The sequence below is a fragment of the Crotalus tigris genome, unplaced genomic scaffold (assembly GCF_016545835.1).
Source record: "Crotalus tigris isolate CLP2741 ecotype Arizona unplaced genomic scaffold, ASM1654583v1 scf7180000024281.4978605, whole genome shotgun sequence".
NCBI classification, from domain to species: domain Eukaryota; kingdom Metazoa; phylum Chordata; class Lepidosauria; order Squamata; family Viperidae; genus Crotalus; species Crotalus tigris.
The window spans coordinates 1235986-2389418 of record NW_024100453.1 but is presented as its reverse complement, the minus strand read 5'-3'; the positions used below and the strand labels follow the sequence as shown (position 1 = coordinate 2389418).

The following is a 1153433-nucleotide window of genomic DNA, read 5'->3' as shown; positions in this document are numbered from 1 at the left end:
AGAATGGATAATTACATGGATCTCTGTTTGACTGTCCATGCAACAATGTTTTCACAGGGATATAAAACTTGAACTCTGGAACTCTTCTTTGTGGCCTCTTCTGACCTCTACTGTGATCTCGTCTGACCACGACTGCCAAATACTGACAGTGAAGCTTCCAGAGACATGATATTTTTGTGTATTACTTTAAGACACTTTTGACTGTTGGTGACTGCCTGAATAAGTCCTTGCAGTTTTTTTTGCAAGGTTTTATGGAAGGATTTGCTTTTGCCTCCTTCCTACAGCTGAGAAAGGTTGACAGTCTGAAGATCACCTAGTTGGCTTTGAGCTTTAGACAGAACTATAACTTACAGTCTCCTAGTTTCTAGCTTGGTGCCTTAACCACTACACTACAAATTGACTCTCTATAAAATTGGTTTAATATCCTTTTAAAAGTAAACAAATCTCCAAACCTAGGAAAAAATAAATATTTTAGTTCTGCCCACATTGATGGCAAGACCTCATGTATATTATGCCATTGAATGATGCAATAAGATATTTAGTTTCTTCCCCACCAAAAAAGTTGCCCAAGTGATCCATGAGGTAAGCATTCTTCCTTCTTTAAACAATGGAAAAAGAAAAGAAAGAACAAAGACATCCTGTTATCCAAGCAGGCAGCCTACCAACAGAAGCAAAAGGTACAAATAACTGTGATGAGACACATTCATTTTTAGAGACTTCTGAGGTGATGAGTCTCCATTTCAAATATCATCCTTTAACATCAATTCACTAGGTGATGTTACTGTAAATGTTCCATTTGTTATTCTTGTTCCAGCTCTTCCATCTGCAACACAAGGATAAAAATACTGACATATCATCCAAAGCAGTTGTAACAACTGTTGAATAATATATGTGCATTGCTTTGAACACTGGAAATATGCTCTAGAAATGCTATGTATTATTAAGACAGCTAATGTTCATTCCTGGTTTATCTTTCTACTATTTATTATATAATTTGATCCCAAAAATTCATTTATGTTTGACGGCCATGGAACTAATTTCCAGGAACATGCTAGGATTGTATTTATGTATGTGCTGGCCCTTCTTCCTCTTCTATCATTTAGTGACACATTACTCATGTATCTGAATCCCTACACTGTTTCTCCATTCCTCCTTTGCCATTCTTTTTTAACTGGAAATTCTCAGAGATACTTTTCTCATGTTTATGTGCTATACAAGCAGACTATCAGGGGAAAAATACAGGTTAAAGAGTGCTAAAGTAAATAGGCTTAATTTAAAAAAAAAACCACAGATTTTGGTATTTGGAATGTTTAACCTCATGTCACAGGGAAAATAAATGGACTTTTATAGGAGGCATTTCCATAATCTGACTACTTACTTTGATGCTTTATTTTTTTCTTATGAAGGAAAATATAACATAAGAGATTTGTAATTGGCCTTTTAATGACTGGCTTCATTGCAGATGTGTACATGTGTATGTGTGGGAAAGAATTACTTGCAAAGTCTTCTCTACACTGAAATCATAAACTATGCAGCAAACACAAAGAGATACTCTGAAAAAAATCTATCCTTTTTGTTGCTGGCATTATGGAAGAATTTTATTCATGCTAAATTAATCTCATAGTCCTTTCCACTTCCAGGCATAAACATTTATAGATACATTTCATTCTCCCATGTTCTAATGAGATCAGTTTGAAATAGAAATGTAAATTTTAATTTGTTTTGTTTGTTTTATCCTGCCTTTATTACTTTTATAAATAACTCAAACCATCATGTGTACACAATACTCTTTCTTACTCTTATTTTCCTATAAATTTATTTTATGTTGGCCAACCTTGAAAGAACATTCCGACTTATCTCTATAGGAGATTGTGTATCTTTCTCTGTGTGTCTTGTGCGATGGGGGGTGGGAGGAGAGAGAGAGAGAGACAGAGACAGAGACAGAGAGAGAGACAGACAACTCACATGCATGCAGGATTCTGATCAGAGCAGCAAAGATTACTATATATATATTTCAATACAGTGATCTGAGCAATGATCAGTAAATTAGATTCAGTATGACAAAAAATAAATATATTTACAGGAAATACATTGTGGGGATATGCAAACCAAATACCAGCTAGCTACATTCAATCTGGAGGAGATTCAAAACCATGCCTCTATGAGTGTCAGGGAACAAAGGAAGAAGGAATTTAGATGAGATTAATAGTCAATTAGACAAAGAATAGCTGAGAAGACAGGTCATAGAGTAATTCCTTAATTCTTTATTTATATCTACACTGTGCCTTGTCAGTAGCACATTAGTACATATTTTGTGAGTAGACAGGTTGCATTCACATAGAAACTAATGAGGATGTTGACTATATGTGGTTTCTGAAAATAGAAACTAAAGGAAGAAATTGTAAACATTAATGTACCTTTTTACGGACTAGTTAGCTTACAAATGAAGCAAATTTATAGTTTGTTTTAACCATGATTTCTTGAAAAATCTATAGGGTGCATGGATTCATACATACCGTAAATGCCGGCGTATAAGACGACTTCCACGAGCGCTGAAATCGGCACCAAAGACGGGGGTCGTCTTATACGCCGAGTCGTCTTATACGCCGGAAATACTGGTAGTTTCCGGCGTATAAGACGACGTTCTAGTAATGCGGCCCGGCTATAAAGACGGGGGTCATCTTATACGCCGGGTCACCTAATACGGCGGCATATACGGTAATGGTAGGCTAAAAGCATGGTTCAAAAACCATATAGTTAAGATCACCCAACATATCGAGCCGAAACCAAACAAACTATATAATAATATCTATTAGATTTTTATGTTGATGATATAGTTGGAATTTTGAAAGCCTTGTATGAATGCATTCACAGAATGGTTGCCATGGTTGGTGTGGGCAATTAAAACACTTTTTTTTTTTATCAGAAAGCAAACTAATATGCTTGCTTCCCATCAACCTCTATACTGTCAAGGGTATGCTCTATTATATCATCATTGTATATTTGGTTTCTTCTAGGCAGGTGGGCAAGTTTAAAAAGTGTTGGGCAGCAGCCCTTTGCCATTTTTAATTTTCCCAAAAAGTGTTTGGAGTCTAAGCATATCCCTGAAGAAATAGAGAGAAAACCAAAACTCCTATTTTGGTTTAACACTCCTTTTTTATGTTAAAAAGAATTAAGAAAAGGAGAAAGAGAAAGAAAAAGAGAAAGATAATCAGGTGGGGCAAATAAGTTAGTGTTTACAGTTATGATACAATTATATTTCAATCTTGAATCTTTTCTTTAATGTACTTCTTTTTTTTGAAAACCAAGTTTTATTAGTTTTTTCATTTTACAAACCAGTGCTTAAGAATCACTATGGTGGCAGGGCAATCAATTGTCCAAATACAAAGTCATACTCATAAAGATCAAATTAAATCATTTAAAAAAGGTTAAAAGAAAAGCGCCCCTCTTTATTCCCTCTAGTAGTATATTATATTCAAGTTAATGTATTTCAGTACAACTAAATCAGTCAAAACAGTCATCAATAAAATTTCATCTAAATAAATCCAAATCCTATATTAAGCTTTACTATTTCAATTGCTATATTCCATATTGCTAACATAAATACATAATTAACACTTCAAATGTCTCTCCATACCTTTTTTCATTAGCACAATCAATATTCATTTATTAATATCATTCCTTCTTTTTTCTTAATCAGTAACATTTCATCTAAATAAGTCCAAATCCTATATAAAGCTTTACTATTTCAGTTACTATCTTCCATATTGCTAATCTAAATACATAATTAACACTTCAGGTGTTTCCCCATTCCCTTTTTCCTTAACATAATCAATAAACATTTGTTAATATCATTCCTTCTTTTTTTTCTTATTCTTCTTCCATTACAAAATAGCTATCATTCCTAATAATAAAAATATTAATTCAAAAAAGAAAAGAGAGAAAGGAAAAAACTATCACTCTCATCAATATCTATGTCAAACTCCTTTAACCTCCTCCCAAAATTACTATTACCACAACAAACATTAATATATAGACAAACGTCTTCTTATTAAATTCAAACCTTTAATTAAGTTTTATTCAATTTAACATCTTATTTAACAGTCTTAAGCCATAAATCAATCCATATCTAGTAAGCCTTAAAATCCAATATATAGAGCCTTAAGTCAAAGCTCTTAAATCTTATTCTAGCTTTCCTTTTATGCCAAACAGATTTACATAACAATGCCTCTATATCAATGAATAAATCACTTTTTATGCCTTGTAGTATCCTTTGAGTCAAACAAGAGCATCTCCTTTTCTGTTTTAAAAACCTAGCTTATTTGTAAGTAATCCCGTTGTTTTAAAAAGTAAAGTCTCCACATTTGAAACTGTTGAATAACAGGCTCAGTTATGTCCAATTTTGTAATTAATAGATGCTTATCCAAGCTGCCATAGTTTTCAGTTAGTTGAGCTTGTCTGTTCATTTCTGTTAATTTTAAAGTTGTAAGTGGTTCAGTTACAGTTCTTTTTGGTTCCTCGGAGATCTCATCAACATGCATATAAAGTAAAGTAGAATCTTCTTTAATCTTAGTTGATTCTGCTTCTGTTGTTTTTTGATCTATAAGATACTCAGATGTAGTCTGGGGGTCAATTTGTAAATTCAAAGCAAAATGTCTGTTTTTTATTGTCATAGTACACTCTTTTATTTGTAAACGTATTTGGTCAGTAGCTTCATAAAGTTTTTCCAGTATAAGTTTATAGTCAAGTTGAACATTAGATTTCTCCATTTCAAGGAAAATTAGAAACAAACTGTATCTTTAGTAGAGGCTGTGTTCAAAGAACATTTAATCAGTATCCACCCCCACAAATACAGCTGTTGAATTTCTTTGTCTTTTCCTTTTTATGGTAGTCTGAAGATCAAAGCCAGTCTCACCAACAGAAAAAGAAATAGTGCAATTTTAACTTTATACACAAGGTGTACTCAGTAGAATATAAAATCTCCTCCCAGACACCAGAAATATCATTAGCAAGATCAGAAAAAGTAGAAAAAAGGAGAATTCTTCAAATGTAGACAAAGTCCAATAGTAAATTCAATATTCAATATTAAAAAGATTTTCCAAGACCCCAAAGTGAATAAAAAAATAAAAATAGAGAGAAAAAAAGTCACTTTAAATTAATTCAATCCATAAGCTTCTTTTTTCCCACACTCACCAACGCCACCTTCTCAGAGCAAGGAAAGGATTTAAAAAGTGCTTTTTACAGGCACACAAAAAAAAGGAGAACCAAGAGAGGAAGAGAAAAAAGTCTCACCCGGGTCAGTCACAGTGGTTCCTGTGCTTAGATGTTCTTCTGACTTCTGGTTTCAGCGGCAAGATGAGCAGCCATTTTACTGGCTGCTCTTTCCACTGTTGGCCCAAAGGAGCAATCTTGGTCCTTGGAAGAAGCTGCTGCTCTTCCAAGGACAATGAGGACCTCCTCACTGGTAGCTGCCCCTCCAAGGTGGCTTTTCGACCCGATTAAGGGTCTACCAGTGGCGGAGAATCAGCTGGTAGGAGTAGTCTCCTTGTGCAGCTGCAAGCGCCGTGATCCGGAACCAGAAGTCTCTTTAATGTACTTCTATTGTTAGTAATCTTTCTGCAGTAGGCTTTGTCTATTGTTCCTTCATATGACCATTCTTATATAATAGATAAATTCTTTGCTTTCATCAGAATTGTCATGTCTATAAAGATTGGCCCAAGAAGTGGGCCAATTTATTATAATCTAATCATGCTGATTAGACTAACTTAATTTGGTCTTGGCTTCTAATCTCCTGCAGTGTCTAAATACCTTCTGTGACTTCAGTTATGTCAGCATCATTCATAAGAACTGGTAGCATAAAGTCAAGGTTAGTTGCTATCTAGACTCATTTAGAGAGAACAACATGTTTCATGTTTTGTTACTACCTCAACCTCTCCTGGGCTGACATATTTTAAATAGTCAGAAAATCAAGACCCTGCTTTCCTGCCCTCTTGGGCTCCTTACTCGAGACTTGACGTATTAAAACAAAAAAGGAAAATAGTCTTGTGAATGTCTGGAAGATATTTTTTTTACAAGGAAATTTGAAGATAAGTTGAAGACAGGTTCTTTGAAAGAGTTCAGCATTTTGAAAGAGAAGAGGAAGTTAACTATGCCCAGATTACTCTCAAGCATACTTCTTTTCCCTTTTTTCCACACATATACTCAGTGCTTTTTTTTGTAAATAATAAAAAAAAGGTGCCGGAACTCACACACATCATACAACCCACCTTGCCTACCCTACAAGGTTCCATCCAAAAAAGGCACCGGAACTCCATTCTGGGCATTCTATGAGAAAAAAAGCCCTGCATATACTAACATAAAAGGTTGAAAAGATCAGATAGTGTTTTGTTTTGCCTGATAATAAATTATGCTACAATATTTTCCTTTTCAATACCAATAGTTTTTCCTTTAATTCTATTTCATAACCTCTAGATGGAGCTTATGTATGGAACTGCTGTGTAATACATATTATAATACTTCCTACTCAAATTTGAAAAACAAGGGTGCTGTCAGTCTAATGGCTCTACTCTGTGACATATTTCACTGTTTTGCAAACCATATTTCCATGAATGTTAATGTGACCATTGATTTTACAGTGTTTGCAATTTGTTTTGGAAATCAAATTGATCCTATACTTGAGTTATGCCTTCTGTAGGGGATGAAATTGTCCTTCTCTGGTAGAATAAATGTAAGAATAGCAGGATATTATATCTGCTAGATGTTTACTTCAGTATTAGATCTTTATTAGCACCAGATTAACAAAATATACAATATATAATGCTTTTTATTTCACTACATATGGACTTATTTTGATGGACCCTTATTGAATCCAATAAAGAATATTATTATATTTTCCTCTATAGACAGTATATGACAAAAGTGCACTTTGGTTTGGGCTTTCCATGGCCAAGCAAAAACAATTTTGAGACATACAGATGTCTAGCTATGTGACCAAGAATTGATCATAAATGATCAGTGAAATAATATAGAGAACCACGTTATACTTCAGTAAATATAGACTTTGAAAAAAAATGTGGATATACTGAAAAAATTGAGCGATTATAAGCTATAAGCGAGGAGATCCTTCTGTTTGTAAGAAGCCCATGTAGTTTAATACTGTGTTCCCTAGCTCTCAATTTCAAATTTCCGGTATGTTTTTACAAAATGATTTCTCTTCTCTTCTCTTCTCTTCTCTTCTCTTCTCTTCTCTTCTCTTCTCTTCTCTTCTCTTCTCTTCTCTTCTCTTCTCTTCTCTCCTCTCCTCTCCTCTCCTCTCCTCTCCTCTCCTCCCTTCCTTTCCCTTCCCTTCCCTTCTCTTCTCCCCTCCCCTCCCCTTCCTTCCCCTCCCCTCCCCTCCCTTCCATCTCCTCTCCTCTCCTCTCCTCTCCCATGACTTTTCTGTCTGTAGTTTCTCTGACTCTGAGCCAAAATTAATTGCCTTGGAAATCTTATGACTCTCCAGTCTATAAGAGTAGCACTTAAGGTGGAAGAATGATTTCTCAAATGTAAAACTTCTTGGAGTTTGAATTGGACCCAAAGTTGTGTCAAGTATTCTTTGAAAGGGGGCAATGGTGATGGTAGGAAGTTAAACAGAAGGCAAATTGCTGATCCTCTGAAGGCTTCAGGCTGATAATTATCTCTTTAATTCACTTTGCTTAATGATGAAATTTTGCATGGTTAACTCTGCTTGGAAATATGTTAGAACAAGAAATTTTTCCAGCTGAAATACAAATACCTTTTCTAGAAAGTTCTGCAGAACATTTTCCAAATTCTTAGTGATGAGAATTTTTACTTTGGAATTTTTACTCAGTTCCTTGGGATAGTATTTTGTAAAAAATGGCCTGGTGAAGAGCATTGCATATAACAGCAGAATAACAGAGTTGGAAGGGACCTTGGAGGTCTTCTAGTGCAACCCCTACTTAAGTACGAGACCCTATGCCATTCTAGACAAGTGGCTGTCTAATCTCTTCTTAAAAGCCTCCAGTGATGTAGCAGCTACAACTTCTGAAGGCAAGCAGTTCCATTGGTTAATTGTTCTCACTATTAGGAAATTTCTCCTTAGTTCTAGGTTGCTTCTTTCTTTGATTAGGTTCCACCCATTGTTTCTTGCCTTGCCTTTTGGTACTTTGGGAAATAGGTTGACCTTCTCTTCTCTGTGGCAGGTGCTATCATATGTAATGTGTAAGAGAAAGAGTTGGTTGATTTAAAGCACTCTACTACTCAGATAATAGTGTTATATATTTTTTAAATCTCCTAGCAAAGGCAGAGAGCCATGTGTGGCAGTTCAACAGATATGAAGTATGTACTTAGTTATGGTGAATGAGTTCCATTGCTGGGATATTTCCTTTTTAGATCTACCATTTGTAGACTTCATACAGAGTGAAAGAATCAGGATTTTAACTTCTTAGTCTATATTTTACTTCCAAATTAGAGAGTAAGAAAAGCCAGGCTAGATCAGGTCAAGGGCTGGTTTGAGTAACATAACAAGCATGTACTATGAATAGACTAATGATGATGCATCAGGTATAGCATTAACAACCCAACCCATGCACACAAATCTAAGAATTACCAAATCATCTATTGTTGAAATGGGACTCTTCATTCTGTTGACAAGTTTTAGAAGTATATTGCCTTCTTTAAGGCAGCCTTTTACATGGGCACATATGAATAATTGGCTAGACTACTAAATTTTGAAAACTGCCAAGAAAATGAACTATGTGCTTCAAGGCAAGTTGTACGAATGTAAAACAGATGACACATGCTATTATTATTCTGTAAGTTTTGAGAACAAACTTGTTGGTCAGGCCGCATATGAAAACAAATTATGCAATCATTTATCTGTAATTAAGACACAATTTACAAACTAAAATGAGAAATGTACAACTTGACAAAAGATTAGGCAATAATTGCCTTTACATAAAAGGAAGCATATCCAGCAAGGAGAGATTTTCTCCTAGCATTTTTGTGTAATTAAACAGATATTTTATATTCTTAAAGAATCAGAGCTATAAAACTATACACAGCATCATTCTAATACAGAAATTGCCTTTAATTTTTCCAAGTTGTCTTCTCCTGCAAAAAGCTTTTGGATTTCCGCTGTGTGATTGAGAATTATTTTGGTATTTCTCTTGATAGTTTTTTTGAGCTAACTAATTGTTGGAGGAAGCTCAGATTGCTATTGTTACATTGTTAGTTTTTCAGATATGGTTGGTTTTGAAAACAAAAACAAAATTTCACCATCATAGATGTTTACCTTAAGCCTTCATTCCAACAAAAATCTTAATGGGAGAAAATACAGGTAGTCCTCAACTTACAAGGGCAATTCAGAAATAAATCTCCGTTTGGTTATCAATGACAGACATTCACAGATACAGAATTTTTATTATACACATTAGAAAACTATAACATTACAGTACTTTTTGACATAATTACCAAATTGAGGCACTTGTCATAACATCTTACAAGGTTTGAAATTCCTTAGTAGTAGTCGCTCGGCATCAAATCAGGGCTATGGGGGTATGTGATCAAAAACATCCCAATGGAACTGCTTCAAATGTTCTTGGGTGTGTCTAGAAACTCTACAGACAAATAAAGTAATAACTAGAAGTCAGCATGGGTTTCTTAAAAATAGATCATGCCCAACCAATCTCATTTCATTCTTTGACAAAGTGTCTCAATTAGTAGACCAGTGAAATAGTGTGAACATAGTATATTTAGACTTCAGGAAAGCATTCGACCAAGTAGACCACAACCTACTTCTTGGTAGGCTAGAAAAAGTGGGATAGATAGCATCACCACCAAATGGATTTATAACTGGCTGACAAACTGTACTCAATGAGAATTCCTTAATGGTACTATGTCTACATGGAGGAAAGTAAGCAGTCGAGTACCACGAGGCTCCATCTTAGGCTCAGTATTCTTCAATATCTTCATAAATGGCTTAGATGAAGGAACAGAAAGGGAACTCATCACATTTTCAGATTATACTACTGTGTTTTCCCCAAAATAGGACCTATCCCGAAAATAAGCCCTAGCTTGAGTTTCAGGTAGGCCTAATATAAGCCCTACCCTATAATAAGCCCTACTTAAGAGCCTGTGCAGCTGTCTGCCTGCCCATTTCATCTGGTTGCTACACACAAGGTTATGGGGGAGCTGCCCCATGTGCCCTAAACTGCTTATCTTGCCTCAGGGCTCCCACAGCCAGGCCTGCCATGCCATGACACTTGTCATGCTCTTAACAGCCCCATGAAGGAGCTTGGCTGCTGCTCCACTTCTTCTGTGGCCACTCACTGCCACTTGTGCTTGTCACACCTCCCCCCAATCTCCATTTTCCTGAGTGGCTGCAGAAGAAGTGGACCGGCAGTGTGACAGGTGTCTGGGCGTGGGAGGTCTGGCTTCAGCGGTCCTATAGGAAGCAGGTAAGACCTACCACAAAAATAAGACCTATTGTCTCTTTTGGAGGCAAAAAATATATAAGACCGGGTCTTATTTTGGGGGAAACATGATAAGCTGGCAGGAATAGCCAACATCTTAGATGATAGGGTCAAGATCCAGATGGATTTTTACAGACTTGAACACTGGGCCCTATCTAATAAAATAAAATTCAGTGTAGAGAAAAGTAAAATCTTCCATTTAGGAAATAAAAACCAAAAGTACATATATAGATTGGGTGAAACCTGGCTTAAAAGCAGTAAATGTGAAATGGATCTTGGAGTCTTAGTAGACAATCAATTAAATATGAGCCCTTAGTGTGCGGCGGCAGCCAAAAAAGCCAATGCAATTCTAAGTTGCATTAACAGAGAGATTCAATCAAGATCACATGAGGAACTAATACCACTCCATAAAGCCTTACTAAGACCACACCTAGAATACTACATCCAGTTTTGGTTACCACATTATAAAAAAGATGTTGAGACTCTAGAAAAAGTGCAGAGAAGAGCAACAAAGATGATTAGGGGACTGGAGGCTAAAACATATGAAGAACGGTTGCAGGAACTGGGCATGGCTAATCTAGGACCAGGGGTGACATGATAGCAGTGTTCCAAAATTTGAGGGGCTGTCACAGAGAAGAGGGGCTCAATCTATTTTCCAAAGTACCAGAAGGCCAGACAATGAACAATGGATAGAAACTGATCAAGGAGAAATTCAATCTAGAAATAAGGAGAAATCTTCTGACAGTGAGAACAATCAACCAATGGAACAGTTTGCCTTCAGATGTTGTGGCTGCTTCATCACTGAAGCTTTCAAAAAGGGACTGGAAAGCCATCTGACAAAAATGGTATAGGGTCTTCTGCTTAAGCAGGGGGTTGGGCTAGATCAGTGGTTCTCAACCTGTGGGTCGGGACCCCATTTGGGGTCGAACGACCATTTCATGGGGGTCGCCAAACCATGCTGTCCACCATTTTGTTCCCTTTTCCCTAGCTGTCCTACTCCCTCTTATTGGTGGCCACACCCACTTGGGGGTCACCACAACATGGGGAACTGTATTATGGGGTCACAGCATTAGAAAGGTTGAGAACCACTGGGCTAGATGACCTATAAGGTCCCTTCCAAGTCTGTTATTCTATTCTACTTCTCAGGACCTTGAATTCTGCATCTTATCCTTCACCAGGGATCTCTCCTCTCACTTCCCCAATACATTAAAAAGTTCAAAAGTAGTCTATGAAATAAATTACTTTATCTAGCTTTTACTAGTCTCTACTTTGTTGTATGTTGATCTTTATGGGTTGGGGGCTTCCTTTCTTCAGTTATCCATAAAGGAGAGAATATTCCCAAGGAAATAGAAAGAAGAAAATGGAGATTGTCTACCAGTTAAGGAAAAGTCCACCTGATTGATCCTTACATGGAGATTAGTTAAGAAAGCTTTAAACTTAATCCCGTAGAAATGCATACTTTATAGTCAGGAACTCAGAAAAATGTCTTTGTACAGTAGAAAGTAGGTCAGTTGCTAAAATGTGCTGCTTAAACTATTCCAGGAAAAGTCTGAAACAACATTAGTTTATGGCTTACCCAGTCTAACACTAATGATCAGAGTATGGGAAACAAACAAGATAAAGTTTGAACTCTCAGTACAATAAGGCAAACGTGTTTTAATAGTTATACTGGAGAATGAGTGGGACAGCTCATTTGCTGGAAAGTAGGATAACATTTGTTCAAAAAGAACAGAAGTGATTGAACTGGAAGATGAGTTACACTATATTAAAATATATATCCATTCTTGCTCAGAAATCAAAATTAATGAACATGGAAATGCCATAGAAATCATGTGTATTAAAACAAGTGGAAGAACAAAGAAAAGCAATATTGCTGATGTTGTTGCCCACTATTTCCTTCCAAACAAAGATGGGGATGATTATTTAAAAGCAAATTACAGATCATTCAAAGAGGAATGATGTCATAGTGATGGGAGATTTTAATTACTCCAACATCTGTTGGGAAACAAATTCTGCCAATTGCGAACCTTACAAGAAATCTGACTTATTTTTCTGATAGTTTCTTCTTTCAGAGAATAAATGAAGACACCGGAACATGATGTAGTTGAGGAACTGGAAGAAGTGGGGATATGGAAGGAGATGACTTTTTAATGCCAGAGTTCCTTAATTAAAAGGCAATTAAAATTGAAGACAGTCAAACATGTATTTCAAACTTCAAAAAGTGGATTTTAATCAACTCATAGTAATGATCAAGAGGATCCCATGGCAGGAGACGCATTATGGCAAAAGAGCTCAGAAGAATCAATAGACTTTTTTTTTTTGCTTTTTTGCTTTTTGCATTTTGTGGTTTGCTTCTTCTTTAATGATGCCAATCCAAAGTTATTCAAGCATAAATATATTCTATTTATCAAATCATATGAAATCCATTACATGTATTATTTATATTCAATACATAATCACATGGAATATTCCTAATGTCATGTTTTGCCCATCATGGGCAATCCTTTTGGGAATGTACTCTTCTAAGAAAATAGCTCAATGGAAGTGCTTACTCCTTTACTACTATAGGGTAATAATTCATGAAGAAGTGGTTCTTTCTCATATCTTTTGAAGGAATGTTCAAAATAAAAGGAAAAGAATCAATAAACCATCTGCTCAATTAAAAAGGCAAATTGCTAACATGTCCAAAAGAAAAGGCAGAATTTTCCTTCAGCTTTCTCTAACTTCTACTAGGGAATTTTAAAGGGGCATGACTGGAATTTGAGAGAGATACAAACATGGCCTGGAATGCCTCTTTATTCTGCCCAAGTTTAAAATTTCAAAACCAGATAGTTTGCCTTCTGGGATACTGTTGGAACTGATGGTGTAGCTGAATGTATTATCCTTGAGAAATCCTGAAGAAGAGTTGAAGGGTCAAATGACTGGAGGAAAGCAATTAAAAAAAATTAAAAGGGGGACAAAAACCCCAGCAATTACAGTCTGGTCAGTCTGATATTTATAACTGAGAAGATTTTAGAGTAGATCATAAAGAGATTGGTTGTGTCTTGGAAATAATGTGCTAATTGGCATAAATTTGTCAAGAACAAATCTTGCTGGATAAATTTTACCTTACATTTATCAGATGACTTGATAGATTGCAAGAATTGTACAGAATTATATAGAGATAGTATATCTTGACTTAAGCGAATCATTTGACAAACCATCCCACAACACGCTGATTGAGAAGCCTCTTAAAATTGGGCTAGTGGCATGACAGCTTAGTGCATACAGAAATCATAGTTATAAATTCTCATAAATAGTTCATTCTTTTACAATGGAAAAACTGTTAGTTTTCATTTATAGTCATGAATTTCCAGTTTTGGATTGTGGAACAATTTCACTCTTGAAATAACAACAATTCGCCTCTGTTGGCCTTGAAAACCTGGCTCTTTTCTTAGTTGTTGGGGGCAAAACATTAGTTTGGGAGCTCTGGCATGCATTTGTCTGATGGTCTGTATTTTTAACGAACCTCAATGTATTTTTAATTGGGTTTTGGTTTTAATAGTTCATTTTTGTTTGATTGTTGGCCAGAGTTTCTTGAATAGAGGGGCAGCCATATAAATGAATAAATAAACAAACAATGGAATGCAGTGGAAAAGTGATCATTATCACTATGTGCAGTCAAAATTTAATGTGAGTTTTAAAAACTGAACAGTTTTCTTTCTGTATATGTTTTTGTCTTTTTTCTTTTCTCTCCTTTTTTCTGTTTTTCCCTTTATTGTACCTTAAAAAAATCCCTGCATATCAAAACATCCATCACATCAAAACAATCACATCAAAACCATTGTGACACCTAACACACCTACACATTTACACATTTCTTATGTAATTTGTGGATTCCAGATTTGTTATTCTATCTAAATGCAGGGATTAGCAACCAACTTCAAACAAAAGCTATTGAAAATAGTATACTGTAGCCTTATAGGAAACAATGCTTCCATATGTTTTGCTAGGTGTTTATTTATTCCTGCAATATTTAAGCTGGCTTGTAGCAAAGGAACATGCAATACAGTGTTTACCAAAAGTGGCTTGATTTCTGTTTTTCCTCAATCCTACATTGGAGATTATGTATATGATAAATTAGTAATATTAGTACTTAATTGGATGTCTTATGTGAGTCTTGCTTGTCTTGGTGCTTGCTGTACATGTTAAGGTTAAAATTTCTACTTCCATAATTCCCATAGTTTTTAATTTGCATAATTACTAATACTGGATTGTTGTAAACCTTTTATAGGATACTTTGAAATAGAAACAAAGGAAAGAAGACAAAAAGAACTTGTGGCGAAGTGTCCCCTCCCCATAACTGAATGTATAAGAAATTGAAACAAAGAGATTTGTCCATTTAAGTACAAGGTTTAGTTTTTCAGGGATTAGCTTTGAATGGTGTTTTCAACCTTTGTTTTTATGCTTGATTAGTAAAGCCTGGTTTTTGTTTTTGTTTATCTTTTCCCCAACAGGTTCATCATCATCGCCTTATTGCTATAACATGGAAAATTGTGAAAGTTCATTTTCTGATTGAAAATTCACTTGATACAGATGGGTAAAAATTTTGTTTGGCTCATATTTTTGATTAAAAAGTTTTTAATTGTATCATTAAAAAGAACAGCAAGAAATGAAAATTAAAAACAGCATAATTAAAAAAAATAAACAACCCCTTCCCAAATTATTCAATATTGGTTTTTTTTAATGTGCACTTTGGAAATTGATACATTTGTATATTTCTAGAGCTTTATATTTGCAGCTCTGTTTTGGGAAATTAAGCTACTTGGTTGATAAGGATTTTGGACTAGTAGTGAAAAATAATAAAATTAATAATCTTTCTGCAAATGCTTCAGTAGGGTTGAGCCAATTTTTTTACTGCTTAGAAGTTGAATTTTTTTTTTGCTTTCGGAAATCACTGTTCATTTTGTCTCCACTCCTTGGTATGTGTCTGCATACCCAAACAATCAATAATAGCAACCACCACAGGGCAGTAGAAATCATTACACTTGATTTGTTTCATTACAAGCCTTGTAATAGGAAATAATCTTATCACTCTGTTGGTAATGTTTTGATATCCTGCAAGTTATAAATAGCACAGCGACTGCACAGAATTGTTTTCGGAAATTTTAGATTCACAGAAAGCTTGTTAACAACAAAATGCTCATTGTATATAAAGTAGCTCAAGCAGCCATGGAATTTTTGTTTATGGTTATAAATAATCAGAATATATGAGCCTTAATGCATACTAATTAAAGGAAAGAAACTGAAACAAATATACACAAACAGGAATGTTTATGAGATAAATTTTATCTTTGAGGAATTTATGGTCAAGAGTTTAATAGGCAACAAAATAGGTTAATAATAAAGTAAACAGATGAGGAAAGATAACAGTTTATATAATACCAATTGGGCTGTTTTCCCAAACCTGGATGTTTCCTAGATGTGCTGGATTTCATTGCCTATAATCCTCCAGCCAGCATGGCCTTATCTATATTAACTGAAATTATGTGAGTTAAAGTCAAACATATCTGAGGGAACCCAGGCTAGGGAAATTTGGAGAGGGAGTATACACATGCATTTACTGTTTTATTATACTGGGCAAGGATTAAAATAAAAAAAAAACAAATGCATTGAAATATATTGTATATATAAAATTCTCTACACAGTTTGTCCTTCAAGCACAATGTTGGGAAAAAAATAGAGAACTAAGTACCCCTTAACTCATGATACTAGGAATTAAGGGAGGTTAATAAATCCTGTTAATGCAGAATCTTTAGATTAAAAAAATCCATTCAGTCTCAGAGATTTGCTATTCAAACTCACTATATTAAAGCAGCTGATGTAGGTGTGACATTGTGGCATATTACATATTAATAAGGGCACTCTCATTTCTTCCCATCAAGTTCACACACACACACACACACACACACACACACATTATATATGCATAGGTGGATATATAGATATGCTGTAGATAAAGTTATATATTTCCTTTTTATCTTAAAAGATCAATAATTTGTTGTCTTTTTAACAATTTACTACCAAACTGTGCTGCCTGTGGGGTAGTTGCTTTACTTTTACTAGTGACAGGATTGCATCTATTATTTTGATATCCTGTTAAATGTTTAAAACAAAGTTAATCTCCAGCTTCCTGAAATATAAATGTTAAATTTATCGGGTGTGGTAAACAGAAAATATTTTATAAATATACATACATGCAAACATACATACATATATACATACTTACATATAAAATAGCAATAACACTTATACTGTATACTGTACTGCTCCATAGTGGTTTACACTCTCTGACTGGTTTACAAATGTCAGTATATTGCCTGTAACAATCTGTGCCCTCATTTTACTGATCTCAGAAGGATGAAGCCCTGTCAGGACTGAACTCCTGGCTGTGGGCAGAGTCAGCCTGCAACACTGCATTCTAACCACTGCACAACTACAGCTCCTAAATTTAATATAATTACACTAAACATAAATTTAATAATACATTAAATTTACATTAAATTTATATGCCATCCATCTGCAAGCAACTTTAGGCAGCTTAAATTTCTTAAGAACATTTAAAAACAAATAACAGTACAAACACACACACACACATACAAAGAAACAAGATGGTCAAAAAAAGCAAGCCTAGGACAAGGAAAATGAAGAAAAAATGGGCATCAATCAGCCTCACCAAAGACCTGGATGAAGAGCCTTTCAGGGCATTTGAAATACCAGTAGATGTCAGGCCCAATCCAAGAATGACAGAAAATCCAGCCAAAGTTTAAGTTTCTGATTTGCTCACACTATAAAGACAGAATCTTGCCAGACTTAACATATACTACTCTCACCCTCATGGATATATCTTGGGAGATTCTAGGAATAGCTATCCTAACTCTCTTTCTCTGTCTCTGAAGCATGTCCTGGCTGTGTTGTCTCTTGTTTCACTTCTTCCTTGGTATGTGCTCCTTCCTTCCTTGGAAGCTGCCTTTCTGTGTAATCCCTCACACCACCTCCCCCCCCCCATAGGCTCCATCTGTCACAGTAGCTATGGATTTCAGGAGGAACTTCATTCCAAAGATCAGATGTTGTTACAGAGAAGACATACTTCTGAAGCAGGCTCCCAATGGATGGAATTGTTTAACTGATAGAGCCTAGAGCACGACAACCCTAAAGATTGAGCCAGCTGGGCAGATATTATGAGAGACCAGTGGTTCCTCAGGTAACCAGGCTCTATGCCATATTTGTTGTTGTTGTTAATTGCGAAGTCGTGTCCGACCCATCGCGACCCCATGGACAACATTCCTCCAGGTCTTCCTGTCCTCTATCATCTTCTGGAGTCCATTTAAATTCACACCTACTGCTTCAGTGACTCCATCCAGCCATCTCATTCTCTGTCGTCCCCTTCTTCTATTGCCCTCAATCTTTCCCAGCATTAGGCCCTTCTCCAGTGAGTCCTTCCTTCTCATTAGGTGGCCAAAGTACTTGAGTTTCAACTTCAGGATCTGGCCTTCTAAAGAGCAGTCGGGGTTGATCTCTTCTAGGACTGACCGGTTTGAACGCCTTGCAGTCCAAGGGACTCGCAGGAGTATTCTCCAGCACCATAGTTCAAAGGCCTCAATTCTTTTGCACTCAGCCTTTCTTATGGTCCAACTTTCACAGCCATACATTGCAACTGGGAAAACCATGGCCTGGACTATACGTACTTTTGTTGGCAGGGTGATGTCTCTGCTTTTTAGAATGCCTATGCCATATAGAATTATATAAGTAACAACCTGCACTTTGAATCGCACCCAAAAGCAAACTGACAACCATTGCTGCTTGGAAACCAAAGGCGTCCCCTGGGCACGCCCAGTACTGTCTGTGCCACCACTTTCTGGACCAGCTGAATAGATTTAGATATATAACATACATGGGTATTCTCTCTCTTTCCCTCTTCATCTCCTTCTCCCTCCCCCCTCTTTTTCTCTCTCTGTATATATGCATATGCAGGTAGTTCTATGTACATCTATAGTTATTTACATCTGCTGCCAAAAGATTAGCATATGTTTCATAATTCACCATCTGCTTTACAGTTGTTAGATGAGTTCTCAATAAGCTCCAGGCTTCCTTTAAAATCACTGTCTGTGCATTTCCTGTGCTCGGCAGTCTTCTAATGTAGCCAATACATCTAGGTGACATCCCTGTATGATTTAAAGAGGTTCATTAGGGAGATGGTAAGCAGCACAAGTATTTGTTTATTCACAGTTAGCAATTCCACTTTTTCTTCCTTTTCCTCCACACCCAAATAGTGTACATGTAATATATAAATCAATGAAGTTTTAGGGATATATTTAAGCCATATCAATTATTCATTTGGCCATTCTAAAAACAAGAATAGGAAACATATATTAAAATCATTGGACCAACACTCTGGCTCCCTTATTGAATAACAACAACAACAACAACAATAAATGTGCAACATTTACTATCAAACAAGGAAAAATAGTAAAAACTGAAGGAATCAAGATGCCCCACAAAAATAACATTAAGAGTCTGGATGAGGAAGATTACTACAAATACTTGGGTGTCCTTCAAGCTGACAACATCAAGCACACTGAAGTCAAGAAAAAGATTAGAGGTGAATACATCAAGAGAGTGAAGAAGATCTTAAAATCCAAACTCAATGGAAGAAATACCATAAAGGCAATCAACACCTGGGCAATTCCAGTCATTAGGTACACAGCTGGAATAGTGGACTGGACTTAAGCAAAACTAAAAGCAATGGATAGGAAGACCAGAAAAATAATGACAATAAATCATGCCCTTCATCCACGCAGTGACATTGACAGACTTTATCTACCAAGGCAAATAGATGGGCATGGAATGCTGCAAGTACATCAGATGGTTGAAGAAGAAAAAATGGCTTTGGAAGAATATCTGAAGAACAATGATGAAGATACACTGAAATTAGTATATCAGGAAGGCTTACTGACTACTGGAGAGTCCAAACTGGCCTACAAGAAAGACCAAAGGAAGAACAGAATAGAGGCATGGGAAGACAAAGCACTACATGGCCAATACGTTAAAAAATAGCTGGGAAAGCAGACAATAACAAGATCTGGCAATGGCTAAGAGCAAGAAAATTGAAGAAAGAGACCGAGGGACTAATTCTTGCTGCACAAGACCAAGCCTTAAGGACAAATGCATATAAAGTCAAAATTGAGAAGACAGCAATAGACAGTAAGTGCCGCCTATGCAAAGAAGCTGAAGAAACAATGGACCATCTGATAAGCTGCTGCAAGAAGATTGCACAGACTGACTACAAACAGTGGCATGACAAAGTAGCAACAATAGTGCATTGGAAGATCTGCAAGAAATATCATTTGCCTGTAAGCAAAAATTGGTGGGATCATAAAATAGAGAAAGTCATAGAAAATGATAAAATTAAACTGCTCTGGGACTTCAGAATTCAAACCGACAAGCACCTGCAACATAACACCCCGGACTTAACAATTGTCGATAAGAAAGACGAAAAAGTCTGGATAGTGGACGTGGCAGTGCCTGGAGATAGCAGAATAGAAGAGAAAGAACTGGAGAAGATAACAAATTACAAAGATCTACAAATAGAAATAGAAAGACTGTGGTAAAGGCAAGCAAGGGTAGTACCAATAGTAATAGGCACCTTGGGTGCAATCCCAAAACAACTGGAGCACTACTTGAACACCATTGGCATTGACAAATTCACCATTAGTCAATTGCAAAAGGCAGCCTTACTAGGAACTGCTTGCATCCTGCGACGATATCTGTAATACCATCAAACATCCACATCTGCCTATCCCAGGTCCTTGGTAAGGACTCGATAGATAGACAAAAATGCCAAATCCAGTCTGAACATCTGACTGTGTGATGATCAACAACAACTACAATAATAATTTTATTTGATTATCTTTTTGTAATTGTTTGCCTTTTTATTTTAAAAATATGTTAAATTGACTTACATTTAAGTGCTTTTTGTCATCCTGAATGGCACATATCCACTAGGAAGGGACACAAAATTGTACGTAAATGAAGTATACTACAGTTTAAATTCTCCCTTCATTAGCACAACTACCTTTCAAGGGCTGCAGTAGATGACATTATCAAAACTCTGGAAGCCTGCTCATATTTGCCACCATGTATTTATCAGGAGAAATGTAAATTGTCAATTTGAATATAAACTTAACATTAACGTTGTCATCACTGCTATTGGGAATACTGATGATTTCCTTTCTGAAGTTGTGAACTGAATATGGAAATGAGCCAGCATCAATTCTGATTAGAGTTGCAGATTTCAAGATCAATAGTGTAATCCAGTAATTATGCTGGTGACACTATGAAGGATGAACATTTTATATATAAAAATGGCATAGTGCAAATTTCTCAAGTTTGGCTGCATGTCCCAGAACTATGACCATCATCACGGTAGACAAAAAGGTAGATATCCTGTCCATTAATTCAATTAGGAGCTCACTATATTTGTCAAAACACAAGGGGCAGCCTAATAGTTAAAACTGAACAATATGTTATTGGCAACAATATAAACAACAACAATCAACAAGGCTATTGGCAAATGCCATTTTTAAAAATGTTTGTGAAAGTTATTGATATTTATTCCAGTGGATTTCCTGAGGAGCATGTAACCATAGTGAAGCTATTGATGTATTAACCCCTTTATCACTATTCTTTAATAGCCATATATGTAAACAAAGCATGTTTTGAAAAACTCTAAAGGATTTATGATAGATCTAATAACTTTGTAAGGAATATTGAGAATGAGCTGAAATACAAGTTAGTGCGTAACACAGAACATTTTATAAAGTCTACATAATTATGGTAATTTAATGTGACGTTCTTATCTACCCTATCAAATCTGTGCCCTTATGGTTTAATATGGCAAGCTAAGGTTTCTTGATAACTATAATTGGCTGGATTTGTAACAGCATGCTATTCCATAAAGTGTGGTTTCCAAATCACAATGGCCAAGTTCACACTTTGCAGTATGCCCCAGCCAAAGAAATCACATAATGGGTCTCTGTATTGTGTGAACTCTATTACTTGACGTGCTCCTGATTTCCTGGACCATACTTTTAACTCCTTGTTCTGTGCCAGATCATGCCCTGGTGTCACTGCAACTGCTTAGGAGTATCCAAGTGGCAGAGATTCTAATTAGTGGAAGAAAGAAGCACAAGAACAGTATACCAATGCAGCACTTATTAGCATGGGGAGGGAGGCATGCAATTCCAAGGAGAAACATTTCTCCCTCTACGTGTTTGCATGGGTATGAAATATAGGAAAATTATTTTGGAAAGAAGTAAAATGAAATTATTCTTGACATTAGAACTGGGATACAGACACTTCACACAGTGCTGATACTGAAGAGAGGGGATTTGAGATGCCATATGATACAGAAGGATAGCATACAGCCAGAACACGACCATAGCTAAACCTCCTTTTTCCACATTAGGATTCTCATCATATCTCTTAGAGCAATATCAACCTTTTGAATTTATTTAGAAACTCATTAGTGGTTTCTACATAGTCCATTCTTTTCCTGATTAGCTCTCCTCATTACAATTCAAATTTCTTTCTGCTACATTTACCACATTGTCCTGCTTCTTTTCATCTCTATTGTTGTTCGGCTTAATTTATTGAGGTAGCAAAATAGGAGCCGAAAGGGACAGGGGAAAAAAAAATCAGTTGACTTGCAGGATTCATACTTGTTCCCAGCCTTCTCAGGGAAGTCAGATAAGGAGGTCTGCAGAGAAGAGGAGGGGAAAGCATCAACAACGAGATTTAGATTTTCCCAATCTTTTATGTCAGTCTTCTGTCTCCATTTGCATCATAGAGATCAAATGTCTACCAAAATAACAGGCAAGTAGCATATACCCACCCTATATGTACAAAGAAAATGCCTAGAAAAAAAAGTGATCCTAATAGCAGAACCTCCTGGGCACAGGATGTGAGTGAACTAAATTCCCATTCCCACCATGCATTAATAAAATATTTTACTGGCTCTGATAGGGGCTACCCTTGAAAATAGTGTGTATAATCTTCAGGTAATCAAAGAGGTTGTCATAAGATGATTATGACAACAGACTTGTTTATTTCTGCTTTTTTTTTATCTTCATTGGCAATGGTTTTGCTTTTAGAATCAAATTCAGATTCAGATTTAGAGAACTTAAGGGAAACTCTTCCAATATTTCTGGCAGAATCCCTAGAACATGCTAAGGAGACAATATGTTTCTGAGAATGTTAAAGATGACAGTTATGACAAGTGTTCTCAGATACACTTCCTTAGCGGTAGAGGATATTTTAGATAGTGAGAGAAAAGGGAGTAAGGGAGTAAGGTCTTACAAACATTAAAATAGTAACAAGTAAGTTAGATATGATGGGAGACTCTACAACAAGCCACCAAAACCGCTTAACAGCTTAACTTGTGTCACTGATGAGATCCTGATTTGTTAGCCTTCCTTCCTTTCAGGTTTAGTTTACCAACAAAGAGTAGATGAAAGGTGGTAGACTTGCCTATCTAAAGGTCCTGCTTTTTAAATTTAGCTCAGTTATTTATAAAACATCTGTTATCTAGGATTTGTTCCTCATTGAAAATGCTGACTTGACATGCAATATAGAGACTTGACTGAGAGAAAGAGGGAGTGGGAGTTAATTTCTTGCAGTTGTGTCACAGGATTCCCTGATGCAGTTTAGGGCTTGAGAGTGAGACCAGAAACTCCATCTGATAATCTGGCAGTACTGAATTTTTACTGATATTTGGAAAGCTGGTTACATAATAACTTAGTTATACTATTTATATATCATCTATAAATTCTGTTCCTGAAATACCTGGAGTGATCTCAAGCATGATGTTCAATGTCCATGTTGAATTTGTTCACAAGTCATTCTGCATTTCAGATCTATCCTGATCACTATAGATCTGTCCCAACTGGTATCTAACAACATGTATGCAGCATGACACATGCTGAATTTGTTATTCTTTTTCAATGGTACTAGTGCTACAAAAAAGAAGAGCTTTCTGAAATGAAGGATCAGTTAAAATATTTCTGTTGGCTCCTGATGAATCTTAATACATTTGAAAAACCTCTGTCTATCCATAAATGACATTGTTGAGATTCTCATTAATCTTTATAACATGAAGATGATCTTGGCAATTGACATTACCATTCCTAAACAACTCATCTGACACTTTGGATTACTATAGAGCTGAGAACAGAAAAATAAAGATTTCAAACACAAATGGAGAACTTGTGCAGTTAATTGGACTAGAATTGAAGTGGATCCTTTTTCCGGCCAATTGGAAATTCTGCTTCTTGGCTCTGGTTGCAGAAAAATACCTTATTTTTTATCCTTCTGCATAGAACAGGTTGACAACAGTTTTATATATCTTATGTCTTCCAGAAAGTTGTTGAAAGAAGGGGGAAAGAATATTTGGAATCTTGTTGTGAACTTTCATAATTCTCTGCAGGAGTGATCAGATTTGCCTCCATTTGGTTTATAGGGTAGGTGCAATTGTAGAGAGAGAATATTGGCACTTGTCAGTATCATATGAATTGTCTTCATCTGGTAGATGTCAAGGATGTGGATAGGGAATGTGCAGGTATGCTCAACCTTTTCTCTTCCTGGCAGATTAAATTGATGCCAAGGTTAAGGAAGCTGATTACTGCTTTCTTAATGTAGGATGTGTCCTTGCCTTCTCCAAAGAGGTAAATAGAACACCATTATCAGAAAAGCTAATAAACACCAGAAGATCTTTCTAATTATAGGTGACTTCAAATATTCCACTCTTAATTACAGTAAAAAAAAAATCCTTGCAGATTCAGATACACCAGGTTGAAAGTAATTTTGTAATCCAATTTTAATCAGGTTGCATCCAGAAAATGCTATTGAGGTTGCTTTGGATATTTTAGTAAAAAAGTTAGGCCCACAACTATAAGCGAGGAGTATGACCCTACTCAGTTCAGAACAGAATAACAGAGTTGGAAGGGACCTTGCTTAGGCAGGAAACCCTATACCATTTCAGACAAATGGTTGTCCAATCTCTTCTTAAAAACTTCCAGTATTGGAGCATTTACAGTTTCTGGAGGCAAGTTGTTGAACTGATTAATTTTTCCAGCTGTCAGGAAATTTCTCCTTGGTTCTGGGTTGCTTCTCTCCTTGATTAGTTTCCATCCATTGCTTCTTGTCCTGCCTTCAGGTGCTTTGGAGAATAGCTTGACTCCCTCTTCTTTGTGGCAACCCCTGAGATATTGGAACACTGCTATCATGTCACCCCTAGTCTTTCTTTCATATGAATTCTCAGCAGCTTTCCTTATCACCAGCCATTGTATCCTTATGGGTCATCTGGTAGAGAGATACTATTTTGAACAGTGATGTGAAGCATGTTCTCAATAGGGATGCCTTCCACTAGACAGAGCAGGTTTGCAGTTTGGGAATAGTCCTGGATCTGCATCTCTCACTGGATTTATAGGTGGTGGCGCTGCAGTATGGAATGCATTTGCATAATTATAGCTAATGCACTAATTGCAACATTTCCTGAATTATTCAGACCTACAGACAATTATTCAAGCTTTACCTGTAACCTGTCTCAACTACTACAAGACAGATGACAGGTAAATGCTTTTTACCTGTCCTTCTCATGTCTTTCCATGAGATTATCCTTCAAAAAGTATTTTTGGAATTGCCATGAAAATATGACAAAGAAGCTGCCAATTGGTGCAAAATATAGAGAACATATGATGATGCATTGCAAGATTTGCACTGGCTAGCAATTGCTTACTGGACACAATTTAAATTGTCAGTGTTGGCCTTTCACACCCTGAATGGCTTTAGGCTTGATTTCCCAGCCCATCTTAACTCTTGAGGTTGCTATGGTGGGAAAAATCAAGAAGTTATAGTGTAGACTGCTTTATGTTCCCTGGAGGAAAGATGTGCTATTAATCTAAGCCTTAACTTCTGATCGATGTCCAGAGCAGAGCAGAGCATCGAATGAACACCACAGAGAGAGGCATAAACATAAATACAGGCACTTACAAATCTGATTACCCAAAAAGTCAAAGATTTGTATCAAGCTTATATCAGTACAGAAAACTTTGGTGATTCCAGGCATATCATCCTCCATTTTCCTTTGCTTTCTATTGGGAAGATATATTTTACAGTCAATACAAATTTACCATCTATCCTTTGGGTTCTCCACTAGAACTATAATATTCACATACACAGATGTTATTTAAGGTGTATTCCTTTATCAAAATTCCGAGGATCTCATCTAAATCATTTATTTGAATTAAGAACAACATACCTAATCAGCAACAAAAACAGTCTGTACTTGGTTGACAGCACTAATTAGAAATAACCAGGTGGCAGTTGTGTATTGTCACACATTTATTTCGTTTCATGCAGCACTTTAAAATTGTCATGTGTGGAGAATACCAATAAGCTTTTTGGTCATGACCTAAATTGTGAACCCAACAGCTTACTGTCAACTGGATCATAACTTTCCCAGCCATCCCCCCCCCAAATTAAAACTTTATTTATTTTTATTTATTAAATTTGCTGGCCATCCATCTAGCTGTAAATTTCAAAAAGTTAGAATTTCTTCAGTCATGAACCTAATTTTAAAATGGCTGCAATATGAAAACAAAACAAAATATTTAATTGGATCAATCATATTTATTTTACAGAATAATGCTAATTCAGATGAACCAAATCCCCTTTTAATTCTTCATACGCCTGGAATGAGACAAAACATCAAATGGATTGAACTAGGGCAGGGGTAGGCAACCTTGGCACTTTTATGACTCATGGACTTCAACTCCCAAAATTCCTGAGCCAGCTGGCTCAGGAATTCTGGGGGTTGAAGTCCACGAGTCATAAAAGAGCCAAGGTTGCCTACCCCTGAACTAGAGCTATCAGAAGTGGGCTGCAAAACTCCATCTGACCACTAAAAGAGAAGGATTTTCTGTAGACATTTCAATGCCAGTCTAGTTAACATCATCAGTGCATGGAGGAATGGAGTTTATTGGCTGTTCTTATTTGTTAATTTGTCCTATCAGCTTTGTTCAGGGTTTTGCTTCTGAATATCAGGTGCATAGCTTAAACAGATAAATAACTATAAAGAAAAAGTCTAAACTCATTAGAATCACTTCCAAGGTGACACATAAAAAAGGGGGATGATTATGTGTCCTTCTAGGCTTGGCAGAAGATGCTGCTAGAACCTGAGACTTTCTGTTGGAATCTAGAGCAGAGGAAGCGGCAGCTAAGAGAGCCAGGAACCAGACAATCCATGGCCAAGAAGAAGAGACCTGGGAGTAGTCTGAGGCAGCTGAAATCAGAGGAGGAATCTGTAAAGAGGCAGCAGAAATGAAAATACAGCCTTGATCTGTTGGACATAGCAAAATAGGAATGTCAGCTGGTTCTGGAGAAAAGGATAAGAATGACGTAAAGAAAGAGTAAGTGTGTGACATTTTGCTACCATAAGGGTCAGTAAAGCAAGAAAAATTATTAGCGTTTATAAGCCTGAAAATAAGCATGTGTGGGAGGAGGGAAGAAAGTGGGATTTAAACTTTTAGATCATTTAATTAAAAAGTCTGTTAGTTTCTTTATTCTTAGATTTCATTAGCATCTGTACTTATACATTTCGGATACACAGGCACATGCATACACATACATAGACACACACATACAAACATGTAAACACTTATCACTAGTTTTTGATCACTGGTTTTCCACCAATAAGTCAATAAACAGACAAATCAACATCAACCCAATCTACCAACCACTGAGAATGAAAGAACTATTTCAAACACAACCCTGAAGATCCCCCACCACACAGCAACAAAAATCGTAACCCTCCACAAGAAATTGGACCACGTCTCAACAACAACAGCCAGCCAAACAATCCGAAACCAGACCATGACTCAGCAACATCTGGACAAACAACATCCACACCAATTTGCAACACACAAAAAGATATTTAAAGGCCAGTGCTGTGACAGACTAACACAATTCAAAGTGCACTGAAGATGTCTCCTTGAATGGAGATGAAATGTTTGCTACCAAATCGCCAAGCTCAGAGATTAAACCAACAGCCCAACTTATCACTAGAATTATTGCAAACATACTTTGCTCTAATCTTGTGTAGTAATACTTTACTTCTTAGCTGTGCCTGCCTGATTCCATGCAAGCTGTTGTTGATAGTTTTATAAGTTATCTAGCTGATTTTTTATATAATAATAACAAATATGTTATCTACACAACAGATCCATATTTGGGGGTTATATCTGTGGAAACATTGTTTTCAGATTCTGCTACGAATGCATGATTTCATGGTAGTTCTTTGATCTGTTTGTATATTTGTCCATCAAATTAGATATGGGTGATGAGGCAGAAGTTTATAAGCTCAATGTTTTAAAAAATATTCTGCAGTTCTTGTATAATAGTGCAGCAATTGATTTTTTTAGTCAATTTTGGATCTATGGATGTGAAGAATGACATGATGTTGAATGAAATATAATTTCATTTTTTCAGTTATTAGGTCTTTGATTTTCTCTAGACACTGTAGTGGTGATTCGACAGAGTGTTCACTTCCCTCTATGGCATATCTGAGTTTCTTGTTGAGTTCTTTGACTAAGTTTTATGTTGGAGTCCAAGGTAGAGTGGCATGCCCAATTCATATATTTTGGGGCAGCCATAGAACTGTGGAAAATTTGTCCATTATTTTTCATGTATCATTTTTCTCCCTTTGTGCTCTGAACCAACAGTTCAACCCTAAATATATTTATTTCCAACTGGGGAGACTTTTTTGTCAGCTTACATAGTTCTAAATTGAAGAAAAGATTCTTAAGAAGTTTAATTTACATTTCTTAATTGAATGCAGATTTATCCATTATCAGCATAAGAACATCTCCATTCCTACCTCAAGCTTTGACTCATTGCCCATTCTGGTGTTTTCCAGGTATGTTGGGACTATTTTGTTTATTTATATATTATTGAATGTATACCCACCTTTCTCTTTATGTATGTTACTATTAGTCATAAATATATTTTCCATTATAGATTTCATCCTTTTAAATTAGCATTTGTCATATATTTTCATATATATGGTGGGAAAAAGAGAACCTTATTTTGCATGCTTCCTTCGAAACCCAGAGAAAATGATAAAAATAATCTTAATGATCTAATGCAAAATCTTGGAAACTTAAAACCAGCAAGATAATTATTTCTCAGAGCTCAGTGCCAGTTGGGAAATGGATTGCTCTGAACAACTAAGCTTTTTAAGATTAATTGAAATTAAATCAGAGAATAAAGATAATCTAGAAGTGTTCTCCTTACTAGCACTATGGAAATGGGAGTCAGAATTCTGCTGACTCCAACATGCTTTGGATGATAGCCTATGTATGCTGTTCTTTCTAGGAGACAGAACATCTGTGGAATCACCATGCTGAGTTTAGCTTTGGAGTTTTAAGACAATATGATTCCCTCTGTGAACACAAATGTTGCAATAGAAGCTGGTTCTGTACACAGTGTGTCTGTTTTATCCTGACATGGAACATTCCCATACCTCTTATTCAGGTACAGATCCCTGATGAAATGCTTATAGAAGGGCCCTCCGTAAGAGTCTATATTCAGTCAGAATTATATTGACCATAGCAGTGCATGCTTAATTTTTCTGAAGATATATTTTAAAAAAGCCTGTGTGAGCTAGCTTCTCTTACCAGTTATCTTAAAAAGGCATTATAAATGCCTTATAGTAATTAAATAACTTTTCAAAAAAAATTCAGGTGGTCCATATTTGGCAAGTTCTCTAAATCTTGTAAGATTTGGGGCAAAATCTCTTGAACCCATGAAAATTTCTGTTCTATAGGTGCCATATGAGTGTTTGCTAGGTGCTGTATCATTGCCTTAAAACTAGCAAAAGATCAGATCATCAAGACAGCTTATAAAAGAGATTAGAATATGTGTAAAGATTTTGAATAGTCATAATCAATCTATATTAAAAGATAGTGCAAAATTAAAACTTCTGGTTTTTGTTCCTATATTGCTAAATGCTAACAGATCTTTTCTTTCATTTTCCTCATTCTGTGGGAGAAAATGTTCTTCAATTTTCTTCAAATAAGCCTTTCTGATACGCAGTTTCATTGTATAGCTTATGCAAACTTGCATACTGAGTTGGCAAATATTTGGACACTCAACAAACATTGTCATAAAGTGAACTGATCTTGGCAAAAGTGAACATAAAAGAGCTGAAATGGCAATCTTGCTTTATTAAAAAAAAGTCACTGGTTTGAGGAACGAATGCAAAAAGAAACAAAGATGAGTCAAACTGCAAGTATGATGAATAAGCTGCATTCACATCCATCAAATGTCTATGACCCCAAGTTTTCTTCTCTTACATTCTTTTCCTAATTTAATTTTCTCAGTTTAATTTTTCATCAGATTATAGTTTCTTTTTGGTGTTGTCAAACATTAAAATGTTCACCCACATTATGTAGTTGTAACCCTTGCATCAATTATGTAAATTACACTGACTTTCTTATGCATCTCTTGTGACAGAAGAGAGGAAAGAAACTGAAACTAGAAGAAAAGGACTTCCTTGAGGCTACATAATATGTTCACAGAGGCTAGATTTCCATTGGGGACATCCTGAGTTTGCAGTTCAATTTCTAGAACTATTATAAGGCGTCTTTTCCTGTTCTCATATTTTTACAGCAACTTCATAGTTGTTACAAAACCGGTAGGGCTTTTCCTCACAGATGAATTAAATTGCTCTTCCCCAATTCTTAAGCATCTATAAAACTATTAACAGAATGAAATCTGCTTTTTCAATAGGCAGTCTCTATCCTGTCAAAGACATAATGCCCTCCAAAGCTTCTGACCTTATATACAGGACACATTAAGGGGAGGAATTGGCAGAAGCCCCCTTTGTTCCTTCCTCCTTTCCTCCAAAATAATAACTAATGGGAAGCCATCTGCCAATCACTTCATGTGGGGTGGAGCCTGGGAATATTCTAGAAGTGCATTAAATGTATGTTAGAAGGAACTTGAACAGCAGGGAGGGTTTGCACCATAAAGCAATAGTAAGCTCTCTCTCTCTCTCTCTCTCTCTCTCTCTCTCTCTCTCTCTCTCTCTCTCTCTCTCTCTCTCTCTCTCTCTCTCCCTCCCTCCCTCCCTCCCTCCCTCCCTCCCTCTTCACTGCATGTCCTCTCTATTACCACTGCTACTCAGCTATTATTCAGGTTTATTAAGGTTGTCAATTGGAGATTGGCTCAGATACCTGAATATCTGAGCAAAGTTTAGGGAAAAAAAGATTTTTGGGATGTTCTTAGAGGAACGTGGAAGCCTAGGGACCATAGAGGTGGGGGCAAGCCTTTGTCAGCCTAAAATGACTAATTAGTACCAGGTTGATCCTCCCAAGTACCACTTATGGCTGAAAATTGTCAATAAAATTCAAATTTTTTTACATTGCACCAATTGCAAAACTGTTGTAACTAGTTGTTTACTTAAAAGGCAAAACTCTACTGAAATATCAGAAAAACTAGGACATTTTTCTACTGTTTTGGTATGGATCCAGAAAGAGTAAAGGCAATGTCATGAACACATTAAATCAGAAATTTGCTAGCCCTAACTCTGGATAGGTCTACATAAAGAAAGCTTCATAAGATTTCTTCACTTCCTAATACAAGGACTCTTCTTTAGATTGCTAGGTAGCCAACTTTTCTTTTTTCTAAGGCTGTGATATTTGGCCTGCAAAAATCCAGATGACCACAATGGAAGCAGAAAGTTCCTTGCTGCCATCTAAACTTCATCTGGATTTTTTGTAGCCTAGATATCATAGCCCTACCTTTTTTTTTTCCAGTGGCTCACTTTTGTTCTGATTCTGTAGTAGCACTCATTATTTGAATGCACCACTATAGGAAGTGATATAATAAATATGAAACATGATTCTATCCATGCAATTTTACCAGAAATATGCATTATCTCCATTTTTCACCATAAAACATCCCTCTGATATTATGTTCAGGTACTATCTTTAGTCCAATGCAAGAGATGTAGTTGGAGTTTCGTCAGGATCTAATCTGAGTCGGTCAACCGGACCAGAGGTTTCGTCTTCCAAGCTTTCGAATTTATGCTGAAGCCCATCATCAGAGAACCTCTCTCTTTCAAGAATGTCATTCTGTATAAAAAGTAGTTCCTTGAGGATGAGGAACATGAATATAAAGCTTGGAAGAATAAACTTCTGGTTCCAATGACTGACTCAGATTGGATCCTGCAACATTATCCTGGAACATGTATATTTGCCTTCATTTTTGGAATTTCTCCTGTTCTCTAGAAACAGTGGCAAGCCAAATGGAAGGATTTACATCAGGTTTGTTGTAGTTGGGAAACTAGCTCTATATCTGATCATGAAATGGAAGCTAATTAGGGTACATGGTTTCTGCATAAATACACATTATACTTGTGGAGCTCCTCAATAAATGTGAAACAGATGTTTGTTGGGTGAGTCTGCTGATTCAGGCATGTAGCTAGCTTAAAAGTGGAGGGGGAAAGGATGTAGTAGAAAGTTTATTTATTTAATCATGCAAAGATTTTTAAATTACTTTAAAGTTTTAACTTACACTTTTAATCCTAATTTAAATTTAAGCTTAAATACATATTTTAACTTACCATTGGGAGATTAAAAGAAAAAAATTAGATAGAAGTCCTCCATCTCTCTCTCACATTTCCCCTCCTTGACATGTTCACGGTTACAGTGGTCTAAGTTGATATATATACCCTCGAAATCAGAGATGGGGAAAAATGGCCTCTTTATGACTTGGGGAAGTCAACTCCCAGAATTCCTGAGCCAGCAAGGCTGGCTCAGGAATTCTGGGAGTTGAAGACCACAAGTCATAAAAGGACCATCTTTCCCCACCCTTGCTCTAAATCAATGTTTTGCATCCCCAGCTATTTTAAGATATGTGAAGTTGGAGGAAATATTATAGAAGTGATCTTGGCATGCAATAGAGGGGATAAGGAGAGGAGTTAAGTATACCTTGGCATGCAATAGAGGGGATAAGGAGAGGAGTTAAGATGGATAGTGTTTCTTATGCGCAATTACTCAGGTGGGATGGTAAAAATTGGCAGTTAAAATCTTTGGAAGATTTAGCACATGAAAATATTATATATTCATGGTTTCAGTATAGACAAATAGTGGATAGATGGAAGATAGATCGTAATGTGGGTCTGCTCAGAGAAGATGAAAATTTTTTTAAACAAGTAAAAGACCAAAGGCGAACTCACATTAAGAAAATTTATGGGGTGCTAGTAGAACTGGACTCAGAACGAGAACTAATTAAAGAATGTATGATTAAATGGGCACAAAATTTTGGTGAACCAGTTCTACTAGATACCTGGGAAACCATCTGGGTGAGGAATGTTAAATTTACACAAGCCCAGAACTTAAGGGAGAATTTTTACAAAATGTTTTATAGATGGCACCTTGATCCACAAAAAATGTCTTGTATGTATCCTGACTTACAGCCTAAATGTTGGAGATGTGATTGTTTGGATGCTACTTATTATCATATTTGGTGGTCATGTAAAAATATAAAAGCTTTTTGGATTAAGATATGGTGGAATATTCAAAGAATTTTTAGAAGGAGGGTAAAATTTACTCCACAATTGTTTTTGTTAGGTATCGTTACTGATTGTGATACTAAGGAGGTTATACTGATGTTAAATTTAATTACAGCCACAAGGTTGTTAGTAGGGCAATATTGGAAGAAGGAATCTCTGCCTACCTTGCAAGAGTGGTTTTTTAAAGTTTCTTATCTGGCGGAAATGGCAAAGATTTCGGCTTTCTTAAAGGATCAATCGCAAGAGAAGTTTTTTGCGGTATGGGAAAAATGGATAGATTTTATACAACATAAGTTGGATATAAAAAAATATTACTTAGTTTTTCAATAACTTATATATAAATTTTAATATTTTATAGATTGTATCTTTTTTTTTCTTTCTTTTTTCTCTTTCCCTATATTTTCCATTTTTATTTTATTTTTTTATATCTCTTTTCTTTTTTCTTTTCTTTTTTATTCTTTTTCCTTTTAAGTTTTTTCTTTTTTTAATATTTATGTTTTTTTTCACTTATATATTATTGTTAATTATTTTATAAGTTGTTTATGTAATGTATTTTGATTTATCTGTGGTCTATACTTTTTTATTTTATTTTTTTTATTTTTAAGATTTGTAGAAATTTTAATTAAGCCTATATTCAGCTCTGGGAAGGTTGGGGGGATGGAGTGGGAGGGTTGGGGTGGGTTGGGTAGGGTTGTTTTTTTTTCCTTTTTCTTTGTTTGTAAAAATTTCAAAAATTTTCAATAAAAAAAAAAGATATGTGAAGTTAAACTCTCAGGTTTCCACACCATTCTTTATCAGGATATGTGAACTGTTCACAATTACTTATCCAGATCATATTGAACTGGTGAAAAATTTAATATCCAACTCAAAATGTAGCCTCCAATCACTCTTCTGATAACCCATTCATGTCTCATCTCTCCAGTTATTAGGTTTTGTGTGCTATGCTTAAAAACTTGCTGCCCCCTATGACTTTTTTCTTCTAAGCATCATTATTTAGAAATATATCATAAAATCCCATGCTGTTGTCCTAACTATATTTCTTTCACCCAATAAAATGTTACTGGGTCCCCTTAGATGTCACCACAAAGATAGTCATAATGAATGAAAGTAATTTTTCTTTGTCTGAATCCCTGTTGTAACCTCAACAACTTTTCTAATTTATAGCAAAGTCCAGGAAGAGGATAGAAGGCACATGGTCCTCTGTCTATTGCAATCATCCCTTATTAGCTCAAAAAATGTTTGTGCCCAGAGCTATCACTATCACTAAAATGTAAGGATGCTGTCCTTTTTTCTTCTTCTCCTTTGTTTTAAACTATAAAATCATTAAACTTACTAGGGAAAAGAATTGTTCAATTCATTTTTGTAATATTCTTAAAACAATAAGAGTTGATTAGGAATTTGAATTGCATTTTTTCATAATTTCTCTAATTCAAAATTAATGGTGGAGCTTTAGGGTATTTTGCATAGTTTTCTCAGACAACAGGAAAGTTCTTCAATCAAAGTGATCCTGCCACTATACAATTTATTTCCTATAAGTGCTTAAGAAATATGAGGATTATATGGAACTTTTTAGCATAAGATTTAGTTCTGTAAAGGAATACCCTAAGACTGCCATCCTTTATTTAATTTGGAAAATTAGATGCAGTGAATTGAAGTTGCTTTTATGTAAGTATGAATAAGATTTCACTACAGGCACTGATCCTTAGGATGAAAATGTTTACTTTCATGTGCCATAGACCATATTATACAATCTGCTCTCCAAATGTATACTTTCCAATTAAGTACTTAGCAAAGACATTTTTTTTCTTAGAAATAGAAAGCATTCTTTGTGTTAATACTGGTAAAATGGGCCAAATGCAATTCCTGGGACCATTTGAGGAGAAGACCCTCTTTAGGTATTAGAAAGATAGTCTTCTGACAAAATGACAGAGTGTAATCATTCAGCTCTGTGAAAAAAATCCCTGTTCATACCTGTACATCTTAACAATCAGAGAGATTTGTAACGAAGGAGGTGATCCCTTCAGCAAATGAGAATCAATGGAGATATTTCAGTACATGAACCATAGAATCCTTATATTTACTATTGGCTGGCAACTTTGTTGCTTCATTTTGCATGAATTACAACTTTCAAATGCTTTTAATAGACGATGTCACTGAACTCTGTTCTATGCCATTGAGCGATCCTTGAAATAGGGAAATATATTTCTGTTTGATAGTTCAGATGAGCAAAGAAGAGAAAATGTGTTATTATAGATTATTTAAGAAACTTTTACTAGAAGGTTATGTCATTTATATATTAACCAATTAAAGACTTCCTGCTTTGGATAGAAAAAACATAAATGACCACTAGATGACAATAAATAAGCATGGCAAAATTCTGGTCTTTGCTGCCATCTCAAGACTTCAATTTTTGCAGCCCCAATCAAGTAGATTTATTTTATGTTATCATAATCTGCCTTACTTTTTTATTGATTGTACTATTATATCACCAGATTTCAAATGATTCCCTGCAAGGTATGTCCTGCAGAATATACAAAAAGGGAGAACCAAGATAAAATAGAACTAGCAACTAAATAAAATGGTGACAGTTCTTACTCTCCAAATACCCTCCAGAATATTTATATTGCCTTTTCTCTCTCTTTTTTTTTTAAAAAAATTTCCATTTACCTCCCCCCATTTCCTTCTACAAGATGGAGATGAAAGAGTGTCAACAGCATTTTTTTCTTTCTGTAAGAAAGATTTTCGGAAAGAAAATCAGTTGGATAATCATAAAAAGCAAGATAAACTGCCTACTCTCACCCCCACACCCACAGAAACAATATCATTTTTACTGATATTATAGGAGATGACCAGGCTGGGCTCGAGGGAGGGAGCAAGTGCATCATCAGTCTCTAGTTCCTTCATGCCCATCTTGAATTCGGTTAGCTTTTATCTATCACCAATTTTAAGGTGACCAACCATCCTCCTTTAGGGAGGACAGTCCTTTTGTAAGTTCTGTCCTCCCTCAAAAAGTGTCCTCCTTCATGTCCTCCTTTTTGATATTTGAAGACTAATCTGCAGGGCTTTTTTTCCCTCATAGAATGCTCAGAATGGCGTTCCAGCACCTTTTTTTGATGCTTTTTCCCCCCAACTTTTGCATGAGCTGTGCTACTCCCACTATTGGCTTTGGAAAACCAATAGGAATTGCTGCTGAGCGTGCCAAAACACCAGGCTGGCAAACTTTGCACATGCAAGTTGTCTGTATTATTGTTGCAATGAATAAAATGTTTCTTTTATTTATGATATTTTTTTCTTCAATTTATTTGTGTCCTCCTTTTCATTGTAAAAAAGTTGGTCATCTTACCAATTTGCTTTGACTGTTGGTAGTTTATTTTTTATTTATTTTATTTTTATTTTTAAAATTTATAAGCCGCCCCACTCCCGAAGGACTCTGGGCGGCTAACAATAACAAACACATAAAACATAACAAAACAATACAAAAACAATCATCCAGGGGTAAGGTTTTATAAACCCCAGGCCAGATTCTTGTACATGCAATAAATATGTATTCAGTTGAACTACCTTGACTCCTGATTTCCTGTGTTTGACAGGCAGCTTTGTCCCAGGCTTAATTTCAGTGGAGCAACTTGTATGAGAAAAAGCCCCAAAATTGCTATCTAGTGCTGCAGTATCTAAAATAGTAGTAAAAGTCTGCAACCCAATGTACATATATCTGCTAGATGGAAGCACAGAGCTACAGTTGCTGCTATGGCTATTTTGCTTGAGCTCCAGCAGAAAGGTATTATGACCACATAAGGTATGCCCAACTCCTCAGTTTTTAGTAAAGTTCTTTATAAGCTAACCCTTACTCCACTTGATGGGTTCTCATGTGTTAGGGCTTTTATAGTATAATATAACAATACTAATTTATCACTATGTCCTTGAATCTCTGCCTGCTTTTGAGTTTGGCTAATAATCTTATAGGAACCTGATATAGATTACATTCTTATTATAAGATTTCCTTATGAACTCACAGGATTTCTGCTTTAAAATGTATATTGTTAGATTTTTTAAAACTTCCAAACTATATTTCTGACTAAGCCGATTTAACATGCAGAAATTCAATATAGTTGCATTCCTTGCATGTTTTGAAGCAAACATAAGAAAATATGCTCTATTAATCCAAAAGTTTAATTCAGTTTAGCATATTGATATTCAGCACACTTATGATATTCAACCACTTTCCCTGCATGTACTTTTTAGTCCAGAGATTACAGAGATAATTTTGATGAACGTTTGCAAGAAAAACATGAGACAACTCTGTTCTGAAAAACAGAAGGTATGACAAAAAAGTCAAACCAATCCTGCCTTTATAATCTTTGGTATAAGAGGGGGCAGAGGAAACTCTGGAAAGCTTTCAACATTCTATTATTATACCCTACAATAATAACAAATTAATTATTCTTGCAATCCTTCTGCATCTATTTCCTGACCTGACTTATTTCTGTAGCTCTTCAAGGGAGATCAGACTTGGAAACCAATGTCATGCAGGCCAATATTATTTTTCTTATTAGGCAACAGTAACAGCATCTTGGAAGTTTTTATGCACTTTCTCCCTCCCTCCCTCCCTCCCTTTATCTTCATGAGAACTAGGGAGAGTCTTGTTGGAGACCTGCTTTGCACTCAGGTTTCTTTTACCTGACCGTTTTCTTGGTTGCAGCTGTTCCTCCTATTCATAAGATTATCATGAAACTTGAAACCAATAAAGCTTAATACCTTCAGTCTTAGTGATCTTCAGAAATGTAATACCCAAGAATTCTGGTCTAGCAAAGATGCATTATATATATCAATATATAATGATATATTTATGCTATTTGATTATTCAAAATGTCTTCATTTGTTTTGAGAAGATATAAAATATCTTATGTAAATCTTTATAAGTAAGGTGACCAACCGTTCTCCTTTAGGGAGAACAGTCCTCCTTTTGTAAGTTCTGTCCTCCCTCAAAAAGTCCTACATGTCCTCCTTTTCGATATTTGAAGACTAATCTGCAGGGCTTTTTTTCCCTCATAGAACACTCAGAATGGCGTTCCGGCACCTTTTTTTGATGTTTTTTTTTCCAACTTTTGCATGAGCTGTGATACTCCCGCTATTGGCTTTCGAAAGCCAATAGGAATTGCTGCTGAATGCACCAAAACACCCGGCTGGCAAACTTTGCACATGCAAGTTGTCTGCAGCGAAGGCAAATTGGCAGGAATTTTGCACCCCTCCCTGCTACCCAACTACACCATCTCCTAGTTAGTCCCAAAGATACCTGGAGGAGACTGGAGCAGTGACGCCACGGTAAGTTTCTCTTGATTTTCGGCCCTGCTAGGGCAATAATGTTGATACTCTAGCTGCAGCACTAGCCGTAAAATTCAATATGAAGGATATTTCTTGTTCAGATATTTCCAATATATTGTTAGAAGATGATACATTGACAAAAAATATTCATTTAATGGAAAAGTACTCATTTAAATAATAATTAATAGGCGTGTAAGCATAATTACAATATAAAATGTTATTGTTACAAATGGTTTTTATTATGCATTTATCATATTATAGTGTATTCTGTATTATTGTTGCAATGAATAAAATGTTTCTTTTATTTTACTATATTTTTTCTTCAATTTATTTGTGTCATCCTTTTCATTGTAAAAAAGTTGGTCACCTTATTATAAGGCAAAGTTTGATCTTGGTAAATGTCTGAAAAACATTTCACAACCACTGATATATTGTGGACAGAAGCATTATTCAAAATAGATTATTGCCATTTACTATTGCTATAATTACTAATAATAGAAGACAAGTTAAATTTTTGGAATGCTATTGTGTATAACAACTCTGCAGTAGTATTAGCAAGTCATTTTAAACTCAGAGGATAGCTGCCACCAAATACTTTGTAGACTAAACTTCCGTTCATCATACATTTTGGTCTCTAGCATTAGGGACTTTCCTTTCCTATCCATGGCAGTCTTAATGAATTGTTTCAGTGTCAGGAGTGAACTATGAAAGAAAAGAATGTTAGGGAAGTAAGAACTTCAGTTTCCTTATATAAACATATGCACAGACATTTCTCTAACTGAGTTTCCTAGGGAACAAGCTGTGAATAGAAGGTGAACTGTTTCCTTATAAGCTGGAAGCAATTCAGGAGACAGTGTATGAATAGTTTGAGAGCAAATTGTTGGATGGTGTGGGCAGAAGCTCAGTCAGATTTTAAAAAGCATGTGCAATCATCAAGCGTTTGTGCCATTTGAAACATTATTGTCGGGAAAACAAGGAAGGACATAGAAGGAAATGCATTTTCTACTTTAAAGAGTATTGTAGAAGATGCAAACTGACATTTGGTCTTTAACTTTTTGAAGAATGTTCTCATTTTGGGAAGTTCAGATTAAACTGATTTTCTTTGGAGAACCTATTATTTTTATATTTTTTCCCTAAAATGTTTTTTTTTTCCAAAAAACAAAACTCTATATTTGCTCAAGAAAGATTGACATACAAATTTGTTTTTAAAGGAAAAAGTCAGTCCAATAGATACAGTAACCTTTGTGAACACAACTATTTGAGAAATAAAGACTAGACTAGATAAAAAAAATAAGGGAACTTTGAGAATACTTTCTGATAATTCTTTACTTGTAAACTATGTATTCAATATATTTATATTTTATTGCATGCTGAAATTGAATAGTCTTTTAAGTATATAACTAACCAACCAGCCAGTTAATCAGTAAGCAAACAAATTGAGTGATTGGAATAAAATTTTCAAGATTTTTAAAAATATCATGAGCAAACCAATATTACTAGGAGAATGTATTATAGCTTTAGTCATAATCTAAAATAAGCAGAAATTAAATGTAGTATGCTTATGTAGTGAATGCTTATTAAATAAAAAATACTGAAATTCAGCCCTGGGTTAACCATTGGACTAAAGGGAAAACTTTGTAGGCTAAACAGTTCGTAGTCTGTTTTTCAAACTTGGCAACATTAAGATATGTGGACAACTTCCAGAATGCTGGCATGGGAATTCTGGGAGTTGAAGTGCAGACTTCTTAAAATTGCCAGGTTTGAAAACACAGCACTAACTGAAAAACCCCATACTGCTGAAAGCATGCAAAATATTTTGTGGTAAAAGAATGGCAACTGTTTCCCTTCTATTTTTTATATTTGAAAAATTAAATCATATCTTAAAGTAAAATATTAATACTAGATAGTATTGTTAGTGGCATTGTTTGTCCTATCATAGAGCTAGTGGATGCAAAATTCTTATTTTAATTCCCAGTAGGATTTGTGGAATAAATATTTTACAGGAGTCCATAGCTAGATCAAATTCATGGCTTCCAAATACTAACTAAATAGAGACATTTCTAGCACTTGTAGAACCCAAGTATCAAGAAAATAAAAATAAAATATGCTGATTATTTTGTTCAATCACTCTAGTCTGCTTTCATCTCTCAGGTTTAATTAAGGAAATCAAACTATGACTCATCATTTATTGGCAGCTTCTTATGTAAATACTGGCAGATATAAGTTCAAAGTATAAACAATGTCTTAAATCAAATAAAGCAAACAATAGGACACAAGCCCAGTATTGTAAAATCACTGGATGGTGGGCCTTTATTATGCAGAAGTAGGTTGAATTGATGGTTGGAATGATGTTTTGAAATGGTACCTCAACATCGAATAATGAGGCACTTTGTCTCAACACCCCCAGTCCAAAGCATTGTGCTTAATTTGCCAGGTACTTCACTTTGGTGGAAGCATTTTGTGTAGATGTGCTAACGACTGGAGCAAAAGGCCATTGAACCTGTCAAATCAATAGAGTACAGCAGCTGCAATGTGACAGCTGGAAACATTGCATTATCCTGCTTAGTGGAGGCATGTTGAAAGAGTGCTTTGTCAAAGCATCAGTTGAAAGGAAGCAGAAATCAGTGAAACTTGTTTCTAATTAAATATGAATAAGGATATACTTCAGTATGGCATCGTGCACACTTGTTCCTTGAATTAGAATAAAAAATGTAAGAGGGCACTGAAAAAGTATATGAAATAATTCAGGCATAATGCTAGCTCTTTTCATAAAGCACCCCAAATACCTACGAATACAATTATGATGAACAGGGTAGCAAATATTTGATTAAAAGGAACATGGAAATCACTGCAATAAATTTGGGGAATAAAAGAGGCATACATTTATTGTCTTGCAAATTAATCCTGCGGAAAGACCCTTGAATCTTGCTATTTGAATATAGTGCAGGACTAGCCTGTAAGCAAAACATGCTCTGTTTTAGATCAAATAGTCAAAGCAAATTGCTGATAAAAATGTGCAACATGTCAAAGCTGAAATTATTTTTAGTGACAAGGCTTTCGGTAGACACCAATGTACAACATTGGCTTTTGTGGATCATAATTTCCTTTTGGTGAGTTTACAACTTTAAATAATACTGTCAAATCATGGCCATTGCTAGCATCAACTTCTGAGGCCAGGAGAACAACACAGTGACATGATATTGGCACGGAACTATTTTTTCAGTTTTCTCCTCAGTGAACAAAAAGAGACTTGTGAAATTGGTAGAAGTGGCATGCAGCCACCTTGTTCTCCAACTGATTACAAAAAATCTATATCTATTCCCATTCCATTCTTTCACAGAACTAGATGTCAGGCTAAGAATAATTCAAGGCCAAATTTTATTGGTGTTACACCTGCTCATACAAAATCCCCTTCAGGGACATAAATCTATTTATTTTAGCTATCTTGATATCATAAGACCTGCTTGACATCTATAGGAAACATAATGATAAGCTCCCTGAATTGCATATTATAGACTGCATTCTTATCTTCCTATCTTTGCCTTTTACCTTGGCACAACATCTTGTTTGTGTTCCAATATAAATTAGATTAGGGTTGAAGACAGTTAATCCATTGATTCAGCATTTTTCAGATGCTACAACTGCCTATCTGCATCATAACCATGGCACGTTGCTTTTGTTCCTAACTACTATGATATTAAAATGATGAAACATTCATTATAACATTAAAATGCAAGCTCTTCCCTTTCATACTTACAACATTGTACGTTTGTATACAATTTTATACAAATATGCAAGAGGCACTTTTGTCACTTATCCCTTCTGTCCTCCCATGCAGATATAAATTGCAAATTCTGCAATTCTCCTTCTTACATATTTGATCTGAATGTATGGTATAATCAATTAGATATAGCTTCCAGTACCCTATCCTCATATCATAGCAGAATGGAGAATTCAGCACCCCGGATTATAAGCACAAATGACATCATGGTTTACAACAGACAATAAAATTTTCAGTGATGCACCACATGCCACACTACTTTGTCCAGTTAATTAAAGTGCTACATAGGCTGGGTCTTCCTTTCCTTCTACCTTTTCTATTCTCTTTATCTTTCTGCTGCCAATTTCACCATTAAAGAAAAGATACAGATCTCCCAAACTATTTCAGAGCCACAAGAACAATGCTTATTATCTTTAAGGCAGGTTAGCTTCTCTGCCAATAGGCTTGATGAAAAATAGCCTGCAACAATCAAACTGAACAAAACTTCTCAAATTAAACCCATATACATATACAATAAAAGAATTGAGAAGTCTTTTTAGAACCCTCTGACAAGCTCCCACACAAAGTACAGAAAATAATTCCTCTTAATGTAAAAAAGAAACATGCAGTTGTTGTTTGCTTGACAACTCTGTAGTCAGGCAGTCCAAGTTCTTTCTGTTCATCAAAGTGAAGCACTGTAGTTCCTCTTTGGCAATCAGCTCTAATAACAAGCAACAAAAAAACAGCAACCACAATTTTATAAATAGCAGCTTTTGAAGGATGCCTCCGAGACAATAAAAGCTCTCCAATTCAGTTTTCAACAACTCCTGCCTCAAGTTTACTTTTAAAAGATAACTGTGCCCTTTCTGGTTGAGATAGGCATGTTGTATGGGTGAGAGAGACACACACAGCAGAAGTGGGTTGGGAAATTGCCCTGTCTTTAAATAAAATAAGTCAACTTACTAGGGGAAAGCAAATTTTGGAATACACAACCCCTCATTACTCTAAAAATACTTTTTTCAGTACTTGGAATCCAACAGTAAGAAAGTTGTGCTGCTATTGAGAGCAAAGAACATGGTAGATTATTAATGTGGTACCATTAATAATCAACTTTCTGGATTGTCTGTCAATGTGCACATGCATTTAAACACTTCTCATGGAGCCCTCATTGTGCCATGTGTCTCCCAGGCAGGGATTAGGGACAGATACGAATTTTAGTATCTTCAATTAGGTTTGTTCATTTTCTTTCTTTCCTAGCAAGCAAATAGCATTGCCCACTTGGAAATTACAGAAAGGAGAAGGAAAATATATGTCTGGAGTTTTTGATCAAGGTATAAGAAATAATTTTGGGTACATACTAGTTAATATTTTTTTTAAAATGCAAGAATGAATCCATACAGGTCTATAACAAACAGATTGTTACAGCATCAGACATGGTGACGACATGATGGAAATTCTTTTACATATTTGTGTCTCAATATCTGAAGTACACATGTATGAATTTTTGCATCATGTCATAACATACATTTTGCCACTTGCCCTGTCACAGATGTTTATGAATAAATCATAAGATTTTGGTTAGCATATTTTTTAAATAAATGCAAGATGGATATATGAAGCACTTGATTCAGAACATAATTTTTGTAGAATGTTTGTGAGTACTTTTGATTTCAAACTTCTTGGCCTTCATCTAATAAAGAATGTTGTATCTAATAAAAACTTGTGGAATTGTGTAAATGGGACCATTCTGTTTGTTTCTCTATATATGCATGCACATATACATAGATTGTATATAAACACACACGAACACAGTATCATATAAAAATTGTTGGATGTAAATCAACTTGCCTGATCTATAATGACATATAAACAAAATAAAATAATGGATTTTTTTTAAAAAAGCTTGCATTTTAATTCTGCTCATAATTTTTGAAACAGGTTTTCCTCAAAGAGGATGTCCAGTGTAGTTAACTATACATAAAAAAGGCACAGTTTAAAAGTCAGCCTGCATCTATATCTTTTATACGAGATCCAGGATCCTCTGCTGCCACATGAGGTAACCATCATAACATATCAAACTGAAAAGAATGATCTGAGAGACTGCTCTTTAACAGCCTGTAAAAATCAGCATGTCCTTTGAATGCACTGCCCTGAGAAAACTCCTAGAAATCTCCCAGACATGGTCACAGCATGTGCCTGCTGAGCTCTGTAATGGGAAATGACATATTTACATCGAATGCTTTAAATGTACCTGGCCTAAAGCACAAAGGAGACAACAAATGTATGTGCAAGAAGCTTTTTAGCAGTCAGAGGCACTTCCGTGGAATGTTGCCTCACTGTTAATAACACAGTCACTGTCCTCCTAAGGGACCGAGGGGGAAAGGTATAGCTATTGCCATGCTAGGCTTTGTCTGTCTCCTGACAATGTCATTCTGGGATGTGTTTGTTGAAGCCCATGTGTGGTATCAGAATTCTATTCCAATTTATGGTGTACACTGTGGACCTAATTTAGCTGGCATTGATCTTACAGGTATTGGATGGTAAAACATTCTGTTTTAACAACTTTTGGATCATGTCAGCTGTTTGAATATTAAAATAAAAGGTTCAATTTTAAGATATTCTTATAGTCAACATTGAAATCATAATGTGACTTTGCACAATTTAGGAGCCCTGGTGGCACAGTGGTTAGAATACAGTATTGCAGGCTAACTCTGTCCACAGCCTGGAGCTTGATCCTGACCAGCTCAAGGTTGACTCAGCCCTTCATCCTTCCAAGGTCAATAAAATGAGGACCCAGATTGTTGGGGCAATATGTTGAAACTGTAAACTGCTTAGAGAGGGCTATAAAGCACAATGGTGGTATATAAGTCTAAGTGCTATTGCTATTAGAAAAACCAAGAGGGAATAATGGGATTAAGAAAGTTTAATAGATCAATTGCAGGATACTTTTCAATGCAGAGGGCATGCAGCCTATCAGTTTAGTCTTCATTGAGGCCCGAAGAGAAATGGGTTAGACTGATATGGTACAGTTATCTAGCTGTTATTATCAAACTGCATCTGGTGAAATCTGGTCTCCTGTTTATCCATTTCAGGGATGAAGGATTCATTAAGAAGATCTGCTCATTGAAAATCTATGGAATGAGGTAAATTTTTACATGTCCTACGGGAATTTATATAAATCTAAGGGGAATCAGATAAAGAGGAATCCACCCTCAAGGATCCTTGTTGGCTCTGGCTTAGAGGCACCATGCTCCAAATCCAAAATGCAGGAAAATAACACCTGAAGGGAAACATATGAAAAATTTCCATGATTGAGACTTCAGCATATGTCTCCTGGGATTTTCAGCATCTTGACTATCACACCCAAGTGGTTTTCTTAAGTATCCATTTTAAACAGATCACAATAACTGAATAATCCAAAAGAAAGAAAATCTCTCCCTGGGAAGATAATTGTCTGAACTATATGAATATTCCTCCTGCATCACTAGACTGAGAAACAACAGACTTTGGGTTGTGAAATGGCTTCAAGGGAGGCCAGCTGAGATGCATATGGCTATGCAGTATGTTGTTACATGATATTCAGAATTTCCAGCGTAGTGAGAACTTCCAAATGCTTTTTAAAGCTAATGGTCTGTGTGTAATAATTCCTGGCCTAGAATCTAGACTAGCAGCTGGTGCCACTAATTGGTAGCCCTAAGGATGTCTGCGCTTGTGTGTCTAGCAGTTAGATGATCAATTCTGGAATAACCAAATTAAAATTAGTATCACAATAATGTGAATTCTATTGTTTGCTGTAATCTTTAATCAAGACAAAAAGTTAACAGATTTCAGGGACTAAGAAAAAGTTGATATTATTGTAGCCTTGTAACAATGATTATGTGGTTGCTCATTTACTTTCTCCCTGATATCTAGAAAACCCAAAAATAATTTTTCCTTACACTTAATTTATTTTAGGAAGTATATGCTGGATTATTCATGAGATCAACATCATATCAGGTTACAGAAACAGTGAAAGAAATGTACAAAATGAAAATGAATGCCTAAATAAAAATGAGTAACACTCTTAGAAAGAAACAGCAATACTTCTCTTGATCTTTCCTCCATTTTCCTTATATTTTGCAATATAATTTGAGATTTTTTTTAGAAAAGGCCTTTTCTAGAATATATGCAGAATTCATTGTGTGGATTTACTAAAAAGTGAAACCTCTGAAAATACATTTTATTTTGTTCGAGAGTGGCTCTTTAATATCAATATACAAGCACTGGTGAAATGAAGGCATATTGTGAGGCCCACTCATTTTAGAATGGTTTCTTTCTTAAAATCCTTATTTATTACTCTAAGATGATAATATTTTCATTAGGGTGAACTATTACTGCTTTATAATGGGAGCAGTGGATGGAGATTGTTCCAGACCCCAACATGGCTTTTTTAAGGTAATCTGATTCAATAATAGTTTTGTTAAAAAAAATCAATTAAAATATTTCAAACCTATTCCAGTATTTTGGGTTTTCATACACATTCATACTTTTTGGGTCACTAATATCAGTAGATGAAATACAATATATCTACAAATAAGTCTTCTGCCTTCTCCAAGCTTTTCAGAGTAGTAGAAAAAATTTTCCTGTTGGTTTTCTTACAGATTCTCAGTCCATCCCATGTTCCCACATATAGGTCTGTGAAAGTGTATTTCTGGGTTTTTTTAAAAAATTTTTTTGATATAGTATGTTATCAGAGTTTCATGTAAGATCTAGTATCCACTTGAATGGGAGCAGTCATTACATTGCATATATACAGGGAGTTAAGGATATATCTTGGTACGCATGTGATCCTTCTACTTTGCAAGCTCATTGGTTTGCAGTGATTCCAGGTGCAATTCAAGGTGCTAGTTACCACCTATAATAGCCCCGTCCTTGATGGCTTTTTGTAGAACCCTGAAGACTTGGCTTTTCCCCTGGGCATAGGCACAGGACATTGGAGGAATCTACTTTGTGTATCTTATATTAAATTATAATTACCCAGGTGTGATATATTTGTTCTTTTAAAATCTTTTTTTGTGTGGGGGGGGGGTTGTTTTAAATGAATGTGAACTGCCTGGAGTTAATATATGCATGGAGAGCCATGTAAATTGATTGATTGATTGATTGAATGAATGAATGAATGAATGAATGAATGAGTAAAAAAATAAAAATGAAATGCTTGCACTTCCTCAATCCACCTGGACTGTGGGTTAAATGAACAAACAACCATATTTGATGGCTGTTGTACAAATAGTCTTCTAACGTATGATGTGACCCTGTGAAAAAGGAATTGTACTGTTAATTTCAGTAACACCTTTAGCTGCAGTAATTGCAGTCAAACATTGCCTTGCTTGATTATCAGTGTTTTCTACTACTGTTAGGAATGTTTGTCCATTCCCCTATGATGTACCACTTCAACTCATATTTTAGTATTTCCTATCCTGAACAGCTTGTTCAAATCCTGATAAAACACTTCTATATTATTTAGATCTTGACTCTGATTTGGCATTTCAAAATATCTGCAGTTGTTAGCATTTCCAATGTAACTTGCAGGATGATTTTATGCTGTACATTCTTGGAAAGATTCACTATTGTTCTAAATCAGGGGTAGGCAACCTTGGCTCTTTTATGACTCATGGACTTCAACTCCCAGAATTCCTGAGCCAATTCTGGGAGTTGAAGTCCATGAGTCATAAAAGAGCCAAGGTGCCTACCCCTGTTCTAAATCATTATTTCAACAATATATCTCTGTTTGACAATTGAGATAGGCCGAGAACTTTGGAATAGTTGTATTATTTTTTCCAGACTCATTGGCATCAATAACTCTTTATGCCCATCTTTAGACAATGTTTTTGAATTAAGCGTATTTTTCTAGAATCTGTTTGGTGAGAATTGTTGATGATGAGGGGAACCAGAATTTGCGAGATTTATATAGGGTCGGGTTAATTTAAAACAGTTTTTAAAGTATTCACACAATGAACCTAAACATTCTTTTAATGAAATTGAATTTATTATTTTTTGATAAAAACATTGCATGCTTATTTTTTAATTTGTAATTGTTTAATTTTTTTAATGAATAAAATATTACAAAATGTTGTTCATATTTGTTCACTCATAATCCCTTTCAGCATATCTCTAAAGCCCTCATGAAGTTCTCATAATACATTGTGGCAAAAATATGCAAAAATTCAGAAAATCTAAAAAGAGGAGAGTATTTTTTTTTTCACAGTACCATAAGTCTGCCCAGATGGGTTGGTGGTGATGGCTTTGGGTGTTGAAAGTTAAGGAAATCATTGTAATTATAGAAAATAGTTTTAGCCCAGCAGATGTGAACAATATTTCTGAAATCATGGGCAAAATTTTTAACCAATAAAGGTCAATAGCCTTTAAGCCTGTTCCTGTCTCTTTGCTCTTCATTTCCCTGATTTTCTGGCCATATGATTTTAGGACAAAAAAGGAAAGAAAAAAAATCCTGTTTTAATTTCAATTGCATAAAAATGTCTTGTAGTTCTAAGAAAGTTTCTTATATAAAAAGATTTTTTTTTATTTTTGTATCCTAATTTCTTTGTCAATATTTGAGCTTTACATTAATAATGGGGTGCTAAGCTAATGTTCTTTTCTGTTACACAACTTTGATAGAATCACTGAATCACAACATTCAGATTGTGGTCTAGTCCTTGCTTGAAGAGGAGCTGTCCACCTTGGTCTACAGCTAAATTTTGCTGTTCAAGCTATGGCTTACTAACATTCAGTGGAATTTCTTTCCTATTATTTAAATCCATTATTCTCTGTCCAGAATGCTGAGCAGATAGAGAATAGGATCAGATTTTTTTTTAATGGAACAATCTTTTATTATATTATTATTATATTCCTCTTCATAATCTCAATATTCTTAGTTCATTCCATTCATAGGACCTAGTCTTTATTTCTTTCATAAACTCTTACAGTTTATTTGAACCTCTCTTAATTAATAATGTCTAGAGCAAAGCTTAATTCTTGAGGTAGGGTGTCATTAACACAAAAGGAGTTGAAACATTTGCTTCCTCTAACATGTTGCATTTACCTTTTCCTGAAGTCACATGATATCATTCACTCATGTTTAGACATTACTATATATTTTTTTACAAATCCTATTGCCAATGCAGTTATCCCCATTGTCTCCCAGTAAATTCAATTTCTGTCTCCTATATATTTTATATTCATCATTGTTAAATTTCATTATGTTATTTTCAGGCCCCTTACTTAACCTATCAAGATTGTTTTCTTTTTGATTTTTTTCTTCTCAGATCTTCTGCAAAGCTGATAAGCAACAGCTTCCATCATTTGATCTAAATTTTTAATAAATTATGAGTTCCAGCTTTTAAGTTGATTGTTACTACCGTGTTTCCCTGATAATGACTGGGTCTTATATTAATTTTTGCTCCAAAAGACACATTAGGGCTTATTTTCTAGCTAGGTCTTATTTTCTGGAAAATACAGTACTAAATGTGTTTCTCTGGCTGACAATCTTAACTAGGGCTTATTTTGGGGGTAGGGCTTATATTATAAGCATCCTCAAAATCATGCTAGGGCTTATTTTTTGGTTGGGTCTTATTTTCAGGGAAACATGGTATAGTCTGATGAGGAAACATTCATAAGCATTTTCTGAATATGATTTTTAACTAGTTATGCATTAACTTAGTTGTCATGCCTTCCAAACCAGGTTTAATTAGTTTATTGATCAGAATCTCATGACATAATGATAACATTATCCATTCAGTCATGTCCAACTCTTAGTGATTCTATGGGCCAGGTCTGTCCATATCTTCTGATCTTGTACTACTTCTTTGAGTTGTTCTATGCTCTGGCTGGTATCAACTTTGATGGAGTCCAGCCACTGTGTTCTTTTACCGCTTGGTTTCCTTTTACTGCAAACTCTTCCAAACATTCCAAACATAATTGCTGGATACTCGAGCTGGTGGTTGACATTTGCTTTCTCCAGTTAATTCCCCCGCATGACATGCTCAAAGTAAGTGAGATGTAGTTTTGTGATTTTGCCTTCTAGTGATATGTCTGGTGTTATGCGCTTCAGTACTTGTTTGTCAGTCATCTTTGCTATTCAAGGTCTCATAACATACTTGTATCCCAAAGTCTCCCATCATATTTCCTAATCTGAAAAAAAATCAGTGGAAATTTTCCTCATGATGCCTGTCCTTTGGATTAAAGCATGGAAAGCCAGGGAAGCTGTATGTCAATGGAGAGAGGATTGCATATCAAAAACATGGCATTCAAACATATGCTTTGGCCACCTCATTGCTAAAAACAGTAAATCCATAGTCCATCCATGAAAATTGCACTAGAATTATCCTCTCCTTTGAAATAATTTTCAAAAGCAGATTGTCTTTCATCATATTAATAAGAACTGTGGAAATAGCATAGGAGGATTTTTCTGCAAAGCACTAATCCCCAATCCCTCCCCAATATTGTATGATCTCTATTTTCTTGTTTTATTTACAAACTGATATAAATCTGATTAACGGTCTATAGCTTATTTTCACACTTTCCTCTCCTTGGATGTTCTCTATTTGGCAACTGACCTGATATTTCCTAAAAAGCACTTCATGAGTTGAAGCAAAAAATATTTTTCAGCTTTTCTTCTCTTGTATTAGTCATTAGCTATCATTAGCTGACTAGCAACACACTGTGGTAGTAACATATTGAGTTTTCAGCACTTTATATTAAACATGCAAGCAGATACTTTTACCAGTAGCTGCCACATCTTGCAGTGTGTTTTATTAATGCCAGGCTGCTCAGAGTCATTTGTCACTGTCAGGACCACTCCTGTTCCAAACATCTCTTAGCACCATGTAAGCGAACAGAATACAGAGGATATTACATGTTTCCCCAAGGACTGATGGTAACCTCTGCGTGGTATAGATGGGACAGCAGGATTGTGGGAAAAATACAGGGGATAATTTCCAGTTTAGTCGGCACCTAACAGACTCCCAGATCAGAGCGAGCGCACACAACTCAATTCAGCTAGCAAAATCATAACTTGATGTTTATTTATAAACAATAACAGCATAATGAAGCTCTGGGTGGAAGTGTGGAGAAAGGGCAATAGTTACCTTGAATCCTGGAGCATAGAGTGACTTCTCTCCAATGGGGGATGGACATCCACTCTGCAGATGTGCAGTATTATCAGGCTTGGCAAGATTTGCTGAGAACATGGAATTTCTGTGGGATGATCATCTGCCTAATATTCCTTTGCTAGAAATATACATATTTTTCTGGTAAACATGGATGAGTAGTAGAATTGATTATGGTTGCTCTAATGAAAAGAAGAACCAAGGGAGATAAGATAGCAGTGTTCTGATATTTGAAGAGGGTCAAGCTATTTTCCAAAGCACCCAAAGGCAAGACAAGAAACAATGGATGGAAACTAATCAAAGAGAGATACAACCTAGAACCAAGGAGAAATTTCCTGACAGTTAGAACAATCAACCAGTGGAACAACTTGCCTTCAGAAGTTGTGGGTGCTCCATTACTGGAAGCTTTTAAGAAATGACTGGACAGCCATTTCTCTGAAATGGTATAGGGTCTCCTGTTTAGGCAGGTAGTTGGACTAGAAGACCTCCAAGGTCTCTTCCAACTGATATTCTATGTTCTATATTCTGATTACGCTTTTTATTTTTATTTTATTTTTATTTTTATTACACTTTTTATTTTCTTATGTTCAGTTGCATTAGATTCTTGGAGACTGCCAGAACTAGTGCTATAGTTTTCTTGACAAGGTTTTTCAGAAATGGTTTGCCATTGCCTCCTTCGTAAGGTTGAAAGAAAGTGATTGGTCCAAGGTCACCCAGCTGGCTTTGTGCCTAAGCCGGGACTAGAACACATCTCCGTCCAGTTTCTTTCACCTCACCAAACTCGCTAGAAATTCTTATTATTATGGTCCTGAACAAGATTCCATTCTAAAAGATTAGGTTGTTAGTGTTGCTTCTGAGGTCAACCATCTTTCTTCTGTGTAACATCCCATCTCAAAGCTACTGGGAGTATGACAATTTCTCTGGGTGTCTTTCAATTTGCCAAGATATTTTAATATTAGTAATATTTTATTATTATTATTATTTTTATATAATAATTAAATAACATTAAAAAATAGAAATTTTCCCACTAAATTGATTTTAAAAAATCAATTATTTTTCAGGTAGCTATTATAATACATGATACCTAGAGCATATATGCTCTTTAATTTAAATAGTGCCAAAGATTTTATGCATATTTTCTGGAATTCATTATATAAAAGAGAGATTGCATAATTTGATACTGGAAATCTGAAGATTATGTCAACTGAGAAGATAATGCTTTATTTACTGGGTGGCTTGAATAAAAATATGCAGAGACTATTTTCATCTGAATTTGTGTATATATTATTTTTTAAATGTAATTTTAATTTTGTGTTCTGCTATTTGAATATATTTTATTGCATATGATTTAACTTGTTTGATTGGATTTCTGTCATTTTGTAGTTGGAAATAAAATTTGTATTATGTATATAACAGTAATTTCTAGCCCAAATGTTTGCTGTAGCTTGCTTGGTTCTTATTTTAATGACCATTGCCATTATTACCATTATTAGGTCATGCCTTATGGCAGAGGTCACCAACCTTTTCATGCTGGTAGCCTGGAGGGAAAGGGAGGAGCTGAGAATTTGCATGTGCATGCATGCAAGTGCGTGCATGCAGAAACAGAGCTGCGTGCACCCACATGGTGCTAGCAGTTCCATTTGTGTAGGCGTGCAGGTGCTAGTCACCGCCTTTAGCCCCCACATGCACGCGCAAATGGGCTGTGCAACCCACATGATGCTAGAGGCCCATTTTGTGCACACACACAGGTGCTAGCCCCCACGTTGCTAGCCCCCACGCGCATGCACAAATGGGCTATGCAACCTGCCTGTGCACTAGTGGCCCTATTTGCGCAGGCGCACTAGTGCTGGCCACCGCCACTAGCCCTACACTCATGCACAAACAGTGGGGGTGAGTGCGCACCTGTTCTACAGCCCATAGGTTGTGGACCCCTGCCTTATGGCATGCAAATGTATCGTCTTGCTATGTCTCAGTTTTAACTGAAGAGTGAGGGAAGAAAGGAATTGAATAACAAATATATATATATATATAAAGTGAAAGCTGCCCAAGTATCACCCCCAAATTAGAAGTGCGTCAATCGGCCATAAACTGGAAAAAAAGCCTAAAAATGTTATGTTATGAAATGTTAGTTTCAGTTCAAGCATTATTTTAGCAAATAAACTATTTTAATTATATATTCATTTAAAAGTAACTGAAGTATGATAGTGAGCAATGACTCATGAGAAATAATCATGTGGTTTAGTTTGCCACAAGCTTGCTGCCAATTGAACAAAAATCATGTGGAATCCCTTGATGCATGCAAAGAAGTATTTTACAAATCCACTGCATCCTCTATGTAACAAATTTCAGTTTAGTAGACTTTGGATGCAACAGATAAAATCTGTTCATGCTTCTGTGCATGCATCAAATCCCATTTGCCATTTTATATATGCATAAAATACATTAAATATGGATATGTGAAATCCCCTCCATATTTTATACGTGCATAAAATGTGCAAAATGCATAAAATATGGATGTGTCATATCAGATTCACCATTTTATATATACATAAAATCCCATCCAGATTCAACAGGCATTCTGCTTTTACAGATACCCTTCCCCCATTAATTCATTAAACTGAAAGCTTATTGCAGCACCAAGAGTACATAGACAACCATGTTGTCATTTAAAGGTTAGGATGCTTGCTTCCATTTGGCAGAAAAAAAAGTGCCATTTGTAGATGTAGGCAAACACTGTCAGCTGGAATTTGCCAACTACATAAAATATTTCTGACTTTGAATTGAGCAGAGCTTAGTTGAAGCAGGATTAAAGCATGGAAAGCCCCTTCTTCTAATACGCAATCTATAGTACCAATATAGCATCTGTCATTCAGTAGAAGATGTAAGAAGAATCTCTACCTCTTTATCTCTTGCTATTCTTTTTGTCATCTAAGACCTACCACTATAGCTTGGAGCAGGAGAAAGAAATGGAGATTGAGATTTGTGCTTCCATTCCCCACAGATATAATTTTTCCATTAGCACCTGGAGCTATTGAAGATAGTCATCAGGAAAGGAACCATTCTTGGTCCTAGTTTTGAATCTATGGAGAAGGACTACAACCACAAAGTAGCTTCTGTTCAGTTGTTAATCTGGTATGTTCAATCTGTTTCCATACTTACAGGGTGGTGGTTTACATGTGAACTGAGACTGTGATAGTGAACTATTGTAGCTCATGGGGAAGCCTTTCTATATACGTGAAAATTCTACTCCTGACAATTATTTGATAAACATTAAAACTATAATTTAATTACATCATCAACATGATTAGGAGAAAGAGGAGTTGCTTGTTGATGCTTTCATGTTGAATTTAACATATGAAGAATTCTAGTTCAATTCTTCTTTCATTATTCTTGCATGTCCCAAGGATCCAAAATAGAGGACAAGGCAAATCAACTATGGTTAACTGTTTACATTAATATCCTTATGAAAAAATTCCCTAGTACCTTAACCTCATAGATATTTCCTTATTGGGAAGCCTTAAAATAGCTTCCTAGAATAAATTCTAAGAAGAATCTTTGGATAACTTTGCCATTTTTAAGATGGAGCTTTTAATTTTTTAAAAATGTCAGATGTATTTTTCATCTCAGATCACACTGAAGAAGCTGTCTTGCAATCAAACAAAGCCACGGATCTACATTGACAGCAGGACACTCAGTGGTATTAGGACATTGAGGTCTGACTACTTTAGAAGTTATTTTACAATACTTTATCTACCATCAATCCCATCTGGTTAGCTTTTGTTAAAGTGCTTATATGATTGGTGTAATAGGTGTGATGGTGTCATTGTTACCAAAGAATGATAGATTAGCCTGGACCTCCTTGTGGCAGGCACTGACATTGACAAAAATAGCATCATAAAACAAAAATTATATTGAAAAATAAAAAAGAAACAGTGGGTCATCTCAGAGGGTTTTCAAAACACTGAGACTAGAGTCAAAAATTGGTTTTTGACTTGGGAAATAGAAGTTTTACTCCAAATTAATAGGACAAAAAAAGGAAGACACAAAGAGGGCATGCAGCCATTCCAGGCTGCAAAATGGAATGGCAGTGACTGAACTGAAAGAATAGCTATTAAGTACTCAAACAAAGCTTGAACCTGCACCATCCTAAAATCAAGAATCAATCAAATCTCTGGGAGAGAAATTCATGCTATAAAACCACAAAAACTAAAGATAAATTTATTGAGGCAAACTCACCAAACCAATACTAAAGAAGACCTATAGGATTATTTGAAGAATTAAAAAGGGCTATGGGGGATCAAGAGCCCGGAAAAGTTAAAAGAATATCCCTAGACCACAAAACTCTGAAAACAAAAAAGAACTACATATTTATGGATTCATTTTTTAAAAAATAGTCATCATCCAGGACTCTGTCCTGCTCATGAATAAGGAGAAAAACTACTAAGCATTACCTAATCTTGATTGTGCTGGAACACTAAATCAAGAAGAAACAGAGAAAAACCTGTTCAATTATGGGAGTAAACCAAAAAAATTATATAACGAAAAAGGTCTCCCTATCCTGAAACTAAATTAAAAGAAATTCAAAGGTGCAAAAGACCAAGGCCACATGTTATGTTCCAGTTAAACTGATTTATTGCTAATCATCCACAGGAATCTTTTCAACTAACAGTTAGCACCTGCTTGGGGGTTAGATAAGGATCAATAGAATTCAAGGAAGGTTGGTCTTAGTCCTCTTGTGGCAACACAGAGACTCTAGGCTGATTCCTCTGTCTTGATTCTGCGCCCAAGTCTGGCACTTCTCCTATAGTATCAGAGCCGAGGTGGCGCAGCAGTTAGAGTGCAGTACTGCAGGCCACTTTAGCTGACTGTGTTCAGCAGGTCAGCGGTTCAAATCTCAACGGCTCAAGGTTGACTCAGCCTTCCATCCTTCTGGATTAGGTAAAATGAGGACCCAGATTGTTGGGGGCAATGTAAATATATATATATACATTGCTTACTGGTGTACACTGCTTAGAGAGTGCTTGCACTTAAAGCGATATATAAGTCAAATAAATAAATAAATGATGCACTGAAGATGTTACTTAGTTTGGGTCATGAAACATCTGCAAGAAACCAGCCAAGCTCAGAGAACACCAAGGATCCCTCAGTATCAAAATAACCTTTACCAATCCATAGCTCAACAAAAACATGCCCCCCCAATGCTTAATTAGCACATACACATATGCACAGAAAGACATACAGCAACCATTCAAAACTGTTCTTCCAGTTTAGAGCCACATAATCATAAGGGGACAAATGTTCAGAACCTAAAAAGGAAAGAAGGAAGGAAGGAGGGAGGGAGGGAGGGAGGGAAGGAGGAAAGAAAGAAAGAAAGAAAGAAAGAAAGAAAGAAACCAAAACAAGCTCTATACTCTCTCTCTCTCTCTCTTACACACACACACACACACACACACACACACACGCACAGAGAGAGAGAGAGAAAGAGAGAGAGGATTTTAAGCTTATAGAATTCAGTTATAAATACTGTATTAAGGAAAAATATTTGTGTTTAAGAACATAGGAGCTTGCAAAGATCTAAATAACTGAACTTAAGTAAAATAAATTCAATTTGATTCAAGGTGGAATTTTTCAGATTTAAAAGCATGTAATTGCATTTGAATTTCTGATTAAGTTTTTAAAAAATGATTTCAGCTATTAAAAATTTATATTAGAAATATAGACTTTAATGGAGAAGCCTAAAATGCAAATATTGGCTTTATTTTGAGGTATATAAGTTGATAATTGGTTAGATAGCATCATTGTTGCAGTGAACATGAATTTGGGCAGACTCCAGGAGACAATGGAAGGAGGGGGAAGGCTGGCGTACTGTGGTCCATGATTTAGTGATTGAACAACAACAGCAAAAGTTGATCATAGGAAGGAATATCGACTCTTTTCTGGGGTCAAACCTTGTCTATTTTCACCATCACACAATTTTGAAATATTTCCTTATATTTATGTAATGGATTGCTGAGGCTTGCAAAGTGGAAAGCTGGGCCCCCAAACCTCATTTTCCATAAACCCTCTAGATTTACACAATGGTGCTTGCATCTGCTGCTATGGGACAGAGGGCTGGTTGTTCTTCCTGCCACCAGCAGTCTTCCAAGGTGGGACTAGCTGGCAACCTCCCCTTAACAGAAGAAATATTTTAGCAGCCTTTTGTAGTCTGTGCTGGCCTTCTATGGTTTTTTTTAAAAAATGCAAACAAAAAAAAAGTAAAAATTGAGATAATGTTATAATACCACCTCCTGGCTATATAGTGTATAGCTCTAGGGATTGATATTAAGTTTTTATTTCCTCAGATTGGGACTTAAATTAATCTTGCAGGAAGTAAACAAAATCAAATTTTATTAAAAAGTAAAAAGTTTTATATTTAAATATTAAAATATGATTTTGCCATGTTGAAGATGGCAACTCTGTCCTCTATGAGGGAAGTGGAAATTTTCAAAAAATTAAATAAATAAATACATAAATAAATATTATAGCATTTCTTGATCTTTGGAAAATAATAACTGGCAAATTAGTTAAATAGGAAAATCTTAAAAAACTATGAAGCATCTGGGTAATTTAAATGATGGTTCTGGTCTGCTATCAATATGGCCCAAAGTTCTCTAGAGTTAGAAATTATATTGAATGGCACATGAAAAAAGAGAAATTAAAAATTTAAAAAAAAATCAAGGGTAAGATAAAGTTTTTCTACAGCATTTGTCTCCATGATCACTTTTCACATTTACTGGAGTTTATTTATCGTACTTATATATAGCTGATCAGCTCGCAGAAAACTGACTTTGGATGGGGCTGAACTTTGTTACATTATTACAAAAATCTTTGCTGAAGCAACTTCCATGCTTTCTGAAATACAACTTTGAAGACCTGCTCTTGCTGATACCCATGAGATATCAGGCAGGCCTATGTTGTTGCACTGTTTACATGGGCAGATGCCAACTGTGAGTGCGAGAATGGCCCAAGGAAATGGGTATGATGTAATTTAGAAATTTTAACAATCTATGAAGGTTGTTAAATATATAGTTTTATATCAATGATGCAAATGCTAATAAGGCTACTGGATGTCTATTATGGAGAAGTCTAAAGACTGAAAATTACACTGTCCAAAGAGAACCAGCTAAAACTGGCCAAATTAAACTGAAAAAAAGAAGACCAAGGTGCAGGGTAAAGTTGTTTGTTTTCTTACATTGTATTGTTTGTTGAACAAGTGAAGGGTCAATAGGCAACCTTGAAAAGAAATTGAGATAGTTGAGAAGAGTAAATGCGAATAGACAGTTGGGTTTTCCCACAGCTAAATCTTTATGTGCAGCACATTAATACTTTCCAACAGCTCTGAAGCTGCCAGTGCTGATAGCCAAAGGGGACTGAATGGAGCATCTGCCATCTGTGATTTGTTACAATTGTCTATTTTTTCCATAGAATGTGTGAGTCTCACTTAAATTATTTCTGAGTTGATTTTACTTAAGAGTTCCAATGGATTGAAGCAGCAGTTAAACCCCAGTAAATAAATACTGAAAACACAAATTAATAAGAGGGAGGGGTTCAAAGGTATATGTAGGTGGACAGAAAACTGATGAAGTGTGCATCATGCTATTCCAATGCAATTCCTGTGGTTTATGCACTTATGTCCAATGTCAGCATTGCAGTATGTAAGGGCAGAGTTTGCACAGTGATGTCACCATGCATATTTTTGTGTGAATGTGATTACCTGTGGAACCTTTTGAAGGAGTGCTAGTAGAACATAGAATAATAGAGTTGGAAAGAAACTTGGAGGTCTGCTAGTCCAATGTCCTGCTCAAGCAGGAGACCCTATACCATTTCAGAGAAATGGTTGTCCAGTCTCTGTTTGAAAACCTCTGGTGATGGAGCATCCACAACTTCTGAACTCAAGCTGTTCCATTAGTTGATTGCTCTCAGTGTTAGAAAATTTCTTTGTAGTTCTAGGTTGCTTCTTTCCTTGGTTAGTTTCCATCCATCATTTCTTATTTTACCTTTTGATTTATTTTGGTGTATTTTTAGTATTTGGTATTATATGTGGTGTTCTGAACTTGAAAAAGTTATGGAGAATTAAGAGGGATATCATTTGAATCTGACTCCATTTGTTCATTATTTTGTTTATGAGAATGAAATAGGCAGAATGACTATTGGCTGATGAGAAGGAAGCTGCCTGAGATACTTATGTAGAGTAAATCTGAATCCAACAAGAGTATATTTATATGCACAGGTTTTAAAGGAATGCCAAAATATGGTGGATTAATTGTTTTATGCAGTAGGTTACAGATGACTAGGTTTAAAGCTTGGGTTAGGTTTATTTGATAGTATGAATACTACTACCCATGGATTTAAAAGTAGACCCAAAATGACTTTTACAAATCCTTGCACTTGATTAAAATATTCTGATGGATGCACATAAAGATGGAAGTGTGCTAACTAACCACATTTTGCTTTGTTTAGTACTCCTGGCAAAATTTTTCTTTCTTACACATTTTTTCCTTTTGTAGTAGGAATTTATTAAAATGATTTGCTGCAGAAAACATTAGAAGAGGTTTGAATAATAGGATGACAATGGAATAGTGTTAAAAGGGAGGAATTCTAGATAGAGATGCAAATAAAGCAGAGAAGCAATTTATCTCCCAGGATTTATTGTGTAGGTGGATTTCAGTATCTAGAATTCAAGAAAATTTCTGACTACAACACATTTTACATACGTGGGATATCAATATCAAGAAAATTGATATAAAATGCTGCATGCAACTCCCCACAGACTTTTTCTTTTTCTTGTTATTTTGTTTTTGGGGAGAGAGGGTATCTTTTTTTGTTGATGGTGTTTTTGTCAAAAAGGAATTGACATATTGGAAAGAAAGGATGAAAGCAAAGTTATTAGTGGAAAGAAAATATTTGAGCCAACACTCTCCAGCTCTTAGAGTAGTGGGAGTCAAAAGATCATAGCTGAATATCCAGTATAGGAAGCTCTGCTATTTTATTATTTTTCCTCTCTCTTTTTGACTTCTATAGAAGAAAAGTGAAAAATAAATTGAACTTATATAAATTGAACAAACTGGTATAAATTGAACAAAAAACTAAAATGCTAGAGAGTTAAATGTCCATCCTTGCTCATTTACTGAGTTTTAACACCCACTATTGCTTGAATAACTAGAAATTTATTAATTTATTAATTTCTAGTTATTAATTTATTCCAAGTACAGTTGTCTCTGTAATGGAATTCTAATTACCCAAGTATTTCAGAAAGGAACAATTGCTAAGGATTTAACTTCACAAGCTCTTTATAACTTGGGGTTGGTTCACACATCATTTATTTATTTATTTATTTTTATTTATTTAATTTATTTATATGCCACCCAATCCCAAAGGACTCAGGGCAGCGTACAAAATTAAAACAATCATCGAGAATAAAACAATAAAATAATTCAATCATACCGCAAATCCGATCATGTCCCGCCCCGCCCCCCCCGGGGACATCAGCCCCAGGCCTGACGGAACAGGAGAGTTTTAACGGCTTTCTTAAAGGCCAGGGTGGGAGTTGTTCGAACCTCGGGGGAAAGTTGATTCCACCAGGTCGGAGCCACCACAGAAAAGGCCCTTCCCCGAGGGCCTGCCAGCCGACATTGTCTGGCCGATGGGACCTGAAGGAGGCCCAATCTATGGGAGCTCACCGGTCTCTGGGAACTGTGTGGCAGTATGCGGTCCTGTAAGTTGATCATTAGATGATGTATTCAGATCTGATTTGTGCACAGCTTAAGTTGTCATTAAAATGGAGCAACAGAAACTTTCAAATCATGTTATATAACAGAATTTCACTTTGAGAACATGTATTTCTTTATTCTTGACCACAGTAAAGCTCATGTGATGATTATGTGCCATCCAGTCATTGTCTACTTTTGTCAACTATATAATTCTCCAGGATGATCTGTCCCCAGCCAGGTACTTGAGGTTTTCCAACCTCTGTACATGAAATCAAACTGCATCTTCCTGGTCATAAATCTTATATTTAATCAAGTTGTGCTGGATCAGACATATAATTCAGCAATCTGTTTCCCATAGTGGTCAGCTATGAAGCTCTAGGAAATCTGTAAACAGAACATGAGAAAAACAATATCTTCTTGTGGCTGCTCTTATCTAACTAGTACTCTAAGATGCACTTACAAATTAATCTCTTAAAATATTTCAAGAAAAGTACAGGTGTAACGGTTAGCTGTAAAGCTTATACAGAATAGCTAAATTAGAAGCATTGATTTTGCAGATAAATATGCATTAAAGCTACAGCTTATACTTGAATGCGAAAGACAAAGAAATTAATATTGATAGTGGAATATACAATATAGTAAGTGTATACCAGAAAGGGACTTGAAAATATTTGTTCATTCAGGAATATTTACTTTCTAGCAGATAATTATGAGGCTTGAGCAATAAATTATTTGCATGTCTCTAAACAATCTCACATGATGACTTTGACAATTATTATTCTTAACAAAAATTGCACTAAATTTAAAACAGGTAAGAATCTTGCTTCTTGATGTGGAATACATCAGAGAGAAACTGGAATTTAAAAAAATATTTTCCATACAGCATTCTTAAGAAGTACACAGCCTATTCCTTGAGTTAATTTACTACTTTTTCCTCAGGATTCACTCAATGTTTTTCCCATCAATATTAAACCTTGTCTAAAACACTATTTCGTCAATAAATACATTACAAAAATGTGTGTTGTAGTTTTTTATGTGTATAGTTTCATCTTTTTAATATTATAAGCTGCCCAGTGTTACCCAGTGGTAAGATGAGCATACTATAAATTTAATAATAAAAAAAATAACAAAATAAATGTAAAGTCATGGCACGGATGTCAATTTGGCAGAATTATTTGGCAGAATTATTATGTAAACTAATATGGGAACAGAAATGGTGCCTCCACTTCTTTTTAAGCAATATTTTATTCATTTATTTAATTTCCAAAAGAAATAAATGAAAAAGAAAAGGGAAGATTTACATGAAGATTTACATCATGCACAAACTATTATATTAGACTTAAGATATATGCATATCAGACAGAAAGTATAAATCAAATCAAGCCAAATCAAACCACGTCAGTCACTATTCAACCAATATGCTCATATTATTGATTATGATTATGTGCATTAAGTCAGTATCGACTGTTAGTGGTCCATAATTACACCTTCTCCAGAATGGCATATGTGCAACCTAGCCCTTCAGCAACTCCAATGATGCACTCATTGCTGCTATAATTAAGTCCACTTTTGTCAGTATTGTAGTTTCAAGAGACAAGTTAAAACTTCACATAATATGTCCAAAATATGATAATTTGAGCATGGTCACTTGGACCTTGGATGAGATTTGTGAACTGATTTGTTTGATGATCCAGTTGTTTTTGTTTGTTTGTTTGTTTAGCAATCCAGGATATTCTGAATAGGTTTTTTTTTTGAAGTACTAAAGATGAAAAAAAAAATTTCTTTCTATCTTCCTTCTTTAAAGTCCAACATTTGCCTTCATTCATGACTCTAACATTTGTTGCCATAGAATGTTACAGAAAATACTATTATTCACATGATTCTGATCTCTATAGATATAGACATGTTATAGCATTAAAGTATCTTTTCTAAAGCCTCAATTGCTACTAGCTTAATTGTGTTACTCTACAGCCTGCTTCGTGCCTATTAATGCCTTTACTGCTGATAGGTGATCCTAAAAGGAAGAAGCAATTTAACACTTCAGTATCTTTATTTTCAGATCTAGGGCTAATTGCTAGACCAGTTGTCATGTTGATCTTCTTTATATTCAATATTAATTCCATTTTTGCCCCTATATTCCTTGATTTTCATTGCTAAAGATTCCAACTCACATTTTCAGCTACCAGAGTATCACATATTAATTGTCTAATCAGCTTATACAAATTTAAAAGAAGAAAGCAAAAGTAACAATTAAACATATAAACTACATATGTGAGCCAAATTCATAACTTCCCAGTTGATTCAAATATGGAAAGAAATTTCATTCTTCAGATTACTGTATAACTAATGAAAGATATGTATTCTCTTGTCCTTTTAAATCTTAGGAGTGTGCAATGTCCTTTTTTATTCTTTCATTCATTTTTGCTGCCAACCTGATTCTTTCCTTTTTCTTCTTTTTTAACTTCCAGAACACTGGTATATATTTCAAAACAGCATGAGTCTCTGCAAAAATCAGTGATTATTTCAAAACAAAATTAATATGTGAGACAACTTCTAGCCAGAAAAGAGCAATTTGGCACAACACAATAGGAACCATTGATGCATTTTAAGAACCATATCTCCAATAATTAGCTGAATACTTCTTATTCTTCCTAAAAGACACATAGGTGCCCAGTATTTTGGGCTGATTTAATATAAGTTTAAATCTACAGAAGTATAGCGGATGAGTGCCCAAACAGTGTTCCACTTGTATACATGTATTAACCAGTCAGTTTCCTGATCTTTCCTCCTTAGACTCTTGAATATTTATCTTACCATAATTGAACGGTTACTCATAAACAATAGCTCTAGGATTATTCTTTTGTAGAATTGGTTATTTATAAATAAAAAACATTTTGAAGTACTGAGGAATTCAGATCCATTTCTAGACTTCACAATACTTCAAACAGAAGGCATTGTCAACCTTTTAGAAGCTTGTTTATATTATGACAAAATAATAATTATCTAGCATTTGACACCCCACATTACATAAATGGTTTCTAACTACAACAAAAATATGTTGCTTTTGACCTGACCATAGGGTGAAACTATAGCACATCTCGCTACTCTGCTCGCCAGCAGTGAGGAGAAAGTCCTTTTCTAAAATAATTAGACTGTAAGGTCTGATTTCAGTATAAATTTATAAATCTGACAATTTTTGTGGGCTTGCATGACATGTAATACAAAAAAAAAATCTAAACAATCATGGCATGACTAAAAGACAAAGGTAACATCATAAATCCCATAATAGGAAAGCAGCAAAATCGACATATAGAAATGAAATAAATAAAAAATGGTGCATTGTTTCAGCTAAGAGAATGCCTTCCAGAGCAGCTCTGTTTTTAACACTTCTTGAAGATTAGGACAGAAGGGACTAGTCGGATCTCTGTTGGGAGATTATTTCAAAACATCAGGGCTGCTACAGAAAGCCATATCTTCTAATTTCAGCATCCTTCCACCTCTTAGAGCTGCTGAACTACAAACATCTTTTTTTCTACAAAAATCTAGTGGGTCAAGCTAATTTTGGTTGGAATAGGTTGTCCTATAGGTATTATGGGAGGTAATTAGGGTTCAATTTCTGGAACAACTAGGTCCTCCTGCACTAGATAAGGTCACAGATGGCGTACCAGCTAGAGATGGAAAAAGAACCCAATATCTGCTGTTTAGGCAGGAACCTGAATCCAAAGAACTCTCAATATATGTGCCTACTGTTTCTTGGCTAGTGCTTGCCTAGCCAGAGATAACGTTGTTGTCTCAATGGATAACTCTTATATACAAAACAAGTCTCTCTTACTTGGGTTCAGCTTCAGCCTTTTTTCTCCCATCCAGATCTTTATAGTTTACAGCCTTCAAATACTAGGATAAGACATCAGCATCAACTCTAGTAAAGTTGGAAGAAACCACACCCAAACTGTTGAATGACCTATGCCAACAGTTTTAAGTAGACATTAAAAAATAGGAGAAAGGAGAACAACTTTGCAGCATGCCATATACCAGAGGACACTGGTGCAATATCTTATCCCCTCTCCCTCCAAACAATCTCTTGTTACCTTTCCCGCATTTTCAGGGAAGCTTTTATTATATAAAAACATTAAATTTATTTCCTAGCTTTACCTTATCAGGATCAGTAAATCTATGTTATATTATGCTATGCTAATACTACCATCTAGGTCAATGCATTTATCTCGTCCCTAACCAATCTGAAGGACAATTCTGTTCACCTTTTGTTGCCTGAGTTTATAACAAAGGTTTTAGCCATCTTCAAGCTGCTGTTAGTTACTGTACTGAACTGCTTAAGTACTGACTTTGTATTTTCTCAGTCTGTGCTATGCTGGAGGACAGATAGAAAAAAAATATTCATAAGTACTCCAACTCTACTGGTGCACACCATTGCTGCTGGAATTGTGGGGCTGCTAGGCTCTGCTTCCTCATTCAGCCTGCTTGCTGTTGGATTGCTGAATCCAAGCCCACTTTTCCGTCACCATCAGTCACCTGTTAAGCCAACTGCTGCAAATTCTTCCTGTTTGCTCTCCCATACAACTCCACTTTTCCTCCAACACACATCTACAATAAAGTAATATCAGTGTTTTCTTTTTATAATTGGAAACTGGTACTCTCAGAGTCCTAGGGAAGAAAACAAAGGAAAGGAAGAGCTCATGCTGACCACTGGAAGATTTTCTTTCCACACTTCCTACAGAGGAAGAAGCAGAAACAATGCAGAACACCAGCTCCAGTCCTGAATTCCTGTAGACAGTCCAATAAGATGATGCAACTAAAAGATCAAGGAGGGGTTCTTTATTTCCATCCAAGTCAAGCTGAGTCAGCTGGCAGAAAAAATCAGCCTAACATTTGGAATAACTGGGGCAGGGTGATTGGTGGGTGTATAGGACTGGAAGATCAGGATAAACAAATATAGAGTTGAAGTTAGCATAGAGAGTTAAGAAGAGATGACAAATATATAAGGCTTAGGCAGAATACTAAATTAGAATAGATATAAAGAGAATATAATAGCGATTAGAAGATTAAAATATAAGATAGAATTTAATTGCAAATGAGAAAGACATGGGTAATCCTTCTTTTATAATTAAAAAAATATTTATTTTCCAAGTGGAACTAATATGTGTACATCCTGCTTCAAATCTGCATCATCCTGTACCAATGAGATGATCAATGTAACCAACTCCTCAGGTAGAGCTTTAATAGACAAGTTATTTTATTATTCATATGTTAATTTACTTGTTTTTATTTTTTGTATGCTAGATTTTGGTATATGCATTTATAAGCAACCTAGAACTAAGGAGAAATTTCTGATAGTTAAAACAATTAATCAGTGGAACAACCTGCCTCCAGAAGCTGTGAATGCTCCAACACTGGAAGTTTTTAAGAAGAGACTGGACAGCCATTTGTCTGAAATGGTATAGGGTTTCCTGACTGAGCAGGGGGTTGGACTAGAAGACCTCCAAGGTCCCTTCCAATTATTATTATTATTATTATTGTTGTTGTTGTTGTTGTTGTTGTTAAAAAGAGTAACATAATATTAAATAAGTTGAGACCTGGGGAAAAAGAAAGACAATAATAGGACATTTATTGCTAGAATAAAACCTGGATGTACCTATTGCTCTTTTGTTCAGATGTTGGTTTTGAATGCTGTCACAGTTGGCTTAAAACCAAATGGCTTGCTATCTTTACTGCCTTCCTTTTGTTCAACCTTTGAATGCCTTTTTAAATTATATTTCTAGCCAACTTCAGATGAGGGCACATTGTTTACATGCCTGATTTAATTCTGCCCGATAAATGATAGAATCCAAATCCTAGAATTTGTAATTTTTTATTTATTCATGCTCCTGTTTGTTTCAGCTGTTGAGTAGAGAGCTTATCTTTCTGAGAGATGCTTCATCAAATCCAGAGTCATTATCAAATTTGTGGATGACACAAAATCAGGAAATCTGGTCAATATCAAGGATGATAGAATGATAGTCCAGTCTCAGCAAGTTGAAAAGAAAAATGAGGGCTGAGGAGAACAAGATATGCAACAAGGAGAAATATAAGGATTACATTTAGGGAGGATGATCCAGATTCATGGTTTGGATGCAATACATCAGCGAAGGACCTGGATGTAGTCACTGACAAGTTAATCATGAGCCAGTAGTATGAAAGATCTAACACAATTCTGGGCTGGGTTAGAAGCATTGTTGTGAAATTATAACAGAATAACAGAATTGGAAGGGACCTTAGAGGTCTTTTAGTCCAACCCTCTGCTCAAGCAGGAGACCCTATACCATTCTGGACAAATGGCTGTCCAATCTCGTCTTAAAAATCTCCAGTGATGGAGCACCCACAACTTGATTACAGATGGCAGGATGGTTTTCTAATATTATTCTTCAGCAACTGAGAAATTAAGGGCAAATTGGAGGGCACAGTCCTGATGCTTCCTCAGTGGGAAAAGATTTGTTAACTAGATATATTCAGGCCAGCAAGCTGTATATTAATATTATATGGAAGGCAAGATTCTGGCAGTCATCCTGTTTTGCTGATATGTATGAGGATAGACTTGAAATTTCGATCACACTAGATCAACTTCATCTACTCCTGGGAATGATTCCAGGTCTTATAGAAACAGAATACAGGCTGCTGTCTCCAAATGACTGTCAGTTATCTCCTGTCTCCTGCAACTAGCTTTCGGCTACTTCCTTGTTATGTAAATTTGTTCCCTGCCTCTGGTGACATTGAGTTGCAGGTTTGTTCCAAACACTCTGTGGATCTTCATTTTAACTGAAATAGCATATACTGGCAAATGTTTTAATTACCAATTTCTTTGTTTAGATTTAGAACAATGCTAATTATTTTAGAATGTGGATCATAATAATGATCCACTGTAAATATTGGTTAATCTACTAGTTCTGGAAGTTCTGAAACAGAACCATATGCATGGTGCCTTTGAAGACCATCTGGAAGCTGCAGTTGGTGCAAAATGCAGCAGCTCAGTTTTTGGTAAATAAAAGCTGCTATGGACATATTACATTTGTGCTGCAGGTCCTGTACTGATTTCTGAAGGTTCCAAGATGCAATTTAAAATGCTGATATTAAGCTATAAAGCTCTATATGGCTTAGCTTCCCATGGGAAAAAAAAGATTAATTATTCCTTCTTTTCAGAAGGTGAGAGAAGAAATGGCCTGGAAGCAGAGATTTTTTTTTACTAATAATCCCTAACTTATTATATTATTGTCTGATGCTATTGATACTCATATTGTTATATGCATATTATTAACCACTGGGAATCTCTATGTGATTTTACATGTTTGATAGATAGATAAATAAATAAACAGATATATTTAATAGATTTAAACCAATCTTGTTGTATCCTTCTCTGGTTTCTGAACAATCCATGCAGACAATAAATATTTCTTCTGAGAAGAGAAAGTGCTCAGTGCCTAAATGCACATTTGTTCCCTGATGCTTGAATTTATTGCATCAGCCATCCAACTGGGCTGCCCATGAATACTACTGGCCCTATGTCCAATTTATTTGATCACTGCACCTAATTATTATTGTTGAACAAAGGAACAAATCATTATAAAACATAGTCACCTCTTAACTTGCTCACTGTCAGCATAGCCGCAAAGACAACAAAATCACCTGAGCTTAAGAAATGGAAGCTTTTGTAACTGAAATATGCAATTGTATGTATCTGCATATATAGACAAGAACATTCTGTGCTACAGGCAGGGTACATTCAAAAGGAAAATTCAATTTGCACATATTAGAATGTTCAAAAAAAGTTTAGCCACTCCTGCATAGACTAAATTTCAATATTGTTTGCTTTGTTCCTGAAGAAAATAGTAAATAAACCAGATGTATAAAGGCTGTAGAGCTGAAGGCCTTATGCTATATTTGTACACAGTTTAGAAGCTTGCAACAGCAACATAGGTAACTGACAGCACAGTAAAAACAGGTGGTAGTTGTTCCTTTGAAAATCTTACCTTCATTGGTGACATGGAACTACTGTAAAAATTGTGATAGGGACCAGTGAAGGAGCAGTGAGTATATATTGCTAAAGAGTTTAAATTCTAGAACAAGTTTGAGAGATTCAGAGTGATTGAATCTATCTGGTGATCTAGAAAAAGTTCACTGTACTGCAAGCATTCAGAAAAAACCACACATCATGTACAGGTAGTCCTTGACTTACAACCACAATTGAGCCCAAAATCTATGTTGCTCATTTGTTAAATGAGTTTCACCCCATTTTACGACCTTTCTTGCCACAGTTGTTAAGAGAATTACTGAAGTTGTTAAGTTAGTAACACAGTTGTTAAATGATTCTGGTTTCCTCATTAACTTTGCTTGTCAGAAGGTCACAAAAGGGGATCACATGATCCCGGGACTCTGCAACCATCATAAAACTGAGTCAGTTGGCAAGCATCTGAATTTTGATCACATGACCATGGGTATGCTGCAATGGTTGTAAGTGTGAAAAAAGGTCATAAGTCAGTTTTTCAATGCTGTTGTAACTTTGAACAGTCACTAAATGAACTGTTGTAAGTTGAGGACTACCTGTATGCATAATAATGTATGTTTACTTCCAAATTAAAGAATTATTAAAAAAAACTCTGCCCGCTTCATCAGATTAAATTTGATGAACTAAGAAAGAACTAGGAGGGGGGGTGTTTATTAATTTGATTAAATTTACATCCTGCCTTTTCTATAGGCCTTATTCAGGCATGTTACCTGAGAATCTTCCTCCATTTTTATCCCACAACAATAACTGAGATAAATTGGTCAAGAGAGAGTTCAAATGTTCCTAATGAGTCTTTACGGTCCTAGGACAACACTTTAACCTCTACACCAAATTTGGCCATCTCTTGATTCCTATATTAGATTGAACAGAATCACAAACACAGTAAAGGCCTCAAAAGTAGAACAAATTTGAATGTGTTAATATTCAGAGCACCACAGAGATAGAGTATTGAAGAAATTGATCTATTTCTCTTCAAGGATAATATTAGGGTGGAAAGGAAGAAGGGGAAGAGCAGTCATTTCCTGAATGACATTTTTAGTTTTTGATCAGAATGAATGATTTTAGCAGTGAATGGTTTCAGGAAAGCTTATCAATCACTAGGAAAGTTCACTGTTTGCACAGATAGTCTGAAAAATGGTTAAGGTGTTGGAGTACTTATTCAAGTCCATCCTCAATTGAAGTCCATCCTCTGTAAGTGACTTTGGGCTTATCACTTTATCTCAGTCAACATCACAAGGTTCTTGTGGGTCAAACTGAAGGAATGAAATTATATGCATGCTATTTTCAGCTCCGGGAGTAAAGGTGGAATATAAAGCTAACCAAATAAATCATAATGCATTGGGGAACAGGATGCTGAAGTACTGCATAATAGGACTGTACAATGTTCAGGAAGAAAAGTTTGATGACATGTATGAGATCTGGCAAGATATATAGCACTGAATATTTGGAACAGACTGGCTAAAATCCTTTTGCCTTGCCACTGATCGTTCCACATTTCTCACCCAACCAGGTCCTAGTGCATTTTTATGATTTTAGTACTAATTGAGTTAAATGCCAAAAAGCCTTAAACTGTTTTACATCTATCACAATCCATTAATCCTTCACCTGTTTTTTGAAATGTCATAGCTAATGCAACTTCAGTGCCATGTGCCATTTTCATAATTATTTACCATCAAGTCTACAACACAGCTAACATAGGAAATGTAGACTTTATGTAAAAACCAAAAAGAAAACATTTTGGAATTATAAAGGCTGACCTCGCCTCCCCAAGCGTTTTTTTTAATAACCTGCCTTTCAGCTGCATTGTGTTTCTCCATTCGCTTCTCAGCCTTCGCCGCGTGTTTATGGGACAAAAAAAAAAGAAAAAGAAAATTCAATCAGACTTTCTAACTTCTTGAGAGAGCTCACAAAGTTAGAAAGTTTGATTGAACTTTTCTTTTTTTTGTCCCACAAACACGCGACGAAGGCTGAGAAACAAACAGAAACGTAATGCAGCTGAAAGGCAGGTTAGTAAAAAAACACTTGGGGAGGCGAGGGCATCTGGGCAGGGGGGCGTGGCAACCTTACCCTGCACAGCTTTGGCAGATGTCCAGCAGGCAGAGAGAATTCCATCCCCCTGCCACCTGCTTTGCCTCTACCTCATGGTGGCAGCGGCAGCTACCGGCCAGGTGGAAGGCAATCCGGTAGGAGCAGCCGGTAAAGGTCAAAAGCGCTCAGTTGGTATGAGAGGCACAATGCCCACCAGGGCCCAAAGAGCACCAGGTTCAGCCCTTAGCCCAGTACCTGCAGCACCAAGTAGGCGTGCAGGCTGGTGGCACTCACCAGCTCAAAGGCAGAGGTGTGGGTGGCACGGTTTTACTGGCAGCCACTGGAAAAGGGCCCTGGCAGGCCAATGGGGGGTGGTGCTCCGGTGGTCGCATGGAAGATCTTGGCCAACTCGCCCTGCGCCAGGCAGAAACAACCCAGGAGGGCAGTCTAGAGCAGCACAGCCAAGAGGGCAAAGAGCCCCACAAGGCCAGCAGCACAGGCAGCCACTTGGCGGCTGCACAGCACCCAATGTGGCCAAGAAATGTCCCAGCAGCAGTAGGGCCAGCAGGCAGGGTGGGTGGAGACTGTGGCTCACTGAGGTTTTGGTTTGTTGCGGCCTCAGGCAAAGTGTTATGATTAGTAGTGATAATATGAGAGTTATTGGTTAGGTCCCATTGAATTGGAATTCATGAAGTTCAGTTGCAATTTTCAATGTCTGTCATTTTACAAACTAACATTTTAAGAATCATATTCTTGGGTGTTCCCTTTGCAAATGTCAAGCTTCTCTCCCAAAAGGCAGATGAACTCTAAAAATGAGACAGTTAATAAATGAAGTTAATAGTCCACTTGATATGGAATTTAATATATCTCATTCATATTTCAGATTATGTTGCATATTCTTATTGTTTTAGAGTACTCTATATCAATTCTGTTGGTGGAGTTGATCAATCTTTCAATGAAGTGAGTAATTGACTTGTAAACTTTAGTTAGATAGCCTTGGCCCATGAAAAGTGCCTAGCTGAGCTAGGCATTTTAAGATTAGATATGAGCTTTTTTCCTAGCTTTTTTACAAAGCATTGATATTAAAAACCCAATTTCTCTGCTATCTAGGAAAGTCTTAAAGCAGGACTTTTTTTCCTTTAGCACCATGTTCATCAAAGTTTTAAATTCAGAGATAAAAAGGTTTGTTTAAATTTGAAAGAAGAAAACCCTAACAAAAACTTTATTGGTTATTGGGAAATAGCATTGTTGCAACATCAGTTACAATAATTTCCTGGAAAAGTTTTGTTTTTACAGCTTCAATTTAGCTTCCTTTGCTTTCTTTCAGCATTTTTTCCCTAAAATTTCTCCATTGTTTCAAGAAGCAAACATCGTTGGGGTGTATGTGTGTATCCATATTTACTTCTGTTTTCATGATACACCACAGCCTTTTTGGCTGCAGTTCTTTTGTATTTGCCTTCCCTGTGATAGCACTTATGAGATTCAACTGGCCCTAATCTTGTTATCTTTTAAGAAGGCTTTGAAGACATGATTGTGGACAAGATGTTAGATAAACTACTGAGGTAGGGGTGTGTGTCTCAAATGTGTACCTGCTTATTGTATTTTTAGTTACTTCATGTCTATTGTAATTCTGTTTTTATTGTTGCATACACTGTCTAGAATCACAATTTTGGAGCAGCTATATAAATTTGATAAATCAATAAACAAAGAGACCATAAAATCTCTGGTGAGAGAACTATACAGAAATGGATGGGGCATTAATTGTTCACTTAGTCCTCTTTTACATCATTGATATGTTTGAACTTTTGGAAAAAATAGCTTTTCAAATTAAAATAATTTTTAAAATTATTAAAAAATTAACAATTAAATATTAATTTTTTTAAAAAGTCAGAATACTTTGTACACTCAGGAATAGCAAAATAGTAGTGTGAAATCTCACAAAGACTCTTGGCACCTAAATGTCAAGGTAATTTCATAATGGATGAATATATGCAGCATGTATCTCTCAACATAAAGAACTAATTGTGACCATCCCTTTAAAATAAGTGTTTCTAGGTAATGTGGAACTTCTTACTTAGTCCAATATTTTAATTACACCTGAAAACTTTTTTTAACAATACTCTTATATAAAAATGGATCAAAATTTCCATAACAATGGTGCTTTATTTCATTAAACAAATGTCCCTGCAGATTTTTATAAAGGACATTTGTTTTTCCTTACAGATCATCTGGAGGCAGTGTTTCTATAACACATGCAATGAAATATCAGCAACTAGTTGTTGTTTCTTCACAACAGACTGCATTACTCTGTGAATGCCTCCAAATACATGCATAGCCCACTAATATCTAAAGTATGTTTGAAAAAGACTCTTCACAGTTTCCAAATTATAAAAATGCTTATTCACTTTGTTGAGGATGCTTTAGTTTACTTCCATATTGCCATGTCTAAGACTGCCTCTTTTATATAGATAGTGCATAGTCAGTTAAAAGATAATGAAAATGAAAAGGCAAAAGAAAATAAGAACATGTAAGCATTTTAGAACTGAAGAATAGACTAGGCTAGGCTAGGCTAGGCTAGACTAGACTAGATTAGACTAGACTAGACTAGACTAGAATACTTTATTGGCCAAGCGTGATTGGACACACAAGGAATTGTGCATAAGCTCTCATTGTACATACAAACAAAGTAATATAATAATAATAAGATATTGATAGAAAAAAGTAGTGGAACAGATGATAAGGATATTTGTATTTTAAGAATTGTATTGCCCAATGGATAGATCTGCCAAAGTTTTAGTTAAATCTAAGCACAAACTCTTTACCAAATGCGTCGCAGAGAAATATGAAGGATGGGTGCTCTAAATTTCTCCAAGGGAAGGAGAATTTCTTTAATAAATTCCATAAAGAACAGGAACCTACCTTGATAGTGACAATAGCATTACTACGCACCCAATGGAGGTGTTCTTTCATTATGGCTTTCCTTGGGATTTAATGGAAGGATGGGAAGCCAGGGGTACTTTAGGATTAGACTAATAATAACGACTTATAAAAAATTAAAACCAACTTAAAGCCTAATGACAATAATTCATATTTTGCACCTGACCTATAGCAAACACTAGTTGACATGAAAAAAATATAATATAGAAGAAGCATCATACACAGATGACTTTGGAAGGTTCTAGAAGTAAACAGGAAGTACATCTCTTGAATGGCTTGCTTAGTTCTTAAGTCTTTTGTTAGCTGTATATAATAAATGTTTTTTGATTTAAATTTTAGTTAGTCTATATCATATAATAGGTTATTGGGTTTTTGTAAATTTATAAGGAGTAAATTTTGGAATATGCTTTCAGACAAAAGCAAGGATTTATTTTCATAATTCATCCCCTATAATATGTTTGCAACTCTATCTACATATGCTGCTATGAGTCAAACCAAATTGACAGCCCTTAATTAATCAATACGCTTGCACTAACAATATTATAAAATTATGTGGCCATTGGCTCTGAAACACCATTCCTTACAACATTCAGTAGGTCTGGGTGAATGATTATGAAGGAAAATAGAAAAGGAAGGTAAAGACTTGTGATATCTGCTAGGGACAGTTGCTGGGCCTGAAATGGTGGCAACATTCTCTGTCAGCAAATTGAATTGTTTGCATCAGATACCATAGAGAATAACTTTCCATACTATGGGTTAATATGTGATATCAACAAAAATTAAGATGGAGCAGCCACATGGATGTCTGAAACAATGTATATAATTGAAGTAATTTCTCTCTCCTTCACTGAGCATCTATGGCTCCTTAGCTTATTCATGGCTCCATTATATGTTAACATGTGTTGTGATTCACCACTCAGGAATCCTGATCCTAATTATAATGCTGTCTTTTTTGTGTGTACTGGCCTATAATTTGAACCCCAAATACTCAAGAGTGAAATGAAGCAATGCTTTATGGCTCATGTCCTGACACGCACCAGTGATCTGCTGATGTGTCTTTTCACACAGACTCCAAGAATACAAAACCAAATGTGTTTAATAAAATGCACAAAAACAGAACATCAACAAATGATGTATTCTTTCTATTGGAAAGAAAAAAATATTATTAGCCTGCCTGGTTTATTTTTTTTAATAAGGTAAGCTGTAAAATGTATACTTTCTTTATTCAATTCTCAATATATATGGCCTTGATATCTGTTGTTGAAAGAGGTGAGATCATAGGCGAGTTATTTATTGAGTCAGATCTGAGTCTTATCAAAATGGAATGCAAATATACATGTATATCTTGAGATACTTGCTGGTGTCCCCTTTCTCTGGCGATTATTCATATACATCCCACTCTCTTGTTTCTATAACTGTGAGGCTGAAATTCTGTCTTAAATTGAGACTTATTAGAGATGGTTGCTGAGGACTTGCGTACATTTTCTAATATCAAACATATTAATCTGTATTATTAGAGCATAGCGAGATGATTATCAGTGGCTTTGCCATCTTGTACTCACTATAACCCTCTGCACATATCCACAAAAGAAGAAGCACTCTGTAGGCTATGAACATAGAGCGAGAAAGAAAATATTATGGACTTGTTAAGTAGCATGACACTGGCAGTGTGCCATGCTTAAATTCTCAGTATGAGAGATAATAGCTGGGTGAGAAATGTTTAAAAGATGAAATTGAAAAAAGAAGTCAAATTTGGTATATATTTACATAGATTTGTTGTTGCTTTTTAATTGAAAAGAAAATAAAGCAAAAAGGAAGGATAATCAGGCTAGGCAAACAATCAAATGTATTTTCAAATGTAGGTGAGGTTCATTTGCCTTTAATTGACAGATATAAGATTCTTTGGAAAAGACATTCAATTTTGGCACTAAAAAAAACTAGACATAATTTTTCCCAGTTTAAGAAAGACATGAAAGAAAACTGTGCAAATAAAAGGATAAGATGGGCGAGCTGCTTGGTCCATTGGAAAGTGCATTTCCACATTTAATGGAAGCATGAAAAACTATAGAGATCACATATTCACTTTATAACTAAGTGTACGGTAATCAAACTTCATACATGAGAATTTCACTCAGATTCTCATCTTCTTTGAAAGAATTTATATAGCAAATTCTCTTAGAACTGACAGAAATGAAATTCAGACATTGGGGCGATGTAAAGTGCAGCAATTTCACTCTAGTTGAGCCCCATAAGCTACTATCTTCTGCTTATAGATATAACATTTGAGTCCCTTTGTGTTATCTATATAGCTAATAGTAGCCAGGGAAAAGATGTGTCTTTATGATGGTTATGTTAGGGTGACAATGGAACTCTTCTCCACTCAGTAATAAATTCCAGTAATAAAATATTGGAATTACATCCAATCATGTAATTTGACAATGAGTAAATTGGCTTGTTCTGTTTATTGCAAAGAAACCTTCTGAGCTATGTTGTTTTAATGCTGCTGCTAAGCAGGTAGTGAGTCAGTGGATTTGGAGATTAATGGGTTAAATTAAAAGCTGTTCATAGGTTTCCAAAGGGAAAGTGCAATATAAGTATGATGATATTATTCTTAAGTATATTTTGTACATTCAAACAGATTGGAGAGTACCAAAGTGGGACTCGTTTATTTTTGTTTTATAGGCAAATAACTGCAAGCTAGGGAATAACACAGCAGTGAGCATGATTTGGATAGGTGGGAAGATATTAAAGAAATTATGAAACAATCAGTTTTAAATACCCAGAAGACTATGTGGGTGGCTGCATTATATTGCATGCTGTAATGTGAAATGATTACCTAATGCATTATATAAGCTGTTTGTGAAACTGCTCACCGGCGGAATCATATGGAAAAGGGGGAAAGTCAGGAACAAAAACAAACAAACAAACAAACAAACAAACAAACAAACAAACAAAAACCACAAGTGATTCAAATATATTTTTTCCCAATGTTTCTTGTTTGTCAAGAACCACTTTCCATCTAGTATCTATATATCAAAAATGATTTATGAAGTAATTTAATGAGTTTATGTTGGTTGATCACTGTGTTGCTATTTGTTTAGCCCTGACATTTACAATATGGGCCTACAATACCAGGGAAAGGTATCAAGTTTATTCAGTCAATATTAAATTAGCAATAGAACAGTTACATATTTCTGAAATATCATGCATACAGTTAATCATGTAATCAGGGTTCAAAGTTGGACACCAAGAAGTCTTTGAGTATGGATGAAAAAAGTTTGAGATATAGAATATCTATTAGAAGTGGAAAATCTCTATTAAACGCAGAAAAAATTGAAAGATACAATAAGAAGATTGAAAAATATCTCTAGAATGCATACAGAAAAATCATGTTCAGCATGATCTTTCACAGCCAAGTCCTGGCATAACACTTGGGGAGAAATGGGGAAATCAGAATGAGCTTCCCCCTTTTATTCTCACTTGGAATCCCCCAGCGATGCTGGAGTTTTCTTGCCCCTGGGCTTGAGATTTTTCTTTACTGGAAATGGATCAACATCCTTACATACTGTCTCACATCTCAATTAACTTAATAATGGAGGGTATATCTATTATTATGATTAATATTAGCAGTAACAAATATACCTTCTCCATTATGCCTCTTCATTCTCACATTTAACAAAAGAATTATGGAATCTGAATTGTATCTATCACTTAAGATTGAGTTTTGGGAAAAAGGATGGCAAACCTATTGTACATTCAGCAACAGAGTTCCATTCCAGCAACCGGGTTGATAAGTGAAATGGTTGCTAAGTGAACACATGTGACTGAAAGGGAGGGAAGGAGGGAGGGAGGGAGGGAGGGAGAGAGTGAGAAATAGAGAGATGCTGCAAAGATCACTGGTTGCTGTCATCTCATTCAGATAAAGTTTTATCATAAACTATGCCAGCAATAATTTCACTTTAACATGCATTGTCATGTTCATTGTAACATGCATAAAATTTGGTCATAGATGCATACATTGGTTGGAAAATAAATTTTTGTTAGCATTTATCCCCATTATTTTTGCCAATAATCCTAACTATTGAGGAATAGATAGTTGCGGGTAATGAAACAATTTTGTAGACTACAAATGGAAAAAAGACCTGTGATACTCAAGCTTGATCTGTGATGGAGAGAGAAAGATGGAGAGATTAAAAAAAAATCTATTTCTTTATCACCATTGTTTCTGCTCAATATTACTCAGGAAATTTATTTGGGATTAAAAAGAGTTAACTGAGTATAGGTTCATGGATAATACTGATTATGTTCTTGAAAACATGAAGTATTTTTGTTTGTTTATGAATGTTAAGTTTCAGTGTTATCTTGCTTTATATTTGTGGGTTATATTGCTATATGTTTAAATTTATTACAAATATTTTGACTGCATTAGAGAGTTCTTATTTTTTAAAAAAATAGAATAATTAAGATTGCTTATCTGGAAAGTATGGATTTTTTGGATTTATGGATTACTGCCTTGTCGTGGCGAAGGGGCTTGCGTAACTCAATGAAGCTATAAGCTATGCCGTGCAGGGCCACCCAAGACGGACAGGTTATAGCAGAGAGTTCTGACAAAATGTGATCCACTGGAGAAGGAAATGGCAAACCACTCCAGTATCTTTGCCATGAAAACCCCATGGACAGTACTAAAAGGAAAAAAGATATGACGCTGGAAGATGAGCCCCTCAGGTCGGAAGGTGTCCAATATGCTACTGGGGAAGAGCAGAGGGCTAGTACTAGTAGCGCCAGAAAGAATGAAGCGACTGGGCCAAAGCCGAAAGGACGCTCAGCTGTGGATATATCTGGTGGTGAAAGGAAAGTCCGATGCTGTAAAGATTTTTTCTCCATAGGAACCTGGAATGTAAGATCCATGAATCAAGGCAAGCTAGACGTAGTCAAAAAAGAGATGACAAGACTGAACATCGACATCTTAGGAATCAGCGAACTAAAATGGACAGGAATGGGTGAATTTAACTCAGATGACCATCAGGTATACTACTGTGGGCAAGAATCCCTCAGAAGAAATGGAGTAGCCTTCATAGTCAATAAAAGAATAGGAAAAGCAATACTGGGATACAATCCCCAAAATGACAGAATGATCTCAATTTGAATCCAAGGCAAACCATTCAATATCACAGTAGTCCAAATTTATGCCCCAACCACTAGTGCTGAAGAGGATGAAATTGACCGGTTCTATGAAGCCCTACAGCACCTTATAGAATTAACACCAAAAAATGATGTCCTTATCATCATGGGGGATTGGAATGCTAAGGTAGGAAGCCAAAAGATAACCGGAATAACAGGCAAGTTTGGCCTTGGAGTACAAAATGAAGCAGGGCACAGGCTAATAGAATTTTGTCAAGAGAATACGATGGTCATAACAAACACTCTTTTCCAACAACCCAAGAGACAGCTCTACACATGGACATCACCAGACGGTCAACATAGAAATCAGATTGACTATGTGCTCTGCAGCCAAAGATGGAGAAGCTCTATACAGTCAGTAAAAACAAGACCAGAAGCTGATTGTGGCTCAGATCATGAGCTTCTCGTTGCAAAATTTAGGCTTAAATTGAAAAAAGTAGGGAAAAGCACTAGGCCACTCAGGTATGAACTAAATCATATTCCTGATGAATATACAGTAGAGGTGACAAATAGATTTAAGCAACTGAATCTGATAGACAGAGTGCCTGAAGAACTATGGATGGAAGTTCGCAACATTGTACAAGAGGTAGCAACTAAAACCATCCCAAAGAAAAAGAAATGCAAGAAAGCAAAATGCCTGTCTGAGGAAGCTTTGCAAATAGCTGAAGAAAGAAAGGAAGCGAAAGGCAAAGGAGAAAGAGAAAGATATACCCAATTGAATACAGAATTCCAGAGAGTAGCTAGAAGAGATAAGAATACCTTCTTAAATGAACAGTGCAAAGAAATAGAAGAAAACAACAGAATAGGGAGGACCAGAGATCTCTTCAAGAAAATTGGAGATATGAAGGGAACGTTTCATGCAAAGATGGGCATGATAAAGGACCAAAATGGCAGAGACCTAACAGAGGCAGAAGAGATTAAGAAGAGATGGCAAAACTACACAGAAGAACTATACAAGAATGAGCTTAACATCCCAGATAACCACAATGAGATGGTCATTGACCTCGAACCAGACATCCTAGAATGTGAAGTGAAATGGGCCTTAGAAAATCTGAGCAACAACAAAGCTAGTGGAGGTGACAGTATTCCAGCTGAGCTATTCAAAATCTTAAAAGACGATGCAGTAAAAGTGCTACACTCAATTTGCCAGCAAATTTGGAAAACTCAACAGTGGCCACAGGATTGGAAAAGGTCAGTTTACATTCCAATTCCAAAGAAAGGCAATGCCAAAGAATGTTCAAACTATCGCACCATTGCACTCATTTCACATGCTAGTAAAGTTATGCTTAAAATCCTACAAGCTAGACTCCAGCAGTATGTGGATCGAGAACTACCAGAAGTACAGGCAGGATTTCGAAGAGGCAGAGGAACTAGAGATCAAATTGCCAACATACGCTGGATCATGGAGAAAGCTAGGGAGTTCCAGAAAAACATCTACTTCTGCTTCATTGATTATGCTAAAGCCTTTGATTGTGTGGATCACAACAAATTGTGGCAAGTTCTTAAAGAGATGGGAGTACCAGACCATCTCATTTGTCTCTTAAGAAACCTATATGCGGGTCAAGAAGCAACAGTGAGAACCGGACACGGAACCACTGATTGGTTCAAAATTGGAAAAGGAGTCCGGCAAGGCTGTATACTGTCGCCCTGCCTATTTAACTTATATGCAGAGCACATCATGAGAAAGGCAGGGCTAGATGAATCAAAAGTTGGAATTAAGATTGCCGGGAGAAATATCAACAACCTAAGATATGCAGATGATACCACTCTAATGGCAGAAAGTGAAGAGGAACTAAAGAGCCTCTTGATGCGGGTGAAGAAGGAGAGTGCAAAAGTTGGCTTGAAACTCAACATTAAGAAAACCAAAATCATGGCATCCGGCCCTCTCAATTCCTGGCAAATAGATGGGGAAGAAATGGAGGTAGTGACAGATTTTATTTTTCTGGGCTCCAAGATCACCTCAGGTGGGGACTGCAGCCAAGAAATTAAAAGACGCTTGCTCCTGGGGAGGAAAGCTATGGCAAATCTAGACAGCATACTAAAAAGCAGAGACATCACCCTGCCAACAAAAGTGCGTATAGTCCAGGCCATGGTTTTCCCAGTTGCAATGTATGGCTGTGAAAGTTGGACCATAAGAAAGGCTGAGCGCCAAAGAATTGAGGCCTTTGAACTATGGTGCTGGAGAAGATCCTGCGAGTCCCTTGGACTGCAAGGCGTTCAAACGGGTCAGTCCTAGAAGAGATCAACACCAACTGCTCTTTAGAAGGCCAGATCCTGAAGTTGAAACTCAAGTACTTTGGCCACCTAATGAGAAGGAAGGATTCACTGGAGAAGAGACTAATGTTGGGAAAGATTGAGGGCAATAGAAGAACGGGACGACAGAGAATGAGATGGCTGGATGGAGTCACTGAAGCAGTAGGTGTAAATTTAAATGGACTCCAGGAGATGGTAGAGGACAGGAAGACCTGGAGGAACGTTGTCTATGGGGTCACGATGGGTCGGACACGACTTCGCAATTAACAACAACAACAACAAATCTGGAAATAAGTCTTAATAAATTTGTGAGATTTTTGAACAGAAATCTATAGAACTGCATAGTAAATGTATTGCCCTGCTTACAATAATTTGATCTGAACTCTTAATTTAATTGTGTAGGTTGTTGCAATAAACTTATAGGAGGCTTCAAAATTTTCTTTTAGATGGCTTCAAAACTTCTGTTCAAATATAAAATTTACTTTTGTTTCTTTGGTCCATCTTTTTCCCTAGGATAAGTTTCATGTCCTTATCTTTCATTCATCCTCTGGTTAAAAATCTTTTCAAGTTCCTCTTCCCAAGAGAATCTAGCAATGTGAACTCTAGCAGTAAAATAATACACTCAAGGCTCTGAAAGCAACAGTTCATAAGAAGAAAGCAAATCTTGGGAGATAAACTTTCTGAATGTCAGCAAACTCTTGAACTGCTCCCTTGTCTACAGCAATGTATCTGCCTTTTTTTCCTTTGTCATTCCTGCTGTGAATTAGATTGAAATCTTTATTCCAGAAGACCAAATTTTTTTTCATTCAGTTTAAGACATGGATTTCTGCTTTTGATGGCAATAAAGTAGAACAGAAGTTAAAAATTAGAATTGTTTGTAACAACAATCAACAAGTTAGTTTAGGGACTTTTTTTACTTTATGTACTATACTAATAATCTTGTCTGTTGAAGATAGCCAATATGGACTAGTTATGAAACTATTGGATTAGGACCATGAAAGATAATGTTCAAGTCTATTCCTCAATATGAAAGCTTACTTGGGAACTATGAACCAGTATCTGTCTGAACACAATCTACCTCTCAGATTATTTTTGGAGTTGTTTGGGGATAAAATGGAAGGACAGATTGAACTCGTAAAGAAAACTTGAGATGTAACAGCAATAAGTGAGTGAATGTTTGTAGAAAAGGACGTTTTCCCTGTACTTAAATCAAACTGACTTTAGGAAAACTGTTCCTCTCTTTTTCCCTTCCTTCCTCACAAAGTCAGTAAGCAGTTCTATTTATTATGAAACCAGTACAGGTAGTCCTTGACTTACTACCATTCATTTAGCGACCATTCAAAATTATAATGCCATTTTTCACACTTACAGTCATGGCAGCACCCCAATGGTCATGTGATCAAAATTCAGATGTGTGGCAACTGGCCCATATTTATGACAGTTGCAGCGTTCCAGGGTCATGTAATTAACTTTTGTGACCTTCTGACGAGCAAAGTCAATGGGGGAAGCCAGATTCACTTAACAACTGCAGTGGTTTGTTTAACAACTGTGACAAGAAAGGTTGTAAAATGGGGCAAAACTCACTTAACAACTGTCTTGCTTAGCAACAGAAATTTTGGGCTCAGTTGTGTTTGTAAGTCAAGGGCCAGAAATAAAAAAATGTATAGCATATAACACAACATATATTTCCATTACATATGCACAGGTCAAACAGTAATTTCAAAACTGGTAATTCCTTTAAGAATTGTTATAATTGAACAAAGACCATTGGTTCCAGGGATTATTTCCTGAGGAAGAGATGGACCATTAAGCTGTACTTTGGAGCAGTTTTTCCAAAATTCAGGTTAGATTGAAAGAATTTTAATAGTATAAAAATTAAATCAGTAAAATGAACATTTGCTTTCTGGGCATAATCCATATATGCTTGGATTGCATTTTGAAATTAAGGAAACAATTTCTTTGTGATGAGCTTCAGGATATTGTCTCGAGTACCTGGAAATTCTTTCTTTCTTTCTTTCTTTCTTTCTTTCTTTCTTTCTTTCTTTCTTTCTTTCTTTCTTTCTTTCTTTCTTTCTTTATCTATCTATCATCAGATTTATGCCATCACCCAACTCACATTTATATTATGAAAAGTGTTGGTAATATGGCTTAAACCCCTTTAGTTTTTTTAAAAACAAAACCTTCTTCTCATTGATAAAATTGCTAAATTTCTTATGAATACTTAAAGGAAAAGATTTCAAGAAATATTCTTAAAATACAACGTTGCTTTTGCAGCTTAAGTGGAATTTACAAGTTATGTGAATCTTAACTTTTCTGTCCAATGAAGTTGTTATTCAAACCACAAAGCTCCCTGAAAATATAAACCTATTGGCTTTTTGAATCATAAAAGAGATTGTAAGGATCAAAAAGAACTTTAAGTAGGCTTTGTGAAATAAAGAGAAAGGGGCGTTGTCTTACCTGAACGCCTTTTCTCAGCATGATGATGGAGAATCCACGGATGGGTTGTCTTAATCTATCTGCTCCAATTAGACTAAGTCTGAAATTTAGTACCGCCCCCTCTGTGCCAACTGCACCCCAGTTTTAGGCTAAGGCGATACTCAGACTTTAGTCTGACACGTCTGAACAATATGGGAACCAGACCAACTGACCTAATGTGAGGGAGTGGATTCTCCATCATCATGCTGAGAAAAGACGTTCAGGTAAGACAACGCCCCTTTCTCCAGCATGATTGGATGGAGAACCCACGGATGGGACATACCAAAGCCCTGTGTCCCTAGGGTGGGGAATTAGATTGGGCCTGGGTCCCATCCAACGTTAATGTGTGTTCTAGAACCTTGCGGCCAAATGAAGCCGTAGAAGATGCATATACATCCCTCTTGTAGTAACAGACAAAGGAAGAGGGCGATGCCCATGTTGCTGCTCTACAAATTCCCTCTACGGAGGCCTGAGTAGACCAGGCAGCTGTAGTAGCTGCGCCCCGGTTGAATGGGCCGTGATATGCCTGGGATCTCGCAGTGACTGAGACTGGTATGCCAGAGAAATACAAACTCTAATCCACCTGCGTATTGTGGTTGAAGAAACCTTCTGACCTAGTGATGAAGGGTGATAGGACACAAACAGAGCCTCTGTTCTGTGGAAAGATGAGGTTCTCTGTATATAACAATATAAGCCCTGCGCACATCCAATTTGTTCCACTGAACCTCTATGTCATTAGATGGGTTAGGACAGAAGTCCGGCAAAACTATTTCCTGAGATCTAGGATACAAGGACTTGACCTTAGGCATGAAGGAGGGGCCTAGCCTAAGGGTTACCCTGTCCTTATGGAATGTACACAGGTCCTTCCTCACTGAAGAGTAGCCAGTTCAGATATCCTTCTTGCTGAAGTTACAGCAACAAGAAATTCCACCTTCATCGATAACTGTTTAAACAAACCAGTGTCAATAGTTCAAAGGGTGCGAAACAAGAGCCTATAAACCTGATGAAGATCCTACGAGGGGTATCTATGTACAGTTGATGGTCTGATGTTGTTAGCTCCTTTTAGGAAGGAGCGTATCATAGGGTAATGTGTTAAGGATTCATTGCCACAGGAAATAATTGTGGCAAGTGCTGCTACCTGCCTGCGGATGGTGCTTGTGGAAAGCCCTTTGTCTAGACCATTCCTCAGGAACTCCAAGATAACTGGCATTGAAACCGCCAAAAGGTCAATTTTTCAAACTGAACACCAATTACAGGAGTCTCTCCATGTGGCATCGTATATTCTATTCATCGAGGGTCGCCTGGATTGCTGAATCATAGCTATGACCCTTGACGAATATGAGTCTCAGCCTAAGGCCTGCCTCTCAAGTGCCAGACGGTTAACTGGAGTCATTGAGGGTCTGGATGGCGTAGTTCCCCCTGAATGTGGGAGATGCGATTTGCTGGGATCCTCCATGGAGATGATGCGGAGAACTCCATCAGGTTGGCGACCAAGAGCGTCTTGGCCAATGCGGCGCAACCAGGAGGACCTCTGCTCGTTCGCGAAGGATCTTCCTGATCGTGGCAGGAAGAAACGGCAGAGGAGGGAAGGCATAGAGCAGTTCCCTGGGCCAGGGACTGCGGAGCGCATCTGTTCCCTCCGCTGATGGAGGTGGGAACCCGGAAAGGAATCTGGGAAGTTGTGAGTTGGTGGGGGAGGCAAAAGGTCTAAGGTTGGGGAACCAAACCTGTCCACGATCTTTCTGAACACCTTCGGATCCAGCTGCGATTCGGAATGGTCCATGGTTGCTCAGTTCAGTGAATCCGCCTGCTGGTTGCTCACTCCGGATATGTGCTCCGCCCTGATGGAGGCAAGATTCAGTTCCGCCCAGGACCCCAGCAATTTGGCCTCCTGCATGAGAGGCCTGGACCTTGTCCCCCCTTGTCTGTTGACGTGGGCCTTGGCTGTAATGTTGTCGGTTAAAATCAGGACATGTTGGCCCTGTACTATATCGGTGAATCCCTTTAGGGCCATATGTATGGCTCTGAGTTCCAGCCAGTTTATATTGTTCTTTAGGTCCTGTTTGGACCACCGACCTTGAGCCCAGTGCGTGTGGAGGTGTGCCCCCCACCCAAACAGGCTTGGATCTGTGGTAATGGTAATCCTGTCTGGTTCTAATACTGCTCCCCGTGACAGCACCGGGGAGTCCCACCATTGAAGGGAGTTCAAGTCTCTGAAATGGAAGGGGAAGCCATGTAATTCTCTGGTGTGGAGGCGTGCCCATGGCACAATTTGCACGCAGGACACCGTCTTCCCCAGTAGCTGTGATAGGGAGGCCAATGTGACTACTCTGGCCCTTTGGATCTGACGTACAAGAATCTGAATAGAGTTCCTTCGGTCCTGAAATAGGTAGACCGTACAATTGTCCATGTCTATAACAGTGCCCAAATGGAGGAGCCGGGTTGTTGTATGACTTTTCTGGAAATTAACAGACAACCCGTGCTCCTGAAAGACCTTGATGGCTAGGGCGAGGTCTGACTGAGCGTTTAGGAATGATGATGACTGAATTAGTATGTCATCTAAATAGCATTGAATTCTGATTGGAATTTGTCTAAGGTGGGCTGCGAGCACTGCCAGTACCTTGTAAATACCCTCGGGTAGGGTTCTGTACTGGTAGTGGGCATAGCTGAATCTGAGGAATTTGCGGTGGTTAGGAAACAATAGTCTCAGTCTATTGAGGTAAGAAAGTCACCTTGCCTGATGCTGGTCAGGATTGATTGAAGTGGTTGCATCTTAAACCTCTTATACCTCAAGTAAGGTTTAGATCTTTCAAGTCTAAGATTGCCCTCCAGCCCCCCAAGTCTTAGGGATGACGAAGAGGTTTGAGTAAAACCTTCGTCCTTCTTGGTCTTGTGTACTGGTTCAATTGCTCGTATTTGTAATAAATGAGCTATGGCCTCTGACATAAAGTCAGCCCTGGACCTGCTCGTTGGGATAGGGCAAGAGCGGAATTTGTCAGGTGGTTGAGAACAAAATTCTAGTCTCAAACCTTGCGTGACAGTGTCTAACACCCATGCATCTGTAGTGATGGCTATCCAAGTGCTGGAATAAGGGGCCAGCCGGCATCTGTAGTGGCGACTGCCCAAGTGCTGGAATAAGGGGTCAGCTGGCTTCCTATGGGAAGTGAGACTGTGAGATCACTTGCCTCGTTTAGAGGAATGGCCCCTCGGCCTTGAAGGGGCCACTTGGCCTGGATCTGTGGTCTGCTTCTGCATGCTGAACGATCCTGCTGTCGTTCTTGTCTCTGAAAGGAATAGAGGGATGCCTGGGCCCAGTCCCAGGATGGAGCTGATCGAAAGGCAGCCTCCTGTAACTGCTCTGTGACATGAGTTAACCAGAGTTTTACGTTTGTCCTTACCTTCAGTTAAGTATGGTTCTAGTGCCTTACCAAAGAGATGTCCACCTGTGTAAGGTTTAGAGGCCAGACGCTACTTGGTCTTGGCGTCTGCTCGCCAATTCCTGGGCCAAAGGAGCCTTCGTGCTGAGATGTCTGCAGCGATGGTCTGGCAGTGTATCTAGCCATGTGCAGAGAAGCGTCGGCTAGGTACTGGGACGTAGCCACTAACTTACCCAGATTTTGGTGAGCTCTGAGCTGGTCCAGAGGGATCCTGTCCTGGAGCTCACGTAATCCAAGGGCTGAAGCCCTGGCAAAGAAGGCCATGGACGTTGCCGCCTTTGTTGCCCAGGCTGATGCCAGATGGGAACTATGCAATGCGGAGTCAATCTTTTTATCCTCCGCCCTAAGTGCCTCATTTATGTCCCCAGGGATGTTAGCATTGGGAAACAATGAGTTCAAGGCTCATCAATCTCAGGAATCTCCAATAGGGAGGCCAGAGAACGGGCAACATTGAATAATGTTCCCTCTACTGCACCGGGGCTTAAGAAGGATCCTAAGTTCTCCCATTGTTCTTGAACTATATTCAGAAAAAGGGGAGGGCAGGGAATATTGTTCTGCGAGACTGAGGGCTCGGTGTATATGGCGTGGGGACCCTTGGACGTTGTAGGTGGGGTCTCCTGTTCTTGGGGGAGGTTTGCAGTAGTGCAGGCCCTGAGTAGCAGGGAATTAAAGAATGAATGGTCAAAGAGACCGACAGGAGGGGTGGGGTCAGAGGGAGTGATGCCCTCGTCCTCAAACAAAATCAGGCCAGATTGTTCAGCCCCTGTAGATTCCAAATCCGATGAGGGATCCTCCATCAAATCTGGAGATTGTGGATGATACGTGGCCTGGGGGGGTGGCTGTGGGGTGTTGGAGGCCATAAACTGAGCCACAGCCTGGGCTATCGTGGACTGAAGGAGGTCCGGGTTCAAGGCCTGGTTCTCAGGAGGGCGAAGCCCTGCTGCAGTGGGGGTGAACGTGGCCTGGGGTCCTGGGGTGTCCTGGTTGGTTGTGCCCCTCCCTGGGTCCACTCTTGTGGTTAAATCTAATTGGGGAATTCCCCTGGGGGAAGACCAGGCCCCTGGGGCTGAGGCACAATGTGAGGAAAGGGGTTCAAAAATGGACCTTCCCATCGTGCCTGTCAGATCTGGGGAGGCCGCTCTCAGTCTTTGGGACTCCTCCTCCCTCTGTGGCTCCCTGCTTGGCCGGGCTCGCTTGGTGGTGTTCTTTCCACTTGCCTCTGTTTGGCGTTTCCTCTTGGCCGGTTCACTGATTTTCTCTGCCATGATGAGTTGCTCTGGGCTCAACCTTGGCAAAACGCCCCCCCTCGGCGCTGTAACTGACCAAGGGAGCCTGCAGAGATGATTCAGCCCTTGAGGGGGGTGGGCAGGGAATTAATGGGCACTGCGTCCCTTGGGAGCGAACAGGCCCTCCCCGGTTCAACGCTGTAGTCTCGAAGCCTTTGTGATGAACACTGCCTTCAGGAGAAACTCCAGGCAGTCTGGGCCTCAGTCACACACAAAATGGCCGCCGTGAGTCAATTCAAAATGGCGGCCGCAGAGTTCGCGCCCAAAAAACGGCAGTTAGAAGAAGGCCTTGAGGCCTAAGCTGCGATGAGCCCTCGTTCCGAGGAATCGCTTGGGCTCCTAACGCAGCAAATGGATTCAAAAAAAAAAGGCCATTAGAAGAAGAAGGCCTTGAGGCCTGTGGCCTAAGCTGCAATGAGCCCTCGTTCCGAGGAATCGCTTGGGCTCCTAACGCAGCGAATGGATTACAATTAGGTGAGCTGAGAGAGGCTGAGGCAGCCCAAGGCCTAGTAAGGCCTCCAGGCTCTGAAAATTGGATCGGTGCCAAAAACTTTCTCCTGCTGCTGGGGCGGTCTGCTGAGACCGAGGGACCGAGAAAAGGCTCCCTCCAGGCCTGATGAGCCTCGTCGTCCCTTGCGGAGCCCCCCAGTCAATTGGCAAGCTTACCCCTGCCTCTAAGGCCTCCAGGCTCTGGTTAGAAGAATGGAGCCTCTGATGCAGAGGAACGGCCCCTGGTAGGAGATTTCTCTTGCTTCTGGGAATCCAATTTTCAAGCTGATTGTGAAGCTGAAAGGCTCTCAAAGGGAGAAAGGGAAAGTTCCCCCCCCCCCAAAGGGAGGTTTTGTCAGCCTGTCAGCCTGCTAGGCTACAGGTTGGGATGAAATAAAATAGGAATACACAGTCTTCTGCTCCAGGAGCGAAGAAAAAACGCGTCTTAGAGCAAAGAGACTAAGTCTAAAACTGGGGTGCAGTTGGCACAGAGGGGGCAGTACTAAATTTCAGACTTAGTCTAATTGGAGCAGATAGATTAAGACAACCCATCCGTGGGTTCTCCATCCAATCATGCTGGAGAATGAGAGAATGAAGACTGTTATATTAAAATAATTCTGTGCAAAATGTATATTTGTGGACATATTTATATGTGTCAGATGTGCTTTATTATAGTATTTATATATGCCCACCATAACTGGTATTCAGTTCAAACTCAGAATAATAATTTGGTATACTAATGTTCAAACTGGTCTTTTTTGACACCATGATAAAAAAGGGACATACAATTAATGATTTTTCTCATATTGTTGACCTTGTAAACAGGATTGTTAAAACATATAATCTCTTGGAATAACAATAGTATTGTGGCATTTTGCTCCTTGGTTAATATTTCACCAAATCCTAAATAGGAAAGATAGATGGTTTGAGAGAGGAGTGAAGGAATCCATTTATGTCAAAGTGGAAAATCCTTCCCTCAATAGAGGTTGAGGCCTCAGACACAATTTCTCCCCCATTTTTAAATACTGTTCTTTCATCAGTCTCCAGGAAAATTAAGATCACAGGTTCCTCAGGGAGCCCATGCTTAATAACCCACCTAAGGATTCAAGACTTGGAACATTTACATCCCAACGAGGATCTGCCTATTCAATAAAGAGCCTATTCAGATTAGAGGAGAAATGAAACTCCCCTGAAGGGCATATGTAGGGTCCCCCCTAACCAACTTGCTCAAACTGAATAAGCAGCAAAAAAGAACTCCAGCTGCATTGACTCAACTTCCAGTCTCTTGTCAAAGTTAACCTTTTGGTTTACAAAAAGAAACACACACACACACACACACACACACACACACACACACACACACACGCACACAAACATGGAGAGGACCATGTTTTCCCTAGATAAAAGCTGGAGATCACAGCAGGAGTTGGAAAGTGAAGGAAGAATGAACAAAGGTTATATGTTCCACCTGTTCAACAGAAAAATATAATTTCTATCTCCATCTCTGCTAACTCTTGCTGGCTTCTTTTGTTTGGGATTATTTTTGTTTTGTTATGTTTAGTGGAATTGTGTTTCATATCAAAGTATGAGATAGACAAGCAGGCAAGATACTGTATACTCTAAACTGATGGACCCGCAGGATAATTTATGTTATAGGTACCTTATCTTTGATGGAACTACAAAGAATGCTCAAAGACATTTAAAAGTATTGTTTCTTTATTTGATTTTTATCTTGCCTTTATTATTTTTACAAATAATTCAAGATGACCAACATACTTAATACTCCTTCCTACTCCTGTTTTCCATACAACAACCCTGTGAGACAGATTGGGCTGAGAGAGAGTGGGTCACAATCTTTCTGTGTAACATATAAAACTTCAGTATGTTCTTATAAACTCAAATCATATCCCTCCATTATTATGAGATTTTGTTTCTCTAGCCCTAGAACTTAAAGGATAAATGCATTAAATTTTCAGAACAGGATTCAAAAATGTTATACATATATTTCTAAAAACTCTTGGATCTTAAACTAAAGTGAGCAGTTGTGGATAACAGCATGAATTAATGCAACCAGCTGAAATTCTGATTAGATAGATGATTACCTATGGAGTTCTAGTGTCAAATCTGGAACTGCAGGACTCAAAATGTCATTCTGCATAAAAGTTTTCAAGAGCCTGCATACAAATTTCCCATTCTTAAGAAAATCAGTAACACTGAACCATGCATATTTCATGCTAGGATATATAAAAGATCCTGAAAATAAAACAGAAAGAAAGTGGCAATCAGAATAATCAGAAATTCCACAGGTGAAAAAGTGCATATTAGGATGAGATACAAGGTCACTCATTTACTGTCATCATATTTGATAGTTAGACATGAAGAAATGTCAGGAATGAAAAAAAAAAAGAATGTGAGTAGCTAGCTGTATGTTGTTAAAATTATATTCATTCTGCAATGGGTATGTATGAAATCAAATAGGCAGGAAAGGATATTTTTTCTACATTTAGACCATTCATCCAAATTAGGTTTAATAAGCATGCACACATGAGTGTGCACGTGTGCACGCGCACGCACACACACACACACACACACACACACACACACACACACACACATTCCTAATGGTTTATTTTAATTTGATCACTCAAATTTTAATTTTCTCTTACTCATCCTTTGGTGTGGATGTCTAATAGTTGTGAAAGACTCAAAAAAGAGGAAAAACAATGGACTTTCACTTTTTTTTTAGATTGTTGAGTGGAAGTGAAGGTCTACAACTGTCTACTCACATATGTCAATGTCCTGCTTAGATGTGGCAAATTAACAGATTGACACATTGTCTGGCTGCTAAGTGGGGATAGGTGAAGCCCTGAAGCTTTCAACTAACATTGCTAAAATCATCAAATAATAACTGAAGGTGTCAGTAAAGCTTGTTAACAAATTTATCCTGGTGATACCAATTTCACTTTGAAGATCATGCATGACACAAAATTACCCTAGGCTGTTTGCAGGAATTCCCAAAGCCATAGAAGGTAAAGTTACCTTCACCCATCCCCACTGTTTTGAATTCATATTTCAATTATGATTTTAATTATTCTAAAATATTTGCTAATTTAAATTTCTAGAAAGTGTGACTTCTTGTGATTTAGTGAGTAGAGGGGGAATCCTCTTAGATATCGGCAGTCCTATCATTTTGGCTGGCATTTCAGCTGTATTGCAATGAGGTAAGCTTGTAGTGCACATTGAAATGCCTTTTGGCCAACTCTGCAGGACTGAATGGTGCTGATATGTAGATGAGCAGATTAGGCCATGCGATTGAACTCAGCAAAGTGACTTTAAAATGTCATCTATCAATATCATACAAAAGGTTGTAAAGGTGTCCCACAGAATGAACCATTTTTTGCACTATATCTCAGTAATGACATGCCTCTATAGTCTTATCCTTTATGTACACTACAAAGAATGACAGGCTGTTTTTTCAATAGATGTGTGACTATGGTAATAGAACCAAATATTCTGTCAGGCATCTATCTCTCTCTGGCAGTAAATCTAACTAATGGAATGGAAACAGTGATTGACCCCTATTGAAATGAACATTGTTCTTTGGGTTAAAGTCTTTTTTTTTAGATTCTGAAATGGAAAATAAAAAATGAAAGCATCTGGGCATCACTTAGCCTTCTGCTAATATCTTCTGCTTTGTGGTTGGCTGGTCTTATTTGACTTTAACTAAGAGATCAGCCTTAAGTCCATCTGGAATTTTCATTCTGTCCATCATGCCCAGTGGATTAGAAGCCTACAGTAGACTAAAGGTTTTAGCCAGTCTGTATATCTAATACTTTCCTGCCCCTGGGATTAACACATGCTTTGTCCTACACTTCTTGCTGTCCTAATGGCTTCTGGTTGCCTTCTCCAAAGTCATTACTATTACTCCTTACAAATCTTTATCATCTTTTATTCTCTTAATCCAAATTGCTACCACAACTGCTTTTAGACAGGTTGTGTTATTTTTTTTTCCTTCCTAATGTTTTTCTGCAAGTGCAGAGTCTGCTTTGGTATAGTGAAAAGTCTAGAAATATTAATTTGCTCAAGAAGCAAAGAGAGAAATAATTGCTTTATCAGGAACGGCAAAATTTAATCTGTTTTATAAAAGAAAACAAAAATAAAATGAATATCCTCTGAGACATGGTTCTCCAACCCCCTCGGCCATAGCTCATTAGTGGGCTGCAGCCTGTTAGGAACCAGACTACGCAAGTGATGGGCAAGCATGCAGGTGCCTGCAGTTCCACTTGTGCAAGTGGTGGGTGTGTTTGCTTGCGCTTGCACCTACCACTTGCACAGAACCATCCTCTCCCCCCCCCCATGCGAACAAGCTGGAAAGTTGGGGACTGCTGCTCTGAGATGTAAGGACATATTAAAAGGAATTTTTCTAAGCAACCTTTTGGAATTCTGATCATCCGCAGAAACAGAATGCATAGTGAAGTGAGAGGAGAAGTTTAACATTTTCATCAGAGGCAGAAGATCATTCAGCCTTTACTATATCCAGCAGAGGGAGAGGCTGGGTATCTGCCTTGGTATATGTGATGAAGAGTCATTCTTGCCCCGTGCCAGCTGATGCAAATTCAAAAGAAATTTCAATAAGGATTTCATGAAACATCAAATTGAAAGGTTTTATTCCCACATTTTAAACTTCCTGAGAGTAACTAGGAGTCAGAGAACACTAGACCTGCCCTGAAAGATGAGTCAAAAGCAGACAAAAACAGAAGCAGAGATAATAGTGTTGTCCATGACAGTCTAAGAGAATTAGTGTAAAAGAAGTACATGAAAGAGACTAAACATAAGACAAGGAGCAACAGGGACACAAGATTGGAATTAACTGGAGTTTCCCCCTTTGCTCTGCTCTTTACAGCTGCCATCATGTGTTTGGTGTAGGGTGTCCTGGCAGAATGTGGAGTTTATTATCTGTTGGAACTCTGTCCTCGAACTGCCAGTGAAATCTGGTCCTTGGCTGTTCCTTCAGACTATCAGGTCTGCCTTTTAATCATCTGTTTCAAAGAATTCAGAGGAAACTAAGGATATCTGTGGGGTATGGTCAAAAAAATTAGCTGAATTAACAGTGATCAAAGAGCCACTCATTTCTATATGTTTCCTTTGAGTGATGTACATAAAAACCTGGCAGTTATGGCACATCTATTTGAAGAGACCTTATACTACTTACTCATGATGATATATATTGTGAATTTTGATCTGCACTTTTGTGGGTAGCCTTTGTTCACAATAGTGGTTTTAATTCCAGGTTTTTAAATCTATCATAAAGAAAGAGTCTATTGCTTATTTTTATATTCTGTTTTGCACTAGTTGACCATAGCATACCTATGAAAGTATCAAGCTTTTCATCAAAATGAAAGTCTATAGAGATTCTCAGTCATCCAGATAATGGTTGTCCCAAAGGTGCTTTTTCAAAAGACAAGTGGTCTTTGTTTTTCCTTGAAGATGTTTTGCTTCTCATCCAAGAAGCTTCTTCAGTTCAGTTCTTCTTCAGAACAGAAGAAGACTCTTGTATAAGAAGCAAAAGTTTATCAAGAAAAAATAAAGAAGTCCAGTTGTTTTTTTAAAAAGCACATTTGGGACATCAAAATGAAATTTCCAGAATGTAAACTAAGCATGAAACTATCTTATTTGACTATGTTTAATTCCATTTACTAGCCTGGCTGACATAGAGCAGTATAAGGAGGGTTTAGGTATGTATTAGATTAAGTAAAGTAATCACTACAAAGTGCTCAGAACTTTTAAATAATAGAGCCAAAATGCTGTTGAAAATCCAGTTGTCTGAAAAAATATTAACTGCTAGGTTTCCTAGCCCATGTGTCATGGTTCTGACAGATGAAACTCTTCAAAAGAATCTCTAGGCATTGTTTACCTTAAAGAAACTTTAATCAAGAAACAAAGTATCTGCATATCATAGTTGAAACCAAAAACTAAATTCCCCTCCCCTGGATACAAAGTAACAAAGTGCAATTCCGTCCTCCAATAAACAGTCATAAATCACATTCCCCAATTAGCTTGAAGCCAGGCTTTCTTCCCAGCTCTCCATATCAGCTCTGGGCCCAAGATTCTTGGGTTCCCACAACTAAGTTATTATTGTTATGATTAGTTGGACTCTCATCCCTATTCCCCCTCCCAGCAGCAACTAATTCTAAAAGCAATAGAAAAAATGGCTGCATTTCCATCTGTTGTCAAAGCAAGAACATCCGATGTTAGCAACATTGACACCATGTTGATTTACACAACAAAATAAAAATAGTTATATTATTAACTGTAGTCCAATGTTTATTCTTTTTAAAATGTTTAATTTGAGCAACATTTAGAATTCCAGTATCTCTCTTGTTGCTAATTGTTGGACATTTCTTTTTCCCCACTTGCACACAGTTTTAGAAATTTTACTGAATAACAAACAGACTGACCTTTTCATATTTTAGAAATTCTAGTGAATTATTCCAGTACTGATTATTCCCAATTATAGTTATTTATAGAATACTGGCCCATATGGAAACAGCAGTTTCTGAAGTATACTATTCCTATAAATATAACTAGCCTGTAATTATCTTGTGGCTGATTCATTGTATAGAAAGAACAAGGCCAGTCACACATGCCTCTATTATTACTCTTGGAGATACAATCTTCATGTAATATTTAACCCTTGATAAACTCATTCTCATGATTTTATCATGAAAAAATGAAAGTAAGAGAGATTCCCTTCTATGTAGAAAAGTATAAATAATGTTATGTATTTTATTTTTTCCTACTCTATGGATCAGACTTCCCAGATTAGTACTTCCATGTATATAGTTCTCCATACTGAAAGTTGTAATTTCAACTCATCTACTTTGAATGAAGAGACTTTGGTCAATTAATAGGGCAGGATTGCCATAACCTCTTACAAAATGGGCTACGATTTTGTATATATTTGCAGTGCAATCCTAAATGTGAGGGCTTTTTAGAATTGAATGGCTCTGGACTTAATGTGGCTTTCAGATACTGAGGAAAGGATTGGTGTATATTTTATTTGGGGTGAGGCTATAATGGGTCTGCTAACAAGTACATCCTCAATTGTTGCAAAAATGAAAGTTTACATAGCTAGAATAATACTAGCAACCAACTTTTGTGTAATGTATATATTTGATTTCAGTTTCATAGCATTAGAACTTTTAAGCAAAGGGTTTTTAATAATTTAACCATTATATTTACTCCACTCATTTTCCTACTTCTTTTTAGCTCTGTCAGACCCGAGTGTCATTTTCTTTCCACCATGTCCGACTTAGTCACATTGCAATAAAAAAGAAGAGGGACTGAAAATAACAAAAACTGCAGAAGTCATGGGAATGGAATGGAAGATTGTCAGACAATTTTCTCTATCTGTTTCTTTGTACAAATGCCTCTAAAATTTGAAGATTTCAAGATAATAGACAGTAATCATGGCTATCATTTTGGCAGAGGTTGCCAGATTCTCATTAACTCATCCTTTGTGTTTGCCAGAGAAGGTGTGCAACTCCTCAGGAAATTATTTACAATTATGTTGTTAAGAGCAGTTGACTAATTTCATCTATTAATTAACACAACTTTCATAAGCAGACAGCTATGAATATAATTTTAGATATGTCTCCCTAGTGACAGGTCTTTTTCTGAGTATTAGAAAAATGCCTTCTTAAAAGCTATTTACAGGACTGAGAATGAAAACAATATCATAGTCTAGAAATCTAGTTTTGTTTATTGACTAGAGTTAAATCCTTTAAGAAACGTACATATGTGTACCCAAGCCAAGCCCCTAAACACTCTCTCTGTGAAGTACTTAGCAAGGTTTGAATGTTGCTTAGCACTTAGGTTCTTGCTTAGCACTTAGGTTCATATAATAAGATGAATTTCTTAATCATATTCTAAAAAAAAATAAGGATCACTAAACCTGTGAAAGAGTAGCACAGAAGAAAAATGACTTACTGGAATTAATTAGAAATAAATATCACACATTTTATGTACTCCATAGCTTCTAAACTAAAGCACAAAATTGCAATAAATAATGGGTATTTATTGTTTTATATTTATTCTTAAATTTGAGGGAAATAATTATATTCTTGAATTTAAATGAGCAATATGACTTGCCTGCCTTCCTCTAAGTCATGCAAAGGAAATAATATAATAATATGAAACCAGGAAGTAGGAGAACAACCTCAAGTCATTCATGGGTACTTTCAATTCACTTTGTATATGAAACAATCCTAACCAAGCTGATTTACTGGTAGATAACCATGAAGCACATATACCATCCATTACAATATTGAATTCTGAATAACAAGTTATTGTTATTAAGAATAACAGATTCTTTGTTTCCAAGAACAAAAATTATTAAAATGCATTGCAATGCTCTGACTACATTACAAATACATATACAATATAAAGCTCATAATTTGTTGATGATACATAAATTTAAACTACCAAGATTCTTGTTCCTGGGCACCTAAGGCTGTTTCACCATACTACATTTCACATGCTACCTTTTATCTGCATGACTTAACATTTCTCCATTCATTTTTCACCTTAGGTGAGCATCCTGTCAAATTATACAAATTTAGTTTTTCTATATTAATATCATGATAATTAAGTCAAAACACCTAGTAACTCCTTGCATAACTTTTTCATCTTTTACATATAATCTGTAGTCATCCATAGCCACTTTCCATGTCAACACAATGTGGGCTTTCAATTTCATTCTACAGTCTTGCAACCAAACACTCTCTACTGCCAGGTCAGAGTGTTATTCCCCCCCCCCCCCGAATCCTAACTGTGGGATGTACTAAGTTTCTTTTACCCTACTTCACAAGAATAGATTCCTGCAGAAAGGGGTGGTGGTGTTTCTCTACCATAACCATTACTATTCACCAATATCCATCATTAGACTTCCAGCTAATTCTTCAATACTTATGCAAGTACACTTGTCCACATTTGTAAATTATCCTCCCAACACCTACTGTATTTTGGCAAACAGCATTCCTGACAGCTACAATCAATCACGTATTGGAACTAAGCATACTTTGTGCTAACAATAAGTTTCATAACTGTCTTACTACATGATCCAGCCAGACATCAGAATTCTGCATCTAGATCAAATTGTGATGACTAGGGTGAACTTGATTTTCCACTAGATTAGTCACCAAGATCTATCTGAATAGAACACAATTGTACAGAATTTCAGATATGCTCTTAGTATCCCTCCAGCAGCCTAATTGGGGCAGTAAAACACAAGAAAGATAAAGCAAGCTTATGCAATCTTTTTCAGTCTAGATAGAATAGAATAGAATAGAATAGAACAGAACAGAATAGAATGGAATAGAATAGAATAGAATAGAATAAACAGAGTTGGAAGGGACCTTGAAGGTCTTCTAGTCCAGGCTCCCTGCTCAGGCATGAAACCCTATACCATTTCAAACAAATAGTTGTCCAATTTCTTCTTAAAAACTTCCAGTGTTTGAGCACCCACAACTTCTGGAGGCAAGTTGTTCCACTGGTTAATTGTTCTAACTCTCAGGAAATTTCTCCTTAGTTCTAGGTTGCTTCTTTCCTTGATTAGTTTCCATCCATTGCTTCTTGTCCTGCCTTCAGGCACTTTGGAAAATAGCTTGACTCCCTCTTCTTTGTGGCAGCCCCTGAGATATTGGAACACTGCTATCATGTCCCCCCTCGTCCTTCTTTCATTAAACTAGACATACCCAATTCCAGCAACCATTTCTTATATGTTTTAGCCTCCAGTCGCCTAATCATATTTGTTGCTCTTCTCTGTACTCTTTCTAGAGCCTCAACATTTTTTTTACATTGTGGTGACCAAAACTGGATGCAGTATTCCAAGTGTGGCCTTACCAAGGCATTGTAAAGTGGTATTAATACTTCACATGATCTCGATTCTATTCCTCTGTTAATGCAGCCTAGCACTGTGTTGGCTTATTTGGCAGCTGCAGCATACTGCTGAATCATATTTAAGTGATTGTCCACTAGGACTCCAAGACCCCTCTCATAATTACTATTATTGAGCAAGGTACCTATACTGTACTTACATCTGCTGAGACCCAAGAGATATGCCTTCTCTGCTACAGTGTGGAATATCTCCCCCCCCCACCTGACATTAGATTTGTTCCATTCCTTTTGATTTTTTGAAAGATCCTCAAGATTTGCTTATACTGCCAGGCCTAGGCCTTCAGGGAACCAGAGATTTGTCTCAATGTGTCCATTGCTGTGGGGGCCATTTTTATCCATCCTCCACCCATAGTTAGTGTTTTTGTTTTTATTATATTTACTGCTGTGGTAAATATCCTTAACTTGAGAGACATGCTGGAAGCTGCATTCCAAGAAGTGGTTGGGACAAGGGCAAACAAACTAAGCCAGAACAAAAATTAAATGGAACTAAACTAAATTAACATTCATTTATATAAAATTTATCACAATTAAATTAAACAAACATAGTTAATATGTTTTGCATATTGTATTTAACAGAAGTGTCCCTTTGCCAATTGTGAATGTGTAGAGACTAAAAAGATTCCCTTGATGGAGATATGCAAAACCTGTTGCTAGGATGATGGGATATAAAGCTTATTTTAAATCTACAACAGATTTACAAGATTCTGTTATAGCCAATCTCAATAAAAATAGTTTTAGCCTTCCTGTAGAGTGGATTTTTTTGGATTGTTCTACCTAATCACAAGACAGAATCTGTAGGAAATTTAATATACTCATATTCCCTGATATACAAACAATAATAAGCAATATGATTAAATAGAGGGGCTGCTGCAAGGAAGAGAGGGTCACCTTATTCACCAGAGTACCAGAGGGAAGGACAAGAAACAATGGTTGAAAATTGATCAAAGAGAGAAGCAACCAGTGAGGACAATCAACCAATGGAACAGCTTGCCTCCAGAAATTGTGGGTGTTCCATCACTGTAGATTTTTAAGAAGAGACTAGACCAGTGGTTCTCAACCTGTGGGTCGCGACCCCATTTGGAGTTGAACGACCAGTTCACGGGGGTCGCCAAACAAGACTGTCCGCCATTTTCCCCCCCTTTCTTTAGCTGTGCTACTCCCTCTTATTCTATTGGCTTTTGAAAGCCAATAGAATAGACTCTCTTGAATAGAGTCTAATTCTATTGGCTTTCAAAAGCCAATAAGAATTGTCCAGGCTGTCTCTGCCCTGCTGAGCCCGCCAAAAGCCCCAGTCTGCAAATGGTGCTGCAAGTTGTCTGCAGTGAAGGCGAGCTGTCTGGAAGTTTCCACCTCTCCCTGCTGAGCAACTACTAAAAATGTAAGTAAAAGAGGGCCAGGGGTGGGAGGTGGGAGGCCGGCGAGCATAGGGAGGGTTGCTGGCATGCGTGGGGCCCGGTGGATGCCTTACCTCCCTTGGGCTGGGCCAGCTGGTGACCCAGCCGGTCGTCGGCCTGCGCTGTCACTGCCACTTGCTGTGCCCACCTAGGAGCACCTGGGCCTGCCTGCCACCGCTCCAAATGGGCGGTGGCCAAGGTAAGGCTAGCGGGGCAGCGGAGGGCGCAGGGAAGGTTGCTGGCACATGTGGGGCCGGCAGGTGCATTACCTGCCTTGGGCTGGGCCAGCTGGTGGCCCACCCGGTGGTCACCCTGCGCCGTTGCTGCCTCTTGCCAGCTATGCCTCAGCTGGCGCAGGGGGCAGCACCACGCATGTGCGGTGCTCCCAGGCAGGAAAGTCCTCAACTTACGACTGGTTGGGTAGTCCTCAACTTACGACCGGCTGGGTAGTCCTCGACTTACGACCGGTTGGGGGTCGTGGCATTAAAAAGGTTGAGAACCACTGGACTAGACAATCACTTGTCTGAGACAGCATCTCTATCCCAGTCTCCCAAGGTCATCTGTCTGTCCGTCCGTCTGTCTGTCTGTCTGTCTGTCTGTCTACCTATCTATCTCCTCTCAGAACTGGGCAATTCCTCAGATATATCATTACAATCACTCACTTGTACCTCTATTAGTTCTAGAAATTGGAGAACAATTGTCCTATCCTTTTAGCATCTCTAAGTACATCAAACAGGATAGAGTTGCAATCTAAGAAAAAGCTAAACAGGTTTATAAGTGCAAACAGCTGGGAGTAAAGGTTTAAATACCCTCTCCCCCACTGTACACACAAAAATAGATCACCTAATCTGGATGTGCAGCTTGATTCTGAGGCTGTCCAATCTCAACTGTATATTATCTCTGTATAATGCACTATTATTACAGTTAGGGAAGAGACTGTACCTTTTAGAACTATGTATAAATGGCCTCTTAAACATTGTCTCTTTATAAGCAGAGAGAGTGGAGGTAAACATATAACAGAAATTCTCCTGGGGAAAGAGATTATTCAGAGGAAAGATTTATTGTAAAAAATCCTTTACATTAATGGATTATTTACATTAAAGGATTATGTAAACATAAAGAATTAAACAGTACTTAACTAAATTGTAACACTCTACACACACAAACAAACATAAACATTTTTGTGTTTAAAAAGAAATTCCTATATGGACTATAATTCTAAATAGAAACAATTCTTGGATATCAGCCTTGTCTATGGCATCACAAATCTGGGCTTTAGAGTTCATATCTTAATTTGATATATATTTACCATCTTGATTTAATATAGTGTATTCTTTATTATACAGGTTTTGTTTGAAGTGACTTGGTCCATGATAACCAAGCAGTTAGAAGTTAAAGTGGAACAATATATGTACCTTTGGATTAGAAAAATGGATATGAACTATAATATCATAATCTTTTTGTCATGGTTCCGACAGACGAAACTCTTCAAAGACTTTCGAGGCATTGTTTACCTTAAAGAATCTTTATTTTGAATAGCATAACATCAGCACTGCATAATCGAAGCCAAAAACCGAATTCCCCTCCCCTGAGCACATAGTATCAAAGACAATTCCCTCCTCTAATTAAAGGTCATAAACTACATTCCCCAATTAGCTTGAAGTGTGGGCTTCCTCTCCAGTTCTCCAGGCCACCAAATCATTATCAGCTCTGGTTTCAATAACCTTGTTTCTCACACTAGGTTTGGTGTGTTATGTTTAGCTGGACTCTCTTTCACATCCTCCTTCCCAGCATCATCTAACTCTAAAAGAAAAAGGTAAAAGATGTGTATATTTCCATCTGTTGTCAATGCAAAAACATCTAATATTAGCAGTGTTGACACTTTTATTGATGCATTGGAAAATATTCATATTATGGTATTTCAGGTTTATTTTTTATCCATTTACATTTCACTACCCATATCTGACACTTTTATTTGTATCATCTGTTTGAGTCTTACAAAACTATATAATAATAAAATGGAAAATAAAAGTGAAAGGGAAAAAAGAATTTAAACAGCATAATTTCTTTATTCTATTGTCTTTTTTTCCTTTTTTTATCAAAATCCTCCATCTCTTTCCGCCACAGCATTTTACATGTGAAAAATGGTAGCTGCCGCAAAACAAAGCAAAACAAAACAAAATGTTGAAAAAAAATCTACAAAGTGTTTTTCTTTTCTCAAAGATATTGATAGAGAAAAGTGTTTTCCCACAAATATGACTTTGAGAAAATTCTCTTCAGTCCTCCTTATTTTACTGGTTTGCAACCATAACATGAGAAAGCAGTACTCTATATGCATATGGCTTTTATTAACAATACAGTTTTCTTATTATTTCTGAGCACTGACATGGAGAGAAAAGAACAACAACAGAAACATCTCTCACCCCCCTCAGCAGTATTTCTTTGAACTACTTCTACCTCTCCTGTTGGTGCCTTTGGGCACCATTCCTCTCATCTGGAATCTTGAGTTCTCACTTGACAAACTGAAGAAATGTGAATAATATTAAAGGGATAAAATTAAATTTAATTCCAATTAAAATAGCATCTTTCTTGTACTGAGGAGAACAAAAGTTCCAAGAAAAAAGAGACCAAAAGAAATATAGATCCTGTATCACATATTTTAGGTGATAGGTTCTTATTTAAGGATTAACTTGTGCAGACACATCTCAAATAAGCTGAACATGTTATGTGTCATGCTTGCCTTATTATTCTGGGTTCCTTTGATTAAAAAAATGCCATCTATCAGGACTCTGGAAGTGTACCTTCTCTGTAGCAGTGCCCGTACTGGAATGCAGTTCCCCCTGATATTAGAACAATCCACTTTGCTGGGGTTTGGAAGGGTCTTGAAAACTTGGTTCTTCACTCAAGCTTTTATCTTAATTCATTAAATGAAATAATAGCTTTGGTGGGGAAAATATATGGTTAAATCTCTCTGTGTGTCATTCACTCACTCTGTCTGTCTAAATTTCCATCTTGTGTAGGCAAAATGCATAGCATCTTGAGGGGAAGCATCGTTCTTAGTTTGTTAAACACTCACAAATAAATCCATGTTAGCCTGATTAGAGTATGACATACTGATTGTGAAATATGATATACACTGGGAGAGTCCTTGCAGAAGATGTAGATTGAGATGAAATGACTGAAGTAACTGAACTAAAGTCTGCTGTGTCTGAGAAGGTCTATTCTATCTTCTTACAATGCTCACTGACCAATCCAGCAATTCTGACTAATATGTCTAGACTTACAGCACCATACAGTCCACTTGTCAATATATATCTGTTTATCTCTGCCTTGATTTTTCTCCTGGGTCTGGTTAACCTTTACATACAATGAACCAAACATTTTAATTTGGCAGAAAAGAAAGATCACCAGGAGCCACTCCAGCCATTTGAGAAAAGAAAAAGCACTTGTCCAGGTCAATCAGTTCAGCAGGTCTTGTTTTTACATAACTTGTAAGATGACTGAACTCAACTCTTTCTGCTTCTGTGGAATATGATATAGGCAAGTTAAGAAAAACCTAGGGAATTGGATAGGATTTAATAGAATCAAGAACACAGTTGCATCAATTTTAGAAAGAATAACTGAAAATACAACATAAGCAGAGTTAAGTATGATTCAGATGACTGAATATGATACGTCTTTGGTATTCTGTAATGGAAATCTGGAGATCTTTATATTTTCAGATAGTTGGGAAAAAAGAGTCATGTTGAATCTGTTGATCTTGAATCAAAAGCTCTGGATCAAAGTGTTTTTTGAATCATATTTTCAGGGCTACCGTATGTTTCATTTTGTTTCTGTTTTTGACTTATGAAATACTATAAGTTCATGGAAAAACAATATTCCTGAATGAGGATATTTAAAAATCCTTATAAAGTTTTATTGGGTCATCCCAATAACAGCATTTCCTTGTAAGACACTCACAGTTTTATTTTCTTTCAAAACGCTAGGTATGGCTTTATTATAGGACATAGTAGGCATAAAATGGCAATTCAATCTCTCTCTCTCTCTCTCTCTCTCTCTCTCTCTCTCTCCCTCCCTCCCTCTCCCTCTCCCTCTCCCTCTCCCTCTCCCTCCCTCCCTCCCTCCCTCCCTCCCTCTCTCTTTCACACATACACACATACACAGACATGCATGCATACATGCATGCACACACACACACACACACACACACACTGATGACTGGCAATGGTTTTATAATGTCCTACCGTAGGATGAGAACTTTGTGTAACACACACACACAATAGAATAGAATAGAACAGAGCTGGAAGGGAGAGATTGTCTAGTCCAGCCTCCTGCTCAAGCAGGAGAACCTATACCATCTCAGACAAGTGACTGTCTAGTCTTTTCTTAAAAATCTCCAGTGATGGAAAGCCCACGATTTCTGGAGGCAAACTGTTCCATTGATTAATTGTCCTAACTGTCAGGAAGTTTCTGCTTAATTCCAGGTTGCTTCTCTCTTTGATCAGTTTCCAACCATTGTTTCTTGTCCTTCCCTCTGGTGCTTTGATGGCAGCCCCTCAAACATTGGAATACTTCTATCATGTCTCCCTTATTTCTTCCTTTCTTCAGACTAACACTCATACACACTAACACACTCACAAATAGACACACATCTCCTTTAGAAGAATACTGTCTCAGTAATTTCTATGGAGAATGCCAAACAGAAGTAAATCAAGTATATTGAGAAGAAAATATCTATGGTAGCTCTTTAGCAAACTCATTGTCCTTCAGTTTTTGAAATTTTCTTTCAAGTAGTCTTAACAAATTTGGAATAATTTATCAGATAAAGAGAACAAAGATGAAGGTCATAAAGGGAAGGAATTTCAAAATGATACTGTTACAAAATATCATTCTGAAAACCTTGTTCTTGATTTTTATTTTACTTATATCACATTTTAAACTCCTACATAAATTAACGTAATGTGGCATAGGTTGTAAGGGGAAAACAAAGGTTAACACATCTTGTCACAAATGACTACATAACAATACAACCTATTTAGCTATTTTAGGAATACAGCCAATAAAATATAGCAATTATCTTTTTCTTTCTCAAAATGGTTCTATTGTTTAAATTCATTAACTCATAAATTCATAATTTCTTTTTTTTAAAAAAAGATGGGACAATCTGAAATTTGTTCCTACTTTGTGAATTAGAAAAAGTAAGGTAGCACTTTTAACAACAGAAAATATAGACTTAAAGTTATTGACTTTTCAGTACAATTCTTCACCAGGAAAGAGGAGAAAAGGCTTCAGGCAGTTAGCAAAAGGCACCTTTTAAATGTCAAGCTTGGAACCTATTTAGGTACTCAAAATAAATAAAAGTGAGGTGACCATCAGGGTTCCTTCAGAAACTCTATCCCCACCTCTCATTCATTCATGGAGTGTTTGTATATTCTTCCAATGCTATCTTGAAACACAGATTGCAGATCATGAGAAGTATAGAAATCTTTGATTTATGACTAGTCGGTGACCAGGTTGAAATTATGACAGACCCAAAAAAGATATTTATAATCCAGCTTCAAAGTTCTGAAAGCCCCCCTCCCCCATTTATATAATTGTATTTTGGTTGCAGATTCACATGGTCACATGACTTCAATTTATGATGTTCTTTGCTGGAAACCAACATTTACTTCTAGTTTTCAGAAAAAATTACTTATTGCAGGCAATGGGTATGTTTAATTACTGTGGATTTTTGCATCAGAAAAAATGTTGTAAAATTGTGTTAGTCACATGATGACCTGCTTAACATCTGTCATGACCTATGACCATCTTTCCAGGCTCAATTACAGTTATAAATTGAGGAATGCCTATAATTTATTACACTTCAGCCAGCCCATTGAGACCTTGCTTGGAATATTATATCCAGTTGTGCGTATCACAATTCAAAAAGGACATGGTAGCACACTTTAAATATCTAAGCAATAATAACACAGAACAGGAAATGGCTTACTCTATGTTGCTCAGAGGGCAGGTTCACAACCAATTTGTTAAAAACTACAAAGAAGCAGATTTTGGCTAAACAAGTGGAGGAAGTTCCTCACTGTATAAATGGACAGCCAGTGTAAAAAGCTGCTGCATGAGTTTTCATTCCATTGAAGTCTTAAAAAAAAAAAAAAAAAAGACTGGCTTGTCATCAGTCAGGGATGCTGATTCAATCAGTTACTAATTAATTTTTAGTTTACCTTCCAACTTCATTAAAGTGTTTTTATTAAAACTCTCTTTGAAATAAATTTCTAAAAAAAATATTTTCCATCAAATTGGCAGAGGACTAGTAGAAAAGATACATAGCAGGACGTACTTTAGGGCTGTCTCTAGTTTTATCTATATATTGAAGTACAATCCACATGTACAACCTGACGCTACAGAGTTTCATGTGGCCCTTGGTACCTCTGAATTGTGATTGCAAATGCAAGAAAGGGGACTGGGGAGGGAGATTTAAAATGGTGCCTGCAAGAGGGGATGGGGCTTTGATCATATAGTCAAAGTTGCCATCTTGAGTTTTTATTTGCCCACAAACTACCTTGGAATGTAATAGTTATTAAATAATCATAACAATTGCAATCCATCAATTTGCTTTACACGCAATGAAGTCAAGCTTATGTGTTGCTCTGCTCTGCTTAATTTTTGGAGGGCAGATCTTGGCATGTTATTCAAAAATCAGATGCAATGCATAAGGCAAAGCAAGTTGTGGAGACCTGCATTAGGTGATACTCATACAGGTAACATTACCTTTCTGCCCAATTTATTTAAAAAAAGTTAGAAGAATAGACATAAAGTACAAGTATCTGTGTAGCTGAATCATCTATGATCTGCCACTTAAGTGCTCAATCAGTTACTAATTTTCTATCCCCCGCCTCATTTGTATCAATTTGGATTCAAGTGTGATTGGTACAAGTGTGATTATTACCAGCACTCCATTAGTTACACAGACAAGCTACAATTCAGTATATAATAATTCAATTCACTTTAAGGTGGTTAGGCTCACATTCTGAATCATGTTTATATTTAGGATGAAGTGTTCATTAATCCCATTTTATCACAAACAACTTTGCATCAGGAAAGGGCAACGGGGGAAAGAAACTTCAGCTAGAAAATAAACATTCAGACAGGAAAATAAAAAATAATGGGAACCTTTGCTTTGGATTGGCTTTTCACTACAAATAATGAGATAGGTTGTCTACATTTCATCAAAGTAAAAAAAATACTCACTTTTTTAATGGCACAGGTGTTCATATTCATATTCTTTTCTTTCTTCTGATTAAAGCAGGGGAGCATTTATAGCAATTATAGAGAGAGCCAAGGAATACATATAAGCAGAAAGGAAGACAAATGGTAGGGAGAAAGAAGGAGGGAATATGAACAGTTTAAGTTTCTTGGCATCCATGACAAAAATTACAATGAAAAACTGAAAAAATTGTACTTTAGCCAGCCTATGAAATTAGTTTTTCTAGCACAGCAGTTCCCAATTTTTTCTATATTCCTTACCCATAGAACACTTCTGATATATTCTCGCACCCCTTACCAAATTTTGAAATGAATTATGCATACACACTATAATTTTGAAACTACTAAACCTAAGTTTTCACACCCCTGGAATATCGTCTCTCACCCACAGGGAGTGTGAGCAACCCCGGTTGGGAAACCCTGTTCTAACATCAGATTGATTTTTCAATCACAATATTTTCCCAGTTATTTTCAAGACCATATGCTAGCGATAATATAGAATCAACAATGACAGTCTTTTCAAATTTCACCATAGAAACATAGGATGAATCAATGATCTATAGACTACGGTGATCATAAATTTGCAGGATTTGGATTGAAGTCAATTGCTGGAATCAAAACATAAATTACATAATGTAAATCTAGGTTGTCAACAGATTAGGAAAAGAAAGAAGCAGATGGTAGTTTGAATTGAAAACAGACCAAACAGACAAATAGAAAACCAAGACACTGAAGAAGTTGGACAATATTTGATTTCAAGGCTATGCCTACCAGATGGAAGCCGAAGGACAAAAAGGATGTCCTTTTGCTGGACCATCTAGTATTCTTAGTTAGATATGGAGGACAAAATGGAAATATATTTCTATACTGTATGTTCCTTCCAGAATTTTGTTGGTCTTGTGAAATACATATTCAGCGCAGCTGTAAAGTTTTAAACTGTGGTACAGTTGTACACTCTGACTGTTTTTCACTGTACATTGTTGTACAGTTATTGGTAGACCTTCAGGGTAGTTCAGACAAGAAGCACAACTATGATTATTAACCCTGTCTTTATTTTAAGGTTGCATTATTGGTACTGTCTAACTTACAACCATTTGCTTAGCAATCGTTCGAAGTTATGAGAGTGCTACAAAATGGACTTATGATGGGTCCTAGCACTTATGATTGTTGCATTCCCCATGGTCACACGACTGTGATTCAGAGCCTTGGCAACTGTCCTGCATTTATGACAGTTGTAGCATCCCACCATTTAAGACTCTCCTAGATGATTTCTGACAGCAAAGTCAATGGTGAAGCCAGCATGGAAGTTGCAAAATGTAGTCATATGATGTCTAGCCTAATTACTACAGTGATTCATTTAATGACTGAGATAAAAAGGTCATAAATTTGGCTGCAGTCTTGTGATGCCTAACTTAATAACTGCACTGCTTAACAATGAATGTTCTATTTCATATTTTAGTTGTGCAACAATGACTACCAGTAACAGAATATTTCAACTCTGAAAGTGTCCCTCTCTTCCCTTGTATTTATGAAAACTAAGGAGAATTCTGAATTCTTTCAGAGACACTTTCATCTTCCCCTATTGCTTCAGGCTCATAAGCTTTTTTTACTGGACTATTGTTTAGGCTGCAACTCTTCTCCTATCTCTCAAAGTCATTCTCACACATGATAATAGTTATGATCTTGAACTCCATTTTGTTTCTCTTAAGAAGGAACAACAACATTATGTGAATAAACATATAGTAATCCAGAGAGCTGGATGTGTGATCAAAATGCTATCAGCATTGATTTCAATAATTGAAATGCATCATCTTTAGCAGGTGACAAAGAGATTGGCAAAAAAGAACTTATTGTTATTGTTTCACAGTTATTGTTTCACTGTTAAATATCATTTTAATAATCTACATCTGGATTATAGATGCTGACCAGCAGAGCTCAACTTGATTTTTCTTTTTCTTCTTTTTTTTAAAAAGCCTTTGGAGTCTTGATATACTTTTGTTTTCATTTTCTCAGCACATTTTATTCAATTTTATTAGGTCATTTAGCAAATAATTTTAATTTTCTGCTTAGATCTGACTTTCTGAGACTAATGTACTGTTGTACAGTTAATGAGTCTGCTAATAAGCTCCAAGAAAATGTGATTTGCAAATCATTCCCTGACATAACTGTCAGTCAGACCCTATGCCAATTAGCATAATCATTAGCAACTATCCCCTAAGAGGTCCTTGAAATTTAAATGAGATTTCCCAAGATCCTTTTTTTTATGAGGATAGTAGCTTCTTCCTTATATAAAACCAGTGTTTGGGGGGGGGGGAAGAAGCAGTAGTTCTTTAATAAAAATGTATCACTGAAGGTAAATGATCTCCTGGGCTGTTCTATCACTGCCCTGCATTAATATACACACGTTTATTTATTCTGTTAATGATGTTGAAAGTGATTGAGATGCATAGAAGGGCACCTAGTAGTAAGAGTAGTACAAAATGAAAACTCTAAAGCCACTTGAAATTATTTGCTACAACAATACAGTGTGCTATAAACAGGCACAAATTCTAAGGTGGTGAAGAGGCCTGAAATGTAACCCTACTAATCTGGAGTTTCATCAGAAATAACAACTAGCACTAGTATTCTGAAAAGTGTCCTTCATATGCAATCTTTAGAAGGTTTTTATTTAAGAAGCTCCATTACTCACTTAAATTTAGATTTGAAAACTTACATGCATTAGTTTGAGTCAGTTGATATGCATTACATTTAACATTCTTTCATCCATACATCAAACTGCTTTCATTTGGATTCATTTTTGCTTTGAAATGTTACAGGTCACCACATTAATGGAATAACAATATTTGGTTTTGATCTCTTCATTGTGCCATCTGGATATTTCTTGACTAAATTATAATATATTTAAAAGGCCAATTTTATATACTTTAGAATGGAAAAAAGTTTAGCAGGCTCTTTTGTTATTGAGCAGGAGTCATGCAAGACATATCCATGTTTATTTATTTAATACTCACATTTGCATAGCCTCCCATCTCACCAAACGTGACTCTGGACAGGACACAACAATCAAATAAAAATCACAAATATAATAACAGATATAAAAATTTAGAAATCAATATTAAGAAATTGATAGCATATAGTATATTGAGGGCCTTCAGGAATGTTAAAAGGGTTGGAGATCAGGGGGAAAATGTTCCATAAGGCTGGCACCACACCCTCAGCATACTTTATATGCCACATCAAAGGGGCCAGCTAAAAAAAAACTGTGGAGAGGCATATAATATAATAAATATAATTCAATAAACATAATATAATAACATAATTCCTAAGCACAATGCTTTTTTACCATTAAAGCGTTCAATGCTAGGTAGTAGCAGATGTTTCTCTCCTAGAGCATAAAGAAAAAATATTTGCTGTGAACTCCATGTGGTGTCAGGGATGGATATCTGGTCAGTAAATGTTCAGCTCCATTTAATCGCCCTTTTTGTGACCCTGTAATCTCTTAATTCTGGGTAGAACTTCATTGCCTTGACTCTGCCCAGAATTAAGGGATTACAGGATCATAAAAAGGGAGTTTTTCATTAAGAACCAAAGGAATATTGGAATAGGAAGGTCTTTGCAGCCTTGTGAAATTAAAGAAGGGATGTAGCAGCACATATTTCAACAGGGAGAATGTAGCATGGATAGTGTTGTTTCCTGGGCCTGCTGAAGTGCTTCAGCAGGCCCAGAAATGTTGCAAATGGTCCCAGGCAACCAAAAAGCTGCCTGGGACCAGACTGTCTGGCACCGGACTTGTGCGCATGCACAAGGCGTGAAAAAAGGTTCGTTCCTATTGGCTGGTTTGGGAGACTATAAAAGGCCTGCATGGTGCTTGAGACAAGCTGCCAGGCCTTGTGAATTCAAGGACCTAGAAGAACGCTTATGAGACTGCTTCGTCTGCGGCCTTAGAAGCAGAGAGCTGCAACAAAAAATCTTTGCTAAAGCTGAAGTCACTTTCCAAGATGTCTTGTGTGAAGTTGCAGCTGAAGAAGCAGCAGGCGGTGCTGTGAAGGCCCTGCAACTCGCTAGAAGCACTCCAGCCATCGCGACCATCCATCAAGAGGTCGCTCAAGAAGTTCCAGACCTGGATCCTGAAGAGGAGGTGGACAGACTTCACCAGCCTGTGGTAAGAAGGCTGCGAGAGAAACCAGACAAGGCCCCAACAGCTTTTCAGTGTCTCGGTTGCGGAGGACGCTACAAGCACACAGACTGCTGGTTCCGCTCCGCCATTTGCGGGGCATGTGGTAAGCAAGGCCACATTGCCACCATTTGTTTGGGTCGCCAGCAGTTGCAACCTCGGGAAGAATTCCTTCAGAAAGGTACCAGGGTCCCCAGCCAACACAGGCTGGGTTTCTGCACATCGTGTAGAAGCATTTTGCAGACAGGGACACACAAGCTCCTTAAAAAGAAACTTCGCATTGATGTGAAGTTACAAGGGGTTCCCTTATCAATGGAGCTGGACACTGGGTCCACTCTATCGATCATTTCACACAATACCTTTAAAAGGATTTGCAGCAGTAGTGGCCTTTGAGTCAAACTCAGGCCATCGAACTTAATTCTTATTGACTTTCAAAACTCAAGGGTTAATGTACTTGGAGAAGCCATGCTTAAAGTGCAGCGTAAGGCTTTCCAAGCCCTATTAGATGTGGTGGTTGTTGGGGGTGATTGTATGAGTCTAATTGGACTCGATTGGTTCGAGGCCCTGGGAATCCAGGTAACTGGCCTACACAGCCTGCAAACTCCAGGAATTGCAGAAGTCTGCAGAAAATTTGTGGATGTGTTTAGTTCAGAGCTTGGTTCAAAGAAGGGGCCTCCCATTGCCCTGCGGTTAGACCCAAACATCATACCGATTAGGATTAAGCCTAGGAGGGTATCCTTCACCCTCAAGGGCAAGATTCAAAAGAATCACGCACGGTAGCTGGCATCACAGGTTAGCAGATTTTCTTCTTGCACATCGCACTATACCATGCACTGCCACTGGAAAGAGCCCTGCTGAACTCTGCTGGGGTCAACGCCTCATTACAAAGTTGGACAGACTGCACCCAGACCGGGTTGCTTCACAGGTGTCACAGCCACGGGTACCTAGGAGACTTCAAGTGGGCGATCCGGTCTGAGCAAGGAACTATGGTCCTGGAGATCTCTGGGTCAGTGCTCCTTTTATGCAAGGTCTCAAGGCCACTCTCATACGAAATGGCCTTGGGTAATGGATGCATCCTTCAGCGCCATATTGACCAACTGCGCTGGCAGTCGTCCAACAATGTTTCTGCTCCTGGCTCTGCTCTCAGGGGGGAGGAGGGCCATCAATTGCATTCTGGGCCTCAGTCTCCCAGCTCCAGCGATTTCTCACACGCTAAGCCACAGGGTCCAGTGACTGAATGGGGGCATTCTCAGGATTTAGCTATTGCTCCAAGCAGGGAGTCTCCAGAAAGGGGGTCATTCTGCACATCAGTTATTGCTCCAGACAGGGAGTCTCACCAGGGAGCCACAAGAGAGGGGGTTTGCCATAGAGGCGGCTCCAGACTCTGGCACCTTGGCCACATACACGGGGGACTGGGACTACTGGGGCACTTCTACAATGCAGGCCACTTCTGATGCTGGTCGCGGGCTCAAGGGAGAATGTTCCCAAGAGGAGTCCATTGTGGACTTGGAGAATTCTACTCCACCATTGGGCTTGGGGATTTCCACCCCTCTGAGGAAACCTGGCTTGGATTCGGAGGATCCAGCCAGTCAGCAGCAGAGTGGGTCACCTAGAATTCTAAGGCATCAAAGTCCTGGTCTATCGAGCCCACCAGACGGGCAGGTAGACCAGGCACCATTAAATAGAAGTCCTGGTCTGCCTAGACTGGCAGGCGAGCTGTCAGGCCAGGCACCCTCCCTGACCCTGCAATGGGTCACCTAAATACCTTAAAGGTTATGTAAGGATACTATCAGTCAAAAGGCCACCTTACTAATCAAAGAATTATGTTCCACAAACTGGTTGTTGTAATTATTTTGTTAAAAGTTTATTTGTTATTATTATGATTTTGTATAAAGTGCTCTGCCATGCACCGTAAAAGAACCTTGGGTTTAACACTCATCCTGTTCAAGACACCTGTATTGGGCTATTGTGCCTTCTATGGCGTGTTTCATCCAGGGGGGAGGGGTGTTGTGTCCTGGGCCTACTGAAGCAATTCAGCAGGGCCAGAAATGTTGCAAACGGTCCCAGGCAACTGAAAAGCCGCCCGGGACCAGACTGGCTGGTGCCGGATTTGTGTGCATGCGCCAGATGCAAAAAAAAGGTTCTTTCCTATTGGCTGGTTTGGGAGACTATAAAAGGCCTGTGTGCCTGATTGCTGCAGAGTTGAGTTGAGTAAGGAACGAATAAAGAAGTGCTTAATTACAACATATGTCTTGCTTCGATGCCATGAACTCCAAAACACAAAAGGTAGTACTGCTGAAAATGTTTGGTATATTACCTATATCCCATATATCTCACAAGAAGGAGGAACTGTCTTTAGTTGTTTGAATAACACAATTTTGGCAAAGCAGTTCTTTAATATATCTTGGTGCTATGATAAGCACTTTGAATTAGCTCTGGAAACCTAATTCTAGGGTAAGATTAGGGTGCCCAAAATTGGAGTTGCCTTATAATATTGGGTTTGTCTAGTAAGCAGTTTGGGCATCATATTCTGCACCAACAGTAACATTCAAATCATCTCCAAAGGCAACTCCTGACAAGGTAGCCTCCAGAAGAAGTGCAATATTTCTTTGGCACCTTAGAATAGTGATATATAACTGGGCATCATCAGCATAATGATCATATCTGCTCCTGTATGAATGGATGACCTGTCCCAATTCAAGATGCTTAGCATTAAATATGCTAAATAACATAAGGCAGAATGTTAAATCCTGTGATACCCTGCTTTGGAACTACAATGGTACTATTGCCTGGAACATCCATTAGATTAAGAGTGCAGCAGTCATTGTACAGTAATCCATACTCTCAACTTTGCAGGCCCCCAGAAGGATAAAACTTCTGAGAAATCTAATAGGACCAAGAGAGATGTACTTCTCCCATCAAGAGCTGGGCAAGTGTTATCCATCAGAATGGCCAGTATAATTTTTAAGGCTTAAACATGAACCTAAATCTTGATGAAAAGTCAGCAGATAATCTATTTCTTGTAGGATTCTTTCTGATCAGATTTCTACTATCTTTTTTGCTAAGATATTTAAATTTAGTAGCTGGAACAGTGGGGTTGTCCAATGAGCCAGAACAGAACAGTTATAGTTGATTGGTTGGAAAGTGCTGGTTCCTGCAGGAGTCAATCTGCAGCGTGATTGGTTGCTGTGAGTGTGGAAGGAGAATTTCTCTCCCTCCCACCTTTTTCTTCTGTGTCCTCTGTGTGCCCTGGTTATTTATTTCCTGTTGTAGTGATGTGCCTGGCTATCTCATTTGCTGTATATATAGATGTAAAAATATTTATTTATATAAAACTACAAGTTTGTGTCAGCGTCTCTGACTCCATTTGGACACCTGCTGCACAATTCCCTGACATTTTCTCTAAAATGAAGTTTGGATCCTGGTTAAAAATTATCAAACAGGTCCAGATTAAGAAATACATTTTTCAAGAGAGGGAGCATTACTATCTCCTTCGAGGCAGGAGACCTCATGCACATATTCAAAGAAGCACTGATCACATCTCAAACCTAGTTGCTCATATCCAGAAAGGGCATAGATCTAGCAGCCTGTGGCAGAGTTCATTTTACAAAGAATTCTATTTCCTGAGATTCCACAAACTCAAAAGAATCCCAGATCATTTTACAAGATGCTGCCCAATTCACCACAGCGAACAGGGATAACTTTAAAGCTGTGTGCATTTAATAAGCAGGATGGTATATTAATAATACAATCAACAAATACAGCAGATGATGCTGACATTTCAAGTTGTGATTCTGACAGAGGTCACAGAAGCACAAGAAATAGGTGGAGTATGGAGTACTGAAATTGTGTGAAATGCCAATCATTAATTTAAAAGCTGTAAAAGAATTGCTCCTGTTCATAAAAGAAGAAAGCTCTTGTTCTTTAGATAAAAGCTGCCATCTTCATGTCACAGCTTGAAAAGTTTGTTGCCATTGCTTTGTTGCTAAAACCTGAATTAAGCTACCAAGTCCAGTTCTATCCAAAGAAGTTCAATTTCCTTTTTAAACGAACAGACACAATCTCTTTCATTACTTTATTGTTGGTCTAACTTCTATACAATAGTAAATAATTATTTTTGCATTTATTGCTATTACAATTTTTGCCAGAAAGAAGTATCTGTGGAATTTTTTCCCCAGGATGTCAAAATAACTTTGTTAGACCCTAGTAGTCTGAGCCAAAACTTGGTTTATGGGGATGAGGTGCCAATTATTACTTTACAAAACAAAATGGTTCACAAAGCTGGATCTTACCTCCATCCTTTTTAGGACTTATAGTAGGAAACTACAGAAACCAAGAAGCAGAAATAATATATTTAGGAGGGGGGGAGGGGGGGCAAAATTGCTTTAAGTAAAATGAGGTCCTGCTGTAGGGGAACCAACAATTAGATAAGGCAAAGAAGACATAATCAGATCCAGATTTTAAGGGTCACTGTTTATATAGCTTAGGATATTCATGCAGCCTGCTTTTATGCATACATGACTGCTAGCTGGATCAGAGCTTATAGTTAAATTAAGAGTTTGAGCCTCTCAAAGTTGGTTGTACTTTTAGCAGCTTCATAATAGGGTAAACAAAGAAGAGCAATATTAGAAGCAGCTTTCATTACTAGCAATTTTTTAAATAATCTCTTGATGTACTAGGAGCTTCAACTCTTCAAGGATTCTTATTAGAATATTTTTCTGCAAACTTCAATAGATGAAGTTTATATTTTTGTTTTTCTTTAACCAGCACAGATCACCACATCTATCATAGAAATAATCTACATAAATATAATCAGAGAATAGCTTCAAATCATTGGGTATGTAGGCTTATGCTTTAAAAATGTTTTCCACAGGAAAAAAAATTCAATAGCTCATTTATTAAACTACCTACTGGAAAAAAAGCAGTAGAGAACTATTTTTTTTTTTTTGGCTACATATGAATTTCTTTCTTTCTTTTTTTGGGAAAATCTGAGGATTTAACATTCTTTACTATTGTTAATCAAAAGCATAGTTTTGATAATTAATGATGGGAGAGTTTCTGCATGTATCTAAATTTTGGTAAAGCATTATTTAATTGGGAGAAAAAAACCTCAGAAAGTTTATTGGCTATTTTGTCAAGTTTTCTAAAAAAAAAAAAAAATTAGAAGAAATAGATTTTTTAGAAGTTAATTTGAAGGACACTGGGTCAGAGAAACAGTTTATTGACTTTTCTGGGGTTTACTAGCAAATCTATTACTTTATTAATTAGTATTGCCTGATTTGATTGAGGTGACTTCTGGCATAGCATTGGGAAACACTCAATATTCATATTATTTTCTATTATGATAATTAATTAGAGGTTCACAGTCACAATAACAACCATGAATTGTCTCAATATATCATCTACCCTATGCAGAAGTAGAAGGCAGTTAATTAAATTCACATTTATCTGTTCCCTAATAGAAAACATAGCGGAGAAAATGCCAAATGAGGCAAATTAAATGTAAAATTATGGATAAAATGCAAAGATTTAAGATGACCCACATAGAATACAAAAACACTCACTTGAATTGCAAGTTTTCTATTTTGTTGGTAACTCATAGCATAGAAAAGTCAAGCAGAAGCTAGGAATTAACACAGTGTGTCAGATGATCTTTGGCTGTGTGTGTATTGTGGGACAGATTCTTACTTTTCCTGAAACAGTGTTGTATCTGCCAGTGCTAGTGATTCAGCTGCCAGGTCTTATCAATGTAAAAAAATGCACAAAGATACAAAATACCAACAGAGTAATAATTTAGTTATAGAATTCTTTTTGATTGAATTTATATTTTGAGGTGAAACTGAAGTGAAATGATTTTTCAGTCAGAAAAATAGGTAGATCCATATTTTATATTTGATCTTCAGAGTAGGTCTCTCTCTCTCTCTCTCTCTCTCTCTCTCTCTCTCTCTCTCTGTGTGTGTGTGTGTGTGTGTGTGTGTGTGTGTGTATGTGTGTGTGTGTGTGTGGGGGGGCATCATATGAGAGACTTAGATCCTACACCTTTCTGTCTTTCCTTTCTCCTCTTGTCCTGTTTATACAGAAATAGAATATTTATGTTAGCACTGCTAACTGCAATGCAAACAGCACACACGATACCTAAGTACCTGTCTATTTTCTGCCCTCTCACATATAACTGCTGTGATTTCTATAACAACAGCAGTCCAACCTGTGCCAATAGAAAATTCAGTTCCAAAGCTTATTGACTACAGATGCAATATCCACACAGAGTTAAACATCTATAAAACTGCCATGCTGTGGGCCTCAGAAAACCACAAATCTTACTCTTCTAAAGCACTCAGGCATGACTTCATGCTCTACATCATAAAAATTCTTATGTTCAGTATGGCAGAATTTTGCAGTCAAATAGGATTGTTATTTCATTGGTTTATTGGCAATTTTGTAAGTGACAGAAAACATACCAAAATCTATGCAAAACATTTTAAAAATATGTTTATTCATCTACTTATTTATTTAATCAACATGGTAAGTAATTAATTATTAAGCCTCTCAGCAATTTACAGTGAAAATACATTTAAAATCAAGACCTTAAAACAGTTAAAAGAGTAGTTAAAATAAATAACAAGTTAAATAAAATTAAAATGTAAAATTAGCAATTCTTATACATTTACAAGCTTGTTCTAAAAGATATACTTGAAAGACATTTTTGGAAGTTAATAACTATGTTAGGGCTCAGTTCTTCAGAATTACATTTGCATATAGCAAAAGAGAAGTTTCAACCCCCAGTTTCTTGCAGATGACCTTGTACCAATTATAGGAAAACTTCCTCAGACAATCTCAGAAAGAAATAGAGAGAGTCTTCTCAAAGTGCAGTGCTATTGCAGAAAATTGTTGTAATGGTGAGGAGTGTCTTTCTTTTTTCTGAATACTTTTTTGTTTTTATTCCTGTGAGTAGAATGGCCACACAAGAACTTAGATCTTTAGAAGCTTCTCTAGTATCCCCACCAAGTGTTGTTTCTTATAATTAGTAGTTTTCTTATGCAGCTTAGTTCAAATATATTAGTGCTTTTTTAAGCATTTGACTGATTATATGACATCAAGTGCTTTTTAACTCCCTGAAACTAATTAGATTTTGTCCCTAATCTGTGGGGACTATCAGGTCTTTCAACAATGTACTCATTGCCACTGTGACTGAGTCCATCTATCACTGCTGGTTGTCCTCTTCTGTTTCCCTCCACCTTTCCCATAAAGAACTAGATCTTCATAAAATGTGTCCAAAGTAGGATAATTTGAGCCTGGTCATTTGGGTTGATCTTGATTTGGGTTGATCTGTCCAATGATCATTGTTTTCCATCACCATTTTCTCACTGTACAGCTGTCCATAGAATTCTCAGGTATTTTCTCCAGCACCAAATTTCAAAAGTGTCAATACTTTTATACAACATTCTGTCTTACTTATTCTTCTACAATGTTGGTTGTGTAATCAGCTAGATGTTTAGACTTGATTTGGCATTTTTATCTACTCATTGAGTTCTTCCCAAGATTCTAGGAGAGGCAGTTGTGGTTTGATTATGTTAAAGATATTGCTGCAAAATTAAGTTTCTGTCATTATTATAATTTGTTATAATCGTAAAGAGCCCAAAATACATTTCTCTTTTTAATGATAAGTTGACACTACAGCTTGTATATTAGACTAATCTTTTGGGCCTCAAGTTGGAGAAGGCTGAAATAGAAGCTTTAGAAAATCATCCCAGTGCATCAACGGCTGGGGAATTTTCATCACAGAAAAAAGAAAAATATTTTTTTATGCTAAAAGTAATCAGCATGTCATATTCACTACAGCATGAAGATCAACAAGTTTAGCATTATAGTGGCATTAAAAATGTTCTTTGTGTAATTTTATTACCAAGAATAATGCATACAATTACATACACTTTTAGGTACAGTCAAATCATAGGCTGCTAATTTTAAGAAAGCAATTATGCCTGCTATTTTGTTTCTAACAGTGCCGCACAATTACCAGGTCGATAGTTTGGGCCTATTTTTAAGGGCATTCATCAACATTCATCTCATTATTTCCCCTTCAGGGCTTGGGCACATTCATTTAAAATGCTCAGTTTGGAGGTGGGTGGGATATAAGGTGCCTACATATTAACAAGGCTGATTCTCAATTTTCCTTCAAATAGACATAGGACAAAACATCCACATTAGAACATAATATCAAAGCCCCTATTTCATTACATCATATGCTACTTAGTGTTACATGATATTTTCTAGTGGTCATGGGTGTCTGTAGCTAGTGTTGCAAGACTGATATGCTTGTTTTCATTTTACCCATTGAGCCTATAGGAATAGGTTTTAAGAATCCCACCTCATAATACTCTGGGATTGAGTTTGGCTGGTTTGGCTTCAGGAGAACAGTAATGGCATGAGAATAAGCATTTAGTTTTCCTGATGAAATTCTGCATTGGGCCATGGTAGGTGGACTTTAAAAAAAAAAAGAAAAAGAATAAGTGTCTTACATTTTCTTGTTATAGCACTGCTATAAATCTGCTCAAATCACTCACAGCAATGTGGGGCTTCTTGGAAATGCCATTGGCTTTCACCTTTTGAAATTACATTTGGGGCTTTCATTTGAATCAGGATTCTCATCTCTATCTTTGTGACACATAGCACTGGCAATGCCATTTCTGGGGAAATGGTGGCATCGCAGAGAAAATATATATAGGGTAGGTGACATTATGCTTGTGCATTTGAAAAGTGAATGGTAAATTTATGAAACAGAACTGAATAAAACAAAATACTCTTTTGGACAATGCTCTAGGTAATGGAGAGAAAGAATGATATTAAAAGTTGTGAAAAATTAAAAATATTTTTCATCTCAATGTAATGTGTTCTGTTGAAGGGAGAGAAAAAAATATTACTCATCCTACTAGAAGCTGCCATTTGAAAATAAGCAATTATCTCTATGCTTGTACAGAATTCTAAAGAAACAAATGGTTCTTTATAGTACATTGCCCACAGAAAATGGCTTTATTTTGAGATCTAGCCAACCAAGTTAATTTAAGAAAAGCAGCTGGTAGATTACTAATATTGCCAACATGAACTTCCTGAGTACAGAAATTTTTACTAGGTAAAAATTGGTAGGAGCTGAATAAGGAGTTCCCTGGAATGGACCACTAAATGATTCATTTGAACTACAGGTATGATTCCCAAACCCTTAAGTGTTACTGGAAAATAGGAGTTTTTCTCCTGTCTGTGCAATTAGTTGAATTGTTCTGTTTAGGAATTCTTTTCCCTTAAATGTCTATGGGAATGTGTTTCTCAATACTTAAAATCATGATTCTATGCCCTGCACTCTGGAGTGATAGAGTTTTAGATCTTACAGCTTTTTTCTGTGATATCTTTTCACATAATACAATGTCACTGCCTTGGAAAATGTGATGGGATTGCTTTGGAATCATAGCAGAAATGATAGCAGATCACTTGATTGTGAAAACATCCTCTGTCCATTCCCATTCAGGACTGCTCGTAGTTGGAGACAGAACTTACTTGGAGAAGGCTATTACAATTGCAACATAATTGTGGTGCAAGCCAAACTCTTGGGTAGAGAGAGTGAAGTATAAGCTATGAATTCTATACAGGGCACGGAATCTTTTTTTTTTATTATTATTAAAAAGTTTTATAAGTTTTACAAAAAGAACAAAACAATACAAAAACAAAAAACAACATATACAAAAAAAATTAAACATTACACAACAAAACCCCCCTTCCCCAACCCCCACCCAAACACCCCCCCTTCCCCCCCCTGAGCTTCCCAGAGCAGAATATAGGCTTAATTAAAAAACAATTAAAAAATTATATTTATAAAAAAAGAAAATTATGACATTAAAATACATATGTATATATATAAAAATAAAAATTATGAAAAGGCTATATAATATTTTTTTATATCCAGTTTAAATTGTATAAATTTTATCCACTTATCCCAAACAACAAGAAATTTCTCTTGTGTTTGTTCCTTTAAAAAAGCCGAAATATATAATATATAATATATAAATCTATTATATATATTATTATTATGACCTTTATTATTTTTATTAATTACTTTATAAATTGTAAACGTTATTTTTTAAAATTTGTTAAATAATCCTATATTCAGTTCTGGGAAGTCGGGGGGGGGAGGGTGGGGTGGTTTGGGAGGGGGGGGATGTTTATTTGTAAAATTTTTGAAAAATTTCAATAATAAAAAAAAAGCCGAAATCTTTGCCATTTCCGCCAAATAAGACACTTTAAGAAACCACTCTTGCAAGGTAGGCAAAGATTCCTTCTTCCAATATTGCCCTACTAACAGCCTTGCGGCTGTAATCAAATTTAACATCAATATAACCTCCTTTGTATCACAATCAGTAACTATACCCAACAAAAATAATTGCGGAGTAAATTTTACCCTCCTTCTAAAAATTCTCTGGATATTCCACCATATCTTAATCCAAAATGCTTTTATCTCTCTGCACGACCACCAAATATGATAATAAGTAGCGTCCATACAACCACATCTCCAACATTTAGGTTGTAAGTCAGGGTACATAAGAGACATTTTTTGTGGATCAAGGTGCCATCTATAAAACATTTTATAAAAATTCTCCCTTAAGTTCTGTGCTTGTGTAAATTTGACATTTCTCACCCAGATGGTTTCCCAGGTATCCAATGGAACTGGCTCACCAAAATTCTGCGCCCATCTGATCATACAATCTTTAATTAGTTCCGTTTCTGAATCCAATTCAACTAAAACCCCATAAATCCTCTTAATGTGGGTTTGTCTTTGATCCTTCACTTGCTTAATAAGATTTTCATCTTCTCTAAGAAAACCCACCTTACAATCCACCTTCCATCTATCTACTAGTTGCCTATATTGGAACCAAGAATAAATAATATTTTCTTGTGCTAACTCTTCCCGTGATTTAAACTGCCAGTTTAGTCCATCCCATCTGAGTAGCTGTCTATAAGACACCATATCCATTTTAGCACCTCTTTTTATTCCTTCTATCGCATGCCAAGGTATAGCCCATAATGGTACTTTAAAATCACTTTTATAATATTTTCTCCAAGTCCTAAGTAAAGAAATTCTTAAAATATGAGCTTTAAAGACCCAATCCATTTTTTTATTAAATATTAAATAGGCATGCCACCCAAAAAGTAAATCCCATCCCTCTAGATGAAGTATCTCAGGATTTGTCAAATTTACCCAATCACTAATTAATGTTAGAACCACCGCATCATAGTATAATTTCAAATTCGGTACCTTGAGTCCACCCCTCTCACGGAAGTCTTGCATAATTTTAAACTTAACCCTTGGCTTTTTCCCTGCCCAAATAAATTTATTAAGGCCTTTCTGCCATTCACTTAAATTAATCTCATTATTCAAAATCGGTAACATTTGAAACAAAAAAAGAAACTTGGGTAGAATATTCATTTTTATCACTGCAATTCTTCCCATGAGGGATAATTGCAACTTCTCCCAATTCTTCAAGTCTTTCTGTACCCTAACCCACAACCTTTCATAGTTATTTTTAAATAGTTTTGCATTAGAAACAGATAACATCACCCCCAAATATTTTATCTTATTAACAATTTCAAAACCCGTCAAATTAACCAAAGTCTGCTTCTCCTGACTAGTCATATTCTTAGGTAGAATTTTAGTCTTATTAACATTAATCTTGAAACCCGAGACCAAACCATAATAATGAATCAGTTGTAATAACTTTACTACAGAATAAGTAGGTTGCGACAAAGTAACCACCAAGTCATCCGCAAAAGCTCTTAACTTGTATTCTTTTTTGTTAACTTCTATTCCTTTAATTTCCTGTGACTCTCAAATTTTGATCAACAATATTTCCAATGTTAAAACAAACAACAACGGTGATAATAGACATCCCTGCCTAGTACCTTTCTCTATTGTAAAAACCTCTGACAAACCTCCATTAACAATAAGTTGTGCCGTTTGTTTTTGATATATTACTGTAAGGGCTTGTACTATCTTTTCACCAAAATTCATCTCTTCCATTACTCTTAACATAAAATGCCAATTCAGTTGATCAAAAGCTTTTTCAGCATCTAAAAATATCAGCCCTGCAGGAACTTGGTTGTTCTTATCTAAGTATTCTAATAAATTGATAATTTGTCTAACATTATTTTTCATATACCTTCCAGTTATAAACCCAGATTGATCTTTATGCACAAGGTAATGCACAACCCTCATAAGCCTATTTACTAAATTTTTACAAATATCTTATAATCCACATTTAAAAGAGATATAGGCCTATAATTCTTTGGTAAGGTAAGATCTTGATCCTCCTTTGGAATCAATGATATAAAAGCACTACGCCATGAAGGAGGAATCTCTAGACCCTGTAAAATATCATTAAAAAGATCACCTAATGGTTGAATCATCTCCTCCATTAAAGCTTTATAATAAACAGCAGTTAACCCATCCGTACCGGGTGCTTTCCCTGGTTTCAATTGTTGAATTGCTAACGCAATCTCCGCCTTAGTAATTAAGCCATTAATTCCCTGTTTCTGATCCTCTGTCAGTTTGGGGAAACTAGCCTCACTTAAATATTTATTTATATCTAAGATTTGCACATCGGTAGATTTATATAATTTTTGGTAATAGTCCAAAAAAGATTTCTTAATCAATTCCTTCTGAGAGACTAATTTACCCTTATAATTTATTTTATCTATTATTCTCTGTCTCTGTTTCTTTCTTAACTGATAAGCCAACCATCTCCCTGGCTTATTAGCATTACAAAATGTATTTTGTTTCATAAACAATAAGTTAGTTGCAGCTTGATCTGCTAACAACATATTAAATTGTGTTCTTAACAACTTTACAGATTCTTTGATGCTTTCATCAGAAGGATTTAAAATCAAAGACTTTTCTTTTAATTTAATTTCATCTTCCAATTCTTTACGTTTCTGAATCTGCTTTTGCTTATGAGAGTTATTCATTTTTATCAAGATCCCACGCATAAATGCTTTACCTGCATCCCATACCATTGACATTGAAGTCCCCTTATACATATTTAAAGCAAAATAATCCTTTAAACACTCCTTTAACTTTTGAACATTCTTTTCTTGTCTGAATAGGTTTTCATTCACCCTCCAGGATCTTCTTTTCTCTTTTTCTTGAATCAGCTCCATCCAAACTGGACTATGATCCGTCAACGACCTAGGAAAAATCTTTACATTCTTTACTCTATTATATAAGTCCGTTGTAATAAAAAAAAAGTCAATTCTTGAGAAAGATTGGTGTCTATCTGAAAAAAAAGTGAAATCTCTCTCCTCTTGATTACATTCCCGCCAATAATCCCTTAGTTCCCAGTCCTCTTTCATGTCAAAAAAGGCTTTAGGTAATTTTGCCTGTTTAAAAAAAGGAGAAGAACCTTTCTTATCCCTTTGTATATCTAAGACACCGTTCCAATCACCCATTAGTACCACGGATCTATAGTCCAACAAAGTTATTTTTTGATGTAACAACCTATAAAATTGTTCCTGTTGCTGATTTGGTGCATAAAGTCCCACTATAAGTACTTTCTTACCATATAAGCCAAGTTCAATCATCACATATCTTCCTTGGGGATCTGATTCTACCAGACAAGCTGGTAAATTTTGCTTCACATAGATAACAACTCCCCCCTTTTTCCCAGGAGCAGAAGATACAAAATGAGATCCCAGACGAGCATTAACTAAATATTTCTGATCCTTAAGTAAAATATGAGTTTCCTGTAAACAAATAACATCATTATTATGTTGCTTCAAATAGTAAAAGATTTTTTTCCTTTTCTGAGTAGAATTCAATCCATTAACATTCCAGGTCAGAAACTTTGCCATCTCCCTTGGCCAGGAGCCCGGAGAAGACTCCTTTGAGATCTACCATTGCTGCATGTGTTGCAGAACTCTTGGGTCTTGCTCCTCCCACCGGCGATGAAACACTTTCAGAAGAAGATTCTTTGGCCTCTTTCTTACGTTGCTCCTTCTCCTTACGTCTATAAGCTGCACGGGTCATTCTCTGCTCTTTAACCTCCGTTTGACGTTGCCATTCAGCTTGCAGCATCCCAGCAGAGACCAGACCTAATGCCTCAGATTGCTGCCCCAACTCTTTGCCACTCAAAGATTTCTGAACAGATGAAGCTGAGCCTGCACCCAGGACTGTATTATAAAACTCTCTAGCTTTATCAACCGTATTCAATCTATAACGCGTCTCCGCATGGCTCAGAACAATACCCATCGGGATCTCCCATCTAAATGGCATCGATCTAGCTTTAAGCTCATTAACTAGAAAAGAAAAATCTTTCCTATTTCTTAAGATTTTGGATGGGATTTCCTTTAAAATAATAATATCTTGGGAAGCAATCTGGAATCTCTTATTATAAAAGGCTTGTACAATTTCATTGCGCAAAGACTTCTTTGTAAAATAAATCACCACATCTCTAGGCAAATTCTTCTGCTTCGCAATCCATGAGTTGACTCTATAAATTTTTTCCACTTCTCTGCATAATTCTCCTTTATCCATATTCAGAGCAATAGCTAAGTCAGTAAGCACCATCTCCAACAGGTCTTGATTCATATCTTCCTTAAGGCCTCTAATCCTCAAAGCATACTCCATCTGTCTGTACTGAAACATAAGAATATCTTCTTGTGAAGTCTCCACCTTCCTTTCCACATCTTGAAATTTCACATCAAAAGAATCAACCTTATCTTCCACTTCCTCTAGTCTCGAATCCAGCTTCACCACCACCGTAGCCAAGCCTGATACAGCTGCAACTATATCTTGCCGCAAGATGGTATTATTATCTTCTAATAAGTTCTTTATCCCACTTATCTCTTCTTTAATTTCAGATTTAATCTGTATGACAAATTGCTTCATTTCATCTCTCATTTGAGACACAGCATCTCATGGGCACGGAATCTTGAAATCATATATAAATTGTGAACAAAGAAGAAATGACTTGATTTAGCAAACTCTAAGAAGTGGGAAGAGCCTATTTCATTGTAGGTCATTTCAGTGATACCTATACAACAAAAGCTGTGAAAATAACTGTTTATACTTAGAGAAGTTCTATTGGTAGAAACTAAGAGGTTGGTTGCAAAGTTTAACTGAAGAGGTTAAATCATCTGAATGAGTTTTTCTTTGGTTACAAGAAAGAAGGAAAACAGTAGTTGAGATAGAACTCTTAACATCATTTATTACATATCTCTTTTGTTTTATATATGTTTCCCATGGGCAAAATGCAACCAGAAAAGGGGCTGCAGTATTATTTTGATGATATAGTTATTTTGATGATATATCATGATATATACTGGGAAAACAGCAAAAAAAAAAACATGAAAATTGAGGATAATTTGCAATTGTATTAAGTTAGGAAAGTTAAGGCTTAATTCAGAAAAGTACAACTGGAGGCAAACAGAAATTTCCCTTTGGGACATCAATTTCAATATATGGGTTCAAGTCTAATGCTGAACATGTAGATGTAAGTATCCTTCAGTCATGGAATAGGTTAGACATTATGTCTCTTTTTTTGCTTTAAATTTTAAAAATCTATTTAGATAAGCATAATTCTACATGGAAAAAGAACATTCTCAATGACTGAACCTTCTGTGGTTTCTCTGCCCCATTCCTAATGTAGATGTAGTTGTAAAACTAGATCTACAGTACATCTATCCAAGATATTAATGTAGTGTTACCAATCTCCTTCTGTAATCTGCTTATTCTTGTGTTCTTCTTTTTTCTTTTTGGCTCCTGGCCATAAATTAATTCAGTGGTTGGTTATAGTCTCTTTTATGATTTCACCTCTTGGTATGAAAAATGAATTCAAAATAAAGTAGAGCTCCTTTGTGAGTTATTAAGGGGAATTACAATTTGGAAGTGAATAGTGACTGCGCTGAGAATGTAAAAAAAAAAAGTTAATCCTGATTTGATATTGTCTGATCCTGAGTTAACTGATGCTTCAGATCATGGATTGAGATCTGCATGTAAGTTATTACATAAAGGGACTGAAGAGAAAACAGTTGCGTTTGAATCAAGAACATTTAGTAATTCTGAAAATAAAGTGTTATTGACCAAGAAGCGCTTGCCTCTGTTTGGGCTTCTATTATATGAATAAGTTCTTAGTGGAGTCATACATTTAAATTACGTACAGACAATAAAACTTTGACAGCCTTACTGACTACAAAGGAATGGAATGGGCAAGCAATTTTATTGCTATTTGGTCAACAAAGTTGTTTTCCTTTATATATGAAATGGACTATAAATCAGAAACACAACACGTCTCTGATAATAGGATTCAGTTTATTTAATTGGAATTTGAAAACTTTTTAGGGGAGTGTAATATTACATATAGAAGACATCAATGTATGGATTGAAAGTTTCAGTAGCATTCTGAAAAATAGCTTACAAACTGTTAAGTTAGAAGAATAAAGATGAAAGATCTTTATTCCTGAACTCTTGCAGATTTACACAAGAATTATCCATCTCAAAAAAGAGATAATAATTTGAGATGCTGAAAGAAAGGAATATATATATTAAATTCAACATGGTTAAGTTAATATAATCAAGAAAAGAGATTACATTAGAAGAATATATAAGGAAAGAGATAGAAAATAATAAAAGGAATTCAGAAAATACAATATATAGAACATTTGCATGGCATTAAGGGATAGGAATGTAAATGTGGTTTCTATGTACCACATTTTACAAGTTTAGAAACTAGGAATTAGGGGTAAAGCAGAGATTAGATGTAAATCCCATCACAAATGAAGGGATATGATATTTATAAATGGTCAGCTGGATGAGTATAGAATGCTTCCCACATTGTTTCACTAATTTATGAAGGAGGAGATACAGCACAGTCAGTGTCTGATAATTCTAAATTAGCCTTGGGATTACAAGACAGATTAGAAATGAATGTGTCTACAAGTGAATCCTACAAGTTAACAAAGTAATTAAATGCTTACATTTTCAAGTATTTTTTAACTCCTAACCTAAAATTCTATGGAGATTCTCAGTCAATTAGGTCATGATTGTTCCAAAAGTGTTTTTTCAAAAGACAACTGGACTGTCCTTGTTTTTCCTTGATTAAATTATGATTTAAATTGTAAAGCTTTTTTAGGCATTGGTAAGTTAAAACCACAGGGAAGGACTAAATAGGCAAAAAGGAGAAAGCTTGAGTTGGAATATATATGCTAAAGAACAAGAAAGATGCATTCACTGGTGGGATTCAGCTGGTTTGCACCAGTTCAACAGAACTGGTAGCTATTTTTTTTGTTGCCCAAGCCCAGAATGGACTTCTGGAAGCAGCATCCACACAGAGAACTGGCTGTTCACATATTTGAATCCCACCACTGGATGCATTCCATAAATGAATTACATTTCTGTTTTTTTATTGACTGACTATCTAATATTTGCATAGAAAGGCAATGACTACTATAAGAATGTCATCTCCCAAGTTATAAGCATCTGTGGGAGAGAACCAAGAAAGTCAACATGATAGTTTTGATTTCATGATTGAAGCCCTGTCCCTTTTGTACATGTGTTAATATTGCATGCACATACAAAGAGGTGAGGTTTTAATAATATTATTATGGTTGGTTGCACAGTCAGTCAGATGTTTAGATTGTATTTGGCATTTTTGTCCATCTATCAAGTCCTCTTCAAGGACCAGGGATAGAAAGATATTGTTTAATAATATTAAGGTATCATTGTAGAATTTAAGCTGTTCCAAGTAAAGTTGCCTTTTGCAATTGACTGGTGGTGACTTTGTCAGTGGCAATGGTAATCAAGGGGAGCACAGATGTTTTTTTTTGTTAAGCCCAGAGTATTGTGTGGCAGGTTTTTGCCTGTTTGAATTCAAAACTCTCAGAGTTGCCCCAGGGCTCTGTTCTGGGCCCAGTACTCTTCAACATCTTCATCAACGATTTGGATGAAGGGATAGATGGGGAACTCATCAAATTTGCAGATGACACCAAGCTGGCAGGAAATAGCCAACACTCCAGAAGACAGGCTTAAGATACAAGAGGATCTGGACAGACTTGAACACTGGGAACTAACTAACAAAATGAAATTCAATGGTGAAAAAAGCAAGGTTCTACATTTAGGCAAGAAAAACCAAATGCACAAGTACAGCATAGGTGGCACCATGCTCAATAGTAGTAACTGTGAGAGGGACCTCGGAGTCCTAGTAGACAATCACCTAAATATGAGCCAGCAGTGTGCTGCAGCTGCCAAAAAGGCCAACACAGTGCTAGGCTGCATTAACAGAGGGATAGAATCAAGATCACGTGAAGTATTAATACCACTCTTCAATGCCTTGGTAAGGCCACACTTGGAATACTGCATCCAGTTTTGGTCACCACGATGTAAAAAAGATGTTGAGACTCTAGAAAGAGTACAGAGAAGAGCAACAAAGATGATTAGGGGACTGGAGGCTAAAACATATAAGGAACGGTTGCTAGAATTGGGTATGTCTAGTTTAACGAAGAGAAGGACAAGGGGGGACATGATAGCAATATTCCAATATCTCAGGGGCTGCCATAAAGAAGAGGGAATTAAGCTATTTTCCAAAGCACCTGAAGGCAGGACAAGAAGCAACGGGTGGAAACTAATCAAGGAGAGAAGCAACCTAGAACTAAGGAGAAAGTTCCTGACAGTGAGAACAATTAATCAGTGGAACAGCTTGCCTCCAGAAGCAGTAAATGCTCCAACACTGGAAGTTTTTAAGAAGAGACTGGACAGCCATTTGTCCGAAATGGTGTAGGGTTTCCTGCCTGAGCAGGGGGTTGGACTAGATGACCTCCAAGGTCCCTTCCAACTTTACTACTATTACTATTACTATTTTGTATTACTTTGTCTATTTTGGGGTTCCACAAGTTCTTGCTTGCAGGCAAATGGTATTTCTTGCAGATATTCCAATGTATCTTTGTTGATAGTTTATCATGCTGTTGTTGAGGGTTTTATTTTTGAAAATTCTAGTGGACATTTTAAAGTTATAGCACTTTTTTGTACTGCTTACCTATCCTGCAAACTTGAATCCCTCCTCCCTTTTAAAAGCTATTTTAAAACTGTGTTGTTATGCAATTCTTTACGTATCTCTTCTGCCAGATTTAATTGAACAGGCAAATCTAATCAGGAAGAGGCGGTCCATCAAATGACGCAAAGGGCTTTAAAGAACAAAATATGCATCTTAAATTGGACCCAGAAGAAAACTGTCAGCCAATGTAGCTTACAGAGCTGAGGTACAATGAGTAATGTTCTAGACATAATTGCCCTCATGGCAACGCCCTATACAATTATATGAAGTTCCAGGTAGTCTTCAAGGGCAATCCCGTGTAGCGTGCATTACAGTAGTCTAACCAGGACATAACCAGGCAGGAGTGACTGTAAGCAGAGCCTTCTGATCCAGGAATGTGCACAACTGGTACACACCATGAAACTGCGAAGCCTAGCCATGCTTGACACCTACTCTTTGAGCAGGAGTCATGAATCTAGGAGGACCTCAGTTGTAGATCTAGTCCAGGGGTGTCAAACTGCCAGCCAACAGGCTAGATGTGTCATGCTGAAACCGCGCCCACCCCATTGCTGGCAATGGAAAAAAAGTTGTGATACATTGTGACACGTCACGTGATGTTGCGAGTTTGACACCCTAGATCTAGTTTGTTTGAGACTCTGTAACCACATCCAGTACCAAAGGTGACATAGTTCCAGAAATGGGGAGGAGGTAACCAAAAGCCAGTCAGTTTTTTCAGGGTTCAGTTGAAGCCTGATGTTTTCCACCCTTAGCCTCCAGGCACCAAGTTAGGACATTGATAGCATCACTTTATTTGTCAGAAATGTATAATTGGGTTTCATCAGCACAATGATGATAGCTCATCCTATGGCAATGGATGAACTCTCCCAATGGCTTCATATGGATGTTAAATAGGAGTGGAGAAAGTACTGAACCCCCTGGTACTCACATAATAGGCGCTGAGGGTGGGATATCTCTTCCCCAATCAACAATGACTTGTATTGACTCCACAGAAAGTAAGAAAACCAGCAGAATAAGCAATGGCATAATGCAATTTTGACCCCCTCCCCACAATGAGGATTCTGAATAAGATTTACTGACAAACACCCCATGATTATTTACCCTTACAGCACTTCCAATTAGTTTTTCAGATTTTCTATTCCATTTTAGTAACATAATAACATAGTTGATTTGTGAAAAGTAGAAGAGTTCAGATTTTTGTTTTAAAATTAAGCATTTCTGGACTGACATAAAATATCTTGAAGTAGTTGTACTTCTCTAGTAGATAAATCATTTAGCTATAAAGCTTCTGAAGAGTAAGCTTTTATAAAGAAATGTTAATATGATTACTATTCATAATTTGTACAAATCCAGCATATCAATTCCCAACAAAAAATGTGTCTGGAAGGACTTTCCTCACTCATATTCTGAGCTAAATTAGTAACTGATAATAAATCCTTACTAGTACTTTCATCTTATTTGGACACACCAAAAGATATGAAAAGATGAATCTTCTGTTTTTTTAAGTATGTAACATTATTTCTCATCAGGCTGATACATCTGTCCTTTTATCTGCCATTTTGTTTGAAGTGATGTTTCTGGGAATACCTTCCAGCTTCCATCTAAAACATTTTGGGAAAATTAATCAAAGCTTTTGCCGTGAATGAGTGAGAGGGCAAACACGTACTTTTGTAAGAGTTCTAGTTTGTCCTCAATTGGTGCATGGAAAGTAGTGCAATGCTATTTGGGAATTACTTTGTGGGAAGGAAGAAGATTGCTAAACTTCTATTTGTTGTGCATCAAAAGTTTTGATGTCCCGGTTCTGATTGGCAATTATAGCTTGATCTCAAGTAACAACATAGCAAATTATATCTACTTTTCTTTTTCTACTTACTTACAAAAGCTGTACTGTTACCCCATTTCTACCCTGGGAACTTTTCTTCAAATTCCCCTAGCGGCTGTAAGAGTTTGATTAAATCAATTTCATTCATGTTAATGATATCTCAAAATGTTCATTAGTGTTTCCATAGTTTAATTTTTTTGCTACCCATGCTGACCTCTCTGTTGCATAATACCGCAATATAATAATATACCAAATTGCCTAAAATGTATTGTTTTCAATATGAACATTTGTAGCATGACATCTTCATGAAAATTGTATTTTGGAGCATCTCATTTTTCAGCAGATCAATTGATGTTTTCCCTTTTTTTTCTTTATCAACTGGCTTCATATACTTAAGATTTGAGTATCTATCTCCCCCCCCACACACACACACAGAGATTGAGAGAGTGAGTAACACCAAAGGAAAGTATGTAAACTAACTAAAGAAGATCTGGACAGAAATAATGGCTTTAGACCTTGATAACTGCTCCAAAGCTTCCCATCTATTGCTCTATTCTGCTTGCCAATGCAATATACTTATCTCTAATTCTTTTTTCATTATGCCCTTCAGTTCCACTTAGGGACACAGTGGTGCCATTTATTAACCTCTATTGCAAACATAATCCTTTAGGAAAAAAAAGAATTTTATATAGCTGTAATTGCATTTCTTTAAGGAGTTAAGAGATGTTTAACAGCTTCTATATTTTTCATTTACCAATTTGATAATTTTTGAAAGATATGTGGTTCTTCAATAGGGTACCCGTATCTGATCTGAAATACTTAGACCCCTATTGTTGCCATCCAGGAATTGGCCAGTGGTTGTTTTCAGACAGATATGATATCCCTGTTGTTCTAGCAAATCAGGGTATACATGCAAAAATCTTAATATGTATATAGAAATGAGAATTTAAAACATTATATTTGCTTATTTACTAGATACATAAGGTCAAGATGAAACCTTCCAGATATTATGGCTATTATTAAGACTAATATTTATCAGAAGAGAAACCCTGACACCGTTGCTTGTCAGGATGCATCAGAAAATATCAATATTGTGCCCTCTGCAGACTTTGTTGGATCCAAGAAATTTGATTCCACAAATCTGGGTCAAAGCAATTAAAGCTATTCTTTAGGGTTGTCATAGACATAGCATTGAGAGAAATGTAATAATAAGGGGAGAACATTTTATCTTTATTAGATCCTAGAGACGAATACCAGGAGCTTTGAAAAGAGGCTCAAAGTGAATATACATTGTTTTATCTTTGTTTTAGATAAAGAAGTATAACACGAATAATGAATATATTAGGGGAAAAATTAAATGTTCGTTTCTTAAAATATCATTTTAGTATTGTATATATTCTTATTCTAAGTGAAATAAATACCTACATAAAACACATAGCATATTGCAATGCAGTATGGATGGCTAGTGAAAACACCATTTTCAATTTTAATAAAGTGATACGGTAGAAATAAAGAAATAAATAAAATAAGAGAGTAGACATGTACTGTACATTTGTTTTTACCTTTTTTCTTAAAAAACAACAACTCCTCTCTTCCTTGTTTATTTTTATACTGGAGTTTGTGGATGGCCTTTGGGGGACAAGAGAAAGAGATGTTGCCTAAGAAATAATCAGGCAAAAGAAACCAAGGGCTTAACCGTCAAAACAGTAGAAACCTAGAAATAACCCACATTAATTGATCAGATGATTAAAAGTAGGAGTGGGAAATTTGTACTTTCAGACTTGCAAAATTCTGTTAATGTAGCCTTACAGTTAAGTAGAATTAGCTCATCTAGTCTTGTTTCCTGTCTCATTTACCTAGGGGAGACTGACAAACAGGCCATTTGAGCATTAATATGCACTCCTGATGTTTTGTTCACTGATCTATGCTAATCAGGACTAAAAAGCAGCTGGAGAGTTCTGTCAAAGCGTGGTCAAAATCCTTTTCAGCAGGAAATAAACTTATTCCCTTCACCTCAGCTATCATACTGGGTGTCATTGTTAGCATCAGAGTAAGTATGGACATCATGCTTCATATCAGCTATGATTTCTCTCTTCCGTTCCCCTTACTTTGACTCCTAAAAAGAGAAGGATTGCCAAAGCTACCTCTACCTTCGAGGTATCATAGCAGAGCTCCATTGGGATCTGGAAAAGAAACTGAAAGCAGAGCATCTTATGCTCACCACTGTTTGAAGATCTTCATAGAACTCAATAGATTTACCTTGCCCCCTACCAATCAGCAATTGTGCTTACTTAAATGGATTCAGATAGCAATTCCATTTGTCCTGCGGGGGCCAATATTTTAAAATGTCAGAGTAAAGAAACCTATTCTTATCTTTCATTCTCTTTATCTTCACTCATGATGACACTTGAAGCAAATTTCCTTAAGCTGCTGACAAAACCAGACCTGCTTTTCACTAACAGATGATTGTCTTTTAATCAGCTGTGCCATTTATTGTGGGGCAGTACTGGAAAGGAAAAAGGGGACAGTGACTCCCTGATTCTGCCAGAGAATTGAGAAAGCAGTATGATATACAATGTGCCGCCATTGTCCTCATAATCTGATTGTTTAAAATCATACTGCAAGGAGCGTAATCATCTACATCTACCATAGCATTGGGTGGTAATATAATATAATCTCTAGGAAGCACCATATGTATGCAATGCCACAAACACCAGAAACTACTTATAGGAAAAGATTATTTTTTCCCCAATTCTAACCCTCAGGTATGGTTGGTCTGCGTGTAGGCAGAAGTACCAAATCCATGTTGTTACAATAATGGCCAATTTATTTATTTATTTAATTCGTTTGCTGCCTATCTCACCTTGGGGCCATTCTGTATGCTACATTTTTTCATGGAACATTTAGTTGAGATGTCACCATATATTTGTTAATGAGTGGTTGGCCCTGATTTGGGGTTTGGAGCTTTGCTTGATAGACTCAAGCCCCCCAGTTGAGAGATAGCAACACTGTCAAAGTGTGATGTGAAGAGCACTGGAAAACAATTGCAAAGATCTTTGCAGCTTGTTTATTGGGGAAGTCATGTCATAACCCAAGGTATTGATTCTGCCGACATCCAGAGCTCTGGGATGTGGCTGATCCCAGAGGCTGGAGATTCTGATGACTTCTCTTCCTGTTCTATAGAAGACTGAGCTCACTAATAGCAGAAAATATTTTTGAGTTGGATGTTGTGGGCAAAATTTTCTATTTCATCTGGAAGTCAGCTTGGGGAAGCGTGTTTCCCAGCAGCTTATTCGTTTTACAATCTTAGAAATTTTATGTTTAAATATATTTGACTTGTCTGAGGTATATTTTGATTTTTTTTATATTGTTAACTGCCTAGAGCCTGTGGGAATGGGTGGCAAAAAAAGCAAATGAACAGATAAATAAATCAAATAAATAAGCAAGCAAACTTATACAAGAAACTGGACAGGAGGGACTTGACCTCTTCAATTAATTGCTTTCATAGAGTTCATACAGTAGGAGGAATCTGACTTGCTTGTTAACTGTCTTATTAATACAAAGAGCACTAAGCTGGTAGAATCATTCATTTCTTTGGACCACCTAAGTGAAAATGCACCCAGAGAGCCAAATGTAAAGTGCAACATTTCATGAAATGGTGAGCAACCACAACAGTGCTGTATCTTCCACATAGTACTTGTGTGCCTCATTCACCATGCCATATTATATAATTAAGCTTAGAAATATGGGTTGGGGTTTAATTAAAAGTCTGCTGGCATTTTGTCTTGCAAAGTTTATACATTTCAAGTTAAATCAATTAGCACTCAAGCAAGACTCAAGTGGCAATATATTAAAAGATAAAGATTTTCCCCAAGTCAAGCTCAGCTCCTGGTGACTTCATGGACATATCTATATGGTTTTGGGCAAAACATTAAGGGGATTTACCATTTTCCTTTTTGTTTCTTTTGCTTAATTTGTGGGATTTTAATTTCTTACAAATCTAAGATTCTATAGTAGTCTCCAACTGCACATTAACCAGTCCCAATCCTGCTGAGATATTTGAGCTTCCATAAGGATAGTGTAATTAATTTGCATTGGCTTGTCAAGTCAACCTTTGGGTAAAGAAGAATTGTTCCAATTTTCTGTCACATGCACCCCATTCTCCCTTGCACGTAACAAAATAGGATAGAACATTTTGGGGAATTATACATTATACTGAAAGCCCATTCCTGTTATCATTTATTCCAACATTTATTCCTTACATTTCCATATATCACTATCTTTCCTAATCTTTTCCTATGTTATATTGTACTTCAGGATGCAGGGCTCGTACTGCCTAGCCAACTAAGGAAGAAATCTTTATTCAAGCTGCCACCAATAAAACTAAGCTCAAACCTCAGTATTTGTGCACATATACAATTTCCCCAGTTATTACTAATGAGAAACGATTCTTATAGATCAGTCAACTGAAATCACATAGCATACATTATTCTATCTGGGAAACAGTTATGTCTTAACAACATCAGCTGATTCACAGATATTCATGAAGTAATGATAGGACAAAATATGAACATTAGGGATAAGTGTACATTCATTAAAGTATTTCTTTAAGGAAAAGAGACCATTCCAAAATCAAATCATTTTAGATAAACAATTTGAGATCACTTTATAATTTATATGTTACTTAATTTGCCAAAATGTTCAGGTTTTTTTTTGTTCAAATGTAACATTTGATATAAAGTATTGTCTTCTATAACTGTATCTTTTATTTCATTAGTAACTGTGTTTATTTGTTACCTTTGGTTCTTATGGTTATATGATGTCCCACAATAATTAAAAAAAACATATTTCAAAGCAAATAAGAATACCTCCCCCAAGGAAAAAATGATAAAATCATTAGGTAAAAGATTTAAGGCCAAGTTTCAGTTAAAAGGATAAAAACAAAAACTTGATTCAAGCAATGGCAAAAAAACCCTTATTTGTTTGTTTTCAAGTTGAAGATGTTTACCCCGACCTCCTTGAAGTCTGGTATGATAACACTTTGACCACAGAGAAAAAGTTCTTATATAATCTGTTTAAGAGACAGGAAAAGAAATTGGTTATGGTAGCAGACCCATTTATCATCCAGGTGTAAGTTTTCAGATTGTAATACAGCCAGTCAGGTCATCTTTTGGAATACATGCACAAATTTATAACATTGTTGAGGCTTTGTCTTCCTGACAGCAAAAGAAAATGAAAGCTTGGAGACTCAGACAGATTTTCTAGTCCTTTAGAAGAAAGGAATCAAAGTATAAATATTCATCAGATCTACCTAAATAAAGTTCAGAAAATTAGTATCGAAAAGAAACTTTGACAAGAAATAAAATGCCTCATCTTAGAATTTACAGATAGTCACGTGGAATTCACAGAGAATGAATCTCCTTATTTTCTGATCCACTAACACAGGAGGTGGGCATATTAGATTGGTATTACAACATCCAACAATTTCTACCACTGTGATGTAAACATTAAGTAAATTGTAGTTTTTCAATGCCTGTTCCTTTAGTTTTCTGACAGTATTCCGTGGTTGTCAATATGATGTCTGTGGACAGTAACACATTCCCCTTAGTGCTTGATAGAACCCTGATTTTATTGTCTTTTTACAAAATGATTTTACATTCCAATAAATACTATGGAAGTTAGCATATTCTAAAGTATCTTTTCTTATTTCCAATAAAACACTTCTGAGTTCTATAAAAGTTATTTGTTTTTAAGATAATAAAATAAAAATGCCAGAAAAAAGCAAGAAATTTCTCCCCCCAGGAAAAATTATACCATATCAATTAATATCATTTTAAAATGTGAGTCCTATACTTTGTCACCATTTTCTCCACACATTTTAATGCAGCATGCAGTTACCACTTTAGATATATATGGCTGCATAAGGGCACGGTGTCTTTCACAAACATATAACATCATAGTACCTTTACTTTTGTGCAAAGCATCTACAGATTTTCTTGTTTGAAGCTTGTTGTGATATTACTACGATCGTATAGTACAGTTGTAGTTATAGTAATAGTAATAGTAGTAAAGTTGGAAGGGACCTTGGAGGTCATCTAGTCCAATCCCCAATAAATTGCTTTGCATTCATAACTTTGGTATAACAAATAAATACAGTATTTGTATTTATACACTGTTATCAATTTTGTTATTTAAGTGTATAATCCAGCACAAGGGATGATAAACTATGATTTACAGGCCAAATCCAGCCCACTCTCCTGTTTTGTTTGGCCTGTGGCCTAAGAATGGATAGGAGATTGGGTGACTTATCAGCCAGCCTAAGCTTCAGCCAAGATCCCAGGACAAGAGGTGGACCAACTACAGAGGGAAGAGGGACATCCTGAGTGGTGGTGGCCCATTAGCAGCCTCCTTGACACTTGACTGGTACCTCCAATGGATGTCACACTTCTAAACCTAGAGACTTGCCAGGTGCATCTATGGAGACAGAAGACAGGTAGAACTTCTGGGTTGCTACCAAGTCACTCTCTTTGTGACAGATGAGCCACTTCATTGGGGCATGATGGGGATGGAGGGAAGACATTTTGTCACAAAAATGAATTTTTTTCTCTATTATTATCTATACAGTACTTTACATTGTGGTCACCACGATGTAAAAAAGATGTTGAGACTCTAGAAAGAGTGAGCAACAAAGATGATTAGGGGACTGGAGGCTAAAACATATAAGGAACGGTTGCTGGAATTGGGTATGTCTAGTTTAATGAAGAGAAGGACGAAGAAGGCCATGATAGCAGTATTCCAATATCTCAGGGGCTGCCACAAAGAAGAGGGAGTCAAGCTATTTTCCAAGGTGCCTGAAGGCAGTACAAGAAGCAATGGATGGAAACTAATCAAGGAGAGATGCAACCTAGAACTAAGGAGAAACTTCCGACAGAACAATTAACCAGTGGAACAACCTGCCTCCAGAAGTGGTGAATGCTCCAACACTGGAATTTTTTAAGAAGAGACTAGACAGCCATTTGTCTGAAATGGTACAGGGTTTTCTGCCTGAGCAGGGGGTTGGACTAGATGGCCTCAAAGATCCCTTCCAACTTTTTTATTATTATTATTATTATTATTATTATTATTATTATTATCATCATCATCATCATCAACATCATCATCATCATCATCATCATCATCATCTCTGGAAAGTCTAAAATATTTACTATCTGACCCTTTACAGAAATAGTTTGCTGACTTCTGAACTAGTATATTTGATCAGCTAAACATGTGACATATAGTGATCTTAGTGATGATCTTAGTCATCATGTAAGATAGATTTTCTCCAAGAAGATATATTCCAGTCTGATCCTTCAGGTCTTCCAACAGTCTACTATGACTGTTGGAAGACCTGAAGGATATTATTATAGGATAAGGATAATATTATAGGAAGACAGAAAAAAGACATTTTCCTATAATATTTTCAAGAATCTTCTCTAATTCCAAAGTTCAAACTACTTCTGTCCTGCTACTTTGACATCCAATTTTTGCTTTTATTGAGTATCACAAGGAATGCCATTTTTGTAGGTACTGTACTTTCCGGGATATAAGACGACTTTCACAAGCGATAAAATCGGCACTGAAGTCGGGGGTCGTCTTATACGCCGGGTAGCCTTATACGCTGAAATATATGGTATATACACATCACGGTGCCTGATTATCTTTTTCAAGGCCTTCATGGCTGCTCTGACAAATGCTAATCTGAGGTGTATTTCTTGACTGCTTATTCCTTTATTGTAGAAGATTGATCCTAAAGGCAGAATCTATCTGCTAATTTGATATCCTTATTGCCAATTCTATGGCCAGTTGTTATACCTGTTGTCATTAGTTTGGTCTTTTTTAATTTTAGACCCATTTTTTCTCTATGTTCTTGACTTTATAACTCAAGCTTGCAGATCTTTTGACTCTTCAGCTATCAGAGTAATGTCATCACCATAGCCCAGGTTATTGATGTTGTTTCCTCCAATTTTAAAAGGAGCTTATTTTCTTCCAATCAAGTTTTCATCAATATATGTTTTGCATATAGATTGAATAAATAAGAGGAGAAAATGTAAGTTTGACTTGCACTTTTCCTGATGGAACTACCCTCTTTCACCATGTCCATACTGATCTTCCTGATCTCTATACTGTATTTGTGTGTGTGTGTGTGTGTGTATGTATATATATATATATGTAGGTCTTGGCGTATTTGGGTCTTTTACTGTGTAAGATTGAGAGTATCTTGGTGACATTTCAATGAGGTCCCACTCGTCATCTTCAGGCTGGGATCTTCGGCTTCGTGCTTGTGCAAGCAAAGTGTGATTGGAGCTGCTGTCTCTCTATAAATATTGGTGGAGGTGTGTGGAGTGCTGGCTTAGTTGCTGTAGGTGGGGTGGTTGGAGCTATTGTTTGTGGATTGTTCGGCTGTTTCATAACATCCTGAGTAGCTGAGGTGCTGGCTATGTGCCCATTAGTCTTTTGTGTTGTAACGAATGGGTAATGGGCTGTGTGATGGCACCCTGAGATCTAGTGTAGTGATATCCTGAGTTCTGTGTTGCAACATCCTGGGTGGTTGGCTGGGTTGTAACATCCTGAGCTTTAACGTTGTAACCTCCTGAGTTCTGTGGTGTGAACAGAGCAGAAGGCTGTGATGTGACATACCGAGCTTTGGTTTGGCTCCGAGTTTGTGGTCTAGCTCTGTGTTCATGGTGTGTGTCCGTTTGCTTTGTGCGGGGGTCGGAGAGAGGTGCAGCAGCTGATGATGTCATCGTGGTTTGGCTTCTGGATGGTGGTTGCATTTCATCTGAGGGATGGGTTTGGGCTTGGTTTTGGATCTGGTGAGGGTGAATGGTGGTGACATACTGTGTTGTTCTGGGTCCGCTGTCAGTTTTCGTGGCTAGGACTCATTTGTTGATTAGGGCTAGTTTCCAGATGTCTGGTAGGTGGGAGGTATCATCACGTTTATTCATGTTGTGGGGATGTTTTTCTATTTCAATGGCTTCCATAATTATTCTCTTGTTGTGGTGTTCAGTTTTGGAGATTAGTTTGGTTCCTTCAAAATCAGAAAAGAAGAAAAAACTTCCTCCCTCTTCCAGCACATTAAAGCTATAGGACATGAAATTGACATACATCGGACAAACCAGCAGAAGAATAAGTGCACGCATTGAAGAACACAAGAACTCAATCAAAAAAGAGGAACCAACTTCTTCCCTGGTCTAACACCTTAAAGCCACCGGACATGAAATTGACTTTAAAAAGACCAGAACTATCGCCAAAACTGAACACTTTAATAACAGAATAATCAGAGAAGACATCGAGATAGAAAAACACCCACACAGCATGAATAAACAAGATGATACCTCCCACCTACCAGCCATTTGGAAATCCGCCCTTATTGATAAATGAATCCCTAACACAAAGAATGACACCAGACCCACACTCATGAAAACCACACAAGATGTCACCACCACACATCCATGCAAAAACCAAACGCAAACCCACACCAATGATGAGGCACGACCACAAACCAGAAGCCAGACCACAGCTGCATCATTAGCCATTTAAACCCCTCCAATCCATACATGAAGCAAACTGACACCCACCATGAAGATGAGGCATGACCACGAACGCAAAGCCAAACAATAGCAACGCAGCTCACCATCTCAAAACCCCCTGCAACTCAGACTAACCTGAGGACAACAAAGCCTCCTGCAACTCAGACTAACACTTCCAATTTTACGTGGGAGAAAACCCGAATAACCAAAGACATATATATATATATATATATATATATATATATATATATATATATATATATATATATCAATAATGGAATGAATAAAGCGCGTTCACCAGGAGAGTTTAAAGTTAAAATACTTCAATTAAAGTATTTTACTATATTAAAAGGTTGCCAAGCTTTCGTTGGGAAAACTCCCCAACATCTTCAGGGCTGAGAGACCGTTTCTAACAAGGTGATTCAAACGGGTTCCATAGACGTCTGCACGTGGTTCCTAGACTGTGCTAGCATTCCCTGCTGAACAGCTGATAGGTGGGGGGGGGGAATCGGAGTAAAGATTTCTTCTGTCGTTCTCTCGAGCACTTTTGTTCACATTTCCGTCGACCTCAGGGGGTATTGTTAAAGTTATGTTCCGCCCTCTCCCGGCAGTATTGGCTCTCGTTGCAGTGGGGGGGTTTAGTTTGATGTCATTGTGTATCCTACCATGGAGGCGGGGCTTCATCGGCTGCAATTTAACATCTTTCCTCTGCTGCGTGCTCCCATATTTATCTTCGCTCGCATGTACAAGCATCAACTGGATGTGGTATTTTTCAATGTTTGAATCATCCTCCTCCATCATGGTGTCCCCCATGCTCATCTTCCCTCGTAGGTCAATATTCAGGTTAAATCCCCCCCATTTCTGTGAGCAAAAGTCTGTTGGTATTTGGGCAGATTCCCCGCTCATGTTACTTTCCCTTTTATCAAGCGAACGGGTCGTCATCACATGTTTTTTCTCCCCTCTCTGTATGGGATATCCACCTTTATTATTATTATGGGTAGTGCTAAATTTAGTGGTTCTATCCTCAAATTTCTTAAGCGCTCCAATGTCATTATTATTGTTTTCTCCAATTAAAGGGGGTGTGGTTTCCCCTTGATATTGTTGGGGGGTTTCTGGGTAGTCTATATCAGATTGTTTCTGGTAGGGAGGAGGTGTAGCTCCTGGTTTGGAATGTTGTGCATGTTGATTGTAAGGTTTGTGATATAAAGGATGATGGTTTGAGTTCCATTTTCGTAGCGCTTGTTGTGCTGGGTGCAAGTCAATGTGACGATTGATTGAGTTGTTATTCGAGAACCAGGCTTCTTTTAGCAGCCGACCTCCCTTCGTGGCATCACTGGCTATGATAAGGGTGTTATTGAAGTCAAACTGATCTCCTTGTTGTGCCATATGCATCCAAAGTTGTGAGTGTGGTTCGCCTCGTTTTATGGCCAGTTTGTGTTTGTGGAGGCGAGTTTTCAAGCGTTTGGCTGTTTCTCCCACATAGTTGCCGTCGCAGTTTTTGCAGTTGATCTTATAAACAATAGCAGATTTCTCCATGGTAGGTAGGGGGTCCTTTGGACGCATAATTTTTGATCGTAAGGTTTGGTTAGGTTTGTGAGCTACTTCTATACCATGGGGTGCTAGTAGTCTGGCTGTGGCCTCTGAGATGTTACTTATGTATGGGAGGGAGATGCGTGTTTTTTGTAGGGGGGAATCCCTTCTTCGTTGGGTGGTCTGGTGCTGGAAAGTTGTACAATGTCGTTTGATAAATTTTAATGGATAACCGTTATATATGCACGTACGGAAGAGGTGTCTCCTCTCTTCTTTCTTATATTCATCCGTGCTGCAGTGGGAGTCAACGCGTTTAAATAACGTTTTTATGCAGCTGATTTTATGGGAAACAGGATGATTACTCTGGTAATGGAGGATTCTATCCGTGTGGGTTGGTTTACGGAATACCTTCGTATGTAGGTATCCATCTGGTTGACGGTGGATGGAAACATCTAAGAAGGCAAGAGAATTGTGTCTTTCTTCCTCTACAGTAAACTTTATGTCAGAGTAGATGGAATTTAATATTCCCATAAATGTAGTTACATGTTGTCTTTTGACAATGGCAAATGTATCGTCCACGTATCGAACCCAAAATTTGGGTTGGTATAAAGTCATAGCCTTATGTTCAAGCTGTTGAAGGACTACCTCAGCTATAATACTGGAGATGGGGGAGCCCATCGGGGTTCCTTTTATTTGTTCATAGATGGTACCTTGGAATGTGAAATAAGTCTGGAGACATATTTCTATCAATTTCACGAGGTCTTCCGTCTGAAGGGAATCTTGGTGATGACTTTCATTCATAGATGTCAAACGTTCTTTCAGGACAGAGATGGCTAAGTCCTGGGGAATGGAGGTGAAGAGAGAGGTGACGTCGAACGACACCATCATCTCATCATCCTCCACCCTAAGGGTCTTAATTCTAGTTAAAAATTCTTCTGCAGATCTGACCATGGTGTTACTGCCATCTACAAGGTGGTTGATGCGGGTACTAAGCCATTTAGCTAGTCCTGAGATGGGGGTGCCCCTGAATGATACAATGGGGCGAAGGGGGGTACCTTCTTTGTGGATCTTTGGTAGACCGTAAAAACGGGCAAGGGCCGTGTCACAGGGACGTATCCTCTTTAGGGTGTCATCTCCGATCTTCTTACAACGCTTAAAGTTGTCTAGCAGTTTGTTGATTTTATTTTTGAGCGTTATTGAGGGGTCTTTTTTAATTACTCTATAGGCCAACTTATCATTCAAGAGTTCAAGTGCTTTAGCTGTATACAGTGTTCTATCCATAATAACAGTCACCCTACCTTTGTCTGCAGGAAGTATGACAATAGTATCATCTCTTTTAAGTTGTGTGAGAGCTCCAGTTTCTTCTCTAGATAGGGTGTGATGGTACCTGTGCTTAGTAAGTAGCCCTGTGATCTGTTGTCTAATGGAATTTCTGGTGTCTTCATCTGTCCCCATATGATGCATAGCAGGCTCCAGTGCAGATATAAAATCTAAAGGGTAGGCATCCATAAGGTTATGATTAGTATCACGTTGCAGTAGGGTGAGTTGTGAGTTGGTCAGAGGTTTGGAAGAGAGGTTACAAACTACTCTATTGGTAAAATTACTATATTGGGACTTACATATGGCATTCATCTTACGTTGGAGGTGTGCTGTTGTTTCTTGGTTCGTTTTTCTAGCTACCATTTGGATGTGATGACTCAGTGCTTGGAAGTGGTGTTCTGATAAAGTCGAGTTACAATGTCTTTGAAGTTCAAGAGCCCATTTTTTTAAATTTTCTACACGTCTGTGCTGGTCGTTAATAAGGGCTTTAACCGTCTGGCGTTGAAACCGATGGAGGGCTTGTATGCATTCATTTGTATCAATAACAGGTTTCCTTCTTAACATCTTGGGTGGGAGGTCCTCTCGAGCGCAGGTGTGTAGGAACGCTATTCTGCGGTAAGCTGCTGAGATGCGTCTTGTCAATTTCTCCCATTTTCTGGCTGTGAGCAGTACTGCTCGATCATAAAATTCAATAATGATGGTGAAAATGCGACTCCCGGGCATAATTATAAATGGAATGAATAAAGCGCGTTCACCAGGAGAGTTTAAAGTTAAAATACTTCAATTAAAGTATTTTACTATATTAAAAGGTTGCCAAGCTTTCGTTGGGAAAACTCCCCAACATCTTCAGGGCTGAGAGACCGTTTCTAACAAGGTGATTCAAACGGGTTCCATAGACGTCTGCACGTGGTTCCTAGACTGTGCTAGCATTCCCTGCTGAACAGCTGATAGGTGGGGGGGGAATCGGAGTAAAGATTTCTTCTGTCGTTCTCTCGAGCACTTTTGTTCACATTTCCGTCGACCTCAGGGGGTATTGTTAAAGTTATGTTCCGCCCTCTCCCGGCAGTATTGGCTCTCGTTGCAGTGGGGGGGTTTAGTTTGATGTCATTGTGTATCCTACCATGGAGGCGGGGCTTCATCGGCTGCAATTTAACATCTTTCCTCTGCTGCGTGCTCCCATATTTATCTTCGCTCGCATGTACAAGCATCAACTGGATGTGGTATTTTTCAATGTTTGAATCATCCTCCTCCATCATGGTGTCCCCCATGCTCATCTTCCCTCGTAGGTCAATATTCAGGTTAAATCCCCCCCATTTCTGTGAGCAAAAGTCTGTTGGTATTTGGGCAGATTCCCCGCTCATGTTACTTTCCCTTTTATCAAGCGAACGGGTCGTCATCACATGTTTTTTTTCTTTTCCTATATATATATAGGAAAATTTGCATAAAAATACGACTCCTGGGCATGTCTATGGTACAAATAAAATACGAACACCAGGAGAGTATAAATATAAAAATATACTTTACTAAAAGCTGCCAAGCTTTCGTTTGGAAACTCCAAACATCATCAGGGCTAAGGAGCCAGTAAACAATGATGACTTAAATGGGTTTTGCCGGCATCTGCACCAGGTTCATGGACCGCGTCACCGGTCCCAGCTGGTTAATTAGTGTTCCAGATGTTTCTTTATTACTCTCCTTACGCTTCCTTCTATGGTTCTTCTGGATCATTCCTTCCACTATCTCATTACTGGTATTCATCTCCTCCAGCACCCCTTTATCCTTATTTCCTTCCATAGCACTGACCCTCCTCCCCTTTTTGTTTTCATTCTCTACCCTGGGGGCATCTGTTTCTCCTCTATCAGTGTTACAAGCTTCCCTGGGCTCACAGATGCTCCTCCACACACACGCTTTTCCCAATCCCTGCTCCACACCCTTTCTTCTCATTCTTCCACTGTCATGAGTAACTTTCATACAGGTGTTACATATTTGGGGGTCTATGCTCTCCTCCTCCATCCTGGTAATCTTTGTGTCGACAGTTCTCCACCATTCCATTTGTTTGCTGCGTGATCGGGTGCTTACCCCGTCTCTCAATTCATCCCTCCTCCCTATCGAACGCTCTTCCCCATTGCTGAAAGGAACGGTATTCAGGCGGACACCAGGTCTCCAGATCTCTGCATTCTGATTCCCCGCGTTCTCACTCCCCTGTTCTGTGCTCGTCTTTGGGGGGACTTCAAAGTATTCGTCCCGGGAGGGGGCTGTATTGTTGGTGGGGGTATTCCTTGTCTGCAGGGAATCCAGGCAGAATTCCATGTCTCTCCCTTTCACCGTATGCCTAGGCAATCGAGCCATGCTTTCGTTCTTCTTCTCCCCCCTACCCACAGCGTCAGGCTGCAGGCTCCTCGTGCTGGATCTTCCACACTCTCCACAGTTGTTGTTAAGTTCTGGGGGTGGGGGTCTATCATGATGATATTGGGGAAGGGGGAGGTCTTCCATCGGTGGATGATTACGTGTGTTTGACAGTGGTAGCCTCCTCAGACGTTCATTAGAGCGGTATTGGTGTTGATCGGGTGAAACGGGGGTGCCCCTGGAGTGTAGAGGGTTGGCCAAAGTTCCATCTATCTGTTCAGGATGGAGGCCAGGTATCCCGTCACATTTACAGCTGTACAAGTATTGTTCAGGCCGCTTATAATGATTGGCATGGTGTTTAAAATCCCATTTCCTCAATGCTTGTTGTGCTGGATGTAAGTCAATGTGACGATTAACCGCATCTTTGTTGGTTACACCTGTATGAAAGTTACTCATGACAGTGGAAGAGTGAGAAGAAAGGGTGTGGAGGAGGGATTGGGAAAAGCGTGTGTGTGGAGGAGCGTCTGTGAGCCCAGGGAAGCTTGTAACACTGATAGAGGAGAAACAGATGCCCCCAAGGTGGAGAATGAAAACAAAAAGGGGAGGAGGGTCAGTGCTATGGAAGGAAATAAGGATAAAGGGGTGGTGGAGGAGATGAATACCAGTAATGAGATAGTGGAAGGAATGATCCGGAAGAACCATAGAAGGAAGCGTAAGGAGAGTAATAAAGAAACATCTGGAACACTTATTAACCGGCCGGGACCGGTGACGCAGTCCATGAACCGGGTGCAGATGCCGACAAAACCCATTTAAGTCATCATTGTTTACTGGCTCCTTAGCCCTGATGATGTTTGGAGTTTCCAAACGAAAGCTTGGTAGCTTTTAGTAAAGTATATTTTTATATTTATACTCTCCTGGTGTTCGTATTTTATTTGTACCATATATATATCAGTCATCAGTATGGAAGCTGTAATTAAAAAGCAGTTAAATCAATTAGGACCTACGACAAGATCTAGGAGCCGTGTGCAAATGACGGCTCACCTATAAAGGCACTCTCCCACAGACCAGCATTAACCCTGACGATGTCAGAAGTAACTGATGAAAGCTTGGTGATCGGTGATGGTATTAAACTTTTATAGTTTATTATATTCCTGGTGTTCACGCTTCATTGGTAATTGATTATGGATTCACCCAGGAATCATATTTTTATTTTCACTATTCTTATTAATATATATGAGGTTTTCGCGGGTATTTGTATGAAGGTCTTTGGTTGTTCGGGTTTTCTCCCGCGTAAAATTGGAAGTGTCTTGGTGACGTTTCGACGAAGTCCCATTCGTCATCTTCAGGCTGGTGTTTTCAGCTTCGTGCTTCGAGCAGCAATGTGTGGTCTTAGCTGTTTCTTCCTTTTAACTGCCAGTGGGGGTATGAACTGATTGGGTGGGAGCTTGGCTGTGTTCTGATTGGGTGGAGGTGTGTTCTGATTGGTTGGGGGCTTGGCTGTGCTCTGATTGGCTGGGGGAGTGTTCTGTTTGGTTGTGCTCAGGTTAGTCTGAGTTGCAGAGGGGTTTGAGATTTTGGGCTGCCTTGCTATTTTTTGGCTTCGCGTTTGTGGTCGTGCCTCATTTTCATGGAGGGCTTTAGCCACTTTAAAGCCCTCCAATCCATACATGAAGCAAACTGACACCCTCCATGAAAATGAGGCACGACCACAAATGTGAAGCCAAAAAATAGCAAGGCAGCCCAAAATCTCAAACCCGTCTGCAACTCAGACTAACCTGAGCACAACCAAACAGAACACTCCCCCAGCCAATCAGAGCACAGCCAACCCCCCAGCCAATCAGAGCACAGCCAACCCCCCAGCCAATCAGAGCACAGCCAACCCCCCAGCCAATCAGAGCATAGCCACGCCCCTAACCAATCAGAACACACCTCCACCCAATCAGAACACAACCAAGCTCCCACCCAATCAGTTCATACCCCCACTGGCAGTTAAAAGGAAGAAACAGCTAAGACCACACATTGCTGCTCGAAGCACGAAGCCGAAAGCACCAGCCTGAAGATGACGAATGGGACTTCGTCGAAACGTCGCCAAGACACTTCCAATTTTACGCGGGAGAAAACCCGAACAACCAAAGATCTATATATGTGTGTGTGTGTGTGTGTGTGTGTGTATACATATATGTATACGTATACATATACGTCCTTAATGATTGTAAAAATCCAAATCCCAGGCATATCTGTTCAATAATATACAACCCTCGAACTCCGGGAGGAATATAAATCAGCTGTTTATTGTTAAAAAATTTAAAAACAATAAAAGCAACTATTTACAACACTAAAACAAACTTAGCTTTTGCTGGTCCACTGTCAGTGTCTTCAGAGTGAAGTGTTGGGGGTGGAGAGATCTCTTATAAGCCTTGATAACCTAGTTTCTTACTCATGACCGTGTGATAGGGCCATTTGTCCTGATTGACCATAATTGCCTTAACTGTCCCACCTCTCCTTGTTTGCACTCCAGTTCCACAACTTCTCTCCTTCCCCTCCCTCCCCTCCTTGTCCATCTTCCCCTTCCTGGTGCTGTTGCCATTGGTGTGCCTTCTAGCCACTCTCCCGCACTCATTTTGGGCCGTGGGTCCGGATTCAGCAAGTTTAATATTTGATTCACAAGTCTGAAAAGTGTTACTTGCTTTTGCTCTAATTTGCAGTGTTACTAGCACCAGTTAAGTATCTTGAAAATAATACACATCGCTGCATACAAAAATGTATTGCATGTTCCATTTTCTAAAAGAGAAGCTAATGTATTTCATAATTCCATTGCATATGCAATAAGGAGATAATTTTACTTGCCTAAAAGTCAATAATTAACCAAGCAGAATTATCAATTGTATGGTACTGCCAAGCAAACGGGATAAATGTGATTGTTGGATTATTAAAAGAATTAGATTTATTTGTAATAATTTTCTTGTTTTCAGAATTATATGCCTGAAGCAATCACATACATATTTCTGATTCATGTTGAATTTAGATGTATTTCTGCAACAATAAAGATAACTGACATTAACTGTTTTTTAAAAAATTCTGTCCCTGTTCCATTGTGATTCCATTTTTAAATTGTTATCAGTGATAGCATAGTTTTATGATGTACAGATAATTTCCATGACAGAAACAAAAAAAATGCATAACTAAAATATAGGTTTCTTGCCCAGAATTCCCTTTGAAAAAATCAGACAGATTATGTAGAGAGCATATGTAGTACTTACTAGGATTTTTCAGGAGAGGGGAGGGAGAAAGAGATGAATTCTGTTTTCCAAGAAGATATACATATTCCAATACTTTTTATTAAGCATTTTTTTCAAGAATGGTAAAAGCAATGTCTGAGAAATGCAACTGAAGTTTGGGACACTGTTATAAACCACATATCAAAACAAGTAGCAATATTTAGCTAACCTTGAATGATAATTAAAAAAAAGCTCAGCAGAATTGCACCTAAGATTCTCGGTCATTCAGGTCATGGTTGCCCAAAGGTTTTTTTTTCAAAATTCAAACTGGACTTTGTTTTTTTATGAAGGTGTTTTGCTTCTCATACAAGAAGAACTGAAGAAGCTACTTGGATGAGAAGCGAAATGTCTTCAAGGAAAAACAAAGTCTAGTTGCCACTTGAAAAAGCACCTTTGGGAAAGAGTTGCACATGTTAGTAGTTGGATGGGAGATCATCTTAATCCCAGGCCTGTAGGGGAGCTGTCTAAGGGAGGTTCTTGGAAATAGCAATAACAATAGCACTTAGATTTATATACTGCTTCATAGTGCTTTACAGCACTCTCTGGGTAGTTTACAGAGTCAGCATATTACCCCCAGCAATCTGGGTCATCCAACACTTTTGCATAAGCTAGAATCTACTTATTATGAATCAACATAGGCCCCTGCCAGTTATCTTAGCCAGTTGGAGATGCTGAACCATTGGGACCATTTTCAGTTGAACAGTGCCATGTGCTTCCATTGGGATCCCTGCACTGCAAATGTAACAAGGATGCCATTGATTGAAAAACTCTGTCCTTGTGGCTCTGGAGAGATGGAGATCACTGGACACATATTCATTCAATGCTTTTTTTATAGAGATATTAAAAAAACTTTTCCTCCCAATAATCGATAGGTATCCTCGCCATTCCAGCACTACCTATCTGCAGTAGCTGCTTAAGGATGAATAGACTGTGATTATAGCATGGATGGATAGATTCTGTGCAGCACCACTGGGGATTTGTCAGAAACATATAATTAATTCATCCTAACTATTTTAACCAATTAATGCAACAAACCCTTTTGCATTATCACTCTCTTGCATTTTAGTATTTAATGACTAAGGGCCTCCAGTTTAAGTATTGAAATTATATTATAGTTAGGCAATGCTGTGTTTTGCTTTTGTGCAACTGACAGATTGATTTTAATATAGATTTTATCTTTTATTTATTATTTTATTCTAGAATTTATTCTAGAATTTTTAACTGGGTATTCCTTGAATGTTTTTAACTTGCTCTGGTTTTTTGGCCTTTGACTGTAATAACATTGACACTGAAATAATATAGAAAGGAGTGAATCAGACAGATGAGAAAAAAACTAAAGGAAGAATGTACTGGGAGGGGGAATGATGAATTAGCTTATTCAAAAATATTTCATTCATAAGTAAAAGAACAAGAAATGTCATTGTTAAATATATATTAATTTGCTTATGACCACAGTTTGCCCTCTGAGAGTTCTAGATATCAGTCTTACTAGTCACACAAATCTAGGGTGAAATCTCTGAATAAATATGAATATGAATAAATTGAATAATATAAAAAGTGGAAAGAGGGGCAAATAACTAAGGCAGAATATCAGCAAATAGCCCGAGCCTGCAAAGGTGAAGTGAGGAAAGCTAAGGCTCAAAATGAACTAAGGCTTGCGACCAAAGTCAAAAATAACAAAAAAAGCTTTTTCAACATGTAAAAAACAAGAAAAAAGTTAAGGAGATGATTGATCCATTAGTGAGGGAAAGTGGCAAGAAGGTGACAAGCAACAGGGAGAAAGCAGAACTATTTAACTCATTTTTTGCATCTGTCTTTACACAAAGGGAAAAAAGCAGCCCAACCTATCAAAAATAATTCCATAAAAAACAGAAGAGAAACACAAATTAAGATAGGCAAGAAAATGGTAAGTGAGCACCTGTCCATCCTAGACAAGTTCAAATCATCAGAACCAGATGGATTATACCCCAAGGTTCTGAAGGAACTGGCAGATATGATCTCAGAACCACTGAACTATATTTTTCAAAGATCCTGGAGCACTGGGGAACTACCAGAGGACTGGAAAAGAGCTGATGTAGTTGCCATCTTCAAAAAAGGGAAAACAAATGGAACCAGGAAATTATAGACCTATCAGCCTAAGTTTTAAAGAAGAGATTGGACAGCCATTTTTTTGAAATGGTATAGACTAGAGTTTCCTGCCTGAGCAGGGAGTTGGACTAGATGATCTCCAAGGTCCCTTCTAACTTTATTATTATTATTATTATTATTATTATTATTATTATTATTATTATTATTATTATTATTATTATTTATTATGGATCATCGCACAGTTAGCCAAATGTTCAGACTGGATTTGGCATTTTGTCTACCTATCGAGTCCTTACCCAGGACCTGGGATAGGCAGATATGGATGTTTGATGGTATTACAGATATCATCGCAAGATGGAAGCAGTTCCTAGTAAGGTCGCCTTTTGCAATTGACTAATGGCAAATTTGTCAATGCCAATGGTGTTCAAGTGGTGCTCCAGTTGTTTTGGGATTGCACCCAAGGCGCCTATGACTATTGGTACTATCCTTGCTTGCTTTTTCCACAGTCTTTCTATTTCTATTTGTAGGTTTTTGTATTTTGTTATCTTCTCCAGTTCTTTCTTGTCTATTCTGCTGTCTCCAGGCACTGCCACGTCCACTATCCAGACTTTTTTGTCTTTCTTATCAACAATTGTTAAGTCCGGGGTGTTATGTTGCAGGTGCTTGTCTGTTTGAATTCTAAAGTCCCAGAGCATCATCATCATCATCATCATTTTGGATCATCGCACAGTCAGCCAGATGTTCAGACTGGATTTGGCATTTTGTCTACCTATCGAGTCCTTACCCAGGACCTGGGATAGGCAAAGTGGATATTTGATGGTATTATAGATATTGTCACAGGATGGAAGCAGTTCCTGCGTCCACTATCCAGACATTTTTGTCTTTCTTATCGACAATTGTTAAGTTAATTATTATTATTATTATTATTATTATTATTATTATTATTATTATTATTATTTATAGAAAGTCATAGAAAATGATAAAATTAAACTGCTCTGGGACTTCAGAATTCAAACAGATAAGCACCTGCAACATAACACCCTGGACTTAACAATTGTCAATAAGAAAGATAAAAGAGTCTAGATAGTGGACATGGCAGTGCCTGGAGACAACAGAATAGACAAGAAAGAACTGAACAAGATAACAAAATACAAAGACCTACAAATAGAAATAGAAAGACTGTGGCAAAGGCAAGCAAGGGTAGTAGTACCAATAGTAATAGGCGTCTTGGGTGCAATCCCAAAACAACTGGAGCACCACTTGGCATTGACAAATTCGCCATTTGCAAAAGGCGGCCTTACTAGGAATTGTTTTCACCCTACGACAATATCTGTAATAACATCAAACATCCACATCTGCCTATCCCAGGTCCTTGGTAAGGACTCGATAAGAAGACAAAAATGCCAAATCCAGTCTGAACATCTGACTGACTGTGCGATGATCCTTAATAATAATAATAATAATAATAATAATAAAAAACACAGACATCAGTAACAAATTATAATGCTTCACTTCAAAACTAGAATATATATTTTTATATCATAACCAAAATGAGGGACATTCAACTTCATGTTGTATGGCTGGGACATTTTTATGAAAGTCTTGGACCCTACCCTTTTTCCCCAAGAAATTCAAACCAGAGATTTATATCTACAGTATATTTCATTGTGCAGACACTGTTAATGGACTATAACACTGAAATGTAAACAAGTCAGAGAAATCAAGCAAATTCACTAGCTAATGACAACTACTGGCAATGAAAATAATACAAAATAATGTCTTACTCCAAATCTATCACTTTCTTAATTAACATACAACTACTTTCAACATATCACATACACATTACATTATGTTTCATGCTGCCATCAGACACTCCAGTTCTTAAATTATGTCTTATTAAAGAAATACTTGTTGTGCTGAAGGTATTTTTCAGCCCTAAGTCCTTATCTTTACAACTCACAAGAAATGAAGAAACCTATATAATTCATATCTCATGTTGTCTTCCTTTTCAAATAACAAAGTGGATTGGGATTTATGACCTAATTTTGTTTTATGGTAAGTATCTATTGCCTGAAGTATAACATTCAGTTTGTGTCATCTGTAGTGAAACATAAAAATCACTGGATACTAGGCAGGATAAACAATTTCCTTTATTTTGGAAAGACAGAAGTTCATATATCAACTCTTATAAAATGGTGGTAAGAATAGTCATATCTGGAGATATGACTATTACTAAGCCCATGAATATACAAACATTCTTATTCCTGATAACTATCATAAGCATTGGACCAAAGGACTAATTAGACAAGACAGAGTAAGACTGCTTGCCTTTGCTAATTCAAGGAAGACAAACCCACTCCCCAGCCTATCACTTCATCTCCGATGTGTGTTGTTTATGATGTATACTATGTGAAGCAAATTACTATGTTCTGTAAACTGTGATAATGGTTTACTGTGATTTTTTTTAATGTAAAGGTTCCATCCTGACTTCATAAATGAATACATTATTTTATTTTGCCCCAAAGATGAAGATTCCTGATTTATTAAACTGATTGATATATATGTTCCCACGCCACTGTTTATATAAGGAAAAAGTGGCATTTTTGCAGAAAGAAATAACTTAAGAACTTTAAAGTAAGAACTTCAAAAATATAACAATAGAACACAAATACACACCTTCAGGTAGACCTCTTCCCACTGCCTCCACAATAGATTGTTGTAATTAAACTTCTGCTCACATAAACAAACCAAGAAAGGATGTAAAAGTAATGAGCTGACAACCTGGTGTGTATTATGTTTGGCTTCTAAGAGAATTTAATTTGAAGAAGAATTATGCACAAGCTGAAAGCTTAAAGCAACCTAACTATCTGGAAAGAGATAAAACAACAACAAAAAAAATGTGTTCTACCTCCTGTGAAATAAATAGCAATGTTTCTTTCACCTTGTGGCTTTAGCACCTTTGCAGACAAGAACATCTGGATAGGAAAGAATGCCAGTTCTTCAGAAGTGAAGAGGAAAGCTTGCCGAAGTCTAGTGTGCAGAGTGTATGAAAAGAATCGCTTCTCAAGAGGGCTTCATGCCCTGGCAGATGTGGCCATCTCAATGCCACACAGGTCCTTAAAGATCACAGTGAAATTATGATCATAAAAGAGCTGAGGATAGAAAGAGGACAACAAAAGTTACTGTTTCTTTACTAAGAGAAGCACCTTGAGACTTCAGAATTTCATGCAGTATATATAAGTCTTAGGTGTGACTCCCAGTACACCTTCAAAAGTAGGCAGCAAAATGTGATTGAAGGAAAAAAACAAATACATGGAATATAAATGTTTTAAAGTTTTAAACAACTTGGAATTAAATCAAATGTTGTCCACTTTTGTCTCCTAGACCTGACTGTTTCAAGTATCAAACATCAAGAAGGAGAAGGAGAAGAGCAGCAGCAACAACAACAATCTTCAGGCTCTCCCAATTCTTCACTCCTATTCTAATGATTGGTGTGAAGAATTGCAGAAGTATGGAGTCTTAGAATGCCTAAACCAACTTTTTGGACACAAGAATCTCTCTGAAGAATTTTTTTTCTTGTCTGAGAAGGGGGCTTTCTCCAAACTGTTGCAGAATTTCTCCCCAGTGGCATACCAAGTGTGAATCAGTGGGAACAATCCATCCCAGATGCAGGCAATAAAGTGGAATAAAGAATTTAAAAATCAAATTGATTAAACGTTTTCCCCAAAGTTAATTGATTTCTGTACTATGAATCTTGATGCCATAAGTAAGATGGGTTTTGAGGAGAAACCATTCTCATTTAATGTCAGAATCTGAAAGCTCTGGTTATAAAAAAAAAGTGCATACAAAATATCTTATGGGAATTTTTTTTTAAAAAAATCCATGAATCTATTCAAACAAATAAATAAATAGGATATAATTACCTTCCAATCCCAACTTAAAATATGAAGTCAGCCAATTGACCTTGGGCCAGTCACTATCTGTCAGCCCTAGGAAATGGGCAATGGCAAATCACTTCTCAAAATATTGCAGGGATTAATCCAGGAATCAATACTGATTTGAAAGCAACAAACAAATAAGTACCTCCCAGAGGTAGTTTAAAGCGCACCTGACACAGATTCAGGCTGTTTTGACTATTTTCGGATCTATTCAACTCTCCAACCAGTACAAGCACAGGGTTGGAGCTCATAGAAAATTGCCAACCAATTGTTGGTCAATGAGTGGCCAAAATGAGTTTAGAGCAGATGAAAAATTATAAGAGGTGGACTAGAGCTTGCGGCTACTGTCTTAGTCTTTTGTGTTGGTCAAAAATTGCAATTCATAAAAGAAGTATGATTATTTTCTTTCAGTTACCTTTTATGAAATTGCTGGAGTTCTGGAATACTTGGCAACTGTATGTAATCAAGAATAAGGATGTGTCATATTTTTAACTATTGTTGGCTCTCTTTTCTTCTTGAATGAAAATCTGAAGACATCAAATCCTGATACTGTATGGTTTTGAGAGTAATTTGTGAACATAACAGGCATTCTGTGAGTCAATTGATGCATCTCAATTGCCTTTTATCATGCTTCCTATCTAAAAAACATTAACTCCTCTTCTTGTAAGAAAAACAAAACCAAAACCAAAATTAAAGCAAAACCTAATGAATTCTAGCAGAATCATTTGTTTTACATACTGGCAATAATCACAATTCTTCTACAGCAGAAACCATTAGAATAAATATGAATATATGAAATAAATCCAAAATACTTATCCTTTACTATCATATTTCAGAAACATGGACATCCAAAAGGATAGTTATCTGACCCTTTCTGGGCCTCTTCTTGTATTCTCAAACATGGCAGGAAAAAGGAGACTGTAAAACATTTACTGCTTCAAAAACTATTGTCACACATAATATTATCAACATAACAATAATCTCAGCTAGGGAGCTATATACGTTTAATCTTATGCCATTGTGATAAATGATTTAAGGGGCTCTCTGCTTGAATTTCATTAGCCAGACTTCAAATGTCAGTAAATTCATCACTAGATTATTGAAATGCACTCTTTACAGACCTATCCTTGAAGATAATACAAAAAATATAACCTTGCCGAATTCAGTCTCCAGGTTAGTCTACAAAACATTTAACTAGGGCCATGTTATACCAATCTTTAAATTACGAGTTTGGATACATGAAAACCATTATATCAAACTCACCATGGTGACCTTGTGCTAAGGGTATTCCAGCAGGAAAGTGCTGATTTCCATGAGAAAACACAATATAAATAATCCAGTTTGCAAGGAGGGAAAACCTGAGGGAGGTGGGTGATTCTTAGACTCTATAGGTATCTAACTGGTTTACTGAAGGACCATTTTTCCCATCTGGCCAAAAGGCATTATGCCTCCATGACCAGCTATGCTTTGTCTGCTAGAAAGACCAGAATTTCACCTGACAATCACTTGTGCTGACATTGCTTGGTAAGAAGAGTATATTTATGTCATGGAAGGCAAAGGGAGGGAAATCACAAGAACATAAATAAATAACAATCTTTAGGAGGAGAATAAGAATGCCAAGTGGAGGCTGCATTTTAATGTGCATAATTTGTGAAAAGATAAGTGATGTGGTTTGATTGTGTACTTTTACTTTCTAGTAAGGTATTAGTAAGGTATTATTTACTATCTAGTAAGGAAGGAGGACAGATATGGAAGTAATAACAATAGCATTTCGACTTCTACACCACTCCTTAGCACTTTATAGCATTTTCTGAGCAGTTTACAATGTAAGCATTATTTACATATTGCCCCCAACAAATTGGGTCCTTATTTTACTGGTTTTGGAAGGATGGAAGGATGAGTCAACCTTGAGCTTGTCAGGATCAAACTCCAGACTGTGGGCAAAGTTTGCCTGCGATGCTGCATTTTAACCATTGCATCACCACAGCAACAAGTTGAAGCCCCAAAATGTCCTTTTCCACAGAATTCTTCTATGAGGGCTTTGGGTGGTTTTAAATTTTAATAAATAAAAATTAATAAGGGTTGCATTTTAACAGACGAGGAGAGACAAGGTGGGAAATCTTCAGCAGAATTAAAAGTTGTTATGTAGCATAGGAATTTCAGAAACTGCATAGTTTTATCCTCTTCCTTAATACTCTAAATATCTTTGGGCTATCTGTTTCTTGCTCCCAAACCATTATGGCTTCCATTATTCTTGGATGGATCCTTTCTTAGAAGTCACTCAAACCCCAAAATGCATTTATTTCAGATGTTTGCAATCAGATTCAGCATAATTAAAGAAAGTATCCCACCTTCTCAAAAGTACTTGGGTGGAATTACAGGCCCTCCTTGTTACACTGAAAAATTTAAGCTCCAATTTTTTGCCTAATGATCTATGTCAGTATCTAGACTGCATTTTATTTCCAGTCAGAATCCCCAGGATTCCTCAGGATAGCTTTCTACACTCAGTCTGGCACTGAAGCAATTGAACATTCTGTTAGATCTTTAGCTTTCAGGTCATTCTCTTGTTTGTTATTAGCAAGAGATTAGAGGTTTAAGGTCTCTGTGTTTAATGGCCTCAGTGGGTGGAGAGCACAGCTCTAGCTGTGAAAATGACAAAAATCAATAGCTAATCCAGTGCATTCAGTCAACCTTTTCAAAGCCTCATCTGTATTGATTTCCAAGTGCTGCTCTTCTTGTCTCTTGACGTAATCAGCCTGTTTGGTTGGTAGATATACACTCTCTGGTGCCTTAATCATTTTCCTTTTCTTTCTCATGTTTAAATTTAGACTGCTTCACTCATTTGCTACTGGCATCTGAGAATAAAGATACAAGAGGCTAAAATGGCTTTAAACTAAATCCAGAGCCTTATTAAATAATTGCTTCAGTAATAGTAATAACTAATTGTGCTATTTCCCAGCCCCGTGTATGGATTCATTAGTATTACAAAGTGAAAACCATAGGATTATGAAGGGGGATAGTGTAAAGTCTTTTGGCTGGCTGATGAGCCAGTTTTGGAATGGAAGGTTATTGCTGAAGGCACATCTTCCCCATGCCCCTGGCTTCTAACTCTAGGCCTCTTATCAGAGTAAGTGTATTAATCATCTTATCCTTTCTAGAATGTTCATACATTGTATAAGGAGTAAACATGAGAACCTAGTTATCCATGCATATGGCATGAATGTTGGAGTAGAGAAGCGACATGCTTATATTAAAAAATCTGTTTACTTGCATAAGGGAACTTCAATATCAATGGTATGGGATGCAGGTAAAGCTTTCATGCGTGGGATTTTGATAAAAATGAATAATGTCTATAGACAAAAGCAGATTCAGAAACGTAAGGAACTGGAAGATGAGATTAAATTAAAAGAAAAGTCTTTGATTTTAAATCCTACAGATGAAAAGTTTAAAGAATCTATAAAGTTGTTAAAAACACAATTTAATATGTTGATGGCGGATCAAACCGCAACTAATTTATTGTTTATGAAACAAAATACATTTTGCAATGCTAATAAACCAGGGAGATGGTTGGCTTACCAATTAAGAAAGAAACAGAGACAGAGAATTATAGACAAAATAAATTATAATGGTAAATTAGTCTATCAGAAGGAGTTGATCAAGAAATCTTTTTTAGATTACTATCAAAAATTATATAAGAGTACTAATGTACAAACTTTAGATATAAATAATTATTTAAGTGAGGCCAACTTCCCTAAATTAACAGAAGATCAGAAACAAGAAATTAATGGTTTAATCACCAATGAGGAAATTGTGACAGTTATTAAGCAATTAAAATTAGGTAAAGCACCGGGTACAGATGGTTTGACATCCATTTATTATAAAACCTTGGTAGAAGAGATGATTCAACCTTTATGTGAGCTTTTTAATAATATACTACAGGGCTCAGAGATTCCTCCGTCATGGCGTAGAGCTTTTATATCTTTGATTCCAAAAGAGGATCAAGATCTCACTTTACCGAAGAATTATAGGCCCCATATCTCTTTTAAATGTAGATTATAAGATTTTTGCAAAAATTTTAGCTAATAGGCTTATGAGGGTTTTGCATCAGCTTATACATAAGGACCAATCGGGTTTTATAACTGGTAGGTATATGAAGAATAATGTTAGATAAATTATTAATTTATTAGAATATTTAGATAAGAATAACCAAATCTCCACAGGGCTGATATTTTTAGATGCTGAAAAAGCTTTTGATCAATTGAATTGGCAGTTTATGTTAAGATTAATTGAGGAAATGAATTTTGGAGAAAAAATATCACAAGCTTTTGGTGCTATATATCAAAAACAAATGGCACAACTTACTGTTAATGGGGGTTTGTCAGAGGTTTTTACAATAGAAAAAGGTACAAGACAGGGATGTCCATTGTCACCGTTACTGTTTGTTTTAACTCTGCAAATTTTGCTGATCAAAATTCAAGAGTCGCAGGAAATAAAAGGAATAGAAGTTAACAAAAAAGAATATAAATTAAGAGCTTTTGCAGATGACTTGGTGGTTACTTTGTCTCAACCTACCTATTCTGTAGTAAATTTATTACAACTGATTTACCAATATGGACGGGTTTCGGGTTTTAAAATTAATAACAATAAGACTAAAATATTATCTAAAAACATGACTAATTTGGATAAGCAGATTCTGGTTAATCTGACAGACTTTGAAGTTGTTGATAAGATAAAATATCTGGGGGTTACCCTATCTGTTTCTAATGTAAAATTGTACAAAAACAATTATGAAAGGCTGTGGGTCAGGGTACAAAAAGATTTGAAAAATTGGGAGAAGTTACAGTTATCTCTTATGGGAAGAATTGCAGTGATTAAAATGAATGTCCTGCCAAAATTTCTCTTTTTATTTCAAATGTTACCTATTTTAAAGAATGAGGTTAATTTAAATGAATGGCAGAAAGGTATCAACAAATTTATTTGGGCAGGGAAAAAAACAAGGGTAAAGCTTAAAATTATGCAAGACTTCCGTGAGAGAGGTGGACTCAAGGTACTGAATCTGAAATTATATTATGATGCTGTGGCTTTAATAAAAAGTAATAAAAATATTTTTCACTTAATGCATGCCTTTATGATTAAATTTCATGTGCCTGATAACAAAATCCTTCAGTATGAAACTGATTAAGGGCTGGTCAGTTTCAGGCAGCAGTGCCTTCTGGCTAGCCAATTGTAATCAATTAATTAAATCACAGAGCTTAGCTTGTTAACTTGAAGCTAGCACATTTTAGGGAAATTTTAGGTTAAAGATTTCTGTTAGCTTAAGTTATGTCTCTCTTTTGTGAGGGGGAAAAAAAAAGGAAAACAAAATGGGTCAAGGGTCATGGACACAGTACAAATGAGGACTTTATCTAACTGATAAAGCAGTGACCAATGATTTTTAGAGTTTCTGTGTTTAGGTGTGCATGTTTGTGTGTGTGTGTGTGTGTGTGTGTATGCCATGTGGTTCATTTAGTAACCATTTTGCTTCATAATTGCTGGAATGATTGAGTCACTAAACAAGAAGGTATATTTGTAAACTATACATAATATCAGGTCATAAATCCTAGGCACGTAAAGATATTGATACATTTTTGAGAAAAATATAAATATATTAAATGGGAAAAGCAACAGTTATAGCTGAAGCCGAAAACAAGTCCACCAGAAAATAACTTGCCTTAAACAGGGTTCCTTGGCTAGACAGGATAACAGTGATTGAAGGTATCTGTTCAGATAGAAAGACACCATATCTAAATAAATCTCTTTTAAAAAATCAATTAGCCTCCATTCTTACCCAGAAATTAAATTCTTATTTTTTCTACTTTAGTGTTCTAAACAAACTGCATTTGGTAGGTGCAGAATAATTGCTAATTACTTTCCCCACACATTCATTAAACATTTAACCAGAATTTCTCTGTACAAATGGCATATAACAAGGTAGCTTTTGCACGATCATTTTGTACATGGTTGCAAATACGCTAATTGATGTTTAATAGTTTTGTAATTGATCTTTGTCTTATCATACTGAGGGGAAAATGTTAGAACATATTTTATCAAAATGAGAATCAGAACAAAATTACCATAGTGACATAAACTAAGCTTACTTAAATAGCAAGAAAGTTAGCATTCTGATAATGATTTCTATATTTTTTAATTAAAGTCTAATTAAATCTAAATTGAGAAGAATAACCATGAGCTGTTTTTTTTTTTAAATCTATTGACAATTTCTTCCCTGGTCTATGTCTTCTTCATTCATTGTTATAATTCTGCCAAATAGTAGATTTACTTCAGACTAATCTCTGCATAGAATAAAAAGGGTGGGAGATTAATTCCAATAAACTATAGCACTACTATCAAGCCATAGATAGATTAAAACATGTTTCATGTATCCTGACAAACACACACACACATACACACACACATATATATACTCAACATTTTTATATACCACAATTTCAGTTTTTATACTGTTATGTATACATAACAGTATAAAAGTGTTTAAGAGTATGGTGAGTCTTTAATAACAATAAAATAATTCATCCACATTTTATTTTATAAATATAAATACATTTAATTAACGGGAGCCAGATCCAACCTATGAAAAATATGTTTTCTTATATTACTTTATTTAGGCAGCTTAGGAAGAGATGCAGTGTGACTTTACAATTGGCATTACAATTAGCCTTTTATCCTCTTTCCATTATTTGCTGTTATCAACATTCCATTCAGAGCTTTGTCATCAGAGTTACTAGTATGACTTGTTTATCCTCATCAAGTTATCTTCTGAGTTGTTTAATGACTAAACTACAAATATTGAACAGTTTTCCCATGTCATCTTCCTCTCTGTATAAATTATTACTTGGCAATGACTATTTTTTTTATTTGCTAACATGTGGCTTAAGAACTAAACTCTCATACCAAAATGGCTTTTAACTGTATTCTGGGGTTCCCCCTCCCCCAGCTTTCTGTTTTAAATCTGTAGCTGAGTTAGAAGGCAATGCTAAAGAGATGCATTTTTTGTGTTAATTTAAAAGATGAAGTCAAATGGAAAAACACATAATCTTTTATTATTTTTTAAAGTTATTTTGAACAGTTTTACCTTTGACAAAGTTTATTTGAATGGAGATGAAAATTGTTACTTGGTTATAAGATGGCTAATGCAATTGTATTCTTTCCAGGCTAGAAAGGTTTAGCATTACTAAGACTTCATTTTATTAATGTAAAACTAAATAGAAGTATTCCCATGACCAATTCTTTAAAAATGTTTATCCAGAATCATTATCTTTCTGTGACATTTATTTTGTATCCAGAATAATCTTAACATTGCTGAGGAAATTTACTTATGTGATGCGTTAGTTATATTCCCTATTGCCTATAGGAGGAAAGATGACCTCATCTTATTGTTATTATTTTCCATTTCCTGGCTTTGTTTTGTAAAGCTGGATAATGATTTAATATTTTGAAGATTAATGGGCAACTGGATTCTTATTTAGTTCTTGCTTTTAATGTATTTATGCCACAGTGAAGAATGGCTGCACTGAATATTCCATTCTGTGGCAGCCAAAAGCCAACAAGTTTGTTGGAAAACAGCAGCATCACACAGGAAGTACCATCTGCACAATTTATTTCTGATGAAAATGTTAGTGAATCATATATAGAAAATTTGAGGGGAAAAGCATTTGAGGAACAGCCAGTTGGATTCTAGGGAAGAAGCTGATAACTGATTTGATTGATGCAACCCTAACCCTTACTCCAAAATATCAATAAAAGAACTAAGAACCTGTAATAACCACAAAATGAGGAATACTGTGTTATCAATTCCTTGTTTCCTAGGTAGACATTTGGAAAATGATTAAAATATCTCTAAAGAAGACACTGTGTAGATATCCCACCTATTGAGATTTATTTTTTTTATGTTATCTATCTTAGGAAAACATACATTGATAAAAGATGTTTGACACAAATATACCAAGGCATCCTTGGAGGGCATGCTGCAGGATTGTGTAGCTATAATGTGAGTTCTTCCCCTTTCATGTCACATAAACTAATCAAAGAGTCAGGGCTTGCGCTGCAATGGTGTGGTGCTGCTTTTGGCATATTGACAGGCACCTCTGTCAGGCGATGAGTAAAGATAGGAAGTGATCCAGACACATGGAACTGAGAGTTTAATCAAAGTGACATTAATTACTATTTACCAGGAATTGCAATAAAGAATTGTGGTAATTTATGTACGGTATGTACAAATGAATCCAAAATGAAGCTCTAGGGATAAATTTAATGTAACAATAATATATACATTTAAAAGTCCCTGTCAAAAAGTTCCTTAAAGTTTCCTAACTTCCAACTTTTGCTTCCTTTCTTCTGCCACAGTTTCTTAACTTAATTGCCTTAATCTGGAATGCCATTTTTCTCCTTAGCTAGCCTTCGTCTGCTTCTATTGGTCAAAAGTACTTCTCCTTGAACCCAAACTCTCTCTTCAGCCCTTTGGTATTGTTCTACAATGGTACTTGGTCTAGGTATTCTGCCCTCTGGTTTTCCTTTTCAAAGTGGACTTGGTTCTAGCTACTTCTCTCTAGAACCCTCCTCAGCCTTGGGGTGAATTAAAGAAAAAAACAGAGCAGAAAAAAAACAGTGTAGAAAATATGGGTGCAATGAGTAATTGTCTGCTATGAACTCCACATAGGTTTCAGGAAGGGCATCAGGACAGCCAACACTATGGCTCCATTCAGTCACCCCAACTCTACCCTGATGCAAGGGATTACAGGGTCTTTAAAAGAAAAATAATCTGGTTCAGTATGTTACCAACACTACTGATTTTCATTGCTTGAATAGATTTAGAACATATGTTTCCATGATCCCATGAAAAAATAAGACTTCAGGTGAAATGATTTCTGTCCACATGAATGATGCTGATGGTTCCTTTGGATTACATGAAGAAAATGGTGGCATCAGATAGTTCTCTTCCCAATAAGTATTGTTCCTTTAACTTTGCTCATAATACCACTAATATCATCAATATGTTCTCATACATATCTGAAGAAAAATGGGATTTATATGTGTTGTAACTCTATATAACTTTATATTGTAGAAAGTTCACCTTAAAATATATATATTTGAGACTTGGATTATACAATTCTCAGTTACAAGTGTTTATGTCTGAGAAAAGACTAAAAAATTCAATCAGCAATATATTGATTTTTTTATTTGCCTTTTTCTCAAATCCCTTCCCACCTTTTGTTTTGAAATTTCTAATTGTTAATTCAGTTCACTGAAATTTAGATATTAAATTTATCATTAATAAGCAGAATTTTTTAAAATATAATTTTATTAAATTTATCAAAATATAAAATGTGAATATAAAAGAAAATAGTGGGAAAATAGGAAATGAGAAAAGGGTGGGAGAGAAGTGAAGGATAAAAGTGAAAAAGAAAGAAAAGCATTCATTTTCAATTCTTTTCATTGCAGCTGACTAAAAAAAATAACATTACAGTCTCAACTTATTACTTTTACATATTTAATATGTAACAGGCATTTCTATAACAGTAAACTTCTCTAAAGAGCAAATCCCAAAGTAGAAGTTCCTTTTTTTTTTCTATTTCAAGCATAAAATACAGAAATGATTTCCAAGTAAGGTGAAAAAAGTAAAGTTCTACATTTAGGCAAAAAAGCCAAATGCACAGGTATAGTATAGGTAGTACCTTGCTCAATAGTAGTAACTGTGAGATGGATCTCGGAGTCCTGGTGGTCAATCACTTAAATATGAGCCAGCAGTGTGCTGCAGCTGCCAAAAAAGCCAACACAGTTCTAGGCTGCATTAACAGAGGGATAGAATCAAGATCATGTGAAGTGTTAATACCACTTTACAATACCTTGGTAAGACCACACATGGAATAGTGCATCCAGTTTTGATCACAATGTAAAAAAGATGTTGAGACTCTAGAAAGAGTACAGAAAAGAGAAACAAAGATAATTAGGGGACTGGAGGCTAAAACATACAAGGAACGGTTGCTGGAATTGGTTATGTCTAGTTTAATGAAGAGAAGGGCGAGGGGGGACATGATAGCAGTGTTCCAATATCTCAGGGGTTGCCATAAAAAAGAGGGAGTCAAGCTATTCTCCAAAGCATCTGAAGGCAGGACAAGAACCAATGGATGGAAACTAACCAAAGAGAGAAGCAACCTAGAACTAAGGGGAAATTTCCTGACAGTTAGAACAATTAACCAATGGAACAACCTGCCTCCAGAAGTGGTGAATGCTCCAACACTGGAAGGTTTTAAGAAGAGACTGGAGAGCCATTTGTTTGAAATGATATAGGGTTTCCTGCCTGAGCCGGGTTGGAGTAGCAGACTTCCAAGGTCCCTTCCAATTTATTATTATTATTATTGTTGTTGTTGTTGTTTTGTCATTATCGTTATTATTGTAGAAACAAAGTTAGATGTATTCTTTTATTTCATCAAACAGTTAATTTGGTAAATTGATCACTGATAATTCCATTAGTTTTTCCAGCCATTCTTCCACTGTGGGAATTAGTATATCTTTCTATTTTGGGGTAAAAAGCATTCTTGCTAGAGTCAACATAGTCGTTGACTTATTGACCACAATTGAGCCCAAAATTTCTATTGTTAAGTGAGATATTTGTTAAGTGAATTTTGCCCCACTTTACAACTTCTCTTGCTTTAGTTGTTAATCATTGCAGTTTATAAGTTAATAATCTGGTTGTTAAGTGAATCTGACATTCTCACTGACTTTGCTCATTAAAAGGTTGAAAAAGATGAACACATGATCTTGGGACCAGTTAATATGAACCAGTTACCAAGAATCTGGATTTTGATCAAATGATCATGGGGCTGCTGGAAAGGTCGTAACTGTGAAAAACAATCATAAGTCACTTTTTTCAGCATTGTTGTAACTTTGAATGATGACTAAATTAACTGTTGTAAGTCAAAGATTACTTGTATAGCAACAACGTTGTTTTTCAAATTGTCCAATTAGTCTAAAAAAATCTTGGGTTTGATTTTTGTATTCATTTTGAGAATCTTCTGTATTAAAACATGAATCTTGTCCCAGTATTTTTTGCTCTGTCATAAGCCCACCAAAGATGATGAAAAGTTCTTTCTTTACATTTACATGTACAACAAACATTTGATGCACCTTTATAGATCTTTGAAAATTTGTCAGGTGTTAAATATCATTGGTACATCATTTTATAGAAATCTTCCTTCATTTACATGTTTTCCCATTGTTTCAAGCATTACATTATACCCAAAATTCTTTACCCATATAATGGTTCACATATTCATTCTCCAAATTCAATTTCAATAGCAATTTATAAATCTTGGGAATAACATGTTCATCCTTATCACACCGCACAATTTCAAATTCATTTTTTTACAGAATCAAACCCATAGCATTTTTGTCTAGTTTACATTTTTCTTTCAATTGTAAATATGTAAATATGTTTTCAGACTCCAACTCTTCCAACTTAAGAGTAGGCTAGTTAAAAAGTATTATTTGATTCTAAGTCCATAGTCTGACCTTGCCAATGTTTCTTTTCTTAAAAAAGCTTCCTGAGATCATAGCCAAAGAGGTACCTTCTTAGAAAACCTTGTTTTTTATTTATTCCAGACCCTTAGTAGGGCATGCCTAAAAAAAAAATATTCTTTAACCAATGTTCATTTTAACTTTATCATGACATAAGTAGGTGCACCATCCAAATCTTAGTTCATGGCCTTCTGGTTCAAGTAATTTCCAATTTTGAGGGTCATCTAGTCTTTCATCCAGATAGCAAACAGCAGTCATCAAAGTACAATTTCAAAGCTGATGCATCTAAACCTCCTGTTTTTTTTTTAGTAAGCAGAAAACTCTTGAGTATATAATGGTTGCCACCCCTTAAATCAGTGGTTCTCAACCTTCCTAATGCCGTGACCCTTTAATACAGTTCCTCATGTTGTGGTGACCCCCAACCATAAAATTGTTTTCGTTGCTACTTCATAACTGTAATTTTGCTACTGTTATGAATCGTAATGTAAATATCTGATATTCAGGATGTATTTTCATTGTAACAAATTGAACATAATTAAAGCATAATGATTAATCACAAAAACAATATGTAATTATATATTGTGAAATATTTACTTCTAATTACAAATAAATGAAATTTTGTCTTGAAGCATGGGTGCCGAATCACACCTTCAACTGCTCCACCTATGGCTCTGAAGGAAGACCTGATCTTTTCTCTTCTCCCCTTGCCCTACAATACACATACATACACAAACACATTTTTGGGGCTCCGGTGCCAATCCTGCCAGACCTGAGCAGAGGCCCTCAAGGAAACTTTCCCTTGCCTACCTGGCTCACCACCCAGGAGAAGGCGGCTGTTGGATCCGGGGCGAAAAGGCTTGGAGGCAGCAGAAGAGCCCTGCCACCAGCCCGAGCAACTAGCCAGTTGGATGCTTGGCAACTGGTATGCATTTATGATGGTTGCAGCATCCCAGGGTCATGTGACTGCCATTTACAATCTTCCTAGCCAATTTCCAACAAGCAGAATCAATTGGGAAAGCCAGATTTGCTTAATGATATGATTCATTTAACAATTGCAGTGATTTACTTAATAACTTTGGCAAACTCACTTAACAATCACCTTAGCAATGGAAATTCTGGTCCCAGTTGTCATAAGTTGAGGACTACATATACATGTATGCATACAGTCAGTCTGTCTCTCTCTGGCTATTTTTATGTAAAGCAAGTTTATTTCACTAACAGGAAACATTACATTCTCTTCCTAGTGATTATGTGGAGAAATGCTTGCCATTCCGAGCATTAAAACATTTAAAGATGCTCTGGTTCCTTTGGAATAGGCTCCATGGGCTCTTAAAATGGCCGGTCTTCAGTCTCCCTTTCATTATAACAGGAAACACTGTTTTTTGCTGAAGGCCCCTAACCTCAGGTGTAATGTATTACAGCCGAATGATAGGTAGGAGAGAAGCAAAGGAACAGTGGGATCAGAGGCAAAAACAAATCTTTTTTGGATTGTGGACTAGGATTTAGAAATTAGGATGAAAGTTTCCTATTTCCCATCCACATGTTAGCAAAATTAGGGCATACATATATCTTTCAAGGGTATTTCAGGTTGCAGTGAGCAAGTGTAGGAGTGACTTTAATTTCTCTTGTGCATCAGTTCACCTTTAATAGATGTTCCTGCAGTGATTTAGCTGTTGGTATCCATCCTTAGTCCTAGAGAAATTAAGAAAATTAAGGAATTCTCTTAATCCTGGAATTCCCATTAAATTCTTCATGTGTCTTCTCAAAAGTGAGTCTCAAATCATGTTTAGCAGAGACAATACAACTCTTTTTCCATAATTTAGCTAAATCATATCCATAGGGCAAAACTTGCAGATTATAGAAGAGTGTTATCACATGAGCCAGCTGTGGAGCTACGCCAGATCCTAACTCCCCCGCACCTTGCCTGGCTAGAAAACAAGAGCGTTTTCTGGAGTTGAACAAGCAAAAAAATAAACCAACTGCAGCAGGAAAGCTCACCCACATAGCCTTGAATTAAGGAAATTGGGTTGGGGAGGGGAACAACTCAGCTTCAGAGCCTTTTGCTGAGCCTTGCTTCAGAAAGCATGTGGAAGTCTCAATCGAGAACACGATGCTGCCTCCTGGAAGCACAAACCATTTTGCAGAGCTCGGTGGCCCAGGAGTTGGCAAGCACGTGCGCACGCTTTTTCTCTCTCCTCTCTGCCTCTCTCACATATACACAAGCCGGCAGGAGAAGAGGGGGGTCGGTGGAGAGGATTCCTTCACCACGCACAGCTGGCTTGCTACTGATCACCCCCTTTCTAGTTATTTTTGCTCATTTGGGAGAGCCCAGTCCTTACTACGAAAGCAAGCAAGTGAGCAAGTGAACCCAATGTGCAACTCTTCATTGCCTTCATGAAGGGCCTAAATTTTACTGTCTCGGTTCCTAAGACCATCAGAAATATGTGTTTTCCGATGATCTTAGGCAACCCCTGTAAAAGGGTTGTTTGACCCCCCCAAAGGGATCGCGACCCACAGGTTGAGAACTGCTGCCTTAAGTGGTTTTCCAGAAACAGTCCCAAAGAATAATTATCAATATGGAAGAAAGCACAAATTATTGTTTTTTAACAATATCTGCAGAAGAACTATCATGGCTCTTCTGCTTAATCAGGATTGACTTCAGAAGCAGGAATTTTATTTTTGATTTTTCATAATGTGCTGCTGTTAACAGAATATCTGGGTCTTCACTGATAGTATCCACACTTAGCTGCATCTATCAGCACATTATTTTATCAAATGATTAAATCAAATTTTTAGGCTGGAATAGGACTGGGAAGAAAGGGATGAAAAATAAAAACCCTGCTTCTCTTTTTGTCTTCTGGGATATAAAATGATATAAAATGACAAATATCCACAAAAAGCATCTTGGAAATGTTTCACAAGATGCTTTTTCATATATAATCTTTGGTCATAGAAACTTAGCAACATTATCATTGTAAAATTCCAACATCACTTCATTTTTGTGAGTTACTTTAGGGCAATATCCTGGTTATCCCTAACAGTATGTACTCTTTGAATTCCTGGAAATTTTTCAAGAAGATATCATTTTGTCTAACAGGCCCCAGGGAGGAACAAAACTAAAGAGCAATCATTAATGCTATTAGTGCTCCATTCCTGTTTCACAGGGAACAGTAATTGCCGCTCTTGCTCTATTATTAATGGGATGTTGTCTCATTTAGGCTTGTAGAAATAGTGGCAAATATAACAGCAAGATCAGTTTTTCTGAAGAAGACTATTTACAGGGTCAGAGTGGGGCTGCTATAAATATTCCATTTGAACACATTGGAAGCACTTCAAGGTAGAGAAAAAGAACAAAAGGTATGTTTTCTTTGTCACATGTGGAAAATGTGCATTGACACATTTGATTTTAGATATGAGTTTTCAGGTAGGAAGTACACGATGAGACAGCTCTGTTATAGCCTGATTGCATGCACTAGCTAAGAAGTAGGAATCCTTTACTGGTTGCATGATCTTTCTCCAAAACGTTCCTGTAAAATCATACCGTCATAAGTTTTTAATTCTAGCATATTTTGCCTGAGAGCATGAATTTAGGAGATAAATAAGTAAAAAAAACCCTTATGATAACAACTTTTTTTTTCAGAATTTCAATTAATATTTGAGTAACATATTTTTCATTAATAAGTTGAGGATGTTTATTTCTTGGAACAAAATACTTCCTAGCCAAAACTGAAATTCAGAACTGTTAAAGAAGAATTGAGGAATTGGATGTTTTAGAAATAAACTGAGGAAAATTCATTTTGGTAGTCATTCTAGAGCTGCAGTTTGGCTCATAATACATTAGCCTTTTTTGTTCTTTTTTCCTTTCTTTTCACAATTTTACCCAGTTTTGAAAGAAGGAGGAAAAATACTAAGAGCATTTGTAAAATTAAAAACTTTTTTTCTCATTTAAGTCTTTTAAGTGCAAGACTTTTCAGTAAAATACTCTAGAAAGCCTGCATTGATATCACTTTTTAGACATATAGGCTTTTCCACCATTAAACAGAAAACCCATATCTCATTAATTAAGAAGAATTTAAAACTGGAAGTTTTCAGGTTAATAATGTTATATCTCTAGTGCACCTGAAGTTTTGCTCATAAGTAAATCAAGATACCAAACACTAGGCTCATAGAAAAAATGCCTCCCAATCCCACAATTATTTTAATCTTTCCATCATTCTGCTGCTGATTGCCAGGAAAAAAAACACAAGGTGATGGGAAGAGACTGTACTGAGTAGAAAAGAAATAGAAATTAAGTTTGTATTCATTTCAGATTTTAACTTGAGTATGTTCTGGAAATATAATGTTTTTCCTACATGAGATGAATGTTGTGAGCCAGGAACATGAAGTTGGATTATACATATAGTTTATACTGCAGTAGGATCCAAGAGTGTTGCAACCATTGATATAATTCAGTTGTTCACTGTTAATGATATTGTTTTTTTCTTCCTTTCTTATTTCCGTTATCCAGCCAGCAATGCAATCACATCTCTCAAGTATTCACATTAACAAGTTAGAGTTACAAACTGTTTAATTATATTAAGACCTAGGAATTTTCTCCTCCATGCTAATTCATACACATGTTTTGCTGGTTGGGTAGCCTACCTTAATAATCTCTATAACAGTATTTATACAAAACATAAGTTGTCACAAAATAGGTTAAACCATCATATTGGCTCTTACTCCTGGGCTGTTGTGAACTCCATGAAATGCAGGCAGTAATGGCTACTCAAAATGCTCACTTAAACCTAGCCAAAATCCAAACATGGGGATGCTTATTAGCTTTTCATCTAACTTGGCTTATTCGATCAAATAGTTCAATATCCTTCTCTTATACAACAAGGCCACTGTATTGTCTCAGACCTTATTTCCACCCACACGCACACCTTAACCACCTATGCATATAGCTGAATTTTCTTGGCTAATGTCCCTACTATAGCAGTGTATCAATGAAAGGTAATGATTCCACAAAACTTTATACTAGCAAAATACATCAATGCAGCTATACATTACAAAACAAAACAACAAAGCCACCTATAGCTGAAATATATGAGCATGATGGTATGTAGCAAAAAAAAAAAAAAAAAACCCAACCCACAACAACCTAGAAATAAAGGGGAAAAGGTAGAAGAGAGTAAGCAGGAATCACCAAAAATATTCATCATCATCATCATCATAATAATCCCAAAATTATTAACAAAATAATTTTGTTAAATTATTAACAAAAGCCAATTATCATCCATCAAGAAACAAAATATTATAATTGAGGATTCTGGGAAGAAATAAAACTAGAGTTCACTGGGAAGATGAATGCATATCGAGAGGTTTAGAAGAAATACTTCTGGCTCAAAGCCTAGAGTTTTTATTTTCAAAAAGTTCAGATACTTTCTGAGATTTCCTTCATCCCAAACTGCCTTTTCCCCAACAGCCATTAAACTTCTCACACATGGATTGGATCATGTAGAGGTGCCCCTTCTCATCAAATAGCCTGAATCCCAATAACTGAGGTTGGTATCATAGCAAGAATCTATTGTTCATGTTATTCATTTCCAAGTACATTCTCCTTATTGCTTCAGACATTATTTTTCTTGCAAAAAAATAATAATGCTGAGTTTCAGTTCCCTCCCTTTGTACCATGTTCATCTGAAGAATTAATTTGTATAATAGGACAGACAGGTCAAGAAGAGAGGCAGCTAATTCTATTTTCTAACAAATACAGCATAATTTTCTACAGATACAGAATACAGGCCTTTTGCTTCTCAATATTTGTTTTTCTTTACTCATTGCTAACAAATTAAATGATATTGAAAGCAAACTTTAATGGAGATCAAATATACAGTAATAATATATCAATAGCAAATGATTCATTGTTCTGAAGTTATATATTAATTATAAATCAGTCTTTAATAATCAATAGTCACATGGGATTACTGTACCATGTAAGTTGTAGCTAAGCCAAGAACTCCAAATTCCAACTAACAGCATTCATCTCTGTAAGTGTCTTTATGTGGATTCCATATGCAAGCATCCACACCTAGTTTTCTTCAAAAGACCTTTGCATGATTGAAACTCATCCTTTTGTATATGCATCATGCAGTGTCAGTACACTTGCATATATGGTGACCTTTCAATCATGCAGTTGCAACTGCTATCTTGAATTTTAGGACCCTTCCTACAGGTGACATTGGATTCAGATCACTGGTTTATACCTAGTCAACTTTTATGTACTAGTTAAGTAAAAGTATAAGTAAAGGAAACAGTCAATACTAAGCTTATTGTAATTTTAATTCCCTGTCCATCCATCTGTCCAATATAAGTTTATGAATATAAACTTAAGAGGTATAAATGTACTTATAATAAAATCAAATGAGTGTTTTGTATAAAAGGACCTAGTTAGTTATATTGATGCTATTTCACTCAGGATAACTCACTTGTACATAGCTTGAGGTGGAATTGAGAATATAACAGTAAACTAATTATACTATGTGATGTTTATGATTTTATGAGATATATGCTGTCTATAATCACAAATGCAGCGATACACAAGTAATCTATAAATGAAATAAATAAGTGGTAGCTGTTTTATTCTATAAGGGTATAGATTTGTTATACTGTTTTCTAGAATATTTTCAGATATTTATTTTCCATTAAGCAAATAACATTCATGCTTTGTTACTTCTGATTGCCTGATTTGCTTTTCATGAATAGGTTTGTTCCAGGTTGGGGAGGGTCACCTTTCTTGCTTATTTCAGAAATTAGTCCAGTCCTCAACATGTCCAGGATTAGGGTATTTTTTTCAATAGGCTACCTTGTCCTTTTTGATTGTTGCTGTTGTGCAATTGCCAGTATACTTATCTATTCAAAGTCTTTAGATATTTCAAGATTATTTTCTTAACTCTGCAAATACAAGGTGATTTACTTTCTCAAAATTCTATTGTAGGCAATTGTTAAAAGAATTCTGAAGTATTAAAGACATGGAGTCTTCATACACTGCTTTACTTTAACTGAAAAAAAAATCTAGATAACTACTAAATTGCAACAAAGATATACAGAAAATTCCAATTCTTTGCTGCTTCTGGGCTCATCCAAATTGTTTCAGCCCAGAGATATGGTAGCCCTATCATCCAAGGATTCAAATGAAGTAAAACACTTCAAACTATAGTACATATAGAAATTAATAGAGCAGGAAACATGGCACAACAGAGCTTTTTCCCGTAGACATAACTAGCTCATATATGCCTTGTTTATATCCCAGCCTGCGAATAGGAAATCCGTGGCCAGCTATGACAGATGGGTTTTTAAAAATGGATCTCTTTACACTTTCATTAGTTACAGTAAAAGAACCCCATTTTTATTGTATGGCTAGATTGTGGTTTATGTGTTCGTTGTTGTTGCAGCCGACTAGGTTGCATGCACAAGCTGTCCAGTTCTGCACTTGAATTCAAATGCATTACTTCCATCAGAAAAATATCCAGGCATCAGCCAATCAGGATGAGTTTGTTCTAAGTAACCCCTTTTCTGTTGAATCATTCATTGTTTAACCAAGTTTCTACTTCAGTGAGAAGCAAATGGAGTATTGCCAGTTTGCAGTGCTGAATCACTTGCTATGATGATGACTGACAGCATATTCACCATTCTGTCACAGAATTAAAAACCCAAATAAGAATACTGGGATTTTGTACTTCCCATTAAAGTAGGGAGAGAGTAGTTCTATATTTTTGTTGTCAGAGACCCACCTTTTTTCATTTCCAGACTTCTGTAGAAATATTTAGATATTGATATACCCTATTAGCTTGTCTTTTCAACTTCACTGGCTTGCCTGATTGACTATTATTGCTACAATGGCCATATGCTGTTTAAAAAGAACAATAACCACTACAAAAAGCCTAGCATATTAAAGCCATTGTAGCCAAAGCTTCCTCTGCAGGTTTTTACATTTATTTCTCTTGTTTTATAGCCAGGTTTCTGCCAGCTTTTGGACTAGTTCAATACACTCTACTAAATGCTCATTGTTTCTGTGACCTTCTTATACTATTTCAGTAGAAAGAAATCAATAGGAATTGATTCAAAAATATCTAGCCTGATCAAGTATTAACAGGGAAGATAGTGCTATATATGGATTTAAAACAATAACAACAAAGCATACAATGTGGAAAATGACAAGCTGGGACTAAAAGGATGGTTGGACTCCAACTTGTTTAACAAATCTATCCTTGTCATTGCCTCCGGCTTTTGGATGTTGCCAATTTCCTCTTGATGATTCTCTGTAAAGCTGGATTCCTGCTTCTGGTGAAGGAGAAAATGTTGCATTGGAAATATAAATGATGCCAGCAAATTCTATTTCAGCAATTATCCATGTTTAGCAATTATGCTAATGTTGATTCTCAAAAGGCTGTTATTTGCACAGCATGTTCTTCATATATTATCTCTGTACCTGTCTACCCTGTATTTTCACTTGAGCTATTACAGGTTTTTTTGTCAATTTAAGTGATGTTTTCAGTAGTGAGTGTTGTCAAGGCAGTGATTCTGTGGTTTTTTTAAAGAAAATATTCTTCAATATTTTCCCTATTTTATGCCATTATGAGAGCCTTAAAGGAAAAGGAAGCAGTTCTGCCAGGTTCACACTGTGTATCTTGGAAACCTAAATGGTACTTCAGGCCATGAATAAACAGGTGGACAACTCACCATTTGATTTGCTGTTGCCATGCTTGGTAGGGAGATGCTTTTCAGAACTATTGACTTATAAATATGAAAAGCTCACCATTTAATTGTTCTTTCCCAGGTCAGAAAGACTGTGGTACACCATACCTCTTTCATAATGCATATTGCAAGAAGCTGGATATATCCTAACCAGGTCTATAGCTTTGCCAATAGCTTTAGTTAGATATGAAGCAGCATTCATTTGCTATGGAAAAATCTTCATCCAGTAGGAACATGGAAACTGGATCACATCCAGTTTGAATTGTTGTTTTGATTTAGATCACTCAAGTGATCCAGTTCAAATTATGAGTTTGGTTTGGATTTCCATGTCAGTGTGATTCAGATTTCCAAATCAATTATTGAATCACATTCATCCAATATGAGGAAGTCAAACTGGCCAGTGAACATTCAAATCAATCTGAAAATAATTGATTTCTTTGATCATTTAATCTAAAATATCATTTAAGTTTGGAAAGTCAAGAAAGTTTGGAAAGTCACTCTAACTGCTGCGCCGAGGTGGCGCAGCAGTTAGAGTGCAGTACTGCAGGCCACTTTAGCTGACTGTGTTCAGCAGGTCAGCGGTTCAAATCTCACCGGCTCAAGGTTGACTCAGCCTTCCATCCTTCCGAGGTAGGTAAAATGAGGACCCAGATTGTTGGGGGCAATGTAATATATATATATATATATATATATATATATATATATATATATATATATATATATATAAATAAAATAGATGCAATCACCTTCTAACTGAATGTCCAACCTGAATTGTTCCACAGTTATATTATCCTTTCATTATTGCAATCCAAGTTCAAGAAACGTTATATATGGAGCTGCTTTTAAAGTCCAATATAAATTTGCCCACATGTTAAGCTCAGTGTTTCAAGTTCTTATCTATGCTTTGGCTTCATAGGTTAATGAAGGTAACCTCTCTGAATGTTCTTGAGGAACTCTCACATTATTTTAAGGGCCAGGGAATTTCATTGCATTTTATTCCTTTGTATTTCTATGGTGTTGTGTTGTTTTAATTGGGCTGACTTGATCTTGTACTAAAAATAAAATGCTCTAAAAGTTTAACTGAAAAACAGGATATTCAATATGGACAGGCAATTATTTAGCTGAGTACTAAATTGAACTGGGCAAATGTAGGCAAACTGTATGATGCCAACATAAACAGTGGGATTCCTAAGAAATAGCCACAACCAAGCTAATATCCCCATGAAACAATTTAGTGCCTCTGGGAGTTTATTTCTCCAGAAGTAGGAGAATGGGGAAGGAGGGTATTAAAATTGAATGACTACAAATATATCTTCTAATCACAGGGAATGTTTCATCAGGTGGTAGGTAATCATAGTATTTTAGAGTGCAAATTGAGTAATTTGCTTGCAAATGTCATTAAATTCCATACAAAAAATTTAAAAGTTACAAACACTCTATCTTTAAAGAAAAATCAGAATTTAAAGAAGCTTAATAACTTCTGTAATTTGGCAATTTCTTATCTATACTGCCTGCATTTTCACTGATATTGTTCATAAAAAAAATTATGAAAGATTAACTGAACTTTCTTTAACCTTACTTCTCCAAAAAAACATGAAGATTCTTATTGCACCACCTCTCTTCCCTCCCATCAAACTAGAACTGGATAATTTTGTTATAGAATCATAGAATTGAAAAGGATCACCTACATTATTCAATTCAATACTCTGCTTAGTGGAGGAATCCAAATTAAAGCACTCCAGACAGACAATGTTTTTAGCCTTGACTGAATACATATAATACTTATCATCATTTTATTTTGCTACTGTCAGTTTACATTATTTATTTATACTATCAACATTATTCCGAAATGTATTCACATGTTTGTCTGTATTAATTATCCAATTCTGTATCAAGTACAAAATTGGAAACCATTTCTTCACCATCTTTAATCAAATCATTAATAAAACCTACTGAAGAGTAGAATATCCAGGTCTATGGCTTTTCACTTGATACCTCTCCATATTAAGGTAGCATTGATAAGTATTCTTTGAGTACAGATTTCTAGCCAACAATATATTCTCTTAATTGTTGTGCTATCACACTAACTCTTACCTACCTTGCTGATATGTATTTTGTGGGATATTTTGTTAAATCCTTTGCTGAAGATATACTATGTTGATAAAATTCCTTAACATTGAAAATGTTAACAATCAAAATGAGACAAGGCTTGCCTGATAACTTTTTTTCTTTATAAAGCCTTGCTGATGTCTGATAGTTATCGCCTTCTGGTCAATGGGTTTACAGATTATCTCTTTTTGAACAACTCTAAAGTATTTTCAGATGCTGGTGTTAAGTTTGCTGGATTTTTCTTCTCCTCCCTTTGTCAATACTTCTCATCTTGCATTTACTTCTACTCCAGAATCTCTCAAAATCTGAAAAAGTAGAGCTGCCTTTTCTTTGTTATATGTTAGCATATACATCTTCACCAAGCAACTGGTGTACTGATCCCTTCCTTTCTCTTTTATTTGGAAAGACTCTTTGTTACATCATTCTTTCATTTCAACTCATTCAGAGTGTGTGCTTGCCTTACACAAGTTCTGCTGCTCCAGGGTAAGTGTATGTAGTCTTCTTTGTGACCTTTCTGCTTTGCATCTCCTATATAATAATTATTGATTTCAAATCTTCACAAAGTATTTTGTGCAGACATATTGGCATGTTTCATTGTTCTCATTTTATACTTCATTGTAATTATTTGTGATTCTTTTCCTTGGAAACCTCTATCCCTTTTGAGTTCCTTTTCTCATTAGATTTTTCTGCTTTGGGATCCTACTTATTATTTTGAATTTATTAAAATTAGATTTTTAATTTTCTTAAAATAGTTAAGAAATCTAATATTATATAGTCATATATCCCCCTGTTAACTCTTTGAAGTCTCCTTCCAATAACTAATATTAAGTCAAGAGTAGTTGATTCTCTTATGGCTTCCTCTACTTTCCAATGGAAAAAATTGTCAGATGTCAGGCTTTAATTGCAGGCTGTGCAATAAATCTTAACTCTCTAGCCCAGTGGTTCTCAATCTGTGAGTCGGGACCCCATTTGGGGTGAAATAACCATTTCACAGGAGTTGCAAACAACGCAGTCCACCATTTTTCCCCTTTTCCTTAGCTATGCTACTCCCTTTTATTCTATTGGCTTTTGAAAGCCAATAGAATAGATTCTCTTGAATAGAATCTATTCTATTGGCTTTCAAAAGCAGTAGGAATTGTCCAGGCTGCTCTGCCCTGCTGAGCCTGCCAAAAGTCCCATTCTGCAAACGGTGCTGCAAGTTGTCTGCAGTGAAGGCGAGCTGTCTGGAAATTTCCACCCCTCCCTACTGAGCAACTACTAAAAATGTAAGTAAAAGAGGGCCAGGGGTGGGAGGTGGGAGGCTGGCGGGTGCAGGGAGGGTTGCTGGCGCACGTGGGGCCCGGTAGGTGCCTTACCTCCCTTGGGCTGGGCCAGCTGGTGGCCCAGCCAGTGGTTGGCCTGCGCCATCTCTGCCGCTTGCCAGCTATGCCTCGGCCGGCGCAGGGGGTGGCACCACGCATGCGTGGCGCTCCTGGGCAGGGAAAGTCCTTGACTTACAACTGATTGGGTAGTCCTCGACTTACGACTGGTTGGGTAGTCCTCGACTTACGACTGGTTGGGGGTTGCGGCATTAAAAAGGTTGAGAACCATTGCTCTAGCCAACTTGTTCTTTTTTTTAATTTCAGCTTTTATCTCTGCTTTTTATTGTCTTCATAAGCATCTTTTTATAACCATATTTTATTATTTTTTATAATCACAAATCCTTAATATTTTATCAGCAACATGTTGTCTGGGTTCCAATATTTAGTTTACTAATACATGTTAAACTCCTTTCTCTCTACCTCGTTTTTCTAGCCATTGATAAAATGTATCCCATGTTCTAAAGTATTCTGAATCTTCTTTCTCCTTCATTTTCAATGTAAGTCTGTCCATTTCTGCATAGTCCAAATTTTTCCTGATTATCTCTTCCTTCCTCCACTGGTAATTCTTCATCTTTCCAATGTTGAGCAAATAAAATTCTTGCTGCTACTAATACATGTAACATTAAATATACACATTCTTTCTCATAATTTCCTGCAATTATACCTATCAGAAATAATTCTGGCTTAAAATCTACATTTTCTCTAATCATATATGTATTCTTGTCCAAAATATTTTAGCCTTAGGGCACGTCCACCAAAGATGATAATATGTGCCTGTTTTTTGTCTACATTTCCAACAATTGCTAGACATATTTTTAAACATTTTTGCTAACCTCACAGGTGGTAAGTGCCATCTGTAAAACATTTTATATAAATTTTCTTTGTAAGCCACAGCCTTTGTTATTTTAGAATTTCTTTCCCAAAGTCTTTGCCAGTTTTCTAGCTCTATGTTATGCCCAAAGTTTTTGCCCATGTTATCATTTTTTCTTTAACTGATTCTCTTCCATCTTTAAACTTAGCATGTACTTATACAGTTTCTTAATCAATTTTTCATCTGATGCCAGTGGTGGGATTCAGCCGGTTCGCACCACTAGCTAATTTTTTGTTGCCCAGGCCCAGAATGGACTTCCAGAAGTGGCATCCACACAGAGAATCAGTTGTTCACATATTTGAATCCCACCACTGTCTAATGCCAATAGTATCTGGTCAAATTCTGTCTGTTCTTTATAGAATCCAGATGTTTTAGCATCTTTTTCACATTTCATTTGAATTTGCAGGTGTGGTCACCATGATAGATCAATACCCTATTCTACTAGTTCTTGTCTAGGTTTTTGTTTTCCTTCAATATTCAAAATGTCTTTATAAGTCACAATTTGCTCATAGTTAATTAGGTTTGAGTGAACAAAGGCTTCCATTGTTGAAAGCCATCCAGGTATTTTCATGTAAATTTTCACTTTTACCTTTTCCCATTCTAATTTCTTATATGGTGGTTTTGAAAGTATCTATGTATTTTATTCTTCCCATACCATAGAAAGGTATGCCATCCAAGTTGTAGGTCATGCTCTTCTAGGTATAGTAATCTTTTATATCTAAGGGTTATCCATTCTTTTATCCATGTTAGTGCAGATGCTTGATAGTATAGGCCCCAATCTGGCAGCCTAAATTCTCTATTTTCTTTTGCTTCTTGTAGCATATTCAATCTAATTCTGGCTTTTTTTCCTTGCCAAATAAATTTCAAGATCAGTTTATTTAGCTCATCAAAAAAAAAAAAAATCCCAATTTTATAGGTATTGTTTAAAATAGCCAACTTTTTTATAGCCAAAATTTCACTTAACGTGTCTAGATATATAGTTTTATTGGAAATAACATAGAGGATATACAGTATATAGGACTGAATATACATGTATGTACATGGGTCTCTGTGTGTATTTCTAAATATTGCCTCACTCATTTGATGCTTGATTGTGATTGGCTATAGGGCTTGTATCGCCCAATAATGAAATTTCGCCCTTTGGCAATATTTGTGTAGTTACTCACTGAATGGTATTATTTTTCTTTCCCTTTCCATCCTCTTTCATAAACTGGAAAGATGGACAAAAATGCCAGGATAGCTGCCAAGATTTTGAACTTTTTAAAAATCCACAGTGATACATTTGTATTTTGCCGTATTATTTGTCATATGTACTAACAGCAGGGGATAATTGTCAGTTGATCAATGCATAGACAATAAACCAGGCAGCAATATTTTGCAATTTAATGTGATTTCAGGGTTTGTATCAGCCAGTACAAAACAATATAATAGGAAGCAGATCTGCTTGGATAATAAACAAGAATGAGTGTAACAAGTTATCAACACATACTCCTATAATATTGGTAGTATATTAAGACATGGCTGACTGATTCCACTTCTCTGAAGCCAGATGAACAATGCCGTTTGGAGAAAGGAATGTCTACATAGCAGAACTGTAACACTGCTGAGGGCATTGCTTCAAAATATAGAAGTGCAAATGCCCTCTTCAATTTGATCTCAGCAAGCTCATATAGTTTGTCAACTTATAAAAACTCTTACCAATGATTAAATATATATTTTACCATTGTAGGAAGCAATGTCTTACAGGTGTTGTATAACAATTTTCCATCCTTTGGGAAGTTCAATGATATTGAGGTAAATGAATGTATGCCTATACTTAAAAAATTCTGCTCCCTCTATACATTCAACTTAAGGGTTTATCATAAAGAATCAAAGAGACAAAGCCAAAATGTAATGAGTAATTTCACTAACCAATCCTCTGTCTCCAGCATGACCACTCCGAATTCCAGTCTTAAGTAGAATTTGGGATACCCCAGGAGCTCCCAAAATAGCATTCAAGAACTGAGTTTCAGTTTGTTCCAGAAGGTATCTTTGTAGTTGTGTCCCATTCAATAAATGGAGCATTACTTTTCCATTGAAACATTTAAAAACTGCTGAAATATACCTGTATAGTAAAACAAAAGTTTAAGAAGCATTGTCGTGCTTTTCTAGGCTTCCTATGTTATATGTTTAGATAGGATCTCCAGAAGCCATTATATTGAAAGACAACATCCAAATATTGTAAAGCTTTGACTGCTTTATTTTTACCCATTGCTTTGCCAAATATATTTATTGAAATTTTGTTTTTTACTTAAGTCAAGGTCTTTTTCACAGAATAGAGAAAACTTAAGAACTATATGTAAGGCAATTTCATTACAAGAAAAAAAAATCACAGTATCATCCACATATAGCAGAGCTGGCATTGGTTTGGTTTACAAACCAGCTTTGGGGGCTGGATGTCAATCAACCTCCATGTAAGGTTGAAATTAGAGAACTGACATCAAATGTAAACAAAAATGGGGCCAAATAAACTGTTTATTATCAGTAGCAATAGCATTACAGTACTTAGACTTATATACCACTTTGCAGTGCTTTACAGCCATCTCTAAGTGGTTTACAGAGTCAGCATATTGCCCCCAACAATTTGGGTCCTCATTTTCCTGACCTTGGAAGGATGGAGTCAACCTTGAGCTGGTGAGAATCAAACTGCCAAACTGCAGGCAGCCTGCAGACAGCAGAAGTAGCTTGCAGTATTGAATTCTAACCACTGTGCCAGCACAACGCAGTAGAAGAACATGGGGATAGTCCTCACTTAAGTTATTGTAATTTGGACTGGCAACTATGTCACTAAGTGATGTGCTCATTAAATGACTCAAGTTGTTAAGCGGGGTGTCACTTGCAGATTATCTGAGACTTCCTGCTTGATTTTTCTTATCAGAAGTTGGCTGTAAAACTCACAAATAATGATCCCCTGACCATGGGACTCTGTGACTGTCATAAACACATACTAGTTGTGAAGTGCCCAGATAGCGAATACAAGACTATGGGACACTGTAATCATTGTAAATTCATAGACTGGCCACAAAGTTATTTCTTTAGTTTTGTTGTTAATTTGAATGGTCATTAAATAGGCACTAGTTAATTGAGGATTACCATTACAGTGTAAAGTCAGCTAACTATTAATAAATAACAAATAGCCTTATTCATCCCAATCTCCATTTAGCATATGATTGCAGACACGTGAAATACAATTTTTGGAAGGATTTAATTTCATTTGTATACATGTTTCTATAGTTTCATTTGTATACATGTATTCATGTTATTGTGCCTTTGGTTAGTAATATTTCAATAGATCAACTTGCTCTTTACCCACCTGGAAGCAAGAGACCAAACATTCAATACAATTTGTTAGCTTGAAAATGAAATAAAACTGTGATCATAATATGATCATTTTCACAAAGATGGATTCATCACCAAATGTTTAATGTATAAGACTGGAACTAACTTGAAAAATCTCAGCTTTGAAACAAGAGCAACTGAACTCTAATTGTGTTCTGTTCAAGTGACTAAATTGAAAGATGGTTCTTTTCATCTTTTAATGGATAAAGTGTCCTTTATTGAATATGAGGGATCTCCCCCCCCTTGTTGGAAAGTCTGCATCAAAGAATCTTTTCTAATAGTCTTTTCTATTTCTGAGTGGCTTACTGTTCACTACTTACCTGTTATTGCCTGCTAAGAAGTTCCTTATCAATGAAAGTTTGGAAGATCATTTTAAAAGATCAAGCTTGAGCCATGATCTTTCACTATGCAATTGTGAGGATGTCAGGAAAAAGGCTGTGGTAGAATTTTTTTTATAGAGGAATGGTTTAAAACTATGGTTCAAAACAATGCTTTTAGAAATGTGTGTATTTGTTTGTGTGCAGGTGTCTGTGGGAAGTATGTGAAGAGTTCAATTCCCTACAAAATATATTCAAATATGTTTTTCTGTCTTCTCCATTTGTTGTCATTTTTTACATTTCTACTGGTGGTTTAACATATTTTCTCTGCCTTATTTTTGTTAATTCTGATTCTGTTTTTGAATAGTCATCTTGGGGGAATTTAAATAATTAGCAGACAGAAAGCTGTGTTATCTGGGGCATAAAAACACAATTGTATCATTACAATTAAGCAATTTTTATGACTTAATCACAGACTTCAAAAGGGGTAAGGAAGAGAGACAGAAATAGACATCTCTTGCATAATTTCAGCTAAAAATCAGTGAAGGGTAAGTTTAAAAATATATTGCAAAATTTTGGTGCTTTGAAATCTTAGCTACCTGGAAGTGCTGGTGATGGTGGTGGTGATGATGATTAATACATTTTCAGACATGTCACCGTTCAACAATAACACAATTACACTTTGGTCCTGAAAGGTTTGCTCCCAGAGCCTAGATTTTTTCTCCTGTTAATGTTTTCTGCCTTGCCATTTGTACAACAGCAACATAGATTACAACAAACCAAAATTTTCTATTGTTTGATTTGAAAAAGATTTACCAGCTTGCACTTTAGTGCTAGATGCTTTTCTGTGCCTGAATTAAAATCCCTCCCCCATTTAGCTGTATTTAGAAAGAAAGATGACTCTACGCTGCACATGAAGATTAGAGTTTGCTCTTAATAGCTTTGAGCTTAAAGCAGTTTGAGAATGGAGGGAGATATCTGATTCAGAGAAGAAATATAATAATTTGTGTCTGGAGGGAAATGTAGGGAGAGACTTGCTTAAAGAGTACCTTTTGGTACTCTTTTGCTGCAAGTCTTGCAACTCCAATTACAGAAGAAAGATAAACTGTTTGATGGTGTCTTACAACATCCTAGCTTGTACCTGACTTAATCCATCCAATAAGTCTTAATGAAATAATTATTCTTATGATGTATAATTATAGTTGCTCAGGCATCTAAGTATTGTGAAGTACAAAGAGGAATATTGAACTCAGTTCTAAATGGGGAATAAATGAACAGACTGAAGCTCAGCTACCATAGTGTTTCTGAGGCTCTGTGTTAATAATTGTATTCTTCAGCAAAAATTGATGAGTACCTATCTTGGACTGCTGTTAGGTGCTGGTTTGAGTTACACAACATTTGATATTTTCATTTGGCTTGAGCTGTTTAATTAATTAATTTCTATAATTCCATAATCCACATAGTAGCTTTTCTTGATTTTCTCTTCTTCCAATAATATTCTATTTTATCAACCCTGAGTTAGTACATTTCTTAGTATTTTGATAACAATTGAATATAAACATTTTTCTGGTATTTTTATAAGTAACAACCACATCAATATAAAGCTTCTTTTCTAATTGACCATTTTAATTAGCTTGTCAAAAATCCTGTTTTTCAGGGTTCTTATTTAGATTTGTTTTCCCCACAATGTTCAAAACATTCTTACCAGTTAAGATTTCTTCAGTTAATTGCAGTATTTAAATCTTTTTCCTCCTACAAGCCATCTCAACAATTTTACATTTCTCATATCTTAAAACAAAAACAAAAGAAGAAAAAGAGGAAATAATATACTCCTTGAGAAACATGTCCCTCTTAAGCTAAAATACATTTATATCCAGAATTTTTCTATTCTTTTTAACCATATCCAAACAAATGTTTAATCTTTATGTATTCCATCTAATAAATCAAATCAAATGTTTAATCTTTATGTATTCCATCTAATAAATCAAATCACCTAATCTTTTAAATCTATTTAAAACATTCTTTTCAATTGAAATTTTCTCAAAATCAATTACACTTAAGTATCTAAAACATTTCCCTCATGTAAACCATCCCAACATTTTTATATTTCTCATATCATAAAAATATTATGTTACTTGAGGGGCCCATCCCTCTTAAACTAAAATTCATTTATATAAAAAAAATTCTATTTTTTTAACCATATTCAAGCAGGTGTTTAATCTTTAGATATTCCATCTAATAAATCCCATCATCTAATTTCTTAATTCTAACTTTAGCCTTTTTTTTTTTTTTTGCCAAACATCTTTCCTAATCAGTATGTTCCGCTGGACCAGAAGGTCTTCCCATGTTGTTGCAGGTATAAGAGACAAGTCAAGTAAGATGATTTTGTAGGAATGTTTTTCCCCTTCGTATTCACTGATTTTTTTTTTCTTTTTTTCTTTCTCTCTTTCTTTCTCTTATCATTTTTTGTCTTTCAGGTTCTCATAGTTCTCCTTTTTTCTTGTCCTCAGACTTATTTTGCAATCTTGAAGTGTAGGTTATCTTTTCCATGTCCGATATTTTTTTGCAAGTTTTTCTCTGCCTGGTTTAAGTCATAATTCTTTCCATTGTTGGGTTCCATCTTTAAATCTCATTCATCTGGGTTATGTTCAATTGTTTGCTTTATTTGATTGCTCCGTTTTTTTTATTTTCTGAGAGTTTTTGTTGTTGTAAGGTTAAATTGAAGATATGTTGTTTATATTTTCAAAGTTGTTTTTAATTTCCTCATGGTTTGAAGTCATTGTCATTTGTATTAGTTGCAGTATAGCATACATTTCCCCCTGGAAAGTATTTGTTTTTCTTGATATGTTCTTTTTGCAAATCTCTGGTGTTCCATGATAGCCAAAAATCAAAGTTTTCCTTTCTCTGCAAACAACTTTAGAGTCACAGTTCAATAAGTATTTATAATCCAGGAAGATCAGGTTTTTTTCCCTACGGTTTATGGTTCTCGCTTTGTAGATAGCTCAAAATGTTTTCTTTTCTTTGTTGCAACTGTTCTCTGTTTAGTTAAAACATTGAAGGTCACAAAAACAGGTTATCTTTTTTCTGGGCTTTTGGCCAGTTCCTGTATAAGAGCAACTACAATTGTATAGTTGGCGAGGCACCCCTCCTTCTTTGTCACCTCTCCGGAGCGAGTTTAAGCCCATTTAGGGTCCTCAAACAGAAAAAAATTGACCATAGGCTGCTGCACTACTGCACAAAACTGGAACCCTCTAATGCCTTCTGTTCTTGTAACATACAATATGCAGCTTTTCCTCCCAGGTGCTTCCTGATAAATTATCAATAATCCAAGATTGAGACAATTAGCAACATCCAGATGGGGAAGAATATAAGAGTTTCATCTTCTGCACTGGAAGGCTTAACTGCAAGAGATATATACCATATATCTAACTCACTCTCCAGGAAGATGGGTTTTATTTGTTTTTTTTCCCATGAACCTTTTTTTGTATCAGCTAATAGGAAGCATAAGAGGCTGAGATAGAATGGAAAGAGATAAGAACATGACAGAAAAGAAAAAATGCATGTGTTTGTGTGTGTGTGTGTGAATGTAAGCTCGGAAATGCAAAGCTACATTGCACTAGAGTGGCTATTTTGATATTATGAGAGAGAGAGAGAGAGAGAGAGAGAGACACACACACACACAGAGAGAGAGACAGAGACACACAGAAAGAGATAGAGAGACAGAGAGAGAGAGAGAGAGAGAGAGAGAGAGAGAGAGAGAGATAAGGAGAAAGGTAGAATAGCTTATATTATTGTAATATACTTTAGGCAGAGGGAATATTCAGCAGAAAATACTTATGAATAAGAATAAGCTATATTGAGAGACATCTGAGAATTAAAAGGAAGCTATCTTTTTCTGGTTTAGGTTATTGTACCTAGGAAGACATTGCTTCAATGGAGCAATATATCAGAGAATTAAGAGGGAGAAGTTTCCATATTTGATTCAATTCCACACAACACTTATACCTTACTGTTGTAATAAATATTCCAAAATGTTTTATTTGCTCTGAATGTTGGGTCAGATGAGAAGTCTGAATAATTGAATTTTAACACTGTGGCTACATTTTAAAACTATTTTAATATATCTATATCATAGGATTTCTGGTCATTACATATTTATTTAATATAAAATAATATAATACATGAACTTAAAATATGTAAATATAGAAATGGAAAGTTGGCATTATGCATGCCCCAAACTAATATAATAAAAATATACTGAGCCAACCCAAAAAATAGTGGTGAACAAATGAATTAAAAGTATCCAAAGTATGGAACAGATCTGTAAAACAGACAAACATGTTTTAGAGCAGTGGTTCTCAACCTTTTTAATGCTGCGACCCCCAACCAGTCGTAAGTCAAGGACTACTCAACTGGTGCAGCACCGTTTGCAGAATGGGACTTTTGGCGGGCTCAGCAGGGCAGAGACAGCCTGGACAATTTCTATTGGCTTTTGAAAGCCAATAGAATTAGACTCTATTCAAGAGAGTCTATTCCAGCGGTTCTCAACCTATGGGTTGCGACCCCATTTGGAGTCGAACGACCATTTCACGGGGGTCACCAAACAGCACTGTCCACCATTTTTTCCCTTTCCCCTAGCTGTGCTCTTTATTCCCTCCTCTTTGCACATGCGCAGCTTTTTCCAATATAAAGTTAGGAAGTTTCGGTTTCAGAGCATGCGGCAGAAAGCAAGAGAGAGAACAAGCAAAAGCGGTAAGTTTTGAGCACGTTGATTCTTCGCCCTGCTTTAATTATTACTTTTTAAAAGGGGAAATGGGGAGAGAAGGGCGGGGGAGGGAAGGGGGAGAAAGAGAGAGATCTGGTTTTACAGAAGCAAAGGGAAAAGAAGGGGCGAAAGAAAAACCTTGGCTCGATTGGAGCAGGTTCGGTCCATTTCTCAGGCTGCCCTGGCCGGGGCGGAGTGGGGGGGAAGAAGGGATAGGTGCAGTTTCCGCTCGGAGCCAGCCGAAATTGGGCTGGGGTTGGATGAAGGAAGAGTGCCGAGGGCTGATGCGGAGGGTCAGAGGCGAAGGGGGTACACTGGGTCTAACCCTGAGGGCTGCGGAGGGAAGTGGGGTGGAAAGTGGAAGGAAGGGAGGGGATAGGTTGCTCGTGCCTGGCGGGGCTCTTTCTGGAAGGAAACCCGCGTAGAGGGCTGTCTCCAAAGTGGTGCGGGGTTACGTTCTTGTGGTGAGTGGCGGCGAAGGGTGGGCGGTGAATCCGGGAGGACCCTCGAGCAGAGCAGGTGGTTTTCTTAGACTAATATTTGTAACTGAGATTTCTGAGTGAACTATTATCCAAGCACTGATCAATCTGCTTTGCTCTATGAACATCAGTTATCAGTGGAAATTTCATGTCTTAGATCTATGAAATTCAGATTGTTGTATATGTCTAATGTAGATAGTTACTGTTAGCATGATCTACATTTTTAGAATTGAAACTATTCTGGACACTGCAGCCAGTTTGGTGTAGTGGTTAAGGAGCTGCTCTAGAAACTAGGAAACTGAGAGTTCTAGTCTTTCCTTAAACATGAAAGTTGACTGGGTGTCTTTGGACCAGTCATTCTATCTCTGCCCAACCTACCTCATCTTCCCATCTAGGAAGAAGGAAAAAGTATTATGTCTGATCACTCCCTTAAATTACTCACAAATAAAGGTGGGATAAAAAAAATCTAATAAATAAATAAATAATAATAATTTATGATAGCTAATGTATCTGCAGTACATTCTGAATATAATCACAATGATATATATTAATTTGCATTTAATTTCTTTTTTTTATTGAAAAATTTTTAAAAACTTTTACAAAGACAGAAAAAAAACAATGACAATTACAATAAGACAAAAAAAACAAAAAAACAAAACAATACAACCCTCCCCCAACCCTTCCCAAATCACCCCCTCCCTCCCCCCCACGAGCTTCCCAGAGCAGAATATAGGCTTAATTAAAAGAAATTAACAAAATTATAAGATAATTAAGAACAAAATATATATGAATAAAGAATTATAAACCTTAAAAAGAAAAAATATTTAAAAAAAAGCAAAGAAAAGGAAAAAAAAGTAGAGTTTTTATACAAGTTATAAAAAAGCTAAATGGTATTTTTTCATATCCAATTTAAATTGTATAAAATTTATCCATTTTTCCCATACAGCAAAAAATTTCTCTTGCATTTGCTCTTTTAAGAAAGCCGAAATCTTTGCCATTTCCGCCAAATAAGATACTTTAAAAAACCACTCTTGCAAAGTAGGCAAAGATTCCTTCTTCCAATATTGACCTACTAGCAGCCTTGCGGCTGTAATTAAATTCAACATCAATATAACCTCCTTAGCATCACAATCAGTAACGATACCAAGCAAAAATAATTGTGGAGTAAATTTTACCCTCTTTCTAAAAATTCTCTGAATATTCCACCATATCTTAATCCAAAAAGCTTTTATATTTTTACACGACCACCAAATATGATAATAAGTGGCATCCAAACAGCCACATCTCCAACATTTAGGCTGTAAGTCAGGATACATGAGAGACATCTTTTGTGGATCAAGGTGCCATCTATAAAACATTTTATAAAAATTCTCCCTTAAATTCTGGGCTTGTGTAAATTTAACATTTCTCACCCAGATAGTTTCCCAGGTATCCAGTAGAACTGGTTCACCAAAATTCTGCGCCCATTTAATCATACAATCTTTAATTAATTCTGATTCTGAATCCAGTTCCACTAGCACCCCATAAATTCTTTTAATATGAGTTTGTCTTTGATCCTTTACTTGCTTGAAAAGATTTTGATCTTCTCTAAGCAAACCTAAATTACGATCCATCTTCCATCTATCTAATAGTTGTCTATATTGAAACCAAGAATAGGTAATATTTTCATGTAACAAATCTTCCAGAGATTTTAACTGCCAATTTAGACCATCCATATAAGTAATTGTGTATAAGACACCGTATCCATTTTAACACCTCTCTTTATCCCCTTTATCACATGCCAAGGTATAGCCCATAATGGTATTTTAAAATCACTTTTATAATATTTCCTCCAGACTCTAAGTAGAGAAATCCTTAAAATATGAGATTTAAAAGCCCGATCACTTTTTTATTAAATATTAAATAGGCATGCCAACCAAAGAGTAAATCCCATCCCTCCAAATGGAGTATCTCTGAATTTGTTAAGTTTACCCAATCACTAATTAACGTAAAAACCACTGCATCATAATATAATTTCAAATTCGGTACCTTGAGTCCACCTCTCTCACGGAAGTCCTGCATAATTTTAAATTTTACCCTTGGTTTTTTCCCTGCCCAAATAAATTTGTTAATACCTTTCTGCCATTCATTCAAATTAACCTCATTCTTTAAAATAGGTAACATTTGAAACAAAAAGAGAAATTTGGGCAGGACATTCATTTTAATCACTGCAATTCGTCCCATGAGAGATAACTGTAACTTCTCCCAATTCCTCAAGTCCTTCTGTACACTGGCCCACAGCCTTTCATAATTATTCTTAAACAATTTTGCATTAGAAACAGATAAAGTGACCCCCAAATATTTTGTCTTATCAACAATTTCAAAACCAGTCAACTCAGCCAAAGTCTGTTTGTCCTGAATAGTCATATTTTTAGCTAATATTTTAGTCTTATTATTATTAATTTTAAAGCCCGAAAAAAGTCCATATTGACGAATCAGCTGTAGTAAGTTAACTATAGAATGGGTAGGTTGAGATAAAGTAACCACCAAGTCATCTGCAAAAGCTCTTAACTTGTACTCTTTTTTATTAACTTCTATTCCTCTTATTTCCTGCGATTCTCGGATTTTAATCAACAAAATTTCCAATGTTAAAACAAACAGCAAAGGTGACAGAGGACATCCCTGTCTAGTACCTTTTTCTATTGTAAAAACCTCTGACAAACCCCCATTAACAATAAGTTGTGTCGTTTGCTTTTGATATATAGCAGTAAAAGCTTGTAATATTTTCCCTCCAAAATTCATCTCCTCAATTGCTCTTAACATAAAATGCCAGTTCAATTGATCAAAAGCTTTTTCAGCATCTAAGAATATCAGCCCTGCAGGGACTTGGTTGTTCTTATCTAAATATTCTAATATGATAATAATTTGTCTAGCATTATTTTTCATGTACCTGCCAGTTATAAAACCCGATTGATCCTTATGTATAAGCTGATGCACAACCTTCATAAGCCTATTAGCTAAAATTTTTGCAAAAATCTTATAATCTACATTTAAAAGAGATATAGTCTATAATTCCTTGGTAAAGTAAGATCTTGATCCTCTTTTGGAATCAAGGATATAAAAGCACTGCGCCATGATGGAGGGATCTCTGCACCCTGCAATATATTATTAAAAAGCTCAACTAAAGGTTGAGTCATCTCTTCAACTAAAGTTTTATAATAAATAGATGTCAAGCCATCCGTACCTGGCGCTTTACCTAATTTTAATTGCTTAATAACCGTCACAATCTCCTCATTGGTAATTGGACCATTAATTTCTTGCTTCTGATCTTCTGTCAATTTAGGAAAGTTAGCCTCACTTAAATATTTATTTATGTCTGAAATTTGTACATTAGTAGTCTTATATAATTTTTGATAGTAGTCTAAAAAAGATTTCTTAATCAGTTCCTTCTGATACACTAATTTACCATTATAATTTATTTTATCTATTATTCTCTGTCTCTGTTTCTTTCTTAATTGATAAGCCAACCATCTCCCTGGTTTATTGGCATTACAAAATGTATTTTGTTTCATAAACAAAAGATTAGTTGCAGATTGATCAGCCATCAACATATTAAATTGTGCTCTTAAAAGCTTTATAGATTCCTTAATCTTTTCATCTGAAGGATTTAAAATCAAAAACTTTTCTTTTAATTTAATCTCCTCTTCCAATTCCTTACGCTTCTGAATCTGCTTTTGTCTATGAACGTTATTCATTTTTATCAGAATTCCACACATAAAAGCTTTACCTGCATCCCATACTATTGATGTTGATGTCCCCTTATGCATATTCAAAACAAAATAATCCTTTAAACAGTCCTTTAACTTTTGAACATTCTTTTCTTGTCTAAATAAATTCTCATTCACCCTCCAAGATCTCCTCTCCTCTTTTTCATGCATCAACTCCATCCAAACCGGACTATGATCCGTCAATGTCCTAGGAAAAATTTTTACGTTCTTTACCCTATTATATAAGTCAGTTGTAATCAGAAAAAAATCAATTCTTGAAAGAGATTGATGTTTATCTGAAAAAAAGGTAAAGTCTCTCTCCTCTTGATCACGTTCACGCCAGTAGTCTCTCAATTTCCAGTCCTCTTTCAGATCAAAAAAGGCTTTAGGTAATTTAGCCTGTTTGAAAAGGGTAGAAGAACCTTTTTTGTCCCTTTGTGTATCTAAGACACCATTCCAGTCCCCCATCAATATAACGGATCTATAGTCCAGCGAAATTATTTTCTGATGTAACAGTTTATAAAATTGTTCTTGTTGCTGGTTTGGTGCATACAGTCCCACAAGTATTTTCTTACCATATAAACCAAGTTCAACCAATACATATCTTCCTTGGGGATCTGATTCTACCAGACAAACTGGTAAATTTTGCTTAACATAAATAACCACTCCCCCTTTTTTCCCCAGGGCAGAAGATACAAAATATGAGCCCAAACGACCATTAACTAAATATTTTTGATCTTTAAGTAAAATGTGAGTTTCTTGCAAGCAGATGATGTCATTGTTATGTTGTTTTAAGTAGTGAAAGATTTTCTTTCTTTTCTGAGGGGAGTTAAGGCCGTTAACATTCCAGGTCAGGAACTTTACCATCTCCCTTGACCAGGAGCCTGGAGAAGACTGCCTGAAGGTCTGCCATTGATGAATGTGTTGCAGAACTCTTGGGTCTTGCTCCTCCCACCAGCAATGAAGCACTTTCATAAGTAGATTCTTTAACTTCTTTCTTCTGTTGTTCCTTCTCTTTATGTCTATGTGCTGCACGGGTCATCCTTTGCTCTTTAACCTCTGTTTGACGTTGCCATTCCACTTGTGACTTCCCAGCAGGAATCAAACCTAGCCCTCCAGATTGCTGTTCCGCCTCTTTGCCATCCAAAGATTTCTGAATCATAGGTAAAGATAGCCTGCTCTCAGGACCGTATTATAAAACTCCTTAGCTTTGGCAACCGTGTTAAGCCTATAACGCATCCCCACATGGCTCAAAACAATACCCATAGGAATCTCCCATCTGAATGACATCGATCTTGCTTTGAGTTCATTAGCTAAAAAAGCAAAGTCTTTCCTGTTTCTTAAAATTTTGGATGGAATTTCCTTTAAGATAATGACATCTTGGGCAGCAATCTGAAATCTCTTATTGTAATAAGCTTGTAAGATTTCATTACGCAGAGACCTCTTAGAAAAATAGATCACCACATCTCTTGGCAAATTCTTTTGTTTCGCAATCCAAGAATTGACTCTGTAGATTTTTTCCACTTCTCTGCATAATTCATCTTTATCCATATTCAAAACAAAAGCTAGATCATTAAGCACCATCTGTGTCAGGTCTTGATTCAAATCTTCTTTCAAGCCCCTGATTCTCAAGGCATACTCCATTTCCCTGTACTGGGACATGAGAATATCCTCTTGTGAAGTTTCCACCTTTCTTTCCATATCCTGAAATTTATCTTCAATAAATTCAACTTTATCAGCGACCTCCTCCACTCTGGAATTCAATTTCACGACCACTGAAGCCAAGCCTGACAAAGCTGCTACTATGTCTTATCTCAAAATGGTGTTATTATCTTCTAACAGCTGCTTCATCTCCTCTTTACTTTCAGTTTTATTCTGCTTAAGGAGGTCTCTCATCTCCTCCTTAGTTTCAGATTTAATCTGTTTAATCTGTTTAAGAAGATCCTTCATTTCCTCTCTGCTTTCAGATTTACTCTGTTCAAGAAGTTGCTTCATTTCATCTCTAATTTGGGATACAGCATTTCCCATTATATCTTTAATCTCTTGTGCAGATGAACCTAGCAAAGGAGGAGAGGGTGGAAGCAATACGGATGGTGTAGGTTTAAGTTGTTGTTGTACAGTTAAAGTTGTAGGAGAGGAAACCACCTTAGAAAGTATAGAGGCCGGTTGCCTCTTTGAAGCCATTTTTCAAAGTTTTCTTCTCTCTCTCTTTCCTCTTGAAAGGAAAGAGGAGACAAAAAAAGAAAAAAAAATACTAAAGTTCTTAAAGTTTAAAAAAAGCCAAGAAAAGTATCCAAAACACAATCAAAAAATAAAGGAGAAAATTAGAAGCAGTAAATGTATTCATTTAAGTCCAAATTGTCTTCCCAGGGAAAAAAAAATAAAGAAAAAAGAACAAAGAACAAAGTACTTTCAAAACGCCATCTTACTTTCACTTTCCGTACCAGCAAAAAAGAAACAAAAGAATCAGAGTCAACTAAAAAGAAAAATTTAAAATAAAATACTAAACTAAAAAGAAATCCTTTAAACTGCTCTGTCCGCTTTAAAAATTACTCACCAGAAGACTTTAAACACGGAGCTGGTAGCGGCGTTTCCTTTTGCCTCCGAAGAGGCAAAAATAGCTGGGAGGCGGAGAAAGCAGGAACTCCGAGGGAACGCTCTTTCTGTCCCCTCAAAAGAAAAATCCAGAGGGGGCTAAGAGGTTCTACCTCTATTCTTGCAATCTCTGCCCCTTCCCTTCGCCCGGGAAGGGGATTCCGAGCCGCGGGCCAGCTGATTTTCGCTGCACACCGCGGATCTAACGCCGTCCCAGGAGGACGGCTACAAGGCAGTCGCCATCAACGTCGCTCCCCGGCGGAAGCTCCAATCTGCATTTAATTTCATAAGGTGGAGGGAAAGTTCATATGACCAGCAATTTTTATGAGGACATGTATAACTTCATTAAAGTCATGAAAAGTAAACTCTGTTTTGAAATCATAATGATCTCAAAGCTTTACCAGTCTTTTATCAGACTCTGCTTTCAGCAACTGCTTTCATACAGACATAGAATTCTCTAGTCCCACTCATACAAAGTCATATGCCATGAGCTTTTTGTTTCTGACTTATCTATCTTTACTCAGGAGCTGACATTTAGATAGATGGTTCCTCAAGGCAGACTAAATGAAAGAATTAATGCCTATAGCTAGTCTGAATGATAGAAGGTTCAGAGTTCCTAAACTGGCAGAAGTTGTAAGGGAAAACTTTTTTCTTGGATATCAAGGATTCTTTTTTTCTGCTGCTCCTGCTGCTAGCCATGACCTTATCAGAAAAATTGCTAATGGTTTGATGACTGTGTTTTATTTCAAAGGCATCCATTTATCAGCAGCTGCCTTCTTGCCTGCTGGCACCTAGTATCTGTTTTAGGAGGCTTGCTTGCTTGCTGTTGAATAACTACTATAACTATCTTTTTGGGACTTCAGACAGCATGAGTAACCATAATTAGTCTCCAAAACCAGCCTTTAGTATCCTTCAGTTATAGTATCAAACATCATTATAGTTGGGTGTCACCTTTTTATCCACATCACAATTTTGTGAAAGAGTGTGGCTGAGAGTAATTTTAGAATAATAGAATAGCAGAGTTGCAAGTGATCTTGGAAGCCTTCTAATCCAACCTCCTCAAGCAGGAGACCCTATATCAGTGTTTCTAAACCTTGACAATTTTAAGGCATGTGGACTTCAACTCCCAGAATTCCACAGCCAACAATGCTTTCTGTGGAATTCTGGGAGTTGAAGTCCACATGCCTTAAAATTGTCAAGGTTGAGAAACACTGCATATCATTCCAGACAAATGGCTGTCCAAACTTTCCTCCTGTCCAAAACCTGCAGTGATGGTATGCCCGCAATTTCTTTAGGCAACTTTCCTTTACATATATTATTTTTCTTTAGCTTAAGTTAATATAGGATTTTTATATATATTAAAAATACATGCAAAGGATTAGTCTCTGTGCATTTTATACATTGAATGGTCTGATGCCACCATTTTTTATTTTTATTTTATTTATTTTATTTTAGATTATATAATGCTTGTATGATGTTGGAATAAGAAATACACCAAGAAAAAAGAGGAAAGCTAAGAAAGTGGCTCAATAAAGTTGATAAAATCCTGAAAAAATATTTTTTTTTACAAAGGTAATACATGAAATAGTATGAGAATACGATAAAAGCAAGGATGGTTTCTGAGGATTGAAAGTTATGGAAAGGTATTGTGAGCTGGTGTAAAATAGTTTTAGCTATTTCATTTTCTACAGTCTGCAGAATGACATTTATCTGAAAAGAAATAAAGTGAGGGGTATGTAAGCATGTTCCTATCTAATGTATTAAACTTACCATCTTGTATGAATGTTTAAGCTTGGATTTTGATTTGTTTCACACCCAATGTCTGCATTAATGGCAGATTTTTTTAAAAAAACATGTATTATTGGTGCACCTGGCTTCTAGATAACAATCTTGGTCTTAACTTTCTTATTCCCCAAAGTTTCCTATCCATGAAAATATCAGCTTATTCAAGACACTGTACTGCATTTATTCTGCATGTCTCATGTTACCCATTATTAGGAAAGCAGAAGCTGTCTTACAGCCCATGGTTAAAGCTATTCAATTTACATTTTCAGTTCTGTTGTTTGAAGTACTTCACACTTGGATTGCTTTCTGAAATACTATACTTAATTCATATTTACATTCTAACTCACCCTCCTTCTTTCTTGCTAACTGATTTAGCATTAATAATATTTCAACAGTTTTCTTTGTTCCTTGGGATTGTAAGAAAAAGCTCAATATTTTGCACATTTAACAATTTAATTCTAACAATTGCCTGAATAAAATATATGTTATATAGGCATCCTTGCTAAGTAACATACTTCAAGAAAGGAAATGACATGTAGCTTGAGAACCACAGGGTCTGGTTGTCTGGTCTGGTGAGACTGGCAGTACCAAGAATTTACTAAAACAACATAAGTGAGACCCAAGGGGAATAAGTATATTTAATGAAAGTTTTATAAAAGAAAGAAAAACAGATCAAAATTGTGCTGAGAGCTTCTGAAATTCAGAAAGTATAATTCCATGATTGCAAATGGAGATCAGTAGGGTTCATTTATTTATTTATTTTGTTAAATTTATTTGCTGCCTATTTCTCAGTGGGACTGTTCTAGGAAAGAAGAAATTAAAGGAGTGTAAACAAAACAGAAGTAAAATAAAATAAACAATGAAAAAGAAAACAACAAGAATACATCCACTATGGTAATAGAAAGATGGACCAGTGAAGAGCAGAGAACAAAATATGCCGGCCCTCCATTATTAAGGCTTAATGTATTGTTCAGATATCAGAGGTCCTTTGTAGCATTCATATTCTGGAATATGTGAAGAATATGTTTATTATAGCAGGGTGGGTGATCATAGAACTGAACTGCATGTAGACCTAAATCCCCTTTCTGGAAAGCTTTCTTCAGCTATCTTTGAAAATTAGCATTATTATGTTTTGCTATTTTGAGGAATGAAACTTAAAAAATAGTCTGCCAAGCTATGGAGTAGATGTATTGTCCTAGCTGATGTGTATGAGAACTGGGCTTCTAAACTGTTTATATCTGATAATATTGAAGCTCAGTTCACCAAAACAGGATGCATTCTCTCCATATAGATTGGCATTGGTATGGGCAAATGTGTATGTTGATGGATACTGTCAGATGCACATATATGCAAATAAATATTTTGTGGACTATACATAAACATTTGTTATATAAACCTATTTAGCTCCCAAATGGTATCTGATTAAATTATTTATATATTTGATTCTTACTGCTCTCTTTTGACATACATTATTATGACCCAGGTGGTCAAGGCAATGCAAGCAGCATACATAAACACTTAGGGCAGCAAAATATATAAATAAAGCAAGGTCTATAGCATGGCTAATAAATAAGCACGTTAGTGATATATTCTGAAACAAAGTTCATGTTGGAGTTCTTTTCCTTGCATTATCCATGATTATTAAAATTTGGTTTATAGTATAACTTTTATATAAGGATACATATCAGAAGAAGGAAGATAGAAAAAGCAAAGAAAGAAAAAATGATCCAATTAAAAGATAGGCTATTTGCTATAGCTAACTTCTTATGCAATTATTTATTTATTTATTTATTTTTTATTAAAAGTTTTATAAATTTTACAAAAAAGAAAAAAGAATACAAAACAAGAGACAACATATACAAAAAAAATAAAACTAAACAATACATATATAAGAAAAACCCCCCATCCCCCACCCCTCCCCCCCCCCAAAAAAAACCCTCCCTTCCCCCCCCCCGAGCTTCCCAGAGCAGAATATAGGCTTAAGAAATAAAAATAAAAATTAAATTAAGAACTTTATATTTATATATATAAAAAGATTATCTATAATATATATAAAAATGAAACTTATGAAAAAACTATATAATATTTTTGTATACCCAATCTAAATTGTATAAATTTTATCCATTTATCCCAAACAGCAAAAAACTTCTCTTGCGTTTGTTGCTTTAAGAAAGCCGAAATCTTTGCCATTTCCGCCAGATAAGCTACTTTAAGAAACCATTCCTGCAATGTAGGCAAAGATTCCTTCTTCCAATATTGTCCTACTAACAGCCTGGCGGCTGTAATCAAATTTAACATCAATACAACCTCCTTTGTATCACAATCTGTAACAATACCTAACAAAAATAATTGCGGAGTAAATTTTACCCTCCTTCTAAAAATTCTCTGGATATTCCACCATATTTTGATCCAAAATGCTTTTATCTCTCTGCATGACCACCAAATATGATAATAGGAAGCCTCCTTATAACCACATCTCCAACATTTGGGTTGCACGTCAGGGTACATATAAGACATTTTTTGTGGATCAAGGTGCCATCTATAAAACATTTTATAAAAATTCTCCCTTAAGTTCTGTGCTTGTGTAAATTTGACATTTCTCACCCAAATATTTTCCCAGGTGTCGAATGAGACTGGCTCACCAAAATTCTGCGCCCATCTAATCATACAGTCTTTAATTAGTTCCGTTTCTGAATCCAATTCAACTAAAACCGCATAAATTCTCTTAATGTGGGTTTGTCTTGAATCCTTCACTTGCTTAATAAGATTTTCATCTTCTCTAAGAAAACCCACCTTACAATCCATCTTCCATCTGTCTAGTAATTGCCTATATTGGAACCAAGAATAAATAAAGTTTTCTTGTGCTAACTCTTCCCGTGATTTTAATTGCCAGTTTTGTCCATCCCATTTAAGTAACTGTCTGTAAGACACCATATCCATTTTAACCCCTCTTTTTATTGCTTCTATCGCATGCCAAGGTATAGCCCATAATGGTACTTTGAAATCACTTTTATAATATTTTCTCCAAATCCTAAGTAAAGAAATTCTTAAGATATGAGATTTAAAAGCCCAGTCCATTTTTTTATTGAATGTTAAATAGGCATGCCACCCATAAAGTAAATCCCATCCCTCTAGATAAAGTATCTCAGAATTTGTCAAATTTACCCAATCACTGATTAGTGTTAAAACCACCGCATCATAATATAATTTCAAATTTGGTACCTTAAGTCCACCCCTCTCACGGAAGTCTTGCATAATTTTAAACTTAACCCTTGGCTTTTTCCCTGCCCAGATAAATTTATTAAGACCCTTCTGCCACTCATTTAAATTAATCTCATTTTTCAAAATTGGTAACATTTGAAACAGAAAAAGAAACTTGGGTAAAATATTCATTTTTATCACTGCAATTCTTCCCATGAGGGATAATTGCAACTTTTCCCAGTTCTTCAAGTCCTTCTGTACCCTGACCCACAACCTTTCATAATTATTTTTAAATAATTTTACATTAGAAACAGACAACATCACCCCCAAATATTTTACCTTATTAACAATCTCAAAACCCGTCAGGTTAGTCAAAATCTGCTTCTCCTGACTAGACATATTTTTAGGTAAAATTTTGGTCTTATTTACATTAATCTTGAAACCCGAGACCAAGCCATAATGATGAATCAACTGTAATAAGTTTACTACAGAATAATCAGGTTGCGACAAAGTAACAACCAAGTCATCCGCAAAAGCTCTTAACTTATATTCTTTTTTATTAACATGTATTCCTTTAATTTCCTGAGACTCTCGAATTTTGATCAATAATATTTCCAATGTTAAAACAAACAACAATGGCGATAAAGGACACCCCTGTCTAGTACCTTTCTCTATTGTGAAAACCTCCGACAAACCTCCATTAACAATAAGTTGTGCTGTTTGTTTTTGATATATTACCTTAAGGGCTTGTAATATATTTTCACCAAAATTCATTTCTTCCATTACTCTTAGCATAAAATGCCAATTCAATTGGTCAAATGCTTTTTCAGCATCTAAAAATATGAGCCCTGCAGGAACTTGGTTGTTCTTATCTAAGTATTCTAATAAATTAATAATTTGTCTAACATTGTTTTTCATATACCTTCCTGTTATAAACCCTGATTGATCTTTATGCACAAGATGATGCACCACCCTCATAAGCCTATTTACCAAAATTTTTACAAATATCTTATAATCCACGTTTAAAAGAGATATAGGCCTATAATTTTTTGGTAAAGTAAGATCTTGATCCTCCTTTGGAATCAATGATATAAAGGCACTACGCCATGAAGGAGGAATCTCTAAACCCTGTAAGATACCATTAAAAAGATCATTTAATGGTTGGATCATCTCCTCCATTAAAGCTTTATAATAAACAGCTGTTAACCCATCCGTACCCGGTGCTTTCCCTAATTTCAATTGTTGAATTGCTGAGGCAATTTCCTCCTTAGTAATTAAGCCATTAATTTCATATTTCTGATCCTCAGTCAGTTTAGGAAAACTTGCCTCAGCTAAATATTTATTTATATCTAACAATTGTACATTAGTAGATTTATATAAGTTTTGATAATAATCCAAAAAAGATTTTTTAATTAATTCCTTCTGAGAAACTAGTTTACCCTTGTAATTTATTTTCTCTATTATTCTCTGTCTCTGTTTCTTTCTTAATTGATAAGCCAACCATCTCCCCGGCTTATTAGCATTACAAAATGTATTTTGTTTCATAAATAATAAGTTGGTTGCAGCTTGATCTGCTATCAACATATTAAATTGTGACCTTAATAACTTTACAGATTCTTTAGTACTTTCATCAGAAGGATTTAGAATCAAAGCCCTTTCTTTTAATTTAATTTCATCTTCAAGTTCTCTACGTTTCTGAATCTGATTTCGCTTATAAAAATTATTCATTTTTATCAAAACACCGCGCATAAATGCTTTACCTGCATCCCATACCATTGACATTGAAGTCCCCTTGTACATATTCAAAGCAAAATAGTCCTTTAAACACTCCTTTAATTTTTGAACATTCTTCTCTTGTCTAAACAAATTTTCATTGACTCTCCAGGATCTTCTTTCCTCTTTCTCTTGAATCAGCTCCATCCAAACTGGACTATGATCCGTCAGTGATCTAGGAAAAATCTTTACATTCTTAACTTTATTATACAAGTCCGTGGTAATCAAGAAAAAGTCAATTCTTGAAAAAGATTGGTGTCTATCAGAAAAAAAAGTAAAGTCTCTCTCCTCTTGGTTACGTTCCCGCCAATAATCCCTTAATTCCCAGTCTTCTTTCATATCAAAAAAGGCTTTAGGTAGCCTTGCTTGTTTAAAAAAAGGAGAGGAACCTTTCTTGTCCCTTTGTGTATCTAAGACACCATTCCAGTCACCCATTAATACCACTGATCTATAATCAAGCAATGTTATTTTTTGATGTAACTGCTTATAAAATTGTTCCTGTTGTTGATTTGGAGCATAAAGTCCAACTATAAGTACTTTCTTACCATAAATACCAAGTTCAATCATCACATATCTCCCCTGGGGATCTGATTCTACCAGACAAGCTGGTAGGTTTTGTTTAACATATATAACAACTCCCCCTTTCTTCCCAGGAGCAGAAGATATAAAATGAGATCCCAAACGAGCATTAACTAAATATTTCTGATCTTTAAGTAAAATATGAGTTTCCTGTAAACAAATAACATCATTAGTATGTTGCTTCAAATAATAAAAGATTTTTTTGCGTTTCTGAGGAGAATTCAATCCATTAACATTCCAGGTCAAAAACTTTGCCATCTCCCTTGGCACGCAGCCTGGAGAAGACACCATCAAAATCTGAAAGAGCTGCGTGTGTTGCATAACTCTTGGGTCTTGCTCCTCCCACCGGCGGTGATGCACTTCCAGGAGAATTCTCTTTAGGCTCTTTTTTACGTTGCTCCTTCTCTTTACGCTTATAGGCTGCACGGGTCATCCTCTGCTCTTTAACCTCCGTCTGGCGTTGCTTTACAGCTTCTATCATCCCAGCGGAAACCAAATCTAATGCCTCAGATTGCTGCTCAACTTCCTTACCACTCAGAGATTTCCGACCAGATGAGATTGAGCCTGCACCCAGGACCGAAGTATAAAAGTCTCTAGCTTTATCAACTGTGTTCAATCTATAGCGTGTCCCAGCATGGCTCAAAACAATACCCATCGGGATTCCCATCTAAATGGCATCGATCTAGCTTTAAGCTCATTGGTTAAAAAAGCAAAGTCTTTCCTGCTTCTTAAAATTTTGGATGGGATTTCCTTTAGAATGATGACATCTTGGGCAGCAATCTGAAATCTTTTATTGTAAAAAACTTGTATAATCTCATTCCGCAGGGACTTCTTTGTAAAATAAATCACTACATCTCTAGGCAAGTTCTTCTGCTTAGCAATCCAGGAGTTGAGCCTATAAATTTTTTCCACTTCTCTCTGTAATTCTCCTTTATCCATATCCAAGGCCAGTGCCAGATCAGTAAGGACCACCTCCACCAGATCTTGATTCACATCTTCCTTGAGGCCTCTGATCCTCAGGGCATACTCCATACTCCATATGCAATCATTTATTATCACACATCAATTATGCACAACTTAAAGCACTGAATCCTTTGATTCTATTTTTAAAATGCTGAAAAGATTTTTTTTAAAAAAACTGTAATAGTTTATTTTTATAAAAGGAAGGAAAAACTGTGCAGACATTTTAAACTATATTAAAAGTTCTGTGTTCCAGATTCCATTTTTCTCCTATCTTATGCAGTTGTAGCAGTGAGTGCCCTTACCTTGCAAATTAGTTCTGAAGAAAGCAAAAGACAGTATTTGGTTTAGCTGAACTTGATGTGTTGACAGGTGAGTAATCTGATTAATCTGGAGATGCAAGGTAAGATCACACACCACTCAGTGTCTAGGTATGAAATCTAATATAGTATTTGACATATAAATGACTAGCCTATTCTACTAGTTCATTGAGGGATGAACATAAGCTAACATCTCTTCAGAAATTCCCTTTGTATTTTTTGAATGTTAGCTAATGTCTAGGATTGATCCTTTAAGATGTGGTTTTGGGCAGAATAACATACATGACTTTCCAGAGTATTAAAAACTTCAGTTACATTTTACTCAAGTTATTTTCTTGATGTGTTGTCAAGCAATGCTTCTAAAATTCTGGAATCTTGAGAATTATAGAATAAGATTTACTATTAGGTTAGTTCCTTGCATATCATCAGGAGCCTGGTATAACATGAGCCATTGAAAATATTTCATTATAGAAATAATTGATTGCTGTGATCATTAAACTGAATATACTTAACTACTATTAAAGTTAAAGTTAAACTAAATATACATAACTACTGTTATGTTTGGAAAAGAGGGACTTCTATTCTTCGTCAGCTCCTGCTCAACCCATAGCAAATGATGGAAACTTATTTGACTAACAATCACCATTGTTCTTCACTGTGAAAAGCTAATCTGAGTTTATTTTATTTATAGACTTGTTTTATTAGTTGCTATGGATTTGATAGAGGTCAAGATGGCATGGGAATCTTCAGTCTCTTAGATCTAAATATTTTTCATTCACCAACAAGGATCCAAGATAAGGACCCTCATTGTCAGTTCAGTGCTGTGGTGTTCATTTCACAATTAATTAATGGGACAATTAAAGAGAAGACTGAATAAACAAGAAAATAGATTGGAAATTCTTTCTAACCTCTTCATAACAACATTTCTTGGAAAAAGGGACGCCACAATGGAGGATTCAGCAGCATCCCAAACCACCACCCAACTGTGTCTGCCATAGAAATGAATGGAGGGCTCCTTTTCCTGTATTATTTTTCTCTCTGCAGCCTCCATCCCTTTCCAGTCCATTTTTTAAACACAACCTTTCTTTTTCCAGTTTCTCTTAACATACCACATTCATTCCTGTTCTGTCCAACTTCCATAAAGTTATCCTGCCTATGGACAGATAGAGTCTTGACCCACTTTGCATTAATTTATGTCCAAAATTCTGTTAGGGTTGAAAGAATAAAAATGATTTTCCGCCTTTGCCTTTTGCTAGCCTGATCCAATGGGATTTTGAAAGCAGATTATATATAATTTTACTGAAAAAAGAGAGATGGCGAGAGAATATTATGCAGTGGCATTTCATAACTTCTCAAATAATAATGATGAAGAACTGGATTAATGAATAAACCAAAGTCTGTTTAGTATTTGATTATTTTTGCAAAAAGACTTCAAGGACTTGATCAAACATGGCTGAACAATATTGTTAACCATTTCCTTTGAATGAATGATGACTCATTCTCTTACTATATAAGATCAGGGCTTTTTTTCTCATAGAATGCCCAGAACGGAGTTCCGGCACCTTTTTGGATGGAACCTTGTAGGGTAGGCAAGTCGGTTGTATGATGTGTGTGAGTTTTTTAGAAAAAAAGCACTGTATAAGTTGGTTCTAAAATTAGCTACTGCAACGATGATATTCTGTTTAACACACCTATTAACATCACCAAAATTGATGGTTATTTATTTATCATATTTATACATCACCACAAACTAAGAGGACTCCCAGTGGTTCCCAAAGATAAAAGTAAAGTAAAAGATAAAAATACACAGAAACATGCACAATTTAAGAAAAGATAAATAACAGAATATTAAAAAATATTTTAAAAAATATCCAAGCCTAAAGAATCAATCTATAAACCTCAGCAAGATGATCTCATACCCCAAACATCCTCTGGAGAAGCTTTATTTTGCTGCTTCCAGAAGTGATCAAAGTGGGAGAATTTAGAATACCATAAATACAATAGTTTTAAAATATAACTCTTAAGAGCTTCAAGCTTGGCAAACTGTTTTGCGTGTCCAAGCAAAGAGAAGAGTTGTAGTTAACTAAATGAATGGAATAGCAGTTTAACTAAATCTTTAAAAGTATGGACAATTATATTTTATGGTGATGTGGAATAGGTGAGGCCCAGTGTCTACCTGTTTTTTTTAATTGATTTGACTTTTTAAATTATGTTTATCTTTTGTTCACCATCCAGAATTCCATTGTTAGATGAGGGCTATATAGATTTGTTAAATAAATGAATGGATGAATGAATGAATGAATGTTGAATATCATATTTGAATAGTAAGCTAAACTGATCAACTTATTAGCAAAATAGGTGAAGTAATGTTTTTGTTGAATTAAATATGCTTTTAAATCTATAGAAAGTAACAGATGGTATAAAGGCATTCTCTTGACATTCATGTAACTGGACATTTCATTTTCTTATGTCTAGCATCCCTGAAATCCTAGTCATCTAGTATAGTGCATTGTGACAATAATTTAGAAATAGTTATTACACCCTATTTTATTTCCTAAAGAACTTATTAAAACGTATAATGGAAATTCTGAAGCATTTAAGGTAATTGGTCTATATCTAGGTATATAAAAACATATTTAATTGAAATTTTATTATTCTGAACTTTTTGGTAAATTATAGTTGTATTTAACTATAATTCAAAGAACATCATCATCAAATCATCATCATCATCACCATCATCATCTATTAATTGCACTAAGTTATGCATTTCATATTACACCCAGCTCCCAAGAAAAGACTGCCTTATTGTTTTCAACTTTAATTTTTCTCAAAATATTAATTCAGCAGTATCATCAATATTAAACTGGAATTCGTTTGCTATTACATACCACACACAGGAGACTTAGATGAATCACTCTCCAATTGGTAGGAGAGTGATCAAGAATGTGAATTCCAACATGAGGGCAATTTAACATAAGAGGAGAAATAAAGCACATTATAGAAAATAAAACCTGGAAATAAAACCTTCTCAGTCTGACAGCTGAAATGTTCTACTGGAAAAGAAAATTTTCAGAAATAATTCCCCCAAACACTGCATTCAATTTCTACAAATGCATGTTAGGGATATAAAAATGAGTGTCACATCTGGATTTCTTGCTCGTTAATTTGTTTATGAAATGTATGGAATATAACATGTATGCTGCCACAATCTAACATATTTATTTATTTATTTATAGAATATTTAATTATAAAATAAAGCAATAAAAGAAACAAATGGACAAGTGATGCCCTCTAGTTCTTCTTATGGCAAACATTCATTCTTTTTTAAAAATATAATTTTATTAAATTTCAAAGAATAACAGAATAACAGATTTGGAACAGACTTTCTAATCTAACCCCCTGCTTAAGGAGGATACCCTACACCATTTCAGACAAATGGCTGTCCAATCTCTTCTTAAAAACTTCCAGTGTTGGAGCATCCACAACCTCTGAAGGCAAGCCATTCCATTGGTTAATTGTTCTCACTGTTAGGAAATTTCTCCTTAGTTCTAAGTTGGTTCCCTCCTTGATTAGTTTCCATCCATTGATACATTTATTCTTAAATTATTGCTTTTCTTCGAAGTTCTGAATTCCCTTTATAGTTCAAAACTATGAAAACATCACCTACACTTGACCAATGAACATGGTTTATTGATAGTTTAGGGAAGTTCATACTGGAATTCAATATAATGCAAACACAAGCAATAGAACATAATCCAACCAGTGTCTTAAACTTTAAAAGAGCTGATTTTAACAAACTCAAAGAGAACCAAGGAAAAATTCCACAGATGAAAATCCTAAAAGGGAAAACAACTCAAGAAGTGTGGGAAACTCTGAAAAATGCAATCATAAAAGCCCAGTCCTGCATAATACCACTGAAAAATAAAAACATGAAATTGAAGAAAAAACCAGTATGGTTGCACAAAGATCTTTCTGATAAACTAAGACAAAATGGACAAATACAAAAAATGGAAAGAAGGACACATAACTAAGGCAGAATATCAGCAGATAGCCAGAACCTGCAAAGATGAGCTCAGGAAAGCAAAGGCTCAGAATGAACAAACACTTGCAACAAAAGTCAGATAGAATAAAAAAAAGTTTCAACATATTAATAACAAGAAAAAAGTCAAGGAAACAGTTGGTCCACTAAAGACAGAAGATGGCAAGGAAGTAGCAGGCAGTAGGGAGAAAGCAGAACTGCTTAACTCATTCTTTGTATCAGTCTTCATGCAAAAAGACACTATAGGCCAACCTATATAAATATAAATCACTGGGACTTGACAGATTACATCCAGAGTTTTGAAGGAGCTGGCAGATGTTACGTCAGAACCATTAGACCATATCTTTCAAAAATCCTGGAGCACTGGGGAAATACCTGAGGCTGGGAAAAGGGATGATGTGGTTCCTATCTTCAAGAAAGGAAAAAAAAAACTGACCCAGGAAACTCTAGACTAATCAGCCTAAGATCTACTTGGAAGATCCTGGAAAAGATAATAAAAAAACAGATTTGAGAACAACTAGACGCAAACAAATTTATAACTAGTAGCCAGCATGGGCTTGTTAAAAACAGATCATGCCAAACAATCTTATTTCATTCTTTGATAAAGTGACTAAATTACTAGACTAGCGAAATGCTGGATTTCAGTAAGGCATTCAACAAAGTAGACCACAATCTACTTCTTGGTAAGCTAGAAAAAGTGGCATAGATAACATTACCACCAGATGAATTTGTAGCTGGCTGACAAACCAGCCTCAACAAGTAGTCTTTAATAGTACTACATCTACATGGAGGGAAGTAAGCAGTGGGGTACCACAAGATTATGTCTTAGGTCCAGTACTCTTCAATATCTTCATAAATGACTTAGATGAAGAATAAATGGGGAGCTCATCAAATTTGCAGATGACACTAAGCTGGTAGGAATAGCCAACACTCCAGAAGACAAGTTCAGGATTCAAAAAGATCTTGACAGACTTGAACAATGGGCCCTACCCACCTAAATGAATTTTAATGGGGAGAAAAGCAAATTTTTACATTTAGGTAGGAAAATCCAAAGGTATAAGTACAGATTAGGTGAACCAGCAGTGTGTGACAGCATTCAAAAAGCTAATACAGTCCTGGGCTGTATAAACAGAGTCATAGAATCAAAATCACATGAAGTATTAGTACCACTTTATAAAACCTTAGTAAGACCAAACCTGGAATACTGTAACCAGTTCTGATCACTACACTACAAAAAAGATGTTGAGACTTTGGAAAGAGTTCAGAGAAGAACAACTAAGATTATCAAAGGCCTGGAGACTAAAACATATGAAGAATGATTGCAGGATTTGGGTTTGGCTAGTCAAGAGAAAAGAAGAACTAGGAGTGAGATGATACAGTAGCAGTATTCCAATATTTGAGGGGCTGCCACAAAGAAGATGGGGTCAAATTATTCTCCAAATCATCAGAGGGCAGGACAAGAAACAATGGTTGTAAACTAATTAAGGAGAGAAGCAACATGGAATTAAGGAGAAACTTCCTAACAGTGAGGACAATCAACCAGTGGAATAGCTTGCCTTCAGAAATCATGGACTGGAAGTTTTTAAGAAGAGACTGGACAGCCATTAGTATGAAATGGTGTAGGGCAGGGGTGTCAAACTACCGGCCCACAGGCCGAATGCATCACGTGGAAGCCGCCCCTACCCCACTGCCGGCAATGGCAAAATCAGCCCAATACGCTGTGCAATGTCAAATGATGTCGCAAGTTTGACATACCTGGTGTAGGGTCTCCTGCTTGAGCAGGGGGCTGGACTGGAAGACTTCCAAGGTCCCTTCTAACTCCTACTCTACTCTACTCTACTCTACTCTACTCTACTCTACTCTACTCTACCTCTACTCTACTCTATTCTATTCTATTCTATTCTGCTAAGAGTAGGAGAGTGTCATATTGAGTAGTAATTTGTATAACATTGCATTTTGGCAGTCATTTCTCTTCACAAATGTCTTATCCCTTTAACATGGAAAATAAAATACAGATATGAAGCAATCACTGTGATAGATGGACTGAAAGTTATAATATGATGATTTTAGAATTGTTTTCGGAGAGAGGGGCCAAGAGTTCCTGAGTTGCTCCTTGCAACTCCTACATGAATAATATTAAGGCAAGAATATAATATAATAATAGAAAATAATAATATTTTCTGTCAGACTTTTCTATAGTTCTCATGAATTCTGATATGCTAGAATAGTCTCTCAATTTGAGTAGCTTTAGATATCATAATGGTGTGACAGAGATACAAAAGAAAACTCCTAAACAGCACAGAGTTTTTCTGTTTGTTTACACCTTGATCTCAGGAATGCAAAACTTCTAGAACAACATCTTACAAAAATTTGCATGCTAATTCAAAAAAAAATTCAGAATATTTTCTAAAAGCTCTCCCTACAGTTTCTCCCTATTAAGCATTTTTAATTGTACATCCTGTACAATTTACCCTGCAGCATGTCTATTTTGCTAATATAGTTCTACAACACAGAAAAGTTGGCTGAATAATGATAGATTCATGATATCATTATCATGGGCTAATTAGAAATACTGTTTAAGCAAAGAGATTTCTCTGTTCTTTGAATCAAATTGCATATTTTTTTTATTCTTCTTCATTTCAACAAATATTTTCTCCCTTGACTATGGTTCACAATTTCTCTCTCTTCTTCTTCCATTACTTTTTTCTCTTAATGGCTTTACAACTCAGTGCTTTGATTTTATTCAATGTATTGTTTTTTTCTCTATTTTTTTATCATATTTGCTTGTTTGCTTGCTCCAATTTAATTCTATAGAGACAGTATACCTTATTAACTTCTATTATTCAGGCATGATGTTCTATTGTAATGCTATAATAGCTAATATGCAGAAAACAAATAGCAAGAAATGAGAAATAAAATGGTGCTGTGGAAAGGAAGCAATAAATAATGATGGCTAATAGGAAATCCTAGATGGATTTGTGAACCATTTTGCAAAGCTGGGCAATTTTCAGCACTGCTGTTTAGGAATCCACATTTAAATAACATCCTAGTAGCATGGCCATTGATACAAATGCAAAGCATATCTATGTCGCACCTGCCAAATCTTTGTTTCCAGGAAATCTCATCTTGGAAAGAAATTAGCTTAATGCTAATTAAATTTAATAACAGTTTATTTCATTTTTAGCTGGTATCTTGCCATTATATAGAGTAGTTTCTACTGCTTTGACATTCCTCAATCACCACTTCATGTACCCCATCAGTTATATTTCTCAAACTGAAATCTTATGGTATCAAAAATTGTGGGTTTACCTGGTTTATATGGACATATGAAGTTAGACAGACAGATACTGTCAGGCACACAATAAAGAAGATTTTCCCCAAGCTATGATTCACATACAACAAATACATATCCTTATATTATGCTAACTTGGAGTAAAGTTGCTTCTAACTTCTAATGGAAGATTATTCCATTGCTGTTGTCATTGTGAAATTTCACTCCAACTCACAAGTAGAGCATTATATTCTAACGCAAGGAATGTTTACATAAGAAACATTATTGTTACATTCAGAAGAATAACAAATATGCACATATTAATTTCCTCTGCCACATGAATGGATCAACTCCAGAAAAGAATTACTTAATGTACTAATGTTAATATATTACACTTCGAGGAGACCACTGACATCTATAGGATGAATTTAACACTTGTTACATTTTAGGACTAATCAAACTATATTTCTAGGTTTGACCCATTGCTTTTAAATGTACAAAGAATATTTCTCTAAGGCAATTTTTCCCTAGTCAAAAATAAGCTCCATTAAGTCTAGGTTGCTTGAATTTGGTTGCTGCACTGAACAGAGCATTGGATCCAATATCCTAAATGTTTCCTTTCAATTCTATAATTTTTGTCAATAATAGTATTCAATATGTAATCTCTTGTGTATTTATCTGTGAATCATTCTGTAGTACAGGTAGTTCTCAAATTACAACAATTCATTTAATGACCATTTAAAGTTATAAAAGTAGCTTATGACCAATTTTCACACCTAGAACTGTTGCAGAATCCCAATGGCCATGTGATCAAAATTCAGATGCTTAGTAAGTGACTCATAGTTATGATGGTTGCTGTATCCTGAGGTCATGTGTTCACATTTTTGACCCTCTGACGAGCAAAGTCAATGGGGAAGCCAGATTTACTTAACAACTATGTTACTAACTTAACAACTGCAGTGATTCATTTAACAACTGTGGCAAGAAAAGTCATAAAATGCGGCAAAACTCAATACATTTCTCAGTTAGCAACAGAAATTTTGAGCTCAGTTGTGTGATCATAAGTTGAGGACTTCCTGTATTTTTTCTTTAACCTGAAAAAAATTCTGTGCCTTAGTTTATCATCTGCTTCTCATTAATCTGGAGGATGCTTTTGCTTCTAGATGTTACTCTTCAAATGGGTAGATTAAATTATCTCTTCCCTCCCCCCTTCCTCCCTCCCTCCCTCCCTCCCTCCCTCCCTCCCTTCCTTGTAAGTCTCATGTTCTCATGTCGGATCAATGCTGATATGTTCCTTTTCTCCCATTCAAATATAAAGCTAGCTGCTTGGGAACCACTTGCCTGCTTAGCTAGGAGATACATGAACTTTTATCTTTTTTCACTGCAATAGGAAGAATAAATCAGAGCAAGCTGACAGTTTTGTCTCTTCACTGTGTTATCCATGGGCAAGAGAATGGATCCCCTGAGATCCCATTAGGTGTATTTTCTGCACCACTAAACTTTCAATAAGCACATTCTCTAAGACCTGCATGTCAAATAGAGTCTGCCAGTTAATGATTGCTCTGAATTCACTTTCTCTTTCTGTTTCTCCTCCAGTTTTGCTTTTCTCTTCCCCAGCTTTTAGTTTGATTTCAAGTTATTAAAAATCACTCCATTTAATATTTGTGAAGCTACATCACTCAGAGCCACCAAAACCCTTTCAGTTAAATGTATGCATCAATTTCAGATCCTTGCTTCCAGTACAGTATAGGATTATTACTCAGTTATGGAGAACGAAAGATGAAATAAAATAGCCAGTTGTACTATGAAGTCAGGACTCTGAAGAACAAGCAAAATGTGCAGTGAAGTACAGTGAGACCAATTCAGAAACATCAAAGAGATAATTGACAACTAAGAGGTGCCAAAGAAATGCAGAAACATAGCTAAATACTGTCTAAATATTAAAGGAAATATTAAAGGAGTGGAGTAAATGTGGGTTGTAAAATAAACAAAAAATCTAACAGAGAAGAAATAGGAATATATTAATATTAAGAGGTAGGATTCCTCTTATCAAATGAATAAAATGTATATTTATTTTTTATGGTGGTTGGATATTTACAATACATTACAAACCTTTAAAAAAGAATGCTGGAAGTTCTATTCAGATTGGTGAAACATACTATTTCCACTGTGATGTCATGGAAAGATTAAATGTAACAGCAGGCATTTTCCTGGGAAAGAAGGTTTGAAATCCTGAATTTCTCCAGATGTCATGCCCTTTAAGCTGTATGGCAGTACTGAACTGTCTTCTGAGTGTTCATTAAAATGAAGGCCAGCCAATAACTAAGGAGACTGAAGTTGCAAATCCATGCTTCAACCTCTGGAGAAAAATATAACACTAAAGCATCAATTTTCCCTATCTGTCCTGTTCCAGGCAAGGCAATGCCATTTTCTTTGCAGATGCTTGCTTATTCCACAAAAATAAATGGAGCATCCTCATAGGGAAGCATAATCTCGGCTACAGAAGAGACTTAGAGAAGAAAGTTATATATAAATAAGAAAGAAAGTCTCTTCTTTCTTTTTCTCTCTTTCCATATTTATTATTTTATAAGTGAGTTCAGCCTCCTGAAAAAATGAAATCAATTTCTAGGCTGCACTCTTCTAAAAAGAAATGTCCCCCTGCAATGCTTGGACAGTGTTCCTAAACTATATCATATCTAGAGGATATCCACCTGAAGTATAAGTATCATAAGTCTGAGCCAAAGAATATCTGATTTACAGTGGTTATAAGGTGGTAATGGTGTCAAGACTTAATTAAGATAATCTTATTGTCATTTTTTACTGTGAGCAAACTGGCACACATTGAAAATGAAATTCTGTTGCTTTCTCTCAAAGGACAGTATATATCTACCCATACCCATACCCATACGTAATACACATATACACATGTTATATACATACACATATACACATATACATATTAATCACTGTCCCATTTGAGTATATAGCAGACAGAGGAAACATGAGTGTTCACAAGGTTGATACTATATGGAACAAAACTGTAACTGAATCTAGATGCTCTGCTTCAGATACCACAAAGTCTCCTCCCAGAAGGTAACAAGGAAAACAGATCATGAAGAGGATGTTTAGCATCCCAGACAATACTGCAGACCCTGCTCAAGCATCACTTATATGCTATGTCCTGGATAGAAGAAGTGAATTTTCTGCCATTCTCATTTTCTCTGCACCACCTTCTTGTCCTAAGCAGTAATGCCTCCAAACCAGACACTAATGCAACATAACAGGATGCTCTCGATCATCCCTTTATAGAAAGTGGTAAGACAGGGAAGGAAGATGTGCTTTTCTCATGTGACACAGAAAATGCAGGCGCTGCTGTGCCCACTTAACCAGTGTCTCATTATTAAGTGACCAAGCTATCCTACTTATTAGCTGCACACCCAGAAACTTGCTGCTGTTAATCACCTCCACATGTGAATCATTAATACATAAAGATGTGTGACTATGCCTGCCTTTTCTGAAATCAATAACGATGTCTTTAGGTTTTTCTACATTTAAAATGAGACTGTTTTTGTTATACCAGTTCACCAAACCCTCTACCTCTTTGTGGTAAGCACCCTCGTTGTCATACTGAATAAAGCCCACTACTGTTGTATCATTCACATACTTCATAATATGGTTGGTGGCAAACCTAGCACAATAGTCATGGGTCAATAGGGTAAACAACAGTGGATTAATATATTTCTGCACAGCTATTTATAGTAATGGTAAAAGCTGCTGAGTGTAGATTTATAAGTAAGATACTACATTTCTGATCTTGCAAATCTTGTTTAACATGCACCCAAAATTTATTGAGGCTGTTTTCATAATCATCAACTCAATTTTGACATCACAATGTAGGAAACAGATCTGCAAGTCTATTGGTGCTTGCATAGAAATGTCAGTCAATCAACACTTAGCTTTTCTGACCAATAACTAAGGACCCAGAACTGTGAACTAGTCGATTCTTGTTTGCTAGTCAGTAACTAATTACTTTATCCCATCCCCAGATCATTTTTTTCCCTCTGCATAACACAAAACAATAAATTGCTAATATTTCATCTGTATATGTGCTTGCAGTGACAAATTTCCATTGCCTTCAAAATCTTGCTGCACTCAAAGTTTTTCATTTGAGGTTTTTTTTTTAAATCAAATAATTTCAGCTTAATGCTATGGCAGAAACCTAAGAGGCACATGGGAATTTAATGAGGTATCACCAAGGTAAAAAATGTGATGATACATACAGCCCTATTTTCATAAAACTGTCTGGGAAATATAAAAGTAATTATAATGAAATACATAGACAGAAATGGAGGTTTAGCCAAGCTAGCGATTAAAGCACTTTGCCAGCAAATCTACAATTTATACTAGAAACAAAACAACAGCAACATTTTTTCACTTGTAAACTTTGGGGTAATATATTTTTATTTTATTTATTTATATTTCCTATTTCTTAGCCAGATTTTTCTGTAGGTGAAAGTTTGTTGAAAAAGAAACAAAGCAAAACAAAAATTCCTTTTGACTTGATTTTGACAACATACATCCAACACAGGAAGCAATAATATGCTTTGTTGAATATTTGCTTAATGTTTGGGGTCAATTCAAAGATTGTCATTGGCAAACAATGGTTTGTTTAATATATTGTCTGATGGTAATGTTTTATTCCATGACCTGAATGATTGAGAATCCCCGGAGACATTTTATTCCAACCTAACTCCAGGCAACTATATTTAATTGATAGCTGGTTATTAGAAAACAATGAGTTAATGCAATTGATGAATCCAGAATGAAAGCCATGCTTTCTCTCTACATTCTAATCCTTGCAGATGAAAAAAGAAAATGGCATCCACCAGTTGCTAGGTGTTACAAAAAGCCTGTGTTTTCTCTATGTTACAAACAATTTCCACTGAGAAACTAATCAGATTACAGAAGAAAAACAGGCAAATTCTGAGACTTTGGGGAAAAATAGCTCTGCTTGAGCAGTGCTACCAATAATTACAGAGAGCGCCGAGTCTCAGTGTGCATAAAATAATTTCTTATTTGGAGATGGATAGAAATTAGAGACAGATGGCTTGATTTGAGAGTTGCTTTGTATGATCTCCTGACTGACATCACTGATTCAAACAAAGAAAAGAACAAATGCATATATAGATTAAAAGGTAAGAAAGGCTAAAGACAAAGCAACACTGGATCACCCTCTGTGCTCTAAAGGATTAGAGAAAATGAGTTACTTTAGTCAAGCACAGTCTTTTGTTTCAACTTAATGTACTATAAAAGGTTTAGATTGAGTCAAATTAAATTAAATACATCTTATGATCATGTTTAAGCCAACAAACACTGGAATTTTGCTGGCTTGTGGCTGTTTCATAATTTTTGGGATTAGTATTTGGCCTTTTGATTAAGAACAGTTGTACTATATTTTATTATAAAACAGTACAAGTAGTCTTTAACTTATAGTCACAATTATGACTGGAACTTTGGTTGCTAAATAATGTGGTCATTAAATGATTTGTACCTGATTTTATTACATTTTTTCCCTGTGGTTGTTAAGCAAATCACCCAATTGATAAGAAAATTATAGTTGTTAAGTGAATGCAGCTTCCCCCATTGACTTGCTTATCAGAAGCCCTTTGCAAAAGTTGCAAATGGCAATCACATTACCCTGGGATGCTATAACCCTTGTAAATTCAACATGGTTGTCAAGTGCCAAGTGCCTGAATTTGATCATTTGACTATAGGGATGCTGCAACAGTCCAATGACTAGTTATAAGTCACTTTTTCCAACATCTTTGTAAATCTGAATGGTTGTTAAATAAATGTTCATAAATCAAGGACTACCTCCTGTTGCAGCATTCTGCAGTCACATGACCCTGATATGGGCACTTGAGAACGGACTTGTAATTACAATATCACAGCATCCCTGGAGCCGTGGTGGTGCAGTGGTTAGAATGTAGTATTGCAGGCTTATTCTGCCAATTGCCAGCAGTTTGATTCAATCTTCCATCCTTCCAGGTTTGAGGACCCAGATTGTTGGGGGCAATGTGCTGATTCTGTAAACTATTCAGTGAGGACTGTAAAGCACTATGAAGTGGTATATAAGTTTAAGTGTTATTGCTATTGCTATCACCCGGTCACATAATTACCAGAACCTTTATTCCCAGCTTTTGACAAGCAAAATCAGTAGGGAAACCAGAAGGAGGTTGCAAATGATGGCTATATGACATTACACTTTGTAATGGCGTGAGATTTCTTTAAGAACAGCAACCAGAAGTGCTAAAATCCTGTCGCCAGGTGGCACAGTCACATGACACTGTGCTTAGTGATAGAAATTCTGGTCTCAATTGCCATTGTTAACAAAGGACTACTTATATATACACCTCGCACTAATATACCTTGCTCTCAACTTTTCCCAATATTATTCATATGCAAATGAACAAGGTAATTAATGAAGACATTATGCCATTTTCTTTTAACTGCAAGTCAATAATGACAACATTATTGAAAACTTCAGACCAACAGTGGTGATATTTTCTGATAAGTAGATACAAAGTTTTAAGCAATGAAATTTATATAATAAAATGTTGTATGTCAAGATGTCAACATTTTGTAGATTCATAATCAAACTGCCAATCATTTATGGATTAGGAATTTCAATTTTCTTGACTTTCCCATCATGAAATTATATATTAAAGCAGGTAGCTGTCATATTCAGAAGAATAGAAATGTCTGCATTGATGGCAACCTGCCGCTAGTCCATAATAATTCACTTGTAAACTGAATCTATAAATGTGTTAATAATAGGTCAGCATCAGCTAACAAGCAGCAGGAAAGAAAGAAAGCTTCTAAATGTTTTAGAACTGAGTGTGAGACACAAAAAGTCTTCTCTGTCATTTATTCATCAGGAATGGAGAACATCTCCTTTAACTGAAACATCAAGCTGCAACATGACAGCTCCAGGTGGAAATTTATTCTACAGTTTAATCACTCTCTGACAGCACCAGTTACCCCTTTTCTGCATCTATTAACCTTTACTTCATATGTTTTGAAGGGGTATCTATGAAACTGTTACATAACTATAATTTCAGAATCTTGATGATAGAAAGATAGATACAATAGAAAGAAAGAAAGAAAGAAAGAAAGAAAGAAAGAAAGAAAGAAAGAAAGAGGGAGAAAGATAGATGAAGATAAATAGTTTGGCTTCAGGACACTATCAACCATTAATTTATTTAATTGGAAAGCTTATGAATTGAATTTGGAATAATTTGGCATGCAAAGTAAATATTCTACTGTATGCTATGGTCCCTCTGAAAGATAAAATAGCACCAGTAGCACTTACAGAGATTAAGGTAAGGAGAAAAAAAATGCATGCATTGCGAAAAATAGATATGAAAATAGATATAAATTCTCATGCAGTTTTTAAAATTATCTCATATCAATAGTGGAATAAGATGAAGTGAAATTAAAAATGAACAAAATGATAACAAAAGAGTAATGAAATTAATAGATTTATTTATCTTTCCTTCTGCTTTACTGTCCATAACTCTTCTAAAGTAAATTATTTTGAAATTAATTTTGTATTTGTTTTCAATTTCTTATGTTTTGAGGATATATGGAAGATATAAAATACAGTGTGTGTCTGTGTCTGTGTATGCATGTTTGTGTGTATGGGCTTGTGTGTGTTTTCATGTATTCATAAAATGATGGAAATATATTTATAACTCCTTGACTAAAATGTGCCCCTAGCCACTACATCCTTCACCCATCTTATCCGTCTTATCTCCAGCATTGTCATAGTGAAAGTCAGGCCCCAATTATCATGCCTAAATTTAAGTCAGTTAAATTCTCTCTTTCTCTCCCTTGATTTCAGTGGGACATATTATGTCAACTTTGTATAAATTCAAATTCAAATTCATTATATTCAAGCAAAACAAATCTACTCAAATTTTGAGCACTTTTGTACTTATATGAGAGCCAGTATGGTGTGGTGTTAAGGCATCAGCCTAGAGAAAATGTGACTTATAGTCCTGTCTTAGATCTAAGGGTAAGGGCAACTGGATGACCTTGGGCCAGTCACTTTCTTTCAGTCCTAGGAAGGAAGCAATGGCAAACCACTTCTGAAAAACCTTGTCAAGAAAATTGCAGGCGCTTGTCCTGTAATTTTCTCTGATTCTCAGAGAATCAGACACAATTGAACAGAATAAAAAAAATAAAGTACTTATATTCATTCATTTTCTCATTCATTCATTTATTCATTCATTCATTTTATAATGTCACCCATCTCACTATAGTGACTCTGGGCAGATAACAGCATTTAGAAACAAAATATAAATTATATGAAAACACTACACATGTAATAGCAATCAAGGTCAAACCAATTTGCCATAAACTAACAACTTCAGAGGCTTCAACTAACAGATTGAATCCCTGGGATTATTTTGCAGTGCTAGACATCTCAAAACCACATTCTGCGACATGCCCCTTTTCACTGATATGAATATGAATATTTAAAATATTGGTGTTTGATATGGTAGTATCAAACTAGTATTTATATCTAGTAATAGTAAGCAATATATTTATGACTTACACTGAATATATTTAACACCAATAATCAGTTTCATCACAAACAACATAGATGGAGGCAAGAGGAACAGATACAATACCATCTTATGTCACCCATGTTGTATAGCTGTGGTATTACTCTTTTCATCTTTTCCACTACCCCCCATTGGTTTCATTATTATGATTATTATTACTGTATTGCTCTACATGTACACTGGGAGTTTTCTTGCTGGTCTAATTACACTTGGCCAAATAATTCTATTCTTTTCTATTCTTCCATTTGCGGTCATATCTGTGATTCAAAATCCCTTCTTGGAACATATTAAAGCAATTATAAAGGATATGACAGCATTTACAAATCTTAAAGACTTCCATTGATGTAATATATTACTTTAGTTCATCAAATCTGAATTCTATTTTAAATGTCACAATGATAACTCAACCTTCCAATTGTTTGCCAAATGATTAGTTAGCTCTGAATTTCTTTGAATGAAAATAAATGAAAATGTAAGAGAGAGAGAAAGAGAGAAAATGACATCTTAAAATCTAAAATGCAACCTTGATATGTTTCCCAAAATGGAAAAGCATCTACAAATAATGTCAACATATCATTATAATGAAAATAAGGGAAAATATTTGATTTTCCCTTCCTCAGTTTTATTACCAACTGTAACTGAACAAAATGCCCTTTCTTACTAAACAGCTGTCATTTCTACACAATTTTACTCTTTATTTATTATTCCTATCATAATGAACTGGAGCTGGGGAAGAAAAATCTTATTAAATATTGGACAATGCAAAGATTCTACATCTGTGATATTTTTTTTTAAGAAATAGAGGCCTGACACAAAACAAGATATACTGTATGTATCATCTAATAATGCAGTATTCCAGTGCAGAAATGTTAGTGCTGCCTAAAATTTTAGTTGAAATCAAAAATATTTATTGCGTTACTAATTTCAACATGGTATATATCTAAACAATTAATAATAATAATAATAATAATAATAGTAAAGTTGGAAGGGACCTTGGAGGTCATCTAGTCCAACCCCCTGCTCGGGCAGGAAACCCTACACCATTTCGGACAAATGGCTGTCCAGTCTCTTCTTAAAAACTTCCAGTGTTGGAGCATTTACTGCTTCTGGAGGCAGGCTGTTCCACTGATTAATTGTTCTCACTGTCAGGAAGTTTCTCCTTAGTTCTAGGTTGCTTCTCTCCTTGATTAGTTTCCACCCGTTGCTTCTTGTCCTGCCTTCAGGTGCTTTGGAAAATAGCTTAATTCCCTCTTCTTTATGGCAGCCCCTGAGATATTGGAATACTGCTATCATGTCCCCCCTTGTCCTTCTCTTCGTTAAACTAGACATACCCAATTCTAGCAACCGTTCCTTATATGTTTTAGCCTCCAGTCCCCTAATCATCTTTGTTGCTCTTCTCTGTACTCTTTCTAGAGTCTCAACATCTTTTTTACATTGTGGTGACCAAAACTGGATGCAGTATTTCAAGTGTGGCCTTACCAAGGCATTGTAGAGTGGTATTAATACTTCATGTGATCTTGATTCTATCCTTCTATTAATGCAGCCCAGCACTGTGTTGGCCTTTTTGGCAGCTGCAGCACACTGCTGGCTCATATTTAGGTGATTGTCTACTAGGACATAACCATATGTTATATCAGAACCCAGTATTGTGGAGGGTTTTTTTTCTTTAATCTTTATTCCTATGGATTCTGACATACTCCTGGAGAGAGGGGGGAAAGTCAAAGGTGCTACAATGTATCCTCTTTATTTCATTATAGCTGCTACAATGTATCCTCTTCGCTTCTCTCTATCTGATTGCTCTTTGAACTATCTCCCTTGATGCCAGCCTGCTTATCTCTTGCTGTGGAAGAAGAAGCGTGAAGACATAACGGCCTTAGAACTTTGCAAACGGCATCTTATCATCTCCGTTCCCACAGTGGATTCACACCTGGAGATTGGCCCATTTGAACTGACTGGATGGACCATTGGGGTGAGGTTTGCTAGTTGCTCTTTTAACCTAATGAGTTGTGCAGGAACCCCTCAGATCCTGCCTTCTATGCCTGTGTCAACTTCTCCTAATAAAAGTTCCTTTTGGAATGAAGCCATTCCAAGAGTTCTGCTTTCTTGGGAAGAGGGTGTGAGGCAGGTCCTTACAGGTTTTGCTGTACAGGTAGTCCTTGACTTACAAGAGTTTATTTAGTGACTGTTTAAAGTTACAATGACACCGTTTTTCACATTTAGGAACGTTGCAGCATCCCCACAATCATGTGATCAAAATTCAGATGCTTGGCAATTCTCATATTTATGACACTTGCAGTGTCCTGTATTCCCATGATTACCTTTTGCGATTGTCTGACAAGCAAAAGAGAAACCTCATTCACTTAACAACTGTGAGAAGAAATGTCATAAAATGGACCAAAATTCACTTAACAAATGTTTTATTTAGCAACAGAAATGTTGTGCTCAATTGCGATTATAGGTCAAGGATTTCCTGTAGTCATTTGCGTATTATGCCTCTTCATCTCTTATTCCTATTCAGCTTGCAAAAAAATAAAAGCCACAAAAAAAACTTATCTGCCTTCAAAGTTTACATAAGTAAAGCTAGAGGTTTAAGATATATTGTAACTCTAAAAATATTTTAACTAGAATAAGCCCCATTAAAGAATGCTGCATTTATGTTTAGCTAGTAACTGGTTCTTGATGTGCTTATTCTTAGAAGTCTTGTGCACCCAAATAATAACTCAACAGTAATCACAATAAAAGTGGCTCTATAAATTCTGATTCAGGTGGTTCTCAATCTATGACCAAAACTGGGGCACAAATTTCCATTGCTAAGCAAGACAGTTGTTAAGTGATGCACGCCTGATTTATGACCTTTTTTGACATGGGTGTTAAGTGAATCACTGCTGTCCCTAAGTGAATCATGCAATCATTAAGTGAATCTGGTTTCCCCATTGACTTCACATATCAGAATCTGGCTGGAGAGGTCACAAGCAGGTATCATATGATCCTAGGATGCTGCAACTGTTGTAAATACATGCCAGTTGCCAAGTGCCCAAATTTTGATCACATTACCATGGGGATGCTGTGATGGTCATAAATGTGATGACCAGTCAGAAGTCACTTTTTTCTATGTCATTATAACTTCAAGCACTCATCAAATAGATGGTTATAAATTGAGGACTACTTGTACTAAATAATTGCCACCATATAAATGTATAAATTTGTTAGAATGAAAAGTCCTTTTTAATTTATGATTACATTTTTTTTATTTTAAAAGGGTTATAGTCCACTTTTATCATCTCATTCATCAGAGTTGTCCATTCTAAACTGTTTCCTCCATCCTTACATAGTGATATAAAACTCAGTGCTCCACTAAATGAAATCTAACATCTGTGCTCTATCTCCTTTGCCATCCTGGTGCTCTTTCTCACTCTGTGCATAGTTTCAAACTGTGTGACATACACACTGTAAAAGGAAAATGGTAATTAGAGAGAACATTTGTGCAAGTGAACTTGTCTGGAAAATGCTTTAGTTAACTAAAACAATAGAAGTTGCCTTAATGTGTTAAACACAGAGAATGAATTAGACATATTCTGTTCTTTCACTATCTGCATGTGGTTAAGAACAATAGATAACTAGGGCAAAGGAATAAGTAAATAAATAAATAAATAAATAAATGGAATAAATAAAATGGGAGCTAGGATATCCAAAGATCCAAGTGTTATAAGATTATGTATGTATGTATGTATGTATGTATGTATGTATGTATGTGTAATAAACTTGATTTTATTTTATTTTTTAAAGTCCAGCATGGATATTGGTAGCAGTGAATTAGGAAATTTCACTAACCTAATTCTGCATTTCCTTATTTTTAAAGCTTTATAAAATGATGGAAATTGTTTTCTTTTTAACCCTTTTATTACTTTTAAGAAGTTTGGTTTCATCATAGACATCTCTTTCTTGACATTTCTGAAATTGCCATGGAACCACAAAGTGATGCATAATTACAAGATTGGTCAAGGAAGTGCTAGAAGCCTTTCTTCCTTAAAAAACCTGCAATGATATGTCTGCACTGGGCTTTTTAATGGAAGAGGAACAGAAGAAGGAACCTTTTCCCAGCTTTAGGTTTATAAAATGCAACTTCTGTCCACCTCAGTCAGATCTGAAACATAAAGAACTGAAACTACTGTGGAGGATACAAGCCATATTGCTGCTTCCCCTGTTTCCCTTTCTTTATTGGGAGAATCAAGCTGCTTTGCAGCCATGCTCTTGCAGGAAAACAATAAAAGATGCCTGTTTCCTCCTTTCTTTTGCTTCACTTGCCATCCATAATAAGAAAAGGAAGGCAGGAAAAGAGGATTGGTCTTTTTGTGATTCCACTTGTGATTCCACTTTTGTGATTCCACTTGTCTTGCTACATGGACATGGGAAGCTGGAGGGAAAGAAGTGGACAGAGAGAAGAAGCAGAGAACACCTCTTTAAGAGCCAGAAATACAAAGATAAAGATTTGGTATTTCTCAAACAGATCCCAGGAAGAATTAGAGAAGTTCGAAGAGAATACTAATTCTTAACGAGGAAATTGATCAGTAAAGGAGTGAATTTCAGATGGTGAGTCCCAGAAAGACTATTAATTTTTGGGGACACAAAAAGATACAGATTGAACACCCCACAACAAGCAGAGGATTTCTTTAATAATCATAGAGACTTCTTGGAGAGAGGTGAGGCAGAACCTAAGAAACCAGAGGAAATGACTGCGGGAACATCGAAACAAACGGAGGAAGATGCACCTAAAAAGACTCAACCAGAGGAAGATATGAGGCCTAAAGATCAGAGACAGATAAGCTCTCCTAGAAAATTGAGACCGCGATACAATTGAAATTATGGAGGAAATTGGAATTCTTTCAATAAATATAAATGGTCTTAACTCCTCATCAAAAAGGAGTAAAATATTTCATAGACTACAAAAATTAAAAATGGATATAATTTGTCTCCAGGAGACACACATTAAGTTACAACATTCTAGAATACTTGAACAATTAAAACTTGGCAAAATTTATTTTTCCTTGGCATCACAAAAGAAAAGAGGAATAGTACTCTATATAAAAGGAAAGATGAATCCAAAACAAATTTATGCTGAAAAGAGGGAAGAATACTGATGGTGGAGATTACATGGAATCAAAAACAAATATTGATGGTGGTGATATATGCTCCCAATGAGAAACAAGATTAATTCTTTCAGCAATTATACAATAAACTTGTGGACTTAAACTACCATAGCTTGTGTATTCTTGGAGACTTTAACACAATTGTTGATCCAGTACAGGACTATAAAAGTCACAAACAGGGGAAAAAAGGAAGTAATGTTTTACCTAAACCCTTTCTAAGAATGGAAGATGAACTTTGTATTCAGGACATTTGGAGAGAGATATACCCGGAAAAAGCACAATATACCTTTTACTCTAACAGACATAAATCGTGGTCAAGAATTGACATGATATGGATTTCTTTGGACTTAAAGGCCATGATACAAGAAATTGAAATAGAATCTAACATTTGGGTAGATCATAATTCAATGAAAATGACCTGGAAAGGACTTAAGAAAAGATCAAGATGGTCCTTGAATAAATCAATATTGAAAGAAAAGGAGTTTTTACAATTTGTAATAAAAGAAATGGAATTCTTCTTTAAAGTTAATAAAAAAAGAAGAAATCCCTATTCAAATTGTATGGGACACGGCAAAAGCTTATTTTAGAGATTTGGCCATAACTTATCTTGCTAAAAAGAACAAGGAAAAGAAACTTGTTCAACATGGATTGAAAGAACAACTTAGTATGTTGGAAGCTGAATTACAATTAGACCCTCAAAAGAAAAAGTTGAAAATATAAATGGAACTATTAAAACATAAGTTAAACTTACTTGAGAGAAATATAATGGCACAACAGATTAAAAGGTCCAAACAGATTTTTTTTGAAAATGCCAATACACTTGGGAGATGGTTGGCATATAGACTAAAAAAAGAAAGAGAAAAAAGATTAATAAGTAAGCTACGGGATACGGATGGTGACCTACAATGTCATAATGACAATGAAAAAAATTACGAAGGAATATTATGAGACACTGTATAAGGCGGAGACAGTTTCTAAGGATGTAATTCAGGCTTATTTAAAAGAAGCAAATCTCCCAAAGGTTCCTGAGAATATGCGTCAGAGGCTAAACAAGAATGTTTCAATGATGAAGATTACAGAGGCAATAAAAAAGCAAAAGAAAGATAAAACACCAGGACCTGATGGTCTTCCTGCTGAATTTTATATAGCATTATAAGATACTATAACTCCAACTCTGAAAAACTTACGTAATGAAGTTTTTACACATACAAAAATACCAGACTCATGGACTGAAGCTAATATTACTTTGATACCTAAAGAAGATACTGATCATACACTTATTAAAAATTACAGACCAATATCGCTATTAAATGTAGATTACAAAATCTTTGCTGCAATAATGGCAGAAAGAATGAAAAATTTTTTGAATGAATTTATACACCCAGACCAAAATGATTTCCTACCAAAAAGACAAATAAAGAATAACTTGAGGATTATTTTAAACGTTCTGGAGTACTATGAAATCCATCCAGGGAACCAGATGGCCCTTATATTTCTTGACGCACAAAAAGCCTTTGATAATTTAAATTGGCAATTTATGTTTCAACAACTTCACTTTGGTGAAAATTTTAATAAAGCAATTCAAGCAATTTATAAGAAACAAACAGCAAGAATACTTTTAAATGGAGATTACACAGATAGATTTAAGATTTAAAAAGGCACTAGACAGGGATGCCCATTGTCTCCTTTGTTGTTTTGTTGTTTATTCTTACATTAGAGGTTTTGGCAAGAAATATCAGACAAGACACAGAAATTAAAGGCCTGGAGATTAAAGATCAGAAATATAAACTACAGGCCTTTGTGGATTACTTGGTCTTCATTCTGGCGGAGCCATTGCAAACAGCTAATAAACTCTTGCAGAAAATTGAGAAATTTGGAGCAGTGGCTGGTCTGAAAATAAACAGGGAAAAGACTAAAGTAATAACAAAAAATCTAATAGCCAAACAAAAAACTCAACTTACTAAAATGACAAATCTTCAAATAGTCAAAAAAGTTAAATATTTGGGTATTTATTTAACGGCAAAATATACAACACTAAAAGAAGATAATTATGAGAGATTAATGAAACAAATAAAAATGGACTTGGAAAGATGGGAAAATCTTCAATTATCACTTTTAGGAAGAATAGCGACAGTTAAGATGAACATTTTACCAAAGCTGATCTTCTTATTTCAAACAGTGACTGTTAAACTTACTAAGAATTTTTTTGATGATTTAAATGCAATGATTTTAAGATTTATATGGCAAAAAAAGAAGGCGAGAATCAAATGTAAATTGTTACAAGAATCTAAGGATAGAGGGGGCTTTGGACTTCCAGATTGGAGACTTTACTATCAAGCGGCTATTTTGCTTTGGCTTAAAGAATGGATTGTATTGAGAAATAAAAGATTGCTTTATTTAGAGGGACATGACCTTCAGCTAGGTTGGCATGTTTTTATATGGTCTGAGAAATCTAAAGCACATAAGTACTTTCAGAATCATGCAATAAGAAACGTACTACTTTCAGAATAGGAGAAAATTAAACATAAAATATACATGAAAATACCTGAGTGGCTTTCAACAATGAAAGCATTTGCTTATCCAAATCTGATTAATTATGACAAACTAGTTAGTTATAAAGATATTTTAGATAAAGAGGGAAAACCTAAGGACAGGCAAACTTTACAATTACAAGGTATTGATTTGACATGGTGGTCCTACTTGCAAATTCAAACAAGATACGAAAAAGATATAAAATCGACAGGTTTTTACAAAGAACAGACCCCATTGGATAAAATTTTGTTAAAAACAGATGAGAATTTAATTAGAAAACTTTATAAATTTCTTCTAAACTGGAAGATGGAAGAAGAACAAGTGAAAGAAAGAATGATAGTATGGGCAAAGAACTTTGGATATTCTATAGATTTGGAAGACTGGCAAAAACTTTGGGATAAAAACATTAAGCTTACAAAAGCGGTAGCATATAAAGAAAACTTATATAAGATGTTCTATAGATGGCATATGACACCAGTTCGCTTAGCAAAAATGTTTAAAAATGTTTTGGATATTTGCTAGAAATGTAAACAACAGCCAGGCACTTATTACCATGCCTGGTGGACATGCCCTATCGCTAAGAAATATTGGTCTAAGATTCATAGATGGTTAGAAAAGATGCTGAAACTATAAATAGAATTTAAACCAGAATTGTTTTTGTTAGGAATATTAAGACCTAATTATGGTAAAGAGAATGACTACTTGTTATTGCATGTTTTAACTGCTGCAAGGATAGTATTTGCCCAATTTTGGAAAAATGAGAATCTACCATCTGACCAAATTATTATTACCAAAATTCTAGAGTGTGCAGAAATAGATAGACTAACATTAGAAATGAAAGAAAAAGATGATTCAATTTATTTTAGAACTTGGAAAAATTTTTATCAATGGTTAGAGACACATTAGAGCTTGAAGGATTTAATATTTTAGAATAGATGACTGATTTTTAATTGAGTTCTAACTAACATTTTGATAATACGATTACTTTTCCTGATTTACTGATTTTCATTTGCTACTTTTGATTGTTAGGATTTATTATTTTATTTTATTTATTTTTTTGTGATTTTATTAGTAGTGTTTACTTAATAGATCAACATATTTGTTTACTAATTATTTTTAATATGTTACAGTTTAAGCTTTGTTAAAAATGGTTGAATATGATACTTACTCATTATTATGAATCGGATGGTTGCTTGTTTGTTGAAATATGCGATTGTACCTATCCTTATTTTACCCTAATCCCTTATTTCCTTCCCCTCCCCTTTTCCTTTTGCCCTTTCCTTTACCATACCTGTATTCTTCCTATTTTTCCTTACCTATATAAATTTAATAAAATTTTGTTAAAAAAAAAGAGAGCCAGTTCTCCAATCCCACTGGTGAGATCAGAGAACTGACTTCAGAAAAACTGTGGGATTTCTGCTGCCGATAACTATCACTAAAAGAGGTTTTTCCCACTCCATCTCCTCTAGATTCTGAATACAGATAGAACCCAATTTCTGCTTTGTTGCTGAGACAAAGTATATTGCTGGCATACTTTGGGACTAACATCTAAACTCCTTAGTGTTGAAATGCAAAAGAATGTTAAATCAGTAGAAACTAATGCTATGAAACGATAGTGTTATACAGTGCTTTTTTTCTAAAAAAAAAAAAAAAAAAAGGTGCTGGAACTCATACACATCATACAACCCGCCTTGCCTATCCTGTAAAGTTCCATCCAAAAAAGATGCCGGAACTTCGTTCTGGGCATTCTATGAGAAAAAAAGCCCTGGTGTTATAGACTACACATTTAATATCCATCTTTTTAAAATTGGACAGGTTTTCCAGTGGCTATTACTTTATTCCACAAACTATAAGAAAAGGCTTAATTGTGAACAGTAATGGACAACTGCACAAAGCAGTTTTGAGTTTTACTGATCTTTTTCTCTCCCTTTAACATATAATTTCTGCTTTCTTCTTAGGCATCAGTTCTTACACTCAGACAGTTAAGCAAGATTTTTTTTTTTTTTAAAAAAAAGAGATGGCTCAGCATAAAATAAACAAACAAAAATACCTAGTGAAGAATTTTAAAAAGCTGCTTTTTCTCTTCCAGGGAGGATACAACTTGTTTTGAATCAAGAGCGAAGCTTATTCTCTTAAAAAACACTCAAAAGGTAGGATCAAGACAAAAAGTACTGAATCTGGACTAAATTTGTTTCACATTTACATTAAATATGTTTAACGTGATTATTTTCCAATCATGCATTATTTTCCCTTTCCAAAATTGTCTCCATAAGATTGCAATATAGTAGCTATTCACAGAAGTCCTTAAGGATTTGGCAGCCCTGGGATTTTCTATTCAATCTTAAGTCTATTTTCTATTGGTATGCATGGAAGTGCAGTTGTTTCTAAATATTAAAATTTTCTATGGCAGCCCTTTTATGAAGTGGAGCCTGCTTTAGTGGCAATTCTGCTGGGATATTGACACTATAGGTTGAGGCCTATGAATTCCAGAAGTTCCAACATAGAATAAATGAATAACTAAATCCATACAGTCTATTAACTAACACTCGAGACTAAAGAGTGATAAATAAATAATTAATTCATCTCATTAAAGGAGAGAAAGGTAAAGGGCTGCAAGGTCAGTATATTCAATTCAGTAAGACAAAGATGAAGCAGACTGTCAAAGAGTGATTGGAGAAATAGGAGAAAAGTTCAAGAATTGATTCACCTTGCATAGTATTCTGCTACAGAAGAATGCAGAAAAAGAAACACAAGACTCTTACTACTACAAAGGAAGCCAAAGAAGGCTTCTTGCAATAGTAAGGATGGAGAAATATTTTGCACACATATTTAAAGTATGTGCTAAAGGGAGTGGTTTTGGGCACTCCTTATTCAGGCACTATTTCACTTTGGAATAGAGAATAAAATAGAAAATAGTTTCTAGATTGACAGGGAGAGAAGAAGGAATGTGATAAAATCACTTTTCCTTTAAAACTTGTGGACATAATTCTTGTTCTTGGAAATAATATCCTTTAAATCTGAAGTGGTAGGGAAATGGGGGTCCTCAGTAGTAGCTAATACTCTTTGGATCAATCTGCTCAGAGTATTTCTTGGCTTCATGAACCAATGTTCTGGAACTGAAGACTTAGACCAGTTCAAAAGTAAGAAATAATATACTGTTTGTTTGATTGATTCTGGATCCAGCTAATTCCATTAAGCTGGCTACTTCTTGTGAAAGCCAACTAACAAAGATGCTTTATGAACCAGAGAAGGCTCTTCTATCAAGGGCAATATACAGGAAGGGTTCAGTTTGCTTCAGTAAATTCCAAACCCTACTTGAAGCTCATACTTGTTTGGCTCAAGTCCAATCCATGAAGGCTATCTGGCTCTGGTGATTCAAAAAGGCTTTTCTCTGGAATAAGCAAGAAAATAACAATTAAGGAAAAACACTCAAACTAGCTGTACCTTTTTGCAACTCTCTTCAAAATGACTTCAGCTATCAATGGAATGGTAAGGAAAAGATAAAGAGGTGGGCTTTTCCATTTCCTTTAATAGGTAATTTCTTATGTGAGACAAATGATTTTCAGTCTGGTTAGACCAACTTGGAAAAAATAGAAAACAAAAGAGAGTTGGAAAAAGGATTATCCTTTAGATGGTTCTTATTTTTAGCATTATCATTTAATTTGCTTGATAAACATATAGAGAGCATTTCCCCCCTTAAGGATTGAAAACTGAGCTGTAATATACAAAATGCTTGTATTTACAAGTTGGTAGAAACATTACGACTGTACAAATTATTTGGAAGGTGGCTTGGGAAATGAATCAATCATAGGCCCTTCCTAATCTGATGTTCAAAATGTCAAATCACTTCAAGCTTCTGAGCATCCATGTTGATGTTCTTTCTTGATGGTCTGATCATGCATGTCCATGCATATAAAATTTCTATTAATATTACTAGTAAAACAGTTGTTCCTTCTTTTATGAATAAATACTAGTGGAGATATTTTTTGCAAGCACATGCACATCTATGTATTGTTGAATCTTCAGTGGATTTGGTCATCTCAACACAGCAAGCAATGCACCTTGGATAGTTGGAATAGCTCCATAATCTATACAGTTGGATATTGGATGTCTTTAACTATATGTAATCATCTCTCTGGCTCCCTGTGTTTTAAACCTTTAGGAAGTTATTCTGACTCTTCAGAACAGGAAGAAAAGAAAATAGAAACAGAAAATCAAGGCACAGCAATGAAGAACCGTGTAACAGAGAAACAATAATATAGTAGCATCTATCTTTGCAAAAGTCATGGGGTGGTAAAATAAGAATATATTCTGAAGTATTCTAAGAATTAACTTGAGAAGTAAAAGCTTCCTTCATGGGAAAAAATGTAAAATAGATTTCTGCATAGTATTGTTTTAAATGCCTAAGTCTCAAGCATATAAATATACTGTTATTTTAGTATTAAGAATAGTCTGTGTTCATTAATATACATCAGGGTGTTAAACTCAATTTCATTGAGGGCCGGATCAGCATTGCAGTTGCCCTTGGGGGGCTGGGTGGGTGGGGCCAGGATGGGTGCAGCCTACTGGGTGGGCATGGACAGAGTGGGTGTGGCCTATTGTGTGGGCATGGCCAGCTCTACATTGTTCACATCAAGGGTGCCTGTGGAGGCCTGGGCAGGAGTGGGACAGATCTGAGGGTCTCTGGCAGAAGGGGGTGGGACCAGAGCAAGCACCAAGGCATAGTCCATTTCTTCATTCCTCACAAAGGGTGATACTTCCCCAACATGCACCCAGGGGGCGGGGTCGACACAGCAGGGGCTGGTTCCTCGCTGTTTCTAGATGGCGTTGTGGAGCTAAGACTGAATGCATTTCAGCATAGACGGTCACCACAAAATTGTACATTGGCTCCCGGCTGGCCTGGGCCAGGGCCAAGGCAGTGGGGGCCATTCCCTCACTGTTTTCAGGATGGCGTCTTGGGCCACATGAAACCACTTTGCAGGCTGCATCCAGCCCCCGAGCCTTGTGTTTGACATGTCTGATCTACATGAACAAGAAACCAGGAAACAGAGACTGAGGCAGGGAGGGAGGGAGAGGGGGAAGCTTTTATGTCAACTTCCTGAAACAAAACTTTGTAATATTTGCATAATGAGGTATAACCTGGCAAGACAATTGAAGCACAACCCAGCATTATATCTTATAGTTATACAATGACAGGTGGGTGTTTTTTATGACAGTACTTCAGAATTGTTAGCACAATGCTCTTACACACTTCTGCAATCTTTCCAAGAGGACTTCAGAACTCAGCAGACTATTACTACTGAGAGAGAGAGAGAGAGAGAGAGAGAGAGAGAGAGAGAGAGAGAGAGAGAGAGAGAGCAAAAAAGCTTCTCCTTTTGGATCCTTGATGGCAGACAACAGCTTCTTGTGTTCAGAAGCCAAACTCTTTTCCACTGGTGTGGTGAAGAGTGGGTGATATAGCAATCTCTGTCTCAGTAGAGCTGCTCATTATATGTCAAGAAATCACTTTGATTCTTTGGCTCAGTCAGGTTGAAAGCAAAGTTGCTGGACTAAATCTAATGGGATTCTAAGAAAGTGAAGAGCTGTGCTCAAAGCTGGCTGAAGAGTTCGAAGTATTGTAACCATTTTCACTGTGCTAGAAATAAACATGACACTGTCATTTAAAAAAGTGGTTCTACTTGAATGTGCCCACAGTGAGAAAATTTGACTTTCTCATTGAATAATCTGCCATTTGACATTCAGTTATAGGCTGAAGCTGAAGAAGTAGAATGGAAAAAGAATTATCTAGTCATCTAATAATGGGGAAGGTGAGAGAGAAAAAAATCAGCCACTCAGAGAGGTTATGTCAAACTTTTCCAAGGCCTTATTATAATTTTGTCCTTGAGATGGAAGATGTGCCACTTACAGCTTCTCTTCAGTGCTCATTTTTTCCTCTTTCAAATTCAGTTATTGCCTGTATTTTGATTGTGTGCCATCAAGTCAGTGTCTACTCTTAGTAACTACATAGATTGACTTTGTGAAGGACAATCTGTCCTCAAACTAATCCTTCAGATTTTCCAATGTTGCATTCATTCACTAATTGAGTCTATCCACTTTGCTGCTGATTGTCTTCTTCTCTTTTCATTTCCAGTGTTATCACTTCTCACTGTGTCCAAAATATGCTAATTTGTGCCTGGTTATTTGTGCCTTGAGGAAGAATTCTTGATTGATTTATTCATTTTTTCTTGGCTACCTGAAGTATCCTTAGGACTCTTCTCTAATTCAGTACCAAATTTTAACTTTAATTAAAAACAAACAAACATTTTTTTCTATCTTGCTCCTACAAAGTCCAATTTTCACTTCCATAAAGAAAAAAAAAACATTGCCTACATGATTTGACCTTTGGAGACACATCATGGAATTTTAATTACAAGGACCTTATTGATAGTCTGAGGTGTATTTCTTCCTTGCTAGTTCCTTTATTCTTGACAGTCAAGAATACAGAAGCTATCCACCATTTCAATATCTTAATTGTAAATTCTAAAACTGATTGTTGTATTTATTGTTATTAGTTTGATCTTTATAGTGTATTTAACCCTAGTCAATTTCAAGGAAATGTGTTCCTTGATTTTCCTTACTACTGCTCCCAATTCATTTGCACTTTCAGCTATCAAAGTTGTGTCATCACATCATATAGGTTATTGAAATTTCTATCTTCAATTTTAAAATCATGTTCATATTCTTTCAAATCAGCTTTCACCAATATAGATTGAGCATTAAGATCAAAGGCAACCTATTGATCTGAAATCTTGTGGCCTGTGGTCCCAAAAATAATCCAGTCTATCCAAGGAAGAGAAGGAAAGAGAAGCTGTCCATTTGTGACAGAGACTTGGATGGAAAGAGTTGTAATGTGAGAGACAGTGCAGCTGAGATTGCTGTTGGCAAAAGCAGCTACAGTGAGGTAAAAATGCTATCTACCCTATGTCTCCATTTTAACACTGTTCATGTTTTTTCCCCAAAGGGCTTTAAATGTTTACAGTCCCATAAACATGAGAGATCAGTTATTTAATTATTTAATTAATTAATTCAATTCACTTACAAGCATCCACACCAGCCTTCCTGCTAGACTAATTGAACCATATTCTATGGTTTTAGGAATATGCTGAAATACAGAGGCAACCTCTCCTCACCCTTACAAAAGCAAACACTAAGATAGATTGTGGATGGTGTATAGGTGAAAAGGAAATAGGAAAAGTCAGTGGTCAAGGAAGCTGAAAGTGACACCTGGAAATTTGCAGCTATTACAGGCTATAAACTACCAGGAGCACAAGCTACAGTAAGCAGCATATCTTGATGGCATTGTAAATGACTGTAAATGCAAGCCAGTTGCCAAGCACCTAAGATGCAATCACATGACCATGAGGTGTGTGTGAACTCTGGAACTGGGTTGCAAGTAGTCCTAGGGAAGTCTTTCACAATTTCATTAAGAAAGGACTACCTGCACTACAAGGAAAATGAAGACTGGTTAACATCAGTAAAACCTATCTGATCCAACAAAAGGAGTAGCATCCAGCAACTACAGACCAATTACCTGCTTACCAACAATACTGTATTGCTAACTGGTGTGGTAGCTGATGCAATCCAATAATAACTATTGAAAACAAACTATTTCCACTTGAGTAGAAAGGAAACTTCTCAAACAGCAGAGGGATTCAATCAGCTTCTAATTGACAAGATGATCTTGAAAAACTGCAAGAGAAGGAAGAACTACTTGAATATAGTTTGGAATGATTACAAGAAAACATTCCACATTTTGCCCCATGATTGGATAATCAAGTGCCTAGAAGTAACAGTAGAAACATCAGAAGCTTGGCGTAAAGATCAATGGCATAATGGAAAACACAGTTGCTGATCAATGGTAATATACTGGGAGAGATTAATATTAAGAGAGAAATATTTGAAGGAGATGAATTATCTCTACTATGGTTTGTGATTGCACTAATTCCTCTGTCAACAGTACTGAACATGGCAGACCATGCCTTTCAAACATCAAAAGTATCTGCCAGGCTATCAGCCTCCTTTGATATGAAACTAGACTCATTACTAAACTCAAGAAGAACTAAAATCCCTGCACAGGAAGACCAGGTAAACAATAACAATGATCATGACCTTCTTTCATCCAGTGACATTTAACACCATCAGCAGCAATATCTGCCTATCCCCAATCCTTGGGAAGGGCTTAATAGGTGGAGAAAAATGCTAAACATCTGGCACATTGTTCAACCAACCATAATATTAAATTCATATGCCTGACTCTCAGTAATTCTAAATGTCTTTCAACAATCAAAGAAATTGCAATGAAATCAATGAAACATAAAAGATGGCATGAGTGATGAATAAAGGGGTCTCAGTCTCCCTTGCCAAAGGCCTGGGAAAAGAAACAGGTCTTCATTGTCATTCTAAACCAGGGGTAGGCAAACTTGGCTCTTTTATGACTCATGGACTTCAACTCCTAGAATTCCTGAGCCAACTATGCTGGCTCAGGAATTCTGGGAGTTGAAGTCCATGAGCCATAAAAGAGCCAAAGTTGCCTACCCCTGTTCTAAACTAAACAACATCAAAGTGGAAGCCATTCCAATCTTGGAGAAAACCTTATTCTAAAGGGTAGGCACTATGACAGAAACATACTTCTAGGATCCCATAGTTTAATTGAAGGAATCTGGAATGCATCAATTCTGCAAGATCAAATCAAACAGATAGATGTTATGGGAGAATGATGCTGCCTCAAAATAATAAAATATTAATAATGTATTATGTTTTAATAATATTACTTTTATTAACTACAGAGATGAATGTTGCCCACTCACATACATGGTCTCTTCTCTCCATATGTATGGTTGTGTAAATGTAGCCTTGTCTCACTTCCTTGCCACTCTGTAACCAACCTGCTTTGCCGTGTTTCATCTGAACTGTGGCTTCCTACCCTATATATAGATTTTGTCTCTGGACAGTAAGATTTAGGGGTCTCCCATTTTCCTAAAGATTGTCTGCATTGGAGATTAGAAACAAAATCCACAAATGTTTGTATACAATTTCCATGAGTATTTCTTCTTCTATACTGTCTGGTATGCACTTTGTTTCATAGTATATCAATTAATTGCAAACCTTTATCATACTTTGAATAAATTCTGGAATTATTTTCCTTCATATGTACACTTTAATGTGCATATTATATTCACCTTTGTGAAAATATACTGGAGAAATGCAGGGTTTTTTTCATCACATTCAGAATGTTTATATTACATTTATTTTTATGTGTCACTTATTTCACTCAGCTGTAATTTTTTTACTTACTTTCAATTACAAAATTATTATGCTCTCTGTCAATGTGCCCAGAAAAGTTAAGGAAGAAGCGGAAACTTCAGTAAAATCATTGACTTTTATTGTATAGCTGGAAAAATCACTCAGACAAGTGTCTGTCTATATATATTTAGTTTGAATCTTAATGACAATATTCTTTTGAGTTCAATTACTTCAGTTTTAAACAGTCTAGTCAAATCAATCAATCTAGTTTAAGTTTAAGCCTGACTTCAATTAAAATCTGAGCTGAGCAAATGACAGATCTTGAGAACACTGAGGTATTTAATGGGTACATATCTGAATGAAAGACTTTAGCAAAGGAAGTGAATATACTGAAACTTCAGTGTGCAGACACACAATTAATGGGATTATTCAGCTATAAGGGATTAAGTTTTCATTTGGACTTCACTCCTAAAATAATGGCAATTCCATCTAATTAATAAATGAAAATGCTCTTCATGTTTTAGAATGAACAGATTTTACTGAATTTACTGGGGGCATGAATTTATTATGTTTTTACATTGTTGTAACCTGTAACAAAATTATTTGCCTATCTTACTTCTTTATGACACTATTTTTAAGTATTGATGAATAGCTGCCTGAATTATACTTCCTCACAAATGCCAGAAATCCATATATTTCCTCTAGATTAGCAACAAAGATAACTGTTTTTTTCTTTGCAGATGTCATCTTATCTATTATGATGCCATAGGTGAGTATATGGGCAACCAATGAGAGATTAAAAGATGGAAACGGCTTAGGTACTATTGGCTCTTCCAGGCTGTGTTCCATTATTAATAGTTGCTATGAACATGTATGCAGAAACCATGTGTCTTACTTTCATTTAGGGCTGGATGCAGTGACACCCCTGTGCAAAATAATCCAGATCAGGCAGATGGAAAATAAGGAGTTTAATCCATTTAATGTATTGGTAGGATTTATAAAAATAAGTAGAACAGATCCCTCTTAATTTATTAGTGGCATTCCATAAAGTTACTTAAAAACAGAAAATGAAAGTCTTCGTTGTTGTTGTTATACGTCTACCTCTGCTCTTCTTATTGGCATTTGATTGGGTTGTAGCAATGGAATACCAGAGTATAGCAATAGCAATTGTACTTAAACTTATATACTACTTCATAATGCTTTACGGCACTCTCTAAGTGGCTTACAGAGTCAGCATATTGCCCCAATGAACTGGGTCCTCATTTTACTGACCTCAAAAGAAGGTCTGAAGGCTGAATCAATCTTGAGCTGGTCAGAATTAAACTCTTAGCAGTGCGCAGTAAGTTAGCCAGCAATACTGCATTTTAACCACTGCGCCACCACAGTGGTGGTATAGAGGCCATTGATATAAGCTATTTTCAACCAGATCTATGTCAAGCAGCTTAGATTTGCCTTGATGAAAAGTTCTGTGCTGCAAAAGGGACATTATTCTTTTCACAGAAGGAAAGAAGTATTTGTCTTGATGAGAATTCTTGCATGAACTCACACTTGACCATGCATTTCTAATAACTTATCTGCAGGCACTAGACATGCTTAAAATTCTTTTCAACTAGTACTGGTTGAGGCAGGTCAAGTGAACTGATATCCCTGCTTAAATTGCCTTGTAGAAAAAAAGAGCCTGTATTGTTTCACAAAGTTGCAGGATGTTCACTCAAGCCTTTAGTGAAATAGTTCTATTCCAACATCTTTTTGTAAAGAGTTGCATAAGCTTTTTGCAAAAATCAATCTACATACGACATACATAAAGAAGCACTTTAGACTAGTGATTCATGTCCTGGACTAAGAGTAAGAGAACCAAGTTCTAGTTCTTCCTTATGCATCAATGCCAACTAGGTGACTTCTTAGCCTTAGGAAGAAAGCAATGGCAAACCATTTCCAAAGCGTTTGCCTAGAATACTACAACAGCTTGTCCATATAGCTGCCAGGAGTCACCCATCCACACACCGATACATATAATTTCAGTGCTGTTCCAACTGGATAAATTCTCCTCTCTGGGAAAAGTTCCTATATTTTCTCCTGTCCCACCACAGTTTTCAAAAGCACTTTCTTTCTCTTCTTTCCTTGAATTGCTGTAAAATAGTTGAGGCAAAAATAGAGGCCCATTTTAAATCATTTTTTTTTTTTGTATTATATCAGGCTTTCTTCACCTTTTTCAGCAATGAAGGGGAGGCAGAGTTAGAATTCTAAAGAGTTGAATTCTCAGTAGAAAAATTCTCTGAAGGATTCCGTAATGGCTAAATCACAAACATCAGTTTTTTCTGCCATATAACACTTAAGTGACGTCCTTTAATAAATTTTGATAACTAATTTTACAACCTTTTTTTGTGGTTGTTAAGTGAATCATGCAATGCAGTGAGACCAGTTTATTCCATTGACTTTGCCATCACGTGATCCTGGATGCTGTGATTGTCGTAGATACATGCCAAGCACCTGAATTTTGATCATAAGGCTGGGGGAATTAGACTTCTGGAATTAGACTTCCAGAAGAAAAGAGAGGAACCTGCCCCACTTTACATTGGGGGGGGGGCTGTGTGGAGAGACTTTCCTCTTTTAAATTCCTGGGAGTCTACCTCAGCGAAGACCTCACCTGGAAAATCAACACAACCCAGGTGGCCAGAAAGGCCCAATAGAGACTCCATTTCCTTAGGGTCTTTTTGAAAGAACAAAGTGGAACAACCACAAAGAATGACCTTCTTTTACTGGTCCACTATAGAAAGTGTCCTCTCACATTGTATTATGGTGTGGTATGCTGGTTTGACAGCCACAGATAGAAAGACACTACAGAGGGTGGGGAGCACAGCACAAAACTTTGTGGGCTGTCCCATGATATCACTAGATGACATCGCTGGGGCCCGCTGCCTTAGAAGAGTGAGGAAAATCCTCAGGGATGACTCACACCCTGGTCGGCACTTCTTTACTCTCCTACCATCGGATAGGAGATATAGAAGCATAGCCAGCCGCATCAACAGGCTGAAGAACAGTTTCTACCCATGGGCTGTTAGACTCCTGAATGGGAAATAACTCCATGTATGATAGACTTGCGAGGCCGGCGTGTTGTGCAATAAGTTCACATAGTGTAATAAGGTGGTGGGTTTGTTGTCACTGTGAGTTGTGTTGGTGGGGTGCATGAAGGGAGGTTCAGCCAATCTCATTGTACACATGTTGCACTTTGACAATAAAGGTTGGTTTAATTTAATTTGATTTGATTTGAATGCTGCAACAGCTGTAAGTGTGAGCACAGAGTGTAAGTCACTTTTTTCAGTGACTTTGAATGGACACTACATGAATGGCTGTAAACTGAGGACTACCTGTAACTCATTTTGGAAACATGCAAGAGAATGGTTTGCTTGCTTTTGTTATGTCTCAACTCTTGTGTAAATCAAAAAGAATAATTAATATAATATTAATAAAATACAAACTTAAAAAAGCTGTAGTCCTCGTGTTGTTAGAAAATACCCCCTCATGTTATGGAAAGAATGAAAAGAGAAGGCCTGGGTCCAACTGAAACTCTTCTCGTATACAGAGCCTCATTGTAGTGGCCAGAGTGATTGCTATGGTCATATTTCAAGTTCAAAATAAATCAGCAAGCCATGACAAACAATTTCAAATTTGAGAGTTAGAACATATTATCAAATTGCAAGAAGGGTTCTATTTATTAAATAAAATAAGTTTAGTACTCTGTCACCATAAAGATAAAATGTATTTTTCCTGCAACACTAATAAAAGTTTTCTTATTGCATCATTAATATGAAGCTGAATGAAGATAATATGTATGCGACTATTGTATGATGAATCAAACCTAAAAACAGGCTGCCATCAATACTAAGACGACAGGATTAATACCTGTTTTATCACCATGCTAGCTCAATTCTTCCTCCTGCATAGGGTAGTTAAGTGCTTCCCTTTTTAATCAAGGACCATTGACAAATACTAGCAAGTTTCCTCTTTCCATTCTCTGATTGCCTTCCTAGGAAGATGATAATTCTATCTTGTAATCAATGAAGTACTTATTAAGGGTGCACCATCAGTCTTGATCATAGAGATCATAGAGGTATTAGAAAGAGAAAATAAATTTAACTTGGCCAGAAATTCAGAAATGAAAAAAAAAAGAGGATTTTCATGTCAAACTAAGCCATGTTGTTCTCATCAGGTTACCTCTAATATAACATACCTGAATACACCTGGCAGGTAAATCCTGCTGATTCTCAGGAAGTGGTATGAAAGTGCCTTACCTCTGCATCTACTTCCATCCCTTGAGTTTTGCTGTAGACTTTGACTTGAAGCAATTATTGCATCATTAGAACATAGAAAGTGTCCTGCACACAGTCAGACTATTAATGCATGTTTTTCCTTTGTATTATCACTGACTGGCAGTCTCTCTCCCTCTCTGGTTTTATGGAGGAGTTTTTTCAGCCATACCTAAAGATAAGATTGGGGCCTTTTCTATGCAAAGCATGTGTCTTACCAGCAACAACATACTACCGTCTAGGAATATATATCATAAAAACCATGTTAATCTTTTCTAGCAAAAAGAACAAAGGAAAAAAAACCTAATAAATGAATTCTTGCCTGCCTGTTCTCAGTACATTTCAGGGTTAAAGATGAAAAATGATAATAAGTGAGAGCAAGATTCTTGAAACTATTCACATTTAGCACTTTGGAGAGCAACTGAGAAAAAGGTGCTCAGATCACTGGATTACAGTTTTTCACACTGGATCATGATACCATACATTTTATTCACTTAAATAATAGTAAGCATTGTTAACGATCAATTGCAATATACATTATAAATACCAATTTTATTAAACTGTTGACCTCATTAAGAAAATGAAGAATTAGAATCGTTCTAACTGATGGACTGCCATCAACTGCCCACTATTCTCTGCTCAAAATTCCTCTTTCTAAGTTGTTTTTCTCCCTCTGACAACAATAAAATGTAATTCTTTTCATTTCCTCTGTAAACTGGAAATGATGGAAAGAGACGTACTAGAGGAAAAAAAAACCTCTCTGCACTGTCACAAATAGTAGGTACGCTTATAAATACTGTGAAAAGATGTGCTAAAGCATTCTTAGAATGAGTGTTGGAAACTGAAGCCTTCCTTGTAGAAGAAGAAAGCTTTCAAGAAATCAGAAAATGCATTTTTACTATTTCAGCAAAAAGAACAACAACCCACAATCAGAATAAAGAGATTGACCAGGGATTGGTGGAGTGCCTCCCCACTGTGTTTTGAAATGAAATAAGATTTCAAACAACTTGGCTAAAGTTGAGGGACATCAGAGGGGAATAAGATTTATTCATTTAGCTCATATTCTTATTTGATCATTTGAGCTCAGTGCTAAAGTCATGTGTGCTAACTTTGTGTCAAAAGTAGAGTATAAGTTAATGCTTATCAGAAGTATTGCTACTGGCAAGACTATTGTGGTATCTCAATTCTTGATACCATTAGATTAGCTCAGCTCAGCTGAATGAGGATTAGTTCATCCAGACATGATTTCTGCTATTCTATGAAATACAATTTACAATCACCTTGCTTCTCTCACTTTGGACATAGAACTATAACTGTGACAAGATTAATGTGGAGCATTCATCATTCCCATTAATGGCTGGTAATGCTGGGCAGATATATTGTGTGGTCTGGCTTTAATTACTTTTTAAGGAGGCTACTGTGTGTTTCATTGTTGCAGCAGATGAAATACAGAATTGTGTTAGAAAGCTGCACCAACTGATTAAAATTGCCCACAGCAACCTTTGTTTGCCAGTAGAAGAACTGACATATATCCAAAATAATAATTTGGAAACATTATTTTGTATTTCTGCTTATTGCAAATTAGGTCTTTTCTTTTTTAATGTTTTGAAAGTTTGCAATGCTTGACGATACCAGTGGCCCTATTAAATATAAAATATTTTGTTATGTTTTCTACATTCTGCAGTATTTCTGGAAACAGTATCTTAATAAGCTTATTAAAGCTTAAATTAAAAATGAATCAAAAGCTTCAGCTGGATGCTATAATGTCTATTTAGATTTTAGTCTCTTTGGGCTGAATCTAGATTTTAATATATTTAGAGCAAATCCATTGAGATCGATATAACATTTAGGATTAACCGTGACTAATTTGTTCATTGATTTCAGTGAGTCTACTCTTAGCGAGGCTAAATTCGATTTGATTCATTAAGTTCAAAGAGACTTCTTAAACAATTGCATTAAAAAATTGAAATGAGTGTTAATGGAGCTTTGTAAACTTGCCAGACTCTATAAATTTTCAAACAATTCCAAAGTTGATGCTATGGCTATAGAGAGAACACCTCACCTAGTTTAGGACTTGAATTGACTCTATAAAAATAGCCTGAACCAAAATGGCTCATTGTTTGATTCACTACAATAACAGATCAAGAGAGACTGAACTGCAGATGCTTTGTAGCAAATCGGCAACACATTGCCCTATATATAAAAGAATTCTATGGATTTATGGAGATTCTTAGTCATCCAGGTAATGGTTGTCCCAAAAGTGCTTTTTTTAAGTGGCAACTGGACTTTATTTTTTCTTGAAGATGTTTTACTTCTTATCCAAGAAGCTTTTTCAGTTCTGACTGAATGATGGAGAATGGAAGGATTGCAAGGAATATAAACCATTCTCCACCATTCAGTCAGAACTGAAGAAGCTTCTTAGATGACAAGTGAAATATCTTCAAGAAAATATGAAGAAAGTCCAGTTGACTGTTGAAAAAGCACCTTTAGATATACTAAAGATCTTTCTAAAACAATGGAATTGATGTGTACATGCAGACCTGTGGTGGGATTCAAATATGTGAACAACCAATTCTCTGTGTGGATGCCACTTCCAGAAGTCCATTCTGGGCCTGGGCAACAAAAAAATAGCTACTGGTTCTGCCAAAATGGTGCAAACCAACTGAATCTCACCACAGATGCAGACCCAGAATTCTTTTATGTGTAAGTGTCCCCTAAACTGAATTTATTTCCTTTTTATCATTGCAGATGACCTCTTCAAAAATCCACTTGAAAGATAGCATTTACTGGGTAACATAAATCCTTCCCAAATCCAAATTATGGAGATATGAATAGGGGAAAAAATCTTCTCTATCCCTATGTACCTATAATTGTTTATGTATTGGGGATATCTTAGGTATTACTAGCTAATGCTGATCCAACCTGGTTCTGCTTTGCAATGATATATACAAAATATGAAGATTTTGTTGTAGAATTACAATGACACAAAAATATACTGAATGAGTTTCCATTAGTTCATATATTATCACAATAATGTTGTCTGTGAAAAGCAATCTTTTCTTGTATTAACATTCTTATTCTACATGAACATGAATTTTACAAACTAGGGCAATCCATCCTTTATCATTTTACCATTCTACCTTTAAAATACATTTCTCACTAAGCTGTAGCATGAAATTTGACCGCTCACTTTTAGATGTTAACTGCAGATTTTTTTTTTCTAGTACTAGTGTCACTAATTTTTGAAAAGCACCCAAAGACTTTTTCCTTGAAATCTGTTGAGGAGGCAAGGATCACAGGAACTATACTATTTCTTGTGCTTGGGCTATTATACTCCAGTGAAATTAGACCTAGCAGACAGAACTCACTAACTTCAAAGACAGTTGGAGTGAACTTTACTCTTTATTTCTCATACCCTAAAATATCTCAGTTATATTGCATCAAATGAACATGTTATAAAATAATAGAAATAAGAGATGCATACCAGATTTGGCTGTATCTTGACCACGAATCTAATAAAGACATTTCAGTGGAATTCCAAGTCAAGGTAGAATTCTCTCCAAAATGGTCAGAATAGAATGTGGAACTTCACGAAAACTTGTTATTTTCCTTTCTGATATTAGGGTTCTGTTTTTGCTTTATCTCAACAATTCAAACTAATCTGCATCATGAAACAGTGCAAGGATTACCAAAGTACAATTTAAGTGTTGTAGGTTACAGTGACAGCATCTTAAAAGCCTACCAAACTTTTCTTCTGGCTCTTTTCTTTCCAAATGCAATCAAGACAGGGTCATCTTGAGTTGGTTTCTTATACCTTCTCCAGGACTGAGATTTTATTTTCCCTTAACTGTTTCTGAATAGCTTTATCAAGGTTATTCCTGTATTTTTCTTAGACTTGCACTTATTCTTTATATTATATTTATATTCTCTTATTCTTTATATTATGACCTGTGGGACTGAATGAAATTTTAATTACATCATTGGGAATTACGCTGCTGAGGTATTTTCCAACACTTCATTTCTGCATTGCACATGCAAAATCAGTGCACATTTGTATCAAATTGCTGTATCAAATTATATTTTAATCTTATATATGACTAGAAATTTTGTATTGGGACAAAACAAAAAAATCTAATGTAATAACTCTAAAAATTTTCCTTCAAATGAAATGCAAGAATATCTTTTTAGACATTTAAAGTTGTTTTTCAGTAAAGTTGAAGTAACTGTGATCATTTAGCATCATTTTAAATCTTATCTGTGATCAAAACTCTGATCTATACCACTCTATTAAACACTGGTGTACAGTTCTGTGCCACATATTTCCAGAAGGATATTAGAATATCAAAATGACCTCAGAGAAGAGTAACAAGATGATACAGGGACTGATAATGCCCCATGAAGATGTGCTGAAAAAAATTGGAATGTTCAGTCTGAAGAAAAAGAAGCATGGAAGACATGATAATCAGGTTTAGGTATATAAAAGAAAGCTACAAAGAAGATGGTCAAGGACAATTTGTCTTTGCTGTGAAAGGAAGGACCAGAAGTAATGTAAACAGTATGCTACTACCCAGACTTCATTTAAATAAAGGAAAACTTTCATATACAACAGTGAAAAACTTCAGATATAGAAGTTGTGAATTTGCCATTTCTGAAAGTTTTAAAGAAAAGGCTGAATTGCTACTTATCATGAGTACAATTGGAATTTTGGAATGCATTTTAACCTACATGTCAGACAAGATTTTTTTTTTTTGCTTTTTAATGCTTAGTTCTAACATATATTATTTTTTAAGAATTAATTTCTGAGACTGAAAGTATGTTTAAAGTGAATTTTGGAAATGAAATTCAGTATTATACTTATTTTCTTTGAGTTTTATTGTAAAAAAACAAATCAATAATCTTTCTTTGTTCAGTTTGCAGAACTTTTCAAAAACATTTACAGAAATGTAATAAATTTGGATACTTTGTCTTTTGGTGCAATAAATTGTAATTTCTAGCACAAGAGTGTCAAACTCGCAACGTCACATGATGTGTCAAGACTTTTTTTTTCCATTGCCAGCAATGGTGTGGGCACGGTTTCTCTATGATGCATTCAGCCTGTGGGCCGGCAGTTTGACACCCCTGTTCTAGCAGAACCTTAAAATCAGGATGAATTTCTGATAGGAGCTTACAGTTCTTAAACCACACATTAAAAATTATGTAAAACCACTTATAAAAAAGGGTGTAGTAAACAGGTTTTCAACACAAATATTGTAGGAGTTGAATCTGACTGGAAAATAGATGCTATATCTAGTACTTTTTTTGTAAAAAAAAAAAAAAAAAGGTGCCGGAACTCACACACGTCATACAATCCGCCTTGCCTAACCTACAAGGTTCCATCCAAAAAAGGTGCCGGAACTCCGTTCTGGGCCTTCTATGACAAAAAAAGCCCTGTCTGTATCCATTCATAGCATAATCATGCATAAATATCAATAAACCTACAGAGCACCAATTGACACAGTGCAGTTTTTAACATATATTTTGAGCTTGAATAACATAGCATGGGACATATTTTTCCAATATATCATTTGTCTCTTTTAAAAGGATAGTTTATGGTAAAGTAAACAAATACAGCATGCAGCAGCTAGTTAGAGTTTTCTACAATGTATAATATACTTTATTTTTGGTTTTAAAATAAGAATATTACAACTATGCCTTTATTCCTATCTGTGAAATGTTGAAAGATATAGAAATCTAGACTAATAATTAACAGAGACTCTCTGCTCTTTCATCTGTGGCTTATATAAAACCAATTTCTATTCAATTATATTTGAATGAATTAAGAAAAAGTCACTGCAGTATAACAGCTTTTTGTTCACAGTATTTAATTGTCTGACCATCTAATCTAATCACTGACATCTCCTCTTGCCACAGAATCCATGTCCTATTTGTTGTAGGGGAAAAGTTCAATTTCTCTTGTTTTAAATATTAATTGGGAAGCAGGTTTGGGACTGAATTTTTGGCTTGCAAATCAGCCGACTGTGTTTATTCATCTGTATAGGCTCAGCTGCCTGGTTTTAGGATTATGGGTCTCCAAGCAATGATAACATGAGTTGAGACTTTTTCCAGTTTGGCTTATAAATTTACCCATAAACTGTATTGTACCAATGACATTATTAATTCTTTACTGCAAGAGGCAGAGTTTTTGGCTGCTTTGAAAGAAGCAATGGTGAGATCCATGATTGAAAATAATTGTAGACTATGATTCAGTATTGTCAGTTAAGCAGTGGAGAAAGCAATGATACTGCATCCCCATGACTTGTTAAAGAAAAGGGATTATTGATATTATGTGCAATATGCATTCATAACTGGATTTGGTTGCAGAATTATTATCACTATTATTATGACAAATCTTCAGCTCACATATCCATTAGTAAGGGAAGGGGAAGCTGGAGTTTTAATTCTTTCGCAACTCTTTCTCAACTACCTACTCAAAGTAGGTGAAATATCATGTTATTCAGCAAATATATAAGAGGCCAGCAATATTTTATTGGGGACACTATTGCATACGATAGCCCAATAACTAATTTGAAATCTTATAAGATAGCCTCACAGACATGTTTAAAAATCTATATTTAATATGTAGATATATTGTTGTACTCAAGGACATCATAAAAACTTTGGACGTGGTAAGATGAAATCAAAGTTAACTAATGTCTTTAGGTTCATTTGAATTAGCCAGGATATTTTGGTTCTAAGAGTTTCTAAGTTATTTATTTATTCACTTGACTTATATTTTGCTGTTCTGTTTAAATTGAATGTTCAAGGTGACTACAGATTTAAATACATGTATTTATATATATATATATATATATATATATATATATATATATATATATATATATGTTTTCTGAGGTTTTCGCGGGTATTTGTATGTAGGTCTTTGGTTGTTCGGGTTTTCTCCCGCGTAAAATTGGAAGTGTCTTGGCGACGTTTCGACGAAGTCCCATTTGTCATCTTCAGGCTGGTGTTTTCAGCTTCGTGCTTTGAGCAGCAGTCTTAGCTGTTTATTCCTTTTAACTGCCAGTGGGGGTATGAACTGATTGGGTGGGAGCTTGGCTGTGTTCTGATTGGGTGGAGGTGTGTTCTGAATGGTTAGGGGCTTGGCTGTGCTCTGATTGTCTGGGGGAGTGTTCTGTTTGGTTGTGCTCAGGTTAGTCTGAGTTGCAGAGGGGTTTAAGATTTTGGGCTGCCTTGCTATTTTTTGGCTTCGCGTTCGTGGTCGTGCCTCCTCTTCATGGAGGGTGTCAGTTTGCTTCATGTATGGATTGGAGGAGTTTAAAGTGGCTAATGATGCAGCTGTGGTCTGGCTTCTGGTTTGTGGTCGTGCCTCTTCATTTGTGTGGCTTTGGGTTTGTTTTTTGCGTGGATGTGTGGTGGTGACATCCTGTGTGGTTTTTGTGAGTGTGGGTCTGGTATCATTTTTTGTGTTAGGGAGTCGTGGAGTTGAAGTTGAAGTTGAAACCAGCCTGTGGAGTTGAAACCAGCCTGACCAAAATCAACCCTGACGACGCCAACAGAATCAGACTCAAAATCACCAACATCCTCTGCACCAGCAAGCCACCCAAAAGCAACTTACCCAAAGAGGAACAGACAGCACTACGTAACCTGAAAGAAGACACCAGCATAATAATCCTACCAGCAGACAAGGGCAATGCCACGGTGGTTATGAACACATCTGACTACCAAACCAAATTAACCAACCTACTCCAAGACTCCACATAAAAACCCCTAAATACAGATCCCACCACCTACCTGGAAAAAACCACCAGATCCAAAATAAAAGCCTCCCCCATTAGCGAAGAGATCCAGCAAAGAATCATTCCCAGAGAGAAATCATCCAGATGCCCCAAACTCTATGGTCTCCCCAAGATACACAAAGAAGGAACCCCACTCAGACCTATAGTCAGCTCCATAGGCTCACCTCTACAAAACCTAGCCAAATTTCTCGCCAAACAACTACAGCCCTATGCAGAATCCATCACCTCACACGTAAAAAACTCATTCCAGTTTATAGAGATCATAAAGAAACAAAACTTACAGCCCAGCGACCTACTAGTGAGCTTCGATGTCATATCCCTCTTCACCCAAGTGCCTATCAAAGAAGCCTTGACAGCTATTCAAAACAAATATAACCCCCCCAAACACATCTTAGATCTGACCAACCACTGCCTATCCAACACATACTTCATCTATAATGGACAAAAATACAAACAAACAGAAGGAGCACCCATGGGATCACCCCTCTCACCTGTCATTGCCAACCTCTACATGGAACACTTTGAAACCCAAGCTCTAGAAAAATCGGATCACAAACCCAAACTCTGGCTCAGATACGTAGACGACACCTTCATAATCTGGCCACATGGGAAAGAAAAACTGGACAACTTCCTCACACACCTCAACAGCCTACACCCCAAAATACAGTTCACCATGGAAACAGAAGCTAACAACCAACTTCCCTTCCTGGATGTCTTAGTCTACAAGAAATCCAATGGCTCCCTAGGACACACCATCTACCAGAAGAAAACACACACAAACCGCTATCTGCACGCTCTCTCACACCACCACCCAGCACAGATCAACTCTGTAGCCAAGACACTCATCTCCAGAACAAAACGCTTAGCTGACGAACAACACCTAAAACCCGAACTACACACTCTCACCAATGTACTAACATCCAATGGATTCCATAGAAATAAGATTACAAACCTAATCCAAAAAGAAACCCCCACTAAAATCCAAGACAAAGAACAAGAAAACGGCAAAGCCCTCCTCCCATACATAAAAGGCACCACAGACAGAATCAGTAAGATCCTCCATAAACACAACATCAAAACAGCATTCTGCACAAACAGAAAAATATCCACCATCCTTAGAAACCCCAAAGATAAAATTGAATTAGAAAATCAAGGAGTATACGAAATCCCATGCACCACTTGTCCCACCACATACATCGGACAAACCAACAGAAGAATAAGTGCACGCATTGAAGAACATAAGAACTCAGTCAAAAAAGAGGAACCAACATCTTCCCTGGTCCAACACCTTAAAGCCACAGGACATGAAATTGACTTTAAAAATACCAGAACCATTGCCAAAAGTGAACATTTTAATAACAGAATAATCAGAGAAGCCATCGAGATAGAAAAACGCCCACACAGCATGAACAAGCGAGATGATACCTCCCGCCTACCAGCCATTTGGAAACCCGCCCTTATTGACAAACGACTCCCTAACACAAAAAATGATACCAGACCCACACTCACAAAAACCACACAGGATGTCACTGCTGGCCTCTTATATATTTACTGAATAACATGATATTTCACCTACTTTGAGTAGGTAGTTGAGAAAGAGTTGAGAAAGAATTAAAACTCCAGCTTCCCCTTCCCTTACTAATGGATATGTGAGCTGAAGATTTGTCATAATAATAGTGATAATAATTCTGCAACCAAATCCAGTTATGAATGCATATTGCACATAATATCAATAATCCCTTTTCTTTAACAAGTCATGGGGATGCAGTATCATTGCTTTCTCCACTGCTTAACTGACAATACTGAATCATAGTCTACAATTATTTTCAATCATGGATCTCACCATTGCTTCTTTCAAAGCAGCCAAAAACTCTGCCTCTTGCAGTAAAGAATTAATAATGTCATTGGTACAATACAGTTTATGGGTAAATTTATAAGCCAAACTGGAAAGAGTCTCTTTCCTCTGTTTCTCCCTAGGACACCAAATTCAGAAGATACTGTCTTGCAGATTTTAAAATTTGAGCAATGCATAACAGAAAAAAATGTTGTAGGAGAGCTGTGTCTGGCAGCAAAAAAATTAGGAGTCTAATAGCACCCTTTCTGATTGACAAATTTTATTAAAAGGCAGAAGTTTTCACTTTCCACAAGATAGGTGGTCTCTCTGATTGTTAGGATTTCAACATTTAGATATTTAAAGATTAAAATGAGCAATAAACCCTACTTTGAACTGAGCCACTAGTTAAATTTTTTATTAATTTAATAAAGTATAAAATACAAAGATATAAAGAAAAATGAAGGGTAAAAAGGAGACGGGATAAAAATGCAGAGTAGGGGGGGGGGAAGAAAAAATACTTCTGACTCATTTTGCTGCAGTAGAATAAATAATAACATGAAACCTCAACTTTTTACTTTTATGTAGCAGTATATACAAAAGCCACAATCAAAGTTTCATTTTTTTTTCTATTTTAAGTCCAAAGTCCAAAGGTGGTTTCCAAGTGGAAACAAAATTAATCGTGTTCTTTTTTTTAACCAGAGCAGTCAATTTAGCCATCTCTGCTAATTTTATCAGCTTTTGCAGCCATCTGTCCATTGTGGGAATCACAGTGTCCTTTCCATTTTATGCAGAAAGTAATCTTGCTGCCATAGATAGCCTATACTAGAGTAAAAATAGTAGTGCTTCCTTCTCATTTCTTTTTCTTGAAGCAGCCTTTTTGGACTTTTCTCATCACTCATTTTCTTTTAGTGCTCTCTGGCAGACACATCAAATTCTGCAACAAACAGCCTTTTCTGTGAAATATGTCTCCCCAAAAGTGCAGAGTTAGAAGAAAGAGACTGGTTCCTTGTCATTACCCACACCACAAATTCACACCCACCAGATACCTGAGAAGGGAAGCAAAAGTTATATATCCTCTGAAAATTTATTGGGTGATTGATTTTATTTGTGTTGCTACCTGGTTTCATTCTCTCGTGGCAGAATAACACCAGAAATTAAATACACTGTAAACTTTTATAGGGGCTTTAAAATACATAGTTTTACCGTACATTAAGTAATCTAAATATGCACGTTTAACTAAATATATTCCACCAATAGAATTATTATAGAATTCATGTTATAGAATTGAGCAGGACTGTTGAGGTTATCTTGTCCAATTCTCTGTACAAAAATCAAATTAAAGATTTACCAGCAGACAGCTTTTCAGCCACTGTCTGAGCACATCCAGTGAACTGAAATCCATCAGCACCCTCCATAACTTGTTAAAATGCTCTTATTGTTGGGAAGTATTTTTTTTTCAAACATTCAGTTGGAATCTGTCTTCCTGTAATTTAAATTTATTCATGCATGTCCTATACTCTGGCCTTCTGTGTGATATTCTCTTTCATGTATTTGAAAAAGGGCTACCATATCTTTTCTCAGTCTTCCCTTTTTTTTTGATCCATTCAATCATGGATCAGAGATTGCCTGGACAAGCCCTGAAGTCTTCTTGGCAAGATATGCAAGTGGTAGTTTGCTATTGTCTTTTTCCCAGGGCTGAGAAAAAGTGAGTAATCCAAGGTCACCCAGTTGCCTTTAGATCAGCAGTTCTCAACCCATGGGTCGCGACCCTTTTGGGGGTCGAACGACGCTTTCGCAGGGGTCGCCTAAGATCATCGGAAAACACATATTTCCGATGGTCTTAGGAACCGAGACACCGCTCCTCTATCTGGCCACCGCCGCCGCCCTCCTCCTTCTCCTCCACCGGCTCCTCTGCTTCCAGGGTACCCTTCTCCTCTGACAGTGCCTGCTCCTGCCACCGTAGTGCCATTGTGCGTGCCCCCGACGCCACCCTGGGCTGGCTCAGCTGCGTGGGCGGCCGGGCTGAGCTGAGCCGTGTCTGGGCCACTGCTGGCGCTGCTGCTGGGCTGAGCTGAACTGCAGTGCTGAGCTGGTCTCCACGCCTCCTGGTTGCCCAGCCACGCTCTGCCCCCAGCTGCCTTCCATGCCGCGTGGCAGCCTCCCCCGTGCCGCCTGGCCTGCCTCCCTTGCCGTCGGAGACTGCCTCGGCCCTCTAGTGCCTGGCACGGCCATGGGGCTGCCAGACAGGATCAGCTCCTTCCCGGCTTGCCGGGCTCCGAAAGCAGCGAGGGGGTGGGGAAGAGGGCGAGGTGGCAGTGATGCCCACATGTGCGTCAGAGGCCTTCTGAGCGGGAGCTAGTGCTCTGGCTGTGCCCCTCTCGTGTGCAATGGGCTGCGCAGCATGGAACGGGGCTCCCACGATTCCGCCGCTGCGATGGCGCTCAGAAGGCTGGAGGGGCAAGCAGGTCCCGGGGGGGCAGCTGGGAGAGGGCAACAGGTGCTGGGATGAGGATGGGGGGCTTTAGGTTGGTGGGTGTAAGAGGGCAGCTGGCGGCTCCGAGGTGTGTGGATTGTTCGCATGGCTTCTGAGGCCCTGGAGGTGCTGCTGCTTGGCTCTCCACCAGGCTCTCCACCAGATCCTCCCCCCTCCCCAGGCAATTGTGCTGAGCTGCTTGTGCGTCCTTGGCAGCGCCTCCCCCCTTCAATCTCCTTCCTTCTCCATCTCCTTCCTTTCCCCTTCAATATTCCTTCCTTACTTCCATCTCCATCTCCATCTCTTCCCCTTCAATCTCTCTCTCTCTCTCTCTCCCTCCTTCCTCCCTTCCTTCCTTCCTTCCTTCCTTTCCCCTTCAATCTCCTTCCTTCTCCATCTCTTTCCTTTCTCCTTCAATCTTCCTTCCTTCCTTCCATCTCCATCCCTTCCCTTCAATCTCTCTCTCCTTCCTTCCTTCCTTCCTTCCTTCCTTCCTTCCTTCCTTCCTTCCTTCCTTCTCCATCTCCTTCCTTTCCCCTTCAATCTTCTTTCCTTCCTTCTTTCCATCTCCATCTCCATCCCTTCCCCTTCAATCTCTCTCTCCTTCCTTCCTTCCTTCCTTCCTTCCTTCCTTCCTTCCTTCCTTCCTTCCTTCCTTCCTTCCCCCTTCAATCTCCTTCCTTCTCCATCTCCTTCCTTTCCCCTTCAATCTCCTTCCTTCTCCATCTCCTTCTTTCCCCCTTCAATCTTTCTTCCTTCCTTCCTTCCATCTCCATCTCCATCCATTCCCCTTCAATCTCTTTCTCCTTCCTTCCTTCCTTTCCCCTTCAATCTCCTTCCTTCCTTCCCCTTCCCTCCCTCCCAACATTTTTGATCAAGGAAGAGTAAGCTTCTCCAGCGAACATTGCCATATTGTTTTTGTGATTAATCACTATGCTTTAATTATGTTCAATTCATAACAATGAAAACACACCCTGCATATCAGATATTTACATTACAATTCATAACAGTAGTAAAATTACAGTTATGAAGTAGCAACGAAAATAATTTTATGGTTGGGGCTCACCACAACATGAGGAACTGTATTAAAGGGTCGTGGCATTAGGAAGGTTGAGAACCACTGCTTTAGATCTAAGGGAGGACTAGAATCCACTGTTTCACAGTTAATAATAATAATAATAATAATAATAATAATAATAAAAAGTTGGAAGGGACCTTGGAGGTTGTCTAGTCCAATCCCCTGCTCAGGCAAAAAACCCTATATCATTTCAGACAAATGGCTCGTCCAGTCTCTTCTTAAAAACTTAAAAACTGAGCAGGGGGTTGGACCAGATGACCTCCAAGGTCCCTTCCAACTTTATTATTATTATTATGTGCTTCCAGTGTTGGAGCATTCATAGCTTCTGGAGGCACGTTGTTCCACTGATTAATTGTTCTAGCTGTCAGGAAATTTCTCCTTAGTTCTAGGTTGCTTTTCTCTTTGGTTAGTTTCCATCCGTTGCTTCTTGTCCTGCCTTCAGGTGCTTTGGAGAATAGCTTGACTCGTTCTTCTTCATGGCAGCCCCTGAGATATCATGTCACCCCTCATCCTTCTCTTCATTAAACTAGAAATATCCAATTCCAGCAACCATTCCTTATATGTTTTAGCCTCCAGTCCTCTGATCATCTTTATTGCTTTTCTCTGTACTTTTTCTAGAGTCTCAACATCTTTTTTACATCGTGGTGACCAAAACTGGATGCAGTATTCCAAGTGTGGCCTTACCAAGGCATTGTAAAGTGGTATTAACACTTCATGTAATTTTGACTCTATCCCTCTGTTAATGCAGCTTAGCACTGTGTTGGCTTTTTGGGCAGCTGCAGCACACTGCTGGCTCATATTTAAGTGATTGTCTACTAGGACTCCAAAATCCCTCTCACGGTTGCTACTATTGAGCAAGTTACCACCTATACTATACCTGTACATTTGGGGTTTTTTGCCTAAATGTAGAACCTTACTTTTTTCACCATTGAATTTCATTTTGTTAGATAGTGCCCAATGTTCAAGTCTGTCAAGATCCTTCTTTATCTTAAATCTATCTTCTGGAGTGTTGGCTATTCTTGCCAGCTTGGTGTCATCTGCAAATTTGTTGAGTTCCCCATCTATCCCCTCATCCAAATCATTGATTTATAGAATACAGTACAGATAATTGAACAAAGTACATTGCACTACATTCTTGATTAAATTATCTTTCCATTGATATATAATTTTATGGTACTATTCCCCCCCCCCCAAAGTGGTGTTATTAGCCACCAAACCTCAAAAATGGCTGTCCAGTCTCTTCTTAAAAACTTCCAGTGTTGGAGCATTTACTGCTTCTGGAGGCAGGCTGTTCCACTGATTAATTGTTCTCACTGTCAGGAAGTTTCTCCTTAGTTCTAGGTTGCTTCTCTCCTTGATTAGTTTCCACCCGTTGCTTCTTGTCCTGCCTTCAGGTGCTTTGGAAAATAGCTTGATTCCTTCTTCACATAAGCAAGCCAGTAAGTTTTTCCTTGGTCAACTGACAAGTATTTTAAAAAAATGGTTTGGCTTTAAACTCCCAACACAAGCAATCCCTATAGTGATATCTAGAGTTATTATGTCTGAGTGGCAAAAAAAATCTGAAAAGAACTAGGATGTGAACAAAAGGACATAGAAAGCTAAAATTCAGTGCTGCAAACTAGGAATTGTCTGGAGTTTGACCAGATAGGGTACCTTGTATTTGGTGATGAAAACTAAGGTAACCACCCAAGAATTTAAGCCACATACTGTAAATTGAAATAAGCAATCTTTAGTCAATAGACTATCAAGTCTAATTTGTTGAATATATTCTGCTTTATTTCTATTTGTCTCTCTGTTTCCTTCATCCACAAGCATTAAAAGATACTTATAGCTGTTCCCATCTCTTTGCTAACCATGTGTTTTGCAGTTAATGTTGGACTCAATGGGATTAAAGAACCAATCAATTTTCTAAACTTGTCAGCCACAAAACATTTACCATCTGCCTGGGGAAATTGGTCTGATTTCATTTAGTTCCCAAGGTGAAGTTTCATTTCGACTTCCATAGTTCCACTTGAACAACTACCGTTAAGCATCAAGGGTTGTATTCACTTTGTGGGAAACCAGGAACATTTCTTATTTGTAACCCCTGTTGAGATTACAGTAGTAAGGGAGTAAGCAGAGGAAGTAAGACTCAAATGAGAAAGTGTTTTAAAAAGCAAACCTAAACACAAATAAAAATATGGACTTCTGAAAAGTAAACATTTATTTCATCCAGGGGTGATGCTACTTAGAGATTTGGAAAAGTAAATTGTCTTTTAACAGACAAACTATCCATAGCTCACAAATTATGTAGTTGGAATGGTCATAAAAGACAGGCAGGTTTCCTTTTTATAAATTACAGTCTGTTCATTTAACAGTTGGACAGCAAGTAAAACGCAACAGACAAGGCTTTCCCTAGAATAGAAAAATAAATGCTTTGGATTCAGCTTTAGGTATCTCCTGTAAAGCAAAAACTTTGCAAAACAGTCAGTGGCTTTGCATGAAGCTGGAGGGAATAGTGAAATGCTATACAACAGTTCTCTATTTTAGCCTCTGTACTATTCAGAATATTTATAAATGATTTCAGAGATACTGTGGCTAATAAAGTGCCATAGCTGAAATTGTATTTTTTTTCTCTAAGTTTCCAGGTTAAAATTTCTTTTTTTCCCTTCGCCTACTAGCCAGATGTATAACTATAATAACATAGATACATCTGGAAAGAACTGGACATTCTAAAACAGTTGTGAAATCACACATATATTCCTTCTTGCACAATGTTCACATTGCATTATATCACAACATGGGATGTACAATATACAACATTTATTTATTATACATTAGTTTCCCACTCCCACAGACTTTGAAAAGCTTATAAGCACAACTACAAAACAATAAAGGCAGTTAAAATTCCACAGAGACCATACAGAAACAATCAAACAGAAATAAATCAAACCAAACCTGATGCTCCCACAAACATATCACCTCCAGGCCTGAGACCAATGCCAAGTCTTCAGTGCAGCTCATATCTCAGGAAGAATCAGTTTTAGAGGGCAGGGGCCATGTCAGAGGAGACGTGCTTTGTCTATCCCATAAGATGCCATTTCATGGAAAGGCATCTTACCCTACCACTACCAGAACATAGCAGGTGGGCAGAAACGGTTGAAGATACACAGTCCCTCAGGTATCCAGGTTGTATTTCCATAGATATAAGAAACACAGTTGAAGAAGATAACATATAACTTTTAGTGAGTTTCTGAAAAGCCTTAAGAAAAACCTTGTGTAAACAAATAACACTTGTGATGTTCCTCCAGTAAATCAAAACAACCTATTTGTGAATGAATGGGCTTGTACAAAAAAAAAAGTATATTTTGATTTCTAAGCCACTGTTATCCACTCTGAGTATTTTGGAACAAAAAAACAAAAAAATCCAGCTGATTACAATGCTGAGTTTTTTTTCCCCCAATGGCATCCTGCCAAGAGTAAAGTTACAGTTTCTACCTCATCCTGCAGCCTCAAAAATTCCAGGAAACTGCCAGGGACAAATAGGGAGGTAGGGAGATATATGGGAAAGGAGAAGATGTGAAAGTCTTGTTAAATAAGTAGAATACTAATTGTAGAACATTAGATTTAAGCCACTCTTTCCCCAGGCTATCTGGATATCTGTAATGTGTCTATGTGAACTAAGAAGATTAAAAAAGGGAGGAAAAAGAATTTACTTTGCCAATTTCACATCTTCATGAAAACCACTTTGGTGATCTTCTGAGCTTAGCAAGCAGTCTCTCTTATGTGGGATTTATGTTATACATGATTAGATCTGAAACAGATAGGAAGCTTTATTAGGGAGCACTAGTGTGGTATTAAAAAAGGAAATTGATGGAGACAACTTGTTGGATGACAAACCAGGCGTTCCTAATTTACAGAAAAACTGAGAGCCCATTACTCAGTTATACCCGCTCTGACTGTTTGTGTCTCCCTGTGCCAAATTACTCTTTATTTATGTGAACAAGAAGAATTTATGATTCAGAAATGAGAGCTTGTCTAGATCATGTGTATAAATAAAAAGGCAAATATCTTTCTGTTATCTGTCAAGGCTTCCTTTATTGAAAGATCAATGGGAAAATGAGGCTGTAGTCTAGGGATGCAGAACGTATTAGCTTTTTATTTGGTGCTTCCATAATACATACATTTTTAAAACTTTATTGGTATATTGAAAGTCCATGCAATGGATATGAAAACAGACTGAAGAGTCATTATTACATTGCATGGAATTCCAATGAACTTGCTCACCTAAAACCTTTTAAAATTATCCCATGGAAAAATTTATATCCAATATTCACCAATATATTGGATATAAAAATTCTCAGAAGAACCATTCTGAAAGCTTTGCTCAATAGTTGATATTCAGTGGGCTTGATTTCAATATTTTATTTCTCATGATGTTACCTGACAGCATTTGATCCTTCACATGCAGGGAAATTTAGCATTAGACATTCCTGTTTGAAGTTTGAAAGAGTTGAAGGGATGACAGAATTTGATTTAAGGACAGGAGAAAGCCACAACTCCATTTTGTTAAGAGATTTAACTTTTATGGTCTGCCAAGGAGTGGATCAAAGGTACCGTGGCATTTGGGAATATGTGTCAGGTTCTAAAAAGTCCAAGCATTCTAGATGCCATTGTAACAACTGTTTTCATTCTTATGATACACTAGATACACTAGAAGCTCTCCTAAATGTCAAATAGTTTTGTATTTCCATATTTAAGAGATAGAGAAGAGAGACTGAGAGAAGGGGGGGGCAGGGGACTTGAAATGCTGATGCACTAATGGAAGTCATGGCATTCTACTTTCAATCCCAAAGTGGAAACAAACAGTACATAGAAAGCTGTTTTGTACTCTACCACAGATTATTTATCCATTTTGGTTTACCACTGTTTGCTGCAAATAGCAGCAATAATCTATTTTCTCTGCCTGATCCTTTTAATAAGAAATTCTGAAGAGTGCTTTGGGAGCATCTTGCCTACATGGTATACGTTTTACCAGTCAGCATCCATTTCTCCTGTAATAGTATTTGATAACACTCATCTGTTTGAAAAGATGTAGGTGGGCACTCTCGGGGGATGATCAAAACAGGCAGCTTGTGATCATTCCACATAGAAATGAATAAGACCGCATGGTTTTTAGACCTTCATCCATCTTTTAATCAGCTTTCTTACACTGGGAAACATAATATTTACCTCCCAACGTACAGCTCTCCTTTCTATTATTATGACATATAGTAATTTGATTGTGGTAATTACCTCATCATTTGCTTGTTTTCATTTATTCTACTTCAGTTGTTTCCTACATACCAATTTTATTTGCTTCTTTCCCTATGCATCAACACAACAATAGGCTTTTTTCAGAAAGAAATCCTATTTGCCAAGGTTGCCATTCTTAAAGCAACCAGTTGGCAATGGTGGTGAGTGCAGCAAGTTTGAAAGAATTGGCAGTGGTGAAATTGGAAATGGTATCTGAATAAAAGCTGCCACAGAGTGATTTACCTCTCTGGACTTCAGTTGTGTGATTTCCCAGCGAATTGGTTGTCAATGGGCTCAGGTTCTTCAGATAAGTCCCATAGGACACTTGACCCAGACAGTAAGGAGGCCACAGAGGATGTTTGGTCCATGCAATAGTATGGGACACTTCCCATAATAAATTCTGTTATTATATCAGACAACAATAAAGCAGCATTTCTTGTTAATAACTGTCTCCTCAATGAGGTACTCAAAAAGCTCACTTTGGATCTTGAAAGTCTGTCTTATTTTCTTTCTGCCACTACCCAAAAAAAATCTTTCTTTCAAACACTTTTGCTTTCCTAGGACTGAGTTATTATTTTTCATCCTTTTTCTTAATTTAGATTACCTTGAGATTTCTTTTTAGAGAAGAAAAGCAGGAGTAGAAAAGACAGCAGTTCCCAAGCACAATAAGTCCCCAGGGAGAAGTGTCAGAAGAACCAACAGGAAGAATAGAGAACACAAGAAACAGGCTGGAAGCCTGGGCAACAGAAAACATATTTTTCCCCTATTATATGCTGCATGTGATACTAAGGATAACCTTGTCTTCCTACTAGAGGAACACCATCTACCTTCCAAGCTGCCCAAAGTCTTCTTCATTATCAGGTATGCCTTGCTGTGATAGCATTTCTTCTGTGAAATAAGGGCAAAGTGGTAGCTACTTATTGGTCATGTTTTGCTTATATCATTTAGAAGCACATCTGCTTTTACAAACAACATTAAATTTGGCGAGGTTCTGATAGGAGAAATCTAAGGGAATTGAGTCACAACCATGCTGATATTGCTTCACAGGAAACATACTTCACTTCTCTAATAATTGCATTCATGAAACATTAATAGGAAGAGCTATGGATTTAGTTCTTTCTTCTCTTTTTTTAAAAACAAATTTTATTGGTTTTTTAAATTTCTTAAAGCAACATATTCAGGACTGGGGTAATCAAATATCCTAGAACAAAACATATATACATACCGGTAGTACAATCAATACATCAAGTATTCCCTCTCTTTTTCCCTCAGATAGCATAGTATATTTAAAATATCCAATTCTAGCTTAAATTTATTCAATCTGAACCTGTTTTTAAGCTTCATTAATTTATAATACCATAATCAAATTAACTTTAAATAAAAATATTTTCAATTCAGATATCCCTTCCACGTATGTTCTACTTTCTTAATTTTATCATAATCTTATTTATTTCTTCTTCCACTAATCTCCCCTATTTAGAGTAAAATATTCATCTATCCTATACCTATCAAATCCATCAATTAATCAATCTCTTTAAGCTAAGAAGATAATATCAGACCTTAAATCATGTCAATCCATTAAATAGAATTCAAGTCTCATCCAGTTAATTATCATGACTGATAACGTCCATATCATCAAAGAATCATATCATCTTATTAAATTTCAATTAATTAATAATTCGATTCAAATCTAAAACATCTCTTCAGTTTTCGTCACTCCATTACATCATAATTTTCATAGAAATAAACCTAACATTCTAAAAGGAACATTCTTAATATTCTAGATTGTCTTTAATCCATTATATAAAAAATCTCAATTTTAAGCAAAAATATTGATCTATCCTAGACACATCTAAATGTATGTATTTATCAATCTATTCTATACATGTCTAATCCTTCAATTAATCAATCTCTTTGGGCTGACAGACTAATATCAGACCTTAAATCTTTTCAATCCATTAAGTAGAGTTTAAATTTCAACCAGTTAATTATCATAGCTAAACATGAATGTTATAAAACAAACAAGTCATCTTATTTAATTAACACTCAATTAATTATTAATTCAATCCAAATCTGAGGTATCTCTTTATTTCAAACTCATAATCTCAGTCCTTACATCAGTCCATAATTCTAGGTTGCCTTTAATCCAGTTTATGAAATTTTAAATTTCATTTTTCAATCTTATTCTAGCTTTCCTCTTTTGCCAGGTAGGTTTCCATAGTAGGCTTTCCCTTCCAGATGATGAATCTCTTTTTGTTACTTGTAGTGTCACTTGATTCGATGCAATCCATCTTGGTCTCTGATTTGATCCTCTGTTTCGCTTGTCCATAAAGCCTCGTTGCTTCAGAAATTCAAAATTCAGTCTTTGCTTTTCCTGGTCTTGCTTGTCAAAGGAACTATCCCAGGCAGACTGAGTGCATAATTTGGGGCTTCTCTGGACTCTCAACTCCTGTTTGAGGAGCAGCTGGCAATCATGGCCAGAACAGCTTTTGCACAATTGCAGCTTGTGTGCCAGTTATGTCCTTTCTTTGACCAATAATCCCTGCTCAAAGTCATGCCTTAGCACCTCCTGTCTTGACTATTGCAATATGCAATAGTCTACCCCTGACATGGGGCTACCCCTGACAGGTATCCAAAAGCTTCAATTTGCTCAAAATGCAATGGTTTGTATGGTATTGTTCTTGCTTAGGTGTACACATGTGCCATCTTCCTAGGGGAGCTGTATTGGCTGACAAATTGCTTCCAATTTAAAGTTCTGGTTGTCACTGTCAAAGTCCTACATGGCTCAAGATTAGGATGTTTGAAGGACTGTCTTCTCCAAGTCATATCTATCTGACCCAACAAAGTGTGTGTGTGTGTGTGTGGGTGAAGGAATGTTGCACGACTCCTAAGGAGATATATCTAGTAAGACCAAAAAGAAGGGCCTTCTTTGTGGTGGCTCCCTCTCTGTGGAACCACTTTGATATTCTTTCAGAAGACCCTGTAGACCTGGTTTTGCTAACAGACTCAGGGAACCCAGATTGGGATGTAGCCCATCAAGTGGCTTATTTGATTGACCGTCATCACCAGGGAGGTGGAGGTTTTTTTGCTTTTTATTGTTTTACATTGGGTTTTTATTTTTGTAAGCCACCCAAAGTCATTGAGAGTGAGTTGGATAGCCATATAAATTTTAATAAATGAATAAATAAATAAATAAATAAATATTGAAATCATGAGAAATGTTTACATATGCCTATGATATTCATTCTAAAACCAATTTAGAATATCAGATTCAGTCAGAACAGTTCTATTTATTAATAACTGTTTGTTAGAAATGGATCAAAGGTATGCACACAAAAGATACACACACAAAAGACTAGGCAAACTGGGAACATTTATTTGCTGTTAATTATTTTATTGCACTTTTAATCAGTCCAACAAGAACGAATAAAATACAAAGAATAAAAATACAATAACATCTATAATGCAAACTACAAAAAAGTACAGTTTAATTTATAGCTCATCCTGAAGAGGTGCAGAACGTGACAAATGGAAGATAAATTATTTTTTTGTTTTTACTTTTCATGTGGTTTCACAGATAAATGTAAATCACAATCAAACAACATAAAAGATGGGGAAAAGTTTACAGGTCACTCCTAGAAAGGTAGGAAATTAAATTATATTTCAATTTACTCAAACTGGGTCATCAAAGAATGGCACATTACACTCCAGGATGCTGATACAAATTGCTCACAAAATAACAACATTTAAATAGCTCTATCTGTATGTCTATAGGAAATCAAAACAAATAAGGAAAATAAGGGTTAACTATTCTTTTGATTCCCTTAATGCTGCTGTCAGATAGTACTGCACAGATAGCATATCTAAAGACCAGTTTCTAGGAAGGAAAAGTGGAGAGAGCTACTTTAGCTTCCTATCCATGTTTGAAATTCCTTCAGTACATCTGGTTGACCTCTATATGTCAGAACTGCCAACTCATGCTTGCGATCTGCAATTGTTTCTGAACCAGTCTGCTATGAACCCTGAGGGGAGGGGGAGGGAGATGGAGAGGGGGAACTTGGGGGGAAAGTGAAAGTTAATAAACTGATAGTGCCTGCCCAAGATGGCACTTCAAATTTGGTCCGCAAGGAGAAGAATTCACCTGCAAGCCAGCCTACATTCAGAGTGGCTGCTTTCAAAACTTCTTTATCAAAATTGATTGGGACAGCAGGAAACCAGCAATGGGAATTGCTTTCAGCTCTGTCTTTGCACCTTTGTATTTCACTTGGCTTCCAGTAAACTACAGCTTTCTCAACCCAATGGTGTTAAGGATCATTTTTACCTAGAAGCCTAAATTGAGGCAGGTCTGACAGAATGCAAGATGGCCTGTCGGCCTTATACAGCAAGTCTCTTATGTTATTATTTCAATGTCACTACTAAACTTTAAAAAATATAGAACAAACAGGAGATGAATGGTATATAGTACTGCAATGGTATGTGAAAAACTATCTGATAACAAGTATCTGACATGTCCTAACTGCAAAAACAACACTATTTACGTTGTAGGATTCCAGAAAAGTAAACAGGCAAACAATTGTTCATGTATTTTTCACATTATTAATTGATTACCTATCAGAAGACTCCAGGCTTCTTACTTAATAAATCTACTCTATCTTTTGTGTATTGTATACAATCAGGTGTCAAAGAAAGCAGTGGGAATATGCTATATGGTTCCTTGTGATATAGAAAACAAAAATCCATCTTCTTTTGAGATATAGGAATGATGAGGAAGAAAAATGAACATACTTTTGAAGTAAGTCTTGGTAGTTGAGCAAAGAATACAATCCAGTAGTTCAAATTGTGATTACAAGTGCTTGGTGTATATTAAATGGTCAATTAGATGTTCAAAGAAAATAGAAATAGAATGATTAGGGCAAAAGTAAGCAAAGATAATACCAATAGTTATAGACACCTTGGGTGCAATCCCAAAACATCTGGAGCACCACTAGTAGAACAACTTATATATTGTGATCATAACATTGATATTATTAAACAGCAACATCTGCCTGTCCCAGATGGTTGGATAAAAATGCCAAATCCAGTCTAAATATCTGGATGACTGGGTGACCAGCCATAATAATCCTCCAATTAGGAACAGATTTGAGCTTTATTATTTGTGTTACACAAATAACTGCCATACATACAAACAGTACCACATAGATAAAGAAATGATTTTAATCAGCACTAAGCTATTGAACTCAATGGGATGATTCTTTCTATGCCCTGAGAAGTTAGCTCAGATCTATTACTACCTCTTTCTCTTCTCCAACCCCCCCCCCCATCATGTAGACAAGTGAGCAATTTCATTTCGGGTACAATATATTTAAAAAACACAGTGAAAAATTAAACCAGCTATCAAACTCTTTTTTATATAATAATGTTCATTGCCACATTGGTTTCTGCAAAAAAGTCTTATGCAAATAGTTTTCTTGCTGCTTGGCTTCTCCTTCAGGGAAAGGACTTCAACCTTCTTTTTCTCGTCTCATTTCTCCAAATGTTGTTCATATCCCCACCATTTCAATGGCAATTTTCTCAGTGATGAAATTGCCAGCCTCTGTGCCTCCTCTTTGCCAACCAAGAGTTTCAATGGTTTCTGGAATCCTTTGCAATTCACAAGCTCCCTTCTCCTCTTCTTATATTCCCCCTTTTATCTCTTATTTATTGATCAGTGGTCTCTCTTCCAGGACAATTTCCACTCTGCCACTTTGTAATTGAGAGCCAGGCTGGTGTAGTGGCTAAGACATCGGGCTAGAAACTGAGAGATTGTGAGTTCTAGACCTATTTTAGGCACATAGCCACCTGGGTAAACTTGGACCAGTCATTCTCTGTCAGCCTAAGAAGCAGACAATAGCAATCCACTCTCAAAATCATGCCAAGAAAACTTCAAGGATTTGTCTAAAGTAGGCTTAAAAAGTCTAGGACTGATTAAAAAGCACCAAAAAGTCTTCCTAATTATCTACCTGCCTCCTGTCCTTCTTGACTTGCCATACCCAACATAAAGGGGTTTTATATAATTCCGACTATTCTCTTCCCTTTTCCAATCTTAGCTCTCCCTCTTCATTCTAACCCTGGCCACACATGCATCTGATCTGAGGTGCTGGTGAACCTTTAGACCTGTGCACCAGGAGATCTAACAGCAAGGGCAATCCAGCTCTACAATTTAGCTTAACTGCAGACAACTGGGTTGTACAGAAACAGTATCACACAAAGTCAAGGAGCACCATGGGAAACATAATCCAATATGTAATATTATTTCTTTTGAGTAGTAAGCAAACAAAATGTTTTATGCAGTGAATGAAACTTGAAAACATGGGTTCATGTTTCATGTTTATGTTAGGTTAAATGTTACTTTTCTCTATTTTTTAACCTATGGGGAGGAAGTGGGAACAAACATCACTTTGCTCATTGCACTTGTTTATGTTAGTTTTCGAAACCAAAACTGAGCTACTATTGTATTTACTTTTATGTGGACCATTGTTTCATAGCGTCAATTGCTAAGGATTAATTCTTCAAAGACATGCTTTTCAGGAATATCTAAAACAGGATCTATATAGTATATTTTTAATACACTATATTAAAAATAAGAACAATTACTATATTGATTATTCACTATAAGACTAATCAGTGTAATCTAGGTCAGTGTTTCTCCATTTCAGCAATGTTAAGATATAGGAACTTCAACTCTCAGAATTTCCCAGTCACTCAGGCTGGCTGAGGAATCTTGGAAGTTGAAATCCATACCACTTAAAGTTTGCTGAGGTTAAGAAACATGATCTAGACAGATGTTTCCAGAAAGAGGTATTAACTGAAACTACTGAGGAGTGATACTGTCTTTTGCAGCTGACAGTCTTCTGTTATTCCTATGTTTCCCTAGCATGCCATTCCCTGCTACATTAAATCAGAAAATGATGCTTTGTATTGACAGAGAAATATATCCACAGTCTACGGAATAGTTGCATGTTCTACTTGTTATTTTATCTTCCCCATTTACTAACTGTTGATCAGATGCTGCAAGAAATTTCTTCTATGTAGCTTAAAGTAGCCAGGAATTGCTCTAGTCAATGATCCCATCCAGCCTCTCAAAATGTTTTGATGTAACTTCAGTAATGATATTTCTTTCAGTTAAATTGTATCCTATTTTGCTTGAAAGTTATATGTATGAGGGAACAGAACAGAACAGAGGAAACAAGTATGAAATCCTCAGAAATCACAATAAAATTATATTAGATATCAGATAGCCTCAGGGAGAATTGGAATAATATATTAAAGGACACATTGGTCAAAGAAATTTTCAAAAGAACTAGTAATAATCCAGAATAATAGCCAATCACAAGAAATTTTAAACAATTACCATTTTGATTTGATATTGTCATCAGAATAGTTCACATCTTAGATTAAATGATATTCTATAAAATATAAGAAGTTTTATTTAAAACAACAACTTGTTTGGGGTTCTATTTATTAAAGGAATGAAACCTATGTTTCATTAAGTTCTCTTTTAAGGGGATTTTTTTGGAAAGCAAGTTGGAAATAATCATACATACATATGCACATACAAACACCCAAAATGTGAACATAGGCAAGTATATTAAACTTTAGTCAGAAGCTTTCAGAAATAGAATCTCCTACTATCAGTGGTAACAACATTGGAAGTTTTTTAGAAGAGACTGGACAGCGATTTGTCTGAAATGGTGTAGGGTTTCCCCACTGGGCATGGTGGGTTGGACTAGAAGACCTCCAAGGTCCCTTCCAACTCTACTATTCTGTTACTTAATTGTGGAATGGTTTGCCTTCAGAAGTTGTGGGTGCTCCAACACTGGAGTATGAATATTCAGTTGATGAATACAGGTAGTCCTTGACTTCTGACCACAATTCTGAGCCCAGAATTTATGTTGCTAAGTGAAACATTTAAGTGAGTTTTGCCCCATTTTACGACTTTTCTTGCAAAAGTTGTTAAGTGAATCACTGCTGTTGTTAAATTAGTCACACACTTGTTAAATGAATCAGGATTCCCTGTTGACTTTGCCTGTCAGAAGTTGCAAAAGAGGATCACATGACCCTGGGACACTGCAACTATCATAAATATGAAACAGTTGTCAAATATCCGAATGTAAATCAGGTGACCATGGGGATGCTGCAATGGTCATAAATGTGAAAAATGATCATGAGTCAATTTTTCAGTGCCATTGTAATCTCAAACAGTCACTAAATGAACTTTTGTAAGTCGAGGACTATCTGTACTCTTTGCCTAACTAATTTTACTCTGAATAATGAAGTTGCTTAGATGAGCAGATCTGTTGCCATGATTCAACCTTTAGAATCCCATCACTGAAGATTTTTAAGAAGAGATTGGACAACCATTGATCTACTCTCCAAGGGTAAAGGTTTCTTGCTTGAATGGGGTGGGGGTGGACTAGAACACCTCCAAGGTCCCTTCCAATTCTGTTATTCTGATTTAGCCCAAGAAGGAGACATATTGGCCAGACCTATGCAAGAATTAAGGAGAAACCTCCTAACAGTGAGGACAATTAACCAGTGGAATGGCTTGCCATCAGAGGTTGTGAGTGCTTCCTCACCGGAGGTATTTAAGAAAAGACTGGACAACCACCTGTCTGAATGATATAGGGTTTCCTGCCTAAGCAGGAGTTTGGACTAGATGACCTTCAAGGTCCCTTCCAGCTCTATTCTGATTGGTTGAACTATTGTTATACTATGACATATATTGTAGTAGAGTTAAATAACCACAATGCTTTTATTGTGTACAGTGATAAGATTTTATTTTTTAACTGAATATTGTTCCTCCCACACATCTATTTGCCAGCAAGTATAAGTCAAAGTGTTGCTATGTGTATTGAAGTTTCACAACCATGAACTACTCTGTCAATGGTTTGTGTTGATCTATTAAAGAGATTGGTGGCTGACTTAATCTTGGTGGGAAGCTTCTTCCTTTTTCATAAAGAGTATGATTCAGTACATATTCTTGCAATAGCAAAGAAAATAAAACATTTTTATTTTTTATTCTTGATGACATTTTAATTTGTAACCAGTTCAGAACTAAAATACATTCAATATATTTGAGGAAGTTGTACATATCAGGGAAATATTTTGAAAAATGTGTGTATTCTAAAAAGAACATTTGTATATTGGACGGTCATTGGAACATGTACACAACATTATGTGCAACTGTTTATACAGGCCTTAAAAAAGAACTGACATTTGTGATATATACACAGTTTGGAGTGGAAAAAATGAAAAATCGGTTGAAATTGATTTTTTCTTATATTTAAAATGCAAAAAAAATTAAACACACTTTGGAAATAGTTAAAATTGAATAGGATCTATTTTTGCTACTGAAAAGCCTACTCATTTTTAGTTCACACTGTAAAGTTCATGATGAAACACTGAAAAGGAGATAAAAGCCTTTTTTAAAATAATAAAACCAATAAATGCAAATTTAAGAGATTTACCAGAGAGCTGTACTAGTAACTCAGTTCACTAATGACTCCTTTTCTGCTGCTCCTTGATATAATCACACAGCACAATGTTGCCGCCATTGCTTTTTCTTCTGTCCGGGTTTCTAGACTAGAGGATGATGAACACCTAATTGCCTGAATTATAGGATGAGGCTTGTGAGAAAGGCAGTAGAGTTGAAATGATGAGGCTCTCCTGAGATTTATTGGAAACGAACTGAAGTTGTTAGGTAGTTTAGAGATTAAATTACAAGGAAATGATCTACACCATTTGTGAAGCTTTATTATGGGAATCACAAAAATGATGGTTGCTTATTTCTAGTTCCACTTAATAAGAATACATTTTCACAAACTGGAATGACTCTATGGTTTTCTCTGTGAAGATGTACAATCTATGCACTACTAAAACTCTCATTATCCTGCTTCAGGCTTTAGACTCACACACACATGGTTTGAGATTATCAGTTTTATTTTCAGTCAACAGAGATAGCCAGAATGTCAAACAAAGCAAAGTCTTGGCTGTGAAGTGTATTTTCAAAGAGGAGTGTGCAAAAGTGTTATCCAAAGATGGCTCGAGGTCAAGAGCTGGGTCAAGCGCATCAGCCAGATCAAGGGGTAAGGTTCAAGAGTGACATTCATACATGGGGAGCCAAGTGGGTTTTTTTCCAGCAAAGAGAGCAGAGCTAACCAAGTCCCTTATGTAGGCTGCAGCCAACTACTACTTATCAGAATGTTTACTCTGTTGCTTGGTGAGTAACCTAACACTCAAAGTGTATCCTCCTTTCTATTCAGCCGTTGCAGGGACTTGATTGTCTTAGATTATCTTCCTCTGACAGATCCAGCTGCTCTGGTAGTATTTATAATTGATCAGCCTCAAGTGATATCCTGCTTTGTCCTTCCTGAAGCTCAGCTGAAACAGCTGCTTTAGCTTTAGACTCAGTATCTGAGACCAAACCCTGGACCATGACACTAATTCCCATAACTTTTCACTGGGTGAAATGGTACCTCATAGGGCAAAATTGTTTGAATAAAGGTACCTCAAATGGGCTAACTTACAGAATGTGTCCAAAATCTTGGACCCTTGACACCCCTGGAATTGAAATTTGGCAATTTTATAAAACATTTCATGATATAAAAATGATCACAAAACAGTTTACGACATAATACAAAATGTCATAAAACATTTCCTGTGCTGGTATTTGTGCTATACTGTTGAACATGGGCTTTTTCAAGAGAGATATGACTCTGAATGTATCCCAGCTTTTCCAGTAAAGGCACTTCATTAGAAGTGCTATCATTGTTAAAGGGATTAAGGAACCCAGTAAGGAGATATCTCTCTGAAAGGATGACATAGTGGGTCACAGGTTGTCTAGTATTCCATAAAATTTCATTCACACTTTTATGTCTACTAACCATTTGTCTTGATTCTAAAAACATCAATGCAATATTGCTTTTTCGGTTTTTAGCCATCAGTGTCACTAAGGTAATATTAGCTTCAATTCTTTATTTTTTCTATGGTAGAATAACCAAGATACCTTCTTTTCAGTATTCTTAAGGCTTTTCCTGATTTAATGCTAAAATGTTATACAGCAATACCAAACCTGTTTGTCATGGCTCTGTCAGAGCCCAGGGCTTAGGAGGAGTTGGAACCGGGGCCAGTGGAGGGGGATGGCACATTCCCTACGGCCATGAGGAATAACCTGGGGATGAGGACAAGGCAGTCCTGGATCCCTTGGGCCTCGGAAGAGTAGGCAGGAGAGGAGATGGAAAGGGCAGGGAGCAGAGAAGAGGAGCGGCGGAACTCCAGAGATGAGCAAATGCCTCTTCCTCCTGATCCCCGAGTGTGGAGAATGGAGAGGAAGCAGAGTCAGTGCAGGGTGAACCAACTACTAAGAGGAGGGCACCCCGTCACTCCTCACAAGGTTCACCTGAAGAGTAGGAGAGGCTTTTGCCAGGAACAAGTGTTTGTTTTTGGATTACACTTCTCTGGCTTTGACTCAGACCTTTTGCTTGCTTCGGGGACTTCTTTTGCCTTGCGTTGAGGATTGTTCTTGTCTTGCCCTAGCCTTGAAGACTTTGCCTTTGGAACTACTTTTGCCTTGGACCCCACCTTGCTGTTTGTTTTTCCCTAGCCCTGAAGACTTTGCCTTTGAAACTGCCCTTGTCTTATGCCTGGACTTTTGCCTTATAGATTTGCTGGGTAATCTATGGGCTGTTGTTTGGGGAACTGAGGGTGGAGCCTTACTGGTCGGTAGAGGGCCATTCGTTTAACCATTCCCAAGAGAAATAGAGAACTCCTGGAGGCCTGCCTAACCATGACCATCTGAGTCATAACACTGTTATTGCTTTTGAAAGCTTGCTGCTGTTACTTAACTTTATACCGTGTCAAGGTTATTTGCACTATTGACTCATTATTAATAATTCCAGAATTCATAATTACATGCTTCAGTATACAAATATTAGTCCACCTCATAATGGTCAACTGTATTGAAAATCAAGTGTCTTTCTCACTGAATGTTTTCCTCTTGCGTTTAATATTAATTAAGATGCTGACCACACATAGTCAGCATTAAAAGAGCAGGTGGACAAAGTCAGCAACTTTATAGATGTATGGCAAGCTCTTTCTCTTCATTAACTTTTCATTGATTACTATGATGCTACATAAAGTATAACATAATCAGCTTAATACACACATACATATACCAAGTTAAAAATTATTTAGTGATAATTGCTTACTCTAAGGTGTTTTTTGCCCTATGTGATTATATCATTTGATCAGATAGTCTTTGAATCACGTGTTCTCTAATGCTCCTTGCCAATATTTTAAGTGATTTCTATGCTTTTATCAAAATCAAATATTTTATCTTACATCAAAATGGATTTCTTTAAGGAGGAGTAGAATCGTGAAAGTATTCCGCCATAAAAAGGTACATTGGAACCAAGATATAATATTTAAGAATCCAAATGGTATAAGAATCAATATGGTATATGAAACATGGCATAGGAATGTGTTATGCTTTGGATCCATATTAAGTAACCCCTTTTATGGACCCCATGAAATTAATAGCGTTTAAAGCAGTGGTGGGATTCAAATATGTGAACAACCGGTTTTCTGTGTGAATATCGCTTTTGGAAGTACATTCTGGGCCTGGACAACAAAAAATTAGCTACCAGTTCTGCCGAAGTAGTGTGAACTGGCTGAATCCCACCACTGGTTTAAAGTATTAATATTTATTAATTTTAGTAGGCCTGCTTTAACTATAGGTCTAACCATATGTTATACCAACATTTCAGCCTAGGCAAGAATTCCTGGGGGGGGGGGGATTCTTAGCTCAGAAAAAATTAATTATTTTTTCTGAGCTAAGACAACTCATAAACATTAATCCAATTCCAAACAAAAAAGAAAGTTGTCAAGCATTAATTTGTATGGCTGTCCCAAATTTTATCTTTTCATACATGAGACTTCTTTTACTGATGGTATTATATTTTTAAGGATTTTCAGTACATTTTTTAAAAGATTGCTTCCAAGTAGAGGTGGATTCTTAATAATTCACCTTGAAAGATCATAATTTGGTATTTGGTAATTTGATGCCTTTACCACTTAATTTGCAGGAATTGATAACTTTTGAAGATCTTTCCAATGCTGTAATGAAGATATTTAGAGGGGCAACACTGTGTTATCCATGGAATGTGGAGCTACCTATGAAGACAATTATTGTAGTGAAATCTGGCAATGAGTTGCAGGAAGGAGGAGTGAAGAATCAACAAATCATCAAATTAGCATTGGGTCATTGATATGCAGGAAGAGATCCCGGAAAGATCCTCCCTAAGTCTTCAAAGTATTTATCTGATAGTTATGCAGAGTGTCCTTTTGTCTGACAAGATTCCTGTCAATATGTGAACAGCAATAAAGAAACTATTGAACCATTCATCATTCATTGTTGGTTTCCCCCTGCCTGACAATTGCAAAACTTTGATTAGTACAAAATACTGCAGCAAGGATGTTGATTAGACCTAAGTATCTGAAACAGATTATGCTAGAGTTGCATAATATTTATTAGCTTCTAGAGTTTCTAGTATTGAGCTATTAAGCCCTTGAGGCCACAATACTTGAATGGAAGCTTTTCCCCATATGTTCCTACATTTCTTAAGATTGTCTTCAGAAATTCTGCTCAAGTATCTCCCTATGCAGGGTAACAGGACTTTCAAGTGGCATTCTGTTTCTCTGGAATGTCTGTCCTAGTAAGGTAGTTTCGCACCAACCTTACCAGGTCTTATCATATCATTTTATTGTTCTGCAATATTACATAATTCCAGTATTTCTTCAAAACCAGTTTTGAATAATAATAATAATAATAATGCACCTTGACTTATGACCACAAATGGGACCAGAATCTCCACTGCTAAGCAAGTCTGTTGTTAACTGAGCCATACCTGATTTTATGACCTTCTTTACCAACTTTGTTAAGTGAATCACATGGTCATTAAGTGAATCTAGCTTCCCTCATTGACTTCGCTTGTCAGAAGCTGGCTAGGAAGGTCACAAATAGCAATCACGTGACCCCAGGATGCTATAACTGTCATAAATACATGTCATCTGCTTGAATTTTGATCAAGTGACTGTGGGGATGCTGCAACAGTTGTAAGTGCAAAGACCAGTCATAAGTCACTTTAATTTAGTACCATGGTAATTTTGAACAACCAGTAAATGAATGGTTGTAAACTGAGGACTACCTGTACAGTATACAGTCAGTCAATAATTCTATCGTAGACTTAACTGATATCCCTGAAATAAACCCAGAACTACAATTAATATTCATGTGGTGTAAATTGATGAAGAGGAGAGTTTTGATAACGTAATAACAAAAACACAGATCTGAAGAAGCCTACACTGAAGAAGCCTACATTAAGCCCTGCATTTATCATCTGAAAATTCCCTATAAATATCTTTATAGCTAGCTATGCTACAAATACCACTCATAATTTAACTGATAGGAAATTAGCATCACTTGGCTCTTTGTGATTGCCCGTTTTGCTAAGAAGTAACTTTTCTTTTCCCTACAGCATCCTTTCATTGTTGCTTATTTGTTCTATTGACCTTTCTCATTACTGGTGCTCTGTAAGACACAGTCATACTGCTTCATTCAAAGAGAAATGCTGGCTGTTTACTTTTTGACACTATACTCTGTTTTAATTGCTTAAATCCTATTTAAATCTATGTCAAGAATTCAACATGTATTTTGCACATATAACTATTTTTTTAAAAATAAAATAAATAAAAATCACATTTCTGAGCTTGAGGTGTTTTTGGATGAAATTAATTCATGTTGAAAACCATAAAAGCTTGAGTTTTGAAACCATGTTGATATGAATAGATTTTCTATTGCTCTGCTACTTTTATATAGTAAATCAGTGAATCACAGCAGAATGCTGAACTCTGTGGTTTTATTTGCAAATCAATTATTTTGTACTACCAAGACAACTATAATATATATCACAGCAGGAATGTTGTCACATTACACTGTAATGATTTCAATATTATTTCTAAGCCTGACACCTGCAGAAAATACAATAAATTTTGAAACAAAAGCTGGCCTTCCAGAAAGTGACTTCTAGCCAAAAGTTTGCATTCATAATTATAAATAAGTATCAGAAAAAATGACACATTTTATAAAAAATCTACTAATTATTGGAATTTCACAATAGATAACTTATACCACAGGAGAAGGTGCAGTAATCTACTATTCCATAACATATTTTCAAAGAACTGCTAAAAAAATGTGGTTTATATTTCCAATTACATTGAACCTTGATTTAATGGCATTCCATTTAGTAGACTTCAGATGCAATAGACCAGATTTTTATCAGATACACCTCCATAATAATGAGCATAATGAATAGAATCAAGATCACATGAAGTGTTAATACCACTTTACAATGCCTTGATAAGGCCACACTTGGAATACTGCATCCAGTTTTGGTTACCACAAGGCAAAAAAGATGTTGAGACTCTAGAAAGAGTACAGAGAAGAGCAACAAAGATGGTCAGTGGACTGGAGGCTAAAACATATAAGGAACGGTTTTTGGAATTGGCTATGTCTAGTTTAATGAAGAGAAGGATAAGGGGTGACATGATAGCAGTGTTCCAATACCTCAGGGGCTGCCACAAAGAAGAGGGAGTCAAGCTATTCTCCAAAGTATCTGAAGGCAGGACAAGAAGCAATGGATGGAAACTAACCAAAGATAAAAGCAACCTAGAACTAAGGAGAAATTTTCTGACAGTTAGAACAATTAATCAGTGGAACAACCTGCCTCCAAAAGCTGTGAATGTTCTAACACTGAAAGGTTTTAAGAAAAGACTGGAAGCCATTTGTCTGAAATGGTATAGGTTTTCCTGCCTGAATAGGAGATTGGACTAGATGACCTCCAAAGTACCTTCCAACATTATTATTATTATTATTATTATTATTGATCATCGCACAGTCAGCCAGATGTTCAGACTGGATTTGGCATTTTGTCTACCTATCGAGTCCTTACCCAGGACCTGGGATAGGCAGATGTGGATGTTTGATGGTATTACAGATATCGTCGCAGGATGGAAGCAGTTCCTAATAAGGCCGCCTTTTGCAATTGACTAATAGCGAATTTGTCAATGCCAATGGTGTTCAAGTGGTGCTCCAGTTGTTTTGGGATTGCACCCAAGGAGCCTATGACTATTGGTACTACCCTTGCTTGCTTTTGCCACAGTCTTTCTATTTCTATTTGTAGGTCTTTGTATTTTGTTATCTTCTCCAGTTCTTTCTCTTCTATTCTGCTATCTCCAGGCACTGCCACGTCCACTATCCAGACTTTTTTGTCTTTCTTATCGACAATTGTTAAGTCTGGGGTGTTATGTTGCAGGTGCTTGTCTGTTTGAATTCTGAAGTCCCAGAGCAGTTTAATTTTATCATTTTCTATGACTTTCTCTATTTTATGATCCCACCAGTTTTTGCTTACAGGCAAATGATATTTTTTGCAGATCTTCCAATGCACCATTGTTGTTACTTTGTCATGCCGCTGCTTGTAATCAGTTTGTGCAATCTTCTTGCAACAGCTTACCAAGTGGTCCACTGTTTCTTCAGCTTCTTTGCATAGGCGGCACTTACTGTCTGTTGCTGTCTTCTCAATTTTGACTTTGTATGCATTTGTCCTTAAGGCTTGGTCTTGTGCAGCCAGAATTAGTCCCTCGGTCTCTTTCTTCAATTTTCCTGCTCTTAGCCATTGCCAGGTCTTGTTATTATCTGCTTTCCCAGCTATTTTTTTAATGTATTGGCCATGTAGTGCTTTGTCTTCCCATGCCTCTATTCTGTTCTTCATTTGGTCTTTCTTGTAGGCCAGTTTGGTCTCTCCAGTAGTTAGTAAGCCTTCCTGATATACTAATTTCAGTGCATCTTCATCATTGTTCTTCAGATATTCTTCCAAAGCCATTTTTTCTTCTTCAACCATCTGATGTACTTGTAGCATTCCACGCCCACCTATTTGCCTTGGTAGATAAAGTCTATCAATGTCACTGCGTGGATGAAGGGCATGATTCATTGTCATTATTTTTCTGGTCTGCCTATCCATTGCTTTTAGTTCTGCTTGAGTCCAGTCCACTATTCCAGCTGTGTACCTAATGACTGGGATTGCCCAGGTGTTGATTGCCTTTATGGTATTTCCTCCATTGAGTTTGGATTTTAAGATCTTCTTCACTCTCTTGATGTATTCACCTCTAATCTTTTTCTTGACTTCAGTGTGCTTGATGTTGTCAGCTTGAAGGATACCCAAGTATTTGTAGTACTCTTCCTCATCCAGACTCTTAATGTTATTTTCGTGGGGCATCTTGATTCCTTCAGTTTTCACTATTTTTCCTTGTTTGATAGTAAGTGTGGCACATTTGTCCAAGCCAAACTCCATTACAATATCTTGGCTATATATACGGACAGTGTTGAGCAGCGATTCTATTTCAGATGATGTTTTTCCATACAGCTTCAGATCATCCATATAAAGGAGGTGGGATAGTCTGGCAGATGTTTTTGATGTTTGATAGCCATGTCCTGAGTTATTCAGTATTGTTGACAGAGGAAACAGTGCAATAACAAATAGTAATTGTGATAATGAATCTCCTTGAAATATTCCTCTCTTGATATTAACCTCTCCCAGCCTCTCACCATTGATCTGCAACTGTGTCTTCCATTGTGCCATCGATCTTTGCACAAATTTTCTGATGTTTCTACTGACTCCTGTTATTTCTAGGCACTTTATTATCCAATCATGTGGCAGAGAGTCAAATGCCTTTTTGTAGTCAATCCATGCCACATTCAGGTTGGTCTTCCTTCTCTTGCAGTTTTCCAAGATCATTTTGTCTATTAGGAGTTGATCTTTTGTTCCTCTGCTATTGGGGCGGTTTCCTTTCTGCTCAGGTGGAAAGAGATTGTTTTCAACTAGATGCTGTTGCACTGCATCAGCTACTACACCAGTTAGTAATTTGAAAGTTGTTGGTAAGCAGGTAATTGGCCTGTAGTTACCTGGTGTTGCCCCTTTTGCTGGATTTTTCATTATTAGGTAGGTTTTCCCAGTTGTTAGCCACTTTTCAATTTCTCCTCCTTGTAGTATATTGTTGAACTGTTTGGCAATGAGTGGGTGTATAACAGTTAGATGTTTCAACCAAAACCCATGCAGTTCATCTTCACCTGGTGCTGACCAATTTTTGATTTTCTTTGCTCTTTTTTCTACCATTTTTGTTGTTATTACTAGTTCTTTCATTTCAACTTCTGTTTTATTTGCATCCACCTCTTTTAACCAAGCCGCATCCTTGTTGTATTTCTTTGGGTTATCCCATATCTGCTTCCAGAACTGCACTGTTTCTTCCTTGTCAGGTACTGACTGATTCCTTGCAGTTTCTCCATTGATGGATTGGTAGAAACGTTTCTGATTGGATTGAAATTGGAGGTTCTGCCTATAGTTTGCAATTCGAGCTTCATATCTACTGATTTTCCTGGCTATAGCTGTTATTTGTTGCTTTATTATTTCCAGTGCTTCCTTGATCTTCCTTGTTTCTAAGTGGTATTTCTTGATTAGGTATTCTTTGGTCTTCTTGTTCTTCAGCTTCTTTTCTTTCATCTGTTCTAGCTTGCTTGCATGTGATCTTAACTTGCTGATCTTATTTTCTAGTCTAACCTTCCATTTTTCTGGTGCACTGTTTGTTTGTTTTTCTTTTTGTTGATTTTGCATCCCAGGTATTCATAACTGCAGCTGTGCTGTACATTAGTTGGTTTGTTTCTTGCAGTGAATTGGTGCTTATACTTGATATTGCAGTATTTGCATCTTTTAATGCTTGTGCTAGCTGTTTCTTTGGAACAAGCTTCAATGCAGGTAGCCTTATTCTGTTGTTTTTGTGCTGTTCTAGATGCTCAGTTATTCTTTGTTTCAATTCTTTTATTTCTTTAGTTAGAGGGTTTTGTTCTTCCTGAGGAAGAGGTGCCTGGTTTCCAAATGAGAACAGTTGTATATCTCTGCTGGATTCCTTCACTGCCAACTCCCCCTGGTTTGCCTCTACATTCTGAATTACTTCTGGTAAGGCTTTGATTTCTTTGCCCTGGGTAAACCTTTGCAGTTCGTCCAATTCTGTTTCTGTGAATACTTTATTTCGTGTTATAAATCGGCGTTGATCTGCTAGTCTCTGTTCTGTTATTTCTGATTCTGGATGTTGTTCTTTCCAGAACTGGTGCATTCGTTTTAGATATCCTCTTCTTGTTGGACTTGATCTGTAGTAACAGATCATTATTTCTTTGTTTTCCATCACTGTGTATCTGCGACGGGTAAACACCTTTTCTTCCAGTAGTTCTGCAGCTGCTGGCCCTGGTTGCTCAGCCAACAGTCCTGAGTCCTGTAACCCATTTTTCACCAGATATCCAGGAACTCCAATATCTAGTGCGGACCTTGTTAACCCGGGCGACGTCCGAGCCGGTATGGCATTCTGCAATTTACGTCTCACCATATTTTTTATGGGAGAGACACTCTTTGTCTGACTCCTCTGATGAGACCTGTCCAGTATGGTTGAACCTCTGGCATAGCTCTCATCTTCCTCAGAGTACACAAGCCCCACAACCACGTCAAGGTAGTGTCTCACTGGGGGATTATTATTATTATTATTATTAGTAGTAGTAGTAGTAGTAATAGTAGTAGTAGTAGTAGTAGTAGTAGTAGTAGTACATATAAGCAACAGCTTATCAGAGTCATATGAAGTTTGTAAAAAAAAAAGGTCCTTCTTAATGAATAGTAGAAAGCATTTTAATAGGCTTCAATATAATGAGATTTGTTCCATTCTTAATTACAAAGAATCCAGGAAAGATAAAGTGGATAAACAAAACACAAAAAAGTACTAGCATAAAAGTCAGTGGGGACTTTTTCAACACTACTCCCTGATCCTTCTGCCAGTTTCTCATGCCAGTCTTTCAGGCAATGTTTTGTTTGTTTTAAAGCAAAGAATTGAACTCTGGGAAAGAGCAAAACTGATGTCTGTGGAGAAGGCAGAAAAAAGTAAAGACAACCTTTGTTCCCACAGCCTCTGATTAGAAATTCGAATCCCAGGAAAAAGAAAGTTCAGATTAGTGAAGCGAAGGGACTTCTATTTTAGAATATTGCTATTTCTGTAGAATTAAGTTTGCCACTCTGTCAGTGGCACAAGTTTATTTTCTTTATCTCCGTGCAACTTATAAAACTAGGCGTTTCACTCTTCACCCATCCTTCAGGCTATGTTCATTAAGTTATAATACTTCTGTAGAATCTTCTCGTAGTCTACAATATTAATTTGAAATCTGCCTATTATTTTCTGAAATATGAGGAGAAGAGTTCCCGTTGTAACATGGTGGCATATCATGCTCTATCCAAAGCATTACATTTTGAGAGGAATTTTTCTTGATTGGTTCATTTTCAGATGCTGAACGGCATGGATATTAGGAATGTATACTTTATGCTAGTCTGAGATAAATACACAATCTTGAACATGTAACAGTATTTTCCCAATTTGAATGATCATAAGTTAACTTAAAATAGAATCTCTGAAATATTTTTTACATTTCTCAGATCTAGACTTTGAGTTGCTTTCTTGAGATCTATATTTAAATATCTCAGTTTCTGCTTTTTCACAGTCTCTCACATGGAACAGTTTTGTAATTGATCTTCTTCAATACTGAATGTTTATTTCTTCACATTTAAAATTATTTTTAATGTTTTTATAATTCTTTAATAAAGTTTGATTTTATTTTCCTCCATGGGATATATTTATCTCTCAAAAGGGGAAGGAAGGACTGAATTCTTTAGCAACTACATATTTATGACATATAGCCAAGAAGTGACATTATTGAAATTATTTCTTTTATTCTATTTCCTTTACTTTTTTTCTCTTTCTCTGTGGTTTTATCCTTTAGACATTGAAAATGCAGCATAGGTGTGAAAGCTTTAACTCTCACACAAACCAAGGTAGGGGAAAGATGCCAAGGAAAGTGCCTCCTGCAAGATAGGAAGTGGTAGTGAGAAGGTAGGACTAAGATATAAAGACCCAGAAGATATATGAGAAAGCAGATTATGAAAATCCAGCCTTTGACATTATAGTGTCTGATTCCTCTACTGCCAAAAAACCCCAGCCAGATCATGAACTTGTAATTAAAAAAACAAGAAAGAACCACTCCACCCCAAGGTGCCATAGGCCCTGAATTTATACAAATCCCCTCTTTCCTATTCTATGAAAAAATGACTAAAATGAAATCTTTGCGCACACATGAACACACACAAATTCAGGTCCTTTCTTCTGCATATGAATACATATACACATATCCACATCCCAATTTCATGCTAAGATCGTATGTAATTTTTTTTTTTTTAAATCATGTATTCCTTGAAAAGGATTCAAGATATCTTTTTTCTTGGAAAAATCTGAAAGCTGGGAGGCAGGGCACAGATGATGCATGAATGTCTCTTGCTCAGGAGTTGAAAATCTTCCCTGTTGAAATATGAGCAAGATATTCAGCATCTGATTGGGAAGACATTCACATGTGATCTGCACTGGGCCTCCCAGGGCCTCCCCCCCCCAAGGCACCCTGCACTTCTTACCTTACTGCACTGCCTCTTCACTCAGGAGATGAGAACCCTCCCTTCTGAAATGTAGCAGGATTTTCAGCCCCTGAGTGGAAAAAGAGTGCAGTAAAGAGTGTGGGATGCCTTGGGAAAGAGGGGAAGGGCCTGCAATGCCCAGTGCAGACATGTAAGTGTGTTCCCATTCAGGGGCTGAAAATCCTGCTTGGCTATCAGCTCGCTCTCGTCTCTGGGGGCTGGCTTAAAGGGCTCCCTGCCTAAGGATTTGCAAGCAGGATTTCAGCTCTTTGCAAGCAACCACTATAGTTGATTTATATGATGACATATTCTATAGTGAGCTCTTCCACATATTAATTTTGTATTGGAAGATTCAGTGTTTTCTATAGATGTTCATGTTCTTTTCAGTTATGTTCCAGTGAATTATATACTAATTAGATGACAAAGAAAATGAATATTGCCAAAAAATAAAATTAAAAAACTGATAATATAAGCCTGGAAGAATATTAATTTTGTATCAGTTATGCAGTGGGCTAAAGAAGTTACTTATATATCTATACTTGGTCAATTATAGTATTATTTAAGAATTTGGACTAGAAAAGTTGTGGTGTTGCAGTGATTAGAATTCAATATTGCAGGCTAACTCTGCCCACTGCCAGGAGTTCAATCCTGATTGGCTCAAGGTTGACTTAGCTTTCTATCCTTCTGAGATCATAAAATGAGGACCGAGTTTGTTGGGGACAATATACTGACATTGCAAACCACTTAGAGAGGGCTGGAAAGCACTATGAAATGGTATATAAATCTAAATACTATTGCTATTTTCCATTGTTCTTATTGTTAAGTTTATTCTTATACTCTTTTGTTAGTACCAAGCACAATTCTGTTTTGTCTGCTTTTAGTATAGTGAAAGCTTCTTTGAAACAATGTTGATAGCATCACCCAGATGTAAACTACAGCTGCATGGAATTATGCCACAGAAAAGTATATGCCATGGGTCCTTTATGTGATCGAGACCTGTGTTTTCACTTCTTTTTTAAAGAACAGATATTTAATTAATAGCTACACTGAATGAGCTTGGAGAAATCTTAATAGCCTCCCAAATTAGCCAGTGTTTAGCTATAAAGGCATAGCCTTGCATATTTATACAATGCACAATGTTCTTCTATGCTGGTCATGTTGCTACCTAACCTTTTGCTCTCCAAGACACAGTTGTATGTAGTTATTTAACAAAATGACATTCTGCTCTATGCATGCCATACATCTCATACTTGCAAGAACCACTGTTTTCTCAACCCTCCTGGCAGAGGCAAGTCTACTCAGTCAAAGAATTGTCACCTCTCTCTCAATTTATTTATTTATTTATTAAAATTTATAGACTGCCCCACTCCCGCAGGACTCCGGGTGGCAATAAATTAAAATATCACTATTAATGCAATGCACATGTAAATAGATTACTCTTTGGAAACATCTGGAATTCTATGGCCCTCTCCTTGTTAGAAATTATATTACAAATCAGTAACTGATCATTTTTTCTTATAGTGAAATACTCATTTTTAACATCTTAAAGGAAATGAGACTGAGTAGAAAACAGAAGGTGAAATTATAAAAGCAAAAAATACCGCCTACATACATAATGAGACATCACTAAATGTGGATTCTTAGTAAACATGTGCATGATTTTCAAAGGCTTTCAGCAAATTATCAGATAAGATAATTTGTTACCATTTTTCTACTTTGTGCCTTTTGCAGATGACACAAAACCCAGCAATAAATTTAAATAAATACATTTCTCAACTAAAACTTCGTTCTAATTGAATTTCATTACATCTCTCATTAAATCTGGCCTGACCACACTGATCATGCCAACCAATTTAAACTGGGAAAGGGAGGTAGTAGATAAACCTTTACTATGGCATTTAACCAACCTGTAAACTGGAAAAAAAATATGTCACTGGCTCTGTTCCAAATGAGTGCATTATAACTTTTCTGCTATTTCTGCCAACAAGAGGTTTTGTGGCAGGTTACTAACATGAACCATGGTTGATAGATCTATCATAGTGCATAGACCCAGGATAAAGCAAGAGAAAGTTTTCTTGATGTGCCTTGTGAAGATCCTTCTACTTCTCCCTATCTATTTTGGACATAGGATGCTGGCCTTCCAGAAAATCAGTCAACCTATATTCATAAATATGGGTTGACTGATGAGTCAAATGATAGGTTACTAATATAGAACACTTCCTCACCCTCCTTCAAGGCCACTACACTCCATAGAAGGATTAAAAGTGGCTTCTCCTTTTGGCTAGTGAGACTGGATGAGAGAGGAAAGGAAATTAGGGGAATCCATTAATAGCTACCCTTAAATTGTTCCACACTAAAGCTGTAAAGGCAGGGTCACTCACAAGTATCACTACTGAGAAAGATTGCAGCTTGGCCACTGGGCAGCACACTTTATGCAGGCACAGATTTCTGCTACCTCAAGGACTGAAGAATACACAATGAGGAATAATCCTGGATATAGCAAGTAACAGAGATTTTTCAAAAGCATTTTTATTTATGAAGGAGGTCTATATCATATAATCTTATGATAACTTTCACAAAAATTGCAGGTTTTACCTACAAGGACTTTCTTGAAAAATGTTGGTAATAGTGATCTCAGTAGTTCTTTTCTACCGTTCACTGGATTTTTTTTTAATGTTCTATAATTGCTTTAGCTTTAAATTCCAACTTTGAAAGCAAAATTTGGTTGCTGTTCAGTTAGTTAATTATATTTGTCAGCACCTTTTGCTGCTGCCATTGCTATTCCATTTGAAAAGGCAACCTGACTGTGCTTTTAGAACAATTTGCATAATATTATGTACATTTGCATTATCTCTACCCTAAAAAAACAGGCAGGTCTAGGAGACAATTATGGTCTGATCATAAAATATCACCAGTCTGGAAAAAAAACCATCTATCAGAGTCCCCTGAACTCTACTACAATTGAATTACAGTTGGTACATATTTAATACTTGTAGGATTGATGGAAGGTTTGAAAAGGCTTATAGTTTTTATCATCTTCAATGATAGTTCCACCCATGCCATTTGAAGTTACCCTTTTTCTCCCCAGTTCTTGTGATAAAAGCAATTGCAGTGCACCAATGGGAAGTTTTTTATTTTAATCTTAAACATAACAGACATATTTCTATTGCTGTTACCCAAGTCCAGCATTTTGGCGTATGATTCTTTCTTCTGATTGCATCATAGTACCTTAATAACTTGTGTAATTGCCAGATCTTCAAGATCATCTCCAATACACACATGGGAAATACAAGGAAATACATTGTTCTCAGCATACAGATTAATTATGCTGATAAAGGATATTAAAATATCTAATCTAATCCTATATAATTAAATTAATAATTTCTCAAATTTGCTGAATTGAACTAGTGTTCATACACCAATCAACTGTTTAATGGTCAGCGTGGCAGTGAAAATTGAGTTGGCAGAAGCAACAAAGTCTGAAGACTTTGATAGAACTTGGCAGCATGTCTTTCGGGGAAGATATGACTGCCAAGGAATAGATGGCAGCAACATACCAGCATTTGATGGTGGTGGATTGACAGCATGCTGGCAATGATGTTGTTAATTTGGTATAGACTCTAACTGCAGCTGATCCTTCTGGTAGGCTGCAGTAATCTGGTAGCCATCTTGCTACTTGAGGATAACACAGCCATCTTGCTCATGGAGGATAACACAGCAACTAATAGTGCTGGGTTGTTGATCTGCTTTTACTGATTTTACATCTTTCCCTGGACTGTACTTTGTGATATTTTTGGATTTTGCCCTTCCACTGGGAAGTGGATTTGTTTACATTGTAGAAAGAGTTTATTTCAGTTGTGATGTCACTTGAGCCTTTCTCTAGGAAGGAGCTGGGGAGCAGTAGCTTGTAACACTTTTTAAGAAGTTAAGGGAATGTACACCTCCAATAGCCTAGTAAGAACAGGTGGAATTTGGGATAGATTTATAGATATGAATGTGGAAGTGGGATGAATGAGAGTTTGCTGACCTGGAAGCTCTGAATACTTGGTTCAGAAATACACCTGTCAACTCCCTCTTTTTTTAGATGATATTATACGCCAGTTGAATATGGATAGAACCAAGCCTACAGCTCTTTCTTCATTGTACCCCCCACCCACCCCAGGGTTTGATGTTCTTCCCACTCCTATTTTCCACCTAGAAGCTATCAGAAGAGGCTGACAGAATGGTTTGAGATATCATCAATATGCTGATAATGCTATTCTACATCTCCCTCCCTGCCTCCTGCCAACCAAGAGCTGCCATGGAGGTTCTGTTTCAGAGTCTAGATGGCGAACAATTGGCTTCACATCAACCCAGGCAAGACTGAATGGTTGAGAGTTTTATAGTCCTCTGGATCTAGTCCTTTTCCATATTTGGTTCTGAATGAAGATGCACTGTTCCAGACAAAACCAGTGTACAATTTGGGCATTTTTATGAACTCATGACTCCTTTTCAAAGAGCAAGTGCCAGTCATGGCAAAACAACTTTTCACAACTTTGTGTCCTTCCTGGATTGTTCATGATGATTTATATCTTAAACGCCTCTCAATTGGATTACCATAATGCATCTGCATAGGCTTGCCCTTGAATATTGTACCACCCAGAATCTGCAGAATATGAACTGCTGAGGCTCCAGGTCTGCTTCTAGATGAAATTGGAGGTACTGATTTCAAGGCATCAGACCAGTTTTTGGTGGGACTGCCCATTATCAATTGTTTTTCTCCTCCTATTAAGTCCAATAAGAGAAATTCACACTAGGTCAATGTCTGGATTCTGAAACACCATACCGCTGAGATTAGATTGTCCTTGGCATTGCTACCCTTTCATAAAGTATTGAAGACTTGGATGTTTTTATTGCTAGTGATTTTAACAAAAGCTAAGCTTTCATTGCTGGTTCTCTGCTCCCAAGAGTGTTAATTCCAGAGGATTGTAGAATTTATATGAGAACATTGGCAGGTCTGCTGTTGCCAGTAACTGACACCAAAGAAGACATTCTTCAGTCCACCCTTCTCCTCTTCACTTCTTGTATGGAAGAATCTCTATTCACTTTCCTTTTCTAGGCATTGAAAAAGAGGTCTTCACTCTTAAACTACCTCAGTTTTCTCACAGCAATGATAATGAGTAGTAGCACTTCAGTTTGCCATGCAGAACAGCCCTCAGATTATTTAGAATGACTAAGAGCTACTTCTGGAATGCAGATCTAAATTCAATGTAGTTGCAGTTGAACTAATCTCTCAAATTCCTACTTGCATTTATTCAAATAGTAATCCTTCTTTTCTTGATTCTTCAAGTGTTCGGTTTGGAATATCATGAACTTAGGCATGGCAACCTGAATAAAAAAAGAAAAAAAATGAAATATTCATTGAAAATATGATTCCTAGGGAAGGGAGATTTGCCCCTTCCAGATTGCAGATAAGGACTCTGATTGAAACTCTTCTACTATACTTATTGGAATAACCTATTCAGGATCAACTAAGTTTTACACCAATGGAGCATAGCAGTTCAAAATAAAGGGATGGGTAAGATGGGAAAGGTAGAATTATTTTTCTTTCTAACTGGTGTTTCCTAAAAAGAAATGTATATAATATAAGACACATCTAGCAACTTCAGTTGGTACAAAACACAGCAGCCCAGATCCTCACTAGCAGCTGATGTTGGGAGCATATGATATCTATATTGCAGGCCCTACAATAGTTGTCCATTAAAACTTCTGGCTGCAACTTAAAGCCTAGTATTTGCCTAAAAATCCTGTATGGCTTAGCTCCAAATTACCTACAGGATCACATCTCCTCTCCTCTCCAACCATATTCTTGTATCAAGAGAAGCAACTAATTGTTCTATATTTCTGAAAGATTAATGAGGCTGATGCCCAGATGTATTGCTTTTCAGGGGCTGTGCTGACCCTATTTAAAATCAGATTACCACCTACACTGGCTATTTACTGAATGAAGCTGAAGATAGAGTTTTTCTGGAGGGTATGGTAAGATGCTAGATTGTTTGAACTTATATATTTGTGTTATTTTATATATTATTGCTTTCAAGGAATTGCTTTATCTTATTTGTAGGTCTCTAAGAGTCTGATTAGTTTGCATGAGGTAAAAAGCAAGTCAAACAAATACGCTTATGTGTATGTGTATATTATTATCAGCTTAAAGTTTACCAGGCAGTAGTGCTAACTACCCTATTGTATGCTAGTGAGACCTGGATAGTATACAGGAGGCATGTTAGGCAACTGAACTACTTCCACATGACTTGCCTTCGTAGAATTCTGAGGATCCGGTGGCAGACACAGATGTCCTCTCCAGAGCAGGTCTATCATCAGTTTACACTCTGTTGATGAAAGCCCAGATGCGCTGGGCGGGCCATGTTGTAAGGATGCCAGATCATGGCATCCCTAAACAGCTCTTCTATGGTGAGCTGTCTCAAGGAAAGCGATCACACAGGGGACAAAAGAAGCAATACAAAGACACGTTAAAAGTCCCTGGATATTAACACCATCTCTTGGGAACTTCTGGCACATGATCGACCCCCATGACGCACCTTGGTGTACCAGGGTTGCCAGACATATGAACACATAAGGACAATCTTGGCACAAGAAAAGTGAGCACTCCGCAAAGCCAGAGCTGCAAATGCTGAATTAACAGTGTCTACATTTCTTTGTTCAGTATGTGGCAGAACATTCCGTGCTAACATCGGTCTTATTAACCACCTACGGACACATCGTTGATGGCCCATAACCCACAAGATGTCAATGTCTTCATCGAAAATTGATGGACGAACAACAACAATATTATTATCATAATTACAATCATGAATCAGTTCATTTCAGGATGAAGGCCTCTTCTCTGAAGATTATGGACTGTAATTTAGCACACTGTTTGGTGCAGATTGGTAGACAGATGTTTTTTAACTTCAGTCTACCACTGAGAGATATTCAGGCTAAAGATAACTAGGCTAAAATCAGTCAGATGGCTTTTCTGCTTAAGTGAGCACTAGTCAAGCTCCTTAACCATTACACCACACTGCCTCTTTTCATATGTGTATATGAGGAATAGTCATACAATCTTGTCATGTCCTTGACTTTTCCATGAAAAAAGTTTGCATCAGTTTCCTCCAGATGAACATATTTTTTGATTGAAAAGTTTTATAAAAATTACAATATACACCCCAAAACCCACCTACCCTAAACCCCCCCTCTCCCTCCCCCACTTCCCAGAGCTGAGTACAGGGTTACAAATATAATAATCATACTCTAACTAACATTAACCAACTATATAAATAACCAAATCCATAATGCGCTTTAACTCCAATAAACATAATAATATAAACAAGTTAATATCCTAATTATTAAACAATACAATGTTCAAATTGTTAAACAATACTAATACTAAAAATAATAATAAAACTAATAAAAATTCTACTATAATAAACTCATAATAATAATAATACTCTAAAATTTACTCATAAACTAAATGGAACTTTTTAGTCCCATATTTATTCTGAATATAATCTATCCATCTTCTCCAGACCGAAATGTATCTTTCTTGTGAATGATCCTTCAGAGATGATGAACGTATTTTTAAATCTTTGGTTAATTGCATCAAAATACAAAAATGATAAGAACAATTGCTTTGAAAGGGTTCTGTGTACAAGAAATAAAACATAGATCAGAAAGCAATAATATAGCTGATGAATTTGTGCAATAGACTTTCCTGGAGAATATTTAGGAACTTGTGGAAATCTTTTCTTTCAGTCAGACCAGGCTTAAAATGGTAAATGAAGCTTTGTGATAGCTAGGTGCAGGTATGGGGCAACTACAGATTGAATAGCACAATTCACTCACTCAAATGTCTCAGTAGATCTTATTTCTTGAAATTGAGGTTTCTGGGTTTAAATGGCTAGCTCCTGCAACTTTTTGTTTATCTCAAAAACATGTTCTCAAGGTACAGCTGGAAAATATGAAATTTCCAAATTTTGATCCTTTTTTCAAATAAAAAAGAAATGCTATCTAACACTCATTTCTTACACTGAGACCTTGAACAATATTATAAAACAAGAAATCAGGTGTTATTGTTCCGACAGAGAGACGAATAAAGCAGAATTCTGAGGGTTGCAAATTCCTCAAAGAACTTGTTAATTACAAGTATCCACACGGTCAAAACTGAAATCAAGTCTGGATATACAAGTAACAATTTCCCAATATAAAGTTAAATATCCACCCATAAAACTACGCAAGCAACTACATTCCCTAATATGATTATTAAAGCTAGTTGGGTGAATTTGGGCCAGTAATTCTCTCTCAGTCCAACCCTCCTCAACCTGAGTGTTGTCATGGGCAACATAGGAAGACAAAGAGTATCATTCATTCACTCACTCACTCACTCACCCAATCACTTACCCATCCATCCATCCATCTATCCATCCATTCATTCATTCATTCATTCATTTTCTACAGCTGCCCATCTCAGTCAATGACTCTTACAATTCAAAAGTATATTACACTTAAAATACTAAAAACATTTTAATACAATAAAAACAATAATGTATGTTCACCGCCTTAAGTAAAATAATAAAAGCAGGATAAAACTCTAATAAATACAGTTAGAAAATTCTTAGTTCTAAGTTGTAGAAGCAGCTCAGCTTTATTTTTTTGGGAAAATGAACAAATAAATATGTTTTGAACATAAAGTTTGCTTTCTGAAGCAATTATTTGAAATTATGAACATCAATTCCTTTTTTTAAAAAAAGTGCATAGATTATTTACAGGATGTTAAAGGAGCATTACTTCCACTTGGAGAGAATATACCATAACAATTCTTTCCCAATGTATTTTTCAGCTATATATGAGGATATGGTAGGAAGTAAGGAATATTAGAATACTACTTGTCCCTAATTCATTACAAATCATCTCATGTTCAGTCTCATTTTTTTACGAAGAAACAAGCATAACAATAGGAATCCCTATCAAAGGTTGAGACAAAATTATGAGGATGACTCTTCCATTTGGGGCAAAGATCTCTTTTTATATTTGTAGGGGACAAGTCCATTATAGAGCACATGTTTTATATGTATTCTACTTTCAGACTTTTTAGAGGTTCAGAAGAAGAATAATCAACAACAGCTGGCACCACACAGCCAACCTTGACTGATCTTGAAAAAGCTGAGAAGGGTTACACCTGAATAACTCTTGCAAATTTCAGGATTATTGACTAGTTTGGGAAGTTTAAAAATAAATTTCAGAACTAAACTGCAGTGTTGCATATTGTTCTTTTGAGTTGAGAAAACAGTTTAAAATGGAAGTATCCCTGGGGATCTTAAAACATAAAGTGCCAAGTTAAGTTTCACCATTAGATATTCTGAAAATAAATAACTAACATCAGAGGATGCGTGTCAAGCTGACAATATCTCATTTGGAACAAATCTGGAAAATTGAGCCTTTTTTGCTACCATGCTGGTTAATGACTGAAGTAAATCTGCTCTCTGTGTCTTGGCAGTGATATTTATATGCAGAATAACTCACTATGACCCATTTTGGAACTTTGAAGCCATGGCTTGACCAATATTTACCCAATTTTGTTTATTTTTATGGTAATCATTATGTTTTGATGTAAATGGTGATTAAAAGCATAATAAAATCAATTACCTAGAGAAAAGAGAGAGAGAGGGAGAGAGAGAGAATTGATTATCCTGTCTTCCTCATAATTTAAATGAAAGATTTGTTGAAAGTCATCTTTTTACACAGATTTTCAATATCCCCAACACAGACTTCTAAACAACATTTTAAAAAACATATCGACAAAAAGACAGACTATAGCAGACTACTTTATGTAATAAGAAAAAAGCTTTCAGTAATAGATTGAATCAGCAGATATATATCAAGGTGAATTTGGGAGGGTCAAGGTGGAAGATGAGTTGAAATGCTGATGGAAAAGGATTGTAAGAGAAAGAGTGGGAGATTAAATATAAGTTCTATCAAAGTAAATTGTCACAAACAATTTTACAAATGGTCTTATGGAGAGTCAGGTTTTGAATAGATGGGGAATGTATTGTTCAGTACAATAACCTGTTTTATAAAAAGCTAGTGTCATACAGAGAATAGTAAATTCACTGCAATATAGCTACTTCCTTAGAACTGTGTTGAATGATGGTTATTTCCACAAAAGTGCTGGAATGTAGATGCAGTTGGAGTGAAAAAAATGGAAGAATATAAGCTTTGGATTGTGAGTTGCTTGGGCTTTTGGATAGTATCTTTTGAAAGTGTTGGAATTGTTGCTGATGTAAAGGAATCAAGGTGATGCTTGAGAGAAGTTTTCCTAATTTAGAAGGGTTTGGAAACTTGGAGAAGAAAGAGAAAGAAATATGGTTGAGAAGCTGATTTTTATAGTTTGCCAAGACAGAGATGCAGATCCAGACCCAATGGAGCCTGATTTCTTGGGTGGCAGGGTCAGCCTTGGGAGTGAGACAGAGGAAAACTGAACAGCAGCTGATTTTAATGAACTGCCTGGCTGTGCTATATCTTCAGTAACTGTATGACTATTAGATAATGTGGCAATCATCATTATTTACAATATAGCTGGAGAGAGGTAGACAATTCCTCACTGTGGGAGGGTATAACAGTATCAGCTTTGATAGGCAGTTTAAGGCCAAATCCAATTTCTGGTCTCCTACCAGAAACCAAATACCTCCTTATCCAATTCTGAATCTGTGACTTTGGGCTATACTTGCTAATTACCAAATCTGTTTGTAATAAATATTGCTCATTCACAGTCTTATTGTGGGTAAGAGGACAGATTTACACTGTATTACCAAAGCCTAGTTGGGACAAAGGAGGAGTGATTTTTTGGGGAGTAGGGTGGGGTGGAGAAATTAGCCTTTCTGGGTTTTGAGTCAGCTACAAACATATGATAGGTGTAGTGGCAGTTGTCATCTTGGAGGTTATGAACTATGAGAACTACCTTGTCATATAACTTCTGCCCACCAATATGACAGCTCACCATGTCTCCCCTTCATTAGATTGTGCCACCTTCAGATACCACAAGTGTATCTTCTCAGTAAGCACCATTACTCAAGTTCAGGTAAGGGCCAGTGACCTTACAATATGTTTAAAAATATGAATGTAGTCTTAAGTTACACATCACAACCTTGGAACAAATCACTGTATCAAAAAAATTATGGACTTATTAGTTTGGAGTTTGAGAACAGCAAAATGTTCAAAGTTGATAGGCAGTGTGATCCCAGATAAACAATATTGTTAAAAAAAGGTTTATTATTAATGAACAGATTTTTGGCTGATGTAATAAAAAGGCTGATAAACATTATTCTGAGTATTCCAGGTTTAATGGTATTATTTCCTTTTTTACTGTATTTTTTAAATTTTATTTTATTTTTATTTATTTTATTTTTAAAATTTATAAGCCACCCCACTCCCGAAGGACTCTGGGTGGCTAATAATAAAAAACACATAAAACATAACAAAACAACAGTACAAAGACAATCATCCAGGGGTTAGGTTTTTTAAACCCCAGGCCTGCCGGAAAAGCCAGGTCTTAAGTAGCTTACGGAAGACCAACAGGGTGGGAGCGGTCCTAATCTCCGGGGGGAGCTGATTCCAAAGAGTGGGCGCCATCACAGAGAAGGCCCTCCTCCGCGGCCCCACCAAATGGCACTGCTTGGCCGACGGGGCCTGAAGGAGGCCCAGCCTGTGGGATCTAACCGGATGTAGGGAACTATGAGGTAGTAGGCGGTCTCGCAAATAGCCTGGCCCTGAGCCATATAGGGCTTTAAAGGTAATGACCAACACCTTGAATTGAACCCAGAGACTAATAGGCAACCAGTGCAGCTCACGGAGGATAGGTGTAATGTGGGTGTATTGAGGAGCACCCACTATCACTCGAGCGGCTGCATTCTGGACCAACTGTAGTCTCCGAATATTTTTCAAGGGTAGCCCCATGTAGAGTGCGTTGCAGTAGTCCAAACGTGAGGTGACATGGGCGTGAGTGACTGTAAGGAGAGCCTCCTGGTCCAGGTAGGGTCGCAACTGGTGCAACAGGCGAACTTGTGCAAAGGTCCTCCCAGCCACAGCCGTCAATTGATGTTCCAAATTCAGCTGTGGATCAAGGAGGACACCCAAGTTGCAAACCCGCTCCGAAGGGGGTATATTTTCCCCCGCAAGAGTCAACACTGGACAGTCAACATGATCCTTGGGAGGCAACATCCAAAGCCACTCGGTCTTGTCAGGATTGAGCCTGAGTCTGTTAACCCCATCCAGACCCTCATATTTTTAAATGTTAAAATAAAAATAAAAAGCATCAGAGGTTCAAGAGGTTCATACCTAAAAGCCACATCAAAGTATTTTATTTCTTCTGACTTGTCTTCTTTTGCTAACAGGTTTAAAATTTGAAGTCCAAAGACACCGAAGTGTTAAGATCAGATATATCTATTCAAACTCTGCATTTGGTAGACACAATAGCATACCTTTATTGCAGTCAGTGACCAGTCAGATGAGACAAAATTAATTCTACATCTCTCTATCATCTCTTTCTGTGTGACTCTGTCTCTTTTCTCGCTAGCTATAGTTTTTAACAAGGTTATAAAATCTCAGAATTAAGACATTATTTTGCTGAATAAACCAATGGCACTTGCAAGAAATTTTGTGACTTTTCCACAGATGTTAAGGTTCCATTCTGATAATATAAAGCAAATAAAGCTATCCTCTGAACAGGTGGAATTTTTCTTAGCAACAGAATTATGAAGGTACTACAAAAAGACAGTTGAAAAATGTGCTGGCTAGTCTCAGATTCCTCCAAATCACAAAGGCAAATTTGCTTTGTAAAAGGATTATTGTTATACCCTCCCTCCAGTATGATGAAGGGCAATCATTAAAGTAAGGCCAAGGCATGTTGGACAGGTATTACTGAATATATAATTTGTTGGAATATATATTTCCTTGTATGTATCCTGCCACTCTGATCTACTTGGAGAGCCATATCAAATGCCAGCTGATGAACTAAAGCTCTAACTCTTAATGTTTCCATGGTCAGCAGAACAAGAAAAAAGAAGACAAGAGTGGCTATATAGATCATTCTGGATTCTAGTTTTCCAGAAAGAGGAAAAAATGTCAATAAAGGCATGGCCTTTCCTTCATTGGAAAGCTTAAGCTTAAACCTGAAGCAGAGCCAGCATATTGTATATACTTAATCCCTAAATTACTCCTGCCTTAGGCAGGATGTTGGACTAAAATATCTCCATTGAACTCCAGACTATGGGCAGAGTTAGCCTGCAATACTGCATTCTAACCACTGTGCCACCAGTAGCTCCATTGCTACTACCCAACTTTTTTCTGATCTTATAAAGCCTGTCTCACTATGTCTTTTTTGGCCCTGCTGCTTCTCTCTCCCACTTGTCTTTCTCTGCATTCTGTTGAGCAATACTGTCTCCTTGTCTCTTGAGTTGATGCAGTTGATTTTAGTTAGCATATTTGATTATAGGCTGAGTTATCATGATTGTAATACCATCAGTGCAGCCTTTCAGACTCTTCAGAAAAATCACCTAGAGCACTGGTGGCGAACCTATGGCATGGGTGTCAGAGGTGGCACTCGGAGCCCTCTCTGTGGGCACATGCACCATCTCCCCAGCCCCGCCTCCTCCCACGGCCCCCTCCTCACCAGCAGCCCCCCTGGAGGAGAGTTGCCCCTGGGCATGGCCCATGTGAAGCAGCGCAGCCAAGGACATGGTAGCCGGGCAGCAGGGACAAGACTCCGCCCTTATGCCCCATCACGTGCAGATGATGCTGCGGGGCATGGGCGGAGGGCATGGCCACCATGGTGCTGCTGGGCTGCCTGGGTGATCTGTGGTGGGCTGTGAAAGTGGTGGGTGGCCCAGTGGACAGGGCAAAGCGGGGACAGGGGTGGGGGCTGGGTTTGGGGCACTCGGTCTCTAAAAGGTTCGCCATCACAGACCTAGAGCTTTCTTACACTAGTTAATCGGTAGCCCACAATTGTCCTTATTTTGTCACTTCTTTAGGGACACAGTCCTTTACTTCCAGACTTTCTACTGCTCTATAATTTCCAGAACATTTTTCCAAATTGAGCTTGTTCAGGCTCCATCACAAGCATTTAATCCCAGGTATAGCTTGGTCCAGGATCTCTTATTTCTCCCTCCCCCGGGTACTAAGGAGTACTTCAAGAATCTCTACACAGTACACAAAACTCATACTAACACATTGCTAACTGCTGGTCCCCCCCTCCCATAGCACTCTGGGCTTCTTTCTTTTCTTCTTCCCACTTTTTTCTTCTTTTAAACAGTTCCCTTCCTTCAGCTTTTTTTTTTCCTGACTTCTGAAACTTTGAAATCTAGCCCTTGAGACCAGCAAGCAACCCTCTTATTTTAAGCAGCTGCATTCCTTTCACAGTAAATGGTTCTTAAGCTTTCAAGTGAACAGAAGTGGGAGGAAATGTTAGGGCATTTTTTTCCTTTATAGTCATCCTATCATAGGCCTTATGCACATACTTAGAAGTTGTATAATATCTGAGAGATGGATTTGGTTTTAAAACATTTTATGGCAGCAGGTAGGTACTTAGTTTCTTCAGTTTGGAAGAAAACCTCAGTATGGTTTCTTGATTGGCCTCATCAGAAACACACACACACACACACACACACACACACACACACACACAAACACACCAAACAAACAATTTTATAAACCTAGCTTCTCTCAGGTTGTCTATTAGGTTGCAAAGTTTTTCTAGGGCTGACTTGAGTTAAAAAAATATCAACCTTACCATAATAAAGAAGCACAGCTATTTTGGAGTTAGAAGGGTGATATTATATAGTAGATGGCCAAGATAGTGACAATTGAGTTCATATAAATATTAAGGATGAAAGGGGACAGAATACAGCCCTGGTTCATTCCTTTTCAGAGTTCAAATGTCAGCAAGAGATAGCTATACCCTATCACTTCTATCCTGTGTAATGTGGGTTTTTTTTTTTCCTACAACATCTTAATTAATTGAAATAATTTCACATCGGTAGTTGAATGAAACAACTTTTATACATAGTTCTCTCTAGACATGAAATCAAAAGTTCATTATAAATGAACTTTATAATATATAGTATATTTATGCCAATGTATTTTTCTACTAAGAACCATAAGGTAAAGTATTGGTACTGTATATAATCCTCCCTAAATTTATCCTGCTCTAGCCAGCCCAGAAGAACATGTACAGAAAAAAAAAAATAGATCTACTTAGCTAGTAATGCTTAGGAGACTAATTGGGTAATAATTGGAAGTGAATGTGTTGTTGCCTTTCTTAAAAAGAGGGACAATATTAGAGCAATTCTAGTCTTTAGGCATTTTGAATGCATTATTAATGCATTTAAATAGGAAGGCCAGAGGAAAAGCCACCAATTAAACTTACTTTTCAGAGATTTCTGGAAAATTACATTGCTACCAGGGGATTTCCTTTTTAACCCATTAATTTAACAATTTCCAGATGAGATACTGGTGGCCAGGTGGCAATATAGTTGAAGGATGTGAGTTGTGGCAAAAACCCATGGAGAGGATTTGTGTAGCTTTGGCAGGCACAGTGGCCTCACAGAGTTGGTGAAGTTTGTTATAAATAGTACAGGTAATCCTCTACTTACAAAAACAATAGAGTGTACCCATTACAGTTGTAATTTGTGACAGTTGCAAAGTGGGGTCATCAATTTTATAACCTTTTTTGCTTTTGATTATTAAATGAATCACCACAATCATTATGTGGATCCATGGTCATTAAGCAAACACTAAGTTCATTAAGTAAACCCATTCTTTCCTGTGGGGTATTTTTTACCAAAAAACAGAAATAAATGCTGATTTTCTGCAAAAATATTGTAAATTGTAGTCATGTGGCTGCAAGATGCTGCAAATAGCCATAAATGACCACTGAGGGATGGTGGGAAAAGGCAGCTATCAGAACTTCGGAAGCAGAACTTAAGCAATCTTTTGGGGTATCTGTTGTAACTGAATAGTTGCTAAATTGAGGATTACCTGTACATAACTATTCTCTTAATTTTTCTAAAGTAGGACAAATTTTTCCAATAAAATTTTAATTTGAATTATTTTACCTTCAAACATGAAAAAACAGGGTCTATGGAGATTCTCAATCATCCAGGTGATGATTGTCTCAAACGTGATTTTTCCAAATGGCAACCAGGCTTTGGGGTTTTTTTTCTTTGAAAACATTTTGCTTCTCATCCAAGAAGCACTTTTAGTTCATTTCTTCAAAATTCTGAAAAGTTCTTCAGTTCTGAACTGAAGAAGTTTCTTGGATGTGAAGCAAAATATTTTCAAAGGAAAAAAACCAAGAAAACCCAATTGCCTTTTGAAAAATGTACCTTTGGAACACACACAAACACATGCACACAAACATATATATTTTTTAAAAAAACTATTAAGTATTTTTATCCACTAATATTTCCTGTGACACTTGGGATGCAGATCAGTGTATATAAATTCATTAAATAAAAAATCTGTATGTAAAAATTTGAAGCTTCGGGACTACTTGGGGAGTTGTCTGCCTTAGTTTCTTGTCCTTTTTTTTGTTCCAGAAAGAAGAACTCATAAGTCTTTCCAGGGTGATATTAAAAGTAGGATATTTTGTTAGCAAGTTATGCTCCAGAGCTTTAGCTATGGCTGTTGTTGATATTTTCCAGAAGTTGGTAAACATGGAATCTCTTGTAGTCCTCCTAATAATAAATCTGTGGGGTAAATCAGACTGAGATAGTAAACTCCATAATTGAATGGAGATTTACAGTTAGCTGTTCCTTATCCAAAGCTAACATTTTAGCTACATAAACACACTTACATAATTTATTTTTAAGATGTGCTCTAAGAACAGACAATGGAAAATATCAAAATGAAGAAATCAAATCTTGGTTTCAAATAAGACTGTTTTCTTAGAAGAAATAACCAGCAATAAGTTACTGTGATGAATAGAGGAGTATTTGCACAAAGAACTAAAGCAAAAACTAAAAGCTTGTGGAAAACATACTGAGGCATATGACATTCAGTTTGTGACCTGAGAAGATATCTCATTAAATGTTGGATGCACTATTGATAGGCCATAACATTTGGAATATGTTTATAAATGATTTACAGTGAAAGCCAAGTGACAAGTAATTATGGCCACCCACTAAAAACAAGCTTCCTTAGTTCTTCTCTCACTATCAATCTATCCATTCTCTACGTGTAATTAGAATTCATATTGACTACCCATAAATTTACTTCATTAAACCCCAAAGAAAGCTTCTGATTTTACACAGAGAATATTGAATTCAGACACTGAAAGTAGCAGCACCTGCAGTTTGCTGCTTGGTATCAACTTGCAGGTAGTCTTTCATTTATGACTCTTTGAGGGGCAAAGACTGATTGTAAGCAGAACCATTGCAGTGGGCTTTGGTAATTTTGGAGGGGTGTCTCTTACCTGAACAAACATCATACTTTGGAAGAAGTCTTTAATGTAAGGCAAGACTGTGAATCTTATTCCCAGTTCATCCTACACAGGATGACCTTTTTTTCTCAGTGCAGGCAATAAGAGAAAATATTGTTCTTTTTATACATACTTTTATGGAGAAGTGGCTGATGTAGGGGAGCAGGACTTATTAAGCTGATTCCTTGACATTATCCAGTGAAATGCAGTGGGTGAAGGATTCAAATAGATTCTGTCCTAAAAGTACTTCTCAGTTATGTGGGTGGTCTGTGTTTAATGAGCATATATTCAGTAATCATTTGAACTTACGACAACACTGAAAAACTTATGACAAAGACTAGAAAAGTGGTACATATCACAAGTCCATGTATTTATTGTAGTGTCTCCATGGTCACATCATAACTTGTGACTTTTCCTGACAGCTTCCAACAAGCAAAGTCAGTGGGGAAGCTAGCAGGAAATTGCAAGTCACAGCCACACGAAGTCCTTGCTTAATGACCCATGATCCATGCATTTCCCATTTAATGATAGCAAACAGGATGCCAGAACTGTTCGAAGTCAGGAGTCCCCATCCTCCAGGCGGCAGCGCACTACCAGGCTGTGGTTGGTTTGGAAGTGAGTTGCTGGCCAGCACATGTGCTCATACACACACAACTTAACTTGCATGAGCGGCGGTCCAGCACACAAGCATGCACATCAATTTGCACATATGGTGGGCCAGCATGTGGGCATGCATGCACTGGCCCATCACTTGCATAGGTCAGTTCCCTTCCCCCCAACTGGACTGCCAAGCCATAAAGATTGGGGACTGCTGATCTAAGTAACCATATTTCTTTATGATGGAATTTCCATTCCCAATTAGTGCTATTAAGTGAGGTCTACATATATTGTTTTCTGATACTTCTATTCTGAAGTAGAGTTTCCAATATTTAAATATAGTTGGCAGGGACCTGAATTTCAAGATGAAAAGGTTTTATAAACTGGAAATCACAGATGCTCCTTTGCGTATTATTTATAATGTTTCTGTCTTGTCTTTTCATCATTACAAACAACTTCAATTACAAGTTTAACAAAAGGAATCTGTAATTAGCAAGACATAATTTCTGATGGAAGTTGATATAGACAAAACAAGATATGCCTCAGCCATTATAAAGCATATGAATCAGTAAGTGCAACTAGTTTCTGCTTCTAGACACACTTCTCATTACTTTGCCATAATGATTTTATATGTATTTTTTCCTGAGGAACTTTTTTTTTGAAATACCAAGATATTTTTTTATACAGACTCCTTCATCTGTTTATAATTAAACACATAACATTTTTGGAAGGGTTACAAAACAGCTTCTTCCACGTGATGAAAAGAAATTTCATAAGAAAGAAAAACATTAAAAAGATTTTCTACTTACCCCATAAATAAAATGAAAGTCAGAATAATATGGCAACATTAGGGAAGAATTTAATTGGTGTTCAACTTTTTCACAGTGGAAGTGTCAAAGCAATATCATTTAGGGAAACCCTTATTCCCCATTCCAGATCATTTGAAGGAAAAAGTGCGTTGGAAAAAAATAAGCTAAGATGACCAGGTGAAACTTTGCTTGTAATTTTGGATCTTATTGTTACATGTTGCATGCTTCTAATACAAACACTATCACTATAGATCACATTTGCAAATCTTTCTCTAAACCAACATCCTCCCTTTGACCAGGACAACTTTGGTCTGTATAGTTGAAATGATAAAGTAATAATAAACATTTTTAAAAGATCACAGATTCTTTTCCAAATGATATGAAGTAAATAGGATTTAAACTTCCAGCTGTAAATTCTACGAGACTACACCTCTTAAAATTGCCAAGTTTGAAGAACACTGGTGTAGGCAATATAGAAGTAGTCACAAGGATAACAGTACTGAAAAAGGAAATATATCAATAAAAATATTGCCCAGTTTTAAACCTCTGTGGGTTGGATACCAGAAAAAGGAATATACAGCAGAAGATCAGATTTGTGGGTGCTCCATCACTGAAAAATTTCAAGAATAAACTGGGAAACCATTTGACCAGGATGATATAAGGTCTCCTTTTTGAGCAGAAGGTTGGACTAGAAGATTTCAGAGATGCTCTACAGCCCTATGGTTCTATGTTCTGTGCCAGGACATTTGCAATTAATAAAATTAAGCCTAGATACTTACTGCTTTATAGAGATTTTCCCCATCCCCAATCAGCCATGGTAAATATGAGCAGGAGCAAAAAAATAGTGTCCCAAAGATACTTTTGATGAGGCAACTGGACTGTCTTTGTTTTGAAGATGTTTTGCTTCTCACCCAGAGCTGAAGCTTCTTCAGTCAGAGCTGAAAAAGCTTCTTGGATGAGAAGCAAAATATCTTCAAAGCAAAAACAAGAAACCAGTTGCCTCATGAAAAAGCATCTTTGGGACAACTATGACCTGGATGACTGAGAACTTCCATAAACAAAAAAATAATGTCATAATTTATGATCATGAAAAGAGCTGTTTTCTTTGATCAGGTTTCTTCAATCTCTCTTTTTCTCTCTTGTCCCCAAGTTGCTTAATATTAGCAAGGGAATGTTACATATTAGGTACATAGTGAAGTTTCTAGCTAATATTCAGGGTCTACTTAAGGCAAAAGCAGGAAATAATTATGTAACAAGTGTCAGAATAAGGAGTTTGTTATCTCACAGTTTGCACAAAGCAAAGCAGTGTGCCAGTTTGCAAAGCTAATAGAAAGAACTTGCTTGTCTAAGCAGCGTCTCTTCCTGGTGTTAATTAAAATAAAGGTGGATCACAGGCCAAATATTAATATCTGTAAAAATAATGCCAGAGTCACTGCATGATTAGAATAAATATTATGAAATAAATATCAGGATTAAGTATAAACATAGTTTTAATATTTCTACTCTTAATGCTCAATGCTTTAATGTTTTTAACCTTCTAATTGTTTTATATTGCTGTTTATAATATTGTAAGCTGCTCAGAATTGCTTGATAGTGAGATGGGCACCATATAAATTGAATGAATGAATAAATAAAATGAAGTATACATTATTCCATTTTTACAATCAAGAATTGATTTAATTTATGAATAATCTTTTAATGAAATATAAAAAAATTAACAAAGTGTAAAATGGATAAAGATATATCAGTTCTTTATTTCAATGACCAATATAGTTTTGCACAATCATCCCAACAATTTGAACTGAACAAAATAGCCAAAATCAGAAATTCTTGAATGAATCCAATCAAATAGCAGAATAAGGCAAATACTATAATTCTTAATCTAATCACTATAACTGTTAGTACTGATACTATAATTCCTATCAATTTATATTTCTGGTAATTAGGTCCATACATACCAAGGTATGTACACCAAAATCAAAGACTTCAGTCTAAAATTTCCATTTTTGTGAAATTGCAAGAGCAATCACCACTTATCAGATTTTACTAGTGGCATAAAATAAATTTGACAAGGAAATATGAAACAGATTTCTTTGACAAAGTCTCAGCCTCATATTACTACCCTGCTAACTGTTCTTAAGAGACACATCCTCAAGATGCTGACTTCATCTCATCCTCAGCCTGCTGTACAAGCAGGCTTAAGAAATGTCCCAGTTTTAAAGGAGCATTTCCCCTCTTCTTCCAATGCAATTTTTGCCTTGCACATGATTGACAATGCTTCTTTAACAGTGCTGATGAAGAAGCAATGCTGCCCAGTTCCTATTGACCAGCTCAGGCTGCAGCAGACAAACTTCCTCCCTTCTGATATCAGTGGCTGATTCATTGAAGCCAAACTTTTTTCTTGTGCACACTAAGGCCTTTATAGTTTTCCAGCCACCTCTCCATGACCTGGCACGTGATTTTCAGTCTGCCAAGGCTATGAAGGAAGGCAAGAGAAACAAATGAGGGAACTAGCTTTTTTTCCTCTCTAGATTTCTAATCACAAGGAAATCTTCTTTGGGATTAGAAAACAGGCAGGTGCACATCCCAACCTAAAGACAGAAAAACATAGGGAGAAAACTTTATTCCCCCAAATCTCCAGTCCACAGAGCTAAGCTATGCAGTTACAGAACTAGTGGATAAAGGTTCAGTTCCCTCACACAAAGTGTGTCACCCATTCAAAAAAACACTGTTGGGGTGACATAGTAAAACATGAGAGATTCTGCTTTCCACAACATGCCTTTAATATTTGGAGGGACTACTTTTAAACAAGGATTTATCGCTGCTCTGGAAGAAGAATATGCTGTGTTTAAAATAAAACATCTCTAAAAGGAATTGGTAGGCTTAAAGTAGTGTTGAGAGTGAATTCAAGTGGGAAAGAGCTTTTGTACGCCCTCTTGCAATTATACCCCATCAACTGTTTGCAGAACTACGTCTACAATATGTAGCACTCTTCTTAATATACAATATGTTTAAAAATACCCACCTCCCAACACCTGATAGTTGCTGCTATTCTCAGGTGGGCTGATGGTTGCTAGCAAGCTAACTGACTGCAGTCATCCCTCCCAGACATAATAGTCTACTGGGAAGACTAATAGGAGAATCTGTAAAGCAGTTTGTGTCTTTCCTCTAAAGTAGGAAGAGAAACCCTATTGATACTGTAGGCTCCCTGAGAATTCTCTTCTACTTTCCAGCTCTGCCCCCACCCCTATTAGAGGAAAAAAAATGATGCATGTTTTTCCCAGATTCAGGAAATCCACCAATTACATACTTTCATTAACTTTCCTTATCTTGTTCAGCATTAAATCTCTAAGGACAGCATCACTTGTCAGCTTCATCACTGAGGCAAAATAGTGTTTGGCCATCAGGGCAAAGCAATTTGTGCTAGCTTACTTTTCTGTACATTGGAAGAATACATGAATGTGGCTGTAAGAAAGAACCCTAAACCAATAATCTCAGGAAAGATAGTAGGGCAGTGAAAACAGAAATGGGCAACTAGTTTAATAGATATAGTTGGCAAATGACTCAGATTCATCCAGACATCGTACATATAACAGGCACCAGCATATTATAGACAAAGAATAAAATTTTTATCTTAGTCATTGATTCCTGTGCCACAAAGTCTGGCACACAATGCTGGAATTAATCTAGTTGGCCATAATTTAGCTCAGGCAATGAAAAGGCAATGGGTGAATGCTGGAAGTCAACCAACTGTCAAACCAAAGAAAGAAGGATGAACATAATAATGGGGTGTTTTAGTACAAAAATTGACACTGCAATGAAGCTGAAACAATCCAGATTTTTAGAAAAGAGAATGAAAGTATCAAAAAGTATACATATATATAGTTTCTGAAACCTTGGTAAGAAAAAAAAGCAAGTACATCAATCAGGAATAGTGCTGAGGGTTTGATGAATAATATACCAGATTGTTTTAAAAAAGGACTCTTAATATATATATATATATATATATATATATATATATATATATATATATATATATATATATATATATATATAATTTTTGTTTAAACTCACATTAAAGATTATTATTAATTTATTATAAGATTGATAAAGAAGCTTTAATCTTCTGGTTTGATGATGGTGATGGCAGTTATAATGGGTCTTGGCAGTAAATGACAACCATGCTCTAAATCATGGGTGTCAAACTCAATCATGTCACCAGAGGTATCGTGATGTATTGTAACGTTTTTTGCCTTTGTGGAGCTGGGGTGGGTGTGGCCTGCATGTGATGTATCCAGCCCATGGGCTGCCAGTTTGACAACCCTGTTCTAAATCATGAACTCTCTCTATATGCCTTTAAAAATAAAGGAGGAAACTGCAGCTAATACAAAATTCAATGGCTAAAAGTACCACAGGAAAGTTCCCCCCAAGGATTCATGTTTCAGTAACTTCAGGACTGATTGGTTGTTTGATTATGTATCTCCAGGTTTGTGCTGACTCTCAGCAACCATATACACAGAATCTTTGTAGGATAAATTGTATTCAACCTGGCTCTTCAGATCTTCCAATTTGCACCCAATCTTCTGCAATTTACTGCAATCAAAACCATCCACCTTGTTGCAAGTTTCCTTTCCTTTGGTTTCTTTTCCTTTTTCCTAGCATAATAGAATTTTCAAAGAGCTGGGTCTTCATATAACATGTCCAAAGTAGATTGATTTGAGATGAGCCTGGTCATTTGTGCCTCAAGTGAAAACTCTTGATTCATTTTATCAATGATCCATTTGTTCCTTTTTTGGCTATCTGTGTATTCACAGGAATTCTCTTCAATACATTTTTATCTTGCTTCTTCAGTTCAACCAACATCCATAGATTACTACAAGAAAAACAGCTGCCTTCAAAATTCTGATCTTTTCTGAATATCTTTTTCATTACTTTCTTTGCAATCTTCTAAGAGTCTATGTCATATATCTTTATTATTGATGGTCAATCCTAAAAGACAGAGGCTGTCAAAAATATTCAATATCTTCATTGTCAGTTTTGAAAGTTGGATCTTGTATCTATTGACCTTAGTCTGGTTTTCTTTATATTTAATCCTAGATACATTTTTCAATGTGTTCCTTGGCTTTTAACTGTACCTAGTGTGTTAAGATTATGTTAATTTTCAGCTTTCAGAATAGTATCAGTGTGTGTGTGAGAGAGACATGTGACAAGAGTGCTACCAGAGTCCTAAACTTCAGTTAGTTTTTTTCTAAGCCCTATAAAGACATCTCAAAATGATTCTGCACCCTTCTACATACAAAATGTATTTGACCATTGAAATGCAGTGCTACCTTCCCTTTGAAACATAAAGCAAGTTCACTCCTTGGCTGGCATTGACCTATGCTGGATATATTTGGTTTATCTTTAAAAAGAATATCTGCAGGCATTCAGAAATTGTGTATTTGTACTTCCTCCAGTTTTTAGATTTGTGTAGATTAGCATGTTGGAATATTTATGTTATTGTGGTATAGAAGGCTACATTGTGTAAACATTAAGAAAGTCTAACCATTAATGGGCTAGCATCATGGCATTTTTGCTACAATAGCAAATGAATTTTTAAAATGAATTTTCAGTTTTTCATACAATGGGATATGCAGTAATAATAATAATAATAATAATAATAATAATAATAATAATAATAATAATAATAATAGTAGTAAAGTTGGAAGGGACCTTGGAGGTCATCTAGTCCAACCCCCTGCTCGGGCAGGAAACCCTACACAGTAATAAACAATTATAATGTTTATTAGTTTTGAGAAATATATTGACCTAAATTAATTCTGCAAAATAATAATTGAGATTGCTAAGAATTTTATCTCTTTTATTTTTTAAAGAAATATTGTATTTTGTAATGAAAGTGTGTGTGCAGTGCTAAAATGCTATAATAATATTTTGTTCATTTTCAATCTGTCTCCAGTGCAAATTCCTACTACTATTAGTACTTTAGGATATGGACTGAATTAATACATGTCTGTTTAGTAAGAAACTAGGGGGGAAAAAGAATCCATCAATGCTGAAAAGAAATTTTGCTTTACTCTGGGACCTTAACAGCTGTTTCAAAATTCCTTTCTATAACATAGATTTTTCTCAAATGTAATCAATTTTTCAACCTGTGATCAAAAATTTAAATCTGCTATTATATACTGTAGTTATGCAGCTAAAAGCTTAGATTATAAAGAAATGGTAAGAGATTACTACCAATGAGAACATCCCATGGTAGAGGGGCAGCACTTCCTGGAGAAGATAGAGTGCTTCTTTTGTTCATCACCTTCCATCTCTCAATACCTGGTTGAGAACATAACATGATCTGCACAACATGCAAATCCTTTTGACCCAATGGAAGTTTCAAGCCTGCCAGTTTTATGATCTTCTGAGTACAGTTTACTAAATGTGCCTGATGGTTTGCAGAAAGTTTAATTGCATTTTTACAAACAAAAAGATAAAGAGGGAGATATTTCTTCATTCATGAGGGAGACACCAATTTGTAGGTTAAAAAAACAGGCAAATGATAATAATAAAACTTTAACACCATCAAACATCCACAACTGCCTATCTCACATTCGTGGGAAGGACTTGATAGGTGTATAAAAATGCCAAGTTCAGTCTGAACATCTGGCTGACTGTGCAACAAACTGTAATAATACAACATAACAACAGTGCAGAGATGGACTATTACAATACTTTTTGGTTCATGCCAAATGTGGATTCTGGGAGTTATAATTGTCAACCCTGAAAAAAGGATGGGGAAAAGATCACTTTATGAAAAATCAGCCTTGGGCATATTCTGCCCTATCAGAATGTGGCTTATGAAAACCTTAGTATGTCACCCTCAAGTGTTTGATCTTAAGCCTTTTCTTACACGAAGAAGGGCTTAATGGCATTATGACTTGCTTCTGCAGTTAAGTGCTTTCTTGTGATTTTATCCTGGATGTTTATGCTTTAGTTATGCAAATATTATAGATATTAGAAGGGGCAATGGATATTAAGCAGCTGCAGTAGCTCAAATGCAAAAATGTTAGAAATTGACAACAGGAAGCTATGTAACTTTGAAGGATGAGAAAGTAGGCAATCCCAACTGTTTATTGACTGCATAGAGTTTTCCTTATGCCTAATACTGACAAATGGCAGGCAGTTATTGACAGTTACAATCCTGTTTGTGCCAGTAAGCATTCATACAGTACTATTAAACACCAGGCAGGTTTGTAATTCATGTTTAGTTGATTCCTTGTGTTATCTGTATTGGTCCCAAGCTCTACGGTTAGGTATGTTTGCATTTTTCATCCATTTTCAAGAATTCTGGTTAAAAAAAATTTTATGGAAGAAACACACTGCCAAATGCCTTGTTGCTCTTTTCTATTTGGTTGATATATATTTTCCATTTAATTATTTACATTATGAGAGACAGCCATTCTTCACAGTATCCAAGCAACATTTATGCAAACCTCCAGCTGAATCTGTATTTATTGGCCCCTTATCATTTACAGAGCATCCACTCCAGCTCTGTTTTATGCTTGTCTTTCCCCGGGCACAGTGATGGTTCTGGGCCATTATACTCAGAAGTTATAAAATATGGATCTCACCATCATGAATATTAGATCTCAATTTATGGCCTTGTAGAGCAATTTGGATTGTATAAAACAATGTTTAATCACAGCTAACAGTGAGGAACATGAAAATATTCACAGTAAGTGGGAAAGGATAGGTCAATCAGTAACAATAAGGTTTATAGCAATGTAAGATAGCCCAGTAGTCTTACTATAGTCTTCAGTTTTCCATCTTGTTGTAGTTTAATGTGCTGACAGAACTATTGGAGAGTGACCACATGTCCCTTTTTAAGTCTAATTCAAGGTGGGCCACAACGGGTATATGTATAATAATGTATCCACAGTGCTCCAACGTATAAGCTACCAGACTACCTGCCCATATAGCCTCAATGTTTAAAATATATTTTTACTTAAAAAAACTGGACAAGAGGAGCTAATATGTGATAAAGCAAAATACCAATTTATAGCTTTCTTTAAATATGAGTGGTAGATGGTTTCAATCTAATGCTAAAACTGGAAACATTAAAAACATTAAAATTAAATTCAGCAACAATTAAATAACTGGTTAAAATTAAGAGCACAAACAGTATGGGGTGGAATTGGTGTCTTAGTCAATCAATCAGCTCCAGCAGGGCACACCCCCATTGAGGCTCCAAGACAACCAGCAGAGCCAAGGTTTTCTCTTCTGGAAGGCCAGAAGTATGAAGGCAGATTTCAGCTCAGGAGATAAGATAATCCAGAGGGTAGAGGCCCTGACAGAGAAAATTCTTCCTGACACTGTCAACTGAAATTCCTTGGTAGAAGGAATCTGAAGACCTTACTGCCGGCATGAGTGAGGTGGACCAGTCCCATTTGGATAAGATGGTGCCTCAGAAAATCTGGTCCTATGCCATAAAGGTTTTAAAGGAGATAGCCAACACCTTGAATTGGACCTGGAAACAAACTGCCAACCAATGAAGCTGTCATGGTTCCGAAAGAAGCTTTTCAAAGAACTTTGAGGCATTGTTTACCTTAAAGAATCTTTAATTTGCAACATAGGTTCTGCAAGTACATAGAGAAGCCAAAATTTGAATTCTCCTCCCCCAGACACACAGTAACAAAGCATAACTCACTCCTTCATTTAACAGTCATTAATCACATTCTCAAATTAGTTTGAAGTGTGAACTTTTCCTCCTGTTATTTCCTCTTATTACAACTAACCTTGAAGAATACTCTACTGAGATATTGTTATAGCTAACTAGTCCCCAAGCGCATTCTTCCCCCCTCCCTTCCAGCACCATCTAATTTTAACTCTAAAAGTAATACACAGGTTAAATAGAAAATGTCTGCATCTTCATATATTGTCAAGCAAGAACATCCAATGTTAGCAGCATTGACAGCAGCTCATATAACAGTGATTTTACATGTGGCACCCAGGGGACCTCGAGAACTACAGTATCCATGCCACTGCATTCTGTTCCATCTGTAGCCTCTAAATACTCTTTAGGGGAGCCCCATATAGAGATGATTAGAGCATGAGTATCTGAACCTTTTTTATCTTGTTTTCTTATGTTTTTTTATTATATTTTAAACTGCCCAGAGTTGGTCTGGAGTTGGATAGTGCCAAACATCACATCAAATGAATTAATAAATAAACTAAGCAAACATATAATCTGAACCTAGTCAATAGGAAAGAGCCAAAGGAAAAAAAATAAAAACAACAGAAAGTGAAAAAGCTCTTTTGGATTTCTTGATACTAGAGATACAGAAATCAGAGCTTAATTTTACTTGCAGATTAGATTTCAGAACCTTGGAAATATTAGACTGGATCCTTTATACGAAAATCCTCATATGAAAGGGTACAAAGTATTCTAATATTTGTTTGTACACACACACACACACACACACACACAGAGAGAGAGAGAGAGAGAGAGAGAGAGAGAGAGAAATAAGCTATTCTCTCTCTATTCTCTCTCTTATATGGACGTACAATTTTCTGACTGGCTAAGAGTTAGAAGGAATATACAAAGAAAAAGAAAGATGATGACCCATGAGCATATATAGAATATATAGTATATATATATATATATATATATATATATATATATATATATATATATATATATATATATGTTTTCTGAGGTTTTCGCGGGTATTTGTATGTAGGTCTTTGGTTGTTCGGGTTTTCTCCCACGTAAAATTGGAAGTGTCTTGGCGACGTTTCGACGAAGTCCCATTCGTCATCTTCAGGCTGGTGCTTTCAGCTTCGTGCCTCACACTGCCTCACACTGCTGCTCGAGGCACGAAGCTGAAAGCACCAGCCTGAAGATGACGAATGGGACTTCGTCGAAACGTCGCCAAGACATTTCCAATTTTACGTGGGAGAAAACCCGAACAACCAAAGACCTATATATATATATATATATATATATATATGACCCATGAGCATATATAGAAACATATATAGTATGTGTGTATGTATGTATATACATATACATACATACATGCACATGTGCACACACATACACATCCAAAACTTTCATAAATTTAAAGCTGGACAGGAACAGATGAAGAAAAAGAAAACTAAAGTATCCCATGATGGATCCAAAGTTAAGAAGACTTAAAAAAATCCCCTCAAAGCAGTAATAGTAGAGAGGCAGACAGTCTTTCAAAAAAAAATATGAGACCTACTGGAACTAGCTGAAAGAACCAATCTTCTGGAAATGCTTATAGGTACTTTCCTAAACTAGTTCATTTGTTCAGTTTGCTTTGATTTGAACTAGAATCCCCATTGCATTCCAGAATATTTTTTTTATTTTTTCTTGACTAAAACTGATTATTTAAACTTTGGCTTCTCATGCTTTTCTTATGATATAGTGTAGATTTTTCCATAATCTCATGTTGTGTGTCCTATTGAGGAAGATAGAAGGATTTTTATTCCTCCCTGTAAGAAAAAAGACACTTTAAATACTTACCAAACATAATATGTTCTTTTGAATTTACAGAAGAGAACTAGTTTTGTTTCTTTCTGTGGAAAATTAAACATGTCTTCTGGAAACATTTGCAAGAACTGTTTTCTGTCCAAAGTGGCTATAACTGCCATTCATGCTTCTTGTTCTAACAGTGCCAGTGGATGATGCCTATTAATAACAGCTGGGCCACATCTGCCTGAGGCTCAGCAATTGCATGTGAGAGGATTGTATTGTATAAATCACTCATAGAACAGTTCTCAGTGTGGTATGACAGCATCAAACCAATGAAAGCATGGTGGAAATTGGCCTACTATCAGAAGAAAGTCTGTTCCTATTCAAATATTCATGGTTTGAAAATATAATTTCTAATTTATTTGCATAAATATTATTCTATGAAATATTCATTTAGAGATCAATTTTATGGATCAGGCAAAAATGAAGTTGGGGAAAGACAGCTGTGAACCTCTCTCTGTCACACCTGCCCTGATTTGGGTTTTTATGAAAGAAAGATTGTCGACTCTATTTGTGGGAAAGGTATACTTTTACTAAAAACCAAGTGGTTACAATACAGTAAAGCCAGAACTAAAAGTTTACATGCAAAGGTTTCCCAGTTAACTTTCTCTTTCTCATTCCCCGCCCCTTATCTCCCTATTGTCCAGTTACATTCAAAGGAGTTGTTTTGGTAATGGTCCCTACATCAGCAGACTAGATGGTGAGCCATTGCATTTCCCTTCCCATGCCTCTGGCCTTGGGACAATGAGCTGATGTTTCAGGAAAGCACAGTGAGTAATTTCAGTTTTTTCCTTCCCAGCAGCTTCCTCCCCTCCCCATAGTTTATGGAAGGTTGGCATCTAGCAAAGCGAGGCTGAAGCTCAGGATGACAGTTCTGACACTCTTTCATTCAAGCCCATGCAAATAGATTCAAATAGATGTGAAAGTAATTTTGCCATTTCCAAAGTTGCTCACTTTTCCTCTTCTAAAGGTATTCAATTATGGGTATTTCAATAGATACCCAGCATTATTAAAAAGTGTCTGACCACTCAACCAACACAAGCTATGAAAAGAACAACACTGCCCTGTATCAAAGACATCTCAGAAACCACCAACAGTCTATTACATGGCATCACCATAGCACATAAATGAACTAAATCCTCTAAAACAGCCTAAGTAAACCCAAAGTGTTACCAGAAGAAAAAAACAGGAGTCAAATACAACATATGGTGTAAGGTCTGTAACAACCACTAATAGTTGCAGAAGACTAGCAGAGTGCATACATGAATACCAACTAGCTGTCAGAAGACATGATGAAAACTCCTTAATTTCAGAACACATGAACAGAGTTTTAATCTGGATAATTTGCATCCTAAACAAAAATCAGGAATGCAGGACTGCCCAATATTGTGTGTGTGTGTGTGTGTGTGTGTGTGTGTTATATCAAATATATTTTAACCAAGATAGGAATTTTTCCTTTGTTTTATAATATTATTTAAAGTAGAATAACTGCTTGAAGCATTTAAAGCCATTATCTATTCTTTCATTACTTATAGGCCAGTGGTGGCGAACCTATGGCATGGGTGCCAGAGGTGGCACTCAGAGCCCTCTTTGTGGGCACCCGCACCATGCCCCGGAGATGGCAACTGACTCTCTTCAACCAGCCACCCGCTAACTCGCTGAGGTCCCATATTGCCAGATACATCCCAGCACCCATGTACTCACTGGCCTCTTTGTGTAGTGGCTGATGGTGTCAGGCAGCAGCCGCTCTGAGCAACATTGAGGTGATCACACCCACCTTGGCCATACCCACCCAATCTGCCATGACCACCATAGCCATGCGCACCCAGTGGGCCATACCCACCTGGCACCCGGCGATAAATAAGTGGATTTTGGGTTGCAGTTTGGGCACTCGATCTCTAAAAGGTTTGCCATCACTGTTATAGGCTTTCTATTTGAAGTTAGAAATGTGTGGCTGATTTTTATCAGATTTGAAGAACTTTCCCCTTGACAATAAATCAATTGTAAAGATTTCTATTGAATGTGCACATCTTCTTTCCATCTTCTTTCCCTTTCCCTTTTTGTAGCTAGGTGGGTTTATTATTAATTACATCTGGAAATGTGGAATGTATAACTATTTGGTAAGAACCTCAAGCTCCAGGCAGACATTTTATCACATCAAGCTTTTTTTAAAAAAGCTTTTCTTTTCATGTAAATCTTTGTCCTCAGGTTGATATGGAAAGGTCACTGTAACTTGGAATTCCCCCAAAGAAATGCTGTCAAAAAAAAAAAAAATCTCTGAGGAATTTGAAAAGCAAGAAATAATGACATTTGATAACAACCATTTCTTTAGACATGGTTTTCAGTATTTGCCTAGATTTCTTGTTGCTTTTTATCACATCTTGAATTTTCTGTTTCCAAGAGTTGGGGAGAAAAAGGAATAAGTAAAAAGAAATATATTCTTTCAACTGCTATTTCAAATGGATTGGTGGGGCAAGATATTTTTACCAATCATAGCTTCAAAGCTTTGCCAAATGTTTATGTCAGAAGTGACAATTCACATGACCACACTTATCTGCAGAGCACAGAGATTTGAGCTTCTAAAAGATCTTCAGAAATTGTGGCTTCTAGTGAAAATTCATGGTGGATGAAATGTTTCTCAATGAGTGGGGACAGCATTGCAACAGAGATCAATATCCAAACGGTGAATTCTGATTAACAGTCTTTCTATATAAAGGAGAAATTGTGAGATTGCCTACTTGCATTCTGGACAGTTCCTCTTCCTGAGTGAGGAGAAACTGAGGTTTTAATGGCTTGTGAGTTGAGTAACTTTAAGCAATGAATTTCAATCAAGCTCATAGCCATAATGCAGGCTATATGGCCACATAAACCTTATTTCTTAAACATTTTCAAGTGTAATTAACTTATAGTTAAATGGACATTGAGCGGCAAAATAAGAGAACTTCACTTGGTGAGTTGATATTCTTTGTGAATTACAAAGAAAAAAAAGGGGTGGAGAGGTTCAAAACTTAAGATCTTTGGGCAAAATAATGAGTGGATATAATATTTTAAAATTGATAAAGGGGATAGTTATTTTGAAAGATTATTTTTGTGAAAGTGCTCTTGAAGAAATTGGAATTAAAATAGACAAATGAAACGGACCTTCATGGGAATGTTTTTTGTTTACTAATAAGAATATAGACAATTGTTCAACTATACAAAAAAATGTAATATGAGCTAAACTCTGATGCTGACTGTAACTCCAGAGTGCCATAAATACAAGAGTATTATAGGCATTGGCAGACAAAATAGAGAATGAGAAGCTAGAGAATGAGAATATTCCTTCTCTTGCAACTGAGATACTTTAATTTGGGCTATAATATTACAATGACAACCTTCAGTAAAGAGCAAAAACAGCAGAGGAGAAGAGAGACTCACTATAACAATCAACAGAGAAAGAAATTATCTCAGATGTACTTCAGAAAATGTTTCAGGAGGAGACAATAAGTCTAAATTATTAATACTAGATATTTTTTAAAAAAAAGAATAGATCAAAGACTTGTAAAGTTGAAAGAGGAAAGAAAAAATTAAGGAGATGGAAAGCTCTGTAAAACATATATCTGGAGATTTAAAACAAATGAATGACAAAGTGGACATTCTGGAGAGTAAGGCATAAAATATAGTCAGGGAGCTGGAAAAAGAATTGATAATTTATCTCAAAGAAGAATTTTGTTTGATAGAGGACAAAGATGGAAAAAATAGGCAATATGCACAAAGGAGGAATGATTAGTGAAGATGATGGAACTTTCATCAGAGAAAAGATAATATTTATATTTATTGCTGACTGAAAACTCATTATGGACTTTTTGCATAAAACAGAAAAAATAAACTTATGATTTATAGTTTTTATGACTTGACAGGACATAAGAAGAAAGAAAGAAGAGAGTCATATTACCTTAGAGTAAAAGATAAATGTATAATTGTACTTATATTTGCTGTAAAGAAAATCAGAAGCCAAAAAATTAGAAAACCTGAAAATGTAATAGACAAGGATGAAACACACAAAGAGATGCTCTGTCTATTCTGATGCCTTCTGAATCACAAATTCTTGTGCATTCTGATCACATCCAATGTCTAACAATTATATTTGCTCTTTTTTTTCTTCCTAGTTTTATAGAGGAGATATCACAGTGAGAGATGAGGTTGGGCATGTTTGCTCTTCTACCAGAAGTTAAAGTGGACTACATAAAGTGTCACCCAGTAGAAGCTACGAAAGTAAAGATCAGTGAGCTGGAGGCCAGAGTATCATCTCTCAGGATGAAGACCCCCACAACTGAAGCTCTGTCACTAGCTTCCAGTCAAAATTATGCATCACCATTCATCAAGAAGAAGAAAAGAAAGATGATGATTGTAGGTGATTCTCTTTTGAACAGCACAGAAGCTCCCCTTTGTCATCTAGTCCTTTCATCTTGACATTTATGCCCATCTGAAATCTGAGATGTGACAGGAAGATTGACAGAGCTTATCACAGACCTTTTCTCCTCATCCTTGTGAGCAGAAATAATACCATGTGGCATGACCTCCAACATATCAAGGATGCTTTCATGGTTTTGAGGAGGAGGGTAAAGGAGCTTTGGCTCAAGTAGTGATCTCATCAATGCTTCCCATCTAACAGAATATTTCAGCAAAGAGAAATGAAACATTTTCAAGTGAACTCCTGCTTGCAAAAGTGGTGCAAGTAGTATTTCAGAAGCAGTATAAATTTCAAGGACAAGAAGAGGTAACAGCTTTGCAGAGATGGAATTGATCTTACTAAAAGAAAGAAGATACATTTGATGATGGCTGGTTAACTTTGGCAGGAGTGCTTTAAACCAGAATGCAAGAGGGGAGGGATAGGAATGTTAATACCTTTGGCAAATAATGGATTAAACACAAACTGGAAATTATTAACTTAACAAAGAAACTAACATAAAAGGGAGATTGAAAATTGGAAATAACACATTATTTAAAATTCTTTTACACCAACATAGACTAATCTGCACTAATGCAAGGCAAACTGGATGGCAAGATGCTAAAAAGCCTTACTAAAAAGTAGGAACTGATTGAAAATTAAGATGATGAGGACCATGCATTGTTAGAGTTCTTGATTTTAACAAATAGGTTGTGGTAAAGAGCAAATGAATTCTCACACCCAAATACAAATAATGGATTTTTTTAAAAAGCCAATTTCAATAAATTAAGGAAAATTGTAAGAAGGATAGCAGGAGAAAAAGACATTAAAAGAAAAGGTATAGAAACTGACTAGGTCTTCTGGTAGAGAAAATTAATAATAGTGACGTTTCAAATAATAACAGTGAGGAAGAAAACTAGGATATATCTAAACAAGTCAATGTGGTTGAATGAACTGTTTGCAAAGAAGCTGAGACTAAGGAAGAATATTAACTGGAATAAGAAGGAAAGGATACTAATGAAGTCTATAAAGCTTCAGGTGAATGAAGGAATGAGATAAAGAAACAAAAGCAGAAAATAATCTAAGGCTATCAAGACAGCCACAGTTAAGGAAGGCAGATTTCTTCAAATACATCAAGGGCATAAGGAAGGTAAGATGGGTGATAAGCTCACTGCTTATACTGCTTAAGAAAAAAGTCTTAATAGATGATCCTGTGAAAGCAGAGAAACTCCATTCCTGTTTTGCTCTTATCTCTATATTTAAGGAAATGGTGATCTGAGTAAGCAGAGATTAGAAACAGAAGGGAGGCTTCAGGGCAAAAAGGATCAGGCAAGGGAACTTCTAGATTATTTGAATTCCATCAAACTCCTAGGGTTTTAGGCAATGGTGGAATTCAAATATATGAACAATCGGTTCTCTGTGTGTATGCTGCTTCCAAAAGTCCATTCTGGGCCTGGGCAACAAAAAATTAGCTACAGTTCTGCCAAACTGGTGCAACCTGGCTGAATCCCACCACTGGTTCTGGGACATGTATTTTGGACTGAAGAAACTGGATGAACAACTTTCAAGATTTCTATCAATTATTTTTTAAGAATCCTAGAAAACCCAATAGAAGCCCGAGACCTGAAGAATACCAAATGAACTCTCTTCAAGAAAGAACAAATAAAATAATCCCAGTATAACATAATACAAGTACCTGGGAAAATGCTTGATCAGATTATAAAGCAGGTTATTTGGCAGCATCTTAAAATAGTATCATGATTAGTTTTGTCAAAATAGGTCATATTAGATAAATTTAGTTTTGTCAAAATAGGTCATATTAGATAAATTTCATCAACAACATTACTGAATAAAGAGAATCTGGATATATTGTTTTTTGGTTCTTCAAGTCACTCTTATAGAGAGTAAGGGAGCTGACCAGACAAAAGTATGAATGAAATATTATCTAGAAAAAGGGGAGGGAATGGAAACATTCCTTAAGTCCTACAAAACAAGATATTATTCAGAAGTTATTCAGGCAAAACCCTCTGATTTACTGAAGTATATCTAAGAATGAGAGGAGATAACAATGCAATCAAACTTGTCAGATTATAGCCAATTGAAGTAAAGTGTAGTTCTGGTTTTACTATGGAATCTAGAGGGGCTGATAATCGAGACACATGGTAACTATACAGATAGTTTTACACAGTTTTCTGGGCTACATTTTCTGACATGTTTGCCATTACCTTCTTCTGAGATATTTTTCAATTTTCCAATCTAAGTCTCTAAGAGAATGCCTAGTTTAAAGCTGAAAGTTGTTAAAATGTGTTTGGAATGGTATCATAAAATAGTGCCCAAATTGGCTGGCTAGTAGTAAATCAGCAACTCATAACTCTGTATTGAATTGGAGGATAGTAGTGAGCTCCAAAAATGATCACTTTTGGGACCAGTATTATTCAGCATTTTTATTAATGATCTGGATAACAGGATAATGAACTAATTATTAAACTTGTGGATGACATAACAACAGGAAATTTTCAATCTAATCTGGTCCCATTGGAAAATTAGGTTAAAAGGAACTAGATGTCCTTCAATATCTTCATTCAAGAAATATTTGAGAAAGAATATGGGACACCCATGCAATCAAGGATTCATAGGTTGGGTGTGGTTATTAATAGAAAGCTGAATATGATTGACAGAATGCTACTTCTCATATAAAGGTCAACACATTAATGAGTTGCATTAGAAAAGGTGCTGTATGAAAGGCATGGAATTCCTTATTTGTCTTTATTTTGCACTGGAAAGATTACACCTGAAGTACTCTATACGGTTTTGAGCAATACACTTTTAGAAATATATTGGAGAGTTAGGCTCAGGGGAGGGGGAACAAAGATAATATAGGAATTTAAGGACATAATTTATAAATAAAAGATGAATAAATTCGAGATGTTCAATCTGCATTAAAGAAGACTAAGGGGAAAGCTCTGTATCTGGTATTTAGGTATATACAATAAAAGGTTGTCATATGGAAGTTGGTGCTACAAAAGCCTGGGTCAGAAATAATGGGTAGAAGATGTAGCTATTAGATTTCCCTTGAATATAACAACATTTTATTTGCTGATGGTAATATTTGGCTTTCCTGCAAACTGCAGAGATTTAAACTAGTTTGTTCTAGGGTCCTTTCTAATTTCACAATTTTTTGATTCTGTAGAAGACAGAAAATGACTTTCCTTTGTGAGAAACACAGTCAGATGAAGAGGACGAATTGTGATTAAAAGCAACTTCTGAATAAAATCTCCTTTTCTGAGTCAAATTCTTTCTTTGACCCCAATGTTTACAATTTCCATAGTATCTGCCTGACTTATTCAGTCTGTTAGGGTTGGCCCAGTCTGAATTCTTTCAATTAAGAAATCACTTCTAAGCAAAGCACATCTTTTTTTCCACAGTGCCTTTCCCTTGGAATGTTTCCCCCCCAAATATAAATGGCCCCTGTTCTTGCTGGTGTTTCAAAGGGGTCTAAAGGCTCTTTATCCAGGCCTTTGGTGGGGATACCTGAAGCATATTTTGATTTAGGTTTCTTTTTCTATTGTTTCTACCTGATTTGTTACTTTGCCATCTCTATCTTTTTTGTTTGTTTGTTTCCTGTTGTCTTTATTGTCATGTTTTCATGTTTTAAATCATTTGTAAACCATCCCAAATTTCTGGGAGTCAGTTATCATATAATATTAAATTTAAACAATAATCATCACAATGTTGGAATGTTAAACAGGACCCAATGTTACAAAACAATGCATTACAAACAGTTCTTTCTTGTGTGAACGTTTGAAATGTTGACAAAATAATCACCCTTAATATCCAAAATACTGGGTTTATCTTAACACTGGTGTGGGGTCCTGCATCTGGCTAAATATACCTTTGATGATGGCAGTGGTGGGATTCAAATATGTGAACAACCGGTTCTCCATGTGGATGCCACTTCCGGAAGTCCATTCTGGGCATGGGCAACAAAAAATTAGCTACTGGATCTGCTGAAGTGGTGCGAACTGGCTGAATTCCACCACTGGATGAGGGCAATAAAAGTGGCTAGCTTAGGAAGAAGAACATTAAAACACATGGTGGCCTAATGGTGAAGACACTCACTTCTCATTTGGAAAGATGAGAATTCAATCCTAAGTAGTGGCAGAAGTTTTTCTCCTAGAAAAATATCTGCTGTGAACTCTGCATGGTGTCATGAAGGGCATCCAGCCAGAAAATGCTCAGCTCCATTCAGTTGCTCGGACTGTACCCTGAATTAAGGGATTACAGGGTCATAAAAAGGGAGTTTTTAGTGTAGGAAGGAAGACAATGGCTGTCAATTGAGTAGTGATATAAGGCACAGATGTTCTTCCTTTTATCATTGGAAATACCAATTATGTAATCAACATTCTCATTCTTCAAAAATACTACAGAGCCCAATTTATTTTGTGTTCTTGATTCTCTGTTCTTTTTTGTGCAAGTGTAGGAAAGCTAGGGGTCATTGCTTACCTTGATTTTTACCTCCACCTCCCCTAGATACTTGTACACTCAGATCTGATACATAAAAAATATGTTTTCATAAATAGATTTTTGTAGTTATGTGTTCATCTGCTTGTTTTGTTTATTTCATTTCCCTATTTCTAAGTCTACAAGTCAATTAGCAATTGAGAAAATAAAAGGAAATAAAAAACTGGCAGGATTCAGTCAAGCCTCAATAGAACCTGCACCCTAGTCTTAAGCTGATTAATTGGAAGAAAATAGTATTGATTTTAAATGACTTTAATTTAGAATAGTTGTTTATAAAGATTAAAGCTGTAAGCAAATAAGTCTACAAGCCCTTAGAATACTTGATTTAATGGGGTAGGTGATCTTTAGGTATAATTTGCCACTCAAATCATGCCTTCAGGACACAGTTTCAGTATAACTGAAATCATTGACAAGTAATCCTGACTTCTTACTCCCGTCTTCACTTAACAATGGTAATTGGGACTGGCAATGCCATTGCTATGAAATGCTATAGGATGCAGTGTAAAGGGATCTCATGTGACTGTGCAATGGCAATTCTGATTGCTGTTGTTAAGAGAATCCCATGGTATCGTTATGTATGATGTCATGTGATTTCCATTTGCAACCTCCTGCTCACTTCCTCATTGACTTTGCTTTGTTGGAAGTTGGTAGTGAAGGTTGCAAATGATGATCACATGACTGCAGGACACTGTAATCATAATTGTGAGCTGTCTGACAAAGCCCAAATTGCAATACTGTGACTGTGGGGAAATTGCAATTGATGCAACCATGAGGATGGTCATAATATTTCATTCACCACCATCCAAACTTTAAACATTGCGGTGGATAGTTGTTAAACAAGGACTATCTGTGTTTGCAACCTAGTTATGAACATATATCTGTTGTTGTCTATTGTATTTATTCATGCCTTCTTATTTTGATCTCCAGAAATGTATGTTGTTCTTGGTTTTCTAATGGTACCATAATAGGTAAGAAATAGCATCAGGCAGAAGCTCCCACACCTCTGCCCAGCCCAGTTTGGTTCTGTAATAATGACAATTATTACTGCGGCAGCAGCTGAGGGCAACTAAGGAAGAAATATAAAATGCTTGTTCTTTATATCACAAAAGGTAAACAGTTCTGTTTGATTATGTCAAACATTTGTAAATAAGCCCATGAGTTTGCTTGATGGATAACCTTAACCCTACTGAGTTTTATCCTGATTGTCACAGATTTAAAAGGTCAATGATAAGAGAGAGAGCCATATTGTTTTTGTTTTCCAGTCAAACTGTAATTTAGAAATAGCCTCCCTTCATTTCAGACTCCTGGATAATGTTTTCTAAACTTCTTGTGTGTTGATTGCCTTATGTTTGGAAAAAAGTTGAGCAATAATGAAAGGAATTCCTGCCATTTGTTGCTCCACCATATAGTAAAGCGAAGTACATTTCCCTGAAGCATTTTATCACAAAGACCAATTTTGCAGAAGAGTCTAAACTGTTTTGTCTTCTCTGGTACTCATTGACTGACCCTGAGTGGGTGGATTTATCAATGCCTCTCTTCTACCTTTAGGGGTTATTTCGTCCCCATTAGTCCCTTTTCTTTCCTTCTTTTCCTGTATATTTCCATCATGGCTGGCTTCCTACATCTTTACCCCATTCTTTTCTTTCACACTTTTCTTTTTCCCTAATTGTATTTTTATTGTTCCAGTGCTGCAATAATTAAAGTGAGAATATTATTCTTTCATTTCTTTGTTCATCTAAAGACCTTTTGGTGGCAATAAAAAGCTAATGGTTTAGATTCACAAAAGCAAAAAAATAGCATTTATTGGAGCTTTACAGTTTTATTTCTATAGGCTTATTTTTAACTTTTTGTAAAAAAAAAAAAAAAGGAAATGGATCCATTGCAGCACACTCAGGGGAGATAAAAAAAAAAACCCACAGTATTCTATCTGGAGCAAAACCTCAAAGAGAGTCCATCGACAGATGTAAGGATGCTACAGAAAAAGGGTGCATGGTAGCCAGAAGATGTTACAGATCTCCATGGTTTTTATGGAGGGTTGCTGGGTTAGCTAAAAGCAGGAAACAGAGAAACAGAAGGAGGAGACATCATAACAGCAAAGCAGCCCAAGATGAAATGCCTATACCAGTGATGGCGAACCTATGGCACGGGTGCCAGAGGCGGCACTCAGAGCCCTCTCTGTGGGCATGCACACCATCGCCCCAGTCCTAGGCCTTCAGCTGGGTTTTATAAAACCATTTTGCTTTAGGCCTCCACCATGTGCAAAAAAAAAAAAAAAGGTTCAATCAATCAGTCAATTTCAACTTCTCGTGGGAAAAAAAAATCTTGCAAAGTTGGAATTGATTGATTGAACTTTTTAGTCCCACCCAGTCTGCCATTACCACAGCAGCCACGCCCACCCAATGGGCCATGCCCACCTGGACCCGAAGATGCATAAGTGGGCTTGGGATTGCAGTTTGGGCACTTGGTCTCTAAAAGGTTTGCCATCACTGGCCTATACAGATCATTTATCGAAAGGGAAAGAGTGTTCCTGGCACTGTAGATAATTGGATCTGGGGGTATTTCCAGACAAGAGAAAAGGAGACCGATGACTCTTCTAAGAGCTTAAGTTGACTTGGGATAGAAAATAGTATTTTAGAAGTTGTTGTTTGTCCATCGATTTCAATGAGGACCTTGACATCTTGTGGATTATGGGCCATCAACAATGTGTCCGTAGGTGGCTGATAAGACCGATGTTAGCACAGAATGTTCTGCCACATACTGAACAAAGAAATGTTGACACTGTTACTTCAGTATTTATAGCTCTGGCTTTGTGGAGTGCTCGTTTCTCTTGTGCCAAGATTGTCCTTCTGTGTTCATATGTCTGGCAGCCCTGGTACACCAAGGTGCGCCATGTTGGTCGATCATGCACCAGAAGTTCCCAAGAGATGGTGTTAATATCCAGGGACTTAAGAGAGGCTTTCAGCATTTCTTTATATCGCTTCTTTTGTCCCCCATGTGATCGTTTTCCTTGAGACAGCTCACCATAGAAGAGCTGTTTAGGGATGCGATGATCTGGCATCCTTACAACATGACCTGCCCAGCGCATCTGGGCTTTCATCAACAGAGTGTAAACTGATGATAGACCTGCTCTGGAAAGGACATCTGTGTTTGGTATCTTATCCTGCCACCGAATCCTCAAAATTCTATGAAGGCAAGTCATGTGGAAGTAGTTCAGTTGCCTAACGTGCCTCCTGTACACTGTCCAGATCTCACTAGCATACATCAGGGTAGTTAGCACTGCTGCCTGGTAAACTTTAAGCTTAGTAGCAAGGCTTATCCACGGCGGTCCCACACGTTAGTCCGCAATTTTAGAAGTAGATAGATAGATAGATAGATAGATAGATAGATAGATAGACAAATAGATGATAGATAGATAGATAGATAGATAGATAGATAGATAGATAGATAGATAGATAGATAGATAGATAAACTTTATTGTCTTTTTTTACTGTGGGCACAATGGCACACATTAAAAATTAAATTTAGTTGCTTGCTCTCAAAGTGTACACATACATAACACACATTTAAACATAATATATATAACCCTTTCATATAAGTAACACATAAATATTAATCACTGTCCATCTTGAACACATAACGGAAATAGAGTTTCAGAAGTGGGAAACAGTGTATGTGTGGTGGGAGAATGGTGTTGGAGGTCACTGTTATTTATTCCCATCCTAAATAAATGGTGGGAATCCTGTAACAGTAACAGAGCAAGCAGAAAATGTGGATCTGTCCAAAATCTTATTTTTAGGAATGTAACGGCAAACTGCAGTGGATTTCCATGAAAGGAGACATTAAACAATAATTTGTTTTCCCTCCTTCAGTATATTATTTATGTTAAATACTACTTCAGGTCTTGGCTTTGGACAACAATTTAAAAATAAGGTGTTATTTTTATTTTATATTTTAAAGGTATTAATTTCATTTCAAATTTATTTCAGCCCCAAGGTCAGATACAAACAAAATATTGAACATAATGTATTTAAAAATGTAATGGCTTCCTTTAGTTTGAAACCTTGATTTAAGATTTTAGCCACAATTATAAATATATATTCAGTGGATCTTATGTGTACCTACTCAAAAAGATGAGAGTAAACCTGGTGCACTGATTTCTTAAATGCAAGGCTATTTGTTTTAACAGACCCAATTCCCAGAGTGCTTAGTTACCAAATACATTCAGAGGATAACATTAGAGTATAAAAAATAAATGTTGAATTTCAGAATGTTTTAATTTATCTCATCTTAGCAACTTTTACCAAACTGAATTCAGTAATTAAATAAGTCATGCCTTAAAATTATGGCATTTTTATAAACAATGGAGGGTTATAATGATGATTTCTTTGCAAAAAACCTTAACAATATTACCCATAAATTTATTAGATGTGATGCATATTTTGCCTCTTGGCCATTGTATTATATTTGTATTTTTTTCTGACCATAATGAATTTCACAACAAGAAAACAAAAAACACTAGTGCAAGAATTTTGTAGTAAAACATTAATTTTGGATCACAGGTTTATTGTATGGATTTTGCAACACAGCTCATATTACAAACATTATCTGGGAAACATTTACAAGAATAAATAAGATGGACTTGCAGTTGTAAAAAAAAGGTTACACTTCACTGTAATGTACAGTCAAAAAATATATCTGATATTCATTGACTTGACATTATTTACCTTCCTTCCTTATAAACTAGAAAGAAACTCTGAAAGCACAGTGCTGAATTTTCATATAGTGTGTGTGTGTGTGTGTGTTTCTGTGTATGTGTATGTGTTTTAAATATATGCTTTATCAAACAGCCAACATGTACAAGATAGCTTAATTTTGTAACATTAAGCATTCAGGGAATACTATGAATAAAAATAAACTTGGCTCTCAGGTAACCATCCCTGACAGCTAGCACAGATTTGGATCAAAAGAAATCTGCTAGATACTACAAGAACCTCATCTCCAAGTTTACAGGGATAAAATTATTAGCCAATAATAAAATATTGGCTAAAACAATTAGCTAATAAAGGAGAATATTTTGTAGCTAACGGTTGAAATGAGGTGGGTTTGGTGTTCTCTGAGCTTGGTTCTTTTCTTGCAGATATTTCATTACCCAAACTAGGTACCATCATCAGTGCTAGTAAGTTACTAGTAACTAACTTACTAGCACTGATGATGTTACCTAGCTTGGGTAATGGTTGTTTTCTTGCAGACATTCATTACCCAAACTAGGTACCATCATCAGTGCTAGTAAGTTACTAGTAACTAACTTACTAGCACTGATGATGTTACCTAATTTGGGTAATGAAATGTCTGCAAGAAAACAACCAAACTCAATGAGCACCAAAGACCTCATAAAATTACAGGTCTGTAGGCACTATCCCTACTTTATGGGATGACATTATATGTTTGTCCCCAACATGCTTTGCCCACCATGTGCTCGTGCAACCTTCCCTCAGCATACAGCCAACTCCCTACTCCAAATGATTTATTCTGTGGCTAGCCATGTCACTACAGTATGTAACTATAAGCACCTATACAATAACTACTATAACAAAAGCTGCCAGCTTAAACTGCTGACTACTATAACATGATTTCAGTAGGGCAGAAGAGAAAAAGGAAAAACAAATGGCCTGGAAAAATAATAGTTTGCAAAAAGTAAAATGACTTTTTGAAAAAGTCATCAAAATTATTTTTTTTTCTCCCTCTTCAGCATCACTAAGTGTTCTTGCATATGTACATTTATGAAGCTGACAGCATAAGGTTGCAGAAAAGAAAATTATTTTTTTCAGGACATGGCAAAATTTATAGGATGATTATATAATGAAAACATTTAGAATTACTCTGTGGTGAGATTTCCCAGCTAAAAAAATCCTAAGTCAAAATCCAGTTGGATCTGAATATATTAAAGGATGGTTGGTTAAAAAAAAATGTTTTCTACAAAGGCTGACATGGCAGTTCAGCCATATGCATTTTGCTTCACAGCAACTTATTCAGCAAAATCTTGCTAGAAAATAGTAAAATGTTACCTTTTTTCTTAGAGTTGACACTGTTTCATGGAGATCTACCTGTCACCAAATTGAGCAAAAGGAACTCCATGACAGCAGACCCCAGTAATTTCATTCATTTCCTCAAATCACACTGCCCATCAATAATATTTCATTTCTTCTGTACAGTGTGAACAATTAATTATAATGTTATTGAGATAAAACTAGAATAAATAGCAGAGTAACAGCTAAAACATATCATCTGTTTGGATAGGCAAACAGGTTTAAAAAGGTTTAAGAACAAGTTTCCAAACATCTTTGCTGTCTGAAAACCTACAAATACTGACCGTTTTTGATCAGATATTTCTTTATTATGGAGCAATAGTTGTTCTGGTGGCCAAGACACAAAAAGGAATTTATTAGACTGACACTTTTTTTGAACAAGTTGAAGAAAAATGATCTCTTTTGAAAAGAGCAATGTGGTTGCTTGCAGTGCAAAGAAACTTAAGAGAGATTTATTGTTATTATACTAACATTGAGTCTAGCTGCCATTTTATTCTTTTAAACAAATTATCTTAGTTTTGTTGTTTTCGTTTTTGTTTTCTAGACATTAGTCAGTCCCCCCCCCCAAAAAAGGTTGCCAGTTGTTCAATAAAGAGATGTACCTACTAACTGTTCAAAATCTGGGTCTACATTTCTTATGTGTGTGTATGTGTGAAATACTCCATCTCAACATGGAATGTTATATATTGTGTTTTATTACTGACATACTGTACAAGTGAATGAAAATAATATATATTTAATATGTTCCAATCTTCTGTGATTTTTTAAATGATTAGAATTTGGGGGCTTCTTTCTTTCTTTTATGTTAAATTCCATTACTACAAGAAATATGATTTCAGGAAAGCTAATATGCTTCAGATCTGTTCAAAGTCTATGAACAATAAAATAAAGCATAGAATACTAGTATAGCTTAAAATGTCTCCCATTATACAATGCATAATATTTAATTTCATCCAGTGAGGTTTCATTGTGAAGAAGAGTCTGAGGAAATAAAAGACTTCTCCAGTTTAAGATAATGTGCAACAATGCAGAATTATCACTTTATTCAAAGACATTGTTGAATGAGATTTAGAGTTTTGAACAGAGAAAATAGGATAAACATGGTTTGATGAGAGCTGCAGAAATTGTACAAGTAAATTATAGAAGCTATTTTCCCCTGAACATTCCATCTGATAGTAAATCTTCCTTACCTTGAATGTAAGAATAGAAAATTTATGTGTATTTTCTATGTACCTAGGAGCATGAAGATATTATCTACATCATAAGACCTTAATTACCACTATGATATGGAAACTAGGGTACTTTCCTTTTCTCTCTTTCTTAAATGCAAATTTTGGAATGACATTACAGTGAAATAGCCTTTATGTAATCATACCATTACTAGTTCCACACGACTTCTCTCTCCCACAATTGATTTTTAAAAAATTTTTTAGCTTGCAACATCACCAACAAAAAAGTGAAACTTTATTGTTGCAAATCAATATAGCACTGCTAGAAACTACTCTTCACAATTCTAAGAAAACTATGTTTTCATCTTGTCTACAGTTTTATTAATGGTTACATCACTATATTCAATCCTTAGCGTACTCATATGAGTAAAACAACATACCCCTGTCTTAAAAGGCTGATAATTGAGCTTATATACATGCGCCATAGTGCATAGGGTTTTCTGCACACTAAATTGAACACAAAGTCTAAGAAAATCAGTTTTCTGGAAGGCAACACATTTAAAAATGTTGGTTTCTGTAAATAAACTATGAGAGCTTGAATTAAGATTATCAGCTACTGAGTTTGCAAAATACTAGATTACAATGCCCATTAATAATTATTCAACACTAGTACTGATGTCCAGGTTTCAAAAAATGCATCAACAAAGCACTTTGGCTTTTTGTGCACAGTTAATGGTCAACATAATTTGTCATTCACATCTAATTTCACATCAGAGACAGCTTGTTGATATTTCTGTAGCAAATTATAGCACATTTTTGCCCTAATATCCACATCAAAACAAGTTCATCTTTTCTAATTTAGTTTCTACAAAAAGGCTTTTGGAAGTATAGTTTTCCTATCAAGGGGTCTGCTATCTGTGGGTTTACTGTATATTACAGAGTATCTTTAATCATCTATTTATTTTTCTTTTAGCTCAAATATTATGTATATATTAATGGAAAAAGATGATAAGGACATGTTTGTAAAACTAACTGAGTGATGGATGGTGATGTAAATGTAAATCTACTTTTTTCTTGTTTCCCTCACTAAAATATATTTTTTTAAAAACAGCTCTGCCATCTCCACATCTAATTACAAGTGGGGCTTATTTCTAAGGAAATATGCATAGAATTGCATTATACAGCTTCTCTCATAACCTTATTATGTAAATATTGCTCCTTAAGAGCAAGAATTTCCCTTCTGAAAATTTTGCTCATATTCTTTATCTGAAGAGGGCATTAATACAGGATATAAACCCACAAAAATAGCTTAACTATGACAAATAAATGAAACAGGTACATTCTGTCATTCCTGCTGCTTTCACATAGTTTTTACAATTGTTGTGAAGGCTATTATCTGTTCTGTATCCCTGCTGAGTGGAGCCTTTGGTGCTATTTTGTAGGATTTTGTATCGACTGCTGATTACTGTTCTGCTTTAATAGGTTCTAAATTAAGCTGTATTATAGCTTCTCTTTTTATGATGAGACATTAATTGGGTATGTTTTTGGAAGTTTGTTACTTCTTTCAAATAGGATTCAACCACCTTGAGTTGGATGAGATGGAGTCTAGAATAGTTTTAAAATTAACAATGCAAAAACCTTCCTGTTGCAATATAACAAAATCTATAACAAAATGTAACTGTAATGTTAATGTTCTTTACTCATACACATCCTTCTTTTCACTCTCACATAAAGTACTGAAAATAAAATCTGTATGCTTGCAATATGTTAAATCATTTTTTTCTCTTTTCAGCTCTACTTTCCTACTTTTCTCTTACACTCTACATGTAACCTACATACATTTCTATTCAGGAGGTTGTTTTGTGGCAGGTGCACTAAGTGCATTAGATTCCTCCTTGCACACCTCCCCAAACTATTAAGCCAATGGAGATCCTTTTACCTTTCACATGCGTGCATTGCACATGTGGAAGCCACAGGGTAAACAGATGAAATTAAATTAAACTGGGAAAGGTAACTCAAGAAAACAATGCAAGCAAACTCAGAAAGAACCAAGGACCCCTCATTTTAGCCCTGAGCTACAAATATTCTCCTTTAAAAGGTAGGTCATGCATAACAGAGTTCCACTTTCACTTTCTTCCAACACTTTCCTTGCATTGGCCAATCTCTCTTTTAAATTTATTTAAATATAATCATCACCTCTGGAGATTTTATCTGATCCCCATATCTAATTACAATATTGTCATGGCACAGCATCTTTGCCATTCAACAAGCTTTAACCTTTCTCATAAGAAAAGATTTAATTTAGGTTATGATATGTCCCTAAACAGACATTTGTCATATTGGGACTCTGTTATGAAGTTGCATGGTAGAAGGCACCTCTGTATAAATCCAAGATCATCTCTGCTGCCCTGAAACAATTCTGGTATTTGAGTTGCACAAATCCTAGATATGCAGTTTGCATCAACTGTAAATTAGTATGGAGAAGAGCAACAAAGATTATTAGGGGACTGGATGCTAAAATGTATGAAGAATGGTTACAGGAATTGGGTATCTTTAGATTAATCAAAAGAAGGACTAGGGGGTGACATTATCGCAGTGTTCCAATGTTTGAGGGGCTGCCACCAAAAAGGAGGGTCAACCTATTCTCCAAAGCCTCGAAGGCTGGGACCAGAAGCAATGGATGAATACTAATCAAGGAGAGAACCAACACAGAACTAAGGAGAAACAGAACAATTAATCAGTGGAACAACTTGCCTCCAGAAATTGTAGGTGCTTCAACAATGGAGGTTTTTCAGAAGAGATTGGACAATTATTTCTCTAAAATGGTATACAGTAGGATTTCCTGCTTAAGCAGGGGGTTGGACTAGAAAACCTCCAAAGTCCCTTCCAACTCTGTTATTCTATTATTCTGTTAAAGTAGCAATGAAGATTCCTCAGTAATCAAGATTATCTGAAATGAAAATACTGCCACACACAAATAGCAGCCTTGCTTGAAATTAAGTACCCTTTGTCACTGAAGCATTTCACATTTCCTTGAGAACTTCATGTGTAGCTTCAGATACTACCACTTTTATAGCTGCTTCTCCCTTATTTATTTGCACATTTGGAGCAGAAATTCTTTTATCACATTTTAATAGTTTTATCATGCTGGTGAACTTGCAAAAATATGTCTAGAGAGCAAAAAAGATAATTAATTAAAGGTGCCTATTAAATTATAATGTTTTGTAGCTATTGCTGTTTTGCCTTTTTATTTTTCAAAATGGAAATTAACATTATATTTCAAATGTCAAAAATCAATGCATGTAATACCTGGTTATTCCTGAAACAACTAGAAGAAATATCTTAAAGGAAAGGAATCCTTCTTACTGACCCCCCAAAAATAAGCCAAACAAAATAGGACATTTTTGCTATATATTTGAAATTTTCTTTTAACATAACAAGATTTAGGATCAAAATGGGTACTTTAAATATTTACAAAGATATTACAAATCCCACTTCCTGATGTCAATTTTTGTTACGGATGTGATTATGTGTATATATGTAATATATACATATAGCTGTATTGGAAACAAGAATAGCTTTGAGACAACGTTTTTCAATGTGGGGCAGAAGGAGAATTAAACCCAATTTATGTGCATCCTTGTGTATACCAGAATCCTATAAAATTATACAGAAGCCTGAAAAAGTGACAAAACTAGCAGAGATTAGAAAAGTGACTGTTTTCCTTAGAAAAAAGAATACACCCATTTCTGTTTCTTCTTGGAAACTGTTTCTAAACTTTGTTCTTGAGACAGAAAAAAAATGAACTTTTGACTTTCAGTTTTGCTAATTCATCTAGTTTGTTATTATAGAAATGGTTAGTACTTGTTAAGTTCCTAACATAAAAAGTTGAAACTGTAATTCTATTTTGTACTTTATTGTGCTAAACAAAGTTGAAAGTCAATGCTTTTTCCCCCCTCTTTGCTCTACACTTCTATTTCCCCCTTCATTCCTTTCCCTATAATTTTCCTATTATCTTTATTTTTATTTGAAAAAAAAGTATATAAAGAAATGGAAATACCCATGCAGGGATCACAACAGAATAAGTTCCAATCTGTTTGCATTGACAACCAACCAACTAATCAAAACACTCTTCTCTTCCATAATTATTAGCTGTTTTTCAACTAAGATTTGGTGTGTGTTGATTCCAGGCTTCTTCTTTCATGATTGAATGCTTTTTTTCCTGTTTTTATGTCAAATTTTAAATTCTATTTGCTTTTGCCTTGTTTTGTGCGTTGCACCAAGAAATAGCCCACTGATTGTGCCGACTTCTTTATCTGAGATGCTTAATCTGCCTAACTTGAAATGGACTTCTCTCACTTCCCCACTTCCAACTATATATAATCAAATACATTTCTCCACTTTCAAATTAAGAATGAAACTAAGACACTAGCTACACTAATCATTTATAGTCTGCCTATTATGATAAAAAAAGATTAATATTGCTTTCAAAACCTCTATCTTTGACGACTACATGGACATAACGGCATAGTTGTCTTGACTGTAATATTAAAGTGATTTGTCATTGTATGCCTGCAGAATACTATTTTTTACTTCTCATTCTAGATTATAGCCCTAAAATTTCTTTATAGATTCACATAAATACTACCCCAATCTGACCCTTTATAATCTTTCAGCATCAGCAAGATCAACTATGTACATGCATAAGACGTTAAAAAAAAATCATAGGTATAAGTAGTCTTGTGACAAGATCAGTTTAATGAACAAGTGTAATGCAGATATCAGTGAGAAATACCATATTTCTATTTCTGCATATAGGTGCTCTAAATATATGATGTAGGCATTTGTAAGGAAAGAAATCTATGGTGATAATCAGTGTTAAATTCCTTTTTTTGCGGGGGGATAGAGTTTAGCTAACCCCTTGTTCTTTTGCATTAGTCTAAAGGCACAAGAATCAGCTACCTATTATTCATACAATATAATATGTAGTTGGTTCTCCAAATTGGGAATGGCATGAACACACATTGAAGAAAGTTACTGAGAGATACTACACTTTAAAAAAAAAACCTTATGAGCTAATTTTAGTTGTCACATTCTTCACAGATTTCTTATCTGGGAGAGGTGTATGGTTGCATTAATTCCATGCTTGAGGCTCTTTTTTCTTTTAAGAGGAATGACTAAATTAAGGATAGCTAAATGTTTAAAAATACCAATGTATAACTGCTACCGGTATATCATTTCAACAAGTGACAGTTTCATAATAAAACAAAATCTGGCAATTTCATATTATCCAGTTTCTACATATTTCAAAATGCAGTTGTTGACTTGAGGCAAAGAAGACAATGATCTTGTGTTCATTTCTGAAAAATGTTTCTTAAGTTTTAACAGAAAACATTGATCCCTTTTCCCATAAAGTGCCCCAAATCTTTCCTCTCAAAGACAAAACTATTGTGATTTTGAAAATGAGGCATAACATTACTGGCTAGTTTCTTTTACAAAATTAATTTTTAAAAAATATTGTTGCTGCAGTAGTTATTATGAGGCAAGAGAGTAAGTTTATAATATACCATAAAGTACCTTTTACAGAAAAGACAGCTAACACATGGGTTAATGAACATTATTCTTATTTCTTCCTTCATCTCACAATCAAAGGCTTATCATTATGTCCCTTGTTTGGGTAATGTGATTGGCCAGCCTAACTTGTAAACTCATATACGTTAACATCTTACATAAAAATGCAGTTCATCAGAAGGTATGAAGTTGCAATCACCCATTCCTGTGATTTTTCAGAACACTGTTTTCTACCGCATCAGTTAATGAGGCATGTAATGAGTCCATCAACTATATGATTTCATATAACATATCAGATCTTGACTGTGTAGATGGTAGAATAATCTCCAAGGTACATATTTTAAGCCTGTCCTTCAATTTACTCCATTTGTAAATGTACATTGCATACAACTAAATACTTATGATAAAATGAAATCAACTTCATTACCAAGCAAAGGAACAATAATTTGAAACATGAAGATAATTTCAGAGTGACCTCAATGTACTTTGCTGGGAGGTGCAATTTTGTAGAGTTGCTTCACCAGCACTGCAGCTGATAGGAATCATTAAGATTTAACCAATCCATGCAGAACATTCAAAATCTAGTAGCATTGTGTATTAATCAAGGCAGAAAATTAACTTGCAGCTTCTTCATTCCATAGCTGGCTTTTAAGACAATAGGAGCTGACAGAAAAATCACACATTTATGATGGTGGCTTTTTCATGTGAAAAACTTAACACAAAGGCTTGCTCTGCTGAAAGCCAAACATGTGTTTAATGAAGCTTCCCTTTAATGCAAAATGGCTTATATAGGAAATTAAAAAAAGTGAGGATTTGTAGAAACACAGAAAGTGGAGCTGATATTTTATACACACATACAAACACACACACACACACACACACACACACACTCCTGTTTGCATCAAGGGAGGAAAAAAAAAAGACACATCCAAAATGATAGGGAGAAGCAGTCAGAAGGGATTAGAAAGCAGAATATTCCACCCTGCCTTTTGCTTTGCCATAGTAGGTTGCTTAAAAGGCAAGAATGTTCTAAAAACAGATGGCAGCAGATCTCTCCTCCGGCATTCAGCTCTGACCTGATTTCTCATTCAAGGATGAAGAGCTATATATGCTTTAGCCCATTACTCCTCTGAAGTAAAGTGGGGAACCAGTGTCCTTCAAACATCAAAGCTTTAGGCATTTTTTAGCTCCCTGCCCTGATGAGCTAAAATGAACTTAAGTATTCCAGTGCAACCTCATATACAAATTTATATTGTTCCTGAAAAAGATAAAAGGAGAACACAGCGCTAAATCAAGATAATATTCAAGTGACTCATTATTTCAATCCACTCTACTTTAAGATCAGGTTTAGACTCCCAAAGCTCCCAAAATCCTATACACAGATACAGGATTCCAAATTTGCATTCAGTGTTCCATGTGATCCTTAGAATATTATTGCTCCATTTCATCAAATTGCCAAGGTAGAAGAATATGGGCAATATTACAAGTAGAAATTTAGATTACAGCACAATCAGATTGAAATGTCTTCAACCACCCACATCAAATAAATGCATTGTTTTAAAATTTCAAAGGCAAAAAAGATTTGTTTTTTTTTTTTTAAAAAAAGACAAATACCTATGGGTCTACCATAAAACCTGCACTTCCCCTGCTTTTCTAAAGATAAAAAGTTAGAAGACGAAATATAATTTTCAAGGAAGAATTTTTAATAAATTGAGATTGATCTAGGACAGGGATAGGCAACCTTGGCTCTTTTATAATTCATGGGCTTCAACTCCCAGAATTCCTGAGCCAGCCATGCTGAGGGGAAAGGGAGAGGTTTCCAAGCTGAACAGTGCTGGCTCAGGAATTCTGGGAGTTGCTTCCGGTTTGTCACGCGGCTGCCATGGAAGGCTTGAAGACTTGCTCTCTCTCTCCTCCGTTCAGTTTTGCATCACTGGGGGGCCCTGAAAAGGGCCAAAAGTCACCCTGAAGAGGCGACCAGCAAGGAGGGGCTTTTGCTGGATTGCGGGAGAGCAGCAACTCTCCCGTCACAGCAGGCGATCCCTCCAAAGGACCGGCCATAGAAATATGGCTCGTCCCTAGGCTGCTAACAGCCGAAGTCTCATTACTATCTGGCAACTTCAAAGCAGCATGGACAGGACTGGGTGAGGTTTGCCTCTCTTACATCCTAATTACTTAATTACCTGCATAAGCTGCTAAAGTACTTTCCCCCCTGTGGTGAGGGAAGGGATTCTAGTGCTTCTAGAAACAGCAGCATATAACCACTTGGGAGTTTAAAACATTGGAAAAATACTGGGATCCTAATTGGAATTCTATTTCTTAAAATTGGTGGATTATAAGATTTGTAACTTTCTACTCTATTTTTTTTCTCTGATTTTCACTCTAATTACTATTGAAAATTTGGGGTTATTTCCTCTTAAAATAGAGGGGGGGAAACTAAAAAGATCCAACTAACTCTGAGACATAACCTGCTATTCTTCAAGAGACTTGTTGACAGCTTTAAAAATAGATAAGATATAAAGCAACCTTGAAACACCATCTGCAAAAACTCAGCTCAGCTCCCCATTTGGTGGACTTTCTGACTGTAAGTTTCTTTTTTTTTTTTTGAGCTTAATATACTACAATGGAAGAAGAACAGGAATGGATTTCTTCTACAGAGGAAGTACAGGAACAAATTCTTTGTATGCTAAAAGCGATGATCCAAACTTTACGTATAAGTCTGGATATGCAAATTCAAACTATGACTTAAACCAAAGAATTATTTATAAAGAATTCTATAGAGAAAGTGAAACAACTAAATGCTATGACAGAAGACTTAGATACTCAACAAATACAGACAATGGAAAACACAAAAAAGAAACTGATAATAGAGAACAAGGAAAGGACTTTTCTTATAAACCAGAAGGAATTGAAGATAAAAAAGAAAACCAGACGAAAGAGAAGATAAATACTTCAGGACAACTGCATTGAACTAGAAAAACAAAGAGACTACCAGCTAAATCAACTAGTCCTCTTAAGAAAACATTAACTAGATGCTCTTATCAACATCAAACAATATCCACAACAATACAGGGAGATTTTTTTGATGATTTAAAGGCAAAGATATGAAAAATGACCTGGTAGAGAAAAAAAGTAGAATAAGATTGAAAAAGATTGGGGTTTTGATCTATACATGAGATCTAAAATAGAATATATCTAAATGGATAGAATATGTATTCTGACACAAGATATTGTAACGATTTGAGATAAAGAAAATTTTGATCACATAAAATCTAGAAATATATTGAAATAAGAATATTATACTGTCTTATTAGATTGGTAAGATAGATGGTAGAATTTATATACAAGGTGTGTATTTTAAATACTAGAATGCATGAGGAATTGTGATAAAGAAATTGTGTTTAATTAAAAATCTGGAAAAAATAAATATTAAATTAAAATATTAAGGGAAAATTAACCATCAGGTTACTGATTGGCTAAAAGTTTGAATGTTTACAAATAACTAAGATTTGAATTTAAGATATTGTTATGAGTTGAGACAAAGGTTAAGTAAATACTAATAATTATATTTGTATATGGGTTTGTGGTACAAATGTTGGTGGTTTATTTTTATTTATTTTATTTTATTTTCTCTTTCTGGAAAGGAAGAAAGAAAGGAAGTAGAAGGAAGAAAAAAAATTATTAGCCCCAAATGTGAGATACGAGACTTAGAAATTGGGATCATTTAAAATCTGGAAATGATAAAGATTAAACGTTAAACTTAAATATCAATGGGAAATTAAAGTTAAGAAAAACTTACTAGGTTATTGTCTAAAAGGTGGAATGTCAAATTAATTAAGATATATATAGACTGAAGATTATTGATGAATATTAGAAAGGTACTTTTTGTTTGATTGATAGAATAAGAATAATGAAAAAAGATTTAGAGATTTGGGGAAAACTACAATTAACATTGTTAGGAAGGATTTCTGTGATCAAAATGAATATTCTACCAAAATTATTATATTTATTTCAGACAGCTCCAATAAAATTGTGAATTTTTTTTTTTGACAATTTAAACAAAATGATTAATAAATTTATATGGTTAGGTAAAAAAGCACAAATAAATGTTAAAGCATTACAGGATAACAGAAGTAGAGGTGGCCTTGGGCTTCCAAAATGGGAAACCTATTATCAAGCAGCAGGGTTGCTTTGGATTAGCGATTGGATAAATTTAAAAAATAAAAGGGTTCTAACAATTGAAGGTCATGATTTACAGGCTGGTTGGCATGGTTTTTTATGGGGAAAAGATAAAAAGTCCCACAAATACTTTTACAGGGACCAGATAAGAGATGCATTAATTTGGACATGGGAAAAAGTAAATAATAATAATAATAATAATAATAATAATAATAATAATAATAATAATAATAATGAATTGGTGCTTATACTTGATACTGCAATATCAAGTATAAGCACCAATTCACTGCAAGAAACAAACCAACTAATGTACAGCACAGCTGCAGTTATAACAGAATACCTGGGATGAAAAATCAACAAAGAAGAAAAACAAACAAATAGTGCACCAGAAAAATGGAAGGTTAGACTAGAAAATAAGATCAGCAAGTTAAGATCACATGCAAGCAAGCTAGAACAGATGAAAGAAAAGAAGCTGAAGAACAAGAAGACCAAAGAATACCTAATCAAGAAATACCGCTTAGAAACAAGGAAGATCAAGGAAGCAATGGAAATAATAAAGCAACAAATAACAGCTATAGCCAGGAAAATCAGTAGATATGAAGCTCGAATTGCAAACTATAGGCAGAAACTCCAATTTCAATCCAATCAGAAATGTTTCTACCAATCCATCAATGGAGAAACTACAAGGAATCAGTCAGTACCTGACAAGGAAGAAACAGTGCAGTTCTGGAAGCAGATATGGGATAACCCAAAGAAATACAACAAGGATGCGGCTTGGTTAAAAGAGGTGGATGCAAATAAAACAGAAGTTGAAATGAAAGAACTAGTAATAACAACAAAAATGTTAGAAAAAAGAGCAAAGAAAATCAAAAATTGGTCAGCACCAGGTGAAGATGAACTGCATGGGTTTTGGTTGAAACATCTAACTGTTATACAACCACTCATTGCCAAACAGTTCAACAATATACTACAAGGAGGAGAAATTGAAAAGTGGCTAACAACTGGGAAAACCTACCTAATAATGAAAAATCCAGCAAAAGGGGCAACACCAGGTAACTACAGGCCAATTACCTGCTTACCAACAACTTTCAAATTACTAACTGGTGTAGTAGCTGATGCAGTGCAATAGCATCTAGTTGAAAACAATCTCTTTCCACCTGAGCAGAAAGGAAACCGCCCCAATAGCAGAGGAACAAAAGATCAACTCCTAATAGACAAAATAATCTTGGAAAACTGCAAGAGAAGGAAGACCAACCTGAATGTGGCATGGATTGACTACAAAAAGGCATTGGACTCTCTGCCACATGATTGGATAATCAAGTGCCTAGAAATAACAGGAGTCAGTAGAAACATCAGAAAATTTGTGCAAAGATCGATGGCACAATGGAAGACACAGTTGCAGATCAATGGTGAGAGGCTGGGAGAGGTTAATATCAAGAGAGGAATATTTCAAGGAGATTCATTATCACCATTACTATTTGTTATTGCACTGTTTCCTCTGTCAACAATACTGAATAACTCAGGACATGGCTATCAAACATCAAAAACATCTGCCAGACTATCCCACCTCCTTTATATGGATGATCTGAAGCTGTATGGAAAAACATCATCTGAAATAGAATCGCTGCTCAACACTGTCCGTATATATAGCCAAGATATTGTAATGGAGTTTGGCTTGGACAAATGTGCCACACTTACTATCAAACAAGGAAAAATAATGAAAACTGAAGGAATCAAGATGCCCCACGAAAATAACATTAAGAGTCTGGATGAGGAAGAGTACTACAAATACTTGGGTATCCTTCAAGCTGACAACATCAAGCACACTGAAGTCAAGAAAAAGATTAGAGGTGAATACATCAAGAGAGTGAAGAAGATCTTAAAATCCAAACTCAATGGAGGAAATACCATAAAGGCAATCAACACCTGGGCAATCCCAGTCATTAGGTACACAGCTGGAATAGTGGACTGGACTCAAGCAGAACTAAAAGCAATGGATAGGGACAATGAATCAGGCACCACGCAGTGACATTGATAGACTTTATCTACCAAGGCAAATAGGTGGGCGTGGAATGCTACAAGTACATCAGATGGTTGAAGAAGAAAAAATGGCTTTGGAAGAATATCTGAAGAACAATGATGAAGATGCACTGAAATTAGTATATCAGGAAGGCTTACTAACTACTGGAGAGACCAAACTGGCCTACAAGAAAGACCAAATGAAGAACAGAATAGAGGCATGGGAAGACAAAGCACTACATGGCCAATACATGAAAAAAATAGCTGGGAAAGCAGATAATAATAAAACCTGGCAATGGCTAAGAGCAGGAAAATTGAAGAAAGAGACCGAGGGACTAATTCTGGCTGCACAAGACCAAGCCTTAAGGACAAATGCATACAAAGTCAAAATTGAGAAGACAGCAACAGACAGTAAGTGCCGCCTATGCAAAGAAGCTGAAGAAACAGTGGACCACTTGGTAAGCTGTTGCAAGAAGATTGCACAAACTGATTACAAGCAGCGGCATGACAAAGTAGCAACAATGGTGCATTGGAAGATCTGCAAAAAATATCATTTGCCTGTAAGCAAAAACTGGTGGGATCATAAAATAGAGAAAGTCATAGAAAATGATAAAATTAAACTGCTCTGGGACTTCAGAATTCAAACAGACAAGCACCTGCAACATAACACCCCAGACTTAACAATTGTCGATAAGAAAGACAAAAAAGTCTGGATAGTGGACGTGGCAGTGCCTGGAGATAGCAGAATAGAAGAGAAAGAACTGGAGAAGATAACAAAATACAAAGACCTACAAATAGAAATAGAAAGACTGTGGCAAAAGCAAGCAAGGGTAGTACCAATAGTCATAGGCTCCTTGGGTGCAATCCCAAAACAACTGGAGCACCACTTGAACACCATTGGCATTGACAAATTCGCTATTAGTCAATTGCAAAAGGCGGCCTTATTAGGAACTGCTTCCATCCTGCGACGATATCTGTAATACCATCAAACATCCACATCTGCCTATCCCAGGTCCTGGGTAAGGACTCGATAGGTAGACAAAATGCCAAATCCAGTCTGAACATCTGGCTGACTGTGCGATGATAGATAATAATAATAATAATAATAATAATAATAATAATAATAATAATAATAATAATAATAATGCACTACCTTGACGTGGTTGTGGGGCTTGTGTACTCTGAGGAAGATGAGAGCTATGCCAGAGGTTCAACCATACTGGACAGATCTCATCAGAGGAGTCAGACAAAGAGTGTCTCTCCCATAAAAAATATGGTGAGACGTAAATTTCAGAATGCCATACCGGCTCGGACGTCGCCCGGGTTAACAAGGTCCGCACTAGATATTGGAGTTCCTGGATATCTGGTGAAAAATGGGTTACAGGACTCAGGACTGTTGGCTGAGCAACCAGGGCCAGCAGCTGGAGAACTACTGGAAGAAAAGGTGTTTACCCGTCGCAGATACACAGTGATGGAAAACAAAGAAATAATGATCTGTTACTACAGATCAAGTCCAACAAGAAGAGGATATCTAAAACGAATGCACCAATTCTGGAAAGAACAACATCCAGAATCAGAAATAACAGAACAGAGACTAGCAGATCAACGCCGATTTATAACACGAAATAAAGTATTTACAGAAACAGAATTGGACGAACTGCAAAGGTTTACCCAGGGCAAAGAAATCAAAGCCTTACAAGAAGTAATTCAGAATGTAGAGGCAAACCAGGGGGAGTTGGCAGTGAAAGAATCCAGTAGAGATATACAACTGTTCTCATTTGGAAACCAGGCACCTCTTCCTCAGGAAGAACAAAACCCTCTAACTAAAGAAATAAAAGAATTGAAACAAAGAATAATTGAGCATCTAGAACAGCACAAAAACAACAGAATAAGGCTGCCTGCATTGAAGCTTGTTCCAAAGAAACAGCTAGCACAAGCATTAAAAGATGCAAATACTGCAATAGCAAGTATAAGCACCAATTCACTGCAAGAAACAAACCAACTAATGTACAGCACAGCTGCAGTTATAACAGAATACCTGGGATGCAAAATCAACAAAAAGAAAAACAAACAAACAGTGCACCACAAAAATGGAAGGTTAGACTAGAAAATAAGATCAGCAAGTTAAGATCACATGCAAGCAAGCTAGAACAGATGAAAGAAAAGAAGCTGAAGAACAAGAAGACCAAAGAATACCTAATCAAGAAATACCACTTAGAAACAAGGAAGATCAAGGAAGCACTGGAAATAATAAAGCAACAAATAACAGCTATAGCCAGGAAAATCAGTAGATATGAAGCTCGAATTGCAAACTATAGGCAGAACCTCCAATTTCAATCCAATCAGAAACGTTTCTACCAATCCATCAATGGAGAAACTGCAAGGAATCAGTCAGTACCTGACAAGGAAGAAACAGTGCAATTCTGGAAGCAGATATGGGATAACCCAAAGAAATACAACAAGGATGCGGCTTGGTTAAAAGAGGTGGATGCAAATAAAACAGAAGTTGAAATGAAAGAACTAGTAATAACAACAAAAATGGTAGAAAAAAGAGCAAAGAAAATCAAAAATTGGTCAGCACCAGGTGAAGATGAACTGCATGGGTTTTGGTTGAAACATCTAACTGTTATACACCCACTCATTGCCAAGCAATTCAACAATATATTACAAGGAGAAGAAATTGAAAAGTGGCTAACAACTGGGAAAACCTACCTAATAATGAAAAATCCAGCAAAAGGGGCAACACCAGGTAACTACAGGCCAATTACCTGCTTACCAACAACATTCAAATTACTAACTGGTGTGGTAGCTGATGCAGTACAACAGCATCTAGTTGAAAACAATCTCTTTCCACCTGAGCAGAAAGGAAACCGCCCCAATAGCAGAGGAACAAAAGATCAACTCCTAATAGACAAAATGATCTTGGAAAACTGCAAGAGAAGGAAGACCAACCTGAATGTGGCATGGATTGACTACAAAAAGGCATTTGACTCTCTGCCACATGATTGGATAATCAAGTGCCTAGAAATAACAGGAGTAAGTAGAAACATCAGAAAATTTGTGCAAAAATCGATGGCACAATGGAAGACACAGTTGCAGATCAATGGTGAAAAGCTGGGAGAGGTTAATATCAAGAGAGGAATATTTCAAGGAGATTCATTATCACCATTACTATTTGTTATTGCACTGTTTCCTCTGTCAACAATACTGAATAACTCAGGACATGGCTATCAAACATCAAAAACATCTGCCAGACTATCCCACCTCCTTTATATGGATGATCTGAAGCTGTATGGAAAAACATCATCTGAAATAGAATCGCTGCTCAACACTGTCCGTATATATAGCCAAGATATTGTAATGGAGTTTGGCTTGGACAAATGTGCCACACTTACTATCAAACAAGGAAAAATAGTGAAAACTGAAGGAATCAAGATGCCCCACGAAAATAACATTAAGAGTCTGGATGAGGAAGAATACTACAAATACTTGGGTATCCTTCAAGCTGACAACATCAAGCACACTGAAGTCAAGAAAAAGATTAGAGGTGAATACATCAAGAGAGTGAAGAAGATCTTAAAATCCAAACTCAATGGAGGAAATACCATAAAGGCAATCAACACCTGGGCAATCCCAGTCATTAGGTACACAGCTGGAATAGTGGACTGGACTCAAGCAGAACTAAAAGCAATGGATAGGCAGACCAGAAAAATAATGACAATGAATCATGCCCTTCATCCACGCAGTGACATTGATAGACTTTATCTACCAAGGCAAATAGGTGGGCGTGGAGTGCTACAAGTACATCAGATGGTTGAAGAAGAAAAAATGGCTTTGGAAGAATATATGAAGAACAATGATGAAGATGCACTGAAATTAGTATATCAGGAAGGCTTACTAACTACTGGAGAGACCAAACTGGCCTACAAGAAAGACCAAATGAAGAACAGAATAGAGGCATGGGAAGACAAAGCACTACATGGCCAATACATGAAAAAAATAGCTGGGAAAGCAGATAATAATAAAACCTGGCAATGGCTAAGAGCAGGAAAATTGAAGAAAGAGACCGAGGGACTAATTCTGGCTGCACAAGACCAAGCCTTAAGGACAAATGCATACAAAGTCAAAATTGAGAAGACAGCAACAGACAGTAAGTGCCGCCTATGCAAAGAAGCTGAAGAAACAGTGGACCACTTGGTAAGCTGTTGCAAGAAGATTGCACAAACTGATTACAAGCAGCGGCATGACAAAGTAGCAACAATGGTGCATTGGAAGATCTGCAAAAAATATCATTTGCCTGTAAGCAAAAACTGGTGGGATCATAAAATAGAGAAAGTCATAGAAAATGATAAAATTAAACTGCTCTGGGACTTCAGAATTCAAACAGACAAGCACCTGCAACATAACACCCCAGACTTAACAATTGTCGATAAGAAAGACAAAAAAGTCTGGATAGTGGACGTGGCAGTGCCTGGAGATAGCAGAATAGAAGAGAAAGAACTGGAGAAGATAACAAAATACAAAGACCTACAAATAGAAATAGAAAGACTGTGGCAAAAGCAAGCAAGGGTAGTACCAATAGTAATAGGCTCCTTGGGTGCAATCCCAAAACAACTGGAGCACCACTTGAACACCATTGGCATTGACAAATTCGCTATTAGTCAATTGCAAAAGGCGGCCTTATTAGGAACTGCTTCCATCCTGCGACGATACCTGTAATACCATCAAACATCCACATCTGCCTATCCCAGGTCCTGGGTAAGGACTCGATAGGTAGACAAAATGCCAAATCCAATCTGAACATCTGGCTGACTGTGCGATGATCCATATAATAATAATAATAATAGTTAGGTTTTCCCAGTTGTTAGCCATTTTTCAATTTCTCCTCCTTGTAGTATATTGTTGAACTGCTTGGCAATGAGTGGGTGTATAACAGTTAGATGTTTCAACCAAAACCCATGCAGTTCATCTTCACCTGGTGCTGACCAATTTTTGATTTTCTTTGCTCTTTTTTCTACCATTTTTGTTGTTATTACTAGTTCTTTCATTTCAACTTCTGTTTTATTTGCATCCACCTCTTTTAACCAAGCCGCATCCTTGTTGTATTTCTTTGGGTTATCCCATATCTGCTTCCAGAACTGCACTGTTTCTTCCTTGTCAGGTACTGACTGATTCCTTGCAGTTTCTCCACTGATGGATTGGTAGAAACGTTTCTGATTGGATTGAAATTGGAGGTTCTGCCTATAGTTTGCAATTCGAGCTTCATATCTACTGATTTTCCGGGCTATAGCTGTTATTTGTTGCTTTATTATTTCCAGTGCTTCCTTGATCTTCCTTGTTTCTAAGTGGTATTTCTTGATTAGGTATTCTTTGGTCTTCTTGTTCTTCAGCTTCTTTTCTTTCATCTGTTCTAGCTTGCTTGCATGTGATCTTAACTTGCTGATCTTATTTTCTAGTCTAACCTTCCATTTTTCTGGTGCACTGTTTGTTTGTTTTTCTTCTTTGTTGATTTTGCATCCCAGGTATTCTGTTATAACTGCAGCTGTGCTGTACATTAGTTGGTTTGTTTCTTGCAGTGAATTGGTGCTTATACTTGATATTGCAGTATTTGCATCTTTTAATGCTTGTGCTAGCTGTTTCTTTGGAACAAGCTTCAATGCAGGTAGCCTTATTCTGTTGTTTTTGTGCTGTTCTAGATGCTCAGTTATTCTTTGTTTCAATTCTTTTATTTCTTTAGTTAGAGGGTTTTGTTCTTCCTGAGGAAGAGGTGCCTGGTAATGAAAAATCCAGCAAAAGGGGCAACACCAGGCAACTACAGGCCAATTACCTGCTTACCAACAACTTTCAAATTACTAACTGGTGTAGTAGCTGATGCAGTGCAACAGCATCTAGTTGAAAACAATCTCTTTCCACCTGAGCAGAAAGGAAACCGCCCCAATAGCAGAGGAACAAAAGATCAACTCCTAATAGACAAAATGATCTTGGAAAACTGCAAGAGAAGGAAGACCAACCTGAATGTGGCATGGATTGACTACAAAAAGGCATTTGACTCTCTGCCACATGATTGGATAATAAGTGCCTAGAAATAACAGGAGTCAGTAGAAACATCAGAAAATTTGTGCAAAGATCGATGGCACAATGGAAGACACAGTTGCAGATCAATGGTGAGAGGCTGGGAGAGGTTAATATCAAGAGAGGAATATTTCAAGGAGATTCATTATCACCATTACTATTTGTTATTGCACTGTTTCCTCTGTCAACAATACTGAATAACTCAGGACATGGCTATCAAACATCAAAAACATCTGCCAGACTATCCCACCTCCTTTACATGGATGATCTGAAGCTGTATGGAAAAACATCATCTGAAATAGAATCGCTGCTCAACACTGTCCGTATATATAGCCAAGATATTGTAATGGAGTTTGGCTTGGACAAATGTGCCACACTTACTATCAAACAAGGAAAAATAGTGAAAACTGAAGGAATCAAGATGCCCCACGAAAATAACATTAAGAGTCTGGATGAGGAAGAGTACTACAAATACTTGGGTATCCTTCAAGCTGACAACATCAAGCACACTGAAGTCAAGAAAAAGATTAGAGGTGAATACATCAAGAGAGTGAAGAAGATCTTAAAGTCCAAACTCAATGGAGGAAATACCATAAAGGCAATCAACACCTGGGCAATCCAGTCATTAGGTACACAGCTGGAATAGTGGACTGGACTCAAGCAGAACTAAAAGCAATGGATAGGCAGACCAGAAAAATAATGACAATGAATCATGCCCTTCATCCACGCAGTGACATTGATAGACTTTATCTACCAAGGCAAATAGGTGGGCGTGGAATGCTACAAGTACATCAGATGGTTGAAGAAGAAAAAATGGCTTTGGAAGAATATCTGAAGAACAATGATGAAGATGCACTGAAATTAGTATATCAGGAAGGCTTACTGACTACTGGAGAGACCAAACTGGCCTACAAGAAAGACCAAATGAAGAACAGAATAGAGGCATGGGAAGACAAAGCACTACATGGCCAATACATGAAAAAAATAGCTGGGAAAGCAGATAATAATAAAACCTGGCAATGGCTAAGAGCAGGAAAATTGAAGAAAGAGACCGAGGGACTAATTCTGGCTGCACAAGACCAAGCCTTAAGGACAAATGCATACAAAGTCAAAATTGAGAAGACAGCAACAGACAGTAAGTGCCGCCTATGCAAAGAAGCTGAAGAAACAGTGGACCACTTGGTAAGCTGTTGCAAGAAGATCACACAAACTGATTACAAGCAGCGGCATGACAAAGTAGCAACAATGGTGCATTGGAAGATTTGCAAAAAATATCATTTGCCTGTAAGCAAAAACTGGTGGGATCATAAAATAGAGAAAGTCATAGAAAATGATAAAATTAAACTGCTCTGGGACTTCAGAATTCAAACAGACAAGCACCTGCAACATAACACCCCAGACTTAACAATTGTCGATAAGAAAGACAAAAAAGTCTGGATAGTGGACGTGGCAGTGCCTGGAGATAGCAGAATAGAAGAGAAAGAACTGGAGAAGATAACAAAATACAAAGACCTACAAATAGAAATAGAAAGACTGTGGCAAAAGCAAGCAAGGGTAGTACCAATAGTCATAGGCTCCTTGGGTGCAATCCCAAAACAACTGGAGCACCACTTGAACACCATTGGCATTGACAAATTCGCTATTAGTCAATTGCAAAAGGCGGCCTTATTAGGAACTGCTTCCATCCTGCGACGATATCTGTAATACCATCAAACATCCACATCTGCCTATCCCAGGTCCTGGGTAAGGACTCGATAGGTAGACAAAATGCCAAATCCAGTCTGAACATCTGGCTGACTGTGCGATGATCATAATAATAATAATAATAAAGTTGGAAGGGACCTTGGAGGTCATCTAGTCCAACCCCCTGCTCAGGCAGGAAACCCTACACCATTTCGACAAATGGCTGTCCAGTCTCTTCTTAAAAACTTCCAGTGTTGGAGCATTTACTGCTTCTGGAGGCAGGTTGTTCCACTGATTAATTGTTCTCACTGTCAGGAAGTTTCTCCGTAGTTCTAGGTTGCTTCTCTCCTTGATTAGTTTCCACCCATTGCTTCTTGTCCTGCCTTCAGGTGCTTTGGAAAATAGCTTGATTCCCTCTTCTTTATGGCAGCCCCTGAATATTGGAATACTGCTATCATGTCCCCCCTTGTCCTTCTCTTCGTTAAACTAGACATACCCAATTCTAGCAACCGTTCCTTATATGTTTTAGCCTCCAGTCCCCTAATCATCTTTGTTGCTCTTCTCTGTATTCTTTCTAGAGTCCCAACATCTTTTTTACATCGTGGTGACCAAAACTGGATGCAGTATTCCAAGTGGGGCCTTACCAAGGCATTGTAGAGTGGCATTAATACTTCACGTGATCTTGATTCTATCCCTCTGTTAATGCAGCCTAGCACTGTGTTGGCCTTTTTGGCAGCTGCAGCACACTACTTGCTCATATTTAAGTGATTGTCTACTAGGACTCCGAGGTCCCTCTCACAGTTACTACTATTGAGCATGGTGCCACCTATGCTGTACTTGTGCATTTGGTTTTTCTTGCCTAAATGTAGAACCTTGGTTTTTTCACCATTGAATTTCATTTTGTTAGTTAGTGCCCAGTGTTCAAGTCTGTCCAGATCCTTCTGTATCTTAAGCCTGTCTTCTGGAGTGTTGGCTATTCCTGCCAGCTTGGTGTCGTGTGCAAATTTGATGAGTTCCCCATCTATCCCTTCGTCCAAATCGTTGATGAAGATATTGAAGAGCACTGGGCCCAGAACAGAGCCCTGGGGCACCCCACTACACACTTCCCTCCATATAGATGCAGTTCCATTGAGAACCACACGCTGAGTACGGCCGGTCAGCCAGCTACGGATCCATCTGGTGGTGATTCTGTCTACCCCACATTTTTCTATCTTATCAAGTAGTAGGTTGTGATCTACTTTATCAAATGCCTTACTGAAGTCCAAGTAAATTATGTCCACAGCATTCCTCTGATCCACTAATTTTGTCACTTGGTCAAAGAATGCAATAAGATTTGTCTGGCATGATCTATTTTTGACAAACCCATGTTGGCTTTTAGTAATGACTTTGTTTGCCTCTAGATGTTCGTTGATTCATTGCTTGATTATCTTTTCCAGGATCTTCCCAGGTATTGAGGTCAGGCTGATAGGTCTGTAATTTCCTGGATCCATTTTTGTTCCTTTTTTGAGGATGGGAACTACATTAGCTCTTTTCCAGTCCTCTGGTAGTTCCAGGATCTTTGAAAAATATAGTTCAGTGGTTCCGATATCACATCTGCTTGTTCCTTGAGAACCTTGGGGTGTAATCCATCTGGTCCTGGCGATTTGAACTCATCTAGGCTGGCAGGTGCTCACTTACCATTTTCTTGCCCATCTTAACTTGTGTTTCTATTTTGTTTTTTATGGCACTATTTTTGATAGGTTGGTCTGTTTTTTCCCTTTGTGTAAAGACAGATGCAAAAAACGAATTAAATAGTTCTGCTTTCTCCCTGTTGCTTGTCACCTTCTTGCCACTTCCACCCACTAATGAACCAATCATTTCTTTCACTTTTTTCTTGTTTTTTACATGTTGAAAGAAGCTTTTTTTGTTATTTTTGACTTTGGTCACAAGCCTTAGTTCATTTTGAGCCTTGGCTTTCCTCACTTCATCTTTGCAGGCTCGGGCTATTTGCTGATATTCTGACTTAGTTATGTTCCCCTCTTTCCACTTTCTATACTTGTCCTTTTTATCTTTCAATTTGTCAGAGAGTTCTTTATGCAGCCATGCTGGTTTCTTTTGAGAGTTGTTGTTTTTCCTCTTTGTTGGTATTGTGCTAGACTGTGCTTTTATTATCTCATTTTTCATATGAAAATTCCAAATTGGTCCTCACCAATGGAGGCAATGATTCACCAAACACACTGGATAAAATAAAGATGATAAGGTATAAAGAATTATTAGACAATCAAGGAAATCTTAGATCAAGGGAGGAATTAAAAGAACAGGGAATAATTATTGATTGGTGGCCATATTTACAGATACAATCAAAATATAGCAAAGATATGGAAGAGTATGGAATAAGTCAGATACCACAGCAATTGGACAAAATATTGACAAGCAATGGAGGAAAATGTTTAACAAAAACCTATAAACTTTTATTACAAGTTGAATTGGAAGAAGAAATAGTAAAAGGTCCAATGATAGTATGGGCATGAAATATAGGTAGAAATATAGAATTAGATAAATGAGAAAGAGTATGGAACAAAAATTACAAACTACCGCTGTCAACTGCATACAAAGAAAACCAATATAAAATGTTCTATAGATGGCATTTAGCACCGGCGAAATTGGCTAAGATGTATAAAAATATGAATCTGGACTGTTGGAAATGTAAAAATAAAAAGGGAACATTTTATCATATGTGGTGGCTATGCCCCAAAGCAAAGACTTATTGGGAGCAGGAAATAACAAAAGAACAAATTGAACTTAAACCCAAAATATTCCTGTTAGGCATAATCAATCCAAAGATGGAAAAACAACTTCAATACATTATACACATAATAACTGCTGCACACATTGCATATGCGCAATGCTGCAAAAGGGAAAATATACCAACAAATGTAATGATTATTTACAAGATTCTAGAATGTGCTGAGATGTACAAATTTACTCTAGAAATAAAAGACAAGGAAGCTACAGAATTTTATGAGATATGGGACATATATTACAATTGGTTAGAATTGAGGAATAAAAAAGTATGAGAAGTAATGTAAATAATTGTAAATAAATGTAAGAGATATAAGACATAGTATTGTTAAGAAAAAAGAAAAATGTACTTTGTATTTTGTTTTTTGTAAAGAGAAAAATAAAAAATAAAAAAGAATAAGAACTGTATTGGTTCGAACATGACAGTAGATATTATGGAAGAAAGAGAGGGAATTAGTTGTTGTAATACTTTGAGATTTGTACTGATGATATTCAAATGTAATGGAATTACTGTGCTCAGCCGCCACACTACTTTTCAAATATGTAAATGTAATATTGTAAAATTAATAAAAAAAACCTTGGAGAAAAAAGGAATTCTGGGAGTTCAAGTCCACGAGTCATAAAAGAGCCAGGGTTGCCTACCCCAGATCTAGGAGAAGACCTTTTCCAAATATCTGATGAATAACTAACTTTCTGTAAAAGTAGAGCACTTCAAAAGTCCTTCTTCTGCAACTCCTATTATATGGAAAGCTTCAACATGTCTGGACAACTTAGTATCTGCAGAAGTCATCTCGCAAAAAGTCAGAGATTCCCAAACTTTCTCAGTTCATAACATTGTGAAGTACTTGTGTCTCAGTAATTTTTTCATGGAATACTCTTGTACGACTGGAGTGCCAGTGAAGAGTTTGGGAACCACATCTATAAATTATTTAAAGCCTTAAAGATTAACCCAATTTAGTATCTTAAATTGTGCTTACAAAACAATCACACTCTAGTGCAGATTTTTTAGTATTATCATCATATGATTCAGTATCTTACATTGATATCCCATTTTGACTGAGTTGAGATTTGAGATTTATTTATTTATTTATGAGACTTATATACCACTTTAAGTGCAAGCACTCTCTAAGCGGTGCACACCAGTAAGCAATGTATATATATATTTACATTGCCCCCAACAATCTGGATCCTCATTTTACCTACCTCAGAAGGATGGAAGGCTGAGTCAACCTTGAGCCGGTGAGATTTGAACCGCTGACCTGCTGAACACAGTCAGCTAAAAGTTGCAATATGTGTATACTGTATGTGTCTATGTAAGAAACTTTCTATATTATTTGCTAGTTACCTTATTCCTACTGAAATTAATAGATATAGCTCAACTACGATTAAGTAATTTGAGAAGGAGGGGGGAAGAATCCACAGGAAATAAATGGACATGCTTTCTTTCAATAGTTGGGATAAAGGGTGCCTAAAATATATGTCTACTTTATTCATGGTTATCATAATGTTTCTATTAGTATAATCTTCTGAACAGCCATACAAAAGAGAGGCAATTGTTCAATTTTATTTAAAGTAGTTAAGAACCTATACTTGATCCTGTTGATTTAAAAATTATAGACCAGTTCCACATGGACTATTTTTAGCCTAAGCTTCACCAATATATTGAAGCTCTCTTTCTGTCATCTCTCAGCTGTCTCATTATGTCATCTCATATAAAGCAAGGAGACTAAATGTTCATATTGTCTGACTGAATGAGGCTGAGATGCTGGCTTGACAATTGAATTCAAGTTGGTTTAGAAGGAGTTGTATTCCCCCAGAAAGAACCCAAACATTTTCCCTGACTTTATATTGTGCCTGAATTTTCAGATGATGCTAATATCTGCCCACTGTGCCACTAGTAACCTTTCTATAACTAATCCATATATTTCCCTATTTATTTTAAAGTTATTTTATATTATTTAATAATTTATATTTTATTCTTTCAGTATGGTTAAAATTGGCTTGTTCATGTTTGGGTCTTTTTCAGCTCTATTCTGATTCTGAATGGACAGGTAAGCAGTATTAGGATTATTAAGTAAATAAATACAGCCTATAAATTACCACTGGGCATAGTCTTAGAATGTAGAATATATTATGTAAAATCTCAGTAAGCAAACACATAAGTACCACCCTCAAAGATCTATGTGTCTGTGGGGCAGTGTGTTTGCTGTGTGTGTACTTGCCCATAGATACAGCTTATCTCACAGCATTTTCTCTGTACTGGAGAGATAATATCATAGGTCACATGTAGAACACTGAAGGTTTCTATTTTGCACCCAGAGTTTGAAAACAATTCTGAACAAAGTTTCACAGACTTTGAGTAAGAAGACTGGAAATCTTTCAAAGCAATTCTTAAAACAGTCACACCTTTCATTCAGGCTCGCCTGGAACCTGAAAAGCTTTATTGAATAACAGAGAAGTGCTCTGATTGTACAAGGTTTTAAAAAAAGCCTTCTTCTGAATTATTGTCGAAGTGTGTAAAACCTCTCCTTCTTTAAGGGTTTTTTGAATACTGAATTAAATGGATTTTATTTTAATAGGTTTTATTAACTATGGGTATATGCTGTTTGCCCACCTTTCAAAACAAAAGTAATTGAAATGTATTTTAAAAGAAGTGTTCCTTAGGAGTTTTCTAAGTACATAATGCAACTTCTGCTATTATCTGAATAATACATCCAAAATAGAATCTTAGAAACAAAAAGAAACTGGAATATTTTATTTCAAGAAACAAGAAGCAATCAATCTATTATACTTACCAAAGTCTCCACCATGTTGGACTTGTTGTTCCGTAAGGTTTTCACTATGTGAAATACATCAATGATATTTTGCTGCTGGATCATTTCACATACACTACATATGGCACAGAAGGTGCCACTGCGGCCACCACCATTCCTAGCACAAATAAGAGCTGGTTTAGGAAATTACATATGTTCATAATAGAAGAGTACTCCAAGGAGATCTAAGAGATCTACCCAAATGCAAGACTACCAATTACATGTAACAGCCCTATATACAATTTACTTGCATGAACGTTTTTCATAAAAATAATTGAATGACATTGATATTCAGAACAGAAACAGCAGACATAGTAGCATTCTAATTTTTCTTGGGACGCACAATGTAAGTTCTATCATATCATAATATATCATATCTCATCATATCAATGTGTGATATGTCTGGACCACATAATTAATAAGAACAGGTTATCATCAATGTTTGGCATCCTTGGATAGTTTTCACTTTCTTTTTTCCAGCTGTACATTTTTTTCTGGCAGTACAGTATTCATACTGTACATGCTGATTTAGCCATCATTCAACATTTCTCAGTGATCTAGAGTAATGAGACTCATCCATCAGACATCACAACATAAATATTCTAGGACTGAAGAATGGAGAAGGGGAGCAGCTTAGAATGACCATTGAACCAGAGTCATTGAGAGTCAGGCTTAATGATAACAAACAAACAACATACTGATTTTTAGCTCTATAATACTATAATGCTGTATTATGCAGACATTTGGATCTTCAGGTTTTCTTTAATTATGTGTATCAAACAGTACAGGGTAATCCGCCAAAGTGACCATGTTTGCAATGCTTCTTCTTTTCAGACAGGCAATCCAGACTTAATACAGAAAACAAGGATGCAGAAATGCTTACAGGCAATGAACCACAGTCCGACCATCTCGCCCATCATATTGCTCCTGCCATTTTTCCAACCGCCTGACCACTTTCAGGAGAGAGCGCTTAGAAGGAGGAGTGTCTCTATATGCTGGCCAGCCAATATACTGCAAGTGTTGAACAATACGGTACCCATCTTGCGGCTAAAGAAAATAATGCAGATTGCTTGAATCATGAAAAGGAAGGTATATACCCACAGAAGATCATGTGTTGTATTTTAAGAACTCTGAAAGAAGATTTCTCATTCATTTTGGCTGCAGGAATTGGGGAATATTTTCAGAAGTGTTTATCCCAGGTGGTCTTTTAATAAGCATACATACTAGAACATTCTTCAGTTATAATAGAAAAATTAAGGAAACACTTTTCCTGCTTCAGAGTGGAAACAATGATGCCATGTTAAGAAAGCCTTTTGTAAGCATCATCGGGAAATATACCACATAGACTTAGTTACTAGTAATAGAAGCTGTAAGTTCTTTCTTGAATGTGATGAGCAAATTTGGGGACAATGTCAGCTCTAGAATAAAAAACTAAATTCTATTCTTTTAAAAATGGAAAGAAAAATCATTTTTAATTAACAGACAATAATGGTATTCAGTTAATTACTTCAAAAGATTGAATATCCAGAGCATATTTAGCATTAACACGGCAATTATTTTCTAAAAGCATTATAAAGAAAATTGTAGCTGATAAATAGTCTGACTCTTCTGTCTTCTTTGCAGGCACAATTATACATACAAATAATAGGTTAAAGGGGATATTTTATACCATATCTGTTGTTAGAGAAATTGTTTCCATCGTCAATGCTTTGTAGCAGAGTAAAGAGTTAAGTTTGATATATAGAACAGAGTAATGAAAGAGGGACTGTCAAATGGGAAATGTTGAAACCATGTTAGTCTTTATCTTTTGTTTATATAGGTAGTCCTCAACTTATAACAGTTCATTTAGCGATGGTTCAAAATTACAATGGCACTGAAAACAGTGATTTATTACTGTTTTTCACAGTTATGACCTTTGCAGTATTCCCATGACCAGGTGATCAAAATTCAGACGCTTGGCAACTGGTTCATATTTATCACCAGTTCCAGGGTCATGTGATCACTTTTTGTGACCTTCTGACAAGCAAAGTCAATGGGGTAGCCAGATTCAGTTAACAACTTGGTTAGTAACGTATCAACTACAGTGATAAGTTAATTTAACAACTGTGGCAAGAAATGTTGTAAAATGGGACAAAACTCACTTAAGAAATGTCTCACTTAACAATAGAAATTTTGGGTTCAATTGTGGTCATAAGTCGAGGAATATCTGTATTAGCTGACTGCCCATATTAGAGGAAGCTATGAACAATAACCAATTTATACTAAAATTTATAATTATATATAATCCTAGATTGGGCATTTCTTTGATGTTTCTCATGCAAAACCTGGATTCATATCTGTCATCCTGTTCTAGTCTATTACATGCTTCCAAAATTCAAGTTCAAGGATAAATAGAGAGTAGCTAGGAGAGATAAGATATAGCTTATAAAAAAACAAGGCAGAAATTAGGAAATAAGCCCCACTTATAGAAATATTTGCCAGTACTGCAAATTGATGGGGGTCTAAAACTATAAAAGCAAGATAATAAGCAAAGAGCGGAGATCATTCTAACATCTTGTAGAATGATAAAGAGTAAATTGACTAATAGAGAACAAATAAAATGGAACAAAAGAACTATTTTGTCTTCATTTCCTATAACTGACCCTTTCAATAAATCTAACCTATCTGAAGATCTATGTTCAAAAGAGACAGGCAGACAGGCCGAAGAACAGTAACAACATGATCATACCACCTATATTATCCCAAGGTATCCTAATTAATAACTGCAGACTGAATATGGATAGAAAATTATTTGACTTCTATTTACCCTTGCCATGTTGCAGATCCGAAATATCCGATTAATAATATCCTCATCTATGTCAGCAGAGACAAATTCCACTTGGATTGGCCCATAACAGCAAGATGTCTTCTCTGGCCAGTACTGCATACAAAGCTGATCATAACAAAAGGAAAACAAACATAAATCAGGAGGGAAAAGGGAGAAATGCAAAACACCCACTTTAACACAAAATCTTAGAATGTTCATTTATATTAAAGACACCTTGAACATACTCTGCATACAACATAAAATAATTAATGACAAATACAAAGGAATTCATTCTCTTGATCCTCAGTCCCAAGTTTGCAAATTACTGTTCACCTTTGCATCTCATTAACCTAAATTCTTGTTTAATGATGGGAATTATTATCAGAGCTGACCAAACTAATCCAATTAATGCATTTATCCAATGTATTTAACATGGGTCCAATAGTAACTAAAAATGCTTGATCCATACATACTTATTTCTTAAGCAATCCACCTACTTGAGCAGCATCCATTTCATTCAGCATCACAACAGAAGAACAGTTGTAATCAAACACAAGCCTCCAGAAATCAGCTCCAGTGTTGGGCAATGGATGCTGAGTAACTATAAAGGCAGCAGGTTGCTTGTGGCTCTAAAGGAAGAAAAAAACAATGGAGTAGAAGGATTCACATTAGTGACAAAAACCTGTTATTGTTTACTGAGAAGCATATTACACTAGGGAGCCTATGGATAGGCAAACAGATTAACATAAACAGATTATACAAATCACATCACATACTCTGTTTTTGCCACCCCATTGTATAGAAAACTGCCTGCATGATAAGCTTTTATTTCATTAGGGAAGAAGCATAGGAACAAGAATTATTCCGTTTGCATAACAATTAGAATAAATGACTCAACGCGCCAGCTGGAAACAAGACTTTTCCTAAGGAAATCTATAATGGGAAAGCTGGAATCTGATAAATTAAGTTGACACAATAAGTTCAGCTACCCTCAACTAAACAACTATTTCTTCCTTTTCAAGGGCTTAGCTTCATACTACTGGTACCAAAAAAAATCTCCAAAAGTTGGGATGTATCAATTATGTTTCAGACATATTTTCCCTTAGCATTTATTTTGGGTAGATGTTAATGCTTAGGTGGGAAATCCAGCTGGGAATTTCAGAGCTGCTGGCTAGATAGGAGAATACAACAAAAACAAGAAGCCGAAGGCAAATGGAAAACTACAGCCATAATACTGCCAAGGAAACTGAATGGATGCACTCACAAGAGTTGAGTCATATTTACATTTAATTTAATTAATTGTATTAGTGATTGATAGAAGCAGCACATTTATCCCAAAGGAAGTTGAGTCTGAATTTCAGATAATTTTATCTCTTAGACAGAAAATCCTAGAAAAAGTACATTAATTGGTGGGCCTCACTGTTGGTGGGATTATCTTACATGAATAATATTGGCTGTATCCAAACAGGATACAAATTTCCACTGTCCCCATATATAAACAGGAGTTAAGGAAGATTGACCCAATTATAGGCCCAAAAATAGTATCAATACAGCGAGTAAATTTAAAACTCTTTAGCTAATTCTGAAACATTACAATTGAAAAAAAAATTGCCAACATTTCTTCTTTTATACAATAGTTAAGATTCTAGAAATCCACTACTGATTGTCATTAATCTAGAGACAAACATTTGGCTAACAAGGGCAGATCCTGCTATTTACATTGCCATCAGCATCCCTCAGATTTAAAAATCCTAAATTATGTCTGCGCTAGAATGTAAAAAAATGTTGGCATAAAAAGGAGATTACACATTTAAAGTATTATTGCGTTTTGCTTACAGCTTATCATTTAAATAAATAAATGATCCCTTCTGAACATTTGTAGAATAAACATGGATTAGGATTTGGGATAAGTCTAAAATTTTTCATTTCCTTAAAGCAGTTAACTAATATTCTGAGAGATACCGGTTCTGAGACCCAAACAAATCAGGATCCATGCTGAGGTAGTGCCATCCATTTCTTATGAGACTCTTACAGTGGGTAACAGAAAATCCAAACCCTTGTTATTCTGCATCATGCACCTTGACAGCAAAGCTTGACAGAATGTAAAACACATATTAAAAAGCAAATAAACTAAGAATTGCTATGAAGAAAGAAACACCCAGAGATCAATGAGTATGTTAAAAAAAATCCTAATTAACCAGGAACTTTCCTTCATCTACATCAAGGTAACAAGAGTGAATAGAGATATCAGAAATAATACTGCCCAGATCCTGAGCTTCTTCTCTCATGCAAGATTTAAATGTACAGCAGTAGAAGATTCCTCCTTGAAATCCTCTCTGAAAGTCCTGCTTTCTAGAGTACACTGTCACCATACTAGTGAGGGAAGGAAACAAGTCATCACTAGAGGGACACCAAGATACAGCCATGTGTTCCAAAAGGTACACCCAACTTTCCCTTTTCTATTCTCCAAGCAACTTCCAAGATAGGCTTCCATATGGCAGAGAACCAGCATTCTTTCTTCCATTTTCATATGTAATGGTATTTATCCTGCCTGGGGATGATTTTAAAGAAAAGAAGACTATGTTTTAAAATAATGTAATATTTTTGTTTATTTAAGGGACAGAATAAGACTTGGAAATATATAGCTATGTTTGACTGATTGTTTTTTTAAGTTTTTTTTTTTACAATTAGATATTTTATAGCAATGAATTCATCATGTTGGTGTGTCCTGAATATATGATACAACATATATGGCTACAGAGTTAGGCACTTATAAATGCAAGCCACATCTGAAATCAAGGTAGGTCAGAAAGAAGGCACGTAGCATGAGAAACACTTCAGCATTTACTGTGGAATTTGTTTCTATGTGGAATATTTGGAAAGATAAACAAAAACAAAACAGTTTTATTGCTGGCAGCTGCTCAAAGTTAGACACAGAAGATTTGTTTAAAAAAAAACAGCTTTTGCTTAGTGAAGCAGTAAAGGCCCTGTGCACTCAATGGTTAGATAACAGATGCATGCATACTTGCTATCACAATGCCTGTGAGTCACTCTGAGAAGATTACATACTGCAGCTGAAGGTATTTATTTATTTAAATTGTGAAACATGCGAACTTTAGATTTTATAGCAAAAGTGCTCACTTGTAATCGTAACTGAGTGTATGTTAAATAACAAAGGAGAGAAAGAAGGAAAAATATGGGATTACATTTTGGATTTATTTCTTTCAAAGTCAGATTCAAAGATTTATACTGTAACAATTGTAACACAAACAGCTGACTACAGACACTGAATCTAGAGTAAATATATATTATACAAAAAATACATATCAGAGTCATTCCCCACCCCTTATGATGTGTCATTTTGTGGTTAACTTATGGGAGATATCCTTCCCATATCATGCTCTTAAAAGTGATCGTTTATAGAATGAAAGGAATATTACACCGAAACAGGTCATTATCAGCTAAAATTGATAGAATTTGATTGTTTTCATTTAAATTCATTTTTACATATGCAGTCATAAAGTCAATCCTTACCCAATTTCTAAATTTTCACTTTGAAAAAAGCTTGATAATTCTTTCATATTTTATTTTGTACTTTTGGTCTCAAATTCCCTTCTAGCAATGGCAATCACTCTTTATCAGCCCAACTGATCCAACAGGATAAAAGTGAGATGCAATGTATTTATACCTTTTTCAGTTCTTTGGAAGAAGCAGGGATATGAATGTGATAGAAAGATAATAGTGCTCCAAGTTATTCAGTTTTATTTCATTTCACTTTTTTTAAAAAAAAGAGCTTTACTTACATCCATGAGTGCAGCATTAATATAGTTGCTTGATTCTCCATCAACAGAAATAAGGAAGGGGAGGCACCGATCCAAAGGAAGTACATCCATGCAGCGATTCTTATCATGATTCCTTGGCAAAAGCCCAATGCTGCAATCTTCTGGACGTACTCGAGGAGTAACAATATTAAGGGTCTGTATTTGGAGCAAAACCAGGGATTGATTAATATTAAACTTGCTAAATATGTGACTTTATGTTCTACTTGTCTGGTCCACTCACCGAGTGTTTGCTGAAAATGCTGCCCAAGAAGGAGTCCCAATTGGAATCAACTAGATCTGGAACCCCAGTACAATTGATTTTCTTCCCATTATGATCTTTGTCCTCTCTCATCACTTTCAATAATAATTTAGAAACTTATTTTTATAAGCTAGCATTTCCGTCCTGAATTACAGTATATGCATTATCAGGTATCAATGGTTGTTTTAACAATGTGACATAAGGTTTTATTGTTATTTATTTTTGTTTCTATTAAATAATAATTTTATTATTGCTGAGTTGTGATGGTGCAGTGATTAAAATGCAGTATTGCAGGCTAATTCTGCCAACTGCCAGAAGTTCGATCCTGATCGGCTCAAGGTTGATTTAGCTTTTCATTCTTCTGAGGCTGGTAAAATGAGGACCCAGATTTGGGGGGCAATATGCTGACTCTGTAAAGCACTTAGAAAGACCTGTAAACCACTGTGAAGCAGCATATAAGTCTAATTTCTATTGCTATTACCACTTAAAGTTGTATATTGCATCAGGCCATCTTTTCTGAAAATATATGGGTTCACATATGAAAAACAAATACTGTATTATTTTCAATAGTAGGTAGACTAAATTTTGAAGTCCTTTCAAAATGTGAGTTTACAAAATCTGCCATACAAGTCTATAGGAAGGAGGGAATCCAGAACTTTTCTAATGGCTGATGATTTCAATAATCAAAACTGGAACTATAAAATACAGATTTTTGAATAATTTTCTTTGCAGACAATAAAAGTTGTTAAATAATATGGTCAAGAAAATTGCATCTAGTATATAACATCAAACTATGTTTTGATCATCTAAGGATTCTTTCTTCTAGCCACGATAAAATTCTTACCTCCAATATTCAAGTGGCAGAAAGTATTTCCTTTTCTGCCTCAGTAACAAGGCCAGGGAGTTGTACTACCCTACAGACTTATTACATGACAAGTTAAGAAAAGTGATTTGCTTTGTTTCTACTCCCTACAAATGTCACCAGCTATCAGGGAAAAAAAGCATTCATTAATCATTCTCCCTAACCTGGGCAGGGTCTAGAATGTTATGTGATATGAGATATTTGAAGTCAAGATTTCCTATGCTATTTCTCATATACATGGAAGCTAGATGCTGGGAAAGTTTTTTTGGGGAAATATTCTTTCTCTTTTTCTGAATTCTGGATTCCTGCAATATAGTTCAGAGAGCACCAAAACATATATCTCTACTCCCAGTCCTCAGCAGCTGATTCATACTTCTCCCAGGATGAATGATAAAGAATCATAAGTAGAGTTGTAATGTGGGATTGATATGCCTCTAAATTCCAACTAGGAAGATTATTTTGTAGTCCTGGATCTCAGGTCTTGCATCCTTCTTATGGTCATTCTATACTTGTTCTTTCATTTCAGCTTGTCCTTCCCCTGTGGGTGAAATGTACCAGGACAGCTCACATAGATAGCTGGACCAGCCTTTTCTTTACAAATTGCAGCCAAGTGTCAGATTGGCTTTGATGTGCTCTTGGTAATCTCATCCCAGCAAGCAAACTTCAGTGACAATTCCCAGGGATGGAGATTTCCCCTTCCATGGAAACAATTTACTCATTCCTTTGTGGGAAGAAATCAGCAGATCTGAGCTTACCCCAAACTGGATGAGTTCTTAGAGTTATAAGAAAGATGAGTTCAGATGAATTGGACTGATCTAGCCAGATATCTTAGGGCTCAGGCAGATTAATAAAAACCCATTGATGCTGATAGTTCCATAGCTGCAAAACAGCCAATTGGTAGGTCAGTGATTCTTTGTGGCTCACAATGATTTTTTTTTTTTTTTAATTAAAAGTTTTATAAATTTTACAAGAAAAACAAGAACAATACAAAACAAAAAACAACATATACAAAAGAAAAAAAATTAAACAATACATATATAAAAAAAAAAAAAAAACCCACCCCACACCCCTCCCAAAAACCCTCCCTTCCCCCCCCCTGAGCTTCCCAGAGCAGAATATAGGCTTAAGAAATAATAAAAAAAAAAAATAAAAATTAAATTAAAAACTTTATGTTTATATAAATGTTTATATATATAAAAAAGATATCTATAATATATATAAAAATAAAACTTATGAAAAAGCTATATGATATTTTTGTATACCCAATCTAAATTGTATAAATTTTATCCATTTGTCCCAGATAGCAAAAAACTTCTCTTGCGTTTGTTGCTTTAAGAAAGCCGAAATCTTTGCCATTTCCGCCAGATAAGCTACTTTAAAAAACCATTCCTGCAATGTAGGCAAAGATTCCTTCTTCCAATATTGTCCAACTAACAGCCTCGCGGCTGTGATCAAATTTAACATCAATACAACCTCCTTTGTATCACAATCTGTAACAATACCTAACAAAAATAATTGCGGAGTAAATTTTACCCTCCTTCTAAAAATTCTCTGGATATTCCACCATATTTTGATCCAAAATGCTTTTATCTCTCTGCATGACCACCAAATATGATAATAGGAAGCCTCCTTATAACCACATCTCCAGCATTTAGGTTGCACGTCAGGGTACATGTAAGACATTTTTTGTGGATCAAGGTGCCATCTATAAAACATTTTATAAAAATTCTCCCTTAAATTCTGTGCTTGAGTAAATTTGACATTTCTCACCCAAATAATTTCCCAGGTGTCCAATGAAACTGGCTCACCAAAGTTCTGCGCCCATCTAATCATACAATCTTTAATTACTTCCGTTTCTGAGTCCAATTCAACTAAAACCCCATAAATTCTCTTAATGTGGGTTTGTCTTTGATCCTTCAGTTGCTTAATAAGATTTTCATCTTCTCTAAGAAAACCCACCTTACAATCCATCTTCCATCTATCTAGTAGTTGCCTATATTGGAACCAAGAATAAGTAAAATTTTCTTGTGCTAATTCTTCCCGTGATTTTAATTGCCAGTTTTGTCCATCCCATTTAAGTAACTGTCTATAAGACACCATATCCATTTTAACCCCTCTTTTTATTCCTTCTATCGCATGCCAAGGTATAGCCCATAATGGTACTTTAAAATCACTTTTATAATATTTTCTCCAGATCCTAAGTAAAGAAATTCTTAAAATATGAGATTTAAAAGCCCAATCTATTTTTTTATTAAATATTAAATAGGCATGCCACCCATAAAGTAAATCCCATCCCTCTAGATAAAGTATCTCAGAGTTTGTCAAATTTACCCAGTCACTAATTAATGTTAAAACCACCGCATCATAATATAATTTCAAATTTGGTACCTTGAGTCCGCCCCTCTCACGGAAGTCTTGCATAATTTTGAACTTAACCCTTGGTTTTTTCCCTGCCCAAATAAATTTATTAAGACCCTTCTGCCACTCATTTAAATTAATCTCATTTTTCAAAATTGGTAACATTTGAAACAAGAAAAGAAACTTGGGTAGAATATTCATTTTTATCACTGCAATTCTTCCCATGAGGGATAATTGCAGCTTTTCCCAGTTTTTCAAGTCTTTCTGTACCCTGACCCACAACCTTTCATAATTATTTTTAAATAATTTTGCATTAGAAACAGACAGCATCACCCCCAAATATTTTACCTTATTAACAATCTCAAAACCCGTCGAGTTAACCAAAATCTGCTTCTCCTGACTCGACATATTTTTAGGTAAAATTTTAGTCTTATTTACATTAATCTTAAAACCCGAGACCAAACCATAATGGTGAATCAACTGTAATAAGTTTACTACAGAATAATCAGGTTGCGACAAAGTAACAACCAAGTCATCCGCAAAAGCTCTCAACTTATATTCTTTTTTATTAACATATATTCCTTTAATTTCCTGAGACTCTCGAATTTTGATCAATAATATTTCCAATGTTAAAACAAACAACAATGGCGATAAAGGACACCCCTGTCTAGTACCTTTCTCTATTGTAAAAACCTCCGACAAACCTCCATTAACAATAAGTTGTGCTGTTTGTTTTTGATATATTACCTTAAGAGCTTGTAATATGTTTTCACCAAAATTCATTTCTTCCATTACTCTTAGCATAAAATGCCAATTCAGTTGGTCAAATGCTTTTTCAGCATCTAAAAATATGAGCCCTGCAGAAACTTGGTTGTTCTTATCTAAGTATTCTAATAAATTAATAATTTGTCTAACATTGTTTTTCATATACCTTCCTGTTATAAACCCTGGCTCACAATGATTTTTATCAGTATGGCACTTTACTTCTACATGTTGTATAGGCCTGGATTAAAGCAAAGTCTTTTAATGAATAAGTATGTGACTATGATATTTTACATCCTATTGACCTATTAATATGATGTTTACAGGAATACATGTCAAAATGATGTTTACAGGAATACATGTCAAATTAGATTGTAGATTCTAGCTATGGGCTTTTCTCTGCAGCTGAGATGAAGTAATAGCCATTCATCCTTATGTCTGTAGAAAACCCTATAGTAACAACATTTGTTAGTTCTAATATTCTAATTCTGCTGCTTCTGGTGGCATCTTATAATGCCTTTGAAGGGCATGCTAAGTAATGTGATTGGCTGTTTTCTTCATTTCCCAGGCTTCAAACATAATTTGTTTCCACATAGTCTTTGCAAGGCCATCTCTGTGGCTTTCCACACCTCCAAGAATATATTCATCAGTATAATGCAATGTATAACACAATATGTCAAGAGAATAGTGTCTGATGACTAGAAGCACCTGAGCCTTTTCTTTGACAAAAAGGAACCTGAGAAGAGCACAGGTTTGCAAAATCAATCACATGCAATCTATGTGCAAATGTATAAAAATATGTAAATGAGCATGACTTTGGCACTGTTATACAATTGCACAAGTTCACTTTATATGGCAGCAGAAGCAGTAGAAGCTCCCATTGCTGTTTCTGTACTCAGAGTAAAATCACAGAAATATCAGAACCCTCCACTATTTTGCAGAAGTGGGAGATCTATTTACTATGCTTCTGCAAAGTCAAGAATCAGAATAATTGAGGCGGGAGTCTGGGAATTAAAGAAGAAGGCATGCTTATATCAGCCTGAAATGTCTATTATGTGTCCAGCAAAATTCAAACTCTACAAGTCATCCAGCATGAGCAGTGACATGTCGGATTTTTTACATCATGCAACTGCCATGTGTTGCAACTGTATTTCAGGGGGAAAATACTTCCATTATGGGTACAGATAAGGACAATTTAAGCCTGTCTCACCATTGGCTGGGGAGATGAAGACAATTTCATGGCAACATGGTAGAAAAAAGATGTTCCCATCTTTATACAGTAGTTAAATACAACTGACAATCTGTAGCTGTTTCAGCTGAAAAATGAGTGCATTTGGTGCCTTCAATAATTCTTAACTTGTCATATAATCTTTCATTTATGAAATTATACAGCCATTAATAGATTAATGTCCCCACATATCATGAAATTTATCAGTCTAGCACTATATTGAGTAGCATTCATTCAGTCTTTTATCTAGAGAAATGAGGACAATCCAAATGTTGAAACCATCTTGACAAAACATGTGATATTTAAATCTATGATCTCGCAAGAACTGATGCATGTTATAACCAGATTTAAGTTCTTCCCCCTGCTCTTGAAAGCTTTTATGCTAGAATACATACCATTAAATCCTTTCGATGGAGCCCCATCAAATGTATAACCTTAAATCTCTTGTAATTATATTTCCTTTGCCAGGATCCACATGGTAAACTACATCATGCAATTGGGTAGATTGTTGTCCTCTTAATGATTCAGCAATATCTCCTTCTCACTAATTCGATAAATCAACATTCATCATGCCTGCAGTCCTAAATTGTTCCATTACTATAACTATAAACAAACCTGTGCCTATTAGTGCTACTGTAAGTCTCTTTCTCTTAATCTTTGTGGTCATTCACTTAATGTTGTGTCAGTTACTGTTATGACCCCAAGTGTCATGGGCATGTCATAGGGTTGTCATAAGGAAATGATTTGAGGTATAAAAGATTGGGACTGTTGTATGGGACTGCTTGTATGGTTGGCCCTCATTTCAATGGGATATTGAATGTAATTATTAAATGTAAGTTCTAAATTCTAATAAAACCTCTGGATCCTAAAAGTGAGAGTTTTGTCTCTTGTTTCTCTTTAACAAGTTTTCCCTAACAATGTGCACAAGAAATTTTTAAGGAACCAGCATCTAAATATTTTAGACAGTTTCTACATAGAAACAATCAAATCTATGTTGTTTAAAAGGCCAGTATGTACACAAATATGGTATATACATTACAAAAATAGAACATGAGTCACAGTGAAGATTGTGAATGAAAAATATGTTTAAAATGGTGATAGAGTGAATAATTCAGAAGACTTACAGATCTCCAGATGGTTTGAGCTTAGTGATGGGTGACTTCTGCTGAACACAATCTGAAATGCTATTTAACAAATCAAACCTTTCTAAAACTTCATTATTAATTATCCAAATAATTAATGTAATAACATAAGCAAAGCCAAACAATTTGGTGACAGTATATCTTGTTTACTGTCACAAGTGACATTGTTGTATTGTTATAGAACAGGGTTGTCAAGCACTGGCCATGCCCACTCTGGCTCTGCAAAGGCAAAAAATGTCATGATATGTTACGATACATCATGTGACAAGATCAAGTTTGACACCCATGTTATAGAACTTGAATAGATTGCAAAAGTACACTAAATCTAAATGCTGCCTTAGTACCTTGAGAGTATTTTGCCAAGAGGGAAAAGGGAGTTAAGAGTGTGAACATTTGTAATGTAGTGCTGAGTCCAGGTGTAAAGCCTGCCCCTACTCTACAGGAATAGAAGTTTTATTTTTTTCAAAAAAACATAAAAACAAAAAATAAAACTAAAAATTTAACTGGGATTACTGACCCTCTAACAATTTTACTAGCTATTCTTCAAGGCTCCAAATCACCTATGCCTACTCCAGTCTCAGAAACAATCTCCACCTCCCCCCCAAAAAACCCAATCACAATCAACCAGAACATAACAAAGGACGACATGTAATCTCAGTTAGGCTGATGATATCTGCACATCACAAGTCTTTACAGTCATGTTGGAGCAGATGAAGCCATCCTGACATCAATATCAGCCTTCTTGGACAATATGTGCAATGGGAATTCAATTTATTGTCTTCCTCACACAATGTGAACACTATGTCCCTGAGACCAGATAGTTTTCCTATCAATCAAATTTTAGTTTGATCAAGCTAGCTTCTCCTTGCCACTTTCTTCTTTTCGCCAAAGAAAGGCACACATTGCTCTCTATGCTGTGAAGCAGGGACAATGAGATTGCTGCTTTCCCTTCTTATCCTTTCTAGTCTGTAACAGCATAACTGTGCTCATGCTAACAATGCAATTGACCTGACTGCCCTACCTAACAAGGCAGTTAACTCTCTGGTCTTGCTAGCCACATAACTGGCTTTCCATTTCCCATTGATCAATTCCCCACATTCAGCTTAGGGAGCAAGAACTAATGCTTGTTCCCAAAGACTTTTTTTTTACCAATGTGAATCCTGAAATACCCACCTGGTGATTAATCATTCTGGCACCATTTATTAATACCAGATAAGAGGGGAGTGTCCAGGTCTATAAATACATGTACTAAAGGCCCCAAAGCACAGATATAAATGATTATGAGTAGCCTCTCCTGCCATTGGTGCATCCGAGCTCCCCTTACTAACTATATTGCTTTTACTGACATTATTTCTATTAACAAAGCTTTATCATATACTATCTAACATTTGGCATTAATTCTTTCTTTGGGATCTTAATTGTGGTGGTCACTGCCCACAATACCTTTCTTAGGCACTGGGTGGTTGATCCATACTTACTTATACTGATGAAACCTGAAACAGATTCTCACAAGCAACCATGATGCTAATCAAGGAGACCCTGCCTTACAATAAATCAGATGTCCCACATTTACACCAACAGTGTAATCACAGGCCCTAACAGCTTTACACCCAAGAGTAATGGCACATTCATGCCACATGCTCTTTCTTTAATTAGATAAATGCTGTTATCTGTCAGCAATTCTTCTCTTATTTCATACTGGACAACTAAGCCAGAATTTATGCAAAACAATTATTAGACATAAGTTTAATATCTGGAGTCAAAACAAGGACAAAGTAATATTGGTGCATTTTAATTTCCCAAGAAACTTGATTATAGATCTCAAGGTAGCTGTTTTGGAACAATAAAACTATATCAGCACTATAGAGTGAGAGACTGCACAACTCACATACATCAAAAATTTTCAAGGTATTTCAAAAATACCTTAATAAACATCTTTTAAAAATACATTACAAGTGCCAATTGTAATCTATCTTGCATAGATAGATTATTTAACCAGCTCTCTTGCACCACCTTGCCTCATTCCAGTTTAAATCCTATGTCAGTTGAACTGCTCTATGAATTATGTGAGCTACAATTCATCAAGGCTTATGCTTTTTAATAAAATGTGTTATTCTAAGGAAGTGCTAATAGATCTTGCTGATTTTTGGTGACATTAGCATAGCTCTCCTCCTATAATGATTAGTCTAATAACTGTGAGAGAGTAAAATGCCCTCCCTTCTGATTTTGAAGATTGCAACTATACTGAGACAACTATACTGATTTAATAGCATGCTCAAGTTTTAACTCTGACAATTCAAATGCCTGCTGACTGTGAAATCTATCACTTGCAAAAAATAAGCACTCAGTGCAAGAATATGCTGCTGAGTTTCAGTTGTTAGTTCAGCATGTGGGCTGGAATGCTTAACTGACCAATTCAGGGAGGGACTGTCAAAAGAAATACAAGACAAACCCACTTGTCAATGCGCTGCAGAGAACATGGCAGCTTTTAATTTGTTTGGGCATCAGCTAAAGATGTGATGCAATGCTATAGAATAGTCAGGAAGGAAAGTTGTGACTGTTCTGTGTCTCTGGCTTCTCATCATATTTGTGAGATTTTAAAAGCTGAATCAGTGCTATGTTTATTCCTTGTTTATTCCTATGAGGAATAAACAAGGCCTCATTATTTCCCAAAAACAGGTTAAGTTCATGCACAAAAGATTAATGTCTTTATTGTGGAGGACCTGGTTATTTCACACAGTAAATTCCCCACCAAGGCACTCCCTTGTATTGAAGACTTACAACTACAGGGGCTGAACCATCTTCACCATCTACATGTGATGTGTTGCAATGTATCGTGACTTTTTTTCCATTGCCAGCAATGGAGTGGACATAGTTTCGGTATGATGCATCTGACCCATGGGCCAGTAGTTTGACACCCCTGATCTACACTCACTTTCCTTCAGAAAATGCATCCTTGTATTTTACCAGCCAAATACAAGAACCATTGCACACTCAATCTTATTCCTTGAATATAAATTCTCACAAAACACCAGTACTCAGTCAAATACATAATTAGCTTGTCTAAATATTTTATAGTGAAAACTTACAGAAAGGCAATGCTCTGATTTTGTGTCAAGAGGAAACACGGTTACCCATGACTAGTCAACAGTCACTGGCTTTTGAACTTTATAACCATCATAGATTGCATTATGAACTCTTATTTCTCGTATAGAAGAATACTTCTTTACCAAACTAAACCTCTTCTAAACTGTTTTTTAGGACCAAGGGTTGTGAATAACTGTCCTTGATTCTTGTTATGAGAAGCTTGATTATGCAGGTAGGCTCTACAGATTGGTTAATATCCTATTGAATTATTTCTTGCATTTCCCACCCCGACCCTCCCATCTGTATTGGAAACAGTTAATTCAGGGAGCAAGAATCTAATTGATCTTCTGTGCTTGGAAGAAAATTGAAGACACATTTCAGTGAGTACCCTACTTTTAAATGAGACCATATAGAAGCAATTGAAAGTGTTAATTCTTGTCCACTTCTTTCTGCTTTTTCTATGATGGCTGGAAGCATGCTTTTGTTGTGAAGAAGGGGCAGCCTACATAACATTTCTATTAGTATGAGCAGATATATGTTCTTCAACAGTATGGATCACATTATCCATAATGTTTTATTCTTGACTACATACAGTATCTATATATAACCTATACTGGGCTAATTTATTCTGTGGATCTTGGCTAAATTATACCTTTTGGTATATATATGAAAAGAATTTAGATGGATCTTGCTATGGTAGAATCCATACTGCCTTGAAGCTCCCAACATTCATTATACTTCTGGGCTTTTTATCATAATAAACATTATAAGAACTTTTATATCATATCATATTTTTCAGAATTTTGCCAAATTTATAATACATTTACCATATATGCCGGCGTATAAGGTGACTTCCGCGAGCGCTAAAATCGGGGCCAAAGATGGGGGTCGTTTTATATGCCGAGTCATCTTATACGCCGGAAAGACTGGTAGTTTCCGGCATATAAGACGACGTTCTAGGAATGTGGCTCAGCGATAAAGATGGGGGTCATCTTATACGCCGGGTCACCTTGTACACCGGCATATACGGTATTCCTAAATTGTAGCCATAGCCACATCCCTGAATCATCTTATCAAGAAGTCTCCTTCAAAGTGAGATTTTAATGTCCAATAAAGCTTTCTTCAACTCAAACAACATTCATTTTGTAGCCCATGTTCACTTGTACACCACCTAATTGTATTGACTGATGATTTTGATTTCCATCTAGGAACTTCTACAATCTGCTCCAAAATCTGAGGACACTTCCTTGGAAATCTGCTTCCAGGTAAACTTCTTCCTCCTGAAAATAACTACAATGATTTTAACAAGAGGCTTTTGGCCATCAATGGAACTTTTGTAGCATTGGATCCATCTCCTTAAACATATGGAATACCTAACAGATGTCTGCTCTGACTACAAGAAGCTTCTGACGGGTGTTTTTCCCATATTTATTTTCTTACATTCTTAATCCCTTCCTACTGTCCAATGTTAGAAGAATGGAGGAACAGAGAAGAATGAAAGGCAGTAAATATTATTCACTTCAGTCAAAGAAGTAAGGAAAAGCACTATTACTTCCACCCTGCCCACAATTAGGAGGAGGAATAGCGAGAAATACCTGACACCTGCAGATTAATGGAGGTGAAGGAAAGCATACAAAAAGGCTAGAAATGACTATTATTTAAATATCTTTCAGCTGTCCCCCAAGGCCAGGGCTAGGGAACCTTGGCACTTTTATGACTGTGGACTTCAATATCTAGAATTCGTGAACCAGCCAATACCCCTGCCCAAAGCCATAAAAAGACTGACCCTTTTAATAGACTAGGTGCTGGTGGAGAGCTATGAGTATATACATTACATGTCTATTAGCAATAATATTTTTGTACTGCAATAGGCAATCAATTGTGTTAAGCGTAGAGAAAAGCTGTGATTTACCATCAGACCCTGGCATGGAGCCTGACAAGTACTATAAATATGGAGCAGGTGGGGGCTTTTAATCACATTTTCTCTGGTCACAGAATTGTAACTTTTCAGTAATGCAATATGAAAGTAAAGCAATATGAGCATAACTCAGAACATTGATCAAAGCAAACGCTTAAGACAAACCAGAACTAAAAATCAAGAAATAACTAATCTCAATGCTTAATCTATAACACTCTCGGATAAACACCTTGCAGGAGTATAACTCTGTTATCTAAGTATGGTTTACAATTTTGTAATAATGATGGAAAAATCTATCATGCATGTTCAGAAGCAGTCACATTTCCTACCTATATTTTCCGGATTGAGTTTTGCCATTTTAGTCATGTGACTAAGAAGTTTCATTTCAAATTTAGTTTCTTATCTGTCATTTGTTTCTCAATATTTAAAATCATATCTTTTAAACAGGAATGGATTATTCACACAAACTAAAACAGGCATGTCTAAAGATGGATAAGACTCTTAAGGCTCATCCACAATTAACTTGGAAATAACCTGACCTATTTCCTTTGGCTTCTCTTTTTTTCAGACAATATGAACTCGATAATTGTGTATGTCAATTATTTGACAAAGATCACATGCTTCTAGACATAAGCTTTCCTAGCCAGGCATTTTGTAATCATTTTCTATAGAGATAGGAAATGAACTGAAAGGCTTACTTGTACATTTGAATCTATCTATGAAATCTCTACTTATCAAATCCCTGGTTATTACATTATTTATATGATTAATTTTGAAGCTGCCTGACTCTATAGCACCTCTGGGCAACTTACAGATAAAAAAAAGAAAAAAAAGAAAAAAGGCAGCTTACTGAAGATCCCAAATACCATGAACCTGGGAGGGCAACCAGGTCTTAAGCAATTTGTAGAAAGTCAGAAAAGTAAGAGAAGTATGAATATCTGGGAAGATATCATTCTACAGGTGAAGGCCCATCAGTGAGAGTCATCACTATCCTTTCTAGGTCCCATAAGATGAAACTGCATAGTTGATGGCAACTGGAATGTGCCCACTATAGATGACTTGTGCAGTGGAAACATATGGAGGCAGGCAGTCCCTCAAGTAACCAGAACCTAGGGCTTTAATTTTCATTTAGAACCCAACTGGTAGTCAGTGCAGCTTGCAAAACTGCAGGGAAATGTGCATAAAGAGCTGAGGTGGCGCAGCAGTTAGAGTGCAGTACTGCAGGCCACTTTAGCTGACTGTGTTCAGCAGGTCAGCGGTTCAAATCTCACCGGCTCAAGGTTGACTCAGCCTTCCATCCTTCCGGGGTAGGTAAAATGAGGACCCAGATTGTTGGGGCAATGTAAATATATATATATATATATATATATATATTGCTTACTGGTGTACACCGCTTAGAGAGTGCTTGCACTTAAAGCGGTATATAAGTCTCATAAATAAATAAATAAATAAATAAATAAATAAATATAATGCAACACATCTATCACTGCACATGCCACTACATTCTTAACCAGCAGTAGCTTCCAAGCAGTTTCCAAGCACACTTGGACACTTTCATATGAACATTGTTGCAAATGATACCTTTGTATACAGAGGAGAGACTTTCTCAAATGAAGAGATAAATAAAATATTCCAAGAAAAGTTACTAGAAGAAGGATGGCTCTTGTCCACAAATACTATTTGGGCCAAGAGAATCCTGAATTAACTTAAGTATTTTTTCCAGAGGCAGACTATCAAGGACTTCTGGACTTATTGATGTCAAATTCATATGAGGGGGAAAAGTCTTTCCTGGATGGACTATAACCTGAAAAGGATTTTGGAGTTTATAGGATTCACTTCTTCCTTGAGAAAATCCTGAATAATCCTTAAAATCCCTTGTAATCTTTATAAAATCTATTTCAACCCAAGCACATTAGCCATAATTTTCTATGACTCAGGACATATAAGGCACATTATTTATCCATTACCTTACCTGAAATTCATCTTTTATCTGACTGGAATTTGTCTGTGGATCCAATCTGCTGATGTTGTAGTATATAGATCTGAATTCACAAACAGGAATGGCAGTGTTGCCACAAAGGCACGCTTCCAGAATGGCATCATGAACAAACACATACTGCTCCTACATATCAAAAAAGTTAATTGTTCATCACCATCAGGGCCTTCAGAAGCAATTGTAATGTCTTTCACTTTAATGAAACTTCCAAGAATTTCAGGTCAACAAGAAAATGAAACACTACCCTGATCCAACAAAAGTGTACAGTGTGAAAGTGCTTACAGTTTTATATTGGTGATGACTATATTATAAGAAGTATCAGCACTTCAGTAGATAAAAACTATTGAAAATGAGCTTATTTTGCTTAGATATTAATCTATTTTATCATTACAATTGTTTATGTCTAGTCTACAGAGCCATCTACCTTCATGCCATTTTACACTGTCTACGTGATTGAATAAATTGCTAGGTCTAAATCCTCAATATTTTAAATGAAGATAGACTTTGATTCCATGAAATAGTCTAACCATGAAATACTCTGTCCACTTTTATTATTTGTTAAGCAGATTGACTTATTTTACTCATTAATATAATCAATCATTTGCCAGCAGGAAAATAAACATAATCACAGTTCTCTGATCAATAAATATATCTGAATGAACTTGTACTGGAAGATCATAAGCACTCTTTATTTATTGTTTGACTGGTTAATTGATTGAATTTCTAGGCTGCCCAACTCCAAGTATAAGTTTTATAAGTATAAAGAATCAACATAATTTAAAATTCTAACCTTGATTCTAAAGATTTCAACCACTGAATCTTATAAAATAACCTCAAAACCTAAATGTGTTATAGAATTTCCTTGAATCTTAGGTAGTTAGAGAAATCTAGGAAAGTGCCTATAATGCTGGCTGTATTTCAGCTCATGGAAACTGATATGCATTAACTATTTTAATGGAAAATAGACTATGAATATAATGTTGGCCATTATAAATATGCTGTTTGAATCTGGTGGTGAACATAGATTTTATTTCTGTATGAATCATTCATATATTTTTAAAAGTGGCATTTGGAAAAAATGACTTTGCTAAAATGGTACTAGCCACCTCAGTTTCTGTAAGAATTGTAGCAAAAAAATAATCATATGTATGTTTTATGAATCCCTGAGCAATAATGGAGCTTAGAGGTATTTCATATCATGGAAAGTAATGTTACTAAATTAAGCTAACATAGTTTATTAAAATTAAGCTAGCGTGCTAAAAATATTTTGAAATATCATATATTTTCACAAGTTTTCTTTCATTTTATTCAGTTTGCATCCATCTGAAAGTACTGAGCTTTTGGTTAGGAATAGGTTGAAAAACAAGACAACAAAAAAAGGATACCTCTGTCTGCACCAAGTTAACTCTCTGGGATCGCAACTCTCTCACACAATTAAATATATCCACCACACCTTCATTTTCTGCCATGTCAAGCATGATGTCTATGGCAATAAAGCACCCTGTTCTCCCAGCACCGGCACTGAAAGAGAGATGGAAACTAGAACAAGGATTTCATCAATGAACCATGGAAAGGCATAACAGTGAGTTCGTCTGTAGACTGTGGTGAGGATATATGGTGCAAATGCAGCTGTATTTTTCTTTAGTCCCTCTTTGCTATAAAGATCTGAACTTCACTGCCTATTTTAGCTTCTCTTTGAAAAGCTGCAAAATTAAGAAGAAGGGGAAGTAAAAAAAAGTACTGAGAGAAAGAAAGAAGACATAAAATTTAAAAAAACCAAGCTTGCCTCTTGGCTTTGTCTTAAATGAAACCTGGTGCAAGTATATATCTGCAAGGCAATGAACAATAAATAGGAAGGAGGAAAGAGAGATGAGCTCCATTATTTGAAATAATCATCCTTTCACTTTCTTTGTTTTAAAAAGTTTCTTGTTTATTTCAGAAGATATATGACTATAAAAAATCTGCATATTTTCTTCTGCACCTTGACCCTTGAAGATTAGGCAGATTATTTGCATGGGAAATTAAGTCTGATCTCAAAATGCCAACTTTTCACTAGTCTGACAATCTAGATGTTAAAATTTCTCTCCTATAAATTACGCACATGTTATCCACAGTAGCCTCAATTCTGTAAAGATGTCCAGGTTATTTGGACTTCTGAATGTCATATTCTTTCAGAAATGTGTATCTTGCAGAAGTACTGGTCCAACTTTATCTGGCATGCAGGGAATCCAATTTGCACATTGAATGTTGTACTAGCAATTAAGAAAGGAAAAGAAAGAGGTTTTCTGCACACATAAAAAGAATGTGTACAGAAAAAGGCTGAGCTATAACTTTTCCCCTGATGTCCTAATTTTGTAATTCAAGTTTATTTCATTAGACATCACATTTTCTACAAATACATTTTGTTGACACAATCAACTTTAAATATATTAAAACACATTTACCCAGAGTTTATTTAAATCATATTTGAATTTAAGTGCCAGCCAAAAATTGCAGAGAATTGTGTTGGTAATTTTAAACCCCACAATCCAAAGGGATGCAAATGATCACTACTGCAAATTTATTAATGGTATAGTTTGATTCTTAGTGGAAAAAAAATATGAACTCTGCATAAATTTTATCCTTTAAATTGTTGTATTCCTAAAAATAACTCAGGGTGACAATAAATTATTACATGAACAAATTCCAAATTAACTCTTTGGCCATTTCTAAAAATTGCCCTATTTAAGATTTAATGAAGCAGGTTACAAATGTAGCCATTGGCTGCTGATATGGGACAATTGATGGCAGGAGAATTCCTGTCCTTACCAGTTAAGGGGGAATTCAGTCATTGCTGTGCATATAAATGGTTGCTGACTGCTGACAGTTTTCCAAGTTAAGGTCAGCAGTCTGTACCACAGAAAATTTATCTTATAAAATTGCAGGACACTAGATTTTTCCACTGCTTTTACCAAAACTTTCATCCTTGATTGACTCACAATGGCAGCCAGCAAATCTTACTGGAAAATAATTTCACATTCTATTTCTGCCATGCACAGTCGTTCAGGTTGGATAGAAAAAAAAATGAGTTTCCTCTAAATGCAAATCATCTTTCATGTCTCCTTTCTCTCACTGTGAAATATTATTCTGCAAACAGGACAGAACTTACAATGTCCTTTCCAGGCTTTGATGAAAATGCACCTAAACAAAATATTGCAAAATCCAGCAGGTGTGAATAGAGTATGAATTATCGGCCAGATTAAACTAGACGTAGGAAAGAATAATTGATATCATCTTAATGAATATATGGCATTTCATTCTCTTTAATTCACTTTTCTGATGTTCAGAATTGTAATAAATATAAAATTAACATACTTAATTATATTCCTAAGTATTGACCCATATTATTCATAAAGATTTGAGATGAAAATAATTAGATGACCAATAGATGACCTTCTGAAAGCATTTTATTTATTTGTTTGTTTGTTTATTAATTTTATATGCCACCTATCTACTATTGAGTGACTCTAAAACTTTAGGAAAATTTAGCCATTGCTACTATAGCTGAATATTGATACTTCAACACTTAACAAAAAAAAAAAAGGTTAGGAACATGAGGATCATTTAAAATTAAAAATGAGCATCTTCAGATTTATTCAGAATATTATCCATTGAGGTCAGAATCAAGTTGTTCATCTACTTTTAGAACAGTATTTATAATATGTAATATGCTTTAATACTTTTTATAGCAGAAAATGCTTCTATCAGATTTAAATTTTGAACATGATATTGCGTGAATGTTATTAATGGTTAATGTTATTAATGGTTACTTAAAATACAGTAGTTATAGCATCCTACTCAGGAATACTGTGCAATACTCAATCTAGTCTTCTACATTGGAATCAAAGATTGTGTATCTAACAAAAATGTATATTTATGATCACTATGAAAGCATGAAACAAATATTCTGTTTGCTTGGGACAAACTATATTTTTGTGAATAGTAGTGATCTAATGAAAGAAAGAAATAAAGTTGATATATAGAAGGTTTGCTGTATGGTATGATTTTGGATAATGCAACACAGTGGACTGCCTGGTAAGCTAGGGACATAAGCAGCACTGGTGAAAATGGATGAAAGGAAATGAAAGATAGAAACAAAGTTTGTACCTGCAGTGCACAACAATAGGCCCTGCATCTGGTGGGTTGAGAAACTTCACTTGTCGAACAAAGCCCAAGAGACCTGTAGCGTAACAAGGAACTCCATGGTCTGGCCAGCTAGTGAAGTGAAATTGACGAATTTCTCGAATCTCATGGTAGCCTTTCTGAAAAGGATATAAAATAAAAAAATCTTCTATTCTCTTGCATAACAATTACTACTACTTAATTAGGAATTGTTTCTTTCTTAAGTTGAGGCTAGATTTACCCAACAGAAATCAATCTAAATATAAAATCTTACTTTACCTAGAATGTTACAATGAAAAAACACCCTGCTTCTATTATCTTATTCATGGAGCACTTAAAACAATCAAACAATTTTGAAGACAAACTGTGGGGAAAAAATATATCCGATCTTTCCTTCAATCTTACTTGCATCTTCAAGTAGTGAGTGTGTGTGTGTGTGTGATTTCTGAAAGGGCAAAGTGAAAAAGTGTGTATATGTATTTCTCTGTCTGTATGTATGTATGTATATATATATATATATATATATATATATATATATATATATAAATAGAATGAATAATGCGCGATCACCAGGAGAGCTAAAAGTAAAAATACTTTAATAAAAGTACTTCACTATATTAAAAAGTTGCCAAGCTTTCGTTGAGAAAACTCCCCAACATCTTCAGGGCTGAGAGATCGTTTTTGATAAGGTGGTTTAAATGGGTTCCATAGACGTCCGCACGCGGCTCCTAGACTGCGCTACCGGCCGATCAGCTGATAGGCGGGAGAAGTAACCAGCGCAATGTTCTCTCTCGTCGCTCTCTTGAACAGTCTAGGAGCCGCGCGCAGACATCTACGGAACCTGTTTAAACCACCTTATCAAAAATGATCTCTCAGCCCTGAAGATGTTGGGGAGTTTTCCCAACGAAAGCTTGGCAACTTTTTAATATAGTGAAGTACTTTTATTAAAGTATTTTTACTTTTAACTCTCCTGGTGATCGCGCATTATTCATTCTATTCATAATTATGCCCGGGAGTCACATTTTTACTATCATTATTGAATATATATGTGTACACAATTTGGACAATTCTAATAAAAATAGTTTTCAAGATTCATGAATTCATTTTAAGAAAATACTGTGCAAGTTTCTCCTATCATTCCTTGAACAAAGGTTGCAAAAGAACTTGTGTACTAGTAAGCAATCATACCTTTGTTTGTTAAAGCTGGCAGATTGATGAAGAGCTTTCACATTCACATCCAGTATATGATGATAAATATCTTCGCACTAAACAGTAGCAAGCTAGTTTTTTAAAAGTAGCAGTATAAGTGGTACATAATTAAACTACCTTCTGTATTTTTCTATTTGGAAAGTATACTCAGTAAGGCTAAAATCCAAATTAAGAACAAGGGAAGCATGCCAAATAACTATTCTGAAAATGCTATGATCATAACAATTATAGTAATATAGTTTTAGCTTGTTTAGTATTTCAAAAATGTATTGTTCTGGCTTTGGCTACTTTTGAAAAAAAATGTATTTAAAAGTAGGAAACATTTATGTCTTCAAAATATATATTATGTATATATGTTTTTTTATCTGCCATTCTGCTAGAGAATGACACTCAGGAACAAGTACCAATTACTTAAAAATGCACTTACGTACTTAATCCAATAATTAGCAATATAATGCTTGATACAAATAATCATATAATAAAAACCTTCCCTGAAACAATTCAAACTGCTTTCAAATAAAATGTTAGTAGTTCTTTACTGCTGTGCGGTAAAGAAATATTAACATCTTACTTGAAAGCAGAAAAAAAAAGCTAGTATTCTATAGAGCAATATTCTACCGGCTTATACACTTATGGTATAAAGGATCATGATGAGCTTCCTTACGGTATTCATCTCAAGTTTCATACCTTTTCTTAAGAAAAAGAAAATAATAATGTAGGTTAATGATAAGAGTTTAAGTCTAAGTGCTACTGCTGTTAAGATGAATGTCACTTTGCTGTAATAGTGAAAGCAATCAATATAACACTAAGGCAGTGGTGGCGAACCTTTTAGAGACCGAGTTCCCAAACTGCAACCCAAAACTCACTTATGCATCTCCGGGTGCCGGGTGGGTGTGGCCACTGAGTGGGCATGGCCCCAGAGCTGTCAGCTCGTGCTTGCTCACTCACTTGCTGTCCGCTCTGACTTGTGCTCACTCTTAAGCTGTCTGCAGCAAATGCTGCTTCTGCAGAAAGTTGCTCCTTTTATAGCCTCTCACCTATTCCCAGACTGCACATGCATGGAGAGGAGGAGGGAGCAGCTCAGCCCAGCAATGGCTCACATGCCACCAGAGACGGCTCCGCATGCTGCCTGTGGCATGCATGCCATAGGTTGGCCATCACGGGGATAATGGGCTTGTCTTTGCTAGATAAGGGATAATGGGCTTGTCTTTGCTAGATAAGATCAAGGAAATTTTGGATAGAAATTTGGATTTCATGGCCTAGGCAGTCTCTTTATGTTCTAGGATTCTACTTACAATTCTGCTTATCACTGGAATAAATTCCCCTAGTCTATGGGAAATTATTAAGCTATGCATGAAAGTTGCTGTTCTGTATAGAGGTATTTTCTCTGATTTTTGGAGATAATGCGTAGCCATGTTTTTTGTCCTCCATGTCTCCGTCTAATTTATTTTATATATTAAAGTGTATAATGTATAGTGATGATTTCATATTGACTTTCACATTTTTTAATAAAACATGGAAAGAAGTGGATATACTGGGAAACAAATTAGTTGATGAGGAAAGTAGGACCAATGTATTCTTACCTTTTGGACTGTAAAAGTACGTATGACATATTCTGCCAATGGTTCTGTTTCAATTAAGGTCACTTTGATATCTCCGTAGACTTCTGTGTCATCAGGCCAGTATCTGACACACTTCACCTATGGAGGGGAAAGTCACAAAAGTGAAAATTAATGTATGACATTTAGCTGTAAGGCATTGTTTCGTAGCTCTAGATATGGGCCTAAAATGTACATTCCTGTAGAAGAAATAAGAATGACACTGCATAGGACCTCTCATGTACATGGTTGTCTGCATCAATTATTAGTAACCCGGAAAAGACCCAAAACAATAAGTACTGATGTAATTTATTTGTTCTGGTATATGTGTTTGACATATGAAATCCATTTGTTTATGGAAACCTTTTTCAGCCTATATTGGCAGTACTTCATTTTGAATTAGACTAGTAATGTGTATAATGTATATCATATGTAAACATAATTATATATATATGAATAGTGATACATGAACAAATATTATTATGATTGCTGTGGTGTTTGTCAACCAATTTGCAAACAGCCAGATTTGCTATCCTAACAATATTTATCAAGATACAATGATGATCTACATTAGAGCTGGGAAAATGATAGCATAAAATATTGTTCATTCACTGAATAGTTAATTCTGATTTAATTAAAATTAGGAAAGACAGAAGGAATCCAATCTAAATTTGTCAGATCTGAGTTCTGTACAAAATAAAATTCAAATAATGCAGGGGAAAAATAACATCAGAAAAGCTGAGTGAAAGAGAAAAAAGATGATGGGAAAAAAATGCACAACTAAAATTAGGTAATTGTACAAAATTGCTACTATGATAAGTTCTAGCTATATAAAGACCCTTTTTGTATTGATAAGTTATGTGCCATCAAATCAGTGTCAACTCTTAATATATATTCATCCTTCTTCAAAATGATCTGGATATATCCTTCATGTCTCCTAATAGTGTATCCATTACTGCAATAATTGAATTCCTCCACCTTGATCCTGGTCATTGTCTTCTCTTTCCTTCTACATTTTCCAATGTTATGGATTTACTAAGATATATTATGACCTTTGCATAGTATGTCCCAAATATGGTACTTGAACTTGGCCATTTGTGCCTCAAATGGAAATTCTGAGTTGATTTGTTCTGTGATCCATTTCTTTGTTTTCCTGGCTACCTATGGTATTCTGAGGAATCTTCTCCAACACCATAGTTCATAAAACATTATTATTCTTTTTATCCTTTTTTCCCCAAAGTTGAACATAGAGTGTGATAGAGAAACCATTACTTGCATGTTTTTGATCTTTATAGGTATAGACATATTATAGAATATGAATATTTCTTCCACAGCTTTTATTCTTATCCTACCAAGTGCTAGACTGTACATATTTGTTGACTTCTGGCTCTTTGATTCCTGCTCTTGTTAATAATTGAAGTTTTAAAAGCAGAAGGTATCTATCACTTCAATGTCTTCATTGTCAGTTCTAAAGCTGGCTGTGGTATTGTTATTAGTTTAGTCTTTATATTTAATCGTAGTCTTGTTTTTTACTGGATTCTATGTCGTTTATTACTAGAACTTGCATATTATTTGCCTTTTCAGCTATCAGAATAGTGTTATCAGCATAGTTTAGGTTTTTGTCCAGTTTTGAAGTGACTTTAATCTTTTTGAAATTAGCCTCCCTTAATATGTGTTCAAAACTGAACTTGAAAAAATTGGGAGTATACAGTTTAACTCACTCCTTTGCTGACTGTTTAATTTTTACACCATATCTGAGAGCAGGTATTTTATTTGTTCAAATGCTTTAAAATTTGGGAAAACAGAGTAATATACACTAGAAGTAATAATTATACTTCAGACTCTCTACTTCATTACATTCTGAGTTCTTAGCTCAAACATTTATTTAAACACATATTTTGTAGGTTTAGAAATGCAGTTAGATAGCAAATTTATTCAGAAATCCATATTATTGTGACAATACCAAAATGTATTTTAAAATCTGTATGTAATTGCCAATTTGAAGTAATTTTGAATATATTGCCAGTTAATGTGTCAGTGTGGTATAGAAGATTTCAAACTGAGTACGTGTAAGAATGATAGGAACTACAATATATGACTGATAACTTTGGAAATTAACATCTTACCCTGCCAACTTCCACTAGGTTGGTGACCATGACAACACTTGCTGAATTCTCCTGCCAGATCATCCTCCAAAAATCCTTCACTGTCTCTTGCATTGGCCCTGAAGGCAAAATAAGTAAAACAAAAGAGACCTCCCAAAGATTACTTTAGCAAAAACATTTCAATTTATTTGTTTTTCTGCCAACAGCCCTTCTACTACTGAAACACAAAAATCTCCTGAGTGTTTTCTTAGGTGAGGTCTGAAGAGCGATACAGCTGTTGAATCATACAAGTAACTATGGTAGGATTTAAAATGGTATGCTAAACTTTCAGTTAGTACTGCAAACAGATATAAATACTCATAATTGAAGGTCACATTGGAATAACACATGAGACAGATATAGAATATTAATTTATACTGGGACACTGCTAGATCTGGGAAGAATACTTACATAGTATGAATGGCACCTAGAATTATAAATGCACCCTCAATTATAGGGTGAGATGTTAGGTGATAATACTCCTGGGTCACATTTTAATTACAAAATGAATGTGTGATTACAAAATGAATGTGTGATTTTTAACAGAAATCTTTTCATTCCCTTTGAGAATTTGATGCTAGGTGCTGGCTTTCATATTTCTGATTGTGCTTTTTGTTTCCTTTTTTTTAAAAAAATATTGAAAACGTGAAAAAATGTCATTTTGAAAAAAATATTAAAATTAAAGGATGCAACACAAGTTTAATTAATTACAAAGGAATCTTATGACTCCTATGAAACCAAGGGCAACATATGTGAAATTTCAATTAGTATGCATAAAAAAACCCATTTGTATATTAAGTTGGACTAAATGCTTATGTCAAAACAGAATTAAACTCTTATTTTTAACTTAAGAAACATATTCTAAGAAAATACATCCAAAAAGAAAAATGTAAATGCAAGAATTCATACTGTTATTAAAGAAATCATAATTAATTTGAAAAATCATGTTCAAATGACAAGGATGAATAACAAACTAAATACATCACCTACAATGATTTATCTTCCAAATTAATTGCACTACCAGCTTTCAGGCAACTTTATATCACTTATTTATTATTTTTATAAAATCTTCAGATCAAATCATTTGGACCACGCTCTGATTCTATGGTACTTACCTTGAGTTGCAATGTAGTGGTGAGGCCGATGGTATCCCTAAAAAGAAAACAAGGAAGGGAAACCCATGAATTTCAATTTCAGGTACAATTCAGATATGCATTTGACGTTAGAAGTTTGCTTAAAATTACAAAAATCAATGTTATTTTTGCAGCATCTGTAGTAGGAAAGAGGATATGAAAATTGCATTGCCTCCATATCCTCAGGACAGAGGCAGAAAATTCTCATTCATTCAATTATTAGAATTAGAGTGTGAATTAGAGGGATGGTAGTGATGGAGATTTAATATCTGGATGCTTGAGACAGACAAAGAGACAGGTAAAGTCTCCAGACTGTATCTTACAGGTCAGCTGGAGAACAAATGAAGCTTTCTCAAGGTGACTACTGCAGACCTCTAAAGATCATATCTGAGCTGGGCTAAAGAAAGATTCCCAAAGATATTAGTTATATAATACTACTGAGTGAAAAGAAAACATAGTATCATTCATATTCACATGAATTATTTATGATAGGAACTGCCTCAGATTTCCTTATAGTTCTAAAAATTCTGAAACCATTTGTGTATCAATAAAAAAGGAGATTTATGACTAGGGATAAAAACTAGACTTTACTTTCATACTATCTGCCTAGACCAGGGTTCCCAAGCAGGGGTGCTCGCACCCCCTGGAGTACGAGACAATATTTCAGGGGATGCAAAAACTTGGGTTTTCAAAATTATAGTGTATATGCATAATTCATTGCCATTGTTTCAAACTTTTGTAAGGGGTGCGAGAATATATCAGAAGCATTCTAGGGTACGGGGTATAGAAAAGGTTGGGAGCCACTGGCCTAAACCATATTCACTTTAGGATTTAGCTTATATTTTGTGTTAACAAAACAAACATGGAGACATTTGTGTTCCCTCATCTGTGGCACACACATCTGTTTCTTGTCAAAGCAGAATAAGTCATTAGCTTGTATGTGGGGTTTGTTTTTAAGGAAATCATGTAGAATATACATTTTTACATGTTTTCCCTTTTCTTAATTGGAGGATCTTTTTAAAACACTGTGATATAAGTGGCAATTATAAATACTTACATGAGAAAAGAGTATGTTTAGTTGTTTGCTAGAAGTTACACACTTAATTTAGTTCAAAATTCAGTTTTTTATTAGTCAGATGAATATATTTAATTTGTTAACTGCATCCTTCTTTCTTCTTTCTGTTCTTTAATTTTACAAAATCTCTTCAGGATGCTTTATATATAGATTTACAATAAACTCTTTGCATTTCAGGTTCCTGATCTTTTTGCAACAGTCATCATATTGATCAATATGGTTACACTTCTAATTTTCTAGCAACATGGGGCGGTTGGGATCATGAGAACAAGAAAAATGTATTATTTTGCCAAAATTCAAAGAACGCTATTTAGACATTGGCCTTTGAAGGCTTTTCATTCCTTTGTATGTTACTTAGCAGTAAATACCACTGATCTCTAACAATCTTCTTTAACATTTAACTAACAAAAAAATTCCAAGATTGTGGAAGGTGATTAGACAGTATTAAACAAATAATGAACATTACTTAGGTAAGTTGAGCAAATAATCTGACAGAGTAAGACACTTTCCTATATTCATAAAATTATATAAAACATATATTCAATCCCATTCAATCCACATCCCATTCAAACAAAAGATAGTCAAAAACTGACAAAATTGCAAGCACAACATGAGCCATTCTTATTCAATTAGTCCATTGATTAATGTAATTAATTTGTGTTGGCTTTGGGATGCAAATTTTGATTCAGACATTGTAAGTTCTTCCTCTATTTGTTGTTGGTTTTTGTTTGTTTATTTTACTAAATTCTATTTAAAGAAAAATGCCTGATTCTTAAAAACCTGGACTCTATCCTGTGGCACGGGTGTGATTTAGTAATCTTCATCCCCTTACTTAGCAAAGTACTTAAAGTACTCACTTAAACCTGCAAAGTACCAGGTAATTGGATCTAGCTCCATTTTAATTTGCCATGATGGCTCTAATTACTTCTAGGGAAATTTAGTGGAGTAAATGTTCATAAAAGTTACTGGCTAGAGTATTGCTACTGTCTTCTACCACAAAATAGTTATTTAAATCTAATGTAGCCCACTAAATAAGGATCACATCAGAAGACAATTTGCTTAGCGATTCTTCAGACACTTCCTTATACAAAAATATTTTCTTACAACACTTACATCAATATAATTTGCATTAATATAATCTGAATGAGGATCTCCATCTAGTAATTGCAGTCTCACCCTGGAGTGATCATCTGTAAATAATTGGCAGAAAGTGTTAATATTAAATAAATGAACATTTAACCAAAACAAATAGGAATGCAAAAATATACAGTATAAAAATGGAGAAAACTAGGAAGATGTTTTTATGTTTATGTTTCCATTTAAATGTACATTACATTGGTCCCAAATACCAAGGCTAATCTATCCAGCAATATGTTTATTGTGTACTTTACTTTAAATTACTGATTTGTTAAAGCCCTGCTTGAGCTTAATACAGTCTGAACCTGACATGGTTTTTGTATTATGGTATTTGTTGGACCGTCATTTGAATCATTGCACAAGATAATATAAACCACACAAACCACACAGGTGCCAAAACATTGTCATTTTTAAAAAATAAGATGATGAGAGAGGCTTAGGTTTTCAGTGATATTTGACTTTGGTTTTATGTTTCTGTTGTTAATTACCGAGATAGGCATGCATACAGACTAAATAGAATGATGATACCTTCAGTATCTGTTTATATTAAAATTCACTGAAAGAGGGAATCAGCCAGGAATCAACATACAGGTTTTAGTTTGACCTTTAGTCTTTGTTTAAAGACATGGCCTATAAGGAACCAGGAGAATAGACTAATCAGAGGAGGAGATCCAGCCAATTTATGCTATTAGTTTTAAGTGCCATCTGCTCTTGCATAGAGCTCAGCCTTTTTGTTTTAATGTACATTTTCTGACAATACAATACTTAGGTGTACAGAACATGAGTCAATTGCAACTGAATATGGGAAGGATTTTACAATGCTAATTTTAAGGCATATCTATTATAGCAAAAAAAAAAAAAACTTTCTTGCCATCAATTCTATACCATAATGTCCTGCAACAGTTATCCTTCGTAATATTCAGTTTTCTAATTAAGAACTGTAAAAGTTATGAGATTTTGGTTTCTATATGAGTTTGCTTTAGTCACAAAAGTGAGGAGAAAATAATCCTTTGTTTATAAAGCAAACCTGTAAAATACTAACTATCAGGAGGCATGGAGGTGCAGTGGTTATAATGCAATATTGTAGGCTAACTCTGCCCATTGTCAGGAGTTTGATCCTGACCAGCTCAAAGTTGACTCAGGGTTGACTTCCACCCTTCCGAGATCAGTAAAATGAGGACCCAGATGGTTGGGGAAAATATGCTGACATTGTCAACTACTCAGAGAGGGCTGTAAAGCACTGTGGAGTAGTGTATAAGTCTGAATGCTATTTCTATTGCTATCATTGCAAGCTTTGAGGGGATAGCAAAATTCAGAAATATGTTGACAAGCTAAGTGGAAACCAGTAAGTTTAACAGGGAAAAATGCAAACACAAACATTTGGGTAGGAAAAAGGTAAGACATGACTATAGGATAATGGGAGCAGACTGGGGAGTAGTGCATGTGTAAATGATCTAGATATTATGTTTGAGTTGAGCATGAACCCACTGAGTGATGCAGCTACAAAACAGCAAATACAATCTTAGCTGTATTAATAGAAACAGAGTGACAAAATTGTCTCTATTTTGCAGACAGCCCTCAGAATATTGTATCTAGTTCTGGACATTGTAATAGAAAAGACACTGAGAAACAATAACATGACCATAAAAGTGTAACCAAGATGATAAGAAACCAACAAAGATAATAGTTGGAGATACTATATTAGTTACAGTACTCTTAACCTGGAGAAGACAAAACTATGATAGTTATCTTCAATTATCTAAAGGATTGTTTGAAGATGCAGGGGAATTGTTCAGAACTGTTCCAAAAGATTAACAGTAAATCAGTTTATATTACAAGAAATACAATTTTTTACCAGCTGGTAAAAATTGGTGTTCAATATTTCTGCATAAATATGACCTAAAACATTATCTGTAGGTAATGTTGGATCATTTTCCTCAATAAATAAATGAACAAGTGCAAGGTTTTTTACTCATTTAATTGAGTTCTCTGTATTTAGTTTTAGGACTTGTGTAGAGAACAGATCGCATTTTAGGACATATCTATGCAGAAATATTGAAAATACAAAAGGGTTGGCAAACTTTTAAGCCCCACTATATGTTTCAGTCTTGCATAATTCAGAGCAGTGATTATTCAACAGGAGAGAGACTGCTGAAGAGAAGGCCCACCTCTTTGTTATTATCACACCAAAACTGCATACCTTGGCATAGGTAACATTGATATATATAACAAGAGCATCTAAGTTCATGTGCATTTTGTATATAAGTTACAGCATCTCACAATCACACGATCATATATGATTCTTTTTTTTTTGCGTTTGGCAAAAAAATGGCAAAAATGCCTATTGGGCAAATGGGTTTGCACTTAGAACTATGTGGTTTGCTTAACTATTGCCATTGTAAAATTGAGTCCAGTAATATGATGCTCTGATTTATGACACCAATAACAATCAAAATTCTGAGGTTTTAAGTTGGGGACTACCTATATTTCTTTGTCATACTAATTATTAATAATATTAATTTTTGCAAATTAATTCTGTGTCATAATTTAAGAGACATTATAACCGATTACTATGAGAATAGATTACTCTGTGTGAACTAAATGTGTGGTTTTATTGAGATTATACAAGTTTTCTATAAACTGCTTTGAGCATAATATATTTATAGAAAATACCACAGTTAACTTTATTACAATCAAATAAACCATGCAGAAACAAGCATCCATTTATAGTGATATAAATTGACAAAATAACCTTCAAACTTCCAAATACCAACGACTTCATAACTAGAAGAAGTTAGGGCAGCTATTTTCTGACTATCTAGTGAGGGTCACATCTTTTTCATCACTGTGCCTACAAACTCCATAGATATCTGTGCCTATAAGTCACTATGCACACAACATACATGTCTCTGGATTCGGATCAGTTTGCAACATATGCGAGACACTCTTGTAAGGAAGTACAATAAAACACAATAAAACACACACAATATAGTTGCCCAGATTACATGGGAATGGGCATCTATAATTAATTTAAATAAGTGAATGAATAAAATAATAATAAATCAAAGCATAGCAAAAATTTCCATACCAAATATATATATATCACTCCGGGTTATCAGATTTGATAATGTGATAGCTCACTTTTGATTCAGTACTGCAATGAGCATAGCCCCATACTTTCCATTATATTTATTTTCTGAATTTAATAAGATGTTCAATACCTTCCCCCACCCATGCCAAAAATTACGAGTGTCTTACAAATAGTTAAAAAAAAAAATACAATAAAGCAATGAAATAAATATTACAATATAAATACTACAGTGTTAGCAGTAAGAGGTATCTTTTATTATCCCATGGGTGAACACTGTTATGTAACCTGCATTGGCAGCCAGTCATTTTCTGGGTACAATTCAAGGTGCTAGTTATCAATTATAAAACCTCACCTAATATATTCAAACAGAATAAATGTGGTCCTGATCCTCTCTATTAAATCTTGTCATCTTTCAGGACCAAAGAAGTGTTTTATCTAGGCCCCTCCCACTTCTGGAACAGCATGAGTAGCGTCCACACTCTGAAACAGTTCTGGAAGGCCCGCAAACTCCAGGGACTGGAGTTAATGTTTTTCTTGTATTTTTATACTTACTGTTATGGTATACGATATTATTGTGGATGTTTTAGCTTAAGCTGTCTGTTTCCTTTAATGTTTTAATGTAGCAATTATTGCTACAACTATAATTTATATGATGGTTACAACATACTTCTTTCTATAATCTATTCAGTTTAATGATCAAAACATAAATCATAAGCTCATTTTTTTCTGCTTCCACATATTCCCCCTTGGTACATCTAAAAGGAGTTTCCAGTCAGCAATACATGTAATACAGTCTTTTCTCTGATCAAAAACCTCAAGTTTCATCATTTCATCAGCCATTCGTCCATTGTTGGTAATGCTGAATCTTTCCATCTTTGGCCATCCCATAATCATATTGCAGTTTTCATGTACAAAAACAAAGTTCCATGACTTTTTTCCAATTTTTGTCCACCATTTCCAAAAGAAAAATCACTGCTTTCAATTGTACATTCATCTTTTAGGTCCTCTGAATTAGTGCATGTTCTTGAATTTAGAATTTTCTAGCTTTATTACACATCCACCAAAGGTGATAAAAAGTCCCTTCTTGATGTTCATAATTCCAGCATAAATTTAAAGTGTTTTTTATAGATTCCAGATAATTTCTCTGGTGACAAATACTAATGGTACAGCGTTTGATAAAAATTATCTTTAATATTATAACATAATGTAAAATTCAATCCTTTCAACCACATATTTCCCCTTGGTACATCTGTATTGAGCTCACTTTATCATGAAGTTTTACTTGTTCTTCTTCAGTTTCCAATTTCAATAAAAGTTTGTACATTTTAGCAATTACATGTTTATCATTTGTACACAGTTCCATTTCAAACTCAGTCTTAAAATGTTCAAAACCATGAATTATTTTGTCTACTTTAAATCTTTCTAATAACTGTAAATAAGAAAAACATGTACAGTTATATTGTTCTACCCGCCAGTTCTTTTCTTGATTTTATTTTACATTTTTCTTGACAATATTCTCGCATCTGATAATAAATTAGTTATTTGTAGTTGCTTATTATTTCTCTATAATATAATCCTTGTTCTGAGAGCTGCAGAAGTGTTTTCAGGCATAACCTGGGTTGTTCTATTCCATACTATCAATATGGCATATCTAACATAAGGTGCTTAAAGTTCATGTTGATGTTTATTGTATCATAAATATCCATGCCACCCAAATCTCAGGTTTTGTCCTTCTAAGTCCAAAATCCTTCTATTTCTCAATAACATCCAAACCAAAAAGCAAGCTGTAAAATACAATTTCAAATTAGGTAACTCCAGGCACTCTCTTTCTTTTGCATCTTGTAGCACTTTATATTAATTCATATATCATTCTGCTTCTGGTGCATCAGTTTCAATAAAAGTATTGTCTGAAACAAAAGCATCATTCTAAATAAAACATTCATTTTTATCACAAAATTTCCCCCCAACAATGATAGTTGTAATTTTCCACATGTTAATATATCCCATTTATACTTAATTCCATATCGCAACATAATTATTTTGAAATTAACATGTGGTTCATATTTATCATAATGATTCCCAAATATTTTGTCTTGGTATTAGTCTTAAAACATGTTTTATTTACCACTTCTGTTCCATTTTTTCTATTTGTTAATGTTAAAACCTAATGCTCCACATTCTTTAATTTTTCCATTAATATTTCAAATTCCTTTAAAGCATGGGTGTTAAACTCACAACATCATGTGACATGCCATGATGTATCGTGACTTTTTCCCTATTGCTGTAGTGGGCGAGGTTTTGGCATGACACAACCGGCCAGTGCGCTGACAGTTTGACACCCCTGCTTTAAAGCATTTCCCAGATTCAACACCAAGTCATTTGCAAAAACTTCTAAATTCCTTTTTAAAAAATTTTTACTTCTACATTTCTCTCATCTTGTCTTACATCTCTATTCAATATTCCCAGAAGTAAAATAAACAAGAAAGGGGGCAGTAAGCACCCTGCCTTGTTCCTTTTGTATCTCATAGCATTTTGTTAAATCCCCATTAACAATTTGAAATACAAATTAACTTTATCCATTTTATTAAGGTCACTCCAAAATTCATAACATCAAAAACTTAAAACAAAAAAGCCCAGTTCAAATTATCAAAGGCCTTTTCTGCATCTAAGAAAATCAATATGGCTTGTTTTTTTTATTATGTTGCTCCAACTATCCCAAAATATCTAATATATTTCTGACATTGTCCTTTAACTGTCTTTTAGATAAAACCCCACAAGATTATTGTCTATTAGCCAGAAACATTGTAAATAACTTGTATGTCCCTCTTTAGGTATTAATGCTATATTGGCCTCTTTCCAGTGTTCAGGCAGCTTTCCTCTTTTAGGATAGAGTTCATTGTGTATTGTAAAGGTTGCAAAAATTCATCCTCAAAACCTTTATAATTAGAACCTACTAATCCATCTGGTCCAACCCTTCCTAATTTAATGGTTTTTATAGTTTCAGAAATTTCTTCTATTATTCATAATCTATCCTCAGTAAATTCTGTTGCTTTAGATATTCATCTATTTTTTCTAGACGGATGTCATTTTTTTATACAAATTATAATAATATTGACGTGATGCTTTTTGCATGGCCACATTGCCATTAACACCATATCTCCCTATTGTAGTTTCAATATAATTTTCTTTTTCTTTTTTGTAATTTATATGCTACCCTCTTCCCAGGTTTATTTGCAAGCTCAATCTTTTTTTTTTTTTGCTTTACATAATTTATTTTTATATACATTTCTCTTACTGTTGAATGAATTAATTGCCACTGAAGATGTTTAATTTGTCAAGAAGTATTTATCTTCTCTGGAGAATACTTTAGTTCTTTTTTTTCTCTTTACTTCATTCAAACTAGTAGTCATGTTTTTTAATGTGCATTTGGAATTTGTACCTAGATTCTATTGGAGTGGGCAGCCATAAATAATAATAGTAAAATAGACAAAGTAATAGAAAATGAAGATGCTAGTGCTCTGGGATTTGAGAATTTAAGCAGACAAGCACCTGCCACATAAAGACTTAGCAATTGTTGGTAAGAAAACAAAAGGTGTGGAGGTGACAGTAGCTGGAGACAGGAAAATAAAAGACAAATCTGGAGACAATCACAAGATATAAAGATCTGCAATTCCAAAATATTTGGACCACCATTTGAATACCATCAGCATTGACAAAATCACTATAAGTCAACTGCAAAATGCAGCTTTGCTGGTTGCAATTTACATCCTGTGACCATACATTTAATACCATTAAACAACAACATCTGCCTACTCTAGGTCCTTGAGAAGACTTGATAAGGGGACAAAAATGCCAAATCCAGTCTAAACATGTGGCTGACTGCCACCAAGCATAACAAAATATTTTTTTCTAATCATACTGAGGAAAATCATTCACAATTACAAGGTGGGCAGCCATTATACTTTCAGTCCCCCAAAATGATTCTCAGATAGACTGGTATTAATGGCTTTCTTTCACACAGCTTTAGTACTAATCTGTCTTTGGCTGGAGGATTGTTTCAAACAAAGCCGTCCACTTTATGTCACTTCTGATACATTTTTTTAAAAAAATATTCCTACTATTTCTAAGAAACCCAATTAATTACTTTCTTATCCATGACTTTACATTCATAAGCTCATATGTCTATTTTGTCATTTATTTTAGCAGTGGTTAAGCTTCTCCTTCTCTTGAACAATGATTCAACTTTGTAAACATTTTCCTAAAGGTTAACATCCTTTTAATCAGTTTGATATTGCTTTCTTGGCACTTTCCTAGTTACCTACCTTGTGCTCAATGTTCTATGCCCCATTAACATACTTAATAAATAAATTATCATTCCTCCCTTGTGCTGTTAAACAACTTTGCTTATACATCCTGGATTCAATTTATTTTAATTTAATTTATGTGAACTAGAAGCTGCATTGTGGTTTAAATCAGACAGCTAGGTTGCATTTGTATCCTAAAACACATTACACGAGCCTTAAATCATTTTTAAAGCATTCTCATTTGTGCAGCTATCACATTTTGAACTGAAGTGGAAAAAGTGTTTGCAAATGTGATTATCTGTGGCAATGACCCCCAACTTTTTGGTCACAAGGGACTGGTTTCATGGAAAGAGGTTTTTCTGTGGACCAGATGAGACATGGTTTCGCATGCGGCATGCATCCTATGGATGGGGCTTTGCTTGTTTGTGTGGACCAGTTTCTGGCATGCTGTGGCCCAGTGCGAGTCCACGGACTGGGAGTTGGGAACCCCTGATCTGAGGCATCTATTTGCAGTTCCTTAAAGAAAATGCAATTTTTTGATTCACCTAGAAGCCACACAGTTCCATAAGTATACATATCAAGCTCATTGTACCCTAACATTACATGAAACTCCAGTAAAAAAAAAAGTGTGGCTTTTTAGGGATGTATCAATAATAGAATAACAGAGTTAAAAGTGTTAGGGTTAGGGAAATCTTGGAGGTCTTCTGGTACAATCCCCTGCTCGGGCAGGAAGCCACTTCAGACAATGGTTGTCCAATCTCTTCTTAAAAACTTCTAGTGTTGGAGTGCTTACAAATTCTGGAGACAAGTTATTCCACTGATTAACTATGACAGGAATTTTTTCCTTAGTTCCAGGTTTCTCTTCTCCTTGATTAGTTTTTATTTGTTGCTTTTTATCCTGCCTTCAGGTGCTTTGGAGAATAGCTTGATCCCCTCTTTTCTGTGGTAACCCCTGAGATATTGGAACACTGTTATCATGTCTCCCATAGTCCTTCTTTTCATTAAACTAGACATACCCAATTCCAGCTTTATATGTTTTATATGCTTTAGCCTCCAGTATCCTTGCTACCCTATCAATAGGTATAGCAAGTATCCAAATCCTCTCCAAAGCTTTTTCATTTTGAATTAAAGTAATTGTGCATGTTGTTATATTATGACATGTTTTATGCTGTTATTTAACATTATATTATTATACCTTACATTATACCTTACAAAATTATTGAATATAAAATATTTACAGTTCAGTCTTACACATGTTCTACTATTGTCTGAATTCTGATTTTTTTTTTTAATGCAGGTGGATGGGGCAATGCTTTCTAAAGATATCATAGGGTAGGTGAGTTCATGTTTTAGAACAAATACGTGAATGATCTTTCTTTCATTTATTTTCTAAAGTGCCAACTAAAATTAGTCAATTGTCCCAAGTCACAACTTAACAACACAAAGCAATTGTGAAAATCTAGCTGCCATGCTACTGGTCATATTATAACACAAATATTGGTTTCACTCTGCAATCCAAAGCAATGCCAACAAATGTATAGAAGTCTCTCAAAAGTAGTAGCCCTACTTATTTCAACTCCAGGAACAATTTTTAGTGAGATCGGTTTTATGCACTGAGATTGATAGGGAAGTCCTGTTTATGATTCCTTCTCTGGATATGGGCCAGTGAACTGAGCCCATTGGGCCTTCTTTCTGATAGCAGCCAATCTGTAGAATTTGCTTACTTGCAAGTGACACCAAACCTTATACATTTATAAATGAATCTTGTACATAAAGATTCACTGTTTATCTTTTATCTATGATCTGAATCACATCAGAGGTTCATCACTCTTTAATCTCTCTCAACCTGCACTACTGAAACAGGTAGAAAAAGTTTTCTGACCCAAGTTGTATATGTTGGGTAGAACACGTAGAGATAACACTATGCCCCAAATAACAAAATTCATCAACAGCTCTGCCTGCATTTCGCTCTGAAGAAAATAGGTTCCTGACCAACAAAAAGCCATATGCTCAGCTGGGAAAAAGCTTGATGTCATGAAACTGAAGTTCCCATACCTCTTTTCTCAGATCTATTCAATGTATGAAAATGCCAACTCCTCACCCCCAAAAAGCAGATTTTGGTCACCTGACTTCACTGAGACCAGTGTATATCTGTACAAAGAACAATAAATCAATGAAAAAAATGGGGGAACAAGGGAACACTAACACAGAAGCTGTTATTAAGCTGAAATGTTCCAAAGACTAGGAAGTTATTCTTTGTTACAGTTATGCTCTTATACATATAAGATGCTTACAGATACACACAGGAAGTTCAGTTCAGTTTGAATTTGCACCTACAGGAGATGATGTTGCCATATCTATTCTTATTGCGGTTTTCATCTTCTTTGGCGGTGTCCCAAGATGCAGTCTGCCCTTCAGGTAGAGCCTGCAAATTAAAGAGTGGAATATTTATAAAATAGGGAAGACCTTCAGGATTATTTTAACATAATGAAGTAAAGGGCAGGAAAGAGGCAGCATATAATTTAGCACTCTGCCAAGACAACTGCTTTCTCAGGAAAACAATAGTGAACAATAATGAAGAGACCATTAGTATCCTATGGCTTATGTAACTTATAAGTGTCTATATTAATGTAACTGGAACAAAAACAATTGGAAGGATTTTTCTTCTACATATATATTGTTTTTACTGATAAAAGGGAGTCTGGGAAGGTATTGTTATTGTTGTCATTATGATGCCATCTCTAAAACAGAGATGAGGGTTATTTTTCTCATGTCCATATGAAATATCAGCATACATATATGGCATTTAAACTGAGGCCAGAAGCTGCACTATAAATTAAAGAATAAAAGTACTTGGTAGTATAAGAGTTTCCACACAATTTTCCCATTATAACCATATAGACAAATACATGTGGAGTGCAAACAAACATTCACACACCAAATATATGTATGGATCAACTTAAATCTCTTTTGCAAGCTTTCATGTACTGTAGTATTCTATTCTGTCAGGTATGGGGTTATTCATAAAGCAATCTGGGATAATTTACATACATTAACAGGCTCAGATAACTTAGAACAAGAGTTGACATTGGGAATGGCAACATAATGAATGGAGAAGAAGCTATAACAAACTCTTCACACCAGTGACAACACTCCCTCCAAGTTCTTTTTTCTGTGATAAAATCCCCCAAAAGCGTATTTTCAGCATAGTCTGGAATACTAAATACATAATGGCTTTAGAGTTGATAATAGCTTAAGAAATGTAACCTATAATCATGAATGGTACCCAAAAAATGTTATGTGAAACCCATAATTACAAAATTCATCAATTACTAGAATAGAATAGAATAGAATAGAATAGAATAGAATAGAATAGAATAGAATAGAATAGAATAGAATAGAATAGAAGTTGAAAGGGACCTTGGAGGTCTTCTAGTCCAGCCCCCCGCTCAAGCAGGAAACCTACCGTATACCATCTCAGACAAGTGACTGTTCAGTCTCTTCTTAAAAACCTCCAGTGATGGAGCACCCACTATTGCTAACTAATATGCAATCCATAGAAACCCAGAGTCAATAACACTAGCTTCTTTGGTTGTGATGTTGTGGGTTATTGTAATATACCAGATATTATAGTAAAGATGTGACAGTATAGTTAAAAAATGACAAAGTTTGTCAGACTGTAGTTTATAAAATTTCTGGAAAGCAATAATTCCAGGTGCACTATGGATGGTTTCTTGGCAAAATGGGTAATAAATGAGAGAGAGCTAACTCAATCACTATGTCTATGAAATAATGTTTCAGAAAAGATCTTTGATCACATCTCATTTTGTTTTACAAAGAAAGTGCTACCTAATAGCAGCTAATGTTCTGAGTGGGGAAAAATATAGGAAAAAGGTAATTGAAATAAGGTATTTTTCTTCATCAAAGACAAGATATACATTTGTATCTTGCTTCAATAAATTGATAGTAATTTAGTTGCATCATGTGCTGCAACAAACAAAGAAAAAAAACAAAACAAAAACCCCAATTTGTCATATTATTGAAAGACACAGGATTGGTAAATCTGAAATCTCCAAAATAATATCATAGTATATTCACAGCTTCGAATAAATACCTTTTCATTTTAGAAGAAATGAATTTAATCTGTTCATAGTACCTACTGGAAAAAGCTGATAACTCTTTCTGATTTTATAACCAAACTTTATAATTTTGATACAGGAAACTACTTGCCACTTTATTTTTTAGAAGCTAATGCATTCATTAGGCATTCTTTGGGGGCAATATTGTAGACATAGTATATAATGATTTAAACAAGGCATTTGACATTCTCATTAGTAAGTTAATTGTGGCTTACATGAGATGACAATTATGTAGATATGTAAATAGCTTGAAAATTGATGTTAGTGTTTCCTCATCAAACTGAGTCACTGTTATGAGATGGGTAACCATATAAATAATTTAAGTAATATATATATATATATAGAATGCAAGCATGAAGAAAAATGTCAGAAGACTTACTCCTAGTTTCTGATTCTTCAATATTAAATTACTATATAAGGCAATGATATAAAAAACAAACTTCATAGGTTAGGGAAATGGTCCAAGAGTAATAAATTGATATTGGTATTTAAAAGATAAAAATGCAGAGCCAAAGATTAAAGTCCAGAATGGTAAGACTGTTTTTACTAGGTTCAAAAAAAGAGGGGGGGGGGAATCAATGAACCAGCAGCCTAAAAACAGCTGGAAAATGCAATCAGGGAAAAAAGAAAAGGCAAAACTATAATTATTCAAATCTTGTTTGTTTCAGTCTTCTCCAAATCATCTCCAGAAAATTGCCACTTGGAAATTTTAGCATTCTACGCTGTAGATATTCCCACATGGCTGTTTAAAATTGTGGTAGTTATTTATGTGCTTGACTATATTCTCTTTACCCCTAAGTGTACAAGTGTTCAAATAATCACAGAGTTGGAAGTGCCAAAAGCTTTGAAAATTCATCTCTACAACTCTACAATAAAGCACCTTTTTATGTAAGTAGAATATTAGCAGAGTCAGTATTCTTTCGACAGATGGCTTTTTACTTTAAATCTTATTTGAAGTGTTGCTGAATTACCGAGTCTACCACCTCTTGACTTGAACATTTCATTGTCTTCAAGGGTATTCTCAACCTAAACCTCACTAATCACATTGGAAGAGTATTGAGGATTACAGCTATAGAGGTGATGTAATTTAATGGACCAGATAGGTGAAAGATGAAAATTGTATTTTTGCAACAGTTCACCTAAGGAAGAGAAAGGAAAGCAAGAAAAGAGAACCTAGAGCCTGTTCCATCTGGATTATGTCTCTCTTTAAGCAGCCACGTGGTCCCAGACCAGGAGACTCTTAAAAGTTCTTTTACAGTCCTTGAGCACCTCTGATCATCACCAGAAAAAAATTCTGACTTTTTTTTTTCTTTTTTGTCATTTATGGAAAATAAATCAATAGATGTATTTAATTGGTTTAGTCTAATTTTTGACTATTTTTTTATATAAAAAAAGATGAGACCCACCAATTTCCAAAGTATAGCCAGGTAGTCCATGGCTTATGACAATTGAGCCCAAAATTTCTGTTGCTAAGTAAAACAGATCACCACAGATGGGGACTGCAGCCAAGAAATTAAAAGACGCTTGCTCCTTGGGAGGAAAGCTGTGGCAAATCTAGACAGCATACTAAAAAGCAGAGACATCACCCTGCCAACAAAAGTACATATAGATAAGGCCATGATTTTCCCAATTGCAATGTATGGCTGTGAAAGTTGGATCATAAGAAAGGCTGAGTGCAAAAGAAATGAGGCCTTTGAACTATGGTGCCGGAGAAGACTCCTGCGAGTTCCCTGGACTGCAAGGTGATCAAACCGGTCAGTCCTAGAGGAGATCAACCCTGACTGCTCTTTAGAAGGCCAGATCCTGAAGTTGAAACTCAAATACTTTGGCCACCTAATGAGAAGGAAGGACTCACTGGAGAAGGGCCTAATGCTGGGAAAAATTGAGGGCAATAGAAGCAGGGGACGACAGAAAATGAGGTGGCTGGATGGAGTCACTGAAGCAGTAGGTGTGAACTTAAATGGATTCCAGAAGATGGTAGAGGACAGGAAAGCCTGGAGGAATGCTGTCCATGAGGTTGCGATGGGTCAGACACAACTTAGCAACTAACAACAAGTGAAACAGATATTAAGTGAGTTTTGTCCCATTTTATGACTTTTCTTGCCACAGTTAAGTGAATCACTGCAATTGTTAAGTTAGTAACATAGTTGTTATATGAATCTGGTTTCTCCATTAAATTTGCTTTTCAGAAGGTTGCAAAAGGTGACTCTAACCATCATAAATATGAATCAGTTGCCAAGTTTTACTAAACAAACTGTTCTAAGTTGAGGACCACGTGTATAAGTTTGTATAACAAACAAATTTCTCTTCCACTCCTCCTAAAACAAAAACAAAGCAAAAAGTCAGAAAATCCTAATTTTATTTTTGCCACAAAAAAACAGTTGCAAGTCAGCAAAGACTACCAAGAAAAAGCCTTAAAAAATTTGTTTAATGTGTTTTTATTGTTGTTGCTTGCTTGTCTTTCAAAAATTTTATCCTGCAAAGAGGAATATAATTAAGCATAATCCGTATTAGGATGTAATAAAATAGCCACCATAAATTTCCTAGCTTTCAAAAGCAAAAGAAAGAAAGGATATTGAAATGTCCTTGGTGGCAAACTTATTAATATGTCAAAGAAACTGAATATGGAGTAATGTTTTCATTGATATGTGTTTAGTTTTGCAGCCTTTAAAGTAACATGAAACAAAATACAACCTTGCAGGTAAAGTATCAAAGTGCTAAGATTAGTGCAGATATAATTTTAAATGCCATACAGCTGCCAGAAATTGAAAATTACTGTAAACCTGGCTCTTACTTACATTAAGCATTTCAGCAACTTTATCTGAGGTTATCAGAGTAAGAGTAATTCAGCTCTTCACAGCCCATTAACACTCCATAAGGCATCTTATCTATGCTTTACAAAGCTGCTTAACACATGTCATAAAGGGCCATAATCTTTGGAGGAGGCCATATTTATTAATTACAAAGGCTAAATTCTTTTTTATATATATCATAAACACTTGTGGGTAAGCTCAGTTTTTTAAAAGTAACCATATATTCTATATATACTCATGGATAAGCCCATCTGCAAATAAGAAGACCCTTGAATTTTTAACCAGAATACCTCGAAAAATGCAGGTTGGTTTATCCATGATAGTGCATTTTTCATGCTATTTTAGTTAAAATTTGAATCCTGAATTTTATCCATGGATGGGCCTATTTGCAAGTATGCATAATATACTGTATACTTTTCTCAAACCATATTCAAATATGTCACACAGAGGCAGTCTGCTCCTGCAATGCTGTGTTCCCACTGAAAGCTGTGCTCCCACACACAAACACAGAGAACAAAATGTCAAGTACTCATTCAACAACTGTATTCACTATACTCACAAGGAATGTGAACTCAGGTCCTATCTTAGAAGAGAAAACCTGACACCTAGAAATGCTCTAGCAGTCATAGAACAATGACCAAAATGATAAATGGGCAAGAATATGTGATATTTCAAGATAACAGAATAACAGATTTTGAAGGTACCGTGGGGTCTTCTAGTATAACCTCCTGCTCAAGCAGGTGACCCTGTACCATTTCAGACAAATTTCTTCTTAAAGATTCAGACACTGACTTCTGTCCACCTTGAGGCTATTCTTCCCAACTTCTTCCATCACATAATGCTTCCTTAAGCAACGCTCCCTCCAAATCACCATACATTCCATTTTAATCCATTGCTATTCTTTAATTTTTCAGTTTGTTGAGGGAAAAAGATAAGCAGTGTCTTCTATTATGAGGCATTTCCTAATCCTTGTCAGGGCACACCAAATTATGGAACTAACCCAAGTCAGGAGATAAGGAGCCAGCAGTAGGAATGAATTTAATGCAAGGTAGAAAGGGCTGGATATCCTTTTGTTTTAATACCATTTGTTGCATTACCTCTTTGACTTTGCACTCTTTTGGGACAACATTCAAAAGATGCAACACTATTGATGAAGAAAGAATTAAATTTTCACTGATATCTTGAAAGCATGAAATGCCTTCAAGATGCCCAACACTGTATGATGATGGTTATATTCCAGGTATCAATTATAAGTGAATCATTACTTTGCTCTAATAGCACTGAAAGTGATAATACCTAACCTCCCAGTCTCCTCATACCTTAGATTCATCAGGATGAAATCTCATCAACTGAGAATTAGGAAAGGAAAGGAATGTAACAAGTAGCCAAGGTCAGTTTCAAGTTTCAGTGAAGTGATGTATGATGAATCTTTACTGAAGTGGGTCCTATTAGTTGTAGCAATAATGAGCAAACATTTGCTTTTCTCACAAATGTATGGTAATATCCAGACAAATATTTGATTGGAGGCTTTGTGTAAAATTAAAATGTCTATCACTACTAATTAAATATTTGGCCAGGAATGTACAACAACTTGATACCACTTGGATGTTCAAGTGCAGCAGATGCCCAACAATAGTGCCTGATTTAAACAGAAGATCATCAGTACAGGTAATTGCTTCTTAATTATACTACCAACAAATTTCACTAACTACTGGATTGAGCTAGGAAAGATGAAAATAATCTTCAGAACAGAATGCCACTCTTTTAACTTCATAATTACAAAATCTCTGGCCTACCAGGCCTCCTTGAATAAATTGCTTGGCTTGACACTCAAATCTAGAAATGTTATTCCACTTTCCATCTGTGCAATCCATTGCAATTTGAAATATATATTTTTAAATGAACAAAATTATTCCAATAGTTTAAGGTTCTTTCACAAAAGAGTCTCATGCCAAAATAACAGAAGAGCGTCAGGCTTGAGTCTTCAGAGGTGACACATTGCAGTCAGAAGAGCTTACTAGCTGTTATAGACACTCAGAAGGCAGTCAAAGCTGTTTCTTTTTTCTTTTTTACTTTCATTTAATGAGTCTTATCTTTAAAGTAGCTCTTAAACTATTGTAATATTTTTATACATTATATATCCCAATGAAAAGGGAACATTCAGTGCAGTCTGCTGTAGGTAAGGATTTTTTGTCTGCTTAGTTTACATTAGTAAAACATATAAAGACATTTTTTGCAAGGTAAAATTAAACCATCACAAATAAATATAAGGGGAGCCAGGATTGATGATGACCAACATAAAGTGATCTAAACTTGTTGGTGCTGAGTCCTGATACATTGCAGAAGGGAGGTTACTCTACAGGATAAGTGCCACTGCAAAGAATTCCACCTTCTGTTCTTATTTAATGACATTTCCACAAGCCATACATGAACAACAGAAAAACAAGAATACTGGAGAGTAGTATCTCAAAGGTACTTTTTCAAAAGGCAGTTAAACTTTGTTTTTCCTTAAAGATATTTTTTCAAGGAAAGGACAATACAGTCCTTTCAGCAGTTCCAAGAAGGCTTCACACTAATTTGCAGTATTCAGATAACCTGGAGAGCACAAATAAACTGCCAAGTGGCCTCAATGACTCTCATAAAGAGGGATAATGACCATATGACTGCAAGGAATATAAATTTTCCATTTTCCACCATGCAATCAGAACTGAAGAAGCTTTTTGGATGAGAAGCAAAATGTTTTCAAGGAAAAACAAAGTCCAGCTGCCTTTTGAAAAAGCACCTTTGGAACAACCATGACCTGAATAACTGAGAATCTCCATAGACTGGAGACTAGTATAACTATAACAGGGGACATTCTTTATGTTAACTCAGTCCTGAGTGGTTGAAGGCTTTGTATACTACCACTGACATCTTCAAGGAGGCCCAGCAGCAGACAGGCAGCTTTTTTTAGCACAAATTTAATAGCTGTAACATAGTGGTCATAGCTGCTGCATCTGAACTAGTTATACTCTTTGAAACAGACCAACGTCAGTTTTTCATAAACTCCCATTTTTGATTTTGCCAATGTATGAATGTAGGAATAATAGGAGCTCTGCAACATAAAAAAAGACTGCAGCAAGGACTCAGGAAGAAAGAGAGGAGAAACCATGATCATTAACACATAAAAATAAGTCTCTTAATTATTAAGATACTTCTTCACGAAATCAGGACTTATTCTCATTTTTCAGTAGCTTTAATCTCAATCTTTTATATCATTCAAGTGAGTGAATATTCATCTCACCTCATACTCCTCTTTAAATCCATAGCCCTGTCCCCGTTTCATCTGAGTGATGTGCTGCAACAAGTCGGCCACTCGGATTGCTGGCTGGAACTGTCCCCTGGGATAGGACATTTCCACTGGGTCACAGCTTCGATAGGGATGGGTCTGGATTGTCAGGGTCGGTTGAGTCATCTCCCCATGGCTATTGTCTGTTTTAAAGATAGGGAGGCAAAACAAAGTTTCACCTAGCTGTTACTTGTGCATTTGTTTTCTTTCCCATAGGAATTAATTTCTCCCCATAGGTGAAATAAAGGACCATAGAGAAACCATCTATGCCCAATGCTACCAGGTAATGCGGAAGGAAAAAAAACCCCACACAGAAGCAACAAAGTCATGAAATGGTTCTATTAATAGCAGGAAGAATATGTCTTTTTGATGCACTTTACATTAGAAGTGAAGCATTTTTTTTTCATGCAATCTAATCACACTAAATAGTCACCCACTCTGCCCAGCTCTGCCTGCTGCTTTCTGAGCTGAAGGAGAGGAAAATAACACAGAAAAGTGATATTGACTTTTCCCAGTTATTTTTCCCATCTTTATTTATTTTTATTTTTTTGCCAACAGAAGCAAGTAGGGTGCCAGTGCTAGCCTGTAGGGGAACCGGATATATGAATAAAGAGCTTTGATAGATTGGCAGTTTATGCTTTGTCTAACTGAAGATATACATCAGCAAAAGATACACAGATTTACATACATTTTTCAAATATTATTATTATTAAAATAATAAGGAAATAAATATCATAAGAGTGGGGTCTTTATTCTATTTGCTAATGCTAACTCTTGATATTATCTTCGGGGACCCTGCTCTCCTTCTGTTAGTTCTTAATTCTGGAATTACTTTAAGGATATTTTTCCAACTTGGAGGCTTAGAGCATGGCCTGGCAATATTTATTTTTCTACTTTGATTCTTATTCAAGGGCGTTCTCAAGTTAAGTAAATCTGTTTGGTTCATTTACTCATTATCGTGGAAGGAAATCATGTCAGTGATTGGGAATTGAGGCAATCAATATAGAATAGGGTTTGGTGATGGGAACAGCAAATTTTATGCCAGGATATTTTTGTCCTGACTCAAGGGTGGCATGAACAGTACTTGAGTTCAGAAATGGAGAAAGAGAAGGATTGCAATGTAGAATGTGTCTATTTTAAGCATCAGTATTAGGGCAGGAGAACCTAAAATGTTTTATTTCTTTATTTCAATTAATTTTAAAAACATGAAAGAAATGAAGTTTTGACTTTTGCACAGATATTCTGAAATAATTTTAATAAGAGAACTAATATATGCAAAATCTCTTTTTCTATTTTCTCAGATCAATTAATCTAAATGGAGAGGATAGGGAATTCATCATCAGCTGTTTCTTTAATATCCTTTTCTGCATATTGATTGAAATCTCATTTTTTCTTCTTAAATTGAATCAGTTTGAGTGAGGTATCACTGGTCCTTTACACATTATAAAAAGTAGAATAAAGTGGGGGGGTTTATGTTTTATATCAGTAAAAGATGAAACTGCTATATGTGTTAAGGAATAAATAGGTAGAACACTTTCAAAGTTTTCTCTCTTTCTCTTTTAGTGTTGCTACAGCTGTCATGAAAGGGAAAGATAGGTCAATTGTTGCTTGCGCTTCTGAATATATTTTTCTCAGCCACTATTGTCTAAAATTAAGCTGGATAATTAAAAGACAGGCAACATCTTATGAAAAGAAATTTATGACCCCAAATATAAAAGCTTGTCAGTACAGTTTTCAGAATTTAATCAGCAATTGAAAGTGTGTGTGTGTGTGTGTGTGTGTGTGTGTGTGTGTAATTTCAAATATTTTTTCATTTGTGTAATCCGTTGTAATGGGTAAAGACCTAACATAGGAATAGCAAACTAAGCACTTATTTATTCAATTAACAAGTCTAACATCATTGCTAATGATAATGGCTCTGAACAGAGGGGATTTTCAAGGCTTATTAGTTTTCCAGGCTAGATTTACTTTCTCACTTCATCTTTCTTTATCCTATTTCCCATTAACCCCCTTTAATAGAGAAGGAGATATCTTTATAAGTATGCCATACCCCACTGGACTTACTATCCTTAATTTTCTACCACAGTGTTGAATTCCACCTGTTTTATGACTGGCTTCCCCACAGTCTGTACATTTTTATGAATTTTGTTTAAAAGTATTGCAAACTACCATTACAAGAGGGAACTATCAAAAATAATATGTAGACTTACTAAAGCATATTCAAAGCCACTGGATACATCATTATTCAAAATTACTCAATTTAGCATGTTCAATTGTAATTACTATTTCCCATTCCTAGATTAAATGTTGTTTTGGTCTCTGCCATTTTTTTCAGTTTTATAGGGAAAAAATTGCTAGCTGGTAAATTTTGGAAATTGGAGTCCACACATTTTAAAGTTACCAAGTTTGGAAACTACTGCTTTAGTATTTATCAGTGGCCAACCAGCTACTCCTGTAGCAGTATTTTAAGCAACATCTAAAGAAAAAAAAAAGAAATAGATGATGACAATCTGGATTAGCTGTTAAAAATCTATTATAAATATTTAAAATAATATAAATATAAGAAATCTTATATTTAATATAAATGGTACTACACTGACATATGAATCTTAGAATGAATTACTGTTTCAGCTTGAACTGTATCGACAAATATAAAAAAATCATTTTCCAAATTTTTGCTATTTTAACTTGTGCTACTAAAAGTGATGATGCAAAGTTCTAAGTAAGTACTACAGTATGTCCAAGTAACACAACAAGCTTTGTCCAAGCTATATTTGAATATTATAAAATATAATAAAGAATATAATAAAGAATATAAAATTCTTTCCATTGAATAAGAGAATATGTCAGGATCGTTTGCAGAGAAAATCTGAACATGGATCTTTCAGTCTCAGCCAAATTTTTCACACTGGCTCTACATAATAATTTTCTGGTATTTATAAGCAAAAGCTGATTCTCTGCTTTGTAAAGTAAACAGCAACAAAACATAGCAAGCCATATGCTTTTTGCTCACAGATACTCTCTGAATTCAAAACAAGACAAGTACTCAAATTTTCTGCAAGTAATGCTAGAGATATACATCTAAGATGTCTAAGTATAAATTCATGAGATATTCTGAAAATCATTTTGCCATCTTTTGGGATGTATTGCTTGCAATCCCAGAACAAATTAACAATAATAAATTATTGTTTCTAATCAATAGGAAGAATTTTCTGTAACTGAGTTTAAATTTCCTCTGTTTCTCCCTGCCATTTGCACTTCTGTATAAACAGAGGAAAAATATATTAAAAATGTTTACAGTGATTTATACAGTATTTGCTATATACTGTAGAATTAAAAAAAGTTAATTGAAAAATTAACATGCCATCTTCTAACAGAACATTTTCATATTTATCAGTCAATGGATTTAATCTCTGTAAACTGACTTTCTATCTCATACTGAATGTTGCTGCTAAAACATATTACAATTAAAACATGTCTGTATGTTGGTGAACGTTATAAGTAATATGCCTTTCTATTACAATGCTGCTGAAGATCTAAATGCTTATTATTGTGGTATGTCACTCAGTCAGCCAGATGTTTAGACTGGATTTGGCTTTTCATTCATCTGTCGAATTCTTTCCAAGGACCTGGGACACGCAGATGTTATTATTTGATGATGTCAAAGGAATTGTCAGAGGAAGTAAGCTGTTTCAAGTAAAGCTGCCTTTTGCAATTGACTGATGGTGATTTTGTCAATGCCGAGGGTGTTTAAGTGGTACTCCACTTGTTTTGGTATTGCACCTAAGGCACCTATTACTATTGGTACTATCTTTGCTTTCTTTTGCCACAGTCATTCTATTTCTATTTGCAGATCTTTGTATTTTGTGATTTCTTCCAGTTCTTTCTTTTCTATTCTGCTGACTCCAGGATCTTTATGATATTATTATTATTATGAATCATCACACAGTCAGCCAGATGTTCAGACTGGATTTGGCATTTTGTCTACCTATCGAATCCTTACCCAGGACCTGGGATAGGCAGATGTGGATGTTTGATGGTATTACAGGTATCGTCACAGGATGGAAGCAGTTCCTAGTAAGGCCGCCTTTTGCCATTGACTAATAACAAATTTGTCAATGCCAATGGTGTTCAAGTGGTGCTCCATTTGTTTTGGGATTGCACCCAAGGAGCCTATTACTATTGGTACTACCCTTGCTTGCTTTTGCCACAGTCATTCTATTTCTATTTGTAGGTCTTTGTATTTTGTTATCTTCTCAGTTCTTTCTCATCTATTCTGCTGTCTCCAGGCATTGCCAAGTCCACTATCCAGACTTTTTTGTCTTTCTTATCGACAATTGTTAAGTCTGGGGTGTTATGTTGCAGGTGCTTGTCTGTTCGAATTCTGAAGTCCCAGAGCAGTTTAATTTTATCATTTTCTATGACTTTCTCTATTTTATGATCCCACCAGTTTTTACTTACAGGCAAATGATATTTTTTGCAGATCTTTCAATGCACCATTGTTGCTACTTTGTCATGCCGCTGCTTGTAGTCAGTCTGTGCAATCTTCTTGCAACAGCTTACCAGGTGGTCCATTGTTTCTTAAGCTTCTTTGCATAGGTGGCACTTACTGTCTGTTGCTGTCTTCTCAATTTTGACTTTATATGCATTTGTCCTTAAGGCTTGGTCTTGTGTAGCCAGAATTATCCCTCGGTCTCTTTCTTCAATTTTCTTGCTCTTAAACATTGCCAGGTCTTGTTATTATCTGCTTTCCCAGCTATTTTTTTAATGTATTGGCCATGTAGTGCTTTGTCTTCCCATGCCTCTATTCTGTTCTTCATTTGGTTTTTCTTGTAGGCCAGTTTGGTCTCTCCAGTAGTCAGTAAGCCTTCCTGATATACTAATTTCAGTGAATCTTCATCATTGTTCTTCAGATATTCTTCCAAAGCCATTTTTTTCTTCTTCAACCATCTGATGTACTTGTAGCATTCCACGCCCACCTATTTGCCTTGGTAGATAAAGTCTATCAATGTCGCTGCGTGGATGAAGGGCATGATTCATTGTCATTATTTTTCTGGTCTTCCTATCCATTGCTTTTAGTTCTGCTTGAGTCCAGTCCACTATTCCAGCTGTGTACCTAATGACTGGGATTGCCCAGGTGTTGATTGCCTTTATGGTATTTCCTCCATTGAGTTTGGACTTTAAGATCTTCTTCACTCTCTTGATGTATTCACCTCTAATCTTTTTCTTGACTTCAGTGTGCTTGATGTTGTCAGCTTGAAGGATACCCAAGTATTTGTAATAATCTTCCTCATCCAGACTCTTAATGTTATTTTCATGGGGCATCTTGATTCCTTCAGTTTTCACTATTTTTCCTTGTTTGATAGTAAGTGTGGCACACTTGTCCAAGCCAAACTCCATTGCAAACTCCATCTTGGCTATATATACGGTCAGTGTTGAGCAGCGATTCTATTTCAGATGATGTTTTTCCATACAGCTTCAGATCATCCATGTAAAGGAGATGGGATAGTCTGGCAGATATTTTTGATGTTTGATAATCATGTCCTGAGTTATTCAGTATGGTCAACAGAGGAAACAGTGCAATAACAAATAATAATGATGATAATGAATCTCCTTGAAATATTCCTCTCTTGATATTAACCTCTCCCAGTCTCTTACCATTGATCTGCAACTGTGTCTTCCATTGTGCCATTGATCTTTGCACAAATTTTCTGATGTTTTTACTGACTCCTGTTATTTCTAGACACTTGATTATCCAGTCATGTGGCAGAGAGTCAAATGCCTTTTTGTAGTCAATCCATGCCACATTCAGGTTGGTCTTACTTTTCTTGCAGTTTTCCAAGATCATTTTGTCTATTAGCAGTTGATCTTTTGTTCCTCTGCTATTGGGATGGTTTCCTTTCTGCTCAGGTGGACAGAGATTGTTTTCAACTAGATGCTGTTGTACTGCATCAGTTACCACACCAGTTAGTAATTTGAAAGTTGTTGGTAAGCAGGTAATTGGCCTGTAGTTGCCTGGTGTTGCACCTTTTGCTGGATTTTTCATTATTAGGTAGGTTTTCCCAGTTGTTAGCCATTTTTCAATTTCTCCTCCTTGTAGTATGTTGTTGAACTGCTTGACAATGAGTGGGTGTATAACAGTTAGATGTTTCAACCAAAACCCATGCAGTTCATCTTCACCTGGTGCTGACCAATTTTTGATTTTCTTTGCTCTTTTTCTACCATTTTTGTTGTTATTACTAGTTCTTTCATTTCAACTTCTGTTTTATTTGCATCCACCTCTTTTAACCAAGCCGCATCCTTGTTGTATTTCTTTGGATTATCCCATATCTGCTTCCAGAACTGCACTGTTTCTTCCTTGTCAGGTACTGACTGATTCATTGCAGTTTCTCCATTGATGGACTGGTAGAAATTTTTCTGATTGGATTGAAATTAGAGGTTCTGCCTATAGTTTGCAATTCGAGCTTCATATCTACTGATTTTCCTGGCTATAGCTGTTATTTGTTGCTTTATTATTTCCAGTGCTTCCTTGATCTTCCTTGTTTATAGGTGATATTCTTTGGTCTTCTCATTCTTCAGCTTCTTTTCTTTCATCTATTCTAGCTTGCTTGCATGTGATCTTAACTTGCTGATCTTATTTTCTAGTCTAACCTTCCATTTTTGTGGTGCATTATTTGTTTGTTTTTCTTCTTTATTGATTTTGCATCCCAGGTATTCAGTTATAACTGCAGCTGTGCTGTACATTAGTTGGTTTGTTTCTTGCAGTGAATTGGTGCTTATACTTGATATTGCGGTATTTGCATATTTTAATGCTTGTGCTAGCTGTTTCTTTGGAACAAGCTTCAATGCAGGCAGCCTTATTCTGTTGTTTTTGTGCTGTTCTAGATGCTCAGTTATTCCTTGTTTCAATTCTTTTATTTCTTTAGTTAGAGGGTTTTGTTCTTCCTGAGGAAGAGGTGCCTGGTTTCCAAATGAGAACAGTTGTATATCTCTGTTGGATTCCTTCACTGCCAACTCCCCCTGGTTTGCCTCTACGTTCTGAATTACTTCTGGCACGGCTTTGCTTTCTTTGCCCTAGGTAAACCTTTGCAGTTTGTCCAATTCTCTTTCTGTGAATACTTTATTTCGTATTATAAATCGGTGTTGATCTGCTAGTCTCTGTTCTGTTATTTCTGATTCTGGATGTTGTTCTTTCCAGAACTGGTGCATTCATTTTAGATATCCTCTTCTTGTTGGACTTGATCTGTAGTAACAGATCATTATTTCTTTGTTTTCAATCATCATCATCTTCTTCATCATCATCATCATCATCATCATCATCATCATCATTATTATTATTATTATTATTATTATTATTATGCATATAGCCACTCAACTTATACACCGTGACTCTAGGCAGTATATGACATTAAAAGGACATAAGTAATCTGCAGAGGGGGGGAATTATAAACAGTTACAAACATTGTTTTTCCCATAACAGCCAGGTATTATCTGATCTTATGTAAATCATAGGCTTCAATCAGTTTTATAATTTTTAAAAAGGAACTCAAATTCTTAACTTTTCAGAACATAATAGAAATCTTGTGAAATTAGAAATGTGTGGATAGTGCATAAGTATGACAACAATAAGATTAAGATCTGTTCAGACAATTCAAATTCTGCCACAAAAAAGTATGTTTTGAATATAAAAGGCAAGTTATGTTTCAGAATTCTCCATTAATTGTTACAGTTCTGTTTTTAATATGATAAGCCTATCATATCAATTTATATTTTTATTCTCTTAGTCTTGGCAGTATGTAACATGAGACGACATCCTTTTCACAAAATAAATTATTTTTGAAGTGATGTTTACAATGGATTTAATTATACACACATCCAAACTCACTCTTCTGAAATAAAAGTTTGTCATTTATTTGACATTTCCTAAGCAAAGTTCCAGAATATCTCATAATACTTTTTGTGTTATCCTAGTGGTAAAGAAAATACTTATAAAATTGGCTTACCAATTGTCTTTCTTTTCATTTAGCTATTACATGACAAATTGTTTACTTCACGGTGAACTATTTGTCATGGTTCCTGATTGTGATAATATGCTAATATAAAATAACTTCTGCCTTGACAAAGGGACAATCATACTAGTGATTTAATATAATGTAGGGTTTTATTTGTTTATTTTAGCAAAAATATTGATAACTAATTAATTAATTAAGAGCCCAAAGTAGTGGGAACTTGCTTTCTGGGGCTGATGATAAATAAGGGCTCAATCTAATACTAAAAAGTATATAAAGAAAATAAAGCAAAACTTCATTTTTTGCTCAATCCCATATGAACAATTTGTTTCTGAGAAAAACATCATCCTTCTGTTTAGGTTTCTTGGCTTCCAAGCTACTATGGGCTATTTGCCCATCTTTAGACTGAAAGTATGATATAGTTTGTCACCCCCCCTTTTTTTTTTTATAACTCCGGCATCTGGACCTGAACACAATTGTCAAAATCAATTAGAAAGTAACATGATTCTATGAGATAATTTTAGGTTGCAAAAATAGGAATTTTGCAACATTTTTCAATCATTTCATTCTGCATTTGGCTTCCTGCTATATTTTTATTTTTTTATTTTATCATTTAGTTTGTCTGTTTCTGAACTCAATTTATGTATTCTTGTATTCTCCAGATAGAATATTATTTTTATTTAAAATAGGCAATTTATTTTATTATCCTTCATGACTTTTCTTCTAGACTTTATATCAAATGGACTATGGCTTAGTTAATACCCTATCCTATCCTATCCCATCCTACCCTACCCCACTCTACCCCACCCCACTGCTGTGTGTTTGTGTGCTATTATATGTATAATAGTGTAAAATGAAATTGTGGTAATATTTAGCAGGGAAGTTATTCAAAATAATTTCCTTCTCCCCCAATTACTATGCTAATTAACATATGCTGTAAATATTGCTTTAAAACATGTATTGTTTGAAATAAGTCCTCCCTAACAAATCAATAATGAACATTGGAATTTAGAAAATCTCCTGACTACCTATGGCTTGGAGGTCTTCTTTTACATCTAGCAATTTGAAAAACCACTGTCCATCAGCAGCATCTTATGCACTCATCCTTGGTGATAGATCATTTTTGCCCTGATTGTTCTACCTAATCAGGTGCCAGAAAATAATGCTAAATTTATAATGCTCCCTGGCAGCATGACTTTCAACGTTCAATCAAAAATCCACATTCCCCCATCTTAACATAAAGTCTTTCCATGGATTAAAATAGATTGTTTCAGAAGCTTTTTTGTGCCTTTTATTTTCAAAGCAAAACTGTCTTCTTGCCAACTTGATATATCTTAAGAAGCAACCTGAGATTCCTGAGGAACTTTCATAGTTTAACATGATATTCTAACATTCTGACAATCATCTTTTTCTTTTACTCTTCTCTCAGTTTTGAATATGGAGTATCCAGTATGTCCAATGGCTTAGTTCTTTCACATTTTCTTTAGTCCTGCATGATAGCTCATCAGTAGGATGTCAGCAGAGAAATGCCTACATGCTGAATACGTCACCATTGCTCATAGGATGCCAGACTATATGAACCTGTTCTGTAGGAACCCTTCAGAATATCTTCTGAATTAGACAGTAGAAATTTAAGGATGTCTTTCTCTCTACAGTTCTCTTTATGGATGTAATACCAGTATCCATTTGTTCTCTAAGGCACTTGATAATCACAGTCTCTTCATGGAACACTAGAGGACAAACTCATATTCAACATATTCCAGATACTTATGTGATTTTTTTTCTTACCATAAATTTATGGCTACCTAAAGATATGTTAGCTATACTTGTAGATAAAATTGCTATAAAAACATTTGTACAGTTTTTCTCTTATTTCTCAGTTCTGTTTTATCTTCAACCTGATCATTCCTCATCTAGGCGTACAGTGATTTTTTTAAAAAAAATCAGAATCAATGAAACATTGAAGATACTGAGTTCTATGAATTGTAATTTAAAGCTTGAATTTCTCTTCATTGTCATCAAGAGGAAAATAAAATGGTCTAAGCCAGTTTCTTCTCAGTACAACAATAACAGAAAAAAAACGGGGAAGGTTGTATCTACCTATGAAAAGCTATTTCCTTCTGATGTTCTGTTTTAATATATTATTAAAAAAAATTAATTACAATAGTAAAAACTAACGCAAACTAAGCCGAGAAGGAGAAGAGAATGGAAAGAACAAATAGTGCAGAAAAAAAGAAAAAGAAAGAAAAAGAAAAGCAATATATAAAGAAGTTATTTCCTACCTTTAGCACAACAAGCCTACCCAAACTCTTCACAGTATAAGGTTAAACAGATATCTTTTCATCCTATGTCCCATCCCGTATTTATAAGCAAATCCATAAAACATGAACTGTTCAATCCTGTTGTCAGCTAAAAGTTCCTAAAGGGCTGCCAGAACATTTTTTAAAAGTCTTTGTGTAACATTGATCTATTAAACCAAGTTATATTCCTTCCTTTTACTTCTAACAGACTCACTTTTTAATTCAATAAAATATTTATATATGATTTGATTTCAATTCTTCTTTATGCTATCACACAGATTTCTTCACGGCTTTAACAAACCTTTTTGGAGATCTAATATGAAAACATTTCCCAGGTCGTTCTCTTGGTTTATTGTTTGTATTTCCCTTTTAATTTTTAAAACTTCACCTAGCTTTTTTTATATATCAGGTAAAGCGTCCTTTTACAAATCATTCTCTTGACTTGTTATTTGTATTTCCACACTCTATATTTTCTCTATCTTGACAGATAAAATTTATTCTACATCTGTTTTTCTTTCATTAAAAATGTTTAGACATAATCTATCCATAGAAGCAGACATAATACTGACAGGGTTGATATTATATTTACTAACTTCTGATTCCATTCTTCAAAGATTTCCTTTAATATTCCCAATGTTATGTTTTGTAACACTCTATAAGTTCCAGTATTAACTGACACAATGCTTGTAAATCTTTACTCGCCTCCAGAGTCCAATTTCTAAAACCATCACTTATCTTTTGTTTTAATTTGCAGTTCCCAAGCCAGAATCTACCTGATTCCCATGAGAAGCTGTTTATTTTTACAGTCAATTCTAATTTATAGTAAATCAATATTCCAAATTTATCTGAACCCTTAAATCCATGTATAACTCTCTATCTAAATGGTATTGTCCTTGGTAGCTTGCTCCTACACAGTTTCACCAGAGTTAACTTTGTTTGCTTGTTTGTTTTCTAACTTTCATAGGGTTGAAAAGAGGAGAAAGGGAAAGAAAGTTTCTAAAGCATCATTAACAAAACCTGTTGCTTGAAGTTAGCAAACCAGTAATATAATTAATTATTTTCTTTTCTCTGAGAGAGGAATTTGACACAGAAGCAGGAGTGACATCTCCCTTTTAAAGTGGGGTAGTATTCATTTGTTTAGAATGTTTTTGATCATCACAGTGGAAGATGATAAAGAAGAAGAGGAAAATCCATCATTGCATCTCCTTAGTAATTATGACTCTCAGTGCACAAATGCTAGCTAATACTGTTTATTGTTCTACATATCTGAATCAAGGACCAATTCAACAGAAAGCAGCATTATGTGAAAGTGTGTGCAATTTGTAATCACAGGGGGGATTTTACACTAACTCCTGATTTCATAGTTTTGCATGCTACAGTGCACATTTCTATTCACCTGTTCCACATGGTTTTAAAAGCTATGGATTATGATGAGATTTCAGAAACTAAAACTGAGTAATGGAGGCAGCATAGACAATTAAAAAGTTCTGTTTTCTATGCTTTTTGTTAGCTGTCCATTTCTGATAATAATTTTTTCCACAGAGAAAAAAATGTAATCTGTGGGTGGACTCCTCAGCTTGTCAATTCAGGAATTTTTGTTTTCTACTTCCGGTTCCAGTTCGCGGCAACTCTAGCCATACAGGGAGACTCGTCTCCTCAACGGCTAGCCTTCCCTCTGCCGGTTGACTCTTATACGGGTCGAAAGTCGCCCTGGAGGGTGCTACTTCCGTTGAAGAGGCTTTGGTTCGGTTGGGGAGGTGCGGCGGCTCCTCCAGCTGTCCGATCGATCTCTGAGGGCTGACAGAGAAGATCGACCAGTAAAATGGCCGATCACTCTGCTGCTTCAGACCGCAAGTCAAGAACATCTAAACATTAACTTACTGAGGACATCTAGTGGTGAAAATTTAATATTGCATATTTTTGTTATTTCTTTGAAGTAAAACCAGATCTGATCTTCATTTTTTTTTGAAAAAGATAAACTGGGCTGTGGGAATTGTGGGGATGGATATAGATTAACTCTTACCAAATACAGCTTCCACAAACAAAACAAATAAATAAAACAAAAAACTATTACTAACTACTATCAAAATGGAGAATTTGCATTCACAATTAAATTATAAGCTTATATTGGAAAAGATACATGAGGCCACTACAGAAATTTGTACTATACTGAAAAATCCACTTCAGAACTAAGATCTAGAAACTTCACTTCAAACATGCAAATGGATGACCAGACTACACTTGACTATTCTACAAACCAAATTACATTAGAAGAGGAACCAACTGAGATAAAAGAGGAGTTTATTTTACCTTACAAGCCTTTCATCTGTAACTTTGAGGAACAGAAGAAGCAAGGACTGAGATTTGAAATTATAAAGCAACAATATTTTAAAGAGGAGAAAAACAGATGTCTGATGCAGAGGATGGGACTTTTATTTCTTCAAAGGCCATTCCAAGCAACAAAAATAGACTTATTGATTGAAAGGGAAGCATGTTTATGGAAACCTACTTGGTACAGGAAAAAACCTAGAATTAGACTTAAAAGAGAAATTTAAAATTGTGTAATGAAATAAAAGGCAATACTGGATTTATGGATTGTTTTACAGACTAAAATTCAAAGTTATAAGCAACTAAATATATATACATATAGGAGCATGATTATTAGAGTAGATATTTTAAATAGATTAAGAACGTATTGGATTGTACCTATGTAGCATTTGGGAAATATATGAAATTTATTATTTACTGGAGTTGCAAAAATGATGACTGCTTAGATTGGGATGCTTTTAATAATTTATGGAATGTTTTAAATTACTAGGATAGATTTCTTGTATTTCAATAAAGACATGATAAGGCATGATAAGCTGGAGAAAATTTGAACTTTGTTTAATGAATATGAATGAATCAAGGTTTAGTATTATTTTGTTATTTTAAAGAGATGGATTGACTTTGGGATTACATATATATAGGGCTGATCAATATTTTATTTCTATTAAGATATCTATTGTATAGTGGAAGAAGAAATAAATGAGTGGTATAAAATGAGGGATGTGAGAGATTAAGAATTAGAATTGATAATTTGTTGATTTAAATTTAAACTATTGTATTTGTAAACAGATAAAGTTATAACACAGGTTTAATAGTGATAGAAATTTAAAATAGAAATGGAATATTTAAATATATTATGTTAACTGAGGGGAATAGAGAGGGGATAGTGAAATTTATTGAGTTGTGTTGTTTTCACTTTTGAATGTTTGACCACCTAACCATTACGGTGGGTCTTGAATACTTTTTGTTTAAGAATGTTAAAAAAACCAATAAAATGTCTTAAAAAAAACAAAAACGAATTTTTATTTTCTTCACAGTTTTGATGTAAGAAGCAACAGCTTATTTGGCAATGTTGGCTTTTGCCATATAGCATTCAGTGTGAAACTGCTGTTACTCTTTTCACTAGATGCACAGCTATCCATAATTGTTGAAAGAGCTATAGGATCATTGTACTTTCAGGATGGAGACTATAGACTATACTTACAAAGTGGATCCAGTTCAGAATCCTCAAGCTAAGCACATTTCTTATATGATAATGGAGAAGTCTTTGTACTAGACAGTGTGATCAGAATAGAGCTGGAAGGGACCTTGGAGGTCTTCTAGTCTCAAGCAGGAGACCCTATACCATTTTAGACAGGTAGCTGTCTAGTCTTTTCTATGCAAAATATTTTTTCAGTTTGCTCTTGAATCAGGGCTATACGTTTGGTTTTTCCTTCTGTTATTAAATGTGTTAAGCATAATTAGGACATATAGGTTTGTTTATGTTTCTAGTTTCAAAATGTAGGAATACACTGCACTGGCTTTTGACAAAAAGTGAAAAAAGAAAGTTCTTGGGACACCTATAAAAGGATCTGGGGATTTCAGGTATTTTTATTTATTTATATCCCACCATTATTATTTCTATAACTAAGTCAAGGGGTGAACATACCTAATACTCCTCCCTCTTACTATTTTCCCCACAACCAGCCTGTGAGCAGGTTGGATTGAGGGAGAGAATAATTCACCAAAAACCATCCAGTCAGCTTTCATGTCTAAGGTGGGATAGAACTCTCAGTCTCCTAGCTTGGTATCTCAACCACTAAACCAAATGGGCTGACATTGAAATTTGTCAGTATCTGCTTTGAATTGGGATTACAAAAGTGAAAGAGGCCTCTTCCTGTTTCTAAGAATTAGAGCAGGACTGAAATAATATTGAGGGTTTTTTTCCTTAATCCTTAACTTTATACCTTTAACTTTTTGTCTGTTTGCTTCAGTGGGATGCAAGTCAATTAATTATGAAAATCATCCTGAGAAGTGAAACTTACTGAATCCATTAATATCTTGGCAGCCTGAAGTGAAAGTGTCTTCATTATGAGTGGCACTTTTTGTAGCAGTCTTGTCTGAAGCAGCAACAGGCCCCATTTCTCGTTGACTGCTGCTTTGGGTCTCTTTTTGCTTTTTGGCTAGTTTCCTTCAGAGTGTTTTGAAAAAGGAAGAAATCAGAATTAGTTTCTTTCATAAATTAAAAGAAATTGAAATAAAACCAAGTCCACAATAATTTACAGATATATATATATATATATATATATATATATATACTATTAAAACAGTGATCACCAAGAGAATGCTTTAAGAGAATAAAATTTAATTAATCAACCAAGCTTTCGTCAAAATACACTTGACATCGTCAGGGTTAAAAGGCAAGTATAGGGAGTAGACTTATTACCGTTATCAAGCGTCCCGTTATCAAGCATCTGCAGATGTCAAGTGTATTTTGACGAAAGCTTGGTTGATTAATTAAATTTTATTCTCTTAAAGCATTCTCTTGGTGATCACTGTTTTAATAGTATGGATATTCCCAAGAGTCACATTTTTACCTTTATTTTTAAGATAGATAGATAGATAGATAGATAGATAGATAGATAGATAGATAGATATAGATATAGATATAGATATATTGCTAACAGTTAGAAGGGACAGGCAAAAGATTTTTTCTTCCCATATTAGGGTGCACCGACAGGGTGCATCAAAAAAACACTCCATACACAAACACACACACACACACAGACACACACACACACACAGAGAGACAGACATAGACAGAGAATGAGAGAGAGAGAGCATATATTATCTGATTTGACATAACATGCACGGTTGTTGCAAACTTGAGGATGCATTTTGATACATCTCCATTTGCAAGAGTTAGCAATGGAGAGTGGATATGAAAGTAGCAATGGAGTATCATGGAAATTCACAGCATTCAAAATTTGGGTCAAGGAAAAAAAAAGAGCATAACCAAATGGGATAGCAATGGGATCTTATCAAGCAATTATATGAATCTAATCATGGAAGCTCCTTTTATAATTTTGTCTCTGGTCAAGTATAACCCCCCCCCCTTAGAAATGCTGTCAACCTCTATTCCAACTGGAAAAGCAATCTGTCTACTGAGTAAAAAATGTTTGTGTGAGACCTTGCTCTTTTGCCAAAAGTTAGTCTCCAGGAGAAAAATGGTAATAATGAGGCATGTTTTTATTTTTATTTTCTTAACTTGAATATACTTAAATTTTAAATTTATTTTAAACATTGTATATAATTTAAAAATCTAAAGGCCATGCTTGGTTTATCAGTCTAGGTCACTTGCAGTTTTCCAGTGCCATCTATAAAGTGCCCATCATCGAGTTATGTTTTGCTTATGTGCAATTTCTAACCACTTAGAAGCCTGTTTCCATAACTGTTTCTGATATACTGGAAAATACCACAAATTAAGTTTCTCCTTAATTTAAGATTAAAAAATAATAATTTTTGTAGTAAGTTTCTACAAGAATAATCCATTAAAATTTGTACAAACATCTTGCTGTTGGCTCAAAAAGAATCAAGTCTTCCAAGTGAACAGTAAGAAAAACTGCCATTTGTGACTCTGAAATGCAAACACTTGCAACATGCTGTTCTTAAAGCATCACATACATTGCATCTGTAAAGGTCTAGAAACTAACTTTGAAGCAGAACTAGGAAAAAATAACATCATAGTGAACTCTCTTCTTCTAATGCTGCTATTTCATTTTCTATCCCAAAGGATTTTTGGAACTAAGGACTAGATTCCTTGCATTCTACTTGTTCGATGGGTTCAGAAAACTGTAGAACATTACTTTCCCAAACTTTCTAATATTATGAGAAAATATGGTAACCCAACAGCAGAAAGCAATATATGTTGAGAAAGCTTGCTAGATTGGAACATAACTCAGGGCTTCCAAAGTGGGGAGTGAAGAAGCAATTCTTGAATGTAGCTTTCAAAGCCTTTCTCAAAATTGCCAGCAAATTGTAAATTTTAATGAGACAGAAGGGGAATATATTAAATTCATGGGACATAAAGAATAGTTGCATTTAATTAGTTTGATATAATATTAATTAATATATCCAGATGAATTTGATCTCCAGTTCACTGTGGCCAGTGTTGATGATCTAAAAGACACATGTAGTGCTGATCCAGAAAATATGGCATGCTGGACTTAAAGGAAAAGAGATCACCCTCTTGTTTTCACTGGATATTGATAGGAAAGCTGAATAGGGTCAGAGTTACCATATCCTTTCTTTTGCTTGTGGAAGTTCATTCCAAAGAAGAGATGACCAGAGAAGGATCACGTTTCTTTCTTTCAATAATATTAAACCCTGACAAAGATAACTCATACCAACATATTCTTATTTGCATAGAGCTTTCTTCTTAATCCATTATTGTTGGCATAATTGGAATAATCTCATGCAAATTGTATGTCATCAAGCTGAATGAGAATCAGTAGGGAAAAACTCCAGAATTTCTTTACCCACCCCAAATTTTCCCCTCCCATGTTTCCTTAAACATATAGCAGACAAGTATAGTAATAAAATGCTGTCACTATAAAGAGGCCATTTTTTATTTTTACACCCATCAGATCATCCGTTTTGGGCATGGGTTAACCACAAATGGTAGCAAGACAAAAACTTTTTTTCCCATTCCCACCAGTGCAAGATCCCCAGCTTGGAAATGGGGAAGGGAACAATATTTAAAACTGGATGGATACAGAACATGAACTTTGTTGATAAGAAAATGAAAAAGAAGGAAAAGGACAGTATACCTGCAGATATTATAGACATTCTTTGTACACTATTTTATTCAGTAATAAAATCTGAATAAAATATGTTACCAGTTTTCCTCTTCTTATGAAATAAATTGTTTTGTTCATAGGAACAAAAAAAGCTAAATAATGCCTTTCTATTTAAGCAAAAATTAAATTGATTCTTACATAGGCAATCCATCTTTTCTGGTATCGGCTATGGTCATTTAATACTGCAGACATTTAGAGACAAGAATGTCAGGTGAAGATTGTGAGTTGATACAATAGCTGTTTTTGATCCTGTAAGAAAACTGTCTGCCTCTCATGCAGGAAAGTTACTATGAAACTTTCATGCAATGAGGACAGTACTAATTATTTTGCTGAGGCAATTTTCATTGCTCCTATGAACCCTCCAGTTTGAAGGGTTCTTCTGAGCACAAAATGTGTCAGAGGAGACTGTGGAGTAGTGAAAAATGAAACAGTGATGCAACTTTGCTTTCTCTTTGAAGAAGCAAGGTCTGCACTGCTTCATGAAGCTGCTTGGAAAGGATGCTTTGCTTAAAGCACTGACAAAGTAAAGCTTTGGTGCCAATAACATTGAGATGGGAGATTCAATTTCAACCTATACTTTCATTCACCAACCCACTCTCTCCTCCCTTTTGTAGCTCTTAACCACCAAAGAAACCTTTGTCTGACACCTTGAATTCTTCCTGTATGTCAAAATTGCTTATTTCACATTCAATAAAAATTATAATTTGGATCCTGCAAAATAAAGATAAAAATGGAATGACCATACTCTTGTAAATGAAAGGAGGATTGAAACTGGCATTTGGACAAGGTATGACTAGAAATCTGATGAATCCCATACCCCAGCAAAAAAAACACCTCCTGAACCCCAAAAGATATCTATTACTTATTTTCTATACTGGTATTGGCTTCTGCCTGATGTGTCCAAAGATGGAAACATGGACAGAAGAAAAAAAATAAAGGAGTGACTTTGTGTCCCTTGTCATTGCATCTTAATAGTGGTACAACTGGGCAAAAGAGAGCGGGACTAATGAAGAGAGACTAGTCAGCCCACACTCATCATTTGAAGCAAATAGTATGGAATTTAAAGATTTGAAATGCCCTTTCAGTCATTACTTTTAAAAAAGAATTAGATATTGCATAATTAATATTAGGACTTTAATAATAATAGTAATAGTAGTAGTAGTAGTAGTAATAGTAGTAGTAGTAGTAATAATAATAACAACAACAACAACAACAACAACAACAACAACAATAATAATAATAATAATAATAATAATAATAATAATAGTAATAAAGTTGGAAGGGACCTTGGAGGTCATCAAGTCCAATCCCCTGCTCAGGCAGGTAACCCGATACCATTTCAGACAAATAGCTTTTTTATACTATCAGGATGATGCAGATATTGCACAAAATGCCTAATGAATGAACATCTGCAATATTGATGTGGCCCCCTTGTAGGTTGATCTATATATCCTGCTGTAATACTGTTCATGATGGAGGGACAGAAGAAAATTAACTTGTGTAACATAAACTGTTGCATGTTATGCATTTGTGTAGAGATTTGTAAGATTTAGACATGAATAAGCAAATGACAGGACATCAGCTCCACTTCAGAAACAAGAAAAAATAATTCAGAACTCCCAAGGATAGGTTTTGAAGAAAAATTCCAAACTCTGGAACAGAGGCACCTCACTATCATAGGATTAATAAAATGTATACATGCTCATTACATCCTAACATAATATCTACTAAGTTCAAAATGAGTGTGCTTGATTCTATGTAACCATACGACATAGCATTTCTGCTTAGAAATTTGTTCTAATGTGAGAAATGGCTCTTAAAAAACAAATATGTGTACATTTTGTTATGGCTTCATTACTCTGTAATGATTAATGACAGGCACAACATGATCCTTTTCATGACAATGTAGATGTGAGATGGGCTGCAATTAATCTTTCACTATATAAATATTAGTAAATGGGTGTCACAGTCTGCTGGGGCAGTATCATTAATATTGACACAGGGATGAACTCATGTGTAGAGGCATGTCTTCTGTGAAAAGATAAGAGGCTGTATACACACATCACATTTCCCCCTGGTTAACTTACCTACAACTTTTGGAAATAACCCAATTTTCAGGGTTTACTGTAGCGTAAACTAAACATTGCACAATAAATTGTACCTAGAAGGGAACCTATAGGACTAATTCATTTGGCAAGTACTAGTTTTGCACTGAGTGATAAAAAGATATTTTCCACTTTATGCAGTTCAAAGTAAGTACAAAGTGTTAAGATAGAAATACAATACATATTATTAATAGGGGGCCAAAAGTCCATGTGCATAATACTAAGTCCCCCAAAGGGCTATTTTATACACTTCTAAATAAATAATAATAAACATTATAAAGAAAAAATATATCATAATATATAACCAATAATAGGTTCAGCAATATGTTGTAGAGACTAGCTATTTGCTAATTGTGCAACGTATGCAGAAGTAAGATTCTAGATTGTTAATAGAATGCAGCTATATAAAGTTAATTATTAGAGTTTGTTTGATTTCTCAGTCAAAATGTAATCTGAAATGATGAGCCTATCATAATGAACATTTTAAGTTACTGAGGTTAGCCATTATTGATATACTATTAAGGGGTATAAAAATGAATATTCCTTATTAAAATAAATTTAAATGATACATTGCAATAAATTCCTACACACCCTAATAATTCAATTTCTTCAAAGGATTTATTTATTTATAATTCAATTTATATGGCTGCCCATCTACACAGTTAAACTCTGGATGGTGAACAAAATGAAAATATAGCAATCCATTAAAACTGAAAAAAGAAACAAATAGAATCCTCCATTAAACCCCAATTTTCATGTATTTCATGCACCCATACCAGAATTTCAGTAATTAAGATTCTCACCCTGAAGCATAGAAGAAGACCCAGATCTTTAGTCTTCTGAAAGGCCAGTAGAGTTGGAATTGTCTATATCTCTTGGGGGAGATTATGTATTATGAGATTATGACAGATAAAGCATGCTTCCTCGGACTCAACAGGTGACACTGGTTTACTGAGGAAACCCAGAGCAAATCTATCCTTCCATAACTGATAGTACATGTGGAAACCATCACAGGTACTTAATTCTGTAAATAACTTTCATTCTATATAGGGCTTTATAGATGATAACCAACATCATAATAGCACTTGGAAGCTTACTAAGGAACAGTGCAACTCATGCCATTCACATACCAGTAATTATATATGGTTGTATCCTGGTGTGTTCAAAAAGCACATGTGCGCTGCATTCTGGACAAACTGAAGTTCCCAAATGTTCATCAAGGACAACCCCCTATAGACCATGTTGCAATAGAGGAGGTAAGTAAGACATGACTAACCCATGAACAGCGCCTGCTCATCTAGGAATAAGTGCTACTGGTGCACAAGATGCATTTGTGTGAAAGCTATCATGATCACAGCTGCCACTTTCTCCTCAAGTAGGATTCACATTGCACAACTTTATTATCTCATTCAGAGTTAATGATGAAAAATCACTTGAGCCAAAACAATTTCTTCCCATTCAAATATTTTCAGCTTTCAGTCCATTACCACATTTGGATGGCCTGGGGCAGAGAAATTCCACTAAAATATACTGATGCCTAACTCCATGACAACAAATTATTCCCTCAGCAAATTCATAAAGATATTAAATAGGAGGGGATAGAATCAAATTCTGAGGTACTCTGCAATATAGATCTGACTCTTCTCCTTCCTACCAACACTGACTGAAAGGAAGAGAAACACTAAAGAACTGTGTTTCCCACACCCAACTCCCTCAGTTGGTCCAACAAGGTACCATCACTGATATCAAAAGCTACCAAAAGATATATTTCCCTATTCTAGGCTTGTTAAATTATAAAAATACCACTGTTCCTTTGTTCTGCAAAAGCCAAATCATATAGTTTTTAATTTAATAGCCCCCACAAATAGATCCAAAGTAAAATAATCTGCAGTAAATCTGCAGTAAAATAATTCAAAATTACCTTGCTGTTTTTTAAATGATAGAGGAGATCCTGAAACACTAGTCTGGACTTAGAAATTAAAAAAAAACACTTGGGATAATTCACGTCCTCTATCTAGATTATGTATCACACAAATAACCTGATATGCCAATATAAGATTCAAAATAACAGGAGTCTGTAATATCCTTATATATTGAAGAAACCTAATGAATCAATTTAAACCATTAGAGTGGGACCACAGTGACCTTTTTATAATATTTTAACAGGCCTAAAAGAGATTTAAAATAAGTGTTCAGCCTATTGAAGGCTTATTTTGCTTCATTTCTATTTAAAAATGTCAGCTTAAGAACATAAGAAGGGCCTTTTTGGATCAGATGCCTGGCCTATCTAGATCAGCAATCTTTTTCACAGCCAACCCACCAACTGTACAAAGTCTTCTAGATAACCTTCAGAGGTAGTCACATTGCCATCAAGGCTTAGCAGCCATTGATCTCTGTGAGGTCCATGAATTGGTGGAATTAATTCCACAATTTATTTATACACTGTATTTTTAAAGAATTCAATTGCACTGCCTTGACCTCTAATTCTAGGATTTTAAGAAGGGGAAACAGCTTTTTCTTATCCATTTTATGCCCACCATTCTTACTTTCCACATCTTAATAATGCTCCCTCTCATTTGCTTCCTTTCTAGACTAAAAAGTCCCCAAAATCTCCATCTTTTCTTATAGGAAAACTGTTCTGATTATCTTGTAGGAAAACTAAGAACTGATTATCTTAGTTGCTCTTGAAACTTCTGTAGTCCCCTTATATCCTTTTTGAGGTGTGCTGACCAGAACTGCAAACAATATTTCAATATATCATTGATTGATATAAGGACATTATGATGTTGACAAATTTTCTTTCCTCATTAATCATTGCTAGCTCTGATCCCATTAACTTTTATGAGTAGTTAGGATTTTTGGTAGAAAGACGCATCACTTTACCCTTGCTCACATCTGGCATTTTGACACTCTGCTAGTGTGGAGAGATTCCTTTGGAGTTCTTCAAAATCCTTTATTGTTTTTACTACTCTGAACAATTTAGTATCCTCAGTGAACTTGGTGATTTCACTAGTCATGCCCAATTCCAGGCCACATATAAAATATCTTAAAAAGCACTTATCCTAGGACCGAACCCAGGGGACTCCACTAGTTACATTCTTCCATTGTAAGAAGCATCAAGGGAAAAAAAAGATAACATTAAACATTGAATATGAGTTCTGACCTGTCAGTGTGCTGACCTGTCTTTTGAGTGACAGAAGCATTTATCTGAAATGCTTACCTTCCACAAAGAAAGCAATTCAAATGCTATTTGTAAAGTCATGACAAGTTATATCAGTGATAATTTCTGTTCCCTTCCTTGACCATAAACACAACTGAAGCATCTAGGAAAAGTGACTTTCATCTCATTAGGGCCAATCCTTTACAGATCATAGGCTTATCAAATGTGAAATTCTGAAGAATTTTGCCTGCCAGTTATCAGACAGTGTGTGTGTGTGTGTATACCTATGTTTTGGTCATTACACAAATTACAAGGTGAATGGTGAAGAAAGAATTCTCAGATGACTGTCAGAAAAGAATGAAACCATTGTGTGTTGAGATAAATGTTATAGAAAAATGCTTATGTTTACTGTTTTCATACATGTGTTGCATTTTGTTGACAAACAGTAGAGCTAGAATGTAGTATATTTAAAGGATTTTTAGACAATAAAGAACAGAGCTTCTCTGAAACTTCTTAGCACTTAATAAGCACTAGACTTTCAATGACTACAATTACATAACATCTGAGATAAACCTTTAAATTCTGTTCAAATCTCTACTTTGATTTCACCTTTGAATCAGATAGTAGGTGCCACGTCAGTATTTGACTTGGGAGACAGGATTTGAAATCCAACAGAGATCATTTTAAAGCATTGTAGAATATTTAAATCAGCCATCTAGATCTGGCACTATCTATTTAAAGGGAAAGTACTGAGGTAACATGTAAAATCCTTCAGACGAAAGGAAGGGTAGCAGCAGAATAACTAAATAAATAAGAAAGAACAAGTATTCACAGAGAAACCCAGATCAGATTTAAATCCTTAAAAAGATGTGCAATAATTCCTGCTGAACATCCAAAATTTACATGATTAGGACAAGCTGAAGAGAGTGCTATATAACGGCAATACTAGGTTCACAAAATCACAGAGGCAGGAAATTCAGCTCTGTATGCTGAAATTGTACTAGAGCAAGTGACTGTCAATAGGAAACCTTGTGATTTAATGATAAGGGTTCTACATACTCATACGTTTTTCCAAATGCAAAGCTTCTAAAATTATTGCAGTTGTGCAGTTTTCTTTCCATTCATTTCAAAGATTTGACTTAAGAAATTTATCTGCACCTTTAAAACATATAAAATGCTATAACAGCAATTCTTGCTGGATTATATTCTTAAAATGCAAGGAGAATCAATGTTTTATTTATTTTCTATATTTGACAGATTCAACATGTAAATGATGACATTTCACAAAATAGTTGGTACAGATTTATCCAAATGATTCTATTTGAATCACTTCTTTTAACAACTTTATTACTTTATGTATGAGATTGCAATGGAGACCAAATATATCCTTTGATATATGATATTAAGCATGCAGAAGGTTGCATATAATTCCTGAGTTCTCATTTTGCACATTCAAAAGAATGTTCAACAATATTCTGTCAAAGAGATAAAACTAAAACCTAGCCTATAACATAGTGATTTTTTCCCCCTTAGGAAATAATAGTACCCCCCCATAGCAAATAATGTGAAATTTCTAGAGTAGCATAAAGAAAAATCTAAAGCTGCAACAATATAAATTTAAGCCAATCTAAAACTAGTTACTGCCTTGATGATGGACTATTTCACAATATTATTCTATTATACAATTTCTATTTAATTTTTACATTATTAGAAAAGCAAAATACAAAACTTAACATCACAGGTCATCAATAACCAGAGCAAAGGCAGAGGGATCATATCTTATGTTCAATCAGGTTCAATTCTCAGCGACTGTTTGGACAAGTCCTTGCAGTTTTCTTGGCAAGGTTTTTCAGAAGTGATTTACCACTTCCTCCTTCCTAGGGCTGAGCGAAAGTAACTGGTCCAGAGTCACCCAGCTGGCTTTATGCCTAAGGCAGGATGTGAACTTATGGTCTCCCACTTTCTAGCTGATGACTAAACCACTACAGGTAGTCCTCAACTTACAACAGTTCATTTAGTAACCATTCAAAATAACAATGGCCCTGAAAAATGTGACTTATGATTATATTTCACAGTTATGACCTTTGCAGCATCCCCATAATCATGTGATCAAATTTCAGATGCTTGGCAACTGGTTCATATTTATGATAATTGCTGTGTCCCAAGATCATGTGCGACCTTCTGACAAGCAAAATCAATGGGGAAGCCAGATTTGCTTAACAACAGGGTTACTAATTTATCAACTGTAGTGATTCAGGGAACAACTGTGGCAAGAAAGGTCATAAAATGGGGCAAAACTCACTTAACAAGTGTCTCACTTAACAACATAAATTTTGGGCTCAATTGTGGTCATAAGTCAAGAATACCTATACTCCATCCAGAAGCTGTTAAATATACCTTTAGGCTCCATGTATTTAAAAAAACACTAGCTTTTATGAGCATTTTGTGAATGAAAAGATGATTTAAAACCTAATCAGGTTGTGATTCAACTTAATATCATTATCATCACCCCATACTCACTCCCCCCTCAGTTTTCCATTTCCAACTTCTACCACTTGAGTGACTCATTTAAGGAAACTTGAACTGGAAATAATACTGTCTCTCCCTGAAATTCTAATGCTTTCTGCAGCTAGACCTAGTATATAAATGACTATGTATTTTTATAAACAAATCTACAGTAAGGACTGCAAAACAGGTAATGATGGGCTTCATTTTTTGTGCCCTTGAGCTAGAGCAGACATGTCAAACACAAGGCCTGGGGGCTGGATGCGGCCCGCAAAATGGTTTAATGTGGCCCACAAAGCCATCCTGGAAACAGTGAGGGAACGGGCCCCACTGCCTTGGCCCTAGCCCAGGCCAGGAGCCAATGTACAATTTTCTGGTGGCCAGCTATGCTGAAACGCATTCAGTCTCCCTCTGACTTTGCCCTGGTACCCATCATAAACAACCTAGCTAAGGAGAGCAAGCACAGCAGCAGTACTTTGAGGAGGAGGTAAGTGCAGCTGGGTATCCCCTTGGGGAAGTGGGGCTGGGCTTGGTGCCACAAGTGCTCAAGGGCCAGGCTGGGCATTTGACCTCTGCTGCCCAGGGCTCTGGGCAGCCCACACCACCATCCAGCCTCCCCACATGGCCTGAGAGGAATAGTGAGGCTCCTCTAGTGGACCATGCCTTGGCACTTGCCCTGGTCCCATCCCCTTCTGCCAGAGACCCTTAGATCTGTCCCACTCCTGCCCAGGCCCCCACAGGCACCATTGACATGAACAATGTAGAGCTGGCCACACCCACCCAGTAGGCCACACCTACTCCCACCACGCCCACCCAGTAGGCCACACCCACCCAGTAGGCTGCACCCACCTGCCCCCCCAAGGACAACTGCAATGCTAACGCGGCCCTCAATGACATTGAGTTTCACACCGCTGAGCTAGAGAATCTGTTTGCTGGAAAGACACTGTGAAGAACAGGAAGATTGAATCTATGGTTATATTACACCAAATGATATTCATACATTCTGTCCTTCCTCTGTGAATAGGAGACAAAACTTAATATTATCCTATTAATAGGGAATATTAATCCATTCATTAGAGTAATATTAACCTAATGTTATAAACATACTAAGGTTGAACCAGAAGGATAATCACATTTCAGGAAGCAAAAGAATTAATTTAAGGAGCAAGAAAAAAAAGGAACATAAATGTTCTTGCCTTTTATTAATTGAGAAAATCATATGACTTCTATGAATTCTATTTTGAGAGAAAATAATATATAAAATATTATAGCACTTCCTGTTAAGTGCAAAAGTTATTCTAAAACAAGATTATAGCTCTTAGAGAGATAAATAGTTGGAAATAAAGACATGAACTTCAACAAACATATGCATGATTCATTTTCAGCCTAGTCACATTTGGCTCTTTTCTAAAAACAAAAAATAAACATTTGATGAGGGAAAAAGAAAATCAAAGATCCTGCATAATTTAAGGATTAGCAGAGCCAAAAATAATTGAACTCAAATACTAGGATATGTTTTAAAACCTTGGAAAACAAAATTTAGTGAAGTAATAGTACAATAAGCACTTTTAGTGAACTCTCAAAATTGATTCATACATGGCACATGATATCCTGTATGTGAATTCTATGTAAAGCTAGTCTGAATACTGTGGAAGAAGTGTTTACTTCATTCTTTTAGATTATGCAACTTCCTTAGATTTAGATCTGTTAAAAATGTTTAATTCTGGCCTTATTAATAGATGCAGACCTTTATCTGAGATGCTAAGGAATTATATGATCAATATCTGTTTTTTATCTCAAATAATGGAAGGCCAATGGAACAATATTTAATCAAGGTGCTGGCATGAATCACAGTTCTAATTGGATCGCTTCAGAAGCACATGGCTGCAGATATTTTTAAGGATTTTATGGTTCTATCTTGATTAGAACTGTGAATATGCAAATATTCAAGTTTATCTTTCCCACAATCTGTACTCTCAGTAAAGGGTGCCCAAATAGCAAATTAAATAAATAAATAAAAAAGCAAGAATGCTTCCAGATAAAGATTTCTTAATGCACAGTGTTGATTTTCAGAAACGTGAGGAAGAGTAACAAAGAGTCCTGCCTGTTACGGTATTCATTTTTTTTTGGCCCTAATCAGACAGAGTTGCTAGTCAAAGACTAGTGGGGAAAAATGGAGTGAGAAGGGTATGGATTATATTTGCACATGGAACCAACTGTCTTGTGTTCTTCTATTTTTGTCCCCTTTAAATATGTGGTTGGGGGTATTAATAGCATGGCATTAATAGTACTCATTAAAAATAGTGAAATAATACAAAAAAAATCAAGAAAAATATTTTATAAACAAAGAAACAAAATCCTGCTGCTCTGGTGTGCATGCTTAAGGAAATTGTTATATCCAACTAGGTACTTACAAGTAATAGGAGTAGGAATATGCATTTCTTCTAAATATGCAGTCAGATGAAGGAAATGTCCAATAGTAGGGAAGAAGGAAAAAAGCATAATTAGACTTCGTATCAAGGATTTTAAGTTTGAACTAGACATAGTATTGCAGAGCTGACTCTACTACCAAATTTGCTTTGTTCTCCTTTAGTTTTTGAACACTGGTCTAATTTCCTCAAACATGAATGTTTGCACGTGACTAATGTTTTGTATAGTCCTGGGCAAGTCAGTTCACAAGGCTTTGAGCTCCTAACCAAACAACAATACCTACCAATTGTTGTAAAGCAGTTTTAAGCCTGTTAAGGCATGATGAAAAACACAAGTTTAGAGGTGATTGAGGCTTAAATTTAAGATTCAAAATTCATAAGCAAGCTTTTATAGGATTGAAGAAGGGGCTATTCATGATTCTGGCAGTAACAACGGTTGCATTCCATGCAACCATTTTTGCCACCTAATTTTTAGTTGCTAGTTTCTAGAATAACCAGTAAATATTTTTATCTGACACTCTCAAAATGTCACAATAGAGCCAAATCACACTACAAAGAAGTCAATCACATTTAACACATGACATTATTTGAAGCCAAATAAGTGGAAGAGAAAAGTTATCTTAGATGAAGAAAGAAAGGGGGGGGACAAGTACAGTGTCTAAAAGCAGAAAGAACAATCACACATTGAGAATAGACTGACTATATCAGTGGTTCTCAACCTTTCTAATGCCGCGACCCCATAATACAGTTTCCCATGTTGTGGTGACCCCCAACCACTTATACATCACCGGGTGCCAGGGGCGTGGCCAAAGAAAAGGGGGAAAAATGGCAGACAGCCTTGTTTGGCGACCCCCGTGAAATGGTCGTTCAACCCCAAATGGGGTCCCGACCCACAGGTTGAGAACCACTGGACTATATGAATAAACAGTGTTTAAGGCTGTCCCAAAAATCATCAAGGGAAGGAGAAATGTGAAAACAGCAAGACAAAATAATGGATTGGCTGAGCTCTACTAAATACAAGTTGAAAATTGATTTTATTTCCTATATATTCTAATAATGGAATTGCTTTTGCATATGAAAATGTAATAAGCAAACTATGCACTTCATAACTCATAATTATGTATTCTAGATATAAGTGCCACCTCTATAAGTAAGCTGATGTAGAATAATTTGCTGGGAAGAGTATTGTCTTGGCAAAGATTCAAACAACATCAAACACACTTTTAACTAGTAAAGTCCACATACATATTTAATCTGGCCCCTTGTAAATCTAGGATTCACAATTAAGCTTGAATTGTCCTGCATTATGAACACACATGCAAATATATGTTGCATAATTGCATAGAATATCCCACTCGTACATCAGCTCCTTTGAGCATTAAAATATCCATTTTATGTTCTCTCAAACTGACTATGAGTCATACAAAGCAATTACACAACATAGGTTTTGTCAAACCACTAGAAAGCAAATGCATAGTTTAAATTAGCCCATTGGTATCATACCAAGAAATAATTTGAAAGACATGTTTTGTATTCCTTTTCCTCTCTGGAATGAAACTTATTTGAATTGTACATGAATAAGATTTTCAGTTGTGCATAACCACACATGTGTTCACAGCCAATGCACACAGTGCATGCTTTAGAAATAATAACTTTCAAATACTCATAGCATTCAATTTTTTCCCCTGCTGATGATATATCATGTTCTTCCCACTTACTCATTAACCTCCTGAAGTTCATCCATTCATATTGGAATGTTACACCTCAAAGTCACCTTGTAAAACAAGGAACAAGTTGTTCTCTTTTAACAAATGTGTCACATACTGTTACAGACAATAGACAAAAGCAAAAACTATTCAATGAGCTCTACTTAATATTTTAACACGTTTAAAATATTATTACATTTTTAAGATGTATGATCGTTGGTAGTTCTTGAATATCAGAAATTGTCAGCTAAAACATCTTTGTAACCAACTAACCACTGCTCTAAAGACAGAGGTTTATACATTTTTTTTTCCAGTTAAACAAGGGATGGAATTTCTTAGCAGATTAATTTAGCTTTGCTGTCTATTCCATCTTCCTAAATTCCAATTTAACTAAGACAATTTGTAAAACTAAGTCACAAGGAATTAAATCAGGCACAGTTTTTTACAGGTTTTAGTTCCTTTCTCTTCTCTGTGTTATCAATATACATATGTCCAGTGGTTAAAAACATTGGAAATAACCACTTTAATTATGTTTTAAGATTTACAGTTCATCATTGCAAGTGCAACAAGAAGAGGACTCTTAACTATCACAGTTGCCAACAGTCTTAATTAATTAAGAATACATAGGGCCTAGCAACAACAACAAAAATGTCTCAAGCTTCAGAATATGTTTGCAATGAACCATATCATTTTCTCTGACTCCAACAAAGAGAAGCATACAAATGGGAACATAGCACAGAGCAAATTCTTAACTTATGAAAACAAATATTCTATGCCAGAGATGACAAAATAAATGACTTACACATTAAATCTTTTTCAGACCTACAGTATGTTTATACCTTTATAACATACAGTATCCTGCCTACAGCTTTGGACATTAACTCTAGACTTATTAGCAACTCCCCACAATGAGGTTTTAGCAAGCAAAGCTACAACTGCATCATCTCCACAATTTAAACAGGCACGTGAGTGTTCAGTGTACCATGATTCAAATTTATTAAGGCTTTATACTGCTAGCTTATCCTCTTTTTCCATTCACATTCTACTGAATCCTTTAAAACTTCCAGTTCCGTATTCATTATACTAATGTATGGAATTAATAGCTTGAATATTTATGTTTCAATTACTTATGCATGAAATGTAATTTCAAGCACATTTGGTACCTCATTGCCTACCATGTTTCATTCATTCTGATTGATTACAGATTTCATCCTACTGATTAGTTACATTTAAATCAATGAGACATTGGTTATGACTAACTTAGATCCAATGATTTCAATGGGAGCTTTTAAGTGTAGAATCAACGTGATAATAATACAAAGATTTCATTTTCTCACTTGGCTACTACAAAAATTACACAATCTCCAATATTTTAGACAATCTATACATAATACTGGATAAATTGGAAAAAATGTCTTGGAAAACTATGTAGAATCGTTCTGTACAAAACATCTACATGGAGAAATGCATTATTTATTTTGCTCATAATAAACTTAAAAATCAGAAAGTTCTGTCTCCACTATTCTATCAAACAAAATACTGCTGAATTCATATTAACTATTCAAATAAATTTCCATTCTGTGAACTTTATTGCTTTTTCCATGCTTCCAAATTTAAAGCCTGCTGTTGCATACAAAACTACATATAAATTTATTTATCTACTTGAAGGAATGAAACCTCTAAATGTGTGTCCTGGAAATTATTATCATTGACTAAGGATCTGTGGCATCTGCTGTTGCAAAAGGATGCTTGCCTAGTATACACCAGGATGAAAATGTTCTCATAGTTCCTGTATTTTGCAAAGCACTGAAAAGGAAAAAAATATTTCTTCTCTTCCTCACCTGTTTCCTCTTCCTCACCTCAATTTCTAACTGTGGTTATTGGGGTTATGGTTACCCTTTGTACCCTAATTCTTGTCATTCTACTTCTATCTTCTCTTAAAAGTACATAGGCCCCTCTCCATATGTTCCTTTCAATAATTAATATATTTTGTATGGACTTGAATTACTACATGTGTTGATATTTTTCATAAACAATGATTAAAGAATTACTTCTTCTTTTTTATTTTGTGACCTACTACATGTTTTCCGGAAAATATCATTTGTGGACATGTATCTCACTACAGAAATGTAAAAGCTGTTCACAGTTTGTCAGATTGGTTACAAACAAGGAACTGAATTTGAAATTTTTCCAGGTGTTTATGGAAACTTGATTGATCTCCTATCAAATACATTTATATATTTTGACAATCAATGAGTTGATAAGAAGTTTTATTCAGCTTTTTTAGGTTATTAGATTATGAAATCTAAAGAGAACAAGGCAGGCATATAAGACACCAAATGGTTACGATACTTGCTTCTCCCCAAATATCCACAATGTTTAAAAAGTTTGTACCAACTGTATGCTTTTAAAAAAGAAAACATGGAGAAGTGCATCTTTGCTTTACTGAAACAAATATAAGATACTAGGTAAGACAAATAAGGAAGGAATATCATTTCCATTTTTCCTTTGTACATACATACATAAAATTAAAATAAATATGTTTCCTATTACGTTCTCAAACTTTTTTTAGAAGTCTCTTGTATTTATTTGTCTTATTTGTTAAATTTATTTGCTGCTTGTCTTGCCATGGGGCTATACCTCTTTATTCCATCTTCCCACAGTTCTGATAATGAGCTCCTCCTCTTCCCAATTAAGCTATTTATTTTTGGAAAAACAAACAAGCAAACAAAAATAAAACATTTTAAATAAAATGCATATTTAAGGCAATGTCTTCATCATCTTCCTTTTCTTACTTCTTACATTTCCATTTCTAAGTCAAAGAGTACTGTATACCTTGTATAAAATTATCCAACTTTCTGTCCTTGTGCTCATTGCACTTTTCATGTTATGTGAATAGATTTTAATAGGGATTAATTCAAATTCTACACATAGGAAAAAATAATAACAGTGAACTTTCTAAAGATTTCTAAAGATTCACACCATAAATTCCAAATCAAAATTTTAGAGAGTAGTTTCTAGTTCCAGGTTTCTGATAGACCCAAGGTTAGATTATAGTCCTGATGAAATTCAGCAATATAATATAAAACAATGGGGATAAAAATACCAATGGCACCATAGGTCATTTAATCTTTAGTATCAAAATAATTTTTTCCGTTATTTATGAACAGATGGGAGCTTTTTTTTTCCTCTGAGGTTCACAAAATAGAGTAGAATGTTCTATGGTATTCATGGGAGTTGTTTGGAAACGAATACATTAAATTAGTCCAGCTGCATAGACGTATATGCTTAAAGAAAGACATTAAAGCCACTATTGGATTAGGGAAAAATATTCTAAGTATGTAAAAAGTAACCCGATACTGATTCTGAATCATTGGAAAATACACATTTCTACAAATACCTGCTTGATGTCCTAAATGATAAGCATTGATCCTATTTTAGTGATTGATTATGTCCATCAAGTCATTTTTGACTCCTGGCAACCACACAGATAGATTTTAATGATACCTTCTTGCAATAGAAGAGATAGATATGAATATAATCTGATTTGATCAATGGAGCAGCAGAAAGAGAAATACAAGGAATTTGGACTATTACAAGGAAGAAACTTTTAGTGTTTTTATTGAATTGTAAAACATGTTTTTTTTTTACATTCCTTTCTCTGCTACATGTTTAGTAATAAATTCTTATTTGCAGAAAGTTGTTTCACGGTTGTGTGTGAAGCTAATATATTCTTAAAGGTTCTAGCATTTATTTTAACAGATTAAGGCAATTTGTGGATTTATTCAATAGCATATTCATTCATTAGTATTTAAAATGAAAGGGTGATTATCCCCATAGAAGGGAGTTTATAGACCAAGCTAAAAGCTGCTGTCCTACTTTCTACTTTTCACCCTTTCTGTGCAACTAATCTTCAATTTAAAAAGCAAAAATGCTTCTTAAGTTTGAATAGACAAAAGAAATAGGTTTTGTTCCTACAGCTTCTATGACAGGCCATGTGACCTGAAAAAACTTTGTGGCTACGTAGCCATCCAAGAAATTCTAGGAGAGAAGCCCCTATTTTCAAAGGCCAGAATTCCTGGAATCACACCAAGCATTAAAAAATAAAATAAAATAGGATGGTAGTGGGTAAATTGTAAATTAAGACATAGAGAAGAAACTTCAGGTTTTAAAAGTCCTGCCTTCATTTACTCAATATTTTGATTTTTCCAGGTACTGCTAATTAAAAATTAGACCAATAATTATTGGACTAAATAAAAGTAGACCACTAAACAAAACAGGATTATTTTTTCCACTTATCACTAGGTGCCATGGTTGCAGCCTTTTCCATTTTTGAATTAGGAAACACATAATTTGATTAGAATGTGTCACTAGTTTCCCTTTCAGAAATATTTTGGTAATGGAAGAATGTGTAAGAGGTAGCGTGTTTCTATCTTTTGAACCTGAAACCACTAGATAAATAGAAAAGGAAGGATCTTTTAAAACACATTGATAGATCTTCTCTATGGGTAGTCCTCAGAGTAGACTACAACCTGCTGCTTAGTAAGCTTGAAAAAGGTGGGATAGACAACAATACCATCAGATGGATCTGTAGCTGGCTGACAAACCATATTCAGTGAGAAGTCATCAATGGTACTACATTCACATGGAGAGAAGTAAGCAGTAGGGTACCGCAAGTCTCCGTCTTAGGCCCACTATTCTTCAATATCTTCATTAATGGCTTAGATGAAGGAATAGAAGGGGAACTAATCAAATTTGCAGATGACACTACACTGGCAAAAATATCCAACACTCCAGAAGACAAGCTGAGAATCCAAAAATATGTTGACAAATTTGAACAATGGACCTTATCCAACAAAATGAGTTTTAATGTGGAGAAAAGCAAAGTTTTATATTTAGGCAGGAAAAATCAATGGTTTAAGTACAGATTAGGCAAGACCTGGCTCAAAAAACAGCAACTGTGAGAGGGATCTTGGAGTCCTAGTGGATGATCACTTGACCATGAGCCAGCAGTATGTAGCACCAGCCAAAAAAGCTAATACAATCCTGGGTTGTATAAACAGAGGTATAGAATCAAGATCACATGAAGTATTAGTATCACTTTATAAAACCCTAGCAAGACCATACCTGGAATACTGCAGTCAATTTTGGTCATCCTACTACAGAAAAAATGTTGAGACCTTGGAAAAAGTTCAGAGAAGAGCAACTAAAATGATAAAAGGCGAGGAGATTAAAACATGAAGAACAACTGCAGGACTTGGGTTTGGCTAATCTAAAGAAAAGAAGAAATAGGGGTGACATGATAGCAGTGTTCCAGTATCTGAGGGGTTGCCACATTATTCTCCAAAGCACCAAAGAGAGAATCAACCTGGAATTAAGGAGAAACTTCCTGACAGTGAGGACAATTAATCAGTGGAACAGCTTGCCTTAAGAAATTGTGGGCACTCCTTCACTGGAGATTTTCAAGAAGAGACTGGATAGTCACTTGTCGGAAATGGTATAGGTTGTCCTGCTTGAGTAGGGGGAGGCTGGACTAGAAGACCTCTAAGGTCCCTACCAGCTCTATTCTATTCTAACTTATGACCATAATTGGGACCCAAATTTCCACTGTAAATCAGTGCAGTTGTAAAGCAAGTCATTAGATGACTAGGCCCAATTTTATGATCATTTTTACTAACTTATTAAGCAAATCTAGCTTCCCCCATTATCTTTGATTGTTGGAAGCCAACAGAGAAGGTTTCAAATTGTGATCAAGATACAGCTATTGTAAATGCGAGCCAGATGCCAAGCCCTCTGTGATCTTGTGTCTATAGGTGGTGTGAGGGTCACAATTTCAAGGGTGTGTTGTAAGTCACTTTTATCAAGGTTGTTGTACATTTGTACCAAATGAATATTAATGGCTATTTTACTGAAGCATGTAGTAGAACAGTGGGCCCAGTGCTCTTCAACATCTTCATCAATGATTTGGATGAGGAGATAGATGGGGAACTCATCAAATTTGCAGATGACACCAAGCTGGCAGGAATAGCCAACACTCCAGAAGACAGGCTTAAGATATAGAAGGATCTTGACAGACTTGAACATTGGGCATTATCTAACAAAATGAAGTTCAGTGGTGAAAAAAGTAAAGTTCCACATTTAGGCAAGAAAAACCAAATGCACAGGTATAGTTTAGGAGATACCTTGTTCAATAGTAGTAACTGTGAGAGGGATCTCGGAGTCCTAGTGAACAATCACTTAAATATGAGCCAGCAGTGTGCTGCAGCTGCCAAAAAAGCAACACAGTGCTAGGCTGCATTAATAGAGGGATAGAATCAAGATCACATGAAGTGTTAATACCACTTTACAATGCCTTGGTAAGGCCACACTGGAAATACTGCATCCAATTTTGGTCAACACAATGTAAAAAAGATGTTGAGATTTTAGAAAAAGTACAGAGAAGAGCAACAAAGATGATTAGGGGACTGGAGGCTAAAACCTACAAGAACGGTTGCTGGAACTGGGTATGTCTAGTTTAATGAAGAGAAGGATTAAGGGTGACATGATAGCAGTGTTCCAATATCTCAGGGATTGCCACAAAGAAGAGGGAGTCAAGCTATTTTCCAAAGCATCTGAGGAAAAAATGAATGGAAACTAACCAAAGAGAGAAGCAACCTAGAACTAAGGAAAAACTTCCTGACAGAACAATTAATCAGTGGAACAACCTGCCTCCAAAGGCTGTAAATGCTCCAACACTGGAAGTCTTTAAGAAGAGATTGGAGAGCCATTTGTTTGAAATGGTATAGGGATTTCTGCCTGAGCAGGGGGTTGGACTCGATGACCTCCAAGCTCCCTTCCAACTGTATTATTATTATTATTATTATTGTTGTTGTTGTTGTTATTGTTATGCCTGAATATAGTCAAATGAATCTGAGGTACTTATATTCAACATAGAATCGTTTTAATTAAACTTTTCAAAAGCATCTCAGTTTGATTTTGTGTTTATGTCAGTTAGATAAAATCTTTTGACTATTTATCCATCTCTAATTTCTTCTGGCAATTTTGTTGCTATTTAATTCCAAAATGTTTTCTCCTTACCTAATTCTGCACTGCTATCATTCACCCTTTTGGTTAATAAAATACATCAGGAAAATTAAATGAATTGTGTCTGTTGCTGATCAGCCATAATGCCTTAGGCCGTGAACAGATGCCGCTCTGATATCTGAAGGTAATGCCTTGAGTTTGTCTAATTAAATTACTATTTTTCTGCTTCATTGCTTTAAAAGACAGAGAATCTTGTCCTTGTTGCTCGGTGGGCTGAAAGACTACTAATTTTCTTGAAGGCTGGATTCTGAATGGCTAGGATATATAACGCTTGTTTTTGTAATTTCCATCTTATTATTTATTTAATTATTTGTGAGCACTGGGTTTTTGAAGACTCAATTCATTTATTCCCCAGGTATTCCAACTCATCAATGTTTTTTTAATTTGCTTCTCATTCCAAAGCATTATGGATTTTTGCAAACCATATGTCTCTCAATATGACAATACTTTCCATTGTGATCCAATTATTGTACAACTTCTGACCTACTTGATTAGATGAAGGCATAAAAGTAACTTCAGGGCACCAACAGATTTTGTTGACAAGATAATCCTGTTTAATGTCTGATTCTAGTTTGCTTCTCTTTTGTAAATGCAAAAGACAATTGAACCAAAATCCTCTTTGTTAAAGCTGCTGGGCCTTTATTGTTTTCTTAATTATTGCTTGAAAATTGACTGTGTACAAGTTTATAAAACCCCCAAAATGTGTTTGTACAGAAATACTAATGATCTTCATATGGTATATATTAAATTCCTGGGTGCAAGTTTACCTTTCTGGTAATCTTTCATTTTCTGAGATTAGTTTTTATAGTAGGTTAGAAATTTACTAACTACAGTTCCGGTTCCGGTATGTGGCGACGCCGGTCACGTCTGGGGACTTGTTTTCTGCATCTGGGGACTTGTTTTCTAAGACCCCTTAGGGGGCCGAAAGCCGCCCTGGAGGGCAACTACTGAGAAAGTGGCTTGCTGGTGACAGTGGGGGAGCAGCAGCTTCTCCTTTGGCTCCAGCTATTTCCTTAGGGCCGACGGAGTAACGATCGTCCTGCAAGATGGCCGATTATCCTGCTGCACCAGCTGAAGTCACAATTACAGCTAAGCATAATTAAATCCACCGCAGAGGATCTGGGTGAGACCCTTTTTGCCCCTCTCTTTTCCCTATTTTGGCTTTTTTTACTGCCTGTAAAAACTTGGTTGGAATTATTTCCCCATTTGGAAAAAGCAGCTTCTGTTTGTGTGGGGAGAAAGGTGCTGAGAACAAAGAATCTTTAAAGACTACATTTTATTTTTATTCATTTTGGAATACAGAAAAAAATGCTTTTTCGAATTGTATTAGTAGTTAATATTGGAAGATTATTTCTTTCTCCACTCTTTCCTTTAAAATATAGAAAAAAGGGAGAAAATGGTGTCTGGAAAAGTTGTTTTTATTTACTGAGGACATCTAGTGGTGAAAAATTAATATTGCAATATTGGATTAGTCTTTGGAGAGAAGGATCTGACCTTCAAACTATTCCTGGAAAAGATAACTTGATGCAGCTGTGGGAACTGAGGGGGTAGACACTGTTTAATTACAGCTTTCATTAAAAAATAAAATAAAGAAAGGATTTTCTTTAACCACTTTTAAAATGGAGAAATTTTACTCTCACTTAAATTGCAAGCTTATACTGGAAAAGATTTACGAGGTTACTGAAGAAATATGTGCTATAAGAAAAGGGATTATTACAGAATGAAGAGTCAACTCTACCCCAAACTCTCAAACTGACTTTCAGATCATATCTGTTTATTCTGCAAACCAAAACCTACCAGAAGAGGAATTAAGGAAGATTAAAGAGGAATTTGCTACAATGAAAGAGATTACTACAGAACTAAGAACCTGAAATTCCTCCTTAAATTCTAAAAGTGACCTTTTGACTATATCTGACTATTCTACAAACCAAAATACATTAAAAGATGACTTCAGGGAGGATACAGAGGAACTTATTTCACCTTACAAGCATCTTATCTATATTTTTGAGGATCAGAAAAAGCAAAGACTGAAATTTGAACCTTTAAAGCACCAAGGCTTCAAGAATAAGAGAAGTAGAGGTCAAATGCAGAGGATAGGAGGCTTATCACTGCCTCAAATGGCATCACAAGCAACAAAGAGAGACCCATCGGTTGGAAGGGAAGTGTTGTTGTGGAAACCTGCTTGGCAGAAAAAGAAGCCCAGAATAAGACTGAAAATAGAAACTTAAAATTATATATACTGGATTTAAGGCATTTTAGAATTATGGATTGATCTAAGGATTAAGCTCTTGTGTTAGAAGTAAGAAAAATGGGTGACTATTAGAATATATATATTAAATAAAGTAAGAATGTATGTTTTGGAATAATAGATTTATATGTATGAAAATTATTATATAATGGAATGAAAAAAACTGAAGAGGTGTTCTAGATCGGGATTGAACTAATAATGAATTGAATATTATTTTAATAAGATGATGTGTTTTATCTGATAATATGGATGTTATTAGGTCTGATAATTGGATGAAATTAGAACCTTGTCTAATGGACTTAATGATTTAAGGTTGATATTATTGTGTTAGCCTAAAGAAACTGATTGATTGATGGATTAGATATGTATAGGATAGATTAATATTTTATTTTAACTGGGAGATAGTAGTGGAAGGAGGAATAAATAAGATTTATGATGAAATTAAAGAATTACGATATATTTGGAAGGAATACTTGAATTGATAATGTGCTTATTTAAAGTTAAATTTGATTATGGTCTTGTAATTGCATAAAGCTGTGGGAACCTCTAGCATGTCTGAAAAGGAAGGAGACACATTAAATAGTTTCCTCTCCACACTGTTAGGTGTAGGTGGAGTTGCTAGGGAAAACCATTGCTCCTCTACAGAGGAGCGGAAAACTTCTGGACAGGGAATGTACTTGTCCTGTATTACTTTTTTGGCAAAAAGAGGGTTTGCCTCCTTACTTGTGGAAGGATTTTCCTCCTGAACTGAGGTTAGATTGACCGTAGAGACTGCCTTCATTAAAAGTGATTTGAGAAGAGCTGGATCAAAGAGGCTAGAGTTTGTTGCCTGCTCAGGAATGGTCCCCTCATCCTCCGAAAGGGGCATGTCATTCATGTCCAGATCTATTGATTCCCCCTCTCCTATTTGAGAGGAGGTCTCAGAGATATTTGTAGCCAGAGCCTTATTTCGTCCCTTAAGGGATAGTTGAAAAGTTATCTGACCTTTAGAGGCCATAAACTGAGAAAAGGCATCCTGCATGAATGCCTGAAATTGGGCGGACCATATGTCCTCCTGAGCTTTGTCATTAGACGCAGCTATAGTGGGAGTATGGTCCGGTGATGATACTGGTGAGGAGGAGTGAGAGGAATCCATCTGTTCAGTTTCCCCCAGAGGAGACCAAGATCTAAGCACTTCCTGGGAAGTAGGTTCTGTTATAGGGGCCACCAATGGGGCAGGGGAAACCATGTTTGCCTCATTGGTTCTGGTTCTCTGGGCCCTGGAGAATTGTCTTTCAAGAGCCAAATGTCTCCTCGAGGCCTCTCGCTCAGCTGTTTTAGAGGGTCCCCTTTGGGTAAGGTGCTTTGTTTTGGCCTTCTTCTCCCCCCCCCACATCAGATTCTGTGGATCTGCGCTTTTGTTGTTGTTGTGGGGGGGTGACTGGGGACCCTGTGTAGCTGAATGCGAGACACTGTCTGCCATTGTGTCCAGGTACCCCGAGTAGGCAATACCTGGAATGGGGGAAAACACTGACACGCAGATCAAATTGCAGAGTATGAAGGCTGCAAGCCTGACTCTGAAAACAAACAATGGCCGGACAGACAGGTACCTTTCTGAAGGGAAAAAAAGGCCCTGTAAGGCCAGTGACAAAAGGCCACCTTAAAGAACAGCTGGGAGAAATTGACAATTCCTTCACACTCCTTCACCAAGGTTAATTATTAGAAGTATCACAGGTTAAGCGAGAGGTGGTTGGATGGAATTATAGTATTGTCCCCCATTGCATGGGCTGTTAAAAAAAAGACCCGAGGGAGTGAAACTTCGCTCTCCCTCTCTCTCTTCTTTTAAAATATATCTCTTTATATATAGATAAGTATCAGCCTGCTCTCAAAAAACTCCGAGTGGTTGAATCACCTAAAATGGATTACTGCAGTAAGCATGCTCAAAATGGCGATGAAGGGGAAGGCCACGCCCCCTAACTGCCAACTGCCAAAGCCACGAGGCTAAAATGGTGATTTGAGGCTCTTGGTAACCCCGCTGAGGCAAATTGAAGATTGGTCTCAAGAGTGGAGGGGGGAGTCAAGAAAAATCCCCCTTTTAAACTGACAACGCAGGAATTTGCGGAGGAGAGTGATCCGCGGATCTGCCTGGTGCTCCGGAGATCGCGGGGCCCTTCGCACTGCAGCTGAGGGGGAAAGGGCTCTTTCCCGACGAGAAGGGCTGTAAGGCTTCCTCTCTGGTAGAAAAAACGGTGATCCGCAGACCTGCCGGTCGCTCCGGAGGGCCGTGGAATCTGCGTGTCTCAGTTGTTTGATTTTTTTTTTTAAATGAAAAGAGCAAGGCTAACGTTAAAGGGTTTTTCTCAGCGCTCACCACAAGGCTCAAACGGACAGGCTCGGTGCTCCAATTTAGTAACCGGGATCATTCTCCTGTGCTCCCTGAGAATTCAGATGACTGGCTAATTAAGGTAGAAAATAGGTTTCCTGACTATCTGTGGAGCTAAATTTTCTGCAGTTATTGGGCTACAAGACTAAGTCAAAACTGGAGTCACGCCCAAAGGAAGGGTGTAGCCAAAGTTTTGACCTAGTCTGTCGGGCGGGAAGACTGTCATAGAACCCATCCAGTGGACTCTACAGCCATCCTGCTGGAGAACCGTCTGGTTACACTTAGTAAAAAGATAAATAATTTTAGAAAGAAAATATATAAATTCCTTTTTGCCTTCCATTCCAGAACTGTTATATTAAATTTCCTATAAGTATACTTTAAAACAATTAGATCATAAATAGCAGCATAGTGATCATATTCAAACACAATGGTTGCTCATAAATAAATAAAGGTAGAATGTAGTTCCATACAAAATCATCTATTTATTAAAAAAAACATGTATTATTTTTACTCCAGTTACTTTTTCAATTATACTTTAATGGAATTAGTGGAGAGGAAAGCAAGTCTATGAGCAAATGCCCACAAATTTAGCTTAGTTGTATACAGTTTTCTAATTTGCTTTCATTTAATGCAAGAACCTACAGATGTATGGCATCATGTAAGTTCAAACTATTTTCAATCCAAAGAGCAAGAGCAAATATCTCATTTTGAAGAGTTTTGTGTGCAAACTATTCTATCTATGTCAAGTTTAAAACCCTTCCAAAACAACCCAACAGTCTGTTTGGCTGTCAGACAGCTGGTTTACATACTAAATAATGTTTGAATAAAAATGAAATGGTTCAAAATTAGAAAGGGTTCAAATTCAGTCATTTTATATACCCCTACAGAGGGCTATTCCTCCCCCCCCCACCCATATATAAGGGAACTAGAGAAACTGCAAAAGAGATGGAAAAGTGTATAGTATTTAATTCATTGAACTGAATTTAAATACAGCTGCAAAAATGTATGCAGAATAATTTTTTACTAAGAGTTCTAATGCTTGTGTATAGGCTATATTTGTAGATTGCTGCTTGTAAGCATCCTCAGGATTTATAGAGACAAATGGGAACTGGTGTTTAGTGTAGTAGAATTTATTTTATGTATGCTTTTTGATGGACTGCTTGCCTTTCTATAACATAGCTTTTACTCTAAGAAAATATTTTTAAGAAAGGAAAAATGTGTTAAGCAGCCCACCCCTTGGCACTATTTATTGTAGAACATACAATAAATTATACTTATCCATAATTACAGCACAGATATAGAAACCTGTACTGTAGTTCTAAAATTAAAGGAGTTCCGTTAAACATAACTAAAAAAAGGAAAAAATATTTGTATGAGCAGATTCCCATGACTATCATAGGCTCAGATTGATATATTATGGGTTTCTTTAACTATGCTAAAATACAAGTAGATTTTGTATAAAACCAATACAAAACTGCTTCCTTGATGGTAGAAACTGCCAGGTTAACTGAATGACTAATTCACAGTATGTAATAGGCATGGTGGTCATAAAATGAGAACAAGGAAACTCAACATGTCATGCTGGTTCAAATGTGATAGCCAGTGGTTCACATAGAAAGCATATACAGATACAAAAAAGATGGTCTACTTCAAAACTTTTTTTTCCTAATACATGCCAGCAACAACTTCATAAAGTGGTGGTCATATGAGCCAAAACAAATCCTCATACAGCCTTTCTTTCTCAAGCAAATTTTAATAATTTTGTCCATCTGAGTGGAAGGTCCAGAGGAAATGGTTGTCATTGAGCATGCACAGTCAAGCCACACTTAGCAGATTAATAATCACCTTGGATCTATTGCACCGGTCCTTAAAAAAAGAATAGAAAATGAATTTTTTGAAGCATCTCATACATTTCATAGCTTGTAATAACAATAGCAGACAAGCAACATTGTAACACAAAAACTGCATATTTATCAGTCTTCAAGTACACACACACACACACACACAAACAAACACACACGTACCAACATACACAATTTGAATATAATGCTCTTCTAATGAATTGTTTCAGCTTGAAAATTTCAAACATTTAATATTAATAAAATTGTGTACCTATCTGTACACCATTGATCATCTGAGGGAGTGGAAGTATAATCAACCTGTGAGAACCTACTTTTCTTTTTGAAGCTAAGTGAAATGACTTGCTCAGGTAATACAAGCTGGCCTGGATAAACCAATTATTACTATTATTATTATTATTATTATGATTATTATTATTGAATAATATTTTAGTAATTATATCTTCAATCAAAGAATCTTGGGAAGTGTAATTTAGTGATAGTATGTATACATATTTTGTTATAGATTACTTTTTCTTTCCCAGATTGGCAGAATTACAAATCCCAGATTTTTCTGGGAGAAAGAATGAGTTTATAAACAACAAAAATCTATACTATGGATATGACAAAATGTATTGAGAATTCAGGACTTAAAATTGGTTTTTATATATTTAAACATTCATATATTTATCCCCATAGTAAATGAATATCAAAAAGTTCTACATGTTTCCCACACTCACCAAGCCAGTAATAAGTAAATCACAATTCATTATTCCATCAAATGGCTGAAGAAAAATATACATTCATACAGCCACACAACAATAATCAGAATAAGTAATCCCCATACAGAAAAGAGCCTTTTCTTTAGCCGTGTTACACGGCCCGTGTATCTAAAATTCCATGAAAAGAGGAAAAACTTCTAAACCGCCTCACTCTTTGCACCCCCAAATGAACATAAAATATGAACCAATAAAGGCTAAATATTTAAACAAAAGATAACAGCAATAATAAATATTCCCAAATCAAGGCAATGTAGAGATCTTAGAAACATACCTCCTTTTGATTGTAAGCATTGCTCCCAAAAGTATAATAACAAACATCAGAAGACCAGCTATAACTCCAGCCATTTTCACTGTATTATCAACCTGTTTTTCTGGTTCCACCACATTAGAATTCTGTGTAGAAGCTCCTTAAGAAGTTGTAGAAAAGGAGATAATAAAAGCATTGTTGAAAAATCCTAGGTTAATCAGATTTCAACAACTGTTTAAATGCAACAAAAAGCCTAACCTGTATTTGACCATAATAAAAAGAGAGATTTATATAGTTGAAATGGACTCAGAAACGGAATTAATTAAAGATTGTATGATTAGATGGGCGCAGAATTTTGGTGTCCCAGTCTCATTGGATATTTGGGAAACCATTTGGGTGAGAAATGTCAAATTTACACAAGCACAGAACCTTAGGGAGAATTTTTATAAAATGTTTTATAGATGGCACCTTGATCCACAAAAAATGTCTCTTATGTACCCTGACGTGCAACCCAAATGTTGGAGATGTGGTTATAAGGATGCTTCCTATTATCATATTTGGTGGTCATGCAGAGAGATAAAAGCATTTTGGATCAAAATATGGTGGAATATCCAGAGAATTTTTAGAAGGAGGGTAAAATTTACTCCGCAATTATTTTTGTTAGGCATTGTTACAGATTGTGATACAAAGGAGGTTGTATTGATGTTAAATTTGATTACAGCCGCTAGGCTGTTAGTAGGACAATATTGGAAGAAGGAATCTTTGCCTACATTGCAGGAATGGTTTCTTAAAGTAGCTTATCTGGCGGAAATGGCAAAGATTTCGGCTTTCTTAAAGCAACAAACGCAAGAGAAGTTTCTTGCTGTTTGGGACAAATGGATAAAATTTATACAATTTAGATTGGGTATACAAAAATATCACATAGCTTTTTTATAAGTTTTATTTATATATATATATATATAGATATTTTTTTATGTGTGTATATAAATATAAATCTTTTAATTTAATTTTTTATTTTTATTTCTTAATTTTTAATTAAGCCTATATTCTGCTCTGGGAAGCTCAGGGGGGGGAAGGGAGGGTTTTTGTGAGGGGTGGGGGATGGGTTTTTTTTTTTTTTTTTAATATATATATGTAATGTTTAGGGTTTTTTTTGTATATGTTGTTTTTTGTTTTGTATTGTTTTTGTCTTTTTGTAAAATTTATAAAACTTTCAATAAAAAAAAAAAAGAGAGATTTATCTTTGCCCCAAATATGACAAAAATAGTTTCTCCCTTCCAACGTATGTAAAGACTCAGTAATGTAACAGACTAAATGGCAAACATAACCCCATTTCAGTAAATTTATCATGCATTATCAAATAGCATGTGATCATTTATTTATTTATAAATTTTATTGGCTGCCCATCTTACCACAGGGTAACTCTGGGAAGTTTACAATCTTAAATATATATATTAAAAAATAAATAAAAGCAACCATTTATCTCCAATTATAAGTAGGAAGGATGGGGCAAGATGGGGGAATGTGGGTTGTGCTGTTATTCAATCAATCACTTCTTTATGTCTAATGAAGATGTCAGATCTTGGAAAAGTATGTCAAGTGAAAAGAAATGGGTAACCATTCATTCAAGTATGCATTTAAAATTATTATATTTTTATGTGTTTGTATCCTGCCTTTATTACTTTTAAAAATATCTCAAAATGATGAACACACATTCTACACACATTCTACTTTTCTCACAACATTAATTCTGTGAGAGAATGTGCTGAGAGAGAATGAGTGGCCCAAGGTCATCCTGCTGGCTTTCATGGTTAAGATGGGACTTGAATTCACAATCTCCCACTTTCTAACCTGGTGCCTTAACTAGTAGAGTAAACATACCAGTTTTTTATAAGACGATTTAGTTATATAGGATTATTATATATCTTACACAGGACTATTAAGATTAATTGTCTCATATTCCTGGAGCTTTGGTGATAGACCTGGCTACACCACCAACAGCATAATACCATTTTAATTGCCAAAGCTTCATAACTGAAAAGTGGGAAGATTTCAAAGTGTGAATATAGCTCTGCTCATATTTTACAACATCAATAGTTATTCTAAATATGCAACCCTCATTTACAGACAACAAGAATATTTTTGCTTTATTTACTACATGAAGCAAACCAGGATAATATGCCTAGTTGTGACTCCCTGCCAGAAATTTCAATAACTGTTGTGCTCTGTCCAGTATCCCCAATGACTAGTAGAACAGCATTTTAAGAGCTTATACTTTATGGATTACTGCCTCCAGCATGTGGTAATTAAGGGAGTATCTGAATAGGATCTATGTCATTCAACTGCTGCAATTGTCCAGAAATATATTGTAATAGCAATGGTATTTCTCATGCCCTTAAGGGCTTCCAATAAACCAGAAAACACTCAAATGAAATTGGTAAAATTGGATCTTCAATCTCTGGAGGCATGCAAACAAAATCAAGTGAAGCAGGCTGCATTTGGAGAATACAGTTTGCTAAGAGTATAGACTGATCCTAAGCAGAAGATTCTGAAGAATTTTCAACTGTCTGGTTATAGTCAAAAACATTATTCAATATGTTCATGAAGCTACATTGCTTATTGCAAGGTACACACAGTCTCTGAATAAAGAAATTGGGGGAATAAATATAAGAAGTTGAATCTCAGTAGCTACTAGATAAACAATTAGTGCAAGATAGGTTGTGTGTTTCATTTCAGAGTACAGTGAAATTCTATCTGGTTTTCATTGCTTGTGTTTGTAGAAGTGTGTGGGTGTGCATATCTGTGTCTCTGTGTGCTAGTGTGTCTGTGCATGTGTGTGGGCCTGTGTATATTTCTGTCTTGATTAACAAAAATTCAGTTCCTGTTAAAGTAATGATTTAAATAAATGATTGATTATGGTATTTGTTTATTTATTTATATGCCACAATCAAGAGACTTTCAACAAATTACAATCTCAGCAATTAAATATCTATGGCACAGTGCCACTTTCTTGAACTTCTTAGCCAATCTACAATAAACATTTATTTATTCTGCAAAGAGTTGGATGGGAAATCAAATTCAGAGCAACAGTCAAATCTCCTCCACATCAATAGAATTATTCAGCTCTTTTAATTAATAAAATGAGGACTAATTTGCTATAATATTTTATGGTAACATTTTACTCTACTATAAAGTAGAAAGAGAAGAAGAGGATGACCAGCACCAAGATGCATGGACTTAGTGGCAACTGGTAAAGAAAGACTTGGAATATTTGAAGGACCAGGTTAAGGACAGATGGTCATAGATATAATCTATCTAAGACTTGACACTGACCTGATGGCACATAATCAATAAAACATTAATAAAGTAGAGTGGCAAGGCTGAGGAACTTGGATAGGCTTTCATATGACTTTCCTAATGATTCACTTCCAAACTATCAGGACAAGTAAGATAATGGCTGGAGTACATAGTATAATACAAATAGTCCATAATAATTTATAGAATTAATTTTCTATTATCTAAAGTCTCCAATAGTTATTGCCATAGATAAATTACTAAGAAGTTACACATAAATTATCCAAGTTCTCCTGTCATCTGGAGAAGATGTGTATCATATCAGATGCCATAGTATATCAACAGCTGCATTTAACATTGAAAAAATATGTTTGTATATAATATTTAATAATTCCATACAAAAATCTTCATCATGGTATCAATAGAAGGTAGAGCTTTAAAATTGTTCATATTGGAACAATTTTATCATAGATTTTCCATTTTTAAAAGCTACATTTATAATTGATTCATTTCATTGGGTTTCTATTTTTTCTCTTTGCTCTGAATGCCCCTAGCTGTGCACTAGAGATAAAGAAAAAGGTGTTTCAGAGCATGCAGAGGTGATCATGAAGCCAATGTCATCAATGGCTTAAAGCAACTCCATCTTTTTCCAAGTTCAAACAGCTTTCCTATCTAGCTATAGAACAATATGGAGCTTTTCCCCCTGCAAACCAAATGTATTACACAGTCTTGATGTATAGTATAATGCTTTGTTATAACATGGAATCTTTTCTGGAATCTAGCAAAAAGTGTTCCCTTCCTCATGTCACTAATTGTATCACTCCATAAAAGCTGTCTCTTGAGGAAGTGTGGGGGCAAAATTTATAGCTAGAAACCTATTTATAATTGATATCAATAAAAACTTCAAAACATATCAATCTAACATACCAAGCTAACAAGTGATTCTTACAAAACATTTTCTTCTTGTTTTGTCAAGATGCTGGGGCCAACTCGCCATGGCTAACTCACCATGGTGAACTCAGCATGGCCAACTCACCACGACCAACTCACCATGGCCAACTCACCACAGCCAACTCACTATCGCTAACTCGCCATGGCCAACTCATCATCGCCAACTCACCATCACCAATTCACCACGGCCAAATCACCATGATCAATTCACCACAGCCAATTTGCTATGGCCAACTCACTGCACAAGAGTTACATTAATATCAAAGAAACTGTGGAATAGGATGTAAAAGGAAGGACAGAATTAAATGTGAATGGCAAAAATTAATTAAATAGATTTGTTAAATTGTCCAACAGCAAGTTGTCCAGTGGTGAACTGGCCGTGGTGAGCTGGCTGTGGCAAGTTGGCCATGGCAAATTGGCTGCAGTGAGTTGGCTGTGGTAAGTTATCCCATTCTGCTCTGGAGCTTTCAACCTTTTCTCTCTTCATCTCTCTGTCTTTTCAGGACATGAACACAACTGGAGCTTCAGTAGCCTTATGTTGAATATTTAATCTACAAAAATGTGAAATGAATTTCATAGGACTAGCTCATTTAACTGAACTTTTTGAGAAGATAGTTATTGCTTCTTGTACAATGAAACTCTTTCATGGAGAAAGCAAGTTAATAAAATGCAAAGAGTGTAGCATGTGAATGCATATGTCTGAGTGGGTGATGTGTCTGTGAATATCTATATGTGTGTTCAATTGTACAGTAAGCTCTGTTTCATCATTTAAAGATTAGGGATTAATTGATTCTAATCTTTCCAGGAGTGAACAACTGCTAACTTTGCCACAAAAGTCCCTTATGAGGAAAGCAAGATTTAGGCTTCTCAGAACCCAATAAAATGAATAATAGTTTGCAAAAAATTATGAGATCAATATCTGTGTAGCTCCTCCATTATCAGGAAAATGATTAGCCACCTCCTCTATTCATCAGACAGTTTTAATGAAGACAATTAGAAATGCCTACTCTAATGAATTTAGAAATAAACTGAAAACTGATAAACTAAATTGAAAGCATCCAGTTGTCAAGATTTTGGTAATCTAGTCCTTTTCCTGTTCAATAAATTTAATTGTAGAAGACTTTGTGTCAGAATATTGCTTTTTTGTTAACATTTACCATCCCAGATTTCTTCAGGAACAGAGTCATGTGGTGAGAAAATTGAGCACCAAGCTCCTCCCATAACTGTTTTGTAAAAGTATCAACAGCACATACTCAGCATTCCAAATGTGCACCCCAGTGCCAAAAGGCTCACCTGTTTTAATCCATCCTGCTTGGTTTTTTTTTTTTTTTTACAATAAGGGATCTTCAAACTTGTTTGTATCTTTTCTCCTGAGATACTATACCTTTTCATTTCTTGAATATATGTGCATGTGCATGTGTTTGTTTTTATGTGCATATTGTATAAATCTATGTGCGTATACATATAAATAAAATAAGTAAATATAAATAAAAATACAACAAATATGTTTTAATAATAATTAAATTTGGGGCAGTGATTTCAGTCCAAATTATCTCACACAATTATTCTTGTAGAATAAGATTGATGGAGATAATGCTACTATGATCTTTTGGAATCAAAATGTAATATTCCTTCATTGCAATGCTTTTTCATTTCTTCATACAGGTGACTTTTCAACTGAATAAAACCCTATGTAAAATTTATAGCCCTTTTGGATAAGTGATTTTACTGAAAACTACCCTTTTCATTTGTCCTATGTTATAAAATAAGGGAAATATTGTCTAGGTCATCTTCAAATATATTCATGTAAAGCGTTTGCCATTTTTGAATCTTCTGATGATTGTTTCAAATGTTTTTTAAATATATATAACTGAAACTTAATATTAAGAAAAGTTTCAGTTCAATGATTATGAATGAATTACTTCCATTTTATTTATGTGTCTATGTATGTCTAGGATAGTAGTGGAACAGAAAAACAATTGTCCTTGTGGAATTAGCCTTAATGTCATTGATTTTCCTTGTAAAATTTTCTAACAATAACTGTAATTATATTAAGTTAATAAGCACATTCTCAAAATGCACTTCAAAAACATTTTTAAAAAATCATGATTAGTCATTTAAAAAAGGTTCTCATATAAACTGAACAAGCATGTAAATGTTAAAATTTTATTATTCTGAATATAACTATTGTTCTTTCCACAATTTGATCATGGTATGAAAGAAACCTACATTTCAGTATATATTTTGGAGTGATTATACAAAGACAATATTCTGACCTAACAAGAAATGCATCAAGACTATATGAAAATAAAACAAAGTAGGACCTTGTCAAATGAACAGTGTCCAAGTAAATGAAAAGACCAATAGCAAATAATAAATTTGACCTAGATGAAAGTAGAATATTTTGCAAACAATATAATTGCTTTAATAATACAAAAGAACAAGTCCCAGTAAATTAAATATTACTCAAAAGAACAGACTTTGGATGTTATAGAGCTATTCATATATTGAGGAGTGGGTAAATCTGCCTTCCTTTTGTTCTAGAGGCAATTATTTCCTATACATATTGCCATTAGCAAATTACAAATTGTGCTGATGTCTGATGCAGCTTTACCTCAATATGCACTCAGAGAGATTCATGGATGTCCTATTTACTGGGTTATTTTTCTATTTTACAACAAATGCTTTTAGGAGCAGAGCAAGAAGAAACATTAAAAATCTACCCAAAGACAAATAGTATAGTAGCACTTTGCTTCCTACTCCAAATCTGGACTGCTATTAGTAATTGTCAGACGCTAAGTTCTTCCAGGCTTCCGGGGGGGGGGGGGAATAGCTGTTTTCCTTCCATGTTCCCATCTGACAATTTCTTTCTCACAGAATAGAATAGAATAGAATAGAATAGAATAGAATAGAATAGAATAGAATAGAATTATTTATTGGACAAGTGTGATTGGATACAAAGGGAATTTGTTTCCGGTGCATAAGTTCTCCGTGTACATACAAGCAACAAGTGATAAATCAGGATCAAAACCATCATAAAAATATAAATCATCATAAAAATATAAATCATCATAAATCATAATGCAACACTTAGTGAAAATCATAAGATACTAAATAAGGAAACAACCTAAATCATCTAGGATACCAAATAAAACAATTCCTATAAATTGTAAGATACAAGCAACCAAGTTATAGTTATAAGAAGTCATAATAATAGTCACAATTCTAATTTTGATTAGGTTATCTTCATGTCAGTCTTTACTTCTAGAAACTGCCTAGGCAAGTCCCTGTGATTTTCTTAGCAATCTTTTTGAAAGGGATTTGGTTTTGACTTCTTCCTAGAGCTGAGAAGGCATGACTGACTCAAAGTGAACTAGCTGGTTTGGTGATTAAGGCTGGACTAGAAATCATGATTCTACTATTTTGGAGTGTGGAACAGTAACTATTACACCAAACCTGTCCTCATATTTTGTGCAACTACAAATAATATTCTGATATTACTGCAGGTACTATAATCCTAATCATGTTACATTGAATATTGAAGGAAAACAGAAAGATAAATTTTGCCCATATTTTCACTGAATTACTATATATTGGCTTTATTAGCTTGTCCCTGGAATTCAGTGGATCTACTGAAGTTTACTGTTCATGCAATTCCTCAAAGGTTCAACATATTGGGAAAATGTGATAAAGAAATTTGCAAGTCTACCAAACAAAATACTCTCCTTATAAATGACAAATATACTACAACCCTTTCTTGTGTTATTCAACTGCATGTATTCCTTTTTCAGAAAGAGGAAAGAAAACATAATATCCTCCTGTATTATGAAGAGAGTCAAACAAAGTGAAACTGAATGTTGATTCTTGAAGATTGTAGTACAGATCTTCTACATTCTTATATTTGGAATAAAATAATGCTAACATAACTTGCTTGCTTGCTTTCATTAAATGGACACTAAAAGATATTGGTGCTTGGAACCATTTTAAATATAGCAAACTTAAGCTAACTCTGTTTATTTAACTGAAGAAAGCTCATCTTTGTATGCTCATCTTAAGAGAATGCATTATGACTTAAAGCAAAATTCTGAAACAAAGCCATGTTTAATCAGCTACTATACAAGGTAAGATAAGGATACAGTGTTTTCCCATAAAATGGAAACCAAGGAAGACTAAAATTACACACACACACACACACACACACACACACACACAATTATATATAATTTTAGTCTTCCTTGGTTTCCATTTTGTTGGAAAACACTGTATCCTTATCTTCTATGTGCATGGATTAGATGAAATTTTGAGAAAGTTCATGAAGCCATATTAAACATGCTGTGTATGTCAACTTAAAAATTAAACTGCTTGTTTTCCTGACTAGTGTAATATTTTTATCATGTCAATCCATTTGAAAAGATATGTAATACTATTCTATTTCTTTATTTTTGACTTCATTTTTTCCAACATCCTTTTTTGATTCTCAATTATTATTATTATTATTATTTAAAAAGAAGTACTGCTAACAATTCCTTTTGTTTATTAGGAAAATATCCATACAAACAATCCGAAGATCACTAGCTCCCAGTATTACATCTGAAACTTTAAGGCTAGCTTGGCAATGGAGTGTCATTCTGGATAAAGGTATTGTTAAACTGCTATCTGCAAATATTCAAACTGCACTTATGCTGGCAGAGTGTAAAATTATTAAGAAATATGCTATTAAACAAATCAGAATGAGAGCATACTTGTTTCAACATGCAGACAAATGACATAACAATCCAGTAACTGTCAAAATGTTTGCATTTTTATGACAGTTCCTTTCCGGTACTGATAATCACCTGTGCTCATGAGGCTGGGTGGGTTTTGGGTGGGCACCTGTTGCCTACCTATTACTGCTAAGAACAAGAAAAACAGTTTCCAGGCAGCATGCATGAGAGAGAAAAGAAAAAAAGGAAATAAAAATAAAAATGTGCCATTTCAGAAAATCATATTTTAATCCTAAAAATTTGCACCCAAAATTTTAATATACATAATTATGTATGAGATAAAGAATCATTTATGAGCCCTCTGTCTATATTTCAGTTAGAATTAATGAAATATGTTCTTCATTGCATGAATCAATTGTATACCATTCACAAGCTAATGCAATTTTCACAAATAAAGTGTTAATGCTAACAGATATTGTTCGGGGAGAAGAGAGAAAAAAATCAATTTACAAGAAAAAAAAAAAGAAACCCATACCAGATTAAAGAATATCAAATTTACAGGATGTCATTAAAGAAACTAAAGACGCAATAACAGATTTTTTTTCAATTAAAATTCTGTAACAGAGAAGAAATAAATTGAGGCTTAATTATTATCTTATTTGAAAGGAATGCCTGTTTTACTAATGATGCACATTAAGATTGATAAACATGTTCACTATTTTTTTTTTCTTTTACCTTGGATAAAGTCCCACCTCTTTCTCATTTAAACATAACTAGTTTGTCATGGATACAAGTTCAAGTATGAAAAAGACTAAAGGCACAAAACAGATTGTACTACTAATAAAGAAAAAAAAGGAAGATAGCAGTTTTATATTCATTTGAGTGATATGTAGAGTAGCGCAGCAGTACAGATGAATAGATCAATCATATTGTATGCATGTATGTTTCTAATATACTAAACATTATAATAAATTCAGGAAATTCACTGTTTGAAATAAAACAGGATCTATTGCATATAAATATCAGAGGCATACACTGAGAAGAAAATTATTTGGACGTTTGTTAAATTTATAAGTACACACATACACATAAAAGGTACAACTGCCTCATTTACTGATTGTTTGCAATTATGACGATGAAAAAGTAATTTTAGAACCAATCCTCTCATTAACAATCTTCACAGGTCTGTAAAGCAAAGGAAACCTGAAGTAAGATTGTAACCACAGTTGTGCCTTTACTGACAACTCCTTGCCTTAACAACAGAGTTGCCAGTCTCGGTTGTGGTCACTAACCTTTGGAATAATTTAGGAGACAATTCTTGCTTTATTCAAGGCCTCACCAAAATATCCATCCCCCATTTTTTTATGGGGTGAATAGTTCAGTTTTGGGATAAGCAGTCATGAGTTGATTTCCAAATGATTATGGAAAAAAGAATAAATTTCTTTATCAATGTTTTCTTCTTTTTTATTATTTATAAAGTTCCAGAAACATAGAAATGGCAAAAAGTCCTGTTAGACAGTTTCCTTCTAAATTAAACAGGGATTGCATTGTACAATGGGAAACCCACATGCATACTTTTTTTTAAAAAAAAAATTCATAATGAATTCATCTTGCTTGCAGATTATTTGATTAAGATTATTTGAAAGAGTCCTACACTGACAAAATGGAAATTGGTAAGGTAACAAGTTACCTTTCAGATGCTGATATTAAATATCATCTTTCTTTCTTTTCCCCCCTCTTGAAATTGTTTCAGCTCAGCCCACCTTATTTAATTTCAGATTAGGAAATTTCATCTTTTTTTTCACCCAAACTCCTGAAATGAAAAAGAATTAATTTTCATTTGATTTCTACATTCTTTAGCAATTATTATGGGTTTTTTAGAATTAGAATAAGAGTTGGAAGGGATCCTGGAGGTCTTCTAGTCCAGCTCCCTGCTTAGGCAGGAAACCCTATACCATTGGACAAATGGTTGTCCAATCTCTTCTTAAAAACTTCCAGTGCTGGAGCATTCACAACTTCTGCAGGCAAGTTGTTCTACTGATTAATTGTTCTAACTGTCAGGAAATTTCTCCTTAGTTCTAGGTTGCTTCTCTCTTTGATTAGTTTCCATCCATTGCTTCTTGTCCTGCTTTCAGGTGCTTTGAGAATAGCTTGACTTCCTCTTCTTTGTGGCAACTCCTGAGATATTGGAACACTGCTGTCAAGTCACCCCTAGTCCTTCTTTTTATTAAACTAGACATACCCAAATCCAGCAACCGTTCTTTATATGTTTTAGCTTCCAGTCCCCTGATCATTTTTATTGCTCTTCTCTGCAATCTCTCTAGAGTGTCCACATCTTTTTTACATTGTGTTGACAAAAACTGGATGCACAATTCCAAGTGTGATCTTACCAGAGCACACATTTTGGTAAGTGTGTTAATACACTTACATTAACACTTCATGTGATCTTGATTCTATCCCTCTGTTAATGCAGCCTAGAACTGTGTTGGCTTTTTTGGCAGCTGCAGCACACTGTTGGCTCATATTTAAGTGATTGTTCCCTAGGACTCTGAGATCCCTCTTTCAGCTATTACTACTGAGCGAGGTACCACCTATACTGTACCTATGCATTTGGTTTTTCTTTCCTAAATGTAGAACCTTACTTTTTTCACCATTGAATTTCATTTTGTTAGATAGTGCCCAATGTTCAAGTCTGTCAAGATCCTTCTGTATCTTAAGCCTTTCTTCTGGAGTGTTGGCTATTCCTCCCAGTTTTCAGATGGTGTCATCTGAAAATTTGATAAGTTCCCCACCTATCCCTCATCGAAATCATTGATGAAGATATTGAAGAGCACTGGGCCCAAAACAGAGCCTTGGGGTATCCCACTGCATATTTCCCTCCATGTAGTTGCAGTTCCATTGAAGACTACACTTTGAGTGTGGTTGGTCAGCCAATTCGAATCCATCTGATGTTGCTGCTGTCTGTGCTGGACCAGTATATCCCTGGCCAGAGAATATAGATCTGTATGTTAGAATGTTTGGCATTTATAGGGTTAAACGCTGTTTCTTTAAGAGATGGCTTATAGGTAATGTAGCTTATTCAATTAAGTGGGAGGAGTTTCTAAGTTTATGACTGTATTTCCTGGCTTTGTGCTATTTCATATCATCCAGCCTCATGGCTTAGAAGCAGCCATAATATACCATGTGAGCCATAATACACTTTGTGATTTATATACAGGATGGAAAAGCCATTAACTTTTTACCTAATGAATTGGGTTACTATTGTATTCCGGAAGAATTTCAGTTGTAAATCGTGAGTTACTGATTTAGAATACCTGTGAATTAAAGTAATCTTCTTTGATCTGTTCATTTGAGTAAATACTGCCTCTCTCACATGGAGAGGGAAGCATTCAATCTGCGTGGGCAGGATACTGTCTAACCCACATCTTATCCAGTAGTAGGTTGTGGTATACTTTATCAAATGTCTTACTGAAGTCCAAGTAAATTATATCCACAGCATTCCTCTTGTCCACTAATTTTGTCACTTTGTCAAAGAATGCAATAAGATTTGTCTGGCACCATATGTTTTTGACAAACTCATGTTGGCTTTTGGTGATGACTTTCTTTGCCTTTAGGTGTTCACCAATTCATTGTTTTATGGTAGATACTCTTGTCACTAAGTGTAATATAATATGTCTTGAAACTTTACACAAGCTTCTAATATTTCATTTTGGAGGCATTTGTAATTAATGTTGGTTAAAATTGGAAATGCTAACCCATACATGAAGACTACAAGACTTCCCAGGTTATTCAGGAATGGTAGAACATATGCAAAAAGAAATGAGAGAAAGAATAGACTACTTTTGGAGAAGCAGTTTTTGGGCAAGTACATTATAAATGGGAAGAAGTTATTTCACTACCTCAGAAAAGAGCAGAATATGCAAAAGGCACAAGTAGTCCATTTGTTTAGCAATCAAAGTTACTATGATGCTGATAAAAGTGACTTATGACTGATCCTCACACTTATTTTGTTTATTTATTTATTTGTATCCCATCTTTATTATTTTTATAAATAACTCAAGATGGCAATAACTCCTCCTATTTTCCCCAAAACAACTATTCTGTGAGGTAGGTTGGGTTGAGAGAGAGCATCTCATTGCTCATTATGACCATCACAGCATTCCCATGGTCATGTGATCAAAATTTGAGCACTTAATAACTAGTAGTTATTTATGATAGTTGCAATGTCCCAAGGTAAAAGTAGTCATCAATTTATGATCAATTACTTAGTGACTTTTTGAAGTTATGACCAATCTGCCTAGAGGTACTTTCAACCCTGTGTCAAAGTTTCAACAACTGTCCCCCTCCTATGGTCACATGACTGCATCTCAAGCAATTTTGTCTTAATTTCTATTCACATGTTTTACTTCAGGCAAACTCCATCTCCACAGATATAACTCAAGAGATTCCTGCTACATGTATAGCATCATTACCCATAGATTGAAAGCCTTCACAAGTACAGTTCACTGACTTCCACATAAGCTAGGAACCTGCATAAAAATGGTTGTAGTTTATATGAAGGTCAGGTTTTCAGAGATAATCTGAAACCTTACATAATAGGGACAGTCTAAAAATCTATGGGGTAATGCTACTCCAAAGGGTAGACACTACAATAAAGAAAGCATACAAGGTCCTATTAGATAGCATTGACTAAAGGATGGGATGCAAAATATATGCACTTGATCAGGTTTGTAGGACAAGCAGATATGACAGGGAAAAGATGGTCCTTTAAATCAAGAGTTCCAACCTGTGGGCCACAGCCCACTATTCGTCTGTAGCCTATTGGACACCGGGCCATGGAAATGGCTGGACAGTGCATGCACTTCCTCCACTCATGCTAGCACCACTGTGAGTATCACGCAAGTGCTAGTGGCCCTGTTTGCAAATGCATGTGGATGCTACTAGCCCCATTTGCAAGTGTGCATGGGCACTAGCGCTGCTTAAGTGTTGCATGGGTGTGCATGGCTCCATGTAAATTTGCCTGCTTCCTATTTTCCCTCCGGGATGCCAATCCAGAGGGACCTCTGCTTTAAATAATCTGACTCTATGACATGAAGTTTATGATAGATGGTAGCAAGCATCTTGAAATGCACATGGAAACTCTTGGTAATCCCTTCAAATCACTTATCAGAAGTATTACATGGGAGGACATGTAAATAGCAATAGCACTTAGACTTATCTTTCCTGATAGTTACTTAAACCAACTTCCCTCATTTTGCTCTTGTCCAGTTTCTGGGAAATGTGGGGTAGTACCTCTGGATATCCATAACTGCTCATGATGTTGCATTCTTGACAGTTTCTGAGTAGAAGCATCATGTAGAAATATGGAAGCTGTTTAGCTCTAAAGATCACATGCACCAAACTCTTCCCAACAACCTAGAATGCCATAATGTATCAGTGTAGTAATATGTGTGAATGTGGCCTTTTGTGACTGATAGATGCAAATTTTGTCAATACGCAGATTTTTTAAGTTCCAATTTTTTGGTAGTGGTAGTGGCTGATTTATGCTATAATCCTTCAACTTTGATTTTCAAATCTTGAAAATCTTTTCAAATTTTTTGTCTTCTATTCTACTAACCCCTGGTATTGCCAGATTATTACCTACATTTTCTTCTTTTCCATCATAGCTAAATTTAGTGTTTTATAAGGCAAGACATCATCAATTTGAGTCTACTTCCAGGCATTAAAGAGAAAGTAAAGAATCAAAATTTCTTGGGATGAATTATTAAACAATTGAGAAATTAACTGAAGTTTTAGGGTTCTCAAACTTCACCAAACTATAACCACCTAAAATAATATGTGAATGATAAATGTATATAGAGCTTTATCATACTTTCTGAGTTGGCCATAGCATTTCTTTTTGTCTAGGTCATGTTTAGGTTTTCTATTTTTTTTCTATAACTCTTGGTTATCTACAGCACGATTTTATTTTATTTTATTTGTCCTCTTGCCATTTTCCTTAACATATTTTATTTTTTTCTGTGCATTAAATAACATTAAATTAAAATAGTTTTTCAATTTAAAAATCTAGAAATAAAATAAATTTCACCATTACATAAACTTCTATAAATACCCTAAAGGCTATGGGTACATGGATACATGATTGCACATCACACTGGAAGTCACCTGCTGGTAGGAAACTATTTGTCAATCACCTTTTGTTTAGCCATGTCTCAAAGCCTGCTTTGGATTTTTTGCTCCTTGCTTTATCTTAGCAACATGGAAGCAAGTTTTAATAGACTATTCTCACGCAAGCTGGTGCAAGCCTTATCAGCTATAAATTCTACAAATTCACATTGTTTTGGTTTTCTTTTCTAAATACACATGTAGGACCCCATCCCCCACCCCCCCCCAAAGCTCGGGAGAGAAGCTGGGGAAAATGCTAAACTATATTCCTGTCAGAACTTTCAGTCTTTAAAACTCCATCACCCTGAAAATATTTTCCTTCTTTTACTATCCTTATTTTTTTTTTTTTGTCAATTAGTAGGGAAGGCCTTTGGATGACAAGTCTGAAGAATTAATATTTTCCCCTCTGACTCCAATTTAATATGAGTCACTTTTTAAAAGGATTTTTGATGTAATTTTAATGTAATTCTTTAGTTGCAGAAAAATTTCCTTGCATTGCTGATACACAGTATGGTTTTCAGACAGGTATTTCTGCATTAATGTTTCAAGACCTTTACCAATTCCCTTCCTTTTTAAGCAGGAGATATAATACATAGGAATATTACATTCAGATATAATCCAGTGATTAAACTCTGGGATCATCACAGGCTTATCAATGCTTTGATTTAACTAAAATATGCTGAATGAGTCATAGTGGATGGGTTCACACATAATGCTAAACCACAAACCTGATTTTAGAAATCCCACTGTTTTAAGCTGAAACTAAACAAATGTATTATGCCTTAATTTGTATCATGAAGGCATTTCATGGTCATGAACTTCAGTAGAAGATAACTTTTGCTGATGAAAACAGTATAATAATGAATTGTTCTGACTTTTTTCATTTTGTGGCTAGTTAGTATTCTGTGATATCAAAAACAGAAGGATAAGTGTGTAAATCATGGTGTAAAGACAAAACAAAGTCAGGATCATGGAAACAGAGAATGGAATTGTGGTTACCAAATCAACCCTTTGATGTTGTAATTATAGCCATTGAAGAAAAACCGATAAACTTTATTGTCAATATGAAAAATATATTGTGTAGGATAAGACTACCTATAAATAAAGTTTAAATGTTATGATGAACTCCTTTATTGACTTAAAATGCTCTAGTTATTTCCTCTAAAATAAGAGACCAGTGAAGATATTCATGGCGCCATTGATAACAGTTTTGTTATTTCAGGAACATTGTTTTAAATCACTAAATATATAGATAGCTACTTGTCTTATTCCTATTCCTTAATTTTTGTACAGTAAGAAGATATTTCCCCAAATATTTAAATACTGTGCTAATATTCAGTGAATTTTATATCTTGACAGGGATCATTAGATTTCACATAAAATTGCAATAGAAGCTACAGGAAAAATAAAACCATAACATGAGAAAATAGGCATTGACATAAATTGAACAATAATAATTCTATTATTCAGCTTGGTACCAAAATGAAATTTGGGGGAAAAACGTCTATATTAAACTGATTGTAATACAGTTTTAAAATATGCACATTTTCCACATTTCTGCAACTGTGTTCAAGGACATTTTTACTGAGGAAAGAGATTTGGCAGACAAGAATTCTCTGCTTTTAGTTTTTGTTACAAATAAATTGTTCTATTGAGACCTTTGCTGGCAAAACTACCTGCTTGATTCATGCCTTTCCACAGGAATACATCTCTGTCATTTAGATTGAGGGGTGTCAAATTTATTTTAACAAATCACCGCTATTCTGTTTAGATTAAGCTAGACATTAGTATGTGGCCAATGGTTTGATTTCTCATCTTAAATTACCATTAATTTGAAGTCATTCTTGTCAAGGACCCTGGAGACACATCAGCAGAACTTGTACAAATCAAGACTGAACTTTTAGATATTGTGAAAACACTCTCATTGGAAATCAAGGCATGCACTCTCTTTTGAATTCTATTTACCAGCTTGATTATCACTTCCATATCATTATCAAAACTGAAAGCTCTGCCTGGAGCATGGTATTCTTAAAAGCATAAGAATTATTTGAAAGAAAGTAGAGGAAGTAGAGGAAAGTAGAGAAAAGAGATCTTTTTTGAAAAAACAACAACAATGGTTTTTCTGGTTTAAATCAACGTATGGATATTCCACTATATGGTATTGTGTAAAAGACAATAACTATATATTTTTTTAGAAAAACAGCCTTGTTATTCTCTGGTAACAAAAGAAAGAAACATCCAGGGGCATCTTAAAGTGCTTGTGCTTTACATCCCTGAAGAAATTTGTTTCTATAATTTAAAGAGGAGAAAAATATCTTGAACATACCTTTGGTGGCTAGCCGGACACAATTTATTTTGATTTCCTGCAAATTACAGAATATGAAAGGACATCAGATTGTTTCTTTATGAAGCATTTAAGAAGGAACAATACCCTACAGCTAGAGTCATACATAAAGAATATTTCTGGAATATCTATGCTAGAATAATAAATATAGGGCTATGCACACAGTGAAAATGGAAGTACCTTGGACCTAACCTGAATGTAAGCATACACTTCTCATCTACTATTCATTTAAAGGAACATGATATTTTTCAGATTCCTATTGCTTCAAGAGTCACCCGAACTTTGATGATGAATTCCTTAAAGGGTATCACTTTTTTCATGCTTATATGGAAACCTGAAACAAGATCAGATTGCTTTAATCTACAGCAAAGAAATGCTATTTCTGCATGAGACTTAAAGCACTTCAAATCACTTTTGAAGAGTATTCAGCCCTAATAAATGCAAATTGATACCACTGTGCATAAAACCTGAGTGCCATTGTCAGGGAATAGATTGGGGATATAAATTAAATTCAATAGGCACATTAGTGAAAGGGAAATGGTGCAATCTGCAAAAAGGACAAAAATACACTGGCATAAACAGAGTCTTCTAGTGTTCATCACGCTCTAGTCACACACGTTTACAAATATATAGAAGGAAATGCATATTTGAAAAAAGGTATACCTAGCATAAGAATATAAAACTTGAAAAAAAATTAAGCTCTATAGAAGAGTGTTAGGGACAGTTACAAATCATTTCTTTTCCTTCCTTCCTTCCTTCCTTCCTTCCTTCCTTCCTTCCTTCCTTCCTTCCTTCCTTCCTTCCTTCCTTCCTTTCTTTTTCAGAAAATTGTTAGAATATAAAAATAGAGGAAAATTTTGCAAACCATATAGATTTGATTTATACTCATCTAGATGCCTTTTGTTCAAAAATATGTTTATCATAATTTAAGAACACATAATTCATACCCAAATGATATATAATCCAGTTGTACCTTGCAATTTGTCTTTATGGTTCTGAAAAAGAAAGATTTGATGGGTGGTAATAAACTACAAATGATGTTTCTTCCTCTGTTTTACACTGTAAAACATGTGTCTCCAAACACCAGATTTTGAATAAATTATTGTATATAAAAGAACTTTATTAATGTGGCTATTTTGTGCATATTTTGCTTGTATAAATTATTGTACATAATAGGGTTCAATCAATATGGTTATTTTGTGCACATTTTGCAAGCATTAATATAGCATTATATAGTTACAATTTTCATCTTATATTTTAATAATAATTCTAAAAATAATAGAACAATATTATAACAAATATATTTTCTGGTGGGATAAGCTAAACACATGATTCTACATCCGGTGAGACCAGTATTATTGTACATCATATTGTTTCATTATATAATAGAAACCACCTGTTTACTGGAATGTGTGATTTTTCACTTTATGGACTTGTCAAAAGCCAGATGCTTAAATGAAATGTGTCAGAGTTGGGTGTAAAGAAGGAAAAAAGCAAAGATTTGTATAGAGAAAATACATCTTGTTCCTGATTCAATGAGATTGTGCAACAATGCACAGGAATGTTGACAGAGTAGACATATGCAGCCCTGGTACCTTATTTAAATTCCACAACCCCAAGTGGGTGGAATTCAGGGATGTAAGTTTTTGACAATCTCACCATTAGCATTTCTCAAAAGCTCAGCTTTTATGACCAATATTTTAGATGTAAACATAACAATCTCGCAAGATTTGATAATCTTACAAGGTTTCAGCAGTTATTAATATATGCATTTAATTCTGATTGATTTATTTAAAACATTAAGCATCTATATTTTGCCTTTTCTCACACAGTTTTATTTAATTTTTTTTTCTGAGAATGTTCTCTATGGTTGTTGAGGGTGCCTTAATATTCTGAATTCTGCCCTCCAACCACAGAAGAAAATCCAAGAATGTTATCAAGGACAGAAAGCAATAATTAGAAATGAATACAGAGGTGAGATTATAATTTTTATCCAATTAAACCATTCTGTTTATACTACCTGATGTAAATGTTTCTCCTGAAGACAAAATCAACATTGAAATTTCATTTTTACTGTGACCAATTCATATTTAATTAAAATACCATGGGAAGAGGAACAGCCAAGCATTGATAAATAGATAGATACAAATCTCATTAAAAGACGCTAATCTGAAATTGTGTGGAAAATAGGAGATACTATTTACTAGGAAAAACAGGTTAGATTTACAGTACTATCAAATAAAGAGGGGTTTTTAATGCACCATTTCTATGCCAAGCAATATTTATAAAATGAAGTTGATGGGAGGAAAACGGATAGCTGGAAGCAGTTTGGACTGGCACCTCTTATTAAATAATTACAGAATGAAGTGTAAACTTGTTTTGTTTTTTGTATATCTGCATGATTTGGAATTATATCAGCTCTTGAGCTGTCATTACTTATGAGTTGGAGGATGCAGGTCTTCAAACAAGAATATAAATAACAATTACACACATATGTGTATCCTTCCTTCTCCCTAGCCTTTACAGAAAATTTGAGTGGAGATTTTCACCTTCCTCCAACAATGGTACCCCTGGGAAATCTCTCCTGTGCATTTTTGGTTTACTCTGTAGTTCACTGAAAGACAGAAAATGTAGTCTGTCTCCCTCCCAGAGATTTTGAGCAGGATTATAGAGGCGGGTAGGAGGAATCTTTTTTCTCTCACATTAAAGAGTTCTTGCTCAAGTTTCCTACTTGGTTTTCTACTGCAAACAAGCTAATATATATGTTGCAATGAACATTAAAGTGACAATCACTTTAATTCTTCCAACTTCAAGCAAATGTGTTATACACTTTGGGTATACTTGTCATAATACAACAAGCTTACTTTCAAATATTAAAACAATCCCATGGTTTGGCAAACTTGTTTTTTAAAAAGATCCAGGGGATTTATTGTTAAATTTTGTTCATGATACACTTACCCCATTTGCTTTACTAAGAGCCTGAAAGTAAATGCTGTAGCTTTTCAATGGTGAAAGTGGAGCATTCCAATAGCCATTGTAGGTTTTGTTGTCTCCCACTGTGAAAGGCTGTGTAACTGGAAGATTGACTGGCTTCAACTCAGCTGCAAAGTAATGGGGGGAGTCAAGACTTGAAGCATTTTTGTAGCTCACTGGAACAGAGAAACATTCAATGATGTCTGCAGCTCTTCGTGATTTCTGTGGCCGTTCTTCTTTTACAACAAGCTGGTAGACACTGAAAAAGACCAGGAACACTTAATGGGATAGGAACAAAAAACCTTTTGGTAAGAAAAACAATTTAATTCAGAAGAGTATTAGCAATAAAAAAAATGGATATCAGGTAGAGAGTCCAAGTGTCTGCATTTACAGTACTATAGAAAAATCCCAAGAGTTGCACTAAATAACACTGCTGACCAGCATTCTACAAATGTAATAATAAGTGAAGTATTATAATTTTACTGCTATGATGTCAGCCTGAACTGAATTGTCACTTGGCAGTACTCCTGTTGAGCACTTTTGCTGTCTCCCTGCTATAGAACTCAGCTAAGGACTCACACAGCTGTCTACTAGATCACTGAGAAATTTCCCAAGTGTATGGTGGAAACTAATTGGATCCATAAGGTGCCTGGGATAAATTATCTTAATGGCCCTGCATTCTCTAAGAAGGACAGTGGTAGCTGTGAGTCCCAAAGTGACCAGATAGTGATCTGACCATGACAAATGACTGAAGTTGATGTCTTTCATCTTTAGCTTGCACACTACTTGCAGTGAGATAAAAACCAGATCAAATATGTGGCTTCACAGTGTGAATTGGGGCTATGATGACCTTTTTAATTCCATTTTCAGATACTCCTGCCAACTGTTTTCCATACTTTAAGTCCAAATAATGACCCAAATAAATTGGAATGAGGAACAGAAAGAAAAGGAACAGCAAAGTTTTGTTGAATTCTGAAAGCCTTACAAGCACATTCAATTGAATCCTCCTTCAGTTGTTGAATGAACAAAAACTGAAGGTTTATCGTGGTACAATTAAACATTTTGGAGCTGCAGCAAAATCTACATCCCTACATGAATTTATAACTTGTGAAATTACATTGAAACCTTTAACAGAACTACTTTGATTGCAGTAAATTGAATGATTGACATGGTTGAGAAGCCAAGTTAGAAAAAGATTAAAGAGTCAGGTAAGGTACAGGATTATAAAAACTATAATCACAATACCTTATTATTACACCTCCTGGTCCCCAGGATACAATTTACCAAGCCCTAAAGTCTGGGCAGTGGGTCTGTCCTCAAAGTAGAATGGCAAGAAATTGAACGTAAGAATTGGAAAAATACAAGTAGTCCTCGTTTATTGATTGTCCTCTTTAATGACACACACACACACACACACACACACACACAGAGAGAGACAGAGAGAGAGAGAGAGAGAGAGAGAGAGAGAGAGAGAGAGAGAGAGAGAGAGAGAGAGAGAGAGAGAGAGAGAGAGATGGTATTGGTATTGGTATTCCATTCCCTGCTGCTAAGAAGGATAGTTTGAGGATACAAAGGATTCAGGAGCATCACTTGGCAGATAAACCAACATGCAAAGAGGAAGGTAGGGTGATTTCATCAGTAAAGAAATTGCACTGGAAACTGCCTGGGGGAGAATCAAAGTTTGAAGAGCCAGGAAGAAACTAAGAAGAGAAGCAGATTGGAGATCTGATCTAAGAGGAGGAATCAAACACCCAAGAAGAGAAAGTGAAGAACAATAGCTCTACATGGTTTTGTTTTGTTGTGTTGTGCAATGAGAATTTTTTTCCAAGAGACAGAGCAAGAACATTTCTTTAAATACTGTGCTTTTGAAAAGTAGTTTACCTTTGAGGGAATTCCTCCATCTATTTGTGTGAGAAAAGACAGCTTATTAATTCTGAGTGAGCCTTATTCCAGGACAATGGAAGATTAATTCCATTGATTCAATAGCACAGTGTTACTTAAAGTGATTATACCTGTGCTTTAATGTCCAAGTGTTTTAACATATCCTTTCTTAATGATGTATGTAACAGCTGTAGAAAGCTCGTAAGAGAGGTGAGAGGTTTTCTTTTTTCTTTTTGAATGCCTTGGAAGGGAGAACATTGTTCCTTGGAGCATCCCAGCTAAAACATTTGTCAGCAGGATTATTTCCAATTATAAATGAGTTCAATGGGATCCTATTGGGAGATCTCATGGGGAATTGGCTCATTGAATTCAGGGCCAGCTTCTGTGTAGCAGCAAGGGTCATGTTTATGACACACACAAATACAAATTTCTTAGAATTATGCTTGACTTCTAGTGATTTCACAAACTATTTATGTACCTGTTTGGCAAAGCAGTAATTTGCTACTGCTTTCTTCTTGGATGTTTTTTTTTACTTCCAAGGTTAGTTTATAATTCCGATATTCTGTCTCCCATCCAACTACTAACGGGACTGATTTACTTAGTTTCTAATTTCAGACAAAGTCAGCCATGTACTGCCTCCTGTTTATTATGAAATTCAAATATAACAACACATTTTCATACTTCATAATAAGTATCTGCCAATTTACCTTAAATTGGTACTGAATTTGTCTTGGCTTACTAGTATAACAAATACTACAGAATGATAACCTTTAAATTCAACCAATTTATACAGTATGTGAAATTTACACAGACTGAAGGATTAACTCATGTCCCTTTCAAGGCATCATCAACATATTTTGTAAATGTTTAACATTCAGTGGATGTCTGGTACTTCCAAGAAATAAGTTTAATTAATCATACAGCATTATTGAAAAATTTTGAAATTATGTGCATACTGGAAACAATTTAAACACAGGAAAAACAGCCACATTTTTCATTCCAAGTTATAGAATTGTTTAGAAATAACAGCAATAGATTTTCTTCATTATTTTGCTAAGGAAGAAAAACACACATATACACACCCACTTTCCTATCTGTATGTTCTTTAATCCAAAAATAATCTTGATTTTACTTAAGAATAAAGTTAATCATCATCAAATATAGATTGTAATACATGTAATCATAAAGAGCTGACTATATTTCAAAGCTTGGGTTACATCAGTTTTTTTCTAATAAATTATACAACTATATTAACAATGATATGAAAGGAGACACAGTGGCCCAGTGGCTTAATGATGCTGAAACTGCTGGCCAGAAATGGTCTGCACTCCGCCAGTTCGATCCTGGCTTCACAAGACCGAGTGTGCTCTCATTGCTCATTCTCTGATTCCTGACCACCCAGCAGTTTAAAAACAGATTGCAAGTAGATAAATGGGTACCACCTGGGTGGGAAAACCTAGCTGCATTTACACGTACAATGGAGTCCTGTGTTATTATAGCTTTAGCTGGTACTGGACCTGGCTGGATGTGAGGCAACATGACACAAGGTAAGGCAAGACTAGCAGAGGAGCCCAGAAGAGACGAAAAGCCAAGTGCCACTAGTTAGCTGCTGTAAAGCTAATTTTCCACCACCATTGATACACTAAGCATGGGAGTGCAAGTGCTAAACAAAATGCAAATAGCAATCTAGGCTGTCAGGTCTGCATTGTGTCTAGCATTTTCTGATTTCCCTGACATTGAATGCCATAGGATGGATGGATGGATGGATGGATGGATGGATGGATGGCTAAATAAATAAATAAATAAATAAATAAATAAATAAATAAATAAATAAATAAATAAATAAATAAATAAATAAATAAATAGCAAACAATGATATCAAGAACAATATCTGGAACAATTTCATGCCTATGATTTCTGCAATGGTATGTGAAAATAATACTGCCTAGAGAACAATCAGATGTGGGGGAGAGAGGAAGAAAATCCTGCAGCTGCATAACAATCAGAGAAAGAAACTAAGAAAAGATCTTCCCTAACTTCTCAGAATGTAAAAAGAGGCAGCAAGAGATTTGTACTACTAGACTTGCAAATTTCTGTCAATGTAGCCTTATAATAAAAAAAGAATTAGCTCATTTGTTCTCTTTGCTCTGTGATCTGTCTGGGAAAGCAGACAATTTTCTACCTCTTACACTATCTTTAATCAATTTATCTAAGGAATGCACTTTAGGAAAACTTGTTGAATGGAATTTGATATCTTTTCAGCAGAGTTTGGCAACTCTTCAATAAACATTAATTTCTCCAATTAATTTAATGTCATAAATAATGTATTAAGTAGCAGCTAGAATTCTGAAAAAAAATATAGCTGTCTGAATTATGATCACAAATCCTGCATCTATCATAATAGAGTTCAATCCTGTTTTTCACATGAATTCATCAGAACCTACAAGGGGTAGCAACTGTACTACATTTCTCTTTAGTATTTTATTGCTTATTCCAATTTGAAAATGCATCAGTATCTTAATTCAATATAGCTTGATCCACAAGGCATTTTTATATTAGAAGACACCAAAATCTTTAATATCTTCATTAATGATTTAAATGAAGGAATAGAAGGGGAACTCATCAAATTTGCAGATAACACTAAACTGGCAGGAATAGCCAATACCTCAGAAGACAAACTCAGGATCTAAAAAGATCTTGACAAACTTGAACAATGGGCCCTCTTATGTATTGAGGTTTATTACCTGGAAACTTCTGGAAACGGTCAAACTGCTGCACCTGCTTGAGCTCCAGACTGACTGTCTACATATTAATTAGCTTGTCTTTTAAGCAGGAAATATTGCTTCAATTCTATTGGCTACCACTTAGTGGTGAGCTGTATAAATACTGGTTAAGCAGCAGTTAGTGCTGCTTCTGTTGTTAACTGAATAAAGAGTTGCTGTTTGCACCATTCGCCTCTTCAATGCCTCACCAAACTGAAAATATAACAGGCCCTATCCAACAGAATTATGTTTAATGTGGAGAAAACCAAGGTTTAACACCTGAGCATGAAAAACCAAAGGTACAAGTACAGATTAAGCGAAACCTGGCTCAAAAACAGTAACTGTGAGAGGGACCTTAGAGTCCTAGTGGATGATCACTTGAACATGTGTGCAGCAGCAGCCAAAAAAGCTAATACAATCCTGGGTTGCATAAACAGAGGCATAGAATCAAGATCATATAAAGTATTAGTACTTTATAAAATCCTAGTAAGATCACATCTGGAATACTGCAATCAATTTTGGTCACCATACTACAAAAAAGATGTTGAGACTTTGGGAAGAGTTCAGAGAAGAGCAACTAAGATGATCAGGGGGTTGGAAATTAAAATATATGAAGAATGGTTCAGGGATTAGGTTTGGGTAATCTAAAGAAAAGAAGAAATAGCAGTATCCCAGTATCTGAGGGACTGCCACAAAGAAGAGGGGGTCAAATTATTCTCCAAAGCACTAGGACAAGAAACAATGGTTGGAAACTGATCAAAGAGAGAAGCAGCTTGGAATTAAGGAGAAACTTCCTAACATGAAGACAATTAACCAGTGGAACAGCTTGCCTTCAGAAATCATGGGTGTTCCATCACTGGATGTTTTTAAGAAGAGACTGGACAGTCACTTGTCTGAAATGGTATAGGTTCTCCTGCTTGAGCAGGGGACTTCCAAGGTCCCTTCCAGCTCTATTCTATTCTAAAATATAGTACTTTATGTTTTAAAACTCTCTTTTTGTCTTAAGCCCCTATACACATTATCTTTTCCTATGTGCTGAGATTCCAAACTATGTTATCAAAGATGGAAAATCAAGGGGACCTCTTAGTTACTTCTGTTCTGCCTTGGTAAGTTAAAACAATGCCTCGCTCTTAATTGGATTCAGGATCAAAACCCTAATTGTAATTATCTCCAGGAATTTAAAATATCCTGCATGCACAAATTAGAGCTGTATATGCCAAATTTAAGATAAAGTCAGAAAATCTCCAACTGTAATCTAATGAGTATTAAGTGTACACATTTCAATGAGCCAAATTCTGTTAGAGATTAGGCTCAAGATAATGAAAATTTTATTTAAACTGTTCTGTATGGTTTTTAATATAGAATATGAAACAACTGAGTGTGCCAAGGTTATCACATCACCTTCTTTTTTTTATGACCCTTTAATCCTTTGTATCAAAAGAAATCCTGAACTAAAAGAAATACACAATGGAATTAAAATTGCTAGGAGAAATATTAACAGTCCCAGAGATCTTTTGATGGATGGAGATAAGGAAGTCTTTAAAAAAAAAATCTCTTGCTGAAGATGAAAGAAGAGAGGCCAAAGCCAGTATGCTGGTGAATATTAAAAATGATTATTTATTTAATTACCCAATTTATATAGCCAGCCACTTGTTAAGCAATTATGTTAATGGGCAATCCCAACCCAATGCAAAAAGTTGAAAAGGTAACAGACTTCATTTTCTTAAGTTAAAAAAATCATAGAAATCTTGAACTATGACCATAAAATAAAGAGATGGGTTCAAATTGAGAGAAAGATGATAAATCTTGACAAATGTTAAATTGCAGATATCGTATATCCCAGTGACAGCAGTTGTAACATATCACTACGAAAACTATTATCAGAAAAGCTGAATTGCAAAACTTTGTTTGTCTTTGAATTTTACTTTTGAAAAGGATATTTTGGATGACAAGAATAACAAAGTAATTGAAATCTGGTTTCTACCAAAGATCCTTTTATTAACTTGGTAGAATTTTGCTAAGGACATTTAAAAATCAGGAAACTTCTTGTCTCCCAAATAAATCAGTTTACTATGAACAATGCAAGGAAACATAGAAACACAAGCACAAGGACAGATCCAGCTTACTAAAACTCTGGGAATCATTGAATGTAAACCCACATTCTATACAGTAAAGCTATAGGTGATCCTCTTCAAGAAGGATTATTGAAAATAAAGCCACTATTTCAAGTATTTATTGCAAAAAATCATGCAGAATCAAAAGGATTAAATAACAGTTATAATCCCATTTTAAATACTGACCTAAAAACAATCACATTTATTTGGATTTATATTGAGAGCTGTCTTATGAAATTCAATTCTGGCTAGTTCATAAGAATAATAAAAAGGCAAAACCTAGTGTCTTAATCAAGAGCATCCAATCCACTGAGCAGTACACTCTCTAGACTCCAACCTCAACTTATTCTAGTACCTGAAAGAAAAGGCAACTCTTTATGTTTTGCCAGAAAAAGGAGCTTCCTAGGTTCTTCTAGACCAGGGTGTCAAACTGCAGGCTGGAGGCATCATGGTGAAATCATGCCCACTCCATTGCTGGCAATGGGAAAAAATTGCAATATGTCATGACATGTCATGTGATGTTGCAAGTTTAACACCCCTGTTCTAGACAATGGCATTTAAGGGAAAGGGGCTGTAGTATGCTCACCTAGCTAACCTGATGGAAGAAATGGTTCCACAAATAGCTTGGCCCTGGTGAAGGTAGGGTTTTAAATAATTAGCACCTCGAATTATACTAGAAACTAGAACAAAACTAGAACCCAATACAGCTTGCCCAACAACAGTATGATATAGGCAAACTAAAGTACATCCAGTACCACACATTTTGAACAAATTATAACATTTTGGTCTTCAAGGGCAGCCCCAAGTAAAGTGCATTATAGTGGTCCAACTGAGAAGTCACCAAGGCATGAATGATCATAGGCCCATGAGATGTACTTACAAAATATTCTATATATTCCCAAAATTCAAACTAATCCACATAAACCTACTGTAATTTTTTTTTTTAGTTAACTAGTTCCTATAGACAAAAGAACTCTTGGTGTTCTACACTTACACTCTAATTAGTTTCTTTTGTATCTTCACTATGCATTTATGGCAATTCCCTGAATCTATCTTCAGTTAACACATTAATGCACTAGTCTCCTTTCCTTGTTTGAAGAATTATGCATTCATTATGGAGGAAAATTAATATCTCAAAGCAAACTATAATTAGAAATTCCTCATTTCAGTTTATGCTTTTTTCAATTAGAGCCTCTATAATTTTAATCATGAGAGCATTAACATGTTTCCATAATTTATATACCTGTAATATAATTAAGTCTTGAAATGTCTCAATAATATACAGAAAAAAAAGGGAACTTAGTCATCTCTTTCTTTGTGTTTAGGTCAAAAGCATAGAAGGAATTTGTTCCAGGTAGCTTGGTATAAGGTATAAAAAGATACAATTATCATATTTTTGTCTAATTTGAGATGTGGCTATTAACTAGATCTGAGTAATCTATATTGAGGTTCCACAGGTGATATTCATATTAATTTATTAATTACTGTTATAGCCAGGAATATCAAAAAGAAAAATAAGTTTACAAATAAAATCATACTATTCAGGATAGTGAGCTCAAATAATCTGCAGAATGATGAAAAGATCTAACAAAATTAGCGATCACATGAAGTCCAAATATTTGAGAGAATAGAAATAAAATTGCTATAAGATACATGAGAGAAATCCGCCAACTCTCCATATATGAATGGGATTTGAGCAACTGATGTTTTAAAACTGTTAGGAACTAGGAACATTAGGAAGTCCCTACAGAGGACAGTTTGGGACAATTATTCCTATGGACTAGTAAATGGTCAATAGGTGACACAGAATGAGAAGAGAGTTTTGCCACAAACCATATCAGAGATGACACCTCCTTTCAGAAGCTATTTTGTCTTTGAAACACCTTCTAGAATATCCATATGATCATGCAATAGCATGGTTATTCTAGACTAAGCTGCAAATGGCAAAAAAGCCTTAACCACATTACTCATTTTCAGAAATAAGGACAATTCATCTACTGTATATCCCTATATAGGCTAGCAAATATATACAGTAGCTAAATATTTTATTAAAAATCTGGATATAAATTTTCCAAACCAGAAATCTTTCTTGCAAAGTAAACAGTAAATCTAAGTGTATGTGTTCATTTATGTTCCCATTTCAGTATATCTGTTAATATATATTTACTAGATCTATTTATTTCTTGCAGAGTTAATACATATTTTCCCCTGCTGAAGACAAAGACAGAGTAAACCAGGTATTCAATATTAATGAAAAGTTGTAAAATAAATGGTTTTTTCATCAAGTACTTTCCTGTATGCTTCAGTAGTAGTCAATATCAATATCAGTTTATACAAAAATCTCAACAGTTTCTTAAATTGATATTCAGGTATGTTCATAAAATGAACATTTAGTACTGATATTATTACAATGGAAATAGGATAATTGTTCCCAAAATATTTTTACTAATTATCCCCATCTTCTTCTATATTATATGTTCAGAAGACTTTGAAGATATTGATGTTACTGCAATACATTATGGTGTGTGGAATAGCAATTTGCAAATTTGTTTTATTTACTTTTGGAGGAGCTTTTTACAGCCTTTGCTGCCTCTCCTCCATCTAGCAAGTTTGTTTTATATTTGATCCACAGCTATCTATTAATGAAATTCTTGCTACAAAATTTTGGCTGAAACAAAAGCTAGTATTAAGCTGAAACACTTTTCAGTCATAGTTTGAATATATTATTGCATATAGTGCTAAGTGGACTATGCCTTAGATCAGTTGAAGTTTGAATCTGGTCCATAATTTAATCTAAATCTATAGCTACTATAGTTTGTCCTATAGTAATGACTGGGGCAGGATGAAGCATTTGGCTGGAGAAAAATGGTTGGGTTTATGCCAATGTCATTTTTTTAAGGGAAGACAACTGATTTAGTGCAAGACCAAGAACACATATGCAGAAAAGGATAAAATACTAGAATAGACATGAAGTGTGCCATGTATACCTCTTGGATTTACTGGTAGTATATAAAACGAGTAAGGAAAAGCAGAGAATAGAAGGGGGAATTTTAGATATTGTAGGACATGAGGAAATCACCTGGAAAAATGTGGAGTGGAATGGCAAAATAATCCAAAGAGTCCAGTCTTGAGATGAAAGGAAAGACTAGGAATAAAATCCAGGAGCAGCTTGTGAGAGCACAGAAAGACCAGAAGGGTGAACTCTGTTGTGTGTACAGAGATTCAGGTTCTAGACATTGGAATTCTGTGATTTAAAGGCTTTGTTTTGCATCACTGTAACTGGACATTTCAGACATTCCAGAATAAGTAATTGAGATAAAGACAGGAGAAGAAACAGAAAAAGAGTTGAAAGGGAGGAAAATTAACTAAAGGTAAATACTGATGTAAAAGCCTATCTGCGGATAAGCCAACCAAAGTACCATAAAAAATTCACTACCTGAAAATACAACAACTCTCAAATTTTCATGTTTTAATTTTCAGAATCTGCTTATCGAGGGGGGTGCATTTTGCCTAAAATATTTTGATTAAAAATGTGAGAGTCTGGTTATTCACGGATGGGTTTATACTTGAATGTATACAGAATAGACAGGTATTTTATGAAGCTAACAAAAACAACATATACTCTCAGATAAGCCCATCCAATTTTGGGGTACATCTGGAAACTGAAATTCTCAGCTTATATGTGGGTATATATAGTAGGCTAAACTTGTTTTCTTCTATTCTTTCTTATACCACACTGTATATTGTACATAGAAAAACATACTGGTTTTGCAAATAGTATTTTCACTTGTATACAATATTAGATCATAGTATCCAGAGAAAAAATCTCTTATTTTTTAATCATTTGTGTATACCAGCTGATGATCTACTCTCCAACAGTGTCAATTCAGCAGACCAGCATGACACTCACAAGCACTATAAACTTTCAACTAGGGTTACTCTGACTTTCCTACTTCTCCGATATCCAAGTGGATAGTAAAGTTCCACTCTGAGGGAAAAAAAAACCTCTCACATGTATGCCTAGAGATTTTCCAGTGATCAAGAAATGGGCTTCTAGAGATTGATTCATGATGCCATGACAATCATTTCTCTTTGCGCACCAAAATCAGAGGGTAAATTTTACATCTATCTATAAAATCTATTCTACTCTAGTGGATTCTAGTAGACTCATTCATATCCTATCCTCTTTGCATTATTGTTATAGAAAACAAGCTTGATAATTCATTTTTAAATTAATTTGATAGTTGCATCCTCTGTATAGGACAGTATACTGCATATACTTCCTAGTTAGTGGGAACTGAATTTTGAGGCTATTTACCAAAGGAAAATGGTGCTATTGTTATTATCAGAAAAAAATGTTGCATGTGGAAGGATAAGAATATGTTTGCTAATATAAGGAACACCTTTCTTAGTAAGAAAGCTTTTTTTTTTAAATCAAATCATAACAGACGAAGTCATGATTGGCAGCTAAGATATAAATCTTTCAGCAGATTTTCAGTATTGGGAAGATTTTGACTTGAAATATAAGAGGCGTAAATGGTCAGTAACATAAATGAATAAATACAAAAAAAAATAGGTATAATTATGTCTGGAAAGTAGGAGAAAGTAGAGGATGTAATAAGCTGAATGTAATAAGCCTGATCATGTTGAATGATGTTGATGAATACATGAAGTAAAATGACAGAATGGATTTAATTAAGGATTAAAGGGCTGAAATATGTCTCAGAAAGTATGAATTGATGTTTTCTGAGTTATTGTGGCTATATATGAAAAATAGAAAGACATATTTGGATGATAGTTGCATGTTACATTCTAGTGAATAATTATAGTTGAAAAATCAAATGACAGAATATATTTTGGGAAAAAAATTTACAGCAATGGATGAGAGAACCAACTGGAACTAAGAAGAAATTTCCTGATTGTTAAAACAATTAGTCAGTGGAACGAGTTGTCTCCAGAAGTTGTGGGTGCTCCATCTCTGAAGGTTTTAAAGAAGAGATTGGACAACCATTTGAAATGGTATATAGGGTCTCCTGCTTAAGCAGTGGATTGGATTAGAAGATCTCTCTTCTGTATTCATCTGCATGAATGCAATCCAGGGAAATATATTAATCTGTTATGTAAGGTGAATGAATAAGTCAAAATGGGACAAGAGCTATTTTGAGACCTAAAACTGAATGTGTTTGGACAGAATCCACATAGAAAAAATGTTTTGAAAATTTGTTTTAATCACTTCATATGTATACATAGGAAAGCAATGAATACAAAACATGACCAAGCTTTAAGCTTTTATGATGAGAAACTGGGAGGGTTCTGAATGTTTCATACATTTTGTGGAAGGAAGGAAGGAAGGAAGGAAGGAAGGAAGGAAGGAAGGAAGGAAGGAAGGAAGGAAGGAAGGAAGGAAGGAAGGAGAGGGAGGAAGGGAGGGAGGGAGGGAGAGAGGAAGGGAGGAGAAAATAAGGGTACAGATTAGCAGTTTCAATATTAGCAGATCAACAGATTTCCCAACAGAATGAATAGAAAGTGGATTTAATGAAAGAGCGTGTGAAACCCAATTTGGGGAGAAATCAGGGGAAAGGAAAAGCTCATGTTGACTTTGTAATTGAATCTACTTATGTGAGAAAAAAAACAATCATTGTAATAGACCTCACATATTGGATGTTTGTATGTATTTGTATGAAGACATCTGCACTGACATTTCAATTATTTTTACAGATGATACTATAAAGGAACAAGGTTTTCAGAAAGATTTTCACATAGACTTGGTTTCTAATAGATGCTTATTGATTTACAGGAGGGACCTTAATTTTGGTTTTTGGTTTTAAAACTGTCCAATAAAAAAAAGCAAAAGCAAAATTTAAATCACAAAATAGAACAGAATTAGAAAAGAAAGATATATGATATATAATATAGCATGTTCTGGTCTTCAACAACATATATAGTTCACCATATATAGTTTGCTAATAGAAAAAAACAAACACAATATAAACACAAAATAATATGTTAGTTTTAATAAAAATGACAGAGTCCAGTGATAAAATAAGCTTTCTTCTTTCATATTTCAAAATAATTGAATAATTATTTTCCATCATCTTAGCCAATACTTGGATGAATAGTATGGAAATACATTTGTTTTTAAGTATTCCTCAGAAGCAAGAAATGCTTTTGTTTTACGTAGATATGACAGGAAGTCAATTTGGGAGTCACACATAATTCTGATTTGAAATATCAACAGTATTTCTAATATAAACACTTCAGTTTAGAGGTTTGAATCCTGTGGGATTTGCATGAGGTCTTATTGAGGCACAGTTAAATTATCCACATTAAATCTGATAATTTCACTGGGAAAGTGATAATCACTTGATTAAATATCTTCCTTTATATTAAGAATCTGAAATGTTTAAATGTTACTGAGTATCTTCTTAAATAGGAAAAGCTACTGTTATCTTAATAAGAAATGCATATTCTGGTGCTTGATGTGAATTCCTACAGACTTATACATAATGAATCACTTGGGTTCAGAATAACAAAATAACAGAGTTGGAAGGGGACCTTTCCTGCTTGAGCAGGAAACCTTATATCATTTCAGACAAATGGTTGTCCAATCTCTTCTTAAAAATCTCCAATGTTGGAGCACCCACAACTTCATTTCACTGATTGTTCTATCTGTCAGGAAATTTCTCCTTAGTTATAGGCTGGTTCTCTCTTTGATTAGTTTCCATCCATTGCTTCTTGTCCTGTCCTCAGGTGTTTTGGAGCATCTTCCTTGTGGCAGTCCCTCAGATATTGGAACACTGCTATCATGTCACTCCTATTCCTTCTTTTCATTAAACTAGACGTACCCAATTCCTGGAACTGTTCTTCATATGTTTTAGCCTCCAGGCCCCTGGTAATCTTTGTTGCTCTTCTCTGCACTTTTTTTTAGGTCAACCAAGCTTGTTCATTTATTTTCTCCCTCTTATCTCAAACAAGCATCTTCCCTCATTTTAAAATGAAATATTGATTTCAACCAATGCATAATATTACTGATGAGTTGAAAATATATAATTAATTTTTGGGTGAAGATATATATAGAAATTTTGTAAATATTTGGGCTATTGTCATAGAAGAGGTTTCCCAATATTTACCAATCATAAACATGCATATATTGACCTGAGATAAAATTTGAAGGATAGGTTATTAGAGGCATTCTGGAACCAGCATCTTAGATGTAAAACATATATATGTTAACTGAATTACAGCTGACAACTGAAGTATTAGTGTACCTTTCATTAGTTAAACAAGATAAGAGCTTTATTACTGATAAGTGAATATTTTGTATTAGGTCAATTAAGAAACTAGAAATAGTTGTTGTAGCAGCTACACCATTAATTTTATAACCTGGTGTTAGAACAGATAAAGACTTCATTGCTTATTTAGAGTGCCTTTCACCATCTTTTAGGCTGCAAAAAACTACTGTGACATGACAGTTGCTGTCCCTTGTTGCTTTCTATTTGCCTCTGGTGCATCTCTTCTGTCATCAGTGAGTAGTAATGCTGATTATACATGTGCAACTTGTGTTATGCAAGAGACTGAGTCCTCCAATGTTGCTGCCTTTCTTCTTCAAATTGTCACCAGCTGATGAAAAAGAATGTCATCCATCCATCCATCCATCTTACATATAAGGCTGTCTAGCTCTAAATTTTGACCCTAAGTGGTTTACATAGGATTGAAATCACAAAAAAACCCCATAAAAACTATATAAAACACAACTGAGGCCAAACTGCAATCAATCTTCAAGTATTTCCCAAATAATTTCAGGGTGGGCTTATTCAGTGTTTGGTCTTAATGGCTAGATGAAAACCAAAAACCTTATAGAGATCTACAAGATGGTTTTGGAGGCTGGGCAAATCTTGTGGGATATGTTGTTCAAAAAGACAGAAGCTACAACCAAGAAAGCATATTTCCAGACTCTGTGCCATGAAGGGCTTCCATCCTTGTTAATGTTCATGAAATCTGTCAAGACCTGGTTAAGTCATCAGGTTTGGAGGTCCAAGGTAACATTTTAAAGTGGCTCCCTTATTGTGGGTAATATATGGTTACTATGTTTTTTCCCCTATTTGTGGTTTGTATATTTTCATTTTTAATTATTTTAATATTGATTGTGTGCATTTATAATGATTGTTTTTATAATGGTGTTTTAATATTGTGATTTAATTTGATTGTTGAGTATCACCCACAGTCAGTTCTGATGAGGTGGACAGGACTATAACATCATGCACCTCATTTCAAAGCTACTACAGAAGGATACTGTGTTTTGAAGGCCACTTAGAGAATAGAGGACAGGTTAGATACACAACCCCCATCCCAGTAAACTTACTAAAGATCTTCTACAAAGGTGATCAATATTATCTCAGTACTATATCCCAGTCAGAAAACAATCTGAAAAAATCCATATAATCTGTTTATTCCTGGATCTTCTGAAATTGCAAACTTATCAACCATCTTGCCTAAAAAGGACTAACAGCGTTTCTTGATAACCAAAACAGATTGTGTCCACAATAGGTCTAAAACACCCATACAACTGGAATATAACTCAGAGCAGATCTGAGTGGTTGTATCTTATGGATGCCTTAAATAGCTTTCAGAGTGGCACTGTGTAAGTTCACCTATTCCTCTGACTCTCTCCCCCATATAGGGACCACGTCACAGACTAATTATTTGTGGATAATTTTAATTGGTCAAAACTAAAAAGGGTAGCTTCTCAACTATAACTTTCAAAAACAGGGTATAACTACATAGCAATGCTTTGAAGGACCAATTCATCAAAACTCAAAGTTAAGTGTCTCTTCAAGGTTAATTCACAGCTTTTTGCCCACAACTTTTAATTACACTTTTTATGTGCATATTTTGTGTGTGGAACTTTTTGATAGGGAAAAATGAATACTAGCAGACATAGCTTGATGCTAGCATTCATTCTGCTGTGAAATCCAGAGAGACCAAAATGCCTAAATTAGCTCTCAGAGGAACCTTTGGGGAATTCTTTCAGATTTTTATGCCCCAGAGAACATAGTCTTTTGCACAACGGTGCAATCACCATCAATCTCAGCATTTTATTTTTAGAGATATTTGCTCTGTATCTTTCTCTGAAGTACTGGTGTTATGGTTGCTTTCTTTGTTTTGTTATAATTCTTCCTCTTTATAATCTAGAAATATGGAATGACACATGTCATGACATTTTTGAAAAAGAAGGAGACTAAACAAGGATAGAAAAAAAAGTTACCTGACCGGTGCACCACGAGACTGTGCAGGCTTCAGCATGATTGTAATGGTGGTCTCTGTTTCATTCAGAGGGGTGTCAGAATCATATTCTGGCATTGATGGGGCTGTGGAACAACAGAAAGATTTATGTTTCTGGAAATCAACAAGTAGAAGGCAATCAAATACAAAATGCTTTTTGATACTATTTGTTCTTTTGTAGCAGTGAACATTTGGTGGAATTTTTAACCTAATTAGGAAGAACTGATTTTCTTGCTATTTTTCTCTCCATGTTCCTTTATGTTTGATTAAATATCTCTTGCTCTCCTTCCAATTTCAGATTTTAACTTACAGCTACCTTCTACAAGGGACTGTTTCTAAAGCAACACAACAGTCTGTGTGAGCAGACCCCTTTCAGGCATTGACCTAAGCCCAAAATAAATCATATTATGTTTTAGCATAAAGTATAAAGTAAACAAAAGAAATTAAGCTCATTTCTTGAAATCTCAACATTGTGTATTAATGATTTCAAAATTTAAATGAATAAATATTGATCCTTATTTGTATTAAAGCAAAAGAAACAATGTGTTGTATCTTGTTAGTTCTACAATTTCTTTATATGTGAATATGAAAATATTTTAAATAAATGCACAATGGAGACTAACAGTTATAAATTATAGATATTTTTTGTTGCTAGGTGCATCTGCAGATTAAAAGTTGGACTGCATAAAGCTTAGTGATGAAGGGAATGTTTTGAATCATTATAGATCAATTTCTGAGCTATTTAAAATTAAATGGATTCATAAAGCAATGCTTAACTGGAAATAAAACAAAATGAAAAGCCCCATCCACTATGTCTTATTACTTATTAGAGTGCATGATGTTAAATGACAGGATTGTATCACTGTTTTATGACAAGTTATTTTCCTCCTAGGCACATTTTAAAAAATGTAGCCCAAGATGCTAATTGCTTTAACTTTGATAGAATGCTAATTATTTTTCCTCTACCAACCAAATTCAAAGTCAAAACTGAATTTTCTCAGCATGCCATTTCCCCCTTAATAGTAATACCTGAAATTTTAGTTGCAATCCGTGTGGTGATGGGAGGTCCAAAACCCTTTACTGTGCTGGCTTTAATGGTGAATGAATAGGTAGTTCCTGGGTATAACCCTACAAAGAGGTGGTGAGTTTCATTCCTTAATTTGAAGACTTTTCCTCTCTGGTTCAACAAGTCAGCAGTAGGATCTAGAGATCCAACAGCCTTGTAGGTAATCTGAAATAAGTGGGGGAAAAAATAAAAAAAATGTATGATCTGAATGCATAACTGATTCCCTATAGATTTCCATCTAAAAAGATATAAATTTAGTTAGAATAACTGAACAAATATATTAACTTCAACTGATTTCTAGGATAAATGCTAGTTACCCAATGTACTGTATGCACTTATGTGTGTGTGTACATTCACACACATCTTTATATAATGCCCATTTCTTGAAACACAGAGTGGTTTATAATATAGGATTAAAAGCAAACAAACTGATGATACCATATTGCTCATCTCAAATTGACAGATAGCCTTTTTTGCAGCTTTCTACAGCAAAAGAGATAACTAAATGTTATGGTATCCCATATTGGAGAAGCTGTGTGCTTGACTGCTCTTTTCCCTGTTCTACAGGGACTGTCCACTAAAATAAGAGCCTAGCTGCTGTAAATATGCCTTGATTCTCAACCCCTACTGGTGATTCAACAGTATAGGATGGTCATGGAATCAAATACAGCTCAAAGGCCTAAAGGACATATTCCCATACTTCAGAATTTGAGGTAAGATAACTACTAGAGCAGGGATGTCAAACTGTCAGCCCACAGGCTGGATGCATCATGCCAAAACCGCTCCCATCCCATTACTGGCAATGGGAAAAAGTCACGATATGTCACGACACGTCACGTGACATTACAAGTTTGATACCCATGCACTAGAGGAATCAGACCTGCTTATCTTTCATGTTTAGACCTGAATCTAGAAAGGAAAGAATTTAGATAATCTACTTCATCTAGGATCAGCTGATTCCATCCCATATTATCTAGCATTTTTCCCAGAAAGGAAAGATTTGTAACAAAGTGAATTTTATTCAGGAGAATGTTCATATCTGCCTCATTCACGGCTAAATAGCACATCCCAATTTCTGCCACATGATGCCTCTATCAGATGGCTAAGTACAGTAGCCAGAAAGAATATGAATCCAGATCACACATACAACAGATAATCTGTTTCCTCAGCTTCCACAGGATCAGCAAAACCAAATAGTTAAATAAACAGTCATCATGTTAAACTTTGATAATCAATCTCTGAACAAATATAAGCTATTTTCTCTGCAAAGAAACTTTCAACAATGAAAGAGTTATCTTGATAATGTAATAAAAGTAGAAAACTAAGCATGTTTCACTGTAATTTAGGCCGGGCAAGGAAAGAAATCTGTGATTGATCTAAATTGCTCTTTGTTTTGTGCTACCATCACTCTAGATAATTCTTATCTTGTTTATTTTCTAGAGCTCTTTAAAAAGAGATTGAGGGTTTGATGAAGGCTGTTTTGTAACAATTTATCCAACAATCTTGGTGTCTCCACAATCAGATTTGTGGAAGAATTGCCCACCACATAAATGGACAAATCTCCAATTACAGTAAAAAAATTATCTGGATCACTGAGTTCCACTTCTGGTTCACAGCAGGCTCAGCCAAACAGCTCTTTGTTGGCTGTTTTCTCTCCACCGGTAGATCCTTATGTGGGTGGAGTGGCAGCTCCCCCTACAGATCGAGCTAACTCCATAGGACCGACGGAGAAGAAGATCGGCCAGTAAAATGGCCGATCACTTTGCTGTGCCATCTGAAGTCAGAAAATCATCTAAGCATAAAGAACCACCGTGGTGAATCTGGACGAAACTTTTCCTCACTCTCTCCATCCTGACTATTTGTCTGAACTACTTTTCCTGCAAAGAGCTTGCTTTTTGGATCACTTCCCTGTTCTAAGAAAGCGGCATGTGTCTGTTTGGGGGGAAAATACAGAATAGCACTTATTATATTTTGAACTTTTTGGATTTGGGGCATCCCTGGAAAGATTTGTAATATAGAGCATTATTCTACTTACTATACTGAAGATATTTGCTTCTTTCTGTCTCTTTCTTTGTCATTCTTAATGCAAAGAAAAAAACTTCTATAGCTTACTGAGGACATCTTGTGGCGAAAATATTTACTGCAATTATAATGTTTTTGCTTTGGTGTTTGAAGATGGTTTTGACCTTCAGAAATTAACAAGAAGAAAAGATAAAGGCTTGGAAACAGCTGTGGGTTGTGTTTGTGATTTAAAAATTGTGGATGCGGATGTATATGGACTCTTAATAAATATAGTTTCCACAAAAAGATTAAAAGACACTTTTACTATGGAAATAGAAGACTTTTACCCACAGCTTGACTATGAGCTGATATTGGAAAAAATATTGGAAATGACAGAGAAGATGAAGTCATGGAGAAAAACTAAAGATTATTTTGCAGAACCACAAGCTGAGCCTCAAACTTTAAAAGATCAACCTATAGGCCAAGAAGAAGCCTATATGCAACAGTGTACACAATCTGAGATGGAAGAAGAATTTACTGATCAACTGAATTCTAGACTGGATTATGAGCTGATATTGGAAAAAATATTGGAAATGACAGAGGAGATGAAGTCATGGAGAAAAACTAAAGATCATCTTGTAGAATCACAAGCTGAGCCTCAAATTTTAAAAGACCAATCTACAGGCCAAGAAGAAGCTTATATGCAACAGTGTACACAATTTGAGATGGAAGAACTCACTGATCAATTGAACTTTAGAAAAATTCTGGACCCAAAATTCCAGATTGAGACTTTAAATGACTACTCTATAAATCAACTAATTACTACAGAGGAAGATATTTCACAAGTCTATGTACAAATGGTGGAGAACTTTGAAGATCAAAAAATGACTATAAGTGAAGTACTCCCATTGGTAAAATTAACAGGAATTGACAGCCAGACGCAATCGATTGAAAGTTATGACAACCTGGATAATCAAGCTGAAATTATAATATGGAATAAAATGGACTATATTGCTTACATGATACTGGAAGAAGGGGAAGAGAATTTTGATCAGATGATTTGTTGATAAACATTAGTACACAAATACTGAGATTTGATGACATAGATGCGACATTACGGAAACCAGCTTGGTATAGAAAAAAAGCCAGAGTTAGATTTAAAAATATGATTTAAAATCTTAATTATTGGGTCAAAAAGGCTTTAGAGATTTGGACTGATGTGACAATTTAATTGAGTAAATGAAAGCAGTAAGATAATAATTGGTGTAATAATATGTTTGTCTTAGATACGATAGTTAAGTTGGTTGAGATTTGAATTTTACTTAACAGGTTGAAATGATTCTTTTTTTGTTTTTTTACTCTGTTTATATAGAAAACTATTTTGTAATAGCAGAAGAATTAGAGACATCTATGATAAGAAAAGAAAGGCTATTAATTAATGATATATTAAATTAAGAGATGGGATATATGTGAAAATATTAGAATGTTATTCTTGGAATATTATGTGTGTTGTAGAAGGGATACCTGAAGTTTTATTAATATGTTTGATTAAGATTAATTGGAATATGTTAACTGAAATTAGTATAGCTTAAAAGCAGGAGTGATTTATATAGATGTAATAGTAGGGTTGATTCTGTGGATTGAGTGAATTTTAAGAAGAAATAGATTAAACTAAATTTGTTATATCATGTAGGGAAATAGAGGGGGGAATTTTTAAGGTATTAATTTTAGTTATATATATATATGACTTGTTTTGCCATGATTGATTACTCTTTCACCACGGTGCTTTCCTGAGCACTTTGATGTAAAAAAAACAACAATAAAATGTGTATAAAAAAATATCTGGATCACACAGCTGCAGTGGACCATTCTTATAGGTCTTCTATCCTTCTATCTTTACCAATGTCAGAGTTTTGTAAGTTCTCACTGTTTATGACACAATGCTGAAAAAAGGTGTCAAGCTCTGTCCTTTGGGATATACATTTGACATTACATTACAAATAGAAGATAATTGGTTTGCATCAGAGTCCATTTAAGCTCACACCTACTGCTTCAGTGACTCCATCCAGCCACCTCATTCTCTGTTGTCCCTTTCTTCTATTGCCCTCAATCTTTCCCAGCATTAGGCTCTTCAACGGTGAGTCCTTCCTTCTCATTAGGTGGCCAAAGTACTGGAGTTTCAACTTCAGGATCTGGCCTTCTAAAGAGCAGTCAGGGTTGATCTCCTCTAGGACAGACTGGTTTGATTGCCTTGAAGTCTAGGGGATTCACAGAACTCTTCTCCAGTACCATAGTTCAAAGGCCTCAATTCTTTTGCGCTCAGCCTTTCTTATGGTCCAACTTTCACAGCCATACATTGCAACTAGGTAAACCATAGCCTTGACTATACGTACTTTTGTTGGCAGGGTGATGTCTCTGCATTTTAGTATGCTGTCTAGATTTGCCATAGCTTTCCTTTTCAGGAGCAAGCATCTTTTAATTTCTTGGCTGTAGTCCCCATCTGTAGTGATCGTGGAGCCTAGGAAGATAAAATCTGTCACTGCCTCCATTTCTTCCCCATCTATTTGCCAGGAATTGAGAGGGCTGGCTGCCATGATCTTGGTTTTCTTAATGTTGAGTTTCAAGCCAACTTTTGCACTCTCTTTCTTTACCCGCATCAAGAGGCTCTTTAGTTCCTCTTCACTTTCTGCCATTAGAGTGGTATCATCTGCATATCTTAGGCTGTTGATATTTCTCCCGGCAATCTTAATTCCAACTTTTGATTCATCTAGCCATGCCTTTCTCATGATGTGCTCTGCATATAAGTTAAATAGGCAGGGTGACAGTATACAGCCTTGCCGGACTCCTTTCCCAATTTTGAACCGATCAGTGGTTCCGTGTCCAGTTCTCACTGTTGCTTCTTGATCCGCATATAGGTTTCTCAAGAGACAAATAAGATGGTCTGGTACTCCCATGTCTTTAAGAACTTGCCACAATTTGTTGTGATCCACACAATCAAAGGCTTTAGCATAGTCAATGAAGTAGAAGTAGATGTTTTTCTGGAATGTCCTAGCTTTCTCCATAATCCAGCTTCTCTATGCATTGCAGTATCAATCTCAATAATTTAGTCACAACCAAAAACTATGGATTAGCAGATTTGGTTACTATAGAAGTAGTACAAACAATTGGAGTGTCCAGGCACTGGGTCAATACATTGGCAGCTTTATCTGTGCAACCTAGTATGGAAATGAAAATGGGATACAATCTATATACTGATGATATTGCACCCCAGTAATTAATACATGATCCAACCAGTGTTTGGCAGATAGTGAACATAGTGTTAAGATAAATTCCAAGTAAGAGGTGCCATGGATACAATTTCTCCTCCCCTGTTACTACTGACTGAAACCAATCACTGAGGGTAGTGCCTCCCCTCCTAGCTCTTGCAGCTGAAGGCCAGCAAGAGATTAAGGAGCAATAGGATAGATGTACCATTTGCATCGTGACTCCACCAAAGATCATCAGCAAATGTGATGAATGCTATAGTCACCATATTGGTATTCTTTCATTTATGAACAGTTCTAAAAACTTTAAATGAAAATATAATACCTGAGTAAAAGAAATAGTCAGGGATCACTGTTAGTTTAAATGTCAGGACACCATTGATATTTATTGGAATTTTATAATTCCAGTAAAATGTCACAATGGAAAATGTAAAAAAAAAAGCTGTTATTTATTGTATGTTAAGATTCACCAAAAGCCTTTGGTTAAACTGCATCTTCATTATCATGATAAGTTGATAAAAGGACAGCATCTAATAGTTAATAAGTATATATCACAGATAGAGTCCTACTGATTTGCGATCTTGTTAAAATTATTAAGTTCATAATAAGCAAGGTTATTTTGCTTAGATGGTTTAATCTGACCAGGAATATAAAAGAAGATTATGCACCTGTACAATAAGAGGTTTTTTTTTCCTTTGCTGCCACTCAAAATGTTCTTTCTATCTTCTCTCTTCTTTTTTAATTTTTAACAAGCCTTGCATTATAAACAACTCTAAAGTCTACATTTAATTTTTAAGTCCTCTCCAAAAAATCTTGCTCCTATTTTTTTATAGCTCTCAGATACCTACGTTCATAGGACCAAAATTGACAGCAAAATTATTTTGAAGAAAATATTTTTGCTTATTTCCTTTTTTTAACTTCTTAAGCACTAAGTGTTTGTTAATTTTTGAAAGAAAAAAGAGAGTGTAAAAAAATAAAACCAGGCAGGGTGTAAATGTCAGCATGATACCCTCTGGTATAATGTATTCCTACAGTAAACTAAAAATAAAAGGCAGCCCATCTCAGCTTTATATACATTTGAATGAAATCCTAATTTCTTTCCTCTAAAACCTGTTTGGCATCAGTGGAGGATATCTGACCATGTTTGCAATCAAAGTATTTCAGGGAGAAAGGACTGGGTTTTCAAATTTTATCATAATGTATTGTTCTGGTTATTTTATTTGTATTTATTATTCATACTATTCTAATACTTTGTGGTAATTTTTTTGCCATCTTAATGGAAAAAAAGAATTGACATCACCTAGAGCACCACAATATATGGTGTGGTGCTTGTGGTGGAAATGGAAATGGGACACTTAAGACAAAAATGAAGAATGAATGTATGCTGAAGGAATATAGATTGAATATATAAATGAGTGACCACTATCGAAGGACTACCTAGAGGTAAATTAAAGGCTGTTTAGAGAGAAAGAATGAGCATCAAATCTCAAAACAAATGTATAACATAAGAAGAATGAGTCAAGAGAAAAGACTGAGAAATGGGTGGAGTTGATGATATTTTTAAGAGAATTTTTTTTAAAAATTATTTTTTCTACACTTTGTATGAAATCTGCTTGTCTCAAAAAGGAGCATGTACATATGTAGTATGTAGCATGAAGCCAGAGGTTGCCTATTCTCTTCTCCTTAATTCCCCTACATTTGTTATTCAACATTATCGTCAGCCATTTAATTTTCTGTTCAGTTTATATTTTACTTTCGGCAAATATCTGTCATCTCATACATTGCTACAACTACTGACATAGTTTTAGTACATTGTATATTAAAGCACACCTTTGAAATTCTGTCTGACTTCCATTATGCTTATTAATGACAACCACGCAAATTATACAGTTATATTCAGAGGTAAAACTCATGACTAATTTACCGACCAATTTTTTTACCATGTTCTAAATTCAATCTAGAAGTGGCTCAATTTCAGCAAAGTTGTCAGTAAAATATATTGTTTTCGGCTGCTGCCTTAACCTTTTCTGCTGTTACAAGGATCCTCACTTATGTGCAGGGTAATGTGAATAAATCAATGTGTGTTAATATGCACAAACCTTCAATTTTTTATGAAATGCTTCACAAAAATCAAATTCACGGGTGTATGAAAAAGCCTTTGGGGTAGAAAGGAAATGAAAACTCTGTTTTTATACTAGAGGGGAAAAAATTATTTGTCAAACATTCAACTAAACCAAACTAGAAAAAAGTATAATAGCCACAATCCAATTTGTCTGAATATGATTGAGAAACATAAGCATGGGGAAAAATCACAAATAGTGTATTGTGTTGCCCAGAAATCATACTGTTTCATCAGAAAAAATTCTACAAATAATCAGTTTAGAATAATATTTATTTCTGAAGTACAGAAATTTGCTAATAACATTGAAAAGAATGAAGCAAGCAGCATGATCCAGCCAGAATTAAGCATTTAGAATAGTGTTTCTCAACCTTGACAATTTTAAGGCATGTGGACTTCAACTCCCAGAATTCCACAGCCAGCAATGCTGGCTGTGGAATTCTGGGAGTTGAAGTCCACATGCCTTAAAATTGTCAAGGTTGAGAAACACTGATTTAGAAGAAAGAATACTGATATCAATCAAGATGTTAAATGTCTCTCATTGAAATAAATCTAAAAGTGTATTAATTTATCTAAACGTCACATAATCTTCCAAGACTGCTATTCCAGCCTCTCTATCCCACCAATTATCACTCATTGCCATTTCTGGAGCTGGGCGCCAATTCTGCATGTTCTCTTTTGCAGAATCTTTGGGACTTTAGCTCTTTTCTTCTGAGTCCCCTTTCCTTGTTCTCTCACTCAGACTCTTTATTTTCCTCATACCACAAGTCTTCCTAACCAAGATAATTTTTAAACATCTGACGTTAATAAATTTTAAAGGTACTGCAAATGATGGGGCATGAAACAGCCTTGGCCCTCCATGCCTTTCTTCAATACTTATAACAAAAATGTCATATGGATCTGAATTGAATTATCCATTACTTTTCATATTTATATTAAATGCCAACAAAATTTCCATTGAAAGATTATATCAAAATATGTTTAAAATACAGTTTAACTATTTATATTTAGATGTACATATTTTGGAAAAAATAAAAAGCAGTAAAACATATTTATTATAGGTTAATTTCTCACCATTTATCTGCGTGAAATTGGATGATCTATGTAGACCTATCTATGCAATAAAACGGTACTAAAGATAGAACAAAATTAAAAATCACAACGAAATCAATTTTTTGCAGCTCCCTCGTCGCCATCCTGAGAATCTTAGGAATAGAGATTCTGAGAAATATTTATTTGTATAGCTACCCATCTCACAAGAAACTGATGAGTTTCTGACTTGGGGAAGTGTACAACACATACTATATATATATAGTAAGGTGGTTCAAACGGGTTCCATAGACGTCTGCGCTTGGTTCCTAGACTGTGCCAGCATTCCCTGCTGAACAGCTGATAGGTGGGAGGGGGAATCGGAGTAAAGAAATCTGCTATTGTTTATAAGATCAACTGCAAAAACTGTGAAGGCAACTATGTGGGAGAAACAGCCAAACGCTTGAAAACTCTCCTCCACGAACACAAACTGGCCATAAAACGAGGCGAACCACACTCACAACTTTGGATGCATATGGCACAACAAGGCCATCAGTTTGACTTCAATAACATCCTTATCGTAGCCAGTGATGCCACGAAGGGAGGTCGGCTGCTAAAAGAAGCCTGGTTCTCGAATAACAACTCAATCAATCGTCACATTGACTTGCACCCAGCACAACAAGCGCTACGAAAATGGAACTCAAACCATCATCCTTTATATCACAAACCTTACAATCAACATCCACAATGTTCTAAACCAGGAGCTACACCTCCTCCCTACCACAAACAACCTGATATAGACTACCCAGAAACCTCCCAACAACATCAAGGAGAAACCACACCCCCTTTAATTGGAGAAAACAACAATAATGACATTGGAGTGCTTAAGAAATTTGAGGATAGAACCACTAAATTTAGCACTACCCATAATAATAATAAAAGTGAATATCCCATACAGAGAGGGGAGAAAAAACATGTGATGATGACCCGTTCGCTTGATAAAAGGGAAAGTAACATGAGCGGGGAATCTGCCCAAATACCAACAGACTTTTGCTCACAGAAATGGGGGAGGGATTTAACTTGAATATTGACCTATGAGGGAAGATGAGCATGGAGGACACCATGATGGAGGAGGATGATTCAAACATTGAAAAATACCACATCCAGTTGATGCTTGTACATGCGAGCGAAGATAAATACGGGAACACACAGCAGAGGAAAGATGTTAAATTGCAGCCGATGAAGCCCCGCCTCCATGGTAGGATACACAATGACATCAAACTAAATCCCCCCGCTGCAACGAGAACCAGTGCTGCCGAGAGAGGGCGGAACATAGCTCTAACAATACCCCCTGAGATCGACGGAGATGTGAACACAAGTGCTCGAGAGAAGACAGAAGAAATCTTTACTCCGATTCTCCCTCCCACCTATCAGCTGTTCAGCAGGGAATGCTGGCACAGTCTAGGAACCAAGCGCAGACGTCTATGGAACCCGTTTGAACCACCTTGTTAGAAACGGTCTCTCAGCCCTGAAGATGTTGGGGAGTTTTCCCAACGAAAGCTTGGCAACCTTTTAATATAGTAAAATACTTTAATTAAAGTATTTAACTTTAAACTCTCCTGGTGAACGCGCTTTATTCATTCTATATATATATATATATATATATATATATATATATATATATATATATATATATATATATATATATTGTACATAAAATACATAAATATGCTTAAATATTTATTCTTGCTCAACTATTGTTTCTATTATATTTTCTCACAGCTTTTGAACTTTTCTAGTTATGTTCAGAAAATCATTTGGGTAAGCCTCGGCCACTCTCTCACAGTCTGAGAAAAGAGACAATGGCAAATCACTTCCAAAGTATCCTGCCAAGAAAATTTCAGTTTCCAGGAGTCAACACTGTCTTGAACACATTAAAAATGCAATTCTGTAAACTTTCTGAGCTAAAACTTTATCTAAAGTCTTCATTATTTTGTTTCCCTTAGCATAGAAAAAACCCTCCTATGTCTTTTTTTTTAATGCACGCTTCCTAAATCAAGTTTATTTTTTATTTTTCAAAATATTGAAATTTCCCAGTATACTTTCAGGAGAAACTTCAGTGTAGGTTGTTTTGTTTCATTAACTACGAAGATCAGGCAAAATCTTTTGAGAGCTTATTAGATGAGAACCTAGGTGAAGTCTTTTCAATAGGAGTACTATGATACCCCCAGCAAGTGAACTCACGAAAGTGCAGATCAGGGGTGTCAAACTGCCAGCCCATGGGCCAGATGCATGATAGTGAAACTGTGCTCATCCCATTGCCGGTAATGGCAAAAAAGTCACAATACATCACGACACATCATGTGGTGTTGCGAGTTTGACACCCCTGGTGTAGATGGACAAAAGTGACAAAAGTTGCACAAAAATGACACAGAATTCTACTTTTACTGAAGTAAGAAAAAACTTTTAAAATAATACATGCTGCAACCAGGTAATGCACTATAGAAGATCACTAGTAATAGACAGAGTGCAGAAACTTTGCCAGTCTAATAACTCTTAACCAGGTAATACTGTAATATCAAGAAGGATTTAACAATCTAGAATTCAAGGATGGGGTTGGGGATAAGAACATGGGACAGCAGATTAATTTCACTTTGCTGCTCAATAAAGCTTTTTTTTTCTTTTGTTCAATCATGACCAATTCTCAGATAGTACAAATTATTCTACGGTCAAGTGTAGTAGGAAGATTTTTTTTGCCTGATACTTTTTCATATACCAGGCTGAAAGCACTGAAATTCACAAAACAATCCTTTTCTAAATGCCCAAAGACTGAAAAATGTTAGTTTTTTAGATAGGATGGATCCTTGATTGAAATCTGCTATCAAAAAACCCAGGATAAAACCAAATTCAAAATGCTTTGCTAGTTGAAAAGAATGATTTCATTTACTACAGTAGTTTACTGCTGGCTTTGCCCCAAGATAGTGAAGTAACAAAAATGTATGCAAGTAGAAGGCATGCTCATTTCCTGTCATTGTCTGTCCTAAACAATGACTCTGATTGCTATTTGTGTAAGTGGTTTTTGAAGCTTCACTGTCAAGTTGCCTAAGATAACTTTACAGCTCACCAAGAAAGGTTGAAAGGAAGCTGTTTTAATACAAGGGGCAAAAGGAAATAATCATATGTACAATTTTCTAGCATTAATTTTCTATTTTTTAAATTAATACCTATAACTATTCATCTAGAATAATTTCCTAGTCTGGTCATGCAGGCTTTGAGAATTATAGCAATTTAACCTGATCAAAATTCATCAGAAAGAGATAGAAATCTTTATTTTAACTCCTGTGATCTTCATATTGAAAGCTAAGAATTCTTAAGAAGGTTATGAAGCCAGTCATTTCCAGCATGAGAATTTTATGACATGTATTCAGTCATAAAAGGCAAATTTCATTCAAGTTTTAATGTTTTGGCATCATCAAGCATTTATCTTGCCCTCACTTTTTGAGGAAATTCCCTATGTTAACTGCTTGATCATATTCAAGAAGAAAGGCAACTGTAGTGCTCATTGTCACATGGCAAGATGTATACAGCCCCAGTTTCAAGAGTTCTACCACACAAATATGTTTGCTTAAACAGAAAGAGCTCCCAACTGTTTCTTGTCAGAAACTCACAGAAAAAAAAGTCCAAACATTTGAAAATTATGAAGGAGGTGAGCAAGGTTAATTTATAAGCTTCTTCATGCTAGGAGTCTCAAAACTAAGTTGATCCCATTAGGCTCTGGCAGGTCTTTAAAAGCTGTACCTCATTAGGCTTCTGTAGTAAAAGAAAATTGGAAAATTGGGGAAGAAAACCTGTGAACAATGTTCTTGCTGAAAAAAACCCTATTTTTTCTTGAGTTGTAAATATTTGCTGTAATGTCCAGACTCCCTATGAATTCAGTTCTGCTAATTCTTGCTTGCTTAGAGCAGGGGTCCTCAACCTTGGCAACTTTAAGACTTGTGGACTTCAATTCCCAGAATTCCTCAGCCAGCAAAATCCACAAGTCTTAAAGTTGCCAAGGTTGAGGACCCCTGGCTTAGAGGAATGTTGTCCATGGGGTCGCGATGGGTTAGACACGACTTTGTAACTAACATCAACAATTCTTGCTTGTGTTCCTATTCTATCTGTAGCTGAATTAGTGATGGAGAAAAAATTGGGAGGAAATTTGTGTGGAATTCTTTTACTTCCATAACAAAAGAAAGTCTATCATTATTAGACATCTTTCTCAGTTTTTTTGCCACTTCTATTTTGTACCCTACACTTTAGGGATAGAAAATATATTAATCTACATATACTCTAAGCTAGCAACATGATGAATGTATAATCTATATGGGACAACCATGCATAAAGAAAGAGATTTTCATCTCACTTCAACATTATTTTCTTACTGAAAATTACTTCCCCATCTAAATTTGTCAATAATAAGACCACATGTCCCTGTCTGAATCTTCTTCCATGATCAGGTCTTATAAAGAAGCAAAAAGATGACCTTGGAGAAGAAATTAATAAGTCAAAGGGAAACACCAGATGCAAAAGAAATGTGTTAAGTCCAGAGTGGTGGACAAGCATTATAAAGTTTGGAGAGTGATATAAAGAGACGGAGACTAGGCTATTCTCCATACTCCTACACCTGTCTCCCTGGAGCATAAAAGGGAATGAAGACACAAAGAGTGCTGCAGGGTTCTGCACTTATAGCTAGCTCAGTAAAGTTTAGTGTCTACTCTTCCTGTAGAGTCTGTTTCCTGATTTAAACTACTTTGAAAAGAAGAGAAGGAGGGGGAGAATAAAGCGACTAAATTAGTGGACCAAGGAAATGCTGTGGATATAGCATACTTAGTTTCAATAAGGCATTTGATAAAATGCCCACAGCCCACTTCTTGTGGAACAGTACCATGATCAGCTGGATTCACAGATGGGTGATCAACCACACTTAGTGTGAGTAAATCCTTAATGAAACTACATCTACATGGAAGGAAGTATGCAGTGGGGTTTCTCAAGGTACTGTCTTGGCTCACTGCTCTTCAGCATCTTCATAAATGACCTAGATTAGGGGACTGAAGGGGCTTTCACCAAAGTTGCAGATGACACAATGCTGGTGATGGTGGGGATAACTTTGGAAGATAGGGTCAAGATTCAGAAGGATGGTATGAGGCCAGGCTATATGCAGGATTGCCTCTCCCTGAGAGTATCTGTCTGTCACACTAGCTCTGGTAGAGTAGGCACACACCATATCCTTTTACTTAAATGTTGCCATCTTTGGGGACCTAAGAAGAGTGCTTTTTTTGTGTGTGTGAGGACACCTTGCCCTGTGGAACTCTTTCTCCACTGAAATCTAGCAGGCTCCTACCCTCTTAACCATAACAGGAAAGGTATAAAGAGCTAGCTCTTCCTCCAAGGTTGGGATAAGGTGGAATTGATGTTAGAAAATAGAGATGCTATTTGTATCCAGGGATTGTGGCACAAGATTTTTCTGTTTCTGTTTTCATTATATTTTTTATTATTTTTTGTATGATGTTTGTTTTTACTGGTGGTGAGCTATCCAGAGTTGTGGTTCTGAGTTGTTACACAAGTCTTATACATAAATAAACATGTTTTGCCACTAAAAACTGGAGAACACTATTTTTAATGGGTAGCAAGAAAAGACAAAAGTTGCCTTCTTTGTCGAAAGTGAGTAGAGGACAATATTGTTTATCCTTACCCTTGAGGAATGATTAGTTGCCCATACTTGCCATTAAAGTAGCCTGTTGTACAATTTGGCCCATCAATCTGACAAATGTATTATGTGTCACAAGGTTTTGCAGGAATTACTTCTTTCATGTGCACAAACCCCTTCTAAAATGGCAAATATAGAAGCATTATTAATCTTTGAAATAAAATAAGACAAAGACTCTTTAATCTTAGTAGAAATATAAGATTACTTCTTTATACTCAACTGCATTACAGTGATCACTCTAAAATTTGGATATGACTAGCAGTCAACTTTTTAAAGTTTATTTATAGATGCAGACATATCTGATTAGGTAATAAAGTTGCCACAATTTTAACACATATGAATATGGGCATGACAATTTTGCAAATATAGAATTACCTTTCTCCTTAAACACACAACTCATAAAACAAGTCCGGATATGTAAGAAGTCACTTGGAGAAAGTAGGGATTTTGCTGTTGCTTCTTGTGTGTTTTAAAGATATTGAAGCAAACTTCAATGTTTCGTTTAAAGCTAAATTAAGGAAACTTAAATTGTTAAAATTTTAGTAGCAAAAACTTCATAATGGAATGATGTGATACTGACTGTACTATTGCAACAGGATTATGTTACATTTTTTGCTATAATAATAATAATAATAATAATAATAATAATAATAATAATAATAATAATAAAGTTGGAAGGGACCTTGGAGGTCATCTAGTCCAACCCCCTGCTCAGGCAGGAAACCCTATACCATTTCGGACAAAGGGCTGTCCAGTCTTACACTTGCATGTATATGGTATTACAGTATTAAATATGGTAGTTCTAAATATAGAAATACCATTAAGGTATAGCAATAAAGCAGATCTTAATTATTTAACCAGTCTCTAATCAGTTCAGAATTCCTCTGAACTAACTTCTTGTCTTGACTTCTCCCTGCTTATAAAGCACTGCAGTGCTCACCTTATGTTTCCCTCAACCTGATTCCAAGATTTGGAGTCATTACATAACACCCCATTATTTAACATTTGCCCTAAAAGGGTACTTTCCAACCACATATTCATCATTCACTCCAATTTTAAAATTTTGTAAAGCCTTCACTTCAACTATGTCCATATGGTGATGGTTCAATAGAAACCCTGGGCCATACTCTATTATACGGTTTCCTAAGGGTAAGAGACTGAATGCTGTTTTTGCAAACTCAAAAATATGACAATTTGAATTACTACCCCAAGGACATTCTAGTTGTGTTTATACTTTTGAGTTAGGGTTGAGTTAGGATTAATTTTTCTTTTCTTTTCTGCTTTTTTTTTCAACATTTAACTTTTCCCATAAGTTCTCAAGTTTCCCTTCACATAAATTAGGCCAAATTAATTCATTACACTGATTTTATATTTTGACCCTATACCTACCAAATTTTCCAAATATAACTTTCATATTTGAACCAATAATATGCTTTTGTTTTTCAATAATCTGTCTGATTTGGGGTTATTTTTATTAATCTGTTTACAGATTTTTGTTAATCTATAGTTCTCAACTTACAACCATTCATTTAGTGATCAGTTGAAGTTACAACAGAACTTAAAAAAGTGACTTATGACTGATTTTCACCCTTATGACTATTGCAGCATTCCTATGGTCATGTGATCAACATTCAGGCAATTGGCACATGGCATGTATTTATGACAATTGCACTGTCCCAGGGTCATGTAATCACCATTTACAATCTTCCCAGCCAGCTTCTGATAAGCAAAGTCAATGGGGGATTCCAGATTTATTTAATGATGATGCCATTCAGTTAACAATTATAGTGATTTGATTAACAACTGTGGCAAAAATTGTGTAAAATTAAATGCAACTCACTTAACAACTGCCTCAAATAGCAAGGAAAAGCAAAAGAAATTTGGGGCTCAGTTATGGTCTTGCTATTTGATTCTGACGTTGTTTATCTGATGATCTCAGCTGAACAGTTTGCACTGATGTTGCTTGAAGACAGTGTTGGTAACAGAAAAACTACTGTCATTAAAAAACTCTGTTTACCTAACTCTTGCATTAGTTGCATTTATTTTGACTAAATTGTTTCCATAATTCTGTATTGTTACACTTTTCCAGTCATCACTCTATAATCACCCAACAATATTTGACTTTCAAAATTTTGTATTTATCACACTTCCGATTTACATATAGAGGCCAACGTTTATCTCTTTTTAATAGTTTGACCACAGATTCTCCAGGACAAATACTAATTTAATGGATCATATTATACTTAGAGACCCTAGAACTTTTTTTAGTAACATTCTACATACTAATTTTTCATAATCTTGGAAACCTATGGGTGAATCTAATTTAGTGGATATTTGGCCTTCTATTATTTCTTCCTTACATATTTAGATTATTTCTTGCTATCTCATTCCTTGATATCTGAAGTTAAAGCATGTGATATAGATACCGACATTATTTCATATCATGCTTCTGTTTAAATATATATGTCAAATGGTTTATATGATTATTGAAAGATATTTTAATACACTGGTAGAGCAAGGGATTGTAGAAAATGTTCTCATTATTAGGAGCTTGAATAAATTTGTAACCATTGATGGGCTACTTTTTATTCAAGAAGTTACTGCAAAACTTCTTAAAAATAAATAAATACAATTACTTAACAATTACTTGGTAAATTGCTAGAAGTGAAGAATTCTTAATGTTTTATCTATTTCCTTAGTGATTTCAATCTCTGATTTCTTGCAGGTACATTAAAATATTTAACATGGCTTCAGTCTGTCTCTCATCAAGGGCATTGCCACCTGCAGCTAACTAGAAGTACATGTCCAAATGCACATACACCATTAAATTTTTTGAAGGTAACATGTTTTAGAAGAGACATGGTATGATTAGCAAATGTTAGCTATTTGTACATTAGAGTACAGGCAAGAATCAGAATGGCTTGCTAGTGATGCTCTTGAGGAGAAAATTCTAAGAATGCATGATGTGTTCAAGAGAGAAGTGAGACATGAAGGTATCCGTATCTAAGAAAGACTTCATGGAAAAGGGACAAGGTTACATGTTTATAAGAGGCAGTCAGCTGATGCAAAGAACCTCCAGGGCAGAGGAGCTGGAGAGAGAAGAAGTATTTGGAAGTTTCAATAGTAGTAGCTTATACTGTACTTCCCCCAAGTCAAGAACATTTAGCTCAAAAGCTGAATGAGAACTCAATGGGGAGCATCACACTGCAGATGGTTGTTAAATTAAGAGGCAATCCCACCTCTACCTCTCACATTCTGTTCCCTTCCTCCCCATCTTTTAACTATAATATTATTTTGATTGTGATTTTGATTTCCATTTTTATCATTTTAGAAATATTTATTTGGTAGAATTTTAATGTTTTAATGCTATAAGCTGCCCAGAATCATTTCAATATGAGATAGCAGATAATAATAATAATAATAATAATAATAACAACAATAACAAATTCGCTATTAGTCAATTGCAAAAGGCGGCCTTGCTAGGAACTGCTTCCATCCTGCGACGATACCTGTAATACCATCAAACATCCACATCTGCCTATCCCAGGTCCTGGGTAAGGACTCGATAGGTAGACAAAATGCCAAATCCAGTCTGAACATCCGGCTGACTGTGCAATGATCCATAATAATAATAATGGGACCTTGGAGGTCATCAAGTCCAACCCCCTGCTCAGGCAGTTAACCCTATACCGTTTCGGACATAAATTTAATAAATGTGTGTATGTATGCATGCATGCAAGCATGCATGCATGTATGTCCTGGTTCATGATTTACTTACCATGAGAGAAATGAGGTGAGTCAAAGAGTGGGGACAATTGCTGGTAGGTCATAGAAGAGATCAGGAAGCAGATGAGCAAAATCCATGAGAGCTGGGAAAGGAGGACCAGTGCTTTTTTTCTTAAAAAAAAAAGGGGGGGGTGCCGGAACTCTCACACATCATACAACCTGCCTTGCCTACCCTTACAAGGTTCCATCCCAAAAAGGTGCCGGAACTCCATTCTGGGCATTCTATAAGAAAAAAAGCCCTGAGGAGGACAGAGCCACGAAGAGGATCGCACTCTCATGCTGGGAATATACTGAAAATTCCAGCAGAAAGCATACATCAGAGACAGGAGAAAATACTCACAGAAGCTTTCAGGAGAGGTTGAAAGACTAAGAGGAAGAAATAGTATTACTTCAAGCAGAGGAGATAGATGAAACCTATCCTGGAAGAAGAGAGTCACAATAAACCTCAAAAAGAAACTGAGAGGAATCAACCTGGCTACAGACCCAGGTATCCAAACATTTAGAAGTTTCTGGGTGTAACAAGGGAAGAGGAAGGATGAGAAGAGACCATAAATAAAGTCTGAGAATAAATTACCTGAAAGGTTAAGGGAAGAGAAGTGATAATAAGGAGAGAAAGGTCCCACTGACAGATAAATATGTTCAGGGGAAAAGAGACTTGAGAAAAATTAACAATTTGAAGCTGACTAAGTAAGATTATTATAATAGAGAAAACAGAATAAAGAATAGACATTTAGAACTGGTGCATAGCTTTATGAATATATATATAAATGATTATAATAAAATTCTGAATATATAAATAAAAGCTAAGTTGCTAAGTTTCTTTATATGTCTATCTGAAAGAATACATAAGTAAAGTTAAGCTATAATGTGATAGATAAAAACATACCCCCAGAATTATAGAGAGGTGAAATTAGATATATAACTAATAAGAATCCTTATCCTTGCTTCAATAAGGACCATTTATATTAAAAATAATTGTATGATAAAACATTCTAGGTCTATTAAACAACTATAAAACACAAAACAAAATGTACAGTTTAGGTTTTCACTAACAGAGCAGTTTATTTTTTTCTGAAATTGGTACTTCTACAGCTGTCATACAACTAGATTATTGCCTTCCCTTCACCCTTTCTCTACAATAAGTACAAGAAGCTATAGAAGGCTTTTGTAAAAGGAATTCTAGCAGTTTTCCACCTGAATGATACAATAATATCTTCTATTTTATTGGAGTTATATGCTCAAGTTTTTTAAAATAGACTTCTAGCCCCCAGTTTCAAGGGGTGAGAACCATGATAGTCCTTCCCACAACAAGCAAGAATTGTTTTTCTGTTTTCCAATTATTTATCTATTTGTCTGAGAAATGTGGGTGTCAAAATGTTAGTTGTCATCTTGCACTTTACATTGTTCTTCTGATACAGCTGGATTGTTCTTCATTCAATACTGGCTGGATTTCTACTGAGCCATGACAGCTCTGAAAATAATAGATTATTAGGTGGTGTGTCTTCCTCTTAATTAGATTTTGTTGTGGTACAACGGAAGGAGGCTCCCTATTTTTCTTTTTAATCTGGTGTTAGAACTTTTTCACTAGTTATTAGAGTTTCAGAAAATAAAAGGCATCACAGTAATGGAGCAGAATATATGCTATAAATCAGGCATGTCAAACTTGCAATGTCACGTGACATCGTGCAACGTATTGTGACTTTTCCCCCATTGCCTGCAATGGGGGGGGGGTGCAGTTTCGGTGCGTCACATCCAACTGGCAGTGGACCGGCAGTTTGACATGCCTGCTATAAAAGATGCATTATATTCTATAGGCAAACCAGAAACATCTGTTTTAACCTGATTTTAGAAATACAGAAATAGATCTGCTGTTCTTTCTGTATATGTTACAGATAAATGGAGATAAATCAGAGTTGATGCCACTGTTTCTCTCAATATATACAAGGAATGACCTTTTAAGCTATGTTCTCATTCTAATTTTCTTAAATAATAATTATTTTTTTATTTTAGAATGCATGAAAATGATCTAAAAAACCTCAACTGAAGTCAAATCTGCATATGTTCAGAATATAAACTATATTTTATAGATTCAGTGGTCTGTTTAGTCTATAGCATGACAGTTTATCCTCTGTATCCCATAAAATGTATAACTGTACAATTAAATATGAATTACTGAAACTGTTTTCTCACAAAATATGTAATTTGAAACATATTTCACTGAATAAAGCACATCACAAAATCATTTTGGTGCATATAAGTCAGTTTAGTGTAATGATTACTTGCTAACCTAAAAATCAGAAAATCATAAATGTTAGGCCATCTGTAGGCACAGAGGCCAGCTGGGTAACTTTGGACCATTCATTGTCAGCCCAACTCATCTCATAAGGTTGTTTTTGTAGAGAAGGTTTTGCTTTCCAGCTTCTTGATCCCAATTCTGGTATGCTGTCAGCAGATCTTCAGGGGCCTTGGATTTTGATTGCTACTTCTAAATGCCAGGCATGTCTGTAATAAGACCTCCCTCAATAGTGATCTACTTATTGATGATAGAGCCAACCTGGCATGTATCACCAAAACATGGCTGGATCCAGAAGGAAGTAGCTGTTTTGGAAATATGCCCAGCTGGGTTTCAGGAGTGCAATCAATCAAGACTTCAGGACAGGAGTAGAGGCATGATGCTTGTCATTCAGAAATTTCTTATTGCTTTAAGGCATGTGGCACTACAGGTATTCATTAACTTGTATTCATTAACTTGGGGTTTAGGAATCATGTATTCATTAACTTGGGCTTTAGGAATCATATGGGAGTGTTACTGTTGTATCTGCTTCCTGATTGCACAGCAACCTCTATTCCTAAGTTCCTTGAATCCATTTCTGGGTTGGAAGTGGAATTTCCCAGAGTTATGGTTTTGGTAGATTTCAACATACCTTCCTTAGGAATGGGATTAAAAGTGGCTTGAAAATTCATGACCACCATTAAGAGATGGGATATCCCAAGTCATCCAGAGCCCACATTGGACAGCAATCACACACTAAATCTAGTATTCCTGGGAAAGCAATAGGTATTTATTTATTTATTTATTTATGAGACTTATATACCGCTTTAAGTGCAAGCACTCTCTAAGCGGTGTACACCAGTAAGCAATGTATATATATATATATTTACATTGCCCCCAACAATCTGGGTCTGTATGACTACGGAGAAGATTTTGTTGTCTCCCTTGGTCAGATCACGCCCTGATTTCCATGGGATTCCCTACTGCCACTATCCACTGCAGAAAGGCTGGATCCTTTATTTTTTTCCCTCCCCCCCTTTTTTTTAACAGCAATTATGTAACAGTAATCTTCTATTATTTACATTTCCCCCCTTATTCTTCTTTGGAATATTTGTCCTTATTGCCCCATTGTTTTTTATTTACATTTTTCTTCCTTCATACTCTACTTCTTACTAAGAATAATTCATATTATTATTATTATACATTATTATACACATATTTTCACTTCTGACCTTTATTCTCCTCTATTATTTCTAGTCTCCAACCGGTCATACCACTTGTTCCATGTTATATAGTACTCTGTGTCTTCCTTTTCTTTTATCTCTTTTGTTAATTTGTCCATCTCAGCACAGTCCAGGATTTTTCTTATCACTTCTTCCTCTGAGGCTGGATCCTTTAGATTGGTCTGACCCTGGTGAGTGGTGGAGGGATTTGGGGACTGGAGGGATATGGGGACTGTTCCTGCTGATCTGCTACATGGTCCATCTGAACCCTTGGTTGCCACTTGGAATAAGAGATAGCTAAGGCATTGGATAAAATCTTGCCCTCCCTTCTCAGACATCCTGTTATTTCTGGCTTTGTTATCCAAATTGGGACTCACAGCACACCAGTGACGTGATAAGTTGGCTCCATCATTGTGGTTTATATTTATTCTTTCTTGCCCTGATCGTTTATATTTTTTAATAATGATGATTTTATATTTTTAATAATTTTTTATATATTTTAACTTAATTGTTTTACACTACTCAGAGCAATTTTTTGTGAAATGGATAGTCATATAAATTTGATAGACAAATAAATAACTTCCTCTAATTAAAACAGAATAGGTTTATACTGGATTGAAATGTTGTATGCTTCTGGCTATATTTTTAAGTGATAAGTTTTATAATCTGAAAGATTTATAAATAATTATTGCAAAAAGTGGTATGTTGTGAAATGCAATATTGAACAAGACTCTTATCACAGAGGTCCCCAACCTTTTGGGCAGCAGGGTCCAGTTCTGTGGAGAGAGGTCTTTCCACAGACCACAGGATGCGTGGTTTTGTGTGCTGCCTGCATCCCGTGGATGCCACTTTGCTTGTTTGTGCAGACCAGTTGCTGGCATGCCATGGCCCAGTACTGGTCCATGGACTGGGGGTTGGGGACTCCTGCTCTATCCTGCTGTCTAAAATGCAGCTGTGTATAAATTCAATGACAATACATTGTTTTTTTTAATCTGTTCTTCATAATATCTGAGTTTTCTAGGGGTAATCAGGGTAAATGATAATATTATTGTCAATAGGTCATCAGGGAATCTTTACTTTTTTAATACAATATTTTATTAAGTTTTATAAGATTAGGGGAGGGATAGGGTCAATATAGGAATTAGGGTTCAGGGTGGGGTTCAGGGATGGGGTTGGGAGTAGGGTAGGTACAACAATGGGGTTGCCCCCAATAACATTTCCAAGCTTTAGCAAGCAGACTATTGTCCGGGTACATATATCGAAAACAGTAATTAATGTAATAGTAAATAGCTATAGTCAATAAGAATAACAGTAATCATAAAGAGTATCAATTAATCAGTAGATATCATTCATCTTATTAAATATCACAATCATTTCTTGCTAGTTCATTTTGCTAACCATTGGTAAAAGTTTTCCCATGTTTTAAAATAGACTAAGTCTTCTTTCTCTTTAATCTCTAAGGTTAGTCTGTCCATTTCTGCACATTCTAAAATTTTCTTTTTTTTTTATTAAAGAGTTTTATAAATTTTACAGAAAATAAAAGACAATACAAAAACAAAAAACAACATATACAAATAAAAACAAACATTACCCAACAAAACCCCCCTTCCCCCACCCCTACCCAACCCCCCCTTCCCCCCCCAGGGCCTCCCAGAGCAGAATATAGGCTTAATTAAAAAAAGTTAAAAAAATTTATATTTATAAAAAAAAGAATATAAAATAGAATATATATATATATATATATATATATATATATATATAGTTAAAAATTATGAAAAAACTATATAGTATTTTTTTATATCAAATTTAAATTGTATGAATTTTATCCATTTATCCCAAACAGCAAGAAATTTCTCTTGCGTTTGACCCTTTAAGAAAGCCGAAATCTTTGCCATTTCCGCCAAATGAGACACTTTAAGAAACCATTCCTGCAATGTAGGCAAAGATTCCTTCTTCCAATATTGTCCTACTAACAGCCTCGCAGCTGTAATCAAATTTAACATCAATATAACCTCCTTTGTATCACAATCAATAACTATACCTAACAAAAATAATTGTGGAGTAAATTTTACCCTCCTTTTAAAAATTCTCTGGATATTCCACCATATCTTAATCCAGAATGCTTTTATCTCTCTGCACGACCACCAAATATGATAATAAGTAGCGTCCATACAACCACATCTCCAACATTTAGGTTGTAAGTCAGGGTACATAAAAGACACATTCTAAAATTTTCTTGATTATGATCTCATCAGATGGTATATTTTCATTTTTCCAGTATTGGATCATGGAATCTTTACTAATCAGTATATTCTATATTTCAGTATCTGGGATATAAATTGCACAGTGTCTACTATATATTATCCGTTTGGCAAGGGAGATTCTGAAATATTGGATTATAATAAATGTTCACAAAAATATTGTTCATTGGGAAAAGCTAACTTTTTTGCTCTCCAGTATCTTTTACAAATCCAATTGCTCCACTGGTTCAACTGCTGTTCTACCAAGATGAACGGGGGGGGGGGGTAATTGAAACAATGAGGTAAAAGGAAAGGTTTGTGGGAGGAAGGAGAGAGAGAGAGAGAGAGAGAGAGAGAGAGAGAGAGAGAGAGAGATTAAAAAAAGAAAAACAGGTTTGAGACTAATTGTTCAGACAGAAGCAATAACAGTAACAGACTGAGCAGAAAGTTTAAGCAACTTTAACACTGATCATTTTTCTACTCTTAATCATGGCACCCCTTCATTATTTTTCATTTTAAAAGAAAAGAAAGGAATGCCAACTGCTGTATGACAACCAGTTTGATTCTAATTTGAGGAATATTTCACTCAACTCAATACTTTTTATAACATCTTTGGGTATGTTGTTTTCTGTAGAAGTCTCATAAGCTGAAAGGGTAAAAGCCACATCTCTTTACCCAACAGCAATTCATCTTCCATTTTACACTCCTGGACTTCATGCCAAGGGATTGCTGAAGCAAATAATCCTGGGGCTCTGTCTGATGCATATGAATGCTTTAAATTGCTAGAAATTGATATTTAATAAAGCTGCCTTCCTAGTCTTCCTGCAGCTTTTAGTTTTCTCTGGAGACATAAGATACACTTGCAAAATTAGCATACCATTTCCAATGCATCTTCAGCTTTTCCATGTAATGTTTTGATTTAGGGTAGTGCAGCACTTTTCTTGATGTACTTTGAAAATGTTGGTATTGCATTGTTAACAAAAGTCTTTTGTTGGCTTGTTTGTGTATTTTAAAAAAGAAAATCCAGAAAGCAAATAAGATCTAACTTTTTGCTTTTAATGAAAGATAGCACTTTATTGGTAAAACGTCTTCATTTCAGAACTACAAAACAATGTACTTCCAATGTGTCAAGGGAATGTCTTTTTCTTTGTGTGTGTGTTTGTGTGTGTGTGTGTGTGTGTACATATATTATATTCAATCGCATCATATTCATTTAATTTCCTCAACAGAATCTTCATCAGTGTTACAGTACACTCATTTTATCATTGGGATTACATGAGCTAAAGTAGCAGTGAGTAATTGGGAATTTAGTAAGAAGAAATGCAGTTTTATAAGCAGCCTTGTTGGCACTTGATTGCCATGACAGAGGAATCCAGGTGTCTTTAGGAAACACTGTTGACAGCAGAGCAGACCTTTGCCTCAGGCAAAACAGAACAAGTTCCTACAATTCCCAAATCAATGTGATTTATAGCCTAAGGCTTTGTCTCATTATTACTACCTAGTCAAGGTCTTTAGAACATTATATATTAGTTGTGCAATGGGGTCCCTGATTCCCTCCCCAACAGTTGATGGTGCAGTAGTCAAGGGAGTTATTGCCTGTGGGGGGGGGGGAATTAATCAAAGAAAAATCTCTTAAGTAAGGACATTTGTACACAGAATTTTAATAGATAGGAAATAGATTAACACCAAGTGTTTGGTCAAATTGAAGCTCAGAAGAAATCCAGGCAGAAGAATGATAGACAAATATTTTGACCAGCGATGTTAGAGAGGCTGTTTTATGTGTAATCTTATAATGCACAAAGTTTGCAATGCATAAAGTATTTTCTAATGCACAAATAAAGTTTGTGGTTTCTTATTTAGGTGCCAAATGACCACTTGTACTATCTATCTTTAAATAGGCTGTGTTGTATGTAGTGAGATTAATTTATATTTTCAGAGATATTTCATGAAGGTTACATTATGACCATATAAGCTGGGCAGAATTAAAATGCTATTATCCAAGTTGAAGGATAGAAGGGCTCAGCAAATCAACACATCCTGATCTTATTGTATATCAGATTACTTCTATTTATTCTATATTTACAAATTACTACTCATCATCCAATCATAGTGTTCCTTCCTCATAGCATATGATAGGACAAAACTATAATGTTAGGAAGGTCTCTTAGGATAAAACTTTCTATAACCATACGGAAAGATTTTACACAATGTCTTCACCAGCCTAATTAAATTTTCATTCTTCTCTTGAAATAAATGAAACTGGGCAAAGAGCTGTCTACAGTATTGCAATTAAGAAAAGATGCTGTTTTGATCACCTTATTAAAAGCTACATTTAACTTCATTGGAACCCAAGTCTCTGTTGATAAACTTATCAAAATATACCCAAGCTTCAGAGTATAGTCATACAAAATCCCAACTGAATAAGAACTAAAGTAATTATACAGAGTATTATGAAATCTGTCTATCTCAGAGAATCATTATGGTGTAATGATTAAAGTGCTGGACTAGATATGGGGAAACCAACATTCTCCAGCATAATTGGATGGAGAACCCACGGATGGGTTGTCTTAATCTATCTGCTCCAATTAGACTAAGTCTGAAATTTAGTACCGCCCCTCTGTGCCAACTGCACCCCAGTTTTAGACTTAGTCTCTTTGCTCTAAGACGCGTTTTTTCTTCGCTCCTGGAGCAGAAGACTGTGTATTCCTATTTTATTTTATTCCCTTTAGCTTAGTGCTAACCATTTTTATTAATAGATTTGATAATTTAAAAAAAAAATTTTTTTTCCAGTGATCATCCCAACTTGTTGCCTAGCAGGCTGACAGGCTGACAAACCTCCCTTTTGGGGGGGAACTTTCCCTTTCTCCCTTTGAGAGCCTTTCAGCTTCACAATCAGCTTGAAAATTGGATTCCCAGAAGCAAGAGAAATCTCCTACCAGGGGCCGTTCCTCTGCATCAGAGGCTCCATTCTTCTAACCAGAGCCTGGAGGCCTTAGAGGCAGAGGTAAGCTTGCCAATTGACTGGGGGGCTCCGCAAGCGACGACGAGGCTTGTCAGGCCTGGAGGGAGCCTTTTCTAGGTCCCTCGCCCTCAGCAGACCACCCCAGCAGCAGGAGAAAGTTTTTGGCACCAATCCAATTTTCGGAGCCTAGAGGCCTTACTAGGCCTCGGCCTGCCTCAGCCTCTATCACCTCACCTAATTGTAATCCATTCGCTGCATTAGGAGCCCAAGCGATTCCTCGGAACGAGGGTTCATCGCAGCTTAGGCCTCAGGCCTCAAGGCCTTCTTCTAACAGCCGTTTTTTTGGCGCGAACTCTGCGGCCGCCATTTTGAATTGACTCACAGCGGCCATTTTGTATGTGACTGAGGCCCAGACTGCCTGGAGCTCACTCCTGAAGGCAGTGTATGATCACCGGTGGCAGAGGCCTCGAATTTACCAGCATCATCTCCACAGCTGATTGCACGGGGGAAGGCCAGCTCGCTCCCAAGGGATGCAGTGCCCACCAATCCCCTGCCCACCCCCCTCACGGGCCGAATCATCTCTGCAGGCTCCCTTGGTGAGTTACAGTGCCGAGGGGAGGCGTTTTACCAAGGTTGAGCCCAGAGCAGACTCATCATGGCGGAGAAAACCACCAGCGAGCCGGCCAAGAGGAAACATCAAACAGAGGCAAGTGGAAAGAGTACCACCAAGTGAGCCTGGCCAAGCAGGGAGTCCAATAATCCACAGATGAGGGAGGAGAGTCCCAGAGTCTGAGAGCGGCCTCCCCAGGTCAGACAGGCACAACGTGAAGGCCCATTTTTGAACCCCTTCCTCACATTGTGCCTGAGCCCCAGGGGCCTGGTCTCCCCCTAGGGGAATTTCCCAACTAGAATCAGCCACAAGGGCGGGCCCAGGGACAGGCTTGACTAGCCAGGACATCCTTAATGTGGGCCCCCAGACCACATTCACCCCCACTGCAGCAGGGCTTCAACCCCCCTGAGAACCAGACTCTAATCCCGGACTACCTTCAGTCCATGATAGCTCAGGCTGTGGCTCAATTCCTCGCCCAACAGCCACCCCTACAATCCATGTATCATTACAATCTCCAGATATCATGGATGAACCTTCATCAGATCTAGAATCAACAAGGGCTGAACCATCGGGCCTGATTATGTCAGAGGATGAAAGTATCACTTCATCTGACCCCACCCCTCCTGTCGGTCTCTTTGACCATTCACTTTTATTTCCCTGCTAATCAAGGCCTGCACAACTGCAAACCTCCCTCAAGAACAGGAGGCCCACCTACAATACGAGCCCTCAATCTCTCAGAACCATACCCCCTGCCCCTTTTCTCAATAAGGTTCAAAAGCAATGGGAGAAGTTAGGATCCCTCTCAAGCCCTGGTGCCGTAGAGAAGACATTATTCAATGTTGCCCCTTCTCTGACCTCCCTATTGGGGTCCCTGAGATTGATGAGCCATTGAACTCATTGTTTCCCAATGCTAACATTCCTGGGGATATAAATGAGGCACTTAGGGCGGAGGATAAAAAGATTGACTCCGCATTGCGTAGTTCCCATCTGGCATCAGCCTGGGCAACAAAGGCGGCAACATCCATGGCCTTCTTTGCCAGGGCTTCAGCCCTTGGGTTACGTGAGCTCCAGGACAGGATCCCTCCGGACCAGCTCAGAGCTCACCAAAATCTGGGTAAGTTAGTGGCTACATCCCAGTACCTAGCCGACGCTTCTCTGCACATGGCTAGATACACTGCCAGACCATCACTGCAGACATCTCAGCACGAAGGCTCCTTTGGCCCAGGAATTGTCGAGCAGACACCAAGACCAAGTGGCGTCTGGCCTCTAGACCTTACACAGGTGGACATCTCTTTGGTAAGGCACTAGAACCATACTTAACTGAAGGTAAGGACAGACATAAAACTCTGGTTAACTCATGTCACAGAGCAGTTACAGGAGGCTGCCTTTCGAACAGCTCCATCCTGGGACTGGGCCCAGGCGGATCATTCAGCATGCAGAAGCAGACCACAGATCCAGGCCAAGTGACCCCTTCGAAGCCTGGGAGGCCGTTCCTCTAAACGAGGCAAGTGATCTCACAGTCTCACTTCCCATAGGAAGCCGGCTGGCCCCTTATTCCAGCACTTGGGCAGTCACCACTACAGGGACAGCCATCACTACAGATGCATGGGTGTTAGACACTGTCACACAAGGTCTGAGACTAGAATTTTGTTCTCAACCACCTGACAAATTCCGCTCTTGCCCTATCTCAACGAGCAGGTCCAGGGCTGACTTTATGTCAGAGGCCATAGCTCATTTATTACAAATACGAGCAATTGAACCAGTACACAAGACCAAGAAGGACGAGGGCTTTATTCAAACCTCTTCTTCATCCCTAAGACTTGGGGGGCTGGAGGGCAATCTTAGACTTGAAAGGTCTAAACCTTACTTGAGGTATAAGAAGTTTAAGATGCAACCACTTCAATCAATCCTGGCCAGCATCAGGCAAGGTGACTTTCTTACCTCAATAGACCTAACTGAGACATTTTTCCTAACCACCGCAAATTCCTCAGATTCAGCTATGCCCAACGCCACTACCAGTACAGAGCCCTACCATTTGGCCTCTCATCGACACCGAGGGTATTTACAAGGTACTGGCAGTGCTCGCAGCCCACCTTAGACAAATTCCAATCAGAATTCAATGCTATTTAAATGACATACTAATTCAGTCATCATCATTCCAAAACGCTCAGTCAGACCTCGTCCTAGCCATCAAGGCCTTTCAGGAGCACGGGTTTTCTGTTAATTTCCAGAAAAGTCATACAACAACCCGGCTCCTCCATTTGGGTGCTGTTATAGACATGGACAATTGTACGGTCTACCTATCTCAGGACCAAAGGAACTCTATTCAGACTCTTGTACGTCGGATCCGAAGGGACAGAGTAGTCACATTGACCTCCCTATCACAGCTACTGGGGAAGACAGTGTCCTGTGTGCAAATTGTGCCATGGGCACGCCTCCATGCCAGAGAATTACATGGCTTCTCCTTCCATTTCAGAGACTTCACATCAGCACATCCCACCAGAAGGTCCAAGTTCCACGTAGGTGTTGAACTCCCTTCAATGGTGGGACTCCCCGGCGCTGGACAATATATACTGGCTGGAACTCAGAGCCATACATATGGCCCTAAAGAGATTCACCGATATAGTACAGGGCCAACATGTCCTGATTTTAACCGACAACATTACAGCCAAGGCCCACGTCAACAGACAAGGGGGGACAAGGTCCAGGCCTCTCATGCAGGAGGCCAAATTGCTGGGGTCCTGGGCGGAACTGAATCTTGCCTCCATCAGGGCGGAGCACATATCTGGAGTGACCAACCAGCAGGCGGACTCACTGAGCAGAGCAACTGTGGACCATTCCGAATGGCAGCTGGATCCAAAGGTGTTCAGAGAGATCGTGGACAGGTTTGGTTCCCCAACCTTAGACCTTTTTGCCTCCCCAATCAACTCACAACTTCCCAGATTCCTTTCCAGGTTCCCATCTCCATCAGCCGAGGGAACAGATGCACTCCGCAGTCCCTGGCCCAAAAAGGGAACTGCTCTATGCCTTCCCTCCCCTGCCACGATCAGGAAGATCCTTCACGAATGAGCAGAGGTCCTCCTGGTTGCGCCACATTGGCTGAGACGCTCTTGGTCGCCGACCTGATGGAGCTCTCCGCATCATCTCCATGGAGGATCCCAGCAAATCGCATCTCCCACATTCAGGGGGAACTACGCCATCCAGACCCTCAATGGCTCCAGTTAACTGTCTGGCACTTGAGAGGCAGGCCTTAGGCCGAGACTCATATTCATTGAAGGTCATAGCTATGATTCAGCAATCCAGGCGACCCTCAACGAATAGAATATACGATGCCACGCAGAGAGGCTCCTGTAATTGGTGTTTAGTTCGAAAAATTGACCTTTTGGCGGTTTCAATGCCAGTTATCTTGGAGTTCCTGAGGGATGGTCTAGACAAAGGGCTTTCCACAAGCACCATCCGCAGGCAGGTAGCATCACTTGCCACAGTTATTTCCTGTGGCAATGAATCCTTAACACATCACCCTATGATACACTCCTTCCTAAAAGGAGCTAACAACGTCAGACCATCAACTGTACATAGATACCCCTTGTGGGATCTTCATCAGGTTTATAGGCTCTTGTTTCGCACCCTTTGAACTATTGACACTGGTTTGTTCAAACAGTTATCGATGAGGGTGGCATTTCTTGTTGCTGTAACTTCAGCGAGAAGGATATCTGAACTGGCTGCTCTTCAGTGAGGAAGGACCTGTGTACTTTCCATAAGGACAGGGTAACCCTTACGCTAGGCCCCTCCTTCGTGCCTAAGGTCAAGTCCTTGTATCATAGATCTCAGGAAATATTTTTGCCGGACTTCTGTCCTAACCCATCTAATGACATAGAGGTTCAGTGGAACAAATCGGATGTGCACAGGGCTTATATTGTTGTATACAGAGAACCTCATGTTTCCACAGAACAGAGGCTCTGTTTGTGTCCTATCACCCTTCATCACTAGGTCAGAAGGTTTCTTCAACCACAATACACAGGTGGATTAGAGTTTGTATTTCTCTGGCATACCAGTCTCAGTCACTGCAAGCTCCTAGGCATTTCACGGCCCATTCCATCCGGGCGCAGCTGCTACAGCTGCCTGGTCTAATCAGGCCTCCATAGAGGGAATTTGTAGAACAACAACATGGGCATCGCCCTCTTCCCTTGTCCGTCACTACAAGATGGATATATATATGCCTCTTCTATGGCTTCATTTGACTGCAAGGTTCTAGAACACACATTAACGTTGGATGGGACACAGCCCCAATCTAATTCCCCACCCTAGGGACACAGGGCTTTGGTATGTCCCATCCGTGGGTTCTCCATCCAATCATGCTGGAGAAAGGGGCGTTGTCTTACCTGAACTCCTTTTCTCAGCATGATGATGGAGAATCCACTCCCTCCCATTAGGTCAGTTGGCCTGGTTCCCATATTGATCAGACGCATCGGACTAAAGTCTGAGTATCACCTTAGCCTAAAACTGGGGTGCAGTTGGCACAGAGGGGGCGGTACTAAATTGGAGCAGATAGTCTAATTGGAGCAGATAGATTAAGACAACCAATCCGTGGATTCTCCATCATCATGCTGAGAAAAGGCGTTCAGGTAAGACAACGCCCCTTTCTAGTTCTCCTTTAGGCACAGAAGTCAGCTGTCAAATTGAAAAATATCTTTCTATCAATCTGTCCTGGACAACATTGGTAGCTTGTTGAGAACAAGGTTAAATAAAGAGAACTTCTATAGTGGACTGACAGGGTTGAGAGGTCAAATTTCCTGAAAATGATATAAACTTTTATGATCAACTATAAAGAATTTGTATTGATCTGTTCAGCATTAAGCATACCTTGCTTATGTTTATGGTTTTCATGTTTTTGCTTTATAAAAACTCTACCTTGGTATAATATTGTGTCAATACAAGATAATACACCTCCCATAATGTAATAACATGGCATCAGTGTTTAAAAATTTAAAATTTGATGTTCATCAATGATTGTTTTGCTGGTGGTTTCTTATTCAAATTCCTGAGGCCACAAAGCCCTTTAGCAAGTTTGGAGGGCCATTCTACCAAAAAGCAAGGATTGAGATGTATTACAAGCTAAAGGAAGGATAAATAATAAAAACTTGGATGAGTCATCCTGCAAACAAAACAAAATGGGCAATGGGAGGAGTTACTTTAAACTACTTTCACCTACTTTCAATTGTGATTAATATGAATTTATTTCTTGCATATCAGTAGCATATGACCTTGAATAGGCAATCAATATCTGCTGAAAAAGAGATTGGTAGAATCTTATCTATATGATTGGTTCTTATTGAAAATCATGTTGGCAAGTGCTAATTAAGGCCACTGATAATGTTTACTTCTCAACAATAGTTAATATTTGCATTCCTCCAAAATTAGTTTTGTAAAATATTCCATTACACATAAGCCACTGCATTTTCTGCACTATTATTATTACTGTCTTATACACACTTTCCTAAAATAATATGATTTTCATTGGCAATAAGTAAAATTAAATGAAGTGGCATAGAAATGGAAAAATGGAAAAAATAAATAACAAAGCAACTGTTAGCCTCACTGTGATGAATACAGAACATTATGGATTTCATTAAAATGTCATTACATACATACACTACACACACACACACACACACACACACACACAAACAAACACAAACACAGAGACACAGAGTATACTTCTTCAACATTGAAGGCAATTCTGTTATTCTATTTTCAAAGCTCTGCAACCCACTGACATTAATTAGAAAGCTATATATTAGAGGAACAATTTTAATGAGCTGGGTTTTTTAAATGACTTTATTGGTGAACAGTATTGTTCAGTTTAATAGCACATAAAATGAAATGCCTAGAAATTGCTTTGGTAAGATTAAACATTGAGGAGTTGTTCAGTCTCCTGTATTGTACTTTTCTCAGTCCTTCGGGCTTGAATATTTTGCTATACACATAATTTGCTGTGCCAGCTCTCCAGAGGATCTGTTCAAGGTATATTAATTTTTCCAAAGCTTTTGTCAACTTCCAGTTCATCTTGTCAACTTCATTATAATAACACAGCAAATAACTCATATTGTTTTGTGGTAGTGTATCAATGCATATAAAATAGGATATTTAAACATGCAAACTTAATCAGATTTTCATATTTTTAGGGATCAGCCTCTGCAATCTACACCCTAACATAAACAACTTAATATAATTAATGTTTAATTTAACTGTGAGACCAAACCACTTATGATATTAAATGTGCAACATGCAATTCAATTCATTTTTCTATTTTGTTTTACTTAAGACTGAGGATATTTGAGGGAAATCTAAATAAGGCTCCCAATAAATGGAAGGGGAAAATTTAATACTTTCTTGGCCCATCTTTCTCTTTTGCCACTCTAACCTTCAGTACCAAAACACGAATGACAAAAACAATCCCATTGGAATGAATGTATTCATAGATGCATAGACAGACAGACATAGAGATAAAGAGTGAGAGAACACCTAATTGATGTATGAGTGGGTAACAATTTCACCCACCACAGGAAAATGGCACACAGAACATTTAGCTTCTTCCATCTATTAATTTCCATCTGTTCTTGATTAGATTAGTCCTTTATGATTGCCATTAAGTAGACAAAAATGGCAAAATACACATTTTAATAATCATATGAATAATTAATTAATAATTAATTGAAGGGATAGCTCAATTGCCAATGGGCTATCCTGTCACAATAAACAGCACCACAAATCATGCAACTCACAGATAAGACAGAACCACCCACTTATTTGCCAAAACACACTCTCCCAAGAAAGCATCAGTCAGCTACAAAATGAAACCTTCCCATAGGGTGATTCCATCAAAACAGGTGCAAAGTAGTCAAGATAGATCATAGGTAGTCTTCAACCTATGGCCAGTCACTTAGCAACAGTTCAAAGTTACAGCAGACACATGAACAAAATTCAGGAACTTGGCAATTTGTCTATCCTTATAATCAACCACAGGGATGCCCCCTGCTAGGAATGTCTCAAGGGGTAGGAGAAGCCTTGTTTGGCCTAGAACAGGCCATGTGTAAGCTGGGCAGGTGCTGTATTTGAGGGCCTGGGCCAGTGCTAAGTCTCCACAGCCCTCCGCCACTTGAGATACTCCAGGCTCTGCTTAACAACCTTCATGACTTGTGACCACAATGGGCAGGCTTCCATTATAATGGTAAGTTGAGAAGAAGCTGTATTTAACTACTGCTTCCTAACACATCACTTATATTCACTATCCTATCAACATAACCCTTCTCCAATACTCCTGTACTGATATTACTGAGTAGGATAATGGAATTTCAGAGAACACCAACAATTCCACATGCTAATTCTAAGCTACCATTGAAAATACACTGCAAAGTGAATCAACAATAAAATTCATTTATTATTTGTTCTTATGTTAAGGTTTTGATGATGTGTACAAGTGACCAACCAGCTGTATCTTCTATTCTCCATCTTTACTTTTTCATATATGAAAGAATCAGTAATTTTTCACTTGCATCTTATTATTTATACAAGCACAAATTAAAAATATTACAACTAAAATTTAAGGCAAACAAGGGGAAGAAAGAAAATGAATGCTAACAAAAATTGATAAATATAAAGCCTTTTCAGTGAGAATCCATCAGTGTATATGATAAATCATATATTCAAAACTGCATTGATTGATCCATTAGGGCAAGGGGGGGCAATTCTCAGCCTCCAAATCTAGTGTACTCCTATCTTGATGGTTGTTTTAGGTACACACAAACTGAGGTCAATTATTGAAACTACATGTTGCTATTTCTAATGCTGAGTTCATTCCTGCATGGAAAACAGTTTCTTTTGAGCATGGTTGTTTTCTTGAAGACATTTCATTATTCATATTAGATAACATCATCAGTGCTAGTAAGGAATGGGGTTTGGTTTCAGTTACTTACTAACACTGATGGTGTTACCTATTTTGTCTGCAAGAAAACAACCAGGTTCAGAGAGAACCAGGACCTTTCATTTCAACCCTGAGCTACAAATATTTTCCTTTATTGGGACAGTTTCTTCCATTTGGAAGAATTTTGTAGTAGATACTTTTTAAAGATGATACCAAAAGAGCATGGACAATTTGAATTAGAAAGTGGAAGACTTAGACTATTTCTCACTAGTGATTGATAGATATCAACTGGGAAACAAACTCTGCAGCAGGCAAGAGATCAAACAGATTCCTAACCAACCTAGACAATAACTTTGTTATCCAAAAGGTGGAGAAGGGAACTAGACGCCAAGCTATACTGGACTTAATTCTTACTAATAGAGAAGAAGAGATAGATGGAGTTTAAGTTGCCGAAACCTTGGCTGAAAGTGACCACGTTATACTAGAATTTAATATAATACAAACACTAGCAATTGTAAACAATCCAACCAGTGTCTCAAACTTCAAAAGGGCTGATTTTAACAAACTCAGAGAGAACCTAGGAAAGATTCCATGGATGAAAATCCTAAAGGGGAAAACAACCCAAGAAACATGGGAAACTTTGAAAAATGCAATCATAAAATACTGAAATACTGAATATTTCAGTATTTCAGCACAGTACTGAAAAAGAAAAACAAGAATTTCAAGAAGAAACCAGCATGGCTGTACAAAGATCTGTCTGACAAACTGAAAGACAAAAAGGACAAATACAAAAAATGGAAAGAGGGGCATATAACTAAGGCCGATTATCAGCAGACAGCCAGAACATGCAACGATGAAGTCAGGAAAGCGAAGGCTCAGAATGAACAAAGATTTGCAACAGAAATCAAGGATAATTTTAAAAAAAAGATTCTTCCAACATATTAACAACAAGAAAAAAGTTAAGGAAACTGTAGGTCCACTAAAAAGAGAGGATAACAAGGAAATAACAGACAACAGGGAGAAAGCAGAACTGCTTAACTTATTCTTTGCATCAGTCTTCACACAAAAAGAAACTACAGCCCAACATACCAAAAAAATCACTACAAAATACAAACTAGAAACAAAAATTAAAATAAGCAGGAAAATGGTAAGAGAACACCTATCTGACCTTGACAAATATAAATCACCGGGACCCGACAGACTACATCCGAGAGTTCTGAAGGAGCTGGCAAATGTTACCTCAGAACCACTGAACCATATCTTTCAAAAATCCTGGAGCACCGGGGAAATATCTGAGGATTGGAAAAAGGCTGATGTGGTTCCCATCTTCAAGAAAGGAAAAAAACGGACCAGGAAACTACAGACCAATCAGTTTAATATCAATACCTGGGAAGATCCTAGAAAAGATAATAAAAAAACAGATCTGCAAACAACTAGAAGCAAACAAAGTCATAACTAGTAGTTTAACAAACATGGGTTTGTTAAAAACAGATCATGCCAAACCAATCTTATTTCATTCTTTGATAAAGTGACTAAATTAGTAGACCAGAGAAATGTTGTGGATGTAATATACTTAGATATCAGTAAGGCATTTGATAAAGTAGACCACAACCTAGTCACGGGTAAACTAGAAAAAAGTGGAATAGACATCACCACCAGATGGATTTGTAGCTATTTGGCAAACTGTACTCAATGAGTAGTCCTCAATGGCGCTACATCCACATGGAGAGAAGTAAGCAGTGGGGTACCACAAGGTTCCATCTTAGGCTCAGTACTCTTCAATATCTTCATCAATGACTTAGATGAGGGAATTGAAGGGGAACTCATCAAAATTGCAGAGGACACTAAACTGGCAGGAGTAGCCAACACCTCAGAAGACAAACTCAGGATCCAAAAAGATCTTGACAAACCTGAACAATGGGCTTTATCCAACAAAATGAGTTTCAATGTGGAGAAAAGCAAAGTTTTACATTTAGGCAGGAAAAATCAAAGGTACAAGTACAGATTAGGCAAGACCTGGCTTAAAAACAGCAACTGTGATTGGGACCTTGGAGTCCTAGTGGACACTCACTTGACTATGAGCCAGCAGTGTGCAGCAGCAGCCAAAAAAATTAATATAACCTGGGCTGTATAAACAGAGGCATAGATCATGTGAAATATTAGTACAGTTTTATAAAACCCTAGTAAGACCATTCCTGGAATGCTGCAGCCAATTTTGATCACCATATCACAAAAAAGATGTTTAGAGTTTGGAAAAAATTCAGAGAAGAACAACTAAGATGATGAAAGGCCTGGAGACTAAAACATATGAAGAATGGCTGCAGGACTTGGGTCTGGCTAATCTAAAAGAAAAAAGAAATAGGAAAGACATGATAGTAGTGTTCCAGTATTTGAGGGGCTACTACAAAGAAGAGAGGGTCATGTTATTCTCCAAAGCACCAGAGGGCAGGACAAGAAACAATGGCTGGAAACTGATCAAAGAGAGAAGCAACCTGGAATTAAGGAAAAACTTCCTGACAGTGAGGACAATTAACTGGTGGAACAGCTTGCCTCGAGAAATCATGGGTGCTCCATCACTGGAGATTTTTAAGAAGAGTCTAGACAGTCACTTGTCTGAGATGGTATAAGTTCTTCTGCTTCAGCAGGAGGTTGGACTAGAAGATCTCCAAGATCCTATTCTATTCTATTCTATTCTATTCTATTCTATTCTATTCTATTCTATTCTATTCTATTCTATTCTATTCTATTCTATTCTATTCTTACAGCCTATATCCAATTCAGTGTTAAAATAACATTAATGAGGACAGATATTTCATTGCTTCAGCTATGGATGGACAACACTTGAAAGCGCTAAGATGTCAGGAGAAATATTCTTAGTTATGGAAGTGAAAGTAGCAAGGAATATTGAAAGAAAGTTATTGTGTAATGCTGGAAATAATTGATTATAAAGAAAATTAATGATAGTTAAATGTATAACTTTAAGAACTACTATTTGGTTTAGGTTTCTCTAATAACAAACACATACACATACAGACTTAAGTATATACAGTCACACACACACACACACACACACACACACACATGACGAGCAAGATGAAAGAGCAGGATATAAGAATGTGAGTGACGGAACATAGTCAGGAACTACTTTTGAAAGAGCTGAAATTCCAAGACTGAATTGGAGTCTATTTATTTATTCATATAGATAAATTTATCTAATTTACATAGCTGCCCATTTCACAAGCACATGACTATGATCACACTTGGAATACTGAATCCAGTTTTGGTCACCATATTATAAAAAAAGATGTTGAGGCTCTGGAAAGACTGCAAAAAAACAACAAAAAAGGTGTTGTGATTAGGGAGCTGCAGGTTAAAACACACATAAAGAATGGTTGCAGGAATTGGGTATGTCTAGCCTAGTGAAAAGAAGGACTAGAGGTGACATGATAGCAGTGTTCCAATATTGGAGGGGCTGCCACAAAAAAGAGGGAATCAACCTGTTTTACAAAGCACCAGAAGGCAAGAGAAGAAACAATGGATGGAAACTAATCAAGGAGAGAAGCAAGCTAGAACTAAGGAAAAAATTCCAAACAGTGAGAACAATTAACCAGTGGAACAGCTTGCCTTCAGAAATTGTGCTTTATACTGGAGGCTTTTAAGAAGAGACTGGACAGCTACTTGTCTGGAATAGTATAGGGCAGTGGTTCTCAACCTGTGGGTCGGGACCCCATTTGGGGTCGAACGACCATTTCATGGGGGTCGCCAAACAAGGCTGTCCGCCATTTTTTCCCCCTTTTCTTTGGCCATGCCCCTGGCACCTGGTGATGTATAAGTGGTTGGAGGTCACCACAACATGGGGAACTGTATTATGGGGTCGCTGCATTAGAAAGGTTGAGAACCACTGGTATAGGGTCTTCTGTTTGAACGGGGGGGGGGGTTGACTAGAAGACCTCCATGGTCCCTTCCAAATCTGTTATTCTGTTACTCTGAGTAGCATACAACAGGGCTAAAACAATAAATATCTAAAATCATCACCAATAACATAAATTAAAGCATTAAAAAAGTAAGAAAACAGCTAAAACATAATTTATTCATCCTAGAGTACTAAAAGAACAGTCTGATGGCCATCTTCCAACTTCCTCTGTTCAGTAGAATGAACCATTAAACATTGAACCTCAACTTTTTTATTTTTCCATAATAGTATAAACTAGCCATTTCTATAACAATAAATGAATCTAACCAGGAAAACCCAAAATCCCACCCATTTTTCTTTCAGTCATCAAGTTTTTGACATCTTGCTAAGCACTGGTGGTACTCGAATATTGTCATGTCCTAAAAATGGTACAATTTGTGAAGAGGTTGAAAAGCCCTCCTGTATGCCACTGTCAATGCTCTAGGCTCCCATTGTCCTTTCCCAAACATTTCTGCTAAATCAGTATCATTTCTGCTTGTTGCACATATGTAGTAACAATAGGCAGATATTAGAGGTTCTTATTTCTACTTGACTGAATCAGTTTATACAGAGGCACAACAGTCTTCTGATAGGGATGCTTGAATCTGGAATAATGTGGTTGAACTCAAGAGCCTCAATGATTCCTTTCAGTTCTATGTGTCTATTGTGCTATATAGTTCAGAGGTTTTACTATGAAGTTTAGGAATATAGACAAAAGAAAGCTGCTTGTTTGAATGGTGTCTGGGTTATTGTACAAATCAGGTTAAAAAGAACACAATCTTTGGAAGAGACTGTTTTGAGAGAAACATTATGTTCTTAATGCCAAATGTTTCATTGTTTTCATTTTTGGATTTGATTGGAAATTTTGAGCTTTTGTTAAAATAGTAAAATAACATATACTGATTTAAAATTTAAAAAGAGTGTTTTATTTTGGCAATGAAATTGGTCAATTTTGCTACAATTTTTTTTTTCTTTCCAACTGTAGTATGTATGCATCTGTGAGTATATAAAAGGAATAGAATAGAATAGAATAGAATAGAATAGAATAGAATAGAATAGAATAGAATAGAATAGAATAGAATAGAGCTGGAACGGACCTTAGAAGTCTTCTAGTCTAGCCCCCTGCTCAAACAGGAAAACCTATACCATTTCAGACAAGTAACTATCTAATCTCTTCTTAAAAACCTCTAGTGATGGAGTGCCCACAATTTCTGAAGGCAAGCTGTTCCACTGGTTAATTGTCCTCACTGTTAGGAAATTTCTCCTTAATTTCTAACAGGAACAAAAGTATATCTGAATGTCCTCTACAGACGTCATAACTAGCAAGAGAATAAAGTCAGATCTTCTCCTGGAATTTCAGTTTTGGATCATAATGTGTTTGATTCTAGAGAATGTCACAAGATTTTAAATTTGGGAAAAAGTGTTTCTTTTTAGAAAGTGAAATACAGAGGCATCATCCTAAGTTTTTGTTTTCAGTTTTCCTTTCCTGATAATAATGGACTAATACTTGTCCCTATTTCCTGACTAAAACCTGGCACATGTCTTTGTTTCAGGCTTTGGGCTTCTTCCTTCTTAGGCAAATGTTCAGGGCCATCACAAACATTCCAAAATGCTAAAAGACTGGAAATAGAACAGCTCACCCACTTGCTCACAGGATAATGCAAGATGGGAATCACACATTCTACTCTCGGTGAACTAGGTAGATACCTCTGATACTGCCTATCTCTAAGCCTTTTCTCAACCTGGATCAGTGTCCTAAATAAAAGATAAGGATAATGGAAAGCTGCTGAGGAGGTACTACAGCATGGTATATCTAATTTCATGGCTTAAAGAATAACACTGCAATGTTCAAATCTTCTTAGTATCATTGCCAGAAAAGCAGAAGAGGGAAAGAAAGAATGTTTGAGTTAGTATTACTATCATTTCCACTGATCTCATTCCAGTGTCTATCAGCTATATAACAAAATCATTAGTTCTCTTATGACGTTCCATAATATATCCTAAAATTACTGTAATGCTATCAAGAGTTAACTGTTGCGTCCTTCGCGAAATGGCAATAACACGAGAAGCAGTTGTAGTTCTCAGGAACTTCTTTATTTCTGTTCAGCATGTTGGTTACAAGACGCCGACAATGCCCAAATCTCCCGGCCTCTTTTATAGGCCATTCCTGGGCCAATCTGCAACATTTGGCGCGCCAGCACCCGCGCATGCGCGCACGTGCTGGCGACAGCCAATCTGGTCCCGGGCAGCTTGCACCTGCCCAGGACTGTTGCAATGCCCCGTGCCTGCTTCCACAGGCTCAGGACATAACTCCCCTTCCCCCCCGGCTAAGACTATGATCATACAATAATAACATACAACCTAATGCGAGCGTGGTGCCCATACTACCTAGTGCCAGTTATTTCCTCTGCTTCTATTTTCCTATGTGTACAGGAATGTTCTCTGTTAACTCTGTTTTGCCAGTAGAGTTACAAAATCTTCTAAATACTTAGGAGATCTTCTGGCTCTCTGTGACCTCCTGACTTCTGGGTACATGCCAAGTACCCCTTGACTGAGGGGTGATGCATACCTGTCCCCCCTGTTACACCCTGGTGATTCCCAAGGACTGTGCTCCAATGCCTGGCCTGCTTGCTTGCCCACCGGGCTCGTCAGGCCAGGGCTTCTTTCTCTGTTTGACCTGGTTGTTCTGTCTAGCTGCAGGCTCTCTGGCCCTCTTAAGTGACTGTCACTGTTGGGCGATTCTGTAGAACCTCCCAGGTCCGTCCAAGACCCGTCAGGAGGTTGTCTTTCCCCTTGTTCCCGATCTGTCCCCGGGCTTGTGGGGTTTTCAGTGCTGTCCCAAAACTCAGTTGTCCCCTGAGTGAAGTCAGAGGTGTTGTAGTCGGGATTTGGTTCCTCGACCACCTCCCTGTGTGCTTGTCCCCTTCTAGGGACAGGGGTAGTGTCGGGCCAACTAGAGGGAATGTGTGCCAGCTCTCTTGCAGGGTGTGATTTGTTTGGACACTCCCGGATATCCTCCCTGACTGGAGTAGGCACTGGTGCCTGAATTCTAGTTGGGCTCCGTGAATTCCTGTTTGGAGCACTTGCGGAACTTTGGAATGGGCTGTCTGTAGCCTCCTTGTTAATGATGGGCAGCAGCCCGTACTCTTCCCTTTGCCCTAAAGGGTCCCCCTCCCCCCCTGGAAAAGACCCAGGAGTCTCAGTGGGAAGGTCCTGACTAGTGCGGAGCTGGTCGATGTGTCGATGCAGGACACGACCGCTGTCCAGAGACACCTCGTAAGACAGAGGACCTGTGACTCTGGATACAGTGGCGGGGACCCATGAATGGCCAGGCCCATAGTTACGAGTCCAAACCGGGGCACCCACAAGCAGTTGTCTAGGTGCCCTGGGGCGTGTGAGTGTGGAAGGAAGTCTGTCCGGATGCAACCGGTCAAGCTTGGTAGTCAGTTTGCGCCCCCAACGAAGTTCAGCTGGGCTCCTCCCGGTAGTAGTGGACGGTGTAGTGCGATAAGAAAGGAGGAAGTCAGCCAACCTGTGATGCCAGTCTCCATAGGTAATTTTCTTCAAGGCGTCCTTGGTGATGTGAACCATGCGTTCAGCCATACCGTTGGTGGACGGGTGTAAAGGCGCAGAGGTGGCATGACGAATCATGTTGGCCTGTAAGAAAGCTTGGAATTCGGAAGAAGTGAATTGAGGGCCGTTGTCAGACACGAGGACGTGTGCAGCAAAAATCCCCCTCAGTACTTGAATAGTCTTTGCAGTGGTGGTGGAAGAGACAGGTACAACCTCAAGCCATTTTGAATGGATATCAACTAGGACCAAGAAGAATTGACCCTGAAAGGGCCCAGCGTAGTCAATGTGCACCCTAGACCATGGAGACTGTGTTTCCTCCCATCTATGTACAGGAGCTTGGGGCATTTCAGGGCGCGAGCGTTGACAAAGGTGGCATGCATGCACCTTAGCTTCAATGTCTCTATCTAACCCAGGCCACCACAAATGGCTGCGCGCAAGCGCCTTCATGTGTACAATGCCAGGATGACCCTCGTGGAGGGAACCTAAGACCCTAGTCCTCATTGAGGTAGGAATGACAACTCTGCTTCCCCAAAGCAGACAATCCTGGAAGGTGGACAATTCGTTCCTTTTGGACCAGAAACTCTGAAACTCAGTGCCAGGACAGCTCTCTGGCCATCCAGATAAAACCCAAGAAAGCACACGTGAAAGTGTGAGATTTGTGGCTGATTCAGCGGCCACATCCCTGGCATCTAAAGGAGACTCAGGCAAGGCCTGAATGGAGAGGATATTGATTGTTGGTGCAGGGTCAACTTCTATTACCGGCAGGGGTAATCTACTGAGGCCATCAGCATGGCCCATTTCCTTTCCAGGTTTGTGAAGTAAGGAGAAATCATAGGCAGACAGAAAGATAGACCATCTCAGCATTCTGGGGAGATGATCTGGGGAGTTTGTTTATGTGTGGTAAACAGTCCCAACAAAGGCTTATGGTCAGTGAAGACTGTGAAATGCCTGCCGTATAAAAAATCATGGAATTTTTTGATTCCCGCAACAACAGCTAAAGCCTCCCTGTCTATTTGAGCATAATTTCGCTCAGCAGAAGACAAGGTTCTGGAGTAATATGCAACAGGAACCTGAGTTCCGTCTGATCTGAGGTGGCTTAGTACGGCTCCCACCCCATAAGGAGAAGCATCACAAGCGATGCACACAGGAAGGGATTCATTGAAATGTGCAAGCACACTGTTAGAGGTGAGTAAGGCCTTGACCTCATTGAAACTTGCTTCGTGTTTTTGTGACCACTGCCACACTGCCTGTTTGTCCAGAAGCCTGTGAAGAGGCTCGGCTACACTAGCCTTGTTTGGGAGGAAGGCGTTATAGAAACTCAGAAGGCCCAGAAAAGCCTGTAGTTCGGCCTTGGACTTTGGCCTAGGGGCATGCATAATGGCTTCCAGTTTGGATTCAGCAGGGTGAATACCGGTAGCATTGATTTTGAATCCCAGAAAATCTGTAGAAGGCACCCCAATTTTACATTTGTCCTTCTTAAGTTTGAGGCCCGTTTTCCTGAACCTCAGTCGAACAGCCCTTAATTTCTCAGCTAAGTTGTGTGTAGAGTCCCCTGCAATTAAGACATCATCAAAATAGGGGCAAACCACTGGTATACCCCGTAGTGTGTTTTCCATTACGCTTTGGAAAATTCCAGGAGTGACATTTACTCCAAATTGTAACCTCTTTACCTTGAATGCCCCCCTATGGATCACAATGGTCTGAGCTACAGCAGCAGCAGCATCAACAGGCAGCTGTTGATATGCCTGAGCTAGGTCAAGCTTTGCAAAAACGCGCCCGCCCTTGAGGGAGGCCAGGATATGACTGACCACAGGGACAAGATAGGCATGTTGCTGCAATGCCTTATTCAGAGTGCATTTGTAAACTGCACAGATGCGAATGTCCCCATTTGCCTTAAGAGGTGTGACAATGGGGGTCTCCCAAGGACTGGAGTCAACAGGTTCTAAGACTTCTTGATGAATCAATTTGTCTAATTCAGTGTCAATTTTACCCTTTAAAGCAAAAGGAACCCTTCTTGCTTTGATTCTAATAGGGGTGACAGTGGGGTCTAACTTCAGTGACACAGGGGGTCCTTTGTACGTGCCCAGCTGGAGGCTGAAAACATCTGCAAATTCTTTGCAGACTTCTTGTAGGTCAAGTGTTTGCAAACTATTGAGCCCTGTGACGTGTATTCCCAAGGCCTCAAACCAATCGAGTCCTATGAGACTTGTTCGTTCCCCCCCCTACTACTACTACATCTAGCGGACCTTCAAAATCCTTATACTGTACGTTAAGGGTGGCCTCCCCCTTAACACACACTCTGGAGTTTTGAAAGTCCGTTAACACAATGTCGGAAGGCCTCAGCTTGGCCTGAAATCCGCTGCCAGAACAAATCTTCCTAAATGTGTGCATGGAAATGATCGAGAGTGCAGACCCCGTATCCAGTTCCATAGCCAATGGAACCCCTTGTAGCTTCACTTTAAGTGACAGCTTTTTCTTGATGGGCTTGTGTGTGCCTGTCTTGTAAATGCTTCTTCGCGAAGCGCAGAACCCCACCCTGTTTTGGCTGGGAACCCTGGTACCTTTCAGGCGCAATTCTTCCTGAGGTTGTACCTTCTGACAGCCCAGACACACAGCTGCAATGTGTCCCTGCTTTCCACATGCTCTACAGATAGCGGAGCGGAATCTACAGTCGGTCCTCTTGTGGCGACCTCCACAACCGAGGCACTTGGGGAGAGCTGAAGAGCTTCCTTTCTGTTTCCCTTCTTTTGTGGGGTAGAGACGGTCTCCTTCATCGTCAGGATCCTCCTCTGGGTTTCTTTGGGCTCCTGGAGTGCCTCTGGAGTGCTTCTGATCGGCCTCATGTTCTTGATGGCGCTGCCCGCTGCCTCTTCTGCAATAACCTCTCTCAAGGCATCTTGGAATGATAAGTCTTCTTTAGCAAAAAGTCTCTGCTGTAGTTCTCTATGCCTCAGTCCACATACAAATCTGTCTCTCAGCCGTTCTTCTAGGTCCTTGAACTCGCAGTGTTTAGCGGCTTTTCTCAGCGCAGCAATGTATTCTTTGGCTGATTCTCTGGGTCGCTGATCCCTCTGTTCAAAGGTGTGGCACCAAACGATGATGGAGGCTTGGGCTGAAAGTGTTCCTTGAGTAGTTTTTTGAGATCTGTGTAGTTAACAGATTCTAGAGGTACAGGTGCTGCTATGTTTTCAGTGATTTCGAATGCGTCTTGACCGCAAACGCACAGCAGGGTGGCGGCCTTCAAACTATCTTCTCTTACTTGGTTGACTTTAAGATAGTTTTCCACCCTGGCTATGTAAGACTCCTATCTTTCCGGATGCGAGACGTTGAATTCTGAAAGTCTTCCTATTTTTGCCATTTTTGTAGAAAAGGAAGGGTCTATCAGCCAGCCTACCCCTGATGCTCGCTGGATTGGCGGGCAGCTGCCGAGTCAATGCCGTTCCTACTGCTCAGGACTCTCTCGGGTAAGCTTACACCTGTCTTCAGTCGATGTAAGGCAATCCCACCTTCGTCGCCAGTGTTGCGTCCTTCGCGAAATGGCAATAACACGAGAAGCAGTTGTAGTTCTCAGGAACTTCTTTATTTCTGTTCAGCATACTGGTTACAAGACGCCGACAACGCCCAAATCTCCCAGCCTCTTTTATAGGCCATTCCCAGGCCAATCTGCAACATTTGGCACGCCAGCACCCGCGCATGCACGCACGTGTTGGCGACAGCCAGTCTGGTCCCGGGCAGCTTGCACCTGCCCAGAACCGTTGCAATGCCCTGAGCCTGCTTCCACAGGCTCAGGACATAACATTAACAAAAATTCAATGTGAAGCAACTGAAGTGGAATTCAATTTCATTAAAGTATAGTCATTGTGAAAAGTGAGCTCTCCACACCCTAAAAGAATATATACACTTTATTGGCTTGGTGTAGATTTGTATTCTGTATGCTCTAGTAAATATTCTGTATGCAACAACATCAGATCTGGACCATGAAAGTTGAACACATTCATTTGTTATGGTGGCTTAGGGATTATGTTACTTTTGCTGCTACATATGTCAGTCTGAATTTCTCTTGTTCTAATTAATTGGAAGCAGTACTAGTGATGAGTCTGCTTATAGGTACAGAAGCCTTGTTCTTTACAAATCATATTATGTGATAAACTACTATCTACCTGAAAAGGTTGTGTTCTTCTCTTCACTGTTTTTATTCAAGTAATGGCTGGAGAGTTATCTGACATGGATTCTTGTCCTTGGATTTCTGCACTGAACAGCTGGCTGGACTCAGTGGCCTTAATTATTCCTTCCAACATCATACATCTCATTGTCTAACCAGTCTGCGTTTCCCATCCAAAGACATATACTGACTACTGAAACTTTATGCCTTGAAAAACTGCCAAAGTACTGCCAAGGTAGTAACAAATTACAGCATTGTCTTTCAATTCCAAGTCCCACTGCATCCTGACCAACTAGCTTAGCAAAAGAAGGAAGTAATTTGGTTATTGCTTTGCTATGTGTTCACTTGCTACAATAAACCCCAAATAGCGTGTAATCCCATTTCAAGGGAATGTGTCTCTCGCATAGTGAACTCTTCAATTTTCATTATAAAAATACATTATTTCAAATACCTATTAAAACTATAATCTTAATAGTGCTGTCATTTTTTTCCTTCAAGCATAATTAATTACATTAATTGCTGAATGCCTGAAGTGAATTGTCATTTTCTTTTAAATGCAATGATTCGTTCAAATCTGGAAGAAAAATGAGGGAAGAACAGTATCATGATTACAAGCATCTGATTTTAAAACAGAATTATTTTATTCACAATTTAAAATAGCATTGTTTATACTCTCCAACATTTGTGTTCAAACCATCCCTTAGGAAGATTATAAACCTTTAAGAATTCATTCTTCTGTATAAAGAAGAAAAGTCACTAATGCATAAGAAAGAAATTCCACTTAGAATCATAGAATCATCAGACTGGAAAGACCTTGGAGGTCTTCTTGTCCAACCCCCTGCCCAAGGCAGGCTGAGTCCTTATACCATCCCAGACAAATGGTTGTCCAATTTTTCTTGAAAACCTCCAGCAATGGAGCACATACAATTCTGAGAGGCAAGCTGTTCCACGATTAATAATTCTCACTGTCAGGAAATTCCTCCTTATTTCCAAGTTGGAAAGCTTCTACCCATTGCTTCTTATCCTGCTTGACAAGCTTCTACCCATTGTTTTTATCCTGCCCTCAAATCTATGGAGAATAAATGGATCCTCTTTCCCTGTGACAGCCCTTCAAATATTGGAAAACTGCTATCAGCTCTTCTCTAAATGGACAAGAGCTAGTATATTTTTAGAAATATTTCTGAGTCAGTTTAACTTCCAGAATTCTCTGCAAGACATAGCACTTTATCTAAGCCTTCCCTGCTTATCACCCAATAGACTACATCCAACATAAATGCTTTAGCTGACAAAAAAGAAGATATCTTTCATCCCTACCTAACACCTCCAGTAGCACTTTGAACTGGTGCTGCTCTATAAGTGCTCCCTTGGCATTCCCTAAGCTGCTTTCATCCATTTTGTAAATGCTGTTACAGACAACTGAGCTTATCTTTCTGCCATAGGTAAAAATCTAAAGAAAAAAGTCAAGTCTCATTTTTTTCCCAGTTCAATTTTATGAACATGACCATTAGTTTTCTTGGCAAGAATACAGAAGTATCTTTTCAAAAACTCTAAAAGTCAAAAAGCCTGTATAGGTAGTCCTCAACTTATAACAGTTCATTTAGTGACCATTTAAAGTTACAATGGCAGTGAAAAAAGTGACTTATGACCATTTTTACACTTATGACTATTGCAACATCACCACAGTCACATGATCAAAATTCAAACTGTTGGTAACTGACTCATATTTATGACAGTTGCAGTGTCCTGGGGTCATGTGATCACATTTTGTGACCTTCTGACAAGCAAAGTCAATGGAGAAGCCAGATTCACTTAACAACATTGACATTAACAATTGCAGTGATTCATTTAACAACTGTGGCAAGAAAGGTTGTAAAATGGGGCAAAATTTACTTAACAAATATCTCATTTAACAACAGAAATTTTGGGCTCAATTGTGGTCATAAGTCAAGAACAACCTGTATTGTAATTTCTCCTGGTAATTTTTATAACACTAGATCATCCAAATTTCTAGTATAAATATTTCTATTACATTAAAGTACTTAGTTCATAGCATTTTTGTTTTAATTGAACATCTTTTATATAATTGTAACTTGCTATTTAAGGACTGTTATCCTAGCGGCAATTGTACTGCCTGACTTTATTTTCATATTAGATATACTTCATTCCTCATCTAAAATACTTTGGTCTGCAGTGTAAAAACCACAATGGAGAATGTCTGCTTACAGATTGCTAGTTGCAGCAAACAGCGGAAGCTTTTCAGTGACATGCACAAAGATCCACGGAGACTCAGCTGAAAGCATTCAACTCAATTTCTTCCTTTGACCCAAACCACTTTGGAAAATCATGTTTCCAGATGTGAAAGGCTCAGCACATTAACCTTGCTGCAAACCCCCAACCTTCTACCATCTGCTTTTATAGCAGAGGCATTTCAATGAGAGACTAAAATTCGACACAATACGCAAGATCATATTCCATTTTCAAAGGTGTATCAACTGAACCTTTAAAAAAAAACTGCAGGTAGGAAATAAGGTCGAATTTTACTATTCATATTTAATCTCTTCTTGCCAGAACATAGGAATTAAACGATGAGTAACATGCAAGAGATTCTAGTCTTCATTTTGGTTTCCTGATTAAAATCACTAATTGCAATTAATTATAGCAATCAAACTAATATGGAGGTTTTTGATTTTCACATGGCTACATTCCACAGAGAAAGAAAAACGGAGATGACATAAATCCAGATGAATACTATTTTATTATCATAATGCTAAATCATAGCATTTTAAGAACTTGGACTCCAGATTTCCGAACTCTGAAAGAATGCATCCCAACTGATACAAAGGATATATAATGTCTATCCTCCATTCTCCAGAATTCCTACTACAATGAAAAAAAACAACAACAACAACCCTGCTATATCTGATCAATGGGATTGAATCATATCTAGAAATTCAGGCAGAGCGAAGACTATATCCAGCCAGACCAGATTTGCAATGGACTTCGTTATGTATGAAGTAATTACACTTCAACCTCAAATTTGTGAAGACATACCAGTTTGAGACAATATTTGCTCTTAAGATTTGTGACATTAATTATATCTCAGCTCTGCTGTAGATATGTTTGCATTGACATACCACTATAAATTATTTTCATTTCATAACTAGGATTTCTTTATATATCTACTATTATGCCATCAATTACAAGCAAAAGGAAAAAGCATGAATTTTATTTGGTACAAGCAGCAAAGTATTTGAGTTAAGAAGTTGTAAGACACTGGTAATTCAAATCCCTCTTCTACAATATTCCTCACAGGTGAAACCAATGCAGAATTTGTTCACCTAAACACTAATCCTTGTTGACAAGTGACAACATTCCATAATAATTAACAGTCCAAAAAGTAATGATAAAATCCATCATAGGGATAGAAGGAGTATAGCTTGAGGCATCCATTCTGTCTTACCTCATAGAGGGTAATTATTCCATTGGTTTCATTTGGTTGTTTCCACTGAACATAGATCTTCTCTTCAAAGGGTCCTCCCTGAATAGATTCAAGGGGAACAGTTCCAGGAACTAAAAATACAATAAAAATGTTGTAAATCCTAATATTTCATTTTTTCTCTATAACCTAACATCACATTATATTACAATCAATATTCACTCAGATTTCTGATAAAAATTGTACAATTTTTTCCAAACCATGTACAAATGTGTGTGCTATAATAATATGAGTGAATTGTAAATAACAGATACTCCTCCCTTAACAATAGTAATTGAGACCTTAATTTCCATTGGTGACACAATCATAAAGTACAATGTCATGTAACTATATCACTTGGTGACAGAAATTCTAGTACTGCCTGTTGCCTCTGTTAAATGAACACCATGGGTCCTTAAACATGCATCTAATATGGTCACTATTGGTAACCTTCTGTCAGTTCTTCCATTGCTTGTAGGAAAGCATGAAAGAAGATTGCAAATGGCAATTATGTAACCACAGAGACACTGAAACTGAACTAAGAGTGAGGATTGGTCATAATTACCATTCATTCAGCACCATTGCAAGTTTGAATGGTTATTGAATGAGTGGTCATTAAACAAGGACCACCTGTATGTGCAATAGTGACATGTTAAAATAACAGTATTTGGTTTTGCTTGGGTTCCATTAACTAGGTCATTGGTCCCCAACCTTTTCAGCTTTGTGAACCAGTGGTGGTGGCAGGGGAGGAGAGGGGATGGTTCCATGCATGCAGCGGGCAAGCATGCTCAAGCATACAGCTCCATTTGTGCTTGCAGTAGGCATACACGCCTGCCTATTGCACAAATGGAGTTTTACACACTAACATGCACACCCATCACTTAGATGAGTAGAGCCACATGCATGCTCGTGCGCCGCTTGCACACCCTGGGGGGGGACCCCTAAACTAGATTACTCATTTTAATAAAGAGATAGCTCCTCTCTGATGGAGAAGGGCAGTTTAGAAATATGAAACATAAATAAATATGTTTAATTAACATATAGATCTTTAATTCCTTTCCTTCTCTTGAACCCTTACCCTTCTGGAAGAATGACCTATTAAATAAATAACCAGTAAATAACACTAAGGAATAACTACTTCCATTCAGATGCCTGGTTAGCACATTGTCTATTAATTTGAAATTACTGCATTTTTTTTAACTTTGACATGCCTTTGAAAATAAATTAATTAATTCTTAAGCAGAATTTAAGCAAACTCACCTGAAACATTTTGACATGTATTTAGAGAAGACAACTAAAATCTTCCAACATGTATAGTTACTGATTTTGTTAAGATGTAATCAGAACTAATCCTCCCAAAAGCAAAATGGGAAGTTTCATTATGTTCACTATTAGCTATAATTTTAGCCTGCAACAATTTTTAGAGGTTTATTTTCCCAATATTAAACTGCAGTCTATGTTTGGAATGGTGAAACATATGGGTTGAATTTCTATCTACCAGTAAAATCTTACTTTAAGCCTTTTTAAATTCCCTTTCCTCCCCAAACAATTTAAATAGTGAGAACTTTTTTCTTACCATCCTCTTCTGTCTGCACCACCAATTCTTCACTCTCCATCTTTCCCTCTGGATTTGAAAGAGCCAACCGCAATCGGATGGTCATGAAGGGGCGTAATCCTCGCAACGTGTAATGTGATGATGTCTGAATTAGTTCCTCTGCTTCATATTTCTGCTGGTTGAATAGGTACTGGTAATGAACTGTCAAGTTATAGCTGTGACAACGAGTCACAGCATAACCAAAAGGTTCCCATTGCAAAGTCAACTGACGTGATCGGATGTCTACAACCTCTACATTCTGAGGACCATGGACTGGATCTGTGGAGGAAAATGTGTAATGCTTTAGTTGATGATAAATGAAAGCATCTGATGGATTTGAATGTGAACATTGGGCAGAGAAACTTGCCAGCTTCAGTTGGTATATCTATCTGGAACGAATGTCTTAGACAAGTGCAACCAGGGCTTTTTTTGTCATGGAACACCCTAACGGAGTTCCAGCACCTTTTTTTGGATGGAACCTTGTAGGGTAGGCAAGGCGGGTTGTATGACATGTATGAGTTCCAGCACTTTTTTTTTTTTTTACAAAAAAAGCACTGAGTGCAACACTTAACACCTCAAAGCTATAACATTGCAAAGTGCTTTACATAGGGCTGCTTTGAAGATTGCTAAGAAACCATTTGATATAGAATGTGAGAGTCCATTTGATCAAATTTAAGAGCTATTGTATACTTATAACAACACATTAGCAAGCACTGCATTGTCTGTTGATAGATTTCTGACAACAATTCAAAATGCTGGTTTTAAAGCTTTTTATGCTTTGGATCTTAAAAATTTTCTACTTCAAACAGAACTTTATTATGTTTTCATTGTACAAAAGGATAATTAAGGTACCTCCATCTTAGAGGCTCAGGAAGACAAAGGGATTTTTCTTCACTATAGCGTCTGTTCTTATGAATAGCCTCCCCAAACCCCAAGTCTGGTTGGTGGCCATTTTGATGAGTTTTTGAAAAATCAGGAAAAATATGTTCTGTATTTGATATTTAATTTGTTCCCATTCGATTGGGTGTCAATGGATATTACTAAATGTATTATTTATGCTTATAATTGTTTTGTAAGAACTACTTTGGTTTACAAATTCATACATTTATTTATATGATTTACATAGCCACTCATCCCACACAATAGATACTGGCTTGCATGATTAAAACAATACATTTCTTATATGTAAAACATTAGTAGTTATGTCTGGAGTATAACATGTTTTTTTTTCCTTAAAAAAAAACCTGATTGAATTGGTTGCATGCAATTGTTGTGTAAAATTCAACCCAATAATTTCATGTCTTCATCTATATGTCCCTTCCCTGAGGGAACCAAGGGAAAGGTATCACCAAAACACACTAAGAGTAATCTGAAAATTATTGAGCTACATCTCACATGAAAATACAACCAGCAACCACAGTTCTTCTCACATGCAAAGCTGTTTATGGAATGAACTTCTGCATTAGCAAAATAAATTCATTAATTGGTAAACTTCAGTTTTATGCTGTTTGTTGCGATTTCTCATCCCACCCACCCTCCATCCACCCCAATCCAATCTTAATATTACCAAAAAGAAGCCTGTCCTACATTCATAATCTTTTGCCATCTCTGCATCCTTTACTAAAAGAACCATGCTTCTTTATTCACCCCATTTCTCTTTTAAAAGAAATACAGCTTTGCTTAAATCAGATATTCAAAGTAAATAAATATTCTAGTCAAATGCTCATTATTCACTATTCCCATTCATGCCTAGAGCTTCAAATGTCTAATGACACACTTTTTAAAAAAACAAAAAACTTATGTCTCTTTTTCAGCCACCCCTCCACGCCATCTATCAGATTGTTTCCCCAGATCATACTAATTATTGAACATCAATACTATCACTAACCTATAAAGTCGATTCAAAACAACCTGTGATACCAGTTCATATTTTCTGACATGCATTTTACCTCTTTCATTCATAATTAAACCAACACTTTTATTTCCATACAAGTATTTGTAAACTACTTTATATTCCACAAGATTGCATCTTTTTCATTCTAACCTATTACATCTTTCCCTTTTCTCATTTCACACAGTAGAGCTTCATATCTTTCATTTCATCCTTTCTTTCATGTCTTTACCATTTGCATTCCATATATTTCTGCTACAAAGTGTGCAGTAAACTGTTAAACCCATAGATATTTACCATTGCTGCCATCACAGCATTAGTCAATCAAAGTGTTCATAAGCTGTTTAGTGAGACAGAAAAAAATTGCCTAGGTTAATAACCTTAATTCCACCCGTACAATAAAGGCAATTCAAGTCAGTTTTGGCACAGCTTGCCTGGTATACCAGAAGTGAAAACATAACCCATTTTTATTCCAAGCATTTCAAATTCAGCAATCATTTTAAAAGCCAACATACTGTTGCTGGCACCTCACCAAGTACGAGGTAGATGCAGTATACTGACATACATTCAGGAAACAAAACAAAAACTATCCTGCTTAATTTGCTTATAAATAAGGAATAGATCCTTTGAACAACTGCTGCACTGTATAGAATTGATGCCTTCTCTTTTAATTAAACCTATTTATTTTAAATGTGTAATTTTTTTTAACAAAAATGATTCAATAGTCTAAACATTTAAAATAACTATTTCTCACATGGAGGAAAAGCAGCTTGTGTTGGTGGGACCAGTTAAAGAAATACAAAAGTTATTCTTTATTTTCAAGATATACAGCAAGGACTTTAAAGTTTCATTCTGATTAGATTTATACCTGCATTCATCTATGGTTTGTCAGACCATGGTTTGCTGAATAAACTACAATTGTTTTGTTACACAGAGTATATCCATAACACAAGTTTACATTCTGTAACACTAGGTTTACAAAATTCCTTATGCCCAAATTACACAAAGTGCAATATCATGGTAGTAACAAATTACCAGATATGAGTTAGTAATCAGAATATAAAATATGCATTCTGTGCTAACCAGAAATGTTGACTATTTCAGGTTTTCTTGCTATATGTGCTATAGATAATCTTAAACTTTAGAGTCACGTCAGATAGAAGAAAAAATAGCAGTGCATTAACAAGGTAGAGTTGTTTAACATCTTTTCTAAGTTTGTTATTCAGTTGTTAGATGGCTTTCAACCAGAGTAGCACATGTTTTCTAAATCTGTCACCTGCAATGAATCATCCTTGATCAATGAAAATGGCTTATCCATGCACCCAAGCTTTAGGAATTAAAAATCTTGATTTGTTTGAAATAAGGTTCAACATTTTCAGTTTCATTCTGAGTATCTGTTCAAATGTAACTAAATAATATTAAATCCACATGCTTCAGTTAAACTACGTTTTTCCAACCCCATAATTCTCATAATACTGAAGAAAGCACAAATGCTTATGTATATAAAGCAATTAATCAAAGAGGGATTCTTAGCATGAAGTTTTTAGAAATAAAAAATGGTAAGTGCAAAAATCAATTTTTTCCCCTAGCTGACATTATCAGTTGCTTCCTGCCTTACCTTTTTTTTCTGATTTTTTTTTCTTTACAGAGTAAGAAAAATGATTATTTTGGCAAGTAACAGGAAATTAAAAGTATATTTTTTTCTGTATAAGAATAACGTCTTAAAGAACATGTACAGAAACCTGTCACCCCTCAGTGTGAGAGTGTGTGTGTACAGTTTAAATAGTCTGTGTCACTTACTTCCGGAACAAGATTCAATCACGATGCCTAGATTATTTGGATAGGGAATGCATGGTACCATGGCATTTATAATGTATAATCATCTGAAACCAATGTAATCAATGTGAATAGATCCACTAGAAACTGTGCTAATAATCTTTTTCTTCCAGATCCTTGTAGATGGAGACCTAACTAATAAAAACAAACCTGGACTCTTTAAAGATGTACAGAACCTATTGAAGTTCCTTCTACCATCCCTTGAGCATTCAGAGTCAGAGACTGAAAACAAAAGGAAACTCTTTGGATGCTCAGCAGTCAAGAATTCAAAGTAACATTCAAAATAAAATGTCTCACCAAGGAACTCTTCTGGAAGTGGCAGTTTGAGCATTGTTCTCACATCATCAGTCTCAATAAGCCTTCCAACCTCAGCTGTGAGTATATAAGCAACTCCTTATTGATGGAGTTTCTGCCTCTGTTCTTTTCCCCTGACAAAAGGGTTTCCAGCTTGAGGAACCCATCTCCTTTCTCTGCTTGGACCAGGCAGTTTAGAAAGGGGGGTTGTTTATACAGGCCTGATAAGAGTTATCCAGCAGGTTCTTTCTCTGCAGGCTTCTTTTTTGTTGTCCTTTGCATTTGCCATCTCCCTCAACAGTCTTCTCTAACCTCATACTGCTTCTTCATCAGAGCAGACTTTATGCACAGCAGGCACAAAGTCTGTAAATATATTTATTCTGTTGCTGTGTGTGAGGGAGTGAAGCTGGGCTTGCTCTCTGCTCTTTTCAAAAGTAGCTGCAGTCATGCAGACAAGCTCCCCCCTCCCTCCCTCCTTCAGGCATTCACCCATTGTGTCAGAACTCTACTAACAGGCATCCAAGCTGGTGCTGTGGCTGCCTGTGATAAATGAGCCACATCCTCATGTTTCCAAGGACGTGCTGGTCCAAAGGCAGCCTCATTCCACCCTGCCTTTTGAGCTTACAAAAACAAATACTAAGGGGAAGGGGAGGGTGTAGCAGCAAAGGTGATAAGCAAAGAGCACACAGACGGCAAGCAGAAGCGACATCTGAAGATTGGCAGGCAAGAGAACTTTCATTCAACTGCCAGGATCACAAGCTACAGTGAGCAGCATATCCTGGTGGGAATCTTTCCTAAAGCTTGGAGCTTTGCCTGGAGCTCGGCATCAACCAGAAGAAGAATAACCACATTCCAAATAGTATAAGAACTTTGGAAAAAGGCAATGTATGCTACTTTATAAACTTTGAGACTTTTGTTCAAACTGAGCATTAAGACACTGAATATAAAGTACTGAGTATTAAAGACATATTAATGTAACAATGTCATCTTGCAAAGTCCTAGCAGGGCAGAACTGAACCAATGTAATAGCCTGTTGTTGGAGAAAGATTGTAGTACAATAAAATATTATGTATATATTTGCTGAGTTGTCTCTCCTTAGAGAGCCAAGAACCTTCACACTGTGATTTTCTCACAAGGAAGCCCTTGTTTTCCCTTCATCACAGATACAACAATATATTTATTGTATAAATAGTATAGAGTTTAAAACTTCCAACTCCCTTATCTCACACTTGATTCTTGGTGACTATATGGATATATATAATTTTGGGGCAATAATGAAGACATTTGCCACTGACTTCTTATGAATTTTTTTTTACTTATTTATATTTATATTTCACATTTCTAAACTGCTCATCTTCCTCAGAGAGGGACTGATGGCCATGTACAATAAAGCATCAAAATATAAAACAGTATATTAAAATTAAAACATTAAGAGTTAAAATTTTGGAATTAAAAAGGAGGCAAGAATAATTAAACTGTTAAATTAGTGGACAAAGGCAAAGAGGGGGCTCTCATGGCACCAACAAACCTCATGACTCCGTGCTCCTTTGGGCTCCCCATGAAAGGCCATAGAGTCATGTTTTAACCTCTACTTCCTCATGTAATCTGACAATTTTATGGTGGTCTTTTTCAAATACTAAGTAGATCCAATCCTACTTAACTTCCATGTTCAACTAAGATCTGATAGATGTTATGTGCAGTTGGAATTACCTATTACTTAGTCTGATATTTGGCTTATAATTTTAATCATAGGTTTCTGAATCTCTTACTAAGAATCTGTAATAAAATTAAAAATATATAACAATATCCATAATAAAATTTCCCAACACTGAGGAAGAGGAAATAACAAAGACAACTTAATATAAGTTAACCATACTATAACTAAATCAAGATGGGATCAAGATCCAAATCCTTCTGGAAGAGAATTTGACCATTTTTGCCCAGTTTCTGGAAGATGAGTGGGAACCAAACATATATCCACTGAAAAGTCATTTCAAAGCCCTCTCATTTTCCTAAAAATGGGACACTGCTAAAAGTTTTTCCAGGTGATATTAAACTGATCAGCAAATGTCAATAAGAGAATGTGGTCCTTAATTAAAATAATTAATTGAACCTTAATTAAAATTCTATATAATAATATAGATTCATATATGAATCGACTTCCCCACATGATGCAGGGTCTTTTAATCAATTTTATAAGACATTTAGCAATGACTATTTTTGTTTAACTCAACCTTATTGTGGTGAAATGGGAATGTAGAGGCAGAAAAAGCTTATTGAGGTTTCATGATTATGAATAGAGTAAATTAGTTAATACAATACTCATACTTGTTAATATAATAATATTGCAAATTCCAAAGCTAAGATTGACTGCACTAATGTTGTGTGTGCAGATGCAAGCCCACCACCTTAAACTATAAAAACATACCAAACCCACTGAGGCCATGGAACAGTTTAGTTTAGCAATCTGAGTTCATATTTCTAGTAAAATATCTATATGTTTCAACCTAACAAGGAAGATAAATATGTTTCAACCTAACAAGGAAGATAAATATCATTTATTCTTTTAACATTGATCCAAGAAATGAAGGACTGCGAAATAATCTTATTAAAAGCTGTTTTCTTTCTTTCATAATGATTATGTAACTGACTGCTGTGAAACTGAATTTAATTGTGTGTGCCTCTGTGCCCTCAACTGGGTCACAAAAAATCAACTTTGGGGGATTCAAACCAATCTGTCCATCTTTTAGCCAGTGATATTTCATTAGTGACAGAACAGTTTCTTGCAATTAGGCCCTTGCAACAAGTAGTTAACCTAAAGGGTTATGCCTGATTGTTTCAATTTAGCTTTCACGCTCAGATGAAGTCTTCCATTTCAAATTCAACAGTTTGACAGAAGTTGTCTCTTCCCTCCCTCTCTGCTTTCCTGACAGTGGGAGGTAGATAACTTTTACTAACAAGAATCTAAATCAGAATTCTCAACTCACATAGCTTCCTATAAGCCAGCAATCACAGAAGTATATAAAAAAATCACCATTCAAAAAAGGAATTGCAGAAAAAAACAGAATAATACAAAATGAGATGCTCTCGCTGTAGGAGACTTACACAGCATGTTTCTGGGGAAAAGTAAAGTTCTAGATACAAAAAGAAACTGTGGTCTTCTAATGCAACTCTATGTATGTATATGAAGAAATCTCCAAGGATTATAAATCTAAGGAATTTAATGCAGTTGCTTCTGTGATTTCTGTTCATAATGAATTTCTCAGCTTTATCTTTATGGCAGGAAGACACAGTCTTTGACCCTCAAATGTTGTTGGACTGCAGCTTCTACCTTTCACCCTCAGCCACCCCACACTCCTGACCTTACTGATAAGCAGCTGAGTGTATTTGCCATCTTCTTTTTGTCTCTCTACTACTCTTTTTTGGACCCATAGTTTCTGGCAAACATTTCCTATACACAGGCCTAAAAAAATAAAGAGCTGCTTTAACTGTCTCTGAATCAATTTTAACTTTCTCCATTATGTGATTCTTTCTTGTGTTTAAAGCCTCTGGAAATTTTAATTGGGGAATGTAAAAAGCCAGCCTATACTTCCAGTTACTGCTGAAAAAATCAACTCCTTTTCATACTTTTCTCCTCAGAGCAATATACATAGCTGATAAAGTATATTGTAACTAAAGTGTATAGTCAAATGGAAGAAGTACCTTAGGTTATTTCCAAATAGGTAGCACACTTCTAACAGAATTTTTTTTAGGTGAAGAAATGGTTTGAAAAGTAGAAGAAAAATAACACAAAGTAAGATCTAGCCAGCTTAAATTAAGGAACAAAATTTCTAACTCTCATACCAGATAATGTGGATCTCCCAGACTTATAGGTGAAAACTAAACCAATTAGAAATTGTTACATGTTATCTTGCTGTCAGAAAAATGAAATATTGATCATTTAAGAAACTCTCACTTTTGGAATGACAATATATAATTGTGGGTAAGAATTTTGTACTCAGAATGCTTTGGGATTCAAGCAGTTATGGAATATTATCACTATGATTAGCTAAGGAAAGGAGGTGAAGACTGAAGGCCATTCTATCTGGACTAAACAAATTAACCTCTTATCATCAGTTTTGTAATTCAGAGCAAATAATAGAATTGTTAATGTAATCAATTACATCATTGTTTCCATATAAAATGCGCAAGTAGGTCAGGGTTATTTTGCATCATAGACAGGATAAACATTTTGGATGTCAATGAATTATTTATACATGATGTCAAATGCTCAAATGACAGCTGAAACAAACAAAGACCCTGAAATTTAAATATCACAGTGTTGGTATCACACTGCATAAAATAATGCTGGGCTAATTTGCATGTTAACACTCAACATGGTTTTGTAGCAGCACATTATCTGTAGGATTAACAGACTTTTCTTCCACAATGTAGTTTCTAATTGTGCCTCCTAACTACCTTATAATTAATCTTTAAATAAATGGAGACAATTTTAAATTAAAAATGCTGGTTTTCTCACTTGTGACTACAATGCCATTCTTCATAGATATCTGATATTTTGATTTTTGAATAATAACTTCAAACACTTGACAACCATTTACTTAATTATAACATTGTTTAGGTATATAATCCCTTGGTATGACAGCTTCCTGAATTCTCCATCAAAAAGATGGTGATTGTAATCTATCACATTTTTTGAAGCTAACTGAAAAATCTAAGGAAGGAGAGGGATTTACTTTTCTAACATCTCTCCATGCTGATCAATTCTTTCCACAGTTTTAGAGTGAACAGCATACTTTAGAGCCTCATGCAGCTCTTAAAATCTTGGCCTGAAACCCTTCCAAAATTTGCAACAAATTGCACTTTTTAATGATAGACAAAGGGAAATTATATAAAGCAAAACATAACTGATTGTAAAGGTTCTCAAAAATTGGTGAAAGAATTGAACAGAGAAGTGATTAAGACCATAACTCTATTATTTCAAAGTTACACTATAAACATATTTGAATGGTTTATGATTAAAAGGAATCGATGTGAGCTAAAAGGAACAATTATTTTTAAAAATGATCATTCAGAAACTGAACTTTTGAACAGAAAACAGTTCCGGTGAACACTTTCACTGTTCATACCAGTTTATTACATGGTTTTCTGTCCTTCTTTTTGAATTTAATGAGTGGGACAAAATTGACCAGAAATTCTTTTTGAACACAGTATAATTTTGATTTTTTTCATAAGACATTTATTTCCATGTAGCAATATAATAACACAAAATATATACAGAACTATCTTTTATTACTATAATTATATGGATTTTGAGTTAACACATAATTCCGGCAGGCAGGAAACTTTTCCACTGTGAACTATAACTACTCAAAACTTACATTTTCTCAGACCCCTTTTTACAAACATTTCAGTTCTAATATTTTTTGTATTCACCTGAAAGTATTTTACACAGCCACAGAACATATTTTACATAGCCAGTCCCTATAATATATAGTTGCTACATTTGAGATCAGAAGCTTATTTTCCTCAGCAGTTGAACTTGACTAGAAATGTTGGTCATTTCCTTTTATTATTGTGCTGTGTTGTGTTGTATTATTATAAAATTTATATGCCATCCATCTCACCTAGAGGTGACTATATAATTATATATGGATAAAGTCATTTATCCATATATAATCTTTGCAGCATTATTTAAACCTGTCTTCCCCATTCCAATGAACTCCGTATATATAAGTTCTAGAATTTCTGACCAGCACAGAATGGTATTAACTACAAATTCTGGGAATAGTATTGCAACACAATTGATGGGTTGGGCAATGCTGATATAATTAATAGCTATAATTGTGGGCTTCTCTTTAGTCAATATTCAAGCAGAATACTCTACTTGTCATAAACAGCTATTTTAGGAATATTTTCATTCTGATTCTTGCATTGGTCAGGGAATTAAACTTTGTAGCCTAAATGGCCTCTCACAATGTTGCTTTGGTTTTTCTCTCCTCTGTTTATTGCATGCTAGTTTAATGCTGGAACATAAGTTACAGTTGTCACAGGAATGGCATTTAAATACAGGTAGTCCTCAACTTATAACCACAATTGAGTCTAAAATTTGTGTTGTTAAGTGAACATTTGTTGAGTTTTGCCCCATTTTATGACATTTCTTGCCACAGTTATTAAGTGGATCATTGCAATTCATAAGTTAGTAATCTGATTGTTAATTGAATCTGGCTTCCCCATTGACTTTGCTTCTCAGAAGATTGCATGATCCCAGGACGCTGCAACAGACATAAGTATGAACCAGTTGCCAAGCTTCTGAATTTTGATCACATGATCATGGGGATGCTGCGAAGGTTGTAACTGTGAAAAACGGTCATAAGTCACTGTTTTCAGTGCTGTTGAAACTTTGAACAGTCACTAAATGAACTGTTGTAAGTTGAGGACTATCTGTAAAGGGCTCCCTTCTGATATATTGGATGAATGAATATGTGCACAATATACAGTATAGGTCTCCTATCCTATCCAACTGTTTTTCTGATGCCCCATAAAAGCCTGGCAACCAAAACTAATGATACTATCAAATAATGCCAAATCTGCTTTTAGCAATTTGGTTCTGTATTTGCTGTATTTTTTATACCTAGGACACACAAACACACGTACACATACAAACACACACAAACAAAAAAACCCACACATTTTTATGGGTGCAATCTGTGTAAATATATTTTGACAAGCTATTATCTTATGTAAAAGTTTAAAAATAGTCAATAGTCCATCTTTATGATATGCAACACTGAACGAAAAGCATCATTAAAAATAAAGCAGCAACAATAAAAGACAATTATTAAAAGTATTCATCATGCATTTGCAAAATTATGTCAACACTGAGAGTGAAGTATGCATTATTAATTACTCTAAGAATTAATTATAAAGGAGTGAAAAATAAGTTAGGGAAAATGGAGCTCAATATTTATGAAAGGAAAGGAAGAGCTGTTGTCTTTTTAAAAGATCCTTTTCAAAATTCAGATGGGTGTAATATGATATGGGTGTAATATCATATTTGATATGATCCAAATCTAGACTGTGAAAAAAATGAAATCCCTCCCTTTACCATGAAAGTACATAATTAGGCCTTGGAACGAAGCTGTAGAAACATTTGCTTAAGTAGAGACACTTTTTCATAATTGCTATTGTCTTGAATTATACATGGGGGAAACAACAACAAAAAGGCAAAGGATTGCTTCAGTTGATAAGCATTTCTCTTTCACAGTTACATTTTTTGTTGTTGTTGTTCACTGTTGTGCAGTCTGCATGGGCAAAATACTGGCTTTTCTGTCAGTAAACACAAATTAAAATAAAGTACTTTCCCCTCCAGATCCTGCCAGGATAGTGCTGCAGATGCAGCTTCATCAGTCTTGTCATGGCTGAAAAGATAGTTTCTGCTTCATTCCCAAATTTACCCCACAATGAATCAATGATCAAAGGAGTATCAGCTAGAGTAATTTTAGGGAATGGCTCCTTTGTTCATTCCTGAAATGCTTTATTTTTCATTTTTCACATATGATATGATGGGAATCTGGCTTAGCTAAGAAATATATATTCAATAATAACAGCAACAACAGCATCTACTCTGGGTGCCTAAAATATGCATATCCACTGCTTTATAATCTGGTACTGATTGCATTCCTAGATTTCTGTTTATAGTATATTTAAAATGTATGGGTACAGTAGCAATGAATTGGTCCTTGCAAAAACTAAAGGAGGCATACAAATGTCTACTTTATGGCCAATGAGAATGTACAAGCTAGCATACACTTAAGATTAGAAAGAGAAAATTTACATTTACTCTGTCTTCACTTCTGGCACTTCAGTCATCTTTCACTCTATTAAAGGCTTACTATGAGACACTTTACAAGGGGGAGGTGGTTTCTAAAGAGGCAATACAGGACTATTTAAAAAAAGCAAATCTTCCAAAGATACCAGAGAATATGCAATATATGTTAAATGAGAAAATAACAATGATGGAAATTATAGAAGCTATAAAAAGGCAAAAGAAGGATAAAACTTTGGGACCTGATGGTCTCCCGGCAGAATTTTATGTACCTTTACAAGATCTAGTAAGCCCGATATTGAAAGATCTCTGCAATGAAACTATCCTGGTGACAAAAATACCAAATTCCTGGACAGAAGCCAATATTTCGCTTATACCTAAAGATGATACTGACCTCACACAAATTAAAAACTATAGACCAATATCATTATTAAATGTGGACTATAAAATATTTACAACAATAATAGTGGAAAGAATGAAGAAACTCTTGAATGAATTTATTCACTCAGACCAAAATGGGTTTTTGCCTAAAAGACAGATAAAGAATAACTTAAGGATTATTTTAAATGTGTTGGAATATTATGAAAAGCATCCGGGGATGGCACTTATATTTTCGGATGCACAAAAAGCTTTTGATAATCTCAATTGGCTACTTAACATCAAAATATATAACAGTAAAAGAGGATAACTACAAAAGGTTATTAAGACAAATAAAACTAGACCTGGAAAAGTGGAGAAACCTTCAACTATCATTGTTAGGAAGGATAGCGACTGTTAAGATGAACATTTTACCTAAGATACTTTTTTTATTTCAGACAGTCCCCGTCAAATTAAACCAGAAATTTTTTGATGATTTAAATGCAACAATAACGAGATTTATATGGCAAGGAAAAAAAGCATGAATTAAAATTAAATTACTACAAGAATCTAAATACAGAGGGGGCTTTGAGCTCCCGGACTGGAGACTTTATTATTAAGCAGTTATTTTGCTTTGGCTTAAAGCAGTGTTTCCCAAACTTGACAATTTTAAGGCATGTGGACTTCAACTCCCAGAATTCCACAGCCAGCATTGCTGGCTGTGGAATTCTGGGAGTTGAAGTCCACATGTCTTAAAATTGTCAAGTTTGGGAAACACTGGTTTAAAGAATGGATTACGCTGAGAAACAAACAACTTCTTTATTTAGAGGGACATGATTTACAACTGGGTTGGCATGTGTTTTTATGATACGAGAAAAACAAAGTACATAAATATTTTCAAACTCATGCCATAAGGAATGTATTACTTTTAGAATGGGAGAGAATTAAACATAAAATTTACATGAAAATACCTGAGTGGCTTTCAACAATGGAACCATTTGCTTATCTAAACTTAATTAATTATGACAAACTTGTTATGTATAAAGATATTTTAGATAAAGATAGAAAACTTAAAGACAGGCAAGTATTGTTATTTTATATTAATTATTATGATTGAATATGTATACACAGATGGGTTTACTTGCTGAAGCGTTGACTTATTGTGGGAGATAACCCCACTATTGTATCTATCCCTTCCCCTGGTCTAACCCTTCTTGTTTGTCACCCCTTGTTATACCCCTATTGACCCACTTCCCCTTTATCTTTATAAAATCTAATAAAATATTTATTAAAAAATCTCATTTAAGTAGAGCAGATTGTTTTCTTAAATTTTCATATATTACTACCTATTCATGTAAAATGAATGTGCCAAATAGTGTTTTTAGGAATCTATACTTACAAGAATGCAGTGATCCGAAACACAATTCTACGTTCTAAAGTTTAATGCTTATCAACAGATTAAAAAGTATAATATGATTAGTAACAATTAAGCAAGCTGAAGACAAGAGTCTGTCATATTATTACATCAGGAGAATACTGGCACAGTGATAGCTTGCAAGGATCAAAAATATCAATGTCCTATAGAAAATGCTTTATGTAAAATAGCTAATATTAATAAGAAAAAATAAAACCTGCTTATATGTATTACTTATGGGAATCCATATTTACAAATATAAACACTTCCATTGAAAGAACAAAGCCAATTATTATGCTGTTACTTAATTAACAAATAAGTCATGATCTTATTGAACTACCTACTAAAAAAGATTATTCCTCTGTGAAGTGTACTTTCCACAGTAACTTCTATTTTATTCTGAAACATTTGTGCTAATGCTTTTCTACATTGCTTTTTCCATTTTGTGTTTCTATAGCATTTTTTCTTGATTCTTCAAAGTGTGTTATAAGCTTTATCAATGTAATAATTTATAACAACTTTTTCAAAACTAGTTACCTCCAGATGTGCTGGACATTAAGTCTCATAACTCTTAGCCAGTTCAACCTGTGATCATGCTAGGCAATGCAGTTCTTTCAGCCATTACATTTTATGAAAGAGGTTAAATACTCAATAAAATAGAGTTCCTACAGCATTTTGCACTAGCTGAAACTTGTAGTCTAAGCTCAAGAGGATCCTTACAATGACTGTTTTATGTTTCAGTTCCCAAAAGAAATTGTGGATAGCTCCTGTCTTTTAGCACCAACTATCAACAATAAGAAACCAGCAATTAAGACATGTGCTGTAAATTAGCCCTTGATAGGATAGCCCTTAAGGTCTTGGAAAATATATTCAGGTGCTATGATATGCCTATATCTACATGATTGAGATTATGCAAACAATGATTTTGCCAGTGGTGCTCTATAGAATCAAAAACTGAACTTTAAAGAAGTGAAACATAGTGTAAATACTTTTGAACTCTGTGTTAGAGCAGATTCATGAGAATACCACAAGTAGCCAAGAAAAGAACAAATTAATCCAGAAATCACATTTGAGATGCAAATAATCAGATTGTTCTGTTGTTCCAGAACATTCTGTTGTTCCAGAACAAACTTTCAAAACCAGGATAATTAAATTAATCATTATAAGGCAAGCTATTTATATATACATACAGAAATCTCTTCCTTTAAGCCAATAAAAAGGACAATTATAAACCAAAGGATTTTCCGTCTCTTTTTAACAAATTATCATTTGAATAATTAATTAATTTCCAGTTAATTAATTATTCAAATGATATAAATGACTACCATGATCTTACAAAAAGCCCTATGAAGATCACAGTGTAGAGATTATTATCATCCTGGCAAAATCTATTTGTCCCCATTCTTTAAAATATACTAGAGTTTAAAACAAATATACCCCCCCCCAAAAAAACCCCACAACCTTTTGACACTTTTAAGATAACAACTTTTAAGCCTCCCCAGTATTTCATTGTATGTGATTCTAAATGCTTTAATGCCTGTAAATCTTTCAATAGTCATGTGACAAGAAATGCATTAGTGAATGTTCCTATTACTAGTGCATAATCTTCATTAATTTATGTATAACAATCATTTTACAGGAGGTACAGATTTGTGTGCTATGCAGACAAAGAGTTGCAAGCCTTATATGTCATTGAAAAGGAAAAAAAATTGTTGAACTTCCCATAAGAATACAAAACTAACAGCAAATTAATTTATTTAAAATACTTGACTGCCCATTATATGAAACTCAACCTTGACAGGCTTACAAAAATAATTAAAAATTAAAAAAAACAGTAATATCAGAAACCTGGTGCATAGAAATTCACACATCTTTGTATTCAAGACACAAAAAAGGCATATATATTAAAGAAAAATGTCTATAAAGATGGATGCCTTAGAAGAAAATATGCTCAAAAAATGTACATTATGAAAAGTCACCTGCAAAGAGTCAGATTCTAAAAAAAAAAACCTCCCCTTTTGATCGTCACAACTGAAAACTGATGGGAAAATATTCTAAAACAAACATATGAAAAAAAAAATGAAAAACAAGGGGAGGGGGTGAGGACCAAAAATGACCTCCATTACTTTCATCTGGCAAGCATTCATTGCCTAAAAAATTGAACACTGGACCTTTAAGGCAGTTTTTAAACCATTTCTGTCACTGATTGCTTCAAAAGATGTTCAAGGCAGCCTTCGTTTTTGCTGTGGCATTATAGCAACAAGACTGCAGGCAAGCACAGGACCATCCACTGAACATAACAGTCTGAGTTTCCAATGGAATTAGGCACCTGAGCCAATTTCCACACCATTAGGATCAGTTCTATAAGCAGGGCTACTAAAGAAAAGCAAGCAGAAAAGATTAGTTTTCCTCCTCACTGCTTTAAGTGAAGCTCTGAGCCCCAGATACAAAAACTAAAACTGTCCAGGGGAAACCGCAAAGCCCGGTGAGAGAGTAGAAACAGTTGCCTGTAAATTCCTATTGCAGAAACACTTCCAGAGTAATCTGCTGTTGCCCAGCAGTTTAATTCTGATGTCTCACCGTGCAAAAAGGAAGGATAAGAAAAAGCAGCATTTATTTGAAACTCTTTTTAAAACAAAAATTACACAGAGTTGGCTTACAAAGTTTTAGTCATTTCCCCTTAACTTTTCAGATACTCTCCAGCTGACAATTTAATAAATTTTATTTTCTCTCCTTGTTATCTAAAGGGAAACAATCAAAAGCAGATAATTGATTGGACATGCAAGGGTCAAGGAAGGACACTTTCTGCCTTCAATTAATGATTTTCCTCTTAGCCTCTAGACCCAGAGGGCTTTTCTTCATGACAGTGTAAAATGCTTGTCTTCTGCACTGCTATTGACTACAATATTCCTGAAGTGGGTCTTAAAAATTATAATCCTAACAGGGATGGATTGGTGCTCAGGCATTCTGCTATTTTTGCCCTTTCTGTCCATGAAGAAAGGCCAACACTTACCTCAAATAAACAGTAAAGATATGGACAATGCAGACAAAATCTTTACACTTTAGTCAGCACATATCACTCTGTCTATCCCTTCAACCATTTCTTCATCTCTCTGTCTCTCTTTTTTTCTCTATCTCTCTATCTCCATGTCTCCATTTCCCTATCTCTGTTACTATAAACAACATTGTAGCTTTAGTATTGTTTTTAATCATTAAATATATGTTCTCTTAGATATCAGAATAATGTTTACTTTTGCCACAGAAATATCAATGGCAACATGAAAAGGGAGGGAGATATCACATTATATTTTGGTTTACTTTCTTATAGCCATAGAGCAAAACAAGAAAAAACTACCACAATAAAAAATTGCATAACCATTATGAGTTATGAGGCCAAAGTTTACACACAGCATTAACAATTTTCATCATTTAAGGACACAAAGTCATATTTGTTACATAATACATAATGTAAGTGGAATAAATGAGAACACCCTAGAGCAGGGGTGTCAAACTGCTGGTCCATGGACCGAATGTGTCATGCCAAAACCGCGTCCACCCCAGCTCCGGCAATGGGGAAAAAGTTGTGATACGTCATGACACGTCACATGACGTTGTGAGTGTGATATCCCTGCCCTAGAGAAGAAAAGAGAGAAGAACTGGCAGTATAACAAAACTATGGGGAGAATGTTAGAATAAACCAAGAATAAAATGCTTCTGAATTTCAAAGCAGTGACCTTCTTCAGATAACTGACCAAAATGTTTGATTTGATTTGTTTATTGTAAAATAGTTGTTAATGAATATATCATGGGAACAAGTGGCATAATCCTATTGGCTTTCTCTTCCATCTAAAATCCTTTGGTTCAAAATTGAGGTTGCTTGCACTAATTCCAATGGCAAATGAAATGCCAGAAAAAAATCACAAAAATACCATGTCATGAAAGTAGTTTTAGTGAAAGAGAATCCATCCTGAAGTTAAAAATAATACTATAGTATCCAGATTCAGCTCTAGAGATTCCTTTTTCTTATCAAAGCACATTGTACATGGGACACAGTGGGAAATTTGGAAAATATTTTTCAACAATATGCATTGGAGTATCTCTAATGTTACTATCTTGTTATATGCCCTAAATGAGTTCCATGGAATAACTGAACCTTAACTATATGTACCTTAACAGAAACTGGAATGAACTGTGGGTTGCTATTAAAATAAAAGGCTTGTATGGCTCAGGTTGATATCTGAGGTTTTGGGAATACATGAGTATTTCAAGCTCTAGAGATTTGGAAAACCACTTCTAAGAAGTTAAAGATTTTGAGTTGTTGGATAGTGTGCTCTTTTATTTGCTAGCTTTGCCACAAGGGACTTGCTTTAAGCTATAATTTAAGAAAGCAAATTCACCATTGTTGGAGACTGTCTTAGATGTAAAGATTCTCTTTGTGCTGTAATTACCTTGGAAAGGACTTAAAGTCCCACCACTGAAAAAAGGTGAAATTGACATAGATTGGAAGACAACCCATCTTGATCATTATTTCAATATCATGAAAAATATTACTCCCAGAAATAAAACTGGCTTCTTAATCTTGGCACTCCAGAAAGTTCTGAAGATTCACTTATTTTAGTTGGCTAGTTGATCTGAGGTGTGGTGTTTTTAGCTATATAATTTTGGTCTAATGGTGGTTTGTTAATTGATGTTTTATCATTAACTGCCAAGAGTAATTTAATTAGGCAATTTTAAAAGAATCAGTAAATATATAATTACCAAGAATCACACATTATTATTACCTTTTTGAAATGGAAGGTAAACACACTTGTAAAAATAATATTACGTTTAGAGGATCATTTATCAATTATCGTAGGCTATTCTTGTTCTTGGCTGTTCCAGGAGATAACAATCTACAATTGTATGGTGATACTATCTTGGAACTTGATAGTCCTAGCCTGTTTATGATTTTATTTCCCTAGAGCTTATTAAGTTAGTAACCAAATTTATTATGCCAGAGTTTTACTTATTTTAAAAGAAAATAATGTACTGCAAACTTCTGTCCTAGGTCCTGAACTGATGAATATATTCTTAAATGACTTGTATGAAATATATACAAAATATAATTGTCATTTTTGGGGGGCTAACACAGATAAAGAGGATAGCAAACACTTTTACAATTCAGGGAATTTTGCCAAGCTGAAAAAATGGGCAGACAACAGAAAGTTGAATTTCAACAAGCTAAAATTCAAAGACCTTTATCTGGATTAGGAAAAAAAAAAAAATCAAAGTATGGTATCGACGAAAGTACCATTGTGGGCATTAGTATATTTGTAAAAGATCTGGAAATCATGTTACACTAGAAAAGGAAAATGAGACCACAATGTGATGCACCTGTAAAACAACAACAACAAGAAGAAATAAGTAAGTAAACAAATAAATGCAATAGTGGACTACATAAATGTGTAGCTTCAAGATAAAGCTGAGTCATTATTTGTCTGTATTCTGTATTAACCAGGACAGATCTGGGATATTGCATTCTGCTCTGATTCCCAGAGTTTAGGAATTGGAGCATAACTAGAGGAAGGCAATACAGTTGGTAAGGAACTTGGAAAAACATATGAAAAATTGTTAGAAACATTGGACTTGTTTAGTGTGCAGAAAAGAAGTCTGTGTGGAGATATGATACTTATCTTCAAGTACCCAAAGGGATATTATGTGGAACATGGGACAATGAGCTTAAGTTATAAGGATACAAATTTTGATTGCACTTAAAAAAAAAAACATCCTCATGGTAAGAGCTGTTGCACAATGGAACAATTTTTTTCTTGAAGCAGTGGACTCTTCTTTGTTTCAGGTATTTAAACACTAGGTGCATGTCCATCTGCTAGAAAGGCTGTAATACTGCATTCCTGCATCAGACAGGAAATTGAACTATATGATTCCCAAGACTCCTTTCAATCATCTATGATTGTATGTTTATTATTTTTAAAAAATTGAATAAGATTAAAAACAACCCAAAGAGGAATTTCATAGGAAAGTAACAGCCAATACAGAGAGAAAGAGTTTTCCTTTGAGAATGAAAAATGCTTCTTCTTAGTTTAAAAAGGGGGAAATCTCCATACAAGAAAAATTATTCATTTAAAGACCATTAGCAATCTATTTATAAATGCTGTGTTTACAACTGACAGCCACATTTATGCAATAAACTAAAATGTTTTATTTGACATAGATGAGAGAAGAAAATACAAATGAAAAATAGGGGATAAGACAGCATCTACTCAATTTTATATATGTAATACTCTGTTAGATAAAATACTGGTATATGATTCAATATTTGAAGCACTGCCATCAACCACATCAAGAGACAGGATATTGAAAACAAGTATATTTTATAGAAAGGAATCAATCTGAGATTCAATTGATTACAATAGATTATGGAGGCACATTATAAAACAAGAAGTTGAATGAAATTTTGGATTCCAAAACTCTGTGGGATCATGATTGATTGTTCTTTCATAATCCTGCCCTCATATTCAGAGTGCCTGGAGTGGGCTCAGCCCTTTTGAACTGGGCACCAAACTGAATTGTATTATTCAGAGACTGATCCAGCAGAGATCAAGCTGTTTTTTTTGGACAACTTGTTTATGTGCATCCTCAATAAATGAAATATAATGCTTTCTTCCATAGTGTATGTCACCAGTCCAAGAAGATAGCAACATATAAATATTCTTAATAAAGTCCAAATCTATGCAATATTGAATATGAGAATTTTTAAGAAAAGTTATCATGATAGGAAATATAAAAGTATAAATAAACTTGCAATTCTGTCAAGACAGTAATATATTGTTTCTAAGCCATGCCACAATAGTGTGTTGATCATAATGCAAGTTGAAATATGCAGTATGTTGTTATTTGAACTTATTTTCATGGTCCATTATACACCTACTGATTTCTTTAGAGATGAAGAATGTTTTTATTGTCTCAGGTTCATAAAGCAAATTCAGAATGCCATGCCTTGCAAACCTCATATCTCACATTCCTTTCATTTCCCACACCTTTTCAAGAAGCCGCATTTGTATATAAGCACACACTTCATGCTGAATGCTTTTCATGCTATGCTTAGCTGAACAGATCTCAGAAGTGTTAATATAAAAAGAAGCACAAGAAGCCTTTACCGATAGAATGAAATTGAGTCTGCTAACTAAACTGTAAAATGGGCAGAGATCAAACCCACAATTCTCATTTCTCATAAAGCTGCACTATAAATGTTTTTTTTTTTTTCTGAAAAGCAAAGAACAAGGTTAGGAAAAGCTGCACAAACTTTAATATGCTGAAGTAGACTAATGTTTTAGCTTGTTTACATTCCAACATTGACAGTTGTCAAAGAATCTACATGGCACAGATTATGATTTAAGCACCTACTGACATTTATTATTATTATTAATCATTTTTCTAATATGCGCAGTGACTAATATAAAGTATAGCATCTTCTGCATCATGTACTATTTAGCTTTGGGTGATTAGTGTTTCAAAAGTATTTTCTGTTTTTAAATACATAATATTACATGTATTAGTTGCTATTAAAAGGGCTTGCTTGAAATTATTTGGATGCTTTGTCTATTTAGGAAACTTCAAATTCCTTATGAAATTCACCTGAGTTGAAATATAGCATCCACGTATACCCACTACACTATTGCCTTTTGGAGTTAGGAAAATTATGAAAGCAAAAGAAATAAGAAATAGTTTGCCAAACAAACCAAAGGCATGAGATAAGAAAAGGAAATGTAGCTAAAAATAGTTCTTATTAACATTAATCACCATATTTCTCCATATATTTCTATCATTGCAAATTATTTTTTGATTCTTCCACCAATTCATATAATGCATTTTGTTATTTAAACTTCTTATTCTTTCTTCCATGTTCTTTAGTAACCAACTTTGCCATTCTTCCCCTTCCTCTTGTGTATGTGTGTGTGTGTGTGTGTGTGTGTGTGTGTGTATTAATGGTTTTATCCAATTCCCAAAGCATTCAACATACCTTTAACTTACCTCTTGATATAGACAACTTTAACGTCTTTATTACCAAATATACAGAAACACACACTTATACACATCAATTTTTGCTTCTTTTGAAAAAAAATCACTCCTTGCATCAGGTAACATAATAATCACTACCTTTCTACTAGCATTTCCATTTCTTAACATTTTTTTCCCATCCTTTTTCATCTTTGGTTAACATTGTACCAAGATGTACAAATTCACTACATGCTTTTTTTGCCCTTTATGTATAGTTTGCAATCATTCACATATTTTTTTCTTGATTTTTAATACATTAAGTTGCAGATGCATATTATTTAACTGACATTTGTTGCAAAACTTACAAGTTTTCAGCCAAAAGTATCTCCAGTCAGCACTGATCTAAAATCAAGTCAAGCATTCCTCAGCCATAAATACTTTATTTAATAAAAGCAACATCATACATCCTTGACTTACTCCCTGCTCAGTGTTGACTTGCTTAGCATTCCTTTTATTCTCATATATGTACTGTGTATAAATATATATATATATATATATATATATATATATATATATATATATATATATATATATATATATATATATATATGTTTTCTGAGGTTTTCGCGGGCGTTTGTATGTAGGTCTTTGGTTGTTCGGGTTTTCTCCTGTGTAAAATTGGAAGTGTCTTGGCGACGTTTCAACGAAGTCCCATTCGTCATCTGCTCCTCGAAGCACGAAGCTGAAAACACCAGCCTGAAGATGACGAATGGGACTTCATTGAAACATCGCCAAGACACTTCCAATTTTATGCGAGAGAAAACCCGAACAACCAATAACCAATTTTCAACTCCATATTCCTGCAAAATAATCTATAATTTCAGACTATTGAATCGTCATCCACTTTCTTTACACCAACAGATACATATAACAAATTTCTGTATATTAATATGTTTCTAAGTGATTTGCAGAAGAGGAAAAATAGGTTCCACAGAAACAAAAATACTTATATTTCTTTCCTTTTCTAAAAATAATGCCTTGAATTACTCCTCTTACTATTTGTTGCAATCTTGCCTGTTTCATGGTCTTTATCAGATAATTATTGACTTTGGTTACCCATCATGGCTTTGATCAGGTTTTCAGATATTGCTTTGCAGCACGAGAAAAAAACTGTAGAATACGTTACCAGTCTTAGTCATACCTATTGTACTGTATATTCTGCCTTTTCTAGTAATCCTAAAATGAATACCAATGAGATTCAGCATAAGCCATAAGTGCAATTATAGCCCAGGGCATGGTCAAGCAATTCTATATAAGCTAAATTCTCTGACATGGATACTGTTTTGCAAACCATTTTGCTGTTGTCCACTCTCTCCCAATTTGGAGGTACAATTTACTGATATGCACTTAGGATACACTGAATTTGGGGGGAAAAACCAAGTCTCATGAATTTTCATGTTCTCTTTTAGGAATCAATATAGCTTCTATATACTTAATATTGAAATTTTTTTTGGTATATAATTGAATTCCAATGTTATTCTCACTGAAAAGATGTCTTTAGTAAAGATTATGCTAGGCTTCTTGGCTTTTCAATTAAGATCATGTGCTATGTGTTTATTTGTGTATGTGTGTTTAGATACTTCCAACCAAATAGTATTTCTTTTTACTAAAAGAACTACCAATTATATATTTGTTTAACTAGAAAGGAAGTAAAGTGAAATTTAAGTTTAATTGACTGGAAATGGGGAGTATTATCAAAGCAAGAATATACAGTACGTGTCTAAGTGCTGCATAAATCCAATAAGAAAATAATTGAGACCTACTGGATGAAGGCTGTTGCTACCAACATTTAAATGCCTACTTACCCAGAAAGCTGACCAGATGTTCTTGGGAAAGTGTTTATCTTTGAAGCAGCACCTATCTCAATGTAGACAATATGCTCTTGAAAGATTCATGTATGTTTCTTGGAATAATTAAATACTCATACTGAAGCAGCCAGGGATAGGCATCTGGAAGTTTCTGTCTTTGATTGGATGAGAAATAATGATGCTAAATGCTCTTATTGCCAAAACAGAAAAGAAAACCCTGCTGAGGTTTGCATTAAACATTTCAATTGTAGTTATAGATTAATCAATGTATACACAACTACATGTGTTAAGAAAGACAGATATTGACTCAGAGCAACAATTTGCTGTCAGAACCTGTGAACAGCCTACAAAATAGGAAAGGTTTCCTGCAAGAATATTGGTTATGTTGTCAGCATTGACAATGGTAACAAAACATGTAAATCTGCCAATCTAATAATAGAGATAAATGAGCTTTTCCTTCTGCTTCAAAAGGGACATAGGTTTGATGTGTAGAAATCAGACAATGAATGTTTTATATTGCCTGCAGCCTCAGAGTTGGAAAAAAAACGGGAGAAGAGCTAGTAGAATTCATTATATCATTAATTACAGGGCAGATATCTTGTTGAAGGTAATTCACCTATCAGAGATGTGACAAACTATGCTTCTGAAGACACAATTCTGAAAAGTGAACACTGCACATGGGAGCAAATGTCAATGAATGTATGTAGCTGCCTTCTTTCAAAAGAAAATTCATATTAAGTTGAATTAACTATAAATCAACTTTACTGAGCCCATCAGCTGAAATATCAGCCTGTAGATGAGAATCCATTTTGGCATTTTCAAAGTGTTATTTCGAAGGCAGTGAGGGAATGAAGGCTATTTAGTCAGTAAATCCAAATCTGCTAATTAATTATGAATAGAAGAAAGAGCTAAACTGGTGTACCCTGAAATCTGTATTAAGAAATAATGACAACATGGTGTAATAGAGTTTAAAACTCTGTTCTGCATTTGTCTCCACAATCAACCTAGTGAGAAGGCAAGGAACATGATTTGTAAGTATGTCATTCATGGATTCTTGATAGGAAGGCAATCAGACTTGATCCAATGAAAAGGGGCCTTGGAAACTTTGAATTTGAGGCTTTAAATTACAAGACTTTTTAAAAAATATGAACATAGCAAGATATAGTTTGAAACAGGACTGCATGTGAAGAGTTTGTGAAGGGTTTCTGCATTAGCTATATTCACGTTTTTATATAGTTCAACTTTTTATGATTTTTTATAAAGACAGAAGAAAAGGCGAAGGAGAGAAAGTAAGTGGAAAATGGAAAGACAACTATTCTTAAACTCAACATGATAGGAATATGCATGACAGCATTACAATTGACATATTATACTATGAATATATTAAGCATAAGAAAGGGGGCATTTTTGTTGAGCTGAATGTCAGAAAAACTTGACAGAAGGTAAAATAGAGTGAACAATTAAATACTTGGAATCTACAATATAAAGCGATGAGTATTTCCATTCATTCAGACAAATGAACCAGATGATGCTATTCCTGACACCTCAAAAACAACAACAAAATCCCCTTTCTTAGCTTTCTCCAGAAAACATATTACCAAAATAATGTAAACTTTGAGTCTGAACACAGAAATTATGGTTGTTTCCACAGTGAGCTACTATATCATTAATAAAAGGGTGTAAAATGGATGCAAGAGGAAGAAGAAAGTTTGAAGCAGAGAAAAAAATAATTCAGCCTTGGATCCAGGTGGGAACAGATCTGGATTTTTTTTTTAAATCCTAGGTCCTTGAAGAGACCTAGGAATAAAGTTTGGAATGAACAATTCTGGCTTAGTGTTCATGCTTCAATGGAATGTGGATGAGGGAGAGAGATTAAAAAAATCATTTCTGAAATTTACAAGATAGTGAAGTTATTTGTCTTTTTTCATAATGAAAATATCTGCTTACTCAAAAACAAAGCAGAGTTCCATATAGCTTTCCTTTTCAGGTGTGACACTGTAATTATGGATCAGATAGTTCTGGATCATCTGAGAGTTGTTCTACAGAGGAAGAAATTATGCAGAGAAATGGTAACATCATGGGTATGTTCAAGTAGAGCCTAGACAGCCATCTGCCTGCAAAGCTTTCATTTGATCTCTGCAGAATGTTGAACTTCATGACCTAAATATGCACTTCCATTTCTACGATTCTAAAATGACTATAACATCATAACATTTTGAAAAGAATGTTTCAGTGTAAAAGTGTATTCTGATATCAGGTAATATGAAATGAATGAATTGCTACATACTTTGATCTAACATTTTCTCCTTCATCTAGTTTTAATAACGTTTGACTGTCTAAAATAAAAAGAAATATGGGTTGCCCTTAAGCCAGTGGTTCTCAACCTATGGGTCGCGACCCCATTTGGGGTCGATCGACCATTTTTGGGGGGTCGCCAAAGGCGGCAATCCGCCATTTTCTCCCCTCCGGGGGTGGCGCCGCGCATGCGCGCCGCGCATGGGGGCGGCGTGCCTCCGGGGGCGGTGGCGCGCATGCGCACCGTGCATGGGGCGCCGCCGCGTGTGCGTACCGCACATGGGGGTGGCACCACGCATGCACGCTGCGCATTGCCCCGCCTCCATGCATGCCGCACCGCGCATGCGCATAACGTTTGTGTGACAGGGGTCGCCGTCACACAAACGTTGAGAACCGCTGCCTTAAGCAGATCTCTGATTTCTTTATAATGAAATAATCTAAAATATGATTGGAATAATGTAATTAACATAATATAAAACAATCATTAATAATAACATATCAGTAGCTGATTTAAGGTAACCAGATATGGGAAAGTAAATTAGAACAAGTACAGAATGGTAGAAAACCTTTTTATCACTATGAGGATAGCAGATTTACTACATGATACTAATATGCATACATTATTTTAATTATTTTCTTTTTTTGAAGAGGTTATCTTGGACATAACCTGTTCTTTTGAATTTACAAACATCACAATAGATGTTTTTATTATTTGTAGTAGTGGTTTATATACATCTTTGTATAAACTGAAGAAAAACTAGCTAGCTTTTCAATTACATACATAAGATCACAAAATTGATTTTTTTTGGGGGGTGAGCTATTAGCTACTATGTAATTGTCCTGGCAGGCAGATATCATAAAGCAATCTATGAATTATCCCTTGCTAAGCATGAATACAATTAAGTTTGTTTGTATCTATATTGATATATATAGTTCTTACTTTGTATGTCAATAATCTCTCTTTTGTATATGAATGTAAATTGGAAATAATTCACATGTACTTTCAGAAGTTTTCTTATTATTATTGCTTTCAGATAATAGAATGCTGTATATACAGTATATTACAAAGAAGTAGAGTACATAGAGAAAGAATTAATTTAATGTGGAAATAAATATAACTTACAACCTTACTAACATCATTAATGAATGACTCTAAAATGTCTTAACATAGTATTGCAAATAAAACGATTGGGGCTGAAGCTAAATAGAAGAAGGAATAAGCAATCTTGCCTCCAAGTCAAGTTATAAAGATGCTCAGTTAAAGAACATATTGCATTTATTTATTTGTCATTGCTAAATAATAAGTTAGAGTATTGTTTTTGGTACCTTCCAAGTCAATTTTTTTTTATTCCTGGTGATTTCCTGTATTAATGTTTGCAGTTTTCTTGGCAAGTTTTTCAGAAGCAGTTTGCAATTTCCTTCATCCTAAGACTGAGAGTGACTAATCCAAAGTCATTCAGCTAGCTTTGTGCCTAAAATGGGATTTGGGGTATTCTATGAGCTTGCTTTTTTTTGTTGCAGATATTTCATTACTTAAGCTAAGTACATCATCAGTGAATGGGTGAATACAGTTTCCATCAAACTTCACTTTCTGATGCACTGAAGATGTTACCTAGTCTAGTAATGAAACATATGCAAGAAGAAAAACAAACTCATGAAAATCAAGAACCAACAATTAAACTTTCAGCTTCAGATATTTTCCACTGTTGCAGATTGATTTGGTCCACATTAGTATGAATGTTGGACAGTAGATAGCTCTATATAATGGAAAGTGTACAAAAAGAAATACTAAAGTTCAGATTATTGCATTGATAAGAAAGTATTCCTAAAGCTAATAGTTTGCGAAAGAAATACAAATATAATTTCATTTAGGAAATAACATGGTAATAGGAGAACCTGAATAACTTAGGTTTATCAACAGAGTCTATAATATGCTTTTCTCCATTATGGAAAGTCAAGAAAATAATTACATTGCAAAGGTCAGAGTCAGAAGAAGTAACTGATGAAAAGAAAGAACTGTCGAAAACCCTGAGAATATCAGTCTAATAAGAGACATGTAGGCCAGGGAAAGAAATAAACAAGAAGTAAACATTTGTTACATTAGAATGTAAGTAATTCCAATATATGCATTTTGTAAGCATCTTTCTCAAAATGCTCTCTCTCTCTCTCTCTCTCTCTCTCTCTCTCTCTCTCTGTGTGTTTGCTTGTTTGTGCATGTGTGTCCTATACAACTGTCTCTCACTCTGTGTTACATAGCATTTTCATTAGGCAGCTTTTGAGCCAAAATGATTTTAAGATGTAAACTCATTGCCTAAGTGAATTATTTGCTCATTTATGCTGCAGCAGATTCACTTTGAAATAGTTTCTTGACAACAAATCTATATCCCTTTATTATTCCTACTTGCATCTTAGCTGTTCTCTTGCAAGCCAATGATTTGGACATAAGACAAAGTAATGAAGATCTTTGTAGTTTTGTAGTTTTAGACTATAACTAATTATGAATTTAATAAAGTTTAAAAAAATGCTCTGAACATTTGTAGTATGCCATTTTCTTAGAGATATGCTTATATAGAATAAGTTTACAGCTTTAACCAGCAGCTTATCAAACTCCTTAACTGTAGAGCACACTCAAGGAACTATGATCACAAAGACTTTTTAATGACCTTTAAAGCCAAAATTTAAGGGACTAGAGTACAAAATCTTGAGAATTGACATATGAAGATTCCACCGCTCCTATAAAGTTAATAAGATGGCACCTTGACACCTTAATTTTATTTTTTTTAATGTTTCCATAACTAAATATATTTGATAAGGCTGTAACAAGATCTCTTCTCAGTTGATTGATTGTATTTCTAAGATATTTCTTTCTCAGCCTCAGGAAGGGTCTTCTTCCATGACTTGGTGGGTGTAAACAAATTCCTCTTGTTTCTGTTGCATAGTTTCAATCAGATTTTCTGAAACCACATGTTGAAGCTGAAAGAAGTCAGGACTTGATATGACTGGGTGGTGGTATCACTGGAAAATTGAGATGGGGGTGAGATGAATTAATTTGTGTTGATGATTTGTCACATGTAGTAGACAGCCAGTACTTGCCAGAAATTCTTGCAGCTGCTTTATGTTGCTGTAGGTCTCTTGGCAGCCTGTTGGACCAGTTTTCTTCTTGATTATTTTTTATCAATTTTGGAAAGACATCCAGTTCTTAGTAATGTCACTGTTATGCCATATTTTCTCTAGTTGTTTATTATTATCTTCATTGTATATCCAATGCCTTGGAATTTTCTCCAGTTGTTGATTATTGTCTTCATGGTATATCCAATTCCTTGGGTTTATTTATTTATTTATTTATTTATTTATTTATTTATTTATTTATTTATTTATTTTGGTATACTCTCCTGACTGATACCTTCCATCAATGAGATATCTTTTGATGCTTTGTAAGCTCTTTGCAGACCATGGCTTTTGTTGTAAGAGACAACTGTGTAAATGTCAGAAAAATCCTATTATAACAACTTTATATGAACTTGATCAGATGTGTGATCAAGTTCATATAAACTTCAAGCAGGTGTGTACTGATCACTATTTAACATCAGTTTCAATGTGATTGGTTAATTCTGAACCTAGTCACATCCCTAAGAGGGTGTGAACACTTATACATCCACATTATTCTAGTTTTCTATTGTTATTTTCCCCCTAAAAGATTTCAGTTTGTTTTTTTAATTGAATTGTATAGCTTATATGTTATATTAAAGGTAGAAAGAATTCTGAAATGATTTATCTTGATCTGTTTTTCTACATCTCAAAAAATCTGGCATTTTAATAGGAATCTACTAAATAAATCCTCTCTACTCCTTAATTCTTCTGAACTTTCTGCCCTTTAAGTGGACCTGAAACTTCAGGTTTACCTTTTATACAAATGTTAACAACAGCTCTGATATGAGTATAAGCTGAGGTTTTTGTATCTTGCTAGCATCTCCATTGTTTAGAGGTTAATCATTATGCTTTTCCAAGAAGATTTTTTTGTCTATGCACATGTGCATAATGTCAGTCAGAAATCAGCATGGTGCATACATCATTCATTGAAGCAATCATAGAAATGCATTCCAGTCAACACCATTCATCAGTGTCAACCACAGGAGCAATTAAATTTCACCCGCCAAAAATATACAGATGACAGGTATCATATTTGAAATGACAAGCTGAACCATCATCTGTAACTGGGGTAGGTTTGTTTATGGAAAACAACTGAACAGAGAGGAGCTATTATAGCAAGAACTGCTCATCCCAAACAAAATCTGGGTCCAATGAGGAACTTGTGAATCTTCATCAACTTTACAATGTGTCAAGAAGAATTTTGCATTATAAAATCTCAGACCTAGGATGGGGAGCATATGAAAAATACAACTCAAAAGTTGGTGAATGAGCAGCTGTGGAAAATTAATTTATTATGTGTAATAACAGTTGTGATCTTTCTTTCACCTACATATTCTTTTTTGAGCATCCCATATTCTACAACAAAATGAAATGCTTACCACGTCACATGACATGTTGCAACATATCGTGACTTTTTTTCCCCTTGTCAGAGCTGGGGTGAGTGTGGCTTCCACATGATGCATCCGGCCGATGGGCTGGCAGTTTGACACCCCTGTTCTAAAGTGGTACCTGGAAAAATACTGATGGTCCGACAAAAAATATGGGTAAAAAGCAGATGGCCCACCAAAGAATGTGTATGAAAGGGAGGTTTGTTTTGCTTACAAGACAACTCTTAAATTTAGGATGGCCAGACATCCTGTTCCCAGCTCTGCACATGATATATTACTAACTGCTTGTCACATGGTGTATCTAAATTGCTTAACACTTGATATATTGCTGATTGCTAAAAACATTCCAATGTAAACGAGGAGCTATCGATTATAGATCTGTCTAGTAGTTTTTCTATGTAACCATGTGTGGAATGTGACCTGAAAATAACCCCCGCCAGAAGAGTTATAAAAATGGTCATCAATGTACAATCTGGGTTCAGATTTCTTCAGCCAGGATGGCTCTCTGAACCTGCGCGCAATAAACTTCCCTTTCCTGAAAGAGCTGATTCAAGTTTTTCAATTCTACAACATTTTCTGGTGCATTGGTCGGGAAAAGTTTGAGTGAGGCGATATTTCGCTGAGGACGGCTGGACCCTTCAGACCTGCTGGTAAGCCATCTCTGAACAATTCTCCAGGCGCCATGGGGGTGTGTTTCCTCCAGGAGACAGCTGTGGCTTCTCAGCAGAGCCGACAGTACTGAAGGCCAGTCCAAGAACCCTTTGGGAAAGGAAAGGAAGTCTGAACCAACTCCTGGCCAGGATGGGTGTAACTACAAGGCAGGTGAGTATGTGTTTAAAGTAATGGTACCTATCTCACTTGAAGATAGAAGAGGGGGCCTGATCACTCCCCTGGACTCGGGACGGCGATCCTAATGAAGTCCGTGTTAGGTTGTGTGGGTGGTTAAGCCAGTGCATTCCCTACTAGTGACCGCCGGCGCTGTAGGTCATTGGCAGTGTGTTAGGATGGGGGGGGGCGTAGCATGGATGTGGGGTGGCCCCCAGAGGGGACTTTTAAGAAAACTATCCTAACCAATTTCAGTACATAGATCAGTGGGGAGATGCAGTAGCAGGACGCAGGACGAGCTGATGAGTTATTGCAATGTCAGGCTGAAATGGTTCGTTTGTGTGTGGCTAGACCCAAAGGAAAAAAGCTTCAAGTACAAACTAAAAGAGTGAAAGATGTGAAGATTTCAGAAACTAAGGTGTCAGATGCTAAGAAGGAGATAAGGATGGAGGTAGAGGAGTTGATTCTCAGACCTCCTCCCTACGTTCCACCTTTCTCCCCCTCCCCCCCCAGTGCCGGCTGCGGCAGCAGCCGCTCTGCCGGAGGAAGGGCTGATTGCCCCTGCTGTGTCCGAAGAAAGGCAGCCAGCTGTGAGACGAAAACAGAAAGGGGGAGGCTGTCAGCCCCCAAGGAGGAAGGGGATTTGGAAGGTCTCTCTGTAAATGTGAGGGGAGAAGTAAGTAAAGAGGACGTGGCAGGATGTACAGCAATTGTTGAATATTTTGTTGACTCCCGAGGAAAGGGAGAAGTGGAAGGCTGCTGTTAGGCAGTGTTTGAAGGATAGGTTGCCGGCTGTGCGGGATATACAGCCAGAGATGGAAGCCAGGGCACCAGAAAAGGACCCTGAATGGAATACACAAAATCCAGCACACATGACTTTGTTAAAGGAATATCAGAATTTAGTAGTAGAGGCTCTTTGCAAGGCTGGAAAGCCTTCAGTGAATGTGTTAAAGCCGTCTTTTGTGATGCAGGAGGCAGATGAAAGTCCGGAAAGTTTTTTGCAAAGGCTGATTGAGGCTTATGAGCTTTATACATAGGTTGATCCAAGGAGTGCAGACAATGTGCGAATGTTGAATGAGAGGTTCATAGCACAGAGTTATGAAGATATAAGAAAGAAGTTGCAGAGGTTAGAAGGAGCATTAGGAAAGAACACTACAGAATTGTTGGAGGTGGCTAGGAAAGTGTTTGTTAATAGGGATAAGGTGGAAAAACAGGAAAGAGATGCTAGAATGCATAAGAAAATTGAGTTGTTGGCGGTGGCATTGCAAGGAGGGATCATGCTGGGACCCAACCAGTGTGCTAATTGCAAGGAGGAAGGTCATTGGCAAAGAGAATGTCCAAGAAGGCAGATGTGAGGTAGAGGTTGGAGAGGACGAGAAGGCAGAGGATGTGGAGGTGTTGGCAGTGGGCCCCCCATGCACTCCCCCTTCATGGGTAGAGGGCAGAGAGGGGCTCCAAGGAATGTGAGAGATGGTCCAGGGAATGTAAGAGATGGTCTGAGGAATGGGAGACATTGGAATAGAGACTGGGAGATTGAGGGAATTGGCTTGGCAGGAACTAACTGGTCAGATTGACAAGGACCTGGCTTGGAAGAAGCCCCCCCTGAGCCATTGGTTACTTTAAATATAGGGGGCAAACAGACAACGTTTTTGGTGGATACTGGAGCAGGAAGATCAGTTGTGGATTTGAAAGCAGAGTCTTTGTGTGTGAAGTAAATATGACTGTTACTAACCTCAAGAGAAAAGAAGATACCAAAAAAAAAAAAAAATAACCTCACTCTGTTTGTCTGGCCAACAAACAAAGTGAAGGAAGATGTGTTTGTTTATTTATTTACTTTTTTTTTCTCCCTCTTAAGAACAGCCCAAAGTTACCTGCTCAGGCAGGAAATCCTATACCATTTTCTTGCCTATTCTGCTCTCTCCCTTTTGCAAATGTTAGTGTGTTAATGCCTTTTCAAACTCTATCTGCAGACACAACCCCCTTTCCCCCCCTGCTTTTTTCTGGCTGTGTTGCTTTGATTGAGATAGAGAGAGAGGAGAAAAGGGGGGGTTGATCTTTTTAACTTTTTCTCTGCTTAGAATTCAGGTTTGAGAAAGGTTGGGTGGCTGTGAAAATTTAATGCCCACTTTTGCAATTTTTTCTATTCAAAAGAGGAGTCAGTAATTGTTGGACACGGACAACTTTTTTTTTGGAAATTTTTGAGTTTAAATTGTTTAATATCAACCAAAAGAGTTTGCTTAGATTTGTAAATGTTCTCCCTATTTAATGGAAATTTAATGGAAATCTGTTTCCATCTGAATGGAATTTGATTAAATTGGAATTTGACTAACTTTATATTAAAAGCAATACTAGATTTTAGGAAAAAAAAACTTTCAGTAACTCAGAATATCTTATTAAACTTGTTTATTTTTTTGTGTGAAGTTAGAACGAAGTTGAGAAAAATTTTGGGATAGTAATAGTAGTAAAGTTGGAAGGGACCTTGGAGGTCATCTAGTCCAACCCCCTGCTCGGGCAGGAAACCCTAAACCATTTCGGACAAATGGCTGTCCAGTCTCTTCTTAAAAACTTCCAGTGTTGAAGCATTTACTGCTTCTGGAGGCAAGCTGTTCCACTGATTAATTGTTCTCACTGTCAGGAAGTTTCTCCTTAGTTCTAGGTTGCTTCTCTCCTTGATTAGTTTCCACCCGTTGCTTCTTGTCCTGCCTTCAGGTGCTTTGGAAAATAGCTTAATTCCCTCTTCTTTATGGCAGCCCCTGAGATATTGGAATACTGCTATCATGTCCCCCCTTGTCCTTCTCTTCGTTAAACTAGACATACCCAATTATAAATAGCTATGCTGTTTTGAGTAAAGATTTATATGCAAAACTGTTAGAAAAAGAGCTTGTGTTAATAAATGCAAACAGGGTTTGGTGAGCTCTCCTTTGTTGGTTCTTTGCTAGGTAATTTATTTATAAACAAGGACAAAGGTTGGAGGAGGTTTTTACCCAGAAGTGTGTGCATGGGGGGGAAAGGCAGCCAGTGGCATTTTTATCTAAAATTGACATTTGGGGACATCTTGGTGGTTAGCATTTCTTATCAAGTGTGGACAATTTTAATCAGGAAGCCTAAAGGAGGTATACACTTGTTCATAGCAAAGTGGTTTTCAATTGTGGATTTGAAAGATGCTTTTTTCACGATTCCTATTCACAAGGCTTGCCAGCCGTTGTTTGCTTTTGAATGGGAGGGAGAACAAAAGAATGCCTTTAGGGAAGTGAAACGAGCCCTCACATCAGCTCCAGCTTTAGCCTTGCCTAACTTAGAAAAGCCTTTCAATTTGTATGTTGATACCAGGAAGAATGTTGCCTTGGGGGTGTTAACTCAACAATTAGGACAGTGGCAACGCCCGGTGGCTTACTTATCTAAGCAATTAGATGGGGTTGCCCAAGGCTGGCCACATTGCCTGAAGGTTCTTGCTGCTATAGCAGTCCTTTTACAGGACTGTAATAAATTGACCTTCTCATGTCCCATAAGTGTCCCCACCCCTCATGCAGTTCATTCTATCTTGGATAATAAAGGGCATTTGTGGATCAGCAGTCAAAGGCTTTTTAAGTATCAGGCGATGATGATTGAAAATCCTCAAGTGAAATTAGTGGTGTCTAACCGGCTAAACCCTGCCACCCTATTGCCCACAGAAGTGGATTCAGAACACAACTGTTTGCTGCCCTGAATTGGTATACAGACGGCTCGAGTTACATGAAGGATGGGAGGAGGGTTTCTGGATATGCGATTGTGAATGATGAGGAAGTGGTGGAAAGTAGTCCGCTAGGAGCAAGCTGCATTACTCAAGTAGCAGAATTATGGGCATTAATTAGGGCATTGGAAAGAGCTGAAGGGGAAACTTTAAATGTCTGGACAGATAGTAAATATGCTTTTTTGACTCTGCATGCTCATGGGGCTGTGTACAAGGAAAGGGGATTCAGGGATTCTGCGGGCAAACATGTGTTGCATGGACATTTGATCAAGCGACTTCTCGATGCTGTGCAGAAACCAGCAAAAGTTTCTGTGATGCATTGCAAAGGACATCAGCAAGGGGTGGATCGGGTGGCTCAGGGGAATAGAAGAGCTGACTTGGAAGCTAAGAAGGTGGCAATGAAAACAGGGCCCATTCCTGATCTGTCAATATGTGTGGCAATAGACATAGGGGACTTGCCTCCTATCATTAAACCAACATACTCTCAGCAGGAGTGTGTGAAAGCAGTGAATGATCTCAAAGCTACTATTAGGGATGGGTGGTATCTTTAGCCTGATGGACGTATTTTTGTCCCTCAATCTTCAGCATGGGCTTTACTTCAGGCAGCACATGAAACAACACACATGGGGAAAACTGAATTGGATGCTGCTATTGGGAGGGATTACTATGTACATGGGTCGGCTGGGATAGCTGCTCGAGTGGTTTCACAATGTGGCATCTGTGCTAAGGTCAATCCTCGACAAGGGCCCCTACTACCACCTGGAACCATACCTGTCTCTTACTTTCCTATGGACTCTGTCATGGTTGACTTTACAGACATGCCAAGATGTGGACTATACAAAGCTTTATTGGTATTTGTGGATAAATACACTGGCTGGCCAGAGGCTTTCCCTACAAAGACTAAACAAGCCAGGGAAGTGGCAAGACTATTGTTAAAAGAACTAATACCTCGTTTTGGTTGCCCGTCTTTTATTTCCTCTGATAATGGTCCTGAGTTTGTTTATCAAGTTAATCAAGCAGTGGCTACTGCTGTGGGATCCAAATGGCGGTTTCATTGTGCTTTTCATCCTCAGTCCGGTTCGAATTCTGAACGAATGAATCGCACACTGAAAGAGAAAATGACTAAGATCTGTGCTGAAAGTCACCTGAAATGGCCTGATGCATTGCCCTTAGCTCTCTACGCTGTGAGATGTGCTCCACGTAGACAATACAACCTATCCCCATATGAGCTGATGTTTGGGCGTCCTCCTATGCTGCTGAGAAGAAGTTTGGCTGGATGGCCTGATTTGGGCCATCAGGGGGGAGTATGGGCTCTGAAAATGGTGCAGGAACTGAATAAGCAAGTGGAAAAACTTAGGAATTATGTTGTTGAACAAACACCTCCTAAACTAATAACAAGATGTCATCCCTTTAAACCAGGGGATAAGGTGTGGGTAAAACATTGGAAACATGAACAACTGGAGGGGAGATGGAAAGGACCTTATGAAGTAATAATGGCCTCTCCTTTAGCAATAAAGATTGCAGAATCTAAATCTTGGATTCACTGGACCAGAGTTAAAGCAGCTGCAGAACCTCTGTGGACAGTGAACAGGGACCCCAAGGTTCCCACCAAACTCACTCTTAAACGTGTTTAGTATGTTTAATGAATATTTTATTGTTTGTATACCAGATATTGTATTAGTACAAGTGTATCCTGCACATATATCTACGGCTGCCTGGCTGAAATTCAACCCCCTGCTAAGCCACACCCGGAAGCTGGCTTTCTACGCACGGGAGAAGAAAGGATGAAAGGCTTCCTTCTGCTTTTATATAGTACTATTGTTGCATGTAATAATGTTTGTCTTTCTAATTTAGGCCAATGGAACAAGCCAGAAGAAGCTCCACGCCTTATCCAATCTTATGCTATAGGCACGGGCACTTGTAAAGGTCACCCCCTATTGGATTTTCCCCAGAATGCTGGAATGGTATCTGGCCTCATCCTTGTCAATTTCCCCAAGCATTTGACAGAATAGTTAAAGAAGCCTCCTCCTCCTGTTACTCTGGAGTGTGGGCCTCCTTTATTCTGGGGATGGGAGCGGGTCACCCTAGTCTCGCAGTTGAAGACGGGATGGAAGGGGACTTGCATCGTACATGTAATCCCGGGGGAATTAGGAGTTACTATCCAACGACCCCCGAGGAAGCGCCCAGAGAGAAAGCGAAGTAAAAGGTCCCAGCAGAATAAGGATATGCCCCATCCATTGGAGTCAAGGATGCAATATAATTTGTGGGTCCAATTGGCTAAACTAGCCAACACAACTGATTTTTGCCTTTCTGAAGCATATGACATGGAAAATTTGCTGTCCACATGTTTAATACCAGTATGTGTTCCTGTCACAGCAGCCAAGGAGTTCAGTCACCATGAGTTTAAAGAACATATAGGCTATGAAACAATGTACAGCTGGGGTCACATTTCCAAGTTTCTACCCACTGATGCTTTAGCTTTACATACTCCTAACGTAGCCATTCCAGAAGACCTACAATGTGCACATATCACAGGGTGTGAGCAGAATACACCTTCACCTCATTGCCTGAAAGTGAGCCAAGAAAAGCTAAATTGCACATCTTTCCAAACAGTGTCTTTTGGGTATGCAAACATATGGTTACCTAAAGGGTGGTTCTTCACATGTGGGAATTCCAGAGACAAGAGTATAACAACATACATACATCAGACCCAAGTGTTATGGAATGAAACTTATCTGCATAGATGAGATAAGTCTCATCAGGGGGGAATAAAGTGGTACCTGGAAAAATACTGATGGTCCGACAAAGAATATGGGTAAAAAGCAGATGGCCCACCAAAGAATGTGTATGAAAGGGAGGTTTGTTTTGCTTACAAGACAACTCTTAAATTTAGGATGGCCAGACATCCTGTTCCCAGCTCTGCACATGATATATTACTAACTGCTTGTCACATGGTGTATCTAAATTGCTTAACACTTGATATATTGCTGATTGCTAAAAACATTCCAATGTAAACGAGGAGCTATCGATTATAGATCTGTCTAGTAGTTTTTCTATGTAACCATGTGTGGAATGTGACCTGAAAATAACCCCTGCCAGAAGAGTTATAAAAATGGTCATCAATGTACAATCTGGGTTCAGATTTCTTCAGCCAGGATGGCTCTCTGAACCTGCGTGCAATAAACTTCCCTTTCCTGAAAGAGCTGATTCAAGTTTTTCAATTCTACAACAGTTCTATAGGGTCAAGTTCACAGCTCACAATATTTGACAGGTGAATTATATTTACATGTTTGACATCAGTGTCTGTATGTGTAGGGGACAAAATTTCCCAGTGAATTATGAAGAGGAAAAAGGCAAAATCAATTCACAGCAAAGGATAAAGCTGCGTCAGAAACTTAAACAAGGACCACACTATCACCTTATCAGCAGACAAAGGCACTTCAGTGCCTTCAAAGACCCTTCCTCACCAACAGTCAAAATCTAGATGAGTAGAGATTGACATCATGATTAACTTCAGACCACTAATCAAGAAGTAAACAATACCCCAATCAAGGAACTGCCAAACAAGCTAGGAGTAAATACTCAACCAAAGAACCATCAAGACGATCCCCACCAACAATGACAGGGTAAGCCACTAGAATATAAATTGAGAGGAAATCCCACCTAGTTTGGGTAATGAAACATAAGCAATAAAACAATCAAGCTCAGAGAACACCAAGGACCCCTCATTTCAGTACTGAGCTACAAATATTCTCCTTTATCAAGAAAGACAATTTCATTTGTTCTATATTTGCTTTAGATGACATACACACACAAAAAAATCAGAAACCAAACTTTCACAATACAATTTTCTACCACATACCAAACATTATTATTTGAAGTTGCAACACAGTATATTGTGTCTATTAACTCAAGGAACCACAGAAAAGATATCAAATCACAAAAGTGCTTTGAAAGACTACAAACTGTTTCAGTCATCTAATTGTATTTTCAGCTTTGAAAGAGATTTCTGCTTCAACTGGTAAAATCCGCTTTGAACAGGTGATTTGACTGAAGCCTTGTCAAACTGAAGCCCTTCTTCAAGGCTCTACCCAGCCCTGTGAGATAAGCTTTGACCTCTCTGTTGCTCTAGGACTGCTCATAAGACTCCAAGAAGATTCAGTATAAAGAAGAAAAACACTGTTATTTTATACCACACTGTCAGCTATATATATATTATATCTCAGCTCCCTGATTTAAGCATGTGGGTGTCCTCTGGTTTCCAAAAATAGGGATAGATTATCATTTTGTTTGCAGCATGTATTTTGGTCCCCGCAGTTTTAGATCAGTTTCCAATATTCCACTCTTAAGTAAGGGGATTGAGAAAGCTCCAGATACATTTTGATGAGGTTTTACTGGATGCAGCTTCAGTTGCAGTTCCATCTGAGATTCTCATTCTATCATCTTTAACCTTGCCATAATTAGATGACACTTGGAGCCTTACATAAGACAAAAATAGAAATGTTCAGCCAGATTAAAAACCCATGGGAATCACAACATTAAAAATTCTGAACACAAACTATTAAAAACAATTAAAAGGTAAGGCAGGCAGGGAAAAATTATGGTCTGCCCCATGGCCTGGACATTGGGGTTTCAGTGTTCCAGGGTTTCACCAACAGCTACTGAATGCTAGGTAGCTGTATGGATGAGAAGGTCAACTGACATGATTACCAATACCTGCTTGGCAATAGGGAGATGTTAAAAAAGGTAAAGGTTTCCCCTGTCCAATTTTGTCTGACTCTAGGGGACAGTGCTCATCTCTGTTTCTTAGCTTAGGGGACCAGTGTTGTCCAAAAACCTTTCCAGGGTCATTCTGCCAAGGTGCGCAGAATGTAGTTACCTTTCCACTGAAGGGGTATCTATTTATCTACTTGCATTTGTTTGCTTTCAAACTGCTAGGAATGGGGCTCACTCCATCTTGCAGTACTTGGTCTCAAACTGTCAAGCTTTTGGTCGACAAAGCCCAGTCCCTTCTTTGCTAGGCCACCATGCCCCCATAATTGAGAGATGTGATCCTTTAGTAAAATGTGCCCAGATGTGTTTCAGGAGCCGCATCAGACAAGATCCAAGGCAAAAAACAGAATGGCCTTTATTCTCCAGAAGACTACCAAGGCACTGCTCCACAAATAATCAGATGTGAAACCCTATTTGTAAAGACTGAGTGATTGAAGTTTTTTGTTGTTGTTAATTGCGAAGTCGTGTCCGACCCATCGCGACCCCATGGACAACGTTCCTCCAGGTCTTCCTGTCCTCTACCATCTTCTGGAGTCCATTTAAATTCACACCTACTGCCTTCAGTGACTCCATCCAGCCATCTCATTCTCTGTCGTCCCCTTCTTCTATTGCCCTCAATCTTTCCCAGCATTAGGCTCTTCTCCAGTGAATCCTTCCTTCTCATTAGGTGGCCAAAGTACTTGAGTTTCAACTTCAGGATCTGGCCTTCTAAAGAGCAGTCTGGGTTGATCTCTTCTAGGACTGACCGGTTTGAACGCCTTGCAGTCCAAGGGACTCGCAGGAGTCTTCTCCAGCACCATCATTAACTTTAAATTGGATTACACCATCCCAATTAATGTACAATCTGAAAGTTCCTGGGCTGATAGACTATGACAGGAGACCCTTTGTACAAATGTGTGTGTATATATATATGTGTGTATATGTGTGTGTGTGTGTAGGTATATTTATATAAATTTATGTAAATATGCTACCTAACTCCCAGCACAATCTATGTTACTAAAAAAGAAGGTTGCTGTTCATAACTATTTATGTCTGGCTCCTCTTCCAAACACTGGGCCCAGGATGTTAGTTGTTAGAGCTCTAGTGTGGGTATATGTGATTTTTATACAAGCCTCAACTGTTTTCTTTTGTCTCCCAAAACTCTCAGAAATGTCGGAGTATAAGTAGATTCTCTCTGGATATCCTAACAGATTGGGCAACACTAGTTGGAATGGTAGTCCTGTAGGTACCTCAGATATTGTATTCTGACTACTTTAGTTGCTTTGTGGATGAACAATATTGGGAACATGTTAGGGAAACTATGAATCAGACTGCTTTTATAGACCTCCCGGTGCTTTTTGATATCAGTGACCAAGACATGCTTGGACTTTGGGCGCACTGTTTTAAAATAGTTCTTATTGAAAGGCCATGCATATTATTGAACATCAACATTCTTAAGCACAGAGTTCTATTTTGTTCTTCACATTGCTTCATGTCTACATGAAACTGCTGGAGGAGGTCATCCAGTGAGGTACTATTAGTATGCTGATGACTCTCAGAATTACTGTTCTATATTCATCAAGCTCAAGAAGCAATCAGTACCTTTGAACATTGCCTAATTTCACTAATGGGCTGGATAAGGAGAGCAATCTGAAATTAAATCCAGACAGGATGGAGAGCCTATTGGTAAGGGAAAAAAAACTTGATTGGGGGATTAAGTTTAAAGTGATGACTGGATGTGACTGCACTTCCCCAGAAAGAGCAAGTTCAGATTCAGGAGTACTCTTTGACCCCCACCTCCACCCCCCCACACACCAGCACTTTGAATATATTTACAAGTACTGACTGCACACCTATAGCTAGTGTACAATTGTTAACTCTTTTTGAATTGGCACTACATGATGATTATTATCCATACTTTGGTTTCAACCTCTTCTGACTGCTGGAATACAATCTGTATGGGACTATTCTTGATGAGAAATTGCAACTAATGCAAAATGTAGCAACTTGTCACATGGACAATGAGAATTGAAATGCAGAATGCTTTGAAAAGTCAGAGATTCAATATCTGGACTAATGATAGACATGTCCTATTATTGTACAAGTTAACATAATAAATTCAGAATGGAATAGAAACTTAAAATATTAGTGGTGGATTCCTGCATCAGGAAGGTTTGGACTAGATGGCCTGTAAAAATATTTCTGACTTTAAGTGTTATGGGAACAAACAACAACAAAGGCAAGACAGGTAGGGAAATATTTAGTGACTCCTGATAATTCAGAAATTGTTAGCTGGGAAAATTGAAGACTAGATTAGAATAGAATAGAATAACAGAGTTGGAAGGCATCTTGGAGGTCTTCTAGTCCAACCCCCTACTCAGGCGGAAACTCTATATCATTTCAGATAAAGATTTTTGGAGAGTATAAAGGGCTAAAGAAAAGGAACAGTTGGCAGAAATCATTTCCCCTCTCTGTGAGCAGAGTAGTACTAAGCTTATTCCTTGGCTGATGGAAGGGACAAAGCTTTAATTAAATCCTTTATTCTGTATTCCAAACCTAATATTTCTGATTTGCCATGTGACAGCACTGCTGCCCTAGTACACAGAAGAGTCATTGTTGGATTGCACTAGAATTGTCTGCAGAGTTACAATGTCTATCTGAACAGATTCAGCTATGTATACCAACTGATCAAATGTTCTACCACTATTATACTATGTGTACCAAACAAACAACCTTACACCAATATGTTAGTACTTCTCAATATTCTCCAGTAGAAATAAATAGTAGAAATGTTATTATCTTCTCAACAAGTTCCACTAATAACACTAATGGCATCTTTGAAAATCACTAAAAAACGCTAACAGTTTGGTAAATCCAAAACAGCCATTTAGGAATTAGTCTATTTTGAACAGATCTCACACAGCTCTGTGAGTTATTAAAACACTGGTAATTAAGACTAAGTACAGAATAGACCACAGTGCTTGGAGGAAGGTACTATATTTTAACGATACACCTGCCATGTCACCAATTGGTAATCAGGTAATTTATCAACTTACTCTTTGAGAAGCAAACTAGAAAACATACAAATAAGGCTGGTAAGAATAAACAGAGAAGATGAAGTAATATGAAATGAAGCAAAATTCAAAAGACGTGGTGGGATACCAGTAGTGAGACATTTTATATATAATTAGAGTTTAAGGAATAAAAGAGAAAAGTCTGAGGGTAATCGTGAAGGTAATCAAATAAACTTTTCTTCAAAAGTTTACAATTAAATGGCCAAAAATAGGGAGATCAGAATAATAGGTCTATCTTCCTACATTTCAAGAACAGCAAAGAAACAAATTCTGTTTTCCATTTAGCACATTTTTTAAAATTCCATTAAAGGTGTTAAATGAACAGAACAGCTCTAGGGTAAGACAACAGGAAAATAAATTGAAATGTCTATTTCATATAAAAGAGTGGTGGTAACTGCTGTATTTTTTAATTTGAGCATTTTATTCTACAGCTACACAATTGCAGGCTATTTCATATACAACTTCCTCCAAAACCATTCCATCTTATTTCCATTTATGTTTTCTATCCTTGAAATCTTTCCATAGATTCTTACAGATAATGTAATAATATTAGAGCATGTGGTAAAATGAGCTTGATATTGCAAAATCAGGCAGGGGAATTAGGAGTGTGTTTTGTCTTGTTTTTCAGCCATAATTCCAAGGGGACAATAATCTTTAAACCTATCCCAATCATTATTATACCAGCAGAGGTCATGATTACTGTATCTGGAACCATCACATACCTGATGGGTGGCCCTCATCAATTATTCTGGAACTCAATCTTAGTCCAGCCAGCTGGTAACGAGTCGGGTAGGTATGCAAGAGGATAAATGTATGAATTACAGTTAGTTTGGCCTAGTGATTAAAGCACCAGACTAGAAACCAGATGTGAATTCTATTTCTGGGATAGAATAGAATAGAATAGAATAGAATAGAATAGAATAGAATAGAATAGAATAGAATAGAATAGAATACTTTATTGTCACTTTGGATGTACACTAATCGGCATACATTAAAATGAATTTTTGTTGCGTTCAGCTCTCAAAGGGTCACCACTTCCAATATACACTACATAAATATGACAAAAATAAATAAATAAATACAGAATTATGCATATACCCACATATATTATATGACACAGAGAAGCAACAATCTAGTTTGGGTTATGTATACATGTGCATGGCGAGAAAAACAAATCTTGTGAGTTAACCAGATAGATGGGCTAGGGAACAAAGCTATTACAGAATCAGGTAGTCCTGCTAGAAATACTTTGAAACCTCCTCCCACAGTGGAGCAACAGATACAGACCGCAAAGTGGATATGTGGGGTCTCTAACAATGTTTTGAGCTCTAAGCATTTAGCGCTTATAAGCAGCATCCTGAATACCAGGGAGTGAGTTTCCTACGGTCTTCTCAGCTGTCCTTTCTATTATCTGTATGGACTTTCTATCTGAGGCACTGCTGCCACCAACCAGACAGTGATGAAGGTTGTTAAAATGCTTTCAATTGTGCCTCTCTAAAAAGTGGCACAAACAGAAGGAGAAAGACGTGCTCTCTTCATTCGATGCAGGAAATGCAGACACTGGTTTGCATGCTTCACTAAGATGATGTATGGAGAGATCAATTCAGATTGTCAGTTATCTGCACCTTCAGATAATTAAAACTGTTGATCACTTCTGCATCTGCATCCTTGATACAGGAATATGAGTATTCCAGCTCTTTCTGAAATCTACAATGATCTCCTTTGTTTTATCAACATTTAGAACTAGGTTGCCTTTATTGCACCAGTCCACCAGAGTCTTCACCTCTTCCCTGTAAGCATTTTCATTGTCATCCCGGATAAGACCCACCACTACCATGTCATCTGCATACTTCACAATATGATTCGTAGCAGATTTGGCACAGCAGTCATGGGTCATCAGGGTGAACAGTAGTGGACTCAGGACACAGCCCTGTGGAGAACCTGTACTCAAAGAGATGGAATTGGAAACTTTCTTTCCAACTCGCACAACCTGGAGCCTATCAATAAGGAAGTCAAGTATCCAATTACATAAAGGAATATTAAAACCTAATAATCCCAATTTGTTCACCAGATGCTGAGGGATGATTGTGTTGAATGCTGAAATAAAATCCACAAACAGCATTCACACAAGGAACTTCTGGTTTTGTGCAGTAGTGACTGGTCGCAGGCTTGTGGATTCTCCACACCCCCTTGGCTAATTTTGCCCTGCCAGGGGACCCTAAATGGGTCTAGGTCACTCCAGAGTGGCGACAAAGAAAGAACGGTGCTCCAGGGATTCTGGAATGGTGGCGGCTGTTCCGTTCGACTTAGGGAATGCCTTCTAACCCAACTGGAGAAAGGCTGGCTGTATTGCATCGACCAGCCCAAGCTACTTGCAACCAAAGTTCAAAAACACTAACCAGCACAACTGTGAGCAGTGTGCTTGGGTGGGGAATTTGATCTTCTCTTTTCTATTATACACTTAATTTCCTGGAAAAGATCCCCAAGAAGCAAAATACCTCCGAAAGGGAAGGAGGGGGATTTCTGCCCCACCCTCATACTAACGGAAGTGACAAATTAATCTTTTTATGGAGGATCAAAATATATGGAAGTGAAATAAATATAAAACCTGAAATTTAAAACTTAAATCTGGATAAATTTAAAATTGTTTTAATGGTTAAGACTCTCATTTCAAAGATAATAGTTCATTTTGGAAATTGAAAAACAAATAGTTGCTGACACCTAGTTGCAGATGAAGACTATGACAGCTATGACTTTAATATAAGACTTGGCAAAATCTGGGAAAAGCTAATCTGTGTCTGTGACAAAGAAAGACAATAATCTGGGCTGTAACAACAAAGAAAGCTGTGACAAAAAAGACAATAACCTGGGCTGTAGACAAAGAGAGAATAATAAATTTCAGGAAAAAAAAATCTTTTTTGAACTATTTGGACTACAAATATCTATCTAATTGGGACTCTAAAGCTATTTACAGAGAAAAGAAAGGAAGGAAAAATTCAATTCTTGGCTATCATGGATCAGAGACATGTAGAAAGACCATATCAAGAAAACATAAATACGTCACAGAAGGAGATATATAGTATACTGCAACTAATTCAAACAACAATGACTTTAAACCACAAAGAAATCCAAAATAACTTTGAAAATATAAATCAATCTATTTCTAAGTTAACTCTACAACAAAAAAATTACCAGAAAACAACAACAGAGAAGGAGCAGATAAAACAGATAAATGGATATAGAATTGAAAATAGAGACTTAACGATGGATCTTAACAAAACAAGGAAACATGATTTAATCCTAGTGGAAAAAAATTCACAAGAATTAGAAAAAACAACTTATCCCTTAAGACTACAAAATAAATCTTGAGGACAAGAAAATAGACCAGATAAAATAGACTGTAGAGATGTCAGGAACATTGGAGAGAAAAGAAATGATAAGAGAAGTGGAGAGAAAGAAAAAGAAAAAGATTTTCAACAAACATGGAAAGGCAGAAGTCCCGTACAAAAACACCTCTCCTGATTTACTTTTTATATTTACAGCAACATTTACGAACATATGGAAAAACGTTTTGATTCAGCAAAATGCATTGATTAAGAAAGACACTGGGTAAAAGAAAAAGACTAAAGTGGAAACTAAGAAAATAGATGATGGGACTTACCAGAGAGAATACTTAAAAAAGAGACATTTGTTTGAATATGGTTAAAGAAATAGAAAGGTTTGGAATATATGTCACTCTAAGAGGGATAAATTCTCTAAATATAATATAGTATGCTTTTTTCCCTTTTTTATTTTCTTTCTTGATATGAGTAATATAAAAAAGTTGAAATGACTTAGATAAAGGAAATGTTTTAGATGTTTAAATGTGATTGAATTTAAGAAAATTATAATGGATAAAATGTTTTGAATAAGAGTTAAAGGACTAAATGACTAGATGCAGGGCTTTTTTTTCTCATAGAACGTCCAGAAGGGAGTTCCGGCACCTTTTTTGGATGGAACCTTGTAGGGTAGGCAAGGCAGGTTGTATGACGTGTGTGAGTTCCGGCACCGGGGTTTGTTTGGTTTTTTTTTTAGAAAAAAAGCACTGACTAGATGTATTAAATGGAATGTTTAAAGAATAAGAAATTTACGAAATAAATACATATTAGCTTAGGAGGGATATATATTTTAAGTACTATGTTATTTTTATGCTTCTTTGCTCTTGCTTTTCTTTCTTTTTTCTACTGTTTTATCTATTTAAATGAGCCGAGGTGGCGCAGCAGCTAGAGTGCAGTACTGCAGGCCACTTTAGCTGACTGTGTTCAGCAGGTCAGCGGTTCAAATCTCACCGGCTCAAGGTTGACTCAGCCTTCCATCCTTCCGGGGTAGGTAAAATGAGGACCCAGATTGTTGGGGGCAATGTAAATATATATATATATACATTGCTTACTGGTGTACACCGCTTAGAGAGTGCTTGCACTTAAAGCGGTATATAAGTCTCATAAATAAATAAATAAATATTTCTTAAGAAATGTAAAAGTGTGAGATGGTTCATATGGAAAAATAGAGTTAAATTCTTAAATGTAATTAATTTTTGAGAAAATCTTAACTAGTAAGAATATCTAGAATTTGGTGGGAGAAACAAATTAAAATAAGGAATGTAACAGGCTCTATGTTGAGGCAACCAGAATGATTGGATAGAAAATAACTATTATATTGATGTGATTATTTTTAGGACTAATGGAAAATATATATATATTTAATTGTTATCTATCAAAACAATAAGAATTGTATTAACTCAATGTTTGCAAAAGAGGATTGTTTCCCTTCAGATGAGCCAAGCTAAGATTAAGCACATAGGAAAGTGCATCTTCTACAAAGCAGTTCTTCCAATAGGCAAACTGTAATGAATCAAATGTAGGGGAAAGGCATGAAACCTTTACCAATCTCTCAAAACACTTCATCATAATGGAAATGAGTGTAACTGGGTGACATTGTAATGGTCACTTTCTCTCAGCTCTAGGAAGCAGGCAATGGCAAATGACTTCTGAAAATCTAGCCAATAAAACTACAGAAATTTGTCCAGGTAATCACTAATCTGAAGGACACACACACAAAGACACATATATACAAACTCATTCAGCCAGCTTTCATGCTAACATGGGATTAGAACTCACTGTTTCTTGGTTTCTAGGGCAGCATCTTTATTACTACATCAAATAATAGTAACCAAAGCTTTAAACATATGTTTATATTTGTGTGTGCTTGTGTGTGTGTAAAGCTTTCAGTCCAGGAAGTGACAGATAATTTTCAAGATGTTTTCTGGCTGTCAGTGAGATATAATTGGCACAGTTCACAGTATCTATTAGAAGAAATAAGAATGTTTATGTTTTAGAAAGTAATAGGAATATGGCATGTCCCTACAGCATTCCCCACTCTAAACCTGCTATACTGCCTCATCATGGTAGAAACACCAAGAGTATATACCAAGAATATGTATTCCCAGCATCACCCAAGGCAGGAAGGCCATTGCAACTACCCGTGGGCAAAAGTGATGCTGGAGGCAGATGATCAATTTAGTGATAATGCAAAGGCATCAATTCATACCATGTGGGAGACACAATGGTAAACCATTCTTGTGCTTTTACAAAAAAAAAAAAAAAAAAAAAAACTCACAAGGAAGGAAAATATAATGTGATTGATGAATAATCTAAAGGGCACTGTGAAGATGAAAACATTACAGTGGGCAAAGAAGATACATGCATTGCTAATTTCTATGTGGAAAATTAAGGACATTACAATGAATAGCATTATCAGTGTGCACACTGTGTGCTAGACTGAGAGAGCTTATTATGCAAAAAGCTATGCTGCAAACTTCCCTGTTAGCAGTTATTCATCAGAAGGCAGTAAGAAGAAGCATCATAAAATCTTCACGTTAAATAATGGGGTATTTGAAAATAGTTTAACTTCTGGAATTCTTTCCATCCATCTTAGTAAATCTTGCTAGAGAGAACCCTGTGAATTTTTTTCCAGGAAAAGAATCACTTTTGGTCTAAGTAGCTGCTGAAGAGCCAGAGAGAGCCAATCTAAAAGAAGTAGAACAACTATCTGGGGAAAAAATACTGAGAAGTACATAAACCAGCCTTAAAGGAAAAACAGATAGTTATGTTACATTTTTTGTTTGCAAGCTGCTCAGGAGGGAGAGATATGAAATATGAACAAGAGAAAAACAAGTAGGAATTTGCTGCAGCAGACATGCAGAAGCCAGTGCAGGAAGCTGAACAGTTATTTCAGAAAACACACTGGGCATCAGATTCCTTAGAAAACAAATAAACAGCAATTAAATATCTGTAAAGACAAAATCAGAAGCTGTAAAGGTAGGCCAATATAATGTGGTGGAAAAAATGCTTTAAAAAGAACTGGTAAAGGAATTGAGTACAACACCAGCTTCAAGTTCTGTAAAAGATTTGATTATCAATAAGGAAATCACCAGATGACCATCCTTGGAGGCAATTCATAAAAGTAAAAGACTGCCTCCTTATGAAACTCGGGTAATTGCTAAAACAGTGAACCTGATGAATTTCCCAAAATAGATTTGAAAGTGTCATCTTGGCCTTTCAGGAAATAAGAACAGCAATTTCTTATATCACATCAATGGTGGAGAAGATCTTATATAACTTAGTACATTTAGTTTGTGTTAGAGATGTTATGTAGAATTGTTTTTCAATATGTACCAGCAAAGAGGGGCATCTGGCATGATTGTAGGCATGCAGCATCATAAGACTATGGCAGATTTGATCAATAAGCAGATTTAAGGATGCCTTTATGATAATCAGTCCAATATATTGAAGGAATAGGATGAGACATCGAATCCCTCAGAGTATTGGCCACAGAATTTGCTTCAGCATATTGTGAACATTAGGAACTAGGACAGATGTTTGGGATGTTTTTTTAAATGGGTATATCTGGTAAATCTTCAATTAGGGCTAGGTTGAGAAGAAATATCACAGGAGAAAAACTCTGCATAGAAAGTTTAAAGAACTAACAAAACATGGATTTTTAGAAGGAGAAAAATTCCAAAGAGGAAAGAGTATGGAAGAATCACAAGTATAGAGGAAAGAGAAAACTAAGGAGTAAGTTATGGAAATTGTTGAAAGTATTTAGGGAAGATATGATTACTATTCTATTAATGGAGAACAATAAGGAAAAGGTAGTTTATACAAGCTCAAGAATTACTGGACAAAGGGAAAAAAGGCAGGACTTATAAGGCAGTCCCATTATTGAAAAGATTCTCAGAGAAGAATCCAAGGAAAATAATAACAGATAACAGAAAAAAGAGCTGGAAGGGATCTTGGTAATGGAAATGGAAATATTGTATAAAGTCACATACATGCAAACAAATGGAAATATGTGAGTGTCAACTGTACCAACATGGTCAGTTAGAAAAGAAAGAATGTGGGGCCCATTGTTAGTCAAAAATAAACTTTACTAAAGTCAAGTGCTTACAAAAGAAGCAAAGCTGGATCTGGAGTTTTCATGTCCAAAACATATGATTAACTATCACTTGTTCCCATCCACCACCAACCCTAATTGTCATTGAGTATCCAATTAGGTGTAACAAATTGTTTGGGTAACAGTCCCATGTCTTCGTGGTCTGGATGGTTTTGCATTCCCTAGTGTGACCTTGGACTGGCCGGCAGCTCTCAAGGGATGGCATGATGCATAGTTTGTGTACATAGAAACACAAATATGCATACACAAATGGAAAAGTGAAAAGGCTTTAACAGATACCAGTACATTGATGGAAAGAAATATTAATAAATATTTAATGTTGATTTTTAAAAAAAATGCTATGCATGTGGCAACATATATGGATTTGTTGAATATACCAGAGATAATTTTTTTATAGAAAAATAGTGCCTTACTGGGATGACATGCTAAGACTACAAGCAATACTGAATCAGGCAAATTAGCCAGACTCTCATTTGGACTAATTTTTAAAATATTTAGAAGAAAAAATAGGAAAGACAGGAAGTTTTAGAGGGACAGCATAACTACATGGTAATCAGAACAAGTAGAAAATAATGAGCAATTTGGGGAATAAAAAGTTCCAAAAATATAGCGGCAATACCCTGATGAATATAATAAATTAAGACAGCTCCAGGAATATTGTGTTTGTTTATATCTCTCTCTGTGTATGTGTGTGTGTATGTGAGTGTATAAGTAGCCACTTAAAAGCAGCATAAGCTAGTAGAGCAAGGCATTTGTGAGATAATAAAACATCTGGAGAAACAAGGAGTAATAAGGAAGACAAATAACTCCTTCAATAACCTAATTTTGTTAGTGGTCAAAGCAAATGGAAAAGTTGAAGATTTATTATCCATAAATCAATAGAATTATTCTGTTGGTGGCACCTATTATAGCCAATACATTGAACATTTTAAAGATGCTTCGGATGGGAAGCATAACCAAATGCCATTTCCATCCCATATCTAGGCTTGAACCCTCCCTGGAAATGGTTTAAATAATCCACTTCATACAGGTACCCCTGGAGCTGCCATAGAATCTCCTTCTCAACAACCTTTCCCATGAAAGGGAAGATTGGAGACAGGATGAAAATTATCCAATAGGCAGGTGTCGATTGATGGTTTCTTAAGAAAAGTGTGGACCACAGCCTTCCCTCCCATTCTATAGGAAGCATTAATCACCACCAGAACCCACCTGCATGTCTTTACTGGGAAGTCTATACTAACCAGGAGGCACATGGATCTAAAACACAGGTACTTATAAAAGTAAAAAAAAAGGCATGAAAAAATTAATAGTCAAAGGAACCTGAACCTGAAAAAGGTACAGTGTTCAGCTGCAGTAATGGAAGGAACATTTGTACTATACACAGGTAGTCACTGACTTAGCTTGCCCATTACAAGTGTAAGTCAGTATGGTCCTAAAGCAGGTCATCATGTGTCCTTATTTTACAACCTTTTTGTGGCAGTCATTAAGTGAGACATCATTAAGTGAATCTGTGGTAGTTAAAGGAACCTATTGTTCACTATGGGGCATTTTTGCCGAAAAGCAGACGTAAACACTGTTTTTTTTGGCAAAAATATCATAAATTGTATCACATAGCCTCAGAGTGCTGCATATGGCATGTAAATGCAGGCCAGTTGTTGAAAACTCAGAATGTGGTCTCATGATCCTGGAGGGGCAGCCATTGTAACTATAGAATTTGTTTGTAAGTCCTTTTGAGGGGTCCCTCATAACTTCAAATGGTTACTAGATATCAGTTGTAAGTTGAGGATTACCTATATTGGGGTAGGAAATATTTTTCAAACTAGTATTTTTCTTTTTAAATATCTGTCGGCTAGAATGAAAATGTCACATATAAGCCCAAATTAAAGTGGAACGGGTGGAAACATTGAGGCAGGGATGAGATTTGTTTAGTATGGCCTTGACAGAACAGGTGGCACTCACATCTATGTATAGAGACAATATAGTAGGCACAACAATGAGAAAGGAAGTTAGAGAAATAATGTATAACAAAAATGGGGTAATTATACCGATAGTGAAAGGTAAAGAAATGGCAAGGCAAAGCATTTCTTGGTAACAGCCTCCTTTACAGGAAAGAGGATTTATAGAATAAAAATATACATTGTAAAAAAAATAGTTATGTGCTAAATGGAATAAATCAGCACATGCAAATTTGGACTCAAATGGATAATTATAACTAAGGCAAATTATTGATATATTAGCAGGATATTATACAGCAAGTGAGAAAAGAATAGAAAAGAATAGGCTAAACCACATACAAAAGAAAAGAACTAACAATCCCACTTTGCTTAATGAAAGGGTGGTTTACTTAATGAAAGGACAAATAAAGAAGCTAGCAATGTAGCTGTTTAAAAGCTGTTTAAAAACAACGGGAACAATTAATTTGGAATATATATTGTTTGAGTAAATCTTAAAAAAAAAAAATCACCCAAACAGAAATAAATTGTGCAAAAGTTAATAGAAAAGTGTCTGAATAGTTCATTGTAGGCTTAAGGCCAAAAATTACAATTACCAATGTCATAGAGAATATTAACACCAGGAGATTACAGATGAATTGTATATAAAGGTTATTAAATTCACAGAATAATTTTTAGATCATCATAAGTAAGTTTTCAGGATGCACAGAACAATTTCTAATGTCAAACAATACAATTCAGTTTACAGTTTACAACTCAGAAACCTAATAATGAAGTAGTTAGTAAATTTGGGACATTTCAATTGACAGTGAGTCATTTATTTCACAAGTCTCATGTAAAAAGATAAGAATGAAAATAAATTAATATAGATCATATTCTGGACAAATTTCAGGAATAATAATATTAATATGACATTACAAGGGTAACATTTAAGGAAAATCTGTGAGTAATATCCAAAGACTAGCCTGTGCATCTGAAAATAATTTTAGCTACCTTAAGGTACAGTGATTGATGATATTTTGGCTTTATATTCTATCCTATTTTATTCAATGTATCTGATCTCTGAGGTAAACAGAATGTGGAAAGTTTGAATACACACAGCCATCCCTGTATAGATAATATATAGATGCTGTAGTGAAATGGAGAAAACAAATACAAGAAAAGGTTCAAGTAAAAGTTAGACAAAATTGGGAAAAGGTGCTATATAAGAGGGGCAACGAAAATTAAACTGAAGCAGTAAAAACAAAAAATAATTTGAATCAAGGTCCAGCTCTGATGACATATCTGAGATTTATTGCAATCCAGGTAATAAGGGAGAATCAACAATGTCATGAAGGGCAATGAGGGAAGGAGGGGGAAAAGAATGATTGTCTGATACCTTTTGATGCATCATAAGGATGACATGAAAACAAAGGATATTCTTTATTGTATGTTTTAAGCATATTGTGTTATTGCAGCTTTCATTCTCTTTTGATTATCTTCTGATTAAAAAAATGAAAGCTTTATTGTATTTTTAAATAGCTTTATGCAACACTTCAAAATACCCTGCACAATACCTGAGAAAGCTAGACAAGAGTGGAAAAATGTAAACTCTTCTGGAACTGAAATAAACTAAAATAAAATAAAGGGGTTAAGATTAGGAACTAGAACAGCCAAATATTACTGTTCAAAACATTAATCTTGCCAGGTTTCCCTTAAAAATATCTTGCTCTCTAGACCTCTGCTTTCCTTTTTATATTTCCTTACTACTTTAGGAGTAAACAAATAAAAAAAACCCTCTACTTTGTTTATACTTGGGTTTTATAGCATAATATATATCCTTTCTTATTTCACACTGCTACCACATGGAAGATCCCACAATTACAAGGAGAATTTATAGCAGATAACACTGCTTGCCAAGAGCCTTAGCTATAAATAAGTTTCCCTCCCCCACTGTATTTTCCTTCAAAATTGTTTATTTGCTTTAAGAAAGGGGGGGGGGCTGAAAAACATGCACAACATCTTCCAATTCTTTATCCATTAGAATTGAGTGAGCTCCTACAAAACTATTTCATTACTGAGATAACATGTACTGCAATTAATAATGAAATTTGGGATATTCAGGTTTTCTTAATTTAGGATGGCAGAACATTAGCATTTTAAGTTGCTCCATTTTCATTGTTCTACGTGATGTTTACCCACTGAGCACAGAATCACAATGTCAGTAATGGAACATAGGCAGCCAATCCACTAAACTAAAGATTTGTGGAATAAAGTCCATTATTTCAAGAATCTTCAATGATTATTGTCCCAAAATTTGAAATAAACCTAAAATGTTCCCTAATTCAAATCTGAGTTGAATGAATCTGTCATCTGCAAAATTTCAAATGAAGACAAAAAGACCATAAAAACTTAGCTAAGCTTATACATTAAACCAGGGGTTTTCAAACGCTGGCTGAGGAATTCTGGGAGTTGAACTCCACAAGTCATAAAAGGGCCAAGTCTGAAGAACCCTGCGTTAAACTAATACATGATTTTTAACCTGGAGTTTGAAAAATAACCACAAGAAACCATTGAGCTAAAACCAATCATCCTGCTTCAGCATAATGTGAATCTATCCCTAAATTTGGCTAAACATCACTAGGCCAAACCAGAGAAATCAAATGAGCTATTTGAGTTACCAGAAGGGCATCTACAAACAGACTAAGACTGTGCCTACAGCTGTTCTAAAGCTGATTCTTTCTGACACATCTACAAACATTTTTTTTTTTTTTTTTTGCAGGACTAAAAATGGCAGCTCAAAATTGTTCATCCTGTGGATGAGCTGAGAAACTGAGGTAATTATTTTAACCAAATTTGGCAGAAGGGGAGATAAACTACCCATCTCTTTCATGGAGTGGGACCTCACTATTAGCAGTGGCAATAAGTCAGTTTTATCCCCCAGAATTTATTTTATTTATTTTATGGTTGCTGTTGCTGAAGGTGGTAGTGACTGTTTTAATAACCTAGACACTATTTCTGCATCCTCTGCAAATGACCTTTGTGTCAGGTATTGCCTGGAGCATTACATCAGGAAGAAAAATATCAGCCAGAAAAATATTCCAAGAAAACTCTATTTTGTAGGGTTTCTAGAAGCTAGAAGTAAGAAAATCACCACCAAATATACTCTATGTTTTTAAAATTATTTTTCTCTCAACTCTAAATCATTCAATGTTAGCCCATAGGCTGTGCTGAGGATATAACTAAAAAGGAAATGCAAATATGCATTTTTTAAAAAAGCAGTGGGAACCTGACCTTATTAGAGTCTAATTTAAGATAAATTTGCTTTCAATGTGAATTTACATATGTCCCCAATTTCTTTAGCAGATAATATTATTTCAAACAATTATGAATAGCTAGCACTAAGGATGATGATCTTGACACTGTAAATCTGTGTTTCCTTTGTGGTGAAGAATAATAGTATTTAAAAATGTCTTCATTATGCCTCATGTCAAAATTGTTAATAATTTCAGTCTCTGCACCAATTTGAACATTATCATATAAGTTATTTGCAAGCACAAAGTATGATCAGTTTAAGTTTTGCTTAGAACAAAGACTCTGGCTTTTCATCTGTTTTCTCTCCATCTTTCAATCTCTGAAGTAGTTTTCTTGTATAAAGAGCAGTGGTGGGATTCAAATATGTGAACAACCAGTTCTCTGTGTGGATGCTGCTTCCGGAAGTCCATTCTGGGCCTGGGCAACAAAAATTAACTACTAGTTCTGCTGAACTGGTGTGAACTGGCTGAATCCCACCACTGATACAGAGTAATGCTGCCCAGATTTTTTTCCCTATATTTCTCCTACCAGCTGAATCTGATGAAAAATAATTTTACTTTCAGTACTGATGGGAAGTCAAGAAGCCTTTAGAGTGCATAGAAAATTTGTAACAGAAAACAGAAGCAGCATTAACTGCTTCTGCCATTTTCAAAAATAACATTACATCCCAAATCTCACAAATCAAGGGAGAGAAGGTTTCACACATCACAAAGAGGCACCAGAATAATGAAGCAAATTAGGCAAATTTTAGTCGAAGGAGATGTTTGAAGGCCCTGCTCAAAGCCCCCAACCCAAATAACTTTTCCGGAGAAAACAGAGCCCTAACTCAGCTCTAAATGAAAAACATGTAGTGAACACACAAGAAACAAATTAAGCAAGTAAAATCACTTCTGTCCCAAATTCATTTTCCTAGGAAAACTAGGAAAATGAATTTCTGAATGTTTCATTATCACGCTAGGTAACATCTTCCACAGAGCTGAGGTGAAGATGTTACCTATCCTGGTAATGAAACTTACAGAAACCAACCCACAAGCTCAGAGAAGGGGGCGTTGGCTTACCTGAACGCCTTTTCTCAGCATGATGATGGAGAATCCACGGATGGGTTGTCTTAATCTATCTGCTCCAATTAGACTAAGTCTGAAATTTAGTACCGCCCCCTCTGTGCCAACTGCACCCCAGTTTTAGGCTAAGGCGATACTCAGACTTTAGTCCGACGCATCTGAACAATATGGGAACCAGGCCAACTGACCTAATGGGAGGGAGTGGATTCTCCATCATCATGTTGAGAAAAGGCGTTCAGGTAAGACAACGCCCCCTTCTCCAGCATGATTGGATGGAGAACCCACGGATGGGACATACCAAAGCCCTGTGTCCCTAGGGTGGGAAATTAGATTGGGCCTGGGTCCCATCCAACATTAATGCGTGTTCTAGAATCTTGCGGCCAAATGAAGCCGTAGAAGATGCATATACATCCCTCTTGTAGTTACAGACAAAGGAAGAGGGCGATGCCCATGTTGCTGCTCTACAAATTCCCTCTACGGAGGCCTGAGTAGACCAGGCAGCTGTAGTAGCTGCGCCCCGGTTGAATGGGCCGTGATATGCCTGGGATCTCGCAGTGACAGAGACTGGTATGCCAGAGAAATACAAACTCTAATCCACTTGCGTATTGTGGTTGAAGAAACCTTCTGACCTAGTGATGAAGGGTGATAGGACACAAACAGAGTCTCTGTTCTGTGGAAAGATGAGGTTCTCTGTATATAACAATATAAGCCCTGCGCACATCCAATTTGTTCCACTGAACCTCTATGTCATTAGATGGGTTAGGACAGAAGTCCGGCAAAACTATTTCCTGAGATCTAGGATACAAGGACTTGACCTTAGGCACGAAGGAGGGGCCTAGCCTAAGGGTTACCCTGTCCTTATGGAACGTACACAGGTCCTTCCTCACTGAAGAGTAGCCAGTTCAGATATCCTTCTCGCTGAAGTTACAGCAACAAGAAATTCCACCTTCATCGATAACTGTTTAAACAAACCAGTGTCAATAGTTCAAAGGGTGCGAAACAAGAGCCTATAAACCTGATGAAGATCCCACGAGGGGTATCTATGTACAGTTGATGGTCTGACGTTGTTAGCTCCTTTTAGGAAGGAGCGTATCATAGGGTAATGTGTTAAGGATTCATTGCCACAGGAAATAACTGTGGCAAGTGCTGCTACCTGCCTGCGGATGGTGCTTGTGGAAAGCCCTTTGTCTAGACCATCCCTCAGGAACTCCAAGATAACTGGCATTGAAACCGCCAAAAGGTCAATTTTTCGAACTGAACACCAATTACAGGACTCTCTCCATGTGGCATCGTATATTCTATTCGTCGAGGGTCGCCTGGATTGCTGAATCATAGCTATCACTCTTGACGAATATGAGTCTCAGCCTAAGGCCTGCCTCTCAAGTGCCAGACGGTTAACTGGAGTCATTGAGGGTCTGGATGGCGTAGTCCCCCCTGAATGTGGGAGATGCGATTTGCTGGGATCCTCCATGGAGATGATGCGGAGAGCTCCATCAGGTCGGCGACCAAGAGCATCTCGGCCAATGCGGCGCAACCAGGAGGACCTCTGCTCGTTCGCGAAGGATCTTCCTGATCGTGGCAGGAAGAAATGGCAGAGGAGGGAAGGCATAGAGCAGTTCCCTGGGCCAGGGACTGCGGAGCGCATCTGTTCCCTCCGCTGATGGAGGTGGGAACCCGGAAAGGAATCTGGGAAGTTGTGAGTTGGTGGGGGAGGCAAAAGGTCTAAGGTTGGGGAACCAAACCTGTCCACGATCTCTCTGAACACTTTCGGATCCAGCTGCCATTCGGAATGGTCCATGGTTGCTCAGTTCAGTGAGTCCGCCTGCTGGTTGGTCACTCCGGATATGTGCTCCGCCCTGATGAAGGCAAGATTCAGTTCCACCCAGGACCCCAGCAATTTGGCCTCCTGCATGAGAGGCCTGGACCTTGTCCCCCCTTGTCTGTTGACGTGGGCTTTGGCTGTAATATTGTCGGTTAAAATCAGGACATGTTGGCCCTGTACTATATCGGTGAATCCCTTTAGAGCCATATGTATGGCTCTGAGTTCCAGCCAGTTTATATTGTTCTTTAGGTCCTGTTTGGACCACCGACTTTGAGCCCAGTGCGTGTGGAGGTGTGCCCCCCACCCAAACAGGCTTGCATCTGTGGTAATGGTAATCCTGTCTGGTTCTAATACTGCTCCCCGTGGCAGCGCCGGGGAGTCCCACCATTGAAGGGAGTTCAAGTCTCTGAAATGGAAGGAGAAGCCATGTAATTCTCTGGCGTGGAGGCGTGCCCATGGCACAATTTGCACGCAGGACACCGTCTTCCCCAGTAGCTGTGATAGGGAGGCCAATGTGACTACTCTGGCCCTTTGGATCCGACGTACAAGAGTCTGAATAGAGTTCCTTCGGTCCTGAAATAGGTAGACTGTACAATTGTCCATGTCTATAACAGCGCCCAAATGGAGGAGCCGGGTTGTTGTATGACTTTTCTGGAAATTAACAGAAAACCCGTGCTCCTGAAACACCTTGATGGCTAGGGCGAGGTCTGACTGAGCGTTTCGGAATGATGATGACTGAATTAGTATGTCATCTAAATAGCATTGAATTCTGATTGGAATTTGTCTAAGGTGGGCTGTGGTTAGGAAACATGTCTCAGGTCTATTGAGGTAAGAAAGTCACCTTGCCTGATGCTGGCCAGGATTGATTGAAGTGGTTGCATCTTAAACTTCTTATACCTCAAGTAAGGTTTAGATCTTTCAAATCTAAGATTGCCCTCCATCCTCTTAGGGATGACGAAGAGGTTTGAGTAAAACCTTCATCCTTCTTGGTCTTGTGTACTGGTTCAATTGCTCGTATTTGTAATAAATGAGCTATGGCCTCTGACATAAAGTCAGCCCTGGACCTGATCGTTGGGATAGGGCAAGAGCGGAATTTGTCAGGTGGTTGAGAACAAAATTCTAGTCTCAAACCTTGCATGACAGTGTCTAACACCCATGCATCTGTAGTGATGGCTATCCAAGTGCTGGAATAAGGGGCCAGCCGGCATCTGTAGTGGTGACTGCCCAAGTGCTGGAATAAGGGGCCAGCTGGCTTCCTATGGGAAGTGAGATTGTGAGATCACTTGCCTCGTTTAGAGGAACGGCCCCTCAGCCTTGAAGGGGCCACTTGGCCTGGATCTGTGGTCTGCTTCTGCATGCTGAACGATCCTGCTGTCGTTCTTGTCTCTGAAAGGAATAGAGGGATGCCAGGGCCCAGTCCAGGATGGAGCTGGTCGAAAGGCAGCCTCCTGTAACTGCTCTGTGACATGAGTTAACCAGAGTTTTACGTTTGTCCTTACCTTCAGTTAAGTATGGTTCTAGTGCCTTACCAAAGAGATGTCCACCTGTGTAAGGTCTAGAGGCCAGACGCCACTTGGTCTTGGTGTCTGCTCGCCAATTCCTGGGCCAAAGGAGCCTTCGTGCTGAAATGTCTGCAGCGATGGTCTGGCAGTGTATCTAGCCATGTGCAGAGAAGCGTCGGCTAGGTACTGGGATGTAGCCACTAACTTACCCAGATTTTGGTGAGCTCTGAGCTGGTCCGGAGGGATCCTGTCCTGGAGCTCACGTAACCCAAGGGCTGAAGCCCTGGTGAAGAAGGCCATGGATGTTGCCACCTTTGTTGCCCAGGCTGATGCCAGATGGGAACTACACAATGCGGAGTCAATCTTTTTATCCTCCGCCCTAAGCGCCTCATTTATGTCCCCAGGGATGTTAGCATTGGGAAACAATAAGTTCAAGGCTCATCAATCTCAGGAATCTCCAATAGGGAGGCCAGAGCACGGGTAACATTGAATAATGTTCCCTCTACTGCACCGGGGCTTAAGAAGGATCCTAAGTTCTCCCATTGTTCTTGAACTATATTCAGAAAAAGGGGAGGGCAGGGAATATTGTTCTGCGAGACTGAGGGCTCGGTGTATATGGCGTGGGGACCCTTGGACGTTGTAGGTGGGGTCTCCTGTTCTTGGGGGAGGTTTGCAGTAGTGCAGGCCCTGAGTAGCAGGGAATTAAAGAATGAATGGTCAAAGAGACCGACAGGAGGGGTGGGGTCAGAGGGAGTGATGCCCTCATCCTCAAACAAAATCAGGCCAGATTGTTCAGCCCCTGTAGATTCCAAATCCGATGAGGGATCCTCCATCAAATCTGGAGATTGTGGATGATACGTGGCCTGGGGGGGTGGCTGTGGGGTGTTGGAGGCCATAAACTGAGCCACAGCCTGGGCTATCGTGGACTGAAGGAGGTCCGGGTTCAAGGCCTGGTTCTCAGGAGGGCGAAGCCCTGCTGCAGTGGGGGTGAACGTGGCCTGGGGTCCTGGGGTGTCCTGGTTGGTTGTGCCCCTCCCTGGGTCCACTCTTGTGGTTAAATCTAATTGGGGAATTCCCCTGGGGGAAGACCAGGCCCCTGGGGCTGAGGCACAATGTGAGGAAAGGGGTTCAAAAATGGACCTTCCCATCGTGCCTGTCAGATCTGGGGAGGCTGCTCTCAGTCTTTGGGACTCCTCCTCCCTCTGTGGCTCCCTGCTTGGCCAGGCTCGCTTGGTGGTGTTCTTTCCACTTGCCTCTGTTTGGTGTTTCCTCTTGGCCAGCTCGCTGATTTTCTCTGCCATGATGAGTTGCTCTGGGCTCAACCTTGGCAAAACACCCCCCCTCGGCACTGTAACTCACCAAGGGAGCCTGCAGAGATGATTCAGCCCTTGAGGGGGGTGGGCGGGGAATTAATGGGCACCGCGTCCCTTGGGAGCAAACAGGCCCTCCCCGGTTCAACGCTGTAGTCTCGAAGCCTCTGTCACCGGTGATGAACACTGCCTTCAGGAGAAACTCCAGGCAGTCTGGGCCTCAGTCACACACAAAATGGCCGCCGTGAGTCAATTCAAAATGGCGGCCGCAGAGTTCGTGCCAAAAAAAGGCAGTTAGAAGAAGGCCTTGAGGCCTGATGCCTAAGCTGCAATGAGCCCTCGTTCCGAGGAATCGCTTGGGCTCCTAACGCAGCGAATGGATTCCAAAAAAAAAAGGCCATTAGAAGAAGAAGGCCTTGAGGCCTGTGGCCTAAGCTGCGATGAGCCCTCGTTCTGAGGAATCTCTTGGGCTCCTAACGCAGCGAATGGATTACAATTAGGTGAGCTGAGAGAGGCTGAGGCAGGCCGAGGCCTAGTAAGGCCTCCAGGCTCTGAAAATTGGATCGGTGCCAAAAACTTTCTCCTGCTGCTGGGGCGGTCTGCTGAGGCCGAGGGACCTAGAAAAGGCTCCCTCCAAGCCTGACAAGCCTCGTCGTCACTTGCAGAGCCCCCCAGTCAATTGGCAAACTTACCCCTGCCTCTAAGGCCTCCAGGCTCTGGTTAGAAGAATGGAGCCTCTGATGCAGAGGAACGGCCCCTGGTAGGAGATTTCTCTTGCTTCTGGGAATCCAATTTTCAAGCTGATTGTGAAGCTGAAAGGCTCTCAAAGGGAGAAAGGGAAAGTTTCCCCCCCCCAAAGGGAGGTTTTGTCAGCCTGTCAGCCTGCTAGGCTACAGGTTGGGATGAAATAAAATAGGAATACACAGTCTTCTGCTCCAGGAGCGAAGAAAAAACGCATCTTAGAGCAAAGAGACTAAGTCTAAAACTGGGGGGGAGTTGGCACAGAGGGGGCGGTACTAAATTTCAGACTTAGTCTAATTGGAGCAGATAGATTAAGACAACCCATCCGTGGGTTCTCCATCCAATCATGCTGGAGAATGAACATTCACCCTCATTCTACACCCAAGCTACAGATATTCACCACTACTGCAATATCATCTTTGTAGACCTGCCCTCTCACCACATATTTACATGTTAATTACCACACTAAACTCATAGATACACCATGGGTGTCAAACCGCGATGTCACGTGATATGTCGCAATGTATCATGACTTTTTTTGCATTGCCGGAGCTCGGGTGGACGCAGCCTCTGCATGATGCAACCAGCCTGCCGGCTGGCAGTTTAACACCCCTACCTTACATCAAGATACCTTATATGCAATCATATGTATACACAGGTCCTTGGGAAGGACTCAATAGGTAGATGGATAAATGGATGGATGGATGGATGGATGGACGGACGGATAGACAGACAGAGACCTAAAAAATAGTACAATCAGCATACAAGATTGCACTGTGCAAAGGCCCTCCTTGCCTCAAACCTATTCTTTGAGCAGCAGCTGTAAATTGAAATTATGAAATAAATGTAATTATTTTGCCAGTTCTACATCCTGCTTGATGATGTTTATATTCTAATCTCTCTTTCAGCATGATGAATGATATTCAAAAGTTATAAAAGATATATAAAAAATATATCAAAAGCCTGAATGGCTCATTCCCTAGTGCTGTAAATACATATATCATTTGAAACCACTGTGCATCAAAATAGTACCATAGGACAGTCTTACTGAAGGTTTTCACTAAAATGATTGTTTCACAGAATAGATGACTCTAATCATCCAAGCTTCACAGATGGCTATTTATGAACTGTTATTTGCAACTGAGGTATTGTTTGGGGTTTAAAATGCTTTCTTAAACTTTGTAAAGACAAAAGAAAAGAAAATATTATTTCACCACTATCCTTCAAAAAACTGATTAGACTCAAAGGCAATATTTTCTTCCAATCCCACAATTCTAGAAACATCTAAAACATGCTTAGGAAAGGAAATTATAATTATGTTCATTAAAATCCTTTGCTAAAATATTGCTCTTGTTTTACTTGTATGAATCTTTACCATAAATTTGGAGATTTTTTGATTGGGCAATGCATCTGCAACATGTTTTAGTAAGAATTGTTTTCTGGAGTTTTATTTTCTTTCCAAACAAGGATCAAATATTCTTAAAAATAATTTTAGCATTTTCCTTCAAATCTGACATATTCATTTTAGGGAAAAAATCAGATAAATTAACTTTATTAAGTTTGATTGTAACAACGGTGAAATTAGAAAAAGAGGTATGGCTATTATTATTTTTTTTCTTTATGTTCTAAATCTAATTCTTTGGGCATTGCAAAATAACTATTGTAAATCCTGTAAATCCTGTAAATGTTATACTATGTGTGAATGTTTAAATATGATTCTGACAGATTATTCCAAAAACAGAGGCAACCCATTATCTGTTTGATTTTGATTTGTAAAATAAAGTTCTGTGTTAGAAATTACATGTTTGTTTTATCATGAATGACAATTTATGATAGGCTACCCGTTATTGTTCTCTCTATTTTCTCCAGGGATCCTTCTAAAGCAGGGGTTCTCAACCTTGGCAACTTTAAGACTTGTGGACTTCAATTCCCAGAATTCCTCAGCCAGCTTTGCTAAATCTAAAGTGACAAGTGATGTTCAGTTGGAGCTTAATCCTGACTAAGTATGAGCCTTACAGTGTTACTAAAATCTTGCTCAAGAAAGGGAAGATATTATTGTATTTATGCCATACTGCATGAAAGAATTTTTCTAGCGGTATATTTGAACTAGAGTCTGGGACACAGTTATACTGAAGTATTGCTATATTATATACACAACAATGGGAAATCACAGCTGCTAGCTCTTTAGTTGTTGTTGGCCTTCATTCATAGTAATAAGTGCCTTGGGTGCATTTTCAAAACATCTAGAGCACCACTTGAACACCTTTGACAAAGTCATCACCAGTCAATTGCAAAGGCCAGCTTTACTTGGAATAGCTTACATCCTAAGATAATACCCTTAACATCATGAAACAACCTCTGCTTATCCCAGGTTCTGGGGAAAGCATCAATAGGTGGATAAAAAAAGCCAAATCCAATATAAAAACCTGGCTGGTTATGCAACCAATCATAATGGAAAATATGACGTTTAATCATTCATAACTAAAACTTCTTACCTTTCATCCAATTTATTTCAAATCTCAGCCCATCTGAGCAAAGATGGAATGAAGCCCTAACATCAAAATTACACTTAAGTAGTTGTGGATCTTTCTTTTTTAAAACAATGATTTTAAAAATACAAAAGTACCCATCTGCAGCTAGCAGATTGGCTCAGTCTAACTTCAGTTAAATTTTGAAGAAATAAGAACCTTCATCACTATGATAATGAAAGATGCTTTAAAAATAGCTGCACCTGTAACTTAAAGCTCAAAGTCTTTGCCAATACAATGTTCAAAATTTGAAAATCCCAACTGGAAATGTCAAGAGTCTTAAACAATGTAATAGTGGAAAAGGGGAGCTTTATTATAAGGAATGTTTTAAGTAAAAACAGTTTTATACTGAAAAATATGTTTCGTTCTATTCAAAATGATGCTTGTTTTTTCAAAAACTGTTAATGTGAAATAATATTATTACTACTAACATTTATTTGCTGCAAGGATGCCAAATATATCTCTGTTCACATCTGCCACCTATACAGAAATCTGAAATTGCATCTTAACTTCTTTAGTCAATATTCAGTTTCTATTCATGGTTAATATTTCTTCCATAATCTCTGACTATTAGCCATATTGGCTATTCCCTTAAAGGGAATTATATTCTAAATTTGTCAGTCTTTAATTTATGATTCCTCAGTACCCACATATGTGCTTTATGGTAACTCCTTTTTCTTCTGTTTGTAATACAAAAGATGAAGCAGTATCTGGAATATTTTCAAATGTATCCAGTGCAGTTTGTTTTCTAGCGGTTGGCTTTGCAAGAAAAATAGGGTCACCCATAAATTAAGTTAAGGATTCCAGGAATCAAAGGCACATACAACTAATTGATTGCTGATTACTATGAATGAATGTCCTTTATTATCTTTGATCATGTTCATTTTCTCCTTGCACATATGTGTCAATTTTATTTCTCCTGAAGTACAGTTAATTGTGTGAGAGAAATGGGAAGAAAGGTGGTTAAGGAGACTGAATAGAGGTAGTGAGACTTGAACAAAGAAGGAAAATAAGAAAACAAGCATAATAGGACATTATTACTCAAATGCATGTAAACATCTGTTTCTCTCACATAAATTATATATAGAAAGACAAGACTGTCCACACAGTAGATATTATTTTATAATACTTATTTGTGAGAGGGAGAATACCTTTCTTGATGACTGACTTCCAGGTTCACCCAATAGAGGGATGAATTGGGTGTAATTCCTCAGAGACTTGTATAAACATTGCTAGGAACTGAATGTTTTCATTAATTCTGGAGGAGCAACCCTAATAGACAGTTAAAAAGTTTATGAGGAGCAAAAGAGGTAGCAAATAATTTCAGTCTACTTGAAATCCCACACAATCTCTCCCCATATTTCCCCTATACCTAGAAGTCCCCTCATGACTCTAAGTCTTTGAAGGTGGTTGAATGTTTATGTTCTGTATTCCCATTTTCCTTTCCAGACAATTCCTTTCTGCTGCCATTAATAGAACCTTAACAACATGACAGGGGAGTATTTCATACTATTCCCAATATCATTCACACAGAGAATACAGATTTAAGGAACTTGATTGCAGTATAGGTCAGGTGATAGCATCTTTTCTCTAGTTTGCAAATTTGAAATGAGGAACACTGATTCAATTCAGCCTGTTGGCAAGAAATGTATACCGATACACTTTTCAGGGGAAAGAATAAAATTGAGTGAAAATGACTTCATTAGTCTTACAATAGTTAGATGGTTGCTAAAAGATATATGGGATGCCAAATATAAGGGTTGTGTGGATTTTCCATGTGGACATATGCAGATTTAATGAGATGTGTGGCTCCCAGCAGCTGCAAAAGCAGGTGGAAAGAAAGCAGAAAAAAATAAGTTTGTTTGTTATTATGTTCAGTGAAACTGTTTGGCAGACTATTTCCCAGAGGCTGCCAGTATTAAATATACATTTACAACTTTATTTTGCATGAAAAAAAATGAAGATAAAAGCTATCACAGAGAACCCATTAAATAAATATACTTTGGGGATTAGTGATATTTTGAAGAATTGTGCATAATATGAACAGAGCTAAAGCAGTTCTGCCTTTTTTTCCACTTCAAAAATTGAGGGAAAAGGAAGGTATGCTTGCAACCTATTCATTTTCTAATGACGAGCCATTCCAGTCTTACGCAATTTTCTCAACAGTAATATAAAGGCCCAAATGACCACTTTAAAGCAATTCACTTTACATATATTTAGACAATTGTTACATAGAATAACGTTTATATAGCTTATATTCTACTTGTATTCTATGGAATTCTTCTTATAGACCATACAAATATAAAATGATAATTTGTCTTTTATTAGGTTTCTAGGTTTGCAAAGAAAAACAAATATTAAATTCATTTGGGTTTTTTAATTGTAAACTTATAAAATCATTTGAAGTATTGGGAAAATGATTTGGAGCAGACCTTAATGTATGCATGTGTTATCTCTCCTGCGGGAGCTGCATTGGTTTCTGATTTGCTTCCAGGTGCAATTCAAAGTGCTTAAAAGCCCTTCATGGCTTAGGACCAGGTTATTTGAGAGATCATCTCTTGCTGGTCATATCCACCTGATCTATTAGAGTGGGGACGCAAGGAATGTTGTGGGTCCCTATGGAGATACATCTGGCAGAACCCAGAAGAAGGGCCTTCTCTGTGATGGCTCCCTCCCTCTGGAACATTATCGCTCCAGAAATTAGACTGGCCCTCATTCTAAGACTCTTTCAGAAGGTCCTGAAGACATGGTTCTGCCAGTGGGCCTGGGAAATCCAGAGTGGGATTAAGTCCATTAAATAGCTGGTATGAGTATGTATTATCACTGGGGTGGGGGATTATTATTTTATTATTTTTATTTCTTTTATATTGTGTTTTTATTTCCTGTAAGCCATCTTGAATCACCATGAGCGAGTAGGTGGCAATATAAATTTTCCCCCAAAAAATAATCTATTTTTTTAAGTTTCAAAAAGCTGTTCCAATCATCCTGAAAGGGTTTAAAGCCTGTTTGAAGCTCAGAATACTTCTGCAATGGTTGGAATGACACTGGAACAATTCTGGCAAGATCCCAGAAAATTCAGATTGGGAATATTTTGCCTAGAAATGAGTGAGGGAGTGAGTGAGAATAATAACCTCACTCTGCTTGGTATCTTGAAATATATTTCTTACTGGTAAGTCAACTCCAGTGGGACTGTTATTTCTTCATCTTGGTGTTGCTTCTGCACTGTGCCACTTGAGACATGTCTAGATGGCACTGTTCCTACATAATTTCCACATTCCAATTCCTCTAAACAGTTTGAAACCTGACTGTGCAATTACCTTCACAGTTGTTGGTCTCAAGACACAGCCAACATGTTCAGTTCATCAGTAACCAGTCAACATGCTGTTCCAGCTAACCAATAGGACAGCATAATATGTTGTCTTTCCAACCCCTGAGCTATGACAGCTTTTGCTCAAATAAGAGTCCTTTGCCAAAAGTTCACAACAAATGAGAATTCATTATTATTATCCTCTCAAAGTAATGTTTTTCATGCATATGTGTATTTGTCTAGCCATCTGTAATGACACAAAGTTCAGGAATGTCAAGTTGTCAGTCCTATGTTTAAAGTCTCATTGAGAGCTGTATTGCAAAATGTCAAGTAGACAAGTGATGTCCAGAACATTGTTTACTCCCTTTATCTCACACTCATTCACATTTTTAATTTTAATTTTACATATATGCTATATATATGCTTTTGATCAACTAGTAAGAATGGTGTCACTTTGGTGTGTCATGTTAATCGCTGTCATTTCACCTGTATATAAAACTTTGTTGGAAACTATGAAGATGAACTACTGAATATTATAACCAGCTCATTAATGGGAGTTTAGGGTAGTGGCAGGGGTAAGGATAGGAAGGTCTTTTTCCAGATAAGAGCAAAAAAAAGTATATAGAGGAAAGTAAAGTCTCCTTCAAGTGAAGTTCAATTTTTAGTGATTTCACAGAAATTTCTAAAATATTGGCAAGAATACTGAAGTGGCTTGTCCCCAACTTTTCCAGAGATTTTTTTTGGGGGGAGGGGGAATTTCTAGTCCAACCTGGTTTTCATATAGTCTCCCATACTAATACCAACCAGATCTGACACTGGTTAGTTTTTCCAATATCAGTCAAGGTTGGCTAGTTATTTGGACCAATATTTTATTTTCAAAGAAGCCAAGCAATTACCTTGCACTAATAGACCAGAAGCAGAAAATTGGGGAAATAGTTTTTTCCTACTGTGATATCTGAGAACTGATATTAAGAGGCATGCTGTCTTTGCTCCTTAATGTTGGCAGGGAGAGCAGAATGTCATCATGAAATTTTTAAAAAAGCAATTGTATAGCTACAGGGAAATATTTCTATTCTAATTCCCTTCTGTTCCTAATTTTGAGATTGTTCTCCATAGCAAGAATGTGAGATATTATTTACAAAGAAAGAATGTTAAAAGAAGAAAAGAGTTACTCTTCGTTTCTTCTCCAGAAGCCCTCATCCAAACACCTTTACCTCTATTGGTCAATTGCTCCCTTCAGTGTTATTAGAAAATTGAGATCTTCCAGGCTAACTTTATGGTAGGGACCACTGGTTGGAACTGTGGCACAACAATTCCAAAATGATGATCTGTGTGGGAACTGGGTTAAAACATTTGTCTTTGGATGATGGCTGTGGTTCAGATTCAGAACCAAAAAGGTGCATTAGAGGAAATATTCACATGCATGCATCTCTTAAAGAAGTTGTTCCCTTTTCTTGGCTTGCATGGTAGCAGATGAATCCCAGCAAAATACATAAGGAGATACTGACAGTGAGGCACCTTATTGGCACTTACTTAACACAAATATGTATTTTCCTGGGATTTAACAACTTTGGTGTAAATCCAAGAAAAGATGAAATGAAGGAAGGTAGCTTTGCTTTATACTGAAGTACCTTCTCAGTTTCAGGTCTGATGCACACCAGATCCTTAGTCTAAGGTACTAAATATACTTAATTAGTGCAGCTTTTGCTTGTTTACATTTAAGCACATTAATGAAAATGCTATTCATTATATATATAAGTTAGAGAAAATGAGATGAATTAGATGCTTGCCTGCATTATAGCTGGAAGATACATATTATTGGTGCAAGTTCTCTGTTAAGACTTACTTACTTATTTTGCTAGCCTGTTGTTCATTATATAGATATAACATCACAAGAGACCAGTTAGCAAACAATATATTTTAGTATTTTTCTCTTGCTATTTAACTTAACAAATTCACATTTCAAATATTTATTTCCCGTGCATATAGCTTATCATTATATAAGAAACTGTTGATTCTTCACACAAAGAATCTACAGAATTCCTGTTAGATCAGCTTGAATAAAAAACATTCAATGAAATTTGGAATGAGTTTCTATGGGTTGACAAATTTAAGATTTTATATGTCTTACATTTCTGAAGAATTTGTAATAAAAAGAGGAATCCTTTTTTCTGTCTTTATTTTTCATATTTCTATCCTGTCGCAACCTAGAAACTGTTGGTGGCTTACATAAAGTAACTAAACAGTATGCATTATCCATGAGTTATAAAATAGAAAACAACAAAACACAAATATAAAATTGGAAACAATAACCACATAAAATAGAGATGACTTGATATAATCAGGAGAAAGGACATCTGTATTTTTAAAAACTTTCAAAATGTTAACAAGAAGTTAGCTAGGCACCAAATCATCACTTCAGGCTCTCCCCTCTCCCGCCCCAAACACCAACCTTCCAAAAATCTAAATTAAAGTTTCATAACATTTCACAAGCTAACTAATGTAAAATTCACTTTAATTCACAGAGCTGCTTTTAAAAAAATGTTATTCAAATTTCCAATCCAATCAGTACTTGAAAATTTGATTGAGTTTTCTTAAAAGAATACATTCTTAAGATGATATATTACATTCTTCTACAATTTGTCAGACAGTTAATGCCAACTTCCAGCTGCGTCTGCAAACGAACTACCAGATAATGTCAAATGTTCACTGAAACTGCAAAAGTTTAGATGATGATGAATGTAGAATACTGATTCAGGCATTTATAGTATTAGTTCTGATACTGACAAAACAAAATTAGGCATAATGAACCATATGCAGGTAGTTCTCAAGTTATAGGCATTGTTTTAGCAAATGTTTGAAGTCACAGTGGCACTGAAAAAATGGTCCCTACAGTTAAAACCATTGCAGCATCCTCACAGTCACGTAATTAAAATTTGGGTGCTTAGCAACTAGCATATATTACAACACTTGCAGCATATTGGGATCATGTGATTGTCATTTGTAATCTTCCCAGCAGGTCTTTTGCAAGCAAAGTCAATGCAGAGAGTGTATTCACTTAACAACTGCATGGTTCACTTATTAGCTGCAGAGATTTGTTTAATAACTGTGGCAAAAAGGTCATAAAATTGAGCATGACTCGTTTAACAACTGCCTTGCTTAACAATAGAAATTCTGGTCTCAATTTTATACTTTTGTACTTAATCATTTTAATATGCTTATTTTTTAAAACAAATATGGCAAGCATGTACTATCAGTCCCTCCAAATAGTTGCAGGCACCAGTGTGTAAACAATAATGTTCCACTTCATTTATTTGTTTCTTTGCTTCTTTGTTTGTAAAATTTAGTGGCCATCCATCTTACCTCAGGATAACTTTGGGAGACTTACATTCTTAACCCCATGCCTGATACCAGCCCTATTATTTTCCCTATCTGATTTTAATTTTAACAAAATTGTCTCCACAGGACTCAGAATATTGGAAAAGCTGGCAAATGTGAACATTTAAAAAAAAACCGAAATATAAACAGGGGTTACTAAAAAAAAATCCAGAATAATTCCTCCAATTCATCCTTATGATAAAGGCAATTTGGCAATACCTGGAAATTTTAATGACTCTTTTATTCTAAACTTCCTCCTGCTTCTTCCTGAACATGTGACCCAAAATGGAATATTACAAAGGAACTGGAAAGAATCTTGCTCAGATGTTTTCTATAATATTATTTTTTTTATCTCATTCCTCACTCCAGTCCGAGATGTATTTTCATACCATCTATTGCAAGGATGAGACAATGGAGCAAAACAGCACTTTCTTCATTATAGACACCACAAGCAACAGATGGAACAATTAGTTCCCTGCCCTACAACACTATTGTTTTTCAAAGCAAGGGTGCTATGGAAGATAAGATAAGCTTTTACTGTTCTTTTGGAGCATGCTGTACTGTTTGCTGACAGCCTTTTCTACTCAAGGCACACTCCAGAGCCCTAGGAGGGAAAGCTCATATGTGCATTTCAGATTTCTTTTCCAATAAGTACTCAAGAAACTTTAATTTCAGGTTGGCATCCACTCTTGGTATTTTTTTTTTAAATTGTGCTCATTTGAAAGTTTCACTGAAAGACATCAAGGTCACACCTTGCTGGTACTTTATTTTCTTATGACTTTTGTTTTTAAAGATAATAAGTAGGAGGAATGAAAAGGAACATATTTGAGAAACTTTGAATTAAAATTTGACAAGCCAATATGTCATAATACTTGAAACTTAACAATATTATGTTCAGCAATATCCTATGCATAATACCACAGATCCAAATGCAAGGACATTTACATCTCTGACCAGATTAGGAGATAGTTAAACACATGGTTAACTCTTCATCAGAACAATAGGCAACACTAAGCTGACCTTAATGGCTGATTTCAGAAAGCTAAACAGGTCAGACCTGATTAGTATTTGCATGGGAGATAATCATAAAATCCCAAGCTTATAGGCTAGGTTGGATATTAAAAGTCAGTGGTCATACCGGGAACAATAAGAAGGTGATGATAAACCACTTCAATATTATTGACAAGAAAACCAGGTAGATATGGACAGCCACCTGACTCCTTATTTATTAATAATCTATCTACAGTATCTATCTATCTATCTATCTATCTATCTATCTATCTATCTATCTATCTATCTATCTATCTATCTATTTAAAAACATCTATATAGCCACCCACCAACTCTGATGACTCTAAGCATCTTATTGTTATAAAAGCAGGAACCACATAAAAATTATTCCAAAGAAGCCAGGAGATAAACATATATACCTAAACCCATCCAACAGGGTGTCCACCCAATACAGGTGAGAATAGCCAGATCTTCCATAGCTCCCTGAACATCAGTGGGGTAGGATCCATTCAGATCTCTGGCAAAATATCATTCCACAGGATAGAAAATGTGCTTCTACAAGAAGTCATCATGACTGCAGTTCAGCTCAAAAATTTCCCATTCTAATAAACAAGACTTTAACAGATAACTCTTAAGGCACACTTAACATGACAGTAGTTATCATTACATTCAAACATATTGAGGAAAACCATTTTCAAACTCACATAGACATCACTGCACTCTAATTAGAAGAATAAGAAAGGGGTTCTTAACATTATTTAACCTTAATTGGCAGACTACCTATTTTCATACAATTGTTCTATCATCCCACGATAAAGGCAGAGAAGAGATGAACTAATTAAATGAAGCTGTTAACATGGAGGCTGCAGTAAACTAGTTAAATTAAGTACACTGCCTTCCTTAGTGCAGAGAAGATAATGTGACATGCAGAGATGAGCCTATCGTCACCAATGAAAATAATTGAAAAATGATATGTTTGTGTATGCATAGTTTCATATTTTATAACTGCCATTTTTAAAAGGTGATAGATAACATATTCTAAAACATCTCTATTGGAAGAAAATTTGCTATCCTAAACTCATAAATATCTTTGTGCTTTTTTTCCAGTTGGGACATAACTTCAAGATTTAATACAAAGTTATGATTCCAGTAACATTAAAAACCAGCTATCATGAGAGTCAAAGAAAGAGGGAGAATGAAAACCTTGAATAACAAGAAGAACCACAAACTGACTGAATAAAAATTTTCAATGTTAAGTAAGAAAGATCAAGAAAAGATATTTCAATCAAGAAAGTTAACAAATAAGGGGAAATCACAAGTAAATGGGAAATGTTTTCAAGAAGATCAGAAAAATGGCGAGAATTTACAACTGATGTACGAATAATTTAAAAGTAATCATAGAAAAGATCTAATAAAGGCAAATGAATTTAAAAAAGATTGAAAGTGTAGATTTAAATTCTTTACAAACAGGATTAAAGAATGACAGAAATATTGTAGAGAAAGAATATATTTATGAAATGATTTCATTAGAAAGTGAGATATGACAGGCAATATAACAGTAATCAAATAACAAGGCATCAAATATAGATGATAAAATGCAAGCAAATGTTTACTTAAGTTCTTAGAAAAAGGAACTGAGCCAAACAGAGAAAGAAATGTTAAATGAACAGGGAGGTTTTGGAAAAGACAGAAACACAAGATCAGATTGATAATTGAGAAGACAAGGAGGTTTTCTTTTGAGTATCTTGATCATATAAGAATGTGAAAGACATAAAAGGTCAATGAGTGTACCAGAACATCTGAAACAAACAGTTCAGAAGATGGAATTAATGTTGTCCCTAAATCTTAAAGTTTACAGCACATTGTATAGCAAATTTTATATTTGCTTCAATCTTATGCAACTCTAAACAGTATATAGTAAGCTATATACAATGAGCATATATTGTAGGTCTTTGAGCATATATTGCGTATAGTAAAACAGTGATGCAATAAATCAATTAACAAATATATCATGATACAACATACAAAATTCATAGTTCCTAATCTCTTTGAAGAAAACAATTTAATCTCCAAAGACATTCAGAAAAAGCCAAGTCTTCACAAGCTTCCAGAAGACCATGAGAGAAGGGGGAATTGATCCACAGATATTATAGACAATAAGGAAGATGATCTTGATAGAGATAGGACAGTTTGGTTATCAAAGCAGACATCAGCCAGTTTAGACAATCTCACAAGACTGCCCTGAGTAACTCTCGTGCATCTGCCTAGTCTGAATCGAACTCCAAGTGAATATTGGTGACTTTATCCACCAGATAACATGAATATTATTCACTATGGCCCTGTAAATGAATCTACATCGCGACTCTCTCAACAGGGAATGTTACTCTAAATAGAGCCACTTAGTGGCTATTAATGGATGCAACACAACATAGAGAAATAACATTTTGCTGCCCTTATCTCCATGAGTGGACTCAAATATGGGCTCTCACTTGTGTTTAGTTGGATTTATTCTTTGCCTTTCTCCAATGATAGTTCAGCTGTCGCTTCTGGGACTTCATCTCTTAAAGTTCCTTGAAGAAATATGGAACAATATGGAAATGACACAGAGAGAGAGAATGCAAAGGAGCAATCTGATCCTGTGCCTAATTCCTGGCCCCAGCTGAAGTGTTAGAATGAAATTCAGGAACAACCTCAAGCTCCCTTTGGAACACTGTTGGGATGGTACCTATAAAAACATGAGATAAAATATGGAAGACACAGAAGAACCCAGAAGCATATATTTTGGAGAAAAAAGAAAGAAAGGGAGAACATATTTATACATGGCTAATAATAATGACAGGGATTTGTCTGTTTGCAAACATGACTAATATTAACAAAAAATAAATACCTACAATGATCATCAAGAATAAAGCCAAATACAATATGTTGGATAGACCTCTCAAAGGGTCACCTAACTCTACATCTTTAGGCCGAGGAGCACAACCTTATGTTTTTGAAGGAAGGGCAGTAGAGTTAGGGCCAAACTGATCTCTAGTCTTTGTAGGCATGTGAGGAAAGGCATGATGTTCTAGAGGGAAGGCTCTGTGACAGAAAAAACATGCTTCCAAGTACCCATAAGATGACATTCTTTAATTTTAGGAACCTAGAGCTTGTCCCTGGAGCCTTCCATGATCTCGAGGAATGGGAAGAAACAAGGGGGGAGTTCCACAAATAACCTGATCTATAGGTGTCAACCAGTGCCTCAAATTCCACTTACTTTCTGGGTAGTATGATTTTTTTTCCTACCTCCAAAATGTTACCCTGGTCTCAGATGACAATAATCAATGAACTATTGCTAGGTCCATCTGACATCACCTGGCTCAGACCACAAAATGATAAATAACCATAAGGCACTGCTCTTAGTATGATCTCCTCCTCCTTCCTTTGAAAAAGAAGTTGTTATTGAAAAGGTTGTACAGATCAGCCAGCTGCTGGCTAGTGTAAAATCTAGTGGGAATATCTCTGGGAATGTCACAATTTGATAATCATGTAATGCCATTCCCAGAAGTCTCTTTGGGAGGAAAGGAGTCGTTTTTTTCCTCCTTCAAAATGAGTCTGGGAATGATGGTGGGCATCATTTTTAAAAGTGAACAGCATACAGCCAAGGCTCCATGTGGATTTTGAAAATATATTTTTTCTTTTACAGAAACAAGAGGAAGACAGGTCCAGCAGGCATGAAGAACAACGATAATTAAAGGAGTTTAAAAAAAACAAACAAACTGAGAAGACAAAAGAATTTTTGGCATTTATTTGAAGTTTACAAAGCCCACACATGTAATGAAAGGAATAAAGGAATACCACATATGCTTATATTATGAAACATCTAAATAAGCACAGAACATTTAAGTGTGAAAACAATTTCTTGGCATTAATCCTGATGCGTTATTTGCAACTAGTATTCTCCATTGCTTATCCAAAAAACAATACATGGCTCTTATTTTTTTAAGAGAACCTAGTAAGGATGAGCTTAAAAAAAGTAAAAGAGACACATGATGTTGTGAAGATATTAACTCTGCTGCAAGGCTGAGATTCCAGGTGAAAAAGTTATGATCAACTGTATGACTGATCAAATAAGGTCAAACTTCCACTTGAGGTTGTAAAAAGACTGCTGTTTGAAGTGAAAGAACGAAAGAGCATTTTCTGTCCATGACTTCCCTTTTTTCTATACTCCATTTCTTAAATAATACTAATACCAAGACCATCACTTATATTCTAGCTGGCAATCAGCTGGTCACCTTATAGCTGTGATTTGGACTTCCACAGAGCAACAGTAGAATACAGTAGCTGGCCAACTGAAGCTCTGAAGAACCTCAGTTTTTCTGGGCAGAGGAGTAGGCAAGATTTTCATAATTCATTATTTCTATTGTTCAAGGCATTTGCTTCATTTTGCTCCATGTTCAGGCTGTGATGGTTTGCATATTTAAAATAACACAATTATTCAAAAGAAAAAAATATCTTACATACACACACAGAGAGAGAAAAAAACTCTCAAAACATTTTCCATGTTATATTCATCAGCCTCTTTTCAATCAAAAATAAAAGGGCTTGTTGATCTGGAGAGCGAAGATCAAATAAATGACTGCTACCAACTAGCTCTTAGTTTTTAGAAAGCTGCCTGTTCCAAGGTAGTTATTTTCAAGGAAAACTTTGAAAATGAGCATGGCTGTGGCCATTTTCCCTATCCATTTTTGGTTGACACATTGAAAGGGGAGAAGGGTGATTGCCAGGTGCTTCGCTAGTGAAAATAATATCTTGTCCCTTGGGAACCAAAGTAATCGGCTGCTCCCAAGACTGCTGGCTGGGTGTTTCGTGAAAAGCCCACAAAGAAGATATATTGGGGGACGTTGTTGCTTGCATAGCTTTAGAGGTGGGATTTCTTAACTTTGTATTGGGGAATTGTTACGTATGTCTTCAGACTTGGTTTCACTTTTAATGTGCCAATACTTTGTATCTAATAAACATGTGCTTTGAGGAATTTCCAAGCCTCAGAGTTCTGCTTTATTTGTCTCTATCTGTCAGAACCATGATATTAAACCAAGTCTCTTAAAACTTCATTGTCTTGGAGTGCTGGGCTCTGACCCACTTACTTTTGGGAGAGCAGTAAACATTTGGCGAAGATTCAAGATGGAGGAGAAAATTGAAACCACTGCTAACTGCAATGGGACTCAGGCTGTTGGAGCACAGGCAGGTGCTCCAGACACTGATGAGACATCACTGGCAGGGGCTCAGCTGAAGACCAAGGTGATCCAACCTGGAAAACTGGCACCACAGGAAGGAGCCCTAGAAGACATCTTCCAAGCCAATGCTACCCCTCAGCAGAGAAGCACTCCTGGAGAGGAGCTCTTATTGCTGCCATCCCAGGGTTCTTCATCTGCAGATGGCAAAAAAGGAAAGGGGTTGATAAGATGGGACGACTTTGGTGAGTGGAGATTTCAGTCTGCAGTCCACAGCCTCTCACTCAAACAGCTGAAAGAGAAGTTTGGCTGACTGGAGGTGAGGGATACTATCGCTATTAACCAGGAACTGGGTACCATGGGGGGAAATGAAAAGAACTGCCCATCTCTTCCCCCCCTCACCGGAGCTCCAGCTCAATTGCTAGAATCTGTGCTGCTTTGCCCATCCCACATCAGCTGTGATACCTGTGTCCCAGCCAAGTTTGTTGCCATGACTTTGGGATGCCAGTCATGGAGTCCAGCCAAGATAAATCCAGAGAGTGGTTCAACCACATCCCCAGGACCAGCAAGCCACCCAATCCCAGCAGGTGGCTCTGATGAGGTTTGAGCTGCCTCCCATCAAGCCCACCTTTGATGGGTATTCCAAGAAGCTGAACTTCTTCTTAAATCAGGTGTGGGCTCATTTGGATTACTACACTTATGCCTACCTGGATGGGGCTATGATGGTGAATGCTGTGGTGGCAAATTTAGAGGCAGAAGCAGCCAATTGGTTGTCCAACCTCCATGATGAAGGGACTTTTGAATTGCATGACATTAATCTATTCATGGAGCAACTGAGGGGTCAGTTTGAAGATGAATCCCGAGTCCTACTGGCCGAGAAAGAAATCCACCATCTGAAGCAAAGAGGTTACCCTGCAAAGGAGTACGTCCATGAATTCAGGAGAGTTGCTAACCAGCTGGGGCAGTGGCCAGAGCAGTCACTGATCAACTACTTCAAACAGGGGCTGGATCGCAACTTGCTCCAAGCCTGCATAATTCAAGGTCTTTCCAACCTGTTGCATGAGTGGTGCCATATGGCAGTGATGCTGGACATCGAGCTGGACTGCCCCCGAAAGTCAAGCATCAACGAACCCAAGCCACGGCACATCCAAGAAAAACACCTCTATGGCCAATGTCCCCAAACCTCTGAAGCTGCCAACATCTCCCAAGCACCAGCCAGGGCTCCAATCAAGTTCTACCAGTGCGGTCAGATAGGTCACCATGTTGTGGAGTGCCCAGCTCCTCACTCTCAATCCAGGAGTGCACCAGTCATGGCCACAAAACTGTGAAGAGCTCCCAGAGGGGGAAGAGAGAAAACCAACTGGGCACATCAAGGCCTGGGTGTTGAAGCCTCACCTCCTGCCGAGCTCCAATCCAAACCCTAATCCAAGCCACAGCAGATGTTGGTACTGTACGACAGTGATGAGGAAGGTGAGGAGGACCCCATGGTGAGTCAGCCCATTTCCTCTTTTGCCATTCCTGCTAGGGTGATAGTACAAAAAACAGGGCTCATGGGAGTTTGAAGGTCCTAATAGACTCGGGTTGCACTCGGTGCTTAATTAACTTACCCACAGTGGCATTGAAACTACCGCAATTGTTGGGGAAAGTTTACCCTGTGTTTTATTGCAGTCTATTGAAACCTGTGTTGGAATTCTCTTTGAGCCACTGGGTTCAATGGTGGTGGAGGGGGGGACACATTATAAAATAAAATGTATTCTTGATTCTAGGTTGTATAAGGGAAAGTTACAATACCTTGTTCAGTGGAAAAGTTACTCTCTTTCAGAAGCTACATGGGTGAAATGTACAAATGTGAAAGCAGATAGATTGATAAAGAAGTTTTACATTAAATACCTTCACAAGCCTCAAGGGAATGCTTAACCTGCTTTTTCTTTTCACTGTAGAGACTCTTTCTTTCTGATAGGGAGCCTACTGTCAACTTTGAAAATGAGCATGGCTGTGGCCTTTTTTCCTATTCATTTTTGGTCGACACATTGAAAGGGGGGAGGGAGGATTGCCAGGTGCTTCATTAGTCAAAATAATCTTTTGTCCCATGGGAACCAAGGGCATTGGCTGCTCCCAAGACTGCTGGCTGGCCGTTTCATGAAAAGTCCACCAAGAAGATGTATTGGGAAACGTAGTTGCTTGCATAGCTTTAGAGGTGGGATTTGTTAACTTTGTATTGGGCAATTGTTATGAGTGTCTTCAGACTTGGTTTCAATTTTGACGTGCTGATATTTTGTATCTAATGAACATGTTATTTGAGGAATTTTCAAGCCTTGGAGCTCTGCTTATTCTGTCTCTGTCTGTTGGAACCATGACACTGGGTTTCTAACTGTGCTGTGGTTTACATAGTATTCAGGTGTGCACGATAGTACAATGCATTCTTTTCTGGCTCTAAACTGTATAGAATTCCTACCACCCCCCTGCTGCCCTTGTAAATATACAGGAGTTAGGTATGCTAGTAGAAAAAAAGATCTTGTAATATTACTTCTGCATCAGCTTTATTTCCACAACTATTATTAATAATAATTTGGAAAGCAGCAGGGAGAAGAGCTATTTGTCTTATCTACTGTCCAGAACAACCACTGCCTCATCGTTTTATGCTGAGGCATAAAAATAGCAAATGATATTATCACAGGCCCCTTGCATACTCTTTAGGCACTCTGAGTGTTCATTTATTTTAAAAATGTATTTATTTATATATTTTTATTTTTTTCATATAAAATGTAGATGATTGGTAACCAAGTATGCAATGTCATGTACCACACAAAAGATTTCTATGCATCTTTTCCTAATTTATTTAGCTGTCATTGCAACAAGGACCATTCTTAATACAATGCATCAAATCTCTTTGATAAGATTTCCCTTATACCTGTAATGGCTTTTTAAAAGAAACATTCCCAAAACATACATTTTCTTATATATAATTATGTATATTTTCAGGCAATTTTAAGAGTAATTAAAAATAATGCCAGTGGCAGTATACTCAACCTTGTTACACAGATTATATGCCTCCTTCCTTCCTTCCTTCCTTCCTTCCTTCCTTCCTTCCTTCCTTCCTTCCTCCCTCCCTCCCTCCCTCCCTCCCTCCCTCCCCCCTCCCTCCTTTTCTTCTCCCTAGGTTTTCGATCCCCATTTGACATTTTGTACAGAATGTATACAAAATGTATACATAGATTTTTTGTATGTTTGTGGGAAATCTTAACTCTGCATTAGCTTGAAGATTAATTGAAATATGATTTGCATTGCCTTATTTTCAGTTAAGTTATGCTATATGTTATTATTCTTGTTTCATTAAATAAATAAATGTAAAACTGTTGAAAATTGTAGGTTTCATTTCATGGTGAAGGCAAATGGGACATAAAGACTGACTCCTGAGATGTTGCTGAGCCATAAAAATCTAAAATCACATGTTAGTTCAAAAATCTGGAGAAACTGTCTGCCAGCCAAACAGCTGCTGATAAACTCATTGTGCATTACAAATTACTCACGCAGAACATTTAATATTATATCACTTGACTGAATATATATGCTATAATAATATACTACTAGAATAATTGGATTTACTTTAGCCATCTATCTGCCACAGTGTAAATATAGCAAATCAAATAACATTTTAAAAAACATTTTACCTCTTTATTTATAAACAAATACAGTAATACGAATGTTCTGTAGCCTTTTTTAAATCCTGCCTTTATTATTTTTATAAATAACTCAAGGCAGTGAACATATTTAATATTTCTTCCTCCTTTATTTTCCCCACAACAACAACCTTGTGAGTTAGATTTGGCTGACTGAAACTGACTGGCCCAAAGTCAACTAGCCATTTTTTTTTTCATGCTAAAGGAGGGATTAGAACCCATAATTTCCTGGCTTCTAGTCTGGTACCTAAACCAATTAACAACAGTTATATTTTTGCACCTAATTCAAGATATATGTCAATATTTGTTTCTGGTTAATATGACATAAATACTTTTTTAAAAAAATAATGAAGATTTCTTAAGTATCTTTTGACATTATAGCTTTCTATATTGAGAGGACATTTAAGACCTCTAATTTATAACAGAATAGGATAATATAACTCCTTTATGTTATGTTCAAACCCTAACCCTAACTCACTCAACACAATCTGAGTAATATTTCATATTAGCCATCAGTTGCAACTTGAAGAAATATACCTGCTAGTATTATTAATGTATTAATGTTATACTTCAACAGACAGGAATGGGTAATAATAATAATAATAATAATAATAATAATAATAATAATAATAATAATAATAATTCATTAAACTTGTAGGTCACCAACTCTCACTGACTCAGTGATTCTTGGTGTGTGTATATGCATGCACACACACTGACAGATGAACAGATTTACATCTCAATGTGTTTCTACTGAAATGCAAAATTAATTTTCAAATTACTTAATATTTTTTAACTGTTGCTTTCTTTCTTCTTCTCATGCTCAATGTATGTCTATCTCTTAAATCTTGATGTTAAATTGATTGATTTTTTACATCTTTTCTACATTTGTACAAATGAATTTGTACAGTTGCAGCATTCCACCTGCAGATTATTTCACTAATCCCTTCACAAATGTTTTTTTTTATATATAGTTTAATAGATCATTTTTAGTCTGGACTGTCTGCCTGATTTAGTGTTTTAGCTGTGTTTATGGGTTTTTTTCCACCTAATTTTCCATGTGGCCCAGAATCTAATGGAGTTGAGTAGCCAATACATTTAAATAAATAAAATTGTTTGAAATATAATATCTTTCATAAAGATAGATATTATAGAAAATGTAAAATGACATGCCTATTAAGAAAAGTTAGAGAAATAAGGATAGAAAATCATTGTTTTAAAATAAATGCTTAAATAATTTAAGTAACTCCAATAATTTATATTATTACTTTTGACATTTTAGAGCTTTTTACAAGTAATCCCATTAAACTCCATCCTAAAATCTGGATTTCGTTTATTATGCAAGTAAATATTATCTTTTTTATGCACTTAGAAATCATTATTTTAAGACCACTCTATACTACAAAAGTTTTAATCTTCTTATTGCTGATCCCCAATTATCATAAAATAGAATTCCAGAATTCAATCTTTAAGCCAACATTATTTAAACTTTAATCTAATGAAAAAATTCATTCAATAGCCAGCTGCTTTCAGGTTTCTGCCCAAATAGAACTAAGTGTGAAAAGGTTTCCCATCCACCTTTGATTTTCCACAATAGTTTTTTCTTTGGATTTAGTAGTCTCTAGAGCAAAAGAGGTAGCTTTCAAATCACCCTCTCTTTGTTTAGAAATTAACCACAGCTGCTTTCTGACCTGGAGCCCCTGCCATTTGGCAGAAATAATGAAATAAATATAACTAGATTCTGAGTGCAGGTGCATTTCCTGAAGAAAAAGTGTAATTTACTAAAACAATACACTTTTCAACCTGAGTCTTCATGATCTGATTTGGAGATTATCTCTCAGTACAACTGAGGATATCTTTCTGGCTTTAGGTTTGTTCAAGTAAAGATTGGGAAATGATCATTTATACTAATGAGCCTCCATTAATCAGCTAAGGGAAGTTAGCATTAGGAAGCTGCCTGGGTCCAGATGCACCAAAGTCTTGCATCTGATGAGCCAAAGTAAATAAACAAGAACCCAAACAAAATCCTTTTGGATTAGGGTGCTAATCAATTTCTGTACAAAATACTGAGAAGATAAGAAGCACCTAATTACATCCCAGATTCTGGCTTAGGGTAGAATTTATTTCAATATGGAATTAGGTAAATATTTGTCCTGTTGTGCCAGGTAGTTTAGAAAACAAACCTCAATATTTCTTTGTAGTCACTTATTGAAATTAAAAATGCCCAGTATTTCATAATATATGCAGCCAAAAATGGCTCAAAAAAAGAAGCTGTTTTATCAGTTGGTATAAAATAATGTTTAGCAATCATCAAACGATACAGCTAAATTAAGATGTCTTTGTATATCTGAAGGTAGTTCATGCTTGCTAGTTTCTGTTGCTATTGTTGCCACTCAAACTTTCACATTATTCCTAGAAGGAAAGTGCAGAAACTAATAGAGTCTGAAACTCCAAAGTGGTAGTCTTGTTACTCAGATTCAGAATGTATTCGGAAAAAGAGTACAAAACCTGTTACTGGGAAAATACAACTATTTCATTTTTTGAGATTTTTGAGTTGGTTTTTGGGCTGCTAACTTTTCAAGAATGTAACATGACAACCCTGACCAAAACATATTCACTACAATTACAAAAATATAAGTGACTGTGACATGTTTAAAAATAAATAAGAAAAATGGGATGAAGTTTTCACACAAAGTAAATAGTTAAGAAAGTTAAAAATGTATTTAATTTTATAGATTTGAAGAGTTTTGAAATGATATTTCTTTTAAATATTATTTATTTAATAAATTTATATATAGCCTTTAAGTGCAGGAGCTTCAAAAATTACATTCATAGAAATAAGTCAAAGAGGATTTGTGAAAAGTCACATGTCATCCATAAGTAGAGATTATACCTCTTCTAGAATTCAGTGAAGTTGACAGTGTTGATGGCTAAAGTTTGAGGGAAAAAGTTGATCTTTTCCGTAAAATAAATGTATTGGTATATCAAGTCATCTGATACACTTCAGAAATGACAATCACAGAAGCATTCTGAATAGATTTGAGAAAAATTATAGTACAATTAAACAGATTCTCAAAACCACTAAATACACACACACACACACAGAGAGAGAGAGAGAGAGAGAGAGACCTTTAAAAAATTACTATGATATCCAGGATACTGTTTCATGACCAATTGTAGCCTGGTCTATAGAAATAAAGTTTCATGGATACAGAAAATCTGTACAGAACAGATTTAAATGTTTTCATTCTACTTTGAGCAAATGAAAATATTTAAAGTTTCTAACTTTGCAGAAATGGGAAAAAATTCTGCTTATTTGAAGGATCATACACAAGAAAGATATATTATTGTATGGAGAAGATGGATAGATTATATTCAGAAAAAATATGGGACTATAAAGTTTCATTTATTTTATGAGTAAATTTTATAGTAACTGTTGTAGAGATTTGTTTATATGACTTAATTTAAGGGGAGTTAAAGGTTAAGTATGATGTTTTTTTCTCTTTTATTTTCTTTTTTTCTTTTTCTTTTTTATTATTGCTAACTTTCTTAATAATAACCCTGTATTCTGCTCTGGGAAGTGAGGGGGGGAGGGTTGAGGGTGGGTGGGTGGGTGGGTAATGATAATATAGACATGGTAAATGCTTGGGCATTTCCCCTATGCTGCGTTCATGTGTGTGAGAGGGATGAGAGGGGAGGAAGGAGTAGGGAGGAAGTAGGATGGTTAGAGGAGAAGAGGAGGGGAAGAGAGTAGGAGGGGAAGAGAGAAAGAGGAGGGAAGTGGGGAAGGATTAGAGAGAGTGGTCGCAGCCTGGGGGGAATGGGCAGGCGGTGCCAATGGTTAGGAATTTAATTGTATTTTGTATGAATAAATGGAAAATAAAAACTTTTTTAATAAAAAAAAATCTGTTCCTAAGAATACTATCCACTTTATGACCTAAGCTTTGAACAGAATCAATTCCCTAATTATTAGCAGTATTTCTTATGAAGAAAAATATTGAACTTCAAAGACAAACATGATATTAAAATTTGATTAAAGGCTAGCAAAGAAATACTTAGAGCTGCTGGAAATTTGGATTTTTCCATTGCATTGAGTACTTTACAAGTAAGCTCAGTTCTTTTGGGATAATTGTGGACAATTATAAGGACATTGGTTTTAGGAATATTCACTTTTCTTCTTTCCTGTTGTTTTCTTTTAAATTATAACCTGCCTCCAGTTCAGTGTAAACATTAACACTTGTTAATGTTACCATTAACTGAAGGGTTAGCAGACAGTAAGTGGCAAACATAATATGGTACTGTAAAGTATTGAGGAGTCACTTGGTTTATTTGGAAGAATAAAATACGAACACCAGGAGAATATAAATATAAAAATATACTTTACTAAAAGCTGCCAAGCTTTCGTTTGGAAACTCCAAACATCATCAGGGCTAAGGAGCCAGTAAACAATGATGACTTAAATGGGTTTTGCCGGCATCTGCACCCGGCTCATGGACTGCATCACCGGTCCCGGCCGGTTAATTAGTGTTCCAGATGTTTCTTTATTACTCTCCTTGTGCTTCCTTCTATGGTTCTTCCAGATCATTCCTTCCACTATCTCATTACTAACATTCATCTCCTCCACCACCCCTTTATCCTTATTTCCTTCCATAGTACTGACCCTCATCCCCTTTTTGTTTTCATTTTCCACCCTGGGGGCATCTGTGTGTGTGGGGGAGCTCATAGACGCTCCCCCACAACACACTTTTCTCAATCCCTGCTCCACACCCTTTCTTCTCACTCCTCCACTATCATGAGTAACTTTCATATGGGCTGCTTACAAGCCATAGATACCATCACGTGCTATCTAGGGATGAAATCCAAGCCCTTCGGCAACTTAAAAGAGATGATAGCATTGTTATACTCCCAGCAGATAAAGGGAGGATGACCGTTGTCATGGATAAGACGCTGTATACCACCAAGGCGCTCAAACTCCTCAATGATAGAACAGCCTATAGAATAGTTGAGAAGGATCCCTCAGTTACACTTAGAAATAAAATCAACAAACTGCTTAATAATCTTAAACGCAGTAAGAAAATCGGAGATGATACCCTAAAGAAGATATGCCTCCCCTGACACGGCGCTTGCTAGATTTTATGGGCTCCCAAAAATCCACAAGGAAGGCACCCCACTTTGCCCTATCATGTCATTTATAGGTACCCCTACATCGGGATTAGCGAAGTGGTTTAGCACTAGTCTGGGCCACCTTGTGGAAGGCAGCCCCACAACAGTCAATTCTGCAGAAGAATTCCTCAACAGAATTAAGACCCTTAGGGTGGAGGATGATGAGAGGATGGTTTCATTCAATGTTACCTCCCTCTTCACCTCCATCCCCCAGGACTTAGCTATTTCAGCCCTGGGAGAGCGCTTGAGGAATACAGAAGGGAGCCACCACCAGGACTCCTTCAGACAGACGACCTCCTGCGATTAGTGGAAATATGTGTCACCACCTATTTCACCTTCCAGGGCACCATCTTTGAACAAGTTAAAGGGATACCTATGGGCTCCCCTATTCCTAGCACTATAGCGGAAATAGTACTCCAACAGCTAGAACACAGGGCTATGGCCTTATACCAACCCAAATTTTGGGTTCGGTATGTGGATGACACATTTGCAGTTGTTAAAAAACAACATGTAGCTACCTTTATGAGAGTACTAAATTCGATCTGCTCCGACATCCAGTTTACAGTGGAGGAAGAAAAACAAGGTCACCTAGCTTTTCTGGATGTGTCAATATACCGCCAGTTGGATGGGACGTTATTTACAGGGGTGTTTCGTAACCCACCCACACGGACAGAATACTCCACTATAGGAGCAACCACCCTGTATCTCATAAAGCTAGCTGCATTAAAGCATTGTTTAAGTGCGTGGACTCCCACTGCAGCACTGAGGAGTTTAAGCAGAAAGAAAGGCAATACCTTTTCCGGATTTGTCAACGTAATGGGTATCCTTTGAGGTTTATCAGACAATACGGTCTTACACCCCAGTCCCGGAACAACCAAAAGAGAGAGGAACCATCATTACAAAAAATGCGTGTCTCTTTACCATATATTAATAACGTCTCAGAAGCAACAGCCAGACTGCTGGCCCCCCATGGAATAGAAGTGGCCCACAGACCCAATCAGACATTACGGTCCAAAGTCATTCGCTCCAAGGACCCACTCCCTGCCATGGATAGATCAGCAGTAATCTATAAAATCAATTGCAAGAACTGTGATGGCAATTATGTGGGTGAAACAGCTAAGCATTTAAGATCTCGCCTGCATGAACATCAGTTAGCTATAACAAGGGACGAACAGCATTCTCAATTGTGGATGCATATGGCACAACATGGCCACCAGTTTGACTTTGCGAATGTTCGCGTTATGTCTGAGGATGCCACTAAGGGAGGCCGGCTATTGAAAGAGGCGTGGTATTCCAACAAAGATGCGGTTAATCGTCACATTGACTTACATCCAGCGCAACAAGCATTGAGGAAATGGGATTTTAAACACCATGCCAATCATTATAAGCGGTCTCACCAATGCTTGTATGGCTGTAAATGTGACAGGATACCTGGCCTCCATCCTGAACAGATAGATGGAACTTTGGCCAACCCTCGACACTCCAGGGGCACCCCCGTTTTGCCCGATCAACACCAATACCGCTCTAATGAACGTCTGGGGAAGCCACCACTGTTCAACACATGCAATCATCCACCGATGGAAGACCTCCCCCTTCCCCAATATCACCACGATAGACCCCCACCCCTGGAACTTAACAACAACTGTGGAGAGTGGAAGATCCAGCATGAGGAGTTTGCAGCCAGACGCTGTGGGGAACGTCGACGGAGATCAAAAGAAAAAAGGGGGGGAGGAGAAGAAGAATGAAAGCACGGCTCGATTGCCTAGGCATACTGTGAAAGGGAGAGACACGGTGTTCCGCCTGGACCCTTTGCAGACAAGGAATACCCCCACCAACAATCCAGCCACCCCCCAGACGAACACTTTGAAGTCCCCCCAAAGACAAGCACAGGAGAGGAGAGTAAGAACGCGGGGAATCAGAATGTAGCCAGCAATGGGGAAGAGCGTGTGATAGGGAGGAGGGGGGATGATGAATTGAGAGGTGGAGTAAGCACCCGATCACGCAGCAAACAAATGGAACGATGGAGAACTGTCAACACGAAGATTGACAGGACGGAGGAGGAGGGCATAGACCCCCAAATATACAACACCCGTATGAAAGTTACTCATGATAGTGGAGGAGTGAGAAGAAAGGGTGTGGAGCAGGGATTGAGAAAAGTGTGTGTGGGGGGGAGCGTCTGTGAGCCCAGAGAGGCCTGTAATACTGATAGAGGAGAAACAAATGCCCCCAGGGTGGAAAATGAAAACAAAAAGAGGATGAGGGTCAGTACTACGGAAGCAAATAAGGATAAAGGGGTGGTGGAGGAGATGAATGTTAGTAATAGTGGAAGGAATGATCCAGAAGAACCATAGAAGGAAGCACAAGGAGAGTAATAAAGAAACATCTGGAACACTAATTAACCGGCTGGGACCGGTGACGCGGTCCATGAGCCGGGTGCAGATTCCGGCAAAACCCATTTAAGTCATTATTGTTTACTGGCTCCTTAGCCCTGATGATGGTTGGAGTTTCCAAACGAAAGCTTGGCAGCTTTTAGTAAAGTATATTTTTATATTTATATTCTCCTGGTGTTTGTATTTTATTCGTACTATAGACATGCCCAGGAGTCATATTTTTATGCAAATTTTCCAGCATATATATATATATATATATATATATATATATATATATATATATATATATATTGGGATGGAGTAGCCCTATAAAATTAAGAAATATTAAGCCCTTATGGAAAACTACTAGAAATATATCACTATGAGCGTTTTCAAGAAAAAGCATCATGTTTAGAATGGGTGACTTGACTTTCACCCCTCTCTGAAGAAGTAGGAGAGTGACAAATAAATATATTTACACAGCAGACTATCACAAACATTTAAATTTCATAACTTTGGGCATGAATATTCTGATCTAACCCTGCTGGATGAGATGTAAAACAATGTCTCCTGTGTTATAAATAGTAAAATGTTTGGCATGAAAAAGACTTTTGCAATTGGGACACCATGTCACAGATTTCTAATAACTTCCCCCAAAAAATGAAATCCAGTGTGTTTTTGAAATATAGCAATGTCACAAAGAAAATAGGATATCAAATCAGTGCTGGAAAAAAATATATATATAAGACACAGAGTTTTATCTCAGGCTACATGGATGATTGCCTGTTTCATTCTCTTTGCATTTCCCTGCTGGCTATATCTCAGTATTAAACAACAAAAGAAAAGGCCAGAAACTTTGATGCTATTGAGACTATGGTAATAATTTACATATGGGAGATTATTTCAGAGCACTATGTCTATGCCAACCCTTCATGCCTGAGATAGAAACTAGGGGAATAATGCAATATTAATCTCTGGTACAATGAAAATCAATTGAACATTCAAAGACAAAAATACTTCAATGGCTTACCCATCTAGGTTAAAGGCATAATTCTGTGAAATATATTGAACTGGCCCTTTTAAATCTGGCACTTTCTTCACCTTCTTACTATACATTTAAACTTCCAAAAAGCCAATAAGAGTGCACTTCATGCTCAGTAATGTCAAAAAAATGGGCACTTTAAGTGGATAAACCAAAATGCTGCTTATTAGTTGAGTGCTTTTTAATATAGGGCTTTGCACATTAAAAATACATTTGGAAAAAAAATAACAGCATCATTTAGCCTTCATGCTGTCTCCGACAAAGCAATAGATACAGATGAGCAGGGAATTGGAAATTGAAGAACATCTTTCAATATTTTCCTTTTGTATTGTTTACTAAAAAATATTGTTTTAAGATTTGGGCAGTATAGGGTATTCACATGTTGTGGAGAAAATAGAGTGAAGAAGGAGCATTAGATATATTTGTTGTATTGGATTATTAAAGATGAGATAAAAATAAACAAATAAATAAATTTTATCCTGTAAGTAGATGCTCTTTAGAATAGAACTTTCAGAAAACTTTTATATTTTTTTACACTGAAAAAAGGGCTGAATTTATATGATTTTCCTGCACATTTATATTTCGAAGGGGGAGGGGGAGTTTTAAATTATGACTTTCTAAGAAAGAAGGCATCCTATAGTTGTGTACAGTAAAAAATGTCCTGGGGTTAACATTGATTTGACTTCTTGATGTGTGCATGCCACTTGTGTTTTCATTGGCTGGGATGCCTCTTTGAGTGGATCAGCTAATGTAATTAAAAATAAAGCAGGACACATGTGTTCCATCAATCAATTTATTTCCCTCAGAGGTTTCTAAGTATAATTAAGTCTAATTCATTAGATTGTTATAATATAAAAAAGATGTTGGGATTCTAGAAAGAGCACAGAGAAGAGCAACAAAATTGGTCAAGGGACTGGAGGCTAAAACATATAAGGAACGGCTGCTAGAATTGGGTATGTCTAGTTTAATGAAGAGAAGGACGAGGGGGGACATGACAGCAGTGTTCCAATATCTCAGGGGTTGCCAAAGAAGTGGGAGTCAAGCTATTCTCCAAAGCACCTGAAGGCGGACAAGAAGCAACAATTGAAACTAACCAAAGAGAGAAGCAACCTAGAACTAAGGAGAAATTTTCTGACATTAGAATAATTAATCAGTGGAACAACCTGCCTCCAGAAGCTGTGAATGCTCCAACACTGGAAGTTTTTAAGAAGAGACTGGACAACCATTTGTCTGAAATGGTATATGGTTTCCTGCCTAAGCAGGAGGTTGGACTTGATGACCTCCAAGGTCCCTTCCAACTTTATTATTATTAGTAGTAGTATTAGGGATAATAATCCAGTCTAATGTTCACCCTGACCCTTAATTTTCTGAGAATCACCTATATGAGTCAGAGAGATGTGCAGCACTTCAGACTAGAAGCCAAAAATGTTTCTTCGAACCATGCAGAGCAGCTATGTAGCACCTGATAGCAACTCCTTAGAGGAATTACCTCTTTTTAGGACTATATGTCTTCCCATAGCAGTTAAATTCCAGTAAAGATGCCTTCAATTTAAGGAGAAGGAGACACATGATATATGCATGTCCCCTATGTACAAAGCAACTTTTTGCTTTGGAATCCAAAGCATTCACAGCATTAACAAGTTATACCAGAAGAACAAAGTAATTCATACTAGCGAGGCAATTGAAAGTTTTGTTCATATTGCATTTTAATGAAAATTTACTCACTTTGCATTCCATAAACCTACAAGCAAATCAGAGTACATTTGCATGACATGCTCTACACTTTTCAGAATTATCTAATACAGTTTGCAACTCAAGTACAAAAAGTATTTATATTAAAGAAAAATAAACATTGAGCAAAAGTATGCACAAACACATTATAGTTGGATAAATTAATTGTATACATGATTGGCAAAATGTATAGTAAGACATGTATATTAGAATAAATGTTCATGGGAAGATGGACAATTATTCCCTTCAGATTTTTACCATACACATCTAGAAACTGATAAAGAAATGGGCCAAAACAAGCTGACAAAATTGAAGGTATAAAAATGAAGTCAACCATACTTATTTCAAAGAATGTGTCTCCAGTGAAAATGAATGATTTCCATTTGGTCTTTCCATGTTGGTGAGAAAATTTGATGGACCAAGCATCTGTGTGTTCACTGATAAGAATGACTCCATAGAACAGTCTGTGATATTGTGTGCTACTGAGAACCTCAGCAGACTGAACAACACTACCCCTAGATATGAAGGCAAATCAACAACCATCAATCTCCTGATTTTGTAAGGGCTGCAATGATATATAACAGTAAGAACCTCCCTTCCTTCTTGCTCAATTACTCAAGGTTCCTGGAATTCAGGATTGGGGATAGGGAGACCAACATAGCAATACTCTTTGTCTCTGGCAATTGTCATAAATATTTTAAATTCAAATATTTCATTTGTGCTTCTTCTTGCACTTTTTGATAAAGTGTATGTGTGGGGGGTATTTTTTTAAACATTATTTTTTGTATGACATTATACATGTACTTAGTTTTAACCTCTTTAAAAATTCTCCAATGGTTCGTCTTTTGTATGTTTGAGAAGTTGGGCTAAAGAGGAGCAAGTTTTTAAATTTGTTCTTGAGTTTCGTTTCTTTAATCAACTAATTAAAATCTTAAAGACCAGCAACTAATAAATCTTTACAGGTTGACCAAGTCGTCTCACCAAAGTAATATAATTCCCATAGAGATACAGATGATTTTTTGCATACTGCAAAGGTATTTTTTTAATAAATTTCATTCAAACAAATATAATTTTCTTCAAAAAGCTGCATTTTTTATCACCAAAATTGCATCAAAGACAATACAAGGAATTGACAGGACCCTTGTATACAAATTTTTGCTAGTATTTTCTTCTCTCCTTCCTTTCTTCTTCTTTTAAAAATTCATCCTGCTGTTCTTTCTGTTATAAAATCCCTCCTGCTTCAAAAGCTGAAATGATTGCTGACTATATGCAGATATGCTTTTATGAGCTTCCTGCTTGTTTCTCCATGCTAACAGAAGCAAACAAGACAACCCACACTAATTAAATAAATGAAGAAGTTAGCTAATTCATTGTCACCTTGTATAACATATGCATGTAATATCTTAGGTAAAATTCAGGTTAGTCATGACTTTGAACTTCTTCTATCCTTTGTTTCAAGTTGGAAGAAGTTCAGTTATCCCCCAATCTTTATTCATGCCTAATCAGGAATTCTTAACACCATTCAGCCATGATGATAGCATTTCCTACCTGATTCCTATTCATTCCATGATCTTCTTCATAAATTCTGAAATAAAGAAAACCTAGATGTTCAGAACTGGTTAGGCTGAAAATCCTGAGGTCTAAGACCAATCCAAAGTCTCATCCTTAGGAGACTTTTACAGTATTTCTTTAGAATTTTCATAATCTTGGTCATTCCCCACACATTTTCCTCTGAAGGGTCATTATGTTTCCTGGTACTATGTAAACCAAAATTATTCCAATTACTGTACCCAAGATTTTCACCAAAATACTACAAAATTCTATGTTTTGCACTTCAAACTCCCTGCTGAGACAAACACACAGGTCATCTGATGGGAGCTGGGATGTGTGTCTTTTCCCTGGCAGCCCCTTCTCTTTAGAACAGGGATATCAAACTGCCGGCCCATGGGCCGGACACATCATCCAGAAGCTGCACCCACCCCATTGCCAATAATGGCAAAACCGTCCCGATACATCATGCAATATCACATGACGTCACGAGTTTGACATGTCTCCTATAGAGCACCTTGTTCTCTGAAGTTTGGAAGGCCTCCACCTTTTTATGCCTAGTAAAAAGAGTTCTGGTTTTAACTCTACCACTAACATTAATATTTCTTCCAGCCATTTTTTAACCTTATTCCAAAAATCACAGACTCGTGGGCACTCCCACCATATATGGTAGTATGTCTCTATTGCCAATTTACATTTCCAGCATTTGGAAGAAACATTTGGACCCATTTTAGCTAATCTTATGGGTGGGAGATGCCATCTGTAGAACATTTTGTAGAGATTTTCTTTGTAGGAGATGGCCAAAGTGAACTTCCTGTTTCTTACCCATAATTCTTGCCAAATGTGCAGATCAAAGTTGAGATCAAAGTCCCTGCTCCACGTTAACATGGTCTCTTTTACCTGTTCCTCATACATTGCCTGATCTAACAAATAATGATATAGTTTTTTTAATCATTTTATCCTCCATACCTAATAATATTTACCCAACTGTGATTGACTATTTACCCTTTGCTGCACATCCATGTTTTTCTTGAGTTTGATTTCTGCTCATCTGTTCTCCCAGTATTTTACTTTTTGAAACAGATCCTTCATCAAAGGCTGTCAGAGTTTCCAGGCAGACAATTTATTTTCATATTTCATCTTTGTAATTGGGACTGAAGTCTTATTTGAGTCTTTTTCACCTGAGGTGTTCTTATAATCTAGTCAGTATCAAAACTCCAGTTTTCTACTTTACCACCACAATCTAAAAGTGTCTAAGCCAGACATGTCAAACTCGCAACATCACGTGACACCACGCAACGTATCGGGACAGTTTTGCATTGCCGGTAACGGGGTGGGCGCAGCTTCCGCATAATGCCTCCAGCCTGCAAGCCAGCAGTTTGACACCCCTGACATCCTTTTTCAAAATGCCTTCTAAATCAAAGCTAACAATATTTCCTTGACCCAAGTAGTAACAAAAATGTCTACCTGATTTGAAGTCATAAGGAAAATAATTAAAAAAAAAAACAATTTTTTTCATAGAGCAGATTTAAAATTTCCCTGATAAGAAAAAAAAATCAGGTGGAGGGAATTAAAATAGATTACAAAAAATATTTTCCCAGATGTGGTTTCATAGGAATAAAATCATCTTCTTTGTATTGTCAAATATAGTCATTTTGACAACAATTTACAAAGGGTCTATCACTGCCTTCTTCTATATGGGACTATATTTGACTTTCTCTTTTAGCTTAAAACCCTGGAGCCCACCCATTCAAAAACTATCCAAGCTAAACCCTGCTTAGCTATTGAGCCCAGACAATTTCAAACAGGAACTGCTATCAATCGACAAACACTAATTTCTCTCCCATTTATCTAATTTAACCTATTTACTGACCCTCACTTTTATGACCTTCTCAATAAACTCTCAAAGAATGTAAACAGAATGTATGAATGTTAGCATAAAAGAAAGCCATGGATCTGTGCCAACAAGCCACAGGACGGGGAAATATCAAATAAGAGATTTGATGGTGCATTAAGAGCATCTAGGGTAAGTATTATCTTGCATATGAGTAGATTTCAGATAATTATTAATAGTTTTAATTATATTATTATTTTTTATAATTCGTTAATACTTGTCTTGAAAAGGAGTTAAAGTGTGTTATGGTTTTGATTGATAGTATAGTTGGTTAGTGTTAGTTAGATTATGTTTGTTTATTTGTTACCCTGTAATCAGCTCTGGGAAGTGGGGAGGAAGGGGTGGGAGGGGTTTATATTGTATTAAATTTGTAAAACTTTTAATAAAAAAAGAGCATCTAGGGTAAATGGAATTCAGCTAATATTATCTACTTTCCAGATTACTATTATAAGATATCACGCATCAAGAATCTAATCTTATCTGTCACTGCACAAAAATACAATGGCAAGAAAAGGTCATCTGTTTATGAAAGATGCCACTTAAGCGAGCAGTAGAAGGCACCATGTAAATACAAAATATTCTTAGCAGTAGATTGTGTGATAACTGAAGAGAGATTTGGCTTTTGTTTTTGTTAAGTGTTTTCAGCTGATGAAACTTAAAACCCCCAATGAAATTGTGTTTATTTTCATTTATTTAGCATTTGGCTTATAATGGCAGGGCATTTTACTGTAGGTTATGTTATTAAAAGAAACTGGAAAAGGTTGAGATTTTTTTTCAGAAATGATATAATGTCATTTATTATTTACATACAAAATATTCACTGATTAGTAAATATAGCAGTTCACAAGAACTCCCAAATATTAATAAGCTTACTTTTTTTGGTTTACAAATATTCTTTCTGTTATATAACCAGCCCAGGAAGATTTGCTGGTTTCTGGTTTCCTCTTTCTTCCTAGTTTTTTTTTTTTAAATAAAAATATAGAAGATTTTTTATTACTCTGTACAGATTATTTACAAACATATTATATTCAATATATTATTTTTATAAATAATCTATGTAGAGCAATACAACCCCTTTATTGCTTTATTTAAACAATCAATCTAGTAAGAATGAGTAAAACAGAAATCAGCAAGTTTTCCTCCATATGAATGTCTTATCCTGATGCCTGAGGTGGTGAGAGTCTAAATGAGAAACTAGAGGATTCAGCTGAAACCTGGCAAGACTGAGTGGCTTTGGGTTTGGGGCTTCACAGTTCTAGAACTAGGTCATCTTTAGTGCTTGATGAGGTTGCACTGTCCCAGACAGGCCCAGTTTTCAATCTGAGAGTCCTTCTAGAATCATGACTCCTGCTCAAACAGTAGGTGGTAATCATGGCTAGGAAAACCTTTACATAACTTCATGTTTTACACCAGTTGTGCCCATTCCTAGATCATAGTTACTAGGGAGTTACTTCCTGGTTGGACTGCTGTAATGAGTTCTACAGAAGGCTTCCCTTTAAAAGTAGCTGGAAACATCCACTGGTAAAGAATACAATATGTGAATTGCCAGAACCGCACATGTTAAACCTCTGCTCCATGAACTGCATTGGTTACCAGTTTGCTTTGGGGCCAATTCAAGGTGCTAGTTTTAACCTTTGAAGTCCTTCCTGCCATGGAACTGGATTATCTGAGGGATCTCCTCTCCCTGATTACATTAACCTCTCTTATTAGATCCTGCACAGAGGGTATGCTATAGGGTCAATCTGCAATTTGATGGGTCCCAGGAAGTGGGCCTTTTCTGTTCTGGCACCCACTGTAAGGAACACTCTTTCCCACCCACTCACCCACCCACCTCAAAGTGGAACTAGTTCATTCCCTCATGTTCAGGAGATTGCTCAAGACCTAGTTTTGTTATCATGCCTGGGGCTCCCAGGGACCCAATGAAAATTTATGATGGCTTCATCACTATGGCTTATAATTACTCTCTGCTATGCTGTATGATTTTATTTTTTTTAATACTACCTGTTTAACATTTTAATGTGGTTGTTTTAGTATATTTCTTGTTTTTATTTATTATTGCATGCCACCCAAAATCATTTTTTTTGTAATGGGCACCAGATAGATAGATAGATAGATAGATAGATAGATAGATAGATAGATAGATAGATAGATAGATAGATAGATAGATAGATAGATAATATGCTACATTGTGCTATGCAATATGTGAAGACCTTCTTTTGTTCTTTATAATATTATATAATGAACACAGAAATATATGGCACAATCAGTCAATACTAAGTCAGGGCCTATGCTATATTTCTAAAGCAGAAGCAATAATATGGAACTATAAAGTACATTTTCAAATGCAATAAATTTCTATTCTGATTTCTGTTATATACAATCATTCTCTGTAATAGCCAGTGATAGCACTAGATTGGTTTTAACTGAAATTCCAATCTTCCTAACCAAATTAAAAATTATTGAAATTCCTTTAAATCTATTGCAGAAATTTACAATCTTGTGAAATCTTTTAAGAACTTTGAAATCTCATTAAATGTTAAAGTATAGGAATTAATAAAAAAAAGGAATATGCTGTTTGTAAACTTAAGAGAAAGAGAGGGATATAATAAATTTAATGGTATGATCTTGTGGTGTGAAATTGATAAATGAAAATTTATGATTAATTTAATTGTGAAAATATTAAAATGTACGCCAGAAACTAAGAAATGGCAAGAGTGAAGGTTCGTTCTCCAAGCTTGTGGGTTGGTTTCCAAATGTTTTGTTACCAGGTTAGGTAACCTCTTCAGCAGTGTTTAGGGGATGTCTGTGTCACTGCTCTTTTGTTTATAAGGCCTTCAGGTGTAGATATGTTGAGGGTCTTGTGATGGGTCAGGTGTGAGTCATCAGTAAGAGGCTTGTGATGGGGAGGTTACATCAGGTCAGGGTCATTGGAAGGTGAACTTCTTGGGGGGAGAGGGGGCTTGCATGGATTGGTTGAGGGTCGGTGCTGTCTCTGGTTGGCTGTGCAGTTGATTTAGATTCTTAGGGGTTCATAGGCTGCTTGTAGGTCAATGTGTCTGTTGATGAATGTTTGTGGAGTTTGATGAATGGGTGGTAGCATGGCTGATGATTTTAGTGTTGCTCCAAATGAACTAGTGTTGTTTGGTGTCGGTGTGGGTAGAGATTTTGGGATCATGGCATTTGACTGCCAGCCAGTGTTCATGGATCCAGTGAATTACAGTGCATTGTGTTAATTCTGTTTTCACTTTGTCATTATGGGATACTCAGTGTAGATTAATGAGAAAAAAAATGAATTTCAACTGTAGAATCAGGCTGCAGCATAACAAAATTGACAAAAGTGAAGGGGAAGTCTGAATACTTTCTGAATGTACTGTATCTTACAGAATGCTAGAAAACTGAAAGGTTCTAATCTGGTGGAATGAAAAGTAACAGGCAGTGAGTGAGGGAAAATAATTATATACTGTATAAAAGAATGACTGCTGCTGCAAAAAAATGAGGGTGAGACAAAGGTTTTTGTACAGAAAGAAAAAGCTGCAAAAACTGTAGTCTAAGGTAACAAGACAGAGATAAAATTTTTAAAAAGCAAAGTGTATGCAAGAAAATTTTAATGGAAGGTTTTAAAATATTTGAAAATGGGTGAAGAGGGCTAGATATAGCTTTCAACTCATTTGATTTTGGATTAAATTGATTTCAGGGAATGCTTGAAGGCATATTTGGGAGAACTGTGTGAGAATGATAATAATACATTGAAACATGGAGTTGATTCAAATGCCATAAAAATTAATTTGCAAGAAAGAGCTGATAAAATGCAAAAGATGAATTCTTAGAAAATATTCAGAAATAGTAAGACTGCAAGAGTATATGGTGTAATTGGCAAAACTGCTGACAGAGTAACTGTCCAACTCTTTAAATATGTGTGTGAACATTGCATCTATGCCTGACAATTGGAGCAATGTTGTTCCAGTGTTGGAGCCTTCACAACTTCTGGAGGCAACTTGCTCCTCTGATTAATTGTTCTAATTGTCAGGAAATTTCTTCTTAGTTCTAGGTTGCTTCTCTCCTTGATTAGTTTCTATCCATTGCTTCTTGTCCTTGTCCTATGCTTTGGAGAATAGCTTGACTCCCTTTTCTTTATGGCAATCCCTGAGATATTTATACACTGCTATCGTGTCACCCTTAGCTCTTCTCTTCATTAAACTAGACATAGCCAATTCCAGCAACTGTTCTTTATATGTTTTAGCCTCCAGTCCCCTGATCATCTTTGTTGCTCTTCTCTGCATTCTTTCTATAGTATCAACATGTCTTATATATCCTAGTGACCAAACCTGGATGCAGTATTCCAAGTATGGCCTTACCAAGGCATTATAAAGTGGTATTAACTCTTCATGTGATCTTGATTCTATCCCTCTGTTAATGCAGCCTAGAATTGTGTTGGCTTTTTTGGCAGCTGCAGCACACTGCTGGCTCATATTTAAGTGATTGTCCATTAGGACTCCAAGATCCCTCTCACAATTACTACTGTTGAGCAAGGTACCACCTATACTGTACTTGTACATTTAGTTTTTCTTGCCTAAATGTAGAATCTTACTTTTTTCACCATTAAATTTCATTTTGTTAGATAGTGCCCAATGTTCAAGTCTGTCAAGATCTTCTGTATCTTAAGCCTATCTTCTGGAGTGTTCGCTATTCCTGCCAGCTTGGTGTCATCTGCAAATTTGTTGAGTTCTCCATCTATCCCCTCATCCAAATAATTGATGGAGATGTTGAAGAGTACTGGGCCTAAAACAGAGCCTTGGGATACCCAATTGCATACTTTCCTCCATGTAGATGCAGTTCCATTGAGGACTACATGTTGGTCAGCCAGTTACAAAACCAACTGGTGGTGATACTGTCTAAGCCACATTTTTCTATCTTATCAGGTAATAGGTTGTGGTCTACTTTATCAAATGATTTGAATTTCTAAGAATTCTTGTGAAGATGTCAAAACTCTGACAGAAAGAGTTTAAAAAGCAACCATGAGCAATAGTTGGAAGTTCAATGTAGCTTTATGCAGACAGGAAGGAGGGTGGAAACCAGATTTTTTTGCTCTTCAGAAAGTCAATGAATGGGGCGGGGGAAAATATACTATATATATTAAGATTTGAACTATAAAATATTTGTTTGAATGTGGAATTGAAAAGTTGGTTGCTGAATGCAACAAATAGTATGCAATATAAGTAAAGCATGCATGAAAATAAACAGAATACTTCACAAATATTTAATAAGTGAGTAAGAAAAGATATTTCATGTCTTCTTCATTGTCTAATGTACTTATGGATAAATGTCAAAGAACAATTGTGGTGACATTATAGATATTCTGGCTTTTTTTACCAGCACACCATAATATATATTGATGTCCAAGCCAGCAACACCTCCAGTGCTCACTTTCATTGCTGACTCCATTGCTACTGGTAGATTATGTCATACCTGCTAAATATTGTAGTTGATAAATGGTTATCTATTGGGCTCAGTTCTAATTTCAACCAGGTTGCAAAAGTCCAGAAAATGTAACAATTTGGCTTTTATGAGACAGTATGAGCCAACCCCAGTCTACCACTGAGCATATATGAATGTGTATGCAGACAGTGCTATGTTACTGGCTGAATAATTGGCAGACAACATTGGATAGGTGGTATGATGCAAGGAGAAATATGGATCTGAAAACTAATGTATCAAAGCCTAAGGCAGTATGCTTGACAAGGATAATGGAGTGCAGAACTAGCAAGTTACATATATCGTGACTAAAAATGAATATGTCTGCCTTGCTACTATGTTTACTAAATATGGCAAAATGGATGAAGAGATGCAAATGCTGGAGAAAAATGGTGGGCAGTTCATGATCTATTGTAAGAAATGCATGTTTGTCAAAAGAAGTGAAAATGTATGCATATGAGAGTGTGCAACATCTCACTTTGTTATATGAAAGTGAGAGTGGAATATGTCAGGAGAAGCATAAAAATAAGTTGAATGCAATGGAAATAAAGTATTAAAGAAATATTTAATACATAACAAAAATATTTATGGTATAATAAAAGTTGGAGTAAAGAATAAATGATGCTGAATGAATGTAGTTTGAACCTAAGTAATGAGTAACCAGTATCCCATTCACTCACCCACCCCCAAAAAAGTTTGGCCATACTGAAAGGAGGAATAAATGAACTGAGGAAAAAGGGGAAGTCTGAGAAAGTAGTTGTTGAATGGAACTCCTCAGAAAGAAAGAGATGAATAGTTTGAAGAATAAAATTTTAATAGCTAGCAAGCAAGAGATAATCTATCTAACCTGAAATATTTGTCTATTTTCACAAATGCATAAGGTTCAGGCAGGACCCTGTACTATCCTTAAAGGTATCTGTTAATTGTCATCCTTCTAACTGCACAGAAAAGAATGTGAAGTTCATGTACAGGTAGAAAGAAATCAGAAACACCAGAATAATTTATAGAAGCACAGCTTGATATGAAAATAAATAGCTAAACCCAAACCAAAATGTGGGAAAAGAATGCTTATTTCCGTATTTTACACACATGCACACTCAGTGACAGAGGTAAGAGGGGGGAAAAGTAATTTCAATAAAATGCATCTTGGGAATAGGGGAAGCAGGCCAAGATGTTCTTAAGATGTGTGCTCCTCAATTCCATTTTAGAAGACAGTGCTCAACACCTAGTTTCTATTGGAGTAAAATGGTTGTAGCAAAAGTAATAAAAAGACTTGTGGCATTTTAAAAATTGACAAACGTATTATGGTAAAAGAGAGCTTTTGTGAAACATGTTCTAATTCAGAGAGAGAGAGAGAGAATTGGGGGAGAATGAAAGAAAAATAAAAATATAAAAATATTGAAATTACCTACAGATAATGGCTATTTATAAAATAGTTGCTATGTATGACATGCGGCTTTTCCAAAAGAAGTTGAATTTCAGTTTGAATGCAAACTGAGTCCACTAATCAGCTCACTCTGTTACTGAACGGTTTTATTTAGTTATTTAATATGGTTGCCTATCTCAGATTTGTAATTCTGGGCAGCTAACAACAGTTAAAAATAGATAGAATTGATTGCCATATATATAAAAAGTAAAGGTTTCTCTCTCCATTTCTTGGCTGAGGGAGCCAATGTTGTCTGAAGACATTTTCTGTGGCCATATGGTCAGCATGGCTATATGCAAAGGTGCACAGAACGCTGTTACTTTCCCACTGAAGTGATACCTATAAACCTACTTATATTTGCATGCTTTCGAACTGCTACCGGTAGGTGGGCAGGAGCTGGAGCAAGGAACAGAAGTTCATGCTCTCGTGGGGTTCTCAGGTCGCGAATCTGGGCTGTCAGCTTTCCGGCTGACAAGTTCAGCATCTTTAACAGCTGAGCCATCAAGCCCCCTTGCTATATATTATTATTTTTTTTTTGCTGTAAAAACATATAATAATAAAGCAACCACAATTCATATATACTTAGGTAAAAGTAAGTAAAATAAAATCGTCAGCGCCTTCTTTTTGCCAGACAATGTCTGTTTTTAGGCAATGGTGTGGCTTCAGAAGTAATAATATTGATTGCATTGTCTTGAAAATCCTTGGAAAGGATGACCAGCTCACTGCATCTTGCCACCCTCCAATATTCCAGACTAGCAAATAAGTAGCCCAAAATCATCTAGCTGGCTTCATGTCTAAAGTGAGACTTGAATTCAGTCTATAGTTTCCAGCCAGGAGTCTTAACCACTGCATCAAAACTGGCTCTCAGTAGCACCCTAGTAACTATAAATAATCAAAATTAAGCCCATTCAAGCTCTGCTTATTTTTCATTGTGAAATCAAATAACCTGGACAACAGGAAGGGGGGTTCTCCTGAAGTGTTCAAAAGTACCTTGTATTAATAAACAAGCCACATGGAATGATCTTGAAAAAGGCAAGCAATGGCAGCACGCTTTGCACTAAAAGCATAACTGGATCCAAGAAAATATTAGAAACTCATGTACAACTTTTCTATCATCCTGTCAGCTTATACGTGCATAGGAGAGGATTTTGCAGATAATGGATTTTATTCCTGTTTCGTATAAAGAGTACCTATTCTCTTTTTTAAAAACTTGTTGATTTGGATGTTATAGATTCTGCTAAACTCAGGAGCCATTTCAGACTAAGGTACTGTCAAAATTTAGGTTAATGTTATTCATTTATACTCAGAAATAATGTGTAATTAACCTGTGGATTGTGCTGTCAAGTAAGTGTCAGGTAAATGAAACTATGTTTATATTTGTGAATGCTAAAAGCTGCACACAAACAAGGGGACAAAAGCTGTTGCCTTCTGGCTCTGCTTATTACATTCCCAGAAGCTTCTTCTCTAATTACTTTTGAAAACAGAATGCTGTATTAGGTACTGTATGCATTGACTAAACTCTTTTCGTAGTATTTAGCTGTTTATCCAGCAAATACTGCTAACACCTGCAACCATTTCTGTTATCATTTTAACAAGCACAACAGTGCTTCACTTCATTCATGCAGTACAGCAGCCCATCATTTTTATTCATACTTATTTGAAGAAACTACATGATTGTGCAGGTTAACTCAGTTAGCTGAGCCAAATACTAAGTAAACCATATAGTTGCTAAACATGATGTCTGAACTTAACTATTAAGTTACTAGATGACCTCCAAAGGTCCCTTCCAACTCTGTTATTCTGTTACTATTTCCTGTTCAAGATATAATACGATACTTTCATGTTATGGTCTTGAATAGGACTGGTGTCAATAGCAATCTTAGGTATCAACTTTGTTATTTGTGCTTAAGATATGCAAAACAAATATATAATATTTATATAATCACATTTTGAATGCCCATCGGGTCTCTATGGGAAAAAAAATCAGAGAAATGCATATCTGAATTCCAGTCTCTCATGTCAAAAGCCAGCACCCTAACCACTATGTTATCCAGCCACCCTCTCTATGCATATATCCCTAAGTATTTTGCTTTTTGATTTATTGCATAGGTCTTCCTGCAGTATTGCTTATATATAAAATGGTGGGAGAAGAGTATTAGAGAATGGTATGGCCAGCATTGAGTGGTGAAAGAAAGACGTTAACTGCCAGCTTGAAGGGGGATCCAAGCCTGCACTGCTGAGAAGGATAAAAAGAACTATTTGTTTGTCCTTTAAAGCAAGTTAGTACTTTTGTGGGAAGTCTCCTGGAATACAAAGGCTCAAGGTTAGACTAGGGAGAGAAATCCTGAAGGAAAGCAATGGCTACATTATACACACACACACAAACACACACATATAGTCCTCAACTTACAACCATTCATTTATTGACCATTCCAACAAATACAACAGCACTGGAAAAAATGATTTACAACTGGTCCTTGTTCTTTCAATAGCTGCAACATCCCCAGAGGCATGTCATCAAAATTCAAGTCTTAGCAACCAGCATGTATTTACAAGAGTTACTACTCCTAAGGTCATGTGATTACCATTTGTGACCTTCCCAGCTGGCTTCTGACAAGCAAAGTAAAGGGGCAAACCAGATTTGCTTAACAATTACATGATTCCCTTAACAACTGTAGTTATTGCTTAAGAATGGTGGCAAAAAAGGTCATAAAATTGGGTGTGGCTCATTTAACACCTGCCTTGCTTAATAATGGAAATTCTGATCCCCAATTGTGGTCAGACACACACACACACATAACTATACATATACATATATATACACATGCATTTTTTAAAAAAAAATGTCTTACCCGTACAACTGTAAACTGAAATGTCTGTCTTTCTGAAAATGATTTTTTTCTGAATGACAAAAATGACAAATGACAGCTTGGATATTTGCCTTCCATTGGTTTTAATAAAATGTTTCCCCACTTTGTATATTGATTCATTCAAAGAACTGATTATGTAGCTTGGTTATTCATATTACCAAAACTAGTATGTTAATATCTAACAAGCTCATATCAAAAAAGAGAAAAGAACATTCAGTGACTTAGATTAACATTTTACACCAGCTACAACCATATCCTCAAACTGGTAGTTGCAGGCTCTTCAAAATTCTGCCATGGGAAGTCATCTGGGTAGTTTACTTTCAGAGAGGTTGGGCTATCAGCAATGTTAAAGTGTCCCCTGTCTACTCAAAGGCAATATTTGAAACCAGAAGGAATACTACGATGCTTGTTTTCAAGCCAACTTGATAATGTTGCTGTTCCTGTTCTTTCTCCTCCATCTGCTCTTTGCTTATGGCATAAATGAATGCTTGGTAATGAAGTTTATCTCAGTGATGATTAATAGCATTATGTCTGATAAACTTTCTTGAGCTGCTGGCGTGGATAATGACACTCATCACTGAATTCTGTTTACTTAGTGGGAAGATGTAAAAGCAAACAAGCAAAAGATTAGAATTCAATTTTTAAATATATCAGGATGAAGAACAGCCATAAAGTTAGTTATTAACTGAAATATGCTTCCATCGGGTAGGGAATAAAATCTTTTTCTTTGAAAAAGGTTGTTTGTATTTCATTTTTATATTAAAAAAATCAAGATAAATTCTGGCCATAGTTTAGTATTTCACAGGCTATAAATGTTGGGAGTGTTTCTGTTTTGCTTTTTTGTTGTTTTTGTTGTTGTTGTTGTTGTTAGTTTATGTGAATTTAATGGACTGAGCAATGTCAAAGAAAATAGCATAATGAAGAAATGTGTATTAGGCCACATAGCACAATTCTAAAGATGCCCATGAAGATTTGTTCCAGAACTTGTAGCCATTTAGAAAAATCACCTTTCTCAAGTGAATCATTTCCATGTTAAATGTTCTCTTTCCCCTTCTGCTACTGTGCAAATCCTTAAAGAACCTGATTTCTCTTTGCTTCAATAGTCAGGTGATAACCAATGAGGGGGCATTATGTTTTACATTTGTTTGCCATCCAGAGATTCATTGGTAGATGGGCAGATATATAAATTTGTTAAATAAATGGATAACTAAGGTAACAAATATAACTTTATGAGATTATGTTTTGCTCTCCAATTCCTGGAAGCTGCAAACAAACAAAAACAATGAAATTATTGCTATGTGGTAGATTGTACACCAATCTGGTTATAAATAGAATTATGTGAAAAAAGATGCAAGATATCAACAAAATTTTTGTTCATCCTAAAATTGTTGCTTCTCTCTGAATTGCTAATGTAGTTATATATATATATATATATATATATATATATATATATATATATATATATATATATATAATAATATCACCTGAACAGCTGAGGAATCTCCCGCCGTTGGACACACGTAGACGCGCATTGATGGTGGATTTCCCTCTGGAAGAAAAGGGGGGAGAAATCCACTGAGTAGACAACTTGTATACTCTTCAACAGTGTCCCGATAGATCCCCACCTTTCAGGTGGAAGAGAAACAATGACAATGATAAAAGGGAATCTGGAAGATCTAATGTGAAATCCCTGAGCTTGGTGCTGTTTGCGGTAACGAAGAGGGATGCACAACACGGAGGAGGGAGAGAAGATGTGGAATGACAACTTGCTCATTCAGTAAAGGGGGGAGAAAAACTTCTCCCCCTCATTTCATGAACGGACGAGAAGCAACAAATGAAGAACGCTCCTATTTGCAGTTAGATCGTTCCCAGGAGGAGCGTGAAGGATCTACTCTGGACACTAAACAATGAAAAACGGTTGATGTAGAGAACACTATGGTGGGGGGTGGAAACATAAGCACCGGAACGCACAATGCCTGGATAAATGTTACTCATATGGTTAAGGGAGAGGGGAATACAGAAAAGGAAGAAAACATCGATCCACAATCAAAGGGGGTGAAAAGCACCTGGAGCCCTAACGGAATGAAGATTAACACTGAATCGAACGCTCCTGAGACCCATAGCAGAAAGAGGGATGTGATGGGAGTAAATATCACCGAAGGGGAGGGGGATACGAGGGTGTCAATAGACTTAAAAATTAATAACAAAGGGGCAAGTAGGAAGATCTGAAGGAACAATAGAAGAGAATGTAACACCAAAGAAACATCTGGAACATTAATTGACCAGCTGGGGCCGGTAACGCGATCTAGGAGCCGGGTGCAGATGTCAGCCAAACCTATTTAAGTCATTCTTGTTAAACTGACAATGTTGAGAGTTCCCAACAAAAGCTTAGCAGCTTTTTAGTAAAGTATTTTTCTTACTTAAACTCTCCTGCTGATAGCATATTATTTATTTTATTCATATATATATATATATATATATATATATATATATATATATATATATATATATATATATATATATATGTAGGTCTTTGGTTGTTCGGGTTTTCTCCCGCGTCTCTTGGCGACGTTTCGACGAAGTCCCATTTGTCATCTTCAGGCTGGTGTTTTCAGCTTCGTGCTTTGAGCAGCAATGTGTGGTCTTAGCTGTTTCTTCCTTTTAACTGCCAGTGGGGGTATGAACTGATTGGGTGGGAGTTTGGCTGTGTTCTGATTGGGTGGAGGTGTGTTCTGAATGATTAGGGGCTTGGCTGTGCTCTGATTGGCTGGAGGAGTGTTCTGTTTGGTTGTGCTCAGGTTAGTCTGAGTTGCAGAGGGGTTTGAGATTTCGGGCTGCCTTGTTATTTTTTGGCTTCGCGTTCGTGGTCGTGCCTCCTCTTCATGGAGGGTGTCAGTTTGCTTCATGTATGGATTGGAGGGGTTTAAAGTGGCTAATGATGCAGCTGTGGTCTGGCTTCTGGTTTGTGGTCATGCCTCGTCATCGGTGTGGCTTTTGGTTTGTTTTTTGCGTGGATGTGTGGTGGTGACATCCTGTGTGGTTTTTGTGAGTGTGGGTCTGGTGTCATTTTTTGTGTTAGGGAGTCATTTGTCAATAAGGGCGAGTTTCTAAATGGCTGGTAGGTGGGAGGTATCATCTTGTTTGTTCATGTTGTGTGGGCGTTTTTCTATCTCGATGGCTTCTCTGATTATTCTGTTATTAAAATGTTCACTTTTGGCAATGGTTCTGGTATTTTTAAAGTCAATTTCATGTCCTGTGGCTTTACGGTGTTGGACCAGGGAAGATGTTGGTTCCTCTTTTTTGACTGAGTTCTTATGTTCTTCAATGCGTGCACTTATTCTTCTGTTGGTTTGTCCGATGTATGGGGTGGGACAAGTGGTGCATGGGATTTCGTATACTCCTTGATTTTCTAATTCAATTTTATCTTTGGGGTTTCTAAGGATGGTGGATATTTTTCTGTTTGTGCAGAATGCTGTTTTGATGTTGTGTTTATGGAGGATCTTACGGATTCTGTCTGTGATGCCTTTTATGTATGGGAGGATGGCTTTGCCGTTTTCTTGTTCTTTGTCTTGGATTTTAGTGGGGGTTTTCTTTTTGGATTAGGTTTGTAATCTTATTTCTATGGAATCCATTGGATGTTAGTACATTTGTGAGAGTGTGTAGTTCGGGCTTTAGGTGTTGTTCGTCAGCTAAGCGTTTTGTTCTGGAGATGAGTGTCTTGGCTACAGAGTTGATCTGTGCTGGGTGGTGGTGTGAGAGAGCGTGCAGATAGCGGTTTGTGTGTGTTTTCTTCTGGTAGATGGTGTGTCCTAGGGAGCCGTTGGATTTCTTGTAGACTAAGACATCCAGGAAGGGAAGTTGGTTGTTAGCTTCTGTTTCCATGGTGAACTGTATTTTGGGGTGTAGGCTGTTGAGGTGTGTGAGGAAGTTGTCCAGTTTTTCTTTCCCATGTGGCCAGACTATGAAGGTGTTGTCTAGGTATCTGAGCCAGAGTTTGGGTTTGTGATCCGATTTTTCTAGAGCTTGGGTTTCAAAGTGTTCCATGTACAGGTTGGCAATGACAGGTGAGAGGGGTGATCCCATGGGTGCTCCTTCTGTTTGTTTGTATTTTTGTCCATTATAGATGAAGTATGTGTTGGATAGGCAGTGGTTGGTCAGATCTAAGATGTGTTTGGGGGGTTATATTTGTTTTGAATAGCTGTCAAGGCTTCTTTGATAGGCACTTGGGTGAAGAGGGATATGACATCGAACCTCACTAGTAGGTCGCTGGGCTGTAAGTTTTGTTTCTTTATGATCTCTATAAACTGGAATGAGTTTTTTACGTGTGAGGTGATGATGGATTCTGCATAGGGCTGTAGTTGTTTGGCGAGAAATTTGGCTAGGTTTTGTAGAGGTGAGCCTATGGAGCTGACTATAGGTCTGAGTGGGGTTCCTTCTTTGTGTATCTTGGGGAGACCATAGAGATTGGGGCATCTGGATGATTTCTCTCTGGGAATGATTCTTTGCTGGATTTCTTTGCTAATGGGGGAGGCTCAGGTGGTTTTTTCCAGGTAGGTGGTGAGATCTGTGTTTAGGGGTTTGTATGTGGAGTCTTGGAGTAGGTTGGTTAATTTGGTTTGGTAGTCAGATGTGTTCATAACCACCGTGGCGTTGCCCTTGTCTGCTGGTAGGATTATTATGCTGGTGTCTTCTTTCAGGTTACGTAGTGCTGTCTGTTTCTCTTTGGGTAATTTGCTTTTGGGTGGCTTGCTGGTGCAGAGGATGTTACTGATTTCGTGTCTGATTCTGTTAGCGTCGTCGGGGTTGATTTTGGTCAGGCTGGTTTCAACTCCACATATAATGGTTTCAGTGGGGATGTGTTTGGGAGCGACTGCAAAGTTGAATCCTTTGGAAAGGACATTGGTTTCGGCTTTGGTGCGGATCCTATCTGAGATGTTATGCACTGTTTGTTTCATGTGTGGCTGTGAGGGAGGAGGGGTTTGTTTCTGGCGTTCTTGTAGTCTTCGGAGTGTGTTGGTGTGTGTATCTGTCTTGAGGGTGGTCTGGTTTCGGCTTTCCAGACGGCGAGTTGTTTGGATTTGTCCCAAAGTGCGGGGTGGATCTTGTTGCTGAGTTTGAGGTGGAGTGTGAGGAGATCTTTGTTAATTCGGTCTAGTAGGAATCTTTTTGTGTGAAGTTCATTTCTGATTAGGGCCAATTCTGTTCTTTTCAGGATCCGTTTGGTGGCTGCAGAGTTGGAGTGGAATTTCAGTTGGAAACATGTGGGGATTAGATTTTGATCTCGGCAGTTGCGTAGGAATGCGAGGTCGCATAAAATGGAAGCTCTTTGGACTTCAAGTTTTTTATAGGTCCTGGTCAGATGGTGGATTTCCTCCTCGTAGAGGTTTGATATTTGTTTTCTGAGGTTTTTGCGGGTATTTGTATGTAGGTCTTTGGTTGTTCGGGTTTTCTCCCGCGTAAAATTGGAAGTGTCTTGGCGACGTTTCGACGAAGTCCCATTCGTTATCTTCAGGCTGGTGTTTTCAGCTTCGTGCTTTGAGCAGCAATGTGTGGTCTTACCTGTTTCTTCCTTTTAACTGCCAGTGGGGGTATGAACTGATTGGGTGGGAGCTTGGCTGTGCTCTGATTGGCTGGGGGAGTGTTCTGTTTGGTTGTGCTCAGGTTAGTCTGAGTTGCAGAGGGGTTTGAGATTGTTGGGACAGGCGGTTCATGGGATTTCTTATACTCCTTGATTTTCTAACTCAATTTTATCTTTGGGGTTTCTTAGGATAGTGGATATTTTTCTGTTTGTGCAGAATGCTGTTTTGATGTTGTGTTTATGGAGGATCTTGCTGATTCTGTCTGTGGTGCCTTTTATGTATGGGAGGAGGGCTTTGCCGTTTTCTTGTTCTCTGTCTTGGATTTTAGTGGGGGTTTCTTTTTGGATTAGTTTTGTAATCTCATTTCTTTTAACAAAGATCTCCTCACACTTCACCTCAAACTCAGCAACAAGATCCACCCCACACTTTGGGACAAATCCAAACAACTCGCCGCCTGGAGAGCCGAAACACAGACCACCCTCAAGACAGATACACACACCAACACACTCTGAAGACTACAAGAATGCCAGAAACAAACCCCTCCTCCCTCACAGCCACACATGAAACAAACAGTGCATAACATCTCAGATAGGATCCTCACCAAAACTTAAACCAATGTCCTTTCCAAAGGATTCAACTTTGCACATCCCCACTGAAACCATTATATGTGGAGTTGAAACCAGCCTGACCAAAATCAACCCTGATGACGCTAACAGAATCAGGCTTGAAATCACCAATATCCTCTGCACCAGCAAGCCACCCAAAAACAAAGAGGAACAGACAGCACTACGTAACCTGAAAGAAGACACCAGCATAATAATCCTACCAGCAGACAAGGGCAACGCCACGGTGGTTATGAACACATCTGACTACCAAACCAAATTAACCAACCTACTCCAAGACTCCACATACAAACCCCTAAACACAGATCTCACCACCTACCTGGAAAAAAACACCTGATCCAAAATAAAAGCCTTCCCCATTAGCAAAGAAATCCAGCAAAGAATCATTCCCAGAGAGAAATCATCCAGATGCCCCAATCTCCATGGTCTCCCCAAGATACATAAAGAAGGAGCCCCACTCAGACCCATAGTCACCTCCATAGGCTCACCTCTACAAAACCTAGCCAAACTTCTCACCAAACAACTACAGCCCTATGAAGACTCCATCACCTCACATGTAAAAAACTCATTCCAGTTTATAGAGATCATAAAGAAACAAAACTTACAGCGCAACGACCTACTCGTGAGCTTCGATGTCATATCCCTCTTCACCCAAGTGAAGAAGCCTTGATACCTATCCAAAACAAATATAACCAAATACATCTGAGATCTGACCAACCACTGCCTATCCAACACATACTTCATCTATAATGGACAAAAATACAAACAAACAGAAGGAGCACCCATGGGATCACCCCTCTCACCTGTAATTGCAAACCTCTACATGGAACACTTTGAAACCCAAGCTCTAGAAAAATCGGATCACAAACCCAAACTCTGGCTCAGATACCTAGACGACACCTTCATAGTCTGGCCACATGGGAAAGAAAAACTGGACAACTTCCTCACACACCTCAACAGCCTACACCCCAAAATACAGTTCACCATGGAAACAGAAGCTAATAACCAACTTCCCTTCCTGGATGTCTTAGTCTACAAGAAATCCAACGGCTCCCTAGGACACACCATCTACCAGAAGAAAACACACACAAACTGCTATCTGCACACTCTCTCACACCACCACCCAGCACAGATCAATTCTGTAGCCAAGACACTCATCTCCAGAACAAAATGCTTAGCTGACGAACAACACCTAAAAACCAAACTACACACTCTCACCAATGTACTAGCATCCAATGGATTCCAAAGAAATAAGATTACAAACCTAATCCAAAAAGAAACCCCCACTAAAATCCAAGACAGAGAACAAGAAAATGGCAAAGCCCTCATCCCATACATAAAAGGCACCACAGACAGAATCAGCAAGATCCTCCATAAACACAACATCAAAACAGCATTCTGCACAAACAGAAAAATATCCACCATCCTAAGAAACCCCAAAGATAAAATTGAGTTAGAAAATCAAGGCGTATATGAAATCCCATGAACCACCTGTCCCAACAGATACATTGGACAAACCAACAGAAGAATAAGTGCACGCATTGAAGAACATAAAAACTCAGTCAAAAAAGAGGAACCAACATCTTCCCTGGTCCAATTCCTTAAAGCCACAGGACATGAAATAGAACCAAGGTGGCGCAGCAGTTAGAGTGTAGTACTGCAGGCCACTTTAGCTGACTGTGTTCAGCAGGTCAGCAGTTCAAATCTCACCGGCTCAAGGTTGAGTCAGTCTTCCATCCTTCCGAGGTAGGTAAAATAAGGACCCAGATTGTTGGGGCAATGTAAATATATATATACATTGCTTACTGGTGTACACCGCTTAGAGAGTGCTTGCACTTAAAGCGGTATATAAGTCTCATAAATAAATAAATAAATAAATAAATGAATGAAATTGACTTTAAAAATACCAGAACTATCGCCAAACCTGAACATTTTAATAACAGAATAATCAGAGAAGCCATCGAGATACAAAAACACCCACACAGCATGAACAAATGAGATGATACCTCCTGCCTACCAGCCATTTGGAAACCCGCCCTTATTGACAAACGACTCCCTAACCCAAAGAATGACACCAGACCCACACTCACTAAAAACACACAGGATGTCACCACCACACATCCATGCAAAAAGCAAATCCAAAGCCACACCGATGATGAGGCATGACCACAAACCAAAAGCCAGACCACAACTGCATCATTACCCACTTTAAACCCTTCCAATCCATACATGAAGCAAACTGACACCCACCATGAAGATGAGGCACGACCACGAACGCGAAGCCAAAAAATAGAAGGCAGCCCACCATCTTAAATCTCCCTACAACTCAGACTAACCTGAGCACAACAAAGCCCCCACCCAAACAGAACACTCCCCCATCCAATCAGAGCACAGCCAACCCCCCATCCACAGAGCATAGCCAACCCCCCATCCAATCAGAGCACAGCCAAACACCTAACCAATCAGAACACACCTCCACCCAATCAGAACACAGCCAAGCTCCCACCCAATCAGTTCATACTTCCACTGGCAGTTAAAAGGAAGAAACAGCTAAAACCACACATTGCCCCTCGAAGCACGAAACTGAAAACACCAGCCGAAGATGATGAATGGGACTTCATCGAAACGTCGCCAAGACACTTCCAGTTTTACATGGGAGAAAACCCGAATAACCAAAGACCTACATACAAACACCCGCAAAAAACTCAGAAAACATATATACATGTATATATATATTAGAAATAAAATAGTCCGAGCACCAGGATAATATTAAAACAAAAACTGTTTAATACAAAAGCTAAAGCTAAGCTTTCGTCAGCCAACACTGCCGACATCATCGGAGCATAATACAAGATTACTGGAGTCCTTTTTATATTGCCAGATGGCTCTGCGCCCAGCTTCTCGATCTAGTCATCGATCTGTCCATTTTCTTTACTTGGTTTGTTCTTAACGGGCACGCGTCTCTTGCTGTGTTGGTATCTTCTGAGGTTGCTATTTTCTTTTTCCTGGGATCAATCACTTTCTTTCTGCTAGCATACGCCAGTTGCTTTTGTTTGCTTGCACTTCCCCCTTTTTTTGGTTCTATTCCGGGGTCCATCTGGTCTTCCTTAATGGGGTTGTGCGCATGTGTGCTCGGGGGAGAAGGTATATTGAGTGGATCCGGGCTTCTATCAGGGTTGTCTCTGATGGATATGCTCCTATTTGTGTTCTCCCACTCCGGAGCACTGCCTTCTTCTATGAACCTCCATGGGTATATTGATCCAGTTCTGGTTGTTCCCCCATCTTAAGGTCCTTTACTGCTTGATTGTTCATTGGGTTTTTCGATCCCCCTTCATCACTTGCTAGTTCTTTTGCCCTTCTTGTGTGTGTGCAGGGTCCCGTGGCATGGCTTTCCATCGTTTGCTTATGGATCTCTTTTTTGTAGTCGTCGGTGGAGTGTCTCGTCCCTCCCCTCTTGTTAGCTCCAATCTAGGACATTGTTTTGCAGGCAGATTTCACATACTGTGAACATTATAAATTCAAAATTTTGTGGCTGACAAACAGTTAGTGGGAGACTAGTATAGCTAGTATAGCCTACTATACTCCCACTAACTCTTCGTCAGCCACAAAATTTTGAATATGTATGTATGTATGTATGTATGTATTATATGTATATTTGTTTTCTGAGGTTTCGTGGGTGTTTTTTGTAGGTCTTTGGTTATTCGAGTTTTCTCCCACGTCAAATTGGAAGTGTCTTATATATATGTATATAAAATTATGCAAAACCCTAAAAATAATAGTGTACTTATGGTCAAGTTTAATCTGGAATTGCCAGAACATACAAGCAAAATGTGCTGCTTGTATTCAATCTTCCTTCCTTCCTTCCTTCCTTCCTTCCTTCCTTCCTTCCTTCCTTCCTTCCTTCCTTCCTTCCTTCCTTCCTTCCATATTCTTCAATCTGGCAACATTATTTTCTACCTCACAATTTTTTTTTGTTAACAAGAACACAAATTTTACAAAGATCAAACAGCAGAAAGTGGTGAGAATGGCCAAAAAGATCATTGATAGTTTCCTCCCTCCCATCCAGGACATAGCACAGAAGTGTTGCTTGAGCAGGGTCCGTAAGATTATCTGGGACACTAGACATCCTCTTTATGACCTGTTTTCCTTGTTACCTTCTGGGAGGAGGCTTCGTGGTATCCATAGCAGAACATCCAGATTCAGCCATAGTTTTATTCCATACAGCATTAACCTTGTGAATTCTCAAGCTTCCTTCTTCCATTATATATTCAAAGTGGACAGTATTTAATATTTATTTGCTATGTATATGTAGGGGTGTGGGTCTATACATATGTTGTACATAGTATGTTTAGGTGTGTGTTATGTATGTGTTTCACTTTGAGAGTGGGCAACTAAATTTCATTTTTGATGTGTGTTGTTGTGCCCACAGTAAAAAAATGACAATAAAGGTTATCTTTTTATCTTTGAATATAGTTTGTGAATATCAAAGGATTCAGAAAACTTTTATCTTACAAAAACATTATAACTAATATGTCAATTTAATAATAAATAAAAATACACACTGCTAATATAAAACATCATTTTGTAAGGCAATAATTTTCATAATCAATATTAACTCTGAAGTCCTATTCCTATTAATAAATCAAAAGCTTTTGTCATGTTCTGAAAGAACATATCCATTTTATGATCAAGTATTCCAGCCATCACAAATTGTTATGTCACAATCTCTCTAACTCACATTGAACTATTCCTGATCATACCATTACTTTGATATGAAGAAAATTGGAATATCTAGGGAGAGTAAAAGCATATTTTAATGTTTATACTTTATCACATCTTTCCCACCATATGAAGGAACAGGAATAAAACATGCTATTTTCTGACAGAAAATAGGATGTTAAAAGTTCAGAACCAAGTCAAAATATTTTCATATCTGAAGCAGAATAGAAAGTGATATTGTCTACTTATTCATACCAAGATATATATTAATCAGTTTATTACTCTTGTATGACACTCAAACTCTACTGCTTTAAGGTACCAAGTAATAGAAGAAGTTCTATACAATTTCCTGAAATCCTTCTCCTATCTTTTTGACTGGAAAGAGCGTGGTAGGCAAAACAGATTAGCTCAAAAAGCTAAAATCTAAATGGATGGCATAGTAATCAGAAAACACTGCAAGTATAACTTGCAACTTCACTTTTTATTTAGTGAAACATCAGCATGCAACTTGAAATCTGTGTAATTTTTCTGTGGTTAATGTTCTCATAAATACTTCCCTTCACAGTAAAACAGATGTTCAATCATGGATTTCCTTCTTAGTTGGAACTAGGCACAATTAAAATGCTAGAAAATCTTTCTTTTATAGCTCCAAGGCTATATTAACATCTACAAAGAAAAGGGGCAGACACTAATATGGAAGTTGCATGAAGCACAGCAGATGTAGAACATCATATTAAAGCATTCTTTGGTTACATGACAATCTCTCAGGTGTACTGCCGTCTGTATTTTAAAAAAATCTGTAGCTGAAAACCAAGACTGAGCCACAAGTACCTCTTACCATAACAATCTATAATTATCAGAAATTGTGACTGAAGTTACTTGAAACAATTCCTTACAAAATCAATTTTGATTTCAGACTGTGATATATATCAGCAGCCATAAGTTTTTAAAAGTTAAACAGGAAATGAGACATGCATGATGATCCCCAACAATGAGCTCCGTGAGATGTTATTATCCATATTTCTCACTGTTTATGCCACCTGCAGCAACTAGAGCAACTCTTTCTCAAAAGCTATCTTATGATTGCTAATGCTGGTACAGTTTCATTTGAAAAAAAAGTCTATTCACCAAGATGGGACAGGAAAAAGGAAGCTCAGAACATTACTTGAAGGGCACCAACACATCACAATTGAATGTCTGAAAGGCAGCCATTTTGAAGGGTATTTTTCAGCCCTTAAAATAGAGACAGAGCTTGCAAACCTAATAGCAAGGGGAAATGCTTAAACGATTAGCTTTTCTTCCTTTGCCTTGCTTTTCACTTTAGTATTACAATTGTTACTGGCTGCATTATTCCTTCATATTTATCCTTCCCATTACAATGAAGATTAAGACTTCAAGTTATCCACCTACCTAGCTTCCCCAGAAAACCTAGTTAATTGTAATAGATAATGATAGCTGTCATCCAACTCCATTCTCTTATGTGTACTGAAGCCTTTGGAGTGGTGATTGTGTAGATTCCCTAAAATAGCCCTGTCTCTAAATGGGGCAAACTTGTATTTATTTATCTACAAAGCATTCTTAACGCTGCCCTTTCCCAAGTAGTAATAAACTTTCAAAGAAGAAAAAGCTTCCCATGATACCAGAAGCTTTCATCAGCTGATTTTTATTTATAAATATTAAAACATTTATCTACTGCCTCCCATAAAATATCTCAAAGGACCCTGAAATCAAATTCAAAAAAGAAGCAACATCAAATAAAAAGTTATTGTAAAAGTGGTACATTAAAAATGGATAGGAAATAAAAACTAGTCTCTGTTTTTCTGTTTCCTATTCAAGCAGGAAAGATATAATTGAAAATATGGAGAATATACTATAGGTGTTCCTCAGTTACTGGGGAGAGAGCTTTCCAAAGAGCAGGTATAACCCCAAATAATTGGCCTTGTCATGAATGACCATAAGAAGACAATCAACATTCGTGGCATACCAAATAGATCCTCCTGGGATGGAGGAGGTGATCCTCCAAGTAACCCACTGCCACACCCCATAAATACAACAATTTGACTTACATTTAGGAACAAATAGGAAATTGATACAGAGCCTAGATCACAGAGAGTATGTGCTTATGCTGGGGTCTACCAGCCAGCACTTGGACCATTACATTCTGGCCATTATATTACATTCCCTAAACCCTGAAAACTTTTGGATGATCCTCAAAAGCAACCCCATGCATTATGCATTGCAATAGAACAGACAGGTGTGGGGAGAGCATGAATTATTGTTGCAAAGTCCTTGGATTCTGAGAGGGTCACAACTAAAGTACCAGATGAAATTGGGTGAGCACAAGCTAACTATGGCATCTGCCAGCCTATTTAAAAATAGCTATATTTCCAGGGGGACCCCCAAATCATGGACTTGGTCTTTCAGAGGCAATGTCACCACATCAAGAGACATACTGTGTAGCAGAGAATCTATAAAAAACCAACTCTGTCTCACTTGGGTTCAACTTCAGCCTGCTTTGTCCTGTCAACACTCTCACAGCTTCTGGACATGGGAATAAGACATTGACCATCTCTCTTGAATAGACTGGGAAAGTAATGTACAATCAAATTATTATAAGCGTGTTGCTAATAATGTAATTCATCCAATGTATGACATCTTCAAATATCTTTGTGTATAGTTTAGAAAGCAGGGAAAAATTATCTAAACCTATGTCACTCCATAAGAGGGTGCCATAAGAGAGTCAGACTCTCCCTATCCCTAACCCTGCCCCTCAAATAAAAACCATCTACTGATGAACATTCACAACAATGCTTCTAATCCCAGCTCCTGCTGAAAATCTGGAAGGATACCATGATTAGTGATTTCAAAGAGTGTAGAGAGGTTGAAAAGGACTAAGAGGTCTGCACTATCCTTCTCTAAATCATGACAGAGGTCATCCACAAAAACAATCAAGGACATCTCCATTCCATGCCGAGTCTGAACATTAACTTGAAAGAGTTAATCTTGAGTGCTGCATATTGACCTCAGTTTCAATAGCCTTCTCATGGAATAAAAGTATAGAGACCAGATGATAGATATCAAAAACACATGGCTCCAGGGAAGGCAGGCAGTTGGCCTTACTCCTTCCAAAATGATGCATTAAACACTTCCCAGATCTAGTTTGTTACAGCCCCACAAAAGTGTTTAGGAAGCCAGGAGGTTTGTCAATCAAGGCAAGAAGTTGCCAGTGACAGCCAGAAAATCACACTATCTACTTCCTCAGTTCCATAATCAAAAAAAGCCCAAACAATCTCTTTTAAGCACCCACCAGGAAAACAAAATCTGCATAAAGAATCTGAGTAGACTATTCTAATCAGCCTGTTCATCCTACAGGACTTTATGCTGATTGTCAATCTCATTTGGCCAGGACAGTGAGTAGGTGGGAATTCCCTCCATATCCATATCACTACACAAGAGTCATGGGAGGTCCAAAGTGTGGCTACCTACACAACAGGAAGGTGATTTATGTGGTATTCTAGTTCAAGGATACTTAGGACTTTATATAACAGTAATTAGAAATTTAAACCTTGAATGAATGGACATTTTTGGCAGGAGGAGAAAAAAATAGGTGCTGTCAATTACAGATGCTTTCTCTATTCATATAATTAAAAATCAGTGTGCAAAGTGCAAGTAATGGCTCTGATCCTTCAGGCATGCTCAACTTCTCAAACTTTTTACTAACTACAAATGATTTTTTTAAAATATCAGTTTCACTCGGATCAGATACAGGGTGATTACCAGGACTCTGTATGACCATTATATCTTTACTTACTGAATGAAATTTCTTATTTTTTAACTGCATGTGCTACTTTAGGTGGCTGATAGAAGCTCTTGTCTTTTTAATATATTATAGTGTTTAAGGCACACTTTGTTGTCTAAAGCAGCTCATTGAGAACAGGAATTTTAATCAGGAATTATAAAACACTATTTAGTTAAATAGTCAGCATACTTAAACAGAGAAAAAGATGCATATTTCCACTCTGATATTATTAAAGTGATTTATTAATATTAATTTTGCATGGGGAAAATTAAATCTTTTAGAAATGCAATTACTTAATGCTTAAGACTTAATTTATTATGTACAAAGCAGGATGTCCAGGCTGTTTTGAGTAACAAATTCACACTTCTTTTTTTTTCTTTCCTTTTTTTAAAACTCACTTTAGGAAGATGAAATAAATAGAACTGAATCCAAGAAAACATTCATCTAGAATATTGCTTTGCTTTTGTATTAAGAGCTACCCCAAACTTAAAGAATACAATACAGCCAATGGCATAATAGAGAAAATGAAATTTTCCAATAACTGGAAAATTATGCTGGACAATAACTGGACAATTAAAGAAAAAAAGTAGAAAGGCAAAGACAGGACATAAATCTCTTTCCATCCCCTCATTCTAAAACAACTTCTATGCCTTTTACAGAATTCATAAAGGATGATGGCTTACCAGCACATTTCGTTCTTGTTGTGAGAGGAGGCCCAGGGGGTCCAGTACCCCCTTCTCCAGGACGGGTAAGAAGCACTCTGATCTCATATTCCACATCAGGGTCAAGATGCCATAACTTGTAATTGGGAGAATCCACAATGTGGGTTTCGGCCCAATTTCCATTGGTTGTACGGTATTCTACCTCTTTCAGGATGATGGGCCCATCACCAATGATGGAGTTGGCATTTGGTTTGATCCACAGGTATGTCGCTCCAACTGCTAGAAGTTCTGGAGGAGCAATAGGAGTGGGTGGTTCTAAAAGAAACAACAACAAAAAGAGATCTATAAACACTTTGTTTTTTTTCTTTGTTTGTTAGTTCACTCTGTTTGAAAAGGTATTGTGCAATATAAAAGAAACAATAGATGATTTTCAAATATTACCTAGAGGAAAGGAAAGGAGAAATAGAAATAATTTAGTGATTAAAATACTTATGCAGATTATAGCACTGGAACAAATAGTTTTATTTTCAAGAAATTGTTTATGTAGAAGAAGCAATTCCTTTGATAAATCATACCTCTCAAATAATCACATTTGAAATAGTTTTGTAGTTGTGTTCAGGTGACCCACCCAGTACAAAGAATACAATTGCAAAGGCTTTATTAACTTTCAGTGTAAATTCTGAACCGAACCTGCACACAAATTCTCTGCCAGTATTTCTCCATTTGGCAGTCTTCATATGTATTGCAACTTTAATATCTGAAACCTCTAGTTGTGCTCATGCTGATTATATGATATATTCTGGGAGTTGCAGTCCTAATAAATCTGAAAACACCAAGTTGGGAAAAGCTGCTGTTTTCAACAGGCTCTGCCCAAATAGTCAAAAGAACCTTACAAATCCATAATTTCACTAATAAGTAATCTCTGCTTATAAATAATTATGAATGGATATAAACTGAGGACCAATTTGTGTGGGCATAGATTGTTTTCCTTTCTCTTACAGATATACTTTATGAGTACATTTATATTTTAACTCTACTCTTTTTCTTGAAAAGTCAATCATATTGCTAATACACCTTTAAGCAAGTCACAATTATTAATTCATCTAATGCCAAGAAAACATATTGTCCATGTAAATATATAACTATCACACTTAGCACATTTGCTGGTAACTTTTCCTATTCCTGAAAGATGAAATGATTTTTAGAAGAAAAAAATGAGAATGCTGAAAAAAGCATTCTAGGGGTAGACATAATGTTCCAACAGTAGACACACAAAACATTTACATTCAGCTTGGGTTCCTGCACAAACATAGGGGTCTTTTATTCTTTGTCCCAACTGAATCATCATCAACATTTTAGCATGCCTGAAACTTAATTGCCCCAAACCAGATCCATGAATATTAGCAAATGATTTTCCTTCTGGCAATGTAAACTATAATAGCATAGAGCCTAATATGAACTGGAACCACAGCATGCAGTAAATATTAAAGACTTCTTACAGTCCTCTAACATTCCCAGATCCCAATCTAAATCTGGACCCTGAAACAAAGTTCTCAATAAAATGAAATTAGCAGAAAAACACTGTATATGAAAAGCAATAGTACATGATAACCCATGTCTATGTTCATTAGAAAAGATGTACATACCTTGTTGGTCTTATTCTATTAACTCTGAGACCCTTTTAATCACTAAAAAATTGTTCTTAACTCACAGATTAAATCTCTTATGGATCACAGTAATGGTTCACACAGAAACAATCTGTGGCAATCTGGATACAAAGGGGGGTTATTTTCAGTGTTTGTAGAGATGCTTATCACACTTGTCAGGATATCCTTAAATCAAACAAGCCTTTCTGTGATTACAAAGCTCAAGAAAAGTTGTAGTTTCCTTCAGGGGGCAGCTGACAGGTATGACGTATATGCCTACACAGGCTCTAAATCACTTTTATCCTATCAAAACTGCATCACAGTATAGCTGCCATTATTTTTCAGCATATTGGTGAAAATTACTGCTTCCCTTGATGTAAAGGGAAATTATTTTTAAGAGAAACCACCGTGATAGAAGGAAGAACACAGATTTTAAGACATTTTTATTTAAAGTCCCCAAATATTTATGGGAGGACTTTTTAGTATTTGGAGAGCCAGGATTACTTGTGACCTTTAGATAATTTTGAAAAAATATATAGTAAGGTGACTCTGTCTCCTATAGTAGAGAGGACAGGTTCTTCTTTTGTTTTAAATGTGATCCTTCCAATTAGAATAACTGCATCACTCATGGAGCTAGAATTTTAAAAGGCCCTAATCAAACCATTTTGCTGAATTATGCCTGCTTTACCAAAGCCACAGCCATTATGCCTGCTTTACCAAAGCCACAGTAACTAGAAAGAAAGAGGTTCCTATATATGTGAAGTAAAAGCATATATTAACACCCAGAGAACATGGGTAAACTAAGTATTCTGAGTGAATGTGGTTAGCTACACAGAGTTAAATGAAACACTCACTGAAACTAAAGCGTGAAATTGATAATAATGATGAGAGTCCTAAACTTGTAAAATAACCGAAATAGATTTATTTTTATTCTGTTCTTGTGTTATTATTTCTGCTGCTTGTTTTCTCGCTATTTTAGAAATTTAAAATAGAAAAAGCTGTTTTTTCTCAATTTCCCTTAAATGTTAATTTGCTTGTCATAACTTGTTCATATACATGCACTGTGCATTTTTGTACATTGATCTGGGGAAATGAAAATGATTGAAAGAGATAGATTGTGCTGTGTAAACCCAACTCTCAAGCACAAATTCTTCAGAGGCTGTGTCAAATTATCACACACTAGTATTTGTAACTATACTACATTCTTATGACATGCTTGATAAAACAAGAGTTTAAAATGATATGCCTCACATCTACCAAAATCACATTTCTTTCATGTTTCTGAACAAGTTTTATTTCAAAAACCTTAATAAAATATGAACAGGAAATAAGTACTCCATCCTCGATTCATGAATACATCCAGATATAAACTTATGCTCTGTTAAATTCTATACCATGTTTTTCTTTTCATTCCTGTGTGAAATTTCCACATCACTTTTTCTTCTATACTCTAGGTGAAAGGGCACAGAAAGTTTAGTGTTTATAAAAAAGTTGGTGAAATGCATGGGGTTGGATTGATAGCTAGAGCCCCTAAGAAGGTTATGTTAACTGTTGTTGATTGGTTTTTACCTTGGCTGCCAGTTATATATTTTATATTTGTTTTTTCAAGTGTTGTTAGCCATCCAGAGTCACTCTGCTGTCATGGATGAACATTTAAATTAAATTAAAAAAATATCCTTCATCTTGCATTAACACATTCAGAATACTTGACTCTTCCAAGAAAAGAAATTTTAAATATAATGTACATTGTTATTATATTATTTTCTAATTTTAAATATAATGTACATCAGTGGTTCTCAATCTTTTAATGCCACGACCCCAACCGGTCGTAAGTTGAGGACTACTCAACCGGTCGTAAGTCGAGGACTACTCAACTGGTGCAGCACCATTTGCAGAATGGGACTTTTGACACGCTCAGCAGGTCAGAGACAGCCTGGACAATTCCTATTGGCTTTTGAAAGCCAATAGAATTAGACTCTATTCAAGAGAGTCTATTCTACTGGCTTTCAAAATCCAATAGAATAAAAGGGAATAGCACAGCTAAGGAAAAGGGGGGAAAAATGGCAGACTGCATTGTTTGGCGACTCCCGTGAAATGGTCGTTCGACCCCAAATGGGGTCCCGACCCACAGGTTGAGAACCACTGATGTACATTGTTATTATATTATTGTCTATTATATTATTTAGCTAAATTTTAAACAGTTTAATTGGACATTGAATTAAAAAGGTTAGGCCACCATAATAAAATCATTCCTAATAAAACCCTTTTCTTTAGAAATCCATTGTACATTTGCCAAATTGTTATTTGAATTATTATGTTAATTCAGGTACAACATTAGGTGTAATCATTACATCTATCTATCTATCTATCTATCTATCTATCTATCTATCTATCTATCTATCACCTATCTATCTATACAGCTACCCATGTAGCTACCCAAGAAAGAGATTTTGGACAACGTAATAGAAAACTTACAAAAGTGTGTGTTTTGCTTATTCCTTTCATTGGAAATAGCTACAGTGCTATGATCAGAAATGAATAGGATACAACAAAAGACAAAGTGATATATAGTGGCACAAGAAAGTGCACTGCACTTCCAAGTTACTATCAGTAATTTCAAAATTGGAAAGCAATTTAGAAAAGTAATACTCAGCATTCACCCTATCTTATGTATTTTAGCCAATGCTGATCTCTTTCGTATTTTCTTACCTTCATTTTTATTTGATGGAAAAAAATAGATTTTAGGAGATTTGTATTAAATTAAAAAAAAGAAAAATAGTGAAATTTACAGGGATGCATTGAACAGTGTGCAAGTGAAGAGAAAACTGCTTAATAGATAACATACATGTTGTAAAACTCCACTTTGCATTTCAAAAAGAAATGTCAAAGTAGTCTAATCCATATTAGGGTGAAGGAGAATACCGGTACTAATCCCTCTCATCAAATTTCTTTTTCAGAAGAAAGATTTTTACCCCAAGTTTGTTTTCCAATTTCCATTAATATATTTTATCCATTCTGTTATTTAGGAAATCATTTGGCATTTTTCCCCTGATGAAAGGTAAATTCACAAACTCTCAGGTCTGTCGTCTTTCATCTACAAAATGGCCAAAGGATATGATTTATTGTACATTCACCTCTACAGCAGTTTTTAGTATCTCTAGATTCCCATAGTTTAATTAAGTCTAAGGGCAAGACATTAAAATGCTGGGGGAGGGTTTCCTCCCAGAGGAACTATTATCATATGGCTGGAGTACCATTCCTCCATTGGAGAAAATCTTTATTCATTTCTTGCTGCTGACAAACTGGCAAAGAAATTTGAAAGCTTTTTTCCCCCTTCTACTCAGTTCTAAGCAAATTTTTCCGTGGACGTTTTCCAGATAGAAAAAGCTGAGAAGGATACAAAAGGACATTGAGGTGAATACAAGTAATCTCACTTAGTGACTGCCTTGTTTATTAGTGACTATTTGAACTTATGACAGTGCTAAAAAACAACAACTTAGAAACCATTCCTCAAATTCATGACTTTCACAGCATCTCTGCTCTTATTTTCATTTGTTTGTTTACCTCATAACAAATTATTCCCAAAGAGAAAGAAGCTCAGTTCAACAATTGCATCCACTTGATTTTCATTTAATGATGCCTTCACTTAATGACCAAGTTTCCTGTCACAATTGTAGTTGCTAAACAAGGGCTCCCTGTCACAGGAAGAATCCCATCTACTATTACTCAGGAACACACAGTTAATTTGATGCCATTAAGGTTCATTCAGCTCCGCGATGACATGAACAAATGTTCATTATCTCAACCTGTCCCAGTAAGTTTTTCAAAGACATTTCAGTTCCCCTTTGATCCCATCCATCCAATTTATTTAATGTCTTCTTCTCCAGTTTTCACATCACTGACAAATATTATTTTTCCTAATTCATCATCTGCTAACCTCACATGTCCAACTTCTGTGAGTTTCTGCCAGTCACTTCAAGGGCGCATTCAATCTTTGTTTGGTCTACGGTAATACAGTAGACACAAATCTTCAACCAAAATAATCTGAATCAAATTTTAAAGTCAAGTGTAGTTAAGAAAATGAAATAGATAAACAAATTAGAAATAAAAATATTTAATATAGTATTAATTTTATCCATTGAATTGTTCATGATGTCAAAAATAGTTCATCTTAGAGTGATATGATAGAGAGTACATACATCTATGACACTATTTTAGCATATTTCCAAACAACTGAAATCAGTTTTAACTCTCAATGGAAATATAATAATGAAACAGATATATGCTTGATAGGAAAAGTTGTGAGGAGAACGTGGTTAAATTGCAGCTTCAAAAAACATGGGTAAAACAGATTATCTGGGATTCCGCCCAGGATATGGGACAAATGGCATTGGTCACATACTTTTAGATGTCCTCTGGCAGGAACAGGATGGACATTTTAGTGGGTTTCAATTCCATTAATCATGGTGTATTTCTGGAACAGCTCTGGGGGTTGGGGTAGGTGATACAGTGTTGTGCTGGTTCTCCTCCTTACTCTGAGGCTAGTTCCAATCAGCAATGATGTTGGAAAGAAGTCCAGCCTGTGAAGTGCCACAAGGTTTAATTCTCTCTTGTCTTGTTTAAAATGAAGCCCCTGAGTGAGGTTATCTGATGGTTTGGAGTGAGTATGCTGTACTCATCAGAATGTTCAAAATACCCAGCTTTATATCTCCACCCCAAACTGCCTGATTGTGCCATGAATATTCTGTCCCAGTGATTGAGTATTCTGTCCCATTGGGGGCCTGGATGGGATGCAACAGGCTTTGGCTCAAGTCAAAGTCAAGACTGAGTAGTTTTAGGTGTTTGGACCTTCTGGTGCCAGGAATTTTCCATCTTGAGTTCTGGATGGGCAGGGCTGTTTTGAACAGACCTAGTGCACAATCTGGGGATTCTCCTGGATTCTAGGCTCCAGCTCCAAGAGTTGTGATATCACAACCGACTGTAATATAGCAAAAAACTCAAATACTAATGTTATCTAGAAAACCAGCTTCAGTTCTCACTGTAATAAAATATATCAATAGAAGACACAAACTACCCTGAAGCAAGCTATTTTAAAAATTTGAAATATGACCTTATAACATCATTGTATAGAAATTAATAACTTGATATGAACATTAATTCTCCTTGAAGAGAATTTACAGATTAAAATATGGCTTACTGATATGGTTTCAAAGGACATTTCTTATGTCCTTGAAAGCTAGCTGGAATAAACAATTTAATAAGACTGGCAATATAGCAAGCAGATATATTTTATATTCCTAAGAGTTACTGATTATTTAGAACACTGCATTCAGTTTCTAAAAAGGTAGAAAAATCTTAATATCCTAGTACTTTTAATATCCTAGTACCTATTCAACAAAAGATGTGATTTAAAAAATTCTCTATTCAATCCAGATGTTCTTTTCTAGTGACAAAACTTTCACTATCCCAAACAATTGATGTGTATAATTTTCTTTCTTTAGGTTTCTCCTCCATAAATCTGTTTTACTGCACTGCAGTCCAGAAAATTTTGAGACCATTGCTGTGTAGAAACAAAATTATATCATTTCCTTGACCAAAGATTCATCCTCAGAAAAGGTGGATCACCAAGACAAGGTAATCAATATAGGAAGTTTCACTTCTAAGAAGTGATAAGAAAGAATCAAAATCTACCACTCCTAACCCTAGGCTATGTAACTCAGACCTAGACATAAATGGTTAGGGAACTGGAGGCTAAAGCATATAAGGAATGGCTGCTGGAATTGGGTATATCTACTTTAATGAAGAGAAGGACGAGGGGGGACATGATAGCAGTGTTCCAATATCTCAGGGGCTGCCACAAAGAAGAGGGAGTCAAGCTATTTTCCAAAGTGCCTGAAGGCAGGACAAGAAGCAACGGCTCAAGGAGAGAAGCAACTAGAACTAAGGAAAAACTTCCTGACAGTTAGAACAATTAACCAGTTGAACAACCTGCCTCCAGAAGTGGTAAATGCTCCAACACTGGAGGTTTTTAAGAAGAGACTGGACAGCCATTTGTCCAAAATGGTATAGGGTTTCCTGCCTGAGCAGGGGATTGGACTAGATGACCTCCAAGATCCCTTCCAACTTTACTATTGTTATTATTATAACTAGAAATGTTGCCTCCTCCATGTGACAGAGATTACTAGTGCTGACAGTCACAGCCAACTGTGCTTAGACAGAAGCAGAGAACTTCTTGTGTTTAAGCTCTTTTCAGAAAGCTTTTTTTTTTAAGTTTTAATGTTTGACTCTAAATGCTATCTAGTAATCCAAAATGACCAAGGATCTAGCACTTTTGTCAAAAGGACAAAAGCAGCATTACAGTTCCACCCCTTTCATTTATGCATGTTATATCAAGGTGCACATACAACAGCTGTGGAGTTTGTATCACATAAATACTTTTGTACTTTACCTATCCTTGATTCCTCCTTGTGGATACTGGTAGGAAAGTTACCATTATTATTATCTTGGGCTCTACATTTTTGCCTTTAACTTAAAAAATCTACATATGTGTATTTAAAAAAAAAACATTAATATGATTGCCTGACTCAGACAATATCTCTGGTGGCATTCACAACCATTAAGCAAAAATACAAAAGAAAAAATAATTAATAATACAAAAGCAAACTAAGACAAGTAAACATCTATTGAGACTAAAATACTATATCTCACCAACTGGGAATTCTACTAATCCTGATCCAAGCACCTGAGGAAAGAGCCAGTTTTAATTGCTTTTACAAAGGCATAAAGACACCAATGTATTGGGAGAAGGAGTGAGAATCTTCCAAAGAGCAGGACACCTCCTGAGTCCCGCAAAGGATCATGGTTTCAGCATAGGAACACTAAGTACTGCGTCCTATTGGATTGTGAAGTAAGAGTACATATCTTTGGGAGACCCAATGCTATGCCACACAGGCTTTTAAAGGTGATAACAAGAACTTTGATTTGCTCATGCTGTAGAAATATTATATGTGAATAGTGAGATACACATATGCCTTTGGACAAACTGAAGCTTCTAGATAGAGTTCAAGGGCAGCTCTAGGAAGGATTGGGTTCCCTTGACTAAGGCCATTGGTCAACACTCAGAAGATACAATAAGACCTGAGAAACAGACAGGTTTCCCTACTCTTATCACTACAAGGTAAGTCCTAATGAAAACTTTTACCTGTGCACAGTTGAAGGTTGCTTTAGTTTTTCCCTAGTGATAATCTAGGTTTTATCCTATCAGGTTACCTTCTGAAGGTATTCTATAAACAAGGCAGGCACACCAGGATCTGTGCACAGTAAGAGACTGCATAGGCATGATCCAATCTAAAATGATTGTTGCCTCATTCCAAAGAGCAACCAAGGCCTCAAGGACCACCCCAGTTGAATCCTGGATGGACCAATAAACACTGTGGAGAGATACGGTGCTATGGTAAACTCTAGGGTCGTCAGAAAGTAACAAGGAACTGAAGTAATATTCCCTATTCTAGATCATGTTGCACATAATTAGATTAGCCTGAGGCAGCTTTGATTTTGCCTCAGCTATTTCTACTATGACCAGAATTGAAATTGGAATGAAGGAACAACTTTGTAACAGTTCCAAATCTCCTCTCTCTGTCTCTGTCTCTCTCTCTCTCTCTGTCTCTCTGTCTCTCTCTCTCTCTCTCTGTCTTTCTCTGTCTCTCTGTCTCTCTGTCTCTCTCTCTCTCTGTGTCTCTCTCTCTGTGTGTGTCTTTCTCTGTCTCTCTGTCTCTTTGTCTCTCTCTCTCTCTGTCTCTCTCTCTCTCTGTCTCTCTCTCTGTGTGTGTCTTTCTCTGTCTGTCTTTTTGTCTCTCTGTCTCTCTCTCTGTCTTTCTCTGTGTGTCTTTCTCTTTTTCTCTCTCTCTCTGTGTTTGTGTATGTGTGTGTGTGTGTGTGTGTAAAATTGCATGAATGTCTATGGAAAAAACACCTTTGTGGTAAAATTGCATGTGCATTGCAAATAATTGTAATGTACAGTTGTACAATGTCACTGGAAGATGAAAACATTCTTGCTTATACATGGCCTTGAAGAAAAGATTAGCTTCTTCTTACTTTGAACTATACTTTATTGCTGATAATTGTAATATCCACATTCCTCAAAACTGAAAACATTTGTACAGCTATTATATGTTTTATTGCTAAAAAATAAAAAAAAAAGTTCATTGCATTTAACAATCAGTTTCATAAAAATGTGTGGATATATGAAAAGGCAAATGGGGTTGGATAGCAGGGAAAATTTCACTGAGAACATCTGTTGCAAAAGAACATAAATATAAGTAATAACTTGATATCATCTTGTACATATAAATACTGCATGTAATAACTGCGTAAAATAGGAAATGACAATTAACATATTCAGTTGTTTATTCTTATACAAAAATGTTTCCAGTGTCACATTGTATTTTTTGAGGTATCATACCCAAAAAAATGAAAGAAAACCCCAGCTTGAAAAAATTACCTTCCACTCCTGTCCCCCATTATATAGTATGTATTTAACAAAAGTAATCAAAGAGGATTTTGGTTTTTTTGCATTGAGACAAAGTGATTCTATTTCTCTGGCTATTTATTGTGTGAATAAGCCCTAAAGAAATAACAGTAAATATTATCCAAACAGTTTTTACCAATGGCGTCTCAATAACTTTAGGGTGAATAACAAGATAAAAGCAGCAATAACACATGATGGACTTCTTCTATTTAGGTTTGAAATGTCAAGGAGCTTTTTCTGGGCAGAAATGGAAACATTGGAGGCTCCTAATTATTTGTATCAGAGGGAAGGAAATGTCACCATTCTTTCACTTGCTGCTTTATCAGCTTGGTTTTATGACTATTACCTGCCATTAATGTTTCACATTCTCATCTGAGCATTCCATTTAATTTATTGTCCCTAGACTGTATCGGTTATTGGCTTTTCATGAAACACTTTAATAATCAGTAGCCTGAATTCACTGAATTACTGTATAGTATTTATGTTCCCCATTCCAACAAGACATTTCTGTGGTATGCACTGTAAACACAGGGTTGCTAGCTATCTCCTTGAGCTTCCAATTCTTTTATTTTATTTTAGACATTAAAAGGCTCAGAAATTTTTATTACAACTTTAAGGGGGGGATTAACTCAATATAAAAACAAGAAAAGGACTGGAAGATATCTTATTTCAAGCTCAAGATTCACAGTTGAATGTACTTGAAGTCACACATTGCTTATACCAAAACTTAGCCAGGCAAATGCAGCTTAACTATTTAACCAAGTATCAGGCTGACATTCCTTTCAAACAAGGGTAGAGCAAATAACAACCTTAATAAAATGTGTATAAAGAGGAAATGAATCTAATGACCCTGTCTAGCTTGTTTTGCCCAATGTATGAGAAGCATATATACTTTTGAAAAAGTCAACAGTGCTGTAGATTGTATTACAAACTATGTTATGTAACTCTGAGGTAATTTGTTTAGTTTGGCTTCAATTATTGTATAAGTCCAGCCACTGGATTTATCAGGAATGGTAAATCATGGCTTACTGTGTTGTAAGAGGCCAATGGTTATGTGATTAAGACTATATGAAGCTTTAAATTGTGTCTAATCTTCAGAGTTTAAGCAATTGAGTCAAATCAGTTGGCTTCCCACCACTTTGAAGAGATTACTTCAGCAAACTTGCTTAAGCAGAAGACCTGGGAGAATGCTACTGTCTGTCTGTTTGCTTTCCCCTCTTCTAGAATTAATGTTTAAGCAGGTTTGTTTAGAGAGAAAGCAGGGGAAGAGATATTCAGCTCTATTCTGTTACTATTCTTCATCTGATTTGCTCTTTCTTATGTGAGTGGATGTGCGATAGTTTATTTACATAATAGTCTTGAAAAAACAATCCCAAATGATTGCTTACAGTATTTTAAGGCAATGTCTTCAAATGAGAAAATTGGAACTTCTTAAACCACAGGTGCCTGAAAGCTTAAATATTTTTAAGGATTATCAAATGGACTGTTGCTCATAATTAAGAAGACTCCAACATCATTTAAACTTTTCCTGTCTCCCACTAAACTGTCCTTTTGACAATCTTCTTTCAATACATAAAACTCAAGGGAAACATTCATTTGGATCTCTTGTTCCCTTATTGCTGCCCTAACAACAAGAGACATCTACCCTTTCTTACATAGTAGAAGGTTAAAAGTAGAAAACTGTTGTGTCCTGAGCCTGCAAATGCAGGCTCAGGACATTGCAAGGTTCCCGGGCAATTGCAAAAGCTGCCCGGGACCAGACTGAGTGGTGCCAGCCTTGCACGTATGTGCGAGGCGCGAAAGTGCACTATTAATTTTTGCTGTTTTGCCCGGGGATCCGGACACTAAATAAGGAAGCCTGCGAGCCTCGTCCTTGTTGGAGTGAGCAGAAGGAGAAATAAAGAGCTATTGATTCAACCATGTGTGATCTTCATTCGCCATCAAACGAAGGATTTAACAAAAACAAAGATCAATGAGAAGTTAAATTATCAAGCCATTCTATTTCATGATAGTTTCATAGGTTTCTCCCCTCTTTTTTGTGTGTGTTTTGCAGCATATCCAAATCTCTGTGAGATGCTCTCATTCATTGATTTAAAAAACACAGCTTTAAGTGGAATTGTTTCTCATTCCTAGTGTAAATTCAGTGAATTAAATGAAAGTTGTAGAGGTCATTAGGGACATTGCAAAAGCTGAAGTAAGATGCTCCTTTTTAAAGCACATTTTAAGGAACAGAAAAAGCCATCTTGTAAACAGTGTTACTAACACCAATATTTATAACATTACTCTTATCAAGAGATAGGAGTAAAAAGAACAATGATTTTAACCACTTCTCTAATATGAAACTGATTCATTAAACTGAAGAAGGAAAGTTTTTGGAAAATGGTCTTTTTCCAGTGTTGTTTTTCTGAACCACACTGACAGTGCTATGATTAGATATACATCCATATTATTAACTTGTATGTCTGCTTGTGAATAGAAACATCATTTAGTTTTGGTTTGTTCTACATGGAAGGCAAACTTTTTTTTAAAAAAAAAAACACCTCTAATATTTTAGGAGTAAAAACTACTTCCTAGAAGTGTATATGGAGCTTTTGTATTTTTAACAGTCCTGAAAGAAAATGCTAGGGCTTCTTTCCCTTACCTTCTCAGTCATTTCACCTAGTTACAATATTTAAGGACCAGCTATAGAAAATTATTGGGATAAGGAGACGTATAGTGAAAAGTAGAGGTTGGTGTAAAGGCGGATATGTTTTGTTTTATCAAAAGTTTTCTATACCTCTTTAGCATTAAAACACTTCAACATTTTGGGGTCTGTCAGAAAGAAAGTGGCAGTGTTTCACAACATTTGTCTTTGTCTGTCATTTTGACAAATGGTGCCTACTCGATCAGTATAACTATTTTATAGCAAAGGTGATAAAGAAAAAAATGGAAAAAATGATAAGGAAATCTAACAAGTGAAAGAAGTCACACATATACAGAAACACACACAAACACATGCAAACACACGCATGCGCACACACATACAAATAGAAACATGTAGTATTTATAGAAAATTATGAAACAATAGCATTTGTTATATTTTGTTTCACATCGCTGACTCCTCTTCCCTACACACAGATGCTTATAAAATACAAGTATCTTCTTTATCCTAACTCAGTGGTTCTCAACCTTTTTAATTCCACGACCCCCCCCCAACCGGTCATAAGTTGAGGACTACTCAACCAGTTATAAGTCGAGGACTACTCAACTGGTGCAGCACCATTTGCAGAATGGGACTTTTGGCAGGCTCAGTAGGGCAGAGACAGCCTGGACAATTCCTATTGGCTTTTGAAAGCCAATAGAATTAGACTCTATTCAAGAGAGTCTATTCTATTGGCTTTCAAAAGCCAATAGAATAAAAGGGAGTAGCACAGCTAAGGAAAAGGGGAAAAAATGGCGGACTGCGTTGTTTGGCGACCCCCATGAAATGGTCATTCGACCCCAAATGGGGTCCTGACCCACAGGTTGAGAACCACTGTCCTAACTGCTGCACAGTAAACCATAAATATGATGATAACAAAGATATCTCCAATACTTAGGTATCATATTTACAAGTAGCTGGAGGAAATAAAGAGTTGGAGAATGTCAGGAATTGACATAGGGCTATGAACCTGAAGGTTTGTTCTTTAAGACATATTCAAGCCTTCTAGGCTAATGATCATAAGACTTAGATTTTAAACAGTTTATGTAAGAATCATTCAACTACTTGAAGAATTAAATATTACACCTAGGCTTTTGGAAAGAGTGCTTCATAGTGATGTGATTTTGCTTTGAGGATTACTGCTAAATAATTAGTTTATATTGTTTTGATGATTTTAACTTTTGAATGCTGCCCAGAATCACTGCTGTGAGATGGGTAACTCTATGAATCATTAAAATTAATAAATACATTAGAAATATGGAATTGTACTTTGAATATCTTAAAGACATTAGGTTGATTGATTGCATGCAAAATTGTTTATATCAGTTCAGTTCTAAAATGGTATTTTTATGATTTAATATTAATTAATCTGTCAATGAATATATTATAAGATATGATTAATTAACTAATCGTTTTAAGCCATACAATTTATTTATGGCAATAAAGAATTTTTGGAATGATTAATTAAATTAATTAATCCATGTATTGTAAAATTAATACTTAGACAATCATTATTCACTTTTTTGTTTAAACAGAATTGGCTGTTGCCATGATAGCAAATATTGAAAAATATAAATTATTGCATGATCATCATTCTATTAATAAAATTAATAAATTATATTATAAAAGTTGTATAATCAAATGTTATGCATTAATTAGTATAATAAAATAAATTTAATAAATTGATATGAAAATTATAATAATATAAAAATCTTTATTTTTGTAAAAAAAATTAATGAACATAATGGCTGATAAATTTGTTCTGAATTGAAGCAAATAAGTTTTTGAATTTACGAATTAAATTTAATCAAATAACTATCACACAATTGATTTTTTTAAATGAAAACATAGAACTAATGGTAAAAAAATAAATGAAACATATAACCAATTGATACAAAAGAAAATTTTACTATTACTTTAATAGGGAAAAAGACAAATATAATAATGATTCAACACAAGAGAAGATATCATGGTTATTAAAGAAGAAGTAACAATTTGTGTAATTTGTCTGGAGAATTAAAATAAATTGGAAAGTATTATTTTTGAAGTAAAAAAGAAAATAATAGATTTAGAAAATAAGATAATGGTTTATAAACATGAACAGATTATAGGGCAGTGAAGCAATAAACTAAAAATATTTAGAACATTGAAAGATATTTAAGATACAAATATATTTCAATTATTTTTCAAAATACATAAGCAATCTAATTAGTTGGCATCAGCTAGGTCAGTGATGGTGAACCTATGGCATGCATGCCATTGCCCCAGCCTCACCTCCCCCCACGACCCCCTCCTCACCAGCAGCCCCCCTGGAGGAGAGTCGCCCCAAGTGTGGCCCACATGGAATAGCGCAGCCAAGGTCATGCCCTCATGCCCCGTCATGCACAGATGATGCTGTGGGGCACAGGCAGAGGGCATGGCCGCCATGGCGCTGCTGGGCTGCCTGGGCAATCTGCAGGGACCCTGGAGGCAGTGAGTGACCCTGCGGCAGGCAGGGCAGGGGACAAGGTGGGGGTGGAGTGGGGGCAGGGCAGGGGGTGGAGAGGGGGTGGGGCCAGTTTTGGGGACTCGGTGTCTAAAAGGTTTGCCATCACTGAGCTAGGTTATATTTATTTAAATATATATTCAGTATTTAAAAAATACTGTTGCTGTCAAGTTATTTGCAGAAAACTGAAATGTACAGTATATTAAAAAAATATTCTGTTTGCTTAGCTTTTCATATTTTCCTTATGTTACTCTGGTAACATTTTTGTCTAGTTGCAGTTTCCAGATTTTTTTATGCCAGACATACCACTGCAAATCTAATCTGGAGGAAGTCAGATATAAAGGACTGTTTTTCCATAGCTATATCATGTCCACTAATGGACCAATCATTTCCTTCACTTTTTTCTTCTTTTTTACATGTTGAAAGAAGCTTTTTTTGTTATTTTTGACTTTGGTCGCAAGCCTTAGTTCATTTTGAGCCTTAGCTTTCCTTACTTCATCTTTGCAGGCTCAGGCTATTTGCTGATATTCTGACTTATTTATGTGCCCCTCTTTCCACTTTCTATACTTTTCCTTTTTATCTTTTAACATGCTTTTTCTGGTATTTAGAAATTAGGTGCATCAAGGGGGGTTGGGATGAAAGCTTGAGCTCAGCTAGCCATAATAATAACTCTGTTTTGTGGGAATTCAAGGACAAGCTGATAACGTTTTGGTGGGCTGAGGAGCTGGGGAGGAAGAAAGTGTTTTAGGCTAATTGAAGAACGTGATTTATGACAGCTTACTGGGGGTGGGAATTGCACTTTGTTAGTTTGTATCTGGGGAACGGAATTTAGTTTTTGTGTTCAACTATGTACCGTTGATACTTTGTCTCCTGAATAAAATGTTCTTTAAGGAAATTTTTTGCCTTGAAGTTCTTTTGATGGGTTTCATCTATCAGAACCATGACATTAATAGAATTGGTCATTTATTAATTAAGGATTAAAGGAGTATTTGTTTCCTACCCTTATTATTTTTATAAAGAAATATGACAAATATGTCTAATACTGTTGGAAGAGAACATTTATATCTCAAAGTTGAACTGTGGGGTCCTTGGTGCTCTCTGAGTTTGTTTGTTTGTTTGTTTTTGCAGACATTTCATTATCAAACTAGGTAACATCATCATTGCTAGAAGGGCATGAAATTAGCACACATTTTATATACTAGTGGTTTGACCTGTCAATGGCCTTGGTGGTTCTTTGATTAGGCTGTTCTTTGTTTACTGTTAGCTCGTTTTTTCTGATTTGTTAGTTCCTTGATTGGGATCCCCAATATGGCGTACGTTCTGATAACTATCTTGAACAATATTAGATAATAATAGAAACAGTTATGAAAAACTAAAAAACAGTACCCTGATTATTCTTTTAATTCCATAGCTGAATACTTTACAGTATTGGGTATGTCTAGTTTAATGAAGAGAAGGATGAGGGGTGACATGATAACAGTCTTCCAATTCGCAGGGGCTGCCACAAAGAAGAGGGAGTCAAGCTGTTCTCCAAAGCACCTTAAGGCAGGACAAGAAGCAACAGATGGAAACTAACCAAAGAGAGAAGCAACCTAGGAACCACCTGCCTCCAGAAGTTGTGGATGCTCCAACACTGAATTTTTTTTAAGAAGAGACTGGACAGCCATTTGTCTGAAATGGTATAGGGTTTCCTGTCTGAGCAGGGGGTTGGACTAGATGACCTCCAAGGTCCTGTCCAACTTTACTACTACTACTACTATTATCATTATCATTATCATTATTATTATTTATGTTGTAGAAATCAAAGACTTGAATCAGCTCTTTGAGGAAAGGGAAGTTTATTGCATGCAGGTTCAGAGAGCCATCCTGGCTTAAACAGTCTGAACCCAGATTGTACTTTGATGACCACTTTTATAACCCTTTCTGGCGGGGGTTATTTTCGGGTCACATTACATTCTATAGGTCCTTATTCTAACATAGAAAAACTACTAGACAGATCTATAATCGATAGCTCCTCGTTTACATTGGAATGTTTTTAGCAATCAGCAATATATCAAGTGTTAAGCAATTGAGATATACCATGTGACAGGCAGTTAGTAATATATCATGTGCAGAGCTGGGAACAGGATGTCTGGCCATCCTAAATTTAAGAGTTGTCTTGTAAGCAAAACAAACCCACATTTTTGTTGGGCCATCTGCTTTTTATACACATCCTTTGTCGGACCAGTATTTTTCCAGGTACCACTTTATTCCCCCCTGATGAGACTTATCTCATCTATGCAGATAAGTTTCATTCCATAACACTTGGGTCTGATGTATGTATGTTGTTATACTCTTGTCTCTGGAATTCCCACATGTGAAGAACCACCCTTTAGGTAACCATATGTTTGCATACCCAAAAGACACTGTTTGGAAAGATGTGCAATTTAGCTTTTCTTGGCTCACTTTCAGGCAATGAGGTGAAGGTATATTCTGCTCACACCCTGTGACATGTGCACATTGTAAGTCTTCTGGAATGGCAACGTTAGGAGTATGTGACTGAATTCCTTAGCTGCTGTGACTGGAACACACACTGGTATTAAACATGTGGACAGCAAATTTTCCATGTCATATGCTTCAGAAAGGCAAAAATCAGTTGTGTTGGCTAGTTTAGCCAATTGGACCCACAAATTATATTGCATCCTTGACTCCAATGGATGGGGCATATCCTTATTCTGATGGGACCTTCTACTTTGTTTTCTCTCTAGGCACTTCCTCGGGGGTCTTTGGATAGTTACTCCAAATTCCACCGGGATAACATGTACGATGCAAGTCCCCTTCCATCCCGTCTTCAACTGCGAGACTAGGGTGACCCGCTCCCATCCCCAGAATAAGGGAGGCCCACACTCCAGAGTAACAGGAGGAGGAGGCTTCTTATATGGGGCCTTTACACATATGCCTTTCCTAAGAATATACCCAACATACTGACAGGCTTCGGGATTGACAGGTGGTCTTGTAATACAGGCTTCTTTAACTATTCTGTCAAATGCTTGGGGAAATTGACAAGGATGAGGCCAGCTACCATTCCAGCATTCTGGGGAAAATCCAATAGGGGTTGACCTTTACAAGTGCCCGTGCCTATAGCATAAGATTGGATAAGGCGTGGAGCTTCTTCTGGCTTGCTCCATTGGCCTAAATTAGAAAGACAAACATTATTACATGCAACAACAGTACTATATAAAAGCAGAAGGAAGCCTTTCATCCTTTCTTCTCCCGTGCGTAGAAAGCCAGCTTCCGGGTGTGGCTTAGCAGGGGGTTGAATTTCAGCCAGGCAGCCGTAGATATATGTGCAGGATACACTTGTGCTAATACAATATCTGGTTTACAAACAATAAAATATTCATTAAACATACTAAACACGTTTAAGAGTGAGTTTGGTGGGAACCTTGGGGTCCCTGTTCACTGTCCACAGAGGTTCTGCAGCTGCTTTAACTCTGGTCCAGTGAATCCAAGATTTAGATTCTGCAATCTTTATTGCTAAAGGAGAGGCCATTATTACTTCATAAGGTCCTTTTCATCTCCCCTCCAGTTGTTCATGTTTCCAATGTTTCACCCACACCCTATCCCCTGGTTTAAAGGGATGACATCTTGTTATTAGTTTAGAAGGTGTTTGTTCAACAACATAGTCCCTAAGTTTTTCCACTTGCTTATTCAGTTCCCCCCATACTCCCCCCTGATGGCCCCTTTACAATGCATAACTGAAACCTTTGCTGGCTTTTGTACTGCATCGAGAAGATGCTTTATCAAGTGTCCATGTAACCCATGTTTGCCAGCCGAATCCCTGAATCCCCTCTCCTTATACACAGCACCATGAGCATGCAGAGTTAGAAAAGCATATTTACTATCTGTCCAGACATTTAAAGTTTCCCCTTCAGCTCTTTCCAATGCTCTAATTAATGCCCACAATTCTGCCACTTGAGCACTGCAGTTTGCTCCTAGCGGACTACTTTCCACCACTTCCTCATCATTCACAATCGCATATCCAGAAACCCTCCTCCCCTCCTTCATGTAACTCGAACTGTCTGTATACCAATTCAGGGCAGCAAGCAGTTGTGTTCTGAATCCACTTCTGTGGGCAATAGGGTGGCAGGGTTTAGCCGGTTAGACACCACTAATTTCACTTGAGGATTTTCAATCATCATCGCCTGATACTTAAAAAGCCTTTGACTGCTGATCCACAAATACCCTTTATTATCCAGGATAGAATGAACGGCATGAGGGGTGTGGACACTTATGGGACATGAGAAGGTCAATTTATTACAGTCCTATAAAAGGACTGCTATAGCAGCAAGAACCTTCAGGCAGTGTGGCCAGCCTTGGGCAACCCCATCTAATTGCTTAGATAAGTAAGCCACCGGGCGTTGCCACTGTCCTAATTGTTGAGTTAACACCCCCAAGGCAACATTCTTTCCCTAAAGGCATTCTTTTGTTCTCCCTCCCATTCAAAAGCAAACAACGGCTGGCTAGCCTTGTGAATAGGAATCGTGAAAAAAGCATCTTTCAAATCCACAACTGAAAACCACTTTGCTATGAACAAGTGTATACCAAGGCTTCCTGATTAAAATTGTCCACCCTTGATAAGAAATGCTAACCACCAAGATGTCCCCAAATGTCAATTTTAGATAAAAATGCCACTGGCTGCCTTCCCCCCCCCCTATGCACACACTTCTGGGCCAAAACCTCCTCCAACCTTTGTCCTTGTTTATAAATAAATTACCTAGCAAGGAACCAACAAAGGAGAGCTCACCAAACCCTGTTTGCATTTATTAACACAAGCTCTTTTTCTAACAGTTTTGCATACAAATCTTTACTCAAAACAGCATAGCATAGCTATTTATAATCCCAAAATTTTTCTCAACTTCATTCTAACTTCACACAAAAAATAAACAAGTTTAATAAGATATTCTGAGTTACTGAAAGTTTTTTTTTTCTAAACTCTAGTATTGCTTTTAATATAAAATTAGTCAAATTCCAATTTAATCAAATTCCATTCAGATGGAAACAGATTTCCATTAAATTTCCATTAAATAGGGAGAACATTTTACAAATCTAAGCAAACTTTCTTGGTTGATATTAAACAATTTAAACTCAAAAATTTCCCCAAAAAAGTTGTCCAACAATTACTGACTCCTCTTTTGAATAGAAAAAAATTGCAAAAGTGGGCATTAAATTTTCACAACCACCCAACCTTTCTCAAACCTGAATTCTAAGCAGGGAAAAAGTTAAAAAGATCAACCCCCCCCCCTTTTCTCCTCTCTCTCTATCTCTCTCTATCTCTCTCAAAACAACACAGCCAGAAAAAAAAAAGCAGGGGGGGAAAGGGGGTTGTGTCTGCAGATAGAATTTGAAAAGGCATTAACACACTAACATTTGCCAAAGGGAGAGAGCAGAATAGGCAAGAAAATGGTATAGGATTTCCTGCCTGAGCAGGTAACTTTGGGCTGTTCTTAAGAGGGAGAAAAAAAAATAAATAAATAAACAAACACATCTTTCTTCACTTTGTTTGTTGGCCAGACAAACAGAGTGAGGTTATATATTTTTTTGTATCTTCTTTTCTCTTGAGGTTAGTAACAGTCATATTTACTTCACACACAAAGACTCTGCTTTCAAATCCACAACTGATCTTCCTGCTCCAGTATCCACCAAAAACGTTGTCTGTTTGCCCCCTATATCTAAAGTAACCAATGGCTCAGGGGGGGCTTTCTCCAAGCCAGGTCCCCGTCAATCCGACCAGTTAGTTCCTGCCAATCCAATTCCTTCAATCTCCCTATTTCTATTTTCATCTGTCACATTCCTCAAACCATCTCCTACATTCCTCAGACCATCTCTTACCATCCCTGGACCCCCTCTCTGCCCTTTACCCATGAAGGGGGAGTGCATGGGGGGCCCACTGCCAACACCTCCACATCCTCTGCCTTCTCTTCCTCTCCAACCTCTACCTCGCATCTGCCTTCTTGGACATTCTCTTGGACATTCTCTTTGCCAATGACCTCCCTCCTTGCAATTCCACAGCCAACAACTCAGTTTTCTTATGCATTCTAGCATCTCTTTCCTGTTTTTCCACCTTATCCCTATTAACAAACACTTTCCTAGCCACCTCCAACAATTCTGTAGTGTTCTTTCCTAATGCTCCTTCTAACCTCTCCACTTCTTTCTTATATCTTCATAACTCTGTGCTATGAACCTCTCATTCAACATTCGCACATTGTCTGCACTCCTTGGATCAACCTGTGTATAAAGCTCATAAGCCTCAATCAGCCTTTGCAAAAAAAAAACTTTCCGGACTTTCATCTGCCTCCTGCATCACAAAAGACGGCTTTAACACATTCACTGAAGGCTTTCCAGCCTTGCAAAGAGCCTCTACTACTAAATTCTGATATTCCTTTAACAAAGTCATGTGTGCTGGATTTTGTGTATTCCATTCAGGGTCCTTTTCTGGTGCCCTGGCTTCCATCTCTGGCTGTATATCCCGCACAGCCGGCAACCTATCCTTCAAACACTGCCTAACAGCAGCCTTCCACTTCTCCCTTTCCTCGGGAGTCAACAAAATATTCAACAGTTGCTCCTCTTTACTTACTTCTCCCCTCACATTTACAGAGAGACCTTCCAAATCCCCTTCCTCCTTGGGGGCTGACAGCCTCCCCCTTTCTGTTTTCGTCTCACAGCTGGCTGCCTTTCTTCCGACACAGCAGGGGCAATCAGCCCTTCCTCCGGCAGAGCGGCTGCTGGCTCTGCCACAGCCGGCACTGGGGGAGGGAGGGGGAGAAAGGTGGAACGTAGGGAGGAGGTCTGAGAATCAACTCCTCTACCTCCATCCTTATCTCCTTCTTAGCATTTGACACCTTAGTTTCTGAAATCTTCACATCTTTCACTCTTTTAGTTTGTACTTGAAGCTTTTTTTCCTTTGGGTCTAGCCACACACAAACGAACCATTTCAGCTTGCCATTGCAATAACTCATCAGCTCGTCCTGCTACTGCATCCCCCCACTGATCTATATACTGAAATTGGTTAGGATAGTTTTCTTAAAAGTCCCCTCTGGGGGCCACCCCACATCCATACTATGCCCCCCCATCCTAACACACTGCCAATGACCTACAGCGCCGGCGGTCACTAGTAGGGAATGCACTGGCTTAACCACCCACACAACCTAACACGGACTTCATTAGGATCGCCGTCCCGAGTCCAGGGGAGTGATCAGGCCCCCTCTTCTATCTTCAAGTGAGATAGGTACCATTACTTTAAACACATACTCGCCTGCCTTGTAGTTACACCCATCCTGGCCAGGAGTTGGTTCAGACTTCCTTTCCTTTCCCAAAGGGTTCTTGGACTGGCCTTCAGTACTGTCGGCTCTGCTGAGAAGCCACAGCTGTCTCCTGGAGGAAACACACCCCCATGGCGCCTGGAGAATTGTTCAGAGATGGCTTACCAGCAGGTCCGAAGGGTCCAGCCGTCCTCAGCGAAATATCGCCTCACTCAAGCTTTTCCCGGCCAATGCACCAGAAAATGTTGTAGAAATCAAAGACTTGAATCAGCTCTTTGAGGAAAGGGAAGTTTATTGCATGCAGGTTCAGAGAGCCATCCTGGCTTAAACAGTCTGAACTCAGATTGTACTTTGATGACCACTTTTATAACCCTTTCTGGCGGGGGTTATTTTCGGGTCACATTACATTCTATAGGTCCTTATTCTAACATAGAAAAACTACTAGACAGATCTATAATCGATAGCTCCTCGTTTACATTGGAATGTTTTTAGCAATCAGCAATATATCAAGTGTTAAGCAATTGAGATATACCATGTGACAGGCAGTTAGTAATATATCATGTGCAGAGCTGGGAACAGGATGTCTGGCCATCCTAAATTTAAGAGTTGTCTTGTAAGCAAAACAAACCCACATTTTTGTTGGGCCATCTGCTTTTTATACACATCCTTTGTCGGACCAGTATTTTTCCAGGTACCACTTTAGTATAGGGTTTCCTGTCTGAGCAGGGGGTTGGACTAGATGACCTCCAAGGTCCTGTCCAACTTTACTACTACTACTACTATTATCATTATCATTATCATTATTATTATTATTATTATTATTATTATTATTATTATTATTATTATTATTATTATTACATAGGTGGACAGGATTGATTCTCCAGAAAGTTGATTAAGAAAACTATCTGGCATGAGTTATTTGTAGCAATTATCTGTTCTATGCTATAGTATTATATTGTCCTTTTGTGATGATTGGTATAAAAATGTTTTGCTGAATTTATCCATTGCATCCCATGGCCTTAACTGTACCGGTTATCAAAGAATTTGATTTTCTTTCCCAGTCTCCTTAATGTTTATGTCAGCTTTCTCCTGGCTAGTACTACAAGAGGATTGCAAGAGGGTTACAGGAATTGCTGTGAAAGGTTAACATGTGAATTCCTTTCTTAAGCCAACATGCTTCTTTTGCTTTATTTCCTAAAGGTAAATAATATGATCAATTAAAAAAATAATCATGTGGAGGTTTTTTTTGCAACAATGGAACATTTATCCTTAAAATAAGAATGAGTTTGGTCTTTGATCTGGGGGTTAGAGATAGACTTCTGTAGCTCTATTTATGTCTATCTTTCCATTGGAAAAGATTCCTACTGAAAAAAAGAAGTATAAAGATATATGAATGTTTCAGTTTATGACAGAAGACAACCAACTTCTGAATTCAGCACATGAAGCTTACAAGGAATAACAAGGAGCAAATGTTGAGGCAAACACATGGAAGAATTCCTTTTTCCAGAGAGAGACAAGTTGCAAGTCAGGCTGTGTCTTCGAAGCTTTGGAGCATGGCAAATAAACTTCACCCAAAAGAACAAGAATAGCTGTATTAGATTTCATATATCATACAGTAATATTTAGAAGCTTCTACAGATTGAAAGAACTTTGCTGCAGCTACAAGGGGGAAACCATGTTGTTCATTTTTACTTCCTACTGAGAGGCTGCCATAACAAGTAACTGCAGAAAATGTTTTACTATCCTGATGTGTGTATCAAAGATGTGGCAAAAATCTATTCAGGAAACATGATGGACATAGACTATTATCCTATCCTGCTAATTCATATAGACACAAACAATATTGCCAGACGCTGCTTTAAATTTATTACAACTTCACTATGAAGCTCTGGATGGGAAGATGGATAACAGATGGTGTTTTCACCATACTTCCTATTTAAAGCCTAGGAAGAAGTATAAGAATATTGTAAGTGAATGATTAGCAATGCAGACAGATATTGAGAGAAAAAGTTTTGATTTTGTGTCGAAGGTCTTCAGGAAAGAAATAAGTTTTATTTCATAAACACTGGGGAAGTACAGTTGGCAGGTTTTTCAAAAACCTGATAAAGAAGTACAGGTTAAACTATTTTAGAGAAGGCATGAGAGGTGCATAATACTAAGTACCAGAAACAGCAGGAAAGAAACTGAGATAGGGCACTATATGGGGGGTGGGCAGAGCCAAACTTGTTATTTTAAAATAAGATAACTAATCTAACATTAAGGCATTATTGAAAACTAATGGGATAAAACTCATGACTGGAACAAGGTATTAAAGGATGTATGTATGTATGTATGTATGCATGTGTGTATGTATGTATGTATGTACATGTATATATACACACACAATTAAAACTCTTGTGTCTGTAATCTTTAGGTGAAACAGTGCATCACAGGGCAACAATTTGTGAAACAAAGTACTTCAAATGGGCTAACTTACAGAATGTATCCAAAATGTTGGACCCATGACTCCCATGTAATTGAAATTTGGCCAATTTGTGATTAGTTCACTGCCACCCAAAGATTCAGTAGATTGGTTCCACCCTAGTCCTGCAGAGGCTGGATAGATTGGCCCCACCAGTGGCTGCCAGAAGTTAGCCAGCTGCAAGCAAGCTGGCCAGAAGATGGAAGTTGCTCTGAGTCTCTACTGCCTTTTTATTCTTGGTCATTCTGTTTCTCTGTTTAGATAAGGAAATATCTCTGAAAATATTGCCCAGTGAGTAATATTTATGACTAGTCATATAGTCATAATAAAATAATAAAAAAATGTTTCTTGAGTTTGTACTGTCCAAAGATTTAGGTTCCTTGTGAACACAGCCTTTACAATCTGTTTATATAGGTGATTAGCATTAAAAATATCTGGAGAGCAGTAAATTAGGTGAAACCAGAATAAACCAATTGAAAAGGAAAGTTAAGGAGTGTGCAGAGGGCCAGTTTGATCTAGTGCTAAAGGCACCAGGCTAAAAACTAAGAGATAGCAAGTTCAACACTTAGACATGAAAGCTGACCAAGACACTTTAAGCCAATTACTCTGTCTCAGATGACAACATCAGGCTTGGACAACAGTTGGTTTAAAAATAAAAGGTGGACCCTGCACATGCAGGAAAAATACTAGAAAGAAAAATAAAGGGAATGTGTACAGTGCATGAATCTAATTATGGAGTATCAACCGAGAATCCTTTGATAAAAATATAAGATAGAAGAAGCAGTACTATAAGTATTATAATATTCTACAATAAATATTGTAGAATCTACTACACAGATTCTGTAGTAGATTCATAATTTACTACACAGGAAACTGGATGATTGGAACTAAGAAAATATCATCTAAACCAGGGCTTTTCAACCGGTGATACATGGCCAGTGTTACATTGGCATGTGGCAGGTGGTACGCAGCCCTGCTCAGCCCAGCCAAGGGTAGCAGGGGAGGGAACAAGCCAAAGTGGCGCAGCACAGGACTTGCCGTGAGAGAGTCCTTGGTAGTTGCAGGATTGGCACCTCTGACTCACCCGGAAGAGAAAGGAAGAGGAGGGGGGCGGAGATAGGAAGGGATATAAAAGGAGGCAGTTTGGGCAGGACAGGGAGAGAAGAAAAAACTCCAGAGAAAGAGGCAGAAGAGAAAAGGTTTTTCTCACAGAAGCGGTAAAAGAGAGAGAGAGAGAGAGAGAGAGAGAGAGAGAGAGAGAGAGAGGGAGAGAGAGAGAGGGAGGGAGGGAGAGACAGAAACAGAGACAGAGACAGAGACAGAGAGAAAGAGAAGGAAAGGATTTTGGAGGAACGTGTGAATGAGAATGGGAAGGATTTGGAGGAACATTTGTGTGTGAATAGGGTGGATATTGCAGGAACATTTGTGTGTGACAATGGGGAGGATTTTGGAGGAACATTTGTGTATGAATGGGGAGGATATTGCAGGAACGTGTGTGTGAGAGAATGGGGAAGATAATGGAGGAACATATGTGAATGGGGAGGATTTTGGAGGAACGCTATGTGAGAATGGGAAGCGCCGGATGAACCACGCTTTGCAGGATGAAGTGGGAGGACCTATGCCAACAGGCCTGTTGGTAGCAGGAAGGCTCCAAAGGATGTAGCTGTGGGGGGGGGAGAGAGCAGAAGGCTTTCCAGCAGGTGCTGCCAGGCCTGAAAATGCAGCGCTGCCCCTCCGCTTTCCAACCCCGAAATTCCGGAGTAAAGTTGGGCAGCCTTTGAGTGCTGCTGACAAGCTGAAAATCTGCTGTAATCTCAGCAGCTGTCCCTTTCCTTGGCTGGGTGAGGCTGGAGTGCTTGGCCTTTAGTTGGGGCTGTCGGTATGGTGGTGGGCAGGAGCACTGGGGGAGCACCGCTTTGCAGGACAAAATGGACAGAGGTACTTGCAAGTCCCACCCCAGCTATGGCAAGAAGCTGCAACTGCATCTGTGCCCAGGGGCGAGAAGGAACCGGAGGGGTGCAGAGGCTGGGCTGCCTTCTGGCCCACTGGATTCAGGTTTTTCCCTTGATTGGGGGCTTATGGCCTGATTCTCACTGAAATGCAAATCCCTCTCTAAGCAGGTATTGGGAAGCTGAAGGCCTCTATCTTCTGGGCTGCTGCTAGAGAGGAGAATCAAAATAGGGCAAAACAAGCATAGTCCACCATGGTTTATTGATTGCAAAGTTTTCCTGGGTTTTCCTATCCCTTCCTGGGCTATTAAAATCACATTGACAAGATCTGTACTGAACATCTGGCTGCAAACTACTCAGCCAGATTTTATCCCAGCTCCTTGTGCAATCCCAGGGCACATTCTAGAGGTAAGAGAATGTAGTAACAGGAGAGAGTTTCAAAATTGATTAGTTATTTATTCTTCTCTTTAGCAGCAATAACTATGTTCTTTGACGTAGCAACCTGCAGGCTGTGAACTTTCTTTTCCCCTTTGGGGAAAGAATTCAGAAGTGCTAGATTTATTTTTCCTGCTAATTACAGTATACCTTATTGGTTTTTTAAGGAGCTTATGAGAAAAAGATGTGCCTGAAAATTAAAAGATGTATCGATTGAGTTGTGAGACAGGAAAGGAAAGTACATGGACTTATGCACTTCCAGTTGCTGACAGATGTGCCACTAATATTCTGTCTTGACACCTGCATGATCTCAGGGCCCAAAGATTATCTTCATTCTCCATTAGGCGGTATTGTGGATTAACTAAATTTTTCTCCGTTCTGATTTTAAGGTGAGTATCCTGAGCTATGGAGGCCTTTGATCTTTTTCTTAAATCATAATAATAAAATAATGAGAACTAAAGGGAAAGCAGATTAGAAAGAATGAGACCTTTTGGGGTCTTCAATTACCTTCCTGTTAAGAGTTCCTTAATAAGGTTTGCGCTTCCTTCCTAATATCAATAAAGGTGGTTTTTCCATAAAATATGTGAAGAACTGTAATTAGTGATTTAACTATGTTTTCTTTTTGGCTGTATGTTTAATGTATGTTTAATTGAGAAGGGCTTGGAGAGGTAAAAGTGGCCAATATGGAGGTTGCACCTTGCCCTCCAGATCTCTGTCTCCCCTGCAGATCTCTGGAGAGGAGGAGGGGTTGGCAGGGGAACTGTGTGAGGAAAGTCTGCCCCAACAAGCCAGCATCCTTACCACTTATAATTGGAAATGGGAATTCCCTTTTGAGAAGGCCAGCCTCCCTTGTACAGGACCCAGAAGTGCTGCTCCCCTGCCACCACCTCTTGCTCTCCAGAGATCTGTCAAGACAGAAGTTGGGACTCAGAGGAAACTGCTTCCTGCAAATGTCCTCCACCTCCTGCTTTGCTGGTAAGGGCACCAGACAGGGAAACACCAACAATGTCTGGGATTGGGAAAAGAACATCTCTTTAACATGCTACACACACACACACACACACACACACACACACACAAAAACATTCCAAGCTTGGAGACTTATATCCACATCTGAGCTAGCAAATGGCCAATCATGCCTGGGCTTGGGGAGAAAGCCCTCTCCTTCCTTTGTGGATAAAAGTCCCCAAACCTGGAATGTGGTGTGTGTGTGTGTGTGTGTGTGTGTGTGTGTGTGTGTGTGTGTGCGTGCGTGCATGCATGCATGCACCTGTGTATGTACTTGGCTGATAGCAGTTTGGGGAGACGAGGAATTTATGGGGCACCGAGTTGTCCCCACATCGAGTTAGCCAGTGCGACTTGTTCCGTTCCGACCCAGCTATCTTGAGTCAGCTGTGTCCAGTGAGTGGCATCGAGCAGGCCATGCCCGTCTGGTAGGCGACTGGTGGCCCTCGAATATTGCCATATCCTGAAAGTGGTACAATCTCTGAAAAGGTTTGAAAAGCCCTGATCTAAACTATATATCTGGTTAGGTTATTTTGGAAAGACCATTAGATAATTTATTTCTCAAATTTTCAAAGAGGAAAGATCCACATTAACTTCAATAATGCAGGACAATTTTAATTTAATAATAGCAGTAAAAAGAATAAGGTTTCTTATACATTTCGTATTTCTTGGCTGCATGACAGCTGTGAATAATTCCTATTTTTAATCTGATTTTGTTTATGTATCTCTCAGTGATAACATGGAAAGAGATCTCCTGCTTTGGAGTAGGTTGGAGTAGATAGTTTTCAAATTTTCCTGCCAGCAGTATGGGTGTATCTGTATTTGTACTTACCCTGTAGAAAATAAGGCAGTCATGTCGTGTTCAGCTGTTTGTTCACTAAGGATTTTCAAATCATGACAACTGACTAACCAAGGATATAGAAGCAACTCTTGGCAAATCTGCCAAGCTTCTTCTAGAGTGGATTTATATTATCCCAAATGGCACTAACTTCTTTTCAAAAGAATGCTCCTTGCACTAGTAAATGCTTTGGCATAGATTTATTTGTAACTCATATTTCTAAATTTTTGTGCTGTTCTGGTTGATCTATCATATGTTATTAAATCCATTTCAACTTTCTGTGTGGATAAGCAGCTAATCTCCCATTGGCACAAGCAATCTATGCCAGGTAGAAAACAGAGGGGAGATAAATGTTGGCAGACTGAGCTATACAGATTATGAAACATGTGATTTTGGATTAATTTGAGTTCAAGCAGCTTCATCAGTTGCTATGACCCTTGTCCTATAATAATATCCTAAAAGAAATATTATTAAAACAATGAGATTTTTGAAAGATTTACCAATAATACCAATTCAGATGTTCATATCCTTGGCAAGCAGGAAAATATGCTAATCTATAACTTCTGAAACAGCAAATCATTGGAGATATTGTATTAAGAGTTCCATAAAGATTAAGACTGATTAAGCAGTTTAATCTATAGGGAAGTATAAATCTGGCATAGCACTGCATTTAATTTTAGGCAAAAAGTGATGCAGACTTACAGATACAGCATCTTTTTTATCATACATGTCAAAACGATGAAAAGGGGGGGGGTGCTGGACTAAAGGTAGGGAAAGTTTAATCCTCCCTTACATACAGGTCAGTTGGGTAATCTTGGGCCAATCCCTCTTTCAACCCTAGAAAGCAGGCAATGACAAACCATTTCTATAATCTTGCCAAGAAAGCTGTAGAGACTTTTCCAGGCAGTTCCCAGGAATGAACATTGACTTCAAACCCCACCCCCACCACCCCCAAAATTATCATAGATGTAGGATTTTTCTCTTCCTGACAGATTCTAAAGCAGGCATGCCAAACTCGTGATGTCACGTGATATTGTGCGACGTATCGCGACTTTTCCCCCATTGCCGGCAATGGTGTAGGCGCAGTTTCAGCATGACGCATCTGGCCCGCAGGCTGGCAGTTTGACATGCCTGTTCTAAAGTATGTTTCAATGGCAAAATCTGTAAAGCTCTGGGAACCTGTAATCCTAGGCCTGATGTTATACACCCCTTCATTACATGCAGGAATTTAAAATACTTGCTTTCTGTTGCCACTCAGTATAAGGACTGATGTAAAATAAGTGTGGAAATTTTTTTCAGCTTTTCCTAATATCCAGTTACAAGAATAATCCTGTTAAAATGCATATTGTCAAACACCTGCTCTTTTTTGATGAACGAACTAATTAATTCTGTGCACCAAACAGAAAAGAATACAAAATAGGCCATTTGAAAGTGACAGGGAGTGTCCTATTAAACATCATTTCAATTTCCCAAGGAAGTTAGGGTAGAAGGTAGGGAAAAGCTTTCTATTATGTTTATTATGTCTACTGCTTAGTTTGATTTACCAAATACTTGAGAGTGAACATTTTTAACTTTGACCTTGTGCCACTCTAAAGGCCTCTCCTGGTCTTCCATAAAGGGGTCAAAACTTCACTCTGTAGCCTTGCACGGGGAGCACTGAGGACCCTGCAACCATGAGAGCCTGCCCCTCCCCCCATGTATGTTAAATGGCTATCTTGGAATTTTTTATGTTTCTGAAATTTTATAATCTTATAATTTAATTTTTTAACCTTAAATTAATTTAATATTTAATGTTAATTTTATATGTTGTTTTATGTATTGATTATATTGCACATCTCCCAGAGACTCTCCCAGAGATGTGCAGTTTAGAAACGTGAAATTAAATATATCTATATGTGTGTGTATATGTGTGTGTTTGTGTTTATATGTGTGTATATATATATAACATGCACACAGCCCAGGTTCGAATCTCAGAAGGGTATGTCTGGCTGAAGAGAGTTAAGAAGCTCGAAATAGCTATTCCAATTCTCCCTTTATTCTTTGTTAGCAATCTTAAAAAAAAATGTATATATGTATATATATATATGTATGTATGTATGTATGCATATGTATATGTATATGATATATGTGTATAAACGTGCACACACACACACACACACACACACACACACACATGTTTTATAAAGAATTTTCTCTGACAACTGTAAATTTCCCTTTGAACTTGCCTGCTGCAGCCTCTGAAGTGCAACAATTTAAAACTGCTTGACAGGCCTGCAGTGGCTGTCGGGCTTGGCTTCCAAAACAATATAGCTGAGCCAAACATCCACTGGCTGACTGCTATATTCTATCTACTGTATAAGTAAATATCTACAATATATAAAAAATTAATTTGTTGTCAGTCCCATTGGTCACATTGGGACCAAGTGCTCAACACTGAGAAACTCTCTCAGCCAATTTTGGAAATGGATATTTAAATCAAATATCCAGTCTGCTCAATTGAAAAACATCCAAATACACTTTTCAAGCATTTAATTTGTTTTTGAAAACAATTGCATACAACATGTGTTAATTGTAGTGCTGGGCATTTTTTTTCTATTTAATTCCCTTATAAACTTTGAATAATTTTTACAAGCACATGTTCATTCATCCTGTTTTCAATTTTTTTTAAAAAAAAAACCCCCAGTTTATATTTTCTGTTAAAATTTCTCCTTAAGTATTCTTTTTGTCAGGACGCTACCGTATATGATTACTATTGTGCATAATATTCCATAATATACATGTTTTAATGCAGATGTTCATAATCTGTATTTTTGAATTTATTTTGATCAGAGAATTGCATCTCAAAACTTTGGAGAAATGCCAGAAATGAAAAGACAATTGCTACTCTGGGAAGTGAAAACTAGGTCATTCATATGAAATGTAAATATGTATTTATTTATTTATTAAATTTCTATGCTGCCCATCTCCCCTACAGGGTAGGTCTGGGAGCCTTACAAATTATAGAAACAAGTGAAAAATAATTAAAATGTTTAAACAAACAAACATTAAACTTTATTAAAAAGTGTGCTAAAACCATGCTTCAAGAGCCAAGAGACAGATGGGGTGGGGATGAGATCATGCCCAGATCAGCCACCTCCACAGTGAGCACCCTCCTCAGGGCCCCAAGCCAACCAATAACATCAGGTTTTGATACCTTCTGGAAAGCCAAAAGGGAGGTGGCAGTTCTTACCTCCAGTGGTAGAATGTTCCACAGGGTTGGAACCACAGCAAGAAAGTTTTGTTTGTTTGTTTGTTTCAATACCTTAGCAGACAAGATCCATAGCGGGCCTCTTTCTCTGGCATCTGTTCCTTCATCTGAGTCAGATTAGACAATCTATCTAAAATGTAACATTTCCTTTTCCATTCTGATGTGTGATTAACATATTTTTATCGTACATTTAGAAGTGGAAGGTAATGCATGTCTCTACTTAGTGCTCAACACAGTAACTCATATTAAGATTCTGGACAGATGGATTCCTAGAGCCATTCTTTTTATTGTTTTGAATGTGATGATTCTAGTTTCTTGCTTACTTTTCTTCTTAAACAATTTAATGCAACGGAAAGCACTATAGTGAATAAACCAACTAAAGCCTTCCGAAACATTTTAAGTAAACCAAAAGATCCAGTAACCCCTGAGGTGGGTGAGGTAGGACAGGAGTCAGTGTAAGAAGTGAACAATTACTATGTAGGACCGGCAGGCAGAAGACTAGCAGAGCTCACACATGAACACCAACTAACTGTCAGAGTTATGATGACATGGACAGACTGAACAATAATTTCAACTAGGAAAGTATCCTAATCAACCTAAATCCCAGAGAATTTCTGAAAGCCTGGCATTCAGACAACTCAGCCATCAATAGTACATAAACAACATTTACATACCATTCAAAACAGACAATTTGTAGCTAAACCAAAAAGACCAAAACACCTCTTTTCCAGCAATCAATATTCAGAGATTAACACCAATCAAGTAGAAAACAATACCCCAATCATTTGTAGAAAACACAGTTCTACAAATATTCCCTTCTATTGGTAGCTAACATCCATTTAGGCACACATTAAACATTAGTTTAATGATATTTACTGTTTTTAAAGAAGAAATTCAATGTATACAAATGTATGGCATTTACTATGTTGGCCATGGTTCTACAGCTGACAGACTGTTGAATGTCCTTGCCATTTTTAATGATATCTGTTTCACAGATAGGGCAATTATGCTTCTGAACTGAAGGTGAGTCACTGTTCTACTCTTTCCCAGATGCAAGGCATCTGAATTACCCAATATTAATTGTCTAGTGTCAGAGCTTGGATAATTTAGAATGACAGGCGTAGAAAGAGTCTAAACATCAGTCCTGTGTCCATTCAGCAATATAGTCTTCCAGAAAATGATTTGGTAAAATAATTGATTGACAAAGATTGTAAGATGGAAAAGGGTAAGCCGAAAGAAGAGAATTTAGTAGAAACTTTTGCAGGAAGAGGAAGCAGAAGAAAAAGTCAAGGGAGGAAAGGAAGAGAAGGCTAAGGTTTCATAAAGAAGAAGGCCACCAGCAATTGGTAGTGGATGATAACCCAAATCTGACAGTTGCTAAATCTGATGCATGTCATTTTTACATCAGGGCAGAACACAAACCAATGATCTATGTATATTTTCTGAATTAGGTCATCAGTTCTATATACAACAGCAAGCTGTACATAATTAATAATTTGTGTAGCAAAAGTAAACAGAGCTGATAAGATGCATAATGTCAGTTTTCATATTTCTTTCAAAGCAGATCTCAAGATCAAAAGAACAATGTCACAAAATCTGTAAATCAAGATATGTACTTTATTTCCTCCCATCAAGCTTTACAATTTCCAAAAGAAAAATAGAAGGTCTGAGCAAAAAAAAAAAAAAAGACACATTCTAAAGTTCTTATCTACAGTATGTTTGTTGATGAAGACATAAGAAAACAGTGTATAGACTAACCACAGTTTTGCAGAGATTATGGGAAAGTAATTTTACATTTAAAAAAAAACAGAAACCCAAATTTTCATTTTTGGACCTGGGGAATCTAAAGTATCTTAAAAGAAAAAAAAAGCCTTTTGTTTCCTGAATTGAAAGTACAGGAAAATGAAAGGAAGTATCAGCCCTGGCTGATGCTGATACTGGAGGCTGGGGGAGGAGGGAGACAGGGGACTAAAGTAGTGATAATTTGTTTTTCTGTGAAGACTTGGTTATAATTAGAAAATATATTTGCATAAATATATTTTGGGCTGTAATAGGAATATCAAATTGAAATTACATTCCCTCAATAAATCTGATTCCGGAAGAAAATTGAATTTGTTAGCTAAAACTTCCAGATCTGATCATATTTTATAGGAGGCTTTTTAAAGGCTATCAGTTTCTTGTAGTAATGCCTAATTTTTAGCATTTTTGTATTTTGTGGGGGTGGGGTGAGGTGTCCCAAGGCCTGACACATTGCTGCCCTCAATAACTTTCCATTACGTATACAGTCACAATCAAATCAAATCTGAACATTTTTGCCGTTTCTAGTATGAAGGTTGTCTCCTAAAAGTTTTCTCAACAAATGACAGAGATTAGAATGGTTTTATGATCTTATGAAACCTTGGGTAAAGTAGGAAATTGAGATTCTTCAAGTCTGGGCCTGTTCTGGATTCAGAGATATAACAATGCCTTGTTATCAAACTTGGCCCAATTAAGCTTTCTGTGCTGCCTCACTTTGATATTAGTTACTATCCTATCATCAAAACCAACTATCAGATCTGCCTTGGAAATGGACTGTGATTGCTTCATATTGCTATCCTTTCTCACATGGGCTTGGTAGTGAAAGAATAAGTTATTATGAATGATAATGAATATTATAAATGATAACAAAGAGCCTTGCTGAAGCGATCAGCAGCAGGAGGGCAATGCAAATTTGAATGCTGGTATTAACAATTATACAGTGTCTTAAGATTCAGTTTGTCTCCTTCACTGAGTTGTCTCTATGTACAGTATAATTATATGTACAACCTCTCTGCTGCAAATCTCCAAGGGTTTTACATAGTAATTACTTCTATGGCATCTGCCACTAACACAATATCAACTCAGAGGATGGGTAACATCCAAACCATTCATAGGTGCAGAATTCATGCATATCTTAGGAGAATATTGTTAGAATTTTAATGATGGAATAAACTTCCCCAATGGTTCTGTCAACCTGGAATGGAGCCCCAATATATGAGAAACTTTTCTAGCAATTACCTTTGCTGTCCTTCCAGCAGATCAAAGGTCTCCTACCTTCTCCTATAATCAGTTTTATGGTCAAATATTACCACAGTGAAATAAATTGCAATGGAGAAAGTCAGGCTGCAGCCAGGAAGTTTATTTCACCAAGATCAAAAGCATTTCCTACTTGAGCTGAAATATGAGTCAGTCTAATATTGCCTCAGGTCCTAATCCTTTTAAGTTTTCTTGCTGTAAAGAAGGATAAAAAGGATGATTTTTTTTAAGGGTAGACAGGATATAACCCCAAATGAATCAGATAGGAAACATAGGAAGGATAAATATAGGCTGAATTTAGAAACAGATTCTAGTGTGCAATCACACAGTGATTAATGAAGAAAACCATTCATTAAAAGATGTGGGTATGTACATAGTATACATAATAAGTAACAGAACTCAGTGACTGGTTGGTTAATTTTCTTTTCTCAGGGCATGATCAAAGGATAGTCAGAGAATAAGGTATTTGTTTATTTAACCATCAAAAGAATTGTCCAACAAAACTAATGCAAATATACTTCTCCTAAATCTATCACTGTCTTGTTAGAAATATTACAATCAGCCATGCAAATGATAAGGCTAAGGGGATAAATAACTTAAGTTTAGAATGAATCTCAGTACCCTTTTAATATCATCTTATTCAATACTTGATTAAAGTCAATTTATTTTATTTATTTGCACCTTCATGATCACTCCTGAAAACTGCCTGAACAAGTCCCTGCAGTTTTCTTGGTAAGATTTCAGAAGTGGTTTGCTCTTGCCTGCTTCCTAGGGCTGAGAGAGAGGGACTGGTCCAAGGTCACGCAGTTATCTTGATGCTTAAAACTAGACTAGAACTCACAATCTCCCAGTCTCTGGCCTGGTGTCTTAACCAAACTGACTTTTTAGTTATGGTCAAACCCTGAGTCATATTGGAAGTTCAATTTATGAAAGAGAGAACCAAATCAATTAACAATAAAAATCAGGTTTTGCTTCACTGAAACATTTTAGAATTATAAAACAACACAAGTAAATCCTTGTCTTTTCTATGAACATTTTCAAATATAAATGAATTTTAAAAATGAAGATCAGCTGAATTACATTAATTTCCAGTTATAAGTATTTTCAGATTTTAGGGATCAAACTTAAGTTTGGTTGTATTGATTAGTAATTGATTAAATACATATTTTCTATTTTCCCCCAAATTTCTTTTAAGACGTATTTTGGTAGTTGTTCAACACTTTCAAGAAGCAAGTAAGGAAGAGTTGCCTTTTCCTTTATCACTGGTAATTCAGAAATATTCAGAGGTGAAATTGACTTAGTAAGTCACAGTAAAATTCCACTGAGGACTTGGAAAATAATTCATAGGTTTTATTCCAGCTATAAAATACAAATAAAACATTATTTAACACTAAATCCCTATTGAAATTAATATCTTTATTTCTGCTATGTTAACTAAGATATACTCATATGTATCTGTAATTAGAGTAACATGCAAGGTGGTCAAACTCTCAGTGGTTGGGACACTATTATTCAGTTTCACTTCCAGATTTTAGATCTGATGGCAGATCTTTGCATCTGTGTCCAAGCAACAGCAAAATTTTCCAGGATTTCAGGTTGGCTGCTGCATTGCAAGGATCAGGTTGCTCATTGATCTTCAGTATCACATTTTGCAAAAAGATTAATATTACTCTGAATTTCTATACTGCTGCTAAAAATTATCTAAAAGTCAAGATAAGAATTAAGAATCACAAGCTTGGCATGTCATCCAGAAACTGTTGTTCAGGACTAGCATTTCATATTTGGGCAAAATGAAGAAAAGTAACAAATGCTCATCTATTTATACTTAATAAGAGCTAAACAATTAAAAACTTTAAAACATGCATCTTTGTTTTGCTTATTTATAAAAAATGAAATACATTTGGCAAGAGCTATAAGAATAAAATTAGAGTCAATGCAGAAATTTATTCAGCTTTAAATATAGACTCATTTAATTTGATCAAGTTGCCAACATCTGATGGATAATGGAAAAAGCAAGTCCCAAAGTGATATTAAATGTTGCTTTTTGACTGTGTAGACCTGAATAAATTGTGAGTAGCCCTTGAAAATATGGGTGCACCACTAAGTAGTAATAACAAAGCTAAAGCTCATTTTGGACATATCATATGAAAACTAGAATCATTAATGAATATACTAAAGCTTGGAAAATGGAAGACAGTTGAAAAGATAAGCTGTTGGAAGACAAGGAGATTAGATGCAATCACTAATGACACCAACAGGAACTTACAAGGGCATGGGGAATTATGATGGGCTGTTCATGAGGAAAGTAACCTTGGTTTTTGTGATAGTGTCACATTCTATTCCCTTCACCTCAAGATGAAGTCATCACAACTTCAGTAGGCCTGCCTTTTGCCTGATGCTTCTGAATGCCAAATTGGTTTGCATTAAGGCCTCCCGCATCCATGATGTAATAGTAGATGACAGAACCAACTTGGCATGCATTATCAGGACCCTACTTGGCTTGGGAGCTGGAGTGGGGATTTCTCCTCTCAGAAATATGCCCACCTGCGTTTCAGGTGTGGGATCAACTGAGACTCCAGGGGTAGTAGCCATTATCATTTGAAAGACTTTGGAAGATTCTCCAGGTGCTGTTCCACAGATAACTAGATGTAAAACCCTATTTGTAAAGTTGGGTTGTAGGCATTCAATATGACTGATACGGCATACTCCATTTAATCCTCCAGGGACAGATTGAAGACGAACGAGGTCCAGGCAGAAGAAGAACATCGTGGCTTCAAAATCTAAGTGATTGGTTTGGACAAAACTCAGCAGCACTTTTTCGTGTGGCTGCTGATAAAAACAGGATCGCCAACATGATTGCCAACATCCGATAACGGATATGGCAAAGAAAAAGAAGACTGATACTTATGTAAAAATTCCTCTGCTACATGGTAACTTCTCTGCTTAATTCTGTGGCTAAATTAGAATCCCCTTATGGTTTAAGAGACTTCAACCTGCCTTCATTTGACTTGGCATCTGAGATGGCTCAAGAGTTGTGGTCACTGGCAACATGGCAGTGCCCCTGGGGTCATATGTCAGATTTTTTTTTAATTTCAGGACAGTGTTTGTGGGATCTGGGGTTAGGGAATGCTGTCATCAAATCTTAATAATAATAATAATAATAATAATAATAATAATAATAATAATAATAATAATAATAATAGGAAGGGACTTTGGAGGTCATGTAGTCCAACCCCCTGCTCAGGCAGGAAACCTATACCATTTTGGACAAATGGCTGTCCAGTCTCTTCTTAAAAACTTCCAGTGTTGGAGCATTCACCGCTTCTAGAGGCAGGTTGTTCCACTTGTTAATTGTTCTAACTGTCAGGAAGTTTCTCCTTAGTTCTAGGTTGATTCTCTCCTTGATTAGTTTCCATCCATTGCTTCTTGTCCTGCATTCAGGCACTTTGGGAAATAGCTTGACTCCCTCTTCTTTGTGGCAGCCCCTGAGATATTGGAACACTGCTATCATGTCCCCCCTCATCCTTCTCTTTGTTAAACTAGACATACCCAATTCCAACAACCGTTCTTTATATGTTTTAGCCTCCAATCCCCTAATCATCTTTGTTGCTCTTCTCTGTACTCTTTCTAGAGTCTCAACATCTTTTTTACATCATGGTGTCCAAAACTGGATACAGTATTCCAAGTGTGGCCTAACCAAGGCATTGTAAAGTGGTATTAATACTTCACGTGATCTTGATTTTATCTCTCTGTTAATGCAGCCCAACACTGTGTTGGCTTTTTTGGCAGGTACAAATATTAAAATAAACAGCCACTTCCCAAGGATTTTTTCATGTAGAATTTTATAAATCAAAAATTTTAAACTGGCTTGAAAAAATTAAGTTGTAATTTTTTCATTATTATTGATGAATAAAATATCATTATTATTCTCATCTTCATCAGTTTATATTTTGCTTCTTCTCAGGACAGCTTTTGATTATTTCACAACCTGGCATGCCAATAGCTACATATGGCCTACAAAAAGCACTGAGGGAGCCCTTATAAACCAACAAAAAATGCTACAAAATTTCAAATATTAATATGACAGATTGGAAAAAATAGTAACTATATGACTGGCAAGTAATCCTATTATGCTTAATTTTATTTTAATGTTAAATGTAAATGAAATAAAGTCAAATTTAATTTTTGTTCAGGCCTTACTCATTAATTTGTGGAATGTAGACAAAGATTAAGTACAACTCTCAGCCTGGAAAAATGCTTTAGGGGCTTAAATGGCACATGTAGGGATCAACGTGTGTACTGCAATAAACATTTTTGCATTTTCATAATAGTTTCATATTATAGTCATTGTGGGTAGGACAAAAATCATGTCAAATTCAAGATAATTCAGACCAAGTATTGTGTGTTGGATATTAGCTAAAATTATTTCACAAAATAGTGACCCAGATAACATATCCCTAGGCTCAGTAATTCCTACTATTCATCACCAATCTCAGCAGTAAACATAAAGGTCACTATAATATATTAAACTTGGAATGAATTAACAAACCTTCCATCAATTCTGATACAAATAATAGGTAGTTTTATATACTGTGGGAGAAACACTACCACTTTCAACAGTAGCATGTGTGCTTTCTCTCTTCTACCAAACACACATTTTTCTACATTGAAAAAAAATATTTTTGCCTGGTTACCATGCATACCACTTTTAGATCACCTTTTACATTATATTCTGATCCATATCTTAAAATCAATTAGGATTCATGGTGCCATGTTATTTGCAATCACACTCTGACAATCCAGATTATTTTTAGGTAGTTTTCTCTTGAAACTGAAAGTACCACTTCCAAAGTGTAGAGAGTAAAGAAGATGACCTTGACAGAGATATGAAAGATCTATTGCTAGAGCGACAGGAAGTGAAAACTATTTTAAGTCCACAACTGTAGAGAATGAAAATAATAGGGATAGGTGAGATTTGTTACCAAAGCAACAAGAGGAAGCAGAAAATCTGCAGAAAGACTTAGAGAGGCTCACTGAAGTAAGGGGGTGGGGTGATAAGAGTTCAATCAGAGTTGTAAGATCTTATTACTACAGTCAATTCCAATAAAAATATTTTTAGCTGTCCCATGGAGTTGACTTCTTGATTTAGCCTATCTAGTGGAACTAACATCAGGGCCATTAACACTGAGGAATGCTATGGTTCTCTTGGCTCATGTATTCAACTATCAGTCATATGTGTACTGGACCGAATGCCTTAATGGGATAGCGCTAGCTATTATGTTAGCTATTTTAGTGTGGTATGCAATATGCTTGCTTGGGAGGGATGCAGAGGTGGAATAGGGGAGAGTGGGTCAAGATCTCACATGTTCTATGACAGCGTTTCTCAGTTTGAACAACTTTAAGATATGTTTTAGGCTTGGCTGAGGAATAATTTGCCAAATACATTGCTATGAAGCATTAACAACTCTATTCACCCTGGGCTGCGATCAAGTATATAAACAATACATAGCAATTTCAGCAGTTTCAAAAGAAATGCATAAAAATATGTTCATTGACTAACTGATATTAATCTTGACTATGGTATCTGATTTTCAGCTAAAATATCAGATAGTAGCACTGTTCTTTGGTCAAAGGCACTCCATAAACTAAAGCTATAATTGATGAACTTGACTGTGATGACTTCTGAAAGTATGTTGAAAGTGGCTCTCATGTCAAATGCATGTTATGAACCAACCTTCTTCTTTTTGATTTAATGGGTCATCTCCATGCTTACTATAAGTACTGTTAAGGAAGCCCTTCAGATAAATACATCTCAAGAATCATACATAATCAGTGGTGGGATTCAGCCAATTTGCATCAGTTCAGCAGAACCGGTAGCTAATTTTTTGTTGCCCAGGCCAAGAATCGACTTCCGGAAGTGGCATCCACACAGAGAACTGGTTGTTCATATGTTTGAATCCCACCACTGTACATAATGAAATGAAAAGAAAAATTACACAAAGATAAGGGTTGTTGTATGAAATTCTTCCTAGTAGAACATATTATTTTAGATTTATCACAGAATTACAATGTTCTCTCTTATTCTGAAAACTTTGTAAGAAAATCTATGATGCTAAACTTGGAAACCCAAATTTAGGAGGAAATGGGAAAGGAAAAAAAATTGTGTTATAAGGCAGCTCACCAACTACAGTTCCCCATAAAGGTATATAACAGCAAAATAGTCCCCAATGATCACATAAATGTCTCCTTACTAGAACAGATACAATCTAATTTTCTGAAATGTAACTTGGACATGTATAAGTCTACACCCATTCCAGGAGTAAGGTTGGGTATATACCCTATATAAAGCCATTTAGTCTCTAAAGTTTTCAATTACTGCATGAAGATCCTATCTATTGAACCAGATACTGTAGATTACTCAAATTATATTTTGAAGAAGAGTTGCATAACATGCTGCCTCACACTTTCAAATGTCATCTCACAATATGGATTCTCTATCCAATTTTCAGTCCAATCAGATTTAAAGGCTGAAGAAACTTTCAAACAGAGTCATTGATGTGGCTGCCCAAGATGATACACCAGCACTTAAATATGTTAAATCTTCGAAGTGGCTATCTCAACATATATCAGTCTCCCAGTAAAAAAAAAAATTAACAACATATATGTCTCAACATTCAGAACAGCTTTTTTCTAGAGCTCGTTTTTAACAATTAGACTCAATAGTAAGACATGGGAGATTTTAGAAAGTTCCATCTGAAGAAAGACTGTGCATTTAGTAGAGCACCAGCCTTTCCCAGCCTTTAGAGCAGGCATGTCAAACTGATGACATCACGTGACATCACATGACATATTGTGACTTTTTCCCCATTGCCGGCAATGGGGTGGGTGGAGTTTCAGCGTGACGCATCTGGCCCGTGGGCCAGCAGTTTGACATGCCTGCTTTAGACACATTCTTTTTCACTACAAACTGTACTGTGCAGAAAGGGCTGCTTACTTTCATTCTTATTTAAAAACTAAAAAATACTAGGAGAAATTGTATTATTTTTTGCAAGGAACAAACCTACATATCACTAGTAAAGCTACACTCTTTATTTCAAAGGACATTTTGAAGAGGACAGCATATTTTGATCAGATTGGGGTTAATGATCATGAGGACAGCTTACAGTATCTTTGTATTTATTTGTATATTTGTATTAGTTTTATCCCCTTTATGGATTACTGCCTTGTCGTGGCGAAGGGGCTTGTGTAACTCAACGAAGCTATAAGCTATGCCGTGCAGGGCCACCCAAGACGGACAGGTCATAGCAGAGAGCTCTGACAAAATGTGATCCACTGGAGAAGGAAATGGAAAACCACTCCAGTATCTTTGCCATGAAAACCCCATGGACAGTACTAAAAGGCAAAAAGATATGACGCTGGAAGATGAGCCTCTCAGATTGGAAGGTGTCCAATATGCTACTGGGGAAGAGCAGAGGACTAGTACTAGTAGCGCCAGAAAGAATGAAGCGACTGGGCCAAAGCCAAAAGGACACTCAGCTGTGGATATATCTGGTGGTGAAAGGAAAGTCCGATGCTGTAAAGATTTTTTCTCCATAGGAACCTGGAATGTAAGATCCATGAATCAAGGCAAGCTAGACGTATTCAAAAAAGAGATGACAAGACTGAACATCGACATCTTAGGAATCAGCGAACTAAAATGGACAGGAATGGGTGAATTTAACTCAGATGACCATCAGGTATACTACTGTGGGCAAGAATCCCTCAGAAGAAATGGAGTAGCCTTCATAGTCAATAAAAGAATAGGAAAAGCAATACTGGGATACAATCCCCAAAATGACAGAATGATCACAATTCGAATCCAAGGCAAACCATTCAATATCACAATAATCCAAATCTATGCCCCAACCACTGGGGCTGAAGAGGATGAAATTGACCGGTTCTATGAAGCCCTACAGCATCTTATAGAATTAACACCAAAAAATGATGCCCTTATCATCATGGGGGATTGGAATGCTAAGGTAGGAAGCCAAAAGATAACCGGAATAACAGGCAAGTTTTGCCTTGGAGTACAAAATGAAGCAGGGCACAGGCTAATAGAATTTTGTCAAGAGAATACGATGGTCATAACAAACACTCTTTTCCAACAACCCAAGAGACGGCTCTACAAATGGACATCACCAGACGGTCAACATAGAAATCAGATTGACTATGTGCTCTGCAGCCAAAGATGGAGAAGCTCTATACAGTCATTAAAAACAAGACCAGGAGCTGACTGTGGCTCAGATCATGAGCTTCTCGTTGCAAAATTTAGGCTTAAATTGAAAAAAGTAGGGAAAAGCACTAGGCCACTCAGGTATGAACTAAATCATATTCCTGATGAATATACAGTAGAGGTGACAGATTTAAGGAATTAGATCTGATAGATAGAGTGCCTGAAGAACTATGGAGGGAAGTTCGCAACATTGTACAAGAGGTAGCAACTAAAACCATCCCAAAGAAAAAGAAATGCAAGAAAGCAAACTGGCTGTCTGATGAAGCTTTGCAAATAGCTGAGGAAAGAAGGGAAGCGAAAGGCAAAGGAGAAAGAGAAAGATACACCCAATTGAATGCAGAATTCCAGAGAATAGCTAGAAGAGATAAGAATGCCTTCTTAAATGAACAGTGCCAAGAAATAGAAGAAAACAACAGAATAGGGAGGACCAGAGATCTCTTCAAGACAATTGGAGATATGAAGGGAACGTTTCATGCAAAGATGGGCATGATAAAGGACCAAAATGGCAGAGACCTAACAGAGGCAGAAGAGATTAAGAAGAGATGGCAAAACTACACAGAAGAATTATACAAGAATGAGCTTAACATCCCAGATAACCACAATGAGATGGTCACTGACCTCGAACCAGACATCCTAGAATGTGAAGTGAAATGGGCCTTAGAAAATCTGAGCAACAACAAAGCTAGTGGGGGTGACAGTATTCCAGCTGAGCTATTCAAAATCTTAAAAGACGATGCAGTAAAAGTGCTACACTCAATTTGCCAGCAAATTTGGAAAACTCAACAGTGGCCACAGGATTGGAAAAAGTCAGTTTACATTCCAATTCCAAAGAAAGGCAATGCCCAAAGAATGTTCAAACTATTGCACTATTGCACTCATTTCACATGCTAGTAAAGTTATGCTTAAAATCCTACAAGCTAGACTCCAGCAGTATGTGGATCGAGAACTACCAGAAGTACAGGCAGGATTTCGAAGAGGCAGAGGAACCAGAGATCAAATTGCCAACATACGCTGGATCATGGAGAAAGCTAGGGAGTTCCAGAAAAACATCTACTTCTGCTTCATTGACTATGCTAAAGCCTTTGATTGTGTAGATCACAACAAATTGTGGCAAGTTCTTAAAGAGATGGGAATACCAGACCATCTTATTTGTCTCTTGAGAAACCTATATGCGGGTCAAGAAGCAACAGTGAGAACTGGACACGGAACCACTGATTGGTTCAAAATTGGAAAAGGAGTCCCGCAAGACTGTATACTGTCACCCTGCCTATTTAACTTATATGCAGAGCACATCATGAGAAAGGCAGGGCTAGATGAATCAAAAATTGAAATTAAGATTGCCGGGAGAAATATCAACAACCTAAGATATGCAGATGATACCACTCTAATGGCAGAAAGTGAAGAGGAACTAAAGAGCCTCTTGATGCTGGTGAAGAAGGAGAGTGCAAAAGTTGGCTTGAAACTCAACATTAAGAAAACCAAAATCATGGCATCCGGCCCTCTCAATTCCTGGCAAATAGATGGGGAAGGAATGGAGGTAGTGACAGATTTTATCTTCCTGGGCTCCAAGATCACCGCAGATGGGACTGCAGTCAAGAAATTAAAAGACGCTTGCTCCTGGGGAGGAAAGCTATGGCAAATCTAGACAGCATACTAAAAAGCAGAGACATCACCCTGCCAACAAAAGTGCGTATAGTCCAGGCCATGGTTTTCCCGTTGCAATGTATGGATGTGAAAGTTGGACCATAAGAAAGGCTGAGCGCCAAAGAACTGAGGCTTTTGAACTATGGTGCTGGAGAAGACTCCTGCGAGTCCCTTGGACTGCAAGGCGTTCAAACCGGTCAGTCCTAGAAGAGATCAACCCCGACTGCTCTTTAGAAGGCCAGATCCTGAAGTTGAAACTCACATACTTTGGCCACCTAATGAGAAGGAAGGACTCACTGGAGAAGGGCCTAATGCTGGGAAAGATTGAGGGCAATAGAAGAAGGGGACGACAGAGAATGAGATGGCTGGATGGAGTCACTGAAGCAGTAGATGTGAACTTAAATGGACTCCAGAAGATGGTAGAGGACAGGAAGACCTGGAGGAACGTTGTCCATGGGGTTGCGATGGGTTGGACACGACTTCGCAATTAATAACAACAACAACAATTAGTTTTATATTTTTATATAGTCAAATGACTAAATCAATAGAGTTTCAATTCTGTTATATATCAAAAGAAAGAAGCTTTAAATATATTTGAATTGGAATTCATCTATTACAGCCAAGCCATTGTACTTCAGCAGCAAGATAACCAACCCGGCATATCAAATGTTATTTACATGCTGATGTATTCCATCAAAATAAATTCATTAGTTACATGAAAAAACAAGGTTCAAAACAACATTAGTTTAAATTAGTAAGCTTTCAGTTCAGTTTGTTACTCTATGTTACAGAGAACACTTAGCTAACTCCTATATTTTTCAGCAATCATGCATATTAAACTTAATTGGCTTTTCCTAGATCAAGCAGGAAGGAGATAATTAATTCTATTTATTAGTTCTTTTAACAAGTACATGCAAGAAATAATATGAAGAGTCAAAAGGGGAAACAAGTTTATATCATCTAGTTCATTTATATTTCTGTTGTGTTCTTGTTACACTACCTTTTAAAAGACAGTAAAACAGCCTAAGAGTATTTTCATAGCAACTGACAATTTCTATCCCTTTCTTATAGCAGTAGAATTTGCAACCATCCATTGAAATTAGATAGGTTTTGATAAAATATGTCAATTCTCTTATACAACTCCTCATTGTTTTGACATTCTGACAGTCAATAATTCCATTGATTTCTAAAAATTGAGGATGGAGCTACAAATGAGTATATATTTGTATTTGCTTAATCAATATACTACTAAAACTCTCTTTTAATGGAGCAAAAAAGTGAATTATAGGGCAGGATACATCAAATGAGTTAGCTTACAGAATGCATCCAAAATCCCGGATCCATGATTCTCAAGAGAATGAAATTTGTGGGACAGTTGTGGCTGCTTCAGTGTTACTGGCTGTTGTTACATTACTTTCAATATCTATGACAGTTTTCAACCCATAATGACAGTTTCACAATCCCTATCCCACTCAGCAGCAGTCACTTATCTGCCTGAAAGGAAGAAGAAAGGAAGGGAAGAAGGAAAGAAGGGAAGAAGGGAAATGGTGATCACCACTTTTTTATTTTGGTATTTTTAAATATCTGAGGTTTTGCCCAATATTGTTTATTCTCAATTTTACCAATAGAATATTGCTTATTGATATGTCATACTGTGCTAATTATTTTAGGTCATGCTCTGTGTTTTTACCTTTTGGCATAGCTGAGTGAAAAGTGACATGAGACAAACTGAATTTAATATGCAAAAGTCATTGCATTTCAGAAAGAAATATTTGTCTCCAAAATTAATTTATTTATCCTTGAATTTGGCTAACAACATTCAAATAATAAGCAATACATTTATTTTGGATTTTGACAAAACATTAACATTGGCATAATCAGGTATACGAATCAATCAACATAAATAGTAAAGTACTGAAATAGTTACATTTTGATGCTTTCTTAATTTTATCAACATGTTCTAGCAGTATTTATCTTGCAAAACAGATGTAATATTTAAATGAAAATATTAATACACACAGATAACAAACTGAATTCTCTTTTTCCGAAATAGCTTCACTATCTGTCAACTGAAATAATCTGCATTGCAGAATGCCTGGAACGTCATTTGGGTTTTCAAAAGGCAAATGGAAAAACTCCTCACAATAAAATTTAAGGACAAGTAGCATTGAAGAAGTAAAAATATATGCAGGATGATGCTCACAGTCATTGTTAAGAGTGAAGCTGGAAGCCATATTAAGGAAATATGAGGTGTTATCTGCAATTGTCCTATTTGATCACTGCACTGAAGGGTTTGTAGTCATCTTGTGTTTCTCTTACTCAGTGCTCAATGCAATCAGAAAGCAAAACATGAGTATATATTGTTTTCATGACTGAATTGAACCCTTCTTATTTATCTCTTATTTCTGAAGTATGTACTAGTGAATCACATTTTATTTCACTTCAGATCTTCTTGTGTAACAAATCAGAAGAGAGTCACCCAAGGTATTAATATGATTGTAGTATACTAAGAAAATCTATGATTGATGTACACAAAGCCCCAGGATTAATTCCAGTCTTTGGAGAATTGCTGCTTCAGACTAGGCAATATAGGGCCAGTTAAATGGCAAAGTAGTTTGTTGAAAAGGCTTAGGAATGAAAGAGAAATTAATTTCGTTTGAAGTTTTGTATTAACTTATCCACCCAATCCTATGCAAAACCCAAAGCATACTTTTTTTGTGTGTTAAAACACACTTTCCAGAACTTTGACTTACACTTGTCCGGTCAAAAATATAGAGACAAAAATGAATATGTAAAAGTGTGCAAAAACGAAAATAAAGAGTACTTTGTGGGAAACATGCATATGTAAAAAAATTGGGTGCTAAGGTAGGAGAACTGGGTTTCAAAATGATTAAATCTTTTCTGCTATATTCAGAGACAGAGAATATCAAATAGGACCCGCATCATATAAATGAAACACTGAGCAACAATAAATATTTATATATCACTTTAAATTTAATAAAATATATTTTAATGTTTCATTTATTCTTCTTATACTATACAGTACTTACTGATATCCCTTGCTGTACTGCAACGTTCAATTTCTATAATACCACAGTAGAGAGTGAAAAGTGTAAAGAGTTGCTAGATCATCTGAAGACAATAAATACAATTGTAGTGACATTCTATAGAGGACTGCAATTAGGTCAATATTAATTTAGTTTCCTCCACAAAGGGCAGAATGTAATTAACTATTGCTTTTCAGTAATCATTTTCCTCCAGGTTTTGAGAGATAAAACAAATCTAGTCTTCTTAAGAAGTATGGTAGTACCAAGAGAATGAAAAGTTACCTGATTTACGTTACAATAGCAACTTTCACTTTAGAGGGAGAAAGTCACCCAAGGAAAATGTAATAATTGCCCACTGACTGTGATACCTAGGGGAAAATGGCAATTAATTCTGTTTCTCCTTACTTTAAAATTTATCTGTGTAACAAAATAATATACATTACAGTAAAAACATCATTGATCTAAATACTTGGCACTATATTTTAAGAAAGACATTGGCAGAGTGAAACATATGCAAAGAAGAGAAACCAACATTAAAAGGAGAAGCTGGAGAAGAAAACACTTTCAGAAAAAATGTCTTTACCTAACTAAAGTGCTAACATGTGGAAGACAGGATACAATCTTCTAAGACAGAGTTCCTCTAGAACAGTGGTCCCCAATCTTTCCGGCTCTGTGGACTGGCAGTGGTGGTAGCAGTGGGGAGGGGGAGAGGGAATGATTTTGTGTGCATGCCCCTCTCTTGCACAAATGCCAATCACTCTACCAGAGCAATAGCTCTGCTCAAGAAATGTTTCATAAAAATAGTATGTAGAAAATGATTTTATACACGCTCATTTACCACGTGCACAGCCCATTTCTGGAGACCCCTGTTCTAGAAGGCAGTAAGCTTCAGTTGGACATTGGAAGAAATGAAAAAACAAAAGACAGTAAAAGTTGTTCAATAGTTGAATTGATTGCCATAGGAGTAGGTAAACTCCTCTTCACTGGTGATATTTAAACAGAGCCTACCTGATCTCTGTATAAATGTGGGTGTAATAATAGGATCTTGCATTGGGCAAAGTATTGAGCTATAGGAGGATTGGACTACTTTCTTTCCAAACCTTACATTCTATGATTCTTTTATTTTTAAATCATTTTAAATAGCTTTTGGATTAAGAAGTCTTTCCTATATTATGAATACATTGTGTCACATAACATCCAACTCTATAATCTCAGATACTTTTCTGGGTATCAGTTCATAACCATTTAGGTAAATGAAATAGAAGAAAGGTCTGTAATTAAACATTCTGAGTAAGCAAACAAGATCTTCATTCCAAATTCACTATTACTTTATAAAGCTATTTGAACATAAAGCTGAAATTAAACTTGTGAAATTAAGTTGTGAAATACTAATTGGAAATTTGCTATATGCTGAAAACAGTAGATTTTTCTGCTCTAGATAAAATGATTGCCTCAAGTCCAGCAGGAAAAGGAAGAAAAAGCTCAGTGGAAAAATAGAGAAATGGGGTATCAGAACAACTCTTGGGTAAGTAGGGTATGAGTGGTGCAGAGTTCATGGTGCCAGACATATTGTATTAGTTGCCAAGTTTTTAACTGTAATTACATATAGCACTCGAGCCATCACTCTACTGAACACCTAATTCTCACAATACTGTTTTTTTTATGATGTCATAGTTTTAATAAGCAATGCTTGAGGGAGGTTCAGGTGTTGTTTTGAAGCCTTGGGAACATGATATATGGACTACTGACAGCAGATATGAATTTTTTAAAATAGAACATAATTTCTTTTGCGATTTCACTAAACAGTTTGCTCCTCAAACTCTACTTCATTTGTATAAGATTAAATGGAACAGAGCACCAGTAAAATAAATGTCCATGATTGGAAGTATAATTGTCATCGTCATTTTAAGGTTAAAGTCTAAATTGTAACAAACTTCAATCAGTGGTAGAAAAAACATATGTCCTACCTGTAGTTGAAATTGGTTATGTAAGTTTTGGTTCTGTTCTTGTTATAAGAACAAGTGTATTGTCAAACTGCGTCACTTAAACTCCAGTGCCACAAATATTAAATACTAGAATTTCCCTCTACTTATACTTTGACAAGAGTTTTCATGTTTGCATAATTTAGCTATGTATACAGCAATGATTGCCAATTACCAGCCATTAATTTAGGCACTTTGCAGGTGTATTAGGGCTAATTAAGGACTAATTCAGACTACATGCCAGCATGGACTATCCAAAACTAATCCCAATTTGGCATATTTTCCAATGAACACATATGGGGGTCTCTATTATTCTGAGGAAACTAAAGTGATCTTCTATTACAAATTCTGAATACCAACAGATGCAAATTCAATCTAATGTGGAAAAAAAATCAAAACATACTAGGGGAAACTCATAAAAAGACACCCAATTGGTTGGAGGCTGTCATTTCTTGAGTGAATTTTCAATCTGTATAAAATCATTTTCTGCACATTCCTTTTATGATGGAAACATTTCTTGAGCAGAGCTATTGCTTATTGTTATATTATAGGCCTGGTAGGGAGGTTGGCATGCCTATCAGCCTGTAGAAATCCAAATGATTGGGTACATCTAATGCATTCCAAGGACTATGGCATTGTTATTATAGAAACATTGTATTTATTTACTGGATTTATAAACTGCTTCAGTCAAAGTGACCAACTCTAAATGGTAATGAAAAGCTGCAACCAGCTAGACAGTAAAGAAAATAAAGTAGAAAGGAAAGTTAAATCTATATTGCAGTTTAAAACTTTTCAGATAATATTAAAGTATCCCATTTCCCCATTTTCCTCCAGAACTGAGGCTATTCTTCCTTTTCCTATAGTATTCAAGGCATCTGAAACCCAGAATAATTTTAAGTGCATTTCTGCCCAATACCCAAGAACTTTTTAAGTTAAGTTAAAAACGTTATAATATATCCCACTCCCCTGTGGGTATACTGTAAGTTAGGTAATAACAATAAGCCAAAATCACACATATATTTTCTGTTCTGAAACTCTCACATGGGAATCATTCCCACATTACTTGAAATCTATTAAGCGCATTCAGAATTTATACTTTTTCTCCAGCATGATTGGATGGAGAACCCACGGATGGGTTGTCTTAATCTATCTGCTCCAATTAGACTAAGTCTGAAATTTAGTACCGCCCCCTCTGTGCCAACTGCACCCCAGTTTTAGACTTAGTCTCTTTGCCCCAAGACGCGTTTTGTCTTCGCTCCTGGAGCAGAAGACTGTTTAATTCTATTTAATTTCTTAGCTTAGGCTATTATTATTATTTGTTATTTTATTATTGATTCAGAATCGATTATATCTAGAAGAAAGATCAATTATCCCAGTCTGAAGCCTATTCAGGCTGACAGACTCACAATCCTCTCCCTCTAGGGGGGGGGAAACTTTTCCCTTCTTTGTTTTCCCTCAGTTAGGGACAGCAAGATCAAACCTTTGATTTAGGTCGTTTTCAGAGCCTCATCAAGCCTGGAGGGAGCCTTCCCAGGTCCCTCGGCCCCAGCAGAGAGCAGCAGGTGAGAATTTGGGCACGGCCCAATTTTCGGAGCCGGGAGGGCCTGTCAGGCCTTGGACGACAGCTTTTCCAGCCGGCCTAATCACATGCCACCAGCTGCTTTAGGAGCCCAGGCGATTCACCCGAACGAGGGCTCGTTGCAGCTTAGACCCTAGGCCTCAAGGCCTTCTTCCAATGGCCTTTTTTTAGGGCGCGAAATTGGCGGCCGCCATTTTGAATTGCCTCCTGGCGGCCATTTTGGGTGTGGCTGAAGCCCCCAGTGGCCATTTTGTATGTGGTTGAGGCCCTCAGTGGCCATTTTGTGAGTGGCGGAAGTCACTGGCGGCCATTTTGTGGGTGGCTGAAGTCACCGGCGGCCATTTTGTGTGGGGCTGAAGCCTCGGTGGCCATTTTGAGTGTGGTTGAGGCCCTCAGTGGCCATTTTGTGAGTGGCGGAAGTCACTGGCGGCCATTTTGTGGGTGGCTGAAGTCACCGGTGGCCATTTTGTGTGGGGCTGAAGCCTCGGCGGCCATTTTGAGTGTGCCTGAAGTCATTGGTGGCCATTTTGTGTGTGACTGAAGCCCTCAGAGGCCCTTTTGTGCATGGCAAAAGCCCTTGGCGGCCATTTTGTGTGTGGCTGAGGCCCAGACTGCCTGGAACTTTCTTCTGAAGGCAGTATTACATCATCGGTGGTAGGATCGTCGAGAGAGCAGGTTCGACTGGGGAGGGCCTGATCTATCCCAAGTGATCGGGGTGCCCATTAACTCCCCGCCCATCCCCCTCTTGGGCTGAAGTATCTCTGTAGACTCCCTTGGTGAAGTACAGCACCGAGGGGGGGCGTTTTGCCAAGGTTGAGACCAGAGCAACTCATCATGACAGAGAAAGGCAGCGAGCCGGCCAAGAGGAGTCTCCAATCAGAGGCAAGTGGTAAGAGCACCACCAAGCGAGCCCGGCCAAGCAGGGAGCCACAGAGGGAGGAAGGTGCCAGAGCCCCTTTCTTCGCACAGTGCCTCAGCCCCAGGGGCCTGGTCTCTCCCCAGGGGAATTCCTGAGTCAGATTCAAACCTAACAGGGAGGGGTATAACCAGTCAGGACACCTCAGGGCCCCAGGCCACATTCACTCCCACTGCAGCAGGACTTCGCCCTCCTGAGAACCAGGCCCTGAACCCAAACCTCCTCCAGTCCATGATAGCCCAGGCTGTGGCTCAATTTATGGCCTCCAACACCCCACAGCCACCCCCACAGGCCACACATCATTCACAATCTCCGGATTGGATGGATGATCCCGCATCGGATTTGGAATCTACAGGAGCTGAACAAGCTGGCCTAATTTTGTCTGAGGACGAGGGCATCGCCCCATCCGAACCCCCCCTCCTGTTGGTCTCTTTGACCATTCCTTCTTCAATTCCCTGCTTCTCAAGGCCTGCAAACCTCGCCAGAACCCACCAACATCCCAGGGTCCCCATGCCATATACACTTAGCCCTCTGTCTCACAGAATCATATTCCCTGCCCTCCCCTTTTTCTAAATATAGTCCAGAAACAATGGGAAAAACTAGGATCCCCCTTAAGCCCTGGTGCTGTAGAGAGAACATTGCTCAATGTTGCTCCTTCCCTGACCTCCCTTTTGGAGATTCCTGAGATTGATGAGCCTACGCAGGTCCCACCAGGCATCAGCCTGGGCAACGAGGGCGGCAACCTCCATGGCCTTCTTTGCCAGGGCTTCGGTCCTGTGGCTACAGGAGCTCCAGGACATGATCCCTCCAGACCAGCTCAGAGCCCACCAGAATCTGGGTAAGTTGGTGGCCACGTCCCAGTATCTAGCCGATGCCTCCTTACACATGATCAGATACACTGCCCGGACCATCGCGGCAGACATTTCAGCACGAAGGCTCCTTTGGCTCAGAAACTGGTGAGCAGACACCAAGGCCAAGTGGTGTCTGGCCTCTAAACCTTATACAGGTGGACAACTCTTTGGTAAGGCGCTAGAGTCATACCTAACCGAAGGTAAGGATAAACGCAAGACCTTGATTAATACATTAAGGAAGGGAGATAGACGCTGGGGGAACTTGTCGCAGAGTAACTACAGAAGGCAGCCCTTTCGGCCAGCGCCAGCCTGGGACTGGGCCCAGGCTCCTCGCCCCTCCTTTCAGAGACAGGAACGACAACAAGATCGTTCAGCATACAGAGGCAGATCACAGTTCCAGACCAAGCAGTCCTTTCGAGGCGCAGGGAGCCGCTCCTTTAAGCGAGGCAAGTGAACCTGCAGCCTCACCTCCCATAGGAGGCCGGCTGGCCCTCTATTCCAGCATTTGGGCAGCCACTACTACGGACGCATGGGTGTTAGACAACGTCTCCCAAGGTCTGAGACTAGAATTTTGTTCCCATCTACCTGACAGATTCCGCTCTTGTCCTATTTCAACGAACAGGATCAGAGCTGAACTTATGTCAGAGGCAATAGCTCATTTATTGCAAATACAAGCAATTGAACCAGTACCACAAAACCAAGAAGGACGAGGGTTTTACTCAAACCTTTTCATCATTTCCAAGACTTCAGGGGGCTGGAGGGCGATCTTGGACTTAAAAGGTCTAAACCTCTACTTGAGATATAAAAAATTTAAGATGCAATCACTTCAATCAATCCTGGCTGGCCTCAGGCAAGGTGACTTTCTTACCTCCATAGACCTGACTAAGGCATATTTGCACATCCCAATTTTTCCTTGACACCGCAAATTCCTCAGATTCAGTTATGCTCGACGCCACTACCAGTACAGAGCCCTTCCATTTGGCCTCTCATCTGCACTGAGAGTATTTACAAAGGTACTGGCAGTGATTGCAGCCCATCTTAGACAAATTCCCATCAGAGTTCAATGCTATCTAGATGACATTCTAATTCAGTCATCATCATGGCAAGGTGCCCAAGCAGACCTCGCCCTAGCCATCAAGGTTTTGCAGGAGCACGGTTTTTCTGTGAATTTCCAGAAAAGTCATACTGTACCAACAACTCGGCTCCTCCATTTGGGCGCAGTTATAGACACAGGCAACTGCACGGTCTACCTATCTCAGGACCGACGGAACTCTATCCAGACTCTTGTACGTCGGATCCGAAGGGACAGAGTAGTCACATTGGCATCCCTTTCACAACTACTAGGGAAGATGGTGTCCTGCGTGCAAATTGTGCCATGGGCACGTCTCCATGCCAGAGAATTACAGTGGCTTCTCCTTCCATTTCAGAGACTTCATACCAGCACATCCCACCAGAAAGTCCGAGTTCCACGGTCAGTGTTGAACTCCCTTCATTGGTGGGACTCTCCGGCACTGTCACGGGGAGCAGAATTCAAAGACAGGATCACCATCACCACAGATGCAAGCCCATTTGGGTGGGGGGCACACCTCCACACACACTGGGCCCAAGGTCAGTGGTCCAGGCAAGATCTAAAGAACAATATAAACTGGCTGGAACTAAGAGCCATACACATGGCCCTAAAGAGATTCAGCAGCTTAGTACAGGGCCAGCACGTCCTGGTCTTAACCGACAACATCACAGCCAAGGCCCATATCAACAGACAGGGGGGAACAAGGTCCAAGCCTCTCATGCAGGAGGCCAGATTGCTGGGGTCTTGGGCGGAACTGAATCTTGCCTCCATCAGGGCGGAGCACATATCCGGAGTGGCCAACCAGCAGGCGGACTCATTGAGCAGAGCCACCGTGGACCATTCCGAATGGCAGCTGGATCCGAAGATCTTCAGAGAGATCGTGGACAGGTTTGGTTCCCCAACCCTAGATCTGTTTGCCTCCCCAGCCAACTCACAGCTTCCCAGATTCCTTTCCAGGTTCCCGTCTCCATCAGCGGAAGGAACAGATGCACTCCGCAGTCCCTGGCCCAGGGAACTGCTCTATGCCTTTCCTCCCCTGCCCCTTCTACCTGCCACGATCAGGAAGATCCTTCGCGAACAAGCAGAGGTCCTCCTGGTCACCCCGCATTGGCCGAGACGATCTTGGTTCACCGACCTGATGGAGCTCTCCGCATCCCCTCCATGGAGGATTCCAGCCAATCGGATCTCCCTCATTCAGTGGGAGTTACATCATCCGGACCCTCAATGGCTCCAGTTAACCATCTGGCACTTGAGAGGCAGGCCTTAGGCCTAGACTCATATTCGTCAAGGGTCATAGCCATGATCCAGCAATCCAGGCGACCCTCGACAAATAGAATATACGATGCCATGTGGAAGAGCTTCTGTAATTGGTGTTTAGCTCACAAAATTGAACCCTTACAGGCTGCAGTGCCAGTTATCTTGGCGTTCCTGATGGACGGTTTGGACAAAGGGCTTTCCACAAGCACCATCCGTAGGCAGGTAGCAACACTCGCCACGGTTATTTCCTGTGGCAAGGAACCCTTAACACAGCACCCTATGATACGCTCCTTCCTAAAAGGAGCTAACAATGACAGACCACCAGCGGTACATAGATATCCCTCCTGGAACCTTCATCAGGTTTTACAGGCTCTTGTCTCACCACCCTTTGAGCCAATTGACACTTGTTTGCTCAAACTATTATCAATGAAGGTGGCATTTCTGGTTGCTGTAACTTCAGCCAGAAGAATCTCTGAGCTGGCTGCCCTGTCAGTGAGAAAGGACCTGTGTATCTTCCATAGGGACAGGGTTACTCTCAGGTTAGATCCCTCTTTCATGCCCAAGGTCAACTCCTTGTATCATAGATCACAGGACATAGTTTTGCCGGATTTCTGTCCGAACCCATCTAATGACATAGAGGCTCAGTGGAACAGATTGGATGTTCGCAGGGCCTTATATTGCTATATACAGAGAACCTCATCCTTCCGCAAGACTGAGGCTCTGTTTGTGTCATTTCACCCTTCGTCGTTAGGACAGAAGGTTTCCTCACCCACTATAGGCAGGTGGATTAGAGCTTGTATTTCTCTGGCATACCAGACTCAGTCACTACAAGCTCCCAGCCATATCACCGCCCATTCCACCAGGGGCGCAGCCACTACAGCAGCCTGGTCTACCCAGGCATCCATAGAGGAAGTTTGTACGGCAGCAACATGGGCATCGCCCTCCTCCTTTGTCCGTCACTACAAGATGGATATATATGCATCTTCTATGGCTTCATTTGGCCGCAAGGTCCTAGAACACGCATTAACATTGGGTGGGAACCAGGCCCAATCTAATTCCCCACCCTAGAGACACAGGGCTTTGGTATGTCCCATCCGTGGGTTCTCCATCCAATCATGCTGGAGAAAGGGGCGTTGTCTTACCTGAATGCCTTTTCTCAGCATGATGATGGAGAATCCACTCCCTCCCATTAGGTCAGTTGGCCTGGTCCCCATTTGTTCAGACTCGTCGGACTAAAGTCTGGGTATCGCCTTAGCCTAAAACTGGGGTGCAGTTGGCACAGAGGGGGCGGTACTAAATTTCAGACTTAGTCTAATTGGAGCAGATAGATTAAGACAACCCATCCGTGGATTCTCCATCATCATGCTGAGAAAAGGCGTTCAGGTAAGACAACGCCCCTTTCTCTCTCTCTTTAAATATTGCTACATGACCTTCAGTTACAATGGCAGCTCCCATAGCATTTGTCCTTAAGGTCAAACCACTCAGTCCTGAAACAACACTCATTATACAGTCCCATCATTACACTACCTTTTCCTGCTATTTGACCATTTACTTTACTTTTATTTCTTTCACTCTTACCATCTTTATTATTAGCTGTAACTTCCTGGAGTTTGGAAAGCTAGTCTGAAACTATTTTCCATATTCTTTTGCCAGTGGAAATAAAATTGGAGGTGACTAAATATATATCAGTTGGAAAGCATTTCCATATACAACTTGTCACTCAAAATACTTTGTTTTATTAATGTCTTCTTAATGGAATCTTATCTGACTACCTGTCTCCTTTAGGCATTAGGTAAAAACCATTTGTTCAGTCTTGATTTCAATTTTGACTGGTCCTAATGTTTCTTGGATTTAAAAGTATCTTTTAGTATTTCATCATTTTTATTATGACTAGTTCACATTTCACTTTATTGGCAGCTCTGGTTCCCTCTTTGAAGTTAGAAAATAAGATGTCAAAATGTGTAATAGATTAATAGACAATTTCTGAAAGGGATTAGGAAATGAGGTTCATTTATTTACTATCCTTTAAAAGGCTCCATTGCCTTTAAAAGTAAAATGGTTCATTCTAAATATATACATAAATGTGTAACAGAGGACAGGGTCAAAACATTTTAAGATTGTAGTATTCTATCAAGACTTCCAAGAAAATTATGATGAACTCAAGACATCTCCGTGAAAATGAAGCCAGAGGCCACACAAAGACCAACCAACTAGTCAGTAGACCAGTTTCTTGAAATATCTCTGGATAAAGAGAGGGCAGGAAATTACTTTCATGTGTTCCTGATGAGAAGACTGCAGGCAATGATTTTGAATACTGGAAGACAACAGGATTAGCCATCTTAGTTGTAAAGGCAAGGGAGACTTTTAAAGGACAGTAAATTTCTGAACTATTTCCTAATCATTTTTGAAAATTGCTTATTAACTATTTTAAAGCTATTCAATTTTGTTTGAAAAGTCTTCATTGGGTAAGTTTATCTTCCTCTCTGAAAAAAAAGAAAAATTAATTGCAAGCTTAGAAACTTATTTTTAATTTTTCTTGCACTTTTTATTCTTCCTTTCCATTTTCTTTAGTTTAGTTTATATTAGTATTTACTACTACAGCTGAAATTCTTAATAATTTTATATTAAAAAGATTACAGTACCATATCCCATTATCCTTAACCTTCACTTATCTCAGATTTGCCCTGGAAGACTCATAGAACACCAGTCATCTTCTTATCTAATTAATCCATTTCAGGATTTGCACAATATATTGTACCATCAATTAACCAGAGCTTGATCTCTACAATATGTTTAATAATAACAGAGCAAACCAAGAGTTAAACTAATAAATCTTAGCATGCTACATAAATGCAGTTGCTAAATTTTTCACTAACTTGTGTGTGAATTCAATTTGTAGTTCACAAGTAAACCTGTTCAAATAGATTTTTTTTTTTGAGAAAAAAAAAATAATGCAGAGCAATGCTTTGTAGCAAAAGTTGTTTTTGACAATTAGAAATCCAAGAGCCAGCTCGTTAAAGCCTAACATGCCTTAGACTGTATTTGGTACAATATCCTGAACACACCATGCAGTATTATTAAGATGACACTTTTAATTGGCTTCCTGCATTTCCTACATTTTGACTTCTCTGCATAATAGTGTCACTGTATTTGCTGGCTACATTCAAATGATTTCACAATGATCTGAGGTCTTTCAGTATTTTGCAGTGAATGGTTTAAGCTCTCAAAAAAAGCTTTTCAAAATAGAATCTAAACATTTTGAAATTCTAGTCATATTCAGATTAATATTCAGTCTTCAACTTGATTTAAATCAGGGTTTCAGTGATGTATTAATATGTCTGCTTGTGATGCAAACATTACTGAGGGCAACCATCCAGTTTTGTATAAAATAAATAATAAGCTGACAGAATAAAATATGTGAAATCTTTCTCCAATTCTTCACCTTCTGGATTTGCTACCTGCAACATAATGTGCAAAAGAAGTTATATTATACTGAATCAGATTCAAATTCATTGCCCATGTTATTTCTTTACTAAAAATATTTTGTAACCATATGTAATGCCAATTCAAACAATTAAGAATTATACAAAATCTAACGGTGGCAACATTAAACAACTCATCTACTCAAATGTTTTCAGAAAAGGAAAATTTGACATTCCTCTGAAAAATGTCATGTAACCTTTCCATGAGGTGGCATTGTAGCTCTAGCTCTAGATCACAATGGAAAAGGCCAGCATCAGCTACAATCTGAACCAAAGTCTTCCTTAAGATCTTAATATGGGAGAAAAAAATTCACTGCAACAGTAAAGCCGTAAACAGCATTTTAAAGGCCAAAAATAGTATAATACTTTGAATTAGGCTCACTGGCTGCCACTAGAGAGCTTTCAAAATAGATAATATAAAACTATATACATGCTAACTCAAGCCTATTAATGAGTAAGCATTTTTCAGAGTGGGTCCCAGGTAATAGAGTAATACAGCTTTAAAATCAAGAGCATGTTATTATTACAAAGTTTCTTCTATATGCTGGAATATCAAAAATAGGTATTTTGGCAGTGCTGTTACTAGAAATTTATTTATTTATTTATTTTATTTATGAAACTTATATATCGCTTTAAGTGCAAGCACTCTCTAAGTGGTGTACACCAGTAAGCAATGTATATATATATATATATATATATATATATATATATATATATATATATATATATATATATATATATATATTTACATTGCCCCCAACAATCTGGGTCCTCATTTTACCTACCCCGGAAGGATGGAAGGCTGAGTCAACCTTGAGCCGGTGAGATTTGAACCGCTGACCTGCTGAACACAGTCAGCTAAAGTGGCCTGCAGTACTGCACTCTAACTGCTGCGCCACCTCGGCTCTTATATCTGGAAACACACAATCTGGAAACAATGTCATGCCTAAAAGCTTTCTCAAGGTTACATCTATTTTTAATAGTAGAATGAAATTCTATTCAGACCATGTATCTTTTTTTATCTGTTTTTATTTAAAAAATCCTTTTCAAAGATCTAGGATACTTAAAGACACTATTGTAATACATGTGTTTCCTCCTTCTCCTCTTCCTCCTCCTCCTCATCATTTTTTTCAACTAAGGCTGATCTTTCTAAAGTTCTTAACTGACTTCAAATAAATTTTGATGTAACAACTACTAAATATCAAGCAGGAGAAAGAAAGAAAGAAAGAAAGAAAGGAAGGAAGGAAGGAAGGAAGGAAGGAAGGAAGGAAGGAAGGAAGGAAGGAAGGAAGAAAGGAAGGAAGGAAGGAAGGAAGGAAGGAAGGAAGGAAGGAAGGAAGGAAGGAAGGAAGGAAGGAAGGAGAGGGAGGAAAGATACTGTATTAAATATGTCTGTAGGTCACATCAAGAAGCTAAAAGATATATGAGCAAGAGACAGTAATTCAGGAGCAATAGTCTTTGGACTTTATTAGTCCAAACTTAAACTTAGCATTTGTTTCTTTGTTTACAAATGTAATATTTTGCCTTTTGTTATCATATATAGGTGATTTTCGCAGAAATGATGCAACAGCCCAGGAAATTAAATATAATGAAATCTACTGTTACAGAAAAGATATAGCATCTCACAATCTATCTTTCTATTTTCGGAAGCATTACTGGTAATGGTCATGCCAATGCTTTGCAAGACGCCATGTGGAAGAAGACATACTAATATGATTCTCAACATCCAACTTTCTGCAGAGACTTGGGGATTTTATTTTTTTCAGAATAGTACTGATGTGTTAGCTATATGCTATCCTCTTCTTCCTTCCTAGCTACTGAACATTATATTGGACATTGTGAATAGACATTATATTCTAGGATTTTTAAAACCCACAGTTGTGGTCATCAAATCATAATCAGAAAATGTGGGAAACAACCATTTAAACAAACATTTGCTCCCCATGTTTATATCTTAAAAAGTACCAGAATTTATATTTTTCTTCAAATAAGACTTATTATAGAATTTGCATGTTCTTTCCTAAAATTTTCAAGGCCTCTTTAAACTAATCTTTATTACCAAATTGTGATTATTTTTTTCAGGAAATTATAAAATCAGTTAACCCTTAATCCAAAACTAATATCTACCACTTGAATTATTTTGTATGCCTCATATCACAATAACTCTTATTTTCAGTTAAAATCTTTAAGTACTAAGAAGCTAGTGATTTGTGGATGCAATGGAATTTCATCTTAGAATATTCATTGTGTTATGTCCTGAGCCTTGCAAGCGGGCTCGGGGCATTGCAGGCGGTCCCGGGCAGGTGCAGGCTGCCCGGGACCAGACAGGCTGTCGCCAGTGCTTGCGCGCATGCGCAAGTGCTGGTGCGCGAAAAGTAACACATTGACCTGGGAAAGTCCTATAAAAGGAGGCTGCGAGTTGTGCGCTTTTGCCGCCATATTCCAATGTAAGCTGAACTGAAGAATAAAGGTTTCCTGAGAACTACAACTGCTTCTCGTGTCTTACCATTTCGCGACGGACTCAACACTGGCGACGAAGGTGGGATGCCTTACATCGAAGAAGAGAAGGGTAAGCTTACCCGAGTGAGTCCGGAGCGGCAGGAACGGCGTTGACTCGGCAGCTACCCGCCAATCCAGCGTGCATTCGGGGGTAGGCTGGCTGATAGACCCTTCCTGATACGAAATGGCGAAGATTGGAAGGTTTTCGGAATTCGACGTCTCATATCCAGAGAGGTGGGAGTCCTACGTAGCCAGGGTGGAAAACTACCTCAAAGTGAACCAGGTGAGGGAAGAGAGCTTGAAGGCTGCCACCCTGTTGTGCATTTGCGGTCAAGACGCATTCGAAATCGCGGAGAACCTCGCAGTACCTGTTCCTTTAGAGTCTGTCAGCTACGCAGATCTAAAGAAGTTACTGAAGGAGCACTTCCAACCCAAGATGTCCGTCATCACGTGGCGCCACACCTTCGAGCAGAGGGATCAACGACCCGGAGAATCGGCCAAGGAGTACATCACCGCACTGAAGAAAGCCGCCAAACATTACGAGTTCAAGGACCTCGAAGAACGACTGAGGGACCGATTTGTGTGCGGGCTAAGGCATCGAGAGTTGCAACAGAGACTTTTCGCCAAGGAGGACTTGTCTTTCCAAGATGCCTTGAGAGAGGTCACCGCAGAAGAAGCAGCGGGCGGCGCCATCAAGAACATGCGGCCAATCAGAAACAGTCCAGATGCTGCATCCGTGCACCAGGAAGAAGTCCAAAGGAACTCCGAGGAGGATCCGGATGAGGAAGTGGACCGTCTCCACCCCACAAAGGAAGGAAAACCAAGAGGAAGCTCTTCAGCTCTCCCCAAGTGCATCAGTTGTGGAGGTCGCCACAAGAGAGCCGACTGCAAGTTCCGCTCCGCTATCTGCCGGGCTTGCGGAAAACAAGGACACATTGCAGCTGTGTGCCTGGGCCGTCAGAAGGTACAACCTCAGGAAGAATTGCGCCTGAAAGGTACTAGGGTCCCCAGCTAGAATAGGGTGGGGTTTTGCGCTTCGCGAAGAAGCATCTACAGGACAGGCACACACAAGCCCATTAAGAAAAAGCTGTCACTTAAGGTGAAGCTACAAGGGGTTCCATTAACTATGGAACTGGACACAGGGTCTGCACTTTTGATCATTTCTATACACACATTTAGGAAGATTTGTTCCGGCAGTGGAACCCAGGCCAAGTTGAGGCCTTCTGACATTGTGCTAACGGATTTTCAAAACTCCAGAGTGTGTGTTAAGGGGGAGGCCACCCTTAACATACAGTATAAGGATTTTGAGGGTCCACTAGACCTACTAGTAGTAGAGGGTGAACGAACGAGTCTGATAGGACTCGAGTGGTTTGAGGCCTTGGGGATACATATCACAGGGCTCAACAGCCTACAAACACTCGACCTACAGGAAGTCTGCAAAGAATTTGCAGACGTTTTCAGCCCCCAGCTGGGCACATTCCAAGGACCCCCTGTGTCATTAAAGTTAGACCCCACCGTCATTCCCATTAGAATTAAAGCAAGAAGGGTCCCTTTTGCTTTAAAGAGTAAAATTGACACTGAGTTGGACAAACTGATCCAACAAGGAATTCTAGAACCTGTTGACTCCAGTCCATGGGAGACCCCCATTGTCACGCCTCTTAAGGCAAATGGGGACATTCGCATCTGTGCTGATTACAAATGCACTCTAAATAAGGCATTGCAGCAACATGCCTATCCTGTTCCTGTGGTCAGTCATATCCTGGCCTCCCTCAAGGGGGGGCGCGTTTTTGCAAAGCTTGACCTAGCTCAAGCATATCAACAGCTGCCTGTTGATGATGACGCTGCTATAGCTCAGACTATTGTGACCCACAGAGGGGCTTTCAAGGTAAAGAGACTTCAATTTGGAGTAAATGTCGCTCCTGGGATTTTCCAAAGCGTAATGGAAAACACACTACGGGGTATACCAGGGGTTTGCCCCTATTTTGATGATGTCTTAATTGCAGGAGACTCCACACACATTCTAGCTGAAAGGCTAAGGGCTGTCCTGTTAAGGTTCAGGAAAACAGGACTCAAACTCAAGAAGGACAAATGTAAAATTGGGGTGCCTTCTACTGAGTTTCTGGGTTTCAAAATTGATGCTGCTGGGATTCATCCTGCTGAATCCAAACTAAAAGCCATTATGCAAGCCCCTAGGCCAAAGTCTAAGGCCGAACTACAGGCTTTTCTGGGCCTTCTGAATTTCTACAATTCCTTTCTTCCACATAAGGCTAGTGTAGCTGAGCCTCTTCACAGGCTATTAGACAAACAGGCAGTGTGGCAGTGGTCTCAAACACATGAGGCTAGTTTCAATGAGGTCAAGGCCTTGCTCACTTCTAACAGTGTACTTGCTCACTTCAATGAGTGCCTTCCTGTGTGCATCGCTTGTGATGCTTCCCCTTATGGGGTGGGTGCTGTACTGAGCCACCTCAGGGCTGATGGAACTCAGGTTCCTGTTGCATATTACTCCAGGACATTGTCTTCAGCTGAGCGCAACTATGCTCAAATAGACAGGGAGGCCTTAGCTGTTGTTGCTGGAATTAAAAAATTCCATGATTTTTTGTATGGAAGGCATTTCACGGTCTTCACTGACCATAAGCCTTTGTTGGGACTGTTTACCACACGTAAACAAACTCCCCAAATCATCTCCCCCAGGATGCTCAGGTGGTCTATCTTTTTGTCTGCATATGATTTTTCCCTACTTCACAAGCCTGGAAAGGAAATGGGCCATGCTGATGGCCTCAGTAGATTACCCCTGCCGGTAATAGAGGCTGACCCCACGCCAGCCATCAATATTCTCTCCATTCAAGCCTTGCCCGAGTCCCCCCTGAATGCCAGGGATGTAGCCGCTGAATCAGGCACAGATCACACACTCTCACGTGTCCTTTCTTGGGTTTTGTCTGGATGGCCTGAGCACTGTCCTAGTACTGAGTTTCAGAGTTTCTGGTCTAAAAGGAACGAGTTGTCCACCTCTCAGGGTTGTCTGCTTTGGGGAAGCAGAGTTGTCATTCCCACCTCAATGAGGACTAGGGTCTTAGATTCCCTCCACGAGGGTCATCCTGGCATTGTACGAATGAAGGCTCTTGCACACAGCCACTTGTGGTGGCCAGGTGTAGACAAAGACATAAAAGCTAAGGTGCATGCTTGCCACCTTTATCAACGCTCACGCCCTGAAATGCCCCAAGCTCCTGTGCATAGATGGGAGGAAACACAGTCTCCATGGTCTAGGGTGCACATTGACTACGCTGGGCCCTTTCAGGGTCAATTCTTCTTGGTCCTCGTTGACAGCCATTCAAAATGGCTTGAGGTTGTACCTATCTCTTCCACCACCACTGCAAAGACTATTCAGGTACTGAGGGGGATTTTTGCTGCACACGGGCTCCCAGATGTCATTGTGTCTGACAACGGCCCTCAATTCACTTCCTCCAAATTCCAAGCTTTCTTGCAGGCTAACATGATTCGTCATGCCACTTCTGCACCTTTCCACCCGTCCACCAACGGTATGGCTGAACGCATGGTTCGCATCACCAAGGACGCCTTGAAGAGGCTCACCTACGGGGACTGGCATCACAGGTTGGCTGACTTCCTCCTTTCTTATCGCACCACACCGTCCACTTCTACAGAGAGAAGCCCAGCTGAACTTCGTTGGGGGCGCAAACTGACCACCAAGCTTGACTGGTTGCATCCGGACAGACTGCCTCCTTCTGTCTCACACCCCAGGGCACCTAGGCAACTACTTGTGGGTGCCCCGGTTTGGACTCGTAATTATGGGCCTGGTCATACATGGGTCCCCGCATCTATATCCAGGATCACAGGTCCTCTATCCTACGAGGTATCCCTGGGCAACGGTCGTGTCCTCCGTCGGCACATTGACCAACTTCGCCTTAGATGGGACCTTCCCGCTGAGACTCCTGGGTCTTTTCCAGGGGGGGAGGGGGAGCCCTTTGGGCAAAGGGAGGGGCATGGAATGATACCCATTATCAATGGGGAAGCCACAATCAGCCCATCTCGAGATTCCGCAATTGCTCCCAACAGGAAGTCAGGGAGCCCAACTAGAACCCAGGCATCAATGCCTACTCCAGCCAGGGAGTCACCCCGGAGGCATGATCACTTCTCACCCACATCACCCAGTACTCCAGTCAGAGAGAATACCCGGGAGCATCCCAACAATCCATTCCCTGCAAGAGAGCTGGCACACAGTCCTCCTAGTTGGCCTGACTTCAACCCTGTCCTTAGAAGGGGGCAAACACACAGGGAGGTGGTCGAGGAACCAAATCCCGACTACAACACCTCTGACTACACTCAGGGGACAACTGAGTTTTGGGACAGTAGTGAAACCCACACAAGCCCGGACACAGAACGGGATTCAGGGGATAGACAGCCTCCTGACAGGTCTTGGACGGACCTAGGAGGTTCTACAGAAACGCCCAACAGTGACAGTCACTTAGAAGGGCCAGAGAGCCTACAGCTAGGTGGGACAACTAGGTCATACACTGGAAGAAGCCCTGGCCTGACAAGCCCGGTGGGCAAGCAAGCAGGCCAGGCATTGGAGCACAGTCCTTGAGAGTTACCAAGGCATAACAAGGGGAACAGACACACATCACCCCTCAGTCAAGGGGTACCTGTCAGACACCCAGAGCTTAGGAGGTCACAGAGAGCAAGGAAATCTCCTAAGTACTTAGAGGATTACATAACACTATTGGCTAAACAGAGCCAGTAGAGGGGTAGAAACACTGAGGCAATGGAAACAGGGGAACTCCGAACATGGAGGGGAGCAGAGCATTGTACTAAGAGTGGGTTGTGTATTATTTGGCATTGGTCGTAGTTTTGGCCCGGGGGAAAGGGGTGTTATGTTCTGAGCCTTGCAAGCGGGCTCAGGGCGTTGCAGGCAGTCTCGGGCAGGTGCAGGCTGCCCGGGACCAGACTGGCTGTCGCCAGTGCTTGTGCGCATGCACAAGCGCTGGCACGCGAAAAGTAACACATTGACCCGAGAAAGTCCTATAAAAGGAGGCTGCGAGTTGTGGGCTTTTGCCGCCATATTCCAATGTAAGCTGAACTGAAGAATAAAGGTTTCCTGAGAACTACAACTGCTTCTCGTGTCTTACCATTTCGCGATGGACTCAACACATTGCTACTTTATTTATTCATTATTTATTCATCTTAACTATACCACAGCATTTGTAGAATCACAAGCTGGCTAATTGACTTGTGATAAACAATGGGAAGGCAAACTAAGAAATAAATAGGCATTGCACTGAATAACAATGTATGTTAAAAGACTGTGATGGTCCAGAGACACAGTTTATGAATCAGTTTGTCATTTATTTGCATCCTTTTCCCGACTTTTCACATTTTAGGATTGTGCAGAAACTCTTCTTCATTAATAAAACATGATGCTGAAAGGAATACAGATGCAATAGATATACTTTTTGTATGAATAATTGTTCACCAACAATAAATATAAACAGCTGGAACCAAGATATATAGTATACCCTGAATATATTACTGCTGAAATAAGTTTTAGACATTGTGTTAAACCTGGAGGGAGGCAGAACAGAGTGAGTGCATGGAAAAATAACAAAACTTCATAGAGAACACTCTATGTCTTTTATTGTCCACATCTTTGCAATATCTGAGATATTATATTTATTTATTTGATAAATAAATAAAATCTGTACTCAAATAATATATAGATGTTATGTCACATATGAAAAATGAAACTAGAGACACAAATCAGGGATTTCTGTGTTTTTATCCATTCATGCATCTACAAAATTCCATCAGTTAGGCAAAACAAAGTGTATTTAAATATTTAAAAATTAGTGTGATACAGAAAGTACCTTCCCACTGTTATGCTTTTGATGGGAAGTAGAAAAAAATATTTTTTTTTCATGAAAGACACCTCCAGATGATGTACACAGATATTTTCTTTCCCAAAAGGACTATAATTCTTAATGAAATTCCCACCTGAAATTAATTTCTTCATTTGATTTTGTATATTTTAGCTACTAGATTCAACCTGCATTAATCTAGCATTTTTTGTCATATATAAATCATCTGAAGAAACTAAAGTAACTAAAAAAGTTCAAAAGAGCACAACATACTTTATTACTGCCTAAGTTCTTATATTCTTATTTCACATGTGAGCTAAAGAAAACAAAGGACATATTATTAAATATTTCTCTCTTCTCCACCCTACTGCCACCAAAAAGTTTCATGAAGTTAATATAATTTTAACGAGATGTTTAGTGCTTTCATTTATCAGTTTATAGGAAAGTGCCTTGTATTAAAATATGCTATTATAATATTCAACCTGACCTTATTGAAATATGGAATCTAATTTTTACCTAAATGAAACAGTTTTCCCTAAGGCTTCCTATAACAAACTGGGGAAGCATTTGTTGATAAATAAAGTAAAGTTGCAGTCACGTCTGAAAATCTTGAGTGAAACACTAGTTGGTCAAACTTAATATACAATGTTTGGAAGCAGTTTAAGAATTTTCTTGCTTTTGACTAGGAGAGATAAAAAGAAGAGAAAACTGATGAATCACAGGAGAAAACTACTTTCAATTAAATTAATTTAACCCAGATTGGCTGACATTTCTCCACATGATATACACAGACATTTTCTTTCCCAAAAGGACTATAGTTCTTAATGAAATTCCTACCTAAAATTAATTTCTTCATCCGATTTTGTATATTTTAGCTATTAGACTCAACCTGCATTAATCTAACATATTAGGCATGTGGTGAGAAAACACAACTAAATCAACTTTTCAATATATATCCACTGTGATGTAAACATAAAACACTTGTTGCTTACCAATAAGATGGATAGCCCATATGGCTTACATATCTATATATTCAGAAGTCTCTCATTCAATGGAAACAAGACCCTGAATGTGAGATTTTATAACCTCAATGAAAAAAAGCATGATCAGGATAGTTTATATAATAGAAATAGTTCACCTGTTTAGAAATAAACTTTTTTATCTTTTTTATCCTCAGTGCCTAATACTTTGCTCTGTGTAGGTCACAAGAGGAATGCTCTTCTTCAAATATCCAAATCCAAAAATAAATAATGTAAGTTTACAATTCCAAGTAGCTTCCAGTATCATACATGGGTAGCCTACATACATCTCTGGCTTAACCTACTTATATTTGCTTCCCTATATCCACCCTCTCCTTTCTGATCTTAGTTTAAAAAAATTGTGCTTTCTGAGCAAAAGTAACACTTCTTGGAGTTGTATGTGGCAAAAAATAGCTCAGGTTTTATTAGGAAATTCATCTTCACACACTCCACTGGGATGCTATGATTGACTGTAAAATAATAAAGAAGAAATCAGCGAACAAAGAGCTAAAGAAATTATTTTGATCAATTGTTAACTTTCCACAGTGACCAAATCAAAGTGTTACTTGATCTGTCTTCCAGCCCCTTCCTCCTTTAACTGCTGCCCCCAATTTGAATTCATGTTTGTATACTATTAACAATGAAGTAATATATATAGGTCAAAAATACTGACTGTGTAAAACAGATTGCTTTTGTAATGAATATTAGTACTTTTTATGTACCGAAATAACTCCAGTAGTCAGGTAAAGGACTCTATTGTGGGGGGGGGGGAGAAAGAGAAAGAAAAAAGAACTTTCTGTATGGTAATTCTACTAAGGATAGGAAAGATAAATGAAAAGAAAGGCATACAAGGCTGCTGTGTGGTAATTAAGAGAAGCAAACAGACATGCAAGTCTTCTGATTTGTATCATTCATTCATTCATTCACTAACTTATTATAGCTGTCCATCTCACATATATAACTCTGGTGGTATACAATAAAATTGCTGATTGCTGACTTTTGGTAAAACAATGATAGAGCCATGAATGTTATTTGGGCTATTTGTTTTTGTTAGTCAGAGCAAGGAAGATAGCTTTTTAATGATTCAATGATAGGCTTTCATATCCTGGCTTCAGGGAAAAGATAAAATGCTGATGCAAAATAATAGGCAAGATATGGATGTGATATTGGCACTTGAGGACAAGGCTCACAGAGGTACCAGAAAGAGAACACATGCTACAGAAGGGGCTGGTGAAAAATACAGCAAGGATGGTAAATGAGGGGAGGTACTTGAAGGGTAGGGGGCACAGTGGCATAGTAATTAAAATGTTGGGCTTGTCAACCAGAAGGTTAACAGTTCTGTATGACCCATGTGACAGAGTTTGCTCCCATTCTTGCCCCAGCTCCTGCTAACTTAGCAGTTCAAAAGCATGCAAATGCAAGTAGATAAATAGCTACCATTTCAGTGTGAAGGTAACAGTGCTCCATGCACCTCGGGGTATAGTTATAATGGCCTATATGAGCATGGAAGCATCTTCAGACAATGCTGGCTTTTTTGGCTAAGAAACAGAGATAAGCACCACCCCGTAGAGTCTGACACATTGGACAGGGAAAACCACACTGCATCCAGTTTTGTCATCATGATGTAAAAAATATGTTGAGACTCTGGAAAGAGTACAGAGAAGAGCAACAAAGATGATTAGGGACTGGAGGTTACAACATATAAGGAACGGTTGCTGGAATTGGGTATGTCTAGTTTAACGAAGAGAAGGACGAGGGGGGCATGATAGCAGTGGTCCAATATATCAGGGGCTGCCACAAAGAAGAGGGAGTCAAGCTATTTTCCAAAGTTCCTGAAGGCAGGACAAGAAGCAACAAATGGAAACTAACCAAGGAGAGAAGCAACCTAGAACTAAGGAGAAACTTCCTGACCATTAGAACAATTAATCAGTGGAATAACCTGACACCAGAAGCGGTGAATGCTGCAACACTGGAAGTTTTTAAGAAGAGACTGGACAGCCATTTGTCCGAAATTGTACAGGGCTTCTTCCCTGAGCAGGGGGTTGGACTAGATGACCTCCAAAGTCCCTTCCAACTTTATTATTATTATTATTATTATTATTATTATTATTATTATTGTTGTTGTTGTTGTTGTTGTTGTTATTGTTATTGTTGTTGTTGTTATTGTTATTATATCTTTACCTTTACAAGAAGAGTGCTTGTGTGGGTGACTGAAACAGCAAATCTTATGAAGGCATAAGGAGGATTTGATGTGGATATTTACATTGGATGGAATTTTATATTTAAACCTATTCATTTTTTGAAAAAAATATTGCAGCATAGAATTGGAATATTAATAATCTGCAGAGTTCTACTCCTATGGAATAATGTTACCAGATTACAATCCTGGCATAAACTGTCACAACAATGCATGTATAAAATTGTATTTAGTTTAGTAAGACATACAATAGCAAAGAGAACCGTGGTATTGTGTTTTGTGAAAAAGGACTAGATTCAAGGAGTAAGTGTAAACTAATGAAATATGAGTAGAATCATCAAAAAAATAGAAACTTAAGCCTGTGGGAAAGCAACTCTGAAATAAATTTAGCAAAGCTTTGAGCATATCTAAAATAAAATACACACTCAGTTGGGTTTACCTACCACACCTAAAACAAATAATTGATTCTCTTCTAAATCCTGGAAAATTTATTCTCTGCAATTTTGGAATAGGTTTTTCTTTCATTTTCATTCCCCGCAGCCATAGCTTTCAATTTAAAAGAACACAAAGCTCAAGCCACCTTCTCTTCAGCTATTTACCCACAAAGGGCGAATAGTGTTTGCTTAAGAATTCGACCATCCAGATCTCCTGAGCTTCCATAATAAATAAAGAGCCAGATTTGTCTAGTGGTTAAGGCATGTCAAAGAAATGGCATACATTGATGAAGACCTATCTAGAAGCATGTAGTATATTTGCTGGTATTGGATATTCACCAAAATATCTTTGGGATTCCTTGAATTATAGAAGTGACATAAACTTTTTTTTGTATTCCTGACTTCTTATACATCCTTTTTATTATGTGTGTTTGTAATGTACTGTATAAATGCAGATATGTATATGTTTGTTTGTTTATTTATTTATTTAATTGATTTTTTTGCTGTTACCACAAATACTTCCTTTTATTGTTTCTGAATCTTTCTGGGTTGAATGTCAGTGAGTTTTGATCCTGACTTCTAAGTTTGTGTGAAAGAGGGTGAATAGTTTTTCTCTGACCATATATTCCATCTGATGGATAGGTTTATGAATTTCTGTTATGCCTTCCCTTACTTGCCTTCATTATAAGCTAGGAAACTCCATTGATAAAGGCTTTCTTTATAGACATGCTCCTCTCTTGCTTAAATCTGTATTGTATACTGAACCATTACATATAAATAGGCAGTTCTAAGTAACACATCCAAGATATAAAACTCTACGCGTTTTCTTATGAGTCTTTTGGTAAAATCATCACTACTGCAAGAAAACAACAATGGATGGGGACCACTGGCCTCCAGTCTTAATATACTGTATACCTTCCAAATTTGATCGGTCACTGTGGCCTACTCTTGAACTAAAAGGTTGTATGTTTTTTTAATGATTTGCCATTTCTTTGACATGGTCTCTAATAAAAATTATTTGACAAGGCTTTTTTATGGTTCAAGAATTGCTAAATGCTCACCACAACATTTTTATTATATGTGTCTGATGGCATATGCACACCCACTGATAGCATAACCTAGGGCTGTGTAGAAATCTGAAGAACTATTTGATAGAATAGAATAGAATAGAATAGAATAGAATAGAATAGAATAGAATAGAATAGAATAGAATAGAATAGAATAGAATAGAATAGATCTTGGAGGTCTTCTAATCCAGCCCCCTGCTCAAGCAGGAGAACCTATACCATCTCAGACAAGTGACTGTCTAGCTTATTTTTAAAAATATCCAGTGATGGAGCACCCATGATTTCTGAGGGTAAGCTGTTCCACTGGTTGATTATCCTCACTGTCAGGAAGTTTCTCCTTAATTCCAGGTTGCTTCTGTCTTTGATCAGTTTCCAACCATTGTTTCTCATCCTTCCCTTTCGTGCTTTGGTGAACAACCTGACCCCCTCTTCTTTGTTGCAGCCCCTCAAATACTGTAATACTGCTATCATATCTTCACTGTTTTTTCTTTTCTTTAGACTAGCCAAACCCAGGTCCTGCAGCCATTCTTCATATCTTTTAGTCTCCTAGTTGCTCTTCTCTAAATTTTTTTCCAAACTCTCAACATTTTTTTTTTGTGATATGGTGACCAAAACTGGCTGCAGTATTCCAGGTGTGGTCTTACTAGGGTTTTATAAAGTGGTACTAATACTTCACATGATCTTGATTCTATGCCTCTGTTTATACAACCCAGGATTGTATTTGATGATGCTTCAACCAAATAACTCAGTTGAAGCAAATTTGCAGACTGAAACTTGGGGGCTGCTTAAAAATAGGAACTCAGATTTGAAGGATTTAAGGTATTCTTCAGCTTTTTAAAGATTTTGTATCCTTTCAAATAATTTTACAGATTTTTAACTGCTTTTAGAATTGTAATAAATTATTATCATTGTTGTAACTTTGGGGAGAAGTAATAGCATTATCTCTGTCATTGAGATGAATAACTAGCCAACCTATTTAAACCTCATTAAACTCTTTGCTTCTCATAGGTGGCAAGACTAATTACTTTCTTCATTCATTTTCTCAGTTTTCAGCTTCTTTAATGTTTCTAGCCATACATTTTAATGATGGTTTCTATCCTTTGTTGATGGAAAATTATACGCCTGAGTTGGTTCTGCTAAAAGAACTGGGAGCTCACCTCAGCTTTCAGCCTTCTGAATATGAGCTTAGTGCTGATCATGCTTTTAAATTCTGTATGATTGGGGCAAATTTAAATCTCTTGACACATGAGAGAATGTCTGATAAACTTAAATTTGAAAAAGACAGCCAGAACTTTGCCAACTTCAAATACAAGGATGAGGATGACAAAGTTACAAAAGTCACATCTTTTGTGGCTTATTTTATGACATTACACTTCATTGTTACCCTGCTTCTGCTGCCTCTTTTAACTAAGTTAGAGTATCACCAGCAAACTGCAATGCTGTCACAACCTTAGTAGGTATCTTTTCCAGATAAGAATCATGCTTGCCAAAAAGTAACACAAATTCTCTTACCATCCCCAAAATCCCAGTGATCAAAGGTAGTCAAGCTATCCTATCCCATAAGATTAAGTATGTAGTCATTCTTCAATGTCATTCTAAACCTAGAAGGCCAGAAAAGCAAGTGGAAAACAAAGACTTTATTAAAAATAAATGTTTGTATTATAAAATCAAAGTGCTCTACAAGATAAACATTTTGGACCTTGTTGTATTATGTTTCCCAATCATTGCTATCTATATGTTAGAAGAAATGTTGCTTTTGCTTTTGAGGCTTGGAAGTTTGAATAAGTAGTTTATTTACTCTGAATCTTATATCTTCAGTCTGAATTCTTGATCTATACTTATGCCACAACTAAATTTAGATTTGAGAAGAGAGAAAGAGAGAAACCAACATATCTCAAACATTTGGAGCTCATAAAACTGAGAACACCTGCTATTAGCAATTTTTGATAACTTTACAGTAAATCTATCTATCTGGCTTAAAACTTTATTTTTGCACATACAATTCTCTCCTTCTGCTATATCTCCCTATATCTTTCATTGAGATAAGTGCTAGAAATGAACTATATAAAAATGTAGCTGTAGGAAAAAAGAAAAGAAAATCAGTCTGTCAGTTAGTAGCTGTCTTTCCTTGGTTAGATTTTAGATGTGGCAAGAGAGGGAACATAAGAAACTACCTTTGCTGATTTACATCACTAGTCCATCCCGTTTAATGGTCCATTGAATGATAGTTAATAGCTTTCTGTAGATTCAGGCAGGAGGTTTTCCAGCTCTACCTAGCAACTCTTTAGAGCTTGCTAGGAGGAACTATTTTAAAAACACTTTTAAAAGAAAGTAGAGCAAAGAGGGGAATCATCCATACCTTAGTTCCAAAACATATTAACTGGAACAGAACCCTGGTGATTTTAAACAATCTATTATCCCAAACAATTCTGTTCTTAACCACTAAACTAACTGATTCCATTAATACTTCAGTATTAGCAGCCTATTTTGAATTAACTCAGACCAAAGCACTGAAGAAGCTTCTTGGATGGGAAGTAAAACAACTTCAAGGAAAAACAAAGGAAGTCCAGTTGCCTCTTGAAAAAGCACTTTTGGATCAAATCAAAGCATATAAATATTTCCTGCAAACATTTTTCTGTTGTTTATATATTTGTATATGATTTATTTTTGACAAAATCAACATATTTGGCTGAATTAGTGCATGTTTGTGCATATATGAATTGTAGCTGTCTGTATGCACACAAAAATGTACATATACATACAGAAACATAGTGTACATATTTTTAGACAAACACAAGTCACCACAGGAAAAATAAAAATAAGCAAACATGTAAAAGGAGAAATAGTTTTATGAGAATAAAAATATATAGATGTGGATTGCTTGGCCATTATTCCATTAAAGGTAGCAATTTTCATTTTCAATTTATTTTGCCAATAGGTTGCATGCCGATTATAAATTAGATAAGAACTACATGGGGATATACACCCCAAAATACAGTTCACCATGGAAACAGAAACTAACAACCAACTTCCCTTCCTGGATGTCTTAGTCTACAAGAAATCCAATGGCTCCCTAGGACACACCATCTACCAGAAGAAAACACACACAAACCGCTATCTGCACGCTCTCTCACACCACCACCCAGCACAGATCAACTCTGTAGCCAAGACACTCATCTCCAGAACAAAACGCTTAGCTGACGAACAACACCTAAACCCGAACTACACACTCTCACCAATGTACTAACATCCAATGGATTCCATAGAAATAAGATTACAAACCTAATCCAAAAAGAAACCCCCACTAAAATCCAAGACAAAGAACAAGAAAACGGCAAAGCCATCCTCCCATACATAAAAGGCATCACAGACAGAATCAGTAAGATTCTCCATAAACACAACATCAAAACAGCATTCTGCACAAACAGAAAAATATCCACCATCCTTAGAAACCCCAAAGATAAAATTGAATTAGAAAATCAAGGAGTATACGAAATCCCATGCACCACTTGTCCCACCACATACATCGGACAAACCAACAGAAGAATAAGTGCACGCATTGAAGAACATAAGAACTCAGTCAAAAAAGAGGAACCAACATCTTCCCTGGTCCAACACCTTAAAGCTACAGGACATGAAATTGACTTTAAAAATACCAGAACCATTGCCAAAAGTGAACATTTTAATAACAGAATAATCAGAGAAGCCATCGAGATAGAAAAACGCCCACACAGCATGAACAAGCGAGATGATACCTCCCGCCTACCAGCCATTTGGAAACCCGCCCTCATTGACAAACGACTCCCTAACACAAAAAATGATACCAGACCCACACTCACAAAAACCACACAGGATGTCACCACCAAACATCCACGCAAAAAACAAACCCAAAGCCACACTGTCTATGAGGCACGACCACAAACCAGAAGCCAGACCACAGCTGCATCATTAGCCACTTTAAACCCCCCCAATCCATACATGAAGCAAACTGACACCCTCCATGAAGAGGAAGCACGACCACGAACACGAAGCCAAGGAATGGCAGGGCAGCCCAAAATCTTGAATCCCTCTGCAACTCAGACTAACCTGAGCACAACCAAACAGAACACTCCCCCAGCCAATCAGAGCACAGCACAGCCAATCAGAGCACCAGCCAACCCCAGAACACAGCCAAGCTCCCACCCAATCAGTTCATACCTCCACTGGCAGTTAAAAGGAAGAAACAGCCAAGACCACACACTGCAGCTCGAGGCACGAAGCTGAAAGCACCAGCCTGAAGATGACGAATGGGACTTCGTCGAAACGTCGCCAAGACACTTCCAATTTTACGTGGGAGAAACCCGAACAACCAAAGACCTACATATATATATATATATATATATATATATATTATATATAATATATATATTATAGGTCTTTGGTGTTCGGGTTTTTCTCCCGCGTAAAATTGGAAAGTGTCTTGGCGAAGTTTCGACGAAGTCCATTCGTCATCTTCAGGCTGGTGTTTCAGCTTCGTGCTTTGAGCACGAAGCAAACACGACTGAAAACCCAGCCTGAAGAATGACGAATGGACTTCGCGCGAACGTCGCCAAGACACTTCCAATTTTACGTGGGAGAACACCCCGACACACACCAAAGACCTACATACAAATACCCGCGAAAACCTCAGAAAACATATAAACATATATATATATAGATATATATATATATATCTATATATATATATATTATATTCTGTAGTCTTTGGTTGTTCGGTTTCCTCCCCAGGTACATTGAAGTGTCTTGGCGACGTTTCGACGAAGTCCCATTCGTCCTCTTCAGGCTGGTGTTTTCAGCTTCGTGCTTTGAGCAGCAATGTGTGGTCTTAGCTGTTTCTTCCTTTTAACTGCCAGTGGGGGTATGAACTGATTGGGTGGGAGCTTGGCTGTGTTCTGATTGGGTGGAGTGTGTTCTGAATGGTTAGGGGCTTGGCTGTGCTCTATGGATGGGTGTTTTGGCTGTGCTCTGGTTAGATGAGAGGTATTCTGTTTGGTTGTGCTCGGTTAGTCTGAGTGGCAGGGGGGTTTAGATTTTGGCTGCCGTTGATGTGGTTGTGCCTCATCTTCATGGTGGGTGTCAGTTTGCTTCATGTATGGATTGGAGGGGTTTAAAGTGGCTAATGATGCAGCTGTGGTCTGGCTTCTGGTTTGTGGTCGTGCCTCATCATCGGTGTGGCTTTGGGTTTGCTTTTTGCGTGGATGTGTGGTGGTGACATCCTGTGTGGTTTTTGTGAGTGTGGGTCTGGTATCATTTTTTGTGTTAGGGAGTCGTTTGTCAATAAGGGCGGGTTTCCAAATGGCTGGTAGGCGGGAGGTATCATCTCGCTTGTTCATGCTGTGTGGGCGTTTTTCTATCTCGATGGCTTCTCTGATTATTCTGTTATTAAAATGTTCACTTTTGGCAATGGTTCTGGTATTTTTAAAGTCAATTTCATGTCCTGTGGCTTTAAGGTGTTGGACCAGGGAAGATGTTGGTTCCTCTTTTTTGACTGAGTTCTTATGTTCTTCAATGCGTGCACTTATTCTTCTGTTGGTTTGTCCGATGTATGTGGTGGGACAAGTGGTGCATGGGATTTCGTATACTCCTTGATTTTCTAATTCAATGTTATCTTTGGGGTTTCTAAGGATGGTGGATATTTTTCTGTTTGTGCAGAATGCTGTTTTGATGTTGTGTTTATGGAGGATCTTACTGATTCTGTCTGTGATGCCTTTTATGTATCGAAGGAGGACTTTGCCGTTTTCTTGTTCTTTGTCTTGGGTTTTAGTGGGGGTTTCTTTTTGGATTAGGTTTGTAATCTTATTTCTTTGGAATCCATTGGTTGTTAGTACATTGGTGAGAGTGTGTAGTTCGGTTTTTAGGTGTTGTTCTTCAGCTAAGCGTTTTGTTCTGGATATGAGTGTCTTGGCTACAGAGTTGATCTGTGCTGGGTGGTGGTGTGAGAGAGCGTGCAGATAGCGGTTTGTGTGTGTTTTCTTCTGGTAGATGGTGTGTCCTAGGGAGCCATTGGATTTCTTGTAGACTAAGACATCCAGGAAGGGAAGTTGGTTGTTAGCTTCTGTTTCCATGGTGAACTGTATTTTGGGGTGTAGGCTGTTGAGGTGTGTGAGGAAGTTGTCCAGTTTTTCTTTCCCATGTGGCCAGATTATGAAGGTGTCGTCTACGTATCTGAGCCAGAGTTTGGGTTTGTGATCCAATTTTTCTAGAGCTTGGGTTTCAAAGTGTTCCATGTAGAGGTTTGCAATGACAGGTGAGAGGGGTGATCCCATGGGTGCTCCTTCTGTTTGTTTGTATTTTTGTCCATTACAGATGAAGTATGTGTTGGATAGGCAGTGGTTGGTCAGATCTAAGATGTGTTTGGGGGGGTTATATTTGTTTTGGATAGCTGTCAAGGCTTCTTTGATAGGCACTTGGGTGAAGAGGGATATGACATCGAAGCTCACGAGTAGGTCGCTGGGCTGTAAGTTTTGTTTCTTTATGATCTCTATAAACTGGAATGAGTTTTTTACGTGTGAGGTGATGGATTCTGCATAGGGTTGTAGTTGTTTGGCAAGAAATTTGGCTAGGTTTTGTAGAGGTGAGCCTATGGAGCTGACTATAGGTCTGAGTGGGGTTCCTTCTTTGTGTATCTTGGGGAGACCATAGAGTTTGGGGCATCTGGATGATTTCTCTCTGGGAATGATTCTTTGCTGGATCTCTTCGCTAATGGGGGAGGCTTTTATTTTGGATCTGGTGGTTTTTTCCAGGTAGGTGGTGGGATCTGTATTTAGGGGTTTGTATGTGGAGTCTTGGAGTAGGTTGGTTAATTTGGTTTGGTAGTCAGATGTGTTCATAACCACCGTGGCGTTGCCCTTGTCTGCTGGTAGGATTATTATGCTGGTGTCTTCTTTCAGGTTACGTAGTGCTGTCTGTTCCTCTTTGGGTAAGTTACTTTTGGGTGGCTTGCTGGTGCAGAGGATGTTGGTGATTTCGAGTCTGATTCTGTTAGCATCGTCGGGGTTGATTTTGGTCAAACCAACAGAAGAATAAGTGCACGCATTGAAGAACATAAGAACTCAGTCAAAAAGAGGAATCAACATCTTCCCTGGTCCAACACCTTAAAGCCACAGGACATGAAATTGACTTTAAAAATACCAGAACCATTGCCAAAAGTGAACATTTTAATAACAGAATAATCAGAGAAGCCATCGAGATAGAAAAACGCCCACACAGCATGAACAAACGGGATGATACCTCCCGCCTACCAGCCATTTGGAAACCTGCCCTTATTGACAAACAACTCCCTAACACAAAAAATGATACCAGACCCACACTCACAAAAACCACACAGGATGTCACCACCAAACATCCACGCAAAAAACAAACCCAAAGCCACACTGACTATGAGGCACAACCACAAACCAGAAGCCAGACCACAGCTGCATCATTAGCCACTTTAAATCCCTCCAATCCATACATGAAGCAAACTGACACCCTCCATGAAGATGAGGCACAACCACGAATGCGAAGCCAAAAAATAGCAAGGCAGCCCAAAATCTTAAACCCCCCTGTAACTCAGACTAACCTGAGCACAACCAAACAGAATACTCCCCCATCCAATCAGAGCACAGCCAACCCCCCATCCAATCAGAGCACAGCCAAGCCCCTAACCAATCAGAACACACCTCCACTCAATCAGAACACAGCCAAGCTCCCACCCAATCAGTTCATACCCCAACTGGCAGTTAAAAGGAAGAAATAGCTAAGACCACACATTGCTGCTCAAAGCACGAAGCTGAAAACACCAGCCTGAAGATGACGAATGGGACTTCGTTGAAACGTCGCCAAGACACTTCCAATTTTACGTGGGAGTAAACCCGAACAACCAAAGACCTACATACAAACACCCGCGAAAACCTCAGAATATATATATATATATGCGCAGGTCTTGGCGTATTCGGGTCTTTTCCTGTGTAAGATTGAGAGTATCTTGGCGACGTTTCGACAAGGTCCCACTCATCATCTTCAGACTAGGGTCTTCGGCTTTGTGCCTGTGCGAGCAAAGTGTGATTGGAGCTGCCGTCTCTCTATAAATACTGGTGGGGGGGTGTGGAGTGCTGGTTTTATTGCTGTGGGTGGATTGGTTGGCTATGTTGGAGCCATTGTTTGTGGATTGTTCAGCTGTTTCGTAACATCCTGAGTAGTTGAGGTGCTGGCTGTGTGCCCATTGTTCTTTTGTGTTGTAAAGACCTGCATAATGGGCTGTGTGATGACATCCTGAAATCTGGTGTAGTGATATCCTGAGTTCTGTGTTACAACATCCTGGGTGGTTGGCTGTGTTGTAACATCCTGAGCTTTAGCGTTGTAATCTCCTGAGTTCTGTGATGTGATGTCCAGAGCAGAAGGTTGTAATATAACATACTGGGCTTTGGTTTGGCGGTCTAGCTCTGAGTTCATGGCGTGTGTCTGTTTGCTTTGTGTGGGGGTCAGAAGGAGGTGCAGCAGCTGATAATGTCGTCATGGTTTGGCTTCTGGATGGTGGTTGCATTTCGTCTGAGGGATGGGTTTGGGATTGGGTTTGGGTCTGGTGAGGGTGAATGGTGGTGGCATCCTGTGTTGTTCTGAACTCAGGATATCACTACACCAGATCTCAGGATGTCATCACACAGCCCATTACCCAGGTCATTACAACACAAATGAACAATGGGCACACAGCCAGCACCTCAACTATTCAGGATGTTATGAAACAGCTTAACAATCTGCAAACAATGGCTCCAACACAGCCAACCAATCCACCCGCAGCAACAAAGCCAGCACTGCACACACCCCCACCAGTATTTATAGAGAGACGGCAGCTCCGATCACACTTTGCTCGCACAGGCACGAATCCGAAGACTCCAGCCTGAAGATGACAAGTGGGAACTCATCGAACCGTCACCAAGATGCTCTCAATCTTACACGGGAAAAGACCCGAATACGCCAAGACCTGCATATCTGTACCCGTGAAAATCTACGAAAACATATATACATACATAGACATACGTGGGAGGATATATATATATATATATATATATATATATATATATATATATATATATATATATATATTCATATTCTGAGGTTTTCGCGGGTGTTTGTATGTAGGTCTTTGGTTGTTCGGGTTTTCTCCCCGCGTAAAATTGGAAGTGTCTTGGCGACATTTCGACGAAGTCCCATTCATCATCTTCAGGCTGGTGTTTTCAGCTTCATGCTCCTCAAAGCACGAAGCTGAAAACACCAGCCTGAAGATGACGAATGGGACTTCGTCGAAATGTCGCCAAGACACTTCCAATTTTACGCGGGAGAAAACCCAAACAACCAAAGACCTATATGTGTGTGTGTGTGTGTGTGTGTGTGTTTGTGTGTGTATCTGTGTGTCTGTGTCTCTGTGTCTATGTGGTACATGTATGAATACTTCTAATTAAGTATAAATTAAGTGAACATAGTCATTCCTTTTAAAAGTAGTGTGAGAAATACTTTGATTCCTGAATGTTTAAAAAGCATGAAAGCAATAATAACAACTTTAACAGAAAATAAACTGACAATGAGAGTAATGAATAGCAGCTATAACTAATAAATTAAATTTCTCCCAAAAAAGAAAGTCCACAAAAATAACTCTATAGATTTAACAAGCTTTTATAACCTCATTTGCAGAATTAAAGGCATGGGAGAGAGAAAATTGGCTTGGGGTGAATAGCACGGTTGGAATAAAAACTACAATTGAATATAATCAAGCTCCATTCTACTTGCACTGTTGAACATTTTCAGCACAGATAAAACTGGTAGATATTTTAACACTGAGCAATTAGTTTTGTCTGAAATATGTGGCAATTGAGTCACATTTTTTTCTTTTTTGGGGATCAATATTCAAGCCTCATTTTGCAAATGCTGAACTTTATTCATCATTTATGTCTTGCCCATTAAATCAGTCAAATTTCTATTATAAAAGCCTAGAAGAACAGTGACACATATCTCAGAAATTATCTGTTTAGAATTTCTCTCTTTGGAGACCATGATACTTTAGTAGTTGAGCAATAATCTTTGCATACAGCAGGTTCCAGGTTTAATTTTCTTTTCTTTTTTCAGTTAGACTTTTATATTGTACTGGCCATAATTCAGTAAAAAGCCAGTTCTTTTCTATTATGAAGATTCTAGATGCAATTACTGTTAATCTCCAGAAAAGACTGTAAATAAAGAAATCAGTTCAAAACTCTGCATAGTGAAATGTGGTCATAGCTAGAAGGCAGGAGAATAAGCAACATTTGAAAGCAATAATTCAGAAAAAAAAGAGAAGCCGAATTTAACTGGAAAGAGAGGTTAACCCTAACACAGATATTAGGAAAATGAGAATAAAGATTCAAAGAGGTTTATATGTTCTATTATGTATGATAATCTAGGTTACTTTTGTTAATAGTTTTATAAAGATCAAACATCTAGTACATCTGAAGAAAAGAATAAACTAGCTGGATTAATGAATAGACACACAATGCAAATCAGCCATCTATGTTGTCCAACTCTTGTCCATATCCTTAAATTTTCTTTAATCACACTGGTCTATAAATTATATTCTTAAAAACAAATCTGCAAAATCTCTAAGAAAATGTATTTCTTACTTTTGTTGCTTGCTGTATTTGCAGGAGGAGTCTATAGAACTCTTTCCACCATTGATTGTTTTACATCAAACTTTACCTATTAATATAGAGCCTCACAATCCTACAACATAGATATATTAAATGAAATTAGGTTGGTCCCCATTTGCAACTCATAATTAAATGATAATGCCGTGCAAATAGAAGATATATTACCCAAGGGAACTATGCTACCTAATATTTCTGGCTGCCAGATGTAGCTACATCTTTTTCAACCTATCATGCTGGATTCTACTCAAGAAATCTAATCTTGCTAAAAATAAAAGTAAAATTGATGACTGCTGTTATTAATGAAAACAAAATAATTTTGTAAAAAAACCCTCACAAGATTATTTTTTTAAAAAATAGCAGTCCCAGTAAAACACAGCATATTACTCTCAGGAAAATGAAGGGAATGTATATAATATTCAGAAAACTTAAAAAAATTGTGCTATTTCAAATGTGAACAGACCAGTGACAGGGAAAATTATTACTATCATTAGATATGACTTTTCTTATCGTTGCCCATTCATAATACTGAATATCTATGAATTGTTGTGATTTTAACTATTTAGTCAGGTCTGACTCTTGGCGACTTTATAGGCAAGTGCTCTCAATGTTACCCTGTCATGCATAGTTTTTTTTTCAATTGTCAAATGTTCAACTTTGTATCAGATATGATATTATCAAGCCAGCATGTCCTTTCCTTGCCCCTTTTTCTATGTCCACTAACCATTCCTAGCATCATTGCCTTCTCCAATGGATTTGCACATTTGAGATGGCCTAAGTAAATCAGAAGTAGCCTTATGTTTTTAACTTCCAGTGATGTCTCTGGTTTTATGATTTAAATCTCTCTGTTAGTTACTCTATATATTTAATCTAAGAATATAAATGAATAAATAAATACAAAAATAAGTAAAGCAAAACAATAACAATGGAAAATGTTTTCCATTTATTCACCTTCACTTATACATGGACACCCTGGCACACAAACAACAGAGCCAAGCCAACTTTTGATAATCAAGTTATTTCCATTTATTGCATTTCTTAATCCTCTAGACTAGAACATGATCAAAATTAATGTAATGAGCGAATTAAAAAATATGACTGCCCCTTCTAAAAATTATCTTGTTCCTCTATTAATTCAAGGACAGAGCCAACTCTGTTTATACCACATTTTAATCATGACAGAATCAGAGCAGGGGAAAATGATGTAAGTTCCCCTCCCCATCCCCTATTCTGTCAGACAATGGCAAAAGGGCCTTTCTTATCTGTGTGAATAACATTAAGAATAATCTAGCATTTATGGACAGTTTGTACAGAGCTAACACAGAAACACAGTGAAATACATACATTACATCCATATAGCATACAGAGGTGGGATGAAGGAACTTCATTTTATAGCGCATCACAACCATGGGCAATTTGTCATAAAATACATTTATTTTCCACTTACTGTTTCTCAATTCAGTGCTATAACTGTCTACCTCAAGAGGAAAACTCTTATTATTTAGATGAGATGGAGTATTATTTAGATTTCAATCCATCCCACTTGATAAAATGGAGAATCATGAACTCTAATTCATTCAGGATCATTTTTTTTCTTTCATTTTGGGCACATTTGCACTATTTAAAATTCAGTTAATGAAATAACAGGTTTGAATAAATTTTGAATCATTCAGGGAATCTCAAGTCTGAATAAAATGTACTTGAATAAAATAAAATTAGAATAAAATTGAGTAACATTCCTGACAGGAATATATTTTAAAGCAGTGGTATTAAACATACAATAATTATCTAAATTGCTGGGATTAACAAACCTGAATTTGTGCTGTGATTTGTTTTATCTCAACCATTCCTTTTAATGTAGTTATAAATTATCAGAATTCAAACAGAATTCAAATAAGTATATTATCAATTTACTTCATATTTATGTAACATTATATATGACAGCAGCAAAGTTAATTTTTTACTCATTCAAGACTTCATTCAGTATTCCTGTGCAGAACCATACAGAGAAAGAAAAAAGAAAATGGACTCAAAACAAAACAAGCTTTGCAGTGAGAAGTGGACATAGTTTTATTGCAAAATCAATGCTAGGTCAAGGGAGTTTGTCAAAGTTTATAACAATGTTTTGTACCATGTTCTTTATATGGCCAATGAAGAGGAGAGATTTTTATTGGAGCAACCTCTACAGGTAACGATGTAAAAGTCTGAAAGTGTGTCTATTCCAAGAACAATTCAATTGAAATAAAAACTCTCATCTTTATTTTTGCTCTTTTACAGCTTCTAAGTACATATTAACTGAAAGATATTACACAATAAAGTATTTCACAATTATATAATCCTTCATTGAATTTTCCCAATAATAATGTGGATCATGTATTTATTTATATATTATATTTATTTACTTATTCAATTGAAATTTAAATGAATAATAAAATAGAAGAATATTCTATTTCTTTAGAGATGAACATATTCATTGTGCTATTTTACTTCTTTAGTATGATGTAATTTTCCTAAATTATAGATAGGCAGGCATGTATGAAACATGTTTGTCTGTAGAATTGAAATGCAATTAGTCAATCAATGAAATATATGCATTTATCACAGAGATTTGAATGAATTCATTCTAATGTGGAAAACATATGTCCTTTGACTTTTTTAGATTTGACTCTGTCTCATCTAATTAGAGGTATGCAAATGTTTGCTATCAAACATTCTGAGTTGGAAACCTTAAAAATGACTCATTTAAGAATGGAATTATTATTACTTTTGTGTGTTCTGGGAGCATCATAACACAGCTCTGTTTGTAGCAAAATGCTCAGGGCAGGCCATTTTGTGCCAAAACAGCAGGCTTCCACTCATAATGGGACATTTACATTTCATATGTAAAAGTTACACAATGAAACAATATGTGCTCCATTAATCTAAGGCAGTAGATATGAGTGCACAAACACTGATACTGAATCAATTTAGTGCTCTTTTACTCTCTATTATTTTTTACCATTACAAAATCATATAGCAACCTTTTAGGAAATTGTATTGCCTTTGTTATTGGTTCCTTGTCTGGCAGCAAATTCTTCTTTCAGAAATTTGGTTTTAGCACATGATATAATTGAACAAATTAAATCAAATAAAATTAAATCAAATAAAAATAATTAAGCCATTAACATGTGTTTAATAGATTTACAATCCTAATTAATTTTTTTTTAAAAAAATAGGATGGCTTCAGTTTTTTTATATTTGGTTTAATTGTCAGTATTTTGGCATCTACATTCATTCTGCATAACTTTTGTTTCCCCTTAGACAGTTAGATTCATCCTCTGGGATGCTTTTTGAAATAGAATTTTTGTCAAAGACTGGCAGAAGAGAAGGTACATCTTCAGTCCCATATACTTTCTTGAATTCAAACCCAAATTTTAGGCTTGTCTTCATCTAGGCTTAGCAATTAGCTACTTAGCTGAGCTAGGATTCAGGTACTGAATTGTATAACCAATCCAGAATAGAACAGAATAACAGAGTTGGAAGAGACCTTGGAGGCCTTTTAGTTCAATCCTCTGATCAAGCTGAAGATTCTATACTATTTCAGACAAATGGCTGTCCAGTCTCTTTTTTAAAAACCCCAGTGATGGAATACCCACAACTTCTGAAAGTAAGCCACTGATTAATTGTTCTCACTGTCAATAATTCAATAAAAATCATTTTCGGAATGAAGCTTTCCAAATTGATTTCATTTTAGCTGCTGGAAAATGCTGCAAATTTGATAGTATCCGGACCAAATTATGCATAACTTTTGAGAAGCACTGATCCATATTACTTCAAAAAGACATCAACACTTCATTAAGCTGACCTTATAAGAGGCTGTCATACATTTATCTTATCAGTTGAAGTGAAGCAAAAAAAAAAAAAAAAAAACAGGAGTCAACAACCAAAGTTTACCTTCATTACCTCACCATCTCTTTATTTCCAACATTGTCTTGTTTGGGTCACTCATTAGTGTTTACACCTTGATTTACAATATAACAGACACTATAATATTTATGTTTTATTATCCAGCTATAGATTCCTTTTGCTATTCAGAAAAGTTGGCTTTTCTTCTTTCACACATGCCTCATGAGAGGTTTTAAGCCATTTTAAATTCACAGTATCCCGTTTAAAAATGATAGCAATAGCAATAGCATTTAAACTTGAGTAGAACAGAACAGAATAGAATTGTGTGACATTGTGTAACTCACAACGAAATTAAGTATAATTAAGCATAATTAATATACCACTTCATAGAGCTTTACAGCATCTCTAAGCAGTTTACAGAGTCAACATATTGCCCCCAACAATCTGGGTCCTCATTTTACCAACTTTGGAAGGATGGAAGACTGAGTCAATCTTGAACCGGTCAGAATCAAACTTCTAGCAGTCAGCAGAATTAGCCTGCAATACTGCATTCTAACCATTGCACCACCATGGCTCACATAACCACATGATATGACTTGCTATAGAGTCTTCAGTCTTCTTTGTGTATCTAAGTGTGTATATATAGTTATTATCCTTATATGTTTTTAATGTTCTAAATTGTATGAATACTTGGAATGCATAATCATACCAAAATAAACATTTTTTTCAATTATTTGACAGTGTGCAACTAAAATGTCAATATTAATGGAACCCATCAAAACTATGATTTATTCTGGAAATAAATTAGAAAAGGAACTTTATGAAAACATAAATGCACATCAAAATGCAATGAATTATTTGGACCAACCTTTTGAGAAATAGGAACAATCGTAGAAAAATGATTAAAAATGCACTGTTGATAAATTGGGAGAGGGAGAGAATTGAAAATCAAGGAAAGTTCATGAATAATTCTTCATTCACAAAAATTATGGGAATAACAATGAGATTAGAATAAAAATCTTAATTTAAGGATTCATTGGATGCTGTTTTGTTCTTCCAGGCAAGATAAAAGAAGTTACAGTATTAGAATTCTTTTTCTCTTCCCCTCCAAAACCCAAGACTAAGAATAAGATTTCTAGTCCAAGCTGAATAGGGGATTCCAATTTTTTACAGCATAAATAGAATCTAATACAGCGGTTCTCAACCTATGGGTCGCGACCCCATTTGGGGTCGATCAACCATTTTTCGGGGGTCGCCAAAGGCGGCGATCCGCCATTTTCTCCCCTCCGGGGGCGGCGCTGCACATGCACGCTGCGCATGGGGGCGGTGCCCCCATGTGCGCCGCGCATGTGCATAACGTTTGTGTGACGGGGTCGCCGTCACACAAACGTTGAGAACCGCCGATCTAATACTTCTTAAGAATTTTATATATTTTAATATTGAACTAATATTGCACTAAATTCTCTTCAGATTCCAAAATACCATTTAATACAATTTCCACATTCATTTGTGACTGTCTCAGACAGTACAATTCTGACAGAAATTCTGAAAACAGGAATTAACTTTGCAATAGATTTACAAATTATTAGTTACCAGAAGAGTAGCTATGTGAATAGAAAAGTTGTATGATATATAATACATCTGTCACAGGAATATATTTCATAAAACATGATCCATGAAAGCTTTATGAATGCAACTTGTGGTAGGAATTCTCAAAATTGTTTGAAGATTTTTGTTATCTTTATTTTGAGCAATATCATAAAAGTACAACTTCAATTTATGTTACTAAAACCATACAAAGTTTTTAAAAATATAAACAGCATTTCAAATTTGAATTTAATTTTTACTACTAATTTTTACTACTATTTTTTTAATTTTACCAATATTTAATAAATTAATAATTAATTAATAATTAATTGATAATTGTAAGTAATTGTAATAATCTTTACTGCTTTCTTCTTCTTCATGTCAAGTGATTAGAATTCATGGATAAAAACAGAACTAGCATTTGTCACTTACCTTTCACTATTAATTCTGCATAGTTTGAAACTCCTGAGCCACCATCAGAACGGATTACACATCGGTATTTACTGATACTGCGTTGGGATGTATCAGCTACACTGACAGTAGCAGAAAACCGTCTATGGTTGACAACTCTGGTGACCATTAATGCTGTGTCTCTTCCATTCCACTGCTGCCACACAAAGAGAGGAGAAAAGTCTAAGTAAGTATAACATGTTCATGAAAAGAGTATCCCTAACTCATGTTAATTTCCTTCTCTGAAATTCTTACAAAAATATGATACCTTTCCTCCCAAATGAATTACTTAAACTTAGTGTGTATTGATAAAATTCCATTTCAGTTTAGATCAAGAGCACTGGGTACTATATATTTTACCACCTATCAATTACATGAGTAGTTGTTTCTTAGGAACAGAAGCCAGTTGGGTGATTTGAGGTCAGTAATTTTCTCTTTCAGTCTTAGAGAAGGAAATCAAAACAACAGCTCTCTGCCAACCTACACTGGATTAGCCTAGTAGATTATGGTTTATAACTTTCATTGAAGAGACCTTCATCCTGCAGTGGATTGAGTCAAGTTGATAATAGACTACAGCACAGCATTGTTCTATTATAAAAGCTATCACTAAGAAAAGGTTGGATTTGTAGAAATGTAAGATTCTGAAATGTGTGCCATTTATAGGGATTCAAAGGTCACCTAGTGGGTAAGATATATGATTTCATTTTCTTCCTAACAGTATAAAGTGACTCATGTCTCCCATTTGTAGATATTAGCCCAAGATCAAAAACTCATTGGATATAATAAAAGTATGCAGGCTGCACAATCCAGCCATATACTACACTGAATTTTGCTTCAGCAGGTACTGTGGTCCTTCATCGCCTCATGGCAGATGAAAGAATTATAACAACAACCTTCATTTTTTTTTTAAAAAAAAATGCTTATTTATTCTGTTTTATTTTTCAACATAGATGCTAGTCATGAATTTTTTAAAAAACAGGTATATATGTTGTTCTCAAGGACAAACAGATAACACAGATGATTGACAGGGTATATTTGTGCTAGGTTTAGAGACTGCTTATCAGAGGCAATTTATTCAGCTGAAACAATAGTACAGTCAGTTCTTCAGAGTAAAGCTGGCATTTCTACACTGTATTGGTAGTAGTAAAAAGCACAACCATCTTTCAGAAAATAGTAGCTGAGATTGAGCTACTTTACAATTTCAATAAAGGTGTGATTGAGAATGATTAGGATCAGAATGTATATTAATAAAGTAGTATGAGTGAAATAAATTACGTATGCAAATAAAATGCAGAAGTAATTAAAAAGACTTCAAGTGGAAATAAAGTAAGGCATCCTGAAATTTGTTCACATTGATCTCATCCCGTTCATTTGAAAGATCAGCTTTTAGTGTCTTGCTTGTTTCTTTTTCTTTACAGCCTCAAAATCAAATCTCTAATTCTGCTAATTTTGATTTTTTCCAACAGGAACATAAGAAACATTTGGTTTATTTATGTAATATAAAAATATATATGTAAATAGCGAAGAAATACAGTAAATAAATGCATGGGGCTGTATAATATTTCCTATAATGTTAAACATTTATCTGCTTAAGATATTAAGTATATTCCAATGTATAATTTTTCAGGCCATAAGTTTAAACCCTATTTTACCTGTTTCAGAATGTTCTCTTACCCAAAGGGAAATGATGAAAGTATTACACAAAAATTTTCCACTGGATTCAGAATATGTATTTGTTCATAGATGAGCAATATGGTTTGAAACTTCTAAAGAATATAAAGGATCCATTGTGCTTTTACCTGTAGCCACAATTTGTCATGCTGAGACCACTTTCCTCCTGCAATGCACTGGAATGTTGCATTCTGCCCAACATTAACCTCCACATTTTGCAGCCGCAGGAAGTGAGGAGCTTTTCCTAACAAAAAGACAAAATATTATCAGGCTAGAGCATCACAATGCATAATGATAGCAGAAATAGAATGAGAATCTTTCTTTTCCTTTCTTTCTTTCTTTCTTTCTTTCTTTCTTTCTTTCTTTCTTTCTTTCTTTCTTTCTTTCTTTCTTTCTTTCTTTCCTTCTTTCAGTTTCTCACAGAATAAATGACCTAGCAAAGCAACGCTAAGCCTGTCTTTTGGTTTTCTTTTTTCAAATGCAGACTGTCTTTGCTGTTCTGGCTAAGGAGATAAAAAGAAACACAATGACCACCTTGGCACAAACAGTATACTATAAATAAATTTCTATAACAAAAGAATTCAACATTTCCCAAGACTACATTTCAATTAATATTTAGTGGAAGCAAAAAACAAATGCCCTCTGTAGAAAGATGAGCAAATAATGTTTGTTTAAAGAAGGCAGATGTGAAAGAGTAAAACTTTTAGAACTACAATTAGTGATTAGTAACAATAAATAATAACATTAAATTAGTTTAAAATTAACAAGATGAGAAGGAAGGGAGCAAGATGTATCCTTAAGAGGGGGGTTATATCTACTTCATTAGCCATTTTCATAATAATTTACTCCAATTGGGTAGTTGGCTAGTTGGCAGAGCCAAGTCTTCATGTCCTTTCAGAAGGCTGAAAGGATGGGTGCAGATCTCACCTCAGGGAACATGATTCTCCAAAGAACAGCAGCCATTCAGAAAAAGCTTTTCTCCTGGATCCCACCAATCAGAATTCCTTGACTTCTGGTGATGGATGATGTCACCCACAGCTTCACGTAGATGTTTAAAAGGAGTGGAGAGAATCTGAGCTCTGCAGCACACTACAAAGGGCTCAGTACTCTCTCCACTTCAGCTCTGGGCTGGACCTCTCACTCCCTATCAGTACCAATAAGGACCTGCCTTGGACAAAGGAGCCAAAGCAGAACAAACTGCACTGCCCAACTCAAACCCTGCAACCAACCAAAAGGATACCATAGTCAAGGAGAACAAGGATGGATACATTACATAGAAGATAGGAGCAAAAGGTTTATTCTACCAGTTATCTTAGGGATAATAATCCAGACACAAAGAATCACATCTCTAAGTTTCAATGTCATACAGCTTGAAGCTTTAACTCATGAGCAAATTAGTAATAATAGCAACAATTTGTTAAAATTTTATGCCCCCCCAACTCTCAATGACTCTGGTTGGCTCACAATAAAGAAATCCAATAATACTACAGATAAAAGATGGCAAGCGCAATGCAGCAAGGAGTCTCATTCTCCCTCGCTAAAGATCTAGGAAAAGAGCCAGGTCTTCATAGCTTTTTTAAATCACAGCAGATAAGGAGCCATCTGGATCCTGGATGGTACAGTTATTTTCAGAGGAAAGTTCCTAATGGTCATTCACAAGTTTACATCATGTCCCAGATAAAAAGGAGAACCCTGGCCACCTTTCATGCTGGAGCTCGTCTTCCAGAATATATCCAATATTGGGTTGCTTGTTTTTTCATAATGTCTCTGGCATTTCAAATATATAATCAAAACAAATGATTTTTGTATGTCAAAATCCTGGATGTTATTAGCTGATGTTGCCAACTATTAGAATATGTTTGGTTCTATGCTATAGCTGCATTGCAGAGGCAAAGAATTCAAGAAATTTAACTCTACAGGTTCCATTTCAGAAAAATTATCCATTTATCCAGTAGTAAATAATATGCTAAGCCACAGCATTGAACAGTAACTGATTATTGTAGAATGCACTAAAAGTGGAATCGGAGATCTCTGAACAATATTTCTTTCAGATTTTAGCGATCATAGAATCCAGTCATGACCACCGTGCTGGAGCAGACACACTTTTAATTTTTGTAACTCATTTATATTTTTAAATTAAAATCATTCTCTGAACTTGTTGTTTGCTTCAGATAGCATAGTAATGGAAAACTAGCTAGTAACTGTCACAACATATATTGTATTCCTGAAGAACCACATCCAGTCAATCAAGTTAAATAGTGCTAGCCATCCCTTTTAACTGGTCACTAATTTATCCATGTCAAAATGTATTGATGTACTAGCTCTTGTCTGAGGCAGGGTGACAGATCTGTCATTTAAAGTGGAGAGCCCTGATACAAAGCAATATTGCTTTAATATACTGTATTTACAACAAACATTTTTGACAGTTAATATCTTCTGTTCCCTCCAACTTCAGTGTATGGACCTGTTTAATTGGCAATAATTCTGCTATTTTAAATCCTCTGGCACTTCTGAATTAAAACAAAAGAAAACATTTACTAATAAGAGCAGGCAAAATCTGCTTATTTGCATGCAAACCACACTAATCTACATTTCCCAAATTGATATATAAAGCAGCATGTAATTACTTTGGGGGGGACAGGCGGTTTGCTGGTTTTAATTTCTTTGGACATTTTGATACAATTCCTTATCACAAATAGACAAGAACAGTTAGGTAAAATATCATGCAAAATTACTGCTAAAGTATGCTAGTTAGACCCTCAGTTGTACATATATTTTCTGTTCCTGTTGATTGCAATCTTGTTTCTTGCAGTAGATAATTTATGATATGTTAAGCTTGGAAAGTTAGTAAACTAACTTTTCATAATTTAATGGACAAATTCATGTAGTTTATTTGGTAACTAAAGAAAAAAATATTTGCCACTTAATTCCTGTGAAATATTTTTCTAATTTCTCATTCTTATCTATAGGCCTTTTAGTTATTTCCTATTCAAGTAGTAACAAGACCAGGTCCCGTTTAGCTTTTCAAAATCATCCAATTATTCATGAAATTCTTACTGGATGACTAAACCAGTTACTGTGACTTAGTTCACAGTGATTAACTTTCTGCACAGACTTTTTTTTGGGAAAAGGATAGGCAGGGGGTTTGCAGTATAATGGAAATAAAGGGATGAAGAAAAGAGAGCAAATGGGGCATAGAAATAAGATTATTACTTTAAATAAAAATCATGCTATGTGAACAGAAGCACTTTGAAGTCAAATTTTCAATCTTCTACAGAATTTGAATACATATTTCTGAAATACAAACTAAGGTAGGGCTCATTTTAATTAGTTTCAGATTTTTTTTTCTATAACAAGATACAAGAAGAATAAGAACAGCCATTTTGAAACAACTGACAGAGATTTGTTTCTGCTAATTTGAGTAGAAAGAACTCACCAGACTAATAATATTGTTTTGCTCCCAATTTTTTTATCCACTACCAGTGTATGTGTTGAGTCCGTGGCGGGAAAACAGACACGAGAAGCAGCTGGAGTTCTCAGTTTCTTTTATTCAGCTTTCAGCTTACAGGAAGATGGCTTCAGCCTCGCCCAAACGCCTCGCAGCCTCTTATATAGGCAACTCCCGGGTAAATGGGTTACTTTTCCCGCGCCAGCACCCGCGCATGCGCACGGCGCTGGCGACAGCCTGTCTGGTCCCGGGCAGCTTTGCACCTGCCCGGGACTGCCTGCAAACGCCCGAGCCGTTTGCAAAGGCTCGGGACATAACACCCCTTTCCCCCGGGCTAAAACTACTACCAACATACAACATTTATTTTATATGACATTTTGCTCCCCAGTGCTCCCACTGATTACTGGCTTTTGCCTTGCCAGCAATGTTATGTAATCTTCTAGATACTTAGGAGATTTCTTTGCTCTCTGTGACCTTCTTAGCTCTGGGTTACTGGCATAAGTCCCCTGACTGGAGGGAGGCGTGAGCCTGTTCTCTCTATTGTGCCCTGGTGTCTTCCAAGGACTGTGCCCCGATGCCTGGCCTGCTTGCTTGCCCACCGGGCTCGTCAGGCCAGGGCTTCTGTTGCTTTGTGACCTGGTTGTCCTACCTAGCTGTAGACCCTCAGGCCCCTTGAAGTGATAGCCACTGCTGGGCGTCTCTGTAGAACCTCCTAGGTCAGTCCAAGACCTGTCAGGAGGCTGTCCCATCCCTGAACCCCATTCTGTGCTCGGGCTCGTGTGGGTTTCTGTACTTTCCCAAAACTCAGGTGTTCCCTGATTTGTGCTAGGGGTGTTGTAGTCGGGACTTGGTTCCTCGACTAGCTCTGTGTATGTTTGACCCCCTGTAGGATTTGGGGTAAGGTCAGGCCAACCTTGGGAATTGTGTGCCAGCTCTCTTGCGGGGAATGATTTGTTGGGATGCCCCCGGGTATCCTCCGTTGCTGGAGTGCTGTGTGATGTATGTGGAAAGTGAGTATGCCCCCGGGGTGACTCCCTGGCTGGAGTAGGCGTGAGTGCCTGTTGTGTGGGTAAGCTCCATGACTTCCTTTTCGGAGCAATTGCAGAATCCTGGGATGGGCCGTTTGTGGCTCCCTCAGTGGAGATGGGCAGTAGCTCTTGCCCTTCCCTTTGCTCCAAAGGGTCCCCCTCCCCCCCTGGAAAAGACCCAGGAGTCTCAGCAGAAAAGTCTCGCCTAGAGCGAAGTTGGTCGATGTGCCGACGCAGGACACGACCGTTGTCCAGGGCAACCTCGTAGGAGAGAGGACCTGTGATCCTGGACACAGAAGCGGGGACCCATGTATGACCAGGCCCGTAATTGCGAGCCCAAACCGGGGCACCCACAAGTAGTTGTCTAGGTGCCCTAGGATGTGAGGTAGATGAAGGCAGTCTGTCCGGATGCAACCGGTCAAGTCTAGTAGTAAGTTGGCGCCCCCAACGAAGTTCAGCTGGACTTCTCCCTGTAGAAGTGGACGGTGTGGTGCGATAAGAAAGGAGAAAGTCAGCCAACCTGTGATGCCAGTCCCCGTAGGTGAGTCTCTTCAAGGCGTCCTTTGCGATGCGCACCATGCGTTCAGCCATACCGTTGGTGGACGGGTGAAAAGGCGCAGACGTGGCATGACGAATCAGGTTTGCCTGTAAGAAAGCTTGGAATTCGGAGGAGGTGAATTGAGGGCCGTTGTCGGACACAATGACATCTGGCAGCCCGTGTGCAGCAAAAATCCCCCTCAGTACCTGAATAGTCTTTGCAGTGGTGGTGGATGAGACAGGCACAACCTCAAGCCATTTTGAATGGCTGTCAACAAGGACCAAGAAGAACTGGCCCTGAAAGGGCCCAGCGTAGTCAATGTGCACCCTAGACCATGGGGACTGTGTTTCCTCCCATCTATGCACAGGAGCTTGGGGCATCTCTGGGGCGAGATCGTTGGCACAGGTGGCATGCGTGTACCTTAGCCTCAATATCTTTATCTAAACCAGGCCACCACAAGTGGCTTCGTGCAAGAGCCTTCATACGAACAATGCCAGGATGACCCTCGTGGAGGGATTCTAAGACCCTAGTCCTCATTGAGGTGGGAATGACAACTCTGTTTCCCCAAAGCAGACAACCCTGAGAAAGGGACAGCTCGTTCCTTTTGGACCAGAAACTCTGAAACTCAGGACTAGGGCAGTGCTCAGGCCAACCCGGACAAAACCCAGGAACGGACACGTGAAAGTGTGTGATCTGTACCTGTTTCAGCGGTAACATCCCTATCCTGGCACAAGCTCTCGGGCAAGGCTTGGATTGATAGAATGTTGACAGCTGGCGCGGGGTCAGCTTCTACTACTGGCAGGGGCAACCTACTGAGGCCATCAGCATGGCCCATTTCTTTCCCAGGCTTGTGGAGTAATGAAAAATCATATGCAGACAAAAAAATAGACCACCTAAGCATTCTAGGGGAAATGATGTGGGGAGTCTGCTTACGTGTGGTAAACAGTCCCAGCAGAGGCTTATGGTCAGTGAAGACCGTGAAATGCCTGCCATATAGAAAATCGTGGAATTTTTTAATTCCAGCAACAACAGCCAGAGCCTCCCTGTCTATCTGAGCGTAGTTGCGCTCGGCAGAAGACAGTGTTCTGGAGTAGTATGCAATAGGAACCTGAGTTCCATCAGACCTGAGGTGACTCAGGACAGCTCCAACCCCGTAGGGGGACGCATCACAAGCGATGCACACAGGAAGAGACTCGTTGAAATGTGCAAGAACACTGTTAGAAGTGAGCAAGGCCTTGACTTCTTTAAAGCAAGCCTCATGTGCTTGTGACCACAGCCACACAGCTTGTTTGTCTAGTAGCCTGTGAAGAGGCTCAGCTACACTAGCTTTATGTGGAAGAAAAGAATTGTAGAAATTCAGGAGGCCTAAGAAGGCCTGAAGTTCGGCCTTAGACTTTGGCCTGGGTGCTTCTAAAATAGCAGTTAGTTTGGATTCAGCAGGATGAATCCAGCAGCATCAATTTTGAATCCCAGAAATTCAGTAGAAGGCACCCCAATCTTGCATTTGTCTTTTCTGAGCTTGAGGCCTGATTTCCTGAATCTTAACAGGACAGCCCTAAGCCTTTCAGCTAGAATGTGTGTGGAGTCTCCTGCAATCAAGACATCGTCAAAGTAGGGGCAGACCCCTGGTATACCTCGTAGTGTGTTTTCCATTACGCTTTGGAAAATCCCAGGAGCGACATTCACTCCAAACTGTAGCCTTTTTACCTTAAAGGCTCCCCTGTGGGTCACAATGGTCTGAGCTATGGCAGCATCATCATCAACAGGCAGCTGTTGATATGCTTGAGCTAGGTCAAGCTTTGCAAAAACACGCCCCCCCTTGAGAGAGGCCAGGATGTGACTGACCACAGGAACAGGATAGGCATGTTGCTGCAATGCCTTATTGAGTGTGCATTTGTAATCAGCACAAATGCGAATGTCCCCATTTGCCTTTAGAGGCGTGACAATGGGGGTCTCCCACGGGCTGGAATCAACAGGTTCTAGGATTCCCTGTTGGATTAGTTTGTCTAGTTCAGTGTCAATCTTACTTTTTAAAGCAAAAGGGACCCTTCTTGCTTTAATCCTAATGGGAGTGACAGTGGGGTCTAGCTTTAAGGACACAGGTGGTCCTTTGAATGTGCCCAGCTGGGGGCTGAAAACATCTGCAAATTCTTTGCAGACTTCCTGTAGGTCGAGTGTTTGTAAGCTGTTGAGTCCTGTGACGTGTATCCCCAGGGCCTCAAACCAATCGAGTCCTATGAGACTCGTTCGTTCACCCCCTACTACTAATAAGTCTAGTGGACCTTCAAAACTCTTGTATTGCACGTTAAGGGTGTCCTCCCCCTTAACACACACTCTTGAGTTCTGAAAATCTGTTAATACAATATCAGAAGGCCTTAACTTGGCCTTAGTCCCACTACTGGAACAAATCTTCCTAAATGTATGCAATGAAATAATGGAAAGGGCAGACCCTGTGTCTAGTTCCATAGATAATGGAACCCCTTGTAGCTTCACGTTGAGTGACAGCTTTTTCTTCATGGGCTTGTGTGTGCCTGTCTACAGATGCTTCTTCGCGAAGCGCAAAACCCTACCCTATTCTGGCTGGGGAATCTGGTACCCTTCAGGCGTTCTTCTTGGGTTGTGCCTTTCGTCGGCCCAGACACACAGCTGCAATGTGCCCTTGTTTGCCGCATGCCCGGCAGGTAGCGGAGCGGAACTTGCAGTCGGTTCTCCTGTGGCGACCTCCACAGCCGATGCACTTGAGCGGAGCCGAAGAGCTTCCCTTCTGGTTCTCTTCCTTCGCGGGGTGTAGACGGTCGACTTCTTCGTCCGGATCCTCCTCGGAGTTTCGTCGGACGTCTTCCTGGTGCACGGACGCACCCTCTGCACTGCTTCTGATCGGCCGCATGTTCTTGACGGCGCCGCCTGCTGCTTCTTCTGCGGTGACTTCCCTTAAGGCGTCTTGGAAGGATAATTCTTCCTTAGCAAAAAGTCTCTGTTGTAGCTCTCGATGCCTTAACCTGCACACGAATCGGTCCCTCAGTCGTTCCTCGAGGTCCTTGAACTCGCAGGGCTTGGCGGCCTTCCGTAACGCGGCGATGTATTCCTTGGCTGACTCACCGGACCGTTGATCCCTTTGTTCGAAGGTGTGGCGCCATGAGATAACGGACACCTTGGGGTGGAAATGCTCCTTCAGCAGCTTCTTCAGGTCTGCGTAGCTTACAGACTCTACTGGAACAGGTGCTGCAAGGTTTTCTGCGATTCGAAGGCGTCTTGGCCGCAAACGCAAAGCAGGGTGGCAGCCTTCAAGCTATCTTCCCTCACTTGGTTTGCCTTGAAGTAGTTCTCCATTCTGGATACGTAGGACTCCCACCGCTCTGGATGTGAGACGTCGAATTCTGAAAGCCTTCCGATTTTCGCCATCTTCGGATCTTCAGGAGACGGGTCTATCAGCCAGCCTACCCCCGAATGCGCACCGGATTGGCGGGCAGCTGCCGAGTCGACGCCGTTCCTCTTCCGCCACTCAGGACTCCTTGGGTAAGCTTACACTTCTTCCTTTCCAGGTAGTGCAAGGCATCCCACCTTCGTCGCCAGTGTTGAGTCCGTGGCGGGAAAACAGACACGAGAAGCAGCTGGAGTTCTCAGTTTCTTTTATTCAGCGTTCAGCTTACAGGAAGATGGCTTCAGCCTCGCCCAAACGCCTCGCAGCCTCTTATATAGGCAACTCCCGGGTAAATGGGTTACTTTTCCCGCGCCAGCACCCGCGCATGCGCACGGCGCTGGCGACAGCCTGTCTGGTCCCGGGCAGCTTTGCACCTGCCCGGGACTGCCTGCAAACGCCCGAGCCGTTTGCAAAGGCTCGGGACATAACAGTATGTATGGACTGCTCATTCTTACATTCAAAACTCATGTTTAAAATACCACCTCATGTTCCTTTTTGCAATAATTGCAGTTATAATTATCATATCATCACATTTGAATTTAAGTGTATCAGGAAAGCATGGAGACAAAGCCTGTGGGGGAAAAAAAGTCTCCAGGTGCTTGGTAAGCATTCATAAAACACTGAATTACCAGTTTATCAATATCCTTCCTATAAAGATCAGACTGATGCTTAAATTTACTAACAGAGAATAGAATAGTCAGATTGCCACAACTTTCTCAGGAAGAGAAGACTGTGACACAGGCATCCCATTAAATGTTTTGCACTAGGATGGTCAAGATATATGAATTTATTGAAATTTATGATTCACTATGCCATGATTTTCCAAGAATATTCTGATAATTCTTAAAGGTCAACGAACGTCTTCATCACACATTAATAATGGGATTAAAATGCACTGATTAGATGAAAGTTTTGGAACCAACTTAGAGCAGTTTGATTCAAGAGTTCCAGTTTCATTTTGCAAGAGTAAAAATGTATCCACAGTTGATTTGCATTATTTGCATGACTCTGTAGATGAGGCTATTCATCATTTTGTCCTTTCAGTAACAACCCTTATAACACAGAATCACCATGAGTGAGTTGAGAGGCCACAAAATTTTCTTAAATAAATGAACACAGCAATAATTGTAGCAAACTGTGATAATGCCAACATGGCTACATGCACATGGTAACATCATCACATAAATGTCACTATTTTACACTGATGTTTCGACATCTGACCCAGATGCATAAGTCAAAACATTTCCATGATGACGTTGTCACGGATATGTCATTTATCCCTTCAGAGATACCTACACTGACAAAGTAAGTTGAAGCAAGGTTGCATGGGCCAAAATGAATCGAGAAATTAACTCTGGTAAATTTTCTGGAATTTATCTAAAAATCTATACTTAATTTCTCCCTGTTGGTGGACTAAAAATGCTTTAGTCTGCCTACTTTGTCCTAATTATTAAGCTCTCTATAGAAATAAAAAAGTCAGATAATTCCCATGATCATACAAAATAGCCTAAATTCAAATTCAAATTCATATTGTGTCAGTTTATTCTTTACTATTATAAACTGGGTATCTTTAATGTCAATTTGATATAGATTCCTAATTGAATTCTTTTAAAATAAATCTGAATAGAACAGCTGAAAGAAATACAGTAGCCTAGGAAATAGAGCAAAACAATCTTTGATTTATTTCTCTATTTTACAGTATGAATCATATGCTTTTTAAGTGATACACATACACACACACACACATACATACACGTCTTTCAAAGAGGCACTGCAAAGATTTACATTTCTTTAAAGAACAACACTCCAGGCCTTTTTTTCCCAGTGTGAATATTGCACTAATTTGCTTAGTTGTGTGCATGAAGATTCTCCTCCCTACCCCAACTTTCTCTCTTTAAGTTAATTCTATAGGGAATCACTAAAACCCTGTAATTTCTCTCCCTTCAATGGTCTTAACAATCAGGGTTTTATTCCCCTTTAATAATGGTTTAAAATTTTGGCACTTGCTTCACATTTGAAGCAGCTTTGCTTGTTGTACAACTTGAGAAATTATGTATTTATTCAGGGTTGATTGCTTCCACTCCGCAAGGATTTGGAATAGATAAAAGGAAATGTTTCAGAACTGACTAAATTGGGTAAATTACTCATTTGAACATGAAATGCATTGCTATGGTTAGGAGGGAAAGTGGGGGGGGGAGAGATGCTTACTGCATGGATGAGCAAGGACTCTGACTTCATCCACAGCTATGTACCCGGGGTGCCCCTTCAAAGAAACCGATTCAAATATGACCTGAAATGCATAGGGGACAACAAGCTGATTAAGTAAACAATTGAAAAATATACAGAAATCATCTCTCTAACACACTTAAGTACAAAGCATTCAGATTCTGTAAAAGATGCTTTCAGTTAGTCCTTGTTTAACAATCACAATTGGTACAGTAACTCAGTTGTTAAGCAGTGATTGCTAAGTGAAACCACAACTATGTTTACTTCAGCTTCCCTTTGCTTTACAGACCTGTGAAGGTCAGAAATGCAAGGATTGATCATAACCACTGTAATTGAATGGTCATTAAACAAGGCAATTGCCAAACAAGGACTACCTGCATTCCACAGAGCAACCCACCCTGTCCCCAAATTTACTTATGTAGATATATGCATTAAATCCTTTCCAAAGAATCTCCTCTAAAAAGTGCATGTATGCATTAAAAATTGGTATTAGCAATAAATATAATCATGCAACCAGTTATATCTTAATTAAGCTCTGGAACTATAATGGCAGAAAAAATAACATATTACAGAATGGGTTAATGGCCAGACAATAAATGGTTAAAAAGAATGCACTACAGAAGAAACCTGAAAAGTAAGCATGTACAAGATGTTATCAAGATGCTCCAAGGCAAGTTATGAAAGGATATAGTATCCTTGAAAATATTTTTTTCTAATAAGATTCTTCAACTCCCTATGGTTATGGAGCGGTTATAAAAAACAACATCTTGATAAGATGGCTAACTATCAGAGTTTAACAAATGATAAGGAAAAAATATGTGAGGCAATCAAGATGATGCAATTCAGCATTGCTTATATATATATAAAAAGAGCTGGAGATAAGAGACACCTGAAGTGTCATTTTTGATTCCATCAAGATTCATCCTGAAGGGCACTCCAAGGTGATTTCCATGCTCTTTCATATGTAAGATCTAAAAGATGAACTTTCATATGTTGCTAGAACAGTGGTTCTCAACCTGTGGGTCGGGACCCCATTTGGGGTCGAACGACCATTTCACGGGGGTCGCCAAACCACGCTGTCCACCATTTTTTCCCTTTTCCCTAGCTGTCCTACTCCCTCTTATTGGTGGCCACACCCACTCGGGGGTCACCACAACATGGGGAACTGTATTATGGGGTCACGGCATTAGAAAGGTTGAGAACCACTATGCTAGAATAAAGCTTTTAAAAGCTGCCAGTAATCTAGAAGTTTTGGATAGGGCTGTTGGATGGTCCTAATTCTATAACAGAGGACATACAAAGGAAGACTGAATTGATTGAGAGCAATATTAAGAAAGCCATGGTTGGATAGAGTTGCTGAGATCCACAAAAAGAAAAAAAGTGGGAAATTTAAAGCATGAAGCAATGTATAGACATGGCGGAAACAACATTTTCTGAACCATTTTAGTATTGTGAAGGGTCTTCAGTGGTCTCTGAACTTGGCTGTTTTCTTGCAGACATTTCATTACCCAAAGTCAGTAACATAATTAGTGCTAAAATCAATGCATTTTAGTGTCAACTACCTTTACCTGTATTTATTTTTATCTCATGCTTTTAATTTTAATTTCCTACTTCTTTTTGGGGATCTACATAGCATTAGCCTGAAAAATTTATCTTGCACAATGAGTGATTAATACATATGTATGTGTATATGGATACACACACACTCACTCACACACACGCATTTTTCAGGTTGTTCCAAATGATTTGTATAAAAGATGGTATTAATCACTGTGATTTTGGCATCTCTCAAACAAATGGCTCAGTCATAACACAATTATCTAATTTGTTGTCTAATTTCTCTCTCTCAGAGAGAGAAGATTAAAAAAAAAAACAGATGTCTTATTTCTTTAATGGTAATCTTCAAAAGTCATTCCAAAAGTAGGCATATCCAAAACAAGATTTGGGATAGTCTCTGTCCATTTCTTTCTGCTCCTCAATTTTCTAGGTGCCACTTTTCCTTCAGTCATATGACCATGGTTATCGATGAAAAAGAATGGTAATATTCAAGAAGCATGCTGAATTTAAGAGAAAAAAAATATCTATTGTAAATGTTTGAATATGCTTGACTATCCAAGGTTACAAGAACCTAGCACTACCTTTCATATTTACTACTTAGGTTCCTAATGGATGGATTTTAAAAAATATCTCATTTCAATTTAATGTAGTGTACACATTAGAGATTGGTCTGATACTCTGTATGGCAAGGAAAACAAGACTGTACAGATCAGTAGATTTTAGCGGTTATGATGTTAGGATACATTCATATATTTTGTTTGTGAATTGTGGTCATTTTAGTTAATTTTCTTATTATTATTCCTATACAAATGAAGGCAAATATAGTGCCCCAGGATAATGTTGCAAGATCCAGTCTGGATCAGTCACTGGCACCAGAGGTTTAGTCTTCTGAGCTTTGGGCTCCAGCACAAATCTGAAAGCTCAGAAGATTAAATGTCATATCCCAGTGACAGAATCTAGATTGAATTCTGCATTATTACCATCCTTTTCCTGCTCCTCAAAGATCCCCAAGGAGTAGGTTGTGATGAAGAAATGCCACTAAAGAAGATTGGACTAAAATTAGTTATTTATTGTTAGTGGATGCAGTTCGTTTAACAGAAAATATTTCACCCCTTTCTCACCTCCAATTGCAAAATTGAAAAAAATAATAATAACAAAGTAAAACCCAATAGAAAATGAGCAATTTGCTAATCTCTTAAAAAGCCACAGTGGCTCACAGGCTGCAGGTTGCCTACCAATATGGTAAAAGAAAAGAAATCTCAAGTATACCTGATAAAAGTGCGGCCAGAAAGTACTGATAGCAAGCTCTGCTTTCACCCAACCTTCTGTAACAAGCCCAGAGACATTCCAGATAGGGTTGCCTTGAGGTCCACCATTCACTTTTACATAAACATTCAAGGATCCAGGACTAGAACGGTCACGACTGGACAAGTAGTAATGGAAATCAATGCAGTGTGTATCATTTTCCTTCAGTGTTGGTAAAAGCAAGTGGGCCTTTTGCCCAGATGCCCTCCCAGAACTATTCACCATCATGAAGGAGCCTAAAAAGAAAAGAAAAAAGAAGAGAAAAGATCAGTAGTTCCTTTTCCTGATATTACAACTAAATTAATTAAAGGGTCAATAATTCTAAATAATCAGGCCAACAGTCAGAACCTCAAATAGTTGCTAATTTTCTTAGATCTATTACTATTATTATAATTCTTTTTGGGGAAAAAAAACATCAAAATTCCAGGAATACTTTTGTATCCACTGTTTGAGTCATCAGCTAAAGGGAACCATCTATTATTATTTCAATATTTTTCCACCTTGGATTTCAAACTGTCTGACAGGAAAATATTGACTTCAGACATGAAGAGCATATCATATTCCCTTTTCGCTCTACTGAAGTTACCCTATCAGACCCTTTTGTTTGCATATGCAAACACTATTAAGCTGTCTGCTTTTGCAACACATTCATATTTATAGATTACAATATATCAAGAATCCTACAATGTGGGAGGTCAATTACATTTTTGGAAAAACCACTGAATTGTATTAGGCAGAGTTTTCAAAACGATTGCTTCAGTGGCATGGCTATTCACATTGCTCTCATCTACAAGATGGAAAACTGGTAATGGAAGAACAGCCATTAGGAGCCTAACTATGTGAGAAATAAAGTCAGAATTTAAAACTACTCTTTGGAATCCTCATTTTTCTGCTTCAACAGCTTTTCAGACAGAAACTGATAAGACTTGGGGACTATGAGTCAGAGTAGTTCAACTCCAAATTCACACATTTGTTCCTGCAAAAAATAATTAAATGCACAGCAAATCACCTCTATACTTTTACCAAAAAAAGGTCCATAGATATATTCATGTAGTTAGCAGAACTGAGATAAACTCAATAAAAGTGTTATCTTTTAAAACTGAGAATACATTAAAAAAAGTTTCACTCATATATGCACAGTCTAAGCAAAGAAAAAACTGTGTCAAAATAAATAAACTAACAAAACACCACAACCACATACATATTTACCCACATTTTGTTTGACTTCAGAAAAACTATTTTTATATTATAAGTAATTTTACAAGTTTGATGCATGATTTCTACAGTCAACTTATTTCTATCCTATGTCTATTTCATACATGGAGTCAATCTCCACCAGTGATATAAACTGTCATCTGGAAACATTTCTATGATGATAAAACACTAATATGAGAGGGTTGGTATTCCTAAAGCAATGGCTGGGTGATTCTGTAAATCACTTGCATGGAAGACATCATGGACCTTTTGTGCTATTTGCTGTAGTTGCTGGCTGGATAATTCAATAAATAACCAACTAACCCTGAAATTAACAATCTAAGCAATTGCCTGGATCCTTGCTTCTAAATTATCCTTGGTGGGGGGAAAAAGTGTTCCACAATTTGCTGGTAGAAATTATTTCTAAGACTTGAGAAATTCAGAAGCTTCAAACTATTCGATGTTAACCCAAGCAGCATACTTTATTCATTCCTTTATTTGTCTGCCTACCTTTTAAAACACAACTCTATGTGGCTCACAACAATAATAAAAACCAAAAAAAAACAACAATCAAGAACCTAACCTACCATTGCCAATCAATCAATCAATCAATCAATCAATCCATATAACAGATTCCTATGTCCCATCAAATGACAACACTTAAGGGATGGACCTTGGAATGTGCCCACTCTATTTAACCTAGGCAGATATCCTTGAGGAGAGAAAAACAACCTGAGCCTACACCCTGTATGCCCAGCACTTCCAATCTGGATGCATTCAAAGGAAGCCTAATAATCAAATGAAAGTTGGGCTCCATTTGGATAAAACATGTCAACCCTAATCTTGACCCTAACTGTATGTCTTTTTGTATAAGTAAAAAAAGCACTTCTCCTTTGTTGCTGATGCTGTCATTGCCAGGGCTGTCATTTAAATAAGTACTGAGTTAACAGTATTCCAATATCTCAGGGGCTGCCATAAAGAAGAGGGAATCAAGCTATTTTCCGAAGCACCTAAGGCAGGACAAGAAGCAATGGATGGAAACTAATGAAGGAGAGAAGCAACCTAGAACTAAGGAGAAACTTCCTGACAGTGAGAACAATTAATCAGTGGAACAACCTGCCTCCAGAAGCAGTAAATGCTCCAACACTGGAAGTTTTTAAGAAGAGACTGGACAGCCATTTATCCAAAATGGTGTAGGGTTTCCTGCCTGAGCAGGGGGTTGGACTAGATGACCTCCAAGGTCCCTTCCAACTTTACTATTATTATTATTATGGATCATCGCACAGTCAGCCAGATGTTCAGACTGGATTTGGCATTTTGTCTACCTATCGAGTCCTTACCCAGGACCTGGGATAGGCAGATGTGGATGTTTGATGGTATTACAGATATCGTCGCAGGATGGAAGCAGTTCCTAATAAGGCCGCCTTTTGCAATTGACTAATAGCGAATTTGTCAATGCCAATTGTGTTCAAGTGGTGCTCCAGTTGTTTTGGGATTGCACCCAAGGAGCCTATGACTATTGGTACTACCCTTGCTTGCTTTTGCCACAGTCTTTCTATTTCTATTTGTAGGTCTTTGTATTTTGTTATCTTCTCCAGTTCTTTCTCTTCTATTCTGCTATCTCCAGGCACTGCCACATCCACTATCCAGACTTTTTTGTCTTTCTTATCGACAATTGTTAAGTCTGGGGTGTTATGCTGCAGGTGCTTGTCTGTTTGAATTCTGAAGTCCCAGAGCAGTTTAATTTTATCATTTTCTATGACTTTCTCTATTTTATGATCCCACCAGTTTTTGCTTACAGGCAAATGATATTTTTTGCAGATCTTCCAATGCACCATTGTTGCTACTTTGTCATGCCGCTGCTTGTAATCAGTTTGTGCAATCTTCTTGCAACAGCTTACCAAGTGTCCACTGTTTCTTCAGCTTCTTTGCATAGGCGGCACTTACTGTCTGTTGCTGTCTTCTCAATTTTGACTTTGTATGCATTTGTCCTTAAGGCTTGGTCTTGTGCAGCCAGAATTAGTCCCTCGGTCTCTTTCTTCAATTTTCCTGCTCTTAGCCATTGCCAGGTTTTATTATTATCTGCTTTCCCAGCTATTTTTTTCATGTATTGGCCATGTAGTGCTTTGTCTTCCCATGCCTCTATTCTGTTCTTCATTTGGTCTTTCTTGTAGGCCAGTTTGGTCTCTCCAGTAGTTAGTAAGCCTTCCTGATATACTAATTTCAGTGCATCTTCATCATTGTTCTTCAGATATTCTTCCAAAGCCATTTTTTCTTCTTCAACCATCTGATGTACTTGTAGCATTCCACGCCCACTTATTTGCCTTGGTAGATAAAGTCTATCAATGTCACTGCGTGGATGAAGGGCGTGATTCATTGTCATTATTTTTCTGGTCTGCCTATCCATTGCTTTTAGTTCTGCTTGAGTCCAGTCCACTATTCCAGCTGTGTACCTAATGACTGGGATTGCCCAGGTGTTGATTGCCTTTATGGTATTTCCTCCATTGAGTTTGGACTTTAAGATCTTCTTCACTCTCTTGATGTATTCACCTCTAATCTTTTTCTTGACTTCAGTGTGCTTGATGTTGTCAGCTTGAAGGATACCCAAGTATTTGTAGTACTCTTCCTCATCCAGACTCTTAATGTTATTTTCGTGGGGCATCTTGATTCCTTCAGTTTTCACTATTTTTCCTTGTTTGATAGTAAGTGTGGCACATTTGTCCAAGCCAAACTCCATTACAATATCTTGGCTATATATACGGACAGTGTTGAGCAGCGATTCTATTTCAGATGATGTTTTTCCATACAGCTTCAGATCATCCATGTAAAGGAGGTGGGATAGTCTGGCAGATGTTTTTGATGTTTGATAGCCATGTCCTGAGTTATTCAGTATTGTTGACAGAGGAAACAGTGCAATAACAAATAGTAATGGTGATAATGAATCTCCTTGAAATATTCCTCTCTTGATATTAACCTCTCCCAGCTTCTCACCATTGATCTGCAACTGTGTCTTCCATTGTGCCATCGATCTTTGCACAAATTTTCTGATGTTTCTACTGACTCCTGTTATTTCTAGGCACTTTATTATCCAATCATGTGGCAGAGAGTCAAATGCCTTTTTGTAGTCAATCCATGCCACATTCAGGTTGGTCTTCCTTCTCTTGCAGTTTTCCAAGATCATTTTGTCTATAGGAGTTGATCTTTTGTTCCTCTGCTATTGGGGCGGTTTCCTTTCTGCTCAGGTGGAAAGAGATTGTTTTCAACTAGATGCTGTTGTACTGCATCAGCTACCACACCAGTTAGTAATTTGAAAGTTGTTGGTAAGCAGGTAATTGGCCTGTAGTTGCCTGGTGTTGCCCCTTTTGCTGGATTTTTCATTATTAGGTAGGTTTTCCCAGTTGTTAGCCACTTTTCAATTTCTCCTCCTTGTAGTATATTGTTGAACTGCTTGGCAATGAGTGGGTGTATAACAGTTAGATGTTTCAACCAAAACCCATGCAGTTCATCTTCACCTGGTGCTGACCAATTTTTGATTGTCTTTGCTCTTTTTTCTACCATTTTTGTTGTTAGTACTAGTTCTTTCATTTCAACTTCTGTTTTATTTGCATCCACCTCTTTTAACCAAGCCGCATCCTTGTTGTATTTCTTTGGGTTATCCCATATCTGCTTCCAGAACTGCACTGTTTCTTCCTTGTCAGGTACTGCCTGATTCCTTGCAGTTTCTCCATTGATGGATTGGTAGAAACGTTTTTGATTGGATTGAAATTGGAGGTTCTGCCTATAGTTTGCAATTCGAGCTTCATATCTACTGATTTTCCTGGCTATAGCTGTTATTTGTTGCTTTATTATTTCCAGTGCTTCCTTGATCTTCCTTGCTTGTATGTGATCTTAACTTGCTGATCTTATTTTCTAGTCTAACCTTCCATTTTTCTGGTGCACTGTTTGTTTGTTTTTCTTCTTTGTTTTTTTTTTATCCCAGGTATTCTGTTATAACTGCAGCTGTGCTGTACATTAGTTGGTTTGTTTCTTGCAGTGAATTGGTGCTTATACTTGATATTGCAATATTTGCATCTTTTAATGCTTGTGCTAGCTGTTTCTTTGGAACAAGCTTCAATGTAGGTAGCCTTATTCTGTTGTTTTTGTGCTGTTCTAGATGCTCAGTTATTCTTTGTTTCAATTCTTTTATTTCTTTAGTTAGAGGGTTGTGTTCTTCCTGAGGTAGAGGTGCCTGGTTTCCAAATGAGAACAGTTGTATATCTCTGCTAGATTCCTTCACTGCCAACTCCCCCTGGTTTGCCTCTACATTCTGAATTACTTCTGGTAACGCTTTGATTTCTTTGCCCTGGGTAAACCTTTGCAGTTCGTCCAATTCTGTTTCTGTGAATATTTTATTTCGTGTTATAAATCGGCATTGATCTGCTAGTCTCTGTTCTGTTATTTCTGATTCTGGATGTTGTTCTTTCCAGAACTGGTGCATTCGTTTTAGATATCCTCTTCTTGTTGGACTTGATCTGTAGTAACAGATCATTATTTCTTTGTTTTCTATCACTGTGTATCTGCGACGGGTAAACATCTTTTCTTCCAGTAGTTCTGCAGCTGCTGGCCCTGGTTGCTCAGCCAATAGTCCTGAGTCCTGTAACCATTTTTCACCAGATATCCAGGAACTCCAATATCTAGCGCGGACCTTGTTAACCCGGGCGACGTCCGAGCTGGTATGGCATTCTGCAATTTACGTCTCACCATATTTTTTATGGGAGAGACACTCTTTGTCTGACTCCTCTGATGAGACCTGTCCAGTATGGTTGAACCTCTGGCATAGCTCTCATTTTCCTCAGAGTACACAAGCCCCACAACCATGTCAAGGTAGTGTCTCACTGGGGGTTATTATTATTATTATTATTATTATTATTATTATTATTATTATTATTATGTAAAGCCCTTTGAAATTAATGGAAGATGCTTCAGCAGTAATAGAATAGAATAGAGCTGGAAAGGATCTTGGAGGCCTTCTTGTCTAGTCCCTTGCTCAAGCAGGAGAACCTATACCATCTCAGACAAGTGACTGTCTAGCCTCTTTTTAAAAATCTCCAGTGATGGAGCACCCACGATTTCTGGGGGCAAGCTATTCCACTGGTCAATTGTCCTCATTGTCAGGAAGTGATTCTCTTTAATTCCAGGTTGTTTTTCTTTTTGACCAGTTTCCCACCATTGTTTCTTGTCCTGCCCTCTGGTGCTTTGGTAAATAATGTGACCCCTTCTTCTTTGTGGCAGCCCCTCAAACACTGGAATACTGCTATCATGTCACCCCTATTTCTTCTTTTCTTTAGACTAGCCAAATATAAGTCCTGTAGCCGTTCTTCATATGTTTTAGTCTTCAGGCCTTTGATCATCTTGGTTGCTCTTCTCAGAATTTTTTTTCCAAACTCTCAACATCTTTTTGTGATATGATGACCAAAACTGGCTGCAGTATTCCAGGTGTGGTTTTACTAGGGTTTTATAAAGCGGTACTAATACCTCATGTTATCTTGATTCTATGTCTCTGTTTATACAACCCAGGATTGTATTAGCTTTTTTGGCTGCTACTGCACATTGCTGGCTCATGGTTAAGTGATCGTCCACTAGGTCTACAAGGTCCCTCTCACAGTTGCTGTTTTTGAGCTAGGTCTTGCCCAATCTGTACTTGTACCTTTGATTTTTCCTGCCTAAATATAAAACTTTACTTTTCTCCTCATTGAAACTCATTTTGTTGTTGTTCAATTTTGTCAAAATATTTTTGGATCCTGAGTTTGTCTTCTGGGGTGTTGGCTACTCCTGCCAGTTTGGTATCGTCTACAAATTTGATGAGTTCCCATTCAATTCCCTCATGAAGATATTGATGAGTACTGGGCCTAAGACAGAACCTTATGGTACCCCACTGCTTACTTCTCTCCATGTGGATGGAATGCCATTGAGGACTACTTGTTACGTACGGTTTGCCAGCCAGCTACAGATCCATCTGATGGTGATGTTGTCTACCTTTTTCTAGCTTACCAAGGAGTAGGTTGTGGTATAATAAAATGCTCTGGGTTGCAGATAAAGTGTGGACAAACTATTGTAATGCTGCCAGACATTTAATTACTTGCTTAGAGCAAGACTCTTCAAATTTTCTGTATAAGGTAGGATTCAGTAATAGAAATATGCCCTGGGTTTTGGGAACACAATATAGACAGGCAAACTGTCCTTCCTATATGAAAGATACAATTCTGTATCTCTGCATACACAGAGGCAAATTGAGTTCAATGAAGCTTCTTCATTTATAAAAAGTCCTTTTTGCTCTCCTCAGATTTACCTCTGTGGAAGTCAGGTGTCCAGTCTCTCTGGCAGCCAAAGCCAAATACTCATAGAGGGAAATCATGCAGGAACAGCATTCATGCAGCAGTTTCATGTGGCTAAGAACCTGACTAAATCACAGATCCGCACTACATCATCAGCATGGTTGAGGAAGATAAAAATCATTTGTATGGCAAAATACATATTGGGAAAAAAGAGTGGGAGGAAAGATTCCTAAATTTAAATATATGTTGCTTACAAGATAAACTTATGTTGAGGCAAAGGTAACATCAAAAATCATTTGTAAGGCATTGCCTTGATTATTAGAACATCCTTTCATCTTTTCCTCTAATTACCTTTTATTATCTAACTGATTTTTGAAGTACTGGAGCGTCTTAGACTTCAGTAAGGCATTTGACAAAGTAGACCACAACCTGCTGCTTAGTAAGCTAGAAAAAAGTGGGACCGACAACAACACCATCATATGGATATGTAGCTGGCTGACAAGCTGACAAACTGTATTCAGTGAATAGTCCTCAATGGTACTACATCCACATGGAGAGAAGTAAGCAGTGGGATATCACAAGGCTCCATCTTAGACCCAGGACTCTTTAATATCTTCATTAATGACTTAGATGAGGGAATAGAAGGGGAACTCATCAAATTTGCAGATGACACCAAACTGGCAGGAATAGCCAATACCCCATTTAAACAATGGGTCCTATCCAACAAAATGAGTTTTACATTTAGGTATGAAAAATCAAAGGTTTAAGTACCGATTAGGTGGGACCTGGCTCAAAAACAGCAACTGTGAGAGGGACCTTGGAGTCCTAGCGGACAATCATTTGACTATGAGCCAGCAGTGTGCAGCAGCAGCCAGAAAAGCTAATACAATCCTAGGTTGTATAAACAGAGGCATAGAATCAAGATCACATGAGGTATCAGTACCGCTTTATAAAACCCTAGTAAGACCACATCTGGAATACTGCAACCAATTTTGGTCACCATACTACAAAAAAGATGTTGAGACCTTGGAAAAAGTTCAGAGAAGAGCAACTAAAAAGATCAAAGGCCTGAAGACTAAAACATATGAAGAACAGCTGCAGGACCTGTATTTGGATAGTCTAAAGAAAAGAAGAAATAGGGTGACATGATAACAGTATTCCAGTATTTGAGAAGCTTCCACAAAGAAGATGGGGTCAAACTATTCTCCAAAGTATCAAAGGGCAAGACAAGAAACAATGGTTGGAAACTGATCAAAGAGAGAAGCAACCTGGAATTAAGGAGAAACTTCCTGACAGTGAGGACAATTTTCCAGTGGAACAGCTTGCCTTCAGAAATCATGGGCACTCCTTTACTGGAGATTTTTAAGAGACTGGACAGTCACTTATCTGAAATGGTATAGGTTCTCCTGCTTGAGAAGGGGGCTGGATTAGAAGACCTCCAAGGTCCCTTCCAGCTGTATTCTATTCTATTCTATTCTTCTCTGTCTTTTCCCCTCTTCTTTTCTTTCTCAATCTGCCTGAAGCTTTCTTTCTCTCTTTTTCTCTGCTGTTTTCCCATTCTTCATCTTTTCCTTCTGGAGAATTGTTCAATAAAATACTTTTTTTCTTTCATCATTTTTATAAAAAATACCATTTGAGCTATGATTCCCATATTCTGACTTACTTTCTTTCTTTCTTTCTTTCTTTCTTTCTTTCTTTCTTTCTTTCTTTCCTTTCTTTCTTTATTTTCAAGGAATATTCAGGTGAAACTGCATGGTCTGGGTCATGATGGGTGTCACATTATATGCTATTGATGTGCCAGGTTGAAGCAAACATTGACTAAGGCTACAGGCTAAGCTTGCTGGAATATGATTCTCTTTCCTTTTCTTTTTATGTCATCTTTTCTTTTTTACTTTCTGATTCCTTTTTTTCTTTTATCACCCTTCACATCCTGGGAGCTATAGAGGAAGAAACAGATTATGCTTGCCCAGGATCTGAACTTACCACTTACAAAGAGATTTTGAAATTAGATCAAGGGCCACATGAAGTTCATTAAGGCATCCAGTGTTCACCAGGAGCTTAATCCTCAAATACAGACAATTCAAATTATTGTGGACACCAGATGAACAGAAATAAATTCATGATATTACATGCTAAATTACTCTGGAATTAAATACATGATTTACCTCAATTTGCCATTGTGGGAAAATATTAATGGAAGCAAATAACAAATGTAAATCATTGTTTTTCTTTTTCATTGTTTTTCTTCAATACATATATGAAATCCATGGATCTATGTAGGAAAATAAAGTTACTATTCTCAACTAATATTTTAAAAAACATTCTCTTTCCTTTCTTTTCTATGTCACCTTTTCTCTTTTACTGATTCCTTTTTTTTTTCTTTTATCACCCGTCACCTCCTGGGAGCTACAGAGAAAGAGACAGATTCTGCCTGCCCAGGATCTAAACTTACCATTTATAAAGAGTTTTTGAAATTAGATCAAGGGCCACATGAAGTTTATTAAGGCATCCAGGATTCACAAGGAATTTAATTCACAAACACAGACAATTCAGACATATATCATATATCTGTTTTTTATCTATTCAGAAAATACTTTTCTAGAGGCAAAAGGTCCAAGGGAGCATTTGACCTAGAGGCAATAAAAATAATAGTTGCATGAATTTATAGAAGTACCATTGGGGTCAGGAAGAAAATTAGACCTGTTGGCATTCCTGCAAAAAATATTCATATATATTTTCCCCAGTGGAATAGGATTGTAATACCATTATGCCACATGATATAATAATAAAATAATTAAACCTTTGTAACCCCTGGAAGCTTATCTGCAGAGAATCCTTTCTAGTTTTCTATCTTTGCCCTTTGTTACTAACATTATAAAGGATTATGCATTAAAAATATTGAGAATTATTAGTTTTATTCTCTTTAAAGAGTCTGCTTTGGGTATGTCTGTAAACATGCCTTCAGGAAAACAAGCAACAAGTAATCACACATTGTGGGTAGGGGAATGAGAGAAGGAAAAAAAGGAAATATCCATTTCAGCAGTCACGCATAGCAATTTTTAATCAAATGCAACCCCTCTTGACATTCTCATTCTGAGACTGCTGCCAAGTCATTTTACAGATATATTTCTCTGCTGGCCTTCTTGAAATTCACAGAAGATTGAGTTTGGAAAGCCTTGCCTTATTTTTAAGTTACTGATTTTCTCCCTTTTTCATTTTATGTGCTATGTTGTTATAGTGCAACAGACAAGTCACATAAACATTCTGATCATTTCTGCCCAATGTGCAGCCATACGCACAAGTTTGGCAGCATTTTTGTAAATAATTTTTATGTTATTGAACTGTTCATATGTATGTATATGTATTTGGCATATCTAATGGGTAATATATATATAGACATACACACATGCCTGCACATGTGCACACATGACGTGCACACAGACACACACACACACACACACACACACACGTACCTTATAACAAGGGTACTCAATCTCCAGTCCATGGCCCAGTACCAGGCCAAAACCCATTAGGAACCAAGTCATACAAGTGGTGGGCAAGCCCACAAGCACACGAAGCTCCATTTGTACAAAGAAGAGGCACATGTGTGCAAAACCATTGCCCTCTCACCCCCTGCCGCACCCACTGGTCCACAGAGCCAGAAAGTTTAGAGATTACCACCATATAATGTACACACAGAGAAGTTTATGTATGTGTTTGTGTGTGTGTGTGCGCGCGCATGCACACACCACCAATCACATATGTCAAATACTGTCACTCTGAATCACAGTTTTGGGACTTGAAGATAGATAGGAAGATAATGTTTCTTCAGATGCCAGCATGTAACAAAGGTACTAAGAATAGTGATACTGGAGACCAATAGGCAAATTTAGTCACTCATTAAGCTAAATGGAAAAAAAATTGGCTTGGTGAGTACTGTCCTGTTCTCAAGGGGAAGACAGTAATGGCAGATCTAGGGCAATCTGAAACATTTATGAGCATTCCTGTGTTTTATTTCTGTGATAAATCAAATCATTGTTTTATCCAACTGAGAAAAAGAATGAAAGAAAAGCTTTGAAATTATTTCTCCTCAGTATTTCCAGTGCTAGCAATTTTCTAAAACATTGGCAAGCTTATGATAAGACAATTTTATCTTATCATTATTCCCTCTAAATTAAGCATTCATCCATCCATACTGCCATTTACTATTTTCGCCTGAAAACAAATCATAGGCAATGAACTGTTAGAGGAAAACATATATACTGTATTTTGCATGCTGTGAAATGCTGAGGGTTCAGTTCTTATTCATATGGACACTAGGACATATGGTTTTGCAAACAGATGGGATATCAGGTCAAGTGTATTAAATGTGTTTTGATCAATACGTTAACATATAACTTGCTATTTCTGCTATTTCAATACGTTAACATGATATCTTGCTATTTCTGCCAGTTTTGCAATGATTAAAAATATATTTTATATGCTTAGATCAATCCATATTAAATAAAGAGAAAAGAATTTTTTTAAAAAAATATTGAAAATGACAAGATACTTGCATTGAGCGTATAAATAAAAGTGGGGAATTAAAGCGTAAATTTCATTTCTCCTCGTCCTTGGTGCCTAATGATGCCTTGATAAACCTCCTATTATTAATGCATCTGCAACATATATCCTTTTTTCAGAACTGAAATCATACTTGACAGCAGATGGCATCTATTGTGTTTACACAACATCACTTTATGATTGCATTTTCTCACATCTACAGTGAAAAAAAGAGAAAGCCATAATTGAGTTTTTAATGGCTTTGCACGCTTTTCATTAAGATTACATGACAATGTTCTTACAGTTGACAGCTGAAGAAATGAGCTACCCAGAAGAAACTCTTGTGACCAGTTCAGTATATGCTCAGTTGAGACTTCCTCAACATCACCTTTCAGATGCTACTCAACTTTAAAGCTAAATTATTGTGGACACCAGATGTACAGAGGTAAACTCATGATATTACATGCTAAGTTACTCTGGAATTAAATACATGATTTACATCAACTTGCTATTGTGGGAAAATATTAATGGAGGCAAATAACCATTGTTTACTCACAGGCAGAGAAATAAAAATGGACTTGAAGAATACTATTAATATAAGTATAAAAATGGATTGCAGAATACTATTAATATAAGTATCTCAATAAAGCTTAATCTAATATTCTTATACACTCTGTTTTTTGGTCTGGTCCTTTAAATAATGAAGTTATTGTGTACAGTTTTTTCTTCTATACTTTGGTATATCCAGTCCTTGGAAAACAAAGAGCAAACAAAGAACCCTCACAGGCTCCATAGACTTGATATGTTTAGTTGGAGACCAGATAACCATTTTAATTTGGATTCTGCAATGGGTTGAAGACAGTGCCCTAAACAATCCAAAGCAAATCTATTATTTAAAATTTCTATATATAAATATAGCAACAAAGATGAACAGTTTCTATTAGCTAACATTTTGTAAGTTAGCACTCAGAGTTATCCCTGTCCAATGCTACAGTGTACATTTAATACTCCTGGTCTGTAAGAAAGAACTGGAAAAAGGACCCTGGATACTGGAATATTTTTTGTATATTATTATTATTATTTTATTGTAAAATTAATTATCATTTTAATATCCCTTGGTAATACTATTCACAACTGACAAGTGTCAGAGCACAGAATCCCCAAACAAAATTACACCCTGTCCTTCGCTATTCTTCTCAGTCTGATATATTTTTAATATATAGAAATATTTTAAATTTAGCAGGCCTTTTGACCAGATTTATGCCAGTAAGGAAAAGGGTTAATTGATAATTCCAACCCATATTTTCTATGAGTTATTAACCAAAGCCTCAGTCTTTAGTTAATTAAGTTTATGGGATAAAAAGTAAATTAGTCATGTGTAGTTCATTGTTAACCATTTCTTTTGCTTTTGCAAGTTGTGTCAATTCAGCCATTCTTTGCCATTCCAGAAACAAAACTTCAGGATTGTTCAGATATGGACTGACCACTTGAGATAAGCCTTATTTAAACTCAAATAGATCCACATTATCCTGTTTTGTTTCTAAATTTTCCAAAATCCAATACATACACCTATAACCATGGTGGTGAACCTATGGTGCCGAGCCCTCTCTGTGGGCACATGTGCCATCACCTCAATCCTAGGCCTTCAGCTGGGTTTTATAAAACCTTTTCACTTTAGGCTTCTGCCGCCATGTGCAAAAAAAAAAAAAGGGTTCAAGCAATCGATCAATTTCAACTTCTCGAAGGAAAAAAAAAGATCTCGCAAAGTTGGAATTGATTGATTGAACTTTTTAGTCCCACCTGGTCTGCTGTTACCACCACAGCTTTGCCCACCCAATGGGCCACACCCACCAGGCCCCGACAATACATAAGTGGGTTTTGGGTTGCAGTTTGGGCACTCGGTCTCTAAAAGGTTCACCATCACTGACCTATAATATATTAAAGGAGAATGGGAAATGAAAGTAGTAAATTACATTAGGAAATGCTATATGTCCCTTTAGTAGTAGTTAATTTGGAATGATGGCAATGTGAAAAGCCTACTCTAAAGAGTCTTAATACAGGTTCCATTAGGAGATGTCTAATAGCTGAGTATAAGAGGATTGAATAGAGGAGAAGTGCTTCTGAGGTCACACAAGTAGACCTCTAATGATTTCCGTTGATGGATGTATTGTCCAGAAGACCCCTAGGTGAAGGCAAAGAGCAATGTTTCTCACTTAAACTTCATTTTGATTTGTCTTTAGGACAGGCACCTTTACAGTGAAAGCTGAAGAATAGATTTTATCTTGAAACAGAAACTGAAAGAAGAATAAGAAAGAACCAGCTGTAGCACAATATTGTTACAAAGAGGTCCTCCTATTTACACTGTTTATTCCCTAAATTGCTGGATGCCAGGATCCCATTTCTGTGTTCTCTGGTGAATAGTTATAAGAACAGTAACATTTCCAGCTATGAAAAAAAAACTACTCCAAAATATGTCTTTACTAAGATACTTTTAAATGGAAAGGGGAACTTGACTGCAAAAATAAAATAGTGGTGCACATTTCAGTGAGATCACGTTTATTTTCTGGATCTGAGTAAATAAACATAGGATTGTACTGCAAATTATCTAGAAATATAGCTTTTAAGAAAAAGGGAATATTGTAAAATCTCTACCAAATTTTGGCATTTCAATGAAATCTTAAACCTTCTGAGGTAATGATGGGCCACACAGTACAGAAAAATGTAATAATATAATAATTCAAAGAGGAATGATAACAGTTCTCACAAAGATTATCCAATTGCACTCTTATGTGAAGGTTGGTCAACATAAAGTAGGTAATTATGAAACTATAGTTCAAACAAATATATAGAATGATTCTATAAATACTTAAGCCCTTTTGACATCAACAGACCATTGTCTCATTTAGCTGTAGTTCTTAGCTTTAGAAGTTTCACTCCTATAGGTATTTATAGTGAATATATTCTATTAACATTTAATACTGTAGATTGTTTTTAAATAATAGAAATGGCAAGAAATTGTGTGATTAATTCTTTATTACCTAAGTCATACCTTATGCTAGTTAAAGAACAAAAAGGACACAAATAAATCAATGAAACAATCAATTCGTTCATTTATTATGTAAGTGGACATGCAGATAGTATGGATTGTAGATTCAATTCCACTGGTGTTAGGGAGAGCCTGTAAGCTCTTCCATTTTCTTTTTGGAACTACTGTAAATCTAAAGCACTACATAGCTGCATACAATATGATGATTTTTTAAAAATGCAAGGATAGAGGGATATCAGTAACAAGATAATAGATTGGCATTTGATGTATCTTACATCTTTCCACTCATGCAGAACAACTGAAGTGGCTAACAAATCAATAAAAACAGAAGAAAAAGAACATTAAAAAATAAAGCCTCCTTTGAGTTCAGCTCAACTCATGTAGTTTTCTTGGCAACAATACAGAATTGTTTGTTGCTGTCTTTCCTGGGATTTCACTTTATCCCCAACATTCTATCTAGTTCTTAGTCTTGATATTTTTTAGTCTTTCCAAACTACTGAATGCCAGGATCCCACCTCTGTACACTGTGGAATATATACTGTACTGATAGAATACAATATTTGTAGCTCAGGGTTAAACTTTTGTGTCCGTGGTGCTCTATGAGCTTGGTGGTTTTCTTCAAGAGGTTTCCTTATCCAACTAGAAAACATCATCAGCACTATCTGCAAAAAAACCACTAAGTTCACAGGACATTAAGAACTTTACAATGTATATTTTGTAAGAACAGGAATATTTCCTAGCCTAGCTCTGAAAAAGATAATAGTACTCCAATAGTCCATCTTTATTAAGACATTCTTTTTTAATGGGAAGAGGAACCAGTGCTAGAAAGTGCATACATAAATACTAATTTCTTACAAAGTATGCCATGGAACTTCTATTAATGCTTATTGATAAAAAAGTTTAATCCCTAAGTCTTCAGTTGCTTTGGAGCACATAGAAGCATGAATGTAGCATTTTTCTGTGATTGCAGTCAACTGGTGTTTCTGGAAAGAGCCATGGCTGTTTTAATGAGCTGTAGGCTAAGGTTGCATAATGAGCTGTAGGCTAAGGTTGCTCCCATAAGTAGAATAGAATAGAGCTGGAAGGGACCTTGGAGGTCTTTTAGTCCAAACCCCTGCTCAAGCAGGAGAACCTATACCATCTCAGACAAGTGACTGTCCAGCCTCTTCTTAAAAACCTCCAGTGATGGAGCGCTCATGATTTCTGAAGGTAAACTGTTCCACTGTTTAACTGTCCTCACTGTCAGGAAGTTTCTCCTTAATTCCAAGTTGCTTCTCTCTTTGAACAATTTCCAACCATTGTTTCTTGCCCTGTCCTCAGGTGCTTTGAAAAAAGCTTGACTCCCTCTTCTTAATGGCAAGCCCTGAGATATTGGAACATTGCTAATATGTCACCCTTAATCCTTCTCTTCATTAAACTAGACATACCCAGTTCCAGCAACCATTTTTTCATATGATCTGAAGCATCATTCTAAACTATATCCAAGACATTGCATAACCCTAGACAATATTTCTACTATAAATTAGGTGCCAGAAAAGAAGGTCCATTTAAAAATTGTTCTTTGTAAATATACTCCTTCATATTTTCAACAAGGCACTTTTGTATATTTGTAGGTTTTCAAATTCACTATAATTTTGTTGAATAAGTTAAATAACGTAGAAGCTAATTAAACAAAATATGTTACTTAAATAAATTGAAAAAAGCAACTCATGTCTCTGATTAAAAAACACAAAAACAAAATAATAATGACTAATCAGCAGTAGGTTTATACCAGGTTTCTTCCTAGTATACCCAAGGATTCAACTAAACCATAACACATTTTTAAAACTATGAATTATTGAATGAGATATAATTGTCTGGGATCAACCATCATAATAGGCAAGAAGCCATTGTTTATAAGTGAGCTGACATTGCAAACTTCATTAAATCAAAACTAAAAGCACAGTATAGCTTTCAACAATGTGTGAACATTATTACCAGCCAGGTATCAGTGCCACTACAGCTACAAGTTTCATAAGGAAAAATGTAGTGAAAATGTGCAAAGTGAAGTTAATCCTGCAGACTTCACTGAAGGCAGATACAATAAAGTGTGCAAAATAAATGAATAGTATTTTTTTCCTTCTCCATTGAAAGAAAACCATACATTTCATCTTTTAAAAAATAGAAAATTGTGATTACTCCATAAAGAAATAGCAAAACTGACTTTGCAAAAGTTTGCATGCACAGTAGTATCTTTGCTCTTTGCTCTACAGTTTTGTAGACTATTATTTTAGAGAGTCTGGATCTTACAAAATACTTGAAATACAAAATTTGAACTTTCTCAGAGCTTCATAATTGCTATTGATGTTCTCTGGAGAGGCTCCAGATTGAGCAACAGATGATTTCAGGCATTTTTAATGGCTTCCCATGCCTGGTCACCAGTCAATTATAGGTATTATTAAGCTAGATGCTGGTTTTAAAAGCTTCCAACAGCTAAATAATGGCATAATTAAATCATCAGTATCTTTCACCAGCTTCTACTAACCAACTGATAATTTAAGATGGGATTATAGAATGGATGCTTTCTCATAAGGAGGATGGCTGCTTGCACAATAACGAAAGCAAAGCAGCAGTAAGCAAGCACACTGAATAAGCAGAACACTCACACAAAAATATCCACCCACAATCTCTATCTAGAGAACGGAGACTGTATTTGAAAAGTAGCTATACCACTAAAATTTGGCATCAATTAATTCCCATTGTCCCACATGTGTTTCATTTCAGGACATCACGTTGCTAAAACAGTATGTTAAAAGAAAAGAATAACAAAAAGTTAGAAATTAGAATGTTGCTTATACTGTAGAGCCAAAAGTTCAGCACAATTTTGTATAAAGCCATCCTCAAGAGTGTAGAACCATCCCTATTCTTTTGGCTGCTTTCTTCACAGTTTTATGTCCTTGAAGACCAGTCAGCATGACCGATGACAAGACCATGAGGAAATTATAGTAGCCTCTCCCAAAATGGCATTGGCAAAAGTTAGGCAACCCATATATTTTATAAAATACACTGGTATATCTCATTATCCTTCATATCCGACAGTAAATATTTGATTCCTTCTTTTACAAAAAAAAATATATTCCACAGTTGATTATTGTGGCTTCCCTTTGAAACAGTTTTCCATGTGAAACCCAGTGGGGCCAGGTACTGGCAGAATTAAGTTTCCATATAAAATCAAAAGTGTTCCCTTCAGTGTGACTGCTTAGCAGAAACTGGTTATAAATAATATATGATGATTACTTTATTAGCAGATGGACTTGGTCACAATCCAGTGGTGGGATTCAAATATGTGAACAACCGGTTCTCTGTGTGGATGCCACTTTCAGAAGTCCATTCTGGGGCTGGGCAACAAAAAATTAGCTACCGGTTCTGTCAAACTGGTGTGAACTGGCTGAATCCTATCACTGTCATAATATAATGAGAATAATTTAGCATCAAATATTATAAGAAATGCTAAAAGGGGAATAAGCAAAATATTCTATTTGAGTCCTTTTAAGTATAGCTGAAACAGAAATAAAAAAGTTATAATGAGAAATGTTCAAAAAGACAAAAAATAGTCCAGCCAAACACATTCTATCATGACTGTACTCTGTTTTGAAGAGCTTAAAATTCTCCGTCACTTTAATTTAAGGCAATTAAATTTTCATCTGAAAAGAAAAGATAATGCCATTTGAAATGGTCACTGTGTAATATCTAAAATACATGAAAGTATACTAGAAGGCTGCTGACTAATTGTTCACTAAATGTAGATCAATCAATTTGTTTCAGATTTAAGAATTCAACTAAGTGTTTTGCTGGGAGACTATTTTGTGGATTACAGACATTTTAATTTAAAATCCAGCAACAACAATAATACAATACAGATTGTATGAGTCTAAGCCAAGCTTCTGCATATTAGATTTCCATAATTCTAGAATGTTCCTGGAATTGGGGAATAGAACATGCTTGGATTATTTTTTCTTTGTTTGATCCACTAAAAATTTGAAGTTCTCTCCTCCTTCCTCTCCACAGAAGTTAGCAGTTCAATCTCTGTCAATTACATGTATTCAAAATTTGTAAACCTATACAAAAGTGTAATTGTTTAGTACAGTAGAATACTAAGCCATTAAACATGCATAATCAACTGTGTAATATAGAAAAAAGTCTTTGAACAGCTGCTTGCTTCTACACTTCTCTCTCTCTCTCTCTCTCTCTCTCTCTCTCTCTCTCTCTCAGACACTTGGAAATCAACACATTAATGTTGTCATGCGTAAAATCTATAATTCAAAAATATTTTGACAAATGTGTCTATTATGATATATATCCTGAAATTTGCTGGTCCTCTCCTTTCCATGGCTTCATTCACATTTATAGAGAACATGTCCTTGCACACCAAATGTTTAATCAATAATTAATTTCTACATTCCTCATTATGTTAGAAAATCTCTGTTATTTACTAGATAATTAACTTTTACTAATGCTTCTTGTCAAGCTGCATTTGGAGAAAAATCTGAATTCAATTAAAATGCAAAAAGGAAGTTATTTAATATTGTTTCATAGTGACATAAATTAATTTAAATTACTTGGATAGACCAATAAAGCAGCAAATTGAAAGTGGAACTACTGTTGAATCATAGTTGGAGTAGGAATGAAGACACAAATTCTATTGCTGCTCAAAAAAAAAAAAAAAAAAAACCACAGACTTTTAGAAGTGAAGAATATCTTCCAAAAAACAAACCAAGATGGAATTCAAATGCATTTCACATGATAACATCTAAAGATTACATGCCCTAAAGACTGCTTTCCTGACAGAAAAACATCCCATTAACCTCAGATGGAGCACAATCTCTTAGACACAGTCAACTCTGAGAGCAGTCTCTTCTCATCTTTTCTTGCTTCACTTTAGGAGTGTTCTTCCACTTTTGCTGCTATGGACTATCTCAAGTGGTAAATATTTCATGAATTTTTCTAAGTTGAGGAATGGGAACTGGCCATTATGCGCACATCCTCCCCTGTGGTTTCTTACTACTGCCTTTAAAATGTATTTGCCTTTTTGCAGCAGAAGAATCAGAGCTGGTCACTGCACCAATAACCCCGGGGAGCAAAAATAGGGAGAGGAAACTGGGTTTTCTGGTATCTGTGATGTCAGAGAACCAGTAATAAAGAAACCATTCTCCTCTTCTTTCCCTAGGCACAAGACTATTGGGGAATGAAAGAAGATTGAGAAGATTTTGGTGCCACTTTTTACAGCACCCTGGATAAATGATTCTACCATGGAATGACCATTTTACAACACAGGTACCAGCTACAAGAAGCACTTCCCCCTGGACAGATTTGCCCAATTCCCAAGGAATAATAATAATAATAATAATAATAATAATAATAACAACAACAACAACAACAATAACAACAACAATAACAACAACAATAACAATAACACCACACCACAACAACAACAACAACAATAAAGTTGGAAGGGACTTTGGAGGTCATCTAGTCCTCAGACAGGAAACCCTATACCATTTCAGGCAAATGATTGTCCAATCTCTTCTTAAAAACTTCCAGTGTTGCAGCATTCACAACCTCTGGAGACAGATTGTTCCATTGATTAATTGTTCTAACTGCCAGGAAGTTTCTCCTTAGTTCTAGGTTGCTTCTCTCCTTGATTAGTTTCCATCCATTCCTTCTTGTCCTGCATTCAGGTGCTTTGGAGAATAGTTTGACTCCCTCTTCTTTGTGGCAGCCCCTGAGATATTGGAACACTGCTATCATGTCACCCCTAGTCCTTCTGTTCATTAAACTAGACATACCCAATTTCAGCAACTGTTTTTTATATGTTTTAGCCTCCAGTCTCCTAATCATTTTTGTTGCTCTTCTCTGTACCCTTTCTAGAGTCTTGACATCTTTTTTACATCATGGTGAACAAAACTGTGGAAATTGTATCCACAGTGAATTTTTAGGAGCATATCTAGATTGCCACCTGTGATTTCAGAACAGTGTACCAAAACTGTAAGGGTCTTTTAGGGACACATATCTATGACCCCCTCCAAAAATAAAATCACACTAGGGAAAGGAAGCTGTGGTTAGTGGGTCTGCAGTGGGAGGGATGAGAACACAACTTCCCCACCATTTCTCTTCTCATGCTCTTTTCTTAGTAAGTCAGCTTTGCAGATTACCACAGGCAAGTGTGAAAAGCAGACAAGGCTCTTTTGATGCCAGTTCTCCTATCCCATCTATGGGTCTTCTCCTGCCCATTACTGGCATAAAAGAAGGCATTCTGCTTTTTTGGGTTCTCAGTTATGGACAATCTCCTATTCTGCTTTGTTACCAAGCCAGAATATGCCAAGCCTATAGCATGGTCTAAAGCACAGGTCGGCAACCTGCGGCTCCGGAGCCACATGCGGCTCTTTGAGTCTTCCCCTGCAGCTCCCAGCCTCCTCTGCCATTTGCAAAGAGAGACAGAGACAGAGAGAGGCACTTGCGCTTCCCTGCTTCTCTCTCTCTCTCTCTCTCTCTCTCTCTCTCTCTCTCTCTCTCTCCCCCCCTCCCTCCCTCCCTCTCTCTCTCTCTCTCTGTGTGTGTAAAAGAGAGTGCACTCGCAGTGTTCTCCGAGGAGCTGAAAATCTTATTGGGTGGAGCTCCTCCCTTTGCTGCGTCTCTGCAGGAAACAGGAAGGATGAGAGAGAGCTAGCTAGCTCAGCTATACTGACTCAGGAATTCTGGGAGTTGAAGTCCATGAGTCATAAAAGAGCCGAGGTTGCCTACCCCTGAGAATAGCTGTTGGAGAATAGCTGTTGGAGAATAGCTTGAAGCCAGCTTGCCAGGTGAGCAGCAGATAGAAGAGAGGGGGAGAGAGAAAGAGAGAGAGAGAAAGAGAGAGAGGGAGGGAGACAGAGAGAGAGAGAAAGAAAGAGAGTGGGGGAACAGGACTGGCAGACCAAGGGCAGATAGAGAGATAGGGAGGGAGGGAGAGAGACAGAGAGAGAGAGACCCTTTTGACATCTAAAATGAAGATAACACTGTATATATCCTTTTTTACCTGTGTGTGTGTGTGTGTGTGTGTGTATACATATACATACACACACACCTATAATAAAGGTAAAAAAGGATATATGCAGTGTTATCTTCATTTTAGATATCAAAAGGGTTTTGCGGCTCCTGATGTTTTGTTTTTGATGGGAAACGGGTCCAAGTGGCTCTTTGAGTGTTTTGAGTTGCCTATCCCTGGTCTAAAGCATGGGTGTCAAACTCACCACGTCACATGACGTGTTGCGATGTATCACAACTTTTTTTGCATTGCTGGAGCTGGTGTGGTATGATCTCCACATGATGCAACCGGTCTTCAGGTCAGCAGTTTGACACCCCTGGCCTGAAGTATCTGATCAGGCATACTTCTGCATCAGCTTTTCCACTGAATACTATCACTTTAAGGTTGTCATGTAGAAGAAACCGAAAATGTTCATTTTTTTACAGCTTTCTTTCATCATGCCAGCTTTTATGTTTCTCCCTCTTAAAATTAATATAGTCTAAAATATGTAAATTATGGGGGAAAGTATATAACAAGCTTCAGTCAAAGTCTAGAGGCTTTTGAAAGATTTCTCCATTAGAAATAGACCCTGAAGGTATCATTAGCCTGAAATGCAATTGCAATTAGCTAAAAATATGGAAAACTGATAGATCATTCATACTCTGAAAGTAACCTTATACTACATATCATACTATAGACACACACAGACACACACAATGAGAGAGGGGGGAGGGAGGGAGGGAGAGAGTTACTCTTGCCTCTGTATGTTCTGAGGATAAGGTTGAAGGTCATGACTTATCTGCATATTGATTCCAATTCAAAAGTGCAGTCTAGCCTATTGCATGTTTTCTTCCATCCTATGAAATATATTTTTTCTGCATACATCATTTTCCCCTTATGCTATACTTCTACAATAACTGTTCAGAAATCAGTTGCTTTATTTGAGATATAAAATTGTATCATATCATTTTTCATTTTTGCTGGAATGCAAAAATACAGATATTTTAAATATTTACAGTAATTTTAATAACATAGTATACATTCTATACTTTCTGGTCCAAGAAAAATGTGTGTTAATATTCTCTATTATTATGTTTTCTAAGATGTGAATGGAAGCTCATTCACATAATAGGATGCATTAACAGAGGCATAGAATCAAGAGCAAGTAAAGTATTAGTATCACTTTATAAATGCTTAGTAAGACCACACTTAGAATACTGCATCCAGTTTTGGTCACCACATTTTTAAAAAGATGTAGAGATTCTGGAACAAGAGTAAAGAAAAGCAAGGGGTCACATGATAGCAGTATTCTAATATTTGAGAGGGGGGCAACCTATTTTCCAAAGCACCAGAAGGCAAGACAAGAAACAATGGATGGAAATTACTCAAGGACAGAACCAGCTTATAACTAAGGAGAAATGTCCTAAAACATGGGTGTCAAACTCACCATGTCACATGATATGTTGCGACATATCACAACTCTTTTTGCATTGCCAGTAATGGGGTGGGCGTGGCTTCGGTATGATGAAACCGGCCCATGGGCCGGAAGTGTGACACCCCTGTCCTAACAGGAAGAACAATGAACCAGTGAAATGGCTTGCCTTTAGAAGTTGTGGGTGCTCCATCACTGGAGGCTTTTAAGAAGAGACTTGGCAGCCACTTATTTGGAATGGTATAGGGTCTCCTGCTTCTGCAGGGGATTAGACTACAAGACCTCCAAGGTCCCTTCCAGCTCTGTTATTCTGTTCTGTTTTACCAATCAATCATGTTCTAATCATTACAAAACCAAACAAAGCAAAACACAAAAAACATCCTAGCAACAGATTTTCATTAAAGAGAATGCTTTCAAAAAGTTCTGATACAAAAGAATGTGTTCTCCAAATATTCTGCCTTGAACACAACAAGCTATGTAACTCAGCAAATGTGAGTTAATTAAGCAATTGCCTGCTTTGTTCTTGCTTGCTCATTGCTCTCAGAATCCAAAAGTAAATGTTTATCTTTACGTGATTCAGGAGTTACCTTGAATTTAAGCATCAATCCACATTACAATATTAATTTAGAGGGACAAATAATGGGACAATTGATAACTGAGAAACACACACACCTCCCACACATACACATATAAGGGGGGACAGAAACATCTAAGCTATGAAGCATCTTTTCTTACTAAGGAATATCAGGCAAGCTACACATGGCCTGTTAGATGCTCAAACAGCTGAAAAAGCAGTTCAAAAATCCTAAAAAGCTCACCAGTTATTAAAGTGAAGCTATTCCTATGTTCCAAAGTAAGGTTTCCAAGATCTCCTTGGTGCACTTTTTTTTTTACGTTTTACATTAATATTCATCTATTTATACAATTTATATTAACATATACAATGTTGGATTAACATTTATATTTTTACATAATATATTAGCACTGTATATTTTTAATAAAGATAACATCTTTATCCAATGTTGATGGATAATGTCAAGAAACAAAATATACAGCATTTATTCATTTAGAATTCATATTCCAACTATCTAGCAAAGGTCCTGGGAAAAAAATAATTCTAATACTTGTTCAAATTTATATTCCATCAGAATTTCTCACATTACAGCATTAAATGCCTTCTGATTTCTGAGTAGTTGTAAAACTATCATCCAAGGGAACTATAATTGGACCTCACTGAAACCTATTTTTACCCATTAAAAAGATCCCATTGTTGATGTGTTTTCACTGCCAATATGATTTGGAGCTTTAAAATTATACCTTCTCACAGGGACTAGGAGAAAGAGAGATAAAGTTGGTTTTACCCAGTGTCCCATGCTTTTATAGTATTATTTTGTATATAGGCACCAGAAATCATATTAATTTGTTATTTAGAAAAAATATATATGTCATCTACTCCTTTGGCAAATCTGAATGGCTTACAAAACATAGTAAAAATACCATCAATCTCTACTAAAATACCAATCTAGTGAAAGAGGAAGAGGAAGCAAAAATTTAAAAAAAATCATGAAAGTAAAAACAATGACATTTAAAAATGTGGGAAAATCAATATGATTTCAGTCTCTCCTAAAGCCCCAGTGGAAAAAAAATAATTGTCAATTTATTCCATAATCCAGGTCCTGACCTGGAGGGGCTGAATTGTTCTGGATGTCAAAGAGTATTTATGATCAAAGAAACTTTTTCTTCTTCATCCTAGCATTTTTATGCTTTTTGGATCAACATGCTATTTCATACAAGCAAATGCAACAATCAAGTCCAACTGGATGATTTTCATGTCAGTGTTAATTGTGTCCTGCTACCTTTGTTTTGGTTCCATGCAAGCATTTGCCATGAATGTTAAAATAGTAGACAATGCAGATGATGCTTGTAGACTGAAGCTATTTTCCTGCATTTTCACTGACATTGCTGACATGGTCAAGAAAAGAAATACCTAGGCTAAGGATGTGTATTTCCATGGCATGTAAAGGGTATTCAGCACTTTTGGTGGCTGGCCAGCTCTCAGTGCCATATACAGTAGTGCTATAAGAAGACCATTAATTTATATTTTGATGGTCACATGAATATGACCTCTGGGTTGTAAAAGCTCCTGATGTCCAATCCCAAGTTGAAAGGAAAGAAGCTGAGTATAATCACCATAATAATGACAATGATTTTCAATCCGGTGAATGCAACTGTTCCATATGAACATAAAATAACAGGAACGAACAGATGGGTTTGTACAGAAAGCCTTTTCCGCAACCCCAGAACAGGATAACTGCCAAGAAATTGGGTAAAGTTCTCCCAATATTATTTTCTGATTGAACTCAAAGAGAATCACACATACTACATTTTGAACCCCAAGTTTAACTAGTATCAAAATCTACCAAGCAATCCGGGATTAATAAGAAAGATGCAATCTCCTATCTCTTTCCTGGTACACATTATTCAGAAAGATGTCCCAGCAACAGCCCCACTTCTTTCTAAATACAGCTCTAAACTCAGTAGACTTCATGCATGCTCCTCTCCTACTCATTATCATTTTCTTCCTCAAAGAGAAATAATAAACTAAAGGGATAATATTTCTGTATAATATTTGACTAGGACAAACTCCTATAGTGCCATTTCAGATAGTTTGGGATATTAGCTCAATTTTGGGCCCAATCAGTTGATTGAGAGCATAAAAAAGTGTCGGCAGGATGAAAGGTGATTGTGATGACTACAAACCATAATAGTCCCAGCAAGAATATTGCTGGGAAGGACTTCCTGGTTCTGTGATACTGTCTCTGCTCTTCATCTCTACAATCTCTCTGAGCACCAATCCTCAATTCTTAGTTCTTATGTCCTATCCTAATCAACGTGTAATTAAACATCTGAAGCAACTGTTTGTTTTTTCAGTGCTTATATTTCCTTCCTTATTCTTTTAAGTTTCTTAGAGACAGAAATTTGTAACCTATGCACTATTGCCAATGTTGTTATAATTATAACATTATACAATTATTATCGCATTATAATAGTAATCCCTCAATTCCTAAGAACATAGTAGATAACAAATAAAATTTCAGGATCAGTCAATCAGCAGGAAAAGTGGTTGCTATTTCAATCCATCAATGCAATGTTGCAAACCTTCCTCCCAGATTTAGATCTAACCATAAAAATGTATATTTTTTGTAGACTCAAGACCTGACTCTTCCAGGAATCTGTGTTGGGAGAATGAACTATGGGAAAAGATAACCTCAGGGAAAAACAGAAAAAAAAGAAGTACATGACAACTATTTGCTCACCTGAGAGGGCCTTCTAATTATACTACGTTTGAAAATGAATGGATAAACCACATAATTTATGCTTTAGTATAAATTGCAAAATTATTTTTACATTCTATATACCCTATAAATATATAGCATATTATATATAGTATATATGATCAATCTTGATTGTTCAATTAGTATTCTTTAACTGCTATGATTTCTGAAAGGTAGTAAGACTTGGAGTCTGTGTTTCTGTTTCATTCAAGAAAAGATTGTATGTTGCTACTTTCAGCTGTACAGTTGACATATTTTGCTGTTTATTACTAAGCTGGAAATTTCTTTTTGAAAGTTTTTTTAATTACATCTTGGATTGTAAATTGCTCAGTTATTTTTTATTGGAACAGTGAATAAATAATAAATAAAAGATTCAGTGAATAAATAATAAATAAAAGGTAATATACAGTATGTGTGCTTGTTTTTTTAATGTAATGTTTAGTAAATATACGATGGGAAAAATGCATTTCAATCTGCTAACATCCAATTTCATAAATAACTTCTTCAGCTGTAAAGTTCTACCAAATGTAATTGAGAAGACTCTAAAAGTATGTTCAAGTGATCCTTTTTCTGCAGGTCCCTGTTTGAAAATCCTGATCCAGGTTATTCATTTATTTATTTTCATTCAATCATGTTCAATTCTTAGAGATGGCATAGACACGTCCCTGCAGTATTTTTGGCAAGTTTTTCAGAAGTGGTTTGTCATTGCACCCTACCTAGGACTGAGAAAAAGTGACTGGCCCAAGGACCTCAACTTAGCTTTGTTCTTATGGTGGGATTAAGGTTCTAGCCTTAATTAAGGTTCTAGCCTTAATTAAAAAAATGGGGAATATCCACATACACAAATAATGCCATTCAGCGTCATGACCTTGGTAAGGTTTTGATTATTGCTGTAATAGGTAATGTTTGGGTCAGGAAATAATAGACTCTAGCTATACTTATTTTAATAGGCTGGATGCAATCTCTGTACTGTGATTCCCCAAAAAAAGTATTTAAAGAATTTAATTCTAAAAAAGAAATCAAAGTTATATGATAAAGACCCATAAAGATAAAAAAAAACCCAAAAGCTTCATTTTAAGGAGATTTAATGCTAGGAGAATTTTATGACTATCACGATGATTCCAATGATCCATTTAGTTGTCTGGTCTTATTTGAGGGGAGGACAGAGGGTGGGCAACCAGCTTCTTGATGTTGAAAATAGGAGGCCAAGGTCACAATAAGAAGTTACTTGGTTAATAGAGTAGATCTGCTCACTTTTTATGTCTAGGATAATTCTGTTCAAACAGTATACCCTTTTTAATGATTGGTGGTCAAAGACAGTAATATTGATTTAAAAAGGACAACAGTCTGTAAAAATCAAATTCTGTGCTGGAAATTAAGATCAGGTCATCAGTGTACAGAAAGACAGACAGTTTCTTATCATCAGTTTTAATTAATTCTCCTTCCAAGACCAATGCAACATTATTTATTTTAAAAAATATTAAAAAGTGGGACTAGGACATAGCCCTACCTGGCCCCTCTATATCTACTGGCGGTATCTGTCAGGTGACCTTTGGGGAAAAACTTAACCTACATATGGTGTTTATTTATAGTTCATTATTAAAGTCAGTAATCTGATAGCAAAGCCTAGAGCTTTCAATTTGAGTTATAAGTGTTTTCATTCAGTGGAATCTAAACCTGAATGAAACTCCACAAATGCTCATTTCTTTGTGATACGTATTAATAAAATAAGTTGAGAAAATAAGAAGGAATGATCTATGGTACAATAAGTGGACTGAAACCCAGCCTATTTCTCAACAAATGTATTCCAGTTAACAACCTCACCTTCCAATTTTGCAGCAGATGCTTAGCACAGAGCTTGTCAATAAGACTAATTCATCTATAATTCACTGGACAGTTTTGAATGCCCTTCTTAAAGATTAAATTTCAGCCTCCCGAGTGATGGACTATGGAACTGATTTAGTTAATGATCCTGTCTAAGATAGGCTCCCACTGTTTTGTATTGGAAGTCACAGATATGAAATCCCCTCCTCAAACTTCTTTTTTTTGTGACTGGTGGTCATAATTCTATGTTGTTAAGCTCTAAGGTTGACTTGGTATTGATACAATCATGAAAGGAAGTATACGAGGAATGGAAATACAGTTCTTGGTTTGACTATTTGTATCCAGATGGAATTTAGCTACATATAGGGTACTATTTATTATTCTACAAAGTTCTTTGAATTTAATAATAATAATAATAATGATGATGATGATGATGATGATGATGATGATGATGATGATGTTGGAAGAGACCTTGGAGGTCATCGAGTCCAACCCCCTGCTCAGGCAGGCAGGAAACCCTACACCATTTCGGATAGATGGCTATCCAGTCTCTTCTTAAAAACTTCCAGTGTTGGAGTATTCACCACTTCTGGAGGAAGGTTGTTCCATTGGTTAATTGTTCTAACTGTCGGGAAGCTTCTCCTTAGTTCTAGGTTGCTTCTCTCCTTAATTAGTTTCCATCCGTTGTTTCTTGTCCTGCCCTCAGGTGCTTTGGAGAATAGCCTGACTCCCTCTTCTTTGTGGCAGCCCCTGAGATATTGGATCACTGCTATCATGTCCCCCCTCGTCCTTCTCTTCATTAAACTAGACATACCCAATTCCAGCAACCGTTCCTCATATGTTTTAGCCTCCAGTCCCCTAATCATCTTTGTTGCTCTTCTCTATATTCTTTCTAGAGTAGGGGTAGGCAACCTTGGCTCTTTTATGTCTCGTGGACTTCAATTCCCAGAATTCCTGAGCCAGCCACTCTGAGGAGAAAGAGAGAGGTTCCCATGCTGAGCCATGCTGGCTCAGGAATTCTGGGAGTTGAAGTCCACCAGTCATAAAAGAGCCAAGGTTGCCTATTCCTGTTCTAGAGTCTCAGCATCTTTTTTACATCATGGTGACCAAAACTGGTATTCCAAGTATGGCCTTACCAAGGCATTGTAAAGTGGTATTAATACTTCATGTGATCTTGATTCTATCCCTCTGTTAATGCAGCCCAGCACTGAGTTGGCTTTTTTGGCACTTGCAGCACACTGCTGGCTCATATTTAAGTGATTGTCCACTAGGACTCCAAGATCCCTCTCATAGTTACTACTATTGAGCAAGGTACCCCCTATACTATACCTGTACATTTGGTTTTTCTTGCCTAAATGTAGAACCTTACTTTTTTCACCACTGAATTTCATTTTGTTGGATAGGGCCCAGTGTTCAAGTCTGTCCAGGTCCTCCTTTATCTTAAGCCTGTCTTCTGGAATGTTAGCTATTCCTGCCAGCTTGGTGTCATCCGCAAATTTGATGAGTTTATAGCAGAGTGAGTTATGCCAGAACAGCCTTTGGTGGAATTATTATTTTTTCACTAGGACTTTAGAGACTTGATTTTTATTAGCTCTGATATCATTCATAGTGAATAATTTTCTTTGGCCTTTCCTGCACATCATCTTCAATTAGTGGGCAGTTATACTATCTGCATCAAATCGGGGTTGCTGACCTGAGAACAGCTCAATTTAGTGCAATTTTGAGTCAGACTTGGTTAAAAGAACTCTGGTATCCAAAGTTGTCAGAAGAAAAGAAAAGAAAAGCCTATACAATTTTTCATGGATATTGTTAGTGTACTTAAGTGTAAAGTGAAATGGATTCCTCTTGATTTTAACTGATATAATTATCATATTATTGGTTAATTCAATATCTTCTAAATGTCCATTGTGCTCTCTTAGCAAATCACTATGTTTAAGGCTAAGTACTGCAATGTCAGAAGCTGCTGATTACTACAGCCCCTTGAGATGCAAATATGTGTAGAAAGTTACCAAGTGACTTAGACAATTTCACAAGTGGCTGATAATGCAGAGGAGTTGATTGTAATTTTGGAATATAAAATTGACACCAATTTTTATTATGATGGTTTAAATAGAAGCCTCCCAACACAATTGAAAGAAGAGCTCCAAGAAAATTTGCAACTTTTAAAAGGACAAGTTTGGTCCTTTTTATCTCATGTATATTAATAAGGTTGAGAAATCCTTAAGAAAAAGAGAAGCTTATAACTACTTGGCAAATATTCCAGAGAAGAAAAAGATTTTATTCCATGAAGACAAGCTGGAAGGCGTGACTTAAACTTAATGAGTCAATTGGAATTAGGATGGATTTTCATTGTTTTGATATTTGTAATTGAAAGAAAGTCTTAAAGTTTGAAAAATGTATTTTCCTTTATATATAATGCTTAAGCAACTCCTAAAGTTTGTAAAATATTATTGAAAGTGTATTTGAAAATATGTTAAGAGAAAGTTAAAGAAAAAGATGTATTAGCTTAAAGAAAAATCTAGACCTTTAAAAAGGATATATACAAGAAAAAAATATTGTATTAGAGTAACTTGGAGGGAGTGATCTAAATTTAATGTTAAATGGAGTTAGTTGGAATTTTATTGGTCTGAAAGTGAACTTTAAAGTATGTATGCTAAGAGGAAGTTTTTAAAAAAGGTGTATTAGAAAGTTTTAATTTTAGAAATGTTTTTAAAGAAAAGATTACTGTTTTAGAATGGATGAAAAATATTTTTCCCTTTAAGGTTAAAGAATCTGAAAGAATACAGTGAATTTTATTAATATAAATGATGATAGTTTATAAAGATTATTAAGTGCAAATAGAAATACATATTATTTCAACAGCAAGGAAGATAAAGCAGTAATGGTTAAATTTGTTGTTCTATTCAAAGAGAAGAATATATTTATGTTTTTTCATTTGGATTTCACTTCTGGATTTTGTGCTTGTGATGAAAAAAAATGAATCTGACTTTGGTTTTGCCGATTAGATAGATTTGTTATTATAGAAATGTAAAAGTAAAAAGTTGAGGCTGTAATGTTGTTATCTTGTACTGTGCTAAAAAGAGTTGGAAGTCAACACCTTTTTCTTTCTTCCCTTGTACCTCATATTTTCTTTCCCTCTTTCTTTTTTCTTCCCTTAATTTCCTATTTTCTTTGTATTTTATACATTTATAAAACATTAAAAGTTATTATATACATGACTACAGCCCCTTGAGGTGATCACACATAACTGATTATGCTTAGCCCATTTAGTGAAAAAAGGTGCAATTTCCCAGATTACTTCTCAGATAGGAACAATTCAAAATTTAACATTTTCATTTATATAGAAAATGGATTAGCCTTATCATGCCTGCATTCAAAAGAAAAATATATTACTAATTCTCTTAGTTCAATATTTATATGGTTTTTAAGCTTATTTTTGTAACCCCAAATACTTTAGTTAAAGCAACTTACTAAAATATTGGTAGAAATTGGGAAATTGCTTTTCAGTACATCAAACTCACACTAATAGTCAGAGATAAAGGTCTCACAGTTCTTGTTAATGATTATTAGAGAAAATGTGTTCTCAAACAAAAGCTTCACTACTATAAAATGAGTGGAGAAGCCTAATTTAATGTGTGTGGATTCCAAATTCCATTTCCAATTTATTAGAATGGACAAGCCAACTAGCAATCAGGTTGTTTTGATGGTGGAATGACCAGGTTCTGAATTCCAGCAAATATATTAAGTTTGTTTGTTGCTCAGGGATACATGTCTCTTATAGACACACAATGTTGAGGGCACACAGTAGCTTAGAAAAATCTGCATCTGTAATATGTTCTATCTATCCATCTAGTACTGTTCCAAACCAGGACTGATAGTCTTATGCCATGGCTGCATTGAATGCCATCCTTTATATTGATGTAGGATTCTGGTTGCTACTCAATTGGCAAGTTTGGATATGCTAGGTGTTCACTATTCATGTCCTATTTTCAAAGTTATATTTCCTGGGTTTGTTCTAGTGAAAAAGAAAATCTAGGCCACTGGGGCCCTGAATATTCATGTGACTTAGGCCAAACATTAAGTTGGAAGTGTAGTTGTATATGATGCTGTAATTTGTCATCTTATCATCTGATCACATTGTCTCTTTAAGCATGTCAAATGGTGGTGAAATAGGAACTCAAAGCATTATTATCTTGTCAACCAATTCCTCATTCCCTATCTTCTTCATAGTCAGACAGTCCTGATTACCCAAAGAATAGGTTCTACTTTTCACCTGGGATTTTTTAATGGCTCTGACAGAATTTTTATTATGCCTAGAAATGGTTCTTTATATAAGTCTTTTTTATATACGAATTGCTATACATTCACTTTAGGAGTATAGGGTCTTGAGGGATTTAGATAGTGGTGGTTATTTTTACAGTATTAATGTGCTTGTACTACATTAGGTAAATGTTGCCTCCTGGAGAATCTAGTTATCTGGATACTACTCTTTTTCAAGCCAGTTCCCAGGTTCATATACCAGTGAGATGATTGAAAAGGTGAAAGAAACAATTGCTATATGATAAACAAACAAACAAACAAACAATTGTGCTGGCAGTGGTGTTGTAATATCTTCCTTGGTAATATTGGGCTGAAATGCAGGATGGGGGCAATCTATCTTCCATTCCTCCTGTGATAAAAGACCTTCATGTTTGGAGAAATTTATACATATCAGCTTAAAAGGAATCAAGCAAATACATCAAGATCTATCAAATTATTTCTTATTTAATCTCAGGATCTGGGAATTACAACTGTATCTGAGTCAAATTATCCAATAGGACACACTGTGCCCACTCCAATGGCTGTTTTCTTATTGGTCATGCCTCCTTTAAGTATTGCCTACTCTTCCATCTCAGAGTACTGTGGCAGATTACTTATTTTATTCCTTTCTTTCTTAAAATGCTTTATACCAACTTTCTTATTTTCCTTCAACATTTCAATTTCAATTTCAGATCTTTCAATTAGTTTGTACAGCTTTTAAAAATCCATTCTACCACTTGTTCCATCTTTAGTGATTATTAATATTGGTAAGTTTTTAAATCAAATTATCCTTGTTATTAGTCTGGTTAAACATTTTGATATTGGCACTAAACCTGAAATTTTTCTGATCTTCTTTAGGATCTATTTTCTGTGAAAGGAGATTTCTTTCCCCTTTCTCCTAGGGCATTAATCATCGTTAGGTTCCTTCTGAGAGTAGCCAAAAGGTCTTTAAACACAGATTCAGGGAATTTGGGCATTCCATCTGTTGGTCTGCTTGTTATGTTTTGGACCACAGATACATTCCTCTAAAGATTTTGCCCTACAGTAGGAGAGCAACTTTCTATTAGAGACTACATTCCTGTCTGCTATACAGCTTGTATCCTTTATGAGTCAGGTCTAGGCAACTTCTATCAACTCTAACCAAGAAGTGAATGGGAAAAAAAGTTTTTGGAGATCTGTGATTTACTGTTGAGCCTTGGTGGGACCCCTAGTATATGAGTAGTTATAAAAGAGAAAAACAGAAAAAGAACCAGAAAAGTTTTGTATTCTATACAGTGCTGATCTGTAAAGCATGGAAAAACAATCTTTTCATACTGTAGTTGCTGATTGCAAAAAATATATCCTGAGAGCTTCGGATTGCCCACTGTGAGTAGTTCCTGCTGAGTAAACCGAGACTGTAAAAGGTATATAAGGCAAGCTGATTCTAGGAAGCAAATTCACATAGTGTACTGAAAGGTGGAACTAACAGAAGTCTACCCACAGAGATTTAAAAGGAATACTTGGGAAATTTTTGCAGCTGGAATATTGAGGAGAATTGACCATGTAATGTAATTTATGGAAAATTAAAACTGAATGTAGACAAGCAGAACAGGGAAAAGTTAAAGGATTTTAATGAATTGAGCACAAGAATAAATTGGTAAAATGAGAGAAAAAAACTAAGGGGAAAAGGAACTTAGAATGTACAGAATTTTTGAATTCTATGGTGTTTTTTTTTTAAAAAAAAGAGATAATAGAATTAAAATGCCTGAAAGCCTCAAGCATAGTTCTTACTTTTTCTGTAAACACTGAGGCTGTAATTAGTAATGCCTTAACTGGTCCATTTTATAAAGGGCATTTACAAGATGACAGCATTTAACAATGTTCCAAATTCATAGATATAATCAGGTTATAAGAATATAAAATTTTGTTACAGACTTCCACAATTTGACCTGGAGCCACTCTTAAATATCTTCAGTAAAAATGTTATGGAAAAGAGCCAAACCAAAACCCAGAACTGGAAAAGCTTAAACTTAAGTTGCATAGTAAATTTTGGGCATCCAGTTTTCACACAGAAAATTTGATTCAAATCCATTTGACAAATCTATTGGCCCTTCATGAAATATGCAGTTGCAACTCTAAATGTTTAAGAATACAATTAATTTATTTGCAGAACCTATAACAGTATTTTTTTTTTAAGAAAGATGTTTCAAATACATCTAGATGGAGCAAACTGTTGAAGTTTTGGTATGAATCAGTTAAATGTCACTTTACATTTTACACTACATTATGTGTTTATATTGTCTGCAAAATCACTATTTAGTATCCCTGGATCTGATATGAAATGTTTTGGGTTTTTTTTTTTTTTTCAAATGAACCTGAGTACCAAACATGAATGTCCTCTTTTTTTTAACACTATTTGTAAATAGTGTTTTTGTAAACTATATTCAAGATCCTAATATAAACATAGACTATGACTTGAAAACGTATTTGAAGCCTATATGCTTATTTTCCCTAGAGTTCAAAATTGAGGGTTTGCAGTTGCAGTTTAAATATGCAGTGGCAAACTTAGAAGTTAACTGCTATGCTAATTAGCATTGATCAAGAATCACAGATTATTTCATCTTCAGTCATTGGACTATTACTTGTTACAATTCAGCCACACATATCCTATCTGAAAAGAGTATCTTCCTTGATTATTACCAAATTCTTGAAAAATATTCTTGGTATACTGTACCTGCTATTTAGCAAATATCTACTTAAAGTAGATTTAGAAATTCTAGGTAATTGACACTAAATTCAAAGTAAATACTGGGATCTTTGATTATGTGAGAGCTTCTACTTTGGGTAACAGTTTTAGTAATTAGTTAAATAACACTGAGTGAACCACTATTCTAAATGCTAGTTCTACTAATGATCTGTTTTTTTGTACTTCAAAGAAAGAGGAGAAGGTGTTTTCCCTCATGGTAAATTTCAGAGTATTTTCAATGTGAATGCCTCAGAGGAGACAATTTTGCATAAGGAAATTTATTGCCTCTTTGAAAAGCAAATGTAACTTCTCATGATATGTTCCAAAGGAGACCAACATCTTAGAAACTATACAGAGGCTTTAAACATTTACAAGTCCCCAACATCAGCTTTATTTTATGACATTGTAATCAAAATTTTCTGTAATGATTACTGCCATGTAGAATCACTTAATTGGGAAAAAAAATCTCCAGAGAGAAAATTTGATCCAACAGAATTGCTTAAGCATAAAATATGCAAGCACTTTATTTAATGTTGCAGTGAGTATAAACTTACATTGCTAAGAATTATATCATTTGTGTTAATTAAGTTAGCTGTAATCCAAGGAATGTATCAATAGACACGAATGGACTTGCTACTTTTTAATAGAACCTTTTGGTTCCTTAAACAAATTCCATCATACACTGATGAGAAAAAAACAAAACCCAGGCCTTTTTAAAAAAAAGAATAAAATAAATAAATAAATAAATAAAATAGAGGCATATAAGATGAAAAATACAAGAAATAAAACATCTGAGTTATACTTAAGAAAAGGCAGAGAGAAAAAGTAAGCCTGATTCCATAAACTCAGTTTTGTTCCTTCTCCAGAGCTTTCATAAATCTCTCAGAATGTATAATATTTTCAATGTTCTGGGTCACTTTTCCCTGATATTTTTCCCCATATTTTTTCTTCTTGCATATCTATGTTAAATCCCATGATAGAACTACCAGCATTCACCTTGAACTACAAATAACCGCACTGCAGCATTTAAAGAGATACCAAATCTGTTGAGCAGCTGTGTGCTGATATACACAATTGAAATATGTGAATTAGGATTGTTTATATAGGAGCAAGCGAAGATCAGGCACTTCAAAAAGTCTTACAAAAGATTGTCACAGATTTCCTGCTTCATTATCTATTTGGGTTCTTAAATTGTGTTTTTCACAGTAAAAAAGTAGTTAGAAACTACTAAGGGGAAAAAGTACCAACTAAATATATTTTCTGATTATTTAATTAGCATTTGTTTTAAATGTAAAAAATATATTCAGCATGAAAAAGCATCACTGTTGCTTTATTTTTGCTGATTTCCATGTTTTTTTTTCTCCTTTAACAAAAGAGTGGCTAAAATGAATGGAGATGAGTATGACACATTGCCATGGCCTTGGAAATGCTTTGTGTTATTATTAAGGACATAAAAGTGGCCCAAAATGAATTAAAGTACTATTGCCCAATAAGCCTTTCAGTCATCTACAAGGTTTTCACCAAGATAATAGCAAAAAGAATTTGAGAACATTAAATGATGCATAGCCAAGGGAGCAGAAAGGTTTCAGAAGTGATTATAGCACAATGGATCATATCCAGATTGTTCAGCAAGTCATTGAAAGGCACAGTGAGTACACCATGCCTCTGTGCATGGCTTTCCTTGACTACCAAAAGGCATTTGACTCAGTATTCCAACAAGCAATAATTAATACACAGCTCAACCAAACTGTAGACACTAGTTACATAAACTTACTACAATCAAATATATATGGGGACAATTTGCCTTAATGATCTTAAAGTGGAAATCAACATAGAACGAGAATGATAAGGCATTACAATATCACCTATCCTTTCCTCAGCTTGCCTTGAAGAAGTATTTTGCAAACTAGGCTGGGCAAAAGATGGAATAAAAATCAATGCTACCTATTTAAATCACTTAAGATTTACAGATAATGTTGTTCTCTTCTCAGAAGACCCAGAAGAGCTATAAAGAACCATACAAAACAGGAGAACCATTTGGCTTAAAAATAAACCTGAAAAAGAGCCAGGTTGTTTAATAAATTCACCAAATAAAGAATTTTTTATATATCTGGAGAAGAACTAGACACAATAGACCACTACATATACCTTAGCCAATGGATCTCAGTGGAAGGTGATACAATAAAGGAAATTGAATGGTGTGTTAAATGTGGTTGGCAGGCATTTGGCAAGCTAAGAATAATTTTCAAGAACAATCTCCCACTATGCCTGAAAAGTTTTCTCTGTCGATCAGTGAAATATAGACACTATCCTCAAAATCAGTATAAAAGTTATGAGTGGTGCACAGAGTCATGGAAAGATACATGCTTGGAAGTTACAAGACAAGATGGAAAGACCTGCACATGGATTACAAAACAAATGAAAGTATACAATATCATCAAAAGAGTAAAAGAATTGAAATGGAAATCGGCTGGTCACGTACCAAAAAGGTGGACCAAGGCAGTTATAGAATGGGTTCCACTTGATAAAAAACATCCACAAAAGAAATTTAAAACAAGATGGATCAATGACATCAGCAAGTATTGGGGCCCAGTTGGCAAAAGAATATCATATTAGTTGGAAACATGCAGAAGTGGCCTTCATCCTGCAGTGGATAGACAATAGCTAATATGATGATGATGATGGTGGTGGTGGTGGTGGTGGTGGTGATGCTGATGATGATGATGATGGGTGACACTGATTATACAATCACAGGAACAGACATTTGATTGGGTTATATAACACAGGTGCTCCCAGAGACATATCTATTATAAGATAGAATAATATACTGGCATCAAGCACAAGGACAGATCCTCAGCCTAAGTCCTACTCTTGCAAGATAGGATTTACCATGAAGCTTGTGAGTATCTCCAAAAGTAGTTTGTTGCCTTCAAGTGACCCAATTGTCAGAACTGAAGTAAAAAGCAACTGCAAGGTAGAATGTATGTTTCGTATTCATCCCAGATCAGCGGTTCTCAACCTGTGGGTTGGGACCCCATTTGGGGTCGAACGACCATTTTACGGGGGTTGCCAAACAATGCAGTCCGCCATTTTTTCCCCCTTTTCCTTAGCTGTGCTACTCCCTTTTATTCTATTGGCTTTTGAAAGCCAATAGAATAGACTCTCTTGAATAGAGTCTAATTCTATTGGCTTTCAAAAGCCAATAGGAATTGTCCAGGCTGTCTCTGCCCTGCTGAGCCTGCCAAAAGTCCTATTCTGCAGATGTGCTGCAAGTTGTCTGCAGCAAAGGTGAGCTGTTTGGAAGCTTCCACCCCTCCCTGCTGAGCAACTACTAAAAATGTAAGTAAAAGAGGGCCAGGGGTGGGAGGTGGGAGGCCAGCAGGCGCAGGGAGGGTTGCTGGTGCGCATGGGGCCCAGCAGGTGCGTTACCTCCCTTGGGCTGGGTGAGCTAGTGGCCCAGCCGGTGGTCGGCCTGCGCTGTCTCTGCCGCTTGCCACCTACACCTCAGCAGGGGGCAGTACCATGCATGCACGGAGCTCCCGGGCAGGGAAAGTCCTCGACTTATGACCAGCTGGGTAGTCCTCGACTTACGACCGGTTGGCGGTCGCGGCATTAAAAAAGTTGAGAACCACTGTCCTAGATGGTTCCATCCAGATGCAATACTTCACATTTCAGACAAATTCCCTTTCCATCATTTTAGACAGTTCTCTGCATATACTCATGATCTCTTTAATACTAGAACTCTTCTAATTCAAATTCTTTGCAAATGTGCCTTGTATTTTTGAAAGTTTGGCTATCTGGCACTGGTGTCTTCCCTATTTGCTATATGTCTCTAACAATCTCTCACAATGGCATAACATTTCATTCTTTCTCAATTTATTTTTTTGGCTTTTTTTTTTTGGGAAAACACTCTCAGCAAGTTCTCTATGCTCTGATTCCTGTTTTTCTTTCCTTGTTTCTTAAATGCCTTTGGCTTATTGTTTTCTTTTATTCCTTTTTTTTACACTTTGGATAATGCTGCTTATCATAAAACAGAACATCAAGATATGTGAGTGCCTTCATAACTTCTCATTACAAATCAGTTCACATTTCATTTTTATTTGCCTCTGTAAAAGTAGCATTTGCTAGCAAATGCATTGATTTCAGGTCTCCCTCAATTCTTTTGCCCATTTCAAACCACCTTCGATCAGACAAATGTCATGAAATGCCACTGCTTAAAATAAAGCTGGTAGAAAAATGCTCAGTCCAATTGAAGTATGTCCTGAACTGATGTATTAAACAAAATCTATCATTAAAATGAGCAAACCCAAAAACATAAAATGTGACTTACTGTTTTGACTATTGTAAGACAAAACATTCAAATCAAGCAGCTTGCCAAACAAAATCAATAGCTTTCCTGTTGCTTCTCATATGAATCATAACATATCTACAACTTGTCATTCTTTATTAAAAAAAACTGATTGCATTAGCTTGGCAAATCCTAGAAACAATATTTAATATGTATTGAAAAATGGGAACACCTTTTCAGATTAAGACATTTTATTAAAAGGCACAACCTTTTGTGAGCTCATTCATCAGCTGCATGGCATGGCAAAAATAATGTAACTTATAAACTGGGATATAGCAAGAGGGGGAGGGAGGGGAAGTTAGACTAGTTAGATTACATGTGAGATAGCTCACAAATATATTATCAAATAACAGTTGCAATGTGTTAAAGAGAACAAATTTGGTATAATGAGTAAGGCACTGAACTAGAAACCAGAAGACTTTGAGTTCTAGTTTTACCTTAGAAACAAAGCCAGCTGTCACTCTGGGCCAGTCATTCTCTCTCAGCTCTAGGAAGCAGACAATGGCAGTTCAAGATTCTGAAATCTTGCGAAGAAAACTCCAGGTAGTCACCAGGAGCCAAAGGCACAAAAGAGTGTTATAACCCATTGTAGTGATTGAAACCTTCTGAATTTTTTTTTAAATGTTTTTAAGTTCAGGATCCTCTTGTTCAGCTGTGCAAGAATTTCTTTTTCCCCAAGAGGCTATATGACAAGCTCTACAATGGAGTATCATTGCAGCAATGAGAGGCTGCAACGCTTTGTTATCACCTTCCCTTCGTTTTGATTGTTTATGTCATCTTATGTCCATTAATTCTTTTGCATAAATTTGGTCTTTTTGTTCAATATAGAATCAAGAGAGGCACTGCTAGGAGTTGATGGGATCTATTCCATTGGAGGAAGAGCAAGTGAAGATGCCTTTAATCTTGTGTGTGAACTTGTTCAGACCCTATGATGGTGCTGTTGATGCAATTGTTAGGGCAAACAGACATCTGGGTATGTTGCAAGGCCTGATTCCAATTACTATCCATTGTTTCATGTTTCTTATCATAATCTGTTTTAGGTTGGATAGTTGTATCTCTGCAAGCATAGGTCTGTCTTCCAGGGCCTGAGAAAATACAGTGTCATTGTCCAGTATGGAGTGTATCTTATTAATAATGTGTTTGGAGTAATCACAATATAGGTTTTCATTTGTTAATTTTGTAGTAGATGGAGGCAAAAAAGAAAGAGAAACATTTCAGTCTACCAGAACAGTCCATTACCGATCTCAAAGTAGCCATTTTAGAAAAAAAAAACTTCACTAGCACAACTGAGTGAGAAAAACCTGTGTTTACTTCTATTAAATGTTTTAGACTATCTTGGTCTTAATAAAAACAGTAGTCTTTAATACATTACAATTGCTAATTGATAAGATACTTTAAACTATCTCTGATGCAATCTGCATCTGTATAGCCACCATGTCTCCCTCTCCCTTTTCTTCCACATAACTCAGTTTATTACCATATCATTTAGCCATTCCATGCATCTGATTAAGTGAGCTGTTGAAAGTGTATGCCCTTTTAATAAAATTTGCTAGTTAGAAAAGCTGCTACCAGATTTGTGGCAAAAGGAGAAGGGGACAGTGGAGAATGAGATGGTTACTCTTATAGACACAATGATTGTGAATTTGGGCAAACTCCAAGAGACAGTGGAGAACTGTCATGCTATGGTCCGTGAAGAGTTGGACATGACTTAGCAACTGAAGAACAACATCAACAACCAGATTTGTTCTAATTTCTCTCTTCCTCCAAAGTATTAAATATGTAATTCTGGGATGCAACCCAAAATGGTGAAAAGGATAAGAACTTTAATTATGCATCATATATTTATTAGTAAAAAAATATAAAGGAATATAACTGAGCTATGGTAGACAATTGTACTGTTGTTTACCTAGCTGACAATCCCTCAATTTAATCCCTTCATTTTTACTAACAAATATGTGATGCACACAGCCCAGCATAAGAAAGCCCCAGTGGCAATACAATTAAATTAGATCTATCTAAGTCCAGTCCAAGTAAAACAAAATTTATTGTACTCATGTGCAATAAACCAAAATCCCCTAAAGAGTCTGTTCTGCCACTGGAATTAAAATTCAGCTTCTGTCAGTTTTGCTTCAATAGGTTGAATGGGTGTTGTGGGCTGAATCCAAAGAAGTAAAGACCAGTTTCAAGCTTGAAAGCAGCAAAAACTATTTCTACTGGGACAGCGTTCTTCTGAAATATTCAATATGAAACTCACTTATATTCCTGTACTCTAACTTTCCCATGCAACAGATGGATCAGAAATCCAAATAATAAAATGTCTCCCTTTAGTGTCAGATTAAATAAATAAATATAAACCCTGAGGTTCCTAGACAATTCAAATCAATTCTATTTAGTTTCAGTTCCATATATATTTATTCATAATTTTCCTCCACTCAGTTTGCACATTACCTAGGAATTATCATTTATGAATCATGGGACATGGAATACACACACACACACACACACACACACACACACACACACACACACATATATACATATATATATATATATAGGTCTTTGGTTGTTCGGGTTTTCTCCCGCGTAAAATTGGAAGTGTCTTGGCGACGTTTCGACGAAGTCACATTCGTCATCTTCGGGCTGGTGTTTTTAGCTTCTTGCTTTGAGCAGCAATGTGTGGTTTTAGCTGTTTCTTCCTTTTAACTGCCAGTGGGGATATGAACTGATTGGGTGGGAGCTTGGCTGTGTTCTGATTGGGTGGAGCTGTGTTCTGAATGGTTAGGGGCTTGGCTGTGCTCTGATTGGCTGGGGGAGTGTTCTGTTTGGTTGTGCTCAGGTTAGTCTGAGTTGCAGAGGGGTTTAAGATTTTGGGGTTAGGGAGTCGTTTGTCAATAAGGGCAGGTTTCCAAATGGCTGGTAGGCGGGAGGTATCATCTCGCTTGTTCATGCTGTGTGGGCGTTTTTCTATCTCGATGGCTTCTCTGATTATTCTGTTATTAAAATGTTCACTTTTGGCAATGGTTCTGGTATTTTTAAAGTCAATTTCATGTCCTGTGGCTTTAAGGTGTTGGACCAGGGAAGATGTTGGTTCCTCTTTTTTGACTGAGTTCTTATGTTCTTCAATGCGTGCACTTATTCTTCTGTTGGTTTGTCCGATGTATGTGGTGGGACAAGTGGTGCATGGGATTTCGTATACTCCTTGATTTTCTAATTCAATTTTATCTTTGGGGTTTCTAAGGATGGTGGATATTTTTCTGTTTGTGCAGAATGCTGTTTTGATGTTGTGTTTATGGAGGATCTTACTGATTCTGTCTGTGGTGCCTTTTATGTATGGGAGGAGGGCTTTGCCGTTTTCTTGTTCTTTGTCTTGGATTTTAGTGGGGGTTTCTTTTTGGATTAGGTTTGTAATCTTATTTCTATGGAATCCATTGGATGTTAGTACATTGGTGAGAGTGTATAGTTCGGGTTTTAGGTGTTGTTCATCAGCTAAGCGTTTTGTTCTGGAGATGAGTGTCTTGGCTATAGAGTTGAGTGTCTTGGCTATATCTGTGCTGGGTGGTGGTGTGAGAGAGCGTGCAGATAGCGGTTTGTGTGTGTTTTCTTCTGGTAGATGGTGTGTCCTAGGGAGCCATTGGATTTCTTGTAGACTAAGACATCCAGAAAGGGAAGTTGGTTGTTAGCTTCTGTTTCCATGGTGAACTGTATTTTGGGGTGTAGGCTGTTGAGGTGTGTGAGGAAGTTGTCCAGTTTTTCTTTCCCATGTGGCCAGATTATCCCCTAACCATTCAGAACACAGCTCCACCCAATCAGAACACAGCCAAGCTCCCACCCAATCAGTTCATACCCCCACTGGCAGTTAAAAGGAAGAAACAGCTAAAACCACACATTGCTGCTCAAAGCAAGAAGCTAAAAACACCAGCCTGAAGATGACGAATGTGACTTCGTCGAAACGTCGCCAAGACACTTCCAATTTTACGCGGGAGAAAACCCGAACAACCAAAGACCTATATGCAAATACCCGCGAAAACCTCAGAAAACAAATATCGAACCTCTATGGGGAGGAAATCCACCATCTGACCAGGACCTATGAAAAACTTGAAGTCCAAAGAGCTTCCATTTTGTGTGACCTCGCATTCCTACGCAACTGCCGAGATCAAAATCTAATCCCCACATGTTTCCAACTGAAATTCCACTCCAACTCTGCAGCCACCAAACGGATCCTGAAAAGAACAGAATTAGCCCTAATCAGAAATGAACTTCACACAAAAAGATTCCTACTAGACCGAATTAACAAAGATCTCCTCACACTCCACCTCAAACTCAGCAACAAGATCCACCCCGCACTTTGGGACAAATCCAAACAACTAGCCGTCTGGAGAGCTGAAACACAGACCACCCTCAAGACAGTTACACACACCAACAAACTCCGAAGACTACAAGAACGCCAGAAACAAATCCCTCCTCCCTCACAGCCACACATGAAACAAACAGTGCATAACACCTCAGATAGGATCCTCACCAAAGCCGAAACCAATGTCCTTTCCAAAGAATTCAACTTTGCAGTTGCTCCCAAACACATCCCCACTGAAACCATTATATGTGGAGTTGAAACCAGCCTGACCAAAATCAACCCCGACGACGCTAACAGAATCAGACTCGAAATCACCAACATCCTCTGCACCAGCAAGCCACCCAAAAGCAACTTACCCAAAGAGGAACAGACAGCACTACGTAACCTGAAAGAAGACACCAGCATAATAATCCTACCAGCAGACAAGGGCAACGCCACGGTGGTTATGAACACATCTGACTACCAAACCAAATTAACCAACCTACTCCAAGACTCCACATACAAACCCCTAAATACAGATCCCACCACCTACCTGGAAAAAACCACCAGATCCAAAATAAAAGCCTCCCCCATTAGCGAAGAGATCCAGCAAAGAATCATTCCCAGAGAGAAATCATCCAGATGCCCCAAACTCTATGGTCTCCCCAAGATACACAAAGAAGGAACCCCACTCAGACCTATAGTCAGCTCCATAGGCTCACCTCTACAAAACCTAGCCAAATTTCTCGCCAAACAACTACAGCCCTATGCAGAATCCATCACCTCACACGTAAAAAACTCATTCCAGTTTATGGAGATCATAAAGAAACAAAACTTACAGCCCAGCGACCTACTAGTGAGCTTCGATGTCATATCCCTCTTCACCCAAGTGCCTATCAAAGAAGCCTTGACAGCTATTCAAAACAAATATAACCCCCCAAACACATCTTAGATCTGACCAACCACTGCCTATCCAACACATACTTCATCTATAATGGACAAAAATACAAACAAACAGAAGGAGCACCCATGGGATCACCCCTCTCACCTGTCATTGCCAACCTCTACATGGAACACTTTGAAACCCAAGCTCTAGAAAAATCGGATCACAAACCCAAACTCTGGCTCAGATACGTAGACGACACCTTCATAATCTGGCCACATGGGAAAGAAAAACTGGACAACTTCCTCACACACCTCAACAGCCTACACCCCAAAATACAGTTCACCATGGAAACAGAAGCTAACAACCAACTTCCCTTCCTGGATGTCTTAGTCTACAAGAAATCCAATGGCTCCCTAGGACACACCATCTACCAGAAGAAAACACACACAAACCGCTATCTGCACGCTCTCTCACACCACCACCCAGCACAGATCAACTCTGTAGCCAAGACACTCATCTCCAGAACAAAACGCTTAGCTGACGAACAACACCTAAAACCCGAACTACACACTCTCACCAATGTACTAACATCCAATGGATTCCATAGAAATAAGATTACAAACCTAATCCAAAAAGAAACCCCCACTAAAATCCAAGACAAAGAACAAGAAAACGGCAAAGCCCTCCTCCCATACATAAAAGGCACCACAGACAGAATCAGTAAGATCCTCCATAAACACAACATCAAAACAGCATTCTGCACAAACAGAAAAATATCCACCATCCTTAGAAACCCCAAAGATAAAATTGAATTAGAAAATCAAGGAGTATACGAAATCCCATGCACCACTTGTCCCACCACATACATCGGACAAACCAACAGAAGAATAAGTGCACGCATTGAAGAACATAAGAACTCAGTCAAAAAAGAGGAACCAACATCTTCCCTGGTCCAACACCTTAAAGCCACAGGACATGAAATTGACTTTAAAAATACCAGAACCATTGCCAAAGTGAACATTTTAATAACAGAATAATCAGAGAAGCCATCGAGATAGAAAAACGCCCACACAGCATGAACAAGCGAGATGATACCTCCCGCCTACCAGACATTTGGAAACCTGCCCTTATTGACAAACGACTCCCTAACCCCAAAATCTTAAACCCCTCTGCAACTCAGACTAACCTGAGCACAACCAAACAGAACACTCCCCCAGCCAATCAGAGCACAGCCAAGCCCCTAACCATTCAGAACACACCTCCACCCAATCAGAACACAGCCAAGCTCCCACCCAATCAGTTCATACCTCCACTGGCAGTTAAAAGGAAGAAACAGCTAAAACCACACATTGCTGCTCAAAGCAAGAAGCTAAAAACACCAGCCTGAAGATGACGAATGTGACTTCGTCGAAACGTCGCCAAGACACTTCCAATTTTACGCGGGAGAAAACCTGAACAACCAAAGACCTATATGCAAATACCCGCGAAAACCTCAGAAAACAAATATATATATATATATATATATATATATATATATATATATATATATATATAGAGAGAGAGAGAGAGAGAGAGAGAGAGAGAGAGAGAGAAATAAAATGTGAGCACCAGGAAGAAGTAAAACATTAAAAGTTTTATAAACCGCTAAATTTTTAAATATAAAACATTTAAAAGTTTTTAAAAAGCAGACCTAGCTTTCGTTGGCTCCTGCCAACATCATCAGGGTACAAAAGAATCAGTGGGAGAGACATTAATGTTATATATATATATATATATATATATAATTTTGGGAGAAAATCACAATCCAAAGGGCATCTATTAACCAAGAATGTATAGTTAATTTTAAAGCAAATCATTTTAAGACATGGACCTGATAAAACTCCTCTCTCCTTTAATAAACATGCACATATTCATATATGAAATTTGGGGAAATCTACAAAATCTTAATTCTCTGTAGAAAGAATAAAGAATAAAGATCTTGAAACAATTAGTGACAATAAATTCAAAAGACAAACTGAATAATCCAATCAATTAGCTTATTGATTAGTTGTGCTATATCAAAAAACTGTAAAAACTATAGAAAGAAAAGAAATACATGCATACAAATGCACACACACATAATTATTGCATCTGCAGTCAATCCAAATTTTAAAAGACAAAGTGATTTTTTTTAAAAAAACATCCATTTTCTCAAGGATTAACTGTTAAATCTCACTTCAGTTTGCATAGGAAGAGATAAAATGCTATGTTTGAGAAGTATCATTTAATTTGTTACATGCATTATAGTTTATATCTTTTCCCAGTAATATTCTTGAATATGAAACAATAAATTCTCATTAGAATAGCTCAGAAAAGAGGTTTAGAGTAACCAAACCCTAGAATTTCTTAGGCTAAATGTAGTAGTTCAGGCAGTTATAGCTTTAGTTTGGCAAGATTCTGTCCATTAAATGCAAGCAAATAAAGGATTGAACTTGATTGAATCTTATTGTCTCATCTCTAAACTTGGGACAGACAACGTCAGCAGTATTTTAAAAGTAGTAATTAGCATATTAAATTAGACTCAAAAATGAGCCAGCAATACATACAGCTGATAAGGTAATGATCTTACGCAACCACAGTACTATTTCAGCATTCTGCTCAATCTCCAGTTTCTTAATGGTTTTCAAGAGCAGCCCCATATAAACTATGTTAATTGTGTAGAAAAGGACACAGATAGCTTCAAAGTCTATTCCTGACAATTATCCTTTGCCATAACTGCATAAATTGGTTGTGCTATTAATTACTAGGGAGAAATGGTGGTGGAAGGAAAAAAAGGCCTGTTTCTGGACCAATCCAATTAGTTATAATGACCAAGCATTCTTCTTCTTTTAGGGAGGGAGGGAGGGAGGGAAAGAAGGAAGGAAGGAAGGAAGAAAGGAAGGAAGGAAGGAAGGAAGGAAGGAAGGAAGGAAGGAGAGAGAAGGAAGGCATTTTCTTTGTTTTATCATAAATATTTTCATACTGCCAATTTCAATAAGACTTCAAGAGGTTTAGAAAGTTTCTTTAGCATTTATCACTCCCCCCCTTAAAAGCAACTATTTAATTAGGTCAAAAAAGTTTGTCCTGTGCTTTCTTCAGATGATATACATTACTATCACATACCCTGCAACTCTCTGAGATAAATGAACTAAAAGGGCAGCTCCCAGCTAAAAATATTGTCTGTTCCTATGATGTAGAATTGAATTGCTATCCTTCTTCTGTACACAAATAAACTGAAGCATCCTCTACCTAGCATTAAGCCATCAGCAGGTACTCACTAAAACATTCTCTTTTCCAAGCATACAGGCAGAATAAGTATATTAAATGGAAAAACCTTTTAAGCAAATTAACCTTTACAAAATATTGTAAGCAATTTGAGTGGCACTTGTATTTCATCTTGATTTAAACAGAAATGGGAGCTAAAATGGCTACAATTTCCATTAGGACTAAGCTTTCTGTCTGATATAAATAGAACATTTTATAGCAATTACTGCTCCAAATAAATAAGGTGTTGCTTATGCCATCTGGATTACAAGGATGCAAAAACCTGGTAATAAAATACTGTACCGTGTATGCTTTCTGAATCCATATTTTTATGTAGATTAGGGGAAAATAAAGTACAATCAAGAATTTATATATTTTTGCATATAAAAATAAATAGTTCTAATTAGATAAAATGAACAGGAAAACAGTGAACCTGAGCAAGATATTATTTATTTTACTATTGCAAAATTCTCTGTAGGCGTTGCCCCTCAGATTGTTCAATGATTCCAAGGGCACATATGGAACTTCCAAACTTGAATTAATCCCAGCTAGACTGGGCAAAATACTCAAGCATAAGGTAGGTAAAAATCTGTATTATGACCAATGTGGACATGTTAATTTCCAGACCGTGCGTAAACATATTAAATTGACTCAGAATAAAATAAAATATGTCATCTGTCTTTGGGCTATCATCAGTATTGTGAAGGATAAGAGAAGATGCAATTCCAGGATTGCAATATATGCTATCTGACTTTAGGCAAATTGAACTAGTTCATCTGAGTCTTTGTTCAACAGATAGCATTGTAATCATCAAGCAAACTCACCAGAAATTCCAATCCAATAATGCCTGTTAAGAAATTTCATTCATTCATTCACTTTCTACAGCTGCCCCTCTCAACCAATGACGCTTACAATTCTACAACTATAAAACCAATTAAAACAAAAAAAAAACATTTAAAACAATACAAACATTCAAAGTGACTATATACAATAGGTGAGATAATTAAGCAGTTAACCGCAAAACAAAGAAACGGGGGGGGGGGGTGCTTAGCAGGTTCAGAGCTCCCGGCTTGGATTCACAGCCAAGTTTTTAAGCATTATGACAGGCTCTAATTTTCAAGGTCAGAAAATACCACAGAATGGGGGCTACTGCAGGAAAAGCCTCTCTTCTAGTCCCCACCAGCCAACATTCTTTGCTGACAGGATCTTCCAGCATGCCCAATCTGCTAGATCGAATTGGACAGGTAGAGACTGTTGGAAAAAAGTGGTCCCTCAGGAAAATGTGGACACTTTTGAAGAACAAGCCTGCTACAGAGAAACATTATTCCATCACTACATGACAGGGTGCTTGGCCCTACCTTTTCAGCAAGTTCTCCTTCTCTGCTCTGTCTTTTATTTCTTTAGTGGTTTATTGTTTCTCACTGACGGTATAAGAACTCTTGCAGTTCATTATCTATAGTTCATGTCAACATGCAACTGCCTCAGGCAGTACTTTTTTTACCTGAACCCGTATAATATCATTGGTTGGAAATTCTAAGAAATGAGGCAGTAAAATTATGTTAAATAGAAAAGTTACTTGGACAATCCCCAGTTTACAATACTGTACATACTACTTTAAACAATGCTTCTGAATGATCCTTAGGAAGCAATGGCAATTCAAAAACAAGTTGTAGATTGGCTCAAAGTTTACTTGTAGAAAACTAGAGACAAATCTGTTCATATTTTTGCAACAACTCTACTTTTATTATATAGTTCCTATTACAGGAAAATTGTTTCCTAAGAAACATGACCTCCCTAGCCCTTTAATATGGAGCTAGAAAGGTATCTCCTATTTAGTGTTGCCAGTTTCATTAATTCCAGAAGTATTTGCTTTTTATAATGGGTTTTTGTAATGCCTTTCAGCATTGTATTGGAAGGCAGCAGTTTCACCCTCCGCCCCCTATTAATCTTTTTTACTGTACAAGTATTGAAAAATAGAATTCCCTGTTTGTTCTGGGACTTTGTTTGATGCTATCAATTTATTCCATTACATGCCTTCACCCAGAATGGCCTAGTTTTTGCTCCTTCCTTTTCAGGTTGAAACAGACAAAGACATTGTGATTTCTGTTTTGTTTTTCTCAACCTGAATTAAACAACCACAGTAATTTGGATTATCGCCTTCTTACAGTCTCCTCTTTAATCTGCTACTGCATTGAAAAAATTATATATGGAATTTGATGAATGTTTTTTTTTCTCAAAGTGCTATCTTTATATATAATTGAATGGCAACTGTGTCATCTACAATCAGGTTTCAGGAAAGTTAGTTAGAAGTAGAGATGCATAAACAGTGGGGTCCAGATGCATATAGTGACAAAGGGGTTTAAAACCTAAGTACCCTTGGAGCTGCCCAATGAGAGGGCAATATTAAACTGTTCAGTTGTGACTAATACTGAATCTATATCTAAGTGTGCTTACAGATAGTATTAAGGTCATCCCAAAATTGTAGAAGACGTTGAAAGATTGTGAACATTCTGGGGCATCTGGATGTTGCTATCTTCACCAGAACACAGCAATATTTTTTCTTTTACTGAAAGACAGAATTCATTTTCCAATACAGCTGGTTTATAACATTTAAATTGCCATAAAGAATAACCCATTTTCTTTTTCCAATATCTTAAAATTAAATTCATTTAAACTCTGGGAACTGTAGAAATGAAAAAGTACCCAGTATCTTTAAATGTAGATGGAGAAAATGTTCTCCTGTTGGAAGGAAAGAGAGACCAAAGCCATTGACCATTAGAATTTACAAGCTTCATGTATATTATATTTCTAATCCAAGATAATTTTAAATTTAAAGTTCTAAGAAAGCATTTCCCACATCCTAACATAAAAGATTCCTGTCTGCTCAGTTAGTAGTAATTCTTCAACTCTCTCTCTCCCTCCCTCCCTCCCTCCCTCCCCCCTCTCTCTCTGTGTGTGTGTGTGTGTGTGTGTGTGTGTGTGAGAGAGAGAGAGAGAGAGAGAGAGAGAGAGAGAGAGAGATGTGAAAAGAGAAGCTATACATGTAAATGGCTATACTACATGCTGCGCTCGGCTGGTAGTTAAAATGATGCAAATACTGTCCTATTTAAAGTATTTTAATAAAGACAATCCATTGGTGGAGTTGCAAAATAGAGCTGAAGATTCAGTTTTCATTGCAGTAATCACAAAAGAAGCAGCATTCAGTTCTTTAGTCCACTACCATTTGCACTGCAGGATTCAATAATAAGTATATAGAATATGTGGAGGTAGAGAATGTGTTATGGATTTATTTGTTTCTGAGTCTATATCCTTCCTTGATGTGGCATAAAAGAATAACAAGCAGAAAAATATGTTTCAGGTTTTGCAACAAGAATGTCCTCAAAGTTTATAATAGGTATTATTCAGCTTCACTACATGTTTTTTTTTGGGGGGGGAGGGAATTTGAATCACAGCAGATGAATGTCACACATGTATCACTAAATATAACTCAAAGACCCCATACCGATGTTCCATTTTTCTCCATATCTATTATCCTCTATATTTAGCAGTATTATATGTAGAAGTGGGAGGCTTCTTCTATCCATAGAAGCTTTTGTTTCTTTTAGTAGCCAATTCTACTGATGATGTAAACAGCAAGTCCAATCCAGACTGGAATGAAGCAAATAGTTAAAGACATTCAAACCTATTCAATAATAATTAATTGTGTTACTCTTTGTTACTTTCCCTGATAAGAAATGAGGATGACTACCAGTAAGGTACAGTAAATAAATTCAGGTACAACAGCGATGAGTGCATTGTTGGAAGAGCTGAAAGACCAGATTTGAAACAGGTTATCATGAAGAAAATGTCTATGTGGTTTCTAAGAGCTGAAAATGAATTGATCGCACATAATCATCAAGAATATAGACACACACACACACACACACACACACTATACAGTATGGTGCTAATTAGGATTTAATATAGAGGTATGTCCTAGATTCAAGAAAATCTTAAATACAAAAGCAAATCAGATTTATTTGAAAAAATGTGAACATATTCAGGTCAAACCAGGGTTTCTCCTATATAAAAAATCTGAACCTCTCCCACCAGAATTTCTTAATAAAACAGACATTCAGAGGGACAGGGCTGTTCATTGAATATATAGTGAATATAATATAGGGATAAAATGGAGGTGCACATACAGCCCCTCCCCCCGCTTTCTTCCAGCTTCCACATATTCAGAAGAGATCTTGAAAGGAAAAATTCACTTGAGTGTATGTACAGTAATCAATTCTTAAGAGAAGAGCACTTTATTCAGAACTGACTCCAATCCAAATTTTTTGTCCAGAATTTGAATCCTAAATTGCATAAATTTCATAAAAAGGAAATGTTTCAACTTTACTTTAGAGGAAGCAGAGCTACAATTCTGATTCTTGTCTTACTTCTCAATTGCAGAGGGCTGCATGGTTTAAGAATGCCTGAAGAGAACTATAAAGGATTCTGGTACCATAAAGAACCATAAGTGAAGGCCTCCCTATCTCAAAAAGTCACATAACTGAGGAGGAAATCCAGAGAAAAACTGTGTCATGGCATTGTTGCCCATAGACAAGAATATGGATCATGTTATGTTGTTCTAGAAAACTGACCTCCACTATTCTTCAGGCACAAATTAGAACTTTATGGGAAAAATACATCTATTCAACAGCAATAAATCCCGAACATCGGTGCTGCTTTCTGAGTTACCAAATCAAAGTACAAATGAGATTAATTCTCTGAATAGTAAGCTCATATTTCTGGTGAAATAGCTGTCCTTGGAATCTTTTTCCATTACTTACTCAATGCAAGGCGATCAAACTGGTCAGTCCTAGAGGAGATCAACCCTGACTGCTCTTTAGAAGGGCAGATTCTGAAGTTGAAACTCAAGTACTTTGGCCACCTAATGAGAAGGAAGGACTCACTGGAGAAGAGCCTAATAGTGGAAAAGATTGAGGGCAATAGAAGAAGGGGACGACAGAGAATGAGGTGGCTGGATGGAGTCACTAAAGCAGTAGGTGTGAGCTTAAATGGACTCCAGAAGATGATAGAGGACGGGAAGGCCTGGAAGAATGTTGTCCATGGGGTCTCAATGGGTCGGACATGACTTTACAACTAACAACTCAATCCTGATTCGGGTCTTTGGAATAAGAGAGTTTTAGATCTTAGAATGTGGCTCTGCTATATAATTGGCACCTCCATGTTTACATATAAGTTACCCTTACAGTAACTTAGAATCAGCTTTGTATAGGGTATAATGATGCTGCCTAACTTATGGACCATTCTGATCAAAACACCTATATAAAGGCTAAATGTTAGCATCATATATGCTACCATAATTATTTGAGAAATAGCTACAAACAATAGCTTATATGTTGTTCATGTTTTGTACAAACTGAAAAAATAATATATCTAAACAGCAAACCAGTTTAAAATGTTTTAACATTTTAGAAGGTAAGAAAAGCTCTTTAAATCATCTGACATTCTTAATGGCATATAAGAGAGAGGGAACTCTCTGGAGAGCAGTGGTTTACATATGCTTGCAGTTTGTTCAATGTAATTAAATGAATTTAATTAATATATTTAAATGAATTAAAGACTATATAAGGCAAGAAACCTACACTGATAATAATTTTACAACTTCCATAATAATTTGAAAGGAATTATTTAACAACTAGATACAGAGAAGTGGAACTGGCAAAACACTTGGCTTAAACAATACATGATTATTATTAAGCAGCACTTTTCTGGTGTTCTGTTTATGAAATTGTTTGTAATGTGACAATTTTAAAGATAATGATAAAACATCAAATGCATATTTAAAATATTTTTGCAGACCAGAATATACACTCATTTTTACCATGGAGAAGGAAAGCATGCAAAATTCACTATAATGAACATCAAATTGCTTTGAAAATAATACCTCAGACGAATATTGAGCTATTACAATTACATTCACCAAATATACCCAAGAAATTTATTTCAAGTTAAAATAAAACCTAGATACCCATGCCTATTTTCAAACCTGGAAACAAAATGCAATATATATTTAGCACAATGCCTCAGTAGTTAAAGACAATAAGCTTGGCAGCTGGAAAGTTCACAGCCTGGGTTTGCGACCAGGCACTGTCCTGCCCTAGCAGTTTGAAAGCATGCAAATGTGAGTAAAGTAATAGGTATCACTTGGGTGGGAAGGTAATTGCATTCTTTGCACCTTTGGCATATAATTTATTGGTGATATTGCCAACAGCACTGCACCTGACATTTAAACTCTTTTCAGGTTTTTAGGTGTGGATTAAGCATTCCTACAATCAGCCTTAAAACTACCCAAATGAAAGAAAATTAGCCAAAATTATTTGGCCCATGAAATTTCAACATTATTATCTTATGGGAAGCCACATATGGAGTGATGAGAAATCATATGATCCATCAGACCCAGGTTGCCCACATCTGTATTAAAGAAAATCAAAATAAAATGTATATGTTGGAAATTTAAGTACAGACCAATCTGGTGTTTTGTTTTTAAAGACCAAGTTTCTTATTGTTTTACTTCACTGGAATCACTGGCTGGATGGGCAGTCTTCAACAACTACTAAAGTATATAAAAATTTATTAGTCAAAGAGAAATTGTATCTGACAAAGGGGAAAAATTGGATGAAAAAAATATGATGAGGAATTGGCATGATAATACCAAGCCATGAAAGACTAAATGTGAAAGGTTCTTCTAGTGTAAATATTGTTGCAGTATATGTAGAAACACAGATTTAGTTTGTTCTAGTAGTTAAGACACCAGGCTAGAAATCATAAGATTAGGAATACTAGTTCCCCATTATATATGAAAGCCAGTTGGGTGACTTCGAGCCAATCACTCTCTCTCTCTCAGCCCAATCCACCTCACAGGGTTATTGTTGTGGGAAAAATAGGAGGATATGTTCACCACCTTGAATTACTTCTAAAAATAATTAAGGTGGCAGATAGATAGATAGATAGATAGATAGATAGATAGATAGATAGATAGATAGATAGATAGATAGATAGATAGCAGGCAGGCAGGCAGACCACATTGTTAAAAAAAATCTGGTAGATTTCTTAACCACCTGCTTCAGCCTAATGGAATGAAGTGGCAATATCATGGGACAAGTAAGTCAAGATTTGGCAATAGTGGTTGTCTGTTTCTCAGTTCGTACTGCTTTCCTATGTATCTGCAATACTATTTTCAGTGTAAATAAAACCCAAGAATGAATTTTTGTTTTCTTTTCTTTAACTCCTTTAGTCTTTTTTTTAATTTGCAGATCAGTAAGAATAAAATGCTTCATTGTGTTCAAAAAGCTTCTTTCTTTCTTTCTTTCTTTCTTTCTTTCTTTCTTTCTTTCTTTCTTTCTTTCTTTCTTTCTGTCTCTCTGTCTCTCTCTCTGTCTCTTTCTGTCTCTTTCTTTTCTTGTCTGCATTAGAAAATCCTGGGTTTTATCTGAAGTATCTGTTGTAGTATTTTCTCTTTACTTGACTGTTATTACTCTAGACAGATTGTGTTCAACGATAAGTGACACAAACTGTCAGAAATTGACAAAAAGGCAATTAATAAACTAGTATATTTTTGCAGCTGTGGATGAAATCTTAAGCCTCTTTTCTTTCCTCACCCTTTAACTGCTTATTTTTTGCTAAATGAACATGACATTACCTGGGAGAAAAATCCAATTAAAATGAGTTTTTAAGGTGTTTCCCTCTAAATTATACTTCCTGACAAAATTATGGCTCATACTATAATTCTGATTGGCTGTCACCATTGTAACAGTTTTGTATAGATCACAGCATGAAACAAACATGTTTTATATACATTTTAAATGGCAAGCATAAGATGAACCATAAACATATGGATGTATTTTTATCACCTACCCATCCATCCCCCCAAGAAAAATCCAAGATCTATTAGCTAAACTTAAAGGCAGAAAATGTTATTTGGAAAGGCAGCCTAAATGTGCCAGTAAAGACAAAATGGTGAATGAAGAGGAACTGAGAGACTTGCAAATAAACATCTTCAGGTTTACTGGTTCTCTAGACCTTATAAACAATTATAGATCATAGATTATCTACTATCTCATTATGCAGATAGTACTCAACTTTCACTTAGTGAATGTTTAAAGTCATGGTAGACTTCCCAAGGATACTTACAATCTAATTCCAATGGCTGGGTGGGGGGAGGGGAGAAGCATTCCTGCAGTCATGTGACCACATTTTATGACATTTCTGCTTAAAACTGGCATTTACTTTTGGCTTTCAGCAAAATTAGTTTGCTTAATGACTGCACTGCAACAAAAATCATGTGGGTGGCTCACTTTACTACCATCATGACTTATGCAAATCCCATGGAGATATACCAATCCTTTTTATTTATCATCATCCTAGAAAGCTAATCAAATGTTGCTTGAATTATGTTTACTTGGGCCTGGTGGATTGTATAATAGTGACTTGTTATTGTTAATAGTCACTACTTTTGGAAGTGGGTCTGCATCCCATGCTTTAAATCTCATCTCTTTCCTGTAACATTTTTATTATAAATGGAAATGCATACTTACATGTAGATAATTTCACTTAAGCAAATACATTTACTGAAAAATATTTTTAAAAAGGAAAATTAAACCCGTCTAATTATTGTAATTCTGCATCAACCTTTGCTGAGACCTTGATGCTTTGAAGAGAACTCAGAGCATCAAAGCTGTTTTCTGCTTCAGGGCTGAGACTAAGCACTTTATACCTTAGCTTCAGAGCAGAGGTAGATATTACAGTACTGAGAAAAATAGATGGAAAATCTGACTCATTGAACAGAGATCCATATGCTGTAAAACAAATAATGATTACACTTAATCAGTGTACCAATTATAGGACTGAAATTAAAACAGTGAGAAAAATGGAAGCTCATATTTTCTGCCTGCCTAGTTCTCAACCCTGGAAGACTTTCCACATCATCTTATGCACTTTGGAATATCATATGCTGTTACTCAAAAATGAAAGAAAGGCAATCTACAAGCAAAGGGAGGCATACTTGTTTATGGCTCTTTTTCAGTTCCAAAAAGTAAGACCTAGCATTGCAAAAAGTTTGTGAAGTGTCTATTCTCCCATGAAACAAACTAAGCCCTAATAGTCATACTGCTAATGCCAAAATTGCCTACAATCCACCTGATGTGCAACACAGCAGCAGGACCAACCAAAGCATTGTGTACATTGTACTAATTAGCTTGGAGTTACCACTCAATCCAAAAATCTTTTGCCAGTTTAGAAACAGAACATTTTTAAGAAGAGACTGGACAGCCATTTGTCCGAAATGGTGTAGGGTTTCCTGCCCGAGCAGGGGGTTGGACTAGATGACCTCCAAGGTCCCTTCCAACTTTACTATTATTATTATTATTATTATTATTATTATTATTATTAATCCAAAAATCTTTTGCCAGTTTAGAAACAGAACATTTTTAAGAAGAGACTGGACAGCCATTTGTCCGAAATGGTGTAGGGTTTCCTGCCCGAGCAGGGGGTTGGACTAGATGACCTCCAAGGTCCCTTCCAACTTTACTATTATTATTATTATTATTATTATTATTATTATTATTATTATTATTATTATTATTATTATTAAAATTGGAGGCAAAAGGTTTTCAGAGTCTTCCAACAGTACTCACTAACAATTACTACAAGGGTGTCGACTAGAAAGCTTGTCTTGTAGCCCTCACATTCCATATGGGCTCAGAACAGCAGCTGATCAAATATACATATGACCTATCTCTCATTCTTTCTTCTTTTTCATTTTTTCTTTTTACCTTCCTTTTTATTTTTATTTTTGTTTTTGCAAAGAGGGAATTTTATTAAAACCATGTTTTCCTTTATAGATGTCAAGCTTTGCAAGACTGACAAATTCAGGAAACGAGAAACAGCTAGATTTCTGAAAAGATCTTCATTGCTAGTAGGATAACATAATAGAATTTTTAATGCTTGACGAGGAAATTCTCTCTCTCAAGTTATAACTACTGTAGGTAAGACAGGACTAGTCTGAATTTCTTTCTCACACTTCCTTTCTCCCCTGGACTTGGGAATCACTTCTGGAATGACTCTGTTTCTTCCTTTATCTATTTTGAAGCCTCTTCTGCATTCTCAAGATACGTTAGACATTCCATCACAACAGAATTCAAACTATATTGTAAAAAGAAGCTGATCAAGGAGCATGCATTAAATTAAAGTTATAAAAGTTTAGTGCAAGAAATCTGTGACATTTTCATGGCAAGATCAGGAAGAAGGGAAGAGGAGGTGGAATTAGGAATTTCTAATATGTCTGTTGATGAGATGAAAGAAATTTATAGACAGGGAAAAATGAAAATATTCTTTTTCTTCTATTTATATTAACTGAAAAGAAGGGAACCCTGAAAATGTTGGTAGATTGGGGCAAAAATCAGATTATTTTCTTTTTTAAAAAAAAACAAAAGTGTTATTGGAAAATAATTTGAAACTTATTCAATTTTGAGCTACACTTTAAATTGTTTCTAATTTCATATTTTTAGTTTGTTCTTCAGAATTGTGTTGCTATATTTTAAAAAAATAGTATTCCAATTCAGTGAATGTAGAGTATTTTGACCTTACTAAAATTTTACTGTAATTCTGTTGCCAGGAAATGAATTAATTACAGAATCATATGACTACTGAAGTATAAAATTTGTTGTTCCTAAACTAGGCTGTTTTTACAATTGAAGATAAGAGATCAGAACTGTTTCAAGAATGACTGGAAGATAGAGTATGTTAACCCAATATGGTACTTCTAAACATGCCCAAAATTATTTTTTTTTAAATGGCACAGGATTCTCAAAATACAAGTCCAAGTATATTATTCCTTTTAAATTTCCTCTTCTCTGCTAGGATACATCCTTGAGTTTTGATGCAAATACTACCCAGATAATAGAAAGGTGATAATATTCACAGCCAGAAGTGTTCACTTCTTGATTGCTTTTGCTGAGGAGGAGGGAGAAAACAGACTCAAAATGGTTCAGGTCTACCATTTAACACAGCCAGGGTATAGTGATTTTGTGGATCCTAAGGAGAACCATTCATTCTGGGCCATTAAAAGACTCCCTGAGAATCTCACTTTCATAACATAGTTCTCACTCCCTCCCTCTATGTTCATAGGGTGATGATATCTGCAGGCAATTGATGAACTGTCTCTGAAGCTCTGTGGGTGATGTATGATTTCAGAAGAAAAGTGCTTCTGGCATGCACAGTAGATATGGAATGTCCTTGTTGTTGTTTTGGGTCCCCCCCCCTCACTGTAAAGAAATGCAGCATGTGTGGAGAAAGATCTGAATTTCCAGAAAAAAAGAAATGATCATTCAGTTTTTTCTTCATTAGTAAGTGATGTAATCATTTTTACAGTATTAATAACCAGCTCTTCAGAGACAAATAGTAATGCACTTAGGTTTTTTGGTATCCTTTAATACATATCATATTTTTCATCTATATGCAATATATTTTTATGTTTAGCAGAATAATCCTAATATGACTAGGTCAGCCAGGACTCAGGGCATTTTATGTTCTTTTATTCTCTTGTATTGAATCACTGAAGACTGTAGAGTGAAACAGTGTTTTTCAATCTTGGCAATTTTAAGATAGGCAATATGGACTTCAACTTTTGGTTAAAGTCCAAGAATTCTAGAAATTTAAGTCCACACATCTTAAAGTTGCAAAGTTTGATGCAAACTGGAATAGATGAAGAAGACAGTGTACTATTATTCCAAGTTACAATATGTCCCTGATCTGTCTTGAAATCATATAATAATTTATTTTAAATTGAGAAGTACAGATTCAGCTAAATCTGGGCTGTTTGATTGTTCTCTGGATATCCCCACTTTCTTTACCTGCTACTTTATACCTATTTCAGCTCTTCATAGTCCTTATCCACTTATCTACCTTCCTTTGTACTGTTTTTCTACGTTTTAAACATTTTTAGCTGAATTCATTCACTTTTATTGTTTCCAAGAGACTCTTTAGATCTTGTACATATCCAGTGAATGTACAGTATATTGCCATTGCTATTCCTGAGCATAAATTCATTTGAACACTGAAAGATCTTACGTCTCAGTACAGTATCTGTCCAAATATTTGAATAAACATGGTACTGTGATGGCTGGCTGAAAAGATACTGAAGATCTGTATTTTCATTGTATGTACTTTCTCAGCCTAGTAAGACCTCAACACTGGTTTCACCCATTGTGCAGATAAATATATAGGTTTTGTTGTTCCATTGCAACTTTAGTCCGAAGTCCACTGGACTTGTGCTATTAACTGCTGTTAGTCCAACACTGAAAATTGTATTTATAGAGAAACATACATAATTACCAAAACATGTTCCTGTAGATTCCATTTGTGTGAAATGGCTGAAGTGAAGAGAATTGAAATTGCTTTCAACATTGGCTACTGAGATGTGAATTAATAGCCAGTTCAACAACAACAATAACAAAATATGCTAGAGGTGTTTCTGAGTTCTTTAATAGAATTGGTGGCACTTAACATGATGGCTTTGGCAGCATTATCCTTGATTTTGTCTTTTTCAATAGAAAAGTGTTATAAAAATGTCATTCTTGTTACATTATTGTCATTCGGGCAGAATATTGTGAGGTAAGATGGGATCAATAATTTGCAGGAGGAAAAGTACTGTAATTGTGGCATTCTTTCTCTTCCCCCAACACCGTCACTCTCTCTCTTTCTGTCATCCTCAACATCTTCCAAAATAATATTTCTCTGTTAGTCCATAGGTTCCCTTCTAAATTTGGAAAATCATGAATTGAACAAAATATACATGTGTTCAGTGCCAGGTCTAGGTCTTGGTAGGTCTTTAGGGCCAGATGTTTCAGAAGGTCTCTCCTTGAAAGAATCCACTTCCTCATTTGCCCTTCTACCATATTGACTTATCCCCTCCTTTTGGCGCCCAATTTATATAAGTGCTCAGCAAATGAAGGCAAAGCATGGAAATAAACACTGCCTTAGAGAACTTGAAGAGAAAATATATATTCAGTGACAAAGCTTAAAGCCACAAAAGTTGAAGCCTTTCATCAGGAAAATCGAGAGCTTTGTCATCCCATTGAAAAGTTATTAATATATTATTGATATTATATTGATATATTTATTGATTAGTCAAATGTAGAGTCTGAGCTGAGAGAGAGTGACTGGCCCAAGGTCACCTAGCTGACTTTCATGGCTAAGATGGAACTTTAACTCAGACTCCTATTTTCTAACCTGGTGCCATAACCCCTGGGCCAAACTGGCATGACTAAATCAAGAAAAAAGCAAGCAAGGAAAGAGGGACTAGCATTTTATTTGACTTCCCCTAAAACAGTGCTTTTTAGGGGAGAGGGAGGAATATTAATAGAGAATTCATTGAAAGCGAAGGTAAGTGTGGCAAGAAAATCAATATTGGTTTCTTAATCCTCTAATTAAGCCATTCTTTGGTTTCCAACCCTTAGGAATCTATTATAAAAACTATTTGCTTATAATGATCAAAAACAAATTATCCCAAAAGTTCTTTGAGTTTGATAATGAAACCACCTAATCTTTCTTGGTTTTTTTGTGATTTAATGAATAAAAAAAAGAAAGAATTGAATGTATTAAAAGCCAGTCAGGCAACCAGTGATAAAAAAAAAAAACAGTGCATTGATACACTTGTATCATTACAGAGGAATTGAAAAATCCCACAAGGATGTAGTAGAATAATATGCTTTGTTCCAAGATTTATTTTTTAAAAGGTTTATATTAAATGTATTTCGAGTTAATTCTGGTTCAGCATCTATAGTTCATCAAACAAAAAAAGAAACAAAAATAAAGCTACATTCTTTAGCATAGGTAACAATGATCCTTGGAAGAACAGTTTGGATATACTTAAACCAAAGACTAGCATGCTGGCTGAGGAATTCTGGGAGTTGAAGTTCATGGATCTTAAAATTAGGCTACTTTTGACATACTAAAAATATTGTGTTGGCTGGAGAATTCTGGGAGTTGAAGGTCTCACTTTTTAAAGTTGCTGAGGGTCAGAAACATTGGCTTAACCAAAGAGCACTCATACTAAAAATAAGAATAAATACATCTCATCATAACAATTCAAGAACACACATTACAATTTATATGCAAACAGTGAACAATCTTGATTTTTAACATCAATGGTGTGATGTAAGTTGACACAATTCTATGCTTCTGTAAGAGCTTCTAATTCCTTAGAATCAACTTCTAAATAAAATCACATATTAATTTAACTTTTACAGGATTTATCTCTAAAAAGTATCCAGGAAAGTGCTGGGTTTCAGTTATTGCCTTTAAGGACTGTTTTGACAATGATTATTTGCAACACTCAAAGGTGAGGGAATTCACTGGAGATGTTTAAACAGAGGTCAAGGATACATATTAGTGATTCTTATCTTGGGTAAAGATTGGGTTGGAGAATTTGCAAGATCCCTTTCAATTCTAGAGTGCTATGATTTTATAATAACTAGAAATATTTAAAATGATTTGATTGGAAGAGTATGTTAGCAAAATAAGGCATAAGCTGTAGGATGGTCTGTTCTTGACCAATGACTATTTTTGATTTCATATCTAGGGACATGCTATGATGGAAACTGAAGTAGTCCTTTGTAGATGCTGTAGATGCTTGTGGTTCAATAGATATTAAATGCTGAATGAACACTGCAACACCTTTCTGAAACTTATGTATAATCTTGACACTAATCTGTCAGAAGAAATTTCTTCCTCAGGCAGAAGTAAGATAAGAATGTATCCTATTCCTTGTGTTGCTTAATTCTCTATAGTCCAGCTTCTTATCCATTAATTTTAAAATGATGCTGCTACTGATACATCCTACTATATGCATATTATACAAGTCTCCTTTCTCTACTGTCATTTGAAGAGCTTTCCATCCTGTAGCATAAAACAGTTCAACTGCTTATAAATTATCAAAAATGCAAAAAATATTATTTTTATAACTAGGAAGCTAAAGTGAGGCGGTCAACCTTTCCAATTATCTGACTTCGTGACTGAAATAAACTTGTCTCATTTGTAACAATGGCTTTACAAGTCAAAGTAAATTCATCACTAAGGCAAACTTTGTGGATGGGTTGTGGACTTGTTCAATGTCTACCTGATAAGATATAATAGTATTGTGAAGTTTGGAGAAGCACTATAGAGATACACTGTTTTCCAGGCATCTCCATCAAATGACCTGAGAAGCTATACCTGTTAAATATCTGTCTGGATATAATTCTTTCCAGCCAAAATTTTATTTGAATAGTTATGGATGTTCAACATCTGCCTACCCTAGAACTTCACTGGAGGCCAATTATTACTATTATTGTTGAATACACAGAATGAATAACAAGAGGCAAAGCTGTACCATGGAAAATATAGCAACATTCAATACTTCAGCATAGCCTGTTTCTTTGCTTTTAATTTTCCATGGGTGAAAAGTTAAAAATACAAGGATGGAACTCAATTTTTTTCAGATGTTGTGCTTTAAATAAGTATGATTTATCAACATTTAGTAGTCAATTATTCACAGTTAAGTAAATACATGACTCCTCTGAAGTTAAGAAAAAAGTGGCATTATTTTTCAGCATTGCAGTTAATACTAGAATTTTAGTTGCCAAGGTGCTCTTTCAACCTTCTTTCATGAATGAGGATCCTCTTATCGGCAAGAATTCATTCTACTACAAAGGTCTAGCAATTGATCCTCCATCCAAGTGGTTAAGTCATTTCGATGTTCCCCCAGCCATGCAGCAGCTGCTTATAGATAAGTGAATCCCACAAGCCTCCCAGCAGAATATCTAAAAAGACACACAAGCCATGTCATATTGGCTAACAGGCAGGCAGATACATTTCTAAATTGACAATTAAAGTAAAGAAGAAAAAAGATTCTTGGCACATACAGAATTTCTAAGGATTAACAATAAGAACCAAACTGGAAGACAAAATACAAGGCATTCCTGTTTACAGAGTTGAAACACAATAGGGGAACTTTTTATGATTGAGGGCCACACTTAATTTCTTTCTTTTCTTTTCTTTTTTTTTTTTGAGGGGAAGCCAAGTCTGCAATGGATGGGGTGATGATACAAAGGGAATCTGGACGTTTCATGTCACATTTATTGGCAGGAACATAATTTTCATATTATTTTTAGAGTTAAGGATTTTTTCATTTAGTTTTCATTTATTAAACAGTAATAAACCTATTTTAGCATTTACAATATATTTTTATGACTCTCTCATCAAAGTGGAAGCTAAACAAATAACTGATTTTGGGGATTTGTGCTCCTGGTGCTTTGGGCTCTGTTTAAAAGAGGCTGGGATTTTTAGGCTGTTCCTCTTTACAGCAAATACTTTTGCTATATCATCTTAAAACAGAAGTGTATAATCTGATGTCCTGGAGATACCAACAGCCTTCTAAAATATTGTCTGAATCACCTTGAGCCTCTCCAAAAGATTCCATTAAATTATACTTTTTAAAGATACCAAAAGAGAAATTATAAAAACATGTATATGTTGCAATTGTGTTAAGGTTAAAAAAAAGGTAAATGGTAAAGATTTCCCCTATCCAGTCATGTCTGACTCTAGGGGGTCGTGCTCATCTCCATTTCTTAGCCAAGGGAGCCAGCATTGTCTGAAGATGCTTCCATGAACATGACCATGGAAGTATCAGAGGTGCATGGACATTGTTACTTTCCCACCAAAGTGGTACCTATTTATCTATTTGCATTTATGTGCTTTTGAACTGCTAGGTTGGCAGGAGATGGGACAACAACAAGAACTTACCTTGTCATGTGGTAGTTGAGCCTGCCCTCAGGAACATTCTTCTTACAGAGATTTGGAGAGTACCAACCATTTTGGTTTTTAGGAAAACCTTGAAGACTAGTTATATGCCTGGGACTAGGGTCTTGAGCGTCTGAAAGGTCTTGTTTTCTGAATATGCTAATATCTAGTAATTCTTGGCTACCATATGTATTTAATTCTTCTTTTCGAATTGGGTTTATAATTCTTTTTAAATGATTCTATTATTGTATTCCACCCAGAGTCATTTGCTTGAGATGGACAGTCATACAAATTGAATAAATAAATGAATTCTCCAAAAGCTAGCACTGATACCAATAAGACATTTGGACAATATATACATAACCCGAACTAGACTGTTTCTCTGTGTCATATAATATATGTGGGTATATGCATAATTCTCTATTTATTTATTTATTTATTTTTGTCATATTTTGTAGTATATATCAGAGGTGGTGACCCTTTGAGAACTGAATGCAATGAAATTTCATTTTAATGTATGCTGATTAGTGTACATTCAAAGTGATAATAAAGTTATTCTGTTCTTATTCTATTCTATTCAAAGAAAACAAACACAGATACCTACCCTAATCTTAACTTTTCATCTTTGCAAATGTGTATTCAAATATATTGTTTCTCCCCCATATATTAACTCTAATTCTCATTGGACTAGTCAATATGCATTATGCTGTTTGCACTACAGTTGTTCCCTGTTTGCATTTTATGCAAACATATGACAAAATGTTCGGATATACAGATGTATGTATGTTGGAAATTAAACTGTACTTTCTTGATACCAAGAAAGATCATTACCATACAATTTGATTTTTATGAAAACTATATTTGATTCTCAGACACTTGAAAATATTTTCCATTATATTACATTCTGGAAAATGCTCAACTGATTTGGTTAATGCTGTGGATGTCTCTTAATTTGCCATCTCATGAAGAACTATAGCTATGGAGCGTGCTGCATGGCAAAGAGATAATTTTATGTGAATGAAAAGACACTTACTCTTCTGATTATAAGATATGCAATGAGGATATAACCCTGCTATCTATCTTTGAAAAATCATTGTTCTAATGATGAGAAAATAAAGTAATTTTTTTCTATTTTTAATAAAGATTGGGTATCTTTTATATAGCTATTGATAGTTACTATATGGATGTTTTTCTTTTTTCTATTAAATATTTTTTTTTCTTTCTTTTTTCACACTTAGTATATTTTATTCACCATAATATCTAGTTTTTTTCCCCTGACTATATAACTATTATTATTCTATTTTTTCTGGTGGTGCTATAGGTTGTCTTTCGTTATTACAAATTAATTAAATAATACTGTTGATGTTTCTAAAGTAGCTTTCTTGTTTTCCAAGATTATTAGTTCCTTAATAATAAAAAATTGCTTTGGGAATTTAGAAATGGCAATACTGTTTTCTAGAAACTTTGCAGATAATTACATTTACCATTAATCTTATTTTATTCTGTCAGGTTTTTATAACGCAGCTGCAATCATAACTAATACACTTCAGTTTTTGTACAAATATTTGAACTAAATTTTATAATATCCTAAACGATTAAACTCAAATAATAAAATGTTTTATTCAATACATACCATATAATATAAAAGCAGCTTACATCTATCATTTAAGCAATTAAACAAAGAAAACAAAGAAAATAAGCAAACAAAACAAAACAGAATTAGCTGTTCCAGAAACTTAAAACTTTGGCATGGGAACAACTGCTAAGGGTCACTTGTTCTGGTAAAGTCAAAAAAGCAGTAGTAAAGGAGATAAACCCAAAGTTCTGGAAAAGCACTGTACACATAAAAGGAAACCAACTAAAGCAAGAAAAGAAATTCTAAAATGAAACCAAAGGAATGACAACAGCTAATCACTCCTATAAAAATAGTACAGTATGCACATTGCTGAAATATTTTGACAACTTCAGGTACCAAATTATGAGAGACACCACTATAACAACCTCAGTCAAAAGTCACTCATGCATATTAAATTTAACTTTCATAAGTATTTCTGGAGATGTTGACATAATTAGAGCAAAGGCCCAGAAAAGTTTGATCACTCATGGTACCAGCATTGAAAAAAAAAAGTTCTTTATTTTATGAGGATGTATTCAGTTAGAACCTGGAATGTAAGCAGTATGGATCAAGGAAAGTTTTAAATTATTAAATGAAAAGGAAGCATATCAAGTGGACTGTTTTGGAAAAAGTAGATCTGTTACTTTAATTCTGATTATTACTTCATATATTTGGGCATGAAGCTATATGATGGAATGGAACGTCAACAATACCTACTGCTAATATTTTTTCAGTTATAGTGCAATAGATGACAAGATCCTATTGATAAGAATGAGTAGATATTCTTCTACTCAAAGGTAATCATGGTAGCTAATGGTAGCTAATGAAGGCAAGTGGAAGTAAAATAAGTTTGCAAGGCTACACGGAAATATTTACAAATAAAATTATAGGATAATATTTGAAATAATGTTATTCCAGAATCAACTCCACTAGAAAATGAGGTTTGATGGACAATGAGCAGATATTAGAAAATGGATTCAGCAGAAAGATAAAAGTCAAAGAATTATAGGACTATTTCTGGAAGAGCTCTGGCTTAATGGGAATGAAAAGTCAAGATGATAAACACTAACCTTAAATTAACTCTGGATATTATAAATTTAATAAATCATATAAAGAGTGAATAAAATCCAAACACATATTAAAACAATTAAATCCTGGTTAAAAGAATTAAACAAAAAAGGGGGGAAAGCTATTCAATTTGACTTCACAAAAGCTTGCCTCTGAGGGAAAAAAAACCACTGAATAGAGAATGATAACCTCTCTAAAGAAAAGTGTCAAGTAGTGAAAATATCGTTTCTTTGAACCAGGTTACTGGCAGAACCATTAAAAAAAAAAAAAACCAAAAAACAAATTCTTCTAGTGGATCTCAGTAAGGCATACTCATTCAAGGCCATTTAGAATTTTATAACAAGGAATTTGAACTATGTCCAGAAACAGAAAGACAACTAAATGAATGAGATTGACCTTGATTATATAATTTACATTTTGAAACTTAAAAAATACACATTAATGTCACCATCAATACACATTTTTGTTTGGAAATCCAAATTAATACACAATAGAAAGAAATCACTGAGAAACACCTGAAAATGTGTATATTCTGATTGTCATATAATGCAAACTGTTCTAACTATGGTGTGCTAATTTTTATAACTTTCTGTAAAATTGCATGACAAGCTTATCATTTTATAATCTCATCAACCTGTATTTTATAACATTAGGATTTTAAAAATGTTTCAAGGCTTTCTTTTCTACTATGCTCTGTACTTACCAGTAGGGACAGCTGGATCCATTGTTGGTTTTTCCCAGGTATTAATCTGCTCCCAAGTAAATCCATTGGTCCCTAGTGCCACGCTATAACCACAGTTACTGTAATGTTCATCAAACGAACAACCACCTAAGGAGAAAAGAAATGAATAAATACTTCTGACATAATTACTTCTATATCATCATGTTACTCCATTTAAATCACTGCCTGTTATACAAACCCTACAAGGTAAAAATAAAATAAATTTCTACTGCATTAGGTTCATGCAGTTGCCTTAAGAGAATGTAGCAAAGATTTCTAGATTTTTAATGCATATTTGGAACATATGGAATTACCTTTTTAAAATTTAATATTTTTGGTTCCTTAGATTACTTTTTGAGCCACAGTGTTAAATCTTTATAGTCAAGAGAGTGGTGTCATATGTCAAGCATTAACCTGAAGATTTGTGTTCATGTCTCAGTTAACTGTCCTCTAGGCATTGTACAGTAAAGCCTAATGTTAATAAAAGATCCTGTACAGTGGAAGAAGACAGCTTCATCTTTGGATAAGCAGCACATTAAAGTTTGACATTCTTCCACCACCTTCATTTTAGTTAGTAAATGTAAAGGCAAGAATGTTAATTACAAATGTTTCAGATGTATCTTTCTATGATCAATTCTCATTCCTTTCCTGGATTCTGATTGGCATCTAGTTGGCCATTATTAGATGTAGGACCAGATAGGACTTTTGGGTCCAACCCTATTTTCACAGTGACCTAACAAATCTATGCAGTAAATTTATATGAAAATCTGAATGCAGTAGTTTTCCTCCATGATCAATTATCACAACTGTAGGAGGAAAGACATCTTTGTCTACAGTAGCAGCAGAAGGTCTCTGATAGCACTTTTTCAGACTAATAATTTTTTATTAGCAGGCATAGACTTGTTGGGAGTCAGACAGCCTATAAATTCAGTAGATAAATAAATAAGCAAGCTTGCTTCATAAGCTACAGGCTTCTTCCTAAGATGCATGGAATAGCAACTGATGTAGGATTTATATTGGGATGAGAAAAGGGGAAGGGCAAGGAGAAGAAAAGTTATTATGAGACAGATTAATTTATAAATAATTATGTGTAAGAAACCATTTTTTCTAAGATATTTTGAGACAGCCTGAGTTCAGTAAACTTTCATTCACTGGTATGGTTAAAGTCTCATTTTTCAAAAATGAACACTTTGAGATCTGCAGTTGTATGCAGGACAAATGGACAAAGTTGGTGCAAAAGAATTAATGGACATAGTGTTGTCATCAGAACCTAGAATCAGGATAAAGTAATATCAGAACATTTCAACCTCCAAGAACACTGTTGCAGATCTCCCTGAAGAGTGCAGAGAAAAAATACAGTGCATTGCCAGAAGATATAAGTCCTCCTTTCTTTTATTTTCTTTTTTTTTTACAAATTTTATTGGTTTTTTTAATTTTTACATCAAGGTGCTTAGGAAACAACGTGGTGATGGGGACATCAATCATCCAAAAGCAAAATCATACATATATAATTCAGGTTAATTCATTAAAAGTTCCCTCTCTATTTCCCTCATATAATATTACATATTCAGATTGATACATTTCTAAATAGAGTTCAATCAATCAAATCAGTCATCAATCACATTCCAGTTATAAAGATCCAAATCCTGTTTTTAAGCTTTACTAATTTACAATTACCATATTCCAATTAGCCTTGAATAAACATATTATTAACACTTTGGGTATCCCTCATGTCCCTTTTCCCTAACATAATAATTATATTTAAAATGAATATATTATTTCAACAATAACATTCTTATATTTTCCACATGTAATCTATTTCTTAATCTAATAAATCATTTATTGATACCATTTCGTCTTTTATCACAAATTCCTCTTATTCTCCTTCTATTACAAAATAATTGTCTTACTTAAATAAAAGTATCAGTCCAAAAGTTATATTCCTATCTATTAAATATATATTCTATCAATCCTCCTTTCTTAATAAATAGAGGGAAGGCAAGCTACCTTAGGGAAATCACTAGTCTTTGCCTTTGTTGTATAAGCCTGCCTAATGTGTATAAGAAAAAAAATCATAACAGAATGCATCCAACCCACCATCCCAATTCCTTTTCTCCCCTAAGAAATGGTTTTAATCATCGGACATGGTAATTATAATATAATTTGCTTCCTCTTCCCAAAAGACACTCAATATGAAACTCTTTTCACTCTGTAAATTTCAGAAAATACATAGCACAAATTAGTATTGCTGAAAGAAACCACTGACTTGTTCTGCTATGTTCAATGCCAAGGATGGGCTGAATAGAGATGTGATTTGACCTCTTACTCCTTGCTGAGAGCCACATGTTTGATCATACACAATGTAAGTAGCCTAGAGTGGCAGTCCATTGTTATTGGACAACAAAAGTGTGTCAACAGAAGGGCCCTTCAAGGTTTCTCAATTCAGAATTCACCATCTGCTTTATTTTCTGTAAGAAAATAAAACCATTCTCTCATACCTATGATGTATTCTAACTGTGATTCCTTGATGCACAACCCATTTCTTTCTCTATCTGGTGAACTAAAACTATTTCTGGCTGACATTTCCAGGAATTAAAAAGAAAAAAAAAAAAACCAATTGCTCATGGCTACTTCTTGTAGCTTTTGAGGAAAAATAATTATGAACTTTTTCAGACGGCTGGTGAAATTTTGAACAAATGAATTAATCAGAAACTGCACCAGAAATAGAGGAGAAAACACCCTCAGAAAAGAGATAGGACTGGCAATTATGTTGCAGCTTTATCTTTTATATGCTAGGTTGAAATATTTTAACAATAAAATATTTTAATAAATAAAATAAATGTGCTATTTAAATTTATGTATTTATTTATTTTTAAAAAACCATATGGCTCCCAGCTCATACACAATGACTCATTCACAGTTAAAATGCACAATTTAACCCCACACTACCCACCCCCACACCATGGGGGCAATAACAGAATTAATCAATTTATGGGGTCCCAAGTCCACTGACAAAACTATGCCTTCAAGACTTTGGAGAAAAGCCACAAGGTAGGGGTCAATCTTATCTATGGGGAATGACATTCCAAAGGGAGGGACCACCACAAAGAAAGCCCTTTTCCTGGTCCCACCAGATATACTTACTTGGGACCTGTAATGCTTTCCTGCTCTGGTGGGCTGGATAAATATAATTGGGGAGAGGCACTTTGTCAAATAACCCAAGCCTTGTAGGGCTCTAAAATAGATAACCAGCATTTCATATTGTACCTGGAGCCAAATCAGCAACCACTGCAGCTCCCACAAAAGAAGAGATACATATGCAAATTTTTTCTTACACAAAACCATGTGAGCCACTGCCTTCTGAACAAACTGAAGCTTCCAGATGCTCATGGCTGCCCCATGTAGACTGTGTTACAATAATCCCAATGGAGGGCACAAAGGTGTGTCAAAGACATATCCAAATAGAGGGTGTTTGTTGTTTATTTTTTACTTCCTTGTTGTTGTTAATTGCGAAGTTGTGTCTGACCCATCGCGACCCCATGGACAATGTTCCTCCAGGTCTTCCTGTCCTCTACTATCTTCTGGAGTCCATTTAAGTTCACACCTACTGCTTCAGTGACTCCATCCAGCCATCTCATTCTCTGTCGTCCCATTCTTCTATTGCCCTCAATCTTTCCCAGCATTAGGTCCTTCTCCAGTGAGTCCTTCCTTCTCATTAGGTGGCCAAAGTATTTGAGTTTCAACTTCAGGATCTGGCCTTCTAAAGACCAGTTGGGGTTGATCTCTTCTAGGAGTGACCGGTTTGAATGCCTTGCAGTCCAGGGGACTCGCAGGAGTCTTCTCCAGCACCATAGTTCAAAGGCCTCAATTCTTTGGCGCTCAGTTATGGTCCAACTTTCACAGCCATACATTGCAACTGGGAAAACCATGGCCTGGACTATACGCACTTTTGTTGGCAGGGTGATGTCTCTGCTTTTTAGTATGCTGTCTAGATTTGCCTTTTTTTTTTTACTTCCTAGTAGAATCTAAATTTCTGCTATTTTTCTGACAACTTCACATCTTATTAGCGAATACTAAACTATTTCCCCCCCCCCTTTATGGATTACTGCCTTGTCGTGACGAAGGGGCTTGTGTAACTCAATGAAGCTATAAGCTATGCCATGCAGGGCCACCCATGACAGACAGGTTATAGCAGAGAGTTCTGACAAAATGTGATCCACTGGAGAAGGAAATGGCAAACCACTCCAGTATCTTTGCCATGAAAACCCCATGGACAGTACTAAAAGGCAAAAAGATATGACGCTGGAAGATGAGCCCCTCAGGTCGGAAGGTGTCCAATATGCTACTGGGGAAGAGCAGAGGGCTAGTACTAGTAGCGCCAGAAAGAATGAAGCGACTGGGCCAAAGCCGAAAGGACGCTCAGCTGTGGATATATCTGGTGGTGAAAGGAAAGTCCGATGCTGTAAAGATTTTTTCTCCATAGGAACCTGGAATGTAAGATCCATGAATCAAGGCAAGCTAGACGTAGTCAAAAAAGAGATGACAAGACTGAACATCGACATCTTAGGAATCAGCGAACTAAAATGGACAGGAATGGGTGAATTTAACTCAGATGACCATCAGGTATACTACTGTGGGCAAGAATCCCTCAGAAGAAATGGAGTAGCCTTTATAGTCAATAAAAGAATAGGAAAAGCAATACTGGGATACAATCCTCAAAATGACAGAATGATCTCAGTTCGAATCCAAGGCAAACCATTCAATATCACAGTAGTCCAAATCTATGCCCCAACCACTGGTGCTGAAGAGGATGAAATTGACCGGTTCTATGAAGCCCTACAGCACCTTATAGAATTAACACCCAAAAATGATGTCCTTATCATCATGGGGGATTGGAATGCTAAGGTAGGAAGCCAAAAGATAACCGGAATAACAGGCAAGTTTGGCCTTGGAGTACAAAATGAAGCAGGGCACAGGCTAATAGAATTTTGTCAAGAGAATACGATGGTCATAACAAACACTCTTTTCCAACAACCCAAGAGACGGCTCTACACATGGACATCACCAGACGGTCAACATAGAAATCAGATTGACTATGTGCTCTGCAGCCAAAGATGGAGAAGCTGTATACAGTCAGTAAAAACAAGACCAGGAGCTGACTGTGGCTCAGATCATGAGCTTCTCGTTGCAAAATTTAGACTTAAATTGAAAAAAGTAGGGAAAAGCACTAGGCCACTCAGGTATAAACTAAATCATATTCCTGATGAATATACAGTAGAGGTGACAAATAGATTTAAGGAACTGGATCTGATAGACAGAGTGCCTGAAGAACTATGGATAGAAGTTCGCAACATTGTACAAGAGGTAGCAACTAAAACCATCCCAAAGAAAAAGAAATACAAGAAAGCAAAATGGCTGTCTGAGGAAGCTTTGCAAATAGCTGAGGAAAGAAGGGAAGCGAAAGGCAAAGGAGAAAGAGAAAGATACACCCAATTGAATGCAGAATTCCAGAGAGTAGCTAGAAGAGATAAGAATGCCTTCTTAAATGAACAGTGCAAAGAAATAGAAGAAAACAACAGAATAGGGAGGACCAGAGATCTCTTCAAGAAAATTGGAGATATGAAGGGAACGTTTCATGCAAAGATGGGCATGATAAAGGACCAAAATGGCAGAGACCTAACAGAGGCAGAAGAGATTAAGAAGAGATGGCAAAACTACACAGAAGAACTATACAAGAATGAGCTTAACATCCCAGATAACCACAATGAGATGGTCATTGACCTCGAACCAGACATCCTAGAATGTGAAGTGAAATGGGCCTTAGAAAATCTGAGCAACAACAAAGCTAGTGGAGGTGACAGTATTCCAGCTGAGCTATTCAAAATCTTAAAAGACGATGCAGTAAAAGTGCTACACTCAATTTGCCAGCAAATTTGGAAAACTCAACAGTGGCCACAGGATTGGAAAAGGTCAGTTTACATTCCAATTCCAAAGAAAGGCAATGCCAAAGAATGTTCAAACTATCGCACCATTGCACTCATTTCACATGCTAGTAAAGTTATGCTTAAAATCCTACAAGCTAGACTCCAGCAGTATGTGGATCGAGAACTACCAGAAGTACAGGCAGGATTTCGAAGAGGCAGAGGAACTAGAGATCAAATTGCCAACATACGCTGGATCATGGAGAAAGCTAGGGAGTTCCAGAAAAACATCTACTTCTGCTTCATTGACTATGCAAAAGCCTTTGATTGTGTGGATCACAACAAATTGTGGCAAGTTCTTAAAGAGATGGGAGTACCAGACCATCTCATTTGTCTCTTGAGAAACCTATATGCGGGTCAAGAAGCAACAGTGAGAACTGAACACGGAACCACTGATTGGTTCAAAATTGGAAAAGGAGTCCGGCAAGGCTGTATACTGTCGCCCTGCCTATTTAACTTATATGCAGAGCACATCATGAGAAAGGCAGGGCTAGATGAATCAAAAGTTGGAATTAAGATTGCCGGGAGAAATATCAACAACCTAAGATATGCAGATGATACCACTCTAATGGCAGAAAGTGAAGAGGAACTAAAGAGCCTCTTGATGCGGGTGAAGAAGGAGAGTGCAAAAGTTGGCTTGAAACTCAACATTAAGAAAACCAAAATCATGGCATCCGGCCCTCTCAATTCCTGGCAAATAGATGGGGAAGAAATGGAGGTAGTGACAGATTTTATTTTTCTGGGCTCCAAGATCACCTCAGATGGGGACTGCAGCCAAGAAATTAAAAGACGCTTGCTCCTGGGGAGGAAAGCTATGGCAAATCTAGACAGCATTCTAAAAAGCAGAGACATCACCCTGCCAACAAAAGTGCGTATAGTCCAGGCCATGGTTTTCCCAGTTGCAATGTATGGCTGTGAAAGTTGGACCATAAGAAAGGCTGAGCGCAAAAGAATTGAGGCCTTTGAACTATGGTGCTGGAGAAGACTCCTGCGAGTCCCTTGGACTGCAAGGCGTTCAAACCGGTCAGTCCTAGAAGAGATCAACCCCGACTGCTCTTTAGAAGGCCAGATCCTGAAGTTGAAACTCAAGTACTTTGGCCACCTAATGAGAAGGAAGGATTCACTGGAGAAGAGCCTAATGCTGGGAAAGATTGAGGGCAATAGAAGAAGGGGACGACGGAGAATGAGATGGCTGGATGGAGTCACTGAAGCAGTAGGTGTGAATTTAAATGGACTCCAGAAGATGGTAGAGGACAGGAAGACCTGGAGGAACATTGTCCATGGGGTCGCGATGGGTCAGACACGACTTCGCAATTAACAACAACAAACTATTTTTTGAAATTGTCATCAAGTAACATAAACATTGTCAAACCTACAGATCCCAGTAACATAAAAAATATTTTAAAAGAGGAGTCTTAACTGAAGGTGAGAAGAAAAACAGTTCAGTAAATATAGTGCAGGTATATTTGTCCCTGCCTGTTTTCCATGTGTAAAAACATAAATATAAATGATATTGGATGATATGCTCTTCATGAACATATGCAAATCCCTCCTTGATAAGAAGATTCTTGTTTCAGTTAAACTTCTGGGAAAAGCATTCAAATTAATGTATAACTATTAAAGGTAAAGGTTTCCCTGTCCAATTGTGTCTGATTCTAGGCCATGATGCTTATCTCCGTTTCTTGGCCAATTGAGCCAGGGTTGTCCAAAGACATTTTCCATGGCTATGTGATCAAATGGCTATACACCAAAGGCACAGAGAATGCTGTTACCTTCCCACTGAAGTGATACCTATTAATCTACTCACATTCGCATTCTTTTGAACAGCTAGACAGGCAAGAGCTGGGACAAAGAAAGGGAACTCATCCCATTGCATTCTGCTTAGATCTTGAACCCGGGCTGTCAGCTTTCCCCGCATAAATATTAATAGACAATAAATGCATAATGCAATTGAGTGAAATTTTACTAAATCAGTAGCAATCATGGCAGAGCAATAAACAAAGCTGATGTATATGAAAAGAAGATGCCATTAGAAGATTGGAATTAGTAGATTGTTATCACTATGGTCATGATAGTCAAATCCCAAAATGGTAATAATCTCTAAACAATGATTGCAACTTTCATTCTGGAAATTATCTTATCAGCATATATTCCCAGAGCCGTTGATCAATTGCTTGAGATCTACTATTATAGTAATAACATTATTTTTCTATGGATTTCAAGTAGTCCAATGACTCTTGCTAAATTCCCAGGAGTAGATTGTTTTAACAATGTAATTAAATGTATCTATATCAAGTCAATATCAATATCATAACGTGAGCCAAGAAAATAAAAAAAGAATACAACAGCATTATCTTTTCATGAAGCAGATAACTGCTTAAGATATGAAGAACACTTTAATAACAGAACACTTTTTAACATTAGCTAATGAGGAATAACATTGGTACAGTATCTCAATTATAGGCAATCAAAGGATTAACTGATTTTAAAAACATTAAATAAAGATCCATAGCATAGGTAGGGTATGCATGTATATAGGAAAACTTTCCCTATCCTATAAACCTTGAGAACATTATACAAAAATGGTCACTTTTAGAAAAGACCTTTTTTTCTTTTACTCAAAACCTGAATGTTTCTGAATGTTTGTTCAGAAAATTATGACCACTTTTTGTTTTGTTTTTTGGGCAATCACAGACAATCCCATTTGTTACCCCACTTAGAGGTCTGGCATGTTTTTTTTTTTTTCTTATGGGTGTATATGCCTTATCTGCAGGGAAGGAGAAGAGAGCAGATAGTTTTATGAGCTTCCCCCTTAAAAAAGAATTTGTGGTTGTTTGGTAATACCAAGATAAATATATAAACATAAGTAAAGGCTTGTCCAAGAAACATTCACATGTCTATCATTCCATACTGGCCAGATGGTTTTCATTAAGCTTCATCTTCCATTTTTCCTCCAGATCCATATAGTAGCAAATGTAGTACTATTACATATACAGTACTTTTTCCTCCAATTTTATCCCCATGTCATCTCTGTGAAATGGGCTTAGCTAAAAGATAGTAACTGATCTATACCACAGGTGTCAAAGTCGATCGCATCACGTGATGTATCGAGATGTACCGGGATATTTTTGCCTTTGTGTACCTGGGGTGGGCGTGGCCTGCTCGTGACGCATCCGGCCCGCAGGCTTCCAGTTTGACAACACTGATCTATACTCATCCAGTGAATTTCTGTACTCAGTGTGGCTGGTCGTCTTTAAATATTTTAATCACTGCACAATACTGACTTTGGGCAGAATACAACTTTTGGCAGTGTGTAGCAGATGAAAACATTTTTAGAAAACAACCACGCATGTGCAATTTAAACTCCTAAACCTTTCAGCAGGTATGTTCATAGGTTCAACTATTCCTATATGTATGTTCATGTGAAATTTATTCATATTTACTTAGTATGGAAGCTGGTTCCATATTTTAGTTGAACAGAAACAATACATGCATACGTGTCCATCACATTTTGGCTCAGTCAACCTTGTCATTCTCTATATATTTGACTGCATCATGCATATTATTTGAGGTCTCTGCCATGATCTGCAGCACCATCTGCATTCAAATAGATAATACAGGTAGTCTTCAAATTATGGCCACAATTAATCCCAAAATTTTGGTTGCTAAGTGAGACAGTTATTAAGTGACTTTTTCCCCATTTTATGCCTTTCTTGTCACAGATAAGTGAATCACTGAATTTTTTAAGTTAGTAAACATATTGTTAAGTGAATCTAGCTTTCTCATTGACTTTGCTTGTCAAAAGGACATAAAGGGTGATCACATGATCACGAGATACTGAAACCATCCTGACAATGAACCAGTTGCCAAGCATTTGAATTTTGATCAAGTGACCATGGGTATGCTGCAACAGTTGTAAGTGTAAAAAATGGTCATATGACACTTTTTTCAGTAACATTGTAACTTCAAACAGTCACTAAATGAACTGTTGCAAGTCAAGCACTACTTATATATTCATGCCTAAAACAACATGCCTATATCACCATCAAAATTATTCCTTATACATTTATCCATAAATGCATTAAGCAACCAAAGAAATATTGTACATCCTACTCCCTTCAGAATGTTGGGCTATTTGTTGCATGTTCTATTTACTCTTACTCATGCTTTAATAATATATTTTATCATATCAAACAACCAATCTTCAACTCAGTACTCATGCAAATAAATCAACACGTTTTTAATAAACTTTATTTCTCACCTTTGTACATTTCTCAAAAAGCTGAACAGAAAAAAAATCATCTGTACACTGTACACTCCATCCTGATATAAAACCAAACCCTATTTGCTATAATTGCATTCACCTCTTTTACACTTTTGATCAAATTATAGCAAGTCACTATTCCAGACATGTTTAACAGATTTTAAATTTCTATTCTCTCTTTGTAGGAAACTTTGGAGAGGAAGTAGTGTTGTATTACAGTTTAAGTGAGAAGAGGCAACCCAGATCAGATGTGACAATTGTGGAAATGGAATGGTTCAAGAAGACTCCATATTACTGTAATTAACTTACTATAAGTGAGACTAGAAATTTACAGTTTTCAAGACTGTTTTTATCTCAAATTAACATCAAATTTCTTTCTGAAATCTGTGTAGGTTGTGTTTCTTTGGTTTGCAATTGACATACTCAGTTTTTCCCCCTTTACATAGGAAAAAAATAATGGTTTCTTCCAAATGTCCAACAAAGATGCAGTCTTTATAGAAGTAATACTTGAATTATGATGGCAATTGGGATCAGAATGTCTGTTTTTAAGCGATACAGTCATAAAGTGCAATGTCATATGGCCACAGTGCTTAGCAACAGCAATCCCAGCAGTCCCTATTGCCAATATTAATTAAATTCCACCAGGCATTCTCCCTGTTCCAAGCCATTCCTAGTTTAGTCTCCCCCAGCCTCAAGCCTCAGTAGGGTAAGGGACTGCTCTTTTGCCTCCTGTTTAACTGCCCCCACCTGCCAAGCCTCCCATCTCTGTCATTTTGGAAAAACAGCATTCCTTGGCAGTACTTGAAGTCCCTGAGCCTTTAGCAGTCGCTGACAGTCACCCCCTCCCACTCCTAACCCTAACCCTCTACTTCAGCCCCCATGCTACTGCCACAGTTCTCTGTTATATTTCATTCTGTGCTGATATAAATCACTAACCAAGTCTAGTCAGCATGGCCAGTGATGACACAGGCTGGGAAAGTACTTCAGCAGCATTGGTTGGGGAGAAGGTATAACTTTCATAGAACATAAAATCATAGTGCTAGAAGAGACCTTGGAGATCTTCTAGTACAATCCTCTGTTCCAGGAAAGATTGGTCAAATGGTTTTCCAGTCTAATTTTGAAAGCCTCCAGTGGCCGAGTGCTCACAACTCATAGTACACCATCAAACTACTTTTTTCCTTTTAACTCTACAAAGAATCCAACTTTGGGGAAGTGTTATGTTAATAAGTCATTGTTATTACCTATTACAACATATCCTGATAAAGTTGCTTGATTTATTTTGACATCAGCGGTGTCTTTTATTTTATACCAAGAACTCCACTACTCTAATAATTTTAACCAAAATAAGAAACAAGCCATCTGGTCTCCCAAGAGGCAAGAAAAATGAACAACTTATCTCTCAGAATTAAAAGAAAAACTCAAAAGCTCACAGGCCCATTGCAAGCTCACAATAATCATTATCATGACAAACACTGAAATAATCCCCATTTTACATTTCAGACTAGTATCAATGTTACCGCTTTTTTGAAATATCTTAATTCATTTTGAACAGACTTATTATCAGTTATTGAAGCTTGCCCCTGTGTTAAATGTAAACTGGTCTGGCATAAATTGAGAGCTTCCTTTGAATATATAATTGAATTTGCAGAACTGTGTGTTGGGGATACATAGATCTGATAAAAATGACCTCACACCAATACATCTAATTCAATAAGTAAAATAAAGGAACTGCACATCCCAATTAGCTTTTGATTTTTTTTTTTTTTACTTTAACAGATTCAATTAGTGGATTTTTTTTGTAAATTCATCCAATCTCAAAAACTCATAGACTAAAAGAATTCTAAACTGAAGGAGAAATTAAGTTTGGAAAGCTGGACTGATTGAAAAATGTGCATGTCCAAAACAAATGTAACAGCGATTATTATAACAATAGTTTCTACTGCTCTAATAGAAATAATGCAATGATGTTTGCACTCCTGTTTTTTGTACTGTACATATACTGGAACCTTAATGGCTCACTTATTTGTTGGGATCTACTTCCAAATGCATTCTTGAGGTTATTCTCTTGTAAGCTAATACTACAATTCTGGAACCTTTATGGGCAATGTCCAAAAGCTTTGATGGATAGTGATGATTGCTGAAGCTTATTTTAATGGATCATATTTTGAGGGGTCCTTGGTCTCTCTGAACTTGGTTGTTTTCTTGCAGACTAGCACTGATGATATTACCTAGTTTAGGTAATGAAATATCTGCAACAAAACAACTAAGCTTAGAGAGCACCAAGGATCCGTCATTTTAATCCTGAACTACAAATATTCTCTTTTATTGAAATCATACTTTTCCAAAGTACAATGGAAGTTCATCTTGCTACAGTCTAATGGTCAAATGCTTACCATCACAAAACACAGCCATGTATAGCAGAATGTTTGGAAGGGGTCTTTACTCATATTAGCTTGTTGCAAGAGTAAGAAACAGGTTTATAATAAAGATAGATAGATATAAACCAAGGACCAGATACATTTGGGCATCACTCATATGTCCAAGAAAAATACCTCTGCCACATTTCATTTTTGCAACACATGTTCTCTCAACAATGAACCTGTATATCTAAAAACAATGGTGAGTTAAAGTTTGACAACATAGAAATGAGTAAAAAGCATATATTAAACCAAGCTTTGACAACCTGTTGCTTTAGGGACATAACCAATTAATAAATCTCTCTTTTGTGGTCTCCAAGCTTCTTTCAACTACAACTGCTAAAAATCATTGATGTGTTTTCCTTTCATTTTGAAGCAGAAATGACACATCAATTATAATATATGTTAAGCCATAAATATATATTAAGCCTTAAATTGTAAAGTGTGGTAGACTAAAATGAGATTGTCTTTCACCAAGACAATGTGACACAATTACCACATTACAGCATAAACTCAGTACCTACTATTTTCATATCATTTTCCACGCTCTGCCATGTACCTGATATAGGCAACAGATCTGGAATATATATTTGGGGAAGAAGGCAGCAGCTGGAAAGCAGGAGGAAACAGAAGTTAGTTTAAGGGAGACTTCTGGTCTTGTGTTGTAGTCACATGGCAAAGGGATTGCATAGTTCCACATCCCACGGCTGGTTTCGCCCTACCTGGGGACCCTAAATGGGTCTAAAGTTGCCCCGGAGAGATGACAAAGAAGGACTCCCCCAATGATCGCAGAATGATGGCAGTTGATCCATTTGATCTGGGAAGCCCTCCAACCTGACAGCAGATAGGATAGCTACACTTTGGTGACTAGCCCAAGCTACCAGCAGCCAAAGTCCAAAAGTACTAACCAGAAAAACTGTGAACAGCATGCTTGGAACTAGGTGAGAATATTGATCTTCTCTTTCCTATTTTGTAACTGATTTCCTGGAAAAGATCCCCAAGAAACAAAAAATCCTCTGTAAGTGAGAAGGCAGGGGACCACACCCACCTTTCCATAGATGGAAGTGGTGGATTAATCTTTATGGGGGACAGAAATATATTGAAATGTAGTTAATAATACTACAGTCTGGATAAATTTGAAAATTATGAAACCTGTTAAGATTTCACATCTGAAAGAGTATTGATGAAATTATAAGAAACTAATTCTTTGTTTTAAAAGTTGGAAAATGAATTGCTACTGACATCTAGTGGAGCATTAGAGCATAAAACTACAGCTGCATTCACACAGAAATTGGTAAGATGCCCAGAAATAGAGAACAACTTGTTCCTTTGAACCTCAGTGATTTCTAGCCAAGCTGGGAACAAAGGAAAGAAAATACACTGGGCTATCTACTACAGAGTGAGAACTACATTTGTTTTAAAAACTGTTGATCTTCTGGGATTATAAATACTTACAGAACTGTGATTTCTAAGCTTAAGAATTGCTTGCAAAGAAAAACCTTGACTTTTGGCTAATATTCTAGGGGGGAACTTACTGGAAAGCTCTTAGGTGGCTAAACATTCTGGACTGCAGTTTTGGCTGGCTGATAATTGTAAGACCCCTAAATAGAAGAACTGTTACAAAATACTGCTTTTAATGGTGCTTTGACAATTGGAAACACGTTGGATTATAAAAATCATATATAAAGATCAGAACCATATAAGATTTGGTTGTTTGGACTTTAAGATTGGCTAGTTTGACAAGGCTAATCACAGAGACTATGGTACTGGTGAAAGACTATCTGGAGGGGGGAGATAAAATGGATGTTGCATACCCATCTAAAAGTGACAAGAAACCACACCTGATATTCCCTCCTAAGCCTGGAACATCAGAGATCTGCAGGAGCACTACTGCAAGACAAGGCAAATGCATTCCAGAAGGAAATGTATGCAATGCTGTGACAGATTCAAATGACAATTGTATCAAACCATGATGAGATTAAAAACAACTTTGATGACATAAATGAGCACATTTCTAATCTAAACTTATAATTAAAAAACTCTCAGAAATCGATGATAAAGAATGAACAAACAAATCAGATAACAGAACATAAACCAGAGGAAAGTGACCCAAATAGAGAAATTACAAACCAAGAGGACCCAATTTATTACAAACAAAAGAAAATTTGTAAGATTTTGTTACAACAAAGGAAATGCAAAATATATTTTATCTTTCAGGACTTTAAAACAAACTTGAGGATAAGAAAGAAGATTTAACAAAATGGATGATAGAGCTGCCAGGAGAATCATTAGAGTTTGGGAGACAAAAAACACATATCCTACTTAATTTGTCTTTCTTATTCCCAACAAAATCACAAAAGTACAGGAAAAATCCTCAGGCAAGCTGAACATACTGACTTGGAAAGCTACTTGGCAAAAGAAGAAGGCTAGAATTAGATTCAAGAGATTTAATTCAACTTATCAGATAGAGTACTATATGATTAAACACTTGTTTGAATATGGTTAAAAGAATAAATATATTTTGGATATAAAAGGGCCCTACAATAAGAGGGATAAGATATACAAGTAGTATAGTACCTTTTATAATATATGAAATGTAAAAATATAGGGATGGTATATGTGAATGAAAAGTTTAAATATTTAAAGGTAATTAACTTTAAGAAAATCATGATTGATAAGAATGGTTTGAATACTGTATTATGATTCAATCAGTCTTGTGACTCAATCAGTCTTGTGATTAAATCAGTCACAAGATCAGCTGACCACACAGGACCTATATAAATGAACAAGACACTTCATCCAAAAACCCTGCTAAAGATGTTATCTAGTTTGGTAATGAAATGTCTGGGAGCTAACAACAAGCTCAGAGACCCCTGCCAAAACCTACAACCTGATCTATGAATATTCTCAACAATTTCTAACTTTTGTCTTTGTTAAGTGACAAAAGTTAACTGGGGCTTACTGGATGTCAACACTACTAAATCGGATGTTCTTGCTTTGACAACATATGGAGATGCAGCCATTTTCCTTCTTATGTTTTACTCTTAGAATTAGAGTTAGAATTAGATGATACTGGGGGGGAGGAGGAATGTGCATGGGAGTTTAGTTAGACATAACAATATTGTAATTAGTGTGAGAACCAAGGTTTTTTGAAATAAGAGAGATAAGAAAAGGTGGGTTGAAGAACTGGAGGGAAAGTCTGCATTTCAGACTAATTGGAGAATTGATTTATGACTGTTAATTAGAGGAGGAAATTGTCCTTTGATACTATGTGCTCAGGGGAGGGGAATTCAGATTTTGGCTTTGCCTATATACGTGCCAATGCTATGCTACTCGAATAAAGATTCTTTAAGGTAAACAATGCCTCAAAGTTCTTTGAAGAGTTTCATCTGTCGGAACCATGACATTGTATGTGTACTGTAGTTTCTCTTTCTATCTCCAAAATATCTCAAAGTATTCTATGTTAATATGCCTATTACTAATAAGATTGGAAATGATGAAAACAAGTTCTTCACTCACAGCATCAGTGGAATTCTGTCTTCTAGAACTACAGTGCAAACTGATATAATTAAGGAAAAAGAGCTACATTCTTGATCTCTTTTGCTATTCATTTTCTCCATAAACAATTCAACTATTTCCTATTAGATTCTCTTTTTCCTTACCCCAATCAGTATTTTATTTCTTAACACAGATTAATATGCCACATATTAATCACATTGATATATAGATTTCTAAAAAGCACAGGCAAACTGTTTCACCCTTAGAACTATAGTTTCAAGTGCTCCAAGTTTCAAGGATGAAAGACAATTCAAGAATTTTGTTCTGATCTTATTAAAAGCTGGCCATTCACCGTGAGTGCTCTAATCATAAAACAAAACTTGAACTTTGCCAAAACAGGCTGTTATGATTGACCTCAAGATTGGCTATTTATATATTCTGAGATTGAAATCAAGGATATGTTGTTTGAAAGCATTGTCTCTTTTTAAATTGTAAAAAAATACCTAAGAGTTTGATCAAATAGAACCCAGTTTTCATTTCAGACTGGAAAACAATTAGGAATAACGAAATATAATTAAAATTAAAAATTTAAGGAAAAGAAACAACTTAAGAATCTAATATTATGAAGTTGTAACTTTTGCAATTTTTCCCGAACATTTTGTAAAATTCATTTGTAATACAAATATACCAATCCATTTAGTGATGCTTTTCCATATTACATTTAAAAAATCCAGATTGTCTGGAAATATTCTATTCTTGTGATCAGCAAAAACTTAGTATTATGCCAGGCAAACATTACTAATGTAATGGATGACAGATTCTGTGTGGACTATCCAGAAACTTAATTTCACGCCATTCTATTATCAGAGGCAACTACAAGAGCATGTGATTATATTATTGCAATACAGTACCTTTACTGCCATCTGTTCTACTTCCAGACAGAATATGAATAATTAAAGTTCAGATTATGATCTATTAAGCTGTATAATGATTAGGAGTCAGAAGATACGAACCATCACATTCTCCTCTGCTGGTTTGCCCAAACTTTAAAAATCTTGCAAAAAGATTCAATTTCAATACCGCCATAATAATAAAAAAAAAACCCATTTGATGGAAAAAGGAGAAAAACTTAATAGCAGTTTCCAGCTTTGGAACTCACTGCTAGTGGAATTTTTTTGTTCCTCAACCAAATGAAAAGAAATATTTTTCAGGCAGGCATTTCACATTTAATCTGATTTGTCTCCCAAGTTAAGTTTTAATCAATTTCTTGTTATTTATGTACCTAATTATTTTTCTATTTTCTTTCTAATTGCTTCATTTATGTTTAATTCTAATTGTATTTAACTGTATTATTATTATGAGCAAAACTACAATGGAAAAATGGATATATATATATTTAATACATTATATTTTATTATATAATAAAATACACAATATATTTGTGGGATTCTTGGCTTTCTCTAAGTTTGGTTGCTTTCTTGCAGATGTTTCATTACCCAACTAGATAACATCAGCAGTGCTAGAAGGGAGTGGAGTTTACTCCCTGCTTATATACAAGTGGCTTTCCCTGTCAGTGTTAGTGGGAGTATTCTTGATGGTTCCTTGATTAGTCTGTTATATACTGAGCTGATAATTTCTGGATTAGAGTATTGCTTACTGCTTGGTATTAATTTCTGGTTGCATGGGTGTTGTTTGCTGGTCAGGAGATGCTGGGATTTTTTTTTAAAAAATACCACCTTTTATATTTTTATATACTGTATTTAATGGCCTTTATTGGTATTGGCCTTTCCAAGCATGTACAAATTATAATAATCGTAAAGGGAAGTACCCAGCCATATGAGTCAGTGCTTCTTTGGAGCTGATTTCCTCAACCAGACACTGTCCAGGTGTGTTGGATAGAAATGCACATATTGGCTAAGGTATAAAGTTACTACAGGATGATATCATGTTTTGTATATAAGCTTATTCTAGTCTTGATCTTAGATGGTTTCTATCAGATATTGGGAAAGAGTACAGACACAAATGCAGAGGTAGGGATAGATGTCAATTTCAGCTTCTTTCTCTTACTCTTTCAGACAAATGGATCAAGTTTGGTTTGTCAAATTTGTGATTTCTTTTAAAAATGTGTGTGTGTGTTTTGGTTCCCATTTTTCCAAATATTTTTCCATTTTTTTGCATTTTTTTCTAGCAGACAGAGTTTTTTGGAATAATAAATGCATCATTTGCTATTATTATGTGTTTCTGAACATATATTTGGTGAAATCATTCATCATTATACAAGTTGCCCTTATACAATTTGATATAGTTTTAAAATAATCAGTGACTTGCACTAAAAAGTACAAAAGGTACAAATGTAGAATAATTAAGTCATTCTATGTATATCAATTCAGTCATGTGAAATTAGATAGGTTGCATTCACAGGCAACTAGAGTGCTAGAGGTCAGTTCTACCTTCAAACAATTTACTCTTTAAGACCAATGAAATAGACCCATATGTGCTGTTTGACATAGGAGTATCAATCCTGTCAATTAGCAAAAGTCAGCATTGTGCTTTGGTTCCTAGCTATGACATATAGCAAGGAAGTTAGATAGCTGGCTATGATCTTTACCTTATGTTCTTTGATACAATGAACATAAGCATCAAAAGCCAACAGCTTTCCTTACTCTCTATATAGTAACTGCATCAAAAAAGTAGTTGTTTTGACTACAAGCCGCATTTTTACAATTTGAAGATTTGGAAAGTGATATGGATTAGGCAAAGAAAAGATCTGTACTGCATCCCTATTAGTGGGACTATACATACACATGCACATATTTCTGGATTTTCTCCCTTTAAGGAAAGTTCTAATGACTCCTTCTTCTAATAGTTTTTAGAATCTCTGATTAATTAGCTCTAACATGCAATATATTTTAGAGCCAGCTAGCACTAATCTCCATAAATGTCAACTATATCTTTCTACATTGTTAAATTTCAACAAAAATACTTATTGCAGACACTTTTTTTTAATGGCATACCATTAATTGCAAATTTCAACTGTACTTTTTCTTTTAAATATGGAAGTGATCTAGCAATAACCCCAGTGGGATGTGACATGTGATATATTTAATGACACTGAACCTCTGTTATAACTGCAAGTTGATATATATATTTATTGCTGAACCATTAATGGTCTATAAAGACTTATGAATCCTTATTTGTGTTTATCAAATGCATCCAATTAAATCTGTACTTACTGAAGACTGCATTAGTTTCTCTCAACCTGATGCCCTAGAAATGCGTAGACTTCATATTAAGGAATTCCCTGCCCAGCATTTATATCCTGAGGACACTGATACTTCAGGCGGATAACATATGGAAGCTACCCAGCTTGGGCAAGGCTGACTTATAACCAAAAAACACCCTTTTTTATGGCTTGAAGAACATTATGATTGCATTTCATTGAGTAGAGAAACTTATTATGTTTTGCCAGCCCTTGTATTTTCAGAATTGTTTGCGTCATCAGAATTAATAGGAAAAAGGGAATTTGCACATTGCACTGTCTTCCTCTGTTCATAAAATTAATAGCCTATAAATGCTTTTAGATCATAAATGGCCAATTTATATATGATGTTATGGAAATCAATTATGTTGTGCTGGAAGACTGCTTACTAGGAACTGAGAGTAGTAAATGCTACTAGGTATACCTAGAAAAGCAGATCATAGTATACAGCAGAATAGGACCTGAAAATGCAATACATATGTTTAAATGGTCATACTGGACTGTGAATTTAGTTTATAAATAGTGTTTGAGATTGTGTTCTAAGTAGTGTATATTTGTGCATGTCTATGTCTGCATGTTATGTCTATGTGTGTATGTGTATATGTATATGTATGTCTATGTTTATGTGCGTATATGTATGCGTATGTGTATGTGTATGTGTATAGATCAGCCTGACTACTTGCTACATACTTCTTAAAATAGTGTATGTGTGTGTATATGTGTGTGTTTAAACAAGGGATAAATAAATAAACAACCTGAGAAAATTTTATTGGCATGGAACTACAAAAAATGGCCTTAGGGAGCATCATATTTGCAGTTTTGGAAACTGATGCTGTTTTAATACCTTTATTAAGAGGTATTGATAGGTATTAAGATTAGCTATTCACAACTAGCTATAGCCTATGACAATGGAGCCATGACAATACAAATCTGAATACAGTGCACTTTTGAGCTTAATGCTGTTTCCCAGAGAAACAGTATCTAATAACAAGCTGTTAACAATATATTCTTCTCTATTTGTGAGGGATGGTTGGTTGGGATTTTCCAGTGTTTGAAAGACCTTATTTTATTTTTAGATTTTGGGGGGGATACTTCTATAGTAGACAAATTTAAAACTTATAGATATATTTTATATAGACATAGAATGCAGTATTCTATTATAGTTGGGATATGAAGACTTATGAGGACTTAGGCTCTAATGAATAGAAAACTTAATTTTCAGCTTAAGTCTGCTGCCAAATTCTGTCTTGCTTTGGTTGTCTATCCTTAAATTGGTGTTGGAGTTTGGGTCACCATATTACAAAAAAAATGTTGAGACTTTGAAAAAAAGTGCAAAGAAAAGCAATTAAGATGATTAATAGCCTGGAGACAAAAACATATGAAGAATGGTTGCAGGAATTGGGTATGGCCAGTCTTGAGAAAAGAAGGATTAGGTGTGGCCTGATAGCAGTATTCCAGTATTTGAGGGGCCAACATAAAGAAGAGGGGGTCAATTTATTTTCCAAAGTACCAAAAGACAAGATAAGAACACACATAAGGTTTTTAAGAAAAGACTGAACAGCCAACTATCTGACCACATGACCACATGACCACACAAATGTCTTTGGACAATGCTGACTCCTTCAGCATTGTCCAAAGACATTTGTGTGGTCATGTGGTCAGCGTGCCTATATGCCAAGGTGCATGGAATACCGTTACCTTCCCACCAAACTGGTACCTATTTATCTACTCACATTTGCATACTTTTGAACTGCTAAGTGGGCAGAAGTTGGCCAAGTTGCCTTGTCACATGGTGCTCTCAAACCTGGGCTGTCAGTTTTCCAGATGACAAGCTCAGCATCTTTAATTACTGAGCCATCCTGTTCTCTTCAGACAATTCACTACAACTACCCAAAGTATGCCAAAGCATGCCATGTGGATTTGTTGCTTAACATAATACAAAGAGAAGACCAAATTATAAAGTTTCTTAGATCTCACTTTCTAAGATCTCAATTCCTCTATCCCCTTACTGATATCATCAAAAACATTTTCTCATAACACATTATTGGGCTTGTCTATATTTTTAAATCTACACTGTATTTCCAGTTCAAATGATCACAGTCAACTGAAACAATTATGTTTTGATGAGGCCTTTTCCAGATCCACAGAGGCTTTTCCTGGGAATTCAACTTTTCTATTTACAAATACAAGCACAATATCTTACATTTCAATTGCATACAAATTGCATACAAATCAATTGCATACAAATCAATTGCTGATCAATTGCATACAAATCAAGTCCCATCTTTTCTGTTCTCCAAACATGGCTATTAAAATCAAGGGAAACAGATGAGACAAAATAAAAAAAGAAATTTATACTTTAAAACACTAACATCAGCTATTTTCATAATCTTGCTTGATAATGATGAATAAATATTTTTGAATTAAAGTTGATTGAATTAAAGTTGTTTAAGATTGTAGAAATATTGTATTATGTTGTTAAACTTAGGGTTAGTTATCAGTTATGCTATGTTTGACTTTAAAGTAAGAGATTATTGATTATAGATATGTATCAGTTTTGAGGAAAGTTAGAAGTATTTTTTTATATATATTTTTCTTTATTCCTCTTCTGCCCTCTTTTTTCTTTTCACTTTTCACTTTTTTGCCTGTTAATTCCCTTTCCCCTTTCTTTCTGTTGCTCTTTTAAAAAAATTTGCTTTATTATTAAAAATAATAAAGCTGTTTGAAAAAATGTCATTAATAACAGGAGCAACAGTCTCTCAGTACCACAGTGGAAGCAAAAATAAAAATAATAAACAAGCCAATAACTTTTTTGGAAGCACATATAACTGTTGACAGCCAGAGTAAGAAGCAATTGTTCATAGTGTTCCTTTCCATCACTTTAGCTGTTTTCCCCCATCTCTTTCCAATACATGATTCTAATTTTCTCTACAACAAAATCTTTTAACCTTACAAGGTAAAAGATTTAAAATGGCTATTTTCACCTCATCCATCACAAGAGATTGTTGTACTGAGCTTTTTCTTCAAATTGTCCTAGCCAAAAGCAACTGCTGACAAATTGCAGGTATTATAAAGCTAGGATCATCAGATTAGCTCTGGTCATATATCAGTGTTACATGACACAAGTTCATCGTCCAGGCAATTAAATAATTTTATAGAATATAGAATAAAAAGGCCTCAATATTCACAATGAACCCAGCATCCCATTTAGATTTTCTGTTAGCAGGACCCATAAACCATAAAATTGAGTATCTGGAATATTCCAGTCCAGTGCTTTTTTTGAAGAAAAAAAAGGTGCCAGAACTCACACATGTCATACAACCCGCCTTGCCTATCCTACAAGGTTCTATCCAAAAATGGTGCCGGAACTCCGTTCTGAATGTTCTATGACAAAAAACGCCCTGTTCCAGTCTATATAAACTGAGGGGGAGGGAGATAAAACAGAAGAAAAACAGACAAGCACCAATTCAGCTCTCTGGAGGAATAATAGGGATTGCAGGCAAGAACGATGAACATTGATTTACTTGCAAAACAACACCAATATGAAAATAAAAAGCATCAATGTATGCCTAAACAGAATTATTTTTATTAACATTTCTCTTCCACTTTTCTCCCCCAAAGCTAACCAAATATAAGCCAGAAAATAAATGGAAATTGGCTCAAAATGATATCCAAAAACAAACAAAGAGCAGCATGTTGGCAGAAACAATTACAAAACAAAACAAACTACCATTCAATTTCCATTTTTATGTGAACCAATCTGACTTCTGTTTCCTGTGACAAAAAGCTGAATCTGAATAAATTTAATTCCAAAATAACAGCTTTGTCCTAATTATATGAATTCTTATCTAAAGCAAAGGAAAAAATATATATAATCTGCAAACTTGCAGATGAAAATGCATATTTTGGGGGAAATGCATTCAAAATATCTATTTTGAGAAAATGTATGCTACTTAAGTCTTTTTTTCATACACAGGAAAACAAAACTGAGCCAGACCTCTGCCTGAAGACATATTGAATATAGATTGGAAAGATTCATTTCTCCATTTTCAAATGCTTGTTGATGAGACCAATCTTAACAACATCACAACAAAGATGTGCAGAGATGACACAGTCTAATTCTGAGTATGGCATCTAAAAATAAGCTGGTCTTGTCTAGGATAATTTGTGGGACAGTTCACATTTATTTTTCAATGTAAGAAAGAAGAAACAAATGTATATTAAAATGAAAAATATATGAAAAAATATATAAAATCTGCAGATAAACTACATAAATATGGAGCATGTCAAGATTTTCAAGCTACTGTTCTTTGAATATTTTTTAACAACTATTGTGTTATTGTATTGCAATGATATATATAGTAAAGCAGAAAAAGTAGTAATGCTTCTGTGGAGAAATTCTACCCTAATTTTAGACAAATGTTTTTATTCTAAGTGGAAAGTAGGTATAAGGATATCCCACTGGAGTGAATAGAAATGGAAGTAGAAATATAAGAGGAACAAAAAGGTCCCTATAAAATGACTCAGTCATAAGATCAACTAACAAACACAGCTCAGAAAATGGTTGGAATGGAAGTTTCAATAAGGAAGATCAACATGATGGACTGAATGGTAAAACTAAGGCTCTCTCATTATCTTTTTAATGCCAATGATCTTTCTTCCCTTCAGTATGCTATGATTCGGGTGATTAATGCTGGTTAACTTCCAAAGGTCATTGAACTTAATAGCTTTTTTTTCCCCACTCCAGAATGGCTTTCAGGTAGAGGACTAATATATTTTCCCTTTTTTCATTTACTGCCACTACCTTGGTGACACACTTTGCAGCATTATGATTTTCATGAGAAATCTCTTCATAGCAAGTAAAAATCCAAATCAAGAAATCACTGTTCGTATCCCCTCTGCAACCTCAAGAACATTCTGACCAGACTCAGCTATTTTGACAACAACTTTGCTAGGGACTCATTCTGGACAGCAAGTTACTACAACCTCCTTTGGGAAAATTCCCCTGCTCCTAAGAACTCCCACTTTCCTCTTCTAGAAAAGCAATTGCCAGTTGTTGTTGTTGTTGTTATTGTTGTTGTTGTTGTTGTTGTTTCCCTGAAAGCAGATTTTTACTGATATGTTTATTTATGTGCACATACTGCATATATAGATTAAGGTAAGCTTATACTTTATATGCAAAGCTAAAGCATCAAAATGAACACACGCACAAACACAATAACCAGCTTTAATATAAACTGTTTTAAAACTTCTTTTTGGGTTTCTAATAGTCTCTAGAACTACTTTTATACTATAACAGCAGAATGCTTTCAAATAGAAGGTTGCCGGTTTAATACTTAACAGAATATTTTAAATTTATTCTTATACTTTTTCAGGGATTTTTTTAAAAAATATAAATTTTAATGCTTTATTGTCTTTCTTACCTTTCACCCTAAGGGAAATGAAAAAATTAATTGGAAAAAGCAGCTAGCTCAAGGAAAGAAAAAATGTAATTAAAATTATCTATGCAGGATCCAATCTGGGTTGGTCATCGTGATCAAAGGTTTCGTATTCTGAGCTTTCAGTCTCATGCTGCAACCCTTCTTCAGTGAACTGAAGTTTCTGTGACATGAATATTCACCTTCATTTGTAAAATTATGTCTAATATCTATTTTGAAAGAAAGTGTTTCCGTCATTAGTAGTACCATGGTACCATGACTAACACTAAGTAAGGTGAGAGGATTTCCTTCATCTGCAAAGTCACCAATGAACTACTCAGTTAGCCTATAATGAACTCCCAGATAAAACATGTATCCAAGGTGAAATAAGAGAGGAAAGAGTAATTTAAAACTGGCAGGACAATGCATCCAGAGGTTGCATTTGTTCAAGCAGAGATATGAGTACAGAATAATACGCATTCCTGACCTCTAAAAATGATTGCTGCCCCATTCTTGTGACAAAGCAACTGGATAGTACAAATATATCCTTAGTCTCTTCCATGCTGGGTTGAGCAAATGAAAAACTCTTCTAAATTATTCAGATTCCTCCACAGAAATTGGATTCAGACAAATCAAATGAACATCTTTCATGAAATTCAGCCAAGAAGATGCCTGAAGATATACAGGAGTTTCACAACCTGTATGTGGTAAACAAATATGCTTTCTAGAGGTAAGTTGAATCTCTTGCTAATAGTTCAGTCTTATAAAACAATACAATAGTTGGCACAATAAGTAACAAGACAATTCAATAAAGAAACATCACTAACAGAATCAACATTAATATAATAGCAACCCACTAAAATCAAAACCATGATGCTCAGTTCAAAGGAGAAAACATAGGCAACTAGATAGCCTCTGTATAGCCTCCAGACTAGCAGAAATGTAAAGAAACACCAAATAATTTAATATAGCATTCAAATTAACAATTGGTTTTGGATTTCAAAAATGAAATCTTTGACAAGTAATTGCATATTTATTTCTGAAAATCTTCATGCTAAACATTCAGTATCATTTTTCAACAAAGTGGAACCATCTACAGTAATAAAGGGAAACTGTGTACATTACCAAGTAGTTCTGTACTATAAAGCCTTGCCTGCAGCCCTTATTTAATTGGAAAATTGAATTCAGCAATAAAAGGATACATCTCTTCCATGGCACAGCAAATAATTTTCTTCCACATGTAACTTCATATGCAAGTCCATATTAAGCTAGCAAAAACTGAAGCACCTTTTCAAAAGTGTGATTTAATGGTAAAAGTTTAACAACAAGAATATGTAGTGAGAATCCAATTATAAGTGCTTCATTTCAAGTACAGGAATGCATGATGTAGTACTGTAGTTTCAAATACAAGTTGGTGGATCATTAGGAATTACAGAAGATGAAAAGTTCACATACCTTTTCCTTCCAATTTAGTTGTGGTAGGAAATGTCAAATTGCAAGAGATTTGTTTGAAAATGCATATAACCTGAAGTGTGATCTATCACCATTGGACTTTAAGCTTCTAAAAATAGAGCAACAGAATAACATACATATGCATAGTTACCTCATGTTAAGGATCCCCTTAAGAATACTGGATTAAATTAAATGTAATTGAACATTTAATGGTCGTTTCTAGTCTTGTAGATTTAAACTGGTGACAGGAACATTTATGCCATATTTTAATTAGCCTATCAGCTCTTAATTTATCTTTACCATGAAGGATATCCAAGTTTATTAAGACATTTGGAGTGAAACAGTCTCTTCTTACCATACTGTATGTTATCGGTGTACCATATTCCACTTAATTTTTTTTTAAAAAATCTCCATGTTAGGTTTTGAATCAATTTTATAATTTGTGTTTACACAGATTAAGAAATGTAAAAAAAGTCTTCCAACTGAGTTATGTAGTAATAGCAATTTTCTGGGCAGTATTATAAAGCTTTGTGCATTTTACATATTTAAATGATATGGCAGATGAAACCAAAACTGCAACTGCAATTCATTGGATTCATGAAGGAAAATTATTTCACCAGATTCTAGTCGAAACTGCACTTAAGCAGCAATTCAGCTGAGTGTGGTTGCCCGAATTAAAAAAATGCAAGGAAAGCATGCAGATCATGGTTTATGGATTTTTTTTAAAAAAAAACCTTAATAATAGTTTCATCTCCCTCCTATTTAGTTTTTTAAAAAAACTATATACAGTACAGTATTCATTAGAGTTTTGTGAGAGTAATAAATAATTATATTGAAGAGTGGGATTAGGAACCCTTTATTTAGGCAATTCAAAACTCTTTATATGTGTATGTGTGCTTTATATGCATGAACATTTAATGGCAGTTTTAATTACATCAATCATTTAAGAAATAATACGGTTATGAAGGACATCTGAATATAAGAATAATAGGATGTATGATAATGATTTGGAAGAGACCTTCAATCCACTAGTCCTTATCCTGTTCTCAAGTTTCAGCATAGAGGGAATTATATCCCCAAGCCAATAATAACTTTCAAGTATTGTAGAGTGGCTTCATATCTCCTTTTGGTTTCTCTTTTTACAAGTTAAACTTTTTAACTTCTTAACAGTTAAACTATCTAACTGTTTTTCAGAATGGCTGGTTTCCAGTTCTTTACCAATTGGGTAATTCTATCTGAGCCCATTTCAGGTTTACAACATCTCTTTTAAGTCTGATGCTCAGTTATCTGTACTTCAGAAGTTGCTTGATTAGTGCATACTAAACAAGATATATTGTCACAGAAGATTGGTGAGGAAGTGGTGATATGCCCCCCCCCCTTCTGCACATATAACATCTGTGTAGAAAGGATTGTGCACATATAACATCTGTGTAGAAAGGATTATTTAGACAGCATAATTTAGCAAATTTTGGATTGCAGATTCCTCCACACAAGTGCTTAGAATTTACCTGGCAAGCTTTGCAGATTCTGTCATTGTAGTGTTCATTGCTATTTTTTGCTTATCTATATTCCCCTTTGAAATAATAAAGATAAAGGAGACAACACCAATCCCAATCTAAAATTTGCTAAGTGGGGGGCAGGACAATAACCACCTCACAAATATTCTTAGCAGAGGATATAGGAGCTGGCCAAGCTGAACCCAACAGAGGGATCAAACGTGTCATAAATCAAGACTCCTTTCACCGCAAGAGATGTAACTCCAGCCCACACTGAATGCCTCTCTTATCTTTCTCCCATTTCCCTTAATGGTCAATTGGCCAGATTAATGTCAAGTGTCAGGGAAAACAGGAGATTCGGGCAGTTCAAATGAATGTAAAGATTTATTGTAAGTTTAAGCTGGACAAGGATCACTTATCAATCAATCAATTTTTATGTGGTCATAGACCACCAAAAGGATCACTTATGAGGATTTCCAAGTTATTGACCAGATATATCATCAGACTATACTGGGTACTATTTCCCAGAGACCCTGCTTTCCCTATAAATGTGCTAGATAGATTTCACTGCCTAAAAGTATGATCAAGTTTCTGATAAGATATACTGCCAAGTCATCTCCAGTTGCTACTTTTTATACTCCCTGGCTCTCCCTAGTACAAAAAGGTAGTAAAAGCTCCCAGACCATTTGAATTTCATTGTAGACCCAAAACCAGTGCTATGTAACTACTGGATCTAGGAAACTCCTCTACTGCCATTCTTGGAAAGTTGAAAGGATATGAATTGTATATATTTTTTTCTCTGTTAACCCTCATAACAGATATTTAATACAAGCCTTTTTGGCATTCCACTGTGGTTTGAAACTATTGTCTTTGAATCCTAAAGAACTGTTCAGTCTCAGCTGGACCCCAGCTAGTAATATATGTTATTTCCCACAATCTAGAAGCAGATCTGTGTTACTTACTTTTTTTTTTTTATTTAGCATATGGCATCTACAGAGGTCATATAATTATTGATATACAAATTTAGCAGTTCTGTTAATGCGGCCCAACATTGTACTAAGTTTTTAACTGAATCCATTATTTATTCAAGTTAGCTATTCCTGTGCTAGTACCCAAGTTCATTCTCACATGCATTACCTTTAACCTGGGGTCTCTATTTCTGTATCTTTTTCTTTGATTTTTCTTTCTGAGATGCTGGATTTTACACTTGTCACAACTGAAAATCATCCTACTGGCTTGTTGGATTATTCTGAATTCTGATTTTTTTCTTTTAATGTATTAGCCAAGCCCCTTAGCTTTGGGTCATCTGCAAACCTGGTAAGATTCAGAAAGGCTTGCCTTTTCTGCCAAACTCCTGGGTTGATCTTTCTGGAGGCCTCACACACTATGTTTATTTATTTTAAAGAAATAAGAATCCTACCTTTAAATAAAAGACAACCACCTCAGATAGCTCATATTTTAATTTAAAATATTAATTTTAATAAAATTAATAAAATTCAGAAACACTATTTCTCCCTCACCTCCATTAATTTTCAATTACATTCTTTCATGTTCTTAAATAGAAGCAGAAAAACAATACTTCTTTTGCAGGGACCAAAATTGTTGCGTCCTTGGCGGGAAAACAGACACGAGAAGCAGCTGGAGTTCTCAGTTTCTTTTATTCAGCGTTCAGCTTACAGGAAGATGGCTTCAGCCTCAGCCCAAACGCCTCGCAGCCTCTTATATAGGCAACTCCCGGGTAAATGGGTTACTTTTCCCGCGCCAGCACCCGCGCATGCGCACGGCGCTGGCGACAGCCTGTCTGGTCCCGGGCAGCTTTGCACCTGCCCGGGACTGCCTGCAAACGCCCGAGCCGTTTGCAAAGGCTCGGGACATAACACCCCTTTCCCCCGGGCTAAAACTACTACCAACATACAACATTTATTTTATATGACATTTTGCTCCCCAGTGCTCCCACTGTTTACTGGCCTTTGCCTTGCCAGCAATGTTATGTAGTCTTCTAGGTACTTGGGAGATTTCTTTGCTCTCTGTGACCTTCTTAGCTGTGGATTACTGGCATAAGTCCCCTGACTGGAGGGAGGCGTGAGCCTGTTCTCTCTATTGTGCCCTGGTGTCTTCCAAGGACTGTGCCCCGATGCCTGGCCTGCTTGCTTGCCCACCGGGCTCGTCAGGCCAGGGCTTCTGTTACTTTGTGACCTGGTTGACCTACCTAGCTGTAGACCCTCAGGCCCCTTGAAGTGATAGCCGCTGCTGGGCGTCTCTGTAGAACCTCCTAGGTCAGTCCAAGACCTGTCAGGAGGCTGTCCATTCCCTGAACCCCATTCTGTGTTCGGGCTCGTGTGGGTTTCTGTACTTTCCCAAAACTCAGGTGTTCCCTGATTTGTGCTAGGGTTGTTGTAGTCGGGACTTGGTTCCTCGACTAACTCTGTGTATGTTTGACCCCCTGTAGGATTTGGGGTAAGGTCAGGCCAACCTTGGGAATTGTGTGCCAGTTCTCTTGCGGGGAATGATTTGTTGGGATGCCCCCGGGTATCCTCCGTTGCTGGAGTGCTGTGTGATGTGTGTGGAAAGTGAGTATGCCCCCGGGGTGACTCCCTGGCTGGAGTAGGCGTGAGTGCCTGTTGTGTGGGTAAGCTCCATGACTTTCTTTTCGGAGCAATTGCAGAACCTTGGGACGAGCCGTTTGTGGCTCCCTCAGTGGAGATGGGCAGTAGCTCTTGCCCTTCCCTTTGCTCCAAAGGGTCCCCCTCCCCCCCTGGAAAAGACCCAGGAGTCTCAGCAGAAAAGTCTCGCCTAGAGCGAAGTTGGTCGATGTGCCTTTCGTCGGCTCAGACACACAGCTGCAATGTGCCCTTGTTTGCCGCATGCCCGGCAGGTAGCGGAGCGGAACTTGCAGTTAGCGGTTGCAGTCGGTTCTCCTGTGGCGACCTCCACAGCCGATGCACTTGAGCGGAGCCGAAGAGCTTCCCTTCTGGTTCTCTTCCTTCGCGGGGTGTAGACGGTCGACTTCCTTGTCCGGATCCTCCTCGGAGTTTCGTCGGACGTCTTCCTGGTGCACGGACGCACCCTCTGCACTGTTCTGATCGGCCGCATGTTTTGATGGCGCCGCCTGCTGCTTCTTCTGCGGTGACTTCCCTTAAGGCGTCTTGGAAGGATAATTCTTCCTTTGCGAAAAGTCTCTGTTGTAGCTCGCGATGCCTTAACCCGCACACGAATCGGTCCCTCAGTCGTTCCTCGAGGTCCTTGAACTCGCAGGGCTTGGCGGCCTTCCGTAACGCGGCGATGTATTCCTTGGCTGACTCACCGGACCGTTGATCCCTCTGCTCGAAGGTGTGGCGCCATGAGATAACGGACACCTTGGGGTGGAAGTGCTCTTTCAGCAGCTTCTTCAGGTCTGCGTAGCTTACAGACTCTACTGGAACAGGTGCTACAAGATTTTCTGCGATTTCGAAGGCGTCTTGGCCGCAAACGCAAAGCAGGGTGGCCGCCTTCAAGCTATCTTCCCTCACTTGGTTTGCCTTGAAGTAGTTCTCCATTCTGGATACGTAGGACTCCCACCGCTCTGGATGTGAGACGTCGAATTCCGAAAGCCTTCCGATTTTCGCCATCTTCGGATCTTCAGGAGACGGGTCTATCAGCCAGCCTACCCCCGAATGCGCACCGGATTGGCGGGCAGCTGCCGAGTCGACGCCGTTCCTCTTCCGCCGCTCAGGACTCCTTGGGTAAGCTTACACTTTTTCCTTTCCAGGTAGTGCAAGGCATCCCACCTTCGTCGCCAGTGTTGCGTCCTTGGCGGGAAAACAGACACGAGAAGCAGCTGGAGTTCTCAGTTTCTTTTATTCAGCGTTCAGCTTACAGGAAGATGGCTTCAGCCTCAGCCCAAACGCCTCGCAGCCTCTTATATAGGCAACTCCCGGGTAAATGGGTTACTTTTCCCGCGCCAGCACCCGCGCATGCGCACGGCGCTGGCGACAGCCTGTCTGGTCCCGGGCAGCTTTGCACCTGCCCGGGACTGCCTGCAAACGCCCGAGCCGTTTGCAAAGGCTCGGGACATAACAAAAATATTTTCAAAACTGGGGGCAAGATTCAGCACTGTCCTAATAACATCTAAAAAAGAGTTAGCAAGCTGAGAACTAAACTTAAATAATATTGAGTAGTAAAAATTCTAAGCAAGTTTTCCCTGTTTCTAAGTACAGAACACTGCTTATAGCTCTATCTCTAAAATATGGGAAAGGAATAAAGATTCCTTCCTAAAAGAAATGTTGAGTCAACATCTTCCATCAATTCAAATAGCAACATGTTCTACATATTTTTTGTCCCAGTTAACTTGAGCAGCCTAATACACAATGAGTAATTATGTATTGCTATGAGGAAGGAAGGAAGGAAGGAAGGAAGGAAGGAAGGAAGGAAGGAAGGAAGGAAGGAAGGAAGGAAGGAAGGAAGGCTTCCAGATGTACCATGCCTTTGAAAAAAACCAAATCAAAAATTTTTTATTACTGCAATTATTTTCCCAATAGAAGCCCCCTGGAATTACTTAATTATGACAATAATTATGTTGATGATATCCATTTAAAAAAGGAAGTCTAATGTTGTTATAGTTTGAACTGCAGCCTGGGAGAACCACATTAAATCCATCATTTCCCATCTGCTGAAAAAAAAAACCAAATGTGAAACAGGTACATTCTACAATTCATACCTATTTCACAAAACCAACAGTTGAGAAGAAATGATCAGACTCATTTGACTATAAACACTTGGGGGGCAAAGAAAATAGTCACACAAAACTGACACAATTACATAATTCTGTAACACCTATAGACTCCCATTTTACAACCTTGAAATCCCTTAATTTGGGTAAAGTCAGAGCAACTGGATAGAGCTAAGCATTTACTGATCAGATGCCCTTCCTGACATGACATGGAATTTGCAGCATATATTTTTTCCTTGCTCCCAGGAGAGAAACATCTACTGCTACCTAGGAATGAACTCTCAACTTTCAGAGTGGGAGCTGAGTATCTTCACCACTAGGCTATCCGTAATACCTATGTATTACCATAATTATCTTAAATCTATGTATTAACATCTGACCTAATGATGTCATAACCATCATTGAATATTTTCAGCTTGTAATTGATCACATGTTCTAATCAGTCCATTTAAAATGATGCAGGAATGAAATGTTGAGGATGAATTATCTCATTTGTTTAAGTCATTTTTTTGAAATAAGAATATGAATTATTTTACACAGGATATCTCCTAAACTTCCCAGTTTAAGATTATCCTAAGGTTCTCCACTTTACAGGGTTGTTGTGGACAAAATAGAAGAAAGGAGCATTAAGAATGTTCACTGTCTGAGCATTAATAAAAATAATAGACATGATAAAAATAAATAAAATAAAATATATTCAAATGTTAATTAAATAATTAGAACACCCAAAAAGTGTTACATCAAGTTTTTCAAGTAAAGATCAGAAGAAATTTAAACTAATATGTAAATTCTAATGTTGGCAACTAACTGAAATTAACCTAATTCTTACTGCTGTTTAAAAATGAAACTGTCCAGTATACTTGTAAAGTGTCATGATTCCGATAAATGAGACCAGAAGAAACAAGAACTCTTAAGGCAATTGCTTTCTTGAAAGAACACTTTTAATGCCTACATAATATCAGCATGAACAAAGGTGAAACTAAGACTGAAAGGTACCCCCCCCCCAAAAAAGGTTACAAAGTAAAAGTTGAAGTCCCCACCCATTGATGTGTCGTAAATCTCAATTAACACCTTTGGCAGGTTTCCTAACAGTAGCTCCAGCCGGCCAAATACTTTAGCTGCTTGATCTTGGTTCCCACAAGAAAGTTATTGTTTTGACTAAACTATAAGAATACAGTCTCCCCCCTCCCATTGCTGTGGCAGCTAAAAAATGAAGAATCATGGCTGTATTCAAAGTATTTGAAGGTCTGACATATATAGTGTATCCATTTCTCTTAGAAATGACTTGTGGGAAATTCAAACCATTTGAACAAGTGAACAGGAATAGAAAAACAAAAGGAAACAAAATTAAAATTGCTGTTCAGGAAATAGTCTATAATCTAACTTGTTTTAATTAAATTAAATGGCAAACGTATCAGTCACTTAACTCAGCTTTCAAGTGAAAGAATCAAAAACACATATAACCTCAATAGCAACTGGTCATTGTTTTCCTCTTGGAAAACAATGGGGTATCAAGAAGAAACTCCAGCTTGACTGGGACTTTGAGTCAAAAGTAACTGTATTAAAAATCTGTGAGATGTCCATCTTTTAAAAATGCCACAAAACGTTAATTGGGCAATATTGCACTGAACTAAGAGCTGAAGTACTGAAAAGCTTATATTATGTGCACACATTGTTTATATATTCATTTCTGTCATACTGTTCTGTTAATGGTGTAGCATTAAAGGCAAATAACAATGATCAGAATTCTCACCAGATAAGCTCCATCATTCACAAACACACACACTTTCATAACATTAAGCAGGCATATACAGTACTCTAAATAAACCACAATAAATAAGATTTATATTCCCTGTGAAAAAATATGTTCTCCAATCAGATCTTCAGAGACCAACAATTCATCAGTTGGTTTCCCAAGACAGGAAATTCCACAATTATATGTAACAATTATAAAGACTAAGTGTCTATGGAGATTCTCAATCATCCAGATCATGATTGCCCCAAAGGTGCTTTTTCTTTGAAGATGTTTCACTTCTCAACCAAGAAACGTCTTCAGTTCTTCAAGGAAAAACAAAATCCAGTTGCCTTTTGAAAGAGCACCTTTGGGACAATTAAGAAGACTTGTTCATTTTCACATCAATAATACCTGTACCATATAAAAGGGACTTTCCATTATGTCCCAAAGTGCAGGTAGACTCATATGGAAAAATATAATGCCTAAATTAGCCTATGTCTAAATCTATAATGTTTCAAAGGTCATCAGCAACATCCCTATAATATATACATTAGCAAAAGCTTAAACTTCTGTCTTTGAACCAGAAGTCTAAAAATTGCAGAGGATTGGAGGTTCGTATAATGCTGGCAGTCTTCAAAGTACTTCAGGCTGTGCTTTCATATTTATTGTAATTCTTTGTTCTGCATTGCCTTTTTATTTTTATCTGTTTGTTTACACACATTCATATTTTAGAGTTAACTGATGAATTTCAAGTAAGGCCTGAATCAATTTGTAACATTTATAATCTTTTGGAACTCATCAAGCGACCATAATATATTGTCAGACTTAATAAAAAGGCTTGCAGTGAAAAATATAGGCTCACTATTTCTATGATCTTCTCTCTTTCAATAAAGAGTTCTGAAGAAAAGATGATCTGCTAAACTAAGGAAAGTATGAAGATATCGTGGTCTCTTGAGAGTAGTTTCCAAAGTCTCTGCAAAGGTAGCTCCCAAATTAAACAATAAATCAGAGTGGGATTACTTTCTAAGTGTGAAAATACTTCCAAAATATTTCAGTGTACTTTGAAGTTTGAAAAAAAATGTAACATGAATTCAGAAACTTCAGTGTAAGTAATGGATGGAGATTTGAAATAACAATTCTGAAAAAAATATTCTGAAATACAATTGATTTCTATCATTAGGGGCTGAAACAATATTAAATTAGTACTATTCATTTAGCACTACATGCTGATATAACAAAAACCAAGTGAATCCTTGCTATTAACAAATATAAGTTATGTCCTACATCTATCAACAATTCAGAATATGTTTCAGTTGTTACACTATGTAAAATGGTAAACTTTCCACTCCATGGTGCGTTCAAATATATGTTATAGAATGGTTCATGTCCATGGCTGTGCTCTACAGATGATATAATCTACTGAATAATCTTCCAAAGGATAAGAGCTGAATCCCGAGAAAATGAAATTTCTGGTAACTTATACCACAATAATAAGAGTAAGATTTTAAGAATTTAGATCCAATAATTGATATCGAGAAATGGGAATTTCAACAGAAGAAAAACATTAAATGTACACCAAGTATTATATTGAAGGAAAATTGGTATAAAATATTTCTAAAATCTTTTTACTCCAAGGTGGATTGCTAAAATGGAAAGCTCATTATCTAAAATTGCTACTGATACAATCAATATTGTATCATTTTACCATATTTGGTGGCAATGTTACAAAGCTCAACAGTTTTGGAAAATGATTTCTATTAGAATGAAACTAAAAGCTGAATTTCCTTTCTAATATTTTATTTTCAAAAATTAAATATTACTAAACCTTATATTCTCCAAAAAGTATACCAAATTACATAGCAACTGCTGCAAGGATACTTTATGGAGAAGAATGGCTCAGTAAATTGTGGGAGTATATTGAGTATTAGAAATATACAAAGTTGCTGTAGAGAGCATAAGGAATGGCCTTGAAGGACAATAGGAAGATTCACTACTAAAGTAATGATTTCATTAGACAATCATGGTGTAAGGCCATTCCAAGAAATTAATCTGAGAATACGTTTCAGACAAACCTGTCCCTAATTCACAGTAAGATAAAGAGAGAAAGGAGGCAAACACATTCAGATTTATAAGATTCTGTTACTGTAGCTGTTTTAATAAGAATAGTTTTTTTATTTATATGGCATTGGTTTAGACTTATATGGCATCTGATCTAACTATAAAGCTGACAGTTGCCTTATGCCCACTGGGTGTATACATCTTGCCAAGAAAATTGGTTTCACAGAATGTCAGAACCCAGACATTAGGGTTTATAATTACATTATGGCTTGCTATTATCAATTGTATGTATTTGTCATTCCTATTCTTAGCTATTGTTCTTTGTGTAGTGGTTAGACTCGTTTTTAACATAAAGGTATTTTTTTTAAAATTAAAGTTATATAATAACCATAGTTTAAAATTACAATATAATTAAGAGAATTGGTTCATATAATAATGGCACTTAGTGCTGCTCTTTATAACAGATACACTGAGCAAGATTTTAAAAATTATTTTACTTTAGGGTAAATTAGTGGCAAATTAGCAAATGTTGTAGAAACAAGAAATGTGAATAGAATGTTTGTCCCTTCCAAGCTAAGTATATAGTAGCTACTAAATATTGAAACAAATATTAATGTAGGTGTCTCACCCCAACAATTTTATCATATTGTTTTCAGGGATAAGCAGAAGCCCCTGAACTTTTCTTGAACTTTATTTAGACATTTTATTTGAAGAGGATCGTGTAAATGCACTTTGTAGGAAACCTCAGTTACAGTTATATTGGCCATTTTAGCCATATTGTAATCCCGAGATTGTCTTGTGGGAATCTTTTTCCATCATATGTCTTTCATAAAATGTTTCTATTCTAGATTGGTACACATTAAAGATACCAGCACAGCCTAGCACAGACATGTCAAACTCGCAATGTCATGTGACGTCACACAATGTATCGGGCTGGTTTTGCCATTGCCGGCAATGGAGTGGGCACAGCTTCCACGTGATGCGTCTGGCCTGCGGGCCGGCAGTTTGACACCCCTGGCCTAGCAGAATCTTTGAAGGATTTCAGTAGGAATCCTTCCCAGTTCTACATAATAGCAACATTGATAATACCTTGGACTGTTTACATGTAAAATTGTACTAGTAGTTACAAATCTTTTCAATCTTGATAGAAATATCTATCATCAAACAGATTATTAAATTTGGAACAGATGAAACACAAACAAGCCACATATCATTTCTGATGTAGGATTTCCCTTGTCAGTTCTTCCAACATAAGATCTTTTTACCTTTTGTTATCTTCCCTTTGAAGTTAAGATAAAAAGGTAAAGGTTTCTCCTATCCAGTTGTATCTGACTTTAGGAGCAGTGCTCTTCTCTGTTTCCTAGCCGAGTGTTGTCCAAAGGTACTTCCATGGTCATGTAGTTAGCATAACTATATGCTGAGGTGCACAGAACACAGTTACCTTCCCACTATTTATCTGCTTGCATTTGCATCCCTTCAAACTGGAAGACCTTTGAAGTCACATGGATCAAAACATCTTCTACTTCATTTGTGTAGAACTTAATAGATGTTTGACTTTTAATTGCTAAAGACTTGATAAAAATTTTAAACTAGCCATAGGGTTCAAGGACTTCTTCCACATAATAAAAGGTTGAGAAGAAACAGAACATTACAAATTTGATTGGTACCATAGTAATTCTTATGCTAGTGCATTAAACAGCCAGCTCCAAATATTGACCAAAAAGATCTGGAAAGAATACAAGAAGGAATTGGATGGGTTGGTATGGAAATGACAGGCTTAATTTCTTCAAAAGATTTACTTGTTTTGTGCAGAAGTTAAACTCATGTTTAAAAAAACAGATGGTATTGTTATTTTGTTTGGGAATCAGTAAATTAGTATTATCACCTGCATTACAAAATGAGCATGAATTTATTCTAGGTTTACTAGTTTTTTTTTTCAAATGTAGTGGTACTACCATAGCCAGAATCTCCAAATAGATCATTAGCTGTTCTAGTTGTCAATTTGGGAGATATCTTGACAAATCCAGCACAAAGTTAGGGAAGCCTAAATTAGCTCTGAAGCTATAGTTCTCACATGTTAATGTTTACAGATGTTACATATTTAACTTTTCTCCAACTTATTCATTCATTCATTCATTCATTCATTCATTCATTCATTCACAGATTAATGTACAACCCATACTTATAGGTTAATCAAACTGGACTTACTGAAAGAGGTTTCATGTTAGTATTTCTAATTTACATTTAATACAGCTACTTATGTATAAGTTCTAAATATTGTAATATATACCAAACATTAATATTAATAATTTCCCATATAATGTGGAAAGAATGTATACTTTTAATTTATTTCATGTAGGTATTGTATGCCATCCCAATGGAGACACTGGATGGTTCATACCAGTAATAACTCATAAACCAAGAAGGTTCCACATCCATTTGCACCATTCAGGTGACCTTGAGGATACAGATAAACCTCCAAGTGATCTCAATGACTCTCTAAAAGAATGCAAATGACCAGTTGTATGCAAGGAATATAAATCATTTCATTCCCCATCATTTAGTCAGAGCTAAAGAAGCTTCTTGGATGAGAAGTGAAACATCTTCAAAGAAAAACAAGAAAGTCTGGTTGCCTTTTGAAAAAGCACTTTTGGAAAAAACCCTCCAAAGGCCAAACGGAAAACAAAACAGTGGTTTTCACCTGGTTTCTAATTGTGGAGGCAAGATTTTTTGCATATTACCTTACAAAACAAGTCAAGGTCCTAAAGGATTAATCCTGGGTGCCCTTTCATGGAACGATTTTGAGCTAATCTAAAAACACCTCTGCACTTCTGTGTACTATGGATTGATGTACTGAGCACAGTTATTATTGGCTCAGCTATAATCCACCTGAAATGAGATATGTGTCTGTGTGTTTATTTTAAGATTCTGTAGGTCCATTTTCACATTAGAAGTTTTTTCTTATTTTTCCCTGGATTCCTGACTTTCAGATCTTGTAAGCGAAATGTTACTTGATGGACTTGATGTTACTTGATGGACTTGATGGACTGGAAATTATCTTTCTATAACCTATAGAGAACCAACAGAGTAAAACTGACAATTTGGTTAGTTTCCCCTTCTCCTTGTGATGAAAGGAATCAGCTGCAAACTGCTTGAATTGGAGAAATTAAAGAGGGAAAATAAATGGCAGTGTGGAAGCACTCTTGGTAATTCATGAGTGTTCAGGGAAGAAAAGGATGAAAGCATCAATTACAGAGTAAAACAGTGAAAGAACTTTCTGGATAAATTGTCTATATATGTCTTCCTTGGAAGAAACAAATTCTGTATCAGCATTTAGTTGCACATTACAGATTGAAAATATTTATTCCAGATTACCCATGAATATGAACTCTGCTGAAGAAGTGTCACCATAAATTTTGATATCTGGAGGCCATTTTGGGTTTTTTTCTACAGTATATATTTCTATTATATTTTCATAAGCTATATTAGTTATATAGCCTAATGTGAGAGGCAATTTCATTTAACATTAAATGCTAACACATAAATGTTAATCAACAAACACCAGAAAGAAATGTTGAAAAGAATCTTGAATACATTATCTGTCTTTTATGAGCAAACATTTAAGAATGCAGGCTTCTAGCAATTCACAGAAGGTTCTGGTATTAAATTAACATTTTCTTTTTTCTTTGCATATTGATATACAATGAAAGAAAGGCTAGCTAGATAAACATAAGCATCTTAAGAGTAGCTTTTTAATCTCAACTCTTAAAATATCCAGCTTTACACATTATTTTAACCATATGAACCTGAATAATTAAAAGCTCCTGACATTTATGGTTCAAAAAAAAATCAACATATTATTTTCTGAACTAAAAAAGACATTTTCTTACAATTTAAACTTTAGAATAGGTTTTAGTAGACACATTATTAAAATGTGTGTACATGTTTGTGCATGAGTATCCAATTGCTTACAGAGGCCATTACGAATTGAATAAAACTATGTACTAGAAAACAGTATTATGTGTATGATTTTGCAAAATCTACAAAATTATATCAACAAATATACATGAGATACACTATTGTCAGAGAAATATGCTAGAATAAGTAAACTTGTCATTCCTCAATTATCTCCAAGGAACTTGGAAAACAATGGATCCAATCAACTAGTGTAAAACATTTAGAAAATGCCAGGAATTTTGATTTTGATGAAGCTGGGAGAAGATATTAAGAGATAACTATAAACATGGAGAATCAAGGTATATGTAAGATAAATGCATAAAGGTAACTTCTTAGAAAGTAACTATATTTATAGAATACTGCTGCTTACAAACAATTGTTTTACTTCATAGAATACACTTAATATCTTTTTAAAAAAGCATCCTCTTTGCTTCTGCTGCATCTGATGCCATGATACATGGCTTATGACCACAACTGGGACCAGAAAATTTGCTGTTAGTTACATGACCATGACCTGTGATCCTCCAGGCTGGTCTGCCCATTGACTTTGCACGTTGGAAGCCATCTGAGTAGGTTGCAAATAATGATCATGTGCCCTGCAACTGTCATAAATTCTAGTTAGTTGAGAATTGGTTGGTTGCAATCATGAGAGTACAGAGATGCTGCATGATCATAATAGTGAGTCACTTTTTTTGGTGCTGTTGTAACTTTGGTCAGTAAACTAATGGTTTGAAGTTGAGAACTATCTATAAACAATTTATGTTTCATGGAAATTGTAGAGTGATTCCCATTTCAAACGATCTTTTGGAGATATTTGTTTGAAAAAAAAATTTCCTGCAATATTTTTCTATTGCTTCATATATATGGTCAGTGTACATTATTTACTTCAAGTAAAATGGAAATTAAATATTTAGTAGATGTGACCTAAAATAAACACACATGAAGCTACAGCTTTGACAGGACAACTAAAGCTAATCAACTAAAATCTGCTTGGTTGTAGAGTTGTGGAGGTATGTGATTAAATGTTGAACTTATGTGAGTGATCATTCTTTGAAAGGTGAGATATATCAACTAAAAATAAATATACAAAAGCAAGATAATATGCTGAGTTCTGCATCTCACTGCAAATATCCTCTGAAATTGTTTTGTATATATGGCCAGCAACACAGCGAGACTATCTGGGTTATACCACAATGTTTTCTTTACATTTCTTTCTCTTTTTTAAAAATGTTAATAATGGTGAATAATAGTTAATGAAGGATAACAAATTTCACCAATAGATTTCAAATTCCATTGAGGCTCATGAAACATGGATGCTTGGTGAATGTATTGATAATCCATGTATAAATTTAAAAAATTACACAGTAACACCATGACAATAAGAGTTCTGACAGTTATACTCAAGTACAGAGCTTGACAGCAGGTTAATAAGTCACTGGATTCCAGAGAATTGTGCCAGTTTTGCTTTCTTTGACTGTAGAATGAAACTTATTCTGGAACATATAATTCTTCTTTGATTCTATAGAATTAAACTAGTTACTTTTACCTAAAAACAAAGATGACAAAATATTGCCCAGGAAACAGTTTGATGATGGACAAGAAAAAGAAATGCAAGCGATTCAATACCTTTTGCACAAAGGGAAGCAAATGAATGTAGTTCAACACTTTTTATTGATGGTGATTTCTCAAACTAGCTATTTATTTTCACATAGACAGAAGTATTTTATTATTGTTATTATTTTTAGTCAAGGAGTATCATTTTCAAACTGCAGGAAAGCAGATTACCAAGCAAAGGTCAAAAGGTAAAAATTATCTTGACTTTGTAAGTTGGAAAGTGAAATGTTTTAAAATATAAAATGAGAACACCTCCATGGTCAGCTTTTTCAAAAACCCCAAGTCAGCTGTTTGAAAACCCCCAAATTCTTAAATCCATTTTTATCACAATTTTTTCATATTCTGTTTCATTGCAGTTCTGCAAACAGTATTCCAGTTAATGAGTAGGATTCAGCCTCTCAATTTTTTAAAAAAGATATTTTGTGCTAGATTTAAAACTGATCATAATTAAATTACATTTAATTAAATTACATAATTAAATCACATAATTAAGTTGGCTTACTAGATAGAGAGAGAGAGAGAGAGAAAGAGACAGACAGACAGAAAGACATATATATATGTGTAGTGTGAGTGTGAGTGTGTGTATGTGTGTGGGTATAGCAAGGGAGATAATAGGACCAACTACACTGTGATTGTGTTTGTATTCTTTTGTTGTGAAATCAAAGGATTTGCTTAACTTTGCATGGAATAATCAATATGATGTAACAGAAAAATGATTTAATTTGTGCAAGCAAAATATAATAGTGTTTACATCAAAATTAATATCATATTAATGGAACCCTGAAAATCATCTATCACTAAGGAAATAAAGGCTATTGTTACCCACAAAATTCACCTAACATAATTTTATATTGGTGCTACCTTTCATTAATATATGATGGCAGTAAATATGGAAATCCCTCCAAATTACTCTCTAAAACTAGTTTTTTACAACATACAAATCATTTTCTTCATTTTTAACTCATATCATAGCCATTTTTCTCTTGCCACATTTACAAAGATTGATTCCTTAGGCATCATTTATCACATCAAAATTTCTTTTCTGTTTTTCTTTCTTACTCTCTAAGCCACTTTACTTTTTTGCCAATTTTACAGGAATTCTAAACTAAAAAGATAGTTTCTAATTGTTTAATTAAGCCTGAAGAAACATTAACCACTATAACGTCATTTCATTTTTTCAATCCAACTGCACAGCCAAACTAAAGCTTTCCATTCAATCACTTTGTACTCTTTGTGACACAATGGACATCATTTTTTCAGAGCTATTGTCCTCAACTGCTTCTTCACATTCTTAAAAGCTCCCTTGTGTGTCATTAGTCATAGCCATTTTGGCTATGGAGGACTCTTTTGTATTGTCTTCAATTTTGCCTAACATGAGGATATTCTCCAATTACTTCTAGTTTTGCTTCTATAATTAGGGCTTCCAATGAGCAATCTGGTTTTATTTCATCTAGGACTGAATTGGGTGTTCTTACAGTCCAAATTATTCTTAACAAATTTCTCCAGCACCACAGTTCAAAGAAATCTATTCATTCAATATTTCTTTTGATCCACCTTTCATAGTTACTGATGTCCAAATACTATGTGAGTTTGTCTGCCTGTGTTTAGATATCTGCATCTGCACTTGTGTGTGAAATCTCTTCAGCTATATTCTATGCCAGTGATGACGAACCTTTTAGACACCGAGTGCCCAAAAACCGCCCCACCCCACCCACTCCATCCCCACCCTGCCTGCCTACAGGGCCACCTACAATATCCAGGGCCCATTGCAGAAGATCGCCCAGGCAGCCCTGCAGCACCAGGGCAGCCACACCCTCCACTCGCACCCTGCAGCATCATCTGTGTGTGATGGGGTGCGAGGGTGTAGTTTTGTCCCTGCTGCCTGGACAACATGTCCTTGGCTGCGCTGCTCTGCACGGGCCATGCCCAGGGGCAACTCTCCTCCAGGGATGCTGCTGGTGAGGAGGGGGCCACAGGGAGAGGCGGGGCTGGGGCAATGGTGTGCGTGCCCACAGAGAGGTCTCTGAGTGCTGCCTCTGGCACACGTACCATAGGTTCACCACCACTGTTCTATGCAATCTATCCACCACATCCATTGTCACAAATGACAATGCAAAGAATCTTAGAAGCTTGTTTCAATATTTGGCTTACTTTTACTTTCTTTTTTTACATTACTTGCTAACCAATTTAAAGGATCTATTCCCTGAAGTAAATAGTAAAATGTATACTATTTCATTATCTTGATAATGTTGCATTATTTATTTTATTACACTTTTCATTATATTCAATATTCCATGTCATGTTTTACAGTTTTCTTCATCACTTTAATGAGAAGCACAGTGCAAAATCTAATGCAATATTGATTCAACAGTGGCCTAAGTTAAATAAAGGCCTGACAAAATCTTGTGATACAAGTAGTCCCATATCCAGGATAGGGTAAGGTAAACCAGGAGGATATCTGAAAACTGATGCAATATTACTAATCCCTGCAGCAATGCCTAATTTATAAAAAAAACTTGTTTAAATGTAGTCTTATAAACAGTTGATCAGTATGGGAAGATTCTGGAAAAGATAATCAAACAATGAATCAGCGAACACCTAGAGGCAAACAAAATCACTACTAAAAGCCAACATGGGTTTGTCAAAAACAGATCATGCCAGACAAACCTTATTGCATTCTTTGACCAAGTGACAAAATTAGTGGATCAGAGGAATGCTGTGGATATAATTTACTTGGACTTCAGTAAGGCATTTGATAAAGTAGATCACAACCTACTACTCGATAAGATAGAAAAATGTGGGTTAGACAGCATCACCACCAGATGGATTCATAGTTGGCTGACCAGCCGTACACAGTGTGTGGTCCTCAATGGAACTGCATCTACATGGAGGGAAGTGTATAGTGGGGTACCCCAGGGCTCTGTTCTAGGCCCAGTGCTCTTCAACATCTTCATCAACGATTTGGATGAGGGGATAGATGGGAAACTCATCAAATTTGTGGATAACACCAAGCTGGCAGGAATAGCCAACACTCCAGAAGACAGGCTTAAAATGCAGGAGGACCCGGACAGACTTGAACACTGGGTGCTATCTAACAAAATGAAATTCAATGGTGAAAAAAGTAAGGTTCTACATTTAGACAAGAAAAACCAAATGTACAGGTATAGTATAGGGGGTACCGTGCTCAATAGTAGTAATTGTGAGAGGGGTCTCGGAGTCCTAGTGGACAATCATTTAAATATGAGCCAGCAGTGTGCTGCAGCTGCCAAAAAAGCCAACACAGTGCTGGGCTGCATTAACAGAAGGATAGAATCAAGATCACATGAAGTATTAATACCACTCTTTAATGCCCTGGTAAGGCCACACTTGGAATACTGCATCCAATTTTGGTCACCACGATGTAAAAAAGATGCTGAGACTCTAGAAAGAGTACAGAGAAGAGCAACAAAGATGATTAGGGGACTGGAGGCTAAAGCATATGAGGAATGGTTGCTGGAATTGGGTATGTCTAATTTAATGAAGAGAAGGATGAGGGGGGACATGATAGCAGTGTTCCAAAATCTCAGGGGCTGCAGTGGTTGTGAAGCTGGACTCTAGAGTGGAGGAAATTGAAGAAACAGTAGAACTTTTGGACTATAAATTCCAAGATATGGAGAAAAAAGTGGAAACTTCACAAGATGATATTCTTATGTTCCAGTATAGACAGATGGAATATGCTTTGAGAATAAGGGGCCTGAAAGAAGATAAAACTCAAGATCTGATGGAAATGGTGATTAATGACTTGGCTGTTATTTTGAATATAGACAAAGATGAGTTACGTGGGGAAGTGGAAAGAATTTATAGAGTTAATTCTTGGATTGCAAAACAGAGGAATCTGCCTAGAGATGTGGTGATATATTTTGCTAAGAAGTCCTTGCGAAATCAGATTCTGCAAATTTTTTACAATAAAAGATTCCAGATTGCTGCTCAAGATATTATTATTTTAAAGGAAATTCCACCTAAAATTTTAAGAAGCAGAAAAGACTTTTCTTTTCTAGCAAATGAACTTAAAGCAAGACAAATGCCATTTAGATGGGAGATTCCGATGGGCATTGTTTTGAGCCATGCGGGGACACGTTATAGACTTAACACAGTTGCTAAAGCTAAGGAATTTTATAAAACGGTCCTGGGTGCAGGCTCACCTTTGCCCATGATGCACAAAGTTTTGAGTGATAAAGAGATGGAACAGAAATCTGAAGATACAGGTGCGATGACTGCTGGACAGGTGGCATGGATGTCTCAAGTAGAGGTTAAAGAACAGAGAATGACCCGTGCAGCACACAAACGTAAAGAAAAAGAACAACAGAAAAAAGAAAAAGAAATCAAAGAATCTACTCAGCAAATTGTTTCAGTGCCGGTGGGAGGAGCAAGACCCAAAAGCTCTGCAACATATTCTTCAGTAGCAGAATTTGAGGGGATCTTCTCCAGGCTTAAGGCCAAGGGAGATGGCAAAGTTCCTGACCTGGAATGTTAATGGATTAAATATTCCTCAAAAGAGAAAAAAAATCTACCATTATCTGAAACAACACAACAATGATGTTATCTGTTTGCAAGAAACTCATATTACATCTAAAGATCAAAAATACTTAAACAATCCTCGTTTGGGATCTCATTTTGTATCTCCCGCCCCTGGGAAAAAAGGGGGTGTGGTAATTTATGTTAAACAGAACTTATCTGCTACCCTGTTAGAATCAGATCCTCATGGAAGATATGTTATGCTTGAACTTGGTTTATATGGCAAGAAAATTCTTATTGTGGGGTTGTATGCACCAAACCAGCAACAGGAGCAATTCTATAGGTTGCTACATCAGAAAATAACTTTGTTGGATTATAGATCTGTGATTATAATGGGAGACTGGAATGGTGTCTTAGACATACAAAAGGACAAAAAAGGCTCTTCTACCTTTTTTAAACAGGCTAAACTACCTAAAGCCTTTTTTGACATGAAAGAAGATTGGGAATTGAGGGACTATTGGCGTGAACGCAACCTAGAAGAAAGGGATTTTACCTTCTTCTCAGATAGACACCAATCTTTTTCAAGAATTGATTTCTTTTTGATTACAACAGACTTATACAACAGGGTGAAGAATGTAAAAATTTTTCCTAGGACATTGTCTGACCATAGTCCAGTATGGATGGAACTGTTTGCTGAGAAAGAAGACAGGAGATCCTGGAGGGTGAATGAGAATTTATTTAAACAAGAAAAAAATGTTCATAAATTAAAGGAATGTTTAAAGGAATATTTTGCTTTAAATATGAATAAGGGAACATCAATGTCAATGGTGTGGGATGCAAGTAAAGCTTTTATGTGTGGTATTTTGATAAAAATGAATAATCTGCATAGACAGAAACAGACTCAGAAACGTAAAGATTTAGAAGAGGAGATTAAATTAAAAGAGAAACTTTTAATTTCAAATCCTTTAGATGAAAAGGTGAAAGGAGCTTTAAAACTGTTAAAAACACAATTTAACATGTTGATGGCTGATCAAGCTGCAACCAATTTATTATTTATGAAACAAAATACATTTTGTAATGCTAATAAACCAGGGAGATGGTTGGCTTATCAGTTAAGAAAGAAACAGAAACAGAGGAATATAGATAAAATAAATTATAATGGTAAATTGGTTTATCAGAAAGAATTGATTAAGAAATCCTTTTTAGAATACTATCAAAAATTATACAAGAGTGCCAATATTCAAACTACAGATATAAACAATTATTTAGGTAAAGTTAACTTTCCTAAATTAACAGAAGATCAGGAAAAAGAGATTAATGGCTTAATTACTAAAGAAGAAATTGTTACAGCTATTAAACAATTGAAATTGGGCAAAGCGCCGGGTACGGATGGGTTGACATCTATCTATTACAAAACTTTAGTAGAAGAGATGACTCAACCATTGTGTGAATTGTTTAATAACTTATTACAGGGTTTAGAGATCCCTCCATCTTGGCGTAATGCATTTATATCATTGATTCCAAAAGATAATCAAGATCTTACATTGCCTAAAAATTACAGGCCTATATCTCTTTTAAACGTGGATTATAAAATCTTTGCAAAAATTTTAGCTAATAGGTTTATGGGGATCTTGCAGCAGTTTATACATAAGGATCAATCGGGTTTTATAACTGGAAGGTATATGAAAAATAATGTTAGACAAATTATTAACTTATTAGAGTATCTAGAAAAGAATAACCAAGTCTCTGCAGGCCTGATATTTTTGGATGCTGAAAAAGCCTTTGACCAAGTGAATTGGCAGTTTATGTTATGTTTAATTAAGGAGATGAATTTTGGACAAAATATATTACAAGTATTATCTAATATATATCAAAAACAGACTGCTCAACTTATTGTAAATGGGGGTTTGTCAGAGGCTTTTGTAATAGAAAAAGGAACAAGACAGGGATGCCCGTTATCTCCGTTATTGTTTGTTTTAACATTGGAAATTTTGTTGATTAAAATTCGGGAGTCTCAAGAAATAAAAGGAATAGAAATTAATAAAAAAGAATATAAATTAAGAGCCTTCGCAGATGACTTGGTTGTTACTTTGTCTCAACCTACCTGTTCGGTGGTAAAATTATTACAATTGATTCAACAATATGGATGTGTTTCTGGTTTTAAAATTAATAATAATAAGACCAAAATATTAGTTAAAAATATGACTAATGGTGATAAACAGGTTTTAGTTAACTTAACAGATTTTGAAATTGTTGATAAGGTAAAATATTTGGGGGTCACATTATCTGCTTCTAATGCAAAACTGTATAAAAATAATTATGAAAAGCTGTGGATGGAGGTACAGAAGGATTTAAAAAACTGGAACAATCTACAGTTATCCCTTATGGGTAGAATTGCAGTTATTAAAATGAATGTCCTGCCAAAGTTTATTTTTTTGTTTCAAATGTTACCTATTTTAAAGAATGAACGTAATTTAGATGAATGGCAAAAAGATATTAATAAATTTGTTTGGGCAGGGAAAAAACCAAGGGTGAAACTTAAAATAATGCAAGATTTTCGTGAGAGAGGCGGACTCAAGGTACCAAATATGAAATTGTATTATGATGCTGTAGTATTAACATTGATTAGCGACTGGGTGAATTTAACAAATATAGAAATACTTCATTTGGAAGGTTGGGATTTACTTTTTGGATGGCATGCCTATTTAATATTTAATAAAAAAGTGGATTGGGTTTTCAAGTCTCATATTTTAAGAATCTCTTTGCTTAGAGTGTGGAGAAAGTATTATAAAAGTGACTTCAAAATACCATTATGGGCTATACCTCGGCATGCCATAGAAGGCATAAGGAAAGGGGTTAATATGGATATGGTCTCTTATGCACAGTTACTTAGATGGGATGGCCAAGATTGGCAGTTAAAATCTTTGGAAGAATTAACGCATGAAAATTTAACTTATTCATGGTTCCAATACAGACAAATAGTGGATAGATGGAAGATGGATTGTAAAATGGGCTGGCTTAGAGAAGATGAAGCTCTTTTAAAACAAGTAAGAGATCAAAGGCCAACCCATATTAAGAGAGTTTATGGGGTTTTAGTGGAATTGGACTCAGAACCTGAATTAGTTAAAGATTGTATGATTAAATGGGCACAGAATATTGGTGAAACGATTTCAATGGATACCTGGGAACTTATTTGGATAAGAAATGTTAAATTCACACAAGCGCAAAATTTAAGAGAGAATTTTTATAAGATGTTTTATAGATGGCACCTTGATCCAAAGAAAATGTCCATTATGTACCCTAATCTGCAGCCGAAATGCTGGAGATGTGGACATTTGGATGCTACTTATTATCATACTTGGTGGACGTGTAAGCATATAAAAGCTTTTTGGATTAAGATATGGTGGAATATCCAAAGAATTTTTAAACGGAGGGTAAAATTTACTCCGCAATTATTTTTACTAGGTATTGTTACTGATTGTGATGCTAAGGAGGTTATATTGATGTTAAATTTGATTACAGCCGCTAGGCTGTTAATAGGGCAATATTGGAAGAAGGAATCCTTGCCTACTTTGCAAGAGTGGTTTCATAAAGTTTCCTATCTGGCAGAAATGGCAAAGATTTCGGCTTTTTTAAAGGAGCAATCTCAAGAGAAATTTTTTGCAGTATGGGAAAAATGGATAAATTTTATACAATATAATTTGGATATGGAAAAATATCATTTAGCTTTTTTATAACTTGTAATGATTGTTTTTTCCTTCTTTCTTTCTTCCTTTTTTCTTTACGTATTATTACTTATATATTTTTTTTATATATATATGTTCTATTTTTCGTCTACTTTTTTCTTTTTTCTCTCTCTCTCTCTTTTCTTTTTCCTTTTTTTTTCTCTCTTTCTTAGTACATATTATTCATTTTAAAGTTTATGTTATGCATATTATTATTATACATATTATTATATATATTATTATTATGATCTTTATTATTTTTACTAATTATCTTATAAATTGTAAACGTTATTTTTTAAAATTTGTTAAATAATCCTATATTCAGTTCTGGGAAGTCGGGGGGGGAGGGTGGGGTGGTTTGGGAGGGGGGGGATGTTTATTTGTAAAATTTTTGAAAAATTTCAATTAAAAAAAAAAAAAAAAAATCTCAGGGGCTGCCACAAAGAAGAGGGAGTCAAGCTATTCTCCAAAGCTCCTGAAGGCAGGACAAGAAGCAATGGATGGAAACTAATCAAGGAGAGAAGCAACCTGGAACTAAGGAGAACAATTAACCAATGGAACAATTAACCAATGGAACAACCTGCCTCCAGAAGCGGTGAATGCTCCAACACTGAAAGTTTTTTAAGAAGAGACAGCCATTTGTCTGAAATGGTGTAGGGTTTCCTGCCTGAGCAGGTGGTTGGACTCGATGACCTCCAAGGTCCCTTCCAACATTATTATTATTATTATTATTATTATTAGTAGTAGTAGTAGTAGTAGTAGTAGTAGTAGTATACATACAGGTAGTCCTTGTTCAGTGATTATGATTGGGACTTTCAACTAATTCATTAAGCAAAGTAGTCACTAGGTGAAACCACAAGTCTGTTCTTGTTTTTTTCCTTTGCTTTACAGACCTGTAAAGTTGTAAATGTGAAAATTGTTCACTTTTTCATCAGCATTGTATGTGTAAATGGTTATTAAACAAGGCAATGCCTGCCTCTATAATAACAACCATGCTATATAGATGGGCTGTGACATCCTAAGATATAAATTATATTGCTCTTATACAATTCTATGAAATATTTTCTTTACCAAATAACTATACCAAATATTTAAAGAACTAATGCCATTTTCAATTCAATATAAGAGGGTAATGGCTAAAACTCTGGCAAACTCAAACTATTGTAAAATATAGTTTTGGTATTTATCCCTTGGTCCTTCTTACGACATCCTCATGCAACCTCTAGCTGAAAATATGCACAGTCTACCCAACTTTCCCTCTGAAGATTGAAGGAAGGGGTCAAAATAAATATGACATAAATGTGTTTGTGACAAGATTATTTCAGCAGTAAGCAAATCGTTATTTTCATTTCTTTCATCCTCCAAATAGAAAGTTCTTTTTAAAGATTCTTTAGAACAGGGGTCCCCAATCCCTGGTCCATGGACCAGTACCAGGCCACAGAATGCCAGCAATTGGTCTGCACAAACAAGCAAAGCCTCATCTGCAAGATGTAGGCAGCACACAAAACCATGCACCCTCTGGTTTGCGGAAAAACATCTCTCCACAGAACTGGTTCCTGGTTTCCCAAAGGTTGGGGACCTCTGCTTTAGAATGCATTAATTACGGGATTTCAGATGAATAAATACAAGTGAAACATAAACAAGCAGGTACTAATTCAAAAATAAAAAAATACTTTCATACCTGTCCTAATTCTCATATTTATTTTTATTTTATTTATCCAATTCATTGGTTGCCCATTTTACCACAGGGTATTAATATAAAAGTGTGGGTTTTCAAAGTTTCAAAATCTCTATAGAGTCTCAGCTTTTTCTTCCGCCATTTACTCCTTTTCCAAAGTCAAGAAAACTTAACTTTATTTGTAGAATAGGAAGTTGGAATGGCAGATAAGACGCTTGGTAATGATTAGGACAATTTTCAGTATTGCTGACTAGAAATAATGTAATTATGTTTTTCCCACGGAAGCAAGTCAATGGATAAAATTTAGCAAAACAAAATGCAACTGGGCTTTTGATTGTGTTTGTAAGTCATTGAAAAAGAGAAAGGCAAAATGGAGCACTTTTGCTAGGATTCCATTCTTTCATGGAGGGCAGATCTATGAACTTTTGATATTTGTGGCAATGTAAAATCTATATGCTAAGAGGCAGCATGCTGCCAAAATATCTTGTTGCTGGAGGGGGCAATAGTGACAAGGGTTACATCTTTATGTCATGCTTATGAATTTCATAATAAATGGTTGGCCAGTCTATACTGAATTTTAAATGATACAACAGAGCTTTTTGTATGCTTACATAGATTGAATGTTTGATGCAAAATGTTTATGTTCCACACTGAATCTCTCTTTTGACCTCTCTCCATCTTTCTTGAGGAGACTTTATCTGTCTGTAGTTTTTTTTTGTTTCCATAGAAACAAAAGTGTTGCAATAACATGAGTACAAAAATATTGTATTCAGTCAATGCAGATTGTTTTGGTTAAAGCAGGTGGTTGCTTGCCTGAGAGCTCACATGCTGGGCTCCATACTACTTACTCACTCAATTCCTGCTCTCTCAGTTTCATCTACTATTCATGAGCATTACAATTCCACAACTTTCCCCTCCTGTCTTGTTATTAGCTTCTTTTGTTCTCCCTGTGATGTAAAGGTGTACCTGTTCTTTTCATCTTATATTCAGTGAATATGCTAATCAAAAAGTATAGGGAATTTACTTCCATTAAGGGCGACAGCTGAGCAAACTGTACCATTGCTGATGTATACTATTTCTGAGGGTTTCAGATTTTCACAGTGCCCATCAGCAAAGCCAAGCTGACAAAATATTATGAGAAACATACCGAAGTATGTTATTATGTTTTATTTATATTTTCATACTTCTATGTATAAAATTGCACTGGGAATACATAGGCAAAGACTCTTGGAATTAGAACTTTTAACCTTTCAACCCACTACTAAGGTTTGTCTTATCTTGTAATCCTTTTTGCAGAAAATAGAATTTTAAAGTATTACATAAATGATAAACTGCATTACCACTGTATTTAAAAAGTGTTTTTTCCTAAGTCAGTTATATTTTTAATCCCATGAAAGTACAAATATAGGTTTACAATATCTTTTTTAAAAAACACATTTTATTGTTTTTTTTTTAATCTTAGAAAAAGGTGCTCAGGACACACCATCGTGTTTGGGTAATCAAACATTCAACAATAGAACTCAACTCAATACATTCAATGTCCCCTCTCTATTTCCTCAACTAGCATAATACGTTTAAAATATTCCATTTCTAATTTAAATTTCTATAACTGCTAAACCTGTTTTAAAACTTTGTAAATTTACAATTACCATAATCAAATTTAACTTTAAATCAACAAGTTATCAATTCAGGTATCCCTTCCAGCTATATTCTAATTCTTAATCTCTTATATCCCTCATTTTATCACAAGTGTCATTTATTTCTTCTTCCACTACATAATACATATCCTAATTAAGATAAAATATTAATCTACCCTATACATATATAGTCCATCAATCGATCAATCTCTTTAAAATAACAAAATAGTGTAAGTCTTAACTCATTTCAATTCATTAAACAAAATTCAAACTTCATCCATTTAATTATCATGCCTTATCACATCTATATTATCATACAGAAACATCATCTTACAAATTTAAAACAATTAATTATTAAAACAATCCAAATCTAAAAAGCCAGCATTTTTTCCATTCCAATACATAATAATTTTCATGAAAATAAATCTGTTGTTCCAAAAAGTACATTCTTAATCTATTTAAAACATCTGTTCTAATAATCAACCTCCTATTTTTTTTCTTACTTCTAACTCTGAATCTTAATCCTTAAAACTGTCCATAAATCCACATTGCCTTTAAATCCATTACACAATTTTAAATTTCTCTTTTCAGTCTTATTCTGGCTTTTTTTCTGTGCCAGCCAGGTTTCCATAACCAAGCTTCCCTTTCAGCCAATATTGCTTGTAGTGCCCTTTGAAACAATAGGAATCCCATCCTCTGCATTAGGCATCTATTTCTCTCATCCTTAAAGCTTCATTGCTTTAAAGTTTCCAGTCTCAGTCTTTGATTCTTCTGATCCTCAAAGCTGTAGATGGAATATTTATAAGATAAAATAACTTCCTCATTTATCTCAGTTGTTTCCTTTTCTAACGTGTTTTGATTTATAGAATAATCAGATGTAGTCTGGAGTTCAGTTTGAAGATTTGAAGTGGATCTTAATTCTGTAGTAAACTCTTTCATTGTAGCACATATTTCTGCAGTGGCCTCATAAATCTTTTCCAAAATAAGTTTGCAGTTTAATTGTAAATGAGCTTTCTCCATTTTGATAGTAATTAAAGAGAGTCTCTTTTTTCTTCTTGTGGAGGCTGTGTTTAATAAAAATTAAACAGTGTCCACCTCCACAACTCTCACAGCTGCATCAGCTTATCTTTTCTCTTCAAAAGTAATCTAAAGGTCCATCTATTCCATCTCCAAAGAATAACCAAAAGTTGCAATATTAGATTTTTGCCAGTAGATGTCCTCAGTAAGTTGAAAAAACAAACTTTTCCGGACACTATTTTTCTCCTTTTTTTTTCTTTCTTTTGAAATATAATGTGAAAAAATAAATAATCTTCCAGCATAAAATGATAGTACAGCTCTTAGAAAAAAAAAATTCTGTACCCCAAAGCATATGAAAGTAAAGTATAGTCTTTAAAATTTTATTGTATTCTTTTGTTCAATGCCTTTCTTCCCAAACATGTAGAAGCTGCTTTTTCAAGCCAGGGAAATAATTCCAAGAAGGCTCTTACAGGCAAAAAAAAAAAAAAAAAAAAAAAGCAAGATAAAATGAATACAGGATCAGGAAAAAGAAAAAAAAATCTCACCCGGATTCACCACAGTGGTTTTTACAACTTAGATGTTGTTTGACTTGCGGTTTGAAGCGGCAGGGTGATTGGCCATTTTACTGGCCAATCTTCTTCTCCATCGGCCCTCAGAGATAGCTCGGACAGCTGGAGGAGCCACTGCTCCTCCGCAGCTGAGCAAAGCCTCCTCGACAGAAGTCGCACCCTCCAGGGTGACTTTCGACCCGCATAAGGATCTACCGGCGGAAGGAAGCTAGCCGACAAAGAGACAAGTCTCTTTGTTCGGCTAGAGGCGCTGCGATCCGGAACTGGAAGTCCCGTTTACAATATCTTGAGTGTATCACCCAATTATCCTCCTTGGCTGTATTTTGATGCAACAATGGTTGGGCAATTCTAGATCCTCAATTTGAATTGATCAGCCAGGAGTCTAGAATAGCATCTATTGAAATTGGCAATTTTAAGGTGTGTGGACTTCAGTCCCAGAATACACTAACCAGCCTGTTTCTAAGTTTGAAAAATACTGTTCCAGAATATGCTCATGTGGGGAAATGTCCAAGATTAAGATCTTTGTTTAAACTACCCACAAAGTAGCAACTAAACATCCTGCAGAAAAACTGCTGCATTGAATGTCCAAAAATAATACTGTATTGAATAGGAGACACTGAAGCAAACCACATGCAACACTGGTAGGTAAACAGAGAAGCAAGAAACTATTTAAAGAAACAGATTTAGGCTCTAAAAATCAAGAAAGACATGTTGAGCTTCAACTGAACAATTTCTTTATTGTTCCTCACCTAAAGACAGAACTTTGTCAAACTAAAAGCAAGCTACATTAAATATACATTAAATATATATTCTGAGAACTCCTAGGAAGGAGCTGCTTTAATTCTCTTCCTTCCATCCAAACTATAAAAACTTCACAGTTTCTTGTTTGTCTGGAATACACTCCCTCCCTTCTGGGAATCTGAATTATATTCTAGATGAAGTGAAAACTGGAAGTGCTGAATTAAAGGAAAATTTGAAGTTGGAATATGAAGAAATATTTGAGATGAAGCCTGGAGAAAGGAATGTAGCAGCCTGAATCAGGCTGCAGTGCATGGGCCTCTGAAATCTGGATTGAAGAAGCTGCAAAACAGAGGAAAACAGTGAAACCTAGGAATACAACATTGCAGCAAATGCTGCAGCAACCAGGGAAATGTTTTTGACATTACTGTAGTTCAAAGTTCCATAAAATAAATAGTTGGAATAAGTTTAAAGGTTATATTAATCAAATGCAGAGAGTTAAAGCAGAATAAAACTTAGAATTACTTATCTATGTGAATGCCATTTCCCTAAGGCCTTTCCTATTTCAGAGGCATTTCAGATGCTGTTTTCCCCAGGCTCCATTTTTATTAAAAGCTTTTATTAAAAGCTTTGGAAAATAAAATGTTCTTAACCTGCTGTTTAAACAATCAAAAGCCTATGTCTTCATGACACACTGTACTGTAACAATTCAATCACATTTTGGTTTAGAGTGTGATGCGAAGCAAGCCTATGCCATTAATTTATGGATCAGGCAACTCAAAATAAAGCAAGGCAAACAATTTCTGTATCACTGCCAAGAAAACCTTATTTATTTGTTGGCACTTAGAGGCAATAAAATTGCAAACCAATTCTCAGTGGCATATATTTCATGTTGGGTTAAAGCAATACAGTAACAAACACAATATATTGACATATCCTAATCCTCATAAAGGCAACACCAGGAGCACATGTCACTGAACTTCAGCTCAACTTGAGATGCCATTTTGTTTATGCCACAGAAATTGCATAAATTAAATCTGTAAGTTAATTGTTTTTGAGTTGTGCAACACAACCAAGCTGTTCATGCCAGAATTTCTGAAAGTCACAACTGAAGCAGCCAGGACTCAGTTACAAAACATTTATACTACAAGAGAAAGCAATAGACATTAGTGTGACTAACCTCAGTTACATTATCTAAAACAGATTTCAAATTTACTATGAATGGAGTAATACTGATAATTCACTTTTGCAGACAAAATGAAGGAGTCCATTTGGAATGATATGGAGCTAAAGCCTCATCTTGTTCTGCTCACTTATACCATTTCAATTTTCACTATTTTCCATGAAGTCCCATGCTCAGTTTCAGCTTTCAGTATCTCTATGCTAGAACAAGAGGCAAGTAGGATAGTATGTTTGTTTAGTCATTGATTCATTCATTTATGCATTTCCAAATTTAGAGGCCACACAATTCCTTGACAATTCTGGGCCACTTACAAATAAAAAATTAGCATAGGGAAAAACAAATAAAACTAATTTACCAGTGTACAATATTGGCACACCAATATATTTGCCAGATACATAACAAACATAAAAAAACGATAGCTAAACACCCTATCTCAAGGCCTGGAAGAACAAACTAGCTTTTAACTGTTTCCCAAGCATCACAACAATAGGAACTGCACAAATCTCAGGAGGGCAGAAGGGGACATATCTTCAAAGGACAGGCACTGCATTAGAGAACTTGTGCTTCCTGGATCCTGGAAAATGGCACTATTGACTTGATAGAACCTCAAAGTGTAACCATTCTGCTTGGTGTATCAGATGAGCAAAAATAGCTGAAGACAGGTAATCCTTCAGATAGTAGGCCCTATGCCATGAAAGGCTTTAAAAGTGAATTTTGAATGGTACCCAGTGTTCTCAGCTATGTAATCACTTACTGGAAAAGTGGAAGTACTTTTTCACAAGGCCTTTGCTTTGCCTTGAAATTTTCCCATATGCAAAAAGTTGGGGGAATGAGGGAGGAATTCTAATTTTCTGAATTCTAACAGATAACACTTTTTTGTTGCCCCTCTACTGATCTGTGATATTTACTTATTTAGTGATTGATTTTATATGTAAATGGAATTTGCCACAACTTAACCAAACAGTGTGGGCAACCAAACAGAAAATAGAAGATAATCTGCTGAGGAGTCTGAAGCCCACAGAGAACCAAAGGCTTCTTTTCCAATTATTTTTGGACATTTGTTCATAATTCAATTTTATTATTATTGTTTTGTTCTTTTTATATTTCTAGGTTCAGTACAAAAATGAGAAGATGATGATGATTATAAATTATTGCTGTCATGTTTTCTTTATCTTATACAACATGGTAATATGACATATTATTATTCATGAGGTCAGGGAGAGCACTGCTTTCATTCTAGATGTATTTATTTATTCATAGTTTCAGATAAGAAACAAAGCAGCTGTTCTAGTAAATGCATGTTAAAGATGCCATTTATGCATCTCACATTCATCAGTACTGAGTGAAGATTAAAAACAAAGCAAAACAAAACAGCAGCATTCTTCTGGCTTTTTTTTTTTTTTTTTTGGCCAAGACATTATTTGGCAAAAATTTATATGGTCATTTCTTCCTTAAATTGGGTTCTCTTTTATTTATCTTGTGACCCAGTTTCAGGGACAAATCAGATAAATCTTTAGAGCTAACAGTATCATATTATTCCCTGAGCTGTATATAAAATACCAGCTGCAGGAAAGGCATATCAGGAATGAAAAAGAAACATGAAAAAATGGAATAAATAAGATATCTAAAAACTGAATAATTTGTTTTTCTAGGAACAATCAGATACTACCTATTTAAAAATTAATCCTATTAAGAAATCCAGAACCCAAATGATCCTATTGAAGCTTTTCCTCCTAAGCCAAATTAATAGCCTAGTAACTAGTTGAAAATTCAAAACAATTTTGATAGACTGAAAAATATGCTGAAAATAATACAATGAAAAGTAACAGAGACAAATGTTCACTTCACTTAATAGCACTTAGACTTACAGTATATACCTCTTCAGATTGCTTTACAGCCCTCTGTAAGCGGTTTACAGAATCAGCATCTTACCCCAAAGAATCTGGGTCCTCATTTTACTGACTTTGGAAGGAGAGAAAACTTATTCAATCTTAAACCAGTCAGGATCAAACTGATGGCAGCAGAATTAGCCTACAATACTGCATTCTAACCACTGCACAAACTATGGATTTGAGCACAAAACTATGATTTTGTTTTTATTTTATTTTGGGCCTAAGAAACAAAACATAAAACTTACTATTGTAACAAAGAAAAAGGTCCAGGTTGATTTCAATTATAAAATTGCACTTATTTTGAAAAGTTAGCACAGATGCACTTTGACTATTTCACGTATAAATCTACTTTCTTAATATTTGTCGGAGTGATGGAGTAATATTGAAATACCCATAATGGAGGATTGGATTTTAAAGGCGGTGAACTTTGCAGAAATGGAAAAATCAATTTGTTTGATCATGAATAAAACAATAAGTATTTTTACAGAAGACTAGAAACTGATGCAATTTTTGCTGAAAATCGGAAAAATGAAATGGTGATTTCTGGATTTGATGATTTAAAAGGGTTGAAAGGAATTAGGTAATTTTGAAAAAGGAAAAGAGATACTAATATTGTTTGTAATTGATGCAAAGAAGATTAGAAATTACTTTTCTTTTTTAACTACTATTCTTTGAATTATTTATTTTATCCTTTTTCCTTTTCTTAATTTTTCTTGATATATTTTCAGTTTATCTCTTACTCATGTAAAATGTGTAAAAATTATACATATATACATATGTATATAGTGCATATAAACACTGAAAATAAATAAATAAATATGTGTATATATGTATGTATGTATGTATGTATAATTTTTACACATTTAAAAATCAGGGCTATAATTTCTAAAATTGCCAAAAATATAGTCTGAATGGCTTATTCAAGTACAGTACAAGAAACATTTTCTGATCATTTATTAACAGAAAATAGAAATTTAGTTGTAGTTTTGCAATATGAAGACTTCCTGTTCTGAGAGACATACCCTTATGTTGACTTTAAAGTCTTCATCATCAGCCCTGCCACATACAAGCCTTAGTTTTTCAAAAAGGAGGAAAAGTAAAACAGCTAAGGTGATATACTAAGGTGACGATGATGCTTCTCACAATGCAAAAAGCTGTTAATTATCTCAGCAAATAATATTGAGGAACATAAGAGATTCCAACTCAAATAGTCATCTAGTAGAGCATCCTATTTCTCAAACAAATAACAAGTAACCTGACTAGGAAAATATTGTCTTCTGCTAGCAGGTGAATGTTTTAAAATTTCAATAAATGTTGATAAGTTTTGTTTGACTGGAATCTTTGTAAATAAATTTGTTTTTTCAGGGGAGTATATCACATGTACATATCTAGCCAATCCTATATCTGCTTGAACTGCTAGACTCTGGACCAGATGAAGCTTCCAAGTAGTCTTCAACATGTCCTATAGAGCATGTTAGAATAGTTTAGCCACCAGAAGTTTAGAGAGTTAGTGACTGACTGATGGGCTTCCAGATTCAAGAAAGTCTGCAACCAGTGCACCAGGTGAAACTGTGCAAAGCCCTTCCGGGCCACAGCTACTACTTGCTCATTGAGCAGGATCTATAAGTCCATGAAGACTCACAGATTGCATACCGCCTTGAACAGGGAACACAACCCTATCCAACATTGAAGATAGAATATCACTAGAACCAGAAGATCATAAAATCCTCAGCGGCTCAAACTTGATCAAAATAGAAATGGGACTTCAATAGACTCACTTGGGTCAAAAGATGTCATCAGCATGCTGCTGATACTGAACTCCAAGTTGACTTTACAGACGTTGCATGGAATTGTTGATTGGGAGAGAAGAGACAATTGAACCCTGTGGCACACCACAAAGGAGGGACCTAGTGAATGATCTGTCCACCCAATTAATACTGACAGAAACCAGCCATAAAGGAAGGAAGAGAACCACTATAAAACATTCTCTGCGTTTGTAATCCCTAAACCTGGTCCAAAAGCATGCTGTAGTTGATATTATAGAAAGCCACTGAGAAATCAATGAGCACAAAGATGTATATGACTGTCACATAATAAAACTTTTAGACCAGTAATTTCGGTAACAGAAAAATGTGGATATTCAGTTTAAGAGCTTTCCATCTTTTTCTTTTACAAGCTGCTACTGCAAGATAATTTAATCAAATAGATTGATTTTTTTTGTTTGTATTTTAAGTAGTGTGTATATATGTGTGCTTATGTGTGTGTGTGTATTTACAACTATGTTTTGTTACATATCTTGCAGGGAAAAAGGAAGTTATAGCTTTAAAAGTTCTTTTTCCTGCATTTTAATTGGTGCAGATTTCCAGTGGCTTTGCAAAAACATGTGTCTTTAATATTCAGAAAAGTTAAAAAGTTATTTTTCCTGCATTTAAGGTGCTGGTTTTAAAGGTTAACCAAAATTATAAATGTATTAGAGTTTTATTTACTTCAAAAGCATTCAAAGTAGGGTTAGGGCATGAGTAGGCAACCTTGGCTCTTTTATGACTCGTGGACTTCAACTCCCAGAATTCCTGAGCCAGCATGGCTCAGCTTGGAAACCTCTCCCTCTCCCCTCATCATGGCTGGCTCAGGAATTCTGGGAGTTGAAGTCCACCAATCATAAAAGAGCCAAGGTTGCCTACCCCTGGGTTAGGGTTACCCCTACATGATGCATTCAAAGGGAGGTTTTATATTAATAATTAACTTTAGGAGAGACAAGAAGCTTTGATTAGGATAGGGTTCAAGACTTGTTTTTTTATATCAGACTGTAGATCAAAATGGCCTTTTTTCTGCATTCAAAGCACTGATTTTAAGAACTCACTTTAAAAAAGTTGATTATGCCTTTCCTTTTTGCAAAAGTATACAAAATAGAGTTTGCTTGAAAATACAGGATTTTAGTACACTCAGGTTCTAGAGTTAATAGAGAACATTGCAGGTCAATTGAAGATTAAATTAAAGCAAACTTTTCTTAATAGAATTATGTAATAATCATATCATAGGGCATATGACCTGGAGACATCATCACATGAAGTTTGTTTGATGACATCACTGAGTAACTATATAGATTCCTATTATAAGTTACACTATAATTATAGTAACCATTTGTCCTTTATTATAAAAGATAGTGTTTTATATTAGAAAGATCTCCTTCACATTTTTTCTAATACTAACTTGTCCTTTATTTTGGTAATTTACTGCAGTGGCCCCCAATCTTTTGAATATCAGGGACCAGTTCCATGGAGAGAGGTTTTTCCAAGGACTGGAGGGGGTATGGTTGTATGTGCTGCCTGCATCCTGTGGATGGGGCTTCGGTTGTTTGCACAGCCCGATTTCTGGCATGCTGCAGACTGGTACCAGTCCACGGATCAGGGATTGGGGATCCCTGATTTACTGTACAAATGGTACCATGTCTTTCACATTCAAATGAAAAATATGGAAACTGAATGTTTTCAAAAATAAATTTACACATATTCTTTGATTTTAGATATTTTTCTTGCACTTCCTAATCTCTCTTTCTTTCTTCCTTTCTGAATTATTATTACATGCTTACAAAAAATTAATACAATTAACTTTAAAATTTGACTTGGGAGAATGTGGGTCACTTTTTATACTAAAAGACAGTAATGAATAATTATTACAAAATATATAACCATCATGGATGTGAAAACCCTTTTAAAGAGTTATTTCAGATTGCATGAAGTATACAAAATGTCACAACTTTTGTGAAGTATATAAAGCACTCATAACTTTTTCTAGTTAGTCTGGAAGCTGCTGTTTCTACATGTTTATATGTGTACAACCTTTCAAAGGAGGTACTAATAAGCATGACTTATTCTGGACTGATCTGAATAGAAGTTTGAGTTTTAAAAAGAGTAGGGCTTTAGATCAAGAACAGGATATTGGGGAATTTAATTCAATTTGTTTTTATCAGCAAACAAAACTAACATGCATTTCCCAGACTATTATGCAGATCAGAATGCAATTATTCTTCAACTTGTACACATCTCCACATTTTATAATGAAGTTCTTAGTTTAATGTGAACATAAACACAAACACACAAAATCCTATTTCATGGCAAACCCCATACAAAAGTACTATTGTACTAAAATGCATTAGGTGCTTTAGGAAATATTTCCATTTTATTTTCAAATGTTAGGTGTGTATGGACATGTTTTTAAACAAAACACAACAGATTTATAACTGAATTCACTTCAAATTTAAATAAACCAGAAAATACATTATGCTTCATTACAAGAACTGCTGCTATATTTCATAAATGATAATCTAATCAAAACAACAATATTTATTTAAATTTATACTTCAACCTACATAACAGTAAGGTTTAGAGTCTGATCTATTAATCAGGAAGGAACAGCACACATTTACTTCACATTATTGAAATAACTGATTATTCAAGTAATTGAATTGTAAATATAATCATCCTATCATTATATATGGCTAGAAGTGGTATTAATAGATCAGAATAATAATCCATAAAATAGGAATTTCTCACAGTAAATAGAAATTCCTTAAATATCACATGAATAAATGTCTTTTAATTTGACTGTAATGTTTTTTTCCTTTCTAAAAAAGGAAAGAAAGTTCCTCTCTTTCAGCATTCAAGATGGCTAAACTCTGCATAGGCAACATTAAATAATGGATTGCAGATGTAAATATCTCCATTTTAGCTCTTTTATTAAATTGGCTAGGTTATACTTAAGAGTTTTTGCTGGTCTACATTCACCATCTATTCCCTAGTTAATGTCTTAACAATCAAAGTAATCGAAAATTACATAAAGACCCTATGATATTGAAGACCATTTCTAATTTTGTTTTTCCAGCTAAAGTATAATCACCTTGGAATACCAGCAAGAGATCCAGTTGAAAACCTAAGACAAAATTAAAATGACAAATACCCCTGCTTTAAGAAATATTCCTAATTCCAATCTTAAAACCCATAGGGAATATATCAGCAGATTTAGAATGCAACTTTTAAACATTTTCACTGAATATAGAATGGGACTATGTAACTCTCTTGCCTTTAAAACCTTTAAGGATAGCCTGAATATAATTGCCATTCCAGTAAAAAGAAGCTTAGGATAGTTCTGGAACTTGTTTGGATGCTACTGGAAACAAATCTTGTTTGCTTCCTTTCAGTCTGAGAGGACTTGAAAATATGTCCAAGATAATTGCAAGTCCTAAATTGATCAAAAATTAGGATAATTGAGAACATCTTTAAAGGAGGATCGTAATTTTCATTTTGGTAAAATCTGGTTTTTTTTTCTTCACAATAACTGACAAGGTTTTTCCAAAAGTCTATTTGACTTACTGCAGAGAATGGTCATACTGTCAGAATATAGAAGCACAAAGAGAAGTCTGTTAACTTTGGGGGATGAAAACATATTTTAGACACTCTTGTATCAACAAATTCACAAATACATTGAAAAAAGAAAGGAGATGAAATTGACTGTTTCTTGACTGTTTTGAAACCCTTTTAGATTAAAGCTTTGAACAAACAGATTATCTTGGCTGTCATATTCCCAGAACTGGTGCCAGGAGTTATACTCTGGAGGAATGTTCTAAGTTGCCTGTCCCAATGATGATAACTTAGTTAAAGATGACAAAGACAAGTGCAGTTCCCTGGGGAACGCTGATATAAAAGCTCCCTCTCTGGATATCACTTGCACCTCAAATTCTGATAATCAGAATGTTATCCTGTGCTAAGCACCTCGTAATTTCCAATTACAATAGAAATTATATATTCTAATATATTGTTTTTTAATGTCTCCTTTAAAAAAAGTACAATTACACACTGGCTCCAGTTCTCAGCTATTTAAATGGAAGAGCCTTTGGCAGTATGTGCTGTCACAAAAGTTGGCGCTTATCCATCAATTTTAGTTTCTCAGTAGTTTGATGGGAATTAATCTGGTTACAGCTTTCAGATTCCAATGACCAGTCAGAGATGATTCTTGATTCAATTAAACAGAGTTTTTATCTAAAAAAGTTCAATTATACTTCTCCCAGATAATTGATTGGATTGAGCCTTCTACACTAAGAAACCTTCTCCAGGAGTACTTGGCAATGAATTGCCAAAAAGCCACCGAATTTAATTTTAATTATCTGAATTAATACCTGCCAGCCATATAATTGTATTTCCTTCATCTTTCCATCTTTAATATACTTTTCTTTAATTCATACAGGAAGCTTAGGGAGAAGGGCTAATCTATGTCCCTATGGATCTTAAAAACTGAAATCAATTTAGCTTGGGCCAGACATCATTCTGGTTGAAACATGGTCAGATTTTATTATATAGTCTGTTGCTTTAACTACTTTGGTAATTAATCCAGGCATCTGAATCTTAAGAACTATAAAATGTAGTTCACAAACTATATATAATAAACATTTAACAAAAGCAAACATTTCAAAGCAAAAGGGTGCAAAGCAAACCCTCCTGCTCCAAGGACCAAACTGAGATGAGCCTTTCCTGCATAAACTATTTAAGCACACAGTTTGTTGTGCTATGCATTATTTATTTAATAAATGTATATGAGCATCCAAACTGCAAATTTGGATAGGATAGCAGATTGAAGACAGGATAGGATTAAAAAAAGAATGCAGAAACAAAATACAAAGAAATATACAACACAGTTCAAGCTAACCCATAATCATTTCACATTTCAGCTAGTCTCATCCACCACACTGTCCCAGGTCCCTGAGAAATAGACCCATTTTCTGATTCTCACAAATGACCAGCAGAGTTGGGCCACACTAATCTCAAGGGGTTAGTGGCAGATATCGGGACAGAGAAGTTATATTTCCAGGGTCTCATCAAATGTCACCACCTTATGTACTGTAGGAGACTTAGAGCATATGTTCCCTGTTGGATCTTATGGGAGAAGTAGACAATCCCACAGATATCCCAGCCCCATATCAAGAAGAGCTTTAAAGGTGATAAAAAAAAAACCTTCATTACATCTGGAAACTTAAGTGCCCACACCAGTGCATTCTGTACCAGGTGCAGCTTCCAGTTGGTCTTCAAGGACAATATGATGAATTGTATAGTGAAGCTTGAATTATCTGTAGTATATACTTTTTTGTACTGTAATATATAGCGATTTAGAATCTTTTTGGTCAGTCATTATCATAAACAAAGAGGATAGCATACTAGATGAAGTATATCCTGCATCAATAATTAATTCCAAGCACTGATTCTGTGTCAACTCTTAGATCATTTCAAGGAGACCCTAAATGTAAGATGTCAGTGATATTCAGTAACGTTGCTATATGATGAGCCTTCCCCCCCCCCAAATTTAATTGGTAAATATGATGTTAATTTTTTACAGGAGACACAGGAGCCAAAGACTCTGGAAATACAATGTTTTTGCCTAAAGCCAAATTTAAGTTTTGGATAAGACTGAGTATGTTGCAGTTCTTGCTAATAAGCAACAGATTTTAAGTATTTTCGTTATCCCATGCAATAATTATCATGTATATAAAAGTATGTCAAAGTATGTTGATGTTTATCTCCACCTACAAGAGAAGCTATGCTGAGTAGATAATACCTGAGATGAACCTGAAGAAAATACAATAGAGCTTAGATTGAAATACTGGAATAAATGCTGCTAGTTTGGGTGAATGATTTAAATGCTAGAATAAATTTAAATGAGGAAGCCTCACTCAATCATTTCAACAGTTTCCCATTTCAAAGTTGAGTGCAAAGCTGGCATCAGTTATATTGGTTTTAAAAGCATCAATTTTCGTAGATAACAATTTGGTTCAGTTTTCGAAAACAGAGGTCCCCAACTCCCAGTCCATGGACTGGTACCGGGCCATGGCATACCAGCAACCAGGTCATGAAAACAAGTGAAGCCCCATCCACTGGATGCAGGCAGCACACAAAACCACACACCCCTCTGGTCTGTGGAAAAAATCTTTCTCTACAAAACCTGTCCCTGGTGCTCAAAAGGTTGGAGGTTTCTGTTCTAAAAGATCTGAAAATTCTGAATGGTGTAGCACATCGGGATAGAAAGGGAGATACAGGCTTGGTACTATTGATAATTTTATGGTATCATATAATCTAGATTAAAAGGAGGCTTTTCTCAGCACAGGCAAGTGACATGAACCTTTATTAAGATATAATAAAGATTTGGTGGTTGATTAACAACACTAGTGTTTGCCCTTCACAGTACCAAAGATAAAAAAACAGACATGGCATGAATAACAAACCTATTCTTTATTATAGTAAGGTAGAATAACAGAATATTGAAAGCCTCTCCTTTTCTTTCCATCCCATGTATACCAGTAAACAAAATCAAACTGGAATTATTTTGAGTTTGTTTCTAATGCCACCTTCTACTTCAGAACAGTGTAATCTTATGTCAAGTGCCATCACACTTAATGACCTATTTCTATCTTTTTCTTTCATTTTTAATGACTTTCTTATACCTTCCCCAAAGCCAGCTGTAAATTCCTTTACCCTAAGAACTGTTTAGCCAGCAAAATAAGAATCCTAACCTCATAACTACCACGCTCCTTTTTATTGTGGGTAAAAGTTGTACTAGGAGATTGCATGTACCTCCTAGCAATCCAAGATGCTCAGCGAAAATTCTACAATTGCAGATCTACTACCAACCATCTTTCCATCCTTGGTAGTTTGATATTATTTTATTTTATTAAATGTATTTGCCACCCATCTTGCCACAAGGCTTGCGAGTCCTAGATCTTCTTGTTCCATGATTCCTTCATTTTGCAAAGCATATGAGGGAGGAATTAAAAACATTGGGGAATCAAAAAAGACATGGCAGATGACCTGCTATTTCAGACTAACAGAATAAAAGAGTTGGAAGGGACCTTGGAGGTTTTCTAGTCCAACCCCCTGCACAAGCCGAAGACCCAACCATTCCAGATAAATGGCTCTCCAGTCTCTTCCTAAAAGCTTCCAGTGATGAAGCACCCACAACTTCTGAGAGCAAGCCATTCCATTGGCTAATTGTTCTCATTGTTAGGAAATTTCTCCTGAGTTGTAGCTTGCTTTTCTCCTTGATTAGTTTTCATCAGATACATAAACACTTTCACCTAAACTATTTTCTATGTCATGAAATAGGGATTTTCTCCAGAAAAATGCTAAATATTACTTAGGAGATGACATAAATAGATACCATGAATAATAATAATGAAAAATCATCACATAATATATATATGTGTTTAAAATAATTATCAGAAAAAGAGATAACATCAAATTATGCTCTGAGACTTTTACTATTATATTTTCTAAGCTAAATAACATTTTTATTTGCATTTTTCAGATAATAAAGCAAACAGCAGGGAATGTGATGGTTTGATCTCACTGAATAATGTTTTTAGAGCAAACAATAAATTCTGTTAAATTCAAATGAATGCAAAAATCATGTATGAATTCCCACTGAAGTTAAACATTCCTGCAACAGATACTAATGGATTAATAAAAGGATAAGGAAAGGCATAAGTGAACTGAGAAAATGGTGTAGAGATAAAAGGCTTAATAACTGATGACTATTCTGATAAAATATGAAGCAGCTGCATTAAATAAATAAATAAATAAATGTCAGGAAATCCAATAAATTTCTGAAGTCATATGAAATGTTGCCTTGATTGACATGGTCCCAAAGCATCATTTTGATATTTGTATTTTCAGTTAGATATCATTTTATCCAAACTTTTCCCAAAGCAATTGAACAAGTACTATTTAAGTATGGTAGCACATATCAATTCTTCAATACTTCAATTCCTATTTCCTATTGAAGCATACACTTTTTAATCAAATGTAGATATGGCTATACATTTTTAGCAATGGTAAAAATTTCTTCACTTTCAGTGATTATTTTGTGATCGATTTAAAGATGTTACTATCCATGACACATTTCCCTTATTGCGAATTGGTTTTACTTATCTTCATTCATTTTAAGTGGCATAACTTCCTTGCATAATCCTGTTCACAAAGTAATCCCCAGCTGATTGAAATAACCCTCTTGACTGTAGGAGAATAAGATACAATAATGGGGGGGAGAGAACCACTTGGCTAAAGCAGCAGCTAAAAGGGGGGGGGGAATGTTACTAGTTACTACTCCCTGATTGGTTCTGGGCCGTTTATAAAAATATTATTTTTTTAAAAAAATAAAGGGTGTGGATAAATAAATTTCTTTTAAACTGCCTTCTATAGAAAAACTGTCTCAATGCAACTAAAGGGTTCATCATGGAAAAAGCAGAAGTTATACTTGATGTTTGATGTTATTTGAGACAAGATCAACAAAAGGTTCCCAGTGAAGTCTATATATGATACTGAAATTTGGTCTATAAATACATACTAGTTAAAGAAATTATAGACAATGCTAACAATGTGTTACTTATAGCAAAATGAAAATGTAGCAAAAAGACACGTTTCCACTTGGGATGTACTATGTACGTATCCAGGATAACATCCATAGAAAAAGAAACTGAAAAGAATGCTGTATATTTATAAAGTTTTATAAGTGTGTGTGTTTGTGTACAACTGATTTGTTTTTGGTTTTGTTTTGTTCTATTTTGTCAAGGGGTGTTCTAGACATCTTTGCATGTAGCTTCATGATTTATCTTCATTACTCTTTGCTGATTTGTACTTTTTCTAGTCATAGGGGAGAGTGTTATATAAATCTCTGAACTAACTCACTCTTTCTTTTTCTCCACCCCCCCATTAACTTTCTTCCCTTCCCCAATTTTATCCACCTTCTCATGATTAGGCTGCTTCTAATTAAACTAAAAACCCCAAATCAGCACTTCTCTCACAGGAAGAAATCTCTATCTCACCCTCAAACCTTTCTCCATTTGCTTTCCATCTCTATAAATTCCAATTCCTGAATTTTGCAATTTAGATTTTCAGCTTAACAACTTTAATCTTTCTAGCTTTCATGCAACCACTGGATTGTATCATCATTATCACTGGTCCCATCATCTATAAGAAGGCAATTAGAAAAATCAGCACATCAAAGAATTTTGAGCATGTATTTCAGAAGGAAGCAGGGGGAAAAAAGGAATCAAGTCCAAAGGGACTGTGAGAATTGAAAGAGTAATAGTAACTTTAGACTGCTAGCTTTTTAAAGATGGTATATCACACCACAAGGAAAAATTGTGGTGGAAAAGCCTCAAATCCTCCCTTGCTTTTAATTTGTACAAATGCATCTGTCAAACCACTAACTATATGTCCACTTGCTAAAAATATTTTTCAGCAATGAATGATTTTTACATGGCTCATTGCTTTTAGTAGTAATTACTACATTGAGCTGGGCTATCAAGCTGTTGGTCTTCACATGCCTATTGCCTTTTCTTTTTTTTTAGGAAAAGTATTTACTTATCTGGGTGAGATCATTGCATTTATATTTCAAGTCTCGACTACTTGGTATCATCAGGCCTCTGAAAGTGAAAGAGATACCCTACTATTATCCTAATTACAGCTAACAAAACATAGGTCAAATGAAGTCTCCAATACTTGCAGAGGTTTTTATATCAATGGTTGGCTAAAACACACCAGTCAATTAATGTAAGTGCATTTATCACTTGACTTTATTAAGACATGACTTAAGAAAGCTGTGAAAATTCATCAGCAAGCAAATACAATACTGCTCAAAAGATAAAGTCACCTGAGTCAAGTCAATTTAAATCAAGCCCATTTCCATGCAGTTTTCTTAGCATTAGTATGGAAGTGATGTGATATTTTTTCCAGATTTTTATTTTTTACTTTCCCACTTAGTCTATAACCCTGGAACTTTTTAAGGAACTCTCATCTTAGTAGTACCTAACCCTAATAACTTGTACTTGCTGTATTAAGTCCACAAAAAGTGGGTCAAATGTTGCCATTTATCAAGCCATACCTTTCTCTTAATATATAAGTACTGGTCATTCATTTGAAATTATAATCATGCTGAATGAAGGGTGTTGCCTCCTCTCCCCAAAGTTATAGCTGCTGTAGTGCCTCCTTGGTAACATGATCAAAATATGGTTGCTCAGGATTTCCGGTTTGCATCATGGTGCTGCAGCCAAAGAGAAGCAAGGCTCTGCTTCCCATGGCTGATTTTGCCCTGCCAGGAGGCTCTAAATGGGCCTAAAGTTGCCCCAAAGAGGCAATGAAGAATGAGGGGACCCTTGTAGATCACAGAAAGATGGTGATCAATCCATTTGATCTGAGGAAAGCCCTCCAAACCAGCAGGGGAAAGGCTAACTGCATCTCTGTGGCTAGCCCCAGCCATCGACAACCGAATAAAGAAAGACCAGCATTCTAAACAACATGTGTGGAACTGGGTGAGAATATTAAACTTTTCTCTACTACTTTGACACTTGATTCCCTGGATAAGACCTCCCATAAAGCAAGAAATCCCCAAGCGTGTGAAGGAAGGTGATTTTTGCCCCACCCTTCCTGAGAAATAGAAGCGGCAGGTAAATCTCTTTTGGGGGGAAAAACAAAGGAATTCAATACCAAAGTGGAAGTACTATAAAGACAGAGAGTTGACAAATCATAGAACTGACAAAACTGTTAAGGATTTTCTCTTTGGAAAGAATATTGGGGTGAAATTCAAGAAACTTTAAAGAGGAAATAATTGTTTGCTTTAAGTGTTTGAAAATGGACATTTGAGAACATCTAGTAGTGTCATAGAGGTACAGCAATAAGCTTGTTATGGCTACAAGGATTTGACACAATGCCTAGACACAGATAAACACCTAGTTATCTCCAATCAAACTCTTAGTTCAACAGACTACAACTGGAACGGAGAAGAATATCTTGGGCTATTCTCTGCTTGGCGGTAGATATAACTGTTTTGAAATTTGCTGACTATGTTGGACTATAAACATTGACTGAACTTTAACTTTTGACTTTGTGGCTCTTGGTTACTTCTTACCGGGAGGAGACAAAGGGATTGGATGTAAGGTGGTTGGACACTGTGGAGTACAAATACTAGCTGACTGATTTTTTTTGATTCCTGGACAGAAGAGTTCACCCTTTTTGACGGTGGACCTATATTTGGAATTTATTGGATTAGAAAGGCTGTTTTCTGGCCAGATGATCATTCTGAAGGCTAGAAAGGTATTTACTGGCCAGAAAATACACTTGGAGCCTTCAGGGAAGCCCCAGGGAAACAAAAGTCCAGAAGAGGTGGATTCCATAACATCTACACAAGGGACAGTTGTGGAGAAGAAAAACATGAAGAAAGGCTTTAAACGTACACTAAAGTAACTGAGCCAATTTCCTTCCTGTTCTCCCTTCCTTATCTCTCTTAGTGAAAGGTGGAGTGGAAGGTAGAGGAGAATGTGGGGTGATTTGGTAGCTAAGCAGCAGAGAGGGTGGTTGCTAGCAAATATTTGTGAGAGTGGTAGAAAGAGTTATAAACTGGTAAGTTTTACTCTGCTGTAAAAAGTTCTGTTTTCCCTTTAATTCCTGAAAACATACCTGAACATAATAAAAGAACCAAAGAAAAGACAGCACTATCTGTGAAGTAATTGTTCTCCTTAAAGGCACAATTATAAAAGAATTCTCAGTCATGCTGTGAAAATATGGGACATGATTCATCCACAATTAAGCACTTTTATGCCCCATTGATTTCAGAGGGGAAATTAATTGTATGCTTGGATTACTACTATACAGTGGATTGTGCATGTAGAGCAGTTACACAAAGACTTAGAAGCCAGATGGAGATTATTCAAACAATATTCATTCACATAACTTTACAATTTTAATTTCTGATATTGCAGAATCATTGTTAATGTAATATCAAAATAATTCTTAATGAAACATCAGGACATCAGATCTCACTGAATTTCTTGCTAGAATTACACTGTAAGTGGACCTTTCAGAACTCTGGACAGTTCTAAGTTATTTTCTAATTTACTTCAGTTTCCATATTTCTCTTTTCCAATAATGCAGACAGAAATTCAGGATAACAGATTTATCAAAACCAAGTTTTTGTTTTCAGAAAGTAGTTTTTGTTTTGTTTTGTTTGTTTAGTTTCCCTAGAATGGGTGAAAATCAGACCAGATCAGCTAGTATGCTACTTTGTTTTCAAAAGAATTATAAGGACAAGAATATATTGAAGCTGATAAATTAAGATACCTAGTCATGTGGATTTCATTTATATTTAATTGGATCTAAATGGAACCAATAAATAAATTGAAAGGATACATGAAAAAGTGTGAATATTCAGGGTCAGAAAACAAGCACAGATCTCTTTGCCTTGCTCTACTAGGACACTACCTCCCCGTTTCTCTTTTCTACTTGTAGCCTCATCTTCTCTATTCAAGAAAAAAAATGTAAAAGAAAAATGAATGAGAGTCTCTGTTGCATCTGCTGCTGTTTTCAAAGAGAAATGATCAGATAAGAAAAAAAGGAAAAACAGAAGTGAACACTTATATATCTGTGAGAGTTCTGCAAAAATGGAAAGGTTTAATGTTTTGCAAGCACATCAGATGGGTGCTGTCAAAGGTTAACTTCTTTCAGAATGAGAGATAGAACTCTACTATCAGTCATAATGAACATAGAATTCAAAATGTACCTTTGATAGGATTAATTTGTTGTTGAATTGAAGTGAAATCAATTAGAATAATTTAGAAATAGAAAATAAGCCCTTAATATGCACAAGTTAGAGGAAAGTTTACTAAATTGAAAGCTATACACGAGTTTAACCTACTGATTAAAGAGTAGAGGTAGAGGTGAAAATTAATGTACAGTATAGCTGTCTGCTGGGAAAGAAGTCCAGAAACAGCTCCCAAGAAGTTGAAGTGATGAAGGCTGAGGAAAATTGATGCATAAAGATCCAGGAAAATTCAGACAATACTGTTAGTTTAGGTAGAAACTATAGGTATAAGATTTACAGGTTTGGGATTAAAGATTCATTTAAGCTAAAATAAAAATAGGTATTTTATTTTTATAGAGAACAGTTCTTCTCATGAGAAAATCAGTAATTTCTATTTCTCTGAATAGTAACTTTAATTCACCAAGAAGTATTTTACTTTTTTAAAAAATATGTCATAGAATAAATACCAAATTTTAATCTTTGCTATAAAACTCTCAATTCACAATTATTGCTTTTTCCATTTGAATTATTATTACCAATAATTTATTTTATATATTATTGATTTATTTTGTTCATTTGCAGATTGTATATGACTGTGTTATTCATCTCTATATCTGGCATTTCAAAGTTACTCCCCTAAAAGGTCATTTAGTCCTAAATAGTGATGAATAATTAAAAAAAACCTTCTTCAAAAGGATTAAAAAATTGTCTCAAGCTGTCTATCAAAAGTCATATTGTCAAACTATGAAGATTTATTGTCATTAGGACTGCCTTCTAGCTTGCCTACAGTTGTGGGGGGGGAGGGAATAGTTTGGGATACACAGGTGTTCCCTATCAGTGTGAGAGCCGAAACCATGGAAGAGACGTTTTGGTGAACTTAAGTTTTCTTCTCATAACAATTATGGAAGATTAATTGAGCAATGTGACCTGAACTGTCAGAGAGGAGGGAAAGTTTTACTCTTTTAATTATTTGTTTCCTGCCATATTGCCAGAACTAGCTTTCCTTCTATCATATCAGTATGCTATGCCTAATAAAGTTTATATTAGAGATCTCCATGTCTCCAGTGTTTTACTGCATCGGGTTTTTCAGCTGGAACTTGACACATATACTGTATCTACCGATTGTGATGTACTTCATTTTTTATTAAAATAAAATATTTCTTAGCAATCTAAAGCTTCCTTTTTTACTGTATTGTGCTAGAGCAATTTGAAGGCCACCTTAGCTTTAATCCTAGCATATTGGGAGAAGAATCCATCAGATTAAATCCAAAGAGAAGAAAGAATTTCAGATGCAACCTTGGAAGTACATTATTTGGTCCTTTGATTCAAGAAAAAGTGAAAAAATGCAGCCAGAAGACAAAACAATATTTTTGATAGCTATGTGAGTCATTGGGGAGTTTTATAGACTGCTGTGGGTGAGAGCTCTTAAGTCTCTAGGTTAGCTGGCTGTGTTTGTTCTCCATGCATGTCAATAGGATTTCTCCTCCCCCCCAGGAAAGAAATGAAATACTGTAGTAGTAGTGCTTCCTTTCCCATGGCTGGTTTGTGCTAAATGACTACTTTAAAAATAAATCATAACACTGCACTCTACTATGTCTGAAATGTGTTTGCTTCCATGTTGTGGAAATTGCAGAGAAATAACACTATATTTCTGGCAACTTGTATGAAGAATGATACTGTCCCTAAGACTAAATGAAGAAAATATAAAATAAAAAGGGGACAAAAATCTGCTTGGCTGGTTTAAACCAATATAGTCTTTACCTCATCAAATACTATTTATTATCCTGCTAACAGGATTGGTGGACAGGGATTTATTGGTGGATTTATTTATATCAATCACCAGTCCAACTAATTATGTTTGATATTATTCATTATTACTCTAAGAACATTCTTTGCTCTGCTTCTATAATGTATTGCTACAAAGATAGCAAAAGAATCTCTGAAAGAAAGCAGAATGAAAATTCTGGGAAAACAAAAGCTGATTAATTATCTCTTTTTCTTGTACTGAATCTCAGTGTTAAAAATGCAGACTTTTTTTTATTATTATTAAAGAGTTTTATAAATTTTACAGAAAATAAAAGACAATACAAAAACAAAAAACAACATATACAAATAAAAAACAAACATTACCCAACAAAACCCCCCTTCCCCCACCCCTACCCAACCCCCCCCCCCCAGGGCTTCCCAGAGCAGAATATAGGCTTAATTAAAAAAAAGTTAAAAAAATTTATATTTATAAAAAAAAGAATATAAAATAGAAAATATATATATATATAAAGTTAAAAATTATGAAAAAACTATATAGTATTTTTTTATATCAAATTTAAATTGTATGAATTTTATCCATTTATCCCAAACAGCAAGAAATTTCTCTTGCGTTTGTCCCTTTAAGAAAGCCGAAATCTTTGCCATTTCCGCCAAATGAGACACTTTAAGAAACCATTCCTGCAATGTAGGCAAAGATTCCTTCTTCCAATATTGTCCTGCTAACAGCCTCGCAGCTGTAATCAAATTTAACATCAATATAACCTCCTTTGTATCACAATCAATAACTATACCTAACAAAAATAATTGTGGAGTAAATTTTACCCTCCTTTTAAAAATTCTCTGGATATTCCACCATATCTTAATCCAGAATGCTTTTATCTCTCTGCACGACCACCAAATATGATAATAAGTAGCGTCCATACAACCACATCTCCAACATTTAGGTTGTAAGTCAGGGTACATAAAAGACATTTTTTGTGGATCAAGGTGCCATCTATAAAACATTTTATAAAAATTCTCCCTTAAGTTCTGTGCTTGTGTAAATTTGACATTTCTCACCCAAATAGTTTCCCAGGTGTCCAATGGAACTGGCTCACCAAAATTCTGCGCCCATCTAATCATACAATCTTTAATTAGTTCCGTTTCTGAATCCAATTCAACTAAAACCCCATAAATCCTCTTAATGTGGGTTTGTCTTTGATCCTTCACTTGCTTAATAAGATTTTCATCTTCTCTGAGAAAACCCACCTTACAGTCCATCTTCCATCTATCTAATAATTGCCTATATTGGAACCAAGAATAAATAATATTTTCTTGTGCTAACTCTTCCCGTGATTTTAACTGCCAGTTTTGTCCATCCCATTTAAGTAACTGTCTATAAGACACCATATCCATTTTAACCCCTCTTTTTATTCCTTCTATTGCATGCCAAGGTATAGCCCATAATGGTACTTTGAAATCACTTTTATAATATTTTCTCCAAACCCTAAGTAAAGAAATTCTTAAGATATGAGATTTAAAAGCCCAATCCATTTTTTTATTAAATATTAAATAGGCATGCCACCCAAAAAGTAAATTCCATCCCTCTAAGTGAAGTATATCAGAATTTGTCAAATTTACCCAGTCACTAACTAATGTTAAAACCACCGCATCATAATATAATTTCAAATTCGGCACCTTGAGTCCTCCCCTCTCACGGAAATCTTGCATAATTTTAAACTTAACCCTTGGCTTTTTCCCTGCCCAAATAAATTTATTAAGGCCTTTCTGCCACTCAGTTAAATTGATCTCATTCTTCAAAATCGGTATCATTTGGAACAAAAAGAGAAACTTGGGTAGAATATTCATTTTTATCACTGCAATTCTTCCCATGAGGGATAATTGCAACTTTTCCCAATTCTTCAAGTCTCTCTGTACCCTAACCCACAACCTTTCATAATTATTTTTAAATAATTTTGCATTAGAAACAGATAGCATCACCCCCAAATATTTTACCTTATTAACAATTTCAAAACCCGTCAAATTAACCAAAGTCTGCTTCTCCCGACTAGTCATATTTTTAGGTAAAATTTTAGTCTTATTAACATTAATCTTAAAACCCGAAACCAAACCATAATTATGAATCAACTGTAATAATTTTACTACAGAATAAGTAGGTTGCGACAAAGTGATAACCAAGTCATCCGCAAAAGCTCTTAACTTATACTCTTTTTTATTAACTTCTATTCCTTTAATTTCCTGCGACTCTCGAATTTTGATCAACAGTATTTCCAGTGTTAAGACAAACAGCAACGGTGATAATGGGCAACCCTGTCTAGTACCTTTCTCTATTGTAAAAACCTCTGACAAGCCTCCATTAACGATAAGTTGTGCCGTTTGTTTTTGATATATTACCATAAGAGCTTGCAATATCTTTTCACCAAAATTCATCTCTTCCATAAAAATGCAGACTTTTGACATTACATTGACAAACTAGAATGAATCAAAGAGAAAGGCAACTGAAGTAGTTAAGGGCTTTGAAAAGAACAAGCTGAAAGAGTTGGGTAATTTTAGCCTGGAGCAGAAAACAATCAAGGGGAGAGTTGATAGCTGTTTTTAACTAGTGGATTTTCACAGAGAAGAGGGCATTTGTTCTCTGTTGTTTTAGAGAAAGCAGGATTAGAACTATCAGATAGGAACTGCAGGAAAGCAGATTTCAGCTACACATTAAGAAATGCTTCCTTTGGAGATAATGGGCTCTACTTCATTGAAATACTTATCCAAGAGATGGAAATAATCTCTCAAGGATGCTGTAGCTGTAATCTGTTAGATATCCTTTATAAATCAGCAATACTACAAATACATATTACCTTATTATGGTACTATCCAGAAGGCATGTAGCACATAATACCATGAGTAGTTAGAAATTTAGGGTAAATTGGGATTTTATTTTGATAAATATTCTGAGCTACAAAAAAATCTTGAGATATTTATAATACATTTCCCTGAATTTGAAATACAGTGTTTGTCATTTACCTTCTGTATTTTTAACTTTCACCTACTTGCTTGAAGCAGTAGTTCTAAAACTATATGCAATTTAAGACTGCTATACTTAAAATGGACTTTTAAAACAGATTATTTTCATTAATGGGAAAGCATAAAGAAAGGCACTTGATGGAAGATACTTTTAAGGATAATTATCTAGGCAACAAAAAAGGACAGTCAGAGCTTTATACCTGAAAGCTTTGCAGAAGATTACCTTTAAAAGGAAAAAAATCAATTAATAGACCCAATAGAATAGGGTACCTCAGTAAGATATCAGATTGAACTTTGTTTTAAACATATCAAAATGATTTTCAGAACTTTGATGTAAAAAAGTTATATTGCTTTGTAATTCAGATTAAATTATCACAATCTACTGCCTTAACCATTCCAACTAAAAACAACAGCTTATTTTAAGGTAGGTTGAAGTTTGTTAAAAAAAAAAATCACAATGGCAACCACAATCTTACATTCAAAGCCCTTCCTTTTTATTATGTGTAAATTCCCATGACAGTGGTTTAAAATTTTGCTCCCCACATCACACTGTTGCATTTTGGAGCAAGCAGTAATATGCAGAACAAATAAAAAGCATATGAAATAGTAAACCAAAAAAGAAGGCAATAGATAAGAAAAAGAAAACCTACCTAAAAACTAGTTTGCACTAATACCATTCACAATACTCCTCCATGCTATTCTATTTTTGCAAACCATACTTACTTCTGTAACATCCATACATCACTTTAGATCAGCGGTTCTCAACCTATGGGTCACAACCCCATTTGGGGTCGATTGACCATTTCACGGGGGTCGCCAAGCAAGGCTGTCCGCCATTTTTTCCCCTTTTCCAGCGGGTGCCTTACCTCCCTTGGGCTGGGCCAGCTGGTGGCCCAGCCGGTGGTTGGCCTGCTCCGTCTCTGCCGCTTGCCAGCTATGCCTCGGCCGGCGCAGGGGGCAGCACCACGCATGCACAGTGCTCCCGGGCAGGGAAAGTCCTCGACTTACAACTGGTTAGGTAGTCCTTGACTTATGACCGGCTTAGTCCTCGACTTACGATCAGTTTAGTCCTCGACTTACAACAGGTTGGGGGTCGCGGCATTAAAAAGGTTGAGAACCACTGCTTTAGATATTGTTTTTTGTTCTTTAAACTTCGGACTCCTCTCTTTTGAGGATCTTATTGACTCTATCCAATAACATTTCATTTTCTCTTTTCTTTCAGTTCATTCCTCTTGCCTTTACTAACTTGTTTCACAATTTGATTCTCATTTACAACAACAAATATTACTCATACTGGTCACTCACTTTTCTGTTCAGCATTAATTCATTAATTCCACTTTTTTATTACACAGACTTAAGGATCCCACTCCCACCATACACAATTTATATCTGTGTTTCTCCTGAAATATTTATCACTCACTTCCACATAACAGTGGAATTCACAATTTGTTTCTGTTGATAGTCATGCCTCACAACACTTCACATATTAACTCCCATCTTTCTACTAGCATTTCTATGTCTTAAATTTTTAAAAAAGTTTAATAATCATTCTATCAAGAGACACAGATTAATTCACTTGCTTCAGTTTTCATTATTTATGCATGATGAAATTGCTCAGTTCATTATCCCTATCAAACACAACTATCTTTGGTATACTGTATTAATTTTCAGATTAGTACTTCTTATTGCATCATACACAGTGGTGGGATTCAGCCGATTTGCACCATTTCAGCAGAACTGGTAGCTAATTTCTTTGTTGCCCAGGTCCAGAATGGACTTCTGCAAGTTGCATCCACACAGAGAACTGATTGTTCTCATATTTGAAACCCACCACTGGTTGTACAACATAACATTTACTTCAAATGGTTCAATTTCTCAGTAAATAAAACCACTTCACTAACCAAACTTCTCTGCTATCATCACAAGAATGCCTGATATATTTGTGTATAAATGCATCAAACAAACAAGAAGACATCACTTCCTGCTCAATGTTAAAGTGTTCACTGAGCATTTATTACTTCATTTATTCTCACCCATGCTTTACTCACCACACTGAGCAATCTCCACTGTATTGTGTAAAAGATATCATAAACCATGGTACTCCCTTTATCTAAATTCTCTAAATTAAGAATACTTTTGCTACATTCATACATTTCTTAATGATCAACTAAAAACTAAAAAAAACCTTTATACACCCTTTGTTCAACATAAAGTCACATCACTTAACTTCCCAAATTTATTATTTTTAATCAAAATTCTGACACTCACCTATCCAGGCACAGATAACCAATTAATCCTCCAGTAATTTTTGCATTCACATTTTCTATTTTCACTTGGTATAGGAGACCAAGGCTGATATTGTCACACAAACATGCACTCTTCAGAAGAGCTATATCATAATCATATTCATATTTTAACATTTCTCCAATTATAAATACATATAAATGCACTCCTTCCAAAAAACAATCTAAATATAAAACCACTTTTGTTTACCATTTTCATGTTTACCATTTTTTTCTTGTATTTTACCATTTATTGTAGCCAAACCAACTCTAGTCTTCAATATATCAGCATGCTCTAATTCCTTTACTTGTTTCTAAAATACAGTTTCCAGATTCCCTCATTTCAACTGCATCTCAAATAAGCCACTCAAAATAACACGTATAAGGTTATGTAGGAAGCCATTGATATGCCCTTGAGAAAAATATTCGGAAGCCATTCGAAAAACAAAAAAGATACAAACTTTCCTTGAGTTCAAGGAAAGGAGATAGTATTAGAAAAAAGTTCAAGCTAGTTGCTCCCTGACTCAGTGGTATATAAGAAGGATAGGAAAAAACACAGGAAGATCTTGCAAAATAGACTAATAGAGTCTAGCTCAATAAAACTTGGTTCTAGTCTTCCAGTGGAGTCTGTTTCCTGGTCTAGGCAGCCTTGAGGGGCTGGCATGATAATAATGAAACAGAAACTGATATATACTAATAAACATACCACACACGCACACAGGTGTGTGTGTGTGTGTGTGTGTGTGTGTGTGTGCATGTGTGTGTGTATGTAGGTCTTTGGTTATTCAGGTTTTCTCCCACATAAAATTGGAAGTGTCTTGGCGAGGTTTTGAGGAAGTCCCATTCGTCATCTTCAGGCTGGTATTTTCAGTTTCGTGCTTCGAGGAGCAATGTGTGGTCTTAGCTGTTTCTTCCTTTTAACTGCCAGTGGGGGTATGAACTGATTGGGTAGGAGCTTGGCTGTGCTCTGATTGGGTGGGAGCTTGGCTGTGCTCTGATTGGGTGGAGGTGTGTTCTGATTGGTTAGGGGCTTGGCTGTGCTCTGATTGGCTGAGGGGTTGGCTGTGCTCTGATTGGCTGGGGGAGTGTTCTGTTTGGGTAGGGGCTTTGTTGTGCTCAGGTTAGTCTGAGTTGCAGGGGGGTTTAAGATTTTGGGCTGCCTTGCTGCGTTCGTGGTCGTGCCTCATCTTCATGGAGGGTGTCAGTTTGCTTCATGTATGGATTGGAGGGATTTAAAGTGGCTAAGGATGCAGCTATGGTCTGGCTTCTGGTTTGTGGTCGTGCCTCATCATCGGTGTGGCTCTGGGTTTGTTTTTTGCGTGGATTTGTATGTAGGTCTTTGGTTGTTCGGGTTACAAATACCCGCGAAAACCTCAGAAAACAAATATCGAACCTCTACGGGGAGGAAATCCACCATCTGACCAGGACCTATGAAAAACTTGAAGTCCAAAGAGCTTCCATTTTATGCGACCTCGCCAAGACACTTCCAATTTTACGCGGGAGAAAACCCGAACAACCAAAGACCTACATACAAATACCCGCGAAAACCTCAGAAAACACACACACACACACACACACACACACACACACACACACACATATATATATATATATATATATATATATATATATATATATATATATATAATAAATATTTTTGCAAAGAATCATTGTACAATTTTCTAACCATAAGTGATTTTTTTTTCAAATGTACCTTAACTAGAACAATACCACTGGAAAACAATCCGCTAGTTTTCCTGTACTTGAAAAGGGAAACCAAGGCATGTTGATACAGGATGGCATTTGAAAAGTCAGATGCAGAAAAATAACAGTTTAGTTTAAAAGAACATTTGTTACTTCTCCTACCTTTTCTGATTGAAATAACTCTGAACTACCATTTTCCTTAAAAGAAAGAATTACCCTGTTTTATGATTTACCTAGAATCAAATTGGCAAAATGGTCTCAGTGAAAACATTGTCTGTTCTGTCTGTTCCTGTCTGTTCCTATTTTATGTGTCAATCAAGTCCATGCTACTCACGCATTCACAATTCAATTTCTTTTTTGCCTCTTACAGGCAAGTAAAGATGCTAATTTGACTGGCAGGTGAAATATAAACAAAGGATAGACTCACTGAACAATGAAGCATCAATTAAAAATATGTTGTAGGCTGGTATCTACAACCAGAAATATTTTTAAAATCTGGCTATGTTTTATAGAAATCTCATATAATGGAAAAGTGGAAAGGGTTTTCAGCTTTCAGCTTTATTTAGAAAGTTACTAAATTACTTTCTTTATTCTAATCTCCCCACAATGGATTTTTATATGAAAGTATCAGGAATAAATCTGTGACTAGCTAAGAGCTTATCAGCATATCATGCATGACATTGTATGAAGATGCCCCCCTATGTTGAGAACATGAACATATAAGTTCATCCTCAACTGGCCTCTACTTACTTCACCATGAAGGCAGCCCCACCCATATTTTCTTGTTCCACTTCAAAAATAGTATTTTGAAATGTCTTCCAATACAAGCAATGCCATCCAGTCCTTCTGAGCACAAGGTTAGGAAAAGATGAGGTTCGAATCAGAAATCTACAACTCTGTGAGCATCTGATGAACGTTCAGAGAACGCAGTTTACAGCATTTCCTCAACTGAATTTTGGAATGACTCAGGCTAAGTATTGGTTCTTCTCACTAAAATGTTCTATAAAATTTTACTGATAACTCTGGAAACAGCCTCTACTACACTATTTCTCAACCTTGGTCACTTTAAGATATGTGGACTTCAACTCCCAAAATTCTGGCCGGGGAATTATAGGATTTGACATCCACAAACCTTAAAGTGGCCAAGATGAAACTGCTTTATTATGTCTGTTTCTCAATAATTCAGAATTCCCAACTATGGCTACAGTCTTAAATTCTTGCTTCCCAATTATATCACTTGAAGAACTTTGAGATTATATTTTGGTGAATAGCAATACATTGAAATGAAATTAGTATAATGTTAATTATTTTGTAAGGATGATATACTCATTAACTAACAACAACTATCATTTCCAATCATTTTTTTCTTCAACAACTGGCATTGGTAATGCAATGAACAAACAATTAGTCCTTGATTTACAACAGTTCATTTACTGACTGTTTGAAATTACAACAGCACTGAAAAAAGTGGCTTATGACCATTCTTCACACTTACGACCATTGCAGCATCCCCATGGTCACGTGATTTACATTCAAATGCTTGACAACTGAGTCATATTTATGACCATTGCAGTGTCCCGAAGTCATGGGATCACCTTTTGTGACCTTCTGACAAAGAGAGGTAATGGGGAACCCAGATTCACTTAACAACCATGTTATTAATTTAATGACTGCAGTGATTCACTTAACAAATGTGGCAAGAAAAATCATAAAATGTGGCAAAGCTCAACAAATTTCTCACTTAGCAACATAAATTTCAGGTTCAATTGTGGTCATAAGTTGAGGACTACCTATAATAGAAGATCTTAGAAATAAGTCTCATGACTCCGAAGAAAGTATAAGTTTTACGTGGATTAAGTACACACACATAGAAACACACAAATACACTCCTTAATCACTTTTCAAACAGTACTCCAGAGGAAATAGACAATGGCAACTATGTTTATTTCTCCCGAGGATGATTTTCCTTTCTCCAGTAAAGAAAATCCTTTCACTTATCTTCAGACAAATCAGCATTCTAGACACAGCCGGGTGATCTTTATACACATACCTGTCTTTTCCCTTAGAGAAGCTATTAGCTGGTTCAGAAGGGAAAGATTACGCTTCAACATCTCAAGAAAAGAGATGCTCTTAAAGTGGAAATCAATCTATCTGCTTTCTTCTTATGGAAAAAGTGGGATCATTAAAGATCAAATACATAAGGACAAATATATGAACACATTTTGATCTAGCATTTGTCACTTCCCACCCAACTGGGGAACAGGGAGAAAAGAAAATTGTTTCAGAAATACAGTATATCACCTTTGTACAATAACTTCATTTTGTTTTTGAGCACACAAATTCCATTAATAAAATCCTGTGTAGACATTTCATTCAGCAACATTTTAATATACATAGCATGCAATAGGACCAATGTAAAGAGGACTGAATACTGAGATGAAGGGGGAGGGAAAATCTTACAGGTTTATTTCATTTTAAACAAAATGCCTGTCATCAGCTCTTCACTCCACATTTTTTGCAACATAGTGTAAAACTGGGACTTCTGTCATACACACATGCTCTCATTGTGAACTTCTAAACATCTTGGCAATGTGGAATGGACCACAGATGTTAAAAGGTATTATGCCACTTCAGGGAAAGTTCATGAAACATTGTTATGTCAACTTCACAGCTGCTACTCCCTGGAATTCAATGATGAATTTGGCACAAAGCTCACTTTTACACTACAGAGTTTTGGGTGAATTTTGAGACAGAGAACAGGAGAGCCTCCATAGATTCCAATAAGCTTTGGATAAATCTCATGTTAAGCCTAAAAGTGGCTTATTTACCAAAGCTGCTGTTTCAAATTAATACTAATGTTTATAAATAGGCACAGATGTAGAATAAATAAATCTTGGAATATTTGTACAGAAGAGAATCTTCGGAAGTTTATTTAATTAAATAAGTATGTTTACTGTATGCCAGAGTTATGATTGCATAATAGTCCATGAGAAATTTACATATATTAATCTATTGGAATAAATTATTTTAAAGTAATTTTGAACTATAGACTATAAGTGCAAATACATGTGAAGTGTGCACAAAATAGAAAATATGATTTATTTCAAACAAAAAAGGCAATGGGTTCTAGATGCCTTCCTGAACCATTAGACATATTGAAATTTAGTAGAGGGAAAAGAGAAAAAAAAACCAAACATGTTGATTCTTTCCAGTTTTAGCTGATCCAAAATGTGAGTGACCTTACAAGGGTTTTGTGAGATTGCTGCAGCTTGCAGGATAACAAATACAGCATCCTACTTGTCTCCCAATCTTCCTATCATCCTTTCCATTCCCCCTCCTCTCTTTACAACTTCTCCATACTACCAATGTCTTTCTCTTAACACCCTGAATCACATCTTGGTAGAATAATTATATTTCAGTTACTATCCAGAACAAAACAATTCTGAAGATATTCAGATGGTCAAAGGAGAAAATACAAAATTCAAATTCTTGCAAAACATTTATATTCCTAAAGATGATAGGATTTACAGGTTTATCGTGGTTTTGTTGCCATTTTTCATGGTGTAAAGCTCTATTCTTTTTATTGTCAATTTAATGTTCTACAATGTATGTTATTCAATACGGCATGGTTAATCAATAGCAGCTTAACTTGATGTGTGAATTTACATCAAAGATAGCAAGATTTACAAATACTTTAATGCATAAACTATTCTTTTCTCCCCAAGAATGTGTGAACAGAATCTTTGGAATTAAGCAGCACAACAGTACATTAAACAGAGTTTAGTTAAGAACTGGAAAATTACAGGAAGCAAAATTCATTCATTTTGACTTGAGTGGATTAAGTTACTTAAGTAACTAAGCCTATTTAAGACTGATAGTGAAAATTGGATCCTGCAAATTTTACATCGTTTGCTTTCATCTCTTTCCAAAAACAATCTAAATATAATTCCAAAAATTGAAAATGTTAAGAAAGCTGGTTAATATTTTTTTGGAACCACACCTGACTGAATGCCTAGGACAGGCATGTCAAACTTGCAACGTCACATGATGTTATGCGATGGATAGTGACTTTTTCCCTATTGCCAGCAATGGGGTGGGCGTGGTTTTGACGTGACGCATCTGGCCCCCCAGGCTGGCAGTTTGACATGCCTGGTCTAGGATAAAATTGTTCAACAGGAACTGGGCACAATCTATAAAAATCTACCATTTGAAATGTATTGCTGAAATTAACACAAATTACATGAGAGCAGAGAGGAATTAATTAACACAGTATTCTATCATAATTAATAGGAAAGGAAGCATACTAGATCCAAGAATAGCAAAACAACTCAAGAGACTAAAAGGTATGATGTCATGTTGGGATCAATTGAAGATGTCAATATATGTTCTTTTCTGTTTCTCTCTCTAATGTCTTTACAAAAAGAAATATATGTACCATATATGCATGCATAACCACAGAGAAAGAAAGGACATATATTTCAATCAAACAAAACAATAGGCTAACTGATTTGCAAAATATGGAAGGATATTTCAATCTCTGATAAAAAAAATCATATTTATATATGTTCAAATGCTGAGATAGAATCCATATCCCATATTGTATTAAGTGCCTACTCTGCATGCAGAACTGTGATCCAAATTAATAACCCTGGCCATAAGAAATTTTAATTTGCCTTATGACAAAGTAATCACTGCTTTCCTTTTAAATAACCAGTTTGTAAATATATCAAAGGCAGTGCCATTTTTTTTTAATCTGTAACCTTACCTTAAGAATTAGCTGGTGCTTTCCTTACAACTTTAACTGTTTTTCACTTCTATGTAATTGATATGCTTTAAAAACAAACAAACAAAAAAAAACAATAAAACCCTGGTATATATGCTTTCAGGTTTGCTGTTTGGTCTTTAAGAAAAGGAAGAAGAGGTTATTAACTTCCAGAACTACACTGAATTTATCATCCTTCGTTACTAAAACCCATACATGATGTCTCCACCTTCTGCCTAGCTTGTTGCATTTCAGAGAAACAGCCATTTTGTTACATCTACTGATGGAGTCAGACATTCTTCTCTATTTGAAATCTCCAAAATTCTATCATTAGTGCTTTATAAGTGATTAAAGACATGGAGCTTAACAGCTGGAAAGCTGGTAGCCCAGGTTCAAGATCCAAGTGCCTCACAATGGAGTGAGCTCCAGTTACTTGCCCCTCTCCTGCCAACCTAGCAATTCAAAAGCATGCAAATGTGAGTAAATAAATAGGCACCAATTTGGTGGGAAAATAATAGCATTCCATGTGCCTCAGCGTATAGTCATGCTGGACACATGACCACTGAAGTATCTTTGGACAATGCTGGCTCCCTCAACTAAGAAATGGAGATAAACACCAACCCTAGAATCGGATGTAACTTCACATTTTATAAACCCTTTCTTAATTCTAGCATATCACACACACACACACACACACATTTTAAAATAGAAGATAAAACTAATATAAAGTAATATAAAGTAAGGAAGAGCAAAGGAAAAGAAAGAGAAAGCAAAAAGTGCAAGGAAAGGAAAAAATAAAATATTAAACATAGCTTCCAATATTTTTCACAGCAGATACAAGTATAAAACTATATTTTAAGCTCTCTCTCTCTCTGCAGTTACATCACAGTACTCTTCTTTCTATATAATCTATTCTATTTATTCACCAAAACCATAAATCACAAGTTCATTTTGTTCATTTTTATTCAAAAAATCTGTAAGAAATTTCCAGTCACCAATAAATGTAGATAGTGTCTTTTCTGTAACCAAAGAAATTAGTTTATTTATCTTGGCAAGATCTATCAATTTTACCACCCATTCCTCCATATTGGATACAGGTAGTCCTCGACTTATAACCACTCATTGAGTGACCATTCAAAGTTATAGAAGCACTGCAAAAAGTGACTTATGACCATGTCTTGGGGTCATGTGATCACCTTTTGTGACCTTCTGACAAGCAGAGGCAATGGGGAAGCCAGATTCTATTAACAACTGTGTTACTAACTTAACAACTGCAGTGATTCATTTAACAGATGTAAGGAGAAAGGTTGTAAAATGCAAAACTCACTTAAAAACTGTCTCACTTAGCAACAGAAATATTGCACTCAGTTGTGGTCATAAGTTGAGAATGACCTGTAGCACTGAATCTTTCCATCTGTGTGTATAATAATCTTGTTGCAGTAATCATATATTGACATTATTTTCCATGGCTTTTTCAAACTGTTTATCTATTAGTCCTAAGAGGAAAAATTCTAAATCTAGTATATAACATTCTAATCAAATCTCAGCAAGGCACATACTAGGTCTGCTAATACTTCAAAGTCACTTCTCTCACACATGCAGAGATAAGTGGACAGTTTCCAAAGCAGCTAAGTGAGCCTGGAAAAAAATGCAGACATTTTATTGATTTGAAAAGAGGTGCTTTATATGTACTCCTACATATTCCCACCACTTGTTCTTCAAAATATTTGTATATGCACTCTTAAGTATAGATACATTTTTAGGCATAAGAGTGGATTATGCTGCAAGGTTGAGAGAAGTGAGAAAGTAAACATGAAAATCACAGGAAAGTTAAATTTTATATCAGTGGTTCTCAATACTTTAATAATAATTCTCCATATTACAATAATATAGGACTCAAATGGCTTTCACTAGCCTAATTTTTTTTTCTTAAGAACATGTGAGAACTGCATAACCAAACAAAATAGAATTGTGCACCTGCAGCAACAGAGGGGGAGTATTTTGCCAACTCAGAACTTTCCCAGGAAGATGTTGGACAAAGAGATTCTACAGTCCCAAGATTATAGAACAGGAGAGAAGAGGTTCAGGGTAAGCATAACATAAAATCTCATAGGATAGATCTAGTAGCTTAGAAAGTTATAGCTTTAGTCTGGTAAGATTCCGTCTATTATGTGTAAGCAAATAAAGGATTGGACTCAATTGGATTTCACAATTTTGTCTCTGAGCTTGGGCCTGACAAGAGTGGTGTGCCTCAGATTCTATTCAGCCATTCCCAGGATAGTCAACTTCCCATCAATGTATCTATTCTAGTATGCCAGAATAATGCTCATACTGTCTTTACCGTGCTTAGTCTCCTTCCAGGAAACTTTTTTCCTAAATTTTAGTTTGGTTTACAGTATTTCTGTAAATCTTGTGATCACGTCTTCTGAGAGTGTGCTGCTGTATATGAAATACAAAAGCCATTTTAATTATCAAAGGATCAATACTGAGAATGAGTTTACTATAATAAAAAGACACTGTGTGTATTTTATTATGTATTAGAGCTATGTGTTTTGTGCTTTACCAAATCATACTCCTCCTACCTTCAACGCTTTTCCAACCTCTGAAACATGACTAATAGCTGTCTTTCTGTTACAGTTTTATGAAGACTTCATAATTGCTATCTCTTTTATATTGCTTTTCCAAGGGGTACACAACAATTTACCTTTAAGATAAATTTCATATTTAAGCTCAAATCTGCCTACTTTTGACCAGCTAACTCAAAATAGGATAAGCAGACATAATTTTCTAGTATTAGGGCAAATTTACTATTCACTGTTCAACTGTGTTTTTTCTCTTTTTCTTTCTCTCAAATATATAACAAAAAACCAAGGCATCAAAAGAATCCAGAAGTTAATGATATTATACGCTCCTGGTCAATTTCCTTTGGAATCAATGGCAAACCTGCCTGACTAATAACCAGCCAAGACACAGTGAAAACCCTTTGTTTCATTTATTGTAATAAGTGGGGAGAAGCTATCAAAACTTGGTTCTCTCCAAAGTTCATCATCTCAAATAACATCTTTATACATTCCCTAAACCAGCTGCCCATCCCTCCTAATTCCCCATTGGCTGAGGTACTATGAGGTTACACTCTCTCTGACCATCTTCTACATATTTCTTACTACCCTCCCCAAACATATTAAATCATATCTTGCATATGTATTTAAATGAGCAGTCAATGTATGCAAGGTGTGTCAGATAATATTCAGTAGTCTATTTTTCTTTTAGCTTGTTTTTGAGTTCCTGGTTATTTTATGGATTGTTAGAACAATAGGTTATTTTCCTGTTATTCAGTTCATTTTAGTTTTCCTGTTTTTCAATTCATTTTTACCTTTAAGATAGCTATTTCCTCTTGCAGCTACTTTCTCTTGCAGCTACTTCCTCTTGCAGCTAATTTATTCCTCTTACAATTTTAAATTTTGAAGATCTTTCATTTACTCCTATCAATGAGAAGAAGGCATGCTTGAAATTAAAATCTGCTGTTTATATGGCACATTCATAAACATCATTCTTGATAAAAAAAAATATTTAAAAAGCAATTTTTATCAGACTTATTTTCATATGTACCCAGCTACTGGCTAAAATTACATATGTTTTATTACAAGACAACCTCCAACGGTGGAACATAATTAGAAAAGGCTGTTATGCTTTCCAGCTCATTTGGCCAATGTTACTGGGATCTCAAACTAATGCATACAACTGTGACTATTAAATGCAACATCCAACAACAGTAGTGTTTTCCTCCAAGACTGGCTTCTCTTTCCAAACTGTGAAAGCTTCTTTCTCTTAGCATTAATGCTACGCTGTGTCTGCCAAAACATGCTTGCTTCACAGATCAAAAACCTCTGCAGCCTTTGGGATTCAAAATCGCACAGAACATCTTGGGAGCTGAGCTCCTAATACTGAATTAAGTATGCCAGTATCAATAAAGTAGGGAAAGAAAAATAAGAGCATCTTGCATTTCAGAGTAAAGTAGACAGGTTCTCAACATATCACACTTATTTTTGTATGAACGTAAATAGAGTTTATAGAGAAATCTTGCATACAAAATTCAAAAATCTCTGTAATCCCTGTTTGCAATACGCACAGTGAAATTAAGGCAGGCTTAACTAAGCAGTGCTTGTGAATATTAATAAATCTATATCCTAAACCCAGGCTTTTTAAAAAAAAATCAAAATAAAATAGTTTTCAAAGTAATTTATATTTATACAGATCTTTTTGAATGTGAAATTATCAGAACACTGCACATTGTAATAGAGCAGAGTTAAACCTCATTTTAAAAACAAAGTACCAGATTATATTTAAATTACTAGGATAATGTTCAACCTCAAAACAACATATGTGTGTGTACCAAACAGCCTTACACTGAATAAAATATTTGGTCCAGCTAGCATGGTGTTTTTTAAACTATCTAGACAGGTTCTCCAGCCATTCAAAAAGATTTGAAAGCCTAGAGAATTTGAATTTATTTCATCTCCCGGTGGAAATAGTTTTACATGCAAAATATGTATTTGGCTACAATCTCAGAGTACCCAATTTTTATCAGGCCATCCTCCAAAGATAATTTCATCCCTATAGAAGAAGAACCATGTTAGTCTATAGTAATCAAAAAGCAGAAAGTGAATAGTAGTACTTTTTAAAACTAACATACTTTATTATAAGGCTTCAGATTTTATAATATGTTTCATTAGTCTTAAAGGTGCTAACAGATTCTTCTTGAGAAGGATGTAAGATTATATTTTCTTAAGGAGAAGCAGTATCCTTTACTGTATCCAAACCTATGTATCCAACTACTTAAAGAGGAAATTTTCCTCAGTGCCACCCAACCAAACATCAATTGGAAAAACTCATCTATCGAAGTAAAAAAGAAACTTGGCCAATGTTATTTGGATCTCTTAACACATTATGGAAATCTAGTCTGGTATATTTTATTCAATGAATCATGATTAAACAAGGCTATGGCTTAATGCAATGAGTGAATTCCTTAGCATAGGTTACAATTCCAATATTGCTGTCAATCCTGTTGAGACTGAACAAGCTCTCATTCCCCATATACAACAAGTGATGGTGTTTAGTCAATATGGGAGGTAAGAGGAAAGTTAAGGCATCTGTCTATGACATTTCCAGTAACATGGTGAATTCAGTTCAAACAACAAGAAAATCTTCTTACAGCCATTTCAATTATCTAGAGCTGCTTACCTCAATGATTTTTGTATCTCAGACATAACCCCAAGTCTAAAATATGTCAACAGTACTCCTGTTTATTCATTTGCCTCTCCAAAATATTTTCCATATTGTATTAGTCAATAAACCATTCATGGTTACATAGAACAGTGCAAAAATAATGACCTGGGGCAAATCTGCAGAACAGATTTCATTCTGCTTCGTATCTCACTCTTCCTCCCCTTCTTGCACATGGTGTTTGTGCTTCCCATGATGGTTACAAGTAGCAGCTTAGAATAAGTAGCTGGAAGCATAAGAACCATCAGTCACACTCTCTTGTATATAAATCAATCAAACTTAAAAAAGCTTCTCTCAATAAGCCCTTCTGATTTTCTTCCTGTTAAAACTAGATTCTCCTCCCTTATTTTCTTGTCTCTGTCAGGGCTGACAGCAGGAACACAGGCAGCTGCACCCCACATTATTCAGCATAAATGAAGATGGCCATTTACTGCAGCTCAAATGGTTCATTAACTTGTCTTCCCTAAATTCTGTAGCTGGGGCCCAAAGCATGTAGGAGGCAAGGGAAAAAATATATAAAAGTACACAACTATAAGCAGTTTATCAATAAGCAAAATACAGACTTCCCTAAAAGTTTGGCTTCTAGATAGGATATGCAAGCCTATATTTGCATCCTGACTCACAGCAGTTCTGAAGAATGTTTTTAGCTCTTGTGCAAAATGTTTCCATTCCCTCTACTTGAGGCATGCAGAAAACTATATATGTCTGTATATAGTCATTGTGTATTTGTATTCACACGTGTATGTGTTTATGTATATACTTGGGTATGTCTCAGGTATGAGACCTGGCCTGTCAACACTGGACCTTTTTATATATCTAGGTGAAATATAAAAACAGGATGATCCCATTGTCTTCTAGCACTAATGATGTTACCTAGTTGAGTAATAAAATAACTTCAAGAAAATAACCAAGTTTACAGAGCACCAAGACCCCATAGTTCAGCCCTGTGCCACAAATATCCTCTTTTATTGGTAACATTTTATTTGCCTGAAACAATTTCAAATACAAAATCTTACATTTTATAAAATTAATGTCAAAAGTCAAAGAGAAAAATGTTGCTGGTTTCTTTTTCTCAGAGGACTTGGAAACCCTTTAAAAATGCAAAAGAAAGAAGAAAATTTAAAAATAATTTGGTGATTATCAGTGGGGACAAATTGCCACGGCAGATATCTGCCCAATGAAAAGTGAATTTAAATTTGTTTCAATGCATTTACAAACGTTGCACCTTAAACCACACTAGTTGACCTTGATTGTCAAAAAAAGCAAAAGCAAAGCGAGTAAATTTATTAAGCCAGCTTCAATTACTGAAGTATGTTTTGAACTTAATATATTTTTATCAGATTAATCAAAAAAACAGGGTATATAATGCATATTCAAAGAGAAGTTCAAATTATATTTTGCAGAATGCTAAGTTTGAAAGCCAGCTTGTTTCTTGTATGCAATTATTTTTTATTATTATGTTGCACTTTATAAGTAAATAAATAAAGATTATTTAAGCAAGATAACTTTATTAGAGTGAATTTTTAAAAAGACAATGAAACAAATAATTAGCATGGCTCCCAGTTGATTTCCAATCCCAGTTTCAAAGTGCTGGCATTAAATTATCCCTTCATGATGTGAGATCATACTATTTGAAGGATCCAGTTTTCCCATGGATGGTACCAATACCCAATATATCAAGGTCATAATCCAGAGTGGGTCTTTTTTATAGCAGTTCCTGATTTCTGGAATAGTACAAGCTATACTTTTTCTTTAAGACTAAGTAAAAGATTTCTTATTCCCCCAGGCATTTTAATAGTAAATGTGCTATTTTAAACATAAAAATGGTTAGGAAATTAGTAATTATTCAAACTCTTGCTTTTATACTTCCAGCATTTTAAAGGTATACAGTTTAATTATTGTGTCTTACTATGTATTTTAATTATGCAATGGTTTTTGGTGATTTTAGTGTCATATAAGCAGTGGAGGGATTCAGCCAGTTCGCACCACTTTGGCAGAACCAGTAGCTAATTTTTTGTTGCCCAGGCCCAGAATGGACTTCCAGAAGTGGCATCCACACAGAGAACTCGTTGTTCACATATTTTAATCCTACCACTGCATATAAGCCTATTGTTGTTGTATATACTTGCCAAATCTGTCAGAAATGTATACGTGCATAAGAAAAGTTTGAAAATAAAGGTGGATTGTTATTAGAATGACCAGCCTGCATTTTGCCGAGTTTTTCATTTTCCTCTGTAACAGATATAGGAGCATATGATCAAGAATAATAAGTTTGGCTGACTTTTATTGGCACCAGTCAGTAACATAAAGTAAGGTTTTAGAAAATACACTTTGATTGTGTCAATATAATGTGTTTGGCTCTGTCTACTAAGATCTATTATAAACCATAATTTTTGGCTTAGCATGTTGTGGGAACCCAGGCAGTTGAAATTTATTTGGCACAAATGAATAAACTACAGGTGAATTATTTAATGAAACAACATGATATAACACAAAGTATTAAATAGCCAGGGTGAGAATAATAGACCACACATTTTTATAGTTAAATGTTGATATCACCAAAGAGGGGAAAACTAAATATGGGATTGTAGATTTTTATACCATCATATTATGTCTAAAATTTCTTTTTCACTATTTTAATTCAACGTGATGGATATAAATCATTTTTATTTTTTTCCAATGGAAAAAAAAAGTCCTGAAACAATTTTTATACTTAAAATTCACAATACTCAAGAGGAAATATAGGGGCTCTTGCACATTATACTTTTAAAGTTTATGAGAGTATCCTGACTTTCCTAGTACAACCAATTCTTCTAATGTCCATGGTTTTCCATGCTCCAGTTAAATCCCAAAGAAAATCAGGAGGAAATTCTTTTTTAAGACAGAAGGACAAGCAGAGAAGCTGAAGAGTGATAGAGAGATCTGTAACTGAAATCCACCATTTTTCAGTATTACGATAAGCTTAGTTATATCCTCAAAAAATTCAAACAAAATCCCTGTTATTCAGGAATAAAAACAGAAGCATATTTTGCAAAGAAAGAAACTAAAAGACCAACCTCACTATGGGATCTATTCTACGTTAAGTCAGTGTCTTACTTGCATTCAAATGTTCAAAATTTTGAGTACTAAACTGAACTCCAGTTTTATTAGGTGACAATAATAGGTTTTTAAGGGAGAAGGGCAAATACAGCTAGTGTGTATTCAAATTAAAAAGAAAGCTTCAGATTTGAAACCATTAGTCTGTGTCTAAGTCACAGATGTGATTCTTGAAGAAACAGCCACAATCCCTACTATTGGTCTGCAGGCAAAGTGACATAAAGAAGAAGTCTGATGAATATTTCTCCAGTATTCTGCAACTACAGCAAGTTAAATATCCTAATCCTCTTTTAGTCCTTTATTTTTATTTATTTCTGCTTTTGAACTTCCCAATTGAACACAGTAATATGTATTCTTGAGACTATGAGAGAAAGCTCAGGTGTTGTTCACTCTCTCCAACCCCCCTATATTGTAAGAAGGGCACTCATTTATTTCAGAGCTGCCAAATGCAGCAACTATTTGCCAGAGTTTCAATTTAATTCATCTTGTTCTGCAGAACCCCATTTCCCAGAGGTAAATACTGCTGTCTAATGAGAGTCATGCACAATTACACTATTAAGCGGCAAACAGCCAACTATCTTGCAAAAGCTGATGGTTTTTTTTTTTTCTTGTAGCTCAGAACCCTAGTTGATGTAAAAAGGCTACCACTTTTCATACATGATGGAAATCACCGTGCTAGGACTATATTTGTTTCTGACAAAAAGGTAAACAAAATGAAATGCTGCAAGTCACACAATAAAAATATGGAACTATGTGCACACCAATGTAAATTGTGACAAAATAGCTTGTTAAAGTGGGGCTGAGCTTTTCTTAATACTCTGCAAAAAGACAGCTCCTTGCACTGATCACTTCTGATCAATATATGTTTTTATTTCTATCTTCTCAAGAGACCAAATATCAAATGGATTGGCAGTAGACAAACAAAAGAAGCACACGCTTACTGTTATACAGTAACTGCTAGCTGAGATTGCTTTAACAGGACATTCAACGCACTCATAAACAATAAACTTTCCAACAACTACAGTTACTATATCTGATTTACAAACTCCAGATTACCATTAAATGGCAGTAAAGTGATATAGAATATTTTAACTCTCTGCTGCCATCTAACTGTTGTGCACAATTGTGCATACCAGATATCAGGTCTATTTGCATTAGCAGCACAATGGCTACATAGGACACCAATATTTTGAAATAAATGTATTACTGAATATAAATTATAACTGTCAGACAGGGTTACTGTCCACATGTTTTGCATAAAAATTTAATAGATTGATGTGACTGTTAAGGATGAAGGATAATTTACACTATTTGGAATATGTAAATTTAAAATTACATAATTAACACTTTGCAAACAATGTTGTTCATTGTTCAATCTGTTCATTCTTCTGAATTTTGATTTGAAATTAATAAAATGCATTAATATAAATGTATTTTTAATGAATGCTATTGTATTTTAAACATGTCAATGAGCAACAAAATTGGACCTCAGAGATATTAACTGGTAACAGGCAATGTCCATAAATGCCTTAAGTTTCTCATAAGGCACTTTCCAATCACTCTATTTTAAATGATTATTAGTGGGAAGGAAAGAATAAGAGATACAATTTGCAAGGTCAGTTAAACATACATCCTTTCTTCTGACAATATTAGAAAACTATAATTTTGTTAGGTTTAGTAAATAAATAGTTTTAGGCATACGTGATCAGCAACAGAGGGAAGAAAACAGCAAAGGTCAGTGGGGATGGGGATGGTTGGGGGTAGGTGGCAGTGGCATACAGCCAAAACGGGAGAGATGGGATGGTGATAGGCAGGTAGAAACTGAATCATTCATAAATGCAGGTGGCCTGATAAACAAACTGATTCATGAGGGTGCTGCAACAGTTTAAAACTTTTGAGGACCAGCTCTAACTTGCATTCATTCAGCACTGTCATAACTGTGAATGGTTGCTGAATGAATGGTAGTGAAGTGAGGGCTACCTGTAGATTTAAGCAAATTCAGTTATTTATCTTTGCAACTGAAATATTCTTCAACTCATGAATGTTAGAAGCACAGGTATTGTGATATACAGAAAAAAAACTGCATATAGCACAGAGTATTTACTAATTTCTGCTGATGCAGTAAATCTTCTAACCCATATGTCACAATGACAGGAAAAACTACCAATGCCTTACCTGGAGTGTTATCTTGACAGCTAAACCTTGATATTTCTCTAGGAATTTGATCTTCATGAAACACACTTTTGAATTAACAGCTAGGAAGACTGCTTCTTATGCAGAAGGAGAATGGCAATAAAAAAATGAAATATAGGCAGTGATCAATTCCAAATCCAATAATTAAGGAAAAAAATGTTATTAAATATTCAGAAGTATAGGAGTATAGGAAGCGACAGTTTCTTCCCAGTAGACTTTCCTTACCACCACTACAGATTTTCCCTATAAAACCTAGTATAATTTTTCTAAGTGCATAGCTTGCTGGAGCTCAGTCTCATTGATTTTGTTGTGTTTAGGTTTGAGAAGGAGAAGGAGAAGGAGAAGTCTATGAAGATTCACAGTCATCAAGGTCATGGTTATCCTAAAAGTGCTTTTTCAAGAGGCAACCTGGGATAGCCACATGTTCTGAGGGCTTTCTTGATGTGTTTTAGTTCTTTTTCTTTCCCATCTTTGTGGTAGGCAGGCCTTCAGCTCAGTAATGTAGGGTTCTGAAAACTCCCATTTTGTGCTCCAGTGAATGGTGAGAATCAAAATGTAAATGTAGATCTGTGTGTGTAGGTTTTCTGTAAACTTCAATGTTAAGCCTTCTGTCTTCCTTAATGTGTACTAAGAAAAAAGAACTAAAACACATCAAGGAAACCCTCAGAACATGTGGCTATCCCAAGTGGGTCTTCATCAAATCCCAAAAAAAGATCCAGCAGGAGGTCCTCCATAGCAGACAAGGAACAATAAACACAACAATGTTGTCATTCCATACGTCGCAGGAATATCTTCAAAGTTCAGGAGAATCTTCAGTCAACGCAACATATGTTCATATTTTAAACTCAAGAATACACTAAAGCAGAAGCCTGTCCACCCCAAGAATAAAACACCAGACATAAACTGAGCAGCATGGTATATGTAGTAAAATGCTGTGAAACATGTGCAGATCTGTACGTTGGGGAAACAAAACAACCACTTCATAAACGCATGGCACAATATAGGAGATCAAATCCATCAGGATAAGATTCAGCAGTCCATCTGCATTTAAATGACAAAAGCCACTCTTTTGAAGACAGCAAAGTCCATATTTTGAACAGAGAGGACCACTGATTTGAAAGAGAGGTCAAAGAGGCCATCTATGTCAAAATACAACAGCCTTCTCTCAACAGAGGGGAAGGATATGACATCATCTCTCTCCAGTCTTTTCAGCAGTTTCAAGAAAGCTCCATACCTATTTGCCTCTCAGGTGACCCTGAGGACATGGATAAACCTCCAAGTGGCCTCAATGACTCTCTAAAAGAATGCAATGACCAGCTGTCTGCAAGGAATATAAATCCTTCCATTCCCCACCATCCAATCAGAGTTGAAGAAGCTTCTTGGATGAGAAGCAAAACATCTTCAAAGAAAAACAAGAAAATCCAGTTGCCTCTTGAAAAGCACCTTTGGGACAAGAAGAAGAATCTTCTTCAAATAGTGGTGCTTCCTTTGGCAGACATGCCTTTAATCAGTACAGAAGAGACATTTCATTTTTCCCAGTACTTGCTTATGTTCATGTTACAAACAGGGAAAAACTAATTACTTTGCAGTGCCAGTAAAATCCACTGAGGGAATATGACACTTTTAACTAATGCCACTGGCAGAGGAACTAGGCTGCTCTGAATTATCCCTGAGATCAAAGTGTGTTTGTCATATTATCATATTTTCTCCTGAACCTCCCATTTTCCTTCCCTCTATATCCTCTTCATTCCATAAGGCTTCATTTTCATTTCAGATTGCTGCAGTGGCTAAGATGACTTTCAAGTCATTGAAAGTGAATTCAATTGTTTTATATTCTTCCATAAAATGTTTGACTGCCTTTATTTTTTTTTCTTCACTGCCATGTAACAGAGATTGCTATTGAATACATTTATCACAACTCAAGTGAGAAACAGTCATCTTTGCAGGAACTGATTTTATGATATTATTGCTAATAAGCACAAGCCAGGTACAGAGCAATATCAGTCATACATTCAGAGCCATTACATTATGCTGAAATGCTATGTTAATATATGCTACATACAAATTGCTGTTTCAGAAAGTAATCTCCATTAGATTTTTATTAATAAATCTATGAAGAATTCAACACATGTAGCACTTTAAAATAGAAAATAAATATTAAGCTCCAGGACAGACAATGGAAGACATGGCATCCCCTAATATTAAAAGGCATGAAATAAGGATGTGATATATGGATATTTAACATAAAGTGAGAGTTTAAATATCTTTATCAAATTTGCAGGTAACACAAAGAATAGAATAGTATATACCTCAGGGAACAGTAGCAAATTTTAGAAGCATATTGACAAGCTAGAACAATTGGCAGAAATCAATAACATTAATTTCAGTAAGGACAAATGCAAAGGTCTTCAAAGAATAAAATAAAAAAAATAATTAAAGGCCTCAGTATAAGATGAACAAACCATACTCTACTATAATACAGGTGGAACATATCTGAGTATCAGGTTATAAAATAACCGTGAGCCAATAATATGACCGAGCAGCAGCCAAAAAAACAAAAAAAACCAAATGCAATCCTGAGCTGCAAAAAAAGCAGAAATATACTGTAGTGTCATGATCAAGACTACTGATTCCCTTCTGCAATACCATTTTGAAGCATCCCATAGTCACATGATAGCATGCTATTACAGTTTTGCTAAATATTGGCATTTGGCAGTTCTGGCAAAATCTGTCCATAGCAGACCATTGATTCAGTTAATAAGTGTGGCATTCACTTAATTCTTCTATCACAATTGGCAACATGAGACCACTTCACTGGGTAATGTGTACCATAGTTGAATTGGTTTTACTGCTAGGATATATATTTTTTCTAACAGTCAATCAGAATTACTTTCTTCTAACATAAATCCATTATTCTGTATTCTGAACTCTGGTATGAGAACAGGCCATGACCTTCTTAGTGTTATCCTCTTAGGTATTTGAAGGGAACTATATGTCTTATCTTGTACTGCCTCTTTTCCTTCCAAGGATCTTTTCTCAGTCTTAAACTTCCTCAGCTCCTTCAATTTTTCATCAAAGAACTAAATTTCTAGTGCCCTGTTCATCCGTATCACTTTCTTCTAAACTTGTTCCAATATCTCTGAATCCTTCAAAAGTGTATCGTGTTCAGAACTGAATTCCATTCTTGATTTTAAATCTGATCAAAGCAAACTAAACATAGTATGGTTCAGAAAATATACAAAATTATACTTGCCTTTTTGCAGACCCATCGCAATATTGCCCCTTATTTAATTTACAATAAGTAATTGTTCTAAGACCTGTATCACAAATTCTATAACCAAGCTAGATATTCTCTTTTTTATACCTGTGCATTTGATTTCTCTTTCCTAGGTGCACTTTAAGGAATGCCTACAAGAAGAGAGAAGGACCATCCATTTTCCTGGATTTGCTTGTCAAAGAGCAGGAGATAAAAAAAAGTGTCCTCTTATTGTTTACTGAAATTATAATTTGACATGGAAAACTATGAAGTTTCCAAAAAGGGAGGTTGTAATTGGTGGAAAATCAAATAATAATCAAATAACAGAGTTTAAATATAAAACAGTCATCTTCCTCCCTATATTCTTATCCTTCCTGCACCTGCAAGTGATCTCTTTACCATGGATAATATGCCACATTGCAATATACACTTAATTGCCATGTTATCCAGCCCAATCTTAACTAGCTTGCTAGGCAGCATGTGATGGAGTCTGTTCAGTGCATTGTGGCAGATAAAGTGTATTATATTTACCCCTTTCTGCAGTACTATTTAGAAAGTTATCCAATTAAAAATGGTGTCAAGTTAATCTAGGAATACGGTATTTGTTTTTGATAAACCAATGATGTCTTCCGATAATCGGGTATTATTTTTGTAGTGCCTAAAGAGTCACTTTGGTGTTAGACTGATCAGCCTGTAGTCGGTGGGATCTTCTTTTTTTTCCTTTTAGTAAAAAAAGATTTGCTTTCTTTCAGTAATCTGGCACTTTATCAGCATTTCTCAAAGTAATATACAGCACAAGCATTCAGCCACACCATTAGGTGGTCCCTTCTGTATTCTAGAAAACAATTAGTCTTGTCCTGAAGGTTTATATTAATTCAAACTGAAGTATTTCCTGACCATATTAGTTTCAGATTTTAATCCTGCCTCTTTATTTTGCTAATCACAGTTTCTTGATTAAGACACATATTTTTATGATACAGCAGTTGAAATCAGATGGAAAACTCAATAGTTTCATCTTTGCAGTGTTACTTGTTAACAGTTTGCCAACATATTAATAAATTGATATATTGCTGTCAGGTTCCCTCAAATCCTTATTCTTGGGCTCTGCCATTCTGTTGGGCGGGGGAGGTTTTACTCTGTAGGGAGCAGGAAGTCTTGTGGGCTCTGGGATGTGTTTCCTTTACTTTGTTCTCTTCACTTTTGATGTATCTCTTTGGTGAGAAAGAAGGGGAGGAATGTGCCTGGGATCATCTGCCTTATCTCTACTCAGCTGGGAAGAGAATGAAATGCCTGAGAACCACACCTTTATCGCTCTGGTCCCCATAACAACTTCATATCTCTGATTGGCTAGAATTGAACTGGACAGTTGGGCACTGGGGAGGGGTTTGAACAGAGGATTGTAATGTAACATTTTGCATGGGAAATATCTAGATCTTGCCTTGCCTTTCTGCTTTCACTAACTCTCAATAAAAGTTCCTTTTGAAACAATGCCAGTTTCAAGAGTTTTGCTTTCTGTTAGCTGAGGCAGGACCTTACAATTGCTTTTTTTCTTTTAAATTTTTTTAATACTTTTTGCTATTTTTAGCATCCCTTCCTAAACTCAACAGATTCTGGGCTTTTACTTTCCTGATACAAACTTTGTAGTTTGAGGCTACTTTCTACTTCCACTAATATTTTTATCAATAGAAGAGACTATTTGTAGCGCATGGCTGAAATGAGGGGTCCTTGATGTTCTCTGAGCTTGGTTGCTTTCTTGTAAATATCTATAGAGATTCTCAATCATCCAGATCATGGTTGTCCCAAGGTTTCTTTTTTCATGAGACAACTGGAATTTCTTGTTTTTCTTTAAAGACGTTTCACTTTTCATCCAAGAAGCTTCTTTGGTTGTTTTCTTGCAAACGTTTCCTTACTCAAACTAGGTAGCATCAGTGCTAGTTTGCATTCTGACAAATCAGCCATCAACAGATACATAGACATAAACAATATCTATATACTATATCTAATCAAAAGAAACAACCCCCCAAAAAGGAACAAAAAGACCAGAAAATCTCCTCAACAATAATCAAAACCCAAATGAGCAAACACCAAGATTAACATTAGATCAACAATCAAGCAGCAAACAATACCTTAATCAAGGAACTGCCAAACACACTAACAGTAAACAGCCCAACTAAAGAACCACCAAGAACATTCTCATCAACACTGGCAGGACAACCCACTAGAAGAGAGGTCTCCAACCTTTTGGGCACCAGGGACTCGTTCCACGGAGAAAGGTTTTTCCACAGACTGGAGAGTCCGTGGTTTTGTGTGCTGCCTGCATCCCATGGATGGGGCTTTGCTTGTGCGGACCAGTTGCTGGCATGCCATGGCCCGGTACCGGTCCATGGACCGGGGGTTGGGGACCCATGCACTAGAATATAAAATGTGAGTAAATCCCACTCCCTACTAGCACTTATATTGGGGTAATGAAATGTCTGCAAAAAAACAACCAAGCTCAGAGAGCACCAAGGATCCCTCACTAATATTTTTGTATAGTTACTATATACTGTGTCAAGCCCCATGGGGCTTGTCATTAACAGGTGGGGGGGTTGCCATTTTCCTCCAGTAGCCATCGTGCATCTCAGCTGATGGAGGAGAGCAAGCAGGGCAGGCATGCGCTGACACAGCAGCTCAGCGGAGCACCAGCAATGAGCACTGCTATGGAGATGCCACCAGATGAAACGGAGGCCTGCGTGAAGCATCGGAGTGGGCTGGAGGCTTGCTTGGACAGGCCAGGGGGCAGTGCTGGGGTTTTCTTACCCGGCCGACATGACAGGGACCAGAGGGTTGACGGGTCATAGCGCAGGGGTTTGTCGGCCATGATGGATGCCAGCGAGGCAGGTTTGTGTCTGGGGGTGGGCGTGGACAAGAAGGTGGAGGGACCTTTATGCACTCAGGACGGATGTTGGTTTGCAGTTGGGGGTGGGGATATGGGGTGTGGCAGTCCTATGTAAACCACTGGGAGCAAACCACTCCCAGTGCTAACTTTTGTTTTGTCAAAGATTAAAGCCTTTGATGATTGCACCTTGTACCGGCGTTCCTGGATTTCTTTCTCTACGGACAACAACGGACATTGTGTCATACTGGTTTTTTCAGCTGTCTTCTGTCTATTCTTTCCCTTAAATTGGATCTCTTTGTGGTTATACTACAAGTATTTCCTTATTTAGGAACTCCTATCCATCCTGAGCTCTTTTCTTATTAACTTCTTCTGACATCAAACCCTACTTGCCATTGTCCTAAGTTCATTGAAATCTGATCTTTTAAAATACAAAATGAGCATTTAACAATGTTTAAATTTAGTTTCTCTTCAAAGCAAAACAATCAGCATTTCATGTTCATCTGCCTCCAACTTCCCTGCTACTTTCACTTCTTCAACTAAATCATATATATTGACATTTATCACAGCAAAGTATCGTGTTAAGGGCAACAGATCTTGTGTCTTCTTCCACCATCTAAAGGAAAAAATTGTCAGAAAGACAAAACAGAATTATACTATGCTTAGCAGATTTGTCTCTTAATAGATAGAAAGATAGAAAAATGTGGGGTAGACAGAACCACCACCAGATGGATCCGTAGCTGGCTGACCGGCCGTACTCAGCGAATGGTCCTCAATGGAACTGCATCTATATGGAGGGAAGTGTGTAGTGGGGTGCCCCAGGGCTCTGTTCTTGGCCCAGTGCAACATTTTCATCAACGATTTGGACGAAGGGATAGATGGGGAACTCATCAAATTTGCAGACAGCACCAAGCTGGCAGGAATAGCCAACACTCCAGAAGACAGGCTTCAGGTACAGAAGGATCTGGATAGACTTGAACACTGGGCACTAACTAACAAAATGAAATTCAATGGTGAAAAAATCAAGGTTCTACATTTAGGCAAGAAAAACCAAATGCACAAGTACAGCATAGGTGGCACCATGCTCAATAGTAGTAACTGTGAGAGGGACCTCGAAATCCTAGTAGACAATCACCTAAATATGAGCCAGCAGTGTGCTGCAGCTGCCAAAAAGGCCAACACAGTGCTAGGCTGCATTAACAGAGGGATAGAATCAAGATCATGTGAAGTATTAATGCCACTCTACAGTGCCTTGGTAAGGCCACACTTGGAATACTGCATCCAGTTTTGGTCACCACGATGTAAAAAAGATGTTGAGACTCTAGAAAGAGTACAGAGAAAAGCAACAAAGATGATTAGGGGACTGGAGGCTAAAACATATAAGGAACGGTTGCTAGAATTGGGTATGTCTAGTTTAACAAAGAGAAAAACAAGGGGGGACATGACAGCAGTATTCCAATATCTCAGGGGCTGCCATAAAGAAGAGGGAATCAAGCTATTTTCCAAAGCACCTGAAGGCAGGACAAGAAGCAACGGGTGGAAACTAATCAAGGAGAGAAGCAACCTAGAACTAAGGATAAACTTCCTGACAGTGAGAACAATTAATCAGTGGAACAGCCTGCCTCCAGAAGCAGTAAATGCTCCAACACTGGAAGTTTTTAAGAAGAGACTGGACAGCCATTTGTCCGAAATGGTGTAGGGTTTCCTGCCTGAGCAGGGGGTTGGACTAGATGACCTCCAAGGTCCTTCCAACTTTACTATTATTATTATGGATCATCGCACAGTCAGCCAGATGTTCAGACTGGATTTGGCATTTTGTCTACCTATCGAGTCCTTACCCAGGACCTGGGATAGGCAGATGTGGATGTTTGATGGTATTACAGGTATCGTCGCAGGATGGAAGCAGTTCCTAATAAGGCCGCCTTTTGCAATTGACTAATAGCGAATTTGTCAATGCCAATGGTGTTCAAGTGGTGCTCCAGTTGTTTTGGGATTGCACCCAAGGAGCCTATGACTATTGGTACTACCCTTGCTTGCTTTTGCCACAGTCTTTCTATTTCTATTTGTAGGTCTTTGTATTTTGTTATCTTCTCCAGTTCTTTCTCTTCTATTCTGCTGTCTCCAGGCACTGCCACGTCCACTATCCAGACTTTTTTGTCTTTCTTATCGACAATTGTTAAGTCTGGGGTGTTATGTTGCAGGTGCTTGTCTGTTTGAATTCTGAAGTCCCAGAGCAGTTTAATTTTATCATTTTCTATGACTTTCTCTATTTTATGATCCCACCAGTTTTTGCTTACAGGCAAATGATATTTTTTGCAGATCTTCCAATGCACCATTGTTGCTACTTTGTCATGCCGCTGCTTGTAATCAGTCTGTGCAATCTTCTTGCAACAGCTTACCAGGTGGTCCACTGTTTCTTCAGCTTCTTTGCATAGGCGGCACTTACTGTCTGTTGCTGTCTTCTCAATTTTGACTTTGTATGCATTTGTCCTTAAGGCTTGGTCTTGTGCAGCCAGAATTAGTCCCTCGGTTTCTTTCTTCAATTTTCCTGCTCTTAGCCATTGCCAGGTCTTGTTATTATCTGCTTTCCCAGCTATTTTTTTCATGTATTGGCCATGTAGTGCTTTGTTTTTCCCATGCCTCTATTCTGTTCTTCATTTGGTCTTTCTTGTAGGCCAGTTTGGTCTCTCCAGTAGTCAGTAAGCCTTCCTGATATACTAATTTCAGTGCATCTTCATCATTGTTCTTCAGATATTCTTCCAAAGCCATTTTTTCTTCTTCAACCATCTGATGTACTTGTAGCATTCCACGCCCACCTATTTGCCTTGGTAGATAAAGTCTATCAATGTCACTGCGTGGATGAAGGGCATGATTCATTGTCATTATTTTTCTGGTCTTCCTATCCATTGCTTTTAGTTCTGCTTGAGTCCAGTCCACTATTCCAGCTGTGTACCTAATGACTGGGATTGCCCAGGTGTTGATTGCCTTTATGGTATTTCCTCCATTGAGTTTGGACTTTAAGATCTTCTTCACTCTCTTGATGTATTCACCTCTAATCTTTTTCTTGACTTCAGTGTGCTTGATGTTGTCAGCTTGAAGGATACCCAAGTATTTGTAGTACTCTTCCTCATCCAGACTCTTAATGTTATTTTCGTGGGGCATCTTGATTCCTTCAGTTTTCACTATTTTTCCTTGTTTGATAGTAAGTGTGGCACATTTGTCCAAGCCAAACTCCATTACAATATCTTGGCTATATATACGGACAGTGTTGAGCAGCGATTCTATTTCAGATGATGTTTTTCCATACAGCTTCAGATCATCCATATAAAGGAGGTGGGATAGTCTGGCAGATGTTTTTGATGTTTGATAGCCATGTCCTGAGTTATTCAGTATTGTTGACAGAGGAAACAGTGCAATAACAAATAGTAATGGTGATAATGAATCTCCTTGAAATATTCCTCTCTTGATATTAACCTCTCCCAGCTTCTCACCATTCATCTGCAACTGTGTCTTCCATTGTGCCATTGATCTTTGCACAAATTTTCTGATGTTTCTACTGACTCCTGTTATTTCTAGGCACTTTGTTATCCAATCATGTGGCAGAGAGTCAAATGCCTTTTTGTAGTCAATCCATGCCACATTCAGGTTGGTCTTCCTTCTCTTGCAGTTTTCCAAGATCATTTTGTCTATTAGGAGTTGATCTTTTGTTCCTCTGCTATTGGGGCGGTTTCCTTTCTGCTCAGGTGGAAAGAGATTGTTTTCAACTAGATGCTGTTGTACTGCATCAGCTACCACACCAGTTAGTAATTTGAAAGTTGTTGGTAAACAGGTAATTGGCCTGTAGTTGCCTGGTGTTGCCCCTTTTGCTGGATTTTTCATTATTAGGTAGGTTTTCCCAGTTGTTAGCCACTTTTCAATTTCTCCTCCTTGTAGTATATTGTTGAACTGCTTGGCAATGAGTGGGTGTATAACAGTTAGATGTTTCAACCAAAACCCATGCAGTTCATCTTCACCTGGTGCTGACCAATTTTTGATTTTCTTTGCTCTTTTTTCTACCATTTTTGTTGTTATTACTAGTTCTTTCATTTCAACTTCTGTTTTATTTGCATCCACCTCTTTTAACCAAGCCGCATCCTTGTTGTATTTCTTTGGGTTATCCCATATCTGCTTCCAGAACTGCACTGTTTCTTCCTTGTCAGGTACTGACTGATTCCTTGCAGTTTCTCCATTGATGGATTGGTAGAAACGTTTCTGATTGGATTGAAATTGGAGGTTCTGCCTATAGTTTGCAATTCGAGCTTCATATCTACTGATTTTCCTGGCTATAGCTGTTATTTGTTGCTTTATTATTTCCAGTGCTTCCTTGATCTTCCTTGTTTCTAAGTGGTATTTCTTGATTAGGTATTCTTTGGTCTTCTTGTTCTTCAGCTTCTTTTCTTTCATCTGTTCTAGCTTGCTTGCATGTGATCTTAACTTGCTGATCTTATTTTCTAGTCTAACCTTCCATTTTTCTGGTGCACTGTTTGTTTGTTTTTCTTCTTTGTTGATTTTGCATCCCAGGTATTCAGTTATAACTGCAGCTGTGCTGTACATTAGTTGGTTTGTTTCTTGCAGTGAATTGGTGCTTATACTTGCTATTGCAGTATTTGCATCTTTTAATGCTTGTGCTAGCTGTTTCTTTGAAACAAGCTTCAATGCAGGCAGCCTTATTCTGTTGTTTTTGTGCTGTTCTAGATGCTCAGTTATTCTTTGTTTCAATTCTTTTATTTCTTTAGTTAGAGGGTTTTGTTCTTCCTGAGGAAGAGGTGCCTGGTTTCCAAATGAGAACAGTTGTATATCTCTACTGGATTCTTTCACTGCCAACTCCCCCTGGTTTGCCTCTACATTCTGAATTACTTCTTGTAAGGGTTTGATTTCTTTGCCCTGGGTAAACCTTTGCAGTTCGTCCAATTCTGTTTCTGTAAATACTTTATTTCGTATTATAAATCGGCGTTGATCTGCTAGTCTCTGTTCTGTTATTTCTGATTCTGGATGTTGTTCTTTCCAGAACTGGTGCATTCGTTTTAGATATCCTCTTCTTGTTGGACTTGATCTGTAGTAACAGATCATTATTTCTTTGTTTTCCATCACTGTGTATCTGCGACGGGTAAACACCTTTTCTTCCAGTAGTTCTGCAGCTGCTGGCCCTGGTTGCTCAGCCAACAGTCCTGAGTCCTGTAACCCATTTTTCACCAGATATCCAGGAACTCCAATATCTAGCGCAGACCTTGTTAACCCGGGCGGCATCCGAGCCGGTATGGCATTCTGTAATTTACGTCTCACCATATTTTTTATGGGAGAGACACTCTTTGTCTGACTCCTCTGATGAGACCTGTCCAGTATGGTTGAACCTCTGGCATAGCTCTCATCTTCCTCAGAGTACACAAGCCCCACAACCACGTCAAGGTAGTGCCTCACCTATTAATATTATTATTATTATTATTATTATTATTATTATTATTATTATTATTATGGATCATCGCACAGTCAGCCAGATGTTCAGACTGGATTTGGCATTTTGTCTACCTATCGAGTCCTTACCCAGGACCTGGGATAGGCAGATGTGGATGTTTGATGGTATTACAGGTATCGTCGCAGGATGGAAGCAGTTCCTAGCAAGGCCGCCTTTTGCAATTGACTAATAGCGAATTTGTCAATGCCAATGGTGTTCAAGTGGTGCTCCAGTTGTTTTGGGATTGCACCCAAGGAGCCTATCACTATTGGTACTACCCTTGCTTGCTTTTGCCACAGTCTTTCTATTTCTATTTGTAGGTCTTTGTATTTTGTTATCTTCTCCAGTTCTTTCTCGTCTATTCTGCTGTCTCCAGGCACTGCCACGTCCACTATCCAGACTTTTTTGTCTTTCTTATCGACAATTGTTAAGTCTGGGGTGTTATGTTGCAGGTGCTTGTCTGTTTGAATTCTGAAGTCCCAGAGCAGTTTAATTTTATCATTTTCTATGACTTTCTCTATTTTATGATCCCACCAGTTTTTGCTTACAGGCAAATGATATTTTTTGCAGATCTTCCAATGCACCATTGTTGCTACTTTGTCATGCCGCTGCTTGTAATCAGTCTGTGCAATCTTCTTGCAACAGCTTACCAAGTGGTCCACTGTTTTTTCAGCTTCTTTGCATAGGCGGCACTTACTGTCTGTTGCTGTCTTCTCAATTTTGACTTTATATGCATTTGTCCTTAAGGCTTGGTCTTGTGCAGCCAGAATTAGTCCCTCGGTTTCTTTCTTCAATTTTCCTGCTCTTAGCCATTGCCAGGTCTTGTTATTATCTGCTTTCCCAGATATTTTTTTCATGTATTGGCCATGTAGTGCTTTGTCTTCCCATGCCTCTATTCTGTTCTTCATTTGGTCTTTCTTGTAGGCCAGTTTGGTCTCTCCAGTAGTTAGTAAGCCTTCCTGATATACTAATTTCAGTGCATCTTCATCATTGTTCTTCAGATATTCTTCCAAAGCCATTTTTTCTTCTTCAACCATCTGATGTACTTGTAGCATTCCACGCCCACCTATTTGCCTTGGTAGATAAAGTCTATCAATGTCACTGCGTGGATGAAGGGCATGATTCATTGTCATTATTTTTCTGGTCTTCCTATCCATTGCTTTTAGTTCTGCTTGAGTCCAGTCCACTATTCCAGCTGTGTACCTAATGACTGGAATTGCCCAGGTGTTGATTGCCTTTATGGTATTTCCTCCATTGAGTTTGGACTTTAAGATCTTCTTCACTCTCTTGATGTATTCACCTCTAACCTTTTTCTTGACTTCAGTGTGCTTGATGTTGTCAGTTTGAAGGATACCGAGGTATTTGTAGTAATCTTCCTCATCCAGACTCTTAATGTTATTTTTGTGGGGCATCTTGATTCCTTCAGTTTTCACTATTTTTCCTTGTTTGATAGCAAGTGTGGCACATTTGTCCAAGCCAAACTCCATTACAATATCTTGGCTATATATACGGACAGTGTTGAGCAGTGATTCTATTTCAGATGATGTTTTTCCATACAGTTTCCATACATGAAACCGCTGGGTGAGATCATTCGGCGACACGGGGTGAGGTATCATCAGTATGCGGATGATACCCAATTGTATATCTCCACCCCGTGTCCTTTCAGTGAAGCAGTCGATGTGATGTGCCGCTGCCTGGAAGATGTGAGGGTCTGGATGGGGGTGAACAGGCTTAGACTCAACCCTGACAAGACCGAGTGGCTCTGGGTCTTGCCTCCCAAAGGCCAACTGGATGGTCCATCTTTAGTCCTGGGGGGGCAAATTTACCTCCCTCAGTGCAGGCACGCAACTTGGGTGTCCTCCTGGACTCACAGCTAAATTTGGAACAACATCTATCAGCTGTGGCCAGGGGGACCTTTGCGCAGGTTCGCCTAGTGCACCAGTTGCAGCCTTATTTGGACCGGGAGGCTTTACTCACAGTCACTCATGCCCTTGTCACCTCAAGACTGGATTACTGTAACGCGCTCTACATGGGGCTACCCTTGAAGGGCGTTCGGAGACTGCAGTTGGTTCAGAACGCAGCTGCGAGAGCGATTGTGGGCGCGCCAAGGTACGCCCACGTGTCACCTATCCTCCACGAGCTGCACTGGCTTCCTGTGGGTCTCCAGACGCAATTCAAGGTGTTGGTTATCACCTTCAAAGCCCTTCATGGCATAGGGCCAGGTTACTTACAGGACCGCATTCTGCCGCACAGCTCCCAGAGACCGGTGAGGTCCCATAGATTGGGCCTCCTTCAGGTCCCGTCGGCCAGACAATGTTGGCTGGTGGGCCCTCGGGGAAGGGCCTTTTCTGTGTTGGCTCCAACCTGGTGGAATCAACTTCCCCCCGAGGTTCGAACTACTCCCACCCTGCCGGCCTTTAAGAAAGCCGTTAAAACTCTCCTGTTCCAGCAGGCCTGGGGCTGATGTCCCCGGGGGGGTGGGATATGATCGGACTCGCGGTATGACTGGATTATTTTATTCTTTTATGATTGTTTTTAACCTTGTACGCCGCCCTGAGTCCTTTGGGATTGGGCAGCATATAAATGTTTGTAAATAAATAAATAAGTTTCAGATCATCCATGTAAAGGAGATGGGATAGTCTGGCAGATGTTTTTGATGTTTGATAGCCATGTCCTGAGTTATTCAGTATTGTTGACAGAGGAAACAGTGCAATGACAAATAGTAATGGTGATAATGAATCTCCTTGAAATATTCCTCTCTTGATATTAACTTCTCCCAGTCTCTCACCATTGATCTGCAACTGTATCTTCCATTGTGCCATCGATCTTTGCACAAATTTTCTGATGTTTCTACTGACTCCTGTTATTTCTAGACACTTGATTATCCAGTCATGTGGCAGACAGTCAAATGCCTTTTTGTAGTCAATCCATGCCACATTCAGGTTGGTCTTCCTTTTCTTGCAGTTTTCCAAGATCATTTTGTCTATTAGGAGTTGATCTTTTGTTCCTCTGCTATTGGGACGGTTTCCTTTCTGCTCGGGTGGAAAGAGATTGTTTTCAACTAGATGCTGTTGTACTGCATCAGCTACCACACCAGTTAGTAATTTGAAAGTTGTTGGTAAGCAGGTAATTGGCCTGTAGTTACCTGGTGTTTCCCCTTTTGCTGGATTTTTCATTATTAGGTAGGTTTTCCCAGTTGTTAGCCACTTTTCAATTTCTCCTCCTTGTAGTATATTGTTGAACTGCTTGGCAATGAGTGGGTGTATAACATTTAGATGTTGTTGTTGTTATTATTATTATTATTATTATAGATGTTGCGGTCATTAAAATATCTCATTACTATTTTACACCTTTTTGAAACATGTATACTTTTCTCTTGAAAGGCACTATCCCATCTTTTAAGTTTGGTAAATAATAGACAGCAATAATATATAACCAAGTTGATGTTAAAATCATTACCAAATCAGAAACATTTATTGACTTGGTAATGATTTAGATTTTAATTTGTATTGCTGAGGATATTTTAGTTTCCATTACTGAGGAGGACTGGATAATTTTAACATAGTGAGCAAGTTTTTCATCCTATTCTATTTCTTATGTGTCTTTGAACAGTCATGAGAGACATCCTATAAAGTCTTCTTGGCATCAATAAAATCTTATTAGCCTTCCCATAGTCGCAGCTCAAGCTGAACATTAGTATATAGACAATGAAAGCAATGAACTTTACAAGCAATATTCTGATTTTTCACTGAGCAGCTTAAGAGGCCCCATTTCAGCAACCTTCCCACTTTCAGCCGAGTGGGATGTATTCTACATCTCTTGTTTCCAATTGTCACTTTATGCATTCAACTTTCTCTTCTGTTTGATTGTCTCCTTACATTATTTCTTCCACCAACACTTCCATCTTTTTTCTTTGAACCATTAAGTCCTTGTCTTTAGCATTTATCTCTCTGATCCTTTTCTCCAAGGACTGTTTTGTTGCAAATGTATGCCAGATTGTTTTCAATCAAGACACACGTGTCTGTGTTATTTTTCTCCAAGTAATATAAAATCTCAGAACCTATGATAAAAATAAATGGGGAGATTCCAGGAAGATAATAAATGCAGTCCAAATGCAGTGAACAAAGCTGGATTCATTTGTAATTGTACATAGTTGCATACTCCTGAGACTTTCCTTACTTTTCCCTTAATTACTTCAGTACAAGCAATTTTATTAGTGTACTTTGCAGCATCATTAACTATTACTTTAGGCTTAATATTAAAAATAATGAGCTAATACAATATTAATGATATTAATTAATATCATCAAAGCTTTCTTATCCCCTGATACAAAGCGCCTAAGAGGTTATTCCTATCTATCCTTTAGTTATAAGAAAAAGACAGAATGAATCAGGGAAAATCAAGGTGAAGAAGACACTTTATTTTCTTCCACTTCTTAATAGAATAACAGAGTTGGAAGGGACCTTGGAGGTCTTCTAGTCCAACACCCTGCACAAGCAGGAGACCCTATGCCATTTCAGACAAATGGCTTTCCAGTCTCTTCTTGAAAGCCTCCTGTGATAGGACACCCACAACATCTGAAGGCAAGCCATTCCACCGCTTGATTGTTCTCACGGTTAGGAAATTTCTCCTTTGTTCTAGGTTGCTTCTCTCCTTGATAAGTTTCCATTGGTTCTTGTTTTGCCTTCTGGTGCTTTGGGAAATAGTTTGCCCCACCCCCTATCTTTGTGGCAGCTTCTCAAATATTGGAACACTGCTATCATGTCTTCATAGCCTGTGGGTACCCTTTTATCCTTTCCTTTAGTTATCTTGCTTTTCTAGAGCATTTTTTTCAACAAAGTGCTTTCCAAAAAAAAAAGCCAATGTGTTTTTGTTTATGGCTAGGGGCAACAGCTTTGGTTTTTTGCTTTTGGACTGGGGATTTAAAAAAAATCTTAATGGTCAGGTTTTATCAATAAGTGATAAGCTAGATATCAAAGAGGAGTCAAAGTATAGTCCTTAATGGACAATTCAATGAAATACTCACAGAAAATGATTTCATACATAAAAACTGCACAACAAATATGTTTTAGGGTTAAAATTAAATAGTCTTAACCAAAAAAAGATAGCTTGACTTTATACCCCACCTCACAAAGTTATTTCTGCTGTTCCATTCCTTGACTCATGATTGAAAAGCTCCTTCTCTCAACCAGACTTGATGCTTTTTCCCTTTGCTCAACAGACACATGCCTTCCTTGTAACAATCTCCCTTTTATTTCTTGCACAGAAGGAAGAATTCCACTCTTTAGCAACTATCAGCCACAAGGAAAAGAAAAAGTACATACAAAGATATCATTCCATCTTCACTTTTGCCAATCTTAGAAGACAAGCAATAAAAGCAGACTTTGCATGCTAACTCTCAGATGCTCGAAATTTTAACACAACAGCCCCCAACCTTTTCGGCACCAGGACCAGTTCCATGGAGAGAGGTTTTTCCACAGACCAGAGGGAGCATGGTTTTGTGTGCTTCCTGCATCCCACGGATGGGGCTTTGCTTGTTTGCGTGCTTGTTTCTGGTATGCCATGACTGGTGCAGGTCCATGCTTTAACAGATAGGTGCAGCACTGGAATCATTTGGACAGTGAGATAAAAAAGGCAAATGAATTGATATCTGGAAACTGTTGAGAGCTTATAGCCTTGAAAGGCATTAGGAATCTGGCATGGAGTCAAGGGCTAAGAAGCTCCCAGTTCATCTAATATATGGAATTTAATCCAGACCCCTATCAGTGAAGTTAGATAAAACTGCACAGTTCTGAATTTAAGGTAGGCAGTCATATACCTTGAAATAATCAATAAAATAAAACATATTGCTTAACAGATCAACTGGATTTATGGCTGTATTCCCCAGTGATTAAACAACAACAAAGCATTAGACAATTAGATTATCTGAAGTAGGGATTTGATTTAAGGATTTATTTTCTCACTAAGCTATTAGCCATTAAAGAGCAGATAAAGTTGTAAATTCAAGCTTTATGTACTGTTACAAGTCAAAAGTTCTCAATATTTCCATACATTTTTCCTTATACCTACAAGTAGTCCTCAGTTAACTACCATTAATTCAATGACCATTCAAAGTTATGATGGTGCTGAAACAGTGGCACATTCCCAAAGTTCTGGCCATTGCAGCACCCTCAGGATAATGTTATTGCGCCTCAGGTGAGTTCTTTTTTTTAATAATATTTTATTAATTTTCCAATTTTACATTTAAGTATTTAAAAAGCAATGTGGTGGCTGGGTTAATCAATAGTTCAATAACTTATAAAAATATTTAGTACAAATCCCAAGTTAACAACATCAAATATTTCCTCTCTTTTTCCTTTAATGTCTACTCTCGTATTTAAGCTAATACATTTCTTATTATATCAACTCAATAAAAACATCATTATTACATTTAGCAATAAATTTTTAGCTTTTACATATCTTAATTACTTTTACATGCAATATTCATAAACAATCCATGTCCTGTTATTAATTTTTTCCCAATTTTTAATCTCCCATCAATATTCCAATTTAACATTTGATATTTATAATTTTCAGGCTTTAGGTATCTACAATTTCCCTTATCTCAATTCATAACAGAATCTAATATTCAAAATATACATTTTATCTATTTGAATATAGTCTTGTTCTATTTCCTAAAAGTTATCTATTTCCCACAATATTAAATCATCTACTTAATAATACTATATCCCCTTTAATAAATCAAATCATTTATATATTGTCTGGTTTAATCAATAAATCAAACATATTCATAATAATTATTTTTTTCTTTTGGGTCTAATTTTTAAATATTAAACAGATAAAATCCTTATTTTCCACTAATTTCCAAATATTTTAAATCTAATGACCAAAATTCCCCTTATCTCAACTTCTCCCTTTAACCTTCTAATTAATAGTATGAAATCCCCTCTAATAAATCAAAACCCCAATTTTCTTCAGCCTTCTTCTGGCTTTCTTCCTTTGCCAACCAGCCTTCCATATCAATGCTTTTAAATCATCAGATAGATCTCCCTCTATTATTATATATGTTATTTGAAATAAGAGAGACCATTTAGTTGCCATTTTTTGGAAGGGCTAGCCCATTTGTATTCATTAAATTGTCTCCCTATTATTCCAATTCCCCATAATTGCCCTGATATGTTTATCTTCCATTCAATCTCTTCTTCTTCTTCTTCTTCTTCTTCTTCTTCTTCTTCTTCTTCTTCTTCTTCTTCTTCTTCTTCTTCTTCTTCTTCTTCTTCTTCTTCTTCTTCTTCTTCTTCACATTTCTTCTGATTTATATAGAAAGTCACTCCCTTTTCTGGATTTTCCATTAACTGTATTTGTTGGTCACTTGAATCGTCTGTCTTAATATTTGATTGTTCCATTTCTTCTGTTGTCTTCTGCATTGTTAGTTCTTTGGTTGTAGTCAAAGTTTGGGTTGGTGTATCTAAGCTGGCATCTTGTTATTTTATGTTAGGTCTTATTTTATCACAAGCTAAATGAATGGTTTCATGTATTGCTTTCAACATGAAAAGGATCTTTTCCTTGTCTTCATCCATATTCTTTTAATAATGTGTTAAGTTGAGGACTTTAAAATCAGACATTAAAAATAATTTTATAACTAGGTATGGGACCTCTCTTTCATCTGTTTATAGATAGTCTTTATAGTAGAAGTCATTTGTCAAGCAAGATTTTATAGTCCAAGGTCTTTCATCATCTCATATAGTAACCAATGTTCCTAAATAAAGAGATAGGAAGACAATTTCCCACATATAACTCTGAAAGTCAGTAAAGATTTGCATTATTATTCAAGTAGGCCAGTTATGCCACCCAGCCATTCTCTTTACAGCTGAGTTTCTCACAGGTGGTACCAAGGTCAAAGGAATCTTATCTAAATTCTGGGCTTCGAGCCCAGGAAATAACAAGTTGTAATACCAAACTTCACCACAAGATGTCACCGATACTGTTTAAAGTTTTTTAAGTCCAAAATTTTTATAACCTTTTTCCAATTTTGTTTCTTTTTTGTAGATAAAAACAAAAGTCTCCGATAAAAATAAGAAAAATTTTGGTCCCCAAGTTTCAGGAACATATAAATCCAATTAGATTAAAGTTGTTCTTTTAGTGCTTTAATTTAGTGCTTTAATAGTCGCCGCTATTCTTAGAGGGTGGGATAGAAATTCCCTTCCGTCTCTCCTCACAGGGGGAAATATATTTTGGGCAGCTTTTACAGGAAAAGAAAATACTTAGGATAAAGAGAAGATCAGATCTCACTCATTTTCATCCGCATTGCTTTAGACGTGCTTGGTGGTGAGTTTGACTTGGGCTGCCTGCAGCTTAGTGATGAGCCATATTGCTATGGCCAGTCTTTCCTCCACCAGTTTGGCAGAGTGCCTCGGATCAAGTGGAAGGGCTTCTGCCCTCCTGCAATCAAGCAGGGGTTCCCTCCTTGGTCGTCGACCCTACAGGGCAACTTTTTACCCTTTCCAGGGTCCCCCAGCAAAACGAAACCGAACTCAGAAGATGGAGCTTGCCTTCCAGTGGTCGCAGCAGCCACGGTGGCAAACCGGAAGTCGCACCTCAGGGGATTTGTGAAGTTCATTAAAATAATTGAGAGAGAGGTGTAGTCCCAAGACTCAAAGGAAAGTCATTTTAGGGGTGCAGTCAGTTTCCATCCACACAGAATATTATTATTTTCAGCATATGGCATTCTTACAGTAACCAGAAATCACAATTCAGTTGCAGAGTAGTAGTTTTGCTTGCTGAGGTACAGCCCTGTTATAGTACACACTCGCACACTTCCCAAGGTGCACCACAATAGGGCAAACTGGCTTTGCATCAGACAGAAAGATGAGCGGTTCTTCATGCAGCATTACCCAAGGCACTCTTCTTTCTCAGACCTGCCCTGCAAATGGGAACTGCAACCAGGAAGCTTCAGAGCTCTCTGGAATCTGATTGCCTGCACAGAACACCAGCTTGTCTCCCCATCAAAGTGGTACCTTCTATCTACTGTACTTGCATAGAACATGCTTTGAACTGTTAGGTGGACAGAAGTTAAAGTGAATGATCGGAGCCACATAGTGCTTGGGCTTGAACTGCAGGAGCTGAGGCCATCATCAGTGTCATTAAGCCATTGAGCCACCTTGCCTATTATCCACACAGAATCATGGAATCACTGAAGAACTCAGAGAAAGAAGTAAATCAGCAAAAAGTACCTGGCAAATATAGTTAGAGGTAAAGGGATAAGAATCAAAGGCCAGAGTCAGCTTGCTTTTAACATTGAATAAGGAACTCTTTCCCATAAAGATTTAGTTTTTTTGAGGAAAAATGAATTTATGTTTACATACCAACAATGGTTAGAGCTAAAATATGTACACATGTGTAGAAATAGTCCTTCTCTGTTTCAATATGAAGAGAGGGACCCTGCACCACTCATAAATAAAAATAGCTTTCTACCAGAGATGGATATTCTTTTCCAACAGAAGTAACTTAGTTTTTCCCTAGTTACATGCTAAAAGGGGCTCTGTCTGTCAGCACACAAATCCTCTCAGTTGCCATCTCTTTTGTGATCTTTAGTTTCCCAGAACAGAAAGGCAGAAGGTATACACACAATCATGGAATGAATGATTATATCTATAATAATCTGCCTCTCGTGCTTCATATTTAAACTAATGTTCTTAATAATCTAAGTATTTTGCTCCAGAAATATCCAAAGTAGGATGCTCACTAGCAAAAATGTAGTCTGGCTAGTATTTATTGTTCTTAAACAAAAACTTTCTTTGGAGAACAGAGATAAGATAGCAGTCTCTAAGGTAACTGTACAAAGTAGTTAACAATTCTCTTCATTTTCTCCTCACTTTTTAAAATGTTCTGCAAATATTTTCCAGCTTCCTGAGTTAGACATGTGACTATGTGCTGCAGAAGGAACAATTCTCAGGCCAAAAACAATAATAATAAAAATGAATAAAGCAAAATAAAAGGCCTGGCTGTGGTAAACACAAATGAGTCTTTTGAAAAATGAAGCTGATATTAAATGAGCTGCCTATCCTTCTGGCAGTAATGTTTTAAAAAAATCTACTTAGCATCTGTATTTATAGTGACATAGTAGGATATTAATCAATCTATGTATTATTTTAACAATATTTATAAAATACCTAAAGAAGACCACAAGCAGGGTATGTTAATGGATAACATAATGATTAATAACAGATTGCTGTACACAATTTCATTATGAGCCAAAGGTCACTGAAAGAAAATCATTTTAAAGGTTTTCAAAACTGCATGGCAGGTCAGAGCCAAGCACTTTTCTTGGGGGCAACATTGTTTTCTGTCATGTCATTTCCTGAACACCTACCTCTGTCCAATCCCCTTCTGACTGATCAATATTTAGACCAGACTGGCAAAATCAAGCTTCCTTAAAGTGGTCCCTAATAAGTCACAGTGTATCATCATATAGCTTCCATCCCACAAGTCCTGCTGTGCTGCCTTGTTGTGGTAAAATACTATAATCACATCAGACATATGAAGACAGCTATGATATCCCTTCTCAGCCTTCTCTTCTGCAAGCTAAACATACCTAGATCTTTTAAGATTTCCTTATAAGACTTGGTTTCCATTCTTTTTTTATAGATTTTTCCTGGACTAGTTCCAGTTTATCAATGCTTTTTTTATATCTGTGGTGTATAGAACTCAAGTTAGGTCCAGCCAAGGTAATTGACTATTCTCCCAGAAACATTATATAAATGTTAAGTAACATAGGGGAAAAGATTAATCCATAATGTAACAAGTTTGACTAGTTCTTATATCACTACTTAAGACTATTGACTCAAACTGCCTATTCAGGAATAAAAATATAAAACATTGCCTCCTACTTCCAGTTCCTGTAGATAATCCAGATGGACTCAAATAATATGGACTAATAAGAGGTCAGCTCTCCATTTCTAGAGATTTAGATGTTTTGCCTTGTATTACCTGAAGCAGAAGCCCCACTAACTTCCTTAAAAAGGAAAGTGGTGGAGCTTCTGCTTCAGATAATACTAGACAAAACATCTAAATCTCTAGATATTCTTTAAAAAGGAAGGTTGGAAATGGGACAAAAAATGTCAAATTCAGGTTGATGAAGAGATGGTTTCAGGGGCACATCACTATCTTTTTGAGGACCTATAGCATCACATGCTTGTCCAGAGAAACTTTAACTTCATCCCAGTAGAGCCACACACATTCTATTCAGGTATCCAGAGGAACCAGGACAGGCATGGATCTAGCCAAGATCACGGATACAATTGTCCCATATTAATTTATTTTAAGACTTACTTGGAATACTATGGGTCTGGCAATTACAATCTAAAAAGAGTATCAATTAAACAGAGTGAACTGAGAAAAATGTAGTAAAGATGGTGAAGATATTAAAACTCAGCTCATAAAAGGAATCTTTGAAGGACCTGGGTAAAATTAATCTGCAGAAGACTTCAGATAAAATGGACTTATTCTCTGTTGCCAGAAGAGCAGGGTCAGAATCCATGGATTGAAGCCACAAGGAAGTAAAGTCAGATCAGATTTTAAGACAAATTTCCCAAATTACTGGAACAAGTTGTCTTATGAAGAAATATGCTCCCCTTCAAACAGAGGTTAGACAACCATCTGCTGAAAATTCTGTAGTACATTTTATAGCAAGTAGAAAGTTGGGCTATATAACATCTGAAATCCCTTCCAACTCTATGAAACTATGATTACCAAAACATAGCATCTGCTTTGTTGTAATTATCCGTATGTGAACTAAAAGTACAGATGTTTTCTAAATAAGGTGGAATTATCACACATCCATCCGAGCTACAAAATCTCTAACCTAATCTCTATACAAGGGCAGCTTGATAATGTAGATGACTATTGCTACATAACTCTCCACATTTCTCTGAAACTTTTTCCCCAACCCAGGATCTATTTTTTTTTCTCATCACTATGGCTTATAATTAATTCATTTATTGCTTAGATGGGTGGTGGGGAATCAGCTATGAAAACTTTTCAGACATTCCAATGGCTCACTCATTTCATGGAGTTTCAATGAAAATTGAAGACTAAGCAATAACGAAGGAGTTGTGAACTTGAATTAATACACAGCAGGATGATTTCTAAGGGCTAAAACAAGCTTAGTACCCAAAATATTTGTCTCCTCAGAATGTAAAAAAGGATCCTGTTTTAAACACTGACATTTCTGAGCTAAGAATACTCTAGTCTGCAGATTATATAAATGTACACATATTCACACAAACACTAAAGCTCAAACATTTTGATCTCCTAAAAAGAAGAAAATTTAAGAATAGTTGCAATAGCTTTTCATAGTGACCAAACATGTTTCCTGTTCTTCAAAACAGGAAACCAGAGCCATCTTCTGGTTAACAAGTTCTCTCTTTTTCAATCAAAGAATATATTCTTTTAATGAGCATTTCTTAGACCCAAAATTAATGAGTGGGACATGAATCATACCCAGGTAGAAGATTTTGGGTTGAGTGTGACAATCAGGCCTGTTTTCTTTCACCTATCATACTACAAATATATAAAGACTGGATCTTTCTAAGTTAGCATTAGTTTATAATCCGATTACATCTAGAGGTCATCAAATTCAACAGGATATTATCCTGATTCCATTCCAGATATATATATTTTTAAACAAAAATAACAATTCTTCAATTAACTCATATCTTATTTTCTAAAAAGCTGTATGTTGACAGTGGCTGTGGCATATTGTATTCCCTTTAGCATATTGGAAGATTTTGCAATATTTATTTAAAAATACAAATACCTTTAAAAATGACTTCCCTTTAATGCTTCATATTTATTTTTTCTAAATTTTGCAGTGAATTTTGAATAAGCTTCAAGAGCAACTTTTCCCCCTTTTCTCAGCTACCTATATATTTTACTATACTAAGAGAAACATGCACCAGTGAATTGAATCCTCTCTCTCTTTCACACACACACACACACACAGAGAGAGAGAGAGAGAGAGAGAGAGAGAGGGAGGGAGAGAGAGAGAACTTAGGAGGCAGCTTCTTTACTTACAAGTAAAAACATTGGCTTAGATTACTTAGGACTGTATAACAGCAATCAACAACCCTTTGCAAGGCTCTGCTTAAAAGGAATACACCTTCAATATTACCTCAGTGATTCAACATTTAAATTATAAGGGGACATAGAAATTTCCATTAAAACTTCACTAAAATGAGATGATATGAGCTGGAGCTCATTGAATCCTCTTAAATTTCTACTGTCCCCATCATTAGCTAATTCTTTTCAACTAGTAGAAGCTATGAAACCGCAAACAATTTACTATTAATGAATTTCTAATTCACTGTGTTCCACTTCTTCTCTCCTTTTCACATTCCATAAACAAAAGGTTTTAATTGAGCCTCTTCAATTGAAGTTTCTATTTTATTTGCCCTTCTAGTCCCCAACCTCTCCATATATCATTAAAAATACCTTACCCATCCTGATACTCTTCTATTTGCTCCAAAAAGGTTTACTTGTCTTTCTTTTATATAAACATAGCCACACAAAAGCTACAATATCGATTCCTCCCAGTTCTTATGGGAGCACAAAACAAATAGCCTGTTTTGATGGGTCAGTCAGATTAGAATGGACCAATCAGCCAATTCCACAACATTCTGAAAAAATTATGTTATTGTTAAAGGAGAACACTGGCAATACTTATACCTCTTCCTTCTTTGAAAAGTTTTGGATGTGAGAAAGCAGACAAGCAAATGCCAAGTTTCTTTTTGTTGATCCTACAGTTCTGTGTGCTCAATGGAATATTCAGAGAACATTTCCCAGCAAGTATGAGATGCCTTTTAAATAATAGATTATAAAGTTCAACTACAACAGTGCAGCCAAGGTGCTCCCTTCAAGGGCAGTCCAATGATTTTAATTACCTCATCTGTATGCCTCCTATCCAATTTTTACCTTAGTCTATGTAATGATTTATACATAAGATTATTTACAATGCTTAACAGAATCAGTTCTGAAGAGGACACATGGTGTTGCAGAGGTTCAATTTACTATGGGTTTTTAGTTGAAAAATAAATACTCAAGTCAAGGAAATATTTTTATAACAATTTTTGCTTGGACAACAGGTACAAAATACTTCTCTTTACACTTCTGTCACAGCTGAGAAAAAGATCTAATAATATTGTGAAATACTGTGAAATGATAGGGAGAATGAATAGTTTTAGTAATGTAGTTATTCATTCCTGATCATTCTTTCATAGTATATACATTATACAGATACAGTAAAAAAAACCTCTCCTTTTTATAACCCTCTAGTTAGACTAATACAGTTGTTGTTGTTGTTGTTATTTGCGAAGTTGTGTCCGACCCATCGCGAACCCCATGGACAATGTTTCCCCGGGTCTTCCTGTCCCCTACCATCTTCTGGAGTCCCTCTCCTTTTTATAACCCTGTAATCCCTTAATTCTAGATAGACTAATACCGTATATAATACCAATTCTATATTTATCCCACTGCTTCCAGAATGAAATGTCAGCTATTGATGTTAAATGATCAATGGTGTTGGAAAATCTACCTATGTTCCTTCCAAGAATTTTTCTACTGAATTACCTGAAATTCATAAATTTAAGACATGTGCCCCTACATCCAAGTGATATAACTCTCTTGCACAGTTTTAATCTCAGTTCTTCACCTTGAGTGCCATGCAATCAAAACTTTTTTGGGGAGGGGTACATCATTCTTGATTTCATGAGCAAATGGCAACAAGATGTTATTGCATTTTCACTTTTTTTTAAATTTTATTTATATGCCGCCCAATCCCAAAGGACTCAGGGCGGCGTACAGAGTCAAAACAATCATAAAACAATAAAATAATAAAATAATACAGTCATACCGTGAGTCCGATCATATCCCGGCCCAGCCGGGGACATCAGCCCCAGACCTGCCGGAACAGGAGAGTTTTAACGGCTTTCTTAAAGGCCGGTAGGGTGGGAGTAGTTCGAACCTCGGGGGGAAGTTGATTCCACCAGGTCGGAGCCAACACAGAAAAGGCCCTTCCCCGAGGGCCTGCCAGCCGACATTGTCTGGCCAACGGGACCTGAAGGAGGCCCAATCTATGGGACCTCACCGGTCTCTGGGAACTATGCGGCAGAATGCGGTCCTGTAAGTAACCTGGCCCTATGCCATGAAGGGCTTTAAAGGTGATAACCAACACCTTGAATTGCATCTGGAGACCCACAGGAAGCCAGTGCAGCTCGCGGAGGATAGGTGACACGTGGGCGTACCTTGGCGCGCCCACAATCGCTCTCGCGGCTGCGTTCTGAACCAACTGCAGCCTCCAAACGCCCTTCAAGGGTAGCCCCATGTAGAGCGCGTTACAGTAATCCAGTCTTGAGGTGACAAGGGCATGAGTGATTGTGAGTAAAGCCTCCCGGTCCAAATAAGGCCGCAACTGGTGGACTAGGCGAACCTGTGCAAAGGTCCCCCTGGCCACAGCCAATAGATGTTGTTCCAAATTTAGCTGTGAGTCCAGGAGGACACCCAAGTTGCGTGCCTGCACTGAGGGAGGTAAATTTGCCCCCCCCCAGGACTAATGATGGACCATCCAGTTGGCCTTTGGGAGGCAAGACCCAGAGCCACTCGATCTTGTCAGGGTTGAGTCTAAGCCTGTTCACCCCCATCCAGACCCTCACATCTTCCAGGCAGCGGCACATCACGTCGACTGCTTCACTTCAAAACAGGATGAGAAGCACCCGGAGCAGAGTGAAGAAGCTGTCAACAAATGTATCCCTACTAATCTGTTTCCCTGCCTTTCTCCTATAGCTGAAATTGCTCAGATGATTATCTTCTTAAATTAATCAGCTCAGCATGTAAAGAATGCTGGAAGTGCTATAATGTTATGGGAACATGCAATATCACTGTCAATTTCAAACTGATGTCATAAATATATTTTGAAAGTTCCTCCAGATAGCCCACAAATATTTAATATAATAAAGACACACATATTTAATTTGTTGCAGCAAGGTATGATGACAACGTCATGGGCCCAAAGTCCAATTAATGATGTGTAGTAATTTCACTGTCTTAATAAAGAAATTAAATAAGTGGAAATAAAATAATATCCATGGCACATGAAGAGTGTGCCACGAGCTACATGTCTTTTCAGCTCTTTTCTATCAGGACCTATTTACAGGTTGAAGAGAGCCAATTGAATCCCAGGTCATAATTTTATCTAATAACTGGAGCTTAAGCACTAACAAATTCTTGAGACAATGTGTCCATTTTATCATACCATAAAATTTACATTCCCAAATAAGATAAACCTTGTAGCTGGAAAACAAGAGAAGCAAACTGCCCTTACTTCCAGTTGTAATGGAACAGGTAGATATGATTGGAGAGAGGCAGTCCTTCAAATAAAATAAATTGTACCAATGGTCTTTCTACCTTCCAAAAACAGAATAAAAAAAATCTACATCTATTGCTATATATTCTAAACCTCCCTCTCTCCCCACCCCAATTTATTGAATTCTTTTAGGTTTCAGCTAAAGTAGGAAATAAACTGAATTCCATGAATGAACTAGCAAAAGATAGAAAATATAACTAGTACTATTAGTATGTGCACCAGGATGCACATCCGTAACTTTTGAAACAAGATTTTTTTTTCCAGTATTTTAAGCTGTATGAGATGTCATCGTAACCCAGGCACCTTCTGTATACTGTAACAGTTACATTAGAATGCACTAGCAGTGTTCACTTCCATCTACACTGAAGACAATAATCAAAAAGACATTTTCAAACATTTCAACTTTTGAGTCATTCTTAGATCACATCTGTCGTTACGAAGCTTTGGCTAAGCAAGAAGCTGCCCTGCTTCTAAGAAAGGGGGGGGAAAAATCAAACCTTACAATAGCGTGTTAGGTGCTGAGAGAGTGTAAGGATTCAGAGCAAACTAAAAACAGTTTTCTCAAAGCTTCCTTTATCACTGACATGCTCACCAGCTGCATTTTGTGCTTTATTTATACTCACATATGAGTATATCACATACTCACTTACTGAGCCAAAAGAAATCATCTTTCATTCAAGAAACAACTAAAATGCCAGATAATATAATATATCCAGAAAAGTATCATAAGGGTATACAAATAAACTGTGCAAACATCAATCATGAGTAAGCAGGCTAAAGGTATCAAAGTTCTCACAAAAAAAGCATGATAAATAAATGTCAGGTGATTTTATAGCATTGGATTTATTTTATATGAAAATAATACCCTTCAAATAGGTGACTGCTTAGATCAGGGGTGTCAAACTGCCTGCCCATGGGCTGAATGCGTCACGAAGAAACCGCACCCATCCCATTGCCGGCAATGGGGAAAAAGTTCTGATATGTTGTGTGATGTCACGTGACGCCAAGTTTGATACCTCTGGCTTAGATGAACAATATTTTATTGATTTCATTAATAAACATACCGGTATAAAATTATTGAGCTATATATCCTCATGTGTGGATCTTGTCATAGCCAGAAATTTACCTATAAAACCACTGTGAGGGATATACTAGGCATTTAGAATAAACTCACTCAGATTTGCTCCAAATTGGACTCAGATTATGAGGCAGGTTCCAAGAAAATGACTGAAGCTCAGTCTTGCTTAGTTATTTGGGATCAGTTGATCCTTTCAGTCCTGAGGGAATGGACAGTCTCTCAACCCCTTGTGTATTAAAATCATATCTACCCAGGCTAGTTAAGGCTTCTTAAGAGACATGTAAGGTTGGATTTTGTGAAATATACGTAGTTATTCTGATATTTTTTCTAAGTCCCAGTGCCCAATGACTCAAAAGAATATTTAGTATTGAAGAGAAAAGTGTACTTTTATGAGTGTGGAATTGATTTTTAAAAAGAACATACAGGGAAGGCTAAGTGCATAGCTTTCATATAGTAATAAAGAATTCAGTATGGTAGCCCATTGATGTAGCCAGTGCTATTCAAATATGTACATAAATATAACATGGAATTCAGCCCAGTCACCCACTTTGCTGATGAATTCTCATTTCACATACTTTCTGATAGAACATAAATTGGCAGTTACATTATAAAAACAATCCAAAAAGTCCTCATAGGACACATAACTAACAGATTTAATCTTACATACATCTGCTCAGATGCAAATACCACTGACTTTAATATCACTTATTTTTCAATAACAGTATAGAATTGCAGCATGAAAATGTCATCTCAGTGGGATGCCATTTCACAAAGTACTAGATTATGATGCTGGAATCTCTGATACTGACTAACTGAGACAAACAGTATTAACCTACAGTAAATCCAATCAGATAAATAAGCAGCATCCATCCTGTATAAAATTATGCCCTTCCCCCTCCACTCACAAACACACAATCTAAGTACCTACGAAAAACATTTCTGATGTTTGTAAAAGATTTTCATAACACTTTGATTGGAAATAGATGTAAAATCCCAAATCATCAGGTCCAATGGTGTTTATCCCAAAATAAGCATGCATGATATTGATGCCATGTTTACTAAATTTGCATTAGAAATATTTCATTGTATCCATAAATTATTCACAGTTCAGATTTTCCTGCTCTGTTCTATTAGACAGAATGTACTTTTTGCGTTCAAAATTTTTCCCAGCAGGCCATAAATGTGTATGTTATTACATGTGAGCAAAGGTCCTTGTCTATTATTTGTAATTCTTTTTTTATAATATATTTTATTAATTTTTTAACATGGTCACCTTAATATTCGGTAAACAGTGTGTTGTCTGGGTTTACATTTAAAAAACATTCGCTAACAATTGGTTTCTATGATCTATAATCCACATAATAGCTTTACTTGATTTCCTCTTCTTCCCATAATGTTCTCTTTTACCAACCTTAAGTTAATACAATTCTTATTGTTTTGATAGATAACAATTGAATATAATTTTTTTCTAATATTTCTGCGAATAATAATCACATCAATATAATATTTCTTTTCTATCTAGTCATTCTGGTTGCCTCAACATAGATCCATTTACAGTTCTTATTTACATTTATTTTTCCCACAATATTCAAGACATTCTTACTGGTTAAAATTTTCTCAAAGTTAATTACATTTAGATATTTGATTCTATTTTTTCTCATGTAAACCATGCCATAACTTTTATCTTACTTAAGGAATAAATAAGACTAAAAAAAGAGAAAAAAAGAACAAGAGTAAAGAGGGATAAAAAGATAGTATACTATTGAAAGTCCATGTTTCCCCTAAGCTAATACATATTTATTTCCAAAAAATTTCCATTCTTTTTTACCAGCATTAAGAATATATTTAATCTTTAAATATTCCATTTAATAAATCTAGTCATTTGGTCTTTTAACTCTTATTCAAAACATTTTTCTATTATTTATAATTCATTATTGCTTCAATGTGTTTCTAATTGACTTTTTCCTACTTCTCTTGATAACAATAATAAATCTACCTCTAACTTTAAATAAAAGGAGTGCTATTAGAATATGTTAACCTATGTAATCAAATTCATTAATAAAACATATATCTCAATATACTTGCAGAATGTATGGAAGATGACCCTGATGGAAATAGCAATAGTACTTAGACTTATATATCACTCTTAGTGCTTTACAGCACTCTCTCAGCAATTTACAATGTCAACATATTGCCCTCAACAATCTGGGTCCTCGTTTTACACACCTCGGAAGGATGGAAGGATGAGTCAACCTTGAGGACCATCAGGAACAAATTCCAGACTGTGGGCAGAATTAGCCTGCAATACTGCATTCTAACCACTATGCCACCAGGACTCATACTGTGAAATATTGTATGCAAGAACGTAGGCAAGAAAGGCTATGTTTTAAAAAGTCTATAGATACAAGATAACATTTAGAAACAGTTCAGCAGGTGCTCTCCTAATTCACTAGAGTATAAAAGGAGAAGGAATTGTAGCATAATCAAACTTGCAAGATACTATTATTATAGCCAGATTCAGTAAAAGTAGTTTAGTGTCTCTTCTGCAGCTGACAATATTACTGACAATAGATCATGACTATTGTAAGGCTTACTGTAATTAGCACTGGATGAGATCCTTAAGGGTGAAACAAAATGGACCCTGATTTTTTTCTTAGAAAAAAATGGATCAATGGTAGAAAAAAATACACAAAGACCACCAAAGAATTCAGATAAACTACATTAGTTGATATATTATGTGGAGCGCTTGAAATTATCGAGGCCATTGACAATTGACTCAGTGCTGAATCAACAGTGTGTGTGTATATACATAGATATACATAATTATGAGAAAAATATTTTACAGCTATTATGAGCAAGAGGAAATATATATGAACAGATGAGAGAGGTCTCAAATTCTGGAATGTAATACATGATTTCCATTTCATCCTCCCATGTCAGCAGCAGAAAAGAAGGGAGGGTGATAATTTTATTAAATTCAAACATGTTTTTTTGAAATATATCTTGTCTGGCGTGAAAATGTAAAAATAGTCAAAAGGGTGTATATTTTAAATAAAACAGGAGAACAAAGAGAAACATTGTTTGGGAAAGGGAAATTTGTTAAGTGTAGTTCTCATATAAGACAATACAGGATGGCATTACAATAGATTTATACAATTTTATTACCATCATCACAATGTACTTTGAATGCTAGTCTGAAACTGAAACAGTTTGTCATTTTTTAGATATTTATATCTTTTAAAATTCATATTTTATATTTTAGAGGCAGAAATAACATCGAAGTTTGTTGTGTTGGCTGAATTCTGTTTTAGAAATGTTAAGAATGAGCATTTTCATTAACATTTTTTCATAGTTATAAGTGTTCATTACTTATCTAACAGTTATAGAACAATTGTAATATGCTATGGCTGTACAAAAATAAAAGGAAAAATGGTTGATTAACTATAACATATTATTCTACTGCAGCAAACAAAGGAACAGTTCATACAGAAACAATTCATGGAGTTATGATTACAGAGAATACCACAAAAATTTTAGACTGACATATAGCTTTTGTCACAGAATCTGAGACTACATTATAGAATGAAGGAGAATAATTGACTGTGAGCAGTTAGCTCTCAAATTCTGATTAAGTGCCCCATTAGGAAATATCCAACAGCATGTCAGCAATCAAGTGGATTGAAGGTACCCATCCTCAATTCAAAAGTAGCCACAACTCACCTATCTAATATTACACAAATGGTCCTCACTTACCACATTTGGTACTGGCAACTCCTTCGCTAACCAATGTGATCATAAAGTGAAATGTCACATGACTACATCCAACATATATCAGTTTGTCAATTCCAACTATGGTCATTAAGTGAATCTCTGTGAATCATTGTGTGACATCACATGACCATGACTTGTGAGCTATGCCAGTTTCCCCATTGACTTTGCTTGTCGGAAACAAGCTGTGAAGGTTGCAAATGGCAATGATGTATCAGCAAGCGAAGTCCACCTGTGCTAAACAATTGGCATCCCAATGTTTAACACACAAAATTCTGTCTCATGCCTAATATTTAAAGAATGGAAGGAAATCTGATTATTCCAGATAACTGCTAAAATGAAATTTATATTCAAAATAATGGTTTATTTCATTAAAAATCTACTTCTTTTTCTATGCTTAAATATGAGCAAAACATTTAAATATTTATACCATACGTAAAAGAAATACCTCAATTAATGATACTGATATAAGCAAAATCCATATAATAAGTTGAGGTGTCAAAACACTAACATTAAAAATGAACAATCTTTTGAAAGATACTTTTACAACTCTGAGGTCCAGAGTTTCCTTTCATCCATTTTTATGCTAAGAGAATGTAGATTATCACAGCCCTGGAGAATATAAAGGAATGTTGGATCCGTTATTTAAAGCCATCTGCTATTGATGTGAAAAGATGATGTTGTCCATTAAAGCTTTATCAACAAACCAAAACTTTGGGGAGTGTCTACCTTTCTAGTATTGATTTTCACTTTGTAGGATTTGTATAGCTAAAGTCTCTTTACGCTTTACCAACTCAATATGTGTGAGAAGAAACAATCCAGGAGGCATGTCTAACCACTTCAGAAAAACAGATCTGTCAACACTGACTAGCAAGATTAATTGAGCTGAAAGAAATTGGAATCTTCTTCTCACCACTCACATATGTAGAAATAAATCTAAGTGCCTTACAGCTGTCTCCAATGTCCTTATTATCACATGCTACCGCAAGCCCATTAATATAGAGCTATCAATGCCATCATGAAATACTCTATGTAAGATACACTGTACCTCAATCAAACACAATAAAATGGCATTATTAGACAAACAACTTGTCATTAAGATAAAACACTGTCTCTGCCAAGGGCTGATGGAATCTCTTTCCTGGTTGATGATGAAGTCTCACAGTTACGGTATATTGAAGCTGATTTGTAGCAATGTGACGCTAAACATTAGCTATTTAAAAAGCATCTTGCATGGTTCTGGCAGGATGGCTGCTCATAAAATTATATGACCTGATTTTAATTTTGCTAGACTCTTGATGTACCAAGGATCTTAGAGAACTGTAAAAAATTAACATCTGATATGCCTTAGGACAATTTCAGGTTATACTAACTTATACTATGTTACTCATAATTTAGAATTCTCTCAATATTATTATCTCATAGATTCTAATGTTTAGCAATCAGTGGAACATATTAATATAATAACTTAGTACATTAATCTGCCCTGCAATGAGCTCTCATGCTAGAATTATTTGGCCACCTCTATCATGCTGTCAAGAAACAGAGAACTAACAATGTAAAGTATAAGTATTTGATAAAAACAAAAATAATATGCTGTTTTAAAGTATTAGCATATATCCTCAATAATAATCAGAATCCTAAATGCCTAAATCCCTCAAATCTTATTTATATATTATCTTAAAAACTTTCAGAACATAAATGTGTAAAAATCTTCTCCTAACTGCTATAGCCAATTTAGCTTTCTCCAAATTTGTATTTCAGCATATATTAAAATACCATGTATTTTAATTTCTGGGGAAAATGCAAACTAAATTCTGTCCAAGAATATGGACAACAGATGGTTTCTTAATGCAACATGTAAACTTCAATAAAATAAATAGGAAGGCAGAGGATAGAAGATATATTTCCTGAACCATCCCACTGCATGTAGGCTTCATAACACAAGCTGTTTAGTGTTGTTTATGGAATACTATTCTAGGAGAGGATATTTATATATTTAAGCTAATTTTGTGTCTTGTACAGACATAGAAAGGGAATGGGTCCTTCAGGATTTGAATCTCTGTTGTAAAGAACATATACTATTATGCCCATTTAATTTAAATTCCATCTAATCATATTTGACATTCAGTAATGACAAATGTTCTTGAATGCTTTGTCATCCTTTTCACAGGACTTGGTTAAGTTTCTGTCTAGCAAATCTGTATATTCACAGAATAAAAGCTGCCATCATCCATCCAAGCAATAACCATATATTCAGATACAATCTGTAATGCCCTCTCTATGCTTTACAACTGCCAGAAGTTATTAGGATTACAATTTACAGAGTCTCCAGCCTGTTTGAACAATGCCTATGAGGAACTGTATTTGAATGGCACCAAGTTGGGCAAAAGATCATTAATAAAGGCTGGACTTTTAATGTTGCACTACAATACTGAACTAGCTACGTTCAAATTTAGTTCTCTCCAAAATTTTATTGAACATAAAGCAGAGTTGTTGTTACAGCAGAGTCGAATTGTTTTTATTGTAGATTTATAGCAGCTGCATTTTAATTAATTTTATTTTTCTCAAAAAAGCCCCCAATTAGATATTAGACTAAGCTTTTATTTTATTTATTTAATATAGATGCCCAGTTCAGAAATTTGCCTATAGGTGGCATATAATAAAGCAAACAATACTCTCCCAACTGTGGATATTATAGAAAGGACATGCAATCAATGTCAAGACCTAAACCAAGAATGACATGCAGTGATTCTTCCAAGCTAAGTTGTTTACTGTTTCCACATCTATAAACAGAATCTTGCCAGACAAAGCACTCTACTATCTGCATCTACCATACACAGAACTAGGTTATGGGCTGTCTTCACCCCCTTTCTCTTGCACAAAAAATCTGGTCTGAGCTGTATCTTATTCCTCTGGAATGCATCTTCTCTCTGCTGGGAATCCAGCCTACACAGAAAGAGATGGAATCAGTATTGTTACCTGACACTGTGTCAAGAGGCCAAGAATTTGGAAGAGCTTAAAGATGTCTAAGCGTACCCTTGTTCATCTGCATTTAAAATTAGCCACTATTTTAAGTTTTAATTAAGTCCTTGAATTTGGAAATAGGTAACATCATATTGGGAAAATTTAAATGGAAGTCTTAACTTCCTCTTGCTATTACGATGTAGATATTATGAATTTGTAGAAAACAAAAAATATAGGATGGAAATTCATGTAAGCATATTGCCAAGGTTTTCCTAAAACCAAGTCCTGCAAAGACTCATTTAGTTCAGAATAAGATAAAAACTATATAAATTGCTTCTCTATGCCCAAAGCAATATCAATATTAGTAAAATTTCACTGGCTACATAGGTTAATATATTGTTCATTATAGCATATCCAGTTGTCTTGGATTGCCTGTGTGAATACTTGAATAGCTATGAAATAAAGAAAAGTTGCAGTGTGGGAAAACAGTGGCAGAGTTCAATAGCAAACAGAAGGAAACCTTCTCATTATCAAGCTTTTCCTCTAGTCAACATGCACTATTTGCAAATAAAATAAGCATTTAGCACAAAACATAACCAATTTTGTTCTTGTCCAGAAACAAAATTTCAGCCATTCTAAGTAGAACCCTGTGTAGAATGAACAAAACATGAAATAATATGTGAGAAGTTTTATATCAAAATATATTTTATTCTTTATACTGTTTCCATCTTCCCTTAAAACATTAACAGAATCCACATTGGACTGAGAATCAGTGTCCCCACTAGATGATTGACAGTCAAGCTGAAACTAAGTTAATCAAATAAAAATAGTAACTAGGGTAAAAATTTTTACTCAAACTTTTTCAACCCCCCAAATAAATTACCCAAACCTAATCCATATGTGAAAGGATAAGATCTGTAAACACAAATAGAGTTAATTAAATTAGGTCTCCCAGTGGAACTGCACTACACATGCACACATCACACACACACACAGAGAGAGAGAGAGAGAGAGACACACACACATGGATACACATTTATCAAGTGTCACCCTAGAATCAGCATGTGGACACTTTCATATCCTGGACAAGTTCCCCTGTAAAACTGTTGCTGTACCCATTTCTCAGCAGCTGCCCCTAAAGGCAAACTCTTTGCTTTTAGGAATAAATATTTCTTCTTTCCTCACAGCTATCTGGATCTTATTTTTATTTATTCTTGCACAATCCCTGCTTGAGCTGGAACCCCAGATTATTCTTCTGACAAATAAATAACACAGTTCCTTTTCATTGTGTGATACAGAAAATGTGTTTCTACATGCTGATAGGATAAAATTAGAAAATAGCTTGATTCAATAAACTTGGTCTACTCCTTCAAGTCCAAATTCAACAGCAATGATAGAAATATACTCTGCATTTGATGGGCATATTTACAAATGTTCTTTACATTCTCAGTATTATGATTTTTTTTTAAAAAAATTAACTTATGAAAAGATAGTTCTTAAATTAATAATATAGACTTGTATCCAAAGTAGGTTTTAATACTTTCAGAAGTTACAGTAATACTTTTGTTAGCTTGCATTTAAAATATCACAGAATGCAATTTGAAATGAATTCTAGCACCACAAAAGATTACTTCTGATATCTTTAATATTTTTTCCCTTTTTTATTTTAAATAATCATTTTGAAACTGAATTTCAGGAAGAGAGGAATGGGATACAGATAGTCCTCATTTAACAATCACAGTTGGGACTACTAAGTGATACAGTCACTAAGTAGAAAATCACAGTACCACAATTGTGCTCATGATTTTACTTCAGTTTTCCTTTTTCTCCACTGCCCTGCTCTTTTGGAATGTTCACCATTAGCAAGAAGGGAACTTACATTTATATTTAATTCCCTGACGAGGAAGGGATCACAAGAGAGGAAGCAGGCACACTATGGGGAATATACATCAAAAGAAATACTCCAGCACTGACTGTTTGCCTAACATGGCAGTATACTCCTTTTGGTGTGTTTTTCCCATTATGTGCCTAGCTACTCTCTTGTAATTCCTTACTCTCTAATCTTTCTGCTCTGTAGGGGACAGGGGAGAGGGTTGAAAAAAAAGTGGGTTAGGTACAGAAGAAATTGCCTAAAGAGGCAAGTCTCCGATCTGCAAGGGAAGCGGGGGGAGACAAAAGTCAGTCAGGTCAATACATACAGATTAACTGTAATGGTAGACATGTGACTGAAAGAGATACACTGCAAAGGTCGTAAATGCATATCTTGGTCACAACATTTTTCAGCACCATCATAAATGGTCTTGCATGAAGCAGTTACACATGAGGTCTGTCTACAGAGGGAAACTATAGATAGAGATTGAATTACAGAAAACATTGTAATTCTAAAAATAACGTTTCTGCTCTTCTGGCATACAATAATGTTAACTGTAGTATCTAGACTAAATAATGTTAAGTATAGTATCTAGAATAAATACCTTGGAGATTTATGCAAATGAAAGTGTATCATTTTAATAGCAAAAATATCCCACTTGATGGAACCAAAAATATTTAATGGCTGCTTCCCAGATTATATAAATTATGTTACAGACCCCACACAACTATATGATTTCAAACTGCAAATGGCAATAACAAGTGTTTCCATAAACAAGTTTCCAACAACAATTTTCTATAAATTAACAGATGGCTGAAAGTGGGGCAGTGCTGTAATGTAAACTTTTCTATTACCAAACTGCCTAGATATATAAGAAAAAAACAAAAACAATTGAATACTTTGTTGAAAAATGAGCAGCCGACAAAAACATCTAGGAAAGCTGCCACAATAAATCAAAAGATCACCACCAGAAGATAAATATTTGAGGGGTAAAGCTTTTTTACCCTCTACAACAGTGATGGCGAACCTTTTAGAGACCGAGTGCCTAGACCGCAACCCAAAACTCACTTATTTATTGTAAAGTACCAGGGCTGCATCAGCATTGTGGTTCCCTCAGGGAGGGCGGGGTGTGTGGCCCACTAGGTGGGTGTGGCCAGGGTGGTCACAGCAGACTGGGTGGGTATGGCCAAGTAGGCGTGACCACCTCGATACTCTAACATCTTTACTCGAGCTTGCTAGCTGGCCATTTTGCCTGCTTTGTGCTGGGTGGGACTGCTGCTCTGGGCAGCAGCAGCCTAATGGACCTGCATGAGCTGCTAGTGGTCACAGTGCATGTGCCCACAGAGAGGGCTCTGAGTGCCACCTCTGGCATGCGTGCCATAGGTTCGCCACCACTATTCTACAACCATTCTGTGCTATAACTTTTGAGATAGCCATCATAAGACACCAAAGGTGGAAAAAAAATATCTAACTTTGTTTCTTGGGTTAATTTTAAAAAATTATGAGAGGTAGGATCCAAATCAGATCAGGGCTAGATTTGGGAGACACATATTACTTTTATAACATAAGCTGAAATTCAAAGGTGATATTTGCTACATATAAAAATAAAGAGCCAATATACAGACCAATATTTTCCAAAAGTAGCAGTCTTATTTTAAATTCCACCACTAATACAGTTGCATTATGTGCTGCTTATTTATGTTACCATTCAAAAACCTTTTTTGAATAGTAACATAAATTGTATTACCACACATCACATTAGTAATACTTTGTGCTCATTGTAATATAATACTGGAAAAATTTTAAAATATATATATCAGTATTTAAAATATAATAGTTTCAAACATTAAAGGAATCTCAATGAACACTGAATTGTGCTCGCAGCCTGAACTTTTCCATTCTGTAAAACTTTCCATAAGAAGCATTATTTGATGCACAATTCAATTTTTTTTATGATCAAGATCCTGTCCTTTCAACCTACATTGAAAATCATAATAATGTCTTCCATTGCATTTGATCTTTCAAAATAAATTTGAATTCTGACATCCCAAGAGAAACTATTTAAGGTGCGTTTACACATTCTATAAATTCCTCTTTCCAATATTTTAGGATTGCCCAGGTAATTTTGTCTTAAACCATTAAGACATTCTTATGAAATTGTTCCAACCAAATTCATTGTTCATAATTTTATGCAGCTGCTCACCTAGTATGAGTATCTATTAAGATTGTGTCCAAATATACACTCTAGTCATGAGATGAATGAAGACTCCAATAAAAAGGAGTAATCTGTCAGAACCCATTTCTTTGATGGGGGGCCTTTTTCCTATTTCTTTCCTTTTCCTCTCTTTGGGTTCTGCCAAATTCCTGGGAGGAGGGGGGAGGCTCTTGGGGAATTGTATGTGTCTGGCCTTTCGCTTTAATGCTATATTGTAATCTCTCCGCTTCCTCTTCCTGCTCGCTCTTTGAACTATTCTCCCGCCGATGTCAACCTGGCGTGAGAAAGGAATATGCCTCCGGACATCTGGCTTATCTCTCGCTGCGGAAAGGAAGGTGGAAAGACCCAACAACATTTTCACAACCTTGAGAATGGAGTCTTATCAGTCTCGTTCCCACAGCAAACCTAACAAATGGATTGGTCCATTTGAACTGACTGGGTAAATTGTTGGGGTGGGGTTTGCTTTTTGCTCCTTTAACCTATTGATTTGAGTGGGAAACCCTCAGATCCTGTCTTCCATGCCTGCTGTCAACTTCTCCTAATAAAAGTTCCTTTTGGAATGGAAAAGTTCTAAGAGTCCTGCTTTCTTGGGATGAAGTTTTCACATTTTTTTCCAAATCTGAAAATAAAAATCTGTTTCTTACTTCTACTTACAGCTTTTATCATAAGGAAATACGGAGACTTTGATGCTCAGTAATTTGCACTTCATTTGAACACTAATGAAAAGAAATATTCTTCCACTTCAAACTCTTTCCTCAGTCAATTAGACAAATCTTCTAAGTGGACTTTATGAAACAATTCAAATTCAGGAAGATAATTAGTCGCTGATTCTGGAACCTGTAGCGTTCTAACCTAAATTTATCTATTAAATGGAGACCACACCATCTAGACTATAAATTAGGGCACAGAGTTGGAAAGAATAGGAAAGTTTCTTTTAACTTAGCAATAAAGACAGCTTATTTAAAGCAGACCAGAGAATAGAAGAATAATAGAAAAGAATAATCACTTTATTGTCGCTTTGAATGTACACTAATTGGCATACATTAAAATGAAATTTTGTTGCATTCAGCTCTCAACAGAGAGAAAGATGATAAAAGTTATCCAATCTTCAGTCTTTGAAGATTAACAAGTTACCAAAAACTGAAGTCATATTTGTAATTTATAGGTTGTTCTTTATTCTTTTCAGATTTATCATCAAAACAAAACATATCAAAACATATCAAAATCATACCATGGATAACTAAGGCAAAGTAACAAATTATTTCAGATTGTTTTCAATATATTTTAAAATGTACTGATGGATTAACCTTGGAGTTAAACAGGAACCATCTTGGGAAAAGTGGAGACATCCCGGAAAACAATGAATCGGAGGTGTGTCTGTGTGCTACATGTCAATAAGTCCTGATAGGATTGTGTGAATGTGTAACTAGCCAAGTAGAAGTGCTTCGGGTAATCTTCCCAGGTGATGTTCCATATAAGGTATAGAATCCATGCTTAACCAATCAGAATTTTTAAACATTCTTCTTCCTTGTTCTTTGTTTTGAACAATATAAAACAGTGTCCCCCAATCTTTGGGGCTTGGCGGCCTGGTTGGGGGGGAGGGGAACTGATCTGTGCAAGCGGCAGTCATCTGTGCATCTCAAATTGCATGGGTGAGAGCCCACCACCCTGCCGCTTGCACAAGGTGAGCTGCATATGTGTGCACACACTCTAATCACCCACTTGTGTGGGCCAATTCTAAATAGGCCACTGCCCAGTAGTGGGCCATGGCCTGGGGATTGGGGACCCCTGGTATAAAAGAAACTAGATATCACTGTCTGGAGTCTTGGCTCCTTTCGTGGCTGGGACCCTTTTGCTGGAGTATTCCAATAAAAGAAATTGAAAACTCTATTCCTCGTATCTGATGTCTTATTAGTTTTGGCACCAGGCTAGAACCAGTTTTGGGAACAACATTCTCAGATATGCAACAATTGCCACATAGAATTTTGCTCCATCTTAGTTCCCTTTAGATGTACTAACTGGGCATTCTCAGAGCAGCAGTCCCAACATAAAATCCTAGGATATATGAGTTTGCCCTCTGTAGCAAAAGTTGCCTCATAAAAGTTGCCTACATAAAACAGTAACACTTCACATTAGTAGCTATTTCACATTATCGTCTCCTTGTAGCTAAAAATAACAGGCCTGAGTAAATGTGCATGTACATGCACATACATGTACATGCATGTGTGACGTGTGGGTTTTCTAGTGAGTTAGTATACACATATATCTATGTGGAATTCAAACTGTATAGGCCATTGTGAAAAACTACAATACTTTTTTCAGTCCTTAAGAACTATATTCCTTTATTTTCCTATAGAGAGTTGTGGGAAGTTTCTGATAAGAAATTTGTAAAACTCATCAAAAGGTGATAAAAGTTGTCAATTTAAGACAACAAATGGTTGTGGTAAACTTTAGAGTAAATAAAAAGTAATGATTATGTGGGAGAAAATAGCAGTCTTTATCCAAAGCCAGGCAGTATTCCAGGATCTAGATCTATAGCTCCTTCCTTTTCAGAATATAACCTGAAGAAACTCTAGCAGTTTATCACTGAAGAATTTTCTTGAGTTAAATTGTATTTTTAGTTGAACTATGCAGAGCTTCTTCCCTTCCCTTCCTTGATTAAAAAAAATCATAACTTTTGTTTTCTGCTCTGCTATGTTTTCCACTATTTCCTTCTGTACTTTTTCCTTTCCAAAAATATGGGGCTGCTTTAGTAACTAGATAAAATGGAAAGGATGGGACAAATATGCCATTAAAAGGTCCTCTTTATTAAGGTGACCAACTTTTTTACAATGAAAAGAGGACACAAATAAATTGAAAAAAAATATCGTAAATAAAAGAAACATTTTATTCATTGCAACAATAATACAGAATACACTATAATATGATAAATGCATAATAAAAACATTTGTAACAATAACATTTTATATTGTAATTATGCTTACATGCCGCGCCCCCGCCCCGCAAAGCACCAGCTGCGGGGGGCTCCCAAAGCACCAGCTGCGCCGGCTCTGGCCCCAGGAGGCAGCCCGCCGTTGACACACCCAGCCTGCAGCTGCCCTGCCAGCACCACCGCCCACCCTGCGCAGCCCCATGTAGAGCAAGCCCCGTGGCTCCCACAGCACAGCCACTGCCACCCCTCATACCCCTGCCCACAGCAGCCCCGCCGCATCTGTCTCTTGCGCCCGCAGCCATTATTGCCCTAGTAGGGCCGAAAATCAAGAGAAAGTTACTGTGGCGTTGGCGCTCCAGTCTCTTCCAGGTATATTCAGGACTAACTAGGAGATGGTGTAGTTGGGTAGCAGGGAGGGGTGCAAAGTTCCTGCCAATTCACCTTCACTGCAGACAACTTATATGTGCAAAGTTTGCCGGCCGGGTGTTTTGGTGTGCTCAGCAGCAATTCCTATTGGCTTTTGAAAGCCAATAGGGGGAGTAGCATAGCTCATGCAAAAGTTGAAAAAAAAACATCAAAAAAAGGTGCCAGAATGCCATGCTGAGCGTTCTATGAGAAAAAAAAACCCTGCGGATTAGTCTTCAAATATTGAAAAGGAAGACATGTAGGAGGACACTTTTTGAGAGAGGACAGAACTCACAAAAGGAGGACTGTCCTCCCTAAAGGAGGACGGTTGGTCACTTTATCTTTATGGTGTTTTTTATTTTTTTACTTTATTCAGTATTTCACTTTTCTGTATCTATAATCTTTATTCTCACTATCAGTATGAAGAATGTAAAGTGACTACAGTATACTTTTATAAGGTTTTATTATTTTTAAAAAAGGAAATAGGACTGATGGACCTTATTTATTTATTTAGCATATGGCATATCATACATATGGACTAGCAATATATGTTAATATTTCACCTGGATTAATAAAACACAATAAAATACAAATTTTTAAAAGATCTATGTTCAAATACCAATGTCTAGGCCATCTAACCATTGAAGTGCAGCTTCATTTACATTACAAAAATCAGATATTATATGCCCTCAGCTTACAGCTGGTGTGATCTATAGTTTGATGTGGGACCCTGCAGTCACACTGAGGAGAAAATACTATGTCCCATTTATACAGGTTCCAGCAGATGCCATTTGAGGTTCAAATCTTATTCAGGATTAGACCTATCAGTATTATAATATGGGAAGAAGGAATGATTTTCTTCTCTCATCCAAGTACAAGACAAATCTCATAGCTACCCTCATGACAAAAGATTACTCCAGGAGGAAATAAGAAATAAGTTTAGTAATCTGAGCAGGTGGGCATAACCATGAACTGATCTCCTTTGTGGAAAATAAAGATGCTAAAGCTCTGAAGAAGTATATCAGCTGTATCAAAACAAATGCCATTCACAGAATTAGACAGGAAACAAGGAATTGTATCTTTCAGAGGTTTCTCCTACCTTTTCCAATCACATGTCAAGGGTAACAACAACAAAGCTATGGTGATGGCAGAAACAGAAAAGCAAGAAAAGAAAGACAGGGTTGTTGCTGTCCCCATCTCCCGCCCTCCTGCTGCCTTAGCCCTGACATTTCATTGTAAGGATTTCTACAGTTACACTTTTGTCCAGCTGTAGCAGCAGCTCAGTCAGAATACAAGTGAGCAATACAGGTGCCTCCAATTTACTCAGTTCTGCAGCTGAAGAAAAACAAAGGAATTGGCATTGCTCAGATGTTTCCTGAGATCAATGTCAGAAATGTGTCAGAGAAGAATTAACGACCCTCTGTTTGCCTAAGAGGAAAAAAGATGCCTCAAATGAAAGTCAAAATCCAAGAATGTCAAGATACAATTACATTTCTCTGTTGTTTATTAATTTCAAAAAAACCTCCACCCACTATGAAAGACTGGTTTTCTACCATATTCATATATTGTCTTAGCAATAAGGCTCTCTTGGGGCTTAGGTATTGCTTTAGTCCTGAAGAAAACTGGACTTGTACAGTCCAAGAGAAATAGAAGCTATTTTGAAAGCCGTAACACAAATGCACACAGGTGCATGGAGTTCTGCCACTATTTTTCTTGCCAAAAGAAATACTATTTATGTTTTTCAAGTGCCAGCCAATAAACTTCAAACTATTAATTTACCCTGACTTTAATAAATGGAGAAAAAGATAAGTGGTATTTATTTCAAACATAAGCTTTCATTTCTGCACAGCATTTTACAGCCAGTCACGATGTGATCTGTGATAATCACACTTCACTTTAAGAGTAAAAGATTATTTCTTTACTGTCACAATGGTATCAGATGGTATGAGAAAATCATGTGCAAATTTCCCCCATATTACTATGTGGACTGACATCCATGAAAATGCAGTAGATATATTTAACACTTGAAAATGGATTCTCTATAATCAGCTTTTGGTCTGAATTCTTTCAACCTTGTCTCTCCAAATAAGGAACATTCTAAATACAGTCTCCATCTAGCCATCTATCTAGATTATTTTATATCTAGTATGAAATACATTCAACTGTTATTTCATTCCATTAAACTTCTACAGCGTTCTGCAACCTGAAGCATTCTGTGATTCAACATACCAAGAGAAACATTCTGGCTGTATGGAGAGTATAATGCAGGGGTGTCAAACTCAATTTCACTGAGGGCCGCATCAGCATTGGGGTTGCCCTTGGGGGGCCGGGTGGGTGTGGCCAGGTGGGTGCAGCCTACTGGGTGGGTGTGGATGGAGTGGGTGTGGCCTACTGGATGGGCATGGCCAACTCTACATCATTCATGTCAAGGGTGCCTGTGGGGGCCTGGGCAGGAGTGGGACAGATCTGAGACAGATCTCTGGCAGAAGGGGGTGGGACCGGGGCAAGCGCCAAGGCATAGTCCATTTCTTCATGGGTGACACTTCCCCAGCATGCACCCAGGAGGTGGGCCCGACACAGCAGGGGCTGGTTCCTCGCTTTTTCTATACAGTCTTGTGGAGCTAAGACTGAATGTGTTTCAGCATAGATGGCCACCACAAAATTGTACAGGGCCAAGGCAGCAGGGGCCATTCCCTCACTGTTTCCAGGATGGTTTCACGGGCCACATGAAATCACTTCACAGGCCGCATCCGGCCCCCGGGCCTTGTGTTTGACATGTCTAGTATAATGAGAGTTCTGAAGAAATAGATCCAAAACTTGGGAAACTTGTAGTCAAAACTCTTGTTGGAATAACACTTTGAACCCATGGCAAAGAGGTGTGTGGTTAAGTTTTTTGTCTAGCTTAGACTGCATACCAAATACATCTCTATTTAGATTGCAAACTACATGCTTAAACTAGTGCAACATACTTTGCATGGGGCTGTTTTTGAAAATAACCCAGACACTGCAGTTGATACAACTTTCTTCTTTCAACACTTAAAAATCTCTTGGATACATAGAAAGTACAGGAAGTGCTGGAGAAGAAATTGTATTCTTCAGACAGACTAACACTACTATAGCCATCATTCAGTCATGTCTGACCCTCGGCCACTCTATGGATCAGCACTCTCCATGCACCTCTATCTCACACCACCTCCTTCAGATCTGCCATGGTCATCCCTGTGTCATCTTTTATAGTGTCAAGCTAGTGGGTACTAAGGTGTCCCCGTCTCCTTTTCCCACATGATTGACTTTTTGAGTAAGTAGCTCTTATGATATAACCAAAGTATGATAGCCTCTGACTATGGAGATTCTCAGTGATGCAGGAAATGGTTGTCCCAAAAATGCTTTTTTTCAAAAGGCAACTGGACTTTGTTTTTTTCCTTGAAAATGTGTCGCTTCTTGTCCAAGATGCTTCTTCAGTTTCTTCAGAGTTGAAGAAGCTTCTTGGATAAGAAGTGAAACATCTTCTTTTGGGATGTGACAGCCTCTTTTTGGCAATCTTGCCTTCAAGTGATATTTTTGGTAAGGTGCAGTCTGGGACTTCTTCATTATTTTTGCATTTCATGGGATGCTTAATAGTCACTTTCAGGACTACATTTCAAAGGCATCCACCCTTCTCTTATCTGCCCTTTTCAGAGTCCAAGTTTCACAGCTATAACCAGCAATTGGAAAACTTATTGCATTAACTAATCTGCACTTGGTTGTGAAGCTAATGTCTTTACTCTTCCAGATGTTATTCATGCCAGATTGCAGTTTTTTCAAGTGCTATAGGCCTTCGGATCTCAAGACTGCAGTCATCACTGTGGTCGATTTTAGAGCCCAGGAAGATGAATTCCTTTACTTTTTCAATTATCTCATTGCTGATCTGCACTCTGATCTGTGTGTTCTCTGCAGCTGTCATTATCTTTGTTTTCCTGATGTTAAAATAGAATCCAAATTTTTCAGTACTATAAGCATGCCAGTTTTTTTAAATGTTACTGAAAGAAAACAAAAAAGAAACTTCCTACAAAAGTTCTAAATTAGTGAAACCCCCATCTATCTCCACTGTGGATACTTTCTGGGGAAAGATATTAGCCAGAAATAATTCTCAAACAGTTTTGCATCCCATCTGTTGGCTTGATTTTTGATAGCCCAGAGTATATGAATTTGGTTCTCCAGTGAAATTGTCCACAACAAGAACATGTAATGCAAACCCATCCTTATATTCTTATAGATGAGTATCAGAAACACATAGAAAAGGTTTTCAAAATTATATAGAATATTGCTAAGGAATGTGCTTTCATTGCCATTATCTGAGGGCATATGCTGAGGTGTAATAGCCCTTTTATGCACTTCACTCTGAACATTTCCAGAAGATGTAATTTTCAAATTTGTAGTTTGCAACCTTTTGTTTCAGTTGTTGAAGAAGGCATCAGTCAAAATTCATTCTAGCTTTACTCATGAAGACATGTGAAATATATACAAATGTGCTTCTGTAACTTATTTCAGATATTGCACAAGAAAAAGAAATAGCCATTATTGGAAAAAATGAGCTTGTTGCAATAATGTTGAGAATATCTGTTATTAAATAAATTATTTATTCCACATTTTTTTTTTTTTTAATTCCCACAATCTTTAATTACCAGACAGGTTTATTTTCAAGTATTTTCTTCCTTGCCTCCTGTGGATAGGCAGATTGCAACCAGTTGAAATTATTTTCATTGTAGAGGCACTTGATTTCTATAAATCTGTTTCTAGAGTAGTCTGCCTAGTCCAAATCTTTATACCGCCAAATATTCTTTTTTTCCAAAGCAAGTGGTGCTTTTTCTGTCACAACTGATTCTTTCAGACTGTTTATAATGATTGGATTATCACTTACTTAAACAGCAACAACATGTTCAGACTAAGCCACTGGATTCAAAACTGAAAATGAAGTTTTCCGCAAAAAATGTAAGTAGGGTACTAAAAAAGTATATCATTTTATATGAACCTTTATATCTGCTTTTCCTGTTTTCTTTATTTCTTTTCTTTCTTTGATGTTATACTGCATCAATCATAATTGATTTATGTAGTTTATAGTCAACAACAGACATGATGAACAGACAGTACAGTAACATTTAAACAATTACAATGACCTCCACAAGAACAGTATTCATGATACTATATCTCACACATACACAACTATCTTCAAAATGACCCAATTTTTAAAAGCTTCTGGAAGATTGTGAGGGAAGGAGCAAAGTTATGCCATCAGAATATGACAGAAAATGCCTGTTCTGAACTCCCTCCTGCCATACATCCAAATCTTAAAAAGGATAAACATTGTCATATTGGGATTTTTTTGTTTAGTCACACAATGGTCTTCAACTTATTGCTATCACTATAGTCATAAAACATGACATCATATGATTGTATTGCTTAGTGATGAAAATCTCAGCAGTTCTGGTTGCTACTGTAATCCTAAGACAAACAACCCTAAGACAAACAACAGACATGCTACATAAGGAGCACAGAGGAGGCCCGAGGTGGGTTGGCAAAGGCCATGTGCAATATGCAGGGGGGGGGGAGTTGAAGAAAGGAGTATTGCAACATGGGGCAAATACTGTAAAGCCAGGAATTAGCTGGTATGGCAAGGCACATGGACAAGAAGGCAGGGGGAGTTAACAGAGCAATTTATAACTTTCCCTGTCAGGTTCCCCTCTGACTTTGTTTTTGTGAAGGCAACAAGGAAGGTCAGAAATGACGATTATAGGACTATGAGATGCTGCAATTGTTATAAGTGCAAACTGGTTGCCAAGCACTGGACCTTCAAGTAGCTGTCATAAGCAATGGTAGGATTCAAATATGTGAACAATCGGTTCTCTGTATGGATGCCACTTCCGGAAGTTCATTCTGGGCCTGAGAACAAAAAATTAGCTACCGGTTCTGCTGAAGTGGTGCAAACTGGCTGAATCCCACCACTGGCCATCAGTACCATTTGTTCAACACCACTGCAAGTTCACATAGTCACTGAATGGTCCTTAAGCAAGAACTATCTGTAATGACAACAAATAGAATTATGGATGACTGGATCTGTGTTGCATGAACATGTTTGCAATGATAATACAAGGCTTAGAAGTTCTCACTTCCTGCGCAGTTGCTTATTTCTTTTTTTTTTTCAAGTTGCAGGAGAAAATAAAAAGGAAATTCTGTGATGGAATATAAGGATGAGAGAAAACGTGGACAGGGTCTAGTCTCACCTGCCTCTATACTTTTCACTTTAGTGGCCAGGGCAAAAGCATCAATTAATACTGTGTGGGAAAAGCAATGGTAAACTATTCCTTTATTTGCACTAAGAAAAACACATAGATAGAAAACAGAAATGACTGACAATACAGAGCTGGATGATGGGTCCCTCAGGTCTGATGGATGATGAAGAGCTGAGGATCTTTCAGATAGTGTTTATGATGAAGCTAAATTAAAACATTTGGGACATCTAGTTACTCATATTGGAATATAGGAAAAGAAAACCCAATGTTGCAAAGATAGGTTTACTGTAATAACTAAATGAAACTAGTACAAATTTACATCTCAGGCATCAATGAATTGAGATGGATTGGGATTGAACACTTTCAGACAGAAGATCACATTGTTTATTACTCAGGACATGGAAAACAAAGAAGAAACAGCACTGCTTTTTTACTTAGGGAGGGAATAGCATTTGATTACAATGCAATGAAAGACCAAATAATATCAATTAGACTTTATGGATAATCCTTTAATATGACAGGCATTCAAGTTTATGTTCCAATCACTGATGCAGAAGAATATTGATTATTTTTATGATCAAGTTTAATTTGAAATCAACAGAACATGCAAGCAACATGTGCTGCCTGTGAGTGGAGACTGGGATCCAAAGTTAAAAACATAAAAGAAGAAAATGTAGTTGGATCGTATGACTTAAAAAAACAAAATGAAATAGGAGAGTGACTTATCAGTTTCTGCCACAATGAATTCTTTATACTTATCACTGTCTTCAAATAACCAAGGCAATATCTCTATACATGGAACATCACCAGATGGAGAACACAGAAATTAAAATGACCACAGTATTGCTAAAAGGAGTAGAGGACCTATCAAATACATAGCCAGATGCTGTCTGTGGAACAGATCATGAACTGTTCAAGTGCAAGTTCCAAATTAAGATAAAGCAGAAAAAGAAAGCCAGTCAGTTTCTTCAATATGATCTTGAATCTCTACACACAATTTTCAAGAAGAATACCAGGAATTGTTTTGAAACCTCACTGATAGAAAGCCAGAGGAATTCTAGAATGAACTTAAAGAAGTCATTAGTAAAAGGGTTAAGGAGCACAGTGAAAAAATGGGACTAAAATTACATCTAAAGAAGAGAAAACTAATGACAACAGGTAGAACAAGCAGCCTTAAAATTGACGGTGAAGATATCAGAGTGATATCCCTTTTAGGATCAACCATCAATAATAAAAGAACAAGTAGTCAAGAAATATGATTTGGACTACCATTTGGTAGGCTTGCACAATTCTAATCTTTATAAGTATAATTCCCAAGCCTAGAAATGCTGGGATGCATCTATGCCTACAAATCATGATACTGCCTGACAATAAACTATGGAAGCAGAAGTTGGACTTTAAAGAGGCAGGATAAAAAATATATTAATGCCTATGGACATGGAGAAGACTCCAAAGAAAATGGAGGGCATTATTACTTTTTGTTTATTAAATATTGGCTGAAGATAGCCAATAAAACAAACAAACATTGAACAAATCAACCAAAATTTCTCATTTGAGGCACAAATAACTAGGCTCAAATGGACATATTATATGATAACACAGCTCTCTGGGGAAGGGGTCTAATGCTGGGAAAGATGAAAGGGAAAAAGAGGACAACCTGTGGTATGGTGGATGGATTCAGGTACAGTGACAATTAGTAAACCGGAGTTCAAAACAACTTGATGGAACATAATCAATAAAATAAAATATAAACAAAAGTTCATAAAAGAGCAAAAGAAGATTAACATTTCAAAAAAGTCAAGATTGTTTGCAGGGTAATGGAACAGAAAGGTATATAATTGGCATTTTACATCAAGGAAGCATTGTTGGACCCAAAAATATTTTTTATCAATATAGAAATGCCAACAACATACATATAGATATATATAAGTATTGTTCATTTTCTTTTGGTAAGACTGTTATGTTTCTTGCCAAGAAGAATACTTTATTGTTGATAAATCCTGTAAGAAACTTGGGGGAATTCAAGAGTTTGTTTTTTAAACACCACAAGCATTTTTCTTTGGAGATTAATATAAAGAGCTATGTGCTACCAATAATAAAACAAAGTATTACCTTATAATGAGATAACAGAATCCAAGCCAACTCAAAACTAAAGGCAGCTCATTTCTCTAACAGGTTACCATTAGAGGACAAAAGAAGCCACAGTGCACTGTCAACCTGCCATTCCTCATTTAAAATCATCTCTTTTGTGTGACTTTGTTCTTTAGATCCTATTTGTAAGAAAAGAGAACCTTGACAATTTGACATCTGAATGGCAACAGAATTGCACCAGCTGCTGAGGCAGGATAGCTTCAACTCTCTAAGGGGATATATTTGAGAAGAAAGTGCCTTAGAGGAAGCACCCGAGCATCATCAAACACAAGCTTATCCAGCTTGGCAGTGGCACTAAATAGGTATTAATGTACATGCTCACTCATGGGGAATTTTATTTCAGAGACACAATGGGAAGACAGCCCCTTTTCCAAATTGGAGAAAGTAAAACTGTGTGTATGTATATTATGTGAGGAGGATGTCCTCAGCAAGCTTGAAAAGCCTATGTACAACTGAAGGCCAACAGCTGTGAAATGAGAAGCTTGGTGGCATTAGCAAAATGAAATAACAAGCATGCAGTGATTGACTGGGAGGGAAAGGGAGATGGGAAATGCCATTACTGTCATAAACCACTGTCATGGTAAAGATCACAACACCACTACAATATACCTAATTCCAATTATACAGTGATGAAAAGTCTTTCTGTTCTAAATTAGATACATTTCCCCACTTGCTCTTCATTTTAAAACCCAAGCTAGCAAAACTGGGGGAGAGGGATTAAAGCAAGGAGGGGAGAAACTATAGGTCTTCTAGCTATTGCAATTTGATGCCACCCAACAGACTCTAGAAATCTCACAGAATAAAGAACAACATAAAAATGCAATAAGTAAATAGAAATATAATAAAGATAATTACAATAATAATAATAATTACAAGATATCCGTGTAATATTTGAAAGTGATGATAATTGTAATTTAGGTTAAGCAGCATCTAGAGGACCCCATAAATTTCATCCTAAGGTTAGAGCACATATATAGTTTAATTATTTAAGATAGTAGTATTAACTGTTATTTAACTTATCCAGCAAGTCCTTTATTTCTATTATATACAACACGCAATTTTTCCTTTCTTTTTAAAACTGAAAACAAAATAGGACATTTTAAAAGAAGTTTCCGATATGTTCTAAGTATTTCCTTTAGTATTAAATATGTATGGTATGTCTTTCATTTCTAAATATAATGAAGTTTCTGTAAGAAAAGGGGCTACCTTGAAGCAGTGCTTAGAAAAGAAACATATCCTAGGTTTATATGCAGCTGTAGATGTATGGAGCGCAGCATTGTATGTGAGAAATTGAAAATTCCATCAGTTCAGTTGTTCATCGCCTTAAAAAAATCTTTGCTTTGGATAGAAAGAAAGACTCTGCATTTTTCAAACTAACTCCTTTGAAAAATACATTTTTATATTAAAATAAATAAACAAGGAAGCATGCTGGGCATCCTTGGAGCTCTGAAACCATTGGTTGCCTGGAGGCCTTACAGAGTAGTGCTGTTGTTTGAGGCTGGCTTGGAGGTAAAGGAGTGATAAAGGCACAGCAAGCTGAGAAGCTGCAACTCTGGAAAAAATAACTTCAGTGAGGAGGGGTCAAAGAGCTGCTCTGTCATCATGGCTAGCCTGGATCTGGATGGAATCATGGAAACACAATGAAGGCCATCTAGAGCATGGCATGCTATCAGACTGTCAGAAAGATGTGGGAGCTAGAAGCAGTTCAATCATTTTGATGGCCATCCCTGATATTGAAATTTGGTTGGAATGATTGTGCAAGGTCTCTGACTATTGGCTGGCCTAGTGAGGCTGGCAGATTATGCACAATGGACTCCTTGAGCTTGTTCCATCTAGAACTGTCTCCCCACCATTTGAAAGGACAGTTGGCTATGGTGCTTTTATCCATTGGAGAAACACTTTCAGAGCTGGCCTGAAGAAGACATAGATGGATTTAGGCTGGGGATGGCATGTTTACCATCAAAAAATTTCTGTCCCATTCACAAAATCTTGTAGAGTCATCCTCCAAACTGTGTCTGGACATCATCTCACTGACTCCCTTTTTTAAACTCAAGTCCTTGGCTCTTGTACCAGTTTCATCCCATTGTTGTACTAAATGTCAGATTAGCCTATAATAAAGTTTCCTCATTCTCAATATGATAGTAAAGAAGCAACTCAGCTGACTTGTATCTTTGAGATCTGAATGGACCAGAAGGAGGGAGTATCCCTCTTACAGATGTACCCACCTGGCTTTTGTATCTGATACCAGTCACCACTCTGGGACAAGGGAGTGGAGGTTGCTTCTCATGCCCTAGTCATCTCTCAGTTGGATTATTGCAACACACTCTATATGGGTTTACCCTTGAAGAATATTTGGAAGCTACCAATGGTGCAGAATGGTGGGTTATGCACTGTTCTGGAAGTTCTTAGGGTGGCACATATAATGCCGCTTTTGTGCAAGCCAGTTGGCTACCAATTTGCTTCTGGGTCCAATTCAAGGTGTTGCTTGTTACCTTTAAAGTCCTATGTGGAATGGGTCCAGAGTATCTGACAAGCCATCTCACCCAAACCTTGGCTTTGCCCATTGACTTAGGGTCCCAAGGGGCAGTTACCCCAGTTGATGGGGTAAGACCTCATCCCTGTGCAACCCATCTGGTCCTGTTTTAAATTTTTTATTTTCATAGTTTTAATATTTTAATTACTTTTCTATTTATCTTTTTATTATATGTAAGATGTCCAATGGTGATGATAATGTTATCCATTCAGTTTTGTCCGACTCTTGGTGAGTCTCTCCACATCTTCCAATCTTGCACTACTTGTTTGAGTTTTTCTATCCTCTGACTGGGGCCAGCATTGATGGTGTCCAGCCACTGTGTTCTTTGTCAGCCTGGTTTCCTATAACCACTAACTCTTCCAAATATAATTGATTTGTCTGGTGAATTCTCATGCATGACATGGCCAAAGTGAGTGCAGTTTTGTGACTTTTCCCTTCCAGAGACATGTTTGGTGTTATGCATTCCAGTATAAGCTGCTTAGAGTTACCTTATTAGGGAAATGGTTATAAACATCCAGAGTTATTTTGATATTGGGCTTCCTATAGGTTAAATAAATAAATAAAATTTTCAAGTCTATGATTCTATGCAGCTGTTCTGACTACATCTCTGACACAAAAAGAGTATCCTATCTATAGTCCCAAAGGTGCCTTTTCAAAAGGCAACTCGACTCTGTTTTTCCTTGAAAACCTTTTGCTTCTCATCCAAGAATCTTATCTACAGAAATAAATGTATAAGGAAATATGGACTGTGCTGATATAGCCTCTGTTGGGCTTTTCATCCAACAGCAACTAAAACCTCATATATAATTAGCAACCCTGAAACATGACTCCCAGTTGTTCTTATTCTTGATTTCCAGCAGATAATTATGAATGGCACTGTTATAGTCAAACAGATGATTGGACCTTGTGAATTAAGATCCTCCAAGTCAAAATGCTAAAATATTTAGTGATAGGATGTCACAAGGGTAATTTTCTGAAGCTCAAGTTCTCAAGCAACAAATAGAATTTCAATTATGGTGTTCATATTAAATATTTTACTTTGTCAGCTTTGATACTCTACTGCAGTTTATTGAAGTGCAACAGGGGAAGGGGTGAGAAGGAAGTCAGAAAAATGAAAAGTGAATACTTATTTAATCCAGAGCCCAGCTTTTGAGAAAAACATTTCAGCTTTAGTATCCAAAGGAGACTTGAAGGAAAATATATATACAATTATTCCTTGGGACCAGAATTTCTGCTGCTAAACAAGGTACTTGTTAAATGAGTCATGCTCAACTATGACCTTTTTGCCATGGTTGTTAAGCAAATCATTGCAGTTATTAAATGAATCACACAGTTGTTAAACAAATCTGGCTTCCGCCATTGACTTTGCTTGTCGGCAGGTTATAAATGGTGATCACATTAATCCACAATGCTTCAACTGTCATAAAATACATGCTGGTTGCCAAGTGCACAAATATTGATCACGTGACTGTCATGGTTGTAAGGGCAAATACAACTTATAGGTCACCTTTTTTAATGCCATTGTAACTTCAAACAATCACTAAACTAATGATTGTAAGTCAAGGACTACCTGTAGCATCTATCTATATTTAAAGCAATTGGGCACTCCCAGGCAAAGGTACAATTGCTTCTATTAATATATGAATAAATATATATTTAAAAAATACAAACTTAATTTAAATAATAATCAATATAAATATAACATCAATAGTAGTGTAAATAGAAGTCAAAATACAGATTTCCACTTATTAAGACAGATTCTATAAACAGTTCCTTAGTAGTGAAATGAAACAAATAAAAACTTTTCTGAAACACAGACCTTTTGCAGACCTTAAGAACTAACAAATTACAAAATGCCACAAAAAGGAAATTTGAAATCTTCAGAAATATTAATTCTATAGGTTTTGTTCTAGTCAAATATCGCCATTGGGGTTTCTACAAAAGAAAGAACAATAGATTATTTGTTTGTTTGTTTGTTTATAATTTATTAGCTGCCCAACTCCAATGGTCTTTGGAAGCAAGAAATATGGACGTTGCTTAATAAAAATGGATAGATTGTTATAGCGTACTGGAGGAAAGGTTTACAATTTTTAGCACACTATCCATCAGCTAAGAAAAAAACTATTGAAAACAAAAACAACTGAACAGTAATTAATAACTAAATAGCAATGTTCATGGGAGGTGGATAATGGGGACCATGATTGAAACAGTGTCATGTTGTCATGACGCAAGCCCTTCCTTTGTGTGTTTTGATGACACACCTATGTCCATAGGGGTAGATCTTGGGGACAATAGTGTGATGCTGCTTTTTTCCTTGCTCCTGAAAACATCCATAATTCATTCCGACAGTATCATCTGAAGGATGTTTCTTGCACTCGATTTTTTTCCCTCTCAAATTCTTGCTTCAGGAACCAACATGTAAACAAAGAGTTAATGTGGACTGATTAAAAGGTGCAAAGATGGTCCTGAAAGGAAATCATAAACAGTCTCCTAATAACTGCTTAGGCATAGAAAATAACAAGAAAATAACTTACATGCTTTACTTCAGAAGATAAGTTTACTCTGAAATTTGACGGGAATGAGAATAGAATAGAATAGAATAGAATAGAATAGAATAGAATAGAATAGAATAGAATAGAATAGCAGAGTTGGAAGGGACTTTGGAGGTTTTCTAGTCCAAACCCCTGCTCAGGCAGGAAAACCTATACCATTTTAGAGAACTGGTTGTCCAGTCTCTTCTTAAAGTTCAGAAAGCAGAGTGAAACCAAGAAATAAGAAAGAAAATAAGAAAGCTCTGTTTATTCTTAACCATCCATATTGTCCCAAATTATCTTAGGGGAATTTAAGATATTCTATGTAGCAGTATCACTAAAGCTTTGGAACATTTTTTTCCATACAACTGTCATTATCTTTCTCATCTTTCCTACAATCTCATCCTATTGGTATCTTATGATTTAGCATTTGTTGTTTTTATCTTATGATTTATGATCTATGACTTATCACTTTATTGTTTGTATGTACACTGAGAGCTTATGATTTTAAATCCATATAATAGATTCTTATGAAACTGCCAGCATTACATCCATACACTCATATACTGTAAATTTATGGGTAAATAATGTTCTTAGTATAAAAGCATAAAGAATCAAATTATATATGTATGTATTGTTCCTTCAAGCAGCTATTGCAATTGTTTTAAGGTACTCTTTATATTGCTCTTATAAGTTCTTGTTTCCTTCTTCTTACTACTGAGAGGAACAAAAGTCACACAGAGTCCTTGACTGGTCAGGCAATGGAAAGACTTTAGTAAATAGGTAAGTAAATAAATACAACTCCTCTCCCCCATTTAGTTAGATATTTAACAATATATTCCTTATATTAACTTGTTACCTTTCCTTTCATTAAGTCACGATCTTGACTCTAAAGGACTGTTTCACGATTCATACCCTATTTCTTCCTTCTTTCCTAATATAAATTGAATGCATAAGCCATAAGGAAAATAATGTCTTATCTTTGATAGATTGACTTGATAGCATGAAAAACTCTTGAAACTGAATGCCCAGGGAGTTGAGAAAAGCTAATACAAGCCTTTCTAGATATAATCCTCATCTTTTAAGATGTAAGATTAACTCTCTCAGTAGATAAAATGATGGTAAATCCCAGTCTAATTTCAAGACTGTGATAAAGTCTATGGCAACTTCCTTACTTACAAGTGAATTTGCCTTATTAAAAAAGTAATGAGCTATTAATTAACTGCATTCATACAAAGCTGTTTAATTCCCAACCCAATTAACAGCAATCTGTTGAAAGAGTCTAATGATTATTTTAAATTTGCTAAGAGAAACATATCTGTGTCTTTCTTAATAAGCTATTTATATAATGGCTAATGATGCAACCTGCCTGAATTTTAATTTGGCCACATACATATTGCAAAAACACTTATGCTCTTCTGGTATCATCTCAATCAGATAAATATTATGATTTACAGTTATGCGTACAGTATCACTTTCTACAGCAAACTATTTCCTTTTTCAATTTGATCTGTGCATGAATCATCATTTAGAAAATACTTTCCATATAACAGAAGTATATTCTTGGGGAGGACAAGTCACTTTTTCGTGGTGAAGTTCACCATACAGGGTTGCTATTATGGGGAAAATAGGAGAAGGGAACATTGTGTTGTACAAAATAAAAGCAGGATGAAAATCAAATAAATAAGTTACAGAAGCTTGCCACTGCAAGTGGCATTATTTTATTTTGAGAGTAGATAAAGGAATGTGGTTTGCTGTTTTATTAATAGCCTAAAGCTTTGCACATGTGCAAAGAAGATTTTAAGAAGTCCATTTTCATAGGCTCATACTTCAATAAATAAATAAACATAAGAAAAATGAGCAATGTGGCACATTTGACCGCTTTCCTATGAACTAATTATTGACAGTTACTGAACTAAATCCAAGAATGTCCCAAGGGTGCTTTTTTTTTTTCATGAGGCAACTGGACTTTCTTGCTTTTCTCTGAAGATGTTTCACTTCTCATCCAAGAAGCTTCTTTGGGACAACCATGACCTGGATGACTGAGAATATCCATAGGCATAAATCCAAGAATCTTTCAGGGTATTTGTGCTGCCATCAGCCCCTATTTATCAGAACCTTTTACTTAAACTTATGTTTGCCCTCTTAATAACAAGTTAGCAAGATATATGTGAAGGTGTGCAGGCATTATGTGGGGGGGTGTAAAATAAGAATTGGGTCATAGAAATATCTAACAGTGAAATTAGAGTGTATTTATTAATGTGTAAAGAATAAGGCTCCAACAGCATATTGAACAAGTTTGGGTACCTATTAGAAAATCAAGTATAGTTCTTGAAATCCAGTGATTTTAAATTATATTTATGCTTTGCTTAGAACTAAGATTGATGTCATGTTATGTAATATACTATTTCAGAACTAAGAACCTTTCTCCTTAAGAGGAGAAAGGGAAACAGGTTGACCCAGGTGCCATACACAATTATACAACTAGAAAGGAAATAGCTACTATTACTAGCCAGGGGACAATTTTGGATATGCGTTCCTTTCCTATAACATTGATTTGATTACTATAATTGTTCCCTAAAAGGCTGTCTTTAAATACCATAATATAAAACTGGTACAAAAATCAACCATCAACAGTGGGAGCCACAGGAGCAAAACCCTTGAATTATATTTTTTCTGTACCAGGTACACTAGCAATGCATTCATTTCCAGGTTCAGTTTAAGCTGTTGTTATTAACCTTTAAGGCCTTAAACTTAGATTAGTTCTGCACAAGTTTTAATATCAGAATTGGTAGTCTTACTTTTGATCAGCCAGTAAAAACTGTGAAACTGATACACCAAGGCCAATATTTTGAAGATTTATTTTGGTCTAGTCTACCTTCACTTAATTTTACAACATGTAATTTGAATCAATGATTTATGTGCTATTATTAATTATATATCTCTTGCTAATTTAATTATTTATATACTAAATATTGGGTTAAGAGCTGGATTCTGTGTTTGCATTTTTAATTTGATTGTGATGCTATTAATCTATTTTATATGCAAACAAATATTATCATATAAAAAGAAATATAGAGATTTGGGAATCCCCTTTCTAATTAGGAGAGGCAGTTTAATCTTCCCTATCCACAACTGCTTTGATGAACATTTAATGTGTATGCAGTAGTTAATGTGGCACCAATTAATATAGCTAAAAGCCAGTGGGACTAATTTAACCATGTGGAACAGTTGATAAAATTGTAACAGGACATGGACAGATTAAATCTTTCCTTCATATATCAAGGATATCAAATCAACCTTGGACCATCAATGTTAAAAGAAAAGATACAGCTGCAGCCTTTAAAGTAGCATACTGTTAGATATTATTAAATCTCTAATCTGAGCCTACATAAAGTAACACTTCTGAATCCTTTTGCTTCTTAATTCTAACAATAGTCAATTGTTTATAATGTGACTTACTAAAATGGAAACATCACTACTATATACAATGCAGTGGCTTGCCTTTGCTCAATTGTACTGTTCACTGAAAAACAGCAATAATGAGTGACATTCTACCAAAATGTCATAACTGATGTATCAACTTTGATGTGTACATTTCTATTCTTCTCTGAAATCCAACAACAAATACATTCTCAACTGAATAATATGCACTGCCAACTTCAAATAGATGGTGCATGAAATTCATATTTCAGTAATCAAATCAAATGGTCTTTTAACAGATACCATTATTAAATTTGAACAGGGATAATGATTCTAATGTTTGCTTTGAAATATACAACAATCAGATGTTCTGACACAGATTAAGAAATTGTTTAATGACCAATGATGTTTTTACACCAGGAAGTAAAGAAACTCAGCCCCAAACTGAAATTGTAGGTATATGCTCAACAAAAGGGATGAGAAACAATTCACTAGCTACATTTTCTTTCAAGGACTCCTGTGAAAATTCTTTTTATGTCACTGAAACTTGCACTGAATATATTCTCTCTGTGTTACATATATATCAAAACAACAATACATACCAGGCTGCACTGAAAGATAGGTCATCTCTAAGACATATTTTTCCAGTTTGTCACAGTAGACTTTCAAACTGCTTAACGTTTAGAGAGCCTAGTTAACAGCAGAGTCTGAATGTGACATCCAACCGGAGAGAAGGAAATGCTATTCATCCTATTATTCCAAGCTCTTACAAATCACAACCAAAAATATAATCATATTTGGACTGATGAGCATTCTTAGTTTAAACAGCTTCTTTGTAGTCTGTACATTTTGTCCAGGTTCAATTCCAATTTTTATGCTTTATAATTTCCTTTCGTCAGAGTATGCATAAATCTTTTTTTTTCTGACTGAATGTTTCTCTCTTGAGGACTTGTAGGACTTATCGCATTATTTTATTATCTGGAACATGTATACTGAATATTACTTTTGCTGCTATACCAGTTATGCAGTTACTTGGATCATAGATGCAACTTACCATTACTAAACTGCTTAAATTGTTGTTGTTATACATAGTCTCTGATTCAGCAGAGTTTCCTTTGTAAACAGTGCTTTGATAATTATATTAATTCTCTATGCTTGGCCATTTCTGCTTTAAGGGATGCAATCTCATTGTTCTGGAGAGCAAATTGGCTCTAACCCAGTGTCTACCCTACAGATCCTTTCCAAAAACTACGTACAGGATTGGATTTTCAGCTACTGTAATAAATTGCTTAAAGTGGTAATTAATAAAATCTATTCAAGGGTGATGAGTTTATTGTATGACTGTTAATTCAATCAATCAGAATAGAGCTGGAAGGGATCTTGGAGGTCTCCTAGTCCAATCCCCTGCTCAAGCAGGAGACCCTATATAATATCAGACAAGTGGTTATCCAGTCTTTTCTTAAAAATCTCCAATGATGAAGCACCCACAACTTCTGAAGGCAAGCTGTTTCACTAGTTAATTGTTCTCACTGTTAAGAATAATTCCAGGTTGCTCCTCTCCTTGGAGACTGCTTAGAAAGAACATTGTAGTTTATTGAAGAGCAGAGCTGGACAGAGGGCTCTGGGAAAGCTGACCACATGTTGCTGGGAGTGATGGGTTTTTATACCTTCTTGGGCTTTTGTGTTTGAAGCTCTTCCTGTTTGAGGCTGTTCCTGTGGCTTTGTAGTTCCTGTGTCATGTACTTTGACCTGAGACTGAGTGTGCCCCTTTTGGTTTTCTGATGGTGATGGGTTAATCCTATTGTGTCCTAATGGTCATGTCCTGTGCTTGAGAATCTTTGTTTTTCTAATTACTTCAGCTCCAACCTTCCTACCCCCAACCTTCCTGAATGGATTATCAAATCTACATTTGTAAAAGCTGGTTTCTGAGTTTTTGCTTGGGGGAGACTGGGGCTGGTTTCTGTCTAAGATTTTTCTCCTATTATTACTTTGGAGGAATCTGCCTTTTTAATACTCTCCAACATATTTCTTTCTCTAGGAGGGTGGGTGAGTGCTGACTTCCAACATAGGAATAACTAATGAGAGGTCCAAGTTTCTAGCAGGCAGCCCCCTCAGGTAAATCAGATCAAGAAACAAATAGCACAAAGAAGAGTAGTATTAAATTAACCTAGTTTGTAATAACCAAGGCTTCTCCCTGTTTCCTTATATCCAAAAGAAGACCAATTCTGATTTTCTTCCTTAACTTTCCTGCCTTCCAGTCTAAGCTAACATATATTTTCAAGGTTAACTCCCTACTCTACATTAACCATACTTTTGACATTTCAGAATTACAGGTATAAACAAATACAAACAAATTCCTCAGGCCAAAAGGTAATGATTCACAAACATGTCAAAAGACTATTCCTGCACATACTGTACTATTCTTCAAACCTTCAAACAATCAGGACTAGGTTTTCTATATCTACATGTCTTTTTAAAAAATAAATAAATAAATAAATAAAACTTCCAATCTGTTCAATACCCAATGAAATTTCCTTTAAATTTCATTGTTTTCTTCCCTTCCCTTATTTCCATTCATTAAAAGTCAATAGAAAAACAAAAACAAAAGTGAACAAAAGTGCTAGGTTAATTATGTTCAATTCTATATACTTCTACAAGCCATTGTTTTAAGTTGTGGTTTTTAAAACAAGACCTGCACATAAGATTCCTATGTTCATACAATATATATATAAATTTGTTGGATTTCATCAGAAGACCACTGAATTCCTTTGCAGAACAGTTCTAATCAATTTTAGACTAACCTGTTTAAGAAGTAAGGTTCTATGAGTCCAATCCAACAACTTTACATGGCTAAAATTGTTGATTGATGATACATTATAATTTTTATATTCATGAACATCAAGAAGATAATAAAATCTTAGCTGATTTTCTATCTAATGAATCCATTTTCAAAGTCAATGCCTCCTCATATCGATTGAATGCTTGAAAAAAAAATCCTTGGCTCATTTCACCAAGTCACCATGAGAGGAGAGAGACCAGAATTAATATAATAGCGTTTATTAATATCAAGGCAATATAACTGTAAATGTGTGGTGTAAGTAGAAGGCATGCAGGAAGCTGAACCCCAGTGTACAGTCTAGCAAAATGGATTATTATAGCAACCTTGAAGGTTTTCAGTTATGAAACTCTTAAAGTTGTCAAAATGAAAATGCAAAAAACTGGGTCAAAACAAAAAGAGAGAAATCAAATGATATTCAGACAAAACACATCTATAATATGTTCAGGTTCTATTTATACCTTTTGACTTTTCTGAATATACCTATATACAATTTATAGATTTAGCACTTATTATATATTAGCTTTCTCATGATTGAGGTTAAATGCTTTGCAAAAGAAAACTAAGCATAAACATATGCTGCGACCAGTGGAAGTTAAGGACAAAGATTGAGAAATCCCCCCTATTTTCTGTTGTGAGTCCTTGCCTATCAGCAGATCTGGGAGCCAATGATGAATCGGATGAGGGGGAAGGGTTGCCTGGCTTCACATCACAGTCTGTGGAATGCTCTTAGGAGCACGAAGACTCAGAGTTAGATGTGACACCGGGCCCATCTACTCATGCTCAGCCAGAAAGACAGACAAGTGAGCGAAGAGAAGGAATAGCTGGAGCCTGTGCCAGATGCATGGATGTGCAGAGAGGAAAGGCATGCAGGACAGCAGGGGGCAGTGGGGTAGCTTTCCAGGAAAAGTAAAAGACTCTAAGAAGCCACGCCCTGGCTAGACTATAAAGAGGAGAGATGTGGGATGCGATGGTTGCCAAAGGCAACTTTTCATGCTATGGCTTCGTGCTTCTGTTGTTGGATTTCTTGCCTCAGGATCTTGGACATTTAACCATATTTGTCAGATTTCTCTGTGTTTGAGTGACTTGAACCTTGAGCATTCCAGCTGAGAACTCAGAGACTGATCTTATTCGTTTCAACAGCTAAAGGACTGGTTGGAGTTTTGTTCCATAAAAGATAAAAAGGGGTTTATCTTACAAAGTCCTGCCTTTTTCCATGTAAATGGTTTTTTCCTCATGAGTAAGTGGTTGAGCAGTATTCACGTAGGCTGGGACAGAACATTTTGCTTTCATTAAACATTACTAGGCAGCAGGAATCATTCTCATCAATGGTTCTGGGAGAGAGGTGAGCTTGCACAGTGATGGGTTGGTCATCTATCAAAACTAACTTTGGTTTTGTGGAAGTGTTTTGCAGGCATTTCTTCAGCTAAAAATCAGGTTCCTCTGGAGATATGGGATTAGTATTATTCAAGAAGAGTGCTAAACCTGTGTTCAAATGCAATCCAAACAAGAGCTGGCAAGTACAAGGAGACCAGTACAATGAACTAACAGAACATTGTTAGTTCTGTAAAGCCCTCCCCCAGCTACCCCACTTGCCTGATACCAACTGCTTGAAGTTACTTGACTGCTACCACCAAAATCTTCAATGGAGCCCATCAAAATATATCCAGGGCAAACATGTGGATGAGGATGGAAAATACTACTTTAACACAGACACAGTGAGGAATTAAGATTGCACCAGGTATGAGATGAAGAATCTATGAAGACTTAATAGGAAAATAAAAGGATGCAGAGAATAGAATAATAGAATGCAAGGATTAGTCTGTAATTGCTCTGCTTCTGAAAATTCAAATGTGTTCCTGATCATATTACTTTATATTACTGTATAAATACTTTTGTATAAATATTTCTTATATATCTCATTACTTAACTTACTTTCTGGGCTAACTGTTTTGTTAGGTCTATTTGAAAACAATTATTATTCTATCAACCCATCACTTGCTTTTTGTTTGTCAGCAGTTAGATGCAGGTAAGCAAAAGTCCTATGTCTGTGTAATCTACACATAGGCTATATGTTTACACTTGCTTCAGAACATAAAATCAGTAAGTTAAGCTTTGGAGCACAATGTTCAACCATCATTTATAGATCCAACCACCTATTGAAGAATACTAAACCTACCCATAGAATGTGCTACTTAAGCAAAGTTATGATATTAATGTGCAGAATATGAAAACTTGCATTCCAAATATAAAATAATATCACAATGCCTATAAAGCAATTATATTAATACAAATTGTAAAATACAAATTAGAAATATTAACCATAGAGCAAATACAGGACAAAAATCTATGCTGAAAGTTTATATTTCCTACCAAATGCTATTAAGAATTTGAGTAATTGGAAACAGTATGGAGATTATGATATTGAAAAGAAAAAAGTAGCTGGCATCATGTATCTCTTTATTCATATTAATATCGTGGCAGATTCATAATTTGCTCCCTCCCCAACAAATCAAAATAAACAATCATATTTGAAAATGGTAGAAAAACAAATTATACACTCAATGAGTGTTTACAAGTTGAATGTTTAGGCCTAGGTCTACTTTGGGGCACAATTATGCAAGATGATATAAATCTGACAGGATAGCTGATTTTAGATGCTTTTACTGGGGTGTGGGGTGGGGGGGCAGAAAATAATAATACTATTAGAAATTTTGAGATGTTTCTAGGAATCCAGGTTTCAATAGTATTGCCTGCCAAGGTGACAAGAGAATTCCCAAACACTGTCAGGAAACCATTCAGATTTATTAGCATTATTCCTGACATCAGACATTAGAAGCTGACTATATTATTGGTTTTTTATTATGAATAAAATCTTGATGTGTGAAACAAGTTGTTCAAATGGCATCCTGATACCAATGGCTATAATCCTACAATATCATTAGGTTATTACCTCTCATTAACTTTAAATAGCTTGTGTGTCAGACTGAAATCTTTCTTTGACACATCTTAATTCAGTTTTAATAATGAAAAATACACTGAAAGATCTAGTCACTGAATTTAGCTAAATGGCCTCTAAAGGCTTAACAAAAAATTAACTGGGAATTCTATTAAGAACATTTTAAAAGATAACTGGTTCCTTTGTTCAATCTGTATTAAAGAATTATAAATGTGTACTATAAATGTATATTACACATTTTATGCAAGCTATTCTGCATATACAGTTTGCTTTGGGTTTATTTATTTACAAAGCATGAATGAATCAATCTGAGTTCAGCTGTTTTTTAAATTGAGTGCCTAGCACACGGTGTCAAAATGCCAGCCTCCAGACCAGATGCATCATGCCGAAACCACGCCCATCCCAGCTCCAGTAATGGGGGAAAAGTTGTGATACGTCACGACACGTCACGTGAGGTGGCAAGTTTGACACTCCTGGCCTAGCAAATACTCGTTTTCACCTCCCCGTCAATGGTTATTTTAAAAAAAATCCACTTTAGTTTCTTTTAGAATACAATCTGTTTATTAGTTTATGAGATAATAAAAAAGATCATTTATAAAAAAAATATGCAAGGAATACACTACAGGAATAGCTGTGTGCAATGATGATGACATACTAATCCTCCTAAAAGTAAAAATAAAAAAGCAAAAAATAAAACTGTAGCTGACACATGAGAGCAAACACATTTTTACTTTTTTTGGGGGGGGGAAGGCAATACAACAGGCATAGAAAAAATAATACATCATAAAGTAACATGATCTTCAGTCTAATTTTCTTTATGATGTATAAGTTAGCTACTACTTTTTGCAGTTGCTCAGGAAGGAAGGAAAGACATATTTTTAAAACTTTATAGGGAATATGGGCAGGCTATACATTCTGAACCATACCATATTCTAATCAATCCATTAATTTTGAAGCTAGAGATCAGGGAAGTAAAATGATGACATATGATATAGCAAGCTTAACCCTGCTTGGTGTTTTCCAGAGATATTTGGATTATTTAGATAATATTCAAGCTATCCATCTCTCAAAGGATTCCATCTCTTATCATAGAATTAATGGACACATTACTCCAAGTGGCATCTGATAAATAAGGAAAGGGAGGATTTAAACTCTAAAGATATCTGTACATTTGCAACTTCCATTTCAATAGGATCCATGCTTAAGCAGTTCTGTGGCGAATATAACAATTGATCTTGATGGACAAGGTCAAATCCCTCTGTCAAGATCTTAAAGAGAGAAGACTGATAAGAGTGCAGACTCTCAAATACAGCACTCTGTTTATAACAGAAGCTGTGCATGTTCACTGTAGTCATACACTGTTGCTGTTATAAACTACAGGATTGTCTTCAAAGAGTTGACTTTCCCAATAAGTGGGGCTACAGATTACCAATATGATGGTGCTGGTGTTCATCCCCAGTGCTTTGTCATGACACCCATCCTGATCTAAGACTATCCTGGATATGGGAATTTGCTATTTTTTTTTTCAGGGTTGTGAATCTCCAACTTTTAAAATGGCTCTTTTATTTGTTAAGACATTGAACTTAATGCAATAAAACAGCTTGTGTTTTATTGCTAGCTTTGAGGAATAAAGCAGGACATGAAAGTTCAACCATCTGCAGAGACATAGTAGAAGAACAATATACAGCTGTCTATTGATGAAACTTCTCTCATTCCCAGCACTTTGATTGCAACCAGACAACTAGATAGATCAAGATTCTTTTTATAATTTTTCAAACAAATGTGTACATTTTCTTAACATGCACAAGATCAGGATAAAATATCTATTACAAGAAGTTTGATTTTATTGAATCTAATCTTCAAAGAGTAGATATTTAGATAGCACTGTTTTATTGAATCTAATCCAATTTCAATGATTTACCAAGCACCATACTTCAGACAGTAGGCTACATCATGTGGCCTAAACAATTTCAATTAATTTAAACTTTTATTAATTCAATTCAATTAATAAAAAATAAATTTAATTAAATACTGTTAACATGATTATTTTCCATACCTTTGACAATTTTCCCCACATAATCATATTCAATATTACAGCTGCAAGTAATAACTTAGATAGAGTCTCTGGGACAGCAGATTGTGCGCCTCTAAGGTAACTGGAAATCCCTTCAATTTCTCTATAGGCTTCCATTTATACATGAAATATAGAACACATTATGCATAATAGATAATGGAGATGAGAAATTCTACTGAACAAACTAGAAATTATATATAAAACACAACTTACCCATCTAACCCAAGGTTTAGATAAAAGCTAGGTCTTTAAGGCATTCTGAAACATCATTGAGATAGGAGCCATATGGATCTCAGGGAAGAATTCATTTCAAAGAGTAGATCTTTAGATGACACTGTTTAATCAAAGGGACTTTGAGTATATCAATTCTGTTGGCTTTCACCCAGCAGAATCCATGGAAGATAGGCAGTCCCTCAAATAATCTGGCCTTATGCTTTGTAACTAATAACCAATACCTTGAATTGCATTTAGAAGCACAATGTCAACCAGTGCAGTTCAGAAACCAGGGGTGTGAAGTGGGCATACTGAGGCAAGTTCACTAATGTCCATACCACTGCATTCTGCACCAATTGAAGCATCAAAGTCATCTTCAAGTGCAGATACATTTAGAGTACATTGTAATAGGAGAACTGTGAGATGAGAAGGATGTGAGTGACTGCCTGAAGGACCATTTAATCCAGGAAAGGGTGCCATAGCACCCTATGAAGCTATACAAAAGCTATACAAAAATTCTCTTAGTCACAGCTCTAAAGGAAGGAAGAGAAACCATTCAGAGTCACCTTGAACAGTGAGATGGGCAGCAAATAAATTTGATAATAATAATAATAACTACCATAATTGGCTACTCAGAACTTCTCTCTTGATTTACTATGTCTAAACTTCTGGGAAGGATCTGGCTAGCCAATAGGCTCTTCAGCACTTATATGTATTATATGCATATATTTACATCTAGACAACTTACTTGATACAATCATTAGAAGGAATGTTTAATAAAACTGTAAATTAATAATTCAATTGCCCAATAATCTTAACTAACCCTCCTGCAGTATGCCTGTTTTTCCACTTTATTTTATGCATTTTCGTACTTGCCTGCATCTATAATTTGCAACATCTTCAATGATGAAATGTTTAAAATTCCCTGATTTATAGAAGTATTTGGTCAGCCCATTGGTCAGCCTGGAAAACATCCATCCTTGTACCCACATAAGGCTTGCAAACAGGAAACAGAATCAGGACAAGCTTTCAGAATTCATTTAGATGAAAGTGAGAAGCTAGGAATTGCATTTCTTTCCTTCACAATCAAAGTAGTTTTCTTTCATGCCTATAAAAGTGCTGCTTAAAGCAATAAATCTCTTGAGAAGAAGCTTTGAAATCTCTTTTATAGTACATCAAGAATTGGTTCCAGGCTTTCGTAACAATTTTATGGAACAAAAACCAACATAAAGCTTAATTTATATTCAACACTTCCATAAATGTATACTTTTAAAGTAGTATCAAGACTCCAAAGCAGGATTGTCCAACTGACCTTTGCCCAAATTCTGGAAAGCAGAGTTCAGGAGCTTGAAGTTTTTAAACTCAGAACTCATTGATTATCTGTCAGCCCTTGTAGGTGAACCAAACAGGAAGCACAATTAGATGTCCTAATTCTAATTTATTGTAAGGCTATTGGATCTTGCAAACCTAAAGGCACAAGCTTCCTGTCTTAATTTTAAACTGTTATTAAAGCAGGTCCTTTCTAATATTCTTTCTCTGCTCTTAAACCAATGGCGGCTCCTGTCTCTTTTGCTTCACTGTTTCCTAGGTAGCATCTCATGTCCCAAGGTCATTCATACACTCCGTTTCATCACCCTCATCCTCCCTCCTGAGTTCTCAGGGGAAACAGGTTGTGGGTATGAGAAGAAAGTTTCCCAGTAACTCCCCACACATCTGCTCCAGTAAAGGTGGCAGCTGCCCCTGCCTCAGGAATCTACGGATCTTTCCCTCTCATATCTTTTATGTCTGATGTGGAAAGGGCTGAATTATTTTCCCCTATTGTCTTGGTATACTTGAAGTTTCCTCTATCCCATAGAAAAATTCCTTCTTTGCTTCCTAGGCAGCATCTTTTCCTTTCATTCCCCAAGGTCATCCACACATCTGCCTTTACTGTACCCATTGCTTTGAGGAAGGGAAGTGTATTTCAAATACTCAAAGAAAAAAAAGCCATGTTTGAGGCAAACCTAAAGATGATCAGGAGTGTCCAACATCTTAGAAAATGGGAGAGAGTGCAGCAAGTGGAATGATTCAAAGTAAAGAAACTGTAATTACATTTGATTCATACAAGGCATTTTACCTCCATCTCTTTCTTTCAGTGAAGTCTTCAGCCTTCCTGTTGCTGATTATTTTTAAGACATGAAATTTTGCATTATTCTTCTAGGAACTCTAGAAGAAATTACAGTATTGTGAATCTAGCAACAGGAAACAGTAAAAAGAAACAAAAGAGAGACAATATCATGCATCTGGTCAAAACACTCCTTCAAGCAGAAAACAAGCAACAAAGGCTCCAAAACCTGAGAAATGTTCTCCAAAATCTGAGAAAAATACCTAGTTCTTAAAGACTTCCAGAATGTCATCAGGGGAAGGGATTACACAGAACTTTGCTGGGTGGGGAAGATATCATTCCACAGAGCAGTGCCGTGATCTCAGTCATCAGGACAGAGGAGGCATATTTCTTAGGTCCCAACAAATGACATTGTTTAATCTTCCAATAAAATGAATATCCATACCACTTTAGCAGAAAGTGCATGACAGTACAACTTACTACAGCATATCAGAACAACCTATGACAACCCCTCCCATAGATAAAAACGTCTCAGACATAACCAACAAATGTATACAATGTCATAGCATCACTGTAGCACACAAAGCAACTTAAGTCTTCTTAAATAATCTGCATATGAACAGGTATCAAAACCCACATTCATTTGTACAGGTAGTTTCACCTTACAACACATCATTTTGTGACCGTTCAAAGTTACACCACTGAAAAAGTGACTTATGACAGTTTTTCACACTTATGACCATTGCAGCATCCCCTTGGTCACATGATCAAAATTTAGATGCTTGACTTCCGGTTTGCCATCACAGCCGCCGAGGATGCTGGAAGGCGAGCTCCGTCTTCCGCATTCAGTTTCGGGTCGAGAGTCGCCTTTAGGGGTGACAAGCAAGGAAGGAACCCCCGCCTGATTGCAGGATGGCAGTAGCCTTTCTGCTCAATCTGGGGAGCCCTCCAAACTAGCAAATGAAAGACTGGCCATAGCAATATGGCTCATCACTAGGCTGCAGACAGCTCAAGTCAAACTTACCAACAGACATTTCTAAAGCAGCATGGATGAGATGGGTGAGATCTGAACCTCTCTTCAATCCTAAGTATTTTCTTCTCGTGTAAAAGCTGCCCAAAGTATCTTCCCCCCGTGAGGAGAGAGGGAAGGGAACTTCTATCCCACCCTCTAAGAATAGTGGCAACTGATTATCCAGGGGAGTTAAAAACTGAAAGAATAATCTTAATCTAACTGGATTTATATGCTTCTAAAATTTGAGGACCAAAAGATTTCTTATCTTTACTGAAGACTTTGGTTTTTATTTACAAAAAAGAAATAAAATTGGAAAAAGGATTATAAAAATTTTGGACTTAAAAAACCTTAAATGGCATTGGTGACATCTTGTGGCCACGTTTGATATTACAACTTGTTATTGTCTAAAGGAGATCTGGCTTGAAGCCCAGACTATAGATAAGACTTTTTCAACCTTGGCAAATATCAGCTGTGAGAAGTTCACCTGTGTTCTATGCTCAGTTATAAAATTATTTTCATTCTCTGACTTTAAAGCTCTCAATTTAACACACCATTAAGAGAATATGGATGAAGACCAGGAACAGATTATTTTTATGTTGAAAGCAATACATGAAATCATCCTTTCAGCTTGTGATGAAATAAGATGCTACAGAAAAGAACAAGATGTCAGCCTAGATATATGAACCTAAATTTTGACTACAATTAAAGAATTAACTACGCAGAAGATAAAAGAAGAAGTGGAACAATTAAAAACTATGATAGAGGATTAAACTGACCAACAAATACAGTCAATGGAAAATCCAGAAAAGGAACTGACAACACGGAAAATGGAAAAGACTTTCTATATAAACCAGAAGAAACTTGAGGAGCAAGAAGAACAGATCAAAGAGAAGACAAACATATCAGGACAACTATGGGGATCTGTAATAATAGAGAGACGATTCGCTAGCCCTTCCGAAAAAATGGTGACTGGTTGGTCTTTTTTTATTTCAAATAATATATATAACAACAGAGGGAGATCTATTTGATGACTTAAAAGCACTGATATGAAAGGAAGCCAGCAAAGGAAGAAAGCCAGAATAAGGCTGAAGAAAATTGGGGTTTTGATTTATTAGAGAGGATTTTATATTACTAATAAAAATAAAATATACTCAAATAGACAAGATATGTATTTTGAATACTAGATTTTGTTATGAATTGAGATAAAGAAAATTTTGGTCAGTTAAAACTTGAAATTATAAATATTAAAAGTTAAATTTGAATATTGATGGGAAATTAAAAATTGGGGGAAACAAATAAATAGGATATTGATTGTCTATAAAGATTGAATGTAAAAGTACAGATATGTATAAGCTAAAATTTATTGATAAATGTAATAAACATATTTTTACTTAGTTGATATAATAAGAACTGTATTAGCTTTAATATGAGACAGTAGATATTAAGGGAAAAAGAGAGGAAATGTTTGATGTTGAAATAGGGGAAATTTAAGATATTTGGAAATTAGTTGAAAATAAAGATGTTATACTGTATTATTAACTACATGATGTAAGATGATGGGATATGGAATATACTCAAATAGATGTGTATCTTGAATATTAGACTTTGTTATGAATTGTGATAAAGGAAACTTTGGTTACCTAAAACTTGGAAATTATAAATATCAAATGTTAAATTTAAATATTGATTGGAAATTAAAAATTGGGAAAAACTAACAACAGGACATTGATTGTCTATAAAGATTGAATGTTAAACCAGCTAGGATATGTATAAGCTAAAACTTTATTGATAAATGTAACAATGCTATTTTTACTTAATTGATATAATAAGAACTGTATTTGTTCAAATATGAGACAGTAGATATTAAGGGAAAAAGAGAGGAAATATTTGATGTGGTAGCTTGAGATTTGTACTATGTACTATGTTATTGAATTATTGATTAACCCTGCCACCATGTTGCTTTTTAATACTTAAATGTAAAATTAGAAAATCAATAAAATATTACCCAAAAAAATTAGATGCTTGACAACTGGTTCATATTTACAACAATTGCAATGTCCCAGGATCATGTGTTCAGCTTTTGTGACCTTCTGACAAGCGAAGTCAATACGGAAGCCAGATTCATTAACAACCATGTTACTAACTTAACATCTGCAATGATACACTTAACAACTGTGTCAAGAAAGGTCATAAAATGGGGTACAATTAAAAAAATGTTTCACTTAGCAACATAAATTTTGAGCTCAATTGTGTGGTCATAAGTCGAAGACTAAGAATGAACCTAGCTAGCTGGATAATGAAATGTCTACAAGGAAACAATCAAGTTCAGACAACACCAAGGATGCCACACTGACATATCACTGACATATCACTTGGGTCAATATATATAACTAGGTATCATCTACATTGATGGATTACCTCACCTGATGGTTAATGTAAATATTAAACAAGAGGGCAGTTTTGAGCTCTGAAATATCACACAGATAAGGTGAAAAAGGCCCAATGTCTACCCTGCCAACAACAACAGTAACTAACCACCAAGAGAGGAAAGCCATCATGGCAAGATGCCCCCCTCTCCCAAGCCTTGCAGTTGGTCCAGAAAAATATCACAATCACAGTAATAAAAACAGGAAGAGATAAAAACAAAAACAACACAAAGATTGACACATCATCTCCACCCCAGCTCCATCAGATATCATTAGCAATTGCCAGCAATACTACTTTCATACAGTGGCAAACAGAAACTGAAAACTCTTTGCTGCCATCTAGGGGTTATCCAGATTTGCAGTTCAGAATGATAGCTCTAAATTTCTTCAACTCTAAGAATGCATATTATTAAAAATGCCTTTCGATCTGCTATCAAATTGCAAAATGAAAAAGATACTCAACCATAATATAATAAATAAAATCATTATAACCCAACAGATTTGCTTTAAAAAATAATAAGCCTCTTTATTTCTACCAGGTAAACCACAGTCAAGACAAGACCATACTTTCAGTTCATTAAAGACAAATTAGCCCTTGCTTATATATACGTACCTTAGTGTAGATTCCACTACATTAAGAGCTCATAATTTTTTATTTAACTAATTTCTAATTTTTGTTTTGTGGTTAAAAACACAGAAATTTAAAGAGAAATGTCATAAGAAAAAGAGTAGTATAAAATATGGAAGAACACAGCTGATCCAAATATCATACAGGAAAGAAAAGCAATTCTAAGCTTTGTGCTCAGCTGCTTGCTGCAGGAATACTGTGTACACGAGTTGTTTCCTGCTGTCAGCTTTACAGTAAGCAGCTATGTCTTTAGGGACAAAACTGCATGGTTTCCAAAGAAATGTCTCAAATGCTTCTTATCCCACTGTGGTAGTAACTAGATTGTCCAGGAGAAAAACCTTCCTTTAGGGCAGTGGTTCTCAACCTGTGGGTCGGGACCCCATTTGGGGCCGAACGACCATTTAACGGGTGTCACCAAACAATGCAGTCCGCCATTTTTTTCCCCTTTTCCTTAGCTGTGCTACTCCCTTTTATTCTATTGGCTTTTGAAAGCCAATAGCCAGCGGGCGCAGGGAGGGTTGCTGGCACACGTGGCGCCCGGCAAGTACCTTACCTCCCTTGGGCTGGGCCAGCTGGTGGCCCAGCTGGTGGTCAGCAGGCGCCATCTCTGCCACTTGCCAGCTACCCCTCGGCCGGCACAGGGGGGCGGCACCACACATGTGCGGCACTCCTGGGCAGGGAAAGTCCTCGACTTACGACTGGTTGGGTAGTCCTCGACTTACAACCGGTTGGGTAGTCCTCGACTGCCATCTAGGGGTTATCCACGACCGGTTGGGGGTCACGGCATTAAAAAGGTTGAGAACCACTGCTTTAGGGTAAATTAAATAGAAACCAACAATTGAGGAAGTTGAAGAAGAAAATGTAAATCTCAATTTTTCTTCTATTTTTAGAGCAAACATATATACATTCTGTTGTAAAACTGTAAAGTAAAATGGCTATGCAGGATCCAATCTGGAATTGGTCACCAGAACCAGAGGTTTAATCTTCTGAGCTTTTGGAATCGTGCTGGAGCCTATACTCAGGGAACTAAAATGACTATGTATTCACATACATATATAGATACAGGAAGCAGTTTCTGAAACAATTGTGCAAGGCTGGAAAAAGATATAACTGCTTTAAAGCTTTGTAAATAAATCCTCTATATGTACTTCCCACTCAATCCAAATCACTTTTTTCACAGATTTGTATCTATATACTATTAAAGCATGTTTGTCTGTTTATACATACAAGTTAGTCCAAAAGGGCTCTATAACAAAACATTTAATCATCATCATCATCAAGTTGGAAGGGACCTTGGAGGTCATCTAGTCAACCCCCTGCTCAGGTAGGAAACCCTATATCATTTCGGACAAATGGCTGTCCAGTCTCTTCTTAAAAACTTCCAGTGTTGGAGCATTCACCGCTTCTGGAGGCAGGTTATTCCATTGGTTAATTGTTCTAATTGTCAGGAAGTTTCTCCTTAGTTCTAGGTTGCTTCTCTCCTTGATTAGTTTCCATCCATTGCTTCTTGTCCGGCCCTCAGGCACTTTGGAAAATAGCTTCACTCCCTGTTCTTTGTGGCAGCCCCTGAGATATTGGAACACTGCTATCATATCCCCCCTCGTCCTTCTCTTCATTTAAACTAGACATATCCAATTCCAGCAGCCGTTCCTTATATGCTTTAGCCTCCAGTCCCCTAATCTTCTTTGTTGCTCTTCTCTGTATTCTTTCTAGAGTCTCAACATCTTTTTAACATCGTGGTGACCAAAACTGAATGCAGTATTCCAAGTATGGTCTTACCAAGGCATTGTAAAGTGGTATTAATACTTCATGTGATCTTGATTCTATCCCTCTGTTAATGCAGCCTAGCACTGTGTTGGCCTTTTTGGCAGCTTCTGGCTCATATTTAAATGATTGTCCACTAGGACTCCGAGATCCCTCTCACAGTTACAATTATTGAGCAAGGTACCCCCTATACTATACCTGTACATTTGGTTTTTCTTGCCTAAATGCCTAAATACCTTTAAAAACCCATGACCTGTGGAACTGAAATTTCCATGGTGTTTAGACCGATTTGTTCAGAAAGTTGTAGCTGATGAAGGCAAAAGGAAGTTGGGAGTTGCTCCTGCCCCCACTGCTTTTTTTGCCCGCCCATGGATACTCTGTTTATCTGTTTAGATAAGTAAATATTGACATATTATTGAAATTTGTTTCCCACTATAATTATACTTCTATTTATGATATATATTCTTCTTAGTCAGTCATGGGACCATCTAGCACTGAAGTAAAAAAAAACAACACGATCCTCTGAAATTTAATTTTTATTCTGGTCACATAAGATTGCACTACTTTTCTCTCAAAGGATGAGCCACAAGTCACAGGGTTGCCTAATAGTCTTAAAGCTCATATGAAATGTTGATGCTTTTCCTCAGTGCAACAGTTATCCATGGTTGAGCACATATAAACAAATGATCAAACAATTTCTTTGAGGCAATGAGCAAACAAACTCTACCACATGAAATATGGTACATCAGTACTGTACAGGAAGTGGCACAATGATAAAGTACATAGTGGGTAAATATTATTGAGTGAATTGGGAAAGGATATACTGGGACCTACAATGGGTGGTAGCATCAACTACCTTGGCTCAGCTCCAAAGATCAAAGCAAGGTCAGTTCTAATTCATACATCATTGAGGACATGTATAAATCTACTCAATGGGAGAGGGGTATCAATTAGATCAGTGTTTCCCAAACTTGACAATTTTAAGGCATGAGGACTTCAACTCCCAGAATTCCACAGCCAGCAATTGGCCCAGATTGTCAGTGAAGCAGAACCCAAGTAATGGTTTCTGATGTGTAATCCAATTCATCTCTGCCTCCCATTTTGAGCATCCAAATGGATTTAATAAAAAAATTCAGTGTCCTAAAATCAATTCAGGAAAAAAAGTCACACATATGCCAAAATTATTCTCACTTTCCATATCAACTCAAGGCAACAAATTCAATTTGACTCTTTGTATGTGCCATGATGAGTGAGCTCCTTGCTGGGTTTTGTTAGTTAACAAGACAGCTTTGCCAGGGGATTTCTCACTGGTATGCTGGATCCAAGCTAGCGTAACCTCTCCAGAACAAAGGAGAGATCATTGAGATTAACTACATGATTCTGGACAGATCATAGAAACTATTATTTCTCTGGTCAATGAATGACCAGTCTACCTGTCTGTTACAATGGACCTCCCCAAAGGTATTCAATTCCAAAGTTCCAACAGTCTCTCTCTCTCTCTCTCTCTCTCTCTCTCTCTCTCTCTCTCTCTCTCTCTCTCTCTCTCTCTCTCTCCCTCCCTCCCTCCCTCCCTCCCTCCCTCTCTCTCTCTCTCTCTCTCGCTTAATGGCCATAAAAATATCATAAAATCATGCATGATCATATGGTGGCTTACCAACCGTAATGATTTACAACCATAATTCCAGGCTCAATTATGGTAGTAAACCAAGGAGTACCTGTATATCTCAATATCTTAATGCATTATATCTTAATTGCTGTTTTGGATTATTTTCTTATTATTTGTATATTGGTGAGATTAAAATTCCTTAGACTGGGAAGTTTCTACCGCACTCATTGGGTGAATTTCCTTCTTCGTAAAAGATAACAGTTTAAATTTTATTTTGGAGGTTCAAAAATATATGATTTTTAGACTATCAGCTTAGTATAAGGATTTTGGAAAGTTAATAATGGATTAAGGTGCCAGAGGGATTTAGAATTATAGCTTTGAAATATTTAAAAGATACTTTCTCATGGGAAATTGAGATTCTTTTGGCTGGTTTTTTATAAGGAGACCTTGAAAGCTGTACATTAGAGCCAGGGATAAAGAAAATGGAGCAGAAATTCTTAGTGCAGAATACCTTTCACCTAAGCTTTTGGACAGAATGGATCAGATATTGGATAAAATTGACAGAATATGTTCTTAGAAGTTTCAAAACAAGAAAAAGTTGAAATGCATGTTTATTAAACTAATTTGTAAGGAGACTTAAATGTAATATAAATAGATCTGATGGATGATTTACTGCCTGTAGGAGATGAATGGACATGAAATCAGGAAGTTGATTAGGATATTTTTCTTCCCTCTGGATCGGGGTGTCAAATTTGCAACATCACATGTTGTGTCGCGAGCTATTGTGACTTTTTTTCCATTGCCAACAATGTGCTGGGTGCAGTTTTGGCATGATACATCCGGCCCGCAGGCCGGCAGTTTGACAACCCTGCTCTGGATAAACAAAACAGCTCTACTTACACTTTTTAATTTAGAAGTGGCAAACAAAAGATAAATTTTACTTATAGATACAAGGGAAATATGTTAACGTTCTAAAGGATTTTCACTTTGAAACACAGCAAATTACTCCTGGGACATTTTTTGAAAGGGTCAAAAAATATCTTTAAAAATCAGGGAAGATTTATAAGATTGGTTTGTCTGACCAGGGTTAAAAGAAGAAAATAGTTATATCTGGTTAACCTTATTGGACTTTTGCTAATAAATATTGATTCACTTAGCATTTTGATTTTGTTTTCTTTACCTAAGAGTTGAACTATAGGAAGAGAGATTTTGTCTTATTTAGAGAAATGATTATTAAAATCATTTTTACCAATTGGGATGAAAGGCAGCGTTACTTCCTTTTTCTTTCAGTTTCCCATTTTTCTTTCTTTTCCTTTTTTTACCCTCCCCATTTTTGTTGCATTTTTTTGTGGCTTGCATTGACTTTTATTCTGTACATGTATAATTCTTAATAAAATTATTTGGGGGGAAAAAGGCAATAAGATCAATCTGACAATTTGCTGGAGAGATATGATCAGATGGCCTTCGCTTAAAATTTCTAAACTGAATGTTCACAGACTTCTAATTTAAATGACACCACTTCATTTTTGTAGTCAGAATTCATTCACCCCATCTAACACTTTTACTAACAAATAGCAATCAAAAGTGCTTTCCTGGAGGTAAAGCAATAAAGGTAAACATACAATTCAAATCTGACAGATGCCACTGATAGTATAAATCCATTATATGTGCAATAATATGTCTATATAAACAAATACCATCTGTTCTACTTGCTAGCAGCTCAAGTATCTGCCTTTTGCCTCATTTTACTATCAGAAATCCTTTTACTTGTATGTCAAGACATTAAATCTAGAAGCCTCTGCATCCATTCATGGATTATTATTTAAAAAAATAAGCAAAACTAAAAGTCAATATGGTTCGCTCCACCTCCCTTAAAACTGACTGAAGTGGGAAGAACAGCCCATTCTTTAACAAGTTAAATTGTCAGAAATTAAAAAAAAATTGACTTCCTAACTAATTATAGAAAATGTCAGAAGAGTTACAGGACAAGTAGAAATTTGCCTGGTTTTTACTTATAGCTATAACACTCCTCCAGTTTGAGGATCTAATAGTTTATTAGATTATTAATAAGTAATTAGAGACTTTTGTAAACTCTAAATTAAGTTTAGTCAGAATTATCAGATATCATTAACAGTTTGGCATGCAGGTAGAAGATGTGTTTTCCAATAGGTTCTAAAAATCAGACCTTAGCACAGGAGTGTCAAATTGCTGGCCTGTGAGCCGGATGCATCACAGAAAAACCACGCCCACCCCATCGCTGGCAATGGCAAAAAAGTTAAGATATGTCATGACACATCACGTGACATTGCGAGTTTGACACCCCTGCCTTAGCACTTCAAGACTTTATCAAATCTGGGCTGAAATTTGTCTTCCAAATTCTTTATTTTTTTTCCTCATACAAAATATGTTTCTGCTTCTCTAGCTTATTTTTAGAATGCTATAAAAACTGCAGAATTGAAAATGACATTACCTTCACCCATCTTGTAATACTAAGAACTCTGCATTTCATCTTCAGGAATCTTGCTGGTTCAAGCAATGGATGGAAGCTAGTCAAGGAGAGAACTAACCTAGAACTAAGAAGAAATTTCCTGATACTGAGAACAATTAATCAGTGGAACGACTTGCCTCCAGAAGTTGTGTGTGCTCCAACACTGGAGGTTTTAAAGAAGAGATTGGGCAACCATTTGTCTGAAATGGTATAGTGTCTACTGCTTGAACAGGGGGTTGGACTAAAAGATCTCCCAAATCCCTTCTTTTTTAAAAAATTAAATTTTATTAAGTACAAGGGAAAAAAGAAATTAAAAAACATTGAACGTAGTGTATCATCCTTGACATATATCTTTGTCTAATCATTCCATACTGTACATATAAGAATAAATATTATATATTTATATGCAGCTATACATTTCTGATAATCTTCCTCTATTTATATCCCTTCTATCGCTTCCAAAATCCCTTTTAATTTGGTTATTCTGTTATTCTTTTCCTTTTTTTCTTTTTTTTTTTCTTTTTTTTTTGGGGGGGGAGGTGAGTGAGATAACCAGGTCAGTTTGCTTTCCAACAAATTGCCTGAGGATGATTGTAAAACAGGCAAGGAAAAAAATCAACATAGAACTAAAAACAATGGATTTCAGCTGAATCCTGACACAACTGAGTGGTTTTGGATTTTACAGCCTACTGGTTCCAGGACTAGGATAGCTTTGCTGGATTTGGTTACATTGTCCCAGACAGACCTAATGAATCTCCTAGATTCACAACTCCTGCCCAATGAACAGGTGGTAGTTGTGGTTAGGAGAGTCTTTGCACAGCTTTTTCTTGTGCACCAGTTTCACCATTCCTGGATTGGCAGCTCATGCTTAGTTTTTCTTGTTCTAGTCACCTCAAATTGTACTACTGCAATTGTACTACTGTACTACATGGGGCTGCCCTTGAAAAATATCCAGAAGCTTCAGATGGCAGAGAAAGCAGTGGCATGGGCAATTATATGTGCCCCTAGAACAGTGCATGTTACACCTCTGCTCTGTGAGCTGCACTGGGGGGTAGTACTATGTGCTCAACACAAAGAATTATCCTTGCATTGTGCTAGGAGTAGTAGTGCCAAAATATCTGAAGGTACAAAATTGGGAAAATCTGGTTTGTAGAATCATATGAGCAACTGGCTTGCAAAAACTGTAGTTTAGTCCAGCAGTTAATAGTTTTGTTTAACTTTATACTTCGCATCAGAAACAACATTTATATACTGTATATTCTTAAAACTTACCATTTATAAGATCACCATAACCTGTAAATACAACAATAAATTTCTAGTTCCATGATAATTTCTTGGTAAAGAGATGATATATGTCATGTTGGACCTCCCACATTCCTCAGAAAAGTGGCAGGTATTTATCATAAGTCAATGAAAAACTGCAAAAATCTAAATCATATATAAAAAGTTATGTACTAGAAGTTATTTCCTTCTAATTACAGAAACCAAGGTGCAGTGGCTATCTTTACAATTAGCAAGTTTGAAACATTGTGACTAAGCAGTTAACCTTTGGTTAAATTATGTTTTCTTTTCATCCCCAGAGCCAGTAAGCATTTTTATAGTTCTTGGGAAAGAAGAGTTGGACTCTTGCTGATAATTGCAATGGACAAGGGGACAAAACAACAGAAAAACTGTGTGATTCAATATAAACTTTCTATAGCTTTTCTTTTATGTGAGGATGGTTTTGGAATAGGCAACTTAAGTTTCCAGAGCATGCCTTTTCTGCAGTGGAGGTCATTCTTCAGAAATTCTGTTTTATCCTTGCTGAAGATCGAGCAGAAACATGATGTCAGTAAGTTCTAATCAGCTTGTAGTTATGTTCCATCTCTATACAGAATTCTGGGTACTTTGCCAGAAATAAAACAAAAGTAGATATCATTTATCATAGCCTCATGAGATACAAATGACATACTATCCTTAAAAGATTGCATGTTTTACAAACTTTCTCTCACCAGAAGAAAGAACATAAAAAGCCTCAAACAATGGAGAGTTTCTACTTTCTTCCTAATCATGGAATCTTTTCCATTGTCTCCTGTGAAATTATTACTCCCTCACAGATCATCTCAATGTTTTAAATATCCTCTTCCTATTTATATTTGACTAAAGAAAGTAAAATGGAAGGTTGTTCTACTTACAGACAATGAATTTTATAAACAGCTGTTATACCTATCCATTCATAAGAATATTCCACATTTTTATTAGGCAAATGAAATATTGTGCAAGTCATAATATTTTTAAAGTCACCATGTACTCTAATTAAATGATTTTTAAAAATCCAGATTTCCAAATGGATTGTCATATTTATCTATTACTTCATAATGTTGTGGCATGCCATCTTAAAAGCTAAGAAATGCAGTATGACATGAGCTTTCACACACAGAGGGAAAAAAAACCCACCTAATTCCTGTCCATGAAAGCTTCTGTCAAGTGGATGTTTCATCTTTATGGCTTTTTAAACAAAGGATTCTTTGTTCTTAATATTGAATGGATCAGCACATGAGAAGACATTTATTAGAACTAAAAATCACTGCAGTTTAACATGTTTAAGGGCTAAATGTTATGCAATAAATGCACCTTGACATTACCATACCACATATTGCTAGAATATCAGAATATTGCATTTAGCAGCCATAATATATCCCAACAGGATTACCCTTCATGAGACAGAAAGCCATTCCTGCATGAATGAAATTAGTGTCTCTGCAAAGAATTTTGGAGGGCTTCAACCTCATCCTTAGAGGGTCACTGAGAGAGTGTTGTATTTGTACATAGGAACTCCCTCCCCAACCACTGAAGATAACAGCCCTCTCATTATTTGGATCAGAGATAACCATTAACATTAAATCTCCAAACCAACTATATTTCACCTTATAATCAACATCTGATAAAATATTTTTGTAACTTTGCCTATATAGAAAAAAGAAGCAACAAGTCTCCATACATTTTTCATGTACATATTATTTTATAGTTATGATCACTGCATTCTGAAAAGCCACAGGCCTGTGTGAATGCTACTACTTAGACATGCAGTGCTTGTATTTATGACTCCCTTTCTACTTCTCTTTGTCATTTTACAACATGGTTTTTCCAATTGGTCCTGCTGGGTATTTATCTGATTGGAATAATGGCATCTGGAAACATAAGCTTTTATTTCAGTTGCAAGCACCAGAATGCTCTGTTTGAAGAGCTAAGGCAGCACCATCCCTGTTGAGATTCCTTAAAGAATCAGGTGTGAGAAGTTTTCATTTCATTTGGCTTTTAACTGATCTGAAAATTAGTCTGTTTCATTCTTTTTGCTGCTTAATATTTTAAGCATTCTATTCTTTTGACTTTTGACTGTATCACTTCTTCATTGATACAGATGGTCTGATTCCCTGAATGGTTGAAAAAGATGTACAAAAAGGGATGTACAAGGCTTAGATATTTGCTGTATAGTTTTCAGCTAGTGATCAGATCCCCTCAGAGATACAAGTTATATAAGTAGTCCTTGACTTACGACTGGTCAGTTAGTGATTGTTCAAAGTTATAACAGACCCCCCCCCCAAAAGCTACTTATAACTCAATTTCAAAGTTATGACAGCCACAGCCCACCCACCCCCATGATCACATGATTGCATCTTGGGTGCTTGGCAACCAATTCACCTTTACAACCATTTTCAGCTTCCCATAATTACACAACTATTTTTTTATCATGTTTTGCCAGTATAACTACTGTGGCACTTGCTTAACGAATACTGCAAAAATGGTTGTAAAATTGAGTCGGGTCACATGGTGGTCTGCTTAACAACCACAATATCTTAAAGCTGTAATTCTATACTTAATTATGGTCATATGTCTAAAATTACCTATAAACAAACTTGCCATATTCTTCAACTCATAGAGCTATTACATCAATCCCTCTTTTAGAGTCGTGGTGGCACAGGGGTTATATGAGTATTGCAAGCTAATTCTGCAACTGCCAGCAGTTCCAGTTCCACTGGCTCAAAGTTGGCTCAGCCTTCCATTCTTCCGAGTTCAGTAAAAAGAGGACCCAGATTGTTCGAGGCAGTAGGCTGACTCTTTAAACCGCTTAATGTGGGCTGTAAAGCACTGTGAAGTGGTATATAAGTCTAAGTTCTATTGCTATTTTAGCAAGCCTATTCTTTCTGCCAGCTCTGATGGCCAACAAAAGAGACCTCCAGATCTCTGATCAGCCTCCAGTGAAGAAATACCCGTTTCTGCCATTAACAAGCAACCTGCCCCACAAAAATAAGTAGGCCCAACATAATCAGTGCATTTTTAAAACCATTTTATGGTTGGTATTGTGAAGCTGGGAGGCAATTTTTTATAAATACCTTAATAAAGAAGAGTTTTACCAGCCATTAGTTGACTATATGATTATGACCTGAATATCATCTCCTAAAATAAATGACTGAGATAACAATAGCTTGTTATTTCTTGACTTAATAGAAGAGTCTTTAAAAAGTCTTCCAGGTTTACTGGACTTATGAGGGACCTTGTGAACATTATTATCACTGAAGCAACTCAAAGATCTGATGTCTGCAATCTCTAAGTAGACATTTAATCAACATTAATAGCTGGCATGGCAAATCAAGAAAAACTTGGCAGTCCTCTGAGAATGACACATGCTTGGATTTTTATAGTGTTTTCTAATAATGAAAATGCCTCACTTAATAGCAGCACATAGCTAATCTGAATAGGCTCAGAAGTCAAGCAAGGTAGAGCCTTGTTAGCAATTGGATGGGAGACTACCAGGAAATAACAGGATTGTAGGGTTGACTGAGAAACCAAGAAATGCCAATGATAAATAACTGTGGTACTGTTGCCATGGAAACTGCAAAGATACATACACAAAGCTACATGGAACATCTAGTGAGAATATTTCTCAATGAATCACTGGAATCATCTAATGAAAATAGCAGCTACTATAATCTCAAAAGGAGTGCACTTATTAACCTGAAACAACTCCTGGAGGAACAATTTTTAGATGCTATAAAGAAATTAAAAACTAATTGCACAAACAGATAATATAGCTGACTCTTCTTAACTTTTCAATGAGTTATAATAGGCAATGTAAACCCATGAGCAAATTTTTCAGGTTTTCCCAATGTATCAGAATCATGTTCTTGCATGGAAGGTTGGTTGATTAGAAACAGTGACCTTCACACATCAGTGATAAAGATGAGAAAACGGTCATTAAGTAATCTGTCATCACTTTAGCCATTTCTTTTCCTGGCAGGTCTGTAGAGATGATGTCATCAAATAGCCATTCAGTAGACCTGTACTTAAAACTGTAATTGAGCCCAGTATTATGGTTGCAAGTCATTGCAACTGTAAATTGAGACACTCACATGGCTGAAACTGATGTTCCAGGTTTTTTCATGGCTATTAAGTGAATTCATTCATTTGAATGGATGTTTTTTTGCCATTTCATCATGTCTGTAAGGTAGGGATCTAAAAACCCATAGCTCTCTAAGTCATTTTCTATAGACCACAAGATCCTTAAGATGCTGTCTACCAAAACCAGGATGCTTAGCACCAGAGGCATTCATGCCGGGGTCCAGAAAACATGCCAAGAATAGGTAGCCACACCTCAGCCCAACAGTGACTCACCAGACAGCAGCAATTCCGGCAGGTTAGTTTAGCTCAGGGGTGTCAAACTGCCAGCCCACTGGCCAGTTTCATTATACTGAACCCATGCCCATCCCATTGCTGGCAATGCAAAAGAGTCATGATACATCATGGCACGTCCTGTGATGTGGCAAGTTTGACACCCACCGGCTAACTGAACCAAGACCTCGCACACCAAAGTAGTACCACCAACTGGGAACCTCCACCTGCTGTCATATTTTATGAGACAGAGATGAGCTTTTTAGTCATGGGCACTGAGAAGGCCAATGAAGCTGAGCTCTCCCAAGGGAAAGATTAGGTAGCCAAGGAGAAAGGCAGGTCTGGCTGCCCTACCATAAGGATCTCTCTATTTGGCAAGGAATGGGAAAGACAACATTGAAAGATTTACCTGCTAGGGAGGGAGGGAGGGAGGGAGGAAGGAAGGAAGGAAGGAAGGAAGGAAGGAAGGAAGGAAGGAAGGAAGGAAGGAAGGAAGGAAAGAAGGAAGGAAGGAAACACAAACATGACAAAATAAATATAAGGCCTCTTTACATGGTTTGGGCAGCTCTGGATGGGTTTCTTAGCTTGTATTATCCTTGAAACTCTCATGAAAAACTATTACATATGAACCTAGTAATAAAAACAAAGATTAATGAAAAGCATTGCCAACTTAGTGACCAAAGAAATGACTGTTTTGTAATAACATTTTTAATGTAATTAATGTTTACATTCAATAGTATAATGCTCTTTATTTGTGACTTACCAACAACTTTTTGAAGTAATGTATAAAAGGACTCTGAGAGCCACAACACTGAACTAGCTTCATGTGGCACTCTTGACTATTTAAGTTAAAGACATCTGGCTCTTATAAGCTAATTGTCAACTTTAAAAATGAGCATGACATTTCAAAAGCACTATCTCATTTAAAAAACACTACTCTTTATTTAATGCTGTCTTGCTTGCTTGTCACTCCATTTCTTAAATGCAAGAAGGTTTTATTGAAACCTATAATGACAGTAATTTTGCAATTAAGGTAAATTGGAATAATGAAACAATGCAATCCATAGTTTAGTTAATCTGAAGCTAGCACTGGTGCAATTGAGGTTACTGGGTTAGGATTTCAGATGATGTTACTTCAGTCTGTACTTATCTTCACATGTGTATGTGCTGTTGCCTGCCATTTACATGATTTGTTTTCATCATTTTAAGAAGTGCCCTTAACCAAATGGTCAAAAGGAAAGAAGCAGTACAAGTTCAAAAAATAAGAGGTTCATTTCTACATTTTTCACTGTCCATTTGCATGGAACTAGAACTAATTACCACATTTTACATATAATTATAACTTTGAATTGTGGGAATTCAAATATTACAACCACTGCATGGCATTTATTATCCACTAATTGAAGCCAAGCTGTACTGGCAAACAAAACTATTTAACAAGATAGTTATAAAATATTGATCATATTGCTGTGTTTCATCCTAGACATACCACTGTAGAAATGTGATGGAATGTGCACTTGCAGGAGCAGTGGGGAGACTTTTGGCAACACAGAGCTTTCCAGAGAGAGGCCCACATTTAGAGACTGTGCAGTCCCAAGCTGAATGGGAAAAGGGAGAACTAGCCACACCTTGGAATCTCTCAGGATATATTTAGTAGGTTAGAAAGGTATAGTTTTATTTTGGCAAAGTTCTGTCCATTAAGTGTAGGCAAATAAAGGATCAAACTTGACTGGATTTTGCTGTATTATCTTTGGACTTGTGTCTGACAATTCATAAATTCACCCTGCAGGAGCAATGCAAGACCAACCCAATTTGTTTATGTGCTTCTTAAAAGTTTCTCTTAAGGAAAATAGCTTAAGACTCAAAATTTAAAAATAACCTTAAATATATTGGAATTTTCTGGACACCTCACTCCACAATAGCAGTCAGGTAAAAATTGGCTCAAAAAAAAATCAAGAGGGCTCTCAGGCAGCATACTTGAAAGCCTGCCCATTTTGTTTGCACATCATATACATAGAAAAAAATGGGGCTTTGCTCATATTACTTTGGTCCCCATTCTGAATTTTTTGATTATCACCCCAGTCCTCAACTGGTGTGATTACTCCAGGTGTTTAGCATTTCATATCAGGTAGGCATCATCTATATCAGAGGTGTCAAACTGCTGGCCAATGGGCCAGTTTCATCATACCGAAGCCCTGCCCAGCCCGTTGCCAGCAATGCAAAAAGAGTTGTGATACATCGCGACACATCACGTGACATGGCGAGTTTGACACCCCTGATCTATATACACATTTGATGCTTAACATTGTCAAACTAATCCTGTGCATGAGTTTATTTATTTATTTATTTATTTAATTTTATTTATATGCCGCCCAATCCCAAAGGACTCAGGGCGGCGTACAAAATTAAAACAATCATCTAACAATAATACAATAAAATAATACAATCATGCCGCATGTCCGATCATATCCCGGCAGATATCTGAAGACAGATATATGGAACTTGGAAATTTTAGTTTTGCCCAAGAGTAAAAGACAAGCATGAGGAGCTACTGGTAAGCTAGTTCTCTAAATGGATAGTGCATATTTTAAGATATGTACTCAAAAAACAAATTTCATATTGAAAGAAAAATGAGTTCACTTTTACTTCTTTGATGACAATATTAAACTGCCTTGCTAAAGAAACATGATGATTTCCTTTGAACAATTAAAAAAACTTGTTAAATTTCTTGAGACTAATGGTGAATATTATGCAGTGCTGTTAAGAAAAGCAAAGTGCCATGTTTTCCATTCATATATTTATTTTAGCATGTATTTCCTTTTAAATGTCTTATTATTTAAAGCTATTTACACATATTACAAATAGAACATGTGAACTGAATCATAATTCTAATAACTTGTTGTTATGCAAATATCACTCATTATTTTGAAAAATCAGATGAATTATTTCCAAGAATATACAAAGTAGGTTGCCATATTTGAGAAAACATTTTTTCATAACTCAATGTACAAATCTTAACTATTATTTACTGTGTTTATAGAAATTGTAAGCATCTAATTTTTAGCTATTGAAACATACTGCCATTTTCACCATCTGAGATTTGTTTGCAAATGATTACTGCTGGAAACAAAAAATACATTGGACTACCTAGATTTTAGGACCCAAAGGTGCTTTTTTGCTTCTCATCCAAGAAGCTTCTTCAGTTCTGAACTACTGAATTTCTGAGTCAGAACTGAAGAAGCTTCTTAGATGAGAAGAGAAATGTCTTCAAGGAAAAACAAAGAAAGTCCAGTTGTCTTTTGAAAATGCACCTTTGGGACAACCATGATCGGGATAACTGAGAATCTCCATAGACATTTAAATTGTTTTAGAAAATAATATGGTCCTTATCCTAACAGTTTCTTTACTAATTATCTTAGAATAAATACCACTGAATTCAATGTCTCTAAGTTCCAGGTTTTGAGAGAGAGTGTTCAGCTTGGAAACATATATCAGCTTGGAACTTAAAAACACTGATTTCACATAATTAGTTTTACTTAATTCCCATTGAAATCACTGGGACTTCACAAAATCAAATAATTATTTCCACTGATTTCAGTAAAAATTTAGTCTTGATACAATTCTGCTTCTCAATAATACTGTTTCTCAAAGAAATTTATAATTATAAATAATGTTAATAGACAACAAAAAAAAGAGAATGTTAAATATTTTCAAGGGTATCACATTTTGGAATAATGTGACTCCTGGCTACACAAACCAAAAGTAACAGCAGAGAATTAATTCTTCTATGTCATCAGAAATTTTTGTTCTAAGCAGTCATTTTGAATTCCATCTTCCAGGATGCCTAAATATTTGGAAATACTTAATGCTCTACATAGCTGGGTTTTCTCTCCCCTGGATCATATGCCTGCCATTCACAGCTGCAGACACAATCCTGGGAAAAAATGCATTTTATTTATGGAGTTGCTGACAGGTGCTATGTGAGCACCCGTACACATTCCAAATGAGCTTTTTTTCCCTTCAAATCTATCCTATCAACTGTGGGAGCTTTTTACTTTTGCCCGAGAAACTCACAGAATATAGTTATGGATAGAAGGCAAACATTTAACATAAGTAACAGAATAAGAGAGAGGCCTTCTAGTCCAATGCCCTACTTAAGCAGGAAGCCCTATACCATTTCAGACAAATTACTTAAAAACCTCCAGTGTTGGAGCACCAACAACTTCTGCAGACAAGTCATTCACTGATTAATTGTTTTAACTAACAGGAAATTTCTCCTTAGTTCTAGGTTGATTCTGTCCTTGATTAGTTTCCATCCATTGTTTCTTGTTCTGCCTACAGGTGCTTTGGAGAATAGGTTGACTCCGTCTTCTTTGTGGCAACCCCTGAGATATTGGAACACTGCCATCATGTCTCCCCTAGTCCTTCTTTGCGTTAAACTCCTGCAACTGTTCTTCATATGTTTTAAATTTAAATATAAACCATGCTGGTCTCATTTTAATGGAGGAGCACCTTTTTCCACTGTCATATGTCCAACTGAACACTACAGGAATAGAAATATGTTTACTGTACTGAAAACCAATTCATGAGAAATGCTTCCCTTTGGCAAACTATATCTTTATAGTGATAAAAATTGGTGATGTTAAACTAAGATGTTCATTTGGCTGAAAATACCAAGCTTAATCAATAAAGGAAAGTTGTGTATTTCTATTTGCATTTTATTTGAAACATTTATCTTCTTGTACTCATATAACACTCCATTCTTAAAAAAAAAATATTCACTTCATTGCTATCCTGAAAATAAAGGAAAAAAACCAACCATACATATGTTCCTATCATAGAAATATTCTTATATGAAGATCTATTTACTTAGCAAGTTCACATAAGGACAACTAATTATTCAGAAGCTGTTTGCTGACTTCTAATTTCTCCAAGTCTGGTAACTGGCAGCCTGTGAGGTTAATTCACTAGAAAGGGAAAAACACATTTCTGAGCTTATCTCCTCTTTTTGGTAATATCTGCCATGTTCCAATTTCTTCTAATGTTCACTCATGTTCCCATTTTATTTTGGCACAAAATACAAATAGGAAACATGCCCTTGCAAACAGTTCAAAAATCTAGCATATAGATAAAATCCCAAGTAGCTCAATAAAAACAATGTTAGAAATATTCTAACATAAAATACATTGGCAGAAAGTTAATAATAACTCTATAATAATAATTTTAATAATAACTTAATAACTCTAGTAAATAGGGAGAAATCAGCAAGGTTTTCATTAGAAGGTATTAGAATACTTAGGGAATTAGTCATTCCAAGGAGCATGTACAAATTAAAGATTCTGGGTTGCAGATACAATATTTGATTATCTGTGCACAAGGCTCACTTCACAAATGGATATGTGTAAACTGTACATTCAATTCAAAAATCACTGCCGCATAGGGTGACTCTTTCTAATTTTAATGCAGCAAGGCAGCTAGGCTTCTATTTAAAAAGAGAAGATCATCTTAGAGTCATTGTGAATATGCCAATACTGGAAGCTTAAGTTTTTAGACTAATCTTCTTTGGTGAGGGCTCCACAGATTTCATTAAATTTTTGAACAATCCTGTACTATACAAATTCATTTTCAATAGAGCATTAGAACACAATTTACAATGCATGTTAACTCAGAACAATGAGATTTTAAAAAATGGGCCCATATGAAATTTAACATGGATCAGCATTTCTACAAACTTGCCTAGGCTTGGAGGTTAAGCAGGATGGCATGTGATTACTACTTAGCTGGGGGATAGAGATGATCAAGAAAATGGGGCAGATGCATCCATGAATGTTGACTTGACTCAAAAAGAAGCTTGATTTTATATACCTTACAAAGCCTTAAGCACCTCAGAATAGGGTTTTAAGGAAATGTCTCTCCTTTTTTCAATCCTTAAGATCATTCTCTCATTAAGGATTTTTTTTCCAAAGAAACATTAGATGCTGCCAACTTCCATGTAGTGGTGACCCAGCCAATAAAACATAAAAAATCTTTTTTAGCCACTGTCCCATCCTACTTTTCCTCACTATATAAATAGCAAAGTTGTGAAGTTTTCTCACTTTGCTCACCACTTTTCTTTCTATGGAACCTTCCATTGATTTTATCAGTATTTAACATATAGATATTTTTGGCAATTCTTTTATTAAAACAATTTAAGAATGCCATTTGTGTCTTACTTGGTGTCTTTGTGTCGTAAATATTACTTTAATAATAAGTAGATGACACGTATTTAAAGTAAATACATCAAAGATCATTAAAGTACGAAGCCAGTGCTGGAACTCAAGGCCAACTATATAATCAACATAGTCTCAATTAGATGGCAAATCCCCAGAACAGGACTGTTTCTGAAGTATTATGTATTAACATAAATCTGTATTATTATAATTTCAATAATTTTAATTATGTGGAAATCATTTAATCTGTCAGTGTGTTCTATTTACAAACTTTTTTTAAATCAAAGTGGACTTGCATATCAATCTCTGGATTAAGTAACAGCAGAGGTTCTGTCAAAAGGATTAGTGTCTTTTTATTATTTTTGAGGGACATTGTTTATACTTCCCGTTCATTAAGAATTCACAGAAAAGTTTATGCACGTCTCTTATCGCTGCCCATTTAGGCCCCACAGATTTTACTGTTAGAATAGAATCCAAATTTCTAAAGGCTATTTTCCAAGTGTTTGTAACTGCTGTGATAGAGTGGAAACCAGCATATGTTCTGTATGATTTCATTTTGCTTCCAACTATTGTTTAGTTTATTCTGCGAGGCCTAGATCCTTTGATCTGGGCTGATAATTTAATATTGTCCCACTCAATTCAAAGTTATCAACAACTGCACAGTTATGACTTTACATGGGAGATATTAGTGATGATAGTCTATAAGCAAGCAGTACCAAGTCTTAAACAATGTGTTATAGATGTAAAAAGGCAATTGGGTTTCTTGGAAACACCCCCCCCCCATTTTTTATTAGCCAGTGTTCCTTTTGCAGAGCAGCAAAATATTTAAACCAAATACCCATCCCACATTTGAGCGTTAACCCTAGCACAGAATCATAGAATCATGTTGTAATACAATATACATCTCAAATGATTGTCTTCAGGAAAGTTTAGGAAAATCCCTTGCCCTTTTAAGATTCTGCCCTTGTGACAAAAGTGGCTGAAAATACATTTCATGTATTATTACACTGCTCCTTTTATAAAAATGCACAGCTATGTTTTGTGATATATTCCCCCTTATTAACTAAATGTCCAAGTCATTCAGCATTATTTTATGTATAATTGTTTTTATCTAACTAGTGTGATTCAGTGTCTTTGAATGTGGACAGATTGTATTTTACTGATTGTAAAACGTCTTATAACCAACCATATTTAGTTATTTAGTTACAATTGTTTATATTTAATCTTACTTTATTTTGTGGGTTTTAATTTCTATCTTCGTTTAAATAGAATTCTGGTCATTGACTGTAATAAAGGATTCACTAACTGAATAAAATCCCTAGCGAATTTTATATAGTACTAATACTACTGTTTTTCAAAATATTGACTTAATAATGGAAGTTGGTATATTTTACTTTATACTCCTGAAAAGCAGGTTGTGCCTGCTATTTATGCATATTCAGTCAGCAATATTCGTAGTCTCTGCATTTTCCAGGAACCAATTGTGGAAAAATAAATTTCTCAGTTATGTATAGAGAACCATGCATCTGTATAGCTTTATCTGACAAATTCTATTTTAACCTTCTCCAAGTTTAACCTTCCTCCAAATGTATTGCTTCAACTCCTAAAACTGTCAAAATTGCCCAAGCAAGCTGAGAATTCAAGGAATTTAATTTTGCTCATCCAGACTGCATGTTGGCAGTGGAAGACTGATCTGTGTTTTCTGGGTAAACATCTGAGCAGCAAAAAATAGGAATGATGATTCATGTGACCAGGGATAAAATATGCAGAACTCCAATTCTGCTTCTTTCTATCATATCTCCTTTTTCAAAAGAAATTATATTCTATATAATAACTAATTTCCCCAATATTTTTAGTATTTCAAATATATGCAAAGCTAATAAATGCAAGATGTCCTGCTTCTGCAGTGACAAGATAACTTACAGCCATGCAGATTAGCATAGCAAATGTATCAGGATTAGCTAAACCCACAGTGTGAAAAACTAAAAATCTCATACCTTCTCTCACAGAGGTCCTCTGAGTCTTCCCACCATAGACCTGCTTTAGGTATTGGCTTCCTATTTTATGGATCATGCCAACATTGTCCCTAATCCCAGTATGTAAGAGAAAGAAGCTATCATAATCTTTAAGGATTTTCTAATGCATAAAAATTAAAAATGGGAGTGGGGGATGGAAAAAGGAGAGAAACAACTTGCTATAACACAAACAAAAAATTGCCTTTGAAGTTTACAGACATGGGACTATATGTTTCAGCCATTCCTTGGAAGACAGGGCAATTTCACAAGAGATAAACAAAATCAAGCTTTGTTATAAGAAGAGGAGGATGAGGACAGGAAGAATAGATGGCAATAAAAACATATGAAATCTATTTTTCTTTAAAAGTAATTTGCAAAAGCACATTCAATCTTCCCAGCTGATTGTAGCCTGGTACCAATAAGTTTTTTCTTCCAGTGAGGCCAGACATGGTCCATGTTCATAGTACCAACTGCCCAAAACTCATGAATATTTTTTTCCTGCCAATCTGAAGGATGGAAAGCAATGCTGAGGTAGATACTCAATATCTCAATTTTACAGAGAAATAAAAACATTATTCTTGACTCAGTTTACATTTATAGACCAAGAAAAAAATAGCACAATTTACAAGCTAGTCTTTCACTTATCTCTATGGAGTATAATTTCCAAAATAAGAATTCCTCTGGTTCCTATATCTAGACATCCTTCTCGTTTTGGGGGTGATTCCACTTTATCAGATGATGATAGAGATGAATTATAACACTGGTGCAGCCTGTCTCCCAGCTTCTCTTTAGTTCAACTATGCCTTATTCTTAAAAAAGCAAAGCCATTCTATTCCTAGCTGAGGGAGAGGCTGAAGTATCTCTAGGGCATGATAGAAAGCATCACTCCCTCATAGATTATTAGGGAGTTACAGTAAATGTATGAATTGTGCTGGACCAGTTATGTAATCATCTGGCCAGAATATATACTTGAGATCTGTATGTTAGAATGTTTGGCATTTGAAGGGTTAGACACTGTTTTCTTAAGAGATGGCTCATGGGTAATGTAGTTTTAGCTGTTCAGTGACTCTTATGTTTAACAAGTCAGTGGGAGGGGCCACTAAGTTCATCACAGGATATCCTGGCTACATGCCAGCTTGTAAAAGAAGCCTTTTGTGAAGATAGACACAAGGTGATGTGTCCCATAAGAGCCATGGGATGAGTCTACCATCAATTTTTCACCCAAAAGAATGGAGAAAGTCATGATACATTCATCAAAAGAACTCCTCTTGACTGTAAGTTATTGTTTGAGATTCCTAACAAATAAATGATCTAATATTATCCCGTTCTTTGGCATTTATCTGTTTGAGAAGAACAGGATTAAAGCAGAAATCTTGTTTGGACCAACACAGTGAAAAATTGATGGTAGACTCAACCCATGGCTCTTATGGGACACATCACCTTGTGTCTGTCTTCACAAAAGGCTTCTTTTACAAGCTTGCACATAGCCAGGATATCCTGTGATGAACTTAGTGGCCGCTCCCACTGACTTGTTAAACATAGGATTCATTGAACAGCTAAAACTACATTACCCATAAGCCATCTCTTTAAATGCCAAACATTCTAACATACAGATCTCAAGTATATATTCTGGCCAGATGATTACATAACTGGTCCAGCACATGAATCAATTCACGGCAAGAAGAAAACATTCACAGCACAGGGTAAAATAAATAGCAAACTCAAGAACACAAATCCAAACAATATTTGAGACCTTCTGATTGAAAGTCACACACCAAGATTCCATGGTGTAATGTTAGAGCATTCAGAGTATCTGACACAAAAAGTGAAGTTTTTACTTCTGATAGATCAATTAGTGTACCACTTGAGTATGAAATCAGAACAAATATCATCGCCAATAAAGGAGAATATTTGTAGTTCAGGATTGAAATGAGGGGTCTTTAGTGCTCTCTGAGCTTGGTTGTTTTCTTGCAGATGTAATTACGTAACATCACCAATGCTCGTAAGGAGCGCAGTTTGGTGTCAGTTTATATTCTAGTGGCTTGTCTGTCAGCATTGATAGAGGAGGTCTTAGAGGTTCTTTGGTTGGTCTGTTCACTGTTGGTTTCTTTGTCAGTTTCTTTATTGTTTACAATCAAGTGCAATCAAATGAAACATCTGCAAGAAAACAAGCAAGTTCAGAAAGCACCAAAGACCCTCAAAAATGTCATCAGTTAGCAACAATCTGAATGGCAAATCAGAACAGGTAATGTCACAAGTGCAAGTTCCCATTTCACTGTGGAGATTATTTGATGACTATGATCCAATCACTTTCTCTCCATCCAATGTGTTTTACAGAGTATTTAGCTGAATATTCTCATGTCACCTTAGGTAGAATAAAGATGAGATAGTAATGTAATAAATCAATAATAAAGAAATTGTCTCAGTTTGTTATGTTGTGATGGGATAGTTTTAAAGAAAGCATTTGGAGCAACCATCTTTCAATTACCTCTCAACCTCTGGCCTTCTGTAAGATATACATTTTTGTAATGTTGTACTGGAAATATATTTGAAGTAAGGAGTAGGGAGTAGTCTTCTGAGTGGTGCAGAGTAGTAAGGAGGTAAAGGTTTGCTTTACAGAATGTCCCAGGTTCAAACCTTGTCATTTCCAATTAGGAGAAAAATAATGTTCCTAGAATCTGGAAGAAACCAGCCTGCCTCAATGTATGGAATCAGTTGCATAAAACATTTGAGTCAGAATGAGACAACTTCTTATACTGTATCCTGCTTAGGACCTATATTGGATTATTTAACGAAGCAAGTAATTCTTTGTATTACATACAGCATATGCTTGGGCAAGAATATTAACCCAAAATTATTGGTTCGTACCCCCTATATACACACTTGGTTTTGCTTATTTAAAGCACAACCCATTATTTAGTAAAAGCAAAAAGAGCGAAAAGATGTCTCTCTCCAAATATCTGCCTCCCCATTTACAAGCCCTTTCTGCAGAAAACTAAAATCTAACTAATCACCACACTTTCCCAGTGTAATGATACATAATAAATAAGTAATTGCATACTTTATAGCAAAAGGCTACATTATGTATCAATTAAATCATCACAATCTCTCATCTGGTATTATTTAATGTTCTAGGATCTGGTTCTCAGCATTTTGGGCATTTCAGAATTACTGCATAATAAGATTATATGCACTTATCTGCTATTAGTAAAGGAAAAAGAAAACAGAAGCTGTGATTAAAAGGTACATGTGATAATGCTTAGTTCAGATTAGATATAACAATTTTCTTTCTCCCATAAAGGAAATATGATCTTGTTTTCTTTTCTATTAGTAGCAGCAAGAGTTTCTGCAGCAATGGGGCCAGACTACTGAGCTCTGATTCATGAAAAAATAATTGTTTAGAGGAGAGTATTACTCATTTGTATAAGAGTGCTACTGTGCTTAATGGTGATGACCTTCCTACAATGGCAAAACAGAATCCATATGCAAGAAGACAATTTTCTAAGAAAAAAGGGAGAGCCATTATTGAAATAGGCAGTAGAGTAGGAAGCAATGTGGCACTTTAAATGATGCCCCATGATGAGAAGCAGATGCTGTTTTAATAACATTCCCCAAAATATGGAGAGAGATGTATACAAGATCACACAGTGCAGAAAGCAAAAGGTAAATGGTCTACATTAATATTCAATTATCAGAATAGCACTGAAGCCCTTTTATGAACATGTAACATACTGACATAATACTCTATTCCTGATTCAGTTGAACTAGAAACTAGAAAACCACATATTTTTCCTTCAGTATTTGGCATGTACAGTAGGTAATTTAGTGGTACTCTAAGGGGGGGGGAATCTACCTGTGTGTTATATGTAATATCAGACCAAGGACAGGGCATGGTTTCTCTCAACAGTCCCTCTTCATTAGATATCTTTACCTATTCTTCCTGAAATAATAAGACTATTTAGTATAGAGGTAGGAGGCACTAGTAGCCTAACACTAGTAATAGGACACACTAATAGTAGGACATACTAATGGCCAAAAAGGCTGGATGATAGCACTACAAGGGAAGTGGCAGGAGAAGCAGTTTCAATCCTCTTAATTTATCCTAGTTTTCTCTGCCAAATCCTCCTAGCATCTAGAGATATTGGAAAATGTTGAACACTCGAATCATTCAGTTTGAATGTACTGTACAACATATGTACAGTATTTGTTTCCCTGTCTTGATCTTTCAACTGGCACCTGCACAAGAGTATGAGATAGAAAATTACTAACTTTAGCTACTACACTGCTAAAACATTTAGCAAGGAAGCTGGAAAACAATTATCCTAAACAGTGGATATTCTACCTACCTATATTTAATGAGGATTTTGTTTTGTTTTGTTTTTTCACCTAAAGCAAGATGAATGATTTGTAACTGCATGTGATCCTTAAAGAGTTCTGGGTAGCTCCTATAGCCTTTCACAATAATCATTTTAAGAAGCAGCTTTTAAAAGACTGGACAGTCATTTGTCTGAAATGGTATAGGATCTGCTAGAGCAGGGGGTTGGACTAGAAGATCTCCAAGGTCCCTTCCAACTCTGATGATGTTCTATTTTTTATTACGCTGAAATTTGGTGGCAGGAGATTTCAGCTATTTCAGAAAACAATAAATAAACAGTGGCAAATAAAAGTGGGTATTTTGAACAAAGTGGGGTAGGTTCCCCCCAGAGTACATCATTGCATTATTGCAAACTGCCCAAAGTTACCTTGTGGTAAGATGGGCAATCAATAAATTTAATAAATAAATAAATATTGTGGTGGTTTTTTTAAAAAAAAAGCAATTTGAAAACAACCTTCAGCAATTGAAGTGCTACCAAACTTTGATATCTGAACTTTATATGGAGACTTTATAATGTAAAACGTCTAACTGATACCTTATCCAATTTGTCTCTCCTTGCAGTTTGAAAAACTAACTTTTGCCTATACAAATTAATAGGTCTCAGTTCCTATTTATAGTTCTATCATTGAGCTACATCTTTTCCTATATTGCTGAGTTCATAAATTAGAAGAAGGCATATTTCTCAAAAGGAAATTCTGGAACAGATTCTTAGAAAATACATATAATAAACTATCAACAAGCATTCAGTATTCCTTAGAATGTCTCAAATGGGAAAAAACATCGGTGTATTAGTCTTATAACTCAAGCAATTGCTAAACAGAAGTACAATATAATCATAAAAGCATCAGGCATTATATCAAAAAATTAGGATATTATTCATCCTTTATCATTCCATTAAGTATTTCTTTTGGCAGGATTTAGAGAAGGCTGCATGGTTTTTGTTTAGCATTTCATTTGTATTTGAAGACACTAAGGCAATTTTTTCAAATGGAAGCACAGTTGCAGAAAAAAATCCTGACTCAAATTACAGCTTCATCTAAATATCTACAAGAAAAGTACTTCCATTTTCAGTCTGGGAGTAAAATGTACATCAGATGTAATCTTTTCTACATCCAGACCTACAGCCACCACCTTGTTATCTTCATTAGCTTTTACACAACTCAGAAACTATTTTTTCCAGGTGTAAATTATTTACTTCAGTGCAACTTTGCTAGGAAAAGTTGTCTCAGGCAATAAAGAGATTCTAAAAGTAAAAAAACCCAAAAACCTCCTAATCTATCCATTTGTTCAGAGAGAGCTACAAGCTGTAATAAGCAAAATCAATTTATCTTATTTAGTCCATTAACAGGAAAAGGTCTAAATAACGTCACAAATAGCAGTTGTTAGAAAAAAATAACCTTTGCCCCAATTCTTGTTCCATGAGTGCCACAAAACTCTTACAATACCTACCTTTTTAGCAGCACAGTAGTTTCCATGGTAACCAAAAGAGATCTTTTATTTTAAAGGAAGACTACTTCAGAATTCTTTAATGGCTTAATACAGTGGTTCTCAGCTGTACACAAAACACAAGTGGGGCTCTGTAGCCTTTTATGTGGGGCACAGAGTAAATCACTTGAACTTTAAAAAAACTTCCTATAAATAATTCATATACTGAGGGAATATATCATCATAAACATCATCACTGGAAGTTTTTAAGAAGAGACTGGACAGCCATTTGTCTGAAATGGTATAGGGTTTCCTGCCTGAGCAGGGGGTTGGACTAGATGACCTCCAAGGTCCTTCCAACTTTATTCCTGCTCTTGTTGTTGTTGTTGTTGTTGTTGTTGTTGTTGTTGCCGTCGTCATCATTCTCTGGGAAAAAGTGGTCCATGGGTTGCCATCTGCCAGATTCTTTGATAATACGTTTGATGTGGCTTAAGATGGCAAGATTGAGAACTGTGGAAAATAGTTTTGTGAACCTGGTAAACTCGGGACAGAAGATGTAATATATATAGGAAATACAAAATTAATTTCTCCTTCAAACATTCTGGTGAAAGACAAATTCCCTGAGGATGGGCTCCAGCACAAGTCCGAAAGTTCGGAAATCTCAATCTCTGGTCCCAATGACCAACCCAGACTGGATTCTGCAATATCTTTCTGGGACACATATATTTGCCTTCATTTGTGAAAAAATGATTTCCTTCATCCAGACAGACCAATTGCCTATAACTGAAGGAAAGGGGTGATTTTTCCAAGCACATTTATAGCATTTATTATTCTTTAATGAACAAAAAAAAGTCAAGTTAGCTAAGAAGGAAAATATACATCGAGGAATGAAAAAGTAGTTACAGAGAACACATCAGCTGCTATGGATTGCCTTTCATAAAGGGCCTTTAGTTATTTATTTTATATACTACCAGTATACTGAAACCAGTTACCAAGCAAAAGGAATTAAATATATTCCAGATTTCTCCCCATTCCTTCAACCTTCAATTCTTTTTCCTGAGGTAATGCAATGTCCTCATAAATGATTTTCCATCTTACTCTATAGTGTTTGATGTAACAAAATTCTGTGCATTCAAATTATTTTAATTTCCTGAAATGCAAGAATTACAAAAAGAGGAAAAGCCAAATGAATCTCAAAGCACACAAGTTTCTACCCTAGATAAATGTTCATGATAACTGATAACAAGACATTGAGTTAATAGTTGGCATTAAGCACTAAAGGCTATTTTTATTTATTTATAAAACCTGCCATATACATTTTATTACACATAGAACAATCCCAAGTATTAATGTATTGTGTAAAACCCAACATTATTATAAATCATAGTTTACAGCTTAATGTACTAATATGTGATTTTATTGGCTGGAGGGTCACATTCTAAAATTGGACAGAGCAAGCCCTATTTTAGCTTCCTACAAAACAACCAAGAGACATTTGCACACTTGGACCCATGTCATATCTGAACCCAGCCACTGTGGTTTATTCAAACCAAAGCTAAAGCAAATAATGACTTAGCATAGCATGTGAATTCATCCACTGAACTATCTAATCCTATTGGTTCGATTCCACAATATATCAAAACATAGCCTCATTGAATGACCAGCATTTACTTGATAGTGAATGACAAAACCATTCTGCCTGAATTTGGCTATTACCATCAGTGCCTCATTTATCAATGAAAATTACATCTGATAATGAGGACAGCAGCATTATTGCAAAAACAGCTAACTTGCAATTTGACAACATGACTAAGTGGGCCCTAATGCTGCGGACATAACATCTCTTTAAACACAGAGAGAGAAATGCATACACACAGGGTTGCATTTGGCAGTTCATTTTGCCAAAAGCAACGTTTCTTAAGCGATTACTCTCTTAATGAAACAAAGGGAGAAGAAGGTAACTGTTGCAAGGATTGCCCCAGATATTAAAACAAATCTTTCTGTGTATATGGTGGAAGCTTTCATGAGAAAGAGTGACTAAACTTCAACTTCCATGCATTCCAGCAACAAAAATGCTTTGCTGCATCAAAATCCTGCAAGTACACAGAAAGAGCATCTCCCCCCTCCCCATATTTAGGTGTCAAAGGCTGATTCTATCTCAGAAAATTCAGTTCAAACATTTTTGCTCAGGACTTCCCACTTAATAGGCTACATCAGTTTAAACAGCACATGAATTGCTCCATTTTATTTTGTTACTTTTACTGCAATGAAAGTTCATACATAAAACCTCAGTATGTTTGCTGATAGACACATAATAACACAGAAAACACAAACAATACAGAAATATATCAAGTAAATCATAACAATCAATTAAAAATGTTTTTTACCAAATAGCTTAAGATTCTTCATGTTGCATCACTGCCCCTTGAATTATCTTGTCTAGCGTTAAAAGTATTTAATATCACCCCAAAATATTTTGTCAGATAGAGGTCTGCTTATTATGCAAGTAATGCTAATTGTTGAACAAGCAATTATTTTCACCTCTTATATAAGCAGTCAAGTAAGAAAAAAAATCAAACTATATTTCAGGGAATTGTTAATGTTAATTAGAACTAAGAATTATAATAAGCACTGGATATAAATTCAGGAGAAACAAAAAATATTTTTAAAAACCAAGTACCATCAGGAACTAATATAATGATGCCTGGCTTAAGTGGTTTTAAAAGGCAAATGAAGAATATATACCATTGCAAAACATAAATGGAAATTCTTTGTGCAGAAGTCTGTGTGTGTGTGTGTGTGTGTGTGCGTGCGTGCGCTTGTGCTCACACGCACATGCATGTATGTGTGTGACGGAGAGAAAGAGAATGCATGTTTATGGGAATGTATTATATACCCATACCCAATAACTCTAAGCTTTGGAGGAACACACATTTACATCCCTCACATTCCTAGAAACATCTTCCAATTGGATTCATCTAATACACTGAGGCAAAATGTGGTTTGTTTGCTTTCAGTTTAGCATGCTGTGAGAAGTGAGACACAATAGTTTGTAAAACATTTTACCGCTTAGGGCTCTGAATGAACCCAGCCAATTTTTACTTATTCAATATACTGTATTAAATAGTTTCTGGAACAAATCAGTATGGAAAAAAAGATACTGGGTAGATGGGTCTGGTCTGGAGCATATGGTCTTCTGCAAGTTTTCTCAATGGCAGATAACCAGTTATAGTGATAGCACTTAGACTTATATTCCGCTTCATAGTGCTTTACAGCCCTCTCTAAGCAGTTTACAGAATCAGCATATTGCCCCCAACAATCTGGGTCCTCATTTTACCGACCTCAGAAGGATGAAAGGCTGAGTCAACCTTGAGCCAGTCAGAATTAAAGGAAATTTGCTTAACAGTACTTTACTAATCTTTCTCATGAAATATGTGGTTCAAAAAATTTATCCTTGTATGAGATGAAACTGATGCCACAAAATGATCAGTGCTACAAATAAATCTTTTAGAAGCCAAATTTGTTTGGAAAAAGTTGTTAGTAGAAAGAATATTTGAAAGTCTTTGTAAAATTGCCTATAAATGTGTAAAATTGCACATACTTCACTGGTTCATACTCCATGGAAAGTCATAGTTGTTTTAACCATTACTCATGTCAAAACCACACCAGAGGAATCCAAGCTACTAATGTCACCATACATTATTTAGATGATGGCAAATGTGATATCGCTTTCTATATTCTGATCTCTTTTCCCATGAAGGCTCCACAGTGCAAAATTTTATTATTTATTATTTTAACAAATAACTCAAGGCAGCGAGCATATCCAGCCTACCTTCTTCCTTCTATTTCCGCACAACAACAACCCTATGGGATGACTTGTGGAGAGACAGATGCAGAGAAGGGGTGGAGGGAGGGAGGGAGAGGGAGAGGGAGAGGGAGAGAGAGAGAGAGAGAGAGAGAGAGAGAGAGAGAGAGAGAGAGAGAGAGAGAGAGAGAGAGATCACCCAGCTGGCTTTCATGGCTAAGATGGGACTAGAACTCATAGGCTCCTGGTTTCTAGCAAATGGCCTTAACCAATAGCCAACTGGCAAAACAATGGTATGCAAATTGCAGTGTTTGCGTGCACGTGCTGAACTAAATCCAAATCAAATACCTTTATATAAAACCCTACCAATTGTTTGTATATATGGGTTGTAATTTTTTTGGGTCAAAAAATAATCTAAGTGCAGGGAGGACAGTTTTTGTGTCTGTTTGTGTTAACTGTTGACTACTCTGGGTCCCAATTTTTTTTTTCTCCCAAGTAGACACTGCACAACATTTATGGAAACTAACTGTATACATAAGGTCCTGAAAACACAGATGAATGGCAAAGTCCTGCGCCAAGCTATAGTGACATTATTACAGCTATGAAGGCAGCGCCATCTGATGGACAACAGTTGAAGTGCACATGAAAAAAGAAGTTTTCGTGTATTTTTAATATTAAAATCCAACAGAAGTACAGAGCTTTTTTTCTTTAATTATATGAGCATTAGCCGTGCAAGTTTGTTGCAAGGCATTAAATCTTCAGCAGTTAAGTATAATCTTCAAAATAAAAGAAGCAAGATTTTCTGTAGCCTCATTTACCAACCTAGACACAAAGTCATATTTATTTCTATATTCTTTATCTCTTCTGCAACAAAGTATCAAAAGGGTGGCAGTTAACATTCTGAATTACATGGTGATTAACAGAGACAATGAAAATTCCTAACCCACTGCTAATTGTTGCTGCCTGATCTTCTTTTAGTTTATAATTTAAAAATTGCAACTGTGTATCTTCTCCTGTGTGTTCATATACTGTATGGAAATTTATTTTGAGCATCAAATCACAATGCTATTTTTTAAAAATAAAACCTGAATGGCATCTTTTTCCAACCTAAAAGTCTTGCTTTTTCTTTATGTAATTTATTGAAGCTTGATCATTGTCACTTGCACTTTCTGCAGAACATCTGGAAGGACTCATGGTGGCAATGAATAAATGTTAGAGAAGTTTTGTTGATTCTACTGCAACAATAAGAAGTAAAGATCTGCCATGTTCACCATCATACAAAACCTCTGTCAAGAATTTAAACTGAGAATCAGAGATTGTAACATCCACCATGGTCAATGTTTTCATGCATGTTTAGGTCTCATACAACCATCCTAAATGTGTACTTTGAATTCTCACATATTACACTAAGCTGCATTTTTTTAGTTCAGAATTCCTGTGTTCTGTAAACTCTGCAAATGATGATTGGTAAATCACTTTTGATTTACTCAACAAACCATGGTTAAATAAGTTACTGCTTAGCATGCTGAACAAACTTCACATTAATGAGGAACTTTTAAACTTGCAAGTTGATATGGAACTCAATTTGCTTTAAATTTACACATTAATAAAATGCTCTAGTCCTGAATAACTATTTGCTAACAATGAAGAAGATATTTAACCTGCAGTCTTACACATATTTACCTGGGATAGATTTATTTATTTAGTAGACCCATATGGCCTTATAAATGACCTCCCCTTTATAGGAAATTACCAGTTGATCTTTCCCCCTCCCCCCTTTTTAAAATAAAATCTAAGGTTCCATTCCCTGTCAACCTAAATGGCATTACCTAGATGCCACTGCATTAAAGGGAATATTATCCATACCATTCCGTGTTTTATACAGCTTAATAAGATCACATCTATGCTTATTTTTGGTGTGGTTTTGTTGAAAAAGGTTCCATTAAAACAAAAAGTGTTGGTTCAGTTCATTTGAACTCTGAACTCTCCTATTTAGGATGCTAATATGGGTATATTTAGAAAAGCCGGATATGTTGAAAGAACAAACTATTCTTTAACTGTTCAAACTTGAAAGTTCCAACAGGAACCAGCTTTGGAAATGTGCAGTAGGCAAACAGCTATACCTGCATAAAGGAATTTTAGCCACACAGATACGTAAACATAAATATAGATTTCCTGAGTTACAAGTGTAGCAATCCCACCAAATAAAAATGACATAATTAAAATACACACATTGACATATTCCTTGGTAAGATAAAGTACTGTAAGAGCCAGATATAGTTGGCCTGCTTGGGGTGTATAATTCTTTAGAGCAGAAATTATCAGAAGATCCAACTGAACAAAGGAAAGCTGATTCAAAAAGGTTTTCAGACTTTTTTTTCCTTATCTCCACACCCTCAGAAACACAAACTCCTTCCAGATTAAAGTGGTAGCTTTTGGCAACTGAAAATGGAAACTGGAAGTTGTCAACCATCCAGTGCAAGTTTTTCCAGTCTCTAGATCCCAAGGGGTTAGATGATTAATGGAGAGGCTTGTACTGTAGAGGCAAATCACCCAATAAAGTGTAACTCTGTTGGCCAAATTTTGAGTTAAAGGCTCCTGATGTACATTTTTTAAATGCTTGATGCTTCTCCTTTTCCTTTGATGGAGACCAACTGTTTGCTATAAAAAGGACTGGAGTGTCTTGACTCTAAAGAGAAGATGCCTTCAGTATCATATAAGAGTCAACATTTAAGCTTCCAATGGCTAAAAATAATGGCACATCTATAAGGTTCCTAAGAAAGGAAGACCAAGCCACATGGAAAGAGAGCACCCTTATTTGGATGTTTCAATTCTAACCTGGAACAAAAGACTTCAGCTATTTTTGTTTCCAGCTGGGCTCCGTGCAAATTCATCCCAACCCAGGTAAACAGAACACAGCAGAGAGAAAGAGAGAGAAAGAGAGAGAGAGAAGGCAGAAGGTACAGGAAACAACGCAAGGCAATCCCGATCGCCTTAGAAGCGCTGGTATACTTCAAAGCAAAGCTCTGCTCTCTCACACACGCTCAAAAAGCTCTAGCCACGCTCCCCGCCAAAGCCAGGAGCCGCTTACCTGCAAAGACTTGTCCCCGAGTTCTTTGCAACAGCTGCAAGAGAATGGCAAACGTAGCAATCCTAGTCATTCTTTGAGGGAGTTCATATGCCCTTCCCGCGGCAATAGCAGCAGAAGAGCAGGTTCTCCGGGCGTCCTGCAAACATCCCTTGCATTGATAAACCCGGAGAGTTGGGACTGGAGCAAATCTCCCGAACGCGGCTGAAACCTCAGCTATCCCTGCTCTGAGGAAGAAGACAAGCTGATTGAAAAAGCGAAAGGGGGGAGATTTCCCCCGAGTCCTAACGCTCGTCTTTTCTCCCTCTCCCACTCACTCATACGGAGGAAAGGAGAGAGAGAAGGCGAGCGGAAGGCAATAAACAAGAGAAAGGACCACGCATCAATCGCCACTTGCTGCCTCCTTCACTATCGAAAAAAAAGCCCCATTCTGCATTCCTTTTTGTTTTGGCATTAGGCGACTGGAGGGCGGGGAAATGCGAGTCATTAACAAGACGTTTCTATACCGGACACCCAGCCCGCGTAGAAAGGGAATTGGACGGTTCTCAAAGCAAAATCAATTGAAAGACTGTTTTGTTTTCTACCCGCGCGCGCGCGCGCTCGGCAGTGCCGCTGTGGGTATTCCACCGCCTAAGGATGGATATATATTCGCTGCTCTCCGCTCCAGCAAGGAGCCCAGGAAGAGACAGCACAAAAACTGCACACCGTTTCTCGTGTGATAAGGCGCTGCTGATTACGTATGATCTGGGGGCAGGGCAGGAGGGAAATAAAAAAGAGAGAGAGAAAAAAAAAACAATTTTCACTTTTCTTCAACCGGATTAGGATTGCTGTTAAACTGCGCAACGGAAAGCAATAAGCCCCCCCCCCCCTGCTATGAGCATGAAAGTCTCGTAAATGCAAGGTTTCCAGGGGGGCCCATTATTAGATCAAATATTCTAAACGCGCTAACAGACATTTTCAGTTGAAAATAGTAATTTTCGTCATTATTCAGTTAACTTCGGATCGAGCTGGCTGCTTAAATACCTATGCTCAGCAGGCGCACTCAGAGATCGAGCCATAACACGCTCCCAGGTCTGAAAGGGAGTACGGAAGAGTGCGCGAGCGACGGCAAGCTTATAAAAAGCGACTGGATGGCCCGAAGCGATTCAACAGCTGGACAGTCCCACTTTATTGATGACAGTTACAAGCGATTGAAAGAAGGAATTGTAAGTTGATTGCTGGCGCGCGCACATCCGCCGCCACCCACTTCTCCAGCGCTCGCTGTAGCTCGATTGCTGGGACTTGTCCTCAAGTCTTGGGTTTATGAATTCCAGTGAATGCCATTAAACCACCGATCCGGCTGCGGTGGGAGCTGTAGTTCTAATGGCCTCTTGTAACTTTGGGGACGCTTTTCTGAGGCTCTCCACGAAAACCTTTGCCTACTTACGAATGTAAAGTGTGTGCAGTTCACGAAGCGCTATTTTAACGCTTGAGGTGCTTAGACTGCGCTATCCTGCTACTCTTTAGTATTCCCACACTCTACTCCCGTGGCAGCCAACCACTTGTCACGCGCATCTCGGTAGAGAGGAGCAACGTTATTCCCCACATAGCCAGTAGGGACCACTGTTGCATTAAGAGTAATTCATTACCATATCCTCCTTGTATATTAAGGTTCTGTGAAACAAAGCTTTTTCACAATTTAATTTTTGAGATGCAGCGAGAGAAGACAGACATAGAGAGAAAATGTGTATAACAAAAGAGAAACACATCAGCCATGCGAATTATAATAAATGTTAGAAAGTAATTATTAAAAAGCTAAACCAATGTTACTTTAGAAGGAAAGTTAGTGTTTTGCCATTACACAGAAGTAGGAGAGTCACACACATAGAAAAGAATGTTACACTCTTAGCAACAGAGATAAGGTGTGTCAAGTAGAACAGAGAGAAATCAGACTCTTCCTTTTTAGGAAAGTAAAACTTGAAAAGTCTAAAACTAGACATGCGCAGATTTCGTTGTTTATCAATAAAAAAAAGACTATATGTAGCTCAGGGTTGAACTGTGGAGTCCTTGGTGTTCTCTGGTTGTTTGCTTGCAGATGTTTCATTACCTGACTTGCTAACATTAGTGCTAGTGAGTATGTGGGGTTTGCTTCTTGTTTATATACATTAGCAGCTTGTCCCATTAGTGTTGGGGGATGTTTCCTCCTTGATAGACTCCCTCCAACATTGACAAGGCAAGCTATTGAACATAAACAGAGAGCAAACCCTCCTTTCTTCTAGTACTGAAGCTATTACCTAATCAGGTAATGAAATATCTGCAAACAAACAACCATGTTCAGAGAGGACTAAGGACTAATTGTTTATACTTGATTATAAAACACTGTTGCACTGGTTACATGTCATCCACATTTCATGCTAAATCCTTTTGAGTGCTAGGTAAAAGTTTTGAACTTGGAATTATGATGTCTGGTGTTTTGACCTGAGCAAGTAATGAACTTTAGGAAAAGACTTCTGTCTGTCTATCCCTGTCACAGAAGACCCTCAAGCTGCTAGAGCAGAAGTAATTGGATGATTCAAAACTAAAAGGAACTACACCCATTCTGAGTATTGAATTGTTATTCAAATAACTTTAACCAACAGGAAGCAAGAAACAAAAAGCAAGGGCAACTAAAACCCGTATTTTGTTTTCTTTCACATACATGCACAGCATGGAGGTAAGGGAATGAAAATTTAGTGGGATCTATTGCTAGATTTACCAGTTTAAGTTTATTAGATTTATCATTGTTAAACTCCAAATGAAAATGGATTCAAGTTGCTCTGAATGAATCTAAGTGTCATATACCCAATGATTACATCTCAGGGTATTAGCAATAGCTAATCACTAATTAGACTTATATACTCTCCATAGTACTTTAGAGCAGGGGTCCCCAACCCCCAGTCCATGGACCAGTACCGGGCCGTGGCATGCCAGCAATGGGGCCGCACAAACAAGCAAAGCCCCATATGCGGGATGCAGGCAGTCCATGAAACCACACACCCTCCAGTCTGTGGAAAAATCTCTCTCCATGGAACCGGTCCTTGGTACCCAAAACATTAGGGATTTCTGCTTTAGAGCACTCTCTGAACGGTTTACAATTTCAGTATATTGCGCCCAACAATCTGGGTCCTCATTTTTTCAACCTCGGAAAGATGAAAGGCTGAGTCAATCTTGAGCCAATCAGGCTGTGGGCAGAGTCATCCTACAATACTGTATTCTAACCATTGTGCCACCAACAGAACTGACAGCGTCACCACAGAACCATTGACTGAAATCTTAAAGAATAACCAATCTCAGTAAAAGTAGTTCTAGACATCCTGAATTCATGGTCTAGTCTACTTGGGAGGGCTGACAATTAAACAATGGAAAGGCCTGCCTCCTGAAACCATGCACCTTCCATCACTGGAAATTTTCAAGAAAATTGGACAGCTATTTTGCCAGGATGCTGTGAGGATTCTAGTGCTGTTCAGGGGCTTGGATTAGAAGAATTCTCTTGCAACTCTATGAAAATATGAGGGCAACCCATTAGTTATAATGAGAGCTTCATTTTGACCCCTAAATCTTTCTTTCTTCCTAATCTATGCTCATTCTGACACATTCCCTATTTTGACCTCCATTGTAGTTGTGTAATGTCATGTTGCTTATATCCTTTGGTTTTCCCATGCTGACCCACTATAATATTCAGCAAACTGTTTTCTCATGCAAGCTAAAGGTCATACAAGAAATGCACTACAGTAATGGCAGAAACTATTTCTCTATTAACTGTGGAATAAAAGTTTCCTGCTCACAGCTCCCATTAATTATAAATAGCCACATTAGGGTATTTATGTAATTAAATAACCATTGTTAAACCTTACCTTGAATTTCAGCTTCTCTACTCTTGTCACCTTTATTCCAGCTTAAAACAAAATTGACACTGCTGTCTTAAACTACCAGCTCACAGAACTACTGCTTATTATTTCAGTCACAGCTATGCATAATTTTAACATTCAGATTATCAGAGACAAAAGAGCCGGAGAAGTCCTGTTCCAAGAGGATCAAGTACTGATAGAGTTAATTAATTGATCTGTCCATCCAAGTTGTGGGCAGAGACAGTCATAGTCTGGGAAAATCATATGCAAATGAGCCAATCTAAAATTACAGTTTTCACTCTTGATGTAGTTTTTAAAAAGAAGGAGGGAGCGGTTCCATTTTGCTTTTGCCTGTTATCTGTCCTATTGGAGCTTTTTCCCAGAGATCGAATAATATCCAGGTAAGAAAAGAAGCCAGAACTCACATATGTCCATGATGAAGATCAGGAATTATACAGTAAAGTGTAGGGTAGTAAACCTACTTGTGGATTAGAATTTTGATTTTATTTTTATGGACTGTAATTTGAATGTGGAGATTATAGAGTGAATCCAGGATAAAGGAACAGTGGGCCAAAATCAAGTTTCCCAGGGGTTATTATTTGGGAGGGTGTCTTTTTTCTTTTTGTACTTTTTATTTTTACTTGTTTAACTTTGTAGAGTATTAAAATTCATAATGAATCAGCTATACTTCTGCTTGGGAAAGCATTTGGGTAGGTTCTCTATCAGATCAAGTAGTGAAAAGGGCAAGATTGCCACTAGCTTCTGCAATAAACCAGGTCAAAAATAGATTTCTCTGAAGAAAAGCGGTGGCAGCATTTTTATCTTCCCAGGAGTTATAGGGAAGTTGCAGGAAGATGAAATACTTAAAGATCCTTTAGTGCACGGGTGTAAAACCCGCCATGTCACATGACGTATCACGACGTATCGTGACTCTTTTTGCATTGCCGGCAATAGTGTGGGTTCGGCTTTGGTATGATGAAACTGGCCCACGGGCCGGCAGTTTGACAACCCTGCTTTAGTGGAAAGCTAGTGGGCCCAATCCACTGTGTATCATGCATACTCATGAATCGTATTAGCCATTTTATTGAGGTCAAAATTTATCCCAAATAACTAAATATTAGAGGTTATATCCTGAGAAAAATGCAGAGGTTTTCTCAGCTATTGGTATTATCTCTTCCCAGCATGTTGCTTCATGTTCCTCCACAATCAACATGCTGATGTCATGGCCCCTTGTAGCCAATGGAATCTGATTCTTTCTTTTGTCTCAACTTTGAACTACAGCACTGCAGTTCATTCCAATCAGGCCAGTACAAAAATTGATAGTGAGGATATGTGAAAGCAATCTGTTTCTTTGTTTACTGTAAACAAACATTTATAGGAAAAGCAAAGCAAAAAAGGAAGTGTACATACCTAAAGAAACATTTCTGCTAATAGTACTAAGCCAGTTCAGTTACAATTTTTAATATATTCTGTCTTTTCCCCACTCTTAGGTTTGGAATGAATGTAAGTGCACTGAAGCAATCACCAGAGGATCATATATCTAGATTTCTGTGTAGTATAGCATTATCCTCACTGGGCCAATACCTGCATTTAATTGGTTCAATTGTATGCTGCTTATATTTTTAGGAATCTATTCTTTTAGAAAGACCATATTCTAGGAGAATCTGTTCTGTGACTCTACATGTATCCATCCAATCCTTATATATTTAAGATCTGGGAAGGAGCAAAATGGTGCTGCAAAAATGGATTTCTGCCCTGTATTTCAACCAAAGAAAAAATGGCACAATGGCAATTAACAATTCAGAATATAGCAAATAGGAAATTAATTAAAACAGATATAAATAATGTGTTCTGAAATTTAAATGTGACCTAAAGCAGGATCCTTCTTGCATTGTTACAACAAATGGACCTGTTCAAGTCTGGCTATCCAAAAATATACAAACAGTATTTGACATAACTTGACTCTTAGCTGTTCAAGCTTTAGTGAAAAAAAACTAATCCCAGGAAATTCAGACATGAAAAAGATAAAACTAAACATGATCTGACAATCAACTAACCTGTCACTCTAACTAGTGAGAAGAGAGATTCAGAGCCTGGGGAAAAAATAAATTTTGACCAACCAATCAAGAGCAGGAACATTTACCTCTCAGATAAGCTGAATAATTCAGTACCAGAAAAGATTTATCTTGAGAATAGACTTCCACTATTACAGCTGGAATAATAGCTGGAATCTACACTTTTCATTTTCCCATTTGACTTTTAGGGTAAGTTTTATATACTCTTCATTTTTTGCCATGCAGCTGTCATCTGCATATCTCAAATTGTTGATGTTTGTGCCTCTAGTTTTTATTGGACTTTTGGCTTTCATCCAAGTTATAATGCCTCAAATCTGCCACTGTATATAAACTGAATAGACATGGGGATAGGGTATGATCTTACTCTACATATTTTTTAATCTTGAACCAGGCTGTCTCTCTGTAAGTGGCTTCTTAGAGTGATGTTATTAAATGGGTTAATATTAAATGGGTTATTTCTTTCAGGTACATCCATAATTTTTCAGCACAGTCACAGGCTTTGATATAGTTAATGAAGCATAAATATACATCCTTTTATGTTCTTATGTTTGTTCCACAACCAACAGACATTTGCAATGTGGTCTCAAGGGTCTTGTTTTCTTTCTTGATCTGTATGTCAGGAAGTTCTTTTTCCATGTATGATTTTCAACAAAATGTTACTAATGTGTGATACCACAGCTACTGTACAGTGATTGAAGGAAACTTGCATGTCACTTTTCTTTGAGATTGAGGTGAACATGGATCCTTTATAGATTTTCAGATATTCATTTGAGTCCCATTTTTTACATAACGTTGTAATTGCTGCTTTTGGTTTTGGTTTAACCAGTTCTGATGATGTGCCATTGGTTCCAGGTATTTTCTTTTTAGCAGCTGTTTTGACCCCTGGGTTACCTTATCTTCTAATACAACTAGCTCTGCTTCAGCTTTCTGTTTGTTTCATGATTGAAGTATATTAGTAGTTGCACAGAATTCCTTAGTGTATTTCTTCCATCTATTTTTTTTATTTTCTCCTTATCATACAATACTTTTCTGTCTTAACCTTTGCCTGCAGTGAGTGATGTCTGAGTTTTCTTTATTAGAACAAAATATCTCAAATGTGACCTTTTCAGTTCCCTTCTCTATTTTGTTGCAATGCTCATTTTAGTAATTTTCTTTATATTTCCTAGTTTAATGTTGAAATTCCCTATTTAGCCACCTGACTTATCTGTGTTACCAATAGCTTAGCCTTCCTTCTCTGTTCAGCAATTTGGGTGTTTTCTTCTGACAAACATTTCATTCCTTCTTTCCTTCCTGAAACACATTTCTGGGTGAATGAAGGCAAATATATGTGTCCCAGGATAATGTTGCAGGATCCAGTCTGGTCTATCACTGGGATCAGATGTTTAGTCTTTCCAAGCTTTCATATTCATGCTGAAGCCTATCCTCAGGGAATATCTCTCTACCAGAATAGCTCCAACATGAATCTGAAAACTCAGAAGACTAGTCCCAGTGACCAACCCAGATTGGATCCTGCAACATTTCTGGGTGCTTTCTGACACCAAAAATGACTATTTCGATTCTTGTCGTGTTGGGGTGGGTGTGTGTTATCCAGTTTTCATGTGCACATTTTTTTTCTTGGCTATCAGCATAGATGGGGGGTGGAGGTTGTCATAAGCTTCATCAGCATTCAGGTTGCCCAATGGTTTTCCTTTTTTCCATCTATTTTTCCTAGACTATTCATAGCACATTGCAAGTTTTCCCCAGTAGCATTCTTGGAAACTTGTGGACTAAGTGGTCTTACTTTCCAGGACCATTTTGGAACTGTTCTTTAAGAAGCTTTCGTAAAGTTTTGGTGATAGTACTGGAGTAGGTCACCAAGTTTTCTCCAGCCCTCCCAATCTATCCCCTCTGACCGGTATATAGATATGTACAGGTAAAAAATCCACACAGTTACAAAGGCAAACTAATTTTTAGAAAACTTCAGGAAGAAGATAAGTGCCTTACATCATGTGGATTTTATATAAAGGGATTAATTTTGCTTGTACCCATCATTTGAAAAAAAACAACAATTGCATATTGCAGCTGGTTAATGTATTTTCTCCTTAATAGTCTTAGTAATGTGAAAGCAAGGGTTGCTTCTTCAATAAATGAATAGGCAGGAGAAAATTTACTCTAAAATGGGGATGAACATTTTATTTTTAAGGACTTTAATAAAGAATGTCTGTGATTGTCTAACAATAACTGTTTTGTGACTGGTCATTGGTAATAACAACTGCATCTGTAGACACTTTTTGTATTCCATCTACCTTGAAGTTTACTCCCCTAAACCTACTGTAAGTGTAGAATATTTCTTTATTTCATTATCTCACTATTAGATAATTTCTTTCCCCTGCACTATCTTCCATAGTTTTGGGAAGCAGGATTTCTCAACCTTAACAACTTTAAGATGTGTGGACTTCAAGTCCCAGAATTCTCTTGTCCATATGTCTTAAAGTTGCCATGATTGAGAAACACTGCTCTGGAGAATAAATATGTGCTTGAAAGAGAGAAGAGAGAGGAAATCATTGGGGAAATTGGAAATCCATTTATATTCTGTTGAATGTACCCTGTGATGATTATACTTTGACATGTGGGAAAATGAAGGGCCTTTCTCCATTAGTTATTTATGATCTCAAAGAAACCTAACAATACCTGTTTGCCCTCTCCCCCCATATCTCTGAGACTGTCCTTACCTTGTCTCAAGCCATGATTTGCACATTTTATCCTGTTTTCTATGTAATCAAATCTTATACAGCTGCAAAACAGAGGACAGCCAAGAGAGTGAAGTCAGTTCTTCATTATGATGGCAACTCTTTCTATTACTATAGGATACAGTTCTATTAAGATTTGTTGCTGTAGAAGAGTTCCAAAGACCACATCTGTTTATTAGCAATTTGTACACTTCTTCAGCTGCAGCTTAGGATGTTTCTGTTTATATTTTTACAGCTTCCTTTCATTGTATTTCACTATGCAACGTTATGCTATGTATATTTGGCATATTTTTTTATATTTGTAAGAGTTATGCCTCCCCAGTTTTCCTGATCCTATCAATAGTGAAAGCTAAGTCACACTCCTTGCACCAAAGGAGCACAGAAGAAGCCAGATGGTAATAATTGAGAATTATGTCCCTCAAATACTGCAATTTTAGAGGAATCTTGGCTTCTCTGTAGTTCTTATGGGCAAACAAACATATGAACCCACACACAGAGACAAAATCCCTCAATATAAAATCCAACCCCCATGATGCCTAGAACAGTTTTATATTGCAAGTAGTGTTCCCTAACCTGACACTTTTCAGATTTGTTCAGTGTCAATGCCCAGATTCCCTAGCTAGTGTTATCATTAGCCATAGATAAATAGCTCAGAAATATGTAGTAGCCTATATAGCATCCAGTTGCCAATAAAGTAGCAAAATAACCATCTGACTTTATCCACCACTCTTCCACATGATGGCATGTCTCCCTTCAGTCTTTTCTCTTGATTTGTCAGCAAATTTGGAGCTAACCTAAGCAAAATTATAGATACCAACTGCTTTTTAAAATCTAGCTGCAATTTAAAATTGCTAATAGATGCTGACAGTTTATCACTGGTCTTCGACATAAGATTTTTCTTAATTTCTCTTGCCCAGGGAGAAATTAAGACCCTATGCATGCATAATTCAAGAATAACAATTTTAGATACATCTTTTTAACAACAAAGGGGGGATGGATTAAATTGCTTTATGTGAAAGTTACAACAGTCAGAGCTATGTCAACCCTTCTGGAGAGATTTAAAGAACAAAAGTTAACAGAATGGGGTGGTTAAGAAGATATGAATTGTCAATTATCTATACTTGAAGATATCTAAGGGATGATATTTTATTATAATAGCTTTGCTGGTTTACGGAACCTATTGAGCCTCATCTTGTGGTAGTTTATGAGCTTAAACAGAACAAAAAAAAATCAAGATTTTAAGACTATAAAATATCTTTCATGTGAACCTTATCAGTATGCCATATCACTAAGTAGTCTGTTTAATAATAATAAAAAGATATAGATTAGTAATTACTATTCACCCAAAATCTTCATACTCTGTTAGTATTTGAGTCAGGAACTGATTATTTTACTGTGATGAAACTTCATATTAGGGGGATTTAATCTGTTTTTATTTTGTTGGTTTGAACTGCAATTACTTGGGAACATATGGATCAGTAAAAATTCTGCTGGTTTTACTGTCAGCATTAGTGAGTGATATTCTAACCTATCAGGATTTTTAATGAACTTTTAAAAACTCCACATCTGTTGTGTACAGCTTTCCATGCCACGTGAGGTTTTTGTGCACAACTTTCCCATATGTGGTGTTTTAATATAAACTCTTTCGCTGTGTCTTTATTTTATGAATTTCCCTTGCTTCACTTCTTTTTATGTATTTTTTCTGATACATATTTTTCTTACATAAATTCATAATCAAGGCACAAATAACCAGGCTCAAATATCCTACTTTGGATACATTAGACAAAGTCCTGGCTCTCTGGAGAAACTCTACTGTTGGGGAAGGTGGAAGGAAAGAGAAGAGGAGAATCAGCCACAAGGTTGATGGACTCAGATATAGTTGCAATAAATGCACCTTTGGAAAACTTTAAAAAAACAATTAGCAACAGATCATCATAGAAAAAATCTATGTAATTGATAAGAGTCCACATGAAACACCAGCCTGAAGATGACGAATGGGACTTCGTCAAAACGTCGCCAAGACACTTCCAATTTTACGTGGGAGAAAACCCAAACAACCAAAGACCTACATACAAACACCCGCGAAAACCTCAGAAAACATATATATATATATATATATATATATATATATATATATATATATATATATATATATATATACCTTGAATGAACACCCTGTCAGCCCAAATATGGGAGAAAGAAATCTTCTTTCTTTTCTTTTCTTTTGCCTGTATCAGCTCAATCTAGAGCCATCCACAAGCAGCAGTCACTAACTGCGACATCATTTTACATTTTTAGGTTTTGCTAACAAAGAATAAAGAGAGAATGGTATAGCTATTTCGAGTTCCTTTAACTCTCATCAGCCAAACTTACTCTTCTGAGATTCGAACCTGGGCTATCTGCATGTTAGGCAGATGTTATAACCTCTAAGCCACGGGTTCTCTCCCACTTTGTTAGCTATCAGGAGAAAGACAGGGGGAGGAGATTTTTACCTTGAATGAACACCCTGTCAGCCCAAATATGGGAGAAATATATATATATATTCATATAAATTATATATATATATGAAATTTAAAATACATTTCTGGAATGCATGGTTGTTGTTTTTGAAAGTAATTGTATCTTTCAATAATAATAATAAAAAAAATGAGAAAGATTTTTTTCAGGTTCATCCATTTTTCACTGAAGCTAGATTAATTACTGCTACCTTAGCTGTGTTTCCAATATATTTTTATAAAAACCCTTCACCAATGTTGATATTATTGTTAGTCCCATTGTTATTGTTTTAATTCTTCTATGACAGATGAAGCCAGAGGAGAGCCAGCTTGGTACAGTACTTAAGGCACCAGAGTAGAAAACCAGAGACCATGAGTTCTAGTCTCACCTTAGCCATGAAATACAGCTGAGTGATCACTGTATCTTAGCCCAGCTTGTCTCATAATGTTGTTGTGGGGAAAATATGAGGAGGAAGGTATGCTGGATATGTTCACTGTCATGAGTTATTTGTAAAAATAATAAAGGTGGGATATAAATAAATAAATACAGTAAATAAAATCTAGGAATATCATAGACGAATCTGAACTTGAGCTTCTGTATTGGACAATAGCATGGACCAAAATAGTTTGTTAGATGCAGTGTTATGCTTTTTTATTTGAACTAAAATATTTTTTATTCTAACCCAATATTGCTATTATTTTTGGGAATGTTCAATTGGAATTCAACTGTCAATACTTTGAACTACAAGAGCTTTCATGGTAATTAGATATGATGTTACATGTTGTATTCAGTTAGATTTTCCCTGATTATGTGAGTTAATATATTTTTATATCAATGGAGAACATGAAACTATAGAATAAAAAAAATAAACCATTGAAAACAAGGATGCGTTGCCCTTGATAAATTCCTTTATGCATTAGGCATAAATAAACATATATTCTTTAAAAATGTCTTTCTTTCCATCACCATAATTACACAACACTAGACAGTCCACAAATCAAATAATTAAATACCATAAAACATTTGCCAAAATTAAAACATTTTATTGCATTTTGACAGATACTCACCAACATTTGTGTCTCTTCTTATTTGCCCCTAATAATCAAAAGATCTTTCCTGCAAAGTCAGTTGACAAAAATATTGAATCTAAAATTCCATTTGGTTATAACACCTATTTTATAAGTCACATGGATGGAGTTAATATAGTTATCTTCCTATTATAATATCGAGCAATGCTTTTAATTGTATATATCTGGACTGATGCTGGATTTGAACCTTCTCAATTATTTTGGAGGCTGGGGGGTTTGGAGATCCAGAGCCAGTTGTTTGGGAGATGGGCAAGCTTATGCATATGACTAATAAATAAACTGCAGTACAGAACAATAATATGTCAATGATACAATAAAAAACTACACCAGGGGTGTCAAATTGCCAGCCCACATGCCAGACATGTCACAAGGAAACCGCTCACCCCATTGTCAGCTATGGGGAAAAAGTTCTGATACATCACGTGACGTCATGAGTTTGACATGTCTGCACTACACCATCTTCCTGTTGCAAAGACTGGTTCTTGTAGTAAGGTATTTTGTATTTTAAATATGGAGAATCTCAGGTCTCTTTAAAAAAAAAACTGGAGGATTTGCATGATTGTCACCAGTATAGGATTATTATTATTTTTAATCTGGTTCAGTGAAATACTCATTTCTAGCATTCAATAATGCTTCAGAGGGAATAAGCAAGATAGTTCTATAATATTAATATACAATGCTCTAAGAGGAAATAGTTTTTTTCTTGATCCTCTCAAGCAATCAGTTTATGCCCTGAAGCATGAGTTTTGATTACCCTTATTATCTCAGTGAGTGTAGCTATAATGGTTACTAGCATGATAAAAAATATCCATCATTGTTAAGGCTCATCTTGCTGTGGAGACTTTATGAAAGGCAAGGAGGAAACATAATTGCAAAAGCTTTATTTTTCATACCAATCAGGTTGGCCTCAAATAGCTTCCCTGATATCAGTTGTTGGCCTATTCTGTCTTGTGACAGCTTTGGCAGTTGAAACCTCACTGCTTAGTCACTGTAAAATGCTTGTTTCACTTTTGATGAGCCTTTCTCTTCTGTTTCTCATTGTTTTTTCCTCCCCAGACTCCCTGAATTCTCTCTCTTTCCTTTTTAAATATTTTTTTACTAAGAATTATAAATGAGAGAATAAAAGCCAACACAAACTACAAAAAATGCAATCAGAAAACTACAAAGGAAAAAAGTATAAAAGAGAAAAAGGAAAGGAAAAAAGATGTCACTTCTGCTTTCATCCTAGCATGTAAAGAAAATTTTAATAATTTAGCACCATAAAACATAATCAAGCTTCTCCTCATAGCTTACCTCTTTTTTAAAAAAAATAAGTTTATTGTTTTATTATAGATGAAATAGATATAGATATAGATGATATAGATATAGATATAGATATCACGTAGAAAGTCCACAAACGGTTTCTAGTTTCTTATAAAGCTGTCTAGTCCATTATCTCTAATCACAGCAGTTAATTTTGCCGTCACTGCTAATTCAGTCAATTTCAAAATCCATTCTTCAACAGTCGCATCTCTTTTTCTTTCCAATGTTTGGCAAGTATAATCCTTGCAACCATCACCATGTGTAGGATTAGCACCTCAAATTGTTTTTCAATTGACTTGTCCATCATACCTAAAAGAAAAGCTTCAGGTTTCATTAATATTTGTATCTTAAATATTTTTGCATTGTCATTGTTATGTTTATCCACCGTATTTTCACATATTTGCCAGACCACCACATATGATCAAATGAATCTGGATTTTGACTACATTTCCAGCACTTATTAAAAATCCCTGTATACATTTGTGCTAATCTATCTGTGGTCAAATACCAACAATTAATCATTTTACAAAAGTTTGAAAGACAACATCTCTATCTTCACAGGGTGAGTATTGAAGGCCTGGTGCCTAGGGAGACCCAGAGTGTGGGCGGGGAGGAAGGGAATAACTAGAGTGAATGTTGCAGAGCCACTGCAATTACTCATAAGGGCAAATGACTGCCATGGTGCTGCAATATTCAAAATTTCAGGACTTGCTCATAAGCGCTATGAGGTGCTCATCACGTAACTTGGAATAAGTGAACACTCGTAACTCAGAGATTACCTGTACTAGTCATTATAATAATGTTTAAGATTATTATTTTTAAAAGTTTTTTCTTTGATTTGTTAACAAAGTCCCAAATTTTTTATCTGAAAATTAATTTTCTATTCTCCTTGCTATCTGTATCAGTAAATTATTAAATAGACTAGTCTGGTTTTGTTTTAAAAGCTGCTGTCTTATGCAGCTTACTGATATATTTACCAAGAATATTCAATTGTCTCAAGGTCTCAAAGAGCTCATCACTAAATCCTATTTACTACGTTCAGCAAAATACTTGAATAGTTATCAGCAGGAATATATGTTAATTTCTGAATTTCTTTTTCACAACGCTTATTGTTATTTTGCTTTCTTTTAACGACAATAGTTAAGTATCATGAAAGTAGCAGGATTTTAAAACATGATTCATTTCACATCTTCACATATGCACATCTTCTCCTCTTTTTTGTTTCCATTTCTCTTGTGTTGGGATAAACTAGAAATGTATTCTCTCTTTCTTCTGGAAGAAATTCTTCAGGTCTCATAGCAATAGCTAAATGTCCTAAAGGGGAATTTATGTGAGATATCTTCAGGCAAAAATGTCTGATCCGCTTTCTTAAGCCTTCAGCTAACAGAGAACTGCTCTCTAAATGCAATTCTTCTCAGGACAGACTTCTGACTAATTTTTCTTAGAGAGTTCTAAAATCATTTACAGCAATTAGGACTAATACATTTTTAAGAGGTAAGTAGTCAAGAAAATCAATGAGAACAATCATGTGTACACCATCTTCCATATGGGCACAGCTGTTTCATTCACTCAGCTTGACTGTGCACTAAGTCATTAAGCCAGAAACTATATACCATAAGGATCTGTGAAGTACAGATTCTCAAGGAGAATATTTCTGTGTAAAATAATGCAGCACTTGGTGCCATGCCAAAGAAGATTGGTGAGACATTGTTATTGCTTCTCCTCTTTCCTTGCACCTGCTACATGTCCAGAAAACTTTTTTTAAGTTGCAAGTTTATACAGAGGTATATTCCAAATGAATTCCCATGCAAACAGATGGTATGTCAGATAATTATATACATAACCAGTCCATCAAACATTTTTAGCTGTGAGTTATTATTTTTTTCTCAATACCCAGAAGAACTAGGAATGGGGATAGATAGATTTTTTTAGGATTCTACAAATACTACAAATCAGTTGGTCAAAAATCTGCTTTAGGGAGAGGTCTGTTCATAAAGTGGGTGCAAGGAGGGCCCCCGCCCCTGCAAAAAGCAAAACAAAAAGAATTTTATAAAAAGACAAAGTGAGTGAAATGCTTCTACAACCATTCTAGCCCTCAGAGATACTATGTACCACCTCCATTTAAAGTTGTCTTTTATGGGCTGATGGACAAATTTCCAATTTTATGGACTGATGGACCACACTGCTTGCTACGTTTGTTTTCTGAGAAGGTTTATGGAAGCTCTGTAAGTCCCACCAGGCTTCCTACAAATAAATACAATGTTAAATAATTGTATATACAGCTTGCTAGCTTTCCCTTTTCTAATAATCAAAGGAGACTTCTTTACAAAAATTAAAATTTGATGAGCAGAAAGACTGATAAATACCTACCCTGATAAGAAGCCTGTGTTATCTAACCCAAAACATAGACTTCCCATTTCTTAAAAAATAACCAGCAAGACTTAGAATTCTTAAAGAAGCTATTTGAATTGGCCATTATTTGTATTATTTCCAGTCATTCTTATAATAAAGATTAAAATTGTCTAGGTGGAGTACATTAAGCGTATTACTTGCCATCTAGAAGATCATGAATGAATCTGAATTTTAAAATTTGACCATATCTTATGCAAGATTATTGTACTATGCCAGGTAGTGAATTGTAGCATGGACAGATTTTTCAAGGTTATTCCTGAGTTGCTATTTCAGAACTATGTTGCATGATGGTTACTGTGAAATCATGTGTGTACCATATAAGTCTCTTGGTGACAGTTCTCAAGCGTATTAATAATCCATCACAGAGCGAACTCTGCCAGGTTTTTACATTCAATGCTAGCAGTATGAGAAAAGATGGATGTTAACATCAAATTTAATAAATAAAAAAGAGAAAGGCCCAGAGCAAATGACCAAAGATTTGAGATAGAAGTCAAAGATTACCAATGGCGAAAGAAACCCTTTCAGTAAAACTCTCTATCTCATCTTCTGTAATGGTAGTCAAGTATACACAGAGACAGTGGTGGGATTCAAATATGTGAACAATCGGTTCTCCGTGTAGATGCCACTTCCAGAAATCCGTTCTGGGCCTGGGCAACAAAAAATTAGCTACCGGTTCTGCCAAAGTGGTGCGAACTGGCTGAATCCCACCACTGCACAGAGTGTAATTGTGATTCCTTGATCGGTGAGGGAACAGAGTCTGCAGCAGCAGCAGCATTCTAGAGAAATCAATAGGCCAAAATAGAGGCTTAGCTGTCCCCATGTAAAGACTTTTTCAGACTTACCTCTGGTTTTGTTTTACCATCTGTCTGTATCCTGGATATTCTCCAGATGTGGAACTCCCCTAGTTCTCAGGAACAGCCAAACAAAGTGAGGACTATATCTTCAAGCATCTAGATAGCAGGATCTGTCTTTGACTACATCTGCTGATTAACTGAATTTTATTTATTTATTTATTTATTTATTTATTTATTTATTTATTTATTTATTTTATGAGACTTATATACCGCTTTAAGTGCAAGCACTCTCTAAGCGGTGTATACCAGTAAGCAATGTATATATATATATTTACATTGCCCCCAACAATCTGGGTCCTCATTTTACCTACCTCGGAAGGATGGAAGGCTGAGTCAACCTTGAGCCGGTGAGATTTAAACCGCTGACCTGCTGAACACAGTCAGTTAAAGTGGCCTGCAGTACTGCACTCTAACTGCTGCGCCACCTCGGCTCTTATTTTATTCTCTTATCCTAGAATTTGAACAGTAACCAGTTAAAAGACATTTGTCTCTTATTTTGTTCAGCCTGATAGGCTCTAATTAATATTATGGCAAGTTTTTTTTAAAAAAAAACATGGTTTTCTAAGGTCATGATCATCACACAATGTTCCTTGCAAATTGTATTCTGCAATCTATTTTACATTAACAAATAGTTCCAACAAATAAGGAAATAATTGTTATTAAATGGTTATGTCCATTCTTAAAATTCCCATTCAACTGATAAATGAGATGTTTATAGCACCCACATATTTTGATCATCCAACGTTCATATGTTCTTTTCTGTTTTAGTTTTATGTAATGTGAAATTTCATTATACACAAACAAAGAAATGACCTTAAAATAGTAACAAAGGAAATGGCAGTTTTTCTGGGTAAACTGTGCTGCTTTATTCTATTAGAATATGAAATTCAATTTTTGCAGAAACTTATGCTTTTAAATAATTGGAGAGATCATGGGGGCAATGGCTTCCATCAGAGAAAAACAGCAAAAAAAAATGTCTTATAATCAGTGCTGAATACATTTTCATCTGATTCAAATAATGAAAAGTGATGATTAAAATCTGGGAATCTTACTAGGGCTTCTATACAATTTATTTTGTAGTCCAGAAGTTTCTACTGACAAACTTTTTTCCCTCTTTGGTAGTTCAGGAAGTTTAAGCATTGAAAATTGTCTTGCTCTGACAAATATTGGCAAAATTTGTCCTTTTGGTCTAGCTTCTGAAATAGTCAACAAATAGATAATTAAAAATATTTTCAGGGGATATTTTTATGTATAAAGTTATCTTCAATACGTAGTTTTTAAAATTATCTTTTTACTGAAGAGCAAAAGATAATACCAAATATGTTATTTTTTTTTCTTTCAGTTAGTATATCTGATGACAAGCCAGCAAATAGACAAGAAACATTCCCGCAATGAAGCTAATCATACCTGATAGAAATAGGTTGCTACAATTCTTTGGCTATAAATGGACTTAAACATGGACACAAGAAATTTGTCCAAAATGTTATCAAATCTCTATGAATAATGGATAAATTCATAAAATTGAAAGCTCTTCAGAGGCACCTCATAAACATAAAAGAGATGAAATTTACTGCATAAAATATTCTAGGTGCATAATTTATCTGGCTAATATTATGTAAAGTGTTTTTAAATCTTAGTTTACCCAGCCTTTATAGCTAAATATATGAGAAATAAATTATATATAAATCAGTAAAACTCACTCAACTATATACACAATATTTTCTATGTGGGCTGTTTGTATAATAATATTTTATTGCTTTTTGGCACCTTTCATCAAAGCAGCATTACAAACAATGACTAATTAATTTCTCACTGGATTATGTTAGTGATGTCCATGCACATCGCTACATTCCCTAATGCCTTGCTCATTCAAGGTAGGATTGAAAACAATCAGCATCATAAGAGGAAGCAATTTGGGTAGGTAAAATTATGTTCCTAAGAGGATTCTGCTTTTGTTGATCAAGTTTTTTCTTCAGTTGTAAGATTCACATAATGAACTAGATTACTTTGACTTTGTGAATAAACCAAATGCTAGTTTGTAAATGATTTTTTTCTCTGTTATTCCTGTAAAGGTTTGAGAATTCATGACTACCTGCTGAGCACATATGAGTGCAGAAACTATGAGCATATGGTCCATGTGACTCATGTGATTTATAGCAAATGTCACTCAGGGGTGATGAATAACAATCAGATGTGATGTGTTGATAACATAAGAAGTACTCTCACTGATGCTATCAATCCCTAGATAAATATGAGGAGTCAGAAATACTAACCTTTTCTACTTCTTAAAATAATTTGTTTTCCATTAAATTGTAGCATAACTCTCTCTACTTAGCCTCTGCTGATGTACACCATTGTGTTTCATATACTTTGACCCCAAGACAATGTCCTATTACAATGTTTCTCAACCTTAACAACTTTAAGATAGCTGGCTGGGGAATTCTGAAAGTTGAAGTCCACACATCTTAAAGTTGTTAAGATTGAGAAACAGTGACATAATATAATCACTGAAGCAAAGTCAAATGTGCCATGAATGGAAATTTCACAATTTCCAAATGTGTCTTGGAAGAATTACATTTTTATGTGTCCATCAAGATTGATTCTGCATTAGTCAATCAAGAGCCCAAACAGAAGAAAGAACATTCTTTTAAAGAAGATATGAATATAAAAACTTAGCACATAGTATCTGTTTGCACCATAAAATGCCTAACACCAGAGTTCTCCAAGTTGGATAATATCCACATGTGTGGTACAGAACTGAGGTCCACTCATATTGACATGACCAAGTTGTGAAAGTCAGTCCCGTATAAAATTGATTGCATTTATTTCACTAAAATTTATTTATTTATTCACTAAAATTTATTATAGCCACCCGCTTCAAGGATTTTGGGTGGCTTACAAAATATGTTAAATTAAAACAATTAAAAACTTAGATAAAATAAAGCAAGGTAGTCTACCACTAAGAACAGCCATTAAATCAAAAAAAAACCCTGCTCCCCCTCCCAAAATAAATTAACATTAGGTTTGGGACTAAAATCATTTTTGCCATTTTTAAGGACAATATATATGTCAATGGTTTCATAATCTCTTAAATAGATTTAACAAGTTATTTAACACACAAATAACCAACCCTAAACCTTACTTGGCTTGCCAATATTCCTGATGTTGCCTGGTTACTGTCAGCTATCCAAACCTCTGAATCTATTCTGCATTGCTTATGTGATAATGCTGTGTTCTGCTATTTTCTACTGCCCATGAAAGCACATACCGCTTTACTATAGCCCAGAAGAATTATAGTCCTGCACAATCCTTCTTAAATTATCTTTGTGTGAACTTGCTCTTGTCAATTAAGAAAGCAGAGCTTACAAAGCCAAGTAAAGAATATGTGGCTAAGAGAAAGCTTACATTATTAGCTGTTTCTGAAAGAAATATACCCTTAGGTAGGAATAAATGGTCTGAAATATGTTCTTTACCTCATGGCCATTTCACATGTTCATCTATGCCTGTAAAACTATAGGAATAGTATTATTCTCCCTCTAAAATTAAAACTAGTTAAACAAAGAAAAAGAGCATATAAAGAGCCTTCTTTGGATATTGTCCAAGTGTTGGCTAAGTACTGCATAAAGGGATGTTTGAAGGAAAAAATTCTCTGAGAGATTCAGCTAAAAACCAGTGTTGACATTTATTGAAGCAGACAAAAAGATTGCCTGTGAGATCCAGATTAAATCCTGATAAAGCTTTTGCAGCTGAGAATTAAATTTTTTAAAATTAATTTCTCTATATCAAAAGGATACCGCATTGGAATTATTTAAACTCTGTGCATTCACAAAATGAATGCTAATGCAAATTGCAAAAGGCAGGCAACCAGAGGTCAGACATTTTTGTTATAATTTTTTATACATATATAGTATTTGAATCAAGAATTGGCAATAATCAGGATTAACAAATGCCAACCTTCACATATGGATAAAGAAGTCAAAATTGAAGGTAAAATTAAAACTGTGGCTTACATATATCACATTAACCTATGCCTTATTTATCATTGTTTAATACAGTATATTAACAAGTTGTCTAAACTTGTATAACATACTGAACTTCAGCTTAAACAACTACATTTTAAGCTACTATGTTGTAGTACTGCCCTGCTAATACGAAGCAGATATAAATTCATATACATCCTTTGAAATTAGGAAGGATGAGCATTTGCTACATACAGAATGGAACTTAATGTGACTGAGCACAAATTTCCCACACAGAGATGCCCCTTTCAACCTCCAATTAAAAGAGAATGGGAATGGATGGGAATGACTTCTGATATTCAGAAAAAAAAATAGAAATAAGAGTGAGCAAGATACTCTATTCCATTCCATTATGCCTTTTGTATAAATGAAAGTCATTCATTTTGTAATTCTTCATTAGAATTATATTTACTTCATTCTTCATTGAAATGCAGTTTACGAAGTATCCCATACGCTTGTGTTCAAATGACCTCTCCCAATCCCCTTTCCCTGTAAATCTCATTCAATATTCAAAAATTCCATGGAAAATGCATAGTGTTTATTATGGAGATGAACTGAAGGTGGGATGATTGAAAAACAGAATAGCAAAAGGAAAACTGAGTCATGAAACACAGCTTTTGCATTATTCCTGGCACCTCGAGGCAGGACTGAGAAGGATTATTCTCCAACCCCCTGGAGTGTTGCTATGAGGTAGACTGAGCTATATGACTGGATGGCATTAGGCTGTGTTAGCTTCCTATATTGTATCAACCCTGAAAATTCCACTGCAAGACAAAAAATAAATAAGCCCCTCTGCTTAAAGGATCAGAGATCATAAAATCCTGAGAGATGTAAAGGTGGATACAGATTAAAGGAAGTGATAAAGTGTCTGCCATTAGAAGTAGCAGGTCCAGTGAAATAAAGACCTCAAATGCACAAGAAACCCTTTCCCTAAGGAAGAAATAAAGCTTAAGATTTAAGAAAAGTGTAAAAGTGATCTATGGCACTAAAGGCAAGAAGAAGACCAGGTAGGTTTTAGGGGAGGAGGAACGATAACAGAGAACAGAAACTTAGCCTGATGTCATGGCTAGAAAATGAAAGAAAAGATAATCTAAAAAGATAAATAACCTAAACCTACCCAAGAGCCAGTGCTGGGTAGTCTTTTCTTCATCTGACACAAGAGAAAAAGAAATACCGCTCATAAGTATACACAAATAAAGGATGGAAGCTTTTCCTTCTGCTGTACCCAACCAAGTGGGGTTCCACTCTTCACAGCCAGCAAGAAAGAAAAAGCAGTTTGGTGATTCACAGGATTAGCAAGAAATGATTTCTAATGCTCAGCAATGGAAAGAAGAAACAGAAAGTTTTAAACAGCAGGCAAACCAAATCACCCAGTAAATCAACTGGGAAGAATTAATGCTTACATGAGTCCAGAAAGGCAGCAAGGAAAACAGAGTTGGACTAGATCAGACTGAAGGGATTCAGCCCAGAAGCAGAATAAGAAAATGTTACCCCAGCTGTTGCCTTTGGACATGTGGTAAGGGAAAGGAACATTGGCTTGTTTAAATGATGATCAGTCAATTGAGTATGACAGAGAGGAAAGGATAGATTGTTAGCTTTCAGCAAACCTCTCTACTGGGACAAAAAGCTGTTTAATACCATTGAATGCAGTACGTAAGAGTGGTTTAAAAATATTCTTACAACTGTATGATGCTGTCTGCATTTATGCACAGCTGCTATAAGTAATAAAACTGGAGATATGATTTCCTGTTGCAATAATGGGAGACCCATTAGTTGGAAGCTTGCAATTAGGCTTATTTAAATCATCCACAAAGAGTTGGAAAGATACATACTACCGTAGTATCTCAAAGAATCCTGATACTCAAATATAAAAAGTCAATTCATCCTGTTTTGTTGTGAAATGTTACTCCAAAACATTTCACAACAAATGATAAAAATCCAATGCAAAAAAGCCCTGTTATTGACAAACAGTAAATTACATGACTATTAGATGAGCAAGCATGACCCATTAGAAAGCATGTTCATGACTTAGGAATCCTTCTGAAGTCAAGGCTCCTGCTGGAACAACAGGTGCAAATGATGACCAACAGGGCCTATGCACTTTGGCTGGTGCTGTAGCTGTGAACATCTGCAATTTGGATAAGCAATAACAATAATAGAGTTGGAAGGGACCTTTGAGGTCTTCTAGTCCAACCCCCTGCTCAGGTATGAAACCCTATACCATTTTAGAAAAATGGTTGAACAGTTTCTTCTTTAAAACTTTTGTTTTTGTTCTAGTTCTAATCTTGTTTTAGTGTTTGTTCTAGTTTTACATTCAAGAGGCAGCCACATCAAAATCTTAATGTTACCAGTCTACAAATCCTTTGTAGCCACCTCAACAATCTGAACAGTGAAGTGTTACTAACACTAAACTACTACTATTACATGCCCATCTAAATAGTTGGCATAGCATTAAAAATTATATTCTGATATTTTTAACCTCTACTCCATTTCTATTGTTCTTAGGATTATTTTATTTCATCAATATCATTCATGCATAGAGAACATCTCAAGGGATATACACATGTTCAGCAATATATCACTAGGCAAAAACAGTAATGAGGAACTAAATAATAAGATGAAAAATGTATACATGTGTCTCCTCAAAATATAGCTTCACAATAAGAATATAACGTATAATAAAAACACTGTTTAAACAATGATCTTATTTTTAGTGTTAAATATTCTATAGACATTTATAAAAAGCATGTTGGACCAGATGACATTTCTAAAAGGAAAAAAAGCCTGTTTGCTTTCATTCATTCTTTGCCTCAAGCACAGTAAAAAGAAAAGTTGATGAAAAAATTTATTTTCATCTAACCGTAGTAGACAAATAAAAAGCAGTCATACTTCAAATGTTCTGAATGGCCCCTTTATTTATAGATAACATTATTTTAGCCTTTTTGAGCTGGTGTATTAAAACACACTTGCAAACCAATTCACTTATGAGTTTTTGGGATGATCCTGACTCATTTCTGCTAGTTCATCTTGAAGACAAAAAGAATAATAGACCCAACTTTCAAAATATCAATTTTCAATTTACAGGAACTGTGATATTCCATTTACTGACTAATGGGCCTCTCTAGTTTCTACCGGCACAATAGATGTTGTTGAGGTATATCTATCTTCTTCAGTGGCTTCCAGGAGTCTAAATCCTTTAACATTAAGAGATAAACTATCATTTATCTTTTCTATTATTCTCAGCAAACTTAGAGCTTTTCCTCACATCTTTAGGCTGCTGATAAAATTTATATAATTCTGAAAAGAATGATCACGCTGGCCTAATCATTGTTTCACTTTACACAATGACAAAAAGTCAATTTATATATTAATATTTTGGTGCCTTAATAACTGTTATATTCAAGTGACAATATAATTTTTGAATTGATTTTTTCTACATTGTATTGTAAATTTAAATATAATTTACAAATCCTTCGTATTCTGAAGGATGCTGATAGACATTCCTAGATTTCTCTAGTAATAGTATACTTGACCAAATCAACAATAAATCACATATAAATTTATAAAAATTAATGCAGATTTAAGAATAAACTGCATTGATATTCTTAGATGTAGAGAAAGCCTTTGACAATTTGAATTAGATTTTCTTGTTTGGAGTTCTGAATTATATGACTCTTGGAAATAATTTTATTAAATAGATAAGATCAATTTATACCTCACAGAAAGCACAAATAATTGTTAATGGAGAATTAACAAAATCTTCTTAGATTCAAAAACTGACAGGATAAGGATGCCCAACATTTCCACTCTTGTTCATTTTAGTTCTTGAGCTATTGAATAGAGATATTAAGAGCAGGCGAGAAAATTATGGGAGTTAAGATTTAAAAAGAAACTTATAAATTAAGGACATTTGCAGATGACCTGATGATGATTTTGGAGAATCTGCTAGAGGGAGTAGACACATTAATGAAAAAATTAAAGGACTTTGGTGTGCTAGCAGGTTTATTTTGCTAGCAAAATGAAAAAAAGGGACTAAGATTACATATAAAGAACAAGTAAATGAAAACAAGTGCAGCAAGTGATCTTAAAACTGACAAGGAATATATTGAAGTGGCTAGCTTCTGCTCTTTAGGATTACTTATCAACAGTTAGGGAGCCACCAGTGAAGATTATTATTTAGCAGAGTAGCTATGAAATCCTGGGGAAAATATTTAGATGCCATGATGTGTCTTACGAACAAAGGTAAAGACAGCCAATGGTTTTCTGCAGGCATTGTTTTCTCTGTGTAGAACTGAACACTCAGCTTTGAAGAAGCAGGATATAAGGATAATATAAAACATTTTTATGTTGAAGAAAACTCCTGAGATAGGCAAGAAAAGAAACAAATGGATCATAGAAACAAATCCAGTTTTCACCTGAGGTACAATTGGCAAGATTCAAATTACCACATTTTGGATACATTATGCAAAGATCCAGTTCTCCTGAGAAATTTATAATTCTGGGAAAGGTAGAAGAAAAGGAGGAAAGGAGGAGAATTAGCAGCAGGTTTTAATTGTAGTGGTAATTGAGGCATTGCTGCAAGACTTGAAGGATCAAGTTCGGGATCATTCTAATTATCTATCTGTTCACTGGGAGTTGACATTAAGGTGGCAGTCTGGATTTGAACAAAGCTCAGTCTTGGAACTGAGAAATCCACTAAAAAAAATTGGATCATTATATCCTATGACATGTAATGTTCTTTCCAGGAGCTGTATTCTCAAAATATCTGCATGATATATCATGCAGATCTATATATGGAGCTATGAAAATTTGCAAAAAGAGATATATTTGACCCTGTCAGTGACCAGCAGAGCAATAACCATTTTGTTGTTGTCCAAATCCATTTGGTTGTAAGGAATCAAAAGAAAAGAACAGCTATTTTCTTTCTTCTTATTCTTCATGACCAAGTGGATATTATTCCAGAACTACTAGCATCTGCTTCTCTGAATTCTTGTAAGCTTACGCTTATGCAACCAATGACAGTGCCTAGTTACCATGTCATATTTTGACATCTTTTTAATTACCTTCAATTTTCCAAGGCAACAGGAGTTTTCACAATTAGTCTCACCTTTGTATAATATCTAAACGTCTTCAAAATATCTAAGCTTCATTATTAGTGCTTTTAGTAAGTAATCTGATTTTATTATACCTAATACTGAATGAATTTTCTTTTGATCTATGCTATTCTAAGTCTGTTCTGATTGATCCATTCCATTTCAGGATTCAGATTTTATTTTAATAATTATTATTATTCCTTTGAATCAGTTTATGATTCCTGGTGATTGCCTAGATTAGTCCCTGCAACTTTCTTGACAAGGTTTTTGGAAATGGTTTGTCATTTCCTTCTTCCTAGGATAGAGAAAGTGTGATTGGCCCAAATCACCCATATGGTTTCATATAAGACAGGCCTAGAACTCACATTCTTTAAGGTTTATATCCTAATACCTAATACCTTAACCACTACAACAAATTTTTGGCTAGATATATTATGTAGCAATTGTTGTACCTGGCCATATACGAATTCCATTCTGTACTTATTCTGGAGATAATATCTTGAATATTGTGTTTAAAAAACAATTTTTCGGAGTCCAATTAGGTATCTCTCTTCTGACTCTATTCCACCTGTTCAGGAAGATCAAATGTAATTTATAACCAAGTTATTTTTCCACTGAGTTCCAAGACTCAGATTCCAAGGATCACTTAAATATATCCACATACCCGTCACTGACACAGTGACAAATGTTTAAAGTATGAAAGTTATATAAATTCTATTTCTAAACTCTAGTTTGGTATAGGATTTTATTGGAACTTATCTATTGATTCATCTTGAGAATTAAAGCTGGACTTCTGCCAGCTGTTTTTTTTTTCCAGTATTACCCACCACAAAATATGATCTATCATTTAGAACGGAGCTACAAAGTCTCTGTTCTAAAATCTACAAATGAATATACTTTATATATCTGTCTATGTGAGTTTCAGCAGCTACCTTTGCTAAATTTTAACATGTCATACATTTAATTTCTTTTTTAAAAAACAAATTTTATTGGTTTTTTTAATTCTTAGAACAAAGTGCTTAAGACACACCATGGTACTGGGATAATGAAACATCCAAAAATAAAACCATATATGAATAACTCAAATCAATACATTGAATATTCCCTCTCTATTTCCCTCAATTAACCTAATACATTTAAAATAATCCATTTCTAATTAAATTTCTAACAATCCTAAACCTGTTTAGAGCTTTGTGAATTTATAATTAATATAATCAAATTTTACTTTAAAGAAACAGATTATCAATTCAGGTATCCCTTCCAGATATATTCTAGATCTCAATCTCTTAAATCTTTAATTTTATCACAAATCTCATTTATTTCTTCTTCCACTACACAATATATCTCCTAATTAAAGTAAAATATTAGTCTATCCTATACATATATAATCCATCAATCAATCAAATCTCTTTAAGATAACAAAATAACAAAGTAATATCAAACCTTAAATCATTTCAGCCCTTTCGACCAAATTCAAATTTCATCCAGTTAATTATCATACCTAATAACATCCATGTTGTCAGGCAAGAACATCATCTTACTAATTTAACATACTCAATTAGTTATTAAATCAATCCAGATCTAAAACTCCTCTTCAGTTTTCTTCATTCCATTACATAATAGTTTTCATACAAATAAATCTATTATTCCAAAGAATACATTCTTAATCTATTTAAAATATATATTTTAATAATCACCCATTTTTCTCTTACTTCTAACTCTAAATCTTAAACCTTAAATCAATCCATAATTCTACAGTGCCTTTGATCCATCACATATAATTTTGAATTTAACTTTTCAGTCTTATTCTGGCCTTTTTTTGTGCCAGACAGGTTTCCATAACAAAGTTTCCCTTTCAGCCAATAAGTCTCTCTTTATTGCTTGTAGCATCATTTGAGACAGTAAGAAGCATCCCGTCCTCTACATTGGGCATCTATTTCTCTTATCCTTAAAGCTTTGTTGCTTTAAAGGCTCAAATCTCAGTCTTTGTTTTTTCTGATCCTCAAAGGTATAGATGAAATGCTTGTAGGGTAAAATAAATTCCTCTTTAGTCTCAATTAAATCCTCTTCTAGTATGTTTTGGTTTGTGGAATGGTCAGATGTTGTCTGAAAGTCAGTCTGAAGGTTTGGAATATGGCTTCTGACTCTTAATTCTGTAGAAATCTCTTTGATTGTAGCACATATTTCTTCAGTAGCTTCGTAGATCTTTTCTAATATAAGTTTATAGTTCAATTGTGAATAAGGTTTCTTCATTTTAATAATAGTTGAAGAGAGTGCCTTAATAAAAGTAAAGCAGTATCCACCTCCACAGTTCCCACAGCTGCATCCGCTTGTCTTTTCTCTTCAAAAGTAATTTGAAGACCAAGTCTATCTCATCTCCAAACAGTAACCAGCAGTTTCAATATTAACTTTTCGCCACTAGATGTCCTCAATAGAATTAAAAATCTTTTCCAGACACCATTTTTTCCCTTTTTCTATCTTTTAGAGAAAAAAATGGAAAAAGAAACAATCTTCCAGTACAATATGATAGTAGAGCTCTTTAAAAAAAAGGTTTATTCTGTACCCCAAAGTAGATAAGAATAAAGTGTAGTCTTTAGAATTTTTTATTTTAACCTTTCTTCCCACACATACCAAAGCTGCTTTTTCAAGACAGGGGAATAATTCCAAAAGAACTTTTACAGGCAAAAAAAAAGAACAAAGTAGAGTGAAGAGAGGAGGAGAAGGGGTCTCACCAGATCATCCGCGGTGGGTCTATTCACGCTTAGATTTTGCTGTGACTTTTGGCTGGTGCAGCAGGGTAATTGGCCATCTTACAGGACAATCTTTTGCTCCGTTGACCCTCAGGAAATAGCTGGAGCCACGAGAGAAGCTGCTGCCCTCCCGCAGTCTCCAGCAAGCCTCCTCCTCAGTGGTCACCCCTCCAGGGTGACTTTCGACCCACAAGGGGTCTACCGGCGAAGAAAAACCCAGCCGGTGTGGAGACAAGTTCCTAGACATGACCGAAGTCACCGCGAACTGGAACCAAAAGTCATACATTTAATTTCTGATTACAATTTGACATTTCCTTCCATTTGTATCCCATTTTATGTTTTGGTAAAACTGGGCTGCAACAACCCACCTCTAGTGATGCTTCCAAGAGCCCTTGACTTCCATTCATTAGGCATAGATGCTTGAAAAAGATAGGTATAGATTTTCATATGCGTTCTAAAACATCAAAGAACAGTGGTTTTAAAATATATGGAAATGATGAGAAGGAATATATGGAAATTCTGATAAGGAGGACATTATAATGAAGTAGAGAAGCAGCTACTATGGTTCCTACTCTCTTCCTTTCATCCTCCTTATAATTTCTTTGACCAGAATAAGAGCAGGTTTAGTTTACTTCTCCAGAATGGGAAAAGTAAAAACTAGTTTGCATAACAGTGTTACATACCATTTACCATCACCACTTCATCATTCCTCCTAAGGCCCTAAGCCATATTTCTGTAACATGGATTATACACAATCCAACACTTTAGTTACAGAAATTGATGGACACATGAAATCAGCAATGTTAATTTTAGTGTATCATGGATGAGAGGATCAATTAAGGCTTGTAGACATTTATTTTTTTGTTACAAGAGATAAAGAACATTGATCTATCTGATAAGAGTTAAGCAGAAATAAAGCAATTTTATCTCTTGTACTGTTTAATGAGGAAGACATCACAAAAACTATTTTCTTCTCGCTCATGAAATCACATAACCCAGATGGGGCTTAATCTATTATAGCAGTACTTATCTGATGTTCACTTATACCTCCTGTAATAACTCCAAGTCATCTTCAATAATGTCTTAAAACAAAAAGCAAATGTCTTAAAGCAAAAATGTAATTGAGGCACTGAGGACACTGGCACTTACTGGTTTTGTCTGCTAACAGGGTGCAGTGGAATGAATGTGTTTAAAAAGAAAGTTCTTCATCTGATTATCCCTATCCATCCCCATTCTTTTGTCTGCTAACAGGGTGCAGTGGAATGAATGTGTTTAAAAAGGAAGCTCTTCATCTGATTATCCCTATCCATCCCCATTCTTTCCTCACAGGGGTTTAAACATGCATACAATACTGTCATACAAACAGTATTGTATTCAGAGAGGGGGGGGATATATATTATAGAGAGATGGTATAGATATAGACAGGCAGAGAGAGAGTCACATGTATGAACTAATGTGAGAATTGTGAGCAAGGCACAAAGGTAGGCTATACTTTTTGAAGTCAATCACACTGATAGAGGAAAATAATTAAGATACAATCTCCAAAATAGTTGCTGGGATTCCTCTATCCAAATTTATCAGTGTTTCCTACCCAGATTTATTAAGGTTTAAGTTAGATTTAAAATTTCTGTAGGATTCTGAAATAAAAGTGTTAAAAGCTTTTCAGGGAGATCAGATGTATTAAGCTCCTATTGTAAAAGAAGAAAACCAATTAAAGTGGGCAAAACAATTACCTTTCAGTAATAAACATTATAAAAGTAAGCAAGATAACAGCCTATATGCATTTAGTGCAGAGAAGGAATAGAAATACATTTTAAAAGCTTTCTTAAGCTGCTAAAATAGTCAATTATTGTAAGCGAAAATGTTTGCCTGTTCAGAGTATGGGTAATTTCCATCAGTCTGAATTGGCTTCGAGACATGGAAATACTTCATGGCATAATCACCCTGTGTATTTCTCACTAGAGTAAGTGTGCAATTATATAATGAGCCTGAACTTATCATTTTTGACTGTGACTAGTAGAAAATGCACAATAATATATCATCTCAAAGAGTAATTTTTCATATTCCATATTAGAAAATAGAAAAAGCTCAGCTGGATCAGATTATATACTTACATAAGGAACGGTTGCTGGAATTGGGTATGTCTAGTTTAATGAAGAGAAGGACAAGGGGTGACATGATAGCAGTGTTCCAATATCTCAGGGGTTGCCACAAAGCACCTGAAGGCAGGACAAGAAGCAACGGATGAAAACTAATCAAGGAGAGAAGCAACCTAGAACTAAGGATAAATTTTCTGACAGTTAGAACAATTAATCAGTGGAACAACCTGCCTCCAGAAGCTGTGAATGCTCCATCACTGGAAGTTTTTAAGAAAAGACTGGACAGCCATTTGTCTGAAATGGTATAGGGTTTCCTGCCTGAGCAGGGGGTTGGACTAGATAACAAGGTCCCTTCCAACATTGTTCTTGTTGTTGTTATCATTACTACTACTACTGCCACTACTACTACTACTACTACTACTACTACTACTACTATTTATCTAGGCTATTATTCTGTTTCTTATACCAGCTTTCCAAGTGTATCCAGGAAGTTCACATAGCAGTGCTTGAAAAGAGCAGAGTTCCATATCATCCCATTCCATATCTCAATATTCAGAGATATGCTTGATATAGAGGTTCTATATCAGCGGTTCTCAACCTATTGGTCGCGACCCCATTTGGGGTCGATTGACCATTTTTCGGGGGTCGCCAAAGGTGGCGATCCGCCATTTCCCGCGGTGCCGTGCACGCGCGCCGCGGGGGGCGGCGCCGTGCATGCGCGCCGCGCATGGGGGCACCACTGTGCATGCGCGTCGCGCATGGGGGCAGCGCCACACACACGTGTTGCGCATGGGGGCGTGCTGCGCATGGGGGGCATCGCGCATGCGCGCCATGCATGGGGCGGCGTTGTGCATGCGCGCCACGCATTGGGGCCCCGCCCCCATGCGCGCGGCGCCGCGCATGCGCAGAACGTTTGTGTGACGGGGGTCGCTGTCACACAAACGTTGAGAAGCACTGTTCTATATGGTCATCATAGCTAATAGTTTACAATCTGATTGGCTGATCTTATTCTACTCTGTATACAATCAGGTTAGCATGGAGACATTCTGAGTACCATATCCAAAGTTCTGTCCTACATTTCAAGCAACATGACAATTCCTCAGAAATTATTGTCTGGCATTGGGCCAGCAATTTTGTATAAAATGCAGCAAACAGATTATGAGTAATGGGGGATGGTATATTACAGACAATGAACTTTTACATTTTCTTATTTATATTGCTTCTGATGTTATTAAATTGAAATATAATTGAAAATCATACAAATAAGATTTCTAGGCAGATAGGTCGGCCCAAAATATTAAATGAATTTTAATTAACATAACCATACACTTTTAGAATAGCGTCTTGACATTTTAATGTCAGAGCAGACCAAAGGGGCTAAACATAATGCATTAAGAGCTGATCAGTAAAAGGTTACCAGAGATGAATTTTTCAATCTGAACCAAAGCAAATACTATTTTATTTTATTTGACTGCTTTCAGCACATTGGATCGATATTGCAAAATAGAAGCATCAATCAATGCAGGCTGCTTTTTCAAACTATTTGTGCTGAACAGTGAGGAGAATGAGATAAAGAGCAACATTCCTCTCCCGTTTGAAAATTAGAAGCCAAGGAATACACAACATTTTTATAAAAAAAAATCCTTAAACCTACACCCACAACTAAACTGGGCTCAGAAAGTTGGTATTTTAGTTTTGGGAAAGCTAGTTCAAGATATGATGATTCATCTGGGAGAAAATACATTCCTCTCTCTGGCTTTTTATATTTGCTGAGAATTATTCTTCATATTTAATATTTCACAGTTAGGAGCCACATAGTAAACAGTATGTCATCACCCAAATTCCTTAATTAAACGCAAATATTTATTAAAGCAAGAAAATTAACATCATCTTTCCTTATTTTAGAACAGATGGTCTGCAAAACAATGCATTGTACTTTCGGGAAAATTATAAGGCATCAGTCAGAAGAAGCACTTCAATGGAAAATTATTGTCAAGAAATGTATGAGAATAGTTTGCTTTAATTGCTACTAGAAATGAGTTTTACAAAAATAATTTGACAAGTGAAGATTTCATAGAAGACACATTTTAATTTTAAAAAAATGGCAGTGACTTTGGCATGTACACAAAAAAACCAACTTTTTCCACAGGTTTCTAATGAAGGAGCATCTCTTCAACTTGCTACAGCTTTTTTTTTCTTTTGTGTGTGCAGAAAATAATCTTTAAAAATGACTGCTTTTTAAATGCCATCATTAATATGATTTGCTCATTTGCTTCCCTTCTTTCTGCACTTTCTCAAAAGCAGCCCTCTATTTGTTTTTAAAGCTATATTTAAGTATTACTTAAATCCACGTTAATTTTGAAAAACCATCATTATGAGTAGAGGTAGCGGGAGAGAGGGTGTTGGAAATCTTGCCTCTCCAAGCCCATGGACAACTGGGAGGAGTTGTGGTGGCATAGAGGCTTGTGTTTGTAGCAAACTGCTCCTCCAGCAAGTTACACTATTGGTGGTTCTATGGATGCATCCAAGCCCTAATTTTGCCTAGATGTTAGTCTTGTATATATCCAACATAGTTCTTGCCTGTTGGTGCCATTAAGAAAGATACTTTTTCATTAACTGGTAATAGAATTTGCTTGCTGAACTGCTTTGGGGGCTGTTTATATAACTGGTCTTGCCCTGGTTCAGTATTATTGGACTGAGTCAGGAGTACACTAGTTTCTAAGTCCACTGGTATTGTGGTTAGCAAGGGATATAAGGAATATGTTGTGTGAAAATATGATGTTTGGACAGCCTTCACATCAACTTGGCTCCTCAAATTTACTGATGATGCTAGAGCAGAAATAGAATACGGATGAACCAATGGTGGGTAGAATGCAGTTGGCTGAATATGTTTTTTTTTAGATGGTTCCTATGACTTTCCAGAAGATAGGCTTAAGATCCAGATGGAGTTCAAAAGACTTGAAAATGGGCCCTATCTAACAAAATGAAATTCAATGTAGAGAAAAGTAAGGTTTTACATTTAGGCAAGAAAAATCAAATATACAGGTTTAGATCAGGTGAAATCTAGCCCAATAGCAGTAACTGTGAGAGGAAGTCCTAGTGGACAATCACTTAAATATGAGCCAACTTTGTGGCAGCAGCCAAAAAAGCCGATGCAATCCTAGGTTGCATTAACAGAGGGATAGAATCAAGATCACATTAGTACCGCTTTATATAGCCTTAGTAAAACTGCACTTAGAACAGTGGTTCTCAACCTGTGGGTCGGGACCCCATTTGGGGTCAAATGACCATTTCACGGGGGTCGCCAAACCACACTGTCTGCCATTTTTTCCCTTTTCCCTAGCTGTCCTACTCCCTCTTATTGGTGGCCACACCCACTTGGGGGTCACCACAATATGGGGAACTGTATTATGGGGTCACGGCATTAGAAAGGTTGAGAACCACTGACTTAGAATATTGCATTCAGTTTTGGTCACCATATTATAAAAAATACTCTGGAAAGAGTGCAGCTAAGCACAACAAAGATGCTTAGGGAGCTGCAGGCTAAAATATATGAATGGTCTCAGGAATTGGGTTTGCTAGACTAGTGAAAAGAACGATTGGGGGTGACATGATACTGTAGCAGTGGCACAGTGGACATGATATTTGCAGCTCGACAGCTCCAGGAGAAATGTCAGGAGCAGAATTGTGAACTATACACCACCTTCGTGGATCTCACCAAGGCTTTTGACACAGTTAGTCGTGAAGGACTATGACGCATTATGTCGAAGTTTGGGTGCCCTGACAGGTTTATTCTGATGGTACAACAGTTCCATGTTGGCATGGCAGCTCGTGTTCTGAGTAACAGTGGAGCTTCAGAGGCCTTCCCTGTTACTAATGGCATTAAGCAAGGCTGCGTGCTGGCACCAACCCTGTTCAGCATGATGTTCTCAGCCATGCTGTCAGGCGCCTTTCAGAACAGCTCAGTGGGAGTTAATCTGAGGTACAGAACTGATGGGAAACTGTTCAACCTGCAAAGACTTCAGGCTGTCACCAAAGTAAAGGAGACTATGCTACGAGATCTCCTCTTTGCTGATGACTGTGCCCTTAATGCAGGATCGGAGCAGGAAATACAAGCCAGCATGGACAAATTTGCAGCCACTTGTGACAACTTTGGCCTCTTCATCAACATGAAGAAAACTGAAGTGATGTACCAGCCAGCTCCAAAAGCCAATATCTAGACCCTATCATCACAGTAAAGGGACAAAAACTGCAAGCAGTGGACCAATTTACGTATCTTGGTAGTACCCTCTCCCGTGCAGTGACAATTGACATCGAGGTCAACTGTAGAATTGCCAAGGCAAGTTCTGCATTTGGCAGATTGTGGACTAACGTGTGGGACCGCCGTGGAATAAGTCTTGCTACCAAGCTTAAAGTTTACCAGGCAGCAGTGCTAACTACCCTATTGTATGCTAGTGAGACCTGGACAGTGTACAGGAGGCATGTTAGGCAACTGAACTACTTCCACATGACTTGCCTTTGTAGAATTCTGAGGATCCGGTGACAGGATAAGATACCAGACACAGATGTCCTCTCCAGAGCAGGCCTATCATCAGTTTACACTCTGTTGATGAAAGCCCAGATGCGTTGGGCAGGCCATGTTGTAAGGATGCCAGATCATCGCATCCCTAAACAGCTCTTCTATGGTGAGCTGTCTCAAGGAAAGCAATCGCACGGGGGACAAAAGAAGCGATACAAAGACACGTTGAAAGCCTCTCTTAAGTCCCTGGATATTAACACCATCTCTTGGGAACTTCTGGCGCATGATCAACCGACATGGCGCACCTTGGTGTACCAGGGTTGCCAGACATATGAACACAGAAGGACAATCTTGGCACAAGAAAAGCGAGCACTCCGCAAAGCCAGAGCTGCAAATGCTAAAGTAACAGTGTCTACATTTCTTTGTTCAGTATGTGGCAGAACATTCCGTGCTAACATCGGTCTTATTAGCCACCTACAGACACATCGTTGATGGCCCATAACCCACAAGATGTCAAGGTCTTCATCGAAATCAATGGACGAACAACAACAAAAAAATTCAGCAGTGTACCAATATTTGAGGGGATCAATCTATTTTCTAAAGCATCAGAAAGCAAGATAAGAAACAATGGATGGAAACTAATCAAGGAGAGAACCAACCTAGAACAAAGGAGAAATTTCCTAATAGTGAGAACAATTAATCAGTGGAACAGCTTGCCTTCAGAAGTTGTAAGTGTTCCATCATTGGAGACTTTTTTTTTAATAAACAATTTTTATTAGTTTTCCATTTTACACCAACAGAACCTTAAGAGCCAGTATGGAGATATGGTGGTCGGTTACAAAAGAAACAATAACATTATAAATACACAATTCACACAATATTTCTTAAAATTTCCCTCTCTATCTATTTGAATCTATCAAATAGATTCAAATAAATTCATTCATTAATATATCTAAATATAAGTTTCCTTAATCAATAAAAGCTTTCAACCACTCAATATCCATATAATAATCAAATTAGTACAATCCTATAACCAATTCATTCATTAATATATCGCTATATATACATTAAATGCTTAAATCAAAACTAACACTATCTGTTTAAATTATTGTAATCTCATTAATACATTTCTAACACAGATTTTCATTAAGTATATCGCTGAATATAAATTTCATTAATCAATAAACATTTGCAAAAGCCCCTTATCTATCCCAAAAATCCTGTTTTAGACTTCATTAATTTTTCAAATATTTGAATTTAAATTAACCTATTTATTTTACTGTTCAGGGACCCCAAATTTCTCTTATTTAAACACATTAGCTCCAAAACTAAGTTCTTACATTTCTCAGCTATATTTCTATTCTTTTTCAATAATTCTCCAATTATTAATTGCATCTCATTCCGAAAAGAAAGCACAAAAAAGAAAAAACAAACATACACACAAAAAAAGAAATACATATTCTTACTATATTTCAATATTAAGTTCTAAATCATTTCATAGTAGCCTCCCAGTTAGCAAAGACCAAATCCAAAACAGTCCGATTCGCTATAAAACCTTTTCCATTCATGATTATCATCTCAAATTTAATATTTATATCTTATTCTGGGTTTCTTTCGATTCCAAATAGGTTTCCATAGTTGAGCCTCTAGCTCCGCAAGTAGCTCTCCCATTGTCTTCTGCCACGCTGTACACAGCAACAGAAGGTCTCCCATTATCCATTTTATTGAAGTAATATAAGAATTATAGTCATTCTGAAAAGCTCATGCCAAAACGTCATTTCCCATCTTTTTAAAGATTGCTTAAACTTTCGTTGAAATCATTTTTTTAGTATAGTCCTCTGTAATCAAATTTTGCTCTTCTTCCAATAGTTTTTCCTCTATCAGAGAATCAAATGGTGTCTGCAAATCAGTTTGTCCTTCTGAAGTAAACTCCTCCATTTCCTTATTATAGATCATCTGTCCACTTATATCAAAGCTTTTTCCCAGTATCAATTGATAATCCAACTGTACATTTGCTTCTTCCATCCCAGTGGACTGAGAGCAAGTCTCTTGAATATAAACTACAGTTTCACTTAAACCTTGTGCTTGACTTTGTCGATGTAAAGAAACCTCCTTTTTGCAGGCAATTATCATCTCCGTGGTTTCTAAAATTTTATCCAAAATATATTTATAAATCGAATCTGGATGGGTTTCCTCCATTTTTATCATATTTAAAGACATTTACTTTTTGGGGGGAGACTGTTTTTGAAGGCAATCAATCAATATCCATCTCCTCCAAGTTTCTTAGTCTTTTCCCTTTGTATAAATTTCAAGAGAAAGAAAATAGCAAGAACAATATCTAGTTTCAACAGAAAATGTCCCCTGACAAATAATCAAAGTTAATCCAATAATCAGTCTTTTCGGATGCCATAAAAAATAAAAGAAAACAATACTCTTCAAATACATAGGGTCTTAAATCTCTCTAAAGAATTTTCTTGGGGCTCCCAAGTATTCAAAGACAAAATCAGCCATTAAAACAAAAGTGGATTTCGTTCTTTTCTTAAGCTTCTTTTCTCCCATTTAAAACACTGCTTCAACAAAAATGGAAATACTTCCCCTCCCCCCAAAAAACTTTTCACAGGAAAAAGAAGAAAATATAGGTAAAAAAAAAAGTCTCACCGAATCTTCCATGGTGGGTCTGCTTGCTTAGATGATCTTATGGCTTACGGTTGGTGCAGCTAAATGATCAGCCATTTTACTGGCCGATCTTTACCTGTTGGCCCAAAGGAGATACTCAATGTACAGAGGAAGCCACCGCTCCTCTGCAACTGTCCAAGAAGCCTCCTCAATGGTATACGATCCTCCAGATCATCTTTTCGACTCTCTAAGGGGTCTACCGGCAGGGGAAATTCGATTGACAAAGGGACAACTCCCTTCGCTCGACCGCACCGCCGCGAACCAGAACTGGAAGCCCATCTTTGGAGACTTTTAAGAAGAGACTGGACATATTTGGAATGGTATAGGATCCCCTGCTTGTGCAGGGATTGGATTAGAAGACTCCCAATGTCCCTTCCAACTCTGTTATTCTGTTACTAGGAGAAAAGAGAAAGGAGTTGGAGATCAGGAACTGATAGAAGAGATAGAGTAGGTAGTAATAAGCAAATAATGATGGACAGAGAGTGGGAAGGGAGTCATATATAGACAATGCAGAATCAATATATTCTGATTTTGCCTTCTAGCTATTTTTATTCAATCCTGTGACCAGGTCACTGGATTCTCTGTGGTCATGGTGCTGTTCCTGTTAAATGCTAAGTAAGTTTTCCTCATAAGTGACCTAATAGTGAATAAGGTAGTTGACCTGGATGTATAACTGAGAACTTAATGGGAGACCTATCTATATGATATCCATATACATTTCAAGTCTGGAACCAGCCACAATCAGAAGGATGAAAGTTAATAGCTTTAACAGCTTTCAGAGGTTGTGCATGATAAATAACCAGATACGAGATCCTGTCTCTGAAGGTGGGCTCTAAGGAACAGTTGTGTAGTTGCTGTTGTACCCCTCCCAGATGAAAGTGACACCACTGTCTGAGTTGCTTGCTTCTTGTTGAGATGGTAGTAGGATCTCCAAGACTATTAGTCCACAGAGATTTTAAAGTGCCCTCATGCAACCTGGAGTCTGTTGTAGCTAAAAAAAAATTATGGCAGCCATAGAGATCACAGACTTTATATGGCTTTTTATTTTGACATTTGTGATATGAAAGTAACACTACCACTAGTCCTTCATCATGCCTTTCAGGGTAGACCAGACAGAAACCAGTCATAATATTAATAGGTGATGTGTGGTTAGATTTATGTAGTGGTAAATTCATCCTCTCAAGAGACGGTTCCAGTTTGTGAAGCACCCCCTCCTCAAGAAGCTGTTGGATCTAATGGTTTTTAACAATTTTTACTCAGTCTACAACATTCCCTCTAAGGAAGGACTTGGAATGAAACACAACACTGCAAAAACATTGTGTTCATATCTTGCCAATGTGTATCTAGAAACATCTCCCCAGCCATTATTGTTGAAAAGAAAAGAAATAGGATTCACATGACTGTGTCACATGACTAGATATGGTAAAGGAACATATGGACTCCCAAGCCCATATTTTGTTCTTTATCTTATTGTATGATCTAAAACCTATATGGAGAAGAGAACCAACAGATTATAAGAATGTTTAATTTTTCTGATTGTCTGCTGACAATGCTTAACATTTTTTAATAATTTGAAACAACCACAAAGTCAAGAAGGATTTGCTATGGAAAATTAGTAGTTAGAGCCTGAGTCATCTATCTCTGCTATCATTCTGCCTGAAGCTATATATTGAATCAAGACTCAGTCATATTTAGAGTGGACAACTGAAATCAATGAGATTTAAATTATCATGAAGTGACTGCCTCATCCTTGGTAGAGCCAATTCTGTAGGACTCATTAATTTTGATAGATTATCTGTCAGATAATCCAATCCTATCAGCTTGGCCAAATTCGGGAAGATTTTACATTTTCCTTTGCTCACAACACTATTTAGATTTATTTCCTGATATATTATTTCATTTTTGCGGAGATACTTTCAGTTATGTATCAATGGTACTCAAATTAAAGTATGTGTTTTATCCACTAGGAAAAATAACTCTTGCTATGTTTTAAATTATAATCAAATGCAATTTGAAGAGATTCTTCAAATAAAGGAGAACAGCATTCTTTCATTCTAATTTTTCGTTTTTCCTCTTTACTTCACATGAAATTGAAAGAACAGTTCCATCTTTATTCATTCTTACTATGGATATTGACAGTTTTCATACATTAAGTTGAGTATTATTTTTTCTGAAATATGGTTAACATTTCTTTTCACAGATTGTGCACCTGTCAGCCTTTGTTTTCTCTCCCATATCATGATAATTCTTAAGCATAGCTGTTTTCATTAAATATACTGTTGTAACACATAAAAACTTCAACTTGAATTGTAGTTTTACAGATTTGGAGAAAGGGGACTTAATTCATAGCAGTTGTTTACACCGTTTTTTGACATAAGCTCATTACAGAAAGAAAACATTAATATGTGCTATAGATTCTTCTGCCAAATACTTTTTAAAACTTCTTGTTGGAACTCTTTTCATTGGCCTGGGTCTGTTTTGTTTTGTTTTTTTCTTTGCTGCAAAACCTTTCACTCACAGGCAGCTGCAGGAAGAGAGCAAGGGTGAGCAAAAAATAGAACATATATTGTGATGCCATTATAAAAACTCCATCCTTTGGATACCTGTGTGTATGTGATGTCACAATATGGAAAAACTATGGACTTTGTCTCTTCATGTCATAATATACATTTCAATATTTTTTGCATCATCATGGTTAATAATGTATATCTGTGAACTGAAAGTCCTTTGTTAGCTAAATAAATCAAGTGTGTGGCAGCAAGAAGGGCTGCCACACACTTGATTTATTTAGCTAACAAAGGACTTAAACATCCCTCACCAATATTAGTAGGATTTCTTTAATAACAAAAGAAAACAATAATCAGTGTAGAGAAGGGGTGTCAAACTCGCAACGTCACATAATGTGTCACAACGTATTGTGACTTTTTTGCCATTGCCGGCAATGGGGTCGGCGCAATTTTGCTATGATGCATCCAGCCCATGGGCCAGCTGTTTGACACCCCTGATGTAGAGGAACAACTATAGGACTATAATGTTATGGCATATATGACAAACATCAGTTCAAATACACCAAATTATAACCAATTGCAGCACTCTAGTTTACATTTAGTATGCTCCTTTATACCCTAATGCTGCAATATTTTAGGTCTGTAAAAACAATTTAATATGGCTGGCTTTTAGTTACCATCATCAAATAATTTTTTTCAATAGGAATAGGCAAGCAAGTCAGTCCAATTATTGCTAATCATCTAAGGGCTTTGACTACTTAACCAGCATACTGTATGATTACTGTACACTAAGCTTATAAAAAAGAGCTCTAACATTTATTACTGGGATTCATTGACTTGACTAGACTAAAATTATGTTGATATGTTCTATAAAGAAATCTTTATATACTGACTTTACTACTGAAGTATTTCCTACATTGACCTATTCTTCCTTAGATAATTCTGATATTTATTCTGGATTAAATTTACAGGCCTGTTGGACTGTAATATGAAATAAGGATTAGACCTATGATACAACTTTTTTTTTTTTTGCAACTATGCATTGCAAGGGAAGACCAGGAGCAGTGTGGAATATCTTTGAGTCAATGTAAGTTACCATTACTAATCTTCCCTTGACAGGATTCCAAGTAGAACCAAAATTCCTCTGAAACCAGTTTAAAAACTAACAAGTCATTAAAAAGAAGTACGGAAATTATCCAAAGTTTTGCAAAGGATCAATCCCACTGCTAACTTTCATTCACCATATAAAAGGTATTTTTAATTTTACACAGATTTACAGGACAAATGCCATCTTGTGATTGCTCTTAGCAAAGAAAAAATAGTCATCAATTTCTACAAAACCTCTGAGTCTGATGTAACTAAGAAATATTTGGAAAGAATAACACTCCTGAGCTTTATTATACAAAATATTGGACTACACACATTTATGGATGGGAATCTGAAAATTAGAACAGGAATTTCCTAAATCTAATTCTGTAATTTCACAGTGTGGTGACTCAGCGATCAAGATGCTGTCTTGTTCGCTGTAAAGCCAGCAGCCCAGGTCCGAGATCCAAGAGACATGTGATGGGATGAACTCCTGTCCTCCCCACCCCCAGCTTCTGCCAACTTAGCAGTTTGAAAGCATGCAAATGCAAGCAGATAAATAGGTATCACTTTAGTGGGAAGGCAACAGCATTCCATTATGTCACGTTGGCCATATGACCATGGAAATGTTTTCTGAAGCACTGGTTCAACGGCTTTGAAACAGAGATGAGCACGGCCCCCTAAAGTCAGTAACGGCTTGCAGAATAAAGTTGGCAGGGACTCCTTTACCTTTTACTTTTAATTGTATAATCTCAGAACAACCACTGCCATTATATGTAAAAACCTTTTCTGCTACACTCCAATCTTATCAATTTCCCATGAGCAATTACCTTACACTGCACATAGCAGAAATCATAGGTGAGTTTGTGAAAATGATTTTTTGTTATAAAATGTATTACCTTATTATAAAATTTTATGAGAAACAAATTAAATTATGACCAGGTATATATATTAAACCTGATACAGCTAATGTGACCAGTTATTGAAAACAATTTTGACACTCTACACTTCCTAATCAGCTAATTATGTTGGATTGAAAAATGACATTGAAATGTGTTTCTTAAAACTCCACTTTTCCATTCATTTTAATATCAATGTATATTCTATTGCAGTGATAAACCTGTCCCCGATGCTGAAATATGAAAGTGCCCTTGATTAATGTATTTGGTAGAGATAATTTTAACATTAATCGTGATGAATGTTTATTACTATTTGCAGTTATTAAATTTCAGATATATGTATCATGACCAAGTTGATGTGTTTGCTCTTTGGAACTGCAACTTAAGACTGCAAAATGTTTTGAATTCAGTTCCAAAAAGCTGCTTCCAAGCCTATGGGAACATGAATGTAACACCTATCTGCAGTTTTTTTAAGCAGCTGTGTCTTTTTCCAGAATTATTTGGCAATTGTAAAAAGTAGTTATGTAATCCTGGTAAAAGAGTGACTGTTCCCTAGTGTTCCTAAGCTTTATTTTCTAAATTATTTCCAAAGCATATTTCCTTCTGCAAATATCTAGCTTTATTTAGTATTTTGCAATCAGCTTCCAATGTCCCACATGCGCTGTTTAGGTCTGTTCTTTTTCACCCTCCTTCTCAGAAGTTTAACAGCACACCACAGAGTCATAGCCGTGGGAACATTGTGGAATGCAAATATAGGACTCAGCCATCCAGTTCAAAAGACCACAGAGATTTTTGAATGCAGGCTTGCTGCTATGCGAACTATTCAATTACTTCCTCACTCCCACCTCTCACAAGGAAGAAGTGTTTTGGCAAACCATTAGACAATATATAAATACATATGTGGATTTGCAGGGGGTGGGGGGATGGGGGGACACCAACAAATTACTTAGTTACTTTTTGTGGGTGTAAAGGAAAACTATATTTTTAATCCCGTATTCGTGGGAAGACAGAGGTTAGGATATTCAGCTTCTGGTCAAACTGGACACACTACAGATTTACACTAGTTAGTTAACCTTCTCTAAAGATGCAGTCAGGTTTATGGTTTTTTAGAGATCATTTTCTAGTAAATGGTAAATATTTTAGAAATGGAACCTGGAAAGCCTTAGAGGAATGTATTGCTATAAATAGTCATATGCAGACTTGCAAATCCCTAGCACCATTCCTTCTGTTCCTGGAATTTCTCATTTAATTGTATTTGTATTTGGTTCAGCACTTGGCAACTAAAAATAGATTCTTATGGGAACACACACAGGTTCAAACCTAGGCCTTAACAGTGGAGAAACAAGGTTGATTATGCTGCCACATATGGTGTGAAATGCAGTGATTTTCTTGAGACAACCATTTTTAGATAATTTTAGCAGATTTTAAAGCAGCCTTTTTTTTTTTCAAAGCATCTGTGTGAGAAGGAAATCATTTGCAAAAAGGTGTGATTCTTCTCTGTTTCAAAAATATATAACAAAAGAACAAATCAGGGGAAGCTGTAAAGTCTGAAAAAGATGCATATAACTAAATAATCAACTGAAGTTGCTTTTGAAGCAGATTTCTAGCCAAAAAAATAAAGAATGCCCTAAAGACATTTACATAAAATTAAAAATACCAGATAAAAACTGTGAAAGCAATATCTTTGCAAGATTCTGTTCTTCAACAAAATAGAATAGTATTTGCTTAAAAATGAACTATAGGATATGATAGATAGACTCTTCAAAGATTAGACTTTTTAGAGTCAACTATTAAGAATTTTATCCTATAATGCATTAAAGATAATTGAGTCAACTAAACTAGGAGGATCTATTTTAGTTTTGTAACTTAAAAGTGATACTTGGGGAAGGGAGTGATAATGTGTCTTTTTTGACCTAATCATATACTTCTAGTCCAGAGATGTCAAATTCGCAATGTCACATGACATGTCATGACGTATCATAATTTTTTTTCCATTGCCAGCAATGGGGTGGACGCGGTTTCACCATGACACATCCAGACCACGGACCAACAGTTTGACACACCTGCTCTAGTCAAATTCATTTTTCAGCTGTGGTAGTGGAAATATAAATAATACTATGAAACCTGAGGGGTCCTTGGTGCTCCCTGAGCTTGATTGCTTTCTTACAAATATTTCATTACCCAAACTAGGTACTGATGTTACCTAGTTTGAGTAATGAAATATCTGCAAGAAAGCCACCAAGCTCAGAGATCACCAAGGACTCCTCATGTCAACCCTGAGCTACAAGTATTCTCATTTGTTGACACTATGAAATTTCTTTTAAACAGATTTTGCATCAGAGTGTGATTAAAGTGAACCCAAGAAAATAGGCAATAGGTAATTGTTCTACATTTTAAATCTGCATGTTTTGAATTATACAGTATTCATATACATGCTCTATCTGGGAAATATCATGGCAGAGGGGAGCATTATTTGACACCACCGCACCATTAATAGCTTGTCAACAGAACTGCTGATGCATTGGCTCCCCCCCACCTCAGATCACAGACTGGCTACTGTAGGATCTGATAAGAACCAATGGACCCTATGCCTCTGTTGTTGTTGTTGTTAATTGGGAAGTCGTGTCCGACCCATCACGACCCCATGGACAACGTTCCTCCAGGTCTTCCTATCCTCTACCATCTTCTGGAGTCCATTTAAGTTCACACCTACTGCTTCAGTGACTCCATCCAGCCATCTCATTCTCTGTCGTCCCGTTCTTCTATTGTCCTCAATCTTTCCCAGCATTAGGCCCTTCTCCAGTGAGTCCTTCCTTCTCATTAGGTGGCCAAAGTATTTGAGTTTCAACTTCAGGATCTGGCCTTCTAAAGAGCAGTCGGGGTTGATCTCTTCTAGGACTGACCGGTTTGAACGCCTTGCAGTCCAAAGGACTCGCAGGAGTCTTCTCCAGCACCATAGTTCAAAGGCCTCAATTCTTTGGCGTTCAGCCTTTCTTATGGTCCAACTTTCACAGCCATACATTGCAACTGGGAAAACCATGGCCTGGACTATACGCACTTTTGTTGGCAGGGTGATGTCTCTGCTTTTTAGTATGCTATCTAGATTTGCCACAGCTTTCCTCTCCAGGAGCAAGCGTCTTTTAATTTCTTGGCTGCAATCCCCATCTCAGGTGATCTTGGAACCCAGAAAAATAAAACCTGTCACTACCTCCATTTCTTCCCATCTATTTGCCAGGAATTGAGAGGGCCGGATGCCATGATTTTGGTTTTCTTAATATGCAATTATTTATTATGTTTACTTCTAAAAATTTTAGCAAACTAAAAATGCCTTTTATTTTTATAAACTTACTTCCTATAATATCTTTTCCAGATTAAATAAGACAGTTGTTGCCTGCAGCGTATCAATCACTTAGGAAAATATAAGAGGAAGGTTGCTATGTTTTTCTCAGTGATTCTTTAAACACTGATTTCTCCATTTCTCTGAAAGCCTCTGTTATAGTAATAATAGCAATTCTATGAGCTCTTCTCATGATGAATTCTGGGTGCTAGGATGACCTTGCTCCTAGAATAAATAAAGCTGCTAGCCAGTATTGGTGTTTTTATTTAGTTTGCATCTAACTTTGCATCTTCATAGTCTTCATAAAATTTATATGGCTCTGGTTATTTATATTAAATACTTTTATACCAAGATCCCAAATTAAATCATACTCAGTATCGTTTTGAATATCAGGAAAATCTTTGTAACTATATATATATTTGTAACTATTTAAGGAAGCTATATATTATATTTCACATCTATCCTTAAAAATAAAATCTGATGTAGTGCAATTAAATTCACTAAATAGCCATTAAAATGGCAAAGATAAAACATCATATTCATTGCTTAAAATGCCACGTTTTATGATGAAAATACAAATAATTGAAATCCCTGAGAAGTTTTAAATCATACAGAGGTTGCCAGGTAGCTTCCTGGAAGAATAAGCTTGTTAATAAAGCTTGAATCAATTGGTAGCTCTCTTCTTCACTGCCCTGTCCTTGATAGCGGCAAAATTCTAGGAAAACAATTAATGAAAGACTTTCATGATCACTTAAGGTGACCTAATCCATAAAGAGCTTTAAAATATTAAACCTCGGGTTGAAGCATATATTATATTAGACTAGAAAAATGTCAATTACAGAATAAAATTAAATTCCTTAAAGATTCTTCCTTTAAGGGTTATTCATCAGGTCTGTCAGAGAGGGCAAAATGGACAGGAACTTACCCAGACACAAATACACAGTTACTTCTGCAAACTCAAATCACGACTAAATATCTATATACATACATTTATATATGGAATTTCTCAACTATCTTCCTTCTTTATTTACACAGTACTAAACAATTTTGTTTTGTTGAGCTTTGGCTTTTGCCTTGCACTTAACCATACAGGATATGAGGAGGAGGAAAAAGGGAAAATAACTCTGCTTTAATACTCTTGGAAACTCAGTATCTTAGTTACACTTCACCTCCATTAACATCTGGTCTGTTCTTCTCAGAAGCAGTTCTTCTACCCACAGTCCATTCCAGATATTTCACTTTTCTGATTTTCCTGAGTCATTGATTTCTGGTTTATTTTTACTCCAGAGATCAATTCTCCCTATTTTCCTCCAACTGCTCCATCCTACCTCCAGTCCATCAAGCACAAACTGCCTGATTTGAGGAGTAAGTGGGATTTAGCACTTCATCCTTTATGAGGTTTGATTGAAATTTGGGATAAGAATATTCAGGTAGGTACAGCACCAAGAACATCCAATAGCAACTTCTATTTCCTAATGTATATGCCCTTTATATATTTTCACCAATCTCTATGTGGCTCTTTCCATGAAGCTAGCAAATTGATAAAAAATCCTAACCATGCAAGTCCTGTCTCATTTAGGGCTGCACACCCTCACCACAAGATCTCAAGCAACAGTAATAATAGATAACTTTGTTTCAGGATCACTTCAGATATATATAAGGAATAAAAAGGCAGGTTTAAAGGGAGCTTGATTGTTTTGCCTCCATAAAGTTCCAGATGGATATCCATCTGACTGTCTGATCAGTTAATTAACTAATCAGTTAGCCTCTATTAGAAAGGAGCCCTCTTGCCTCCTAATTATTCATACCAATAATGAGCTTGGAAGTAAACTGATGACCAAAGTATGTACCACAGCCATATTTAGATTTTAAACTTCTAAACTATGTTTGGGGACAGCCCTATGGACAACACATAACTTATTTTATTTATTCAAAAATATATACACTATTTTTGCAACAAATTACTAGTAGTTTGAAGTAGCATATTTTTATCATCTAAATAAATGTAACATGGTATATTATTGTCACCTAAATCATCTTAGCATGGGTCACTGTTTACAAACTCTTCTCCAGGATGATCAAGGTGGCATATCATCCTGGGTTGGCTGAAAACTCTGCATCTGCTCTCCAAATAGCAAAATTAGATCAAGGAAAATTCCCAAGGTGTAAATATGAGCTTTTCAAAAAAAGTATCATCCCATTTAAATGGATTCCTTGGATTAGAACCTTCTGCCCCTAGTAAGTCCATTTGATCAGGATTAAACTTCTTTAAAATACCTTTATGTGGGCCATTAATGAGCTCAAACAATGACACAACTCTTTTGTCTGATTTGCTGGAAAAAGAATGTGTTATTACCAACTTCATCTCCTTTTATGTGTTTTAACAAATCAAAAATCTTTAACAAGGACATTATTTAATTATAGATAATGCCCTTTTTTAATCAAATGGGGTACTTCTCATTGTGTAAGAGCTTGCCATATAAACAGTACCTGGGTTGGATACAAAAATCCATCAGATGAGATGGATGAAAGTTTTAATTTGTCAATTTAAAAAATGTTAAGAAGAAATCTGATCTTTGTAAAAATGAAGGACAAATAAAAATAAACCTTTCTTAATAAAACTGAGGGCCAAATAGTTCATTAGTTAAGGTGGAATGAAAAGTAAACATAGGATTATTTCAGCCATGTTTCTATAAATTGGGTTAGTTTTTTAAAAAATATATTTATAAAAATACTTAATCAATTTTTAATTCTTTCAGGAATACTTTCATTCCCCCCCCAATAATTACTTATTCTCAGTTCTTGGATTTTCTTATGTTTATCCAAGTGCTTCCAGTCCTGTTTCCAGCTAAAGCTTTACAATATGATGCTTAATACCTAAAGAAGGCTAGAGTGATTGATTGGATTAAATTATTAAATGACTGGAATTTAGATCTTCCTTCATCCATTTATTTCAAAAACTTTAATCAGGGGCTCTTAAAAACAACAACAAAGCAAAATTTTTAAAAATTGCTGTTGACAGAGCTCAGTGCAAAGAAGCATCTCCACGTTTCTTCTTCTAATGGAACTAATTAAGGTATTAGGGAGAATATGAATACGGTACTATGTTTATGTCATTAATGATAACCACTCTGTCCTCTCCATTCATATATCAATATAGTACAATCTTTTCGTTGCTAAGCCAGTACTGTAAATAATCAAATGTGATTTGTCAGAAGATTAAGGAACATGAGTAGGGCTTCCTTTTGAACATAAATTATTAACAGATGGCACTCTGGTGGCATCTAAATTCTATTACAGATGGATGGGTTCCTTATTTTCCACTACAATTGCAACTTTGTAAGTTTGTACAGATATTTCACAGTTTGCTAAAAGGAAATCAAATGTTGTAGCTTCATCCCTCTCAAACAACAATCTACAAAAACAGCACCATAGGAAAAATTAATATCAATTCAATACTATGCACTCTGTTCTTAATCCTCATATATGCAACTCAGTTCCCCCAACCAATCCCAGTTCCATGGAGAAATGGCAGGCCCATTAAGAAAGCTAAAAGCTGTTTTTAGAACCAGAACTACAAATTATTACTTAGCTGCTAGGCATCTTGCTTGCCAGTTTGCAAAGAGCTAAGAATATGTTGTAAATATTTCCAGCGGAAGCCAGAAACAGTTATGGATATGTGTTCAATTATAAACTTGTTCAACAGGCACTTGTATCAAGACACAAAGGAACAAAGGAGCTATGATTTTGACTCTATCCAATCAAATCCCTGAATGGCAAATTGCAAAGAGAAGTTCTATGCAGCTTCATTTGAATATGAGTTCAAATACTCAAATAACTCTCTTCATGGAAGCAGATAGTACTTAATGAGAGCTTCTGATTGCAAAGATTTTTATTTTATTTAAAGAGTGTGTACAGATCCTATTATTCCCTATGGTGAGAATGAACATCTGAGATGGAAAGGTTAGATGCATCCAAGGGCATCCTTGTTTTCTGAGGCCACATATTTGAAGATCTTATTCATTCAGACAAGTGCCTAAAAAGATAAATAATAAAACAAACTGAGTAAGATGTTTCTACGGCATAATAATTATGTAAACTCATTTCTTCCTTGCATTTGTTCCTTGAGGCCCCAGGAACCTTTAATAACCATGGGCTCAAGATGATCCCAATGTATACAATGTGTCCAAATAGACTCATTCTCTAATAGACTGTAACCATTGTTCTACAGAGGAAAATAAAAGGGAGATAAACACTTGTAAATACTTAATTGCTAACATGTTGATAAATTAAAGGTAATTAATTATCCAAATTATGATGCTTTTCACCTACCCAGAACTGCCCCCAATGAGTCTCCCTATGTTAATAAAAAGAATAAGAATCTATGATATATACTCTTCATTTGACAGAAATCATGTTATACCAAACAAACAATGAGTTTCAAAGCAATTGAGTACCAAGGTACCACTGTATACAGTATGTATGTGTGACTCTATGTATGTGTTCTGATCTGGGAGGATTGGAGCAGTGAGAGTGCAATTCCTCTGTCTATACTTAATTTCTCTTCTAATCAACTGCACATTGCCTTGTGTGCATTTCATCTGTAGTTTTGCAAATATTCATTGTCTTTTTTCCTGCCTTCAGTTACACTTTTCTGAGGAACAGAAAATACAAGAAATACATACATTCAAGTACTGGTGGGCAGCAAAGAGAACTCAGTGGAGATCTTGAAATATGAACACTGAAGATGTTACCTAGTTGGGTAATGAAATGTCTGCAAGCAAACAACCAAACTCAGAGAGCACCATGGACTCCACAGTTCAACCTTGAGCTACAGATATTCTCTTTCAAATGAACACAGTAATTGAATTAAGGATTGCTTAGATGCAAGATGAGTTTTGGGTCATACAACCTTCACCAACTCTTCACTGAAAGGGTTTTCCAAATTATAATATAAGTCCTTGAACATGAGATACATATGAATGTTCCACTCTAGTCAGCAACTCTTGCAATTGTTATAAAGGAAGGAATTTGTATTTCTCTTCTGAAATGCCAAAGTAGATAATTTAATCCTAAGGGAGCAGACACAGGAACTATTTCTTTGCAAATCCTAGGCAGAAGAAGCACTTTGTGAATACAGTAAAAAGAAAGCAGCGATTCTGTATCCCTCTCTTTAGAGAAACATTCTTTTGAATTAAAAGAAGAAATTCTGCTTCCAGACAGTAGAGAGGAAATTAGGATGTATCTGAGCAATAGTAGTTCAAACACCATTAATACAGCTATTTTGCAGTACACATGTGTGTATTTTTTCCTTAGAGAATTTCTATATTTTATATTTTCATACAATTGCAAATAAATATTTTGATTAATCTCTATTATATAATATGCATCAGGAAAGTTTCATTATGAATGTGAGCTGTATATAACATATGAAATAAATCTCAGAGAAAGTGTAACACAACCAAAAACTAGTAGAGTAAAAAAAATTGTAGCAATACAGTATGTGCAAAGAAATAAATCTACAACCTACAACTACAAACAATTGTCACTCAAATGTGAACATGCAGCTTCAGAATTGAAATGTCTGAACACAAAAATGACAATTCATTTGTACTTCATGAAATATAATTCTAATGGCACAAGTTGTCCTATTTATAGAGTAATTATCAGATCATAAAATGTTTGCAATATATATATTAGTATTGAAGGGGAAAATGCTAGAGGATCTTGGAAAGCTTGAAAGTTAGAAAAGTGCCAAATTATATCACTCTGATTCCAGCTCTATAATGTGGTTGAAAACAACTAATGCAATTTTTCTTAATCTTAAAGTGTTAAAATAGTGATGTGACAAACCACACCCATTGTATGCTCACATCAATTTCTTCAGGTGTTTCTAGATTGTAAAGGCTGTGAAACTAGGAGGAAGGTGGGAGAAATCTAGGTAAAAGCAATTTACCCAGTTCAGGTAGGCCTTGGGTTTTTATAACCTAGAAATAGGTTTCACAGTGTCCATCTGCTTTTCTGGTACAGTTGGTTTGCAGGGCCCAAAGAGTTAAGCTAGGCCAGGATTCAGGAAGTTGACGTCCATACATTTTAAAATTGCCAGATTTGTAAAAGAAAAAAAAAAACAGCCAATTATATAGTCTCTATTGCAAAATTTCAGAAAAACTAGCTTTTTGCTACCATCTTAGTGATCACTCATATTTTCTGTAGGACAGATCTTTTAGATCTAGTTAAAAAGGGCACATCCTTCAGAGATTTTTTTTTAAAAAAACAGCTTGTTTATAACCAAATACAATCTTTATTGTTTTTAAACAGCCACCAATACCACAATCATGGTATTGCATTGAATTGATTTGGGTTATGGACAGTGGTGGGATTCAAATATGTGAACAACTGGTTCTCTGTGTGGATGCCACTTCCAGAAGTCCATTCTAGGCCTGGGCAACAAAAAATTAGCTACCGGTTCTGCCAAACTGGTGCGAACTGGCTGAATCCCACCACTGGTTATGCAATAGTATGTCTGTAGACAAACTAGAAGGTTTTCTTTCCCCATCAAATTCCTCCCCTTTGTATCCTCAAGAAAGTTTTCTTTCCCCATCAAATTCCTCCCCTTTGTATCCTCAAGAAAGTTTAAGTACTTCAGCACATACACACGCACACACACACACACACACACACACACACACACACACACACACACACAAAATGTACCATGCATTTATGGACTGCTCCTTTCTATTCCTATTCAGTCTCTCCCCATTCCCAACTCACACAGAGAGAAGGAGAGAGAGAGAGAGAAAGAGAGACATTTTTGTTAAGGTCAGTTAAGCCAAGGTTTCCAGGGCAACCAGAACAAGAAAGCCTCTCTCACCTGCAATCAAGCTCAACAGGGTCTCATAAAGTCATTTCATGAATCAGAAGTGCGGCTGATGTTGTCCTGCTATTATTATTCCCTGTAGCCTCGAGTCCTCACCACCCTAGCATGGGGGAAGAAGGCCCTTGATCTGGAAGAAAGAAAAATGCTGGTGTGTTTATTGTTTAAACTGGTCACAAAGATGGCTCTTTCCCTGTGTTTGAAACAGAACTGCTGGCATCCTCAAGGTCATACCTAGACCCCAATCCTTTGTTTTATTCACACTTCCACCAAACAAGTGAATACTGGCTTTATTTATATATTTTAACAAAACAATGTTTGAACTTAAAAAAGATAGAAAAGGGAAGAAAAAAGAAAAATCTACCTTATATCTTATGCTTACAGTATTATAAAAGTGTACAAGTGTACTGATGAGTACACTCTATTATACTGATGAAGACTTTTCCTTCATATGAACAGTACAAAGTATTATTGTAAAATATCACAAAGTCTCTGCAGAGTAACACATGTTGCTGTGTTTCGGTTAATAATTTTTGTTTCTTCGGTTGGTTCTGTGCCTTCCAGTCAGTGTTGACTCCTGGCAACTGCCTGGAAAAGTCCTTGCAGGTTTTTTTGACAAGATTACAGAAGTGGTTTGCCATTGCCTCCTTCTCAAGGCTGAAAGAGAATAACTGGCCCGAAGTCATCCATCTGCCTCATGCCAAAGGCAGGACTAGAACTCATGGTCTCTTGGTTTCTAGACTGGTGTCTTCAGCCCTATACCAAAGTGCTCTCTATTACTTTTCCAAAACAGATATATCACACATTCCCACAAACATTCCTTGATATCTGGAATAATATCACATTTCCAACTTGGGCATAACAAAGAATATCTTTCCTGCAAAATATAAATGTTCTCTCTCACAGAGAGGAGTCTGTTTGTCTGTCTATTACTATCTCTATAAAAAAAGAATATTGCAATCAGCTGCACCTCTTTAGGATTACTATTCTACTCCCTATGTTTTCCCACTTGGTGGAATGTTTTTTTCTTCTTTTAGTGCTGTCTCCTGCTGGAGATTGGCAACTAACATTGTTCTATGTTCTTTTGACATCATTGTACTTGTTTCAGCTATTGATACTTTTCCTGGGTAAATAAATTGGAATGGTCTTCCATCGCTTCTGCAGTGTTCCTTTACCTAAGTAATTTTATAGGAAAGGAATCAGAAAAAAGACCCTCAGAAAATGTATTGACAGGAAGACAATAGTCGATAGCTTGGGACTGCTCAATTGGAATTTAAAAAAAATCCTGAAGTTTTATTTATAAATGCATTAAAAATAAAGGGAATTCTCTTTCATAAATGAATGAAGGCATTTCTACACAGTTCACTTCTTAAACCTTCAGAATAATTTCTAGAGAAGCTTGCAATTCTTTTCATATGTGAAACTTTGCATAAGCTGACCTGAGGTCCCTCCATTTGTCTAATAGGGAAGCTCATCTTTTCTGCTGCATTTTTTTTCACAGGGTTTTGGGGATGGGTGGGGGAACAACCTGATTACTTAGAAGATGAATGGCAAGGTTGCCCTTTTCTCAAATGTATAAGATTGGTGCAAAGATATTGTGGCGTTACTGTGGTTTATTAAATATAGGAAGGGGAAATTCAGGAGTTGGGGTAAGTCAGAAGATCACACTGATTAGAAATTATCTGTCCTGAAGGTCCAGCTTTCATGTTGGCAACTGGATTCCCAGCAATTTCATTTGCACCACAACAGAAGCCAAAGTCCCTTGGTTTTGATGTTAATTGGGTTGTCTTTATGTGGACACATAGACACAGAGCATGTCTGAGAGTTGTGCAAATTGCACATGTGGAAGGTTATGAAACCAAAGCTAAGTGGGACTTTTGGACTCACCTCTGGTTTATGACCATTAGAATATGCTAAAGTTCACTCAAAATGACCTATTCATTTTACCCACTGGCTGAGTTAGAAACATAGACAGCTCTTCTGAAATGTCAGTGCTTTGTGTAATAAATACTACTGCTTATTTTCTGACTATATTGGATTAGTTCCTACACTATTAAAAAATACAGCACTCAAGAAGCTCATAGATGTGGCTAATAAAGGAGAAAAATTAAGAGCAAGGACATGCACATGGTGACCTAAAAGAAAGAGAGGAGGGAGATAGAAGTCATTAAATCCAAATCACAGCCAATAAAAAGAGATAGCTTTATCTTTTCTTGAGGGGTTTGTGAAGAAGGAAGTAAGGTGGTAAAGGAGTCCTCAGCAGACTTGTTCTGTGCTCATAATTGCATTATTTGGAAAGAGCAATATAATTGGTTCATAAATATATACAGTACCAAGTCCAGCAATTGCTCTTTTAATCTGTATAGCTTTGGCAAAGAATAGAATAGAATAGAATAGAATAGAATAGAATAGAATAGAATAGAATAGAATAGAATAGAATAGAATAGAATAGAACAGAACAGAGCTGGAAGGGACCTTGGAGGTCTTCTATTCCAGCCCCTTGCTCAAGCAGGAGAACCTATACCATATCAGACAGGTGATTGTCTAGTCTCTTCTTAAATGGATGGAATGCCCACAATTTCTAGAGACAAGCCATTCCACTGGCTGATTGTCCTCACTGTCAGGAAGTTTCTCCTTAATTCCAGGTTGCTTCTCTCTTTGATCAGTTTCCAACCATTGTTTCTCATCCTTCGCTCTAGTGAACAAAGTGACCCCCTCTTCCTTGTGGCAGCCCCTCAGATATTGGAACACTGCTATCATATCTCCCCTATTTCTTCTTTTCTTTAGACTAGCCAAACCCAATTCCTGCAGCCATTCTTTGTATGTTTTAGTCTCCAGGCCTTTGATCATCTTAGTTGCTCTTCTCTGAATTTTTTCCAAACTCTCAACATTTTTTTTTGTAATATGGTGACCAAAATTGGCTGCAATATTCCTTACTTACTAGGGTTTTATAAAGTGGTACTGATACTTTGCATGATCTTGATTCTATGCCTCTGTTTATACAACCCAGGATTGTATTAGCTTTTTTGGTTGCAGCTGCATATTGCTGGCTCATAGTCAAGTGATCATCCACTAGGACTCCAAGGTCCCTCTCACAGTTACTGTTTTTAAGCCAGATCTCACCCAATCTGTACTTGTACCTTTGATTTTTTCCTGCCTAAATGTAAAACTTTGCTTTTCTCCACATTGAAACTCATTTTGTTGAATAGGGCCCATTGTTCAAGTTTGCCAAGATCTTTTTTGATCCTGAGTTTGTCTTCTGGGGTGTTGGCTACTCCTGTCAGTTTGGTGCAAATTTCATTAGTTCCCCTTCAATTCCCTCATCTAAGTCATTTATGAAGATATTGAAGTGTACTGGGCCTATGACAGAACCTTATGGCACCCCATTGCTTACTTCTCTCCATGTGGATATAGTGCCGTTGAGGACTACTTGTATGGAACTCAGAAATTATATATTTTTTTACTTTTCTTAAATGATATTTGTAACCAGATGCTGTTCTATAACAGTAAAAGAAAAAGAACAAGGTTGTTTAACAGATAGCTATCAGAAATATAAGACTTTTCCAAGTAATGTCATTTTCTAAATATGCATGTTACATTTTCCTACTATTCTAAGTTGCTTGCCATACAGAAGAGAAGAGACTTATCCTTTCCCCCTTTCTTACAAGAATGATTTCCAAAGTCTGACCAAGAGATGCTTTTTAGAAATAAAGTTAAAGTGTACCTTGAAAAGAATCACTATGCTAATTGCATCCCACTACTCAGTGTTCATCAGACTATGGCAAAGACATAAACAATATAATACAAACTATATAGAAGTAACCTCAGGTCTATTCTTCAGAGGTTGGTAAGATTCACAGTCTTCCATCTAGAAAAGCAGAGAGGAATTCAGCCAGAACAGGGGCCAGCTGCCCTGAATTCTCAGTGCTTTAGGACAGGGCTTTTCAACCTTTTCACCGATTGTACCACTTTTAGAATATCGCAACATTCGAGTACCACCAGTCACTCAGCAAGGTGTCAAAAGCTTGATGACAAAAAAATGGAAAAAATGATAAAGTACAGGTAGTCCTCAACTTACAACAGTTTGCTTGGTAACTGTTCAAAGTTACAACGGCACTGGAAAAAGTGATTTATGACCATTTTTCACACTTATGACCATTGCAGCATCCCCAGGGTCATGTGATTTACATTTGAATGCTTGGCCACCGATTCTTATTTATGATGGTCACATTGTTCCAGGGTCATGTGATCACCTTTTGCAACCTTTTGACAAGCAAAGGTAGTGGGGAAACCAGATTCACTGAACAATCATGTTACTAATTTAATCGCTCTCCTTCTTTCTTTCTGTCTCTCCCTCTTTCTTTCTCTCTCCCTTTCTCTTTCCCTCTCTCCCTTTCTTTCTCCCTCCCTATCTCTTTCTCTCTCCCTTTCTCTCCCTGTCTCCCTATCTTTTTCTCTCTCCCTGTCTCCCTTTCTCTCTCCCTCTCCCTCCTTCTTTCTCTCTCTCCCTCTGTCTTCCTCTTTCTCTCTCCCTCTTTCTCCCTCTCCTCCTTGTCTCTCTCCCCCTCTCTTTCTCTCTCTCCCTCTCTCTATTTCTCTTTCCCTTTTTCTCTCCCTCTCTCTATTTCTCTCTCCCTCTCAAAGATCCTTAAAATCCTTAAAGTTATGCTTGGGCGGAAGACTTTTTCTTTTACAGATGGGGCAGGTGGGCCTGAAATTTGTAGGCAGGCAGAACCCCGCCTGCCGAGCCGCCACTTCCCCATCGCCCTCCACGCCAGCCGGCTCCATCGCCAGACCTTCCAGCTGACAAGCACAAGTTCGGAGGGTCGCCAGCTGACGGGCGCAGGAGTTCGGCACTGCGGCAGCCTCCCCTTCACCCTCTGCACCGGCCAAAGCATTGCCTGACATTCCAGCTGACAGGCACAGATCCGGGGGTCGCCAGCTGACAGGCGCAGGAGGTAGGCGCTGTGGCGGCCTCCCAGCCACCTGCTTCTTCGTCTGGAGCAGTTGCCAGGGCTTGCATGGTCGCCGGTGGTGGGGAGCATGTCAGCGGCCCTTGGGGACTATGTTCCTGTGAGGTGGCACAGGAGGTTCTTGGGAGAGGCGAGGACAAGCTTGGCATTTCCTCTCTCCCAATCCCCTTCCTCTTCTTCATCCCATTCCCCGGCGTGCCTGCGATCTGAGCTTGCAGCTCCATGGCTTTTCTTTGCCTAGCCTAGCCAAGCTTTCTTCCACCTGCACCATTCCTGGGAGCGCTGAGGAGGTATGGCAGAAACACATGAATTGGGATTGTGGCACCCTTGGGAAGCTGATCATGCTTTGAACCTTAGGAGAGGAGGAGGAGTCCTTTCTTCCTTCCCTCCCTCTCTCCCTGTCAAGCCCCCGCGGGCTCGACATGAATGGGCTGGATGAGGGGTCAAGGACAACGTGCGGAGTGGCAACGGAGACTGGTGGCCGGTGCTGGGGCCAGACCTCCCAGCTGTTTGGGGAGTCACCAGCTGATGGGTGCAGGAGTTCAGCGCTGCGGCGGCCTCCCCTTCGCTGATCTGAGTGCACAAGAAGTCAAACCAGTTGCTGCACAATGAGTCCCTGGGGAGGGCAGGGCCTTGCTCTGTGCCTGCGCTCTTCATGCGCCTCCTGCAGGGCACATTCAGTAAAGTTCGTGCAAGCTGCCACCAAGCAGCATATTTTCCACAAACAAGTAAGGTGGGAAGGAGTGGAGTGGGAGGGGAGGAAGGCAACGCCTCAGGGGGGAGAAAGGCGACGCCGCGTACCACCAGCCAGGTAGTCGCGTACCACTAGCCAGGTAGTTGCGTACCACAAGTGGTACGCGTACCACCGGTTGACAAGCCCTGCTTTAGGAGGACCCCAAAACTGAGTATCACATTTAGCATTTAGGCTTATATACCATTCCATTGCACTTAATAGCATGCTCTGGGTGGGTTGCATATTGCTCCCAACAAGCTGGGTTCTCATTTTACCAACCTTTGGTAAAATGGAAGTATGGAAGGCTGAGTCAATCTTTAGCCAGTCAGGATCAAACTGCTGGCTGTGGTCAGAGTTTGTCTGCAATACTGCATTGTAACCACTGCACAATACACAGGTCTCTGGTGTATTCTGAGAATTTGAGAAAAGTTTCATTTCTATTAGATTCAGAGCACCTTCATTTCTATTAGATTCAGAGCACCAATGAGATCTTATGATCAGGATTTTTGATGTACCAGTTTCAGAAAGGTGTAGATATTTTGTGTCCTATTAAATTTATTGAGGGGGGGGAAGGGAACAAGATCCAATATCAGAAAAATAATGGCTTAAATTTGTCCACTTTCCATGAAGTGCCTTGCAGTATTGACGCCATAACACATATCTTATAGAACAGGTGAAATTTATTCTTTAACTCATCCAATCCAGTTGTAAGCTACTAAAAATCCCACTCCCAAGTTTGGAATAGTTTTTCATCAGATTCTATCTGCTTCTCTGATTTTCCTCATGATAATTTCCTTCTCTCCATCTCATTAAGAAAGGTTAGAGTGCTAAGGAGAAGAGGAAGGATAATGTGTTGACATAGAAAGCCAAAGATTCCTTCTGGTTTCCCACTGTTTCAATAAAAAAATGGCAAGTCGTGAGCTTTGATCATCACCAGGAATATTACAATGCATCATGTCTAATTCCAATTCTAATTTCACTAAGCCTAAGTGTCCATTTAACTTTATAGGCACTCCAGCATTTATGGGTTCTGAACATCTACTGTGTCACTGGAAAATTTAAAATAACCCTTCTTTTGCCTATAACTTGAAATGATGCCCTTACTCTATGGAAAATTTAACAGGTTAATATTATAATTATTTATATTTTTTTTTTTAAAAAAGTCCCCTTTTGTACAAGAAGTTAATAGAACTAAAAGCTTTCACACTGTTTCTAGGTTGTCTGTCCTAGCAATTAATTATCATCAAATAATAGTACAAAGTATTCACACCATGTAGGAATAATGTATTTTAATGTCAGCACCTATTTGATGATCATTTTATTGTGAGAAAAAAATGTGTGAATATGTGTCATGCAGGTAATACAACTTTTCCTACACATAAAAACATACACACACACACTGCATACAAGTCCAGGCTTCCTGGCGTGTTCTAGTGAAAATATGAAATCTGCACTTTAACCTTTCTCAAATAGAAAATGAAAAGATGCTGTAAAAATTAAAAGCAAGTATGTATGCAATAATTATTACAGCATATGAGTGCAAAATTTGACTTTTTACAAGAAAGCAGTGATACAGAGAAAAGGAAAATATAGCAGTAAAAGTAGAAAAAGCTTATTAACCTTGATTTGAAACATCAGTCTATTTTTCTACAATAAAGCAGCCATGTCAATATTTATTTATTTATTTCCCAACTTTACTATCTGATAAAACTTTCGTTGTCATGACTTTTAACTGGGTAAAATGCTGCATCAATTTTTCAATCAACGTACCTCAGAATATATTCAACATGCAGGACCCATAACTGGAGGGAATAAAATCTGGAGAAGTTGGGGTTGCTTCATGCTACTGGCTGCTCTGCATTGCTGGGCAGCTGCTATGGTCATGTGATTTTCCTTTTCAATGTTCCATGACAGTTTCCCATCCCTCTCTCTCTCTCTACCATCCAACAGCAGCCAGTTATCTGTCTGTGGGAAGGGGGAGGGGAAGGGGAAGGGGAAGGAAAGGAGAAGAGAGGAAAGGAGAGGAGAGGAGAGGAAAGGAAAGGAAAGGAAAGGAAAGGAAAGGAAAGGAAAGGAAAAGGGCGTTGTCTTACCTGAACGCCTTTTCTCAGCATGATGATGGAGAATTCACAAATGGGTTGCCTTAATCTTCCTGCTCCAATAAGACTAAGTCTGAAGTATAGATATGCCTCTCCTGTGCCATAGCACCCCAGTTTGAGACTAAGGAGATACACAGACATTAATCCAACGCGTGTGCTTTCCTAATATCGGAACCAGGGACAAACTGACCCTAAAAGGGAGGGAGTGGATTCTCCATCATCATGCTGAGAAAAGGCATTCAGGTAAGACAACGTCCCTTCTCCAGCATGATTGGATGGAGAATCCACAAATGGGACATACCAAAGCCCTGCGTCCCTAAGGGAGGGAATTAGTTTGGGCCTGGGTCCCGCTAGATGAAATACATGTGCAACACCTTGTGACCAAAGGAGGCATCTGAAGAGGCATATTTGCCAATCTTATAGTGACGGACAAAGGATGAGGGCCATGTAGTCGCCCTGCAAATCTCCCTTATAGATGCCTGGGTCAACCAAGCTGCCAAAGTAGTGGCACCCTGGGTGGAATGGGCCATGATATGTCTAGGAACGTCAGTGATTGTGTGTTGTATGCTAGGGTGATGCAGGCCCTAAGCCATCTCCCTATTGTCGAGGACGAGACCTTCTGGCCCATGGATAAAGGTCGGAAGGATAGAAACAATGCTTTGGATCTACAGAAGGCCGAAGTCCGTTTAATGTAGCCCTGCAAATGTCAAGTGTGTTCTACTACTTCTCAAGGTCATGGGACGGGTTAGGACAGAAATCTGGTAAAACCACCTCCTGGGACCTATGGTACAAGGAATTTACCTTAGGAATAAAGGAAGGTCTGAGGGTTACCCTATCTGGATGGAAAATGCACAGGTCCTCTCTGACAGAAAGCGCAGCCAGTTCCGAAATACATCTGGCCGACGTGACTGACACAAGGAATGCCACTTTCATAGATAACAGTTTAAGCAAACATGTGGCAATAGGCTCGAAGGGAGGTGAAATGAGTGCCTGTAAGACCTGGTGAAGGTCCACGAAGGGTATCAATGTACCATCGGTGGCTTGGCGTTGGTTGCTCCTTCCAAAAGGAACGGACCTTGGGATGGTGTGTCAGAGGAGTGGCATTGTCACACGTGAGTACCGTAGCAAGAGCTGCGACCTCTCTACGGATGGTGTTCGGGGATAGTCCCTTGTCTAACCCATCCATCAGAAATTCCAACACAGTTGGAACAGAGATACCCAAGAGCTCCACCTTATGACCTGAGCACCAAGTGCAGAAACTCCTCCATGTGGCATCATATATCCTATTCATCGAGGGGCGCCTGGATTGTTGAATCATGGCTATCACCCTCGACGAATATGAGTCTTGGCTTAAGGCCTGCCTCTCAAGTGCCAAACAGTTAGCTGGAGCCACTGCGGGTCCGGGTGCTGGAGTTCCCCTGAGTGAGGGAAATACGACCTGCTAGGATCCTCCACAGAGTGGGGATAAAGAGCTCCATCAGGTCGGCGAACCACGATCGTCTGGCCAATGTGATGCAATCAGGAGGATCTCCGCTTGTTTGTGCAAGGTCTTGTGGATCGTAGTGGGAAGGAGTGGCAAGGGAGGAAAGGCATAAAGCAGTTCCCTGGGCCAGGGATGGCGGAGGGCATCTGTCCCCTCTGTTGTCGGAGACGGGAACCTGGAAAAGAATCTCGGGAGTTGGGAGTTGGTTGGAGGAGCAAAAAGGTCTAAGGTTGGGGAACCAAACCTGTTCATGATCTCCCTGAATACTCCCGGGTCCAGTCACCATTCGGCATGGTCCACACTGGCTCTGCTTAGTGAGTCCGCCTGTTGATTGGTCATTCCAGAGATGTGCTCTGCCCTGATGGAAGCAAGATTCAATTCCACCCAAAAACCCCAACAATTGGGCCTCCTGCATGAGAGGCTTGGACCTTGTCCTCCCGTCTGTTGACGTGGGCCTTGGCAGCAATGTTGTCGGTAAGTACCAAGAGATGCTGTCCCGCTACTATGCTGTAGAAATGTTGTAGGGCAGATGTATGGCCCTGAGTTCCAGCCAGTTTATATTGTTTTTCAAATCCTCCAGGGACCACCGACCCTGAGCCCAATGCGACTGGAGGTGTGCTGGGGAAGCCCACCATCAAAGGGAGTTCAGCGCCCCCTACGGAACTCAAACCTTCTGGCTGGAAGCGCTGATGTGTAGCCTTTGAAATGGAAGAAGAAGCTACTACAGTTCCCAGGCATGAAGGTGTGCCCATGGAATAATCTGTACTCTACCATCTTCCCCAGGAGTTGCAATAACAAGGCTAAAATGACTACATTGTCCCTCCGTATCCTATGTACAAGGGCCCTAATGCTGTCCCATCAGTCCTGTGACAAATAGACCATGCAATTGCTAGTGTCTATGATTGCCCCTAAGTGTAGGAGCCGGGTTGAGGGTACAGTATGGCTTTTCTGAAAATTGATAGAAAACCCGTGCTCTTGAAAGGTTCTGACAGAGAGGGCGAGATCTGACTGGGCCCTCTGGAAAGAGGAGGACTGTATTAGTATATCGTCCAGATAACACTGGACTCTGATTGGGGCCTGACTCAGGTGGCCGGCCAGCACTGCCAGTATCTTCGTAAATACTCTGGGGGCTGAGGAGAGGCCAAATGTTAAGGCCCTGTACTGGTAGTGCTGGTGGACATAGCAAAACCTGAGAAATTTGTGATGCCCTGGGAGAATAGGAATATGTAAATATGCCTCTGTCAAGTCTATTGATGTCAGGAAGTCCCTTTTTCGGATGCTGGCCAAGATTGATTGTAGCAACTGCATCTTGAACTTCCTGTACATCAGATAGTAATTTAGCCCTTTCAAATCTAGGATTGTCCTCCAACCCCCTGAAGACCTGGGAACAACGAACAGAGTTGAGTAGAACCCCCGTCTTTCCTGATCTTGCGGCACTGGTTCTATGGCTCGTATCTGCAACAGGTGAAAAATGGCCTCTGACATGAGGACCACCTGTTTATGTTCGTGAGGGTGGGACAAGTCCGGAATCGATCCAGTGGGCTAGACCAACATTCCAGCCTCAGGCTCTGTGATATGGTATTTAAGACCCATGAGTCAGTGGTGGTGGCTGCCCATATGTCAGAGTAAAGGGACAGCCGGCCTCCTATGGGAAGGGTGTCCGAGGAGTCACTTGCCTCACTTGAAGGAACGTCCTCCTGAGCCTTGAATGGGCCGCTTGCCCTGAACCCATGGATGGGATCTGGGTGTGGAACGGTCCTGCTGTCACTCTGGCCTCTGGTAGAAGGAACACGCTGCCTGGACCCAGTCCCAGTGTGAGGCCGGGCGAAAGGACTGTCTACGATAGAAGTTCTGAGATGGCCCAGACCCTGAGCGCTTATCTCCGTTTTTAGTGGTGTTAACGAGAGTCTTGCACTTGTCCTTGCCCTCTACCAGGTAAGGATCTAGGGTCGCACCAAAAGATGCCCTCCGCATACAGTTTGGTAGCGAGGTGCCACTTTGCTTTGAGGTCTGCCCACCAGTTCTTAAGCCATAGAAGTCTGTGGGCTGAAATGTCCGCCGCTATGGCCCTTGAAGAGTATCTGGTGGCATGTAGGGAGGCGTCAGCCATGTACTGGGATGTGGCCACCAACTTACCCAGGTTTTGGTGAACACGAATCTGGTCAGGGGAAATTATGTCCTGGAGTTCATGCAGCCACAGTACTGAAGCCCTAGCGAAGAAGGCCATGGATGTGGAGGCCTTGATAGCCCAGGCTGATGCCTGATGAGATCTGTGCAAGGCAGCTTCAATCTTTTTGTCCTCTGTCTTAAGCATCTCGGTTATGTCCCCTGGGATATTTACGTGAAAACAGAGAATTCAGAGGCTCGTCAACTTGAGGAACCTCCAACAAGGAGACGAAGGAGGGAGCCACACTGAACAAATTTTTCTCTGTAGATCCCAGATTGGGAATAGAACCCAGGTTGTCCCACTGCTTCTGCACTGTGTTGCAGAAGAACGGGGGGCAAGGGACATGTTTCTGCAGTGCCACCGGTTCAGTATACATTGGAGTGGGGTCCTTCGAGGTAGAAGGAACTGGGGTCTCTTGTACTGGGTGGAAATGATCAAAGAGACTGGCAGGTGGAGCTGATCTGATGTTGAGGTACCCTCATCATCCGACAGGATCAGGCCTGAAGTGTCACAGTCAGCCGACTCCATTCGGAAGAAACGTCCTCTGTGAGGTCAGGTGATTCAGGGTGACGTAGGGATGTGGAGGTGCGGTGGGGGCTTGAGGAGGATGTTGGGAGACTGAAGAGACCATGAATTGGGCAAAGGCCTGAGCTATCATAGGCTAAAGTTGCTCCGGTCCTAATGCCTGAGCCTCAGGGGGGCGAAGTCCTGCTGCAGTGGGTGTAAGGGTGGCCAAAGGCCCAGATATGCCCTGAACAGCAGGTCCCTGTGCTCCTAAGTCCAAGGCTGACACATTAGGTTCAGTCTAAACCACTTTCCTAGGTGGGGACCAAGCCCCTGGGGCTGAATTACAGTGGGCAGACAGGGCCTCAAATATGGACCCTCCAGGTATAATGGTGTCCATAGGCCCTAGAGTAGTTGTCATGGAAGAGTCCTCCTCCCAAGTCTGATGAAGGATAGTGTTCTCTCTTCTACCTGCCTTAGGCATCTTGGAGGACTGTGTCCTGGGCCTCAATGTGTTTCTCCCCATCGCCTCAGTAGAGGCCTTGTGCTTCCTTTTTGGCAGGGGGCTCTGTGGCATCCTTTAAGGATGAGGGTAGGGAATTATCTGTCATAACTATTGGGAAAAAAACAAAAACTATATTACTCCTATATATATATCCTTTAACTGTCACTACTTACAGTCCAATGGCTGAGGTAACAGGCCTCTGAAGGATCAATTCAGTGGTGAAGCGCCCCCCCCCAAGCATTGTAATCAGCCACTGAAGACCCAAACTGGATGAAGAGTTGCACCCAGGCGAGGGGGGTGGGGGTCAGCTGAATAGGCAGTGCATCCTTGTAGGGATGAGCTTGCCCTCCCCAGGCCGAAACTTGTCAGCAATTATGTAGGCCCAAAAACACAATGGAGGCTGCAAACAAAATGGCGGCCGCAAGCAAAGCACGCCAAAAATAATGGTCAATCTGCCTCTGAGACTGTGAAACAGCCTAGCTGAGGCCTCTATGGATGAGCCCTGGTTCCTGTAGGAAGCTCCTGGGCTCTCAAAGAGTGAAGAATTGAGCCTTTGCTGTTTCTTGACCTTCTGGGAAGCCTCCAATGGAGCTGTTAAGGCTCCAACGATCAGCTGGCTGTCGCACAGCTTTCATGCTGATCTGGACCTCCGGCGAGCCTCCAGTTGCTTAGGGAGGCCTCCGATGATCTGTTGCTTCCGCTGACGCTGCAATGATCAGCAGGCTGTCGGAAGCCTCCGGTTGTTTAGGGAGGCCTCTGATGATCAGGGAGGCCTCCGACGATCAGGAAGGCCTCCAACAATCAGTTGCCTTCGCTGACGCTGCCATGATCAGCTGGCTGTCGGAAGGCAATTAGGCGGTCCTCCGCCAATCAGCTGGCATTCAGTGCCCTGGCTCCCTGGACCGATCGAGCTCACGAGAGCCTCGTTGACTCACAAGGAGCCTAATGAGATCGGCTGGAAGGCAAGCCTGTAGGCTGCAGGGCAGACGGAGAATCCAGCTGATATCTTCGAAGAGGAGTCAAAGGAAGGGGAAGCTGTTAGCAAGTTGCAGGGAAGACCAGATAGGACCTTCCCAGCAAAAAAGGGGAAAATAATTTCTAAGGCTAGTTAAACAATTTGAAATCTGGAGAAATGCGTCTGAGGAGCAAGAGACTAAGTCGAAAACTGGGGTACTATGGCACAGCAGAGGCGTATCTATACTTCAGACTTAGTCTTATCGGAGCAGGAAGATTAAGACAACCCATTTGTGGATTCTCCTTCCAATCATGCTGGAGAAGGAAAGATTTCTTATGGCTTTTGCTAGTTTCCCACAAGGAAACTCAATTGGGAAGTCAGCAGGAAGCCACTCTTGCTCCCACTGCTTTTTTGCCCACCCATGGGCACTCTATTTCTCTGTTTAGATAAGGAAATATCTCTGTAACAATGACCCAATGGAACACAGGTTGTCTAGGTTTTTTTTTAATAACTCAAGATAGTGAACATACATAATACTCCTCTCTTTTTATTTTCTCCATAACAACAACACTGTGAGGTTGGCTGGGTTGAGAAAGAGTGATTGGCTCAAAGTCACCCAGCCAGTTTCATGGTTAAATCAGGGTTACTGCTTTCTAGGCCAGTACATTAACTACTACACCAAACTGGCTTTCAGTGTTATAACATTCCTGAATGCTACCTGTGACTGATTCATGGCTGATTTCAGTGGCTGAAAATGATTCCTTTATACCAGTTGCCATTTTATTCTGACTGTATTGAAAGGAAATTATTTCCTTTTTTCTATATCTGCTTCAAGCTGGAGCACTTTGGCACCTAGTTGCTAAGAGATAAAAATGCAAATAACAGTATTTAGTAAAGTTAACTTCAAGTTGAAGGGCTATTTATTCATAACTATTTTACATGGCAACTTCTGACTTTGCCTTTACATCATACCTAGAGTTCAGATCTGTTGATACTGCATGATTTTGTTTTGGGAAAATCCTTTAGACTGTATTAAACTCAGAATATAAAAAGAGCAAAAATGAGGTCTGGCCTGTTTTCATTTCTTAAAAGAGGATATTTCCGCATAATTTTTTCTCATGCACATGAATGAACAAAGTGTGATATAATTGATCTATCATTTCATATGATCAGATTCACAAATTTCATCAGTGCTTTACATTCCTGTTTCTATGGTGGAACATTAGCTATTTAGTACCGTAACTAAACTATTGATTTCCTTGTTTGTATCAATCTGTTGCAAGAATATAAATTTAAGTGGGACATTAAGAAAAGCATCCTCACTGTAAATAGAGAGATGTTTTCTATCTAGGCAAATCAATGAACTTTCTAGTCTTGAAAGAAACAGCAAAAGTCAAAGGCCAAGTGCTTATCAGGTTTTCAACTCACATGAGCATTTAACTAGGAAGGTTGGTTAGGGAAATGCCTTCATTTGTGATAGGGTAAGATATGTCATTTGGCTCAGTGATTGCCCCACACTCTGATTTAGCAAGAAGGCCAAACCAGGATTTTTATTAAGCAACCCTGGCAAATAGGTTTACATGGCTTGAAAGACACCATAGATTGACAGAAGTGCAGAGTGCCAGCCAATTCATCTGGAGCACTCGAGAATGAATTGCTATTTATAATATTAAAGGTAATCTTGGCTGATTTTTTTAAAACAGTAATAATAATAATAATAATAATAATAATAATAATAATAATAATAATAATAATAATAGTAAAGTTGGAAGGGACCTTGGAGGTCTTCTAGTCCAACCCCCTGCTCAGGCAGGAAACCCTATACTATTTCGGACAAATGGCTGTCCAGTCTCTTCTTAAAAACTTCCAGTGTTGGAGCATTTACTGCTTCTGGAGGCGGTTGTTCCACTGATTAATTGTTGTCACTGTCAGGAAGTTTCTCCTTAGTTCTAGGTTGCTTCTCTCCTTGATTAGTTTCCACCCGTTGCTTCTTGTCCTGCCTTCAGGTGCTTTGGAAAATAGCTTGATTCCCTATTCTTTATGGCAGCCCCTGAGATATTGGAATACTGCTATCATGTCCCCCCTTGTCCTTCTCTTCATTAAACTAGACATACCCAATTCTAGCAACCGTTCCTTATATGTTTTAGCCTCCAGTCCACTAATCATCTTTGTTGCTCTTCTCTGTACTCTTTCTAGAGTCTCAACATCTTTTTTACATTGTGGTGACCAAAACTGGATGCAGTATTCCAAGTGTGGCCTTACCAAGGCATTGAAGAGTGGTATTAATACTTCACGTGATCTTGATTCTATCCCTCTGTTAATGCAGCCTAGCACTGTGTTGGCCTTTTTGGCAGCTGCAGCACACTGCTGGTTCATATTTAGGTGATTGTCTACTAGGACTCCGAGGTCCCTCTCACAGTTACTACTATTGAGCATGGTGCCACCTATGCTGTACTTGTGCATTTGGTTTTCTTGCCTAAATGTAGAACCTTGCTTTTTTCACCATTGAATTTCATTTTGTTAGTTAGTGCCCAGTGTTCAAGTCTGTCCAGATCTTTCTGTATCTTAAGCCTGTCTTCTGGAGTGTTGGCTATTCCTGCCACTTGGTGTTGTCTGCAAATTTGATGAGTTCCCCATCTATCCCTTCGTCCAAATCGTTGATGAAAATGTTGCACTGGGCCCAGGACAGAGCCCTGGGGCACCCCACTAAACACTTCCCTCCATATAGATGCAGTTCCATTGAGGACCACTCGCTGAGTACGGCCAGTCAGCCAGCTACGGATCCATCTGGTGGTGATTCTGTCTACCCCACATTTTTCTATCTTATCAAGTAGTTAAATGAGTCTTCTTCATATTCATCTAAGGGCTGATCTGCTTACCCAGCAGGCCACTGATCATGTGCAACATCACCCTTTTCTTGTTTCCAGAACACTGGGAACAAAACTTCCACCAATTTTTCCTGCTGTGCATCAAAAGTAGTATTTATTTCTTTGTGCTAGCACAAGTAATGCTATCCAATTCACCTGCTGTGCTACATTTCATTGTAAACAAACATCTGTATTCCAACTGACCACTCTGAACTTTGACAACAGTGTGTCTTTTCTTTGAGTTATTGGCCACTGTCCTTCAAAGTGATTTCTTTCTTTCTTTCTTTCTTTCTTTCTTTCTTTCTTTCTTTCTTTCTTTCTTTCTACTGTGTTTTTCTCAGGGATGGAAGTATAAAATAGCAAACTTATCCTTTTTTAAAAAATAAAAAACCAAACCAAATTAATTTGACAAGAATTCTGCCGCCTTCCACTTCTTGCCCAAATTGCTGAAAAATTGGAAACCTATGGTGCATTTTTTCCTTATCTCTACATAGATAAGAAGACAGGAAGGTGTCATGTACAAGAACAAATCAACAAAAGTAAGTTCAGACAAAGGTCTAGTAGCAAAAACTACAGGTCCTCAGTGTCATGAAGATTCTCAATCATTCAGGTAGAGTTGTCTGGACGTTGTCTGAAGTTGTCATTGCAACTGGACTAATTTGAAATTAATCCAGTTGCAATGATTCAACCTTCAGATAACATCAGACAATTCCCACACAGATCCACAGAGATCTACTCCGGAAAGAAATATGCTTGGTTCTTGCTTTACTCATGAATTGGCAGGGGTAAATAAGTAGGGGGATCCACCCATCATGGCTCACTCTAAACATGATTAAAAGCAGAAGATCTAAAAATTTGGAAAGGTATGTCTGAAGCTGGCTTTATTTCCAAATTATTTGGGAAAAATAAATTAGCTTAAGGCTGCACTACAGAAAAGTCCAAAAACACTCTGTGAAAAACTCATTCTAGTTATGTTTAAAAAGCAAGATAATCAGTTTTCCAGAATTTGAGGAAAATAGGATACTTCTGTTTGTGACTCTGCACCAGACCTTTCTCATGTGGATCAGCTGACTATTCTTGTAGGACTATCTCTTGAAGACAATTTTGTCTTTCACTATTTTCTTTGAAAATATTGAATTAGAAAAGCCTAGTAGTGAAACTATGACCAGCATGATTTATCTATATAAGGAATATAAAATTGACTTCAGTAAGTGCAGTGTGGTTATATGATAATGCTACAAGCATACTAAGCAGCTATAAAGGCATGTAGCAAAAATAATGGGGAAAACACACACATTCATTCATTTTTCATGCATTAGACATTTACTATATCTTGCCGGACATGCTTTGGTTGATGACTTTCTAGATGCAGTAATTTATTTTGCTGTTATACAACAAATATACACATTTTTATTTGTCTCTACAAAATGCTAAGTAGTATTCAAATATTTTTGGGGTCTGTATTACATAGTACCAAAATATCTCTCTTATACTAAGGAGAACAATAAGCAAAGCCCCCTTAAATGATAACTGAGAAGAATTCGATTATTAAAATTTTTACTCATATTCAGATTACTGGCAGTGAAAAATGTGACACAAGAAGATAAGCTGACATTCTTCAGGACTTAATGCAGGAATTAGAGTTTGTATTTATGCTAAAGTCATTTGTTAAATTTGTTTCAGAAGATCAGCAAGGCTCTACAGAATCCATATATAGCCCTGAGATATGTGAACAACATTGTCTCATTTCCTGAAAGAAACTCAATAGAGTTTTGATATCATTCAGTTGAAAGTAAATCTACTTCATTAAGAGTACAAATCTATGAATAAAAGGAAAAGAGTAATTTAAAAAAAAAATAAGCTAAGGGTTTTGTTGCTGATGAAAGACTTCCCCCAAGAAACAATTTTTGAATGAAGTCCTTTTTTACCTGAGTTTGGTGTATCTAAAACCAATTTGAACAACAGAGTTTATTCTTCCCTCTTCCTTCCTTCTTTCCTTCCTTCTTCCTTCCTTTTCAGTTGATTCAGAAGCCACAGAAAATCATTTGATGGCAGTATATGGAAGTATAAAATTTTAGCAAAATAATATTCTGATAATGTTAATACTAATCTTGTTGGGGATATGCCCATTTCTATGGTTATAATATACAATATGATCCAAATAAGAGCCTTTATTCCATCAGAATCAAGTTGTCATCAAAAGTAAAAGCGATTTTGTGGTACTTTTGTGTCTATCTGTAATGATCAGTTCAGCTTTTCATTGCTGAAACAGAAATGAACTTTAGACAATACTACGTACCAGAAAGGGTTTTCTTCACTAAGCACAATGTGCATAGAAAGTTTTATATTGCAAAGCCTCTTTATTGACAATGCCATCACATATGCAGCTTTCCCAAGACTACAAAAGAAAAAAAATGTGATTTTTTTTAAAAATCAGCTGATAATGTATTGCTACAAATACAGTATTTCATATTCTCTGTCTCTGACAAAGATGTAATCAGAAGTTTTTAAAGAGGAAAATATTTGATTTTCTGGAATATACTCAATGTATGATTCACGGCTGTTGTAAAACACATAACCACACTAAGCTTATAAAAAAGATGTAACAAATATTGCACTTAAACACAAGCAACAAAATAAAATTTAGTACAGCTTCTGCCTAAAGCATTTGCCTGTGTTTTTTTTTTTTTTTTAAATAAGCTGACTCCCAAAGGAAAGTCCTGAGCATCAAGACTGTTGGTTGTTTTTGTTTTACCAAGTGTTTCCAGGATGCACACTGTTCTTTTTTCCTTAGTGTATGTATGTGCATTTTTTTTATTTTAATTATAAGCCACTCAGAATTGTCTGGAGTCAACTGTACCTTAAATCTAAATAAATAATTAATATTTTTTCTTCCTTCAACCTTCCTTGACTTCTGGTGTAAGTTTGGATGTTTCTCAGAGTTATTGGGGAGATGGTACCCCCCCTTCCAAGTCAGGAACAGCAATGTCTTATTTTTATTCCCCAGAGTTCTGCCTCTAATTTCAAAAGAATAAAGCTTTTTCTTTTCCCATGAGAGTGAGGGGCTAGGAGATCTAAGCAATAGTCATGCCTCTGGCTACATTGATTCCTCATTGAGGGTCCATCCATGCATTTGCTTTGCAAGGTTTCTCCCATCTTACAGACAGGAAGAAGTTGTGTCAGCATAAATCACACTGATATACAGCTTGCCCTTAGTGCATAACTGGAACGGAACCAGGCCTGTGCTGCTATCCATGCAGAAGCTGCTCCTCCTCCTCGTGGCATTTATAAGCCAGTGATGTGGTAGTTGAAATTCAAACCAAGTCACCAAGTGCAAGACAAAGCTACCAACAATTGCCATACAAAATATGGGCCAATGGGGTGCTTGTATGCTCCATGTAATCAGTATCTTTTCTATTTTTCTAAGTTCTAAGACTTTCAGGATCTGTCTAATGACCAGTAGATGGCAGCAAAGGCTTGGTCGCTTTTAATTGCAAGGTGGTGGTCATCTAGATCTGACCAGCTCAGATGAAACTGCTGCATTCTTGGAGCCAGACTTCAGGAAAGGTTTTATAGTTGTGTATGAAAGACATAATTGTGGTGGTATACTCTAAGATGCCTTCACTAATTTCTATAAAATGATATTGATCTATCAACCAGAAAACCCTTAGATGGCAACAAAGTTAACATTCTATCTCCTTGCTACCATCTTTTGGTCATCCAGATTTAAGCATTTAAGATCAAGTTGTTGCATAAGTATTGTTGAAGAACTGTAGTTTGAGAAATCCCTTTACCAACTCTTGTATCAAATCACAGTATGAATATAACTCTTATAACTCCAAAAGAGTAGGGGACGAAGAGAACTTGCCTGTACAGTATATTGAACCATGCTGATACCTGGTTTTACTTCATTTTGTGAAGGAAAAGACATTGAAAAGATCATTCTGTGAAAAGGAAATGCCAGTGGTCTCCTGAGAGCAGTAGGTACTGTTGAAGAAAATCCTTGCCCCAGGTCTACAGAAACATAAAACTGTACATCATTTTATTAAGCTAAAAATAGGCTTACTAATTCCTGTGTTTTTTAATTGGTTGAATAATTAACTAAACTATTTTTAAAGACAAGAAAAAAAAACAATATATAATATCCCTCTCTTGCTTCCAAAATGGTAGTCCAAAACAGGCAATAAGCCTAGAGACTAGATGGAAGGAGATACCCATAGCAGATCTACCTGGCCACTTATGGTCAAGCGCATAGTTGTGCCTTACTGGATCTTTTTAAACATCCTCTTGCTCAATGAACCACAGATTATTCAGATGGGAGGGCTTTGTTTTCACACCCGAACATCTTGGTGTGCCTTCCGTGCCTCAGCAGCAAGCTTCTCATGTGCTGGATGTTCCATTGTGAGGGCACATCCTCCATAAATGATGAGCAGGAATTTTTCTACCATTAGACTATAGGGAAATACTATCTTTGTTGCTTGTAGTCTGTTTCTGCAGCTTGCAGCCTGCCAGACTATCTCAAAACAATATTTTCTCTTAAATTATTAATTTTTCACTTCCCCTTACCAAGTATGTACAGCATATATGTATTAAAAATAGCCTTTATTCTTTCTATTTTTATGATTCATTTGTCAGAATTTTTTTAATGTTATGGAGCGTCAAGCATCATATAGTTTAAGGACTCAGCATAGTTTAATCCAGCCTTGCACAAATCTGCTCATTTTATTCTAGAATAGCCAGAAACCCATTGAAAAGCAATCTGAGTTAAATGTTATTGCTTTTATTTTAATGATAAGGAATAATAATAACTTAATTGCCTAAACCTCACACTTCATTTGATTTCCTTCCACCCATCCAAATAAACCTTCTTGCATGCCACTTCTTCAGTCTTTCAAAAATTCCAGGTATTTTAAATTCAGGCAAGGCTTTGCAACCTCAGCAACTTTAAGATGTGTGAACTTCAACTCTGGCTGACTGGGGAATTCTGGGAGTTGAAGTTCACATATCTTAAAAGTTGCTGAGGCAGCGAAACACTGGTTTAGATGATGTTCCTCTCTCGTGCTTCTTTTCAGGTGGTGAATTAGTGCTCTTAAAAATATTTCTGGCTTAAAGAGTCCATTTTATTTGACTTATCATCTTGAATCTTAAGATTAGAAGAAAAGAAAGTGGAGTCCTCTTGATGAGTATTGTCACACTTTACTATCAAATTATAATTCTTTTGTAAATAAAAGTATATTGGAACATGTATTATCACCAGCAGGAAAACAGCCATGGTCTAACCCATTTTCCCAATGTATAGTAATATATTTGCAATATCAAGGCTGGAAGCATCAAAACAGAAAAGCTGTGACAAGTGAAGCAGTTTTAAATTAACCTTTGGAATAATGCTTTCTCAGCAAACTCTTTCTCTCCCTCTTACCAGTCCCTGTTTCAACAGACCAGCTATCTCCCCTGCAATTCTATTAAAAGACTCCAGGAAAAAACCTTTAGCAGCTACAACTGCGGGCGAATTAATGTCAACACACCAGGACATATGTCTAATTTCAGATCAGAGACTTAAAAGATTGAAATCCTCATTATAGGCCTCATCAGCTGTTTCCAAATATCCTTCAGGCCTAGAGAGATTTGCTTCAAATGAGGAACATCAGTACAAAGCTGAGAGAGAGATAAAAAAAAAAGAGGGAACTATTCAGAGGGCACATTAATCACAAGAGCAGTGATGATCATTATTTTGAATTTAATAATTTTTGCCAAGTTGCTGGCTGTGCAGTTTTGCAAGACATAAAATGTATGCCTCTTTTCCAAAAACAAAAAGAGCCAAGAAACAGCACTTTATGGGTGTCAGTCATGGGCATTCTAAGGAGTTCATCCTGACATAGTAAAGGGGGCTTGTTGCCACCAAAATGCCTTTTCTTTCCATTTTCTTTATATTATGTTTTTTTCTTTTAAATAAACAAAAGTGTCACTCATCAGAGCTGGTTTACAACTTACTTTATCCAGATGGAAGAATGTTCAAGGAGGTTGTGTTCATCTACTGAAAAGACATAGCATTTCTCAATCAGAAACCTAAAATGATCGAAACAAAATTTTTCTGCTCTCTCCTCTACCTTTCCTTCATGTCTGACAGTTGCAAATATGCCCAGCAGGAAATATATCACTATTTATTTATTTATTTATTTATTTATTTATTTATTTATTTATTTATGAGACTTATATACCGCTTTAAGTACAAACACTCTCTAAGCGGTGTACACCAGTAAGCAATGTATATATATATTTACATTGCCCCCAACAATCTGGGTCCTCATTTTACCTACCCTGGAAGGATGGAAGGCTGAGTCAACCTTGAGCCGGTGAGATTTGAACCGCTGACCTGCTGCACACAGTCAGCTAAAGTGGCCTGCAGTACTGCACTCTAACTGCTGCGCCACCTCTTGATATATTCACCATGTATAATCTGAAGCATAAATATTTCTCTTTATTCCTTTCAGCAAATGGTTACTGGGTGAAAGATAGTACAGAAATCCATGGAATGGGAAAGCAGAGCTTTCCTGATCTAATGTACCAATCGTATCTACCTACTTTTAATAGAATAAAACGAAAGGACCTTGGAGGTCTTTTAGTCCAACCCCCTGCTCAGGCAGGAGACTTTATATCATTTCAGACAAATGGTTGCCCAATCTCTTCTTAAAAACCTCCCGTTGTTGGAGTACCCACAACTTCTGGAGGCAAGTCATTCCACTGATTAATTAACTGTTAGAAAAATTCTTCTTAGAGAATATATTACTTCTCTCCTTCTTCTCTTCTCTGAGGCAGGCCCTTATGTATTGGAACACTGTATCAGGCCCTAGTCCTTCTTTTCATTAAATTAGACATACCCAATTACTGCAATTGTTTTTCCTATGTTTTAGCCTCCTTTCCTATACCTTCAGTTATAGAAAAGATAAATTTCCCAAAGGAACTGATACATCTCTTTGACCAGCATATGTTCTCAAATAACATCCAAGAGGTTTCTTATCTGAAGGTTTCTACTAAGTCCAAGAAGATGGGCCAATAATTGTTCATTAGCAACTGACTCCTGAGTCCTGTATTGCTATCTATCCTGAAAGAGCTCAAAATGAAGCAAAGATCACTGTGACAAACAAAATGACAGGTAAACAGGGGATGGTGAGGATGTTATCAAGCTGCAATAAATTAAGACAACAATGTGGGACTATTTTTGTTTTTGCCATTGTTGCTGAGATGCATCGATAGATCCTGTATCATTTTTCCGTACAAGCTTCATTTGTCACAGTTTTTCTTGGACTGATGGGAATTATAATTCAGTGCAATCGAAGAGCAGTAGAAGGGACCAGCTTTAAGAGATGAAAAATAATAGAAATCGACATTGAGGGGTTTGCTTCAAACTTCTGTGCTATAAGGTTTTGAAAATAATTCTTGAAAGATCGCCAAAAATTTATATATTGGCTTATGCTATGATGGCTCCAGTTTGAGTACTATTTAGAAGAACCCCTAGAGTAGTGTTTCTCAACCTTGGCAGCTTGAAAATGTGTGGGAGGGAATTCCCCAAGGCTGGCTGTGGAATTCTGGATTTTTGGAATTTGAAGTCTACAAGTTGCCAAGGTTGAGAAATACTGTCCTACAAGCACAGTGATGGATTGTCCAAATTCCCAGTAATCAGAAATATTTTAGAGTGAGAGGCTGAGTTTTGTTTACAGGTCTATCCTCCAGGCATCTAATGTTTTAATTAAAGCTATTTATAAAACTGAACTAAAACAATATTCTCAGCCTTGAAAAATTATACATTCTGTTTCTGTTTGTTTGAAGACAACATATATGAAAAGAAATAAACACAGAACAATTTACTGAAGTCTTCAAAGGTGAATAATATTTTGGAAAAGCTTTGAAGCAACAGACCAGATCCCTAACCCTTATAGAAGTGTCCCTGCCTCCCATCTTTCAACAACTTACCAAAATCAAGCTACCAAATATTTAATTTCCAACTGCTAAAAAAATGCAAGCATTTTTGTCTAAGCTTGACAGTAGCCTGAGGATAAACAAGCTCATCCCAAATCTATATGGATATAGAATAGATTAATTTTTATTTCTGCTCTTTGTCAAATTTTCAATGCCACTGATGCTTTGCCTATATGGTTCCTTCTAGTTCTGACTCCTGGAGGCTGGGGAGTCTGTGGTGTCACATCTGACTTTACTAATGGCAGTAGAATATCAAACATGTATCATTTCTCTGAGTCTGATTATCTTTTACTGTTAAATGTCATTTAATTAACAAGGAATCTATTCTCTTGATACACATTTGTTAATCAGTGATTTCTTACATAGTAGTACATTAATATGCATAAATATTAAGAGTATGGAGCCCATCAAGTAGCATTTTATTTTATAGATAAATTATCTATAACATAACAACTTTTCTTCAAATAGGTTAACTGTGTGCATGCATTAACCGTGCAAATAAATATATATTTACTAGTCAATATAAATAATTGCCAAACACTGAGTGAATGCTGATCTTTTCGCTCTTCACTTTTCTGCTTAGCTCACTTATACAAGCCTATTAATCTGACATCTCCCCAGTCCCATTTCATTTTATTTAGCCCTACCCTCTGTTCCACTCTTTCTAGTGTGAATTGGCATTCTATTAGTCTGATTTAATAAAGGAACATTTGGTATTATCTTTTCTTGTCTTTCTAAGGAAAAAAATAATAGTTGCAAACATAGTCAAGCATAGTAAAGATGTCAAATAAGTTTATGCTACACAGTGGTATCTCAATACTTATTGTTAATTGGTTCCAGGAAGGATGATGAATGCCCAAAATAAGTACCACATTTTTCCAGAGTCACAAGGCAGCTAATACTGATAAGTTCTAGCTTGTGCATTGAGTACCAAACAAACGATGAGTACCGGGACAAAATTTTCATGTCAAAATGTCTTAAGTATCAAATTTGATGAGTTTCAAAACAATTGAGTTCCAAGGTACCACTGTATTGAGTTTATACTTTCTTACTTATTTCTAGTCCCAGAACAGCAAAGATTCTATACAAAGAAAGTACATGTTAGCTTTTTATCAGAGTCTTTTGTCATATATGATCCTGGTAGTATTTCTTTCTCTCCTTTAGCTTCTTTGTGAAAAAGGAATCTGTTACTCCTTATCCAAGTCTCTAAAGCCCCTGAAGAAATTTCTGGGCCTTCTTCTGTCACAAAACAAGCTGACAGCAAAGCCAAAACCCCCAGAAACAAACAGAAATATCATCTCCAATGAGAACATAAGTCAAAGGTACAGTAATGATTGGGGAAATAGAGACAAATCAAAAGAGGAAGATTACCTCCCAGTATAAATTCAAAGTAATTCACAAGGTGGGTAGATAGTTTTCGGGATTCCAAGATCAAAACCTATGCCCAAAATATAAGGGGCCAGATAAGTTGATACACAAAGTAAGGAGGCAAAAACAAGTGGGATTTGCAATATATAATATAACATAACAAAGACATATTAGACATTTACATATCTATATAAGCCATTAGACCTTTACATATCTATATCATAATCTCTTTTTGTGTGTATCTCCTCCCCCCTCCTCTCTATCGCACACACACATGCAGTTCTGGGTCTCATACCAATTTACACATTCATATTCTATGTTCATCAGTCTGTATGACTGCTGGTTCCTTCTGCCTTGTTTTGCCCACAGTCTAGTGATGGTTCATAAACCTACATGATGCACAGATCTCTGTATCTATGACGCTGCTTTGATGCTTGCCTTCAGTGAATTTTTATACCTAAAAACAAGTATCTCTCTGAATCAGTTTCTAAGCTTATTATGGAACATACCAGAAGACCATCATATAAACTATGGCTTGTTAACTTAAACAGATTTAGTAAAAATGTGTATTCAGGATCCAACAGCTTTGATATATTCACTCTCTTGGTGGTAAATATAAGAGATAAACAAGAAGCAATTATTGCAATTTATTCAATTTTGATCACTTATGAAGTGAAAGCTTGGGGAACACCACAAGACCATCTCAAAGGATTGGAGAAATTAACAAGGAAACAAGAATTTTAATTAAATAATAATAATAATAATAATAATAATAATAATAATAATAATAATAATAATAATAATAATAAAGTTGGAAAGGACCTTGTAGGTCATCTAGTCCAACCCGCTGCTCAGGAAACCCTATACCATTTCAGACAAATGGATGTCCAGTCTCTTCTTAAAAACTCCCAGTGTTGGAGTATTCACCGCTTCTGGAGGCAGGTTGTTCCACTGGTTAATTATTCTAACTGTCAGGAAGTTTCTCCTTAGTTCTAGGTTGCTTCTCTCCTTGATTAGTTTCCATCCGTTGCTTCTTGTCCTGCCTTCAGGCGCCTTGGAGAATAGCTTGATTCCCTCTTCTTTGTGGCAGCCCCTGAAATATTGGAACACTGCTGTCATGTCCCCCCTAGTCCTTCTCTTCATTAAACTAGACATACCCAATTCCAGAAACCATTCCTTATATGTTTTAGCCTCCAGTCCCCTAATCAACTTTGTTGCTCTTCTCTGTACTCTTTCTAGAGTCTCAACATCTTTTTTACATCGTGGTGACGAAAAATGGATGCAGTATTCCAAGTGCGTTAACTCATTTTTTTTTTATTGTAGCATTAGCTACTGTGCAAGTTTGAAAACAGGATTCAGAAGTGGTGCTTTGAAACATGAGTGCATGTGTGAAACACTTCTTTAAAGCACTTATATCTTTTTTAAAAAACTTCTGGGAAAGCCATGAAAAAAACATAGCCATTTTCATGAGTTGACAGTTTCTGAACTATACCGGGCAGAAATACTTCTACAATTGAAAGAATTACTTTCAGTAAAACCAACAATCCTTCATCCTCAATGCCATTCTTGCTATTTGATTGTCACTTTTTTTCTTCATCTCCTAGAAAAGGCAATCTAATTTGCTTCTGTCAATCCATCAAAATAGACCAGATCCAGAAACAGACCTCACTGGGATTCTAGTAATGTTTGTTTGTTTATCAAATTTATTTGCCACTCATCCTGCAGTTCAAGGTGACTCTGAGTGACTAGTGTTACTTTACTGCTGCAGGGTATATCAAAAGAATTTTGAAACTCTGTCAAAGCGCAACAAGGTCAAAACAGAGCTGTTCTAGTCTATTTCTCATGCTTTTTACTTTGTCAGGGCTGAACATTCTCTCACCTCACTCACTTCCATCTTAAGGCCAGACCTAAATTCCTGTACATATTCAGATTTTTATTCATTCTGCTTATTGCATATCTTATAAAGCATGAAGCTAAGCAGACACCACCTCGCTATGATTTTCAGAAGATTCAAACTCCATGAGCTAATGCAAGCAGCAGCATAGCTGTTCTTTTTATTCCCATAGACCTGAATTCTTTGCTCATTCAAGACTGTGGTCAACACTGAACAGAACACCAGAAATATACACTGGGTTGTGGAAGTTAATTAACGACTGAGTTAAATAATTATGACAATTTTTGATATATCCCTTTGCTATTTTTTTTTTTACTTTTGTAGTTTGGATTGCCAACTTTGCAGCTGTGCCTTTAATTTTACAGTACATTAATTTATAGAATTAGTACTTCAACTTATTTTCAACCTTAAAATGCTTTCTGCTGTTAATTTCTGAAGATAATAGCTTTGTTCTTAAAATTATGAGGGGTGGTTAAAGTCAGAAGAGAAAGTCAGTCTTAGTTTAATTGTTTATTTTAATCAACTGGCAGTTCTACTTTTGTAGTAGGTTAGCAGCATACATTAAGGAAAAAAATATTCCAAATGACTTTAAAAGTTGAAAATATGTCAAGTAGCTTCTGGAAATGATGTTTTTTGAATGACATCTGACAGGCTAACATCACCCCTGTTTGCTCAAGAGGAAGTATTTTGAAGTTCTATCACTGATCATAATTTTGATATCCTCCAGTTAGCTGCAGTACAAATGAAAAGAGACATACAAATTTGATTTGCCTGGCAGTCTCCTGAGTGTAAAAAGCAATGTGTTGATGTCAAAGTGCCTAATAAACATATTCTTCATATTATTTTGGGCTCAATGCATTATACATGTGCACCCTTTCAGATGACTAAATGAAAATACTTGAAGCACAAGGAATAGTTACTGGAAGAAGCGGCAGGAATTTGGACCTCAGCAATGTGAGTTATTAGTTTCAAAACAGATTTGATGAATCAAAAGTGATTAAGGGAGTAAAATGCCATCTGGGCTTGCTGTAAATTCTGAAATTAATTATTTGTTCACAACAGCTATCTCAAATGTATCTTTTTTCAGACCACATCAGTAGAATGATACAAGTTATTGGACTGAACTGTGGCTTATATTACATACTGCTTTGTTATCGTTTTACAAATTTCTTATTTGTAAAAGTCTTATTTATAGACTTATAGATTTTCAGAGCAAAAGTACACTTTGTTCATATCCTGATTAATACTGTACTGATGTGTTTCTTCAGGTTTTAAAAAATATACTTTTCCAGGGGGGTTGGGAGAGGGGTATTTTTCTTATATTCTCTAAGTACTTCAAAATTTATTTGGGAGGAATTGTGAGCATATTCACTATTCAGATACTGAGTAAACAGGGCTAGCTAATAAAAATTTTCCAGTGGAATTATATGGTAGAATTTAAGGGAGAAACCCTACCATCGTTATCTGTCAGTCAAGAATTTATATTGAGTCAGCTGAGAGATGCGGAGTGAACAAGAAGAAATAATGATGGTGTCTATGCCCTAAGCAGCAAAAGTAAGATGAATAGACAGAAGTATGCAACTGTGATCTCCAATACTTACACAATGTTTATCTTCCTGCCCCAAAACAAATTGGAATATACTTGCAGCAAATGCAAACTCATAGTGGTCCTTGAAGAAAAAAAAAGAACAAAAACTGAAGCAGCAACCAACACACTTCAGCTGATGAGAAAGGATAAGGATTTATCTTTTCAAAGATTCAGTCTACGAGAAAAAATTTCAGTGGAAGCATCCTTCTATAAGGAAGTTAGTGTAATTCCCAGTGGATAAGAACATCAACTAGAAGCAAGACATATAGAAGATACTTTGCATCACTGCAACTGAGATATATTTTTCAAGCTCTTGCAGATAAAATAGATTCTGAGTGTCCAAGGGAAGAAAAAGAGACACTGCAAAATAGACATAAAGGCAGATCCCTAACTGCAAAGAAAATGAAAGTAAGCCCTATAAAACAAGATGATTTATAATTGGTGATTTACTATGAGGAATTAAAACTAAAACTGAACATAGTCAAATCTAGATTTTTAAAAAAGCAGATTTTTTACAAACTCAGGGTAATTCTGAATCCCTTTTCAAGCATCTGCCCTGTTCTCTGAAATAATCTCCTTCTTCTCCTCCCCTTCTAAATGACAGGCCTCCAACTCTGCTTACCTTTAGAAAAATCATAAAGACATGGCTTTTCCCCCTGGCATTTGGGTTGCCTAACTATCCTCTTTGGTTGTCATTTTATACTTTATATATGGAATGTATGGAGTTGCTAAAGAAGAAGACAAGTACAATCCAATGAAGAAAATAGAGGTAGTTCTCAAGTTATGATTACAACTAAGCCCAAAATTTCTGTTGCTAAATGAAAAAGTTGTTAAGTGAGTTTTACGTCATTTTATGATCTTTCTTGCCACAGTTATTAAGTGAATCACTGCAATGGTTTAGTTAGCAACATGGTTGTTAAGTAAAACTGGCTTTGCCACTGGCTTTGCTTGACAGAAGGTCGCAAAAGGTGGTCATATGAACTCAGGAAATTGCAACCATTACAACCAGTTGCTAACATCCAAATTTTGATCATGTTACCATGGAGATGCTGCAATTATCATAAGTGTGAAAAAGGGTCATAAGTCACTTTTTCAGTGCTGTTGTAACTTCAAATGGTCATTAAACAAATGGTTGTAAATCAAGGACTACCTGTAATGGAGGGTGATGACTTTAAGAAAAGTTTAGTGAGGATTGCAACGTAAAAGAAAAAAAAGAAAAAAAACATCCAGGAATACAAAGAAAGCCAGATCAAAAACAAAGAGTACAGGTAGATATTCCAGAACTGTAGCCTGGCATTAAGAAAGCAAATGCTCGGCTTCTGGTTCTGGGTCACAGCACTGCAGTCGTGTAGAGAGGCTCGTCTCTTTGCCGGCCGAGTTTCCCTTGCCGGTAGACCCTTGATTGGGTTGAAAGTCACCCTCGAGGGGCAACCACTGTTGAGGAGGCTGCTTGTTTGACTGCAGAGGGATGGCGGCGCCCTCTGCTGTCCAAGTGAGCTCCTTTGGGCCAATCCTTTGGGCCGAGTAAAGATCAGTCAGTAAAATGGCTGATCACTTAGCTGCACCAGCCGTAAGCCACAAAAACATCTAAACGAAATAGAACCACCGTGAAAGATTTGGTGAGATCTTTCCTTGCCTCTCCCTTTCCTATTTATTCCTGTGAAAAGCCTTTGGAATCATTTCCCTATCTTTTTAAAGTGGCTTTATTGATGGGGGAAGGAAAGCTTTGGAACAAAAGAAAAAATAATTTTAACTTTTTCAATGGTTGATTTTATTTTTGAATATTTGGGAGTCCTAAAATCCTTGTTAAAGAAACTTAATATGCTAGCAATTTGGAGGAATTTTTTTTTTATTTTCTACTATTTTTATAACTAAAGAAAAGAAGGAAAAAAGGAAAAGAGGGAAGAAATTATTTTTATTGGGGGTCTGGAAAGACTGAACAACTGGTTAACCCTTTGGGGACATCTTGTGGTGAAATTATTTATGCAATTGTTATTCCTTTTTTTGGACTCTGAGTCTGACTTTGATCTTCAAATTATCTCAAAAGGGAAAGATAACAAAGCTGTATAGCTGCGTGGAAGCGGATATTGACTGATTGTTATTAAATACAGCCTCCACCAAAAGAATAATGATTTTATATACTACTGAAATGGAGGAACTCTGTCCAGATTTCAATTACAAGTATATATATTGGAATATGTATTTCAATTACAATATATATATTGGAAAAAATTCTTGAAAATACTGAACAAATAATTGCCTATACAAAAGAGATTATTTTTCAACGACAAATTAAAGTACAAGGTGTAAGTGAGCACTTTGTAAGCTAAGAAACGGCAGAAGGGGTATATACTCAAGAGACCCTTCTTCAACCTTATTCACAATTTACTGAGATGGAAGAATTAAACTTACATCAGGACTACCAACCTACACCGGAAAAAACTTTTGATGCTAATGAACAATTGACTCTTAGCACGGAAACTAAGGATGTTACCCCAGAAGGGCAGGCTATCTCCAGACTCCAACTGATTACCTGACAGATAAAAAAAACAATAGGAGGAGAGCAAAATAATATTAAAGAAGACTCTACATTATTTTATAGACAATCTATTGAGACTTTGGATGATTCAGAAATGACTGTAATTAAACTAGATGCAACTTCAAAAAAGATGAAGATGGATGTTCAACTACAAGCTATTGAGAATCGCTACAACTTTTTCATTAGCCTATTAAAATGGTCAATGGGAGATTCTCCCTTGATTTATGCAAGAAATGGAGGGAGTTTTATTTATGGACTTAGAGGCCTTACTATGGAAACCCGTTTGGAACAGAAAGAAAGCTAGAATAAGATATAAATATGGAATTTAAGATTACATTTATGGGTTGCAATGGCTTTATAGAGATGTGGATTGATTTGGATTTGGATTTTTAAAAGATGTTTTTAGAATTTAATATTGAAATATAGTAAGAATATATTTTTTGAATAATAAATCTTCCTTTTTTCTCTTTCTTTTTCTTGGTCTCTTTTTGTTTCTTTCTATTATTTTTTTTCTATTTTTCCTATGTTCTTTTTTATTATTAGATATGATAGCTAATTTGTGGAGCTATAATAATAAAAAGATTGTAATGATGTAATGATCAATCAATACCTAGGAAGATTCTAGAACAAATCATAAAATATTGAACCATAAACAGCTTGAAAACATTGTAATTATCAGAATTTAACATGGATTTGTCAAGAATTGATCTTACTAGAGTAAAATTAATACTTGATAGATAATTTCAATAGTGTGCTGATAAATGTATAAGAACTGGCTGTACTGGTCCATAGCCACTGCTATAATTTAAAACCCTATCCCATAACATGTTAATAAGCAAACTAGTTAAGTTTGGGCTGCATGTCATGACAATTTAATGGATACATAGTTAGCTTGAAAATTGTAATCAAAGGGGCTCATTAATAGTTTCCCATCAAGCTGAAGAGCAATATCAAGGGTAGATCAAAAGGAATAGTCGTGAGGCCTTCAATATTTTTATTCATGGCTGATTAAAAGATGGATGGAATTTTATTAAATTTGCCAATGACACAAAAATGGATGGGATCATCTCCTAGAACACAGAAATAAAATTCAGAGTGATCTTGATAGTTTTAGAGAAATGAACTGGAAGTAACAGAATGGCACTTAACAGAGACAAGTAACTGCCATGGAAACCTGTGAATAAGAATTTAGAATAGTAGTTTATTACAAACTGAATAAGCATCAGCAACATTTTAAAAAAGGAATGACATTATAGACTGCAATTACAAAATTATTTGTATTAATTAATTAATACACTATATTCTGTTTTGGTTCAGATACTGTCCCATGTCTGCATATCACACTGTAAGAAGGACTAGACAACCCATGCCCTGTTGGGTCACCATTTCAGAGATATTTCCTTTCCTAAACTGAGAAATAGAATGGCCACAGATGGGCAAAAAATGCAATGTAACAGGAATGACTTCTGATTATCTGTCAGCTTCCCCATTGAGTTTCCTTGTGGAAACTGTCATGGAACATCAGAAATCTTCCTTCCTTCCTTCCTTCCTTCCTTCCTTCCTTCCTTCCTTCCTTCCTTCCTTCCTTCCTTCCTTCCTTCCTTCTTTCCTTCCTTCCCTCCCTCCCTCCCTCCCTCCATCCATCCATCCCTCCCTCCCTCCCACCCACCCACCCTCCCCATTTTCATTGCTTGTTGGAAGCTTGCAGGGAGAATGTCAATGGGGAAATAGCAGGAAGTTGCAGGTCCAAGGCCAGCAGGTCGATAAGTGATTGTTGCTGGGTAGGGAAGGGACCTAGGCTAGGGGATGCACAGGGTGTAGGTCAGGAATTGTACCTGGGGGTGTATGAGATGTGCTGCATAGTCAGAAACAGTGAGTGTAAGCAAAAGATGCCACGTGAGTCAGGTATGATGTGCAGGGGGGATATGTGGATCAGGAATGGTGTGTGAGGGGTCACGGAGAGGTTGAGAGGTACTATGTGGGTAGGGTAGGGTCCATGGAAGTGGCACGGGTTAAAGGTGTACAGAAGTACAAGGGGCTATATGGTGCAGGGAGGATGTGCGGAGTGCGCAGATAGGGAAGGGTACCAGGGGGCTTAGGAGTATAGCAGTAGCAATAGCACTTACAGACTTATATACCACTTCATAATGTTTTACAGCCCTCTCTAAGAAGTTTAGAGAGTCAGCATAATGCCCCCAACAATCTGGGTCCTCATTTTACTGACTTCGGAAAGATTGAAGGCTGTATCAACCTTGAGCCAGTCAGGATCAAACCCCTGGCAGTGGGCAGAGTTAGCGTGCATTACAGCTTTCTAATCTCTACACCACCACAGCTCTCTCACAGAGGGGACAGCACCAACTGGAGTCTGCAAGAATGGGAGGCTGGCATAGGCCAGAAAAAGAATGATGGGGATCCTTTCTCTCTTTTCACCCCTCCCTCCCTATTTCTCCCTCCTTTTTCCCTTTTCAGCAGACAGATAAGTGGCTGCTGCTGGGTGGCAGAGGGAGAGAGGAATTGTGATACTGGCTGGGAAACTGTTACACAATGTTGAAAATGAAGATCATCTGAATGCAGCAGCAGCCCAGCAGTGCAGCAGTAGTTAGTAACATGAACCAGTCACAAAATTTCATTCCCTTGGGAATGATGGGTCCTGGATTCCGTATGTTCATTCACCTGAGGTACCTTGGTTCAAAAAAAATGTTTCCTTATGATGCAGTATTTTGCCCAGTAAAACGTTCTAGTAGTTTATAGATTTAGAAAAACTGGATCAGAAAAGGAGCACATCTCCCCCTTCCTACCAACCAAAAATAAGAGGAATCCGCAACAGGGATAGTGTTAAACCTCATTTTTAATACAGAGGTTCTCAACTGCTTCAAAATTCATTGAATTTAATACTCAATCCATTTTGATGTGAAAATGTTGTCCTGATACTTGTTTATTTGGTACTTGAGGTATTGCAATAGGAAAAGGGAGATAGCCATGGAGAATGGACAGGGAGTCAACCATGCCAGGGAGATCATTGCAAAAGAAAGAGGGAGATGGCCAAAGAGGGTGAACAGGAAGTCAGCCATGATGAAAAGGTCACTAACATAAGAAAAGGGACAGATAGGAAGTCTTTCCCGGCTGAAACAAAGGGTTACATGCTAAGTCACATGTTTGACACTCATCATTTTTAGTACTCATAGCATCTCCCAGAATCAATTAACCAGTACCAAGGTATCACTGTAGCTTTAATCATATGTATTTCACTTTAATTTGAAGCATCTGCTCCACAGTGGAAAAGTGGATTCCATCCATATCTGTATTTTCTGTTCTGTCACAGCTTTTCTTTTCTATTTAAAATTGTCTGTTGAAATACAAAGAACATCAATTACTGAACATTTTAGAAATGTGATAAATAATACATAAGTAATAATGTGCACTGGAAAAAAGTTGTCTATATTTCTAAATCAAGAAGCCATGCTTGTTTTGGTTTTATATAATGGTCTAATTAGTATTCCCTCCTAGATAAGAAAGAATGGTTTTTAAATTTTTTAATGATGGCATCTTGATGGCCCTTTGCATTTTATAACTACTTATTTTAAATGGTTTTATAAAAATGTGCTGCCTAATCAACTAAGGACCAACTTAGACAATTAAAAGCAAATGTATTAAACACTGCATCTCCAGATATCAGTTAGATACCCATACTATAAAACTGTTCCAATTATTCAGGATAAACTCCTAGTGATAAAGATTTCCAAGTGGGAAATTATACACTTAATTGTATAGACATTATAATATACATTATATCTGGAAACATTCCCATATCTAGCCACTTAGCTCAAGGATTTTATTACTTTTAATAATTTACTAAGAATGTCAGAATAACTCTACTGAATTATGCCAAAGCCCATCTTAGTTCAGCATTTTGTTTCTCATAGCAGACAGAAGGATGTCCCTGGGATGGCCCCAGGGATCAGATAGAGACATTCCTTTATCCCTTCATTCTTCCTGGGCATCATTGCATGCACTTCCAATCAAGAGATAACACTGAGTATCACAATTAATTCATTCCTCCATGAATGTATCCAATCCCCTTTTAATCTTATCCAAATTATGGGAATGAATCCCACAGATTAATTACATACTGTATCAGACAGTGTTTCTCAACCTTGGCAACTTTAAGATGTGTGGACTTCAACTCCCACAACTGCCCACCAGGGAATGCAGCCAGGAAAATTCTTTGAAGTTGAAGTCCATACACATTGTCAAGGTTGAGAAACACTTGTGTTAGAAATATATTATTCTAAATCTCTCTCCCTCCCTCCCTCCCTCCCTCTCTTTCTTTCTCCCTCTCTCTCTCTTCCTCTCTCCCTCTCCATTTCCCTTTTGCATTCCCATTACAGTCATTTGACTCTGGATGGCTCACAATAAATAACAACAAATAAAACAATAAAAGGTGCAAATGCAGTGAAATAAATAAATAAGCCAGCCAATAAAATATAAAAGCAGCTGTTCCGAATAGGTTAAAATCTAGAAGCCTGGTGAAAAATACTGTTTTGAGCCTCCTCCTGAATAGCTGTCAAAGTTCCGGCTGATGATTCCAGTGAAGTAACCATACCTGAGACATCATGATCTCTAATGTAAAACTTTATTAAGCGCAGCATGCCAGCACTAACGAATGGAAAATCAGCTCTGGCACTAGAAAGATAGTTAAAAGAGTAAAACTTTCCCTTCCCTCTCTGACACTTTAGGTCACATTTTCCAGTTAATCTTCAGGCTGTTGTTATGAGAAAAAAGTCTCTGCTCGCCATAACATATCCTTAATTTAGGGCAAGCAATGTTCATAGCTTGACAATAGCAACAGGGAAAATCTATCCCAGACATGTCAAACTCGCGACGTCATGTGACATCGCGCAACATATCAGGACTGTTTTGCCATTGCCAGCAATGGGGTGGGCGTAACGCATCCAGCCCGTGGGCTGGCAGTTTGGCACCCCTGATCTATCCTTTCTTTGAGGGGTATCTATTCCACAAGTTTGGGACAGCATAGAGAAGGACATTTCCTGCCTATCTTCCTTTAAATTCAGAGGGATAAGAGCATGCAGCATATTATGCAAACTGAAACATGTAGAACAGGGAGATTAGTCCTTCAGATGACCAGGACCCAAATCATATGTTTTATTTGATTTCCATTTCTACCAATTTGCTCGGAAGAGATGTTGAGCAGACTAGCATATATTTTCATCTGGATCTTTTTTAAAAAAAAATTGGTGTCAGATTGTCTGTCTTCCAATCCCTTGGCAGAGAGTCCAACTGAGAAACAAATGATATATATTTTTGCTATAAGGACAATGGGATCCAGTGATTTGTTACTGTAGTCTTTCAAGATGTCTATGAATATCTTCCTTTATTGCTTCAAGTTGCCTTAGTTATTCTAATTTCCTGTTCGCAAAAATTATACAGGTACCTTCTTACATTCTTTGTAATGAAGAAAGATGCAAATAATCCATTCATTTTTTCTGCAAACTCTAAAACTTTCCTGAATATCCCCTTACTCCTTGTTGACAATGTTTTATATTTTCTTATTCTTCCCTTATTGTTGTTTTTTGGGGGGGAGGGGGAGTATACATTCCTCTTTTCTTCCTTATATGTCTTATTATCATCATATATTATCATATTGAGGAGCCGAGGTGGCGCAGCAGTCAGAGTGCAGTACTGCAGGCCACTTTAGCTGACTGTGTTCAGCAGGTCAGCGGTTCAAATCTCACCGGCTCAAGGTTGACTCAGCCTTCCATCCTTCCGGGGTAGGTAAAATGACAACCCAGATTGTTGGGGGCAATGTAAATATATATATACATTGCTTACTGGTGTACACCGCTTAGAGAGTGCTTGCACTTAAAGCGGTATATAAATAAATATACTTTTTGTGCCAGAGAAAATTTTCTTAAATTTTATAACTTCCTGGACACTAACAGGTTTCTTCAGGAAATTGGTTGACCCTTTTTTACACTCTGGAATATAATGTATTCACATTAAACTTATTCTATGAATATGCCTGATATATTCTTCATCGTGACATCAGCTAGAAATTTACACATTTAAAACAAATATTGTTGTTTGCAGGACTCTGAGACAAATAATGGCATTTGGCAAGGGAAATAGAATTGTTATGTTATAGCATGTTTTAGTTTACATTTTATTTAAATTTTCTCAAGCATATCTAATTCTTTTAATACTTTCCCATAATTCAGACCCTTTAAGCCTTGCAAACATTACTGTAATGTGTGCTTGTGTTGCCTGATACTAAGTCAGAATTATATCTGCCATTTATCATTTCATTCAAAGCAGAAATCTCTTCACACAGAGAGAGAGCCTTTTTTACCTGCCAATTCTGTTCTTTGCCACTTGATAAATATTGTTTTCATATTCTATGGTGTGAATTAGACCAAGTTTGTTTAAATAATTTCAGTTTTCAGAGTGCTTTGTGGCATTCTAACATCTCTGTTTGCACAATACAATCCCTAATTGTTGTTTACACAGACTTTCAGAGATCATGAGGCAACTTGTATGAGTTGGCTGATTCAGCAAGCCTTGAAGATAAAGATATGAGTTTTTGTACCCTTCATTCTGACATATAGAGTTTCTGAAAGAAAAATAGCAAAAGCACCAATTTCCAGTGATGTCTTTATTAATGGAAGAAGACATTAGATTTCCACAATATAGGACATCAAAGTCTCCAAAATGTAAGACATTGTGCTATAATGCTGTAACTTGAATCAGAATAATCTATGCTATAGTGAAACTACAGTGCCAAGATATTTGTTTCAGCTTGCTTGATAATTGGAAAAGAGGAAAAGAGGGAGAGAGGGAGAGGAGGAGAGAGAGAGAGAGAGAGAAAGAGAGAGAGAGAGAGAGAGAGAGAGAGAGAGAGAGAGAGAGAGAGAGAGAGAGAGAGAGAGAGAGAGAGAGAGATAGAGAGAGAGAGAGAGAGAGAGAGAGAGAGAGAGATCAGATAAAATCTGTCTAACAGCAAAGATCCACAAATTGTGGGGGACAGGATACAGTGTAAACCTAAAAGTTATCAGTGGCCATCAGACATATTTTTTTAATGCTGAAATCTTGTCAGATTCTAAAATCTTGTGATTTTTTTACAATCTTGCATCACACTTCTACAATTTTGTGAGACTTCACAATCTCACAAGATTTTGACTTGGGGAAACCCATAAGTCATTATGTAATTTCACATGATTGAAAAGATTCCTGGTACATGGCTTCTCACACACATTCTGACTTGATTTGGCTCATACATAAACATTATCTAGTTGAGAAAAACATCAAACATCAATTCTTGAGTCTTCACAGGATTAAAATATTTCAGAGAGCAAATACTTGTATATCTTCTACACTAGGCAGCCAGTGAATCTGATGCAGCTGATGTGTGGGTTGCTTGGCCTGAGAGGACATTTTAAATTATTGGTTATTTTATACTAGTTTAAGATTTTATTTTATTTCTTTTTCTCTTCCATTTAATTGTGTAAAATTCTCAGAGACTGCCTAGACAAATCTCTGCAGTTTTCTTGGCAAAGTTTTTCAGAAATAGTTTGCCATTGCCACCTTCCTAGGGTTTACAAAAAGTGACTGTCCCAAGGTCATCTAACTGGAATGGGACAACTCACCACAGCCAACTCACCATGGCCAACTTGCCACAGGCAACTCACCAAGGCCAACTCATCGCAGGACAATTTGCCATGGCCAACTCGCTGTGGGACAACTTACTGTGGGGCAATTTAACAATTCAATTTAATTATTTAAAATAAATTAAAAATTATTTTAAATTTGTCATTTCATTTTGTCCCTGTTTTTCCATCTGTTCTTTAATTATTCTATTCCACCATTTCTTTGATATTAGTGTAACTATTGTCCTGCGGCGAGTTGGCCATGACGAGTTGTCCTACAGTGAGTTGGCCACAGCAAGTTGGTCATGGCAAGTTGGCTATGGCTATTTGGTCATGGTGTGCTGGCTGTGGCAAGCTGGCTCTGGCAAATTGTCATAGACCTCATCTAGCTGGCTTTGAGCTAAAGGTGGGACTAGAACTCACTGTCTACTGGTTTCTAGCCTGATATCTTAACCACCACACCAGACTGATTCTCATTTCTTTCTATTTCTACTTCTATTTCTTATATAATAAATAAATGAATGAGAAATACTTCTATTTCTATTTTTCCTGTTATTATAAATGACTTCAGGTGCTTTGGCATAGGAAGTGATATGCAAATATCAGATTGCAGTTGTTTTTCATTATGCCTCTGAAACTAAATGTAAAATACTTGTAGAGGAGGCGGCACAAATTGCATCTTGTCCATTTTCATAAGTAAATCGAAACAAAACAAAACAAAATACTTTCTGGCGAGAGAGTTAATTTATATAATCAATAAGATCAACAGCAACAGCAGAAAGCATTGGCTTTATGTCGCAAATTTTCCACAAAGTGCTTCACTAATTAGAAATTTTGAAATCAACAATCAAACAAGCAGGCTTTCAATCAACATTCTTCAGAACTGAACTCCTCTGTGTTATTATCGAAATATTGCAGGAAATAAGCACCTATTGGCTCACTCGGCAGGGTCTGGATCGTTTTAGAAAGAGCTGCTGATGAAAGGAAATAGCTGTGAATTAGAAGCACTCAAGAGCTGAGATAGAAGCAAAAAGTTACCTTCAGTTCTTGATAAATGAATTCTCCTCTTCAATTTTCTAAGTATAAGAAGTGAGTAACTGGCTGAGAAGGACAATTGTCACCCAGCCACCACAAAGACCTTTGTTGTCTCTCTACTAATAGTGGTAAAAGAAGCCAGCTGTAAAAATCAGATTCTATTTGAGAAGCAGGTAACCACTATGAAGAAGTGGAAATATACTAAGTTGTGAAGAAAGAGCCATGTAAATGGGTTCTTCTGGAAATATGAGTTGTGGTCTCACTCCACACACTGTCAATTGCTATTACTATTATATTAGAATAATATTATTAATAAGACTGCAAATAGAAAATGTAATAAAATAAAATGAGAATGAAAGGCATTCTAAGACAGCCTTCCTGCATCAGTGAACAGGATAAAACAGTGAGAATTTGTTCATTTTAAAAAGTTTCAGAAGACTATAAATAAATAAGCTCCCAATACTACCTTCAATTACTTCAATTATTATTGTTTAAAAGAAATGTGAATTATATTTTAGACACCTGTACTTATACAAAGCCATCTACAATCACATGTCTATGTGAAAACTATAGATTGGTTTCTAAAACTTCAATTGTTCTGGTACAAAAGTCCAGAATTCTCATTCCATTTTAGACTGTCATTTTTAATGTAAAATTACAAATCAGAAAATCTTGTGGCACCTGAAAAACAAACAAATACATTACATATGAGCTTTTGCAGATCTCAACTCTGTAGAAGTGAATGTACTCCATAAAAGCTTCTATCAGGAGAAATACGTTATTCTTTCAGATTTCCCAAGACAGCTTTTTGATTTTGCCCTCTGAGCAATTTGTGAATAATGTAAATTTTGATCCTCTTGGATCTATTATCATTTTCTCCAAAGCTGTTTCCTCTGGGGTTGGTTATCCATTATTCTACTACCCATAGATTAAGAAGTTATGCCAAGTTCTAGTCTGTCTTGATGATATGCAAGCTAGGACATAGGAAGTGCCTCTGAGGAAAACAGGGACACAGTAGCTCTCAGCCCATTTTGTCAGTTCTGTGGGAATCAGAACTGCTGCTTTTCCTCAGAAGTGGATGCTAGTTTCAAAGTGGCATAATTTGGGCAGGAACAGCAGGGAGCAAGGCTTGGCCAGAAAAGATGGACTGGGAAGTGGCAGTCAGGAAGAAAGGCTGAGTTTTGCTGGCCTATTGCAAGAATCTTTTGCACAAGAAATGGGAAAGCAAACAAACCACAACCCTCTGCTAAGTAAAGGAAGAAAGGAAGGATTGTGCCAAGCAGGAAGAGAGGAAAGAAAAGAAAGGAACCCAGTTAAGATGAAGAAAGAGCATTATCTGTTCCATGATACTGTCACTGAACCATATTTATATGTGGCTCATTTATGGTTGATATTAGCCTACTGCTAGCAGTGTACTGTATTCTTAGCATCATTCCATCTGATAACCATGGATGTTGTTCTTTTTTGTTATATTGTGAGATGAAGGGCAACTGAGGTATTAGTGGTACATTTTGGGTACTATTCTTTTTTTCTACTTATTTAATCTAATGGAGGGAGGGAGGGAGGGAGGGAGGGAGAAAAAGAAAGAAAGAAGGAAGGAAGGAAAGAAAGAAAGAAAGAAAGAAAGAAAGAAAGAAAGAAAGAAAGAAAGAAAGAAAGAAAGAAAGAAAGAAAGAAAGAAAGAAAGAAAGATTTGGTTTATCTTCAGATTTGACTTAGTCCTTCTTCTTCGAATTCTGAAGTGGGAAACATAGAGTCATATGCACCATCACCTATGGCTTTTCTGTTCTCACTGAGATATATTATCCAAAACTAAGCACTATGAACAACCTTTTGTATGGTTTTAGGAGGCATGACTTCAGGACAACTTGTTCTAATTTACATTCCAATTTAACATTTCTTTTAGTAAGTTGCATAGAATTGTTTGGATTTCCTAAATCCATTCTATGAGAAGCTCCCATAAATGCTCTGACAATATTCTAGTTTGGCAAATTACAAACTAGAGCAGACATGTGAAACACAAGCCCCGGGGGCTGGATGTGGCCCGCAACGTGGTTTCATGTGGCCCGTGAAGCCATTCTGGAAACAGTGAGAGAATGGTCCCAGCTGCTTTGGCCCTGGCCCAGGCTGCCTGGGAGTCAATGTACAATTTTGTGGTGGCCATCTATGCTGAAACACATTCAGTCTTAGCTCCACGAGGCTGTCTGGAAATAGCCCTGCCACGTTGGCCATGCCCCCTGGGTGCCCGCTGGGGAGGTGTCACCCTTTGTGAGGAATGAAGAAATGCACTATTGCCTGGAAATGGCCACAAATGGCCCTCATCTACTTCACATATCCAGCTTGATCAGCTCTGCGGGAGGGGTTTCAACAGGCAGTGGGGCACTGTCCTCACAGTACTGAGAGGCTGAGCCAGGCAGTGTGAATCCAAAAAGAAGTGCAACACTGCTCAGCTCCCAACCTGCCCAATTTCGGCAGGCAGCAAGGTGCAAAGCTGGCAAGCTTCGCACTGCCCGGCTCAGCCTCTCAGTGCTGTGAGGAGAGCGCTTCGCTGCCTGCCGAAACCAGGCAGGCTGAGGACTGAGTGGCATCACGCTTCTTTTTGTATTTGCACTGCCTGGCTCAGTCTCTCAGCTCTGGGAGGAGAGCACCTCACTACCTGCCGAAACCATGCAGGCTGGGGGCTGGACGGCATTGCGCAGGTAATGTCAACTCTCACGTTGCTCATGGCGTCTCCTCCCCCAAAGCCCACCAAGCCAGATATCTGAAGTAGGCAAGGGCCATGTGCTGGCCATTTCCAGGCGATGGTGCATTTCTTCATTTCTCAGGAAGGGTGACACCTCCCCAGCTGTGTTTCTTGCCTGTTTTTCTCCCTCCCTCATCTCAAATATTTTCCCACCACTCTGTTCTTAGGAAGGAAGGAAGGAAGGAAGGAAGGAAGGAAGGAAGGAAGGAAGGAAGGAAGGAAGGAAGGAAGGGAAGGAAAGAGGGGAGGGAAGTCTACCTTAGTCCTGCCCTGCTGCCCTTTCACCATCCCCTTGCCCTCCTCCTGGCCTATCCTGGGGGTCTCCCATCCTATTGCTAAGGAAGCTTTGGATACAAAGCCGGGTCTCCTCCCATGGAGAGGGAGTGGGCCTCTTTCTGACTTTGCCCTCATACCCACCAACCTGGCTAAGGAGAGCAAGCATAGCAGCAGCAGCCTTGAGGAGGAGGTAAGTGCAGCTGGGCAACCCCTTGTGGTAGTGAGGCTGGGCTTGGTGCCATGGGTGCTTGAAGGCCGGGTTGGGCATTTGATCTCTGCTGCCCAGGGCTCTGGGAAGCTTGCGGCATCATCCAGCCCCCCCTGCCTGGCCTGAGAGGAACAGTGAGGCTCTTCCAATGAACCATGCCTTGGTGCTTGTCCCGGTCCCACCCCCTTCTGCCAGAGACCCTTAGATCTGTCCCACTCCTGCCCAGGCCCCCACAGGCACCCTTGACACAAAGTAGTGTGGCCTACTGGGTGTGGCCTACTGGCCATGCCCACCCAGTAGGCCACACCCACTCTAGCCATGCCCACCCACAGGCCATGCCCACCCTGGCCACACCTACCCGGCCCCCCAAGGACAACCACAATGCTGATGCAGCCCTTAATGAAATAGAGTTTGACACTCCTGAACTAGAAGGTATCCAATTTGTACATTATTTTGATTGTATGCATATGTTTTAACATAAATTTCAAACTAGTGTCATTTTTTTCTACACAAAAAGCACCTTATACATTTTTTTCTAGACAACTTTTTTTAATCAATATTCTTTTCCACATAGCTATCCACTAAGGATTCTTCAGCTTTTAGCAATTAATCCCTAACACATATCATGATTAATAAAACTTTCCCTACAATGTGCAGGTTTTAGGTAACTTTTCCTAAAACGCAGAGAGCAGTGTAATCCAGGGAAGAATTATGGACATAAGCATAACTATTCACTTGTGTTGCCCATTTCTTGATAACAAATGAGACTACTTTGACCTTTAACTCCTTTAACTTTTTGATTTAGCAAAGTATCAAATCTCATAGTCACATATTTTTCTTCCACTTTAGTCAAAGAGGAGTATTTTTTTTTTCAGAACTTTGTTGCACTTTGAAAAACTATCATATCTGTTTCATCAGAAATAGCAGCAGGAATGAGAAATTGAATATATGGACTGTAGATATCAATATACTACCTTCAGAACTCTGAAAAATTATCATGTAAACATAGCCTATGATAATCACCATTTCTTTTCATAGTTCTTTTCCACTCCCTAAGCCTTTCCACAACTTAATAAATTGAAACACAGAGATATGCGCATCTTGACTGCACTGCATAATTTTGAGGTTGGCAACTAAGTGGTTCCACCAATTAGCACTTAGTGTTGACCAACATGAACCTGAAGCAGGGCGGATTTGTGTTACATAGGCAGGGGAGACAAATAGAGTAGCTGTTTCAGTTGGCACCGAATCAAGATAAACAATCAGCAGAGCCTTGCCAGTTAAGTACTCTTATCGTTCCACAAAGCAAATTGAGTTGTGTTGAATCAGGTTGAATGGAATAAAGATGATTGTTCATGGGGTTTTTTCATTCTCTTTCTACAGAAGTGTGCAAATTTCTTTAAGATGTAGGATGCAAGGAAATAGCTTGAAAGAAGAATGTGCACAGGATGGATGGGGCTGAGATAAAAGTGGGTAGCATTGAAGCTAGAAATAGAAACACTACATTCTTTTCCATACCCCCTCTTTTTCTTTTTAACACCTTTTTCCCTCCCCACTTCTTCTTTTTCCTAGGCAGCCTGGGGAGGCACAAATCTCTTATATCAAGTATGATTAAAATTAGGCTTCTACCACAGTGCTGAGTGGCACTGAGGATAATTCATAATCCAAACAACTGAATGCATCTCATTTTAGTCTTTTTGTTTTAGCTCTAATACCCAATCAGGATTCCTGTCCCTATGTTACAGGCAAAGATCCAAACCCCTTCAGACTTTCTTCTCAAACAACTCTGTGGTATTTTTATTTGTTTGTTTGTTTATCACATTTCTACACTGCCCATCTCACTTAAGCAGCTTGGAAATGGTGTTGTTCTAGAATACTTCATCAAGAAATGAGGCTAGTCCCATAGTCCCTTGACCAGACTTCACTTTTCATGTTTCATCAAGATCCAAAGTGGTCAGTAGGTCATATAGTTATACAGCCTAATCACATCTGCTGGCATTGGGTGATAACGTAGTTTGCAATTTTGGTTCAGTTGCTGTAAATTGGTATATTGATTTCCTTTCCTTGCTATAACTTAACACCATTATCCCATTACTCCACTATTGTAAAAACTCTGCCTGGAGGTGAGAAAGTATGTGATAAAGGCTAATGAAGTAAAATTGGATTCAGGAGACTTGGGTTCAAATCTGTTTTCAGCTATGAAGCTCATTGGGTGACCTGTGAATTAAATGTCACTATGTCTTTGAAAAAAAATGCAAGATGCATGCATACTGTGTGTTATCAGTTTTTGTTGATGTTCTGTGTCTTGATGCAATCGAAAAGAGACTTCATAAGCTTTATTCTACCTTGATCTAATATGTAAATTATGCAGTTTAATATGTGAATTTTGCATTATATGTAGCTCATTTTTGAACTGTGGAGTCCTTGGTGCTCTGAGCTTGGTTATTTACTTATAGACATTTCATTATCCAACTACATAACATCATCAGTGCTAGTGAGTGTGTGGAATTTATGTTTATATTCAGTAGCTTGTCCTACAAGTGTTGCGGGAGAGGTTCAGATTTCTCCTTGGTAGTTCCTTAATTTCTCCTTGGTTGATATTAATAATAATAGTAGTAGTAGTAGTAAAGTTGGAAGGGACCTTGGAGGTCATCTAGTCCAACCCCTTGCTCAGGCAGAAAACCCTATACCATTTTGGAAAAATGGCTGTCCAGTCTCTTCTTAAAAACTTCCTGTGTTAGAGCATTCACCACTTCTGGAGGCAGGCTGTTCCACTGGTTAATTGTTCTGTCAGGAGGTTTCTCCTTAGTTCTAGATTGCTTCTCTCCTTGCTTAGTTTCCACCTGTTGCTTCTTGTCCTGCCTTCAGGCACCTTGGAAAATAGCTTGACTCCCTCTTCTTTGTGGCAGCCCCTGAGATATTGGAACACTGCTATCATTAATCCCTGCTTATTTGCATATTTGCTGCTAAAGAAGATGTGTTCTTTCTTTTTGTTTTATTAGCTTTTTATTTTTCTCTTTTAAATGGTATGTAAATGTGGTTTATCTCTATGTGTCTGTTGATGGCTGATTTGTCTGAAAGTTAAGCTTCCAGGAATTCCCTAGCATTTTTGGATTTAGCTTGGTCTAGGATGCTCACAGTTTCCCATTTGGAACTATGAGATTGTCCATGTGAGATTAAGGAGTTTGCATCATGTTTTCTGAATGCTAGTTTGTGTTCATGAATGCACTCTACTAGTCTTCTGCCTGTCTATCCTATATAGTGATTGTTACAGTCTTTAGTGAAACATACTGTGACACTGTATTTTGTAGATGATTCCTTTTTTTTTTTTACTTCATGGGCTACTGGGTCTTTTGGTTTACTTGACATGTTTTGGAGTGCTTTAGTTGATTTGTGTGCTATGATGATGCCATGTGATTGCAACAGACTGTTTTTTGAGATGGTTTTGATGTATGGCAATGTTATCTTTTTCATAGCTTGTATTGGTTATGCTGTAGTGGGTTGAATTGTCAGGCATTTTTTAATAAAGTTGTGTCTTGGCTGGAAGATGTTGTATAGGTGGCCTTTCCCCCTTTTTTCTGGTATTCTGGACTGCTGCAGTATGTTTGTCTTAATCTGATAATGTTTTTACAAAGCCCTTCTTGTAGGAGATTGGGTTGTTACTGGAGCACTTAGTTAATGTGGATTTGTATTTTGATTGGCTTATGTTTCTAATTGCTGTTGTTTCTTCAGTGGGTGAGGCTGTCCAGAGAAAATAACATGTTCTTGTTTTATTTGTGTTGATGATCTTCATGTTGTTTTCTTCATGTTGATATTACCTAATCAGGAAATGAAACCTCTACAACCAAACAACCATGCTCAGAGAACACCAAGGACTCCAATTGTATTAAATGTAAAAGAATAGGTATACACTTAATATAATGAATGAATCGTGAGATGAGGGAGTTTGCTGTTGATGCTAACCACAAATTCAAATCTCCTCATTCCAGATACAAAGATCTACAGGATCCTAGATCCCAAGAAAGTATAAGAAAACTGGATTTGGGCACCTGAGCTAGAGGAATTTAATCAGGTGCTGCTTTAATGGTATATATCAGGTCCTCTCCATTCCTCCTTCCCTGGCTCATCCTTAACCTTCTATCTGCCATTAAATCAACAGTTGAGTTGCCCATTCAGTTGAAATCTGTAGCTTCATTAACTTTAGTTTGAACTTTAGAGTACTATCAAAACAAAATAAAGACTGGAACTAATTATTTTGTCCCTAAATTGGTTTTCATTTACTACTGAATGAATTTTTAATCCAATATATTCTTAACTAAAGTTCTAAACAGCATTTTGCTTCCTTTTGATTTATTTCTACTATTGTTCACTATTCTGTCCCCAAAAAAAGAACTTAAGAGGGAATGTCCTATGTCTAAATGTGATTGCACGGGAAAGTGAAAAATGGGTGCTTGAAGAGTAACAGTTTTTTTTAATTCTATTTATATTTTTTAATCCCACCTTTATTATTTTTATAAATAACTCAAGGTGGTGAACATATCTAATAATCCTTCCTCCTCCCCATTTCCCCACAACAACAACCCTATGAGGTGAGCTGGGCTGAGAGATCATGACTGGCCCAAAGTCACCCAGTTGGCTTTCATGCTCAAGGTGAGACTAGAACTCAAAATCACCTGCTTTCCTTTTTATCTGCAATTCTTTTTGCTAATAGCAACAGTCATATAAGGCTACAATGTTCTAGTCTATTAATGTTTAATAGGGACAAAGGATTTTACATCAATGCTCTAAGCCAGTGGTTCTCAACCTATGGTCCGAGTATACCTGAGGGTCCATGAATACTTAAAGAAATGTTATGATTTAAATCTTGAGTTAAGTCTTGGTGGTCCATGGCCATCATCCATAGCCATAAAAGATATTTTAAGGGGATCCACAATGAAGGAAAGTTTGAGAACCATTGCTCTTAGAGTGAGGACAGGAAGCAGTTAGACAAAAGGCTTTTTTAAGGCAACTCTCAAATTTTAAACTTACTATCAGTTTATCTTTTATGTATTATACAGTCTTTTCGTTGGCTGCTGTTTGTTTGCTCTGAAACAGACTGACTGAATGCCCTAATTTTTTTTTCCTGTATTCCTTTCCATTGAAAATATCTTAACAAACAAACAAACAAACAAAAAGCAGGAAGAATTGGCTGATATCAACTAACACCATCTACTGGTTAAAAATAAACATTGCCAACAAAGCCAGACATTCTTGAACTGAATATAGTATACTTGGCATTGTGAGAAGTATGGACTTATGTATCATAGCTGAGAGATATGAATGGTGGGATTGTGGATAGTAGCACTCAAATATGAATTTTCAAAGATACTACAATAAAAATAAATCAATTAACTGTAAACTAGGCAGGCTGATGTATGATAATTTGCTGAAGATCATCTTTTGTTTGAAAGATTCTTTCTCCTGTTTGAAGAGCTGCCAATCCAAATCTGATTTAACTTTAATAAGTTCTTTATTGCTGATAAGGAACTATTAGCAGTCTTGAAGCATCTGGGACCCAGGTAACACAGTCACTCTGAGCTATGGTCACATAATCATGAGATTCATTGCATTTTGTTTGAAAGATAAGAAGCATTTAGTACAATGTATAACTTTTAAAATGTGCAAAAAGACATGGAATAATTAACACATATATTTTTATATACATAAATATGCATGTTTAGGAAAAGTACCAACCAAATCACACTGTATGGGGAAAGGTAGGTAAACATGTGTATACTTAGGAAAAGTGCATATGAAAGTGTGTATCGATATGCAAGAAAACATGTACCAATTTCTATGTGAATACTTGTGCAAGTTTTTGAAGAGTGCCAAACTGAGATACAAAGTGAAACTCTTCTTTAACTCTTTGTCATAAAACAGATACACATGTAAAAGTCTAACTTGACTGAATTGCATTCCCTAGTTAGAAGTGGGTTTGTGAAAAACTAAGTTACTATTAACCACATTTGTTCAATAAATCATATAAGCTATTATATTCAAATGGATTAGTATTTTATAATGTCCTATCCAAGCCCTGGATATACATGGAGCTCATTGGTCTTACAGCAAATGAAATTCCTAAATTCCTGGTGGTCAATACATTGACTCAACCCCAACCCTAACAAAAGTCTTCTTCACATATTACTGTAGCCCTATGTTCTTGAGGATTAAGTTTTGACTGGGCATATAAAGCATTATCCAGATTTCTAGAAGTTAAAATGCAACACTGAAAATGTGGAAGCGAAAAGTAAATGTGGAAATGAAAAATATGCATTCCAAATATGTAGTTTCTGAGAAGTAATTTATCTACAGAAGATGGAAAGTGGCATAAAATTATGAGATATGGCTATAGGCTCTTTATCTTGATTTATTTCAATTACATTCATTTTCCTTTTAATTTTAAAATGGTGTTGATAAAGATATTTGTCTACTTTTTATTCAAGGGGTGAATGAAAATAATGCCTCCAACATTATAAGTCATCAACACATGGCTATATTGACACCCTAGAAGCTTTTACATATTCTTCAGCAACTGTTCTTTCTCTTATATTGGCAGGAGGGTACTGTGAGAAAAGGTTGTATTGATAGTTTTTGTGTGATGAAAGCTTGCAGTAAGAATCATCAGTATGTTTGAAGCAGTGTATCATAATTGAACTTTTGAGTTTCAAAGAAATCCCTCCAACTGAAATTCACTGCTGGATGTATGCCAATAATGATGATGACTATGTTAATATGAATACTGTGCATTGCTGAGCCACCAAAAAAAAAAAGTAAAGGTGGTGAATCATTTGTGTGAGCAAGAAAAAAGTGGATGACCAAGAATAGCAAAATATAGATTTTCTTGAACTTGGCACCACTATCAACTCAGAGACTATATTGCAAAACTCAAAATTTGAACAACAGTTAAGCAGAGTTTGAAAACACAGAAGAAATCTTTCCTGCAATATAACAATCTAGGCCTCTTAGAAAGATAACTTTAACACAGATATGAATGAACTGTTACCTAGGCAAAAGTGGCTGAAGCATTTTTTAAGATCACCACAAGATAACATTTCAAAACAGTTCAGAAAAATGCCCCCGCAATTAACTGAACTACACACTTCAACATATAGTTGAGATTTGGCATCATGTGACTTGGCATCCTTTGCCTTTATCTCAAAATTGAAAAAATAGCTTCATGAGGATCTCTATGATTTAAATGAAAAAGTGGAAAGAACTGTCAGGGTATGGTTGAAAAGACAAAGTATGTGAAGTTTTTTTTTTTTACAACTTTAAAAAGTTTGTTTATTGTTGTAGTGAATGGTGTTAATTACTTGGAAAAGTAAATACAGGCAACATAAGAGCTTATTTGAAGGATTAATTTTATGTTTAACTTATTAAAACCTTTTGTTTAAAGTTATTATGAAGGTAAAGACAATACTTTTCATTCAGCCTTGTAGAATATTAAAGAATTCAGCCTCCTGTCTTTTATTCTTTCAACTTTTTATTAGAAATATTTTATCCATGTATTTTCCTCCTTGTTCTTTTTTTAAAAAATAAATTCTTTAACAATATTAGGGAATATTAAGGATCTCATAATGAAGCTAAAATTGTGGAATTCCAGAGCTCAGATCATATCTCATGTTTTTTCTTCCTAAGTAGATTCTTGGAGAATTTTAATATATTGGCAACCTTTTACCTTAATTTTTGTGAATACATCATAAAAAGGCAGACAGGTAGAAAGAAGTTGCTAGAGCAATGAGGTAGAGTTTTAGTCCTGTGTAAATTTCAAAATGCATCTTTTAAAGCCACATAAAAGCTATAAGGGAAGCTATAAGGGAAGTGGAGCATGCTAACTGTTCTTATTTATAGTACCAAAGCTTCTAGGGAGATGTGCTATAAGAAAGTGAAGTTCAGTTTATCCATGTCAGGATAGAACGAGCATCATTCAAAGATTGTTACGTGCATTTAAACAAATGTGCTCACAACTTACGGAATTGTACTTCAAATCTTATCTTAACCTTAAGTCTGGCACAATTTACAAAACTTCTAATGCTACGGTTAAGGCTAAGATAATTTTTCTAGGATAATTTTTCATTTCAATATATATATATATATATATATATATATATATATATATATATATATATGCAATTAAAAAGGTTAAAAATGTGAACCCTAGGGATATTCATAATAAAATATAAAAATGAACACTAGGGTAATAAAAACTAAGGAAGTTTTTAATAGGTTAAAACTATAAAAGTTTTAAAAAGCGCCAAGCTTTCGCCGTCACCTGCCGGCATCCTCAGGGCTGGCGTGCCAGAGAATGAGAAGGTCTTTTTATAGGCGTGCCGAGGTTTGCGCTCGGCTCCTTGATCTTGTTATGGGGCCTGATTGGTTCAGCCGTATGTAGTTGGCCTGCACTTTTTTTCTCTTCTTAGTTGTATTTTTATCCTCGTCCGTCTCCAGTTCTCCCAACCTCAATTCAAAAGGCTGAATTCATTACGTGAGTCTTGTAATAACAATTTACCTGGGGTGGTGCATAACCTATCTTCAAGGGTGTTAAGCCAGCCACAGTTATCCCTACTGCAACGAGATGCAGGACACAACCTTAATGATGCGGATACACTGGACTTTGTGGCGGCATTAGAGCCCGCCCTACACCATACTGGGATAGGAGAGGAAACCAAGAATGTAATCAGGCAACAGGTCACGAGCCTAATTATGAGCCACAGACAAGTTTTATCGGCAGAGGAAAGGGTGGCTTTAAGCCAACTTAGAAAAGATGACACCATTGTCATCCTCCCAGCCGATAAGGGGAGGGCAACTGTCGTTTTAGACAAAGAGGCATACGTAAGAAAGGCATTGGATTTACTCCAAGACGGTGCTGCCTATAGAGTGGTTAGTAAAGATCCCTCCACCACTTTGAGAAACCGTACTAACAAGCTCCTAGATGACCTCAAACGTAAGGGGAGGATGGGGGAAGAAGTGCTGAGAAGGATCCGCCCTGGTGACTCAGCACTCGCCAGATTCTATGGCTTACCTAAGATACATAAGCCCAATGTCCCCCTCCGCCCCATTGTAGCATTTAGGGGTACCCCCATCTCTGAACTTGCCAAGTGGCTGAGCGTTCGCATCGGCCACTTGGCAAGTAACAGCGACACCACCGTAAGATCGGCGGAAGAATTCCTCAATAGAATAAAAACCCTGAAGGTAGAAGAGGATGAGCTCATGGTCTCCTTTGACGTAGTTTCTTTATTTACGTCCATCCCGCAGAAACTTGCGGTTGAGGTCCTAAGAGACCGGCTTAACCAAGGAGACCATGGGCAACACCAGGACTCCCTTCAAACGGAGGACTTGGTAAAGCTCATGGAAATATGTCTTAACACCTACTTCACCTTCCAGGGGGTTATATATGAGCAAATTAAAGGAACACCTATGGGGTCGCCGATCTCTAGTGTGGTTGCAGAGATGGTACTCCAGCAGCTGGAACACATAGCGATGGCCCAACACCAACCAAAATTTTGGGCCCGCTATGTGGATGATACGTTTGCGGTCATTAAGAAAAGACACAAAACTGAATTTATGGGCATCCTGAATTCGGTATACCCGGACATCCAATTCACCATGGAGGAAGAAGATCAGGGCAGTCTAGCATTTTTGGATGTACTAGTGCAGCGCCAGGTGGATGGATGTCTAGCTACCAGGGTATACCGAAAACCAACGTGTACAGAGAGGATTCTCCACTTTAGGAGTAATCACCCGATGGCCCATAAAGCCAGTTGTGTCAGGACGCTATTCAAACGAGTGGAGACACACTGCAGCACCGTCAAAGCCAAAAAAGAAGAGAGAAACCACCTCTTCCGAATATGTAGAGGCAACGGCTACCCGGTTAAAATCATTAATCAGTTCAGGAGACCACCTGGACTCCGGAGTAACCCTGCATCTCAAGAACCCGTGCCTCAAGCCACCACATGTATTGCCCTCCCCTATATCCATAACGTATCGGAAGCCACAGCTAGGATCCTGGCACCACACAAAATACAGGTGGCCCATAGACCCAACCAAACACTGCGAGCGGCCATAATGCGCCCTAAGGACCCGCTCCCCAGCACCGAAAGATCAGCAGCCGTCTATAGGATTGACTGTACGGACTGCCAATGTAATTATACTGGGGAGACTGCTAAACGCATTAAGACCAGGGTCCACGAGCACGAATTAGCAGTGAGAAGGAGAGACTGTCACTCCCAAATATGGGCCCATATGGTGGATCTAGGCCATAAGTTTAACTTTAGTGACGTCAGTGTATTGGCAAATGATAACACCAAAGGGGGCCGCCTTCTTAGAGAGGCATGGCTCTCAGACAGTAAGTCTATTAATAGGCACATTGACCTATGCCCATCCTATCTAGCCTTAAGATCATGGAGTGCCAATAATCAGCGGCAACACCCCCGACGGCCTGATAACAATCTGGGTAGCACCCGCACCGCCCAACGAATCAGGTGCAATTCGAAAGAAGGGAAACAAACGCGAGGCACCTCGACCATCCCCGCGGGACTGCCGCAATCCCAGAAGATCAGGGGAGGGACAGGAACCAAGGTCCGGACCCCCGGCTACCAAGAGGAGATGAGGGAAGATACGGCAGGTGGAAATGCGGAGGAATCACCAAACGCAATGGCCTGCCCACACACCAAAAGAAACATCGCAGCTGGTCGGGAAAGGAGGATAAGGCCCCCCCATGTAGCTGGAACGATCAGCTCCTACGAGGACAAACCACGGGAGGTGGTTGATGATGAACCCCTACATACCGTTAGAGAGGAGGAAGGAAAGTCGGAGAGCGGCAGGGGGCGAGAGATCGAGCTGTCATACCCCCTACCTGACGATCCTGAGGACTCCCATAGAACATACGCGAGCGCTTCCAACAAGGTAAAAAAGGGGAGAACTGAGGAAGAACACTGTAACCAGGAGGGACGCGCCTCGATGGCTGTGCACACACCCCCAGGATTGAGCACTCGGAGTAAGACACGTGCGAGACAGCTGGGCATGACAACGAACAAGAGACGACCCCTCCACCATGCGGAATACCCCCCCACGCTACACCAGACTCGTAACAATTTACGGGATTACCAGGATGATAAACATATTAAAACCGAAAGCATTGAGACCGGAAATATATGGGACCCTAAAAGTAGCAACCGGACAGAACGGGGTGGAGAAAGGAACTTGGAACGTCCACCACCACCCAAGCCTGAGGGGAGATCGGAACATGAAAGCAACCGAAATAACTGGAATTGCCATTCAGCTAATCTGAGGTTGGGAGAACTGGAGACGGACGAGGATAAAAATACAACTAAGAAGAGAAAAAAAGTGCAGGCCAACTACATACGGCTGAACCAATCAGGCCCCATAACAAGATCCAGGAGCCGAGCGCAAACCTCGGCACGCCTATAAAAAGACTTTCTCATTCTCTGGCACGCCAGCCCTGAGGATGCCGGCAGGTGATGGCGAAAGCTTGGCGCTTTTTAAAACTTTTATAGTTTTAACCTATTAAAAACTTCCTTAGTTTTTATTACCCTAGTGTTCATTTTTATATTTTATTATGAATATCCCTAGGGTTCACATTTTTAACCTTTTTAATCGCATATATATATATATATATATATATATATATATATATATATATATATATATATATATATATATATAGGTTTTTGGTTGTTCGGGTTTTCTCCCACGTAAAATTGGAAGTGTCTTGGCGACGTTTCGACGAAGTCCCATTCGTCATCTTCAGGCTGGTGCTTTCAGCTTCGTGCCTCGAGCTGCAGTGTGTGGTCTTGGCTGTTTCTTCCTTTTAACTGCCAGTGGAGGTATGAACTGATTGGGTGGGAGCTTGGCTGTGTTCTGATTGGGTGGAGGTGTGTTCTGATTGGTTAGGGGCTTGGCTGTGCTCTGATTGGCTGGGGGGTTGGCTGTGCTCTGATTGGCTGGGGGGTTGGCTGTGCTCTGATTGGCTGGGGGAGTGTTCTGTTTGGTTGTGCTCAGGTTAGTCTGAGTTGCAGAGGGATTCAAGATTTTGGGCTGCCCTGCCATTCCTTGGCTTCGTGTTCGTGGTCGTGCTTCCTCTTCATGGAGGGTGTCAGTTTGCTTCATGTATGGATTGGGGGGGTTTAAAGTGGCTAATGATGCAGCTGTGGTCTGGCTTCTGGTTTGTGGTCGTGCCTCATAGTCAGTGTGGCTTTGGGTTTGTTTTTTGCGTGGATGTTTGGTGGTGACATCCTGTGTGGTTTTGTGAGTGTGGGTCTGGTATCATTTTTTGTGTTAGGGAGTCGTTTGTCAATGAGGGCAGGTTTCCAAATGGCTGGTAGGCGGGAGGTATCATCTCGCTTGTTCATGCTGTGTGGGCGTTTTTCTATCTCGATGGCTTCTCTGATTATTCTGTTATTAAAATGTTCACTTTTGGCAATGGTTCTGGTATTTTTAAAGTCAATTTCGTGTCCTGTGGCTTTAAGGTGTTGGACCAGGGAAGATGTTGGTTCCTCTTTTTTGACTGAGTTCTTATGTTCTTCAATGCGTGCACTTATTCTTCTGTTGGTTTGTCCGATGTATGTGGTGGGACAAGTGGTGCATGGGATTTCGTATACTCCTTGATTTTCTAATTCAATTTTATCTTTGGGGTTTCTAAGGATGGTGGATATTTTTCTGTTTGTGCAGAATGCTGTTTTGATGTTGTGTTTATGGAGGATCTTACTGATTCTGTCTGTGGTGCCTTTTATGTATGGGAGGAGGGCTTTGCCGTTTTCTTGTTCTTTGTCTTGGATTTTGGTGGGGGTTTCTTTTTGGATTAGGTTTGTAATCTTATTTCTATGGAATCCATTGGATGTTAGTACATTGGTGAGAGTGTGTAGTTCGGGTTTTAGGTGTTGTTCGTCAGCTAAGCGTTTTGTTCTGGAGATGAGTGTCTTGGCTACAGAGTTGATCTGTGCTGGGTGGTGGTGTGAGAGAGCGTGCAGATAGCGGTTTGTGTGTGTTTTCTTCTGGTAGATGGTGTGTCCTAGGGAGCCATTGGATTTCTTGTAGACTAAGACATCCAGGAAGGGAAGTTGGTTGTTAGCTTCTGTTTCCATGGTGAACTGTATTTTGGGGTGTAGGCTGTTGAGGTGTGTGAGGAAGTTGTCCAGTTTTTCTTTCCCATGTGGCCAGATTATGAAGGTGTCGTCTACGTATCTGAGCCAGAGTTTGGGTTTGTGATCCGATTTTTCTAGAGCTTGGGTTTCAAAGTGTTCCATGTAGAGGTTGGCAATGACAGGTGAGAGGGGTGATCCCATGGGTGCTCATTCTGTTTGTTTGTATTTTTGTCCATTATAGATGAAGTATGTGTTGGATAGGCAGTGGTTGGTCAGATCTAAGATGTGTTTGGGGGGGTTATATTTGTTTTGGATAGCTGTCAAGGCTTCTTTGATAGGCACTTGTGTGAAGAGGGATATGACATCGAAGCTCACTAGTAGGTCGCTGGGCTGTAAGTTTTGTTTCTTTATGATCTCTATAAACTGGAATGAGTTTTTTACGTGTGAGGTGATGGATTCTGCATAGGGCTGTAGTTGTTTGGCGAGAAATTTGGCTAGGTTTTGTAGAGGTGAGCCTATGGAGCTGACTATAGGTCTGAGTGGGGTTCCTTCCTTGTGTATCTTGGGGAGACCATAGAGTTTGGGGCATCTGGATGATTTCTCTCTGGGAATGATTCTTTGCTGGATCTCTTCGCTAATGGGGGAGGCTTTTATTTTGGATCTGGTGGTTTTTTCCAGGTAGGTGGTGGGATCTGTATTTAGGGGTTTGTATGTGGAGTCTTGGAGTAGGTTGGTTAATTTGGTTTGGTAGTCAGATGTGTTCATAACCACCGTGGCGTTGCCCTTGTCTGCTGGTAGGATTATTATGCTGGTGTCTTCTTTAAGGTTACGTAGTGCTGTCTGTTCCTCTTTGGGTAAGTTGCTTTTGGGTGGCTTGCTGGTGCAGAGGATGTTGGTGATTTCGAGTCCAAGGCAAGCAGGTAGGTATGTGGTTCTGACAGGTGGGGAGGGAGTGAGGGAGTGCAGAGGGATGCAGATTGGGAAAGTGTTTGAAGTCACAGGACAAGTGCCATATGGATCAGAAAAGGCCTGGAGTTGCAGTGCAGGTCTGGAAGATTGAGAAAGTCATGCAGTGGGGGGCAATGGCAAAGAAGGGTATATAAATTTTTCTTCTTCCATTCTTTCTTTCCCTCTCTCCTTTCCTTCCTTATCTAAACAGAGAAACAGAATGTTCAAAGGCAGGCCAAAAATAAGTGGGAATGGGAGTGCTTTCTGATGGCTTTCCCTTGAATTTCCTTGAAGCTGGTAATAAGCATTAGAAATCTTTCCTCCCTCCGTCTTATTTTCTTCCTTCCTTCCTCCCTTCCTTCCTTCCTTTCTTCCTTCCTTCCTCCTCCCTTTTTTTTCCTCCATTCTCTTTCCTTCTCCCTTCCCTTCCCTTAGCTTACCTTACCTTACCTTATCTTATTTTGGCTTTAGAGACTCCAGATCACATGTCTTCTTCTAATTTAGTTATGTAAGATTGCCTAATTAATTATTCTTTGTAAGTAGGCATGGATTAAACTTAGTTTATGTTATTATTAACTTTATTTTGATATTAACTCAATCTTTTAAACAGATTGTGCATCACACAATCCCAAATTCTATGCATTATAATGTGTAAGACACCATAGTGGGACCTGCCCCACAACAAATGAAATATGACTTTTTCTGACTTTAGTTCCTCTCCTAAAATCCTCTAGACTGACTTTTAAAAGACACCTTTATAACATATTATGCACCAGTGTGTGTGTCTGTGTCTGTGTGTGCTGTAGTCCTTTTAGGTTGTTCTTCTAGGAAGGTCCATAAATTCTGTGCTATGTTTTATTCATGAAAAAATGATGGTTTATAAAACTAATACATACAGGGGGGTTTTCTGCAGAACTGCTGAACTTCATCATTCTCTCTGCCTTTCCCTCTTTGAATAGTGAGAAACAATACTCAGAGTCAACTACATTGCTAAAATAAAAAGACATGCAAATTTGCAACTATCAGGGTGCAGTTGGAATGAGCTAGTTGGACACTCTTCACAACAGCCCCTAGTTGTGCATTGGAACCTGCATATGTTTTCCTCCTGCTGCTTCTGAAGAGTAGAGCAGCCAAGTAGTTGTCCTTGGAGAGATTTTCAGAAAAGTCTTTTGTTAGCAAGTTTCCACTGTGTACTACAAGCCTGATTTACAAATAAAGAAACCCTGAAATTAGCACACATGAATATTTGAGGGTGACTTTCACCATTCACAGCTGGACAACAGGCTGAGCAGGGAGGCAATCATACCCTTGGTCATTTGTTTCTCCACTATGATCAGATGTATTTAACTGCCATTTCTAAATGTGTATGTGTCTATGTAAATTTCAGGCAAATTAGAGCCCTCTTATGTCTCTTTCTTCATAATGCATATGATTTGGTGGCTTGCTTAGGTATTTATATTCCATCTTTCTCTGATTCAAGGCAGCTTTTTCTTAATTAGGGCCATTTACAAATAAAAATATAAATCACAGTGTATCATTAAAAACAAGCCTAACAACCCAGAACAAGCAAATGACCATAAAATACCTTAAAACCTCCTCATTAAAAAATTATAGTAACAGCAGCATAAAAATAAATACAGATCTGTTGCTTGCCTCAAATGGTTGCCAGAATAAAATAGTTTTATAAACCATTTTAAAAATGGCCAAAGATGGGTCTTCACAAACCTTTCTTGGGAGGCTATCCTTAGAGTCGGTGCTACAACTGAAAAAGGCCTCACTCCCTTGTCCTCTACAAGCACTCATAAGGAAAAATAATGAGGACACACACTATAATTGCATTCCTTCACCTTCTGACACTACTCTGTTGATGGAGAAGGTCTACAGGGAATATTTAGCCACTATATTTAATCACTCCATGGATTGCTCAAGACTTGCACATTCTAATAATGATACCAGCAGAAGGGTTGCCTGTCCTCTAGAAGCCATAGATGGCTTAGAAGCCATCACACAAGCTTTGCAGAGGGCACAGTTGTAAAAACACCCTTCGTCTTCTATTCATCCAAATGCTTTGCATAGCCCTTCTTGATATGCTGTGCTCAGCATGAGAATAAATAAAAGTTGTCAGTGGCATCTCAGAGATATATACAGTTGATTACCCTTTATTACTTTAACATATTAAGCAACAATAATAAATTGTCTGCAAAAAACTACAATCCATATTAGGCAAAACTTTTATTAGGGCCAATCCAAAAATGCAAAATAGTATGGTAGAACCCTTTGTTAAGATAGAAGTCTTCAGACATCACCTAACTATTGCAGTTTGGATTTAAAAAAATTAATCTTGATTAAATTATTTTTTTAAAAAAATCCACTTCTATACATCATTAAAATAAACTCCTTCCTTGCTAAATAAAAAACAGAAATTATAATCTAGTTAGAGATTATAATGCAAAAACAAAATTTCTTGCTGACCAAGAAACCAAGTTGATGGATCCTGCAATCTGGTATCAAACCAAGAATGAAATACAAAGGAAGTCTAAGACTACCTTTATAGATTGTGTTATGCTGCTGCTTCTTTTTATTCCCAGGTGAATTAGGAGATATCTGTCTGAACAACTTTCTGTTAGTTTTGGGCTTAAACTAGTTTTTCTCCACTTCACTTTTATAACAGATTTAGCCTACCTCTGTCAAAGTAATCTTCCTCAGTATCTACATCTGGACCCTTCCACAAAATTGCTGCTCCATAATTCATACCATATCTGCCACGTATTAGTTACTCAGATTTTTATATCTTGGATGATAGCCCAAGAACCACAGCTTTCCTACTTTTGCTTTAGAACTTTTATGAATTAGATGAGGATGATTATTTATATTTGAACCAGATCCTAAATATTTTTTCCTAAAAGCAAAAATATGATTAGCTACAAATATACTACTGTAACTGCAAAAATCCATTGCAAGATTACCTTTTTACTAGGAAACAAACTACTAAATATGTCCCTAAGGTATGAAATATGTTTTGCCATCTACATACTCTAAAACTTTGTTATCTGTAATAGACTGTAGACTATTACTTGGAATAAACAATCTCACTTGAGTGATGCAGCTCAGTTCAACAGCCAAGTAAAATTGCCAGGTAAAATTTCTTCTTCACATTGAAATAATATTTTCCCACCCCTAACATGTATTCTACCTCCTCCCTACTCAAGCAGCAACTCTATTCTTGAAACAGAGAAATGTAAAAAAATAATAATAATCTATCTTGTCTCTTAAATGTACAATAGATCATTTGGTAATGGATGAATGTTTGGAAGATATTTTAGTGTCTGAGATGAAAGGAAAAATTATGGTTTCTCATTCTATAGGCCAAAGTTTGACCAGATTGGGAACTGAGTTTTATGGTTACGCTCATAATAGAATTGCAATGTGAATTGCAGCAAAGGGCTATAGACAATTTTAAGAGCTGCAGGGCTACACTGCTCTCCAATGCCTTATTGCCATCATTCCCTCCCCCCCACCACCACATCTATATATCTATTTTTATATCTTCTATCTATTTATACCATTTGAAATAGCCTTGCTGTGGCTAATGGTGGTCTAGCCTTGATTATTGAGTTGAAAATTGGTAATTGATTATCAAGCACACACTTCCATATGAAGCAACATGGTATCAATAACAATTATTTTGTATTCATAGATAGAGTGACAAATTAGTACACAAGGAAGGATAATGGCCCTGCATCTCTTTGTCCTACTCCTGATGCTGTATTCTCCACTAGACACATGGGCTGTGTGTAAGATTTAAAAAGTAGGTTTCACTATCTGTCAGAAACCTATTTTCTCATATCTTGCCCATTCTCCTGGGTGGAGGGGGAGTTACGGGGCCCTTGTAGTGTTACTTCCTTTGCTTTGCTCTATCTGCTTTGATGTATCTTCTTCAGGGTATGAGTGGAATGTGCCTCCAGGCCATTTGCCTTATCTCTGGACAGAGGGAGGAAGCTGTGGAGACCTGACAACCTTGAGAAGAGGCGCCTTATTGGTTCAGTCTCACAGCAAGATGCCACTTATGGATTGGACTGTTTGAACCGGCCAGATGGACAGTTGGGTTGGGGTTTCTATTGTTCCTTTAACCTATTGATTCAGGCAGGAAAATCTCAGATCCTGCCTAACTTTTTCTACTGTCTGTACCTACCAATAAAAGTTCCTGTTGAAATGATGCCTGTTTCAAGAGTTCTGCTTTCTTGGTAGGAGAAGGAATGCAGGTCCTTACACTACCTAAGTATCAATTTTCATCCCTTCAGAAATCCTTTCTTGACCACACATGGAGACATAGACAGATACAGACACACAGAGAGATGGATGTGACTGCAAGTATTTGAGCATAGATCCCATATTCATCAGAGTCATGGATACAAGGGCAGGGTTTGAGAGACATTGTAATATTGTGGGGAAAGCTACCAGGGATGGCCTTCACATGCATAATAAAAGATAGGCAACATTTGTCTTGTCATATTCCAGTATGGTCTCAAATGTGATGCTACAGTAATCTCTCTTCTTTATTGCTGTACTGCTAGATTTAGATTTTTTGTTTTTGTGTTTTTAATCTTTTGTAAAACTCCCCCCCCCCATTTTCATTTCCCTAGGAAAAGCAGTATATCAGTCCAAGCAACCGCAGTAAAAGATGAATGCAGAGGTATCTGCAGCACCAAGATTTCATCAAAATGATAAAATGTGCATTTTGATGCCAGCTCCATTGTTTGTGTATGTGTGTCCAATATTGTGATGCAAGTGTGAAAGGGTAGAGTTTATCTGGCAATGTCATGATGAAGAACTTTTTTTACTTCCATACCATAAACCACACAGGACAATGCTTTAAACTGAATCATGCTATTAATTCAACTATTGCAATCACATTACCAAACAGGCAACTAACTAATAGTTGTTTTTATATTTAGATCATGAGCAAGCTAAGGATCTGTTGAATTTAAGTTAATATGTTTGCTTACTTATTTGATGTATACACTGACTTTCTTCCAGGAATGCAAGGTAATATATTAAAACTTTTGGGGTTTTTTGCAGTCAAACATATTTGCAGAATGCAATATTGGAGAAAGCTGACTTTCATTATTTTTTACCCTTTTAACTGCTTTGACCTGTGCTGCTGTTCTAGCCTTTTTTTATATTCTTTGCTTATTCAAAATCATCCTGACATTGTCCACACTAACTTGGTCATCCATAATCACTATTATTGTTGCTTAATTCTTTTACAGATGTTTTCCTTTCAAACTATAGTAATAAGCAAGCTATTGTAAATTGTTTAGAGTCACATAAGTGAGATGAGCAGTTATTAATAAATAAATAAATAAATATACATACTTGTTAAGTCTGTACACACTTAAAAAATGATTCAGAAGTGCTTTGGACTTGGGCAAATACAAACAACACAATTCTATGCTGTCTGCTAACACACAGCCTTGAAAAAAGTGTAGTTGCTTTAAAAATGCATTAAAGATATATTACTTTAATTATTCAATTCATTAAAACAGAAAAATATTTTATAAGCTTATGTGCAAATTTTAAAAAATGTCTATGCTTTAATAAATAGTGAAGAGTGCTGTGCTGTGTTTATGGAAGGTCTACAGCATTCCCCTGAATCATTTTCATAGCAAGGAAGTTATTTTTATACTGAAAGTTTATTTAGCAGATTGAAATAGTTCATACAAAAAGAGTCAAAAGAATCTTAAATACAGTTAAGAAAAAACAAATACAATGAGACTTTCCTATTTCTACCACCTCATAAAAGACAATTTCTAACATTCATAACAGATGTCTGGAGAAACATAAGGCTAAAAAATAATGCATAGAAAGCATAAATGCAGAATCTTTATTCCTGTTACTACCTCAATGTCACTAATAAGAGTTCAATGTCACGTTTCTTTCTACTTATTTTCCACAATTACAGTTTCAAATAATTCCCAAAGTTGACCAGATCTATGTTACTACTACTAATTCTGTAGAATTAATTTAATAATCACAGATTTAATTTTTCTGATGTATGCCTGATGATTGCTACTATTTTGTGCAATGCAGATGGTATCAGGAAGGTCTTCTTGATTACATCTCAAAATAATTCAAAATCTGGAGAATTTGATCCTAAACATTTGTACTGAGGGGCGGTGTTGATTTCCAATTGTAGCTATTACATTTGTATTTCCATCCTCTTCTACAAAAACTGCTAGATTCTCACTTTCACTTAAATTGTGTTTGGAAAGAGATGGGTGGCAATAAAACCTGGAAATTCAATAAAAGTTTGAAGCAGCTCCTTCCATTGCCTATGAGACATTGTACTGAGCTGCATATCATTCTCTTCTAACTAAATTTCCTTGCACAACCTTAATGTTTTTAATATAATTGTTGTGCTGGCAACAGACATTTTCTTCTGTGCTTGATACCCATAGTTACACAGTTCATTTCTCTTTGTCATTTAGTGCTGAACTGTATCTTTGCTGTAAGTTTGTTGTACCAGAAACTGTTAGAGGTGAGAAAAACACAAGTGACTTGGATTAATGGGTCTATTGATCGATACCAGGATCAGCTTTGTGAGGCTGATGTGTGAAATCCCTACAGTTGTGCAGTAATGCCTAGAGAAAGATAACCATCCCTGCCATCCAACCTATTGGCATCAAAATGTTCAGACAAGGGTATCACCTTTAAAGAACATAAATTGAGCAGAGTTATTTATCAGTGCCCTAGAGCTGGTGAGGACACATAATAATCAAATATAGTATGGAGAATTATATCCAGATTGGGTCCCCAAAGGCTGCCCTCAGATTACATTGTTAGCTCTAAACTCAAATGCAACATCACCCCCTAGTTTGAAATAATGCAACACCTTGTCTTCAAATACACACCTTAGTTTAAAAGTTGTCCAACACACCCCTTTAAAAATAAGTTCAAAAGTTTGATTCCCTATTTTTCAATCTTATTCTTTCACTTTTTGTGTTTTGCAAATGGTTTCTGAGATAATTTTATAAAGATGCATACTGCTGATAAATATAGATGATATCAAAATAGAAGAAGATTCTATATCTTCCAGATTTAAAAATAGACCTGGAAGATATAGAACATGAAATAGAAGATATGAAAATAGGAGATACAGAAACAAATATAGAAGATATGTAGTTTTGAAGATTCCTGGCAAACTATATATTCCAATCTGAAAATATTTATGAGAGCAGTTTACTCATGGGATATCACTGAAGTGTGAAAAGTGAGATTATTTCTAGACAGTATGATAGATTATTGCACAATGAAATATAAGCTATTTTTGGTTATGTCAGCTTGTGTTACAAAACCCAAGTATAAAAGCAGGTCTTTCCACATTGCATCCTAGTGTCAAATTCCTAGTGGAACAATGTCTTTAGGAAGTAAAAATAAAATGGATTTCTGTATATGGCTGACACTGTTTATATTATAACAATAGTCTTGTTTGCTGATTATACAATCTCCCACATTTAGAAAATTTTTGTTGCAGCCATAGCAACCCACAGAGCCAGATGCATTCATTTATGTTCTAAATTTGCTTTCAAGGGTGAAGAAACAGCTTAGGTAACCCTCATCTAAGAAATGCTGCTATCTTAATTTGCACTTGGATTTTTGTCCAGAACAGGGACCAATAAATATGTCACCATAACAGAGGGGGAAAAAATGAGAACAAATCCATGCACCAACCTCCATTCTACTTTAATGCAAAGGCATATATTACAGTTGAAATAAGTGAATACTTATTTTTATGTGGGAATTTAATTTGCTAATAAGAGTGTTGGAAATTCTTCTCAGCTGCAAATTAGCCTTTGTACAGACTGCTGCAAAAGTAGTAACAACAACAAAACCCTCTTTCTTTGACTAATGTAACCCAGGTCATTTAATCACTATAATGCTTTAGAATAGAA

The 1153433-nt window shown here is 36.6% G+C and overlaps 1 protein-coding gene and 1 long non-coding RNA gene across 6 annotated transcripts; one reads left to right on the top strand and one right to left on the bottom strand.

Annotated features, from left to right (window-relative positions):
• The first annotated feature begins 72656 nt into the window (after positions 1–72656).
• Positions 72657–156785, top strand: LOC120299182. The gene is made up of 2 exons (XR_005554359.1): positions 72657–72764; positions 156468–156785. It is a non-coding gene; the product is annotated as an uncharacterized LOC120299182 (long non-coding RNA).
• A 174466-nt stretch (positions 156786–331251) lies between these two features.
• On the bottom strand, positions 331252–1035662 carry PTPRT (protein tyrosine phosphatase receptor type T). 5 transcript variants are annotated; one of them, XM_039323711.1, is made up of 32 exons: positions 1035136–1035662; positions 830754–830879; positions 761903–762174; positions 759059–759140; positions 748544–748659; positions 746727–746901; positions 657343–657636; positions 537418–537714; positions 535827–535936; positions 485465–485666; positions 484419–484521; positions 468382–468655; positions 465406–465442; positions 447991–448126; positions 446945–446965; positions 431686–431715; positions 418688–418833; positions 403982–404169; positions 396084–396171; positions 386328–386404; positions 384122–384158; positions 382989–383086; positions 380848–380964; positions 378041–378195; positions 375280–375415; positions 373871–374020; positions 360265–360438; positions 356959–357090; positions 356462–356587; positions 354539–354702; positions 353638–353773; positions 331252–335366 (listed from the first exon to the last, which is right to left on the bottom strand). In XM_039323711.1, exons 1-32 carry the CDS (start codon positions 1035203–1035205, stop codon positions 335313–335315), a joined length of 4323 nt encoding a protein of 1440 aa, XP_039179645.1. In that variant the 5' UTR covers positions 1035206–1035662; the 3' UTR covers positions 331252–335312. The 5 variants fall into 5 exon arrangements, with proteins under 5 accessions (XP_039179645.1, XP_039179648.1, XP_039179646.1 ...); XM_039323714.1 differs by lacking the exon at positions 431686–431715; XM_039323712.1 differs by lacking the exon at positions 446945–446965.
• Positions 1035663–1153433: the final 117771 nt, after the last annotated feature.

Excerpts from the sequence above, each read along its gene's own strand:
- PTPRT (XM_039323711.1), bottom strand. The coding sequence starts at position 1,035,205 with ATGACTAGGATTGCTACGTTTGCCATTCTCTTGCAGCTGTTGCAAAGA. Across the intron at positions 448,127-465,405 it reads TGTCCGGCTAGCCACCAAAG|GAGCTTCTACACAGAATTCT; the intron begins GTATGTTCAAGA and ends CAACTTCTTAAG. Across the intron at positions 375,416-378,040 it reads CCTATTGTTGTGCACTGCAG|TGCCGGTGCTGGGAGAACAG; the intron begins GTACAAACTTTG and ends TCTCTCTTTCAG.